General features: G+C 44.3%; 4 protein-coding genes, 5 long non-coding RNA genes, 1 other non-coding gene and 1 pseudogene across 16 annotated transcripts in view; 7 read left to right on the top strand and 4 right to left on the bottom strand.

Annotated features, from left to right (window-relative positions):
• Positions 1-4,827, top strand: part of CLRN3 (clarin 3) — an 18,601-nt gene extending 13,774 nt beyond the window's left edge. The window contains exon 3 of the mRNA XM_002756712.6: positions 1,665-4,827. Coding sequence (XP_002756758.1) covers positions 1,665-1,936 — 272 coding nt within the window. The 3' untranslated portion in view covers positions 1,937-4,827. The remainder of the gene's footprint in view (positions 1-1,664) is intronic.
• Positions 4,828-32,270: 27,443 nt separating this feature from the next.
• Positions 32,271-74,992, bottom strand: LOC144578516 (uncharacterized). Its single transcript, XR_013524445.1, has 6 exons — positions 74,859-74,992; positions 68,434-68,508; positions 36,205-36,360; positions 34,971-35,055; positions 34,467-34,529; positions 32,271-33,850 (listed from the first exon to the last, which is right to left on the bottom strand). It is a non-coding gene; the product is annotated as an uncharacterized LOC144578516 (long non-coding RNA).
• On the top strand, positions 42,735-46,713 carry LOC144578518 (uncharacterized). Its single transcript, XR_013524448.1, has 2 exons — positions 42,735-43,127; positions 43,228-46,713. It is a non-coding gene; the product is annotated as an uncharacterized LOC144578518 (long non-coding RNA).
• Positions 45,632-47,205, bottom strand: LOC144578517 (uncharacterized). Of its 2 annotated transcripts, XR_013524446.1 has the most exons (4): positions 46,946-47,205; positions 46,290-46,387; positions 45,863-46,007; positions 45,632-45,769 (listed from the first exon to the last, which is right to left on the bottom strand). It is a non-coding gene; the product is annotated as an uncharacterized LOC144578517 (long non-coding RNA). The 2 variants fall into 2 exon arrangements; XR_013524447.1 differs by lacking the exon at positions 46,290-46,387.
• A 51,557-nt stretch (positions 74,993-126,549) lies between the features above and the next one.
• FOXI2 (forkhead box I2) lies at positions 126,550-130,035 on the bottom strand. The gene is made up of 2 exons (XM_002756711.5): positions 129,440-130,035; positions 126,550-128,710 (listed from the first exon to the last, which is right to left on the bottom strand). Exons 1-2 carry the CDS (start codon positions 129,948-129,950, stop codon positions 128,265-128,267), a joined length of 957 nt encoding a protein of 318 aa, XP_002756757.3. The 5' UTR covers positions 129,951-130,035; the 3' UTR covers positions 126,550-128,264.
• A 28-nt stretch (positions 130,036-130,063) lies between these two features.
• Positions 130,064-132,416, top strand: LOC118146431 (uncharacterized; annotated as a pseudogene).
• Positions 132,417-405,924: 273,508 nt separating this feature from the next.
• DOCK1 (dedicator of cytokinesis 1) lies at positions 405,925-949,611 on the bottom strand. 4 transcript variants are annotated; one of them, XM_035269471.3, is made up of 52 exons: positions 949,500-949,611; positions 889,828-889,911; positions 881,488-881,528; positions 877,318-877,373; positions 871,448-871,544; positions 868,486-868,634; positions 863,414-863,549; positions 861,983-862,140; positions 860,831-860,912; positions 860,259-860,394; positions 852,459-852,531; positions 848,956-849,098; positions 843,243-843,368; positions 838,893-839,017; positions 837,495-837,593; positions 835,847-835,919; positions 830,285-830,388; positions 829,714-829,897; positions 823,844-823,941; positions 819,470-819,559; positions 818,700-818,800; positions 810,570-810,704; positions 801,810-801,918; positions 757,562-757,632; positions 753,357-753,463; positions 738,089-738,216; positions 736,255-736,350; positions 611,088-611,189; positions 603,404-603,498; positions 523,680-523,758; positions 521,507-521,607; positions 509,895-509,953; positions 502,184-502,332; positions 490,584-490,669; positions 490,236-490,392; positions 484,395-484,435; positions 483,169-483,259; positions 479,054-479,173; positions 456,575-456,664; positions 455,586-455,690; positions 449,978-450,119; positions 449,765-449,843; positions 447,929-448,013; positions 443,954-444,040; positions 440,636-440,812; positions 439,448-439,531; positions 433,000-433,137; positions 425,032-425,177; positions 418,951-419,149; positions 414,080-414,233; positions 410,777-410,928; positions 405,925-407,342 (listed from the first exon to the last, which is right to left on the bottom strand). In XM_035269471.3, exons 1-52 carry the CDS (start codon positions 949,543-949,545, stop codon positions 407,103-407,105), a joined length of 5,805 nt encoding a protein of 1,934 aa, XP_035125362.1. In that variant the 5' UTR covers positions 949,546-949,611; the 3' UTR covers positions 405,925-407,102. The 4 variants fall into 4 exon arrangements, with proteins under 4 accessions (XP_035125362.1, XP_035125364.1, XP_035125363.1 ...); XM_035269473.3 differs by having other exon boundaries at positions 405,925-407,075; XM_035269472.3 differs by having other exon boundaries at positions 848,956-849,035.
• On the top strand, positions 666,615-727,274 carry INSYN2A (inhibitory synaptic factor 2A). Of its 2 annotated transcripts, XM_002756710.6 has the most exons (4): positions 666,615-666,754; positions 686,349-687,537; positions 708,995-709,066; positions 724,713-727,274. In XM_002756710.6, the coding sequence occupies exons 2-4, from the start codon at positions 686,354-686,356 to the stop codon at positions 724,894-724,896; spliced, it is 1,440 nt and encodes a 479-aa protein (XP_002756756.2). In that variant the 5' UTR covers positions 666,615-666,754; positions 686,349-686,353; the 3' UTR covers positions 724,897-727,274. The 2 variants fall into 2 exon arrangements, with proteins under 2 accessions (XP_002756756.2, XP_035125366.2); XM_035269475.3 differs by lacking the exon at positions 708,995-709,066.
• Positions 949,612-978,355: 28,744 nt separating the features above from the next.
• On the top strand, positions 978,356-987,506 carry LOC103787374 (uncharacterized). Of its 2 annotated transcripts, none has more exons than XR_013525192.1 (5): positions 978,356-978,487; positions 979,250-979,342; positions 979,677-979,918; positions 982,231-982,477; positions 987,257-987,506. It is a non-coding gene; the product is annotated as an uncharacterized LOC103787374 (long non-coding RNA). The 2 variants fall into 2 exon arrangements; XR_013525191.1 differs by lacking the exon at positions 978,356-978,487 and adding an exon at positions 978,516-978,642.
• Positions 987,507-1,012,555: 25,049 nt separating this feature from the next.
• Positions 1,012,556-1,053,368, top strand: LOC118146430 (uncharacterized). Its single transcript, XR_004732261.3, has 3 exons — positions 1,012,556-1,013,412; positions 1,049,878-1,049,913; positions 1,051,582-1,053,368. It is a non-coding gene; the product is annotated as an uncharacterized LOC118146430 (long non-coding RNA).
• Positions 1,053,369-1,072,980: 19,612 nt separating this feature from the next.
• Positions 1,072,981-1,073,054, top strand: LOC118146569 (small nucleolar RNA SNORD60). The gene has a single exon (XR_004732424.1). It is a non-coding gene; the product is annotated as a small nucleolar RNA SNORD60 (small nucleolar RNA).
• The last annotated feature ends 80,379 nt before the right edge of the window (positions 1,073,055-1,153,433 follow it).

Genomic DNA, 1,153,433 nt, shown 5'->3' with positions numbered 1-1,153,433 from the left:
TTACATTGAGGATGAAGGTCTGTCATCAAGGAGTGTTAAAACATTTTCCTCATTCAAAACCCCTCTAATTAGGACCTTTTGAAGGATGGTTTGGAAGGTTTCCCTAGGTGTGAGTTACAACAGGATACATTTGAAGTCCATTGAGTTCCGGGTACGTGGCGACAGACGGAGTCTCAAAGGGTTTCCATGGCCAGAATCCCAACGGCCCCCTGCGCACATCAGACCTCGCTGGGTGGGCCTGATCACTGGCCTCATCACAAGTCCTGGAGCACATCCTTATCTCCAAAACCTTTCCTTACTGAGATGAGTCACGGCTTTACTGAGATGAGTCACACACCGTGTAATTACCCATTAAAGCATAGAATTCCGTGATTTTTCGTATGTCCTCAGACATGTGCAAGCATCACAACTGCCAGTTTTAGAATATTTTGATCATCTGGAAAGGAAACCTCATGCCCTTTAGCCACTACCCCCTTCCAGCCCTAAGCAACCGCAAAAGCCCTAATCTATTTCTTTTTTTGTCTCTATCTCATTCCCTTTGGAAGGTGAGGGATGAGGCTCAGAGAAGCTGCATGACTTGGTCCAAGTTTACTTATCTGGGATTCCCAATCCTGTTCTCTCTGGTTCCAGAACTACATTCTTCTAACTAGACCAAAGTGACTCTCCCAAGTCTGTGCTGAAGAATGTTTTTTAGGACCAGCCACAATGGCTCACACGCAGCACTTTTGGAGGCCAAGGCAGGTGGATCATTTGAGTCCAGGGGACCAACCTGGGCAACATAGAAAAACCCGGTCTCTACAAAAAATTAGTCAAGCACGGTGGCACGTGTGTGTACTCTCAGCTAGTCAGGAGGCTGAGGTGATAGGATCAATTGAGCCCGGGAGGTGGAGGTTCAGTAAGCTGAGGTCTTGCCACTGCACTTCAGAGCCTGGGAGAGAGTGAGACTCCATCTCAAAACAAACAAACAAAAAAGAACGTTCTCTAGTGGAGGACATTGTGAAGAATAAAAAAGGGAAGACAGAAACATACAATAAGTTCTCTTCTCTAATGAGTTTAGTAAGGAGATCCTTCCTGATTAGACAGTCACCAGTGGCATCATACTGCATGAAATTCAAGCTCCTGGGGTGGCATTTGTGGCCATCAGGGCAACCCAGTCTCTGTACCCAGTTCTTAGGACCCTGGGACCTCTCCCCAATGGCTGAGCTTGTCTTTCGCCTCGAGTCCCAGGAGCTCCAGGCCCACCACCCACCCAGGGTCTTTGCTGAGGCTGCTTCTTCCACCTGCAATGCCCTGTCCTTCCTCAGCTCTTCTCAGAGCTCCTTATACGGCTTCTCTCTGAACTGTCCTAGTCACTCATTCATTCAGCTCACCCCTGCATTCACCACCTAGGAAGCGGCCTTTTGAAGACCAGTTGCACAAAACTGCTTCTGAAAGAGTTTGGGTCAGCACATTTGCTGTTGGTCATACACAACCCTGCACAATCATTAGTGTTTTGTGTCTGGACACCTAGCTTGTGTCTTACATTTCTGTAATTCTCCCTAGTGCTTGAGTGTAAACTCCAGTATAGATACTCAATACATTCCCATAGATGAGTGTTCCATAAAGGTAAGTGACGTTAAAAACTGTATCACCATGCCACGCATGAAACTCCATCTTCTTTTCAGCATCCTTCGTTTTCGTGACCATGATACTGTTTGTGGCAAACGTACAGTCCAACCATCTCTCCGAAGAGTTGTCCCACTTGCTTTACCCGGCAATCACCAGTAAAGGAACGACCCACAGTTATGGATACTCATTCTGGCTCATACTGCTCGTCATTCTTCTAAATATAGTCACTGTGACCATCATCATTTTCTACCAGAAGGCCAGATACCAGCGGAAGCAGGAGCAGAGAAAGCCAATGGAATCTGCTCCAAGGGACGGAATTTTATTCTAAATTCTATTTCATCTCATTTTGGCATTAGGTCTATTTCACATCAGCCCTGAGTTGTGACTGGTTAGCTTATCTGGACACTCAGCATGGTAAAGTGACAGTCATTTGTGATGGCATTTGTGTTTCGTTGACGTTGTACTCTTGAAAAGTTTTTCCCACGAGGTTGGAGCGAATGAATGGGAAATGTCACCAGTCTGTGTGGCATTCAAAGCTGTAGGATGACGATGAGCATGCCGACCCTTCTGACATGGTCTCACTGTCCAAAATAATAAAAGGTTGTGTCATGTTTCTTTTCTTTGAGTACTTCAGAGCACTTCAGCGCTTATGATCGCATTTCCCTCAGAAGGGACCCAGTATTTTTATTCTTCTCTGTGCATGAAGACTTCTGGGTTCAGAGGGATTCCGAACTCACCTCTCCAGGACGAAGCGCCAGGGGCAAAGAGAGACTTTGGAGTAACTGACTTGGTTCTCTGGACCCTCAGTTGCTGGCATATTCAAACCCGTCAGTGGATAAAAGTGATTATGTGTGATCCTTAAACACATTTTTGAGGTTTCAAGATGGGTTTTGGTCAGAAGGAGAATACAAATGAGAAGATCAGAGAAAGATAAATATGATAGCCCTGTAGTGTATATGCTAAAGAAGCCAAACATTGTATTTTTGGTTTAATAGGATTGTGGTGACTTCAGTCAAAATGGAAATGAAACATCACAGTAAGTTCTAGCAACCGCCCTTGTCAACCAATGGCTTCAGTTTCTGTGGTGTAGACCTGGGTGTGGTGAGTCTGATGGGAGCGTTTCATCCATCAGCAGGCCTGCCCAGCCAGAGGTTGAGGAAGAACTGCGTTAGAACACTGGGGCTTGCAGGCAGGCATTCCTTGAGTCAGGAACAGGGCAAAGGTGGAATGTGGGCATGGGATAGGGTAGCCCTTTGGGAACAGATTATGTGAAACTTGTTCCCAGTTTCATGAGAAGCCAGTGGGCAACTAGGAGAATTTTTTAAAGGCAACGGAATGGATCTGACCTACTTTACAGTCAGATATTTTCCCAGAAAATAACTTTGAGAATCTTTTGAGCTTAACTATTTCACATGTTAGCCAGGTTGAACACGGATAGGGCTCTGAAATGATCTCTGTGAATGTCCTGATGGGACAACAGCCAAAAGGAACAGAATTCCTTGGGTGTGATTTGCTGAGCAGCATATCTTTGAGCAGAAGAATATCTCATTTATGAAGCTATCAGGGATTAATGACCTTCTTACTCATTATTTTTTAACACTGTCTTAGAAAAGCTATTTTCATTTAAGAAATACACATAGGATACCTGCGAGGTGGCTATCACAGTGCTAACCGGGGTCTCTGCCCCCATGGAGCTACAGTTGGACAGTCAGGATAGGTATTCAGAAACCAATTGCTAAACTCCACCTAAGGAGGTACTTAGGCCAGGCATGGTGGCTCATGCCTGTAATCCCAGCACTTTGGGAGACCAAAGCAGGCGGATCACCCGAGGTCAGGAGTTTGAGACCAGCCTGGCCAACATGGTGAAACTCACCTCTACTAAAAATACAAAAATTAGTCAGGTGTGGTGGCATGCACCTGTAATCTCAGCTACTTGAGATGCTGAGGTAGGAGAATTGCTTGAACCCGAGAGGTGGAGGTCTCAGTGAGCCGAGATGGCGCCATTGCACTCTAGCCTGGGCAACAAGAGTGAGACTCCATCTCAAAAAAAAAGAGGTACTTAGTAACAAATGGTGCTGATGTGTTGAAAGGTCAGTTCTCTATCACAGCCTACCCTAAAGCCTTACTCATTCAAGTTACTCTAAAATATTAACTTCGAATATACTTTTTAGAAACCTGGGCTGGGCATGGTGGCTCACACCTGTAATCCCAGCACTGTGGGAGGCCAAGGTAGGTGGATCATGAGGTCAAGAGATGGAGACCATCCTGGCCAACATGGTGAAACCCCGTCTCTACTAAAAATACAAAAATTAGCTGGGCATGGTGGCACATTCCTATAGTTCCAGCTACTTGGGAGGCTGAGGCAGGAGAATCGTCTGAACCTGGGATGTGGAGATTGCAGGGAGCCAAGATCACACCACTGCACTCCAGCCTGGACAACAGAGCAAGACTGTGTCTCAAAAAAAAAAAATCTGATCAACAGTGAACATTTTCTAAATTGTTTGGATCTAGAAACGTGTTATTTGAAAGTTTGCATTTTATATCAGATTTTAATCCTGTGAACACATAATGAAAAGGAAACAGCTACAGATAACAAACCCACACATGCAATTGCTAAATAGGCCTCACTAATGTGTTTGTGTGAATGATTTGTATCATAGAAAAAGCACTGCGTCTATTCACCTCAGCATTTGAGCAGAGCGTGGTCTCCTTAGGGGGAATATTTTCTTAATACTTACATCACAAATGACCTTTAAAACACGGAAAGCTGGGAAATGGAACTATGTTTCACAGTTTAGGAGATGAAGAGAGTGGCTTCCTTAATGCGTTTTAAGGTAGAAGATAATGAGACTTCACATTCCAAGTCTGTAGAAATGACTTGCATGCTATTCATAAGCACGGGTGGTGCAGAAGGGTGAACGCAGGCTCCGTGACTCGACCTACAAGACGGGTCTTTCAGTGGACGTTGATGGTGTGACGAGGCCACAGTTCATTACACAATGAATGTTTTGAAGCAACTTAATAAATGTACATTGTCTTACATTTGGTGAGTGGATTCACCTGAAACACTATTTCAAAGGCGTCTGAACCAGTCATATTATGACCCTTGAAACATTGTATGACTCTAATGAACCCATATGGTCTTGTTGTGATGATCTGGGTTACAAGTTTTATCCATATTTGCAAAGTAAATAAACTGTGTAAGATGTATGCTCTTCATATAGTCCATGATGATAACTTGGGAGAAACCAATGCTTCATTGTCAAACTGATTGGGCTCAGCCAATGTGACCTACTTTACAGTAGGATTTTTTCCAGAAAATCCCTTTGAGAATCTTTTGAGCCTGACCATTTCACATGTTAGCCAGGTTGAACACTGATAGGGTTCTGAAATCGTCACCTTGAAAGTCTTGATGGGACAATGGCCAAAAGGAGCAGAACGCAAAGCACCATGGGAAGCAGGAGGAAACCTCCAGGTAAGCTTTGCTGTTGTCATTGGAATTGTATTTGATCATCTGGACGAACTCTGTGGGTTAGGCGGGGGAGCACTGTCTCCTCGGATATGATATTTCTCGGGGTCTGCGTAGTGATCCTGCAGCCAGCCTCACGTGGCCATGCACTCCTGGTGCCCTGTATGCTGCCTTTGGAGTCGCAGGTATACACATCAGCAGCTTTGTGCCTTCTGAGGCTGCTCAGCCTCTTGGAGGTCCGGGACCCTGCAGATTCTGCAAAGGCAGCAGGTGCTAAGCAGAGTTGCAAAGCGGGCGCTCCTTCCCAGCCCCATGCCTACCCAGCAACCCTCCTTTCCTTACGCTGGAGCCAGTCATTCAGGGTAGACTCGAAGCAGGTTTCTAGTTGACTAATCTGTTGCCTTTCTATAGCCTAGACAATAGGCAAGATGTGTAGGGGGCAGGGATGGATCAGAGTCAAGGGCCGTTCTGACCCTGAAATTCTAGTGTGGAGAGAAACTTGGTCCCTGCGCCCCTCTGGACTCTTCTGACCCAGCACTCAGAACTTCCAGGGGCCTCAGACAGATAAGGTCGTGGGCCGATGGTGCAAAGGGCTGACCCCTCATAACAACTGGCCAGCTCTCTAGCTCTGGTCCTCGTCCCCTGACCCCTCGTCCCCTGACCTCCACTTCCCTGGACTTGAGAACATTTGTCTGCTGCTCTGGCATCTCACAGACAGGGGTGAGAAACCAGCAAAGTGACTGCCTAGCTCTGAGCGCCTCTTTCTTCATGAATGAAAGATAAATAAGAGAGACAACAACCAGTGTAGGATGAAGCAGGGACGTTCTGGAGTCACCCCACCCGGGACCTGATATAGTGACTCAGAAAAATGACTTCCACTCAATCCGCCTCATTCTAATCATCTGTGAAGTGGGATCACAACACCTGGTTTAGCTTGCAGGGCGGTTGTGAGTGAACTGTAATAAGGAGCTCTGTGCCCTTGACAGCTCAGGGCCGGCCTCCTCTTTCACAGACCCGTAAGTCTCTTAGAACACAGTCGAAACTGTGGGTGGGACCAATGTCACCACCCTTACCCAGTCAAGGCCACACTCATTCTCTTGTCCTATAAACAAGTAATAAACGAAACACTTCAGCCCAGAAGAGTTAGTAGACCTGCCCAGGAACTCAAGCTGGCGAGTGGTAAGCCAAATGGAAGCAGGTCTGCAAGCCCCTTCTTTCCATGCTTGATTCCATTCCACATTTGTGTGCATTGGGCCCATGGAAGAAGCTTGGATGGAGTCAGGGAGGGAAGGGAGGTAAGGAAGGGAGATCCCTGCTCCCTGAGCTCTGTCCCAGAAGGGAAGTGTGGCATTCCTGATGTGTCCCTGAGGAAGTAAGGCCTCATCTCACCCTGTTTGTGGGTCTCATGGTGTGTTTTCTTCATTCAGAATGAAAAGACGCAGCTTGCCCCGGCAAAGGCAACCAATGTGTTTCAAATGAACCCTCAGGTGAGCTTGGCTGCTGACCCTAGCGGGAGATGGTGGGGTCTCCTCTGCATGACCCTGCACGCCTACCCAGAGGGGGATTTTGTGATCCTTCAAACAGAATGTCAGGGCCCAAAGCACTCCTGGTGACCAGGGCGCTGGCAATCCAGCTGCACTGGAGAAGGAACTGAGACATATAGGATGTCTGTGAATCCTGAATGCCCCGTTCAGGGTGGCAGTGAGGGCGCCATGGATACACAGGTACTGCCTGCCCGCTGTCAGGGAATCTGATTCTGTGTTTGTTATGCTCTTCCTGGCATGTCCTCAAGCCACCCAAAGACCCTGAAAAATAATTACAGCATTGATTAGAATTTCAGGCAATTGTCCTTAGTTTAAAAGAAAAAAAGAAATTTGTACTAGTGACAGGTTTCAGACCACGAAAGTTTCATTTTCAAAATGTTCAAATGTTTAATAAAAAAGGAAAAGTGAGGAAGAAATGAATTATATTTTATGACTATTCATTTTACAAAAACTACTATAAAAAAAGAACACCCCTCCTGCTTCTCACTCCCCCACACCAAGCGGTGGGTGGGCGTTTCAATTCATCCTGGCTTGGGATGCCCTGCTCCTCCGGCTCTCTGGAAGCACGCCACTTCAGCGCACATTCGGCGCACAGTCACTGTTCCCAAGGCGGGGGGTCGGAGCACGGCTTCTCCTTCTCCTACTCAGTGCAGGGATATGGTGGAGGCTCCCGGTGGAGAGTTGGGGTCCCAATCCTCAAGGCTGTCTCGGCAGCAGAGATCACGGCCACAGGTGCCAGGCCTCAGAGTGTGCCCATGGCAAACCCTGTAATAGGATCCTCACAGAAAAGCAGGTGTGCTTTTATAGTTAACCCCATTTGACAGATGAGCCGCTGAGGTGTTGGTTGGCAAAGTGCTGTCCCCACCGTGCCACAACCAAGGAGAGGCTGAGCAGAGGTTCTCATGCAGATTTAGCCGCCAATGTCTCCTCGAGGCACTCGCCTGGGACCCATAGTCTGGCAGTGGCCCTGCATGTGTAAAGGGGATGCAGAAAGTCTGGAGCATGCATCCCAGGGGTGGACGTTGGCCTCCCTCTGCTGGCCTCAGGCCTGTCTCATTTGGAGTAACTGAGTGTGCAGGACTCTTGTGTATATACTGGGAAACATTTACACCTCTTTTTTGAGATGGAATCTTGCTCTGTCACCCAGGCAGTGCAGTGGTAGGATCTCAGCGAATTGCAACCTCGGCCTCCCAGGTTCAAGCGATTCTCCTACCTCAGCCTCCTGAGTAGCTGGGACTACAGGTGCACGTGACCACACCTAGCTATTTTTTTTGTATTTTTAGTAGAGATGGGGTGTCACCATGTTAGCCAGGATGGTCTCAATCTTCTGCCCTCATGATCCGCCTCAGCCTCCCAAAGTGCTGGGATTACAGGTGTGGCCACCGCACCCGGCCTCGTTTATCTTTTGGCTACAAATGAAACCGTTTTCACTGGTCAGTACATGCTGCCAGGCATCTTTTCTGTCTTCCTAAGTTAGTCCTGGTCTTAAGATCGATGAACCCTTTTCTCCCCCACAAGCTGGCAGATGGGAGGCATCGTCAGCCTGCCTCACTCACTTGGAAAGACGAAACAGTGTGTAGAGATTCACACAGTGGACTCTTCTCCAAGAGCAACACAGGAACTTAACAGAAACAGAAAGAAACCATAGTCCCTTTGAAAGATGTGGTGGGCAACAGCCTATACGGTGAAGCAGATGGAAGACTTTGAGTTTCCAGAGTGTGAAGGGAGAGACGCCACCGGGACACTCACTCCCCTTGGGGAGCCACAGCCTGAGCCCTCAGAAGTCCGTGAGCCTGCCCAGCACTGGAGCCAAGTTCGTGAGTGGTTGGGGAGAACAGCAGAAGGAGCAGCCTCTGGACAGGCTTTGTGGGCACTCCCAGGCTCCAGCGGTGATGGGGGGAGCCATTCCTGATCCCACTCCACAGGGGAACTTGCGGAAGTCTGCCAGCTGATTCAGGCAGTGGTCGCTGGTGGAGAAACTCCCAACTAAGATTTGCCATATAATCTCAAGTGGGGACAAACCCCGTTGGTTAGAACCTGGGGCAAGTGGGAAGTGTGCGTGCTCTGGCCAAGGGTGCAGGAGCTGGCACCCCGCTTCCTGGGTGGACCTGGCGGGGCGAGGCATGAAAGCCAGGTTTCTGTCTTCAACGGGAAGGCTCGTGGCCTGGGCGGTTTTCCTGAGTTCTGAGTCAGGCTGCCTGGAACCCAGCTCACTGCTGCTGGCAGAACCCTGCAGGTGTCAGGCCTGTCTTGCCACGTGTGTGGGAGCTGAGTGTGACTGACTGCCACCTGCTACTCCTCAGTCCCCATGCGGATTCTTCTGTGCAGCAGAGGCAGCTACACTCATCTCTGGAACAGCACCCCAGATTACTGCCCTCTAGTCCCCCACTGGGGACCCTGCCTGCCCCTGCATGTAAGGAGCCAGAGGGTGGACTTACCTGACCTAGCCCCCACCCGCTTTACCCCTTCACCTGCCCTGGTGAACACAAGGGACAGGGACGTTTGGGAGCTCCATGGCCCCACCCATTGCCTGAGACACTGGAGCACCTCCCCTGGGTAACATGAGGCAAGCACCAACCCCATGGCTACCACCTCAGCTGGTGAACCTTTGCAAGCGCCACCTCCTGGCTGGTGGCCATCTGACACCATCCATGACAGCATCTGCAAGCACAATACACAGTGCTCAGGAAGGAGAAGACTTTTGTGCAACTTTGACTATTGCCATTGCCTGCATCACCCTGGCTGATCAGGAGGTGCTGAGTCTTTCCACGTGCCTAGCACATTACTACTACTGCTGGCTTTGAGAAAGCCAACACTCTAAGGCTGTTTATTATCAAGGAAATCTCAGAGTCTGTGTCTCTCCCCTGCCGCCCCCATCAGAGCTGGTACTGTTACCTGCTGCTGAGACATGAGACAAGTTCTATCACTGGATCCATCATCGATATCCCTAGCACCAGCCTGGAATGCGGCAGCCCCACTGGGTGGCTAGAGCCAGAGGAGTAGCAGCATTCACAGCAGTCTGGCCCTCAGGGGCTGCTACTCCTAGGGGACAGGGGAGTGCACCACATTAAGGGAGCACCCTATGAGACAAAGGAATTCAGAAGGCAGGGCTTGAGTGCCAGAACTTTCCACGGGTGGGAAGTTTCTTTCAACAGAGGCACAGGTGCAGTGCTGGGTTCAATGGGGGAAAGTCTGTGGCTCTACTGCAATAGTCAGGCAGCCGTGGTACTCATGAATGGTCTTGGAGAAGGGGACTTCTTCCATCACTTGACCATCAGGCTAACCAGGTTAACTGCAGATGTAGCGGAGGCTTCTCCCACAGGAGCCTGGTGTGGGTGCATTAGTAGACAGCCTTTCTGGAACACTTTAGGGTGACTGCATCCGCACAGGAGTGCCTTCTGGGTTCCGGCTTGCACGAGAGAGAGAGATTCACAAACCTTCTCTACATGGAACATCAGTATCCCTGATGAATTAAGAAGTGCCTGCATGATCTGAACAGCTGGAATACCAGGTCAGGAGTGGGCTGGGAGGGGGGTTACTTTCCTGCTGGCCTGGAAGGAGGAGAACTGTGCTGGCACCTTCACCTCCCCTAGAAAAGAACGCAGTGCATTTTACTGACAGCTTTCTCAGTCGCCTCTGTCAAAGCTGGGAGCTGGGTGGGACTGACTGCTGCACCTACCATTGCGATGTTGCATTCACCCACCTGCTTTAGCTGCAGCCATTTTCTTTTTAACCCAGGGATACCTCCTACTGGCCCAAAGCCACAAAGATTCTCCATAACCAAGGAACCCATACAGAGTCGTTGCCACTGAAAGTATGCAGAGCTGAAGCTAGGTGACAATAAATTATCAACATTCAAGTCACATCCTCAAGAAGAAAAAATTGTAAATCCAGTCAAATAAAAGATCAATTCAAAAATCTCAAGAAGAAATAGTCTACTCACATGAGAGGAAACCAGAAAAATAATTCTGGTAACACTAACTCCCCAGCAGTGAGTCCAAGTCAAGATGAAATATTTGAGACACCAGATAAAGAATTCAAAAGATAAATTATTGAGTTATTAAAGAAGAGACGACAGAAAGGTGAAAACCAACATAAGCAAATGTTAAAAGCAATTCAGGACATGAAAGAAAAATTTTCTAAAGGGAGGCATATTTTAAAGAAAAAACAATCAGAACTTCTAGAAATGAAAGACGCACTTGAGGAACTACAAAATATAGTGGAAAGCTTTTTAGCAATAGACCAGACCAAGTAGAAGAAAGAATTTCAGAGCTCAAAGATGAGGCTTTCAAATTCATCTAATCAGACACAAATTAAGAAAAAAATTAAAGGAAATAAAGTTTCCAACAAATGTGGCATTATGTAAAACAGCCAAACCTAAGAATTATAGGTATTTCTGAGGGAGAAGAAAAAGCAAAAAGTATGGAAAACCTATTTGAGTGAATAATTGAGGGAAACTTCCATAGCCTTGCTAGAGATTTAGACATTCAAATACAAGAAGCTAGAAGAACTCCTGGGAGACTCATTGCAAAAGGACATCACCAAGGCATATAATCATCAAATTATCTAAAGTCAATGTAAAGGAAAAAATTCTGAGAGCAGTGAGACAAAAGCACCAGGTAACCTACAAAGGTAAACCTATCAGACTAACAGCAGATTTCTCCGCAGAAACCTTACATGACAGAAGGGATGGGGGCCCATCTTTAGTCTCCTTAAACAGAATAATTGTCAGTCAAGAACTTTGTACCCAGCAAAACTAAGTTTCATAAATAAAGGAGAAACGAAATCTTTCTCAGACAAGCAAACGCTGAGGGAATTTGTTAATACTCAGCCAGTCATACAAGAGATGCTAAAAGGAGTTCTAAATCTTGAAACAAAAGGTTGATATACGCAGAACCTTCTGAGAGCACAGGAATTTACAGGGCTTATATAACAATAACACAATGGAGAAAACGAACTTACTGGTAACGAAGAACAAAATGACTGAAACAGTAACTCACATCTCAGTATTAATGTTGAATGGAAATGGCCTAAATGCTCCACCTAAAAGATACAGATTGGCAGAATGGATAAAAAATTACAAACCAAATATCTGCTGCCTTCAAGAGACACACCTCACGTGTGAGAATTCATATAGACTCAAAGTAAAAGGGAGGGAAAAGGTATTTCACGCAAATGGAAAACAAAAGTGAGCAGGAGTAGCTATTCTTACACCAGATAAAACTGACTTTAAAGCAGCAACAGTAAAAACGGACAAAGAATGACATTATATAATGATAAAAGGACCAATTCGGTCAGAAGATGTAACAATTCTAAATATATTTGCATTTAATTCCAGAGCTCGTGGATTCACAGAAAAATTACCATTAGGCCTAAGAAAGGAGAGAGAGACAGTAACACAATGATAGTGGGGGCTCCAACCGTCCACTGACAGCACTAGATGGATCATCAGTGACCATCAGCACTCTTCCAGAGCTCGTGGATTCACAGAAAAATTACCATTAGGCCTAAGAAAGGAGAGAGAGACAGTAACACAATGATAGTGGGGGCTCCAACCGTCCACTGACAGCACTAGATGGATCATCAGCGACCATCAGCACTCCTCCAAGTCTGGGGTGGTGACGACCCCAGTGACAACTTGTGCAGTTTGATGCCAATGCCTTGACACTGCAGTAAGGTCAGCCCACCTCACCCACCATTGCTCTTCTGCCATCTGTTCAAGTATCCCCAAAGCAAAAAAGGAAATAACACTTAAGTTTTGTGATGAAAATAGTTCTCATCTTTCAGAACTCACAGTATAGTTTCAGGAGCCCCCAGGAGTCTGGGACCACTCTATGGCACCTGATGCTATAGATGCCTCCCACCCAAACTCTGCCATTCTGGAATAAATTAGACAAATCTAGTTTACTAAATGAATGTCACACACCCGATTTGGGTCTTCACATTGCTTAGGTTTTGATATAGAATTTCCAGGAATCAAAAAAGTTCTGAATCTTTACAACAACCTTCTGTTTCTTTAGTTATTATTCACTTCTCTGTGGGTTCCTTCTCAGACTTGGGAAAAGGTCCCTTCTTCAGAAGGTGATCAATGGAGACCAGCCAAAAACTCCAATTAGCCTGGTAACTTGGAGTTTATATCACCGTTCAAAAGCATTTGAATACTTATTCACTGATTTAGAGAAAATAATCTCATCATCTCATTGGTCCTCAACACGAAAGCTTGAAGTGTCCACATTTCCAAATGGCCTGCCTCTAATCTTTGGAGGACCCTCCCTGCCATCAGCAATTCACCTCCATGCACAGCCAGTCTCTGTGTTAACCAGCCCAGGGTCCTCCTCCACATGGTCTGTAAATATACTCCCTGCAGCTGGCCTTCTTAGAGTGGGTGAGCCTGCTGACTATACGTTTGTAGGCTATGACTGTTCTGGATCCTTTTCTTTTCTTTTCAAGAGTCTCACTCTGTCACCCAGGCTGGAATGCAGCAGCGCAATCATGGCTCACTGCAGCTTCAACCTCCTGGCCTCAAGTGAGCCTCTTGCCCTTTCAAAATGCTAACAAGCCACTATGCCCTGCCCTGGACTCTTTCTTTGAATTAGAATTAACTCTTCTCTTCTCTCCTCTCCTCTCTTCTCTTTTTCTTTTCTTTTTTGAGATGGAGTCTCACTCTATTGCCCAGGCTGGAGTGCAGTGGTGTGATTTTGGCTCACTGCAACCTCTGCCTCCCAGGTTCTAGTGATTCTCCTGCCTCGGCCCCCCCAAGTGGCTGGGATTACAGGTGCACATCACCACACCTGGCTAGTTTTGGGTTTTTTGTTTTTGTACTTTTAGTAGGGATGGTGTTGCTCCATGTTGACCAGGCTGGTCTCGGCTCCTGACCTCAGGCAATCTGCCCACCTCAGCCTCCCAAGGTGTTGAGATTATAGGCGTGAGCCACCACGCCCAGCAAACTTTTCATTTTTTGAAAAGTTTGCTGTTATGTCTTTACAAAAATTCGAAGTTATGTAATAGTTTGTAATCATGCGTAGTTTTCTCAGTCTTCAGAAGCTTTCCATACATCATCTGGAAGTGTGCTGAGTAGTGTGGAATAAGCTGTGCGGCAGATGTAAAGCTCCTGCTTTTAGGTTTAAATGCACAAGCCAGGTTCTGTTGTAGCAGAAGCACCCAGTGGTAGGACCAGCCAAAGACCCTGTAGCATAAAATACTTCATTTTATCTTGAAGGAAATCTGCCCGTTGCATGCTCTCCAAAGGATCTGGTTCCTTCCTGGAGGTTTCGTTTTAGGCTGATGTATGCCATAATTTTCTTTGTTTCTATCTTTAAGTGCTGGGAAAGAGGCTAGGAAAGAAGGAGGAATAATTGTATTGACTCCTCAAACTACAGAGGACTTAAAAAAAGAAAACTAGATTGGGTTTAAATTGCATCTTCCTTTTGATCCAGGGTGACCATTTATCTGTGTCACCAGCAACACTCATGTCTACCCCCTGCCAGGACAGTGGCTTCCACATGACTAGTGTGCCCATTGGACTATTGGACTCTACACACAACGGCCTCAGATCTCTGTATTTGTTTAGTTTCTGGATTTGTCCTTTCCAGATAAATGCTGTCTTTTCTTGCCGCTTCTTTTTTCTTTCAGTTTACTTCTCTGCTGTTTAGACACTCATTCGTAGAAGGCCATGCCCCACTTCTAATTTGCTGATTTAGTTTCATGTGAATGTAACAGCGCCCAGCTGAGCTTCCTGGCCCCATTCCTTCTTTTCACAATGCATGGGCATCCTCTTGAGCGACGCCCTATGCTGAGTGCCAGAAATCTGGAGAGAAATAGCTGAAGACGGCTGTAGAATGACAGTGTATCACGAGTGCCCAGCAGAGGGAGCAATTGTCTGGAGGAATCAGTAGCAGAGTCTTCCTAGAGGAAGAGATGCATTTTCTGAGGCTTGAAGGGCGACTAGGGGATTTTCCTAGAAGCAGGAGAGGGAGGACATTCTGGTTCCTGTCCTGGGGACTTCCCTTTAAGAACTGCTGTTTGAACCAGTCTTCAAGCCACACAAGAAAACAGCCCCCTTCCTTGAGGGCCTTGTCCCCAAGCGTTCCACAACTCAGTCAGCCTTGGTTCTGAATTGGCTGATTCCCAAGGCTAAATTAATCTACCTGCAGAGCACGAAGGTTTTCTCTTATTTAGGCTGTCACCTTGGGCTTCTGAGGCTTTTTTTTTCTAATTGAGACGGAGTTTCGCTCTTGTTACCCAGGCTGGAGTGCAATGGCATGATCTCGGCTCACCGCAACCTCCGCCTCCTGGGTTCAGGCAATTCTCCTGCCTCAGCCTCCTGAGTAGCTGGGATTATAGGCACGCGCCACCGTGCCCAGCTAATTTTTTGTATTTTTAGTAGAGACGGGGTTTCACCATGTTGACCAGGATGGTCTCGATCTCTTGACCTTGTGATCCTCCTGCCTCGGCCTCCCAAAGTGCTGGGATTACAGGTGTGAGCCAACGCACCCGGCCCAAGCATTTTTTTTTTTTTTTTTTTTGAGATGGAGTCTTGCTCTGTTGCCCAGCCTGGAGTGCAATGGCACAATCTTAGCTCACTGCAATCTTTGCCTACCAGGTTCAAGCGATTATCCTGCCTCAGCCTCCTGAGTAGCTGGGATATATAGGTGCCTGCCACCACGCCCAGCTAATTTTTGTATTTTGAGTAGAGACGGGGTTTCACCATCTTGGCCAGGCTGGTCTCAAACTCCTGACCTCGTGATCCACCCCCTCGGCCTCCCAAAGTGCTGGGATTACAGGTGTGAACCACCATGCCCAGCCTGTGAGGTGGGGGGATCAGTTTGGGAGGCCAAGGCAGGTGGAGCCGAGATTGCGCCACTGCAATTTCTAAACTGTTTTGAGAATGGCCACATGATTGAAATAGATAAACAGTCTTCTATAGTAAGTAGGAACTATTTTAAACTTTCAAATAGGTTTCTAAATTGTCGTTGTCATGCCTTAACATAGAACTCAATTGCAATAATATTATAAAAGGAAGGTTAGGATTCCAAGATGGTCTCCATTTTGCAACTGAGAATCTGTATCTGAACAAAGCTTTTGAAACTAATTTCTTCATTTTACTCTGTTTCTATGAAGAATGGCAGTTACGGAGGTTGGAGGTGTGGAGAACGTGGTTATATTCACTCACGGGATGGGACGAAGCAACTGAAAAGGACACTTGAGGAGATGACATGTACAATATGATGTTGTATGAAAACGGCCGGAGTGAGATTGTTAACACGGGTGCCTCTGGTTGTGAGGCGTTTAATTTTTCCTAACACTTTCCCGTAAAAAAAAAGTCCTGTATATTTATACAATGCTTCTGATACCAAATGTGTAGTTTTCCACACCAAATTCCTCATTTCTGTGGGGACACCAGCTAGGTGTCCTACAATTTAATTCAGTTCTGACACTCTCTACCTGGAGTCTGGGTAGACTCCCAGATTAAGGAGCTCAGCCTCCCAAGACTGTCCCACTTCAGACACCAATCACAAGCAGTGGGACCCTAGGTTACCCACTTCTCTCCATCTCAGCTACAGATCAGAGGTTCCCCCATTCCCCTCCCCTAGTTTGATAATTCGCTGTAATGACTCACAGATTAAGAGAAAGACATCACTTCCTATTACTAGTTTATTCCCAAGGTACCACTTAGGAACTAGCGGCAGAGACGCATAGGACAAGGCGCTGGGGGGTGGGGTAGAGAGGAGCCCCGGGCTGTCTCCAGGCACAGCACCTTCCCAGCTCCTCAGTGAGCTCACCAGCTTGAAGGCTTCTTGAACTCCAGCATGTGGTTGTTTAATGGAGGCCTCGTTTATTAAGGCATGATCAGTAAATCCTTGGCCATTAATGATCAAGCCAATCTCCAGCCCCTTTTCTGTCTCTGGAGGCTGGGCCTAAGCCTGAAAGTCCTAGTTCACTCCTCAAGCCTTGGTCTTTCTGGTGACCAACACCTGAAGCTACCCTATGGGCTTCCAGCCAGCAGTCATCTCATTGGCATAGAAAAGACACTTAGCACTCTGGAGATTCCAAAGGTCTTAGACATTCTTGTCTCAGGAACCAAGGACTGAGACCAAATATTGTAACAAAAGATGCGCCTATCACCCCTATCCCTCAGGAAATTACAAATAAACAATAGACATTTATTTCTCACAGCTCAGGAGCTCTGTGTCAGGAACCAGGGACTGAGACCAAATATGTATTTCTTACGCCGTCACAATGAACATGCATTACTTTTATATTTAGAAAAAAATCTTTTTTTTTTTTTTTTTAAAAAGAAGGAGAACAGAAAATTGGAAAAAATAGTTCACTCGTCACGGGGTCTGCAGGTCTTAGAGCATTAGGCGGAATCATAGGAAAGGGGTGAACTTTGAATCGCAGAGCTTCCTGGGGGTTGACGTCAGCTGCAAAGTGACTACAGCTGCTTCGTTTGCTCACCGCTCGTGGAGCCGGATCAACAAGAGCGAGCTCGGTACAAAGAAAGCGGCTTTTTCATTCTAAAGCAGGCTTAGGGGAGTAAGCACAGGCTCCCTGCCTCAGGGCACCACTTAGCTTTCGGAGCAGAAAGCGAACAGTTATAAGGAGGGCCTGACATGAATGGCATGTAGTAGGGGGCTGTGGGGGAGTCAAAAGAGGCAGGAGTGGAGGAAGGGAGCAGGTTTGGGGCCCATGTGTTAGCTTGGTAGATGCAGGCGTCAAGCTGGTGTCTGCTGGTGTCTTCGTGGCAGGCAAACTTTGGGTGGTCAATCTACTGTTACCTCTTGAGGCAACCAGCTGGTGGCTGAGCTCCCATCTGAAGCTCTCAAGCACATAGTTAGATGAACTCGCCCTGTACAGAGTAGCTGGTGAAGGGAAGTAAAAGGCTATGTTCGCTCTAAAGGCTAAGTAGGAAGTATGGAAAAGGAGAAAAGAGAAAAAGAAAGAGAAAAGAATAAACCCTCTCTTAGAAAGAGATGGGGGTACTTGTTTACGAGAACTAGGACGAACCACCTCTTGTTATGGAGCTTATCACCAGGATAAAATGAGACCACTGAAACTGTTAATTCTGGGGCAAATATTGGCTGAAACTGTGACCCATACGGCCCAGCCTCCCCTTTGTTAATTTACCACAGTCTCTAGTGTCAAGTGGTATCTTCCAAGATGGTCCTGGGAGTTTTCTGCATTTTGGGGGTTAAGGCTCTTCACCTAAGGAGAGCATAGGGAACGTGAACAGAAAGAAGACACCAAGGAAACTATGTAGATTGTGCAGGAAAGTGTTGAGGGAAGCTGAGAATTAGTCCCTGGATCTTGAGTGGGGTGGGAGGAGGAGGCAGCTGGACTTCCAACGAACTGGTCATGCAGCTGTTGGATATAATGAGTTCTAAATTTCTCTTCAAAGAGTCGGTATGTCTGTATGTTCAGTCCTTTGTCCTGCATTTTAAAGTTTAACTTTCTTGTAGTTTCAGTAAACAACCTTCTCCACCAGTTCGAATGAATAATTCACATCTGTTAACCCAGTCCCCTGTTCTGTGCTGACTCATCTCAGTCACCTGCCCTGGTGACCTGCTCCAGTCACCTGCTCTGGTCACCTGCTCTAGTCACCTGCCCTGGTCACCTGCCCTGGTCCCCTGCTCTGGTCACCTGCTTTGACCTAGGTCACTCACTCCTGGCTACCTCCTCTGACCTGCCCATAACCGTCCTTCCCGCCAAACCACCCACCCTGCCACTCTGGCTCAGACCCTGCTGTCTTTAAAATAACAAATTGAGATTAGTCTAGACTGTGTGTTCTAACTCGAGACAACAGGGCGATGACACAACAGGAGGGGAGACCTCGTCAGGAATAAGTACCCCTTTTCCTCCCTGGTCCAGGGGTGCACTCACCATTGCTCCATCCATAAGACACACCCTTCTATAGAAGTAAACTTCCTTGCAGAGAGGATTTATCTTCAAGTGCTATTTCTTTTGTGGCATCAAAATTTTACATATAACACAACTTTGGGCTTTGACTTTTCCTCTTTGGGCCTCCGTTTTCTTCCTTACGTGACAGTGTTTTGTGAACCCTGAGCTCACTTCAGATCTAAACATCTACAATTTGGTTACACTGGATCTTTCACAAGGATCTGGAAAGGGCAACTCTGGTGAACGGTCTTGTTCTTAACTATCCCTTTGCACTGCAGCCAGTCTTTGGGAGTAAAAAGAATGAGCTTGCTGTGGCGGGGCATGAGGAAAATAAACAAAGCACATTCGGGAGCATTTATCCCTTACATGAGGACAGATTCTAGCGGTGAATGGAGAGGAGAAGCCCCAGTAGGCAGACTGTCAGCAGCACATGCCCTCGGTCCGCAGGCCAGCCCAGACCCACCTGGTCACTTAGGAATCACCATTGCTGTTTATCACTTTTTGACAGGATTTAGTGTATGTTCAGGAGGGATGATCTCTGCCCAGGTCAGGAGGAAGACTGATAAAGCTTTTCGAGGCCACTTGTTTGAGCCATTGGCACCCTGAGCTTACAAAGCACAGGCCTTGCCCCTACCTGAGACCCAATCTATAAAGAAAGGAGATCTAACAGTCACGTGACCTTCAAAGGAGACTCATGAATTTTTAAGGGACCACAACGCCAAAAGGGTGATGACAGAGGGAGGAATCTTCTGCATGGAAGAGCTTGCCAGCCCCACAGATCTGAATGAGAGCATTCACGTGGCTCCTGCCTCTGTCTGAGGAACGTACAGACCAGAGACTCAGGAAAAGCCAATCGATAAACGGGCTTCTTATCGCCTGGGACACCTGCTCCCAGGAACAATCCTGCTTTCTCACCCAAGACCTTCCACTGGGTGGAATGTTGCCAGTGGAACAGAGTACTCCTAATTCGCCTGATTCCAGCACACAATAATGTTTTGTTGCCCTTCAACCAAAATAAATAAAGAGCCAGTGTTTGGGGGTAGGATTTAGCATTGCCATCCGTGGCAACAGCCTGGTGTCCAGGCTGCCCCAAAGGAGGTGGCTGTGATGAGCAGCTGCCACGTGCCCATCCTATGTGGGTGACTTGGGAGGAGGTAGAAAAGCTGGAGAACAGTCTCCCCCTTGGAGCTGATGAGTGTGCAGTCTACCGCAAAATTAAAATGTCACCTCCTATCTGATTGGAAAAGTGCTGGGTAAAGCCACTCACTCTGCCTTCTGGAAGTCTACAGATGAAGTCCCAGGCCTTAGGTTTCTTCCCCATACGGCTAGCTCAGAAGGGAAATGGAGCAGGTGTCTTGGGGAGGTCTCTGGTGTACCTGCAAGCTCTTTTGTCCCTTTCCTCTCAGGCTTCTCAGGAGGGGACATGGCAGATGTTATATCAGGGTTCTCCTGCTGAGGTTGAGCTGTGGGCTCAAGGGCATTCTTTATGTTATTTGAAATAAAGATAGTGAAGACGAACAAGAAACATTTTAAAAAGTGCATTGTCAGGCACTGATACTGCTCTACAGAAAGTAGTCGAGGGATTTGGGGTCACACATTCCCAAGTACAACCCTGGTTCTGGCCCTACCAGCAATAGGCTCACTTCTTTGACCCCAGGCATCACAGGACACCCCAGAGGATGCAGAGGGATGCTCTTGCTCTTCCCTCAGGCTGCCTCAATTTCCTCATCTGTAAAAGGGAGTGGGGACAGCAATGTCATCTTGGGATGTGGTTAGGAGGTTATACAAGATCCACAAGAAGGAAGGACCGGCTCATCGTAAGTGATACATGGAAGTCATCCTGGTCCACGTGGGCTGCTACAAGATCCACAAGAAGGACCGGCTCATCGTAAGTGATACATGGAAGTCATCCTGGTCCACGTGGGCTGCTACAAGATCCACAAGAAGGACCGGCTCATCGTACATGATATATGGAAGACATCGTGGTCCACGTGGGCTGCTATAACAATGTGCCATAGACAGAAATTTCAAACAGCCGAAATTTATTTCTCGGAGTTCTGGAGGCTGGGAAGTCCAAGGTCAATGTGCAGGAGGATCTGGTAAGGGCTAGCTTCCCGGTCATGCGTGGGGTGGGAGAGGGCTCTTTTAGAAGGGCAGCGATCTCATTCATGAGGGCTCTGACTTATTTAACTAATCACCTCCCAAGGGTTCCACCTCCTCATACCATCACCTTAGGGGTCAGGATTTCACATGAATTTAGGGGACCATAAGCATTGAGTCTAGTGAAGAAGGCACCGTAGACGTCAGGAATGACCACAGCAGCCCCTCAGCAGACTCACTTCCTGATGAATCTCTGTGGAGAAGGAGGGAAGGGCAAAGAACCAGGTACAGAATCGGGCTGGACCAGGCTCGGAAGGGCAGGGGTGGCAAGACAGTTCTGGGAGCTCAGGAGGCCTGGTCGGGAGGATGGGACTTGCTGAAGACCATCATGCTGGCCCCCTCCTGGTGCTGAACTTTTCAAAGGATTCTCTTTCCTCACCTGCCTGTGGTGCTGCGTAGGTCATAGGGATCCATGGGGGCAAGGGAATGTACTCTTAGGGTATTTAAAAATCCTTGCTAATTGTAATTATGCAGGAGAGGGCTCTAGAGGACTTCTGGGACATTGCTACAAGGACAGCAAGTAAATGACACTGTGTCTTGGGAGGGCAGCTGCTCAGGGGACCATCAGAGCTGGCCGCCCTGAGTTGAGAATTGCCCTGGCTGTCTGGGCACTGAGCAAGGGGCAGGCCTCAGGTCATGGGCAAGGCTGCTCAGACCCAACTCTGCTGTCCCAAGAGCATCATCATCATTGGTTGAGGGCTCGCTGTGTGATAGACACTTGGGTAAGCCTCCCTTAATTAAGCCTCCTTACTGTTTATTAAGCAAAATAAGCAAACATTTCTAAGCAAGGTATAAACATACAGAAAATAACATGCCAAACATCCATATTTCCATCACTCAGAATTTAAAATATTCAAAGTCTGTGCTTGATGTTATTCGTTGCCAGGGAACTGCGAATCAAAAGCACAGTGACACTGCGTCACAGGCATGAGTCTGGCTAGAATCAAGGCATCAGATAAGAGCAAGTGTGGTTGAGGATGCGGAGAAAGCAGAACCTTATTCACTGCTGGTGGGAATGTAGAATGGCACAACCGCTTTGGAAAACAGTCTGGCAGTTCCTCAAATCATTAAACCATTACTGTATCACCCCACAATTCCACCCCAGGTGTATACCCAAGGGAACTGGAAACATTTCCACACAAAAGCTTATACACAAATGTTTATAGCATTATTCATAATAATCAAAAGAGAGAAACAACCTAAATGTTCATCAACTGACAAACGGATAAACAAAATGTGATCTATCTGTGCAATAGAATATTATTTAGCTACGAACAAGGAGTGGGGTGCTGATACATGCTACAGGGATGAACTGTGGAAACACCCTGCTGCGTGAAGGAAGCCAGACACTAAAGGCCACGAAGTGCGTGGTTCCTTTCCTATGCACACATTCCCATGATTCCATTCATATGAAATGTGTGGACAGGGAAACCAGGAAAAGTAGAAAGGAGATTTGTGGTTTCCTGGGGAGGAGGAAAGATGCGGGAGTGATGGGTAAAGCCACAGAGTTTCTTTTTGAGATGATGAAGTCGGTGGTTAGGACACTGTTCCGGATGCCACTAAGTGTCTTTTGTGTGTTTCTCATTTAACCACCATGAGCCCCGAGGCTGCACTGCTAACAGCACAGTACAGATGAGCAAGACAAGGTCCAGAAAGAGAAAACATCGAGCCACCCAAGTTCTGGAAGCCAGGCTGACTCCAGCCAACTGTGGCTCGATGCTGTTGTCTCACCTTTTGATAAAAGCCCCACTTTTTCCGTCTCTGTCTGGTTTTCCAACAAGGTTCTTTGGCTAAACCTCACAAATAATCTCATTAATCTGAGAACATTGTGGCGAAGAGAAGGCTGTGAAGAACATTAACAGGGAATGTGTCACACACAGAAATCTAAAAACACCTCTAGTGTTTTCCCAGAAATATTTTTACAGTTCTAAGGTAATTTGATCAATTCATGTGTATAAATCCTTGTTTAAAAGAATTACTATTCTGAAGAGTTTGAGCAGAAATCTAGATTTTTTTTAAGAGCTGAAGTACTTCTCACCTCCTAGACCTGCAAATGGCACAAGCCTTCCAACAAGTCTTGAAATTTTACCTCTTTTGTGGACAAAGGATGAAAATCAGAGGTGTGAAGAGGATTTGTATTTCAGACAGTTCATCATGGCAGAAAAAGAACCTTCCATGAGAGATGAAACATTTGCCTCAGAAACAGGGATGAGTAAATAGATAGATTCTAGAATAGATTATTCTAGAAGCCCATCCATGGAGAGTCTCAGACTACTCCCACCCTGGGCACCACTCCCTAAAAAACACCTGCAGGGCCTCTGGGATCAGCCACTGGTCCACCAGCATCTGCAAGGCACCATGGGAGGCACAAAGGTGAACAAGAGGTGGCCCTTTCCTTCAGCGCCACGTTACCTGTGAACAGACGTTCACTTGCTCTTTACTGGAAGTCTGCCCATAACAGTGAGAATTAGTAGGTTTTCAAGAACCCTTGTAGTTACGGCCTCACTCTGCCACTCAGACTGAAGTGCAGTAACACCATCCCAGCTCACTGCAGCCTCAACCTCTTGGGCTCAAGCCATCCTCCTGCCTCAGCCCCTCAAGTAGCTGGTCTATAGGTGCACACCACCATGGCTGGCTAATTTTTGTATTTTTTGTAGAGACAGGGTTTTGCTGTGTTGTCCAGGCTGGTCTCAAACTCTTGACCTCAGACAATCTGCCCTCCTGCCCAAAGTGCTGGGATTACAGGCGTGAGCCACCATGCCCGGCCTACCCTTGTATCTTTGACCAGGAAGAGCCTCACGAGTTAGCTGGTGTATCCCAGGCCCTGTGTTCCACAGATGAGCCTGAGGCCAGCCTGAATGCCAGCCCCACTCAGGGCAGTCTGGGGAGCACTACGCTGGTGTGGGCTGAATGACATCCCCTAGAAAGGGATGGTGAAGTCCCAATTCCCGGCACCTGTAAATGTGACCCCATTTGAAAATAGGGTCATTGCAGATACAATTAGTTAAGATGGGGTCACATTGGAGTAGGGTGGGCCCCCAATTCAATGTAACAGTGTCTGCATAAGAAGGAGATTTGGGCATAAAGACACATGCTCAGAGGAGAGTGCCGAGTGAAGACAGACACAGGGAGGAGGTGATGTGTGAAGATGAGTAGAATTCAGTGATGCCCCTCTGGCCAAGCAGCACCCGGGCTTGGCCCGAGGGGGAAGGAAGTCTTCTCCCCCAGAACCTTCAGAGGGAGCATGGCCCTGCAGATGCTTTGGACTGGGACTTCCGATCTTCGTGACTGTGAGACAGCCTTGCTTGCAGCCTCCCAGATTGGGGCCTTTGCTACAGCAGCCCAAGCAGACAAAGACACTAATGCTCCCTCAAATTCTGGGGTCCACTCGCCTGGGGGACAGCATGGCTTCCCTCCATCAAATGTGGGGCCTGGACCTGGGCCTGCGGGCCCCTCCTGTTCTAGGCCCCTCCTCCTGTTCTAGGCCACTCCTCCTGTTCTAGGCCCCTCCTCCTGTTCTAGGCCACTCCTCCTGTTCTAGGCCACTCCTCCTGTTCTAGGCTACTCCTCTTGTTCTAGGCCACTCCTCCTGCTCCAGGCCGCTCCTCCTGTTCTAGGCCACTCCTCTTGTTCTAGGCCACTCCTCCTGCTCCAGGCCACTCCTCCTGTTCTAGGCCACTCCTCTTGTTCTAGGCCACTCCTCCTGCTCCAGAATCCCAGGTCCTCCTTGCCTGTCCCAGCTGATTCAGGATCCCTGCCTGGCTTTACTATGGAGTCCCTCAAAGAGCCTGAGACCTGCCTTGGGTTTCTACAGATCCCTGCTGTGTCTGTCTGAGACGCTCCATCAGTAACAGGAGGCAGAAGTGAATCCTCAGCCTCCCCAACTTATCATGGGGCTAAATCCAGAGGGGCAGACAAGTGCCCCAGGCCTGGGGGCCCTGGCCTGCTATTTCCAGGACCCCAAGAGGCTAGTGGAAGTTGCTTGTTCCCTAGACCTGAGGGAACCCTTGGCCTCAGCCAGTTCTAGCCCCTGCAGGAGCCATCTCCATGCCTCTAGACCCCCTGCAGACACGCTCCTTCCAGGATCTGGTCCAGTTGCCAGCCTGGTTCCCTAGGATGAGGACAATGTAAGGAGCCAGGAGGCTGGAACCAGGCTGGCCTCCTAGCCCAGCTGAAGAGATGGATCCTGGTCTCATGAGCTCCCATCTGGCTGGAAACTTCCCCAACCCTGGAACCACAGACAGCTCATCCTGAGAGCTCCTGCAGGGAAAAGGGTCCTGTGGGAACAAGGGGATGCTACAGTGAGTGACTTTGAGGACAAGGACAGACATAATCACACTCCTTTCGGCCACCCCATGGGCCCTGGGTTGCCAGGAGCCTCCCCAAACCCCAGCTTCCCTGCACCCCACCTATGAGGCCACTGGAGCCAGCCTGGCCCCCCCTGGAGCTAGTGCCGCAGCCCATCACAGGATCGGCCATTCCACCAAGTGGCAAGAAGAGAGACTGAGAGCAGGGAGACCTTTAGAGCCGCTCGACAGAGTAAGTGTTTGCCTGTTGAATCTAATAATGTACTTTGCATGTCTTCATTTTCATTTTCTAGGGTTGGGAGCTGTGATCAGCACAGGCAGCAGGGTGGGCAGACGCAGGTTGGTACTCAGCAGAGAACTGAGTGAATGAATAAATCAGTGCTGGGGAGGATGGAGGGTGTGGGAGGGAACTGAAGTTGTCAGAGAAAGTCCAACACAGACCTTGCCTTCCCTGGGATCATCCCTGGGGGTCACCAAACCGTCCCCATGTGCCTGAGGAGAGACCACCTGAGTCACAGCCCACAAAGCTCAGGCCAAAGAGCTGGGCTGGATGCGCTGAGGCCAGGGGACTTGGCTCAGGCCTCAATTCCTGGTCTTGACCACTATCCCCTCCTCCACCCCGAGCCTCAGTTCCCCATCTGCAAACTGAAGGTGATGCTCCAGACCAGGGATCCACAAGTCGTGTCCTCTGGGCGAGATCCAGCCAACAGCCTCTTGTTGCCAATGATGTTTTGTCTTACTGTTCTCTGTAGCAGCCTTTGCGTTATGGTGACAGGGCTGCGTGTAGGTGTGGCTGGGAGCTTATGGACCACAAAGCTGTGCATATGTGCCATCTGACCCTTTACAGCAAGGCTGGCCAGCCCTGCCTTCCTCGAGCCTTTCTGGATGGAAGCAGCATGGCCTCCAAGTTGGCAGTTAAGAAATTGTTTCTGGTGAGTGTAGGTTGAGCTCATTGCAAGACAAGTTCCATGCTATAAAAGCTTTTTTTTTTTTCTTTTGAGACAGAGTCTTGCTCTGTTGCCCAGGCTAGAGTACAGTGCTGCAATTTCACTGCAGTCTCTGCTCCCCCAGGTTCCAGTGATTCTCCTGCCTCAGCATCCTGGGTAGCTGGGATTACAGGCACCTGTCACCACACCAGGCTAATTTTTGTATTTTTAGTGGAGATGGGGTGTCATTCGATGTTGGTCAGGCTGGTTTCAAACTCCTGATCTCAGGTAATCCACCCACCTTGGCCTCCCAAAGTGCTGGGATTACAGGCATGAGCCCCCACACCCAGCTAAAAGCTACTTTTCTTTAAGTCCTTATAGTTCTGCTTTATATTAGAGTTAAGACGTTATGTTTACCATTTGAAATTTGGAGCACAGACAGGTGATCATCTGTCTAGGTTTCATTACGGGGCGTTAGAGAGTGCCTGTTAGAACAGCAGAGCATTGCTTCTGATGCAATGAGGCAGCTTCTTTAGAGGACCCAGGAGACCGTTGATTGTGCATCAGCCTCAGGTGGCAAAGCCATGCGGCTATTTCAAGAGTACAGCACTAGAGGGCAGCATAAGCCCATGTGTTCAATGTGGGAGTTTGCGCCTAGGGCACTGTCGCTTAGGAAGGCTGCGGGACTGGGGAAAGCTTGTGCCACCAGGACCTGAGCAGTCAGCAGGAGAGAGTATCAGGCCTCCGGGCCTGGGTCAGCTGCTGGTGGAGGGAACATTGCAGCGTGTGAGATGGTGAGACGCTGAAGGGAGCTGAAACCCACCTGCTGCACGTGCATGCCCCTTTTGGTTTGGAAGATGCTTTTGTCAAAGACGTCCCTTCACATGGGACTCTGCCTCCCCTGCTCGCCTCCTGCACAGTCACAGCATGTGTGTGCACACTAAGGCTGCCAGGAATCTGTCTATCTAGCTGAACTGGCTTTTCCCCAATTTGCTTGACATTGGGATCTTTTGTGCGAGCCTGCAGGTGTGTCTCAACTTAGCCACATCAGGAAGCAGACATTGGTAAGTGACCACTTAACATCGTGGGAGACGCCCGTCTACACCCCTGTGGGTTCCACGTCCATGGATTCAGACAACTTTGGATTAAAAACAATTTATTTTTATTTTTACTTTTTTGAGACACAGTTTTGCTCTGTCCCCCAGGCTGGGAGTGCAGTGGCGCACTCATGGATCACTGCCTCCTAGACCTCCGGGGGTCATGCAGTCCTCCTGACTCAGTCTCCCGTGTAGCTGAGACCGTTGGTGCCTGACCCCATACCCAGCTAATATTTGTTTGTAAAGATGGGGGTCTTCCTTTGTTGCCCCGGCTAGTCTCCACCTCCTAGGTCCTAATGATCCTCTCATTTCAGCCTCCCAAAGTGCTGGGATTGCAGGCGTAAAGCATTGCCCCTTGCCAGGATAAAAAAAACACTTTAAAAACAATAAACATAACACAAATTCTAAACAGACAGCATACCAACCATTTACTCAGCATTTGCATTGTGTATATAAGTAATCTAGAGGTGATTTAAGGTACACAGGAGGACCACGTAAATTCTATGCAAATGCAACACTATTTTATAACAGGGCATCTGCAGGATTTGTTCCCATGGGGGTCTTGGAAGCAATCCCCCTCAGATACCAAGGAACGACTGCATATATTCTTTTTTAAGTTGGGATTCTTGTTCATTTTCAAACCATCTTTTGCCAATAAAGCAGTTGGCTTCCCTGGGCAGGAGGGAGCATGCCATGTGCAGGCGGGGAGCCCCTCCCCTACACAGGAAAGAGGGCCTGTGTGTGCTGAGCTGGGTCTGTCCCTAAGGCAAGAGCAGGATTTCTGGCTCTGAAACACTGGCACAGCATCCATCACACCTGTGGACCAGTTTGCTTTTCCTGACTTCCAAGTCTCTCTCAGCCTCCCTCTTGTCCGTGGACACTCTGACAAAAGCAGATGGAATGTTCCTGATTGACAAGAGAGTCTTATTTAAGAGACAGACGCAGAGTACTCTGAAATCCCTCACAGTGGCGGCGTTGCCACGGCCTTTACACTCAGTGTGGAAGACAGTGAGTCGTGTGTCTCCCCGCTGGACTGTGGCTTCTGGGAAGGGCCAGGGGTGATGCCATCCTCCTGCCCAGCTCCCCCTGCACCGCAGGATGCCATCACCTGGTGTTAGGAGCTGAGAGGAAATGCAAACCTCTGTGTCCCAAGATGACCCAATAGGGAACTTCGGCAACAGCCACTGAGCAGGTAGATCAGCAGGCCAGGTGAGGCGGGGCTGGCGTCGCCTGGGGAGAGGCGGTGACCAGGAGACCCCTGGAGCCTTGTGCAGGATCAGGGTCTGAAGGGAGGGCAGCTGAAAGTAGGACACAGTGGACACCACCAGGTGGGGTGGAACCGTGGGGATCACCACTACATGCCGTTTGGTCACCTGCTCACCAAGGTGCCACCACCACTGACACCAAGCTGATGAGGGTTTCCATCCGCATTCATGATGTTACCAGGAAGTTGATTTTAGCCACAACCATTTTAAAAGTCAAAACCTGTTGTGTCTTTGTGGATCCAAAGTGTTGGAAATCTTCCCTTTTCCCCCCAGCTTCGCCCACCTACTGTTTCAACCTAACCTCCCAAATTCAACCTAAACTCCCTAATTCTTCCACAGCGCATTGCTGAAGGCCCTGAGAATATTTCAGCCTCCTCCATGAAGCCCTCCAGGGCCCCTTCACAGCCATCCCTCAGCATGTTATCTGCCGCTCTTGGATGCTGTTGTCCCACCCTCCATGACAGGCTAGGGACTCCTGGTGCTGGATCTTTTGTGCATAAAGTAAGCTGATTAAATTAAGCGAGCATCAGTGAAATGCTTTGCTTTCCATGAACCACACTGCCTCCGAACCAGGATCTGCTGCTCTTTAACTGCGGACGGACCCACTATCGATGCGCTGTCCTGCAGCTCCATCAGGAATTCGAGTCGTCTTGCACAGCTCTCCTTTCCAGCCTCTCCTCCCTCCCCATTATGGTCAATGCTGCTTTGGACGGTCTGGTCCCCTTCCCTGGGGGCCTGGAGATCCCCACTCACCTGGAAGGGATGGGCCTTGCTGGCTCCTCTCTCTGTGCCCAGCCCTGCCATCCTCCTCCTGGCTACAGAGGACGGGAGTCTGGGGACTAAGGGCTCTCTCCTTCCTGAGTGGCCTTGGGGCAGAACTTCTGCCGGGCACAGCTCCATCACCCAGGTCATGCCAGTTCCTGGATGCCCCCACGAAGTCGGAGGTGGGTGGCCACTTGTTCCTTCTCTGGAGAAACTCTAAGTGGAAATTATAAAGGGGTCTCCAGAAGGTCTGGTCACAAGACGAGCGGCCCCTCGAACTCCAGGCCAACCCCAGTCTCTCTGAGTTCCCTCCTCTTGTTCTCTTCCCTAAAACCATAACCTCTCCGCTCTGCTGGTGCCTCTTGTCCCCATGAAGCATCCTCTGGGCCCCTCCTCAAGGGAAACATATCAAGGAGTTGCCCGGGGTGCCACTGTTCCACCCCGCTGGGTGGCGCCCCCTTGCGCTCCTGGTTTCAGCTGCCCTCCTTGAAGACCCTGCTCTGGCCAAGGCTCCAGGGGCCTCCCGGTCACCGCCTCTCCCCAGGCAACGCCAACTCCACCTCACCTGGCCTCTCAGGCCCAGACCCAACCCTGCTTCCTTGGCTTTCTCTGGGCCAGCAGCACTCTGCCCAGGTGGCCTTCCCGGCACCCGGCCTCTCCGTCCTCCACACTTGGCCCCGAGCTTCACTGCCAGTCGCAGCCCGTGGGGCTCTACCTGGGGTGGCCGCTCTGGAGTCTGTGGCTGTCCCTCTTGGTCTTTCACTATGGGTCCCCCGCCCTGAGACAAGTTAGCTCCCACCCGGGGGAGGCTGGTACCCCCTCCTAGCCAAGTCCCACTGTGTCTTATGGCCAGAAAAGGACAGGAAGTGGCCCCCAAGTCAGCAGTGGGGTCTATGGGCCACATTTGTAATTAACCTGAAAAACAACGCATGACCTGAACCCTTGGCCTTGTGCTTGTGTTCAGGTTTGAATGTGCTCTTCGCAGGTCCCAGACAGTGACATTTAGACAAACTTCTTTCATCTGTGCCCCTGCAGACAGCAGCCACAGTGACACCTTAGGTCTGCCTCATTTGAAGCATTCACAGGCCAACAAAGCCATCAGCACACAGGCCCAGGAGTCCCTTGGAGGGCAGCGGCAGCCCTGCCCCTGGCTGTCAGCTCTGTGCTGCGGGGAGGGATTCATTCTCTCTCCATCTAGTGAGTTCCCACTCAATTCATCGTCTTTGAAAAACAAGCTCCCTAGCAGTGGGGCTTTTAGATTGAGATGTAACAGTTAATTGTTTTATTGAACTTTAAAGGAAAGAACGACAACCACCAGCCAACAGTGAGCCTTAGGAGTTGCTAATTTATTTTTATAGCCAGTTTTAATTTGATATTGATTGTCGCAGGCTCCAGGGGAATCTGTTGGGCCCCTCTGAGGGCGGATGGAGTCAAGGCAACGTGCACTTCTCGTTTTGTAATTAATTCATGTATTTTTTTTTTTAAAAAGACAATAAGGAAGAATCTCATGACGTTGGAAATTTTTCTCGAACAAAATATTCCCCAAGGCTTTGCCAGGCTTTCTGGTGTGAGCCGGGACGGCTGCTGGTGCTGAGGGCGGGCATTAGGTTAACAGAGTCTCGCTTAATCCTTCTTAGTCTGGAAAGCTGTTTGCATTCTAAGCGAAGGACTTCCTTCCCCAGCCTCTAAGGGGAGGATTCACCTCGCGCCTTCCCACCTTCCCCTTTGATGGGATTACCGCAGCTTGGGAAGGATTCATTTCACCTAACAGGCTCTGAGCGCTGGCCTCTTTACGGGGCCCATTCAGAAACATCCCATGGCCGGAGGGAAAAGTTCACATTTCTTCTTGAACAATGATCTCTCACAGGCTCCATTTCAGTTCTTTCTCAGTAGGGATTTTCCATACATTTCCAGCTCTCAGATTCTCTCAGTAAGATGACCGTTCTTTCAAACAGAGCTCTAGGAAAGAAGGCGGATTCTTTTTCTGTTGTTGTTGTCCTTCCTTTTGTTAAATGTGCATTTTTGATCTATCTGAATTAATGTAAGTGGGTTAATTCCACACAAACTACCAGAAAGGAGCCAGTATGATGACCCGGCAGAGCCGAGGGTGGAGTTGCCTGTGGGAGCGGGAATGGGAAGGGTAGATGTGTTTTTCACCGTTTTCTGCGATGGATGTAACTGAAAGTCCCTGTGCTGGCTCTGGGAAGAAATGGGAGGGCTTGGCCCTTCAGGGGCTTTGCTCCCCCCTCCCCAGGACCTTCCTCCTCCCCCCCTCCCCAGGACCTTCCTCCTTGCCTGCCAGGGCCCTCCTCATGCCTCCTCCCCAGCTGCTCCCTGTCCCACGGCCCCTTTCTGCTACATGCCAGGCACTTTACTTTTTGGTTTGTCCGGTCTCTGTACCCACCCAAATCCAAGTGCCCTGAGGACAGGCCCACAGCTGAATGTGCCCCCAAACAGCCCCCGGCCCATTGCCACCCTCAAATGTGTGTTGAGCAAGTGAGCAGTGGGAGACAGCAGATTGCTGGTGCCCTGGCTGTGGACCTTGGTGAGTTCTTTGGCATCTCCAAGCCGCTGTCCAGTCCCCCAGCTGGGGGCTGCTTGCAAGGGGGCTCCAGAGCCCACTGCACGACCCTCCTGATTGAAGAAAGGATGAGGGATTGCTCTCCTCCTGGTCAGTGTTATGGTGGCGAGGGAGGCCGGCCGAGGGGAGCAGCCCTGGGAGTGGCACCGGGGAAGGGGTCCCTGTATGCAGGAGATGCCGGGGCACAGAGTTCCCAAGGATGTCACTCACAGAAGAGGGCCCCAGAGAGTGGGGTCAGCAGGAGCAAAGGTGATTCTCAAGCACACTGTAAAGGCCCAGACTCAGGAAGTTCTCTGGAGGAGCCTTGTCAGGGAGGCCACGTGGCAACATGCAGCTAAAGTCTCACCTCCAGGAGAGGCTCCCCAGTGAACCAGACACTCAGCATGCCCTTGTGGGTCCCGCCCCGAAGCACTGTCACTCCATGGCCTGGAGCCCTCCATCCCCCGACAATCGCAAGCGTGAGTGTGCAGGTGCTGTTCACCTTCTTCTTTTCTTTCTTCCTCCCTCCCTCCCTCTTTCTCTCTCTTTTCTCCTTCCTTCCTTCCTTCCTTCCTTCCTTCCTTCCTTCCTTCCTTCCTTCCTTCCTTCCTTCCTTCTTTCTTTCTTTCTTTCTTTCTTTCTTTCTTTCTTTCTTTCTTTCTTTCTTTTCTTTCTTTCTTTCTTTTGACGGAGTTTCACTGTCACCCAGGATAGAGTGCTGTGGTGCAATCTCGGCTCACTGCAGCTTCTGCCTCCTGGATTCAAGTGATTCTCCTGGCCACTCTCTCTCTGTGTCCCTGGAGGCCAGCAGAGGACTGGTGCCCAGGAGGACCCCTGTGATGCTGGTTGACTCAGCAGGTGATGGAACTTGGGGACCCCACGGCAGCCGCGGAGGGCGCCTGTGTCCCTGTGCATCATGTCTGTGCTCACGGCAGGAAAAGTGGCTGGATACAGGGGTTCTGCATCCTTTCCAAACTGCTTTTAGTTTCACTCGCATCAAAATAGCATGGAGCCAGGCAGGAGGTGGTTCACAGGTGGAGCGGGTCTGTCCCACAGCACGCCAGTCACAGACAGTTCCCAGCCCACAGGTGACCCACTGGTGTGGCTCGGCTGGGACGGTGCACTCCAGACTCCTGCTACAGGTAGGTTTTAAATAAAAATGGTTAAAGAAGAGAAAGGCAGGCAAAATACCTATGTGATGTGAACTCTAGTTCAACCATTGCTGGATGAAGGTCGTCTCCGTACCCAGCACAGTTGGATTGAGAAGAGTTTTGGAAACTCAAAAAAGCTGCGTTTACACAGCAGACACTGCCTTCCAATCATCAGGAGACGCTCTGCAAAGGAGCGCACGTTCTGCTGTAAGTGAAACAAAGCCACAGAGCTCTGCTGCATTTCTCAGTCGGGGCATCCAGTAGCTCAAGCTTCTTACATATCCCTCTCTGTTACGTCCACACAACTCATTCTGTTTCATAGAAATATAAAAGGCCGCATGTTACACACGACATGCAGATCTATGTAAAAACAGAACATTAGGTTGCATATGTGTGTCAACACATTGTCTACACAATATGCAGAACACATAAACACACACACGCCATACAGGGATCATATCTCCGCTCTTAAATACATGCTTGAAGATGTTTACTTTAAAAAATGCTATTGTGTAGGTTGCAGTCATATTAACCCTGGAGAACTTTATTTTTGACATATGATGATGGACCTCTTTGTCTTAAATTTAAGAGCCAACAGATATGCGGCCCAGTGCATAAGCCCCCAGTGGAGACTATTTTAGTGTTGGGTGCATTTGTCATCCTCAGAGAGCAAAAATCAAAAGTGCAGCATCACTGGGAGAAGGGAGGTGGGATGGGATAAAGTTGCATATCAGAGAAGGCTTCCTGGAGGAGGTGATATGAAAGGCCAGGAGGAACTAATCAGGGAGTGAAGGGAGAGAAAGGCATTCTGGGTAGAGGGACCAGCAGGTGCAAAGAGCCAAGGTGAAGGTGTGTGCAGGGTTCTGGGGACTCCATGTGGAGGAGGGTAGTTGGGAGGTAGCATGAAGGAGGAAAGCAGTGAGAAAGGAGGTGCAGATATCGAGAGCCTGGAGCCTGGATCCCTCTCTCATCTTCCCTGAAGGCAGAAGATGCATCGAACGGGTCTGAGCTGGCAGCAGTGGCCATGAGGTGTGGTTTAGACAGGCCATCTGTGGCGGCGTGGCCACGGTCCCAGCAGGGCTACAGCAGCCGTGGCAGCAGAGCTAGGGGAGAAGAGCAGGGACTGAGCTTCGGGAGTCTCCGGGGTGGAGAGAACACAATCATTTCACAAAGATGAAGAATATGGAACTGGTGGGCTCAGAGGACAGACTCGAGAGAGAAGAAAGACGAGGACGGCCTGCAGGTTTCTGAGGGGTTGACCCTTGCCTTAGATGGGGGTCACTGAAAGACGACCCGGTCTGGGCCAGTGGGGAAGAGTTCAGTTTGGGACATATGCGTTTAGGCATTTTGCGGACATGGTAGGGAGGCTCAAAGAAGACAGAAACCACAGAGGAAGACAAGGGAGGCCCAGGTGCCAGGAAGAGCATGGGGCATGGGAAGGGGCCAGGCTGAGGGGTGAGCCCAGAAACCCTCAGAGCTTCCCTCAGAGAACGTGCTTGCTCCTGCAGAAGCCCCACTTCAAGTTCTGGGGTGAAGCTGCCAGAAACCAGTTCCCCTGACACTGCAGCCTGAGAAGCTCAGCCTCTCCCTGAAGACCCTGGGTATCTCCAGGCCACCCTACAGCCCCCAAGGAGCCTCCCAGTGCTGGGCTTCTCCTGCCCCCAGTAAACTGCAGTGAGAATATTAAGCCTGAAAATCTCCCCAGATCAGTTTCCATACCTGCTGAACCCAGCCCAGAATCAAGGAGTTACAGGTCACGATAGAGATCTCTCCTTGTTTATCCTGTAAACAGAAACCCACAGGGACCAAAATACCCCACTGATCTCTTCCTCTGCTGCCCCCTTCATTAAAGCAAATAGGTAACAGTGATTCCAAGGCCCCAGGAGAGTGGAGGGGTATGCTGGGGCTTTGTCCTTTTCTAAGAGAGCTTTGGGTGCCTGGAGCACGCCCGCCCACAGGGACTGGATTCCCCTTCTTCCCCTGCGATCTGCGTTTCCAGCCCAGGCTGAGCCCTGCACCCAGGCTGTGAACTAAGGAAACCCACAAACCTGTAATATTTTTCAGAGAACAATAAAGACATTTCTCAGTCCCTGAGCAATTACAGGACCCTATTTGTACATAAGAAATAATCACGTCATCCCACAAACTAATGAACTTGGAGATAAAACTGATGGGGGAAATCGGGAAGGAGACGCAGGTGGCCTAGGAAGTCGGCTAAATCACCTGGAGGACACCCTTAGGGCTGGCAGGGTCTCAGGCTCCAGGCGATCTCCGCCGGTCGTCCTCTCTCCTCTCCATCCCGGGATGCCTGAGATGCAAGTTCCTCTTTTACCATCAGGAAAGAGAGTGGCTCATCCAGCGTTTGGCGTATCCGGGGGTCTCTAGTCTGTGCTCCCCAGGACATGGCCGCACCCTTGGACTGTCTTCATTCTGCCCCTGAGCCCTACTGAGATTGACTGGAGACCACCTCACATAGGGCAGTTTCACTTGTGCTGACTTCCCGCCCCCCGCCCCCCGGCCCCACAGTTGAACCCCCTTGGTGAAAGGCCAGTGCGGCTGGCCAAGCCTTTCTGCTGATGGGCCAGGTCATCCACAAAGCTGCTTCAGGACTAAGACAGCTCCAGCTCCCAGAAGCTCTGGTTGGGGGCAGCGTTGTTGGGCATGCAGCAGCCACTGCCATTTCCTGCGTGTGTGCGTGTGTGTATGTGTGTGTGTACCACGAGCATGTGTGTCTCACTTGGAGGTGAGAACCCAGGATGGTCATGCTGCCTTGCCTGCCCTTCTGGGGCGGTATTTTTTCTTAAAAAGTCAACCAGGGGAGAAGATTCCTCTGCCTATAGACTCACAGCTCTCATGAGTGTCTTCGGCCTGGGAAAATGCTTTACATGTTCAAAGGAGACAGAAATCACCACTCTGCAGAGCTTCAGGCCCTGTGTCCCCCAAAGAGATTTGCAGAGCTATCCCTCCAGACCTATCCCTGAGGGCACATTGGGGCATCCTCCCTCCAGACCATCAGCATTCTGCACCCTCTAACAGTGCTGGCACAGCAGGCCTCCCTCCTAACTTGCAAAGGAAGCTAACGCCTGCCCAGAGTGGCTGCTGAGGGAGGACCTGACATTCAAAGTGTGGATGAGGTGCCTGCTGCAGAGGTGGTGCCCATTCAATGCCGGGTTCTTCCCTTGGAGTTCCTTGGTCATACTGACAGCTGCCCCACCAGGATCTGGCCTGCCCATACCTTCCCATCTCTCTTCCCATGACTAATCCTGTAAGATGTCCAGTGCATTTTACATGGTGGGTGGATAGAATGAGCTTCGTTTATTAATTTTGTATTACACACATTAACAATAACCAGAAATATTTCATAGTCCTTGGTCAGCCATTTGGATGGCTACAGAAGTCCAGTGGAAAAGTCAAAGTCAGTATTAGTTCTGCCTTACAGAGAAGGTAACTGACTTACCCATGACCACAGGGATAGGAAGGAGCTGAGCCAGGTGCAGGCTTCAGTCTGGGTGCTGATGGGTCCTGGACTCTTCCCAGCGCAGAGATTGGAAGGGAGGGGACTGTGTGGCCCTTAGCCATGCACACAGGGGACTCTCCTTTCATCTTTGGTCATCTGGAATGGACAGAGAAGCTGTGATGAACTTCAGAGGGAATGTTGTGATCACATCACTCATTCGTTACATGAATCGTTCATGTATTCGCCACCTGTTGAGTGATGTCTTCTAGGCAACCAGTACTATGGAAGATACAAAAGATGGAAGATCACCCCATATCTTCCTATGAATAAGACTCCTTATTCATACAGGAGAACACCCTCTATGTACCTGTAGGGTCAACCATTAAACTGAAAAGCACCCTAAGGAATTAGAGCTTTCAAAATTAAATGGACACACATATTCACACACATTTTGCTTTACAAGTTGCTTTGTTTTACATGCAAATCTTAATGATAAAGGCTGCACCTATATGAGAGAAGATTTCTGAACCCCACATTTATTTTAATCTTGGGACCCCAGTCTAGTTTTCTCCTTCCTCCAAAGCACATTGTATTAGTTTGTTCTCATGCTGCTAATAAAGACATACCTGAGACTGTAATTTATAAAGGAAAGAGGTTTAATTGACTCATAGTTCTGCATGGCTGGGGAGGCCTCAGGAAACAATTACAGCAGAAGGCACCTCTTCACAGGGTGGCGGGAGGGAGAATGAGAGCCGACAACGGGGAAAGCTCCTTATAAAACCAATCTTGTGAAAGCTCACTGACTATCATGAGAACTGTACGGGGGAAACCTCCCCTATGATTCAGTTATTTCCACCTGGTCCCACTCTTGACAAATGGGGATTATTATTAGGATTCAAGGTAAGATTTGGGTGGGGACAACAAGTCAAACCATGTCACACATATTAAAAAAAAATCACAGAAAGAGTTAATCAATATTTCAGCGTGAGAAGCATTATTTAATCTCTACGTTTTAATAGACCAGAATTGGAGAAAGAAAACACCAGAAGTGAAATTCATGCTGCCCAATCTCAGTTTAGAAGCCTCAGTGTTTCCTAAGTGTGTCCAAATCCCACCCCACAAACACGAAGTCCTTACAGGGTGATGCGATTTATTGTACAAAGTATTGTTCTGTGCTAACACTCCTGAGCACATACTGGGCTCCTCAGGGGCACCTGCAGTCGCCATCCTCGCCATCCTCGCCATCCTCTCCTGCTTCCAAGCTGGCCTCCCTGTATCCAGTTACTGAGAGGTAAGTTACCACCCTGAGGAAGATTACTGACAATCTTGACAGTTCCCCGACTCCTTCAAGTAGGCTCATTTGTATCTCATGGGAGACACCTGAATGTGAGTTGCTACTGATCATCTCACGGGCTAAAAGGCTAAAGCTTTGGTGTTGGCTGCAATTGCAATCAGCAGATAGAAACAGGTCAGTATGGGGAATGCCAGCAAGTTGTGGGTCATCTCAGTTTAGTTCAAATTCAACACCTAACTTTGAATTCTACCTGGAAAAAAAGTAGTTTATGAAGTGAGACTTAATCGGTGGGGAAACACCATTCTAAAGTCTCCGCGCTGTTGAGCACAAAGATGTTGCCAGCTCTCCTTGGAGCCTTCCTGTGGTCAGCAAGACCAGGACAGAGCTGTTTGAGCATGGATAATAGAGTCCATGCTGGGCATGGCGCCAGACGGTGCATGAGCTTTCAGCCTGGGCTTCACTCAGTTATTTAACAGCCCCGGAACCATGGACAAGTCAGTTCCCAATTCGTCTCTTTCTCCATACATGTAATTAAGTTCCAACAGTGGTGTTTTCTTGTTTGATTAATGCCAACACAGAAAGAATGAGGGTCAGTTCCTAGTAGGTGCCAGCATTGTTCTAAGCACTTTGTATATAATGTCAATCCATGCAATAGAACTGCCTGAAGTTATATGATTATTTCCATTTCCTCACTGAGTCAACTGAGGCCTGGAGAGGTTAAGTAACTTGCACAGGGTCACACGGCTAGCGGGGAGTGCAGTGGGGAAGCACCACGGTGGTCTGGAGGGGTCTGTAAGAGCAGCAATGTGTGAAGGGGATGCCGGTGGGATGAAGGGTGGTTTTTGTTTGTTTTGTTGGTTTGTTTTTGAGACGAAGTTTTGCTCTTGTTGCCCAGGCTGGAGTGCAATGGTGCAATCTCGGCTCACTGCAACCTCTACCTCCCGGGTTCAAGTGATTCTCCTGCCTCAGCCTCCCGAGTAGCTGGGATTACAGGCATGCACCACCATGCCCAGCTAATTTTGTATTTTTTTTTTAGTGAAGACAGAGTTTCTCCATGTTGGTCAGGCTGGTCTCGAACTCCTGACCTCAGGTGATCCACCCACCTCGGCCTCCCAAAGTGCTGGGATTACAGGCGTGAGCTGCTGGGCCCGACCCGAAAGGCCTTTTTGAATTTGCATCGTGTGCGTCTGTCTGCACCCCTCCATTGCTCCTCACTGGTGACTTAGTTGCCTGGATTCAGTGTGTCCTCAGTGCACAGACACCTGTGGGCTCTGCTACCTTTCCAAATCACCACCCCCTTGGGTGGAAAGCCATTGATCTAACTCAGCTTCACTGCAGAATCCAGTCCCAAGTATACCTTTAGCAAAAGACACCTGAATAAATTCGGTCCTTTTTTCTTCTCTTGTCGGAGGACAGTGGGCTTGAACCCAGCCAACCTAAGGGGGTCAGCTCGCCCCCAGCCCCAGGTGCACTGTCCTCATAGGCAAGATTGAAGGCTGTCTGTGACGAGCAGTATGCACAGGCCACACGAGACCTTTCAAAAGGTGGGCCAGAAAGTTTTTACTTATAGTGAGCGATCTGATCAGCTGGAGCCAAGTGTTTTCCGGAGATGTCATTCCTGAGTGACTAGAAGCTGCCTTGAGGAAGCTCCGCTCATGCCCAGATGCACTCCTGGGCTCCGGGAACGTCAATATCACTCACTTGGAGACTAGAAAACCAGCCCAGAAATGAAGAGCCCCTGGTGCCGCGGCAGGCCTGCTCTTGACGGCGTGGGTCCTGATCCTGGCGATGTAATTTGAAGATATTTCATTTTCTGTTGCTCTCAGATGCTTTTGTGAAGCCTCTTCCCTGTCTGTTTCTCAGAACTCTGCTTTTTACTGCATGATATGTGGCAACAAATATTGATGGATGGAGATCGTGGAAGCCCCAGGATTCTTCTTGGTGGAATGTTTAGGAGCTCTCATCTTCCTTCCCCTCGTCCTGTGGTTGAGTTGAACATGCTTGATGCTAAAGACCTTGTGTGGGCTGGCCCTGGGCTAACCTCCTAATCATTTGAAGGTGCTCACTTGGCAATGCACATGCTATCAACCCACGAAAAAGAACTGTCAATATCCAATCTTCGGCAATGCCGCTCTCAGCTCTTAAAAAGCTTATGGAAGGAAATTCCTCCTTAGGCGAGGCCTCCAGGTTTACAGTTTTATTTGTATAACAAATAAGGCTTAGAAAATAAGCCCGACTTGAAGCCGTGCTACCCAGTGACTCCCACCTTGGCCTTGATGGACGACTGTAGTTACAAGAGAAATAGCTTCAGGATGCAGGACCAGACAGTCCCTCCAACATCCTTATTGACCTCTGATTTCTGATTCACCAGGCTGCCTGGCGAAAGCCTTCATCACCAGGCCTTAACTCAACCTGACAGGGGAGCCTGCCGACCCTCCCTCATCCATCTTCATTTGTCTTTTGCAATTGTAGGAAGGCAGCAGAGTCGCCGCCTTCTTCTCCGACCATCAGCAAGTGGTTTCAGAAAGCCCAAAACAAAACGTGGCGATGGAAATTCCTCACGTACTTTCTGGGCTTGCGTCGCTGACGAGAAATGCGTTTGTCTGTGCTGTTCGGATTGTTGACTCAGGGAAACAAAAATAATTCTTGCTCCTATAATTTCTTGTCATTCCTCATTTCTAATCATGGAAGTGAACTACTATTCCCATTAAAAACTGAGCGACTAGGGGCTGGGCACAGTGGCTCATGACTAATCCCAGCACTTCGGGAGGCTGAGGCAGGCAGATCGCTTGATCCCAGGAGGTGGAGATCAGCTTGGGCAACAGGATGAAACCTTGTCTCTACAAAAAAAATAGAAAACTTTGCAGGGTGTGGTGGCACACACCTGTGGTCTCAGCTACTCAGAGGCTGAGGAGGGAGGATCACTTGAGCACAGGAAGTAGAGGCTGCAGTGAGCCATGATACTGCCACTGCACTGCAGCCTGGGGGGCAGAGTGAGACCTTGTCTCCAAAACAAAACAAAACAAATCAGAACCTATCAACAACAAGAAAAGAAGAAAGACTAAGGATAGTTTTATTTTTTATTTTGATTTATTTATTTTTAGCTTTATTTTATTGTGTCAGAATGCATGTGTAGGATGTGCAGGTTTGCTACACAGATAGACGTGTGCCCCACAGTGGTTTGCTGCACCTGTCAATCCATCACCAAGGTATTAAGCCCCACATGCCTTAGCTATTTATTCTGATGCTCTCCCTCCCCTCACCCCCACCCCCACAATAAGCCCCAGTGTGTGATGTTCCCCTCCCTGTGTCCATGTGTTCTCATTGTTCAGCTCCCACTTATGAGTGAGAACATGTAGCATTTGGTTTTCTGTTCCTGTATTAGCTTGCTGAGGATGATGGCTTCCAGCTCCATTCATGTCCCTGCAAAGAACACGATCTTGTTTTTTTTTTGGCTGTATAGTATTCCATGGTGTGTGTGTGTGTGTGTATATATATATATATACCATATTTTCTTTATCCCTCTATCATGAATGTGCATTTGGGTTGATTCCATGTCTTTGCTATTGTGAACAGTGCTGCTATAAGCATGCACTTGCATGTATATTTATCATAGAATTATTTACATTCCTTTGGGCATATACCCAGTAATGGGAGTGCTGGGTCAAATGGTATTTCTGGTTCTAGATCCTTGAGTAATCACCGCACTGGTTGAAGTAATTTACACTCCCACCAACAGTATAAGAGTGTTCCTATTTCTCCACAGCCTCAACAGCATCTATTGTTTCTTGCCTTTTTAATAACTGCTATTCTGACTGGCACGAGATGGTGGCTCATCGTGGTTTTGATGTGCATTTCTCTAATGATCAGTGACGCTGAGCTTTTATTCATATGTTTGTCGGCCACATGAATGACTTCTTTGAGAAGTGTCTGTGTCCTCTTCCCACTTTTTGATGGGGTTGTTTTTTTATGTGAATTTGTTTAAGTTTATTGTAGATTCTAGATATCAGACCTTTGTCGAATGGATATATTGCAAAAGTTTTCTCCCATTCTGTAGGTTGTTCACTCTGATGACAGTTTCTTTTGCTATGCAGAAGCTCTTTGGTTTAATTAGACCCCCTTTGTCAATTTTTGCTTTTGTTACAATTGCTTTTGATGTTTTTGTCATGAAATCTTCTCCTGTGCCTATGTCCTGAATGGTATTGCCTAGTCGATATGCAAAAATCACAAGCATTTCTATACCCCAACAATAGACAAGCAGAGAGCCAGATCATGAATGAACTCCCATTCACAGTTGCTACAAAGAGAATAAAATACCTAGGAATATAGATAACAAGGCGTGGGAAGGATCTTTTCAAGGAGAACTATAGACGACTGCTCAAAGAAATAAGAGAGGACACAAACAAATGGAAAAGCAGTTCATGCTTGTGGATAGGAAAAATCACTATTGTGAAAATGGCCATACTACCCAAAGTAATTTATAGATTCAATGCTATTCCCATTAAACTACCATTGACATTGTTAACAGAATTAGAAAAAACCTACTTTAAAATTCATATAAAACAAAAGAAAAAGCCTGTATATCCAAGATAATCCTAAGCAAAAAGAACAAAGCTGAGGCATCACACTACCTGATTTCAAACTATACTACAAGGCTACAGTAACCAAAACAGCATGGTACTGGCACCAAAACAGACACATAGACCAAGAGAACAGAATAGAGATCTTGGAAATAAGACCACACATCTACAACCATCTGATCTTTGGCAGACCTGACAAAAACAAACAATGGGGAAAGGATTCCCTGTTTAATAAACGGTACTGGGAGAATTGGCTAGCCATATGCAGAAAACTGAAACTAGATCCCTTCCTTACATTGTATAGGGATATTTAAAAATCCTTTTAATTTATGGTTAAGGATATCACAGCTAACAAAGCATAATAAAAAGGTATACAAAGCAAACATATCGAATCACATGCCTTCCAGAACAAAGATCTTCATGTTACAGAGACGATATGTTTTTAAAACAATTGAGTTGGTAAAAAGTAGGGCACAGAGACATCTGTCTTTTAACAGAACAAGACAAGGCTTTTGTCATTATGCAATTAATATGCATACCTGGGAGCTAAGAACTTGGGGCTGAGTGATGCTTTAAAATCAAACCGAAAATATGTCTTGCCTACAAATGCTGTTTTCAAAGAAGGGCTGTTGTGATTGGTGGAGAGGGAGAGGGATGCACTGGGGTTTCACCAGAAGCACCGATGGGGTGCAGTCCTGCTTGCTGTGGCCCCGGGTTGCCTGCTTCCATTCCTATTACAGGTCAAGTGTGGGCAACCCCAGTGGATTCCTTGATCCCTATATTTTCCTGGATTGAGAGCTAGATGAATCACTCACAGGAGGCTGTCACCTCTGGGTACTCATGTCGTTTTCCCTTGGAAGTGAACTTCCTTCACCCTGCATCTGGATCCAACCCTCCTGCTGGCCTGCCGGGTGCTGATGGCAACCTCACCTCTTGCTGTCACAGATGCTATGGGAAGAGTCTTCTCTGCACCTGCTTTGCAGTTCTCCTTCTCCAAAGAGAATATCTAGTGACGAAGCTGGTTTCTTTTCCTCCAAGCGCAATTTCTGGCAAGTGTCCAAGGATCTATCTGCTGTATAATTTCGGCATGACAACTTAATCAGCATTTCTCCATGGCTGTTTTTTTTTTTTTTTTTTTTTTTTTTTCAGAATTTGGAAAGCTTGTTAGCAAAGACAGAAGAAAAAGAATGTCTGGCGCCTCCTTTCTGCTACATCTCTTTGAGCAGAAAACCAACCATCGCCAACTCGAGTCCGCTCACTGCACTGTCACCACCAGTCCGCAGAAATGAGAAGAATGGAGTTCCTCCTTCACACCTTTCCAAATTAAATAATGGTGTTTTGTAATTTCAAAACTGTGACCGTTACTTCAATGGAGAAAATTGTAAGTCCCTTTCTATTTGCTTTTCTTAGGGCTTATGTTGTGAGTGAGAAACACACCCCCAACCAATAACAAGGCTGAATGTTTTTCTTTGACAAAATTTCTTAGTGCTCTTCATTTGTACTAAAAATTAGGAGACCCCAGTGAGAACCCCCGTGACAGTGGAGAGTAATTGCAGCGAGAACTTAGTCTAAATTAGCGAAAAGACATATTTTGCCATCTGTCAAATGACAAGTCAATTGTTCTTACATCAACATCCTTCTTTTAAAGTTCAAGTCTGTCAACCAGAGAAAAGGCATGAACACCAAACAAAAGGAAAATAGATTCCGATTCCCACCCTCTTCTGCATGTGAGTTCTGAAGGGATCCTGCCCTCGCACACAGGCCTCCTGGGCATCCTCTAGTGACCTTAACTAAGGGGTCTGAATGCATCTCTACAGTCATTCTTGGCATTGCTCAAAGCAATCGTGGCTCAGGAGAGAAAATGAAGAGAAAAATGAACTGTGCATTATCAAGAGATGTGTGTGTGTGTGTGTGTGTGTGTCTGTGTGAGTGTGTGTCTGTGTGGGTCCCTGTAGCAGCTTCACTACAAAGTAGTTGAAAAAGAGGGGCTGTTTCTTCATGAACGGACAGCTTTCTGCAGGTATCTATGTAAACCGATGCCAACGACAGATGTCTGGTTTATAGATCCCCAGGGAAGCCAACTGGAAACCCCTCGTTCTCTTTTGGCAAAAGTTTGCAGGCAGCTTCACAATGTTACAGCAGGTTTCTAACCCTTGGCACTGCTGAGGTCTTGGGTTGAATCATTCTGTGTTTCAGGGACCGTCCTGGGCATTGTAGGATATTGAGCGGCATTCCTGGCCCTACGCACCAGATTCCAGAAGCACCTTCCCCTGCCCCCAGCTATGACAACCAGAGATGTCTTCAGACTTTACCAAATGTTCCCCAGGGAGCGAAATCACCCTGAGTGAGACCCACTGGAGCAGAGACCTGTGTGGGGACAGCTGCGGTATTTGTGGTGTGTATGTATACACACGTGAGCTGTGTGTGTTACTGGTAATGGAAAGTTGAGCTTAAGTGGCCAACATATTTAGAGAGTCCTCCTTGGACCTGACCCCAGCTATGTGCTACTTTGCTAAGGAATACGGACTCGCAGTAGAGAAGCTTCTTTTGTTTATTTCCTGGAAGAGATGGCAGCCACTATCTTTAGAAAAATGAGTCTGATGCTTTGTGGAAATGCTGTTCTCACCGGGCTTTCAGGGTTTTGCTTTTGGCCCCATCTGCCCAGCTCTTCTCTTGGACCCTCGCTTGGTCCTTAAGGTTCTTTGGGACAATATCCTAAAACGCACAGGACAGTCCCCAAAACGCAGCCTTGTCCAGGTAACAGGGAGTATGGATTTGAGAAGATGCCTGTGGGCCACTCTCAAGACCCTGTGTCTGTGCCCCTGGCCATGTCCCCAGCCTGCCTGGACACTCTCCTGATCACTGAGAGAGAGTGTGCCTGGAACAGGGTCTGTGCATCACTCAGGGTGCATCGGGGCCTGTTCCCACTCTCCCCTCGGCCTCTTTAAAGCTAGGAATGGCATCGTCTGCAGGCAAAGACCGGCCACACTGGGCAGTTCCCCGTGCCCCCCTCACTGTCATGCCTTCTTGTTTTGGGAACCAGTGGCATGGACACAAGGGGAATCATCAGTTCTGGTCTTAAAGAGCAAACTTTATGGGGTACAGGTTGGGTGGGGTTGGAGAGGCTGTGAGTAGGCTGGCACAGGGGTGTCTCCATCTCTGCCCTTCTCTTTGATCTGCCCACCACCCGGCCACAGAGCGCAGGCAGCCTGCTCTGCCAGGCATCCTGCCAGGCCCTGGGACTCAATGGATGAAAGAGATGGAGCCTTCTCTTCTGGGGTCTGAGGTTGAGTGGGTGGGTGGGGCTGGACCATCAGCAGCACTGTGGTCAGACACAGGCCCATTGTGGAGTTGGAGAGGCAGATGGCACTGGCTTCCTTTCTCTAACGATCCCTTGGAGGTGGACACACTGGGCGAGCTTCAAAGCCAGATTGAAGAACAAGCAGCAAGGGATTCAGGGATCAGTCAGGCAGCAAGGAATGAATGGCCAAAGGAGGAGGAACTGTGAGCCAGGGGTCCCACCCCATCCCTGGAAGGTGACGTAGAGCCAAGGCCGCAGATGAGGTCAGCCCACTGTCCTTGCCAGGACCAGCTTGGCAGAGCCTGGAGCCTGCTGAGTAGAGGAACTGCAGGGGGTTCTGTGCCTCCTGTGGGGAAGGTCCTGCAGAGCACTGTGGCACACTATGGAGACCTGTGGGTGTTGAAGGAATAGCTCGGCTCACGGCCAGAGGGTGTGGAGAGGATGTGGGCATGGGTGAAGACGGGTGGGACCAAGCTTACGTACTTTTGTAAAGATGATTTCCTTATCCCTGGAGGTGTTGTTCAGGGGTAGAAAACAGTGGGAACTGGCATCCCAAGCAGCTCCAGCAGGCCCTGTGTCCCTGGGCTGGAGGAAGCCGAAGCACAGATGCTGATCCGGGGCTCAGGCACTGCTTGCCAGATTGAGCACAGAAAGATGCAGACGGCTCCATTAAATTTGAATTTTAGATAAGTAGCAAATAGAACATATTAATATTAAAAATTATTTATTGTTTATCTGAAATTCAAATTTCTATGGGTGTCCTGTATTTCCTCTGGCACTGCTCCCAGACACCCCGGGGAGGCCTCCCAGTGACACCTGCTGGTGGGGACAGGGAGGTGCTAGTGAACTGGCAGACAGGGAGGCAGCACCCACCCAGCCCCACTCCGCCCTCCTGGGGCAGTCACCTCACCTCTCAACTTCTGCCATTGAACGAGGAAGGCTTCCCCAGGCCCTTTCCAGAATTATTGATCTATAATTTAATTTCCCTTTGCTTCTCACCTGTACCATCTGTTATAATAAAACCCACATGACATGACCGATGTCAGAACCTTTAGCGAAGGTACCAGGTTTGAAAATCTCATACCATTTTCCCCAAATTGTGTTTTTAAGGACAACAGCAGAGAAACAAAATGAAATATGTTTTCTTCCCATAAAACTACTCAGGAACAATCTGTAGCATGAGTTGCCAAGAAGAAAATGAAAATATTCTACAATCCTTTTTATTTTTTCCAAAGAAAAAACTATCGATCAGCATTATGTAACGTGTGGCAATGCCTAAGCCCAATAGCCAACCCGAAGTAAACAATACCTGTCAGCCATCATGGTTGCCATGATTACGATTTTGTAAGATGCTAATGTTTTCTAAAAGATGGTTTGGTAAACTCTGGGTATCCTTTTGCCTCTAAAACAATATCACTATTTTCAAAGCAAAAAAATAGCCTTGAATCAGCCAGTTGTTAGGCCAAGATGGCCTAGTGAATGAAATCAACAAGTTTAGACGTGAATGCTTTTAATCCTTAAATTGTAGTCCTTAAAATAAAATGTGGAAGCCATAGCCACCCTTACCTACAGAATGGAACACGTGATCTTTCCGCAGCCCCAAAGGAGAAAAGAATGTAAATGGACAAGAAGCTGGAGTTCCCCTGGGTCGAATCCCCTGCACCCAGCACTTCCTCAGAATCCTCAGGCCCATGTAGGGAGGGCAGTAGCAGTCTCGTGCTGAAAGCAGCAGGCGTCTGACTACATTTCTCAGATTATCTCCGTTACCCTAAGAGGAGCACTAACATTAGTTTACAGCTGAAGTGCATAACTTCAGAACCAAAGAGAACCCCTCCCAGTCTAATGGGATCAAACCATGAAGTCAATCACAAGTGGCAATTGTTGAGGGATTGCACTGTCACAATACCGCCCTCCTTTCACAGGTGGAAAGCAGCCTGCCCTCCTGCCCACAGCTGGGACCCTCCTCACTGGCCTCATTGCCTCTGCCCCTTCCACACAGCAGTTACATTACAAGTGGAGGGTGTCCAAGTTCTTGATGTTTTGAACAAAAAATTGGACAAAAAGCACAAACAAAGCAAGGAAAGTGTAAGACCGGTTGCCTTGCTGGGAGTCAAATGGACACATTCATCACTCTCTGTGCCTGATAACTGCATCATCACCCGAGCTCATTATCTGGCTTCCCCAAAAAGCTTCCCTGCACCCACCTCTGCATACCATGTCCAAGCCCACGCTCAGCACTAAATTATGCATCCAACCTCCAGCCCGCTGTTAAAAAATCTGCAGAGAAATTTTTTTTAAAGAAGCCCCACCATTCCCTGCCCAGCAACAGCGTGCCCCATACGCCCTCGGCAGGCAGGTGTACCCAAGGTCCCGCCCACCTACCAATGGCAGCTAGTTTCATGTACTTCCTACTTTAACTTTATGTACTTCCAGCTCCTCAACAGCCAATAGAAATGCCTTCTCTTTGTTTCCCCAGTAGTCAATCAAGGCCCACCTACCCAAGGTCCTGCCCACCTACCAATGGCAGCTAGTTTCATGTACTTCCTACTTTAACTCCATGTACTTCCTGCTCCTCAAAAGCCAATAGAAATGCCTTCTCTTTGCTTCCCCAGTAATCAATCAATTGCCTGCACTCCCCATAAAACCCCACTCCCTGAACAGCCCTGTGCGACTTCTCTGGCCTCCACTTGGGCCACTGAAGCTTGCCCAGGAGCTGAATAAATTGGCTTCTCACTTTTTTTTGTTGTTGTTGAGATGGAGTTTCACTCTTGTTACCCAGGCTGGAGTGCAATGGCGCGATCTCGGCTCACCGCAACCTCCGTCTCGGGTTCAGGCAATTCTCCTGCCTCAGCCTCCTGAGTAGCTGGGATTACAGGCATGTGCCACCATGCCCAGCTAATTTTTTGTATTTTTAGTAGAGACGGGGTTTTACCATGTTGACCAGGATGGTCCCGATCTCCTGACCTTGAGATCCACCCGCCTAGGCCTCCCAAAGTGCTGGGACCACAGGCCCGAGCCAACCCCCCCGGCTGGCTTCTCACTTTTTTATACCTGCCTCAGTTTCCTCATTTCACCTCGGCAATAAATATGACAGAAAGAATGAAGCAACAAAAGTAGAGACGTATTGAAAACGAAAGCACGCTCCACAGGGTGGGAGCGGCCCAAGCGAAGGGCTCAAGAGCCAGGTTACAGACTTTCCTGGGGTTTAAATATCCTCTAGAGGCTTCCCATTGGTTACTCGGGGCATGCCGTATGCAAATGAAGAGGCCGAAGTGGGTTGTTTACTTGCTGTGCACCCTATGCAAATGAAGGAGCTGCTTCCTGTCACAGCGGAAGCAGAGTTACATCACAGAGTTATGCGCTTGGTCATAGAAGGCTGGGGTCCTTCTGCTTCAGTTCGAGCAAGTCCTTAGGCTCCCTGTCCCCAGACCCTATTCTCTTGCTTCATCTATGCAGGTGTTTCTGGAATGCAGAGCTGGTCAGCCAGTCTTTCTCCCTCCCCACACATAATGCCCTTGTATTTCTCTTAGCAGAAGATTTTTTATGAAGCCCCTAAGCCTGGGAGTCTGTCTGGTCCCTCTCCCTGTCCTCCTGTGCCTCACTTTCCCTCCTTCTCTGTGCCCCAATTGCAGTGCCCTCTGAGTCTCTGCATCCTCCACTCTGCTTTCTACCCCAGGGCCTTGGCATATGCTGTTCCCTTGGCCAGGATGCTTTTCCCTTCTCGTACCTGATCATCTGGTAGGGGTGCCATAACGAAGTGCCACAGGCTGGGGGCTGCAACGACAGAAATGGGCCTCTTCACTCTTCTAGATCCCGGAAGTCTGAGATGAGGGTGTGTGTGGGACTGGTTTCTTGAGTCCTCCCTCCTTGATCGCAGATGGCCGCCTTCTCCCTGTGTCTCCACATGGTCTCTTTTCTGTGTACAGTCTGTGTGCTAATTTCCTCTTCTGATAAAGACACCAGTCATATTGGATGTGGGCCTCCCTAAAGACCTCTTTTAGTTTGAATTCCCTTGTTAAAGGGCTCTTTCCAAATTCAGTCACTTTCTGAGGTCTCAAAAGTATGAGTTTTGGAAGGAATGCAATGGAACGTTTAACACTGCGCCAAAGCCACTCCGCCTCCAACCCCGGCAGCCCTGAGCTGTCACTGGCTTCTGGGAGGCATTCAGAGCACCACGCCTCTCCCCTTCCAGGTACTTGGCAGGTGGGACTTCTGTGAAGTGAGTGGGATTGTATGTCCCTGTTAGACTGTGCTCTTCATGGGGAAAGGTCCTGGATTAGCCTTTCTGTCTGGTCCATTCCTTGTTTTTCACCATTGGCAGCACATAGTAGGCACTTAATAAGAATCTGATGATCCTCTTTGATAGCACAACAGTGTGACTATAGTCAATGATAACTCAGTTGTACATTTTTAAATAACTAAAAGAATGTAACTGGAGTGTTTGTGACACGAAGCATAAATGCTTGAGGTGATGGATAGCCTATTCCTTGTGATGAGATTATTTTTCATACACATGAGGTTTTGCAGGCACATATCCAAACATCTCGTGAATCCCGTTAAGTATATACACTTAGTATGTACCCACAGATTTTTTTGTTTAATTATGAACAAGGATCTGTTGAATGAATGGTTTCCTGAGAGTCTCTCGCCCAGCAAAGGGCAGACCAGCATTCCATTCCAGGCCCCCTTTCAGGACACGCAGCTTGCTCCCTGGCATCATGCCACAACTGGGAGTTACTGGGCCCATCTTGCTTGCCAGGACCTAACCCCTGAGCGGGGTGCCGACTCGCGGGGAGTGCAGCGTGAACCACATCAGAGCAGGGACGCTATTGCTCACCCTTTCCTTTATTCAAGCATTTATCGGGGCCACTTTGTTTCCCAGAGGTTTGCTCACTAGGTAGTAGTTTTGAGATGGTCAAGGAGATAACCGTGACCTTGGGATGCAGCAGCCATGGAGACCTCACCCTCAACACAACAAACCCCAGCATGTGCACGGCGGTTGAGCTCATTCAAGCAAAGCTGTCTCCAGTAAGGACCTTCCCCGTAGAGGTTATGTGCATTTTGATTTTACCTGTCCTCAAACTGACCCTTTTTTTTAAAAATAGTAAAACATTGTTTCCTTGCGTTGTTTGTGCGTTTTGTCCAATTTTTTGTTCAAAATATGAAAATCTCCGGCCAGCCCTGAGTGGAGATTTCAGATGTTAATGAGACATGGCACGTATGAACAAGCGTGTACAGCTACTGTGCATGTGCACCAGAGGACCACCCAGAACATGCTAACTAGTGACACCTCTCCCACCCACTTACGAATAATCACGGAAGACTCCCATAAAGGGTCGACGCTGTCTCATTTTTACAGACATTCACCCTGCATGCTCTCAGGGCGTGGCCTATTCTGCACTTCACTTACAAAATACTCTTTCTCCTGTGCAGTAAATTGCTCTGCGCTGCACCTCCTTTGCTGTCCCTTGTGTAAATTCTTTTAAGCTAAGAACACAAGAACTAAGGTCTCACCACAGCCGCCAACAGTTTCACGAACTTTAAAGAAGCAGAATCACCGAAGCCTCCCCTGACTTCTCACCATAGAAAATGAAAAAGGATTTGTCCTGAGTTGAATTGTGTCTCCCACTTCACAAAAAAAAAAAAAAAGAGAGAAAGTTACGCTGAAATCCCAGCTGTGAGCACCTTAGGATTTGAAATTACTTAGAAACAAAGTCCTGTGAGTGTGTGTAACGAATGAGAATGAGGCCTTGCTGGAGTGGAGTGGACCCTACCCCGCTAGGACTGGTGTCCTCTGCGGAGGCCCTATGAAGACACACACAGGGGCGCCATGTGCTGACAGGGGCTGAATGACGGAGTCATGCAACTGCAAGCCAGCGAATCCCCAGCTTTGCTGACAAACCACCAGAAAGTGGGAAGAGGCAAGGACAGAGCCTCTCCTGCAGGTTCAGAGGGAGCGTGACCCTGCCAGCGCATCGATGTCAGACTTCGAGCTGCTAGAAATCTGAGACAACACATTTCTCCATTTTAAGTCATCTATTTGTTATACCTTGTTACTGCAGCCCGAGGAAATATTTAATTAGCATGGATTTTTGTTAAGCTCAAAATTATGATATTTGCTTATTATACAGTCAAACAATTAGAAAACAAATTAATATTGTGATCACCAATGTGTTAATATTTTGTTTATTAAGGGGTATGTACTTTTTAAAAAATTATAACACTTAATTGTCGTCAACATTTGAGGAATTTAAATACATTTAAAAACGAACGTTGAGTAGAGTACAGTAATCTCTAGCAAGCATTTAATTTATGCAAATTCAACTATACAGGCTTAGTCAAAAAAAAAAATTTTAAGAGAAAAGATAGTGTAATTCTTCTTGCCATCGTTCTTCCCAAGTGCATCCCCTGGAGTGTATGAGCGGCAGGACAGCCCGAGAACCTGCAGGCCTCTCTTGGAGGGAGTCGTCTCAGTGTGAGAAGTAGGGTTCTGTCCCCTAACAGTGAGCACAAGTTGTCGTTCAATATGGCGCCATGAAATGCAAGCTGGTCGCTTCAACTAGCACTTGGACGTCCATCCACTCATCCGTTCAACCCACTACTACAGAACACGTGGTAATGCTGAGTCACTGTAGGAAGAGGCAGCGTGTTAGTCTCCAGGCAGCATCTTCCTAGGGAATGTTCTATCCTAATTTTTATCATCAGCCTTAAAAAAATAGCACTGTATTTGTTACTGACTCAGAATTAAGCAGCTTAAAACAGCAATAAACATTTATTATCTTACACTGCTTCTGTGGGTGAGGCATTTGGCCTTCGCTAGCTGGATGGTTCCATCATTGAGTCTCTCCTGAGGCCGACTTAAGTTTCAGGTGGGTTCTAGTTCGCTATCTGATATTTTGACTCGAGCTGGAGGATCTGCTTCCAAGATGGTGCACTGGCATGGCTGTTGGCCCAAGGTCTCAGTTCCTCTCCACATGGAACTCTCCATAAGGCTGCTTGATCATCCTCACAGCATGGTGGCTGGCTTTCCGCATATCAAGCAATTCAAAAGAGAGTCCTTAATGCCTTTTATAGCCTCGTCTCATCTGCCGCATTCTATTCATTAGAGGTGAGTCTCTGAGTCTAGTCCACACACAAGGGTAGAGAAACTAAGTTCCACTTCTTGGAGAGAGGAGTAACATATTTAAGGATGTAGTTGATGTCGTTTAAATCACTGCAAGGATGACACATTTTAAGAACGTGAACTGGTGGAATTTCAGTTTTCTGCCAGAGGGAGGGACACATGTGGAATCAGGATACTAGAAAATTACCAGTGCTCTGCCTTTCTGTGAAGATTCCTCTTACTTAGGAGCCTGAGAGACGAGGTGCCTCCTGAGGATTCTGCAGGGTGTATCTGGAAACCCGTGACTGGCAGGAGTCTTTATTCGTGGTTTGGGGGCCTGGAATGTAAACAGAACTCCCAGCCTAAGAGACTCACTGGGTGACCAAATAGTGAAGGCAAAGATGCTGATGGGGAAGAGCCGGCCATCTGGGATCCTGGCATCCTGAGGTGATTAAAAGACTTCAGCAGAAGAAGGTGGAGTCAGAGCCAGGCTTGGCTCTCCTAGCCCTGCAGTTCAAGCTTTTACTAACGTGAAAGTTAATTGTACAAATTGGGTCATTCTTGCCATACCCAACTAAAACAGAGTCTGGAGGCCAGGAGGATAAAGCCCTCAGGGCACATGACATTGCTCCACGGATTGAATTCTCTTCAAGCCTGGCTGCTGAAATGGCTTGCTGTAACCTGAAACCAGTTTTAGCTCGTAGCTGCTGAAACAACCTGCTGCCACTTTAAGACTAGTTTTATCCACCACTGCCACTCACCAATCGGAGCTTGCCACCTCCCCAAAACGTCATTAGTGCTAATCTAATGAACTTCCTTGCAGAACAACACATAACATTTCTATAATTCTCTAACCTTCTCTTCCTTCTTTGGATGTAACAAAGACCCATCTCAGGCCAGTACTCTCTGGGCCAATGAAACATCCCCTTACAGGTCACTTGAGGACTTTTGTGCCTGGACAGTGCCTTAAAGTGTCCCTGAGAACACTCAAAATAGTAACAAAGCCAATGTTTCCTGATGTTTACTCTGAACTATGAGCACTAAAGGACACACCCACACCTGGGATGCCCACAGCAACCAGAGGCGAGGCAGTCCAGGGCTCACCCACCTCCATTCGGGATGCCAGCCCTGGAAGGGCCCTAGGAACCCTGGATCAGCAGCATCCCATGGCACTTTCAGCAGTGATGGAAATGTTCTTTTACCTGTGCCAGCTAGTATGGGACCTGCAGCTGGTACATGGCTATTAAGCCCTTGAAAAGTGGCTGGTTGACCAAAGAATGGAACTTTCACTTTTACTTAATTTTAATTAATTCAACCACAATTTAAATAGCTACCTTTGGCTAGTGGCTATCATATTGAACTGTGTGGGTCTTAGGGGTCCTAGCTTTTGGTTGTATACCTGCAGAAACTGAGATGCAGTAGGAGGGTGTGAATTGCTTAAGATCTCCCAGGAGTCAATAAGAATTGGGTTTTCTCTTTCTGGTGGCTGTGTGCTTCTCACAACATAGCAAGTTGCTGACTGAAGGCAGGTATCTGCCTGGCTGAGCCACAAAGACTGGTTCCAAAGGAGCGAACATCTAGCTTGTTTCGGGAGAGCTTTTGGCTATGGCTGGAGAACACAGACTCAAGGCTTCTGGTCTTTTTGGGAAGCAGAGGCCAGTGGAAGACTGAGTTCTGGCAATGTGGAGCCCCCACTGTGGCCTGCTCATGAGGGCCAGGCCGTCTGGGATCTGCAGCACCGTGACAAACACTTCTTTCCAGCTGACTTTGCTCAGACACACCGAGTGAGTACTCAGCATGGCGACCGCCCTCTCTAACACGAAGTGAGAGCCTTCGAAAGCCCTGTAAGCAATGTGGCTGCGGGCTCCCTTTCCTCACATATACACATAAGCAATGCTTCCCGACGGCCCGGTGCTTTGTGGAGCACACAGCCAGCAGGAGGCTAGGGCAGCAGAGGCAAACCTATTTTTCCCAGGCAGTCTGGAAACCCGAGTCGCATGTTAAGTATTATGTGTAAATGAAATAGGAATCAGGGAGAGGAAAATATCAATTTGGGCTGAATTGGCAAAATGTATATAATTTACAGAATTTTGCAAAACTGGAAGACTTCCATTTCCCTTCCATCAAGGCACTTCCTGTGAGAAAATTAAAATCTCTTCACCCTGCTTTGCGTGTGTAGTGTTATGTGCTGGGGGAACTGTGTGGGATCTTTTGTAGAGCTCTGAGCAGTTTTCCCAGGAAGTCCGTAAACCCTTTAAGTGCCAACCTGAGCGCCGCAGAAGTCATGAGTCTCTATTGCTGGGGAGCCCCCTGCTTCCCTGGCTCTTCTCTGGGACTAGACCGGCTGGTAGCACTCTCAGCCTGCTCCCTCCCAAGTGGCCTAAGAATAAAGCACTGTCTTCTGGGCTGGCTCCCTCTTAGGCACTAGATCAGGACTGAGGAAATTTGCTTTACCTAGCTTTGAGTAGGTAGGTAAAGCCAATTTCCCTTCCTGCTCACACCCTCCCAAATTGAGAAAATACAAACTTGTGAGAGCCAGAGGCCCACAATGAGCACTGTGTGATCACTGCTTCATTTGTCGTGAGAGCACAAACACCAAACTCAGTCAAAATAGCCAAAGAGATTTATTCTGAGCCATGTGAGCGACCGTGGCCCTTACCCAGTCTAGGATATTTCTTCATAATAGCGTGAGAACAGACTAACACAGGCCAGGTGCAGTGGCTCACGACTGTAATCCCAGCACTTTCAGAGGCCAAGGCAGGTGGATAACTTGAGGTCAGGAGTTCAAGACCAGCCTGAGCAACATGGCTGTCTCTACAAAAAATACAAAAATTGGCTGGGTAGGTAGGGTAGCATGCACTTGTAGTCCCAGCTACTCGGGAGGCTGAGGCGTGATAATTGCCTGAACCTGGGAGGCAGAGGCTGCAGTGAGCAGAAATGGCACCACTGCACTACACCCTGGGCAACAGAGTGAGACTCTGTCTCAACAACAACAACAAATCTTGCTCAAGGAGATTTTATGGTTTGTAAGATGCGACTTCCCAAGCCCCTTAGAAAGAAATGTGAGCAAAAAAGAAGATGAGTATAGTCCTCAGTCATGACCCCCCATGCATTCTAGCCCCTCTGCCCTGCTCTGTGTCACAGAATCCCACCTCCCCAAGCTGCCCTTTCCTCTGCTTTCCCAACCCAGCAGAAGATGACAGGGTGGGCAATAAGAGGACATGCATCTCTCCCCTCTTCTTGCCCACACTGTTCTGTAAGTGCTGGCTTCCCTCAGCTACAATTGCTTCTGTACTAAACCCGAACCCAGGCAGGTGGAACCCCTGCTCCGGTTCCCTGTGCCTCAGCAGGTCCCATGTGTCACAAACATACACAAATGCATTAAGGAACACATGGTGCCTCTCTCGCTTACACAGGGTATCAGAGTATGTCATCCCAAAGTCGGCCTCTTCGGTATGCACATTATTTTGAGCTGAAGGCAACTGAGAACCAGCAGACACAGGAAAAGCTCCTTACCGCCCCCTAACTGCCTAAAAGTGTAGTATACATTTCCATCTTGTAAAGGAAATTCACATTTATAAAGTAAAGTTGTTTCCATAGCAGGGAGAGAGCTGCTCCTGGAGACAGCCTCCATGCCCAAGAAAACTCTTCGCTGCATTCCAGCCAGTTCTGGGAAGCTAACCCCAACTCACCTTCCCAGAACTGGCTTCTCCTGCTCCCAAAAGCCCCAGACCCCTTTTCTCTTGGTTGACCTATGTTGATGCATAATCCTCAGTCACCTGGCCACCTCCTGGAGCTACATGTTTCTTTGTGAACTGCCGTGCATGCCACATACATAATTAAAATTGCTTTTACTCTTGTTAATCTGTTTCTCACCAGCCTGATTCTTGAGCCCCAGCCACGGATCCCAGAAGGATAGGGAGGAAAAGACTTTCCTCACCTACACTGGCACACCCACAAGCATGTGCTCTCGGGACTAAGGTCCTTCGGGCCCCAGAGGAGACATCTGCATGTCTCTTTCTTATGTTCTGACAGAAAAAGGCAACTTCATCCAAAGGCCATCAGGATTCGGGGGCAGCGCCACTGCCAAGGCAGAGATGGATGTTGCATTACAGAGCAGAGAGGACTTGAGTGGCTGAAGCTCTCAGACGAGAGAAAAGACAGATCAACTCCCTTGTCAAATCCTTCCCCTCAGGCTCAGAGATGCAGGAGATTCATGCCTAATGAAGCATCAACCACCTGTAGGGCCCAGTGCCCGTTTGCTTACTTCTCCTGTGGCTGATTCTGATTCTAGTGGGTCTTGCATTTCAGGCACTGACATGTTTGTTACCAGGAGACATGGCCCCAGCTTTTCCAAAACCATACCATTCTTTAGTACTAAGGCGTAATCCCTTGATGGGTTCTTCCTGCCTGCTGCACAGACAAAACCAATTCACCAAGACCATGGCATTCCAGTGAAGGGTTTAACTGAGACAAATCTGGCCATGCCAGGCAGGAGGTGGAGTTATTACTCAAATCCACCTCCCTGAAGGCTAAGAGGTTAGGGTTTTCAAGTATAACTTGGTGGGCAGAGGGGGCTAGAGAATGGGTGCTGCTGATTGGTTGGGGATGCCATCACAGGGGTGTGGAAAACCATCCACGTGTGCTGAGTCTGCCTCTGGGTAGGGTCCACAGAACTGATTGAGTCATGAGTCATGAGTCCAGGTGGAGACAACTGGTCATCAGAAATGCAAAAGCCTGAAAAGGCATCTCAAAAGTCCAATCCTAGGTTTTACAACAGTGATGTTATCTGTGGGAGTACTTGGGGAAGTTACACATCTTGTGACCTCCAGAAAAATGACTGGCTATTGTTTAACTAAGCCTACATCTTAGCAGAATTCAGGCCCGTCTTGTAATCGTAATCTTGTGGACTTTCATTCATTTTACAAAAGCAGGTGAGTTTTAGGAAAGACTGTTACCATCCTTGCTTTGAAGTTAAACTATAAGCCAAATTTCTCCCAAGGCCAGCCTGGTTTATACCCTGGAATGACCAAGGGTGGCTTGGAGGTTTGAAGCAAAATGGATTGAACTATGTCAGGTTTCTTTTACTGTCATAATTTTGCAAAAGTGGTTTCAAAGGTCAAAATGGTATTTTCTGCATCTGCCCGCCATGGACCATTCTGAGGAAACACATGTCAAATTCGACTTTGCAATTGCTTTAAACACAAAATAGATTGCCAGCTAGAATGCCAACTGGATGTCGTCAAAGCACTTAGGTTTAACGTCGTCAAGGTAAGAGATGTACTGGATGATTAAGCACCGACAACAGGAGGTCCTCCCTCAAATGCAGAATAAGTCCTGCTCTTTTCTGAAAAAAGTCAGCATTGAATTTATGATCCCGTCAGTTACGATTCCTATACATTACTGCTTGCTGTAAATAACGTCAGCAATAGCAAGTCAAAAAAGTCAAGTAGATCGTAGTTCATCTACTTTTACTTTTTAAAGGACTTAAAATGTTTTTAAATTTTCAAGAGAAAAACATTCCACATGGAAAGGAGCACTGTACAGTGGCATTCCAAAAAGGATATCAGAAAATTAGAATCCAAAAATAAAAACTTTCCGTGACACGAAGGAGAGAATTCTATAAAATAATTCTGCAACTATTTTCTGTAATTAAAGAGAATATTGAACAAATCGAATATTGTGGTACTATTATCAGTTTTCTTTATAAAAATCTAACATTTAAGTGTTTGAAAGAGGAAAAAACTGATACTCTATACACACACACACATGCATATTGTTTTAAGAGACAATGAAATTGCTTAATACGTGAGAATGATTTATGTAATAAACTTAAAATATTCTGAATCTTTTAAGGAACAATAATTTATCATGTGAGAACTCATTATAATTTTGAACATGATATGGCAAATTTGTGATTCATTTCTGAATTTAAGTATTGCTTAGAATTTTATTGGCAATTCTAATTGCTACTGCCTCACAGAGGAAACTTTCTCCCAGTTGAATTTAATAAATGAAGTTAAGAACTACAATTTAACTTAAGAACTACAGTAACTCAGGAAATGTCTAATTTGGCATTATCATCAATAGAATATAAATTATGTTAAAAGGCTTGATTTTAAAATATAATTTATAATTTTGATGAAATTAAGGCATGGAAAATACACTGTATGGATTAAATATATAGAAATTTATGAATTATGTGGGGTTTTTACTCATTCAAATATTGTTTGCCTATCAGCAGAATACTCCAAGACGTATAATAAGAATAATGAATTCAGTTGTCTTTGGTATTTTGTTATATATGGGCAAGAGAAACTTCTCTCTCCCGTCTGGTGTTTCCATACTTACATCTGAGAAATAAACTTGACATGACAATAGCCAGATTAGCAGGAGAAGCTGCATACAAGTTGATTAAATGCATATGCACGGGAGTCCCAGAAGCATGAGCCTCAAAAAGGGCCAGGTGGTTGAAGCTTAAATAGCATTTTGAGCTACAGAAATAAACAGGAACTTAAAGGCTCCTGGAGGGTGGTGGTGACAAGCTTCGGGAGGGTGAGGGGAGGAACTGCACTGGGAACAAAGGCTGTCTTCTTATCCATCAAAGTCCCTCAGGTAGGAGCCCTCAGAAGAGGTGAAAAGTCTGACTGGGTATGGTGACCTTTAGTCATCTCCAATTCATGTAGATCCCAGGGATGGGGCTCACAACCGCCCCATTCCTTTTAAGGGAGGAACTTCCCGAAGGTAAGACAACTTCAGGAAAAGCCCCTCCCCACGCTTCAGGAGAGGTGAGAGGTCAGAGGGACTGTGGCTTTAGTTTAAAGGACTTAGCAGTCCAAGCGCCGCCCACTGGGGTATTGTAGACAACTATAATTGTACACGCATTTTTCTGTTTTGTCGTTATGGAGACATACTCATTAAGGTAGGAGAATAGAACTAATTGTATTTAATAATGTATTCACTTGAAGTATCACTTGGAAATGTTTACACTGGTGGTGTGTGGCCTTTACTGCGCTCTGGCTCTGGCCTCAGAGTTTGGTCTCAGCCTTCTCTCTTCTACTGAGCATGCTCTCAAGTGGCCTGTTAATTCCGTTCTCTCCCAGGCTCTTTCAGGTCCAGGGAAGTAGTGGCTTCCCACTGTGGCTCATTGTTGGAGGCTTCAGCATTTTTGGTAGTCGCTTAATTCACATAACCATCTTCAGTTACATCTGTTTCGAGTGTTCTGACTGCTCTTTCCAGAACCTTCTGGATGCTCCTGATGTATGACAATGTTGAAAAACACACTTCCTCTTCTGGTGTGCTTCATTTTCTTCATAGCATTGGTCTGCTCCTGACATAATAGGATCAGCCTGTTTGGGGCTTGTTGTCTGTCTTCTGCCCTAGATTGTGAGCTCCCTGAGGGCAGGGCCTTCATCTCTGCTGTAGCCTCAGGGCTGAGTGTCCCATAGTAGGTACTCTATAAACACTTATTAAATTAATGAATGAACTTAGGTGGCAGAAGAGAACATGTAAATATCGTCTACAGGAACATCTCAACTCTAAGCCTTGGTCAGGGTGTATTTTATATGATATTCAGTGAAATATGACTGCAAGTGGAAAATTTGATTTCTAAAGGACCTAGGTATCCACCTACCATTACAAGGTGAAGAGAACTGAGATGGAAGATCTATCATGCCAGCCTGGTTCGTGGGCATGCAATATCCACGAGCTCCATCTACTTCTTACTTAAGAAACAGGTGGAATATCTAAAGGCCATTTTCCCACCTCAATTGTCTTGCTTAAATCAATTACTGCAAAGTAGGGGGCAGGAAGTCAAAATCATTGAGGTTATAGATGGCCTGAGTGGAGAAATATAAGCCTAAATTGAGAAAAAAATAGAATTTGTGGATCAGGAGTTCTCAAAGTCTCATTTAAAATAAAACTGAGTTGTCTAATATTAGATTCACTCAGTGCCTAAGGATTTTTTTTTTCCTCTCCCATAATGAGCTGCCAAGAACTGTGATATACAATCACACAGCAATTACTTGGAACCTCTGACCCGATGAACACAGTGTTCATTAGTTGAAGGGATTACTACGAAAAAATGGAGTAGGTTGTGCAAGGATCAGGCTGCCTGAAGTGAGAAATGGCCTGATCCCCGCCACTCAAACGGGAGCGGGGTCAACGGCCTCAACCCAGAGAAAGTGCTCCTCGGTAAGTCAGGGTGACAGGTACACACTTTACGGTTGTCAGGACCTGCGTGGGAGATGAACGAGTGTCGTCGTAGGGTGTCAGGAGGTAATTAGCAGCCTGTCGACTGTCTGTAAACAAACATTTCTGATGCGTGCCATGAAAAGATGAAGCTATTTTGGTGACCAATCTTGCACTCCCAGGAAGCAGAATTTAATTACTTGTCTGATCTACAGAGCCCTACAGAATGCCAACGTGAAAGGCGGGCGAAACGTGGCCCTAACTGCAGAGGCGGCAGCTCTCTGATGTGAGGGTCTTTACTGTGTTATCACTCATCTACAGCACACCATCCACTTCCACTCGTTTTTATTGAAGGGTTATTTTTATTTTTGTTTCTAGAGCGAGTCAAAAAAGCCCCAAACATCACTGAAAAGCAGCTACAGATAAACATAACTGAGTTCTATAAAGCTTTATTGAGTGCCTACTGTCTACTGTATCCCTGGCCCTATGCTAGAGGTTGCAAAGACAAAGCTAAATGTGAAGACACAGTGTCTACCCACAAGGAATAGGGAAGGTGGATATAAGCACAGAATAATGAGACATAGAGATGCACAGCATAAAATGGGAGTGCAGAGGAGGGCGCCTTATGCAGCCCAGGAATGAAGGTGAAATTAGTGAAGGTTTCACGGGGCGACTCCTGAATTAGCTATCACACTGCTGTAAAGAACTGCCTGAAAGTGGGTAATTTATAAAGAAAAGAGGTTTCATTGACTCACAGTTCCATAGGGCGGGGGAGGCCTCAGGAAACTTACTGTCATCGTGGCAGGTGAAGCAGGCCTGTCTTACGTGCCGGCAGGTGAGAGAGAGAGAGTGTGTGAAGGAGGAACTGACACTTACAAAACTATCAGATCTCATGAGAACTCACTCTCTGTCATGAGAACAGCATGGGGGAAACTGACCCTATAATCCAATCACCTCCTGCCAGGTCGGTTCTTCCCTCGACTCATGGGGATTATGAGGATTACAATTTGAGATGAGATTTGGGTGGGGACACAGAGTCAAACCATATCAACCCCTGAGCTGGGTCTTAAAGGGTGAACAGAATTAGCTGCTAGAGTCCCTCCATGTATAACTGTCATTAACCACCTTAGATAACTGGAGTGAAGATGTCGTTTTAGAATTCAGCTTAATGAGCTTTGTTCTAGATGTGTTATTCAGCCAGACCAGGAATAAGAGGTCACAACTTCTAGTTTTAGGTGTAAATAACAGCAAACACAAGACAATAGGGGCTTCAAAACTTTGGGGTTTTTTTCTCTCATGTAAAAGAAGTTCAGAGTTAGGTAGTCCACGTCTGGAAATGTAGATCTAAGGTAACAAGGACCTAAGGTTCTTCTTGCTTCACTCCATTATTTTTAGCACATGACAACCTTTCTTAAGATCACCTCGTAGTCCAAGATGGCTGTCAGAGCTCCGAAAGTCATATCAGTATTCCAGGCAGTAGAAATGAAGAAGTGCAAAAACACTGAGATCACATTAAGGAGTATGCCAAAAGCTTGACATCTGCTTTCATCTTACGGGTCAGTGCTCAGTTACATGGTTGTATCTAGCAGTCAGAGAAGCTTGGATGTATGATCTTTCTGCTGGGCCAATGGAGAACAGTGGAAAATGGATAGAAAATTACCATCTTCAGCCATATTGATCAATTCATCAAAGTATAGCTTCCCACTCTGACCCCCAGCTCACTTTCTACTCTTTCCTAGATTAGGATAGGGACCTTTCTTGACACACCCCAAATGAGAAGATCAAGTGTTGACTCTATAGTGGCAGAACAATTTTTATTAAATTGATTGTTAATGAATAGATACCACCATCTCTTGAACAGTCAGTGACAAAGCAGGAGACTGATTGCTCATCACTTTTAGAATTTGTCATGGTGAGGACTGGTGCCATGAAAACGATGTACTGAACCCGGGAGATGAAGGTCACTCAAGAAATGCTTGTGGACCAGCTGATGAAGGAATCCTACCTTGAAATCCTAGGGTCAATGTCAGGAACTGCCAGCTCTCTGAGTTCCCTATCCAAAGAGACATTTGGGCATAGTCTCTTTCTGCGATTGGCCTCATCTCTAACAAGAAGAATGTACAAGGTTCTTAGAGTGAGGCTAAGATAGATGGTTAAGGACTCAAGACCCCCTGGTCCTCAGAATGGGTGGCCACGCTCCTGTTTGTTCAGCTTGCTCCTATGCAGCCCTCAGTCTGAGTGTCAATTTTATATTATACCTATTCTTACCTCAAAATTCTTAATGAAACAAATTAAAGGCTTAAAATTTTATTTTTAATGTTAAAAAGACGGTTACATTTGTTTGGGTGTTTTGCTTTTGGCTTTTGCAGTTTGGTGCCAACTTTTATTGTGAGGCAAATTTATCAAATTTTACCTAGAATTTATTTGTAATCTGGTTTGGGACTAGGAAAGCCATTCACATTTTCTCTGTTTAATTTGTGTCTTTCTAGAAACTAATAGCTTTAAATCTCCCATCAATAATATATTTGCTGTTGCTTATATAAGATAATCACATTGTATTTTTACAGGTCTACCAGGGTTCTGGTGACTCGGAGATATTTATGAATTCAGGAATTCTAGGTTGGAATTTTTGTGTGTGTTCTTTGTTTCCTTTTTAAATTTTTATTTATTTATGTATTTATTTTAGACACAGGGTCTCAGGGTCTCACTCTGTGTCACCCACGCTGGAATGCAGTAGCACAACCAGAGCTCGCTGCATCCTTGAACTCCTGGGCGGGAACCATCCTCTCCCGACAGCCTCCCGAGTAGGTGGGACTACAAGTGCATACCACCATGACCAGCTAATTAATAAAAAAAAAATTTGTAGAGATGGGGTCTCCTTTTGTTGCCCAGGCTGGTGTCACAATCCTGGCCTTAAGAGATCCCCCCACCTCAGCCTCCCGAGTCATTAGGATTTCAGGCATGAGCCACTGCACCTGGCTCTAGGTCCGGTTTCAACAGGAATTTCCCCTAAGACCTAAAGCAACTCATTAGACGGTCTGTAAGGCACTTTTGATTTTTCATAAAATTAAACAAACACATTATTGTGTTTGATTCTTCTCTTTTTAGAGGGGCATTGTATATTTGATGGCAAAAAGTCTATTTCCCATCTCCAGTATTCCAACCCCCACCAAACGTAAACGTTCATTTATTAGTATTCTTAACATTAATTAAACAATCATGGGGTAGATTCTGCAAAAGACACCAAAGGTTAATAAAAGCAAAATGAAAATAGCTTACATTTTTGGTGTCAGGAACTGGGCTTGACAAGTGATAAGTATTTAACAACAGCAATTGTTATATTAAGACCATAACCCTTTAAAGTCAACATTACAATTGTTTCCATTTCACAGAAGTGGAAATGAGGCTGGGAGACACTAAGTAATTTGCCCAGTGTTACTCTGCGAACTCTTGGACCCCTGGTTTTGATTTCCAATAAAGTTTCTGCTATGCCACAGCATGTGAGAATGCATTGAAAAGAAAAATGCCAAATATGGCTTTGCTTTTGTTTGTGGTGATGATCCCCTCACAAAATTGTAATTAAACAAAATGTTATTGACTTCCTGTATGAAAATCTACCAAAGCCAATGTTTCCCGTAATACATGTCTCATGTGATCTTTGGATTAATGCCAATATTTTTGTCACAGTTTTAACTTCTGGAAATCCTAATCTAAGACCCTCGTCATTTATGGCCTCTATTCCAATTAGGATTTTTAATGGAAACAATTTTTCTGTTTCTTCTTTGTCCACTAGGGGATCACCTAGTTACATGGAACAGAACTTCACTTGAATTAATTCAATCCAGAGAGATGGTTTTGCTCATGGGGATGTTGCATAGAAATTGGTGATAGTGGCTATGGTGGGGGTAGTGGTGGCCATGATGGGCATGGTTAGTGGCGATTGTAGTCATGGCTCTGTTGTTCTGGTGATGGTGTTGATGGCTTTGGTGATGATACTGACTGGTGATGATGGTGGTGGAAACAGTGACGGTGATGGTGGGGAAAGTAGTGCTGGGGTGAAGGTGGTGAAGATGATGCTGATGATGGTAAAGATGCTGGTGGCTATGGCACTGATGGGGTTGGGGGAGGTGAGGGTACGGGATTCCATGGTGAGAAGGAGGACCAGGTTGTACAAGGGGCTAGACCTGGGACATGGGAAGTCAACCAGTGAGGCTACTTTTTTTGTCTGTCTAGCACCTCATGGTTTCTCATCTTTGCTTCTTTCTGCTCTGTTGCTGCATTGTCTTGCGTCACGTGCTAAAAAATAACCACCATGGGTCCTGGGTGTACATCACTATCTGATTAAGAGCTGGGTATCATCAAGTTTTCCAGAGTGAACAAATCGGATTGCCCCAGTCCAGCTGATAACTTGCCTGGAGTCAGCTGTGGATATACAGGGAGGAGCAGCCTGGTCCTTGCTATGACTGAGCACCCAGGACTGAGAGAAGCAGATTCTCCCAAAGTCTGTAGGGCAGAGGAGAAGCTGAGGAGGAAATGACCAGCATTTCCAGCACCTGAGATTCTGGAGTAGGAGGATCAAGGGTGAAGATCTGATCAGAGGAGTCGCAGGGGCAAATTTGCTGAAATTTAAGAGAAGGCAGGTTTAATGGCAAATACCTTCTTACTTTCAAAGCATTCTCTGCAACTCTTGAGATGTTCCACCAGGGGAGGAATTATGTTTTCAACAGTATGGGTTCCACCTTTTTAGTTTGCACCTGTTCTGAAATTTGAGGAAGCATTTAATCTTTCAGTTGCAGTTCCTTCTTAACGATTAAATATTTGCTAATAATGTATATTTTCCAATATGGAGAAAATTTTTCACTTGTAAACAGATTTATGATAAAGTAGCTTCCACAATTAAATACCAGTCTCTATTCAAATTATGATTTGTAGTGGTTGTCAGTGACAATTTTTCCATTTCTTCTTTGCCCACTTCCTCTGTCAAAATGAAGCTATAAAACAAGTCCAAAATGAATATAAAAATACAGTAATAGAATATTTTTCTCCAAAACCTTGCTGGAAAAAGTCATTAAAATGGCAAGTAGAGGATGGTTACAATTAGATTATAGTAGCTCTGCTTCTTGGGGGTGATGGAAGGCTGATTTCACCCTTGTGAGGCATGCCGGGGGCATCGGGAAAGAAAAAGCAAAGGCATTGAAGCTAGGCAGTCAATCGGACAGGTCTATCAGCCTGGCATTTCACAGGATGAGAGGGCTCGGGGTTGCTTTCCTCCTTCCTCCCTCTTTTTCCTTCCTTCCTTTCTGGTAATGGTCAGTCCCATGCTTCTTCCAGCAGAGGTCATACTTTTCCTTTGAAATGATGCAAGGTATTTTTTATTTGAGAGAACAGCACAACTGATTGTTCTGGGCTATAAATGTCCACAGTATTTGGAGAGATTCCGCAGTGATATCAGAGCATCGGGGAGGTGTGGGAGATAGTCACAGAGATAGAAGGCTGCGATCAGCTGTGCATCCCACACCGTGATGAAGATGATAACACCAACATCGCTGACGCCCAGAGGCTCAGTGCTGCCTTGCCAGGCTGCCATTTTTAGTTATCACCTCTCTGATGTGTTGGCTTAATTAATGATAAAAGCAACACTGGACACTAGCCTCTCTTGGTATGACTCGATCTTCCTTATCAAAACCTGACTTGCAACAGACTAAAGGGGTTTCATAAATAACCCCGGGACTACTGCTGCGTGAATTTGGCAGGATTCTGAGAATGGTATGAAGTTATGAACAGCTCTTCCAGGGGCCTCCGGTTTGCTGGGTTGTGAGTCCACCGCTCAGGAAGTTAGAGAAGGCTTCACGGAGGAGTGCAGAGAACTGGGCAGGACTTCAGGATATGTGTGTGTAGAAACTGGACTGGCAGAGTCAGGAAGCAGAAAGATGTCATAACCCCTCAGGGAGACCCCCAGCAGTTTGCCTGGGGAGTCATGTGACATACTTCTCTGGAAGACATCCATTTGGTTTCTAGCCATAAGTACATCATGAAGAGCTGAGATTTACTGAGTACTCCCTAAATCCACTTCTCTGAGCTAAGTACTCCCCATGCATTATCTCCTTTTGATTCTGTAGTTGGGAAAGTCAAGGTTAAGCAATCTGCTCAAATGTGCAGCTTCTGAGCTATATAGCTTACAGTCCGACTACAGCTGCCTATGTAAAGGGTCTGGGCTTTTAACTGCTACTCCAAGCTGCCTCTCATGATAAAACTCAGCTCGTAACACACTCACTCAACCTGACTTTGGTGCGTAAGTGTGGATGAGGAACTTGCATTTAATATGTTTAAAGTATGACACTCAGGATGCACGCAACTCCCCATTGCTACTGAGTTCCTTCCAATTCCTTTATACTCAATTGAAATACACGTGCACACTAAACCGGTTACCAATGATAGCCATTTAAAAGGAGCTGGAGACAGGCTTCCTGGAGTTTGGCCCTTGGGCAGTTGGCTAAGAAAGATTTGAGTCATGCACCTGAAAACCGAAGATGCCAGGCCTCTAAGAGAGATACTAGCTATGCTTTGGTGCTCTTTCCTTGATCTTCATTTCTCACAAGCTAGAGTAACTCCTGACAGGATTTATGAGCCCACTGCACTGAGGGCACGGGGGTAATGAGGTAGGAATGTTCATTAGCTGCTGCTCTTGGCAGGTAGGGGGTGAGTTTAATGGTGTTAGACAGAAAGTGATATGTACAGAGCAATAGCACACAAGAGGGTCCATTTCTCACTAAGACCTCATATAGATTTCCAAGGAGATTTCAAAATGTCTCTACCATCACCATAGCCCATGGAACCCTGATCATGGCAGAAGATCCAAGGTAAAGTTTATGCTAGAGAGTGCGTGGAGCAGAAGCAAGGTTTATTACATAAAGTAATAAATAAAGGCATAGTGCCTCAAGACTCATCTGGACACTGTGTAAGTAAAGGCTAAGAGGCATGCATGGAACACAGAGACGAAAACTCAGCCAGAACTGTGTCCTCAGTCTCTGAGTAGGGAATCTCCAGCTCCTCAGTGAGAAGAAACTGAAAATTCAACCTCAGAACTACCACACACGTGCCACACCACCTTGCATACAGGTACGCTGAATAAAACACACAGTTCTCCTTAAAAACTGCCTGAAGTCTAGTCATTGGCTACAAATCCTTTTGTCATTTTTTGTCATCATTGTGGAATCCTTAAATATTCTAGAAGCCCTTCTTTTTTCTTTTTTTTTTTTAGACAGAGTTTCAGCAGCCAGGCTAGAGTGCAGCAGCATGATCTTAGTTCACTGCAATTTCCGCCTCCCAGGCTCAGGCCATTCTCCTGCCTCAACCTCCTGAGTAGCTTATGCCCAGCTAATTTCTGTATTTTGAGTAGAGATAGGGTTTCATCATGTTGGCCAGGCTGGTCTTGAATTCCTGACCTCAGATGATCTGCGTGCCTCACCCTCCCAAAGTGCTGAGATTACAGGTGTGAGCCACCGCACCTGTCCGTATTTTTGTATTTTTACTTAAGGGATCCTCGATGACCATTAAAATCAAAATTCTGGTTCCCAGAGTGGGCAAACCAGGAAAATCCTCTTCTAACATGAGTTGGTCCTGATGGAGCTTATGTGTGTCTGGGATACCGCATATGCTTTATGAACACAATTGAACAATGTCTTAAGTCATTTTTTGTTGCTATTACAGAATACCACATACTGGGTTATTTATAATAAACAGAAAATTTTATTTGGCTCACCGTTCTGGAGGCTGGGAAGTCCAAGAGCATGGCGCCAGCCCCTGATGAGGGCCTCTGTGCTGCGTCATTCCATGGCTCAAAGCAGAATGGTGAGAGAGCATGTAAGAAACAAAACAGAAGTGGGCTGGACTTACTCAGGAATACTCACCAACTATCGCAATCACGGCATTTATCTGGTCATTAGTATGAAGCCTTCATGACCTAATCACCTCTCAAAGGTCTACCTCTCAATGCTGTTGCATTAAAAATTTAGTTTCGAACTCAGGAACTTTGGGGGACAGATTCTAACCACAGCCATTTGTATTTCTAATTTGTGTTTTTAGCCTGGAGGATAGCTGTAAACCAAAGAAAATGATCAAGGCAAATCTCAGTCATTTTAGGAGGTTTATTTGGTAGAGTCAAGGATGTGTGCCCAGGAGACAGGTCTATGCCTTTCTCCAGAGATAATCATGAAGGCTTCAATATTTAAAGGGGAAAAGGGCTGGATATTGGGGAAACACACAATGTTCATGTGAGAGAAGGCAGGGAAATAGTCAGGCACACCTTTGTCTGGCTCAGTGAATCTGCGTCTTTACATAAGATAACATGGACAATAGGGCAGAGGAAGCAATCAGATATGCATTTGTCTCAGGTGAGCAGAGGGCTGACTGTGAGTTCTGTCCTTTGTCCCGCACCTGTGAAGGTAAGCTATCAATTTACATCGTTGAACTGCTTTAGGGAAAGATCTTGGGGGCCACAAGGAATTTCCTTGTGGGCAAAATGTGAGGGTGGTATGCAGCTTTTGATCTCCGTAACCATCTTATGTAGGAACCAAAATCTTATCTACTTGGGATGCCAGGCCACTTTTCAGAGAAGCAGTGGAAACCCCAAAAAATAGAGATTTGGATGTGCTATGAAAGATTTAAATTAGCTCTATCTATTGACTCTGCCAATGGACCAAAACATGAAATGACTCATTTTTTCATTATTTTAGTAGCCCAATTACATATGGAGGCAGGTTTGCATGCCCCAGTTCCCAGCTTAACTTTTCCCTTTGGCTTAGTGAGTTTGGGATCTCAAGGTCTACTTTTCTTTTCGCATAGGATGGCTAAATTGGCTGTTTGGCTTAGGGAAAGGAGCATACATAGATGGCCCAGCTGTGGGAGGGAATGAATGAATAAACAAAAATTTAACTTTTATCCCACACTGGAGGATGCTATAGTTTTAGAGTTCCTACAGAAACTCAAAACAAAGTCTGAAAGGTGAGTTAGAAGGCATGTCTAGAACATCATCAAATAACCTAAATGGGGGGACTCTAAACATCCCCTACACATGGAAACCCTCTGGTGAGCCATGCATCAGATTCAAAGTGCTCAGACTCTTGGGAATTATTCGTTTAAATCCCTGTGAAGTTGACAGTCATTCTTCTGGAGCAATTGAGTATCCCCAGTTTGCTCTGAGCAGCTTAAGGAAGCTAAGCTCTTTATGTTGTTTATCTACTTGGGATGCCAGGCCACTTTTTGGAAAAGAAGTGTTTGCCCTGGAGTCCGTGACCAAACTTGTGAGTTCCCACTAAAAACTCACAGCAGTCTAAAACCTAGCTATTATCTTCAAATGATGAGGCCAACATTCTAATAGGAGAATTTTTTCATGTCTTCTAGCATTTTCCACTTTCCTGTAATAAACACACTACATTTTTTTGACTAAATAATAATTTGTTGATTTCCTGTTCCCCCATTATCAGTTTCCCATATTGTGAACTCTAAGGGATGTTGAAACTCAATGAGTTTAAGCAGAAACCTGCGCCTCTTAAATCACCACTGCCTCTAGGGCTCAGATCTCATGCTTCTGGGGCCCTGCTAAGACATTTGAGAGCTGAGGCCTGGGACGGGGAAGCCTGGGGTTTAAACTTACATTTTATATCATGCTATTAGCAGGAGGTCATAGCTGCATCTTCCAAAGACTTTTGGTTCCCACAACGGAGGTGCACATGATGTTAGAAAACCTTAAAGCAATTATGCTGTGGTCTTACAGACCATTGTGTAAGTCTCAGGAAAGCCAAGAACTTAACTTCATCTACTTTCTACCCTTCTCTCATCTGTGCAAACCTGAAATTAAAGGACAGGCAGGTTGACACAGCCCCAGGAAGAGTGGAAACCCCAAAATCAGAGATTTGGGTGTGCTATGAAAGGTTGAAATTAGCTCTATCTATTGACTCTTCTGCAAATGGACCAAAACATAAAATGACTCATTTTTTCATTATTTCGATAGCCCAATTGCATATTACTTACTCCATGATTTTTTCTCTTTTGTATGTATGTTTCCAGATGTTTCCAGACTGTTTGGTAAACAGCTGCCTTGTAGTGTCATTCACACCATAGTTTAACCTCTGAAGATTTGTTCTCAGTAAAACAGGTATTATTCATGGTAAAAAAAAGAAAGTACTTTTTTCCTGATCATTTGCTCCTGAGATAACACAGAAGCTTTTCAAAGTGGAGGGGAATTCATTTACTCAACAAATATTAATTAATAACCTACTATGTGCCCGGAAGGAGTCTAAGTGCAGAGAATAATCTCGGGCATCAGCCATTCATTACAGTGTAAGCGAGCAAATGGCATACTTGAGAAAACACAGGGCGCATTGGGTGGCAGCAGGTGCTATGGAGAAAACTAAGCAGGGGAGGCAGTCAGGAAAGCTGGGGTACTGATTGAAAAGGTCACATGTGAGCTTCAGTGGTGGTAGATATTCCCATTGTGTGCCAAAGTTTCTCCTGGTGGGACCTAGGGCACTTATATTTCACACTGGACCAGATGTGGATGTGGGATGCAAAGTCGGTAAGGGCTAGGGCTGGTAGCAACCTTGCAAAAGCTGCTGTTCAGCTCCATTCATTTTACTTGTGGGGAAACTGAACCCTGAGATGTTGACTGCCCTGCTTTTGTCCCAGCTTAGCCATAGGACTGGGACACTGTGCTTCTTACATGGGAGCTTGTGTGTAATGACCTCTCTTGGAGAACTCACAAAGTCCACCTCTCCCCACTCCATAGTTGTGTAGATTGTTTATGGAGCCATCTCTTATCATTGTCAGGAACCAAAAGACAAGCAAGCTGGCACAACTGTGTCTGCTGTCCCAGACTCAGAAGTGGCTAGAATTCAGCATTAGGACACCAAGTGATCTTCCCTGTGGACATGAATTCTAGAGGCTGCCAGGCAGCCTCATTTACCTTTCAGCGAAGGTATAGTGTGTTCTCCCTCGTGCACTTGTAACATAAACTCCTACTGGCATTGATCTTCGGGTGGGAGGGGATTTACAAGTGGAGTATTCTGCACACTTCTGTTATCTCTATATACCAGCGACCAGCATGCATTATGATGTTGAATGGATTGGCTCTTCTCTTTGTAGTTTTATAATGTGTGTCAAGTATTAAAGCCTTCTTTCCATCTGCTTTGAAAAGAGCAGATGCTGAGTTTGACGTGTATAAGTAATTGGGATTCTTCTGCTGAACATATTATGTTCTGCAGAGTGACAAGTCATCAGCGTTCTATCCTGCAAGCCCCTGGAGCCTGGGTGGGCTGCCATGACATCTTTGAACAAAGTAAGAGCTATGTGTTTTCTGTTCAACCATCAGAGAACTCAGGGGTCAAAACAAGGTACCTCTTCCTTATACACTGAGCTCGTATGGTGACAGTACTAAACGTGAAATACTATTAAACTCAACACATCTTACTGGTCTAATCATTCATTCATTCAACACACATCTATCTGCCAGTACAGATGGTACCAAGAGGAGCAAGACAAACGTAATCCTTACCCTCAGTGGGGCTTGCAGTTAATGTAGGGAATCAGACCCATGAATACACAGTTCTGCTTGATGAGTGTTATAACTGGGATAAGAAACAAACTCCTGTTTGGGGGCGGGGGAAAGAGATAAGGGTCAGGGAACACTTTTTGGAGAGGGTGATACTTAAGCTGGGTCTTGAGGGGTGGGTGGAAACTCATTGGACAGAAGACAAGAAAGCATTCTAGGTAGTGTGGACACCAAGCATAAGGCAGGGAGTTCTGCAAGGCCAGATGTGGGGTTCAGGAACCACACATCACTCCATGTGTCTGACGTGTGAAGGACAAATAGGAGAGTTTGGTACATAAGGCCATGAGCTGTAGGCCTAACAGGCAGGGCCTTGGATGCCCCATTAGCTTTCGGGAAGGTGAAATCGTTACCCGCACAGATCCCCATCCACAAAGGTGGAGATTGTCTGACCCTGCATTGCAGTTAGAAGCATGAACCTAGAGCTCTGCCCTGGGCCCACAAAGGCAGCCAGATACGTTTGCAGGTTCCTGCAGTCATGATCTCTTCTCATTTTCCCACAGCAGAGCAGGTGATTCATAGCTTTCTGGAATTTGGTGATTTTTTTAACTCTCTTTTCCTAAGATTATCTTTGCACTTCAGCTCTTCCAAGCACCAGCCAGGCAGCCGGCACATTGTGAATTGCAGTGATTGTTGTATTATAATAAAGGGATGGGCTCCATCTGAGAATCAGATTCAGTTACGCAGCTGGACATGTCCAATCGGCTGAGCACCCGAGTCTCCACATCACTATTGGATGCGTCAGTGGCAGACAGAGCTAATTGGGAAGCCGGCAGCCGTCTCGGTTTTGTTGGTCTGAGACAGCACTGGGTCACCACAGCAATTTCACATGAGTGCAAAAGGGCAGCTTGGGGTGGTTTTCATTTTTCTCATAAAACAATGAAGCTGTTTGAATTTGCCTGGGGGCAGGAGCAGAGGGTGGGCAATGCTCCAGCAAGCATGACAGATACAAGTGGGTGCAGCATCCATCATGAGTTCTGGGACACGGATAGAAATGAAGATGCATTTTCCCCTTCCCTCTCCTTCTGTCTTCTTCCCCCATGATGGCAGCATTGTGTGATGGGAGGTCAATAGGACCACAGTGGAAACGTTCCCATGTCTAGTCCCTTCTTCAGGGAACCAAACGCATACTTAGAATCCCTTAGAGTACACCCACTGCAAGGAACAGAACTTCTGCTTTTTAAAAATGCTTGTTCACATGGTTCCTAGAGCACAGGTTTCATGGATATAATTAAATATACATATATCAGATTAAAAATCTAGGGTTTCATGAAAAGGCACATACAGAAGGAACAAACCTACAAACACTGGCTCAAGAAGCAAAGGCTGCCTGGCAGGAAGCATGTGTGGATGATGGAGGCAGCGATTTAAAAATGCAGGTGGAGAAGACCCAATGAGAGTAGTGGTGGAAATGTCCCACATCAGTCAATCAGCTCCAGAACACTGACCAAGGATAGGATATGGCATTATTGCTTCGGATTAAAATAAAAAGAGAAGACAGTGCCCCTGTCCAGAAGGAGAAGCTTTTACAGAGTAACGTTTTCAACAAGTTCAAACGATACTGCCCAGATAAAGCAGTATGGTGTGGGGCACGGAGTGGGTGGTGTTTGAAAGGGAGTTCTGATGGTGCACCGCCCCTCCAGATAGGACAGTTGGGGAGAAGCAGCTTTCTGTGGTTTCCAGGAGGCAAGCCTATGACTGAGCAGAAGGCATGGCAGAGGGAGATGGTAGGCATGGTAGGGGGTCTGCCCAGAGCCTTTGGAGGGAGCCTCTGCAGGCCCCACCTGGGCCAGTGCTCTGGCGAGTCTATTCATTTCTGCGTACTTTTCCCATTTGCTGAAATATAGAATAAATGGATTTCTCGGTTCCCTTTTCTCCCAGAAAGGCCTGTAAGCATTCAGAGCCACAGAGCATCAACCACAATGACATCGTTTCATGGCTGGCACTGCCCTCCCTCCCCACCTCCCCAGCCAGAGCATCAACCACAATGATATCATTTCATGGATGGCATTGCCCTCCCTCCCCACCTCCCCAGCCCACCTCTGGGTTTGGTCTCCCACATCTCCAAGAAGGAATGCCACAGGAGTTTCTAGAATAAAAAACCATCTTTTTGATTTTTTAACAAATGCGGTGATCTGAGTGCCCTCTGGAAGCTGAGGCCCTATAAACACCCAGCCAAGGTGACCTTAGGGGTGACCTTGGGAAACACCCTCTAGTTTTCTTCACTCTATTGACAGTCAACAGCGAGGGGAGTTGTCCCAGCTGTTGAGAATGTCAGAGAAGGCAGGTGTTATAGTGTTATTCTTGTCTGTGTAAAAAGACTATTTACTGTAAATGATTCTGGGTCACTTCGTATCTTTCAAATACATTCGGAAAGGAGATCGGGACATTATGAAAGTGTGTTTTGAATAAGCCACTGTGTGGCTCAAGCTTCTCTTTCTCCCAGGAGCTCTTGGCATTGAGTGAAAGGGGAAATTCACAGAAACTCCAATTCCATTGTCATTAAAGAAATCTCAGTTGTTACACAGCTTAATACAGTGTTTCTAGAGAAACACTCCGATAGAGAAGTGAAACCCGCTGACCTGCCTCTTTGTCATCCAAGAGTTCTGCACCCTCAGGGAGTGGGATGTGTTTAGGATGCTGTTTTCTTTCTTCATCGGACGTGAGACAACATATTGATGTCTTCCAGGGCTGCAGGCTGTGCCGGAAGCTCAGCGGCTGTTACCATGGCAACAAGGTGCTCTTGTCCCTCTCCATGACGCCACTTTCGCTTTGCTGGAATCATTTTCCCCAAGTGTCTGGAGAGTTATTTTGCAGTGGGCATTTTGACCTGACATAACACTTACAGAATATCCTCCAAAAAACTCATGTAGAGTTTGCACCTCGGATTCAGAAATGCTCCACCTTGGAAATCTTGCCAGAAAGTAAAAAAAAAAAAAGGCAATGGTTCATCCAAAGCCTGTGAGAGGCTAGGTCGGCAGACAGGCAGAGTCACAAGGTCAAGACATTCTTCATTGGAAAGGCATGAATTGGGTCCAAGCAAATGAAAAGCCATTTGTCGTACATCCTGGGTGAAGTCACCTTTAAGAAAAAGCCAGGACTTCACAGGAGGTCCCAGAGACTTGGCCAGAGGATGCAGAGACTCTGGTGCAAAAGCAGGAGAGCCAGCTAGAAAGAAAAAAAAAAAGAAGGAAGTTTTAAGTGAGTATATGAATAGTTGTAGTCCGAAAAGATCACTCAATTATCTGTAAGAGTCTGTGGTCCTCAGCAGGACATCACTCAGGCTGGAATGTGGGTCCTGCCAAGGATTACTTCTGTGACTCTGAAAAGGTTTTCTGACCTCTGTAAGTGTCAGTCTCCTAGTTGGAAAACAATGTTCATAATTCTAACTCCCGTAGGTTTATGTAAGACTTAACTACTGAGTATGAGCACTACGTCATTGCATGTGACACACAGTGGGTACTCAGAGACGTCTTTGCTTTCTCCGTCTTTGTTTACAGGATATTTGTGGGGTGATGTGGGCACTCAGATGAACATGTTTCAATTCCTATTTTTTTTTTTTTTTTGAAGGACTGTCGCCAGGTTGGAGTGAAAGGCACAATCTTGGCTCTACTTTTAAGGAGCTGAAAGCCTAATTGGGGGCAAACATGTAATTTATCCAATGACGATGCAGTGCAAGCCATCTGAGAGTGGGGTAATGGATGAGGCGGCTTCCCTAAAGAAAGAATTGGGCAAGGCTCAGCAGGAGGGGTCCCCCAAACCATGCCTTACAAGAAGCGCTAGAGTTTACCAGATGGAGAAGTAGCTAAATTGTCATCCTTGGCCAGAAGGGCACCAGTGCAGAGGGGAAACTTGTTGGTGCATGTAAAAGCTTCCATGATAGGGGTGGGCTGCCTCATAGAGTGTGCTGTGGACCCTCTGGGCTCAGGTATTACTCACTCAACACCCTTCAGCACTGATGCTTCCAGGACAGTTCCCTGACACTAAGTGGGAGAGGATGCATAAAGGGTGTGCCCAGGGACCTCAGCCCACTTTAAAACGGGGAGTCCAGCTTGTCAAAACAACAACAACAACATACAGGAACCCCTTGCTCATTTAAAAAATATGATAGTTTTGTTGAAATATGATTCACATAACATCATAACGTGTGTAGTTCACACTACACATCATTTATTCAGCGTGTAGCTCATGGGCTGTTTTACGTTCACAGTGTGGACAGTCACCACAGTCAGTTTCAGAACATTTTTGTCACCCCAAAAGGGCCCCTCTGTATTCATTAGTGGTCACTCGCCATCATCCCCTGTCCTCCCAGCCCCAGGAAACCACTGAGCCACTTTCTACAGATTTGCCCATTTTGGACATTTCACATAAATGAAATCACATAAGATGTGGCCTTTTTGACTGACTTCTTTCCCTTCCCATAATGTTTACAAGATTTGTTCGATTTGTCCATATTGCCAACGTTTCAGCACTTTATTCCTTTTTATGGCCAAATAATACTCCACTGTGTGGGTAGACCACATTCGTTCATCCGTTTCTGGACTGATGAACACTTGTGTTGTTTCCACCTTTTGGCTTCCGTAAACATCCAGGCACAAGTTTCTGTGTGGTTGTTTTCACTTCACTGGAGAATATATACCTAGGAGTAAAATTGCTGTGTTGTAGGATTTTCTTTTTTTAAATAATGTGAGAAATGCCAGACTGTCTTCCAAGGAAGCAACCCTCTTTTACATTCCCACCAGCAGTGTATAAGCGTTCTGATTTCTCCAAATCCTCACCAACACTTTTTGTTATCTTTCTTTCTGATCATAGCCGTCTTATTGGGTATTGATTGGCATCTCATTGTAGTTTTGATTTACATTTCCCTGAGAGATAATAATATTGAGTATTTTTTTCATGTGTTAATTGATCATTTGTATATTTTTTGGAGAAAAAATTCAGATCATTTGCCCATTTTTTATTGGATTATTTGCCTTTTTATTAATGAGTTATAAATATTCTTTATATAGTCTACAGACAAGTTCTTTCTCAGTGTGTTAGAGTTCTCTAGAGAGACAGAACTAGTAGGATGGATATATATATATATAAAGGGGAGTTTATTAAGTATTAACTCAAAGGTCCCACAATAGACCATGTGCAAGCTGAGAAGCAATGAGGACCAGTCCACATCCCCAAACTGAAAAACTTGGAGTCTGACGTTCGAGGGCAGGAAGCATCCATCACAAGAGAAAGATGTGGGCTGGGAGGCTAGGCCAGTCTCGGCTCTTCACGTTTTTCTTCCTGCTTTACATTCCCTGGCAGCTGATTAGATGGAGCCCACCCAGATTAAGGGTGGGTCTGCCTTCCCAGCCCACTGACTCGAATGTTAATCTCCTTTGGCAACTCCCTCACAGACACACCCAGGGTCAGTATTTTTCATCCTTCAATCCAATCAAGCTGACGCTCAGTGTTAATCATCACAATCAGATATATGGTTTCCAAAAATCTTCTGCCATTGTGAGGCTTGTCTTTTTACCCTCTGGTGGTGTCCCTTGAAGCACAAAGGTCTTTAATTTTAATGACATCCAACTTATCTATTTGTTCTTTTTCTGCTTGCTTATGTTTTTGGAACCTAATTATAAATGATTTTGAACTTTTGGATAATTGAGCCCTCTTTATACTTCTGGTATGCATAGAGAAGAACTGGCCGTAATGCCTGAGAGAAACCAAGAAAGTGCTCCAAGAACATTAGCTATAATATTAATAAATACCGATAATGCTATCATACAATATTAGACAAAACATTTAGCTTTCAGGGCTGTTGTTTTCTTATCCAGAAATAAATAAGGAAAGAGAAGGAAACTCCCCATGTTGACTTGCATTGTGTGCCAGGCGCTATGTTAGGCACTTAAACAGGTAGGTGAGAATCTTCAAGCCCAGTAAGGTTAAGTAAGTTGCCCAAGGTCACACAGTAAGTTGTGGAACTGGAATGGACTTGGGCCCAGAAGGGACTGGCTCCAGTATCTGTTCTTTTTCTGCTCTCAGTGTAATACATCATCATAACAGGAAAAAAATCTTGAGGACAATTTTATTGAAATCCTTATACTAAGAACACTTAGAGAGTGTCAAGTGCTTCGGTAGAAACTCAGAATTAAATGATCAACGATGTCTCCTGAAAATGTGAGGTTTTTGCTTGTTTGTTTTTTGAGATGGAGTCTTGCTCTGTTCCTCAGGCTGGAGTGCAGTGGCGTGACCTCAGCTCACTGTAACCTCTGCCTCTTGAGTTCAAGATATTTTCCTGCCTCAGCCTCCCGAGTAGCTGGGACTACAGGTGCGTACCACCACACCCAGCTAATTTTTTGTATTTTTAGTAGAGACGGGGTTTCACTGCATTAGCCAGAATGTTCTCAATCTCTTGACCTCATGATCCGCTCGCCTCAGCCTCTTCTTTTTGCCATTTGTAAGCTGAGGCTTGACTGGATGCCATTTGAGGAATGATACAAAACTCACTCATACATTTGAATTCTAGAATTGAGCAGTCTGGAGCAGGATGGGAGGTCAGCCAGGGTGGTATATGTTGTTCGCGGGAGGGCACAGAAAGGTTGAGATGAGAAATTGCAGAATATCAGAGGTGCGAATACCCCTCGAAGTGCACCTCTCTTCTGCCACCCGATTTCACAGAATATCTTGCTAGGGAGAGGTGCCCTTGGAGGAAGCTCCTGCACAGAATCCTTCCTTTTTAGCATTGATCTTGGTAATGTTTCTGCAAGAAATTTAGCCTGAGGAGCCATTTTAGTAGACCCAAGAATCAGAAATAAATGATTTTGAAGTGCTGGCTTAAATTGCACATTGGCAGAAATTGAATGCTGGAGGACCGTGAGTGTAATTGGTTGCAAGAGATTGCCTCTTTTTGAAGTGATGCAATCACCAGGAGAATTAATTGGCTGTGTGAGGGTACTGGCAGGGAGGGTTTGTAGGTGTGAAGCATTTGCACTGGGTGTGCAGCAGGAGCATTCACAGAACGTGACTGATTCCTTGTCCAGTCCTGGGGCTGCTTCTGTCCTGAGTGATAAGGGAGTATTTAAGGCCCTAACACCTCTTGAAATGAGGTATTTTACCTGGGAAAAACAGGCAGTCCCTCTACAGTGCCTTGCATTGCAGCCACACTGTCGTGTCACTGAAGTCACTCAATGTGGTTGTGTCCTGCCGAAGTGAAGACCCAGATGCTGCCTGGGAGTGCTAAGACGGGTCTTCCCTGTGCTCCCATATCCAGGGTGAAGATGCACTAGGCTGAGACACTCCAACTTGGGGACCCTGCTAGGCTGGCGACCATGGCAAAAAGCATTTTGCTGGGCTGTTCTTCTTCCTCCCACTCTGTGCCCTGGTGCACGAGGGCAGGAGGCAGCAGTAGATTTTTTTTTCGTCTTCTTTCCTGTTGTGCTCAGAAACTTTCCTATGTTTCTGGGGAAGCTGCCAACTCCTCTAGTAGAAACAATCTCTCCCTGCTATTTCGAGTGTGATACTGGCTTTTGGGCAAAACTTTAAGTTGAAAAGTTTCCTCAGGCCACCCTTTTCTTCTAAAAAAAAAAATAGCACCAGTTTCTCTGCAAAAATCAACTTCGGGTAAAACAAAACAACACCAACACAAATCCAAAAATGTTTTTTTGGAACCACAAATGCCTGTCCCAAGCCTCCAGCTTCCCAAGGGCTACAGCCAGGGTATTACAGAAGGGCCTTGGGCTGTTTCCCGACCTACTCAAGCACCCTTGCAACAGGAGGCAGTAAGATGGATGGAGGGTACAGGATGGATGGAGGGTGTGGGATGGAGGGAGGATTCAGGATGGATGGAGAGTGTGGGATGGATGGAGGCTGTGGGATGGATGGAGGGCGCGGGATGGATGGAGGGTTTGGGATAGATGGAGTGTTTGGGATGGATGGAGGTTGTGGGATGTAGGGAGGATTCAGGATGGATGGAGGGTGTGGGCTCTTTTGGGTTGATAAGGAGGCTACTTTGCCTGAGCCCTTTTTTCCACAGGATGGAGGGAGCAACAGGGCATGTGACCTCCCTGGACACAACTTCCAGTGGGAAGCCTCTGTTCCAATCCTGAAATGTATGGTTCCTCTCATGCTTTAGGGGGCTCTTTCCTCCCTACATTTTTCCTAGCTTGGCTTCTAAAGCAGACCCATCCGGTTCCATAATTTGGAGACATGTTTTAATCATTGGTAATTTATTAACCAGCTGACATACTTCATAGATAAAAGAATTTTACAGACAACCTTGCCTAGTTCTCTCTGTTTTATAATAACGATTCAGAGACATCAAACTTTAGTCCCAGTCGCAAAGCTAGTGGATGGTAGACTCACAACATGGCCCCATGTCACAACGCTTGTCCAGGACTTGCTTAACCATGCCATGTGGTCTCCATCTAACACTTTAAGCACTGTGTATGGTGGGGGATTGGAGGGTGGAGAGACACGTGGTTTTGACCAAGCGAGTAACTGTAAACATGGAAACTTGAGTACCGGATGGGAGAAGACACTTTTAGACCAGCTGGTTTATTCATACATTCTTCTCTCCCAGACCCAGATGCTGAGCATCTACAGCCTCAGTTACAGTTAGGGGGAAACCCACAGTGGCCAGGTCTATCTTACTTTTGGGCTGATGAGAGTGTGACCAATTTTCTCCAGTTACCACCAACATGAGGAAGGACTTAGCTTATGTCAAGGAGATGGCTTAACATATGTTAAGCTGGACTGGTGCGGTGGCTCATGCCTGTAATCCTAGCACTTGGGAGGCCTAGGCGGGTGGATCACGAGGTCAAGAGATTGAGACCATCTGGTCCACATGGTGAAACCCCGTCTCTACTAAAAATACAAAAAATTAGCTGGGCATGGTGGCGCGTGCCTCAGGAGGCTGAGGTGGGAGAATTGCCTGAACCCAGGAGGCGGAGGTTGCGGTGAGCCGAGATCGCGCCATTGCACTCCAGCCTGGGTAACAAGAGCTAAACTCTGTCTCAAAAAAAAAAAAAAAAATGTTAAGCCTTGTGCACATAGATGTCTCACCTTCCTTAGCATATTGATTCAGAAGATCACCAAAAAATGGCCAAAGCCTCTTTTTAGGTGGCATTTTCCAGGTGAATTTTTAAATCACAGAATGAGCCTGGGGCTTTAAGGCCTTAGAGGAAGTGGATGTATTTCCTCTAAGAATTGGCCATTTTTATTCTGGTTGGACATACGAGTTGTTTGGGTCTAATTTTTCTGATGTTCTGACATTTTCTAGAGCGAGAATATAAACTATGAGTGTTTTTCACCATTTGTCATCTTTTTATACTGTTGATTTGGTGTGAAATTTTAAGGAAAAGCAAACGTCCACCCTACAATGATATAGGAATTCTCAGGAAGAAGGATGTTGAATAGTTTTGACTTAAAAAGACACCATGAATTTTCTCCATGATAGCAAAGGATTTCCCCTAGTTTCCCAGAACCCCTGGAAAAAGGCTAGGCTGGAAGAGAAAGCCAATAAATGCCTTTGAGGAAAAGAAATCTGGAGTTTTTAAAACACAAGAGTAAGCAAGCCGTACTCTTGTCATAAGTGCCTGTGGGCATCAAATTTCAGTTGAGAAAGTATCAGTAACTAGCAGTTGCTTTGCAGGTAAACACCAGTTTAGAAGCCCGAGGAGCAGCAACTAGTTTGCCCTGGTTGCATGCAAATTGCTAGTCAAAATCAAGCCCATTGCTCTGAGGGGTCAAACCCTGCCAGCGCCACAGAGCTGAACTTCCTCAGAGACTGCATGCCTGTGTGTGTGTGTGTTTGTGTGCATGCATGCATGCATGTGTAGTTGGTGGGGCGGATATTGTTCACCTGGTTGATGAGGAGGGTATCCGCCTTCCCCCAACTCCCCTCGAGGATTCTCCTTTCTTCCTTCCCACAATTCTTCATCAGGGAATCCATGCGTTCTAGGCTATGCATAAAATAATGACTTTACCCTCTTTGCTGCCAAGTTTGGATCCAAGCCTGAGTGACATGCTAGCAGGACCTGCATGTCACTGCTCATCACTGAGTTTCCAGACACCAAGAACAATCATTCATGTGTGAGATACTTAGAAAATACCTGCTGAAGGAAGCCATCGATGTCGTGATAATGGAATGGAGGTCCAGCCTGGCTCTTTTCATTTGATACAGGATTGCCAAGTGGGCGAGGCAGAGCTTGGGTACCAGCTGATGGTGTGCCTTCATCACCCCTTCCCCACTCCCCATGCCCCACTTTACAGAGTATGAGAACTTTCTTTCTATCTCACATATTTATATTAACTTTGGCCAACTTTTTATATTAAGTTTGGCTAATTTTTTTCTAATGGTTATGGTTAAGATGAGCCAAGAGTTTGAACACTCTAGTAGACTAAATTTCTCTGATTTAAAAACCATCTGGAAGTGGCCAAGCAAGCCTGGTACTGAAATGGGAGAGTGTCCTGACCCTTTGTGGGACTTGTGGCAGAGTTGTGGCTCATTTGTCAGCTGCTGCATGCTCAAATTCCTCACCAGAAGGGGAGCATGCAGATGGGCAAGTGCAGGAGCCAGGTGAGCACTTTTGAGCTTCAGCTGCATGGTAGCATCTAGGGGTGTGTTACAATTAATGCTCTTTTAGCAGTTGCCATCCATGAAAGGCTAAGAATTAAATCAGCTCAGTGGAGATTCCGGGTGACAGCCATTTATACCCTGCCCTCTTGGTACCTGGGTCCTTATCCAGTGTCCTGAAAGAATCAGGTCCATGGGCTTGAAGGATGGTGGATGCAGGATTTTGTTGAGTGATGGAGGTAGCTTTCAGCAGGATGGATGAGGAGCTGGAAAGGGGATAGAGTGGGAAGTGATCTTCCCCTGGAATTTGGCCATCCCATAGCCAGTCTCTTCTCTGACTGTCCCTAGCCAAACTCCTCTCGATGTTCTGGTGCTCCTTCTCTTCTCTCCTTCCCTGCTGCACCACTCTGCTGATCTTCTGTTCATGGAGCCTGGGGTTTGGGGTTTTCATGAGTACAGGATGGGGGTGTGGTGGTCCTGAGTTGTCTTGGAAACCACCCACTTGGGTGGAAAATGGTTGTTTCCATTTAGGCCTGTGGGTCTCCAGACTTGAGGGTGGGGTCTTTGCTGGGGAGCTGCCCTCTTCTACCCATTATTTCCCTGCCTCTTGACTGTATCAGTACAGAGGTTCTGCAGAATTATCCAGGCCCCAGGCTCTTCCACGTTTCTGCTCCACTGTTCTCAGAGGTCCTCCCTGTTCTGATGTTTTCAGAAGACTTCCTAGAGTTCCAGCCATGTCTGCTTTCAGGCAGGAGGAAGACAAAGAGCAAAGGGCAAAAAGGCAGCACATAACCCAAATACACACCTGTTCATCACTATTTTAAGATTTGCCAAATCATCACCAAACAACTTCTGATTATACTTTCTTGGCCACAGCTTAATGAAAGGACTGCTGTATTTTCACAGGATGATGAGAAATGTAGGTTGTTTTTTTTTTTTTAAACCAGGTACATTGCTTTCACCCACAGTAATAGTGGCATCTAGCAGTTACAGTAAAAAAGAAGGGAGACTAGATTTTCAAAAATTGTTACTGATTTATCTACTTGTTTAGAGAGAGTCTTTCTCTGTTGCCCAGGTAGTAGTGCAGTGGTATGATCATAGCTCATTGCAGACTCAAACTCATGGGCTCAAGAGATCTCCCACCTCAGTTTCCTGAGTAGCTGGGACTACAGGCATGTGACACCAAACCTGGATACTTTTTACATTTTTGTGTAGAGATGGGGGTCTTGTTATGTTGGCCAGGCTGGTCTCAAGCTCTTGGGCTCAAGTGATTCTCTTGCCTCAGCCTCCCAAAGTGCTTCAATTATAGGCATAAGCTACCATGCCTTGCCAAGACTAGATGTTATCAAAGCAACTAACTGTCTTTATTTTCAGTTGAGGCTTTCCACTGATGAACATCAAAAACGAAGGTCTAGGCCAGGCATGGTGGCTCACGCCTGTAATCCCAGCACTTTGGGAAGCTGAGGTGGGTGGATCATTTCAGGCCAGGAGTTTGAGACCAGCCTGGGAAACATGGTGAAACCCCATCTCTACCAAAAATACAAAAAAATAAATTAGCCAAGCATGGTGGTGTTAGCCTGTAATCTCAGCTACTAGGGAAGCTGAGGCATGAGAATTGCTCAAACCCAGGAGGTGAAGGTTGCAGTGAGCCAGGATTGCACCACTGCACTCCAGCCTGGGTGACAGAGTGAGACTGTCTCAAAAAAAAAAAAAAAAAAAAAAAAAAAAAGAATATACAGCAACATACACAAAATACATAACCCACTACGTTTTTAAAATATGAAAATAAGAGGACTACCTACTCTCGGCACAGTTCCATCTCCCACCACATGGCTCTGGGGTCTGGAACTTGAAAAGAGAAGCACTGAGCAGGATGGTGCCTAACAGTAGCTGATTCCACTGGGCTTCTGAATATGAGGCAAAGCCTGTTACCACGGTCTAGACCCCTTTCTTTTCTGATATGGGCCGGCAAAGAAGTAGTTTTGATTTAGCACCTTTATGCCTCTTGCTTGATAGGAAAGACCAAAAATTTTTCCAGGATAGACCAACAACTGTTCCGAGTCACCTCTGCTTGGCCCATGTGCTCTTGGCCCATGATGAGCTTCTGACTGCCTCTGACAACCTGGGTGCTCACCATGTCCACGGAGCTGCAGATACTTTATCTCACTTAAGTCTTATAAACAGTGCTCTAAGGTGAAGGTCCTCGTTTCATGGATAAAGCTCCTCAAGTCTTGTGAGAATCCCTCCACCTCCCCTGGACAGAATCTTCCTTCTCACTCCAGGCCTGGGGCAGAATGTTACTCTTACACCTTTGGGGCTGTAGGCTGAAATTCCTCCTGTTAGTGTCCCCGTCACCTGAGGACCTGGTTTTTTCCTTTTTCCTTTCTTCTACAGGCAGTAGTTGGAGCACTGGACTCAGGGTCAATGAAGGGCAACGTGGAAACCAAATGTTAAGATGTATAACTCTACAGGTTGACTCAGCTTCCCCTGTTAATTTCTCAAGGAAAGTGAAGAACTGCACAGCATGGTGACTGTGCTTGATGAAATAAAATACAGTTTGAGTTTTCTTTATTAGAAAAATCTCTTGTTCCCTTAACCTCAGCATGGAAGCCTCTTGATGCAATCGTTAAGACTGTTGTGATATATTCAAGTGGATCTTTTTGCCCCAGATGTTATGTAACAACAGATGCTGCACATCCATGTCACAAATGTAATTGTATCCCAGTTCATTAAAATGAGCCGTCATAAAGTCAGAATAAAATGAGAAGAAATTGATTGGAAAAGGACGAATTGTTTTAAAACCAATCAGATGATACTGTTGAGTAGTTTTAAAAGAAAATCTTGATTTAAAAAACAAAGAAGTTGGTGAGCTCAGGAGTTCAAACGAGCCTGGCCAACATGGTGAAACCCTGTCTCTACTAAAAATACAAAAAATTAGCCTAACGTGGTGGTGGGAGCCATAATCCCAGCTAGGAAGGAGGCTGAGACAGGAGAATCACTTGAACTCAAGAGGCAAAGGTTGCAGTGAGCCAAGGTCGTACCATTGCACTCCAGCCTGGGCAACAGAAGTGAGACTCTGTCTTAAAACAAAACAAAACAAACGAACAAAAAAAGGAGCTGGAATATTAATTTCCTAAAATGCATGACGCCTGCCCTTTGTTTCTAAGGTTTAGTCCATTCCATGTGCTCTTTCACTAAGAGAAGTATTAGGAAAAAGAAATCCGTAATAGATGCGATTGGCTAAAATAGTCAGTAAAACTTTATCAGTTCAGAACTTCAGCCCAAAGATGAAATGACCTTGGAAATGAGAGGGTATATTTGACTCTTTGAAGAGAAGAGATCTTCATGTTTAAGTGTGTCAACAGCACAGTTTTTATTTTAAAAATTGTGCTAATGTTTATCTGTATGTATCATTTTACAAGCCCTGGGAGGCATTCCATTTAGCCATTTGCTATTGTTTAGATTCATAATTGATAAAACAGCATAGAAACCATAATATCAAGTTTTAAAAAATTCACACTTGCTTTTCGTTCAGCTAATCCAAGCAATGATGGTTTCTTGAACAGAGTATGCATTCTGATAACACACAATGTTTAAAACTCTGAAAGCATGCAGGGAGCCTGGCCACACAGTGTGCTAAGCTCCGGGAATGCAATCATAATCAAAGGGGCCCTGCTCTGCAGGAGCTGGTTGCAGGGAAGACAGATAAGTGATAGACTGAAGGGCTCTGGAAATGGGTAACCTGATACAGGAAAGCACAATACGACAACGCAGATACCTCCAGAGGAATGCCAGCGCCCTACTCTTCTGCAAAGAAAAGGTCTCAAGCGATCCTTTGTGGCCCATGTTCTGTGTGGCATATGGCTTACTAACCATGCACGAGTGTTTTCATGGGACCTCACCCAAAGCTGATGCAACCAGAGTTGGCACTTGAGCAGGAAGGAACTCTACATGGAGGTTTCCTGCCAGAATGCTGCAGCAAGTCAAGCCTCTTTTTGGGAAGTGGTATGAGAGGGAGGAGGGTAGATATGGTAGATGGAGGAGTATGTTTGAGGTCAAGAGTTTTGTCCGACTCTGGCTCTCACCCTTACTAGTTAACATGCATGATTTGTCTGGCATTTAACATCTGTAAAATACTTTGAAAGAACTTGTGCCCTTGGACAAATTAATGTTCAAGTCCTCATTTTCTCATCTATGCAACTGGTGATGATAATACTTTCCTCAAAGAATTATTGACAGGTTCAATATTATATAATTACAGTGTGTTGTGTTGTGCTTAGCTTACAGAAAGGGCTGATCAAAGGATATCTTGCCTTAAATATGAGTGTTCATGGAATTAAGAGAAGGGGGCCTACATGAACCCAGGTGGTGTACAGTAATGCTGAACTCATGCTCTGGGTCTGGATTGAGTCTGATTCAGCCCTGGAAGTGAGAAAATTCAGAATGATTAGGGAGCTCATGAGGACGTAAGAACATTTTCCATCTTGCCACATGTTTCTATGAAATCTTGCAGCAAAACTCTAGTACTTAATGATACTTTTATCATTAAGTGTCATTAAGAAAAGAAACAGATTAGTTTTAAACAACTAAAATCATGTCAAATGGCCAAAAAATAGTAATAAATGTATTATTGAAAAGCATAACTGAGAAGTATTTTAGGACAATGAAGATGCATTGTAAAATAAGCCTGTAACTGTCGAGTGTTTATGTGCCAAATAATATAAAATATTGTGAGCACCACCGCTGTGCATAAAATATACAATCACATCAATATGCGTGAAGTATAAACTCTAAGCAATATAAGAACAGAGTGGATTGAAGCATGGCAGCAGCAACAGACTCTAAGTAACCTCTCATAGCCTGTCACAGACCTAAAAGAGAAAAAATAACATGTGGTATGGCTGCTTTTAAAAACATAATTGATAAAATTACCTAATAAATATATCAAACCTTTTCCCGTTCTACCTAAACTGTGAATACATCTACTTTTTCACTGCGTGTGATGTACCATTAACAAGCATTGACTGTATGTTGGATGATAACAAACAACTCAATAAATTCCTTCCAAATGTAGAATAGATGCAGACCCTCTGACATAACGCAATAGACTTTTAATTTTTAACAAATACAATGCTAAAAAATTCAAGGAAACGAGTAATTTAAAATATTTAAAATTTCAGAAAGATCTCTCAACTTTTTGTACTGACAGTGTCGTAGTCCCTTTGGCTTCCAGAACACAACGCTACAGTCAGGGTGGCTTAAAAAAGTGAAATTAATTTCTTACAGTTCTGGAGGCTGGAATTCCAAGCTCAAGATGCCGGCACAGTTGGGTCTGGTGGGGGCTCTCTCTGTGGTTCACCGATAGTCATCTTCTTGCTGTGTCCTCACTTGGGTGGAGGGGGAATAGAAAGAGGGAAAGAGGGAAAGCAGGGTCTTTCCTGCCTTTTTATAAGGGCTGCTTGACCTAGTTACATTCCAAAAGTTTCGTTTCCTAATGCCGTCACACTGGGGGCTAGAATTTCAACATACAAATTTTGGGCAAACATTCACTTCACAGCAGGCAGAGAAGAGCAGCAGTCATGTGAGCACCTGAAGATAATAATTTTTTAAAATGGGTTAAAAAATAGAATAACCAACTCTTTAAAGACACTGGGAAGCATCCGAAAACAAATAGAAGACAAAGGAGTTTAATTTCAAAAGATTGCAAATGGAAGTGGCAACAATTTTGAGTTTGTGGCTCATCAGCACAAGAAGGCTGATCAACCCCGAGATCATAGCTCTTAGGAATGGTGGCTAGACAAAACATAGCCTTCCTGCCAGAAGTCAGAGTTGAGAGCTGAAAAAACGGCTGAAAAGTGAAAGTGGAAATTCTGGTAATACCAACACCTCAGAACGGGTATGACACAAATTCAGGAATAAGCTCCAGGACTCTGGCTAACAGCTAAATATGCTATTGTAGGTGAGATCACAAGGGGCCCCATGAAAAGCACAAGAGGACGGAGGGAAATAGATCCTTGAAAGATAATCCACACATCTATGTGGAAACAGATCAGTGAGTTTGATACATTTAAAAAACTCAGTGTATTCTCCAATTATGAGGAGACTGAGTGACAGCTGGAGTTGAGTGGTCTTGAACTGTTACAGTGCAGAGCCCAAATCCAGCGGAGTAACTGAAAATTCAAAGAGAATCTCTAAAAGCAAGAAAAACAGAGACGTGAAGCCTCATCACTGCTCAAATTCCTGGTTGATCCCCAACAGGGAGACATATAGGGGGCAACCTATGAATGGAGCAGGAAGCCCTACGAGTACATAGCAGCAGATGCTTACTGGGGAGAGATGGAATTTGCAGTATGAATCCAGGTAAAAGCACAACAATCCTCAGAAAAATTACCACAGACTTATTACCACACATAATTTATTTGTCTAGTTTTAAACCAAAAATCACTAGACATGTAAAGAAATGGGAAAGTATGACCCATACTTAGGAAGAAAAGAAGTCCATAGAAACTGACTTCTTTTCTTATTGTTAGAACTGTTTGTTGAATTTAGCAGAAAAATACTTCATAGATACTATGATATATATGTTTGGAGAATTAAAATAAAATACACTTAAATAATTAGAGAAAATATGCTAATAATGAATGGATAGAGAAATTCAATAGAGAAAAGCAAGCAATAGAAAGTCTTGGAGCAAACAGAAATAAAAGTTTGCTAGTTGATGAAACAGCACTTTATAAAAAGCAGAATAATAAACAAACTTGACAATGGATTAATAGAAATTACCTGTCAGAAAGAGAGAAAATGTACTGAAGATTAATGAACAAAACTTAAGAGACCTTTGGGCAATATGAGGTGGCCCAACATGTCTGTATGGGAATCTCAGGAACGAAAAGATAGAAAACAGAAAAAGTATCTATTTGATAAAACAAATTTGGTGAAAGTTATTATTTTGTAGATTCAAAGATCTCAACAAACCTCTTGCAGTATAAACACCAGAATAAAAGTTACTTCTAATCATACCATAGTCAAATGCTGAAAGCCAAAAAAGAGGAATAATATTGAAAGCATTAGGAAACAAAGAGACATGCCACAGATAGAGGGGAAGTGGCAAGATTCACAGCTGACTTCTTTTCAAAACCATGGTAACTGGAAGACATTGGAAAAAAATATTCAAAGTGCTGAATAAAGCCAAACTAGACAAACAAATCAAACTCTATCATTTAAGAATTTGGGGCCGGGCGCGGTGACTCACACCTGTAATCCCAGCACTTTGGGAGGCCGAGGCGGGTGGATCACGAGGTCAGAGATCGAGACCATCCTGGTCAACATGGTGAAACCCCGTCTCTACTATAGATACGTAAAATTAGCTGGGCATGGTGGCGCGTGCCTGTAATCCCAGCTACTCAGGAGGCTGAGGCAGGAGAATTGCCCGAACCCAGGAGGCAGAGGTTGCGGTGAGCTGAGATCGCTCCATTGCATTCCAGCCTGGGCAACAAGAGTGAAACTCCGTCTCAAAAAAAAAAAAAAAAAAAAAAGAATTTGAAATCCAGTGGAATCATCCATCCAAAAATAAAGGTAAGATAAAAACACATTCAAATAAACAAAAAACTGAGAGAAGTTGGTAGCAGCAGACACGTACAATAGCAATAACAAATTGCTAAGGCAAGTCCTTCAGGCTGAAGGAAAGCAGCACAAACAACTCTGATTTACCAGAGGAGCAAAGAGTGCCGGAAATGTTAAGTATGTGGATACATGAAAGACATTATTGACATATACATTGTCTCTCAATTTTCTTAAAAGATATGTGACTTTGTAAAGCAAATATGATATCACTGTACTGATGGATTTGTAACAGCTATAGAGGAAATCTATAAGGCAGTCATGTCACAAAGAAGGTGTGTGGGGTTAACAGAAATATATAGTTTTGAGTTTCCTGTTTTTCGCCTTCAGTAATTCAATATTAACTTTAAGTAGTTTGATGTAAGTTTAAGATGCATATTGTAATTCTTAGAGCAACCACTGAAAAGTAATGCAAAGAGGTAGCCACAAAGCCATGAAAGGAATTAAAATGAAACATTAAAATATTTCTCTCTGTGTATTTCTCTCTGTCTCTCTCTCTCTCTCTCTCATACACACACACACACACACACACACACACACACACACACACACTCTTACTTTCTCTCTCTCGGCAGGGAATGAAGAAGAGACATAAAATAAACAAGACAAATTTTAAAAATAGTAAAATAGCAATCTTAAATACAACAATATTAATAATTAAATGAAAATGAACTAGATACCTGTCAAAAGACAGTATACAAATTCAAGAACTATTAATATATACTGTTACATGATATTTACTTTGAATATAAAAACAAATTGAAAGTTACAGCCTGGATGAGGATACACTATGAAAACTGAGCAGGAGTTGCTACATTAATAACAGACAAAATAGATTTAAAGGCCAGGCATATTACTACAAAGAGGAACATTTGGGTTTTTTTATTTTTAATTTTTATTTATTTATTTATTTATTGCATTTTAGGTTTTGGGGTACATGTGAAGAACATGCAAGATAGTTGCATAAGTACACACATGGCAGTGTGATTTGCTGCCTTCCTCCCCTTCACCTATATCTGGCATTTCTCCCCATGCTATCTCTCCCCAACTCCCCCACCACTGTCCCTCCCCTCTTCCCCCCAACAGACCCCAGTGTGTAGTGCTCCCCTCCCTGTGTCCATGTGTTCTCATTGTTTATCACCTGCCTATGAGTGAGAAAATGTGGTATTTTATTTTCTGTTCTTGTGTCAGTTTGCTGAGAATGAAGTTCTCCAGGAACATTTGATTTTTAAAATAGTTTTCTCAAATTCTGTGAAGCATGTCAATGAAAGTTTAATAGGAATAGGATTGAATCTACAAATTGCTTTGGGCAGTAGACACTTTTGCAATATTGATTCTTCCTATCCATGAGCATGGAATGCTTCTCCATTTGTGTGTGTCGTCTCTTATTTCTTTGAGCAGTGGTTTGTAGTTCTCCTTGTAGAGATCTTTCCTCTTGCTAGTGAGCTATATTCCTAGGTATTTTATTGTTTCTGTGGCAATTGTGAATGGGAGTTTATTCCTGATTAGGTTCTTGGCTTGATTGTTGTTGTTGTATGGGAATGCTAATGATTTTTGCAGATTGATTTTGTATCCTGAAACTTGGCTGAAGTTACCAGCTTAAAAAGCTTTTGGGCTGAGACTATAGGGTTTTCTAGATATGGGATCATGTCATCTGCAAACAGGGAAAGTTTAACTCATATAAGGCCATCATCAGCCCAATACCAAAATGTGACAGAGATACAATGAAAAAGGAAAACTTCAGGCCATATCCTTGATGAGCATCAATGCAAAAATCCTCAAGAAAATACTGGCAAACCAAATCCAGCAGCACATTGAAGAGCCTACCCACCACAATTAAGTTGGCTTCATCCCTAGGATGCAAGGTTGGTTCAACATGCACCAATCTATAAATGTGATTCATCACATAACAGAACCAAAGACTAAAACCACATGATTATCTCAATAGATGCAGAAAAGACTTGATAAAATTCAACATCCATTCATGTTTAAAACTCTCAATAAACTAGCTTATTGAAGGAATGTACCTCAAAATAATAAGAGCCATCTATGACAAATCCACAAGCAACATCATACTGAATGGGCAAAAGCTGGAAGCATTTCCCTTGAAAACCGACATTAGACAAGGATGCCCTCTCTCACCCCTCCTATTCAACATAGCAATGGAAGTTATGGTCAGGGCAATCAGGCAAGAGAAAGAAATAAAGGGCATTCAAACAAGAAAAAAAGAAATTTTTGCCTGAGAATATGTAAAAGCTCCTGACTTGGCGTAACTGAATCAAAATGACATTTGGTAGTTAAGAATGATTGTATTTTCAGTTGCATTTATGTGGTAAATAATCAGTGTAAAATTTTGGGATATGAAAACAAAAACTCCCAAATATGTCCTATTTTCACCATCAAAGTAGTGGGAAATTTAAAAAGTATGAAATAGCTCGGGCTCCTCACAGCTCTCTTGTGAGTTACTTTAAAATGAATAGGAAGCTGCAAGGACGAGGTTTGAGAACGGATCATTTCAGGAAATGTGCAGAGCTGTGGTTTTGGCTTCCCAGCGTGGTAAAGGTCACTGTGTTCCCCTTTGTTGTTAGCGACTTTCAGAAGGTCTCTCATACCTGTCCAGCCAGGGCGATGTGTGGCTTCATGCCCTGGAGCCCAGCCCTCCCCCATGAAGAAGGATAAGGTTACATGGCCGTAACAAGACAGGCAGACATCAGCAAGGCCTGAGGAATCTACACACACTCCACTCCAAGGGGGTTCCATGTGTGATTTTTTTCATAACTATAACTTATATTGCATTAATGAGATCCTGGTTAAGTTTCTGCCTTTATAGAAAATATTATAGAATAGTTAATATTTTGGTCTTTGCAGAGAACACATTTTCCAGGATTAGAAAACACACCTGCACCTAGACAAACACACGCTTTATCTATCTTCTCTCTTTTCTGGCTTTTACACAAGATTTATCGCTATGTTGTTTCTTTTGAAAACAAAATTGATTTGGATATCCAGAATTATTATCAAATAACATGTATAAAAATTCGGGGTACCTATATATGCATAAATAAGACATGTGGAAATAATTTGGATAAATCACAGCTCCTCTGGTTTTCAAGTGTTGGATTATGTGAGAATCTTGCAGTCAGAGGCCCTAATTCAAATAGTCTTAGTGTGTTACAGGCACTAAGGTTAGGGGAGAGTGATCCTCCAATTACACCATGATTAACCAGGCCTGTAAACAGCTGTGTCTTTTAGTAATTAGATTGGAATCTGCTTTTAGTTCATCTTTAGGAGAGTGAGCCTCCCATGGGGTGTGGTGGGAAGGACCCACAGGCTGAAGTCTTCTGGTGTAGGTCAGAGCCCTCGCATGGTTTCCTCGTGGCTAACTGATCAGGAACAACACACCTGAACTCTCACCCTCAACCTCTCCATGTGGAAAATCATGATGGAAATAGAGTGTGCACCTGAGCAGGAGTTGGTAGGGGCTCTGATGGAGAGTTTTTGTGTAATAGGCAAATTTGCTTTGTGGTTGTGAGAGGACTTGAACCAGACGATTTGGGTTCACGTCCCAGATCTATACTTAGTTGCTGTGTCATTTTGGGTGCTTTAATCAACCCTCTGCGCTTCAGTCTCCCCCTCTATAGAGCAAGAATAACAGTAAGTCCTACTTTATAGGATGTGAGGGTTACATGAAATGATTCATATAGACCAGTGGAAATAAAGTCTGGCACATGAAATATTAGCTATGATTACTAAAAATGAACGGATATTTAGAGAGATGCTGCAGAATAAAAAGTTAAATAAATGAAAAATGCTCTACCAACCACCGGGCATTTTCTAAGAACTTTGTATGTAGTTTCTCATTCAGCCAACAGAGAAACCCTAAGAGGTTGTGGGCCTTTTACCACAGCAGAAAGAGAAACCCAGGAATCTCAAAAATTAAACAATTTTCCCAAAGTTATCCTGATGGTAAACACAGAGCCAGCGTATGAAGCCAACACTCATACCTCTCCACTCCACCATGACTGTTTTCAAAAACAAGTGGGCACAGCCATTTTCAAGTAATCCCCTCCCCACTGGGTCAGCTCCTCTTGGCACCAGAAGCATCTGGTTGTTTGTTGATTTGCCCTGAGAAGCAAGTCCTCACTCCCTACAGGACTTGGCACCTGCTTAGCCTCCCAGCCGCATCTGGTGCCCCTTCCCATGCTGAGCACTAGCCGTACTGATCTGCTGTCCTTTCCCTGGAACATGCCGACTTCTCCATTGCCTTCAAGGCTTTGCAGGTCCCCACTGGAATACTCTTATATTCTTGTTCAGTATTTTTTTTTATTTGAACAAAACTGTAGGTCATAAAGACAGGCAAAAGGCTTGGAAAACAATCTCAAGGTCCTGCATGTATTTTGTTTATTAGTGGACTATGCTAAGAATTATCCTTCTCTGTAAGAGAAAGGAGACAAGGAGACAGAATATTTGTTGCTTTGTGGGCTGAACTCAAAAGTCTGTTTATCTGACTAATCAGGTTGAAGCAACAGGCTTAAGTAAGAATAAACTTGGTCCGTTCTGTGTTTTTTATCATTAGAGATCCTCTTCTGCCTTCCTGGACATCCAATATACAGAAGAAATGGCTCCCTGAAATGGCAAATTACTTCATTATGGAACCCATTTTATTTTTTAGAAATATAACCTTTCAAGAAAAGGCTGGTCAGACATATTTTAGAAAAACAGCATTCTCTTAGTCTGTTTTCACACTGCTGATAAAGACATAACTGAGACTGGATAATTTAGGCAGGAAAAGGGGTTTAATGGACTTACAGTTTCACATGGCTGGGGAGGCCTCACAATCATGGCGGAAGACAAGGAAGAGCAAGTCAAGTCTTACACAGATGGTGGCAGGCAAAGAGAGAGCTTGTGCAGGGAAACTCCTGTTTCTAAAACCGTCAGATCTCGTGAGACTCAATCACTATCATGAAAACATATCAAGCCAAACCATATCAAGCATGAAATCATAAAAGTGTTTATTAAAGGATATCAGGATATGTAAGATAGTTCATAAAAGATGCCTGTTATTATTGGGTTTAATTATACCCTAGACTTTCCCCCCTTTTTTCTCTTTGTTCATTTAAAAATATGGCTGTATACTGGGAATTTGCTGGAGAGGAGAAAATGCAATCCTCTCCAACTATGTGTACAGTCGTGCACTGTATAATGATGTCTCCGTTCGCAGCAGATTGCACACACAACACTGGTTGCATAAGATCATAATGAAAAACTCCTATGGCCTAGTGACACAGCTGTCATGATGTTGTAGCTCAGTTCTGCTCATGTGTTTCTGGTCATGCTGGTATAAGCAAACCTACTGCACTGCCAATTCTATAAAAGCATAGCACATACAATTATGTACGATTTATAATACTTGATGATGATACATGATTATATTACTGGTTTACTATTTACTATACCATACTTTCTTTAATTATTTTAGAGCATACTCCTACTTAACAAAAATTAAAGTTAAGCTGGGCATGGTGGCTCATGCCCGTAATCCCAGCATTTTGGGAGGCTGAGGAGGGTGGATCACTTGAAGTCAGGAGTTCAAGACAAGCCTGACCAACATGGTGAAACTCCATCTCTACCAAAAACACAAAATTTGCAGAGATTACAGGGTGTGGTGGTGCACACCTGTAATCCCACACCTGTAATCCCTTCTGTAATCTCAGAAGGCTGAGGCAGGAGAATTGCTTAAACCCTGGAAGCAGAGGTTGCAGTGAGCTGAGATTGTACCACTGCACTCCAGTCTGGGTCAGAGCAAGACTTCATCTCAGAAATAAAAAATAAAAGTTAACTGTAAAACAGCCTCAGGCAGATACTGAAGGAGGTCTTCCAGAAAAAGGCATTGTTATCATCAATGGTGACAGCTCCAAGCATAGTATTGTCCTTGAAGACTTTTCAGTGAGGAAAATGTGGACCGGATGACAGTGAAACTGATGATGCTGGCCCTGCCTAGGCCTCAGCTAACATGTGTGTTTGTGTCTTTGCTTTTTCCAAAACTTCTAAAAGGTTATTATAAACTTTTTTGATAGATAAAAGCTGATAAAATAAAGATATAATAAAATAAAATATTTTTGTACTGTTGTATAATGCGTTTGTGTTTTAAGCTGTTATTACAAGACTCAAAAAGTTAAAAATTTGAAAATGTATAAAGCCAAAGAGTTACAGTAAACTAAGGTTACTTTATTATTGAAAAAATAAAAAATATATTTTAAAATAAAATCAGTGTAGCCCAAGAGAACAGTGTTTATAAAGTCTATGGTAGTGGACAGCAACGTTCTATGCAGTCACATTCACTCACCACTCACTGACTCACTCAGAGCAACTTCCAATCCTGCAGACTCCATTCATTCTAAGTGTCCTACACAGACGTATTAGACCATTTTCATACTGCTATAAAGAACTGCCTGAGGCTGAGTAATTTATAAAGAGGAAAGAGGTTTAGTTGACTCACAGTTCAGTATGGCTGGGAAACTTAGAGGAAACTTGTAATTATGGCTGAAGGGGGAGCAAGGTACCTTCTTCATGAAGCAGCAGGAAGGAGAAGTGCTGAGCAAAGGGGGAAGATACCCTCATAAAATCATCAGACCTTGTGAGAACTCATTCATTATCATGAGAACAGCATGGGGGAAAGCATCCATGATTCAACTACCTCCACCTGGTGTCTCGCTCTTGACACGTGGATTATGGAGATTATGGGAATCGCAATTCAAGATGAGATTTGTGTGGGGACACAAAGCGTAACCATATCAATAAGTGTCTTGTGTTTTAAAATCTTTTCTATGCCTCTAATCCCTGCACTTTGGGAGGCCAAGGCAGGCGGATCACCTGAGGTCAGGAGTTTGAGACCAGCCTGGCCAACATGGTGAAACCCTGTCTCTACTAAAATTAAAAAAAAACATTAGCCAAGCATGGTGGTGGGTGCCTGTAATCCCAGCTACTTAGGATGCAGAGGCAGGAGAATCACTTCAACCCAGGAGGTGGAGGTTGCAGTGAGCAGAGATCACACCACTGCACTCCAGCATGGACAACAAAAGTGAAACTCCATCTCAAAAAAATACCTTTTCTGCTCTATTTTTATTGTACATTTTCTATGCCTAGATATGATTAGATACACAAATACCACTGTGTTACAACTGTCTTCAGTATTCAGTACAGTAATGAAACCACCTTTGCAAAATTCTGACTGAGACAGTGAAAGAAGTCTAACTTAGCTGATTCAATCTTGCTTCTAACCTCCAAGCTGTCCTTGTTCATTCCTGGGCATAGGCTGAACTAACATTGGGAAAAATTTAGTTTATAGTTTAAACAAAGATGGGAACAGCCCTTTCCAAAGCAGACCTCCTTCTTTCCTGGGGACTAAATTGCCTTTGTAGGAGTGACATTAGCCACAAGTTTAGAAATTGTGATTTAGGAGTCATGCAGCTGGAGACTACAGGATTCTGACCCTCCCTAAACTGCTCCTAGGACCAGTGCTTGAGATATTTTGCAGATACGGCACTTGATGGATCAGCTGGCACAACTTATATGGATAAACTGGCTCATCTGATCTTTCGGTCCCCACCCAGGAACCGACTCACTGCAAGAAGACAGCTTCGACTCCCTATGATTTCATCTCTGACCAATGAGCACTCCTGGCTCACTGGCTTCCCCCACCCACCAAGTTATCCTTAAAAACTCTGCTCCCCGAATGCTCAGGGAGACTGATTTGAGTAATAATAAAACTCCAGTCTTCTGCACAGCTGGCTCTGCATGAATTACTCTTTCTCTATTGCAATTCCCCTGTCTTGATGTATTGGCTCTGTCTAGACAGTGGGCAAGGTGAGCCCCCTTGGGTGGTTACAATAACATGCAATCAGGTTTGTGATCTAGGAGCAATAGGTTACACCATATGGCCTAGGTGTGTAGTAGGCAATGCCATCTAGGTTAGTGTAAATATACTCTGTGATGTTCACATAATAAGGAAATTGCCTAATGACACAACTCTCAGAATGTGTTTCAATCATTAAGGTACACATGACTGTACTAAAAAAGTCTCTTGCAGTTTCTGATGCAAATACAGGGAAGTGCAACATTTCTCACTGAAGCTTCAAGTCTAAGCTGGTGAAATGAATTGACAAGACAGATTAGCAGGAAAAAGGGCAAACAATTTGATTACTGTGCATAAGCACAGGGAATCACGGGAAAATGATAACCCAACAACCCAACGAGGTAGGGGTGTGCCTTCTCTATAGGGGAATACCTCTACAGAGGGATGCCTCCTCTATATGAGAAGGAGGAGATGGGGAATGTAGGCAATTCTTTGGAAGGGTAGGTAATAATTATTAGAGAGAATGAATGGACCTGGGAGACAGAAATCATCTTGTAAATAATTCTTCCTGGAACTTGAATGAGCTCAGGAGGCAGACATTATCTTGTGAAAAAGTCCATCAGGGTGTGGTTATATTGCTTCCTCACTCTTCTTTCTTCAATAGATAATGAGATTTCAGGGAGGGGATGAAAAGTGATTTTGTGGTATTTTCTTAAGGTAGAAAAGCGCATATCAGAGTAGATCAATTTCAGCATCTGCTGACCTTAAGGGGCCTTTAATTTAAAATAATCAGCATACCAGGGTGCCATATGTTGGGGTGAAATTCCCTGGGCTCCTTCATGAATATACAAGAAAGATATCTTTCTTCCACCCCCTCCCTGTAAAAACTCTCAACCTGAGTCAGGAACAACTTTAGATTATGTCATTCCCAGAATCTAAAGTTTAATCTGTGGCGATTTGCTACTGAGGCCCAAAGAGTACATCCTTCCAGACAGCACAGCCTCTCGCCTGCCTTCAGCTACAAATAATCACTTGTTCATCAAATACTAGTTGAGCTCTTACTGTGTGCCAAGGCATGTTCTAGGTCAGGGGTCAGCAAACTTTCTGTAAAAGACCAAAGAGTAAATATTTGAGGCTTTTCCTACCACGCATGATCTCTCCAACATATTCTTCTTTATTTGTATGTGTGTGTGTATTGTTTGGTTATCAGCTTAAAAATCACAAGATCTGTACATTTCACAAGGAGAACATGATTTCTCAGAAGGGTGGTGACCTGCAGGCTTGGAATCAGGGCCTCCAGCTTAGGTTCCAGTCTTGATGGTGGGGTTTAGCTGGGAGCCCAGTTGTTCTCTATCAACAATGCTCCTATAAAATTTTGTAAAGATATTTTTTATTATACTTTAAGTTTTGGGATACATGTGCAGATCTTGCAGGATTGTTGCTATAGGTATACACACGCCATGGTGCTTTGCTGCATCCATCCCCCATCACCTACATTAGATATTTCTCCCAATGTTATCTCTCCACAGTCTCCCCACCCCTTGCTATCCCTCCTCTAGCCCCCCATCTGCAACAGACCCCAGTGTGTGCAGTGTGTGATGTTCCCCTCCCTGTGTCCATGTGTTCTCATTGTTCAACACTGACCTACAAGTGAGAACATGTAGTGTTCCTGTGTTAGTTTGCTGAGAATGATGGTTTCCAGATTCATCCATGTCCCTGCAAAGGACATGAACTCATCCTTTTTCATGGCCGCATAGTATTTCATAATGTATATGTGCCACATTTTCTTTATCCTGTCTATCATTGGTGGGCATTTGGGTTGGTTCCAAGTCTTTGCTATTGTAAACAGTGCTACAGTGATCATATGTATGCATGTGTCTTTATAATAGAACAATTTATAATCCTTTGGGTATATACCCAGTAAGGGGATTGCTGGGTTAATTGGTATTTCTATTTCTAGATCCTTGAGGAATCACCACACTGTTTTCCACAATGGTTGAACTAATTTACACTCCCACCAACAGTGTAAAAACGTTCCTATTTCTCCACATCCTCCCCAGCATCTGTTGTCTCCAGACTTTTTAATGATTGCCATTCTAACTGATGTGAGATGATATTTCAATGTGGTTTTGATTTGCATTTCTCTAATAACCAGTAAAGATAGCATTTTTTCATGTTTGTTGGCCACATAAATGTGAGAAATTCTTCTTTTGAAAGTGTCTGTTCATATCCTTTGCCCACTTTTTGATGGGATTGTTTGTTTTTTTCTTGAACGTTTGTTTTAGTTCTTTGTAGATTCTGGATATTAGCCCTTTGTCAGATCCAAAATAGACAAATGGAATCTAATTAAACTTAAGAGCTTATGAACAGCAAAAGAAACAGTCATTAGAGTAAACAGGCAACCAATAAAATGGGGAAAATTTTTTGCTCCTATAAAATATTAACAAATTATTTATATACTTTCCCTTCAATCCCAGAGTTAGTTATAAAAACTCCATAATTGCTGTTTTTGCATATCATCTCAGTAGTCTAAAAGTATCCTAGCCTATGTGCAGGAATAGGTAAAGGCCCCTTAAAAATGGAGTTAGTTATGTTAGTTTTATAAACCAAAAATAAAATTCTAAGCCCTTAACCAAGTGAATGAACCCCTACTCTCAGCCAAGAGTATTCCAAAGTATGTCTGAAAAATGAGTTCAGGCCACAAAGGGGTTATACATCCCTCATGATACCCTCCTTGCTTTGGAATTCAGGCACAACTGACAAGCATTAGCATTAAAACAGATTTTAAAGCTGACAATACAGATACTTTGTAGCAATAAGATACCAATTTCCAACCTGACTCTCATACACCATCACATGATGGACAGCAGGCCCTATTTTGCCCAAAAAAATATTTCTTTGACTTATTTTTAAAATGTCCCTGAAAAAATGTCTTCTGTGGAGAAAATTATATTCTATAGATAATCTCCTTCCCTTTTCAGGTCTTTTCCTGATCCAGGAGAGATTTAACTAAGAGTCTGGCACTTTTTTAGGTCCTGTAAGAGGCATTTGCTGCCTTTCTCTCTGAAGACTGCTGCTTGGAGACTTCACCTACATAATCAAACCTTGGTCTCCACAATCCCTTATCTTAATCCAGTCTCTTTTCTATTGATTCCGGGTCTTCAGATAATAACTTAACTCTATTTACCAGTTGCCAATCAGAAAATCTTCGAATCTACCTATTATCTTTAAGGCTCCCCACTTTAAGTTGTCCCACGTTTCCAAACAGAACCAATGCATACCTGACATGTATCGACTGATGTCTTGTATCTCCCTAAAACACATAAAACCAAGTTGCAATTCAACCACCGGGCATATGTTATCAAGATCTTTTGAGACTGTGCCTTGGGCCTTGATCACTCATATCTGGTTCAGAATAAACCTATTTAAATATTTTCCAGTTTGACTCTTTTGCATCAACAGTTCTTTTGCTGCTTCACTGTTACAATAGAAGGAACTAGAACTAGAATATTCATGTGTGGGGATCATGTGCACATGTGGTAAGCAAACATACATGTTACATACTTCCGATGTTTACTTTGGGATGGAGACTTAACATTAAAATGCAGCAAACTTTGGCTCTGTACCTCCAAAGGTGAAACTTAAGATGTAGGGTGCTTATTGCACAGCCTCTGTCACCTGGCAGAAGCTGCCTGTGGTCAGGGTACATTTAACAGGAAGGAAACTGGTCAGCTGTCATATCAAATCCACAGGAAGTACAGGGAGTCTGGCTGCAATGTCAGGCATTGGTCAGTGGAGGAGTCTTCTGTTCTTTGTTTTCCAGGTCTGGTTTCTGTTTAACTCTTAGAAAAAGAACAATCTGGCAACGGTTAGCTAGGAAAGGGGGTGTACTGAGACATGACCAATCTCCATCCTGAGATGGCCGTGAAATTTAGTTTTTAAAGGTTTTCTGGGGTCTCCTTGGCTAAGAGTGCTCTGTTCAGTCAGTCAGGGGGCTTAGGATTTTATTTTAATTTCATACAATTCTTTACAAACATAAAAGCCACTCTTAGCTCAGGGCAATACAAAAGTTGGCACCAGACTGGATTTGGATCTGGTGCTATTTCAAGGGGACACTATGAGGAAAAATCCCAACATATTCCCCATCGCAAAGAGTAACTAGGAGTTTGCTGGATGTTGTCCCAGGAAATAGGAGTTACAGAAATGAAGATCAGGCCAAACCCAGGAGGGCTTCCTGAAGGAGCTTTGCTGCTGAGAGGGCTGAGCGGGGCTAGGAGGAAGCTTCAGTGGAGTGGGGAGGGTGCAGGTGGAATAGGCAGGAGAAGAAAGGCTCTGCATGGTTCACATCTGTGGGCTGAGGGGTAAGTGTGGCCTGAGAGGAGGCAGAGGCCTGAAGTCTCAGATCCTTGTGGGATGTGCCAGTGATTTGGGGTTCGAAGGCAACAGCAAGCAGCTGAAAGAGTTAAGCAGGAGTGCAGGGTTTTCCAGCCTTGGCTGCAGAGCGGTGTGGGTGGAGGGAGCAACAGAACAGAGGCTTGTCCAGACAGAGGCCATGCAGGGACACCGGAGGGAGAGAACAGGGCTGAGACTTCTCCACTGATGAAGTTTGTCTGGAAGGTACCAAGCCTCCTCTTTAGAGAGGAATTGCTTGGGGATGTGGGACTTTGAAATCAGCCTTGGCTGTTCTGCCTTTCCCACAGCCCTTGGACCTTCTAAAGATGAACCAAGTCCCCATTGAGCGTGTCAGGTGCCATCAGCCTGGTTATGCTAACTCTTAGGCAGGGGGTGCTCTTCCCCAGTCAGAGCTTCCATGGCCACTGCCTAATGGAAAAGAGGCCTGAGGTCTCCATGGGCCGAGCTTCTGAAGCATCTCACCAGGGTCAGTTCCTTTGCTGTTTTTATGGCCTCTGCAGGAGTGTCCATGATCATGACCTCAGCCTCCTGTTGGCTTCACTTTCTAGTCAGGTCTTGGGGGTGCCTGGCCACAGCAGGTGTCATCTAATCGCCACAGTCCACCGTATACATGCTTCTCACTCTGAGGGGTCAGCAAGTTCACTGTGAAATGAGTCACTTGTTATAAATGACTCCATTTTGAAACATTTAGGATCACAAAACATTATTATATATCACCATCTACCCTACTGACCTGGAAATGGAAAGCCAAGTTCTGCTTGCTGACTTGTGCACTTGTCTTACAGGTCCTGAGAGTCCACCGGCGAGCCCCCCACCTCTGTCCTGGGATTCCGAAGGCAGGTTAGACTGCTTTGTCCACAGGTAGCCGACAATCCACTCATAGAGATAGGGAATGAAGTAAAAATACAAGAAATATGTTAAAATCTTGATAATTAGCAATAGGAAGAGAGCCTTGTGGGAGGAGGTAGAATGCTAGACAGTTGGGAAGGCAGCCTCCCACAGGCTGTGGTGCTCTGAGCTGCACAGGACTTGCATTCTAGGACTTGAGTTCATGTTATTTGGAGACCCTGGCTATTTCCAGAGGTAAATGAAGGAAGCTTCGTTTTGGGAAACCATCTTGGCTACAGTATGGGTCGTTGGTTGAAAATGGAGTGATTGATGGGACAGAGAACCCATCTGATTTCTGCTTTTATTTCACTCATCTTGATGAACTTAACTGCCTGTCCATCAGATGATGCCTGCAATGTGAGCAACTGTGGGAATGGACCTTCCCTCTGGTCCTGGTTCGTCCCAACACAGCCCTCATCCCAAATGCTGGAGCGACTCATTAACCAAGCCCAGCTAGAGAGATGGGAGCTATTGGATGATAATGACTCTCATTCATTATCGAGTGATAGTAATGATTCAAGTGAAACTAATGACAATCTTTTTTCCCCTTAAACAAGAAACTTTGTGCCAAGCTGGTTGTTGATGATGCTTGGAAGACAGTAAGAGCTCATTAAGAAGTTTCCCCAGCTTTGTGTTCCTATTGTAGAACGCTTTTAAAGAAACAGTTAGGTTTATAGTCAATAAAACCCCACAGATTTCTCAGTCTTACTTAAGCCAGTTACCTATATATTGAAGAAATGATGAAAATGATGCATGTGGTTCAGCTGAGCCTTCCTTGATTCTGCTTTTCACAAATGTGTTACCTCCAAAGTTACAGGATTGTCAGTCTGACACTGAACTGGGGCCTGCGTGAAGAATAAGCTCAGTGCGACATCTTACTCTACATTCAGCTTCAGGGTAGAGGAAGATGAGGACCACTTTGTGTTACTTTCCTGGAAAAATCAAGACCCTAAATGCAGAGGCAAATTCTCTGGCTGATTGGGAGTGGGTCCTCTTATAATTTTACCCTGTGGCCTCCATGGGTGGTGAGCCTGAGCCTTTATAGAAACCTCTGTTTTTAGTTATTTCATCCTGTTAGGATGAAGTATTTCTATTTACAAACCAGTGAATTTGAAACAGTGAGACCATAGTCCACAGAGCCTCCAGCTGAGGAGAGAAATGAAAAAAATACACTTCAAAGCAAGCTTTCCAAAGGCTTGCTTGATGGAGGGAAGTTGAGTTGGAGGGAAGAGAGAGGCAAACTTTAATCTGAGCCCCCCTCACCCAACATCAACTCTGCTTCGTCATCAGCACGTAGCCTCACCATCAGACTGGTCATCCAGGTACTCAGGACCACCGTTTGGACAAAGAAATGGTCGGGAATGCTGCTTTTCAGTCAGTAGGGCTGAATAGAGCTAAGTATTTAATATACATTTTCAGTTTAAGAGGTTTTTGTAGCTGTAGACTTTTTATTTCCCCTGTTTGTCAACCTATCTGTAAGTAAAAGTGAAGGATATTCTGTAGAGAAATGACATCAGGAAAAATAGTATTAAAATATATTTTCATTTTTATTCCATATTTATTCCTTTCAACTTTAAGAGAGCAATAAAACTTGAGCATATATGTAACCTGATCAGATTTTCACTGTGAACTTGTGGAAGCTTTAAGTTCAATATTATAATTATTTGCAGTAAAATATCTGAAGCCAGTAGGGTGCCTTTAGGAAAGGAATTTTGCCTGTCAAATATCACCTGCAGAAGCTGTGTTGTACTGTCAGCTCTGAATGACTACACTTTGGCTGATAGTGAACGGTTAGGGTTGCTGAAGGTGGCAATACCACCTATGGCCTGAGTAGTGAGATACATCACTAGCAAAAAGAAACAGAAAAGAACTTACCTAGTGTCCGACTGCTGGATTATCACTCACATGAAAGTTTGAGTGTCAGAACCTATGGACCGAAAAAATACATCTGTGAGAATTGCCCAGACCCAGGTGAAATTGGAGAAAAATGAAAATGTGAATGGCAGTGATTGGAGCCTTCCAATCCGTGGCTTTATTAATGGAACATTATTTTGGAAGCCAAAGAAAGTGTCTGTTTTAAAATGCAGAAGTACAAAATTGCTGATCGAAAAGTGAGCTGTAAGCGACCACTTCACCAATGAGCTGGGAAGAATAAAAAGAATGTGTGTAATCTCAGCTAAAAGTCCAGGCAGTGACTATTCCCAGAGACTGAGGCAAAACTCGAAACATGTGTTTTCAGGTTGCAGTGGGGACTCACGAAGCAAGTTTCACATAGAATACAATTTTAGTTCCATAGGCACATTAGTCAGGGTTCTTCGGAGAAACAGAACCAACAGGATGCCTATAGATGGAAAGAGATTTGGCATAAGGAATTGGCTCCCATGATTATGGAGGCTGACAGTCCAAGATCCGCAGGGTGAGTCAGCAAGCTGGAGACCCAGGAGAGCCAATGGTGTAGGTCCAGTCGAAGTCCAAGGCTTGAGAACTGGGGAACCTGATGGTAGAATTCTAGTCCGAATGCTGGTAGGCTTGAGATATCAGAAGAGTCAACCCTTTAGCTTGAGTCTGAAGGCAGGAAATGACTAATGTTCCAGCTTGAAGGCAGTCAAGCAAAAGAAAGTCACTGTCACTCATGGCAGGGTCAGCCTTTTGTCCTCTTCAGGCCTTCAAAGGATTAGATGAAGTCAACCCCCATTGGGGAGGGCAACCTGCCTTACTCAGTCTACCAGTTCAAATGTTAATCTCATACAGAGTAACCCAGAAGAATGTTTGACCAAATATCTGGGCACTCCATGGCCCAGTCAAGTTGACACATAAAATTACCCATCCCGAAACATGTACAAAGAGAGAAGTCTGACAGAATGGAGCACAAGGGCATTTTTTGTTTTGTTTTTTATATATTTTTTTAAATTTTGGTGGACCAGGTGGTGTTTTGTTACATGAATAAGTTCTTTAGTGGTGATTTCTGATATTTTGATGCACTCATCACCCGAGCAGTGTACACTGTACCAAATGTGTAGTCTTTTATCCCTTATTCCCCTCCCACCCTTTCCTGAGTCCCCAGTGTCTGTTCTATCCTTCTTATGCCTTTGCATCCTCAGAGCTTAGATTCTGCTTATGAGTGAGAACATATGATATTTGATTTTTCATTCTTAAGTTACTTCATTTAGAATAATGGTCTCCAATTCTATCCAGACTGCTGCAAATGTCATTATTTTATCTTTTTTTATGGCTGAGTAGTATTCCATGGTGTGTGTGTGTATGTGTGTACATATATATATATATATAAATATGTGACATATATATATATGTCACAATTTCTTTATCCACTTATTGATTGATGAGCATTTGGTTCTGTATTTTTTCAATTGCAAATTGTGCTGATATAAACATGCATGTGCAAGTATCTTTTTCATATAATGACTTCTTTTCCTCTGGGTAGCTACCCAGTGTGGGATTGCTGGATCAAATGGTACTTGTACTTGCTTTAAGGAATCTCCACAGTGTTTTCCATTGTGGTTGTACTAGTTTACATTCCCACCAGCAGTGTAAAAGTGTTCCCTTTTTACCACATCCACACCAACATCTATTCGTTTTTGATTTTTTGATTATGGCCATTCTTGCAGGAATAAGGTGATATTGCATTTTGGTTTTGACTTGCATTTCACTGATCATTAGTGATATTGAGCATTTTGTCATGTTTTTTGGCCATTTCTTCTTTCGAGAGTTGTCTATTCGTGTCCTTAACCCACTTTTTAATGGAATTGTTTGTTGTTTTCTAGCTGATTGTTTAAGTTCCTTGTAGATTCCAGATATTAGTTCTTTGCTGAATGTATAGATTGTAAAGATTTTCTCCTACTCTGTGGGTTGTCTGTTTACTCTGCTGGTTGTTCCTTTTGCAGTGCAGAAGCTTTTCACTTTAATTAAGTACTTTATGTTGGTTGTATTTGCTTTTGGGTTCTTGGTCATGAAGTCTTTGCCTAAACCGATGTCTAGAAGGGTTTTTCTGATGTTATCTTCTAGAATATGGCTTCAGGTCTTAGATTTAAGTCTTTGATCTAACTTGAGTTGATTTTTGTATAACGTGAGAGATGAAGATCCAGTTTCATTCTTCTACATGTGGCTCACTAATTATCCCAGCATTATTTGTTAAATAGGGTGTCCTTTTTCCACTATGTTTTTGTTTGCTTTGTCGAAGATAATTTGGCTGTAAGTATGTGGCTTTATTTATGGGTTCTCTATTCAGTTCCATTGGTCTGGGTGCCTACTTTTACACCAGTACCATGCTGTTTTGGTGGCTACAGTCTTACAGTATAGTTTGAAATCAGGTAATGTGATGCATCCAGATTTGTTCTTTTTACTTAGTCTTGCTTTGGCTTTGTGGGTTCTTTATTTTGTTCAATATGAATTTTAGAATTTTTTTTCTAGTTCTGTGAAGAATAATGGTGGTATTTTGATGGGAATTTCATTGAATTTGTAGGTTGCTTTTGGCAGTGTGATCATTTTCACGATATTGATTCAACCCATTCATGAGTGTGGGATGTGTTTACATTTGTTTGTGTTGCCTATGACTTCTTTCAGCAGTGTTTTGTAGTTTTCCTTGTAGATGTTTTTCACCTCCTTGGTTAGGGATATACCTAAATATTTTGTTCTGTTTTGTTTTGTTTTTCAGCTATTGTAAAATGGGCTGAATTCTTGATTTCATTCTCAGCTTGGTCACTGTTGGTGTATACCAGAGGTGATTTGTGTACATTAATTTTGTATCTTGAAACTTTGCCAAATTCATTTATCACATGTAGGAGCTTTTTGGAGTGTTTGGGATTTTCTAGGTATACAATGATATAATCAGCAAACAGCAACAATTTGACTTCCTCTTTATGGATTCGGATGCCCTCTATGTATTTCTCGAGTCTGATTGCTCTGGCTAGGACTTCCAGTACTACATTGAATAAAAGTGGTACCAGGAAATCTTAAGAGAGTTGTCAGTTGTGTTACAAGTGTGTTGATTGCTTGCATGTTCAGTTCTGCTTTGTGTTATACAACCATCATTTTCAAATGCCTTTGTGCAAATGAAGCTTGAGAGGTATACAACTAAGTTATACTCCAGCCAGAGCTGCCAGATTTAGCAAGTAAAAATAGAGGAGGATGCTCCCCAAAATTTGAATTTCAGATATACACTTTTTAAAATATGTCACAGATAGTGAATAAAAATTCAAATTTAACTGGAGTCCCAAATTTTAACTGGCAATTCCAATTTCAATACAAGGTCAAGTTTATAAAACTACCCTTAAGGTTAGTTAAAACCTGCCCTTAATTTTAAGTTTGCAGGTTTATCTGTCCTAATTTTTGTGTGTATTTACAAAACAAATTTACTTTTTAAAATTTGAACTTCTATTCCATTTCAAGCTATACAAATTTGAATTAAAAGAATAAATTTTCTTTAAAAAGTGAAATTGGTAAATGGAAATATATTTGATGATCATATGACAAGTTGAAAATCTTAAAAAAGAAATAATGACTGTAGTAGGTATTTTCATGGGAAGATTTCCTGAGTGGTCAAGTGAGACTTTTCCGCCAACATTAATGTTATTTACACTTGATTTTTAGTTCTTTTTGGTGTCAAGACTTGTGAGTAAAGTCACCTCATATTTCAGTGCCACGCTACAGAGCTGATAGAACCTTAGCAACATGAACCCACATATTCACCCCGACACCCCACTACATTTGTTTGCTGTTTCAAGCCACTAAGTTTGTGCTCACTCAGTTCCTGCTACCAGGAACCCCTTCCACCCAAGCCACATGGAGAAGCTCAACTTAGCCTTCAGGACTCTGGAGTAGAGATTGAAACCGCCGTTGCTGATCTAACCCACTCCATCTTGCTTCCAACCTCCAAGTTGTCCTTGTTCATTCCTGGGCATAGGCCGAACTAACTTTGGGGGGAACTTAATTTATAGTTTAACTTTGAAACAAAGATAGTAACAGCCCTTTCCCCAAACAAACCCCTTCCTGCCTGGGTACTAGACTGCCTCTGTAGGACTAAAAATTAGCAACAAGCTTCAAAATTATGGTTTAGGAGTTAGGCTGCTAGGGGCTACAGAATTCTGATCCTCCCCGAATTGCTCCTGGGGTTAACATCACTATTATAAAACCTAAAATCAGTGGTTGAGCTACTTTGCAGACTCTGCACTTGCCGGATCAGCTGGCACCACCCAGACGGATGAACTGGCTCATCTGATCTTGTGGTCTCCTCTCAGGAATTGATTCAGCTTAGGAGGACAGCTTTGACTCCCTTTGATTTTATCTCTGACCCAACCAATCAGCAGTCCTGACTCAATGGTCTCTACCCACCAAATTATTCTTAAAAACCCTAATCCCCAAGTCTTTGGAGAGACTGATTTGAGTAATAACAAAATTCTGGTCTCCCAGACAGTCAGCTCTGCACGAATTATACTCTTTCTCAGTTGCAATTTCCCTGTCTTGATAAGTGGACTCTGTCTAGTGGACAAGGTGGACCTGTTGGACAGTTACATTGTCTCATAATGAAGTCTTCTGTGGGCAACATGCTGCCACGTAGATAGGCATAGCCTCCCTTTCTCCAACTGTATTGTCCTCTCTGATTTACTCCCTGACATTTCCCAACTCACATGCAAGCTGTTTTCATAGAGCCACAAGTATATACTAGACAGTGTTTGCTGAAAGAATGAAGACATAGGCCTGTTCATAATTTGGGGTTTTGGTAAACTTTATTCAAGCCCCTTAAATAGAATATCAATTCAGTAAAAAACTAATTAATCTGCCTGCTTTTTGCCCCCTCTCAAGTCTTCAAAAAATAGTGTAACTCCAGATTAGTTAACCAGAAGCTGCTGTCTATTATTTTATGAGGCACGTCGGATTTAATTTTAAAACACATTAGTGGAGAGTTTGTTTTTCCTTCTATTCTCCTCCTTGGTGAATAGGTAGGTTTCTTTCATGGTGGGACTTTTACATTTAAATCATATAATTTACTAAAGAGAGGAAGGCATGCAAAATGAGACAAATGTTTGAAGACTCATGGGGTTTTGCTTCTTTTTCCTGTTATATTATTGGTTAATAAAATATTTGTCGGCTTGCTTAGTGTATGTATTTCTAATGAGGATATGGTAAAGGTAAGAGTAAACCTAGAAATCAGCCAGGTAACCTCAAGGCCAGGATAAAGGTAAAAGTCAGTGAAAAGCCTAGAACCTTCCATTTTATAATAGCAAACATTGTTTTCCTGCAACAAAATCCCATTTTTAATCAAATATTTCAATTTTCATGTGGTTTCTTGGTGTAAGAACTAATACTTATTGCTTGCTGTACGCCCCTGGCTTGTCAGGCCACAAGAAGTAACTGTGAGTGAGATGTGTCTCCTAAAAAGCCACATAACTTTTAGCAGAAGATACAAAATATGTACAAATAATCACCTTAGGGAATTAACATCACAGAAAGTGTGTGTATGTGTAAACATGGAAGAGGAATGAATTCATTTTGCCTAGGAATTAAGGAAAGACAAATGAGCTGCTTAAGAATTACTAGGGGCTCCATGGGACATGGGGAGAGAGCAAGGACACTGTGGGCAAAGAGACTGGCCCTGGCACCGGCACCGTTGGCAAGTGGTGGGAGGAGTTCCGGATGACCGGTTGGTAAAGGATCTTGCATGCATGGCAAGAAATTCGGACTGTATTTTATATTCACGATATTTTAAGAATAATAAGGGAACATTAAAAATATAAGTAGGGTAGTAATATGGGCAAAGGACTGCAGGGCACTGAAGTTAGGAGACCACCAAAGCATCCCAGACAGAGGTTTGGCTATGGGTATGAAAAGCACAGGTCTCAGTTAAGAGTTAAGAAGAAGAAAGTGACAGGTTTAGTGATAAAATAGAGGAGTCTGGGGGAGGAAGTGGTCAGTATCTAAAAGGACCAGAGTGAATGCAGGACTAGCAGCATTCTGTGGGGAAGAAACCGAGTTCCAGATTGGAAATGTTGGATTTGAGGGGCCAACAGGACACGCTTCTAATGGGTGGAAACACGTATCTGTGATTTAGGAGGAAAGGCAAGGCTGGAAATGACGAGGTAGGAGTCCCTAACCGTCTATGTCTGCTCAGCGAAGGCAGGGACTTTGTGCCTTGTGTTCACCGCCATGTGGCCTGGTATGGAGTCGGCTTCTAGTAAATATTGGGGGGAGAATGGATGGCACGTCTAGTTTCAGCTTTGACACACAAAAAGCTTAGAGGTCATCACGCCCCTCCTTGCAGCAAGAAAAAGCTGAACAAGCTGAAGACCAATGACTTTTATCGGACTCATCAGAGAACTGAGGCCTCAGGACAAACTGCCACCCTAAAATCTGGAGAGACAGGCAAATCTAGAGTCACAGCTTGAAGCAGATCTAACCTCACCAGAACCTCACCAGAAGCAGAGGTTTCTGGGGCCATAAACTGGTAGGAACATTTAAATGGGAATATTAACACATTGCTGGAGGCTGAGTGTGAACTACTGTGAGAGTGAGAAACTCCTGGGGGTCCCCAGACTTTCCCGGGTTTGACTTCCAGGAATCCCATCGGGCTACTGTTAAATTAAGCCTAAAGCTGCCTCCTTATATATTTTGAATTCAGCCTAAATATTTGTCTGTACATAGTGAACTGTAACCTAAATGGATGTGTAAACAGACTGTAACCTGCTCTTGCGTCAATCATCGATCACCTAAACCCACAAGGTTGAATCTGCAGTAAGCTGAGATTGCGTCACTGCACTCCAGCCTGGGTGACAGAGTGAGAACCTGTCTTAAAAAAGGCGCAGTGGCTCAAGCCTGTAATCCCAGCACTTTGGGAGGCCGAGGTGGGTGGATCACGAGGTCAAGAGATCGAGACCATCCTGGTCAACATGGTGAAACCCCGTCTCTACTAAAAATACAAAAATTAGCTGGGCATGGTGGTGCGTGCCTGTAGTCCCAGCTACTCAGGAGGCTGAGGCAGGAGAATTGCCTGAACCCAGGAGGTGGAGGTTGCAGTGAGCTGAGATCGCGCCATTGCACTCCAGCCTGAGTAACAAGAGCAAAACTCTGTCTCAAAAAAAAAAAAAAAAAAAAAAAGCAAAACAAAAAAATAAAATCTAGCAAGGTATTTTTGAATATATTGACAAATTTATTCTAAAGTTTATATGGAAAGGCCAAAGACTTGTCAATACAAGAATAGCCAACACAATGCTGAGAAAAACGACAATGTTGAAGGGATCATGTTATCCAGTTTCAAGACTTACTATAAAATCAAGTAATCAAGGCACACAGTATTAAAGAAAGAAGAGAGACATAGATCAATGGAATATGATAGACAGCCCAGAAATCAACCCCTACAGATATAATCAACTGATTATGATGAAATGGATGAAAGATCTAAAGAAATTAGATCTTAAGAAATTAAGTAAATTACCTAATTCTTTTACCTTTTAATATCCTATTAAATTAGATATTAAATATCCCATGGTCAGTTTAATGTCCATGGGATCAGTAGTTATGACCTCTCTTTTGCTTCTGATATTGGTAATTTGAGTCTTCTCTTTGTTTTTTTGGGTAGCCTGACTAGAGGCTTATCAATAATATTGAACATTTCAAAGAATCAGCTTTTGGATTTGATTTTCTCTATTGCTTTCCTGTTTATAATTTCACTCTAATTTGTGCTATTTCTTTTTTTCTGTTTGTTTTAGAATTTAATTGCTAATCTTTCTTTAGTTTCCTAAGGTGGAAGCTTAAATTGCTGATTTTAGATCTTTCTTCTTTTCTAATACATTCATTTTGCATTTAGTGTTAGAAAATTTCCTCTAAGCTCTGCTTAACTGCATCTCACAGATTTTGATAAATTGTATGTTTAATTTTTATTTAGTTCAAAATATTTTGAAATTTCTCTTGAAGACTTCTTATTTAACCATGTGTTACTGAAACTGTCCCTCAAAAATTTTTATAAATTGATTAAAGGAAAAAAAGATTAAGTAGGCTTGCAGAACAATCAGCAGCAATCAGTAAGCCAGCTTGCCCTTTAGCCCTTTCTTTGTAGGTAGTTGCCACTTACTACGCCAGGATAATGTAACCCTTGTCACAAGACTCTTTGTTCCTTTTCTGTTCTATATATAAGATCTAAGACATTGAGGGATGATAAGCTTTCCTTTCTGAGCTTCTCCTTTAGGTTCTGCATACCACCAACAGTAGCTGGTTCAAAGGGCCCAGCAAAAACCTAACTCATGGAAGAATGCAGTTTTGATATCCTAATTATTTCCTCCCCTTATCTCAACTAATTAATGTCCCCAATTTTCCAACCTCTCATCCTCCACAATCCCCTTAATAACCCTTCCCCGGGACCCCTCATAGAGACAGATTTTAGGCTTGAGGTTTCCTCCTGTCTCCTTGTTTGGTGTCCTTGAGATTATTAAACTCCTTCTCTGCTGCAAACCCCACTGTCTCAGTGTATTGGTATGTCATACATTTTGGATTTGATTTTTGATTTGTCAATAAATAGTGGTGGAATGATTAGGCAGCCATATGTAAAAAGTAGCTTCCAAAGAGGACAGTGTCGAAGGGGAGAAAAAGGATAACTTTATAATGAAGAAACCTGACAAACATGACTTCAACCAAGTGATTAAGGTTACAGGTCAACATGATGATAAATCATTGTGATAAATCTTAATATGATGTGATGAAAATGGCACTTTATCTGCCATCTTCCTCCAAATAACTCCATCTGAGCCTAATTATGAGGAAAATACCAGACAACCCAAACTGAGGAGTGCTCTGCAAAATACCTGACTAGTGCTCCTCAAACTGCGAACGTCATTAAAAAAAAAGCCTGAGAAATTGTCATGTCTAAGAAAATGCGATCACTAAATATAATGTGTTTTTTTTGTTTGTTTGTTTGTTTTTAAAGATGGGGTCCTGGAACAGAAAAAGAACATTAGGTAAAGCCGTAAAATAATCATGTATTAATAATTTTTATTAACAATAATGTTTATTAATTGTAGCAAATGTACCATACCAAGGTAAGACGTTAGTAACAGGAGAAACTGGTTACAGAGTAGATGGGAGCTCTGTGTACTATCTTCATGCTTTTATGTAAATCTAAAACTGCTCTAAAAGAAAAAGAAGTGGTTAGAGGATGAATAGATCTGACTCTTTATGGAGAGCTCATAGAGGGCAGAAAATGGGGTGGTTTTGGAATGTCAGCAACATGTAGGAGAAGAAGCGCCAATGAAGAGGTGCAGAAGCTGAGGAATTAGAGAGAACACAAGAGAAGGCAAAGTCCCCAGAGGCATAGAGAGAGGGGGCAAGTGGGGAACGTGTTGGAGTGTGGAATGCCCCAGAAGGTCAGCACTTCGTAGGAAACCTGGGAGGGGAAACTTTTCAAAATTTCAGGAGACATTCCCAGAAGATAGGTCTTCTAAAGGAGCAAGAAAAATCATAAAAATAGCGAAACGTGATTGTGAGAGAAGTGCTAACTGGGGAGGGGGCCACTGAGGAGGTAACTTATCATGAAATATTGGAGAGCTCAGAACAGACTGCCATCTGGACATGCACTGCCCAAGTCCACGGCTTCCTCATCATCTCAGCAACCTTGATGGGCTCTGGATGTCCAAATGGGAGCTAGGAGCAGGGTTGAGGAATAAGGTATAAGAGAGATGAAACCTTCTGCACAAAAGAGGGAGGCAAATCAGGGGTGGCTGGGGGCAATCTTCAAGGATAGGAACATAATGAGAAAAGACATGGGGTTGGGCAGTGAGATGGTGAGGCCAGGGCAGCCCTTGGGGGTACGTATGGCCTTCTGCAGCCAGGGGTGGAGGGAAATTTGAGGAACAGATGCCCAATCCTGGAGTCCCAGATTTCTGCTCTGAGGTTCGAAGTACTGTCCCCTCTGTGGCCCACACACAGCCAGAAACGGCAAAGGGGACAAAATTCTGAAGACACAAGGACACAAGCACCCAGAAGTCTCCAGGTGGGCACTGGAGTTTTCATTCTCCCTAGCTTTCATTTTCATCAAGCTGATACATGCTTATATTTTAGAAAGTGAAACATTGCTATGAAGCTTTCATACAACTTTTTACTCTGACTCATTTCTTCTCATTTTCAAGTCCAAATTCTTGGTGGTAACTACCATTCACCCCAGAACAATGAGGGGATCATGGGCACCAAGTTCCCACACAGTTAAAAATCCATGAATGACTTGTGACGCCCCCAAAACTTAACTACTAATAGGCTGCTGGTGACTGGAAGCCTTACTGATTAACAGTCAATTGACACATATTTTGTATATTATATGTATGATATACTTTGTTCTTAAAATAAGCTAGAAATGAAAATTATTATTAAGGAAATCATAAGGAATAGAGAATATATTTACTATTCACTAAGTGGCAGTAGAAAATGTATTTATTATTCACTGAGTGGTGGTGGATCATCATAAAGGTCTTCATCCTCATCATCTCCATGTTGAGTGGGCCGAGGAGGAGGAAGAGGAGAGGCTGGTCCTGCTGTCTCAGGGTGGCACAGTACAAGAAAAGCCATGTGTAAATGGACCCAGGTTGTTCAAGGGTCAGCTGCATTTATGGTTCTTCTAGAGAGGTTTTGTTGTTGTTGTTGTTGTATTTTGCTTCATATTTCCAAAAAATATGACATCACTGCCATTTCTTTCTTTTTTTTAGAACATTTTAGACATTTTCCTTTGACCTCCTACAACATAGACATAGGTTTGTTCCCACCACTGCCGCACCTCCACTTCCTGTCCCCATTTCCCATTCTTCCATTCAAATTATAGCATGACTTTTGGGTTACATTAATGCACATTGTTTACATTACTCTGACAACTTAATTATTATTTATAGCTGAACTTTGTAAAATTTCTAAGATTATGTTTTCTGCCTTGTACAACCCGTATTTTCTTTCTTTCTTTTTTTTAATCAATTGCTAATTATTCTCCAAACTTTCCAACAAAGCAATAAAATTCTGTTCAACAGCATCAAGGGCGCCATGCCATTCACCCAGCTTTCTCTTTCTCTCTCTTCACCTGTGAGATACAGAGGGCTCTAGAGAGCAGTGAGGAAGGGGATCAAGAGTAGGCTTGCTGGGAGGGGCCCAGCAGGTAAGGCTGGGCAGTTGGGGATGAGCAGGAGCTTCCATTTCAAATAGGCACTAAACTAGAGGCCAGGAGACCTGGGGAGACTCTGCAGGCCTAGAAGCCCTTGATGGAGCCAAGGAAAAACATTATTTTGCAGGGCCTCGTTCCAGCAAGCCTGCCCCAGGTGCTCTTGGGGTGTTACTGGTAAGAGTCTTTTCTAAGTCCTAGGAGATGCGTGATGTTGTTGTGAGCCTTCCAGGAGAACCGATAAAAATCAAAACGCTGTTAGCACAGTGCCTGGTATCCACCTGCCACTCAACACCTGTTCTTTGCCCGGCCTGGAGTGCTTTGCTCTGCAGCCTCCTTGTGGTGAGCGGCAGCGTAACTCAGCAGGATCCCTCTGTGTGGTGGACTCAGTTGCTCTAGATGAAAACAGCCTCTTTTAAATCCGCCACCGGCTACACCAACTCCATATCCACCTAGGAACCCCCAGGCAAGGCCCCTGTGCAAGGGTCAATAAGACACGGTTCCTCGTTCCTCCTTTACAGATTTTTATGACATAATAGGCGATGTAATATACCCATGTAACTTACTGAAGTAATGTGATAACTATTACATTATTACATTATTGTTAGTTATTAAGGTCCTTAGATTTTGCCTTCTACTTGAAAAGAGCTTATTACTTAGGTGATAGGTATTGAGAAGTAAATATTGTTATACTTAAGTAGCAATTAAAAATTACAAAGTTGGAAAACTTTGAGCTTGGCTAATGTGGCTTCGTTTGATTAGTCATATATGATTTGAAATGGATTAAATCAACACGTGGCTCTCCTATGGCCTCATTCCTTATTTTCTACTCTTTCTTAGCCCTTTTTCCAGTAGGTCTGTGTGTGTTAAAGACAATGACTTTCCATACCTGTGTTGATTGTCCCTATTCTGTCTCTACTGGGCACAGGTAACCTCACATCCATGTGCCCTTCTCAAATAATCCTCTCTAAAGAGGGGAAATCAGGTTTGCGTAACTCTTCTTACACTGCATTTGGCAAACTGCCAGGATTTTTAAGGTTCCCAATAAATATATGTGTTTTTACAAAAAACTCGATTCTTATGCTCTCTGGAATAGCTAGAGAATCACAAGAAAATGAAGATGCTAGAACTTGGTGGACTCATGATGGCTAAGTTCTAAAGTGGAGGCTAAGATGTGTGGCATTTCTGCAGTGATCCTTAGATATCATCTCAGATACCAGTTGGTGGATCAGCAAGTTAAAGAAGTGATTAAAAACACGCACTCATCAAACAACTTCCATGAAAGATTCATTTTTTCTTTCTTCAGCAACATCCAAGCATGTTTCTGCCTTTGGTTCCAGTAAGTCATGATCTTTCGCTGCTCCTCGTCCCCAGAGAGAAGTGCCTCTTCTATTTTAGGGGCTTTGCCCAGACCTGTCTGTTCAAAGAGAGCTGGTGAAATGAGGATCCAGGTTCAGGTGAGAGAGCGCTTGAACTCAGCATGTGGGCTTCGTCTTTCTTGCAGTGCTGTGAAGTGCAGTGTCCCTTCTCTCAGCGGCCGTGCTGGGCTCCAGCTGGGAGCGAACTAGAGGGCAACGATGAACTGGCTCCAAGATCGCCCAAGCTTGGTTTTAGCAGAATTGTGTAAGAGAACAAGGAAGTTTCCCACCGGCCCGGGCATGGAGTTCCATTTGCTCAACCTCTCTAGACTGACAATGGCAGGAAAAAGAGAAATTGAAAGACAAGAAAGAACTGTGTGGAATGTGCACCATCAAAGAAAACAGGATTGCTCTTTCCTCCTGGTTAATCTTTTGTATTTTTAGTAGAGATAGGGTTTCACCATGTTAGCCAGAACTCTTGATCTGCCGGCCTTGGCCTCCCAAAGTGCTGAGATTACAGGTGCGAGCCACTGTGCCCAGGTATTTTCTACTCTTAGCCCTTTTTCCAGTAGGTCTCTGTGTGTTAAACACAATGACGTTCCATTCCTATATTGGTTATCCCAATTCTGTCTCTACTGGGCACAGGTAACCTCACATCCATGTGCCCTTCTCAAATGATCCCTGGGCTTTGTGTACCAAGGGGCAGAGGCAAAGATACATTGTGCTACTTATATAACAATAGAGAAAACAAGTTTTCACAAAATTTGTATTGATAGTGTTCAAATGATAATGTATAATTATAATAGAACAAAGTTGAGGACAAAAAGCTAATACTTCTAAACAAGCTTCTTTTTCCTGGACACTTTCTGGGCACATTTCTTCAACTGCTGCAATCAAATATGACTTCATTAACTTCCCATAGGTAAATGGCACCCCCTACTTGGCCAACAAATGAGACACTGGGAAACTTACTGTGGTCATAGCCTATTTTTCATTTTTCTTTTTTCTTTCTTATTTTTTTTTTTTTAGGAGATGGTTTTGCCATATTGCCCCGGCTGGTCTTGAACTCCTGGATTCAGGCCATCTGTCTTCTTTGGCCTCCCTAAGTGCTGGGATTACAGGTGTGAGTCACCGCACCCAGTCCATTTTCTTAATTCTGTAAAGAAATTCAGCTATGGTGAGAGAGAGCCTGTTCTAACTATCTCATTTCCTTCACCATAGCTTCCATGAGAAGCAGTATTGTGAGGGGTGCTTGGTCTGGCCATGCTGATGGATGGCAGGTTCTTGGCACTGCAGCCTGACGTTGTCGCATAAGAAACACAAGGCTTAGCTTAGCCGTCTGATTCAGTAACAAAATAATCCATACTCTACCTTGCCTTAAAATTGCGACATGTGAAGTCTACTTTTTTTCTTCTTTCCTTGTTTTGATATGATGGGTATGTACCAGTAAAAGACAAGTCATGCCCTGTCAACGCCGGTGGCTCTTGAGATGCTATGCTATGCTATATGCCATACACTATAGTCACGGCTATACATACAGTGTATGTAGCTATATGCCATACGTCATATGCTACAGTATAGCATCTCAAGAGCCACATGTGTTGACAGGTTATGACTTTTGGTGACATGTCCAGTATGGTGACGAGTCCTATTCCATCCAAAACTTTCAGGATACGGCCAGAAGAAACCACAAGTTTGGGGGTGCCCAGTTCTGCCCACGTAGCACTAAAGCAACCATGGATTGCCCATAAATGAGTGAGTGTGCCATGTTCCAGCAAAACTATATTTAAGGGCACCAGGATTTTAATTTCATAGAATTTTCACATTATGAAACATTCGTCTTTTGAGTTTTTTCTTTTTCTTTTCTTTTTCTTTTTTTTTTTTTTGAGGTGCAGTCTCACTCTGTCACCCAGGCTGGAGTGCAGTGGTGTGATATTGGCTCACTGCAACCGCCACCTCCTGAGTTAAGTGATTCTTGCGTCTTGGACTCCCGAGTAGCTGGGATTCCAGGTACACACCACCACACTCAGCTAATTCTTTGCATTTTTAGTAGAAATGGGGGTTTCCTCATGTTGACCAGTCTGGTCTTGAACTCTGTACCTCAAGTGATCCACCAGTCACAGCCTCCCAAAGTGCTGGGATTACAGGCATGAGCCATAGCGCCTGGACTTTGAGTGTTTTCAACTATTAAGAAATGTAAAAACCACTCTTAGCTCAAAGGTCATACAAAAATAGGAGGTGGGCCAGAGATGATAAATAATTTAGAATTTCCTGCCCTGATTTTTTTTTTCCATCTCTCCTCTTTGAAAGCCATAGATGGCATGCTTTTCATTTAGTAGGCTCTCTTAATTTTTAAAATCTCGCCTACTATTTTTATAATAAAGAACAAAGTCAAATTTCTATTTTTAAAACCATATCCGCTAAATTATACTTGTTTATAATACATCCAATGTTAATCATGTTCCTATCCTGCACTTGATCTTTCATAAGAGGACACAACAGAGTAAGGTCTCTAGAGCAGAGCTTCAGGACCAGGAACATAGCATTTCTCAGCCATCTCCATTTATATAGAAAGGGCATGCAGAGAGCGGTGGGGAAAACTTTGGGTTCAGCCAAGTCTGGCTTTAAATTCACTTCACTGTTCTGAGCCATAGTTTCTTCATTTGTAAAGCTAAGCTAATAATTGACTGTTAATTGACTAGCAATTGACTATTAATTGACTAGAAATTGACTATTACTAACTTACTATTGCTAGCTTACTATTACTGTTACTAGCTTACTACACTGATGGTTACTTTCTTTTTTATTTATTTATTTTTTATTACATTTTAGGTTTTGGGGTACATGTGCAGAACATGCAAGACATTTGCATAGGTACACACATGGCAGTGTGTTTTGCTGCCTTCCTCCCCTTCACCCACATTTGGCATTTCTCCCCAGGCTATCCCTCCCCAGCTCCCGCCCCCACTGTCTCTCCCCTCTTCCTCCCAATAGACCCCAGTGTTTGGTACTCCCTTCCCTGTGTCCATGTGTTCTCATTTTTCATCACCCACCTATGAGTGAGAATATGCGGTATTTCATTTTCTGTTCTTGTGTCAGAGTTCGTGACGTTTGTAGTGACATGGATGAATCTGGAGAACATCATTCTCAGCAAACTGATGGTTACTTCCTATTAGCAATCACATCTATAAACCTCTGCTCTTAGCAGGCATTCACTGAAATGTCCTCATCACTAACTTTACTCAAGCCAGTCTGGTGCATCTTAGAAACGCTAGTTTCAGCTGTAGGCGTCTGTATTCTTGAATACAACGCTCTAGCTCTAAAGTTTTGCTCTGTCTTGGAGGTTTCACTCAGTCTGTTGTGCAAGGACATTTGTAAAGCACGCAACACATCAGCTCTAAGTGGAACATCTCCATTTCTCAAAGGCCACAACACCGTATCTGGTTTCATGAAAGATTGCTCTGGTGGATGGTAAACTGGACATCTCAGCAAAGACTCATCATTCTACGCTCAGCTGTGCTAAAAGTCTGTTTCACTGTGGGTGCCCCATTAGGCTGTCAAGAGGGCTTTGATGGGCTGTATGAACGAGCCTGTGTGAAATCTGAGCTCAAGAGTGGGTCTCTTCTGACAGGTCAGAATGTGCAAGCATCCATCTTACCAGGTACTTGAAAATGTATGGCTTTTTCCTGTTATAAATCTCATTTTAATTTCGTTTCTACAGTGAATGCGGAGATATGGTTATGCATACCAACGGCCTTACACATGGCAAATGTGAAAAAGAAGAAAATATCCTTGCCGCTGATGATAAAAATAAACTTGCTAATAGAAGAGTATTATTGTTGTAAATTCTTAAATTTTTATATCTCAAATTTTCTTTCATGTATTATATATGTTAACGAGGGCAGTGTAGCAAAATTAAAGCCATAGTGAATGACAAAATAAATAAATATAAATAAAAGACTAGGGTCAGTGTTTCTCTTAAGAACTGCATAACAAATGATAACAAATGATTCTTTAAAAGTTTTCCCTCTTCTTCCCCTTGCAATTTCTTTCTTAGATGTTGCCTTATTTAAACAATATACCAAATTGCCTTTAATTCCCCCAATTTAAATATAAAATATGGTCTATTCTTTTTAGCAAAAAAGAAAGAAAATTTAAAAATGAAGGTAATCAATATAAATAAAGCAAGGAGGCAGTCCTATACCATTCAAGATTACAAAAAGAACATAAAGAATGAAGTTCTACACTTTTCAAGAATCCTGAAACAGAAACCTTTCATTAAAGTATTAATTCTACTGACTCCAGAAGTCCGTCTTCTTCCCATAACCCCACCTGCCCTTAGGCTTCTCAGAGTAAAGTGGTCTCAGCCTGGCAGAGGGACGTTCAGTCAAAGGGGGGTGGAGTTGTTTGGTTCAGGTGCTGAAGCGAACCAGTGCCTTAGGCAGATTGGAGCCACCCGTGCATGCAGGTCTGGGGGCCTCAGTGTAGGTGATGGATTGCCAGACTGGATTAGGGGCCTGGGGACAGGCGACTCCTCAACACCTGTAGGAGGAAGTGAAAATGATCCCTCGCAAGCATCTTTGATGCCTCTCCCACCTTTCAGTCTGCTTATGGCCTGGCCCTGTGAAAGAAGCACACAAGCCTGACACATTTCTGACTCCAACTTCTTCCTACCTCCTTGGAAACTAAGCCCTATTCTGGCTGAGGAGGTTTAGATCCAGGGACTACAGCAGGGAAAGGGAAACTGGAACATGCTTGGACATCATTGTCAAATAACAAATCATCCCTTAGATAAAAATATACGTGTCCAACCACTCACCAACACGTGACAGCAAGGGTGTCAACCTAGATTCTCAAGGACATAATTTACATTATTATGATTGCTTTCATGGTCAGAGTAAAACTTTTATGGATTAACCAAACCCTACTGGCCTCTATGTCAACACTATCTCTGAATTTTTCTATCCCCCAGTTCTGCAAATTCCCCCAGCATAGAACATGGCCTTCCAGCATGGGGATGCAACACCAATGGCCCCCTGGGCTGTGGCCCACTCAGTGTTGTATCTGCAGGATCCAGCAGCAGGCCTGGCCCTGGGTAAGGAAGAATCAGACCCATCATAGGAGGCTGGGGACTGGGTGGGGGGAGGTAGGAGAGTTTATGAAAAGCTGAGGGTGCAACTGTACTCACTCACACATGTACTCATTCATTCATTCACTCAGTCAGTTGGTCAACTGCTACCACCTGTCCACAGTTTCCCTGGCTCTAGCAATGTTACTGCAGAAGAAGGCAGGCGGGCCCCTTCCCACATAACCCATAGGAGAAGATGCGGGAAGGTACTCGGTCTTCTGTGGGTGTGGTGCCATATATCCCGGGGCACCAGGAGCACACCAAAGGGCACAGAACTTGGACCTGGATTGTCAGAAGGGGTCTAGAAAAGTGAGGTCTCTCTAGGACCTGAGAGATGAAATAGCAGAAAAGTCAAGAATAGAGGGTCGGTAGGCTCCTACCAACATAGCTCAATATTATCTGTGGCCTCTGGGAAACAAGTCACTTCTCTTGCCTGAGCCTCAGTTTCCCCATAAGTAAAATGGGGTGTCATTGGATTGTCATGAAGGCTTATGAAATATGCACAGGAACCATCAAACAGAGTCCCTGACACCTTCCCTGACCTTCAGTCTGTCTGATGGATGAATGGGTCACTCTTGGGGTCGAGAAAGACTCAATGACTCATAGGTCTAATTCGCTCTAGATCACAGCAGGGACGCAACTCCAATTTTCTTTTTTCTTTCTTTCAGTTTTGGGTGAAGGGCCAATTGAATATACTATTCATTGCCTTCCATGAACTGGGTGAAACTAAAGATATTTTCAATTCTTTGGGTTCAGCCACTGGTGAAATCTGACCAAAGAAAACAGTTCATTGCAGGTACCCAGCAGTTCGCCTTGAATAATGTTGGTTAGTAAATTTAAAATAGATTAAAAGAAAAAGCGTTCTCAAAATTTTAACCTAGAGATGGGGGATGCTCCAAAGGACTGAACGTCTAGAAGCCCTGGGAAAGGGCCAGCTCTGGTCACGTTAATTACCTTCCCTGTCACTGACAGCTGACAGATCTTCTAATATGAGGACAGGTTTTTAGTTAAGGTTCCTAAATGACACTGTGGAAAAGTGAGCAGACGGGACGTGCACCAGCCCGGGGCGCTGCTTTACTCCCTGCCTGAAATCACAATGAAGTTATGAAACTGAGAAATCAAACACTTCCTGAGTTAGCAGGTTGTGGAACACAGTGGGGTCTGTGTACAAGACACAATATGATACTTGTGTTTACAAGTGAGATGGTTGATGACTTGATCATAAAGTAATCCTTTCACAGCCAAACAGCCACATCCAGACTGTAATTGCTCCCTCATCTTTGTCCCAACCACTGGAAGGCGGCTCTGTGGGGGTAGCAACAGGCTCAGCTAATTCTCTGCATGACTTAATGCCACATAGTTAACACTCAAAAGAGATTTACTGGACAAGTCACATTTTATTAGGATACAGGTGAGTCAACCTCTGTTACATTCTATGATGGTTCCACATGTTTCTCTCCTACCTGGAGTCAAATCCTGAACGCAAATGGGTTATTTGAAAATACCATGCCCTTAGGTACGGAGGGTAGGTGCTGTAATCTGTAATCCCTTGAGGATACTACCAAAGACAGGGCTCCAGATTGTGTGTGCATGTGTTTGTGTGTGTATGTGTGTGTGTGCATCAGTAGGAGCATTTCTGAATATGAGCCACGTACAGGTTGCAGGTGAATCTGGAGTCCTTCATCAGTTTAGCTTCTGGAGATCATTTAGCCCTTTGACTTAGCTTTCTATCTGCAAAATGGGGATGAACTTCAGTGTTCTGGTTCGCTGAAGAGTTCTAGTAATTACTATAACGGTAGGTATTTCCTTGAATGGAAAATGTCACTTAACTTCAGGGGATCCATTTTAGGAAACTAAAGATTGAAGGTTGATTAATATCCCAAGGTATCATTGCTAAAATGAAAAACTTTTTCATTAGAAATAAGCATACTCAATGTTTAATCAATATGTGAAATGCACACCCCTGTTTTGAAATGCAGTGTTCACCTTTTAAAACACTAGGGCACTTTTAAAAACATTTCTAACAAATGTTGAGTTTTCTTCATGAATGGTTCTTCTTTGTATGGGGATTCTTGACCCAGTGACCAAAGGTTTCTAGGGGAGATTACAGTTTCCTGTATTATGCTCTGTGATTTTCAATCACCAGGAAATTACCCCTGCTGCTTGGCAATGCCAAACACCTAGTCACCTGATATTCTGGCATGTTTTAATAGTCTTTCCCCTATGAGTCTTGAAGCTTGCTTCTATATGTGAAACTATCCAGTGCCACCAAGTTGTTCTTCAGACTAAGAATTGGATATGCCAATGGCATACCACCCTGTGCCTGTGCCATGATGCAGAGATATTCCTTTGGTTGAAGTCTCACAATTAGTTTTGGAATTATCTGCAGGATTCATGATTTTAAAGACTTTAAAGACAAAAAAAAAAAAAAAAAAAGACAAGGCAGAGGAACAGATGGGGCCTGAGCACCACAGTGAGCTTAGTGCCCTGGAGGAAGTTGGATCACCCTCCTACCCTCCTGGCAACAATGGCCTGGCCTGACCAACAGGAGCCGATCCTGCTGCTGCATGCAGGCAGTGAGCTCTAGGGACTGTGTGCAAGTTCACCAAGCGCTGGCCAGAAGAAAGTATTTAACCATAAAGTGACCACAAGCTGCATTATTCCGTTTTTTTGCTTTGGTTTCAGCAGTTTCTTTCCTATTGGAAAATGCTTCTTTGGGATAATAAGTCTGAAGCTGACTGCATCATGCCTGGGCCTATGAGTGCATTTTGGTCTGGCTCTCCCTCCCTAAACACACCCAGGCATGTGGGCTGTTTTGGAGGAGAGAATGGGTATGGGTTCTGCCCGGTATCTCACCCCGCCCGTGTCAAATACCTTGCGCTGCTGGAAGTATCTTGCTCATGAACTTTTTACCTGTTTGATTATACTGTTACCTATTAATGTGATAAAGCTGTGAATGGATGAGCAACTTTCAAACAGTAAAAAAACGATCTTTGGGCAAACAAACCAAAAGTTGAAAAGTCTTAAATTATTTTTTCTCAATTTTCACATAAAAACCATTGTTAGGAAAAAAAAAGAAGCAGCTTCCCAACTTCTAGCAGTCATGCAGACGTGACATTCCATGTTTACATCCATACGTATCAGCCAGTTTTCTCGAAGCGCTACCGATTGTCCAACTGAACATTGTATTTTCCGACTGTTGTCAATTTAATTCGGAAAAATTCTTTCCAAGTTCCCTGAAAGTTCAGCCTCTAAAATGGGGATGTTGGTGATAGCAGTGGAATTCTTATACAAAACAGCATACACATGCAAGCTACATATACTGGTGTTTTTAGTATTTTATTCTATTAAAATAGATTCAAGAGAAAATTTTTAAAATGTGTAAGCTAAGGAATTTCTTTTCCTTTCCTGGCCTTCTTTAGTTGTAGTGAATTTGGGGAGTGTCCCCCCAAGAGAGATTGTGGGTTCGTTGTGAGTTTGGTTCCGCATCATCATCACCTTTGACACACCTGGCACGCTGCCCACCTGCTTGTGGCGGGCAGCAGCAGGGACACCACATGGAGTTAGGAGCCACTGCTGGTGAAACACATGGCCAGGGACCAGATTCATCCCAACTCCTAGCTCCTTCTCTCTATGTTCTCCCAACTCCCTCTCTGTCTTACACACACACACACACACACACCACTCTTCGGCAGGGCCATGATGAGTCAGCTCTAAGAGACAGACAGGAGCCCTGCTCTCATTTCCAGCCATGGTGGCAGTGGCAGTGAGGGGCCTAGAGGGCAGATTAGGAAAACCTGTGTGGCTGGGGCTTCAGGTTGCCAAACCAGCCTGCCCCACTCCAGATTAACGGCACCCTCTCTCCACTCTCTTCCTAGGAGGACCCCTCTCCAGCCCTCCCCGAACACGCAGGGAAGATGGGTACGCCTCCACCAACATCTTCATCTCCAGAGAGTGCCAGATGCCACAAAGACACAGGGCATCTGACTGGGGCACTTAGGACTTCTGAGGAGTCCGGAGCCCAAAATTCCTCTTCCCAGTGATGGGGGCTCCTTGCATTTCACAAAGATACCATCTCTAAGAACAAACTGGGTGGGGTGGGTTCCGTCCACACAGGAGCCTGCTGCTCAGGGTCTCTGAACACAGGGCCAGCTTTGGCCCAAACTGTGGGCAGAGGGTTGGAGGGGAAAGAGACCAAAACAGGTGTGGCCTCCCATGAGCATGTGTGAGTGTGAGTGTGGGTGGAGTGGCAAAAACCCCGACCCTTGGGGGACTCCAGGGTGTTGGGCACTGCTCCTGAGGTCAGGGATGGCAGGGTCCTGGGGAGGTGCCTTGTCCTAGAGCAGGGCCATCAATGACCAGAGCTGAGTAACAGGGAAAGGAGCTGGCATCCCCAAGGGCACTCTCTGCCCACTCAGCGCTTCTCCCTCCAACCACCAGAGTTCCAACCATTAGCAAGTTCTTTTTTACAAGGGACCCAATAGTCTCAGACCCCCTCCCGGGAGGCTCCTGGCCCACCTGGCCCCACCCGCGGCTGCTCCTGAGCCCTGTCCCCCGCCCCTGCAGCAACCTCCCTAAAGCAGGAGGGAAGGCCCTGAGCCAGATGGGCCAGGCTGGGCGGAGTTGGAAATCGCTCCCACAGCTCCTGCAGCCCACCTTCCTCCCACCTGCTCTAAGGCTTTTTGGGGTCAGCCAGCCTCTTTGGGAAACATTGGAGCTGAGCGCCAACTCATCGCCCCTTCAAGGCACATTCCTAGTGAGCACAGGCTCTAGAGACCCAGGAGGGCTGGGCTTAGAGGAAGAATAGAGAGGCTCTGGAGGTCGCCTGGGTGAGAGGTGTACAGCGGACGGGCCACCCACCCCGAGGCCCAGGCATTCTCAGCCCAGCTCCCTGCTGGCGGGGCCGCCCGTCTCTGTGCTTCCTCCCATGGCACTGAGGCCTTTGGCACCAACACGTGGGACTGTCACAAGGGAAACCGGAGGCCTGAGCTCAGCACCTCTGGACACGCACTGGGCTAGTTTCCAGCCTCCCTTCAAACTTCGGTCCCTTCCCGGCTGTAGAGGAGGTGACTGACGTGGAAGCCAGTGGCCGCTGTCTGGTGGCCAAGGGCGAAGCTAGGCGAGGGGCCAAGGGCCTGGGGATCGTGGGTGGCGACCGTTGTCTGCGGCCTCCCGAAAGAAAAGTCGCCTGCCAGGCTCCCGGGGAAGGTGCCAAGACCGCCAGCCAGAACGCTCATAGCGGAGGCGAAACCCGAGAAGCAGGTGGCGGCCTCGGGTGTGGACCGAGAGGGCGAGGCCTGCAGGTCCCAGCGAGCTGCGCCCTGGGGCTCCAGCGAGGGTGCCTCGGCCCCTCCCCGGCTCCTGGCTCCCAAGGGCGCGGCGGCGCTGGCTTCTGCTCTCCTCTTTCTCTTCCTTCGGAAGTTCCCGTTGTCAAACATCTTCTCACAGTTGGGGTCCAGGGTCCAGTAATTGCCTTTACCTGCAGAAGAAGAAAGAGCTCAGTTCAGAAAGTTACAGATTCGACGGACCGTGGTGTGAGCGAGGCGGTCAGCTTCAGAAGGATGCCCCACCAGCCCTTGCAGAGGGTCTGAGCCTCGCCCCCATCCCAACCCTTGCTGAGCACTCTGCACCTGACGGGCCTCCACAGCCGGACTGGAAGAAGGTGGCAACCCAGAAAGCAGGAGGAGGGGCGCCCTAGGCAAGGCGGAGCCCGCGAATGTGAAGGACGGCCTGCGGATGCCAACAGTGGGACTCCACCAGTCGCTCTGCCAAGAGCAGCGCAGACCACGCCGCGCCCCCAAGTAGGCACGAACGCTTTCCATACAGGCACCCCATTTGTGTTGCCCGTCCTTAGGGTAGAGGCTGTCTTCCCTATTTTACCGGGTAGGGCACTGAGGCCCCGGGAAGTTGAGTAACTCCCAAGGTCACCTAGCGTGCTGGCTCTCCCGCTTCTTCCTCCCAAGGAGCGCACAGACTTACAGCTCCGGGACCTCTGCACTGGAAACGCGGGCTTGTGAGCTCTGCTGCTGTCTCAGAACCTGTCCATGGCCAAGCACTACTCCCACTTCTTCCCCCTTACCCCCTGCCCACAGTATCCCACACCATGCAGGGAGGAATTAGGTTGTCCAAGGTCGCTCTCACCCCCGGAATGCCTACGACCCGGCGGGAAGACGGGGAATCCCCGACGGGGCGAGCGGCGCACAGTTACCTGGGTCGTCGTCGTCGCGGGGCACCTTCTTGAAGCAGTCGTTGAGCGACAGGTTGTGGCGGATGGAGTTCTGCCAGCCCGCCTTGCTGCGCTTGTAGAAGGGGAAGTTGCCGGCCACGTACTGGTAGATCTGGCTGAGCGTCAGCTTCCGCAGCGGCGCGCTCTGGATGGCCATGGCGATGAGCGCCGAGTAGGAGTAGGGCGGCCGCACCAGCCTCAGCAGCTCCTGCTGGCCGGAGAGGCTCAGCCAGGCGAGGTCGGCTCCTGCCAGACCGCCCGGGGCGTCGAGGAACGGGCCGGGAGCCCCGTAGCCGGGGGCGGCGTAGGGCAGCGCGGGCCCGGGGTCAGAAGCACAGGATTTGGGGCTGAGCGCGGGTGCGTTCACCCACAGGCGCGGGCCCCCTCCCGGGATGCCCAGATCACCAGGCGCATAGCCCGGGGGGTGTGCGGGAACCCGGGCCTGGCTGGGCGGGGTTGAAGAGGGGCCCGGGTAGTCGCAGTAAGTGGCCATGTCCAGCCGCGCCCGGGTCTGGGCGGGCAGCACCGCACCGAAGCTCAAGGGCGACCCATCCAGCGTGGCCACCAGCCTCGCCGGCAGGGTGCGACCAGCCCTCCGCCCTTTAAATGCCATCGAGGCCAGAGCCGGAGGAGAGTGATGGGGCGAGCCCCTCCCCCGGCAGCCCAGGAGGAGCGAAATCCCGGTCCTCGCCCGGGTGTCAGTTTTCCGCACCGCCCAGATCTTGACACATCCCGGACCGGACGCCCCTCTGATTTCCCCTTCCTCAGTGTGCTCTGCTTCCCGAGTCCACAGTCGCTTGTGCTATCGGCTGCAGGGACCCTAAGTCTACCGCCTCTTCTGGCTTCATAGGCCCCGCAGTCCCGACTGTCCTGGACTGCACTCCGACTCCCCAGGGACCCCAGGGCTGTGGCTTGGGGGTACAACGTGCGGCCCCCTTGCTCGCCTGGGAACATCTCGCCCCAAGGAAACCCGCCTCGCCGGGGCCCTTTGTTACTCGGGACTCGGGGCTAGTAGCAGAGGGTGACTGCACAGCGCAAGAGATCGCAATGAAGCCCGTAGGCCTCCAGGCCAGAGCCACAGAGGGAAGTGGCGCGGCGAACGCGGGGCTGGGCGTGGACAGTTGCTTTGGGGTCGTCCGGGGTCCTCCGGACTATGACCGCGCGAAGGCAGCGGACTGACCTCTGTGCCGAAGTCTCGCTACCCCGCGGAGGGTCTCGACCCTGGAAGTCTCCGACCCCCAACTGTCCAGGGCAGTCTTCGATTTTCCCAAGCCGGGGAGTCCGAGGCCCCGCCAGATTTCTCCGCGCAGTGGCCTGGGGCGCTTAGTGCCAAGGGCGGCAAAGCTCTCTGCTGGGCGTCGGAGGGCGCTCAGAAAACAGGGATGTCTCTGCATTGCGTCAAGAAAAACCAGCCCTCCTGTCCTTCGGCCTCCCGGGGTTGCTGCAGCCCGGGTTCTCCACCCCCCGCCCTCCACTACACGCTGCCCGGCCCTCGGCCTCCGGCGCTGTGGGGTGGCGAAGGAAGGATCCAGGCAGACGCGCCGCGCTGGGCAGGGTACCTGGGAAGAGCGTCCGTCTCCCGGACTCCGAGTCGGGCACCAGTGCCAACGAGGTGGAAATGCAGGCCTGGCGCTCAAGGCTCAGAGTTGAGGAGACGTCCCCATTTCCCCCGAAATTCCTGCCCCCGGGATTGGAGCTGACCTCCTGGAAACCGGCCTCGCCCTGGGCATTCCCCAGCATTACGCGGGGCTGTGGATTTCATTTCAATTCATTTGAAAAACAAAAGGACCAGCCCTTACTGACTTTTGGCAGTGGAGGAGGCTTGTTGGTTGCGGCCCCCTGGTCGATTGAGGAGAGAGTTTGTTTTGGGGGATAAAGGGCCGGGTTTGAGTCAGCGACTTACTGGTGGTGCAGCCCCTAGGCCGCCCAGATTGTAGTCCCAAATTTTATGTAAAGCAACTAATTTGTGGAACAATTTAGCAAATGACAGAAAGAAGTGAGAGACCTTCTGTTGGGACGTTGGCCTCTCCCGTTAGAGGTGAAGCCCCTTCGGAAGTGGTGGGTGAACCGAAGGCAGTTCCCGAGGAGTGAAGAGAAAAGAACGGCCCCGAAATTGTTTTTTGAGGTCGGCTCTTCGGTTAGACTCTGCCCCGTTTCCTTCCCCTTTTCCCAAAGATTTCTAGTTTTTGTCAAAGGAATGCTAGTTGTGGGGGTCCCAGGTACCCTTTAGGAAGCGGCCCTCGCCTCCTATCCCCATTATTTCAGGGGTGGTTGCCGGGACACCGGGAAGTACCGGGGTGGGACACACCTCTTCTTGCTTCTCAGGTGGGCACAGTCTATTGCTTCCACCCAAAACAGCAGCCAATGCCACCTGCCACTCGGCTTAGCGATTTCCAGTGCCCCCTCCGTGGAAACCGTGCTGTTCTCTGCAGCTGTGACAAGCTTTTTGGTAACTACCTCTTGAAGAAAGTGTCTTTCCCCCAGCACATGCGTTGCAAGCATGACTTGGATCCTTTCCTTATGGTGCAAACCCACCTCTGCACCTACAGACACCCACTTTCCTCCCATAACACCCTTCCAGAGCTTGCCAGAGGGTCTGGGATGGCTCCACATCTTCTGGAATTTTGAAATGGCTGCTGATTAGGACGCAGTTTTTGAGTCCGTGCTTGATGAGGATGGAACATTACAGAGGCTGCACTGCTCTGCCTTGACACACATAATCCCGGAGAGAGTCAGAAGGTGGGAGCTGCAGCCAGACCCGCAGGGTCACCCTCAGGGCAGGATTCTACCCTGCCCTGCCGTCCAGGTTTTCTAGTGGCTGTACTGGACAAAGACAGCGCTCCTTGTTAGGGATTTCCATTGTCCAAGACTTCGAATGTAGAAGACAACTGTTTTGGTGGAATAACAATGATTTGACAGGAAGAACTAATTTTATCTGTAGTTTTTTTTTTTTTTTTTTTTTTTTTTGAGACGGAATTTCGCTGGAGTGCAATGGCGCAATCTCGGCTCACCGCAGCCTGCGCCTCCTGGGTTCAGGCAATTCTCCTGCCTCAGCCTCCTGAGTAGCTGGGATTACAGGCACGCGCCACCATGCCCAGCTAATTTTTGTGTTTTTAGTAGAGACGGGATTTCACCATGTTGACCAGGATGGTCTCGATCTCTTGACCTCGTGATCCACCCACCTTGGCCTCCCAAAGTGCTGAGATTACAGGAGGGAGCCACCACGCCGCCCGGCTTATCTGTAGTTAACTGCACTACTGTGAGAATAAAATCAGAGATGTTGAATTTTAAAGAATAGCTTGGGTCATCTTTTGCAATGTAAAGGAATTTTTTTTTTTCAAAGATGACAGTTCTTTCCAAAGTCTCTTTAATTGAAATAGCCTTTCTTTCTGTTAATACTATAACTCTGTAACACTTGTGAGCTTCGGGACCTCTAAGAAAATCAAATAAACCTTTCTGTAATTTCCCTCAACTATACTTTACAGACATTATTAAAATTTGTGCCATATATATATATATATATGTCTATATCTTTTTTACCCTTCTTTGCTCTCCGAGCCCAATTTCCATCTTCCACCTCCACTGTGGTAGTTGACTTTTCTTTCAACAGACTCTACTCCAAAAAGAATTTCAGTAGAGGGAGGGCAATCGTTTTTGGGGAAAATGTATTGACCCTTAAATGGTCTTGCATGGAACTTTAATGAGATTTTTTCCAAGACACATACAAAAAATCTTGGGAGAGAAATAACAAGGAAAAAGACTGCCCTGCCTGAGAGTCCTGCTGGGGTTGTCTAAACAGAACAGCCCCCACACCCACTTTAAGCCTCTGATCCATTTCCTTCTCCTTTATTCTCTAAAGTGACCCCTGCTGCCTACATGGAGGATAAGTGTCCCCAGCCTTTGACCTTTCAAACTGTCAAGCCCACGGGCAGCTGCATCTACACCTATTGCTGGGGTCACCTATTCTCCATCATCATCAGGCCAGTCTCTCCCGGGCAGGACTGGGACTCAAGTGCACAGCTACGATGCAGCCATTAGGGGGCGCTCACTGGTAGGGCCCTTGAAAGACGATGTGCCCTTGAAAGACGATGTGCCCTTAGTTCTGTTCTCAGGCTGCTCTCAGGGGCCTCACTCAGTGATCTCCTCTTCCCTCTTCTCTTCCCCCTCAGCATTTGACAATCTCAGTTCTCTCTGTGGTAGCAAATCTTTTCAGCCCACATCCCTTTTGAGGTGTCTCCAGGTCTTCAGAAGCCTGGTCTGTGGTGGCTGCCGCCCCATCCTCCTCTCTCAAGAGCATGCTCTTCACTCAGCTCAGATGTGAGTGAGATGAGATCGTCAGAGTGAGATGCTCTTCACTGACCCCCACGACTCAACTGAAACTGCTCAGGCACAGCCTCTGGTGGCCCTGGTCGTCGTAAATCCAGGGATCACTTTTACTCCTCATTTTGCTGGACTCGCAGCAGCCCTTGACACCTTTTAGAATCAGTATTTCTTTCTCTGCCTGCTTTTCAGCACTGTCCCTCTGGTTGACCTCCCCTTCTCTGGCTTCTTCTCGGGCTCTCGGGCTTTGCCTTGTTCTGAGGCTGGGGTTCTGCAGGGCTGTACTCTGGGCCCTCTTGTTCACTCCTGTGGCTTTGAGTTCTGGCCTCTGGTTCAGGGTTTGTTTGTCAACCTCAGCACAGTTGACATTTGGGGCTGCGCAAACCTTTGCTGTCCTGTGTGCTGTGGGATTTTTAGCAGTACTCCTGCTTTCTGCCTGCCCAATGTGGATAAGGCCTCCACTATTACGGCGACCAAAAATGTCTTCAGACATGGCCAGCTGTCCCCTGTGGGGCCAAATCACTCCCATGGAGAACCCCTGCATTAACCAATGATTCCTCCATTTTTGTCATCCATTTGTATGTCTTCCTTTCACACTCAACATGCAGAGTAAGAATTCATTATCTTCTGCTACAAAACCTGTTTGTCTGTGCATGGCAACATCACTTACTCAGTTGTTCAAGGCAAAACCTGGGAGTCCTCCTTGATTCTCCCCCCTCTCCCTCCCACAACTAATCAGTCAGCAAGAATTCTTTATGCTGTGTCTCAATCATTCCTTGGTAATCTGAAGCCCATTCCTGTGTCTTTCAGGATGATGGCAACAGCTTCTAATAGATGCCCCTTGCTGTCAGTCTTGTCCCTCCCAATGTTATCCACACCATAGCCAGACTGACCTTTCTAAAACCATGGTGGGCAGGATTCTAAAGACGATTCCCAAGATTCCCAGATCACTCCACCAAACACTAACCTGGGTTCTGCTGTGAGGGGGTTTTGCAGATGTAAAGTCCCAAGTCAGTTGACCTTAAGATACAGAAGTTATTCCAGTGGGCCTGACCCAATCAGGTGAACCCTTTAAAAGCAGAGTTTACTTTGGCTGCCAGTAGCAGCAGAAGTCAAAAAAGAATTTTTTTTTTTTTTGAGACAGTGTCTTGCTCTGTTGCTCAGGCTGGAGTGCAGTGATGCAGTCTTGGCTCACTGCAACCTCTGCCTCCCAGGTTCATGCGATTCTCCTGCCTCAGCCTCCCAAAGAGCTGGGATTACAGGTGCATGCCACCACACCAGGCTAATTTTTGTATTTTTTAGTAGAAACGGGGTTTCACCATGTTGGCCAGCCTGGGCTTGAACTCCTGACCACAGGTAATCAGCCCAACTCAGCCTTCCAGAGCGCTGGGATTACAGGTGTGGGCCACGTCACCTAGCCAGAAGTCAGAGAAAGATTTGATGTGTCATTGCTGGCTTAAATATGGAGGCCACAGGAAAAATGTGGGCAGCCTCCAGAAGCTGAGAGTGCTCCCAGCTAACAGCCAGCGAGGAAACAGGGACTTCAATCCCACAATCACAAGGAAGTGGATTCTGTCAATCACAAGAATGACCTTGGTAGGAGACCCAAGCCCCAGATAATAACACAGTGACTGACACTTTGACTTCCAGACATATCCTGCTGGACTTCTGACCTACAGGACTGTGAACTAATAAGAGTATTGCTTTAAGCCACTAAATGTGTAGTAATTTGTCATAAAGCAATCAAAAAATAAAAAATTTTAAAAAGCGTAATGTACTCTCCAGTCCGATGCTCCTCTTGTCTCGGAAGAATCCCGCTTCTCAGTGTGGCTGAGCCTCCCCAGGACACAGCCTTGCCCTGTAGCCTGGCTTCTCATCATCCCCAGTGTGGGATCCCAAGCAAGGTATGTCTGCTGAAATTTACAGCTAATGTGCAGGAATCAACTTGGTTGGAGGTGTCTACTTAGTTTGTTCAAACTTTCAAAATCTAGAGAGAGTTCAAGGCACTTTTGTCTTAGAACGGATCATTTGCAACGTCCACAGATACTCTCCTTGACATTTGCAGGGTTTTTTTGTTTTGTTTTGTTTCAAATTATGTTGCAGGTTCTGAAGTTTTATGTAGACTTCCAGTTTCTCACATTACAAGAGAACAGGTCAGGGGCCCCCGTGGCCAAGACAGCCTGGGGATACAACCAGATCTTGGTTTAAAGCTGCACTCCAGGCTGGGCGCGATGGCTCACGCCTGTAATCCCAGCACTTTGGGAGGCCGAGGCGGGTGGATTACGAGGTCAAGAGATCGAGACCATCCTGATCAACATGGTGAAACCCCGTCTCTACTAAAAATACAAAAAATTAGCTGGGCATGGTGGCATGTGCCTGTAGTCCCAGCTACTCAGGAGGCTGAGGCAGGAGAATTGCCTGGACCCAGGAGGCGGAGGTTGCGGTGAGCCGAGATAGCGCCATTGCACTCCAGCCTGGGTAACAAGAGCGAAACTCCGTCTCAAAAAAAAAAAAAAAAAGCTGGGTTCCAGCAGTGAGATCTTAGGTCAACCATTCCATCCCAGAGCCTCATTCTTTTCCCTGCCTATGAGGTGTTTTGACATATCACGTTCCTCAGTTAGCACAGGCATTCGTTGTTTTATTACACTTCACAGATACTGTGTCTTTTACAAAATGACAACATCATTTTTGTTGCAGCAACCCTGACTCAGAAAGTCTATCAGCACCATTATTCCAACAGCATGTGCTCAATTCATGACTTCGTGTCACATTTTTGCAATTCTTGAAATATTTCAAATTTTTTCATTATTATTAATCTGTACAGTAATCTGTGTTTAGTGGTCTCTAATGTTACTATTATTATTGTTTTGGGGAGCCATGGACTGTGCCCATATAAGATGATGAGCTTAATAAATGTTGTGTGTGTTCTGACTGCTCTACCAACCAGTCATTCCCATCTCTGTCCCTCTCCTTGGGCCTCCCTATTCCTGAGACAAAATAATATTGAAATTAAGCCAATTAGTAACCGTACAATGGCTTCTAAGTTCAAGTGAAAGGAAGAGTTGCAAATCTCTCACTTTAAATCAAAAGCTAGAAATGATTTAGTGAGGAAGACATGTTGAAAGCTGAGACAGGCCAAAAGGTAGGCCTGTTGTGCCAAATAGTTAACCAAATCGTGAATGCAAAGGAAAAATCTTGGAAGAAAATGCAAAGTGCTACTTCAGTGAACACATGAATGCTAACATGAAACAGCCCTATTGCTGATATGGAGAAAGTTTTAGTGGTCTGGGAAGAAGATCAAACCAGCCCAGAACATTCCCTTAAACCAGAGCAATTCAGAGCAAGGCCCCAGCTGTATTCCATTCATGAAGGCTGAGAGAGAGGTGAGGAAGCTGCAGAAGAAAAGCTTAGAACCAGCAGAAGGATCATGAAGTTTAAGGAAAGAACCCTTCTTTATAACATTAAAGTACAAGGTGAAACAGCAAGTGCTGATGTAGAAGGTGGAGCAAGATACCCAGAAGATCTAGCTAACACCATCGGTGAAGGTGGCTACACTAAACAACAGGTTTCCAGTGGAGACAAAGAAGATGCCATCTAGGACTTTCATAGCTACAAAGGAGAAGTCGGTGCCTGGCTTCAAAACGTTAAAGCACAGGCTGACAGTCTTTTTAGGGGATAATGCATCTGGGAACTTTAAGTTGAAACCACTGCTCATTTACCATTCTGAAAATCCTAGGGCCCTTAAGAATTATACTAAATCTTCTCTGCCTGAGCTCTACACATGGAATAACAAAGCCTAGATGACAGCACATCTATTCACAGCATGGTTTGCTGAATATTTTAAGCCCACTGTTGAGATCTACTATTTAGAAAAGAAGATTTCTTTCAAAATATTACCACTTGTTGACAAAACATCTGGTTACTGGAGAATTCTGATGGAGATGTACAACAAGATTAATGTTTTTATGTCTGCTAGCACAATGTTCATTCTGTATTTCATGGATCAAGAAGCATTTTCAAGTATTATTATTTAAGAAATACATTTCATAAGGCAATATCTGCCCTAGATAATGATTCCCCTGATGGAGCTGGGCAAAGGCAAAGTAAATTTAAAACATTCTGGAAAGGATTTACCATTCTAGATGCCATTAGGAACATTCATGATCCATGAGAGAACGTCAAAATAGCACATTAACAGGAGTTGGAAGAAGTGAATTTCAGCCCTTATAGATGGCTTTGAGGAGTTCAAGACTTCAGTGGAGGAAGTCACTGCAGATGTGGTAGAAATAACAAGAGAACTATAGATAGAAATGAAGCCTGAAGATGTGACTTTTGAATTGTTTTTCTTTCATTTCAATTTTATTTTATTTCTGCTCTGATTTTTCTTAAATCTTTTCTTCTACTAATTTTGGGTTTAGTTTGCTCTTGGTTTCCTAGTTCCTTAAGATGCATCAGTAGATTGTTCATTTGAAGTTCTTCCTCTTTTTTTGATGTGGGTACATAGAGCTATAAACTTCCCTTTTTGTGCTCCTTTTGCTGTATCCCGTAGATTTTGGTATATTGAGTTTTTTGTTTCAAGAAAATTTTTAATTTCCTTCTTAATTTCTTTATTGATCCACTGGTATTTTGGGGGAATCTTATTTAATTTCCATGTATTTGTATAATTTTAAAAGTTCTTTTTGTTATTAATTTCTAGTTTTATTCCATTGTGGTCAGAGAAGATGCTTTATATTATTTAAGTTTTTTTGAATGTTTTAAGACTTGTTTTGCGACCTAACGTATGGTCTATCCTTAAGAATAATTCATGTACTGAGGAAAAGAATGTGTATTCTGCAGCTCTTGGGTGAAATTTCTGCAGATATCTATTAGATCCATTTGGCCTATAATGCAGATTAAGTCCGATGTTTCTTTGTTGATTTTGTGTCTGGAAGATCTGTCTAATACTGAAATTGGGGTGTTGAAGTCTCCAGCTATTATTGTATTGGGACTTCTCTCTCTCCTTTTCTCTAATAACATATCCTTTATATATTTGGGTGCTACAGTGTTAAGTGCATATATATTTAAAATTGTAGTTTCCTGCTGAATTGACCCCTTTATCATGATAGAATGACATGTTCTGTCTCTTCATATAGTTTTTGCCTTGAAATCTATTTTCTGTAATATAAGTACAGTGACTCTGGCTCTTTTTTTGTTTTCATTGTCATGGAATATCTTTTTCTATCCTTTTATTTTCAGTATATTTGTGTCTTTATAGGTGAAGTATGTTTCTTATAGGCAACAGATTGATGGGTCTTGTTTTTTTCATCCATTCAGCCAGTCTATGTCTTTTGACTGAAGAGTTTAGTTCATTGACATTCAATTTTTTATTGATAAATAAAGACTTTTTTTCTGCCATTTTGTTATTTGTTTCTGGTCTTCTCTTTCTTCTTCTTTCTTTTCTTCCTTTTTTCTTTTCCTGTCTTCCTCTAGTGAAGGTGATTTTCTCTAGTTATGTGATTTAGTTTCTTGCTTTTTATGTTTTCTGTATCCATTCCATGTTTTTTGGTTTGAGGTTATTAGGAGGCTTGCAAATATTATCTTATAACCCATTATTTTAACCTGATAACATCTTGACATTATTTGCATAAACAAATGAGCAAAAAGAAGTCTAATGAAAGCTCTACATCTTAACTTCTTTTTAACTTTTTGTTGTTTCTATTTATATCTTATTGTACTATGTCTTGAAAAGTTATTGTAGTTATTATTTTTGATTGGTTCACCATTTAGTGTTTCTACTTAGGATAAGAGTAGTTTCTACACCACGTTGCAGTGTGATCATATTCCGTGTTTGTCTGTGTTCTTATTGTTACCAGTGAGTTTTGTACGGGTGATTATTTATTGCTCATCAGTGTCCTTTTTCTTGGTGATTGAATTACTCCCTTTAGCATTTCCTATAGGACAGTCCTGGCACTGATGAAATCACTCAGCTTTTGTTTGTCTGGAAAAGTCATCATTTTTTTTTAAGTATTTGAAGGATATTTTTGCTGGATATAATATTCTAAGGTAAAAGTTATTTTCCTTCAGTGCTTTGAATATGTCATCCCACTCTCCTCTGGCATGTAAGGTTTCCATTGAAAAGTCTGCTGCCCAACATATTGGAACTCCATTGTACGTTACTTATTTCTTTTCCCTTGCTGCATTTAGGATCCCTTGACATATGGGAGCTTGATTATTATATATATATATTTTTTGAGACAGAGTTTTGTTCTTGTTACCCAGGCTGGAGTGCAATGGTGCAATCTTGGCTCACAGCAACGTCTGCCTCCTGGGTTCAGGCAATTCTCCTGCCTCAGCCTCCTGAGTAGCTGAGATCACAGGCACACACCACCATGCTCAGCTAATTTTTTGTATTTTTAGTAGAGATGGGGTTTCACCATGTTGACCAGGTTGGTCTCAATCTCTTGACCTCGTGATCCACCCGCCTCGGCCTCCCAAAGTGCTGGGAGCTTGATTATTAAATGCCTTGGGGTAGGTTTTGGGTTAAATCTGCTTGGTGCTCTATAACCTTGCACTTGGATATTGATATCTTTCTCTCAGTTTGGGAAGTTCTCTGTTATTGTCTCTTTGAATAAACTTTCTACCCCATCTCTTTCTCCACCTCTTCTTTAAGGACAATAACTCTTAGATCTGCCCTTTTGTGGTTATTTTCTAGATCCAGTAGGCATGCTTCATTGTTTTTTGATTTTTTTAAATTGCATTTTAGGTTTTGGGGTACATGTGCAGAACATGCAAGATAGTTACATAGGTACATACATGGCAGTCTGATTTGCTGTCTTCCTCTCCTTCACCCACATCTGGCATTTCTCCCCATGCTATCCCTCCCCAGCTCTCCACCTGCTGTCCCTCCCCTATTCCCCCCAATACAACCCAGTATGTAGTGCTCCCCTCCCTGTGTCCATGTGTTCTCATTGTTCATTACCCACCTATGAGTGAGAATATGCGGTATTTCATTTTCTGTTCTTGTGTCAGTTTGCTGAGAATGATGTTCTCCAGATTCATCCATGTCCTTACAAAGGACACGAACTCATCGTTTTTGATGGCTGCATAATATTCCATGGTGTATATGTGCCACATTTTTCCAGTCCAGTCTATCATTGATGGGCATTTGGGTTGGTTCCAGGTCTTTGCTATTGTAAACAGTGCTGCAATGAACATTTGAGTGCATGTGTTCTTATAGTAGAATGATTTATAGTCTTTTGGATATATACCCAGTAATGGGATTGCTGGGTCAAATGGGATTTCTATTTCTAAGGCCTTGAGGAATCGCCACACTGTCTTCCACAATGGTTGAACTAATTTACACTCCCACCAGCAGTGTAAAAGTGTTCCTATTTCTCCACATCCTCTCCAGCATCTGTTGTCTCCAGATTTTTTAATGATCACCATTCTAACTGGCGTGAGATGGTATCTCAATGTAGTTTTGATTTGCATGTCTCTGATGACAGTGATGATGAACATTTTTTCATATGTTTGTTGGCCTCATTTATGTCTTCATTTGTAAAGTGTCTGTTCATATCCTTTGCCCATTTTTGAATGGGCTTGTTTTTTTCTTGTAAATCTGTTTGAGTTCTTTGTAAATTCTTGATATCAGCCCTTTGTCAGATGGGTAGACTGCAAAAATTTTTTCCCATTCTGTTGGTTACCAATTCACTCTAGTGACTGTTTCTTTTGCCGTGCAGAAGCTGTGGAGTTTGATTAGGTCCCATTTGTCTATTTTGGCTTTTGTTGCCAATGCTTTTGGTGTTTTGGTCATGAAGTCCTTGCTTACTCCTATGTCCTGAATGGTTTTGCCAAGATTTTCTTCTAGGGTTTTTATGGTGTTAGGTCTTATGTTTAAGTCTTTAATCCATCTGGAGTTAATTTTAGTGTAAGGTGTCAGGAAGGGGTCCAGTTTCTGCTTTCTGCACAGGGCTAGCCAGTTTTCCCAACACCATTTATTAAATAGGGTATCCTTTCCCCATTGCTTGTTTTTGTAAGGTTTATCAAAGTTTGTGTGGTTGTGGATATGTTGTGTTGCCTCCGATGCCTCTGTTCTGTTCCATTGGTCTATATCTCTGTTTTGGTACCAGTACCATGCTGGTTTGATTACTGTAGCCTTGTAGTTTGGTTTGAAGTCCGGTAGTGTGATGCCTCCTGCTGTGTTCTCTTTGCTTAGAATTGACTTGGCTACGTGGGCTCTCTTTTGGTTCCATATGAAGTTCATGGTGGTTTCTTCCAGTTCTGTGAAGAAAGTCAATGGTAGCTTGATGGGGATAGCGTTGAGTCTGTAAATTACTTTGGGCAGTATGGCCATTTTCACGATATTGATTCTTCCTAACCATGAACATGGAATGTTTCTCCGTCTGTTTGTGTCCTCTCTTATTTCATTGAGCAGTGGTTTGTAGTTCTCCTTGAAGAGGTCTTTTACATTCCTTGTTAGTTGTATTCCTAGGTATTTTATTCTTTTTGTAGCAATTGCGAATGGCAGTTCGTTCTTGATTTGGCTTTCTTTAAGTCTGTTATTGGTGTATAGGAATGCTTGTGATTTTTGCACATCGATTTTATATCCTGAGACTTTGCTGAAGTTGCTTATCAGTTTCAGGAGTTTTTGGGCTGAGATGATGGGGTCTTCTAGATATACTATCATGTCGTCTGCAAATAGAGACAATTTGGCTTCCTGCTTTCCTATTTGAATACCCTTTATTTCTTTTTCTTGCCTGATTGCTCTGGCTAGAACTTCCAGTACTATATTGAATAGAAGTGGTGAGAGAGGGCATCCTTGTCTAGTGCCACATTTCAAAGGGAATGCTTCCAGTGTTTGCCCATTGAGTATGATATTGGCTGTTGGTTTGTCATAAATAGCTTTTATTATTTTGAGATACATTCCATCAATACCGAGTTTATTGAGGGTTTTAGCATAAAGGGCTGTTGAATTTTGTCAAAGGCCTTCTCTGCATCAATTGAGATAATCATGTGGTTTTTGTTTTTGGTTCTGTTTATGTGGTGAATTACTTTTATAGACTTGCGTATGTTGAACCAGCCTTGCATCCCCAGGATGAATCCTACTTGATCATGGTGGATAAGCTTTTTGATGTGCTGTTGCAATCGGCTTGTCAGTATTTTATTGAAGATTTTTGTGTCTATGTTCATCATGAATATTGGCCTGAAGTTTTCTTTTCTTGTTGAGTCTCTGCCAGGTTTTGGTATCAGGATGATGTTGGTCTCATAAAATGATTTGGGAAGGATTCCCTCTCTTTTGGATTATTTGGAATAGTTTCAGAAGGAATGGTAACAGTTCCTCTCTGTGTGTCGGGTAGAATTCGGCCGTGAACCCATCTGGACCTGGGCTTTTTTTTTGTGTGGTAGGCTGTTAATTGCTGCCTCAACTTCAGACCTTCTTATTGGTCTATTCATAGTTTTGGCTTCCTCCTGGTTTAGGCTTGGGAGGACACAAGTGTCCAGGAATTTATCCATTTCTTCCAGGTTTACTAGTTTATATGCATAGAGTTGTTTGTAATATTCTCTGATGATGGTTTGAATTTCTGTGGAATCTGTGGTAATTTCCCCTTTATCGTTTTTTTATTGCATCTACTTGGTTGTTCTCTCTTTTCTTTTTAATCAATCTGGCTAGTGGTCTGTCTATTTTGTTGATCTTTTCAAAAAACCAGCTCTTGGATTTATTGATTTTTTGAAGGGTTTTTCATGTCTCTATCTCAGTCAGTTCTGCTCTGATCTTAGTTATTTCTTGTCTTCTGCTAGGTTTTGAGTTTTTTTGATCTTGCTCCTCCAGCTCTTTCAATTTTGACATTAGGGTGTCAATTTTGGATCTCTCCACTCTTCTCATGTGGGCACTTATAGCTATATGTTTTCCTCTAGAGACTGCTTTAAATGTGTCCCAGAGATTCTGGCATGTTGTGTCTTCGTTCTCATTGGTTTCAAAGAACTTCTTTATTTATGCCTTCATTTCATTGTTTATCCAGTCAACATTCAAGAACCAGTTTTTCAGTTTTCATGAAGCTGTGCAGTTCTGAGTTCGTTTCTGAATTCTGAGCTCTAAGTTGATTGCACTATGGTCTGAGAGACTGTTTGTTATAATTTCAATTGTTTTGCATTAGCTGAGGAGTGATTTACTTCCAATTATGTGGTCAATTTTAGAGTAGGTGTGATGTGTTGCTGAGAAGAATGTATATTCTGTGCATTTGGGGTGGAGAGTTCTGTAAATGTCTATCAGGTTTGCTTGTTCCAGGTCTGAGTTCAAGTCCTGGATATCCTTGTTAATTTTCTGTCTGGTTGATCTGTCTAATATTGACAGTGGAGTGTTAAAGTCTCCCACTATTATCGTGTGGGAGTCTAAGTCTCTTTGTAAGTCATTAAGAACTTGCCTTATATATCTGGGTGTTCCTGTATTGGGTCCATATATGTTTAGGATCGTTAGTTCTTCTTGTTGTATCGATTCTTTTACCATTATGTAATGACCTTCTTTGTCTCTTTTGATCTTTGTTGCTTTAAAGTCTATTTTATCAGAGATGAGAATTGCAACTCCTGCTTTTTTTTTTGCTTTCCATTTGCTTGGTAAATCTTCCTCCATCCCTTTATTTTGAGCCTTTGTGTAGCCTTGCATGTGAGATGGGTTTCCGGGATACAGCACACCAATGGGTTTTGGCTTTTTATCCAATTTTCCTGTCTGTGTCTTTTGATTGGTGCATTTAGCCCATTTACATTTAGGGTTAATATTGTTATGTGTGAATTTGATACTGCCATTTTGATGCTAGCTGACTGTTTTTCCCATTAGTTGATGTAGATTCTTCATTTTGTTGATGCTCTTTACCATTTGGTATGTTTTTGGAGTGCCTGGTACTGGTTGTTCCTTTCTATGTTTAGTGCCTCTTTCAGGAGCTCTTATAAAGCAGGCCTGGTGGTGACAAAATCTCTGAGTACTTGCTTGTTCGCAAAGGATTTTATTTTTCCTTCACTTATGAAGCTCAGTTTGGCTGGCTATGAAATTCTGGGTTGAAAGTTCTTTTCTTTAAGGATGTTGAATATTGGCCCCCACTCTCTTCTGGCTTGTAGAGTTTCTGCCAAGAGATCTGTTGTGAGTCTGATGGGCTTCTCTTTGTGGGTGACCTGACCTTTCTCTCTAGCTGCCCTTAGCATTTTCTCCTTCATTTCAACCCTGGTGAATCTGACGATATGTGCCTTGGGGTTGCCCTTCTTGCGGAATATCTTTGTGGTGTTCTCTGTATTTCCTGGATTTGAGTGTTGGCCTGCCTTGCTAGGTTGAGGACATTTTCCTGGATAATATCCTGAAGAGTATTTTCCAGCTTTGATTCTTTCTCTTCATCACATTCAGGTATACCTATCAAATGTAGATTAGGTCTCTTCACATAATCCCACATTTCTTGGAGACTTTGTTCATTCCTTTTTGTGCTTTTTTCTCTCATCTTCGCTTCTCGTTTTATTTCATTGAGTTGATCTTCAACTTCTGATATCCTTTCTTCTGCTTCGTCAATTCAGCTGTTGAAACTTGTGCATGCTTCGTGAAGTTCACGTGTTGTGTTTTTCAGCTCCTTCAATTCACTCATATTTCTCTCTAGGTTGTCCATTCTCGTTATTGTTTCCTTAAATCCTTTTTTAAGGTTCTTAGTTTCTTTGCATTGAGTTAGAACATGTTCTTTTAGCTCACGAAAGTTTCTCATTACCCACCTTCTGAAGTCTGATTCTGTCATTTCATCACACTCATTCTCTGTCCAGCTTTGTTCCCTTGCTGGTGAGGAGTTGTGGTCCCTTGCAGGAGGCAAGGTGTTTTGGTTTCGGGTGTTTTCCTCCTTTTTGCTCTGTTTTCTTCCCATCTTTGTGGATTTATCCACCTGTCATCTGAGTAGTTGCTGATTTTCTGATTGGGTCTCTGAGTGGACGTCCAGATTGTTGATGATGAAGTATTTCTGTTTCTTAGTTTTCCTTCTAACAGTCTAGACCCTCTGCTGTTGGACTGCTGAGGTCCACTCCAGGCCCTGCTTGCCTGGGGTACACCTGTAGCAGCTGCAGAACCGTGAGGGTTGCTACCCGTTTCTTCTTCTGCTATCTTTGTCCCTGAATGATGCCCACCAAATGTCAGTCTGATCAGTCCTTTGTGAGGTGACTCTTTGGATATGCGGGGGTGAGGGAGCTGCTTGAGGAGACTGTCTGTACTTTATACTTGAGGAGACAGTCTGTACTTTATAGGAGCTCAAGTGCTGAGCTGTGAGCTCCGTTGTTCATTCAGAGCAGCTAGGCAGGTACATTTAAGTCTGCTGCAGCAGAACTCATAAAGCCCCTTTTTTTCATCAGGTGCTCTTTCCCGGGGATTTAGGGCTTTAATTATGAATATTCATTGCACTGTCCTGCCCAGCAAGGAGGCAGTCTAATCACTGCCTGCCTGTAGTGGTTATGCTGAGCTGCCGTGGGCTCTGCCCTGTTGCCGTGGGCTCTGCCCTGTTGCCGTGGGCTCCGCCCTGCTGTCGTGGGCTCCACCCTGCTGCTGTGTGTAATTCCCTGTAGTCCTGTTTATATGGATGTGGTTAGAGCTGCCATGGTGATGATGGCCCACCTCTGTGGTGGTGGACTCTCTCTGTTATGGCGGGTTGCCTTGGCAATGGCAGGCTGCATCAGCAATGGCAGTGAACATCTGTAGGGGTTGGGTGCCTCAGTAATGGTGAATGCCCCTCCCCCTCGGAGTTGCACCATCCTGGGTTCAGCTGTGCTTGCCATGAAACTCTCAACTCCCAGCGTTTCCAATTGTTTTTTGTTTGTTTTTGTGGGGGTAGGACCCACGGAGCCTGATCACCTGGCTCCCTGCCTCAGAGCACTTTTTTATTTTTTAAGTTGAATGGCTGACTCTCCCCTAGGTGTTCCAGTCGCCTGCTGAAAGGGTGCCAGGATCTGTGTGATTTCCCATGCAGTGACCCACTGTGCTGGCTGGAACCACGTTGCTGCCTGGGAATCTCCTGGCCTGGCTTTCTGTTTAAGGCCCATTTAATCAGATGAATATGCTAATCTGCCTTCTGAAATCTCCAATTGCCAGTTTAACAGGGCAACCAAGCCAGTGAATTTTGTACGGAGTGCCGCTGCACTGCGGCCCTGGCTCAAACAGCCATGCTGGCGGCCCGTGCGGCTCCTACACCTGTGAATCTCCTGGTCTGTGGGCAATAAAGATCCGTCTGGAAATGCAGCGTGCACTCACCATCTGTGGTTTCACTGGGAGCTCTTGATTCTTTTTGTCTTTTGTCCCCTCTGACTGTGTATTTTCAAACATTCTGTCTTCAAGCTCACTACTTTTTATTCTTTTTGACTAATTCTGCTACTAAAGGATGTTGATGCCAATTATATTTTTCAGCTCCAGAATTTCTGCTTGATTCCTTTAAAGTATTTCAATCTCCCTGTTAAATTTATCTGATCAGATTATGAATTCCTTCTTTATGTTTTCTTGATTTTCTTTGAGTTTCTGCAACACAGCTATTTTGAATTCTCTGTCTGAAAGATCACATATCTCTATTTCTCCAGGATTAATTCCTAGTGCTTTCTTTCCTTCATTTGGTGAGGTCATGCTTCCCTGAATGGCATTGATGCTAGTAGATATTCTTTGGTGTCTGGGCATTGAGGAATTAGGCATTTATTGCAGTCTTCACTGCCTGGGCTTATTTGTAGTCATCCATCTTGGGAAGGCTTTCCAGATATTTGAAAGGACTTGAATATTGTGATCTAAGCTGCATCTGCTTTAAGGAACATCCTAAGCTAAGTAATGCTGTAGTTCTTGCAGTCTCATAGAGGTATCACCTCGATAATCTTGGACCAGACTTGGGAGCTTTCTCTGGATTACCACAGAGACTCTTGTTCCCTTCTCTTAATTTTTCTCAAACATACAGAGTCAGTCTCTCTCTCTCTCTCTCTCTCTCTCTCTCCCCCCTCCCTTCCTCCCTCCGTTCCTCCCTTTCTCTCTGTTCTGAGCCACCAAAGCTGGGAGTAGAGTGACAGAAGAATCTCTGTGGCTACCATTACTATGACTGCACTGGGTCTTGTCCAAAGTCTGCTGTAACCACTCCCTGGAAACTGCCTAGGTTCAGTCAAGGCCATGAGTCTCTACAGTCAGCAGGTGGCAAAGCTAGCAAGGCCTGTGTCCTTCCCTTCAAGAAGGTAATGTCCCCCAGGCACTGGGTGGGATCAAAATGGCCACTGGGGAGTCAGGTGCCATTGTGGAGTCAGGGACTAGAGTCAAAAACTATAGAAGTCTACCTGGTGTTCTACTATATTGCAGCTGAGCTGACAAACCACAAGACATAGTCCTTCCAACTCTTTCTCCCCTTTCTAAAAGCAGAGGAGCCTCACCCCTTAGCCTCTGCCACCCAAGTCCACAGGGAGTACTGACAGACTACTGCCCATGTTCCCTGAAGGCCCAAGGTCTCTTAAGTCAGTTTGTCATGAATGCTGCCCAGTCCAGGACTCCTCCTTCAGGGAAGTGGACTGCCCTCTGGTCCGGGCCAGGTCCAAAAATGCCATCCAAGAGTCAAGCCCTGGAATCTGGGCCCCAAGAGCCTGCTTCATGCTCTACCCACCTGCGGCTGTGCAGGTACCTAAGGTATAAGACAAAGTCTCTTTTACTTTTTTCTTTGCGTTTTTCAAGCAGAAGGACTTTGCTCCATAGCCACCTTAGCTGGGAATATGCTGAGTCTCACATGAAGCCAGCCTCAGAAGTACAAGGCTCTGACGTAGTACCTGAGGATCACTGCTGGTTAACAGGGCCAAAGGGCTCTTCAGTTAGTAAGTGATGAGTGCTGGCAGGACTGGGTCCTTCCTTTCTTTCTTTTTTTTTTTTTTTGAGACGGAGTTTCGCTCTTGTTACCCAGGCTGGAGTGCAATGGCGCAATCTCGGCTCACCGCAACCTCCGCCTCCTGGGTTCAGGCAATTCTCCTGCTTCAGCCTCCTGAGTAGCTGGGATTACAGGCACGCACCACCGTGCCCAGCTCATTTTTTGTATTTTTAGTAGAGACGGGGTTTCACCATGACCAGGATGGTCTCGATCTCTTGACCTCGTGATCCACCCGCCTCGGCTTCCCAAAGTGCTGGGATTACAGGCTTGAGCCACTGCGCCCGGCCCTCCTTTCAAGGCAGCAGGTTCCCTTCTGGCCCAGGGTGTGTCTAGAAATGTCATCTGGGAGCTAGGGCCTGGAATGGGGAACTCATGACTGACCAGTGCCCTATTTTGCTGTGACTGAGCTGGTATCCTAGATGCAAGAGAAAGTCCTCCCCACTCTTCCCTCTCCTGTCCTCAAGTGGAAGGAAGGGGTCTCTTTTGGAGCCTCTAGGTGTGCAAGCTGGGGTTAGAAGAGGGGTGATGCCAGCACTCCCTTGGCTGACCCGCTGGTGTCTCAGTGTGCTACGTGCCCCCTCAGTCCACTGTCTCTGGAGCTAATTCAACACTACGTCTCACCTAAGTTGCAGTTCTCATGGCCTAGACTAATGCCTGTCAAGTTTACCTGGAGACACAGAGCGCTGTAGCCCTCAATGGCAGCGTTTTCAGGCACTCACATTTGGACCCCTGTGGTCAGTGATTTCCCTCTGGCTAGTTCTGGATTAGATGCTCCCTCCATGGGCAGGTATCAGCTGAGTTTGGTCCGGGTTTCCTTTCCACTGAGCTCAATGCCTCACAATTGCTATGTAGTCTGCCTCCCAGCACCCAGAGACGCTCTTAGCACCATGCTGCTGCTGCCAGGGGCGGGAAGGATGGCATCAACAATTCAGGACTGTTTATTCTATCTTTTCAGTGCCTCTTTCGGTAATGTGAAGCTAAATCCATGGACTAAGTGCTCACCTGATTTTTTGTTCTTATGAAGGTGTTTCTTTCTGTGTAAATGGTTAACTTGGTGTCCTTGCTGGGCCCAGGCTGGTGAGGGTGGGGCAGGCAGGTGGATCTTTCTATTCCACCATCTTGCCCTGCCACTCTGTCAAACTTTTAATTTAAATGTATTAATTTTTCAAAAACTGCAGCCCACTCAACTCATAAAAGGTCCCACAGTCTGGGTTGGGCATGGTGGCTCATGCCTATAATCCCAAGGCGTGGGAGGCCAAGGTGGATGGATCACTTGGGATCAGGAGTTTGAGACCAGCCTGACCAACATGGTGAAACTCCATCTCTACTAAAAATACAAAAACTGGCCAGGTGTGGTGGTGCATGCCTGTAATTTCAGCTACTCAGGAGGCTGAGGCAGGAGGACCACTTGAACCTGGGAGGCAGAGGTTGCAGTGAGCAGAGATTGTGCCACTGCACTCCAGCCCGGGCAACAGAAAGAGTGAGACTCTGTCTCAAAAAAAGAAAAAAGTTTCACAATCTGAAATTGTCTGATTGTTTCCTTCTGGGGATGTTTAACTTACTACCCCATCCTTTGCATTTCTATACACTGAAAGTTTAGTCTAGCAAAAATAAAATCAGATCAAGTAGGACAAATGTAAACTTTTATTGTCGTTTAAAACTATAGATCACAATCCAGGAGAGTTCAAACCAAGTGGTAGAAAGTGCACTGTGTAATTAGCAGTTTCCACAGAGTTTAAGGAGAAAGTATTTTGATACTTTTTGTGATTGGCTCTTATATTCATATTGTGGAAGGCAAACAGAGTTGTTTCCGCCAATTTACTTAGAGTTCTCTGATTTAACTTTACCGAATCATGCTGACAGGCCATAAAACTTCCATTCTGTATTTTATTTGCAATTAGAACTAGCGTTTTGGGGAAATCAGAATGACTTGAAGTTTTTATTTCATGGTTATGGGCAGTTGGGTTTAGTTTATCTCTAACCTATTGTCTCTGTTTTTCTTTTTCTTTTTTGAGATGGAGTCTGACTCTGTAGCCCAGGCTGGAGTGCAGTGGCATGATCTTGGCTCACTGCAACCTCCACCTTCTGGGTTCAAGCAATTCTCCTCCCTACCTAGTAGCTGGAATTACATGTTCTCAACACCACGCCCAGCTAATTTTTTGTATTTTTAGTAGAGACAGGATTTCATCATGTTGGCCAGGCTGGTCTCGAACTCCTGACCTCGGGTGTTCCACCCACTTAGGCCTCCCAAAGTGCTGGGAGTACAGACGTGATCCACTGCACCCGGCCTCCATTTTTATTTTTCTTTAATAGTTCTAAAGCTACGTTTAGATTCAGGTTAAATTATTCATCTAAACACAGTAGGAGGCACATAATGTCAGGCGTGTCTACTATTCCTTACACGGAGTTTGATCATTGGGTTACAGAGTGACAGCTGATCTCTTCGTTGCAAAGGTCATCAGCCTCTACTCCGTGGGCGATGCCCTGATACGATGCGAAAATCCAGTTCCGCGGGTAAAGATATTTTCGATAAGAATCGCTACTGCTTTTGTTTTCCGTGAACGGTCTCTAATTGAATCGTTTGTTCTTTTGGGAGTTGCAAAATTGAAATTTTCTAGTTCTTTTATTTAACATTCACTAACTGGCATTTTTCTGTAAAAACAAGCTTTGTCATCTCGGCTGAACTTATTTGGTTTCGCTGAAATACAATTCCTATTAAAAAGGCAAAATAATTGCATAATTCTTTTCTTTTATTGACCGGTTTTTAGAGTAATGAATTGGTGAAACAGTCCTCTTAATTGGTCACAGCTTTTTGTTTTGCTTTGGGGGATTTCTCTTCTTTTGAGTATCAGCATAGACTCAAACATTTTAATATGTTTAATATTTCGATAAATTATAATTATTTTTGTGACATTTATGTCATCAAAAATTAGGTCATGTGGAGTCCCTGGGGACTGGCTTTCATGACCTTTCGATGTGGCTTTCCTTGTCTCTAGATGTTTCCTCCTTTTCTGACTCACGCTGGCCCAGTCTCACTTTGTACATTCCTTGACCCTGACATTAAATAGTAATTTCTCCCGTCGCGCTGGGTTCCTTTCAGAAAGAACAGTAATACGAAACCAAATAACGGGACTGTGGGGCTGTTTCTTGGGGCAGGGGTAACATTGCTTCAAGACCTTTGAGTGGACAGAACTAGGAAATTTATTTTTAAGAATCATAAGATAATATGATTCTTATTGAAATTAAACACTTGCAGGGCTTTTAAAAACCTGCATCTACCCTCTACTTGTATCTCATTTCTCTTATACTGAAAACCTCGGTTTCTAATAACATCAACACAATTCTCTCTCATATTATCTTACAGGATACCTGTATAGTTCCAAATGACCTTATGAGTATTTAGTATTAACAAACTAGTAAATGAGATGTAAGGTTCCTTGATAGTTCTTTTCAGTCTTTTCCTTTTCTGAGATGGAGTCACTCTGTCACCCAGGCTGGAGTGCAGTGGCACAATCTCGCCTCACTGCAACCTCCATCTCCTGGGTTAAAGGGATTCGCCCGCAGGCAGACAAGAGCCATCACATCTGGCTAATTTTTGTATTTTTAGTAGAGATGGGGTTTCACCGTGTTGGCCAGGCTGGTCTCAAGCTCCTGACCTCAAATGATCTCCCTCCCAAAGTGTTGGGATTATAGGCACGATCCATCGCACGCAGCCTATCTTTGAAATAGATCACAGTAATGACATACAGTCAAAGGACTATGTTACACTTGAAGAGAAAAACTTGAAATAGTTTTCTCAGTGGTTTTCTGTTTTGGCGTATAGTTAGTCTCATTCCATTTCATGCCTTTAAGTTTAAAACCTTAAATTTGCTAAGAAATAAGAAGTTGGAAAACACAGTTTTTAATTTGCCTACACAATATTTCTATTCTTCCCTGTATTTGTTAAATAATTACGTGTGATGGAATTTATATAGGTTGCTTGAATGTTAAAATGTATGGTAAGCGTTGGGATCATCTAAGGACTTTCAGGTTCACGATAACCTTTGTTGGGCTGTATCTCCGCAGACAAGCAGACTCGTTCAGAGACTGAGGAAGATGCTAATGGTGCTTGACTTTAGCGATGAGAAAGTGCCTGGGATGTCAGCCTGCAGCGTCAGATTGACTCGGGCATGAATCCTAGTCCTGCCAGTGACTACCTGTGTGATCCTGGGTGACTTAACTTGGGCGCTCAGATTTCTTATCCGCAACACGGTAATAGTAATCATCTGACCGGGCTTCCTCCCCCACCCAGGTTAAATGAAACAATGCATACAAGGCACTTTGCATGTAACTAATGTTACTAGGCTGGTAAACAAGAATGCACTTTTTCTCTTCATTATTCTATTTCTTTTGTTTTAAAAAAAAGAGTTTTTATAATTAGCATGATTTGTCTTCATAACAGCAAACAAACAGCAAACTCCAACAATCTGGGGGTGAGGAGAAGAATGAATTCACTGTTCTTATAATCACATGGTAGTTTTGTGTATTGCTCATTCCTCTAGAGTTTTTCTGTCCTTAATTGTGTGACTTTAATGCCATCTAGTGGAAGGTGACAGACTATTTTCTCAAGTAGCCTCATTTGATGAGAAAGAAATCCCATGTTTATATTAAGTAATAAATGACTCAAGGACTCAAGTTCCATTCCTTCCCTATTAATGTTCAGAATCCATTGTCATCAGTAAAGATGTTTTTGATGAAATTTATTTTAAGGACATGGCCTTACGAGTGAGAAATTTCCTACAGGGAGGGTAGGTTTGTTTTATTCTAAAACTTTTCTCTTGCAATTTTGTATTTGTGTTTAAGATTTTACACACCAATTTTTATGATAAATCTAGTGAATTTGTTTTAATATAATGCTAGCAAATACATAGGACTATTCTTTTTAAGAGAAGGAGACCTGTTGTCGTTAAACATTTTTTTATTTTGCCTTGATTTTTAAAAAATAATTAATGTGGCGTGAATATAAAGCCTCACTGATCATGAAGCTAAGCTCATCCAGTTTCACGGCTGAATCAGGAAGCGCCTGGAGCCAGGGGGCCAGGTTCTGGGCAACAGAGTGAGACTCCATTAAATAAAAAGAAAACTAAAAAGAACTGTCAAGAAATCTTCAATCTCATTTAGCAGTTTGTGACACTCATAATACTCATATGGTCATTTGAAACTAGGCAGCTGTCCTGTAAGATAATACAAGGCATAATTGCATTGATGTTATTAGACACCAAGGTTTTTCAGCCTAAGAGAAACACGTAGAACATAAATGTAGCTTTTTTTAAGCCCTGTGTTTAATTTAAATAAGAAGCATACCAACTTACGATTACACCATCCGGTGTGACCTCGAGTGGAGCTCGCCCCAACTTCATGTGCGCATGATCAGATTGGCTGAGAAGGTCTTTCATCTTTCATCTTGTGGCATTGTTCCATCCTTAGCTTCCAGTTTGTAAAGGAGGGTGAGACCTGCCCTTTACCACGGTAGCGTCCCAGCTATAGAAGAGTCTAAGTCCCGATCATACTTTGAAATATTTATGGTAATCGATTCATCCAGTTATGATGCTGTTGGCTGTTGGGGCACTTCTACCCCTTCCTTGCTGCTACCCAGACATAACCCCGGCCATATCTTGTATTGACTAGACTTCAGAAAACTGTCTCATTTTTGAATTATGTTCATTTTATTGCTTTAATCAGTGCCTCCTGACTCTGCCACCTTGCTTTGGGTTTGGTGTGGAATTGGGCCAGTGTATGCAGAAGGGCCCACGGGGTCGGGCTCCCAACTTCCTGCCAGAGACGCAGATGGAGATGACAGGACACGCCTTAAGGAGGGCACCATTTCTCCAGTGTTGGCACTTGCTCTGTTTAGGAGCCACAAAGAGAAAGCACAGCTCTCATGTCTGAAGGTTACTGACTCCGAAAATGAGGGAGCCCTGTGTGGTCTTCTCCATCTTGCTGCTGTACAAATTGCTGATACCTGTTCCCCTGTCCTTGCTCAGAGAAGAGATAACAATGCTTGTGGCAAGGATCAAAAAAACACAAGAGCCCAAATGTTGTCCTAAGTGGCAGTGAAATGAGTGTTTAAGTGTGGGCTCTGGAGAGTTGGGTGGCCCTGGCTCTGAATCTATTTCTTTGCTCTGTGCCCTTTTCTTACAAGTGATAAGCCTGGTTAGTCCCATGTATAATGCATGTGTAATGACAGTCGCTGCTTCCTCCAGCCACAGGAGGACTAAGTGAGCTCATACATGCTCAGCAGTTAGCATATTGCCTGACATCTAGATAGTGCTCAATACATTGTAATTAAAAGTTACCTGTTATGTGTTATGTGGATGAAATGAATGATATATTCATATATTAAATAGTTTTCATATTAGTTACATGTTATAGAATATCATTGCGTATAACTTAAAGAGTGTAATTTGATTGTTTATAACTCAAAGTACAAATGCTGGAGGGGTCGGATACCCCATTCTCCTTGACATGCATGTCTGTATCAAAACATATTCTGTATTATTTATTATACGCTATATTATGTAATACATTCCATTAGATTAAAATTTTAATTATATATTATAGTGTGACACTAATAGGTTGAGATTTATTTATTGATTGGGTTTTCTGGTGTTCCTGACTAAAAGAAATCATGCTGCCATTTTACATAATGATTGCCTACAATTTGGTGTTTCAGCTTTCCCCATTCCCCACGTCATTTAAATAGGTCTGGTTCTTCTTCCTCTTGTTGCGTTTTCCAGAACTGGAGGATTTTTAGGGGTTACCTCCCTGGAATTTGATACCCATAGCATTTTTTAAAACTTTGGATTTCTGCAGTTTTGCCAATTTTGTGTATAAAAGGTGGATATGCTTTCAGAACAGATCAGTACCCCCAGCTGAACCCCTCCCACCTCCATGGATTTCGTCTGAAGAGCCCCCATCCCCACATCAGCTCAAGCTGACCATTATTATCTATGATGGCACAGAACTGACATAAAATGCACTGTGTCCAAAGGAGTTCCACTCTGAGGCTCTTTTGTATTTTTTTATTTAATTTTTGTGGGTACATAGCAGGTGTATATATTTATGAGGTACACGAGATATTTTGATACAGGCATGCAATGTAAAATAAGCTCGTCATAGAGAATGGGGTATCCATCCCCTCAAGTATTTATCCTTTGAGCTACAAATAATTCAATTACACTCTTTAAGGTATTTAAAAATGTACAATTAAGTTATCATTGACTATAGTCACCCTGCTGTGCTATCAAATAGAAGGTCTTATTTTTCCTTTCTATGTTTTGATCCCCATTAACCATTTCCTCCTCCCCACATCTGGTCCCCACTGCCCTTTGCAGCCTCTGGTAACCATCCTTCGACTCTGTTTGTCCCTGAGTTCAATGAGGCTCTTTCCCACGCTGAGCGCTGCTTTCTTTCCTGCCAATGACTTGGCATTTGCTCTGTGTTTCCATCAGACTCTTTCAGGGATGGTGGGAAAGAAGTCGTTTTCTGTAATGTTTTAGACATATTCCTTTCGTCTTTAATTACCTTTAGATAGCTACTAACAGAATGGCAGCTCTGGGGACATAAAGCCAAACGCCCAGCATCTGTCTAGGTTTGTTACACATCTGTGGAGAATTGCATTAAGAAAATAAAACTTTGCCGAGCGCAGTGGCTCATGCCTGCAATCCCAGCACTTTTCTGGGAGGCCAAGGCAGGTGAATCACCTGAGGTTGGGAGTTTGAGACCAGCCTGGCCAACATGGTAAAAGCCCTTCTCTACTAAAAATACAAAAATTAGCCAGGCGTGGTGCTGCATGTCTGTAATCCCAGCTACTCGGGAAGCTGAGGCACAAGAATCACTGGAACCTGGGAGTCAGAAGTTGCAGTGAGCCAAGATTGTGCCACTGTACTCCAGCCTGGGTGACAGAGCAAGACTCCCTCTCAAAACAAAAAGAAAGAAAGAAAGAGAAAGAAAAGAAGAAAGAAAGAAAGAAAGAAAGAAAGAAAGAAAGAAAGAAAGAAAGAAAGAAAGAAAGAAAGAAAGAAAGAAAGAAAGAAAGAAAGAGAGGGAGGGAGAGAGAGAGAGAAAGAAAAAGAAATAAGGGAGGGAGGGAGGGAAGGAAGGAAGGAAGGAAGGAAAAGGAAAGCAGTCTAATTACAGTATGGTAATCATCTGTGCATCTCTGCGGCATGTGGAGTGAGTGGGGTATTGGATACAAGGCTGACCACCACACTGGGCTGGGTCTCACTCGCCCTTCTTAGTCTGCGAGGACCAGGTCTAGTAGCCATGGCCAGAGGCATTCACACAGTGCAGTTATTCTGTTTCCTGAGACCTTTACCACCATGGAGGCCCTAGAGAAACAACGGGAAGAGCTCTGACCAGGGAGCAGGCGGGCGGCCTTCAGGTTGCGGCTCTACCAGTTACCATCCAGGCGCCCCCGGGCATGACCCTTAAACTCACTTTAGCCTCCACTTCTCTGAATGGTGAAAAGTCATATCTCAGAAAGGCTTTATGAGGAATAAACAGAGATGCGTCAAAATACTTCGTGATGTGCTACACAAGGATACCGTGTTTTTTCTTCCACAGGAGACACTGAAGAAATATGCACGCCTCTTTAATGGAAATGATATTCAATAAGCCTTTTACAAAAACTGAAAAGTTTTTCAACTTTACTTACACTTATTTTTTTGAAATCCTCTTAAAATGAACTGCAGTCTACTTAGTCTCACTTTCTCCTTCGATTTGGATGTGGTTATAAAGATCAGGGCTGCATACATTATTAAATAGCAAGTACTCAAAACTGTGCCAGAGATATTATCTGTAGCACTCGTTTATCCGTCGGCTCTTCCAGGCCTTTGTATCTGCTCTTTTGTTCTGCTGGGATAGAAACCTACAGGAGCAGCTGGGGTTCCATTAGCTTCTCCAATTCGAAACTCTTGCATTAGGTAGGAGAAGGTGGGAGCCATTCTCTTTCTGGAGGTACGTCTGGTGAGGCAGGACCAGGGTTCCTGCCAGGGGCAGCAGCAGGGGACTGTGGGAAGCTGCAGGTCTGGCAGGAACACCTGTCACAGTGGCAGGTGCATGGGGTTCTTCCGGCAAAGGCGGCAGCTGGCAGAAGACAGCTCCCGGAGCCCTGCACAGGTTGGCAACGGGCTCGGACTCAGGTGAGCTCCAGCTTCAGCAGAAAGGTGGCAGCTCTGCAATCCCTGATATCACTGTAAAGTGACTACAAACTTTACTAGGTACTATTTTGTATCTAGATCTTTCATTCAACAGTTTTTGTTAAATTCTTCCATATTGTTACAAGTATTGATATATTTTTTTTGTTTGTTTTTTTTGTTGTTGTTTTTTTGATGCCATCTATTCCATTGCGTGATTGTACCATAATTCAATCATCCATCTCCCCGTTGGTGGATGTTTCCAGTGTTTTGACTGTCAGATATAACACTGACAGGCATACCTTGAACAAGTCTTTTGAGAAATATATGTATGGTCTTCAGGGACTAGAATGACCTAGTCATAGGGTAAGTTTATGTTCAGATTTATTATATATCGACAGTTTTCCAAAATGCTTGTACTAATAGACATACATGCCATGCGTAAGATTTCTATTATAATCGTTGCTCTGATTCTTACTAACTCTTGATACTGTCTAACTTTTCACGTTACTGATGCAGGACACTTTGGGTGGGTGGTAAATGTAGGGTTTTCTCTTCAGGATTTTTAAAACATCCATAAGCTGTGTCTTGCCCTGAACCCTAGTAGTCAGATTGGCAGTGGGCTTTGTTTTGCCGGATCATGTCACTGAATTTTAAAATCGCCGACATTTTCTTCACTCAGAGCTCCTGTTTCTGAAAGGAGAGCTTTATATACCCTAACACAGCAGTGTACGGCACTCCAACACGGACCTGAAATCCAGGTTTGAGGGACGATGTGAACAAGGACCTGGGCAAAAGTGAAATAAAGACTTGAAACTGTAGCCACAAATGTTCATCAGAACATTCCTCACAGCTGCTTCCATTTTGACACAGAGGACAGAAAGTCCATGAGCTCGTTTCTGTATACTGCTGCCTGCCGGGGGGTAACCTGGTAGCGTGGCTAAACGCATAGGGTCTGTGTTTGGGATGATCTAGTTGGAATCCTGCTCCACCGCGACCTGTTAGTAATGAAGTTACTTTGCCTTGCGAAGCTTTAACTTCCTGATGTGTAAAATTGGGGATTAGTCGACAGTCACTACCGCGTGGCATTGTAATCACCAGATTTGACTGTTGGAAATAGGTTCTCGGTGCCACAAGGAAAAATTAGCACTGAGACAAAGGATCTTTCAGCAACACAAGTTTTGCTTCCTGGACTACAGGAAGGCTACTCCGGGTAGACATGGTGTCCCAAGAGTACCCTTCCTTGACACTCTCATGGCAAGATGGCTAGTGAGACTACCCTTCCTGCAGCCCAGAAAGTAAAAATTGCGTTGCTGAAAGATCCTTTGTCTCAGTGCTGATTTTTTTTTTTTTTGTGGCACCGATCACCTATTTCCAACATCTATTCCCAACAATGATAATTCACGGAAAAGCGTTTAGCTCAGTAACCGGCGCTCGGGAAGCCCTCAATATTTGTTAGCGATCACATTTTTCTTTGGGTGGTCTTCAGATATTGTGACATCTTTTTAAATTGCTATAACAAACTTCAATACGTTAATTTTTCATTCTATGATTTTTCTGGTTTTTCTTTGTTATTAAAGCAATATGTACATGACACTAAACAGTTTAAAGTGAAACATCAAAATCTCCACCTTCCCTGTAACCCAACATTCCCTAGAGGTAACTCCCTTTCATTCTTTCTGTGATAGAATGTCTGAACTTTCCTCTATAACTATAAATGATATGCTTATACCATTTTTTTTGGATTCGTTTCTATTTTGATCAAAGCAGTACCAAGAGCTTAGAACATGAACTCCTTGCCTTTCCTGTGCACCTGCCCCGTGCTGTTCCACAGAGGTGACTACTTTCAAACTCTTTCAACTGATTTTAAAAATACTTACCTCCACATGTTATGACTTGATTCACTGACTTTAGCTTTGTCTATTGGCTGCATTTAAGAGGGATAAGATTCTGAATCATTTATCCTAACTCCCAAGCCATTCTTCTGGTATAGCATCATTATTTTTATTTAAATCCACCTTCCGGGTTTTTAACTATTTTAATTGTGTAAATATTATTCACTGCTGGTCATGCAGAGTGGTATGATTATATATTTTTTTCCTGTAAACGTTTATTTTTCCAAGTTGCGAAGTACCTCATGTTTTCAATTTATGTCGTTTTTCTTGTCATTTGCCTATGACATTCTGTAGTCCTATTTGAAGATGTATTGATGACAACTCTTCACATAGTCTACTGTGTCAGAAGTTAACAAGCTCTCTTCCAGTGTGTGTGTGTGTGTGTGTGTGTGTGTGTGTGTGTGTGTCTGGGAAACTGTCCTTCTTTTCATTGCTTGCTTTAAGCCAGGCTGGCTGTTCTGACGTTTTCTGGGGATTTTCCTCTGCCATTACCCAGGTAATTTATTTTCTCCTCTTTCCTTATTGGATCTCCTGCTTTCTGGGTCTCTTACTGGTCTCGTTCCTGGATTATTCACTTCTTTTAAAATAGAGCACTTGTTTCCCCAGAAAGGGAGGTATGTGGTTTTGAGAATTTTATAAACTGAAAATTCCACCCTTACTTTGATTAGTAGAATGTTTGGGTTTATAGGTTTGAATTGTTTTTACTCAGAATTTTGAAATTTTTTTTCCATTGCACTCCAGTTTCAAAAGAAGCTGAGAAGTCTAATGCTATTTTTAATTCTTGAATCTCGGGTTAAGATATATATATATATATATATATATATATATATATATATATATATATTTTTTTTTTTTTTTCTCCTTGAACATTTTTAAGGTCTTCCTTGTGTTCTTGGTGTTCTAAAGACTCATGATTATGAAGCCTCTATTTCATTATTTTGAATACACAGAGGACCTTTTCTTTCCAGAGACTCAGATCCTTTAACTATGGAAAGTAATCGTATTGTCATTTTTAAAAAGTCATCTTATGCTGTTCTTCCCTGCTTTCTCTTTCTATAATGCCTTTTGGTCAGATATTGGACATCCTAGATTGATCCACTCTTCCATTTTCCTTTCTGTCCCATTCTTTTTCTTAATGTTATACTTTCTGGGAGAGTTTCTTGGCTTTGCGTTCTAGTCCTTCTACTGATTTTATTTTGTTTGTTTGTTTTCCCAGATATTTTTAACACTTACAAAAATCAGCATAAGCCTGGGCAACATGGCGAAACTCCATCGCTACAAAAAGCAAAAACAGAAAAAATTAGCCAGGCATGGTGGCGTGTGCCTGTAGTACCAGTTATTGGGAAGCTGAGGTGGGAGGATCATTTGAGCCCAGGCTGTTGAGGCTGTAGTGAGCGGAGATCATGCCACTGTACTCCAGCCTGGGTGACGGAGTGAGACCCTGTCTCAAGCAACAACAACAGCAGTCAGTGTTCTTTCATATTTTCTGTTTGTTTAAAAAAAAAATTTAGAGACAGGGTCTCACTATGCTGGCAAGGCTAGTCTCAAACTCCTGGGCTCAAGGAATTCTCCTGCCTCAGCCTCCTAAGTACCTAGGAATACAGGTGTGAGTTCCCAGGCCTGGCTTTCTGGCTTTTCCTTTTTGTAGCTTCCTGTTTTCATTTCTTGGCTGTAAAATTCTCTCTTACCTTTTTAATGACATTAACTATAATTACTTTGAAAAAATTTTTTGCATCCTATGTTGCTTCCGTTTTCTTTAAGTTCCTGTTTTACTTTTTTACGTTGTAAGCATTTTGATCTTTATCTTTCATGGTGGAGCCTTGGCTGATCATTCATATTTAGGAGTTGGTTGGAAGCTGCATCAGTATGTGTGTATGTGTTGGTGTGTTTATGTATTTGTGTGTGTGTACACACATGTGGAAAGCAGGTCACCTTTTGAGTTGACCCCCAAATGTCAATTCAGAAAAAAATATGAAGGCAAATTTATTTATTTATTTATTTTCTTTCTTTCTTTCTTTCTTTTTTTTTTTTTAATAGAGTCTTGTTCTGTTGCCCAGACTGGAGTGCAGTGGCACAATCTCAGCTCACTGCATCCATGGTCTCCCAGGTTCAAGTGACTCTCCTGCTTCACCCTCCCAAGTAGCTGGGGATTACAGGAGCCCACCACCATGCCCAGCTGATTTTTCTATTTTTAGTAGAGATGGGGTTTCACCGTGTTGGCCAAGCAGCTCTTGAACTCCTGACCTCAAGTGGTCTGCCCACCTCTGCCTCCCAAAGTGCTGGGATTATGGGCATGAGTAATTTTCAAAGAAGGATGTCTCATTTTTCTACCTGGGTGCAGAGACTGCTTGTAATGCTATAGAGCTGGAGAAAGAAGAGGACTTGTACCTCACTGTTCATTTTGTAGACTTTTACTCAACACTTCTGGCTTGAGTCAGCCATTTCTCCCACCTTCCTCTGTCTCTCACACTCTTGAGTTTGAAACCCTCTGGTAATGTTTTCTCTTTTATGGATATAAGATACTGATTTGAAAACATTGGTTGACAATGGAAACATGGGGACCTGACTCCTCTTTTATATGGATTTTCAAGCCATTCCGTTGACTTTAGACTCCCCACCTCGTCCCCACTTTTCTTGATAATTGCTGTTTTCAATTCTTAAAGATGTTATTAGTGTCCTTCCAATGACATGCTGAACCTCACATTTTCTAATGATCAGCAAATTGTATTAATTTTATAAAATGACAAGTCCTTTAAGCATTTTGGGAGCCTATTCTCAGCATTTCCTGTAACCTCTGTGACCACCTTAATCATCAGCTCCTCTATCCCTGTGCATCTAAGCTTCAGACCCAAGGAGAAGATCACCAAAGCAATCACCAAAATCAGATCTCCTGACCTAGTCTTGTGAAATGTGGACCTAAGTATTAGACCCAGACCTCCTTGGGGTGAGACTCAAAGACTATTTTACAAGGTAACAGGACAAATCATTTTGTGTGGAAACTAAAAAGTATATGGAGTTGAGTGCATGTATGTAACCTTCTGTGAGAGGTTATCCTCAGACACTTGAGTATCACAGAGGAGGAAATGAGTAGAAAAGAATTCCTCTTGTACTTTGGGAGAAGGGTTCTTGACCTGGTTCTTCTGCAGGGCACGGCAGTGGAGTGGGTAGTGGACACGCTGCCTCCAGGACGCAGCCAACAGCACCTCCTGAGCTCTCAGTAGCCCAGTTGAAGACTTTTGGGGAATCATTGCAGCATTTGTCCCTAATCGGGAGGCCCCTCGGCCAAGCTGGGCCATCCACAGGTAACTTAATCATCAAGACACCTTATCTGGTGCTCCACAAGCCCTGCAAATGGAAAGCTTGAAGACAGACACAGATGAATTGCTCACACAGAGAATCGCACTTTTTAAATGAACTGCCATGCCACACGGCAGGACTTCTAAACAATTAGTCTTTTAAACAGTCACTCTTTTAACTAATCACCCATTTTGAGCAAAATCAAGTCTCATATCAAATCAAAGCACGATAAATACAAAAATTATTTCAAAAAGTTACCTGTGGTCCAGAACCTGCCTTGAAGGAGTTATGGTTTTACCTTCCAAGTACATTCCTTTAATACCAGGGGTTATCAAATTACTGATTACAAAGGACATTTGAGCAGGTTAGAATTAACCAGCCACTTTGAAGCACAGCCATATTAGCTTCCAGTGTTGTGCGTGATTGTAATGTTGCCCATAGCTACAGCAGTCTGAACCTCCCAAACTCCTGTGGCTACTGCAGTCTGGACCTCCAGCCTCTGAAATAAACATCAGTGATGCTTGAGTCGGTAACAGTGTTCTTCCTAAAAGAGAAGATCAGGAGCTTAACCTTTGCTTGAGTAACACGGATGTCCCTCATTTTACTCTACAAACTGCTGCTTTCTGGAAAAAGTCAATAGCCATATCGTGTTTCCCATATGGCTACTGATTAAATGCTGTCAAAAACCACACAGATCCTTTCGGTTCTGATGCTATCTGAGGCATCACTGAAAACCTGACCTACATTGCCAGGTGTAGTGTAGCAGTGCCCAAGTGTGCAGGGCAGCTCAGCTCTGGCTCAGGGCAGTGTCCTGAAACAGCTCCCTGTAGACACTGTCCTCCCTGCTCCAGCAATCTTGTAGGACGTGTGCCAAAACAAAGGGATTTTTCCTTTCTTTTCTTTTTTTTTTTTTTTTGAGATGGAATCTTACTCTGTTGCCCAGACTGGAGTGCAATGAGGCAATCTCGGCCCACTGCAGCCTCTGCCTCCTGAGTTCAAGTGATTCTTCTGCCTCAGCCACCCAAGTAGCTGGAATTACAGGTGTGTGCCAGCTCACCTGGCCAATATTTGTATTTTTAGTAGAGACAGGTTTTCACCTCTCACCATGTTGACCTGGCTAGTCTTGAACTCTTGACATAAAGTGATCCACCCGCCTTGGCCTCCCAAAATGCTGGGATTACAGGCGTGAGCCACTGTGCCTGACCCGAAACAAAGTGACTTTTAAAGACCTTTTTATTTATTGAAGCAGTATTATTTCCACACACTGTATTTCAAAGAGGGAGCCATAACTATTGTACATTTCCCCTAAATAGCAAATTCCTTTTTTAAATACAGTCAAAAAAAGATTTAAAAAAATATATCTCATAGTAATTTTTCTGGTGGATAAATGTATATGAAATTGCTGTGAAGGATAAGGTAATCATGAAGTATTGTAAAGGTTTAAAGACACAGGTTAAAATACATTTTTTTCATAGGTTACTCATATTGAATAAAAGGATTTTTAAAAACCATCTATAACACCTCTCAGCCTAAGAAATTGTTGATTTTTTCTTTTGGACTGAATCCATTGGAGGCAATTTAAATCAAGTTAGTAGAAATTTGCTCTTCTTTAAAATTGTGTTTTAAAAAGTGTCCTATCCACTTTGCTAAAGTGGAGTGGCATTTTATCATGGATTTATTTACATGTTGTTAATGTCTCCTTTTGAAATTTTTTTTAAGAAACAAAATGTCCCAATCTGTTGATGCGTTGCAGTCTCCTTTCCCTAAAGGCTCAGAGAAAAATAGGAAGTAGCATATCTATATTAATGTGTACATACACAATGAACAGTCAGCTCTAATTTTAGGCCTAGCAACCTTGACAGCACCTTTTTAATCACTCAGATTGGAACAGATATGCAAATACAAGAATGAGGAGTAAAGAACTCACAATTTAGAAGTCATATCAGTGCTAAAATTGCTTGAGACGCGCATAGATTTGTAATTTGTTCATTACACTCTGATTCCAGAAATCCATGGTTTTATTAAAAACAGAAAGCAGAAACCATCTAGAATGTGCCATTTCATATAAGCAGTGTTCTTACTTGTAAATGTCACGCCTGAGAAGCCACAGATGTGTCCTACACAGAGATGCCTAAACTTGCCTATGAATGGAGTGTCTGCCCCCGGCACTGAGCCAATGAAGGCTGGTGAGTGAATGAAGCCTTTAGCACCTTCCTCCGTAATTCTTCGTTGGACAAGATGGGTCTTTTGGAAGCTCCATACAGAGGTTTTAATACCTGAACTTCACCATTTCTTTACTCCCAGATCAGGGTTGATCAAGCCCTGTGTACCAGTTAAGTCATAATACAGGTTGACCTTTACACAAATGGAGGATGGGATGTAAGAGTCCAAAATGTATACCTTCTGGGAGCCAAATGAAAGTCAGTATCCTAACATTAACACAAAAATGACAGAATGTTTAGTCCGGTGAGCCGGACTAAATGTTATTTTCTAGATGAAGCAGGACAGTGACTGGCTGGGCGCAGTCTCACGGAGTTTCGTCAAACGCCTCTCTTTGAGCTCCTGATGCCGATTTGGGTTCCGCTGCGAATCATCCGTCTTCCAGGCTAGTAAACCCTGTATGATCAATGCCTCTGCAAAGGATGGCCATAAAATTTTTCAGCGGTAACTGCAGAATTCTCATTTCATGAAACATTGTGAACTGATGCATTGTGATCAATGTTTAATCAAAGACAAGAATAAAAATATACAGCAAAGGCATGTCATGGAGGGAGAAACGCTGCTGAAATGCCGGTCCTCACCAGACGCAAAGCAGGTCCAGCTGGGTGGCTAATGGTCCCGGCCGTGTCATCCTGCGGCTTCTATGCAATGACTTCAGGCTTCGCTGGACACATCCTCCGCCTCCCTTCCACCCCACTCCACCCAGCTGGCCCGCTTCCTATGAAAACTCCACATTAGCATTAATTTCTCTCTGCTGGAATTCTCTGACAATCGAGCTTGAACTCACCAAGCAGGGTGACCGGAACCACCCACTGGAGAGCCAGCACAGCCCAGATGCTAAGTGTCTCAGAGACAGTGGCCCATGGAGGATGCTCTGCGTTGGCCCCAAGTTCCAGGCCAGAGTAGTGGCATTATTCCCTCTGCAACCTTGGAAGACAGAAGTTTAGGAGTGGGAAGGCAGCCACACACTCTGGAAGGAGGTCCAGGACAGTTGATGCCTCATTAGTGCTTGGCTTAGTCATAGAAGAACCCTGGAGAGAACAGGAATGCGCCATTATTTACATGGCCCACAGAAGGGATACACTAGTCACTCCTTTGGTGTGGGTTCTTTTTCATGTTTAATGAATAATGCTGTAATGAGGGAAAAATGAAAACAATAGCAGGCCATAAAGCCCTCTGACTTAGGAGGGAATTCAGGAGGAAGGGAAGTCTCCCTTTAAAGGCCAAAACCTGAAAATATCCAGGCCACTGACCAATGCTGCCTATTTCAGAATTTCTCCCCATCTCTCCTGTGCTATATTTTTCTAAGCCCTGAATCCAGGCACCTGCTTCGCGCTCTGTGCGGCTGTGATGGGTGTGCTCCTGTGGTATGAATCGGCTGTCTCCACTCCCATTTTCCAACCTGAGCCAATGGTCATTACAGGTTCTTGATGGAGTTATTTTGGCAGCCGAGAGGCTGACAAGTCATTGTTTCCACTGTCATCTAACACTGGCTTTCTCTTTTCTTCTTTTCTGCTTTCCCCTTCCCGAGTACTCCTGCACACACACAGGTGTACTCCTGACAGCGTCCTCAGGTGTGACATGTTCTTTTTAGCACACAATTCAATGGCTTCATCTAGTTCTTACTCAACAGGTAACTCCCTGCATCTTCAGCATTGTATTTTATATGGGTGAAAGACTGCCACTGTTCCCCAATACCTTTCCCAGGTGTTGTAGCCTTTTTCTAAAGAGCAAACATTTTACAGAGAATTGCCTAAACCAGTATTTACGGAAGACTTGTGGTCTATCATTATAGAAAATGGCTAGAAGTAATCTCTCTATATATTAATATTTCAAAGTTAAGGAGCCAATCATTTAAATTCCATTCTGGAGTTAAGTGTTTTTTTGTTTGTTTGTTCGCTTGATTTTAAAGAAAGAAATGTTTATTTCTACCATTATACATCATCTACCATTATCAAATGTTCTCTGGGCCTTTAAGTGCATCCCAGGGACATTGGCATGTTCATAAGTTTATGGTAAAGAGTATTTTTAAATGCCAGGCAATGTATTTTTCATATTAATATTTACATTAATATCAAAATTTAAAAAATATATAAAGTACCATTTAAAATGCCATATTTGGTAAAACATAAAATATATACACATCCGTGTATAAGAACATATGTATATAAACACATACCTATACATAGGCATAGATCTGAAAATACAGAAATGTATATGTACACACTAGTTTTTTTTAATTATGCCTTTTGCTTGGCATTTCCATTTTTGATTTCATATGGTCTCAGTCATCCATGCCTTTGCTGGAGTGGATTGGTTTCTAGTGGGCTCCTAAGGGTTTATTACATTTTATTTGCTAGTGTTGAAGCTCTGACTTATTTTCTCTTGAGGCTGGGTTTGAATGTAAATTTAAAATATTAAATAGCATAGGAAAAATGGCTCACATCCTCTGCAGATTTCAATATGTACTTTCATTTATTTTGTTTGATCTCTGATTCCTTTAGCTTACATGTTTTAACTCATCCTACCAATAATTAGATTTTATCTAAAAATAAAATTTCTGTGAATGTTTATAGCTAATTGAGCTGTGTCTTTCCCAGCAGCCAAGTTATACTCTCTAGTGTGAATGCTTTTGCACCTGAGTAAATGTCGGCAAACAAACATCTTGTGTTAAAATGAAATAAAGCCTCCTAAAAGCATACACTACTCAGTATTGCTTTTAAGTCTATAATCTTTCTAAAATGTTTTTTACTCTGCGCATCCAATTTCTAGTGTATTTTAGTTTGATTTAGAGGTTTGTGGAACCTTTGTGATATCTATTTACTTAGCAAATAAATGTATTATTATCAACTAAATTAATATTGTATTGATTGTAATGTTTTAAAAATTAATATTGTATTAGATTATTTTCAATTGAACTTTGCTAAAGATCACTTACTATGATAACCAAAATATATTCCATAGGTTTTTTTTATTTTATAATATTAAAGCTATTTTTGCTGTACTTAAAATATGAACTGGGGAAATGTCATTGAGGTTATTTAGAGGGGAGGGCGACTGCCTGGATACTCCAAAACAGTGCTCTTCTATCCAAAAATGGCATCACCTCTTACTGGGCAGGTAGCTCTGAGGAATATCTTTAGCTTGTGATGTGAGAAGCATAGGGACAGCTGGGGCTGACAGATGCACATTGTCAACGCCAAGCTACACGTGCTGCGGCCCAGTCACTTTCATGTCTGTGATTAAAATGAAGAAATGGAGAAAAATACCCACAGAAGTGAACTGTTCAAGTACAATACATTTAAAGCAATTACTCCTTGAGACTAGTGCTACTAGATATTAACATGTAGATGAAGCCCCAATAGTAAAGATAGGCTGGGTGCTGTGGCTCATGCCTATAATCCCATCCAGCACTTTGGGAGGCCAAGGTGGGCAGATTGCCTGAGGTCAGGAGTTCGAGACCATCCTGGCCAACATAATGAAACCCCTTCTCTACTAAAAATACACAAATTATCCAGGCTTGGTGGTGCACACCTGTAATCCCAGCTTCTTTGGAGGCTGAGGCAGGAGAATCACTTGAACCTGGGAGGCAGAGGTTGCTGTGAGCAGAGATCACACCACTGCACTCTAGCCTGGGCAACAGAGTGAGAGTTTGTCTCAAAATAATAATGAAAATATTTGGTTCTGAAAAAGCAATGAACAGCCAGTGGAACAGTACAGCAAGTTACTTTAAAAATCAACTAAAAGGGTAATTTATAAAATATAATACAGATAAGCTCTTCAAATAAATAAGAGAAAGAAGGATGATTTATGAAAATGCACAACAGTTATAGACTGGCCCTTCTTTCTTTCCAAAGGCCAGTCTAAGGGAGCATGAGGTAGGGGTGGGAAGAGAGAGCTGTTTACTTCTTACATCATAAGCAATTCTAGGCCAATTGAGGAGTCAAGCAAATCAAGATCAAAATCAAATGAAATAAAACCCTAAGAGATCAAAAAGAAAAAAAGTTACACATGAATTTATTTAAAATCTTGCAATATGGAAAGCCTTTTAAGCAAGACACTAAACTCAAGAGCCATAAAAGAAAATTGAAACATTTTATTACTTATAAAAGTAACATTTTAGCATGGTAAAAAACATCTTAACTAAGGTCAAATGACAAATGACAAACTGTGAAGCAGTATTTGTGACCTATATGGCAAATAAAGCGAATTTTCTTAATCTACAAAAAGCTCGTAAAATGAATAAAAGACAGACAGACCACTAGGAAATCAAGCAAAGTGACTAAACACGAATTTTATGGCAAAGAAAGTCTACTGACTAATTAACCTAAGAAAATCTTATGCATAGTTAAATAAATGCAAATAAATATAATGACATTCCATGTTTTTTTCCATCTAACTGGTTGTTAAGAATTTGACAGCACCCATTGCTAGCCTAAATGTGAAATTTAAAACTGCAGCTACTGTTGATCAGAATACAACTTAGGACAACAATTTTTATAGGGCTATATTCTAATATTTTAAAATAAAAAATTATCAACCAAGAGCTCTGCTTTCAGCAATGAGAAAGTCCCTTGTTTTAGACTTAAGAGTTACAGTTATATGTAGTCACATAACAGGTACAAGCATAGCAGATACAGTATACATGCATCACCATTGCAAAACATTTCTAAAACAACTATTTGAATACACTAGAAAATGGCCAAAAGAAGGCAGAAAGTGGAAAGGGTTGATCTCTGAGATAAAGGAAATGCACTGGCTGAGATTTGCCTTTACGCAGACTTTTCCTTGAAGTTTTTGTGCTGTGGGGTAGCTGGAGATGAAGCAGAAATCCACAGACTTAATTGCTGTGAGTATTCAAAGGATGGAATTCAGGCTTGCCCCTGCGGCTGGAAGGTAACGGTGGGAGGAAAGAGGACATCCTGAGAAAGATGGAGCTGCAGGAGGAGACCCAAAATCTGAATACGAACTTCACTCAGATTCTTAGTGAATAGCTGAAACACCCATGCATAAGAAAGAGACCCGAGAGAAAGCAACAGATGGGAGCTGAAAAAAAAAAATAATGGAGATTTTAGCGTCAGCCCACCCCAGGGAAGTCAGAGTCTACAGTTTAATTCAGCCAGGTTTATGAATGCTAGAAAAAATATCAACGATCTTCAAAGCAACAAGACGTAATCCGGAGTCTCTACAATTATCGTCCACTTATTTGTTCAGCATACAATGAAAAGTTGCTAGACATGGGAAGAAACAGGCAAACATGACCCATGGGGAAGAGGAAAGAAAGGCAATAGGAACAGACTCTTCCTGAGTGACGCAGATGTTGGATAACTTCCGATTGACTTCCCAGATGACTTCTCTTGGTTGGAGTTATCCAACATCTAGGTCGCCTTTTTCACTTTTATAAAAATTTTAAGTAGTTAATATAAAAATGTTCAAGGACATAAAGAAAAAATGTAGCATTATCACTACATTTATAGAAATCTTGGGGGAGAGATGGAAACTTAAAAAAAAGACAAATTGATAATTCTAGAACTGAAAACAATATCTGATATATATATAATTCACAGGTTGGCAGATTGGCACCAGCAAGAAACATTAAAAAGAGAATCACTAAACTTGAAGATAAATAAGGAAAATTATCCGGCTTAATTTTTTTTTTTTTTTTTTTTTTTTTTTTGAGACGGAGTTTCGCTCTTGTTACCCAGGCTGGAGTGCAATGGCGCAATCTCGGCTCACCGCAACCTCCGCCCCCTGGGTTCAGGCAATTCTCCTGCCTCAGCCTCCTGAGTAGCTGGGATTACAGGCACGCACCACCGTGCCCAGCTAATTTTTTGTAATTTTTAGTAGAGACGGGGTTTCACCATGTTGACCAGGATGGTCTCGATCTGTTGACCTCGTGATCCACCCGCCTCGGCCTCCCAAAGTGCTGGGATTACAGGCTTGAGCCACCGCGCCCGGCCCCGGCTTAATTTTTAAACTGAGTTATTTGCCTTCTCATTGAGTTGTCAAAGTTCTTTATATATTTTTACATACTAATGTCCTCATAGAGAAAGACATATTAACTAGGTAATAAGGAAAAGTAATGCTTTATAAATATTTTCCAGCTATCTGAAAATATATGTGGCATTGTACACATGTATATCTTTACAAAAGAATAGAAACTTTTTTAAATTTTGAAGCCGGGGGTCACATTTTTTCTAAATGATTAAATAATTATTTGGGAGTCTGGCGACAGTTGAGCTCTTGTCTTCCAGCCGTACCCACTCTGCTTTCTCTGCTTTGCGATGCTGGGGCTGGGACCCAACAAAAAACCCTTGTCTGTTTTGCCAGCTGCTCCCTGTGGGAAATAGCCAATAGAGGGTGCTAGAGGGAGGATGCCAGGCAGAGAGACAGCGACAGGGCTCTGTTTTCTGTTCCCATCAGCATCAGTTTGTTCCAGGAGAAGCAGTTGATCTTTTTCAGTTCTTCCACCAACGTCCCCAAAATCACCCTCACTGTGTCACCTCTAGGGTTACCTGCCCCACCAGCCAAGCAGCCCCTCCTGCTTAAAAAGCTGGGTTCCAGTCCCATGGAGACCTTCCTCCAAGCTTCTAAGCTTTGATAATTTCACTTCCTTTTATTCTCCACACTCTATACCTTCATGTTTACTTTATCTCTTTTCAGTTCTATAATACCTGGTTAATAATTCTTTATATTAAATTCCGTTGTTCAAATTACTAGAGTGCCGTCTGCAGGTCCAGCTCCTGGCTGGACCCTGAGTGCTAGGCCGTCTGGATCACAGGTGGAATTCTTCCATTTTCACTTCCACCCTCAGTCTACTTGCCATTTTAATAAGCACCAAAGAGCAAGGCGTCTTTTGACTTCTCTTGCTTTAGTCTACAATTTGCAAAGGAATAAAGCAATGTGGTGCCGGGGGTGAGGAATCGATGTTCATCCCCGAGGGATTCTGTGGCTGTCTCTGCCTTCACCAGGGTTTCAAATATGAGAATTCTCTCAATCCAGAACCCAGTTTTCAGGGGCTATTCTGAACCTGGTTAAAATTAAATCTCAGACTCACCAGGGCATTATCGTGCCAACTCTTCAGTAGTTCCAGTAGGCTGGACAGAGGTTGGACTAAAGAGCTGAAATAATAACTAATTATTTCTGATTCTGCCCAGCCTCCTCTGTTACTCCCTCACCTCACCGCACCATTTGCTGTCCCTCCTCTTTGAATTAGCTTTCATAAAGCACTGGAGAGAGAGAGAGAGAGAGAGAGAGAGAGAGAGAGAGAGAGAGAGAGAGAGAGAGAGAGAGAGAGTGTGTGTGTGTGTTTTGAGACAAGTTCTCACTCCCATGCTCAGGCTGGAGTGCAGTGGTGCCATCATGGCTCACTGTAACCTTGACTTCCCAGGTTCAGGTGATCCTCCCACCTCAGCCTCCCAAGGATCTTGGGCTACAAGCATGTAACATCATTCCTGGCTAATTTTTTGCAGGTTTTTTTTGTAGGGTTTATTATTATTATTATTATTATTATTATTATTATTTTGAGAGTTGGGGTTTCGCTGCATTGCCCGGGCTGGCCTCAGACTCCTGGGCTCAAGCAATCCACCCGAATCGGCCTTCCCAAGTGCTGGGATTACAAGAGTGGGCCACCATGCCTGGCCCACTGGCGATCCTTTCAAACTGCGATTCTCATCACTTTGTTCTCCCTCTTCAGACTTTTAGGTTGTTTCTATTTAAACTTAAGACAAAACTACAGATCTATGCCGTATCCAAAAGGCCCTACCTGGTTGGCTCCTGGCCCTGCTGCTGCCCTGTCACCTGTCAGCAACTCTTGCTCCCCTCCCAAGCCCCAGACATGCTGCTGACCTCCCAGCTCCTTAAACTACACCAGGTCCTCCACCCGTGAAACTCATCAGCCTTGAATGTTCTGCCGCCAGGATTACCTGCCCACTCCGACTCATTCTTCAGGTCTCAGCTTAAAAGTCAGTCCTCAGAGCAGGCATTCGTGACCCCCACCTTCCGAAGCAGTCCCTCTGTGATCCCCATATCACCTTGTCTTTCTGCTTGATAACCTGTATTGCAGCTCACAATGATGTATTTATTTGTGTGATAATTATTTGTGGAAGGTAACTGTCTCCTTCAGGTGACTATAAATGCCCCACCAGCACAGGGACCAGTGAAATTCTGCTCTTCTCTGTATTCCCAATACTCAGTGTGGACCCTGGTGTGTGTTCAGAGGCCTAGTAAGTATTCAGTGAATGAATGAATGAATGAATGAATGCATGAGGCAAATGTAGACTCCTTAGAAAAATCTACAAGAGGCCCCTCTGCCCAGGACATCCAGGTTTTAAGAACTGACCAAGATTCAGTGTCACAACAGGTTATTCTGAGTGTGAACAGAAGTGGACTTCGGCGCCTCGCTCTCTCCACTGACTCTACTCAGCCCTGTTCTCGAGGCTCTGGTCAGTTCCGTGGTTTCTGGAGTTGATTTCCCTGAGCAAGATGAAGTTGTGATTGATGCCACGGCCTTGACGTGCCCTTCCCTATGTTGCTAGCAATCAGTTTGTTTCCTGATTACTTTTATCCACCATGAATAATTATTAATGCTATTATTAGATCTAAAATGTGAAGAATAAACATTCCTCTTAAAAGCCCTCTTACATGGTGTATGAAGAGCCTCAAGGTGTTGTTGACGTTAGGTTGACAAGGCTTGGCGCTCTCCATGGACTGACGTTCGGGATCGGAGAGGGAGCAGGCTCTTTAAAGCCACTTTCTAAGGCCTTGCCTGTGCAAGGTGAACAGTGATAAGTTCTGACATCTAATTTTACATGAGTGCTCATCAGGTGCTGATCAAGGGGACAAGCAGTTTCTACATTAATACCTCATTTCATCTTTGTTTTAGCCCAGTGCACGTACGTGATGCTATTCTTGCCGTTGCATGGGTGACGAAGCTCCAGGGCTCTCAGGAAATAAGTGGCAGAGCTGGCCAAGGCACGCAGAGTCCGGAACCTCCCTCCCTAAAACAATTTTACATGTTGAATTTAAGAAAGAATTTTCTGGCTGGGCGCGGTGGCTCATGACTGTAATCCCAGCACTTTGGGAGGCCGAGGAGGGTGGATCACGAGGTCAAGAGATCGAGACCAACCTGGTCAACATGGTGAAACCCCGTCTCTACTAAAAATACAAAAAATTAGCTGGGCATGGTGGCACGTGCCTGTAATCCCAGCTTCTCGGGAGGCTGAGGCAGGAGAATTGCCTGAACCCAGGAGGCGGAGGCTGCGGTGAGCCGAGATCGCGCCATTGCCCTCCAGCCTGGGTCACAAGGGCGAAAACTCCGTTTCAAAAAAGAAAGAAAGAAAGAATTTTCTATTTCCTGAAACTATGGAAACTCATTACAACAAAATCCAGGCATGATTAGGAAGCCTCAGCAAGGTCATGGTCATGACTCTGTTAAGCACGTTTCAGAACGGGGCTGTCGGAAGCATCCAGACCACACCCGCATCTCCAGTAGCAAAGACCTCCTCAGTTTCCCACAGAGAGAATTCCACAAACAGGACCCTTACTGGGCTCAGCAGGTAAAGCAATCATGTTCACCTATTTTACTCCTCAAAAGTGGTTAAATTACACAGCATTAAAAGTATAATTCTTTTAGATTGTATGATCTACCCCTATAGGAGACCAGAACACCTCGATTAAAATAGGTCACGGCTTAGAAGGGAGGAAATGCGAAAAGCAAGTAATTATAAATTTCTCCTTAAAGGTAAAATGTATTTATTTAAGGGAGCATGAATATCGATGATGGTACAATTAGTGAAATGCCCCAGGAGCTAATTTTAATATCAGGGAAGGTAGATTAATTATTTTCAAATTGTGAGGATATTAGGGGAAAACAGAGAGTAAGGAATCTCAGGGCTCAACGTGGTGCTAAAGAAAACCCAGCCCAATGCACTCGTGTTCACTTCCCACCCACGCACCCAGGCACCCACGCACTCTTTACTACTGAGCTCTGCTGCCGAGAGGTTGATGGTCTGTCAAGTCACAATGGACTAAAAATGGCAGAACTGGAAAGACCGTCTGGGATTCGATTTCACTTAGCTCATGGCCTGTGCTCAATTCAACTTCCCCTTAAAGGGGAAGGATCCCCTTCTTTTATGAGGTGACTGAAGTGTCAGGCTAGATTTTTATGCTGTTTTTGGAAGCGTTTTTCTAGAAGCAACCATGTACTCCTTATCCTGAAAATCCAGCAATTTGTTGAAAGCAGATATATAACAGAGACGGTGAAGCCAGCGGATCCAAAGACGCGAAAGAAAAATAAATCATTTTTAGCCCAAATGTTACTGATAACCTTCGTAGGTAAAATTTATCCTGTGAGCCTTTTCTATTTGCAGGAAAGCCACACAGTAGTTTATATATTGCAGTTGAAGAAAAAGGTTGATCTAATTTATTACATAAATGGAAGTCAATATTTTAAAAACTATTTTCTGTACTTAAAAGCAATGGTCTCACCTACCATTATTCAGAGTGATTCTCGGCCACAGATAAATAAATTCAGTGGGTTTTGGTTTATTTGTTTGCTTTTACTGTAGATTATAATGATCACTTCTCTGCGTCCAAAACCAAATACATAAAAATTCCAAACTAGATATCCACTCTTCTCATTGGATTTTTTGGTGTGGAAAATAAATATGTTCTCATTTGAATCACATCTCATGTGATGCATTTTTTCACTTCGTTTTCAATTCTTGGTCAGAGCTCTGTATTACAGAGTCATTTAAAACAGACTTGAGCTGGGCAATGACCAGATAAATTCATTTTGAAGAGAGAAGATTTATTCTGCTGTGCATTTTGGAATTATAACTTTTAGTCATCTCTTTCCACATGCTGCATAACCAGTAACAAGCCACAAGATGGATTGTACTCTTGAGCATTTTTGAAGCGAAAAAAGTCAAGGACATTACTTCCTGGAAAATGTTTTTACATGAGGCAGAATCTATTTGTGCTGTTCCACGGAAACTTCGTTCTCACTAGACCCTCTCCCACAAGAGGTGCAGAAGCTGTGTCTTCCACCTTCTTCCCACCTTCCCCAGTGCCTGGAATGAGCTCCAGGGCCGTGGTGGTGCTTAATAGCTCTCGGTGGACCAACTCCTTTAGCAAAGAACCGAAGCGCTGGATACAGGACCTCACACAAGAGGAATTTCAGGCTCCATCTCTCCTGGATTAAGCTGCCTCAGACCCGAGGGCAGCAAGTGAATTCCAAGGGAGAGAAGGAAGCTTAATTTCCAGGCCCACTGAATCTCTGGCCTCTTTCTAAGACATGCCAGTCCTCAGTAGAGCTTTTTGACAGGTTTGGAGAATTTTTTTGTGCCTCTGGCAGCCTCCTGTCTAGAGGATCATGATGAGGATTTGAGAGGGATCCTGGTTGTCTACTTGGGCAGTGTTCTGCCACTGACTACTTGGGCTAACTTTCAAATAATTAAGATTTCAACACATGCTAAATGTAGATGGAAGGAGGAAAATTCCAATTTTCAAGCATATGAATTTTAACAGGATTGGTATAGAGGAACAAGGGGAGCAGTGAGGTGGGTTAACCCACAGAAGTTTGAAACTAGAAGGGCTTCAGAGGGTATCTACTGCTTTTGCCCCATTTCATGGGCAAGGAAATCCAGTTCCTGTGAGGAAGTAACTTCATGGTTACCTGTCATGCGTAGCATGTCATTCTTTTTGATTGTACACCTGTCTTGTTCAACACTGAATGTTAAAGCTTGAACCACCTACAAGTTGTAGAGACTAAATGGGGATCTGGAGGCATGGCAACAGCGATGGAAAACTTTACTGCTGAACAAACTCTGCTGCATTAAGCAGTAATTGAGCCAGGCATAAGGTCTCTTAATCTCAATGTGGAAGAGACAATAGGGAGTGGTGAGGATTTGGTAAACTGGAGCACTCGTGTCCTATCCAAAGGGGACAGCTGCCACCCATTGCCAGCCATCATTATTCTATAGAAGGGAAGGCCCAGGGTGGCAGTTCTTTCTACTTTTCCGAGGAAGCCAGAAGTCATATATTTGTATGAAATTTCTTGCTCTTAAGATGTCAATAATTATAGTTGACTCTCTCTCTCTCTCTCTCTACATATATATATATATATATATACACACACACACACACACACAGAGTCTCACTCTATTGCCCAGGCTGGAGTGCAGTGGTACAATCTTGGCTCACTGCAATCTCTGCCTCCTGGGCTCAAGCAATTCTCCTGCCTCAGCCTCCTGAGTAGCTGGGATTACAGGCATGTGCTACCATGACCAGCTTATTTTTGTATTTTTTAGTAGAGATGGGGTTTCGCCATGTTGGCCAGGCTGGTCTTGAACTCCTGACCTCAAGTGAGTTGCCCACTTTGGCCTCCCAAAGTGCTGGGATTATAGGGGTGAGCCACCACGCCCAGTCTATATTTGATTCTTAAACAGCATGGATCCACTCGTATTTGGATTTCCTTTTGCCTCTTGCCACCCCTGAGACACCAAGGCCAACCCCTCTTCTCCCTCCTCCTCCTCAGCCTATGCAATGTGAAGACCACGGGGGTGAAGAGTTTTATGATGATCCACTTCCACGGAATGAATAGTAAATATATTTTCTCTTCCTTATGATTTTCTTAATATTTCTTTTCTCTAGCTTACTTGAAGAATACAGTATATAATACATATAACTCATGAAAATCTGTTCATTGTCTATGTTATTGATGAGGCTTCCAGTCAACAGTAAGCTATTAGTAGTTAAGCTTTTGGGGAGTCAAACGTAATATGCAAAGTTTCAACTGTGTGAGTAGGGGTAGGATGCAGTGTCCTGAATCCCTGTTATTCAAAAATCAATTGTGTTTTGAATTTAAAACGTGGTCCCCATTGTGAGGGTCAAACAAAACACCTCTGCAGGCGAAGTTAGCTTGTGAACTATAGCTGGAGACTTCTGGTTTACAGGGCGAGCTAGACTTGCATTCCTGAAAGCCTCCAGGCCTGCCAGGCTGTGGACTGGCCAACTCTTTAGGCACAGAGATCTTCATCTTAGTTCCCTGGTTACCATGGGTCACATCTTGACAGATGACTCATAGCCTCTTGCACTGAGAAGCAGCTTGCTCTGTGGTTCTTTCTTTAAGTCAGGGCTGTCCAAGCTATGCCACAGGCTCTAAGAAAATGCCCCTGTCGTCTTGGCATGGCTTAGCCCAGAGAGGCTTCCATCCATTTGTGCTCTTGGACAGGGCAGAATTAGAGCTCCCATCCAGGGCACAGTAAGCAGGGGTGCAAGAGGGGCTATTGCTAGGTGACCACATGTTTCCTATGTCGCTGGGATCCTTATACTTTTAGATAAAAATGTTTCCATATTATGTTGAGAAAAAAATGTAGAATGCTACCCTGCTTCCAGGGAGAGAAGGAACATTTTGTCCTTTATTTAATGGCTCTCAAATAATGAAATGCCATAGGGTTTCTTAAATTATAAAACATGTTTGCACATTGTACAGATTAACAATTGTATTTCTACCCTCCAGACAAAAGCAAACAAAATGATAAATATGAAAATAGTCACATCCAGTTGTTATCAATGCATGAAACTCAGTTTTAAAAATTCTCGACTCTTCCCTTGTTTTTTTCTTTCCCTGCGTGTGTTTTTCCCTCTTCAGCTACTTCATGTCCTAGCAATTCCACCTTCACAACTAGAACTGGTGTTCAACGGACCTTGCGAGAGGACGTCTTCCTTATCCCTAACCTAAGAGCCCTTTTTAATGGATTAAGCCTTCGTTTACTTTTTCAAAGTGACTGAAAATACGTTGAGAGCCCTGGACTTTCAATCCACATGTACCATCATCAACCAGCCGTGAGACTAGGAGAATCCCTAAGCTTTCTGGGATTCATTTTCTCTGTGTGAAATGGATGGGTAGAAACAGGCTGCAGTGCAAGCTAATATGAGAATGTAGGCAGGGAGTATCACTGTGCAGGCAAAGCATTTGCTGCTCCAGCCTCCGCGGGAATCACGTGTTTGCTGATTATATGACTGAACTGGAAGAACAGTCCGATAGGTGCATACTGAACAGCTCGTGGGGAAGCACATCTATATAGGAAAGGTAGAATATTACATTCCGGATTTTATTAACATAACTTTTAAACTAAATTACAGCCTCATTCCTCTGGTTGATTCCTCAGGCCATTTTATCCTCTTCGTGACTTTCTTATGGAGCCTGCTAACAAAGTCTTTATATTTTTCCAATTTTTTTCTAAAACAATTTTACTTCATCTTTAAATGAAACTTCAAATAGACAAAAACTGCACTTACATACTACAATCTACAAGCAATTATTTTATTTGTCTCTGTTTACAAATATTTATTAATGTCTAAAATGACTTACGTAATCATGGTAAGAATTCGTATTTTTACTTATTGAATCAATATTTAGCAACAAAATACCTTTTAAGCTTTCTTTTCTCTTTCAGGAATTTTAGCGTCAGCAGAATATCTCTCACAAGTTATCTCTTTAAGCTTAATATACCATAATTCCTAAAACACTGTCCTGTTAGTGGATATTTAGATAGTTCCTATATTTTAACCTTTTGGGCCTGACTACAAATGCCAAGACAGCAAAATGATCTTACCTACCGTGTGTAATTCAGTGCAAACCAAAAGCAGTCTGGCTGTGGTGGCTCACGCTTGTAAACCGAGCACTCTGGGAGGCCGAGGTGGGTTGGTCACTTGAGGTCAACAGTTCGAGATCAGCCTGGTCAACAGGGTGAAACCCCTGTCTCTACTAAAAATATAAAAATTAACCAGGCATGGTGGCAGGTGCCTGTAATCCCAGCTACTCATGGAGTCCATCTAGGAGATGGGTGTGAAACAATCTAAATGAAATCGGATCAGTGAAACAGTTTCTTGAGCAGTACAGCAGAAGTGACAGCTATTTGACTAGGAAAACAGAAACACATTTTCTTCTAGGCTACTATTAAGGCAGGAGAATAGTTTGAACCTGGGAGGCAGAGGTTGCAGTGAGCCAAGATCATGCCACTGCACTCCAGCCTGGGTGACAGAGAAAGACTGTCTCAAAAAAATAAAAATACAATAATAATAGTAATAATAATAATTTAAAAAGCAAACCAAAAGCACTCTAGGCATTCTAAACAGATAGGGGCTTCATATAGGAATTTGGTGCTCACAAAGTCGTCATAAAAGCTAAAGACAGAGGAATGAGAAGACTGTCAGGAAGGACTATGTCCGAGAAGAGAACACTCCAGGAAGCGGGGTTAGAAGGCTGCTGCTGCCACGGCTACCCCACCTCTTCAGACCTGCGACTCTACAGCCTGGTCTAACAATGGAATGGCCCAAAAGCAAAACTAAGAATGGCCTCCATGCACCTTCTGCTTTCCAGGTTTCATATATGGGCATCAAACTTTTGGGACTTCGGGGACCTAATTTGTACAAGATTCCTAGCTGCCGGGGACTTTAAAAAAATGTTAGTTCTTACATTTCCTGCCTCTGTAGTAAAGAAAGGCACCCTGGAAGGAGGTAGGCATGGATGCTGAAAGCCTACTCACTGCATCCATCAGTGACTGCATCTCTGGCCCCAAGAACAGTGCTTGGCATATGTAAATTGAGCATTTTAGCAGCTAGGTCTCCGCTGGGAAGGTGCATGGAGTCCATCTAGGAGATGGGTGTGAAACAATCTAAATGAAATCGGATCAGTGAAACAGTTTCTTGAGCAGTACAGCAGAAGTGACAGCTATTTGACTAGGAAAACAGAAACACATTTTCTTCTAGGCTACTATTAATCATTTATAACACCGAAACATAATTAGAGGTGAATTCAGACACGTTTTTGGCTTATCTGTCTGCCTGCTTATGTGCCATTAAGGCAGAAAGCTACCAGAAGGCCAACCATTTGTTGATGAATTTTTTTAGCCCTGTTGCCCCAACCAATATTTTTCGGAGACAACCTTATGTACCTACTTCCTCTAATAGGACTCAGTCCCAGTTATGTGTACAGTTTAGATAGCTTGGGACCACTAAAACATTGTGTTGAATTTGGTGCTGCTGTTACAAATACCGAACTCTCACAGAGCAAGATGAGACCTCCAGATAATCTCCTTCAGAAAAGTTTTTTTTTCTGTCTCTTTGTTACATGGGCACCGCCAAGGTGAAGGAAAGGAGAGCACTAAATGTGGAGGAAATGCTTTTACATCCGAGTTTATGGAAGCTTTGTGAACACTCACCTAGCATCGGCCTTGGGCAGGACTCTGCTGAGCCAGGTGATTGGTAAATTCTAACATTCTTCATGAAATGGTCCTGGGTGTTACCCCAGCCGGTCATCAACACAGGAAGGAATATTTGCCTGGGGACTTGACGTAAGGTGGGATTTTAGCAGCTGGGGCAAGATGAGCAAATATCAAGGCAAGAAAGTTCGTGGTCTATTCACGATGGTGCTAAGTTCACTGAGGTTTTAAAATAAAGGTTTTTTGAGGAGGTGTTATAAATTTATAAACTGAATTGCATTTCCCCCTAAAAGTCTCAACCCTCAGTGTCTCAGAATGCCACCTTATTTGGAGATAGGATTTTTACAGATGTGATTAGTTAGGAAGACACCGTACTTCAGGAGGGAAGGTCCCTAAGCCAATATGACTGGCGTCCATGTAAAATGGGAGGAATTTGGGCACAGACACACACATGGGGAGAATGTCATGTCAATGTGAAGCTGGCCCCCTGCAAGCCAAGGAGAGAGGCCTGGAACAGATCCTTCCCTCTGAAGGGTCAACCCTATTGAGCGTCTGATCTTGGACTCCTAGCATTCAGAACTGTCAGACAATAAATTACTATCATTTAAGCCATCCAGTTTGTGGCAGCCTTGGAAAAAGAATGCAAGAAAAGCATAATAGAATAGGTGGTTGAGAAAGGCAACTTGGGGCCACATCAAGAAATTTGGATTTTTTGTATAGAAATGACATGTAGAGAGGAGAGAAGACAAGACTGGTCATTTGGGGGCAGAAAAGAGGATGTAAGCCTTGTGTTCCAGGAAGATGGCATGGGCAGGAAGGGAGGCTGGGAGCCCTGTGGGCTTTCCTGTGGTCCAGGCAGGAGATGCAGGGGCTGGGCGGAGGCAGGTCAGTGGGACGGGTGACTTGGTTGCTGATGGACTTGAGTATGCTGGTGGGGAGGTGGTGAACCAGGCTCAGGGGTTCCAGCCTGGCCAGAGCAAGGAGAAAAAGTTGCCGGGGCTTCCTTTGGAATTCAGACTTTTGTGAAAAAAAAAAAAAAAAAAAAAAAATCTCTCCATATGGGAAGTTCTCAGATGGTCGTAAGTTTGGAACAGACCCTCAAGGCAATGCTGGAGGTGTCTGTTCCAGAGCTGGCAGCTTTGGGGTGAAGCTGAAGCTGCCACTGTGGACAATGCAGTGAGGGAGAAGAGTGCAGAGTCTGCTTTAAAATGGGTCCCTCGGGAGAGATGCTCAGCAGTGAGGTGAGCGGGCCAAGCCCAAGCATATTTTTATGCTCTTACTATGTATTGCCAAAGGGGTTTCCAAAAGGACTGTACCAATTTATAATGCCACAAACCAGCATTGGTCAAGTAGATCTTTTCCCATTGGATTTTAAAATCTGTTTGTGCTCAGTACTTCAAGCCACCCTGATTCGCTGGGATAAAACTGATTTCATCAAGATAATAAGTCTTTGAATGCTTGACTTGATTTCCTCTATCAGAACGAGGCTGTGGCTCATGTGCTTCGATGTTCTGTGCACCATCAGCATCACCGTCACTATCACCATCGACAGCACTGCTGTGTTCACTGGAGAGCGGGGGCTCATCCAGTGTTCTGTGGCAGGTTGCCAGGGAAGCTGTCAGCCCATGGGAGCGATAAATGTTTCTGCATCTGTCCCCTGTTCTTCCCAGTGTTTGGTTTATTCAGGGACCCTATGTAATGAGGAACCTGGAGCCAGGCTGGTCGTGCAAGAAACTAGAGTGAGTTTCAAGGAAAGGGAGCAGAAGCTGAGGCAACAAAGGAAAAGAAGGCCAGGCAGGAAGGACCCTGAGGCAGTGACGGTGCCCAGAACACGGCGTCCCTGACACCACAGTTCTGTTCACTGGAGTGTCCCTTGCAGACAAACAAGCATGAGAGGGTAATTCCATGGTTTCACACTCTCTTAGAATATTACCTGTGATTACCAGCATAAAGCACTATCCATCAGGTCAGTGGTCCTGGACTGTTTTCCTAAGAACACAGCACACAGCTCAAGCACGATCCAGGGGGCCTGACACAGGTGCACTTGGAGGAGGAGGCTGAGGCTTGAGTGGGAAGGGACAGCACAGCCCATCCTCACCAAGGGAGGCATTCTGAGGCTGACTGGACTGGCATGCTGCTTGTTCTCTTATGCTGTGCCTCCTTCACATCAGTCACAGGCCTAATTCATTGCGAGACACAGAAATGCCCCCACCATCGTAAACGCTGCCTGATGTACTCACCTCTACCACGACAGCAATTATGTCCACAGAGAACAATTTATAGGGTGAAGTTTTTTACTTGCTGTGAGGCTTCTATTAGTCTTCACCAAGTGCAGTTATGATGATGTAAACACTATGTTTTAATTCGTTTTTGTGTATCTGTTTACCCAATTAGCAGCTTTTTTGCGGGAGCATGATTGGTGGAGTTCAGCTAATGACATGCACATGAACACATGGAGTGAGGAAGATAATTGATGGTCACACACATGTGGCCAATAAAACATTTGATAAGCAATTTTCTGTTTTTAATAACATGAAACATTTTAAGGGAAGAGAAACAGGGAGGGAAATAAATCTGTTTTTATAGAGCAGGAGATGCAACAAAACACCGTATAAGAAGGCCAAGTATGTGTTCAGTAAAATCATCATCATAGGTGATTTCAATTATTCCAAACTAATTGACAATCTCTAAGGAATTCTGCACCACAACCTTTCTAAGAAAGAGACACACAGACAGCGTGGCTATCTTCTGGTTCAGAAACTCCTCAGAGCAAAATTCCATATTTCTCACTGCCAACCAAGATGGTGCCTGCAAATTAGAATTAGCCAAGACACCAAGGTCAAATAGGGCTGCAGATTTATTACAAAGATGACAGGAGATTTAATTTAAAGCCAGTGTTCCTCTCTGCTGCTGAGAAAGTGGCTTCCATTGAACGGTGCTTGCTGGCTGACTTTAGAGTTGGTGGAAGCCTTCCGATCGCTTCCAAAGGTACCCAGGCGCTTCCTGGAGCCTCGCTTCCTTAAGTAGGGCTATCTTTTGAGTCATACATCATAGGTGTGTCCTGTGCAGATTATTGCACTAATATATCATTAGTGCAACAGCTTGCCCTGGTGATGGATGGCTAGTAGAGTCTGGGAGGTGCCATTCACTCCGTGATGGACAGCTCCCTTATTCTGATATGTACTCACCTTACTTCCCATGGGTCTTCTGTGAAGGGGAAGGAACAGGCTGCCAAATGGGTTTTGTTTACAGAAGCATAAAGGAAGCTCTTTACAGTGGAGGTTCCATGCAGATCATCTCAGATGAAATTATATAAATCCTCTAAAAAGCCAGGATCTTGGGTAAGCACTATTGAGTGTTTGAAAGACAGTCAGCTCTGTAGAAGGATGCCTTGGCTATTGGAGCAACGATGGATTCTCTGTATTTTTGATGAATGTGTTTCTACTCTTTGTATCCCGCACAGCCATTTTCAAATTGGAGCTCTAGTATCCCTATTTTCTAACAGATGAGCACCACTCCTAGATAAGCAGGGCGTTCTTTAAAGTCCAACTCCATCCATCAAGAGCAGGGCTTGAATTTCTGCCTTGCTTAGTTGGAGATTATAGGCAGATCCTGGGGTTCAGAAAGAGGGGTGCCATATTCATTTATGGGTGCCATTTATACCCCATCAAGTCTCTTGCTATCAATAATCATCCAGCATGTCATTTAGCAAATCAGCCGATGTTTCCCTAAATCTTCACGCAATTCTTTTAAAAGGGGCTGGTAGTGCAAGGCCACAGTTGGGGCATCTTTCTCCCCACTTTGGATGTTGCTCTGTAGCTCTAGTTTAAGACTATTTCAAGAGGTATTTTAATACATTGGCTTGCACATTTTGAACACCTCTAAAACGATTCAGAACAGTGACCTCCTGGTACAGAGTGTTTTAAATTCTTAAAGTATAGTCACATCTTAGTTCAGTTTGGATGGCTCTCCGCACATTCCTATCACATAGATTGGACAATCTATGGGCTACAACACCCATTACAGGGAAGGAGCTGACACCACGCCCCTTTGGCAGAGCCAGGGTTGGACATACTCCTCCACGGCACCAAGCCCGGCCTCTTCCCATTGTACCACCTGCCTGCCCCTTTCACCAATGAATCATTTCACTATCCCTGAAAGTTTTAACAATCCTTCAAAGCAAAATCCATGGGAGAATCAGCCACAGCTTTGTGAAATAAAATCATGTGTAGGGTCATGTTGCCAGAGTCAATGGAGTTATTTTATCCGAAACTAAAATTTCTACAGTGAAGCAACCGGGGAGCTCAACGCACCTGAAGGCCCTAACAGCTGCTGAAGCCGCAATTGGACTGAAATACATGGGGATTTAAAATCCCTGTTGTATCCAATTGGACTGAAATACATGGGGATTTAAAATCCCTGTTGTATCCAATTGGACTGAAATACATGCGGATTTAAAATCCCTGTTGTATCCAATTGGACTGAAATACATGCGGATTTAAAATCCCTGTTGTATCCAGCTAAAAATATATTCTTTTTTCACTTAGAAATATTCTTGAAACTCGACAAGCTGACCTCTGGCTCTGCCCCTTACAAATAAATAATGCCCAGGTCTTGGACACCGCAGGCTCTGCTTCTGTTTAATTAAGATATATTAAGGGTTGACTGATCCTTTCTCTGGCTGCCTTCCCTGGATGGGATCCTGCCTGGGGCCATTCTCCCCTGCTAGGCATCACTGCCCAGGGAAAGCTCATGGTACTCCAGGCTTACCACTAAACTGTCATAGGGTGCCTCAGAATTTCTACCTACTGGGAGTGAGGGCTCCTTCACCCTGATACACAACTGTTCAATGTCACTCCAGCTACCATCTGATCCCCACCTAGCTGAAAGAGAGCTGACTCACTGGGCTCAGCATCCATGTCCTTCTCCTTTCTCTCCTGACTCAGGCACAGTGGCTGCTTATGTAGAGTAGGCAAAAATAATTTTTCCTTTGGCCTTCATAGTTCTTAGCTGGGACCCCCCCCCAACAAAACCAGATTTAAAAAAGGAAAACCAAGTAGACATTTATTAATGTGTATACCTCATGTTTGCATGGCAGACACCCAAGGAATAAACAGTAAATCTCAAAGAGGTGACCTAGATCTTTGGCTTATATAGCATCTTCAACTAAAACAAAAAGAGAAGGGTGTAAGGGAGGCAAGTTATGGGAAACTAAATGCCACTTAGTAAAGTTTGCTACGTAGAGTCCTTGGTGCTGCCTCCAGACTGATGAGCTTGTCAGTTTCTGGTGAGAGATCAGCCTTTGTCCTTCTACAATAAGAGAGGAGGAGGGAAACCTTTAAAGTTATGTCCCACCTTTTAGCAAATAGTGGGGAGGACAAAGAGCTTTCCTTGTGTCTGTTTTGCAGGTGCCTACAGCTTAAAATGATCCTTCTGCCAAAGTGGTGTATTTTGGGATGTCATATTCTGCTGCCTTCACTTAGTCTAGGAGGACGCAGTGACCGTGCCTGCAAAGGCAAACCTGCCATCCTGGAATGATTGTGAAATCCACATTTTGGTTTCAGCGGTCATGTAAATTTAACCAACAATTCCACTTCAATCCTCGGAACAAAGTTAATTTTACACCTTTTTTTTTTTAGACTGGGTCTCTCTCTGTTGCCCAGGGGTGAAATCACAGCTCACTTCAGCCTCAAATTCCTGGGCTCAAGTGATCCTCCTGCCTCAGCCTCCTGAGTAACTGGAACTACAGATGTCTTCCACTGTGCTTAGCCAATATTTTAAGCTTTTTTGTGTGTACAAATGGGGTCTGAGTATGTCGCCCAGGTTGGTTTTGAATTCCTGAGCTCAAGTGATCCTCCTGCCTAGGCCTCCAAAAGTGCTGGGATTACAGGTGTAAGTCACTGCATCTGGCCTAATTTTACACTTTTAAAGAAGTATTACATATACATCGTCCAAAGTTACATGGTAATAATGAACTTTAAAAAAGGCAGCCATGTCCCCATCTTCTCCCAGAGGCAAGCTCTTATAACCAGTTCTGTTTTAGTTATTTCTAAGGTTACCCTCGTAGCCCTCAATGTGCATATACCTTCTTTTCTTGGCATATCAACTTTAAATACCTTCTCCACTGTGAGGTTTTTAGTCCAAAATTATTTTGTCATTAATAACATTTATGATAGAGATCAAAATATACACCATTCACTTATTACAATCTACCCTTAATATGGCTTGTCTGTGTCCCCACCCAAACTTCATCTTGAATTGAACTCCCATAATTCCCATGTGTTGTGGAAGGGACCTGGTGGGAGATGACTTAAATCATGGGCATGGTTCCCCTATACTGTTCTCATGATAGTGAATAAGTCTTATGAGATCTGATGGTTTTAACAGGGGTTTCCACCTTTGCATCTTCCTCATTTTCTCTTGCCGCCTCCATGTAAGAAGTGCCTTTTACCTCCTCCATGATTCTGAGGCCTCTCCAGACAGGGAAGTGTAAGTCCAATTAAACCTCTTTTTCTTCCCTGCCTTGGGTATGTCCTTGTCAGTAGTGTGAACATGGACTACTACAAACTTGATTTGGTATTTTTAACACTTTTTCAATGCTGCAGGGACCAGAGTGCTCCATCTCCCCCTGTCCCATCCCTTGTGTGTTTGTCACTGATTTTTCTTCTCCATATGCTCTAAATGCCAGGAGACATTGTTTTGAAGCCTTAAACGGGTCATATTAATTTATATTCACTCACATGTTCATCCTTTCTGAAGCTCTCCCTTCCTTCTTGCAGTTCTTTGCTTCCAGCCAATGTGACTTTCCTTCTGCCTGGAGAAATTCCTTTGGTATGTTTTTAGCATGCTTCTGTTGGTAATAAAAATCTCTCAGTTTTTATTTGTCTGAAAATGTCTATTTTGCCCTCATTTTTTCTTTAATCCATAGAGCTTCTCTTTTGATTTTTTAAAAAATTGAGTATTTCTTAGGTATAGTTATGTGCATAAATCTTAAGTTCATAGCTTGATACATTTCTAATATGTCACCAAGATCCAGAATAAACATAGAGCATTTGTAGTGCCCCCAAGACACTCCCTCAAGGCTCTAGCAGTTGTTAGTTCTTCAAAGGAAACTACCATTCAATTATCACCCTAGGCTGGTTTTGTCTGGTTTCAAACTTCATAGAAAGAAATTCAGAATAGGCAGTCTTTTCTGTCTGGCGTCTCTCCCCACACATTACGTCTGTGAGATCCACCCATGCTGTGGCCTGAAACCATGTGCCATTGGTTTTAATGACTGTGCAGTATTCCATAGAGTAGCTATACTACAATTTATGTATCTAGTTTACTCTGGATGGACACTTGGGTTCTTTCCAGTTTTAACTATTACGAATAACGCAGCTATAAACATATTTATACATGTCATTTGTTGAACATTTGCACTGATTTCTCTGGCAATGACATTGCTGGGTTACAGGGTTTACATATCTTTAGCTTTGGTGAATACTGCCAAAGAATTTAAGAACATGCTCGTATCTCTTCAGAGACCCACCACCAATGTGAGTGCACCAATTGATCTATTTTCTCTGAAGCCTGCTGCCTGTAGCCTTCATCTGCATTATAAGAACCTTGGTCTCGGAGACCGACTCAAGATGGTACAGTGAGAACAACCCAGGATTGAAGCTCTCGGTGAATGTGTGGAGGGTGAATCAGAGCCTCATTTCCAGATGGATCTTTGTTGTCCACAGAACTGGGAAATTCCCAGGTATAGGAGAGACACGGGACACCAGCACAGTGGTTTTGGCTGGTGCAGCCGGTGCTCCACAGCGTTCCGCACAAAGTGCACAGATCTGGGTGCCCTGTTGAACTGGCAATCTGAGACTTGGGAGGGCAGATTGGCATATCCATCTGATTGAACAGGACTTGGACAGTGAGCCAGGCCAGGAGATTCCAGGGAAATGGCGTTTGGGCCAGCACAGTGGGACAAACAAAACGGCGATTCCAAATGCTCCGGGTGGAGAGTTTCACTGTGGGCACAGCTGAACCCAGGGTGGTGCAGCTTGGTGGGGGAGGGGTGTCCACAATTACCGAGGCAATCCACCCCTACTGAGGTACACGCCCATTGCTGACACAGCCTGCCATCGCTGAGGCAACCCGCCACAACAGAGAGACTCCGCCGCAGGGTGTAGCCCATGGCAGCAGGGCGGAGACCACAGCAGCAGGGCAGAGCCTGCAGCAACAGGGCAGACCTCACACCAGCAGGGCGGAGCCTCATCAGGCAAATAGTGACTAGACTGCCTCCTAGCTGGGCAGGACAGCGCAATGGACACTCATAAAGAAAGCCCCAACCCCCTGAGACAGAGCAACTGAGAAAAAAAAGGGTTTTTTTAAATGAGTTCTGCTGCAGCAGAATTAAACGTAGCAGCCTAACAGCCCTGAATGAACAACAGAGCTCACAGCTCAGCACTTGAGCTCCTATAAAGTACAGACTGTCTCCTCAAGCAGCTCCCTGACCCCTGTATATCCAAACGACTGACATTTGGTGGGCATCATTCTGGGACAAAGATAGCAGAAAAAGAAACTGGTAGCATCCCTCACTGTTCTGCAGCTGCTATAGGTGCACCCCAGACAAGCAGGGCCTGGAGTGAACCTCAGAAGTCATTGAGTGGAGGGGCTAGACTGGTAGAAGGAAAACCAAGTAACAGAAACACTTCATCATCAACAATCTGGGCATTGACTCAGAGACCCAATCAAAAAGTCAGCAACTACTCAGACGACAGGTGGATAAATCCACAAAGATGGGAAGAAACCAGCGCAAAAAGGAGGAAAACACCCGAAACCAGAACACCTCGCCTCCTACAAAGGACCAAAACTCCTCACCAGCAAAAGAACAAAGCTGTACAGAGAATGACTGTGATGAAATGACAGAATTAGACTTCAGAAGGTGGATAATGAGAAACTTTTGTGAGATAAAAGAACATGTTTTAAATCAATGCAAAGAAACTAAGAACCTTGAAAAAATATTCGAGGAAATGATAACAAGAATGGATAACTTAGAGAGGAATATGAATGAATTGAAGGAGCTGAAAAACACAACACGAGAACTTCATGAAGCATGCACAGGTTTCAACAGCCGAATTGACCAAGCAGAAGAAAGAATATCAGAAGTCAAAGATCAACTCAATGAAATAAAATGAGAAACCAAGATTATAAAAAAAACTGCAAAAAGGAATGAACAAAGTCTCCAAGAAATGTGGGACTATGTGAAGAGACTTAATCTACGTTTGATAGGTGTACCAGAATGTGACAAAGAGAATGAATCCAAGCTGGAAAATACTCTTCAGGATATTATCCAGGAAAACTTCCCCCACCTAGCAAGGCAGGCCAAAACTCAAATACAGGAAATACAGAGAACACCACAAAGATATTCTGCAAGAAGAGCAGCCCCAAGGCACATAATCGTCAGATTCACCAGGGTTGACATAAAGGAGAAAATACTAAGGGCAGACAGAGAGAAAGGTCGGGTCACCCACAAAGGGAAGCCCATCAGACTCACAGCAGATCTCTTGGCAGAAACTCTACAAGCCAGAAGAGAGTGGGGGCCAATATTCAACATCCTTAAAGAAAAGAACTTTCAACCCAGAATTTCATAGCCAGCCAAACTGAGCTTCATAAGTGAAGGAAAAATAAAATCCTTTGCGAACAAGCAAGTACTCAGAGATTTTGTAACCACCAGGCCTGCTTTACAAAAGCTCCTGAAAGAGCCACTACACATAGAAAGAAACAACCAGTACCAGCCATTTCAAAATCACACTCAATGCTAAAGAGCATCAACAAAATGAAGAATCTGCATCAACTAATGGGCAAAACAGCCAACTAGCATCAAAATGGCAGCATCAAATTCACACATAACAATATTAACCCTAAATGTAAATGGACTAAATGCACCAATCAAAAGACACAGACTGGCAAATTGGATAAAAATCCAAAACCCATCAGTGTGCTGTATCCAGGAAACCCATCTCACAGGCAAGGATACACAAAGGCTCAAAATAAAGGGATGGAGGAAGATTTACCAAGCAAATGGACAGCAAAAAAAAGCAGGAGTTGCAATTCTCATCTCTGATAAAATAGACTTTAAAGCAACAAAGATCAAAAGAGACAAAGAAGGCCATTACATAATGGTAAAAGGATTGATACAACAAGAAGAGCTAACAATCCTAAACATATATGGAGCCAATACAGGAGCACCCAGATACATAAGGCAAGTTCTTAATGACTTACAAAGAGACTTAGACTCCCACACAATAATAGTGGGAGACTTTAACACTCCACTGTCAATATTAGACAGATCAACCAGACAGAAAATCAACAAGGATATCCAGGGCTTGAACTCAGACCTGGAACAAGCAAACCTGATAGACATTTACAGAACTCTCCACCCCAAATCCACAGAATATACATTCTTCTCAGCACCACATCACACCTACTCTAAAATTGACCACATAATTGGAAGTAAAGCACTGCTCAGCAAATGCAAAACAACTGAAATTATAACAAACAGTCTCTCTGGCCATAGTGCAATCAAGTTAGAACTCAGAATTCAGAAAGCAACCCAGAACTGCACAGCTTCATGGAAACTGAACAACTGGCTCTTGAATGTTGACTGGGTAAACAATGAAATAAAGGCAGAAATAAAGACATTCTTCAAAACCAACAAGAACGAAGACACAACATACCAGAATCTCTGCAACACATTTAAAGCAGTCTCTAGAGGAAAATATATAGCAATAAGTGCCCATATGAGGAGAATGAAGAGATCCAAAATTGACGTTCTATCATCAAAATTGAAAGAGCTAGAGGAGCAAGATCAAAAAACTCAAAACATAGCAGAAGACAAGAAATAACTAAGATCAGAGCTGAACTGAAGGAGATAGAGACACGAAAAACCCTCCAAAAAATCAATCAACCCAAGAGCTGGTTTTTTGAAAAGATCAACAAAATAGACAGACCACTAGCCAGCTTGATAAAAAAGATAGGAGAGAACAACCAAATAGATGCAATAAAAAATGATAAATGGGAAATCACCACAAATTTCACGGAAATTCAAACCATCATTAGAGAATATTACAAACAACTCTATGCACATAAACTAGTAAACCTGGAAGAAATGGATAAATTCCTGGACTCCTGTGTCCTCCCAAGCCTAAACCAGGAGGAAGCTGAAACTATGAATAAACCAATAACAAGGTCAGAAGTCGAGGCAGCAATTAAGAGCCTACCTCACAAAAAAAGCCCAGGTCCAGATGGGTTCACAGCCGAATTCTACCAGACACACAAAGAGGAGCTGGTACCATTCCTTCTGAAACTATTACAAATAATCCAAAAACAGGGAATCCTTCCCAAATCATTTTATGAGAATAACATCATCCTGATACCAAAACCCGGCAGAGACCCAACAAGAAAAGAAAACTTCAGGCCAATATCCATGATGAACATAGATGCAAAAATCTTCAATAAAATATTGGCAAGCCGATTGCAACAGCAAATCAAAAAACTTATCCACCATGATCAAGTAGGATTCATCCTGGGGATGCAAGGCTGGTTCAACATATGCAAGTCTATAAACATAATTCACCACATAAACAGAACCAAAAACAAAAACCACATGATTATCTCAATTGATGCAGAGAAGGCATTCGACAAAATTCAACAGCCCTTTATGCTAAAAACCCTCAATAAACTCGGTATCAATGGAACGTATCTCAAAGTAATAAAAGCTATTTACGACAAACCAACAGCCAATATCATACTGAATGGGCAAAAACTGGAAGCATTCCCTTTGAAATCTGGCACTAGACAAGGATGCCCTCTGTCACCACTCCTATTCAATATAGTATTGGAAGTTCTAGCCAGAGCAATCAGGCAAGAAAAAGAAATAGAGGGTATTCAAATAGGAAAGGTGGAAGCCAAATTGTCTCTATTTGCAGACGACATGATAGTATACCTAGAAGACCCCATCGCCTCAGCCCAAAAACTCCTGAAACTGATAAGCACCTTCAGCAAAGTCTCAGGATATAAAATCAATGTGTAAAAATCACAAGCATTCCTCTACACCAATAACAGACTTAAAGAAAGCCAAATCAAGAACAAACTACCATTCACAATTGCTACAAAAAGAATAAAATACCTAGGAATACAACTTACAAGGAACGTAAGGGACCTCTTCAAGAAAAACTACAAACCACTGCTCAATGAAATAAGAGAAGACACAAACAGACGGAGAAACATTCCATGTTCATGGTTAGGAAGAATTAATATCGTGAAAATGGCTATACTGCCCAAAGTAATTTACAGAATCAACGCTATCCCCATCAAGCTACCATTGACTTTCTTCACAGAACTGGAAAAAACCACCATGAACTTCATATGGAACCAAAAGAGAGCCCGCATAGCCAAGTCAATTCTAAGCAAAAAGAACACAGCAGGGGGCATCACACTACTGGATTTCAAACTATACTACAAGGCTACAGTAATCAAAACAGCATGGTACTGGTACCAAAACAGAGCTATAGACCAATGGAACAGAACAGATGCATCGGAGGCAACACAACATATCCACAACCACACAGTCTTTCATAAATCTGACAAAAACAAGCAATGGGGAAAGGATACCCTGTTTAATAAATGGTGTTGGGAAAACTGGCTGGCCATGTGCAGAAAGCAGAAACTGGACCCCTTCCTGACACCTTACACTAAAATTAACTCCAGATGGATTAAAGACTTAAACATAAGAACTGGCACCATAAAAACCCTAGAAGAAAATCTAGGCAAAACCATCCAGGACATAGGAGTAGGCAAGGACTTCATGAACAAAACACCAAAAGCATTGGCAACAGAAGCCAAAATAGACAAATGGGACCTAATGAAACTCCACAGCTTGTGCACAGCAAAAGAAACAGTCACTAGAGTGAATCGGCAACCAACAACAGAAGGGGAAAAATTTTTTGCAGTCTACCCATCTGACAAAGGGCTGATATACAGAATTTACAAAGAACTCAAACAGATTTACAGGAAAAAAACAAACAAGCCCATTCAAAATGGGCAAAGGATATGAACAGACACTTTACAAAAGAAGACATATATGAGGCCAACAATCATATGAAAAAATGCTCATCGTCACTGGTCATCAGAGAGATGCAAATCAAAACCACATTGAGATACCATCTCACGCCAGTTAGAATGGCGATCATTAAAAAATCTGGAGACAACAGATGCTGGAGAGGATGTGGAGAAAAAGGAACACTTTTACACTGTTGGTGGGAGTGTAAATTAGTTCAACTATTGTGGAAGACAGTGTGGCGATTCCTCAAGGCCTTAGAAATAGAAATTCCATTTGACCCAGCAATCCCATTACTGGGTATATATCCAAAGGACTATAAATCGTTCTACTATACGGACACATGCACACGAATGCTCATTGCAGCACTGTTTGCAATAGCAAAGACCTGGAACCAACCCAAATGGCCATCGATGATAGACTGGATTGGGAAAATGTGGCACATATACATCATGGAATATTATGCAGCAATCAGAAATGATGAGTTCGTGTCGTTTGTAGGGACATGGATGAATCTGGAGAACATCATTCTCAGCAAACTGACACAAGAACAGAAAATGAAATACTGCATATTCTCACTCATAGGTGGGTGATGAAAAATGAGAACACATGGACACAGGGAGGGTGGTACTAAACACTGGGGTCTACTGGGGGGAAAGGGGAGGGCAAGTGGGAGGGGGGAGCTTGGGAGGGATAGTCTGGGGAGAAATGCCAAATGTGGGTGAAGGGGAGAAAGGAAGCAAAACACACTGCCATGTGTGTACCTATGCAACTGTCTTGCATGTTCTGCACATGTACCCCAAAACCTAAAATGCAATAAAAAATTTAAAAAAAAAGAACCTTGGTCTCTACAACCTTTTATTTTAACCCAGACACTCCTTTCTATTGATTCCAGGCCTTTAGATAATAACTTAACTCTTTCAACCAATTGCAGATCAGAAAATCTTTGAGTCCACCTATGACCTGGAAGGTGCCCCACCTCACTGCACCCCTGATGCCTCCCTCCCCCACACCACTTCAAGTTGTTCTGTCTTTCCAGATGGAACCTATGTACATCTTACATGTATTGATGGATGTCTTATGTCTTCCTTCCTACAGTGTATAAAACAAGCCGTAGCCTGGCCACAACACATGCTGTTAGGATCTCTTGGGGCTGTGTCACAGGCTGTGGTCATTCACATTTGGCTTAGATTAAAAGGCTTCAAATATTTTACAGAGTTTCACGCTTTCAGTCAGCACCAGTATAGATGGTGTGTAGTGGTAGCTCTTGTGATCTGACTCTGTTTTCCTGATGGCCAAAGATGCTGAGCTGTTTTAGACCCCACTGGCATGTCATCCTTTATGAAGTGCTTATGTAAGTCTTCTCAATTTTTTATTAGGATACCCTTTTTTTTTCAATTTGTAGAAGCTCTTTACATAAAAGTTCTTTTAAAAAAGTAATCTTTATCTATCCAAGGTCATAACAATATTCCACTATGTGTTCTTCTAGAAGCTAGTCTTATTCTTCATATCAGGTCTCTGATACAGCTTGAACTCATTTTACATATAGTATGAGACATAGCTCTTTTTTTTCTATACAGCTGCTGTGGTTTGAATGTTTATGTCCTCTACAAAATTCACATGTTGAAACGTAATGGCCAGTGTGATAATACGGTCATCCCTCAGTATTCATGGTTACAGGACCCCCATATTAAAATCCAAGTGCTCAAGTCCTTTATATAAAATGGTGCAGTATTTGCCCATAAGCTATGCACATGCTCCCATGTATTAGATTATCTCAATTGCTTACAATATTTGATAGATTGTGAATGATATGCAAATAGTTTTTATTAGGTTGGTACAAAAGTACTTGTGGTTTTTGCTGTCAAAAGTAATGGCAAAAACTCTAATTACTTTTGCACCAGCCAAATATACTGTATTTTTAAACTGGCTCTACTTTTTCTTGTTTTTTTTTTTTCTTTTTTTCACTTATAATATCTGATACAACATGAATGCTATGTAAATATTTTTTATACTGTATTTTTTAACTGTATTGTTGTAATGGTTATTTTTACTGGTTTCTCTTTTTTCAAATATTTTCTACTTGAGGTTGATTGAATATGCAGATATGAAACTTGTGGATAGGGAGGGCTGACTGTACTGAGGTGAGGCCTGTAGTAGGTAACTAAGTCATGAGGACAAGCCCTAGTGGATGAGAGTAAGGCCTTCATAAAGGAGGCTTCACACAGTGTTTGGCTTTCTTGCCATCCTGGCTTCTGCCACATGAGGAAGGAGCAACAGGACTGAGAACAGCCCTCGCCAGATACCAATGGCAGCTCCTTGACTGGACTCCCCAGTCTCCAGAACAGTGATTTGTTAACTTTTTATTTTATTTCCACAAATATTAATCTGGTTAAGCATTTTTCTGTAATAGGGTCAATTTTGGCAAATTTTCAAGTAAGTTAGGAATTTTGTCTAGGTTTACAACTCATTTGTTTAGAAGTCAGTAAAGTACTATCTTAATTTAAATTTTTTTTTTAGTTCCAATGGTTGTTTTCATTAGTTACTTCTTTCTCCCTTTTTTGATTATATTAGCTAGTGGCTTTGCAGTTTTGTTAATAAAAACAATAGTTTGACTTATTGATTAGATATATTGTTTTTTCTTTTCTACCTCATCAATTTCTACTTTTATCCCTATTGTTTTTCTTCCCTATTCTTTCTATGAATTGCTTTAGTCTCATTTTTTAGTTTCTTTGGGTTAGAAATTTAATTTATTTATTTGTATTCTTTTATTTAAAAATATAAGTATTTGAGAATGTACATTTCTCTTTAATAACTATTTTAAATGTGTTTCAGACAAATAGATATGCAGCATTTTCATTAACATTATTTTTCAAAAGTTTTATAATTTCTGCATTTACAGTTTTACTCAGGAATTATTTAAAATAAGGCTCCTTACCTTCCAGATGGTAAGGTCTTTATAAGTTCTATTATTATTTCTAGTCTTGTTGAGTAAAACAGTATTGCTTATAATATTACTATTTTTTGGAAAATTTGCTGAATCTGTCTTTGTAAGTTAACATGATTAATGTTTGTGAATTGCATTAGAGTGCTCAGGCTGCCGTAACTGAATACCACAGATTGAAGCGCTTACACATAATTCTGGAAGCTGAAAGTCTGAGATCAGTGTCCAGCATGGTGGGTTTCTAGTAAGGGCTCTCTTCCTGACTGTATAGATGGCGGCCTTCTGTCTGCCTCCTCACGTGGCCTTTCCTCTGTGTGTGCACACTGAGCTGGCGGCCTTCTATCTGCATCCTCACGTGGCCTTTCCTCTGTGTGTGCACACTGAGCTGGCGGCCTTCTGTCTGCCTCCTCACGTGGCCTTTCCTCTGTGTGCACACTGAACTGGCGGCCTTCTGTCTGCGTCCTCACGTGGCCTTTCCTCTGTGTGTGCACACTGAGCTGGCGGCCTTCCATCTGCGTCCTCACGTGGCCTTTCCTCTGTGTGCACACTGAGCTGGCGGCCTTCCATCTGCATCCTCACGTGGCCTTTCCTCTGTGTGCACACTGAGCTGGCGGCCTTCCATCTGCGTCCTCACGTGGCCTTTCCTCTGTGTGTGCACACTGAACTGGCAGCCTTCTGTCTGCCTCCTCACGTGGCCTTTCCTCTGTGTGCACACTGAGCTGGCGGCCTTCTGTCTGCCTCCTCACGTGGCCTTTCCTCTGTGTGCACACTGAGCTGGCGGCCTTCTGTCTGCATCCTCACGTGGCCTTTCCTCTGTGTGCACACTGAGCTGGCGGCCTTCCGTCTGCGTCCTCACGTGGCCTTTCCTCTGTGTGCACACTGAGCTGGCGGCCTTCCGTCTGCGTCCTCACGTGGCCTTTCCTCTGTGTGCACACTGAGCTGGCGGCCTTCCATCTGCATCCTCACGTGGCCTTTCCTCTGTGTGCACACTGAGCTGGCGGCCTTCTATTGCCTCCTCACATGGCCTTTCCTCTGTGTGCACACTGAGCTGGCGGCCTTCTGTCTGCATCCTCACGTGGCCTTTCCTCTGTGTGTGCACACTGAGCTGGCGGCCTTCTGTCTGCCTCCTCACGTGGCCTTTCCTCTATGTGTGCACACTGAGCTGGCGGCCTTCTATCTGCGTCCTCACGTGGCCTTTCCTCTGTGTGCACACTGAACTGGCGGCCTTCTGCCTGCATCCTCACGTGGCCTTTCCTCTGTGTGTGCACACTGAGCTGGCGGCCTTCTGTCTGCCTCCTCACGTGGCCTTTCCTCTGTGTGCACACTGAGCTGGCAGCCTTCTATCTGCGTCCTCACGTGGCCTTTCCTCTGTGTGCACACTGAACTGGCGGCCTTCTGCCTGCATCCTCACGTGGCCTTTCCTCTGTGTGCACACTGAGCTGGCGGCCTTCTGTCTGCATCCTCACGTGGCCTTTCCTCTGTGTGTGCACACTGAGCTGCTGTTCCTTCCCATAAGGGCACTAACTGTATGCATCCGAGCTCTACCCTTGTATGACCTTATTTCTTGTAACTTTATTTCCATAATGATCCTATCTTCAAATGCAGTCACACTGGGGGCTAGGGGTTCAACACACGAATTGGAGTGTGGGAGAGGAAGGCACAAACATTCAGTCCATAGCACAAGTATCCCCTTAGCACTTGAGAAGTACCCTACCCCACCCCCTGCACCCTCAGGAGTTACGGTCCAAGACTCCCCAGTGGATGCTTGAAACTACAGATAGTACTAAACCCTATGTCTTCTTCGTGTATAGTATGAGAGGCAATCTGCCCTTCCATGTTTCATGCCCTGGTGCCTCTTTTGCACTTTTAAAAATGTTATTTCTATTGGGCATCTTCTTCCAGAAGTGATCATTTCAATAGCAGTTGACTTGCTCTATATCATATCTGTTCTCCTTGTTCAACTTCAACTCTGCTGGAAGCATGGCAGCAGCTTCCTTATCAGCAGGTGCAGCCTCTCCAGTAATTTTTATATTTTTCAGTCCACACCTGAATCTGTGTAACTATTCCTTACCTGGAGTAACTGGCTTGACGTCACTCTTTTCAAGGGATCCCTTGCTGAAGTCTTCATGTGGGCTCGAGACTTTCTGGCACAACACGTTGTTATCATCAGTTGGAGCTTTCTTGTCTTCCACCCACAAATGTAATGCCTTTTCCCTCTTAATTAATTTATCACACACTGTGGCTGGAACTTTTGCGATTTGAGGCGTGACAGAAAAACTGGCATAATCTCCTTTTTTTCTACTTTACAATTTAACCCATAGAAGATTCATTCTTACTGGAGATCTTAGCAACTTCAGCATAGGATTTTTGTTTTGTTTTGTTTTTTGTTTTCTTATGAAGTTGTGAACTTTCACCTTTTCTCTTAAAGGAAGCACATTACGGCTTCTCTTTGGCAAGTCTGAACTGCCAGCATTACTACTTTTGCATGTGAGGGCTGTTACTAAGTAAAATGAGAGGTGCTTGAACACAAATACTACCATCCCATCGCAGCTGATCTGATAGTCCAGACGGCTATGAAGTGACCAATGGGCAGCTAGCGTAGGCATCAAGGACACTCTGACAAAATGATGATTCACACCCCGGGTGGGATGCAGCAGGACAGCAGATTTCATCTCACTACCCAGAACAGCATTCAATTTTAAACATATGTATTATTTCTGGAATTTTTCGTTTCATAAGTTAAGACCTCCATTGGCCTTGGATGACTGAAATTGCAACGAATCCAGTGTTGAGAGGGGCCTACTGAATTCTCTGTTTTATTGTATAAAGTTTGATATAGTGAGAGAGAAAAATAGAGAGGAAATATCTCACCATATTATGTTTAGGTATTATGCATCCTTGCTACTTTTTTTTGTCCCCTTGACTTAACTTGTACTAAGAGTGATGTTTTAAAGACTCCATTTATTGGTGTGTTTGTTTCTGTCTCCTAATACCACCTGTAAAATACACTTCATAAAAGTGGAAGTGGTTGCTTCTCCTTTTTCACCCACAGGCATTCATGGTTTTTGTCTTTATTATTATTACGGTATTTTTTAACACTCAAAAGTATCCTTTGTCATATTTTATTTTCTTTTTAGCACAAATTCTACTTTTTTCTAAGATCAGGAATACAAGCCCAGATTTCTTATTTTTTCTATTTGACTGGTATTCTTCCGACTGCCCTTCATTTCAGACTTCCTAAATAACATATGTTTTGAGATGCTTTCTTTATATACATTATAAAATTGGGTCTTGCTTTGTCAGAAAATCCAAGTATCTTTTTCTTTAACAGGTGGGTTAAATCCATCCACATTTACTAATACTACTGATATGTTGGGTCTCACCTTTGTCATACTCTTTGTTACAACTGCTAAATGTATTACATAATATTTGCTGTGTTTTTGTCTCCACAGGATGTGTTTTAATTGCTTTTTTCTTTTGCTATTTAGGAGAGTCTGTTTTTGCTTGCATGCTTGCCTTAATGTACTTAGTTCCTTGGATTTTTACAATTTAATTGTTTGCTGTCTGATTATTCTTCTTTAATGGTATCCGTGACTCCCACTTAGTACCTACACAATTAAAAATGAGCTCGTTCTTTCTCTTGCCCTCTTCCTTGTGCCCTTATTTTTAGCTGCATGATTTCTGCCTCCTACTATCATATAACATCTGGATATTACTTTTCTACCTAGTTTTAATGTTACATCTATAATTAAATGCACATAGTCAATTCTTCTACTGCCATTTTTTCCAGCATTCTTTGAGGTATGCATGTTTAAAATTATTCCTATGGCTTTGATATTTGAAATCACAAGAAACAGCACGACTGGAAATCACAGTTTTGGCTCATAATTTATTTCCTTGAGTTACTTGACAATGCTGTTCAATTTTGCTTTTCTTTGCATGTTACTATTTAGAATCCTGGCGCTAAATTCTTTTGCCCTTGTAAGCAATTTGATCCATTTGTTTGAAGAGCCTTGGATATTTTTCTTCATCTGTAAAATCTGAGAATTTTACTTAAATAGGTATCAGAATTCATCATTTGGGGTCAGTTCTCCCAGGCACCCTGGGAGCTCTCTCCTATACAGGGCAAGGTCTTTTCTTTCCAGAAAGTTTAACTGGAGTATAGTTTTCAGTATTAGTTCTCTTTCATTATTTGATTTCCAGATTCTGGGACCCCAAGAGTATGTATGTTGGACTTCCTTTTCCTGTCTTCCACTTCAATCACTTTCCCTCTAAACGTTTCTCTTCCTCCTCTTTTCTCTCTTTTTTTCATCTCACTTTGTTTTCCTCTCAGCTTTCTAATTTTCTTTTCCTGTATACTACTCATTAAATTTTCATTCAAATATGTTCTCTCTCAGGCACCATGAACTGGAGATAGTATTTTTGATATGATGTTTGTCTTTTTAAATATTTCTTTTCTAAGTTTAGCCAACACTTGTTTTACATCTTCTCTTTTTAGATCGTAGAAAATTTATTTTTCATGTTGTTTTTTACATCACCAAATACTGGTTTAATGATGCTTAATTCAGTTTATAAGTTTTTCTTACATTTTTCCTCTGTTTTACGGCTATTTGGGGCAGAGAGGAGGAAACTTCCTATCAGGTGGCATTCTTTGATTTTTGTTGTTGTTTGATTCTTAGAGGAGCTTTAACATGAAGATTTCTTATGTTCCCATCATACGTGTGCATGGTTGGTGGTTTGGGATAATTTACAAGACCATTCTCTTTTTATGCGTAGTGCAGTTTTTTCAATGAATGGCTTATTTTGGGGGAGAGGGTGTGCACACTTTGATTTTATTTTTATTTCATTTAGTCTTCCAGAGCCTTAAATTTCCTTTCTCGTTTATTTTTCCTTCATCATCCAGTCTCCAAAGTCTCTTTCTTTTTTTCTTCCTTCAGAAACATTATTTATTTATTGATTTTTCGAACTGCCATAGAAGTCCTATGCCCGCTTTTGCGTATGTTTCCTGGGGTCAGCACTCTTATCTACAAGGATTCTTTTTCAGTATTATCACACTTTCAGTGAACTTTCTTTTTCTGAGGGATTTATTTCAACTCACCTTGTTCATTTTTATGCAGGTTTTCCAGAGCCTTACCAGTTCTTTCAGCAAAGGTTTGTGGTAGAAATTCAAGAAATAGTCTGCTGTTTATTTTTTTAATTTTGATGTTTATTTTTCATGTAATTAGAAGTATTCCATGTTCTCTCTTTTTATTTAATTTTGCAGAAAGCTTGAGTTTTATGTGATTTTATTTGCTGTTTTTGTAAGTTGGTCACGTCTCTGGGATATGTGTGGAGTGCGTCTCTATTACTTTGGCTACTGGGAAATATCCTCAGTGAAATTTTAATTCTCATGTATTCCCTCTTTAGCTTTTGTTTGTTCATGCGAGATGCTGTAGAGGGAAATTTTATTTAGATATGGAATAAGTGAGGGTATATTTTTTCAAAATTTGATTTGTGTAACATAGTGAAAATATTTGATAGTAAGACACAAAAAACAAATGTCATTTAATTAATTTAATTAAGAGACAATATTGTGTATCTTTCTATTGAAAAAACTCATAATCAAATGTTTCATTCATATTTCTGTGTTTTGTGACATTCCAAATTCTAGACTACATGTGAATTCTCTCTAAAGTAGTTAAACTAGGTCTCAATATAAGATTTGTTAATATAATATTTAACATGCTTTCTAGAGATAGGTAACAGCAGTGAAAACAAAAGGAATAAATAGGCTTAGACTACACAATCTGTAGAATTTAACCTGGCCAAGATTTTTTTTCAGTGTTCCACGCTCATAAATAGTTTCTTAACAGTGACTAGAATTTTGTTTATATAATATAATTACATTGCATAATGAGTCTTCCCATTATGCCGTAATAAAGACAACTGGGAATGTACTTTGGAGAAAGTGCTGAAGTTTAATAAAGATTTAAATCATGGACTCAACAAATACAAAATCGTAAGTTTGAAACATGTTGTTTATGTACTCAAGCAATTATTCTCCCATTTTCTTCTAATATCCCATTGTTACTAGAAATTTTATGCCTTATTAATCTTCCTTGACATCTTCCCACAATATAACATTACTATTAAACACACACTCACGTTTCCATATACACATTGACATTCACACACAGGCGATTCACAAGAATTGTTACAAGCATTGATAGTGAGTAGTAGTAAAATTGATATATACTAAAGATAACAGAGATGTTTCTAACCATAAAATGGACTGTTTTCTAGTCTTATTCTAAATACATGAATTAGGAAAATTAAATGTGGAGGAAATCCTTGTACACGTAAAATATATGAATAAAAGCTGAAGTGATATTTTTTGCATGAATCTTTGAGTTTGGCAGTAATTCAGATTAAAACGATTTTGAACAACACCTGGCAGCCTGACGGTTTCTGTGGTGTTTCTTTCTAGCCACAGGGAAGTCTTGATGAAATGTGTCCTCCTTATGGACACTCATAATTCCTTGTGAGAGGTGTGATTAGTTTCACATCACCCGAGGAAGGAGGTTAACCTTATTGACTGAAAGACGCTATCTGTGTGTGACATTTATTCTCTAACAGTGAATAATCAAGTGTTGACTAAAGAATCAATTCACCTGATATTAAGTCATAACTTTTCTTAAAATATTCAGAAAATGTACAGGCGATGACGGGCAGAAAGGAAATGTTTAGCTGCACATCTCTTCTGTGATTCTTTGGATTTTTTTAAGTGCTTTTATGTACACTTTCAAATGCTGTGTCTGGACTTATGTAAAATGGGTATTATCATCCCCTATTTGATAGATGGGGAATCCGAAACTAATTGACTTGCTAAGATCACTTGGCAGCCTAAGATAACTGGGATTAGGGAAGTGGTCTTTTGTCCCATCAACCAGCATTCTCTCAACTATAACTCTCAGCTTCATTGCTTGCAAATTGATGTAGCACTCCCTACTTAGTATGTATATGGGAAGCTAGGACTAGGCAAAGTAGTATAACCACGGCATCTTTATTCACTTAGCTTCTGAACTGTTTATACGTCGTAGAGAGATTGTGAAATAAAGTGTGGAAAACAGTGAAGGAATGGAACTAATTATTGACCATCCAACTGTGGAAGAGACATTAAACCCTCATGTAAACCCAGAATGGCATGATGGAGTTACCCTCATTTTGTGATGGAGCCGCAATTTGGATGCTCCATCAAAGAAGCAAAAGTCCTTGAAACTCTGGGCTTCTACAACCATAGCTAACCATTTTTCAGGCAATAGAGGAAGAGCAATTTTCAATGAAGGCTTCAGTGTCTAAAATCATTGAGTGCATTTCCTTCCAAACCACTTTCTGGACCAAATTTCATGTCTGCTCATAAGTCTTGATCAGATCAATACGAACCCAGTGCTCACACTTTCTGACACATTCATCTAAATCATTTTCTTTCCACCATGAAAAATCTCTCTTTAAAACAGGGGCAAAGTATATTTTCCCAAGTCAAAATAGTGCACACAGAAAGTCATATTTTTTTTGTCATATGTAATAGACACTTATTATTTTTGCCCAAGGAAGAGTCAGCTTTGATTTCTGCTAAAGAAGGGTCAGTAATAAGAACTTGATGAGTTCAAACCTGTACTTACACTTCTTTACGCAAGGTCAGTGCATAGAGATCTGGTCCTTGGTCTGAAACCCCGTGCACACGAGCACACACACACAGGAATGCACACACACATCACACACACACACAATTGCACTCGCACAAGTGAAGGAGAATAAAAAGACTCATGGCCAAAAAAAAAGACGCATCGTTACAGCATTTTCACCCTGACTGACACCATAATTTAGGGTTTAATATCAGTATTTCATAGAAAATATTCAGAGAGGTAAAGACATTTATTGCTATTTCTTTTACACTATCCCAGGACAAATCCACTGAAAGTTAAGGCCCCATTTCTGGATTCATAGCTTACACATAGAAATACATTTCAGATAGATATTTGACACAGAGCGTAACCCTTGATTTATCAGAATCAAATATATGCGTTTTTCAGAGGCAGCAATTCGGCATTTGAAAATTCAAGGCCAAGTAGGTTAGACAAGTCACATTATCGCTGGCTGTGTTACGGCAGCAGCTATAATTAAGATTTTTAAGTGGATCTCTCAAGGATGTTTTGGAATAATATTTTGATCTAAGTTTACAGGTATAAAAATCCTGTTTTCTCTACTGGTCTAAAAGCAAAGATAGTTCAGGGGCAGAAACGCAATTTCTTTTTGTGTGCAGCCTGCTCACTCACAAAAGATAGATGTGCTTCTTGATATGCATTAAGTTAACTTTTCTGGAATAGTAGGGCTTTCAATTTATATGTAGGTCATAAAATAGCTTTACCAGCATTCTATGTAGTTAGGTTAAAACTGGACCACTAAAATTTTGGAATTGCAGCTTGAATTCTTTTAATCAAGAAAATTCTCTGTGGAAAAACCTTAATTTAAAAAAAAAAGAAAAAAATTGTTTCCTGGAGGTTGGACTTTGAAATTCTCATATGTGTAATAAGGTGAAAATGGTAGGAAAGAAGTAAGTAGGTAGAAACGTGCCCTTGTGTTACAGCAGGTTGGGTAATTTAGACAGTTCATGGTGGTTTTTTCTTCAACAACTTGATGAAAACTGTGTGTGTGTGTGCATTTAATTTTAATAAAATACAATACTTGGTTATCTTAAATCTTTCTTAAACACAGGGTATAAATATGTCTTTTTAAAGCCTTCTTTGAATACTATTAGAATTCTGTTGGAATATTTCTAACTTTAAAATTTTATGTTCAGTATAACTCAATTTATATCACTGCTCTCTCTAAGTTAGAAACTTTCATTTTTCTGGTATCATTTTTCGTCTGTCCTGAATTGATTCTCCAACCGCATTTAGAGAGCTGGACTCTGGCATAAATATTGTGTTCTCAAGTCTCAAAAACCTGCCCGTGGGTCTGAGTGCATTTTAAATCTCTCCCCCTTATTCCCTGGTCTGCCATCCCTAGGGCTTCATTGTTATTTTAGCAATGTGACTTCCACAGGCTGTGAAAGTCTGAGACTCTAAGCCAGTTGTCTCCAACTGATTTGGCTCATTTACCCACTCCCAGCACTGAAATAAGTTTTAAGTTAACACCCAAATGCATTCATCATATATAGAAAAGGTGCAAATAGGCATAACTTCCCGAAGATTGTATGTTTTCCTGTTTTAAAATAAAATAATTTTATTATTCTTTTTAATGCAACTAACAGAATCTGACACCATAGTGATTTGCTATCCACCATGATACATTTAAGACATATACAAGCTATATTTTAACATCTAGAAATTTTATTCTTTTTTTCTATCTCAACTTGCATTATCATTCTACTTCTGCTTAGAATTTTCCCTATCTAATTTAGTATGACTGAAAGTCTGTTATTTATCAATCTGTAATTCTTTTTCTTTTTACAAAAAAGTATGTATATTTAAAATTTTTTAAAATTTATTGTGATTATAAGTCTGTGTTAAAATATTCTGGCTAAAGCTACTATTAAAAATATTAGTAACATAAAATTGATCAACACAACATATATAACTTTTTTATTTTTTTAAGACAGGGTCTCATTTTGTCACCCGGGCTGGAGTGCAGTGACAGAAACATGGCTCCTGAGCTCAAGCTTTCCCCCACCTCAGCCTCCTGTGTAGCTGGGACCACAGGTGTGCGCCATCACCCAGGTAATTTTTTAATTTTTTTGTACCGATGGGGTCTCACCATGTTTCCCAAGCTGGTCTTGAACTCCTGGTCTCAAGCAATCCTCTGCCTCAGCCTCCCACAGTTCTGGGGTTACAGATGTGAGTCACTGAACCTGGCCCATATGTACCTGTTAAGTAATTATTAATTATATATAAAATTTTACTGGAAATATTACTCTTACTAAAATGAATGGGAATTCTCCCAGTTAGTTTATATATGCATGAGTGAATATGGATGAGAATGGCATCATTAAAATGCCACAGAGTTAATCTCACACTTTAAAGTAGATGTAAGTGCTGAGGGCACCTGTTAACATAAATACATAGATAAAGGGAGTTTCATGATAGCAATTCTTTGAAATCCTTCTGGGTTGTATGCCAAAAAGTATGCTAATTTACAATTTTTAAAAAATGAATGATCTCTCAGCTGACAGCTCTATTAATTTCTACTTCAGTTCTGTTAAAAGCAAAGGTTTGGGGCCATGTGTGGTGGCTCACACCTGTAATCCCAGCACTTTGGGAGGCCAAGGCAGGTGGATCACTTGAGGTCAGGAGTTCGAGAGCAGCCTGGCCAACACAGTGAAACCCCGTCTCTACTAAAAATACAAAAATTAGCCAGGCGTGGTAAGTGTGTGCCCGTAATCCCAGCTACTCGAGAGGCTGAGATGGGAAAATCGCTTGAACCTGGGAGGGGAAGGTTGCATGCCACTGCACTCCAGCCTGGGGGACAATGCAAGACTTCATCCAAAAAAAACCCCACAAAGGTTTGGAAAACATCTGAATTGAAAAAGAAATTGGAACCCAATCCTTAAAGTCATTCACTTTCTCAACAGCAATACGGACTTTTCCATTCACCCCTCATGTGGGTCTGGCACACTGCAGAGCAGCACACCAAAGCAAAAGATGCATTTTTCTTTTTTCTGTTAAATGAAGAAGGGGGAAAGAAAGAAGAACGTACATTCTCAGGGCCAGTTTTAGGAAAGAGTAAATGTGGGACTGACATTTTCTTAAAACCGTAATTGGTTGTGTAACCCTTGAGAACCTCAGGGGTCTAATAACCCAGTCTGAAGATGGCTGTTGTGTGGCAAGGTGGGGATGTTCTGAGATTCAGAAGCTTCTGCATGCAAACAGAAGGACTGGATTTGGGCAGGGAAGAGCTGGTTGGATAAGTCTGTGGCCAAGTCCCCACTTCCTTTTATCCCCTGTTCCTCATTAATATTCAGATTTGATTGGTTTGGGAGGCAGCCCGGGAATCTGCAGTTTAGACAGATTCTGGTGATTTTGTTGCAGAGAAGTTACAGATAAGTCACCCTTTGAGGAACTCGGGACCATGGGAAAAGAGATGGACTTTAGAATTGCCTGGTCCCAGCCCAGGATCATCATTCTCTGTCTAGAAGCTGTGTGGATCTCAGGCCCACAGCTGGACCTCCCTAAGCCTCATCGTCTTCATGATTTATCATTGTGAGAATTTAGTGAAACAATGTAAGTAAGGCTGAATCAGTGTCTGAGCATTTAGCAAATTCTTGGTAAGTATTATTTTACTTCTCCTTTTCTTCCCTAGTTTTCTAGTCTCTTTTATTTCCTTACTTGAGGCAGGGGATATGTGACATATTTATCCTCTCAGCATTCAGTGACTTGAGAGAAATTTCTGAATAACAGTTGATAAAAACAAAAATGCTAAACAAAATAGAGCTAAATGTCAGCTTAGAAATTTCCTTCCATATTGATAGAGATCTTTCCATCAATAAGGAGGAAAACAGCATTAAGTGCATCCAGTTCAAACAATTTACCTAATAAAACTAGTATCCGCATTGTATTTCTCCACTTTGTCCTCAAGAATAGAAGGATATACCACATCTTTCAGGTTCTGAACTTTTCCCATCTTAAGAAAGCAGCAAGTGCCTTTCAACAGGCTCTGATGAACTCTCAGTGTATACCCATCATATTGTACACCATGGTCCAGGCACATGAGCTACCAAGGAGTACCAGGTACTCTTCCTGTCCTGGGAACAGTATGGCTTACCCTACTCTAAGTCACTATATTCTGTCCCTTCTGGGCGATTCAAGTTGTCCCTTAAGTAGCAGACTCTAGCATCTCACTCAAGAATGATGCTGAGGTCACTGTTCTTCCACCATCTGAAAATCTGAAATTCACCATACTTGCTCAGAGATGAAGCAGTGGTGTCAGAGTGGCAGGGAGCACAGGCTGTAGAGTTGAGCTACCCATGTTCAGATTCAATCACTCCTCCTTTCCAGTTGAGTTCCTGTCTGAGTCTGAATTCTCCCAAAAGCAGGGCCTGAGACAAAGGCTTGCATCAGGGAGCTTATTTGGGAAGTAATCTCCAGAAGCAGAAGTAAGAGAACAAGGGAGTGAGGAGTATGGCTGCTTTATGGAGTTGGCCACTGGGGGGATAGTCAATGTTCTCTGTCCTGCAGGGACTTTTGGAGGCGCCCTGTGAACGGTGTTTCCCAGTCACCCACCTGTGCTCAAAACTCTAACTGGAGTAGCAGGGGGCCTCCTGCAGCAGGCAGGGGCATTCTGGATGGCGCTTCACCCTTTGCACACTTGGTGATTAAAATGAAGAGGGAATGTCTCTCTAAAGAGAGTAGAAATGGGCTGGAGGCAAAGAGTGGCCATGAGTGTTAAGTCCTCTATAAAGGGGCAGCAAATAGGGCATCAAGTTTGGGTTGTGTCTTCATGAGCTCTAGTCCCTGGGTAGACTAGGGACCAGTTTCCTTTCTTCTTTAACTCACCAGCAGCAGGGCAAGCTATAACCTTGGCCTCATATTCTAGGATAAAAATCACCTCTGGAAAAAGCTGATATTCCCAAAGAGGAAATGATTCCAAAGGCAAAGTTAACCAGATGCCTGGGGATACCAACAAATTAAAAAGAAAGGAAAAACTAAACAGCATGTACTGGGTGAACAAGAACAAGCGGGGCAGTGTGATCAAGACTTTAAAATAAACACAACAAGGATTGAAGGGGATATTGGGAACATGAAGCAGGAGCAGGAAGAACTAAATGGAAATATTCTTTACAGAAAATGTAATAGTTGAAATGAATCAGAAAACACAAGAATAAATGAAAGAGTGGGTGCAGTGAAAGATCTAGAAATTCAAATTGAGAAAATCCCCCAAGGCATTAGGAAAGAACAAAAAGATGAAAAACTACAAAGAAAGTTGAGATGCAAGGAAGAGTGTAGATATCTATGTAAAAATGAGCATATATATGATGAAAAGAGCGCATATATATATAATGTCCCAGAAAAAAGAGAAATATATATGTGTGTGTACATATACGTGTTTTTTTGAAATGGGTAAAAACTTTGCAGAAGTAAAAACTTAAACATCTCAGATTGCAAAGGGTGATCGAATCCAGACTTTGTGAATAAGAACAAATCCCACACGCTGCAATTTAAGACCATCAAAGACAGATTCAGAAATCTAAGAACCTCTGCGTGGAAAGAGCTCGTGGCCCGCAGGCTAACAAGGATCAGATGGACTCTAGATTTCCCGACAGCAGTCTTGGAAACAAGAACTTACTTCATAGGCAGCTAAGTTATAAGTCATACGACTGCGAGGGCACAGTAAATATTTCTAAGACATAGAAAGCTGAGAACACGTATTTCTCAAAGACTTTCTTTAAAAACACTCTTGGAGGATGTCATACAGTAAGAAGATAAATAGATTCAAGAGCATGTCATGAACCTTGTGGGAAATAAGAGTGAATAAATAACTAGGTAAAATAAATAACCGGATAAATATTATTGAGATCTAAACGTTAAGAAACAAAAAAAGAAAAAGAAGAAGAAGAAAGAAGGGAGGAACAAAAAGGGTAAAGAAATCATATTTAATTCCTTCAGAAATAAAAATCTAGAGGACACTCACCTTCAAAAATACTTCCATTGAATTGACCTTGGCTTTAGAAATGATTAAGTTAATTAGATTTTCTGATTTCTTTACAGTGTCTACAAAGCACTCTTTCTTAGTGCTCTTGATGGAAGTTTAGCTTTTTAACCAGAACATTCAGGAAGAGCCTCTGGAAAGCTGGCCAAGGGTATTGATACTTGCTGTTACCTTTTGATACATGAATTCTCTTCACCTTTGTCCAGGCTGCAGTGCTGGGGAGAGAAGTGGTGGAGGGAAACACTCCTCTCCCCAGGAGGTGATAAGTCTATCAGACTTCAGAGGCATCTATATAGCAATATGATGGGAAGGCTGGCTCTGCAGGGACTAGACTGATAGTCCATTTTCCCTCGGCTCATTTGATTTCTGGCCACACTGTGTTGACTGGAAAGCTGTGTATGGGCTCAGTCCCAGCACCTTCATGCAGAATGGGGCTCTCAGGAGTGCTTAGCAGGGAGGTGGCTTCTGGGACTAATTAACAAACTCTGTCAGAGTTATTGAAGGCACTCCGGCCACAGAGAAGATGACTGGCAGATCAGCCTACCACACAACGAGAACTTTGACGTCATGCAGTGCACGGTGCACGAGGCTGTGAGTCAGCCATCTGGGTCTTGATCTCTCCTGGCCTGGTGTGAATGTTGAGTAAACTGTTGCAGCCAGCCCAGGTCTTAGTGTCTTCATTTGCTAAATGAAGACATTGAACAGATCGAACTCCACAGTCTCTTCTAGCTTTAACGTCCTCAGGCTCCACAAATTGAAGATGAGATTTGGGTTTAAACTACACTGAATACTAACAAAATGGCTCCACCAACTTTGGGCTGAGGTGAGATCAAGATAATCTCCCATCTTTGATGTGTCCTATGATCTCAAATAATAAAAGCTACCATTCGCTGAGCTCCTCCTGTGCACTCTGTACTTGACATTCACCATTCTGTTTAATGTTAACATCAACTTTACAAAATAAATGGCAAGGCACAGTGGGGCATGTCTATAATCCCAGCACTTTGGGTGGCCAAGGTGGGAGGATCACTTGAGACCAGGAGTTCAAGACAAAAACAGATGACAATCTGCTCACTTTTCAAAAAGGATTTGTGAAGTTTGAAATGGGAATGAGCAAGGCAAGTGTCAGAAAAAGGACTTGAACTCTAGGCCCAGTCGATGACAATGGCCCTGACTTTCCCCCTGCAAGTAACTTACACTTTCCCCTGCCTGATGTGGATTATGTGCTGCTGTGTAAAAAGTCACCTCAAAACACAATGGCTTATGACCTTCTATGAATGGGAAATACAGGAGTGGATCTATGGACTGTTTTGACTTGGGGTCTTTCCTGCGGTTCAGTTAGAGGTTGGCTGGGACTGCAGTCATCTGATGACCTGACCGGGGCTGGAGGAGATGCACTCCAATGGCTAGAAAGCTGGTGCCAGCTGTTGGTGGGAGGCCTCCATCCTCTCCCCGTTGGCCTCTCCACAGGGCGGCCAAGTGCCCTCACAGCATGGCCTCTGTCTTCTCTGAGACCAAGGAATCTCAGAGCAAGAAAGCCAGGCAGAAGGCATATTCTCAATGACCTATCCTTGAAAATGGCATAGTATCCCTTCCACCACATTCTTTTCAGTAAAGGTGAGGCACTAAGTTTGGTCCACATTTAGGGACAGAAAAAGTAGACTCCAGCATTTAAATTAGTGGGTATGTCAAAAGAATAAACATATATTTTTAAATTCAATATTTTTCCAGTATTTTTTTTCTTTTCTTCTTTTTTTTTTTTTTTTTTTTGAGACAGAGTTTCACTCGTGTTACCCAGGCTGGAGTGCAATGGCACGATCTCGGCTCACCGCAATTTCCACCTCCTGGGTTCAGGCAATTCTCCTGCCTCAGCCTCCTGAGTAGCTGGGATTACAGGCATGCGCCATCGTGCCCAGCTAATTTTTTTGTATTTTTCGTAGAGACGGGGTTTCACCATGTTGACCAGGATGGTCTCGATCTCTTGACCTCGTGATCCACCTGCCTCAGCCTCCCAAAGTGCTGGGATTACAGGCTTGAGCCACCGCGCCCAGCCTTTTCCAGTATTTTTTAAACTGTTGTTTAAAAAACACATTACATAAAACTGACCATCTTAATTGTTTTTGAGTGTATAATTCAGTAGTGTTAAGCATATTCATGTCATTGTACAACAGATTTCCAGAATTTTTTCATCTTACAAAACTGAAACTCTGCACTATGCATATGTTTTAAAGTCAGCACAGGTAGACTCGATTAGAATCAGAAGAACCTAAGAATCAGAGGGTGGCATTGTTGTTCTACTCACCTTTAAGACTCTAATGTGACAACAGTGTGTGATCCATGCAAGAGCTCAGAAAACATGTGCTAAGTGAAATGTAAGAGTCAGACAGCTAGGAGATGAGAGGCATTGACTCCAGAAAGCCAAAACCGTGTCTCCCATCTCATTCACACCACACTCCAGTGTGCAGCAAAGGGGCCTGCATGGTCCTTTGTAAATATTTGTAGTGGTGAACTAGATGACGTTAGCCATGACCATTTGAAATCTTTGGTCTTAAAGTCTTTGATATGGTTTGGCTCTATCCCCACCCAAATCTCATCTTGAACTGTAGCTCCCATAATTCCCATGTGTTGTGGGAGGGACCCCTGTGGGAGATAATTGAATCATGGGGGCAGTTTCCCCATACTCTTCTCATGCTAGTGAATAAGTCTCATGAGAGCTAATGGTTTTACAAGGGGTTCCCCCTTTCACTTGGCTCTCATTCTCTCCTGCCTGCCTCCATGTAAGATGTCCCTTGCTCTTCTGCCATGATCATGAGGCCTCCCCAGCCATGTGGTACTGTGAGTTCCTTAAACCTCTTTCCTTTATAAATTCCCCAGTTTATAAGAAAACGAAGTATGTGTTTATTAGCAATGTGGGAATGGACTAATACAATTTTTTTTAAAAAACTATATGTAAACAACAACCAGAAAAAGTATGAGAAAAGGGTAGATTTCATTTTAAAGATAAGATGTCCGAGTTTGTGGCCTGACGTGCGAGCTTAGTACCATTATAATATTATTTTGTCATGTTCTATGTATTTGCCTCTAAACAGAATTGAAATTCAAAGCTGCAGTTTTAAACGATAGCCGTATGTTCAGGTTATCAAAAGAAGAATCAGAGTTCAGTATTTACAACTGGGGTAAAATGGATATTCCCTTATATGTGCATATTTCATGCAAAGGTTTTGTAAGTATTCTGTCTCTGTGATTCAGATTTATTTATTTCCAGGGTTTACATTTGAGAGTAACCTTTCTATCTAATGTAAGGTAGATTTATACCTGGAGAAGTATATTTTTTACACAGCTCATTTATTGGGCTGTAATGTATTATAAGGCATACATACACAGAGAAAAAGAGAGACTGATTTTTGGTAAAAGCTTAAAAACAACCAAAAATATCCTTTTAAATTTCTCTCTCTATTTTTCTCAAATATTTTTGAGTTTATAATCTAGTTTTGAAAAACTCAGATAAACAGGAGACAGTTTATGGTACTTTTTTTTTTTTTTTTTGAGACGGAGTTTCACTCTTGTTATCCAGGCTGGAGTGCAATGGTGCGATCTCGGCTCACCGCAACCTCCGCCTCCTGGGTTCAGGCAATTCTTCTGCCCCAGCCTCCTGAGTAGCTGGGATTACAGGCACGCACCACCATGCCCAGCTGATTTTTTGTATTTTTAGTAGAGACGAGGTTTCACCATGTTGACCAGGATGGTCTCGATCTCTTGACCTCGTGATCCACCCGCCTCGGCCTCCCAAAGTGCTACTTTAAACCTGGCAGTTGACCATAAAATAAATTGTATTTAGTAAATTTCAAACCTGCTTATTTTGTGTATTTGTAAATGATACATTGTTTCAGTGAAAACAATTATTTTTTTTTTAAATGAGCAGACCAAACACTCGGTATGCACACATTTGATTAGATCGTTAGAACCAACTCCACAATAGTCACACCTAGTCATGTACTTGGACATTGCTGTCATGAAGATAAAGCACATCCTCCAGGTCCTAAACCCTCAGTGGGCTGTGCATTTGAGAGCATGCCACACCAGTAACGCCCAGTGTGCCACACCCCAAGGAAGAAAACAGCAGGTCCTGGACTTGGGTATAACAGGAGCCTGCGAAGCACTGCTTTGCTACTAGAATAAGAGCTTCTCAGTGTTATTATCATGATTTTGATGCATAAACTCCCCAATCTCATATTTCAAACATTTAAAAAAGGCATTCAGTAAGGAAAGGAAATAAATATGGGGATTATTTAAAACTCTTTAAGTGGTACTAAAATATAGTCCCTTAGGCATTTAACACAGCAAGCAACTTAGCATGTAATATATAGAACAGCCTGAACAAAAAAGTGGGGCATTTTTTTGACAAGGTGAGCATTTCTGCATCCCAAAGAAAGGTTACATAAAACAAAAGCTTCTAAAAATGTGAAGCACAGGCAATCCACTTGGGTCACACTTGTCTCACTTGACACTGTGTCCTATAAATTTCTAAAATATCAGAGAAACCGATAGGTCTGGGTTTGATATAGGTCAGTTTTCTATTCTCTCTATCTCTTTTCCTAAACATGCTACATATTTTAAAATTAAAGGTAATATAAGCATATTTAATTAAAAATTGAAAATAGAGAAAACCACCCAAAGTCATACAACCCTAGCAAAAAACCTAACCCCACTTTGGAATATTTCTCTTGCTTCTTTCCCTTGTTGCCTCGATTCACACACACACACACACACACACACACCACACACACCACCCCACACACACACACCACACACACCACACACACCACCCCACATACACACCACCCCACACACACATCACCCCACACACACACACACAACACACACCACCCCAACACACACACCACCACCCCCACACACACTCCCACACACACACACACCCCACACACACACACCACACACACCACCCCACACACACATCACCCCCCACACACACACCACACACACACACACCACACACACCACCACCCACACACACACTCCCACACACACACACCACACACACACACACACACACACACACATTTAACTATAAGTTTTCAGGATTGCATAGAGTTTATTCAGGCCGGGCGCTGTGGCACACATCTGTAATCCTGGCATTTTGGGAGGCTGAGGTGGGCAAATCACTTGAGACCAGGAGTTTGAGACCAGCCTGGCCAACATGGTGAAACCCTGTCTCTACTAAAAGTACAAAATTAACCAAGTATGGTGGTCCACACCTGTGGTCCCAGCTACTCAGGGGGCTGAGATGGAAGAATCACTTGAACCCTGGAGGCAAAGATTACAGTGAACTGAGATCACACCACTGCACTCCAGCCTGGGCAATAGAGTGAGACCCTGTCTCACAAAAAAGATTCTTCAATTCTTCCCACACTGCTCAGCATATAAATTAACTTTAGTTTTCTAAATTATTAATAATTGTGTATTATGTATCTTCGTGGACACAGGTTCTCTTCCTCTCTCCCCCTCATCCATATTTAGAATTGTTACTTTGGACTAACTTTCAAGTCAAATTATAGAGTCAAGGAGTATGAACATTTAAAATTTTAATACATATCAGAAAATTGCTTTCCAAGGACTTGTACCATTTTACGCTGTCACCAGTAATGCATGAGTCTGTCCATGGCACCTCACCCTCACCAACAGAAGAAAATGTAAGTGTGCCCTTATTTTAATGGTGCTAAATGGAGCCAGTTCATTTAGTACACTTGTATGAATTATCTGCAAGTAACCATGGTTGCTGTCCTCGAGGGACTTACCATCTAATATGCTGGAGACAGGAAGCTTCCAGAAGTGGTGGCCACCTGGTAATTAATGTGTGTGTCTCCCTTCTCCCCTCCAAGGGAACCCTTCCCAAACCCGCCGGGCTGAGCAAGGAGCTCTGGTTTGTTTTCCTTCTCAAGGCTTCCCCCTGCTGAAAGGTTGGCTTGTGGATTTTCTCACTATTCCCAGATCTATTGAGAAGGAGGAAGGGGAACGGAGCACCAACTCCTGTGGTTAGAAGAGGACATAGACTCTGCTGGCTGGATTCCTTTGTAGTGTTCCAGCAGTCCAGCTGCCTGTGCAGCACACAAACCCAGCCATGAGCAGGTGCATCCCTCTCCAAACCAGTTCCTCATTTCTTAGAATAATCCAGTGCAGATGCAGATTGAGAAGGAGCTGGCTTCCTTTCCTTGGCCCCACTGCTCTACAGAGCATTTTGCTCCTTTCCTGCCTCTCACACCACTGCCTGAGCAGGGAAGGTGAGGGGCGGTGCTGCACAGACACGGAAGGAGGATGAAGTCGGACCCAAATTTATTGACGTGAGGTTACTGAACAGAGATTCTGCATTTCATGTTGCAGTTCAGGGAAGCAGAGAGGCCCTAACAGTTTGTTTGCTTGGTTGGCTGAAGCATGGACCAGAACGGGCCCACAGTGAGTGAGTTCGAAATGCAGGAGCTGTCTTGGGTTAGTGTGAAGGAAAAGATTCAAAGACTTAGACTGGAAGATGAGCATGGACTTGTCACTTAAGATCTACTCATGCCCACTGGGAGGGTCCAGAAAACATACCTCTCACCACAACTATAAGAAATAAATTTGTGAGGGGATCCCTGGCACGTTTGCAGAGGTCTGTGACAGCTCTTCTCTGCAGGCCAGACCTCACAGCAGGAACGGCAGTCACCATGTGGGGAAACTCATACAAGGGAGTAATTGGATCCTGGGTGGCAGGAGCCAGGTGGTGGCACTCAACCCCAAAAGGCAGATGGGCCTAGTGACCGTAGGATGGCAGCATTCCAGCAGCAGTCAGAATGCAGCAGTCAGAAGATTCGAGCAGACCTTTGGCACTGGCAAATTGATTGACCATGGTGATCAATTTAGTAGAAAACCTACTAAATTCCCATCTGAATCGTATAAACAGAAAAGTTCTAGGTAAAGTGAATAAAAGTCTAATTCGAATCATAAAAACAGAGTTATGGCCCCTCAATGAATCCCCAGACTTGAGCCAGTTTACAGACCCAAACTCCCTTGAATAAAAAGGAGGCTGAGTTCCCTTGAGGAAGGACCCAGCTACATGCCAAACACTGATACTGTGCAGCTTTGTCTGGCGTTTTACCACGGTAGCTGTGCACTGGGGAAGAAGAAAGAAACAGGTTTATCAGGGGCTATCAGACACGGGCTCTGAACTGACATTGAGTCCAGGAGACCCAAAAAGCCACTGTGGCACCAGTCAGAGTAGGGGCTTATGGAGGGCAGGTGACTGATGGAGTTTTCACTCAGATTTGCCTCACAGGGGGCTTATCGTGTCCTCAAACCCAACCCGTGGTTGTGTCTCCAGTACGAGAATGCATAATTGAGATGGAGATGCTAAACAATTGGCAGAATTCCCACCACGTGGGCTTGGGAATCACTGTGGGCTTTGGGTGACCTTGGGCAGTTTCCCTAACTTCTCTGCTTGTCAGCTGTAAGACAAGTACAGCAGCCTGGTCCACCTCACCAGTGTGCTGTGAGGAGAAAGTGCGTTAAGATATGGATAACTTTCAGCCAAGCACTGTTTGAACCACCCACGCCCCCATGGAGCCTTCTGAAACGAATCCTAGACGTATGTATCCTTGTATCCGTAACAATTCCAGTATGTATCACTAAAAGTTAAACTATCGTTTAAAATATATTACCACAGTAAATTATCTTTTAAATATTAACAATAATTCCTTAAATATCCAAAGTTTGAATTTATTAATTGGTTCATAATTATTTTAAAGTTTTTTGTTCAATCAAGATTCATGGAGGATCTATGCTCAGCGGTTCATTGATACATATCTTGTTCGTAAGACTCCATCTCTCTCTCCTCTGTGTAACTCATTTGCTGAAGAAACAGAATCATTTGCCCTCTAGAACTTCCCTCATTCTAGATTTCAGTGACTGCACCCCCATTTCATAGTTCAATATTTCCTGTGTTCGTTGTATTCCCTGAAAAGCTGTAGTTAGGGCTAGCGGCCCAATCAGATTATGGTTCAGTTTTAAAAAATATAGAGTCCATGTTTAACCACCAACTGAATCATTTCTTACGCTCATATTATCCTCAGTTTGGCCACTGGGTGTTCCTGGAAGCTGATTCCTGTGCCATTATTTTCTATCAGTTTTATTGAGGTGTAATACATGTATGATAAGCCACACCCATTGTAAGTGCACGATGTGACGAGATTTAACAGATGTATATACTATAAAGCCACTGCCGTAATTAATATATAGGATATTTCCATCAGGATCAAATTTTTTATTGTGTTCCCTTGAAATCCATTTCTACTCCCTCCTTTGCCCCAGGCAGCCACTGATCTCGTTTCTGTAGCATGGATTTGCTTGATTTTTCTTGAACTTCATATAAATTGAGCAATATAATAATATTCTTTTGCGTCTGATTTCTTTCGCTGAGTGTAATGCTTTTGAGATTCACCACATTGTTCCATGTAGCAATAGTTTATTCCTTTTTATTGCTCTGTACTATTACATTGTATAGATATGTCACCGTTGGTTCATCCATTTATCTGCTGATGGGCACTTGGGTGGTTTCCACTTTTCCCCTATTATGAATAAATCTGTTAGGAACGCTTGTGTACAAGTTTTTATGTGGATATATGTTTTCACTTCTCTTGGGTAAATACCAGTGTTTACAATGGTTATGTTACAGGGTTTAACTTTTTAGGAAACTGCCCCACAGTTTTCCAAAGCGGCTATACTGATTTATATTCCCACCAGCAATATATGACATTCCAGTGGCGACACATCCTTTGCAGCACCTGTTTTCAGCATTTTAAATGATAGTCATGCTACAGGTATGTACCGGCATCTCATTTCCCTGATCATGATTGATAAGAAGCTTCTTTTCAAGTGCTTATCTTCTTTGGTAAAACATGTGCTCAAAGCTTTTGCCCATTTTATTTGAGATTTATTTATGTCTTTTTATTATTACATTTTAAGAGTCTGAATATATTTTAAATACAAGTCCTTTAACAGATATATGTGTATATATGTAATATGTGTAATGCTATATATTCTGTATGTTTTATGATGTGTATATACATCTGTCAAAGGACTCGTATTCTCTTTTTCTTTCTTTGTTGCTCTCTGTTTCTCTCTCTACACACACACACACACACACACACACACACACACACACACATATATAGCTTATATAGATAGTATTTAGTATGTGATATTTTCTCCCATTACATGATTTGCCTTGTTGTTTTCTTAGAATTGTCTTTTAGATATTAAAATTTTTTAAATTTGATAATGGCCAATTTGTAACATTTTTCTTTACAGGCTACATTTTGTGTCCCAGCTAAGAAATATTTTCCTAAACCAAGGCCACAAAACTGCCCCTGTTTTCTTCTAGAAGTTTTAGATTTTACATTTAAGTCTTTGACTCATTTAGAGTTCAGTTTCATAAGTGGCGTGAGTAAAGAGTCAATGCCCTTTATTTATTTATTTGGATAGAGATAGCCCATAGTTCCAGCACCACTTGCTGAAAAGATTTTCCTTTCCCCCCAGAATTGCCTTGGTAACTGTCAGAACTCTGCAGACCACACAGGTGAGGGTTTGCTTCTGACTCCCATTGGGTTCCATTGATCTGTGTGTCTCTCCCTTTGCCAATGTCAAACTGTTCTCACAACTGTAGCTTTATAGTAGGTACCCTATCGAGTACTTGAACTTTCCAAATTTGTTATTCTTTTAAAAATTGTTTCCACAATTCTAGCTCATTTCCATATAAATTTTATAAACATCTTTTTCTCAAAAAAAAAAAAAAAGGTCTGCTGGAATTTCAGTAGGGTAACACTGACTCTACTATGTTCTAGAGAAATAATATCTTAATAATAGTAAATCTACCTCCTTGAACTAGGTATATCTCTGTTTATTTAGGTCTTCCTTATTTCTCTCAACAATGTTTTGTACTTTTCAAGGAAGAGGTTTTACATATCTTTTGCTAAATTTATTTCTAAGTACATTCTTCTTTCGATTCCTTCATAAATAGAATGATGCTTTAAATGTTCTTTTTAGTCCTTTTCTGCATCCTTTTAGCATGCTCCCTTACTGTTAATGTTTGATTGGTAGTTTTTCTGACAGAGTAAGATATAGTTTTCCTGTCCCAGGCCTGGAACAAAGTTATTTTTTTCTGAGAGTAACTCTGGTTCCACTCAGAGTTTTGTCTCTAGAATATGTCCCACTAATGGTGTACAGTCCATGTGCTGAGTTCAAAAGTCACTTGCAGTCATATCTGTGTGGTTATTTTACTCTTGTAATATAATGTTGGGTTTATTTGATTCCATTTATTTCCAATTTTAGGATTGATCTCTACTGATTTAATTTGTTTTTTAATATTAACAGCTCAAAAGGCCACATTATATGGTCTTCAAGAAGTCTTGCTTCCCCGTGACCTCCACTATCTCCCATGCAGGGATTATTTTTATTAGCCTGTGCATTTTCCTTCTGAAAGTGTTTCTTTATACAGTTATGGCTTCCTCTTTCCCCGCCTTCCTTTTGTGACTTTAGCACCATACATACACTGCTCTGCATCCGCTTTTATCACTTAAAAATACACCCTGGTGATTATTAGCTATAAGTGTCTAGTCATCCCTCAATATCTGTGGAGAATTGGTTCCAGGGCCTCCCATGGACACCAAAGTCTGTGGGTACTCAAGTCCCTGATATAAAATGGCTTAGTATTTGCATATAACCTATACACATTCTTCCATGATTACTTACAATGCCTAATATAATGTAAGTGCTATGTAAATAGTTGTTATGCTGTATTGTTTAGAGAAAAATGTTAAGAAAAGATCTGTGCATGTTCAGTATGGATGCAATTAAATATATATATATTAATATATATATATATTCAATCAGCAGTTGGTTGAGTCTATGGATACAGATCCAGATCAGAAGGCCAACTGTATAGATGGCTTTCTCATTCATTTCCACAGCTCTGTAATACTTCTTTGAGTGGGTATACCAGGAGGTTTTCAACCAGCCTCTTGCTGAGGGACATACAGGTTGTCTTACATCTGCAGCTATTACAAATAGTGCCACGAGGAATAGCTCTAGCTATAGGATGTTTAGGTATGTCCATTTGTGGACATACCTCTTCAAGGTAGATTCCTGCAAGAGGGGTTGTAGAGACGTCGGTAATGCATATGTAATTTTGTTAGATATTGCCTAATGTGCTTAATAGGCTTACCACAACTTTGTACTTCCATTAGCAATATGTAAAAATGTCTGTTTAGCAATAGCCTCACAAACAAAAACAATGATCCTTTTAGATATACCTAGAAGATTTTCTGGGACCACCACATTTTTCAAGGTACACAGAGTAAACCCTGAAGATATTAGTTGTGGTTAAAATAAATTGGTGTGTATTACTCAGTGAGGGAGTGTCGTGTCTAGTCTGTTTGTGCTGCTATAACAAAATACCTGAGGCTGAGTAATGTTTAAGCAGTAGAAATGCATGTCTCACCGTTCTGGAGGATGGGAAGTCCAAGATCAAGGTGCTAATAGGATCGGTGTCTGGTGAGGGCTGCTCCCCGCTTCCAAGATGGCACATTGTTGCTGCATCATTCTGAGAGGAGGAACACTATGTCCTCATGTGGTGGAAGGAACAGAAGGGCAAGAGGATGCTCCCCTTAACTTCAAGTACTATTAGAAGGGTGCTCATCCTACTCATGAGGGCATCACCTTCATGACTTAATCACCTTCCAGAGGCCACACTTCTTAATACTGTTGCATTGGGGGTGAAGTTTCAAAATAATTTTTGGAGGGGATACCATCATTTGAACCATACCTGGTGGTTAAAACCTATCCTATTTAAATCATATAATTAATTACTTGTTATTTTCACATAAATTATCACTATAACTCAAAAAATATTTAGAATTTTTAACCTCTTGATAACAAAACATAAGATAAGCCAGCTGCTGGGCAGATTAGGTCTGGGTAATATATCATTTTCACTTTAATTAAAGATGTAAATCATGAAGTATATTGAAGTTAGTGGCATTATTGCTTTTTATCTGATATTTATGTAATTATGCCCAAAAGCCAAATACCAGACTTTGACACATGAGCATATAAATGCATTTACCAGGAAGGATGCAATGCCTTTTTCTCTTCCTGCTGTAACTGACTTATAATTCTAGTTACACATCAGTTAATTATTATGCATAATTACTTATAATTTTAGTTACATATTATTGTATTAATATAAATTAAGTAATGAGATGTGGCATATTGACTTATCTTGTTTTAAAAATTAACACACAGGTTAATCCTTTTAGATGTATGCCACTTTAGTCTTAACAGATTTTAGTTATCTGCTTTATATGATGCATTCTGCAATTTATTTCTTGGTGATTTTGAAAATATTCTTAGCATGTTATTACGGGTTGAGGTTCATCCAACCCTCCCCAACCCCACTCCACCAAGAGGAAGAACTATTGAAATCCTAACCCCCAATACTTCAAAATGTGACTCTATTTGAAAATAGGGTCATTGCAGAAATAATTAGTTAAGACGAAGCTGTCCTGGAGTAGGATGGGCTTCTAATTAAATGTGATGCGTGTCCTTGTAAGAAACAGGCCTGCAAAGACAGAGAGGCCCAGGGAAAATACTACATGGTGACAGTAACAGAGGTTGGAGTTATGCAGCAGAAGTTCGAAGATCTCCAGCAAGCTACCAGTGGCTGGGAAGAAGCAGGTATTCTCGACAGAGTTCACAGGGAGCCTGGCCCCACCAACACCTCGACCTCGGATTTCTGGGCTGCAGAACTGTGAGACAATAAATTGCTGTCACTTCGAGCAACCCAGTTTGTGGTACTTTGTCTCGGCAGCTCAAGGAAGCTCACACATCTGTGAAATAACGCGTTTTTCATTAAAAACTGAGATACAAAGTTAGGCATTTGTGATAGAAAGCAAATCTCATTTGGCCATTGTATTTGATAGTGAATACTGACTTTGCTATTGAGGGTGTATAAAGGGATTTATCCATAAAATTTAATGAGGTCAATCAGCAGCTCAAGTTTTTGATTAAGGATGTTTAAAGCACGTGGTAAAAAGTATTTTTATCAGAAATGTTATCTTGGCAAAAGCATATTGATATATTTTAATTTTCCCATCCCTTCTAAATGTATCTTGTTAAATAAACTGATTCTAAGTGAAAGAGTAAGAGTATATTTAATAGTGACTTAATAATTTTTGTTATACATTTTTGCCATATTTCCCAAAATTTGAGAAAGTTGTAAATCCTTTGCAGATCAAATGGTAGGAATGACTTTGCTTACAGCAAAACAGACAGAAGATCAAAAGTAATTTGATAGCCAATTAATCATTAAATTCTGTTTTATAAAAGATCACTATGATTTATGACATATATCTAATTAGTATTATTCTCTTATGAGTATCTGCTCATTATTAGTATCTACCCTTTTATGTGAAGATTTCTCAGTGCCTATGACTATGAAAATAAGACTCAGGAATAGACTTGGTGTGGTTTCTGTCTAATTCCAGCAATAAGTCATGTTCATGGACAGCCATGTGAAGTCATTTGATAAAGCTGCATTTATCTCACTAAGACATATATTTCCAATAAAGTTGTCTTTGTATTGAATAATTATTTACATTCAAATGAAAGTTAATAAGAACATATTTGCTTGTTTTTATTTTTATTTTTATTTTTTAGAGATAGAGTCTTGCTCTGTTGACCAGGCTGGAGGGCAGTGGTGCAATCACAGCTCACTGTCGACTTCAGTCCCTGGGTTCAAGCAATTCTCCCACCTCAACCTCTTGAGTAGCTAAGACTACAGGTGTGCACCACCATGCCCTGACGATCATTTTTTATTTTTATTTTTTGGTCAAGATGAGGGCCTCACTATGTTGCCAAGGCTGGTCTTGAACTCCTGGGTTCAAGCAACCCTCCTACCTAGGTCTCCCAAATTGTTGGGTTTATAGGAAGGAGACATGGTGCCTGGCCAACATGTTTTTTTTAAAAAATATATATATACACAAACATTTGAAATTATACCTTAAGCTAGCGAAAATTTTAGAGCCCATGATTTTAGAAAATTTAAAAGAATTAAACAATTCAGTTTACATACATCTTTGTTATAAGAACTAATGATGAGGTAAACACTAAAGTCTTTAATTCATAAGAGCGTATTTGGATAAAAGTAAAAAGACAATAATCCAAGGAGTAAAAACAGTTATGAATGTTCTAATTTTAGAGGAGGCTTACCCGCGGGTCTTCTAGGTGAGTGATGGTGGGCAGTTACTGGGGAATTTTGATTCCTTTGGATACATTTAACTGCAGACACTTTTAATGTTAATATCTGCAATATGCTGGAAGTCATTTTCTTTTCAAGTATTTCAGTATAATTAAAGATGTTAGAAAGCAGCTTAAAATGTACAAAGAGGGTACATGGTCTTAGAAATCATTTTAGGAGATACGCCCTGTCACTTGAAGCCATTTTTACCAAGCTCTTCGGGCAGCCTAAGTGACACCACAATCCTGTCATCATCTCTTTAGGATTGATTCATTGATTTTTGCCACTAGCACAAAGTTACCGATTTACCAAATGTATTGATTTCCCCCAAGTCTTTCTTAGTTACTAATTAGAGATTTTCCATTTTTGTTGTTGTTGTTGTTTGTTTCACATTCTCTGAATTGTCTCAGTTTCTTCTGGAGTAGAATTTCTGTTTATTTTCAGATTCCTCTTTCATGATGCTGATCTTCCTCCTACTCATGGAGCCCCTCCTTGCTCTTTGCTATCTAGGATGATAGGCTATTTATGACTATGTAATGACCTTCTTTGTCTCTTTTTACTGTTTTTACTTAAAGTCTGCTTTAAAAGATGATGGGGGCCTTGCCAAGATGATGTGGGGGTTGCAGTGGGTTTCCTCTTCAGAATTGGCAGAGGGCCAGGGACACAGAGCTCTTGAGCACCTAACAAGCCATTAGGTGAGCAGTAGGAGAATAACCCTAATAAAAGGAGGGTTACATGAAGAAACCAGAATGCTCGAAAGGGAATTGTGACTAAAGGTAAGCATCATTGAAGAAGAAAGAAAGAAAGAAAGAAAGGAAGAAAGAAAGAAAGAAAGAAAGAAAGAAAGAAAGGAAGAAAGAAAGGAAGAAAGAAAGAAAGAAAGAAAGAAAGAAAGAAAGAAAGGAAGAAAGAAAGAAAGAAAGAAAGAAAGAAAGGAAGAAAGAAAGAAAGAAAGGAAGAAAGAAAGAAAGGAAGAAAGAAAGAAAGAAAGAAAGAAAGGAAGAAAGAAAGAAAGGAAGAAAGAAAGGAAGAAAGAAAGGAAGAAAGAAAGGAAGAAAGAAAGAAAGAAAGAAAGAAAGGAAGAAAGAAAGAAAGAAAGAAAGAAAGGAAGAAAGAAAGAAAGAAAGAAAGAAAGGAAGAAAGAAAGAAAGAAAGAAAGAAAGAAAGAAAGGAAGAAAGAAAGAAAGAAAGAAAGAAAGGAAGAAAGAAAGGAAGAAAGAAAGAAAGAAAGGAAGGAAGAAAGAAAGGAAGAAAGAAAGAAAGAAAGAAAGAAAGGAAGAAAGAAAGGAAGAAAGAAAGAAAGAAAGAAAGAAAGGAAGAAAGAAAGAAAGAAAGAAAGAAAGGAAGAAAGAAAGGAAGAAAGAAAGAAAGAAAGAAAGAAAGGAAGAAAGAAAGAAAGAAAGAAAGAAAGGAAGAAAGAAAGAAAGAAAGAAAGAAAGGAAGAAAGAAAGAAAGAAAGAAAGGAAGAAAGAAAGAAAGAAAGAAAGAAAGAAAGAAAGGAAGAAAGAAAGAAAGGAAGAAAGAAAGAAAGAAAGAAAGGAAGAAAGAAAGAAAGGAAGAAAGAAAGGAAGAAAGAAAGGAAGAAAGAAAGGAAGAAAGAAAGAAAGAAAGAAAGAAAGGAAGAAAGAAAGAAAGAAAGAAAGAAAGGAAGAAAGAAAGAAAGAAAGAAAGGAAGAAAGAAAGGAAGAAAGAAAGAAAGAAAGAAAGGAAGAAAGAAAGAAAGAAAGAAAGAAAGGAAGAAAGGAAGAAAGAAAGGAAGAAAGAAAGAAAGAAAGAAAGAAAGGAAGAAAGAAAGAAAGAAAGAAAGAAAGGAAGAAAGAAAGGAAGAAAGAAAGGAAGAAAGAAAGAAAGAAAGAAAGAAAGGAAGAAAGAAAGAAAGAAAGAAAGAAAGGAAGAAAGAAAGAAAGGAAGAAAGAAAGAAAGGAAGAAAGAAAGAAAGAAAGAAAGAAAGGAAGAAAGAAAGAAAGGAAGAAAGAAAGGAAGAAAGAAAGGAAGAAAGAAAGAAAGAAAGAAAGGAAGAAAGAAAGAAAGAAAGAAAGAAAGAAAGGAAGAAAGAAAGAAAGAAAGAAAGAAAGGAAGAAAGAAAGAAAGAAAGAAAGAAAGAAAGGAAGAAAGAAAGAAAGAAAGAAAGGAAGGAAGAAAGAAAGGAAGAAAGAAAGAAAGAAAGAAAGAAAGGAAGAAAGAAAGAAAGGAAGAAAGAAAGGAAGAAAGAAAGGAAGAAAGAAAGGAAGAAAGAAAGGAAGAAAGAGAAAGAAAGAAAGGAAGAAAGAAAGAAAGAAAGAAAGAAAGGAAGAAAGAAAGAAAGAAAGAAAGAAAGGAAGAAAGAAAGGAAGAAAGAAAGAAAGAAAGAAAGGAAGAAAGAAAGAAAGAAAGAAAGAAAGGAAGAAAGAAAGAAAGGAAGAAAGAAAGGAAGAAAGAAAGAAAGAAAGAAAGAGAAAGAAAGAAAGAAAGAAAGAAAAAGAAAGAAAGAAAGAAAGAAAGAAAGAAAGAGAAAGAAAGAAAGAAAGAAAGAAAGAAAGAAAGAAAGAAAGAAAGAAAGAAAGAAAGAGGCTGGTTATATGACAATTCAAAATGCCCATGATGTCCCAGATAAAATGACTGAAAAAATAATCACAGTTTTGAATGAGATAATTAAAGGAAAAATCCTAAAAGCACCTAGATGGATGTATTACTCTGTTTTCATATTGCTAATAGAGACATACCCAAGACTGGGTAATTATAAAGGGAAGAGGTTTAATGGAGTCACAGTTCCACATGGCTGGGGAAGCCTCACAATAATGGTGGAAGGTAAAAGGCACATCACACATGGCAGCAGGCAACAGAGAATGAGAGACCAAGTGAAAGTGACTTCCCCTTTTAAAACCATCAGAACTCGTGAGACTTACTCACTACCACGAGAACAGTATGAGGCAAAATGCCCCCATGATTCAGTAATCTCCCACTGGCCCCTCCCACAACACTTGAGAATTATGGTAGCTACAATTCAAGATGAGGTTTGGGTGGGGACGCAGCCAAACTTTATCAATCAATAAGGCCATAAATACAGAAAACTCAATTGACCTCAGACTTCTTTGAAAAACTATGATCCAGGAAACAGAAGATCATCATCCTCAGATTCTCAGGGGAAAGTAATTGTGAGGCCAATTTTTATACCCAGCCAAATTCTGATCATGTGTAGAAATAAAACAATGATGTCCTCATCTGTGCATGGTTTGAGAAAAGGTCTTTACGAATCCACCTTGCTGTATGCTCTCCTGTTAACAGACAGATGTTGTTTCACTAAATGTTCCAGATTGGGGAAGAGATTAAAGGACATCCTGTAGGAAATAAGCCAACAGAGAGATAACTGTGAATACTGGTAAGTAGCTGGTTTGAGGCACACTGTAAATATAGATAAGCATTTTGAAAACCAGAAAGCTACATTATAAAATGTGCACATTATGATAATAATTAATGGTCTCAAACCAAGAATGTGCTAAATTCTTCCTTTTACCTGGGACAAGGAGGAACAAGAAGAAATAAATTCATTCTTGACTTTATAATGAGAGAAATGCAGGTTTTAGAAGTTCTGCAAATGCTGAGAGGTACACTCCAGTAGTATTAAAAAAATGAACAATGAGAACACATGGACACAGGGAGGGGAGCACTACACACTGGGGTCTATGGGGGGAATAGGGGAGGGACAGCGGCAGGGGGAGTTGGGAAGGGATAGCATGGGGAGAAATGCCAGATGTAAGTGAAGGGGAGGAAGGCAGCAAATCACACTGCCACGTGTGTACCTATGCAACTATCTTGCATGTTCTGCATGTACCCCAAAACCTAAAATGCAATAAAAAACATGATGGAAATGAGGAAAACTAACCAAATAAGTTAGCCCACTGAAAAGGAAAGAACTAAACAAGAAAAAAACCTGAAATCTTTGGTTAATGATAACTAACGTGTTCTGTGGGATGTTTTAGAAAACTGGTTTTCACAATAGAAATGCAAGCAGTGGGCCCCATGCTGCTAATGCTGAGGCAGGATCTACAAGAATGGAGACACAAATTTTTGATAGAACGAAAGTCCTGTTTTAGAACCTTGACTTATATATTCCTAAGAGTTTGGATGGGATATGAGAAAATCCAGCTGCATGCTTCCTGAAGACACACACTGAAAATAAAGCTACAATAAAATGTTAAAAATCAAAGGATGGGTAGAAATTTATTGGGCAAATATAATCATGAAAGAAAGAAATGGTTGTATTGATCTCAAACAACAGAATTTAAGACCCAAACTATTCAATATGACAAAGGGTAATTTGGTATCTATAAAAGGTGTTATTCACAAGGAAAAAAAAGAATTTATAAACCATGTTAATGCAAATGAAAATATATTAAACAAAATATTGAGAAGTTATTATGATGACCCTTAATTTTTCTTTCTCTTTCTCTCCCTCTTTCCAGCACTTTTAGATCCTAAAACCAGAAAATATGTACAGAAGTTAGAAGCATATAACATATAATAAAAATAAATAAATGAACAATTCAATAAATTCTAAAAAGCAAAAATCACAGTTCATACTAGCATGTGTCATTAAAAGATCAATTACTAGAATGTTTTTAGCTAACTCCTACTGAAATCCTAAAATGTAGCCAAGGATTAGGTTATCTGTGTGTGTGTGTGTGTGTGTGTGTGTGTGTGTGTGTGTAATTTCATCCACTTATATATAAAATAATATATTTTATTATTACATATTATATAATATACAGTATTTATATATACACACACACACACACACACATATATATATATATATATATATATATATATATATATATATATATATATATATTTGCCCTCTATTTACCAGGGAAAAGTATCATATTTAATTAACAGATTAAGAAACTGTGGGAGGGGCTTCACAATGGCTGACTACAGGCATCTGGTTCTTGCCTCTTCCACAAAGAAGAGTCAAAATAGTGAGTAGGTAATCACACTTCAAATAGACCATGCAAGAGAGACATTGCAATTCAGCGAAGTGACAGGAAACACCTAAAGGAAGTAAGGAGAGAAAAGCGAGGTAGCCTGCTTATCTGGGATCTTCTGGGAGCCTAGAGAAGGCTCCCCAATGCAGGAAAGAGTAAGTGAGAGACCAGAAAAATAGATCCCAAGCAAACACAAGCAGTAGCTTTACTAATATCAGATAAAGCAGACTTTAAGTAAAAACAGTAAAAAGAGGTAATGCGGGTCATTACATAATCATAAAATTATCAATTCAACCAGATGATATAATAATTTTAAACATATATGCACCCAATACCGGAGCATGTAGATCTATATGGCAAATATTATTAGATCCAAAGAGAGAGAAAAACTCCAATACAGTAATACAATGCAATAATAGCTGGGGACTTCAACATCACACTCTCCTCATTATATGGATTATCTATATCGAAAATTAACAAGGAAAAATTGAATTTAAACTGCACTTTGGACCAAATAGATCTAATAGATACCTACAGAACATTTTATGCCATAGCTACAGGATATACATTCTTCTGATCAGTACATGAAACATCTCCAGAATAGACCATATGACAGGACACAAAACAAATTGCAATAAACTTTTAAGAATCAAAGTCCTATCAAGTATCTTCACAAACCACACTGGAATAAAACTGGTGATCAATAACAAGAGGAACTTTGGAACTACAATAAAATTACAAATACATAAAAATTAAGCTACTGACATGACCACTGAGCCAAAGAAAAAATTAAGAAGGAAACAAAAAAAAATCTTAAAACAAATGAAAATTGAAGCACAGCATACCAAAACCTATGGGATACAGCAAAAGCAGTGCTAAGAGGGAATTTTATAGCAATAAACACCTACATTGAAATAGTAGAAATATTTCAAATAAACAATCTAATGATGTACCTCAGGAAACTAGAAAAGCAAGAACAAACGAAACCTGAAATTAGTAGAAGGAAAGAAAGAATAAATATCAGAGCAGACCTAAAGAAAATAGAGACTTTAAAAATAATACAAAAGATCAACAAATCAAAAGAGTTGGTATTTTGAAATGATAAATCAATAAAATTTTAACTAGACTTATCAAGAAAAAAAGAGAAGACCCTAATAACAAAACCAGAAATACAAAGGAGACATTACAACGGATGTCACAAAAATACAGAAGATCATTAGAGACCATTATGAACAACTAGAAACTAGCAAAATGGAAAACCTAGAGGAATTAGATAAATCCCTGCATACGTATAACCTGCCAAGATTGAATCAGGAAGGAATAAGAAACATGAACAGACCAATAATAAAAACTGAGATTGAGTTAGTAATAAAATGTCTCCCCATAAATAAAGCCTTCATGGCCAAATTCTATACAACTTACAAAGAAAAATTAACACTAATTATTCTCAAACTATTCCAAAAAATTGAAGAGGAGGGCATTTCCTTTAACTCATTCTACGAGCCAACACTATCCTGATACCAAAACCAGACAAGGACACAACAACAAAAGAACACACAGGTCAATATTCTGAATGAATATTGCTAAAATGAATATTAATGCTAAAATCCTTAACAAAATGCTAGCACAGTAAATCTTAACAGCACACCAATAAGAGAATATGCCATGATAAAGTGGGATTTATCCCAGGAATGCAAAGATGGCTCAACATACACAAAGCAATAAACATGATACATCACATCAACAAAATGAAGGACAACAACCATTTCATCATCTCAATAGATGCAGAAAAAGCACTTGGTAAAATTTAGCATGTCTTCATGATAAAGTCTCTCAACAAACTAGGCATAGAAGAAACATACTTCAACATAGTAAAGGCCATATATGAAAAAACACAGCTAACATTATATTGAACATGGAGAAGTATAAAGTTTTTTCTCTAAGAATTGGAACAGCACAAGGATGCCCAATTTCATCATCCCTTATTAATATAATACTGAAAGTTTTAGCTGGAACAATCAGGTAAGAGAAAGAAGGCATCTAATTAGGAAAAGAGAAGGCCAAATTGTCCATATTTGCAGACAACATAATCATACCTCTAGAACAACTAAAAGGCTTCACCAAAAAGCTTTTAGATCAGATAAATAAATTGAGTAAAGTTTCAGGATACAAATTCAACATACAAAATTCAATAGCTTCTCTGCATACCAAGAATAAACTAGCTGGGAAAGAAATCAAGAAGGCAATTCATTTCCAATAACTACAAAAAATATATAATAAAATACCCAGGAATAAATTTAACCAGGGAGGTAAAAGACCTATACAAAGAAAACTACAGAACATAGATGGAGGAAATTAAAGAGGACACAAACAAACAGAAAGGCATCCCATGCTCATGGATCAAAAGAGTTAATATTGTCAAAATGACCATACTGGCCAAAGCAATCTACAGATTCAATGCAATCCCTATGAAAGTACCAATGTTATTTTTCACAAAAATAGAAAAAAAAATCCTAAAATTCATGTGAAACCAAAAGGAGTCCAAATAGCCAAAGCAATACTTAGTGAAAAGAATAAAGCTGGGGGTATCACACTTGTAAATTAAAATATATTACAAGGCTATAATACTCAAAACAGCATGGTATTTGTATAAAAACAGACACATAGACCAGTGGAATCCAAAATAAATTTGCATATTTACAGTCAACTGATTTTCTTCAAAGACACCAAGATCACTCAGTAGGGAAAGCACTTCAACAAATGATTCTGAGAAAACTGAATCCATATGCAGAAGAATGAAACTGGACTCCTATCTCTCAACATACACAAAAATAAACTCAAAATGAATTAAAGACTTAAACATATGACCCAAACATACATACTGCTAGAAGAAAATATGAAGAACTTGACATAGTGAAGAGACAACTGGTTGGATGGGAGAAAATATTTGCAAATTATTTATCCGACAATGGACTAATATTCAGAATATACAAGGAACTCAAACAACTCAATAGTAAACAAAACAAAGCAAAGCCAAAAATGAATAATCCCATTAAAAAGTGAGCAAAGAACATGAATAGACATTTCCCCAAATAGGACAGACACAATATCAACATATACATGAAAAAATGGTCGACATCACTAATCATCAGTAAAATGCAACTCAAAACCACAATGTGATACCATCTCACTCGAGTTAGACTGGCCACTACAAAAAAGATAGGAAATAATAGATTCTCGTGAGGATGCAGTGAATTATAGTGATTATACTTTTGGTGGAAATGTAAATTTGTATAGCCACTATCAAAAACAGTATAGAGATTTCTCAAAAAACTAAAAATAGAACTACCATATAATCCAGCACTGCCACTTCTAAGTATTTATCCAAAGGAAAATAAATCAATATATTAAAGGGATACCTGCACTCCCATGTTTATTGCAGCACTATTTACAATAGCAAAGACATGTGGTCAACCTGTGTTCATCAATGGATACATGGATAAAGAAAATGTGGTATAGATACACAATGAAATACCATTCACCCTAAAAAGAATGAAATCATGTAATTTACAGCAACACAGATGGAATTGGAGGTCAATGTGTTAAATGAAATAAATCAGGCACAGAAAGACAAATATTGCATGTCCTCACCTACATGTGGTAGCTAAGAAGTTGTGATCTCATGGACGTAGAAAGAGGAGTAACAGGTACCAGAGGCCAGGAAGGGCGTATGGTGGGAGGATGATGAGAGACTGGTAAATGGGTACATGAAAGGAATAAGTTCTAACGTTCGATAACAGAGCGGGGTGACCATGGTAAACGACGATGTACCGTATATTTCAGAATAGTTATAAGAGAGGACTCGAAATGTTCCCGACACGTAGGAATGATAAATGCTTGCGTTGATTGATACCCCAAATACTCTGACTTGATCATTACACAGTCTATGCATGTGGCAAAATATCAGATGCATCCCATAAATATACACAGATATTAAGTTTTAATTTTAAAAACAGAAATTTGAGTCAGAGATGTTACATAATTTGCCCAAGGTCACTAAGAGTAAGAGCAAGAACTCAGAGCCAGGCTGGCCTGAGCTTTTCCTCCTATCACTACAACTCATCCATCCATTCATTCTGTGTATATTTCTTGAGCACATACGATGTGGCAGCTACAGTTCTAGATTCTGGGGTACTGTGGTAAACAAAAATCACATGGTCTTGCCTTAATGGCTCTTACAAGATAGTGAGAGGGACAAACAAAAAAATGTGTATAATTAAAAATTTGTAATAAGCAAAAGGAAAAATAAGGCCGGGCGCGGTGGCTCACGCCTGTAATCCCAGCACTCTGGGAGGCCCAGGCTGGTGGATCACGAGGTTAAGAGATCGAGACCATCCTAATCAACATGGTGAAACCCTGTCTCTACTAAAAATACAAAAAATTAGCTGGGCATGGTGGTGCGTGCCTGTAATCCCAGCTACTCGGGAGGCTGAGGCAGGAGAATTGCCTGAACCCAGGAGGCGGAGGTTGCGGTGAGCCGAGATCATGCCATTGCACTCCAGCCTGGGCAACAAGAGCGAAACTCCGTCTCAAAAAAAAAAAAAAAGGACAAATAACTAGAAGAATGTATCTTGAGATATGGTGAATGAGAAAGGCTTCCCTGGGGTGGTAACTACAAAATGGAAACTTGATAGATGAGAGTTAGCCATCCAAACAGCGAGGGAAAGAGCATTCTTTTTTTTTTTTTTTTTTTGAGACAGAATTTCGCTCTTGTTACCCAGGCTGGAGTGCAATGGCGCGATCTCAGCTCACCGCAACCTCTGCCTCCTGGGTTCAGGCAATTCTCCTGCCTCAGCCTCCCGAGTAGCTGGGATTACAGGCAGGCGCCACCGTGCCCAGCTAATTTTTTGTATCTTTGGTAGAGTTGGGGTCTCACCATGTTGACCAAGATGGTCTCGATCTCTTGACCTCATGATCCACCTGCTTGGGCCTCCCAAAGTGCTGAGATTACAGGCGTGAGCTACCATGCCCGGCCGGAAAGAGCATTCTTATAAGGGGAATTGTATGTGGAAGGATTCTGATGTGAGAGAGACCGGGCTTTAGGAGCTAAAAGATCAGGACAGCAGGACCTAGTAATCAAGAGGAAAAGTTATGGCAGCCAAGCTACCAGTGTGGCTAGGATCTCCATCTTGAGACAGCCCAAGGCTATGTTAGATCTTCTTAATTTTATTTCAAGCCATTAGAAAGAGTTGGGAGAATCTTAAACAAGGGTATGACGTCAACCAATTTATGTCACTGACTGCTGCTTGAAGTACTCATTGGAGGGAAAGTAGAAAGAATGGTTAGACATCTATTAAGACAACATAGCTGGGATGATGTTTAATTGGATAAGATGCTGGGAGTAGCAATGGAGGAAAAGCAATGCATCCATGATGTATGTTGGGGGGACTCCACAGGAAGAGGTGATGAACTTAAGAGGTGAGGAAGAATGAGGAATGTGCTGGGATGGCTCTCAGTTTTCTGGCCTGGGTAATTAGACAAATAGAACTGGCATTTTTTAAAGATAAGAAGATATTCTTTGTTGTTTTCCAGACAAATATACATATCTCTGTTCCAGTCTCCAGAAACTAATAAATACCTTTTAAAAACACTGCATAGAAATAAAAAGAATTGAGTTAACAAGCCACAAAAAAGACTTGGATAAATCTTAAAATGCATTTTGCTCAGTGAAAGAAGCTGGTCTGGAAAGGCTATGTACTGTATGTTGCCAATTACATGGCATTCTGGAAAAGACAAAACTGCAGCAATGACAGAAAGATCAGTGACTGCCAGGGGCTTAGTGGGCAGGGGGGAGGATTCAATAGGTGAAGTACAAGGGATTTTTTAGGGCAATGAAACTATTCTTTATGATACTGTGAGGTGTTTGTCGTGACTGTGTCTTTGTCAAAATCCATAGAACTTTACAGCATAACAAGTGAGAAGTGATGTATAAAATTTAAAAAATGTAACTTAAGAGGTCAAGGGATCTAGGATGTTAATGCAAAATGTGACAAGAGAATCGAACTCTTAAAATATATGGCACAACCTCATTGAAGAGATTGGAGAGAAAAGGTGCTGACCTAGGTAACTTTGGACATGAGTGGATTCCATAAGACTAAAGACAAAAACAACTGTACATAATCATTGTACTCCAGGTGATACAGTTTCTACCCATGGAGGCACAGGTAAACAAGAGGTATGACAATACCACAATACACGGATACTAAAACAGAACCATTAAATAGATGGATTATGGATGTGGATGCCAAGTTTCTCAACTTACCTTCAAGTTTGCTTACTAATGTTTTCTTCAGGACAAAATTTGCTGACAATCTTGTTCAGTGTACTTTTTATTTTATATATTGTTTTTTATCTCTCAAGTTTGACCTGACTCTTTATGTGTTTTCCATTTTTTTCATTATATGCATGGTTTCCTCTACCTTTTTGAACAAACAGAGGATGTTTATAACAGGCATCTTAACATCTATGTTTGGTAATTGTAACATCTCTGTAATTTCAGTGCTTTTTACTATTTATCATTTTTCTGGTTATGAATTGTATTTTCTTGCTTGTGTGCATAGTTATTTTTGCTTGAATGTCAGACATGAATTTTACATGGTAGGGTGCTGAATTTTATTGTATTCCTCTTATTTTTGGATTTTGTTTGGGAATGCGGTTAAGTTACATGAAATCAACTTGACCCTTTTTTGGCTTGTTTTACATAGTGATTCTACATTACGTTAAAGGAGTTACTTCATTAAGTAGACATAATAGTTCTATGTGTGTATAAACCTCATAACAAAAATTGAAAATACTAGAAATACAGGTAATAGAACCAAAAGAAGAAATAGGAAAATATACATTTATACCTGGAGAACACAATGGCTTTCTTTCGATAATTGATCAAACAAGTAGATTAAAAAATTAGTAGAAAATTGAAAACTTTAATGCTTAATATGAAATAGATATTTCATATCTATATTTGGAAAACATGTAATATGGAAATAACTGCCCCTATAATTGTATGAGAAGAATAAAAACAGTTCCTTTAGGAAAAAAAAAAAAAGAAAATTGAAAACTTGAAAAACACTATGAAGCAACTTGATCTAAGTGACAATTACAGGGCATACCACCCAAAATATTAGAAAAGACAAAAGACTTAAAAGCAATTATGTAATATTCCAACTTAAAACACTATAAAAAAATGAAATTAACTCAAAATAAGCAGCAGGAAAGAAGCAATAATGAGCAGAAGCCAATAATATAGGAGAAGGAAAGAGGTAAAATAAGCTAGTTGTTAGAAAAGATCAACAAAATTGATAATCCTCTAGCCAGAGTGTGCATGGGGAAAAAAATCCAGAAGACATAATGACCAATATCAGGAATGGAAGGAGAACATCACAAGAGACCTTACAAACATTCAAAACATAATATGGGAATATTATCAGCAACTTTAAATCAATAAACTTAGTAACTTCGATGGAATAGAGAAATTCCTTGAGACACAAAAATCACTAAAGCTCCTATAAGGAAAATTAGATTATCTGAATAGCCCTATATTTACTAAAGAGGTCAAATTTATAGTTAAAAGAATGCACACACACACACACACACACACACACCCCTCCAGATCAAGATGACATCACTGATAAATTTTCCAAAGCATTTAAGGAAGAAATAATATAAGTTCTCCACAAACTCTTCCAGAAAATAATGTAAGAAAAAAGACTTTCTATCTAAATTTATGAGGCTAGCATCCTTCTTACGTCCAAATGAGACTATGTTACATGGAAAACAAAACTACAAACCATAGTTCCTCATAAAAATAGACACACACACACACACACACACACACACACCCTTAACAAAATATTGTCAAATGGAATCTGCCAACATATTAAAAATATATATATCATGACCATGTTGAATTTATCTTAAGATTGCAAAATTGGTCTAACATTTAAATATTATTGAAATTTTCACATTCACAAACTAATAGGAAAAATAATATGATAATTCCAATAAATACAGAAAAAATTGACAAAATTTAACATCAAGTTATGATTTTATAAAGTTACTGTTTAACCAGAAATATAGGGAAACTTTCTCAATCTGATAAAGGAGATCTATGAAAATCCCATAGCTAACATCTAACCTCAAACTGTTTTTTCCCATAAAAGCAGCAATAAAGTAGATGTCTACTCTCATCGTATCTATTTACTGTTGTGTTAGCCAGTTCAATAAGGCAAAAATAAACAATAAATGAGCAAGCAAACAATTATCTTACAGGTCGAAGAGGAAAAAATAAAACTGTCTCTTCACAGACGGGATTTTCTTTTTAGAACATCCTAAAAAATCTACAAAAAACTATTAGAATTAACGAGATTATCAAATTGCAGGTCAAGATACAAAATCAGCTGTGTTTGTTTATGTTCGCATCGAACAGTTAGAAATTTAAAATTAAAATTAAATATCGATTACAACAGCATAACTGTATAAAATGCTCAGTAATATACATACAGCAAAATATATAAAGAATCCATACACTGAAAACTATAACACAGTGCTGACAGAAATTAACGAAGATCTCATAAATGGAGAAATATACCATGTTATGGACCAAGAGACTCAATATTGCTAAGATGTCAATTGTCCTCAAATTGATCTGCAGATACAATGCAAAACCAACTAAAATTCAAGCGAACTTTCTTTTTGGAAAGGAATGAACATGTGAATTCTCAGAACCTATAAAACAATGTTTATAAAGAAGAACAAAGTTGGAGGGCTTCCTATATCTGATATCAAGGCTTCTTATAAAGCTACAGTAATTGAGACAGTGTGGTATTCTCAGAAGACAGACAGACAGATAGGTCAGTAAAATGGAATAGAATTCAGAAAGAGGCATGTAATACTTGGCAAGGTAATTCAACTGTGGAAAAGATCATCTTTTTCAATATATCGTGCTAAAATCCTGGATTGCAATATGCAAAAATAAAGTTCTTATACCATATAACAAAAATGAATAACAAAAAAATAGATGTGAATGTACCTTAAATTACAAAACATTTTAAATAATTCTTACTGACTTTTGGTTAAGCAAAAAATTCTTAAATAGAACACAGAAAGTGTGAATTTTTAAAAAATGAAATTTATCAAAATTTAAAATGTTTGTTCTTCAAATAGCACATGTACCCCAGAACCTAAAGTGTAATAAATGAATAAAATGGCCCAAAAAAAGAATACATAAAAGTTACATATAAAAGCAGCTGAATTGCTTGGCTGACCATTGTCAGAAAAAATAAATAAATAAATAAAAAGGAAAGACACGGATTAGAAAAAATATTTCCAAAATATATATCATAATATATAAAGAATTTGTACAATACAATGATAGGAAGATAGATGATCCAGATTTTAAAATAGACAAAAGGTTTGAATACCTCACCACAAAAAATATTTGAATGACAACTTAGTACATAAAAAGATGCCCCACATCATTAGTAATTAGGGAACTTGGAATTAAACTATTATGAAATATGACTACATACCTACAAAATTTTAAAAGCCCGAAATTACAAAATGTGTGTGAGGATGTGGGGTAAATGGAACCCTTAGGCTTTGTTGGTAGGAATGCAAAATGGTATAAGCACTTTGGAAAAGAGTTGATAGCTCTTTACAAGTAAAACCTGCATCTACCACATGACACAATCATGGTTTACCAAGAGAAATGAAATTACATGCCCGTGCAGTCTTTTATTTGAATATTCAGACCCAATTTGTTGATAATAGCCAAAAGCTGTGAATAATCCAAATGTCTATTAACTGATCAATAAGACTGAACTAAAAACAAAAACAAAAGCACCCGGATTCAAAATGCTTCAAAAAACAATAAAGGCATTAAAGAGGAAATCTCAGAGGGATTTGAAAATCAGTCCTAAATACTGAATGATGAGAAACACTTCACCAATTTACACTAGAGTCACTATCTCGAGAAAAATAAAATTTACTTATTTTCAACTAAACTTATTCTATCAGGCAATAAATATGTGCTATAAGTGGCTTTTAATGAGAAGATATCTTAATTAGTCTATCAATTTTTTAGGTAAATGAATGCAAGAAAACACTTTGTTCTCTCAAGTAGCTTAAACATTTCCTCTCTAATCTTATTTGCATTCTTAATTTGCTTTGCAAATTTTTTGTTACCCAGATAAAATTCAAGAGGCTACAAATTAAGAATAGAAATATCTAAATGGATGAGGTATTCCCATATGTCATTTTTAGATTTTTTTTTTTTTTTTTTTTTTGTGGCTTCTTAGAGAGAAGGATTTGGTTCCGAAGTTCCCCTGGAGCCTGGCAGATTTCGCTAGTCTTAGCTCTATCCCGTTCCATCCTTCCTGTAATCTTAGATTCCTTTCCAGCCTCTCTGTTTCCCCCTCCACTCCTTGCACACAGTACAAGTGCAGTTGTCTCATTGATCAAAGACACTTGAGCCCCTCGGGCCCGAAGTGCCAACCACCAACCTTGCCCTCCAGCAAGAGTCCCCTAAAATCCCTGATCCTCCACTCCTAGGAGATTGCATTTCTCTGATCTTCCTTCATTCTGTCTTCCTTTATTTTACAATTTATTCACCTACTGGAGGCTACCTGAAAGCAGAGTCTGTACTTAATAAAAGTTTAAATGTTGCCTCAATGAATGAAAGTTGTACCCTGTGATCAACATGTTCATTCAAAAACTTTTTATGAAGTTAATGGAATAAGCCCTGAAAAATGAAGCCCCGGCTTTCATGGAATGTAGGCTGTAGTCGGAAGCAGCAAATAAAAAATAAACAGCTGGGCATGGTAGCTCGCACTTAAAATTGCAGCACTTTGGGAGGCTGAGGCATGAGGATCACTTAAGCCTAGGAGTTGGAAGCTGCAGTGAGCTGTGATAGGCTCCCAGGGATGGGGGGCGATTTTGAGACAGCAAGGCCCTGTCTCAAAGAAATAAAAGAATGAAATGTCTGGGAATTGGGAAAAACAAGAAAAATAATGAACAAGGTAGACAAAGCCCCTGATTAGAGCTCATATCCTAGAAGGAGGCACAAAACACGAAGCAAACCTTTAAACAAGGTGAGTTCAGCCGCTGGCACAGAAGCCCACTTCAATCTCACAGAAGCGAAAAGAGAATTTCTTGGATCCTGTAATTGGAAAGTTCGAGGCCTAAATCCGCTTTGGGATTCAGGGTATAAAACGCCATGGGGCCTTTACCTTTTCCTTCTTTGACTTGACTATGCCCTGCTTGGCTCATTTCAAATTCTCCCTTCACACCAGTAGCAAGATGTTTCTGCTCAAGCCTACGTGTCCCCTTCGGATGCCCTTTCCGTGCAGGAGAAATGGCCCTTCCAAGTGGTCTCAGCAGATATCTTCAAGAAAGCTCACATTGAGCAGATCTAGTCACAGGGAACTGATTCCCAACCTATCACTGTGGTTCAGGGGACATGGGTTTTCCAGCTTGGGTTATATGCCCACTCCTGGGACTAAGGGAGCGAGTCCAGCTTTGACTCAAGCGAAAGCACTGGATGAGATTACAATCAAATGGGGGGCTGGACTCTCCAGGATGGTGAAGCTGGTCAGGCAAACCCATCTGACACATGGCTTTATTTCCATAGCTCTTGCCTGCATCTTAATATTGATAATCGACTCTCTCATGTCCTCCCATCACTCACTAAAAGAGGAAAACAAGGAAGAGTAGAAAGAGGAAAATTAAGCAGGCAGAATCTAAATGCTCAATGAGTTTTTAATTACTGCTTTGGGAGTGTAATGTATCTGTATGCTGAGAGTTCATCCATTGCTAAGTCTTGTAAGTGTCCTATTCAGAGGCTCCTGGGGGTTTCCCCCAGGGCATTTTTTGCCCAGGATCAGAGGATGAATGCCAAGGACATGCTGCAACACCAAGGTGCTAGTTCTTCAGGTTGCGTATATTATTGACTCAAGGTCCTTCCTTACTAAGCCCTGTTATAGGAGGAGCAGATCATTTATCTCTTTCAAAAACAAAGCCGCGGCTTACCAGCTGTACAGAATGGGGTCATCTCAGAGGGTTTTTCCGGGGAAAGCCAGCAGGCTGGCACAGCCTGACATTAGCTTCCCCCACAGTTAGCCACCAAAAAGGCTGTGTTCCCATGCACGCTGACCTAAAACCCACATGATGCAGCTGCTCATCAAACAGCTGCCACATCACATGCTGGAGAAAACATCCTTGATGCATCTACTAACAGCCTGTGCCAAGGCTCACAGAGCAGATTAGATGCTGCAAAGGGAGGCTATATCCAAAGCTATAATTTCAGCCAGGATCTTGTTACCCTTACATGCAGCTGTTGCATTCAGAAATACAATATATTTCTTCTTCTCCTAAATAGGCTCTGTTATCTCAACTGCTTCATTTGCTGCCTTTTTTCTACGACTTTGGCAGTTGGGTATAATATCATAACTGTTGAACTATCTGCTGTTAACAACCTTTTTGTGGCATTCTTTCCATGTTACAGGCACTTTTGAAGAAAGAAATGTTTCCCCTTCCCGTCTTTTTGTCAATCATGACATTCTTTTTAGTAGCCTTTCATTTTTCTTCGCGTAGTTTAAAATTCCCAACAAACAGAATGGAACTACCTGCTATGCTAAAAGGCCTCCATGACTTTGTAACATGACCCACTCTTTTCATTATGTTGGCATTTCAGGGAAATGAAAGGACTTTAGTCTTTAAGTGCTGTGACTGATGTACTGATGCTATTCCCAGTGCTCTAGATACTTTGCATTTGTAACAGTGAATGAATTCAAATGATTGTTTTTTTTTTTTTTTTGTAATGAAAAGCATTTTCAGGATCTGAACTCTGGAGTGATTGCAATGTGCCATTTATCTTCCGCAGGCAGAGCCATCCAATTCAATGAGTGTTTACTAAGCACCTACTATGTGCAGGCCTCTATGTCTCATGCTGGGGAGCATTCAATAAGGACTTGCTCCTGAAGGAGCAAGCAACAATGACCTCTGACCTTAAGGAAGGTGCTACCCAATGAGGGAGTCAGATAGGAACAGAGCTACTCCTAAAGCAAAGCAGAACATTCTGAGGGTGATTGAGCATAGAGACTAAGCTGCTCCCACGGACTTGGACATCTGGGAAGGCTCCACCGAGGAGCAGCATCAACTGAGCTTTAAAGAATGAGCAGATTCAGGCTGGGCATGGTGGCTTGCTTCTGCAATCCCAGCATTTTGGGAGGCTGAGGCTGGTGGATCACCTGAGATCAGGAGTTCGAGACTGGCCTGGCCAACATGGTGAAAACTCATCTCTGCTCAAAATCCAAAAATCAGCCAGGCATGGTGACAGGTGCCCATAATCCCAGCTCCTCGAGAGTCTGAGGTGGGAGATTCACCTGAACCCAGGAGGAAGAGGTTGCAGTGAGCCAAGGTCACACCACTGTACTCCAGCCTGGGTGACAGAGCAAGACTCTGTCTCAGAAGAAAAAAGAATGAGCAGATTTAGATTGGCTTTCTTCTGCTGAAGAACAGAATGCGGGAGCAAAGGCTTCGCAGCAACGAGTTGCCTGTGTTTTTAAGGACTGGTGAGTTGGGTGGGTGCAGCAAATAGGGATGGGGATGGGACATCATGCCTGGGGCCAACTCTTGGGAGAACCTGAAGTGCCTGGTCAGGAAATTGAAATCTTTCCAAAAGCAGTGGGATTCCCCATGCTCATCTTAGGTTCAATTTCTACTTAAAAAAAAAAAATGGGATCAGAATACCCTTGATTCAACATTCTGATTCTTAGGAGGTTCATGCTGAGGAGTCTAGGAGTAACATCACACTAAGAATCAAGACCTTAACAAATGTCAAGGTTGGGGGAAGAACGTGTGGATGCTCACTGTATTTTTTAAAACTTTTTGAAGGTTGAGAGTTCTCACAATAAAGATTGTGACTTTAAAAAAAAAAATCCCGTTCTACCACAGAGCATACAGGAGTTGGTAAATCTGCCTAGCATTTTAAGGATTCTGGGTCTAGGGATTTTGCTCAACTAGCCAACAGTCTGTTCTAAGACCCCCAGCTCTGTCATCCCGGACCTCTGGTGCCTCAGACAGGGTACTCAGCAACCTGAGCACTGGTTCCCACATCTGTCCGACAGACGCATTAATGAGATCCGCCAACCTCATGGGGCTCTTGGGAAGATGAAATGACAGAATTCGCATTTAAAACCCTTCATTCGTGGCCTGACACATACTAAGGCTTAGGAAATGGTGCTACTATCATTAAGCTTTATGCTGAAATATTAATATTTCTGAGTCCCATTCTCTACCTTTCAGCCACAGACTCGGGCCAGCACCCCAATGCTCTGCTTCAGTGAGGGCTGAGTCACAAGGCTCCGAAGCAGCCTGCGTTGGTAGATGAACTCTGTCTGTCCGACCTGATAGATCGCAAGGACTTCTTCTCAGATGACACTGGTGAGCAGACTTTGAATATTTAGATCAGGTGTTGATGTCTTCGGTGGTGTAATCGTTTGGTTTAAATTTTTAAAAATGCAAATACGGTGTGAAAATGACACTATTTCTTTCAACTGTATGAGCAGCACCATATCCTTTTTATAATTCATTGTTTCTAAACAAGTGAAACTTATCTCGATGTGACCATAAATCATCATAAATGTGACATGATTGATTTGAAGCTGGCCAGAAGAGCTCAAAAGTCATCTTTTTCCTGGCACATTCCGGTTTTCTCATGGACCCGCTGCGCCTATAAAAGGGCGTTATACTGAAGCAGGAGGCATTCTGCATGTAAAACAGAACATTTAAGACCACGTGCTCAAATGACAAAACATAAGCTTAAATCTTCTGCGTTGAAGCCACGTGTCTTTGTTTTGTTTGAGAATGGGAATCCACATACATGTGTACATAAGCTGGAGCACTAAGTAAAGTGAAATGAGTGATTTAGTACATACACATTTCTTGCTCGCAAAATTATCACTGTAATAGTAATATCAAATATGAGCAAGTCTCTGGAGAAATAAGCATTCTAATAATCTTTTGGTTGGGGCATCAGTAAGAGAATTTTGGTGGGCAATTTAAGAATATGAATCAAAAAACACAAAAGCCTTTCATGCTAACAACATTGCTTCTAGGGCTAGAAACATTAATAAGGACAAATCTACAGTGACATTCTTCAAATCTTTCTTTACGATAAGAAAAAATATGAAACTTCCAGAAAGCCCAAGACATTGAATTACAATACATCGTAAGGTGGAATATTACTTAACCATGAACATGATATTGTAGAAGATTCATGTGTACATATATCCTAAGTACAAATGTACTCAAATTTTACACAGAAAACCATGAATGCAATGCAATTATACAATGCAAATGTGTGTGTACACTACAGTATAAGCAAATATACTGCAATGTATAAATATTGCTTCATTTAGTTGAAATATACCACAAGTACAGGCATCACAAAGATCACAGTGCACTTTTATAAATGTGATGCTTCAGACAAAACACAATTCAAGCAACAAAGGTAAAAACTAGCCAACCAAATCTACTTGGGTGCAGCTATACATGGTTTCCAGGCTTCCACTAGTTTTGTACATTTCTGTTTTAAAATTGATTTTTAAGAAGTAAATAACAGGTTTAGATTTGCAGAAAATTTGGGGGGATTGGACAGTTTCCACAGAGCTCACATCCACTTTCCCCTATTGTTAACATTCCACATTTTATGGAAGATTTATTCCAGTTAATAAATCAATATTGGTATATTTTTATTATCTGGAGTCCATACTTCATTCAGATTGCTTTAGTCATTACCTAATGTCCTTTGTTCCAGGACCGCATCAAATCCCCACATCATATTTAGTTCTCCCGGCTCCTCAGCTCCTCTCAGCAGTGGCAGTTTCTCAGACTTCCCATGTTTTTGATGACCCTGACAGTTTCGAGTCCTTCACGCTTGTTAATGGCCTCATTTGCCAGCCTTCCTATATCTAAGTACTTAATATTGGAAGCTTCCAACACTGTTGAAATGCTTTGAATAGTCTTTGCAAGAGACTTTTATTGTAATGTCAGAGCAATTGTGATTGACTAGTAGTTATACGTTTAAAATGTGTTTGGTTGAATAATAGATTAGAGCATTTGTATACAAAATGGCTTTCTGGTAATTAGATATTTTGAGATGTGTTGTATGACCCCAATTTTCATTTTACTTAAAATTACAGTTCACTACAATTATAAACATAACCCATTTACATTGGATCAGTCTGGTAGCTATTATGCATTATGTGCATAATTATAACTACCCTGTGCTCATGCCCTTCTCACTTTGAAAAATAATTGCCAGAAAACTAGACTGGAGGGAAATTTTCAGAGGGGAGAGCTGGTGAGATGACATCACATCCTTCTATCTCCTTGCTTCCAAGTCACAGAATCCCAGACTCCAAAAGCTGGTTTCATGGGTCTTTTTTCCTAAACCAAGCTCTTAGGGCTTTGAGAGTCCATGGACCTGCTTCTTTCATTATTTAAAAATATATCCTGAGCTGGGTGCAGTTATTCACACATGTAATCCCAGCACTTTGGGAGGCCAAGGCAGATGGATCACTTGAGGCCAAGAGTTCAAGACCAGCCTGGCCAACATGGTGAAACTCTGTCTCTACTAAAAATGCAAAAATTAGCCAGCCATGGTGGTGCTCACCTGTAGTCCCAGGTACTCAGGATTCTGAGGCAGGAGAATCACTGAAACCAGGAGGCAGAGGTGGCAGTGAGCCAAGATCATGCCACTACACTACCACCTGGGCAACAGAGTGAGACTCAGTCTCTAAAAAATAAAAATATATCCTGAGCAGCTTCTCTGTACCAAGTACTTGGCATGAACAGACCAAATTTTTGTCCCTGCCCTCATGGATCAATCTAGACATGGAGGCAGACTTAGAGTGAATAACCTACTAAAGTCTCAGCCAGCACACTAGAAGAGCCTCATAGGTTGGGAGAGTCCTGAGCCTTCCTGTGATCTCACTTTTTGTCCCCACTCCTTAACCTGTCACCTGCATACCAGTCTATGTGCTTGCTGCACCTCGGCACCCCGCATATGATCCATCTCAGCCTGCCAGACTGATCCAATAAATGGATAATCTCAGCCTGCCCAGCCCTGGCTCAGCCCCTCCATATCCTATTGCTGTGAGCTCTGACTTACCTGAGACTCCTTATCTCTGACAGTTTCCCATTTTGTTGACAGGGCCATGCTGTCTGGCTTGTGATGAGAACTGGATGGCATTAATGGCAGGTCAGACATCTCAGAAGAAAAGCAGTGGCAGACACCTATCAAAACTATCCAAACTAAAACACTGAGAAAAGACTGAAAAAAATAAACGGAGGATCAATGAACTGCAGGGAAATACCAAATGGCCTAATATATGCATAATAGGAGTCCCCGAGGAAGCACAGAAAGTGGAGGAGACAGAAAAAATATATGAAGAAATAATGGCCCTGATTTTTCTTATCTTCAGACAAAGTAGATTCCAGAGCAAAGAGTATTACCAGAGATAAAGAAGATCATGTCATAACAAAAAAGAAGTCAATTCATCAAAAATACATAACAACGCTAAGCATTTGGTGCACATATGAAGCAAAACCTGATAGAACTGCATGGAGAAATAGACAAATCCATGGTCATTGTCAGAAATTTCAGCACCCCTTTTCAACAATTGCCAGAAAATGTAGACAGGAGATTAGAAACTTATTTTTTATATTAATATAGTCAATTCAGCTTTCTTTTGATCAGTGTAAATATATCTTTCACCATCCTATTACTTTTATATTCAAAATGGATTTTTTGTAAGTAGCATGTGGTTGAGTCTACTATCAACCAAATTGGCACAATTTACAGTTTTAGAATACTCCACCCAACATTAGCAAAATATACGTTCTTTTCAAGTACACACAGACTACTTACCAAAATTAACCAAATTCTGACCTATAAAATATGTCCTAATGCATTTAAAGAAATTCAATTTATATAAAGTATGTTATCTGACAGTAATGGAATTAAATTAGGAATCTATTTTTAAAAAGACATCAAGTATATCTTCAAATATTTGGAGTAACATACTTTAAAGTAACCTGTGGGTTAAAGAAGAAACCCAAAGGGAAATTAGGAAGTATTTTTTAACAGACTAAAACCACACTAATACGTTCTGAAAATTTAACAATAAAATTTGTGGGATGCAATTAATGCAATACTTAAAGGGAAATTTATAGTAATAAATTTCTATCCTAGAAAATAAAAAGAATTACAAATCTATAATATCAGCTTCTACTTAAAAAAAATTTTAAAAGTAGAGCAGCTCAAACTCAAAAGTATGCAGTAGAAAAGAAATAATAAAGATCAGAATGGAAACAAACCCAAAAGGTGGTTTTTTGAGAAATTCAATAAAATTGATGAACTTTTAGCCAGGCTGATGAGAAAAAAAGAGAGCAGATACAAATAACCAATATCAGAATTAAAATAGATGATACCGCAACAGATTTTAGATTTTATAGATGTTAAAAAACATGAAAACCTTATGCCAGTAAACTCAACAGAGCAGGTGAAGTTGACTCATTTCTTGAAAGACACAAAAACTACAAAAGCTCATCCCAAAAGAAATCAAATTTGGGCCGGGCGCGGTGGCTCAAGCCTGTAATTCCAGCACTTTGGGAGGCCGAGGCGGGTGGATCACAAGGTCAGGAGATCGAGACCATCCTGGTCAACATGGTGAAACCCCGCCTCTACTAAAAATACAAAAAATTAGCCGGGCATGATGGTGCGTGCCTGTAATCCCAGCTACTCAGGAGGCTGAGGCAGGAGAATTGCCTGAACCCAGGAGGAGGAGGTTGCAGTGAGCCGAGATTGCACCATTGCACTCCAGCCTGGGTAACAAGCAAAACTCCGTCTCAAAAAAAAAAAAATCCAATTTGTAGTCTTGCTGAGTATATAGACAGATGTCAAGACATATCAAATTGCATACATTAAATATGCGCAGTTTATTGCATTACAATTATGCATCAATAAAGTCCATTAAAAAATAGATCACCTACATTTATACTCAGTAATCTCTTTCCTGGGAAGCTATGCTTTAAAAATTAAACCACCTGTACGTAAGAATCGTGTAAAGGGATATTACTGCAATGTTTACCCTAATGCTAATAAATGAGTGGCTGAATATGTTCTGGCACATATCTACCTTGGGACGTTATGCAGCTTCTTAAGAAGATCAAGCTCGTGTCCAGCAACTGATGAGAATGGATCCACTGGATGTGCTGTGAAGTGAGAAAGCTAGGGCGCAGAGCAACGCATGTGTGAATGGAAGCTAAACCGGTGGCCATGGTGAGTGACAGCAGGGCAGTCACTCCTCCTTTGTTGCCAGAGAGGGAAGCTGTAGAGGAACCCTGTTTGAGCCTGTGAGCTGAGATGGTTCCTGTAACCAGAACTGAGACTTGGTGTCCAGAAACGATCTCCCATCAGCCTCCAAAAAAGGGGCATCTAGCAGAGACTCTTGGTTTGCAGTTGGGAACTACTCAATCTGGACTCAGTTGTGAATGAGAACTGATTCCCAGGACAAACTGCCGTACCCTAAATTGGAGGAACAGACAGGTAGATACAGAAAAGCACAGTTTACCGGAGCAGAAGCCTCCGTGGGAACCCATTCTGGGGTAAGAAAACCTACACTGTAACTGAGGAATTGCAGGACAAGCTCAGAAACTCCAGGGAGGCCCAGTTGTAGGGGAACCTCACACTTGCATAAATTTTACCCCCAGGAATCTTACCAGATTCTCATAGTGTAGATCAGAGAAAAATCACACTTCTGGCAGAGGTAAGAGGAAATTAACTATTTGGAAATATGCCCAGAGTTTTCTGTCCTCCTTAGCAAGGCTGCCCCCAAGTTAAACTATTTTACTAACCACTTTGGATTTTGCCACAGTGTAACTTGCCTGGGGTAGAGAAATACTGAACTCTAGCCCCCTCTACCCTTCCTGACCAAGGGGGAAAACAAAACAAAACGAGAAGCTATGGGAAGGTCACAGCCCAGGGACACAGGCCCACTAGAGGACAGAGACCAAATCAGAGAACCAGAGAATGCTTCCCTTCCCCACACCTGATCACCTCCCAACAGGCTCCTGTGTCATAATGCAAAGGAAGGAATGGCACCTCTTTACCTGCTTTAAGAAGAAATCTCTAGGAAGTCCCAAAGACAACGGGGAAGTGGGAGCCTGGACACCCACAGAAAGTAGCTCCTGACACCTTCCGGCAACAGCAGGCATAGCCCAGCTCCCAGCCAGCTACACATACAACGTTTCCTGAAAGGCCCCTGCACCTCTGTTCCTTTTACACACATCACATCACATCACATCACATCACATCACATCACATCACATCACATCACATCACATCACATCATCACATCACATCACATCACATCACATCATCACATCACATCACATCATCACATCACATCACATCACATCATATCACATCACAAGAGCTTCTAATCAAAAGACTGAAAACTAAACAAAAGCAAAAAGGAGTGCATTAAAAAGCCATGCACGCAGGTACAATCGGAACCTTCCCTCGGCTTATTGCTTCTGCTCCTCCTACTCTGGTCCCAGTCACCCTCATCTCAGCTTGGTTATTTTCCAATGCTAATTTCAGCCCTCCTCTATGGGCATATCCTCTCCTCCTTCCCACCCTGGCCCTGTAGGTTAGGAAATTCAAACATGACTCTCCTTCCAACCTGGTACTCATTGGCTCCAAAGGTTTACTCACACTATTCCATCTTCTGGGGATACCCTTTGAAGGTACTTTACCAAATCTAACCAGCCCATGAGAACTCAGCTGCTTCAGCACAGACCTGCACATCCTCTCCTGATGTCTCCATTTGGAGTCAGAGCTGGGGAAGCCAGGACAGAGGTTACCCCTTCCTCTGTAAGTGGGATTCAGCTTGAAGACGAGGCTGCGGGTGTCATGGGAGGGGGGCAGAGGTGCGGATCCAGGCTCCTGGCTCTTCCACACACTCACCCGACATGACTTGGGCAAGCCACTTGTTCCCTGTGAGTCTCACTTCAAAATGAAAGAAGTATCTCCCCTGCATCAGAACTTCAGGCTGCTGTGCAAGATCTTCTGTGATGCAGTTATAAACTTGCAGGTAGCTTTATTCACATAGAGTGTGGTTATCAAGAAATCTTATATTATTTCATTTTCCTTGTATTTGTCTTTTCTATCAACTAATTTGCAAGTTCTTTTTGGGCGGGGTCTCTGCCATAGCCCTCTTTATATGTGCTGAGGGATTTGTCCAGTAACATGCATGTAATAAGCACACGGTGAATAATTTTCTGAGCCAATCACTGCTTGTATGGCTCGTAAGGGTATATTTCCACGGGCTGAGACCATTGCATATTATTCCTTCACCATCTTCAGCAGAGATATCTGTTATTGAACATTACAGATGAAAATCCCTGCAAACAAAAATGCATATCTGTAATTGAGTTAACATGTCATTATTTTACACTGTTTCATTTTACAAGCAAAGCAATATGAAGTGGCTTTTTAAATTTTGTAAAGCAAAACATGAAATGAATAGTCTCTTTTGGTTAGTAATCGCATCACATTCTCCTTATTTATCATGTAATATCAGGCATATTACTGCTAAAATTGTGGTGATTATATAATGAATTTTGACAGCCTGAGCTCAGCAGATTTCCTAGAGACCCATAGCAAGCAACTAATCCTCATTTCAAAAGGTACAGCTAGCCATAGGAGATGAGAACTGAATCAGATTTTCCCAAAATGACTGTTTGAAGAAGGTAGACTGTAGATTTCATATTAACTCATCTCAAAGTATAAGAAACAGCCATGTTTTTTTTTCCAGCCTTTGCCTTTATGATCCGTGTGTCATTTGGCCTTTCCAACCCGAATTTCAGCTCCAACTCCTCAGCTTACTCACCTAAAATTGTTCTTTAAGATTCAAATCTTGAAGAGGACAAATTAATCATAGCATATTTACATAATGAAGTGCTACTCAGCAGTAAAAAGTAATGATCTTTTAATACATGGAATAACATGGGTGAATCTCAAAAATATTAAGTTGCCGAAAAGAAGGAAGGCACAAAACGGTACTTAGTATATGATTCTATTTATATGAATTTCAAAAATAGGCGAACCTAAGCTATGGTAGGAAAAGCCAGAATAGTGATTTCCTGAAAGATGGGGAGGAAGGTGGTGACTTGATAAGAAAGAGCACAGGGAAACTTTCTTGGGGATGGATTAGAGATATCTGATATCTTGGGGGGAGGTGAACATAATGGGTGCATATGCATAAAACTATAACCAGTGCATGCTTAAAATGTAGAAATGCTTGTAAATTATATGCCAATAAAGTCCTATTTTAAAAGAAGTGAGGATTTCTGCTTCTGAAAAGATGAAGTAGACCTACTTTCTCCTATTCCTTTCATGATCTGCAACTAAATACCCAGAACATTACACATACATAAGAAAAGTTTAAAAACTCTAAAATGTGAAGCAAAGAGGGCAAAGCAGCTGGGAACCCTGAAACCAAGTGAGGTACAAGATCAGTGAGATTTGTTTTCCAAGCACCAGCCATGACCCTGGTTGTGGTCATGTTGATGGGAGCAGCCTCTGGTGGAAACGGGGTGCAGTGGGAAAGCTGGCAGAAACCAGCCAATGTTTACAAAAGTCACCTCTAGCTGCCCTCACTGCTCATTAACATAAAGACACTCCCACCGGTGCCATGACAGTTTACAAATGCCATGGCAATGACATGAAAGTTACCTTATATGGTACCAGAAATTCTCTTTTCCAGGAAGATTTAAATAACCCTCCCATTAATTAGCATGTAATTAAAAATGGACTTAAATACAGCTGCCAACAGCCCATACACTGCTACTCTGGGTACAGAGTGCCTATGGGTTAACCCTGTTTTGCTGAGTACTGTCCCTTCAATGAACTTGCTTTCTTTCACCACTGGCTCACTCTTGAATTATTTCCTGGGCGAAGCCAAGAACCCTCCCAGGCTAAGCCCCAGTTTGTGGGCTCACCTGCCTTGCATCACAAGAAACAACACAGTGGAGGGTTCTTGGGGTTTTCTTTTTGCCTCATATATCCAGGTTTGGAGCTAAAGAAGTTAGCAACCTGAATTGCTCACACATTGCTGGTACAAGTACAAAATGGTACAGGCACTCTAGAACACAGTTCAGTAGCTTCTTAAAATATAAACATGCAAATCCCACATGACCCAGCAGTACACTTCTGGGCAATTATCTGAAAGAGGTGAGAATGTATATTCACACAAATACCTGTACACACGTTTCCCAGCTGCTCCATCTGCAATAACCGAATTGGGAGACAACTTAGCTGTCCTTCCATGGTGAATGGTTAAGCAGACTGGAGTGCATTTGCGTTATGGAATACCACTTGTCAAAATAAGAGCTATCCATACAGCAACCTGGGTTAATCTCCAGAGAATTATTCCAAGTGGAAAAAAAAGCCAACCCAGGCAATTTACACACTGTGTGAATCCCTTTCTAAAACATTCTTGAAATTACACAATTATAGAAATGGAGAGCAGCTTAGTGGCTGCTGGGAGTTGAGGGTAAAGCAAGGGCAGGAGGGGGCTGGGTGTGGCTATGAAAGGCAGCAGGAGAGACCCTGGCAGAGACAGCCTTAAAATCATCACTGTGTTGATGTCAGTATCCTGGCTGTAAGTGTTGTATTAATTAATTGTTAACCGTTTTAAAAGATGTTGCCATTGAAGGGATATAAAAGGCATAGGATGCTTCTGAATTATTTCTTGTAACTGCATAGGAAGCTACAATTATCTCAAAACCAGAAGTTTAGATAAGATATCTTTAAAATTACAGCGGAGGAGGATCTGACTGGAAAGGGGCCTGAGGGAGCTTTCTGGGGTAATGGTAACCTTTTATACCTGGATAGGGACTTGGGTTACACAGGTGTCTACAGTTATCAAAAATCAGCAAACAGTCACTTAAGCTTGTGCACATCGTCTGTACATTTTACATGAAAAACTTAAGTAAAGGCCAGATGCAGTAGCTCATGCCTGCAATCCCAGCACCTTGGGATGCTGAGACGGGTGGATCACCTGAGGTCAGGAGTTCGAGATCAGCCTGGTCAACATAGTGGAACCCAGTCTCTACTAAAAATACAAAAATTAGGCGGGGGTGGTGACACACATCTATAATCCCAGCCACTCGGGAGGCTGAGGCAGGAGAATTGCTGGAACCCAGGAAGCAGAGGTTGCAGTGAGTTGAGATCATACCACTGCACTCTAGCCTGGGAGACAGGGAGATACTCTGTCTCAAAAAAAAAAAAAATAATTAAGTGAAGGTATCCAGACCCCTCGCCCCCGTTCTAGGTATAATGGAAAAAAACATTATTCATCTTGATCCTCTAGGGAGCTTCCGGAGAGGCAGGGGTTGTGCTTCCCCAGTTCTTCCAGGTCTAAAATGAACTTTTGCCGAATTTCTCACATGGTGCACCCTGTGTGGTGCCTTTTCCCCACTGCTCAGCTGGACTCTGTCCTTCCACATGGTTGTGTGTGACTGACCTACAACCCATCAACTTAAAACTGGACACTGGGTATCCCTGTCCTTAAACATCCCTCAGCCATTGTTGACCCCTGGGAACCTCCACTAGTGGCTTCTACCTGAACTCTTATCTTTCATCAATTTCTAGGCCACTTTAATTCCAACTTCCCTGCCCCACCTTTTAACATCCTTTCTGGCTCCCTGACCCTCTACACCAACACAATTCTTACAACCATCTTTCTCTGTGTCTCTTCCCCAGCCTAGCCTGACTTGTTACCAGAGTTGTGAGAGAAGATGGAAGCTTGCCAAGAGGCTCCTTTCTGGGTGGCCCAGACAGCACCCTCCTTGCTCATAGACGTCATCAAGGAAGCACTGGAATGGTCTCTCCTACTCACCCCCAACACCACCAGCATATCAGGCTAGCCTTGAAGTAGGTTGTGTGTGTGCTAAGTGTTGCTCTAAGGACCATCTTGATTTTCTCTTCCCAGACTGTCACACCTGCTGCTTTTGATAGAAGAAGCCTGAAGTAGGCCAGGGTGGAGTGGAAGTTATCTTTAAAAACAACAAAGGTCACTCTCTGCAAAATTTCGTGTGGTGGTAGGTGGAATAATGGCCCATAGAAATGTTCATACCCCAACCACCAGACCCTGTGAATGTGCCATTAACTGGCAAGAAAGACTTAAAGCTGCAGGGGGAATTAAGCTTACAAATTGGTTGGTCCCATGTTGGAGAGATTACCTTGGATTACCTGAGTGGGCGGAATCAGAAGCGTCCTTAAAAGTGAAAGAGGGAGCCAGAAAAGGAGAGTAGGGTAGAGAGATGATATGGAATGAGAGAGGGGCAGAGAGAGACAATGATGTCATCACTGAAGGTGGAGGAAGGGGCCATGAGCCAAGCAATGTGGGCAGCTCCCAAAAACAGAAAGGGCAGGCGAAGAAATTATCCTGCAGAGCCTCCAGAATGGAACCCAGGCCTGGTCACACCTTGATTTTAGCACAGGAGATCAATGTCGAGCTTCTTTTTTTTTTTTTTTCAGCTCCATTGAATTATAATTGACAACTAGAACTTATATAATTAAAGTGTAAAATGTGATGATCTGACATACATGTACATCGTGACATGGCTACCACGATCAAGTTCATTAACGCAGCCATCACCTCACATAGTTACCCTGAACCCTCGAGGTCTACTGTCAGCACATTTCAAGTACACAATATAGTGTTGGTAACTACAGTCTCTAGACTGTGTGAGAACTCCTGAACTTATACCTGAAAGTCTGTACCTTGAACCAACATCTTCCCACTTTTCCCGTCCCACGGCCGCCCTTCTAGGCTGTGTTTCTATAAATTTCACTCATTTTTTTTTTAGGTTTCACATATACATTATAACAAAGTATCTGTCTTTCTGTGTCCGGCTTATTTCACTTAACGTAATGCCTTCCAGGTCCGTACATGTTACCACAAATAGCAGGATTTCCCAGTGTTGGACTTCCATCGTATGGAACTGTGAAATAATAAATTTGTTTGTTTAAGTCATTAAATTGTGTTAATTGATTACAGCAACAAGGGAAAAGGAATACATGTATGAACACAGGTACTATAATTAGTAAGTGGGAGGACCAAGGAGAATAAAAGACGCCCGAAGGCTTGGCAATAGATTGGTTTACTCTAAGGCTGTTGTAATAAAACTTAATAGCTGTCTTTGACGCAGATCAACCTTGCCAGGGTTTTAATGACTTTTTTGTGGAAAGTAAGTACATTCCAGTGAAGTCAATTTTACCCTGACCAGGCATTTCTATATTGAAAGAAAAATAAAAAGTATGAAGAGAAGAAAAAAGAAAATTATTATTAGAGTGTTTGTTTTGTAGGTGATTTTGATTTGGACTACTGACTTCCGAGATTTCTAAGCTGAGAGAGATAGTAGCTGGAAGAGAATTTGCAACTAAAATTCTACAAATTTATGTTTTTTTCTTAAATTTTTACAATGTTCTCCTATACACTTCTTTTTTGACAGCAAGGTTTTGAATGACTTGTCTTTTCCAACTTGGTTTTCATAAAACCCACAACTAATTCTGCATTTATATTTCAACAGTTTGCAACATGATAATAAAAACTTCAGGGAGAACTGGCAAAGATCGATTTGGGAGCAGACACAACTGATCCTTGATGAGCTGACAGCTCAGCTGGAGGAACAGGAATGCTCTGAAGCCTGCCATTTATGGAGAGAAGGATTCAGGAAGCATGGCTGTCTGCATGTTACTATGGACTTATGTTGCCTGCAAGAGCCCCCTCAGGCCATGGGAAGAGTTTACAAATGTGTTCACCCCATGAAACTTGCCTGAGTCAAATATGCTCCAATCAGCTTAGACCACTGTCAATATCTGCGGCAGTTTCTCCTCACTTGGGTGATATGGAGTGGCTGATAGCAATTTTGGAGTTGCCCCAAGGAAGCTGAGTTGGGGGATACATTTAGCTTGGGTTTGCTGGGACATGTGATTTGCAGTGGCTTTCATGTGTAGTAACGTTATTACAACCATAGTTTTAAGCCAGCAAAACACAGAGTTAGATCTGTACCCAGGTTTGAAGTTCTTGCATGCTAAAGATCACACCACTACACTGTAAGGCCTTTCCTATGCTGCTGGTGTGTCAGGAACTGTGAGGAGTCTGAGACTTTACTTGTAAGCTCACAAGGGAGCCTCTCCATTTCATCGATGTTGGTAGAAGACATTAGACTCCTGGGTCAGAGACAAAGGACTTCAGTTTTCATGACAGAGCAGGCAGCATGAACTCATGTTCCTATTGGTTCCTTTTGTTCCCCAAGGTTCATAGGGGTGACACAGAGTGGCCCTAGCAGATGCTGTGCACAGAGTGGGCCTGCGTCACAGCTGAGGTTCACCAACTTTAGGAGATGCACCCCTTAATAAGAGGCTACTAGCAACCTTTCCCAACTTTTACCTAGAAGGAGGCATGATCTTTCTTATCTTGGTCAGGAAACAAATCTGCCCTCTGATCTGGAGGGAGACAAGACCTCTGTCTTCCAGGGTCATTTGTTATGCTAACATTCTTGGAAAGATAGTCCAGGGGGGAAAAGCTATCAGTTACTTTGCTGAGAAGGTGTGCAGAAATATTAGAGAGCTGTGGAGAAATATCTTGAGTATAGTGCTATATCCACAGGCATTGATTCCTTAACCTAAAGGTGGGAGAACCTGTCCTTGGCCTCTCACTAGCAGTTAACAGCCTTTCTTACTTCCCTTTCTGAGTCCAGCACACTTTTCTAACCTTATCCTGTCTCCTTCTACCTGTCTACACACCATCCATGTAAATTCACGTGTCCAAGCACATTACACAGTTTCTTTTCAAATTTCCTGCAGATTTGTCATGGAATGCTGACATCAAAGATAAGACAAAATAAAAAGCCACTACAATGTAAATATTAACAACAAACTGGTTAATGAAAGTCTTCAATTTAAAAAGAATTTAAGATTCATCCCTGCAGAAGATAACCTGAAGTACCCTAACATTTTGCAACTCGTATGTGAAAGACTTAATAGAAGTTTTTCCAAATATGACAATAATCCTAGACATTTCATGAGATTGATAAGCTAAAAGGAGCTTTCCTAAATTGTTGATAATAAAAAATAAATTTTGGTCTGCCATGACAGAAGGAAGACTGGATTATACAGCTAGTCTAAATAGAGTTGTTCAGTCCAATGTGGTAGCCACTAGCCACTTGTGGCTATGGAGCATTAAAAATGTGGCCGGTGCACATTGAGAAGTTATATAAGTGTCAAATGCACACCAGATTTCAAAGACTTCATAAGAAAAAAAGAATGAAACATTCCACATTAATATATTTTATATGAATTATATATTCATATTACAATATTTGGCTACATTGGGTTAATAAAGTACATAATTACAATTACTTTCATGTATTTCTGTTTTATTTTTTAAAACGTGTTCTCTAGGATTTTGAAATAATAAATGTGGCTCATATTTGGGGTTGGCATATTTCTCCTGGACAGCATAACTTTATAGAAAATGACATTGCAAAATGGTTTTAGTGTAAAAAATTATCAGCATGTGCCACCAAAGTACATGGGGAGAAGGATTCAGGAAGCATGGCTGTCTGCATGTTACTATGGACTTATGTTGCCTGCAAGAGCCCCCTCAGGCCATGAGAAGAGTTTACAAATGTGTTCGCCCCATGAAACTTGCTGAGTCAAATATGCTAGGAGTTCAAACCTAGGAAAGTATGTTATTTTCTCTAGATTTTGTAATGTTTACGGATTTTTCAACTTTTTAAAGTTTGGAATTTGTCGTGGCTTTTTTTTTTTTTTTCATTTTAAATAAACATTTACTCCCATACCTTTTTATGTGTTTATAATTCTGGATTCCTTTTCCTAAAGTACTATCCCATATTATTGAAGCTCCATGCCCCCATGAAACTAGGATCTGTCCTGGGTGTCAGGCTTCAAGTTATACAGAGGGGCTGAGAGCATTTGTTACCCCAGGAGGACAGTTTCTGCAAGCTGATTATAAGATCATTTAGTGTGCTGTTCCCAGCCTGCTTCTTAGGAAGTTTCAAGTGGCTGTAGGATGATAGGAGAATTGGGTGAAGAGAGGGGCAGGGGACAGAGAGAGTGGGGACAGTATGTAAACAGGAGGAAGGGAACTGAGGAGGTCAGACAACTGTTGAGAGAGATGCTTGCTCTTTATTTTATGATCCATTCCACACGGTATAAAGTCCTTTGTCTTCATCAGCACTGACGTTAAAGAAGAGGGAAGAATGAGTTGACAAGATTCAGTCTGTGATTGAGGCAAAAACAGATCACCTCTTGAAAGAAAACAAAACGATATCATAAAAGGCTGAGCAAATTTGTGGGCAGGAGTAGTAATAAGGAAAGTCAGATACAGCTCATTTATGAGTTTAAGTTTATACCACAGAAAGACACAACTGGAAATTTTCAAGTAATTGAATTAAGGGCAACACAGCAGCAATTAAAAGAGAGGCAGGTGACACTGATTCAGAGATGTCCTCAGATGAGAGATAACACACCCTGGCGCTTGGGCTGTGCTCCGGTCCACGGCAGTAGAAAGAAGGAAGAAAATAGCAAAAATAGAGGCAAAGAGGGCGGTCAGGCGTTTCTACCATGGGAGTTAATCTGGTGCTAGTGTGTACAGTGGTCTATGTCTAGTATATTGCACAGTATGCTTTTAAAAGACTGAATGCAAGGGAAAAATGATGGAGAGCTCTATGACAGATAAATAATTTCTCCAATTTGTAGAGGAGAGGGCTCAGATGACCAAAATTGATAATCAACTTTGTTATGCTGTTCAGTCACACAGAACACCTTAGCAGCACATCACTCAATTTCCTGAGGTGCGATCATTATATCTGACCCTGGTAATGATTCCTGAGGCACTGAGCGCTCTTCTGGATCCAAATGTGGGTTCTCCCCGACTCCTTCCTTTCGTTCATCCTCCACACAGTCAGCGGTAGATTTCTAACTGTCGTTCCTTCTCAGCGCCCTCCTAGTCACTTTCTTTCCACTGCCTTCGTCAGCACCCTGGACAGGGCCTTGTCCCTGGTTCAGGGGCAGATTGCAGTGAGGATTGAAGATGACCTGTCCTGCCCACAGGCTGTAAGTGTGAAGTGCTGCCCACACGTGTGCACGGCAGCCCGCAGATCTCAGATACAGAGCAACAGGGCTGCTCTGCCTTGTGCAACGGTTCCCTGCAAGATGACACCCTGAGCCCTTGCTCAGCCTGCCACGGCCAGGGTAGGGGAGATCTGTTCTTCCTTGCATGCTCCCTTCACTTGGAGTGTATCATAGCAAGGATGCTCAGGGCTTTGTATGGTGCAGAGTTTGGTGCACCCCCTTTCAGTGTTTACTTACGGTCCCCTTTCTTCTTATATCTGAACCCACATCAAGCTGCTGGGGCAGAGTGGAGAACAACCACCACCCTGCTGAGGACCTGACAACTGTGACTGTGTTTGTAACTAAGAGCTGTTGATCAAATCTTCACCCTTCTTTACCCAGAATGGGATCTCTCAGAAAAGGCTCTTCAGTCCGTCTGCAGAGTATCCCAGTTGCCCTTGTTTTTCCACCCACACTGAGACAGCCCTAGACCCTGGCAGACAGTGACGTGGACATAACATTGGGATGAGCCATCGTCATCAGTACTGCTTCACTTCCCGGCTCAGGAACAACCAGGCACCTTTGCCTCCCACTGTCTGCTTACAGGATAATATCCAAATTCCTGCCCTCCCCATTCCCTGTGTTCTCTGCAGCCTTAACTTCAATTTTTTTCCCAGCACAAGAATCCACTTGAGCCAGCTCTCCTCCCTGGGTGGAGGGTATCACTGGCTCGTGTTTGAGCCCAGATGCTTTGTTTCCTGCTCCTCTCTCCCACCTCCATGAGGATTCTTCTCCTTCCAGTCCATCTGTCCATCAGTTCACCAAGGCTAAGGCTCAGCTCTTCAGGCACTAGCTCCTGTCTTCTTCCTCCAATCAGCCACCACCAGTCCCTGTGCCCAGACTGGCTCCTGCCTCTGGACATTCCTGTATGTAGCTGTTGCTGTTGAAACCATTCATGTCAGAGCCATGTGACCTTCCTTGCTACTTCCCATCAGCATCTCACTTTCCCAGCCTGATGGTGATGACCTTGGCTTACCCTTCCTTTGACTTTCTGGCTAGGTGAGATGCGCTCTCGGCCTCCTTTAAAAAATACAAATGAAATATGTGCTTGTGTACTTTCTAAATCACAAAAGAGGAATTCCAAAACATATTAAATTACTTAATGTTTCTTAATGTTTGTGTTTTCAGAAGTAGAAATCCCTGAGAGATATTTCATGCCATGTATATAGTCAGTTTTAGTGTTGAAAGGCAGTCCTGGAGGAGCCCTATCTCCAGCCATCATTCCAAGGCTGCTCTTGGAGGTAAATGAAGGCCTTTGTTAATAATGTGTAGAACCAGTGGTGAGACCTGGCAGAACTGAAAAATTGAAAGGAGCAGAAATAGGCTGTACATATATGAGTATAACTATTAAAGTGACAATTTATGATGATGGGGAGTTCCAACTCAAATTAGCTTAAGCAAAAACCAAATTTATTGGCCAATATAATTGGGAAGGTTGGGCTGGAGAAGGTCTCAGGCACCACTGATCCAGCAGTTCAAATTGAGCCATCAAGATCCACCTTCTCTGTCCATCTCTCCTCGTTTCCACAGGGCCCCTGTCCCTGCATTGTTCTCACCTCTCATGCTCCTCCAGTGGGGACATGGAAGCCAGCAGCTGCGATCACATTCTTACAGCCAGCCAACTTCCCCCTGCCCATTTCCCACAGCAGACCTCAGAGTGGCCTGCCTTGGCCATGTGCCCAAATCTGGGCAGTCACTTTGCTTCCATTTGGAAACTAGGATTTACGAGGCCTGGGTCTAACATCCACTCCGTGGCAAGGCAGAGAAGAATCAGGCTGAGTGGGTGAGGGGTAGTTAGCATTGTTACCAGAAGAAGGGGCATGCACAATCCATGCCAAGCAAATAAAAACAGCACATCACCCCTGCATTTAAACATGCAGTTGGCTCAATATCTTTGTTGGTCTGGTCATAAGCAAAGAAATGCCATTTGGGACATTAAAAGCTATGCCATTAGGATGTCTCTGTTACATCCTCCTGAATCTTCTCCAGATGCCACCTACTATCATTGAACATGACTTTGGTTTCCCGCATTCTGATCTATAGAAAAATCTTTGATTTCTTTTTTGTATACATCAGGTAGCCGAAAGCCGAGCAGTGAAGTTGGGAACCACAGCTGTGGGAATTGCTCCTTCTCTATGCAGCAACATCTCCTTCCTGTTTGTCAAAACTACCTTCCCTGGGGCTGTCTCCCTAACACATCCAAAGACCTCAGGTCCTACGACTTTCCTTCTTTTCAGCTCAAACACAGAATGAAGAAATAGAGCAAAGTGACCCCATATAAAGAAGGTTCCCTCACCCATTTCTTCCAAATGGGACGGTTACTGGATCAGCACCTTCCAAGATGAGAATCCCACCAGAGCTTCCTCCTTACTCAGCATGGGGATGCCAACTTTGCTAAGACCCCTTCCATATTTACAGCTAAGCTTCTTAAAAGGAAACAATGTATCTCTCCCCACCCGCCCACCCATAACCACACACTCCTGAATTGCTTGAAATGCACTTTGCATCCAGTAGTGGTTTTGTAGCCATGTTCACATAGTGGCTTTTTTTCAACCACACAATTGAATGATTGACAAAACCGAATTTCCCAACTCCCATTCAAACTGAACAACATAGTGTTGTAATCAGACTCTACTGCCCTTCTCTTCTGCCTTTTTCTTATATAAAAATGAATCTGACACACAGAATTTTAACCTTTTGTGGAGAGGGAAACTTCTGCCCAGTAGATTAAAAATATATATATGGGCTGGTGTGAATCACTTAAATTTGTACCTAAGTCCATCCAAAGTTTATCCATGGAAAACACGTAACTTAGTATCCTCAAAGCCCACTTCTGGTCTTGGGATAGAAGTGTGGCTCAGGAATCCTCTTTACAGCTTTGCTTCCTGTGACACGGACATGTTTTCATTGCTTGGGCAGTCTTATCAATACAATTGACTAGCATCATCACAGCCAGACGCAGTGACTCATGCCTATAATCTCAGAACTCTGGGAAGCCAAGGCAAGAGGATCACTTGAGGCAAGGGGTTCAAGAATTAACTATCATTATTGAGAACTTGCTATGGAACTGGCTCTGTGCTAAGCAATTCTGTTTAAACATCATGACAGCCCCTACATTAGGTGTTAGCATCTTCATCTAATACACAGGCAGTGTGGGGAGCAGTCATGGAGCATGGTTCCCCGGGTGGGCCAGCTGGAGATGGAGCCCCAGTGCCAGAACCCATGTGCCCCTGAGTGCTACTTCATCCAGGAAATGGTGACTTGAATACAGACAGGGCCTTGTTTAGTGATGTTTTGTTTTTCCTTCTCTTCTGTTCATTTAACAGTTACCTTTAGTTTTCAAAATGTCTTCGTTTTACTTAATTGATGATGCAGGTACTTCATCTAGAGGCAAAAGAAAAATGATATCTAATACCACCTCATGCCAGTTAGAATCAGGGAACAACAGATGCTGGCGAGGCTGTGGAGAAATAGGAACGCTTTTACACTGTTGATGGGAGTGTAAATCAGTTCAACCCTTGTGGAAGACAGTGTGGCGATTCCTCAAGGATCTAGAAGTAGAAATACCACTTGACCCAGCAATTCCATTACTGAGTATATACTCAAAGGATTATAAATTATTCTACTATAGAGACACATGCACATGTTTGTTTATTGCAGCACTCTTTACAATAGCAAAGACTTGGAACCAACTCAAATGCCCATCAGCGATAAACTGGATAAAGACAATGTGGCACACATACACCGTGCATACACTATGCAGCCATGTCCTTTGCAGGGACATGGATGAAGCTGGAAACCACCATTCTCAGCAAACGAACACAGGAACAGAAAACCAAACACCCCATGTTCTCACTCATAAGTGGGAGTTGAACAATGAGAACACGTGGATGGACACAGGGAGGGGAACATCACACACTGGGGCCTGTCGGGGAGGGGGGGTAAGGGGAGGGAGAGCATAAGAGCAAACGCCTAATGCATGTGGGGCCTAAGACTTAGAGAACGAGTTGATAGGTGCAGCAAACCACCATGGCCCATGTATACATATGTAACAAACCTTCACATTCCACACTTACGTCCCGGAACTTAAAATGAAATGGTATCTAAAAGAACACTCACGTAAGGATCTAACTCTGAAATAAAAATTGAGATGAAAGCTTAATGTCCTAATTCTCTCACTCAGCTTGGTCTTCAGGAATGCAGGTCAGCTTGCCTACTGTTCTAGAAGTTAACACAGATGCAGATTTTCCACAGGGGTGTGATGGATACAGCACCACGTTATGGAGCCTTGAACCAAATAACCTCAGTGTTTCTAGTCTTGTGGCTAAAAATACACACACTTGCACACACACACACACACACACACAGAGACAATAGATTTGTTTTAACTGTTTTCTTATAACCAACAGTGTGATCAATTTTCATTTAGAAAATTCACTTTCCGTATGGCAGTGAGACAAAGGAAAACCTTTGGTATTTTAAGAATTGTCAGAGATGTACAGTCAACAGATGCAGGGATGAAGCTATTTCACACATTCAGCATGAACACAGCTTTATTGACTTTGAGATGAAGAAAAAGACATGAATGCATATGGAAATCACTCATCACTATTAAGGAGGTCTTACATTTTAAGCAATTATTAAGTTTAGAATATTTCCCCTCCTACAATCTGAAGTGCCACACAGTAGTGGTGAATGCTCCTACTGAAGAGTTGTCCTGAAACACTAGCTACCATTTTTTCTCTGGTGTAAAAGAGAAAATTTAGTACAAAAGGGGCTTATGACAAAGAACTGAAAGTGGGTTCACTCCATAAGTAACTAAAGAGGCTGATAACCAATATGTATTTTTTTGGCCCACATTGAATAGCAAATATTTTATTTTTCCCAAAGTTATGTTTTCAAAGTGCATCTATGTTAGGAATGTTCTTGCTTATAATGTTTACAATTAATTAATAAATGATGAGTCTGCTTTGCATCTGCTGTGAAGACCACAGTGGATAAGACAAACTGAAAAAGGAATGGGGTGCGGTGTGGAGAGAAAGGGGTGAGGCTTGGCCCAGACCAGACACAAGAAAATCCTCTCCTTGCCAATTCCCTCTGGAATAAGATTTCCTGACAATCTTCACTCATTGAAGTCATTCTCAAAAGTACATAGTCACATGAAACCGCTGAAGGGGATAATCATTTAATGTTTTAATAAATATGTTACTTAAACATATTTTAAATTCTGAAACATTTTTGGCTTTGATTAGCATATTATTAATTGATAAACTAGCAAATTAATTGTAATATAATCTTGAATGTTATTTATAATCTGTCTGCCTTCATTCCAATTAGCAAAAGATGCATACATTTTAGTTTACTTTCAATTGATTTTATAAGAAAAAGCATAATGTGTCAAAGATAAATTGTTTATTTCAATGGCTTTAGGAGTTCAAGTGGTTTTGGTTACATGGATGAATTGTATCATGGCGAAATCTGGACTTTAAATTTCCTGGTTATGCAAACAGTATACACTCGTACCCAGTCAGTAATTTCTCATCCCTCACCCCCTGCCCACCCTTCCCTTCTGAGTCGCCAATGCTCATTATTCCACTTTGTTTGCCTTTGCATGCCATAGCTTAGCTTCCACTTATAAGTGAGATATTTGATACTTGATTTTCCATTTCTGAGTTACTTCATGTAGGACAATGGCCTCCAATTCCATCTAAGTTGCTACAAAATACATTATTTGCTCATTTCTGTGGCTGAGTAGTATTCCGTGATACATCCACTCATCAACAGATGGGCACTTAGCTTGGTTCCATACCTTTGCAACTGTAAACTGTGCTGTGATGAACATGCACACAGAGCTTTCTCTTTGATATTGTGACTTCTTCTATTTTGGGTAGATGCCCAGTAGGGGATTGATGAATTGAATGATAGATCTACTTTGGGTTCTTGTCTAAGGTCAATTTTAAAATTACATGTGGTAAAATGTTTTGACTGGGGACCAAAAAATGTACATTGAAATACAGGGTGATTGTTGCATACATGTTATACTGCACTCCTCTGAGGTGACCAGCTGTTCTGACCTTCCACCTGGAATGGAAAGATTGGAAGCACCCACACACACCTGCTCGCCCTCTCCATAGTCTGTCAGCTGAGGCTCCATCTTCTATGCCAAGCTTTCAACTCCGGTGAAACCTTTGTACCAGGCATTCTCCAGCTTGCATGCTTGGCATGATAGTCTGAATATTTCCCTAATTTGGAAAAGATAACATTTAATTTCCATAACATATATAAAAACAAAGATGCTAAAATTTAGTTTTAAAAATTCTTTGTTTAAAAGGCATCCAAAAATATTTTCAAGTCTAACAAACATATGCTTACTTAACATCCACCTTTTGCAAAGCATTGACCTTGTCCATTTCCTCTCTCCATGTTCTTTCATCAAACAAACAATTTCCAAGGTCGGAGACAGCCTATGAGAAGAATATCTCATTTTGGCTTTAATATTTTGAGGTCTCCCTTGCAAAACCATTTATTTTGTAAAAGGAGGGAAGAAACCGAAGCTGTGTATTTATTTTCACTCAAGTTTCTTTTTATGTACACTAACATTGTAAAAAATTTGATTTTGCAAAGTTTGGGCAGACTTTGCTCCACAAATTTCTACTGAAGTTTCAGAGTCGTAAATCTCAGAAAAGTGCAACATATCTAGGAATTGCTCTCACATCCTTCATTTGTGCCCTGCGACTATCACCACAGGCGGTGAGAAAGGGCATGCGGTTAACGATGCAGGGAGCATTTCCAGTCAGCCCTTACGCTGAATTTGCCTCACACACAGACACTAGATGCATCATCTAACTAATAAGGCTGAGGAAGAAATGTCGTTCGCTTCAAGATAACCTCCAAATTCAGCTTGTTTTCCTTTGTAAAATAATAAGAATTAAAATAGCCGTTGCCAGCATTTTTCTGAAAACAAGTTGCAAGTGTGAGAAGTCAAAACAAAGTCTTTTTGTTTTATCCAGTTACTTAAAAATAAGAGATGCCTCCATAATAAAATCTGCAAAATACGGGAAATACCCGTTCAAAGAAACATTCTCAATGCAAAAACACTTCTAAGCTTGAGCTTTTTCAGCTATGAAAAGGCTCTGGAAGGGTCCTCTTTTAGTTGGTTACTTACCTGGGCCTTTTCTTTTTCCTAAGCATTGGTCCTTCAACACTTCTTCGGAGCCAGTTTTTCCTTGGACTATTTAAAACCAATTTTGCAGGGAAAACTTCATTTTGTCTCTTGATGATATCATCTGCCCATCCATCCATCCTCCTACCCATCCCTTTATTTTTTAGAAATTAGTTGAGTGGCTTCTTTATGCCTCTGTGATTTCTACACCAGAAACTGTAGTAAGTCTAGAGATCCAGAGATGACAAAGAACTTCGAGTCTCACTGGGGGAACTCTGCCTGCACACCCTGGGCTTTACAAGACCACCAGGGCCATGTCCCTACTAGGAGAATTAGACACCTATCTAATGAAGATGGTTTGTAGAGAACTGGGCAATTTAGCATCTTTCCTGGTGCGACATGAGGAAGGGCTGTTGCTTCTTCACAATGATTAGACACCCACCTTCTCTCTACCTGTGAGCAGCAGGAGCAGCACAAGCAACAGAGAGTGATTGCTTCCAGACCTAACTCCAAAACTCATTTGCTTCTGTGCCCACTTGCCGAGCCCTCTTGACCAACTGTGGGAGGTTCGAGGCTGTGCCATTTCTGGATTGTAATGGACAATATTCCAATCCCCTCCAGCCACTGAGTTTCTCTGATGAACCAATGGCTTATTCAATAGAACTGAATCTGGCAAAGGAAAGAAAGGATTCACATTTATTTTTAAAATTTAACTTAGTGTTTTATCTGGAAGCAGGTTCTATCTGACTAACAGAACAACTAATTGAAAGAAAATCTTCCTTCTTGCAAAGTTAGCTCACAGGAGTTTGGGAAAACCTGAAAATCAAAATTACTATGAAGACATTCTATCCCAGGTGATTTAGTAACACAAACTGGATTCCAGAATATGTCCTAGATCTCTATCAATTAATATTTCCTTAAACAATCTGTGAAATTGCCTAGTTACCACATCCTCACCAGCATTTGATATTCTCTCTCTCTCTCCCCGCCCACCCCCCCCCCCACTTTTTAAATCTGGTCAATCAAATGGGAAGAGAAAGACATTAATGGCATGCCCATTAATGTCTTATAGAGAATTTCTTAATTATGAAGGGCCTTTTCATCATTGGTTTATTTCACTGGTTATTCATTGGTTTATTATGAAAGACAATTTTTCATTAGTTTATTTCCTCTTTACCTTTTTTAAATAAATGAGTTGTCTGTTAAATATTTATACCTATTTTTATATTGAGCTATTTGGCTTTCTTTTTTTAATGTGGAGAATTTTTTGTTATGTATTTTCTAAATTTAAAGAATCTAATTTAGTAAATACTTTCTCCTTCCTTGCTCTCTCTTTCCTTTTTGTAACTTTCTCTTTCCTTTCTCTCTTTCCTTTTTGTAACTTTCTCTTTCCTTTTTGTAACTTTCTCCTTCCTTTCTCTCTCTTTCCTTTTTGTAACTTTCTCCTTCCTTTCTCTCTCTTTCCTTTTTGTAACTTTCTCCTTCCTTTCTCTCTCTTTCCTTTTTGTAACTTTCTCCTTCCTTTCTCTCTCTTTCCTTTTTGTAACTTTCTCCTTCCTTTCTCTCTCTTTCCTTTTTGTAACTTTCTCCTTCCTTTCTCTCTCTTTCCTTTTTGTAACTTTCTCTTTCCTTTCTCTTTCTTTCCTTTTTGTAGACTTTATTTTTTTAGATCAGTTTTAGGTTCGCAACAAAATTGAACAGCAGGAAGAGTTACCACTAATATGGTCAGATGTTGTGTCCCCACCCAAATCTCATCTTGAATTTTAATCCCCATAATCCCCACAATCCCCCCAAGTCAAGGGAGAGACCAGGTGGCAGTAAGTGAATCATGGTGGCCCCATGCTGTTCTCATGATAGTGAGTTCTCACGAGATCTGATGCTTTTGTAAGGGGCTCTTCCCCCTTCACTTGGCAATTCTCCTTCCTGACACCATGTGAAGAAGGTGCCTTGCTTCCCCATCTCCTTCTGTTATGAGTGTAAGTTTCCTGAGGCCTCCCCAGCCCTGCTGAACTGTGAGTCAATTAAACCTCTTTCCTTCATAAATCACCCAGTTTCAGGCAATTCTTTACAGAATTATGAAAACAAACTAATACAACCACATACTCCCATTCCCTGACAAATGCACAGCCCTCCCCATTATCAACATCCCTCACCAGGGTTGTGTATTTGGTACAATGGATCAAGCTACATCGGCACATCATTATGTGTCCACAGTTTACATTAGGGTTCACTCTTGGTGGTGTATATTCATTCTATTGGTTTTGACAGATGTATAATGCCACGGATCCACCATTGTAGAATCATACAGATTGGTTTCACTGCCCTAAAAATCCCCTGGCCTCCATCTATTCATCCCTCACTCCCGCTGGACCATGACAACCACTTATCATGTTACTGTCTCCATAATTTTGCCTTTTCTAGAATGTTATATAGTTAGAATCATGTGATATGAAGCTTTTTCAGGTTCCTTATTGACAAATTTTTCCACAAGCAAAATTCCTGGTCTCCTTCTCCTTCTTACTTACTTTGCCCATGGTCTTCCCCACCTTGAGAACGGCAATTCCATTTGGAAAACATCCATATTTTAACCACCAATAGTATTTCGAGTAGTTTCTGTAAATTTACTCTGAAGAAAACATTTACTTATCGTAAATAAAAACCAAAAAACCAACACCAAGCTGTGCTCATGTTGCAAGGTCCCCACCATCTTCTACATCACCAAATGGGATACAGAGAAGTCTTTGTACCTCCTGAGAAAACTCAAGGCAGAAATCAGAATTGAACAAAATACTGCAGTTGGAGATCAGGAGGAAATGGAACATCCTCCAAGACCATGCAAGACACAACCTTTGTGCTGCTATTTAATTTCCGCGGTTGCACACACCTTGTCAGGAGGACCATTCACGTCTCCATGGATGAACACCTGTGCCTCATCTGAAGACAGCACCACCCGCTGGTGCACTGCAGGCCTCCCTCACCACTTAGAAGGAGGTGCTCCACACCGTGCTCTCTCCCAGTCATCAGATCTCCCCATCCACTGGGTTTTTCCATAAACACGTAATCACCAAACACACTCTGCTTTCTCTCACTAAGAAAACAAACAAAACAATGCAAACAAACAGGAAATCCTTCTTTTCTAATACCATCCGATGGCATTCCTTAGGTGACCTGGAGCCCCACTCGACTTCAGGATACTAACTGCCATGAAGGATCAAAGTGAGAGCAGCCTCAGACCATCCTCAAACCAACCCCAGTGAGGGAGTTTAAGACACAGGTCATTTCCTCGGGAATTGAGCCAAAGGGAATATGTGCAACATAGTTTTTGTGTTGGTTTCATAGTTTTAACAATAGAAATTTTAAGTCTCTTTCACATAGGAAGGTAGAGCTCCTTTTTCCCTCTGGATTTGTCCTGCGGTGCCCGGATTGTCTCAGAGTCTGTCTGAAAACTGAGTGGATTGGGAGTTCAGTCTCAAGGGGGAGGGAAACACGTTGCCTGCTTTACACAGAGCTTTCAATGAGGACCTCACTTCAATGAGAGCTCACTAAAGACTGTGGAACAGATCGGTGCACTGCAGTGTGATAAATTCAAACACAGAAAAATCAAAGTGGATTCCAACAGTGTAATCATCAACACTGATAAGTTCCTAGTTAATCATTATTCATGTCATGGGATGTTTTAAGTTCCCCCAAAACAGATGGGCAGAGCACAGACTTCTTTTATAGGAGTCCTTCACTTTTCTAGAGTGAGTCAAGTTTTCTGAGCTCTTTGCTGATTGGCATGGCCCAGTAACCCTTGACGCATATAAATTTGGAGAGAAAGCTTCTTGGCTGGTTGGCAGTGGTTAAAAAGGTACCCAACAGATGGCTCAACTGGTTCATTAGAAAAAGATCGTGTTTAGAGAAGCTCTTGCTGTATTTTAGTGGGTTACTGCTCTGAAATCGAGGGTGGGCGGTGGCTCACAGTTGCTAAATCCGCTGTCCCTGCTCGGAGCCCTAGAGGGGCCCACAGAGGGCTGCACAGAATGAAGCCAGTGTACTCAGAATCAGCTTTTCTTATCCCCCGCGCTTAGCACATGCCTGACTCTAGTAGGTGGTCAGTTCGTTTAAAGCCAAGCTCCTTCCCTGCTGGTGATTCTTTTTGTTAGGGTAGGGAGTCTCAGTTTTGTGATTTGGAAGGTGGGGTGCAGCAGGGCTCATGGAGAAAGTGGGATCAACCCCATGCACAGATGGTCCTTCCCTATTCCCCAGGCTTTTGAACGTCTGCCCCTGCCTCCAGCTTCTAATTGACCTTGGAGCTAACCTCTGTGAAAACCACACTGGCCCTTGGTTCTAGCTCCCTGAGTGTGATCTAAAGTAGGAGCCCTCTGGCTTAGGTCCTCTAGAGGTTCATCAAAGTCTTTGACCCAGTGAATTGTCCCCATGAGTGTGTGACCTTTTCCTATTGATTTAGTGCGCTATATTGGAGGGAGGCAAATGCATGGATCAGGGTCCCATGTTGAACCAAAAGTGGGGATTTTGGAAGCCATGAGATTGTCACTTAGGGGCTGCTGTTGAATTCAGAAAATGCCATTGGCTCTTGCCAATCAGCTCACTTTCTAGAAGAAGCTGTGTTCCATCAGTGATTTGTTTACCAAAAAAACATGACATAGGGAAGGGTCAGCCACCAGGAGTCTCCTGACAACCTCAAAAGACTAAAAAGTGGTGGGTTTTAGGAGTTCCTCATTCTTCATTTGTCATTTTACACTTGGTCTTAGCCAAAGGCCACTAAGTGATATTATTTGCCATTTTAAGGTGTAAATGTTTAAAACTTTATTCCTTTTCTTGCATTTTGTTAAAAGAAAACTGTCATTGGAAGTTTATTTTGAGGGAGTAAAAATACGTTCTCAGTGCAAAATCTTGAACCAGAAGCAATTTTTAAAGAGAATGTGTCACTTCCTGGGCCAGTGTTTGATTGTAGAAAATAAAACTGGCCCACACAAGTCAGTTTAGCTTCCTGCCATTGTGCGTTGGCTCAAAATTTTGTTTATCAAAATGCAACTTTGCCTAGTTCCAGCTCCAGTGAATTCTCAGGACAAAAAGGACTGCAAATCAGGCTTTTGCTGAGCCAGTATGATTCTGCATTTTCCCAATTAAACCATTATAATTTTTTAAATTATATTTTCAGTTGGGAACTTGAAACAGATTCCTTTCAAAAGAGAAGTTAGAAACCTAAGCTTGAAATAAGTAAAAATATACCAGGTAATGAAGACAGTTGGAGCTTCCTGGAGTTGCTGAGGACGAAGACAGACATGCCTTTGTCCGTGCAGCTCTGACACGGAAACCGACATTGCAGAAGGCATTTGAAGCACAGCCTAAAGCGGCAGCAGCCACTGATCTAGGATGCATAGGTGTTCTTACAATGTTATTTCAGAGATGAATTTCAACACTGCCTCGAGGCAAATAGGCTTAAATATTATTGTCACCTGCTCAAGAAAACTGAGAAATAAATTATACAAAACCAAGATCATGGCGTAATGTTTGAAAATAAACCTGCTGGCTTTAAAGAAAATCTAAGAATTTTTTTGCGGTCAGAATTTTTAATTTTTGTGGGTATGTAGTAGGTTTATATATGTATGGGTAAGAATGTTTTTTTGAATCCAGACAAAGTGGTCTTTTGAAGAGAAACAATAAATGAAAAGCACTGTTTACAATAGCAAAGACCTGGAACCAACCCAAATGCCCATCGATGATAGATTGGACTGGGAAAATGTGGCACATATACACCATGGAATATTATGCAGCAATCAAAAATGATGAGTTCGTGTCCTTTGTAGGGACATGGACAAATCTGGAGAACATCATTCTCAGCAAACTGACACAAGAACAGAAAATGAAATACCGCATATTCTCACTCATAGGCGGGTGATGAAAAATGAGAACACATGGACACAGGGAAGGGAATACTACACACTGGGGTCTATTGGGGGGAATAGGGGAGGGACAGCGGAGTGGGGGGAGCTGGGGAAGGATAGCCTGAAGAGAAATGCCAAATGTGGGTGAAGGGGAGGAAGGCAGCAAAACACACTGTCATGTGTGTACCTATGCAACTATCTTGCATGTTCCGCACATGTACCCCAAAACCTAAAATGCAATAAAAAAATAAAATAAAACTTACGTTGGAAAAACTAATGAGAAAAAAAAAAGTACAAGTAAATAAAGCCTAAAATAAGAAGTTGCTTGATTCTTCCCTCAAGCTCAGTTTCAGAAATGACTTATGGTGAAATTCACATTACGGAAGAGAAGTTGGTGACAACCTACCCTGTCAGATTGATTGATTCTAGTTTGGAGCAAATATAAATAGTCCCACTGGAAAACATTCTTCTCAAATGGCATGGGAAGAATGCATTTTATTCAGATTAAAAGTTGCCCTTTGCTTAAATAGTTAGGATGCCAAGTTTAATTCAGTGCTTTAACCTTGCAGTGGGTTGATCACAAACACGTTATTGATACGACCATCATATTGATCTGTGTTTACAATGTTTATAATGATGATGTCGATAGACGGTAATTATGATGCAAAGCACCTGATGCTTAGATAATGACACAGAAATTTTAAATAATGTGTGAGTGTTTTTTAGTAATGGCAGGATTGACTAAGGAAGACATTTACATTCGGATGCACTGACGGGCCTAAAATTATGACAGTTTGGATTCCTAAGAAACATCCCCTGAGATGATTGTGGAAGTCGTTTATTAGGAAAAACTGTGATGCCAGGAAAAACTGGTAGAGGAACGGGGAAGTGGTACCAGGAAGGGAAGGAGGCCAAGCAAAAGCAATGCCAGGCTGAGGCTTAAGCAGTGAAACTTTGGTTCAAACCCACACCCCCACCTCCACCCCAGGACACTGTAGAAATATGTAGCTCACATGTCAGAAATATTCCAGTTACTGTAAAGAGACTGGAGGCATTTAGACTATTGGTTCAGGGCTGATCCTGAGAGCATATAAATTCCCAGACAGTTTTCTTCTCTCCTGCATATAAACAAGGTGCACAGTCCTTCAACAAAAAGGCATAGGTGCTTCCTTTCAGGAGTGAAAGCAGCTTTGCATGATAATAGTTAAGACCGGGGGGCCTGTGAGTGATGCTCATGCAGCTGCTCCAGCCCGTTGCACACTAAGCATATCAAGCACACCTTACCTCCAAGCTCTGTCCCTTAATTTCTGTGTGTTTATGGCAGAGTCTGCTACTTGCATAGCCAACATCTCTTCTGCCCATCTTTCTCACTAATAGAATCCCTATTGCGCCTTAGGCACAGGGAACCCAGATAAAATACCCACATTGCCAGGCTCCCTTGCAGCTAGAAATGGTTGACGTGATACACCTTCAACTCTCTGCCTTCCCTTTTTCTCCCCTTGCTTGGTATGGAGGTCATGTTGTGACAAGAGATGGCAAGCTTGACAGTGAGATCTTCCATGAACACACTGGAAAACAAAGACAGAAGAAAGGAGACAGCCTAGTTTCTGGGGCCTCTGCCCTAGATTGTCAACACCTTGTGCTGTGGGTTAAATACATCTTGAGCTAAGCTACTGTTAGTCAGTTTCTTTTATTGCTGGCTGGAAGTACTCCTAACCAATGCTCCATTAAATGGAGGTGGTAAAAAATAATATTTAGTAAAATAGATGGTAGGTTTTATTTATTTTTGGAGAATTTTTAATAAAATGGGAAGTGGCTTTGAATGTTTGTCCTGCTCTGTGGATACTAGCTGACTTGGATCTGTCAGTGTTTTCCAATTCATGGTTGGACTGTATTTTTCTTCAAGGAGGAAAAACAATAGACACCACTTGGATTAGGGAAATGAATTCATTGTTCATCCAAACAATAAAGAATGGCTCACAGATTTAGTTTTTAACAGATGTTTAACATTCTTAATCAACAATTGCAAGGCGAAATGGAATATGTTTATTGCAGATGACAAGATTGCTGAAATGAAGATGAGCTTGGGAACTGGATGAAGACAATTTATCACGGGGACAATTAATCACTGGGGACTCCTGCTCATTTACATGTGATGAGATTTACTGCATTGGCAGCAACGTAAAGTACATCATCAATTGTCTTTCCTCACCAAGAGACAGTCTTGCTGTCAGTGTAAAGGACCGACCAGGGGTTCTCTCCCATGTCCTCTGAGGTCCCCAGGTCCCCCTATTATGTGGTTTGTAGCAGGTGTGGTTGCCAGGCTTCCCCACCCCAGGCCCTGAGCTCCAGGAGAATGGGGTTGGTCTCTCTTATTTCCTGTTTTATCCCCTTCCTTGGCCATATCATGGGCTTTTAAATATTATGGAATGGATAAACACAGAGAGGGTGAGAGACCTCTTCAGCCTGCCATAGGCACAAGCAATGGGTCTCCACTCAGAAGGTGCAGTCCTTGAGATTCTCACCCGTGGAAGATCAGATGCTTCGCACTGTGTCGCATCTTGGGCAGCACTGCAGTTCCCTGTCATGGGTAATCGCTCTCACATTGGTGGTAGAGAAGTAAAAAATACTGATGCCAGCCTGGATTTCTGAAATACTGAGCTAAGAAGTCGGGGAAAATAAGGGGCCTAGGTAGTCTCATAGACGGCTTCTTCCAATTTGGCCTAGGCTGGGTGCAGTGGCTCACACCTGTAATTCCAACACTTTGGGAGGCCAATGTGGGCATACTTGAGCCCAGGACTTCAAGATCAGCCTGGGCAACGTGACAAAACCCTGTCTTTACAAAAAAAAAAAAAAATCAGTTGAGCCTAGTCTTTTTGAAATTGGTAGACTCACTGCTACAGCATTCCACATGCTAAACAATGAAGCATCAAGGAAACCTTCAGTTCCTATTTTTCTTTATGGTATATTTAAAGCATTATTTTCCATGTCAAAGGAAGCCTAAACACTAAATTAGAATATAGAATTCACTGCTATTGAGTGGCAATAGGAAACTGGTGGGAGAAAACAAAACCAACCAAACAAACAAAAAAACCTGGACAGTAATCAAAAGGAGTTAGAAATGTATCCCTCGTGGTGTCGGGAATTAACTGGTATTTCCTAGGGTGTCTGGTGAAACGCAAAGAGACCCTGTGAGTATAAAGTTTTCCTTGGAGTCTAGCAGTTCTGGAAGATGAGCACTTTCTATGTATTTATTTTAATAGAAAACCAGAAGAGCAGCATAAATATTTTGGAAGGGTCAAGAAATAGATAAAGGCTTATTAATTTTTGTTATATAACATTAAATTCTAGGTACTAAAGGACTGGAAATTAAACGCTCTTTTAATCCAAATGCTCATCAAGCAAATGGACAGCTAAAAATAATAGATTATCTAGCTTTTAGTCCTGCATCTGTAGCCTTCATCAATTAGAATTGCACATTTCAGTGGTTTCATATGTAAGGTATCATGAAATCAAATAATTTTGAATCTGCACCACTCCTTATACAATCTTTGTTTTTGTATTTCTTCTGTTTATAAAGCAGAGTAATTCCATGGAGAAAGAACGCTCTTTTCTAAAAACAGTGCTAGAATAATTGGACGTATATATATGAAACAATAAACATTGGCTCATACCTCACACCATATACAAAAAGTAAGTTAAAATGGTGAGTCTTAAATATAAAAACTAAAATTATAAAACTGCCAGTAGAGAACATAGGAGAATATTTTGGTGATTTGGAATTAGGCGAAGATTTCTTGGACACTAAACTAAAAGTACAACCAGTAAAGAAAAACTGGGAATCAGAATTGGACTTCATCAAAATGAAAGCCTTCTGCTCTTTGAAACATACCACTAAGGAAATTAAAAGAGAAGCCACAGACAAGGAAGACATATTTGCAAAACACATAATGGGTAAAGAACTGATAACTCTAATGTAGAAAGTACTCTCAAAGTTCAATACTAAGAAAACAAGCATCCCCCCTGCCCTGAGCACATGTTTTGAATATACATTCAGACACTTTACCAAAGAAATACATGGATGGCAAATTAGAATGTGGAAAGATGGTCGGCATCAACTGCCAAGTAGAATTAAAACAAGTTCCATGACATCCTCTTAGAATAGCTTTAGAAAACCCAAACAATTTCAAATACTGGCTAGAATTCATGGCAAGTGGATTACTGGGGCATGCAAAATGATGTGCCCACTTTGAAAAACAGATAATCTTTCATGAAACTAGACATACGTTTAGCATTAGACCCAATCTTACATATTTACCTAAAAGAAAGGTAGTGCACAAAAAACCTACACACAAATGTTTATAGCAGCTCTATTTATCATCACCAAAAACTGGAAACAACTCCAATGTCTGTCAACTGGCAATGGATGGACAAATTCTGTTACAGCATGAAATGCTACTCAGAAATAAAAAGGAACAAACCACTGAAACATGCAACAATATATGTAACTCTCAAAAGCATTATGCAAATTGAAAGAAGTCAAATTCAACAGTTAGACCCATCATCATACTGTACAATTATTTATATGACATTCTGGGAAAAGAAAAACTTTACCAATCAAAACCAGACCAATGGTTCCCAGAATTGAGAAGGGGAAAGGGACATTATTGATTATGAAAGGGCTAGAATGAACTTTGTGGTGTGATGGGAAAAGTCTATACCTTGATACTACCACCAAAGTAGTTGCATCACCATATAAGTTTGTCAAAATTCATGAAATTATACATCTAAAAAGACTGAAATTTATTCAGTGCAAATTCTACCTCAACAAATTTGTGGGGGTGGGCGTAACCAAGTGCAATGTAGGAGTAAAACAATTGGATCCCAAGCCAAACAAGTGCAAAAACAAAAGAACATTTCAAAACCCAACAGCTCTGAAGGGCATTATTGAGACAGGCAGGAAAAAAATCAAAGTGAACTATATATTGGTTAATATTGTGAACACATGTTAAATTTCTTGAGTGTGGTGAAGGTAGCATGGACATGTAAGAGAATGTCCTTTCTTTGGAGATGCAGATGACGGTTGGTTGAAGAGTTTAGGAATGAGTTAAATATTGTGGTGTTTGCAAGCTATTTTCCAAAGCCTCAAGTCTTTCAGGAGAGAGAGAGAGAGAGAGAGAGGGAGGGAGGGGGAGAGAGAGAGAGAGAGAGAGAGAGAGAAAGGAGAGAGCAGAGAAAGAGAGAGGGAGAGGGAGAGAGAGAGAAAAGAGAGAGGGAGTGAAAAAGATGTTCAGTGTATCTAAGTGAAATTTTCATTATCCTATTCTTTCTACTTTTCTGTATGTTTGAAACTTTTCAAATAAAAAGTTGGCAGAAAAATGAAGTTGTTTGGAGAAGTTCATCCAAATAAAATAGTCAAAGGTATACACAAAGATGTGGGAAAAATATACTCAACAGTATAAAATTTATAAAGCTAACAATTTAGAAAGTACCAAGATATCCAACGACATATGGCATCTAACCCAATCAATTTTTATTGAACAAATGAACATTTGCATTAAAGGAAAATGGGTATAGTATAGTAATAGAATGGAATATTATGCAGACATTAAATATAGTATAGTAATAGAATAGAATATTATGCAGATATTAAACATGCTTTGTTAAATATTTAATGACATGAAGAATGCTTATGCTACGTTAAGTGAAAAAAATCACTTAATACTTTCTAAAAACGTATTTTTTAATACATGGAGAGAAAATCGACTGAAAAGTTAGAAGAGGTTGTCTCTAGTGATGGGATTTATTTTTTGTTCACGCTTCGCTCTATTTCCCAATTCCCTGTGTGGAGTATATTCTTTTTATTTTATCATTTTATTTTCACAGCATCAACATCTGAAAATGCTTTGAGTTTAGCGATGCAGCGCATTGGAAAGGAAACAGTGTATCTAGAAGAATTTCTTAAAACGAGTCTCTAAAAGTAAGAAGACAAAGGAGTGAGGCCGTAGGAACATTGTGTGAAGTCAACAAATGCTTGATGGATTCATGGATTCACAGTTATTTCCCTTATTATTTCAAAACCTCTGGCGTATATTGAGTTGTTCTCTTCAACTCCCGGCCTCAGGTGATCCGCCCGCCTTGGCCTCCAAAGTGCTTTGGATTACAGGCGTGAGCCACCGCGCCCGGCCCAGTTGTTCTCTTTCTCTTCATTAAGAAAACATTTTCAAATATGCTTTAATAAAATGATAGCATTTTCTAATTGGCATTACCCTTAGAATTTAAAAAAATAGTAAAATTAAATCTTAAAAGCAGACAAATAGAAAAAAATCCAGTTGCCCATTTTCCAGCGGTTTTTTTTTTTGGTGGCCCCCTTGCCTCCCAGACAAGTTCTGCTGCAGGTTGTGTGTGGCAGGGACAGGGAGGAGGGCAGGGAGCTCCAGGCGAGCCCTTTTCTCATTTGCTTCCACCCCACGGTTGTCCCTGTGCCAGGTGGGTGACGTTCAAATCCTAATCAGAACTTCTTTCTTGAAATCAAGTGACTGGAGAGAGTGAGCACGAAACAGCAGACAGAGCATGTAAAGGCCAAGTGGAAACCTTGTGAAAATGTGGAGCTGTTCATCGAAATCTCCCAGCGGGAGGCAGCCCTGGGTGCCTGGTTCTCTGTCTCTGCAGATCAAAGCTGGGTCATCGAGTGGAGCCCCGTGGGTGTCAGATTTCAGAAAAGGTCCTTTTCCACGGCTGAGGTCATTACATTGCCAGGAAGGGAGGGCCGTGCAGGGGCCCTGGGCGCAGGACGCACGGTGAGAGGCTGCTTCGGCTTTTCTCGGGCTTGGAGCCCGGAAGCTGAGGTCATGGGATGATGCAGCGAGGCCAAGAGCATCCAATCTGGGGAAACTGCTCTTCAGGGAGGTGTTTGGGTGTGTTTGCTTTGAGAGATTCCTCTTAATGGAGGATTTGATTACTCCAGTAGAGGAGAAGCTGCAGGAGCCAGGCTGATGCTGAGCAGCGTTAGGGAGGTCAAGGTCACCACCCTACTACATCTGGGAGAAACCGCTACAGCCAGAAACCCGAAGGCCTGTGGGAAACTCTTACCAGTTCACACGTTTGTTTGGCACTTTATTTGAACATTAGCTGCCGCAAAATTCCGGGGTTGCCAGGCATTTCCAATATCCTAAAATGGACACTTGCCCTTAAATAATGTAATTGTGCTGTATAAATACTTTTATGCCTGTGAACTCAACTGAGTTAAATATTAACTGTAAAGAGTCCTACAAAACTGTGTAGTTAATAAATGATGTTACAGCTTAATGTCGGTGCTTAGGAACCTCTGAGAGCTTTTTATCTTCATATTTTGAATTCTTAATGATCCCTCCCCCTTTCTTATTAATGCCATTTTGAGAAATGAATCTTTTTATTCAGGGAATCCTTACCGTTTTCCTCATTCGTTAGAAGAAAAGGGACTCTAGTGAATGCATGAACGCCACCTCTCCTTTCTCTCTCTCTCCCCACTCCCCTACCCCGTCTGTGTTCCGCTGAAACAACGGGAATTCAATGTTAGTGTGAAAGTTCAGTTGATATTACCGTGCAGCTAGACACTTCTCCATACCAAGCTCTTACTGTAGTGAGCACTGTGTGTGTGGATGAGTGGGTACCACATAAGCACACACAGTCATGGCTGGGAGAACCTTGGAACGTGAGAGATCTAAGGCCCTCAAGAGATCATTTTAGCCCAAAGCCCTCATTTTCCATGTGAGAAAGCTGAGGTCCAGAGAAGACAAGTGAGGTGGCCAAGGTCTCCACCAGGCCTGGGGTACTACCCAGACTTCATGACCTTCTGTTGCACTGTGTGGGGTGGAAGGAGCAGGAACACGCACATTTGAACATAAGCCTGTTTCCTGACCTTGCAATGGGGCTGCGGTCACCTACGTCCAGGCTGGAGGTTAGTGGGGTAGCCTTCCTTACAAGGCTTTCGATGTGCCTCAGCGGAAGCAGATTCCTAGAACTACAGCACGGTTACCTGGCTCTGGCCTTTGGGTTCCATTCCACTGGTGCTGGGGTGAGGTGGAGGGGACCCCATGGGTGGGAGGCAGTGGGTACTGCCAGTCTCTTGGTGTCTGTTCCTCAGTACAAGTACTGCCCCATGCTCTGTTAAAAGGAACTTTATAGTGGAGTAAGTGTGGGGAACCACAACACATTGTTCAGCTTTGTGTAATTCGGCAGATCTAGGATGGGGCCCCACCCACCTGCTGAATAAGCATAGTCAGGAACAGCTCAGGAATTGTTATTCCAGCCATGGGTGACTAAAGATGAAACCAGACTTCAAGAAAATGAAGCCAAAACTACTCTGTGGCAAGATTCTGCAATGTGGGTCCCCTGGGTCACCCCTCCCCATTCCACTGTCCTTGTGGTCGAGATGGGCTGCTGGCCCGGTACAGGTCATGCTCCTTCGACCCCAAGCCTGTAGTGATCCCCACCTGCTGGACCCCCAGATCTGTTCTTGGTTCTTCTTTGAACCTGGCTTCACCTGGTCACCACATTCAGTGGGACCCCCTGGGATGTTTCCCATGCCCACCCCTGGAGACCACACTTGCTGACCTTGAAGGTTCGGCTCAGATCTCTCAAGGCAGAGCCTGGAATGGAACCTGGCATAGGCATCATGCCTGTGCGAGCTCCTTTCACAGCTCTTGCCCTACTCGGTGAGGGACATTTTCCAGCAAAGTGACAGCCACAGCATCTCAGCTCCTGATGCTACACTCGACCTGGATGAATGCATGAGAGCGTACAGACAATGATTCAGATTTTACAACATCTGATCAGGTAGAAGCTGAGTTCATTTTATGTTCATTGGATGTAGCTGTTTTGATTTTTCCCTTTTCTTTCTCTTTTTAATTTTTTTTCTCTGCACCTTAACACTTCAAGATAGCTAAGGTCACTTAAAGTTCTAAAGTCAACGTAAGTTCTCTGGAGCATAGCCAGTACAAAACAGAGAGAGAGCTGGGCTCCTTTTCAATAAGGACCGAAGGATTCACCCACCCCGTGGGGAGATCTTGAGGCTGCTAAAGGTATTGTCTGTGCTCATCGGCTCTGTAAGCTGGGCTCTTCCTACTTTCATAAAAGTGAGGACAACTGTCCCATTAACTTAATGAACCAGGCTGTGTGACTCACTAGACTGAAACTGTGAAATTCAGCAATTCCCCCTGGAAACCACCAGTGCATGCCCTCTAGCGCGCTGCCCACCGTTGCTTGGGGAATGGAAAGCATATGCCTTTTTCAGGTCTTTCTTACTCTGCAAACGACTGAGGAATGACAGGCAATTATGAGGTGCTATTAATTTTTATGAAAAGAGAAAACAATAACCTTTAGTCGAAATTGGGATTCCTTTTTAAATGAAGAAAAAATGACTTTGCTTATTCCAGTCAATAAAAAAGTGGACAAAACCATTTATTAACCAGTTGGTGGCAGTGTTTTCATTAAGAAAAGATAAAGTGATATTATTATGCACACTTTACTTTTGATTCATTTTATCAAATGTTTAAGAGGATGGACTTTAGGTACTTCTCACTAACATGCTTAAAATTCCAATGATATTTGAAACTTCCAACAGAATTTGGAATTCCAATGGGAAACAGAGTTTGTAAGAGTTCCTGAGTCAGTCTCTACCTCCAGGAAAATACATCAATTATATGATGCAAAATTGAAACCTTTGTTATACTTTCTATTGCTAGCCCCTTTGCTAAGGTTTATACAAATGGTAAACAGCACTACTTGGCTGGGGACACACTTCCACTGATGGGTTTACAAATTGACTTGAGCAATATGGATATGATGCGCTTTTACCAGGTTAACACTTCCTCTTTCCTGTGTTCTATCAAAGAGGAGAAAGGAAGTCATACTCAGCTTTCTTCTCTAAAATTATCCAACGAGCGCTTTTCTTACTCATTCCCTGCAGACAAGGAAGTCTGCCTGCAGGGAAGGGAGTCGTACGTCACAGGCAAGCAGAGCACCCCGAGTTTTATTTCTGTAACACAGTCACATGACAACATCCTTGCCAACATCTAAATTTCATTACGCCAAGAGAGATTGCCAATCAGGTGTGGGAATAACGTTGTCCTCCCACTGAAAGGCACCAAAAATATCCACAGCCTTGACCTCTCCATCTGGGAATATGATTTTACTCCTTCTCCAAGGGACTGAACCCTCCCACTCATATGTGCTACTGGCACCATCTGTACCATCTCCATCTGGGAATTGGATCCTAAGCCCACACAGATGTACTCAAAGCCAATGTCTCTACTCAGCTGATACTCTGACCTCTTGGCTCCAGAGGAGACACGGAGCAGCACAAAGTAATTTGTCAGTCTGCACCTTCCCCCCCTCATCCAGAACCTGTGCCTTCTTACTCTCCCCGGGATTTGAATTAGGTTATTGTGTGTTCAGAGTTTTATTTCCAAGGGTATGTTGTTCTAACTGGCATTGCATTCAGGATGATCTTTACTAATTAGTACAACAAATCTCCCTCACCCTTCCCTGCTGCCCCCAAGATGCCCTCCAGGCCCATACAGATGGAGGATTGAGGTCGCCTACTGAGCACCACACAGCAAATTTACAGGAAGATGAAACTGGCAGGTTGGATTTGTAGGTTTCAGTTCATGAAAACTATTGCATGTGAGTGAAATGCACATTGTCAATTCAATCAAGTGGGAATGCAATGCCCATTCTAAGAACAGGAGCAAGCTGGCAAGGGAAATGGGCCTTGAACACTTTGTTACTTGGTGGTTACTCCAATCTTCACACTGGCCAGCCTCGTAGAAGCTTGTAAAGATGACAACTAAGCCTAATGCTTGTAAGAAAAGCTGTCACAGAGGGCTTTGTGGCAAGGCCTTCTGAGGGATCTAAGCCTCCTGTATCCTGCAGCATCCACACGAGTCTATGTGAAGTTTCCAATGCCCTCGAATGGAACTTTTGCCAATGACCTAGGACATTCATGTCTTTATGGATGCTGGTGCCTGGAAGACACTTAGCATTTGGCCTGCAAATGGGGTAATTGAGTCTTAGCTTCAAACCACTGGGCAGCAGGTCAGGGGGTCATTGCAGGGCAGAGTAGCTGTTTTCTCAAATGTTGTAAGATTGTCATGTCGAAGAAAGGAGTTAATGTCAATGAGTGGCCAATTCCCACTCAGAGTAAGGAACTACTCAAACTGCTCCCTATAACGCATGAGTGAGAACAATCCTAAGTGTGGAATTAGAATGGTTCAGGTTCAGATCTGCACTTTCCTACTCCCCAGCTGGATGACCTTGAGAAGGCTATTTAACCCCTCTGGTCGTCTCTTTCACCTGCTCATTCTGTTCCTCAGAATTGTTATGGTGGTCAAGTTCAAATGCGTGTGATGGGTCCCAATTAGAACTGTAAATGTTTTCACCTGAAGTGGTCATCATTTTTAAGAAGCAGAGCCAGTGGCTACCAAGGTCACAGGCAAAATAATTCATAGGGTGAAATAGTTTCATTCATTGTTCATTGAACTGTACTGTTCATTTACATGATTTCAGATAATCCTCTCAAGAACCTTTGAAAGAGTGTTGAAATTCTCATCTTGCAGGCAAGGAAAGTGGGGCTTAGAGATGGGAAGTAAATCGCCCAGATGACTGGCATCACTGAAACTGGAACTCACACCTGCAAGGGCTCTTATCTCCTCTGGGTCTCCCACACGCTCCTCTTAGTCATGGAAAACGGTTGTTCCCAGTGATTCCAACAGGGTCCACTGCAATGCAGAATAGAAAGAGAATTCTGAGAAGAGTGCACATCTCACTGCAAGTCTCCACCCACTGAAATCCAGTCACACCAGGAGATCAGCAGTAGTTTAAAGGTTGTTTGCTACTTACTATTTGACAGAGCTGCCCTGCTCCTCTCTGTACATAGCAGCTAAACCTGTACAGGTTTAGCTGTATATGGGTATACAGTTTGAGATCACAAGTTGTCTTCTAAAATATGCTCTTAAGAGCTCTGAAATTCCACTCTAATCTGAAGTATAAATTCTATAAACAGGGCTGGGCGCGGTGGCTCAAGCCTGTAATCCCAGCACTTTGGGAGGCCGAGGTGGGTGGATCACAAGGTCGAGATCGAGACCATCCTGGTCAACATGGTGAAACCCCATCTCTACTAAAAATACAAAAAATTAGCTGGGCATGGTGGCGCGTGCCTGTAATCCCAGCTACTCGGGAGGCTGAGGCAGGAGAATTGCCTGAACCCAGGAGGCGGAGGTTGCAGTGAGCCGAGATTGCACCATTGCACTCCAGCCTGGGTAACAACAGCGAAACTCCGTCTCAAAAAAATAAATAAATAAATAAAATTCTATAAACACAGCTGTGATCTCCCAAGTATACAACGAATGTCTGAACAGTTGGGCAAAAGCTGCACTGGCATAAATGGACTTGCCTCAGGCATGTCTGTTGCAGCCCAGCATGAACTGGGAAAATTTTCCTGTGATATTCCTTTGGTTTGTTGATAAATGGTTACAGGCAGACTGAGAGTGAGCTAAACCCTACAATCAGTGCTGTGAAGACAGGAGGAGGAAACGTGCCTATGTACGCATTGCACATCGAACTGTTTGCTCCGAAAGCCCTGCTGCCTGAAGTTCAGACTCCTGTACAGGATCAAGGCCACGTATCCACCAACCAAAGTGTCATCTGCTCAGAAAACAAGAATCTGTGCAGCCTCTTTCTCCTTCTCTTACCTTTCATTCTTTCCCTTTCTCCCACTTCTCCCTTCCTTTCTTCCTCCCTTAGTCTCCTCGTCCTTTTTCTCCGCTTGTCACTTTTTAGTTTTATCAAACTTACATATGTATATAAGTTAAAGAGCCAGTTAATCATACGTGTTTCCTCACTCCCCTTTCCCCTTTCCAGAAGCAATCATTCTGAACACCTTCCACTGATTATTTTGTTCTTCACCTCCGGATCTCCAAAAATATACTTGAATTCCTTCTTTAGTTTTTGGTTGCAGACATTATGAAGTTAAGTCATCATTCTCATGAGATCAACAGTTGTTTACATATTGTGATTTTGTAACATCAGACACAGGGACGCCATACAGTAAGCTAAGAGTACTCATCTTTTCTGGCACAACTTTTGTTTTCTCTGGAGTTAATAAATGTATCTCTGTAATTTGATGAATTGTCTACCTATTCATCCTTAACCCAACAACAACAAAAGCTTCATTAGTAGTCTAATCTCCTCTTAAGACATTCAGACACATCTGGATCATTGTCTGTTCAGTCTTCTCAAAGAAGCCTCTCCGAGCCTCTATTTTGGTGTGAAGCGCATTCATCTACAGACTCCTAAGAAAAGGTGCATGAGAAGTGCATCTTTGTGACAGTGCTTGCATGAAAATATCTTCATTTCACTCCCACAATTTCCTTCAGAATTACAAAGATCTCATGTGACTGGCTCTCAGCTTTACATGAGTGTAATTGAGAAGACTGAAGCCTTTCTGATTCTGGATCTGTATGTGACTTTTTTATTTTTTAACTTACAGACGCTTGTAGGATCTTCTTTCTTTGTCCTAAATGTTCCAAAATTTTATAATATGTGAATAGACAGCAAGGCCTATTTTCAACTATCGTGTTACATGTTGGGCAAGCTCTTTTAAACTGGAAATGAATGTTCTTCCATTATTGGAAATTTTCTTGCATTATTTCTTTGGTTATTTTTTTCCATATGTTCTCTCTTTTTGGAACTACTATTTCTATATTATTTAAATGTTGAACCTCCTAGACTTTTCCACTAATTATTTTCTTCTGTTTTACATTTTTAAAATCTTTTGTTCTGGTCTCTGGGAGACTCTCTTGACTTATATTTCAAACTTTCTACTGACTTGTGATCTCTATTGCAATGTCTTTTATTCCTGATGATGTTTTGTTGTTGTTACTGTTCTTTGAATATTCCTTTTCTATAGCATCCAGTTCTTATTTCATAGTTTCATTATACCCTCTTATCCCTGTAAGGATATACTCATAGTTGTTTGATGTTGCTTTGGTCCAGTTTGGTATTCACACTGTTGTATTCCTCTTCCTGTATAGTTCTAGTTCCTCCAAGTTGCTTTTTTAAATTTATAAATGTTGGGTCTCTATCTCCCATGCTAGAAGCTTTCCTCAGATGTCCCTTAATATTTGGTTGTCTTCTATTAAGTAGAATGCACTGCAGAGTTGGCCGTGAGCTCTAAATATATCAGGTGGAGGTTTTCTTCTATGTGTCTCATTGCTAGGTGGGCTGGATGACTGCTCAGTTGAGGAACCTCCAATGTTAGCATCTTTGTGTCTTTCCTTTGGGTGGCCAAATAACCAAGGGTTGAATTTCCAACTCTTCTGATTGGAGGGTGAAGTGCCAGCCTTATAGGAACTGAGTGAGGGTAAAGGATTGAAAGAGATTCTTAGCACCCAGGGTATCCATATTCACCTGACCCCTAAGTTCTCAGTAGTGTATCTCTGCATTCAATTATGCCTAGTTCCTCCAATCCGGAAATCCTCTTTTTTATTATTGACAAAGAATAAATTTCCAGTCTTGTATCATGCAAGGGGCACAGGGGAGAGGTATAAACCTAGAATGAGAGAGGGAAGCTGGGGTCTGATTTCTTCCTAAACCAACTTCAAAAATACTTATTTTAGTCATTACTTTAACTCTACTTCCAGAGGTATCCAGTGTCACTAAATATTAAGTCTCTGGAGGTATAAATCATCTTTTTTTTGGGGGGGGTAAGGGGGAATGGAGTCTCACATTGTCACCCAGACTAGAGTCCAGTGGTACAATCTAGGCTCACTGCAGCCTTTGCCTCCTGGGTTCAAGAAATTTTTGTGACTCAGCCTCCCGAATAAGTAGGATTGCAGGCATGTGCCACCCCACCCAGTTAATTTTTGTATTTTTAGTAGAGACAGGATTTTACTATGTTGGCCAGGCTGGTCTTGAACTCCTGGCCTCAACTGATCCACCTGCCTTGGCCTCTCAAAGTTGGGATTACACCCAGCCAAATCATCTTAATTCTAAATTTTTTCCATTGTCAGTTTAGGATTAAGTTTTCTAGGGTCTGATAAGTAATTTACCCCCTTTTCTATCTTCTTTGTCCCTTTCAAAATTTCATTGCTGTGGTTTCCTCCCTCATTCTCCTTATCCTTTGGATCTTTGCCTGTTTTAAACATTCTTTTGTTACAATTTTAGTGGCGCTTCTGGGGGCCATAAACATAGAAGTATATGTTCTATTTTTCACCTTTAGCAGAAAGCCAGCCAAGGTTTCCTTTTAACAGCTGATGTCATGAGAAATTGCTTGTTTATATCTACCTCTAATACCACATATTAATGTTTAAACTCATTTTCTCTTGTCCCATTTTCCATGATGATGAAAGACAGCTAATCAATGTTTTCCTTGTGCACATTTTCAAGTACTCTATTAAGACACCATTAAACGTAAATGGAAGTGACTCCTCTTTTTCATCAAGAATCATCTTAACTTTTGATTTCTGCTTAAGTGTAGTTTCCAATTCATTGTGATTCCTTAGATATTTTTTAGTTCTGGTTATTCCTAGTCACTTCTTAAAAATAAAGCAAGGTTTAAGTAAGTAAATGATTTATTCATTTAATCGGTAAGTATTTATTATTTTCCAGTCACTGCGTTAAGTACAGAAAAAGCAACAGGGAATTGGAGAAATATGTCATGTGCACAGGGACCTCATTTCCTGTTCTAGTGGAGCTTAAATTCTAGTAGTCATTCTCTAAATTGATTATTAAAATTTGACATGGCCTGTGTTTTTCTGACTGGCTGTTTCTGTAGTGTTTGCAGTCATGTTGAATTCTTTTTCAAAGTTCTCTTCTGCAGGGTAATGAGCCCATTAACAGGTTAAAAAATTCTCATACAAAAAAGTAATTGTTTTGGGTGCCATTATTTGGGGAAAAGATTAGATTTTGGTTTCCATCAATTTGCTACGAGAACTTCACTTGTTTTCCTCGCACATTAGTTATATTTACATGTAATATGGAAACTCCACTTCCCAAAGCGTATTTCCCAAGTTCTAATGGTTATACAATAGAAGAAAGAAGCGTCTCTTTATATTATTTTATAATCTTTAATTACAGTTTTCAAACAAACATTTTATGTAATATATTTATATTGGCTTGCCACTAAAAACTATGTTAAGATATTTATGTATTTATAGGAACCATGTTTGGGACATGGTTATTGTAAGGACATATAATAAAAATTGAGAATATGAAAAAAATCCATTGCAAGTTCTATATTTTGCATTTTGCTATATTTTTGCAGGCTGGAAAACTGGCATAAAACTTGTACCTAGCAAGAAATATGTGAACCATATTGAAATTTAGAAATAAATGTATCCTTATGAGGGTTTGGTGGATATATTTAGCTATAAAGTTCCCCAAGGAGTTCCTCCTAACCCGGTGGAAGTGACTACTCAGGCCTAATGTGCCTACTGTTGTGCATAGCCTGGAATCCACATGCAGCCGTATTCCTTGAAGCAAGCAGTGCTGGATGCTGCCTCTTCTCCCTGAAAACATGCTTTTTCTAAGGAAAGATGGCAGACCCAGGGGACATTGTGAAGGTGACACCACCATCTCCTGTCACTCAGGCCACCTGTCCTATTCCAAAAAGCTGAGAGAAGGTGGTTAGACATCAAGAATGATCCATCCTGAAGACTCAGTCCAGTTCATATGACATCACAGAAACTGGCCGACTTATGTATCTTTCAACCAATTCTTTCTGGTGTTTAAATGTTTTGTAGACACTCTGGAAGACACAGAGAAAGCCTATCTTTTAAGAAAAGTCCAGTGGACATTTCACCTTCCGTGGACTTCCATGGGATTGTCTTCCATGAACGGTTCCCTCCTGAGGCTGATCCTCCACAACACAGTTTTGTGATTGTCATTCATAAATGAGGTTCATATGGAATGAGACTCAACACGCCACACACCATGTTCACACAGATGGGTCTTTCTCCTGGCCACAGTTGATTGAGCCAGGAGAGAGTGCCAGCTTGGAGCCTGGCCAGTCAGAATCCCTCCATCAGCGTTTCCCAAACAGCAAGAACTCAAAGCACGAGTTTCCTTCTCAGGGAGTTTCCTTCTCCCTGAGCAGCTGAAGCTGTTAGATGAGCACAGGGTATTGCCAGGTCCAGAGGTCCAGCTATGCGAAGGAAGCTGTTCTGTCTAGTGGGAAAAGAGAGAAGCCAACAGAGAGAGAATGGAGGAGAGCTTTCCAGACAGAGTCCGGCTGAAGCTGAGCCTGAGATCAGTGGTTTCTGAGGCCCGACCGCACTCCTTCCTCCATGACTGAGAACATGCTCTGTGTTTCAGAAGCTCCATTGAACTTGGCTCTTGCCACCTGCCATCGGAGCCTTGACCAATAGCCCATCCCAGACTAACACATGCTCTTTCGCTTTCCTTAGAACTAGATGTCGCCGATTTCCTGTGGTTCTTCCTCCAGCCCATTGAGCCAAAAGCTTCTCAAAAATTTTTCTGTTTCCAGATCTCATGTCAAGCAGTGTTTCAAATCAGAATAAAGAAGGGGAGACAAAAGAAAAAGAGAGAGTCTGCTGGGATCACAGTTGCTTTGAAATACACAGGAAACATCTCTCTGAGCCAGCAACAATGAGAGTCCAACGGGCATGTGTGGTCCAGCTACCCTCAGAGGGGATGCTTCTTCCTCTGCTTATAAGAGCATCCCTTTTTGGAGCATGGAGCTAAATGAGGGTGATTTGTCACCTTTCTTTCTTTGCTGGTTCACTTACTCAGCTCACGCACTATTTTAATATGCCTCCTACTCAGAAGCAACTGCTTAGGGACAGGGGATGCATCTTTTTCTCCTCCATCTCCTCCTTCTTCTTTGAATCCTGTGATCTAGAGTAGAGGAGGTGCACCACAGATCCTTGTACTTGAGTAGATCGACTGTTTTCCTTCTCAAGGAACTGGTCACCGTGCAACAAGCCAAATGTATCTCTTGATGCTCCCTAATGAAAAACCTTTGTGCCTATATCGAAGAAACCAGAATTATGATGTCTTAATGTTTCCCCCGCTTCAAATCCCCGAAGCTGCCATATTACAACTGACACAATACCAACGCACAGCTTGAGAGGGCTGTGGCTGCAACTTCACAGGGGTGGAATTACGGATTTCTGTACTCACAAAGAAGAGTTATGAGTGTCAACAAGACTTGGGGTTAATAATAGTGCAAAATGCTTAGTTTTTGATATGTAAATATTTTCTGCAACTTAAGCACCATTCTAAAATTAAACGTGGAAAAAGAAACTTGTGCACATAATTTAAGCAAAGAAAATTTAGCTGAAAGTAAACAGACATCCCACACAACCACTCTACTATACGAATTCTAAAACCTTATGATTTTTTTACATGTGTAGTTTAAATCTTACAATTGCTTTTCTTCTTTCCAGCAACTGACTATCTTACTATAGAGGAGAGGAGGGAAGTGGGAATGGAATAGATGTTTCTAATCCATTAACATTTTTTTTAGCATATCTTGCTCCAACATCTGTCTCAGGCCATTTCACCAAGTAGAAATACTCTTTTCTTTCATTAAAGCCAAATTATATTTTGAAAGTTTAAACGCTTTTAGCAGCATCCATTAGCAGTATTTTCTTTGTGAAAATACACAGATGGAGAGGTCTCCTAATGGCAAGCGATTTTCCAAGCCAGGGCTATTTAAAATATATAATAATCACAAGCAGGTATTAATCAACAAGACTTCGACAAATAAAGGCATCAGATTTGCACCTGGGAGTAGCTGCTTCAAGTAAAATATACCCCTTGACTGCCTGGGGTCCTGATGAGAAGTCCTGGATTTTCTCCTGGGCTATGCAATATTAGGGCCCTGTGCGAAGCAGAATCGGCGAAAACAGAAAACAGAGGTGACGACAGTCAGCAAGTAAGGCCACTTTTCATCACTTAGGATTATAACTACAAAATTGTAAATATCCACATGAGCCCCTAATTTGTTAGTGGAGTGTTTATAGAGCTACTGAGTCATTCAACTGGAATTACACAAGATGCTATGTTACCATTTAAGAATTATATTTCTTGTCATATTTCATGCTGACTCCCATGTATGATGCTGGAGGTGTGAAACAGAGCAAAAGCCAGGCATGGTGGCTCATGCCTGTAATCCCAGGACTCTGGGAGGCTGATGGGGGTGGATCTCTTGAGGCCAGGAGTTTGAGTCCAGTCTGGCCAACATGGTGAAACCCTGTCTCCCAAAAAAAAAAAAGAAAGCCTGGTATGGTGGTTCATGCCTGTAATCCCAGCTACTTGGGAGGCTGAGGCATGACAATTGCTGAAATTCAGGAGACGAAGGTTACAGTGAGCCGGGATCATGCCACTGCACTCCAGCCTGGCTAATGGAGCAAGATCCTGTCTCAAAAGAAAAGAAAAGAAACACAAAGCACAGCTCTTCTATATCAAAAGCAGACAGGCAAGGTCGTGGTCATGGAGTTAAGACACTACACTATGTTGGATCTCAGGAAGGTCGATAACTAGAGTCCCCGAAGACAGACCTAACATGGTTTCCACGACTGTGATGGTGATGATGGTGATTCAGGGGATGAGGGGAGTACTATGGGATGAATAATGCTAAAAGTAGCAATTTTTTGAGTATTTACTATCAGGCTGTATACTGAGTACTGTATGTGTATTACCTCATTTAATCTTTGCAAAATCCTGTAAATCCATTATTGTTATTAAAGACATTTCACAGAGTAAGGTCATAATTCCCCGATAAGTAAGTAACTTGCCTAAGGCAGCCTGCTAGTGAATGGTGAGCTGGGAGTACCCCTAGGTCTATAATGCCAGAGTCTGTGACCCTGACAGGGATTGGATAGCATCCAACGCATTCTAGTCCCACCTGGCTTTGCTCATTGATCTGAGGCCAGGAGCCCAGGGAGATCTGCCTACCCACACTTGATTTGCAACGTAGCTGTGTCTGTTTCTTAAGTGCAGTTATATTTTAACTGGGATCTTGCAATTGTGTGTTCTTCCGGCCTGATACAATTTGATGCTTCTGAAATGGCAAACTTAAGGAGACCTTGAAAACTGGATAATGATTTAAACCTTCCAAAGGTTCTTATAAAAGAAAAATTGGACATAGACTTTAAAATTAATTAGCTTGAAGAGTTATTAGTGAAAGCATAATATCAATGGTAACACTGGTCCTTTGCAAAATTCTTACATAATTTGAAACTTCTGGGATCGTGGACAAGAGAGTTCATATTCTCAGTGGCAATTTTGTGCATAATCTTTTTGAAATATAACATAATACATTTTTAAGTCAGAAAACAGAGAAGTGCTTATCCTGAGAACCCGCAGAGCACAGATGAATAATTAGAAGTATGTTCCTGGTTTATTTCTATGGAGCTCAGTTTCATCAACTGTAAAAACTGAAATCACAGCATCTTTTCTCTCCATGTCACAGAATTATAAGGACCAATTCAGATATGGATGTGAAAGCTTTTTGAGACATAAAAAGGAAAAAGTCTTATCCAAATGGAAGTGATTTTTTTTACAGTTATGGCCACAAGATAAAACAAAAGAATTTTAAAAGCCTCATTCAACACCTCCTTCTCCTGTCCTCTGTTATATCATCTTTTTTCATGCTTATTGGCAGGAGTTTATAACCAGAGATGCCACTGACTTTATTCTCTCTCCCTGCTCCCAATTTATGTGAGACAGCTAGTCAGTGCAGATGGAGGGCAATTCAGAGCCTTCTCATACCCACACACCCTGGAAGCTAAGGAAAGGAAGTCTCCCACCCAACAAGAGGGCACCTTTATATTAATTGTGCTTGTTGAAAGTTTTATGTAATACTTCCAGTAAAACAACACCCTAAGGCAGGTGCGTTGGGCAACTGAAATGCTATGGCCAAATTATTAGAGAACATCAAAGTTGTTTAGTAAAAACCAAGACATTGGAGGAAGCGCTGACGTCTGATTTCAGTGTAAACAAAGAACAGTAAGGCTCTTGCTCAAGCATCCAGGCAGCCAAGGGGAACAGTGTACCGTAGAAGCACTCCTTTGCAAGCTGCAGAAAACTCCCCTCAAAGCCGTTTAAATGAAAAGAGAATTTATTGGCTCACATCAAGTGAAGGGCTAGGATGGATATGGCTGCAGGCATGATGGACTCCAGAGCCCTAGTTCTTGTCTTCAGGGACTGGTGTCTCCCCGTATTCCTGTATCCCTCAACACTATTGAAAGTTTTCCCGTGCTGTGGAAAAACGGCTACCAACAGCCCACAGGCCATAGAAGAAAGGAGTTTTCCTTCTAGGTATGTTCAGCAAAAATCTGGGCTCCACACGATCACCCCTGCACCCATCCCTGCAGAAGGGCGCTCAGTAAGCTGACCAGTTGCACCTTGGTCACATGGCCACCCCTGCAACTGAGGCCAAGCCCAGAGGAACTGCAGGGCCAAGAGTACAAGAATGTGGGTCCTCGATGTGCAATGTTTTGTTACCAGAAGGGGGAATGCATACTGGGTGGTGACAAGCAGCCATGCCACTGTGCAAACCTGGGGAAAGCATAAGGACATCACCACCAACGCACTTCATGACACCTCCTTCTTAATTTCTACAAGCACAGTCCAAATCCTGGACTCTGTGATTAAATATCAGGCATGCTCCTGTCCCTAATGAAAAACCCATCTCATCAGCTGAGTCCCCACCCATATCCCCAGCATCCTCTAATGTCTTGAAAACCAGAGGAAACTTCCAATTAAAAGAATTTTTGAAACTTTTAAAAAATCCACAGAAATGTACTCTCTCCCTTTAATAACAGTATTTTATGTTATTAAAAGAGGTGCTTCCACTCACTATCCTGGCCTGAGGTGCTTGCCTTGGAATTTGTGTTCACACAGTATCTGCAGCAATGCAGAGGACACAGAGTGACCACTTGGCCTACGTGTGCTGGTAAAGAGGGCTCTCTCCAGTGATCCTTCTGGGAACCAAGAAAGAGTCACACCAAAGCTTTGTTCCTCTCTTGAGCTCTGAGAAGCAACATTCTAGCAGTTCTTTTCTGTGTCTGGTAATCACCAGTGCACTGCATCCTGCTACCCAATCGAGAAGAATGCTGGGGGCAGGGAGGAAAGCCAGGCATTTTCATCTGGCTTTTAAACCTTTCTTTTGGCAGATGAGGAGCTGAGATTGCAGCCCCATCGTTTCAATCCTGGACAAGAAGCAGCCCATATTGAAAGTCTTGTTTGTGTCTCCAAAACAATACAGCATGGGGTAGGGAGAAAATAGAGCCAAGAAGCTCAAAGCTAGAGGAAGATTAATTCAAGCTTGGTGTTTCACAGATGAGGAAACTGAGCCTAAGCAGTGCAATGACTTGTTCAAAGTTCTGCAGCTACTCAGATGAATAAACAAAGCTAACAGGCCTATTTGGGAAGGCATAGTAAATGCTCATACACAGAAAGCCCTCAATCGTGAAAACAGGGTTTGGAGCCAAGCACAGCTGGATTTAAGTCTCCTCTGTTTCAGCTGTGTAGCCTTGGGCAATTTAATGGGTTTCCCTACGCTTAATTGAGATAATACTACCTATGTCATTCTATTGTTGTAAGGATTCAGAATGCTTACCAAAATACTTGCCATTAGTAAGCACTCAAAAATGCATGATTATTCTGGAATTTTACTTTTAGAAAGGATAGAAAGAAGGAAAGAAGGGAGAAAGGAAGACACAAAGTGGTCACCTTTGAAAATCAACTAAATCAGAAAATTTCTTCACATACTTAGAAAGTAAAAATGAACAAAAGATAAAAGCCTAAAGAAGACAATAGAATGAGATTAAAATAGACCTGGCAGGCCTAAGTAAAGATAATGAAGAGAAACACAGTGCCATTGCAGAAGTCCCAAATGTTTTAGAAGCTGCGGTTACCAGAATTGACACTGCAGAAACCAATTCAATAACATTCAGGACAGGACTGAAAAGTCACAGATAACATAGAGACAGAAGACAAAGAAACAAAAGAGTGACAGAGAAAATTACTGTTCTGGGCTAGACATTTGAGCCTCCCAGATTGTCTAGGCTGGACACCTCTTTGCTCCCTGGGGAGCCTCAGCAGGGAGGCTGCCGTACCCCCCAGTGAAGACAGCCTACATCAGGGGCTACAGCCACACACACAGTACAATGAATACATGCACCTGGCCCTGGGTCGGGGCCTCAGGAGTTTCTCCTAATACCACGGGCTTAGGTTTATGTCTGCATGCAGCCCCCTTCTCTTCCCACTACGTCCGGGCTCAGATGAAGCATCACCCCTGGGACAAGGACTGTGACTCCCGGCAGCTGCCAGAGGGTCCAGGTAGCACAATCAGTATGAAGGAGTAGGTGGAGAGCCCTGTGGCAAACTTGGAAGGAGCAAGCAGACACATGTGACCCAAGACTCAGTGACAGATGATGGGTAACTCCATCCTCTGCCTGATGAACTGTTCCAGAACACAGTGGTTCCTGAAGCCGCGGGACACCAAGCTGTCTGCTGTGGCCTGTGAGCCAGCTCAGGAATGCACAGCCTTGCTGTTGCTGTGCCTCTGCCTTGGTTTCACTCACTGTCATTGTTCTCTCATCCTTGCTGTCCTGGGTTGCCATGAAGTTTTGCTCATATTCTGCTTTGGGGGGAATTCAGACTTAGATAAGGACCCAAATGTGATAGACAATGGAGATGATATTGGCTTCCATGAATTAGAGAAGACAACAAGAGAATAGAGAACAGGCCAATGGAATTAACAATAAAAATGTAAGAGAAGAGGACTTTCTAGAAATGTACCATGACCTAGAATATTATTAGGGAATGATACATATTGGAGTTTATCCTGGTAAAATTACTAAACTTCAAAACAATTAAAATAATCTTACAATATTCAATAAGAAGAAGCAGGTGGCTTAGAAGCAAAAATACAAAATAAAAGATAGGCTAGAAAGCCTCCTCAGCAACACAGGGCTCCAGGAGAAAATGGAGCAATCAAATGTCTACAGTATTTTGACAGAAAAACATGCAAGTATGAAAATTGTATACTCAAGAAACTGTTATTTATGTGAAAAGTCTGCAGAAGGACACTAAATATGCAAAAAGGATTAATACATGAAATGCACCTGACATAATCTCACCCAATAAGTAATACTGTCCTGGAACAGAGATTTAAATAAACCCTTTTATTATCTTGAAACGGGAACATACTTTCTTTGACCAGATGACAGAAACTGTAAAGGAGAAAAAAGAAAGATATTTGCAAAGCAAACACAAGCAATGCAAAAGATAATTACAAAATGACGAAAATGCTAACATCTGATTACTTAAGGAAGTTTTAACATCAGTGAGAAAAGATGCCAATTGAAAAATGGACCAAGTACATAAAAAAGCAACTTATAAAAGAAGTCCAAGTGTGCGTGTGTGTAAAAATGTTTGTTCTTATAATAAAAAAGTACAGAGTCAAACAAGAATGTGACATTGCTTTTTACTTAACACATTGGCAAAATTGAAAAGATAGACAATGTTCAGTGTTCTTATAGTGATGTTACAATAAGCGTTCATTGTAAAAGTGTATATCCATTGACCAGCTTTCTCACCTCTAGCATTTTATTATTATAAAACAAGAGGACAGAAGTGTAGTAGTATACATTGTAGCAGTCTTCGCATTAGCACAGTGCTGTGAATGATCCAAATGTGCATTAACAGAAGACAGCTTAACTGAGTACGATATAGCCAATCAAGTGAATATCATACAGATGTTCAACACAGTGGTATAGTTCAGCATTCTCCGACCTGGAAAGATATCCATCAATATTGTGGAACTGAAAAAGTGGATTTCAGAATGAAAATTTTATAATCACATTTATATAAAAAAGTATGTGTGTGTGCACGCACACATTCTCCCACCAACGTCACACGGGTCTCTGAACGCATGAGGATGGTTCTGTATGGGGAGAGAGATAGGGGTTACGTTTTTATTTCTTTGTCCTTTCTTAGTGTAAATTTTCTAAATGTCTGATTTTTAAATTTACAGTAAGAGTCACGTTAACACAACTGTCTTTAAGAAAAAACACTTAATCTTTTTATGCCAAGAGATTATGACTTTCATTGGAGAGTTCCTGTGAAGTTGGTCTTGCTGTTTGCCACTTTTACCATATTTGGTTTCCAGAAATAAAGAGCTCCCAAGTTAAGACAAACAGAGACTACGCATTCAGAACTTCTATAGCAAGGGTCGGGCATCATCACTTGCATTTGGCAGGGACTCGAAGGCAGGCAGGGGAGTGGGAAAGTTTCATATTGAAAGAAAGGATGACTTCCGGTGTGATATGCTGGCAGCGTGTTGGTGTGGGGAAATTGGAGGTGGAGTAATGTGAAGTAAGACATCCCATGTGATTGATTGGAGGACATACTTGGCTTTCTCTGCTGTTTCTGAGTTGGAAATGGTGGCGGGGGAGTGGGAATTAGGAACGCTGGCAGTCACTGACCATGTCCTGGCTGCTCTGAGCCCGTTACTGCAGTGATTGGCTTCCTGGACTGGCTGCTGCCGCCTTGTGAGTGTGCATCATTGTACACGGTCTGACCATTGCCCGTTTGTATGTTCATCTCTCAATGCATTGCAATTAATTTACATTATTGGCCACATCATTTCTAAAAAATATAGAATTCTTCTCTTGGGACTCAGCCATACCAGCATCTATAGTAGCTTAGCAATATACTCAGAATAATATCTAATCCATATTTCTATTATCAGCAAGCATTATCTGCCTTTATTCTTTACTGATTTAATTTATAAGTATGAGTTATATAGCCAACTTTTGATTCAGCATTAGACTGGAATGTTCATAACACCCCTGCTGTGGCTGGCTACCATTTATGGAGCACTCACATGAAATTAAGCACTGGGTTGAATGCATAACGTGTATTATTTCCCTTCTCTCTCCCTACAGCCCAGTTGGGATGTCACTGTGAGTTCCATTTTACAGAGGAGGAAACTGAGGCTTGAAGAGGTCCAGGAACATGGCCACAGCCATGGACCTTGCTAAGGGCAATGCCCTTTGAGCTTGGGTATGTCTGACTGCTTATGAATCCCAGGAAATGTGAGACCCTGTAAAATGATTTGACCACATATAAAGCCTGGGTTACCAAATCGCAGAGAAGCCTGAGAGAGAACGCAATGTGCCAGCCCTAAGCTGCAGATCTTGCTGCTTAAAGACTTATAAAGGAATCTTAACCCATAATTCTTTTTATGCACCTGGAGAGTTTCCATCATGGTTGCAGGAAGCAGGATTCTAGCTAGTGTCATCCTTTGGCAGTGACCATAATTCACTTTGATAATTACTAACCTGCTATCCCAAGAAGGCACAGAGTTCCATCGTGGACAGGGGAACAAGAGTTACAAACCCCCTGCAGGCTGTCTTCTCCAGTGAAACTTTTAGTGCATTTACTGTTATAGATGGCAAGACACCACAGCTCCATTATTTACAGAAGAGTTACTTTACAATGTTATATCAGTGTTTACCAAGTGCATGGGCAGCTTCTTTATAATTTCATAATGTTCCATTTGAACTGGATCCAGTCATTTTCTAATTGCTCCTTTGTTCCTTCCCATGGGAATACATTTCACCATGGGAAATATATACTGAAAATCTCAAGACATCTTTGTTTCCCCTCACTGTCCTTTTTGCCATCTCCATTTACTTACTCTCCACACTGTCTCTCCTGTAATCAAACGCAGCTAACTTTTCTTAACCAGCCCACGCCATTCAAAAATATTGGAACACTTCAGTAAGATAAAGACTTCAGACACTGGGCTGGAGACACATTCATATACCGGAGTCAGACTGCCTGGGTTCCCAGCTTGGCTTTACTGATTACAAGATACATGATCTTCAGGAGGGAACTTAACCTCTTTTCACCTAATGGCTTATCTGTGAAATGGGGCTAATAAGAGTATCTATCTAACAGGTATTTTGTTATATTTTTAGGGTTGTTATGGAAATGGAGTGAAACCATATGTAAACGTCCTGCAGATGGAACAATCCTGCAGGGCCTGGTCTTGGTCTTTGTTATTCTGGAGAGGGATGTTTGGGCTGCATGGGCTGCACCTGTGGCTCCATCAAGGTTTGGCTCCAGGAGAGGGATCTTGCCTGTCATCTCCCTTTGTGTGAGGCAAGCATGAGAATGACCTTGCAAGCTAGGCACAGACACTGAGCTGGCGGGGTCAGCTGCTCAGAACAGCTACACACCTGGCTTGGGGGAAGGTGGCACTGAGGGAAGTCGAAAGTGTGCACAGCCCCAATGAAGAGGAGAAGCACAGGTGAGGGTCCATCCCAGACAGCCCTGTGAGAGCCATCAGGGTCAACCAAAAGACCATATTTACCCCATAAAGGAGAAGTCAAGCCACAATCTTCCACCAACACAGAAGCCTGCCTCTGTCCTCATCGTATGAGTGTGTCTGAATATTAACAAAGAGGAGTTCAGGAGGGAAAGAGTGAAGAGGAGGCCCCTGGATGCTCACTGTTATCTTCTGATGGGACAAAAGGAGAAATGAGAATAGTGAGTGTAGGAACAGGCCTTTGATATCAAATTGCCATATTCTCAGCCTTACTACATGTCAGAGATAAAATCCAATTGTTTTCAGATTTCCCTTCCCTAAAATGTTGATCTCTTCCTGCAAGGACTCAAAGATGAATGGGAATGAATTTTTGGAGTAGAAATTTTGTAGCATACATCTTTGTTTTTTAAGGATTGAGCATTAGAAATAAATAGCCAACAGAAAAAAAAAATGAGAAGAGCACACTAAAAAGTCAACTGCAAAAGCAGAAATCTTAATTATTTTATTTCTCTGCCTGAGATTTAACCCACAGACTTTCCACTCGTACTTATGTGTGTAAGTCAGGGTTCTCTAGAGGGACAGAACTAATGTATTTATGGAATTCACTAAATACTAACTCACAGGATAACAAGGTCCCACAATAGGTTGTCTGCAAGCTAAGGAGCAAAGAGAGCCAGTCCGAGTCCCAAAACTGAGGAACTTGGAATCTGATGTTCAAGGACAGGAAGATGTAGGCTGGGAGGCTAGGCCAGTATCTCCTTCACATTTTTCTGCCTACTTTATATTCTAGCCACGCTGGCATCTGATTAGACGGTGCCCACCCAGATTCGGGGTGGGTCTGCCTTTAGGCCACCGACTCAAATGTTAATTTCCTTTGGCAACACCCTCACAGACACACCCGGGATCAATACTTTGTATCCTTCCATCCAATCAAGTTGACAGTCAGTATTAACCATCGCTTCATACATCCCTCCAAAAAATAATGGGGGATATTTCTGTTATAATCTCAGTAGATATTTGTGAGAACAAAATGTTCCTCATTCACAGATGAAAAAGAATTCAGAGCCATGGCATTCTAGCTTCAAGGCGAGTTTCAGCGGATGGGGCAAGAATCTGCTCTACTGTCCCAAATTCCCTCAGCACTTTGGAGAGCAACCGCGTTCCCATCCCAGCGTCCTGGCCCAATCAAGGGCTTCACATTACAGCTTAATTACTTCTCAGGGCAGAATTGCCAAGCAGGCAAGAAAGGAGGAATCTGTGTTGCTGGACGTCATGCACACAACAAATTACTCCTACTTTTATTGAAACCTGCTATGTGTGTACTTCAGTTTCATTCTTGGGAATTTATGAAAACAAAAAATACATTTGATGATTTTTTTTTTTTTTTTTTTTGAGTAAAAACCCTCCAGTGGTTTCCTCTGTCACTCAGAAGAAAAACAAAAGTCCTGGGGGGAGCTGGGGAGAGATAGCATGGGGAGAAATGCCAAATATAGGTGAAGGGGAGGAAGGCAGCAACTCACACTGCCACGTGTGTACCTATGCAACTATCTTGCATGTTCTTCAATGTACCCCAAAACCTAAAATGCAATAAAAAAAAAAGAAAAGAAAAACAAGTCGTGCAGGAGCCCTCCTACCTGTGTGATGCCATCTCTCTCCGCCCTCACCCTACTCACTCCAATCCAGGAAAGTGGAATTCTCACATTCTCGGCGATGCCTCACCTGACCGCTGAATCAGAAATTGCACCCCATCTCTACCCCACACTACTCCAGCTCCCCTTCCTTGCTGTTTCTCCTTATTAACCTCTGAAATACTATGTACACACACACACATATACACACACATATAGGATTCTATATTAAATATATATTCTTGTTTTCTTTTACTCCATCCCCCCATCCAACCCAGTAACTGTGCTCTATTTTCTTCACTGCTGTGTTCCCAGTACCTAAAACAGAAGGTGCTCAATAAATGTTTGCCAGAAAAGTAAATTAATAAATGAACAATCTTCTAACATAAATAATACTGGCCCCATTTTATAGATAGATGATGAAGCTTGGGCTCAAAAGGATTCTAGAAGCTTGAGCAACATAGTACAGTTCAGTCAAGGAGGACCCCAGGATTCAAGCACAGTTAGTGTGGCCTGGGTGTCTTTGGCATCCGGCCTCCTAAGCTTCCCTTTGCCCTCCCCTTCTCCACACCAGCATTCTCGGTCTCCAGGTACCTGTGGCCCTCATGAATTCTTTTCCTTCCCTTCCTATACAATCTCTCCAAATAGAACATGAAGCTCAATCACATTCAGGTACAGTTGACAAAAATTGACTAAAAGGTAATTCATCCCTTGGAATGTTTGCATTCCGAGGGCTTACAAAGCTTTGCCTGATGCATCCAGCTCTAAAGGTGAAATTCAGGCCTTCAGCAGCAGCACCCCTGGTGTTGGGGGATAGAGGGTCACCAGGGTCCTCTCATCACTGCCCCCTGTCCCCACAAGCCACTCTCCTACCTGCCAGCGCAGCCTTGAGAGCAGGCCTTGTTCTTAAACATTTTCTTCCTAAAACTTTAGCAAGAGGTACAATTTTTCTTCAAAAAGAAATTTTTCCTGCCTACCAACATTTCATCTGCTACGATCTCTGGAGCACAAATAGTTTTTCATAGGCCTTTTTCCCCCTGAGGTTAAAATGATATTTTAGATCCAGAAGTGGGAAGTGAATTTTTCCAATTATGTTTTTGGCTTTTTATTATTCCAACCAATCCATATAAATGCAAATAATAGAAAATTAAGGAGATTCTCCTGAAATAACAATCTTTTCTCTTCTGTACACAAGATGCCCAATTGACACCACACTTACCATGAGCTTATTAATGCAGTAACTCTTTTTCTACTTCGCAGGAGTAAATAACGCCCATCAGGCTATCTAATTAGTTTTCCTGCCAATAACGTTAGGCAGATAAGAAATGCCAATTTCCCTGACAAGCTTCTGTCAGATCTTGCATGTTTTACTGGAAGCACTTTGCATGTTACCCTTGAAACCTCCCAGTGCCGCAGAGCCCCTTTGCCGCATTTGCAGATGCTCTGAAAGGACTTCAGTTTCAGGGCCAAGGGTAAGGAGAGTGGCGCTGCCACTGGCTAATGGCTTAGATTTTTAAAGCCACCTCATAGGAACAAAGGCAGAGGCCATAGTGACAGAAAACAAAGAAACACAAGGGTTGCCTGAGGACCTCACTTCATCTGCATCCACGTACATAGGGAGAAGTGGGAAATGGAATGATTGTTTGGGGTTAAAAAAATTAAAGGTACATTCACTTTGAAGGTGTTTGTTTGTTTCTGATTTCAGATATTTCTTTAAAATCTCAATGACTTCAGCCATCTCTGTGGCCTCGAAGCAGGAAGGCAACTGGATGCCATTGGCGGGTCAAGGGAATGGCTCCAGATCCTACGCCACCGTCTGGAGCACTGCTGGGCCGATCTCTCATTTCAACACCTGCACAGCAGTCTCCCACCTGCCCCACTCCACACACCCTGGGAACAGAGACGGGGCCACAGTGCCGCTGAAGGGCTGGTGGTGGACTAGTATGACCTCTCATGTGACTGCTGGCGGGGGAAGGTGCTAGAAGCACTGCTAATGTGACCAGGACTGAGAAAGGACCAGACCGTCTACAGGCAGACGAGGGAGCAGCAGAGGACCTGGTGGAGGATGCCTGTCCTGAGCTAGCTCTTGCTCTCCCAGTGCCGCCTGTACCCTGTATCCCCACCTGCTTGTCCTCATGGATGCCCACAAGCCATGTTTGCATCAAGACTCAAGGCCATGCCTTTGCATCTAGAAAATCAGCCCATAGCTGCCCACTCTGGTGTGTGTTCATGCATACGTGTGTGTTTTGGGGGAACACTGATGGGGAGGAGGTGATCTTAGAAAGAAAATAGGTATTTGTTTAAGCAAATGTTTAAAAATTATTGAAGGGTACATGTGGCTTTTCTATACATGGAACATCCGCTGAAAGAAAAACCAGACTGAAAGGCCACATGTGTCCTTCTGGATCCAGGGAACAGCGCTGGTGCAGTGGGTGACAGAGCAGAATGAGCAATGTCCTCCTCCTCCTCCTGCTCTCTCATACCCCTGCATAGGGATCTGCCCTGCCACAGCCCACATGCCCATCCCATTCGGGAAAAACTTACTAATGGATCACATAAATTGTTTTTTCTCTCACAAGTGGAGGTTTGAGACAGATTTACTTTTTAAAAAAACTCAATCTACTCTGTACCAGTTAGGAGAGGAAAGATATTTGAGAATCGGGAGCATGCTAACACTCAGTGATAAGGAGACTGTGTAGTCTGTGACTACAGGTACATACCCTGCCTGCATCTCTGCTTCTTCAGAGAGAACCAGGCGTGGATCCCTGACCCCAAAGGGAAATTAAAGATGCTGACCTGGGGGAGGTGCTGGGCCTGATGCTGTGAGGCCTTGTAGAGCTACACAAAGCCCCAGGACAGCAGAAACAAAGGTCTTGCAGACCATCCGGTTTGCAGGGAAAAAAAACGCAGCTAGAAGGAGGCAAGGGACCCCGGAGGGCAAGGCTGCTGCCTGATGGCTTCCATTTCTACCAAGCTCCTCTGTGCCCCCAAAATGTTTCCCTGAGGTTCCCTGATCCTTAAAATAAACGTTCCTTCCTGCAACTCACATTTACATGATCTATGTTACTTCATCCCGTAATGCTTAGGATGAATCTATGTAACAAGAGTGAAATAAGCACACACCGCAAGCATGAAACCACTTGTTTTTGTAGAAGTCACCAACAAAGCACAGAAGACCTGTAGGGGCCTCGGTTTCTTTCAGTGGGCATGTGGCACGTCACCAACAATACAGCATGTGTGAAGACTGCTTTGTGTAGAAATTGATTTGTTCGAGCAGACCTAGCTGCTTACAGTGAGACCAGCTCACCGCGAGTACTGTTTTCTGAAGACTCTGTGTCTCTGTCCAAAGCTGATGACTAAGGACAGGTCACCACAGGCAGCTTCTGCTGCCCCTAGTCTAGGAGCTGTGTGTGGCTTCCAGCGAACACCCTTACTGTGCTGCAAAATTCAATCTGCATGAACAGATTCATTAACTTTATGCATTTGAAATAACACGACAACCAATGTCACATTATCCTTTTAAAAAAGCAATGTCAGGAGTTTCAATGCAAAGAGTGGGGAGTCTTTCCTGGAAGGAAAGGGGAGAGAGAGGGCGTTAATCATCATGGTTTGTAGAACAGGTTTCCAAACGCTGTCCCAACAACACAGGGCACTGTCAGTCTCTCCGTTGTTGTTACTGGCAGCATTTCTGTGTTTAAAGATTTTAAAAGGCAACAAATTTCCGAGACAAGATAAAAGAACACCCTATAGCTAAGTATGTCTGGAATTGGAAAAGGGAGACAAGAATTACATCTAGAGGGCTATGGCGATGCTTGTTCTTGGTATCAACTAATTAATTAATTGATACTGATGTACCACTCACCTTAATTTAGTTAATTTCCCAAGCCCCTTAGAAACAGAAATAGTACATCCCTAACCCCAAGAATTGGCCCTGTTAAGTCATTTGAGAAAACGATATTAAAAGGAAAAATTAACATCACAATAGTCGTATTACAATATTATACGCAGAAAAAAAAATCATACTCTAGTGATGACTGTCAACATGCTCATGCATCTGGCCAAGTTAAGACAAAGGAAATGTGTCCATCCCATTTGGGAACAAGTTACTAATGGGCCACATAAATTGTTTTTTCTCCCACAAGTGGAAGTTTGAGACAGGTTTACTTTCTTTTTAAACTCAATGTATTCTGTACCAGTGAGGAGAAGAAAGATATTTGAGAATCGAGAGCATGCCAACACTCAGTGATAACCAGACGACGGACTTGGAGCACGTCAGCCACACTCTACACTTTGAGACTAACTCCTGGAGTCCTTTGCACACTTAGTCATGATTTTGCTCTTCGAAAGGAAGTTTTTTTCATCCCTGTGCCAACTCCATTGCGAAAGGACCTTTTCATAAACATCTTCTCCGAAATTAGCTTGAGAAAAGCTAGCTCTTTGCCCCTGTCCAATCTAGCTGGGCAGGTGTTCAGCAGAATGAGAAAGTAATCAGATTTTCCAGACACCTGTCAATTCAGACGGGGGAGGAAAAAGAGAATACAGCCTTAGGGTTAAAAGTGTATTTCAACAGTAGCAATTTTCAAAATCTTATGGCGATAAATCCAATATATCAATCATCTTAAAGGCAGAAGTTTTTCTAAAACACAATATTTATCTAGATACAAAATATTATTTGGAGTGATCTACTCACTTGCCTAATTTTTGCACTACTTGCATACTTTTCTGCTATTTCATATCTATATCATGCACTATACATAAGTTACCTTGCTGCTGTTATTTTATAAAGAATATTTCAAGCAGCACTAATTAGCCCTGGGAATCATTTTTGAAATTCAGTTAGAAAAACGACTCATGAAGATCAGACTCTAGGTTTCAGTCAGAGCCACTTTTCTCCGGGGGCCTGTCCTGGGCCATTTGCCAAGTTCTCCCAAAAGGATGTCATGCGGCCTGAACAATGGCATCTTCAGCTTCTGACTTTACTTCAGGTCCTCATCAGCGGCTCGGGGTCCGGATAGCGCAGGATAGTGGAGGGTGCTTAGTGGTGGAAGAAATAGGTCTGCAAGCTTCGAGTTCAATCGGGCCTTCAGGAACCTGAAGTTCAACCCCATATTTTGCAGATGAAGAAACTAAGCACATGACCAACAGTGCATGCCCCGTGTCACAGGGCTGGAGATGCCAAGAGGCAGCTCTGACCCAGGGCTTAGGTGGGAATCATCAACACTTGTCATGTTTTCCCTCTTACGTGGTTTAGGAAGAATTATAACGCACTGATAAGATGCTAACACAAAGTTCACCAATAATGCAAAGCACGGATTTATCATGATCTCTGTGCTGCTTGTTTTATGGGTATCATCTTGTCTTACTCCTGAACAAAGCTCTGTGAGGTAGGTGCTACTGGTTTCGAGGTATCTGACTCCAAGTTTAGCTTTTCTAACTATACTAGAACTACAAGAGGAAAAGGAAACTGAGTGCTTTTATTAGCAATAAAGAGACATGATACAATGTAAAAACCAGATATTATTTCTATCGTGGTGCAGGAAAACAAGTTTAGTCTCAGGTTACTGTATCTGGAAGTTGAAATGGAGCCAGAGTGCATAAAGTATTCCCTGTAATTCTTCACCCACAATGGGGTGGTTTATTGAAGCTTCAGTGCACCCCAGACCAATCCTTCCCACTGTCTTCTGGGGGAAAAAAATGGGCTTTTTTTTTTTCCTTTTTGATCTCAGAGAGTTTGGTCAGAGAGTTTCAGAAGTATTGTTAATGAGAAAATCAATCAAGCACTCTTAGTAGGACACCCACTACGTGTTTTTCTGTGTGTTAACAGAGGAAATCTAAACATGATAGATCGAATGCCTTCTATTTAAAATCCCCAGCAGGGAGGGGCCTCTGAGTCATTCCAGGAAGGGAAGCAAGCCAGTTCTTTCCAGAAGTACTCACGATACCACCTTTATACTGCAAAAGAAATGTATCAGTTCTGGTTATGAGATTCCTGAAACATCCCTAAAAAGATACTGATGTTCTTTGCTGATCGTTGGAGGCAGCCCTTGCCAGGGCAGACTCATTAACATAATAAGATTGTATATGTGCCTGGTTAATGGACTCAGTGAAGTTCACAACAAATATTATAAAAGCCTAGGTGTCATCCGCCTGCATAACCGTTCACCCTAAGCAATCAAACTGGCATGAACAACATCCACATTCTTACTACAGGACTAGGTAATAATAGCAAGAAGAAAACTGTCACACGCAAAAATAGAAATGTGGAAAAGGAGAAACACTTCATTTATGGACAAGGAAGTCTCATGAGTATTTTAGAACAAAGCACATTCTTAATTTTTTTAAAAAGAAGCTACAGAGAAGTGTCTCTTATTCAACAGAAATATTATGAGTAAATCTTTGAGGAAAGAACAGAAAGTAATTAGGAAGACAATTGAGAAAATATACCAATTTGTGACTCATCAGCTTGATCAACGCGGTGTCTTATAGAATTGATGACTAAATTAGCATAGGAGTAAAACCAAAAATAAATAAAGAAAGAAGAAGCCATATTAAGTAAACAAATTTTAAAATGACTGATGCAAAGATTAGCAAGAAGGCCAATCATATACATAACTAGATCATTATGTGTAGACATATATTTATCATTTGGGATTTATGTGACATCTCTTTATCCTAAAAGTAGTTTCATAAATCACATTGATTTCAGTAATTATTATGTGACAGGTTAAGTTTTAGTGGAAAAAAGTTAAAGTTCAAAATGCTATCAATGACAAAAGATATTTTAAAACTTTAAACAAAATATTGACATAAAAGCAACTGAAATGTTATGTAGAAATAGTATTAAATATTCCAGAGAAAGATATTTATTTTCTGAATGTCTTGAACAGCTCAGTGAACACAGGAGCTCAATCAGCATTCTTGAATAAATATATGAATTAATATTTTATGTGATATTTTATTTAGCTCTAACATTCTATCTATATTCTGCAGCTGAAAAAATTAAACTGTTTTTGAAAAATGACCACTGTATATTTAATATAGTTTCCACGGTTAAGTGTGCACTTTGATTATGAATGAATGCATGTGGAATAAATAAATTACCATCGGCAAAAAATTATTTTACATTGAAACGAATATTGCCCTTTCCAGGAGCCAACCCTAAATGACTCAAAACAAATTTGAATATAGTCCGGTATTACTTGTCACACAAATATTTTCTTTTACTGATTTCATCAATCTGCTGACATTTTCCCATTGAGAACTCTAATAATAAAGAAAATAACTTTTATGCACATATTCCTTCAGAGTATTTGGAATTTACATACTTTGCCATTTTCGTCGTCTGTTTAGGTATCTAAATTAGAGGCAAATCCTTACCTTGGAAGATGGAACTGGATAACACCAAAACACATGCATTGTCGACAGCAGCAGAAGTAGGATGAGACTGAGTTTCAGTGAGCTGCGAGGCAGAAAAAACACAACATTTAATCTCATCTAGGCAAGAATAAGTAAAACAGCTTATAAAAATTCAGCATTTTTCTTTGCGGAAAAACGTAGCCTTTTACCTAATCATTTTGGACTTCCCCAAATCTGCAGATTAGTGGTTTTATTGCCAAATTTCTCACACTTACTGTCAGATCCTCATTGGGTGGCTCTTTTATACCAGAAAAGTTCAGAAGTAAAAATGTCATCTCATCCCTTCTATATGACTAATTGGTCTGGCTGTGCCCTTTTGTTCTTGTTAAGCAGGAAAAGGACAGAACATATAAGTATTGTCATTGAGCTGCCCAAGTTTGACTTCATTTAAAGTTTGCCATTAAGAATGTCCTTCCAAAGCATTGTCTTCTAGACTGTGCCATTGTGGCATGGGTGGCCAGAGGTCTCAAAAGGAAACAAAAGGTTTTTTTAGCTTCGAGTTTAAACCTTTAAGAAGGATGACATTCTTTCCTTGAATGTCCCAGACATCATGTTTCAGAAACTAATACAAAAGAAATACTTACAGAAATAAAGATCATCTACCTCGCTCGGTGCAGCCCAGGTAGGAACTCTAAGGGCCTAAGACAAAAGGCCTCACACCTGTAATCCTAGCACTTTGGGAGACCGAGGTGGGTGGATCACCTGAGGTCAGGAGTTTGAGACGGCATGGCCAATATGGTGAAACCCTGTCTCCACTAAAAACACAAAAAGTAGCCGGGTGTGGTGGTGCACACCTGTAATCCCAGCTACTTGGGAGGCTGAGGCAGGAGGCAGGAGAATCGCTTGAACCCGGAAGGCGGAGGTGGCAGTGAGCCAAGATCACACCACACTGCCCTCTAGCCTGGGTGACAGAGCCAGACTCAGACTCAAAAGGCAAAAAACATTTACCCAAACAACTCATGCAGATTATTTACAGTTTCTACATTAGATGTCTTTCCTTTAGGACTTGAGCAGTTAAAACAGGAAAGTAAATGTCATACCTTTTCTGCTTGTCATCCAAATAAAGGAAGGACACTGTGTCCCTCCCCTGTCAATGCCATGTGCGCTCCCAAAGTCCCAGGCCCACAATTCTGGGAGAATTTGTTTGCCATGGCTTCCTTCTTCTCCCCAGGGTATGAGATTTCTCTAGGAAGCCTTTGCTGTCCTTGCACTTCAATGGGCATCTGCATTAATAAATGGATTCAGGAGTGCTAAGTGTGAACAGATGTTGCTGAGGCTTACAATGGAGAAAAACACCAAGGGAGGTGCTTTCTGCTTGGATAACTGGTGTTTCTGAGATGATGCCAACCGTTTTTGAATACAAAGCAACCGAGGATAATCCGCACCTCCCTGAGATCAGCACCTTTTGGAGGACAAAGCTGCCCTGTGTCTGGGACAGTTGCTGCCAATTTGTTGGCGCTGCATTTCTTTCTTTGGGGAACTGCCATTTGCATGATTTTCATGTAGTTGTCAGTTATATAGTCACAGTTTGCCTATCACAAGAAAAGCAGATGACCCAGACTCTCAAAAGAACCAAGCTCACAGGACTAGAGCCAAGTTGAGAGGCTGAGGCAAGGGATCCAAACATCTTTGATCGGTGTTCTTATGGGATATTGTGCGGACATTAGGAGACAAAGGGCCTAAGAGCACCAAGGGACTGAACACACACATTTACTTTTGGTTGTTACAGCTAAAACACACACACACAGAGGAACCCATAAAGAATGTGGAAGGATTTTATTAAGTAAATTGATCAAGTAGATCTGAGAAAGGTGTTTACTAACCCTCAATAGATTCAAATTATTTTCTCATGTAGTGAAGATGGCACCAAAATGGAGGGTTAAGTGGAAATTTGCTTAAGAATCAGCTCAGTCAGTACCACATCCCCTCCCCACTTTCCATTGCCAGATGCTGCCTACCCTCTAGCATTGGCAGGAGATGAGAGGTTTATTGTTTTTATATTTTTGAGACAAGGTTTCTCTCTGTTGCCAAGGCTGGAATGCAGTGGCACAATGATGGCTCACTACAGCCGTAACCTCCTGGGTTCAAGTGATTTTCCCACCTCAGCCTCCAAGTAGCTGAGACCACAGACATGCACCAGCATACTCAGCTAGTTTTTAATTTTTATGGAGACAGAGTCTTTCAGTGTTGTCCAGGCTGGTCTCGAACTCAAACTCCTGGGCTCAAGTGATCCTCTTGCCTTGGCCTCCCAAAGTGTTGGGATTACAGGCGTGAGCCACTGCATCTTGCCAGAGAGGTTTATTCTAAAGAGAAGGTAAACAGAGGGAATCAGGTCTAGTGAAATGAGAGGGTATCTTTCTAAAAACAAAGATTGAATAAGGATTACACTCAAGGCTGAAACCCACGGATCTCTTCCTTGCCACAACTCTCAGCACACGGCCAGACAGGTCTTAAACCTCAAGACAAGTCAATGGAAGATCCTCCTTTGAGGAGCCCAATAGGAAATTCTAGAGATACAGATGTTAGGATTTCCGAATAAAAACATCTCAGCTAACTGCAGTCCACAGAAGTCCACAGCTGACAACTCCCAATAACACACAAAATCCTGCCTTGGACTTTTTAGTGTCTGCTATTAAACAGACAACCCAGAGACACACTAAAATGAATGAAGGATATTTGTGAAGTCATAATCTAACAAAAACAAAGAAGATGAGAACTCTACAGCAATAGTAATTTATCAGGAAAAATTGAGACCAAAACATACAGAAAAAAGTAACTCAAAGGAAATAAGAGAAAACATAGGAGAAGAAAACCTTAAAAAGAAACATCTTAATATTCCTCATGAAAAGGGTATATACTGAGATATTGTATCCACGAAATAAGAAAAGAAAGCTATAAAAGAAAAACATTGAAGACTCAAAAAAAAAGCTCATGAAAAATTAAAATGATAAAAACCTTAGTAGAAGAATTAAAAGATAAGGTTAAATAAATCCCCCAGATGTCAGAGAAAAAAGACAAATGAGAGACAATTAAGATATTTAAAAAAATAAGAATAGTTTAACAGGCCCAGCCATGCTGGAAACTAATTTCTTTTCTTTGATTCTCCGTTTAATACACCAGCCCCCACATCCTAAACAGTGACTGTAGCTGAAAACGTTTGACTCACATACCCCAGGCTGAAGACAAAATAATAATGGGCCTCCCTTCAAGATAACAACTATTGGTTCAGACATAAACCTATAACCAATCCAAATAGTCTCACCCCCAGACAGATAGAAGCCAGACAGATGGTAGCTCTTCCCACCTCTGCCATCGCCCTCACAGCACTCACGCATTTACTCATTCACGGGACAAGGCTCATAAAGGGAGCAAAGAGTACAAGTCTAACCATGAGTGAGGCTAATGGGATATTTCTGGCATGTATTTGGTCTGATAGATGAGATTCTTGTGAGACATATTCACTCCCTCCTGTCTCCTCTCTCCACGCAGAGTATACTTTCCCACCCTTCAACTTTGAGGATGGCCGTATAACGTGTTTTGGTGCACGGATCTCAGTAGACATAATGCAATGAAAGGTATGAAAGACACTTGCTCTCTTGCACATCTGTTAGTGCCCTGAGAAGAACATGCCCATGTCAGGCTGCTGATCCCAGGAGGACAAGAAATCTCGTGGAGCAGAGCTGCCCAGACAGCCCAGCCTAGATCAGCCACCCCAGCTTGCAGACACAGGAGCCATGATAAATGGCTGTTATTAAGTCACTGAGTTTTGGGGAGTATTGGTTGGTAGCAGAGACTGGCACAGGTGTTCAGTAAACAATTACTGAAAGTCTTGAATGCAGCTCCTTCTCAAACGTAATCCTATTGCCCTTTGCTCACCAAACACAAACACCTCCTGGCACCATGAACGGGGGTGGGAACTTCCCGCCTAACGTTGACCACTGACCACAGAGTGATCACCTCTCATACATGGTAATAGACACTATGAGAAAGGATTCAAAATTAAGTCTTTGCTGGCATAACTGGCATCCCACATGCAAAAAATGAAACTAGATTCGTATCTCTCACCTTATATAAAAGTCAACTCAAGATGGACCAAAGACTTACATCTAAGACCTGAAACCATAAAAGTTCTAGAAGATAACATTGGAAAAACCCTTCTAGACATTGGTTTAGGCAAAGACTTTATGACCAAGAACCCAAAAGCAAATGCCCCAAAAACAAAGATAAATAGATGGGACCGAATTAAACTAAACAGCTTCTGCGCAGCAAAAGAAATAATCAGCGGAGTAAACAGACAAGCCACAGAGTGGCAGAAAATCTTTGCAATCTGTACATCTGACAAAGAAATAATATCCAAAATCTACAAGGAACTCAAACAAATAAGCAAGAAAAAAAACAAACAATCCCATCAAAAAGTGGGCTAAGGACATGAATAGACAGTTCTCAAAAGGTGATACACAAATGGCCAATAAGCATGTGAAAAAATGCTGAACATCACTAATGATCGGGGAAATGCAAGTCAGAACCACAGCGCGGTATCACCTCCTCCTGCAAGAACGTCCAAACCGAAAGATGATAGATGGTGGCATGGGATGTGGTGAAAAGCGAACACTTTTATACTGTTGGTGGGAATGTAAACTAGTACAACCACTGTGGAAAACAGTGAGGAGATTCCTTAAAGAACAAAAATTAGAACTACCATTTGATCCAGCAATGCCACTCCTGGCTACTTAGAGGAAAGGAAGTCATTAGATGAAAAAGATACTTACATAAGTATGTTTATAGCAGCACAATTTGCAATTGCAAGAATATGGAACCAGCCCAAATGCTCATCAATCAACAGGTGGATAAAGAAAACGTGAGATATATATAATTCATCTATATATAATATATATTATATTATGGATTATATTATATTATGGATTTTATATATATGTGTGTGTCTAATATGTATATAATATATTATATATGATATATATAATATATTATATACATATATATATATATATATATAATTCATCCATAAAAAGGAAAGAAATAATGGCATTTACAGAAACCTGGATGGAATTGGAGACCATTATTCTAAGTGAAGTAACTCAAGAATAGAAAACAAAACATCATATTTTCTCACTCATGAGTGGGAGCTAAGCTATGAGGGTGCAAAGGCATGAGAATGATACAACGGGCTTTTGGGATCCAAGGGAAAGGGTGGGATGGGGGTGCGGGATACAAGACTACACACTGAGTACACGCAGGAATCAGCTGTACACTGCTCAGATGTTGGGTGCACCAAAATCTCAGAAATAAACACTAAAGAACTTATTCATGTAACCAAAACCACCTGTTTCCCAAAAACCTATTGAAATAAAAATAAATCAATAAATAATAGAATTAAGTTTTCAAGGCCTGGGTCTGCCCACAGGAATGGTAATTGGTGGGAATGTAAACTAGTACAACCACTGTGGAAAGAACAAAAAGTAGAACTACCATTTGATCCAGCAAAGGTTACTCCTGCCTTTGAAAGTAATCTCTGCCACATGAATCAATCACAACATTTAGTTCAAGAGATGTTCAGTCCACCATTTATTCATTGGATCCATATTGTTTGGTCGTCACCCCCATACTGGGCCCTGTGCCAGATGCAGGGGACCACGTGTGAAAAAGACACCCTCGACTCCCATCTCTTGTCTTCATGGAGCACTCAGTGAATGCTCAATATCAGAATTTGCTTTCTGATTCTGAGCTTATTAAAAGCAGCACCCAGGAAACAGCTGTGCAAACCTTTGAGAAAGAACAGGGCTGGGCCTCAGGTTGTGTAAATGGCCCTGACTTCTGAAGCAGGGCCAAGGCCGCAGCATCTCAGCTTCCTTCCCAAGTTGATGGAGGCCTGACTTCCTCAATGAGAAGCCTAGCCTTTCACTACTTTAATTAGGGTCTAGGAGCAGAATGTCCCCACCCAGCAGCAGGGTCACCCTCCCCTGCAAATGACTAATGTAGTATCTTTCTTTCAACTAGGTTTTAATTGTGGGGAGGAGAGAGAGAAACCCATGCTCTGGATGTTTAAAATCACAGGTGGCTGCCTGTGACACACATTAGAGGGCAGAAATGGGAACTGAGAGTCAGGAACCTCAGAAGGAGTCTGTCTGTTACAGGATCACGAGGGTTTGCCTGGCACTGGACCACCTCTTGGTGATGCTTCTGAAGTGTGATGTCTACAATGAGTATTGAGGGTGAAATAGAACATGCAAAGACCAACTGTCCTCACCGAAAGTGAAGGTCAGCACCCAGTCCCGTCCCAGAATTTGTCTGACGTCTCATGGAACATTGACCCTCCTCTTTGCCATGAGGTAACTTAGAGTCGCCCAAGCCCTCTTCACACATTTCCGCCTGACATCAGTGTGAAACCAAGAGAGAGTGAGCATTTTTTTTTTTTTACTTTTTCTCTCATTTGTCAACGCAAAGGTGTTAGAGACACTTTCTGAATCACCTCTCAGAAGTTCAATATGTCAAGTCAGACATATTTTGGACTGAAAAGATCAAAAGAGGACTTTTCTCATTTCCAGAGCTTCCTGTACCAAAAACTTCTTACAAGGGCCAGCTTTATGGCTACTGGGTTTAGCAGCTTGCCAAAAGCAGGTCTTAGAAAGATGCTAGACTGATTTTAAGGAATCAACTGACAAGCTGGAAGAGGTTGGCAGTTCAGTACAGTTTAGGGTTTTAGTGACTTTGAAACAAAAGCCACAATTGATTTCATTGTCCTAATTATCATGCACACGAAGCCTTGCCTCTTTCTGCATGTATGGAAAAATCGATTTAATTTTACTGCTTCTTAATTCATACAACCGTTACATCCTCTGAAAGTATAATTAAAATGCAGAATGTGTCTAAGTGCATTTTCTGGTTTTATACTAGAATGTGAGACATAAAGGCTTGTGCAGGGCTTAGGTTAATTTATTGAAATAAACCATGGCTCCAATTCATGGAGGCTTCTAAAATGCTTTGCTACAGTTTTCATATATGCGTTCTGAATGCGCCCCGTGCTTAAGATCAATTCTCTATGGAAAAAAAAAAAAGGCAAAGAAAATCCAGAAGATGATGGTACTCATGGAAGCGGGATATAAAAAGTGCACGCAATTCTCCTTGTTCGTTCTAGAGCACAGTTTCTCAAGACTGGTGCTACTGACATTTTGGGCTGATGATTCTTGGTTGTTGAGAGCTGCCCTGTTCATTGGAGGAGATTTAGCAGCAACCCTGAGCTCTACCCAGTAGATACCAGTACCCCAGTTTGATAAGTGAAAATGTCTCTAGACATTGCCCATGTCCCCTGGGACAAGGGAAAGCAAAAGCATCCCCAGTTGAGAACCACTCTTCTAGAAATAAACTCTCAGACTTTCCTGGTGGAGGTGGACAGGAATGGCGGGCATACACTTTCCAATCCGGGGTCACAGTTATTTGGCAGCATATTTTTATTGATTGATGGTGAACAAAATAAGGAAAGAGGGGCGTGCTGATCTGAGGACCTGAAGATGGCTCGGTCTCACTGCTGCAAGGTCCATGTGGGAGGACACAGAGGATCCCCATCGTTCAGGGCATGGGCGCCAGGCCACAGGATCTGGACTTAATTCTGAGGGCCCCAGAGGCCACCAGAGGACCACAAGCAGGGACTGGGCCTAATCAGATCTGTGTTTTGGAAGAATGATCTGGCTGCCAGACGCAGGCAGATAGCAATGGGAGGGTGAATGCGCAGGGCAGTGCCGTGCATAAAAGAACAGCTCATCTTATGATTGATTAAGTCTTAGATTCAATGGAAGATGGTACTTATTTTTAGGTTCCATGGAAGGCAACAGCATTTGGGACAAAAGGCTTATGTATTAGACGTTGACTTAAGCAATTGGTAATAAAATACGTTATTAGGTTTTCTTTTCACTGACATGTTCTTAGTTACAGACTTCTACATACGGTTTTATTTTTCTTGCACTTTGGTGTTTTTTTGTTTTTTTTTTTTTGAGATGGAGTTTCGCTCTTGTTCCCCAGGCTGGAGTGCAATGGTGTGATCTCGGCTCACCGCAACCTCCGCCTCCTGGGTTCAGGCAATTCTCCTGCCTCAGCCTCCTGAGTAGCTGGGATTACAGGCACACGCCACCACGCCCAGCTAATTTTTTGTATTTTTAGTAGAGACGGGGTTTCACCATGTTGATTAGGATGGTCTCGATCTCTTGACCTCGTGATCCACCCGCCTCAGCCTCCCAAAGTGCTGGGATTACAGGTGTGAGCCACCGCGCCTGGCCCTGGTGTTTTTTTTTAATGATACTCTGAATTTGTTTTTAAGAAGGCAGATGTTACACTAGGCACGATTTCATCACATCCTAAATGGCACTCTGGTAAATTCCATCGACTATTGATGTGATATCTACGGTTTACTCTGTAGGTGCCTGGATCTTTCTGAATAAGTAATGGCCTTTCTACGGAGCCACTGTAAGAAGGGAAAATCCTGTTATAAAGCACCTTGCTCTGCCAGGGACAGCACAGCCTTCTGAAAGCATTTTCAAGGAAGGCTCTTTGCTGGAGCCAACACTGCATTTATACATTTCTCAAAGAACCAGTGAGGGTCCTCTACATGCCAGGGATAGGATGAGGTTCTGGGGTGCAGTGATAAATAGGCACCACAGATGGGTAAATGCAGGAGATATGGGAAGACCAGGGTGAGGCTGGGGTGGGGCGAAGCCCAGGAGGGGGCAGGAGCAGCATGTGCCACAGCCGGGGCAGGGACAGAGCCCACAGTGAGATCACCTGAGGACCTGCAAGTGGCTCAGTCTCACTGCCTCAAGGGCCCATTTGGGTGGGCACAGCAGGTCCCCATTGTGTGAGGCACGTGTGCGAGGCCAGAGCATCTAGACTTCATTCTGAGGGCCTGAGCAGCCACAAAAAGGCTGTGAGCAGGGGCAGGGGCCTGAACAGACCTGTGTTTTGGCAGAGCACTCTGCCAGAAGCAGGCAGGCTGGGAGTGTCAGTGGCTGAAGCAGAGGACCCACCCTACGGGCTGCGGTAGGAGCCCAGATGAGAGTATGGCACCATTGACCTGGGGGCTGGCAATGAGATGGGCACAGGAATTTGTTGAAGTCATTCAACAAATGACTATTGAGACACTTTGGTTCTTGCCTGCAGAATAAAGCAGTGAACAAGATGGTAAACTACCTGTTTCTGGTTGGAATGGGGCAGAACACCAAAAATAATCAAACAGAAGAAACAAAGGTATCCGTGGTGAGAGTGAAGGGGTGCCAGGTGGGAGAGTGTGAGGGGCGGGTGACTGGGACATTTCAGGTGGAAGGGGACTAGAGTTGACATTTGGAGGGGCATGTTTTTGAGTGGCTGCAGTGAGCTGGTGATACAGGCCCCATCATCATACCCAGACATCCAATTAGTGACAGTTGTTGAATGAATTAATCAATGAAGTAAAGAGAAGAGAATGAGTGCATTGTAAGCAGCAAAAGGATAATGGCAAAGTTTGTTTCATGAGGGAGATAATATGTTCAGTTTTACTCTAGAGAAAGTGTGTGTTTATTTAACAAGTACTTTTAAGCTTCTCTTGGGGCTGTGCTCTGTTCTTAGCAGCCACAGGGTGGACAAAGGGGAAGCCAAAATGATGAGAGCAATGGGGACTGTCTTCTCCCTCCTCCCTTCCCTTCCCTGCCTGATGTGCCACCAGTCACCCACCCCCATGCTCTTCTGGCTATGGTGGGGCCAGGCTCGAAATGGGTGAGGAGGCCACACCGCCAGGAAAGTCTGGGGAGACCCGTATCACTTTGTGGGACACAGCCCATGAGTGTGTTACATATTTTCTCCAGCAAAGGGAGCAGGACTGAAAACAGCAGGAGGACTGGTCCTGCCCCGAGGAATTGGCAATGAGTGTCCAAGAGCCTTCAGGGGTAATCTAGGGTAGCCATGAGGACATGCCCAGGACGGCTGACCAGGTTCAGGTGAGTGTCATAGCCAAGTAGAGCTTGGGTTAGGGCAGGGCTGATTGATTGCAATGGGGTTGAGGGAGAAGAGGGCACTACAGCATGCAAGGGGAAGAAATGAGGAGGAAGAACGGGAGACAGGGTCAGAGGAAGAAACTGCAGCCCCTCACCTGGTGGGCATCGCAACGCTGGAGAAGCCAAGTGGATGCAAAGGTCCCACCATGGGGAAGGGGAAGCCAGGATCATGAACAGTGTCTCCAGACAGCTGTGGGCCAGGCAGAGGGGCAGAGCTGAGCCAGGTGCCGCATCCTGCTGGAAGGCACGGAACCTTCCTTTTCCTTCTGTGCCTCTCAGAAATTAGACTAAGATGCCCGGGGAAGAGAACCATGTGTGCTGGGTGCCATGTAGCTGTTTCACACTCACTTCTGCACTGCATCTTCCCCATGGTGTGATGGGGAGCAGGGGCTGTTCTCATCCCTGTTCAGGAATGTGGACTCCCAGGCATCATCTGGGCTCTGGCTTAGACATGCAAGGTCACTGTCACGATGCCCCAGCCGGGGTGTGACCCCGTACAGCTGTACCCAAGGAAGAACCGGAGCCTGCAGAGCCACCAGCTCCAGGGGCCCAGCCCTGCCTCACCTTCCTGCTCCCTTCCCTTCTGATCCAGAGGCAGCTTCCAGAATGATCTCCCTGAGTGTGGCAATGCGGAAAGCCGTGATGGGGCAGGGAGCGACCTTGGCCTGGACAGGGAGGCCCAGCCAGCCCACGTCATCCCTCACTTTGTCACATCCCAGACAGAATTTTGTCTGGGCTCCAGAGCTGAAAGGCTCAGAAACAACAGAACAATGGTCTTCAGACCCCTGCTAGATTGAAGGCCCTTCCCTGGAGGCAGTGCTCCAGGCCTCAGTGATGCCGGTAAATTCCATCTCTCAGGACAAACATGCCGCAGGGCATGTTCTGTTTTCCACCTCTGTCCTCATCTCTCACTCTCTCTTTTTTGTTTTGCAAGGTTTTATTCCACTATCAAGTTTTTATGAGTACCATAGTTATCTTCCAACTACGTACCCCTTTAAACTTTACAGTCTTTTATTAGGGTTGTATTCATGGACAAATAAATACCAGGCACTTAAAATTTTATCTACTGGGAGCTTCTGCTTTGGTCTACAGAATGATCCTGATCCTTCAGCTGAAATAATTTTCTGTCATTATCGAGCTCCTCTGAAAGACAGAGCTCTCTGAATCTCAGACTCCTAAGCAAGATAACGGCAAATTTAACTCTTCACTCAAATTCCTTCGTGTTAATTTTTTAAACATTTTTGAATTTTATAAATTTAGAATTCTGAAGTTATCTGTGAATATCATTTATTTAATTTCCCTGCAGAAATGAACATTAAAGACTGATTGTAAACATGGCATCTACACTACATGTCGTGTGGGCTTGGAGTAGACTTCTGTTGGTTGTCACCTCGCATTTTTAGACTATGAATACAGTTGCCTAGGAAAATTGCAAGGGCATCCAACTAATAGTTTAACCACACAATTAGTGACAGATACCCCAATTGACTCCTGCACAAATGAGAGGCTGCTGAGCCCGATAAAGCAGCCCATTTCCTCTAAATGTATATGTCCTTTATTCTTATCTTGTCAGATGCATGAGTGGGAAGAATTTGAAGTACACATTTGACATTGGACAGAAGGAAAAGTTAAATACCCGAGAAGAGTAGGAGTGACTGGGGGCAAAGACGAGGAAACAGGAAGGCTTGGGTGTGGGGCAGCTTTGACACAAAATCTCACCAAGCTGAGAGCAGAGCCAGGGCACCAGGACAGGAGCAGCGGCTGGCTTTCTGGGAGGGAGAAGGTTTGTGATGGCTGGTGTTGGGACAGCTGTGTTTATTCCCTGCACCTTCCTTCCCCTCCCTGAGGATGTGTCACTGTGATCTACAAATTCTACCCAATGGCACCCATCCCTGAAAGAAGAAGGGAGGGATCAGCCATGACTGTCGCCTGCTTTCTTCTTTGTGCTGTAAGAAAGGCAAGAAGATAGGTGAAGAATTTGCCTGTGGGGCTCCAACCCCAAAACCACTAACAATAGCGTTTGTTGAGCCTTGCATTTGGATAGCACACTCATTTTTTTCCCAAGCACTTTCAGGTATTTGGCCCTTAAAACAACTTTGTAAATTTGGTCATGTGGTTTGGCTGTGTCCCCACCTAAATCTCACCTTGAATTCCCATGTGTTGTGGGAGGGACCCTGTGGGAGGTAATTGACTCATGGGGGCAGGTCATTCCCATGCTGTTCTAGTAATACTGAATAAGTCTCCCAAGATCTGATGGTTTTGAAAGACAAGAGTTTCCCTGCACAAGCTCTTTCTTTGCCTGCTGCCATCCGTGTAAGATGTGACTTGCTCTTCCTTGCCTTCTGCCATGATTGTGAGGCATCCCCAGTCACGTGGAACTGTAAGTCCAATTAAACCTCTTTGCTTTGTAAGTTGCCCAATCTCAGGTATGTCTTTATCAGCAGCATAAAAACAGACTAATACATTTGGGAATTTTTATTTTCATTTTACATGTGCAGTGCCTGAGACACAGAGAGGTGAATGAGAAATAACTATGTGCAGAAAGCAGAAACTGGACCCCTTCCTGACACCTTACACTAAAATTAACTCCAGATGGATTAAAGACTTAAACATAAGACCTAACACCATAAAAACCCTAGAAGAAAATCTAAGCAAAACCATCCAGGACATAGGAGTAGGCAAGGACTTCATGACCAAAACACCAAAAGCATTGGCAACAAAAGCCGAAATAGACAAATGGGACCTAATCAAACTCCACAGCTTCTGCATGGCAAAAGAAACAGTCATTAGAGTGAACCAGCAACCAACAGAATGGGAAAAAATTTTTGCAGTTTACCCATCTGACAAAGGGCTGATATCCAGAATTTACAAAGAACTAAAACAGATTTACAAGAAAAAAACAAACAAGCCCATTCATAAGTGGGCAAAGGTTATGAACAGACACTTTACAAAAGAAGACATACATGGGGCCAACAAACATATGAAAAAATGCTCATCATCACTGGTCATTAGAGAAATGCAAATCAAAACTACATTGAGATACCATCTCACGTCAGTTAGAATGGTGACCATTAAAAAATCTGGAGACAACAGATGCTGGAGAGGATGTGGAGAAATAGGAACACTTTTACACTGCTAGTGGAAGTGTAAATTAGTTCAACCATTGTGGAAGATAGTGTGGCGATTCCTCAAGGACCTAGAAATAGAAATTCCATTTGACCCAGCAATCACATTACTGGGTATGTATCCAGAGGACTATAAATCGTTCTACTATAAGGACACATGCACACAAATGTTCATTGCAGCACTGTTTACAATAGCAAAGACCTGGAATCAACCCAAATGCCCATCGATGATAGACTGGACAGGGAAAATGTGGCACATATACATCATGAAATATTATGCAGCCATCAAAAACGATGAGTTAGTGTCCTTTGCAGGGACATGGATGAACCTGGAGAACATCATTCTCAGCAAACTGACACTAGAACAGAAAATGAAATACCGCATATTTTCACTCATAGGCGGGTGTTGAACAATGAAAACACATGGACACAGGGAGGGGAGCACTACACACTGGGGTCTGTTGGGGGGAATAGGGGAGGGACAGAGAGGGGTGGGGAGTCGGGGAGAGATAGCATGGGGAGAAATGCCAGATATAGGTGAAGGGGAGAAAGGCAGCAAATCACACTGTCACGTGTGTATCTATGCAACTATCTTGCACGTTCTTCACATGTACCCCAAAACCTAAAATGCAATTAAAAAAAAAGAAATAACTGTTGCCTCTCTATTTCCTCTGTTTCCTCTTCACACTCACTCCAGGATTCTTTGAGGGAGGAGGCATCCGGAATGTTTTAACTTAGCATCGAAAGGTAACTCAGTTGCTAATAAGGGTCTCCTTATATTTAAACAGCAGCCTTAGGTCAACCATGTGTCAGTGGGTTTTTTCCTTCCACCTCCTGCTCCTCTCCCAGAGGCACCTGGGTAAGGTAGGAACTGCTCTGCAGTGGCTGCAGGGAAGGGACTCCTGTTTCTGGGCTGCTACTTCATGGAGCGGGGCTGTCCCACAGGTGTCTGAGACTGGTGTGTTCTCCTGTCCCCACCCTGTCCTGACAGCTTCACCTGCCCCTAGCTTGGTCACCTGCAGCCTCACCAAGGAGGCTGGCCTTTCTTACTCTAGTTGCCTTCCACTGAGAGCAACAGAAACTCCTCTATTCCTTCCTCTCCACCTGATGTTCATGGAGACTTGGGGAGTTATCTTTGGTCCTCTTTCTGGCTTAGAAAACCCTAAACTGTGGTTTATATTCTCCTGTGGTCACCCATTCTGGTTCAGGAGTCAACAATGAAGTCCTTCCAGAGACTGAGAAGAGAGGTTGAACCCCTCTGCTTTTGTGCCCTTTCTATTTATCTGAGGCTTGTCTACGGATCCCCTCTGCCGCCAAGTTTCCACTGTGGACAGAGCTGCAGGGGGAAGGGAAGACAGGAGAACGCTGACCTCTCACCACTGGCCTCCTTCCTTCCCTCTGGGAACCAGAAAGGCTTTGTGTGGCTTTCACTTTCTGAATTACAAGGAATCCCCTAAATCATAGCTCTTGCCTTTTTAAGGTAGCATTCATGTTTCCCCTCCCCAGTAGAATCGCAAAAGACAAACATGGTTGATAAGCTACATAAGCTTTCTTACTTAACGGTCTCAGAAAACATACCGATTACACTAGGTCAGCCAACTAGGAAATGTTCTCTAACTGGTGACCTTTCAGAGTTTCCTGTGCCTGTTAAAACAGCAGTGACCACTGCAGTGCATTAAAATCAGGCAGAATCGGCAAAGTTCTTTAAAACTTGCTTCCATTTCTGCAATATGTAGCTTAGGTGGGAAAAAATGTGGGGACTCCTTGTTGTCAATGACGAGTTCTGGATCCTAGCCTGGATCAAGTTGGCCCAAAAGACTGGAAGACCACGGGAAGGCCCCTGAGGGTCAGAGCAGATGTGATTTAGGATTCTGGGGGGGTAAACTTGCAGGATTGCTACACAGGTATATGTAACAATCTTCTGCCCATGTCATGTTCTGTCCGAAAGGTTCCTCACACCCCTTTCTGCAGCCCTGGCTGAGTTCTCTTGATTTCCCAGTGGGAGCCAGTGGGGATTTTCCTGCAGATCAGTCCTCCAGCCTCCATTTGCTTTTCAACTTCCGTGAGAGGGAGGATGCTGGCTCCTCCTGCTGGAACCTCCCCCCAGGCTTAGTGCTTAACACTGCACTTACTCAGGAATGCACAGGGGTGGGACCCCTTCCCACTGGACTGGACGCCCAACAGCACAGCCAACCGCCTCATCTCAGCAGCCAGAGCTCTGCCAGCCCACCTGAGTACCGCTGGCCGGAGAAATAGGCAGCAAAAACAGCCATGGTGGACACTGCAAAGGAGAGAGGCAAGATTCCAGCCTGGGGAAGAATCGCATTAGGATGGCACTCACTGGCTAACCCATGCCAGGCCCACCCCGATAACCGACCACACCCTGTCTATGCTGTGGCCATTTCTTACGAGAATTGCCTTGAGTTTTAGGAACTTTTTACGGCTTCTTGGCACTGCTTCATTTTCCCCTGAGAGTCTGTAATTCCTAAGCAGGGTGTTCAATATTTTGGCTTTCCTGGGCCACATTGGAAGAAGAATAATTGTCTCGGGCCTCACATAAAATACACAAAATATCATTAGAACACTAATGATAGCTAATGAGAATTTTTTAAATCGCAAAAAAACTCACGCCTTAAAAAGTTTACAGGTTTGTGTTGGGCCGCATTCAAAGCCATCCTGGGCCGCATGTGGCCCCCAGGCAGTGGATTGGACAAGTGCCTAAGAGATTTATCAGTCCCAAAGTCCGTCTGGTAGTTGCGTATTTTTTTCTTCTTCGAAATACAGATTTCTGGTGAATCCTCAGGAATAAACAAGGTGGAGGAAGGACATACCATATTTTTGAGATTTCTAACTACAAGATTGAGGTGATTCTAGAGGAAGGGGAGCAGAGAGACAGGCAGGCCTGGTGCCAGCATGGACAAAGTGAAACCACCAGTATCTGCCCTCCTCTCTTCCCAGAGCTGCTCCATGCCAAGACTGCGCTCGCTCGTAGCCAAGAGCTGGCAGGGCCCCCAACAGCCAACTCCAACTGCATGTCTGAATAGCACCAATAACCTGGTTTTGAAAGATTTGTGAGGACTTTTGAATTTTACTCCTTTAGGAATTATTTTACTTATTTTCCATGAAAGCCCATTAAAGACTTGACCAATTCAGTCTGAAGAATCAACACATCTATGTGGCAGATTATTCATTTCCTTTACATTCATATGTGAAGCTCTGGGAGGAAGGCAGTGGGGCTATTATATATTTATAATATATATTATTTATATATATATAATAAAAATATATTTAAAAAAATAAAATATATATTATAAATATATGTTTATATAATATATAATAAAATATATATTATAAATATATATGTTTATATAATATATAATAAAATATATATTATAAATATATAATATATTTATATATACATGTAAATATATATATGATACTTTAATTTCTTGGGTACATGTGCAGGTCTTGCAGGATTGTTACATAGGTATACACTTGTTATGATGGTTTGCTGCCTCCATCCCCCCATACCCTACATTAGGTATTTCTCCCAATGCTATCCCTCCCCAATACCCCTACCCCCTGCTATTCCTCCTCTAGCCCCCCACCCCCCAACAGACCGCATGTGTTCTCATTGTTCAACACCCACCTATGAGTGAGAACGTGCAATGTTTGGTTTTCTGTTCTTGCGTCAGTTTGCTGAGAATGATGGTTTCCAGATTCACCCATGTCCCTGCAAAGGACATGAACTTATCCTTTTTTATGGCTGCATAGTACTCCATGGTGTATATGTGCCACATTTTCTTTATCCAGTGTATCATTGATGTGCATTTGGGTTGGTTCCAGGTCTTTGCTATGTACACAGTGCCACAGTGAACATATGGGTACACTTGTCTTTATGATAGAACGATTTATAATCCTTTGGGTATATACTCAGTAATAAAATTGCTGGGTCAAATAATATGTCTACTTCTAGATCCTTGAGGAATCACCACACTGTATTCCACGATGGTTGAACTAATTTACCTGGAGAGGATGTGGAGAGATAGGAACGCTTTTACATGGTAGGAGTGTAAATTAGTTCAACCATTGTGGGATGACGATTTCACAGGCAGCTCAGACAGTTTCTACAGGAAGCTGCTGCTTAAGAAAGATGTCAGCACTACAGAAAAGACGCGTGTCAGAGATGAAGCCTCATCACACTTTAGAATAAAGAGCTCCTTTGGCTTCTCAGCTGAGCACGTGATAAACATGAAATTTCTCTGAGCAGCCACAAGGATAAATTGCCAGTAAAGTTGCAGGAATGTGAAGAGCAGAGTCCTTGACTTCAAGCTCAAATGGCCACGGCCATATTTTTCTGAGCACCTACTGTGTGCTGGAACTGAGCCAGGTATATGGCAGGCATTGTTCTGTTGCCACAATCCAGCGTGGCAGGTATTGTCACCATGCTCCACAGACAAGCACCCCAGGCCCTGTCCAGGGTGGAGCTTCCGATTGTATGACACAGAGATGGGATGGGCTCATTCAGCCAGACCATGGAAGTCTGTGGGAGGCTCACAGGAGGAAAGGAGTTCAGACACGGGGCCTGGCACTCGCAGATCCAGGCAGACCCAGGGATCTTGGCAGCAGAAATGCGTGGATGCAACAAGGTGACAGACCACTTAGCAACTCTGCCCCCAAGGAAAATTCTAGAGAGGAAAAAGTCAGATTGGCCCATCTGGCTCATGAGACCTTGCTAGGGTGGGCTCAGGGCAGGCATGAGCTACTCCACTAGAACATCTGGGAAGGTGGCTGGGCCTCGCAGAGAGGGCTGCTGCTCAGGAATGCCAGGAATGCCAGGTGGGCAAAGGCACAGTGACAGCTCAGGGAGATTGGATACTTGCCTCAGAAGCAGCGGCGTGTGGGACTGTGAGTATTAGACTCTGGAGCTTGAACTCCTACCTTCTAGCTTTGTGACCTCAGACAAGTGGCTTAACCTCTTTGTGCCTCAGTTTTCTCATCTGTAAAGTAGAGCTAATGATAAATATCAACAACTACCTGATATACTTGAAGTGAGATGCATGGAGACACCGCAAGTGCCTGGCACAGCTCATGGGGGTTGCCATCATCATCACCATCTTGCCTGAAGAACCTGCTGCATATTTGCAGAGCCACCCGGCAAGCAATGAAACTATGGGACTCCTTGTTCAAAAATTACTAAGAATTTCCAGGCAAGATCAGCAGAGCATTACACAAGCGAGGGGCCCTTCTGAGCATGGGCCCCATGGGACCTCATGGGTCACACACCCATGGAGCCAGCCAAGGCTGGAATCAAAAGGCTGGACCATCTCTGCTCCTTAGCATCACCTCTCTATGGGGTTCCTCTTCCCATTCTAAAGAACTACATACAGGAAATAGCTGAGTTCTCTGAGGAGCTCAGGGACGTGCAAACCCGGGAAGAGAAGCCAAGATGAAGCAGCCGGCTTTCTCCAGATGACCACAGAGAGACGGTGGCACAGCTTAGTTACCAAAATCAGCCAGGCCACGCCAGCACTCTCAGGCATGGCGTTCAGGGGAGAAAATGTTGTGGGTCCAGAGCTTGGTTTCTAGTGATAGGAAGAAGCCCATGTGGCAGAAAGAAAGGCCAGAGGCAGCTTGGCACCTGATCATCTCAAAGTGACAGGCTTTATTAAGAAGTGACTGGCTGGAGAAAGAGCCACGCAACTGACAATGTCAGAGGGAGCCCAGGGGTTGATGCCTATTGTCTTCTGCGCAAAGATCCGCTTCAGAGAAAGCAGCCGGCATCGCGGCCACATCATCCCAGCCCAAGTGACACCTTGTCTGGGTCTGAGTTTCCACTCAGGAGCTGACATTTGTTTAAAACTATCATACACCTTGGGCCAGGGAATGGTTTCCGTTTCAGTCCCCCTTTCATCGAATCCCAGGCTTCTACTTCTCAGCCATCTTTCTGGATGGCTAGGTCCCATTTTGTCTGTGTCAGTGATTTGAGACCATCTGTTGGAAGTCAGCCCTGGCAGCCCTCAAGCCCCTCTTTGCTGATTCTGTGCCCCAGATCCTTCTCCAGCCTCCCAGGGCCAGCACCTGCTGCTCTCCTTCAGAGGCTGCTCCTGGGAGATCCTGGAGCAGAGAGCCAAGTGCAGGCAGTTCACACGCCTGGACAGTAGCTCATCAGAGATGGTCCCTGCACGAGGGCAAAAGCTCAACTTTCTTGTCTCCATTAGGGACAACGCTGAGCTATCGCTTGGATGGTCAGCCTGAAGCAAGGCCACATTGTGACTTTCACAGGTCAAAGCCAGTATTGTCCTCATAATCCCCTTTCTTTTTTTTCTTTCTTTTTTTTTTTTTTTGACATGGAGTTTCGCTCTTGTTACCCAGGCTGGAGTGCAATGGCCCGATCTCGGCTCACCGCAACCTCCGCCTCCTGGGTTCAGGCAACTCTCCTGCCTCAGCCTCCTGAGTAGCTGGGATTACAGGCACGCGCCACCATGCCCAGCTAATTTTTTGTATTTTTAGTAGAGTCGGGGTTTCACCATGTTGACCAGGATGGTCTCGATCTCTTGACTTCGTGATCCACCCGCCTCGGCCTCCCAAAGTGCTGGGATTACAGGCTTGAGCAACCGCGCCTGGCCAATCCCCTTTCTTAAAAGGGGATATTTTAAAGAATTTTTAAAGGAATATTAAAATTTTTAAGGGAATATTAAAATTTATATATTAAGACTGTGGTGGCATGAAGACAAATATAATCAGGCTGGTTTCTAGTCTTCAGATTCCAAAAACAATTAAAACACCTTCATGGGTTCTAAACTGCCATAGGTCCCAGGCAGAGTTGGTCCTGGGCAGAAGTCGGCTCTGGGGCCGTCGCTGGAGCTTCCATCTGTGCAGGTCCCAGTGCTCCTTCCTCATTTGGTGCTGCTATTTCCCAGGCGCTCTTTCTGCCTGCATCCCCCTTTGCCTGCCTAGATGCCCTGATGTCTATAGAAGCCACGTTCACCCATGTTTCCCCACACTCTTATCCACGTGTGAGCCCGCCCCCAACAGTCTAAGAGCCCCATAAGACCGAGACGTACCTTTTCCAAGTGTGTGTCCCAATGACCCAGCACTGTATTAGACCCATAATAAAGGACACATATAAACACTGAACAAATGGTTGTTAAATTCATTCATTCATCTGTTCATTCATGAATACTTCTTGATAAAAAGCCTACAGAAAAATTTTTAACCAGAAAACAATTATCTGAAAAAAACCTAAACCTTAATTTCAAGTTTGGGAAAATAAGAATTCACAATGCCTTTGAATTTTCCTTGTGGCTTTCAGCTATTTAGCGTTGGATGGTGCTGACTTTCAGACACAGGAAAAGTCATTCAGAATCAGGGCTGTGAATTCAGTGGGGGATCAAACCGAGCAATACAGTATTATCAGGGTAAAAAATGAGGCATAGCTGGAAAGCCATGAGAATGATTTTCTGGAGTATCCAGAGTTTCAAATAATGTAGCTCTGAACACCAGATCAAACGACCGCTTCAGGGATCGTAGAAGCCCCGGAAAACATGAGTAGACTCGAAAAGTCATGATTTTGAAAGAGGATGGCACTTTCAAAAATGCAGCAGTTGAGGGTTATATTAAAAATCACATTCTCATCCCATTGTAATAAAATCTTGTTAAATCTCTGAGCTCCATCATGTGATGACGATCTGACAGTTTTTGAAAATGTGATGTACTTTTCAAAGTCAACTAAATCCGCAAAATTGCAGTTTATCCAAACAGTCTGGCAATCCCTAATCAGGGCCTAGGACCTCTCTAACTCCCTATTTCCATAGTAAAGTGGAAACTTGATCACACATACATACACATACTTCACAATAATTCATTGTCAGACGCATCAGAAACTAGGAGGAGGAAATTTTTCTGCTGCTGTAGGATGGCCACTTTTGGTCCAGCAAGACACAGTCTTTATCCCAATTTGGCAAATAAGTACAACCAAGAATTTCCAGTCTGTCCTCTATTGTAGGTATTTGACATTCTCAAGTCCTATTTTCACATCAGAGTGCTAATTCGTGATTTCAGATAACTGCTGTATTATATTCTTCTTTTAGTAACACTTCACAACTGACAATCAGGACCACATTTTCAGAGGATCTTCAGGAGGTTTTGGTGCAGTCTGGTTTTCTGAAGTGTCTCCAGCATGGCAGTCCTGCCCACAGCTGGCTCTTCTCTCGGTAAAGCTTGGCTGGCTGTGAACACCCTGGCCTCACACCACAGCCCCTGACGATCACTTCCTCTCATGAAAACTATGAGAACTTCAAACAGGAAGCAGCTTTCCCAAATAGGACAAAAAGATGCAAAGATACAAAGATACCTTCTCATACATTTTATTTGGCTTTCCATTGTGAACACGGATTCTCTTACAACCATTTCATCTGATGCAGGTGAATGAGGAGGAAATCTTAGGTGCATCATCTCAGTGGGACCCTTAGCTAGATTAGGAAGCCAGCTGCCCCACTGCCTCTGAGAGCTTCCTTCCATCCTGTGTAAGGAAATAAGGAAAAGGCGCTCTCTTCTACCCGGAGGAAATGTTGGCATTGGAAGTTCTGTTGCTCATTTGGTGAGACAGCTTTTCTCATTCCTAGAAGATTCTGGTTTTATGAGTTCAGCTTCGTTCCTCTCCTTGAAGAATTGCCAATCAGCTCTTGTAGGGTTTTGCGTTGTGTTGCACAGCTGGAAGGTGGGCCAGGTACATGGAGAAGTCATGGGAGAGGCATGTGGGGAGGGGATGCTGGAGGACTGGAGCCCAGGAGAAAGGCAGGCAGAAAAAGAAAAAGGCTTGGGAGAAATGCCACCCTGCACAAAAAAGGCTTGGGAGAAATGCCACCCTGCACGACACATGCCATTCAGCAAGAGTGAAAAAGACAAGGAAGGAATGGGGTTAATTTGTAATAGGTTTCTGGTGGCTGAGCTGTTATTAGGCCTTTGTAGCAGCTTTCATGACGTTCCACTCCAAACCTCAGTCCCCCTTCCCTCTTTCACTCTGAACCCCCCAGCTGTGTCTGTCCTCAAGTTCTGCAGAATCGTTCTACCTGTTTTGGCCACACTGTTTTTTTTTGACACCATCCAATGTCCAGTGCCTTCTTCTTCTTACACTTGAGCAGGCATCCCCCTCCCCAGGGTGGCTACTCCACGCCTCCAAGAGCATCTTTCACGACACCTGGTCTGAGCTGACCATTTCTATGTTTGAAGACTCTGCTGGCCGCTCGTTGCCTGTAGTCATAGGAAATGTCCTCTCATGGCCAATGAGTGCCTCCTCCTTCCCTAGTCATGCCAGTCATCCAGCCTCATCCCCACGGCACCCACCACACCTGTGTCACCTTCCCAGCTGCCCCTTGCCCCAACTATGATTGTGTGGATTCTTTCCACTCCTGTAAGAGGAACAAGCCATTTCTGACCAGAATCTGGAGGTTTCTCTTGGTTTCTAAGACACCGTGTTGTCTAAGCATCCATCTTTCTATTTCCCAGTCTCCTTGGCCAGCTTCTCTTTCCTGCATGTCCTCATGTGACATGTGGAGTGAGTGCCCCAAGGCTGAGCCATGGCCTTTCCTTACTCACCACACCTTCTCCCTGGAAGACTATGCCCATTCCCATAGCCTGGCCTGTGCTCCACATACTGACCATCTCCAAGGTGCATCTCAAGCCCAAGCTTCCCCTTGGAGTTCCCAGTTCATATTTCATACCACGTGGCATGCACATGAAGATCTCCAGAAGATCTTAACTGAACATGTTCAGAATTGAACTTTGGCTTTCTCCACACTCCGCTAGCTCTCACTCTCTGTGTAAATAAAGCACCTGGTTGTTCATGCTGAAACTTGAATACGGACCGCCCCCCGCCTCCACAATGCAATGCTTCAACAAATTCTGGTCACTAAACTCCAAAACATAGCTCACATTTGTCTCTGCCAGTAGCATGGAGTCCAAGCCCTCTCATCTCTTGCCTGAATTACTAACACACTCCTAACTGGGACACCTACTTCTCCACGGCTTCTCTCAACCCATGTGCCCCACACAGCTGCCAGAGTCCTCCTTAAAACTCACAGATTAGACCTGGTCTTTCCCCATAGCTACGTCCTAACTCATTACAAGCTTGTGTCCTGCCTGAAGGAGTCTCCGCCTTCTCTCCATTGCTCCACTCCTGCCTGCCTTCGAGCCTTTCCCATGTGGTGTCCTTTGTCAAAAACACTTTTCTCTCTCTCTCTCCATAGACCTGGCTCCTTCTCATCCTTTAGAGAAGCGTAAATACCACCTGTCCAGGAATGCCTCCCCTGAATACCTCATCTGAAGTACTTTTCAGGCCCCTTCCTCATTCCTACACAGCTCATATAGCACTTTGCAATTCGTATTTTATATTTTTTTCATTGGCACCATTTTCACTGGACTACCCCTAGGTAATTCTTTCTTTCTTTTCTTTTCTTTTCTTTTTTTTTTTTTTTGAGATGGAGTTTCGCTCTGTCACCAGGCTTGAGTGCAGTGGCACGATCCCGGCTCACTGCAACCTCTGCCTCCTGGGTTCAAGCCATTCTCCTGCCTCAGCCTCCCAAATAGCTGGGAATACAGGCATGCGCCACCACACCCAGCCTATTTTTGTATTTTTAGTAGAGACAGAGTTTCACCATGTTGGCCAGGATGGTTTCGATCTCCTGACCTCATGATCCACCTGCCTTGGCCTCTCAAAGTGCTGGTATTACAGGCATGAGCCACTGCACCCAGCTGCACTACTCCTAGGTAATTCTAATAGCCATGATAGCAGAAATCATAATTCTCCTGTATCCTGGTATCCCCAGAGTCAATCAGAATAACAGCCAACCAATATTTATTGAGCAAATGCATTTAGATACTATTTGTCCTTTTAAAAAATTGTGTACACATTAATCAGCAGGCTAGGCTACAGCAACAAAGAGACCTAAACATGTACCACAAGTCCAACAGGACAGATTTCACATATGCAATCACCCATAAGATGTTTCTAGTCAGTGCACAGCTCCTATTCATAGGTGCATCTCCTTCATGTGGCAATTAAGGGGCCAAACTCCTTCCTTCTCAGGACTGCAAAATTATCTTGGAAATTGCCATTGTCTGTATTCAGCCGGCAGAAGAGGAAAAGCACACAAAGGAAATCCTTGAGAGTTTTGGTCCCCAAATGGCACTCACTGTGCATTAGCTAGAATTTAGTCAAGTGGTGGCAAGGGAGAATGGGGAGGGAGCCTGCACTTTTTCCCTAGTGATTGAGCACATGACTGTAGCCTGACCTGTGATCTATATACTGGTCATCTCAAAAGCACGTCTGAAATGAAAGCTTCCCCTTTGAATTCCAGACTCATTTAAAACTGTTGGACACGTCCACAAGAATATTCCGAGGAGAACTGAATTCACATGTATGAAACTGAACTGTGGCCTTCTTGCCAATTTCCTGTCTCTCTCGCCTTCCTGGGGAAGAAGAGGAAATGGGTTTTGATGAAGAATGGCATGTCTGCTGCGATATGAAGTGTGTGGCTCCCTAGGCTAGGGAAAGAATCTGAAGGCAACCTCTGCTCAGTCACTGCCCATCTGAAAGACCCAGAGCACTGTGCCTTGAGGACCTTAGACCATCAGCCATGTGCGAGGGCAGTGAGGCCATGCCTATGGGATAAGAAATCATGGTTGGTGATTGTTACAATACCAAAACATCCAGATGGGTTTGGGGCACTGCTTCTTTAAGGCAGGCCTTTTAAATATATTGTCATGAGAGCCTTGTATCTGCATGTCCCATTTTTTAAAATCTGTAATTGAAAATGTTATGAGTAGCATTAATTTTCAACTTCTTCTTTGCTCCTAAATATTTAAACTCTCACTTGATGTTGCCTCCCCTTATTTTGTACCAATGTAACCATTCCCAATTGGAATGTTAAGTAAGGGTAATCATAACCTTCCTGGCCTGGATGCAATCTGCCCCTCATTCTGACCATCTGCAAAACTCCCCATCCCATCCCCCTGAAAGATTGGAAACTGAAGGCTGGAAGCCCAGGTCAGCTCAACCAGGAGAGCCCCACCTTCCTCCTAACAAAGAGAATATGTCCTACGCCCAATAAAACCCACAGGTCTAGGAAACAAAGAGCCAGAGAAAAAGTACCCTGAATCCGATGAATATGAAGACATTTCTGTTGCCTGGGAGATGACTCCCTTTGTATCTTGGGATCAGCACAGACATATTCTATAAATTTCCTCTCAATGATACTCTCATCTTGCTGATGTGCAGCATATTGAGAAAAGCCTGACATTTGATAAAAATTGGATGGCAATCCACTAAACCAGATTAACCCTTTTTAGCATGAACTGTCACTTCCTGACATTCAAAGCAGTGCTAAAAGCTTTAAGCATGAGTACAATGCATTTTCAACAGTGAATACAATATCTTGGTTACAGGCCTGTCTCCCCAACTGATATGGGGTGAAAGATGGGGCTTAAGCCTTAAGTCTGGTGTATGCTTAGCAAGCCAGAAAGAACTCTGTGAGGTAAGACAGCTGGTTCATAGTCAGGCTGCAGAAAGGTTTTGAGAGAATTAAACTCCATCTATTCATTTAGCTGAGTCATCTGTGAATGACAGTTAAATATGGGAGGACAATTTAGAAGGAGGATGTCTTCATCGGCACTGGTATGAGAGGTGATTTATTCTTAACCACAACAGGGTTAAGAATTTGAGATCATTATTTCCGCTCAATCCAGCATCACAATTGCTACTTTATAGGCATCCTATTCCACATGCTCAATTCAAAAGTATGTAATAAAGAATCTTATTCCTGTGTTCCTGGATTTTCAGTGGTTGCTGCTAACTACCGTGTTGCTACCCAGTTTAGACACGTTGTCCCAGAGAATTAACCTGTGCACAACTACGTGAATGCCAGAACTAGAGCTCTGCTGTCCCTGCATGTCTTAGACTCTAACAGGAAAGGCTTCTAGCTCATGGAAGGCAGAATAAAAGGAATGTAAGTGGAACTGGGGAAAATCAGCAGGACATTGTCAGCAGCGATCAAAGCACGCTCATTTGTGCCTGGGCTTCTCTGCAGTGAACGGAGGATAGAAACCAGACAAGGCTGCTCTCCAAGGGGGTTAATAACATACAATAAGAAACTCTGATTCTAAGATCATTTTTTAATACTCAGAGAGTGATGAAACAATCATCTATAAAAACCCTACTGTGTGCCAGTCACTGCATCATGGGCTGGGGACTCAAAGAAGGCTACATCCTGGTTTCTGCACTCAGAAGCTTATAACACAGCTGGAGAGAGGCATGCACAAAGGAAATAGGTGATTCACAGCAGCATAAATGTGCCGACAGGGTGGCACGGAAATGGGAAATTCATTCCCCACCCCTCCTGCCCACAGCAGGCATCACTCATCGTGGCACTCTTTGTGTCTGAACTGAGATGTCGCTTCAGAATTTTCCCCAGCATGGTCCTCCAGGCAGCCACGATGAATCAGTTACAGCTGTGTACAAGGACACCTGTGCGCCATCCCTGGGGTAGACTGTCAGTGCTGAAAAGGAGAAGAAGGCTCCTCCACAGATCCATGTCTGCTGATATTCTAAAGGCCAGTCAGCACACTTCTTACAAGCTAAACTGGAAGCAACAGAAGGGTTAAAACCCTTGTAACGGTTGAATGTGACTCATGCCTGTAATCCCAGCACTTTGGGAGGCTGAGGCAGGTGGATCATGAGGTCAAGAGATGGAGACCATACTGGCTAACATGGTGAAACCCTGTCTCTACTAAAAACACAAAAATAAACTGGGCATGGTGGCACACACCTGTAGTCCCAGCCACCACTCGGGAGGCTGAGGCAGGCAGGAGAATGGCTTGAACCCGGGAGGCGGAGGTTGCAGTGAGCTGAGATCGTGCCACTGCACTCCAGCCTGGTGACAGAGTGAGACTGCCAAAAAAAAAAAAAAAAAAAAAAAACCCTTGTAACAAAATGCCAGAGTATGGAAGGACTGCTGTGACTGCTGCAGGCAACCTTGGATTCCCTGATGTTATGTCAAGCCTGGGCTATGAGTTCATCCTGGTGAGAGGTGAAGCCACTTGGACCAGCCCACTTACGAGGAGATGGGATGAGAGGGTCTTAGCTAAGTCTTCATAAATAATTCTAAAGATTGGCAGAGAGTGCAGTCTTGCCTGGAAGGGGCATTTTCATTGTCTCGGCAAGCGTTCCAGTCCTACCATTTGGCTGAGATCAAGCATGTTGCCTTGGGACAGAAACGGGACCTGCAGGGAGGCATGAGATGGGGGTGTTTTGACTTTGGAAAATAGATACTCACATCTTGCAGAGACTACGGGCCAGACACCATGGAGTGAAAAGGAGACAGGTCCTTGAGATTGGAAGATGGTTATCATCAGAGCAAAAGTTACCTTTGAGAAAGGGAACAATTCACTCATGCCTTTTGTAAATACCTTCTGTCGGCCTATCCAGGCAGACTCAAGAGGAAGCAAAATAGACCTGGATTCTACCCTGTGATGTTGACAGTTCACTAGGGGAAAGGCAGCATCCTTCACCCAACCCCACCATTAGTGACGTGTCGCCACATACAATTTTGATGTATTACTACACTAGTTTCCTATTGCTGCTGTCACAAATTCCCATAAACTTAGTGGCTTAAAAAACTCAAATTTATTATCTTACAACTCTGGAAGGCAGAAGCCCAAAATGAGTCTTACGAGGCTAACATCAGGGTGTCAGCAAGGCATTCCTTCCAGAAAATCCAGTAAAACAATCTGTTTCCTTGCCTTTTCTAGTTTCCAGAGGCTGCCTGAATTCCTGGACTTTGGTTCCTCCCTCCATCTCCAAAGCTTCTCCCTTCGACCATCGCTTCTGTTGTCTCATCTCCTTTTTCTGATTCTGACCCTCCTGCCTCCCTCTTCTAAGGCCCCATTGATTACATTGAGTCCACCCAGATAATCCAGGATAATCTCCCATCTCAATCTACTTAATCACATCTGCAAAGTCCCTTTTGCCAAATAGAGTAAACTCACTGGTTCCAAGGATTCGAATGTGGTCGTCTTTGGGGGGCTATTGTTTAGCCTACGATAATTACCATCTTTTTTTCTTCGAGTCCCTTTTACTTCTTCCCTCCCCTCCACCCCTCAAGCAGTATGAAGGGCTTTTTTTATGAATGTCTCCCTTGCCCTGGAGGAGCTCTAAGAGGATGAGGAGGCTAGGGCAAAGGATTGTTTGGAAAGCCACGGCACTGAATGGTGAAAGCCAGACCCTTGAGAGAGAAAAGGCTGATTTGAATTTCAGAAAGCTTCATTGGGAAAATCAAAAGCCGAAGTCTGAAGGATGAAGGCATAAATTAATCCTGTATAATAGATTAGAAAAAGAACTTGTTTGTTTCTGTCCAAAAGGGGATAAAGCTTTGTCCAACTGGTTATAGGAAAAACTAGAGGGGACTGACATGAACTTAGAACTTGTAGGACCTTGAAGAGTCAGCAGCACTGACCCTCTGCTGAGGTCAAAACTCCAAAAGGAGGATGAGCAGTGGGAACCACCAGGTCACCATGAGACTGTGAAGCTGCACTTGGGTTTCTCCAAGGACAGCCAGATGCAGGCGTCCCTCCAGCCTCCCATCCTGTGGGCTTTGGAGTTCTGTGCACCCCACAGTGGGGTAGAAATACACTGGAGACGCTCTCGCTTCCCTCAAGACGGGAACAGAAGGGCTGAAAAGTAACCAGAGGGCCCAGATTCTAAGGAGAAGAGAGAAGTCAGCCTTGAGGAGCCACCAATGGCAGACAAGGACAGCAGTTGGGTAGATGAGCTACATCCAGAGGAGGCCAGCAGAGTGGACGCAGCTTGACTCAGACCATGCTCCCAGGCCCAGGCCCCTCACCACCCCGCCCACCCCTGTGTGGTGTCTGGACTCCAACCCAAAGGAGTGGGAGGCAAAGAGAGAAGACAACCCTGAGTTCCTTAGGCTTGAGCCTCGTTCTGATCACATTTAAAGCAGGAAGCCATGGGGTCTCCTTTACAGAGACTGAAGGAAAATGGGAGCAAGTGATTTCTGTGTCAGAAAACACCTATACTGTGACGGTGATGCAGAATTCTTTTGAAAGGATGTTCAGGGAAGATCCTGGTCTAGACAGGTGCAGTGAGGGTCACCCATGGGAGGTGATGTTTGCCCTGAGACCTGCAGTATTTTCTGTCATTTGGTAATCACCAGTTCTTTAAGGCCCCTTCATGCTTTTTGAAAGCGTCAGCTCAGCATTTCATGTGGATGTAGGGGTGAGTGATAATGAGGATGGCTAGCATCGACGGAGAAGCTGCTGTGGGACCGTCACTGGACCAAGCACTTCACATGCATCATCTCAGCGACTTGCCACTTTAGGCCTATGAAGTGGGGTCTGTCATAGAGTCGTCCCATTTACAGATGAGGAAACTGAGGCTCCAAGGAGCTGTCACTGCTCCAGGTCATACAGTGAGGAATTCTCCATCTCACCAGTTTGTGTCTGGAGTTATTTTCTTTAAAGGATTTGTTTTCACACAGACATGGAGAGGGCAGCTGGCCAGGGCTGACCTGGGGAGCTGACCTTGGGCCTCTCAGAGAGATGTTTATCTCCCAATTACAAGTGAGAACCCGCAGTATTTGGTTTTCTGTTCCAGAGTTACCTTGCTAGTATAATGGCCTCCAGCTCCATCCATGTTGCTGCAAAGAACACGATCTTGTTTTTCTCATGGCTGCATAGTGTTCCATGGTGTATACATACCACATTTTCTTTATCCAGTCTACCAGTGATGGGCATTTAGGTTGATTCGATGTCTTTGCTATTGTGAATAGTGCTACAAGGAACGTACTCGTGTATGTGCCTTTATGGTAGAACGATTTATATTCCTTTGCCCAATAATGGGATTGCTGCATCAAAAAGTAGTTCCATTTTAAGTTCTCTGAGGAATCACCACACTGCTTTCCACAATGGCTGAACTAATTTACATTTCCACCAGCAATGTATAAGTGTTCCCTTTTTTCTGCAACCCAGACAGAATCTCTTATTTTTGACGTTTTATTTATAGTCCCTTTGACTGATGTGAGATGGTATCTCATTGTGGTTTTGATTTGAATTTCTCTAATGATCAGTGATGTTGAGCTTTATGTATATTATATATATATATAATGTATATATTATATATATATTATATATATATAATGTATATATTATATATATATTTTATATATATATATATATGATTGTTGGGTGTTTGTCTTCTTTTGAAAAGTGTTTGTTCATGTTCTTTGCCCACTTTTTAATGGGGTTGTTTGTTTTTTGCTTGTAAATTTGTTTAAGTTCCATATAGATTCTGGATATTAGGCCTTTGTTACATGCATAGCTTGCAGATATTTTCTCCCATTCTGTAAGTTGTCTGTGTACTCTGTTACCGTTTCTTTTGTTGTGCGGAGCTCTTTAGTTTAATCAGGTCTCATTTGCTGATTTTTGGCTTTGCTTGCCATTGCTTTTGGTGTCTTCATCGATTTCAGGATGAAATTGTTGCCCATCCCTATGTCCGGAATGGTATTTCCTAGGTTATTTTCCAGGGTTTTCATAGTTTTAGGTCTTACATTTAAGTCTTTAATCCACCTTGAGTCAGTTTTTGCCTATGGTGTAAGGAAGGGGCTCAGTTTCAATCTTCTGCATATGGCTAGCCAGTTAACCCATCTCCATTTATTGAATGGGAGTCCTTTCCCCATTGCTTGGTTTTGTCAGCTTTGTTGAAGATCAGATGTTTGTAGGTGTCTGGGTTTATTTCTGGGCTCTATTCTGTTCCATTGGTCTATATGTCTGTGTTGGTACCAGCACCATGCTCTTTTGGTTACTGTACCCTTGTCGTATAGTTTGAAGTCAGGTAATGTGACGCTTCCTGCTTTGTTCTTTTTGCTTAGGATTGCCTTGACTATTCAGGCTCTTTTTTGGTTCTATGTAATTTTTAAAATAGTTTTTCTAATTCTGTGAAGAATGTCACTGGCAGTTTGATAGAAATAGCACTAAATCTGTAAAGTGCTTAGGGCAGTATGGCCATTATAACAATATTGATTCTTTTGTCTATGACCATGAAATATTTTTCCATTTGTTTGTGGCATCTCTGGTTTCTTTGAACAGTGTTTCATAATTCTTGTTGAAGACATCTTTCACCTCCCTGGTTAGCCGTATTCCTGTGTATTTTATTCTTTTTGTGGCAGTTGTGAATGGAGTTGCATTCCTGATTCGGCTGTCAGCTCGGATATTGTTGGCGTACAGGAATGTTACTGATTTTTGTACATTGATTTTGTATGCTGAAGTTGTTTATCAGATTGAGGAGCTTTTGGGCACAGAACTATGGGGTTTTCTAGATATAGAATTATGTTGTCTGCAAACAGGGAGTTTGACTTCCTCTCTTTTATTTGGATGCCTGTATTTATTTCTCTTGCCTGATTGTGCTGATGAGGGCTTCCAATCCTGTGCTGAATAGGAATGGTGAGAGAAGGCATCCTTGTCTTGCCTGGTTTTCCCTTGCTGGAAGGGAAATGCTTCCAGCTTTTGGCCATTCAGTATGATGTTGGCTGTGGATTTGTCATAGATGGCTGTTGTTATTTTAAAGTAGTATATACAGAGTTTAAGCATAGTCAACATACAGAGACACTGAAAGAAGAGGGCTATGTCCACCTGAATACCTACCATCCAAATCAACACTTGCAATAATTGTCTTACCAGCTCAGATAGAGGTTGAGTTGTTGCTGAACCATTGAAAAGGAAGTTGCACACATCCTGATGCCTTACTACTATGTATTTCAGCTGGCTCTCTTGAAAATATGAACATTAAAAATATGGATCATCATCACAGCTAAGAGTTGACATAGTTTCTTGTTTAATGTACAGGTCATGTTCATACTTAATCTATGGCAAATGCCTTTTATAGCTTTTTTTTTTTTTTAACCGGAATCTCAGCACGTTTCATGTACTGCATTTCTTTGTTATAGTTCTAAATCGAAATTGTCCCTTTACTTGGTTTTAATTACTTTGATTCTTTGAAAACATAATTCCAGTTGTCTTGAAAACTATTCCATATTCCAGGTTTGTCTGACTATTTCTTTGAGGTTTTGCTTAATTTTTTTCTTTATCCATGGACTGCCAAACTTTTATAAGTCATATTATCATATGCACATATTTTTATGATCTTTGTGATTTATTTACAATTATAATAAGAATGTTAAAAATTTACTCTGATCCAGGTAATTGTGCAAAGTGTGTTGCATGTATGACCTGATGGTATCTTTACAGAAACTTACAAGGAACACATCCTGACACTTTTATCCATTTTTCAAATGAGGACACTGGTCTTTAAAGTGTCCAGTGGTTTTGTTACGACTACAGAGTCAATGGTTGGACCAGGATTTTAACCTCTTTCTGTCTCTCAAGCCCAAGCACACTATAAGCCTCACGCTTGCGTCGCTCTTTGAAGGTGAAGTCATATCTTAACCTCACTAGCCTCCTAGCACAGGCCCCAGTGCTTCTGCCTCAGTACAGATTCAGAAACAGGAATGCTGAGTAAATATAGCCTTCTGCTAAGTTCTACAATGGTCTGGACGCTTTTTTTATTTCCTGTGGTGTGTATCGTCTCTCTCCACTAAATTTACTATAAAAGGGCAGTTACGCCAAATGGCTTTGTGAGATTCTGGTTAAACATTTTTGGCAAGACTGTTTCAAAGGTGATATCGTGTGGGTCATGTTGCATCACACCGGAGATACAGGATGTCAGCCTGTGTCCCTGTTAGTGATGCTAAGTCTGCCCGCTGGGTTAAAGGGTGGCCCTGGGATCTCTCCCTATAAAGGTTGGATTCTTCACTGTGAGTAGTCAGCAATAGGGGATACTTTGGCATTATGTAAATATTTTGTTCCCCAACCTTTCAAAATAGCTTTAGCATCATTTGAATCTCCTTGCTTATGTCAGTTATTTCCTTGAGGACTGCAGAATGGTGATTTGCCACTTTTATCATAATTTCTACATGTATTAGCCAGCATTTTTCTGAAAGAAGAGCTTGCTAGTATAAATTGGAGATAAATTTCATTTTTCAAAAAATGCACAGTTCTGAAGATTACCAATTTTCAGAGTAAAGAGTTAATGCAAAGCCACTGGAAAACTTATCCCCCTCCACCAGCCCCCTCTCTGGGTGTACCATTTGGGAACGTATGTGTTTTTATGTATTTTATGAATTTGTCTTTTTTTTTTTTTTGAAGTTCAGCTTGTCTTCTCCTACCCTGTTTAACCAGTAGAGCCCCAATCATTTTAACAAGGCCCTATTAACCTTTGAGTATTTCCAGAAAACGTTAATATTGCTATTCCAATTCAAATTAAACATTATAGGGCTTGTTTTTTTAATTTTTAGACTCTATAATTTTATTTCTTTTCTCATATAATGAATATCTTAGTATCTAATAACATTAACATATTTACTATTCGCTTTATCCTACAAAATAGATTAAACTGTTTCAAAATTACAATACCAATATAATTTCTACCCATGAAATCACTAAGTAACATTCCAAATTTCTTTGCTGTTCTTTTTGTTGAGGTGATAACTCTCACAGCGTGCGGACCATCTGGGGAGTATATCCAAATGTCACAGGCACAGCTCACTGCTGCAGATTTTTTTTAAACCAACTTGATACATAGTTAATTTTGTTGATTCTATTTGAATTTTCTTTTTCTTTTCCTTTTAAATCATTTTCAGGATTCAAAGCCACGGCTGTATAAAAGATATTTGAGAATTCACATTTCCTTCTCTACCAGCTCCATGTTAGTCCACTTTCCTGCCTCTGCAGGCAGCCACTTCCATTCATTTCTAGCAATTCTTGAGGGGTTTCTTTTAATTTTCAAAAGTAGGCAAACACACATACCATTTTTGTTTCCTCCCCAAAGTAGCATTTTCGATACACTGTTCTGTGCCTTGCTTTTTTTTCATGGAACAACATAGGCTTGACATCACTTCAAATCAGTACCAAGAGGTCTTCCTTCTACGTTTCTTCATGGTGGCAGAGTCCGTCACACTTTATTCAATAAGTCTCTTGCTAATGGCATTAGGAATGACTCTAATTATCTGCTATTGCAAAAGATGGCACCGTGAATAAACTTGACCCTATGTGCTTTTGTAATTCTGGAAGTTTATTTTCAAAGTAGCTTTTTAGAAAGGAGATAGTCTGGTGTGTTCCTACCAGAAATATATAAACCCTTTCTGTCCACAGACTTTCCGACAGAGCGTGTTTTTTCATGTCTTCTTTTTTTTAAATGAGAGGTTTAAAAGTGACATTTCAGGGTAGTTTTTATTTATCTTCTCTTATAGGACTGAGGCGGAGTCTATTTTTACATCTCAGGTGGCCATTTACCTTCCTTTAATCTAAACTCTGCATTCGGCATCTATTTTTGAAACCGGGTTTATGACTCTTTTATTCTTGTTATTTTAGGGAACTTTTTATATGTTAAGATATTAACCATTTGCCTTGGGTTTAAGATGCAAATGCTTTCTCCTAGAAAACACAGAAGTGGAATGTAAAAGTCACATGAATTTTGAACATAAAATATGAAATGTAAAGAGCTTTCTTTCTTAGGATCCCGGAGCCATGGCTCTGTCTCTGTATTGCAAAGAAAGCTTGTACAGGGCTTTCTTTGCAATACTTCTGAGGGCATTGGAGAGGTATGGCAGATTGTGCTTCCTAATTTGGACCTTGTAATAAATGATAATAGCCGCTACATACTGAACACTTCTTATGAGCCTGGTGCTAGGCTAAGCACTTTATGTCAAATTCTGCCACTGACTCTGTGAAATAGGCAGTATGAGTCCCTTTTTACCAGTGAGGGAGCTGAGGCACACAGATAATTTAGGGCACACATCCAGCTAGCAGAGGATGGTGATGGGACTTGAACCCCAGTTAATTTAACTCCTAAACTGAAGCCCTTAACCTCTGGGCTATTTGCCTCCTGCTTTTAAAGGGAAGTCATAGATCAGAATGACCATTTTCCAATAAAATTGCTTGGCAGAGTCCATCTGTGTTCACATAGCAGCAGCTTGTCCCAGCGTCATAGTGGAGAAGACAAAGGGAACCTCCCGCTGGGGAGCCAGAAATGTGGCCCTGGAGTTCAGGGGATAGCAAACCCTCCTGAGAACTGAGACATGGTTCCCAGGCAATCCGGTGCTGAGGAGGGTAAAGAGCTGTGGGGTCCATGGGTCCAGCTGTGGCTGAGATTCCCTGAGCAAGGTCCTCCCACAGAAGTGTGTTTAGAGGTGGGGCACTGGAGGATCCAGGGAGAGGATGAGATTTTTGATGCTTTTCTTTTTCCTCTGCACATGGTTTACTGGGTCTCTTAGGGATGAAAAGCCGAGCCGTGGAACCAGCCAGCCTGGTCTGAATCCTGCTTCCTCTCTCTGTAGCTCTGGTCTTGAGCCTCCGACTTAATCCTCGGCATCTCAGTCTCCCCATTCACAACCGGTGGAAAGAATACTGCTGCTTATGCTTCAATCCATATAAATCGCCTCACACTGCTACTTGAATCATAGCAACTAGTCAATAAAGGCTTCCCATTGTGTGGTTTTTTTAAAATTTTGTTTTAATAAGTAAACTTTAAAATGCTGCGTAGACTTGAGCAGCCACTGATACAGTTACCCTTCCCACCTGCCATTAGGCACAATACCCCTCCCCAAGCACTTGGGGGTAAGAACGATGGCTCTTTCTCTTGACCATTCATGGGGTGTCCACACCCGTTCTCGCCCTCAGTTGTCACAGTCACCCAGGGCTGTGGGCATCGTTATTCTCATTCCTATTTTAAAAGCGATTTTCCCTCATGATGAAGGGTATGACTGGCAGACCCAGTTCTCCTGTTTCCAAAGCAAAGCTGACTCTAGACGGTTAAGATCCATATTCATATCCCAAGATCATTTCCCAGGGTCTTATTTAGTGCTAGTCAGCGAGGCTCAGGGAAATGTACTTACGTTATCACATTTTATTCCATGTTGACAAAAATATGGAGGCAGGAAGCATTTTTGCCACTACACTGCAAGCTGGACTCCATTTTGATGAGAAAAACGCAGTCTCGGCAAAGCTTATACCCAGGCGAAATAGCTAACAAGGCCAGGAGGTGTGATTTTAATCCCAGGTGGTCTAGTCTCAAGTCTAGCGTTCTTTCTTCTTTTTTGCCATTTATTCATTTATTGACCGAATAGTTTAGTGAATAATTTTAAGGCGAACAATGTTGCAGCCATCACTGCAGTCATGAACCTGGCCAGTCCCTCCTCCCAACCCTAGACTCTCGCTTGCTCTACAAGTCACCACTCTCTAATGTGTAAAGTAATCATATCCTTGGGATCCTTTACGCTTTCGTCACCTGCATTATCTTCAGATATTACCATTTAATCTTGCCCATATTTTGACACTTAATTTTTTTTAACTTTTGAGTAATCCATATTCTTTTTTTTTCCCCTACAATTTATATGGAGAAGAACCCGGGCTGTTTGAATTATAGTTTCCCGTAGATTGGGCTTTGCTGGTTGCAAGATCCTGCTGTGGTTCAACGTATTCCTGGGCCTCCGTATTTCCTGGAATTCATCAGTGGGAAATTTCCTGGAATTCTCAAAGCTGGGTCAGACTCAGGTTGGAACATTTTGGCAAATCTACAGGTTGTGTTCAGAAAAGAGGGTCTGATTTACACTCTTTTTAAATGTTAGCCGCCATGATGCTTAATGCCTGTATCCATTAATTCCTTGGGTGTTACAGAACAGTGATGTTCTGATTCCATCATTTCATTTCATTCCATCATTTCATTTCACTATAATAATTTTATTTTATTATTATTATTATTATTTATTTTTGAGATGGAGTCTTACTCTGTCACCTCTGTCACCCAGGCTAGAGTACAGCAGCACAATCTCAGCTCACTGCAACCTGCCTCAGCCTCCCAAGTAGTTGAGATTACCGGTGCACACCACCATGCCTGGCTTATTTTTCGTATTTTTAGTAGAGATGGGGTTTCACCGTGTTAGCCAGGATGGTCTCAATCTCCTGACCTCGTGATCCACCCACCTAAACCTCCCAAAGTGCTGGGATTACAGGTGTCAGCCACTACGTCAGGCCTCACTGGAATAATTTTATAAGGAGATGCTTTCTGCTCCCACTGTTTGGTTATCAGGGGCACAGTTCTTAAAGAAAAGGCAAAGTAAGTGCTTGATTCTTTTCTCTATTTTTTCCCAGCATTCAAGACAATGAATTGTTTCCTGTCATTCTCCAAAGGTGACAAGTTAGTTGTTTAAAGGTCATTGTAAATTTGTGGATTTAAACATATTTGTTGGAGTTCAATCCATTGCAATTCTTATTCATAATGAAGCTCACTTTTACTTGTTCCACATTCAGCCAGAGGAAGTAGTCTTATAAGCTTCCTTACTGCATTAGTCTGTTTTCACACTGCTGATAAAGACATATCGAAGACTTGACAATTTACGAAAGAAAGAGATTTAATTGAACTTACAGTTCCACGTGGCTGGGGAAGTCTCACAGTCATGGTGGAAGGCAAGGAGAAGCAAGTCACGTCTTACATGGGTGGCAGCAGGCAAAGAGAGATAATTTGTGCAAGGGAGCTCCTCTTTTTAAAACCATCAGATCTCAAAATATTCATTCACTATTATGAGAACAGCACAGGGAAGACTTGCCCGCATGATTCAATTACCTAGCACAGGGTCCCTCCCACAATACATGGGAATTCAAGATGAGATTTGGGTGGGGACACAGCCAAACCCTATCACTTACTATCTAGTATTATATGATGTTCCAGGTTCATCTTATCCATCTTTTGCTTCAGACCTGGAATCAATTACTCTTCTAAGCTCTTGTTTCTCTTATTGGAAAGTGATATTTCAAGAACACAATCTGGGTTCTTACAGTTTTCATTGCTACTGGATGTTCACAATACAGTGGGCAGAACTGTGGTATACCTATAGATGATAGATAGATAGATAGATAGATAGATAGATAGATAGATAGACGATAGATTTCTCCCTCCCCCAAATAAAAATAAAACAATGTGTGAATTCATACTGATATTTTAAAATTACATTCAAAGTTACAGGATTTTGAACTCTATTACATTGAAATCCCCCCCACCCCCCACCTTTTTTTTCACACACTGAGTCTTGGTTCTAAACGACACAGGAGATGGCAAAATTAGAATACCCTATAGTTACTCATTTGTTTCATCCTATTTACACAGACTAGAGTCAGATGGTAATTATTCTTCTGTTAAATGATTTACCCCTCAGCCATACCCTCTTGCTTAGATGGTAAGCATTCTAATACTATCATCACCAGTTATAATCATTGAAAATATTTTAATTTTTTCATTTTGTTTATATTCTACCTATAGCCATTATACACTATGATATTTCCCTTTCAGCTTTTACTGAGTCTTCATTTTACAAGGAAATAGATATGTAATGCACACTACCCATCATTAGGCTGAGACTCTGGTCGTTTTCATTGCCCAAAGCACGTTCTTTACCAGTTCCTTAGGAAGATCTCATTTGAAAAAGATTCCTTGAATTTTTTACATTGGTAACCATTTATCTGTGCTCTTTATACCTGAAGATAAACTTTATCAGATATAAAATCCTGACTTACATTTTCATTTCTCAAATATCTTAAATTGGCTACTCATTTTCTTCTGGCACAAAATGTGCTGAAAAAAATTATCTGTTAATAATCTATTTTAATTTTCCTTTTAAATTGCATTTTCTTTTTTGGCTGAATATCCAGAGAATTTATTTTTTTAAAAGTCTAGTAATTTCATCAAAATATATCATTGGTTGTTCTGTGTTGATATTCTCAGGAAAAGAGTGTGCTGCTTTGGCAAGTAGTTTTATATAGTTTTCTTTATTTCAAGAATGTTTCCCTGCATTAAAGTTTGTATTATTTATTCTATATCTTTACTTTTTTTCTTTAGGGACTACTCTTATCTGTTGGATCTTCTTTGTCTATCTTTAATCCCTTTGCATTATCTTCAATATTTTAAAAATATATCTTTACTCTTCTTTATTTTTTAACATATGTATATTTTATTGCACTTTAGGTTCTGGGATACATGTGCAGATCATGCAGGATTTTTGCATAGGTGCATACATGGCAATGTGGTTTGCTGCCTCTATCCCCCCGTCACCTATATCTGGCACTTCTCCCCATGTTATCCCTCCCCAAACTCCCTACCCCCTGCTGTCCCACTGTAGTCCCACTGTAGTCCCCTCCAATAGACCCCAGTGTGTGATGCTCCCCTCCCTGTGCCCATGCGTTCTCATTGTTCAATACCCACCTGTGAGTGAAAACATGTGGTGCTTGATTTTCTGTTCTTGTGTCAGTTTGCTGAGAATGATGGTTTCAAGATTCATCCATGTCCCTACAAAGGACACAAATGCATCATTTTTTATCGCTGCATAGTATTACATGATGTATATGTGCCACATTTTCCCTGTCCAGTCTATCATCAATGAGCATTTGGGTTAATGCCAGGTCTTTGCTTTGTAAACAGTGCTGCAGTGAACATACATGTACATGTGTCTTTATAATAGAACAATTTATAATCCTTTGGATATATATGCAGGAATGGGATTGCTGGGTCAAATGGAATTTCTATTTCTAGGTCCTTGAGGAATCGCCCCACTGTCTTCCACAATGGTTGAAGTAATTTACACTCTCACCAACAATGTAAAAGTGTTCCTATTTCACCACATCCTCTCCAGCATCTGTTGTCTCCAGATTTTTTAATGATCGCCATTTTAACCAGCATGACATGGTATCTCAATGTGGTTTTGATTTGCATTTTTCTAATGATCAGTAATGATGAGCATTTTTTCATATGTTTGTTGACTTCATACATGTCTTCTTTTGAGAAGTGTCTGTTCATATCCATTGCCCACTTTTGAATGGGTTTGTTTGTTTTTTTTCTGGTAAATCTGTTTTAGTTCTTTGTAAATTCTGGGTATTAGCCCTTTGTCAGATGAGTAGATTGCAAAAAAATTTTCCCATTCTGTTGGTTGCTGGTTCACTCTAATGATTGTTTCTCTTGCTGTGCAGAAGCTGTGGAGTTTAATTAGATCTCATTTGTCTGTTTTGGCTTTTGTTGCCATTGCTTTTGGTGTTTTAGTCATGAAGTCCTTGCCTATGCCTATGTCCTGAATGGTTTTGCCTAGGTTTTCTTCTAGGTCTCTAGGTTTTTTATGATGTTAGGTCTTATGTTTAAGTCTTTAATCCATCTGGAGTTAATTTTAGTGTAAGGTGTCAGGAAGGGGTCCAGTTTCTACTTTCTGTACATGGCTGGCCAGTTTTCCCAACACTATTTATTAAATAGGGAATCCTATCCACATTGCTTGTTTTTGTCAGGTTTGTCAAAGATCAGATGGTTGTAAATGTGTGGCATTGCCTCTGAGTCCTCTGTTCTGTTCCATTGATCTATATCTCTGTTTTGCTACCAGTACCATGCTATTTTGATTACTGTAGCCTTGTAGTATAGTTTAAAGTCAGGTAGCATTATGCCTCCAGCTTTGTTCTTTTTGCTTAGGATTGTCTTGACTAGGTGGGCTCTCTTTTGGTTCCATGTGAAGTTTAATGTGGTTTTTTTTCAGTTCCATGAAGAGGGTCATAGATAGGTTGATGGGGATAGTGTTGAATCTATAAATTAATTTGGACAGTATGGCCATTTCCACAATATTAATTCTTCCAAACAATGAGCATGGAATGTTTCTCCATCTGTTCATGTCCTCTCTTATTTCCTTGAGTAGTGGTTTGTAGTTCTCCTTGAAAAGGTCCTTTACATCCTTTGTTAGTTGTATTCTTAGGTATTTTATTCTCTTTGTAGCAATTGTAAATGGCAGTTCACTCTTGATTTGGCTCTCTTTTAGTCTATTATTGGCGTATAGGAATGCTTGTGATTTCTGCACATTGATTTTGTATGCTGAGACTTTGCTGAAGTTGCTTATCAATTTAAGGAGATTTGGGGCTGAGACGATGGGGTCTTCTAAATATACAATCATGTTGTCTGCAAATAGAGACAATTTGACTTCCTCCTTTCCTAACTGAATACCCTTTGTTTCTTTTTCTTGCCTGATTATTCTGGCTAGAACTTCCAATACTGTTTTGAATGGGAGTGGTGAGGGAGGGCACCCTTATTTCATTTTTAAGACTATTTTTCACCTACTATTTACTTTTGTTTTTTGAGATAGAGGCTAACTGTCGCTCAGGCTGGAGTTCAGTGGCACAATCTTGGCTCACTGCAACTTCTGCCTCCAGGGTTTAAGGGATTCTCCTGCCTCAGGTTTCTGCATAGCTAGGACTACAGTCATGCACCAACATGCCCAGCTTATTTTTTTTGTATTTTCAGTAGAGACAACGTTTCACCACGTTGATCAGGCTGGTCTCAAACCCCTGACCTCAACTGATCCTCTGCCTCGGCCTCCCAAAGTGCTGGGATTACAGGTATGATTCACCATGCCCAGCTTTCACCTACTATTTTTTTTTTTTTTTTTTTGAGATGGAGTTTCGCTGTTGTTACCCAGGCTGGAGTGCAATGGCACGATGTCAGCTCACTGCAACCTCCGCCTCCTGGGTTCAGGCAATTCTCCTGCCTCAGCCTCCTGAGTAGCTGGGATTACAGGCACGCACCACCATGCCCAGCTAATTTTTTGTATTTTTAGTAGAGATGGGGTTTCACCATGTTAACCAGGATGGTCTCGATCTCTTGACCTCGTGATCCACCCGCCTCGGCCTGCCAAAGTGCTGGGATTACAGGTATGATTCGTCATGCCCAGCCTTCACCTACTATCTTTAATAAGACATTATTTGTTTACTTCTTTACTTTTGCATTCCTTCTAGTGTAATCCTGATTTCTAATTACATTTTAAAATGTGTATTTCTAATTGTTTCTTGAGTTCTGTTACCTCATTCTGAGTTGCTCTAATTCTGATTTATGTTGTTCTTTTGTGTCATGTGTTGTTTTCTTAATGTGCTAGCACATTTTGAAATGGTTTTCTTTTTTCTTAGTATGACTTTTTGGAATGCTTTCATTGTGGGGATGTTATTCTGCTCCACAATCTATTTTTCCTTCCTGTACTTTTTCATGGGATTTGATCTTGATAGTATTCTGTCGTTATTCTTTATATGAAGTCAGTTTTTCTGAACTTTTAGCTGGCTTGCTCTGATACAGCTTTTTTTAACTTCTGCTGTTTTCATATGGTGTTTAAATATGGCTGCTTACTCTCTGACCTTTTCCAGCTCTGTTTCTTCCACCTGTACAATTTTATCTCATTTTCTATTTCTATTATCCCTGGGCCCCTTTCCTGCTCAATTGTGATTGTACTCCTAATAGCATATTCTCAATCTGAAGCTCGGTCCTAGAGGTTCGTAAGAGTCCGTTTCAAGATTCACTGGGGCTAGATAGCCTCAAATTCTTCTTAGTCCCTGTCCCTTGCCATTGCTCATTGTTGGAACAGGTCAGATCTCTCCATGAGAACTACCGTTCTCAGATTGCCATGCTGTGCTTACCCGTGAATACCTGCTGACCATTTTCGGGTCCTCCTGTTCTCAAGTCTTTCTTCCATTTTCTCCCGTATTGACTGCAAAAGTCTGGTGACTACTGGAGATTTTTCTCCATTTGCTCGCATTTTTGAAATTGCAGGAATACCTTGTTACCTAGTTCTCCTGTAAATTTTGTCCATAGGTTTGGATTTGATATGTAGTTGCTCCGTCTCTTTTTATGTGGAGATTCTGGAAAATTCAAAAACTATGTCCCCTGCCATCTTCTCTGAATTGTATTCTTTCTTTGGAAACAATAAAAGGAAATTATAAATTATTTAAAATGCATAAAAATATAGAGAATAGATCACAAATATTGTACAATCACCATCCTGCTTAAGAAGTAAAGCATCACAAATATACTAGAAACCTGCTGGGGATACCTCTTCAGTCACATTCAATGCTACACCATACCAATCCTCACCACTCCCCAGAGGAAGCCAGTAATTGATAAATAAGTCGTGGTCTATTCACGGAGTGGAATGTACAGCCTTGAAAGGAATGACTTAAACCACAGGTATCCACCTAGATAGATCTCAAGAACTCCAGTGCTCTTTCCACAGTAAAATGCACATTTCTATCTTAATTGGGCACTTTGTAGCTGTTTTTATATCTCATTCACTGAAAGTTCTGTCTGTCTGTGTGGGAAGCTGATGACCCTATGAGAGACCAGAGATTTCCACCAGGGAGTCTTTCCAGTGCAAGCTAATTCTTCAGCAGGCATTTTTCCCGTTTGAAACACAGACTTCTCTTACACTTCACGGTTTGTAATTTTCACAGGTTAATATGCTTTGCACCAAGAAAAAACATAATTACTTTGCACTAAGCTGTAAGGAGCTGTACCAACTCAAGAACATAATTATTGCTGTGTTGTGAGCACAGCGGAGTTGATTCTTATTTGTAATCCTGAGTTATTATGCTGCAAGTCTGCAAAATTATTTAGACAGAAATAATTATACCCAATGTAGTCAGATTCAGAGAATCACAGATTGCAGTAAATTAGGAAGCCTGATCCTAAATATATATATTATGTTATCTTGTTTTCGCTCTCTCTTTCCCTGAGTCATTTATCCCTTTCCTTGCAAATTTTTGATTCACTTAACTGCTTGTCTTTGAAGGTTTTTTTTTTTCTCTTTTCCTAGCATCTTTTAATAAGATGCAAATGATGATCATCACAGGAAGCCAGTCCATCCTTGGCTGCCTGTCTTTTGTGAGCATATGTGACTGTGTGGCTCCTCAACCACGCCCAGGACACCTTCCCCCTACTAAGTCAAGCTTAGAGACTCACTTAAAAAGCAATCGTCAGGCAACTTGTAACATAGGCAAGCTCAACTCAGCAGCAAACCGTTAAGAGTTTGCAGGCCGTGTGGTGCAATAGCAAGACCACCGAGCTTGGGCTGTTCCGAAAACCTGCATGCTGGTTCCATCAATTGCAGCTGGGCTAACTTGCACAAGTGCTTTTACTTTTCTGAACACCACCTTCTTTATCTGTAAAATGTAGTTGGTAAAATCGGCCCTACCTAATTCAGAGTGTACACTGTGTACTTTGTAACGTATTGAGCACGATTAAGGAAATTGACAAGCAAGACTTTTTTCTGGGATGACCTCAAAAGTCAGCAAAAGGCAACCAAATTGACATGCATTTGAACAGGGTTTCATTTAACTCTATTTTTCTCAATGCTGGCTGCTCTAGAATCTTCTGAGAAAGCTCTAAAACATGAACAATGCCTTGGCTTCACCGCAGGGATTCTGACTTAAGTGGTTTGGAAAGAGACGAAGTACTGTTTTTAAGAAGCTGCTGCAGGTGGTTGCAACGGGCTCTCAAGACTGAGATGCTTTGACTGCTTGGCTCAGCTCTGAGGTGATCTCACATTTTACCTTGTAGTGATTTAATCCTCTTTAAAAGTATTGCTGACCCTGCTGCTGGCTTTGAATAATTATAAATTTGTGCTTCCCAAACACAGCTCTGCTCAGAATCATCCCAAAAGGTATTTAAAAGTGGAGATTTCTACAAAAGCCTAGGTCTGCTGAATCAGAATCTCTAGGAGCAAAGACCAGAAATCTGAGTCTTTTTAATAAGCACCACAGCTATAAATGATTATCTGAATGCCAACAGGGCTCGATTTGCTATTCACAGAGGGATTGTTTATCAAGGAAAAAATGAGCTCGGATGTAGTTTTCTCCTTTGAAAACCAAACAATGTAGATGAAATTGAGTGGGCTATTCGAGTTGGTGCTAAGTCATTTTATATCTCATTTTCTTCCAAGAATCTTTGCTTATTCAATGTGGCTTTATTGAACACCTGAGTACCTACCCTGTGCAGACACCTTGTAGGTCCTTGCTAGAAAACATCGGTAGATCAGGTATGACGTTTTCCTCACAGGAGCCTGATGGAGAATTAGTGATCAAAGAACATCAGAAGTATTCTTGCATTTTTTTCTGTTTGGGGGATTTTCAGAAGAAATAAACACATAAAACATTTCTAATGTCTTGAAAATGCATACTGTTTTATGCTTCCATGGAGCTCTAGTTCTGAGCAGTGTGGAGTCACTTTTCTAGCCATGACGAGCTTAAAGCATCCACCTCTGAATTCCAAAGAACGCCGCTTCCTGTCATCTCATCTGCACATCCAAAGGCGGAAGTGCATGATTACTGTGTGGGTGCCGTCTACCTCTGCTCTCCTGAGAGTTAGGGAGGAAACGTTCTCATCAACACTCCTTTTGCAAATGCTCCAGCTGCACGAAGGGTTGACTTACGTCCACCCTTTCAAGTCATCTTCTAAAGAGCCAAGATCGCAAGGAACAAGGGAAGGAAAATTTTATGTTAGAGACAGTGTTTTAGCAAATGGGAATCTGTAACAAGGTTTTAAATATCAAATCTGATCTTCGCTTGCAATGTATCACTGGAAAAACTTATGGTATTTGCAAAGGGGTTACAAGATTATGGCAGGGCCATTGCTGTCATTCATGAGATGCACTAGGTCCTCTTCAAGAACAAGCTTATGTGACTAGGTGTTAAAAGCAGTCCCTTTCACTGCTCTCGCCAAAATTTTGGATTTTAATGAATCTCAGCTATCTAAGACTGAGCTAATGGCCCAAAAGATAATCATTCATTCATTCATTCATTCATTCAACAAATATGTGTACTGTATGTCAGTCCTCATTACAGGGTATAGCAGAGTGTTGTATTAACTCAGCGTTTCTGCTTCTGAATGTGTACTGAGGCAGAAATATTGGGCACTGGGCTAGGAATCTCCATAAGTTAACACATGAGTTCACCCTCCAAGGGAGACACAGGTGTGAGGCTTATAGTGTGCTTGGGTTTGACAGAAGAAAAGGATTAAAATCCTGGTCTAGCCATCTACTCTGTAGTCTTAAGAAACTGACTGAAGGCCAGGCACGGTGGCTCACACCTGTAATCCCAGCACTTTAGGAGGCCAAAGCAGGCAGATAACCTGAGGTCAGGAGTTCAAGACCAGTCTGGCCAACATGGTGAAACCCTGTCTCTACTAAAAATGCAAAAATTAGCCAGACATGGTGGTGGGCACCTGTGGTCCCAGCTACTCAGGAGGCTGAGGCAGGAGAATTGCTTGAACCCAGGAGGCAGAGGTTGCAGTGAGCCGAGATCGCACCACTGTACTCCAGCCTGGACAACAGAGAGACTCCATCTCAAAAGTAAAAATAAAAAGAAAGTGACGGAACACTTTAAAGATCAGTGCCCTCATTTGCAAAATGGATATAATAAAACTGTCAGGATGTCTTCCTCATAAGGTGTTGTGAGGATTCCATAAGGCCGTGCCTGTAATTTGTGTAGCACAACATCAGGCTCAAGGTGACTATTCCATAAATTTAGCTTCCTCCTTCTGATCTTTTTATAGAAACCTGAACGCCACAGAGTCTCAGGAGAATGGTCAGTATCTCCAGGTGATCACAGTTCAGGTGACAAATAAGTTTCATCACTCCTGCTAACTCCAACTGATTGACAGGAGATTCTAGAACTGTTCAAAGAAAAAAGTAATTTTGAATATTGTGTTGAGATTGACATTTGAACTTTCAGAAAAGGAATTGCTTAAAACCTGAGTTTAGTGGACCAGAAAAGTTGTTTCCTGTGTTTCTTTGGACTTTCTGGTTTTCCAAGTAGATTTGGGACAGAAGTACATAGCAAGCTCTAGAAGCTGCAGCCATCTAGGAAAGCATCCTACTTCTTTTCCTCCCAATTGTCATTCTCCTTTTGTAGGTGCCTGATTTGATGGAGATAATGACAGGGGAATGGAATCAATTACAAGTTTCTCTTGTTGAGATTCCCTTGTGAACAATGAGTTCTCATGTTGTTAGTACAGGAACCACAAGGTAGCAACAGACCCTGTCCCCACTGCCATCTTCTCTGGGAGTGTTTCTCGGTACACCTGTGGGGCAGGTATTAGGAGCAGGTAGGGAGGGGAGTTCAGCCTTCCAAGATTTGCCCATGGTTCTCTCTCTGAAGTTGCCCTTAACTGAAACCCATGGGGGAGGGCTCAGGGGATGTACCTCTGAGTATCAAGCGGCCCCTCCCAAGTATCCTCATGCCAAGGTTATGGGAAGACAGACTGACCTGTGACCAACATCTAACTATTTAACTCCTAACTAGTCAGTTATGTCAGCTATGGCAGAGCATTACACAGTCAGAGGATCCAAAGTTATGTATTTTAAACACACATTTAAAAATCTGAACAGTTCAAAAGTACTCCATAAAACATATCTTCTTCTAGCCCAGACTTCAAGTTCTAGAGGATGCCATTGTTAGCTGTTAGTTTTGCATATCTCCAATATTGTCTATGCAGGTACAAGAATATATACATACTGCTCATCTTTTTTTTGAGACAGAATCTCACTCTATTACCCAGGCTGGCGTGCACTGGTGAGATCTTGGCTCACTGCAACCTCCACCTCCCAGGCTCAAGCAATCCTCCCACCTCAGCCTCTCAAGTGCACACTACCATGCCTGGCTATTTTTCGTATATTTGACAGGGTTTCACCATGTTGCCCAGGCTGGCGTCGAACTCCTGAGTTCAAGCAATCCTCCCGCCTCAGCCTCCCAAAGTGCTGGGATTACAGGCATGAACTACCACCATGCCCCGCCCATGCTCGTTTACTTTTTACACAAATAGTAGCATATCACACATCTTGGAATTCTTGACCTTGCTTTAAAAATACTTTATATTGTGAAATATAACACACATATAGAAAAATACATAAAATATAAAATTACAGCCTAAGGAATTATAATAAAGCAAACATCCACATAAACACCACCTATATTAAGAAATAGCATATATTCAGGAGGCCGAGGTGGGAGGATTGCTTGAGCCTAAGAGTTTGAGACTAGCTTGGGCAACATAGCAAGATCCTGTAAAAGAAGGAAAGAGAAAAGAGAGGGAGGAAGGGAGGGAGGGAGCAAGGAAGGAAGGAAGGAAGGAAGGAAGGAAGGAAGGAAGGAAGGAAGGAAGGAAGGAAGGAAGGAAGGAAGGGGAGGGGAGGGGAGGGGAGGGGAGGGGAGGGGAGGGGAGGGAAGGGAAGGGAAGGGAAGGAGGGAGGGAGGGAGGGAGGGAGGAAGAAAGGAAGGAAGGAAGGAAGGAAGGAAGGAAGGAAGGAAGGAAGGAAGGAAGGAAGGAAGGCATCTCAGAAGCCTTCTTCCTAGGAAAGGTAACATTATGATGATTGTTTTTATGATAGTCACTCACTTGCTTTTCTTATGATTTTATAACATAAGAATGCATTCCTAACACTATGGTTTAGTTTTGATAGCTTTTGTACTTCTTATCTGTGGACAAATACAGTATCTAACATTTTGTATGTGGCTTCGTTTTTCCACATGACATCAGTGAGGTTCATTCACGTTAGTCTCTCTAGCTGCAATGCATTCATTCACGTTGCTGTGCATCCCATTGTGTGACCATATAAAAGCCATGTATTCCTTCTATTAGGACAGGCATTTGGTTGACTTCGCTTCCTGGAATTGCGAGGATCGCTGCCACAAATATGCATCCTTGCTGGGCACCTACCCAGCAGTGGAACTGTGGGTTCATTGGCAGCAGATGATGTCAGGACATTTCCAAGGTGCTTGCACCAATTTCCCTTCCCACTGGCCGTGCAGGAGAGGCCTCATGGTCCCCACATTCTTGCCAACATTGAATTGGCAGTCTCCTTAATTGTGGCTGCTCTGCTGGTATTAGGAGTTTTAATCTGCATTTCCGTGATTAATAACAAAGCTGAGCTCTCTACATTTTATGACATTGGTCATTTGACTTTCCATTTCTGCAAGTGGCTTATTCGTGTTTCTTATCTGTTATCTGTTGGGTTGTCTTTTTATTGGTAATTTACAGAGTTTTAAAAAATATTCCGATTATCTCTTCTTTGTCAGTTTTATGGATTGCAAATATATTTTCTTACTTTTTCACTTAACTATATTATATTGTAAATAGGTCTTGTCAGGACACACAGAGCAGCCTATTTTTTAAAGGATTCATATGTTGAAGGATTTGTGTTTTCTTCTAGTCAGTTACTATTTAAAAAAATAACTTTACTGGGATATAAATTACATAACACACCATCCATCAACTTAAAGTGTATAATCCGATGTCGTCTACGATATTCACAGCATTGTACAAACAGCCACAACATAATTTTAGAACCTTTCTGTCCCCACAGAATAACTCCACGCTCACTAGCACTCAATTCCCCTGCTCCCTCGACTTCCCCTTCCCCTCCCTAAACAATCACTCATCTACTTTCTGTATTTATGTGCCTATTCTGAAAACTTTATTTAAATTGAGTCAGACAATATATGGCCTTTGTGACTGGTTTCTTCCCTTAGCATGTTTTCAAGGGTCATCCATGTTGTAGCATGTACCAGCACATTATTCCTTTTTATGACTAATTGTTTATTGTATGGGTGACCCACATTTTGTCTATCCATTCATCAAATGATAGACCAATTACTAGTCCAACAGAGCTGCAGGGAACATAGCAGTCCATACACATGTGCCATTTTATCTTCAAAATCATAATGTAGCATTGGAGTGTCAAATTCAAAGGTAGCATGCATTACGACTTCTAATAATGTGGCCAAATCACCATCTACCACTCTCCAGAGGAATGTAATATCATGGCAATAATAGTGAGTGTAACAGGCTGAACTTTGTCCCTCCAAATTCATTTGTTGAAGTCCCAATCCCCAGTAGCTAGAAATGGGGATTAGGATTTAGAGCCAATGTCTTTAAAGAGGTAATTAAGGTGCAATGAGGTCATATGGATGGGCCCTAATTCAATATGGCAGATGCCTTTATAGGAAGAAGGGATTGAGAGGCAGACAACACAGACTGAGATGTGACCGGGTGAGGACATGGCGAGAAAGCAGCCATCTGTAAATCAACGGGAGGGGCCTCAGAAGAAACCAAATCTGCCAGCACCTTGAACTTGGACTTCCAGCCTCCAGAATTGCAAGGAAACAGATTTCTGCTGTTTAAGCTACTCAGCCTGTGGCACTTTCTTATGGCCGCCCCAGCAAACTAATACAGGGGTGTCTTTATCATAACTTAACCGGAATCTTCTTGTATTTTCCCCACTTGCTGGAAGCCGGCTTTCGGTTTTACACTGTAGAAATATTTCCATGATTGCTTACTTTATTAAGAAGTATTTATATTGTAGAGTTGGATGTGAACGTTTTCATTTTGCCACCCATGGAGAAGGTGGTTTGATCATTCCCCTTTGATTAATTAATATCTTGTATTATATTAGTGGGTTTTCAATCTCATGTTATCCATAAATTCTTGGAAAAAAGCACACTTCATAGTAGTAGATTTCAGTTTTTGTAATAAGTTGCTGGAATCTATTGCTAATATTTAACTTCAAGTTACTATATCAATATTTATAAGTGAAATTGCCCTAGTCTTCTGTCATATCTTTGATATGTCATATTATCCAATATCCTTGGAAAAAACACATTTTACAGTGGTAGATTTCAGGTTGTGTAATAGGTTGCTGGAATCTGTGGCTAATATTCAATTTTAAATTACTGTAACAATTTTTTTTTTTTTGAGACGGAGTTTCGCTCTTGTTACCCAGGCTGGAGTGCAATGGCGCGATCTCGGCTCACCACAACCTCCGCCTCCTGGGTTCAGGCAATTCTCCTGCCTCAGCCTCCTGAATAGCTGGGATTACAGGCACGCGCCACCACGCCCAGCTAATTTTTTGTATTTTTTTTTTTTTTTAGTAGAGACAGGGTTTCACCATTTTGACCAGGATGGTCTCGATCTCTTGACCTCGTGATCCACCTGCCTCGGCCTCCCAAAGTGCTAGGATTACAGGCTTGAGCCACCGCGCCTGGCCAACAATATTTTTAAGTGAAATTGTCCTCATCATCTGTATTGCTTGGTTTTGCTGTGTTCAACAAGTTTTGTTTTCCATGTTACTCTGGCTTTAATAAAGAAGTTAGATTATGTGTATTTTGAAGTTTTGACAAAATTTGCCTCTGACACTTCTTGATAATTCTGTTTCTTTCCTAGAAATGTATTGACTTTGATGTTCCTCGGTCTTTGTTTTCTATTGCTGCTGTAACAAATTATCATAACTTCACAGCTTAAAACAGAGCCCATTTATGATCACATAGTTCTGTAGGTCGCATTTCCAGGTAGACTTAACTGAGTCGTCTTCTCAGGGTTGTGCCAAGCAGAAATCCAGGTGTCAGCCAGCTGGGCACTTATCTGAAGGCTCGAGGAAACCATCTGCTTGCAACCTCATTCAGGTTGTTGGCAGAACTCAATCCCTTGTGGTTGTAGGACTGATGGCCGCATGTTCTTGCTGCCTGTCGGGGCTCTCTACTGTCTGCTCCTAGAAGCCACCTCATCCCTTCTTGTGTGGCCCCTTCCATCTCCACACCCACATCGTGCATTGAGTTCCTGGACTTCAAATCTTTCTGACTTTCTTCTGCTACCAGCTGGAGAAGGTGCTCTGCTTTTAAGGGTTCATATGATTAGATGATCCAAAAGTTCCCTATTTTAAGGTCAACTGTGCCATACAAGAGAACATCATGATGGAAATAACATTTCATCATATTTACAAATTCCAGGGATTAGAGTGGAATACCGTTGGTAGGAGTAGGGGAGTGTTTTGCACATGTTACCACAGACTTCTAGGGCTAATGTTGGTATATAGGCTTTCCAATTGGAAATCCATTCCATCCAGGTATTTGGAATTTATGTATAGTGTTGATGAAGTATATTTTCATAACAGTTATTTTAATCACATTGTATTTTCTTTTAATTTTTCACTCCCATTTCTTTTTTTATATTTGTGCTTTGTCCTTTTCTTTGTCCATTAACTAAGCTAGCTGGGGTTTCTCTCCCCCACTGCAAAGAACCAGCTCTTAAAGTTAATTGATTAGTTTTCTGGTTCTGTATTTCCAATATATTAATTCCTACTTTTAACTTCATTATTTCATGCTGGTTTCATTTGTCTTTATTATCGTTTGCTTTTACACTGCATTATTTAAATGATACGCTTATTTTCAGCTATTCTTTGTCTCTACATCTCAACCTCTCTCTCTCAACTTTTCATTCTGTGCTAGATTGTCTTGTTGCTCTTCCCAAGTTCCTGTTCAGTCATTCCCGGCTCACAGGAAAATTTTCTTCTGCTGTATCCTTGAACATGTTTTCAGTTCCACATGGCCTGTTCTCTTCTCCAAGAACACCAGGTGTGTGTGGTTGGCAGTTCCTTTGCCTGTATTCCAGGTGTAACATTTCTCTGTGATCCTTCACACTCTGCTCTTTCCCATCTTATGTCCTCGAGTTTCTTCTTCAGGTCCCTGACTGCAATTTTAACAATGTCAGTCTCCTTTTCACTGGTCTTAATTCGGCATTCCTGTCTGTAAATGACTTGCTTTTTCTCTTTCATTTTGTTCCCAAGCTCTTAATCACCTTCTGTTGTCTTATCATCTGCTTTTGAGTTTTTATAGCTCACTTACGTGTGCCTGTTTGAATGTGACCCCACTGTCTTTCATTTGTTTGCTCTCACAGAGAAGTGCTGGTCTACCAGTATGTGCTGTTTCAGGGCATAATTCTTTCATTCGTGTGTTTTGCTCCTACATTTGATTTTTATCAAATGTTCTTTTTATCCTTTTGTTTTTCAGTTTTACTTCTGAGACCCATGCAGATTCCTTTTTGGTATTTCTCATCTTTGAATGAGTGTTTTCAAGCCAGGCATTTGCCCAAGTACAGCACAGAGGGTGGGCCAGGAGAGTGAGTTTGGATGGGGACTGAATAATAGTGATCATCCTATTGCTGAGCAATCTGCTGTAAAGACACATCTCTGCTTTGAGCAAGCAGGAAACTTGCTTGGCTCACAAAGAGGCCCAGTGTGTAAAGGTCCTTCTGGCACAAACTTAATGTTTCTATCTTTTCTGCTGTCTGAGATCAAGAGTGGCAGATCTGATCATCACCAATTATTTTTCTTTCACTCTGACACTCTTACAAGAAGCCTCTTGCAAAGACGCCATGTCTGCCTAGGTCCTCATTCAGCACTGCATCAGCTGAAACTCTGCAATGTCACCACAAGATCAAGGATGTTCCACCAGAACCCATGACTCCAAGCAAGGTATTTCTGGCTTGGCCACTCAGTATCACAGAGATCAGCTTACTGCTTCATAGCTGCAGAGGCCACGCCCTTTCTTGGCATCCACACTGCATTCTGCTGCTGCTGAATTCGCGAGCCCACAGGTGTGTGTCCTCCCTAAGCAATGTTTGCATCCCGGCAAAGGGAAAGGTCTCTCTCTGGAAAGTTATTTGTCTTACAATAAACCAGGACAACATGTCCCCAAATGTTGTTTGGAAGCCCAGAATTAACAGGGGAAGCTCTAAGTGCAGACACATAAAGTGGCATCTGCATGTTTCCCAATATTTGCCATTGATGAAAAATTGAGTAGGAGAATTAACATTTTATGTTCTTCCTGAGAGTGTCTACCTCGTCTACTTTCTGTGAGACAGAAAATCAGGCCATACCATTTAATAAAAATTCTGTTATCTGCGTGTCTTCCAATGCAGTTGCTTTGAAACCGGAGAGCCCTGATAGGAAAGCTCAGCTGTGATGAGACTATGTCTGATTTGAATCTTCCCAATGTTAATTGGGGAACCTTCCTGACACACAGCAGAATGAAGGTGGAAATGATGAATATGCTAAACGATTACCTGTCAGGGGCATTTTCCGGAATGCTTAATGTCTAGATTTGTTTCCAACGAGTGACCAAGATGGTATTAGGAAGTTAACGAGAGCTAGCCACTGGGGTCAGGCTACTCACTGTGATAAAGCTGATGTGGTGTGGAGATCAGAAGAGCTATTGGCAAGAATTTAGAAGCGTGACTCCAGGAGGCAGGAAGGATGCAGGCAGAACACACACAAGTCAGGACGTTCAGATTCTGGCAGCCACTTTCACAGACAGGAACAGAACAGAGAAGCAGTGGTTTCTCCATGAGGCCATGATTTGTTTACCCGAATAGCAAAACAAATACCGTCGCTTGAAAAATAAGGGCTGGTTATAGAGAAGACTGAGCAAGAAATCAAATAAATCCAAGCAACAAAAAACGGCCATGTTCACTACGAAATAGTACTGGGCTTCTGAAGTCAGAGGAAAACCACTTCTGTTTTGGAATGCAGTGGAGACAGATTGGACCACTGATTCTGCTCCTTGGCTGTCTGAGATGGGATTCTGTGCCTCTCCACCCCGTCGGCAGAGGTTCTTCTCCGGTTAGGTTGGCCTTGGCCATGTGACTTGCTTTGCTCAATAGAATGTTAGTGAATAGGACCTGAGGAGAGGCCTTACCTGCACAGTACACTTAGATCAGCTCCTTGTACTCTTGCCTGTTGCTATGAGAAAGCCATGCCCCAGGTAGCAGGGGTCTAAGAAACAACAGGTGGACAGGCACCAAACCCTCGGCCGGCAGCCACCGTGCCAACCTGCCACTGACAGAACTGCCCACCCAAGCCTCAGTTCAAACGAAACTAAATAAACTGAAACTCAAGTATCTGACACCAAGTCTAAGGTGCTTTGCCTTTTTCAATGGTTTTCTTTTCATGAAAATTCAAAATCCCAATTTTACAAAAATTTAAGAATCATGAGTTCTATCTATATTCTCAGCGCTTTTTAAAAATTTTAGATTCAGGGCCTGCATGCGAAAGCTTTTACCAGGATATATTTCATAACACTGATGTCTGAGCTTCTAGTGCACCTGCAGCACGAATGTGAGCATGGTACCCGATAGGTAAACTTTTGTAACCCTCAGGCCCCTCCCATCCTCCCTCCTTTTGGAGTCCCAGGTGTCACTTTTTAAAATTGAGGTAAAATACATATAATTTTAAATGTATAATCTTAAACCTTTTTAAGTGTCCAGTTCAGTGGTGAATCCATCACCATCATCCACCCAGAACTCTTTAATCTTGCCAAATGAAAACTCTGGATCCATTCAACAACAATTCCCCTCTCTTCACCTCCCCAGCCCCTGGTGACCACCATTCCACTTTCTATGTCTGTGGATTTGACTATGCTAGGTTCCTTATTGAAGTGGAATCATGCAGTTTCTGCTTTTGGTGATCATTTTATTTCACTTACCATAATGTCATTAAGGTTGATCCACGGTGTAGCGTGTGTCAGAAATACTTTCCTTTTGGAAGGCTTCCTGCGATTCTCCTGTATGAATATTCCACATTTTGCTTGTCCAGTGGCTGACGGACACCTGTCACTTCCACCCTTCGGCTGTTGGTTGCTTTTCGGCTACTCTGAATCGTGCTGCTATGAACACAGATGTACAGATATATGTTCAAGTCCCTGTTTAATTCTTTTGGGCATACACCGAAATGAAATTGCTGGATCACATGACAATTCTATTTTTAATTTTTTGAGGAACATCCATACTGGTTTGCATATTTCAAGGGATTTTTTTAAACTCTTCACTTCTGGAGAAAGAAAAAAAAAAACACTCATACAAAACACAGGCCTGGCCCTGCATATTTTTAAATGAGGAAACTCAGGCTTTAGAGAGGATGAGGAACTCACACAAGCTTACACAGCAAAGATCTATGTTATGATAGATAGCTTTGTTTATTCCAGTTTTGCTAGAAAGCTTTCAAAATTCAGCTCAGAAGATACTCCCTCTAAGAAGCCTCTCTTCATGCTCCGAAAAGGAACTGCCAGCCTCTGGCCTGCGGCCCCATGGACGCTGTGAGCTCGTCTATTTTGTTCAGATGTCTGTCTCCCCTCCTAACTGAAAGCCCTTGGGAGGCATAATCCCTCAGTACTTAATTGACATTTACTGGAGGACCCATGCAACGTGGCACCTCTAAATGGCTGTGCCCCCCTTGGCCCTCAGTCTATTAGTATTTGGACATGTTCCCAGCACATGCTGAAGCAGGTCTCTGCAGCCACCCCTGAGCTGGTTTTCTTGACCTCCCCAAAGCACAGGTTGGTCACTCCCTCCGGGGAAGCCTCTGCTAGCTCTTGTTCTGCATCTCTGGTCATTGTTTCTCAGGATGGGCCACCATCCCCTTCACTGGGGCCTTTGAGATTTCGTGTTTTTAGCCATCAAGTTTTCCTGCAATCCTGTGGCCCCTGAGGAAATCACGTGCCTGCCCCACGGTTGTCACCACGCGTCATCCCTCTGCTCCCTCTCTGTCTGCCTATCCTGCACCTCCCTGGCTCTGAACTCAAGGGTCACTTTTTCCAGTGGCCTAACAGCAGTTCCCACTTAGCCCACCCGTGCTTTCCCCTCTCTTGTCTGTGTCCTCACTCCACCGCTCATCCTGTACTGCTTAGCTTTGGTGATGGCCTTGCCATCTTCCTCGTCACACCCAGAGGTCACTAACAGTGTTCTCTACAATATCTAACGGCTTGCTAGAAATGTCAGCCTGTCCCTCAGGGGCTCTCCAGGCTGCCCATTTCTTCCTGTGGATGCCACCACCACAGTTGTATAGGCCTTTGCCATTCGTTTCACCACCTCCCATGTATCCCACACATTATTACCCAGCCCTGTCCAAACACCCAAGTGGCTTTTTACTCTTATACAGGGCAGGCAGACACCTGCGTGGCCTGGAGCCTGGCTTCATGACTCTCTTTGCCTTGTCAGCCTTAGCGAAGGAATGTGAAGAACATGAACCTGCGTTTCAGCCTTCACTGGGTCGCTGTGGAGAGCATGTCCACATGTCAAATCACCTCCCCATCTTTCCAATGTGGTAATGGTTTCCGGTTTTCAAAAGAGATCTCAGAATGTCTCCCTCTCTGTCCAGACTTCTGTCCTCATTCCTTCACCTGCAAAGTCCTGCATCTCCCAAATCTTCCAGAAAGCCCGAATCTTTCCGACAAGTTTTGTGACAAAATTTCACCCCAGGCTTGATGAGATGGCATCGCCCCCACCACCCTCTGACTTCACCTTTTCATCACTGCAGATGTTTCCACTTGCATTCTTGCATTTGCAAACAGCAGCCAGGTTAGAGGTCTTCATTGTGGGCGGCTGTGCCCTTGACCACTGCACCAGCTACCGAATGCCATGCGGCAGCTGCTCCAGCCCCACACGGTATGACCGCAGGATCATAGGCCCCAGCTGCCTGTGGGCCACGCGCATTCACGAGCAGACAGATGGTCTCCCCTCTGGAAACCTTCACAATATGCTTGGGCTCAGCAAGCGTGGAGAGGTGAAGTCCTGGACTTGGTCGGGACTGGCGTCTACCTGGGCCCAGATGCATGGGGTGCTACTAGCCTGGACCCGCAGGAGATGCAAGGAGTGCTTGTTAAGCAGTTGTGACTATCGCAGTCTGCATGGCGAAACTGAGCGGCCCTCTGGACCTTTCCAATCTGCGGCTGCTGCTGGGGTCTGGAGGCTAACAAGCCTCTTCAGTCAGACAAGATTAATTTTGGAGAGGCAAAGACCACTAGGGAGAAAAAATGGACTGTGAATCTCAAAAGAGCGATTCCTTATGGAGCACAAATCCTAACAAGTGCTGGGACCACTGCCAGGATCTCAGATCTGGGTTCAGGACTCTCAGGCCCAGAGACAGAGGCAGGGTGGATTTAAACTCTGACAGTTCAGGATTGGCTGGCTAAGAGGGGAACCACATCTGGGACCTGGCCTGAACGTGCACTTCAAGTATAAATGCAGGCCCAGTCACTTACTTCCCAGCATCATGAAAAAAAAGAAATACAATTATACCCTCTCTGCAGAAAAGTGCAGGTGAGGGTACACGATCAGCATGGGAGCTAAACTAATGTCCTTGAATCCAAGCGGGCTTCAAGCGTGGCCTCTGATGACATGTACAGAATCAGCTATTTTGGTTCTTCAGAAGAGACACTGATAGACAGCTCCTTGTGGCAGGTTCCTGCACAGGAAATGAGCCCTGGGGATGCAACCAGGAACGTGAGAATGAAGAAAGTTCCAGATAGTTACATAAAACAGATGTTACTCACCCATGGAGGTGCCGAACTGACACTTTGCCAGGGCCACTGATGGAAGGACTGGCAAGGAACAAAATACAAATCAAACTCCATCCAACAGGCTGTAGGACTCACCGCCTAGAGCATCTAGAGCAAGTCAGTCTCCCACCCAAGACTGATGGGGAGCATGGAGACAGGAGCGGAGGGCAAAGGTAATCGAAGTGGTGCTGGAGAAGAAAAGCCAGGCTGTGAGGACTTTGGGAGCAGTACAGCCTCGCACGACATGCAAGAGCCAGGAGAGGGACCGGGACGGAAGTACAGACATGAGGTCCTCGCAGGAACAAAGCTCCTGAGATGGGCAATCACGAGGAGACCACGACAAAACAAATATGCGTGCTTACCGCGGGGTTCCTACAAAGGGCAGCCCACACAGGGCATTTTAGGGCAGTGACATGATCCTGTGTTGTTACTGTAATGCTGCATATGTGACATTACACATTTGCCAAAACCTATAGAACTGTAAGACACAAGCAGTGCCCCTGATGTAAACCAACACTTTCAGTTAGTCATTGGTTCATCAGCTGTAAATACCAGAGGAAACTGGGGAGCAGGAATGCGGGAACTCTATACTTTCCTCTCAACTTTCCTGTAAATTGAGAGCTGCTCTAAGAAACAAAGTTTGTTAATTTTTTTAAAGGCAGCCCTATGGGAATGAAGAGGACCCAACTGATACCCTGCGTCAAGCTCTTAACCCTGACGAGGCCATGTGACATATAAGCTGAGGTCAAGAGATGGAGACCATCCTGGCCAACATGGTGAAACCCCGTCTCTACTAAGGATAAAAATTAGCTCGGCATGATGGTGCACGCCTGTAGTCCCAGCTACTCAGGAAGCTGAGGCAGAAGAATTGCTTGAACCTGGGAGTCCGAGGTTGCAGTGAGCCAAGATCGCACCACCGCACTCCAGCCTGGCGACAGAGCGAGACTCTGTCTCAAAAATAAATAAATAAATAAATGAGAAAAGAAACATGATATATTCTTATATCTGAGTCACCACATAGATCAGAATATACTGCATTTCACTCTAATCTTACAGTACAACTATTCAGTATTTGAATACACATACTTAATTTGGTTTTATCTTTTCCAGATTCCAGAACACTTGCATCAAGATTTGGCATTTGTGTTTGTTTCCCTGCTTGATGAAAGACTTCACTTACTTAATGTTTTTGTCTTGAAGTTGGACAGATAATACACAAGCAGGAGTAGATTTTGCAAAATAATGCCATCATTTTTCATCTGCCAGAAGAGCACAGAACTCGTCCTCAAACTCAGATGGAATTTCTCCTGCCAAATAGCTTGTTAAAAGTACACCTTATCATTGAACTTTTCATTTGGAATTATAAGCCAGACTAAATAGAAATTTAGCAAAACTCCTAAAACTTTCACAATGTCAATTCTGTATTCAACTCACAAATGCACACCCAAAAGACCTAGCATAGCCCTAAATCGCAGAAAACAAACAAAAATCCTTCTATGACACCGACAGTGTTCTAGTGTGTATCTCACAGTGCTTTTATTTTTGCTAAAGCACAGTTACATTTAAATCGCCAGTTTTACTTTTCTGCTCCTGAACGTAGATTTTGCAGAGCAATTTGCCTCTCTCATTCACTTCTGATCCATTGGGGGCTGCAGCGCCTGTGAGAGCACTCTGTAGCACAGGCAGCATCACAGAAGCTTGACAGTAAGATCCCCCTCATACCTCAAAGCTGGTGAAGAGATGAAACCTTTCGGTGAGATGCTAAAAATGAGTCTGCAGATGCCGAGGATCCCTGGGCAGCCTTACTGAAGCAGTCCCAGTCAACTGTGACATCCGAACACCGACGCGCCTTTGCATGGGGTTTTTTATCTAACGAACAAAGCTATAATGAGGGCCTGTCTGCGCCAACCTGCCCACTACTAAGGGACGGCATTAGCAGTCACACTGTCTTTAAGACCTCCATCCGGCTGCCCCCTGGCTGGGTGAGCTCATGCTCAAGTTTGGGGGACACCATAATAGCTTTAACTTCATTGTGTCTGACACGCACCAAGCCAAGCACAATGTAAACAAATGCTGAGACTGTGAATGAGAAGGTGCCGTGGTCTGGATATTTGTGCCCCATTTCCCTCCAAATAGCTGTGTTGAAATCCTAACCCTCATTGTGATGGTATAACAAGCTAGGACCTTTGGAAGGTAATCAAGTCATGAGGGTGGAGACCCCATGAATCAGATTAGTGCCCTTGTAAAATAGACCCTTCAGAGACCTCTCCCCTCTTTCAGCCACGTGAGTAGACAATAAGCAGAAGGCAGTCTGCAACCCGCAAGAGTCACTCAGCAGAATGCAACCATGCTGGACTTCCAGCATCCAGAACTGTGAGGACTAAGTATCTATTGTTTGTAAGCCAACCAGCCTATGGTATTTTAATGTAGCAGCAGATGAAGACAGAAGTAAATATGGTTATGCACTTAATTATAAAGATGGTCTTTTTCATTGAAAAGGGGTGACAACGGAGCCTGTTTACATGTTCCCATGTGCGTGTGTGCACAGCCTTTGTACATGCAGATTTGTATATGTGGCTTTAGGAACAGTCTTTGAACCCAACCTGTCAGTAAGAATACAGGTGTCTGTCTATGAATCCACTTCTGTTGATGTCTTAGGTAATTTTCTGTTGCTTCCTAGGAGGGTTTTTGCGTGTGTAGTTCTTATAAAGTAAGAGTGATTGTCACCCCACTTTAAACATTGGACAATGGAGGCACAAAGAGACTAAGTAACTCACTCAAACTGTACAGCAGGTAAATACAAGAGCTGCCATCACGACCCAGCCTGTGTGGCCCGAATCTTGTTTCTCAGCTATTACACCGTGAATCCAGCCACTTGCCAAGACTGAGTGCAATGTAATTCCTACCATATTTATTGTGCTAATTTCACTACTTTGTTTTAGCAATTATAAAAATAGTTATGAGGTGGTAGGAAGAATGCTTACTTCCCCCACCCCCGCCCCCGAAAAATGTCCATATGCTAATACCTGGAACCTATGCTATATTAGGTTATAAACAAGGGAAACTAAGGTTGCTGACGGAATTACTGAATTTGATAGAGAAATTATCCTGAATTATTTGTGTAGACCCAATGTAATCACAAGCATCCTTAAATGTGGAAGAAGGAGGCTGAAGAGATCAGAGAGATTTTTTGTGAGAACTTGACCCACTGTTGCTGGCTTTGAAGATGCAGGAAGGGGCCAAACACCAAAAAATGTGGGAAGCCCAGAGGAGTAGAGAAAGCAAGGAAACCAATTCTGCTTGACAGCCTCCAGAAGGGAAGGCAGCCCTGCCGATGCCCTGATTTTAACCTGGTAAGCCCCATGTCAGACTGCTGACCTACACCACTATGAGATGCCTTTGCATTGTTTCAAGCCACTGTGTTTGTAATAATTTGTTATGGCGGCAATAGAAAACTAATATATAATGAATATATATTAGTTGAGACAGTGAGTACTCAACAAATACTTTTGAGCACTCGCTGTCAATCAGGCAATCATGTGTCTCCTCATTCGATCCTTACGACAATCCTAGAAGAAGAGCATCATTAGTCACCCCATTGTGGAGGTGAAGAAACTGAGCCAGAGAGAGGTTATTGCCAACTGTGGGTTTGTGGAGTGCACCTGCTTCCACTGAGGGTTTGCAGTTAGAGAGGGGGAAGGAGAAGCAGGGACTTATGGACCATCCCAGAGGCTCTGAATCTTCTAGGCCGAGTTAGGAGACTTAGGAAAGAGAAGAAGCTGGGCCACGCAGAGAGTGGCTGGGTGCCATAAGCTGTCCTGGCTCCTGGTCCCAAGGGATCTCTCCTGAAATGTTTCTTCCTTTGCCTGATTCTCTCTCAGGCCCATGAGCTCACAGCTGATTCTCCTCCAAAGCAGTGCTGACTCTCTACTGCCTGACTCAGCAGCTGTTCCCTGCATTGAGTCCAGCAGTGTGAAAATGTAAAATCAGGATGCTGGGGTTCCAGTCCCCACTCCGCCGCTCGACTGCAATCTGCACACACCTTCCTGGGGCTCCATCGTTACTCCAGGTCAAGGGCGTGTCTGTGCAGGCAGCTGAGGTGAACCAAGCCTGATGTCTGCAAACCTTCAGACAGCTTTGCTTCGGCTTTTGCAGTCACTTATGATGATGAAATCATATTCTATTGTACTAATGAAGGTACAACAGTGATTAACCTGCTAAAAATTATTTTTTTAAAAAAGAGAGTTTGAAATTGCATTACTTTTGCCCCCAATTTTTTCAGTGAAATTTTGAAAACAGTAAAACCATAAGAGAAAAATAAAAACTTCAGAACCAAAATTCCCATTACGATCTCGCAGAGAGATATACTCTGGAGAATTATTCCCCAAAACTAGTTTTTTTTTGTTTTTTTTTTTTTTAAAAAAAGCAAATACATCTTCAGGTGAGAAGGAGGGGCCATCATAAATACAAATAATGCACTTTGCCCTTGGCTTTTTTAAAATAGACACCTCCCATTGTTGAATAATGAAGAGAAGACGTAGTATGTTTGCAGAATGGGAAGGTGCTCCAGTAGGGAAAGGAGACTGGGGAGTGGAGGGGGCGGGAGAAGGAAAACACAGTGGCTGCAAAGGTGGGCTGCTCACGGGAGGTCTAGGAATAAACTGTGCTGAAAACTAGAAAAAAAAAGTCACCTCCAGTGCTCCATCTGATTTAACTGGGAATAGATGGCCTTGAATTTAAATGATGATGGATATAACACATTTCAGCAGACATTCATTGTGAGTGTGCTGTGTGCCAGCCCCTGCACCAGGCAGCGAGGACACAGGGACAGCTACACCCTGATGAAGTTGCCTGAGGGGAGGGAAGATAAACTGTAATACAGGCGGAATCAGAACATCAGGGAAACCATCGCTGCAATTCCTTATGTTAAGAGGTTAAATGAGAAAACCATATGGTCATCTACACGGGTGCCAAGAAAACATTTAGTAGAGTCACAATCCCCTTCCAATACAAGTTCTAAGTATTCAGAGAGTAGAAATAAATTTTCTAAAATTAAGAATATGTATTAGAAATATCCCACAAGCATCATACTTAATAACTGATCATTAGACTGCTCTAAGCCACTACGTTTTGGGGTGATTTGTTAAACGGACTCATCTGCTAGGGCTGCAGTATCAAAGTAGCAGAAACCGGTGGCTTAAACAACAGGCACTATGGGGAGCCGCAGTTCTGGAGCTCAAGATAGAAACAACTCAAATATGCATCAATAGTTGAATGTCTAAATTGTGGTATGCAATGATGTTTACGCTTGACATTGTGTACATGTGTGGTGTATAGATTTTTATATAAAAATGCATTCAGTGGGAATACAAAATACATCAAATCTACACTTAATATGGGTGCAGTCATTTTATTGTATGCTGATTAACTTCAAAAAATAACTTTTTAAAATTCCAATTGTGCTAAAGGGATAAATCTAAAAAAAAAAAAAAAAGGAAGACATTAAAATTCCAAAGAAAATTTAGAATATTTTTATAACCTTATGGTTAAAAAAATAATTTAGTCAACATGAAAGAGCAAAGCAAAAGCTATAAATTTAAAAAATTAATATACAACATAATTAACCGGGCATGGTGGTGGGCACCTGTAACCCCAGCTACTCGGGAGGCTGAAGCAGTGCAGTCACTTGAACCTTGGAGACAGAGGTTGCATCAGTGAGCTGAGATTGCACCACTGCACTCCAGCCTGCATGACAGAGTGAGACTCCATCTCAAAAAAAAAAAAGAAATTAACAATTTACATTATATAAAACATTGAAATGATTTGTATATCAAAAGACAACACCAAAAAAGTTTAAAAACAAACAAACTTGGAAAAACTACAACGTATTTGGAAAACAATGAACTCCAGGAAAAACATAGTCTAGGGTGTGAAGTGAGAAAAGAAAAAACTACTGGGACTCCTGGGACCTCAGAGATCCAAGAACGGGAACGACAATGATGGCAGACCCATGTGATGTCGAAGCTGCCAGGAAGGGAGGCAGGAGGAGAGGCAGGCAGCCAGCACCAGGTGCTCATGCTCCCACATGGATGGGAAGCAGTGGGGGCATCCTGTGCTTCTGCGTTTAGTGCAATGCGTGGTGATCCCCAGGCTTAGCGGCAGGTGAGAGGCAGTCACTGTCCTATCGGCCTACTGTCTCCTCCCTAGGTGAGTGTGGGATGAGGACAAGGATGAACGGGGCCAGTAATTCTCAAACCTTTGGATCTCAGAAGTGCTTTACCCTCTCAAATATGTTTGAAAACCCCCAAAGAACTTTTGTTTATGTCGGTTATATCTATTAATGTTTATCAAATTAGAAATTAAAACTGAAAATGCTTCTAAATTCTTAATACAGTTTAAAATAGTTTTAATAAGCCCATGATGTATTAACATAAGCTGTTTTATTTTTTTTAATAGCTATTTTTTCCAAAACAAACAAACAAAATGGAATGCAAAGAGAGGCGTTGCCACATGTCTCTTAATGTCTGGCTGAGTAGAAGGCGGCTGGATCTTCAGAATTAACCTGTTGTGATCTGTGGTTTTGGCTGAAGTATAGTGAGAAATGCAGGCCTCATTCAAACATGCATTTGGAAAAGGGAGGAGTATTTTAACAGCCTTTTCCAATAATTGTGGATGTTCTTCTTACAGTCTACGTGAAATCTCAGTAAGTTATAGGTTCTCAACATCTTTTGCAATGTAGAATGAGAAACCCCACCAGGGAACATTTTCTACTCTGGTACATGAAGCTCTTTGGCCCATCCTGTGCTTTGAAGGGCTCTTTTCTCCACGTAAACAGTGCACATTGGTCTCTGGAAAATGGTAGTTCACCGAGTTATGCGGATCTTCCAAATGTTGACGCATTTCATTGTACAAGATTAAAAATCATCCTTGTTAAAATCACCACCTGTGTCATCAGTGGAGCATTTAAGTCGAGGGAGGCTATCAAGCTCATGGTGGCTAATAGGAATGTTCCAAAATTCCAATTTTCACTTGAAAGCTTGAATTTTATCACTGGCAAAAAATAATGTCAGCTGCTTTCCTCGAAGTGACAGGCTCGCTTCGTTCATTTTAAAGAAAATGTCTAGCAAATCCCCGAGTCTGAATAGCCGTGGTGTGTCTGTCAGTGTTTCTTTGAAGTGAGAATGACGCAGTTCCTTCAGCTCAGAACAGACACAATTGCACGGGTGCTTTTCCTTGAGACAATGCGCACACTGGATACACACACTTCCCATTTTCCCACGGAGAATGTGAAGGATATGTGCACAGGAGCAAGGTTTAATAAAATTAATAGTTTATGCTGCTTCGTCAAAGACATTCTTAAGTCAAACTGGTGCTTTCTTTTGAGGCTAGAGTGCAGTGGGGTGATCTTGGCTTGCCGTAACCTCTACCTCCTGGGTTCAAGTAATTCTCATGCTTCAGTTCAGCCTTCTGGGTAACTGAGATTACAGGCATGTGCCACCACACCCAGCTAACTTTTTGCATTTTTAGTAGAGATGGAGTTTCACTATGTTGGCTAGCTGGGTCTCAAACTCCTGGCCTCAAGTGTTCGGCCCACTTCGGCCTCCCAAAGTGCTGGAATTACAGGCATGAGTCACCCATATGGCTGGTGCTTCTTAAAAAAAAAATAATAATAAATGTGAGTACATAAAATGACCAGGAGTGTAGTTGGTTACCACTGTTTTGATTCCGCTAAAGATCACTGTTTAACTCAGCACTGCTTTTGTACCCTAAGTACAGACGTCTGCACAGTGAAAGAGAAAGGGCACCTGACATTATTGTGAAAAGAACCATGACCTCACAGACCTCCTGAAAGAGTCTCAGGGACTTTCGGAGTTCACACTTCCAGAAGGACTCTGCTATGTTATTCCAAGGAAGCCATCAGAAGTCTGTTCAAAGATGTGTGGTCAAGATGTTAATTTCAACAATGTTTAAAATAGTCAAAGGTCGAAAATAATCTGAATGCACCAACGGAGGACACTGTTAAATGCCATGTTGTGTAGCCATGCAATGAAATATTACATAGCAGTTCGGGGATCGGGGAACCGGATGAGAGGCTGAGCTTTTCTCGGGAGGTTTATTGGGGAGAACACTCGGGAGCAATACCTGGAAGGATATGGAAGAAGGAGAATTGAACAGGTGCGGTTGCAAAAGAGGCCTTGGATCATCATACTGAGAGCTGACGGGTCTTTCAGAGGTACTAGCAGGGCAGGGGGACAAGACTCTATATCTCTGCATCGGCCAGCCATTGGAGCGTGTGTGCCTGGGCGGAGGCTCAGGTGTGGGCCGTGAGCTGTAAGCTGTCCCAGCAGCAGCCCAGGGAACGAGTGCCTCATTGCTCAAGGGGAAAGTTGATGTCTGGAGGCAACAAAACAGAGAGAAGTTTCTGGAAAGAAGCAGCTGTGTGGAGGAGGAAGGAGCAGTGTGAGAAGGACTGGAGAAGCAGCCTCGGGGAAACTGAGATCCTCAAAGACCTGTCCCAAAGCTTGGGACAAGCATCTAGGCAGTGGGGCATTAGAAGTTTTTGAGTGAGCGATTTGATAATTCTGGGATGGAAGTTGCACTCCTGAAAAATTAATCTGGCAGCTCAATTATTCAAGGAGACATCAGGGAAGCAGAAACATCAGTAGAGAAAATAAATGGGAAATGTAGTGAATGGATTTCAAGGAAAAGAACGGAGCCCTTAGAAAGAATGCTGGAGTTGTTGAAGTGATGCTGACATGCTGCGCTTAGCGCTGCTCAATGCTGTGTCCGGTTATGACTATCGAAGGAAAGGTCACCAGGAGAAAATATTCATCCGATAATCGGCTAGTTCACTCACTCATTCACTCACTCACTCACTCACTCACTCACTCAGCCTGCATCTATTGAGCCCTCCTACGTGCCAAGCAGGTGTTTGATTGTGTACAAAGTTTGCCAAAGCTTCACATTCCAGGGGTAGCTAACCTGCCCATGGAGGCGGTTTGGGAAAATTCAAGCCGCATGCTGAGAGACTGAAAAGGAGGGAGAACCTGGAGAAGCGTCCGTGATTGCATTATTTAATGCCGGGAGCACAGAGCAGTTACCTCTGCAAAATTATTTTGCCAAGAGTTTCATACCAGGAGGTTTAGGACCTATGTCTTATGACTCAGCATGAGCAAGAGCAGCGGGTTGTCAGGGCCCTGCAGAGGCCACTGACTCGGTGACATGAACGGTGGGCTCAGCACCAAGGTCAGCAGTGCAGCTCCAGCAGGGAGGCTGAGCCAGGCTGGGGCCCAGACGCAGGGGCAGGAGGGCTGGGACAAAGGAGGTGCTGAGCTGCTCCCAGAGAAGCAGAGCACAGAGGAGGCAGGCTGCTGCCGCTGGTCCCAGCCACGAGCTCCCGTCACTCACTGGAAGCATCCCGTCACTCACTGAAGCCCACGCAAGTCCATAACCGTCTGCAAGGCCCTGACCTTGGACTGGTGCAAGTCCCATTCTTGAAGAACTCAGAGATACCCACAGTTCCAAAACCCACACATTTAATGAGTTTTAGCCCAAATCAGGTGCTGGCGGGTGTGTGACAGGGGGCAGAAAAGATATTAGGGGAGACAGGGAATGACAATGAAGTCTCAGGGTGACCGGAGGCTTCACGGAAGCTTTGGCATTTTGGCAGGGCCCTTGACAAATGAGGGCGATTTTAAGTGAAGCCCCTCTCTTGTTGCAATGAGAGTTTCTGAAATGTGAGATGGTTTTCCACACTTTCAAGCACGAAATCATCTTAACACCACTCCCCTAAGAAAGTGTGATCTTGCATTTAGATCTCCCCTCTGCCTCCCTTTCTGCCCTAAACAATCCATCCTGGAATCCAGGGCTGAATGAATTCTAACAGTGTTTTCCTCATATTGCCCCAAGATCAAATTCCTGCCGTGACTCTGCATGCACAATTTTTTTTTAAATCAATGGAACTAAGAAACATCTCAGAAAAAAGTGGGGTGGTGGGGAAAGCCCTGCTTTCAAAGCAGCAGCTCTGTAAGAAAGGCCTGGGAATTGTCAAGACACTGGTCCTGGTAGAGCCCACAAGCAGTCCCATTTGAGCCCAGCCCGTGACTTCTTAGAGCCTGGGAGCACCTGCACTGCATAGAAGGTTAGACAGAGTTTAGACCACAGCATGCCAGGAGCCTGGAGAGCTCTGTTTCCCTCTGGGAAGAGTGGCATCTTAAAGGGTCATTGCCAGTCTGGAGCCTACAGAGGAGGGAGAGATGATGAGGACAGTCTGGACACTGTGGGGATGGGGACTGATGGGAGAGGCTTAATCCGAGAAGGGCTGGCAGGAGGTGGAACCCCAAAGAAGGAATCTCCACAGGAGGGGAATCATACCTTCTCTCTGCAGCTCCCAAAAGCAGAGGAAGGACCAGGGGTCAGAGCCACCCGGAGCGGACTTGGGCTCAGTAAAAGGGAGACTTTGTTAGGGACCTGGTGGTATATTGAGCAGAGAAGTCAGCTTGCTCAGCAACTGCCAACACCTAGTTCTTCCTCATTTTCACCCCACCCCAAATCTGTCCTTGGAGGCACTGGGAGGAAAAATGGTATTAAAACACCATTATGTGCCAGTCCCCAGGCTGGAGACACAGCATCCCTAACCTCATGAGTCTGGTAGTCTAGTCTAGAGCAGGGCTCAGCGACAGCCCCCAGCTCAAATCTGGCCTGACACCTCATTGACTAAATAATTTTCTTGGCACACAGCCAGGCTCGTTTATTTATGCATGGTCCCAGGTTGCTTCCAGGGTGCATCAGCAGAGCTGAATAGTTGCAAGAGAAACCATGCGACCCACAAAGCTGAAAATACATGCAGGAAGTTTGCCAATCCATGTTCCAGATGAGAAAATGGGCTGCATCTAGTGTACAGCTGCCGCACCAGCTCTCAGAGACATTGTGATGATAACAGAGTAATTCCGGCAGAGTGCTTAGTGCAACTCTTGTCACAGCGTCTGGGGAGTCACAGCTATTGATGATGAGTGGGGGATGGAGTGCGAAACGCCGTAGGAGCACTAGAATAGCAGCAATGGGGGCAGGAGGGAAGGCTTCCTAGAAGAAGTGATGTCATGATGACAATCTGAAGGATCAGTGTTAGCCAGGTGGATTGCAGTTCCACACAATTGCAATTACATGGAAATAGCTCTTGTAGGAGTCAGAGGAGGCATGGTATGTTGGAGGCCATTTCAGCATAGCAGGAGGGAGCACAGGGGAGATGGTGCTGGCAGGGGCGTCAGGGCTGGAGAAGGCACACAAGGGGTTTCTCCAGTGGGAATTCAATAGAGGTTTACAAGGCACTGACACAATCAGGCTTGAAATCCAGAAAGACTTGTCTTGACTGCAGTGTGGAGAGTCATTTGAGGGGCCTGAAGGCAGGGGAGGGAAGGAAAACAGGTGAGGCCTGTTGGAAGATGACAGTGTTCTAGGCAGGGACTGTGGTCGTGAGCGTGGAGAGCCCAAGAACAGGTCAGGAGCTCGAATGGGGTGAATCCAGGTGATGAGGGAGAGAGATGTCAAGGAAGAGTCCCAGTGCCCTGGCTGGGGCAACTGGTGGTGAGGGGTCAGTCACTGAACTCAGAAACATGGATAAGCAGGGGTGGACAAGGGGCAAGGTGGGTAAGAGCAGGCAGACAGGTAGGGGGATCATCACACTGGCCACAGGAGCAGAGGGCACCCCCATCAGGGAACCCAGGGGAGGGCAGTGAAGGCACCAATGGGGCCAGCCTGGGCAGGGATGAAGGGGCAACCAGAGACGACGAAGCTGCTGGAAAATGGGGGTGGGAGGCCAGCACATCCTCCAGGCCTGAAGGTGAAGGGAGCAGCCGTGCAGAAGGGGACAAAAGTCAACCCCCAGCCCCACAGGGAGTGAGGGGGAGAGACCCCCAACTCTGCCTGGGCTCTCCAAGTCTCCTGAAGAAGCCCAAGGATGAGGGGCCCATGGGACAATCCACGCTGGTCACGTCCCAGGCATGGAGCAGGGTGAAGACGTGGGAGAGCCAGGCAGAGAGCAGCCAGCACAGACACCGGGACACTGACGGCCCAGGGGACAGCCTCATGGCGCCTTACCCAGGTAGTTGAATAAATGAGCCTGAAACTCAAAATAAATGTCTGGGCCAGACATGGCATGAGGGGAGCCATCAGCTGAGATGTGAGACAGGCACAGGCCAATTCATTGCAGGTACTAGGAGAAGCCATTGGTGAGGTGCGAGGGAAAAGAGGAGAGTGGCTTCCCTGAGACAGGGAAGATGAGGTCCCTCAAAGGGAAGGTGAACTGCATGGAGTGCTGGGAGAGGTGATACCAAGGACTAAATATTGCCCATGGATATAATTAAAGATGGATCATCAGTGAGCTCAGCAACAGGGATCTTACTGAATGAGGGAAGGAAAAGCTCATCTGTACTCAGATAAGGCAAAGGCATCAGGTGTGGCTGGTCATGAAAGGGAGGACGTGGCAGATCTGATGGACAATGGAGGCTCTCTCTGCACACTGGAGGGTGTGGCCCCAGTGGTAAATGCGGGGTCAAGATCAAGGCTCCTGCCTCCCTGGAAGGCTGAGCAGAGCAGAGATGTAGCCCCATAGAAGTTCTTGCTTCCTTGGGCTAATGAGCTCCACAGCTTCTGTGGGTTTAGATCTGAGTGAACCACGGGAACCTTCGGTAAAGGAGAGTCGGACGTCTCATGTCCAATTCCTTGTTTCTATGCTGTGGGTACTGGTGATAACAAGGAAGGTGCCTTCATGGGGGACAGAGCGTGGAAGGGAAGGTGGATGCAGTGGGCACAGCCTTGCAGAAAGTGGGAGAAAACTATGTAAACACCCAAGATTTTCCAGGCTACATAGAAAACCCAGTGATGTCTTCCACTTAGAGGTGTTAGGACCTTGAGAAAATTCATTAACTGAAGGTGGTACCTCCAGCTCTGTAGTGTGGGGGTGACAATTAGGTGGATGATGATTACCAAGTGCCAGGAAGGAACTGACACCTAGTAGGGGTACAATACATGTTCATTGCTTCTCCAAACTTCATGTGTGTTTCTGAAAATACTTGTCTTGCATCTTCCATCAACAAAGAAGCTTTAAAAGCTGTAAACCCACAAGAAATGACTCAGTCATCAAGAGAGAGGAACAGTTTGATAAGAGTTCACCCTTCTTCTAAGACAATGACATAACCAAATGTGTCTTTTGGAGGGACAGTGTAATCCATAGTCTTCCCGACAATAGAAATCTTTAATGACGTGGAAGGAAAACAACAAAAAAAAGAAAGATGTTTTAACATGTAGCCTTTCAGCTGCTGTTTAAAATACAAATGGAATAAAGCTTTTTGTCGGGCTATTCAGTCCTTGTTTCCACATTTGTTTTAATTAGTTCAAGCTCAAGCTACCTAAATTATCAGAGGAAAAAAATTAAAACAAACTTGCTAAAAAAATACTTAGCTACTAAAAAACAATTGAAGAGGGCATTCTATTTTTTCATTATCTCTTAACTGTTCTGGTCTGACAAGAATTATTTTATTGTCAACAGATTTGTTACAAATTTATGAACCATTTTAACCTCTTTCTGTCGCACTGGGAACATTTTTCTGGTGAAGGAGTCTGAAGAAATTGTTCAAAGCAGCCTCTTATGAGGAAGTTCCTCCATTTTCCCTAGAGAGCTGCTGGGAGAATGATGCACTCCACCGACTTTCATCAGAACCATCGCTCATGTCTGTGGATGGGAGCACCATATTTAGGACGTTTAGAAGTCATCTTCATAATATAATAAATAGGACGGAGCACTGTGAGATTGTTCGTGACTACTGACCTATGAAAGTGAAGGAAATGATACAACCACATTAAAAAAGAGATAGGAAATAAAGTTCCTTTTCTGGAAACATTTTTAAAACACTTTACGTACCATCATTCGTCGTAACACTCCAAAATTATTATTAGTTGATCTACTTTTCTTAATCAAAACTCACCTCTGACATTCTGTAGCGGGCATAGCTGTGTCCATTATAAACTGCTGGAAGAAAAAAGAGGAGTGTCCAGCATGTTGATTACATTGCATTCTTTGGCAGTAATCTTTGTCAGAGAGAGAGGATTATATGTCTCAGCATCACTTTTATTGCAACAAGGCAGTAAAACAAAACATCTTCTTTCACCTATAAATGTCATTATTTCACATGTGAGCCTGGGAGAGGGACATGAGAATATGATCATTCAGCCAAAATGTTAGCCACTACTCTTTTGCAGAACGAAAGCACTCAGGTCAGGGGTTCAAGCAATAATTAGACACTTTCTGTGTGCATTGCCTCCAATTGTGCCTTTCCATCCATGACAGAGATGACCCCGTGAGCATTTAGGGAAGTGGCAGGATGACAACAGCCTTGTTTTGATCCATGGACTTCTTGTAAATTAAAACAAACACAAAAAGAAACTCTGCATGTTAAAAACCCTTGAAAATGCCTGGTAGCATAAAGAAGAAAATGTTACAATCCAAGCCCCTGAATACTGATGTAGAAAAAGAATTGTCCTCTTACAACATTGAAGAAAATGGTAAATATTCTTTCTTAGAAAATATCTTGCCTATGGGTACTGGGGGTATATGGAAACTCTCTGTACCTTTTGCCCAATTTTGCTGTGAATCTAAAATTGCTTTTTAAAAATGAAAATAACTTGAATATCCCATATGGAACACACTAATGCTGCTCAGCAAGCATTGGGTAAATAATTCTGAACAGTCTGAGGATTTTAAAGTCACTGTACACAGGACCTTCAAAGTCAGCAGCAATTTGCCCTGGTCTGCTACCTGCATAACCGGGTAATTAAGGACAGGCAGGGAATGTCTTTCTAATCTCCAAATATCAGACTAGATTGTCAGGCTGGAATAATGAAGCTTGGAGAGACTAAAGTTGAAGAAGGGTTGGTAACAATGAATCTGCTACAAGCTCTGAATTTTAATACAAGGGTAATATTATGCTTTAAATGAAAAGTTAGCTAATCTGCATGTTTTTAATAAAAATAACATTTCACAAAGAAAGTATGTGCCCAATAGACACTAGAGTCATTCACCTGGGAAATACATTATTCAACAAACATTTACCAAGTTCCTACTTGATGCCCAGTGCAGTGTTAATCCCTGAAAATGCAGAACGGACGGAAACATAGCCTGCCCTTGAGGAGAAAGATGGACACTGACTAGCATCAGATGGGATCACTCCAATCACAGCAAAATAACTAAGTATTCTGAGGATCCATAGCTGATTTCAGAAAATGGTCTCCTGTGGCTAAGAATCAGAAAATGCTTTGCAGAAGAGATGATGTTTGATTTTGTCTCTGAAGGAAGATTAAAAGTATGCCAGGCAGAGAGGGCATGTTTGAGGTGGAAAAGACAGGGTGACTATATATAACTTCTATAGCTTTATATATTTATATTTATTCACATGGTTATGTATCTCTAAACACATGCAAATATATATAAATGTATAAACATATAAAACCTTGCACTCTAGATAATATACATTATCTTGAAATATCCCTGGGCCATGTACAAAAATCTAAAATATTTTTAAAAGTTAAGAGTATTTATATCACTGTCTCAGACCACATAAAAATGGATGACGAAAATTCAGCCATTACGAAGTAAAACATTTCAATCTTGTAGACAACACTTGACACAAGAAAAAATCAAAATTGCAGTTACAAAAACACGCAGTGGAGAAAGGACAGTTTTTTCAAGGAATGCTGTTGGGGCAACTGCATACCCACCTGCAGAAAAATGAAATTAGACTCTTATCTCACACCATATACAAAAAATCAACTGAAAATGGATTAAAGAATTATCCTGAACTGCAAAACAGCTAGAAAACATAGTGCGGAAGCTCCGTGACATTAATCTGTGCAATGATTTTTTAGATGTGACCCCCAAAGCACAGACAACAAAAAATACAGTCGTCGCGCTATCTGTGGTTTTGCTTTCTGCAGTTTCAGTTACCGTTTCAGTGCAGTGTAAGAAGATATTTTGAGAGAGATATAGAGAGAGGGAGAGAGAGAGCAACTACATTCACGTAACTTTTATTATAGCATATTGTTATGATTGTTCTATTTTATTATTAGTTACTGTTGCTAATCTCTTACTGTGCACAATTCATAAATTAAACTTTACCACAGGTATGTATGTGTAGGAAAAAATGTAGCATTTATGAGTTTTGGTACTCTCTGAGGTTTCAGGCATCTACCTGGGATCTTAAGACATACCCTCACGGATAAGCATGGACTATTGTAGACACGTGGGATTACACCAAACTAGAAAGTTTGTACACAGGCAAGGAAACAATCAATAGAGTGAAGAGACAACCTGTGGAATGGAAGATAATATTTGCAAATCCTGTGTCTGATGAGGGGCTAATATCCGAAGTACATAAGGAACTCAAACAACTCAACAGCAAGAAAACACACAACCTAATTTCAAAAAATGGCATACGACCTGATAAACATTTCTCAAAAGAATACATACAAATGGCCAACCGGTATATGAAAAAATGCCCAATATCACTCATCATTAGAGAAATGAAAATTAAAAGCACAGTGAAATAGCATCTCAAATCTGTTGGAATGCTGTTGAGAATGTGGAGGAGTGGGAACTCATAAACTGTTCGTGGGAAAGTAAATTAGTATAATTGTGCAAAAATCAGTGTGCAGATTTCTCAAAAATTAAAAATAGGACACTGTGTGATCCAGCAATCTTACTACTGGTTATACAGCTAAGGAAAATTAAATCAGTATGTTGAAAAGAAATCTGCACTCCCATATGACTTCCAGCCTGATTCACAATAGCCAAGAAATGGAATTAAACGAAGTGCCCATCAACAAATGAATAGATCGTGTGGTGATTCCTCAAGGATCTAGAACCAGAAATACCATTTGACCCAGCAATCCCATTACTGGGTATATATCCAAAGAATTATAAATCATTCTACTATAAAGACACATGCACATGTATGTTTATTGTAGCACTATGTACAATAGCAAAGACATGGAGCTGACCCAAATGCCCATAAATGATAGACTGGATAAAGAAAATGTGGCACATATATATCATGGAATACTATGCAGCCATAAAAAAGGAGGAGTCCCTTGCAGGGACATGGATGACGTTGGAAATCACCATCCCTAGCAAACTAACACAGGAACAGAAAACCAAACACTGCATGTTCTCACTCTAAGTGAGAGTTAAATAACACATAGATGCAGGAAGGGAAACCACACACCAAGGCCTGTTGTGGGGGTGGGAGGGAAAGGGGAGGAATAGCATTAGGACAAATACCTAATACATATAGGACTTAAAATCTAGATGACAGGTTGATAGGTGCAGCAAATCACCATGGCACATGCATACCCATGTAACAAACCTGCACGTTCAGCACATGTATCGCAGAACTTAAAGTAAACATTTAAAAAGATGGTAAATTTCATGTTATATGTATTTTAACACAATAAAAATGTTGGAAGAAAAAAATCAAATGAATAGTTAAAGGAAACGTCATTTCTATTGACACTTACTCAAAAAGGGAATTGGAAGGCATGGGGGGTTTGCCATGCTAATTTTAAAATCCAGCCAGGCAAGCTGCAGATTTTTTTTTTAATTAGGACTCAGTCCCATTCCTGCCTTGGATCTTGGCTCTATCCTCTGAACTCTTGATTCTGCCTTCTGAATCATACTTGCATTTTTGTAAACGGTAACCATGTTTGCAGCTGCAAAAATTTCTCAACCTGCTTCCAGTCAGAATTCGTGGGTTCAAAGTTTTCATTTTCTATTTTGTCTCTCCCTTGCAGTCCAAGCTGTTGGTGTTCATGCTTATATACTTTTTCTGAAAAGTTGAGGGCTCTCCTGCAAATCTAATTGAACATTTATTCCATTAGGCAAAAGCCACAGCCACAGACATCTTCAGGATAAATCCTTTTCTGCCTTGAGCTTCTGCTAAGGAACAATTCCCCTGACCTTCTTGGAAGTGCTATTATTGGATTGAACAATTCTCTGAGGCATCACATTATATCTTTCTGGGGTCTGAACAGAAGACTTAACAGTAATACTCCTGAATTCATCTGCGGCAAGACTCTTCCATGAGCGCCCTGAAGACGATTTCTTTATTTTAGCATCGTTTGCCTTCAGGAGAAGCTAAGTTCCAAATACATGAATCCTAGCTCCTTTAATGTTTAATGGCCCTTCTTTTAGATTCTCTCTCTCCTCTCACTTTTTACTGTAAACAGCAATAAGAATTCATCTTTATCACTTCACCTGGAAATACCCTGAGCTGGATCATCTAGTCCATCATTCTACCTCCCACATTATCACAGGTGACAGTGTTGCTAAACTTTCTGCCAAAATATAACCAAAGATGGTCTTTCCTCCAGTTTTTAATAAGATTTTCCCACTTTTGGAGAGCTCCGATTTATTTTCTGCATTTCTTTTTGTTAATGTGACTTTGTGAAAGTGCATTATCATGACATCGACTTCGTGTGTAAGTGCTGTGTGTGCGTGTAAACAGGTTGAAGCTGCCTCGATAAATGAAGAGACGTTCTTTTTGAAAAAAATGTTTTCCTCACTTTCCTTTAACACCGATGTCAAAAGTCATCATGCTTCTACAATTGGTTCCCTCAAGGCCTTTCAGGCTTTCTTCACTAACTCTCCTCAGAGTCCTTTTAGCTTCCACCTACTGCCAAGTTCCAAAGCTGCTTCTACCTTTTAAGCTTTAGTTGGTAAGCTTCTCTTGGCATCAAGTGGTATCCATTATGGATATCCATTATGGCTCAATTAGAGAAGCAGATTAGAGCCACTGGAACCCGTCTAAAGGGATCTGACCTTATCAATTGGTTGTGAGAGCTGGCTGAGCTGTGTCTCTATTACAGTCGTGTCTGGTGGTGGAGCTTCACGTCCACAGGGCAGGCAGTTGGGAAGAGAACACGGATATTGAGTGGAGTGAAGCGAACGTCAGCTGGAGTTCCTGGGCACAAGCTGGATCAAACCCACGAGGGCATACGAGAGCCTGTGTCAGTCCCACTGCCTTTTCTCGTGGCAAAATGCAGAGACTGAACACACAACTGGCCCTGGAGCGAGAGGACTCAAGGAAGGTTTGAGGGTGGAGCAGCTGCTGGTCCAGCCGCTGCCCTGTGCCAATGAGGTGAATCGACACACAAGTGACAGCGTGTGAGCACCAAAAGCGCCTGCCCTGACCATCTGCATGTACAGACAAAAATGGCTGCGATCTCACTATATCTCATACAAAAATGTCTGTGGCTCAGCCTAGCACAAAACTACAGAATAGGGAATTGGAGGAATTGGTTCAGCCTGACCTTAGTTCAGCCAGGTCAAATTGACATATTATAAAGTCACACAATGGTCCTGATACCAAAATGTGAAACCAACAGCCCACATTTCACCCAGAATAAAACTACAAACAAATCTCCTTCATAAAGATGAAATTAAAAATTCTAGTGATGATATTAGCAAGTGGAATCTGTAACTTTATTAAGTGAATGTGAACACTACTTCATGATCAACGAAGGCATTTGTAGGAATAAAATTACAGTTTGATGTTAGGAAATTAGTGAATGCCTTTTCCTTTCCAATAAGTTGACAAAATTATCCTAAAATTCATTTGGAAGGCCGGGTGCGGTGGCTCAAGCCTGTAATCCCAGCACTTTGGGAGGCCGAGGCTGGTGGATCATGAGGTCAAGAGATCGAGACCATCCTGGTCAACATGGTGAAACCCCATCTCTACTAAAAATACAAAAAATTAGCTGGGCATGGTGGCGTGTGCCTGTAATCCCAGCTACTCAGGAGGCTGAGTCAGGAGAATTGCCTGAACCCAGGAGGCGGAGGTTGTGGTGAGCCGAGATCGCGCCATTGCACTCCAGCCTGGGTAACAACAGCGAAACTCCATCTCAAAAAAAAAAAAAAAAAAAAAAATTCATTTGGAAAAATGAATTGGTGACAATATACTTGGGAGCTAAGTTAGTAATATTAGTCCAAAAAAAAAGAGTCATGCTGGATAGAACTGCAGTCTCTAGAAGCTACCTCTGTCTTCTGGAGATCTCTACAAAGAAGTATTTGATTTTTTTACTCTGAACATGCAGCAGCCATCAGGCATGTCTTGAACAGCTGTGAGGTTGCACTGGGAGCCATTATTCTCGAACCAACATGGAAAGAGCAGCACATTTGGTGTTTTTCGGAACCTAAAGGAGTCCTTGAAGCCAACAAGCAGTAATACTATAAAGTGACCTCTCCATCAGGTTTAATATCATTACCATCTAACCACGAATGGCCCCTGCTTACCTGGTCGCACCTGCCCCTACACACCTGAAGCGAAGATGTCATCAGAGTGCCTCCACCTTGCCCTCCCTGTTCTCTCCCCTACACGTTGTGTCCTCCTCTCTCCTTCGTCCACCCTCCCGTCCCCATCCTCCCTCGTCTTATGCCATAACCACCTGTCCTCCCCTCTCCTTCGTCCACCCTCCCTTCCCCATCCTCCCTCGTCCTCTGCCATACCAGCTCCCTCCTGTGGTCTCCAGCTCCTGGAACTCATACAAATGAGTGGCGCTGGAATATGTGCATCTTCTTTTTTTATTTTGTAGAAATTTGTCTACATTTCCTCTTTTCTAGATTCTAATTCTTGGTTTACTCTGCAATGAATGATTCATTGTATTGAAACGAGCTAGGAAAATATATGCAGGCTCGTCTGTGCGTGTGAGAGATGTCCCCATAACGCTCCATTTGCCGCTATTTCTCATGACAAGATTTGGTTTGATTCACCCAGATTTGCTCTACATGTGGATTTCCAGAAATACATTTGCAGCCAAAAGATGATTTTATTTAAAGCCAATTGTTCGTGAGGACTCACTATCCCCAAATCAAACTTTCTGTGCTCTGATGATCTCTTCCCTGCAGGTGGTTGAACAGGTGAGACTGGAAATGAACAGCTTCGCCATGCACCGGGAATGGAGTCCTGGGGTAATAGCTTCCTGGGCCATTTGCCTCTGGAGGAAGGAGTTAATCCTGGTTGGATTAACTCCTAGCACAGAGAAGAGTAGCAGGAAGTGCTTTCAAAGTGGGCTGCCATGTAGTCCTTTGAATCAAGCCTGCATTTCTATTCTGTTCATTATTTCCATTTCCCAGGGTAGATTTCCTCCCTTTCCAACATAGCCCACTTTGGAGGATGCTGTTCAGAGCCACTTATCATCCATCCATCCATCCATCCATCTGCCCATCATTTTGACCAAGCACCCCTATGAACAAAGATCCAGGTGCTGAGGGCTATAGGATAGACCAGCCCCTGGCCTGCCTTGATAGGAAGACCCTTCCCGCCTGAAGCTAAAATCAGGCAACCTCACACATTCCATCCTTGAAGTACTCAAGTGATACACACTCTGGAGTAATCAAACAGTTTTCTCACTGACAAATACGATCCCCATCTTAGCACCATGTATAGCTTCCCTGGAAATTAGGTCCATTAAGACCATCTGAGGACACAGCTTGCCATCTTCCTAAGAGATGCTTTCATGCTGGGCAGAGAGTGCACTTAATGATCAGGCAGGTCTCAGGAGGCTGCGAGGGAAGGAACAGTGCTTGAGATCAGACACCAGGGAATGAGAGGGAACCCCGTCTACCTGTGGTGCGGCTCAGCTGGGGAATCGGTGCCAGCACGTCTGAACTGCGGGGTGAATTCTTTCTCTGTGCTGAGCCTATGTGGGGGTAGCTTTCCCAGTAGGATTCTAAACCACCCCAAAGAGCCTCCTGAAGGCCTTTCATATGACCAGAGAGAGATGGGCCACTGAGGTCCCTGCAGAAGACCCTTGGAAGAGATGAGGAGTCAGAGGATGATGGTGGTATATGTGGACCCTGGAGGCTAGCCCTGACCAGAACAGCTGCTCTCTCCAGAACAGATGGATCCAGTCATGGCTCTATCCAGCCTGTTCTTGGGTATCAAGCTGTCACCTTCTCAGGTCTTGAATAAAGACCCCCTCGCACAAGCAAATTCCAGGGTGGGCAGAGGGATAGGCTCCAAACCATGAATTTCAAAGTGTTTCCCTGGACACATGGATTTGTGTAAGATGTGAAATAAAGGTTGCTGTCTAATGCATATCCCTTGGTAAGGCTCACTTTATCTGTCCAGCAGGGCAGGGCTCAATACAGACATATTTTAGATTCTGAAATCCATTACTGAGGAGCCTAAAATTTTATCACAAGGAGGTGTTTCCAAAGTTTATACGCTCAGCAGAGGGCCATATATTAAGGATGAGCTGTTTTAGAAGGTCTTTTTCTTATTGTTGTTGCGATGACATTGGCTTCTGCTGAGTTTTTTCCCCTTCATAATTTAGTGTGAAGGGTGTTGAGTGCTTAACGTGTAAGAAGCCAGGGTGAGGAGCTAAGGAGAGCTGCCCCCCCAAATTTGAAGTAATTGAAAGCCAACCCTGAGGAACACTGAACAAATCTACATAGGAGCGGAATGGGGTTGAATCATCTGCTAAGGAGGCAGGTTGTGCCAGGGACCCAGCTTGGGTTTGAACTGAGTTTGGAAGGACATGCTAGGCATGCTGGGTCTGAGAGGCACAGCACAAACCCAGGTGTGGAAGTAGGGCTGGGGTCTCTGCAGACGTGATGACCACCTCTGCAGGTATGGGGGCACCATGGCCGAGATGCTGATACCTGAGCCAGGATTCCTTCCTCCCGTCCTGAATATGGCAGCCGTGCTATTCAGGGCCCTCTGCTACTCGCAGTGTGACCTGCAGGGAAGCCACATTGGTCGGGTTGTTTAGCTCCTTACTAATTTGGTTCCAGCCTTAAAAACTGAAGTCTCACTGCTAGCTGCTCCTCCTGTGGGCGGAGGAGCTCTGAAGCGTCAGATGAGCCAAGGTCACAGCTGATGAGCTGCCCTGTCACTTCCCAGGAGGGTCGTGGGTCTCCTGAGTCCTCAGCTGTTGCTCAGAGCACCTGCCTCTCCCCTGTGGTCTTCACTTAAAAGAGAAGTGCAGGGGTATGAACCCCTCTTGCCCTTCCCCAGGGTGACTGGAAGCAGGGTCACATCAGGAGAGGGGCAGGGGCAAGGGGCATTCTGGAGCTCAGAAACATTAACTCCTGCCCAAGTCCTTTGGATCTTTCTGAGGCATCACGGGAGCATGCACATCCTGAATAAAACATGACGCAGCACATGGGTGTGCTGATGAGACCTTGGCTTGGTGAGACAGCCTGGGCCACGCCCTAAGCGAAAAAGATAATTGAGCATTAGGAAAGCCCCCAGTGGGTCCCCATTATTTTTTTAGTGTGCAAACACCAATAATATGGAGATTACTTATCAGGATAATTTGGGAAATTCAGCAGCACACTCAGAACTTTCAGAATGAATGGGGCTGGGCTCCATCAGACCCCAGAGGAGGCCTTTGTTTACCAGCCTGGGTTAAGCACAGGTGGCAGTGGCCCTATAAGGGTCTTGTCCTATCTCAGGCAATCTCCTAGCATTCACAAAGGGAAGAGTTCCTTGTATCCACATGTCTTCCTCCATCAAGAAGCACCACCCCTACATGATTCCATGGTGAGAGCCACTTCTGATGATGCTGTCCTATCATTAACACTCTTTGTCAGGCAGAAATAAGAGCAGTGGCGGCGAGGAGGTTCTAAGAGGAAAATTCTTTCTTTAGTGTAACTGTGACCTGAAGAACAAGCAACCGTTCCCAGAAAAGACACATAATGATGGGTTAGCAAGCACTGTCGGGAACTCCACAGCGGTGGGCATTGCCCATTAGAGATGCTGCCCTCCCGTCAGCCTCCCGTCAGCTCCTATCTGCAGGGGAAGCTGTCATCCCACCCAGGGACACGCCTCCCCAGACAAAGGCAAGGGAGGCGGAGGACACGGTGCTATGCCAAGCTGTGGGCCTGCATAGTCTAGCTTAGGGAATCTATCCAGGTTCAAATCGCAGCTTTTCCCCCAGAGAGCTTGGGAAGCAGTCTTCTCAGACACAGTGAATTGGGCTTAATGGCAGTCCCTGCCCTCATAGGTTGTGGATGATGAGTTGGACGACAGTCATGACAGCTGCCATTCACTGTGCCCTGCAGAGCTGAGTGCTCCATTTGTGTGGCATCACTTAGGGCTCTTGACTCCATCACAAGGTAGGTGACCAGTTAGGGTGCTGGCAGCCGTAAACAACCAATGGCTCAAAGTCTGTAAACAAGCGGAACCCAAAGGAAGCAGAAGGAAAGAAAGTATGAAGATGAGCTCAGAAATAAATGAAATAGGAGAAAATCAACGAAACCGAGAGTTGGGTCTTCAAAGAGACCAACAAAATTGACAAACCTTTCGCCGGACAGACCAAGAACAAAAGAGAGAGGATTCAAAGTACTCAAGTCAGGCAGGAAAGAGGGGACATGGCTACGCTGACCTTACAGAGAGAAAGGTCATGTATGTATCACCGTTTCCCATACAGCTTAGCAGCGCCATCGGGGACACGGGCTCTCTCTACTTTACGACTCCATGCCCACCCAGTATTTCTATCCACTCTGCCTTCCCAGCACTGGCTAGCATTACACTACCCTCCTGCTCGCCACCTGAGTTAGCCAGTGAAGTGCGGGCAGAATGGTATGGGCCACTTCTGGGAGGCTGCTTTACGAGTGAGGGTATGTTCACAGTGTGTTCTTTTCCCCTTCCTGGGATGATTGTGGAAGCTCCTTGTTGGAGGAAGCTTCTGTCTGCCTGGGCCACTGAGAGCCTGCAGTGAGTGGCTCCCCTTTCTTCTCCAGGAGGGCTGAATACAGTGGATCAGGCTGAATACAGCAAGAGTCAGTGATGTGTGCTGTTTTAAGCCACTTTGATTTCAGGGTTGTTTATAACTGCATGTGACTGATAGACTATCCACAGGGCCAGTCTGGTGCTAAGGTGGCTCTCCTGATTACAAGAGAGCTATGCAATAGGGTCCATGCCTAGTCATCACTGGGAACAAAAGCTCTCATTTTCACCACTATCAACAGCAAGAGAATCTCTTCCCCAAGGATTAAAAATAAATTTTCTCCCTTCAGTCTGATTGGGTCTACGTAGGTTTCAAGTCCATCTCTGGGCCAATAAAAATTGCCAGGGGATACTCATGCTGATTGGCTGGGATAATGACCAGCTTGATGCATCAATCCCATTCTTCAGTACATAGATTCATATTATTATTCATAGGACTTATATCACTATTTGATAATGATGATGAGACTTAGGTTGATTAACTTGCTCAAGGTGAGTAATTTGCACACGTGGTAAGTGGCAGAGCTAGGATTTACACTGGGCCATCCGGTTCCAGAGATGGGCATGTTCCCATTGCCTTATCCTGGCACCTAGAAAAATGGAATTATGTGGAATAAATGAATACGTCGGGCTGCAGTCACCTGATGGTGGGTTGAGAAAATTGAGACATTACCTGTTCTAAGTCTCATGGGAGGCCTGGCTGGAAAATCTGGGAGCTTTGTTTTGCCATAGCCACAGGGACTCAAACTTCTCAAACTCCAGTTCCTCCTCTGACAAATGGGAAGGAAATATGTTACTTCTCTTATTTATTTACAAAATATTTATGAAAATTCAATGAGATAATACAGATGAAGATATTTTAAAAAGTAGAACGATTACTGCTACAACAATTATACATATTATTATATTTTGTGTACAATAATAATTCACCAACATGATAATTTTCTTGGGCTGTTTATATTTGCATGTGACTGAGGGGCTGTAGGAAGCTGATGACAGTGATGAAAGTTTTGTTAAGGTTTTTCTGTTTTTCATTTCCTCAGACTCAAGATGGCATTTCCTGTCCCCACCAAAGAAATCTATCAGGAAAGAAACAAGTGACAGGGAAGGGTGAGAATTAGCCTTGTCAGAAAGAGGCAAGCCTGGGCATTTGGTGGGCCCTGACTGGGATTTGCTTTCTTTGGCTGTGTGTTCTCTGAGTCAGTGAAATTGATGACAGGTCCCCAGAGTGTGTGAATTACGTACAGCTGCAGTTCCACAGCTGGGCCAGGTGTTTTTTTTTTTTTTGTCCTTTCTCCTCTCCTGTCTTCTCTCCTCCCTCCTTCTTTTCTTCTCTCCTCTTCCCTCCTTTCCCCTCTACCTCCCTTCTTCCTTCTTTCTCTCTTTTCTTAAATTGTTGTCAATCCCATTCTCCCTTGTGGACTGGTCTGTGGTAACAGGAGGTCTCAAAGGCACACATCGCCCTGCTGTTGCTGCTCTGGACTTGGAAGCCCAGTGCTCTCTGGGCCTGCACCTGCACCCACCTTCTGGAAGCCCCTCCCCGCTGCCTCTATGCCTCCCTTAACCTGAACCTGGATTGCTTTGCCGCCTGACTCCTGCAGACTCTGATTCACTGCAACAAATGGACTCTTTAACAAACTCCATTTCCTCTCTTATCCCCTATACCTCAGGGCTAGGGGTGGTGGTGGACAGGTACTTGTCCTCTTTGCTCCTGGGAGCCATCTCCTAACCATTCCTCCCCCATCCTCCTCCTGCTCCCATGGAGGAATGATGTCCAACACCATATACCTGGTCCTGAGCTATGTCTGGGATCTATGCCTCATCCCACCAGGTTCCCCCATCTGCAATCCCTTACATTTTTGTTTTCTGCTGACCTTTTGATGATTTCTCCCTCAGTTGCTAGCAACTCCAGACCCTGGGGTCTGCTCTTTCTCGCCACCTCAATGCTTGTTCTTCTTCTCCGGGGCTTCACAATCCCTGTTGACCTTCCCCTTCTTCACCTTGCACGTTCCCAGCTGACGACTTTGTTCCCTGTGTCATTGCCAAGTAGAGTAGGTACCCTCAGGATGCCATGCTCTCTGGCTCAGCTATGACCTCAGGGCAGCTGAAAAAGTCACAGGACCCACCCCGACTGCCCCTTTGCTCTCAGCTTTGTGCCTCCAGGGCTTCTCTAAGCCTGGAGGGTTGGGGCACTTAACAGCGTGACAGGCAACTCCGAACCAATGGGAACTGAAGCCTGTATGCCCTGCAAACTCGCTCTCTAGCTGAGGGTGTCGCTAGGGCTGCAAAATAAGAATAAGGCCAACTGCTGCTCACAGGAGGGGAGGAGCACGGGTGGCTGCTGGTCTTACCCAGGGCAGGACAAGGACAAGGAGGGTTTCCTGGTCATCCATCTGGTGACCCTCTCCACTGACTCAAGCTCCAGTGTATATGGGTGGAGGCTCCCTGCATCCCATCTTCCCCTTCCCCTGGGGAAGGACCAGATGGCTTCTGAGGATATGGTATTAGGGGCAAAGGCACACAATGAAATGGGGCCGGGTGGCCACTTGGCTTTCCCAGTTTCCAGTAGGAATGTGAGGATTTGCGGAGGGTCCTGTGGGTGCCGCTCCAGTGGAGGAGACGAATGCCCAGGGAGAGATGGAGGCAGTTAGCTGAAGGGAGGGCACAGGGAAAGTAGGAACCCCTGATGAAGGAAGGAAGTGAAGGACATGGAGTCCTTCCTCCAACAGCACTATCTCTTCTTCCCCGCCGCTGCACGGAGCATGATCTGTGTGGCAGGAACCACGGTGATGGAGGCACAGCCCTCTGGGCTCTCCACACTCATCTGAGAAGGGGCTCTGGTCGCCTGATCCCTCTGTGGACTTCAGGCAGGCGGAGAGGACCTTGGGGACAAAGAGTTGAGTTCTGGAAGGAGGAGGAGAACTACCTTCAAAAGCGGGGAGAATGGCAAGTAGGAACACAAATGAAACATCTAGAATAGGAAGGATAGGAGTTCCCAGAACGCTTTGGCGGGAATTGGGAACAAAGCAGAGTTTGAGGGGCCAGCTGCCATGTGCACTGATGAAGAGCGACCACAAAGGGGAAAGACTGTTTTTGTGTTTTTTTTGTTGGCTTTTTTTTTTTTTTTTGAGATGGAGTCTCACTCTGCCGCCGGGCTGGAGTGCAGTGTCATGATCTCCCCTCACTGCAACCTCCGCCTCCCAGGTTAAAGTGATTCTCCTGCCTCAGCCTCCCAAATAGCTGGGACTACAGGCACACACCACCATGCCCAGCTAATTTTTGTATTTTTAGTACAGATGGGGTTTCACCATGTTGGCAGGATGTGCTCGAACTCTTGACCTCATTATCTGACCTCCTCAACCTCCCGAAGTGCTGGGGTTACAAGGGTGAGCCACTGTGCCCAGCCAAAAGGCTGTTTTTAAGCTGATTAGTAGAGCTTTTAAGAACTGTACCTGCTGCTCCTCCCCAGCCCTTAAGTTCAGTGGATTTCTGCAAGACTGTTGGTTTTAATTCTATTTTTTGTATTCAAATGTTGTTTCTTTGAGCCCATTTTTCTCAAAGGCTGGCTCCCCTTGGGCCCTGGGTTAAATTTAGATTACTCCGAAGCAACCTGTTTGGGTTAAGAGTTCTATTTGTCTCCCCCTGGACCCTGGCCAAGTGGGTGTGCCCCTTTCAGTCACAAAGGTGAGGAAGGAAAGAACTGGTTCTCTCTCTCTTTCAGCGTGGTTATCCCTGGTGGGTGATGTGAAAGGATGGCTCCTCTAATCACTGGCAGGATGATAGCTTTGAGTAATTAATGTGTACACAATTTGGTAAGGCACTGCAGTGTGAACAATCGTCTTTGGTAACTGTGGCTTTGGCTCATAATGACACTATTGTTAGAAAAGTAACTGGTTACACTTGTAGAGAGAAAAGCAAGGTGGCAGCCTAGGAGTCCCATCGGCTGCTGATTTTCAACAGCGAGTTGTGCTTCACACCGGTGAAGGAGGCTTGGAGCCTTAAGAAAAATAAAAGACCCACCTTTCACCTGTCCATTTCTAATCCAAAGTGAGCTCTAAAAATGTCATTAAATAGCAAACCAGTTATATGACTTGGCGCATCACAATGGCCATTCTGTACCTTGTCCCTCCCTGGCTCACATGGAGTGTTATGATGAAAAAAGGATGCTGAACATTGAGGGCGTTGAGCACTGTGAGGTCTCAGGGTCCTTCCTGAGACAAATACTGGAATTCATTTTTGGCTTTATTAAAACACGAGCCTGTTCCAGCTGTGGATCCCTCCTTTCCTTTTACTTCTGATGGCAAATTCAGCTGGAAGGACTGAGGTGGTGAATGCATTTGAATCTTTGCCCCATGACAGATTTTGAAAATTCCAGGTTGTTTGGCAGAGAAGCAGGGCTCTGGAGGTCACGTTTGGTCTCTGCTGGGTCATCCCTTTCTAGGATCATTGCACACTCTCCACCATTCCATGCAAATCTCTTTTCTCAGCCAGGAGGACCAAGGTACTTGGGAAGTGCACCGTTTTAGCTGTCAGCTTTTGCGTCTAATCCCTGCAGTCCTCCTTTGGGGAGGGGGACCATTTATCCAAGGAACATTAAAAAAAAAAAAAAAAAGCTGTGACCCACAGGCCCCTTCTGTCCATTTCACCTCCAGGCTGCCAACGGAGCCTCCCTGGGAGGCATCAGACGGAAAGCAGCAGCGCCTCCTCACGCCACACTGAAATAATACGGTATTCCTGTTAAAGAAGGAACATTCCACTAACATTTCTGAAAAATGAAACATTTCTGAGGAATCATACTGATGTTGCTTTTCCATGATGAGTTCTTTGCCTTCCAAAGTTTGCTTTTCATGTGAAAAAGCTTTAGCAAGGCAGTGAAAGCCCACGACGTCATCTGTGTTTTGTGCAGAAAAACCAAAAAATATGTAGGAGCTTAAAAATAACCCTACATTTTGCAGGTAGCTCCTCATTTGATGTTAAGTGCCCTCCTCGCCAGTGCAAGTGTACATAATGCTAAATTAACTGTTAACAGGTATTTTAAAATAGTCGAACTTACGCTAATTCAAAAAGATTCCCATTCCCAAACTGATTGTTTTCACCTCCCAAATTGCTGCACTTTTGCACTGAAGGCTGAGGACTCTGGGTGCTGTCATCAAGCAAGTGCATGGCTTCCGGGTTCCTGGTCACTTCCATGAGTGACCACTTCCACGGGAGGTGTCCACAGGAGGTGTCCACGGCAAGTGTCCGTGGGTACACATGCACAGCTTGCCTCAGAACTCCGTGGACAACAGATTTGTGTTTAGTTTAATGCTATGGATATGATCTGTCGTGACCATTGGAAGGATGGGGGATGTCGCCAGCACCGTGGGTCTTCCAACGCTCAGGACTCATGGGCTTCCTTGTCTCTCAGGTAGAGCAGCCATGGGAGAAACCATTGATTCCCACTGAGAGTGCTCCTCTCTCCCCTCTCACCCACAGCAAGAACCTCAGGAACTCTCATGGTGGGGACAAAAATCCCAATGCCACCTGCTGCTTTGGGAACTTTTCCCTTCCACTGAGGTGTGGACCTCTGCTTTGCCCGGTGGTGGGTAAGGAGACCCTGTGGCCATACCTGCTACTTCCTCTAGCCCTCAGCAGAGGAGTGCTCCCTCCCACCTGGCCCTCACCTGGGGAAGGCTGGTCATCTTTTCCTCCTGTCTTTGCCATGAAACTCAAGTTCTTCTAGTGGATGAGGCCATGGTCTGCCCTGGCCAAGCTCCCTGCCAGCAGCACCATCCATCAGCTCCTCCCTCTACCCTCCTTCACTCCACTTCTGTTTCACAGATACTCCCAGGTCAGTCCTAGCCCAAGCAAGCCCTGTGTGCCTGCTTCTCCACACTGTACCCTGGATTCTCACTGAGCTCACAGGTCTCTGCTAAAGTCTCCCAGCCTCAGGGAGGACCCTTGGCAGGGGAGATGAGCCCCACCCTTCAGATGACTACTCTGTCTCACCCCTTCCGGTTCTAATGGCCACGTGGAATGGCCTTATTTGGTTACTTGAATATTGCCTGTCCTGTCCTGCCCACCTCAGTACCGAGTCTAAACGGGGCTGGGCCAAGCAGGGACTCTGTAAATATTTAGAATAGACAAGAAAACACTGCCCTTACTGTGGCCTGCCCATGCTCCTGAGATAGGGACTCACTTTTCCCTCCGTTGGGTTCCATGTGGAGCCTTGATTGCTCCAGAAGCACAGAAGAGGCTGCCGGCTAGAGTCTTCATCTCCTGTTAGGGAGGCATTGCACCTGTAAACTGTTTTTGCAAAATTCAGCATGTAGGCATGACCAAAAGACTTTTTCAGAGAAGTAGGTGAAAATGGTATCATTATTCCCTGGGAGTGTTTCTAGCCTGGAAATGGAATGGCAATCTGCACAAGTCCAATATGGGTCATTCCCACTCCCTCCCCAAAGTGTGTGTAAGTAAGTTCCCGCCTGGTACTGCACTATTCCCGATGGGTCAGAATTCTTTCTCTTTAAATGATGACATCTTCCTACATAGCCATAGTACAACCACCAAAGTAAAGAAGTGAACCCTGATATATCCCCGTTGTCCAATCCTCAGATTCCATTCAAGGTTTGCCAATTGTCCCAATACATCCAATGTGGAGAAAAACATCCAGTTCCAAATTACGAGTTGTGTTACTTGTCTGTCTGTTTCATCCCTGTAGTGAGGACAACGTCATTCACGGCCTTGACCCTTTCCAAGATTATAGGCCATTTAAAAAAATAACAGCTTTATTAAGATATAATTAATTCAATAATCATAAACTTCAGTGTAAGTGTACAATTCAAGGGTATTTAGTTTTGTCATATAGTTGGGCAACTGTCACCATAATCTAATTTTAGACCATTTTGATCATTCTAAGAAGAAAACCCGTGCCCATTAGCAGTCATTCCTCCCAGAACCTGACTACCACTAATCCACCTCCTATCCCTGCGGGTTCGCCTCTTCTGGACACTTCATGTAAATGGAATCATATACGAAAGGTCAGTTGTTTCACAGAATGTCTCCCAACTGAAGTCTGGCTGATGCTTTCTTGTGACTCGATTCTGATTACGCATCTTCAGTAGGAAGATTGCAGAGCCGATGTGTTCCTGGAGCGTCAGTACTGTGGGCTGGGGGGAGAGCACATAATTTTAATTTGTGCCAATACTGGTGACATTCTCTTTTATTTCTTGATTAAGGTGGCGTCTGGCAGCCTTTTCCACTATGAAATTATTGTTTTTCCCTTTGTAATTAATAAGCGTTTTGTGGGAAGACACTTTGAAGTATGTACATAGTTTCAAAGAATAGGTATCCTATTCTTCATTAAATTTTCAATTCATTCGTTTATTGATGTATTTCAGCATGACTTACAGAAAAGTCCTACATCATTCGACGGCTTTAATATTTGTTATGATCATCATTTATTTGGATGTTCAGATTGTCCCAGATGTGGGCCGTCCCACAGAAGCCAGTTCATGTGGGCTCGCATGTCTTTTTGATGTGTGGCTGTTATTTCTCGAACACTTCCTTGTATTCTGGTAACAGTGTTCTAGGCCATCTTGTATTCCCAGCCGAGAGTCAGCCATTTCTTTAAGAAGCCTTGGTCTGTTTGGTTGGAGAACGGTATTTAGAAGCCAAAGAAGGGATGGAAGTAAGCACTTCCCCAAAGTGAAAATAAACATTACTTAGCAGCAACAGCTAAAAGAGCCAACAGTTGAACAAAGTGACAGGACGGGAAGCAGAAGAGGAAATAGTGCTCTGGGGCTAGACAAAGGCATGGAGCCCCTCCTAGTGGTGGGAGGGCAGCATGGTCACTGGAGTTTGCATGGCAAATTCTAGAGTCTCACGTTGCAGACCAAACATGTCAAAAAAGGAAAGGCCAGCAGAGCTGCGCGGGCGGCCTGGTGAGGCTGGCTCAGGACCAGCTCCCAAGCTACCTGCCAAGGGTCGGGGGAATGAGGATATGCTCACCCGAGAGTTCAGCATGAGAGGCTGCAGCATGGGGAAGCCGCAGAGCGTGACCAAGGTGGACTGAGATGAAGGGTAGGTCACAGTGACAACCTCACAGGGGTTTAGCAGGAAAAGAAATTCTTTTTGGAATTTAAACAGGGAAACCCTGACCACGCCAAGTAGCTTCCTATAAGTGAAACAACCCAGGAAAATGAAGGACAGCCCAAGGCAGGTGGAAGGAGGAGGGGGAAAGAAGGAGGAGGGAAGGAGAGAGAACGCCCAGCCAGCTGCAGTGAAACAGTGTGCCAGGCACGTGAAGGAAGCCATCTTGAATGTTCCAGCCTCAAGACACCATGACAAGGTGGCAGCAGATATTATCATAGAGACACTCATGACTAGAAAGGCTAAGTGGCTTGCTTGGGGTCCCTAGGTTCTTGGATTCTACTCCAGGTATCCCTAAAGTCACCTGTTTCTGCCACACGCCACCTTATAAGAGGAGGTTTGCTATGGTCCACCCCTTGTCAGTGTGTGTGTGCCTGTGTGTGTGTTTCTACACAAAGAAAGAGATTTCACAGTGGCTCAAGCCTATAATCCCAGCACTTTGGGAGGCCGAGGTGGGTGGATCACGAGGTCAAGAGATCGAGACCATCCTGGTCAACATGGTGAAACCCCGTCTCTACTAAAAATACAAAAAATTAGCTGGGCATGGTGGCGCGTGCCTGTAATCCCAGCTACTCGGGAGGCTGAGGCAGGAGAATTGCCTGAACCCAGGAGGCGGAGGTTGCGGTGAGCCGAGATCGCGCCATTGCACTCCAGCCTGGGTAACAAGAGCGAAACTCCGTCTCAAAAAAAAAAAAAAAAAAGAAAGAGATTTCAGGAATTGGCTCAGCCATTGTAGGGGCTGGCAAGTCCAAAATTTGCAGGACAGGCCAGCAAGCAAGAAAGTCAGGCAGGAGTTGATGCTGAGGTCTCGAGGCCGAATCCCTTCATCTTCAGGAGACTGCAGTTTTTGCCCGTAAGGCCTCCTTCGACTCATCGGATGAGGCTGACCCACATTATCAAGGGTCACCTCCTTCACGCAAGGTCAGCTGATGGTACATGTTAAGTACCTGTAAGAAGTACTTTCACAGCAAACACTTTAGAGTCACTTCAATTAACTGGCTACCTCCGCCAGCCAGGCGGACACTTAAGACCACATCAGAACTCTTTTGTCCAGGGCTGAAACTAACCCAGGGGTTTTGCCACGCATCGGACATCCAGGACGTCCTCCTCACTCTCCTTTCCAGCTAGTGACACTGCACTCAGACCACAGTACAACCCGGAGGAGCCGTAGTTTCCTCGTGGGTGGGAGACAAATACGGCAGGACACTTCTAGCTCATTTGGGTACAAAGGCTCGCTGGCCTATAGGTTCCCTATTTTTCTGAGTCATTATCCATGAAACAGTAGATGTTTAAATAATTCTGAAAAGGCAGATTGCCAAAAAGAGTGGTGGCAGAAGTTCCCAAACAGACTTTAAAAAGTAAGTAAAATATTAAAAAGTAATTAGAGATAGAACTAAAAAGCGAAAGCGAAAATCCATTAAACCAACAGAGTTCTGTGGACATGAAACAAAGTCCAATATCATAAAAGAATCCAGAGCAGAAGATAATGAAATCTGTAAGGAATTTAAATGATCAAATCTTTGCATGAAAGAATAATCTTAAAATTGATTAAAAAATAATTTCTTTAAATACTAGGAAGCAATCTTCAAGCACCAAGGGTGGCTTTCAAGTAAGAAAAAGACTTTTCCATTTATAAAATACAGTTTATATGCCAACTACTTCGAATAAAGATTTGAGGAAAGCACATATGAAACTAGGCAAAGTAAAGGTGGATTTTTAATCGTCCGGAAAGCTTTTGGAAGGCAGGAGAATAAAACCAAAACTTAACTGAATGTGTGTGAGTAAAATTTGGCTTTGAGCCTCCTGGCAACTGAAGCAGAAGTAGAACACGAGAGACTCACCACTCCTGCTTTGGAGCACGCTTTTGCGAAAAGGCAGCATCACCTCCTGGAAACTAGTTATTGGGAAACAAACAAGAAATTTCACTTTTTAGTGTAAAAAGGCATGGGTATACATAAAGTACATAATGGGTGTGTAATAGTCTAAGTGATATACAGTATGGCTGTACTATTACAATTTCATCATGAGGCTGGGTACGGTGGCTCATGCCTGTAATCTGAGCACTTTGGGAGGCCGAGGTGGGCAGATCACAAGGTCAGGATATTGAGACCATCCCGGCCATGGTGAAACCCTGTCTCTACTGAAATACAAAAAATTAGCCAGGCAGGATGGCACAAGCCTATAGTCCCAGCTACTCAGGAGGCTGAGGCAGGAGAATCGCTTGAACCTGGGAGATGGAGGTTGCAGTGAGCCGAGATCGCGCCACTGCACTCCAGCCTAAGCAACAGAGCAAGACTCCATCTAAAAAAAAACCATCATGAGAGTGATGGAGGGAAAAAATGTCTAAAAAGTATCCTTGAAAGGCCACTGTGGAAAAAAAAAAGGTTAAGAAATACTGTTTCTGTGCAGAAGGGATATGTCCCTGCACGTACAGAGGCAAACCTTCCCCTGGAACCTCATTCCAGAAGGAATGCATGCAGCAGGCACTGCTTCGTGGAGGCCAGCTCATTATGGTGTTGCCACCCATCCACTGACTGACAAGGTGAGGAAACGCTGCATCTGCATGCAATGTTTGGAAGTTTACTCACTGGTGAATACATGAGCATATTTATAATTCACATAAATAATAGGAAATTTCTGCAACATTTTGTCTGTCTTCACTTTTCTTTCTCTAACTCTGTTCTGTGTTCTCTGCACACCTCCTAGCTCGAGAGGTCCCTGAGGGATATATGGACCTCAGGGGGCTGTCGGGTGGGGATTCCAGCCAGGGCTGTGCTGTGTGAGGATTAACCCAGTCAATGCGGGGCGAGCAGGAGCCCACACACCATTCCACAAGAAAAGAATCATTTCTCGTAGGGCCCGGAACTATTCTTTCTGCTTATTTTTTTATAAATACAATTATATTTTATATACTTTTATAAATTTTATAATTTTGGCCTGGCGTGGTGGCTCACGCCTGTAATCCCAGCACTTTGAGAAGCTGAGGTGGGTGGATCACGAGATCAGGAGTTCCAAGACCAGTCTGGCCAAGACGGTAAACTCCCATCTCTACTAAAAAAAAAAATACAAAAATTAGCTGGGTTTGGTGACAAGCACCTGTAATCCCAGCTACTCGAGAGGTTGAGGCAGGGAATTGCTTGAACCCAGGAGGTGGAGGTTGCAGTGAGCCAAGATCATGCCACTGCACTCCAGCCTGGATGACAGAGCGAGACTCTGTCTCAAAAAAAAAAAACCCATTAAATTTTGTAATTTTAGTTTTTTAATAAATTATATATTTTATTTATAAAAATATTTTATTTAATTTTTATAGATGGAGAGAGTTTTGCTCTTGTTGCCCAGGCTGGAGTGCAGTGGCGCAATCTCAGCTCACCGCAACCTCTGCCTCCTGGGTTAAGCATTTCTCCTGCCTCAGCCTCCCAAGTAGCTGGGATTGCAGGCACCTGCCACTATTCGTAGTTTTTGTATTTTTAGTAGAGACGGGGTTTGGCCACGTTGGCCAGGCTGGTCTCAAGCTCCCAAACTCAGGTGATCCACCCGCCTCGGCCTCCCAAAGTGCTGGCATTACAGGTGTGAGCCACAGAGCCCGGGCTATTCTTTCCATTTTGGGTGGCCGCTTACATAATGTGGAGCACAGACTGTCCAAAAACAATCTGCCCCCAGGCTGGGCTCTCCGTGCTCTCCTACAGGGGTGTGGCCATTGGATGATTTCTGGGGTTGGGGTTAATACTCAGCTTCTCACACACTCCACAGAAGATGAACATTCATGTTGGTGAAACAGTAAGATTCATGAAGAAAATGTCCCACATTCACTCAGGTCCACAGTTTCTTCGGGGTGGACTGGATATTTACAAGCATGAATATGTCAGAGGACAGCAGCTGAGTGTCAGGAAGAGCCTCCCAGCTTCCTGGGCTCCACAGTAGCCTCCTCTGAGGCCAGGTTAGGGGCTGGGCAGAGGGGCACATCCTTATGGCTTCCACACACCTGGCAGGAGCAGAGGTGAGAGCCCTGTCCATTGAGAAGAGGACCCCCTGCCTTCTTGGTTTCTTGCCGCCTGCCCCGCCCCCCCGCCCTGATCCAGCCAAGTAGGCCCTGGAGAAAGCTCTCAATGTCCAGGCCTCTACAGCGAAATCACGCACCCACTAACCAAAGCCCTCTCTCAAATGAGCAGCTGAAGAGAGGCCCAGGGGAGGTGCAGCCACAGAGCCCTCAGAGTCTGGTGATGGGGAAGCGCTTAGCAGGGCTCTGCTCAGCTCCTGTAGATAAGGACATGCAGTCATGCATGGGGGACATGGGCGCTTCCTATCTGGGCTCCAGATCAGACAATTAACAGAGAGGATTTAAAACAATGTTTGAGGACGAGGTGCATCTGTAAATGTATGTCACCAAGCTCTTTAACAAAGCAGAATAGAAAAAGCAGCATTTGTATTTTACAGTCAAGGACAAAAACATGATATATCAGACACTGTGAGTCTTTCAAAATGACATTTTATTTTTCATTGTCAATGATTAACTTCTGAGTCTATTAGAAGAGTATCATGATTATAGTGAATAAAAAAATATAGATGATAGAATACAAATATTAGGTTACACAAAGTTAGTTTTTTAAAAAATCATTGTCCACCAACATTTTCAGGACTTCAGGGTTCTGAAAAAAATTTTAATTTGTGTGTTTTTTTAAAACACTTCCAGCTGTTAAACATTAAGAACACATAGGGAGAATCCTCTGTGGATGCCTATTATAATAAACAGAAGGACCACCAAAAATTAAAACGAGTTCTAAGAACCATCATATATACAAACTTCTGTACAGAATGAGGACAAAAACCATTCACCCAATTAAAACCAGCTCTTGTGGTACACATACTCTTTCAATAAACAACAAAAATTCATCTTCCTATATTTACTTGTTTTTCCATTTGATTCAGTATTCTGAATGCTGTTTCTACCCCATAAATTAGTAACTATTCAGTAGCTGAGAAAGATCCTATTTTAAATGATGCCCGGAAATCAGGAACTTCCCTGGAGGGGCTCAACTTCATTGAGTTGGAGACACACCTCAACCAACGAAGTCACACTACTGGCTGGAACAAGGTTCGTCCTACAGAGGGACAAGGAGGATTCTTCTCCATCATCACTGCACAGTTTCCCAAGAGTGAAGGCCTATCCTCTCTTACTTGGCTGAGCTCAGAGCAATTGAGCTCTTTGCAAATGCAAGTCATTTGGCACAAAAAGAAAGAATGTTTGGGCAAGACTCAGGCTCTCTCAGAGCCAGACACACTCAGAGGCCCCCAACTCTGCAACCCTGAGGGCACATCCCAGACAGACGCGCCTCCCCGACCCACCTTGCTCCATGACGCTAAAGGCCGCTCCATGGCGGGAACTGAACTCCTCTGAAGGAAAAGCAATTGCACGAAATGTTAACATCACAGGCCCATTGAGGTAAACAGCAGACTCAGGGTGCACAGAGGGAGGGGACATGGAGACGGGGAGGGGCAGCGCACTCTTTCCAGACAGGCTTGCGACTTCACTGCACAATCCCGGAGTCCACTGATGTCTGCTTGCGAGTTGTCTTTGGAGGGGGAGGAGGCGGAGTTTTGCTGGGCAGTGGAGGTGGCAGATGCTGGAAAACACGAGGATGGGGAAGACATCATATTATTGATGTTCCCGACAGAGGAGAAGCCGTCTCCAGGCGGGGTCTGACCTGGCAGAGCCACTCAGCCGGAACCATCCTCTCCACGTGAACTGGGCTCCATCCTGTCTGACGCGGGGCTGGAAGGTCTGCTTGGCTCAAGGCAGGGCTGCTATGGCCCTGGGCCTTTCTGATGCCTCTGAGCATTCTCCCGCCATCTGCACAGCTCCCGAGAGGTACCATTGCTCTTTGCGCCACCTGTTAAAATCCAGATGCTATCGACCTAGTTATCTATTGTCCAAGGGATAAAGGAGTCTTTAGAGACACTCCCCGGGGGTGAGACAAGAGACCCTCCTTTGCTTTCTGCGCTTCGGGCAGAGGTTAGCAAGCTTTTCTTGGACAGGGCTACTTAGTAAATATTTCCAGCTTTTCAGCAGGCCACATGGTCTCTGTTGCACTGCAGCCCAAAAGTGGGCACTGACAGTGTGTACAGAAAGGGGTGTGGCTGTGTTCCAAAAAAACTACTTATAAAAACAGGTGGCTGGCTTCAGCCCATGGGCCAGAGATTACCTTAGAGTCACAAAAAAGGACGTAAATTTCCAATGTAGAGATCATCGAAAACCTCCTACTGAATGGACCTGGCGGGAGTGTTACGACTGAGGGCAGCTGTACCCTATGGCTTCTGGGACCCTGATGCCCATCACACACAGCTGATGTGCAGGAGACGCTCTGTACATATGGGTCAATCAAATAGGAAAATGAATGAATGAGTGAATAAATAAATCAGTGAATGAATGGGTGGGTAAATAAACAAAGAAATGAAGGAAGAAATGAACAGACCAGGGTAAGTAGGAGCATGCTATAGCAGAGGAGCTGGAATGAAATCATAGAACACTGTCATCTAACTTAAGGGTAAGAGTGGATTTTTAACAGCCTCTCAGTGTGGGCTTGCATTTAGCTGAATGTGAGAAAAGAGATTTTAAAGGATAGACACTCATCACCCAGATTTCCTCCTGATTCACAGATGACTAAATACAAAACATGACCTAACACATAGAGGAGAAGAAATGTGGAGAAGTAAAACTGACATAAAGATATTACATGCGTAGACGACCTTATATAAAGGAAGGTAAAACAGTAAGAAGTCTTTTTAAGGTTGGGTAGAACTGTTAAGAGACACCTGTTTTGAGGTCTGGTGAAAGGTTTGCTTACATATGAAAGCCACACTGATTGGCCAATGAGGTGATGGAAAGGACCAGACTAACACGGCCTGATAGCAACACAGCGCTTCAGATGACCTCTGTGCCAAATATGAGCATGTCCAAAATTTATCACCATTGAGCAAAATGATAGCTCCGATTACTGACAGCAAGAGCCATTTGGAAAGAAATGACAGCTTAGTGGCAACAGCTAGAGACAGAGTTGCCTACAAGCCTGAGGCTGATCAATGAGAGTGACAGGAGGATATTGATCACACCCCCACCATGGCAGATGGATGATCATTATCCTAGAGCAGCTCTCAGGGCCTGTGCAAAGGGAGGCACCCCAGGAAATGCAACCGCCTAATGATGACATACTAACCACCAACATGTCACCTGAGCCTGCGTTCAGGCTGCAAGTCAATTAAACAAGAAACAAAGACTGAAGACACTTGGGTCACTAATCTAATTGAATTCACACCCTCTTTATGAATTGAGACAGTGCTAATCCATGTTATCCCTTACTTAATCAACCATATGTGGCCTCAGTAAGCCACACTGGTGCATCCAAGACACGGAGACAATAAAATGTTACCTGGGAGTTGATCTGTAACAAGAAGTGGAATTGGTTGTAATTCTAAATTTAGAATTTCCAGATTACTAGTGTAGGGAGACTAGGGGGACACTCCTGCTTTTCCAATAAAACAAAGAGATGAAAATGTGACCAATGAACAAAGCTGTTAGGGAAACCATACTCCAAGCAACCCAGTATTCTTGCTAGACCCCCCACATCTCCGTATCCTCTAACAAGAAGTTAGAAATGCCCAGGGAAGGTCAGGCTTCCATTTCTGTGTTGCAACAAACCACTGCAGCCTGCCAGAAAGTTTTCTTCACAGGGGAACCTGGTTCCTCCTCCAGGACCTCATCGAGGCGTCACTAAGGAGCATCTCTAAGCAGCATCTCTAGGGACCCTCCAGTTCCCCATCGAGGTGTCTCTAGGGAGAAGAAGCCTGTTTAAATGGCACTTGGGCCTCGGAAGAGCAATCTGCCTCTCCGATATTAAAGATGAAGACCCACTGCTTGTTTAGTTTTCTGGTACAAAGGGAATGATGAAATGCACATGCTGTAAATAAACACCCTCTCTCTTTCACTCCTCTCATAAGGGATGTAATAACCTTGTGGAACACTCCGTGAACAAGTCTCCAAAAAAAAAAAAAAGAAAAAGAAATGACATGTGGAATTTATATTGTTTATTAAAGCAAAAAACAAAACCATGTGTCTCACCACTACAAGAAAAACAGAGCCAGCTAGCAATCTCATGTTTTCAACGTTCTATAGTTTTGTGGCCATATAATTACTTTACGGAGGATGGATAGCAAAAAAATATGGCCAGCTGTCCGGATACAGAGAGGGGTATTTTACTTTTTAGACTGCACTGATTTAATTTTCAAATCGTATTCACAATCACACGGCACGGGGAGGGCTTAGCCTGGAAGCAGAAGTTCCTCCAGCGGCTGAGTCAGTCATGCGCACGCCTCCACCCGCCTTAAGCTACCGGTCCGCACAGGCCTGGGCCTGACACAAGAGGATGGGGCTGGGACTCAGGACTCACGACAGCATCCTTGAGAACGAGGAGAGGAACGGGATGGATCTGAAAAGAATGTTTCTAGGACTGTCGACTGGTAACCGAGGTGCTTATTTAAATGGCTTTTTATGACTTTGACTAATATTTGGATGGGTAGGCAGGCCCAGGAGCTGTTCAGCAAAAGGGACGTCAGGTGAGTGACTAAAACAGCTGCTGGGGGTACCAGCTTCAGGGACTCATGCTGAAGAGGGGTTCCAGCAGGTTGCTTGGGTTTACAAAGGCCGGTGCTGGTGGAGGAAGCCAGGCCAGCACCCCCAGGCAAGCACAGAGCACTGAGGAGGGTGCTCTGTGGCTGGGCGCCAAACCTGGCTCTCCTCTGCAGTCTCTGAACGTTAAGTGCCTGTCACCACCCAGGAGCTCCCAGTGCCATGGTGAGGCTGCCTGGAGGAATGGCTGGAGATGAGCTTCTCCGGGGCCAAGCAGGGATACAATAGGTGCCTGCCACAGGGTGATACTGGCCAACCTCTTAAAAAGTCAGACAGACCTCTTCATAAGCTACTTCTCAAAAATCAAAATTTCGTTAAGAATTCCATCTCCAGTGGAATGATCTCCGTGGTGTAACCAATGACAAGCTTGGAATGTCTATCCTCCTCCGGGTTCCGAGGCATGACAGCAAAACGTGCCTTTTGATGCAGTTATTGATAATGATGCAGAGCCACAGATCTTACCTACCAGAGTCCTTTCTGCTCCGACAGCTTTTTGCAAAAAGTCAAACCTGGGCCTGTCACACGTGGTTTTTCTCACATGTTCACTAGCCTGAAGTAAACTCACTAATATCTGGAATGACATACTCATCTTATTTCGCGGAGGGGAAGTAATGAAAACCCATGTTTCGATTCCCAACTTACCCTCTGGTGCGGAGGAGGAGGTGGAGGTGTTGGCGAGCCCAGCAAGTCCTGGTTTTCCATTACATTCCCATAATCTGCCACGCTGCCTTTGAGAGGCAGAGGGGGTGGGACATCGGCCACGTCCACCCCCATCATGCCATTCAGCTCCAAGTCTGGAAAACCGGGATCGATTTAAAATCAGCCCAACTTCCCCATGGAGCCTGACCACTCAGCGGGTGGCTTCATGTTTCCTCCCAGAGAGGCAGGCACTGCAGCAACACTCTATCTGGCAGACACGTTTGTCAACAGAGCAGATGAGGGCAGGGAGGGAGCGAGCACAAAGGGTAGGACTCTCTCCTAATGGCAGTGTTCTAGAAAGAGAATAGCAAGTATCACGTGACAACTAAAATGGGAGGGTAAAGCACGGCATTGAGCCACTGTAGAAGGTGGTGTTGACCCTGGCTTCTTTGATCCCTCCTCGGGCCCCCTGCCTTGGTGGAAGTGAAACAGCTGGGTGCCACAGGACCATCTCTGCAGCTGGGCCTCTGCAATCACCCCTGCAGTTATCACCTGGAAAGATTCGCTAAGCAAAGTCTAACACTGCAACCAGACACCCAACTTCCAATCTCTTTCCACAGGAAAATCCATGATTGCATGAAATGATTTTATTAGCCGTAGCAGTCACTGTGGCTGTGGCTTTAAATAAGCCAAGGGGATGTACAATTGATTTTTAAAGTAAACTGGAAAATATAGCGGTTTTCAAACGGAGGGATAATCACCAAGGCAGGATATTTTCTCAACCCTTGTTGAGACTCTTAAAAACAATTTGTTTTCTTTCATATTAAAAGAGAGAAAAATTGACGTTTTTACTGATGAGTCTCTTTTGGAGTTTTCCCCAAGGATGCATCTGATGAAAAATCCTTTATTAGGAAAATGTCTCCTAGGAAGAACACAGTGTCAGTTTCTGAGAAAGCTCTGCCATGGGACCGAGGGGAGTTAGAAGGCTTCGGTGAGTGACTGTCTTCATGACTGGTGCCGAATTGTTTGTTGTTATTGTGGTAAGATACCCATGACATAAAATTTGCCATTTTAGCCATTTTTTAGGGGACAATTTGGTGGCCTTAATCACATCAACACAGCGGACAACCATCACCATGATGTATTTCTGAAACATTTCCATTGCCCCAAACTGGAAGTCCGTACCCCTTAAGCACTAACTCTCCACTCCTCCCTCCCTCTAGCCCCTGGTACCCTCCTCTCTCTCTCTCAATCTTTCTCTCTCTCTCTTCCTCCCTCCCTTCCTTCTTTCCACATGGAGGTTTGCTCTACTTGTACTTTCTTTTTTTTTTTTTTTTTGAGATGGAGTCTTGCTCTGTCACCCAGGCTGGAGTGCAGTGGTGTGATCTCAGCTCACTGCAACCTCCTCCTCCCAGGTTCAAGTGATTCTCCTGTCTCAGCCTCCTGAATAGCTGGGATTACAGGCACACGCCACCATGCCCAGCTAATTTTTGTATTTTTAGTAGAGATGGGGTTTTACCATGTTGACTGGCTTGTCTGGAACTCCTGACCTCAGGTGATCTGCCTGCCTCGGCTCCCAAAGTGCTGGGATTACAGGCTTGAGCTACGGCACCTGACCTGTCCTCTTACTTTCTGTGTCTGTGAACTTGCCTTAGATATGTCACTGAGGTGGAGTCACATAAGATTTGTCCCTCTGTGAATGATCTGTGTCACTCGGGATCACGGTGAGTTTCGTCCATACTGTAGCACATGTCAGAACCTCACTCCTTTCTCCAGCTGAGGAATATTCTATTGCATGGACATTTCTTTGGATGTACGTTTTGTTAATCTGGCCATCAGTCGATGGACATTTGGGTTGTGTTCACTTATTGGCTCTTGTGAAAAATACTGCTATGAATATGAAGTATCTGTTTGAGTCCCTGTGTTTAGTTCTCTGCAGTGCAGGTTGAGGAGTAGGACTGCTGGTTCATATTACCGTATGGTTATTCCACGTGGAACTTTGGAGGAACCAGCAATTTGTTTTCTACAGCAGTGATGGTGCCTTATGGTTTTAAATATTAAAATAGACTTTAAACACATTTTTAGAAAAATCATGTAGTAATACTGCAAGGATGTGAGGATGCACCCTCCAGAGACAGACCCAGTGCCCAGAAAGCTCTCGGCCTACTCAATTAAACTCACGCATCCATGCTTGAAGCCAGACTCCCTACCACCTGACAGTCTCCAGAAGCATGATTGCTCCCCTTTAAGCAGGAGGAAAATCAGGTGCAGAGGACAATCTCTCACTGCCTTGCACAACCCTTGCCACAGGGCACAGAGCTCTCCTGCCTTTGACCCCTTCCTGTGCCATAGGAAGGAGAGTAGGCTCCCTGGTTTTGCTGTCACCCTCACCCCCAGCACCTTCTCCCTGCCAAGATTTCTCCTCTCTGCTGGCTCTGAATTTGGTGGTGAAAAGCTGGTTACCACTTAGAGTAGGTTGAGTAGAGTCTTCAAAACGTGGACCTCTTAGGGCCACCCAGAACCTCAGAATGTAACCTTACTTGGACTTAGGGTCTTTGCAGATGTAATAAGCTAAGGATCTCAAGGTGAGATCATCCTGGATTTGCAGTGGACCCTATATCCAATGACTGGTGTCCTTATAAGAGGAGAGGGCACAGAGAAGAAGGCCACGTGAAGACGGGCAGAGAGGGGAGTGGTGTGGCCACAGCCAAGGAAGGCTAGGGACTGCTAGGAGCCACCAGAAGCTGGAGAGAGGCCTGGGACAGGCTCTCCCTTGGAGCCAACAGAGGTAACCAACTTGCCACCTCCTTGATTTCAGAGTTCTGGCCTCCAAAACCTTCAGAGAACAAATTTCTACTGTTTTGAGCCACCAGTTTTGTGGCAACTTCTTGGGTAATTTAAAAATTGGTCAAAACTAGAAAATTAAGCTATGCTCCTTGGCTGTTGTAAACTGCCTGGAGTGCTTCTCCAGTGCACTGTCCTAGACACAGGCAGGCCCACGGCCTCCTGCAGCTGTGTCCTGGAATAGGAAGTGGAGTGGTCCCATGTGTCCCAGTTTCCCTCCCCACGGATCCTGGGACAGACCCTGCACTTTCTGCCCCTCCAGCGCTGGAGACCTTGGCTCTGGGCTTTGGCCTGATGTGCAGAAGTCCAGACTCTACAGTCTGTTCCCAGGAAGCCAGGAGCTTATCCAAACTCCCTCCCTCTGCTGAAAGGGGAGTGAGGAGATGCTTCTAACCTGAGAGCCTTCAGTCAAGGGACGCACAAAGCAACAGCACGATACGTATGAGGGGAGGTTCCACTTACTCGACTGCACACTGAAGCTCAGCTTGGCCCTTGGTGTAACCGGAGGGGGTGTGTGCTGGGAGGACGGTGATGAGGGGGACACCGAGAAGCGCCTTTCACTTCCAATGATGTTGATCACCTGGCTCTTCGGTCTCTGGGGCCGCAGGGGACTTATCTACATTGAAAGGACAGAAAGAGCACAGTTAGGGTGCTGAGTGCGTTTCCACCTACATTCCTATATTGAAGTCCTGACCCCCATTACCTTAGAATATGACATTATCTGGAAATACAGTCTTTGCAAATGATCAAGCTAAGGCATAGCCCTTACGCTGGGCCCGTAGGGGGCCCAGGGGGAGCAAACTCTGGAAAATCTCATGCCCCAGACACTTCCCCGAAACACACATGCTAGGTGTGGCAGAGAGGAAGAGAATACCCAGGCAGGAGGCAGTACCCTGAAATGGCCCATAAGACACCTGGTAATTGCTCCCTCTGCAGCTAAGCTGTTAGAATGGAGCTAGCTACACGCTGATCAGGAGGGAATCCGGGCAAGGGGTTGATTCCTAAGAGGGACGCACGCACAGTAAGTACAGATCTGACCACTACACGACCTTCTCAGGGCGGCGGTAATGCACAATGTTGCTGCCACATCAACTAGCAGCAAGCGAACTAGGCAGGGAAAGGTTCCCCACAGACCTGCGCAGGAACTAGGCAGGGAAAAGGTGGACACTTAAGACACAGTGGGGAAAACAGATAAAGACAGAAGGAGAGGCTCATGACAGAGACGGGAACTTAAAACAGTCATGTATAAAACCGAACACAGAACTTCTGGGGCTGCCTCGGCAGGATCAGCCTGCTCCTCCTCTGGGGTCTACTCTAATTTTATTTCCTTAATAAGCCTACTTAACCTATGTTACTCATTTGTCTATTCTACTAATTGGTCTCTTGGCTAAATTCTTTCTTCCAAGAATCAAGGACCCACACACTTCCCAGTAACAGGTCCTAATCCAATAGGACAGGTGACCTTATTAAACAGTAAAATGTGGACATGGACCTGTGTCCAAATTTGGGAGGGCATAACGTGAAGATGAAAGCAGAGGTCAGGGTGATGGTTCTGTCAGCCAAGAAACGCCAAAGATGGTCAGCAAACCCCCAGACAGGAGGAGAGAGGCATGTGGCAGCTTCTGAAGGAATCGGCCCTGCTGAGCCTCTAGAATTGGCAGACAATGAATTTCTGGGTTAGAGTTGCCCAGCCTGTGGTTACAGCAGACCTCCCACACACGAGGGCCTCACACTGTTGTCCTCACACTGCCCGGGCTGGCCAGCATCTGGATGCAAAATGGCTGAGTATTGTTCCAAGCCACACAAATGACCAGCGAGAACACAGGGCAACCTCCACGCAGTCAAGAACAGAATAAACGGCGGAATTCCCCAGGTGTGCTCATGATGCTTTGGTCTTCCTCGGCATGTACGTAAAAGTCTAGGAACTGGCTGAAGGGTTTTTGCTCTTCCTTTCCTTTGCTTCTTCTCATTCCCTAGGTCATTACTGGCAGGGATGCTTTTCTCCGTTTCACTGCATGTTTTCCTGCCCATCTCTGGCTTTTGGAGGCACCTGACTTTCTCCACCTAAGCCCTTTCCCTGTTTGTTCCATCAGTAAGTTGTATTTAGATATTTCTTACAGGGTGGTCTCAGATCATTAGGCTTTGGGGAACAGGAGCAGCTACAAAACACTCTGAGGCAGGAGTAGTTAGAAAATATATTAACCCAGCTGAAAAGGAGGGGTCGAGATTCTCCCCACAGGAAGGGCAGGCAGGTGAGTGGGCAGCTCCAGGCTGGGTGCTGCGGCTGGGTCTGGGGGCCTGGCGGATGGGCTGTGCTGGTTTGGGTGAGCAACAGAGCAGGTAGGCTGCAACGTCTGTCCTGGGAGGAATCAGCGGAGCCAGGGCCAGTCTGGAGGTTACTGAGGCTGGAAGGAAGAAAGGGGAACCAGGCTTGGGAGGAAGGTTCAGGCCCTCTGCTAAATGAGTGACAGAGCCAGGCCAACAGGTCTATTTCCAGAACTATCCTGTGCTGATGGGGGAGCCCAGCACCCAGGAGCTGCACCTCCTCTGTAGAAATGGCCTTGTTCCAGGCAGCAGAACTGCCACGGGAAGTCAGGAAAGGCCGGGTGACGTGCTGGGCCCACTGAGGGCGAAAGCGCTGGCAGGAGAGATTTCGGGTCTGCTAAGGTGCTTCTCTGGCTTCTCTGCATCCCAGGGCAGGCACATTCTGATTCAGAGAGCGTCAAGATGCAAATTGCAGCCTGGAGGCTCTGGCTGGAGAGGCTCAGCTAAAGGTCAGAAAATTGTTGATGATGCAAATCAAGTAGGAAACAGAACCCAGCCCCAGGGGTGACGAGGCAAAACCTTTGCAGAAGCTGGGTACAGGGGAGGCCAGCATGGGGGAGGGGCAAGGAGGATACTGCAGGGGGATAGGGGCGTGGCTGGTGTCCCCAGGTAATGGGTTGCTGCTTCTGCTCCAGTGAACCTCCTCCCTACCTCTCCTGCTGTGCATGGCTGGTCACAGGCGTGTAGCCGCCTGCTAGGAAACTGTAGGTATCTGACTGTCCTCAGAGACTTTGCCGACACCTGTACCCTGGAGGAGGTGGCCTCTGCGCAGACAGACAGTTGCTGGGCTGGACCAAGAACAGTAAGTCTGTCCCCAGCGGGAGGCCCAGATTCCTCGCCTCCTGGTCCTGGAAGGCTTCTGCTGACGCTGGGCCGGATGCTGAGAAGCACTGCCAGGGTTCTGTGCTCCGACCTTGGTGATTTGCTGAGTGTACTAGGGCCAACCGTGGGGAGGCGGCCCTCATGGTGCTTCCGCTAGCCCTGCTGTTTGCAAGGATCCTAGAAGGATGCTTGGGCCTCTAGGGGCAGGGACAGAAAATGCACTGTGTTGGCTCTGTGCCTGTCATGTGTGCGCATGTGTCCTTGGACTTCTTTTTACACAAGCCAGCTGTGATCAATTCTGCCACTTGGCACAACTTCTCCGAGGCCCTCCAATGTAGTGTCTTAAAACAGAGCTTAAATTAAAATGCCTGAAAGACTGGCACAGTGTCTGGCACTAAGTCATCTTCAGAAATGCTTCTTTTCATTCGCCTACCCAGTTGTGATGTTTTGAGACTTGAGAAGTCTACCTGGGGCTTGAGAGAAGGAGACTTCAACCAGCCCCTGGGGTGCTGGGCACCCCAACTTCCTAGAATAGCAGACAGAGCATGCTGTGTTGTCAGGAACCCCTCAGCCTGCTGGAGGCTGAATGTCTGGGTGCTTCAGGCCAGCCTCCAGCCGGTGCCACCCTGGGCCTGACATGCTCAGCCACCCTCACAGGAATCCTCCAGCCCAGCTGCAGTCACAGCACCTACCCAGAGTCTGCAGAGGAGCACTGGCCTGCTGGACATCAAGTCCTGACTGGGGCGTCTGCCTTCTGAGTGGCATGCAGTCTACATAAAACGTACCTTCTGTTTTTCAAGCTATAAACAAGCAGTGCAGTAAGTCTAAGCCTCTAATCACAGCCCGCCGACCGCCCAGGGCTGAGACAAGCAAACACCCACCGGTTTCCAGATGGGAGCTCCAGTCCTGACTTCGCCTTTGGCGCCGACAGCCCATGAGAACCCTTTACGTTTCCAGCTACAGAGAGCACTTTCTGTATCAAGCTCTTCCTGGAAGTGGGCTGTGCCTCATCTTTGCACTCAGACTCTGATACAGCTCGGATTATCTGTCCCCTCCAAATCTCAAGTTGAAATGCTGGGGGTGTGGCCAGGGGGAGGTGTCTGGGTCATGGGAGCAGGTCTCTCACCAAGGGCTTAGTAATGTCCTTGCAGTACTGGGGGTGATGGGTGGGTTCTCGTTCTATCAGTTCATGTGAGATGCAGTTATTTACAAGAGCCCGAAACTCCCCATTCTATAGCCCATGCTCTCTTTCTCACCATGTGATACGCTCCCCTACCCTGCCTTCAGCCAAGAATGAAAGCTTCCTGGAGCCTCCCCAGAAGCCAAGGAGATGCCAGTGCCATGCTCCCACAGCCTGCAGAACCATGGGCCAAATCAAACTCTTTTCTTTATAAATGACGCAGGCTCAGCTACTGCTTCATAGTAACATAAAGCAGACTAACACAGACTCCCAATGTGGGGCACTTCTGGGAGGATCAGCCCTCAGGCCCAGCCCCAGGAAGAGAACCAGCTCCTCTGGTTTCACGGCCCTCACACGCCCACAACTGAGGAATGAATGAGACTCACTGGGACCTGTGTTTAAGGTCAGCTCTGCAGCACATGCCACATGAAGACCCTGTATGTGCTTCTGAAAGATGGCCAGGAGACTGAAACATGGAGCAGATGAGACACAGCAGGATACCTCAGGACCAGATCCAGCTGCTGGGGCCCAGAGTGAAGAGGTCTTTGGATTCTAGCTGAGCTGATTTTAACACTTGGGCCATAACTAGCTTGAGTTCCAGTCAGCAAGGGGTGAGGGGAAGCCATTAGCTGACATGGAAGACTGTTTCCTGATAGCAAAAGCCCCCCTGCTCGCTCATCTTCCGGGATATCAGGACATGGATGGGAAACAAGTCCAAAAGAGCAGTGGAGCCTAGACATGCGTGGGCCCTGCTGGCCCTGCCCCAGGCCCAGGCCCAGGAAGGGGGACGAATGCTAAGCCCAGCCTCTTCTGGGCCTCTCTGTGGCTCTTGCTGTCCTACTGCCTGGGGTCATCTGAGGCTAGGGGAGGAGAATGCCAGGTTTTTGAGTTGCAATTTTACAACAAGTTCAATAAAAGCCTGCTGGCAGCCATGTTGGCTACAGGTGGGGCAAAGGTTGGTCCCTGAGGCTGCCGCAGAGCGAGGGAAGATGCTCTGTCAGGTTACCGTTTCTGAAAGGATCACAGCCTCAGACTGCTGCAGGGAAATGTCGGTGGGTTTAAATTCTTTCTCAAAGATCTCTTGATGTTTGCTGTTCCTTTTTTCCTTTTTCTTGTCCTTCCTCTCCTTTTCCAGGTCATCCTTGTCCAGCTTATCCTGGGACCTGGAGTGCATTTTCTTTGGTAGCAGAGGCTCCAGAGCAAACCTAAAGGAAAGGTCAATGACATCTTAATAAGAGAGCGATTGCTTTCCACCCCGCAGGCGCCCATCGAGTCAGTCGCAATCCATCCAAGATGGTTATAGGGAAAGCAATGATTTCAAAGGGAGGCTGAGGGCGACTTCAGATACATAGTCACCAGAGGCAAGGACTGTGTTTCAATCCCAACACAGACAAACTGGAAAAAGACAGAGAACTCTTAGCATGATAGGGCAAATGTGAAGTCTGGCTAGATGTTTGATGATGATATTAAGGAACTGTTTATTTACGATGGAAGGATGGCATTTAGGGTATATTTCAAAAGGGGAACCCACATCTTTTAGAGATTTATATTCAAATATGCTGTCTATTTTTTAATGGGGAAAGATAGATGCCAATGCAAAGAAATGTCTGCTAGCTTAATTCTGACTAAGTCTCTGTGATTACAGATACATGGTTGTTTCCAGGTGGAAGCACTTTGTATAGCTCGGTCAGAAGCCCGGCCCAGCTCACAGGTGCTGGGACTCACAGGTGCTGGGACTCACAGGTGCTGGGACTCACAGGTGCTGGGACTCACAGGTGCTGGGAGATGCCCTGAGGTTTCCAGCCAGCAACTGAGTTGGAGACAGAAGACCTGCATGCTAGCTCTGCCACCTGCAAGTGACTCTCGATGTCCTCGTAACCTCTGCCTCATTTATAAAAGGATATAGACACCACCACCCTTCTGCCTACCCCACAGTTGCTGTAAAAACACATTCGTGGCTACACGATGGAGTAAATGAATCTTGGGCTAGTTTCTAAGGCATGTACCAAAAGGTTAGTGTGCACACACACCCATACACGATTGCGATTTGTCGCTCCAACACAAGATTGGCATGCCCATCCTGTTTCTGGTCCTAGGAAGTCCTATTAGGAGGCAGAAGAAAGGACTGGAGTCTCATCCCTAGCAACTCCTGCTGTGAGGAGGAGTCAGGAGAGACAGCTGAATGAATGAAGCCATGGGCACACCTGAAAAACCTTACAGCATAACTCACAACGTTATATGAGAAGGCAGTGCTGTCTCTGAGCCCTCACGGCAACTTCTAAACCTGACTTCCTGAACTGCCTGGAGAAGAAATTGCCTTCTTTAAGGGGAGCATGGTTTCAAGAGAAGACAATGTCGCCAGCCAGCCATATTTTCATCCTAGCTCTGGTTTCTCTTTCATGTATTTCTGAATGGGACACTTGGAAGAAAACCACTGTTCTCATAAAGAAGGCCATTACGGGGCTGGGTGCAGTGGCTCAGGCCTATAATCCCAGCACTTGGGGAGGCCTAGGCGGGTGGATCACTTGAGCTCAGGAGTTAGAGACCAGCCTGGCCAATGTAGCAAGGCCCTGTCTCTACAAAAGGCACAAAAATTAGCTGGGCATGGTGATGCACACCTGTAGTCCCAGCTACTCAGGAGGCTGAGGTGGCATAATGGCTTGAGCCTGGGAAGTGGAGACTGCAGTGAGCTGAGACTGTGCCACTGCACTCCAGCCTGGGTGATGGAGCCAGATCCTGTCTCAAAAAAAAAAAAAAAAAAGGCAGCCATTGCAGCAATCTTGCTCCCCACTGATTTGCTCAGTGCTGACTTCCATGTTGCATGTCCCACAGTGGGGAGTAAGATAAACCAGGAAGGGAAGGATCATTCACAAAACTGTGCTTACACCCTCTGAAGATGCAGACTGCCCAGAGCAAGAACCACCACCTACTTTTGCTTCTCCCATCTAATGTGGCTGTAGGATCTACTACGAAGGTACCTGCACTATGTCAACTGCAATGGTGCTGAATCTAAGCACTGATTATCAATAGCTGTTAACATCTCCCTAAGGGAGAGAACAGGATGTGGTGTACCTCTGAGTGGAAGAACATACAAGTATCTATGAAGTCATCTTATCCCTCAACCAAATCTGAATCTGACCAAATCACTAGGTTCAACTGCCAGTATGTAGGGAATATGGAGACTCAAGACACGAATTAAACAATGCGATGGGGCATGCTATCAGCAAAGTCTTCATGGTGGGGCCATGACAGGATACACAACCGGGGATTGTCCACAATTAAATTACAAGGGAAGAAAGGGAATTAAAAGAGACTTGAGAATATCAACCAACCAAGCGCAAGGTGCCAGGTGGGAACCTTATTTGGATTTTGCCTCAAACAAACTAAACAAAAAGACATTCATGATAATGGGAAATCAACGCTAATATATTATTATAATATGGAATTCCTGTCAATATTTTTGGTGTGAAATAAACTATGTTACTATAAAGTTTATATACTACAACTTAGTTCTGGTTTTTAAAAAGAGTTCACACCTTTTAGAAATTTGTATTGAAATATCTAGATAAAATGGTATGATAATTTAAGATTTGCTGGAAAATGTGATTGACATAGATTGAAAAAAAAAAGGCTAGTTAAAAGCTGATAATTGTCAACACTGGCTGATGGGGCTGAAATTTTCCTTTTTTTCTGAGACAGAGTCTCACTCTGTTGCCCAGGCTGGAGTGCAGTGGTGCCATCATGGCTCACTACAGCCGCAACCTCCACAGGCTCAGGTGATCCTCCCACCTCAGCTTTCCAAGTAGCTGAGACTACAGGCATGCAGCACCACACCCAGCTAATTTTTATATTTTTTGTAGAGATGGGGTTTTGTTACCAGGCTTGTCTTGTCCAGGCTTGTCTTGAACTCAAGAGCTCAAGCAATCCACCTGCCTCAGCCTCCCAAAGTGCTGAGATGTTAGGCATGAGCCACTGTACTCAGCTTTGAAATTTTTCTATAATAAAATGCTTAAAAATTAAAAATGATTGATAAAATATACCAGTATTGACTTAGATCATTAAGGCATTTTGGGACATCTGGACTTTTCTCACTGGATATACAATAAATCCATATCCATTAGGGGTTAAATGTTTTATCTATTACAAGCAAGAACCAAACATTTCATGATTTTATTCTAGTTTAGCAGAACTTGAGATAATTAATATAGGCAAGAAAAGGATCAGTAGATGCTCTTTAGCTCGAGAAGAAGAACTAGGCTGTGAAATCCTGATGGTCAGACAAAGAACCCAGAGAAAGGCAGGTGGAGTTTTAAATCTTCACATTATGAGAAGCAACTGCCTCCAAGATTAACTTTATTCTACATGTAATCTGTGCCATTTGAGACCAAAGCCTCATTTTCTCCACATCAGTTAGACAGAAAAGGCTGGTAACCCCAAGAATGAACACAACTCTGGACCGTAATAAAGATGCTTCCAGTTAAAGGTGAAACAAATGCCTTCTGGGGAAGAGCCAGCAGCCCAAGCTCACGTGTGCAATTCACCACTCTTCTATGTCAAACCTCTCCATCAATTTCCACCCTAACCCCTATGTTCCTAGAAATATAAAAGCCTTCCCATAACCAGCCTGGGGATTTTTTCTCGGGGAGAAGTTGAATTAAAAATCTTTAGCAATCTTGCTGTAAGTGACAAGCACACATGATTTAAATACCTTTAAATTGAGAATTTCCATATGGACTTGGCCTTATAAATATCAGATGCTGATAAAAATTACTGTTAAGAATAAGCGTGGGGATAGTTTGCAATCATCCATCGGGCACATCAGTCATTGGCAACGAAGGGCAGTCAGAGTTGAGCCGTCCCTTGGGGCCCTCTGGAAGTTTGTGTCTGTGTGTTGAAGGGGCCAGATCCCTGTGGGTGTCTTAGGGTCATGGATTGTAAACCAAATGGGATGGGACATACAAACAACTGTGCAATTCGGCAGTAAAACAATCAGAGCTTCTTCTGTGTTGTTTAAATTGCATGCAACATTTTTTTCTTTTTGTATAAGAACGAACTTCACATGCTTGCCACTCAAAAATCCAAAAAAAAAAAAAAAAAACAAACCAATACTGAGGTTCTGTTTGCAATACTTTGAGCTAATGCAAGAGCCACAGTGTGTGCTCAGTACTGGGTACTCGAGAGCAAAAATGCATCTCCAAAGTGGCCTTGTAGAAAGAAAGTGGCCCATGGGTACTTCAAATAGTCTAAATCACAGTGATGGAAAGTGGACACTGGCCGGGAGCGGTGGCTCATGCCTGTAATCCCAGCACTTTGGGAGGCTGAGGTGGGCAGATCACAAGGTCAGGAGACTGAGACCATCCTGACTAACATGGTGAAACCCCATCTCTGCTAAAAATACAAAAAATTAGCCAGGTGTGGTGGCATGCACCTGTAGTTCCAGCTACTTGGGAGGCTGAGGCAGAAGAATCACTTGAACTCGGGAGGTGGAGGTTGCATGAGCTGAGATCGCGCCACTGCACTCCAGCCTGGGTGACAGAGCGAGACTGTCTCAAAAAGAAAAGAAAAGAAAAGAAAGTGGACATTGTAAGGGGCACAGGGAGAGGAGAATGGGAAGTGAGTGTTTAATTAGTAAGGGAAGGTAGAGTGGGGAATTCTTGTTAAATGACTATAGAGTTTCAGTTTGGCAAGTTTAAAGAGTTCTGGAGATGGATGGTGGGATGACTGCACAGCAGTGTGAATGCACTCAATGCCACTGAACTGTGTACTTAAAAATCATTACGATCACTTGAGCTTGGGAAGTGGAGGCTGTAGTGAGCTGTGATGGTACCACTGCACTCCAGCCTGGGTGGCAGAGTGAGAGTCTGCCTCAGAAACAACAGTGTTTTAAAAAAGGATAATATGCCTTATAGTTTTCCGAGTTGTCCTAAAAAGTAGGGACAGATGGTCATTCTCAGAAGCAGTCACTTAATCACCATTTCCCTTTAAAAGGCAATAAACCTCACCAGAAACAAAAATAAACACAAAATTTGCTCTCCAAAAAAATGAGGAAGGGAGGAAAAGAGAAAACAATGTGGCCCAGTCGTCCATCATGAAAGCCTGACTTGGTGACAGCTGGCTTAGCAGAATGGTGTCACAGGTGGACAGTGGAGGCTGTGTCATGCCCAGACCCACCAGCTCCTGCCCAGGCACGATGCCCTGGAGGTGAACAGGAGGTGAAAAGTACAAAGTGCTTGGCCAGCAGAGAAGGCACCCTGCTTCTTCCCAGGGGTGTCCAACCTTTTGGCTTCCCTGAGCCACATTAGAAGAAGAATTAGGTCGGGCATGGTGGCTCATGCTTGTAATCCTAGCACTTTGGGAGGCTGAGGTGAGTGGATCACATGGTCAGGAGTTGGAGACCAGCCTGGCCAACACAGTGAAACCCCATCTCTATGAAAAATACAAACATTAGCCAGGCATGGTGGCATGTGCCTGTAATCCCAGCTACTCAGGAGGTTGAGGCAGGAGAATTGCTTCAACCCAGGAGGGAGAGGTTGCGGTGAGCCGAGATCATGCCACTGCACTCCAGCCTGGGTGATGAAAATAAGATTCCATCTCAAAAAAAAGAACAACAAGAAGAACTGTCTTGGGCCACGCATAAAGTACATTAACACTAACGAGAGCTGATGAGTTATGTAAAAAAGAAATCACAAAAATAATCTCAGAATGTTTGATGGGACTTTACGGATTGGTGTTGGGCCGCATTCAAAGCCATCCTGGGCTACATGTGGCCCGCAGACCGCGGGTTGGACAAGCTTGTTCTAAGCCATGATGAAGAGGACTGAACACTCACTGGAGGTTCTAAAATTGGACAAAAACATTCCCCAAAGTGGAACCCAAAGAGAGGACGTTTTTCTCAAAAACTCACAAGACCTCAAAGTAATATTGGGCACAATGGTTAGAAAGTCTCCGAGGGTCTCAGTTTCAAAGATAATTTTGATGAACACAAAATCCTCAGTTGTAAGAAAATAAACCCAGGGCTCTGGGGGGCTTCTTCCAGATCCCCGAAGACCTCGCTGCTCAGCCCAGCCCTGCTGTGAGCTTGACTCACCCGTCGGAGCCTGGCCTGGAAGGGGTGCTGTCGGATGAGAGGGAAGAGACAGAGGCCACGGACAGAGGCCGGGATGAGGAAGGCATCGTGAAGGACCGCACCATGGACCGGGGGCGGCTGCCTCTTCTATCGTCCAGACTTGAGGGCTGAGTGAGAAAGAGAGAGAGAGAGAAGGAGACTTGTTTGATGCCTGTGCCTGCCATGGCCAGTCTCCTGAGACAGAGCGGTCTTAGCAGCATGGGATCTAGACCACCGTCCTCCAGACTTCTATAAACAGTGCCTGTTCTTGTTCTGAGTGGAAGACAAAAACAATGATTATTTTGGAGTCTTTTCAAACCTTACCCAATACTGTGAAAGTATCAGAAAGAACCTTCTTAGTCTTTTAATACTTAATGCAGTTTTCTCTACAAAGACCACAATGCATCAACACATTCCAAAGTCACAGCAGAAAATGTGCAGACCAGAAAATGTAGAGTAATGCCTAGAAAGTGTTTAAAGAGTCTTTAGATCCTTATGTGAATTGTGTACGTCTCCGCGTGCCGACAGCCTATACAGATCCTCAAAATGCATGACTCCGTACTGACTGACCTCCTCTAGATAAAAGTAAGGTGCACTTGCTGCTTAATTACAGGTAAGTTTCTGCAAGTGACTGACGCAATGGAGTAGATGAAATCACAGCCGAAGTTGCTACAGCTTCTCCCACTTGCTAGGTAGTGAAGTAGTGACGCCTTGTGCCCCAACACCAAAAATAAAGATCTCTAGATGGACTTTTCCATCTTCTTGACATATTACTGAAACAAGTGTCCTTGAAATACAGCATGTGTCAACATCTAATTAGCTAGAAAGCTCTAGTGTACCTGCACCCCGAGCCAGATGCTGGCACATCTGGGACTGCAGCTGCCACACAAGCACTTTCCTTTAACCTGAGGATGTGGAAACTAAATTCCTGTAGGGCACTTCCTCCCTGTGTGGCGCTGACCTCCCCACCATGCAATCCCCCTGCCCATTCAGCCAATCAACTACACAAGACCCCTGTGGACCGTGGTTCCAGCCCTCCGAGGCAAGAAGCGGTAGATTACGGGTAATGTTACTGTAACACCACTTCCTCATCTGAAAAGTAGGCCTTTTTCTTAACTACGTGATCCCAAATAAAACAACATTTGATGTGTAAATGATCTCTTTAATAATAAAAAGTTCAAAATTGTAAAAGGGCAGGAGTTGGTACACATTATCTGTAACGCAGTGGTCTGCAACCTTTTTGGCACCAGGGTTTCATGGAGGACAGTTTTTCCACAGACCGGCAGGGGATGGTTTCAGGATGAAACTGTTCCACCTCAGATCATCAGGCATTCGCTTCGCATAAGGAGCATGCCACCTAGATCCCTCACATGCACAGTTCACAATAGTGTTCGTGCTCTCATTAGAATCTAGTGCCACTGCTGATCTGACAGGAGGCGGAGCTCAGGCAGTAATGTTCTCGCCTCCTGCTGTGGAGTCCAGTTCCTAACAGGCCACAGGCTGGTACTAGTCCACTGCCTGGAGGCTGGGTCCCCCTGCTGCAAAGGACCAGGTAAGTATTTTAGGCTTGCAGGACATATGGTCTCTGTGAAAACTATCGCACTCTGCCACGACAGCACAAAAGCAGCCACAGACAACACAGAAATGAGTGAGCATGGTCGCCTGCCAATAAGACTTTATTTACAACACGAGACTTGGGGCCACAGTTTGCTGACCACTGGGTCTGAACAACATGCAGCTGGGATTTGCCAGCAGAGAAGAGCTGGTCAGTCTTGGACTTGCACCAACAATGGTGCCAGGGGATAGCTCCATGGAGATGTCCATTATAATTATTCTGCCTTTAGATGAAACTAGAAGGAATATGTGTGGGAAGTAGAAAAGCTCCTTTCTAAGGTTTCCTTTTTTGTTAAAGAATAAATGTGCTAATAACTTTGTTAAGCCCTCCCTATCCTATGTAGCTGTTAGACATGCCATGCTTATAGGCACAGAGTACATTCTATGTCCTTGTACTTTAACCAAGATATCTGTGCTGGACGTGCTCACAGGCATGTCTCAGCTCTCTGTTGCTTTTACCTGTTTAGAAGTTTAAGTTACTAGTGAGTCAGGTTTTAGTTTAGACTGTGAGGTCTGGCTCCAGCCAATGGAGATCAGACACAGCAGTAAGGATGACCCCCAAATGCTTAAGGAATACATTTATCTGTCTTCCTTTATTCATTGTACTCCTGTGGCAAGATTCCTGGCGAGAGTCCCCTTCCTGCAGTCCAGGAAGTAAAAACTGCGTTGCTGAAAGATCCTTTGTCTCAGTGCTGATTTTTCTTTGTGGCACCGGGCACCTATTTTCATCTATTTCCAACAAAATCGTTACTTAGGGATTATCCCCAATTGTGAAAACCTTACCCTATAAATAATCTAGAGACTCAAGTCTACATAATATCCTCTTCTCAGCCTTCCTGAAACACAGCCAGAGGGCAAGCCAAGGCCTCACTCTCTGGAGTGCTTCTCCCGTACATCCTCTCAGCTGGGTCCTGGGGCCCTGTTTTGTGTCCTCACTATTCCTGAAGATCCTGAGGAAGAATCCTGTTTGCTACTTTAGGTCTACCCTGGCTGCCTCACCTCCCACCGCCAGCACCATCCACCCACCTCGGCCACTGCATCTTCTCTCTGGCATCTAGGAGGGGCTTGAAACCTCCTTACATTTTGAATGGGACGTGCTGATGCTCTCTCTCTTTCAAAATCCACACCATCACTTGCCATTTCTTCCACAGCAGCAGCTTCTTGCAGACAAGCTCAGAGGTGCAAAAGCCAAGGCCATCATCCTGTTTCTGAACCCACCGCTCAGGCCGTCCCACCCACCTATCCCACTGTGGCTCCCTTCCTGCCCCTCCCTGGAAGCGGCTCTGCCTTGACTTCAACACGATCCTTTCTAGCTACAGGTGGAAGGAAGAAGGGAAGAGAGCCAGCATGCTCATACTCAGGGGATTTCCATGGCTTGGAGGATGCAGCCTGTGAGGACATTCCACGGTCTACCAGGCAGGTGGAGAAGCCGCACACATATAGTGGTAAAAAAAAACTTGACCTGTGACATTTGGGTGGGCCCCGAGCACTGGGAGCCCCATTTCAGGATGTCCAGTATGTCGGCTTCCATGTCTCTGTGATAAAAGGATCTTTACAGCAGCCATGAGGACGTGGGCACTGAGTGAGTGGTGCCCGGGAGGGAGCCAGTCAGGGACCAGGGGGTGGAGACCCAGTGAGGACAACCTTATGGCAGCTCCTGGAAGGCCCAGAAAGCAGTCCCTGGTCCCCGACCTCCCACCACCAAGGGCTGGGGATGCCCCTTGGAAGGTGACCTTGAGTCTTGGTCATCTTGGTTGAGATATGTGAGTATGGATTGCAATGGATAAAGGAAGGGGGGTGGCAGGAGGATGGTTCCCACCACGAAGGAACAGAGGCCACTCTTGGGGTCCCACATTTGCAGGGTGCTCCATGGGTGTGACTGTCCCTGGGTACAAGGGTGGCTTCCACTGAGCAGCCTGCCTTACAATTCCTTCTTGACTGAGCAAAGTCATCAGAGGTCAGGGCTTTCCTTTTGTTTTCATTTGATTCAATTAGAGTCTCACCCAGTTCTGAGAGGTGTGACTCCAGGGCCAGACACTGTGAGAAGGACTGGTGGGTAGGAGTTGGGGATACTAGAACTAGGCTAGAATTAAGGCCCTGGCCCCAGTGGTGTGACCTTCCATAAAACCCAGAGCCATTCGGAGCCTCAGCTTCCTCCTGAGCATAAAGGGAGTAGTCCTCCCTGCCCAGAGGGCCAGTGTCAGGATTAAATGAAATGATACCAGGGACGCCCACAGGGCTCATGACCCTGATGGCTGCTGCCGTCCTCACTGCCTGAGCAAACACTCATTCCAGTTCCCTTACCAAGAGCGACCCTCTAGCCCTGCCCAATGACCCTGAGTTTTATGTCGCTGTCTCCCAGCTGAGCAGTAACATCCCACCTTGAGCCAGCCACAGGCGCTTACTGCCCATGGTCTTGGATAGGAATGGGCTGGGATGGGTGGATTGGTCGAACTTAATCACAGGGACTGGTGCTGTACCAGGACGGGAGTGGAGAGTGAGAAGCAGGCACACTTCATCATGATCTGGACTGTCCCTTTCCAAATGCTACGCAAATGCCAACTACAGCCTGGAAACTCACAGAGGGTGACATATTGTCCCTTGCAGAGGGTAGGTAGGGGAGAAGGGGCTGGGTGGGGACAGGAGATGGGCAGGCCCAGCAGGGAGGGTGCAAGTGTGGCCTGGGAACCTTGGTCACCACTCAGAGGCCACAAGACTGAAGGACACAGCTGCATGACCAGCTCTGCATCTGAAACAGAGCCCTGGCCCCTGGCTGTTCCTGTAGGCCATGTCACACTGCTTCTCCTCCCCAGGGACTCCAGCACATGGAACAGGTGATGCTTAATGCTCCTGCTGAGGAGGGGTTATCAGCTCCACCTCCCCATCAACACCCCTCCCATGGATCCCAGTTAAGAGAACCAGTGGGATGGGTCCTTGGCAACTGTGGAAGCAGGGTGGGAGAGAGAAATCCTGGAAGCTAGGGGAGCAGGTCAGGGGCCAGTTGTGATGGCAAAGATGGTGGGGTGAATCCCAGCACCACCAGGGGATACCATGGCTAGAACTAGCTTGAGGAGGAAGGGTGACTCCTGGGTCTCTTCTGGGTCTAGGTGGCCAGTGGGTGATTATGACAGTAGCTGGGGAAGCGAGAAGGGGATGATGGCATGTTGGGCTTATGGCTCTCCATGGTGGTTGGAGTGATGAGGAGGACGGGAGTGGAGAGAGTGCAGAACCAGGAACAGTTTTCCTGCTCCTAACCGGACTTGAAAAGGTAGATGAACATTTGGTGAGAAACTTAAAGCTCTTTTTCACAAGCCTGAAGGCCAACACACATGCCTCCTGCACAGTGTGGGCCAGTGAAGGCACAGGGGTGAATGCTGAATGTGGCAGGTGCTCACGGGCTCATCCGCAGGGTCCTGGAGAAGCTGAGCTGCTGAGCTGTCATCTAGGTAATGGCAGCTCCTGGGAGCCCCAGGACTGGAAAGATGAAAGCCAAGGTGGAGTGGCAGAGGGGCCTGGGTATTCAGAAGTCAGAGGGCGTCCACATCTTCTCTTTCTATGGCTTAAGCTGGCTCAGAAAAATTGACAAAATGGTTTATGTCCTTTCTATGCATTTAAAAAAAATTTTTTAAAGCCATCTTTTTGCAAACCAGGTGACACTAGATTGCTTTTCAAAGTATTGTGAGATGCTTATACGTTTCTAAAGTAGATAAGATGGGAAAGGCATATTCTAGATTGCTTTTTATTGCCACATTTCTCAGGGAAGGACAGGAGGACCTGCCAGTCCCCTTGCCTGCTCAAAGGATGCTTGCAGAGCCTGCTGTTGGGGTCAAAGGATGGAGCAGGACTCTGCAAGGCAGGTCTGGGGAACAAAGTATCCCAGGGTGGAAAATGCAACCTTCATTCTGTTTCTGGATTCCCCTCACACCCTAAGTCTCCCAGTGGGGTGCCCTAGCTGCCGCTACAGAGAAGGGTGGGGAGCTTGGTGGAGATGGTGCTGCCTCATGCTGTGCTGGAAATAAGCTCCAGCCAAAGACACACAGCATCCCAGTGCACACAGCACCTACCTGCCTGCCCTTTCTGTCTCCACCTGTGCCCAAAGCAAGCACGCCCAGAAATCACGAACCATGGCAGAGAAGGGATGTGCAGGATGTCTGGTGAGCTAGACAGCTTTCTGTGATTTTGAAACATACACTAAATGATTGAGAACACAGGGAGCTTTTCACTTAGGAGAAAATGACAAGATTTCACAAGTGTTTGCTTCTTAGAATTAACACCGGCATCAACTTTGAAAGAGATGCCCTGTGACGCACTCTGAAATGCTTCTTGCCACTCAGCTCTGAATGCAATGAGTTGCGGGCTCTGAAGCTATCAAGCACTACTCCAGCATTCTGACTTGCACAAAGGGTCCTCCAGCACAGCTTGGAAGAAGAGCACCCTGATTTCCAAGCCTGTTCACCTGCAGCAGCTCCCACTAGGCTGTGAGCTCCAGGCTCCCACCTGCTGAGTTTTCAACCTCAGAGTAGCAGCTGTGTTATGCTGGCTTTGTTGGGTTCAAGCCCTGCTGGGCCTGGGACCCCCTCACATGATGGACACCAGGCCCTGGGCTTGGAGGCACTGAGGTTCAGCCATGCCTGGCCGAGGTGGGCAGACTGGGAAAGCCTGCAGTCTGATCAAAACCAAATTACCTTCTCTTAGCAGGTCTCATATGCACTTCCTACCATGTGGGCAAGAGGCAGAGCAGCTCTGTGGTGCCAAATGTTAGCTCCTGGAGTAGGGGCTGAAAGCACAGACTCTGGGTCTGCCATGTGCTAGGGTGTGACCTAGTTACCTTCCCGTGTCCGTTTCCTTCACTATAAAATGGGGGTGACTGCAGTGCCTGCTTCACAGAGCATGAGGCGGATTAAGCAACTGAGTCTCTCTACGGCACTTAGAAAGGTCCCTTGCACCTGGGAAGCACTAAATTTGTGTTTGCTTATTGAGATCAATGTGCGAAAGAAAAGAGCGTTCAATGTAGAGTAGCTGAGAACTTCAGGGACTGGTGGACAGGTGGCCATGGGACAAGAGAAAACCAGAATGGCACACTCCACTCGACACCTGGTCTTGAAGGAGCAGAGAAAAGTGCTGTGTATTATGGGGAGAAGCAGCATGACTTCCCACAGCTCGCTTCCTTTTGCAGGGGAGCTGAAGCCCTGTGCACAGCCCCTCAGTGCCAGCAGGCACGGCATTCCAGTAGACAGAAGAGGGCTCCCTACTTCTCTTTACCACATTGCCCTTCATCCCCAAACAATGGGGAGTGGGAACCCTTTGCTGGGCCTAATGTCTCAGAGTCCACCAGCAGGCAGGGCAGGCCCAGCAAAGCTCCCAGAGACTGAGGAAAGATGGGAGCACCACTCGGAACGCACAGCAGGGCAGCACTCTGACTGACTCAGGGCGCCTGGCTTTGCCCCCTCATCTGCCAAGGCACGGCTCCTGGGGATGGTCACAAGTGGGCTATAAGACTTGAAAGGCAAGGCTTTTGCATCATTAAAACTCACAAGCTGCTCTCCACCCTGCTCCTGACGCCAGCCGCTGCTCAGAAACCTTCCATAAACTCATTGCAAAAGCTCTGTTCTGCCCTTGGTCCGGAGTAGAGCCTCCTGCCCCGGCCAGGCATCCCTCGTTCTTGGAGGCTGGGTGCCTTTCCATCTCCACTCTGTTTTCTCTTCTGCCCAAAGCATCACTGGCCCCTGGCCTGTCATTCAAACTCCTGCATCTCAGCCTTTGTTGAGGGAGGCCTTTCCCCAGGCAGTGTTGGCCTGATCTCCTCCCCTGACCATATCTGGCTTACCCTCCTTGGTTTAGATCAATAGGTGAATCTTTGCTGATAAGTTCACACTCCAGATGTTCATCACGTCTCCCCTGGTGGCCAAGAGCCTCCGATTTCAACCTTGGGTGGGGCCATCATGGGGGCTGTTGCCCTGTGGATGACCGAACCCTTTGCGTGTGTTATATGGCTACAGGTGTGCACTGTCAACCAGCCAAGCCACCTGGGCCGCTGTGAGATTTCTCCATTGCTCTGTAACAATAAGGCTGGACTGTGTTCACAGCAGGTAGGGGGCATTTGGCAATCAAGGAAACTCATGAATGTTTATTCACCCTGGCATTTCCAACCTCCTTATTGAAAGAGAAGTTGCTGGGTTGCTGGTAGACAGACTGCCCAAGGGGGCTGAGCCCCCTCACATCCCACTTCCTAAGCAGGCGCCGTGCGCACACGTGAGTTCCTCTGCTCTGGGAGCCTGTCCCAGTTCGACGGTGGGATGCCCAGACAGCCGCTCTTCGGCAACACAACCCCCTTACCAGGATTCGGACGCCGTACTGTTTCTCCACTTTCTCCTTCAGCTGCTTGAAACAGGCTTCCATCCTCTCATGGAATGGCCTCAGTGCCTCCGTGACTTTGTCTCCGTGAATTCTTATCCCTTCGGCCAAAAATGGAATCTGAAAAACGTAGAGGTTGACATTCCTTATTTCTTGGATGATGGTCTAGGAAGAGCAACGGCACACCTGGGGAAAGCGGAACTGTGCGAAATGATCCGCTTTTGTTTCCAAATCAAACCAGCTGATTCAATTCACCAGCAGGCACGTTACCCCAAAGACCAAAATGGTTACACGGAAACCATTCGTGCTCTGAACTGATTGCGTCCAGCTCGGTGTGCCCTACACCACGGCTACGCAATTCATTCCCCAGAATAGACTTATCTGTGCTTTTCACTTGAGTTTGGGAAGAGCTGTACCTTGAATTTGTTTAGATCTAACTTCTTCTATTAGCAAAGGGTCATGGCCGAGTGCAAACATTTTTTAGCTAAGAATATTGCCTTTACGAGAACCCTATTCCAAATTCCAAACCTAATTATATGTGATCTATAGTCCTGAAAAATATTCCTTTTTTGGAAGGGAAAACCAAATTCATTCTTCTTTAAAACTAAAAATAATCACTTCTCTACCGACACTGCTGTCACAAAATATCCATGCCAACACTTCACTTCCGAGAGTGGAGATGCAGCTGACCTTTAAAAACGTTATAAGAGAGACATTTTCATTCTCCCAGCTGCAGAGACCCACCGGAGTTGCTGCTGTTGGGGGTGGGAAAAGGAAAAGTCTCCCCTTCTGTCCCTGGTCTCTGCTTCCCCCCAGGGGCTTGGACTCAGTTAGACATCCTTCCATGTAATCAAGCTAAGAGGCTTCCTCTCAATAATTTATAATTAAATCAAAATACTGATTAAAAACAGATTTTCCTAATAGGACAGAACACCAATCTAAATGAGCAGATTTATTGGTATGAACGATAATAAGTACACAATTGAATTTCATGTGAGCAAATTCAAGAAATCTTATCAAGATGAATCAACGCATCAAATGTATTTGGTTGCCATTTATAGCACGCAGCTGTTGCCTCTCTTGGTGCTCCAGGAAAGGAGGGAGTAGTAGTGCTCTCCCGCGTTCTCAGCCCTCCTAGCCTGCTTGGAGCCTGCGCCGACATAAATGTTTGTTTTGCTGACAGTTGGGCCCAAACCCAAGGCACGCGTCAGTTTACCCCTTTCTGGTCAGTCATTGCTGAAAGGACAGCATGCAGGTGAGATTTCAAAATACATGGGATTTTTTAAATATCCCTATGAATTGCTTGTGCAGATGGCAGCTTCCCCAGGGCTAGCTGCAGTTTACTCAGGGCCAGCGGTAGAAAATGCTCACTGTCAGCCTTCTGCTTCCTGAGTCCCGTCTTGGGGATGACGCACGCCGACTGGGACAAGTTTTGGCGGGATGTCGAAAGTGTTGTGTCTCTCTCTGGCTTGCCCTTTGCAAGGATGTGTAGAGTCCCTGTCACAAGGTGAAAGCACAGCCGCCCTACATACCAAAAGCATTTCTGATGTAGGATGGGCCTTTCTCAAACTACAAAATGTAATCTAGTTTCTGAGTTTTGTTGTTGGTGATGTTGATGGTGCTGTGATAAAACTCCTGATTGGTCAGATTCTTTCTATCAAGGAAGCTACTTGCCAGGTGAGAGTTAAGACCATTTGGCTTAGGTCAATGATGCTGCTTGAACTGCAATTTGAGAGGTGAAATTTAAAAGGTGTGAGAATTCATCACTCTCAACAGTTCCTGACATTGACTGGAAATAACCTTGTTATAGGATGGGATCGGTCTCTTGTTATACGTCTCCTACGGGCTGAACTGCAGGTGTGATTCTAAATGAAAGAAGATAAGAAGATGCCCTGAGTAAACACATTCCAGCGCTCAAGGCACTTAATACACAAATAGACCGAGGCTCCGAAGTGGTCTCTGGGACCTTTTTTTTTGAGATGTAGTTTCGCTCTTGTTACCCAGGCTGGAGTGCAATGGCGCAATCTTGGCTCACCACAACCTCTGCCTCTGGGTTCAGGCGATTCTCCTGCCTCAGCCTCCTGAGTAGCTGGGATTACAGGCATGTTCCACCATGCCCAGCTAATTTTTTTGTATTTTTAGTAGAGATGGGGTTTCACCATGTTGACCAGGATGGTCCCGATCTCTTGACCTCGTGATCCATCTGCCTCGGCCTCCCAAAGTGCTGGGATTACAGGCGTGAGCCACCGCGCCTGGCCTCTGGGACCCACTCTAGCTCAGTGGGTTCCACTCTAGCTAAGCATCAGAGACTCTCAGGCAAATTCCTGAATCCCAGTTCTGGAGCCCTGATTTGCTATGGGCAGATCTCAGGAATCTGCATTCCTAGAGTTTCTCAGAGCCCAGAGACTGGAGAGGACTATCCCTAAGTCACATCTCTAGTTGATCAAAGCAAGCCTGCAGCCTGCTCCATAAAGGTGCCCTCCTGATGGGCCATATTTGAAGTTTGCTCCTGTCTGTCCCCTGCACAGATTCATGCCCTGAAAGCAGCACAGAGCATTTGGAAGCCCTGCTCAGGGCTCCAGGAGCACCGCCCCTGGACACAACTGTCATGCTTGTCATCAGCTGGGGATGATGGTTGAGTTCAGCCTTTCATCTTTGTACATTTCAAAAGAGAAATATGTACACATCACAGTAGTTTAATATGAGACTGTATGGATTTATCTCTGGATACTCGGCAGGGATGCTCCACAATGACAGCTGTGTATGGGGAAAGATGCAGTGCTGCCTGAGAAAGTGACTCATGACCTGGTGCCAGCTGCCAACCTAGAAGAGGCGCCACGCAGTGTGCACCCTGACTGCAACCTCCCACCCAGCAAGGAGCAGGTCAGCCCATCCTCTGCTTCCGAGTCAGCAAGCAGGGCTGAGGAGGAGCTGCCTGGGACTTATTAACCAACCTTCAGAAACCATTTTAGGTATCAGAGATGTGCTTTTTGTATACTGGTGATGTAAACTCTGCACACGTGTCCTGGGCTCCCAGGAGAAAAACCTCGCTCTGCCCTGATAGAGTTTCAGAAAAAAAATAAACCAAATGAACTAATAAACAAAAAAAGAACAAAGCATTCTGATGAACTCAAACTTCTTATTTTTCATGAACGTATGACTTAGTTGCCAATACTGAGACACAGGTTTTCCAAACATTTGCAAATGAAAGCAAAATCACAGGTAATGTTTTGAATATGCATTTTCATCACTTTGATTTAATGAAGCTACTAGAAAACTGATTCTTTCTTTTAACTTTCCTGTGACCTGCTTTAAAATTCATACTTTAATATAGTTATTAGAAATGATGACATACTGCTGACATAAAGCTGCTCTCTGGGGAACAAATTATTTTCCTCTGTAGGACTTGAAACTCTTAAAATCCAATTTGCTGTAAAAGCTTACAGGAAAAAAAAAAATCAATAGAACTTTTGCAGACCAAACTAGTTTTTGTACAGCAATGGTTTTATAGCCTGCAGAGGAATTTCGAATTTTGTACCCCTTAGTACAAAATCTACAACATCTAAAATGGAGGCACTCAAACTTTTAAACTCTCTTTCACCTTTTTAGTTACTGAGGGAGACTGTCTACATAAGGCTCACATTCCGTGTGAAGAAACCACAGTTGGCCAACGACGTCCCTTTCAGCCACACTCTGAGGACTTTTAAAATTCGAAATGCAGGGCTGGGCACTGTGGCTCACACCTGTAATCCCAGCACTTTGGGAGGCCAAGGCGGGTGGATCACGAGGTCAAGAGATCGAGACCATCTTGGTCAACATGGTGAAACCCCGTCTCTAACTAAAAATACAAAAAATTAGCTGGGCATGGTGGTGCGCGCCTGTAATCCCAGCTACTCAGGAGGCTGAGGCAGGAGAATTGCCTGAACCCAGGAGGCATCGAGGTTGCGGTGAGCCGAGATCGCGCCATTGCACTCCAGCCTGGGTAACAAGAGCAAAACTCCGTCTCAAAAAAAAAAATAATAATAATCAAAATGCAGACAGATTTGTGACAAAGTCTGATTTCTTCCCTTTTAATATAGTTTTTGTTTATATGTGCATATCAAAACTTCTCACTCACTAAAATTATTATTTAAAAGACAAAATAACAGGTCTTGTTGAGGGGTCAAAGAAGGTGGAATCATGCATTACTGCTGGTGGAAATGTAAAATGGTGCTGTGACCATACAGGAGTTTGGCAGTTTTGCAAAAATGAAACAGCGTACCACATGAGCCAGCAATTCTAAATTTGGGTATATACCCCAAACTATGGAAGTATGGAAAGCAGGGACTTGTGCAGGTATTTGTACACCCACGATCATAGCAGTATTACTCACACTAGCCAAAAGGTAGAAGCGACCCACATGATCCTCAACAGATACATGGAGAAACAAGTTGTGGTCTCTCCCTATGATGGAGTATGATTCAGCCTTAAAAAGGAATGAAGTTCTGACACATGCTACAACATGGATGAACCTGGAAGACATTGTGCTGAGAGAAACAAGCCAGACACAGAATCATGTACAAACAGTACATGATTCCACTCATATAAGGTATCTAGAGTAGGCAAATTCATAGAGACACCAAGTAGAATCGTGGTTCCCGGGGCTGAGTGCAGGGAGGAATGGGGAAGTTGGTGGAGCGCTGCAAGATGACAAGGCTCCGGAGATGGGTGGTCGGAGCAGGTCGTACGACAATGTGAATGTACTTACTGCCTCTGAACTGGGCACTTAAACATGGCTGAGATGGGAAATTTTATATGTATTTTATCACAATTATTTATAATATATACATAATATATATTATATTTATATTGCAACATAAGTACTTAGAATTATAAAAATCCAACCTGTCCTATACATCTAAAAACAAATTGAAGAGGACTCATACCTTGGCTCACAACCGAAGCTCAGCCTTGCTCCACTCTGAGACGTCTCGTTGGCCGATGTGCTGATGACAGAGTGGCCACTGAGAAGAGGCCCTGCTGGGGTGCCAGAATTAAAACTCTCACAGAGGCCTGGTGCAGTGGCTCATGCCTGTAATCCCAACACTGTGGGAGGCCAAGATAGGTGGATCACCTGAGGTCAGGAGTTCAAGACCAGCCTGGCCCACATAGCAAAACCCCATCTGTACTACAAATACAAAAAAATTAGCCGGGCATGGAGCTGAACTGTAGTCCCAGCTACTGGAAAGGCTAAGGCAGGGGAATCACTTGAACCCCAGAGGAGGTGCGATACTTTATCTCAAAAACAAACAAAGTGCTCACGGTGATGTCTTGTAAGAGGAACGGCCTTGCCCTGTTTTTGTTTTTTTTGAGATGGAGTTTCACTCATGTTAGCCAGGCTGGAGTGCAATGTTGCTCACTGCAACCTCCACTTCCTGGGTTCAAGCGATTCTTTTGCCTCAGCCTCCCAAATAGCTGGGATTACAGGTGTGCGCCACCATACCCGGCTGATTTTGTATCGTGCCCTGTTCTGGACTAGGGGCAGATCAACTGTACGGCATCTCCGGGCCTCAACTGGGAGCCCGGGACCCCAGCTTAGCAACGTGACCTGGGCTATGACACCTGGCGCAAGCCCAAGCAGGCCTTTGCCCTCACCTCCCTCAACTCACTTTATACAGTGTGGTGAGACGATCTCGGGACAGCACCCTCCTCACCTCTCACATGAGAAAAGGAGGCTTAAGAAGCAGTGGCATAAAGCAGCAGAGCAGGCAGGTGCCGGTCAAGCTCTTGTGAGGACTGGCTCTTGACAACCCCACACTTTCAGGCTCAGGAAGGCTCTGAGAGGTGCAGACGCATCTGCTCGGTCCTGACACTGAACCCAAGGCACCCTCCAGAGTCTGCCCTTTCAAGATGATGGCCCTCTAGGAAAAGCTCCAGAGGCCTCAGGAGCATGAGTACAACAGTGAAATGGCATGCATGATTCCAGCTGGGAAAACACGAAGGAGGACGCGCACCACCGCCAGAGGTGCATGGAGAACCGGGAGAGGATGCACTGCGGCTTCGGACCTACAGGCATTTCACAGGGGCTGCACCGGCCCCAGCGCCTTTCCTGGCACAGGCTAGAGCTCAAGGCTTCATGGCTCTGAGCTCTCCTCGATGTTCTATCAATACAGACAGAGAGTCTTCCAGCAGCCAGCAGAATTGAACAAGGGGAGGAAAGAGACCTTGTTCATTTGCAAGAGATAATTTTCTGGGTGTTCAAATTCATGACTGTAGCCCAGGAGCTGCGTTGATCATGACAGCAGTGGGCGGGTTCACCCAGGGACAATCCCAGTCACGTGCACCATGACTGCAGCCCAGAGGCCTCCATGCTGGCAGGTTGTGTGCTCAGCCTAGGCCCTCCTGGCTTTTCTTCCCTCCAGCCACACAGGGGTCTCGCTGGACACCTTACCTGCCAGGCAATCAGGTCCTTGAGCTTCTCGATCTTTTCACGGGCCTCAGGGTGCTCCTGCAGGTACCGGTCTGTAAAGAATGCCTGGTGGGACAGGGAGAGTTGCTCAGTGCACCTGCTCAGCAACAGGGTTTTACACACTTACTGTGTGCCAGGCCCTGAGAATACAGCTGTGCATAAAACAGACCCACAGGGAGCTCACTCCAGACCCGGGGTCACACTCTCCACAGCACCCAGGACAAAATGTCTCATAAGGCCAAACACGGTAAGTGGAGCTGACAGGCTATCCACAGCAGCAACCCTGGTTCTGGGGGTCCAGGAAGGCCATGGCTGACCTGGTGGCTCAGTCCTGCTGGGTGGCAGTGAACACAGCCCTCCCAGTTACCCACATGCCCATGCCCCCCATCGCCCCTGGCCCCTGCACCTGCAATGCCTGACCTACACCTGAAGGTAAAGAACTTCTTTGTGCAAGCGCGGGTGACCACCCCCTGCAGCCTTCTCTCAGGCAGGGTACCCCCTTTCTGCCTGTTTTTACTCTGTCTAGATCAGGGGTCAACAAGCTTTTTGTGTGAAAGGCCAGACGGTAAACATTTTAGGTTTTGTGGATCATACGGTCTCTGTCACAACTACTCAAGGCCCCAGTTACAGTATCAGGAAAATAGCCTCAGGCGATAAGTAGGTGCACGGGCGTGGCCTTGTTCCAAAAGAACTGCATTTACATACAGGCAGGGGCAGGCCCGTGGTCTAGACTACATCCATGTCCTTCAACTTCTTCCCATTCCCACAGAGCTGGGATCCAGGGAGACTAGCCGGCCAGGGCCCCTCCACCGTCAAAGTGTCAAAGCTCCCTAGTCCTGATACTCTGATGTTTATGCCTAATTTCATCTTTTGGCCTGTAAGATCCCAGACCTTGTAAAAGGCACTGGAGGCCTGGGCGCAGACAAGCCCAACCTGGATAGGTCAGTGGGGGCTTCCTGGCTGTCTGGGGATGCCTGGGGATGCTGGCTGGGGCTCAGGCCTTGACTTTGCTGCAGTCTTCAGGGGCTGCCACTGGCTGCTGCTGCCTGGCCTTGGCTGGGCCAGTGCTGAGACTGCTCAGTCCCTGAGACCAGGGCCGTTTCTTGGCTTTGGCGACTGTTTGGAATTTCTAGCCTGTCCCAGGGTAGGGCAAGCTGGTGGGTCCCATGCCTTTTCGTAGTTTGTGAAGCCCCCCATGACAGCTGGGTCCACGATGCCGTTCAGGAGCATGGAGAGCGGGTTGATGGGCAGGCTGGGGTCGTCCAGGTGCTGCTGCACCATGCTGTTGATCTTGTCATTTGTCAGCTGCATGGTCTCGATGGCGTTCTCCAGGGGGCTAATTTCCACCTGCAAGGAAAGAGGAGAGCCTGACATCAGCCCCAAGGCTGCCTCTGCTTCCGGGGTCTCACCAGATGAGACACGTGTGCTCTGGGGCAGGCTTCCTGCTCCTCCATGCACCTTTCTTCCAAACAGAATGTTTGGGCAGCTGGGCATTTTATTAATATTTGTTCCCATACATGAAAATGCCAAAGGAACAAAGAAAGCGGCTGCGTGGCTCTGGGGGCGGGGACTGTGTGTGTGCACGTGGCTGTGCGCCTATGGGTCATCCCAGAAGACACACAGCCTTGAGTGGCGCTTCAACACTACCTGCTTCAGATCAGACACTTCCCATCGTGCTTTTGTTCTCTGCTTCTTGTGCAGAGAGAGAAGATGTTTGGGAATTTTGAGGAATCCAGGCCCGGGCAGCCTGCCCTACCTGTTTGGTTAGGGAGGTTGAGGGAGGTCAAGGGGGGGCCCTGCCATGGCACCACACACCAACGTGTGAAGGAAGAGTGATGACTGGGTGTGGTGGCTCATGCCTGCAATCCTAGCACTTTGGGAGGCTGAAGTGGGCAGATCACCTGAGGTCAGGAGTTCAAGACCGGCCTGGCCAACATCTCTACTAAAAATACAAAAATTAGCCAGGCATGGTGGTGCATCCCTGTAATCCCACCTACTTGGGAGGCTGAGGCAGGAGAATTACATGAACCCAGGAGGTAGAGGTTGCAGTGAGCTGAGATTATGCCACTGCACTCCAGCCTGGGCAACAGAGTAGAGAAAAAAAAAGGGGTGCTCACAGCCCCGTGGGGTTGGTAGGAAAAGGCTGCTTGGAGCACTCCAAGTCACCCTCACGGGCCTCATTTGCATTCATGCAGGAGGTGGGGGACTGACCATCTGTCCTCCTGGCTTCCCCTGCATGCCTCTAAGGGACCTCCACCCTCTTTCTCAGAGGACCCCATAGGACCTGGTCTGGCCGAATCCCAGCCCAGTGCTCTCCAGCTCAGCCTGAAAGTGCCAGGGCAACGTGGCTGGGTCTCAGGCAGGGGCCACAGCTGCCCTCAGGTCTTATGTGAATAGACCAAACCTCATCCCCATGCTGGGCTATGCGGACCATATCCCCGGGTGATCTCAGCAATAACGTTGCTCTTCCAAAGGAGGCATGACGGGCCCCACCCATGCCCAAGAGCCCTTGGTATATTCGTGTCCAGCTTTCTTCCTGCTGCAGCCTCCAGGGGACTGCCTAGGAGCTGGAGGTGGGGCAGAGCATAGATGAAGAGAACAGGTGACTTTGTCCATCAGCAGCCCTAGACTGGCACTCCTAGGTGGCTGCAGAGATAACAGTCTCTCTGCTCGCCAATGTGACTGTCCTTGCACCCACGGAGGGACAGCCTCAGGGAGACTGTGATGCACTGGGCGTGGCCAGCCACTGCACCCTTCTGAGAGGGCCCCTTGTCCTGTGTACTGGACTGCAGGCCTAGCCACGCTGTCCTGACCCCACATCTTGCTTTTCGAGGCCCCACGACATTTCATCCCAGGCACACAGCTTTGCCAAATGCACACTCAAGGACAGTGTTTCACCTGGACTGTTAACTCCCTGTTACTAATCTCATTTGCATTAAGGAAGAATCCTTTCCTATTTTTATCAACCAAGGTTAGCTGCTACCCTCATGGATATCCCACAGGGGTTGGTCCCAGGTGGCGCAAGGAGGGCCGCAGGGTTTGGTGCAAGGAGGGCCGCAGGGTTTGGCACAAGGAGGGCTGCAGGGTTTGGGAGCAGGACATCAGTCCTACTAGTCTGGGATTATCTGCCTTCCTGCCCTCTTAGTCAGGCCAAAATGGCCAGCGCAGCTGGAGAAGGAGCTGCATCCTCACGAAAGGTCAGGGCTCCCCTCTCCACCTCCCTAAGCTTCTACATCCAGCAGCCCGCTGGCTCGCAGGCCCCATGACAAAGGGCTCACGGGCAGAGGGTAGTTAAGAGGATCACTGCCTGTGTATGTGAAGGCCTGCTCTTCTGTGGTCTTTCACATGTACAGTGCCTGACCAGCTGCAAAGGACAAAGGGGGTACCTTTTTACCACCTGACACATAACTCCTACAGCCTTCTGTCAGGGACTGCCTGGCTATTAGGAGCACAGAAAGGGAACTCCAGAGCAGAAAGTGTCCCCAGGAGGGGTAGGCCAAGAGCCCTGGGTGCCTGAGCACAAGGAGGTGGCTCTGACTGTGGGCAACCTCTCAAAGAGAGCTGCTCATGCTCATGCTGCAGGCCAAGGAGAAGGCTGGGTGCTGGGCACACAGCTGGGCAGAGAGGTGCTGGGCACACAGCTGGGCAGGGAGGTGCTGGACACACAGCTGGGCAGAGAGGTGCTGGCCAGATCCTAGAGACAAATAATCAGGTGCTTCCGGGGGACTCATTGCAAATTAAATAGCAAGGGCCACCCGCCTCAGTGAGTTCTTGCCAGGTGAAAACAAAAGGCACTGAGACATATGAACAAAAATGTACATATTTCAATCAGATGTTATTATATTGCCAGTTGCCTTGGCCCTGACATTTCAATATTGTCAATAAATCTGCTGCCCAACTCTGGTTCATGTAAATGAAACTGTCCAATAGCTCACTGCAAATGTGAGTTTCATGTAAATGAAACTGTCCCATCTACAAAGTAAGGTTTAGCCTTGCTGAGAGCTGGAAAACATTATTTCTTTAAAAAAGGATCAGATGGGGTATATTCTCAGGCTATTTTTACTTGAAATGAGCAACGACTATTAATTAAGTTGTTTGTCATGTAAATGGCAACAAAACCATCAGAAAAAAATATCTTTTACAAAGTTTATGTAAATTGGAATTTGTCTTAAACTTTTCATTTGGTTAAGAGAAAGCACTGCCAAAACAGCCCAGCTATGACTGAATTTAAATATGTTGTAAGAAGAAATGAAATCTTTATTGTGGTTTTTTGAGAAGCTAGAGTTGATCATGATTATACAGCATTTCCACTAAAATATGGGTGGGCGAGGAGATACTGACGCTCTCAAGAACAGGTGGGGTGGTGACGTGACCTGGAGGGCCTGCACGCTGCCACAGGGACCACAGGGCAGAAGCAGGTGAAGAAGCTGTGGCAGACTGTATTGAGGAGGGCAACAGACAATTCTTTCGGGGTGAAAGCATCCTTACCATGAAAACAGACTTGACCTCAAACCACCTTAAAATTCCAGGTAGTTTATACGCAGTTGTGTATATGGTTCTCTCGATCCACATGTTCTGCAAAGGAAAAACACACACAACATGGGTTAGGAGAAGGACGTCAGCAGGTGGACGGCTCTGCCCTGAGGGGGATTTACAGAAATAACTCCACAGAAGTCACGTCCTTCAGCAGGACAGGATTTGTATCTGTGGTGCTCAGCGCAGGGCACCTGTGCCTTTAGGCAGCACCTGACAAGCCATGCGCTGCCTAACAGTCACTCAGGATACATCAAAGTAGCCCCTGTCCCCTAGCCAACACTGCCCACCTCTCTGGTATTTGGCAGTGAAAGTATACGAGGTGAGTGAGAAAGATGTGTATAAGTCCAGAACGAGCCCCTCTGGAGCAAATGGAATTTTAAGAAAGGCTCCAAAGAAGTCTTAGGTTAGCCACAGGGTTCAAAAGAAACTCAGAGAGACATCTTTGGCAGATAGGATTTAATCAAAATGACCTCTGATGTTCTGATATAATCAGCTGGTATTTTAAGCTTAAAATGTGTTGATGTAACTAATACGTGTTTACATGAGAACACAAAGATACGGAAACAGCAGGAGCAAAAACCGCCCTCTACCCTAAGCTGATAACCTACATGCTTTAGTATCTATTGTTCAAGACTTCTTACTAAGTATTAAAAAGTGTGTATATGCATATTTTAAATCAAAACATCATTTAACAATCTGTGTTCTTTGTAAAACAGTGTATTACATATTGCAGGAAACTGTTCTAAGCCAATGAATACAATTCTCCTACTCTTTAAGGATTGCACAAAAGGGGTCAACTGGAAATCCTACCCTACCCCTCTTTGGCTTACGACAATCTTCTGCCATTCCGATCTCGCTGCACTGCAGGGTCACTGAGCAGTCCGAGTCTATCAGTAGGAGTCCAGACATAAGCAGACAGGATAATGGAATGCCAGTAATTCCAGAAAATTGGGCCAAGTGCGGGGGCTCAAGACGGTCATTCCAGCACTTTGGGAGGCCAAGGCAGATGGATTGCCTGAGCTCAGGACTTTGAGACCGGCCCGGCTAATATGGCGAAACGCCATCTTTCCTAAAAACGCAAAATATAGCCGGACATGATGGCACGCGCCTGTAGTCTCAGCTACTCAGGAGGGTGTGGCACGAGAATCGCTTGAACCCAGGGGGTGGAGGTTGCAGTGAGCTGACATTACACCATTGCGCTCCAGCCTAGGCAACAGAGTGAGACTCCGTCTCAAAAAAATAAAAAATCCACAAAATTGGCTTGGATCTCGGAAAGCATTTATCCCAAACTTCTTAGGTTCCATAGGAGGAAAGGGAAGGACCTGGCTGCAGCTTCAGGAACACAGGCAAGGCCTCTGTCTTCTGGGCAGTGCTCCCTTTGCCCATGGGGACGGCTCCCTCAGGCTCTCGTCCTAGCAATGGAAGCAGGTCTGCCCTTCTCAGATCCTCCTCTGGACCAGATCTCCAGTGCTTTCTCTCAGGCCAGCATGCCCTGAGAGGGACCTCTGGGTTCCATCCTGGGCTTTATGGCCAACTCCTGCTGACGCAGGCCCTGCCTTGTCTCCCTCCCGGTCAGTGCCCTCACTCTCCAGCACATCAGTCACCCCTTGCCAGGTCTGCAGGTGCTGGGCCACGCCGCTCTACTCTCAGCCTGGTCGGCAGCTTCCCCAGTCCCCGCACTTGGAGCCAGGCTCCCTGCTGTAGGGACCAGAGCCTGGCTTCCCAGTACAGCAAAAGACTTTGCACTTATCTGGAAGCCTGAGGCTTTGTGAAGCATGTGAAGGCCCAAATCCTGCGGCTTCTGAACACTTTGTCCAAGTGCCCCGACCTAAATGGGGCCATTAGGGGATTTCAGGGCCATTTAGAAGCAGCGTAGTTTCTGAGGCTCAGCACAGCTCAAAATGTCAAGAGCTTCCGTTATTCTTAGCTCTGCACCCAACTGGCTGCGCACCCTTCAGCAGTTCACTTGACCTCCTTGTGTGTCTCTTTAGCGCCTAAGAGCATGTCTCCTTGCCAGATGGGAGAGGTGTGAGGAAAATTCAAGAACTCCCTACAAATCCCACAGTCAAGGGACTCCATATAAATACTAGCATTAGTGCTCATGAGGACAGTAACAGGTGCAAACCGCTCAGAAAGCCATGGCCCTTAGTGAGGATGTGCAGGTTGGTCGTGCCTGGGTGTCTGCCCTCACTGCTCCAGACAACAGACACTGCAATGACCAGTCCTGCAGGAGGCACAGAGCGCTGGCATTCACCAATAAATAGGGTCTTAATCTTGAAACAACCAGCCTGCTGGGACTGTGCAATCCCGCAGGTTTCACCCACTCCAAGATCCCTTGTGCTCCTTGGTGACACACAAGGAATCTGGCCTCAGGGCTGGAAGGACCTTCCCCATGGCTCTTAAGAGCTGAGAGAGGAGACTCACAGGTACTGCCCTGAGGATCCAATGACTGGGGGACCCCTGCGGGATTGGCAGGGAGATTGGGTGGACGCCACTCTTTACTTGAGGCAACGCTGCTGGAAGGGTTCCAAGCTTTGCTCTGGACAGGAGTAGGGTGCTAATTCACCTTTGACCTTTGAAGCCTTGATGCCTTCAGATGGCACACAAGAGAAGCCATTCTCAACAGAGCCGGTCCTCTTTGGCAGTCCCCAGGGCTCATGCCTCCTTGCAATATGGGCCTACATAGGGATTTCAGGAGGTTTCTCAGGCAAGATGGATAAACATGAACACTTTTTAAAACTATGGCTTATTTGATGCCTTTTCAACATGGATTCACTCGCTAGAGCCCAGGAGTTCAAGACCAGCCTGGGCAACATAGTGACCCCACATCTATACAAAAAAATGAATAAAAATACAAATGAATCCATGAAAGCAGTTAGTATGCAGAAATTTTAAAAGGCTCTAAAGATGTCTGTTGTTATTTCCACAACTCTGATGCTGTGGTTTGCAACAGGGGGAAGATATTTTATTTTTTATTTTGTAATGTCTGGAAACCGTTTCGTGTTTTTAGTTGGAGTTTCACTCTTGTTGCCCAAGCTGGAGCACAGTGTTGCAACTTCGCTCACTGCAACCTCTGACTCCTGGTTCAAGTGATTCTCCCACCTCAGCCTCCCGACAGCTGGGATTACAGGCATACACCACCACACCCAGCTAATTTTGTGTTTTTAGTAGAGACAGGGTTTTACCATGTTGGTCAGGCTGGTCTTGAACTCCTGACCTCATGTGATCCACCTGCCTCAGCCTCCCAAAGTGCTGGGATTACAGGTGCGAGCCACCATGCCCGGCCTGGAAACCTTTTATGATCGCTTATTCCAATGGGGGTGGTGGCACTGGCACCTGGTAGGCAGAGTTTGGGATGCTGCCAAACATCCTTTGACACATAGGATGGTCCCTACGTCAGGGAACAACCCGGTCCGTATGGCCAGTAGTGCTGGGGTCAAGCCTGCAGTTGTGTGTTGCGCTCTAGTGAAGCTGAGGTGCTGGATACCGGATAAGGAGTGAGCATCTGGTCCAGACGCAGTTCATCTGCTGACTGCTGTGTCACCTGCAGAAGGCCACATCAGCACCCAGCACCTCAGTTCTCAGTGGGTCCATTTGTAACTAGAGATAATGGGCGCCAGCTCTCGCACCTGGGGAAGACCAACTCAGATCCACGCAGGAGGAAAGGCAGTGCGATATTCATATGGGAGCAGCGGCATTCGGACAGCATAGTCACCTTATTAAAAACTCAGTGACCTTAGTCATATTGTTAGTGAAGTGGCAATTCATTTTTCTGACTTTGGAGGGGGTAAAAGATTAGGATTTCTGCACATATTATACAAAGACATTTAATACTGTCCTATGGCTGCCTCTGAGGCCATACTTCTCTCCTAGCAGTTCTATTGGTGGTAGAATGAGATTTTTTGTTTGTTTGTTTGTTTGTTTTACCGCAAATTCATTGTCTGGGTTTTTCTCTCCTTTTCGGATTGGCCGAGAATATTCAAATCGCTGCACCTCGTTCACCCTGTAAAAACTGTACAGAGACAGATCATTACACATTTAACCCGGCAAACAGCCAATTTGCTTTTGGACACAGGGTCTGGCCTCAGAATATGTCACTGCATCCTATAAAATGCCCCTAACCTTGACCTGAAGCTATCACCGTGGCCTCCTCTCCCAGCCAGGGAGATGTTGGCAGGTGGAAAAATTAACCTGAGTTTTTACCTCTTCCCTATTCCTATCAACCCTCGAGGGAGAAGAGAAGCTGAATAAGAGTGAAATGAGCAAACACAGAGGAAAGGTGAGGCGAAGGAGACAGCAAAAAGGCTTTTGTGTTCAATGTATGTGTTAAAGTATTATATACTTTAGCTTCAGATCTACAAAGTACAGATTTTGCAACCACCCCGAGTGACACGCATGAAATGTAAATAACCTGCCTCCCTGGTGTGGGTGGGAGGCAGGCTTTCCATGTGCAGCGTGCACAGGGGCAGGTGTGGAGAGACAGATTTCCCTCCTTCACTGAAATGCATGCAGGCTTCCACAGCAAAAAAACTACTGCCTCTGAGAATGCTCTAGGCTTCACTATTTGCTTATTTCCTGTGGGAAAAAAAATGTTGCAACCCTTGTCGTTTGTAGGGACATGGATGAATCTGGAGAACGTCATCCTCAGCAAACTGACACAAGAACAGAAAATGAAACACCGCATATTCTCACTCATAGGCGGGTGATGAAAAATGAGAACACATGGACACAGAAAGGGGAGTACTAAACACTGGGGTCTATTGGGGGGAAAAGGGGAGGGCCAGTGGGAGGGGGAGGTGGGGAGGGATAGCCTGGGGAGAAATGCCAAATGTGGGTGAAGGGGAGAAGGAAAGAAAAGCACACTGCCATGTGTGTTCCTACGCAACTGTCTTGCATGCTCTGCTCATGTACCCCCAAAACCTAAAATCCAATTAAAAATTAAAAAAAAAAATGCATGCCTCATGAAAGCAATCATTTGTAAATGAACAGGGTCCCGGTTTATTTCCCATTATTGCTGAAGAAAGGTCAAAGAAACGATGAAAGGTTAAAGCAACCACCAAAGTCCAGGCAGCAAAATGAAGCAGACCCTAAGGAATATGAGGTCATCAAAGAGATTAATATTTTCACCAGAACATGAATCGCACAGAACAGAGAAGTCTTAATATGAGACGCACCTGCTGAAGCAGGTCTTTCTATGCCATTGCAGTTCAATGGAGAGGCAGGAAATCTCATTCAAATCCGGAGAGTTGACTCGAGAGGTTTAAAAGCCCCCTAAAAATCCTGCATTATGTAATTGCTGTGAAGGCTTCTCCTGTGTGTCACCAGGAGTAAGTGTGCAAATTCCATTTCCCGCCTTCTAAAATGCAAACACTCAGGCCAAACCCAAACGTGTGGACTCGGCTTTGCTGGGAACGGGCAGGACTTGGGCCCTGCTGTAAAGCTCCCTAGGGGATTGTACCCCGCAGGGTACAATCTGTACGTCTGTAAAGGAGACCAGAGGGCCGCCGCTGCCAGCTAAGGCTTTTCCCATCAGCTGACTTTGGGAAAGGAATGCACGCTCCCAGCACATGGATTAACACCTCCTTTCACTTTTTTGGGTGCTGAAAATAATTACCTTCCCTTGCTCTTCAAAGAAGACAGAAAGAGCATTTGGGAAGCAAATCAAAGACTAAAATCCATCCTTTAAAAGGTGGAATTATCAGCAAGAGATCTGTACACAGCCTCTTACAGCCCTCATTTGGGTAAGAAAAACGGGATGATTACCTTACAATCTGCTCTGACACAGGCCTGTGAAACTTAGGAGGCAGATCGAGTTTGGGCTTTACTGTGAAGCACTGAATATCTGGAATAAGGGGTTAAGGATCACTGAGGCAGCGCAGACAGCAGCCATGAGAGAGACCTCCCACACCACACCCAACTGCCCCAGTGAATGGCGTCACCCTGGTTTCGCGGTCCATACGGTTTCTTAAAGGATACACTGGCCAGGAGAGTTTTTAATGTCTTCACCTGGTGGAGATGTTGTCTTCATTTTCTCAGCATTTGGAAACTGAGTTAATAGCCGAGCCTCAAAATCTTCCCGGCGCTCATACTCTTTCCCTCGGTAAATGAAAACTTTTCCCTGAAAAGGGCAACATTCATTTAATAACAGCACAGAGAAAGGGCCAGGAAGAGTTTGCATGCAATGCACCGGTCTTAAAATATGCTTGACGGGTTCTTACAAAATGTCATTGAATTTAAGAACAAGTTGCAATTTTTTTTTAACGTGTATTGGCTTTGTTAATGAAGAACACATGGTCACAAGGCATCGGAGTTAATTCTGTTTTTAACAGGCACTGAACACTGCGTTACTAAAATCTGTGATATGTTTTAGTCTTGACAGTAACAAGTGATTTTAAAACTAGATGAAAAACCAAATGAGCAGGCAGAGCCCCACGGTGGAATGGGCATGAAATGGTTAGAAGGGGTTCAGGCGGCCGGGGCAAGAGGAGAATGATGTTCGTGGTTTTTCTTGTTTCTGTTTTCTTTTCAGATAGGCCCTAATTAAGTTGTTTTCATTCTGCCATAAAAAATTTAAGAGAGGGGCTGGGCACGGTGGCTCACGCCTGTAATCCCAGCACTTTGGGAGGCTGAGGCGGGTGGATCACGATGTCAAAACATTGAGACCATCCTGGTCAACATGGTGAAACCCTGTCTCTACTAAAAATACAAAAAAATTAGCTGGGCATGGTGGCACATGCCTGTAATCCCAGCTACTCGGGAGGCTGAGGCAGGAGAATTGCCTGAACCCAGGAGGCAGAGGTTGCGGTGAGCCGAGATCGCGCCATTGCACTCCAGCCTGGGTAACAAGAGCGAAACTCCGTCTCAAAAAAAAAATTTAAGAGAGCATGAGCTAAGGTATGCCCTCAGTGCCTGAGCATGGCCACCCCGTGCTGACTCCTGTGAGACACAGCCAAGTGGTGAGCAGAACACGAGGGGCAGGGATGCAGACCAAAGCATCCCTGCTAAGTACTCAGAGGACTAAGTCCCTGGGCTCCCCCGGGTGAGTGATGAGATGGTCGGAGAGCAGGACTTTCCTTCCTGCATTCAGAGCAGTCGTGCAGATCATTATTCATCAACACGTGTCAAGGTGAAATATACAGAGCTCTTCTTCGAAGGGCTAGGTTTGGTCCATCTCAAGTGGCACTTCTGTCACCTCCATAAATTCCAAGTTGGAGAGTCAGTCCACTGGGGTTGTTATAGACGGCTGGACTAGGCAGCTTGCGGGGCGGAGGGGAGTTAAGCAGGTAAACATTCTTCCTTCCACAAGGCTGTCTTGTTGGGGTCATTTCTACCTAAGTGTGACACAGTCCTCTGTAAATATACCTGTAAGGAACGTTCTTTTGCAAGATAGAACAGGTCTGCAGTTTTTCCCAAATTCAACACAGCTGTTTTGAGTGTCAATGGAGTCGCACAAATGGGCCAATGAATGCCTAGTGTAATGCTGCTGCTGGTTCTGGAAGCCTCTGCCTTCCCCCACCCACCCTGTCCCATCTAGAGACTGAAATGAAACTGCCACAAGAAGAAGACCATGGCCGGGCGCGGTCACTCAAGCCTGTAATCCCAGCACTTTGGGAGGCCGAGGCGGGTGGATCACGAGGTCATGAGATCGAGACCATCCTGGTCAAAATGGTGAAACCCCATCTCTACTAAAGATACAAAAAATTAGCTGGGCATGGTGGTGCGTGCCTGTAATCCCAGCTACTCGGGAGGCTGAGGCAGGAGAATTGCCTGAACCCAGGAGGCGGAGGCTGCAGTGAGCCGAGATTGCGCCACTGCACTCAAGCCTGGGTAACAAGAGCGAAACTCCGTCTCTTAAAAAAAAAAAAAAAAAAAAGGAAGAAGAAGAAGACCATGAGCAGGGGGGCCACGGGGGCACAAGAGACAGAAGTCTGGGGCGTAATGCTTTCCAGGATGGGACATGTTTGCAGCGGTGCCTCTGTTCTTCCATCAGGGGACACTAGGGAAGAACCTCCAGGCTGAGTGGTCCCAAATCAGCTGCAGCCTTGCCCCATCTGCTGTCATTCCTGGACAGGTGCCAGAGAGGAAGCCCAACAGAGACAGAGGCAGACAGAGAGGGCTGCATTTTGCTGCTTATTTTCACACTTATCTCCTACAGACAAAGATTGAAGTCAAATTACAGTTTGTGTTACTCATGGAGTTTCAAAAGGGTTGAGAGCGATTCTGTGACACCCAATCAACTGACTTCTGCTGTGGTCTGAGTGTTTGCAGCCTCCAAAATGCAGACATGGAAACCCAGTCACCAAGGTGATGGTACTAGAAGGCAGGGCCTTTGGATTAGGTCTGGAGGGCTCCACCCCTGTGAAAGCGATCAGTGCCTTAGAAAAGAGGCCCCAGAGAGCCGCCTGCCCTTTCCATCATGTGAGAACACATGGAAGGTGCCATCTATGAGGAATGGGCCTCCCCAAACTCCAAATCTGCTGGCACCTTGATCTTGGACTTCCCAGCCTCTGGAACTGTGAACAATACATCTCTGTTGTTTGGAAAATACACGTCTAAGGTATTTTGTTACAGCAGCCGAGGTGCACTAAGACAGTCCCCTTCTCTCAGCCCAGCTTATTCTGAGTTCTCATAAATCGCTAAAAAGCAACCAGTTTAAGAATTGAATTCTTTTTCACTTTGTGCTTAGGTATGTCTTAAAGTACCATTATGGAAGAAAAATGTTTTATTTCTCTCTAAGAAAAAAGTCAAGCAGAAACCAAATAATATGTAGTCTAAATTATAAATACACAGTTTGAGCATCTTCTAATGCTATATAAAGCCACACACTTCAAAAATTCAGTAAGATTTAATGTATAACAGACTACTATAAAACTAGCAAGCATTTTTTTATGCTTTACATGAGAAGAAAGACATAATAATAGAAATGTATATAAAGACTTTAATAGAAAAACACTAGTAAGTTATAGATAAAAACACAAATAACACTTTCTGGAAATGTCGGTTACTTTGCTTTCTGAAGTGATCCCTTCGAACATAAAAACAAGGGGAAAATGTACATATAGTCAAAGATATTTATTCCTTGTTAGGCTTATAAATATTAATATGAATGCAAAAACCAATGAGATCAATTTTTAGAGAAACAGCGGAACGGACAGCTAGTCAGTTCCTGGAGGCTCCTCTCCCATGCGGGATCAGGCACCCACACGTTCCACCCACGTTTTGGTGACTGCCAATGTCATTGCCAGACTGACCCTTGCCAGGTGATCTGTGAAGCGTGATAAACATATTGCTGCAGCCCCGCAGAATTATCCAGGTGTGGCGGGAAAGTCAGTTCTATATTAATCAAGCCTGTTAACCTCCATTCGGACTTTTCGTCCTGTCCTTTTGGCAGTGGAGATGACCCAGGACCATCCCTGGAGCCTGCAGAGTGTGAGCTCCCAGAACAACCTGGCGTCCCTTGGCTCAGGGCTACAATGTATCCTCCACACCCACCACTGCCCCCATATAATGTTCAACACAAGCTACTGCCTTGATCTGGATTCCAGGACAACCATGCTGCATGGGTCCATAGTCGGTGTCTACATATCCGCAGGCAGACCTCCATCCACGGGGCCACACGCACCATCTAACGCCAAGCACTGAGCAAGGCTGCCACGGCTTAGGGTCCGTCTCCTCCCTTTCTTAAAGAGGTATGTCCCAGGGCACATACACAGATATACATTCTAATTAAAGCCCTTAGTAACAGTAAGTGGCTTCAACTCCAAGTCATTCCACCCTTCAGCTTTTTTATTGAGAATGAAGTTAATTGCAAATTTGTCTCTAATTTAGAGCTTATAACTAAGCCTCCCTTATTCATTCTCTGGAAGGGAAGATTTTCTTCAGCATCTGCGCTTCTGATCAACCAGTCTTTGCTGCACAATAAAGACAAGAAAAGATGCTGACCAGCAGTGACCAGGCAGGACACTGAGGAGTGGGCAGCCAGCCACACCTTTGGGGGCAGCCACAACTGTGGGCTCTCCTGTCAACAGTGACAGGTCCTCCCTGAGGGGCAGGTTTGTACCCTCTGGGTGCCGTGATGAAGAGATGTCTCACACTATCAGTGACTCCTGTGGAATTGGAAACACAGGACCCCAAATAAGCAACGCTTGGAACCAGGGGAATCTCCCAACTGGTTTCAACTGCCCCAGACAGCTGTGCTCAAGACACAGAGCTTCTGCTTCCTAAAGCCAGAGTAACCACATGTGGTCTACCGGATAAGAGAGAACCATGTCCTAAATAAAGAAAGAAAGTTATAAGAAATATCAGGGAATCATGACCCCATTGGTCAATGGGATCCAAGAAAATGTATAAATAATCCTATGGAAGGCCAGGCAGACCATTAATATTTATACAACTTCTCCTCTGGCTTCGTGTGAATACTGTGAAATGGGCACCGGGCAGGTGACCACAGTGACTACTTCAATCACACGTCTGAAAGCACATGCCCGTCACAGGGACCAAGGCTGATTTGGATCTTCCAGCACTGTGGCCATGCATTTCCAGTTTCTCATAGAAGTAAAAACACACATCTTCACAGCAGCACACTGGGTGGGAACAACCCAAATGCTCACCAACGGATCAATGAATAAACAAAACGTGACCTCCCCGTGCACTGAAATACCCATCGGCCTTAAAAAGGATGCAGTTCTGACACACGCTACAACCTGGATAAACCCGGAAGACATTCTGCCAAGTGAAACAAGCCACATGCAGAAGGGCGGATACCGTACAATCTCACTACACAGGGTCCCTAGAACAGTCAGATTCACAGAGACACAAAGCAGAATGGTGGCTGCCAGGGACTAGGGGGACGGAGAATGAGGAGCCAGTGTTTAATGGATGCAGAATTTCAGTTTTGCAAGAAGAGAAAGTTCTGAAGGGAGATGGTGATGACGGCTGCACAGCGATGTGAATGCATTAATGCCACTCAACTATACCTTGGAAAATGGTTAAGATGGCGAATAATGTGTTACGTATATCACACCTCAATTAAAACAATACATGTCAATCTCTGAAGAAGGGTTTTTTTTTTTTTTTTTTTTTGAGATGGAGTCTTGCTCTGTTTCCCAGGCTGGAGTGCAGTGGTATGATCTCGGCTCACTGCAACCTCTGCCTCCCAGGTTCAAGCGATCCTCCTGCCTCAGCCCCCCAGTGGGATTACAGGCATGCACCACCATGCCCGGCTAATTTTTGTATTTTTAGTAGAGACGGGGTTTCGCCATGTTGGCCAGGCTGGTCTTGAACTCCTGACCTCAAGTGATCCACCTGTCTTGGCCTCCCAAAGTGCTGGGATTATAGGCTTGAGCCACTGCATCCAGCCAGGAGGGTCCTTTTAAGGAAAAATCAGATAGAAAGGTTATATGCAAATAAAGAAAATCTTGTCAGCTCCTCTCTGCCCGCCCAGGCTAACCAGCGAGCGCTATGGCAGTGTAGAGAATTGGACATTGCCACATGGATGCAAAGTCCCCATCCTTCCTCAGAATGGGAAGGGGACTCTCTGCTGGGGGAATGATCATGGCTCAGGTTAAGCAGAACCAAACTTTACCCGTAGGAATGTGGGGAATCCTTGTCCATAGTAGCCAACAGCAAAATAGTCCGGCTTGGGTCTTATCACTTTGACGATATTTTCATAAAACTGAGCCTGTTTTTTCTGGAAGGAAAAAGACAATGCATTTCAGGTTTGAGCATTCAAGCATGTGTGGCTCTGGATTCTTCTTGTGGGCTTTTTAAGCTCTAGAAACTTGTGTAGGGTGGGAGAGGGAGACTATGGGAGAAGGAGATGGTGGGAGAGGGTGCTGAGGCTTGCACCTGAATTTCATCTCACTCCATTATCGCGACGTTATTTTCCACTCATTCTCCATCATTCCACAAGAGAATCTGAGCAAACAAGCCAAATTCAGCAACCACTTGTGACTTGTGGGTGTTTTCAATAACCAAAGAGGTGCCATAGAAATGTGTTTTCTTCTGATTAAATGGCTGGCCCTTCGTATTTTTTAAATGGTATGAGTCAGACAGTGGGATACATTCAAGGAGAATTTCAAAGAGCAGAATCGTTCTATTCTAAATCCATGACAAACGTTCCAATATCATGAAGGCGGTCTGCTCAACACAAAGATGACATGTTGGAGGAGGCAGCGATTAGAAACGTACAGCGCTTCCAGTCAGAAGAAAGGTCTGCTCACGATCCGTCCATCCCCATCTTGTAGAAGGGGCCAGTTTTCAACCAGTACAAACCCCCAGAGACTCCTGGGCTGTCAAGAGCACTACATACAGGGCCAGCAGTTGTTTATGCCCGGTTTGTTCCTAGAAGCCTGAAGAGTTTAGTTATAAGAGCTGACTTGGGACTAAAAAGTGAATATTTATGGGCGAAGTATCAACCAGCAAATAAACTAAAACCATCTTCCTGGGAAACATGGAGGGACATGGCCAAGGTCCCAGGGTGCTCAACCCCATCCTTGACATGGAAAGAGAAATTCCTGAAAAACCAGCTGAGATTGCCTGTGTTCATTTACATGGAAAGAAAGAAAGACTCACCAGCAATTCGCTGAGTTGCTCGTAATCAAACATTTCGTTTTCATACTGCTCGGCTAGCTCCTTGCCCAAGGCAATGGCCTCCTCCCACATCTGTGAGTTAAAATAAAGAAAGAGAAACGGAGACCTGAATCGTGCAAAGAGTAAAACACCAATGCAATCATCTAAAATAAAACAATGTGGAAGTGTATTTGAAGAAATGAAACACTATGAAAATAATACTGATAAAATACAAGTATTTTCTTGAAGCCTCTGTCTTCTGGCTCATGACCCATGGCATCAGTTGGCCAAACAGGTCAGTCACTGGCAGGTCCGTCATGCAGGCCTCTGGCCACGGCAACAGCAGCTGGTCGGTCTTCACTGCTCCTGTCCTTGCTCTCCTGCTGCCAGCTGTGGCCCGAAGCCCAGCTGGCAGAGCAGCCTTGGAGCCAGGGAAAAGGAATTGGAAGGTGAAGAGAGGCTGTGGGGTGCATTTATATAGAAATTGGGGGCCTGACTTGGCTCCTTTCCCAAACTGTCCACTTAATAGATGCTTATGTCGAAAATCATCAATGGTCAGAAATATCAAGGCAGACTTCGACTCTAAACTAAAGCTTGGAGAAAATCTGATGTACCTGTGTGACTATACCATGGATATAAAACCTGCCATCATTTTCATAAAGGGTAACTTTGGGGCCGGATGCAGTGGCTCATGCCTATAATCCCAGCGCTGTGGAAGGCCAAGGCGGGTAGATCACCTGCGGTTGGGAGTTTGATAGCCTTGCCAACATGGAGAAACCCCGTCTCTACTAAAAATACAAAATTAGCCGGATGTGGTGGTGCATGCCTGTAATCCCAGCTACTCGGGAGGCTGAGGCAGAAGAATCACTTGACCCAGGGAGGCAGAGGTTGCAGTGAGCCAAGATGGCACCATTGCATTGCAGCCTGGGGAAAAAAAAAAAAGAAAAGGGGGAACTTTGTAAGGTAAGTAACTTTCTAAATAACCAATTTATTAAAATGTTGATAAGCTGTTGATGCATGTGAAATAATTTGTTGATAGATAATTGGCCTGAATTTCCCTTATTTTTCTTGAGAAAACAAAGTGGATTACTAGAAAAAAAACATGGAAAAGTCAGAGGAACCACCTCTTTCAGGAAGCCTTCCTAGCTGCTGCCTCCTCTCCTCCTTCATGCTCTCACAAAGACCCAGGATCCTGCTGCCTCAAAGCTTTTGGTAATATACTGAAACTAGCATGCCCCTTTGTCATTCCTCTTCTGAGAATGGAAGCCCTTGAGGACAGGGGCTCAGCTTTATCAACCTGTAAAACCTTTGGACCTTAATCCAGGGCCTGCTCAACAAGGTTTAGTGAATAGAACTGCAGGATGTTGATTTACAATCAGGAAAGCTTCCTACCACCCCACATGCTGCATTCCCAGCCACGAATTACCACTTCTCAACCGCCGTCATTCCCACAAGAGGTCAGCGGCAGTCCTCAGGGAGCCACGCATTCCCCCTGTAACTTGCACTCCATTCCTTGCTGGGATGCTGAACACAACTGGGTACACTGCCATCCCCAGGAGGACAGCAATGACCACAACAGCAACAGAGGTGACAGCTTTGTAACCACCCAACAGGCCAGGCTTTCCAGCCCCCAAACCTGGACCACCCTTGGCACTGAGCCCCTACCTGCCTGCCGCACAAAAAAAGACCAAGGCATTGCAGTAAAGAAAGAGTTTGACTGACGGAAGACCAGCCACGCTGTTATAGTAGGTAGCTAGTCAGGCATGAGCAGGGCAGGAGAAGGCTCCCCTGACACCCTGTCAGGAAAGTCAGGTGACCATCAGGTGACGGTCAGGCAATTGTTACACCATCTCTCTAAAATAATAATTTGTCACAGACAGTGCCAGGGAAAGGCAGTCTCCCAGTAGCTAGAAACACCTTAAGTTGGTGATCAGTAACTTGATAAGATCTCAGGAGTTGAATGAGTGGGCTCAAGCATGTGAATTGAGAGGCAAAATGGCAGAGTTTAACGGGTAACTTTCTAGGGGCATTCCACTGGAAAAGGGATAAAAGACACTGGAAGTAGACCAGCATATAAACCCCAAGTCCAAGGTCAAATGGGGCACTTGACCTCCAAGATGTCTGCTTAGCCCTCTTCCAAGTGTACTGTCTTCATTACTGCTCTAAAACTTTTTAATAAACTTTCACTTCTGCTCTGAAACTTGCGTCAGTCTCCTCTTCTGCTTTATGCCCTTCAATCGAATTCCTTCTTCTGAGGAGGTGAGAACTGAGGTTGCTGCAGCCCCATAAGGATTTGCTGCCAGTAATGGTGCCACATGGGAGATGGAGTCATTATTCAAATCAATCTCCCCAAAGGCTGCTAGGTGAGGGGTTTTTCAAAGGCGGATTGCGAGAAGGGGTGGTGGCAGCCAGGTAATGGGTGCTTGTTGCTGATGGGTTGGGTCAGAGGTGAAATCACAGGGTGTCAGAGCTGTCCTCTTGAACTGAGTTGCTTCTAGGTGGGCCATAGGAGTGGGGTCCATGGTCTGGGTGGAGTGAACTGAGTTGCTTCTAGGTGGGCCATAGGAGTGGGGTCCATGGTCTGGGTGGAGTGAACTGAGTTGCTTCTAGGTGGGGCATAGGAGTGGGGTCCATGGTCTGGATGGAGTGAACTGAGTTGTTTCTAGGTGGGGCATAGGAGTGCGGTCCATGGTCTGGGTGGAGTGAACTGAGTTGCTTCTATTGCTTCTAGGTGGGCCATAGGAGTGGGGTCCATGGTCTGGTTGGAGTGAACTGAGTTGCTTCTAGGTGGGCCATAGGAGTGGGGTCCATGGTCTGGGTGGAGTGAACTGAGTTGCTTCTAGGTGGGGCATAGGAGTGGGGTCCATGGTCTGGGTGGAGTGAACTGAGTTGCTTCTAGGTGGGCCATAGGAGTGGGGTCCATGGTCTGGGTGGAGTGAACTGAGTTGCTTCTAGGTGGGCCATAGGAGTGGGGTCCATGGTCTGGGTGGAGTGAACTGAGTTGCTTCTAGGTGGGGCATAGGAGTGGGGTCCATGGTCTGGGTGGAGTGAACTGAGTTGCTTCTAGGTGGGCCATAGGAGTGGGGTCCATGGTCTGGGTGGAGTGAACTGAGTTGCTTCTAGGTGGGCCATAGGAGTGGGGTCCATGGTCTGGCTGGAGTGAACTGAGTTGCTTCTAGGTGGGCCATAGGAGTGGGGTCCATGGTCTGGGTGGAGTGAACTGAGTTGCTTCTAGGTGGGCCATAGGAGTGGGGTCCATGGTCTGGCTGGAGTGAACTGAGTTGCTTCTATTGCTTCTAGGTGGGCCATAGGAGTGGGGTCCATGGTCTGGGTGGAGTGAACTGAGTTGCTTCTAGGTGGGGCATAGGAGTGGGGTCCATGGTCTGGGTGGAGTGAACTGAGTTGCTTCTATTGCTTCTAGGTGGGCCATAGGAGTGGGGTCCATGGTCTGGGTGGAGTGAACTGAGTTGCTTCTAGGTGGGGCATAGGAGTGGGGTCCATGGTCTGGGTGGAGTGAACTGAGTTGCTTCTAGGTGGGGCATAGGAGTGGGGTCCATGGTCTGGGTGGAGTGAACTGAGTTGCTTCTAGGTGGGCCATAGGAGTGGGGTCCATGGTCTGGGTGGAGCCAGGTGTCAGACATGCAGAAAACCTGAAAAGATCTCAAAAGGCTGATCTACAATAGTGAAGTTGCGTATCTTTTGACCAGTCTATACTTTAGCAGAATTCAGGTTCCTTTCCTCTTCCTAGCCTGATGACCTTTCATTAGCTTTATAAAGGCGGCTGAGTTTTGGGAAAGGCCTATTATCATTTACACTAGAAACCAGTGGTCTCCCAAAGTTGGCTTAGCCAAAGCCCAGGAATGGTTACAGGAGAGGTCTGAGTGGGGTAGTGCGGGGCGGGGCAGGATTAAGATCAGATCTCTTTTACCGCCATCATTTCCTCACTTGATATTTTGCAAAGGCGCTTTTGGCTTTTCCCAGATTACTCTATGGCCAGCCACCTGTGCGCTCTCATTTAAGCTCCAATCACCTTGTCAGGTGAGCATCTGCATTATACCCATTTTGCAGATAAGAAATCTAGAGATCAGACCAGTAACTATCTTTGCCAAGGATACACAGCAGTTAAGCGGTGGACTTGACCCAGTGTGGCCTTTTGGAAAGTTCTTGCTCCTGACAGCCACATAGCAGCACTTCCAGCTGCTTCCCCACCTCCTGCAAGGATGGATTTGAAAACAGTCCAGGGTGGTCTTGAACTCCAGCTTCCCACAGGGGAGACAGACTGCCAACCACCAAACTTGCGTCACTCTTGGCACCTTTGGCACTGAGCTCCCACCTGCCCGCTGGCCTTGGCCTTTTCTTTTCAGGATGACCCCACTGAAGGCCTCACTAACTTCAGAGCCACCCGATAAACTTAAGAACACTGTTTTACTTAAATGCTCCCCAAATACTCTTGTCATAGCTACGATGTAAAGAAACCATCTGCTATTTTTGATGAGTAAAAGTTATTCTAGAATCAGAGCTGCATTTTAATACTTTGAATAACAAAATAAAAATAAGCCCAAAGAAGACAAAGATTTCAGAGCTGGGACCAGTGTCCAGGGAGGGTAGGAGGTGGCCGGAGACATCCTGCCTCCGGTCCCCACTCGGCCACCTGGGTCCCCTCCCAGAGTCCCTGTCTGTCTCCCCCATCCTGCTGAAGGCTTCCAGTTGCCTCCGTTCCTGGAATATCTCTCTCTGCTGCTCTAAGTCTTTCTTCTGTCCTTGGCCAGAGCCCTAGCTCACGTTTTCTGGGAAGGGAGAACTTCTCTACTTTTTTTTTTTTGGTCTTTTATTTATTTATTTTATTGCATTTTAGGTTTTGGGGTACATGTGAAGAACATGCAAGATGGTTGCATAGGTACACACGTGGCAGCGTGATTTGCTTCCTCCCTCCCCCTCACCTATATCTGGCATTTCTCCCCATGCTATCTCTCCCAAAGAACTCTATTTTTAATGTTTTTTTAAGGCTCCAGTGGCCACTACCTCTCTAAGCATATTTCCATTTCAAAGAAAACATTACCTTTCCTTGTTGGTCTCTTTCATTGGATTTCTTTCTTGGTTTTCTGAAAGCGAATACAAACTCTCTAGCTGCCTAGAATGCCAGGGCTTCTGATTCACTGTTGAGTAAAAGCCTAATCTGTCTTTATCCTAAGTAACAGAGGAGGCACTTTAGATACATAACAAAAGTAATTGTTTTAAGAAGAAATACAAGTCTTGAGTAAATATCTTCTCAGACTCCCCCGCAGGTTACATGGTTGTATTTTCTATCAGATTTCCTGTAAATATGTATCTCTCATCCCTCCCCACTACCCCTGGCGTGTTTTAAAGGCCTCTGCATCAAGGAGATTTTCATCTACTTTTAATTGGATGGGGCTTTAAGGAGAGTGTGGGTAATTCATACTTCCAACGTGATTACCTTGGAAAATGTTTCCGTGCCAGACAGGAGGCAGATTCAATATGATCTAGATTTAGATTAACTCAGTGGAAGAATCACTTTAACCTCTGCGATTGAATGGCCTGGTTTGGCTCCGTTCTCAGAAGTGCTGCAGGCTTAGGAGGTTTGCCACAGCCCTAAATGAAAAGGCCCCATATCAGCAGACAACTTTGTTCTCCGACGTGCAATCCTTAATCCAATTTATGGCATTCTCAAAACCGCCGGCTGACTTGCAGCACGGAGCACCATCTCCCCACCCCTGCTTTCCACCAGATGATACCAGGCGTGTTCTTTTGAGATGATAATCTTCTCCCTATCTTTCTGAACCTCCTGGTTTCAGGAAGTTCCATTCCTTCAAGTTCCATGAATAGAAACTTGAATACAAACTTTTTTTTTTTAATAATAAAACGCCTTCCTTCATTCCCAGACAGAAGCAGCTGTAGAGAACGTAGCAGGAACTGATTTCTTACCCATGAGGTGATGTTGACAATTCTGATAGGATGACAGACAACACTGATGACACAGGACAAGGGAACAGCAGCAGATGAAAGGGAAGATGCCAGCCGGGACAGCCGTCCCTTTCTAGTAATTCAGGCTGGCGATGACTCACCAGGATACTGGTGGGCGACTGGTTTCACTTGCTGACTGGCTGTAAGGAACTCACCAGTGAAGATACTTCATGGGATGCTTGAATTTCAGACATTCTTCTAAAATTCATCTGTTCTGTTTTTCACAGCAGTTATTGGGAAAAGAGTCATACTCAATTACCCTCTGAATTTCCAGAGTCCCACACAGGTCTCTGATATTGAAACGGATTAAAAATCACTGGTGTGGAAGGATCCGGAGTTCCAGGGGAGGACCTGCAGCAGCAGCACAGGGGCCAGGGAGGCCCCGGCCAGCAGGAGGCTGTGTTCTGTCAGTTCTCTGCTCAGTGTGTGCTGAGTGACAGCGTCCCTTCCAGGTGCGGGGGCCGGAGGCCCTGGTGAGGTGGGCCTGGATGCTTCCAAGGGCCCAGCTAGTCTTGGTGCTGCCCGCAACTGTGCTGCCTGGAATGGGGACCGTTTGCAAGCATCTTCACTCTCTCCAGGCTGCTCACATTTTGCTTGAGCCAAGTCTCGTCCTTGGTACTCCTGGAATTCTCAGTTGGCACTGACTGATCCAGGTTCAGAATTGACTTTTTGCAAAGACCTTTGTGAGACACACTCAGGCCTGACTCTCCCTGCCCCAGCAAAGGTGGTCTGCAGGTCGCAGCTGACTGCAGGTCACAATGCCAAAGTCATCCCAAGGGTGCCCAAGATGGACCTGGCCTCTCCAATATCATAATGGAACCACTGCCCTTGTCACTCAGGAGCCACTGCCCCATCACACGGGAACCCCTGCTTGTCATACCAGAGTCACTGCCTTGTCATACAGGAGTGACTGCACAGGTAATACAGAACTGCTGCCCAGGACATGTGGGACCCACCACCTGGGTCATACGGGAGCCGCTGCCCTGGTCATACGGGAGCCGCTGCCCTGGTCATACAGGAGTCACTGCCCAGGCCATACAGGAGTCACTGCCCCGGTCATACAAAAGACACTGCCCAGGCCATACAGGAGCCACTGCCCAGGTAATATAGGAGTCACTGCCCTGGTCATACAGGAGTCACTGCCCAGGCAATACAGGAGTCACTGCCCAGGCCATACAGGAGTCACTGCCCTGGTCATACAGGAGTCACTGCCCAGGCCATACAGGAGTCACTGCCCAGGTAATACAGGAGTCACTGCCCAGGTAATACAGGAGTCACTGCCCTGGTCATACAGGAGCCACTGCCCAGGTAATACAGGAGTCACTGCCCAGGCCATACAGGAGTCACTGCCCAGGCCATACAGGAGTCACTGCCCAGGTAATACAGGAGTCACTGCCCAGGTCATACAGGAGTCACTGCCCAGGTAATACAGGAGTCACTGCCCTGGTCATACAGGAGTCACTGCCCAGGTAATACAGGAGTCACTGCCCAGGTCATACAGGAGTCACTGCCCTGGTCATACAGGAGACACTGCCCAGGCAATACAGGAGTCACTGCCCAGGCCATACAGGAGTCACTGCCCAGGCCATACAGGAGTCACTGCCCTGGTCATACAGGAGTCACTGCCCAGGTCATACAGGAGTCACTGCCCAGGTCATACAGGAGTCACTGCCCTGGTCATACAGGAGTCACTGCCCAGGTAATACAGGAGTCACTGCCCTGGTCATACAGGAGTCACTGCCCAGGTCATACAGGAGTCACTGCCCAGGTAATACAGGAGTCACTGCCCCGGTCATACAGGAGTCACTGCCCCGGTCATACAGGAGTCACTGCCCAGGTAATACAGGAGTCACTGCCCAGGTAATACAGGAGTCACTGCCCTGGTCATACAGGAGACACTGCCCTGGTCATACAGGAGACACTGCCCAGGTAATACAGGAGTCACTGCCCAGGCCATACAGGAGTCACTGCCCAGGCCATACAGGAGTCACTGCCCTGGTCATACAGGAGTCACTGCCCAGGTCATACAGGAGTCACTGCCCAGGTAATACAGGAGTCACTGCCCTGGTCATACAGGAGTCACTGCCCAGGTCATACAGGAGTCACTGCCCAGGTCATACAGGAGTCACTGCCCCGGTCATACAGGAGTCACTGTCCCGGTCATACAGGAGTCACTGCCCAGGTAATACAGGAGTCACTGCCCTGGTCATACAGGAGTCACTGCCCAGGCCATACAGGAGTCACTGCCCAGGTAATACAGGAGTCACTGCCCTGGTCATACAGGAGACACTGCCCTGGTCATACAGGAGTCACTGCCCAGGTCATACAGGAGTCACTGCCCAGGTCATACAGGAGTCACTGCCCTGGTCATACAGGAGACACTGCCCTGGTCATACAGGAGTCACTGCCCAGGTCATACAGGAGTCACTGCCTAGGTCATACAGGAGCCACTGCCCAGGTAATATAGGAGTCACTGCCCTGGTCATACAGGAGTCACTGCCCAGGCCATACAGGAGCCACTGCCCAGGTCATACAGGAGCCACTGCCCGTGTCATACAGGCTCAACTGCCCGTGTCATAAAGGAGCCACTGCCCGTGTCATAAAGGAGCCACTGCCCGTGTCATACAGGAGCCACTGTCCGTGTCATACAGGAGCCACTGCCCAGGTCATACAGGAGACACTGCCCGTGTCATACAGGAGTCACTGCCCGGGTCATACAGGAGACACTGCCCGTGTCATAAAGGAGCCACAGGAGCCACTGCCCGTGTCATATAGGAGTCACTGACCAGGTCATACAGGAGACACTGCCCGTGTCATACAGGTGCAACTGCCCGTGTCATAAAGGAGTCACTGCCCAGGTCATACAGGAGACACTGCCCATATCATACAGGAGTCACTGCCCAGGTCATACAGGAGACACTGCCCATATCATACAGGAGTCACTGCCCAGGTCATAAAGGAGACACTGCCCGTGTCATACAGGAGTCACTGCCCAGGTCATACAGGAGACACTGCCCATGTCATATAGGAGTCACTGCCCTGGTCATACAGGAGTCACTGCCCAGGCCATACAGGAGCCACTGCCCTGGTCATACAGGAGACACTGCCCAGGCCATACAGGAGACACTGCCCATGTCATACAGGAGACACTGCCCCAGTCATGCAGGAGACACTGCCCCAGTCACGCAGGAGACACTGCCCAGGTCATACAGGATACACTGCCCTGGTCATGCAGGATACACTGCTCAGGCCATACAGGAGACAATACCCCAGTAATACGGGAGCCACTTCCTAGGTCATGCAGGAGCTACCACCTGGGTCATATGAGAGTCACTGTCGAGATCACATGTGAGCCACTGTCCATCTACCTTACGCTCTTCAACATGGATTCTTTATTCCAAGTAATTTCTTATTAGTCAAAACAGAAAACTATTCACTCAGCCCTGGATAAAAAATGAAGAAGGTTTTCGGTGGTTTTTTTTTTTTTTTTTTTTTTAATAACAGAGTTGTGGCAGTTTTCTTTAGGCACGGACACTTGTAGTTCTGCAAAGAACGACCTTGAAAAGCCTACACCAGGCAGCAAGAGATCCGGCTGCTTCTTGCTCGGTGCTATAACCGGAGGGAAAGGGACCCTGTGCTGCTCACTCCTGCCTTCCACAGGCAATTCCTGGCCACTGGTGAGGCCGTGGGCTCCAGGGACAAGCGGAGGAGAGAAACAGCAAGTGCAGAACACCATTTATGAAGTGTTATAGAAAGAGGAGAAAAAGGCTGTGGCTGGACAGGGGAGTTGAATAAGAAAGAATTCGTAAAGATGAGAACAATAATGGCATGGTTGCCAGTGGGAGGGGAAAAGCTGACAGAGAACAACACGTGGATGTTGCATGGGGAGAGTGCAGATGTGCTGCTGGATGGGGGTGATGCAGGACACAGGCTGGGGAGCAGCCAAGCATCACTGCAGCTGTGGCCTGGCCCAGGCCTCTATGCAATAGCATCACTGCCGCTGTGACCTATCCAAGGACTCTCTACACACCCAGCATCACTGCAGCTGTGACCTGGCCCAGGACTCTCTACACACCCAGCATCACTGCAGCTGTGACCTGGCCCAGGACTCTCTACACACCCAGCATCACTGCAGCTGTGACCTGGCCCAGGACTCTCTACACACCCAGCATCACTGCAGCTGTGACCTGGCCCAGGACTCTCTACACACCCAGTATCACTGCAGCTGTGACCTGGCCCAGGACTCTCTACACACCCAGCATCACTGCAGCTGTGATCTGGCCCAGGGATGTCTAACAGGCAGCCTCAATGCAGATCTTGCTCATTTCCCCCTTCCCTTGACCCCCTCCTTTAAATGCCCTGGCCAGGACTGCTCAGCACTCACCCTTGCTGCCTTGCTCAGTGCTGAAAGGATGAAAGGACCCCCGTCTGCTCTCTGCATCAAGTGAGTGTTCCCTCCCTAGATTTTTCTGCCAGCAGGAACTCTTGGCGTCCAGGCCAGTGGGTGCCCCAGCCATTCCTGGCACCTGCTTTTCTGACTTTGATCCTGTGGAATCAACTAACTTGAAGTCTCATGATGTCACTTCCCTCTGCCACTGCTTTGCGGGGCTCAAGCCTGGCCCACTTCCCTACCCCTCATCTGGTCTCTGGCCCCCACCCTCCCTCCTCTAAGTCTGCTGACATCATGTTGCCAGAATTAACCCCTAGAGAAAGGAAAATGAAACCATTATTTTCTACTTTCATAAAATTGCCATTGGGTCCTTGTAAGCCAGATCTTCAGAGGGGACAATACAGGGCCACTGACAAATCAGCTCCAACGTCCTTGCTATCCTCCAAATGTGTCTCCCCGAAATTCACAGGCTGAAGTCCTCACCTTCAAGGTGTTGGTATTAGGAGACGAGGCCTTTGAGGGTGATTAGGTCATGACGGTGGAGTCCTCATGAATGGGATGAGTGGCCTCAAAACCGAGGCCCGGAACAGAGCCCTCACACCTGCCAGCACATGAGGACACAGAGAAGGCACCATCTATGTGTAGCAGGCAAAGGGACCTCTCTAGACACCAAATCTGCAGGTGCCTTAATCTAGGAACCCAGGTCGGGAACTGTGAGAAATGAACTTGTAGTTAATAAACTACCTCGTCGGTGGCATTTTGTTACAGGAGAAAAAAGGGAAGAAGACAGTCTCCTCCATTGCTATCTGCCAGGATGGCTTCACTTCCCCAGAAAAGCGAGACGTCGTCTGGAGCTCTTCCCCTTCCGGCGCTATTCTCACACTCTAGAATTCCTGTTCCTCCCAGCCCTCATCTGGCAAACATAATTTCCTTCTTCAAGAAGCATTAAATGTGACCACCTCTGTGACATCTTCTCTAGCTCTCCAGAAGAAGGCTTCACTCCTGCATCTGTGACGTAGGGAGACTACCTGCATGACAGGCAGAAGGGCAGTTGTGTGATTTATCTGCTCATATGAGAGCCGTTTTGCTAAAATTGCATGCCTGGAGGTAGGCCTGGCTCCATCTCGGGATTTCATGGTACAGGATGGCACTGGGCACGCTGTGGGCTTTGAGTGAAAAAGCTTGTTAGTGATCCCACTTAAGGCAAGGGAGCAGTGCTGTTACTGACCCGAAAATGGACTTTCTCATGCTTGGATCATAAGTTATAGGAGCAAATCATCACGAACATATGATCTCTTTGAATATTCAGGCCAAATTCTGGCTAAATTGGTTCCAGCTAATATCACATTTTCAAAAATCCTAGAAATGCCAACAAGAAACCCGTATGAGGGCTTCATTATGTCGACCTGCAATCCCTCTTAATAACAATTGTGTTTCCAAAGGGAAACTTATAGGATATGAAAATTTCACCCCAAACACTTGGAAAAGAAATGCAACCATTTGACCAAAAATGGAAGCTTGCTCCAAACTCCTATTTTTAGTTTACACAATGAGGCAAGATGCATTTTTTTTTTTACTTTGGTGCAAGGCAAAGTGTGAACTTTGTCAAGGGAAGGTTATTTTAAGGGAAAATAAAACAGAGCTCCAGCTGAAAATCGTCACAGGGCTTCATATATCACTTGGCCTATAAATTATATATTGCATTTGTCAACCTGCCAGGCTGTTTGTTGATTTCAGAGGTGGTTTGGTGTTGGCTAATACTGACTGCCTCACTCTGACTGCATTTTCCTTATAGGAGGACTTCTATTTTCGACTCTCATCCTCTACAGAGAAGCCTGGTAATTTTCAGTGAAGTACTTGGATTAAGGGCTTTATTGAAAATTACTAGGCCTCAACCAAACACAATAAGGCAGACAATTCAGAGCATCGTCAGAAAAGAACACTGGTCTGCTGTGATAAAAACGAACAGGCTTTTGGGGGATGCTCAGGCAGGCGGTAAGAACGGAACGGAAAAGGAGCAAGGAGTCATTATTAGCCCGGGAAGGAAGAAACGTAAAAGAATGAAAATGGAAACAGATGGAAATGACATTTTGCAGAGAGAAAGGAAAAGAATAAGAAACCAAGAGCTAGGCTGAAAGACATTCAAAACTTTAAAAATGGTGGAAAAGCAAGAATTGAAGAATGATTCCGTGGGGAAGAAATATAGAAAGATAACAGAACATCATTCAAAAGCTAGAGTGCCCAATATAAAACGGCAGCAAGTCCATTCTGCTTTGCTAGTTTCCAAGCACAAAGGCAGGGAACCTTTAGTGTCACCCAATTCCTGTCTCTCCTCGGCCCCTGGTGCGCAGAGCGATGCCATCACAGGGGGCCTGGGATGGGACTCCTGTTCCTTTAACGGCCTGTTCAGCCTTGTCTGAAGACAAACTTGCCCTGGATTCTGTAAGCCCCTATTTCCCCTAGGATGCTGTGGACATTTAAAACAGCAAATTAGCTCTAGGATGTCTATCCTTGCCACAGCATAAGGTAATGAAGATTTCCTTAATCGCATATGGAAACGGGTCACGGGGAGACAGGCTGGGTCCATGGAGCTGTAGCTGAGTCATGGTTTTGACAGACTAATGCCCCACTCGGCTTCCAGGTTCTAACCTCGCGAGCCCCAGTAATCACTGGTCTCCAAGCTTAACTGAGGTCTTAAGTCTCTTTACCCTAATATATTCTTGAAATTGGAATTGCATTTCTTTCCCTGAAGTGAAATAAATGTAAGATCAAACCAAGGAAGTTCTTGTGATGTAAACACTCCACAGGCTGCAGGCACACACTCAGGATGTGAGCCTGATGGACAAGGTGCCATCAGTCAGGTCGGTAAGTTGTGTGGATGCTGATGCCCCTGAATGCTTGTCTGTCTGTTCACTCACTTAATAAACTGCTGTAATCATTCGGACGGAAGATTGTTACTTTCATTATGTTAACATACAGGATTCTAGACAGGAAAATTCAGCCCTGCTCTTGCAACGATTTGTCTCTGTCTGATCCATAGCCTTTGCAGCGAATGTGGTGCTAAAGTCAAGTTAGTGTCAACTTTGGGAAAGGAACACGCTGATAAAACCTGACTGCCATGCGGCACGTGGCAGAGTGGGGTAGGATCTGCCTCAGGCCTGGTGCTGGGGGCTGGGGAGGTGGGAGGAATTGCCTTTCACTCTCCCAGGGGCTCAGTCTGGGTCAGGAGACAAGATCTGTAACAAACAAAATGTGCCCCAAACAAGGACCTTTGTGGAAAGTCTGGGTAATAGGCACCTTCCTGACTACATGCTGCCTGCTCAAGCACTGGCCAGAATGTGCTCAGCTCCCTAACATGACCTGTGTAGGTGTATGGGCAGGGCGTCATGGGAACCCACTGTACTCACTGTTCAATTTTGCTGTGGGCCTAAAATCACTCTTTAAAAAGCTATTAGGGCTGGGTGCGGTGGCTCATGCCTGTAATCCCAGCACTTTGGGAGGCCGAGGCGGGTGGATCACGAGGTCAAGAGATCGAGACCATCCTGGTCAACATGGTGAAACCCCATCTCTACTAAAAGTACAAAAAAAATTAGCTGGGCATGGTGGTGCGTGCCTGTAATCCCAGCTACTCGGGAGGCTGAGGCAGGAGAATTGCCTGAACCTAGGAGGCGGAGGTTGCGGTGAGCCGAGATCGCGCCATTGCACTACAGCCTGGGTAACAAGAGCGAAACTCCATCTCAAATAAACAAACAAACAAACAAACAAATAAATAAATAAATAAAAATAAAACGCTATTTAAAATAATGCAGTGGAGCCCAGGCCACAGCACAGCTCTCAGAGGGAGAGCCAGAGGTAGCAGCCACAGACCCTGCCTCTGCTCTCAGGAGCTTAAGACAGCCCTGGGGGCTCAGGGATGATCCCTGGAGCAGCTGAGCCATCACGTGGGAGCTTCTCGGAAATGCAGAGCCTCAGGCCCCACCCCAGACCAGCTGAATCAGAATCTGGATTTTAACAAGTTTCTCCAGTGAACTCCGAAAGCCAAGCAAGTTTGAGAGCGGCAAAATACGCGCAGAAGGCGGGAAGGCAGCCGCCACACAAGCAGCAGCCAGTCCATGCTGGGGTGGGCCATGGGAAGCTGCAAGGGCTTGGGGATCAGAGGGCATGTTCAGAAGAAGGCCACATGCTATGGGTGATGAGCAGGTACATATGGAGGTTCGATCCCTAAACTAAGGGGCCTTATGCCAGGTGAGAGGCCTGGATCGCCTGCAGAGGAAATGGGGGAATCCCTGAGCTTTGGACATCTTTGAAGCAATTCACGCTGTGATCAAGAGGCCACTTTTATTGGAAACCAGACCGGTCTCTATCTGCAGGAGCAGAAGGGTGGGGACAGGCATGGGGCCTTGGGGAGGAGACGGGGTAGGCATCTCAGACAGACCCAGGTGAGAATGACTGAGAGCTTACAAGGAGACACAAAGTAACTGGTTTTAGCAGCAGGGCTGCTGCCCAGAGGCCCAAATTATTCAGCAGTGCTCCAGGTAGAACCCCGCCAAGAAGGTGGCAATCTTAGAGCCAGTCTGTCAGTAAGGAAGGCTTGCATTCCCTAAGGCACGTGGATAGACAATCCCAAGGAGCAAACGTGACTTACCCTTGCTAAGCCCAGGAAATGAAAAGTGAGAGTACAATGGGATCTATCCAAAACACAAACAAAAACAGTATCACCGAGGGCATAACTCTAAATTTTAAATCATGAAATCGGTATTGGAAAACTCTGTCTGGCTCCAGCAAGAGGATGCTGCTGCTTGTTGATTTTTTTTTTTTTTTTTTTTTTTGAGACGGAGTTTCGCTTTTGTTGCCCAGGCTGGAGTGCAATGGCGCAATCTCGGCTCACCGCAACCTCCGCCTCCTGGGTTCAGGCAATTCTCCTGCCTCAGCCTCCCGAGTAGCTGGGATTACAGGCACGTGCCACCGTGCCCAGCTAATTTTTTGTATTTTTCGTAGAGACGGGGTTTCACCATGTTGACCAGGATGGTCTCAATCTCTTGACCTTGTGATCCACCCGCCTCGGCCTCCCAAAGTGCTGGGATTACAGGCGTGAGCCACCGTGCCCAGCCTCTTGTTGATTTCTTACACTGTATCTTCATAGCTGCCTCTTTCCACCTCTCCTATTTGCCTCTTCTGTATTTCCTTCAGGGCCATGTGAGTGCTCCCAAGTCACCCTTCCCTCCAGGTTCCTACAGGTAACTGCCATACTCCTGACCACTACAGAAATGACACTGAGTCACAGGAAGAAAAAATACTGTATCTTGGTGCTTGTGATCATGCTTGATCATGCTTTTTTCCTTGCCATTTTGACATGGATTTTATTCTTTCTAGACTGGGTCCCCGTCTTCTAACTCTTAGAAATAGTCTAGTTTTTCAAATATTCATGTAGTAAAAGGAGAGGATACCAATAGGCATGCAGGCCACTCTGGCTGCCTGTGAGGCCCCACAGAACGGTAGGCAGCTTCAGCCTTCCAGATACACACGGGCAGCAGTGCTGGTCAGATGAGGTTCTCGGCACTGGACAAGGGCAAAAAGTCTGACTCAGAGCAGCACCGTCCAATAGGAACCCAATAGAAGCCACATCTGCGAATGCTGCCATTTTCTAGCTGCTACCTTCTAAACAGTCAAATTAATTTTAGTAATATTGAATATATCGAAACTATTACCATTTCAATGCCAAGTCTACACACACAAATGAATGAGACTCCTGGTATTGGTATTCGTTTGCCAGCGCTGCCATAATGAAGCACTGACTGGGTACTGGGGGCCACATTCAAGCCACATTCATTCACTTCCTCACTCTTCTGGAGGCCAGAGGTCTGCGGTCAAGGTGTCTGCAGGGCGGGCTTCGGCTGAGTCCTCTCTCCTGGGCTTGTAGACGGCACCATCTTGTTGCGTCCTCAACATGGTCTTCCTTCCGTGTGTCTGTGTCCTGATCTCCCTTCTCATACGGACACTGGTCAGATTGGATTAGGGCCGACCCTAATGACCTCATTTTACCTTACTTTTCTCTTTAAAGACCCAAGCACAAATACAGTCACATTTTGAAATACTGAGGGTTAGGACTTCAACACCCGAATTCTCAGGGGAGGCAACTTAGCCCATAAGAACTTTTTTTTTTTGGTACTTCGTCTTAGAAATGTGGTTCACACTGGTCACACTGCAAATGCCCAGTGGCCACATGTAGCTCCAGACTCAGTACTAGACAGCAAGGGTTAGAGTTCTACCCATTGATTCAGAGCTGGTTTCTCTGGTGCCCAACTGCTCAGAGGGCTCAAAGAAATATCTGAGATTGAGTAACCTTTATAAAGAAAAGATTGGCTCAGTTCCATAGGCTGTACAGGAAGCATGGCAGCATCTGCTTCTAGGAAGACCTCAGGGAGCTTACACTCATGGCAGAGGGCAAAGCAGGGGCAGTCATCTCACATGCAGGAGCAAGATTGAGAGCGGAACCTAGGGAGGTCCCACACGCTTTTTTTTTTTGTTTTTGAGTTGGAGTCTCAACTCTGTCACCAGGCTGGAGTGCAATGGCTTGATCCCTGCTCACTGCAACCTCCACCTCCTGGGTTCAAGCAATTCTCTTGCCTCAGTCTCCCAAGTAGCTGGGATTACAGTGCACTCCACCACACCTGGCTTATTTTTGTATTTTTAGAAGTGGGGTTTTGCCATATTGGCCAGGCTGGTCTCGAACTCCTGACCTCAGGTGATCTGCCCACCTCAGCCTCCCAAAGTGCTGGGATTACAGGCATGAGCCACCAGGCCCAGCTGGTCCCACACACTTTTGAACAACCCAGACCTCACCAGAACTCACTCACTCCCACGACACAGCACCAAGGAGAAAATCCACCCTTGTGACCCAGTTGTTTCCCACCAGGCCCCACCTCCAACACTGGAGATGACAACTTGACATGAGATTTGGGCAGGGACCCAGATCCAAGCCATATCAGTGCCCCACACAGATCAAGGCCCTCTTTCAAGTTTCCATGGGCTGCGTCACCTGCTTACTAAGGCCTGTGATGACCTGTGGACCACTTACAGAATATTTTTCCCCGAAGAGAATTGCGATCTGGGAATGGAGTGTGAAAAGGTGTGCCCTGGGCCCTCACCACTTCAAGCTTCTCAACCTTCAGCCGTGGTCTTTGTCTTATTTCACCGTGTTTAGGAAAGGTGGGAGGATGTTATTTCTCAAATGGTGGCACATCCCCAAACCAGGCAGGGATACTCATGCCTCGGCCTTATTTCTTAAACAAAAGTGACTCTAAGTCTGGTGCAAAATGTCACACTTTGAGCTTCTTCTGTGACATCCCCCCCCGCCGCACTGCCCACCTGGTGGGATTTTCCACATTGTAGTCTCGGGGGTCAGGAAGCCATTCTCTCAGGCTGCTTCTCCTGCAGGGTCCAGCCTATCTAAGCCCCCTCTCTAATGGAAGAAAGAAACTCCACGATGTAGAAACCGGCATTGAGGCCCAACGAGTTTTTCATGCTGTTCTCACATCTCTAGTTGTGGGAAAGCCGGGTTGTTTGGGAGACCAGCGTGGACTTTGTCTTTCTCAGAATACACGCATACTTTGGGGATTTCTAGATTAGTTTTTGTTAATTCAGACTGGTTAGAGCTCTTGACTGGAACCCAACTCACCTGTATAATGAGCTGCGTGGTGCAGGTGTGTTTTGTTAATGAGTTCCCCAGTAGGCTCTGAGCTCTGTGAAGACAGAGCCTCACGTGTCCATTCCCCACCATGCATCTAATGCTTGGAACAGTGTCTGGCACACAGCACGTCCTCACTGGACATGTGTGGAAAGAACCAACAGATTAATGAAAACCAAGCATTTAACGCTGCTTCCTGACAGATGAGAAATGCTCATGTGTGGCAGGACAGGTGACCTTCAATAAGTGATAAATAAAAAAAGTCTTTTTTTTTTTTTTTTTTTTAGCAATGGTAGCCAAATATCTTCTTCTATGTTGTGAAGTTCATCCAAAAATCACATGGAAGAACAGAGAGTGTGTTCAGTTCAGAACAGTGGCTCCAACCCTTGTGATCTGCTTCAGCCAACGATAGAAACCCTGTCATTTTGGGTCAGAAGCCCGAAGCGGGGGGTTGGGGGGGGGGGACGACTCCTTGCTATCCTCTCCAGCTGTGTTCCTCTGTGGCAGAACCTTTGCTCACCCGGGTTCTGAGCAAGGAGGAGGACAGGGAGCGTGCGTGACGAACACACCTGTGCTGTTTGGAGCCACGGAGATTTGGAGAGGTTCAAACTCTAGCATACTCCCGCCCATCCGGACTGTCACGGAAGATGACTGACTTCCTACTGCACTTTTCCCCAGAAAACTTAATGCTTGTTGATGTTAAAATGAATTTCTTCCCTTGCAGCTAATCACTTAGATACTTCAAATTTCATTTTATCAAATCTTTTCCAGCACCTGTTCTTCCTCTCACTTTAGTTTTAGAGGGATAAGGAGGCTTTGTTCCTTTTTAACATTCTCATGGAAATGTTACGTATATTCAGAAGCGGCTTTTCTATTCGTTTTATCAATACAGCTACTATGAAGAAAATCCTCCTAAAACTCATTCTGATTCAAGGCCAGCCAATGATCACTTTGCCATAGCCCTTGTTCTGTCTCCATCAAAACACAGGGACATCTGAGGACATCATTGATTCAGTTTTCCTTTAGCTGTGCATACCGTTTGGTCACTTGAATTCATTTTTTCTAAGCCAGGCTTTCTCAACCTGGACGTGATGGGCATCCTGGGCTGTTTATTTCTCTCTGGTGTGGGGGCTATGCGTGCACTGTTGGAGGTTGAGCTGCACCTTCTCTTCCCTCTCCCCCCTCCCCCACAGGAAAACCTACAATGCCTCCTGCAGATCTCAGCTGGGAGCCACTGTTGTGAACTGAACACACTCTCTCTGCCCTTCCATGTGATTTTTGGATGAACTTCACAACACAGAAAAAGATATTTGGCTACCATTGCTTAAAAAAAAAAAAAAAAGACATTTTTTTGATTTATCACTTATTGAAGGTCACCTGTCCTGCCACACATGAGCATTTCTCATCTGTCAGGAAGCAGCGTTAAATGCTCGGTTTTCATTCATCTGTTGGTTCTTTCCACACATGTCCAGTGAGGACGTGCTGTGTGCCAGACACTGTTCCAAGCATTAGCTGCATGGCGAGGAACGGACACGTGAGGCTCTGTCTTCACAGAGCTCAGAGCCTACTGGGGAACTCATTAACAAAACACACAACCAAATCTATCATTGCAAATGATCATAGGTGCCATAAGGGAGAAAGAGGATGCTTCCGTGGCTGGAGAAGAGGTGACATTTAAGCTGAGATGGGAAGGAATGAGCCTGGGGCACAGCAGGAGGAGATTCCTTGAGTGCGCCATGAATGCATAGGCCCCAACCAGACAGAAATTAGCCCTGAATGCCAATCGTGTTCATCTTGAGAAAGTCTAGCTTAGAAAAAGCTAATTCAAGTGACAAAATGGTATCGGCAGCAAAAGGTAAACTGACTCAAGGAATGTCCACTCAAGGCAGAGCAGCAGAAACCCGCTGGGCAGTGGCAGGGAGGGCTACTGCGTTTCAGGATGCAGAAGGGCCAGTGTGGCTGGAATGCAGAGGGCAAGGGAGGGCATGAGGGTGGAGAGGTCATGGGAGTCAATGCTGGTCAGAAGATGTGCTGCCACAGAGAGCTGGCAACAGCCATCAACAAAGGCACATATTCCTTCAGGCCTGTGACCTCTGACCCTCCGGCCTCCTGGCCACCCTGGGGTCCCTGCCTCCTACCTGCCTGCTCTGTAGCACCACTCACCCTTCTCTAGAATGCCATGGAGCTATGAAGCCACTATGGGGAAGGGATGGCTGCTTTTTCTCCATTTCTTTACCAGTTTGCTGAGAAATAGGATTCTCCTGGCTAAGCTAATATAATATCAGTAATTGGTCTTAATCCTCAAAGCTTCTCATTCTGGAGAAAAAAGTTTATGCTGTTCCACTATAGCAGCCGTCCCCCACCTTTCTCGCACCAGAGACTGGCTTCACGGAGGAAAATTTTTCCATGGACTGGGGTAGGGGATGGTTTCAGGATGATTCAAGGGCGTTACATTTATGGTGCAGTTTTTACACTGTAATCTGTAACAAAATAATTCTACAACTCACCATCATGTGGAATCAGTGGAACCCTCAGCTTGTTTTTTTTGCAACTAGATGATCCCATCGGGGAAAGATGGGAGGCAGTGACAGGTCATCAGGCATTAGATTCTCATAAGGAGCGCGCCGCCTAGATCCCTCGCATGCACAGTTCACAACAAGGATCAGGCTCCTGTGAGAATCTAATGCTGCTGCTGATCTGGCAGGAGGCGGAGCTCAGGCAGGAGCGTGAGCCATGGGGAGCAGCTGTAAACACAGATGAAACTCTGCTTGCTCACTCAGCACTCACCTGCTGCTGTGCCGCCCAGGTGAGGGCTACAAACTGGTACCAGGGACTGAGGACCTGGGGTGGGGACCCCTGAGCTGCAGGACTGGGTATAATTCACAGAACATTTCTGATCCTTATTTCCGAGCAGCCTTTGGGAGCTCATATACCTTTGTGAAAACTTCAGACTTTCTCCCTGTGTCAAGAACGGTAGGGACAAATGAGATGCAGCAATGCTCACTCCAAATGTGAGCAGAATCCCAAGCTTGTGACCACGGGCACTCTGTTAAGTCATTGTATTCAATGGGGTTTGGCTTAGGTCGACAGCCACAAAAAGGGGCAGCCATCATCCCTTCTGGGCATTGGTGCAATTGTGGGTAGAACTGTGCTCCCCAGAAGTATCTGAAGTCCTAACCGCTGGTATTTCTGAATCTGACCTGGAAATAGGGTATCTGGATGTATCAAGGGAAGATGAGGTCCTGCTGCAGGAGAGTGGGTCTCATCTAACTGCTGCTGCCTCCTAAGGAGAGGGTGACTGAGACAGAGACTCGCATGGGGAGAAGGCCTGTATGAGAGAGGCAGAGCTTAGAGTGATGTAGTTACAGCTGACCAGTGCCAGGGACAGCCAGCAACACATGCAAAGAAAAAGGCACGGGGCAGATTCTTTGCTGCAGCTTTGAGGGGGCGGCCACACCAACACTGTGACTTCAGGCTTGCAGCTCCCAGTACTAAGCTGTAAGAATTCACTGCAACCTCCGCCTTCTGGGTTCAAGCAATTCTCCTGCCTCAGCCTCCTGAGTAGCTGGGAATATAGGTGTGCACCACCATGCCCAGCTAATTTTTGTATTTTTAGTAGAGACGGGGTTTTGCCTTGTTGACCAGGATGGTCTCCATCTCTTGACCTCATGAACCACCCGCCTTGGCCTCCTAAAGTGCTGGGATTATAGGTGTGAGCCACTGCGCCCAGCCTTACTTTGTTTTTTTTTTTTTTTTTTTTTTTTTTTTAAAGAAAAAACAGGTTCTGAAATAAGTTAGGAAGCTTGAGGAAGCCGAAGAGTTCCGATGTCACTTCAGTGGCAGGTTTTAAAAACTTCTGAAAGTGAAGCAGCGTTGTTTTTTGTTTTTTTTTTTTTTTTTTAAGTAGTGACTATATATCTGAATCACCAGAACTCCAGTGATCACATATAATACTGGCTGATTAAAATGACGGCAGGTTTCCTTCTAGTGGAAGTCAAGTGGAATCTACAATTTTGTTTAAGCCAATTAAAGTAGAAGCAACCAAGATGGAGCAACATCCATCCTGCCATGGGATTAATTTTTCCGTGACAACAGAGAAATGCAAGATGTCAAAGGAATACATTAGCTCTGTGGGCACAGAAACACCTCCAAATCAGTGTTCCAGACTTAGTTCTCTCAGGTAAGGGTTATAAAAATACCTGGTGTTTTTTTAGAGCATCTGTAAAACGGCTATTGACTTTTTTTATTAAAAAGATTTCTACTTTTAAGTGTAAGCTGAAGGAACGTGCATAAAACATTTCAATACACAACTTGTAACAAATTTCTGGTTCTGCAAACATCACGTGTTAAAAAACGTGTTTACAGCGTTGCAGGTAGGTGCACAGAAGGAGGAAAACAAGAAAAGCTGCTTTTTGAGTGTTACCTTGCCTTTGTCGAAGAAGTGGATGATTTCTTGGTAGAGCTGCTCCTTCAGCTGCCCCTGCGTGGTGGCCTGGTACCCGTCCCGCTGGGTGAGGTGGGCCGCACACACATCCTCTGACCACTAAGGGAGAAACAGACCATGAGCGGAGCCGAGGTGGGCATACCCAGGGACGTCAGAATGGTGTGAGCTCCGCATCGTGCACACGTGCGGGCCGTGGTTCTGGAGACATCTGTAGCTGCTGTCATCAGGCTGGGGACTGCCAGGGCAGTCTCTGGACATCCCGACAGGCATAAAAGATATGGGGAAGGCAGAGCTGTGGTGGAGTTCAGACGAAAGAAAAACCCAGCAGGTTCTGGAAATGACAGAACCAGCAGCATGCTAATGACGCTTCATAACATCCCAGGACAAATCAGGAGCCAGGTGATCCAGGCCATCCCAAGGGCGGCTCCCCAGGGCCCTGGTCTCAGTGCTGCGTGGGTTGGCATTTTAATCGACAGCAAAGATGGTACATGGAATACATGAGTCACCCAGAAAAGGACTAGAAAGGCTGTCAAGCTCCTTAAAGATGGAGAAATGTCTTTGCACCATCAGCCCTAGGCATGGTGCTGGGCACAGAGTCAGGGCTTGGCCAGTATTCCTGGAAGCACTGGCACAGTAGGTGCGTGAGCTGAAGACACAAAAGGAGACATGCCAGAGGGAAGGCAAGGCCACCTGACAGACAACTTGTCACCTTCTGGACTTGGGCTCAACACATCACCTGACGCCACATCAGTGGTATTAGCTATCGCGTTCAATAAAATTCAGCAGATATTTGGTGAGGACCTGCTGTGTGCCACGACTAGGTCAAAGAGGAGGTGGAAGATGCCCGACCCCTAGGATGGTGTGATTCTATATCACAGAACAACACTGTGTGGGCTAAGACTGGGCCACTGCACTCCAGCCTGGACAACAGAGCAAGACCCTTCTCCAAGAAGAAACAAGAAGAAGAAGGAGCAGGAGGAGAAGGAGAAGGAGAAGAAAGAAGAAGGAGAAAAAGGAGAAGAAGAAGGAAGAGGAGGAGGAGGAGGAGAACAAGCACCTAAAGGCAGGAGGCGTGCGCTCCCACTGGGCGTCCTGGAGGCTTGCAGAGGACACGATGAGCATGGCCTTGCTTATTCCATTTGCAAAAGTGATTTAAAAATGCAAGGAAGTCATTTGGACTCTGAACTCGCTTATTCTTATTTGATTATAGTTACATTTCAGAATCGTCCAGTTTTACTTTCATTCTGCATCCTCCAGTAAAAGCAGACCAGAGAGTGAGCTTGATCTGTTTTCAGCCAGGCCAGGGAGGATGCTGCAAAGAAAGCAGAAAGTGGGAAACCTGGGTCCGGGGCAGCAGGCGGGGCAAGGCTCTGGCCGCTGCTTACTGTCTTTAGCACATGCCCCTCCCCACTTTCCTGAAATCACAGGTCCGGGAGCACCTCCTGCTGGACATCAGGGCTCCCAGGCACAGGACACTGGGCACAGGCCTGAATGGCTCCCCTTTCCAGGAAGGTCAGGCAGGAGTGAGGAGCTTTTAAGTGGTCTGTAAGATTTTTCAGCTTAAAATTATACTTGCATAACCCCATCACAATCGGAAATGACAAACTCCTGAACTTTGAAGTTTGTATAACGTAATTGGTCTATTTTTATTGGAGGGTGAAAAATAAAAGTAAAACTAGACGATTCTGAAATGTAACTACAAATAAATTAAGAACAAGCACGTTGAGAACCCAAATGACTTCCTTGCATTTTTAAATCACTTTTGCAAATGAAAACATTGACTAGGGAAGCAAAAAGCCTCTCTACCTTCTACTTCAACATGGAGATATGATAATTTGATGGCTAGGAAAAAAACGAAAGGTTTTTTTGTTTGTTTATTTTTGTTTTGTATACGGAGTTTTGCTCTTGTTGCCCAAGCTAGAATGCAAGGGCGCGTTTTTGGCTCACTGCAACCTCTGACTCCCGGGTTCAAGCAATTCTCCTCTCTTAGTCTCCGGAGTAGCTGGGATTACAGGTGTGCGCCACCATGCCTGCTAATTTTTTTTGTATTTTCAGTAGAAACGAGGTTTCACCATGTTAGCCAGGCTGGTCTCAAACTCCTGACCTCAGGTGATCCACCCGCCTCGGCCTCCCAAAGTGTTGGGATTACAGGCGTGAGCCACCGCACTCCGCCAAAACTAAAGTTTTATTGCTCTTGGTTTTGACGAAAGATATGCCTAACCAAAAAAGAAGATTCCATGTGAGGATTTTCAGTTAGCAAACAGTAACACACCTGTCACACTGAAGAATTTTCATAACAATACAAATCATGTCCTTTGGTGGGTTGAAAACTAGCATGAATTCACATTTATAGTAAGACCAAAACGTATTCAGAAAAAAACTGCAAAATGTAATCAGGCAAAAGATATGGAGAGAGATTACGTAGCACTCATCATTAAACTGGAAAATCCAGAAGCCCAGGGGAAACGAAATGCAACTGGGCCTATTGATTTGAGTTGGGAAACAAACCATCAGGCAGTTTGCCACAAAACCCATCTGTCCTCAGTGAACCCAGTGATTAAACAAATGATGTTTTTATGCACATATATATGTTTTACATTCACACATGCATATAAAAGTTTACATTCTACGAGAGACAGAGTAAGGGTTACGTGAGCAGTGTGTCAGTTTTTATGCACATATATATGTTTCACACATGCATATAAAAGTTTACATTCTACGAGAGACAGAGTAAGGGTTACGTGAGCAGTGTGTCAACCCCATGTTAATTTCCCTGGGGCAAAAGAAGTAGCTTCACATTTGCAAAACCACCTTGTTACTGAAATTTGAGTTTCTAATAAATGAAGGACATCAGAATTCACAGTGTGATGGCTGGTGTCAGACGTACCCACTGAACTCTCCATCTTCATAAGTTATGCTCCCTGGGAGAGCCTTACGTGGCATGGGGCCAAATGGGTCCTCAGGCAGCCAGCCTCGGGAGGACCACTGATGAGGCCTCCAGACTGGGCTGAGCTCTGTGTGTTTTATTTGTGACAGACACTGCTGTTTCCAGGCACAGGCAAATTTCCACGTCCAAATGCCTCTAGAACAGCCTGTGTATTTGTATCAGAGAAGCTATCAGAAGTTTCAGGACTGGGCCAAAGGTAGAAACACTCTTACCAGAGTTTTACTTCAAAACACAGTGTTTTCCTTAACTCCTATTACCCAACTGACACTGTTTAATGCCTATTTAATGTAATTTTCTCTGTTTTTTTTTTTTAATCTTTCCATTTTTGGTTTTTTTGGGAGGCTTGCCTAGATTTGGGAACATGACTCCTTGAACGAGTAGTCTTTGTGCAGCTACCAAACTAAATTCTAATTCTTGTAACTGTTTTTATTTATCCAGTCCATAATTTCTCAATTATAAGCATGACATGAGAAAAATAATCTAATAACTTGCTGAAATTATAAAATATAAAACTATAGAGGCTGTATAGCAATTTACCCATCCATCCATCCATCCATCCATCCTGTAAACAAACAAAGTCAATGTCTAAAGCTATCTGAGTAATAAAAGAACTGCTAAGAGTTGACAGTTGTCAGGCCAGACCCGTGCTAGGAGCAACACACTTTAGAAGAATTAGGCAGAGAGCATGAACGCAAAGTCTCGATGTGAACTAATAAAATGAAAAGTCATGATCTGGTCCCTAACTCTTTACTAAGACGATTAGGGGTATGTCTCATCCTATCTCTTAGCTGTTCTACCAGGAAAATTCCCTCTTGATACTGTTCTCCACCATCCCCAAGTCCTGTTGTCCTGAATAAGGAACCGTAGAACCTCTAACTTGGCTGTCTGCTCACAGCCAGGTGATGGGAGTTTACGATGCTTAGTGATCACCTGCTATGACATCTTACTAAATCTGCATTCAGTAGGGACAAATCTGTAATCAAAGTACTTCCTAAATATTTTTGTTTATGTCTTCACATTTGTTTAGTCAATTTCATAAAAGCTTAAGTTATAGGTTTACTAAAATTTGCCGTGGAAAAATAAAATTCTGAATACTCTTAGAATTTATAACAACAGAATGATCGAAGTGACCGGTAGCTGACATTACCTTCAGAAGCTTTGCATGGAGAAGCAAGGTGTAAGCCGCTTCGGTGTAGTTATCGCACTCCTTGTGCAAGTCGCAGAGCTTGTACAAATACCTGAGACGATAAAACAGAGGTACGTCCTTGAAATGTCACTAAATGATTTGTGTTGAGGATTGCGAGAGCTACATTCTATGTTCAACAGTAGATCATGGCTACACTTTCTTTTTACAATGTCCATAATTCCTAATGCCTTACAAACTTTTGGTACAGAAAGCACTAAGAAAACTCAGGAAAAAAAATAAAGATGATACGCAAAGTTAAAATTTTCCTTCAAATTTCTCTTTCCTTTTTATTTTCCCTTAAACATTTTTAATGAGATACAGAATGCTTGATCGTGATTTCCTATATTTCTACTGAATCCAAATGCACAAAAAAATCCATAAAAATACAAATCCATGAAAATACAGAGCTCTGATGATCACAATGTGATCCAAAGAATTTCTTTGCCATTAAGAAATAGAGGTAACTGATTTATTGAATTCATATAGTATGTTTTTTTTAAAAGTGAGAAGTAAAAAAAACCTTAGAAATAGAAAATGAGACAATCACATTGAGTGTAATGAACACATCACTAAACACTCATGCCGCATGGGTTACATCCTTCTCCTACTCTCCAGAGTGGTAATCTTGCTAATTATTTGACACTAGACTTTAGAAGTAAGCAAGAGAGAGGGGCTCAATCACAGTCTGCCACCCCAGGGAGCAAGGCAAGTAGGGGAGCAAAGCCCAGCAGGCAATGTAAAACATTTCTATTCTTCATGGAAGAAAGACATAAAAACACATGGGACTATGGCATCAGTTCACTAAGAACAGTCTGAAAAATCGTAACTCACCTATGTCTGGTAAAGTTAAAAATGGATTTCTCACTGGATTATATGACTTGCTGTGAAACATTAAAATTTATGTGCTTATCTTTTTGCAGAAGGGCCACATGAGTTGTGAAATAATCATTTGCAGTTCTGCTTTTGAGTTGGCTAAATGTGACCACCAAGAACTTTGCACTGGTCTGGACAAACTACACAAGGGCCGAGAACGTATCCGGGAGCTCCAACAAACTCCACCTTATACCCTTCACAATTTTCTACAAAATAAACCTTTGTGGCTATAACATTTCTTAGCATAGGTAAACATACAATACATATTATTATTTATAATAAATGCAGTGCAGACAAGTGTGATGCATACATACCTTATATACATTTCTTCTCTTTCAATTTCTTTGTAGAAATTCTGAAAAGTGAAACCATAATACTGTTTTAAGAAATCTGTTCCCCAAAAGGTGTCACATGCACATTAAAAATTCAAGCTGCTTCACTTTGTGTCAAACACAGCCAAACGGATCCAGTTCTTTGGATCAGAACCATGTTCACATAAATTACAAAACCATCTTACACTGTTCTTCACATTTTTTTATTAGTCAAACATAAGTATATTTCCTACACTGACCACTGTGAGGACTAAAGTCAACTTCTGTCATTTGAAAGTCACTTATCTTTAGTTAAAACAAGGTATTGCCTCGAAAGACATGAAGACATGATATCTTAGCCACGGTAATCTCATTAGAATAGACGAATACATAGATGAATATCCCAAATTTGGGAATAAGCAAACAAGCATCATCCACATGATTTAAAGCTTTCCAGGCCCAGTGTCAGCAAGAGCCGCAAAAAGATAATAGAATGTAGACCTGAGGTATCCAATACACTAGCCACTAGTCACACTCGTTAAAAGGTAAAGTAAATTTAATTAACACTGAATAAATAATTCACTTCCCTAGCTGCAACTGCCATGCTTGGAGTGCTCAACAGCCACATCATAAGACATTTCCATTATCCCAGAACTTTCTGGTAGATAGCACTGTTCCAGGCAGAGAGACCTTCCAAACCATGGTACAAAAATAGGCTGCCTCTGAAAAACCCCCTGTTTATAAACACTGATGAAGAAAGGTTAGTCAGAAGGTTAAAACCAATGGATTATTTCCTCATATTTACTGTAAAATCTCAACTGGTGGAGCATTAACATTTCTATCAAAATTATATTTTTTAACGTGAACATCTCCATAAACACTTTAAAATCTTTATCACACAGGAGGCACCAGAAAGGCACAGAAGTCACCTAACAAGGCCTAAGGTAAGGAAACATCACAGTCACTTTCAAGGTGAAATTTAGCACCTAAAAATGCTGTTAGTCCTCCAGAATCGGAGCCAGAAGTAACTAGGGAATATCACCATTAGAGACACATACAATTATCCAAGGGAATGGCACAGGCTTTTTAATTTCATGAGCAAAATCCAGCATTGCTTCTACAATTGATGTATCTGAAAAAAAATGATAACTAAGCCCAGAAAATAAGCGGGGGCACATTTAGAAAAATGCACCAAGATTTTCAAGTTCTGTTGCCTCTGACATTTTAATGTCCGCCAGTTCATACGACACAGCTCAGTAATGAGGATATTTTCAGCTGACAACTCAGCCTCACAACAAAGAAAATCTGCCTCAAAGGCAGAGGATAAGCCCTTCATTTCCAACTCAATCTAGCCAGTATTTACAAGCTACGGTTTCACACCATCCCCTTTTGTACTTGTATTTTTAATCCTTTCTAAGGTTTTGATCATTTTTCTTTGCAATTTCACAACGGGAATATCATACGACCTTCATTCCTCTCTTGGAGATAGGAAAATGTCTTCTATTTTCTGCCTGTGCTGAGCCCTGTTCCCTTCCTAGGACTTCAAAACCTCCACAACCAAAGTACACTCATCTCCAATCCCAATTTCTATATAAAACCTTTGTGCTTCTTACGTAAAGGTTCACGCAGTGCTCCCACTCCACCTGGGCTCCGCGGGCAGCCTGGCCGCTCAATTCCCCCGACACCGGCACTGACTGACATCTGTGCCAAGCTCACAGCTCAGCTCCCAGAGGAACCCCATAGGGACCGGCCCCCCAACTCCAATCCACCGGTAGCCATTGATCTTTCAGAATTCAGGCATCTGCATTATGTTTCAATTTCGGTCTAAAACAGATACCAAGATTTTAAAAATACTGCACCCTACTCTGCATTTAATTAGCCTTGTAAAGGGGCCACGAAGAGAGTAACTGGCATCTCCAAAGTAATGACGAGTCTTCCAGTTTCAGAGATGGGATGTGTGGATGACTGCACAGGAGAACTAAGTGACACTCAGTAAAAGTAGTGAACAATAATTAAAGACTGGATTATGAGGTGTCAGTGAAACTCTAGTTAAAGAATTAAAAATATACAGCCAAGATCCAATAGACATGCAGACATCCTTGCAGGAGACGTCCTGGGGACTTATGTGGCCGAGCAGAGTGACTGCTCATGTCTCTTGTTTTTTCATTTTCATTATTATTATTTTTTTTTGGAAACAGAGTCTCACTCTGTCACCCAGCTGGAGTGCAGTGGCCTGATCCAGGCTCACTGCAACCTCTGCCTCCTGGGTTCAAGTGATTCTCTTGCCTCAGCCCCCCTGAGTAGCTAGGATTACAGGCACCCACCACCACACCCAGCTGATTTTTGTATTTTTAATAAAGATGAGGTTTTACCATGTTGACCAGGCTGGTCTCAAACTCCTGACCTCAAGTGATCCTCCCCCCTCTGCCTCCCAAAGTACTGGGATTATAGGTGTTAGCCACCATGCCTGGTCCCATTTTTGTTTTTTTAAGGGTAAGAAAGTAGGACATGAAGGAGCCCACACAACTTAGAACATTCCACTAACTGTGTTTTGTAAGAAACCATGAGGCTGGTTCTAAAGGAAACTTGACAACAGACTTAATTGATAAATTCTATGCTCTTTATTTCACTTATTTAACTGTAGGCTTCATTTCTGCTTAGTGACCAACAGAGTATATTTTGTACATCTCTAATATCTATACATCTGTATTCATTTAGAGATTGTTATCCATCTCTATGAAACTCTGTTTTTGCAATAAAAGTACCAGGAGAAAAGGTAAAAATTGACCAGGAGATTGAGCTAGGCAATGAGTATTTATGGTTAGGATAATAAACCACATCTACCTATCTTTACAACTCTGGTTTCTTGGTTCTCTTTATTCCACAGATTTATTTTCTAAATGAAAAGACTGTTAAAGTTGGGATTCATTTTATCATCCCCAGGACATGGGTAAGAATAGAATACTTGACTTTTCATGAAATGATTCAGGAGTTTCCTATTTAAAGAAAGTTAATAATGTCAGACAGTCTTTAGAACACTGGGTGTGTTTCTTAGTTAAAACTGAGCGAGTGCCAGTCACAGTAACAGCACGTGGGCACTGAGTCAGGCTCTGAATGAAAGAGGAACACGTGTTAACATTAGAAACTATAATTGTAGGTTCTATTACAAGAGTTTGTTTCCTGACCCTGGATTCAGGTGATAAGAGCCCATATTCAGAGCACACCATCATTTCTCCATTACTTCATGTCCTGATGAGCATAAGAGATCTTGCTTAAAACAAATGGAAGTTTCAATCATCAAATTATCAATAATAAACTTATTGATAATTCTTCCTTCTGGGCACTTGTCAGCCTCTTAAATTTCCTTAAGGATTAAAATGAACACTATAAAGTGATGTCCATGGTAGGGAAGGATTTTATAAAGGCCTCCACTTCTTTCCCATAGAAAAATACTGGTTCCTATTTCATGTCAACCACACTGGCACCATGATAGTAAATTACTTTGAAGGTTGGCTGGAATGCAAGAAGACAGTGAAGCCAGAGCCAGGTTCTTTCCTGTCTGTGAAGATCAGATCAGCTGACCTGGGGCAGAGCTTGCTGCTGTACCACTTGGTTGGTCTCCAGGTGAATATAAACACAAACACAGCCATGGGCCAGACCTCAAGGGCAGACATCAGAAGCCAGTAATTTCTACAGTAGCATAAGACACTATGATATGTCTGCAAACATTTACATTTTTAAAGCTCATGGATTCTTTCTGTGTCCAGCTCATTGATGAGACCATCCAAGGGATTCTTGACACTGTTACAGTGTTTTAGATTTGCAGAATTTCTTTTTGATGATTTCTTAGTGTTTCTGCATATTTTACCCATCTTCTTTTATGTTTCACCTACTTTTCCCATGAGAGCCCTTAGGCTATTAATTGTTTTAAATTGCAGGTCTGATCATTTCAAACCTCTGCCATATCAGAGTCTGGTTCTAATGCCTGCCCTGTCTCTTCACTGTGTTTTTGGCTTTAGTGTGCTTTATAATAATATGTTTAAAGTGAGCATGACAGACTGGGCAAAAAGGACCTAGTACTGACTCCAGGGGTGGTTTCTGTTCCTGGGCTTCCACTCTGTGGTTCTCTGTATCCTCCTGTTTCTCTGCATTTGGGATCAGAAGTTTGTCTATGGATCTAAGAAGATGGATCTGAGAATTGTTGATTGTTTGCAATCTGTTCAGCTTTTTCCTTGCTGTGAGGACGGGAGTGACAATTTGCAAGCTCTTTACATGCTGGACCAAAAACTGGTCTCTCATATTTAGATTTTTAAGGAAAAGAAAACTTGTTAAAAGAATGTTTATCATTATCCTAAACCGGTTGTCCAGCCATGGGATGAAGAAGCTAAGACTGCTCATGAGCTTTTAGCTGCAAAGTTCCTCACGGCAAAGCACAGATCCACATTGATATCACGATGGATGAAAATTGAAAATATTCCTTTCTGTTTATCTTTTTAATCCACAGAATTATGGCTTTTTTAAGAATGAATGATGAGCCATGTTCCTCCTGGCAAGAAAGTCCATTTCCATGAGTAAAAAGCACCTACAAGTCCACACAAAGGGTGGATGTGACAGCGAGGCTACGTATCCACATGTTGTTGGTGACTCTGAAATCCCAAGGCCAGTGGCTGGGAAGAGAAGGGAGGCAAGCAGAGAAAAGCAGGAGTAGTGTTTTCTTGCATTTCTGCCATGGGACAGGCAAGGAAAGTTCACTGTCAGGAATTAGCCCTTCTGTCTCTTTATAAGAGCAGTGAAGGGAGAAGCAGAGAGCTCTGGAGCCAGGTTGTGGGAGTCACGAGAATGTTGAGAGCCATGAGCCTGGCTGGGAACTGAGCTTGTTATAAAGCTTCCCAAAGCTCATCAGTGCTAATGCATTTCCTGAATTAGGGACCACAAAGACATCAGGAAAGGGGTGTCCACAGAACCCAGCCATATCAGGGCAACAATGGGAATGCAAAAGGCAGACAGATGGCAGCAGCCAAAGTCACGCAGGCATCTGCTCTCCATGGTGCCCAGATCTGGTTTCCTGTGGCTGCTGTAACAAATTACCATCAACCTAAAACAACAGGTATGCTTCTTCTCACAGTTCTGGAGGCCAGAATCTGAAATCAAGATGTAATATTGTATTCCCCTTGAAGGTTCTAGGGGAGGATCCTTCCTGGCCTCCTCAGGCTTCCGGTGGCTCCAGGCTTTCCCTGGCTTAAGGCTGCACCCCTCCAGTCTTCTGCCTCCATCTTCACAAGGTCTAGCCTCTGTTTCTGTGTCTTCTCCTCTTTTGTCTCTTACAAGGACACCTGTCATTAGAATTAACACCTCTTCCCTCTTCGTGCAGGTAATCCAGGATAATCCCGTCTGAGATACTTAATTTCATTATATTTGCAGAGCCTCGTGTTTCCAAATAAGGTCTCAGTCACAGGTTCTAAGGACTGGGAGGTGGATCTACCTTTGAGGCCACCATTCAGCCTGCCTGCTATACAGGTCATGTTTACAGTCTCCTAATCACAAAGCCTAAGACTGTAACTAATGAGGCACTACCCTGGCTGCAAAATATGATGACTCATCATTCACAATGACAAGGAGAGCTGTGTTCAAATGTCCAGAGATGGGACAATTTTACAGACGTATTCAGAGTGGATAGCTTCATGATTCCTTCCTTGCAACAGATGAGGAAACAAGCAAAGGAGATGATTGTTCTGCTGTGGAAAGCTCCATGGCTGACCGTCACAGATAAGGGCTTTGGCAGTCAGGCTTTGGTTTCTGGTGTGCTGTAAAAACTAAAAAAACCGTAATCAACCTTTTACTCACCAGCACATTGACGGTGCAGCTCATGCGATTTTCCTTGTTCTCATCGTGCATGATGGTTCTATAATCCAAAAGTCTTTCCATCAAGCGCACAACGAGTTTTACAAAAGTTTCTCCTGTTTTGGCAAGGTATTTATGCTTCCTGCAGTGCTCCAGAAGGCTGAAAAATAATTATACACACCTTGTTAATCACACTCAGAAAAAGAAACTCAATGGAGGTGCAATTTTAAATATTTTCCATTATTAACACATTTTAATTATTTCTGGTCTACAACGTTCATTGTAGTCTAATTATGGTCTCCCCGTCTCTATATCTCTCAGACATAAATGCCACTGCTAATCAACACTTACATTTTATCAAATAACACTTTGTACTGTTCGTCTCCTCTGCCTCCTTCCACTTCATGATCCAGCTTGGTGATGATCTCATTTTCAAACTATAATTAAACAGAGGAAGCGTAAATAATCAGCATGGCAGGTATTTCATTTTATGACTTGAGTGTCAATAGAACATAAATCGGCAAGAGAGATCATCATAGACGGCGTCCCCCTGCCTTTGAAGCCTCATTTCATTCAAGAGTTACCAACCCAGAACCCCTGGAGGTTTCTCTTGATCCTCTGCCACAGGAGGACCTTTCATTTCCTTTTCTGGTTAACGGAGCCTGAACCAGGGGAAGAAAGACAAGGAAACTGTGAGGGGAAAAAAAATCAAACAGCAGCATGAAAACGTCTCAAACTTCATCTCTACACACACGTAACATCTAAAATAGTTCGTTGGTTCCTGAAACTGAACAGATGGTGTTTCCCCTGCCAGTGAAGAGTTCTCGGCAATCTGAAAACATCCTAGGGCCACTTAGCTGCTATTCCTTGATAGATCCTAGCGGAATACCTCAATCTGGCTGAAAAACATGTTCTAAAGAGTGAGAGGAGCAATGTCCCTAAAGATAAACCAGCAGGCACCGCAACAAGGTCCATCTCCAGCCTATCCTCCATCCCCAAAGCTTCTGATTAAATTTCCTGGGAATCAGGGTGCAGAAGGGTTGCCAGTACCAGCTAATTGTTTCTCCGATCCATACTTTTAGAAAAACTCTCAATTCTGGGGAGGTGCAAATCTCTAAAATGTCTTCAAGTATCTGATCATTAACAATGGACATGTTTTCCCCATCCTCACTGTCCAGTTCCCCATCCCCGGCAGAGTTCACAGCCACCTCAGTACTGGGACTCCAGTCAGGTGACCAGCCATGTTGCAGGGGTCCCTGAGCTTACCCATCAATTTGTGCCAGCAGCAAGGAGGGGCTGAGAGAGTGTTTGTTCTCCTAAAGATGAGACATCCAAACCTGAACTGAAGGAAGATGGACAAAGGAAGAATTGTAGAAAGCTGGATTCAGGGTCCAGAAAGCAAGTACGCTATGGGCACTATGCAAGGGTCCCCAGGAGCTCTTTAAAGCCATGTTCAATCACCTCCTTTCTCAGGCAACATTCCTCAAGCTGCCCGCTGTTATTACGATCCCAATGGAAGCTAAGCTGAGTGAGAGGAAGAGTTTTTCCTTGGTCATTGCTCTAGCCAGCCCTGAGACCTCAAACGGTACCTCTGATGGGCTAATGGAATGAATATGCTGTGTGCACATCAGCTATTGAATACAGCTGGTCTTAGACTGGATCAAGGTGGAGAGGGCTTAATATGTCAGCAAAGGATTGGTCCAGAGGGTTGATAAATCACAACCTTCATTCTTAGCCAAGCCCAGTCCAGTGATGAACACAGCTCATCCGGAGGGCCTGTGACAGACACTGTGGACACCGGGGACTTGGGGATCCCCCTGCAGAAGCAGCTGACTGTGGATCCTGAGAAGCAATAAGCAAGGAGTGGTAAAACCCAAGGAGGAGCCTCAAAGTGGACGCAGATGCCTTGCCTGTCCTCAATCAGTACACACTGCCCAGAGCCACAGCTGTATCACACGGTACAGATGAAACACAGGCTTTCAGGCCTGGAGAGAAGTATTGATTCTTGCTGGACATCAAGGACTCAGCAACATCCCCAGAACCTGGACCTTAGCAAATCTCTCCAATTCTCTTCTTGATCTTCTCCATGGTCTCCTCCCCCAAATAAACACTTGTTTTTGATTCTGTCTGGCCTAAGAAGTTCAGGGATTTTAGCAACATATACAGATGGTTCCACTGAAGAAGGAAGAATTACTTGCGTTTTTTCCGCCTGAAATCTCACATTAATGATTTTTTACTGTAAAATAACAACCTTTTGATACTAACCACTACTATCCTGGTCTTTACAGAAAAGGAGTCTGCGAAAGGCAGTTCTTTTTGAAATCAGATACAAGGGAGATCACTTGGTAGTGGCCCGAAAGTTGGCATTTCAAGGCAGCAGCATCTCCCAGACGGTGTCATGATGTGGACAGTCTCCAAAGACTGAATGTTTGATGAGGGCCGATGCTTCAGACAAATGATGAAGATGCAAAATAAAATTCAATTTAATAAAACATGATTCAATTCCATGTATGTTTAATGGGTGCAGATAATACGAAACATATAGAGAATGCAGAGAACCGTGCCTTCTCCTGACGTGGACAAACACAGGCATTTAAACTCACTCATCACTGGTCAGTTAGAAGGGATCTGAACGTGGAGTCTAGGTCACGAAAACTGCATGTTTTCTCTGCTTCCACCTAAATCTAGCTGTCACAAACACCGGCAATGAGGAAGTTACAGCTACTTAGGTATGCTGCTGATCGAATTTTGACTGATGAACTTAATGCTTTCTGAAAAGACTGGATGAATGCTAAGTGAACCACACATAGCTGATTCTAATTTTACTAACCCTACTCCACACTAGGTAACTTACACAAACACCTGGACCCGCTATTCTATTTATTAGCAAGGATTCAATACCAGAGATCCATAGCTAGCCTCTAATTCCAGGATTCTCAATAATTTTTACAGAATGCACTTGAATTGATTCGCTAGTGTGCTGTGAACTGTTACCACAATCAGAATTAAACGATCCTGCCCCACTAAACTGGAGACAGTACATTTGCTGATAGAGCGGAGCTGGTTTTATAAAAACCATGCTTATCATCTTCCTTGTGAATGCACACTGGTGATTGCAGCAAGGTTCTCTATGGCTGGGATAAAATTAGCAAGGGTTTACTGTGTTGCTCAAAAGGGGGCAGAGGCTCACTCACGTGATAAGCAGAACCATTCCATTTTCTTCTCTTTTCTGAATCCCTAATATTGCTACAAAAATATCCACAGGGTGTCTAACTTAAAATACTGAACAGAGAGTCTCTAAGCATCTGATACCAGTAGCCCTCTGAGAACATGAAACAAGAGAACACTTAGGAATAGAAGGCCTTCTGGAAAGTTCTGTTAAACTGAACGTGACGGAGTCGGGGGCTGTGTTCGAAGCCATATCGATGTCTTATTGATTCAGTTAACTTAGAAAGGAATCACTGCTTTTGCCACTTACTGCCACAGTTAACCATAGGCTATTGGCCCCTATTCGAAAGATCGTGGAGAGAAGGATCCCAAGAGCGGCTAATCCAAAAGCCAGTTATATTTGGTTTGGAATGCCTAATTTTTGTTTTGGGTGAGATGTACTATTCTTACTCTAATGCATCTATAGTTTTACGCATCTATAATGTATATGATCAGCCTGCACTTTTCAGACATCCAGGACCATGCTTTATATAACAGAAGAGATCTGGGGTTCTGTGGGAGCACAGCAGGAAGCTGGACCAGGGTTGAAAGGTTTGCACAGATCACTCATCACCTTGTCGGAGGGCTCTGAGGTTATCACGAGCTGGCTGACATCTGAAATCTATGGGCATGGCCTGCTAAGTACATTAGCAGAAGGGCTCATTTGACCCTTTATAAATAAACCTTAGTAGACTTAGTAACTCTTTGCCCAAAATGCTCTGGTTTCTCCCGTATTTAAAGAAAAAAGGCTCCAAAGACACTGCAGGCAGGGGGCATGGTGTTCGACCACCTCCTGGTTCCAGAGGTCACCAAGGAATCAGACTCTCCCTGCTTTCTCTCCCTTTAGACGAAACTGGGCCAATCTGATGAAACTGCCTAACGACACCTTTCCTCCTGAGCATTTGCAGGAGGAGGTGGGTGGGAGAAAGTTGCTGGGCTGTACTTGGGTGGAAAACATGGCTAAGAAGATGTAAGTGGCAAGCTTCAGCAGAGAGAAGCTTGTTGTGAGAAGCACCTCACAACACTTGGGGCTCCAGGCACCCATGCTGACATCCTAGAAGTGACTGCTCCCTCCCAGTCTGTCACTCAGCCTTGAGTCCCTGTGCTCAGACACACTCATGTTTTTCTGTAGAGCATTCCTCTTGCCTGACCACACCGTAAACTTAATTATACACTTAATTAATTGCTGGCACTTCATCCCACATTCAAAAGCCTCCACATCCTCCTACGTCCATCAAGCAGGGGGCTTGCTGACCCTGGAGCTCTTTGAAACACTCTAGAGCCTGGAGGACCCAGAGACAGTGACTTTGAACTGCCTGGCTGGAGAGCGCTCATCACCTTGCAGACACCTGAGACAGGTGCAGCGGCTCCTTATGTCCACATGACACAGACTAAGGAGTGGCTTTGGGGCTGCATGCAATTCCAGTGGACTCCAGGAACGTGGCCTCAAAGTGAGTCCTGTTTAATTTGGTTAAAGGGGGTTATGAAATTTTGAGATCTCTGCTGGAGGGCTTTTAAGAATGGAAGTCAATGTAATCACAGCTCCTGGAGTCAAGGATATTGGTTTCTGTGGCCTGTCCGACCACCTTTGGGTCTAGATTCAATGAAACAGAAGCCTCTTGTGCCATATTTCCTCTTAAGAAGAGAATTATTTTGAAATTGAAAGCAAAAATAAACAAACCAACAAATAAAATCTCAGTGAATTAAAGAATAAACAAGATAGAATTGCCAGCAAACTTACTCACACTCCTGTTCCCGTGGAAAATACATTGGCCTTTCCACCGAGGGGCAGAAGCCGCCGACATTCACCCGGGCTATTCAATTACTGGCTCCGGTTACCGGCCTGGGCGCGTGAAGGGATTATTCAAACAGGAGCTCGGCAACACTGATGACACAAAGATTACTCACGTTCTAAGACTGTTACAACTAAATGGGAATTTCCAGAAGTTGTGGAGCATTTTACTGAGCCTCACAAAGATGACAGAAAATAGCTCCGTGATTGAAAATATTATTTTTGCTGGGCAGCCTTTTCCATTCCGTTTTTATTAATGGTCTATGGCCCATATGGTCATTTGCTGCAATTCTCAGCTCTCAGTTCTGTATTTTCCAAGGCCATAACAAATGAAATTCTTTAAAAAGATGCCAGGAGGGAATTTAAAAGTATGCTTTTTATTATGAAGCAAAATCCGGTATGAGGGTGAGACTTGGAGCGCTGTCCGTTGGAGGGCAGGGTTCTTGGTGAGGTAGGGAGAGTCGGTTTAAGGCCAGGGGAGGGGTCATCTCCTGTGACCAAGGGCAGGCTGGTCCCAGGTGGATGGGATAACGGGCATGAAGACCCCAATGCCTCCCCACAGCTTCCATGCCAGCTTATCAGTCCCGAAATCACTCCCTAAGTAGGATCTCTCCTTTCAAACAAATGGAGATTCCTAGAGTCCCGAGTTTAGGGGTAAACCTGCTACTGTGGATTGGGGTGGCGACAAGATGAGGGGGTGGCCTGAACACAGTTGTGATGGTGCCTTGAGGAGTTGGCCAGCTGTAAGGAAAGGGGACAGAGAATGTGTCCTCAGGCACCAGCACAGGAAGCAGCAGCAGGGGGGGTAATTTGAGAATGGGTGGGGCATTTGGATCATAAAAGATTCATAGAAAGTGCTGGGAGAGCCAGGATGACCACAGGCAGCTGCAGCACTCAAGAGATGCAAGAAGCAGAAGAGATAAGAAATGGGTTTTTGTTGAGGAGCCGCAGCGAGTGCCTTAGGTCAGCTTGACAGAGCTGCTCTGGGGAGGTGGCCGCGAAGCTCTGCAATGTCCTCCAGATGGAAGGTCTCTGATGCGAATGGCAGTCCCCTGTGAAGGGCCACACTCTGGCAGGAGCCTGGCCAGACAAATGCCTAGGAGACAGGAGGCCCCCGGATGTCCACAGTGGCCTTGAGTATGGACAGGGCAGGGAAGTGGCACAAGAGTGTCCAGCAATGTAGGGGGGTGGCGAATGACAGTGGCCAAAGCGCTGGGGCCACCCTATAGGCATGGCTACGGTGGGCATCCGCTGGGGCTTCCCACATGTGTCCCTGCCTCCCGGTACTTGGAGTATCTATACTGCAAGCAGTAGGAGGAAAAGAAACCCATCCACAGGCAGCAGCATCCTGGCTGTACACAAACAGGGAAGAGACGGACGAGAGGCAATGGACCCAAGAGCGTCATGCAGCGTCCAGTCACTGGAACGCCTTCCTGTCAATGCACCAGAGCTCTGCTATGGCTGTGGGAGCAGCCTCCTGGAGGCCAGCAGGCCTCAACAGAGGCCAGGGGAGCAGCCCACAGTGAAGCATATGACTTTAAAGGGAGGAGGGATTTCTAAAAAGAACTCAAGACCACTGTGCACATCCAGGGCCTCCTATCTCACAGGCTTCTGTCTGGCCCAGCTCCTGCAGGGCACAGCCCTTCACAGGGGACCTCCACTGGCATCCGGGACCATCCAGGGCCTCCTATCTCATAGGCTTCTGTCTGGCCCAGCTCCTGCAGGGCACAGCCCTTCACAGGGGACCTCCACTGGCATCCGGGACCATCCAGGGCCTCCTATCTCACAGGCTTCTGTCTGGCCCAGCTCCTGCAGGGCACGGCCCTTCACAGGGGACCTCCACTAGCATCCAGGACCATCCAGGGCCTCCTATCTCACAGGCTTCTGTCTGGCCCAGCTCCTGCAGGGCACGGCCCTTCACAGGGGACCTCCACTAGCATCCGGGACCATCCAGGGCCTCCTATCTCACAGGCTTCTGTCTGGCCCAGCTCCTGCAGGGCACGGCCCTGCATAAGGGACCTCCACTGGCATCCGGGACCTTCAGCCTGGAGCCTTCTGCAGAGCTTCCTCGCCACCTCCCCAGTGAGTGCTGCCAAGCTGACCTAAGACACTCACTGCAGCCCTGGACAGAGTGTCACAGGCCACAAGGTGGACATGGCCCATGAAAGGATGACACCATGCCACGCCATCCCACCACCAAGAGAGCCCATTCAACACATGGACCCTGGAGAAAGCAGGATAATTTGTGTTCTTTCTTGGACAAGTGGAGACAGGAAAGCAGCAGCCTCTTGGGGAGGTGTATGGGCAAGAACATTCTAATGAAATGCCCTCTGCTGCAGCTGAAGAACATGAGAGCAGAAACTGGGCAACGTTAGAAAAGCCAATTTGTAACACATGCTTTTACAATTCCAGTAATGGTTTGGTGTAGTTTAATCTTGAGTAAAATAGCAGGTTTTTCTTCTGATTCCAGCAGGTCTCCTCTCGACTCCAATTGTAAGAGTAAAATACAACCTGGACATGTATATTATTTCATATTTCACAAAGAGTAGCATATTAACAGCTCCACTCAGAAAGGCATAGCAACCTTTACAAAATGAGCTACATCGTGGGTTCAAAATACTAATGTGTTATAAAAATGAAACCCCCTAATGTCTTCCCCTCACTCCATTAGGTTTGCACATCTGCTGTAAAAGTGGAGGCAACTGAAGCCCTTGCTGACGTGACTAATAAGGTGAGATAACTGGGCTTGCGGCGGATGAGCTCAGCAGCAGCCAAGCATCCCCAGCCCAGGAGCTCAAGGATGGAGAAGCAGGTGGGGCCAGCCCTGCACCAGCGTGCCACCCACATGCCCATGTCACCAGTAAGAAATAGGGACCATTCCTTGTGCTTCAGGAGGATCAGCTGCGAGAGACGAGCGGAACTGGAGGCAGCAAGGGCTTAGGAAATGTACATAGAGCGAGTCAAGAGACAGATACTGTGGCCCAGGAATAATCCTGGACTAGTGTGACGGGGATTGTGTGAGGAGGACTGATGCTGCAGGTGAGACAGAGGGAGCACCGATGAAGCTCCACAGCCTGCTGCAGCAGAGGCCAGGGGAGCAGGCAAAGGCCAGGCCCATGTGACCTGCAGCCAGAAAGCCCAGCGACAAGGAGACCGGAAGAGAAGGGGACGATGCTGCAGGCTTGGGGCGTTCCAGCTCGGAAGCTGAGGTGGCACATCCAACAGAAGAAAATGGATCTTTCCCAATCACAGAAGAAGATTAACATACAAGAGAGATTTGAAAAAATAATAAATGTTAGCTTTTCTGCCTTTATTTGAAAGATCTTTAATATACGCTATGCTTTGTCTGCAGAGGTTAAATCAGATGACACCACAGATCAACGAACAGTTCAGGTGGCTGACCACGCTCACCTTCTTGCGGGTGAATCTGTGTCTTCGTGCTTATGCCTGAATTACATAGATCCAAGCAAGGCGTGGTTCATGCTAGTGAGCAGTTTGTTGCTTATGAGATGGATCTCAGTGTGCCAACTACTTCACGGTATTACTCAAAAACAGTTTGGTTTTCTGGAAAGGTGTCTCCTGACACTGGGTCGACTTTGAAGCCCCACTGGGGAGACAGTGTTTAAAATGGCTGCACAGCTTCTGTGGCTCTCATTAACTTCAGACCATTCCCAGCAAACCTGGGACCCCTGCAAACTGGAGAAAATCAAGCGCTTCCTCAGAAGATTGTTTTAAGATTTTTTAAACCTATCACAAGGCAGCCAGGAGACAAAAAGAATGTGAGGGAGAAGGGGAACAGGTCAGAAACCAAACTCTTATTTGTCTTTATTCTAACTGCCCTTGACCTTATTTTGACCCTAAGACTGCTTAAAAAATGACAAATGAAATAATGTTTTAAACACTTTTGATCTTCGTTTTCTGTGCTAGTGACATTTATCTATAAAAATACACTTTCCCCTTTAGCCTCATTCTTTAATAGCAATTTTTCACAAAGTCCTTCTTTGGGCTTGATTTATATAAAATTCAAAAAGTCAGATGAATTTTCTGCCTAGGAAAAAGCATTTAAATCACAATTCGTACTTCCAAGGAGTCGGCAGTGAAACTGGGGCCATGGTGTAGTGCCGGTAGCAATGGAGCTGGGTCAGACCTTATGGTACTAATGTCAAACCATTTGGCAATAATGTCAAAAGTTACAAAAATATTTGAAATCAGCAATTACATTTTTGAGAATGTATACTGGGAAAACGTTCAAAATAAATTCAAGCTATATGCATGAATGTGTTCACCGAGCAGTTATTCACAGCAGTGAGTCTGCAAACAACCTACATGTCCAGTTACAGGGGATGGATGAGAAAATGACAGTTAACTTTAAGGCATCACTAATACCACGGTTATCATGCTGTAATGTTAAGGGAAAGTTCTTTGATATACTGTCAAACAGAAGGAACATTAAGAAAAATATCTAGGTATAATATTTACAATGTTGTATTAGTGCAGTCTTTGTACAAAGATTTTGCACATATGAAGACTGATGGTGAGCCAGAGGAAAACAAAAGCTGTTCTTTTGAAAACGAATTGTCTTTACCAAAAGTAAATATAGAGAGATCTTCTGCTACCATAAAAAAAAAGAGAGAGGAAGGACAGAAGGAAGGGAGGGAAGAAAGAAGAAAGGGAGGGAGGGAGGAAGGAAGAAGGGGAGGTACTAACATTGCTCATCACAGCGCAGCTGACATTACATTGGAAAGTTAAACTAAAGCCCTCTCTGCTGTCCAACAGTCACCAGTCACCGTATAAAAAACTGCCTAGTGGAGCCAAGTGCAAAAAACAAATAATGAACTCCTGGCCCGGAGTTAGGCTCCTCTGCACGGGGTTTCCAAGCACCGTCGTGGGCGCGTGGAGGGTAAAGGAAATGACCCCAGCAGTCGGACTGTTCATCTCCTGTGTGCTCCTCCCGGCTTCGGGAGTAACCCCGAGGAAATGGCCATGGTCCTGCAGACACTGGGGACTCAGCCTGCAGGCTACCACCTGCATTCCACGAACTCCCATAACAAGGTGAGATTCCAGCTTTACGGGAAGAGCCGCATCCACAGCCGCCTTCTATGGTGCTGGGCATCACGCTAGTGGGTGTGCAGGTCTGATTTTCTTTCATTCTCACAGCACGCCCTTCTGGTAGATTCCATCTCATGCCAATGTTACAAGCTTGAATTGGAGACTTAAAAGATGGTGAGTGACTTGCTCAAGACCCAGATAACAGCTGGCTAAGCCCGTGACTCTCAGTCTCCCTGACCTTTGTATCTAAACTCAGCTTCTACTCCCAGTGGAGACGGTTTTGGTTTCGTATCCTTTTCTGTTCTAGGAAACAGCAAAATCATTCTTCGTGGATACTGCCTTCATGTGACATGAGGAGGACAACCAAGGAAAATCTATAAATTACTCAAAGCTCCCTTAAATGACAACCTTCAGAGATGGGTCAGGATAACATACCCTTTAAAATTAGATCCCACTAACGTCAAACTGTCTTGATTGATGAAGTTTTGATTTTCTCTCAATGTAGGAATTTTTCTCAAATTTCCATGTAAAATGTTTACTATATTGACTTACGTGAATTGCTATCATAATTTTCAATTTTTGTTTTTTTTTTGAGATGGAGTCTCGCTTTGTTACCCAAGCTGGAGTGCAGTGACAGGATCTTGGCTCACTGCAACCTCTGCCTCCCAGGTTCAAGTGATTCTTGCCCCCCCCAGTAGTTGGGATTATAGGCGCCCACAGCCACACTCAGCTAATTTTTGTATTTTTAGTAGAGACAGGGTTTCACCATGTTGGTCAGGCTGGTCTTGAACTCCTGACCCCGTGATCTACCTGCCTCAGCCTCCCAAAGTGCTGGGATTACAGGTGTGAGCCTCCATGCCTGGCTTTTTAATTTTAATTTATTTATTTAGAGACAGGGTCTGGCTCTGTGCCCCAGGCTGGAGGGCAGTGGCATGATCACAGCTCACTGCAGCCTTGACTTCCCTGACCACAGGCGTGCACCACCATGCCTGGCTAATTTTTGTATTTTTTGCGGAGACGGAGTTTCACCAAGTTTCCCAGGCTGGTCTCGAACTCCTGAGCTCAAGTGATCTGCCTGCCTTGGCCTCTCAAAGTGCTGGGATTAAAGGCATGAGCTACCACATTCAGTCCACTATAATAATTTTTAAAGGTATCTTTCCACTTGGGCTTCCCCCAGGTCTCTTGCAAAGCATCATGGCCAAACCATGAATACACTTAGGTGAAGTCAGAGCATGTGGACCTGTGTGTGTATGTGTGTGTGCATGCACATATGTGTATATGTGTGTATGTGTGGCGATGTGCATGTGTATGTGTGGGTGTGGGTACCAACCAAGAATACACAAATACTATACTTATTTTCTTGGGATTCAGAAGGAGATTTTGGTACTTCCTGAGGTTAAGTTATACAGCAGAGTTTGTCCTTCATAATGTTACAGTATGTTCTGAGCACTTTTTATATATTTTCTTAGAGAAATTTTCTTCGGTTCCATTGCACAGGCAAAAGACCAAGACATACACTTAAGAGAATAAAAGCAAAGACTTTAGCTTTCAAAATAACATAATTCTGCAATAAGTAGCCAATCTGAGAGAATATAATACACGATATTTGATTAAATACTCTACAAGAGCACATCCCAAGAAGTGGGAGAAAGAGACTTTTATCCAGGGTTTAATGTGTGAGTAAACCCAGATTAAAAGAAGAACTAAAAATTGAGAATAATCCTCCTGAAAGTTGAGTGCAAGGTATGATAAGCTTCTTCAATAAGGAAAATCATAGGCTTTTTCTCTCAAGATGCAGGAAAATGTGTGTTCCACTGTAGAACTGTCTACAAATTTCTTTCAAGGTTTTCAGGTTTGTCTCCTCCATGTCCCCAGGCCACTCACTACACATCTATGTCCTTACCATTTGGAAGCTTCGGGTCGAATGGAATTCACACTGCATCATATCAAAGAAGATGGGGATGGTGGCTTTGCGCAGTTCCGTCTCAGGAATTAATGTCATTTCTAATATCGGACCCACCATTTCTGGAATAAACTTTATCTTGTGTTGACCTTGGAAAAAAGAGATAAAGTAGTCAGAAAAAAATAAAACTAGAATTCTAAAATGGATAAAACAACATGACGACACAGATCACAGACTTTGAGCAACGAGATCCTGAAAATGTGCATCTATTTCTTCTCTGCAGACGACGATGTTGAACTTTCCTAGCCCTTAGTATAAGAAGTGGCCTGTATTTCTCATGTTATAGGTGAAGGTGTTCAAAGATTCATGCAATGTAAGCCTCCAATCATGACTTCTCTGTCAGAGAAGATAAACACTGTTTTATAAGTAGCCAATTCTATCAGACGGCTGAAGGACACAGGCAGCTGATTCCCAGTTCGGAATGGAACAGGGGCTGGGAGTAGGGAGTCTCAGCCTCTAACTCCGTGCCCAGTGACAGGAACAGGAACTGACAAATGAGAGAGAGCAGATGGTCTCTTGGGTCCTTTTTATCTCCTGCATCTTAAGAAGAGGAGTTTAGCACTTGACACCTCTGTAAATAATGCAGAGTGATTTCCGTAACATTCCGAATGACTCCAATCAAAGTGAATCAAGCATCTGAGTCTGGCATCTGAGTCTGCAACCCTGAAAACAGCAGCGATTCTACCTACCTTTTCCAGCTGTCGCTTGATAGGAAAATGCTTAAAGAACTACTTTATTAATCTCATTTCACCTCTCTTCTTCCAGTTTTGATTTTTAAAGCATTCACAAAAATGTTTATCAAAAGTTTTTCAAATGTGACTAATGGTGAATATGAACATATTAGCGAGTATGTACAATCTGCATGACAAGCCCAGGAGAAAGCATCATGTCGCTGAGTTTTCACGGTAACCTTGTGATGGGTACCTCCTTAACCTGTTAGACAGACAAGGAAAGTAAGCTGTTCTGGGAGCTGTTCAGAGAAATAGAGGAGCAGGACTTGAACCTGGGTCTGAGATTATGAAGGCTTAGCTATGACCCTCATTTTACAAATTCCCTCCCCGTTTGCTTATCTCAGGATGTTTGCAGGGCACTCGGACCCCATCCATCTCTCTGAAAGAGAAATTGTTTGAGCTGTCCACTCCCATATTTATCCTCTTTAATTGCAAAATGAACAGAGAGGTCGGTGATCTGCCATTTTGATGCCCACTGCTGAGACATTACAATTCTAAAATAAGCCCCCAGAAAGTAGAGACTGGCTTCTTGAAAGCACTCAATTTATGTTTTTAATTTCAAGGGTTTTTGTTGGTATTTTCTTGGTATTGTACCTTTCTGGGCGTTTGTCTCTGACTCAGAAAGATGCTAACCCAGGATCACCATCGAGAAATCTGGTGACCGGGCAGAGCAGCTGGCCGTTGGGCCTGACATGGCGGCCAGCCCCTCCCTCCTGCTAGTTGTGGGTTGGCTGCCATTGTGCCCACCCCAGCCGGGGACCCCAAACTCTGTTGGTGCGTCGCTGCTGTACTCCTGAGGACCAGGGCAAGCTCATCAGGAGCTTGAAGTGAATCAGGCAAGGTCAGAGACACGGCAGAGCGGGGAAACCACAGCAACCAGCAAGCTTCCTTCACTGCCTGGACTCTGCACCTTGGGAATGAAGCTCCTGGAAGACTCACTTCTAAAAACCAGGCTGCAAACCTTAGTTAACCTCTGATGAAACTCAGAGGCAGGTCCCAGCAAAATGGTGGTCTTTTAAAAAATCAACGAAATATTGATTTTGTTTTCATTTCATCCCACTGTAACTAAAACCATTTCATGTCCAACACATACCAGAAGAATGCCCAAGAAATTAAATGTTTGAATAAAATATTTGCAACATTTTGTTGTTAACGCCAGCAGTGTATCCCGAGTTAATCAATCTTACTAATATTTTCACACAATCAGGAAACTAAATTCTTCAGTTTTCTTTGCAACTCAGCGAATGCAGGTTTCTGCAAAAAGAATCAGTAAACAAATGCAGCTATGATAACTATACCTAAGAAAATGCATAATCCTCATCATTAGACTGAACTGCTTTTTACTGGGTGGACGTACGCACGATTTAACCTTCAATACGGGATCTAAATGTAATTAACATCTGATTTTTCACTTCCACTAAATAATTCACATTTTGACTAAGGCTATCAGTGTACCGTTCTCATCACTTTCCCAAATGGTTGAGGTTTCCGAAAGGCCTGTAACTGCTGCAAAGCATTCTCTTGAAAACGCGATTATATCCCATCTCTCAGGTGACACTTTCCTTGTATTATGCTTAAAAAATGTCAAAGCCAATGTTTCAGAAAACAGATGATGGTGACAGCAAGTTGTTCATCAACCGCAATTTCAGTGTCATAAAGTTCTGTCTGTCACCAGCAGGTTTTATTGCGCCAAGCTGGGAAAAACATATAAAGCAATAACAAGTGGTTGGCGATGCAGGAACTGGGAAGAGAAGCTACCAAAACGACAGTGTCTTCACCTTTGACTATTACAGAAGACACACTGGCCTGGAGCTGCTACTGGGTTCTAAGGATAGTGACATCCCTGGGGACTGACTCTTCACAAACCAATGGTCCCCCAGGTGAGCAGGAGTGGGTGGGGATGTTCTCTGGTAGACACCTTTTTTTTTGACATTTGCATTATAAATTTCCCTTGGAGCATATCTTGCTCAAATTTAACAAAGAACTCAGATTTGGAATCAGTGAGGACCAAGGTCACGCCTACAGTGTAGACTTAAAGAAAAAGAGGACGCAGCCGGGCGTGGTGGCTCACGCCTGTAATCCCAGCACTTTGGGAGGCTGAGGCAGGCAGATCACGAGGTCAAGAGATGGCGGTCAACTGACCAACATAATGAAATCCCATCCCTACTAAAAATACAAAAATCAGCCAGGTGTGGTGGCGCGTGCCTGTAGTCCCAGCTACTTGGGAGGCTGAGGCAGGAGAACCGCTTGAACCCTGGAGGCAGAGGTTGCTGTGAGCTGAGATCACACCACTGCACTCCAGCCTGGGCGACAGAGCAAGACTCTGTCTCAAAAAAAAAAAAAAAAAAAAGAAAAAGAGGACACACTTTTTGAGACAAAGGAAGGTAATGAGAACATTTGAGTTCCAGTCCTTGCTGGTCTCATTGCCCACCTAGAATCTGCTCCAGCTACAGAGCACAGAGCTGTTTTCCCTGGGAGCAGCATCTTCTTTTCTCACCAAGCCAGGGCCTCCCAGTCAGTATCCCCCCGTGGGTGTTTAAATTACCTCTTGCAATCACTGGTGTTCGAAAATCCAGGACATTAAACATAGACTTATCCCAGCAAAATCTCTGTATACACAAGAGCAGGCAGAGCAAAAAGTTCCACCACCCAGCCAAACCCATTAGGCCACCTTGTACATAGGTTTTCATGAAAAGCACACAGTTTGCCCAGCCACTAAAAAACACCCATGAAGGGAATCCCTGCATGAAAAATATCCCAAACCCAACAGAGCAGATAAAGATCTTGCTCCAAGCACATTCGTTCTGCCTGGCTCGGGTCTTGTGCTAGCTCCAGTGTGCTGGATGTAATAAACAAAATGTAAATCGAGGCGGCACAGGCGAGGAGATGAGGTGCTCCGGCGGGCTGCCGCACAGAGTTCGCTTTGATAAATAACTCAGGAGCTGGGTAAATAAGCACATTTTCTCCCCTTTTTTTTCTTATGAGAGAGTCTGCTTTTGATTTCCCCTTTCAGACTCAAAAGATGACAGTTTTGGGAGAGAAAGAACCACATCACTCTGTCCCATGGGGCAGTACCGTGTTTGCCCTTGCATTAAATTGAGCAAAACAGACCCCAGATCTTTGCTCGGAGGCTGGGCATGGAAGAGGCAAGAGCTGAGATGCTCCTCTAAACGGAACGCGTGTACTATTGGAAAAACTCAGGGAGGAGACTCGTGGAGCATTCAGCTGCAGGTCTGCTCAAGTGACGGTGTATTAATTGTAAGCTGATAAATAATCTGATTTCTATTTCTATTTTCTTGGCAGAGTCGGTGCTATCATCCTGCCAATATGTTCTGAAACCTGCACCCATTTAAAAAAAAAAAAACGATGTAGAAAGTAGGTTGTGTACATCCTGGGAAACTGAGATGTGCTTTCATAAATCTGGAGTGTGACAGTGACAGTCTCGGCAAAGACACTCAGGTCCCTGGGACCGTGGCAGGAAGGAGCTGGGCTCCTGAGACGACCCCGTGGGGCAATCCTTAACCACCCTGAGGGGCTGCCTGGGGAGGATCCCGTGGGCTGCAGGTGCTTTTACAACCATGTCCCTCACTTTGAAAAATAACTTACTTATTTTACCAGTGAGGAACCCAACTCTGGTGTCTAACTGCTATTTCCTGTTGTTTCCAAGTCCCTGACCCTAAATGGCCAAGGTCATGGCTTACTTTCGACCTCTTCGTTGCTTCCCAGGCCAGAGTCAATGTTCTGTTCTAAAGAGCTGCAAAACGCACATCTCATGCATTAAACACTATATTCAAATCAGCCACTGACAGGAAGGAAGGGGAAATTTACTCTCTTCACCGCAACCTTTTCCAAATCGAAAGTCTCCTGTCATTGACTTGGCCTACCTGGAGCCAAGACGTTATCTTGATAACGTCAAGTGAACCAAGCGTTTTGCGTCAGACCAAAGTGTATCCTCAGAAGGCGGGGCCTGCCCAAGGACTTGGAGGGGGCACCCGGAGAAACTCGCCCTTTTTGAGGCCACCTGTCCTTCCCGCATTTTTATCATGGCACATGGCACAAATTGAAATGGAGCCACTGTCAATGGTGATCAATCTCAGGGACTATGGAGGTGACATTAAATATATTAAAGAACAAAACCAAAAACAACCCCAAATTGGAACACAAGAAAGGCAGGAGCACCCATCAGTCAGGGTGATCTCTGGCCAGCTGTGGCTCTAGCTGAGTTTTGGAGGCTCCCTCGGTACCAGGTGAGGATCCTGGCATATGGAGAGCTGGGGAGGATCCTGGGGGTGCTCAGGGGCCAGGGAGAGTTGAGTAATGGCCGCAGCTGTGTACAGGGAGAAGGAAGCATTTCAGTGTGTAATGATGCATCAAGCCTCCACCAGGGTGGTGTCTCTAGTTTCACACACGATGTGAAATGTTATCAAGCCATTTCAGAATGAGAACCTTCATTTGAAAGCATATGTGCAAGTGTCCTCTTGGGGAAAATAGACAACTTACCATCTATACTTTAGAGTTAAAGTGGAATGACACAGAAGAGGGTGGACTCACTCTTTTAGGAGGGGCTAGGGTAAAAAGATGGCCTCAGAGAGAGCCTGTGTCCAGAGGAGAGGTCTGGGGTCTTCCCTGAGAGCCTGTGGCAGGTGGAGCTCATATAACCTCCTTCACGAACACTGCCTATAAAAGCCCTGGACAGGGCTGGGCGCAGTGGCTCACGCCTGTAATCCCAGCACTTTGGGAGGCCGAGGTGGGCAGATCACCTGAGGTGGGGAGTTCGAGACCAGCCTGAAGAACATGGAGAAACCCCTTTTCTATTAAAAAAAATCAGCCAGGTATAGTGGCACATGCCTGTAATCCCAGCTACTCGGGAGGCTGAAGCAGGAGAATCACTTGAACCCGGGATGTGGAGGTTGTGGAGAGCCAGGATAGTGCCATTGCACTCCAGCCTCGGCAATAAGAGCGAAACTCCATCTTCAAAAATAAAATAATAAAAATAATAAAAATTTTAAAAGGCCCTGGACACCCTGAGTTCCAATAGAGAACAGCCTCCCTCCAAGCCATTGCTGTGAATGCCCTCCGCCCTCTCCTGACTCTCTCATGGGACTACACTGGGTCCCTGCCTGGCGTGGGTCCTGCCGTCTGGCCTGCCAGAGCAAATGACACATGCATCTGCCAGAGCATGATTTTAACAAAGAACACAGAGAGATCAGTTAGAATGAATCATGGATTGTCCTCCTCCCTGTTCTAAAAGCCTTAGCACTTCATTACTGAGATCATCGTATATATATGTCATCGCATTATTAAGTTTTGGGATTGGAAGGCTCCTAAAAAATTCAGTCCAACCACTTTATCTAACAGCCCAGAAAGACTGGGCCATGTGACTCCTCTGAGCCCAGAGCCCCTACTTTCCTCCCTGGGATGGCAGGAAGGCCAAGGAGAGGATGGTGCCCTGTAGGTACCATGTTGCAGAGGTCAGCAGGCCCTTTGACAGCTGAGAACCAGTACTCAGATTCTAGACATGTGAGCTACTGCGGAAAAGTCACATGCAGAGAATTAGCAGAAGAGTTTCCTCAAGGGGCCCTCCATTGACTCCATGACGGACACCCAGAAAGGATGCAATGGTACAGGTGCTCTTTGTACTGGGCAGGCACAGGCAGACAGGGCCGCTCTCACCCGCTCTCCATCCCCACCTGGGAGCATCTGCTGTGGCTTTCCACTTCTGAGAACCTAACTGGGCCTCATGTCAAACTAAAGAATGGCAAGAGAGATGGACAAGCAAACAGAGCTAGAAATGAAGCTTGGACCGCTAGGTTCTGCGTGCTTCTTGCCAGGCCCTCCAGCCGCTGCAGGGAGTCCCAGCTGCTCAGAAAGTAAGCAGGTCAGGATGCAGCTAAGCTGTCCGAACACTGGAGCAACAAGTGAAACCCTAATGCAACGAGGCTAACAGTGATGTGGACAGACCCCTGCCTCCTTCTAGTAGAGGAAAGATTCTCTGGGGCAGAGAGGAAAGTAGAGGGTCGCTCACAACAAGCCGATGCAGGCTTCTTGTGTCCATTTGAAGGAAGGAAGCAGAGGCCTGGAGATCCTGAGGCAGAAAAGCACCTGAAGCCTTGCTCAGGACTGAGGCAAGGCCGCAAGCACCCTGTGGCCTGGGATACCTCGGCACAAAGCAGGCCCAAGGGCTGAGGGCAGGAGCCACAGAGAGCTTCATCTCAATGAGAAGTGAGGCTGCACTCCTCGAGGGCACTCTGAAGATGCTGGGAGGATACCAGATTATTGTCAGTCACTGATTTCTTGAAGGGGCTTATCTAAAAGAATGACACGTCACACTGGCTAAAATTTTAACAGAGAATTTCTTGTTATTGTTCATGGTAAAAGTAGTCGGAAAAATGTAGTCGGAAAAAGTCACTTAATTTACAAATAAAATTACAAGAATTTCATATACACACACAGACCCTTCACTGCTTTGACTGCAGGTGCTGTTAGGCTGCCATCGCCTGGCGGCAGCACACCTAAATACAGGATCTGCTTGCGAGGAGGTGAATTAACCCTTTAGAAGGCAGGGTCTGTAAAACTGAATGTGGTAAGTGATGGCAAATGTCACAGCAGGATGAGCTTCCTGTTTGACCAGAAGGAACTGAGGCAGCTGAGGGAGGGAGGCCATGCCAGGGAGCGAGGGGCTCCAAGCCACGTGTTGACCCGAGGGTGCTCTGCGGATTTGTCTTTTTGCCCCACCCATCAGATTTTCTTTCCTTGCCTTTGCTCTTCTATCTCTTAATTCCTGAAGAATAGCAACTGCTCTCCGAAGGAACAGAAGCCACTAAGACCTTAAGACGCCCCCACACTGCTGAACAGGGCCAGTGTCATGACCCAGCAGGGATACAAGATATTCACTGTGCCCCCACATCCAGCCTACTCACCGAGGTTGTACCACATGTCTCTGATTTCAAAGCCAATCTGTCTCCTCATATCTCCGTACCTGGAAATCAGGGAAAGGAAAAATGCTGAATCACTCCAGAGAGCATTTGAAAATCAGACTGGAATTATTTTTAAGTGCAATTAAAGCCTTCTAGCACTGAGACAGATAAAGAGAGTGTCAAAGCTTCAACTTCTCTTGCCACCAAAAGGAATCAAAGGAGGAGGAATCTAGCTGGGGGAAATCTCACTCTCTCATCACCGAGGATTATACAACATCTTCCCCTGTGCGAACCTGGGGGAAGTTGTGGAGAGTCATGAAAGCATTTCCGCTTTTTCAATCTCTTGGCTCCTGGGCCCCAGGGGGAGTTTGGGTCCATGCATGTTGTTAGCATCTAGGCACTACAGATACCAAGTAACACCCTACTGCACACAACAGGTTGCTTTCCAAAGTTAAAATGAAATCTGGAGTCAGGTCAGATGTCTTCCAAAGTTCTTGCATTCCTCTATGTCACTTAAGGGCTTAACTCCAAAAGATGCCAATAAATCTTCCACTGTTTTTGTTTATCAGGGAAAATAAATGCTAATTTTCCTCCCGATGGGTGCATAGAGGAGGTGTGTGTTTCATGAGTAAACAGAATTTGATGCTCCAGAAGATAAACCTTTATTAGTTTGTGAGCAATTTAACCTTTTCTTTTATTGCCAAAGGAAAAAGCTGATTATATTAAAAATAATAATTGCAAAATTATCATACAGGATTACAGCCGAGCAGCTGTGTCATCGAGCCTGCTCTGCTCATCCTCGCGTCAGGAGATGAGAGAGGGAAAGCACTGATTACAGACGACCTCGCTGTGGCTCTCGAGGCAAAGATCCTGGCTGGTAAATCAACAACTGCGGCCTGCTGCCACCTTATTAGAGAAGTCTCTGGTGCCCTAAGCACCTGTCTGTCACTCACACCATGAGCGGGCTACAGCCAGAGTGATCATCTCAGCCGCAGAAGATCAATCTCACCTGGCACTTCTGCTGTGGCATGTGGGAGGCCATGCACCTTGGTCCACAATGCAGGTGGAGAAAATGAACTGGAGCCTAGGCCACTCCCCACCGGGACACGCTAGCTCTAAGCGCAGCCCTAACCAGGTGAGCACTGACGCAGGCAGACTCAATTAAGGAGAGGGTATTTCAGCTGGGGAGAGGGCCTAGCATTGAGGCCCGTCCATGGTTGGGGAAAGCACGCAGGCAGCAAAGCTACAGGACCTGGTTGGGTGGGAGAGAGGAGAGCACCCCGAAGTGCCTAACTCACGGCCCCAATTGCCCAGGAAACACACAACCTGAACTCTGCTTGGAGGCTTGGAGTGCTGTCTCTCCAATTCCCATTTTGCTCCTGCACTAATGACAAAGGGATCACAGCAGCTGCTGTGGCCGGGACTGGGAAGGGATGCGGTTGGCTGTGGGTGACCTGGCAGGCTGGCGTCCTTGCAGCATTTTCCAGGGGTGGGGCACACAGAAAGCAAGTCTGTGCCCAAGCCCAGTTCTAATCTTTCTTGTGAGGTGGGTGGGGTTCTCGCTGCACAAGTGGGTGAGTCACCTTCCAGCCAAGCAGGTGTTGTGCAAACCCAGGAACATGGCATCGGAAGGAGGTGGCCCCCAGAACACAAACACCGCCTGCCCCATGTCCCCCAGAGGAGGCAAAATGCTCACAATGGGGTCGGCCTAGCATGTATTGACTCACTCAAGCTTTGCACAGGCTTCTCACATCCCAGCTACACGGAGTTCTCCTCATTCTGGGATGATTCTCCCAAAATGAAAAGGCCCAGGCTGGGCATGGTGGCTCACACCTGTAATTGAAGCGGTTTGGGAGGCTGAGGCAGGTGGATCATCTGAGGCCACGAGTTCAGGACCAGCCTGCCCAACATAGTGAAACCCCATCTCTACTAAAAATACAAAAATTAGATGGGTGTGGTGGCGAATGCCTGGATTACATTACAGGATTACATGCCTATAATCCCAGCTACTTGGGAGGCTGAGGCAGAATTGCTTGAACCTGGGAGGTGGAGGTTGCAGCGAGCCAAGATGGTGACACTGCATTCCAGCCTGGGTGACAGAGCAAGACTCTGCCTCAAAAAAAAAAAAAAAAAAAAAAAAGGAAGGCCCAATGCTAGGCTGATCTTCATCAGTGTCTGTGTCTCGCTGGCCCCTGACTCACTCATTTCTCTCAGGTCCCAGAATGAGTAGAATGATAATGATCCACGGGAAATCCTTAAGTTCAGAAATCCTAAAGTACAGGAGACTTAGTCGCAGCGGATTTACCACTTGTGGTTTGGGTAATTCAGGAGTGACCTGCTGTATTTCCAAAGCTGGCACCACAATCTGGATCTGGGAGGCCGGGGCATCCTGCTCCTCCCCGATCCGCCTCTTCCCTTCCCAATCCCTCCCTGCTGCTCCCCACCCCTCTCTGCCTCTCTGCACAGCGTGCCTCTCCCTCAGGCGCTGAAGGAGGCTGAGGGGTGAGGGATTTCCATTCTCAGGCAGACTTTACTGCCCTGTAGGTGGAAGATGACATTCCCTGGCAGTATTTGAGAACTGGGGGATTAGCAAGGACACGAGAGCACACCCCTCAGAAGAGTCGGGCCTGTGGCGTCAAGGTGCTAAAGACACATTTTTAATCGTCAAATAGGACAAGGGTGCTCTAGCCTGGAGCAGAAGCATTGAGGAAGAGTGGGGAGCTGGGAGAGGAAGGGCCGAATGGATGTCCCTGGCAGTGAGAGGAATCTTTTCCTCGGTTTTAATAAGAAGCCAGCTTTGATGAATCTATACATGCCTCAGAGTAATCCCCAAATAAAGTCATAGCTGTCACGAGACCTCAAGAGGGCTTCCTGAGCCATTCCTTCGTTCTTCCCAGGGAGGAAAGAAAAAGGATAATTGAGAGTGTAGAGCTAATAAAGCTCACTGCCTGGAAGCTGTACCCCGGGCTGGTGGCAGCCCTGGAGACCACAGCCACGCTCCTCTGTAGCAATAAACAGCCGAGGGACTGCACTAATTGTAGAGGGGAGAAGCAAAAGGACGTGGCCATCATCACTGGGAAGGAGAGCAGAGAATCCAAGTCCTCAGATTCCCAAACCCATGGCATGTACCTCCAGGACCAGGGACCTTCCATGACTTCAGAGCAAGACAGAGCGTCGTATCTTTCAAAGCGCTTTCCTTTCACCAGATTTTGAAGGAAGGCTATGAGGTGAGCAAGCTGACATTTCTGTGCACATTTTCTCAATAAGGAGCTGAGATTCACAGGGGGTAAGGCACATGCCTGACTCCACTCCACATCCTGAGCCAGGATGGCCTAGAGCTGGGGTCACCATGCTCTGCTCAGAACTTCTCACCTGGGCCCACCCATGGCGTGAGTGAGCAGGAGAACTTACGCTTGGGAGACACGCTTCCACTGCCCAGGGGAATCTGGGATCCCACATCCAGGCTGGAACCCTGACATAAAATCGTGTGAATCTGGTCCCAGTGGTCTAACCTTAGCACCTGGTCTCTTGCATCTTCACTCCAAGAAACAGAAAACTCATGCTCCCCCCACCCCCAGCAACAGCCCAGGCTTGCGGGTAAGGCCAACCTGAGCCTGAACTGAAGCACACCAGAGGAGAATTTACTTGACCACTCTGACCCTCAGTCTCCTCATCTGTAGTATTGGGAGAATGATGATGCTGCCCATCTCCTAGGCTTTTGTGAAGGACAAGAGAGGGAGGATTTCCCTGTCCGACTGGCAAGCACTGGAGCCAGGCTAGGTCCTTCCTTTAAAAATCTCAGGCTGGCATAATATTCCCCTCACGGTTGCAACGGTCATCTAGATCGATTCATTTAGTGAACATTTACTGAGCATGTGGGCCAGACATAAAGCTAATGTGGAAATATGAGTGTTAGAATATGGAGAACAGACAAGACCCACAAACCACAGTGGGCTACGAGCACGGTAGGAGAGGTGAACGTGAACAAAATAATCGTGCAAGTTAAACATGCACAGGTATACAGACGGAGGAATCGTGTTGGTGAAGGCCATGTTCCCGGCTGTGCAGTAAAAACCCGGGAACTGTGAGAAAATGTAACAGTGGCTCAGCTTGGCTCTGCCAGCAGTTCTTTAGGACCGTAATATTTGCTCTGAGATTTGAAGGAGAGGTGACATCCAGACGAAGACGGTAGGGCAGAGCCTTCCAGGCAGGAGGACCAGCAGGTGCCAAGGCCCCATGGCAGGGAAGTAGGTGAGTGCCTGGGGGGTGGGGCTGCAGAACACAGAGCTGGCTCCTTCTCTTTAAGAGACCAGGGGGTGAGGGGAATGCAGTGTGGCAGAAGCTGCAGGAGGCTTTGTTTTGGTTTGGTTTTATTTCTGAGACGGGGTCTCAGTCTGTCACCAGGCTGGAGTGCGGTGGCACAATCTTGACTCACTGCAATCTCCAACTCCCTGGTTCAAGCGATTCTCCTGCCTCAGCTTCCACAGTAGCTGGGATTACAGGTGTGCAAAGAGGCAGTTTTTTTTTTTAAAGCCCCTACCCCTTTTTTAAGTTTCAAAAACTTCTGACATAAGAAATACATTTATTAGCTAGCACATATATTAATATTTGTGTATAAAATTTTATGACATTAACCTTACTGCCTGCAATGAACTCTGATATTTTTTCCTAGATTCTATTTCACTGAAGAAGACAAAAAAGTCTATTGGTCATGACTGGTGTGGGTTGGGAGTGTGTCCTCTTTAAAGCTGTGTTGAAGTCCTAAGTCCTGATATCCAGGACTGTGACCTTACTTGGAAATAGAGTCTTTGCAGATGGACTCAAGGTAAGTTGAAGTCATACTGGAATAAGGTGACCTCCAAATCCAGTGATCTGTGTCCTTATAAGGAGAGGGTGATTGAGAGACACAGACACATAGGAAGACACAAGGAAGAAGGCCACAGGAAGATGGGGCAGGGACTAGAGTGACACAGCCATGAGCCACGGACGCCAAAGACCGGCGCAGCCACCAGAAGCCAGGACAGAGGCAGGGAACAGCTTCTCCCTTGGAACCTTCAGAAGGAACCAACCCCACCCACACCTTGATTTTGGACTTCTGGCCTCCATAACTGTGAGACAGTAAATTCAAGCCACCCAGTTTGTGTTCACTGTTATGGCAGATTAGTCTAGGAAACTGATATGACGGCCCTTTAGGTGAATATTCTGACCCAATACAAGGTTGAGACCTGCAGTTTGAAAAATGTTTCCCTAAAGAAAGAGAACAGAATGCGAAGGCCAAAGACCAAGGTGTCAGGCGCCCCCACCATTTGAAGCTGGGGTACAGGAGAAGGAATTTGACAACAGAGAGCAGACACCAAAAAGCGTGGAGAACAGCTCAGAGGAGAGAGCAGAGCGCAAAGAAAAGCATGTTCTGAGATGAAGGGAAAGCAGAAACATGCTGAGGGATGTGGGGAGAGCATCTAGGGGGCTGAACACCGTCTACCTGCTTGAGGGCAGCCCAGACCTGGCTGAGGTTCTGGGGAAATGCAGTGCCCAGAGCCAGCATCAGAGTGGGTAGGAGGTGGGGAAAGGGGACAAGGAGAGGGCTGAGACGGACCTAAGGAAGCTGATGGCTGGGGTGAGGCATTTTTAACTTCATGGGAAAGACTGGTGGGTTCCTAAAGAGGTGAGGGGGTGGGACCTCAAATGGGACCATGAATGGGAGTAAACCTTCCAGACACGGATCTGGTGCGTGAGGCAGGGCACACCACCACCTGCCGGTGCACGAGGGATACTATGAGCTTTTCTGACTTGAAGTCAGCACAGGTCCCCACTTGTTAAGTCTAACTCCCTGAGTCTCCTTCTAATTTGTGAATTTATTTGGAATAATTTGAGTCTCTTGAAAAAAATTAGCACAGACACAAATTAAATTGATCCTATCACCTGTTATAATCAGGAATCTACAATCGCAGCTTCTGATTAGGTCATGCTGCAAAATGGGGCTGGGATGGCATGTTTATTGCATTTTGGTTTCCTTAAAGGCAGGATCTAGCGTTTGACTTCATCTTCTGGAGGGGCAGAACCCAGTGTTCGGTCAGATGGAGGCATTTTGGTCCTATTGTGAAACCTGTCCTCTTAGAACACTGCAGACTTCTGGCCGGGCGTGGTGGCTCAAGCCTGTAATCCCAGCACTTTGGGAGGCCGAGACGGGTGGATCACGAGGTCAAGAGATCGAGACCATCCTGGTCAACATGGTGAAACCCCGTCTCTACTAAAAATATTAGCTGGGCATGGTGGCGCGTGCCTGTAATCCCAGCTACTCGGGAGGCTGAGGCAGGAGAATTGCCTGAACCCAGGAGGCGGAGGTTGCGGTGAGCCGAGATCGTGCCATTGCACTCCAGCCTGGGTAACAAGAGCGAAATTCCGTCTCAAAAAAAAAAAAAAAAAAAAAAAAAAAAGAACACTGCGGACTTCTATAGTTACAAAAATAAAAAACAAAACAAAAAAAATCCCCTAAAACCAAAAACAGCCTAGGGACCAGGTGGGGAGAAGGTTTTTGTGGATGGTCTCTCTGTACTAGACTTTCGATGGCCCCTGGCAAACCTCTCAGCTGCCTTCACCGCCCAGCCTGGAAGCCCAGGCTGCCAGGAGGCCTTTTGTCTGCCAAGGCTGAGCCCCACAGGCCATCTCCGGGCTGCCGAGGCCCTCCGTCACCACTCTGTGTGCGTCCCACTCCACTCGTTATTTTTGCTTCTCCATCTGCCCTACTAGACCATGACCTTCTTCATCATGAGATCTGTGTCTCTGTCCCTAGCATGAGGACCGTGGCCTGACTGAGCACAGAGTGGGCACTCAATGCCTTTTAACCAGACAATTTTAAACAAATCATAACGTTTCTAGGCACTGCATGTGCCTGAGTAAACCTCTTGGGCTGAAATTTTAGGTGAGCATTTTATGTTTAGCTATGCGGGAGGCCCAGTTCATCAGCCCTTTTCCTCGTCTGGCCCTGAGCATAGATGCCCCTTTGCAGTCATTCAGCACTCTGTCCCACCTCAGGGTGCACGTGTCTTGCACATCAAAATTGTCAAGCTGGCTGCTAATGAAAAGTCAATCCTTTCACATTTTAGTCATATTGCCTGAGCCCCAATAATGTAAAAAAACTAGAAGGCTGGGATGGGAGGAAGAGCTACAGGGTCAGGCTTAGAATTCTGTTGACATCTCTGTCCTTCCTTGGCAGTCGGTAGCACCAGGGATGACTGAAGGTCAAGCCAGTTAAATTTCCATATTATGGGCTTGGATTCCTAGGGGTTATTTATTTGTTGGTACACTGGCGAACCTCGTACTCAATTCGAGTCTGACATAATCAGTTCTCTGCGTGGTGTGGCCCATTCTTTCATTTACTCCCATGCACTTTGGGGAATGTCTTTAGAATGAAAATCTGAATTCTCCCCAACCTCATTCATTAGGAGGATGGAGCAGGTAGGTGTTCTCATGCTGGAATTTTTATTGTTTTGAGCCACAAAGCTGTGGACCAGGCAGAGGTGAGGAGCTGCAGGGCTTAGCAAGGAGGAAGGCAGGGCAGGCTGATGGGCTGGGGACGCTCCCTCAGATGCCTTAGGTTGGATTCGCAAGCCCTAGAGTGAGAGACAGACCCCAAATGGAGGCAGTGCTGAGCTCCTAGGTGGGTGTGTCATGGCTCCACCCTCAGACCACACGCCTTTCCCCCTAGAAACAGACAGATGCATGCATCATGCTCCACCGGGCTCCATGTCAGTGCCTGCCATTTGCTGCGAGCGTGGAGTTGACTCCCACACCACGAGTCCCCATGCCCTGCCCCCAAGCTCCAAGCAACCCAGACCCTGCTGCTCACTTACACTTCGACAACCCAGATCATGCCTCTGCTTGTATGTGGATGGGGCCATCCTCTTTGGCACTCAATGTCCCCTGGCAAACCTCTCAGCTGCCTTTACTACCCAGCCCTAAAGTCCATGCTGCCAGGAGGCCGTCTGTCTGCCAAGGCTGAGCCCCATAGGCCATCTCCGGGCTGCCGAGGCCCTCTCACCACTCCACGTGCGCTCCACTCCACTCATTATTTTTGCTTCTCCATTTACCCCGCTAGACCATGACCTTCTTCATCATGAGATCTGTCTTTTTCACTAGCACCAGGACCATGGCCCCACTGGGCACAGAGTGGGCACTCAATCCCTTTTGACTATACAATTTTAAACAAATCACATTTTAGGCACTGTAGGTGCCTGAGAAAATTTAAGCATCATGATAGGACATCTCATGCAGGTTTTGCTATTCAGAAATAAAATTTTGAAATGGACTCTCAAGGGGGCTTAAGGCTTATCAAGTGGCATGAAGACTACAACAAATAGGGCTGACCCTCCTCATGCACTGCTGCATGGCCTCAAGGTCAAGGCAGCCTGTCTCAGGCTCCCAGGGGCTTTGTCCTGGATCTCCTGTTATCTCCCAAGAGGAGCAGAACTCATGCCCCTGAGAGGCCCCTCAGACCGCACCGAGCCCTGAGGCTCTCCTGCCATGGTCCTGCAAAGACAACTTCTGAAATGCCTGCGGGTTTTTCCTGGGGGAAATCCAGAGTCTCTTGTTGCTACCGTGACAAAGAGAAGCCCCAGGCAGAGGCCCTGGATGGCTCCTGACCGGGAGATACCAGCTGGCTGTGTTTAATTTTCCTTGGCTTTGAAGCTTCTGAATTCATACCGCTATGTGGGAAGCAAACGTTTTCTCTAGCAGCCAAGGCCCTTCAAGATTAATGCTTTTGTTTTTTTTTTTGAGACAGAGGGTCTCACTCTCAGTCAGGAGTGCAGTGGTGTGATCGTGGCTCACTGCAGCTGCGACCTCCCAGGCTCCAGATCCTCTCACTTCAGCCTCCAGAGTAGCTGGCACCACAGGTACATGCCACCATGCCTGGCTAGTTTCTGTATTTTTGGTAGAGAAGGGGATGTCATCATGTTGCCCAGGCTGGTCTCAAACTCTACACTCAAGCTATCCTCCCATCCTGGCTTTCCAAAGTGCTGGGATTACAGGTATCAGCCACTGCGCCAGTGTTAACACATGTCTTGACGTTACCTTAGGCTGGTAACACTCATACCAACAAGAGGAAGGGCTGGGCACAGAGCTCACAGAGTTGCCCTCCTGGGGCTTGGCAGGGGGCTCGGATCTAAATGGTTTTATTCCAGAAACCACAAAGGAGGTGCCAGCTCTTTTGAGGTGGATTTCCGGTTTAAATTCACCTCTCTTCTGCAGGCATCTCCGAGGCTAGGAGCCGTGGTGTGCTCGGGAAAGAGTGGGCTCGGAAGATAGCTGGGGCTGGATTTGGGTCCCAGCTTCACCCCACATGGACCTTCAGCGGGCCCTGAGCACATGGGCAGGCAGCTCCACCTGCTATGGTCGAGCTGTCCTTCTGCTGGACTGGACAACAAGGAACATGTGCTGCAAGGAGGTGTGTCCACACCAAGGGCATTGCTGCACTGCAGTTAGTGTGTGCTGTTCACTACCGTCTCCACTACAATTCCCAGCACAAAGGCAAATCAACAAGGACAGCCACAAGGCACTATCCCTCTCTTCACTTGGGCCCCAAGGGAGCGTACATTCCACAAAGCAGGAGCTCTTGTCCCTGCTGAGCCAGAAGATGCATCCTGGAGAAGTCTGCTCTGGATGTCGGAAGCCAGGGCAAGTGACAGACACCCGTGTGGCCCCGAGGTGGTGGGCTGCAGCTGCTGCGGGCCACTCAGGCCGTCACAGGTGAGCAGCCACTCTGCCTTCACCGTTCTCAGTGCTGGGCTCAGCAAGTACATTCTTGTTTCTGAACAATGATCTCTGTTTGCATGGATGGTTCAGACAAGAATCACTCAGCTGAGGAAGCCCGAAGGAAAGAAGGCCAGGTGAAAGGTGATCTTTAGTTAGGCGCAGTCCAAAGGCATGAAGGTGGTAAGAGCAGCCCAGGTGAGAATCGTGGGCTCTGAACTGCTTAGATTAGAATGCTGCTTTGCCACGTTCTAGGTGTGGGACTGGCCAAGTGGTCAGTCACTGTGTGTGACCTTCCTCATCTGCAAACTAGGGCAGATATGAGGGCCTAAGGAGTCGTTTTGCTTTTTATTGATTATAGATAAAAAATGCATGTGAAATACTTAGAAAGTCGCTGCCATAAAGTACATGCTGAGCAAAGGATTTGCTGAAATACATTCATGCTTTCTTAATGGCAGGGATATGTTCTGAGAAACATGACACGCGTGATTCTGTCACTGTGTGAACATTGTGGAGTGAACATACACATCCTAGATAGGACAGCCTACTACACACCTAGGCCATGCGGTATAGCCTATTGTCACTAGGCTACAAATCCGTACAACATGTGACTACAATAAATACCTCAGGCAAATGTCACACAATGGCAAGCATTTGTGTAATTAAACAAAGGGAAGTTACAGTAAAAATATGGTGTGTAGTCTGTGGTTATGCAGTGCACGACTGTAATTCTTTCTTTTTTTTGAAAGGGGGTCTTGCCATGTTGCCAGGCTGGAGTGCATGGCAACAAACAGGTATGATCACGGTGCACTACAGTCCTGACCTCCTGGGCTCAAGCGATCCTCCTGCCTCCACCTCCCAAGTAGCTGGTATTACCACTGCTGACTGAGCACCAGAGCCCAGCCCATGACTACAACTCTCACTCTCCAGAGATAATGTGGTTTGGATTTGCCCTGAAAGTGAGATACAGACTCACAGGATATGAGAAACAGCAGCTGCCACCTCCAGAAACTCTTTCTGGAATCCCTAACCTCAGCTAGCAGCATGGAGTTGGCCAAGCCTTAGAATAGTCAAGATATCGCAGAGGTATTATAAAATGACAAACAGGAATTGATGCCTGGGCAACACCAAAGCAATCTCAGAACTCTTCTCCAAAGGAGTAATGAAAGGAACACGGAAAGCAGTGAGAAACTAGTGAAACTGACGCAGAAAGAGAGGAAGCCAGACTTCCGGGTGCCCAAACATGGGCAGGAAACCCACGCCACAATTGTACTTCTAGATACTGAATCATGAGCAGTGCATGACGCAAAGTGGGGTTACAGAGCTGAAGGGGATGGTGAGGATCTCGGCCTTCATGGAGCCTCTGGGAGGTTTATTTACAATGATAGAAGGCGCCACTTGAGTCCATTCGAAGCTCCTGCCTGGAAGAAGGCAGGGGTGACCTGGGGCCAAGAAGGAGCCACCGATAGCTCTAACTCCCCGAGGAGTTGTTCAACAATCCCAGCAGAGCCAAGAGCTTTCATCAGAAGCTCCTTTTGAATTGAAGAATTAAGCAATAAACCATATGTGAAATGACATCAGAACAGTGCACAGCAAAAGGGATTATCTCCGGAAACTGAAATTCTGCGTTGCACTAATAGTCTTGAATTACACTGACTTGGAACCTTCCAGGATGAGTCCTGCAATTTTAGCTCTTGATTCATGAGTTAGAAAAGGCAATACCCGATTCATGATTTAAAACCACCCTTTCATTACACCGTGATTACATCTCAATTTGTACCAAGCTGGCTTAGAAACGACATGAAAATGATGCCATTAGAGTTGGAGGCTCCTGCCCGCAGTTTCAGAGCTGGACGAGAACTTACTTGTTAAGGATTTTGGCTCTCTTGGCACTTGAAAAATTCTCCAGTTGCAGGGACTCTTGAGTAAGGAAAGCAACAGCCAGGTGAAAGTAGTTGTTCCACAGCTGAAACCAAAAAGGAGGAGACGCTAAGTTGCTGAAGAGCTTGACACAGGAGCTCAGCAATGCAGACATTTTTTTTTTTTTTTTTTTTTTTTTGAGACGGAGTTTCGCTCTTGTTACCCAGGCTGGAGTGCAATGGCACGATCTCGGCTCACCGCAACCTCCGCCTCCCGGGTTCAGGCAATTCTCCTGCCTCAGCCTCCTGAGTAGCTGGGATTACAGGCACGCGCCACCATGCCCAGCTAATTTTTTGTATTTTTAGTAGAGACGGGGTTTCACCATGTTGACCAGGATGGTCTCGATCTCTTGACCTCGTGATCCACCCGCCTCGGCCTCCCAAAGTGCTGGGATTTCAGGCGTGAGCCACCGGGCCTGGTGAAATATTTCTATATGATAAGCCTAATCCCATGCCTAGCCTAGATCAAGAATTCCAATTCATAAAAAAGGAAGAGAAACAGCCAAATACAAACATGAACAGAAGACACGATCAGAGAGTTTACAGCAGAAACCCACACGCTGCTAAGTATGCATAGCCTAAATAATCATCAGAAAAATGCCAATTAAAACAGAAATCAATCATTTTAAGGAAATCAATGTTGAAGATTCTCGATAGAAAGAGCTGCTCTCAAACAAGGTTGGCGGGATGGCAAATTCCTAAAATCATGTTATGAAGGAAACTTATCATTTTCCATAAAACTTAAAATGTCGTATCATTTGGCCTAGAGATCATCCTATTCCATAGCAATGGGCGCACTAAGAGGCACGCACGTCACATTCTTCATGGTAGCACAGCTTGTGACTATAAACAACTAGAAACAGCCTCTAGGTTATCAGGACAGAAATGGCTGAACACATGTTGGCACATTTACATCGTGGAATATGACAGAGCTGAAAAACAGAGTATGATCCAGTTCACATTAGAGCCCAAAAGAAAACAAGCAGAAGCCCATATAAACGCTGAAAGCGTGACAAAGAGTTCAGAACAATCAGTTACAGGTTATCCCTGCAGACGGGCAGTAAGAGGCAGCAAAGGGGTAGGAGGGAACATTTCCTATTTTACCTGCTAAACTGATTTTCAGTGCATATATATTTTATAAGGAGAAAGTATGCTATGACATATGAAAACAGGCATTCAGCAGAGAAAAATGATATGTAATTATCTAATTATATCCTCTAATGCCAATACAACAGAAATTTAAAGTTAAGAGATTATAAAAATAAGGGCAATGCAAATGGAAAGGCAGATGGCTAATTTTTGTTATCTGGTAACTTATTTTTTGGTTGGATCACCCAATGGGTGAACAAAAATTCTTTGGGTTCCTTCTGAGTGAACCACCTTGCCCAGGAAATAAACATGCCATTGTATCTGCATGCTTTTCAAAAATTCGCATACTTTACTAAAATAAACTAAGTAATGATGACAGGTAAAGTCATTATTAGCAGAAACACATCCAGAGTACAATGGACCTGAGAGCCACACATCTTGGAGGCACAGTAAGAAATCAGGCCAGGCAAAATCAATCCTTACAGCAGGCATGCACACACGCTTACAACACGCACACTCTCTCACTGCATTCCCCAGAGGAGTATTTCTGATAGGCCACGGGGTCTGCGGGGCAGGGTCTCTGTCCTGGTCAAAGCCATGCTTAGTAGCACAAGGCCAGGAGAGGATATAGAGGGGAACACAGAGCTCTAAAAGCTAGCTGAGCTTGTGGTGCAGACCGCCATCTCCTCCTCTGCTGATCCTCCTCCACATTAAGATGGTCTGAGACAACCTTGGCAGCTACACACACTGGGACTCGGTGGATTCCCTGCTTGGAGAGTCCCTCCTTGTCACTCTGATTCAATAGCTTCTCTCTGGAACAACTCTATTCTTGCTAAACTGAGCATATACTCTAGAGGCACAATTTTCACTCCTCAGTTTCCAGCAGTACATACTGTGAATTCCACTTCCGCATCTCGGATGGGAGAGCAATTAAGTTCAAGGATCAGAAATACCGTAAGGTATTGGCTCAGACCAGCAATTTGTTTTAACATGGTTTCTGCACAAAGGTCGTGTCTACTTCTTCCATTACCTGTAGCTCGAAGTTGGCTTGATCCAGAAACTTTTTGTTCAGCATATCTGCATACTGATTAATCGCTCGCAGGAAGACTCTGAAAGATCAAGAGAAAATTACATAATTACACGCTTACGCTCTGGCACATTGGTGGGTTTGGCATTTCAATGAGATACAATCCCAGACTGTCTGGAATGTGAACTCTCTAAGTCTTGTGCAAAGCTGTGAGGTTTTGCCCATGAAAAGACCAATGGAATTATATGCAGATGTTCTCCAAATTAATCAAGGAAATTAGCACATGCGGAATGAAAGAAACAGACCAAAATAACAGTTTCTGAAAGTAACATTTAAAAAGTATCACTAAAAAAAAAAAAATCTAATTTAAAAAGATTTTTTAAAAAGGTGTAAATTAAATCTTTTTCTCAAGTTGCAATGTCTTAACATTATATGATTCTGCTGATCTTAGCTTAGCTGGCTTTTTCAAGTGACCCAGTCGAAAGCATTCTTCACACGGAGCTACCAGGCTTGGAATAGCCGCAACATCGCCAGTCTTGGAAGCATGGCTTATGGCTTCAGCGTCACTGGCCCACTTTCCACATGCTAATTTTGATCACTATGTTACTAGAGACAAGTTTAACAGCTTTAGTAGACATGAAAGTGATTTGACAAGAGTTTTAGGAATTTTAATTTCTTGATTTGTTAATGTATAATTGTAACATTCTATAATACCACAACTTTATATACTTTTTGTAATGAAATATACGATTTGGCCAATCACACATGACTCAAGAATACTGTCTCTCACATGCTTGTTTCTTCAACAGAATTGTGTTATAACCCTTGAAACTGTTTACAATACTAAAGCTTCGTCCACTACTTTTTAAATGGCCCTTTTCCCTTTGCACAAAGGCAGGATGTAAGAGGAATTAGCATTAGGTCACGGATAATAAACTTAATTCCACTTTCTCTATTTAGACAGTAGGGAGCAGCCAGAGTGGAAGGGAAATGTAGGTTACTTACTAGTAAGTGCTGTCCTCTGACAGCGTTATCTCTTTAGCTAAGTGCACCCGGAGAAGCTCCCCATGCCCTGGCCATGTCACAGGCACTAAAAGGCAGTGAGCCAGGTAGGAGGGAAGAAGAAATTCGCCACCTGGGGTTTTAAGGAGGTCTCTGTCACCACCTGCCACCACCACCTCCCCGCGTCACGGCTGTCACTGCAGATTCTCTCACAATCACACCACGTGCCACTCTGAGAAAGGGATTTACAGGCATTATTTCATCGAGAAACCTATCAGCTGGATCTGGGACCAAAACAGCTGTGAAAAAGAGCCCGTGACAGAGTTTGTACTTTTGGTCACTAAAGAAAACTGCAGGCGGAGTTATTTGACTTCTTCTCTGGGGACATTAAAATATAATCAGAAAGGCGGAATTGGTGTTTTTAAGTGACTATTAACGGAGGGATGTGGGGATCGCTGCCTTGTCCATTAACCTAGTGCACAGGGTGGGCATCAGCATTCATCAGCCGCAGGGTCAGACTTTGCAAATATAGGATGCCCAGTTAAATCTGAATAATAGCTCTTATTGCTGGATTCCGTAATTGATTGAAAAATAAAAAGCTGAATACAGGACATTTAGGGCATCCTGACAAATTAATAGAGGACGCAGGACAAAAGTTGCAAAATTCAGCACATACTTTGTATCTACTGAATGTCTGGCAATTCTAATCAGGTCCCAGTCTTGGGCTGGGGTCAGTCACGTCACCTTCAGCCCCCAGAAGTACAGGGTATGAGCTAGAGAGATGATCTGAGTAAGCCACCTGACCCTTGGCATCTGTGTTTAGAAAGCTCCTGGGGATGTGCACTGCAGCAACCCCAGGGGGCACAGAAGAGCCCCCAAGTGTCAGCAGAATACAACACCTTCCTGCCATGAGAGGGGTGGGCTGTGCCACGATGCATACAGACACAGGGCTTTTGATCATTAACACAAATCTTTTTCTGTAATTGTTTCCTTCAGCTTTAGAACTCTGCTATGCACAGAGTTCCCTAGGATCCTTGTGAGCTGTAAGAAGACATTCTTTCCAGCCCTCTCTGACAATAATGGCAAGTTTACTAAAACTCACATTATTATTACAGGGTAATTATTTTGCCTCAAGATAGCACCCAAACAGTTGTGATATGCTGCTTCTAATTAAGCTCTGGGACAACTGCAGCTAGTTCAATAAAGACAGTTCTCAAAATGACTTAAAAAATATGTCACGTAGGCTGGGCATGGTGGCTCACGCCTGTAATCCTAGCACTTTGGGAGTCTGAGGCGGGTGGTTGACAAGGTCAAGTGATCAAGACCAACCTGGCCAACATGGTGAAACCCCATCTCTACTAAAATTACAAAAATTAGCTGGGCATGGTGATGTGTGCCTGTAGTTCCAGCTACTCAGGAGGTTGAGACAGGAGAATCGCTTGAACTGGGAGGCGAAAGTTGCAGTGAGCTGAGATTGAGCCACTGCACTCTAGCCTGGTGACAGAGTAAGACTCAGTCTCAAAAAAATAAAAAATAATATGTCATGCTAAAATAATATGAAGGCTGACCAAAACTTTTCAAGAAACTGACAACTGAGAAAGTGCAGGGCTGAGAGGCAGATTCTGTAATTTAGATTACCTATAAATTTTTTAAAATGCCAGGACAAAAAACAACATGGAAATTCAAGTAGCATGAGGAAAATTGAAGGAAAGATCAAATAAAACCATAATCAGTGCAGTAAACAAAGATCAGATGATACTTGGGCTCAGTGCATCAAGGCCTGCGTCACTTGCACACAAAGGTCCAGGGCATGTATAAATGATATCCTCCAGCCCATACCTGATGGGACCGAAAACAAAGCTACACTCCGGGTCAATCACCTAACTAGGCAAGAAGAAACGTAACCAGAGACAACTTTTAGGTAAGAAAATCGATTAGTTGGCCAGGCACGGTGGCTCACACCTATAAATCCTAGCACTTTAGGCCGGGCGCGGTGGCTCATGCCTATAATCCCAGCACTTCGGGAGGCCGAGGCGGGTGGATCACGAGGTCAAGAGATTGAGACTATCCTGGTCAACATGGTGAAACTCCGTCTCTACTAAAAATACAAAAATTAGCTGGGCATGGTGATGCGTGCCTGTAGTCCCAGCTACTCAGGAGGCTGAGGCAGGAGAATTGCTTGAACCCAGAAAGCGGAGGTTGTGGTGAGCCGAGATCATGCCATTGTACCCCAGTCTGGGTAACAACAGCGAAACTCCGTCTCAAAAAAAAAAAAAAAAATCCTAGCACTTTGGTGGGCGGATCACCTGAGGTCAGGAGTTCGAGACTAGCCTAGCCAACATGGTAATACACTGTCTCTACTAAAACAAAAAAAATTACAAAAATTAGCCAGGTGTGGTGGTGTGTGTCTGTAGTACCAGCTATCTTCAGGAGGCCAGGGCAGGAGATTCACTGGAACCTGGGAGGCAGAGGCTACAGTGAGCCAAGATTGCAAACTGCATATTAGAAGCTTTTGCATAACAATCTGCTTTCCGTTACAGAGGAATATGAGAAGGATCACAAGCTAAGCCAAGTGTTTGGATGGCAGGATGCCTTCCCAGACTAAATGAAGGGCTCCACACAGCTCAGGATCATCGTCCTTTGTCCAACAGGCAATCCTAGGTGTGTGGGGTATGAATGTGCCTGACTGTGCATCCCTGATGACTATCTGTGCTGGAGACTGCTGGAGTTGGGTTTGGGGTAAGAGAAGGCCTCCAGATTGTGAGTAGAGCATAGGTATCTTGAAGGCAGTGGCCATATCTGCTTGTTCACCCAGGTGCCCTCAGTGCCAAGTCAGCACTTGGTACAGAGTATATGCTCACTAGGTAACTGACATAGGAAAGAATGAAGGTCTTTCCTATGGATGGAAGAATAAGTGAATGAATGAGTGGATGAAGGAGCTGGCTCAGAAGGTCAGGCTCTGGTCCAAATTGGAGGCCAAAGGGATGCTAGAGTATTTGGTTGCCTCCGGCTCTCCTGGAGTCCTTGCATTCTATGTAGGTTTTCTGGGGTGGGATTCGGCTCTCTTAAGGTTCTTCTCTTTTTTTTAATTCGAGACAGAGTCTTGCTGTGTCACCCAGGCTGGAGTGCAGTGGTGTGATCTCAGTTAACTGCAACCTCTGCCTCATGGGTTCAGGCAATTCTCCTGCCTCAGCCTCCCCAGGCGTACACCACTATGCCTAGCTAATTTTTTTGTATCTTTTAGTAGAGACAGGGTTTTATAATGTTGGCCAGGCTGGTCTTGAGCTCCTGACTTCATGATCTGCCTACCTTAGCCTCCCAAAGTGCTGGGATTACAGGCGTGAGCCACCTCAGGTTCTTCTTATGCAAACTTCTCATCAGGCATTTGTCGTCTATGGCCGGGCATTATTCATGATTCCTTCACTCCCATCTCCACCCCCAGAGCTCCTTCTCTCATTCTTTTCCCCTCTGGAGGTGGTTACTTGGTGGCAGGAATCGCCTTTCACCTATCAGGATCCTGGCAGCAGGAAGAATGGACCTCTTGCCACTGCACATTTCCTAAACTGCTCTCATCTTAGGAACCATTAGTTTATTACCTAACGGAGCTCTCTGAGCCAAGATGTGTCCAGGGTCTCCCACTAGTCAAAACAATGTCCTCTGTCCAGCAGGCAATCCTAGGGCCTGTGGAGTCTGAACGTGCCTGACTCTGCATCCCTGTGCTGGACACTGCTGGAGTTCCCTTCAGGATAAGAGAAGCCCTCCAAACAAAACACAAACAAAAACACCCTTAGCTTGCCCCTGTGAAGAGTTAGAATCCACCCTGGGGCAATTAAATTTCCTTGTATTCTCCAAATTCAGCATTCATCAAGACTCAATGAATGGAATTCAGGCATCACTTAGGGAGCATAAGAAAGATCCTTGCAAGGGATGGGCGGCTGATAAGATGGGAACAGGAAAGACAGGCACTGCTTCTCTTCTACCAGAAAAGCCAGGGACTGGGGGAAGGAAGGGATCAACCACCGTGGGAACCAAATGAGTCATGTCTTATTCTGAGCCAGGAGAATCAAGTAATTTCTAAAAAAAATATAACAAATGTGGTGAGAATTAAATGCTTTCAGGAATGCTGTCCTAGAAGTGGTCCAAATTTATAGAAGGATTATTTATAATCTAAAATTCAGGAGATAAAACCAAACATACAAATAAACAATTCAGAAACAATCACAAGCAAATTATGTCAACCTAAAAAGATTCAAAAAGCCATAAGGTCTAGAAGCTTGTGAATTTTATTTTTAATGGCTTGATGGAGAGAAATACCTCTTCTTGGTAACTGATTCCTGTCTCCAGAAGTCAGAAGCATCATCTCTATCAAACCTATCATGACATTAGCCACCTAAAAAAATGTGAGGCCAATAGGAAATGGAGCTGGGTTCACTCCCAATACAATTCAAACAAACCAGGAAGCTTTCCTAACTTCTTTCTCTGCTATCCTGGACATTTAACCCCAGTAGAAACAGAAGCTGTCCATTCCTGACAGTGTCAAACATGAGTTGAATTGTAGCCTACACATACACACATTTGTACAGTTAAAATTTGTACAGTTAATTCAAGCATATCCATCTATTGATGGCTTCATGTCCATTTAAACATGGAACCACCCGGCCTTCAGAAAGTTACTCACCACCACCAGGAAATGAGACGTATGTGAGGGGACAGGCATGTTAATTCATTTGATTTAATCATTCCACAGTGTATGCATGTATCATAACGTCCCACTCCATGCCATAAACGTTCACAATTATTATCTGTCAATTTAAAGTGGAATTTAAGAAATGTTAAAACAAAAAATGTTGCTCAACTTTTCGAGATCCTCATGTTTCCACCGACAAATGGAAACACTCAACCACAGTGCCTCTAAGCTCCCTGGCACTTCAAATCTATGGGTTTTGTTTTTTACTTTTGAGGTTAAAGGTAAGGAAGAGGCATCACCACATGATACAAAGTTATTTGAACACTGATATGATCTTCACTGACACCTTACAAAACGTTAAGTTTAATTTGGTAAAAGAGAAAGACAAACCCGAGGGCCAAGCCTCTAGGCAGCATGAAGGTTCTGGAGGAGGTCCCACCAGTCTGGCTTTTCTGTTCTTGGACAAAAAGGGCGGGTGGATGCAGCGCCTGGGCTCCCACGGGAGACTATCCCCCAAAGCTGCCTATTTGGAAAGCCAAGTGCCAGCAATAAAAGTAGCACAGTCCTAAATAATTACGTGTTAATTGAGTAGAGAGGAACTTAGCAAGTGAAAAGTAATCAGGAACCAATTTAACTATGCCAGGCTCCTGGCGCAATTATAGGCCCTTGATGATGACAGAGCCTCAGGCCCTCCTAGCACCCCTGTTACCCAGTGTTTGCTGCCAATAAAGCAGGAGGATGAGGAGCCTCATCACTACAGAGGGAGGATGTGGAGAAAGGCAGGGAACTTCCAGTGGCTTTCAAAGCTCCATTTCTCACATTGGGAAGCTGTGGGGGCTTTTTAATTCTTTCCCTCAACTTGCTTTAAGTTACATAATTAGCTCATACACTTCAATATGAGGGCATTTAAATATCTCCAGCATGAAAACAGGCTGCTTTAGGGGAAAGGATGTATCTTGTAACACAATGTTTTACCCAAAATGGGTGGGAAAAAAGGAAACAAATTAAAAGTGACACATTCCATCCCTGCAGAAAAATGAGTCTAGCAATAGTAGCTGGGAATTTGCCGGCACATGATTTCTGCTTGATTCAGGGATGCTGGGAAGAGGCAAATGACGGTGAAGTGACAGGAGAGATGCGGAGAATTGACTCAGTCCGATGGGAAGGAGAGAGAATGAACGCTTCGTCTCAGCCATCTGTCTCCTGGCACACCCCCTGGGCAGGGGGGCGCTTTCGTCCAGGTGGTGACTCAACATGGTCAGCAACTTCCTACCTTGGGATCTTGACGGGGAAATTAAAACCACATGTGCAGAAAGGAGTGACTTCTAAGAAAGACCTCCAGGATAACAAGGGCAAAGTCAGGCAAAGCTGGGGACCTGGGTGGGACCTGCCTCGTGTCTCCTGGATTTGGGAAATGGTGGGAAGACCAATGCCACTAGAAAGTTTTAGGAATGAGGGGAGAGGGATCAGCTGGGCCAGACTATGAGAGATGGGGATGCCAGGCTCTGGGGTCTGCATATTTGCTCATGGGCAACAGGGGTGGAGGTGGGGGGGCTGAAGATTTTAACGCAAGGAAGGGACCTCTGGGGTCTTTCCTGTGTGCCTCTACCCCCTCCCAATCCTGCCCGGTCCACCTGTTTCAAATTCACAAAATAAGTGTTGACTTGTCGGATTCAGCAGCAGCTTGGGTAACAGAAAAAATGTCTCCAAGACAAACACATCAGAAATGCCCCCTGGCAAACACAAGGAAGTGAGAGGTCTCTAGGGCTGGGGGAGCAGCGAAGGAGGCAGAGCCTGACTCTAAGACTCCATTTTGGAGAATAAAGGAGGGTCCTGGCTCACCCCAGAGTCCCCGCCCCAGCACCCCAGTGTCCACTCACCTCAGAGACTCCATCCCAGCACCCCAATGTCTGCTTGCCCCAGAGTCTCTGCCCCAACACCCCAATGTCTGCTCACCCCAGAAACCCCCACCTCAGCACCCGAGGTCCACTCACCTCAGAGATCCCCCACCCCAGCACCCCAGTGTCTGCTCAGCCCAGGGACCCCACCCCAGCGCCCCAGTGACTGCTCACCCCAGAGACCCTGCCTCGGCACTCCAATGTCCATCCCTCAGGCCTCCTCCCTCCTCTCCCAGGCTCCTCCTGCTGTCCTGTGATCACCAACTAGAGGAGTGAAGCACAGCCATGAATGGGCAGAGAAAGCAGGGGAGGTTGGGGTGACCGTGCCCCATCCCTCAGGCACAGGACAGGCTGCCCTGGACAGACGCTCTGCTTGCCTGGGTATAGGGGTGTGCATCATCAGCTGCCACCAGTCTTTTCCTAGTTCCTTATACATGGGGGATGGGAACGGGGAGTTGAGAGTTCCTGCTTGGGGTGAACAAACATTGTGGAAATCAACAGTCGTGATAGCTGAACAACATTGTGGGTGTAATTATACCACTGACTGATACACTTATAAATGGTTATATGGCGAATTTTATAATACATATAGTTTTCTTTTTTATTGTGGTTATATGTATGTATTCTAAAACCACAATAAAAAAGAAAAAACACGAGAAGGAAAGAGGACATTTTTCAGAAACTGTAGGCGTGGGAGTCATAATTTTTCTGTCTTTATCTGTACCATTGGTGTGACTCAGTTCCATGATTAAAAAACGAACAACCTGGAAATAAGACTCTCTAACCTTCTCTCCCCAGAGAACCAGCTCCCTCTGGGAGTAAGAAGGTGGAGCATTAATAAACAAGCATCAACAAAGACACACCTGGAAGCCCAATCACGACAACCAGAGACCTGGAGTCCTTGCCCGCTCTGGCATGGCTCTGCTCACTGACCACCTGGGATGGCAGGCAGTCACCTGCAGGGAACAGCCCCTGGTCTATGGCGATTCACCGAGGTCCATCTGTGCGGAATCTTTACTCCCCACAGCATCCAGAAACACATCCTTACGAAAGTAAGGTAAATTAATCCTAGTGAGCCCAGAAAAAAAGGAAGCAGTCAGAGGCCTTGAGCAAGCTGTATGGATCAAGGCAGAAAGGCTTAAGAGAAAATAGAATCCTTACAAAAGAGAATGCTGCTTTCAAGGTATTTCATGCTCAGCATACATCAGCGATGGTTAAAACTTATCCGGGTTCATTTTCAAGACCTGCTGTGAATACTGTAATCATTTAGCGTACTTATTCATTTGCTCAAGGCTCATTTGCCACAGGCTAAAAACCGAGACTATTTTTTTTTCTTTTTGGTCCATGTGTCGGAGGCTAGGTGCTAGCTACCTGGCAGGTGGTGACGCTGTCCACATTCTCCCCTTCTCATGGGTGCCGGGCCACTTCTACTTACTACTCACTTAGTTTCACTCTTGCCAGGCCTGCTGGGGCTTTCTAAGTGGGGTGTGTCCTTGGAGAAGAGCTAGGGGAAACAAGAAAAGAGATGGAGAAACAGAAAGAGCAGGGGCCTCAAGGTCATGTTGATCTATAAGTAATCTACAAATGACAGGTCATGTTGATTGATATTGGCTGTGCAACCTTCCTCAAGTTAGTCACAGCTCTGAACTCATTTTCCTTATTGAGGTCTTAAGAAGAAGGAGATGAGAAGCCTCAGTGTCTGTAGAGAGGCTGGGTCCTACTAGTTCCATAATTGATAGCAACTGTTGCAAGTATGGTAAAGATATAAAAGATGGTGGCTTCTGTCATCTTTTTTGCTCTGTGTTTCAAAAGAGGTCTCCAAAAGGTCTTCTCAGCTTGCAGTGGGCAAAGGAGAACTGAGGAGACTGATGTCCATGACGGCTCAGCTGCTGTCAAAGCTCTTAGGAAAAGAGAAAGTCTTGTAGCTGAGAGCTTTCGGCTCCTTGATTTTATGGTGGCTCAGAATTATCATTATTCAATTATTGAGCGCATGGGACTTTTCTCAACTGTCCATGTAATATTTCTAACTTTTTCTATTATTATATTTGTAAGTGATCTATGGTTCAGAATCCTTGATGTCACTATATATTTTTTTTGAGATGTAGTCTTTCTCTTGTCGCCCAGGCTGGAGTGCAGTGGCACGATCTCGGCTCACTGCAACCTCCGCCTCCCGGGTTCAAGCAGTTCTCCTGCCTCAGCCTCCCCAGTAGCTGGGATTACAGGTATGTGCCACCACGCCTGGCTAAGTTTTATATTTTTAGTAGAGACAAGATTTCACCATGTTGCTCAGGCTGGTCTCGAGCTCCTGAGCTCAGGCGATCTGCCCTCCTCAGCTTCCCAAATTGTTGCGATGACAGGCGTGAGCCACTGCCATCTGGCCTCATGTCACTCTTGCAACTATTCTGGGGTGCCAGGAACTGCAGCCATCTATGACAGAGAGCTTAATGGATAAACGTTGTGTGTTCTGACTGCTTCGCTGACTGCCCTTTTCCCTGCTTTCTCCCTCCCCTCAGGCCTCCCTATCCCGAGACATAACAATATTGAAATTAGATTAATTAATAATCCTACAATGGCCCCTGAGTGTTCAGTGAAAGGAAGAGCCACAGGGTCCTCACCTGAAATCAAAAGCTAGAAATGACTAAGCTGAGCGACCAAGGTGTGTAGAAAGTAGAGACAGGCCGAGCGCTAGGCCTCCTGTGCCAGTTGGCCGTGCGGGGAATGCGAAGGAGAAGTTCCTGAAGGAAATTAAAAGTGCTACTCCAGTGAACACACGAATAAGAAAGCGAAACAGGCTTACTGCTGATCTGGAGAGAGTTGTAGTGGTGTGAAGAGAAGATTAAACCAGCCACCACATTTGCTCAAGCCAAAGCCTAATCCAGAGCAAGGCCCTAACCTCTCTTCAATTCTGCGAAGGCTCAGAGAGGTGAGGAAGCTGCAGCAGAAAGATTTCCAGCTACCAGAGGTTGATTCTTTTTTTTTCTTATTGTACTTTAGGTTCTGGGGTACATGTGCAGATCATGCAGGATCGTTGCGTAGGTACCGACATGGCAAGGTGGTCTGCTGCCTCCACCCCCCCGTCACCCACATCTGGCATTGCTCCTTATGTAATCCCTCCCCAACCTCCCACCCCTTCTGTCCCTCTCCTAGTCCCCTCCCCAACAGACCCCAATGTGTGATGCTCCCCTCTCTGTGTCCATGTGTTCTTATTGTTCAACACTCGCCTATGAGTGAGAACATACGGTGTCAGGGGTTGGTTCTTAAGGAAATAAGCCATCTCCATAACATAAAAGTGCAAGATAAACAGCAGGTACTGATGGAGAAGCTGCAGCTAGTTCTCAGGAAGACCTGGCTAAGACCACTGATGAGGGTGGCTACACTAAGAAGCAGATTTTCAATGTGAACGAAATCACCTTATATTGGAAGATGTCATCTAGGACTTTCATATTTAGGTTGGAGAAGTCAATTCCTGGCTTCAACACTTCAAAGGACAGGCTGACTGTGTAGCTGAGGGATAAGGCAGCTGTTGACTTGAAGGTGAAGCCAATGCTCATTTGTTATTCTGAAAATCTTAGGGCCCTTAAGAGTTATGCCAAATCTACTCTGCCCGTGCTCTAGAAATGCAACAACAGAGCCTGGATGACAGCACATCTGTTTGGAGCATGGTTTACTGAATGTTTTAAGTCCACTGTTGAGACCTGCTGTTCAGAAAAAGAAATTCCTTTCCAAAAATGACTGCTCATTGACAATGCACCTGGTCACCCAAGAGCTCCGATGGAAACGTACAAGGAGACAAATGTTGTTTTCACGTCTGCTGATACAACATCCATTCCACGGTCTATGAACCATGAAGCAATTTTTACTGTCAAGTCTTATTATTTAAGAAATATATTTCATAAGGGTATAGCTGCCATAGACTGTGATTCCTCTAATAGATCTGACCAAAGTAAATTGAAAACTTTCTGGAAAAAAAAATTCAGCATCTCAAAAGCCATTAAGAATATTCATGATTCACGGGAGGAGGTCAAAATGTCAACATTGACTGGAGTTTGGAAGAAGTTGATTCTACTCTTCATGGATGACTTTTTCTGCTTCAAGACTTCAGAGGAAGAAGTAAATTCAGATGTAGTGGAAACAGCGGAGAACTAGAATTACAAGTGGACTCTGAAGATGGGACTGAATTGCTGCAATCTCATGATACAACTTGAATGGAAAAAGAGTTCCTACTCATGCTTATAAGTAAAGAAAGTGGTTTCTTGAGATGAATCTCCTCCTGGTGAAGATTCTGATGACATTGCTGAAATGACAACAAAGGATTTAGAATATTACATAAAGTCAGTTGCCAAAGCAGTGTCAGAGTTTGAGAAGAAGTCCAACGCTGGACCCCGTGTTCTGGAGCAAGCTGTGGGTCTGGAGGATGCTGGTTCCCTACGATGACTATCCGTGCAGATGAATCTCGCCTCCAGAATACTTTCTCATTTGCGTCTAATGAATAATTTATCAAGGCTCAGACAGAGCATGTCAAATGATAGGGAAGAGGGTTTTATGAAGCCTAAGAACAGACTGTATGCACTGACTGTGCCAAAGTGTTTTTCATAAATGTCTCTGTGTGTGGCTGACTTTGATCTAAGACTTTCTGTGATTATAACCTGGCAGCAAAGTGGTGAGACCACAGTTAACTTACACCCATGTCTAGTGATAACCAACTCACAGTATCTTTGAAAAACACAACCGAAATATTGCCTTTGCTCAGCTCCCAATGGTGGGGCTCTCCCCCGAGAGAGGTGTGACTGGACGCTGGATGAGACTTTCGCTGCCACATCCACAAAGTGGGTTTAGAAAGAAAGCTGGCCTGAGATGACATGTATGTGGGTCCCCAGTCCTGCCCGGAAGTCTCAGTGTAAGCCAAACAGGGGCTGTCTTCTCCATGTGCCCTGCAGGAAATCTACTTCCCAGGCATTTCTGATTTCTATTATTGACAGAATTCTTTAATAAATGCCCGATTAATGGCAAAATATGAGATGACAGGCAGATGACAGTTAAGGCCACTTCATGTTCCCAGGAGATATGGCTGGTGCTTGCTTGTCGACTGGATTTGAGATGGGTGATGTTTGCTTGGCTCATCTCTTGCTGTTTGTTTGACACCTGAGGTCTGGGTCAAAGGCATCAGAATCGGATTTCTCCCCCACCACCAGGGGCTTCTGTGCCAGCATCTACATCACACTTCTTCTCCATGGCCTTGAGAATATCTTTGTTTTCCTGCTGTTCCTTGATCCTGTGACCACTCACAGCTAAGCTGAGGGAGAGCCACTGCTCCCTCTCCTCAAGAACCAAGAACCAGCTCTGCACGCAGCATCTTACTCTGCTGCCCGTTCTCCCTGGAGGATGGAGCAGCACAGGGGCTTATTCCACAGGAGGTGTTGGCACCACACAGCAGCGACGGAAGTGCTAAACACCAGCTCGGATGCCAAATGCACTGCAGGGGAGGAGCAGGCTTTCTCTTCTTCCCACGAAGGAGAAGGAGGCTCGCATAGATCAAGCAGTTCTAATATGCTACCTGCTGGGCCAGGAGCTCACAAATACCCTCTCAATGACTCTCCCCAATTTACTGTTGGCAATGAAGGATCAACGAGGTTCACCACTCGCCCAGGTTATCCAGCTTGTAGGTGGCAGAACTCAAAGCAGCAGCCATGTGACTGCCCTTCCTTCTGTGCACCCCATGGATCGGTGGCCATGTGGTCTGGAGAACAGAGATGCTAAAACCCAGACTCATCACCCACAGAGGAAGATCTCACAGATCTACCCGAGTGCCTGGGGTTGCACAAAAACACCCTTTGTGGATACCGATGTTTGGCTTTTAATAGATACATCAGAGAAACTGCAATTTAAGTGGCTTGCCTTTGCTTCAGGACAATTGGCTGAAAGGAACCACAAGCACTTTGCTCAGCCACCATAAATATCCACAGTAGAGACATCCCCACCAGAGGATATCCCATCTATCTCTGAGAGGATAGACAAAGGAAGGGAGGGAGGGAGGGAGGGGAGGAGAGGGGAGGAGAGAGAAAGAAAGCGAGAGGTAGAAAAAGAATGAGACAATGCCAGAGGGGAACAGGGCAGATGCAGGGTCATGGAAGCTACTGGACAAGAGCACTTAGAAGCCAGGGCGCCATCAACAGTGTCTGAGACTGGAGAGGTGGTAATGTGGGCTTATTGATGAGGTCACCATTGGTAACTGCAGTAGAACAGATTTTATTAGCCTCATGGGGAGATAAAGGAGTGAAGGCTGCGGACCTAGGGACCTCTCTGTGTGGTCTGGCTATGAAGGACAAAACAGGGGTGTCCACAGTGGGGGTGAGGGTGAGGTCAAGGAGTTTCCATGCAGTACTGCATGGAAAGAAAAGGTAAAGGGACAATCGACAGGGAAGACTCCAGAGGACATGGACGGACAACTCTGAGCCCCAGATCCTGCGTTGCCCAGAGGCAGATCCATTCCACACCTGCCAGACCCAGTGCTTAATAAATATTTCTAGAACAAGCGAATGCCTAAGTGAATGGCATCGTGGCCAGATTTTAAATTGAGGATCCACCACCTTACCACCATTGTTATTCTTGTCCCTGTCTCTTCTCTCCCCATGTCCAGTTTTGGGATCCCCACTGTCCCTGGGACACCTCCGTTTAACCCATCTTCCTGAGCCCATTCCTCACACTGCCCCCGCCTCCCTACCCCAGCTCTGACCTCTTTCCAGGCTCTCCATCCCGGTACACGGTGTCTGATTTGATGCTATAAAACCTGACAGGTTCCTAGCCACGTGGCCGCGCTCGAGGGAGCCCTGGGCATCTCGTTACTCCTTACACAAGGACTTACGCAACTGCTCCTTGGCTGCACCGGCCCCTGTGTGTTGGCAGCCCCTGCCTACCCAGCGAGCCGCTGGAAAGACTCGAAATAGATTTTCAAACCAGCTCCACATCTGCCTCTGCTTTTCCTGCCAGATTCCCTTTTTCTTTTCTTTCTTTTTTTAAATGACCCCTTTATTTCCTCCATGATCTTGTCTTAATCATAAAGAGGTGAGCCAAAGGCCAGTGTCTGCAAGGCAAGGCCCCAGAAGCTTCTGCTCTTAGATGGCTACTGGGACTGGGAGGAAGAAAGGGTAAAAACCTAATGAGTTACTGTGAGCACCAACGAGTGCACAAGGGCTCTGGGTTCTATCCACAACAACCCATGAGACAAATTCCATGCCTATACATATGATGATCATGGCTCCTCCATTTTATGGGTTGATTGAAGATGAAATGAGATCCCAGACAAGTGGACCACTAGACAGAGGCCAGCTAGCATCTTGCGCTCACCCTCTACCCATCACTAGCAAGCAACTCCTACGTCATGCCAGAAGCATGCATAGAGCAAAGACCAAAGTCTGTCTGCAGCAGAGCTCGGGTTAAACACAATTAGTAAGACAGAGCTGATCAGACACATGGCCACATTATGCTCTGCTTCCAGGCAGGGCATAGGTGGCCCCAAAGCCACTTTCGTACCTGACCATGAATATGAGCATTCCATGGAACATGGGGGATGGAATTCAGGATTTCCTTATTCCATCTAGTAAACTGTAGTCTAATACAACTGCTCCATTTTCCATATAACTTCATGTTTTACCTCCCGAATACAACCACAGTGATGGGTTGCATTGACTTTGCTATCAAAAAGTACGCATCGAGCAAAGACCAAAGTCTGTATATAACAGAGCTTGGGGTAAACACGGTTAGTAAGGCAGACACAAGGCCACATTATGCTCTGCTTCCAGCAGGGCACAGGTGGCCCAAAAGCCACGTTCATACCTGACCGTGAATATGGGCATTCCAAGGGTCATAGGGGATGGAATTCAGGATTTCCTTATTCCCTCGAGTAAACTGTATTCACTAATAGAACAGTTGCACTCCCCACGTAACTCCACATTTTACCACCTGAATACGGCCACAGCGACGGGTGCATTGACTTTGCTATTAACGGGAGGCAATTGGGTGATCATGCACTAATGATCGTCTACCTTCTTAATGGCAAGTGACTTATTACCCGTAAATGCATGTGGGACGTGCTCTGGGAAGCTCCCGCCCGCCGAACACATGCAAGTTAAGCTTCTTAATTGAAAATATAATCTGTATTGCAGAGATTAAAATATATTGGATTCATTTTGGCTCGATTCTTCCCCATTGTCCCACATACATTTTCTTTATGCTGCACAATCAAATTAGTTCCCCTGCTACGGAAATTATTTCAACACAATAAATCAATTTTATAGAGAAGCTATGACTGAACGTCCTATTGAAAGGAAAAGCAAATCAGGGATGGAAACAATTTTCTTACTGATGTGATCAGTATTTGCACCACACGCCTTTGGTGATCTCTCGGTTTTATCCTTTCTGATTTCTTCGTTTTCTTTTCTTCCCCCTTGTTGTCCTTGGGGAAGGCATCCACTTCGTGTGGTAGAGAGGAGGCAGGGAGGCAGACCCATTCCAGTCCCTGGTCAAGGGACAGCCCCAGCACCCACACTCCAAAGCCTTTCCCAGACCTCCCTGCCCACAGCAACACAGCCTTCCAGGCCCCTCTGGCCCCTTGTTACACTGTATCTATTTCTATTCATAACACTCAACAGTCTCTGACATTTCACTGCCCAGTTCTAGGTTGGTTACATTCTTATCTGAGCCCACAGAGGCTTGGTCAGGCTCATTCAGCATTACATCCCCAGCAATTAAAATAAGTCCTGGTGCAAAAGTCCACACAGAATCAAAACACCTTATACAATGAGATCACACTGCCACGCCAAGCCCAAATTATTCGCGAGCTTCACTCTAGTTGAAGGAGGCTCAGGGAGGGAAAGCAGTCATCAGAGGTGGCCTTGAGGCCCCGATACATGAGCTTGCAGGATGAACCCAGTGCTGGGGCCCGAACCTGCGTCTGTCCTTCCCACGCACTGGGTCTCTGCACTTACCGCTGCCTCCTGCACACATGGTTACCTCCTTCTGATGTCACAGCTCCCGGCCATCCCAGATCTACCAGTCTCCTCACAAGCTCTCAGAGAACCATGTGACTCTCCTTCCGTGTGCCTGGATCACACCTATCATGTCATTTGGTTGCTCAAGCAATGACCAGTGCAGTGTGCCTCCTCACCAACCCAGCCTCTCGCTCCCTGAGAACAGGCTCCATACCTGTGTGGGCTCACACAGTTCCCATCATCTAGCATCGTGCCCAGCCCTTAGCAGGCACTCGATGCACACCGAACAGGGAAAGAATGAACACATTTTGCAGTGAAAATGATCCAGAATTGCATCTGTCATTTTCACTTTGAACGTCACTGAACTTAGCAAATCAGTATCTAGTTGCGTCCTTCCGCATATTTCTACTTAAAGGTGGGGAAAAAAAAGAAGGAAAAGAATTCCTGAGCAAGGAGCATGCTCCAGACAGGCTGCCAGCTGTACCTTCAGTAGAATGGCTTGGTCCCTCCCCTAAGGCTATTGCCTTCCTTACCCTTCAACAGAGTGAAGTCAGAGACCGTAGGTACAAATTGCATTGTTGTCAACAGATGCAAACCACACACCTTGGGGAGTTAAAGTAAGAGCCCAGGTGTCTTCCAAGAACACTGAAAACAGGCAGGGCACAGCTAGCAGCATGGGAGTGACACAGAACGTGCGGGCTGATTCGTAAGTTTCAAAGACTTCCCATTGTAAGATCGTCAAAGCTGGCCAAATTCATTATCTCAACTAACCCAACTCTATGAGGCGGCTTCAGGACATGTGCCGAGTTGCTATTCAAGAGGCTGCGGCGCAACGTGGCTTTTGTGAATTGCCTGCTCAGTGTTAACAATGAGTGCATGTGCGCTTGAATCCAGAGCTCCTGACTCCAGACAGGAGTCTTCTCCCCACCTCGCTGTGAGTTCTGTAATACAAGCTGTGCTAGGTGAACAGAGGATGAACAGTGCCCGCAGGAAGAGCAAGATAGCTGGACTCGAGGCTGCACATTTGCAAACCACCCGCATGAGCATGACGGGCAAACGAATGTATAAAAATCTGTATCATTTCAGCAAATCAAAGAGTTCTGGGTTATACGAGATGTCAGAAGAAACATTGCTTCAACTTTTTTTTGGTAAAAGATTGTAGTGGATGAAGCCTTTCTCTCCTGGTCCAAACTGAGATGTACGGACATTACTCTGAAAGGTCAGGGTTGTTTTTAACTTGAGATTTTTAAATAAGAATATAACACGTGTCCTTGCACCAATACCCACAGGCTCATACAAAAATACGCATTTAATGAGGTCACAGAGTTATTATTGAAATGTCTGAAATACATACTGTGGGTCCAGAAAAACTGTCAGCAAAGTCTCAAAATAGCTTTCCTAAGGTCTGTCAAGTTTTGGGAAAGAATCCAGGAAGATGATACGAAGTGTATACAGAAAAGTCAGCTCGCTTTTGCCAATGATGGCGCAGCAGTCAGTCTGGGTCGATGCATTTGATTATTTGAGGAGAATGTCTATGTTCCATGCTGATATTTTTCTTGGTGTTGGGGAGGGGTCTTTGTTCTTGGTGAAGGAGAGGCCAGGTTCAAGCTCACCCACACACATGGCCACAAGTGCACCTGGGATCCAGTGGGGCAGAGCAGGTGTTGGCAGCGAGGGGAGGCTGACAGGTTACTGTTTCAGGTCCCACTCTGCGGTCCGCCCTATCTGTACAGTTCTGCGTTCCTGTAGATTGGTGCTGCTCATAAACCCATCCTCAACCTGTAAACCCCACCCATCCTTTTGAGTTAAGGGCCATACATCTTTGCCAAAACCACCCGCAGTCCCAGAAAAGAAAGTAAAGGCATCAGAAAAATGACAACCCAAACAGTGCTTTCAAACATAAACAAGAAAGAAGAAACGAAGCAAGGCCTTTTGTTTTTAGCAGTCGATTCGGAAGGAATCCAATACAAAGCCAAACGGAACACAGATGGCTTTTTCTAACTGTCTAATAGATTTCTGATTCCCAGACATGAAAAAAATTATGTTACCCTCCTCCCTTCTAACTAACATTATGGAGTTTTATCATCAGATAGATAGAGTGCATCAGTCTCTGTTTCCCCCAGATTCCAATGGGTTGAGTGGGGAAAACGGGGAGAGATAGAAATCAAAGGTTAGAAGGTTGCACTTCTCTCCATGAACAAGTCTAGAGCTCTTAGGCTCAGGATGGAACCAGAGTTAATAATATTGTAGCTTATACTGGAAATTTGCTACAGGAGTAGATTTTAGGTACTCTGACCACAAAAAATAAAAACTGAAAGGTAACTGTGAGATGACGGATGTGTTAATTTACCTGAAGGGAGTTGTCGCTTCACTACGTGTATCAACACATCGCGTTGTAGGACTTAAATATACACCTTTCTGGCCGGACGCAGTGGCTCACTCCTGTTATCCTAGCACTTTGGGAGGCCAAGGAGGGCGGATCACTGTCAGGAGATGGAGACCATCCTGGTCTCCATGGTGAAACATGGTGAAACCCTGTCTCTACTAAAAATAAAAAAATTAGCCAGGCATGGTGGCACACACCTGTAATCCCAGCTACTCAGGAGGCTGAGGCTAAAAGAATCACTTGAACTTGGGAGGTGGAGGTTGCAGTGAGTCAAGATTGTGCCACTGCACTCCAGCCTGGGCGACAGAGTAAGGCTCCATCTAAAAAATAAATAAATAAATAAAACCACCTTTATTTGTTTTTGTCTTTTTAAAGAGTCAGCATTCAAAAGCCTGTCCCCGGCTGGGCAGGGCAGCTCATGCCTGTAATCCCAGTACTTTGGGAGGACGAGGTGGGCAGATCACTTGAAGTCAGGAGTTTGAGACCAGCCTGGGCAACATGGTGAAACCCTATCTCCACTAAAAATACAGAAATTAGCGGGGCATAGTGGCGGGCGCCTATAATCCCAGCTACTCAGGAGGCTGAGGCAGGAGAGTCACTTGAACCCAGGAGGTAGAGGTTGCAGAGCTGAGATTCTGCCACTGCACTCCAGCAGGGCAACAGAAAGAGACGGATATTTGGAATCCTGAAATTCAACGGATGTGACTTCAGGGGCAGCAATCATAACAAAGATTGGTAACAGGAGTCCGTATTAGTTCGGTGGGGCTGCCCTAATAAAAGGCCACAGGGGGTGGGGCTTAAACAACAGGAACTTCTTTTCCCACAATTCTTGAAGTCCAAAATCAAGGTGTGAGATGCGTTGGTTTCATTTGGAGGCCTCTCTGCTTGGCTGGTAGAGGGTCATCTTCCCACTTTGTCCTCAAACGGCCTTTCCTGTGTGTGTGTGTGTGTGTGTGTGTGTGTGTGTGTGTCTGTGCCCTAATCTCTTCTTGTTATAAAGACACCAGTCAAATTGGATTAGGACCTATCTTAATGATCATGTTTAAATTTAATTACCTTTTTAAGGGTCCTAGCTCCAAATACAGTCACATCCTAAGGTGCTGAGAAGTAGGACTGCAACATGTGGGAAGTAGGAAAGCTCCTTTTTAAAGTTTCTTTTCTTGTTAAAGAATAAATGTGCTAATGATTTGATAGACGGTTTTTCTCAGCTACCCATTGAAGAAGCGGGAAAGGAATCATAAGGGACTACCCGGAGACCAGCGATGGCTCCAGCAGTGGGTTCTGGGCAAGCTGTGTCTGTGCAGCACCTGCGGCCTCCAGAGGAGAATCCAGTCCATGCTGGGGAGAAGCCGGGACAGCTTGAGCAACTTCCAGTGTGAATGGGCTTCGTTCATTGTGAGTTATTTGTTAAGCCCTATCTGACGTAGCTGTGAGACATGCCGTGCTTACGGGCACATAGTACACTCCACGTCCTTGTACTTTAACCAAGATTTCTGCACTGGATGTGCTCATAGGCATGTCCCAGCTCTCCATTGCTTTTACCTGCTGAGAAAAGTTTTAAGTTGTCAGCCAATAGAGTTTTGGTTTAGACTATGAGGTCTGGCTCCAGCCAATGGAGATCAGACACAGCAGTAAGGACGACCCCAAAGGTGTAAGGAATAAATTTGTCTGTTCTCCTTTGTTCACTGTACTCTCGTGGCGAGATGGTAGTGAGAGTACCCTTCCTGCAGTCCACGAAGTAAAAACTGCATTGCAGAAAGATCCTTTGTCTCAGTGCTAATTTTTATCTTTGGCACCCAGCATCTACTTCCAACAAACATGAATCATGGATTTTTAATAGTCCACAGAACAGGTTCCCGTGGATGGAGCTCTGTATATATTTGGTGCTGTTTTTCCTTGTTGACACCCCCACCCCCATCTTCTAATCCACTCGCATGGAGGAGGGGCATCTCTCTGCCATGACAAGGGCATAACCCCACTGACATTAGAAAGAAAGAACTGGCTTAGCCCACTCTAAGACCAGGAGCCTCCCAGGGCTCAGGCTCTGGGCCAGGAGGAGAAGATTTGCTTTTCCTGAGGGCTGCTCCTTCCCCTGTGGGCACTCCTCTGCTCCGTGGTGACCAGATGCTGTTATTACCCTCATGTTATTTCTAGACGTCTGTCTGACCATGTGAGTGGCAGGCACCTTGATCTCGGAGTCTGAGTGCTTTCTGAACACACCCCTGTTACTGTGTGTTACAATGCTGGTGGCTGGCCTCAGATGGTGGGTCTTAGCCCCCTGCCTGCCCTAGGAGGGTTCCAGGTCAGCACACACATGGCAATGAGCTTCCAGATCCTGATAGACAGGGTTCTTTCCAACAGCCACTTTCTGGAGAAATCTGGGAAGACTCTGAAAACTGGTCTCCCATGAATGTGCTTCTGGGCCTGGGTTGCTCTTCTTACTTTAAGAACACAGGGATTTTGTCACATTGTGATTTCTAATTTTCAACAAAAACCTAGCACAGGACACAGGCTCTGTGAGGCTTTGCATCTATGTACACGCATACGTTACCATCCGCAATTCCCTTGAGGGCCAGGAGGACATTCAAAATAACTCACAATGAACGAAGCCCATTCACACTGGAAGTCGCTCAAGCTGTCCCGGCTTCTCCCCAGCATAGACTGGATTCTCCTCTGGAGACCGCAGGCGCTGCGCAGACACAGCTTGCCCAGAACCCACTGCTGGAGCCATCGCTGGTCTCTGGGTAGTCCCTTATGATTCCTTTCCCCCTTCTTCAGTGGGTAGCTGAGAAAAACGGTCTATCAAATCATACTTACACAAACACCCCTCCACCCCCCCCCCACACACACACACACACTCTGCCCAAGGCTAAATTCGATGCTACATACTCCCACAAAGCAAGCATTTCCACGGCCTGCCCTTTCCTGTTTTCAGGATGCGCTAAAAATAGACATTATTCCGATCCCCAGGTCTTTGGAGGAAAGTCCCGCCACGAGCAGGCTCATCAGCCCAAGTGCGAAAACAGGTGCGTGCAGATGCTTCTGAGTTAAGAGAAATATTTCCAGCCTCTTTATTCATAGGCAAGAAAGGTCATTTTCCCTAAAAGGTACAAAACTCCAAAACCCCCCACATAAAATATGTTCCACACAAAGCATCTGAGCAGAACAAATCGATGTGTACATCGAAGGGCGATCCTATAAAAATGTAACACACACAGGCCCGGATCAAACAAATATGAGCAAGCTCAGAGCCAGATGGCAGCCAGAGAGCCAAGAGTCCCTGGAGTCCACTAGAGGGGCTGTAGTTCCAGATGAAATCCCTCTGCCTTAGGCGAACCTGTCTAACAGGAACCAGCATTTGGCAGCATCCCCTGAAAGCACCTCTGAAGGGAAACCAGGGAGGCTGGGAAAAGAGGAACCCTGGAGGTGTCTGCTGCAGAGTGAGAAGTGGAGGATGGGTGTGGCCTTCTCTCAGGACTCCTTCCTTCTGAAAATGTCAACCTGCAGTAAGCCCCCTGAAGGTACAGTTAGGTCTAAAGCAAGCCCACAACGAAATCGGAAAATAAGAAATCAGCTTATTAACTGACCTAAGAAGGAAACGTTTCATTGTGGATTTCAGAAATCCCATTAGCCATTTTCTCGCTATGGCTTAAATGCTGTTCCCTACAAGTCCCGTGCTTGTAATGGAAGGTACCAAGCAGTGAGATCCATCATCCATTCACCCAGTCTTCCATTCCGTCACTGCATGCCTACTCATGATTTTGTCCTGGGATGTAAAGATGCTTAGGACATTGCCCCCGCTTGTGTGCATCACAGCTATTGAGAGTGATTGCTTCACATACAGGTGACACTCTGAGGGGAGGTGAGGGGTATACATGGTGCCTTATGGAAATGGAGGAAGACGAGGGTCTAGGGCTTTCATCCAGGTCGGAAGACTTCATAGAGTAGCTGGCGTTTGGAGTGAGTCACACAGCTGAGGTCTGGCTGAGTCATGATATCTAGCAGAGAGGATGGCATGGGCAATGGCTGAGGGTCAAGGGAGCCCAGAGCTTCAGTTTGTTTGCAGCCCAGAACTGGAGGAGGGGAGGGGGCCAAGGCCTCAATGGCCAGGCTAGGGGAGTGAACTTAGGTCTCTCCCAAACAGTAATCCTTGAAAGGTTTCCAGCAGGACAGAGAAGTGGTCTTTGTGTGGGAAATGGTGTGTGGCAGGAGGTCCAGAGACCAGGAGGGGAGTTGGTCTGTAGAAGGGAGGGAGGGAAGGATGGCTGTGAGGGGGAAGGTCATCAGGCTGCCAGGAGGATGGGGGTGGAGGCACAGGGACAGAGGGAAACCCTAGCTAGTGAAGAGAGAAAACAAACATTGCTTTTGGTAAATAGAGGAGGGACAGGCATTGCAGACCCAGCAGTCAATTCAGCAAGCCCACTGGGATGAGCCCTCAAGAAGCTTGGCAGGGAGCAGTCCTCAAGCTCCAGGGGTAAGGACAGAGACAGAGTGGACCTTGCTCAATGCATACCAGTCACCAACCTAAAATGCTGCATGAGTAAAGGAACTGGAGACCATCCCAATTCATTGGACTTTCCTACCCATGGGGACTTAAGAATGCAAGAAGCAGCCTGTGCCCTGCAGAAGTGCATAGGGCCTGGGAGCCCATATCTCTTGTGTTTGCAGCCCCCAGAGAGCAGTAACAGCCCCCATTACCAGCCAGTACACGGGGGCATGCATGGCTCTGCTGCCCTGTCCTAGGAATCCATACTGGAGAGCTTGGTGATCACCACAGGACACTGGCTCTCAAGAGTGCCGGCTGGGATACCTGTAAACCTACAAGTTTAACAGCCCAAATTCTCTTCTTCTTAGGCAGCAATGGTCCCATCAGAAGCCCTGGGTAGGACAGAAGGCCATGAAAACCAAAGTTATCATTTGAGCCACAAGAATATATATTGACAGCCTGGCCAACACGGTGAAACCCCGTCTCTACAAAAAATACAAAAACTATCTGGGTGTAATTGGGCCTGTAATCCCAGCTACTCAGGAGGCTGAGGCAGGAGCATCATTTGAACCTGGGAAGTGGAGGTTGCAATGAGCTGAGATGGCATCACTGCACTCCAGCATGGGTGACAGAGCGAGACTCTGTCTCAAAAAAAGAAAAGAATATATGTTGCGCATGTAGGTGTCAATTTAAACAGCCCAGAGCAACCTTCTCTATCCTCATTGAGGATGAGGCAAGAGGAGAATGGGTTAGAGCATGCAGGGAGTTCAAATCCTATCACTCAGGATCAGTTGCACACAGACAGGGACAACAGTTACATAAAGGATGGCTGTGAAACAAAGAACAGCAGGCTGAGTATCCCTGATCTGAAATGCTTAAAACCAGAAGCGTTTCAGATTTCATTCTTTTTGGGGGATTTTGGAAGGCATATAGGCCGAAGATCCCAAATTCCAACCCGAGCATCCCAAATTCCAAAATACTCCAAAATTGAAGCTTTTTGAGCACTGACATGGCATTCACAGGAAATGCTCACTGGAGCATTTTGGATTTCAGATGCTGGGATCAGGGATGCCCTAAGTGTGCTTCATAAAGGAAGACAATGACTGCTTTTGGTTCTGCCTGGCAGCTGCAGGATGAATGAGAACTTCGCTCCTCAAAGCATGGCCCGAGGAACAGCTGCCTTGGAAGCACAGAGGAGCCTGGTAGAAATGCAGAGTTCCAGGCTCATTCCCAGACCTTCTGGATTGGAATCTACATTTAAAAAGAGCCCCAGGGGATTTATTTGCGTGCTCAGTCAAGCCTGGGAAGCACTGGGGCAGACAGTCTTTTGGCTGATTCTTATGCCCAATCTGTCATCTTCAAATATCTATGTACTAACAAATAAAATCCGCTGAAAAAGCGTTGCGTTCAAGCCTGGGTTCTCAAACTTAAGAACGATACAAGCCTGTCTGCATCACACTCATTTCAGGGTAATGTTCTGCCATCAGCTTCAGTGGTTCCTTTTTTTTTTTTCCTTTTCTTCTTCTGAATGTCGTTTAATAAGACATAACAGGAGATAAATCAGCCTCCTAGTTTGGGGCATTAAGAGATTGTAGTAATGTGTTCTAGCAGCCCACTGGAGTTTATTTTCTTCTATTTCACGACAACTGGGGCATTACATAGTCTTAAATCATCGGGCTGTCCGTTGCCTGCTCTGTGGCCACTCCTGTGGCTTTGAAAATCCAATATGGGAAATCATTCTTTATGGCAGCCTCCGCAGCTGCAAGCAAAGTAATTTAGAGAACACTTTTACGAGAACAGTTTCTACATACTCTGCTTCCGTTACAAATTACTCCCTCGCTTTGACAACACTTACAAAATGCGCGGATTAAGTAATACAAATGGGTTACCACATTTCCATAATGTAAACAGTCAAAAAAAGTTGTTTCCTATCAAATCCATAATAAGGCAGCGACAAGGCCCGGCCATGCCCTTGGCAACCCGTGATTCCCGCTAATTTAGCACTCAGCCACTGGGGGAGAGCTTTCCTCCCATTTCGTTCATGTTCAGAGGAGATCTGCTTAATGATGGCTCAGCAGCTTCATTTCTCCCTTATGTTAGGAAGGCTGTAGGGGTGAGGGTATGACATACGACAGGCATTCATTCATAGAAAAATCCCACGTCCTAATTCCCAGCTCCAATTCTCACCAGGATCTATGTAAAAAGTGTAGAACAGGCCGGGCACAGTGGCTCACGCCTATAATCCCAGCACGTTGGCAGGCTGAGGCAGGTGGATCAGTTGAGGCTGGGAGTTCGAGACCAGCCTGACTAACATGATGAAACCCTGTCTCTACTAGAAGTACAAAAATTAGCTGGGTGTGGTGACATATGCCTGTAGTCCCAGCTACTTGGGAGGCTGAGGCACAAGAATTGCTTGAACCCACGAGGTGAAGGCTGCAGTGAGCAGACATTATGCCACTACATTCTAGCCTGGGTGAAAGAGTGAGACTCAGTCTCAAAAAAAAAAAAAACCCCAACAACAAAAAAGAACATGGTGATCCCATATTCCCTTAACCGACCACATAACATCTATGGGAAATTGTTTAGTGTTGTGAGTCACCTCATTGATTAAAAACATTGACGTTGAAAATTAAGGAAGTCCTCCACATGGCTGGTCCCAATCGGTGGGGAAAGGACTCCCTATTTAATAAATGGTGTTGGGAAAACTGGCTAGTCATATGCAGGAAACTGAAATTGGATCCCTTCCTTACAACGTATACAAAAATTAACTCAAAATGGATTGAAGACTTAATATGTAAAACTCAAAATGATGAAACCCCTGGAAGAAAACCTAGGCAATACCTTTCAGGGAATAGGCATGGGCAAAGTCTTCATGATGAAAATGCCAAAAGCAATTGCAACAAAAGCAAACGCTGATAACTGGGATCTAATTAAACTAAAGAGCTTCTGCACATCAAAAGAAACTATCATCAGAGTGAACAGGCAACATACAGAATGGGAGATAATTTTTGCAATCTACCCATCTGACAAAGGTCTGATATCCAGAATCTACAAGGAGGTTAGACAAATTTGCAAGAAAAAAAAAAATAAGTAACCCCATCAAAAAGTGGGCAAAGGACATGAACAGACACTTCTCAAAAGAAGACATTTATGCAGCCAACAAACATGAAAAAAGCTCAACATCACTGACCATTAGAGAAGTGCAAATCAAAACCACATTGCAATACCATCTCACGCCAGTCAGAAAGGTGATTACTAAAAAGACAAGAAGCAGCAGATGCTAGTGAGGCTGTGAAAACATAGGAATGCCTTCACACTGTTGGTGGGAACATAAATTAATTTATTCATCACAGAAGACAGTGTGGTGACTCCTCAAGGACGGATCCAGAACCACAAATACCATTCAACCTGGCAATTCCATTACTAGGTATATCCCAAAGGAATATAAATGATTCTGCTATAAAGACACATGCACAATATGTTTATTGCAGCACTATTTACAATAGCAAAGACATGGAATCACCCAAATGCCCATCAATGAGTGAATAAAGAAAATGTGGTACATATACACTGTGGAATATTATGCAACCATAAAAAGGAATGAGAGCATGTCCTTCACAGGGATGTGGATGAAGCTGGAAGCCAGCATCCTCAGCAAACTAACACATGAACAGAAAACCAAACGGCATGTTCTCACTCATTAGTGGGAGTTGAACAATGAGAACACATGGACACAGAGAGGGGAACAACACAACCAGGGCCTTTCAGGGGGCTGGGGGCAAGGGGAGGGAGAGCATTAGGACAAATACCTAATGCATTTAATTTGAGGCTTAAAGCCTAGATGACAGGTTGACAGGTGCAGCAGCAATCCTCCATGGCACATGTAACAAACCTACATTTTCTGCACTGGTATCCTGGAACTTAAAATGTTAAAAAAAAAAAAAGAGAGAGAGAGAGGAAAAAAAGAAAGATCAGAGGAATAAAGAAGTTTGGTCCCAGCTGTTTAACTGGGGGAAAGATGTAGGCAGTCCTACAGTGAGTCCAAACAGAGAGTGGGTCCAGCATCCCAGGTCACCTCCACCAAGGAGGTGGAAAGGAGGAGGCTGGGCCCCATCCTGGAGGGGCTGGTTAGCTGCCCAACACATGGCATGATGCCGCCACTGGCATGAAGACACTCCAGAGGACTGACAGGAGGATGGAAGCCCACAGTGCTGTCATGCCAAGAGAGAAAGGCACAGGCACGTGGTTTCTGAATTTCCTCGAACTGAGATGTCAGCAGAACTGAAAGAAGAAACACGATCTGAGATGCACCCAATGGTGCTGCCAGAACAGCAACATCATCTACCAGAAAGAAGCCTGACAGCTCCAGTCCCTCCCCAGGAGTCCCCATGCTTCAAGGCAGTCTCAAATGGAGCTGCATCACCAGCTGATGGGCCACCAGCCCATGGGGCTACTTGCTGGGACAGCCAGAAGGCCACATGCCCCACCCTCTCCACGGAGCTCACTCTCTGCATTGTGAGTGAAATTTCAATTCCAGGAAAACTCAGCGGCAGGAGAGACAGGAAGCCTTCTAAGGGGTGGGGCTCCCATGAGAAAGGCTGTAGGTAGCAAGAGACCAAGCAGACAGAGAGAAGCCTTGCAGCGGGACGTCCCAGAGATGGTGGCATTCACACCAGGATATGTGCCAAACTCAGAGAGAGTTTGGTGCAGGGACCCAGCTGTGGCAGGGAGTCAAACAGTACCCAGGGTTTCAAGGGGTGAAGCCAGGCCCACCCAGGGAAGGACTCTAGACCTAGGGGCTGCAGAGGTGTTTGGGATCCCGTTCTGCCCCAGGCAGGCCTGGGAAGAATCACAGCCATGCGACACCTCCGTGGATGGGGGAGGGACGAGGCAGCCTGCAGCCAGCAGAGTCCATCTGTTTCTCGAATGGGTACTGTTTGCCATGAAGTGCACTGAACAGCAGAACTCCACTGAGGATTTTTGTGTCCAGTGTTAGAGACTGGGTTAAGATCTAAAACACCCCAGGGAGGCAGGGAGGAAGGGATGGTCCCACAGAGAAAGTGCAGAACCTGAAAAGGTAAAATGACAAAACATGGCAGCATGATATTTTCCTTGATGATGCTGGCCCAGGACAGGGACAACACTGCCCAAATGTGGGCCAAAGCAGGAGGGAGGTGCACTGTCTCTCATAAAACGACAGGCTGTCAACACAGAAGGCTTAAACACACAGACAAAGTGATGAAAGGCCAGGAAAATAAGAGGGACCATAAATCTGATTAGCATAGTTCCAGCGGGCTCTGGAAAACTCTTTTTACCTGTTCTCAAAGTAATATATTGACAAGAAATATGGCTGGGCGCAGTGGCTCAAGCCTATAATCCCAGCACTTTGGGAAGCTGAGGTGGGTGGATCACGAGGTCAAGAGATTGAGACCATCTCGGTCAACATGGTGAAATACCCGTCTCTACTAAAAATACAAAAAAGTAGCTGGGCATGGTGGCGCGTGCCTGTAATCCCAGCTACTTGGGAGGCTGAGGCAGGAGAATTGCCTGAACCCAGGAGGCGGAGGTTGCGGTGAGCCGAGATCACGCCATTGCACTCCATCCTGGGTAACAAGAGCAAAACTCCAACTCAAAAAAAAAAAAAAAAGAAAGAAAAGAGAAGTAATATAATGAAGTTATCAAATTAACATTAAGAAAATGAAAACATTTTCTTACAAATGGATGTCACTTTCAATCCTAAAACATTCCCAATCTATTAACAGTGCATTGCATCTTTTCAATTATGGTGAATGTAATGGGTCCACTTTGCACATAATACATGTAAGTATTTTTCTTAATTCTTATCCAGAGAGAGATTATGGTAAAATTCCTTTTAAGAAATCAAGACTTTCAGATTCTCAGACTTCCTTTCTAACGGCCCCCACTGCCTTCGTTTGGTTTAGTTTCATAATAGCTGAAAAACTAGCACGGAGAGATAAATTTAAAAGTCCCCCAAACAGTTATCCAAGCTTCCCATAATGTAGCCAGTATAAACAGACCATATTTTCCTGATAAATTCCTAACACCATGCCAAAGTCACAGGAAGCTGACTTAACGCTGAACAGAGGACAGACTACTGTGTGAAAGAAGAAAGCTCCCATAATCCCCAATCCCCTAGGTGCCCCCGAGAGCACCTGTACTAAATGTTGTGCTTCTCACATGTGAAGCTGAGCCAGGTCTTCAGACAGACACCGCATTCACTACTCCTGAATGCAGGAGCCCAGGACATGGCCACAGCACCAAGCATCTAGTCTATCCAGATGAAATCGGTGAACAGGGAAACATATCCGTACAAAGCAGTGTTCTGACAGCCCACTTGGGAGGTTTTCGAGTTGATTCACCAACTTAAAATCAAATACGCATAAAATAGGCCAGACGTGGTGGCTCATGCCTGTAATTCCAGCACTTTGGGAGGCTGAGGCAGGTGGATCACCTGGGGTCAGGAGTTGGAGACCAGCCTGACAAACATGGGGAAACCCCATCTCTACTGAAAATACAAATATTAGCTGGGCATGGCAGTGGGTACCTGTAATTCCAGCTACTCAGCAGGCTGAAGCAAGAGAATCACTTGAACCCAGGAGGCGGAGGTTGCAGTGAGCCAAGATCATGCTACTGCACTCCAGCCTGGGCGACAGAGCAAGACTCCATCTCAAAATAAAGAAGGAAGGATGAAGAAAGGAAGGAAGGAAGGAAGGAGGGGAGGGAGGGAAGGAGGGAAGGAGGGAAAGAAAGAAAGAAAGAAGGAAGGAAGGAAGGAAGGAAGGAAGGAAGGAAGGAAGGAAGGAAGGAAGGAAGGAAGGAAGAAAGAGGGACGGAGGGAGGAGAGAGAGAGAAAGAAAGAAAGAACGCACGCACGCACGCACGCACAAAACATGCTTGAGCTAACCACATAAAATATTCAGCCTCTAATCATATTTAAATACAAAGATGCCACAGTGCTTGGTGCCAGCCATCTGGTCAACCCAACAGAGTAAGGGCATGGGGGAGCAGGGGCCACTGGTCTAGGACATGAACAGAAACTGAAAAAAACAAAACAAAAACCATGTCTGAAATCAGAGGAGACAAATCAATAAACTTCTACCTGTTTACAGAGATGCCACAGCAAAGTGCTGTCTTCATTCTCTTAGCTGTGTTTCCTCCGGATTCTTTGCTGACCGCACACAGACTGCCAATGAACCCAACACGATGTTCCTGAGGATCTGTCCTGAGGGCTGATCATGGTCACTGCTGCTCCCTACTGGTCTCCAGCAGCTCCTCTCTGGTCTCCCTGAAGGCACATCTCATGTTTCCACTGTTCCCAGAATGGCCTCCTGTCTCCTACACTGTGTTCCCTTATGGCTGGACCAGGTCATGTCTATCCAAGTGTCCTCTAAAGGCCCAGCAATGTGTGTTGGGCACTCGAGGAATGCAGAAATCCTCGGTGATTTCCAGGGAAGCAAGTCCTTGAGGTAAGCGAGGCTTTGCAATGCCTCGGGACAGTGTTCTGACCAGTGTCCATGGCACACCGCCACAGGCTCCCCTAGAACACCAGGGCTCTTCTGTCCCACTCCTCACAGTGCACAATCCCAAAGTCATTGGGTTTCACCCAAAACTTGCTTAATGCCCATTCTCCTTGCTACTATAATTATGAATTCCATTAAATGTGAAAATAAATTGTTAGTAACATGAAGAAGAACCAGCTTTGGAAAACTAAATGGAATGCTTTAGAAAAGCTATGATAAAGGTAAGCAGCTAATAAAATTATGCAAATTAGGCATTGGGGAGACAACCGGAAAAACTGAAAAATGTGACTAACTCCACTTCAAAAAATTGTAGGTAGAACTGTTGATGAGACATTCTAGAAGCTCATCAGTGGAACCATGTTCACAAAGAAGCCTGGGAGTTACATAAAAGGTAAGCAAAGCAAACAAAACCCAAAAAAGCCTAAGGTACACTTACATGAGTTTTTTCTGTTGTGGAGACAAGGCTCACTCTGTCACCAGGGTTGGAGAGTTGGAGGCAGTGGTGTGATCATGGCTCCCTACAACCTTGAACTCTTGGGTTCAAGTGATCCTCCCGCTTCAGCCTCCTGCATAGGTGGGACCACAGGCATGCGCCACCACACCAAGCTAATTTTATTTTTAGTAGAAATGAGGTCTCCCTATGTTGCCCAGTCTGGTCTCAAATTCTTGGGCTCAAGCAATCTTCTCACCTCAGCCTCCCAAAGTGCTAGGATTATAGGCATGAGCCAACACACCTGACTTCACTTATGTGTTTCAAGTAAAAATAAAACATAAGGTATGTGGTAATCATAAAAATAGCTCCCACTTTTTCAATTAATCAGCTAACTTCTGGTCTCTGTAGGGGATTCCTTCTACTCTGGAGGTTTTAAAATGTAATTGAAAGTCACAAGTGGATATATGAAACTTCAGAAAAAGGGCTGATGTTTTTCTCTTTGGTAAGGTTAGTGAAAATGCAAATACATATAGAATTCTGCTCACCATAAAAAAGGAATTTATTTTCTAAAGTGCATGGAAGGCCCCTCAAATCATCCCAAGTAACAGAGGGCTTCAGAACAAGTGGCTGGGGTAACACCTAGAACAGCACAGTTTTGGCTCATTTGTCAATGCTGGAAGCGGTTCCCCTCACTGCTCCGGAAGCGGTTCCCTTCACTGCTCCGGAAGCGGTTCCCCTCACCGCTCCGGAAGAGGTTCCCCTCACTGCTCCGCAGCTTCAGGTCCTGCCCCCATTCCCACCCATTGTGCCATGTAGGCCTGGGTGGAGCTCTGCCCCCTGAGCAGCCACAGAATCCGGCTCTTGTGTTACTCATTGCTTGGCACGTGCTGTTCCCTCAGCCCAGTGCCCTTTCCACTCTCAAATACTCTCATCCCAGCACACTGCTAAAAATCTCAGAACAACCCCCCAGGTAGCTTCTTTGTTAAGTTTTCCCTGGGCCTGCACTGGGTTTTGTGCGCAATTCCATTCCTGCATTTTTACATGTCATGATTGCATGATACTCACTCTCAACTGCCACTAATTTTTTTTTCTTTTTTTTTTTTTCTGAGACAGGGTCTCACTCTGTTGCCCAGGCTGGAATTCAGTGGTGGTGAGGTCACAGCTCACTACAGCCTCAACCTCCCAAGCTCAAGCTATCCTCCCACCTCAACCTCCCAGGTAGCTGGGACTATGGGCACACACCATGATCTGGCTCATTTTTAAATTTTTTTGTAGAGACAGGGTCTCACTGTGCTGCCCAAGCTGGTCCTGCACTTCAGAGCTCAAACGATGCTCCACCTTGGCCTCCCAAGTGTTGAGATTACAGATGTGAGCCACCTGTGCCTGGCCCACCTTTATTTTTAAGTGCTTAACCCAGTGCCTAGCTCAGAAGATAGCAGTAACTGTTGAGTAATAAAACTAAATTGAGCACTGACAGAGACACTTTTTGACTAATGTTAGCCAGGCTCCTCTGAGCTCTCCTCCCAACTAGTCATTGACTTCGGCTCTATCCTGCTGAGACTTGAGAGTGAATCCTCACCCTTGACATCCAATCAAATCACTCATCCTCCACCTTTGCTGTCTAAGTCCTTGGCCTGTTTTCAGCAAGAATCATATTAGGTTCATTTAGCAAGAAACCTCCTATCCTTGAGGCTTGAGGTGTCCTCTTAGTAATTTCCCATCCACTGACCGTCGCCTGCCCCATGCAGGTTGTTGGCTATAAATCCCAAGTTCTGTACTATGTTCAGAGTTGAGACTCATCTCTCTCCTCTGCTGTGGAATCTTGACACCTATTGTAATATTCTTGAATAAAGTCTTCTTTACCCTCTTCACTGTTGTCAGAATAACTCTTTCCTTAACAGTGCATGGTGTTTTTGTTTCTGAATACAAACTTAAATGCAAGATGTAATAATGCTACATTTCAGTAAGAAATTTAATGTCACACTGCTGTTTCAAAGAGCCAGAAATTCAAAGAATGAAGCAGCTTTTCTAGTGACCACACACCTGCATTTTCATTGCACACAGAGCTGTCTGCTGTCCATATTTCATGCTCTTCTCTTTTTAACTTACCCATTTTGAAATGTTTCTCTTCCATTGGTTTTGACATTGGTTTTTGATAACACACACACACACACACACACACACACACTCCCTCTCTTTTCACAGTTAGCAAAAGCTGCCCCTATGCATAGAATAGTGAGTGTGCCTATAAACTATCAACATTACCCCCTACAAAGACTTCAACTGAAGCAATACCTTGAAGAAACAAAATTGTTTGAATTGTTCCTCTCAGCATTCCATTTCCTAAGCCACAATTTCTATGCTATAGTTTGGACTGCGGACCCATCACCAGATAATGATGGATTCTGTGGGGGAAAATGTTTGCTGTCCTCAAACTGCCTTTACCTATCAATGGAAAGCAACCGTCGCTTCCACTGGGAGACAGGTAGCTGTGAGACAGAATCACAAACCAGCCTCAGAATTCCCTTGGGGGTTCAGAACGGCCCCCCAGGGTTCTCACTCGCCTGGTCTGCACATACCTCTGCTCTTCTCAGTACCTCCCTCCCAGCCCTTTTTATCTCCCCCACAGGTGGCTAGAGTTAAGGACAGACACCCTTGGGACTCAGGGGCATGGCAGGCTCAGGTTGGCCAAGCCAGGCCAAGCCTGACTCGAATTTTTCTAGAGCAGACCAGAAGCAAAAACAAGCTATGGAAAAGCTCTGGGCCACAGAGAAACTGGATCAGCATTCAAAGCTTGTGCTGCATGCAGAGAGGACCCTGGATCCTGAGGCTGGCCAGAGAGAGCCATGCACACCCACAGGGCCACTGCAAGAAAAAGGGAAGACACACATGAAGCAGGCAGACAGGCTTTGTCAAAAGCTTGCATTTTTTTTTTTTTTTTTTTTTGAGATGGAGTCTTCTTTTATTACCCAGGTTGGAGTGCAGTGGTACAATCTCAGCTCACTGCAACCTCCACCTCCTGGGTTCAAGTGATTCTCTTGCCTCAGCCTCCCGAGTAGCTGGGATTATAGGTACCTGCCACCATGCCTGGCTAATTTTTGTATTTTTAGTAAAGATGGGGTTTTACCCTGTTGGTCAGGCTGGTCTCGAACTCCTGACCTCAAGTGATCTGCCCTTGTTGGCCTCCCAAAGTGCTGGGATTACAGGCATGTGCCACAGTGCCCAGTCAGAAGCTTGCATTTTATGTGCAAGGATCTTTAAATGGCTGGTTCATTATAAACCTTTGACCAAATACATTTGATTTTCAAATAAATGCTAAAACCTAGATGCACATATTCACCAGTGACCACAAAGCCTTGTGAAATTCCTGTCCTACTCATAGCAATAGCAAAGTGAAGCAGTTTTGCAAACGCTCTTCTCTCCTCCCCCCACCAAAAGAAGTGGTTAGCACGGTACTCACTGAAGCGTGTTCTACACATTCATTTATTATAGTCACCAAACACTGGGGTTATTTAGCTATTCTCCATACACAGGGTTAGCAGCTGAAACAAAGGAAGCAGCGCTGACCTGTAAAGCCTACTGCACAGCACTGCTGTGAAAAGCAGCCCTTGAGAAACCTAGTCATCAGCCCTCCAATCCAGTCCTAACCTACACTTGCGGCTGGTGTTCAAGTGGCGTTGAGACCCTGCATTCAAGTGGCGTTGAAACTGAGACCCAGTGCCTGCCTGGTTCTCACCATAACTGGAAAAAGCTTGACAAATCCTCCCCTTGCTGGATCCTGGCTTCTTTTATGGAGCTCTGACGGCACTGATGTGTGTTGTCCCTGCTAAGACAGAAACAGTGACTCCTCTTCCTCAGAGTTAGGATTTTGACATCTCTCAAGTAGTTCCAGTGTTAGAACAGGATAGGGGGTTAGGAAAAGCTGGCATCCGTTCTAGAGATTACAGTGAGGGGATGTGCCCAGTCCTCCTGGGGTCGCAGGTGCTGACAGGGTTCTTCAGCCCCACCATCACCTTCAAAATGGCAAGGAAGGATGGATGCAACATGCTCAGCCACAGATGCAAAGCAAAGGAAGTCAGGTGGGCCCTCGGGAGGACAGGCAGGCCAGGCTCTAGAATTACGGAGAGAAAAAGGTTGGAGACGCCATTTCAAGGCCATTTTTCTAAGGGGAAAAAAGGCCCCCCAAAATTAGCTACCTGAAAGTATTCAAAGATGGATCTATTAGACATCTCCGGCCCGAAAGGGAAGAAGAAAGCAAACTGGAATATAATTCTTGGTACCAGCATGACTGGTAAAGTTTGTGCTATAAAGGGGAGGGTGATACCTCTTTTCTATTTTTGAGGCCTGACGCCATCTTCCTGAAGGGTGATCCCCAATGGACCTCAGTCTTTGTCCTTTGATAGGTCCTGGAAGGGGCAGCTGTCTCCTCTGCAGTCCCCTATGTTAGAACATAGAATCTTTTCCACTGTGGCCATCAGTGTCTAAGCCCACTCTCTTGGTGGCTCATTTCCTGTTTGGGTTTCCCCAGGAAGCTTTAGAAGAGACCCAGAAGTATCCAGAAGGCACAAGAGAGGAGACGGACGATGGAGAGAAGCCGCAAAGGAGAGGCAGTGTGAAAGAATCCTTCCAGTCTGTCTTCAGTGTCCTGCTTTGCCTGGCAGTCTCTATACAACAGTTCCCAAGAGTTCAGGTGAGGACTCCAGGAAATGTTATCGGGGAAGATGCTAGCTGGCCTGCAGAACTTTCCAGAAAGGAAAAGCCAGGTCAGTGTTTGCTGAGCAGGTAGAGTTGACTGGCCTCCTTCCCTTTGCTGGGTCTCCCTAGCTTCCACTCCCAGATCACATCTCAGGACAGAACTCACACAGGAAGGCTGAATTTAGAGAAACAGAGTCGGCTCTCAATTGCTGGATGCTCTGAGAAATGCCATGGAGTCTGAGATAAGTAAGTTTAAGGGAATACTTTTCTTTTTTTTAAATCCACATCTTAAGAAAGGTAAGAGAAAAGGATGCAAGGTTTGATTTTACTGGATTGAGGCAAGTATGGGCTCCCACAGCTTGGATGAACTAACCAAGTCCTATGCCTCTTGCTGATCATACCCTGGCTACCTCCAAAGTAGCCAGGGATGGGTCTAGGAGGTCATTTCAGGACTTAACCAGTCACATGGAGAGATGACATGTCAGTTTCCTAGGGTTGGCATGATAAGCGACCATAAGCTGGGAGGCTTAAAGCAATATAAGTTAATCTCGAAGCTTAAGAAGCCCTAAGTCCCAAGTCCAGATGCTGGCAGGTCCATGTTCCCTCTGAAGCCCACTGGGAAGAGTCTGCCCCATGCCTTCCTCTTAGTTTCTAGTGTTGCAGGCAATCTCCTTGACTTCCAGATGTTTCACTCCAGTCCACCTCCATGTCACACAGCATTCTTCCTGTGTGTCTGTGTCTTCTCTTCTTATAAGGACACCAGCCATTGGATTAGGAGCCCACCCTTCTGAGCCGGATATGGTAGTTCATGTCTGTAATCCCAGCACTTTGGGAAGCTGAGGCGGGTGGATCACCCGAGGACAGCAGTTTAAAACCAGCCTGGCCACATGGCGAAACTCTGTATCTACTAAAATACACACAAAAAAATTAGGTAGGTATGGCAGCATGTACCTGTAATCCCAGCTACTCAGGAGGCTGAGGCCTGAGAATTGCTTGAACCTGGGAGGTGGAAGGTGCAGTGAGCTTAGATCATGCCATTGTACTCCAGCCTAAGTGACAGAGCAAGATACCATCTGAAAAAAAAATAAAGAGCCTACCCTTCTCCAACGCACCCGCACATTAACCTGATTACATCTGCAAAGACCCTATTTCCAAATAAGGTTACAATCACAGGTGATGGGAGTCAGGACTTCAGCCTATCTCTGTAGGACACAGTCTGTCCTACAAGTGACATCTTGGCTGACTCTATCTCATCTCCCCGGACCACCTCAAGGTCATCTCAATTACTTTGTGAAGAAAACAATCCCCAGGACACCCTGGTGAGTTCTCTCCTCTCACTCACAACCGTGGCTCTCAGGTATCTTCCCACATCAAAATACAGAAAAGTTCTGACAAAGGTACCGGGATGATTTTCAAAAAAAGATCTTCCGCCAACTGCAGGCCCAGGGCTTTGTGATATGAACCCCAACAAGTTTGCCAGGTGTTTCCTTTGAAATCAACTGCTAACAATTTTTATGTGTCTTCCTAAGATTTAATAAGGCCCAGCTCTGAGCAGATCATAGCTTCCAGCTTGCCCGGGAGCAGACAGCAACCTCGGTCACGAGACAATTTATGGCCCAGTTGGGAAAGAGAGAAATGCGGTGGGAAAATGCTTTCTGGTTGACAATAGTCAAAGTGATTGCTTCTCACTCAAGGACAACTGAAGGATACTCCAGCACATTTACAAAAGAAGGGAAAACTCCCTAATAACTGAACCAGGAGCAGTAATTTTACAAAAAGACTTCATTTAGTCAATGGATGATTTACTGAAAATGTGAATAAATTCAACCCTCTGCTACAATTATCACTAGCATTTCCAAAATAGGGGACTCGCTTTCTAGTTAATCACAGATTCAAGCTAACCCCCAACATAGGAGCTCATCTGTGAAACACCTGATTGGCCGACCTGTGATTTTTGACACTAATTAGCATACAGATATTATTTGTTTGGCTCATAAGGATTTAAGGTTACAGAACATGGTATAACACAGTATGCATGAGCAAATACTAAAATTATGGTGCTCATAATGAGGAACCAATCCGATCTTAATAATAGTTTTAAAATTCACATAGATTCACACTTAACGGATTATTTTCCCTACAGATGGCTTATTACATGTGGTGGGAATAATTGCTTTTCCAATATTATGTTTGGTGGGATTAATTAGGTAGTGTTTGTTTCCCCTCAAGATAATATAAACAAAACCTTGAAATGAATAATATTCAGATTGGCAAGCAGAGAAGAAGGCATCCCAATAGTTAACGGGTGGTGAAATCAGGCACACTGGCTCCGACATGTCTGAATAATGCATAGCTCTGGGATGCTGCAAGCTGTCCTCACTTTCTGCTAAAAATGCTTCCCTCATTTCCCCTCTCATTGAGCTGATTTTCATCACAAGGGCTTCCCAAGCTAGTGCCACGAGGGTGTGGTTTATGTTTTCAATATTCCAAGGCGCTAAAACATAACTAAAGAGTAAAAAAAAGTATTACTGTCAAGTTGGAAAGGGCATGATATAGCATAATTGAGAGGTGCTTTGTATTTCTGAGGAATATTATTCTGTTGGCTAATTATAAAAACGTGATTAGAACACATCACAGCGAACCTTCCTTGGTGTCACTGGCATAGTTCCTGCCTGGTTCTCCTCTCCTCCTCCTGTGCTCACTGCCCATCTCTCCTCTCTCTTCTCCCTTCCCCATGAAGGTGGTACCCATGGCAATGGGCCCCCACTTCTCTTATCTCATATCATACTCTCTACAATTTGGGCTCATTCTTCTTATGACTCATGACCCCCTATGATCCAACCAGTATAATCCATTCCTCAAGATGTCACTTGCTTCTCAGCTACGGACTGGCCCCTCCTCATTCCCACAGTTTAGCTTATCCTGCTGCCCTGGAGGCATCTCATACTAAGCATGTCCAAGACCAAGTTGGAGATCACGTTCCTCCGTTCCAGTGCCTACTTCCATCTCCTCTTGGCCTGTGCTGTCTTCCACAACTAGCTAGTGGGCAAATCAACAGGTTCTCCCTCTCAACCATCCCTCACTTCGACCCCTCCTCTGTATGCCGATGCTGATGTTGATGAACTGGGAATGGCTGCCCCCACCCTCTGTGCTGGCCTCCCTGGCTCCACAGCCATGCTCACATGAGGCCACAGCAAGTTGGCCAGAACACTGGACACAAGCTCTATCTCAGGGAAAAACTTGAATGGTCCCACCTCCAGCCAGCGATGGGCCACAGCTCGCAGCTGCCAATAGCTGAGCAGTTCTCTAGGAGGCATTTCCAGGCTGCTCTCCTCCTTCAGCTGCACCCTGAGATTCAGGCTAAGCTCCCCACACCATGGAGAGCACTCCCTACCCTTTTCCCATGCATGCCACATAAAGGCCACCACCACCAACCTCTCTATTCCCCTTCCCTCATCCAGGGAAGGAATCGGCTGTGCAACCCACTAGACCAGGGGTGTTGAGAAGCTCAGCACTGAGGTGGACGGAGAAGCAAACACACTCTGCAGAGTTAGACTTTCGTCTGAGTTAGAGAGTAGGAATATGGAAGACTCTGCCTGGTGTGGACAGAGCCTCGATAGTGTCTTGCAAGGTTTTCTGACCTTCGTTCCAATGGCAGGTTTCCTGTTGGCTTGCTTTGGCAGCCATGTAAAAAGAGAAAAGCAAACCCCACTGCTGGGTAATCTCCTCTTATGCAAAACAGACCATAGCTATGCTTGCAAAGAACAGGCACCAAAAGGGGCTTGAAGGACTTTCTGGGAGATGGGCAGGCACAGCTTGCTAAGTGAGGATTGAGGATGGGTCTGGCTTCCCACACCACATTCCCCGTCCTCCCCTGCATTCCCTTGTGAGTCACTGTGATGCTTCGTTGCATTGTAAGAATCTATGTGAAACACAACGGGCTGACCTTATTCGATAACAAAATCGAATGCCATATGGCACAGTCAGGTATAGAGAGGTCATGCTCCATCTTCTAAATACTGTCAGGATTTCTGAGTCAGAAGAGGCATCAGAAATGATACAGCAAGTACAACAACTGCTCATTTTAGAGAAGAGGAAAGGAAATCCAAGGGAGGGGAAGAAACTGGACCCAAACCATGCAGCAGCTATATGAGAGCCAGAGCCTGTCTTCCCCAAATAGGCCCCTGCTGTATTTATTTTTACTTAAGAGCGTAATTATCCATACCCAATAGAGGATATTTAAATATTTATCTCAAACCTGTTTTTGGGTTTTTCATCTTGTCAACACCTTAGTTACACCTACAATCTTTTCTTAAGAGCAAAAGGAACTTCATGTATCATTGCTACTTTATTGGGTAGCTGGGGCTGAGGCGGGAATCCCAAACTTCAATTGGCACAGGGCTGTGGGCTGTGCTTGTTCAAGCAATCTTGGCCCCAAACCCTCCCAATCACAGTTCTTTGTTTCTTTTTTTTTTGGTGGGGGATGGAGGGGGCGGTGACAGGGTCTTACTGGACTGCAGTGGGGCAATCAGCCCTCCTCGGTCTCCCAAAGTGTTGGGATTACAGGTGTGAGCCACTGCACCTGGCCAAGTTGTCCTATTCTTAAATAAGGACAGCACATACAGAATTATTATGAGGATCTGTGTATAACCCCAGGGCTTTGGGAAGCCAAGGAGGGAGGATTGCTTCATGCCAGGAGTTGAAGTTTTCAGCCAGGGCACAGGGGCACACAGACACACCCAGGTATTTCTAAATTTTTTTTGTAAGGCGGGGGTGATATGGTTTGGACGGTTTGTCCCCTCCAAATCTCATGCTGAGTGTTGAAATGTGACCCCCAGTGCTGGAGACAGCCACTGTGGGAGGTGTCTGGATCATGGGAGTGAATCCCTTATGAATAACTTGGTGCCATCCCCGTGGTAATGAGTGAGGTCTGGTTCCTTATGTCACACCAGAGCTGGTTGTTCAAAGGAGACTGGCTCCTCCTTCTCCCCTTTCTCTCTTGTTCCCGCTCTTGCCATGTGACATGCCTGCTCCCCCTCTGCCTTCTGCCAGGAGTGAAAGTTTCCTAAGGCCTCTCTGAGCCAAGCAGATGCTGGTAGCATGCTTGTACAGCCGGCAGAACAATGAACCAAATAAGCCTCTTATTTATAAATTACCCAGCCTCAGGTGTTCCTTTAGAGCAACATAAAGTGAACTCACATAAAAGCTGTCACTTTGTGTCCCCGGCTGAAAACTTAAACGCCTGGCATCAAGTGATCCTCCCTTCTTGTCCTCCCAAAGCCTTGTGGTTACATCCCAATCCCCATAATAATTCTATATGTGCTATACTTATTTAAGAATAGGACAACCTGGCCGGGTGCAGTGGCTCACACCTGTAATCCCAACACTTTGGGAGACAGAGGCGGGCGGATCACCTGAGGTCAGGAGTTCAAAACCAGCCTGGCCAATGTAGTGAAACTCTGTCTCTATTAAATAATACAAAAATCAGCCGGGCATGGTGGTGTGTGCCTGTGGTCCTAACTACTTGGGAGGCTGAGGCAGGAGAATCACTTGAACCAGGGAGGCAGAGGTTGCAGTGAGCTGAGATGATGCCATTGCACTCCAGCCTGGGTGACAGAGTAAGATTCTGTCTTAAAAAAGAAAAATAAAGAGTAGGACGACTCACATAAAATACTACATTTAGTGCAAATAATGGTCTCTGGGGGAAAAGGAAGTTCAACTTGTAAATAAAATTTGTTCTACTGCACTACAACTATATCTGAGACGGGCCTTAAACTGGACACCCTAAGGACCGTGAGGATGGAAGACAGAGGGTCAGTAGTAAAAACTGAGCTGAGAGGCCAGGTGGGCTGAGAGAGGTGGCCACCCACACCTACCCTGGAGAGTAACGTGGCTGAGCACACACTGGCTTTCACAAGCTGCATACCCGTGGCGTGCTCCTGGGGGCTTTACCCTGGAGCTGAGTGTGCCTGCAAGATGGAGGCAAACCAGGTGACGAGGTGGGTGCTTGGGGCATCCTGGAGGCAGAGAGGTGGTTTAGGCAGAAGCCACATCCTGTCTGTTCTCATCAGGCTTTGAACACTGAAGAGTCTTTTCTTTCTTTCTCTTTTTTTTTTTTTTTGAGACGGAGTTTTGCTCTTGTTACCCAGGCTGGAGTGCAATGGCGTGATCTCGGCTCACCGCAACCTCCGCTTCCTGGGTTCAGGCAATTCTCCTGCCTCAGCCTCCCGAGTAGCTGGGATTACAGGCACGCACCACCGTGCCCAGCTAATTTTTTGTAGTTTTAGTAGAGACAGGGTTTCACCATGTTGACCAGGATGGTCTTGATCTCTTGACCTCGTGATCCACCCGCCTCGGCCTCCCAAAGTGCTGGGATTACAGGCTTGAGCCACTGTGCCCGGCCGAGTCTTTTCTTTTGTGCTGGTTTCTTTTTTATTTCCTCAAGCATCCCACAAACACATAGTGGGAGCCACCAACATGCTAGGCCCTCAGGATGATCTGCCCACAGGAGGGACTTCAAAGAAACCGGTCTTCTGGTTCACAGGGCAGGCAAGTTTCCCTTATCCCATATCCCCAGACTCATACCTTTCACAGCAGGTGGAAGAGAATGAGCTGCCAAAGTGGAGGTGGAATGGGGTGGGGGAGAAGCATGCTTAGGTCAGGGAGACCCATCCACCCCAATGGCAAAGCCATCACAGTACTCATGGAGAAGGGACCAGGAAACCAGTCTCGGCTGCGCGCACCAAGGGAGAATGCAAGTGACACACAAAACCCGGTGCTGGCCCCACGGTTTCCAGACAAGGCCAGCAGCGCTCCTTCGCGGTGCCAGCCACGAGTGAGGAGAGGCAGCTGCTCTCAGTCCACTTGGGTTCTCTCCACTGGCAGGCAGTTTTTTCCTTTTCCACTTGTGCTAAGGTCTCCTTTGGGATAACAGATCTGACATCAGTTGCAGTATCCCATGCCCCTAGGAAAAGGCCATTCTTGCCACTTCTGTGCTTCTTCAGATGACACAAGGCCACAGGAGCATGCACAGGAGCTCCAGCAACCCTGACGCTTTGCGGCTCTGGGCTAGCAGCAGCCCTCTTCACAGGACCATGGATGAGTCCTCCAGGGCCCCCTCTAACAGCCTTCTCCTTTCTCGCACTCGTGCTACTAGCAGATAGATTCCCCTCTCTCTTTGCCTTGCTGAGTGTGGGGCCAGCAGCCCTGGCAGGAAGCTGCCTGGGTCCTTGCTTTGTTTCTTAGCACCTTTCACATTACAAATTGAACCTGTCAAGTGGGGACTCCCCATCCGTGTTTTTAATATCCCTAACAACTTGGAGGCAGCAAACTGGTGACCAGGAGACAGGACATGAAATCTGTCTGCCTGCATCAGCTCTCAGCGGGTTGAATGTCACTTCACATCATTGGCAGGTTTTCCTTGGGAAGCGCAAAACATAAAGCCCATCACTGCAGGTGGAGCTGCGGGAGCGACTTTACTTCCTCTTAACTGATGTGATCTTCAGCATACCTGACAAGCAGGCATGTTGCACCTTGAATCAATCAGCAGGAATGCAAAAGCATACAAAGATGTAAGCAAGCATGCATCTGAGAAACAGTCGCAGAGAATAATTATCATGCCTGTAATTTGTCAGTTACCAATTGTCTTTTCTGCATCTTTCCAGAATGGCTCCATAGCCCCAAAGCCCCTGTTTGCTCTTCTCCTAGGCATGCTACCCTGAAGTTCCGGTGACAAACACTGGTGGCCCATCTCCCTTGTAAACACCCAGAAAGGCCCCCTAGTGTTTTACACTACCACTTCTTATGAAGCAAGTGAAGAGAGCTTTGCAGCCAGGTGTGGAGGCTCATGCCTGTAACCCCAGTACTTTGGGAGGCTGAGGAGGGTGGATCACCTGAGGTTGACAGCTTGAGACAAACCTGGCCAACATGGAGAAGCCTTGTCTCTACTAAAAATACAAAAATTGGCTGGGCGTGGTGGTGCATGCCTGTAATTCCAGCTACTCAGGAGGCTGAGTCAGGAGAATTGCTTGAACCTGGGAGGTGGCGGCTGTGGTGAGCCGAGATTACGCCACTGCACTCCAGCCTGGGCGACAAGAACGAGACTCCATCTCAAAAAAAAAAGAAGAAGAAGAAGAAGAAGAAAAGAAAAGAGCTTTGCAGCAGAGGTTGCCAGTGGATATCCAACCAGCAGCAGGGCTGCCTGAGTCACTGAGGTCCTAGGGCCCAGGGCAGAACCCTGAGCTTCCCTTCCTAGCATTAGCATAGAACCCACAGTATCTGGATGGGTATTTCCAGAGAGACACGGACCGCCCCCCCTCCAGCAAACATTAAAACAGAGGATTTAAAAAGAAAAATTAATGCAGAGACCTGGAGTGGTCATACTGGAAATGCAAATGGTGAAAACTGTCAACAACAGAGTAGCCTATTAGAAATGTTGTCAGAGGCCAACAGCGACTCAGCGCAGGCAGGTCCATGAGATACATCCAGAGGCACTTTGGACATAGGCGAACAGTGACTCGGCACAGGCAGGTCCATGAGATATATCCAGAGGCACTTTGGACATAGGCAAATAGTGACTCGGCACAGGCAGGTCCATGAGATACATCCAGAGGCACTTTGGACATAGGCAAACAGTGACTCAGCACAGGCAGGTCCATGAGATACATTCAGAGGCACTTTGGACATAGGCGAACAGTGACTCAGCACAGGCAGGTCCATGAGATATATCCAGAGGCACTTTGGACATACAGACTTTCCCAGGATCGGCTGCTCCGTGCATCACTGTCAAGCCGCAGATACCTGCTCTGGAATGGTGCCTGATACAGAGCCTGGCTTGTGACTGGGTCAGGAGGCGCTCTGTGAAGGAGGGAGGGAGCCCAGAGACGGGCTATTTCCTCACACAAGCCTTCCTACGGCAAACCCACCGTTGTTTAAAAGGCGATTTGTGGCTGCATTTCACAGGATGTGCCCTGTCACCAGAAATGCTGTCTGTCCCTCTCTGTTCTCTCTACCTAGGCTATAATAAATAGTGCACACCCAGCACAACAGTAGAGCAGAGAGGCTGAGCTCCGACTTCCCACAAGGAAGAGAAATCAGCAAAACCAAAGGAAGGAGGCAAACGCCTGGGGATGCAGGCTCAGCTGCTGAGCTCCTTGGGCAATTCTCCCTCCCTCTCAGGTTCTCACACATAACTGACCTGACAGGGCACTGCCGCCTATGACAATTGTCCCAACTTTGGCACTCCCCACACATGGGCTGTGCTGTAAGACCCTGGCACTGGCCACCATGGACAGAACTAGACGTATGACTCACAGGGACATCCGGAGTTCTGCCTTAGGACATCTGGAACTCAAATTAAGGGGCTATGGGGCCTGAGCCTGAGACCAAATGGCCATATTCTCTGCCTGCTTTGAGGATAAAGGGGACAGGGCATGCTGGAAGGAAGCTGGTACCTGCTACAAGGTAAAACCCTATATCGCTTGCCTTACATGTGTACAAATGGTCCTTCCAGTAAATCCATGTGATGCTCAAGCACTGTGAGGCTGTGTGCTGACCTTTGTAAGCGGAAGTCTTAACTGAAGTGAGAGGGCTGGATATAGGAACAAGTGATGTTTTTCCAATCTTAATCTGAGTCAGAGCACACAGACTCTAGATGGGATCATAAAACAAGATTGACTCCTTCCCCCAAAACTGAACAGAATCAGATCCACGGAAACAGAACCATCAAGAGTATTTAAGGGACCAAAAGACTGCATAGGGAATTTTAGTTTCTAATTACCAAAAATAACCAAATGAAAATTCCATAACAGAAACTGAGAACAAAAACTGCATGCATTTACCAGCAGATTATTAAACAGAAGAAATACAAAGGTAAAAAAGTATCAGAAATACATAGAATAAAATACAGAGAGAAAATGAATAAAAAATAAACTTAAAAGGCCGGGCGCGGTGGCTCAAGCCTGTAATCCCAGCACTTTGGGAGGCCGAGATGGGTGGATCACAAGGTCAAGAGATGGAGACAATCCTGGTCAACATGGTGAAACCCCGTCTCTACTAAAAATACAAAAAATTAGCTGGGCATGGTGGTACGTGCCTGTAATCCCAGCTACTCCGGAGGCTGAGGCAGAAGAATTGCCTGAACCCAGGAGGTGGAGGTTGCAGTGAGCCGAGATCGTGCCATTGCACTCCAGCCTGGGTAACAAGAGCGAAACTCCGTCTCAAAACAAACAAACAAAAAATAAACTTAAGAGAAGAGCATAAGGCATGTATGTGATGTGATGAAAAGGTCTAACAAATCTGTAATTGAATTCCAGAAGAAGGGAAAGAGAATGAGGTAGAAGTAATGATAACAGAGATCGTGGCTGAGAATTTTCCAAAATATTATAAACTCTAAGCAGTATAGAAACAAATCAAAAACACACACTGAGACCTATAAAACTGCTCTCAGATACAGTTTCATACCTGATACATTTTCAAAATAGAAAACTTTGGCAACATGATATGTTGGAAAGGTTGTGGAGTTATGAGAGCATGCTCATTTATTTCTGATGAGACGTTACAATTCAATAACCCTATGGCATTCAGTTCAGCATTATTTACCAAAATTGTCACATGCATTTGCCTTCCAATTACTTCAACCCACTGCAAAGAATCTATCATGAAGACACATTGGCAAAGCCATGTAAGGATGTGTGTATGAGGCCACACATGAAGCACCACGTGTAGCAGCAAAAGATGAAAAACAATAAATGTCCACTATTAGAGGACTGGTGCAAGAATATATGAATATATATGCCACGGAATATGCATGCCACGGAATATGCACAGTGGTAAAAAGTGATGAGAAGTATCTCTATATACTACAACACACCAATCTCCAGAATACAAAGTTGGATGAAAAAAGCAGTATCTATAATGTGTTACCATTTAATAAAGGGATGGGAATACAAGTGTGTGTTTGTGCACTTGTGTGAGCATTTGTGTGTGGGGCGTACTCATTGATATTAAAAATTAAGTTACAATGTATATAAATAACAAATGAATAAAAATAGTTTCCTGTAGGGAAAGGTAGGGGCAGAAGTGAAAATACTATGCAAACACTTGCTTAGTACATTTGAGACACATTATTCTAAATAAAAAAAGTGCAATCGGCCGGGTGTGGTAGCTCACGCCTGTAATCCCAGCACTTTGGGAGGCCGAGGCGGGTGGATCACGAGGTCAAGAGATCGAGACCATCCTGGTCAACATGGTGAAACCCCGTCTCTACTAAAAATACAAAAAAATTAGCTGGGCACGGTGGCGTGTGCCTGTAATCCCACCTACTCAGGAGGCTGAGGCAGGAGAATTGCCTGAACCCAGGAGGCAGAGGTTGCAGTGAGCTGAGATTGCGCCATTGCACTGCAGCCTGGGTAACAAGAGCAAAACTCCGTCTTAAAAAAAAAAAAAAAAAAGTACAATCACTAAAAATCAAAAACAAAATAAAATTATCTGAAATATCAAATTGATGAGTTTAGCTACATGCAAGGATTCAACGCAAGTGCCTGAGAAACATAATGACTTGGTCATATGTATATCTCTGCAAGATATATCCTGGGAAAACAAACTTTTTAAGTAACAATTGATATTGTTATTCTGAAACTATTTTATATGTATGTGTTTGTGTGTGTGTGAAATATATATTGAATATTATATACCATGTATTCTATATTATGCTGTATATTACAAATTATTATATACTTTATATATACAGAGAAAGCAAGAAGACATCATGTTGGTGTCATTAGGGACCCAAATTTTCAGTGTAAGAAACAAATTACACATATAAAATCAAAGAAGATAACTAAAATCTCTGTATCCTAAATTGGAAATAGAAATATCAGTATGAATTCATGCTTTTTTTTTTTCCTACTAAAAATGTATTTCCTTACTTTACATGCTGGTGTGGGAGAAAGAGATTTAAAAAAAAAAAAAAAAAAGAGAGAGAAAATGTATTTCCTAGCTCTGCCCACTAAGAGTCTTGGAAAGAATGACTAAGTTGCAACGAGCACCCTTTCTGTCCAGATTATGATCTCTACATACCATTTCCCACTAGAAACAACTATATTTTCTTGGCATATTCCAGTTTGGGATGGAAAATGTAAAAGATAAGCCTGAGATATTCTATCATGTCAAAAAGTAAAGCTGTTATCAAAGACTGCTTGAGCAGGGTGGTAAGGACCCAGGCATACACTGAAAAGAGTAAAGACTCTCAGTGGACCAAGATGGAAGAATTTGCTCAACAAAAAGAATCATAACCACAATGGACTGAGATACATGATAATTCATAAAGATATTAAAAAAATATTTACTGGTCATCCTTGGAGGACACCAGGGAATAAATTCACTATTTAGCAAATAGATAATTAAAATGAAAGAGGCAAGCATTTATCCTTCTTTCATTGAAGAAGGATAAATGCTCTCAGGGTACCATCTATATTATGAAAAAGTTTCTATGAATTCTTATGATAGAATTCTGGATAATGAAAGAAGACAGAATAATGTAAGTAGAGTAATAATTTTTTTAACTCCAAAGGAAATAATGAATCTAGTCAATGATCACCATTGCCTACCAGAACAATTAGGTGGAAAACTACTGTATATTGAAGGAATCTGGATAAATGCTGGCAGCACGTGCTGCCACTAATCAATCTTCATATAATAAGAGAGATAGAAAAACATGATGTTCTTGGTGGTGTGATGTAAAGGGAAGAATACCACAACACCTATCAGGTATTCTTGCTTAAAAACAACAAACAAACAAACAAAAGCAGAATCTCACTGAGTCTGCAGATCTAACTATCAGTTTACATACATATAGCAGACAGAGGAACATGTTAAAAAACACCATGCAAATCCAATCTGCAAAATCCAGAATGTGGAAATTCCTATAGAACTTGAAGAAACATTGAGATATAAATTCTAAGGCAAAAAAAATGGGGATCCTGGTGCTGTGGCTCATGCCTGCAACCCTAGCACCTTGGGAGGCCAAGGTGAAAGGCTCACTTGAAGCCAGGAGTTCGAGAGCAGCCTGGCCAACATGGTGAGACTGCATCTATACAAAAAATCTGAAAATTAGCTGGGTATGGTGGTGCACAACTATAGTCCCAGCTACTCAAGAGGCTGAGGCAGGAGGATTGCTTGAGCCCAAGAGTTTGAGTCTGCAGTGAGTTAGGATCACATCACTGCACTCTAGCCTAAACAACAGAGTGAGACCTTGTGCTTTTTTAAAAAAGAAAAAGGAAATTAAAGAAAAAAAAAAAACAGGAGTGTCAACCTAAAGATCATCAGAAACTGACTAGATATAATAACCTAAGGTAATGTTGTTACCTTGTTTAGATACTAACTTGGGCAAACTATAGGAACTACGTATAAGAGGATATTTTCAAAGGGGTAATAATATAGAGGTGTTAAAAATTCTTATTTTTAAGAGATACAACTGAAATATTTATGAATGACATGATATAATGCCTAAGATTTGCTTCAAAATAATGGTGAGAAAGACAAAGCTGGGTTAATAAATCTCAGAACCTATCAACTATGGTTGATGATAGTAAAGACAAGTGATGGTTACAACAGGGTTGTATTATATACTATATACAATAATACCAATAGTATAACTACTATTCTACTTCTTTATTTATATAAAAGTTTGATAATAAAAAGTTTGAAAACAAAAATGAAAAGGCACTGATATAAACTCTCCACTGGAGAAAAAGATATGTTATCTTCAACAGTGAAAGCCAAAAGATGGTGGAATAATTATCTTTGAAGTGCTGAAAGAAATTAACTGCTAGCCTCAAATTCTACATCTGAAATATTCTTCAATATTGAAGTTTTGAAATAAAATGAATTTCTTTTTCAGACAAACAAAAAGAGATTTCAAAACCCGCAGACCCAGGTGCTTCTCAAGCAGAAAAAAAATGACCACAGATGGAAAGTAAGATATGCATCATTTACTTTTCCTGGAAATGAATAGGATTCAGGCCTACACATGGAGTTATCCAAGGGCAACACAGGAAAGGGGGATTGCAGCAGGTGTGCCAGGCTGAGCCCAGTGGGAAGCCAGCTGGAAAGGGGGCACACTAGGACGCTATCACCAACCAGAGGAAAACACTTGCCCTGCCTTTTGAGGATGATTTGAAAGTGGGGAGCCAGCCCCAGGCTCATGAGAGCCCAATGATATCAGGTCAGTTCACTGAAAGACTGAACTGCTTAGGTAGTTTCACAGAGCCCAGAGAGAGGTCTTTCAGATTCCTCCACCATCTCATAGGTAACAGGTCGTCAAGCATGAGGGTTGGGCTGTGGAAGCACATTCTGAAAAGCATCCTCAAATCCCCCAAGTCTTCCTGCTGATGATATAATGACATGATACGACATGATATAATGCCTAAGGTTTGCTTCAAAATAATGGTGAGAAAGACAAAGCTGGGTTAATAAATCTAAGAACCTATCAACTATGGTTGATGGTACTAAAGGCAAGCAATGGTTACAACAGAGTTGTAGTATGTACTATATACAATAATACTAATAGTATAACTACTATTCTACCTCTGTATATATATAAAAGTTTGATAGTAAAAAGTTTGAAAACAAAAATGAAAAGGCACTGATATGAACTCTCCACTGGAGAAAAAGATATATTATCTTCAACAGTGGAAGCCACAGGAAGCACCAGTGCCCAGAGGACGGCATGACCTTGGTGGTGTGACTGCACCTTCCATGTGACCACTCCCTGCATGCCTCACTGTCTGGACCTGGCTCCCTGCAAATGGGACAGATGTGCATCTGGGGTCCTCAGCATGGAGTCCTGCTCCCACTACCGCAGTGAAGGTGCAGGAGGGCTGGAAAAACCTGTGAAGTGTCAGCCCCACTGCCAAAGCCTGGAAAGAGAAGATATGGGCACAGACTAGAACGTTCTACATGAAACTGTCAGCAATGATCATTTGTGAAGGATCAGCCATTCACTTCTCATCTTTCACTGTTTTCCATGATAAACATAATTTTCTTTGCATAAAAGGAACAAACTATAGTGAGTATAAAATCTGGCACCAAAAGGTGTGCCTGTTTTAACACTGAGCTCTAATGCAAATCTAATCAAAATTATAAAAAATCTATTTTTGCTGGATTTCATGAAATACTTTTAAATTACGTTTGGCAGAACAATAGATTAAACTACAGAAGAAAAATCAGAAAATGAACAGTAAGGGAGACATGGGCTGCCAGACAGTCATCTATGATTTATTTTGACACAGTGTCTCACTCTGTTGCCCAGGCTGGAGTGCAGTGGCATGATCACAGCTCACTGCAGCCTCAACCTCCTGGGCTCAAGCAATCCTCTTGCCTCACCCTCTAGAGTAGCTGGGATTACTGGGGCATACCACCGCAGCCAGCTAATTTTTATTTATTTTTTATTGTAGAGACAAGGTTTCACTATATTGTCCAGGTTGGTCTTGAACTCTTGGGCTCAAGCAATCCACAAAGTGGCGGCATTATAAGTGTGAGCTACCACACCTGGCTGATGCCAAATGTCTAAAACACATCATAAAGAAATAGTCATTAAAACAATATGGTACTAACCCAAGAATAAAAAGGTGAGGAGGATGATTGATGATGACGATGATTGTTATTTAGAGGCAGATTGTCACTTTGTCACTCCAGCTTAAGTACAGTGACATGATAATAGCTCACGGGAACTTTGAAATCCTGCCCTCAAGGGATCCTCCCGCTTTGGATTCCCAAAGTGTTGAGATTACAGGCATGAGCCTTGGTGCTTGGCCAAACATGTTATTATTGAAGCAACATACTGCCCAGAAATTACCCCAGCATTATGTTAAAACTTTAATTGAAAGAATCACTTTTAAACCATAAATAATTATTTAATAAGTGGTGCTATAGTAACCAGTTGCAATTTAAAAAATAAACTTACAGATATTTAATATTAAGCATCAAATTCCAGATAAACCAAAAGTTTAATATAAAATAATAAAATAAAATAATACAACCTAAAATTGGGTATCGAATTTGTAGAGGGAGGATGCTATTATGGAGAAGTCATTTAAAAAGATGGAAAGATATAAAGTAAATATTTGTATGTAAAATAATAAAAACAAATTTTAAAAAACCTAACTAAATGAAAGGGGCAAACACTACCACAGAAAAAATATCTGTGGAAATATGAAATAGGTTTATATGAACACGGTATAATGTTGTTAATAAAATTCTTAAGAAAAAACACTAAAACCAAATAGACTAATGAGCAAAGGGTGAGAACAGTTTCCAAAACAGAAACTACAGTGGGGAAGAAAATGGATGGGGACTGTTCTGTCTTGCAGATAACTGGAGAAATGAAAATTCAGTAAAAATAAAACAACATTTCACTGTTACATTAACAATTCTTTTTAAAGATAACATTGAATTCTGGCGTGAGTGCAATAAAATCAGTAAAATCCTTTTGGAAAGCAATTTGACAATGTGTATCGAGCCCCAGTAATCCGACTTCTGGGAATGTGTCCTAGGAAATAATCCAAAACACAGAAACCATATGCATGAAGACACTCACTACAATGTTATCTGTAACACATACAACTTGAGAGCAACGTAATGTAAAAACGTGATAGAATGTGCTGACAGGTTAGGGTATACCCACTGGATAAACTCTTATGCAGCCAGTAAGAAAGTCGGCAATGAAAATTCTGGAGTAACATGGGAAAATGTTTGTGACAGAATGGCAAGTTTAAAAATGCAGTCCACAGATGATATGACACTCTTGATTACGAAAGAGTAAAAGACGCAGGTAAATAGATCTGCACAAAACCAAGCTGGGCAGAGTTGCAACCATAATAGGATTACATGTGCTTTTCACTCCTTCATTTTTCAGAGAAGGTACAGGATGGTTTTATTCCTTCTATAACTAATGAATGTAATGCACTGAAAAGAAACTACTCAGTGTTCCTCTGGCCTGTGCGTTGGATCGGGTGGGTGTGCCTTCTGGAGGCTTCGGTAACCTCCATGGTGGGAAATCAGGTCAAGACTGCAAAGGTGGGCCCAGCCCTGTTCAAGGGTTTGCTCCAACCTCACTGGCTTCCTGGTTATGCAGTCCAGGCCTCCTCTCCCAATTCTGACCAGCTAGTTCCAACAGTTGCCACCTGTACCAGACAAGGAATCCAGCAGTCCCATCCAAGCATGAGGGTGTGGAAGCACAGCTGGGAGACAGAATTGATGGCTCATTATTCAAGGCAGCCAAGCAGAACTTCCAACTGGTGTTCAAGGCCTCCTTCCAGGGCAAAGCAGGAGGTGCAGCAGCTGGACACAGACCATGTAATTCTCCCTGTCGATGCCAAAAAGGTCCCAAAGAATGCCCCACTCTCCCAGCACATTCTAAACTCTCAGGACAGACAGCCTTGGCGAGGAGACCTTACCCTGTGAGTTCTATGTTTATTTGTTCTTCTGTGGTGGGAGAAAAGAGTATAGAAACATAGCTGTAGAATCCACGTGTGACCCTGCTGCCCCTCTGATAGCTCCCCACTATCACTCGGTAGAGATTGCCTTTCCCTCTTAATTTCTTAAAAAATAAAGGCTGCCACTAAGAAATGACAACTGGATGTCACCAAAGCAGAGCTTTCTCTCAGGTTTCAGGGAGATGATGGAAGAAACTGAAGGAGGAGAGTATGCAGTCAACTGAATGCTTGTTACCGAACAGAGAGGCAAAGCAGATGAGAGCATGCAGATCGCCTGGACAAGTGTGCACTAAATGAGAGACAGGTGTGTGCCGTGGCTCTGCCCTGCTGATCCCCTTGTGGGTGTTCACTGGCCTTTTAAAATTAATCTTTCCAACAGAATTCAAACCACTATTCAGTCCTGCAGATCACCCTGATGGGCAGAAGTGTCGATGTATCTGGGAACAATTCTGCTCCAAGCAGGCTGCCAGACTTCTAAAGCAATAGGAAATCCTGCCTGTGTCTCTCAGGTGAGCCGCAGGCTGCCTGCCCACGTCATAGGACCTCAGAGATGCAAGTCAATGAGTCTGTGCCTTTGTCCTCTTTTCCACTCAGCACATGTTTCTCCCCCAGGCCTATGGTTTAGCCTTTGAGACTTCCCCAACAAGACTTCTTTCAGAGTGAGAGATCAGAGAGAGAGAGAGAGAGAGAGAGAGAGAGACAGAGACAGAGAGAGAGAATGAACGCAAGAGCATACCCTTACCCAAGCAACCAGCCAAGCTGAAAGCTGCAACTTCCTCTGTCTTCTAATCTAAGCTTGTCCAACAACAACCAACAGGCCACATGGGACCCAAGACAGCTTTGAATGCAGCCCAACACACATTCGTAAACTTTCTTAAAACATGAGATTTATGCACAGATCTGTTTATTAGCTTATCAGTTATTGCTAGTATTAGAGTATTTATTTATCGTGTGGCCCAAAACAATTCTTCCAACATGAAGACAAAGATCGGACACCCCAGAACAATCCCAGCAGCGATGCAACATCACTGACCTACAGAGAGGCCAGCATTCGATCTCCTAATCCCTGCATTCCCTGCATTCCTGTACCATGGGTGGTGCCAGGGAGCCGTACAGAGCTAAGTCAGTATCTACTCATCTGAGTAGATATTTACCCTGCTCCCTCCATTTCTCAAACCATCCTGGTAAAAACGGCACCTGGCTCTTGATGTGAGATCAGAGTCCATGAACACAGATCAACCCTGCCTGTCTTCTGCTGACCTCTGACTTGCTCAAGCCCCTGGGGTCCCCTGCAGCGATGCCGGTGAGGCACAGGGTCCTGAGACGAGAAGGAACCCAGTCTCTAATGTGTGGTGGGGGCTTCCTCAGAGCCACCAAGTGTCTGTGCGGCACTTGTGGCCCACTCCTAGGAACAACACTGATTCCTAGAACACAAGGAAAGACTTCCCTCCTGAAGCCTCCTGGAATGAAACGTCTGTTTGAGTTCTTCCAGGAAGGTCAAGAATGGTCCCATTCCAAATTCTCCCAGCAAAGGCTATCTTGGTGGGGCTCTCCCGTGTCACTGCCATGTCCTTATGCTTCCTAAACTCTGTATCATTTTCTCAACAAGCCACAAAACGACTTGAGCCTATTACGATTTGCTATGCCATGGCTCAATGAGCTAATCCTTCTTTCTTGCTAACTTTCTACCAATTATGACTTTGGCAATGCATTCCAGGAAAGCCACAGCTTTATGAGTTTGCTTCTTGGAGGACGTTAAACAAATCCACTTTTCAATTTAAAAATAAAACTGTATGGGTGAGGCAAAGCCCGGGAGCTTCCACTTTCAGCCCGTTGGAAACACAGAAGCAAAGTCTCCCTCACAAGCCAAACAAGGAAGCCAAGGCTGTGATTTAAAACAAATACTTGCTAAATGGAAATATATTAAATATGGCTTTACTGTAAATTCCAAAGGAGTAACTCGCAAAACTAAATAGTGTTGTTGATTTGCTAACTCAAGGAATAAAATATGGATCATGGGCTGAATTCGTACTTTACCAATAGTAAAGTTGAAAAAACTCTGATGCTCCTCAGCTTGGAGTAAAAAATGAAAAGGAAAAAAAAAAGGAAGAGATCTGAAATTCTAAACCAGCATAGCTGTTGACATCTGCACGAAACCTTTCGGAACACGGTGAAGAATGATGGAACTTTGCATTTCTATTGTAAGCCCTTAGCTTACCTGCGCATAACTTGCCTCTCTGCAGCCACTGATTTCTGACCTATGCCTAGAATTCTCTGATGTTGAAGTGCTTGGTGAGAGGCTAAGCGCTTGCAAGAACAATGAACAAATTGCCAACTTTGTCCCCAGCAGCTGTCAAGGATGAGTGAAATCCCTTCCTTCTGGCCTTCAGTTTTCCAAGTGCGGAGAGCTCTCTGAATGCAGGGTTATGGGAATGGCTAAGCATGACGGTGTGTGAAATGTGTGGTATTTTTGTCTGAGTTAAAAAAAAATTCTTAAAAAAATGCCCTTTTTACAACGTAAAAATATATGAAATAAAATTGTAAAGCCACAAAAATGTCTTTAAAAAAATGAATGCATTCTCAAAGCAGGACACGATACCATTTTAAGGTCACTTTTCTCCAACTCTATTATGTGAAGATACTAGGAAAAAGCCACTGCTTTGAATGAATGAGAGATGACGGAATAAAACAAATATTGCCTTTGCATGTGATAATATAAATTACCAGGCTGTCCCATTCTTGCCAAGGGCACCAGCCTAAGGAACGGAACTGCCATCTTTTCCCAACAGAGCTGCTGCCCAGGAAAAGCACTGAGGCCTGAATACACCAGGCTGGGAGGGGCCTTTGTTCTGTGCTGGTTTTCCAAAGTGCACTGTGAAAAGGTGAGGACAGGCCCTGCAGAGAACAGTAACATGTTTCTTTATTTGAATTTCAGCTCTATATTTATCCTCAAATATTTACTCAACTAGCAGAGGGTTGTAATTGGTATAGAAGTTCTACATCAAAACAACTGGGGGAAAATGTTTGTCCAGGTGATTACCCTGTTGGATGATCTCATGCCTTTGTCTTTTCTCCTAATCATCCAAAAAAGGTCAAAGAAAATACAATGGAGGTAAAAAATATTAATAACTGGAGATTTAACATACAGAGCACAGGACTCTGGAGTCAAGCAAAGCTGGCTCTACTCTGACTTCCTAACCATGTGACCTGGCGTAGACTACTAAATTAGTATTGCCTTCAGCTTCCTCACCTGAAAAATAAGGATCATATGGCCTGCCCTCTTATGGCTATTGAGAGGATTTCTTAAAATGATACTTGTAAAGTGTGGCCTGCACTAAAGATATGATAAGATAGGAAGTACTTTGATTTGTATTTTCATTATCTTTAACAATAATTTGTGAGAAATCCACCTTCAAGTCTAATAATTTGGGGCATTTAAAGCTCTTTTAAAGTACCATGAATGCTATTTTGTTGTGAGAAGGCCATGTGTATGCATCCATACCCCATCATAGGAAATGCCACAGTGGAAAATTATTAATTAACTATAAAGCAGGAACAGTAGAATTCGTCAATTCACCAAATCAAACATTTCCTGAAACCCAGACTGTTCGTGGCACTGTGTGTCTCTCATGGGACGTGTCAGGCACATTAGGGGCTGGACATCACACTGGCATTTCTGGGGGTGAAGACTTCCGGAGTCAGCCTGCACAGGTACTAACTTTTGCCCCCATCATCTTATAGGCAACAGATCTAAACACTGTCACTCTGATCCCCCTACTTGTCATACAGAAGGAAGCTTTCTATTTGATAAACATTGCTGAGAGCATCTCATGGGTTTGCTAACAATGGTGATTACATTTTGCCAAGAAAGAACACATCTTTTTGAAGAAAAACAGTTAAGTTCCTGCCTCCTCCTCTCTTCGCCTCCCTGTGCCTGGCCAGCCTCACAGCCTGAGTGGTCCTTCCCCGGGTGATCAGGTGCTCTGGTTCAATAGCCTGGGCTTTGGGAAGAATATATGTCTTTTGAGTTAAATCAGCCTTTGGTAACTTCCTGAATTCAGCTACCTGCAACTCCCTAATGCTTGCTTAATTCTCCCTCAGATTGGATGAGAGAGGTTAGCTAGAAAAGGGAGAACAAAACTTTCTGGCATAGTGAATTCTAGTTCGGCTTGCTTTATTCTTTTTCCCTCAGATCTTAATAAAACTTAGTCTCATTTTCTGAGGACCTGGGAGCTCACCAACCTGCTCTCTTTGCCAGGTAAATCATCAGTTAATGAGTTGAAGCAGCACTGTGGCTCATGCTAATGGTCTCTTTCCTGGGGAAGTTTCAGTCTCTCTTTTCTTCCTTTCCTTTCTTTTTCATTCCCTTCCTTCCTTCCTTCCCTCCCTCCTTCTCTCCTTGCTTCCTTCCTCCCTTCCTTCTGTTCCTCCCTCCCTCCCTGCCTCCTTCCCTCCTTCCTTCCCTCCCTCTCTCCTCTCCCTCCCTCCCTCCTTCTTTCCTGCCTTCCTTTTTTCCCCCTCCCTCCCTTCCTCCCTCCCTTCCTTCCTTTCTTCGATGGAGTCTCGCTGTCACCAGGCTGCAGTACAGTGGCGTGATCTAAACTCACTGCAACCTCCACCTCCTGGGTTGAAGCAATTCTCCTGCCTCAGCCTCTCGAGTAGTTGGGACTACGGGTGTCCGCCACCACACCTGGGTAATTTTTTGTATTTTTGGTAGGAACAGGGTTTCACTGTGTTGGCCAGGATGGTCTCAATCTCTTGACCTCGTGATCCATCCACCTTGGCCTCCCAAAGTTCTGGGATTACAGGTGTGCACCACCATGCCCAGTACTTTCTTTTTAAAAGGTAACTTCAGGGACTCAAGGAACACCCACGTGCAAAACCGCTTGCAGCGGACACTGGCCAATGAGACTCTACTTTTTTACTTTAACAGAGCTCAAAAAAAATCTGCCTAACAAGGACACCACAGGGTTCCACTGAACAGCTCCCCCAGTGATGTGATCATGTAGTTTCTACAGCTAAGAGGAGAGTATGTTCACATGGATGAGTGTGTGTACACAGCCGTGTGCGTGTTCCACACCTCCTTTATACCAAGTCAATCTGTCATTACAACTGCATTATTTAATGAAATATTACATAATATGATAAAATAGGACTATGAAATGAAAGCTGACTTTTACATGAAACTGAATTTTGAAAAGACTAAAAAGATGACTCAGTTGAAAAAGTGCTGTCAGGTCATACAGGCGAGAGACAACCTAAAGAATCATTAAATCTAAAAAGCATTCAAATTGTTTTATCTATTGTCTTCAGTTCTTATTCAACTTTTTATTGATTTATTTTGAGACAGAGTCTCGCTCTGTCACCCAGGCTGGAGTACAGTGGCACAATCTTGGCTCACTGCAATTTCCACCTCCCAGGTTCAAGCGATTCTCCTGCTTCAGCCTCCTGAGTAGCTGGGATTACAGGTGTCTGCCACCAAGCCCGGCTAATCTTTTGTATTTTTTAGTAGAGATGGGGTTTCACCATATTGGTCAGGCTGGTCTTGAACTCCTGACCTTGACCTCCCAAAGTGTTGGGATTACAGGCATGCACCACCCTTTGTTTCTGGCTCACAGAAAACAAAGGGAAACACTCATCCATAGACCCATGTTAAGTCAAATAAAAAACAAACAGGAGGCTGGGCGCGGTGGCTCAAGCCTGTAATCCCAGCACTTTGGGAGGCGGAGGCAGGTGGATCACGAGGTCAACAGATCGAGACCATCCTGGTCAACATGGTGAAACCCCATCTCTACTAAAATTACAAAAAATTAGCTGGGCATGGTGGTGCGTGCCTGTAATCCCAGCTGCTCGGGAGGCTGAGGCAGGAGAATTGCCTGAACCCAGGAGGCGGAGACCAGCCTGGGTAACAAGAGCGAAACTCCATCTCAAAAAAAGACAGAAAAAAGCAACTTGACAGATACCCATGCTTTGTGAAATGGACGTACATTTATCTACTAGAAGTCAGAATGAATTGTGCAAGGTATATATGTATTTTTTAATGATGTACTTACTGCCTTATCAAGTGTTTTATTAGCAACCAATAATGTTTATAATTGTATAGGATGAAATGCTTCTACATTTTTTAATGGAGAATTTTTTAAAGTCAAAAGACCATTTGAATCACTGGTTCTCTTAATAGTAACATTCTTTTCTGAAAGGGAAACTGAGCATGTACTAATTGAGCCCAGTTCTCCATATAGAGGCAGCTGAGATAGGAATCCCTCAGTCATGGCCACCCCAGCCAGCAATAACATTTCCAGCTGGACCAGAGAGTTGAGGCCCTTCCACGTGAAAATGATTGGTAAGACGCATCTAGTCCATTAGCTTTTCCAGCTCTGTGCACACTGACCGGCTGCTCACCGGCACCAGGGACATTCATCTCACATCTCTAAGGAACTAGGAAGGTAAAGTCAGCAATAGGAAATGGCCCATGACATTTGCCATGTGATTTCTAAATTCCCTTCATGATTCTGCAATAGAGGAATTAGAAAAACAATGGCCTCACGGAGACCAAAGAATAACCGGGATAATATAGGAAAAATTTGATTTTCAAAATTTTTGCTGCATCCATGATTTCTAGGGCCTGATACAGGAGCTTGGAGCAGAGGTGTATAATCTACACCTCTAAACAAAATGGAAAAAGGATCAGGCTGCCTGCCTGAAGCGTCCCACAACTGGAACCTGAAATGTCCATGACACCAGTGTCCTGAGTCCCTGCTTTGTGGTTTTAAAGAACTAGAGGGTGTGAAAGACAAAAAGCATGGGAGGCGAGAGAAGGAACAGGAATTTCTACAGTGAAACAGCAGATGGTTCTGGAAGATGCCTGAGTATCACAGAACTGTACCCTCCCATCCACCCTGCCACTTCCCAAACATCCCTAAGCCAAGTCAAACAGAGAAGATGCGTACAGCCGCTGACAAGCCATGAGTTGGGAAGCTTTAGAATGGTGCTGGGACACAAGTCACCTCTCCAGGGGCTCTGGTCCCTAGGTACACAGCCAGCATCCCCTCCCAGCCTCTCCAGTGGCCACCCAGCCATGACGCAAGCATGTGGGAGCAAGTTTGATGAGGGCTATTTTGAGAGACTGGAGGATTTTGATGGCTAATGGGGTTTGTTGAAGCTTAAAAGGCAAGATCCATCGAGAAATGTTCACAGGAGGATGATTTAGCATGAGTTATTTAAAGCAGTCTATCGTTTTCGACTCTTCTACTTGTGAGGCCTCTCCAGGGCATTACGTAATAAGGCAGCATGAGCCGCAGGGATCTCCAACTCGGCCTGTACGCCACGCGTGGGCATTAGCGGGGAAATTGGTAAGAGGTGAAATATTAATATGGCCATCCTAGACATATATAGAGATCATAATATTTGACTATTCCCTGCACCCCTTCTCACTAATTACCCAATTTCATACTACAGTAAGAAGGGAGAAACCACACGGGGTTTTTTCCTTCATCCAGCCTCCACCTACATCTACACACAAGTTGGCACCTGTACCTCCCTCTGTCCTTTCCTGATACAACAAATCACCCAACCTTGCTCCTCTCCAGGCCAGCCCTTCCTCTGCCATCCCTTTCCTCTAGAACTCACTGCCCCCATGAACCTCCTCCACCCCAGTGTTCCCACCTTCACCTATCATCTGCTCCTCTCCAGGGTATTCCCAACGTGCCCTAAATCACCAGCAAATACCTACAAATTCTCCAGGTATCACAGCTCCCGACACACCATCTGTCTGCCCCTGAGCACCATGAAAACCCAATGAGTGTCCCAGCCAGGGTGCCTACCTCCTTCCAGGCCTTCCTCCGTGCCCCACAGCAGGCTGGCCTCCTCCTCTGCCACTCTACTCCACTGAGGCAGCTCTGGTCCATGTGAGCAGTGACCTCTATGTGGCCAAATCCTCTGGTTACTTCTCTGTTAACCAGAGGAATCTCTCTCAGGAATCCAACACTGTCCTCTCTCCTGTACTTTTTCCTCTATTACTGACTCCTGCTCTCGGTCTCCTTTGCTGACTTACCTTCTATTGCTAACTCCTAGAAATCAAAGTGCCCTCGGGCATTAGACTGGGCTGGCTTCTCTTCCCTAGCGACACTGCTCCCCAGGTGGCCTAAATATCATCATCTAAATGCTAATGGCATCCCAAATTGTACCTTCTATCCTTACCGTTCTTCTGAACATCAGTGTTGAATTTACAGTTGCTAGCTAAACTTCTCTATCCGGCCACCTCCTGGGCACCTCAAAATGAACCAGGCCACACACCCACAAAGGGGGAAACACCTCCACTAAGCGTGCGAAATTTATTCTTGGGAGGAGGACAGATAACATTTTAGATCTTACTCTGTTTGTGGTTCTCCAAAGCATACCCTACCCCACAAATTCTTATTTCCTAGCATTTAATTTCCCTTCTTAATTACATTTAAATTTAATTTACTCCTCTCCTTAGGAGGGTCGTAATGGGAAATAAATAAATAAATAAATAAATAAATAAGGTTGAGAAACACGGCACTAGGCCAAAACAGAGATCAGCAACGCTCCCACCTTGCAAGCCTGCTTTTTCATCATTAAACATTCCACCAATCACTTTTGGCTCAAACTAAAAATATTAAGACTTTTGCTTGATTATTCATTTTTCTTCACTTCTTTTTTTTTGAGACAGAATCTCGCTCTGTCACCAGGCTAGAGTGCAGTGGGACGACTTTAGTATACTGCAACCTCTGTGTCCCGGGTTCAAGTGATTCTCCTGCCTCAGCCTCCAGAGTAGCTGGGACTACAGGCATGCACCACCACGCATAGCTAGCTTTTGTATTTTTAGTAGAAACGGGGTTTCACCATGTTGGCCAGGATGGTCTTGATCTCTTGACCTTGCAATCTACCTGCGTTGGCCTCCCAAAGTGCTGGGATTATAGGCGTGAGCCATGATGCAGGTGCCCGGCCTTTCCTCACTTCTTACATCTAGTTTGTACAGGTTCATGTGGCCTCCAAAACGCACCCACATCTCTCATTGTTTTCCTCTTCCCAGTGACTCCCTCAGCCGAAGATAGGGCCATCACTTGTCTAGTTCATCCCCAGGGTTCCTCACTGGGCCTCCAGTTGGCACACAAATCTCCTACTCCCTGAGCTCTGCAAAGTGGTCCAAACAGTCTCTGAAAAACATCAGGCAGTGACAGCATTGCTCTGTTTTAAAGTTTCCAGCAACTTTCCATCTCTAAATGAATGCAGGCTGTTACAGCAAGCCCAGCCTTTACCCTGTTCCGTGGGTTCCCTCCAGTCCCTCTTCACCCAAAAGTTCCTCTCTCACTGGTATACATGGCTTCTTTAAGCTACACCACCACCCCAAATCCAAGCTCCAAGCAGAGTATGAATGGTAACCAGGACCAGGACATGCCCTTCCTCTACTGTTTCTGTCAGTATTCGAAACTCACTTTATCAAGCACCGTATTTGGGAGCTCACAATTCACAGCAGACATGCAACTATTTAAATACTGCTCTGAAATGCCAGGCCCTGTGAATTACACGCAGAGCATGTTTACCCCCAAGCATATCTCAGAAAGAAACACTTTATTCTAAATCCAGCTTCTGAGGCTGAGTATCATAAATAAATACATCTATCAATTAATCAGCTTGCTCTTTAGGCCCCATTTCCAAATCATCTGCAGGTGAACAGCTTTTTTTTTCTTTTTGAGATGGTCTTGTTCTGTCACCCAGGCTGGAGTGCAGTGGCATGTTCTCAGCTCACTGTGACCTCCAAGACCCAGGTTTAAGCAGTTCTCCTGCCTCAGCCTCCCAAGTAGCTGGGTCTACAGGCACGTGCCATCACATCCATCTGATTTTTTGTATGTTTAGTAGAGATGGGGTTGCATCATGTTGCCCAGGGTTGACTCGAACTTCTGAGCTCAGGCAATCTGCCCACCTCAGCCTCCCAAAGTGCTGGGATTACAGGTGTGAGCCATCACACTCAGGTGCTAATAGCTAATTAAAAATACCTTCTGCACAATATGGTGCAGCAACAGATGGCATTGAGATGCCCATTTACCTTCCTGCAGTGATAACATTCAGTTTGAAGAATCCAATCAGATTCCTGATCCCATATTCTGAGGGACATTGGAGCCAGCTGCAAGGAGCCAGCTTGGGGTTAGCAGGGAGTGGGGGACTGTCAGGGTCGGAGCTGAAGCTACCACCTATCAAATCCCACACAGCTGCCTAGACTTCCTCAGCTAAGGCAAAGGAAGGCACACAGCAAAAGGGTGAAGAGTGAATGCTGGGAAGCTCCTCAAAGCAATACCAAAGTGGGAGGTATTTACGGTTCAGCCTCAGTCCAAAGAGTCCAGCCCTACAACTCACCCACCTTTCCAAGACATGTATCCCACCCACTGCCTCTCAGTTGCAGAATTCAATTTGTTAACTTCTGATCTTTCAGCTCTTGGAGGAAACTTTGCTTTAGTGTTTTACCCTGATACAAAGAATAAGAAGAGAAGGTGAGGCCATCCAGCATGATCACAGAACAGAACAGGAAAAGGGACTGATATAGTTAGGCTGTGTCCCCACCCAAATCTCATCTTGAATTCCCATGTGTTGTGGGAGGGATCTGGCAGGAAGTAACTGAATGATGGGCGCAGGTCTTTCCTGTGCTGTTCTGTTCTCATGATAGTGAATAAGTCTCACAAGACCTAATGGTTTTGAAAAGAAGAGTTTCCCTGCACAAGCTCTCTTCTCTTGTCTGCCGCCATGTGAGACATGCCTTTCACCTTCTGCCATAATGCTGATGCCTCCCCAGCCACACGGAACCACTGTAAGTCCAATGAACTCTTTCTTTTGTAATTGCCCAGTTTTGAGTATGTCTTTATCAGCATTGTGAAAACAGACTAATGCAGGGGTGGTCCTCCAACCTTCTCTGCCAAGCAATATCACTGAAGCAACAGCAGTAAACCAGAAAAGCTAAAAAAAGAAATCTTTTCTGTCTATAAAAAATAGATTGCATCCTGAGAAAAGTGGCAAGTGCTAAAAGCTACCCATCCAGTCAGACAGCAAAAGAACTCCTTCCTTTTCTTGGGATGGTTAATATTTATATTTACAAATATTAGCCTTTAGCACAATCTATGTCTTCCTAGGACTCTGTGTGTCCATAACATGAGGCCAGTGGCCGCCGAGGTTTGAGTCTAAAGAACAGCTCACAGTGGCGTCTCTGCCAGAGCATGGAGGAAAGAGGCTTCAGTGCGGGGCTTTTGTTTTGAATCATTAGAATCCACTGAACTGAAAAGATCAAGCTGTCAGAGTTCATTTTCTTCCTAAATCAACCAAACTGCAGAAGAACACAAAATATTTCACTTTACAACATAATTTGTATCTTCAATTTACTTGCAACTCTGGGAATCTGACAGGTACAGTATTAAGTAAAAACCCTTTTCTGAAGGCTTCCTGGAAAGGCTGACCACAAAACAGCAAGTCTTCCTGCACGGCAGCCTCCCTGACACTGGAAGACCTGCAGCTGTGATGTTGGCTGGAACGTACAAACAGAGATCACCCTCATGCATTTTGGTGGTAAATTTAGAACAACATTCAATTAAGGAATTAGCTCTGGCAAATAGATCTTCAAGAGAATAAGAGGTATTTGTTCACCACACATTTATAGCTGCAATTATTTCTTTGTGGACACAAAAACATAAAAAAGGGTAACTGCATTTTATTCTCCAAAAGGAACAGCTACGAAAGTACTCCGTGTATTTTATTGATTCACTTTGTGACAAAGAGCATTTCCTAGGGACACGCCTTCTTTCAGCCTGGCAGCTACACAGTCAATGCCTATTGAGCACTTGCTGTGTGCTGGGTAATGGGACAGCCCACGGTGCAACCACTGAGAAGTTCAGAAGAGATTCCCCCTCCGAGTGTTAAAGACCCATGTACAGAGGCACAAAATCACACGTGACAAATAGTAAGTGTGACATAGATGGGTCTTACATGCAGAATGTCACAGTGCTAACACTTGGATTCCATGGAAAAAATGTAATTAAACATGATCATTTCTTTATAGACCTGAAGATATATTACACATGTGAATTTTTAAAAATTTAAGTATATCACGAACAGACTTTCTTGAAGATGGAGACAGTGTATTCAACTTTATTTCCTATTTTGTGTCAGAAAAATAGCAGGAGCTTGATAAAGAATGGTGGAAGTGCATGTTTGATTTTCAAGATAATCTCATTTTTTAAATGGCATTTCGTGAAGCTTCCACACAGCAAGGATGCTGAGCCTTGCTACCCAGATAGTCGCCAGCAGGTGGGTCCATTCAGTTTCTTTCTATAAGCATCTTCAAAAGAACTTTTAAATGTCATCCAACAAAAAACACTATTAAGAGACAAAAGGAAAACCTGCAGTCATGGAGCAGAGAAAGATATCTACAGCACACATACCTGACCCAGGGATCTTATCCAGAACACACACACACACATACACACACACACACACACACACACACGTGTATATATATAATGTATATGTACACATAAATGTATATACACATATACATATACATTATATATTATATATACATATATGTGTAGATATACATAATGTATACATATATGTATATAAATAATGTACATATATACACACATATATAACCCTTGTAAGCATGGAAAAAAAGGACAAGAGGCTTGAATACAAGAGAAAATAATAATGATGATAATTTCTCATAAAAAAATGTGCTCAACCCAATCAGATACCAGGGAAAGGTGAGTTTAACATAATCTCACTGCACACCATCCGACTGGATAAAGAAAAATCAGTCTGATGGTATAAAGTATGACTGAGACTGCACAGCAACGTGAACGCTGCTGGGGTGGGGGATGTGTAAAAAGGGAGAATGAACAACTCGGGACAACAGTGACCTTCTCTGAAGTCTTGTGGGAAAGGAAGATGGCAGCTCCTACAGAAGGTGAAGACACGCAGCTCCCCTGCCTGTGCACCACTGTACACCCATGAGCATGGCTCAAATGAAAAATAATCACCACGGCACACGCGGGTAAGGACACTGGGAAAGCGGAATGGAGGAAGGGAGGAAGGAAGGAAGGAATGGAGGGAGGAAGGGAGAGGGGTCAGCCATGCAGTGTTTATGTGCTCTGGCTGGCACAGGCTGGCATCAGCTGTGATTCATTCAGTGGAGCATGAAATCAATAGAATGGGTAGAATGCAAAATTATATTTATTTATTTATTAAGTGAAAAGGAATAGAATAAATGAGATGGAACAGAACAGAATAAAACCATGGAAGGGCTCTACATAGTAAGGAATTCTCACTCGGTTACACCTTGTTGGGAGTGGGAAGTGCACCGAGCAGTGATCGGAAATGTTTTTCTTCCTTGGAGTTTTGTTCAAAAACGTTTGGAAATCCGTGCTTAGCTTTTCTTGCAAGAACAACTGAGCCTGTGGAGGTGTGGTCAGGGCTGAAAGGCACACTGATTTGAGAGAAAGGACACAGGAGCGAAGGACAGCAGCTCTGGGGAGCTGGCTTCAGAACTCCATCCTATCCAATGAGTCCTGCATATGATTGGCAGGAGGGTGGGAGAAGGAGAGAAGGCAGGTGGAGTCCCCAGTTCCTGTCAGGCTCTGTAGACAGTGCCACTTACTATTACCAAAACTAAGCATGGTCAGGAGCTGGCCTTCCTTCATTGAGGACCTCCTTGTCAAGCTCATTACTCTGGTTGTGCCAATGGGACTTCCCAAGGAGCTGCTTGGTGGGCATCACTGTCCACATTTTTTTTTGAGACGGAGTTTTGCTCTTGTTACCCAGGCTGGAGTGCAATGGCGCGATCTCGGCTCACCGCAACCTCCACCTCCCGGGTTCAGGCAATTCTCCTGCCTCAGCCTCCTGAGTAGCTGGGATTACAGGCACACGCCACCGTGCCCAGCTAATTTTTTCTGTATTTTTAGTAGAGATAGGGTTTCACTATGTTGACCAGGATGGTCTTGATCTCTGACCTCGTGATCCACCTGCCTCGGCCTCCCAAAGTGCTGGGATTACAGGCGTGAGCCACTGTGCCCGACCACATTTTACGTGCCTGGCCTTGGGTGGGGCTTAAGAGCAACCAGTTCTGCGGTGTGCCCTGCTACTCACACAGGGGTCCTGGAGCCCCTCATTCAATCCCCCGATCTCAGAACCTCATCTGCATATGAGGGACGTGGGATCCTCTCTGGGGACTGCAGCTCTGTCCTTCTAAGATGCCAAGGCAGGCCGGGCGCAGTGGCTCAAGCCTGTAATCCCAGCACTTTGGGAGGCCGAGGCGGGTGGATCACGAGGTCAAGAGATCGAGACCATCCTGGTCAATATGGTGAAACCCCGTCTCTACTAAAAATACAAAAAATTAGCTGGGCATGGTGGCGCGTGCCTGTAATCCCAACTACTCAGGAGGCTGAGGCAGGAGAATTGCCTGAACCCAGGAGGCAGAGGTTGCGGTGAGCCGAGATCGCGCCATTGCACTCCAGCCTGGGTAACAAGAGCGAAACTCCGTCTCAAAAAAAAAAAATGCCAAGGCAGACAGGACCACCATTTTGGTGACCAGCTTCTGAACAGAGACAACTGCATAAGACCTATGCTTGACAGTGTGTCAGCCACGTCACTTAAAGAAATTCACAAATGCTACTTCCAGGAAAACAGCAAGCCAAGTGGGTTGACTTAATTACCTGTAAATCAAGGAAAACCATAATTTGAATATATACAAATATCCTCACAAGAGGAGAGTGCATCTATGAAAGCAAAGAATTGTATTTCTTTATAATGTAATTTCTCAATACATATACCACGTGCTCTGAATCTCCAAGGCAATGTCTACGCTTCGAACCCTTACTTGTGGCCTCAATTCTCAGATTCAGAGGGACAATGACGTACTATCATGTCACCGTTATCTTCATGAAAATGGAGGCAGCTACAGACACCACTAGTTGCAAGGTCACTGCAGGTCAGGCTCTGAACAAGGCACCCCACAGGCACTTTTTCATTTATTCCCCCAGAACACTCCAGCAAGCCTTGACTTCTGTCTCTAATTTATGGGAGAAGAAACTACAGCACAGGCTAAATCTGCCAAACACGAAATTTACAAAGCTAACAAGTGGTGGCACATGAATTGGACCTGACAAGCTGACTCCAAAGCCTAGCTTCCAACCCTTGTACTGGCGGTGGCCTCTGGATGGGCCTGTGGCTACTCCTTCATCCCGGGCTTGGCAGAATCGGGGTGTAGAGGCTGGCAGCCCAAGTGCCCCACGAATAAGCACTTGCTAATATTTTCAATGCACGCCCCACATGCCAGGCAGGGCTGGAGGCAGCCTGGTGTATAAATTCGTGTTACTGTGATTCCAATGTCATCTTCCTCTCAACCACCCCAGACCAAAGCCCACAGAATCTCCTGCAAAGACACTGGAGCACCTGGCAGAGCGACCTGGGGAAACTGTCTCCAATTCTCAAACACCCCCGTAACAAGTGAAGACCAGTCCTCCTATCTTCAGCAAGTGGCTATTATTTGTTCTAGAGGGCACGGGTTTTGCTGAGGTCTTATGGCAGAAAAGAGTGGCTGGGAAATGGGGAAACAAAGAGAAGAGAGTCACTATAATAAATCACATGTATTTTTTTCTTTTTTTTTTTTTTTTCTGAGATGGTATCTTGCTCTGTTGCCCAGGCTAGGGTGCATGGTGCAATCTCAGTGCACTGCAACCTCCACCTCCTGGGTTCAATATCAGCCTCCTGAGTAGCTGGGACTACAGGCACATGCCACCATACCTGGCTGATTTTTTTTGTACTTTTAGCACAGACAGGGTTTTGCCAAATTGGTCAGGCTGGTGTTGAATTCCTGACCTCAAGTGATCCACCAGCCTCGGACACTCAAAGTGCTGGGATTATAGGCGTGAGCCACTGCACCCAGCCATAACTCACATATATTTCCAACAGTTACTTAGCATCACTGAGACTCTGTTTTTTTCATCTATAACATGACATTTTGGATAAAATGACTCTTTGTGGCAGGGGGCTGTCTCTTGCATGAAAAGACATTTACTAGCATCCCTGGTTTATATCCACTAAATGCCAGCAGCCCTCTCCCCCAAAGTTGTGACAACAACAATATGTCTGGACATTGTCGATTTTCCTCTAGGGGAAACAACTGTCCTTGATTGACAGCTACCAAAAAGACATGGAAGACACTGCGTGGCAAGCCAGCAAGGACTCAGTTAACTTGGTCCTCCTTTTCCTGTTCTAGACTTAAAAGCATCACACCGGAGGGTCCTATACTGCACAGACCTTCTTCCAAGTCCCAGCAGCACAGGAGGTTAAAACTTAGCATGAGAGGACCTGGAGGAGGACGGTAAGAAAGTGTGTTTCCTCCATTTTGCTTCGTGCAGAGAGATGTTTCATGCATAAAATAGAGGGCACTTGGCTTCGGTCCTCATAACGTGAAGTGCCTCCTCCGGCATTAAGTGCCAGCGGGATGTGGCATCAGTACCAGCCAGGCACTCCTGATGAGGTGTGCATGGTCTCTGAGAATTCTTAAACAGACTTTGCCCTTTTCAAACTTTCCTCCAAAGCGAGCGCCCCTAAATAAGAGTCCTGCTGAGAGCTCTTCATCACTGCCACTCCTTCGAGAGCAGGTTGATTTTTCATCTCGGAATTAAAAATTTAAAAGAGGCAATCTGAATAAAACCGCACAGTTTAAGATCTCTGGGCTACGTGCAATACGTTGGTTATAAACGACCAGGTAAAACTCTGGAAATTATCTGTTTTAGTTATGAAGCAAAGAGCAAAAGCACACATGCCACAGGATAACTTACAGAATGTGTCTGGAGTAATTTATGAACACACCTTAAGAATGAACAGAACTCAACAGCTTGCACCGGGGTGTGGGTCAGTTTCCAGCCCAAGGTGCGGCAGACTCTCATACACCGTCTGCAACCATATCTAGGCCCAAAAGTCTGAGAGAGAACTGCCAATGTCCCTATCCACTCTGAAAGCAACCTCTGGAGATAAAACTAAAATGAGTGACATGGCAACGTAGCCCCAGTGGGGTCTTTTTCCTGCTGCTGGGTCCAGAGCATTATTACTGGATACAAGTCAGTATCTGTCTTGAAATCCTGATGCATCGCAATGGCCAACACAGCCCCAAAGAAACGTCTCAGGTGTTTTTCTGGGTAGCTTCCCAGAAATGCACTCAGGTACAGCCCAGGTTAGCCCACCTAGGAAGCAGACCTATGGTGCCTGCCAGCCGGGGACTCTGGGCTGTGAAATGTCTCAGTTAGGCCAGTTTTCTGGGAGAGAAAGAAGGCTCAAAGAGCAATATTACTAAGTGTATGAGCTGGAGTAAAAGGCAGGTATGAAGAACTTCAGGGAAATTTTCATTCCAGAATGTTTTCACTATACTGACTTCAAATTCCTATTTTTTTACCTCAAACCTACAGGTATATATAATTCTCAGAGACCATGCACATCTTATTGTGAGCACCTGGCTGGTGTTAATGTCGGATCCCACTGGTACTTCATGCCGGAGGAGGCACTTCACATTATGAGGATCAAAGCCAAGTGCCCTCTCTATTTTATGCACGAAACATCTCTCTGCGCAAAGCAAAATGTAGAGTCAGTACATACACACATACACATACACACACACACACACACACACACAGAGAGAGAGAGGTTTTGGTCTTAGCTAGTTGTGCTGTGACTGTGTTTCTGTCAACAGCTGCTATATACTGTTTCAAAGAAAAAAAAAATTCCTAAAGTGTGCCTAAAATCATCAAGCCACTGGATGTGCAAAGCCTCAATAGTAAGTCAATCAATTTTAAAAATAAATTAAATGAGAAGTCACAACATCAACTAAAATCCAGCCTTCAAAGAAAGGGAAGAAAGATGCTAAGAAGCAATAATCCAAGAGTTTATCAAGCCCCAAATGCTTTATAACCAAGATTTCAACGTGCACGAAGAATTTTTAACTATGTACCCTTAACTGGGAAGCAGAGATGCTTCTCTGGATGGAGGCAGAACAGGAAGGAAAACACACAGTCCTCCTGACTAAGCCATCCACAGGCTGCCACTGGTGCAGGTCCTGGGGGCAGGTCCCCTGCACGTGGCCACGAACTCTTGCCTCTCTCCCATCCTAAGGCAAGTGGTACATTTTCTCTGATCAAGCCCTCAGCTCAGTGCAGCCAAAGACTAAAATTCCATCATGACAATGAAACCAAATGGCAAAGATCCTGCAAACAGCCTGCCCTGCAAATCTGCCTTCTGAGCACGAACACGGCTTATCCTTAAGGAACTGGCATCTTCAAGGCGGAATCCCTTTCTACGGCTCAAGGCCTTTTCCTGTCCTGACTAGGAGCCAAATTAATTTTGGCAGAAATATCAGGGAGCTTGCCATCCTGGACTCTGATACATCTGGTAGATACTACTTATAAGTGAGGAAATGTATTATATTTAAAAGGGGAGAAGGTGTTAACTTACAAAAATAAGCATGAAAGATATTCCTCATGAAAGGAGCTGCTCCATATACATCATGTACGTCAGGCTGGTGAAAATGTAATGTGTTGCGCCACTGGACTGAGGAAAAACCTCCTGGTTGAAAGAAGGATGAATCATGGGGAGAAGAAGAGAGGCCACAGAGAAACGAGCCAAGGTGATCGTCAAAATGTGGCCAAGACATTAAAATGCTCCACCCTCTGCAGACTGCAACCACCATCCTGATCTGTTCTGGGACAGTCTCCATATGCCATGCTTTTTCTTTTTTTTGATGAGTAACACATAGACACTGGAAATAAATAGCAACATGATATCACAAACCCCAAATAGGGGTGAAACTTCGAAGTATGAAAGGACAAGTATAAGATTAACTGATTGCAGATAGAATCAAACCAAACAATAGTTTTTGACTGACAGTTTCTAATGTTCGAACGGTCAATGACTAGACATGACTGAATGGGGCAGGTCAGTGAAATCCCCTTCATTTGATGAGCTAGTCTTTCAAACAGGTCTGACGACAACCAGCCAGTATCACAACCAACAAGCTAACTGGTAACATCTTATGCATTTCCTAATTGAAAGAATAATCTCTTCTGTTTTCTATGGGTAGAATTTTGATTTCTCAACTGATTCCTTCCCTATGATCTACTCTTGATCAATAGCTCCTATATAAAGATCTACATCATGGCCAGGTGTGGTGGCTCATGCCTATAATCCCAGCACTTTGGGAGGACAGGTGGGTGGACTGCTTGAGCCCAGGAGTTCGAGACCAGCCTGGGCAATATGGCGAAACCCCATCTCTCCAAAAAAATAAACCCACGAAAAATTAGCTGTGTGCAGTGGTATGTGGCTGTAGTCTCAGCTACCCAGAAAGCTCAGCTGGGAGGATTGCTTGAATCCAGTAAAGGCAGCAGTGAGCCGTGATCATGCCACTGTACTCCAGCCTGGGCAACAGAGTGAAACCCTGTCTCAGGAAAAAAAAGAAAAGAAAGAAACTACAGTGTAAATTGCCAGTTTCCCCTGATAAATGGCAAGGATCATGTTCCCCATCCAGTGAGAATCCAGCAACCATCTTATTTGCCTTTATGTTTTGTCTTGCGGTCAGCGCTGAGTGTTTTGACTTCTAGAAAGCATCGTTTTCTCTATGATTTTACATAATCTGTATTTATGTTCTAACAACGTTTACTTGCAAGACATACCAAGTCCTCTATGAACGTGTGTGGGCTACAAACCTCTAATCATTATTTCTAGGAGGTCCCAGCCTACCCTGGAGGAGAACAGGAAGTGTAAAATGCAAAACCTACACCAACAGAGAGGAACACCTGAAAGCAATGGATAATCACAGTTACAAACTACACTTGCTCTGAAGAAATGCAAGTGCTGGTTTCACTGCTTTCTTATCCTGAGAGCAGAGGGGACAGTAGGCAGGGAGGACTAGGGAAGAGGTGAACCGAGTAGCTGAATTTCTAAAAGTTCTGTTAGAAGTCTGAGTAGTTGACAACTGCGGATCAGGTTTTGTTACATGCTATGTAGTCAATATGAACGAGAAAGTCCAATTCCAAAAACAGGAAAAATTACAGTCAGTAGGGTCCTTGTCTCCCACCCATTGTATGTTGTAGAAATGCCTTTCTCAAACAAAAGGAAAGCAGTTAATAAGAAATGGTTTCTTCGGCCAGGCGTAGTGGCTCACGCCTGTAATCCCAGCACTTTAGGAGGCTGAGGCAGGTGGATCACGAGGTCAGGAGTTTGAGACCAGCCTGACCAACATGGTGAAACCCTGCCTCTACTAAAAATACCAAAATTAGCGGGTGTGGTGGTGCGTCCCTATAATCCCAGCTACTCTGGAGGCTGAGGCAGGAGAATCGCTCAAACCCGGGAGGCAGAGTTTGCAGTGAGCTGAGATCGTGCCATTTCATTCCAGCCTGAGCAACAGAGCGAGATTCCATCTCAAAAAAAAAAAAAAAAAGAAATGGTTTCTTTGAGGTGAAAAAGGGATTCGGTTTACCTGACAGATTCACTTCCTACCAGGTCACTCCTATCACTTAAAATTCTAGTAGGGGTTATTAGTATATAAACTCAAGCACCCCACTGGAACCCTACATCAAACCCTAGGACTAGAAGAGACACCAAAATTCAAGCAAGTGGTCACATTCTCATTACCAACCAAGGAGAACTCTATGCTAGCCATGCTATGACTGCTGGCCATCAGACTACACTGCATACACGGAGCGTGAATCTCAGAAAGTCAGCTAATAAGAGTTCCAGGATGGATACCAGCACGTAGGTGCCAACAGGGAAAGGTCTGTGCTTCCAGCAGAACCCGAGAGCTTCAAAGAAAACTTAGCAGCTGCTCCCCTCTGGGAAGATTATAAAGCACTTCTTGGTGCTAGCACACAAGCACATTTCTACTCGTTCTGTGCTGTGCTTATCTTAAATGTCATCCTGCCATCTGGCACTCTCATATCCTAGAGCAGAGCTATCATGTCAGGCCACTGCCAATCAGTTCCTATCTTGAACATAACAACCAAGTGAACACCGTCCTTTGGGATATTCCTCTAACTTTGATTCCTGATTTACAAGTTGTATCACAAAAACTAATAGACATTGCCTTTAATTACATTTTACAAGCCCCATGTATCGAGGAAAGGGTGTTCACAGAGACAAGGATAAACAAGCACACAAATATACAGGAGACCGCAGAGGTTGATTTTTTCAATTTCTAAGCCGTAGGTGGTAAAACCGCATGTCCAACTGTGCCATTAAAACTGAAATACAGACTCCAGGAGCTTCAGGAACCATTGGTCATCCAGCCGAGGCAAGGAAGTCTCCGGTACTTGTTAAGAGGTGGAGGGAGCAGGGAAGTCTGGCAACATATAAAATATTTACCTATGAAGAGGCAATATATATACACATATATGGCAAGTAGATAAAGACACAGAATAATTTATTGTAATTTATCTGTAATTTATCTGTAATTTCCATAAGGAGATTACTTTATGACAATACTAGGGGGACGTTATTTTTCTAGACTTCACAGCAAGATTTGCTCGTATGAAGCACATTAACAAATGGTGCATACACTTCTGAAGGTGAAGAAAAATAAGTGGCAATGTAATGACTTCCATGCTCAGAATTCACTCACGGAAGCAGTAAGCCTTGTGGAAAAGCTGCGTCATGTGTTAAGGGCACTCGAATAAAAGCAAAACAAAAACTCATAACATTCTCTTGGGAAACAGGAGACCTACTTAAGACCACGGGGCAGGGTAGCTGGGCGGCTTAGGGACGGCTCTGGGGTGGGTGGATGCTCTGGATTTAAATGTTGGCACTAACCCTGCCCCGCTCTGTGTCTTTTGGCAAGTGACCCAACTTCCATGCCTCAATTTCCCCATGTGTAAAGTGGGCATAAACACAGCGGCTGTCCCAGAGGGCTGCTGAGGGTATTAAGGATGTGATGGCATGTGATGTCCCCACAGCGGTGCCTGGTGCCGGGAGGCATGCCCAGTGTTAGCTCATCCCCAGATCCAGAATGGGAACGTGTTAACGCCTCACAAAGAATGGGTGCCTACAGGGAGAGTGATGCGAACCTTTACTCTGAAGCTGGCATTGAAGCAAAGGTGTCAAAGAATACCTAAGGCCCTGGGTGAGCACTGCTCCAGCTGCTCTTATTCACGGTGCTCCTACTCCAAGAGCCTCCCGCTTAGGAAGGCAGCATCAAAATCCACTTATTTTATGATTTTTTAAAAATAATTGAGAGTCTGTTTTCAGCTGGAACACCAGGCCACATCATTCTCTCTTCCTGCTTCACTGCCTTCCTCCTACAGCCAACCCTGCACTACGTGAGGGGGGCCGCTGCGCTGGCCGCGATGCAAAGCCACTCCGTCATCAAGTAAGGGGTGTGGAGCTCAACCCTAGGAGTGCGACAGTTCTGGTTTGCTTCTCCAGAGACCTTGTCCGGCTGCCTCCAGACAGTTTCAAGTATCTGACCACATGGAGGCAATAACCTTCTTCAAACACCCACCTGATCCAGCTTCTAAACGTTCACGTTATTTATTTCACACACGGGGCAGCATTTGGGGGCAGAAGGATACAGGAATGAAAGTTATAGTTATCAATGACCAATTCCGATCGGGACCTAAAATGCCTCCTCTGTGGCTGACTCTCGTGCTGTGTGGGCTTGGGAATCGACTTGGATAGGAATATTTATTTGTTTGAGCTTCTAAGAGTCAGAATCTCTGTAAATGAAAGTGCGTTTACTTTAAACCAACACCTCAATGCACAGGTACACATACCTACACCCACATGCACACACACAGATGAGCATGCATGCACACACATGCAAGCACACAGAGAGATGAGCATGGGTACACATACATGCACACACACACTCATGCACATGCATGCAAGCACACACAATGAACACAGGTATACAACATGCACACTCACATGCACACACATGCAAGCACACACAAATGAGCACGGGTACACACACACACACACAGATGAGCAGGGGTACACATATCTGCACACTCATGCACACACACGCAAGCACACACTATGAGCACAGGTACACACACATGCACACACATGCAAGCACACACAAATGAGCACGGGTACACACACCTGCACACAGATGTAAGCACACACACAGATGAGCACAGGCACACATCATTTCTCAGCAGGAAGCTCCCATGGAGGAAACACTGTCTACTCAACAACTTGGCCTTAGAGTGCTAGAATTCTTGATTAGACAGTTTGGGATAACATTTTATGTAAAACAGAAAATAAAGTGTAGGGATTTTACATTCAGGCTGCTTCCCTTATCAAGACGTCTTTCCAGCTGCAGCCTGTGTACACGATGGACAGGAGAACAAGGTGGATTTTACTACCGCCAAGGTGAACTTCATCCTCAGAGTTCTCATCAAATCAGCCGCTGAGAGGACGCTGAGTGCTGCTGGCTTCTCCCTACAGAGTTTCCCTGTCCTCAAAACAATAGACTCTCTTCCCTGTTTCTAAGATGCAAAGGCTTTGGTCTAAAATGCCACTGCACCAACCTGCTGCTGCAGGGCGGGTTCCTCTGTCAGGCACCAGGCCCTGCAGAGGGGCAGAAGTGAGTAAGGATGCTGGCTGGGGAAGGTTGCCCCTGGCTCACAGCGAAGTATTCATGATTCCAAGGAGCGTGGATCAAGCCATCTGCTCACCCCAGAAACAACAGAATATCCCAGGAGAAGCTGGACAGGGTCTCTGGAGAAGCCAACCAGAACCACCGCACTCCCAGGGTTGAGCTCCCCACCACTTACTTAATGACGGCTTTGCATCGCAGCCAGCATGGCGGCCACCCTCATGTAGCACAGGGTTGGCGATAAGAGGAAGACGGTAAGGCAGGAAGAGAGAATGATGCGGCCACGATATGTCAACTAAAAACAGGCTCTCAATTATTTTTTTTAAAAAATCATAAATTAAGTAGATTTTGATGATGCCATCCTAAGCAGGAGACCCTCGGAGTAGGAGCACCAGCTTCGGGGAGTGCGTCGCATCCGACCTTTGTTGGAGCAGTGCTCACCCAGGGCCACGGAATCCACAGCCTGAGAGCAAGGATGTGGCGCTGTGCTGGGAGACCCAGAGAAGGTCGGGTCCATATGCAGAGGAGTCAGGAAGCAGAGAACAGGCATCCACACGGGCCCTGACCCACCTGCCTCAGCCTCCCAAAGTGCTGGGATTACAGGCGTGCACCACTGTGCCCAGCCCAAGTCCATCATTTTCTAGATGAGGACTCAGAAGCTGAGAGATGGCCACTGGAATAATTTAAAGACACCCAGGAGGTGGAAGCGTGGGGAGGAGAAGAGGCCAGGACCCCCACTCTGCTCCCAGGGCCAGACCTAAGGGTACAGACACACCAGGCTCTCCAAGGCTTCCTCACCTTCTATTCTCCAATGCTGTCTTTGATGTGTGGAAAGAGACCTTAACCTCAGTAAAATCTGATGCGGGTGGACAACACTCACTCCCTCGTGCTCATCCCTCAGGGAGGTCTGCAGGAATCCTGCAGCTGCAGCACACAAGGCCAAGCTGTCCCTGTTGCCCTAGAAAGCAGCAAAACCCAGGGAGGTCACAGGAGAGGTTGTGCTGCTGTGGATTTGTCCAAGGGAAGGACCACACGCATTATAAAGAGGCAAAGCCATCAAAGAAGATGCAAATTCACACCCTAGCAAGTTACACTGTGCACCTACGAGCCTGGCTAAAATAAAAAACAGTGTCAGCAGCAAACGCTGGATGCAGACACACCGAGTCACTCACACTGCTGGTGGGAACGCAAAACGGTACAGACACAGATTGGCAGTTTCTTATGAAACGAAATGTGCAATTACCCGACAACCCAGCATTTGTCCAGCAAGGCATTTATGCCACTGAAATGAAGACTTATGTTCACCCAGAAACTGATGCATGAAGGCTGGTGGCAGCTTCACTCATAAGAGCCACAAACTGGGGATAGCCCAGACATCCTTCCACAGGAAAACGGTTCATCATGCTTGGTCCAGGCATACCACGGAATGCTACCCAGCAATAAAAAGGAATAAGCTACTGATACAAGCAAGAACCTAAATGGATCTCTGGTGAATTAAGCAAAGTGCAACAGCCATGCTGAAAGGTTACATACTGTATGATGGCATTTATCTCACATCTCTGAAGTGAAGCAATTATACAAATGAAGAATGAACAGGTGGTTGGAAGAGCTTAGGGACGGTGGAGTGGTGGAGGGGAGAGGTGTATGTGACTATAATTGGACAACCAGAGGAACATTTGTGGTGATGGAAATGCTCAGTAGCTTCACTGCGGTGCAGTCCACAGCATATGCATGTGATGAAATCGTATACAGCTCCATACAAACAGTAACGAGTACAAATGAAACTGAGGGAATCTGAGGAAGATCAGTGAATGGCATCATTGACTCCTTGACAGACAAGATCTCTATCACTTCCTACAACTGCACATGAACCCACAATGATCTCCCTACAAAGTGTGATGAGAAAGAAAGACAGAGATGAACAGAAAGTTTTTTTTAAAATCCCATGTGATTGAGAATTCCACAGTCATTGTTAGTGCTTACAGAAATGATAAAACCCAATGTGCTAGAAAATTAACAAACAGCTCTCACTGGAGATGATAAACAGGGCGCAAGCTCACTATTTAATAAGTATGAAGAAAATGCTCGAGTAAAAAACACTGAAATATGTGAAATGTAAACACCTCTGAAAGCCTCGCCTGGAGCCAACAGTGGGTATGGCCGATGAAAACATGGTTAACACGAGAGGGCAAAGCGATGCCAAGCAGAACCCCACTGCCCATGATGACAGCTATGGGAGATTCAGGTTCAGCTTGCTTTTCTCCAGGGGACGGAGCCCAAATTATGTTGTCCTAAGGAAGTCACCACAAACTCTGGGTCCATTTCTCCCTAGAACTGCGTGAGCATCACAGAATTAGGAACATGGAACGGATCGTGTGACGGAAGGCAGCTTGGTCTCCAGGCAATACCGCTGCTCCCAGCAGACATGAACTGGGTGCCACAGAAAAGGTGGGGCCGCTCGCCCTGTACTTACTTATTCTGTACCATGTTCATGATCACCCAGTCGAAAGGGTAGACGTTCTTCCCAATGAGGTTCTTAAACATGATGAACGTTTCCATTAGGAAATCCTGAAAGAAAAAACAAAACAAAACACTGAAACGGCCCACCAAAGACAAGGTAAAAACGGCACCCCCCACCAATAACTGAATTCTAAAGGACCCCACTTTTAAAGGCCAAATGAGAACAGCCTGAAAGGTAATGGCTCTATTTCACAGGAGCTGTGGATTAGTCCTATCTTTTTGTTTACACATGCACCTCCTGTCTGAGATGGCTTTTTCAAGAATATATTCTGAAATAGTCCCTGGGCATGTCTCTTTAATAGTTTAAGAGTGAATCCCCAAAGGTTAGGAATAGGCATTTAAACCCTTTCTGCTTCAAGGAATACATGATTTTTACAAACAAGGCTTGCAGGTTACAGCTTTTTTTAATGTTTGCTCTAAATCCATTTTTCATGATGAACAGGACACATCAGGTTGAATATGGGATACAACTGTCTGTTCCTTTCTCTTATGGAATTTCAAAATGAAAGGCCCCCTCACTTGCACAGATTCGGCATAGTGAACCATCTGAGTGTGCGAACATGTTGCCAAAGTCTCCTAGACGGTGGCTACATCCCCAAAAGCTACCAAGTGATGCTTCTGCTGTCTCAGATGACGGTCTGTACTTCACGGGCAACTGAAAAGAAGCAGGGGTCGGGCCACACCAGCTGCTCTACCCTGCTTTTCCATGCCAATAAGACTGTGTCTGACATCAGAAAGGAGTAGCCTGTTCCCAGGGGTTCCACTATGTGTCTATCAGAATTAGGAGATTTCCTACTTTCGAGAGTTTGACACATGCTTTGAGTTAATCTGAACAAAACAAGTGGTTATTCCTAAAAGCACACATCCCTGGTAGCCGCAAGCTCACTCAACACCCACGGTGGGAAGGGAAAAGGCAACAGAGAACTGACTTAGAAAAATGAGGCCATGGTCAGGGACTGCCAAATGAGTGGATATTTCTCATTTATTTAATCTCCTGGATCATAATTAGGTGCAATGGCTGTGAAGGCCAAGGTGGTGAACAGAATTTAAGCAGCCAAGAAAACAATTCCCAGTATGAAGTTCTAAATAAGTAGCTCCTTCAAGAGGCACACGTTAAATGTGATGACAACAATGAGATACTTTCTCTCTAACTTTAATGGAAATGGCAGGTTCTGGCCGGTGAAGTCCGTGGTGTGAGGAGTTTGCTGTGCCCGCACCACAAATAAAACGAGTGATTCTGATCACTCTATGAGAGCAGATGCCTCCAGTCTAGGAGATATTCATGACCTGGACAAAATTCAGTTGGAAAAGTCTGTCCGGATGTTCTCCAAACTCTGCATGTGGGCACTGCCTCCACCTGATTTCAGGGGCACAAGCATCCCAGTCCTCCCGACCGACACAGCAAATGGCTTCTTTTCCCAGTTTAATTATTGAAACTCATATCTCACTACTGAGTTTCCCCACTTTGTCAAGAGTTTCCCATTTTAATGACCAGGCTACATAGGCTGGGTACTGTAATTCAGTCACATCTCTATTTGCATGAAATTGCTGGCTATCTTGATGATCACTTCTCAAAGCCTAATAATTGAGATACAGGCTCTTGTTTTTATTATTCTGGAAGAGAAACGTATTTTCCCAATTCTCTTTCTTTTCTGAGACACAGTCCCATACTTCATTAGTATGGCTCAGCTGTTAAATTTTGGTACTTTGCTGATCAAACAAAATGCTGCATCTAGTGGGAGATGAGGTTCTGCAAGGCTTCCCTGTCTTCTGCATAATTCACTAGCCATGGCAGTGGCCCCTAACAACTGTGTCTGCCTCGAGCAGCGGATGAGGCTTTCCATACTGTTCCACTAGGGTCTCCAAATCAACAGGATATTCTGTGAAAATTTCATCATTCAATGCTAATTCATTCCTGTTGCATCTTTTAGTTTCAGTTTTTATTTACTTATTTATTTATTTTCCTCTCTTGCCCAGGCTGGAGTACGGTGGTGCGATCTTAGTTCACTGCGGTTTCAACCTCCTGGACCCAAGTATTCCCACTTCAGTATTCGGAGTAGCCTGGGACCACAGGTGTGCACCACCACGCCTGGCTAGTTTTTTATTTTTAGTAGAGATGGCATCTTGCTATATTACCCAGGCTTGTCTTGAACTCCTGGGCTCATGGAATCCTCCTGCCTCGGCCTCCCAAAGTATTCAGATTACAGGTGTGAGCCACTATGCCCAACAGCATGTTTTCGTTTGACTATTCACAGGATGTGAATAAGTCACAATAAGCAGGCTGCTCTAACAATGGCCATCCAACTCTTTCAGAGGCAAAATCACGTCATAACTCCATCCACACCTTTCCATCCCTGTCTCCACCCACTGGAATAAACAGCCATCCTCTCACACCTGGACTGCCACAGGGGACTCCAAACCCATCTACCTAGGTCTGTCCTTGTCCTCCGTTGTCCCCGTGCTTCACCCAGAGTGACCTTTTCAGATGATAAATATGATCACAATGAACCCATCTCCCCAGTGGCTCCCCAATACTCGTAGGCTAAAGAAAGAGCATCTGGACTCTTAGACTTAGGAAATTTCCATTCTGCTCAGCCAAAGAAGTAACCGTCATGGACAAAGACCAACCATAGATTTTCAACCCATCTGATGAAAGACCGACAGGGAAAAAGGACATGTCCAAATTTTTGTGGATTCAAAGTTTCATCCAAAGATTATTTGATAATTGCAAAGGCAGGAAGAAGTACATATTTTCACATGGAGAGATCTGGAAGTTATCAGCTTTTAAACCAGTGGTCAAATTTAGCAACGGCAGTAGTGGGTCAGCATGACACGCCCAGCTTCCTAAAGCAACAGAAAGCGTTCAATACCAACACTGAAACCCTCTTGCCAAAGAGTTGAGCTTGACTCTCAGAACAAGCTCTGGTTTGCAGATCATACAGGGGGATAGAGAAAGCAGTGGAAAGGTATATTACAAGGCAGCACTAAAAAAAATCCAGAATGGGAGATAGTCTATAAAAGCTAATGGATTGGTCTCTCCAAAAAAATTAAAAAGCAATGCTATGAAAAGAAAACAATGTGATAATGATGGATTTATTTTAGAAAAAGGAAGATTAAAGAGACACAATCACCAAATGTAAGGGCTGGAAAGGACATAAAGGTTTGGAAAGAATGGAAATCTGAATATAAAAGGCACGAGGGGTGGCTGCTACATTCTCATGGAAGAGTAAGATCACCGGAGGATGGTTTTACTCCCCAGAGAATGTTTGCAGAACAACATAGGGCAGGAGCATCCCCCTGCCTCTCACTGACTGAAAGGGGTTGGCTGGATAGATAGAGGCACGTGGAGACACGTGCTTGCAACTGATGAATTCAGGTGGTGGTAGTCACGGTTTCCATTGCACTTTTTGGTTTTTTTTTCGATAGGGTCTCACGCTATCACCCAGGTTGTAGTGCAGTGGCATACTCTGAGCTCGCTGCAGCCTCAAACTCCTCGGCTCCAGCGATCCTCCTGCCTCAGCCTCCCAAGTATCTGAGACTATAGGCATGAGCTATCATGCCTGGCTAATTTTTTTTTTATTTTTGGTAGAAATGGGGTCTCACTATGTGGCCCAGGCTGGTCTTGAATTTCTGGGCTCAATAGACCCTTTCGCCTCGGCCTCCCAAAGTGCTGGGATTACAGGTATGAACCACTGAGCCTGGCTCCATTGTATTATTCTTTCAGCTTTTCTGGATTTGTAAAATTATTTTTTGTGATCCACAGGGGAAAGAGAATAAGTAAAACACCGGTGACATCTGAGTAAGGTCAGATAAGCTCTTTCCCTTGCAGGATCTGAAGCTAACCCCAGGTAGATAGTGTCAGAACTGTAGGACATCCAGCTGGTGTTGGGGAATGGATTGTGGTGGGAGAGACCCACACACTTCTGGTCACAGAAATGTGAGTGTAGGGAAATGCAGTGTGTGTTTTTTAAAGCAACACAGTGGGAATTTGTGACAAGTGGCAAGACAACACTCTCCTCTAAAAGTCCCCCAGCCCTCCTCGTTCCCTTCTAGCTGACTTCGGAGACTCTGGGCACATTCTCTGCTTCTGTTACTGAGATGTGGACACGTGGCAGCCAGCAGCCGTTTGGGCAGATCAGCATCTCCAATGTGGAAGATTCTACAGATTCTCTGTGGTTCAAATCCCGAAGGGTTGGGATAGCCTCCCTCCTGAGAGAGTTCAGAGCTGAACGTGTCTACTGTTCTTCTCCTCCGGATCCGGCTTTCCACTTGTGCTCTATATGCTCACTGTCAGTGGTGTTGATAGTTAAGTGTGATTTTGTATGAAAATGACTCACCCAACCAAAAAGGGCTAAATTTGAGAACCTGAATTGTACCTGTTAGACGGAAGTAGTCTCAAGAAAATGGTTTTGGCTACTTTCATACTGAAATACTAAATAACTTCCAATGATTTCGCACAAAATGATCTTTTATTTAATAGTTGTCAGAATAGAAAAATAGTCATATACTCCCAGGCATAGTTAATAGGTAGGAAACACATTTTACAAAGGTTCTGACAGATTAACCATGGTTATTATCTCTCCAGTCTAAACTCGTGGTATGCAAACCACAAGCGTCATTTCTCTTCTTTTTCTTTTTTTTTTTTGAGATGGAGTCTAGCTCTGTCACCCAAGCTGGAGTAAAGTGGCACAATCTCAGCTCACTGAAACCGCCACCTCCCAGGTTCAAGCCATTCTCCTGCCTCAGCCTCTCTAGTCGCTGGGATTACAGGCGCCCACCACCACACCCAGCTAATTTTTACATTTTTAGTAGATACAGGATTTTGCCATGTTGGCCAGGCTGGCCTCAAACTCCTGACCTCATGTGATCCACCCGCCTTGGCCTCCCAAAGTTCTGGGATTTTAGGTGTGACCCACCATGCCCGGTCAACATCATGTCTTATTGGAAATCAAACTCTCTGCAAATAATAGATTTTCTGAACTGTTGTGTCTATGGAAAAACATCCTCTGGAAAACTGGGACCACAACATCTGATCCTGGGATCTGAGCAAAGACAGGCGGCACACACTTGGAATTCAGCAAGCCACGGTAATTGTTTTGTTTTATTTCATTTGAGATGGAGTCTGGAGTATTGCTCTGTTGCCCAGGCTGGAGTGCAGTGGCGCAATCTCAGCTCACTGCAACCTCCACCTTTGGGGTTTAAGCAATTCTCCTGCCTCCGACTCCTGAGTAGCTGGGATCACAGGCGTGTACCACCATGTCTGGGTAATTTTTGTATTTTAAGAAAGACTGAGTTTCACCATGTTGGCCAGGCTGGTCTCGAACTCCTGACCTCAGGTGATCCATCGCCTCTGCCTCCCAAAAGGCTGGGATTACAGGCATGAGCCATCGCGCCCAGCCCACCACAGTAACGTTTAAATACCATTCAGCATCATCACTTTTCACTTACCTTGAAGATTCCTTACCAATCACAGCACTTAATAGTTCAGATTAAATGATTTTACACAGTTTGCATGTGTGGATTTTTATGAAGTCATTGTCCTAAAAAAGGGCGAAGTACTAATTGGAGTCCTAACTTTTCCAGATGGGTAAATCTTCTATTTCTGAAGACTTTAGTATGCAGCCTGGAACATTATCTAAGAAACCGTTCCTTTAGCTTTAAGCTACAATGGTTTTTACACTGACCAAAGGTGGGTGTAGGGTGTAGTTTAGATTCACTTATGAGATAAACTGTTACACACATACAATCTGATTTTGCTATGCCATGTTTTCCAAAGAATCATGGCATATAAACAGGATAGAGGTTACGTATTTGAGTATACGCCTACTGTAAACTACTCATTATTATTCGGAGAAATCCCAACAGGGGCATACAAACATATACATATGATTGTTTCCTTACTTTTATTTAAAGGAAGCTGCTAGGACTTTAAGGCGTAGATCCATTCTTGTCCTTAGAAACGTTAAAGTGCAGTCACAGGCTGCATAGTAAACATTTTGGTCAATGACAGACTGCATATGTGTCCGTGGTCCAAAAATTATAATGGATCATGGACATAATGCTTACCACCTAGTGACATCACAGTCAGTGTATTCTAACTGCCTATAGTATTCAGCGCAGTCACATGCTGTACAGGTGTGTGGTGTAGGAGCAGTAGGCTAGACCATCTAGCCTCAGTGCATAGCTGGCTCCAGCATCTAGGTTTAAGTAGAAGTACACGTCATGAGGATCGTACAATGATGAAATCAGCTGACGATGCATTTGGCAGAATTAAACAACACATGACTCTGTGTATGTGTGTGTATAAATATAAAAATATCCTTTTTTAAAAGATTATTTCTAATACATAATTTTCTTATTATTGCCACTACAGATATATAAGAAAATTATGTATTATATATATAGTGGCAACAATAAGAAAATTGTCTATTAGAAATACATAATTACAAATACTATATATATATATAGTGGCAACAATAAGAAAATTATGTGTTAGAAATAATCCTTTGAAAGCAATCATACAGATCATTCTCTTCTTCTCAGTTCTTAATAAGACACATGTCAAGTGCAACAACCCATGTTCTAGAACAACAAGCACATGGCTGTATTCTGCAGGTATCTATTGGTACTCTATGACAGCAGTCCCCAACCTTTTTGGCACCAGGAACCAGTTGCATGGAAGACAATTTTTCCATGAACCAGGGGGTGTTGGGGCAGGTTTCAGGATGAAACTGTTCCATCTCAGATCATCAGGCATTAGATTCTCATAGGGAGCAGGCAACCTAGATCCCTCTCATGCGCAGTTCACAATATGGTTTGTGCTCTCATTAGAATCTAATGCTGCAGCTGATCTGACAGGAGGCGGATCTCAGGTAGTGATGCTTGCTTGCCCACTACTCAGCTCCTGCTGTGTGGCCCAGGGGTTGGGGCCTGTGTTCTACAGAAACTTATAGATCCTCAGAAATGGAATCGAACAGTTCAAGTCAACACGCAATCATGAAGTCTGCCAAGAAGTTTGGCTGCAGCTTTGCAGAGGATATCTGCCATATGGCAGTGTGATTTCAGGTCATTAGGGAGGTAGCTCATAAGCAATAAATTCCCCTCTATTATTCTAATTAAGTTGTATCATAGTTTCACTGAGGATGACTAGAGAATTATTTGGAGAAATGCTGATGAGCTTCCATGATTAGAGCTAATTAATAACGGAGTACAACTTAAAGCTGAAAAGTCACTCTGGCTTCTGCTATTAAAAAAGTCAACCAATAAATGAATAGAAGTCAATGGGAGTCTATCCATGGATAACGTCTCCAAATTTTCAATTATCCCAAAGGAGAGGAGACTGTCACCAAGAAAGACAAGAGATTTCCTTAGTCGTGGCCCCTGAGTCATTCTCCACTCTGCCCTAGAAGCAAGTCTGCAAGTGCGGACCCTTGTCTTGTTAGAAACAAGGCTTCACTCAGACCTTCCCAGGAGGCTTTTGAAATCAATCAGAGACAAGTTCTTATGCAAATCCTATTTTAAATGAATATATTGATATCAGGCTTTTGTCTAAAGTGCTGGTCTAAAGGACCAGGGACTTTAGACAAAAGCATGGTCCTAAAACACGGTTATGTGAACAGGGTGAAAGGAACACTTACTACTACATCAGTCCTCATTTTCCCAAAAGTCTTGATTAAGTGGGCATAATGGTAATCTTCCATTTGTCGTAAAATAGCTGTCATGCAAGCCACGAAGTTTCCCTGTAAATGAATCAAAAGATAGAATTAGATGAGACAGAACAACACTCATGGGAGAGGCCAATATCATCCCAGATTCTGGGACTTAAAACTGTCAGGGAGAAGCAACAAGACATGGGCAGGGAGCTCTCAGTTCTGCTGCCCCTTGCTCAAGGCTGATCAGCATAAGGTATGGGTCACTTCCAACCTCAGGAATATTTTTTGTGGTAGGGGGTCCTTAGTATATCAAGTTGCAAGTAGAAAGAAAAGCAAAACCCTTGAAGGGGTATGACAATGCTGAGGACATGAGCAAAAAGTCACATGAGGGAGAAACACCAGCGCACTCAAACTCAGGGCTGTATTTTGTTCTCTCTAACTGTTAGTACCTCAAATCTTTGCTGATACAGGTTGTCCGACTGTAAAAAAAAAAAGTTGTAAATATTTCTGCATTACACACAAGAAAATTAAAAACAGGATGGAAATGATAGGCACTTCTGTTTTGTGCTCTTTTGGAAATGTGCTGCCCTTATTATCAGGCAAAATGTGTGTGCAGCCTCTCCTCTTGGGCCACGGCACAGAAAGGCCTCTAATTTCTCAAAATCAGCCTGTATCCCCCCGTGCCTGACGCGGAGGCAATCACCACAACACCAAAATGAGTTATGGCCCAATTCTCCTCCCTAAGAAGAAGGAGAGGAGGAATGCGGGCTCATCAGAATGTCAAGTGGGAGAGACACGAGTTTCTCAGACCAGACAGAGCTGGGTGGAAAGGAAAAGGAGGAAAAAAGAAAGCAACACAGAAAATCAAGAAAGGGAAAGGTGAAAGGCCAAAGCTGAAAAGTCTCTCTGGCTTCTGCAAATGGAGGCAGCCAGTACGTGGGTGGACGTGGGTGTGCACACATCTGCTGGCGTGTCCTGAAGGTCGTCTGATTTGGCGGTGGGTTGTGAGCTAGGTAGTCGTTACCATTAACTGCAGTTGTTCACTGGTAGGGTTTGTAGCTAACAACACTATAAAGCCTTCCTTGCTTTTAAATATTTCCGCCTCCGTTAACGACATTTTAAGGAACACCGGATATATATTTCTTTGCATTAAACCAGTACAAGTTCGGTAAAATTATAGCATGAAACACACTTTGAGACATGTCCCTATTTTTCCCCTATTTAATGAGCTATCAAATTGCATTCTTTTACTAACTCTCCTTTTACCAGCAATATATCAGAACGCCTAAATATCTTTTGTATTAATTTGGAATACAGGCTTTCCAGTGAAATGTTAAAGTTCAGTATTTTCTTCAATCCACTTTATACCTATAGTATACATATATGCTTCCAATGAGTCCTCCAAGGATACAATCCACAAACTGAACAAATACGATAATGATGATATAATATCTTCCATTTGCCCAGAAATAAAAATTATTTGTGAATGATAATTGCTGAGATTTAGATTCCAAGCTGGTGTTCAGGGAAACGGCTAAATAATGTTTGTTTTCCATCGAGGCAACGATTAGTAAAATGGCAAAATGGTCTATTTGTGAACTTTTGAAACACATAAATATTTGGCACACCATTCAGCCCAAGAGAGGCTGCCTTTGTATCTTGTCTACTCCTTATGACAGAGATGCATCCCGTGGATAGTCATCGTAATACTATCACACACTGATCAAGCGCTGTGCTAAGCCTGTTAGAACTATGGCTCTTTTGACACTCTCACTTTAACAGAATACGGCCTCTTTAAAGGCCGGGCGCGGTGGCTCACGCCTATAATCCCAGCACTTTGGGAGGCTGAGGTGGGTGGATCACGAGGTCAAGAGATCGAGACCATCCTGGTCAACAAGGTGAAACCCCGTCTCTACTAAAAATACAAAAATTAGCTGGGCATGGTGGCGAGCGCCTGTAGTCCCAGCTACCCGGGAGGCTGAGGCAGGAGAATTGCCTGAACCCAGGAGGCGGAGGTTGCGGTGAGCCGAGATCGCGCCATTGCACTCCAGCCTGGGTAACAAGAGCGAAACTCCGTCTCAAAAAAAAAAAAAACAGAATACAGCCTCTTTCAATCACACAAAACATTCTCCTCCTGTCCTGCTTTTCAGGCAGTGAAACTGAGGCTTAGAGGTTTCACCCTCTGAGGGAGTGAATGGCAAAGCTGGGTGTGCAGGCTGCACTATACGGCAGGTACTTACTGGCTAACCTTATTTCTTTACCCCTCGTCCAGATGCACATTAATCCTTTCTCTAAGGAATCTGAGGCCGCTACTGATGACCAACACAAGGCAGAGATTCACTTTCCCCTACTCTTGCAGTTGTCAGAGAAAGTTGGAAGAGGGTGAGGAAGAAGAGCCTTCAAAGTACTCTGCCCACAATTGATCCTGACACAGTCGCTGTGACCCAGATTCTTCTCTTTCCCATGAGATGAGGAGCTTTTCTTGCTCAAGAAGAGGCCTGTATCAGCCTCGGTGAACCAAGTAGGTGCTGAAATCCATTTTCTGTAGTCAAACCAGTTGCACAATGGAGACTCACACATTAGAATAAGTGAAATCACCAGGTCAGCTATTTATCACCAGAAGCAATGTATCAACGTGCTTAACTTAAACTATCAGGCTGAAAGTAGAAAGAAAAGCATCGCCCTTGAGGGGGTCTCAAAATGCTGAGGGCATAAGCAGAGAGTAACATTAATGAGAAACACCAGTGCAGCCACACTTCGGCCAGATGCGGGAACAGGTGACGTGGACATACTGAACTCAGGGAGCAGACTGCCAAATAATGCTGAAAAATTCATGCAAGGCAACGCATGCCAGAGCCGTTGTGACACAGAAAACGGAAAACTGAAGAGAACACAGCAATTTCCATAAAGCAAGTCCTGCGAGGATGTAAATGCCCTGTTGGGAAGTCTCCACTGACAAGAGTGTCACAGAAAAGACAACCAAATGGCCTCTAGTTAAACCACAATGGGGATTAATTACAGGAGGCCAGAAAGGCCAGAGGACGGGCTATCGCCACCAGTCAGAGGCAGTGCTGCCGGGCATCACGTGTTCCCTTTTTACTAAACCGAAGGAAATGTTACAAAAGTCATTTACACTGCTCAGTCTTTCCTTTCTTAGCAAACGTAAGTCTTGCTATTTCAGTTCTTTTCTAAGTTGAAGCATGGGCTCCATGAGGAAAGAGATGACCTGCATATTAAAATTCACTGAAACACCCCTCCCTGTCCTCCCCGCCCTTTGGGAATGGAGCCCCATCCTTGCGGTATCGGCATTTTCACTGGACAAGTACTGTAGATACCATGAAGCCTTATGGTTTCCACGAACACAGCAGAACCCTGCAGCGTATCTGTGGGCTTATATGGGTGGATGAAATGGGTACTCACGGAAGCCCTTTGAAACCAGTCATTTATACGGAACAAAAAAAGGGAGCTCTGTGAAAATAAAACTGTAATTCTGTGGGCTCAGAAGAAAATGACTATTCTGTGCTTTAATTGATTTATTTCAAATGCATTTGGGAGATGACTGCTAAATGCTTTTATTTTTTAAACAATGGGTAGCCTAGCAGGTAGGCTGGAGCAAGCCACTGTGCAGAACTCATCCCAGGGCCTGACCGCAGGGACTCCAGCACCAGCAGCTGAGTAAGAATCAGTCAGTTAAGTAAAAACAAGATATACTCCTTTTAACTTCAAAGCAATGCAAAATAGGGCCACAGAAGTCAGGATATACTCACAGAAAATGTAAAAACCAGGACACTAAATGCCTGATAAACAACAACAACAAAATGTGAACCTCATTAGTAATCAAAGATGAAAATGGTACATCATTATTCGCCTGCCAAAATAGCAAAGAAGTATTTAAATAATGATAATGTGAGCAAGGGTGCAGGGGATGAGGACTCTTACATGCTGTTTGCGGGAACATAAATTGCTATAACCTTTTTAAAAAGTGATTTGGAGACAGGTTTGAAAAGTCTTGAAAATAAATACCATCTCCTCAGTAATTCTACTTCTAATAAGCCACCAAAGGAATCAATTCAAAATAGAAAATTTCATACCCAAAGACGTCCATAGCATTGCTGAAAACCCTAAACATCCACCACAAGAAACTGTGTAAATGATATGATGTTTTGTAGGACTGCAAGATAAAATATGGATGCCTAGCTCCATTTGAATCTCAGATAAACAAAGAAAAATAAATATGTCCCTGATGTTGCAATGAAACATTACACGAGACACACATATACTAAAAAGAAACAAATCTGTTGTTTACCTAAAGTTCAAGCGGAACTGGATGTCCTACATTTTCATTTGCGAAATCAAGCAATCATAACTTGTGTTATGATGAAATACTGTGCAACCATTAAATCATTAAACATTAGCTATGAAAATATGGGGCATTTTAATAGCATGAGAAAATAACTGAAGAGGAAAACAGGAGGAATTACGTATACTCATTTGAGCAATATAAAGAATATATAGTAAAAGAAAAACGAACAAAAAATTACTAGAAAAAACAGATACCGGATAGTCATGACGGGAAGGAGACTAAGCCCAGATTGTTTTCATAAAGTGAAAATATGTTAATATTTTTAAAGATGGTCCAGAGAGAAAACGATCTCCTCTGGCAGAAAGGACAAACTCCCTGCCTGCACCTGATCTAGTTCCACTTCTTAGTTCCTGGTCTTCAAAACTCTCTCTCAGGGATCCCCTGTCGGTGTGGCCTTGGATACTGCCTGGCACTGCTCCTGGAGGGAGCCCTGGACAGAACTCGCCGCAGCACAACCCCAGCCCTCCTGCAAGTATCTCTGTGCCCCAGTTTTAAATCTGTTTGGGTCCCCATTTCAATAGGTAGGTGGATAGGCAAAATGGAGAACAGGTAGAACTGACCACAGGGAGAAGGAAAGACAGAACTGAGTACAGGTAGAATGGACCATAGACAGAACTGACGCTGGGGAGACGGAAAGGCAGGTAAATTGGGCACAGGTAGAATTGAGCACAGGTAGAACTCACGCTGGGTAGACAGAAAGACAGAACCAATCAGATAGGATGGACAATAGGTAGAACTGAGGCTGGGGAGAAGAAAAGGCAAGTGGAATCAAGCACAGGTAGAACTGGGCACAGGTAGAACTCAAGCTGGGTAGATGGAAAGACAGAACCAAGCACAGAGAGAATGGATACCAGGTAGAACTGAGGCTGGGGAGAAGGAAAGGCAGGTAGAATTGGGCACAGGTAGAAGTGAGTCTGGGTAGAAGGAAAACAGCACAGGTAGAATGGGGCACTGGTGGTGGAGCAGGGGGCATTTGGTGACAGGCAAGTCAAATGTATGATGTCGTTGCAGGATATAAAAACAGAAGGCTAATAAACACAGACTGGAGAAGGGAAACTCGGGATGAAACATACCTTTAAAGCAGTGCCTCTGTCCACTGCTTTCAATAGCAAAGACCTGGAACCCACCCAAATGCCCATCAGTGATAGACTGGACAAGAAAATGTGGCACATATACACCATGGAATACTATGTAGCCATAAAAAACGATGAGATGAGTTTGTATCCTTTGTAGGGACATGGCTGAATCTGGAAACTACCATTCTCAGCAAACTGACACAAGAACAGAAAATCAAACACTGCATGTTCTCACTCATAGGCGGGTGTTGAACAATGAGAACACATGGACACAGGGAGGGGAGCATCATACAGTGAGGTTTGTTGGGGGGGACCATGGGAGGGGCATCGGGGGGTAGGGAGGTTGGGGAGAGATAACATGGGGAAAAATGCCAGATATAGGTGACAGGGGGATGGAGGCAGCAAACCACATTGCCATGTATGTACCTGTGTAAACAATCCTGCATGATCTGCGCATGTACCCCAGAACCTAAAGTACAATAAAAAATATAAAAACAGTGCCTTTGTGCCTAGTGGAAGGTCTAAGTATGAGCGTGTGAATTGGAAGGAAAAATCCAAAAGGGTTTAATTCATATTCTTGAGAAGTTGTGAAGGTGTAATAGAAACGGCCTTAGCCGTGTGACTTGGATAGCAGGGTATAAAACTGCTGTTGATAACTTCATCAGCCAGACAAAAGCTGTCTCAATTGACCCTGGAACTCACACTTTGCACGGAGCACAGGTCTGCTCTCTACAACACACAACACAGGGAGAAAGTTTAATGTTCTTCTAAGTTCTCCATAGGATCTTTAGGCAGTTCCTGGCCTCAGAAGCTGTTGAGCTGCAAAGAGAGACACAGGAGCGCTGAATGCGGAGAGTAGGTACGTGGTTTCAATGGAAGGAGAACCCTAATGATTGAATCCGGGGTTATATTTCATGATTATGTTTCAAGACTTGGGCCTTGTTGAAAAGCTTAAACATGTTTTCACCAAGGCAAGCACTTGAAAGAGGATAACTCATTCAAGGGCTTAAATTTCAAATATATTAATGAACATACATCCATGTATAATCACTATTAAAAAGTAACAAAAATAATTGTGCAGTGACATTGTAAAATATACTGCTGAACAAAAAACATAATGTGATGACTTCTGAATGACTTTTTTTTTTTTTGAGACGGAGTTTCGCTCTTTTTACCCAGGCTGGAGTGCAATGGCGCGATCTCGGCTCACCGCAACCTCCGCCTCCTGGGTTCAGGCAATTCTCCTGCCTCAGCCTACCGAGTAGCTGGGATTACAGGCACACGCCACCATGCCCAGCTAATTTTTTGTATTTTTAGTAGAGTTGGGGTTTCACCATGTTGACCTGGATGGTCTCAATCTCTTGACTTCGTGATCCACCTGCCTCAGCCTCCCAAAGTGCTGGGATTACAGGCTTGAGCCACCACACCCGACCTGAACAACTTTTATTGTGGGGTGCATTTGAGCCTAAGAATCGATACTGTAAAGCAACATTATGAAAAGAGAATCCAGGAAAAGGGAATGTAACTGAGAATCGAGTCCTTCATTTAAGATGATTTGAAATAAATCCAAGTCTGAGTGAGTTCTTAGAGCTGATAAGGTGGAAGGCCACAGAACACAATGGCTTTCTGTTTTCTAGAGGGAAAGCCAATGGCAAAACGCTCGTAGGTGGTATTTCCTGCAAAGATATTTGAAAGAGAAAAACAGGGAATCCAAAAAACACAAACAAAACCTCAAAATGTTATAAATTAGCCCAAAACTCCTGCAAAGTCTGAATAGAGCTGAAGTTTGTCAAAATATACTTCGGGGTCTTCTACATAACAAATGAACAAGTATTTGAAATACGCCTTCATCCCAATTCCGCTTATCAGATGACAGTGAGGAGCATTTTAAAAATGCACAGACCCGCAAGGACCAGGAGAGTGAGAGGAGACGCAACTAAAGACAAGAGAATTCTGGAAGCAGGAAAGAGGGTGGTGAGTGGTTACCAACTGCACTTGAGATGGGAAGGTGGTGACATTAAACAGGAAGCCTGTGAATCTCCGGTGCAAAACTCTAGCAAGGCCCAGCAATTGGGGGTGCCAGGTACTCAGAAAGTGAGGCTACATGTGAGGTGAAAACCAACGGTGCTGACGGCTTTGAGATGTGGCCCTGTGTCCAGGCTGCCTGACGCCCGGCTCATGCAGGGAGGGGCTCTCCAACTCACTCCTGGGCAGAGGACCACGTTTATTCTCTGGACAAGGGATGTGCCTGAGAAGCATAAGCCAATAACAAGAACCGTTTGGAAGAAAACACCTGTTTGGTTTGATGTCAGACCAAACAGTAAGCTCTCCCCTCTCTTTTCTGCTCAGCTCCCAGCATATCAGCAAAAAGGCTTGAACTCACTCCCGCCAACATTAGTCCCACACCAAACCTAGAAAGACCAGAAGAATCCTCTTTGGTGAAAATGACCAGCCAAAGAGAACATAAGCACTAACACTGAGCATGGAGGTTCCAAAAGTATCAGAGCTCAGCCCATCCAGGCTCGCCATGCAGAAAAGCCCGTGCACCTCCAGGCCGTGTGCACACACCTGGAGACAGAGGGTCTGCGCAAGAGCACTGGGCCTTGTGAAAAAAGTTCATCCAGCATTAATAAAGAAGACCAAAACGAACACAAACAGAACCCAGATGAAAGGAAGAAAATTTAGAAAATGTAAGAGAAGTAAAAAAAAACCTATAATAATATTATTATTATTTTTGAGATGGAGAGTTGCTCTGTCTCCCAGGCTGGAGTACAGTGGTAACGATCTCAGCTCACTGCAATCTCCACTTCTCCAGTTCAAGCGATTCTCCTGCCTCAGCCTCCAGAGTGGCTGGGACTTCAGGTGTGCCATATCTGGCTAATTTTTTGTATTTTTAGTGGAGATCTGGTTTCGCCATGTTGGTCAGGCTGGTCTCGAACTCCTGACCTCAGGTGATCCACCCACCTTGGCCTCCAAAGTGCTGGGATTATAGGCGTGAGGCACCACTCCCAGCCAAAGAACTGTAATTATTATTCTCAAGTAGACAGGAGATTATATCCATGATTATCATATCTTTCTTATATTCCTCCCCCAACTTGGTAATTTTCAAACAAGTCAAATGATTTGCCCTTGTAACTGTGATATTTCTCAGATTTAAAATAATAACATATTTGGAAAAATATTTCAAGATTCTATAATCCTTGTAAAGTTATACTTTCACTTAATATTTGTTGAAATAAAAACAAGACAGCTCCTCCTCTTTGTTTGATTTTCTCACATACGTGTTTTCATGTTACATAGAATGTCTTCAAAGCTACCTCAGAATCCTGTTAGGATTATGGTTAGGGGAGTATAAGAAAGAAATGATAATTAAAAATATAGAAAGAACAATGTAGAATGAGGACAGAGGATAGTGTGCGGTGCTATATACGCTGAACGCCAGGAGTCATCGCTGTGCCCTCAAAAAGTATGTCACGTATTCTTAATCAAATACTTGATTAAGTATAAGATACAATAAAAAGGCTGATTCAGGTATTATTGTTAAAACTAAAGCTCGCAGAAAAATGGGTGTCCACTCTCATCACTGAACTTATAAAAACCTTTCTCATATAAACGACCCACAGTGAAATTGTCCTTTTTTCATTTAAAGAAAAATTTATTCCCATGTCTTTATTCAACATATAATTAATTAATTTTTACACATTTAGTTTCCCAAATATTATACGTTCCTTATTTTATAAAGAACCTTAGAGTGAGGAATGTTTGTAAAAATAAATAAATAAAAGCCAAAACTACACAAAACAGAACATGACTTACAGTGATGTCACCTGTTAGCTATCTAGAACTACTAACAGCAAAATTAAACCTGTATCTCCAATTTAAATGGAGTACTTAGTTGAATTCATAGGGTACTAATATCTCATGTCATTCCAGGCATTCAAAGGAAAGAAATGTACTTTAAAAACAAAATCAATTTCAATTTGATTGTAGCAGTAACTGCAGGAAGATGTTTATTGGACAAATATACCGAAAGGGAATATCTGGATCTTAAATGACCCATAATAATTATTTGCTACTTATACAGTGTAATAATTTAAACACATATTCACATTTGCTATGAAGAATAAAAATAAATTATAATCAAATATTACATATAAAATTATAGTTTATGGTGTCATAAGGAATATATACTTTGTTTGCAACTTCTTAATGTGATTCATTTGATACTAAAGACAGCAGGGGCTGGGCCCGGTGGCTCAAGCCTGTAAACCCAGCACTTCGGGAGGCCGAGGTGGGTGGATCACGAGGTCAAGAGATCGAGACCATCCTGGTCAACATGGTGAAACCCCGTCTCTACTAAAAATGCAAAAAATTAGCTGGGCATGGTGGCACGTGCCTGTAATCCCAGCTACTCAGGAGGCTGAGGCAGGAGAATTGCCTGAACCCAGGAGGCAGAGGTTGCGGTGAGCCGAGATCGCGCCATTGCACTCCAGCCTGGGTAACAAGAGCGAAACTCCGCCTCAAAAAAAAAAAGACAGCAAAGCAGAAGATTTTATATTTTATTTCTGTAAATTCAATACACCAGGTAGTATTAGAGCCTTTGAGAGTTTAGAATTTTGAAGTCTTATCACCTGATATAGAGAATCTGGAAACACACTGTAATAGAATTAAAAGTAATTCAGCCTTAAAAAAACTCTCATTATTGAATAGAAGATCAATACGTTCATGCACATTTTTAAATTGACTTCCATAAAGGACCCTACTCCTCTCATTGTTATAAATGAAAGTTGAAACTCTTTCTGAGGTAAAATGGATGCGTTATAGAAATCATAAAAGGATACTGTCCTCAGCATTATTAACATTGGTTGGATGATGTAATAAGAAGGAATATTTAATGTCACATACATCATTAAATATTAAATATGAAATATTTATAATACTTAGGTATTATACAATACATTAAGTATTCAGTATCGTGAATAGTACCTATTAAAACACTAAATAAATGAATTATAAAGAGAAGAGACTTTGAAATATGAGATTATAGCATAATGAAGACATAGATAACCTTTTATGTTATTTCTTATAAAAATGTATGTGTATATAATATAAACACACATTTGTATGTGGCTGTATGATCAAACACTGCACATTGAAAGTGATCACCCAATAGCTTATCTACTTACAACTACATAAGTTACCAAAGTGATTGGAGCCATAAATGCCTAATGTTTATTTTCAAAATTGTTTACTGTGGTGGATTGAGCGTCGACTTGTGGGCAGTCACAGGGAATTCTGCAGTGGCCCTGTACCTGTCTAGCAGGGGTGTGCAGGAAAGCTTAAACGCAGGAAGCACATCCCAGAGAGATTCTGTTCCACCCCTGCTTCACTTTCCCCCCATGCCACAGGAAACTGAAGCTTCCCCAGATGGGTACTCTGAGAATGTGCCATGAGAAATGGAGGTGATAAGCCTAAAGTGACAAGAAGATTCAAAACCATAAACAGCACTGCCAAGTGCAACACCCAACATCCAATGAGTGTGCGCTGTGTTGACAGCATTGCGTTCCCAGGGGCAGGCCAGCAGGAGATAAACACAGCCCCGACCAGGATGACCTCAGTGGGATGTTAGGTCACGACTATCTTCTAGACTAGTGGGGCCAAATCACAAGGACACAGGAGGTGGCATGGCGAGGCTCCCCTGGCCACATGTGGGATGTTGAGACAATCTAAGTGTCAAAATGAACAATGACACCAACCAAATGCAGCACACTGAATGAGGAAAAAAACCATGTGTCTAGACAGACATACACGCGCGGTGGGAGGGCTGAGGGGTTAAGACTTCAAGTAAAAAACACAGAAAAAAGAAGAGAATTTGATAAACCTTCAGTTCACCCTACCATTCCTATCCAACAATTCCTAACTCCTAAAGGAATGGATGGTCCAGGGGAGGCTCCTCAATAGGCACCGAAACCACGAGGTGAAAGTTCTTTGGGGACCAAGACACTCAATGTGCAAGTAATACTCCATAGATTCTTCCTAATTACAGTCTGGGCCTTTGGGTAGAATACTCAAGCACGCGTGATCACTTAGGTAGTATTTTTTGCCAAAAATGTTCCATCTTGAGGAAATGAATACATGGATTTGGAATAGATGGCATTTGACAAGAAAAATGGCAGGGACCTTAAAGTCAATGGGAAAACTTCACGGGGAACAGATATAACATATACTTGGGAATCACTGTTCCTCTTCATAGGCATCAGGATATTCCCGTAACTGCAGAGCGGAGTTATTCATAGGAGTTGCATGAAACGAGGAATGATAGGCCCTCATGTCAGTGACCAACTTTTTGGTCTGTCAAAAAAAGAAAGCTTAAACACGCAGGGATACTGCAGACATGCCAAAATTTTAATATGCAGTCAATTTAGGTGGGTATGCTGTTTAACGCTAATGTTGATTCAACATTTCTGTACATATGAAACATCTCAAAATAAAATGCTAAAGAAAACTAACTTCTACCCACAGTCTAGTGAAGACTTACATGGCAACAGTTAATTAAGACACATGGTTACAAATATTATAAACGGGAGTTCTTACAGACTGCCAGGGAATTCTAAAAAGGGGCTATTTCTTTTCCAATCAAAGAAACTATTACTCAATATAATAATAGAACTACAAGCAATGATTTAGGTATTTTAACTTGGGCAAAGGGAAGTAGTACAGAGAGTTAAGCAGTAGGAATAATCACTCGGAAAAATGTCTCAGGACCTAAAACATAATTAGAGGGCTCTGTTGCTTTTGCACATAAAGCTCCACCTTATGCATTCTCCTTCTTAGGTACAGGAACAATTTGTTTATTTGGATTATTCACTTTAGAGGTATATTCTGGTCTTAACAAAGTACGGTGCAACAAAGTACAGTGGAAGTGGTAAGAAAGAGTACAGACGTCTTGCTTCCCTACCAAATATGGATCCCAACATCACTCTTGCTCCTTTCATTATTTAATACATTTTGTCTTATGGCAAAAGTTATATAGATAAATGATACAAAATTAGTTTAGGAATCAAGAGGAAAGGTTTCAAAGGCAGACGATTTGGAATAATCACTTGACCCAGGGTACAATTGCTGTATAATTATAACAGGCTATTTAACCTTTCTGAGTCTCACTTTCCTCATCTGTAAAACTGGGATCATGATTCTAAAATCTGAAATTCTTGAAAAGTTTAATTAGATATGTATTTAAGGTATTTGCAGAGTGGCTGGCTACATAAATGAATAGTGGCTTTGATGATGGTGCTCAAGAATAAAACAAAAGCAGACACAGAAGAATATTTTAAAATAACAAAATTGTATATTGAAAGATACAAAATACAAGATAATCAAATAAGACCTAAAAAGTATAGGAATATACCATATTCATGAATGGAAGACTCAATATGATCACGACTTATTATAAAACTACAGATATCAAGACAGTGTGATACTGGAAAGGACAGAGAGACAAACAAAAAACTGCCTACACACAGGATTAACTGATTTTTTTTAAAGTGCCATGAAAGATCAGTGTGCAAACAGTCATTTTTCCACAAATGGTGCGGAAACAGTTGGATACCCAAATGTAAAGGAAGGAAGGAGGGAGATAGGGAGGGAGGGAGGGAAGGAAGGAGGGAGGGAGGGAGGGAGGGAGGGAAGAAGAAGGGAGGGAGGAAGGAAGATGGGAGGGAGGGAGGGAGGAAGGAAGGAGGGAGGGATGGAGGGAGGGAGGAGGGAGGGAGGGAAGGAAGGAAGGAAGGAAGGAGGGAGGGAGAGAGGGAGGGAGGGAGGAAGGAAGGAGGGAGGGAGGGAGGAAGGAAGGAGGGAGGGAGGGAGGGAGGAAGGAAAGAAGGAAGGAAGGAGGGAGGGAGGGAAGAAGGAAAGGAGGGAAGGAAGGAAGGAAGGAAGGAGGAAAACAGGGAGGGAGGGAGAGAGATAAATTGAACTTTATCAAAATTAAAAAATTTTTGATCTTTGAAAGACACTATACAGAAAGTAAAAAGACAGACTGCAGAATTAGAAAAAGTATTTTTAAAAACACCTATTTGACAAATGGATGCATCCAGAATATATAAAGTCTCAAAAATCAATAAGAAGAAAACAACCCACCAAAAATTTGCAAAAAATATTGTGAGCAGATATTTCACCAAAAAAAGGGACACAGATGGCTGAGATGCACATGAAAACATGTTTTATTTCACTAGTCACTAGGAGCATACAAATTAAAATCACAATGAAATATAACTATACACCTGTTAGAATGGTTAAAATTTGAAACAACAGAGATGCAGAGCAATGGAAACTCATGTGCTGGTCTGAAGGCAAAATGGTAAAGCCATTTTTGGAAATAGTTTGTTAGCTTCATATACAGTTGATGATACACTTGCTACATGATCCAACCATGCTGCTTCTAAGTATTCACCGAAGAGAAAGGAAAAGATATGCCCACAACACAGAGACTTCTATACAAATACGTATAGAGTTCTCTTCATAACTGCCACCCATAGGAGACACTCAGAACACCTACTACCTACTAAATAGACAAATTATGGCACATCTACGTGATGAAATAGTACTCAGAAATAAAGAAGAACAAACTACTGATAGACATGAGTGAATCTCCAACATATCATGCTAAGCAAAAGAAGCCAGACACAAAAGGCTACATACTGTATGAATCCATTCTTATGTCATTCTAGAAAAGGCAGTACTAGAGGGACAAAGAGAGAACTGACTACAGAGGAGTGTGAGAATTTTTTTTTTTTTTGAGACGGAGTGTTTGCTCTTGTTACCCAGGCTGGAGTGCAATGGCGCGATCTCGGCTCACCGCAACCTCCGCCTCCTGGGTTCAGGCAATTCTCCTGCCTCAGCCTCCTGAGTAGCTGGGATTACAGGCACGCGTCACCATGCCCAGCTAATTTTTTGTACTTTTAGTAGAGACGGGGTTTCACCATGTTGACCAGGATGGTCTCGATCCCTTGACCTCGTGATCCACCCGCTTTGGCCTCCCAAAGTGCTGGGATTACAGGCGTGAGCCACCGTACCTGGCCGGAGAAATATTTTTATGGAAATGGAAATATTCTAAATCTTGTATTTGGTAGTGGCTACACAACTGTATTGTCTGTCAAAATTTAGAATGAGAAAGAATGAATTTTACTATATAAAATATATATGAAGTATACACTTTCTAAGTATAAAATAGATATACAAATTATACTTTATGAAGTATATAAAGTATACTTTATATATTTATATGTTTATATGCTTTATACAGTATATATTCTTATATATAATTATATATGTATAAAACATGAAGTATATATTTTATATATTTTAAAATATATAGATGAAAATATGAAAATCACCATGTCCTATAAGCCATATGTAATTTATATTATATTTCAAAAGACTCCTTCTTGCTCTTACCCTTATATAGAAACAGAGTAGGTTCAATTTAATTAATTCTTTATTGTAGTTTTCAAATGGTTTTGCTATTCAGTATTGTAAGGCCTGCTTCATTACCCTTGTTTTTCACATTTTTCTTGAGTATTCCTGCCAATTTATTCTTTTGCGTGTACTTTAGAATCACATTATTGAGTTTGAAACAAGTCCTGTTGGGATTCAAACTGGAATTCCATTGAATTTTCAAATTAATTGAAGAGGCTTACAATATTAGCCTTCCCATTTAGACAGGCAAACTGTCTCTCCATTTGTTCAAGTCTATTTTTATGCCATTTCAGGAGTTTTGTGGTTTTCATCATATGGATCTTAAACAGCTCTTTTTATTTTTGTTTCTATTGAAGAGAGTAGTTTTTCAATAACCCTTTGAATATTTTGTGTATTTTTACTTGTATACTAAACTATTGAATTTGATGTGTACATTCTGCAACTGAACCTACAGAACTCTCCTGCTGCTTCCAAACAGTTTTTCCCCCACTCGGGAGAGGGTTTCTCAGTATCAAACCAACATCTGTCAATATGTTTGTGTTGTCTTTTCCAATCACTGTAAGTCTTAATTCTGCTTCTGGACTGATTAAGAATGCATTCTCAGGGTAATGTCAAATGACAATGACAGCGAGTGCCTGTTTTCTTAAGTGATTTTAAGGGGCACGCTTTTACTGTCTAATTTGTAAGTATTATTTTCCATGTTGGTTTAAGATACTGTATGTATCACATCGAGGAAGAATTAATTCCTAACCTCGGGACAGCTGTAACAAAATGCCTCAAGTTACGGTTGTGGACATTATTAACAAATATGGAATTATTAGAAAACAAGAGTTCTATTATTGAAGAACAAGCAGATTTAACAATAAAACGAGGCATCTGAAAACACATCGCATGGATGCTGTTAAATTCTTACTAATAGGGGAAGAATGGTACCTTCCAGAACATAATTTATATGTAAGGTCAAACTCTAATAAAATGAAACCTAGAAGATCAATATTTTGTATAATTCTTATTTCCTATGAAGGGAAGGTAGCCGCATTATTTATCCATTTGCTTAAACTTTTGTGAAGGCACACTGTGTTTCAGACACCGTTCTTTTTTTGAGATGGAGTTTCACTCTTGTTACCCAGGCTGGAGTGCAATGGCGCCATCTCGGCTCACCGCAACCTCCTTCTCCTGGGTTCAGGCAATTCTCCTGCCTCAGCCTCCTGAGTAGCTGGGATTACAGGCACGTGCCACCACGCCCAGCTAATTTTTTGTATCTTTAGTAGAGACGGGGTTTCACCATGTGGACCAGGATGGTCTCGATCTCTTGACCTCGTGATCCACCCGCCTCGGCCTCTCAAAGTCAGACACTGTTCTTGAAGCCGGCATGAAGCTCACATTTATTAAGTGTGCTCTGACAGAGAACTTACTGGCAGCTGAATTTCAACATTAGCTTCACTCGTCAGAGTTGACATTAATTAGTATCTTAATAAGACCATCTGGTACCTGGAGTAAATTAACAGTTAGGCAGTTGGCTCGCATCACGTTTTCTAGGGGAAAAGTCTCTTGAATGTCTGCTCATTGAGAAAAACAATCAAGGGGTTATCAGTGTAAACATATAGTTTTGTTTGTAGCTATATATTTGTTTGTAGGATGTCTACTGTTATGTAGACAAAATTCATATTTCCAACTTCCAAGTTATTTTTATACAGACATAATGAAAATATTAGAAGAGGCCATTTCACTCATCTTATCAAAATTTAGAGCCTGCACTTAGTAATTACCAAATAAACACTTAGTGTTGATCATACTGGTGACTATCATAATTCTAATTAGGAAATACTAAACATTGGTTTACAGAGATTAATCTCCTTAAATAAAATTCATATATAGTAATGGTATTTTTTCACTTATGACAATCATAGTCATTTCAGTTATTTGTCTCATACATAAAATTAAAAAGGGACCATCCCAAATAAAACCAAATTCCCTTAACCTAAACCAAGAACTCATCACCAGTCACAGAGTGAAGATGCAAATTGAAAGTCACTGCAACAGATGTTCAGTCAAGATTTTTTATTTTTTATTAATCTTGCTTAGAGGAGATCTCAACAGCATGCAGTGGAAGGTAAATCCACAAAGTGGTGCTATAATGACCAATTTTAATTACTTTCCACAATCACTACTTGTTTGTAAAACTGAGTATGTTTTTCACAAGCTGATTATCTGGCTACAGTTAAACGCTGTGAAATGCAGTGCTCCTATTTCCTGTCTAAACAAGAAGCACACGAGATCATCAATGAAGCCCACTTGTTTTGAATTTCAACCTGCTGTATTGGTGTCCCGAAGGGGCAAAAAGCAGAAATCTAGGTTGATTAGTTAAATAGAAACAGGGTCAATAGGAGGCATTTGTTTGAAAGGATCAGAAACCTCCGACACTACTGCAGTGTAAATACGGTAGGAATATCACCATCATTTAGTATAAAATCATTATCATAAATAAACAATAACAGCAGTATGAATGTGGACCAAGGCACAGACCTACAAGGCCATGATGAGTGCCCCGGCCTCACATCACCTCCCAGACTCTGCCTCTGTTGCTCACATTGTTCCAGCCACAGTATCCAGAAAAAAGTCTGGAATTTGCTGTTTGCACCCTTCAGGATTATAGTCTACCTGTGCCCTCTACAGAATGCTTCTCTGCTGGTTGATCACCTGGTTCACTTCCTTCCCTCCTTTTTTGCCTTCTCCATGTACCAGTCAGGTTGATACAAATTGCATACCTTGTTTATGGTCTCTCCTCACTAGAATATGCATGCCATGTGCACAGGGACCTTGATTTTGCTTCCTGAAGGACCCCTAGCAGACAGCCTTTACCTAGGGGACACACAAACCGTCCCTCCATTTGTTCCAGTCTATCTGAACAAATGGAGAAGTTTATTTGAACAAATGAAGCGCCTGAGCAAATGCACTCAGTCTTCCATTTGTTTTAAAGAACATCTAATGGCAAAGAAAAGAAGAAGCCTGACACAAACAAGAAAAAAGGAAAAACATTTATTCCAACAAAAATAAAACCCTTGAGTCTAAATAAGGGGGAAATGATTCTATCAATTAATGAGGGAATGTACTTCTGACAAAGTTATAGATTTCATTTCTAGTATTCTTAAAGATCTCCAAGCCTCTAGCTAAATGACACTATTCTAAAGAAATGTGTTTAGCCAGGCATGGTGGCATGTGCCTGTAGTCCCAGCTGCTCAGGAGACTGAGGAAGGAGAACTGTATGAGCCTGGGAAGTGGAGGCTGCAGTGATCCACTATTGTGCCCCTGAATTCCAACCTGGGCAACAGAGAGAGACCTCATCTTAAAATAAATAAAATAAAATGTACATTCTAAGACACTGAATAGACCAAAATTTTCTTGTATTGAATAGCACTGAATTCATATTTTCAAAATAACTTTGTGGTGGGGGCTTGTGGAGAGAGCATTTAAATTGTTAAAAAACAAAAACAAAAACAAAAACAAAACCCTTGGATTCAGTCTAACATTCTCTAAAGAGGGTTTGCTCTCGGCTGGGCGCACTTGCTCAAGCCTGTAATCCCAGCACTTTAGGAGCCGAGGCAGGTGGATCACGAGGTCAAGAGATCGAGACCATCCTGGTCAACATGGTGAAACCCTGTCTCTACTACAAATACAAAAAAAAAAAAAAAAGAAATTAGCTGGGCATGGTGGCGCGTGCCTGTAATCCCAGCTTCTCAGGATGCTGAGGCAGGAGAATTGCCTGAATCCAGGAGGCGGAGGTTGCAGTGAGCCAAGATCGCGCCATTGCACTCCAGCCTGGGTAACAAGAGCGAAACTCCGTCTCAAAAAAAAAAAAAAAGAGAGTTTGCTCTTCATGTGATTATTTTCCAAAGCAAACTTTAACCCTGCTCTGATAGAAAAGAATTATCTGATGAGTCCCAATAAAAATTTCTGGTTGTTTAATAAAAGTTGCATTAATACAAGTAAGCAAATGTATGATAAAATATGCTTCAAAAACAAAAGACTTAGGAATAATTAACTAAGAAAGAGAAGTATCTGTGTACTGAAAACTATAAAACATTGATGAAATTGAAGATGACACAAATAAATACAAAGGTATCTTATGTTCATGGATTAGAAGAATTAACATTGCTAAAATATCCATACTACTCAAAGTTATCTACAGATTCAATGTAAGTCCTATTCAAAATTCCAATGACATTTTTCATTAAAATTAAAAGAATAATCCTAAGATGTGTTTGGAACCATACACAGAGAGAGAGAGAGAGACAGAAAGAGAGAGAGAGAGAAAACAAAAAAAAACCAGAATGGCTAAAGCAATTTTAGGCAAAAATAACAATGCTGGAGACATCAGACCACCAGATTTTAAGATCTAATACAAAGCTAGAATAATCAAAACAATACAGTGCTGGCCATAAAAACAGGCACATTGACCAATGAAACAGTATAGAGGGCCTGGAAATAAATCCATGCACGTACAGCCAATTGATTTTCAACAAAGATGCCAAGAACACACAACAAGGAAAGGACAGTCTTCAATAAAGATGATGGAAGAACTGGATATCCACACGTAAAAGAATGAAATTATAACCTTATCTCATGATTAGTTCAAAATGTATTAAACACCTAAGGCCCAAAACTGTAAAACTACTAGAAGAAAACAAACCTCTTGAACTTGGTCTGGGCAATGACTTTTTGAATACAAACTTTAAAATCACAATAAAAAATAAAGCTAAAAATAGACGAATGATGTTAAATCAAACTAGAAAGTTGCCGTAGAGCAACGGGCACAATCAGCAGAGCGAAGAGGCCCCCTACAAAAAGGGAGGGAACGTTTGCCATTCATACATCTGCCAGGGGATTAATATCCAAAATACGTAAGCAACTCACATCACTTAACAGCAAGAAAATAAATGACTTGATTTAGAAATGGGCAGAGGAAATAAAAAGACATATGTAGTACATGTGCTGCTGAAGTGATCACTGGATAGATATGAAAAAAATTAAGTGGCCAAGAGATATATGAGAAAATGCTCAACATCACTAATCCTCAGTGAAATGCAAGTTAAAACCAAAGAAAACATCACCTCACACCTGTTAGAATGGCTACTATCAACAAAAGGAATGAGAACAAGTGTCAGGATGTGGAGAAAAGGGAGCCCCTGTGTGCTGTGGGTGGGAACGCACATTTGTTAACAGCCATTATGGAAAGCACAATAGAGGGTCCTCGAAAAGTTAAAAATAAAATTAAGAAATGATCTTACAATCCCACTTGTGAGAATATACTCAAAGGCAATGAAATCAATATGCTGAAGACATATTTGCACTCCCATGTACACTGTAGCATTATTCGCAGGGGTCCAAGTAGGGAATCAACCCAGGTGTTCATCGATGGACGAACAGATACAGAAAATGTGATCTAAAACCAAAGTGGAGTACTGTTCAGCCTTAAGAAAGGAGAATACATCATCATTTGGAACCACATGGATGGGCCTGGAGGGCATCATGTTAAGTGAAATTAGCAAGGCACAGAGAGAGAAACACATCACGATCTCACTTCTAAGTGGACTCTACAAGTTGAACTCATAGAAGCAGAGAGTGGAATCGTGGTTACGAAGGACTGGGGAGTGGGGGGCCTGGGGAGACACCGGTCGAAGGACAAGAACCTTTGTTTAGGCAGGTGGAATAAGTTGAAGAAGTCTGTATCACGGTGACTGTCGTTAATGGCAATAAAAATCTGGAGACAACAGATGCTGGAGAGGATGTGGAGAAAAAGGAACACTTTTACACGTTGGTGGGAGTGTAAATTAGTCCAACCATTGTGGAAGACAGTGTGGCGATTCCTCAAGGCCTTAGAAATAGAAATTCCGTTTGACCCAGCAATCCCATTACTGGGTATATACCCAAAGGACTATAAATCGTTCTACTATAAGGACACATGCACACGAATGTTTATTGCAGCACTGTTTACAATAGCAAAGACCTGGAATCAACCAAAATGCCCATTGATAATAGACTGGATTGGAAAAATGTGGCACATATACACCATGGAATATTATGCAGCAATCAGAAATGATGAGTTTGTGTCGTTTGTAGGGACATGGATGAATCTGGAGAACATCATCCTCAGCAAACTGACACAAGAACAGAAAATGAAACACCGCATATCCTCACTCATAGTCGGGTGATGAAAAATGAGAACACATGGACACAGAAAGGGGAGTACTAAACACTGGAGTCTATTGGGGGGAAAAGGGGAGGGCCAGTGGGAGGGGGAGGTGGGGAGGGATAGCCTGGGGAGAAATGCCAAATGTGGGTGAAGGGGAGAAGAAAAGCAAAGCACACTGCCATGTGTGTACCTACGCAACTGTCTTGCATGCTCTGCTCATGTACCCCAAAACCTATAATCCAATAAAAAATTAAAAAAAAAAAAAAGAAAACTGCAAAGACAGTTTTTGAGTGTTCTCACCACACGCAATAAATAAGTATGTGAGATAATGCATGTTAGTAAGTGCGACTGAGCTGGTCTACAATGTGTGCATACATCAAGACGTCATGTTGTACATCATAAATACGTATAATTAATCAATTTAAGAAATAAAACTTAAAAACTTTGACATAGAGAAAATCTAATACGCTAGAGAATCTGTGTGATTTTCCACACGGAACAAGAACACGTGCCTTTGTGTTTGGCAAAAAAGGGAATCTGTGAGTCTATTCATCATCAGCAGTACCAAGGTTCTGCTCCAACCTGCAAGCACAGCCTCGTGGCTGCTCACCACCCGCAGAGCTTCACCATGTGTCCCAGGCAGGTCACATCATCAAAAGACACGGCAAAGGCTATCACCAAGCCAGCCACAGACTGTGCCTGGTACCCACCCGGCAAGCATAATGCAGATGTGGAATTCAGCCCCTGGAAGCAGAAATCCTCATTTTGGGAACAGGCTTAGAGCAGTCCCGCTCAGTGCTCTCTGCTGGTCACCACACAGCAGATGAGAAACAGAGTGAGTCTTCCAGCCACCTAGGGGCCGGGCAGCGCTGGGGTGATGCAAATACACGTGCTGGAGAATTTAGCAGGAGCACATTCATCTAAATTCCATGAGGAAGGAGGGAAGTTGCGCCCCCAGTGATTTAACCCTTCTCACTTTACCACATCACAGCATAATTCCCTCATAAGAAAAACAGGCAGGCGGCAAATAAGGCTTGTTTTTGAAATATTAAAGGCAGATATTCACTGTCCACAAATTGCTGGTATTTTTATCTTTTTACTAGGATGGAAAATCTTCTTGATTTTTAACAAATAGCAATTATAAGGCAGCCAGTAAAATTCAAGCTAGGGTTTAGAGGTAATGGGGAAGAAAGAGTCAAAGCTGAGAAAACTCCAACATATCAGGTTTCTGGAAGGTTCAAAGGTCCTACCTTATTATACTGGGAGGCAGATGAATGGGGTCCCTGAGAATCCATTCTCAGCCTAGCCCTAAAGCCATGCTAAGATTTGGCTTCTAGATTTGACTGTCAGAGTCAGTGTCAAACCCCAATGTCAATGTCCCAGCAGAAGAGTCAAAAGTTAAAGATTTTATTTTGATTTCAGCCAGCATGAAAAGACGCATCAAGTTATTACTCTGGAACCTCAAGGCTGTGGGGAAAAGCTGCATATCCCTGTGGCTTCCCCGCTAACTATGCACAAGCTTTCCTCTGTAACAGAACTTGAAGCAAACCTTTTTGAATCAGAGGGAAACCTTTCAGATTCAGTGGGGTAGGGTTGCTTCTGTGTGGACCAGTAGAGTGCCCAGTCCATTTTGTGTAGCTAGATGTTTCAGTGAAAGTGCTACTGGAAGGTGGCTTGGAATGCAGGTGGCAGGAGGCTAGAGGCCCCCCCATATGCCTTTCATGCCTGCTTCTTGCCAGGTCAGGCAGTTGCTCAGGACCCACTGAGGATACAACAAAGAAGCACTGGGAATATCTCGTGCCAAGGTGCCAAGGCAGGCCCATGCTGGCAGGGTCTTATCAGCCTATCTACCATGTCCCTACTCCCCACAGGCATCCTTCATAGTGACAGGTGTCCTCAAGGCCTAGCCTACCAAGTAGCTTTGTGTTGCAGTGGCCCTGAAGGGGCCAGGATGAAAAGTTTTAGAGCAACAAGGCCAAAGGCCACAGGCAGACATCAGGTGAAGAACAGGGCTGGCCAGGGGGTCAATCCCAGGTGAGCTGGGGGAGTCAACAATGGCCACATGGAGAACTTGCCTTCAGTGAGATTCATGGAAGCATGTACTCATTTCTTAATAAAAACAAGTACTTTCACTTGCTATAGGCCAAGTCCCGTGCTGGGGCTTGGGGCATGGAAGAAAATATGCAACATGACCTCTGCTCCTGTGTCTAATGAGAAATGACCCTTTAAAGAAGGAATGGATATGCAGCATGACAGGACCATGATGGGGTGACTTGGGTGCTGTGGGGACTGCAACAGGCATGCCTCGTCAGGTGAAGGTGGGGATGGGAGAGGGAGAAAGGCAGTCCAGGTAGAAGTGTTGTGTAATTGCTACGGTGGAGGCATCAGGAGTCCCAGCCACTCGTTTTTTCTTTTCTTTTTGAGACCAAGTCTCTGCCTGTCACCCAGGCTAGAGTGCAATGGCAAGATCTTGGCTCACTGCAGCCTCTGCCTCCTGGGTTCAAGCGATTCTCCTGACTTAGTCTCCTAAGTACTTGAGATTACAGGTGTACACCACCACACCTAGCTAATTTTTGTATTTTTTAGTAAAGAGGGGGGTTTCACCATTTTGGCCATGCTGGTCTCGAACTCCTGACTTCAAGTGATCAGCCTGCTTTGGTCTCCCAAAGTGCTGGGATGACAGGTGTTAGCCACTGCACCCAGCCTCCCACGTACTCTTTATGGGGGTTGAGCAGAGTGGCAGAAAGAAGCAGAGACAGGAGGCCATGAGTGCCTGGCACGGGATGTAGTGGGCCTGGCTGACAGCATTAGCCAACCCTGTTCTTGTTCGATCTGCCATTAACTGCTAAGAAATACCTGTAGACACGGTAGGGGAGAAGGAAGGAGTATAACTCAATTCTATCTGCCTTCAAGTTTTTCCAGAGTCTCATGCATAATCATTCAACTTGCAAATTCAGCGCTACTCCAGGAAGCTCAAAATGACAGAGAAAAAATTTGATGATTAGGGAAAACTCCAACAACTTGGGTGATCACTTAAAGACAAGCGTATTCTATTAACTACGACTTATGGGTACACGAGGTTTTCTTTTGTTTTCTACTTTTACACTTTTGTACACAATTTGTATTCCTGCCCATTTCAGAGTGAAAAGGTAAAAAGGGTACTTGTAACTTTCTGCGCTGGGAATCCAACAGTTAAAAGAGTAACTTCTTGCAATTATTCCAAAGCAACCCCAAACTCCTTGGCTAGAAGTCCTTTAGGCTGCTGTGTAGTTAATTAGCTATAACTAATGAAGCCCTTCATTTGGTTGCTGGCATATGAGATGGCCAAGGAAATAAACAAGGAAAAGGAGGGTTTCCTGACAACCTATGTGGTGTCATTTGCCTGGAATAAATGACACCCAAACATCAAGACTCACAAACCAGAGGTCATGTCATGGGTTGCCTGCTCTCCTCTCTGCTTTGCTCAGGGAAGTTACTGCAGACCTCCCACTGTGCCCTTGGCATTCATTGATGGGGTAAGTCGGGGAACATATTTGACGAAGATGTATTTGTTTTCCATCTTTACAAATAAAAACATACAAATATATCAAAAACACCTGTCAGTCTGGTACTTAGAAAATTACATGGGCCTTAGTAACATATCACAATTCTTATCCTCCTCATAAATTATTTTCTGTATTTCTGGCACGTAACAACATAAGACCGCCAAACCTCTCCAATTCAGGTTTCCTGGCAGAAAGAGAACAGATTTAATGGTGGAAAATATGAATTCAGGATATATTTTGAAAGGTAATGCATGCATATTTGGGTAGCAACTTACCCAACAGTAGATTCTTCTATGGTTTGCAGTTTAACAACTAAGTATGACTTTTTCATTCTATTCCAACAGCCAAGATAACATTCACATTCATTAAAATGTACTAGGTGGCTCCATCATCTGAGTCTAAAGGAATGTTTATTGCATGCACTCCTTCCCGCCCTACTTCAAATTTCTACTGAAATAATTTAAATTATAATTTTAAAATATATATAGATAATATATAGATACATATGAACATTAATGTTTTCTTTCTTTCTTTTTTTTTTTTTTTTTTTTCAAGGTCTTGCCGTCTCACCCAGGCTGAAGTACAGGGGTATGATCATAGCAGCCCTGACCTTCTGGGCACAAGTGATCCTCCCACTTCAGCCTCCCAAGCAGCTGAGACCACAGGCACGCATTACCACACCCAGCTAAGGTTTTGTTTTACGCTTTTCTTTTTTCCTGAGGCAGAGCCTCGTTCTGTCACCCAGGCTGGAGTACAGTGGTGTCATCTCACTGCAACCTCCTCCTCCTGGGTTCAAGCAATTCTCCCCCTCAGCCTCCCAAGTAGCTGGGATTACAAGTGTGTGCCACCATGCCTGGCTATTTTTTGTATTTTTAGTAGAGATGAGGTTTCACCATGTTGCCCGAGCTGGTCTTGAACTCCTGACGTCAAGTGATCTGTCTGCCTCAGCCCCCCAAAATGCTGGGATTACAGGTGTGAGCCATTGCACCTGGCAAAACATCAGTATTTCTAAACAGTCATTCTCCGTCTTAAATAACGTGATCCAAAGCTGTCTCTGGATATAATGAAATCAGAATCTTTTCTTATTAAATAATTGATGACTCATAAAAAAAACTGGTTTTCCATGGATGAAAAGTGAATAAATGAATTTGAAGAAGGCGCATGTCTAGGTAAGCTCAAAACCTAATTATAAACACAAACCAAAATAACGTATCTGCTTTTTGCTGTGAGTCTCTAACTAACGTTGATAGCCTAAATAGCACGAAACAAACACCAGAGTTATCATGGCAGAAAGGGCTTAATTAACTCATTTCTCACCCCAAAGCGCAGCTTAGCATCCTTCCCCTTGATCTGTCCCTTGATGCTGAGACAGGTAACTAAGCTCCACCTTGATCCTCGCTGTTACCTGAGATTGCCTGGGTCCCCTCTAGAGGCGAGGAGACGGTGACCAGCTTAAAAAGGGTGCCAGGAGAAAGAACCAAAGTTACTAAAAAAAAGACCCACTTCCTTATAAGGACGAACAGCACTCCCAAAAAAGACAGGTGCTCATCTGTAGCTTTTATTTGATGCTTGATATCTTCTCTGGTGCTTTCTTGGTGAATAAGAATAGAAGAGGAGCATCCCTTATTCAAAATGCTTGTGACAAGAAATGTTTCAGATTGCAGATTATTGCAGATTTTGGAATACCTGCATTACCCTTACCGGTTCAGCATCCCTCATCTGAAATTCAGACTGCTCCAGTAAGCACTTCCTTGGAGCATCATGCTAGCACTAAAAAATTTGGGGTTTTGGAGCATTTCTGATTTTGAATTTTCCAATCAGGGATGCTCAATTTGTAATATCAACATTCTACTAAGTAGAAACTGATGCTTAATTTGTAATATCAACATTCTACTAAGTAAGTAGAAATTGAAGGTACATTGGCAAAAGAGAATTACTAAACTAGAGAAAATCCTGAGCTAACCTAATATCATGCTATTAAATTAAAAGGCAGGCTGAGCGCGGTGGCTCATGCCTGTAATCCCAGCACTTTGGGAGGCTGAGGCAGGCGGATCACGAGGTCAAGAGATCGAGACCATCCTGGTCAACATGGTGAAACCCTGTCTCTATTAAAAATACAAAAAATTAGCTGGGCATGGTGGCACGTGCCTGTAATCCCAGCTCAGGAGGCTGAGGCGGGAGAATTGCCTGAACCCAGGAGGCGGAGGTTGTGGTGAGCCGAGATCGTGCCATTGCATTCTAGCCTGGGTAACAAGCACGAAACTCCGTCTCAAAAAAAAAAAACAGAAGGCATTACGAGATAATTTTGATAGGAAAAAGTGATTTTTAACTTTCGAAATGATAAATACACACACTTTGAATTACTTTGTCTTTGTATACATTTCTAAGCTACTTTCTTTCAGAAAAAAGCTTGAAGTTGCTGATTTATGCTGTTCCTGTTTTTTTACAGATTAATCAAACTAAATAATCAGACATTGTTATGAATTGGAGGAGATTTTTAGTATTGATTTATTAGTTGTGGCCACTGGGACATGGTAACACAATGTTCATAATGAGGGCAGAGGCTGAAGGAAGGATACATGGGAACAGTCCTACAATGTTTTAAAACTTTTTTGCAAATCTAAAGTTAATCTTTTAAAACCTAGAAGAAATTGGCTGGGCACGGTGGCTCACGCCTATAATCTCAGAACTTGGGGATGCTAGGGTGGAAGAATTGCTTGAGCCCTGTAGTTTGAGACCAGCCTCCGCAGCATATTGAGACCTAATCTCCACATAAAATTTTTAAAAAAGAAAAAAATTAGCCAGGCGTGGTGGTCAGTGCTTGTAGTCCTAGCTACTTAGGAGGCTAAGGTGACAGATTCACTTTAGCCCGGGCAGTCAAGGCTGCAGTGAGCCATGATCGCACTCCAGCCTGGGTGACAGAGCAAGACCCTGTCTCAAAACAAAACAAAAACAAAAACATAGGAGAAATGAAATGTTGCCCCCCCCCAAATAAAGTGGTATCTACGTATGGAAACCATAAAATTTATCTCCTAAGGAAACTTGTTTATGATGATAATGTGACAATTTGACATACTCTGGTTCAAGCATTTTTTAAAAACTTGGCTACAATTTCAAAAACTAATGTTTGAAAAGAGATATTTAACCCAGTATTTGTGGGTATGCTGAAACTTTTGTAGTTCCTACAACATAGTGAGAGAAAAAGTAAACCACAGTGATGTGGGGGTGGTTTTTCAGAGCTGTGGAGAGACTGAGGCAGAAAAGGTGATTTAGTGAGCTAATTACACACTTCCTTTTTGACAGGCCATTGGTAAGCACAGCTCCTGATTAAACATAAATGCTGGAACGACTGAAATTTACCATCTGAACTCCTGCACTGCTCCTGGCAGCTCAGATGCAGCCACCTTCCTCCCCACGTGCAAGCCTTTAAAGACGACAAGGACAGAAGGCAATGAACTATGCTATTAAAACTGTATCTCCCTGATAGAATTGCATTAAGCCAAAGAGTCTCTGTCAAACACCCTGCCATAATATTACTTTGTTATGCAGCAAGCAAGTTTACACATTGAACATAATTTTACTCTCCTTTGAGCGAGGCTAATGCCTCTGTTGCTTTGGAGAGCAGAAAATCTTGAGCATCAAAGGATGCAGAATGTCCTCCCAAACATTTAGCATCAATAGTTTTTCATTGAAATAGCACTATGGCTCTCCATTAAATTCAGGAAATAAATGGAGAAAACCCACTTAAAGGAAAGATAAGCCATAATTTGCAGGTTCCACACAAGAGCTCATTTCAAGCCACACTCTGACCTGGTTCTCACCAGGACACCACTTCCCCTGAGATGTACCAGAGAGCTCTGCCCAGAGTGACACCTCAAAGCAAGGGACACGTGACCTTGAGGATTGACACACTTTTTGGACATCTATGTTTCCAAACATTTATATCATGTACTATGAGCCCCGGAGCAGAGGATCAAAGGATAAAGTAGCCGACACTGAAGGGATGTCACAAGGACGATGCATGAGCACATGGAGGTCCAGGACTCCCCGAGCACTGAAGCCGAGCATGAGTGGAGGCACAGCCAACCTCTCACCTGGAGAGGACGTCCGCATGAGACACGCATGCCTTTTATGCTGACATACAAGAGGACCAGTATCTTGAAATAAGAGCTTGATATTAGCTTGCTAGGGTTGCCATAACAACATACCATGCACTGTACTCTTCTTTACCTCATAAATCACACCCATAATGCACTTTCTGCAATTCCCGGTTTCGGTTCCTTTAAAGAACTTGAAGACAAAGGAAAAACAACATGAATATAAAATTCTCCTCCATTTTTGCGATTTCTTCCAACCTCTGATAATGGTTCCACCCACATTCAATTCAACAGAAATTGCGTAGCAACTCGATTTTCTTGGACTTTCCATAGCTAATTGAGAAATAACACAGCTTCCAGTTACACTTTTTTGTTTATGTATATTAAACAAAGCTAAATATGGACCAGTGGTACCAAAAGGTTTGCAAACAAATACCATGACTCTTAGCAACCACGCATCTAAACTGGTGAGTGCACAGTTATCCCCATAAAACCTACTGCCTTCCAGCTGCTATTCTGAGGATGCTGAAAACATCAGCACAGAGAGAGGAGAGCTCTGCTTCTCCATGGTGTCTGTTAAAAAGAGGCCATTTAACAGCACTTGTTTGGGAAATAAATCTATAAACAACACAGTATTCAAAAGAGAACAACTTAAAAACAGAGGGAAAAAAAAAAAGTGGGGAAAAAAGGGCAAATTCTTTCAAGGTGGAAGATGGAATTCTGTGGCCCCCATCCTCGTTTGTAGTTTCTTGTAATCTCCCCCATGCCCACTCCGTATTACTGAACTGGACTGAGGACCCCAACTGTTCTGCCATCCACAGCTTTGTCCAACCCACAAAGCTCCTTCTTCGCTTTACAGCTAGGGTTGCCAGACAAAACGCAGGCCGTTCAGTAAAACTGGAATTTCAGGTAAGCAACATTTTTTCTAGTGTAAGTATATCCTAAATATTGCATGGGATAAACTTATATTAAAAGTTCCATGTTTTTTTAACCTGAAATTAAAATTTGACTGCACATTCTATATTTTTCATGGTTAAATGCGGCAGCCTCACAGGCGTCTCATTCTCACCCATTCACACTCAGAGCTGCCGCAAAACACACATCCCTGGGCCTCCTGATTCTCTGTTCCTTCTTCCTCCTGCCCTCTGCATCCTCCTCCTTCTCCTGTACCCTCAGTCTAGGGGCTCACCAAGGTTCCTCACTTAGCTTCTCCACACTCTTTCTCCTCAAACTCCAAACTCTAGTATATTTAAATATCAAATCAACTGAGACAGACAACTGCCCATTTATCCAGGAAGTCACAACACAGGTCAATCTAGGATGCAAAAGTGGCAGGAACAAATGTTTAACTATATGAAATCTTTGAACATTTTTTTTTCTGTAATTTTCTCCTAATGCTCCCAGCACTGATTTGAACTCATGCTCTGTGCGGAAGACTCCGTGAAGGGTAGAGAATGCAGAAATGTAAAGATTAGATTCTCAATCCGTAAGATGATTCTGTGAACAGTGCACAGGACTGCCAAGGGTGTAAGTCAACACTTAGAGACATTCTGCACCGGCTGAAGGTGTGGGCTGGGGCCGTGGTGAGTGTCACTGAGCAGGGTGGGCTGAAGACGGGGATGGGATAGAGTGTAGGGTAGAGCTCCATGGATGGGGTCATGGTTGGCACTGGAAACAAGTATGTTGGGAAGAGGATTCCACCTCAAGAAAGGCTGTCTAAATTGGCCCAAGAACCTAGAGTAACTCTAGGAAGCAGAATGGTGGCTCTACAGGGTCTGAGAGGAGGAGGAAATGGGATCTTGTTATTTAACAGGTAGAGAGTTTTAGTCTTAAAAAAAAAAAGAATTTTGGAAGTCAGTCATGCACAATTGTGAATGTTCTTAAAAATACTGAAGTGTACACTTAAAAATGGCAAAGATGATGAATTTTATGTGATATTTTACCACAATTAAAAAAAAATCAGACCTAACATGACCTAGTATGCCCACATAGGCAAACTGGCCAAGGGCTATTGGCTGAAGCAGGTAGGTCAACGGGTGTTGAGGAGATGAGGAAGCAAAGTAACTCAGAAATAACTGTATGTTCAACAAAAGCCTTTCCTTCTGCAACATAATGCTGCTTTGACAGGATGGCAGAATGGCGCATTCACTATTGCTGGGAAGTGTAGAATATTTTCTGAAAATAATTTCTGAAAAGAAACTCCACTTTCACCCAAGATGAATTTATGGTTTCTTCTTTACCCTTTTTTTCTACTTTCTCCAGAAAGGAAAACTTCAGAACTAGTCTGCAGACCCTACTATTTAACTTGGGGAATTAAATAAACAATATGCTACAAGTTATCCTTTGCTACAGTTTGAATGTGGCCCCTTCAAAACTGCCAGTGTGACGGTATTAAGAAGTGGATCCTTTAAGAGCTGGGATTAAGCCCCTTATAAAACAGGTTTGACTTAGCCTTAGGTTGGCTTGCCTTTCCCTCCCACCAGGAGGGGACACAGCTTTCTCCCATCCAGAGGATGCAGCAACAAGGCGCCATCTTGGAAGCAGAGAGCAGCCCTCACCAGACAACCAAACTTGCTGGCACCTTGATTTTGGACTTCCCAGCCAGCAGAGCCACAAGAAATAAATTTCTGTTCTTTATAAATTACCAGTCTCAGGTAATTTTGTTATAACATCTCAAAGTGAGCTAAGACAGAACCTAACACTGGTTTACTTTGATTGGGAAATAACAATAGAAAGTGGAGGGAAAAAAAGAGGTAAGAGACATTGAATTTCAAAATAGTATCAATTGTTCAGAGTCCATATGGTCATGTGTGAGCTTTGAAAAAACACTGCTTCATTTTAGCACGAACCATACGGAGTCATTCTAAGGGAATATTTTTGGTTGGTAGAGTGAAAAAAGTTTAATAATCATAGGTATGACGGGGAAAATACTGAACAGATTGGGAGTCAGAAAACTTCTGTTCTAGTCTTGACTTTGGCCAAGAAGTAATGCAAGCCATTAGTTTTTGTCATTGAAGAAGATTTCCCCGTCACCACCTCCAACCAAGAAACTAGAAAGATTCCTTGCAGTTCAAAAAGTTTATGATTTGATGATTTCATTGGGAACCAAAGTGTCTCTGGCTCTACTATGACTGGTGTAAAAAGGAAATGAGCAGATTCTGTTTAGAGAAAACAATATTTTCAGCTGTAAAGTCTCACATATACTACTGCATATTAAGTCAAATTATAGTTGCATTTCTATAAACATCTGTATGTTAACAAGGATTCTCTTAGATTAATGAGACTATTTTCCACAATTTTTAAATTTCATAAAGATACTTTTAAAAAAATGTCAATTTTTATTTTATCAGACACATAGACCAATGGAAAAGAAGAGAAAACTCAGAAATAAAGTCACATTCCTAACTGTCCAATCCTCAACAAGGCCAAGAAAAAAGAAAAACTAACGGGAAAAGGACTCCTTTTCAATAAATGGGGCTGGGATAACTGGCTAGACATATAAATACAAATAAAACTGGCCCTTTGACTTCCACAATATGCAAAAATTAACTCAAGTTGGATTAAAGGTTTAAATGTTAACACCTCAAACTATTAAAATCCTAAAAGAAAACCTAGTTAATATCCTCTTGACATCAGCTTTGGCAAAGAATTTATGGCTAAGTCCCCATAAAGGTATTTCCATGTGGCATGTTTTTTCAGATAAATGGTATTAGCATACAAGACAACCTTATTCTTCACGATGCAAAAGCATATTTGAGTATGCTCAGATTGTCAGTATGCTGGCATTATATATCTGAAACAAGACTTTGTCATTACTTCCATGTGGTTCTGAAAACAGATAAGAAACTGTTAAGTGAACTCCAAATTCAATAACTGCAAATAAAGATATATTTTTTGCTATTTTTTAAGAGAAGGATGAAAAAAATCTTAGGAGCTCAGGGTCTTTTGGCCAAGCCCACCAAGCTGAACAGACTGCCAATACACATGACAGGCTTCCTGTCACTTTGGTTTCTAGTAAATCAGCATATTACCAGTTTATGAGAATTATAATCCATACACAGTATCACTAATGCAATCAAACCCAGTGTGAAACTACTTAAACCGCTTATGTTCTGCAGTTTCACGGAGGTAATGTGCAGAATCCAATTAAAAACACCAGTTTTCATCTGTTAAGACAGGAAATCAAGGACAAACTCCAGGTAAAGTGAAAGAAGAGGGTGTTAGCAAGTGTCACATTAGCACAGACGCTGGTTCTAATGTCCTTAATCTTTTCCTGTTTGTTCCCCTTCTCTTCTTTTCTCTTTCTTTGTCCTCCTTTCCTTCCGTCTCCCTCTCTTCCTCTCTTAATATAGCCTCCATGAAGCTAAAAAGCAAGCGTTCTGCCCTGATCTCAAGGCAGGATGCAGAGGCTGAGATTTCAACCAAATGGAGATGATGCCAGTTCTGACAGGCCCCATGCACTGCCCGGGACACGGACTCACCACAAAAAGAAAAAGTCACTCCCATTGTGAAGCCACTTTCTACTTGGTCTGACCCTTTTATTAAGTCAGCACTTTGGTGGGGTTTTTGTTGTTGTTGTTTTGATACTTCAGAACTTCACCAACCTTGAAAACACATGGCACTGATTTTGAAAATTAAGGCAAAGCGCGCTCTGATATATGCCTATGTTTCCCGAACGGCAAAGCTCTGGGGCAGCTGGGATGGGTGCGTTACTATTATTATTGAGACAGGGAAATCATGACTTTACCAAAAGGAAACTTTTGCCCACGTATGAGTGGGCTTTATCCTCGTCATTTCCAGCCCACGAAAAGGTGAGGTGGCCCAGCCCAACGGCTACAAGGCACAATCATCAAGAATACTCTTGGGTGCATCATTGCACTCTAGCCTGGGTGACAGAGTGAGACTCCATCTCAAAAAACAAAACTAAACAAGAATACTCTTGGGGCAGAGCCTTCCAGGACAAGCTGGCCCTCTAAGCGGGAGTGGTCTTCCCAGCAACAGCTGGCAATGCTTCTAAAGAGAGGCAACAGTCTCTCTCTGCCCATAAGTATCTGTATCCTGCACTTTCAGGTTGGTTTTGAGGGCTTGCTTGTTCTTTTTTTACTAAATTATGACTTCAGCATGAAGCCTGGCAGAAAAGCTCACAGATAGCTACTTCCTAACTTGGGTGCTTAAATATATATATAATGAAAGATACTTTTTTACTGGAGACAAACAGGTCTCCAGTAGCTCACAAGTGATGCCAAAGGGGAGTTTTTGTTTTTCGCTCTCCCTAAAGCAGCTCAAGGACATGGCAGACTACATCCTCTCTAGAAAACATTTTCCTTCATGCATTTCATTGTCAGCGCCTTCCCTAACTCCTGGGGATCAGGGATTCTATTACACTCAAGGAAGACCCTGTCTGGTCAAAGCTTAGGCAATTTACTGGGAGCAACATTTCCATGGGCTTTGTTTCAGATGGAAAGAAGCAGTTAGAAAATTCAGCAAAACAAACACAAACGAATACTCAGAGCCAGATTTACATAGAAGTGGTGCTGCTCCTCTTGGCTGTAGGTACTAAGTAATGAAGGGGAAATCTTGTTTCACTGCCCAGATTATTTTGATGCTTTTGCTTTTGTTGTTTTCTGGGTGGGGGGTTGTTTGCTTCTTTTTGCTATGGTAAAGTTGGGTTTTGACTATTTTGAAAATGTCCATGCATCATCTCACGTGGTGGTAGGACTTTTTTTCCTACTTATTTTTTGTTAGGTCAATTTAATACATTTTGAAATCAACCTTGGCATATTTTAAGCCTCTGAATGGGATTTAGTTACAAAAAGTGCCCATCAGTCAAAAAGCATTATCAAAGCCAACCTATTTCAGGGTCTGAAAAAAACAAGGCAAAGCTATTTGTTCACAATCCATCATTATTCGTAACTGCTAGCAGGAACTCAAGATAAACAGGTACAGAATTCAGCTACAGCTTCTGCTCTAAATTATCTTGGTTAGATGCACTGGCTGTCTGTGGGAGATGGACCTGGAAGGCTCAGGGCTACGTAACAGAGACCCTCCTTCTAGCAGCAGCATCAGGCAGACCACAGAGGGTCACCTGGAGCTGTGTAGGAATCCCGCAGGGAATTCAAGGGAAGAAAGGCAGGACAGGAAGACAAGGAAACCTTCCTGAGATTTATAAACAGCCCCTCCCAAATCCCAGGACTCCTGGGGATGTGGGCGAACAGGATTACAGGAGCTGTCCTTCGGATGTGGAATGTGGCTGGGGGTGTATTCTAAAGAAGGTTGATAGTGAGGCAGGAAGGGAGGGAAGAGTACTGCGAGAGGCTAAGAATGAAATGAGAAACAAAGGGAGGCCCTGGGTTAAACAGACGCAGGGCTCAGGGTGCCCTGAGGGAAACTGTACATGATGATTTAATGAGGGCAACTCATCCCCTCGTGAGGCGGAAAGAAGCGAGTGACCAGGCTGGATACTGACATTCTCACTACTGTGTCCCCATCACGCATAGAAATTACACGCCTATGTTTAAAATGACAATATCATAAATATGATTCTGGATTAGGAAAAGAGGAGGTGCGGCCTGAGAAGGAATCATGGTGGCCGAGCCTTTGTGTTACTATTGCTATGTAGACAGAACACACTTCTGAAGCCTAAGAAAAACTGGGGGCCTCTGCTTCCCTAAGGTAAACATCTGACATCAGGACCTGCTGGCCTGGCAGTCCTACCCGGGGTATACTTCCTGGTGGAGCTCCCCTCAGGTATGCCTGGAGATGGTTAAATGGATGATCTAACACGCTGGTGTCCTAATAGCAAACACCAGCACCACCCATGAAGAGGGGTTAGGCCTGCTGCCATCTAATCCTACAACAGCGGTATTACTGAGCTAAGCAAATGAATGGCCCACAGCTACACCCGTCAACCTAGAGAGACTGCAGAACCACAGTGCTGAAAGCTAGAAGCATGTCATGGAAAAACAGACACTGTTTGACTCTGCTTCGATAAAGGGCAAATGCAGGCGAGGCTTAAAAACATATTGTTTAGGGGGACACGAATATGCGATAAAACTAAAAAGAAAAGTGAGGGAAAGAATCCCCAATCCATGTAGAGACCACATCACGAAGAGGAAGAGGTGCACAGCTGAGCCGGGAGCTCCTCAGGGACTGGAGCAGGAAGCCGTACAGAGGCCCATTTTATGATTTCTCACCTCTGCACACGTATTTCTTCTCTTATGTGAATGATCTGTTTTGATTTAAAATTGAAAAAAAGAGAAGGAATGAAATGATGCTGATGAACATGACTGATCAGTTGGAAGAAGATTTTCTACTGGGGAAGCTCACAGTCCCATGTGCACTACAAGCCAAAGGGGCATCACTTCCCAAAGTGTGTTCCTGGGATGCTGGCCACAGCAGCCTGACAAAAAACAAATAAATAAGTAAGGAGCCCCTGGGTAAGGAAAGTCAGGAAACACTGTAATGCTGAGGTCTAATCCCTCTTCTACAAATTCTTGGTGTACATCAATGTATTCACGTTTCTGAAAGCGCTGCTACAGGGAAACATTTTTCATTCTGTTCATCTTGGTGTTATTGCCCAGTCTCATGTGATCAATCTCTTTAAGGAGAACTTATCACTACTCCAAGAAAACATCTGAAGAACACCCCAAAAATGATTCCAAATCACGTAAATTCTACCCTAGCTCGGAAGGACACAAAAGTATGAAGAATAAATCAGATCTTTCTTGGGAACATTCTAGGCATAGAACCTTTCCAAAGCATTAGAACATGTCATGGATTGCTTTGAACAAAAACTACATCTTGTTCTTTCTGTTTCCTACTTGTTACTCATACTGATGCCCGAAACACTTAACTTCCAAGTGGTATCTTAAAAATCAAAGAAAACACCTCTTTCTTTCTCTTCCCCTCCCATCAATATTCTGAGCTTCTTGAAATACACGTAAAAGAAGTATCTATGCATGGGTACACACAAACAAGAAGAAAGGTGTGTAAAGACATACAGCACGCTGTCAATCTTGCTGAGTAATCTAAAGGCAATAGCTAGAAAGGGGGTGGGGGAGAGGATTGATTAGCTTTGACTTTATACATCCTTATTGTATTATTTTCACTCATTACAAATAGCAGGTATTACTGTTAATTTTTTTAAAACAGGGAGGTTTTTTTTTTAATGAAACCATTTTTCCAAACGTGAATTTAAGAAGCAAGAAATCATCACAGAAGTGAGATGCAGGATAAGCAACGCCGAAGCAAACATGAAACTCTCCATCCTTTTTTTTCTTCTGTTTTGTTTTGTTTTTGGCAAGGGGTGGAAAGAGTGGGAATGAAAAAATGTTGACAAAATAAGTCAAATAATTAGCAAGGTACTTCCCAAGTCCTTAACAGAGAAGCTGCCATCATGGGCAGGCGTAGTTATGGATTTAGAAAATTTATCCTTCATTGAGGAAAAAAAAAAACACTCCTAAAAGAAATGAGCTTCACTTTGCTGGGTACTGCAAAATCACTACAGGGAGAGGCTTAACACACGCAGCCCCCCTGAAAGCACAGAGGGAGCTGAAGAAAATGAAGCAAGGTGCCTGTAAGGAGGAAGCACGGTCCTCCATGGTTCGCACCTGCCTGCTAAATCAAAGGCTGCGGGTACTAGAGGCTCTTTACCTTCTAATGGAAACACTTTCTCAACTTGTGTATGGATTAGATCTCACGCTTGCATATTCCTTCAAGCATACATGTGCATAAAATAATGTGTAAAAATAAAGTCTCACTTTTCTTGACACGCAGCCAGTGTTGTCCCATGGTGGCCTGGTAGAAGTTTGCTTCTAAAAACACTTTTACGTGAGAGCAAAGACCACAGTGATTCTTGAAATAATTTAATACCTTACTCAGGCACACACATCACTGAAGGCCGCCTTGTAAACAAATCCGAGAAATCAGTGAACTGGGGTTAAATGATGCTACTTCCGTGAGAATATCGTCCTCGGAGTCATTGAAAGAACTCACATAGTGAGTGTCACATGACACAACCACTTGTGATGGGTGAGGAATATGCTTATTCTCCAAAGCATCCAGTTCTTCAGGGAGGAAAACACACTGTATTCTCAAATGCAAATTTAATTTTACCTGCAGGTTTCAATCTTTTCAAAGGGCACTACTTTAAAACTCTGGAATATTGGCACACTGGGCAGAGCTTTCAGAACGTGCAGCAGGCTGGCTGACGCTGACAGGAAACGATTTGCAAGAGTCCAAAGATGGGGAAAGGCAGGTGTGTGCAGGGACGTCTTTGCATCTCAGCACACATCCGATCCGGATTCAGGGCTCCCATCCAAGGGGTGGCCTACCCAGCAGGGCTGGACCCTCTGCCATATCTTCCCTTTTCACCAGGTATATGCAGTACTTTAAGTATGTTTAGATCTATAGTCCTTTGGATATATACCCAGTAATGGGATTGCTGGGTCAAATGGAATTTCTATTTCTAGGTCCTTGAGGAATCGCCACACTGTCTTCCACAATGGTTGAACTAGTTAATCGTTCTACTATAAGGACACAAGCACACGAATGTTCATTGCAGCTCTGTTTACAATAGCAAAAACCTGGAACCAACCCAAATGCCCATTGATGATAGACTGGATTGGGAAAATGTGGCACATATACACCGTGGAATATTATGCAGCAATCAGAAATAATGAGGTCGTGTCCTTTGTAGGGACATGGATGAACCTGGAGAACATCATTCTCAGCAAACTGACACAAGAACAGAAAATGAAATACTGCATGTTCTCACTGACAGGCGGGTGATGAACAATGAGAACACAAGAACACAGGGAGGGGAGTACTACACACTGGGGTCTGTAGGGGGGAAATAGGGGATGGACAGCAGGTGGGGGAGTTGGGGAGGGATAGCCTGGGGAGAAATGCCAGATGTGGGTGAAGGGGAGGAAGGCAGCAAATCACACTGCCATGTGTGTACCTATGCAACTATCTTGCATGTTCTGCACATGTACCCCAAACCTAAAATGCAATAAAAAGAAAAAAAAAGTATGTTTAGAAAAACAATGGTGTCTGAATTTTTCTTATTTGGCCAATTATCGGTCTATAATTTTTGCTATGAAGAAAAAAATCAATTCAAAGTTCAATAAATGAAAGGTGTGAAATGTCAGCGGCAAATATGACAATAAAAAGCGCACGGACAGTTACGTTTCCTCTACGAAACAGCAGGCCCTCATCAGACCACATCTCAAGACCCCAAATTCACTAACAGGGCAGGGGCTGGCAATGTCTATAAAGACAGCAAATCGGAGACACAGATGGCAGCTTGGCGAAGGCCAGCAGACGAATCAGGAGCATGGCTAAGAGGAGGGTCTCTCCTTTTACGAGGTCTGACAGCATCAGCCCAGAACCCGAGTCTAGGAGTCTGCTGAATACGCTGAGACAATGTCCTGCCTGACAGATGAGACATGAAAATCCCGTCGGTCAGGCAAGTTGCCCTTGGCTTTCCTTAGCTGCCCTTCCTACAGAGTGAGGGACTCAGCAGCCCAGCTGAGGCTTTAAAAAGGATCCTAGACACGGCTGCAGAGTTTCACTTCTGCAAGATGAGTAAGTTCCAGAGATCTGCCACACAATGCCGTACCCGCAGTTAACAGTACCGTAATGTACACATAAAACTCTGCGAAAGGGGTGCATGTAAAGTGTTCTAATAAAACAAAGACAATAAAACAATAAAGTAAAACAAAATACGTTAAATATCACGGATCCTATACCAAGAGCTACTGGCTGTAATACATTTAAGTCATTAAGCACTTGTCACATTCAGAAATCAGCCACAAGAATATTCTGTTTTTATTTTTCTCTTTGAAGAAATTCAGTAGCACCTAGAACAATGCCGCGGAGGGAGAGGATTTGCATTAGGCTTTAGACTTCCTGAGGCTGAGGAATCCTCAAAGAAGGAAAACAGAAAGAGGAGGGACAGGGGGACGGAGAAGCAGAGGCCATCCTGCACGAGCCTCCACCTGCCAGAGGGGCAGGGCCACGAGCCATGTGTCCAGCACCCATGTAGTCCATGGCTGGAGCCACCCAGGGAACAGGCAGTGGCTCAGAGGCAGGACTCAGGGACAGAGTGAAGAACTAAGATTCAACAAGACAGAGCAAGAAGGAAAAAGAAACAGCTCTGCCTTAGGTCCTGGGAGATGCGCATTTCCTGGTTTCCTGGGCTCAGCCTGAGAGTTATTCCACAGTAATCACAGAAAGCCCTCCTCTGACTGCATTATCGTCCAAATGCACATGCCCTACATTCTTCAGAAGAAATTCTCAGGCATCAGTCCCTTTACAGCCCCTCTAATGCCGCCTGTCACCTCCTTGGCTCTCCACAGCTTCCATGGGAGTACTTTGCCGAGACAAGCAGGAGCCATTCTTTCCAGGATGAGCACTGGGGCCACCTGATGTGGATCTGTGGAAGCCCACAGCTCCTGTTGATGGCAGCACAGTGGGGTCTTTACAGTGGTTTCCATAGGTAATGGGCCAATAACCACCAAATGTAAGACTTCATAAAAAATTCCATTCTCACTGTGAGGGAACCAAGAAAAGGAGAGAAATCTTTTCTTATTTCTTGATTGGGGTTGAGGGGAAGTCTGGTATTGCATTGTAATGCATCTGAGTGGCGATAAAGAGAGAAAGATGATTTGTCCCAGCAGCATGGCAGTTAAGCTTGGAATTTCCTCAATCCAAGTCTCTATGTCCTTGGAAAACTGGACATATAGGACTTACCAAACCCTGCAGACTTACTAAGTTGAATCAAATTAAAATGAGATTTATTAAGTAGGCTCTTGATGGAATTTCTCTGCTGAGAGATTCTACATATTTAGGTGTGTGTGCTAACAGGAAGAGGTGAGCACATGCATTTAGAACCACCTTTGCAACCCCTGGGACACTCTGGAATTCTTTCCATAAATTCTATGCGTAATGTTTCATCGCCCCGTTGCGGGACGTGTTTGTTTTTGCGCCGCCTCTGATGGAGCACCTACTGATGTGAGTCATTTTCTCGCACTTTCACTACTTGTCCATTTTCCAATCCATCATTTTAAAATGAAAGGCGGCTCCACTCAAGGAAAGAAAGGTGGGGTTGATGATGCCCTTTAGGCACCCAGCTCTAGTGGTATACTGTGAAATACACCCCAGGTCTGTACTGCTACCTCTGATAGTGAGGAGGAGATGGGCCTCACTCCTGCGTCTATGATGTCCTGAAGGTCACCAGGTTCCCAAAGGACGCACAGGCACCACCCAATCCCCAGCTCTGCTCTTCTGGCAGCTGCTTCTGGCCCTTGCTCCTATTTCCAATCTCCAACTCGAATGAGATTTTCCACACAGGATGACCTCAGATTTTGCTTTATTTTATGAAAATCCAACTCAGGCCCTAAATCATGCACACACACTTGCATTTTCATTCTTAAACCCCAAAAGCAAGCTCAATTTTCTCCTAATTTCTGGGATTTAAACAGTCAGACTCATCCAGTGGAATCTCAGTGTAAAGAACATTATTATTCCCAGTTGTTTGTATGGAACAGTTTCTGTCTCAAATGCTAACAGATGAATGGCCCCTTCACCATATCTCTTGCCAGAAGTAACCCTTGATAGGATATACTTCTCAAAGCTGCCACTTGTTGTAGGTGGAAATAACGTTAAAAAGCAAGGAACTGATTCTGGATTACCAGAGAAATTTCAGTGTTTCTAGTTATACAGTGAGAGAATAAATTCAAAGATGTTTCCCTTTGGTTAAACACACATTAAAAAAAATGCAATGTAGGTTAAACTTCTCATTGCTAGATAAACAAGAGAGACTGTATTAATTACCACTTGGTAAGTGGTAGCATTATACACAGTGAACTAAATTTAATTAATAAAGAAGCTTCACAGTCTTAACCATAGACAACACAAAAATACTGCAATAGGCAATTAAATTAGAAGTTTACCCAATGTCTTTAGAGAATATTTCAAAGTACTAATAGATGATATCGTGTTGACAAATTTGAAAGTGGGGTGCTAATCCACAATGAAGCTCGGTGATCTCAATGTTCACTATGTCACATTCTGTCATGGTTTTAAAAAGATGAAATGGGGTCATGAAATCTTGGCTTCCTGGTAATATTCAAATCTGAGGCATTAAATATAATATTCAAAAGGATAAATGACTGATTACTGATTCTTATTTTAGTGAAACAACTCATGTTAAGCTAATAGATAATCATTTTTCATATGGTTACAGAGAATAATTATGGAAACTATTTCAATATAGAAACTATCAATATAGAAACCATCAATATAGAAAACTAAATTACATCAGTCATCATAATAGCTGCAGTATGAAAAGCCTACAGCAAAGATACCCCATTGGGTTGCATGAAGTACTTAAATAAATCAGCTGGAGATGAAAATCCAATACTGGCTGTCCAGGATTGTCTTGTCAAGTCTTTTCTCGGGGGAACGTGGGAGGACAAAGGTACCAAACATATATGACTGTCCATTTAATGCAATTACTACATTTTGGTACCCATAACTGGAGTATTCCCATAACTAAGAAAGCAAGATTCTTCCACTTCACAATGACAAAGATGTTACTATTCCCAGTTGTTTGTATGGAACTGGTTCTCACTCAGATACTAACAGATGAATGGCCCCTTCACCAAATCCCTTGCCAGAAGTAACCCTTGATAGGATATACTTCTCTAACTCTGCCCAAATCACAGATGAGGTCGGGTGAGCCTACAATCTAGTGTATGTAAGAAGCAAAGGGGAAAAACACTGAATTCTCTTGTGATCAATCAAAGGCATCAATTCATTCTTAAAATTTGGGTCTAAATACAGTATTAAAATTCTGCCCAACAACTTAGGCTATAAGTCAGGGTTCAGAAAACTATAGCCTATGGACCAAACCAGGCTCACCTCCTGGTTTTGTAAATACAGTTTTGTGTAACTCAGCAGCTGCACATTTGTTTACATAGTACCTACAGCTGCTTTTCTGCTTCACCAGCAGAGTTGGGTGTTCATGACCTTTGAAATGTTATGACGTCACGGCCTTCAAAGTCTAACTTATCTATAATGAAACTCTTTAAGAAAAACTTTTAACACCTGCTATGAACTACTCTTTCAATCAACATAATAAAGTCAGTTGCCTATTAAGGCAATCCCAAAATGTCCATGTTCTCGGCATGTACAAGAATGAATACTCTCCTATTTTCCTGGGAAAAGAGGAAGAGAACGTCCCAGTCTTCCAGAAGTGTTCTTGCTGCATTCAGGTACAAGTTCAACCAGGCCAGAATAGGCCTATCTTTTGCTTCACTGAAAGTTCCACCGTTCATCCGGCATTTCTGGATACAATTCCTAATCACCCTCAACTTCCTGGTAAAGAATCTTTCTGCCATAGATGCCTGACTTCCTCACATTTAGGGACTGCCCTGTGCTTGTGGACTCGCCTCACGGTGGTGCTGATAACAGTGCTCAGTTTCACAGAGATTTCAGGAGGACTAAGGTGAGATCAGGATTTAATTCTCATAAAGCTCTAGAACTATGACCAGCAAGAACTGGTTGGCATTAATTGAGTTCGCTCAATTAAGACTAGAGGATGAGGGAAGGCTGGTCCTAGTCCCTGTGAAGTGAAGGCAGGTTTTGGGTGAAATCTCTCCCAAAACCTGCCTTCACTTCACAGGGAATAGGACCTCCACTGCCAAGAAGAAACTGAAAGGCAATAGAAGTAAAATACTTAGTAGGCCACTAAGTGTGTTTATATTAGGGGGAGCAAGGTGTTAAATACGGTAAAAACAGAAATAAAAAGATTCAAAAAGATTCAAATCGGAAAAGACCTGCAGACGTACTGAACAGCAACACACTGTTAAGTTCCAACATAGCAAAACTTTGAAAACTGGAGCAGGAAAGGACTCTTGCACTATTCTGTATGACCAGCTCTTGAGTTTTCATATCCTATCAACATTTCATAGCTCATAATATGGTCAAAAATGAAAACAAAAGAGGAATGTATAAAGCAGAGAACACAGCGTCTGGCTCTTTGGGAAGTTCACGAGGTTCTTTATTTATTGAGCTCTGGATTCCACTGAATAAATGCCATTCAGGGGGTGGAGGGGGACTTGAGAGAACTTACAGCGCCTATGTTCTGCTCTCATAGTACTAATCACATCAAGACTATCTTATCCAAAGAACATGGGTAGGAAATCCACAACAAACAATTTGGTACGTTGACAGCATATAAGTAAACAGTGTATTCTTATCTACATGTATGTTTAAGAATATATGGTAGGCCGAGCATGGAGGCTCACACCTGTAATCCCAGCACTTCGGAAGGCCGAGGTGGGCAGATTACTTGAGGTCAGGAGTTGGAGACCAGCCTAGTCAACATGGCGAAACCCCATCTCTACTAAAGATACAAAAGTTAGCTGGGCATGGTGGCAGGTGCCTGTAATCCCAGCTACTCGGAAGGCCGAGGCATGAGAATCGCTTGAGCCTGGGAGGCAGAGGTTGCAGTGAGCTGAGATTGCACCGTTGCACTCAAGCCTGGGCCACAGGGTGAGACTCTAACTCAAAAAAAAAAAAAAAAAGACTATACAGTAGACGACAATGTAATAGATGGTGTTCTAAAAAGTCACGTTTTAAACTATTTTGGCAAACTGAATCCCTCTAAGTACATGATAAACAGTGGATATACGAAGCCAGCCTTAATCAAAATGAGCGTTTATTCGGTCAGGTTTACTTGCAGGTAAGTCATACCCGCATGAAAGCAATTTGCTTAAAGTGCGTTATACCCACGGACGACAACTCCTTTAAAATCACTGACTCTATTCTGCATTCAAACAGAGAGATTACACATGCTTGTCAAGAAATGAAGAAGAGGGGAAGTCTATGGGAGACCGCTGCATTTTACATGGTATATAGACATTTCTGCTTTAATGGAGCTTATTTACATTTCACGGCAAACATCACCCTGTCATACGAATGCAATTTAAGCTGATTTCACTTCAGCAATGTTTAAAAATGTCCTTTAAGTACTAACACAATATGTATTGCCATCAAAGAAGCAAAAGTCCAGCGACGAAATTTACACATGCCTAATGTATGAAAGGGAAACATTTCTTCAGAAAGCCACATGCTGTTCGCTGTGGGGACCTGCCTCCATCCACTCACGCCACCAGGAGTGGGTGGTTGCCAACATGTGTCTTAGTTCAGATTTAATCGGCTTACCGTGTTTTCTCAGTAGAGGTTCTGTCAAATATCAAATCGAATGCATCATGCAACTCACCCACCACAACAGAGAAGGAATGTGGAAATCCCAGGGCTGACAGACCCACAGGACGAACCAGGTAGCCAGAAGCTACACTCCTTCATCCACACTGGAGTCGGAAGGAGAGAAAGCTCCACAAGTGAAAATGTTCATTAGCACCCAGGGACCAAAAAGGAAAGAGTCAATAACATATGAATCTGAAGGTGAAGATGCTGGTTCTCTAACATTTTCATGGTGTGAATGAATCACAAGTCTTATTTTAAGGGACTCAGAAGTATCATCAGCAATTCCATGTGACAATATTTACTCTGCTGGGAAGGAAAAAATCAGTACCATAAAATGAATTTCCTCATTGTCATATTTGGGTTCAGATAAGAAAAAAAAATCAATAAACATTATCTTCTATTAGAACTTAGGACTATCCAGTTCAGATACCCCAAGGCCTGCTAATGAAAGGGTAACCTTAGGTTTGCCCTAATCTAATCATCAAACAGAGCCAGGCCACCCACAGTCAAATGGGGAGGGGGACTGATCTGGGGGTGGGTCATAGGACAGCAAGTCACGTGCAAGGATGGCTTGTCCGACTGGCCAGGAGCTGCTATTGAGGGTATCGGCTATCACGGCCTCTGAAACCTGCATTTACTTCTTACCTACTCAACCCTAGGTGATCTCTTTCAATATTTAACAAATTCTGAAACAGATGTCTGGGACGAACACTGAAAACACATATAAAATGAATTTACGTTTCCTTTCAACTTAATACTGAGTAACAGATCTCTTGACAAAGCTACTTCATCTTTCGGGTGACTCAATTTCCAAACACCCATCTCAATTTATTTTTTTAAAAAGACGGCCAGGCACAGTGGCTCGTGCCTGTGATCTCAGCGCTTTGGTTGGCCAAGGCGGGTGGGTTGCTTGATGTCAGGAGTTCAAGACCAGCCTGGCCAACATGGCGAAATCCTGTCTCCACTAAAAGTAGAAAGATTAGCCGGGCGTGGCGGCACGTGCCTATAATCCCAGCTATTCAGGAGGCTGAGGCAGGAGAATTGTTTGAATCTGGGAGGCGGAGGTTGCAGTGAACTGAGATCACATCACTGCACTCCAGTCTGGGAGACAGAGTAAGACTCCATCTCAAAACAAAACTAAACAAATTTTCAAGTTTTTTTCTTGAATCCATGGGAGCAGCCAATAAATGAGCACAAATGGGGAAAAGTTCTGTAGGATTTCCTCTCTTGCTTAAATGACAAGAACGTTCTGGAATCTTAAGACCCTCCCTTTCCCCTCTCAACCTAGGACGGCTTAGGAGATCACCAAGAGGCCTCCATCCAGGCAAGAAGGAGAACATGCCAGGGAGCGATGATTGCTGAGATACGGGGATGTGGATGAAGCCATGAGCGTTTGTATAACATTCTAGCCATACTGACTTTAAACTATGGACACTGGATTTTTTTTAAATAGAAAAAAACAAGCAACATTTACAAACAAAATGCCCTGCCTTTCTTTGAATCTAAAAAAAAAGGAAATGAAAATTGTATTAAAAATGTATTAAAGTAAGTTTTTGGTTTTTTTTTTTTTTTTTTTTTTGAGGCGGAGTTTCACTCTTGTTACCCAGGCTGGAGTGCAATGGCGCAATCTCGGCTCACCGCAACCTCCGCCTCCTGGGTTCAGGCAATTCTCCTCCCTCAGCCTCCTGAGTAGCTGGGATTACAGGCACGCGCCACCGTGCCCAGCTAATTTTTTGTATTTTTAATAGAGACGGGGTTTCACCTTGTTGACCAGGATGGTCTCGATCTCTTGACCTCGTGATCCACCCGCCTCGGCCTCCCAAAGTGCTGGGATTACAGGCGTGAGCCACCGCGCCCGGCCTAAAGTAAGTTTTTGACTTTTACTTTAACTTTGGATAATGGACTAACATATAAGAACCCAGAAGTGAGGGCTGCACACGCATTTAGAGTTCGGCACAGCTACAGAATGTGCCAAAACACAAATTAGGTGAATTGGACATGGGGACAGCTGCGGCGCTCCAGTGCAGTGTGATTAAAGTGAGGACTGTTGACTTCTCCAAACACTCAAGAATACAAAAAAGAAACTGTTTATGGAAAACATGGAACTGACAGTTTGTGTGCCCTCAGAGGTCATTAAACATAACTAGATCCCAGCACTTTGGGAGGCCGAGGCGGGTGGATCACGAGGTCAAGAGATCGAGACCATCCTGGTCAACAAGGTGAAACCCCATCTCTACTAAAAATATAAAAACTCAGCTGGGCATGGTGGTGAGCGTCTGTAGTCCCAGCTACTCGGGAGGCTGAGGCAGAAGAATTGCTTGAACCCAGAAGGCGGAGGTTGCAGTGAGCTGAGATCGTGCCATTGCACTCCAGTCTGGGTAACAACAGTGAAACTCCGTCTCAAAAAAAAAAAATAAATAACTAGAGATTTTTTTTTTTTTAATTCTGTACTTTTCTCATTTGGAACTTGGTATTTAAAAGCAAAATGCTTGCTTTCCAATGTTCAGTGGCTTGCTATCACATCACCCGTAAGCCATGCTACTAAGTAAATACATCTGAAGTCGGGTCGTCAATTCTTAGACCAAATTAGCAAAAATACTTTATTGTGCGGACAGCATACAATGTCAAGGGTAGACGATTAGAATTATACGCACAGGGTGTTCGTCATCTTAAAAAAAAAATCAAAGCACATATCCTGTCCACTATGACTGAATCTCAGCAAATGACAGTGTCAAAGGAGTGCTGAGGATAATGAGAAGGCCTTGGCACCACGATGCCATTATAGCTGGAACCGGAAGGGTGTGAAGTGGGCTCTGTGGTATAGATGCGATATGTACAGTGTGATGAATCACGTTAAGGGCTGTTATCCAAAGAAGAAAACGCGATAGTATCACTGAAATTAGACTGGAGAGGCTTAGAGTGCTATCTAAATGCAAAATGATTTGGGTATATTGCTGTTCCAGGGCCTGTTTTTATTTCAAAGTGTAACTAATACAGTGAGATAATGAGGTACAGCTAATGGCAACAAAAGAAAGCCCGGTCAAAGCCACTCTCTAGCCTGGCTGGACGTATCATCCACTTCCTGGGAGCCTGGCATGAGCAGTTAACACTGTTGGTCAGAATCTGTCCTCTGGTTGCATTAAACAGGAGTGGACTTGAATCCAGGCTCCAGCCCTTCCTAGCTGTGTGACCTTGGAGAGATCACTTACATTCTCTGATCCACATATGTGAAGAGAGTTTACCAGTAACAAGCTCACAGTTACCTGGTAAGAACCAAAGTACATAACCCACAACGAACCAAGTACCTGGCACCCTGGAGGCACACAACCAAAGTGGAGCATCATTCTCATTAAAGTCTCATATTCAGTCAGGGGTTGGGGGAAGAAAAAGGTGGAACAAGGAGGCTTCCATTTTCCTCACCTTCCCCTTTACTCCATCCCTCTTCCATGCCTGTGGAACCTAAGGCGGCGATGGAGGCCAAACAAGGAAGTTCCTACACCACCCAGCTGGGAGAAGACTCCAGGCATCCCTGCAGCAGCCGCTTGAAGAAGTCTTCTGTGGGCCGGATGCGGTGCCTCACACCTGTAATCCTAGCACTTTGCAAAGCCTAGGTGGGTGGATTATTTGAGGTCAAGAGTTCAAGACCAGCCTGACCAACATGGTGAAACCTCGTCTCTACTACAAATACAAAAATTAGCTATAGTGGTACACAGGTGTAGTGGGGTATACACCTGTAATTCCAGCTACTCGGGAGACTAAGGCAGGAGAATTGCTTGAACCTGGGAGGCGGAGGTTGCAGTGAGCCAAGATTGTACCACTGCATTCCAGCCCGGGTGACAGAGCAAGACTCCATCTCTATTAGAAAAAGAAAGAAAAAGAAAAGTAAAGTAAAGAAAAAAGAAGAATCATGAGGCCAACAGATCAAGACCATCTTGGTCAACATGGTGAAACCCCGTCTCTACTAAAAATACAAAAAATTAGCTGGGCATGGTGGTGTGTGCCTGTAATCCCAGCTACTCAGGAGGCTGAGGCAGGAGAATTGCCTGAACCCGGGAGTCAGAGGTTGCAGTGAGCCGAGATAGTGCCATTGCACTCCAGCCTGGGTAACAAGAGCGAAACTCTGTCTCAAAAAAAAAAAGAAAAAGAAAAAGAAGAAAAGGAAAGAAAAGAAAAGAAAAAAAGAAAAGGAAGGTAAAGAAAAGAAATGGCAAAAACAAGCCTTGTGCATCAGGGCAGAAGGCCTGGGAAGGGCAGCCAGCAGTCCCAGTACCAGCACAGAGCGTTGACGGGCAGGAAGCTCAATTGTGAAATCCATTCTAACCCTTTCCTGTCCTAGTTCTGTTCGGTTTTTGTTTTTGTTTTTTTTTGAGTTGGAGTCTCACTCTGCCGCCCAGCCTGGAGTACAGTGGTGTGATCTTGGTTCACTGCAACCTTCACCTCCCTGGTTCAAGTGATTCTCCTGCCTCAGCCTCCTGAGTAGCTAGGATTACAGGTGTGCACTACCATGCCTGGCTAGTTTTTATAATTTTAGCAGAGATGAGGTTTCACCATGTTGGCCAGGCTGGTGTCGAACTCCTGAGCTCAAGTAATCTGCCTGCCTTGGCTTCCCAAAGTGCCGGGATTACAAGCATAAGCCACCACGCCCGGCCACCTCCTGCCCTAGTTCTGATCAGAAGTGTTACTCTCTGCCCTGGGCATGTTAGCCACTTTATGAGAAGCTGGCTTCAGCAGGCTCACTGAGACTGGTGGCCTCACCAGCAAGGATTAAGACAAGCCCATGAGCCATCTACCTGTGCTGAAGAGGCTGGCTCCCCGGTGATGAGAACAGGATAGTAAGAACCCTACAGATACTAGCACCCAAGACTGACCAAATAATGGTCAACAAAATAAAGGGTTTCTGTTCAACTCTTCAGAAGTCCAACTAAAGGAAAGGAGAGGCTGCAGCTGGGAGGAGAAAGCCTTGGGGTTTGCTGAGAGCCCTGAAAATGAGATAGTGAGAGGAGAGTCAGAGTGCACAGCTGCTCCTCCGCATTCCCATACATCGCTGCCTCCACTGCAGGAAGCATTAAAATATAAAACCTAGAGCCACTTCATTCTCTTTCAAAAGGAAAACCTTCCATTCCTGTGGATAAATTAGATTCACAACGATGCATCGTAGACAGCCAGGGATCTCAACTAGTCCTCAGGACGTTCAGGTTTTCCAAAACAAATTCGTATTTCAGAACAATAAACCATCTCTAGTTTCTTATCACGAAAGGAAAAGAAGGCCCGAGGAGTGGTGTGTCCCTTCAGCATGGACCAGCACCTCAGAAACAGCTCTGGTTCCCACCAGAAGGAAACACGCACGGCTCAGCTGCCAGGAAAGTGGAAGAGCCACGGGCTCTTTACACAAAGCTAAGCCAGAAATAAGCCCAGAAAGAGAAGAGTAAGGGCTCGAGCAGAATATAACAAGGGGAATGATACAGAAAGCCTTCCTGCAGGGCTTCTCGGCAGAAAAGGAGGCCCCACTGGGGCAACCTTCAGCACGGTGTCAGTCTTGTTCTTGAAAGACAAGGCTAAAGTGTCCCCATGTGACTGATCTCAACCCTACGGGTCTAAGGCAGTGTGAGCTACTTTTTCCTCGCAGGCGTTGAGCACTGGCTGATCTGCTACCACAGTTTCTGAACTGTCAGGTGCAACCTGCCCATCACAGACTTCGGTTTGGCTCATCTAAGAGTCCCTTTGGAATCTGAAGATGCCTAAGACCTTAGGACCACAGCAACTCCATTTTGAGTGAAGGCTTGGAAAATGAGGCTGGGATTTGCTGGTCTGCATTCTCAGAAAGTTAGGCATTCCTCATCTCTAGATGTTTAAGGTTAAGGGAACAAATTGATGATGTTTACTAAACAGACCCAGGCTTGGGAGTGTCCTATTATCCCAATGTCTTGAGAACAAAGGCATTTCTAATTTTGCCTTAAAGATAGTAATCTTGGGCCAGGGTGTCTCACACCTATAATCCTAGCACTTTGGGAGACCGAGATGGGTGGATTGCCTGTGCTCAGGAGTTCAAGACCAGCCTGGGCAACATGGTGAAACCCCATATCTACTAAAATACAAAAAATCAGCCGAGCGTGGTTGCGGGCACCTGTAATCCCAGCTACTCAGGAAGCTGTGGCACGAGAACTGCTTGCATGTAAGAGGCAGAGGTTGCAGTGAGCTGACATCGTGCCACTACACTCCAGCCTGGGCAACAAAGCGAAACTGTCTCCAAAAATAAATAAATAAATAAATATTGATTCTTGCAAAATACAATAATGAAGAAAATGAATCCTTTATCACAAACCCTTGTAGCAGAGCTCCCCATACACATGAGTATTGTACCCTGGGAAGATGGGTTCCTCCTCTTACTTTTGGGAATGTCCCACTCTGTCTATGGAGTCACTGTTCTTCTCTACTTTACTCTCTTAATAAACTTGCTTTTACTTTGTACTGTGGATTTGCCCTGAATTATTTCTTGTGTGAGAGCCAAGAACCCTCTCTTGGGATCTGGATCAGGACCCCTTTCCCGTAACAAAGATATGAGACAGGAAAAATCATGTCTGTATGAACACTGTCATAGGTGCATCAGAGAGTTGGGAGAGCAGGTGTTTCATCAGCAGCCTCCCAAAGGAAGTCCTGCTGTGCAGCTAACCTGGAGGTTCCTCTTTAGCAGTTGCTAGTTTGGAGACACTTCTCTCTTCTCCTACCTTGCAGATTGGGTAGGACAGGATACAGGTTAATCGCACTGACAGATATGCTGGTTCACTGAGGGATGAGGATTATTGGGGAGCATGCCTCTGGACACTGCAATGACACAGTGATCACGCACAGACAAAGGGGGTCACACTGAGACAGAAAACTTCTCCATGAATTTCTATATATGTAGAACTGCATAAGCAACTAGTGCAAGAGACAGAACAATCCAGCACCAATGAAGGTGCCGTGGGCCTGGGTAATGAGCGCCTCAAAGGTAACCCCCATTCTGATATTTTCCACCATTGACAACTTTGTCGCATTCTTGGACTTCATCTGAATGGAATCATGTGATAAATACTTAGTGCCTGGCTTTCTTCGTTCTGTACACCTTTGTATATGTCCTCCATGCTAATGCATGCAACAGTAGTTAGTGTGCTTTTTCGTTGCTGTCTAGTATTCTACTATATGAAGAACCAAGAAATCTTTATCTACTGTTGAATGGTATTCGGCTTACTTCTCGTTTGGAACAAATATAGATAAACCTGCTATGAACATTCTTGAACATCTCCGACTTGTACATTCTTGACTTTTTAATGTGGAAATTGGGATCTCAAACTTACTATACCGTAGGGTTGGAATTCCAGCAATTCTTTGTAGAACCCCTGCACAATTCCAAGAAGCAGGCAATAGAAGAGAGACTTGGATAGTTTGCTTAGTTAGCTGTCCTGAACTTTCCTTTATTTTTATTCCTCTGCTTTTAGGAAATCCCACTTGAAAAGTAACTATTTTCCCCTTTTGCAAGTCTATCTTTTTCGATGTAAATCTTAGGCAAAATACAAAAAGCCAACACCAATTGATTCCTAAAATTAATCTATCAGGTTTCACTTTTTTTTCCCTGAGGAAGCTGAGCATATCGACTCATTTTAGACCCTAAAAATATGTATCCATTCCACCTATTTAAAAAAATGCAATAGGGATCCGTGGGCAGGAAGATGGCTGAAACTCCCTCCCCCCAGCCAGCCCCAGCATGGTGCTTGTTTTAAAGCCTGGAGCATGATGACACACACCTCACCCATGTGGAATATCTCTCCAGAGCCAAGGGTAAGGTGAGGCAAGCTTCATCAATATTTTGATTTGTAATACTGAAGACATGGACTTATGACAATACATATATAGTTTCTTACCTCAAAAAAAAAAAAAAAGACAGGATGCCAATGATTTCAATAGACTCAGCAAAACAACTTAAGTCTACTAGACAATTGAACAACTCTAAGCAGTCCTGATGATGCTACAAAGTTCCGTTAAACTCTACTCTTCATGTAAGTGGATTTTCTAACCTGCCAATTACCGCTTTCCAATTTCTTTCTGGAGTTACACATCATGCGAATCTCAGATAGCACTGTCCTTGGAGCTGCTTTCTCGCCAGCTCACAGTGCCACCTGTGGCTGAGCTCTGCCTTGCCGTGATGCATTTATGTTGACCTGTTTTCACTCTCGGCCCCGGAAAACTTCAGCCTTCTGATACTACCGGCCCAATGTCCCTGTTTCTTGGCAGCTTAATTTACAGTCACATGTTTAAAAGACTGAAGGCGGATTTCAATTTTATGGGTTACTAATAAAGTAAGATTCACTGAAGTTGCCCAGACCACTGAGAAAATTACTAGAGCTCACAGTTGCAACAATACATCCTCAAGGGAGGACGCTGGAGGGTGGCACCCTCTCCTAGCTGGTTCTAAACGTTCCCAACTCCTATTCCCTTCCCAGGCCCCATCCAGGCGAAAGAAGAAACTGCAGTTTCCAAGCTGCTCACACATAACTAAGCATCTCTTTCCAGCCAGCTCCCAACAGCCTCCTTGGTCAGCTAGAAAATCAGGCTTGGGGGATCTGAGTTAAGAAGGACAATAACAAGGGTGAGGTGGGCAAAGTTTGGATCCACAGGCTCAGGACTCCCGTTCTGGGAATATCTGGATCCCCAAGGCTGGCAAAATTGTATCCCAAAGGATGCTACGGGGTAAGAGGGAAACAGATGACATTTTAGATTTTTTTCTTCTGGAACGTCTGGACACACTGCCCAAAGCATCCACATACAGATAAGGTATTTCGTATAAAGCCATTTACAAGAAAACAGACACTCTGTAAGGCAGTGCTAGGCTCAGTTCAGTTCAGTGAAAAAGCAATGGCTTGGCCACCAGCACAGGGCTGGTGCTGGGTGCAGGGACTCAGGGAGGTACAGCAAGAGAGGTCTCACTGCCTACTCATGTGTCTGGAGAGGTGGGTGGGTGAAAGGACTTTCCGTTTGTCTTCCCAATGCACTCTCCAAAGCCTGTCTCTTCCCTGGGATTCACCACTTCTCTGTCCTTTACTGAGAAACAGACTAATAAATGTGCCTCCTTACATTTTATATTACGTTCTAGGAGCAAATCCAGGGGGCCAAGAGCCTGCACTCGGCTGGCTACTTGGTCTCTGGCTCAGGTCCCAGGGCCTGCCAGGCACCAGAGCAGACCCTGGTTCTGCAGCTCTGAGCTCAGAACACCCAATATTCTTTGCTGGGTGGAAAGTTAAGGGCGGGGATAGTTCCCTATGCAACCTAGGTCTTTTCCTCCTGAAGAGAATTCTACTCTGCCCCAAACGAACTCAGCTGTGCGCCCTGTGGCTTCTGCTGGTGGGTGGTGTGTGCTCTGGAGAAGGGTAGGGTTCCTGGCTAGGAGTGGCAGTGGCGCCGGCTCTGGAGTGTCCCTAAATGTCAACACGCAACATTACTAGGCAGGCCCTCCCACTTCAGTCCTGAGGCCACTCACAGGACTTCCTGTCCCCATGTAGAGGGGCTGACACCAGGTTGGAGCCGGCACTGAAAGGATCCCCGAATCCCTACTTCTACAAGGCAGCACCCGCAGGTGAGGGGCCAGGCGCCTGGGCTACCCCCACCCGTCGCTCCTGGCTTCCCAAAGCCACGCCAGAGCAGGCAGCCATGCAGCAGGGTCCCCAGCGACCCCCCAACCCTGAGAGAACACACGGAGTCCCCCGCCCGCCAGCTGCTCCGGAGGCGGCTCCAGGGTAGACTCAACAAGTTCCCGGGGCTGCGCAGCGCCGCCTGCAGCCCAGAAATCCGGAGGACGCGCCGCGGTGAAGCCCCGCGCGCAGGCAGCAGCCGGCGGCAGCTCTTTCCACCACCACCTCCTCCTCCTCCCCCCCCCCTCCTCCTGCTCCTCCTCTGGCTCCGGCAGCGGCGGCGGGAGGGGGCTCCTCCACTCCGTCCGGATCCCCCACCCCACGCAAGCAGCCCGGCCCCGCACCGCCCTCGCCCCACCCCCGCCCCGCGGGGCCCGGGGCTCCGCCCGCCTCGGTGCCAGCCGGGCGCACAGGCGGCAGGCACGCGGCTCCGGCGCCCTCGCCTCTGGCCGCCAGGCTCCGCGGAGTAGCTGGGACCTGGAGTGGCGGCAAGGACTTCCCTCCTGCCCCCTCCCCCGCTCCGCCCCCGCCTCCTGGCCCTGGCTCTGAGATCTCGCCGAAGACAATTGCAGTAAATGAGGACATCGGAGGAGCGCGAAGCCGGGTGGCTGTGGCTGGCTCCGCCGCGCCGCGAGCGAGCGAGCGCGCGGGCGTCCCCGGAGCCGGCCGAACCGCTGCCTCCCCGCGCGCGTCGCTGAGCGGGGCCGGAGGGACGCGAGCTGCGGCGCGGGGGGCGGCCGGGCCAGGAGGGCCGGGCCGGCGGCGGTGGAGGGGGCGGGCAGCGGGCGCGCAGCCGGCCAAGTCCCCGGAGCCGAGCCTTCCTCCGCGCGAGCCCGGCGAGTCCGGCCGCGGATGCCCTGCCCGGAGTGCTCCGTGCCGCGCCAGGCTTGCCAGAGTCCGCGGCGAGACATGCCCGAGCCAGGCACTGCCCCGACCTCGACTTATCTGTAAGCAGCGAAAGGTAAGCGAAGCCCCGCGCGCCCTCCTCCTGCGCCCCGGCGCCCGCCGCACTTGGCCGCTGGCGGAGCACTGCTCGGACTGGCGCCGACCCCGGCTCGGGCGCACGCACTCGCCCCAAACCCGCTTGGTGGGGAGACTTGGCAGCTCCCGGGGCCGGGACACCCCGGTGCAGCCAGGAGCGGACCCGGCGCGGGCGCGGGCGTGGGCGGTGGGCGAGGTTACGCAACTGCATCTGGCGCGGCCGGGTCGCCGAGGGGCGTCTGGCAACTTTGGCGACGTCAGGGAGGAGCGGGGCTGCGCCTCTGCGATGTCGGTTCCAGACAAACGCCACAGCTTCGTGAGCGCCCAACAACCCTAGCCAGGCAGCACTGGGGGATCCGGGGGCGGCCGTCTCCCCGGAACGTTTCGAGGCTTAAAGTATTTTCCAAACTAAAGCGCCCTGGAAAGTATGGCTGATTAACTTCGCGGGGAGGGGGGATGAGTTGGAGCAGAGAGGCCCTGACGCCGGCCGCTGAGGAGAGGCACGAGCAGTAGCGAAGGCAGATGCCCACGTGAAATGCCAGCCTCCTCCACTCACTGGGGTTGGCACCTTCCCGGGGCTGCGGGCTGGGGTCGGCGCCCGCGGGACTTCCGGGTGCCTGGCATCCCGAGTCAGGCCGGGACAGGCGTGGGAAACCAACCAACGCTGCAGATCTAAGCAGAGGGCGAGCTGGCGGGCGAGCGCAGGAGGGAGGAGGGAGCCCGCGGGCTGCCCAGTGCTGGGGCAGAGCCTGGAGCCCAAAGTCAAGAGCGAGAGCCTGCCTCTTGCTGGTTCACGCTCTGGGCTCCAGACTGACGTCCCCACTGCTTGGATAAAGAGCCGCTCCCTGTGACCTCAGCATTCTACTACCCAAAAATAAGCCACAGGGAGAGGGAGCCAGTGATAAGCAGATGCCAGGAGTGGGGGAGGAGAGGTACCTCTAGAGTAAATAGGAGAGAAAATGGGTGCGTTTTGCTTATCTACAACTCAGGGGTCCCACCGGGACCCCTCTCCTGTTGTTGGTCTGTGCTTGGGGGGCTGGACGCCCTCTGGGCCCCTGCGCCAGAAGCAGCAGCGAAGCGGTTTACTTTGACCTTGTCTGCTTAGGCGCTGAAATTCTGCGGAAGCATCCCGAGGTGAAACGGCAAGAGTGGGAAGGAACTTTGGGGGAGCCCTGCCTTGGCTGGGAAGCCGAGCGATGATTTCAGAAGACTACAGCTCAGGCTAGCCCAGGGTAGGGGGTCTGTGCACTTGAAGGCTTTTCCCTGAACGAAGACTAGCTAGAGGGTTACCTTTACATACCCAAGTGCCGGGACCGTCACGGTGACTGCGCTGGCTGTAGACTTGATTAAAAAATATCACCCACAAGACCCAGGCCATTTCCCAAAGTAGTACATACATGAAAATGATACAGCCCTTATTAAGCTTACGCTACAGCAAGTTACCGTCATTTCACTATGCAGAGGCTGAAGGTGCTGGTTTTTACGATTCACATTGTGCTATTTCCTACACTCATATCCTGTTGAATGTTACTTTCGAAAGTTAATATTTATCTCTGCAATTTGTTTGCAAGAATGATTAGCAAACATGCACAAGGACCTCAAAGGAAAAACGGAAGTCCTGCCATCTGCATGCCTCACCAGATATTACTAATTTACTATCCATGTTTACTACTTACATTAGATGGCACTGCTCCTCACGACGGTTTTATTAGAGGCGCATTTGGGGAAGAAAAAAAAAGGTCTAGCACAGTTATCACTAATTGCATGATTTTGCATAAATTACGTTAGCCATGGAGAGTTTTGTTTTCTTCACTAAATTCATTTTGTTTAAAAGATTGAAGAATTCAGTGTCTTTAGCTAAATGAAAGACTTTTTCCTAAAGACAAGATGCCCTTGAAAAGCTCAATATGCCTTTAAACTTATTGCAGTTGACATGACTTTCTATTTTATCATTGTGATGAAGACTTTGAGCTTTTACGTAAATCGGGCCCTTTATCCGATTAAGAAACAGAACTACTGGTTAAGAAACAGGCTAAGAAGGCAAAAGCTGGGAAGCTCCAGGGCTGCACAAGGAGCTTTCTGCAAGCTCTCTGGGAAGCTGGGTACTCAATGACTCAGTTGACTTTGGGGGCTTCTCTGTTTTGCAAGGTTGTTTCCCCTGTGGCAGGAAAGGGAATTTTTGTCATTTGTTTCTCCCTCTGTAGGGAATAATTTTTAAATAAATCAATAAATAAGAGAAAGACTTGTACGTGAAAGGCATTCATCTACAAGGAAGACTCCTACACATTGAAGTAAGCAGTCCAAAAATCAAAATGATTTTTAGAAATAACAGTGGATCACAGCTGAGCAGCAGGACAGACCCGCTCATGCAGATGTTTGTATTCTCTTGTTCGCACCCACCTATGGCTATGTCATTTAGAGACACAAACACTGAACTCTGGAATATGAGAAGCGGGTAACTTACGCTTCTCAGAGGCTCATGATACAGAAATGATCACAGCTACATCCCAAAACAGCAGTTCTGTGGTCATTCACATAGGAAGGCAGTGACAGATTCACCAGGGATTTTTATGCACGTCAAGGATGCTGTTTAACCCCTTTGTAGCACCCAAGAAGCTCAGTCAGGAAGGCAGGCAAATTCTACATACTTGAGGCAAACCCCCATCATTCTGGGAATGTGAGGTCATAAAAACTCCCCAGAGAAAACCAGTGTCACTGTCATTTTAAATAGACCTTCATAAATGTGAAGAACCACCTCCCCTCCCCACCATAATTCCACTGAGAGCTACATTCCCCAACAGAAATTAGCTGGCATGATTTACAAAGCAGATCCTTTTCTGTCTCCTCACATATTTGATTTTAATATTTCATAACATTATGGAATGACTTCAATATTTTAAAGCAAAATTCAATATGATTGATATTACATGACGACACTTTCATTACCATGAAATTCTCATACAAACATTTAGAGAAGTCTTTATCCAATACTGGAGCTAACCTATGATACGTATGTAGTGAAACTTCGTTAACTTTTCATCAGTTTATTTAAAATATACATTGTTCTTATACATGAAGGACAGAATACAGACTTGCAGGAAGTAAACGGGGCCCTTGACGGGACTGCTGGAAACAGCTGTTTGGTCAATGTCACATGTTAACACTAAGACATAAAGGTATAGGTTTGAACCTTTAGACCATGTGTGATAATGTGTCTGTTTCAGATCCTGAAGGCGCTAACTAAGGTATCTCCAGGCAACCAAGGATCTAGCCTCTCACAGTGAGAAAAACCGTAACTTCAGAGACATTTCCTGGTTCCAAATTCAAGTCCGTTCAGACACCCCTCTACTGTAAGTCACAGGATTTTCGGAGTGCATTTGAGTCATATGTACTTCAGACGTTATTCAAATCATAATGAATGAGCTGAGGGACTTTGAGGTGTACACAGATGTTATCAGATGACAAACCACTATCTGAACAAAAACAAAACATTCTAACCTCATAACTGCGTGTCTTTCTGCTTGAGTATATATTCCCAGCTCTAATTGGGACTGAAAGAAAATTAGCTTGAATGTAGAATAGCAGTTATTAGGGACGAGCAGGAATTATGTTTCTAAATTACTCTATAAACCTTTTGGCTAAACAACATATTTCAAAGGGATTTGGAAATAACTCTATCCAAAGTCACTATTTGTGAATACTGATTTTATAGAGTATGGAACTGTTTATTCAAAGCATTGCACATCCATAGACATGTTTTCTTTACCGAACCATCCTGCTGTTAGAAGTTTGAGCAAGAAAAGAAAGAGATGCTTACATCTCTGCACAGCATATATTCATATCAATTATGCTATTCTAACCAATAGAATGGTGAAGAAACAAAAAAATCATAACAGCGTATCAAAATTCTTATTAAAGTTTATATTCCCACTTAATATGGAAAATTACAAGTCAGTCCATAATAATCTAGCCTTGGGCCTTAAATGAAATGCAGTAAAGCACAACATAGCAGAGACATGGGAAGGAGGCTGCAGAATGCTGAAAATACTACAGGTAGCCTTGCAAATAAAAGTTGCTCTCACTCCATCTCGGTAGAGATGATCACAGCTATATCCCAAAGCAGCAGTTCTATGGACAGGCACATCCCAGACAGAAAGAGGAAAAAGGGCAGGCTGATGGTATGAGGGCCTTTATACCGCTGTTCAGGTGAGGAAGCAACATGGCGGGTATAGCATACTCACTGCCAACCTTAATGAAACGGAGCAATCTTTGTGTTTCTAGCTCATTCCACTGGTCATGTAGGTTCTCTCACCCTTGTTCTTCTTTAGGAAGGATACTGTATTTCTTAATTGCCCTTCTTTATGTTTTTAAAAAATCTTTTAAAAGATTTTATGTGTACTTAGTTAGATTCTAAATACCTCTTATTACCTGTATCTTGTACAATGAAATCTGCTTATTTTTGTAGTAAGTGATTTTAGCATCCTTAAAAGCATAGCAAAGATATGAAACCTGGGATTTTTAAATAAGGCAAGCATAAAGAAGGTAGTTGGATATGCAGATGGCTTTGTTCGGAAAGGACTTCTGATTTGTGGATATGTACTGAGCTGTTGCAGCAGGGGCCAAGGCAATGTGTAAGGTATTACAAGACTAAGTGAGAGGTCTCCAAGAAGGTCAAGTCCAGGAGAAAGGGAGGAAGTGGCAAGCAAGTAGCAGGAGCCTAGAGACTCCCCCAGGAAGAATCAGGATAGGGGTTATAGGGACAGAGGGATGCCCTGGGTGACTTCATGGGTGATGCTTGAAGTTGGACTTCCTAGAGCTTAAGCCAAGTGGTAGGGAACTCCGGGCTACGGACTGGTATGGGAAAGGTGAGAAGTGACCTTTGGCACAGGTTGAGGTGCTGGGATCAGACAGCGGAGGCACAGTTTGAAGTCAGTTTGACGTCCTCTGTTGATGTTTTAAACAAGAATGTATATTCCCAGGAGTTTAAGGCGGTATAACTAGAGGCAAACCAGAGGAGCTGGAAACCAGTTGAGAAGGTGTCACAGGTGAGAATGAGCTGGTCCCAGTGGCACTGGGATGTAAATTAGGTGGCAGCTATGAGAAAAACCTTCTGAGAGGCAAGTCTTTGTAACGTGGCATGACAGAAAGAAGGGCCAGCAAGGCGGTGGGGGATTTTAATGGAAACAGAAATCTGGGGGCCAGCAGGAACAGGGGGAAAGATAGGATTTCTATTAAATATTTGAGTATGAATTTTCAACTGGAAATATTATTTTTAAAAACAAGTCTTTCCTTATTTCCTACCTCCTAGAATGTCTATGAGAAATACATTCAAATAGGAGAAAAATGGACGAAGGATTCACAAATCAAATCCTTACATGACTAAGCACAGTACTATCTATAACGGGTGCTTAATATGTATCTAATGAGGCTACTAACGCAAACCTAGTCAGCGATTTGGCTACGGACTCAGGGAATCCTGACTGGGAAACGATTGTTTTCTTCCATTTCCAGTTGTACTTTTTTTGTACAGTGGGAATTAAAGGAAACTCTGTGAGAAGGCAGCAAGAAAGAAGACGGCTTCCAGGGGTGAAGAGTCCTAATGTCCAGCTATGCAGTGTTAAGAAAAGAAAAAAAGCACCAAAGGGTTGGGTTCTTTCCCACCAAACTCAGCCGCAGCAATTCCTTTGCTAAAAATTCAATTGGGTAGAAGTTGAATTTTTAGAGAATGTCTTTGAAATTAGTGACCTGGTATTAGGGAAAAAGAAGCAAATGAGGAGAACTGAGAAAATATATCTCACTGCAGTCAGACAGATTAACGTTCTTATAACCTAAATGCTGACATTTTGGGTTAAAAGTTTTCACCAGATCTTCACACCCCCCCAAAAAAAGAAAAACCTGGAGAGTTCATTGGGAAAGCATGAGAGAACTAGACGTCTGTCTCTCTTAGCCTTAACCTCACATCTCAATTTGACATCGTGACATCAACTTCATTGATCTCTGTGCCAGACCCATCAATTTATCATTTTAAAAATCAGTGACAGAACTGCACAAAGACGTTCTCTTTTTTCCTTGCGTAAATCACACTGCACAAAGTGTCCACTTCACCGTGAGCTTGAGACTCCCATAGCTTAATGTGTCATGTGCAAATGTGGTGTGTGAAATTAAAATGCTGAAAATATATTTTTCACTTTCAAACCATAGTTTTCATTTGACGTCTTGCCCAGTGATAACTACATTTCTCAATTATTCTTTTGTGTTTTTTTTTGAGGCGGAGTTTCACTCTTGTTACCCAGGCTGGAGTGCAATGGCGTGATCTCGGCTCACCGCAACCTCCGCCTCCTGGGTTCAAACAATTCTCCTGCCTCAGCCTCCTGAGTAGCTGGGACTACACGCGCGCACCACCATGCCCGGCTAATTTTTGTATTTTTAGTAGAGATATTCTTTTTGTCTTAATGGTAGTTGTTAGGTCAGTGGCTTCACTGAAGTCATTCACACCCTTGTTTGATTGTGCTTGCTATTTATATTTGTCTTGCTGTAGAGTATTTATTCTGAGTGTACTTCTACTTTATTTATTGTGTCTATCAGATTTGCCCATGTGGCAAAGACACTCAGGGCGAGGCTGAATGATAGAAGTCAGCAGGTGGCTGGACACTGGACCCGTGGACAGAGAGCCCAGTCTCATTGGCAGGGTTGGCCCCACACTGCACTGGGCAGGATCCACTACCGAGTGAGTGGCAGAGACTGAACCCCAGCTCATTCCTAGTAATCATGTAAATTCCACATGGAAGCATCAGTTCTAACTCTGTATCTGAAGAGTCAGTGACAGTGACCACTGGCAAAGGTAGCTTTAAAGTATAAGTCTAAGACAACCGCACAGTTTTTAATCAGCCATTCAGGGTTGGAACATTCTGGCGGTGATTCTCAAGCTTGTGTCTCTTAAGTTGTGCGTCTATCCAGTATCATCCACATGAACAACGCATCCCTAAGTGTGTCATCCTTGTCCATGTCCACTTCATCACCAGGGCCAGGTACTGAGAGTCTCCTAGGAGCTGACCTCCTGAGCCCTAACCCAGCTCTCAGGAGTGCAGCCTAGTGGTGAGAGAACAGGCTCCAGGCCAGGCTGCCCTCCTTTGCCCTCCTAGCTCTGCCAGTAACTATCTGTGTGACTGTGGGCATGTGCCTCCACTACCTGTGCCTCGGTTTCCCCATTTTTGTTAAAAAATGGTAATTTCTCCTTCAGAGGGTGTGTGGAGAATGGAAAGTCCAGACACACAAAGCACAGACAGTGCCTCGCCTGTGATGGATGTTATAGAAGTGCTACCTCTTCTAATCTTTGCTCTCCCAGGTTCAATCATTTGCCCAGAGTTCTGGGATACTGAGTGGAAAGGAAGGGCCAGAACTCAAAACCAAGAAGTTGGTCTTGAAGACCCAGTTCTTAGGGACTACAGCCAGAAATTAACCATGGTTAGCAAACCATGGCAGAATGTGAAGACCTTGAGCACCGCCCCCTCCGCCACTGCCAATGTATAGAATCCAAAGTTATTGACTGTGCAAAGATTGTCAATGTACTCATGACTGGTCTCAAACTCCAGATCCATGGGTGAAAAGAGCAGCCCCAAGCCATGGAATTCCTAGTAGGGGACAGCATTCTAAATGTTTTGTACCTCCAACTGCAAATATATGTCTATTTTAAAAAGTGTTAATATGCCCTGTTCCTACTCGGGGTCTGCTCAGTGACAATTTACTTGGCGTTTGCCATCCCACAATTAATGGATGTTGTGTAAGACCTATATTTTAAACTGTGACAATGACTGGTCACCAGCTGTCTCCTCGGTGGATCATGAGTCCACCCCATCTACTGGGGCACAGCACAGCCCAGGCAGGCCAGGGCACAGACGTTGTGGGCCTGTGTGGGATCTGCTGGTGATCATCCCAAAGCCTGGCTGATGTCCAGGTTCATTCTAGAAAAAATGGAAGGGGCCCGTCCTCCTTGCTCCCCCATGACATACATTCATTCATTCATTCATTCATTCATCCCTTCATTCAATAAATATTTCTGGGTACTTTTTATATGCCACAAGCTTCTCCAAGCTCTGGGGATACAGCAGGAAGTAGAAGACAACAAGGGGTGAAAGAAATAAAGAAGGCCAGGAGTTCTTTATCGTGGATGCGTTATTAAAATTATCTTAGGTGTTTAAAACAAAACGTGTTTTAAACAGTCTCCATCCCTCAGAAGTTCTGACTAACCTGGACTAGGGTGGAGACCAATATACTTTTTCTTTCTTTCTTCTTGTTTTTTAATGGATTAACTTCCTGGCCTCCAAGTGTGGCATTCGAGGGAACCAGGCTGAAGGATAGAGCCCTGAAGGAAAAATGAATGTTTTTCTCCTTTCTGTGGGAGGACAGCCACCCCCTGGATTTTCTTCTACGTGGCAGGAAATGCTCTCTTTAAAAACCCACACACAAAAACAAAAACAACTTGTAAAAGGTTCCATTTCATCCGCACCTCTGCTCCCCTCCAAAGCTTCAAGAAGGCCAATGCATACAGGGGTCATGTGAGGTTTCGGAAAGATTTATGTTTTCCTTTTAAAGATCTTTTTAAAGTCCGCAGAGAATCATTTCATAGATCATCAGTACTGCTTACTCACTACGATGCTAACTTCTATTCATGAACTACACAGGCTTTTGCTACTGTTCTCTTTCTCTTTTCCATAATCCTTATGAAGTAGCAGGGCGTCTGTTCCAAGGACGTGCTGGAGAGAGAAAAAGATAGAGGCAAACGCAGGAATATACGCTGAAATTGGGACTCTTCATTGAGTTTAACACGTATGTGTTATGTGTTGGGAACTGGAAACTGTGTGATATCCTCCTTCAGGTGCCTGCCTGAGCCTGGACTCTTGTTCTGCCCCAGGGTGAACTGCCATGTTCCCTGCTGCAACTGGCCCTTTAAGAGCAGCCAAAATGCTAGGAGTAGTGGCTGAAAGCCATCAAAATTGTATGTGCCTGATTCAAGGGAATAGCCCACAGATGTCCCACAGCTGACCTGGATTGACGCTCCAGCACATAGCCCCTTCACCTTGTGTGTGTGTGCACGCGCATGTGTCTGTAATCTGTCTGTGCATTTCTCTCGATTCACCATTCCCCTAACATTCTCTTCCTCTCTATATACGTCCCTATTTCCCTTTTCCTTCCTGTCCACGTTCATCTCAATGGATAAGAGCAGTGTGGCATGAGATTTCTAAGTACTGCTTTTCCTTATTTAGTATAATTTTATATTCATTGTTCTCAATTCCAAGAACAGAAAAATGAAAGCTATTTCATTCATATGCTTATGCCCCTCTGGTATGGTTTGGCTCTCTGTCCCCACCCAAATCTCACCTGGAATTGTAATCTCCATAATCCCCATGTGTCAAGGGCAGAACTGGGTGGAGGTATTTGGATTAGGGGGCAGGTTCTCCCATGCTGTTCTTGTGATAGTGAGCAAAATCTCAGGAGATCTGATGGTTTCATAAGTGTCTGGCATTTCCCCTGCTTGCACTCATTCAGTCTGGCCACCTTGTGAAGAAGGTGCCTGCTTCTCCTCTGCCTTCCACCACGATTTTAAGTTTCTTGAGGCCTCCCCAGCAATGCAGATCTGTAAGTCAATTAAACGCCTGTTCTTTATAAATTACCCTGTCTCAGGTATTTCTTCATAGCAGTGTGAGAATGAACTAATGAACCCCTGGAAGTGACTAGACCCAGGGGCATGCCCCAGACCCTCTATCGTGTTTTCGCCTCTGAAAGCCGGTGATTCATCCTCTAGAGCAGATTAGGCAACTGAGTTTAGGAAAGGTGCCATGCTCGAAAACATTGTTACTCCAAGCTATTGAGATTTTTGAATTAAACTCTTCATTTATTTTGCCATATCTTGGGAGACCCAAGAAGAAAGTTGAGTAATAAGAACAAACCTACTGATAATTCCCAGCAAGTCACATTTTCTACAACAGTATGGGGCCCCAATGTACTGCATGATTAAATATGGAACATGTGCCATTTCTGTGCCATCTACTCATTTTTGTGAGTGTGCTGCCATCTCCTTCTCTCCCATCAGCACAGGAAACGTTTGTACAACAACCACTCAAATAGTTATGCCAAAGTTCAGAAGATAAAAATCTCTGGATACGGTTTTACCTCAACTGATGAGACTCCATCCCTTCTCCTTTCCACTCCTCTAATTCCTCTTCATGGTTCAGACTACAGCCATGTTCTACCTTATCTGAGGATCCAGATAATGTAGAAAGACTCCTTGGAAACCACTAATATTGTACACTCATCCAAAGTCTTCTTGCCATATCTCAGCCAAGACCCCAGCTCTAAGGATACTATGATGCATATATAGGGTTAGATTCTTAAACCACTAAGTAAAGAAGGGTGACTGGGCACAGGAGAGAGAGAGGGTGCTTAGAGGGACCTAGTCCACAGAACAGTTATATTTGTTAAGGAGAGAAAACTGACAAACAGCAGAGTAAAGTGAGCATCCTTCAGGCCTGCTCTTGCACGTCTCCCAGTGGAGCCTCCCCTGACTCCCCAGGGAGCACTCTCAGCACTTCCTTTCTCTTACCTCCACTCTGGTCCTGGGCCAATGGACTGGTGTCAGCCATTGACAAGTCTCTGCCCTGCTGGACCAGACACTGCCAAGAAGTATGCCTTGTTTTTTCCTGTGTGCCCAGCATCAGTATGGTGCCTGGGTCACTCTGGGCATGCAGGCACTGTTCAGTGAGGAAGTGAAGCTGACAGATAAGAACTGGAGAAGGCATAAAAGGTAAGACTAGATCTAGACCACCAACCACAGACCATCCGTGAGGGAGGAGGACCAGCTGAAGTGAAGACACAAAGTAGAGACTGACCATGGTGTGTTCAGGAGACAGTGCAGGAAATAGCTGAGCAGAATCAGCAGATAGAGCATTTTTGAGCAGCCATGAGAAATCTACAAAGATAAGCAGGGTAGGAAAAAGTACAGATGATCTTATAATAAAAGACTCTTTGGACGTGCCACCAGCTGGGATGTATGCATGCAGAGAGAAGAGATGTGTGCACTTGAAGCCAAGACTAGCAGAACCTGCAGGAGGGAGATGGCAGTGGGGCACAGGGGATGGAGAGCTGAGGGCAGAAGGGTTAAGAAGGCCAAGATCAGGGTGGGAACAGTGTGAACTAGAGGGAAGAAATCAACAGGAAAAGCAACAAGAAGAAAAAACAACAATGAATAGGGCATGGTGACGACTAGATATGGGGGGATTAGATTAGGGAATGAATTAAGCAAGCCACTGGCAGCACCTGCTGGAGGCCTTCAGCACAAAAATACTGAAAGACTCTACACTTTACTAAGTTGGATATGGGTCTCGTGACCCCAGTGCACACCAACTCCAGTCCTGCTTTTAACATGGGGTGTCTTTTGCTCCAGGCTCAGCTGGGCTAAGCACAGTAGCTGTGTTGCTGGGTTGAGTTCTGACCACCTTTGGGTCTCAGGCTATTACGCCTCCCAAAAAAGACCACTGAGTCCTCCTCCTCCAGGCTACCAGAGACACTGCTAAGCTTTCCATGCACGAAGAGATAAATCTTTGAAGACATTAGATGAAACTTTGTGAGACTGAACCCCAGCTCATTCCTAGTAATCATGTAAATTCCACATAGAAGCATCAGTTCTAACTCTGTATCTGAAGAGTCAGTGACAGTGACCACTGGCAAAGGTGGCTTTAAAGTATAAGTCTAAGACAACTTTACTGAGGGAAGGATATGGCTTCATGTTTTTAAAAAATAGCTGTTTATTATGCACAGAGAGGACAGAGGTTCATAACAGCTGCTAGTCAAGGAAAAAATTAAACCACTAACGAACCTGGCAGAATAACACTAGGATTGATGAGAGGTAGATTTTATTTTAAGGAATAAAATATAGAGTGTAAAGTACAGAACATACAGACCTTTTGTTTATTTTCTCTTCACCACCTCCCACAACAAAAATGACATTTTGTGTTATGAATGCTAAAACTTCGCTCTGTGCACACTGGCAGTGAACAGCTCATTCAAACCATCAGTCAAACCGAGACTATGCCACGGACTGCAAACTGTACGAGGGCTGAGAAGATTACAAGCACTAACTCTCTCTGCAGGCTTTGGTTAGGATTGTGTACAGGGACCCCGAGGGCAGGTTATTTTCTCTACGTTTGGCTGTCGGCTTAGGAATAGAAGCTAATTCCAAGGAATGCTCAAGTCTCCTTTTCCTCCTGGCATAGCTACCTCTGCAGTGAACCCAAGACCATGCCAAGTTTAGAATCTGGCCAAACCAAGGAAACACCGTGGTATTTTCATACTACGATGAAAATACAAGGGGGATCCGTTCTGATGGCTGAGTTGTGGGCATTCCCATGACCTTGCCAGAAAGAGGTTGCATCTTCAACTCTCAATGACTTCAGTTGTAGTGAATGGTTACCTCCAAGCAGATATCCTGCCTATGTGGTATCCCGAAATAAGACTGGGAAAAGGCAGGGAAAACAGACTCCTTGGATATAAGTCATTTTGGGGGAGAGGGGGGAATCAATGTCCTAGTTTTAGTTTCAGATACAATATGAGTCAAAACATGCCATTTAGTAAAAAAAAAAATATATATATATATATATATGGATTCAGCATAGTTAATCAGGAAGGCCAAGTACATTCTAGTACTTGGGGTCTTCTATTTTTGTGTTCATGGAAGTGAGATTCCCATTAAGTATAAAAAAGGGAGCCCACCTCTTCTGTGTCCTACCAACTCCCACCTCTGATGAGCCCCAAACTACCAGATGATTGTTGCTGAATCACCAGAAAGCTTCCAGGGTCAGTGGGACACTGGCTATCTTAACTAAATGTGCTCATGAGCTGTATGCAAAGAACAGCCCTCCTGTCTCACACCCGGTCACTGTCATGATGATGGGCAGGGGGTGGAGGCAGGGGAATTGGTTCCTTTTACTAATCTCACAGGTGATTTTGGTGAGCTGTAATCAACTGCTCTGAACTCCTTGCGGTCGTGATGAGCTAGCACAGCGAACTGCTGCAAATACAATTATTTTTTTTACATTGATACAATGTCTCATTTCGAGGAGGAATCTTTTTCCTGTCGATTTTCACCAGCATCGTAAAATTTGGGAAATTCATGTCTACTAATTTAGATTCCATTTAGACAGGATGAGCAAAGGTTAACATCAGCACAAGCTGAAAGTCAAAGAACTGGGTAGTGAAACCTAAGTGAAAAGTTTGGACCATTAAGAGGATTCTCTGGTTCTTCTAGAACATGAACACTGAACCCCAAGCATCCATGCTTCACCTCCCTTGTTCTCACTCTCTCAAAGCAGCCCAGTGTGAGTCTGTGTGGTTTACATTATGTAGCTGAAGCAACTGACCGTAGGTTTTTTTGTTGGTTAAGTGCATTTTCTAAAATCACGGATATGCGTGAGTGGGGGCTGCACTTAAGATACGTCTTCTTCTGTCTTGATGCCTACATTTAAGCTCCGTGAGTGCCCCTCTTCCCTGCTTCCGTCTGGGTGGTCATCAGTTCTTAATGACAGAGGTTTCACCACAGTATTCTACAGATCGAGGGAATTACGTCTGGGTGTTTCCTGCAAGGAGCCATAGTTCTACAGGAATACAGTTCCTCACTCAACGCTCAATGACACAAGGGTGTCTGAATTCCTCTAGTCCCCTCTTTGTGGTCCTCCTAATCAGTGACTTCTGAAGAAGACAGCAAATGTAGGGAAAAAAGTAACATTTCACTATGTAAAGAAAATTAAACCAGATAATGAATCTAAGACTTCCATTTTTTGAAGACCCCATTGGCACCTATGAAACAGGTCTCTAAGTTAGCTATTTTACAACACAAGTGACGTCATTTAGGAGTGAGGTTCTGTTTTACTTCCGTTTCTCTCTGGGAAGCCAGTGGTGAAGAATGGGATGCATTTTCACCACTCTCATTCTGAGAAGCCTCATGCTCAGGTGCCCCCCTTGGCATATGGAAGAAAATGCTGACCCATTTCATCCTGAATTCCAGCCAGCATCTTTGACTCCAAGGTGTCTGAACAGTGGGAAAGCCACTGGAAAAACCAATAATTTCATACAATCCCTTGCCACACTCATCAGACTGCTGGCCTAGCTATTTTGCTATGTGCGGGGACTACTGAGCCCTGGGAGGTGTATCTTGGTCAGACTGGCAGCTGACTGCATCCTGCCCCCACAAATACCATCACAGCACCAAACCGCAAACCTCCAAATCAGCACAGACATTTTAACAATGGACAGAATCCAATGGAGAGTTTCTCTTGTCAGCCGATGGAACCCCACAAAGTTGCTTTCAGACTACTGAATCCATTTTAGTTCTAATTAACACAGATGCTAATTTCCTTCCTCATAGTACATTTGCTCAAATATTGACATATCTTCTGCTAAACACTTAGCTATACATATCTAAATACATATGCAGGCACATATATACCTATACATATGTACATACATACATACACACACTTGGCAAAATTCATTTTTGTCCTTTATGAGAGCTCCCCCAAAACAATAAAAGATGACCTTTGGCAAACTGCTTATACCCACATCTCATCCTTTCTGGGTTTTTCTTATGCTGATACAAGTGGTTATGCCTTCCCAAGGCCTGCTTCACGTGTGGACTGGATTTTACCTTGTTATTTTCATTGGTAAAACAAGAACAACACTGCATCTCCCTCCACTCTCCCCAAATTGGAAAACAGAAGGAAGAATAAATCTCTCCGAATGTACTGCCTTAATGCCACAGTGATGACCGTTTTTGTTCATGTCTTCCAATATAATTTGTAGACTGTTTTGTTTCACTTAACATTATTTCGTAAGTGTTTTTCTATGATACTAAATAATCTCTATAATTATCCTTTTAATGGCCACCCAGAGTGAATGTAAACCATAATTTACTTAACTGTTTACCTATTGTTAGGCATTTAGTTGCTTCCATTTCTCACTCCTGTAAGCTGGAATGCACATTTTCATATCAGCCATTAATTTAAAGCAGCATGCCGAGATTGGGTCTCCATCAGCAATCTAAAACTACAGGGTTTATATATTTACAACTCACATTTGACTATGAAATTTAATTCGAGTGATTAAGACATTTATATTCCGAACAGCTCCTTGACATCTAGCTCTCTCGAGCCAAACGGGCACAACCATGACTAGCCATTTTCACTTCCAAGGCAGCACAGTCCAATGAATTCTAAAATACAATTTTCTTACGAAAAATAAACTTTATGAACATACTCCTGCTGCTTTAGAGCCATGAGATTAACTCCACAAACCAGAGTCCGTGGTTCTCTTAGGTGACCCAGTCAAGGCAGGCCATCGTGGAGAATGCCATTGCGGCTTCGTGCTCAGTCTGGAACTCGAGGCAACCCTCATTCAGTGCTCCAATACCAACTGTGTTATTACAACTACCTGGAGGTCCGTGCCTGACCAGCAGCCAGTACGCTGTGGGAGCAAGACAAGGACATTGCTCAGATGAGTTTCAGTTGTTTAATGCTTTTAAAGTTTATCATGAATCATTTCAAGTTACAGAGTTCCTTGAGCAGGGGTAGTGGTTTAGGGCATGTGATTCATATGGATTGAGTTGTTTCAATAGGGGTGGCCCACTAGCCATGTGACTCTGACCAAGTTGCCAAAAAAAAAAACCCCAAAACCACGTGCCTCAGTTTCTCAATCTGCGATATGAGGATATCAATAGTGGCTGCCCTGCAAGGATATGATGAGGATCAAATCTGGCCATGCAAATGAACTGCTGTGCATAGGGGAATGCTGACATTTGATTGCCACGTAGGCGTCCTTAACTACATGCTTACTGAATGTTAACATTACATGGCAACATATACTTTCACTTGCCAAATAAATGCATGAAGGATGAATGAAGTAGTGTGGAAGAAGGTGACACTTGTCTCAAGGACAGTCCTCTGTAGAATGCCCCATTTCCTTTCATAAGGAAATCATTTTCTTAATGGTAATCACTATAACCCTAACCATCCACCCCTAATAAAGAGCAAATGAACACCCCAGAAAGATGTGTCCACCTTAGTAGTTCTTAATGTCCAGAAATTCAATTTTAAAGCTTTAGAAAATGTCATCCAGCCATCAGAAAGAATTCATAACCTCATGTGAAGCCAAAATAAACCAACCGCAAAAATTCCTCCATGTTTTCCCTATCAGGCAATAAGAACAACTCAATTACTATTACTGGGTTTTTTTTCAGTCAGCAATAACAAACTAAACAGATTAAACATCTAAGTATTACCATCATTTTTTACTAATGAGGAAATGATTTTTATATACTAGCAACTCTCTATAAAACACAGAAGGGCTAGGAATTTTTTATTATTATTTGGCCACTGGCAATTAATTCTTCTGATTTGTTGTATTAGTTTGATGCTTGGGTCCAAGACCTAGAATATTTCTTACCCCAGCCAACTGATGTAAGAAAATTATTTCAGTGCAGTCCCGAGCAAATGGTGATGATGAATAGCATGGCAGGACAAACTTATTCAGACACACATTTTTCAGAGGTAGCACGGAAAAGGCTGAAAAATTACTAGTGAATTGCTTTTTGTAAAAATGCTCTCTTTCAAATTTCCCCTACTATGAAGGTCTTCTGCAGAACGATGGCCCAATACATTCTGACATACCTGGACAACAAGGCAGTTAAAGGATGAATAGGAGATCAGAGTGAAGGTTAAGACTGAATTTTCTTATTCCACCCCACTGCCACCCATCCTGCCCCCATACCATGCTGTCCTGGGTGCATCTGTTTAACCTGCTGGGATAAGAATCTCTAAAAGCCACCAAACTTTCTCATGAGCAGGCACACCTTGTCCCTCCTCCCACCTAAAATCTAGCCATCTCAAACAGAGCCAAGATATTGGTGCATTTCCAGTCTGTTTCTTTCCTTTTCTTCTCCTCTCTAAAACTGCCCAGTTTTTCAAGTTTCAAATTATAGCAATCTCCAAATTTCCCCAGCACCTAGTAAAGCACCAAGGACTTCCTTTGCTGTCCACACAAGCCTCGCCTGTCAGGGCACACTACAGGATAATGGAACAGGAGCCTGAGGCATCCAGAGGCTCAAGGGCTAATGCAGTGGTTCTCTGCCAGGCAAAACTCTGCTCCCAGGCTCATTTGGTAATGGCTGGAGACATTTCTAGTTGTCATAATGGGAAGGAGCCATGCTACTTCTTCTATTCAGAGGAGAGAAGCCAGAAGCCAGGGATGCCGCCAACCACTCTGCACTGCACAGGACAGCCCATCCGACAGCAAATGATCCGTCCTGAAATACCAGTCATGCCATGATTGCAAAACTGGTTCCATCTAAATCAAATGCTGCGGAGATTATTTTGTTGTTGTTCTTACATGTGATTACCTGTTAGTTGTTCATGGCATGATGTAAGAAAAATTTGATTCCTTCACTCTTTCATTCAGTGAACAGCAGTGGAAGCCGGCAAAGTGGCAGGACCAGGCTGGCCTGAGATGTAGAGGTCACTTTAACAAAGGGCCAGTCATGTAACTTGCTTTTGGATGGGGGCTGTGAAGTTGTCTCTTCCTCCCCGTTACAGAACCACCGTGTACCTTGGCCTGTCTAACTCAGTAAGGGCTAAGGATGTAGGGAGGGGTCATGTTTCTGCCTGTTGGACACCTGGGTCTATGAGAAACAGCCTGGATTCAGAGGTCCACTAAAGCAGGGCCCTGCTCCTGCCTGAGATGGAGTTTCGCTCTTGTTACTCAGGCTGGAGTGCAATGGCGTGATCTCAGCTCACTGCAACCTCCGCCTCCTGGGTTTTCAGGCAATTCTCCTGCCTCAGCCTCCCGAGTAGCTGGGATTACAGGCACGCGCCACCATGCCCAGCTAATTTTTTGTATTTTTAGTAGAGACGGGGTTTCACCATGTTGACCAGGATGGTCTCGATCTCTTGACCTCGTGATCCACCCGCCTCAGCCTCCCAAAGTGCTGGGATTACAGGCTTGAGCCACGGCGCCCGGCCCTGCCTGTGCTTCTTATTTGCTGTGTGACACAGAAAAGTGACACAACATCGCTGAACCTGTATCCTCCCTGAAATGGAAAGTGTAGCCTTGACCTTCAGGAACATTTCTAAGTCAGGTATTCTGCATGTGGACCACCAGAGCATCTGGCACTCAAACCATGCCACTCCAGATGCAGTGGCCATGCTGCGAGCTCACGGTTCTCGTGGCATTTTCCAGTGAGTGCTGCCACAGGTCTCGGGGCTGGTTTTTCAGACTTCCCCGGGACAGGGCACAAGGTGCGTCTGCAGCCAGGCAGGGATCAAGGTGGACCAAGCCTGCGTGCCTGCAGCCGTCACGGGCCCATGTCCATGACCTTGCCTCTCTGGGCACTCGGCTCCTGTCCACCTCGGTGCCTCCCATTTGACTGTTTTCTTCTCAAACATAAGGGGAAAAAAGGGAAAGTCTCACAAACAACATACTTAACTCTATTTTCTTGCTTTAAGTGCAACTATCAAATAGTTCTTCCATGTGCAATAAACAGCATCAAGTGAAGGCATTTCACCCCACTGGTATCCCCGAGAGGAGTCACTGGCCACCTGCATCTTTTTAGCTGCATTTAATAATTCAGCCCAGGATGAATCTGCATGATTGACATAAAGTCTCATGGTTTTAGTTTCTTTCAGAATGTAAGTACTGAAACAACCACCACCATTGTTTTCATTTTTGGAGGTTGTGATCAAAACACAAAACTTGATTCTAGAATGAATAATTTCCTTTATTTATTTTTTAAAATTATTTCCAGTACCACTCTCCACGGAATCAAAAGGGTTGCTAACACAGCCTTGGTAGATGCAGGGAAACCCACGTTCCTTTTAGGGCTGGTGTTAACGTGTTAACCCATGAGAAGCAAACCGCCCCTCGACTTCTCCTTATGGTTCCCATCCAGGAGCACGGCCAACTCTCCCACGGAATCCATAACGGCTCACGCAAATAGATTTCTTTCAGTTCCTCCTCGGAGGGCTCTCCACATTTATCTGCTCAAGACGTAGCATCTCCAGTAAGTCTTTAAAACAGCAGCTCTCCCAGATTCCAGCAATAGATTAATGACGTCATCCTCAAAAAATAGTCAAAACGCAAACCAAATTAAGTAGCACTTGGTAAACCATCTGCCTGAGAAGGGGAGTCACGCGTGTGAAAAAATAATTTGCAAAGCACAAGAGGCAGCATCATTGGGTTTCTTGATGAATGTAGTAAAACAGGTTTGTCTCATGGGGAAACATGCGTTACCATCAAAAGAAAACGCAAGTGTGTCCCACCTGGAAGAGCAAGCAGGCTTTCCTATCGGAGGAGCATTTCAAGCCGAGCTGCCGGCAACTCTCAGCCCATGTGATTTTCCTTAACACAAAGGCCGACCTCACCCGCTTAAATAAAATTAGGAAGCAGGCGGTCGTCGCGGTGGCTAAAACTTTGTGCGGCCGGAGCTTGCATGTGTATTTCTGTTCCACTGACACCTCTGTTGCTGTTTCTGAATGCAGGAACCATGGTCAGTAAGGACACCGGCAAATGCATACTCACAGCGTCGGAGACTGAAGTGGAACCCGCTGCCTGCCTGGCCCTGGAGATGAAATACGCCCTGGACCCCAACCGGCAGATTAAAAAACGCAACAAAGCACTGCAGGTTCGCTTTAAGGATATCTGCGAGGCACAGAATGAGCAGAGGGACACGCAGCTGTCCTCGGGCCAGCTGGGGGAGAAGCGGGAGGCCAAGCCCGTGTCCTGCAGAACGGCCTACCGCAAATACATGACAGTGCCGGCACGCAGGTCCATCCCCAACGTCACCAAGAGTACAGGTGTGCAGACCTCGCCAGACCTTAAGAAGTGTTACCAGACCTTCCCTCTGGACCGCAAAAAGGGGAACATTAAAAGCCTCCCTGCTGCAGATCCCTTTAAAAGCCAAAACAATGGGTTTCTAACAGATGCTAAAGAGAAGAACGAGGCTGGACCCATGGAGGAGGTCCAGCCGTGTGGTGCAGGGCGGGTGCACAAGACCACAGCCTTGGTTTTCCATTCTAATGAACACATGAACGCAGTGGACCAGCCTCTGGGGGTCAACTGCACAGAGCCCTGTAAAAGCCCAGAGCTGCTCAGCTATGGAGAAGCTGCGCTCCAGAACTCCACTCGGCCCCACTCCGAAGAGCCCAATTACCAGCTGCTTGGGAGGGCCAAGCACGACCGGGGGAGGCCGAACTCTGAGGAGCCCACTCCACCTACCCTCGGGAGGGTGTTTAAAACAGAGGTTGCCACTGTTTATGCACCCACCCTCAGTGCCAGGGCCCCTGAGCCTGGTTTGTCAAACTCTGCGGCTGCCAGCCAGTGGTCACTCTGCCCAGCAGATGAGGAGCGGAGGAGAGCCACACATCTCAATGGGCTCCAGCCGCCCTCAGGCACTGCCTTGGCCTGCTCACCCCCCGTGCAGTGCCTGTCCCCCGAATGTAGTGAGCAGCCCTCGCAGACTCAAACCCTGCCGGGGCCGGGGAACCAGCCTAGTCCCACAGCGGTTGCTGCAGGTGAAGAATGCCAACAAATCGTGCCTCATACGGAAGTGGTCGACCTCAAAGCACAACTTCAGATGATGGAGAACTTGATCAGTTCAAGCCAGGAAACCATCAAAGTGCTCTTGGGGGTCATTCAGGAGTTGGAAAAAGGAGAGGCCCATCGGGAAGGGTATGTATGTTCACCCATGTCTTAGGAAACTATGCAGGCTCATCACCAGAGGGTCCATGTGTAGCCCCAAACCCAAGTCCATAACGAGACTAAAGCCAGCATTTCTGTAAACAGGCCACAGTGTAAGGCCGTGGCCAGTTCCAAAAGGTCAAAAGGTCACAGATTATTTTATGATACCAGGCCTCACTGCATCCACACGATACACTTTCTGGTTAATGTTCCTCTTTCTGGCCTTGAATTCAAACCGTACCTATGCTTAGAATGAATGTTTAGACATTTCCTTTTATTCTGCTAGGGTAAAGGTTTATGATATTGATCATATATAATAATTTGTGCCAGTCCAAAGTATCTATGCTAAATAAGAAGCTATTTGCCTCTTAGGAATCAGGTTAGGAAGAAAAAGGAAATTTCATGTGACATTTGGAAAAGTAGATGCTGACTTGCTTATAATAATACATAATGGAAATAATATTGGTATTCAGGACTGTACAGGGCTTTACATAATTGACAGCATGTTTTTCATTCTGTACCTGGAACTCAAGCAATGCCCGTCGTGAGACAGGTCCCGGCTGTGTATGGTTAGGAGACAGATGCCCTTCCCCAGGCTTCACTGTGTGCCCAGTGGGGCTGCAGAAAGAATGCTAGCAACTTCACCGCCAATGCTTTGTTGGGTTGATAAGACTTGGTTGCACTTCACGTTTTGAAGTTGAAACTATGCAGCAGTTTCACCTTCAAAACAAATGACCTAAAGGCGGGGTTTTAGTTCTTGAGCTCCCCTGCAGGCCGGCGTGTGCTTAGCCTATGCTACTCTGGGTCCGTGGGTTATCAGACTTCAGCTGGACTGCCAAGACCGCTCTTGCCCATTGCCACTCGAAAGTGTCTGTGTTCCTGCCAGCCTGTGTTCTGGAGGTTATGGTCTGAGGCAGTACCCTGTTGCCTCATGTAATGTGCACCGTTCACTCCGTGAGCCCTGAGCCCCGGGTTTAACAAGCTAGAAGCCAGCATGAAATAAGCCAAGTAATGTGTTTTCCGGGCAGAAAACCACCTGGGCACAAAGTTTCCTTGGGAGGACTGCTGTGGCTGAGTTAGACAGTTGTCTGGGGACTGCAAAGAACAGGGAGGAAGCACCTCCTGCCTTAAGGTGGCGGCTGAGGCGGAAGGACTGGCTCCAGCAGCAGAGAGACTGGGGCAGGTCCTGCCCTTGGCTCTGGTTGCTCCAGCTTGGTGCAGGAGGTGGTTCTCAACACCGCCTTCCACCATTTTTTTTTTTTTTTTTTTTTTTTTGAGACGGAGTTTCGCTCTTGTTACCCAGGCTGGAGTGCAATGGCGCGATCTCGGCTCACCGCAACCTCCGCCCCCTGGGTTCAGGCAATTCTCCTGCCTCAGCCTCCTGAGTAGCTGGGATTACAGGCACGCACCACCGTGCCCAGCTAATTTTTTGTAATTTTTAGTAGAGACGGGGTTTCACCATGTTGACCAGGATGGTCTCGATCTGTTGACCTCGTGATCCACCCGCCTCGGCCTCCCAAAGTGCTGGGATTACAGGCTTGAGCCACCGCGCCCGGCCCCGCCTTCCACCTTTTATTTACCTTGTATTTGCACTTGATGCTCTTAAGCAGAAAGAACTGCCAGCCAAATGTACAAAAATCTTAACAGTAGATTCATAGGTAATCTAACACCATAGAGTATTTCCTAAAGGCCTTGTTCAGCCTTCGGTTTATAGCTCCATTTTCATCCCATTTTGATCAGTACCGATCCGAAAGCAACACTCACTGGGGGTGATCAGTGATTTATTGATCAGTAGTCCACATTCCCGCAAAAAAATGAAAAGCCCAAACAGGGACCCAGTCACTGACGTTGATGTAGTTGGTCCTGTATTATTAAACCAGACAGCACAAGAGAAAGATGCCAACATCACCAGCTGGGAAATAATGGTCACCAAATGGTGTAAAATGAAATGTGTACACTATTGTGCATACTCACAGGAGTTATGTGCCCAAATAAGAACCTGAGAAGGCTGAACACCCACGAACACCACTGGAAAGAAAAACCATATGATATATCTAAGGTTCTTCTTACACTACTCTAAGAACAAGTATGGAAGATTGCCTTAAATAAGATCCTCGGGGTTCTCTGAGATGCCATCTGTCTAGCAGTGTGGTTCTGAGTTTACTAAGACATGTGTGGGTAGGAATTCTGGCACTGAGGGCTTGGGCAAGGGCTGTACATCTCTGTGACTTCCTTCTTCACCTGTAAGTTGAGATTATCACCTGTCCTGCAGATAGGGGGTGGAATGACACGGAGTGACCTTAGGTGTTCAGCTTAGTGGCAGGTGTGTCTGAATGGGTAAATGTCTGCTAGGGGCAGGAGTCTCTTGGTCTTGCTGGTCAGCAATCCTGGAGCAGGGGTCTGGGGAGGACTTACTGGTCTTCTGGGCATCCAATGTGGTGAATGCATCCCCTACATGCCTGGCACACAGGCTGCCACACAAGGCTGTCCCTGAAACCCTGGAGCTGCTCTGTCCAATACAGTGGCCACTAGCTGCATGTGGCTACTGAAATTCAAACTCAAATCAATTACAATTGGAAATTCCGCTCCACAGTCACAGCAGTAACATTTCAAAGGCTCAGTAGCCACATACATAAGAGAGTGCAGATATGGAACATTTCCATCATCACGAAATGTCCTTCACTCTGGCATCCCGGAACATGGCACAGTGCCTGGTTCTTAGGCATTTGAGGACGTGGGCACCTTAAATCAAGACAAAGGATGGTTTTACTTTAAAATCAATCCCTAGTTCAGTTGTTGCCCGCGCAGGACAAGCTCGGGGTGGAAGGTAAAAAGGCAGGTCTCCGTCGAGTTCCTGGGAACATGCATTTCCGCCTCCCTCTTGGAGCCCTCTGGACTCAGATAACAAAGAATCAAGTGGTTCCAAAATCCAAGGCACCTTATGGGGCCTCCTCTTGCTCAATGCCCAGGGTCATTAATTTGGGTGAAATACAGTTTCCCACCCATCTTCTCCATATCGGAACATAGGAGAGGACTACAACCTCAGAGATGAGCAGATTAGATACAATCTCATTCTCCATCCCTGTCCCAGACCCTGGGTACAGCACAGAGTCCCAGGAGTGACAGCCATGGGCAGTGGTAGCCAGCACTGAGCTGAGACATGTGGAACAGCAGGCTCTGGAGGGAAGGGAAGTAGCATCTGCTGATTGCCATGGCGTAAATACTGGTACCATAGCTGATTTTAACTGCTCACAAAATCCTGAAAGTGTGACACTCTGCTCCCCTGAGCCACCCAGCCAATCCCTTGAAGGGCAAGCTCTAGGACTTTAAAATGAGGGGTCCACAAGGCTTACTTTATGTACCAGATCTGAGCTGGGAAGTAGATGTTTTGGTTGCGTCTCATGGTAAAAAAAAAAAACAAAAAAAAGAGACTGAAAAATGTACTCTGCTTCATGTACATTGATATGTAGTTATTAGATGATAAGACAACTAACTGAATGACCAAGTTAAATTATCAATGGAGGCCGGGCATGGTGGCTCACGCCTATAATCCCAGCACTTTGGGAGGCCGAGACGGGTGGATCACTTGAGGTCAGCAGTTCAAGACCAGCCTGGCCAACATGGTGAAACCCCCATCTCTACTAAAAAATACAAATATTAGCCGGGTGTTGTGGTGGGCACCTGTAATTCTAGCTACTCAGGAGGCTGAGGCAAGAGAACTGCTTGAGCCCAGGAGGCGGAGGTTGCAGTGGGCCAAGATTGTACCACTGTACTCCAGCCTGGGCAACAGAGTGAGACTCCATCTCAAAAAAAGAAAAAAAATCGATGGAGTTTTTCTTGGAAAATATTCCAAAGCCTACAAATAAGGAACTGGAGAACACTCTGAAGCTGAGGAAAAGTCAGTTTCTCTCCCCACTTGCCACCCCAATAAAGCATAGAGGGGTTTCAAATACAATTTCATCTGCATTCAGAAGAGTCCTGGTGAGGGCAAACAACTTGGAGCCCATGACTTTGAATGCAAGTGACAAATCTTGCCCCCACATTTCCACATTGTCCTCCAGGTTTGACCTGCCCCAAGGGGCCATGGGCCTGCTTGTGAGGAAGCCAGCACTCTTTGAATCTCGCTGATGGCCCTGGGCAATGTATGTTTTTTAGAACATGTTTATTGTGCAATCTCTTTAATAGGACTTCTTTTCACTATCGAGTTTGTCAGGCAAGTGCTTCCCTCTAGTTCTTAACCTGTGCAGGAATTTCTGTGTCACCGGCTACAACCACTTTCAGTAGCTTCCAAATTATTTTTCGTAAGAGACTCTCCCTCATTATTTTCATTTGCTTGTGCAGATTTCCAAAAGGCTTCTGCAGAGAACATTTGTGGCTGAGACAGGTTAACCTCTGTGAGCTTCCATTTTGTCTGAAGTCAACGAGGGGTAGTGGACGCTCCCACCTGTAACCAGTGCACAGTTGACACTGAATAAAGGACACATCCTTTTAGGTGCATTTCAGCAGGATGAATTCTGCAAGTAGGTTAGATGTGCAAAAAGTTTGCAACATCATGCCTTTTAGTCCCTTGTAAAACACTGGGACAATTCACTAAAATCACTCTGTTTTATGCAGTGCGGGCTTGCATGAATGCCAAGAATTATCCTGCTTATTTCAGAGCTCTCAGTATTATGCTTGTGTCTTCCGGGGAAGTTCAGGGTCACACAGGCTACCTAAGTAAGTCACTAATGGGAGTTGTTGAAGGCTGAGAACAAGGCAAATGGGGCAGTGAATTAAAAAAAAAAAAAAAAACCAATCATTTCTGAGAACAGTGGTTAATTCCCTGTAGGAGCTATGGGATTCCTGGGCAGGAGAGCCTCAGAACAGTGGGGTGTAGGCCTTGGCGGCTTACTGTGCAAACTCATCAGCAACTATGGTGTGGCAACCCCAACAGCAAGCACTTTCCTGCTAAGATTTCCCACCCCAAACATTTAGTGTTTTGATGTGTCAAGGCTGGCACTGGTGACAGCCTAATGATACTCTGCTGTTTGGAGAAGACCAGAAATGAACGTGAGCTTTATTCGAGGCTAACAAGCTCATGATCAGGATCTGTCACTGCCCAGAGTGAAGCAGATTCTTCTACTGGCCAGGCCTCCCTCAGCATTTGCTGGGTGGTACCTGTAGGCTTGGGATAGGGGGGAGGGAGTAGGAGGACCCAGGCCCTTAAACATGACCAGCAGGTTGTGATGAGACCCTGAAGTGTCAGGGCTTTGTGGCTTTACTAATTCAGAGCAAAGGCGAGGGTATGATTAAAAAAAGAAAATCCTAAGTAACACACCAATGCACAGAGTCTAGTACCTTGCAGGAAGGGTGGTAAACCCAGTAATTTAGCACCTCCCATTCTCCCTGCTGCCCCATCACTGGGGTAGCTCCCTGTCAGTAGGGGTCCTGCTCATCCTTATCCTGAAAGACTGGTTTCTTGGTGGTGTGAGGCCCAGTTCTCCCTAGTCTAGTGCACACAGTGGTAAAAAAAAAAAAAAAAAAAAAAAAAAAAGGCAGCTAAAGGAATCCCCCTGAGTTCAGGGGCTCTGTGAGGGTGGCATTCACAGTGGTGTTTAAGACAAGGGACAGAGGAAGAAAGATCTGAGGGATGGAACAAGTTAATACAGACCAAGCATGGCATCCTTTATCAAGGTTCGAGCAACTTTACCAATAAATAAATAGCCAAAAAATAGTGTAAGGTCATGTGCACAGACACAGACTTAAGAGGAAGGACTTGTTTTCATGGACATCTGCGTTTATTGCAGGGTCTCAGGGTCGGTTCCTATATGACAGAAGTCAGCAAATTTTTCTGCAAAGGGCCAAATAGTAAATCCGTATTGAGAGCGACTCTATTTCACGATGATAAAACGCTGCCATTGTTTCCTGAAAGCACCCACAGACAATCTGTATGAATGGGCATACTTGTGTTCCAATAAAGCTTTATTTACAAACAGGTGGTAGCCAGATTTGGGCCACACGCTCTAGTTGGTGGACTCCTATTACATGGTTTGTAAATACAGTGACCACATTCATACAGCTAAAAACGTTCAGGCCAGAATATGTATGCAGGCAATCCAAGGTGTGTGACTGCCGAGCACACATGGCTATCATTCACTGACACATTTAGAAGGTTTCTGCCAAGCCTCAGCAAAGGCATGGACACTGTGCCAGGCAGTGAGAAGATGTGGGAGTCGAAGGAATTTGGGCCCAGCCTTTGAAGGGTTCACAGTTCATTGGCATTCAGGCTGTTCAAATATATACTTAACTGTCATCAGCCCATACAATCTGGGGGTCCTGCTTTGGAACTTAGTGTGTGCATGATACACATATGCTTAATTTGTATGTATAATATATAGACAGCATCTCTTGGAAACATAAAAGAGGTCTCATTCTCCCAGCAGTAAGAATAAAATGTCATCACAAAACACGTTTGTGTGATGGGACTTGTGTTAACCTAGATATTGACGCTAGATGGGCAGAAATGATATACTTGCTATATCTTATGTCCTCATATTGACAAATTACTGAGAATCAGGCATTCTTCAGAGAGACCTGTCAGGTGATAAGAAATCTCTGAATTTGCTCTAATTACCAGTGCCCAAACAGAATAAATACTGCGTCACAATTACAGAGGAAGCAAAAGGAGACTACTTGATTTGTTTAAGTCACAGAGCAGAAAGAACCCACATGGAAAACTGCACCACTGCAGCAGCTGTGCATGAACGCTGAAGAATCGGGAAGGTGTGGGCCTAGATTCTGATTTCCTAACTTCCCAGGTTCCCCCTCCAAGAGCTGGCGGGGAAGCTGGGCAGAGTTAGGCAATCCCATCCCAATTTGGCTGTGCACTCTCTAGAAGGATGATTAGGTTGTTCTTGCCAAAACCTACCCACTTAATAGAAATCAAAGTCTTCCACCTAGTTAGCTGGGAATGGCCCAATTTTGAGGAGAGGAGGTGGGTGGCATCAGACAGTCTCTCAACAGCCTCTGCAGTCCTGAAAACAATCTCATGGCTCTTCTCTGGAATGTTGAGTGCTGTTTTGCCTGGCTCTGGCCAGATGCATCACAGAAAAGCAGGGCATTGTGAGAAGCAGAGAGAAAGTAGCACTGAGCCGAGATCAGAAGCAAAAAGGTTGTTGCTGCCAAATGCTCTCCTGTGCCTTAGCACTCCCTATTTGAAAGGCATGGAGATGTCAGCACTTCATCTTCTAATGTTTTTGAGAAATCAGTTTCGATGTCTCCCTCCACATTTATCATAACCAGGAACATTTTAAACCATTCCACCCTGCCGGCTGAGGTCAGCCTCCTACGCACTCGGTTCTTCCTTTTCCCAGAGTGAGATTCAGGAGAGGAGTAGAGTGGGGTTACCGGGCTCTCCAGTCTGCAGGTCCTGAGAGGGGAGTTAGATGCTGACCTTCCCTCTCCTGACCTGCATGCACAGGCTTCTTAGATCCTCTGGACCTCAGCTTTTCTCTGTAACAGACAGCTGAGAATACCTGCCTCCTGGGCTTCTCTTGGAGATGAAATGAGCTATGGAGAAAGAGGATCTCAATCCTGAGACTATGTTTGCACTCAGTAAGTTACTCCTTTCAAGGTTATTTTGCTACTGAGAAGCAACCTTCCAAGTGCTAAGATTTAGGGAGGTGAAGCCAGGGCATGAGCTTGAGCACGGGAAGAGATTTTCTTGCTTTCTTTTACAGGGGGTTTTATTTTGGGGAGGGGTGGTGGTGGTAAGGATCACTGAATGGAGACATTGAGCTTCATCTTGGTGGTTTCCAGAGAAAAGTATAGGGCCAGTTCATTTGGTGTCACGGGGAGGGGAGCTGCTGTAGTCAGGAGGCCTGGATTTTGTTCTAGTTCATCCTGGCCTAGCCTCTGAGCTACATTTTTTTATATGAAAGGAAGATGGTCCAAATGAGAGGAGAGGCCCCAGAGACTCCTTTCTGCTCCAAGAACGTATTCTATAGAGATGTCTGAGAAATCACCATTTGGCCTCTGCCTATACTCATAAAAGTTAAGATGGGGGAAAAACAAAAAACACCTCTCTGCAGATCTCTGTCGATAAATCAAGTGTGAATGATCCCACTGTTCTGCTCTCTGCAGATCCCTGTCAATAAAAGTGTGAATGATCCCACTGTTCTGCTCTCTGCAGATCCCTGTCAATAAAAGTGTGAATGATCCCACTGTTCCGTTTTCTCCTCTTGACACTTCACCAATTCCTTATCTCTCCCAGGACTACAAATGCTACATACAGTTGGTCTGTGTCCTTCAAGGTTGCATTTGGATTGTTTTCAGGGATGCCATTTTCTTTTCTTTTCCTGTTGCAGCTAATGGCTTTTATTTATTTGCAATAGAATATTCAAGTCCGAAACTCCAAGTGTAAGTTTTCAGGGGGGTTTTTTTGTGATTTTGAAATGGGAAGCATATTTCCCATTCTATCGTTTTCTTCGTTTAATTCACAGGGTCACAGTGAGCCTTTTTTATAGCTTATATTTACATAACTTTGTAAACACTACTTTTAAGTTCTTAAAAAATAATAAGGCTTTCCATCTCTAATATGAAAAATAAAGCCAAATGTATTTGTAAAAATATAAAACACATTTAGATTCCTGCTTTGGGCTTCATGTAGGTATCACACATACTTGAAAACGTAATTTAAATAATCTTCCTGTGCAGAATGCCAAAACAGATTTCAAATACCTCCTCAGCCTTTTAAGTTGGTAGGTGAATAAAAGCCTCACCACCAAGGCAATAGGCAATCCAGACAGCCCATTTGCAGATAAAATGAGCAATCCAAGGCATGGCATGAACGTTTATGGAATTTATGGATTTGTGTCTCAGAATCTGGATTTTTGAAAAGGGAAATGCAAGTTCTAATGTTCAAATAATTTTGAAAACTCCATGCAATTCCTGCTAAGCTATGCAGAAATGGTGTGAGCTCTATTTCCCACTGGAGCTGAGGGAGCATTCAAGTAAAATGAGAATCCCCGTACAGAGTACTATAAAGCTTACCTATTTTGAGCCCCTACAATGTGACAGCCACTCGTGTTATCTTCTTTAATCCTTAAAATAACAATTCAAAGTGGGAATGCCCTCCATGAGGAAACTAGGGCTTGGATATGCTCACTATCTTCTCCAAGGTCAAAAAGCTGGTGAGAAACGTTAATGCCAGAATTCACATCTGGGCTGCCAGACCGGCCCACTCATCTTCTCTCTCCCCTGAAAATGAGGAACCTAACATGTCCCATATAATGAAAATACAGGTATTATTTTTTATTTTTGTAAATGCAAGTCTGGATTTTCCCTTTTACTTGAAAAGGCTACAGAAGCTCCTATCCCCTAGGCCTGGTAGGGTTCATGTTAATTAATCTTCTGGAGAAAGCGTGTTTCAGGTGCTAGAGGAAGCAGAGATCCCCGTTCCCCCACCATTGAGAGGGTCCCACGAACAAAGTGTACTGGGAAGGATCTGTAATCATTAATAGGAATCCCCTCTGTGAGATAATTTCAGACAAATCAAGGCCACATTGATCTTTAAGTCCACGGACCTGGGTGCCAGGATGCAACGTCTCTCCTTGAGGAACCTGCCTGGGAACCGAGTTCATCAGGGCAACTGTAACATGAGAGGCCCTTCAGAGGACCGCCACGTGCCTGTCTGGCTCTTACTACCTCGTACTGATATCCACATCAATGTGAACAACAAACATTTCATAATGCATTGTTTTCAATGTAACATACAAACAAACCTTAAAGACAGACTGGAGGAAAGAACATTCATGAAAATTGAGATCCTGGAGGAAAAATCATCTAAAAATGGTATCTTTTAACCAAAAAGGTAATAAAGTTTTCTCTTATCAGTATCTCCTTAGTTACAGCACTAGACTATCCCCCAAGAAAAGTCTCATAACTGGATATCAAGAATTTTATAAATGATCACAGCAAAATGTAAAGATTTTAGTCTTCAGCAACAAGAACTCTGAAACACTTGTTTAAAAAGCAAATGCAAGGTCAGGCTTTTGAAACAAAGCAATAAAGCTCCAAGACATATAAGTTCTCATTAAAAATTGTTAACTGAGCTTGATCTGAAAACACACATCAAAAGAAATTAAAGATAAAAGGCTCTGTGGATATTTACCATCAGAACCACTGGCAAACAGACAACATGAATACTTTCAAATTCGAACCTTGTTGACAGTACAAGAGAGAGAGAAAAAAGGGAGTCCAGAAGGAAAATTTGGTTTAATACGGTATACTCACATTCTTATTTTCATTCCAGTTTGGTAGCCAGTGCCACCAAAATTCATTTTCATTAATTTTCAATAAATTATAGCTTAAGCTTTATCCCTCCTCCAGGAAAACAAGTTAATCAACTCGGCCTTAGCTGGAAAAAGTTGTTTTCCTTATTAATAGCTGCTCCTGGTGGCTTTTGGGCCAAATGACTTGTTTGTATCATTGTCTCATTGTACAACTTAGTATCTCCCTGACCACATGAATGAATGAATGAATGAATGAATGAATGAAAGAACATGTAAGCTTTGCCCTGTGTATAATATAGCCAGGCAGTCCACACACAAAATAATAATAACTAGCTTTCCTGGCTTTTATGTTATGATTTTATATTATGAAAATATGATTGAAAGGCACTAAAACTAAAAAAAAGTCCTGCCTTAATAATAGTGTTCATCTCTGTATTCGTCCCTGTCCAAATCTGCATGTATTTCTGACAGTAATAATGTCTGTAAAGAATAACGCATTCCGTTTTCTTCATCATGCATAATGTCTCTGTGAGAAAGAAGCACGTAAGGTGCTAAGACAGGGCCACAGAGAGGAGCGACAGAAACAAGGAGGCTAAGACAGGGCCACGGAGAGGAGCCACAGAAACAAGGAGGCTAAGACAGGGCCACGGAGAGGAGCCACGGAAACAAGGAGGCTAAGACAGGGCCACTGAGAGGAGCCACGGAAACGAGGCTAAGACAGGGCCACGGAAACAAGGAGGCTAAGACAGGGCCACGGAAACAAGGAGGCTAAGACAGGGCCACGGAGAGGAGCCACAGAAACAAGGAGGCTCAGACAGGGCCACGGAGAGGAGCCACGGAAACAAGGAGGCTCAGACAGGGCCACGGAGAGGAGCCACAGAAACAAGGAGACTCAGACAGGGCCACAGAGAGGAGCGACAGAAAACAAGGAGGCAAGGCCAGGCGTGGTGGCCCATGCCCATCATCCCCAACACTCTGAAGGCCAAGGAGGTCGATCACTTGAGGTCAGCAGTTCGAGACCAGCCTGGCCAACAGGGTGAAACCCTGTGTCTACTAAAAATACAAAAATTCGTGGGGGCGTGAAGGTGTGCACCTGCAATCCCAGCTACTGGGAGGCTGAGGGAGGAGAATCAGTTGAACCTGGGAGGTTGAGTTTGCAACCCAGATGGCGTCCAGATGGTGCCACTGCACTCCAGCCTGGGTGACAGAGCATGATTTTGTCTCCAAAAACAAACAAAAATCAAGGAGGCAAATGACAGGGGAGCCAAAGGGCGGAGGGAGAAAGAGAGGAGAGGGGCCACTGGCCCCTGCTTCCTCTAGGATGCAATGCCATGCAGGTTGGAATCTCCCTGCTAACTGATGCTTTGCCACTACCCACCAGTATCATTACCCTTTAATTCTTACAAGCATGAAAAGCCTCCCTAACAGCCAGAGCCTCCCCAGAATTACAGTGCCACCACATCTGGGGAGCTGCAAAGCCAATAAAAGTTAATTTGTCCACACGGTCAAAAGAAAGCCACTGAGTTCATTAAGAGTGTTTCTTCCTGGAACACATCCACCAGGATTACTTCAGGGCAAAAAGAAAATGACATGACCTGTATCCGGACACAGAAGTGGGCCTAGGTCAGGTGCAAGACCAAGCTATTTCTCTTGAAAACTGGGTGTTGGAAGCAGAAGATGACTGACCTTTTTTCTACTTGTTTGAGGAAATGTAAAATGGGATAATATGAATACTATTTAGACAGATGCATCACAAAATTGTGAGAGTCCTGTTTTCCTTTTCAGAAGAAAAAGAGTATGTCATCAATTCACCAGAAAGAACACTCACACAGATTCTTCATTCATTCACTCAAGCATTTTTCAAAAAAGATTTCTTGGTCATCTACCATACTTCCGGCCCTGAGCGGGGCGCTGAAAGTTCGCCAGAGAACAGACAAAACCTCTGCCCACAAGGTGCTGACCTTCTCATGGAGGGAGACAGAGAAAGCGAAATAGCCACAGTTCATGGTGTGCTCTGTGGTGAGAAGGGTGGTGGAGAAGCCTCAAGCAGGGAAGCAGGTAGGGGAGGGAAGGAAACTTTCATTGGGCATGAAAGGACCAGGCATTGCGGATGCACCTCAAGCCCCAATCTGCAGAAGTCACCAAGCTATCAGGATTGTGAAGAGGACAAAGACACGTTCCCAGACAGCAAAACGCCCAGTCCCACAAGACAGAGAAAACACATCCGATCATCAGAATCCGCGGGGGCCAGTCTGCAAGACAGCCACAAACAAGGTGCTGGGAGTGTGCAGAGGATGTGCTGCACTGCCCAGGAGGGAGGAGAGAAGCCTGGCCAGGACCAAGGATGTGGGTTTGCAAGACGGTCGGAACAGTCCCATGGAAGGATGCTACTGTTCAGAGTGATATAGATTCTGCTTCCTGAAGCCATCAACAATTTCCTTCATTTTGGAAACAAAGATCTTCTGGATTTTAAGTGTCTGGGGGCAAGACTGTGTGTTATTCTTCCAAGCAACTGGTCCCCAGCACAGGCCATACGCAGAGCTGACACACGGCAAGCACCTGATGAGCTGTCACTGGCAGGCCTGGGGAGGCCAGTTCGTTATGTTGACTCATTTGTAGCAAAGTCCGTTAAGGTCTAATGATTAGAACACTAAGTAGAAATAACTAGGCTTGTTGGAAATTATCCTAACCTGTTAAATGAGACCTCATGGAGTTTACAGGTACAGCAGATCCTTCAAGCGTTTAACATCTTGATTCCTGGCTTTAGGGGAATGGGACGTGTGTGATTCTGATAACTTTGCCCTACCACGGAAAAAAGTAAGGTAAAGAGAAATGGGATGAAGACAGACCCACCTCAACTTCTGAATGAGCTATGCTCCAAACATCATTTCTAAGTAATTTATGTTGAGGTTGCCAGGATAGCCCTCAAAATCCTTTAATCTATATGGAGATTCAGCATTAGCATGCTGTAACATCTAACCTTCATGTTCTTAGAGATATATTACTTCCAAGTTCTCACATGGGAGTACAAAAGTAGACCTCCCTTAGTCAACCAGGACACAACTCTACTTTACACAAGAAACACTATGGAACACACATTTCATATTCAGGGAGAATATTTTCATACATGGGTGTCTGAAAAAGAAGTATTTGCCCTTCCCTAGAAAGACATTCTAGAGAAATTGAGAATATTGAGAGTTAATGAGATCAGCTTTACCACCTGACATCCGTCTACAAGCAAAAGACGGATTTTCTGGAGAAAAGAGAAACCAGTCATACAGTATCAAATCGCACTAACGTTCTCGAAACCCAGGAGTGGTGGTTATATTAAAGTAACTATACCACAGACACTGCTGTCCCATCATCAAGGTCCCGAGCAGAAAACATGGGAGAGGGTTTTCTTGAGTTTTATTTGGCTGTCAGGAAAAAGCTGCTAGGTTTCTATGGAACAGGGATCAATCCAACCCCGTAGATCCGAGACCAAAACAACTTCTCAATTACATTTTTCATTTACTCCTTCATGCATCATTCCAAGTATCCAGAAACCTTTATTGCCATCTTCTCTGTGACTGGTACGGCAGATAGATATTCACTTGTTGGGCGAACAAAGAAGATAAGCCTGCCATGACAACATTGCAAGACAGGTGTTCTGGCAGAGGAAATTGAGCAGAGCCAGCCAAAAGGGTCCCTGAAGAGCAGCTGACAGAGCTGCTCCCTCAGAGCACTCAAAAGATGGCAGCTTGGTGGCTGGATAGGCATCAACATTCACCCCTCATTCACCCTCCCCTCCCAAAGGCTGGGGAGAACAGGGGTAGTACTCCAGACAGCCTGGCCAGTATGGAGGGTCACTGTGAATTTGTGCTCTTCAAAGTGCAATTTTAGTTTTTACCACTAACAACTTACTTTGTCTGCTTGGAGATCCAGTGACCCCAAGGACCTCAGAACTGCTCAGCCTAACTTTAGCAAGTCAGGTGCTGGCTGACAGACAGCTCCTATAAGCTACTGGGAAAAGGGGAACAGACAAAGCATCATTAATGAAAGCCAGTACGGCCTCTGACTGATGAAGGGGTGAACTTGGGAACTGGTCAGAAAAATCGACTTGACATTCTTTTAGCAACCATAGATTGGCTGTTCCCCCAAATTCTAGCATTTAACAGCTAGTTGAGTTTCCATGAGTATAGGGTGAGGTCTAAATTCACTTGAGCTATAAACAGCTGATATCTGAAATAAGTACACGTCCAGGGCATAATCTGGCAAATTCCTCGTGAGAACTTATATCCAGAAACAAGCCAAATCTACTGCTCGGAGGGGCTCTAAAACACAGGATAGGGAATCACTGCAAACGGCGGCTTTGACTACTTTGAAACTTAATTTTTCCCAGCAATAGTAGTGGTATCATTTTATACCTCTAATTAATGTCACTTTGAGACTAGTAAGTGAAAAAGCCCTTTAAGACGCTGACATAAATGATAGCTAAGTTATCAAGAAGAGACAGCTAGTGCACAAAGCTGGGTAAGAATGCAGAAGAAAAAAAAACGGTTGTTGCACGCAGTAAGAAAACTGAAAGAATGAGATCAAACTTAAGAGAATAAATAAATGGCAAAAAAAAAAAAAATGTATTGAGAGCAGAGACGGTGCCTTTTTTACTTGTGACACAATCACTGTCCCTAGCAAAGGTCCATACGGATAAACCTAGGATACAGCTTTGGAGTTAATTCAGTATGACAACTGCAGGATCTACATAACGAACGCTTTGAAGATCACTCTAGAAGGTCATGCCTTGCTTGTAGCATTATCCAACACGGTGTTCCCTGATGTGCCAGAAGCTCTGAACTTGCTGAAAATTAACAAGCCATTTAAAAGAGCAGCAAATCAGCAACTGAGTCACTTGCCCTCCCTTGCACCCTGTATGGAACAGTTCTTCCAGGGAGGGGCCCACAGCACGCTGCATACCCATGCTCTTGGAACGTTGAGCAGAAAATGCTTTTCTGAACTCTGCAGCCAGACCGGGCACACGCAAATGCCCCATCCAGTCACCCAGCAATGTGAGAACAGAACTTTCCATGGAGAATTTAAGATCTCATGAAGGAAACAGTGCTGTGGGACTACGGCAGAAAAAACAGCACATGTAAATCAATCCAATAACCTAACACTAGTACTGTAATTACTATTAAGTACTGTAAAATTAGTTTCTTCTTGCTAGCCATTCTTCTTGTCACTTTCTCGGGCTTTGACTCTGATGACGGCACAGGGAGAGACACTTTCTTTTTTTCCTTTCCTGACCTTTGAACAAAACAATTCATGCTTTGTTATGACTGCCTCAGAATTGTTAGTCCTGGCTCTCAGGCCCCATCTTCAAGGTCTCGGAGACACTGAGAAGCTTGGGTATGTGGCTGGGAAGAAAGCTTGCAGTGACCTTTCCCTGACATTTCTCAGCACCCTTTCCTAACACCCAGGGCCCTGCTGACTTAGATCTCCCAGTGGTGCCGGCGTGAAAGAGCAGGTGCCGTCCGTCCCTCCCGTGCCCTGCTCCTCAGGGTCCCTGCTGCCCTGGACGTGGCCATGGTGTGGCTCTCAGGTTGAAGCTGGCAGCCACCATTCCTTTATCATTCCTGTGGCTGTGTCAGAAAAATGGCAGCACCAGCTCTTGCCATGGGCCTGCCCTTCTTTGTTTCTTTTCAGATGTCCACACGTGATCCCATCTTTTGCTGACGGTCTGTATGTATGAAAACATACATACCCCAAATTGTCACCAGTTTTTAAAATAAATATACAAATGTGTGTATATTCCCTAAAATAAATATACAAAGGTGTGTATAGTCCCTAAAATAAATATACAAAGGTGTGTATATTCCCTCTTTTGTAAAGGGTCCAAAAAGGAATAACTGAAGACTTGAATAACCCAAATTGTCACTTTTTAAAATAAACATACAAAAATATTTGTGTGTATGTATAAACACACACACAAAAATATAGGCATGTTATATACTTTTAAGTATACAAGTATGTGTGTGTGTGTGTGTGTATATATATATATATATACACATATATATGTACATTCAAGATTTGCTGATAATGACAAGTGAAGAATTAAAGTCGATTACTGTAAAGGTATAAGGTAGCTAGAGAAACTGGGGAACTGCATGCTGAGCTAAACTTGAGAGGTCCAGGCCACTACAGAGAGGGAGCCCTGACTAGAGCTCCACACTGTGTTTTGTAAGCCAAGCTTATTTTACTTTATTTAAAGCAAGCAACGTCTTGTGAAGAAATCTGATTCACTACAAAATAGAAGTGAAAACACTGGACTCCACCAAAATTACCTTGTAAAATTGGCTTGTCCAGTTCCCTTCTGGTTTTAACAGAGCATCATCTTCTCTTTCATGGACTGTTGCAGAATCCAGGTGCTTCGCTTCCCTATTAGTAATTCAAGTCCAAGCTCCTCTAACAGGCAAGCCCACCCTAATCAAAGAGTGTTCAGAAGGCATCAAGCAAGGAGAGGTCCAGGGTCCCTAAACTGGTACTGGGATAAACCGATTTCTAGAAGGATGGCAGGCTAGAGGGTCAACAGAACAGAAAACAAAAGCGCCAAAGAAAGAGAGCACCTTGGACTTGTGGCACTGTCCTTGGTGCTGAATGAGATGTTTTTCAAGCTATATGCATTAAGAGAGTATTTACAACTAACTACATTGGGACAATAAATAGTGAATGCCACAAAATCCATATTTACAGTGAACATGCTTATCATTAGCACCCAAAGGATTTCATATTCGGAGAAAAATGAAGACCAGAACTTTTTATAATTTATACTTCTCAGGGTTTTTTTTCCCCCCACATTCAGTTGGAATTCTTTAAATAGATAAATGTGTTATTCTGAATTTCAATATGAAAATACAAAGATGGACTTTATGACTTGACTACATTAACATTAACTGAACACCCAGAAGGCACCAGGTATTGTATCAGGCATGGAGTTACAAGCCCATGCACAGTACAGGCTCCTCAAAGCAAAGGGGAAGAGTGCTTTACAAAGGTAGCAATTAATCTGCAAGACAGAAAATTTATGATCCAAATGTTCTTCATCTGCAGATTTTACATCAATAACCTAAGCTTTCTCTTCTCTAAACTTCTAATGCACAAAAGACCTCCAGCCCTACTGTCACTGGAGAAGTATCTGCTCTAGCAGTTTGAAGTTTTTAGATTGTTCTTCTTTATGGTAATGACAATATAGAAAAAGAATCATTCAAAGTATTGGTTTTATGACGTGTTTCCAAGATGAGAAGGAAAAAAACAGGGAAATTCCATAACAGCACTTTGTGTTCTCTGTCCTGTAGAAATAACTTATCGGTTTCATCTCTATTTGGAGAACATATTCATTCAGATGCTGCAACCCAATTATTAATGTGACCATAAAATTATCAGTGAAGCCAAACCCTACAGCTTGGAAGCTTCAAGGACAATTAGATGGATTATCAAAGCAATAAGCACAATGGATTACATAGTTTTAAGCCCTCTATTGAGAACACTCTCGTGCTTAATAAAATTTTAGCAGGCATACCCTGATTGACATCAGCTGTTGGCAGCTGCCTGTGAATTAACCACAAGACAAGGTCAACACTTTAAATTTTATTCACAAATTAATCTCCTGCTGACATTCATGGACTCCAAACAGTTGATTCCTTTAAACAAAAGGAAAATCCTAAACAAAACCTCACCTTCATGGTAATGAAATCCTGAAAATAATTCTCACACATGGGAGAAACATACATATATTTAAAAATTGACAGACCACCCATTATGTTTTCAACTAGCTGAAAAAAGAATGACCACAGATACGTCTCATTACAAAGAAAACATGACTCCTTTGCTTCTTAACCAACAGACATCAGCCAAACCATGCCATTTTCTCCAGAATTGGTGAACTGGGTTGGGTTGTAAATAAAAGAAGCAAGAGAAAGGGAATTGAGTGAATGTGATGTTATAGAAGGAGAGGATTAAGAGTAAAAGTCAAGAAGTGTTTCCATGTCACTCAACCACCTGTAAGAAAAACTCTACAGTGGCTTCCCCTTCAATTTAAAATAATGCCCAAAGGGCTTTTCATTTTACACACTTCTTCATCTCTCCCCCTCTCACCTGCTGCATCTATTCCAGGAGCCCTGGCCTCTTTTTCTGACTTGCACACAGAGGAGCAACATTCCCACTGCAGAATGTTAACACGTGATGGTCATTGTGCTTGCAACGCCCAACCCTGGATCAACAGATGACTGACTGCTGCTTTATTACCATCAAGGTCTCACTAAAAATGTCACCTCCTTAGAGTTACTTCTAAGCCAAACTGCTGTTTCACAACACTTCCTTGACACTCAGCTGTATCAAAAATTGTCTATCCGTTCACTCATTTATGCATTTATGTTGCCCTTCTGCTGCTCCCTCTCCACTGTGAGCCTCATGAGGACAAGGTCTCTATCTTATTCACAGATGTGTCCTGTAGAGCCTGAAAAATGTTTGACATTTAGTAGGTGCTTAATAACTATCTGCTTACTGACTGTAACGGGGAAATATGTGCTTTCTACAAAGTGACTGGAGTAAAATATTTTCAGGAAGGGCTTTAGAAATGCAATTTCTTACTGAAGAACTCCAAGGTCCTAGAAGATTCCTCTTGTACATTTCAGGTGCCTGAAGCCTTTGTCCTGTCATTGCCAGGTTCACTGCCTATCCCAAGCTGCCAATTATGTGTGGTGCAGAACACAGGCCCCAGAGTGCAAGCAAGGTGATGGGGAGCATCAAAAGCCTGGGGTCTAAGAATAATGAGATCCTGGACCTGAAGAGTGACCATATTATCTCTGTAAAGTGAGGCTAGCAAAATTAGAAGGCTCAGGGCTCTAATGCAAGTGAGGCACTGAGAAACTTGGACACTGGGCAAGGAAGGAGTGTTGATGTTGATGAGGCTTGATAGATATTTGCCCTCAGGTTTAGGGCAGGAAGATTCCATGAGCTTGGAATTCACACTTTCCTGTGAGCACAAAAAGAATGCTTTTAGAAAACTGTTAAGAAATACCCCTGGTTTGGCCCACTATAAGAACGTACAATTTGGATATGACTAGCACATAAAACAAGTATTAGGTACTCTTTCTCCTGACTGCTGGCTTATACCCACTAGCACAACACAGCAGTGGAGCAGTGCCTCATCTACAACCCAAGCCAACGGTTTAACAACACATTCAGCATGGACCTTGCCACTGATAGCACCTGAGCTCAAGGATGGCACTTATTTCACTGTGCAAAATGACCCTGGTCAGCGCTGAACTTAGAGCCAAGCTCCAGTAGAATCAGCTGATGGAGAAAGGCTGTAAGTCTATATAGGGCAAGAGAGAAGGGAGAAGGGTGATGTCATGATGTGGAAGAGCCTTGGCATGGGGTGCACAAATCTGGAGCCAGGTGGGAAGGTGCAGGAAGAATGCATTCTTGGGGCTTGTCATCAGGAAGAAAGGGGTAAGGACTGAAAAATCACCGTGTCTGATGAGAAACAAGGGGTGGGAATAGGACACAGGCTATTCATCCCGCTCTCTCCTGACAAAGCCAACAGGAGAATGGAAAGTCCAGCTGTGGGGATCTGAAGATGCCCAATGTGGGAGGTGATAATGGAAAGACGACAGAGGCAGCCATAGTGCAATTCCAACTCTGGTTCAAATATAATGAATCATAGGCAGTGTGTGGCAGCACTTTGGAGCAGAATATGGTCAGCTGATCAACGAACTGCACAGAACTGAGAGGTCATGTCTGGGTTTCCCAAGCCCACTGAGACAATCATTGTACATCACAGACAATCCTTTTGTCAAATGTTTATGTATCAAAACATAATGAGGAAAACAAAACTTATTTTCAATTTAAAACCCATGATGCAGAGAAGTTTACATAGCGAAGGGGATAAAAAATACTGACTAGCGATGTTGACAGAAGACCTTCTGTGCACACTGTTACTCTGGTGAGTGACTCCTATACATGCAAATTTGCCCCCAAAGTGTTTAAACGCCAATTCAGATGGAAGCTTTTCTCCTGCCACAAATTTAACATTCTGGTTCTCATGTCTGTGCCTGAACACAAAATAATATTCAGAAAATACACATCTGCATGTTAAAAATGTCAGAGGAAAGGCTGGCTGAAACAGGAGGAACTGTGAAAGCATAAAACATCCCCCTCCTGTTCCTGGGTGACTGGACCAAGATACAGTCAAAGCAGCTCCAGACTGGTCCAGAACATTCTAATCATCAAACCTTTAAGTCTATACAGCCTTCAACAACATACTACAGAAAGACTCCAAGATTATTATTTTTTAACTGGGGGAGAATTAGCAACCTCCCCAACAAAGGCCAAAATCTGCCTGGCCTCGGGAGGCTGACAGAACTCACCAGAGAATAAGCCAGGGAAAGTAACTCAGAAGTTATGACAATGGCAGTCAGACGGTCCAACATAAGGCGAGGCAATTTTTTTTCTCTAAAGAGCCAGAGAGTCAATGTTCTGGGATTTGCAGACCAAGAGGCAAAATCAAGGATACTAGAAATAGGTATTTTCACTTAAAAGTTTCACCATTTTTATCATCAGAAATAAAAGCTTTATTAATGGACCCTGAAATTTGAATTTCAGATAATTTTCATGTGTCACAAATATTACATGTTTTCAATTTCTTTTTCCAAGCACTTCAGAACATAAAATCCATGCTTAGTTTGCTGAACAAAAACAGGCAGTGGCAGGTTCTGACCTTCAGTCCGTGCTTTGCCAGCCCCTGTTCCAGCAGGACAGGGGGAGGTAGAGCACACACAAGCCATGGAGTCAGCATATGTGTCTGTGGTTGTTTTTTCCTCAAAGTTTTTTTAAAACACCATAAAGCTGCACTGAAACATCCCAAATTCCCTGTGCTTATAACAAAATCATATTATTTACTTCATCCAGGAGCTGATGTTCACTTCTAATTTAATTTAAATATCATCTTAGCTATAGGTGTTACACTGGTTTTGTACAATGAAAGCAGAGACAGGAGCAAACTGGGAAACACGCATTCATCAATTTCCGTGACCATGATGAGCTTGGCATTGGGAAGGCATCTGATTTGAGGCATCTGCTCTATAAAGCCAGTAACCCCCAGCCACCGCTTGTAATGCTCTCCTGTTCTTATCTTGTAGGCTTTCATATCGGACGGGGCAAGACACAGCTAATTGTGACACATGCAGGAACAGTGCATGTATTATCTATAGGTATGTTAACGTTCTCCTCTTCCCACTTTCTTATTACGAGTGACAAATGATGTTTACCCACAAATGCAAGAACAATCTGGGGCCATGCTGGGATGATTCTATCAGACAAGAAGTGAAGGACCTTACTTGATTGTAATTCTAAGCTAACTCTACTTCAACGCAAGTATAGAATCATGGGATATGGGAGCGCTTGAACCCATTTATCTTGCAAATGTATCTTAGTGGTTTCAAGAATTGGTATAAGTTTGATGGCTTGCTCCCTTGGAATCAATAGCCATGAGCCCTGAGCTGTGTGTTCTGGAAAGGCTGTAAAATATAGGCCCTTCAGAGGGTATAGATCAAAGGCTAGAAACCACATCATATGTGCTAGGAATACCATGGAAAGACCTGGGCTGCTCACACCAAATGTGCAGTTTTATTTCCTGGGAACTCTCAAGGATTGTGCCAGTGGCCTGACTCGGGGCAGAATCCCTTCTCCAGAGCTCCTCAAGTTGTTCCTTGCGTTTTTTAAATGTGAAGTTTGTTCATATAACTGACATCAACAAGAATACAGCAGAAACTGCCAGCAGGAAGCGCTGTGTTAGGCTTTCATCACCAGTGATTTTGGATTTTAAGATATGGTCAAAACCTTAAGAAGGATTGCGATCTTTCTTTTTGGAAATGTAATTTTTCACAAACAAAATACAAAAGCAGTGAGAAATGTTATGAGTAAGTTCATTTTTTTAAAGTTTAGACTAATTTTAGTGATCGGCCAGCCAAGTTATCAAAAAACAATGACCGAACCACAACACCCTCTAAAAAGTTATTCGGTTGCTGTCCTCTGCATTAAGAACAGACATGGCGAGAGCAAAAAGGCTTGAGGCTACACAATCTTGGACCCATTAGGGTTCAAGGGAGATCCTAGATCTGACCATCCACACCTCCCCGATCCAGATAGAGCATCCCTGACAGGGCCCAGGTTCCTTAAAAGGAAGGCTGGGTCACCTGGAGACTTTATCTGGGAGCAGGTAGAAGAAACCACAAGGTGGAGATGTACCGAAGGCCACATGAGCACATTCCTTACCGCAGAGGTTCTCAACCAATGGCCCATTTGTAAAGTCTGGAGAAAGACGTTTTCAGTTGCCACAACTGAGTAGCTGCCACTGGTATCTAGCAGGGAGAGGCCAGGAATGCTACTGACATCCTTTGCTGCCTGCACAGGGCAGCCCCCACAAGAGCTATCTAGTCCCACATGTCAACAGTGCTGAGGTTGAAAAAGCCTACCTTACTGAAACCACCCCAGCCTTAAAGTCTCGTAAGAGGCACACACAGACTGGTCAGGCCTCCTGGCAGCAGGCAGGGAAGAGGGGCCCCTGTAGCAGCCTAGCATGGCACACCAAGCTGCTGACTATTCTTGGCAATAGCCAAAGAGGAGGTTAAAATGAGGCATCCATATAGGCCTTTTTTCAACAATTCCTCCAAATTAGAAACTCAGTGATAGCAACAGATCGGAGAAGTTTGCTTCATGGGAAACTTTTCACTCCATTCATACTGCAAAGGGGAATTTTGAATCAACAGTGAAGGACTAGAAGGCTGACATAAAATAACCCTTCACTAACATCAGTACGGTAGGAAGTGTGGAGTGTAGATAGCCCGGCATATCCTCAGAGTTCAGCTTCTGTTACTTTGGAAGCTAAAGCTCATACAGTCTTTAACACAACCAAGCAACAGTGAGTCAGGACATCCAGGGTAGGTTCAGAGAATGAGCTGTTCAGCCTAAACCTACATAACATTCTGTGGGTGATCAAAAAAAAAAAGTATTAGAACACTGTCTAACATCACTGAAATAATTTAAATGAATTTAGCTATCAATCCAGAACTCCTATAAAAAGTGACATCACAGACTTGACTGAACAAGTCTGTGAAGGACAGAAATCTGTCTTTTCAGGAATTACTTCAGTGGTCACTGTTTTGAATTGGCTCAACGATTACTCTAAAGGAATCCCAACACATCAGCCACTGGTCCACATGCTAAAAGAACTGAGCGACCAAGCACCACAGGAATTTGCCAAGATTTAGGAGGACTCACTAGGTAGAGGGTGAGACACTGATCACTCTGGCCATCTCATACGAACAGGGAAAATGCAGGACGGCTCACGGAGAACTTGTACTGCAGATGCAGTGATTTTACAGACGGGTGATTTTGGTGGCATCTTCAGAAACTGAATAGAGATGTGGCCCTCTGTAGCCCGCAGACCTGACTGTCACCCCTGTATAAATGGGAGATGCATCCTGGACGAGGTGGTATTTGAGGAAAAATGGAGTTTTAGATGTCTTTTTCCTGATTTTTAAAATCACTCCCTTTGAGAAAGTGGTCACAATGGCAAAACATTGCTACAACAGCCAAACTTTTGCTGCAAACAGAAGTTACCCTGGAAGGCTTAGCAAGGAGGTCCCAGGGCAGTCTGCAGAGTAGCATTTCGGCTGGACTCCCAATGCCTCCCAAAGCCTTTATTTCATTGAGTCCTGTCAGTGAAATAAACTAGTGCAAAACTCAAGAAATGAACTTTTCAAATAAAGACTGCACTATGACTACCAAGTTGAACATACAGAGCTCATAAAATGCTGTTTCCTAAATTCCCTATCACGTTATAATGGAAATAATTAAAGTTTAACAATTACTCTTATGGTGGTTATTATGTAGGATAAGAGCTTTGTGAGGTTGCAGGAAGAGATGATTAAGGGAGTGAAAGCTCACTTCTGGTCCATTAATTGAAAAAATCAATGGGGAAATCATAAAAAGTGACAGGTACCTAACTCAAACATGTTATTTTTAATTTGAATCACATTAATTGAAATCTTAACATTTATATGATTTCAAGTTATGGCAGCCTTTTGAGGTGAGGCCCAGATGTTTTCTTTGAATGTGGGCACCCCCACTATGATTCCGAGTTACCAACCATGAGCCATACCAATTTTCCTGTCTCTAGAGGGGAGCAAAGTCCTGTGGCAGAATCTGAGGTCAGAATCCTCTGGATCCACACTTGGCCTGTCCCTACCTTTTTCACTCAAGATTCTGTGGCACCCCACTCTTTCCAAAGCATTGAACTCACAGCAATGACTATCCTCTCATGCCTCACCGGTTTGCATACCATTCAGTAACTCCAGCATTTCAATCGTGAGTACTAATTGTATAAACAGGTCCAGGAACAAATCTAGCATCCTCTTGGTAAGCATGAAGCTTGAGAAGTAAGAACAGAGGGTCACAGGCCAACGACAGAGAAGTCAGTTAGTTAAGGGTCCCAGCGTCATGAGTGCACCACTTATATCATGGAAGGACCAGGCCATGTGGTTAGTCTGTCGTTCATCTGTCAGGTAAGAGGGTTTCCGTAATCCTATCTGACTACCAAAGACTGGATTACTAGGAGGAACAGATACTTGGACTGGCTCTGGGAAGCCTCGGGTCTGTCTGATCCTGCCCTGGTGGCTGAGAGCTGCTGATACACAGGGACAGGTAACTTCCCTCAGGGTCCCACTGAGCAAAGAGAAAGGGGAGGATGAGCAATGGGGACTGAGCTGGATGACTTCTCAGCTTGCAGTCAGCCCTGTAAGTCAACCCCCAAATGTCAAAACTTTCTTTAAGAAGTTTCTTTGGTAGAAAAGTGTTCAGAACCCAGTGAGTCCTTGGCCAGGAGAAATCACTTATTCAGGTGACCCTGTAGCAGTGTAGATGGGTGGCCACAGCACCTCAGAAGTCTAGACTCAAAGGGAGCCAGAGGCTCCCTTTTCAAGGCTTTATGAATCCAAGTCCATGTCTTGTCCTCGCCATGAAAACTTGCAGGCAAGTCCTCCTTGAATTCCTGCATACGAATCTGTAGAGAGACAGTCCCAGCAGCAGGGGAGAGTGCAGCTCAGGTCAGAGTCCTTGCGGTCTGATCAAAGCCTGGCTCTTAGGTGCAAGGGCCTGAATCTAGGAGTTGAGGAATTTCCTGTGAATCCCTATACCACCATTCTCCATACACACCATGGGATGCCTGGACCACCCTGGGATTGGGTAGCTTAAAGGAATTTCAAAATAAAGAAATCTTAGAATGCCACATGCCTGTGGCTGTCCCAGAGGCTTGAGAACACGTGGGGGCATCCTAGCTGCCAGCTATCTGTCATACCCTGCTTTCTGGAAGGCTGAATGCCCTGGAGGACAATGAATTTGACCCTGCCTTTCTTGCATTCAAACACTGCTTTTCACTCGAAACCAAATGACCCTCTCCTAGCAGCATAGCTATCCACCGTGTTTCCAGTAATGCCTGGCCCAGGGAGATGAAAAGAGTCCTGTGTTCAAGGCCTGGCTGCCTGAGGCTTTAGCAACACGGCCCTGTAATAAATGTGTGCCTTGGCCACGGGAGGTGAGATATTTCTCTATGAAAAATAATTCTGTCGTGGAAATACAGAGGACTAGAAAAAAGCATCCAAAGGACAAAAGGTCTTGATGCAATTTCAGGGGGAGGAAACCACCAGAACAAGTGACAGGTTAGGAAATGAGCCCGTGAGAGCCTGCCGCGTGCCTGCAAGGCTGGGGCTCAGCTTCTGCCCTCTCTCTTGGGCGGGCGTCTGTCCAGTCTCCAGGTCCTCTGGGGTTGCACTAAGGGATCATCAAGGTCCCTTCCAGATCTAAAATCCCAGGAACTGCTTTTTACAGTTATGCAAGGGATGGAACTATGGGCTTCAAGAGAGAGTGTGCAGAAGGGTAAAAGTGTGGAGAGTCACAAGGCATTTCTCAACTGAAAACACCCTCTCCTTTACTGGCAAATCTATTTAGTCAGAGCTGAGCAACGCTTCGGCAGAGGATCGACGAGCCTTCTCCTAGACCACTGAAACCCCAAGTACCACAAGTGGTATTTTTGAAGGATTTTGAGATGGCGGACACTTACATTTTTTCCTAAGATGACAGACATCACTTGAGTTGTGATCTAGACCAAGTGTGATACTCTAATTAAAACCATCTCAGCATGAAAGAAGATTAAAAGAGATTTGACTTTCAGTTTTCTTGAGTAAAACTTTTCAGGCTTATCTTCCATATTTCTTGTCAAAATGTGCTGTAATTATTTCAGAAAATGTTTTATGGATAAATTACTAATATAATCTTTGCTCATAAGCAGTTGAGATTTTTTCTGTCCAGCCCTATTTTGGTAATTCCTTTGTCAGACTAATCTGATGAGTCACACCACCGATGAGTCACCTTTTGTTCAGATGTTGTTTCAGAAAGGAACACATCCGGCAAACCAGCCATTCTCTCCTTGACTGAAATGGTTAATTTGTAAAATAATACTGCAGCAAAATGGCCTGCATTCCCATTTGTACATTTTCATGAAAATGACATGTGCCAACTGCAATCCAAAGGCTTTTGGAGATGCAAGATTTAAAAGATAACAGGAATTCTGACTCAGATTAATTAAATAGCATCTTTCCCCGAATTTAGAGTCTTCTTGTAAAGTGGTAGAATTCTTACCATTAGTTGCAAGCCCTGAGTGACCACAGCCTCCTGGAGCATGCTGTGCCTGCCTCATTTCTGCACCATCACAGCCACCACACAAAGTGGCCTCAAGTGACACTAATCTTTCTGCGGCGGATCAATGAGTGGGCTCAGACCCTGACTGGATGGGGATGCCACAGGACTCCGTGCCACTTGTCTGCCACCATAGAGAGGGGGAGCTTGTGAAATGCCTTGCCGTGTATGCCATGCTTTCACTGATCGATATGATCCGTGACGGTCAAGGACAGGTGGAGTTTTAAACAACCACTTTGATAGAAATGCCGGAGCCCCTTCCGTTTAGGGAGCTGATGGGCATTGATTGAACAGGTATTTTTCAAGGGAACTCCAAAGAGACAAGCTCTGTACCAGGCACTGGGAGACTGGGAGGAGTGTGAAGCTGGTGAAGACAATTCCATGCATGCCCCTTACCCTGAGACCCTGAGACCCCGAGATAAGAGCCAGGACAGAGCTGCAGCGAGAGGGAGCCCTCTGTACTGAAGGTGGGAGCCACGGGTGCAAGGATGTAAAAGACAGGTGAGGAAGAGGTGAAGGAAGCCAGGGTGTTTGACCCAGCAAAGCAGACACCAAAGAAAACAAGACAATTGTGGAGGGGGCCATGTTAGGGGGGATTTAGATGGGCTCTCTAGGGCCTTCCAGGCTACAGAGTTAGGAACAACTGGCAGGAACTAGGGGGGAAACAGCCAGAGCATCCCCAAGGGTAGAAGGGAAACCTCAAGACCTGTGAACACCGCCCCCTTAGAGCAGCTGGAGAAATTCCCCGTCAAGCAGAATCTTAGACTGCTTCTCAAGTAGGAAGCTCCGAAAGAATGCAAGGTCTTTCTCCAAATGACTGGAGGATTTCAGGAAAGATGAGGAAAATAGCTCATATTATGAGACTGAATGAAGAACTCACAAAAGCAATGGGATGCATTTTCTCAAACCATCCTTGGTAATAGATTGCATCACCAAGAAGACCACAAAGCAGAAGGTGCAAAGAGTTCTGGATAGAGTCAGGCACACTGGCACTTCACTGATCCTGTGTGTATTGAAAAAAGAGAGATGGTCAGGGTACGGCACAACCAAGACAGCAGGCAGAACCTGGCGCCTCCTGACTGACGGAGGCCTATTGTGAAGAGTGGTAATTGCATTTGTATGCAGAATCTGTGCCAATTCCAGCCCGTCCAGAGCCCACTTGGAGTGGAGTCTCTGTAGCCTTTGTCGTTCAGCAATTATCTCTTCATGGAAGTGGCCTGTCCAGTCCAGCTTCAGTGACCACCACTTGTGCATATTAAGTTCTTTAGCAGCCTGAACTGAGGTGCGGGAAATTCACCTTTTGGCTAACGTTTAATGCCCTGTTCCTCGTATTTCTGATGAGTGACAGGGTGGGAAGATGACAGAAAGGAATCCCTGGATAACATCTTACACAGCGTTATTCTGGGTTAAGGAAATATTTTTGTTTAATGCAGTCGGGAAAAAAAGAATGATTTTGACAGACCTCAAATTCTTCTTGAAAATTCCCAAAGCTAATAATCCAAGCTTACTCTTTTCTATTTGAAATCTAAAAATATATTATTTATGTTACCTGAGTATAATAGGTACAGATGTAGGTTTTAGTCATTTTTACTAATGTTTAGTAACACCTAAATTCTCTGATTCAGATGCTGTAAAACTGATTACTCATTTCAACATATTGTTTGTAAAACATCAGTTACAATTTATTCAGCAGAGAAAGGCTAATCATACCAAATTCCCAGCCATGGGTTATAACCCAAGGTTAAAGTTAAGGAGGCATTTACCAATGTCCAAAACAGCACGAGGGGGCTATGCTGTCGGTTTCATGGGAAGATAAATATAATTCATTTTTAGATGAATATGGAGATTTTTGTAGGGCTAAATACAGAATGCAGTCCTTGCCACGTTGTCCAGAGCTGGGTCGTATGAAATTCCATGGGGAATAGCACGGCTAGGGGATTCAGTGGTGCAGGGTCCCTGGGGCAGGCTCTTCCTCAGAGAAAGGCATCTTGGAAGAACCTGTTAAGAGAAGTGACCTTCTGCAGGAATGTGCAGGCTTGCATTTAGGCCAGTCACTGGTGACACCAGACAATACACACAAGGAGCTAATGGTTTTCGTGTGTGAAAAGAACTGTCATTGCTGCATTTAGTGGAGACGAAGCTCTCAGTGGGTATCAGGATGGAGCGGGAGCCCCTGACCACATATAGAAACCAGAGCTCCAGGCTGGTGGCCCTGGGGGTAGGGTGGCTTTGTAGCCTTCACTCCAACACTGGGAGCCCAAGATGTCACCGGGCTCTGTAGACATAAGGACTTCCATCTTCAAAAGGAGAAGGGCAGGGCCAGGCGTGGTAGCTCACACCTATAATCCCAGCACTTTGGGAGGCCAAGGCGGGTGGATCACGAGGTCAAGGGATCAAGACCATCCTGGTCAACAAGGTGAAACCCCATCTCTACTAAAAATACAAAAATTAGCTGGGCATGGTGGTGCACGCCTGTAGTCCCAGCTACTCAGGAGGCTGAGGCAGGAGAATTGCTTGAACCCAGGAGGTAGAGGTTGCAGTGAGCCAAGATCGCGCCATTGCACTCCAGTCTGGGTAACAAGAGCAAAACTCCATCTCAATAAAAAAAAAGGAGAAGGGCAGACAAGATGATGGTCCCGGTCATGGGAGCCCACTCAGGGTTGGGTTGGCCATGAGGGATTCACAGAACCAGCTTAGAACAGGACAGCCTTGCATCATCTCCTTTTCAATGCAGTTATGACGCAGTTTCTGCCAAAAGTTGGAAAACAGGCTGCTCTTTGCTGAGGTCAGGAACAGCAGCGTACTGCAGGCTATCTCTCAGAAAGGACTGACCCCTCCATGATCATGTCCCTTCTTCCTGGCTTCCTAGGGAGATGGCATAACATATGTTTAATAGACATGTGGCACCCCTGTTAGTCATGTGGTGTCTTTCCTCATGGAGGACTTAGGATGGGCAGAGGTTATCCAAATGACATGGGCCTGCCTCTGCTCCTTGGTGGCACCATTTTATGGGAGGCCAGGTTCTCTGATCCCTGTGCATCTGCCCTGCCCTCAGATCCAGGTGCCTAGATGAGGCTTAGGCCCCAGAGCAGCGTGTGCACTTCAGAGAGTGTTCAGGCAAGACGGGCACCCAGGATGCAGCTTCAGTATTGGTCAGGGAGGACATCCAAGACGCATTCAGAAAGCTCAGCTCAGAGTCTGACTACGACTTAGGATCCTTCGTCGTAAAATATACAGCTGGGATATCTGGCGGATGCTTTTTAAAAAAGCCGTAATCATAATTTCCTTGTCATAGTGTACCAGGAAAAGGGGACAGATCTCATAGCTTGAGTGTTAATATGATTGATTAGCCATGTATTCTGATATTTTACGCCTGACAGTGCTACCATAAACACTGATTAATGTACCTACTATGTAAAATAGTGATAAAGGAAGGATACAAAATTATGGCAAATCATTTCTACGTTCAAAGTGTTGAAAAGCTAGTAACTACAAATTACTGATATTTTAAACTATTGGGATGAAATCCATATATAATATATATAATATAGGTATATAATATGGGAATAGTATATAACAAATTATATAGACAGAACAGAATTATACAAATGTATAAATTTAAAATGAAAACAGAAAATAGGGTGGTAGCGTTTTGCTGAGATTAGAAGTGAGAGGACTTGGTTCAGCTCATGAGTTTATGGCAATTCAACAAATAGAGCACGTTCGGAGCCGGCACTGTGCTAAATGCACCGCAGACAGAGATTAATTATATACGGTCCAACCCTCAATTAGTTCACAGACCTGGGGAAAACAGCTACGATCCCACAGGAGACAAGCTCCCATAGAAACCTGGAGAGAATGCTGCCAGAGCAGCAACTCATCCCACAGGTGTGTGGATGAGGCAGGAGGGAGGGTGGATTTCGTTATTCTAGAAAATCCACAGAAAAATTGGCTGACGTGTCACCTAGGTTTTGAAGGACACGCAGGAATCTGAGAAAGGAGTTTGCCAGTTTTCCTAAGGTGACTCTGGTAACTGGTGTGAGAGAGAATGCAGAGTGAGGGAGACTTAGCTGTTTCAATGGCCAAGGAGAAAACTGCTGGAGTTCTGGCCTAGAGCAGTGGAAGGTGGGCAGAGAGGAAGGATACTGGGTGTTCTTAAGGGTAAATCCACTCAACCCAGCAATGCAGAGGCAGGAGCAGCAAGTTGAGCTTGACTCCAGGGTCTGCAGTCATCCTGGGGATGAACGGGGGCTGCAGGCTGAGTGTGGAAGGACAGAGGTGCAGGCTGGGGGAAAGATCTGGTTTTGGACATGCTGGATTTCCAGTACCCCTTGGATTTGCACACAGAGATGTGTTCAGAAGAGAACAACAAATATTTGGGATCCTGGTTTTTCTACTGCCTAGAGAGGTGGCCAGGGTCACATACATAAACCAGGGCCCAGAAAGGACTTCCCTAAATTCACCTCACATGCCAGAGGGAGAGTCAGACCTGGGATCTGGACCCTAACTTTCAGCTTCCTCTGGACAAGTTGGCACCAACTTCAGTTCACATAAATTGTTGTGCTTTGGTGACATGACTGGTCCTATCCAAAGTTACACAATAAAAGCCAGCCCACATCCTGGTGTGCCTGCCTTCCTGGGCCTAGGCCTTGTTCCAAGAGACCCCCTTGCAAAGCGGGAGCACATCTCAGCCGTCATTTCACAGCCAGGGAAGCTCAGGTCCCCAAGGTGAGGTGATTTATCCACAGTGGCAGAGTGTGAGTCAGTGCAGAGCCACGGTTAGCACTGGGGAGACTCTAAGATCTAATTCAAAGAGGATTCAAGGCAGAGGCCTCTGACCTGCTGGCCACCAAGCCACATGGCCCTGTCAAGGCTGGTGACCCCAAAGAGTAAGGATTTTCTTCCCTTCCAGAAAACAAGCAAGCTCCAGGGCACCAGACTCTCCTGCTTTTAACTCTTAACTGATACACATGGGTGACTGAAGAAGGCGACTTTTAAAAATGTGTTCCTCTTAAATTATCTTGAGGATTCCGTGACAGCTTGCTAAAGAAACTGTGGCAGGGCCTGAGTATTTATAGGAGCATGAGACAAACAGAGAATAAGCTGGAGAAGCAAGAACGACGGTGCTCTGCAAATCACACGCGGCGGCGGGGAGAAGTGTTACTACGAAGCCTAAGCAGTCTCTGGGAAGAAAATAAAGCTTGGGTGCAGGCGGGGGAGAGCAGCCGGGATGTGGGGCAGACTCTTCTTTGTTTGGAAATGTACCGAATAATCATGTTGTAAGAAGTCCCCACACTTAAAACTTTCACTTTAAAAAGGAAAAGACCAACCACTAAATTAAATCTACTCTCAGTTGCTTTAATCATGCATCACAGGGAGTTACCAAGAGCACAGCAAGGGCGCCCCAGCCCCAGGGCACAGAGTGTTAGGGTGGATGGCTCCCTTATCCGGAGGGAGAATGGGGATGCAGGCAGGGAGAGGGCTGCAAAGGTCAATCCCCACAGTTCCAGGGATTCGCATCTTGTCAACATCCCCAGCTGTCCAGGGATCTTCCCTTCTCACCCAGCAAAATCTGCAGCCTGTATTTGACTCAGGTGTTTACAGGACAGAACACCTGGCACAGGTAAGGGTGGTCTGGCTCCAGCCGCTTCAGACTCATGCTTTGAACCTCAAGAATCAGGACTTTTTCCAGGCTGCCCCTCCTCCCAAGGAGTAAGAATTCCTCAGGACATGGACACGCCCCTGCCCATGCATTACAAATACCAGATCCCTCCAGCAGGAGGCAGCAGCACCACCCACGCCCTTCTGCCCGCTGAGCTGCTGGAAAGGGAGCACAGGGTCACAGGGTGCCTGTGCAAAGCCCCAGGAGTCCCGAGAAAACACAGGGTTTGGAGCCTGACTTCCCGTCTGCCTGTGTGGCTGCAGGATGAGCCCCTGCGCTGGCGCCGTTCTGGGAAAGCAGGGCCACACAGCATGTCTCAAGGCCAGGTACCTTGACGGTGCTGAGAACAAACATCACCCAGAAAGCATCAGCCTAGACCTCCACCTTCTGTCCACAGGAAAGTGAAGAGGGGATAAAGTAGCACTCATGCTCTCCCTTAGCACAGCGACAGTGGCAGTGGCAGCTGGCCACTCACAGGCAGACCCTGGTGGCCCCACCTGCCCTACCCAAGATCTTACTGCAGAATCCTAGAAGATGGGAAGGAGGGGATCGAGGCATGGGAGCCAGGCTCCAAAAAGATCCTGGGGTGTGTTTTGCAGAAAATGCTTCAGGATCTTTGATCAGTTCAGATAGAATGGAACCAGGTGACAGTTCCATTCAACAGTACCCGACTAGCTGGGATTACGGAAGTGCACCATCACGCCTGGCTAAATTTTGTATTTTTAGTAGAGATGGGGTTTCACCATATTGGCGAGGCTGGTCTCAAACTCCTGATCTCAAGTCATCTGCTCATCTTGGCCTCCCAAAGTGCCAAGATTACAGGCGTGAGCCACTGCACCTGACCAGAATTTGCCTTTTAAGTCTCTGCTCTCTTTCTTTAATTCTAACAATATTACTTAGGCAACTGCCATGACCCAGGCCCTGCTGTAGCTGCTGGGAACAGAAAGAGGATGAGGGTCTGCCATCCCTGGTTATGGTGCCAGCATTTGGGAAGATGCAGGCAAATAATATAGAGACCAGTAATTATTTGTGGTTATTCCGAAAACCAAATAAGAAACGATGGATTGGACAACCTTGTGGGAGGTGGTCAGACAACAGGGAGGTTATGTGGACCTGAGAAGCAGTGGTCAGACAACAGGGAGGTTATGCGGACCTGAGAAGCAGTGGTCAGACAACAGGGAGGTTATGCGGACCTGAGAAGCAGTGGTCAGACAACAGGGAGGTTATGTGGACCTGAGAAGCAGTGGTCAGACAACAGGGACGTTATGGGGACCTGAGAAGCAGTGGTCAGACAACAGGGACGTTATGTGGACCTGAGAAGCAGTGGGCCAAGAAGTGCCAGCCATGCCATGAGCCCAGAAAAGGGCTTTGGGTGGGGACAACGTGGCATCCACGAAGCAGGTAGCAGCAGACAAAGATGTGGCCTCAGGCAGGGCAAGCACCACTCCTACCACAGGTCTGCCAGGCAGCATCAAGGGGAAGCTGAAGCCAGAGCCATCCTCCACCAGGCAGGCCCCCAGGCACTATCTGGACAAACTGCTGTCTCCCACACAGAGGGAGGTCTGCGTGCAGGGGAGTCGAAGTGTCCTGGAACACCACCTGGCAGCGTTTCTCCAAGTCCAATACTCTGACCAGAAGAGCAGGTGTTACTGTCTTCTGACCATTAACTGTTAAGACTAAAGGGACCTTTGTTCAGCGTCAGCCAGAGTTGGCCAGACTGCTAACCATCCGATGCTGCCTGCTCCGGTCACGTTTCTACTTCAGACTCAATCCAGAGACAGACTCAACCTAGAGGCTTGGTGTGTCAGACTCTACCCAAAGACCTGGTATATCAGACTCAAGCTAGAGGCTTGGTGTGTCAGACTCTACCCAAAGACCTGGTATATCAGACTCTAGCTAGAGGCTTGGTGTGCTCCTTCCCCAAGAAAAGTCCTTCAGCAGGAAGCAGTATCCAGAACCACATGTGCCCAGTATTCCTCCACATCTCTGCACACTCTGCCTGGCTGGTGCACAGGCATCATCCCATCTGAAACTCACATATGACAGACAGATAGGGAGATGGGCTGGGGGATGGAACTCAAGGTCACCTTGCCAGCCACCACTGCAGGTATTTCCAAGTGGGCACTCACAGACTCACAAGTGCCTTCCACCAAGGAACCTCCCTCTGGTTGCGGATTCCCAAGGCAGCATAACGGGGAGTGCAAACAGGAATCAACTCGACAGATAAAGTCGAGTCATTTTGTTAACGAGAACCCAGATTAGATTACTCTGTGATTACATGGTTCCTTGGTGTGATAAATTGGCTAATAACAGGATTCCCAATGTAGTTGCTTAATGGGAATTCAATAATTACAGGTAGCCAGAATTGTACTGTTAGCCTAGGAGAAGCTAGCACCTTCTCTCTGTTCTAATCTGGGGCTGCTGAAATGGTTACCATCTGGAGAACACACCTCCAATATTACTGAAGTACCTTGGTAAAACTACGCTTCTGTAGCTGACATACCATATATTCACAGACTCAACTGACAGCCTCTTGTTCTCCTTGTTAACCGTCCAAGTTGAAGAGATCCCTAATAGGTATCTTTATTGCTTAGCTCTTGTTTCCATATGAAAATTAGTGATCAACAGATAATAATAACACAATAATATTTAAATTGCATCTGAGAGTTTAGGAGGCTCTTTCACGGGCATTTTTTGGTCGGGAGCGATCTTTACCACAATTCAGTAAGAGCCAAGGAAGGAACTATTACCTCCCCTTGAAGTGAAAGAATTGAAGTTTAACGAGTCCCCTGACTCCCAAACCAGCATCAGGCGGAAGAATTGGGGCAGCAATCCCATATTCCTTCTAGTGCACCACATCACAGAACTGAGCCCCGAATTTCACTAATGCTGCATAGCCTTAGACTGAGCTTTTCACAATTGTCCTTAGGAGGAACTACGCCTCCATTACCACATAGTCTGAATTAGTAAGACTTAAATTCATGAGATGTTATTCTACCGCCTATAAATTGGAGCATCACTCAAAGAGGCTCTGTGAAAAAAGGGAAAAGGATAACTTGTTTTGGAAGCAGGAGATCCCTAGTCATAAACTTCCCTGACAATTTTTTTTTAATTTTTTGAGTAATATTAGAGTCTTTGACAATGAGAAAAATGGAACAGTGGATTTAAAACATGAAATGGCCCATTAGATGGGTCTTGAACTTGTTTTAAAACTCCACATAATATAGCTTGGCTGTTTTGTCTTTCCAAAATGTCAAAATTTGTCTAGGATTAATGGTTCTCTAAATCAATAGAATTTCATGTTTATAAATGGTTTATGGTTCCACTGGTTATAAAATGTTATGAGCTCATGCATTATCATCAATGCTGAGCCTTTACTGAAATCTACTGACATTTAGTCTGGCATCCAGACCAGACATGGAAGGACGACAGAGTGGAATCCTCCCAAGGCCTGGCCCAGACCACTGAGCTTCCTAGGAGGCGCAGCAGGGATCACCACGGAAAAATGATGCATGGACCAGGGTCCTATCCCAATTGCGAAGGGGACCTCTTAGAACTAAAAGTTAGAAAATCAAATATGGTCCTTTTCAAAGACATGCAGAAAAGAGAGGGCTCTAGACAAGTTGACAGCAATTTTCAGAGAAATGTTATAAGAAATCACATCCTTCAAAAATCCTCTTTAACACCATCTTCTAAGGCTCACATCATCACTGCTGGCAAATGTGCTTCCACACTGGCTCTGTGCCTGCACGCCACGGCTTGAGTGATGTGATTCTCTGCGTTGTCTTTACAGAACACGCCTCACGCTTCCCCCAAAGAAACTGTGGTTAGTAATGACTGAGGACCGTTCAATGGTGTTGATTCATGAACTCACTGTTTTCCCCAGCATTGGGCACTGTGGCCCTTATCAGATTTTCAGACAGATAAGCCTTTGCAAGAAGAATGTCAGCCAAGGTCATTTCCTTTCACAATTGTTTTAGGTGGGAGTATCAGAGAGATCTCTTTCTCTGCTCTTGTGACACACTGCACAGGAACGGACCTCCATCTATGCACTTGGTACAAAGGTGACCCCTGCCCGCTCAAACTTTTGGTTTTCTGTTTTATTCCATGAAGCCCATGTGAACAGACTGTGGACAATGAGGTTATTAATATTTCACATTTTTCATTTCCACAAATACATACACCAACTGTGCACATTAACACAATGTTAAAGATTCACCTACAGAAGCAAGTAAGTTATTTCCCAAAGAAAGTAAGCCTGTTTGAAATATTTCACGGTGACGTAGAGCTGAAACACAGTATATCCAATTGCTATTGTTAGAGCATAAAATTACATTATAAACAAACACTGATCATGAGCATGGTAGGATGTTGCCGGCTTTTGCTGTCATTAAGTATGGAAAAGATGAAATGCTAAATTCTTTGCTCTCTCCCTTTTCTAGTGTGGAGCTGGATTTTAAGCAGCAAGAAGACAAACTCCAGCCAGTTCTGAGAAAACTCCACCCTATTGAGGAAACTCAGGTCATACCTTCGCCTTACTCTCAGGAGACTTACTCCTCAACTCCCAAGCAAAAATCCAAAACTGAATCTAAAAAGCATGGAAGATGGAAACTCTGGTTCCTTTAACACTCACGGTGTCTGGAGTCTCAAGGCCGTCTTTAGAACCCACTGCAGTTTAAGTCAATACTTTTCCAAAACGAATAGGATCGAGGGAACTATGGTGCCAAGTCAGGCATCTCCCGCTTCTCGCCCTGCGTACCAAAAAGGCCTTTGTACCAACAGATAAGTAACAGAAGCAAGGTATTCCGTGTCACTCCTTGCCAGCTGTTCTTTGCAGTTCACTGATGTGGGATGTAAAATCTGAAACAAAACTTACATAGTCAAAGATGATAAGTAAAAATTTCCCCCCACTCCCGATCTGCAAGATGGCAGGCTGTCACCCTGTACACAGCTGTAACTCATAATTATTTTCAAGCCTTGATTTTTTTTCTTAATAATGAGAAGAAAAAGCAAGCCTTATGTTTGCAAAGGACTTCATTTTTATGTTTCATTTTGCAAATAAGCAGGGGCGAGTGCAATTTTCAGCACATCAAATTCCGGAGAAAGCACAATTTTTTCAAGTGGTCGGAGACCATGAATAATCTCTAAAATGTGACTATATGTATATTTGCCTTCATGTGCTATAGCGCTAAGCCAAGTGACCACATCTCAGTGTCACATTGACACCTCAAATTTAGCATCCTTTTCATCTCCAGACTTAACGACATGTTTACTGCTCATTTTCCAAATGGCCAGCAGCCAGGAGTCCCCCAAAGTCAGGATATGCCTTTAATCACTGCAAGTAGACAGGGTCAGAGCTATTGGACACTAAGCTTTCTTAGATCTCGTTTTTAATCTTTTGGTACCCAAAGGCCAAATGATATATTCTGGCAAGAATCTTGAGAACACACATAGAGATACATGATGGATAACACAACCACCAATAAATCACAGGCGTTCTGTGCCACGGCAAACAGTGTTTTTGTGGATCAATCCTCTGAGACACTGTTCGCCATGGTAAGCGCAGCCAGACATCGTACACAATTTGTTATGCTTTGTAACAACGGTGGAAGACCTGACCGTCTCAAAGAGAAACAGTGTGCTTAGCTTAGCTGCTACCAAGGGACAATGTCGCCTACATTTAACCTATTAGTAAGTTGTACTAAACAACATACTTAGGGGAAAGCTGTGAATCAAATGTTTTTAGGTATTTTTTAAATCAACAGTAACACTTAGAGTTCTCTCTTGATTACACATTGCAATGTAAATTTAGTTCCTTTATTTTTTCACTCATTTCTTTGCACCTTTGCAAGTATCTTTTTATAGAAATCAAATCCCTTAGTCTATTAATGACTTTGTCTATCAATTTTTTGATTTTCACAGAAGTAGGGGTTTTACTTTGCCTTTTTTTTTTTTGTACAACTTCAATTTTGAATAGTTTGTGAAGATACAGGAAAACCTAGTCTTGAAGTTTCTGTCCAGCAGTTTCATATCTAGCAGAGTGCTGACATGCACACCTCATTGATTAGATGCCAAACGCAATGGCTAACCTTGGTAAAAGGATCTCACCTGCTTTTATCAGATTGGAGCTACTTCTTGTCATGCATTTTCCTCCCGACTCAACAGCGAATCTGTTTTAGTTCTAAGTGTTTCCATTCTACAAGGACCTAGTGATCAGTTATTAGACCGGACCTTGAAAAAAAACGAAGAGTGTATTGTGTAAACATTCTCTGGGGGCTACTCAAACAATACCGCAGTTGTATGCTTTAATTTAAAACACACACATGCACACACGTTTTGCAGAAACACTATATGAGGTTCAAATCCCTGGATATCAGTAAACAGAACTGAGAAATATTTTTGTGCAAGAACAATGAGGAAGTTCACCCTGTAACATGAAGAAAGTGCAATTGTTTCACGAAGACTAAACATTTAAAAATGGGGTTCATGATTTTTATACTGTTTTTAACTGAAGTTATAAAAACGTTTCCAACAAGTTATCTTTCCTTATGTTTCAAGAATCCCAGCTATCTCAGTTAATTGAAATAAGGGTGTTAGCAGTTTTCTAATTACTATTACAAATCTGTCTAAACAAGAGGTGGCATCTAGTACACAAGGTAATGTCACTGTTTCGAACCAGTCTAGACCAAACCAAAAAACAGATTAAAATCGTCAGAGCCAAAAAGGGAATTCTGAAGAGAAACTAATTCCTCCTTAAAACTTAAAGTGTGTTCAAAACAGAAAACATATTGTCAAAATCATTTCATAACTGAACTGCAACACATCACTAACAGATGGAGATTCTTCTCTTGGAAAGATTCAAGGAAAAACTTTGATACAAAACCAAGGTAAAACGTACAGTGTTCCCTCATGTAGATGTATACATGGCATTACATATAGAGATTAAATTATTATACTTGTCATTAAGTTCTTTATTAATTTTTAAATAAAAAAATCAAAGATGATGTTTTATGTGGCTATTAAACTTATTTCATGGCCTCAGAAATTGGGGACAATAAAAGGAATCTAAGTAAGAATCAAGGAAGAACGTTGGAGCTGACAGGCATTTCATCAGGTTTGCAGAAAACAAGGGCATCATAAGGCTTGGGCCTGACCCACCAGCCGGAGCTGGCCTGGCTTGGGGAGGGGAGGGGTTGACGTTCACCCACCCAGGCACACTGGCAAGAACTCTGGCCACCAGAAGATATGGTGGCATTTTAGGATACAAACAGGCTCACAACAGGAGGTGTCTGAGGTTTAATTTTTAAATAACCTCAGAAGAGATGACTAAATATATTGAGCGCTGCCAGAGCAAACTATAGCCCCCATGGCCCAGGGGAGGTAGTTTCTCTCTAGATCTTCCAAGCACATCTCCACCTTCAAGGGATGGGCTGCCTCCTTCCTTTCTTCTTCCCCTCCCCAGTGGGAGATGGGCTGAGTGCCCACCTCTCCAGCTGACTCTAGCCTAATACCAACCTGTCCCCACAGGTGGGCTGGCGCTTGCCTCACCTGGACAGCCTAGAAGAGGAGAGGCCACTACCCTTTTTCCCAGTATCTGCAACCACAGAGTCCATGTGCAAGCAAGAGGGCACTGTGGACTAGACTTGAGGCTCCTGCTACTGACACATGTTCTTCAGCGAGAAGAGGGGGATTCCATTTCTGACAGATGCAGAAAGGGAAGGGAGGCCCACTGCACAGCCCAGAGCAGGCAGAGGAAGGGTTCTGTCTCATCGTATAATCATGTCTGAGCCCACTATTGGTGCTGCCTCAAAGTTCCTGTTCTACAGTGAAGGGCATCCCACCACTTGGGTGCCCGCCAGTCACTCTACAAGTGTGCGACTCACTTCCAAGAAGCACAAGTCCTGTAGTCCTGCATCTGCTCCTTCAATCTCAGACCCCGCAGCAGAAGACACATGGGGAGGGACTCAAAGCATGGGAAGACCTTGCTACTTTGGAAACAACTTAGGCAGTTGGTAGATGCTTCCCATGCACCCACGCAAAGCGTATGAAGCAAGAGCTTGCAGCCCTGCTTCCCCTTCGGCTGGGGTCTGAAGGTCCAAGTCCGTTTCTCCTGACTGAGCGCGCAGCCCCAGAGCACGGTCGTCGCTGCCTTTTCCTCCGTGCTGCCGGTGCTGCTGAGATTCATGGCTCCGGGCGGAGGAGCGGGATGGCCGCGCAGCGTCGCTGCTCCGCACGGGGCAAGTCACGCCATCGGCGCTCCCGGAGCGCAGCGCACCCTCATGCCCGCTGGTCGGAGTGCGGCTGCCCACGCCCAGGCTAAGAAGAGAGGCAGTTATCTCCTGCCACGGAGGTCTGAGATGTGGCTCAGTAAATGGTGTGAATGGGGTCATGGTCACGGCCCAGCATCAGACAGACCAACTTCAACCTATACACAGTCACAAGCAGGATGCATTGCAACGCTGTTTTCCTTGGCAGACCACGTGGGCCTATGAGAACCAAGAGACACAGCTGTTAATTAAAACTGTGAAGACCGTCGAATCATGGCCTTTCCTAGAAGACAGCAAGAACAGGAAACAAGAAAGACGCATGAACTCTTCTGTCATGGTGTTAGTGACATCACGGCCTGTTAAGAAAACCTGTCACCGGTGAACCCACTCTTTGGGAGCATTTTTATCAGCCAGTCAAAGTCGATTTAATTACGAATCAGGGCAGTTCTGCTGGAGCAGGGTCACCTAAAGATCAGAGCAGCTGCTTCACACACCAGCACGTCTTCTTTGAGCTATTGAAACTCTATCACTAGCATAGTCGCATGGGCTGTGTGTGCAGCCAATTTACTTACCGAAAGTAAACAACTCTGTGGTGCAAAGATCAGAAAGAACATGCATTTCATGAACTGGCATAAAGTCATCACGCTACAATGGGTCCTACATATTTTGGTCAATGACAAGGTCATTTTAAGTTGCTCAATAGTTAACTTAAGGCAGTCTGGCTTTGCAAATACCTTTGCAGTTTGGTATGAATATGTAAAGACTGCAGAGCATAATTTGCCCATTCAATAGTGTGGTTTTTACTTCTTCTGCAGTAAACCCATAGCTAGTAACCAACCTTGAAAAAATACCAGGGTCACAGGAATATGAAAAGAAACCAAACATTGCTGTAGCAGCCCCAAAGAAAAATGAGCTTAGAAAACCATTGCTGCACACACACACACACACACACACACACGTTAGGAAGACTGTCTGAAAGCAGGTAGGTTTATTAGCAAACAGTATAATTATAGACATTTTTTATGATGCCTATGTACGAAAGCCAGACACAGTCCATTTGAAACACAACATTTTTTTTGGGAAATGACTTTAAAATCATTTTTTAAACACATTCATACTTAAACTCTATTACAATGAACATCTATCTCAAAATGAATGCTCATGCATGGGGATATAACATCTTTGTGAAAATACTTGATTATGAGTCCTGGGGAAAAAGGCACTATTCCCTGGGAAACTGATTCTATTACACCATTTTCCAAATGAAGGAGCATGTCAGGCCCTTATCAATCACCCAGACTCAAAGAAAGCACTGGGTTTTCACCAACAGCAAAGATGCTGTTGTCACAATGAAACACACCCTCTACCGCCCGGTCAGTGTCCCCCTGAGATCCTGTTTACAGTAGAAACGAAATCACTTCCACCACTTGTATTTAGTGAGTCAGGATGCTCCAGTGGTCACAAGACTTAGTGGAGAATCCAGAGTAGAGCTTCCCCTTCCCTAAGTCCACTCTGCGAATGTTCAAAAGAAATGTTTCCTTACAAGAAGCCCCCATTTTCATTTTAGTAAATTAGTAATTTCCAATCCCCTGATGAGTATCCAGGCCATAGAAAAATCTTTAGAAGTCCTTCTCACTCAGTTACATTTTTAAAGGACCCATTAACAGAATGTAAATCTGATCATTTGAAAGAAGCAACAGCAGTTCCTATCACAGGAGATGGAATGTTACTCTTACCAGCTCTCATCTCGGCCTGGAGTGCTTACTCTAAGAAAAACACACCAAATGGCTGGCCGGCCCACCTACACACAACACAAGAGGACCTGCCCCAGCCATGGTCACCTGCTCACATCCATGTGTGATGAGGAAAAATGCTGCTTAATGCTGAGGGCTTAGAAAGATTTTCAAAAAGGAAGGCAAAAATAAATCCTGAAGTCTGATGTAATATGAAAATAAGTATTTTACTCCATGTTTCTACAGCAGCCAACTACATCAGAGTAGAGATAAAATGACCTTTTCATTCTGTGGCAAGGTTATTGCAACGCTTCTGTTTCCAGGCATGTTAGGTGTTCACAGGGTCTACAATGCTACAGTTGCCAAATGGAGTTGTTTTGTTTTTTTCTTAAGGATGTAATACTTAGGATCAGGGCACATTATTATCCCAAGCCTGAGATGCATCCCAATCACCCATTTCAAATATAATCAACTAAAGCAAACAACGTTCAACTGACCGCAACGTGGAGTTTTGTAGAATACCAGATACAGAGAAAAGCAAAGCCCGATATTGCGTATCCCAACTTAACTAAATAAAGGTGAAGTTCCCCAGTTTTCTATTCTGTCCATAAATAGGAGGAAGCTGTCAGGGCAGAGTCACATTCCCAATTAATACCTTATTCTAATGGAAAGACGTCACATTTCCAGTATCATTGCTGAAACCCTCATGGAATAAATCATTAAGTAAACTCTATCAATTCCAGCGTTCTTTTAATCACTTTAATTTTTAAAAACTCATTTTCAGTGATTACTTATAATTTTTAAGCTGATTCATAGTTATATAATTTCTACTATATTTATGCAAAAATGAATAACACATAAAGACTGAAATCTCTAAGGTATAATGGAATGGTACAGCCTACACAAAACAGATCTATAAACTATTTTCTGTTCTTTTTCCACTCTGGAAGCTCCACTGATTAAGTTTTTTGTCCACCTAGTCAGGGATACTTTGTGCCTCGATCTTCCTCTACTCTAAATTCACAGAGCGACAACAATGACTTTAAAAAGTTAATGCATAAATCTCTATTTGATGCAAATTGGAAGAGCAAGGGCAGGCATCCTAAACAGGGTAGCATTTCGCTCTCACTGCTCCCTTGACTCCAGAGACGGGGCTGGTGGCTGTTGGGGATAACAAGGTCCCACTAAACAACCCGAATTTTCAATGGTGACGGGCCTTTCTGAAAACATCTTGATGTTGTCATCACTCATTAAATGATTATAGCTTATTCAGAATCTTTCTGAGAGTCCTTCAAAGACAGCTGCATTTTACAAAAGAAATTGAAAGGGATTTTTTTACTTCTTTACAGATCTTAGAGATGCTGGAATTGGGAGGAGTCCGTTTAAGACCTCTATCCCCCCTTTCCCACTCTGAGGCTTCTGTGTAAGGTCAGGGCTGTGGAGGATGGTTCTATGTAAGAAGGTCAGGGCTGTGGAGGATGGTTCTGTGTGAGGTCAGGGCTGTGGAGGATGGTTCTGGGTGAGAAGGTCAGGGCTATGGAGGATGGTTGTATGTGAGAAGGTCAGGGCTGTGGAGGATGGTCGTGTGTGAGAAGGTCAGGGCTGTGGAGGATGGTCGTGTGTGAGAAGGTCAGGGCTGTGGAGGATGGTCGTGTGTGAGAAGGTCAGGGCTGTGGAGGATGGTCGTGTGTGAGAAGGTCAGGGCTGTGGAGGATGGTCGTGTGTGAGAAGGTCAGGGCTGTGGAGGATGGTCGTGTGTGAGAAGGTCAGGGCTGTGGAGGACGGTCATGTGTGAGAAGGTCAGGGCTGTGGAGGATGGTTGTGGGTGAGAAGGTCAGGGCTATGGAGGATGGTTGTATGTGAGAAGGTCAGGGCTGTGGAGGATGGTTGTGTGTGAGGTTAGGGCTGTGGAGGATGGTCGTGTGTGAGAAGGTCAGGGCTGTGGAGGATGGTTCTGTGTGAGGTCAGGGCTGTGGAGGATGGTTCTGTGTGAGGTTAGGGCTGTGGAGGATGGTTGTGGGTGAGAAGGTCAGGGCTGTGGAGGATGGTTGTGTGTGAGAAGGTCAGGGCTGTGGAGGATGGTTGTGTGTGAGAAGGTCAGGGCTGTGGAGGATGGTTCTGGGTGAGAAGGTCAGGGCTGTGGAGGATGGTTGTGGGTGAGAAGGTCAGGGCTGTGGAGGATGGTTGTGTGTGAGAAGGTCAGTGCTGTGGAGGATGGTTGTGTGTGAGAAGGTCAGGGCTGTGGAGGATGGTTGTGTGTGAGAAGGTCAGGGCTGTGGAGGATGGTTCTGGGTGAGAAGGTCAGGGCTGTGGAGGATGGTTGTGGGTGAGAAGGTCAGGGCTGTGGAGGATGGTTGTGTGTGAGAAGGTCAGTGCTGTGGAGGATGGTTGTGTGTGAGAAGGTCAGGGCTGTGGAGGATGATTGTGTGTGTGAGAAGGTCAGGGCTGTGGAGGACGGTCGTGTGTGAGAAGGTCAGGGCTGTGGAGGATGGTCGTGTGTGAGAAGGTCAGGGCTGTGGAGGATGGTCGTGTGTGAGAAGGTCAGGGCTGTGGAGGATGGTTGTGTGTGAGAAGGTCAGGGCTGTGGAGGATGGTTGTGTGTGAGAAGGTCAGGGCTGTGGAGGATGGTTCTGAAGACAGCCAGTCTGTTCTACCCCTTCGTTCCCGGACAGTGCTTATACTCCCCCGAGCCAAATGCTTGATATCAATGTGACTCTGGAGAAGACCAAGCATGGGTCCTCACTGCCATGCCCCCTCGTAGAACATGCAAGGCTTCTTCCTAAGGAACTCTTTAGGGTTTCTTAGAACACATGGGTTCTTCCAAGCTGGAGCATCCCAAGCCCTTCAGGAAATGGGCACGTAGCTTGTGGTCTGGCTCTTCCACCAAGGAGATCCTAGAGTGTGACGTGGATACGACATGGTAGAAAATAGAAAGGTGTGTGTTTCCCTGAACAGACGTCTCCCTAAGCAGGACAGGGATCTAGGAGCAGCTTAGTCCTCTCCATGACTTCTGACATGGACCACGGCCATCAGCATCGTGTGCCTCTGTCCTACAGCAGAGACTGACAGCGCACACGGGCCTCAAATCCAGGCTCAAAACAAGTGCTGCCATGCTAGCTGTGGGATCTGGAACCATTTATCTGTCTGCAGCGCGCTGTGAGAATTAAATGAGAATCGTCCCATTCATTATATAGTGCCTAGCACGTAAATGCATGCTCAGTGAAGGGTTCCTATCATTATTACCACTCTTACCCTTATGCTTGAGATAAGGGAAGTCTCCCAAGGACTTCCTGGACCACATGGTCTGGGAGGAGATGCCATTCCCTGCAGAGTCTATTCTATCCCTTGATTAAGCTGCAAGCACATCTTATGGTCTCTCCACATTGCCAGGTTACCACCAAATTTTATGACCTTCCTCTGTGCCCTCTTCCTTCCAGTTTAACGGTTGGCCAGTGAGCTACAAACCAAGTGAACATATACCTAGCATAAAGAACCTAAAGAAGGCTGGGCATGGTGGCTCACACCTGTAATCCCAGCACTTTAAGAGGCTGAGGCGAATGGATCACTTGAGGTCAGGCGTTCAAGACCAGCCTTGCCAACATGGTAAAACCCCGTCTCTACTAAAAAATACAGAAATTATCTGAGTGTGGTGGTGCACACCTGTAATCCCAGCTACTCAGGAGTCTGAGGCATGAGAATTGCTTGAACCCAGGAGGCAAAGATTGCAGTGAGCCAAGATTGTACCACTGCACTCCAGCCTGGGCGACAGAGCAAGACTCTATCTCGGGGGGGGAAAAAGACCCTAACTAGAGGCAGGATTGTGCCCTAACTATAGACAGGCAGGACAACACCCCCTAACCAGAGACTGGACTGTGCCCCCCTGACCAGAGACAGGACCATGCCTCCTAATCAGAGAGAGGACCATGACCCTCTAACCAGAGACAGCACCATGTTTCCCTAAGCACAGGCAGAACCATGCTCCTAAACAGAGACAAAACAGTCTCATGAGATCACCGGCCTCCACATCCACCCTCTCTGGCATCTGCCACTGCCCCTGCATGCCATCATGTCATCCCCAGCCTCGAGAGCCCGCCCATCCCAAGAGGGGTCTCGGCAGAACCACACTTGGTTCAATTTCAAGCCACACGCTGTTTGCCCTACATAAGGCCCTCTCCAGTTCCACTCCTGAGACTATGCAGAGTGCACCTGCAGCACGACCCCAAAAAGACAGGAACACCAGACTTCAGGGGTCAGCACCAGACCTCGGGGGTGCTCCTGGAGTCACTGGAAATCCTTCTCCATGGCTCAGCACCCATCCCATATTAATGTGTTCCCAATGTCTTTCAAGACTATGAATAAGAATAGTTACGGTGGAGAATATGAAAAGGCAGGCACATTTATGTTTATGTAATAATGGAAAAGTCCACTGTAAATAAAGCCAATTTACATGGAAAGATTTTATTTCCTAATTCACACAGGTGGTAATCCAAACTTAAAAGAGACACACTTTCAGAAGGAAAACCTGAGCCTCGCATGTGCTGAAGCTCTAAGACATGAACCGTTTTACTGGATGGAAACACAGTAAAGCAGCATTTGTCCGCCTGTGACACACACAAAACAGAGTCCTCTTGGTGACACCAGACACAGAAAGGCACAGGAGCTGAGTGCTCCGTTCTGACTGTGCTGTCCAAGTGCACACACTTCGCCTCCCTGTTCACACCCTAGATGTGCAGAAACTACAGTGGTCACGTACCAGGGGCAGCCGGTGTGCCTCCTCTGATTTCAAGTGAAAAGTCCAAAGGGATGCTATCTCCTTTCATTTCCAGTTATTTTTTGGACAGGTCATCCACCAAGGTGAGTTAAATGGTAACGTGCACTACATTTTTTAAAAAGTATCCAGTCTATCATTGATGGGCATTCGGGTTCGTTCCAAGTCTTTGCTATTGTAAATAGCGCTGCAATAAATATACGTGTGGATGTGTCTGAATAAAGAAACTGTGGCACATATACACCATGGAATACTGTACAGCCATAAAAAAGGATGAGTTCATGTCCTTTGCAGGGACATGGATGAAGCTGGAAGCCATCTTTCACAGCAAACTAACACAGGCCCAGAAAACCAAACACCACATGTTTTCACTCATAAGTGAGAGGTGAACAGTGAGAACACAAGCACACAGGGAGGGGAACAACACACACCAGGGCCTATTGAGGACTGGGAGGCAAGGGAGGGAGAACATTAGGACAAACACCTAACGCATGCGGGACTTCAAACTTAGATGACGGGTTGACAGGTGCAGCAAACCACCATGACACATGCATACCTATGAAACAAACCTGCACGTTCTGTACGTGTATCCCAGAACTTACAGTTAAAAAAGAAAAAAGAAAACAAAATAAAGTATAACCTCTTGAACCTAAAAAAAAAAATTAAACAAGACCTACTCTTGCATCTTTTGCTGAAGGAAACAAACTTCAGGGGGTGGAGGGGAGAGCAGTAAACCCTGGGAAAAGGCACCATGATCCAAAAGTTGATGGACTGTCTAAATTATTAAAATATCCTTGAAAAAAATGAATAGGTTCTTGCCTAATTACTCTGTTTCAGAGAAACACCTACACTACATTAGAGTAGACACAAAATAACTAAGGCAGAGTATCTCAATTACTTTTTAGGATCCTTCATGAAATTTTATCAACGGCACCTTAAATTGTAAACACTACAGAGAAACTGCCAGAAGAATGAGGACTCAGCCGAAAATACAAGTAAGCAATGAGAAAACAAGAGCCAAATGCTTCTGTCTTTAAAGTTGGTTTGCTTACCCTCCAACTTTGAAACTCATTTGGAAAATGAGGACATGTGATATACCAGGCTACATCTCGACGGCTCACTACCTTGCAGTATAATAAGCTTATGTTCCAACAGCAGCTGGAGAAGGATGCTGTCAGCCAGTTAAACATCCAAGCATATGTCACCAAGCACTTACAATGAGCTCGGAATCTCGTCCCATGGAAATGACGGTTCGGTTCACGGTCCGGAGAAGCTTCTCCATGATAATCTGGACGTGCCTCTGAGTTGGCCCCTGAGGAAGGACCCACCAGTGAAAATCAACACCAAAGAGAAATATTAACATGCAAGCCCCAGTGGCTGTCATTGAATCCGTTTACCCTGTAAAGAGTAAATCAATTATAACCCTTAATGAGATGAAAAATGGCCCCTGTCAAAGGCAAAAGCTCTCACAAAGAAAACTCAGGGGATTTTATTAATTATAGTCCATTGATGATAATTTGTTCTATATATAAAATCATAGTAATTTAATTTAAGCAAACCTTAAAAATAAAAGAAAAATCTGTTTAAACAATATAATGTTTATGATCCCTGATTAGCCCACCAATTAGTTTTCTAAAGATACTTGGCCACCTGAAAATGGAAGGCAGGCAGATAACAGTCCTAGATGGCTCGGCATATCAAATGCACATAACTTAAACAGTCACATAGGACAGAATGTTTAAACAGCTTTTAGCAAACTAACATTCATGCTGCTGTGGCATTTTCCATCAGTAAAAATTGACTCTTTTATTAGTGTGGGATGCGATTGTTGATTCTTCTTTGTGAACTTTGAATCTGATTAAACACGTGCTCTAGGACTATCCCAGTGTCACCACCTCCTCTGAGAGGTCTGCCCAAACAAGCTATTATCCCAAGTTTTTCCCCAATAAGAACAGCGAAGAGCCAGAAATGGGAACACTGGAGATTGACCTTTGGGTGAAGGCTTCCAAAACCTCTCCAAAAGCAACACCCTTGGAAGAGCTGAAGTTTCCAGCATCACCAACAACAGATTTAATCCAATCTTTTCCCTCAAGATCACTAACCAGGCTCTGAGAGAATGAGCCAGTGCTGCAGGGGAGTGGGTGACCCCTTATGTGGGCATGGTGACTAGGAGGGACTTCCAAAGTCTTGCAGGAAAGAGCCAGGGACAAGGCTCATCTACTTAAAAACCCCGGCCACTCTGTCCAGGGCTAGGGGCAAAGATGGACAAAGCCTTGCTTTCACCTCTCCAGGCACAACATGAGTGCTCAGACAGGTGTGGTATGTTGGGAGTGAAAGGCGCAGGGTCAGACTTTTCCATATGTGCTGGCACCAACTTCCTTTTTGTTTTTCTATTTTCTAGAGATGGGGGTCTCACTATGTTGCCCAGGCTAATCTCAAACTTTTGGGCTCAAGTGATCCACCCACCTTGGCCTCACAAGTGCTGGGATAACAGGCATGAGCGATGGTGCTGGGAAGGCACAAACTTCTGATTTTTAAAAATGTCCCAGAAACAAGCATACAATTTCGAAATGCAAAAGGAGTGCGGTAGAGCTAGGAAAGCACAGACCTCGCAGAAGAGAGCCTGGGGGAGGAACAGAGCTTCTCTTCTTATGACTCTCCCAGCACACCTGGCTTTTTTTTTTTTTTAACTTTGTGTATGTATTACAGTAATAAAAATAAGAAGAAAGAATGCAGTAGTTAGCCAACTTTAAGCATCAAAGCCTTTTTGTCTGACTTTAGGATGAAAATCTAAGTCCTGAGAGGCATTTCACTGAGAAAACACAGTAAATAAAAAACTATTTTCAATGCAGAAGGCTAAATCTTGTAATGTCATAATCACCATAAATACATAAATAAAAATAATTAAAGGGTGCAACTCTACCAAGACAAAAAGAGAGGCCAGACCTTAAAATTAAGGCCATTCTTTTTTACATGAATAAAGTTGCACTGCAAGGCAAATGGCAGGTTCAAACAAATGCCAGGACGTCATGCACAGAGCCATCACTCACCACGTCCTTCCTGTACAGCACCTCCAGGATGTGGCTGAGCAGCTGACAGCAGGCCTCCAGGTCCTCCTGTCTCTCCAGATGGTACTTGAGCTGATCGGTCATCATGGGAAGCAGGATCTCTCTGCAGTCTACACAGGACACAGGGTTGCCCATCAGTGGGAGACCCATCAAGATGCAACTCGCGTTTGCTATAAGCTTGTCTGCCCTTTCAAGCATTTTGCATTTCCCTTGTACAACACATGAAACTGACATCTGGAGGGGTCAATGACTTGACTTTGAGAACATCACGTCTACTGCTAATGTAAATGATTCACACATAAACACACTTCCGTGCATCTGTGTCTGTATCCCAGTAAATAGATGATAATTTGCAAACATACATACTAGACATGAACACAGACACACTTATGTCCTATTGTGCGCACATAAGTGCAGGCACAAACACACTTGGGTTTTTTAATGAATTTTCTCTAACTACGAATTCACTAATTTGCAACATTAAAAGAAATATTTCCTACATCAAAAATTATTTGAATTGCAGCTTTTTTCATCTATGCCAAGGTGAGCCAAAGTATGGTTTCCTTCTCCAAGGTAGAAGATGCCAACCTTGGAATGTGGCAGTTTAAGGCACATAGAGTCCTTCTCAAGGCAGCTTCCTGGAGAGGGCTGAGGAGGAAGCAGAAATGAAAACCAGGAGCAGAGGCCCCGCTCTGGGAAGCAAGGCTATATGGTGAAGGAATAGCATGGTGAAAGGGCCAGAGTCAAAATGGGCTTGGATTTCCACTCGTTCTTATGATAGGAGCACAGGAAGAATGTTCAGAAAATAAAAGAGCAACAGGAAAACAGATACAAATAAGATGAAAGGTGAAATGCCAGTCTTAATTGTCTCTTCCAGTTGGGAAATCCGGTTCAACTGGGGCAACATCCACTCTCCAACACGGGCTACCTATGTCTAATACCAGTCCTGTGTTTTGTCACTAGCTCAGCAACTCTTATTTCCATTAAATGCAGAGCATGAGAGGAGACAGCGCTGCTCTAAACCCTTAAATAGACTTAGCCTGTTTTCCGGATTTTATATTTTAAGGCTTACAACATTAATGATACATAAATACATGCTTTGCATCAATGTTTCTTTTACATAAGAAAACTGTAAGCATGCAACATTGGAAGGGTTCCTTTAAGTATGCAGAGTACACTTAGAACTTTCCCAAGAACTACACTATATTGAAGGACTGGGGTGCAGGCAGAGAGAAACAAAGATTGAGAAGAAACACAAACCCTTCTACTCCACTGTCTCCAGCGGATCACATGTGGGCAGCTCATGTCAAGGCCTTTCCAAATTCCATTTTTTATTGATTTCTCAGGAAAGGACTTATAGCAACTCCATTTTTCCAAAAAGTTTTATCCAGTTAATATGGGAAAATGTAAAATTACCTGTTGATTTCTCAATGCCAGTAGTCAATACTTAGGCAGAAGCAAAGCATGACATGCTAAGTGCTGTATATCTTCTGAAAAGAGAACAGGTCAGCTTCAAAGGCTGTGGTGTCTGGAATTTCACAGGAGGTCAGTGAGGGAGAGCACAGTGCCAAGATGGGCTGCCCCTGGAGGAGCCTCTGCCCTGGCGATAGAGCCACTCAAAAACAAAGCAAAATGAACAAGAAAATGACTTCATGGGAGGTCTCATTCTTGTTCTTCTCTCACCAAGAGAAATGACCTCATGGGATCAAATCCAGCCTGGAAGCGCTAACACACGGGACACACGATTTCCACAAATATCCCTAAATCTCAATTCCTTTCCTATAGCATCTCGATGTTTATGAACTACATCCAACCTCAGTAACTCGAGCTGCTGACCTTAACCACGATGCAACATCCAACGTAGGGTTTAACTCTAGATGCTCTAGCCCAGCTTGCTGGAACTCTTCCTCAGCAAACCCTCATCCAAGCCCAGCCCTGCCAGCGCTCTTCCTCGTGGTGCCCCACCATGATATCTCCCAAATGAGTCCTCCCTCCCTTAGGCAGGAAACACATCACACACGGTGCCCACCTCAACATGAGGAGAGCCCTGAGCCAACCCTGTCACCTGGTCATCCCTATCCCTGCCACCATTCTGGAGAACAAGCTGAATTTCCAAGAAACCTCAGAGGTAAGTCAGAACCACTAAGATCTGAGCAGGTGATGATAGCCCCTGAAAATGTGTCTAAGGTAAAAAAAAGACTACATAAGCTTAGTAAGGCCATCTTCCGAAGCCAGCTTAGGATGGACGTGAGAGAGGGAGAAGGTCTAATGGACCAGCAAGTACAGGCTGGGAGAAGGGTGTGTCCATAAGTGGTTCCAGAAAATCAGAGGAACATAGCTCTGGGCTCAGAGACATCAGAACTGACCCTGTAGGCTCTCGTACCCAGATGTCCTGGCCTAAATCCATCCATCCCATCCCTCACCACACCATTTATCCATCATGCTAGCTAGGCAGTCGTGGTCTGTGCTGCTCTCAGAGCTAACTGAGTGTGCTGGTCTCACTTGTTAGAATTACTCTGGGGAGAAGGAAGGGATGTCTGCCTGTTCATCTTTGGCTGGGAGATGCTATCGACCATCTTTGTCTACCTGGTAGGAACATCTAGCATCCACCCCACCTGGAGGGCTGCGCTACCTTCACCTGTTTGCTATCTAGCCTCTCTTGACTAGAAACAACAAAACTTTTGGAAATGTCACTGTCGTTTTGTCCCACATAAAGATAATTCATTTTTAAAAAATTGTTATAATCACCCTGATAGATCAGAATCCAACTGCACCTCAGCCTTCATGACCCAGCCACCCATGGCTGGGAAGTGGGGCTATGCCTACTTTAACTGGGACAAAATGAGATGATGCTTGAGGTAGGACTTTGCAAAAAGCCGTCCAACATGCCTCGGTGAGAAGTCTCCCCCAGCACCATCAGCATCAGGAAACTCCACACCTGACCCCAACACAGAACCACATCACTGAGGAGGAATGGCTAGCAACCAGGCTTTCCCTAAAGGCCAAAGGTCACTCTGCTCATGCCAGGCATTTCGACCAGGCAGAGCGTCACACAGGTTGTGGCACTTCACAGTACCGTCCATCGCCTGGTCCACCACAACCCATTCCAGGCCCCCAGAGAAAGACCGGTAACCCCCCAGAGCCACTCGGAGAGGATGGGAGGACCAAAGCTGAAGGGAGCAAAGCCAAGGAGTGGGCCTCGCTGGTGACCTGTGATCTGCAGGCCTCACCATAGCCCGGGATGGACCCAGGTACAACTCCATTCTCAAAACACCTGAAATGCTGATTGTATTAATTATCTCTTCCTCTTCATTAGGATGCAATCTCCATAAGAGCAGAAGCCTTCTTATTTCCTTAAATGGCATATCCAAGCACATAAACCAAGGCCTGATGATAGTGCTGGTATGAGTGTGTGCATGTTGGATTAATTTGCAATTACATGCATGTGGTAGCAAATTGAAGTCTGCAGTTAAAAGCAGGTCTGCCACTCCCAGCCCTCAACAAATGGTAGCTGTTGATAACAGTAATACAAGTATCATTACACAAAGTCAGACTTTTCAACTAAAAGTATACAAAGAAAACCAAAGGCTTGCAGCTGCGCTATCCAGCACAGTAGCCACTTAGCTGCCCTCCCCAACAGCGAAAACCTACGTTTCTTAAGACCTCATTTTTAAAAGGGTTTCTCTTATTCTGTATTTCTGTCTACAGATAGTAGGTTTTTCCAAGAGTACACGTTTTAAGTAACAGTAAGAGTCTTGAACTTTATCTTAAGATAGCGTATCAAGAGCTCTGAGGAAGGTACACTACTAAGACAGACAGATGGACAGATAGACAAACAGACAGATGGACACCCACACGCACATACACACACCCTATAATGACCTATTTTAAAGCATGAACAGCTGTCTCTGGCAGCCAAGAAGAGGAATCTCCTGTCTTCCTCAGAACATCACATCTAAATGTCCTGAATACTTTTCTCATGGACAAAATGTCATTTCCATGGGTTTGGCATTGATAGTCCCATTAGTTTCAAAACAGATGTCCTGGGAACCAAACAAATAATCCACCAGGAGGATTTAAAAAGGGAGAGGGGGTGGGCAGGCGCGGTGGCTCACACCTGTAATCCCAGCACTTTGGGAGGCCGAGGTGGGTGGATCACGAGGTCACGAGATCGAGACCATCATGGTCAACATGGTGAAACCCCATCTCTACTAAAAACATTAAAAAAAATTAGCTGGGCATGGTGGCGCATGCCTGTAATCCCAGCTACTCAGGAGGCTGAGGCAGAATTGCCTGAACCCAGGAGGCGGAGGTTGCGGTGAGCTGATATCGCGCCATTGCACTCCAGCCTGGGTAACAAGAGTGAAACTCCCATCTCAAAAAAAAAAAAAAAAAAGGGGGGAGGGGGGTCTTATATTTTAAAGAAAAATACATCATCTTTTGAAAACTCTGGAACAAATACTTACCGGAAGTCCAGAAACCTGGGTCACTTTATGGGATATGGGAAAAGCCTTTTAATCAGTTTACCCACACATATGAAGAAATAATGCAATCCCTTGCCCAGGTGCGGTGGCTCAAGCCTGTAATCCCAGCACTTTGGGAGGCCAAGGCGGGTGGATCACAAGGTCAAGAAATAAGAGACCATCCTGGTCAACATGGTGAAACCCCGTCTCTCCTAAAAATACAAAAAATTAGCTGGGCATCGTGGCGAGTGCCTGTAATCCCAGCTACTCAGGAGGCTGAGGCAGGAGAACTGCCTGAACCCAGGAGGCGGACATTGCGGTGAGCCAAGATCGCGCCATTGCACTCCAGCCTGGGTAACAAGAGCGAAACTCCGTCTCCAAATAAATAAATAAATAAATAAATAAATAAATAAATAAATAAATAAAAATAAACAAACAAGGAAATAATGCAATCCCCCTGCTGGCTCTTTGCTTTGTAACTTGAGCAAGTTACTTAAAGTTACTTAAATTCTCTAGGTCTTAATTTTTCTTATGTCAAAATGGGGATGCTGTAGGTCATCTCTCAGGTTGACTGTGAGAACTAAATGATAGAAAGTGTGTATTTAGCAAATAAGAGCCTACAACAAATGCTGGTAACAGAAGGAACAGTATTATCCAAAGTCAGCCTGTTCAGCTAAGAGGACACAAATCCAACGTGGTAACCTCTGAGCATGTGAAATCTAATCAGTGCCATAGAGAAGTGGAATTTTTAACTTAATTTCATCTTAATTCATGTAAACTTAAAGGTAAAAAGTGCTAGTTGATTTACTTATTAGAAACAAATGTTTGGAACAATTGGGGTATGTGAATCTCATTTTTCAAAGGTAAATTACATTCAATGATGAAAATCAAGATCAAGTGTCTGGTGAAAATTTCACGTCCAAACTGAGATGTGCTGTAAGTGTGAAACTCTGGATTTCTGAGACTTCACATAAAAAAGAGAATAAAAAATATATATCACTAGCAATGTTTAGAGTAAATTCATGTTGCAGTAATGTTTTAGATAAAATACACTGTTAAAATTAATTTCACCAATTGCCTCCTTTGTTGCTTCTTTTTTTTTTTTTTTTTTTTTGAGACAAAGTATTACTCTCTTGCCCAGGCTGAAGTGCAATGGTGCAATCTCGGATCACTGCAACTTCCACCTCCCGGAGTCAAGTGATTCTCCTGACTCAACCTCCCAAGTAGCTGGGATTACAGGCATCTGCCAACACACTCAGCTCATTTTTGTATTTTTATTAGAGATGGGGTTTCACCATGTTGTCCAGGCTGGCCTCAAACTCCTGATCTAAGGTGATCCACCCGCTCGGCCTCCCAAAGTGCTGGGATTACAGGCGTGAGCCACTGTACCCAACTGCCTTGTTTTTTAAAATGTGGCAACTAGAATATTTTTAATTACATACTTGGCTCACATTCTATTTCTGCTGGGCAGCACAGTCTCAGAGTACACTAGAAAGCAGATGTTAGTACACTTCTAGCAGATGTTAGAAGTTACACTGCTTGTGTGTAACTTCTCATTTTCATGAACTCCCATTTGCTGTAAGCAGAGCCAAGGCCACAACTCTCTCCTAACAGACACCCATCACATGTACGTGACTCCAGGACTGCCAGTGCTTGTCAGTGCTGACTCAGGCTACGGTGACCTATGAGGAAGTTAGAATCAGCTAAGACAGCTGTCCTGGTTTCCTCTGCCAGGCACAGAGCAATAAAAGTGACCAGGCGGGCCCAGGCTCCATGAAAATCGGCTGTGAGGATTACAGCAGCCACCCTTTCACGGCCCCTTCCCTATTGTGATCCACAATGGTTAAAGACGGCAATAATTCAACATCTGTTCATCCTCAGCTGCAAGGGCCAAAGCCAGGATGATTAATGTTCTGGTAATGGGGACAGAGTAAAAAATATTAATCTTTATAAAAGGTATTCAACAAGCATTATGAGCTTATAAATGTCCAAGCAGAGTATCCGAGCATAACCCCATTACAGCTCTACATTAAAGCGAGATGCAGATACAGGAATGAATCTGTCCATTTAAAACATTCATTTCTATGAACACTGAGTAATGTACTTCTTAGTTTTTAGTTTGGTCACTTGAAACAAATGATCCTAAAGTGCATTTAATAACTCTATGAGTGTTACACAGAACTGAGACCCAGAATAACACTTTTCATGAGAATTAAACATTAAGAACCATATACATTGGGAGTGTTTGTTATTCACCTTGTATAGTCAATCATCTTATTTTCCCACCATCTAAGAATCCTGGACCCGCATGTTTCAACACATTCAAGTGCTTTTCTCCCTCCATTCAAGTCTTCAAACAACAGAAATACAGAAGACGGTGTCCACACTGGAAGGAATCACAGAGCCATCTACTTAGCTCCACACTTCACAGTTGTGGGGACCGGGAGCTGAGTCAAGGATTGCACCCCTATGTAGCATTGGAGCCAGAATTATTAGATGTCTGATTCCTCAGCGGGAACTCTGCAGGGTAAATGATCCATGCAGGTGCACATGGGTGTAAACCTGTATGATTCAGGCTTATTTACATATCAGTTGCAAAGCAAATTATTCAAGAGTCATTTTAACCTCACAAGTAATGAAAGTTAGCAGTACCAGAGAATAAATCAACATCAAACCACCCTTGGTATGTCACTTATCCTTTTTGCATGTTAGTTTCCTAGTCTGTAGTATTCAGATTGGAACAGGGCTACTCGTCAGAGGGCTGAAATTGTCAGAAATGTGGGAATCTGCAATTCACCCTTGAGGTATTCAAATATTATGAAATTTGAAAAGGTGACAGAGCAAGCAATAGGGTTCTGGAAATTGGAAGGAGGGGGCACAGTAGCATGTGGACTGTTGTATAACAGGAAAAAGAAGTTTGTCAAAGATCTGTTTTCTGGACACCAGCACAAGGCTTTGTAAAAAACTGAGCAATTCTTTAAAGGACGGCAGTGCAGCAGCAGATATGTTGTATCTTTCGCTTTGGAAAACTAAGGATTAAAGTTCCATGACTCTGGTAGTAACAATTTGTCAAAAGAAAGAAATGAAAGAAGAGCCAATGGAGAAAAATCACAGTTGAGTACCTTTTAATAGTAGATGAAAAAATTTGCAAGATGCAAGTAAAATACCAGAAAACACTATGTGGGAAGAACTGGTCAGGCAGGAAGTCTATTCTCTAGGTGGAAGGAGGTACATCAAGGATATGGCTTGTGTTAAGCTCAGAAATAATTTGCAGGGCTGTCAGTCTGCAGGCAGAGTCTCACCATGTGGAGGATGAGAAAACCAAGAGAGAGAATCCACAGGGCTGTGGAATGGTGGGTATTTTTTAAACCAGGAGAATAGAGGTGGCAAAAAACACAGGTCTTGGTCAATGTGGTCCTGCACACACACTCCCCTCCAGGTTGCTTTGATAATAAAATACATGTTAAAACTGTGTTGTATTGCAGTTTATCTTAGGGAAAGGACTGTACCCCCTGGGAGTACTTTATGTCCAGGAAAAGACAGAGGTCCTGAAGCAGAACCTAGGAGACTATGAGCTGATCTGGGGCTCTTCCCACTGTCCCAGGCAAGTTACTGTACGCAAGGTATCATGCAGTCACAGAGTTCAGCTCCCAGGAGCTAGAAGAAATCATGGATTAGGGAGACCCAGGGACTTGTTTCCTAGTGCCCACTGTGGAAATGACTAAATACAGGACAACCGACACAGCCTCTTCTCAGATTATTCTTCTTGCATTCATCCAGCAACAGCAACAGAAGCCCAGAAGTGACAGCAGAACTCAACATATGATGATAAAGTTTACACCAACTATACCAGAAAGAACTGTTGGCACCACCAGTTTGATGAAAGATAAGAGTCTCCACATAAAAAGAAGAGGGAAACTATTAAAACTCTATGAACATATGTGCACAACACCGTATACTTTACATATTTATTTGTACATTTATTTATTCACTTATTTGTATTTTGTTTTGTTCCATATCACATTGGAAGCAGTTTTTAGAACGTATTGCTCATGTGGTGGGTGTGAAACAGTTTAAGAAAAAAGTGGGGCTGGGCATGGTGGCTCACGCCTATAATCCCAGCACTTTGGGAGGGCAAGGCGGGTGGATCAAAAGGTCAAGAGATCGAGACCATCCTGGTCAACATGGTGAAACCCCATCTCTACTAAAAATACAAAAATTAGCCAGGCATGGTGGCGCATGCCTGTAGTCCCAGCTACTCAGGACGCTGAGGCAGGAGAACTGCTTGAACCCAGGAGGCGGAGGTTGCAGTGAGCCAAAATCGCGCCATTGCACTCCAGCCTGGGTAACAAGAGTGAAACTCTGTCTTAAAAAAAAGAAAAGAAAAAAGTGGGCTGATGGATTTGTAAGAAGCCACCTCCTCAATCAGCACCATGGCGGTGGACAGCTCCCTGCCAGGCATTCAGCTTGCAGACCAGGGCTTCTTGCTGAACTCTGGTGTCTTTCTCTGAGCGTTGAGATTATCACTCTTTTCCAATTCTACATTTTTAAGTAGATGACTCCGAAGACTCTCAGAGGAAGCAAACACTGTAACCAATGGTCCTGAGCACATGGTAGATACTCAATGAATTATGATGGAATTGAAATTGATACAATTAAAAACCTGAAATTGAGTTCACCCTCCTACATTCAATAAATCATTTCTAAAATCCTGCAATGTTTTAACAAATGGTCTTTTCAAAAGCATATATAATGAAAGATAGAGAATGACATACAGAATGAGGGATGAAAAAGGTGCAATATTACAGATAAAAAGTTTTCTCAAGGCATGAAAAAAATAGAAGAGAAAATGATGTTTACATTCCACCATTATTTAAAAGAATCAGTCTTCAGGGTTCACAGCTGGTACCGTTCATTAGAAGTCATCAGCATAACTATCTAATTAAAGTACTCCAGAATACTATATGAGTGGTACATTATGTGGCTGTGGCAAAATTGGCCCCAACCCCATTTTTCCCTTGTGTACATCTATCAAGCTAACAAAACTACTGCAGAGTAGCTCTGGGTTTAAAATCTCTTTCAACACAGCAAAATATCTTTCTGTTTTCAATAATAGCAAAGCTCAAGAGATTTTATTTTGGTTTATGAATTAAAACATTAAGAAATTATATTATGGGTCTGTTTTAAACACGCAGCTTTTCTATAACTTCAGGCATAATAAGCGATTAATAGGGTAATTTGGGGGATACAAATTTTCTATCATGGATCAAATCACAATGATAATAGTGTAGAAATCTGGCTTAAATATTTCCTAATAGTTAATCCAATAGGTGTCTGGGACTTTGCCCTCAGATTTCAAAGGGCTGCTGTAACTAATGTTTCCACCATTAAAAAGGAGAGTCTTACTCTACTTGCTAACTAGAAGAATCATTCACCTCAAAAAAAAAAAAAAGAAGAACAAGGAAAATAATTTAAACTCTCCAGGTCTACACTTTCAAGAAGCTCTGTATTGCTCAAAAATGGAAGCAAATGAAGTTTGAAAAGACTCATGAACACTGTCTACAAGGAGCCTGTTTGCTGTAGCGAAGGGAGGAGCCCCAGGAAGGGCAGGGTATGAGCAAATGGCCTCTCTCCGATTCCTACTCACTGCCAGAGCCCAACCACCGACAAACAGACAAACAGAAAACTACACAGCATGCCAAAGAATAGCGGGCTTACAGAAAAGTAATCTAGTGAGTATTAAACTATTTTCAAGATCAAAAAGGGACAGTCTTGCCACTAAACTTTACTCTCAAAATCCCACACTCCCCCCCAAAACAAACTAAGTGAGGATAAAATGATACACAGTAAACTCTAAAGAAAACCTGTCCATTGCTTTGGCCACGATCAAAATGGGAATATGGAAAAATTACATCTTGAAAGGCAAAGAAGTGACCCACTGGTCATTGAAACGAGCTTCCCACAGGTGTCAGATTCAGAAGGGGCCAGTGGGTGAGAGATCATATTCCAAGAGGACTCACCTCCACTCAAAGGCATCTTAGATGTATGGCCAATGCTCTTCACTAAAAGTCAGGATTAGCTCAGGTTGATTCATTTTATTCCAATTTCTTTAACATTAATGTTATACATTTTTGTGAGCACAAATCCTAAACGTCAGTGTTCTAGTGTTTATTTACACTAAAACTTTTCATTTCTATTAGATTGAAACTTTAATTTTCACAGCTTTTGTCAGCTAAGTGGGCAACAATACAATCACATGGAAACAAAGCTGCAAAGGCACAATGATGAAGCTTTGACCTTTCCATCTCTTTGTATCTATCTTGCTTTGAAAATCTCCTCACTCCACACCACAGATTATATGCAAGAGTCATCTTTTGGTGAAGCACATTAATCTATTAACCAGCTTTCAAGTAGTCAAGTCACACCGCGAGACAAAGCTTAAAGCCATCACAGCTCATTGACTCATGCGCACAGCCCGTTCACTGACTCATGCACAGCATGCTAACATGTTATAAGCCCTCCACCCTGGCAAAGGGGCAAGGGTGGGAACATCCAAGGTAGATGTCTCACCAGCATGGGGACCAGCTCCTCTGCACATCCTCTTCTTAGGAACACTACTGTGCCCTCTGTATCACCACCATACATTTAAAATGACACAAATGGAATGCTGTGATGGCAAAGATTTACCTCAAAATATCTGGAGGAGGGGCATGTAGATAAAATAGACGGATAGTAAGTTGGTAATTTGTGGAGCTGAGTGATGAGTACACTGGTGTACATTATGCTCTTCTCTCTGCTCTTCTGTAAGTTTGAAATTTTTCAGTTTTAGCAAAAAGGTATCTTGAATGCATCGATCTGAACTGCACCCCCCTCTTCATCATATTTCCAGAAAACAGAGGGATCATTAGACCAGATGCAAATAGAAGATCATCTTGATTTTATAAAACTGTTCAGAGAAGACTCTCCACACCTCAAGTCTCTCACTCATCTCCCTCTCCCTTTTCTCCTGATGTTACTCCTCCAATAAGACCTCTCCTTTCTCCTCTACAATCAATTAATTCAAAGTCAAGACCAGGAAAGACTGTCATTTCCCCAGGTGAACCCAAACCTTCACCTCCCTTCAATCAAGTCAACCACATGTGTAGCTGGTCATGCTTCTTTCTCTGTACTGCCTCCTGGTTAGGAATACTCATACGCATTTCATTCATTCAATAAATATGCACCACAGGCATGCTGAGGCCAGGCATGCGCTATGTAGAACAGCAAAACCTAGATGAACAAGGCCCAGCTTGGAAAGCTCTCATCCTATGGAGGGCCCACAAGTAAGCAAGTAAGAAATATAATGATTCTACATGGGGACTGTGCCATGAGGAGCCATGAGGTGGCAGGTAGTGGGTATTTTAGGAGGACAGTCAGAGTTCTCCTGGAGGAAATACTCTGTGATGGTTAATTTTAAATGTCAAATGACTGCACCACAGATATCTAGGGAGCTGGCTGAACATTATTTCTGAGTGTGTCTGCAAGGATGTTTCCAGCACAGATAAGTGTTGGAATTGGTAGACCGAGTGAAGCACGTCCACCCTGCAGAGTGTGGGTGGCCATCACCTAATCCTTAAGGGCCTGGCTAGAACAGAAGGGGAGAGGAAGGTTGAATGCTCTGTGAGAAAATGGCAGCAGTGACACAGCCCTGGTGTCCTCATTCAGGCCAGTCCCACATGGGCTGGACCACACACAGCTGACTTGCTTTGACAAGCCCAAAGACGTGCCTCCTATGAAACCCAACAAACTCAGCTGGATGCATCTAGCATCCATGTTCTCAAAGACAGAGAAATGGGGAAAACAAGGCCAGAAACCACCAAGGCACTGTAAGGCCTGGCCTACTGGGACTCAGACCTGGTAATGAAAGGCTTTTCTGCAGAGGAACAATACCACTTTCAGAATTCACTGCCAGCCTCTTGCAAACAGATCCACTTGTCATTGTATCAGGGGGAGATAAAAAGAAATGTTTTGGTGCAAAGCAACCAGTGGGTCTCTTAGTAAGTCAACACATATGCTGAGAAGCGAACACTTGGGAGTCCCACTTCACCCAGGGAGCCCCCACGAAGGAGTCTGGAAGACACAGTGATGCATCCTTCCACATCCTCCAGAGGATGTTCACTGAGGGCGAGTGCAATCAACAACATATGCAGCTGAATCCAGCTATACCAATTTCTAGAAATGGAGAGTTCATTTGACTGATTCCACTGGGATCAGGAAACAGGACAAAAACAACCACATTTGCACAAATTAACAAGAAACAGAAAAGGCATGAAAATCAGATTCAACATGTCTCATCAGAAAATGGTTTGGCTTTAATTCTTATACCAAAGGTGGCACAGAATATTTTGCAAAAGTAATGACATGTTTTGTAAGAATGGACCAACTGGAAGATTTCTGGTGATAAATCATTCCTGATTAGGAGGTAAGACGTCTGTTGGCGGCTTTGAACAAGCTTGCAGATGAGAAAAACTGAGGTTGTTTAAAGAAAGACGCTTAAAACTCAAAGCCAATAAATGGGACCATTTTCACATTGGCCAAAGCATTCTGAAATGCTTCTAGGCAACCACTAAGCATTTAGAAGTACATTTGAGCTGCAAATTATGGCTTAGACAACTTCTACTGATGGGGCAATTCTGGAGGTGCTTGTAAAACATGAAGCTTCAGGCTAATTCTGGTTCATTGAGCCCAAAATAATTTGAGATTCATATATTTCATACAATCTCCTTTACTACATTGGGTTCCACTTGCTTATACTAAAATCAAAATCCTAACTCCATACTTGAAAGATGATAGTAGTTTAATTATTTCAAAATATTATATTAGCTGGTAATTCCATATTAAACAAAGCTAAGTATTTATTCACATGCTGCATACTTCTAAAACATGACTTCAGGCTGTCTAAGATAAAAGGCTTAGAGAACAGGAATGAAAACAGAAATGGGGCATAGAAAAGAAGAAGAGAAACACAATTACAAACACCTAAGCTAACATAATCATTGAATATAAACAGTAAGTTTCCTTCAAGCTTTCTACAAGCTAGAAAAATGAGTAAGTTTTAATAGAAAAACATCTGTTTTAAATATGTTTAATTGAATATTTTGTGGCTTACGCCCTTATTCAAAGAAACTAAGTGACATACAGAACAAAGTTTTGCAACAGAAATTTTGAAATATATGTAAATGTATCCTGGAGAAGGACTTCGTTAAATCAACACTCAAGAAAAATCAAGCACAATTCATTGACAATTTACTGACAATTGTTATTCATAAACAGTTGACACTTATTGACAGTTGTTAACTTGATGAAGATACTGATGATGCAATGCTGGTGATGGAGTATGTGTGTGTCTTGGCACCGAATGGGTAGGAGGTGGGGTGTCAGTAACCCACCTAGTAAGACCCAGATATAAAACTTTCGGAGGAATTTTACTTTCTGTGGTATAAAGCTTAGTCAGTGTAGGAAGAAACCCTGAATCAGGGTCCCTAGCCATCACCTCTATCATCAGCCTTTCCTTAAGACCTCTAGAGTCCCCAAATTTGGGGAGACACCTGGTGAGTGGGCAATTCAGTCTCCAGTGAGAAACTGAAATATGGACAGTCAAGAATAACGGCTCAGTGGAGAGTCATGTGTTTTGAGTCCCAGACAATGGTATGAGCTGACTTTCTTTTATGAGAATGAGAAATGGCTTCTGACTCAGAGAGGTCTACATGGAAGGTCTGCAGAAAGCCACCCACTTCTTGGTTTGATTTGTTTTTTTCTAGAGTAGAACACTCCCACATAAATTAAATCAACATTTTCTTTAAATATCAGCCTTAGCAATAAGTGTATACTCTGGTGCATTTTATAAGGTTAACTCAAGAAAGAAGATTAAAATTTGCATCCCAGAAGGCACTAAGGACCAAGCCAAGCACCGAATGCATTCTGAATCCAGCCGGTAACTGAACGGGGACATCCCAAGTCTGGGATGGCCCATCGATTAAACCACAGGGGAACTGCAAATAACACCAAGAATGAGGACAGCAGAAAATGAATGCAGCAGCCAAACGTCCGGGCACAAATGGAATTGAATAAATCCATGCCTCTCAGTCAGAATGTCAATCAACAGACTTCACATTTGCCTCCAAGAAATGAGGACGTTCGTGGAATTATGCAGAGGTTTTAAGCTTTCAATAAAATTGCTTGACAAGTGTAAAATATTAATTCAATCTGTCCAAATAGAAAGGAAATGATTAATAAAAAGGGCAGGGAGATAACATGGGGAAATATAAGGTGTTCTGCAGGATAAATGAGTTGAAGAATCATTAAAATTCTTAATACTTTGAGTAGGATTTGAAGAAATGCTGTAAAAGAATGCAAAGTTCAGAAAAAGACAGAACCACTACTTCCAGATTTAAAGAAAACTTGAATCATTTTCCTTGCAATCATCACAATGGAGGCAAGTGATTGCCTCCCCAGGACAGACAATCACAAATCTTAAAGGCTACAATGTATGCTGATTACCCTAGGACTTTGGTGTACACCTAAATTACAGACTCGGAGCTTCCGCCTTCGTTTCTCAATGATCTATTACCTGCACTACATGTCAATTACCCTTCTCTTGTAAGGGCTAAATCTTCCTGTCTTGTAATACAGCAGTTTTAATTGGTTGCAACCTTCACTCCTTTTGTCAAGAGGAGGCAATTCAGAGGGTCGATGTCTTCAGAAAATAAATAACGAGACAAGTGAATATTTCTTAGGTTTCCACTCACCATGCTGTGTGAAGAGGTCACTGTGGACAATTTCGATCAAGCAGTAGAGCTTCTGGATGGTCAGCAAACCAACAGGAACATTGAGGATGAACTCAGTAAACATTTTGCTATGAGGAAAAACACGAGGGAAATAATTTAAAGACAAACAGCAAAAGGATCCAATGCCGTTACAGTACTGAGATGCCAGGTCGTCACGTGGTCATTAGCGGCACCGTTATGTTCAACACACCCATCGTTCAGGTACTATGGGTCAATAACTCATTCCGAGAAATGACGTTATAAAAGTGTTTGTTTTCACTTCCAACCACTAACATGCCTATAATCTAAAAGACAGACAATAACAAGTGTTGGCGAGGATATAATGAAATGAGAATAGTCACACCAAGCTGATGGGAAGGTGACATAGGGCAGACACTTTGGAAAACAGTTTGGCATTTCCTCGAAATGCTAAACATAGTCACCATACGTCTCAGCAATTCCACTTCCAGGTATATACCGCCCCCCACCACAAAAAAAATGAAAACATACATCCACACAATTTGTCCGTGAATACGAGTCATATTCTTTATCATACCCAAAAAGTAGAAACAATCCAGAAGTCCATCAACTGATAAACAAACGAACAAAATGCAGTATATCCACAAAATTCTTCTCCGAAACGGAAGAAGTACTGATGCTAAACCGTGGAGAAACCTTGAAAACATTATGCTAAGTAAAAGAAGCCAGTACAGAGGCCACACGTTGTATGATTCCAGTCCTACAAAATGCCCAGAAAAGACAAATGTGTAGAGAAAACAGATTAGTGTTACCCGGGACGGGCTAGGAAGGAAAATGACTGGGAACGGTCACTGGGATACTGCCGGGTTATAAAAAGGTTCTAAAACTGGACTCTGGTGATTGTTGCACAGCTTCTAAAAACTGCTGAATTGAACCATCTAAAACAGGTGACTTTATCATTTGTAAATAATATCTCAATAAAGCAATTAAACAAATACCTTCACAAAAAGCTAACAGACCTATGAAGAAATAGTAGAAGAGGAGCTTTTGTTAGTAACTATATAAACATAAACTAAAATGGTGAGATACAGTTCTTCCAGTCACGTTGGCAAGGTTCCATAAAATGGTAATTCCCAGTACAGGCAACTTCTGGGAAAACAGACACCAACGTATACTGGTAGAACGTTGGTTTTACCTTCTGGAGGGTGGCAACTAGATAAAATCTACTGAAATACTTTGAGAAAATGCAATACCAAGTAATACCATCTCTCTTTTTATCCTAATGATATAAAATAAGAGTAGATACCAATATTAAGCTACATCAAATTTCATCCTAGCATTTTATAATATTAAAAATAAAACCCCAAACACAACTCAACAGTCATCAGGCAGCACAGTAGCTGGGAGCCTGTTCTTTGTAATCAAAAACCCCAGGTTGGCCTTGAACCACTGCCATTCACCAGCTGAGTTATCATGGACAAGTTACTGAGGGTAAAATTAGGCTAACAATAGAACCTATGTCATACCATTGTTGTAAAAATGAATGGACTAATACAAGTACTTTGTGTAGAGCCTATTTTACATGGTGAAGGCACATAATTGATGCTGGGTCTACTGTTGCTGCTTAAAGATAGGCCAGCATGAAAGTTATTAACAATGATGATGCAGAAGATGCCCTTATGGCAGGGGAAAGATGTCTTAAGCGCAGGAGCTGATCAAAAAGAATGGTGACTTTCCTTTATTTGAGATGCAGTCTCACCCTGTCGCCCAGGCTGGAATGCAATGGCGCGATCTCAGTGGTGCAATGGCACAATTTCAGCTCACTGCGACCTCCACCTCCCCGGTTGAAGAGATTTGCCTGCCTCAGCCTACCAAGTAGCTGGGATTACAGGCATGCACTACCACAGCCATCTAATTTTTTGCATCTTTAGTAGACACCACATCATGGTAACCAGGCTGATCTCAAACTCCTAATCTCATGATCTACCCACCTCCTGATCTCATGATCCACCCACCTTGGCCTCCTAAAGTGCTGGGATTACAGGTGTGAGCCACCCTGCCCAGCCAAGAATGGTGACTTTTTCAGGTGTGTGTGTGTGTGTGTGTGTGTGTGTGTGTGTGTATGTATGGGACCCAGCACTTTCTGATCTTTTGGGTAGTGGACTTAAGTCTGAGTGATCCTCTTCTGTCATCTCTTCTGTTTATTGAAAGATTAACCAATATTCTAAATAAGAAAAAATAAGTTGTGATTTTCAACATCATTTTCTAAATCAGTGTAACAGGCATTGAGGAGGAACCCAAGAATGCACAAATTGCAGACAGGATAGCAGCAGCCTGCACCGGCCCTGGCCAAGAAGGTCTCCCTGGGATCTCCAAGCACACGGCTCAACCACAAACTGTGCGCACTGACGATACCCCTCCATGGGTGAGGAGCTGATCTGTGTGCACCATGAGACAGGCCTAGAGTATGGCCACAGCCCACACCAGCCTCAGTTTTCTCCACTTCCTCTCAGTTTTTCAAGACCTGAGCCGCTCACATATGAGAGTGCCATGGAAGCACCTGGGGTGAGGGGTTTGTAAAAAAAACAAATGACTAGGCCCCACCGTGAATTTTCTAATTCAGAAGGTCTGGGGAGGAAGCCAAAGTTTGGCTTTCTCTAACAAGTTCCCCAGGGCTACCGAAGCTGCCATATCAGGGACCACTCTTGGGAGAAGCATGTGCGAAGGAGAGGACTCTGCAGCACGCCAGGTGGGCAGACACCACCCTTGAGCCTGTGTGTTTCTCTTTTTCTCATTTAGGCCTTGAAAAGCTTAGGACCAGCACTGTTAGTGCCCCAGGAGCAGAAGATAAATGCTTCCCTGCAGGACACTAAATCCTAGGGAACATCAGATTCACGATGATTCATGGGGGACAGCACCTCCCAGAGAGCCTCTTGACCTTCAATTCCAGGGCACGAGTGACCTATGGTAGACATAAAGTACAGGAAGGATGATCATCTTTTATTCAGTTTCACTTCTCAATGGACAGGTGGCCCTTTACTAATATTTAGGAGGGCTTCATTGGCCAGTAAAAAATGGTGGTTTCACTCACAGGTAGATTATTGTGTCAAATCAAAACCATAACAAAAAGTAGCTGAGGACTGTGCTATTAAAAGTCTGGGGTTGAAAAGACCGTGCATCCCTTGGATGGGAGCAGTGGCGCACGTCTGTAACCCTAGTGCTTTGAAGGCAGAGGTGAGAGGGGCGCTTGAGGCCAGGAGTTTGAAGTTGCCGTGAGCTATGATCACACCACTGCACTACAGTCTGGGCAACAGAGACCCCTATCTCTCACAAAATAAATTAAAAAGGTTGTGTATCCCATTTGCTCACAATGGCACTTTTCAGAATGCAGTGATACCAACAAATAGGGAACACACAGTACACCTGGCCACTGAGAGGTGGCCAGGAAGGGAGGGAAAAGGAAGGGTTAGGGCTCCAACCTCACTCCTTGGTCTGAAAGCCGAATGACAAGCTTCCTCAAAGTTTGTTTGTGGGGTTTTCTAAAAATTATTTTCTTAATAACTTCTGAGTCTTCTGCTTGAGGCTCCTGGCCCCTCCCAAAAGAAGTTGCCGCTGTTATAGAAGCAGGAGCTGGCACACGCATATTAGAGCTCCTATAAGGATTTTTAGGTGCTGAAAACGAGCAAAACCAACAACCATATATTGAAATTCAAACCTCAAAGTATGCAAAATGTCAAATGGGCATTATATACCAATTAGATTGTAAACAATCTTCTTAAAAAATATTGTGACGCAGCGAAACCCTGTATCTACTAAAGATACAAAAAATTAGCCCGGTGTGGTGGCACGGGCCTGCAGTCCAGCTACTCAGGAGGCTGAGGCAGGAGAATCACTAAACCTGGGGAACAGAGGCTGTAGTGAGCTGAGATTGTGCCACTGCACTCCAGCCTGGGCAACAGAGTGAGACTCTGTCTCAAAAATAATAATGATGATGATGATGATAATATTGTGATGGTTGACTGGTGATGCTTTTCCCATATAATGTCATAATTATCAAAGAATCACAGACACCACCAGCAGCACATGTTCCAGAATGACCAGGGCACTGACATACGGAGACATGAGGCAGAACCTGAGTATCCCATAAACTGAGTGAGAGGATGTCACGCACAGCACGTGACAAGCATTCACCCGGGCTATATACTTACCTGAGCTCTTTGGGATCAAACACCAATTTCACGTCATTGACGATCGTTGGTAAGTATTTCAGTGCTGCCCCCTGCAAACCGAAAAACAAGGAAGCTAAGCAGAATGTGGGTTAGGGAATGTTCAGACTAATGTATAATCCTTATGAGAAGAATCACAGAAATACCAAGAAGAGAAAGATCACTTCCAGATGAGGGGCTGATGGCTAACACGATGAAAATTGAGCAAAGAAAAAAAGTCATCGGGCACACTGGCTCATGCCTGTAATCTCAACACTTTAGGAGGCTAAGGCAGGCAGATCACTTCAGCTCAGGAGTTCAAGACCACCCTAGGCAACATGGTAAAAACCCCACCTACACGAAAAAATACAAAAAACAAAATAGTTGGGTATTGGTGGCTTGCACCTGTAGTCCCAGCTACTCAGGAGGCTGAGACAGGAGGATCACTTGAGCCCAGGAAGCAGACATTGCCGTGAGCCATGATCGCACCACTGCACTCCAGCCTGGGCAACAGAGCAAGACCCTGTCTCAAAAAAGAAAATGAATCTCTAATCTACAAAGAATGCTCAAAGAATGCTAACTTCTGACAGGTTGTCTTGACACATAATCTTGATTTTTAACAGATAACAACACTTACCACCTGCAGACTAAGTGCCCATGCTGTGTGCTAAGCATGCACATGATTTTCTCCTCTAAGTCTTGCAGCACTCTAGGAGGTTAAAGCAAAATGAAGACCTGTCCCCCTCCGAACAGTCCTCTCCCATCAAACTCACTTCAACTCTTCTACATTCAATGATTAAAGTCAACTGTGTTTGTTCCATTCCAAAAATGTTTTCCCTGTATACCTGCATATACTTTAATTATGAATCACTCTTTCCTTAGTGATGTATTTTCTAGAAACCAAACACCCACAAAAAACAGTAATGATATGAATGATAGATCCTACGTCATGCTAAACACTGTGCTAGGACCCTTGTATATTTGATCTTTAATTCTAACAGAACTCCTGTATTAGTCCATTTTAATCCTACTATGAAGAAATACCTGAGACTGGGTAATTTATGAAGAAAGAAGTTTAATAGATTTAGAATTCCACATGGCTGGGAAGGCCTCACAATCATAGCAGAAGGTGAAGGAGGAGCAAAATCATGTCGTACATGGAGGAAGGCCAGAGAGTGTGTGCAGGGAAACTGAACCTTACAAAACCATCAGATCTCATGAGGCTTATTCGCCATCACGAAAAGAGCATGGGAAAAACCCACCCTTATGACTCAATTACCTCCCACGGGGCCCCTCCCACAACACAAGGGGATTATGGGAGCTGCAATTCAAGGTAAGATTTGGGTGGGGACACAGCTAAACCATACCACCTCCTATTAGAAGGGAGCTGAGTAGGAAAACCAACAATGGAGATCACTTTGTCTCTGTTTACAAAGCTCCTACTAAACTAAGCCACAATTAAATTCAGTTGGGGGAAGCCAGAGACTGAGTCCCTTTGCTCTCTCCTGTTGGGAAAAGTTCCTAGATTTTAAGTGATCTGACTCTGGCTCTGCCACCTTCTACCTGTGTTTTTAAGTAACAGGGAAAAATAACATTCATGCTAGATACTTCAATGGATTGCATTAAAGCTCAAAACCAAATTGGAAAATGAATAGGGTAACATTTTGAACACTGGAAAATACTACACAATTACAGAAACAATTTTTACAATTGTTCTCCAAAAGCAAGTAGGCAGAAATCCACTTTAAAAGCATTCCCCTGAACATATACAGACGGTTGACGGATGTGTAACGAAGGCACACAGTACCGCTAGCAGATACATAAACTTCATGCCCTACCCTCTCACACCATACAAAATTCAACTTTAAATGGATCACTTAAATACAGAACTTCAAAAACTATAAAACTTTCAGAAGAAAATACATGTGAGTTTGGGCTAAGTGAAGATTTCTTAGATATGATACCAATAGCACAATATGTAAAAGAAAAAACTGATAAATTGGACTACATCAAAATAAAGAAATTTCTGCTCTTTGAAAGGTACTACTGAGACAGCGAAAGGGGAACTAGTGGGGATAAAAAGACTGGAAATCAAGTGTCTGCTAAAGATTAGTACCAGGAATACACAAAGAACGCTTAAAACACAATAATGAGAAAGCAAACAAGCTTCCCCTCCCCCAAAATGGGCAAAAGATATGAAGAGACAATTCTCCAAGGAAGATACATGGATGGAAAATAAGTACTTGAAAAGATGCTCAGCACCATTACTCATCAGGGAAATGCAAATTAAAATGACAATTAGAAACAAGTAACATCTATTAGAATCAAGAAAACAAAACAAAACAAAAAATCCCCAACGAGTGCTGTTTGTATACCCTGCCAGTCTGAATGGAAAAATAGTTCAGCAACTTTAGAAGTGAGTTCAGCAGTTTCTTATAAGTAAACATTCATAATCCGTAGCACTCAGCCACTGTACTCCTGGCTACATCCTTAAATGAAGTGAAAACCTACATTCACAAAAACGGAAGGCATCCTCATAAGGCCACCAAGGATTCTGGACAGCAATGCGGTGATAATTTAGCACCCAACACGCCACGCTTCTGCCCACTTCCTCATAATCCAAAGTCACACAGCACTAGATACTCATCATCTGCATCCCCAACGTTCTTGCAGATAGGACTACTAACATTAGAATCCTAAGTCTTCTCTTTAAGAACTGCATAAGGTGTTCCTCAGATCCTGAATTCCAGGGAAACTGCTGATACCAGCTGGTTTGAAGACTGCCCCCCAGAGGAATTGAATCAGCACTGGAATGAAGTTTCTTCATCTCCCTGTCCCTTCACTCTACGCTCTTCAACCCACTTAGGGCTTCTCCAAAACCCTTAACAATACCTAGCCCCAAATTCCTCCGGCAGACAATCTGAGTTTCCTCCTTCTCCTCTTTTGGTGGTCCTACGATTAAAATTCTTTCTCTGCTGCAACCCAGAGTCACAGCACATTGACGTGGCATGCACATGGGGCAGCAGACCTACTACGGTCACAAAGCCCTTATGTGGATGGCACTAGCAGCTTTATTTGTAATCCCCAAACAGGAGAAACAACCCCAATGTCCCCTCAAGAGGAGAATCCATACAGTAGAACACAATGCAGCAAAAGAGAAGCACCAACCACTGCTACCTACGACACAGATGCACCTGAACACCACAGTGATAAATAAAACAAGGCAAATGCAAGAGACGGCATCCCATATGACTCAATTTTCACAACATTCTGGAAACAGCAAAACTGCAGAAATGGAGAACATGTCAGTGGCTGGTGGGTAATGGTGCAGGGGAATGCTGGGGGCTCAGGGACCCTCCCATGGAATGACTGCATTATGGCCTTGTCTAAGCTGGCAAAGCGGTCCAGTAAAAAAGAGTGAATTTTATTGTATGTAAATTATACCTTTTTTTTTCTTTTGAGATGGAGTTTTGCTCTTTTGCCCAGGCTGGAGTCCAGTGGTGTGATCTTGGCACACTGCAACCTCCACCCACCAGGTTCAACGGATTCTTCTGCCTCAGCCTCCCAAGTAACTGGGACTACAGACGCCCATCACCATACCCAGCTAATTTTTTTTAATTTTTAGTAGAGACAGGGTTTCGCCATGTTGGCCAGGCTGGTCTTGAACTCCTGACCTCTGGTGATCCATTAGCCCGGCCTCCCAAAGTGCTGGGATTACAGACATGAGTCACTGTGCCCTGCAGATACCTTAATTTTTTAAGTGCCTAAGAATATATTACCTGGATATATTCCCACAGCTATCTGGGATGGAAAATTCCTGAAAGAATGCTGGGCTGGTGTCTCAACTCTGGTATGCAGGTGGTAAGTACCCAGGGTCAAGTCATTTCAAGGGAGTTCAAGTTGCCTCATGTGTAACACGAACATTCTGCACCTGCCAGACGAGTTTCTAGGTCCCAGACTCTACATCCCTGTGACAAGCTGATGAAGAAGGCCTACCTTTATCCCCCTTCACGGAGGAGACAGGAGAGGCACACACAAGAGAAGTCTTCGGCCCAGACTGGCGCTGCTGGGATTGGGGTTGGTCTGTGCAGCCCCCAAGCTAATTGTGCAAAACCACCATACTTGAGCTTCACCAGAAATACAGTCAAGAGGATAAAGCAACTTTTGCTCTAATAAATCTCCACCCTAGAACGATGGAAGCTGTCGTTCGCCTCAGCGTTCACCCTGTCCTTCAATGCCCACCAGATTCCAACCGTCTGCTTTGGGATGTAACTTTCCAAGACAGCATTAAATAGTCATAATTTCATTCCGGTTTCAAATGTTCTGCTTCCACTACCTCAGAGTTGCTTTGAAAAACACAGAAAACATTTATTGTGACATTTAATAGCCAGTGTTCCCACAGGCTGATTGCTCAGTCTCCCGGTCTCTCCTTTCACTGGGCGAACGCCCAGAGGGTGAGGCACAAGTTGGCTTCATGCATTTTATACTGTGCCTAGCAAAGCAGCAACCGCCTGTAGCAACCCTGTAAATACCATTTCACCAGGGTGAATCGGCCACAAACAAGACAGGCCTTTATGGCCCACCTGCCACTGGCTCCCCTCAGGCTGCCGGACTGTGTGTGAGTCAGGACCCACACAGTGCCAAGTGGGCTGAGGGCTCCGAAAGGCTTCCCTGCCAGGGTCTTCTTGAGCTCCTAGCATAAACGATGTCATGGTGACACCCCCAGAGAAGTGGTCATGCCCACTGAGGTGGGGACTTGGAATGCTGGTGAGCCCAAAATGCTGGATTAACCCAGAATTCTGCTTAACTGACCAAGACGACTTTGAGTCTTATGGTAAATGAGGTTTAGCAAGAACCAGGAGGAATCCACATCTGCTATCAGTCCTGGGTGACCGAGCAAAAGACAGGACAGAGAGAACGAAATACAGAAGAAACATTGGGAGAGACGCGTCTTACACTGTGGCCCACCTGCTCTCCCGAAGGGCTGGCTTCCTCTCTTTCTCCACTCCCTCCCATGGCTGACTCAGTCTTTCTTTGCTCTCCTCAACCCTGGCCCCCACCCCTCTTGTCTCATGTCACCACCTCCTTCAGAGAAAAGCAAAGACCACCATGAGAAAGGAACTCACTAAGCTTCCAGCCACCCAAACCAAACACAAGACTCCAACTCCCAGCCTCTGCTCCTGCCTTGGCTTTTAAGGACACCCACCTGCCCAGTGGGGCTCCCATCCCTTCCCCCACTGTCTGCTGAAGGCCCTCCTGCCCTTTGTCCTTCTTTCTCTCTGCCCAGAAGCTTTCGTTCTCACCCATCTGGCTCTTGCTTTCTATAATGAAGCCCACACCAGCCTCTCACCTGGAAAAGCGGTCCCGGGCCCTGTGTGCCTCCCCTCCATCAGACAATCCCCCACACTGTGGGCCGGGCCTAGCATCCACTTCCATCCACTTCCCGCACTATCCCTCCTCACACCCGCTGCAGCCTGACACCATCCCACCCCACATCTCTGTTCCTGCCAAGACCAGAATGACCTCAGGCTGTTCTCAAGTGGCCTTTCTGATGACACATTTGCCAACTCACCTCTGGGGCACTCGTGGCTTGCACTCCCATGGTGGCCGCCTTCCTCTCTACCCTCCTTCCAGCTCCCTGTGAGGGGCCCCGCTCCCCAGACCCTGCCTGTGGGTTCCTCGGGTCCCTCCACACATACCACAAGGGACCTCACCTCCTGCCATGCCACTGACTCCCAATCCTGATCCATCTCCAGGGCTCCCCTTCCTCCTGAGCTTGACACCTACACCCCACACTCACCGGGCTCCATCCTGGCTGATCCAGACATCACACACTCACCCTGCCTTGGTGGAAGCCACTGTGGCCTTGTCTTCCCTAGGGATTCTGGTGCCAAGCACTGCACTGCCAAGCCCAGCCACATGGCACGGGCCTGGGCATCACATCGGGTATTCTCTCTTCCTCACAGCCCTTTCCAGACAACCACAGAGCTCATCAGTTCAGGTCGACTGTTAACTGCCCCAGGGACAAACAGTACCTGGGCTGTGCTGCTACGCCTAGCACTGGTTTTGCTGCCACAGCCTCCCACCTGCCTTCCCCACCTCCACACTGACCCCTAACGGGAACTCCTCACTGGGCAGCCAGAGCGGCCTTCTGAAAACGCCAATGGAATTTAGATACTGTGGCAATGCCCCCTACTCATGGGACACAGGGAACCTACCCCACACCTGTGGAAGGCCTTGGCTCTGGCCCCGCCACACCAGGACTGACCCTTGGTACCTGCAGGACTCTCTCCCACCAAGCGGAGCCCCTTCCAGTTTCCCAGGTGGGCAAGGCCCCTCTGCCAGCTCCGAGGCCTGAGCACACGCTGTTTCCTCTTCTGGAGTCACTGCGCTGCCACCCCGAGTCCACTACAAACTCACAAGTAGACTCAGGTACCCCTCAGTCCTTAGCTTAGACACACAGATGCCAGGTTAGGAACACGATAGGGTTTGGATATGTGTCCTTTCCAACTCTCATGTTGAAATGTGATCCCCAGTGTTGGAGGTGGGGGCAGTGGGAGGTATTTGGGTCACGGGGGAGGATTTCTGACGAATGGCTTGGTGCCTTCCCCACAGTAACGAGTGACTTGCCACTCTATTAGCTCCCGTGAGAGCTGTTTAAGACAGTGGCACCTCCCCATTCTCTCTTGTTTCCTCTCTTGCCGTGTGACATGCCCACTCCCCCTTCACCTTTTGTCATGAACGGAAGCTTCCGGAAGCCCTCACCAGGAGCAGATGCTGGCACCATGCTTCTTGTGCACTTCGCAGAACCAGGGGCCAAAATAAACCTCTTTTCTCCTTAAGTTACATAGGTTTGGGTATTCTTTACAGCAATGCAAACCAGAAGAATACAGCATCTGGAGACATTCCTATTTGGGCTGCAATGGAAGGTCGACTTGTCTGTATGCCCCACAGACAGTAAGCTCCTCACAGGTAAGGACAGGGCCTACTTCATTCTGCCTTGTCTCCTTCTGTCCTCAGTCGACCCTCCATGACTCCCAGACTGATTGCAAGCTTCATATACAGTCATGGCCTCTTTATTTTCCAGAAGCATTCCTCTCCCTGCATTCAGCCACAGAAGTTGCCATCCTTAACTAAGAGAAAAAATTGTCTTCCCCATCCAGTTAGATAGCCAGCCAAGGACAAGATGCAAAGGAGCCTTGGAATCCATCCCACCACCGGCTCTAGCTTTCCTTGGCAGGTGGGTTCCATTACCCACTATCAGTAAGAACCACGCCCAGCTTAATTCAATTCTAATATTGGTTATTTGTCAAGAGTTTCAAGTGTTCGGGATTCTGCTTATGCCTGCAGGAAAAACCTCCAGTTTCCTCTGTGGAGTCTGGCTGCTTCACCAAATTCAATTCTCTTTCGAGTGGGCCGAGCCGCTGCTTCAGTAGCTTGCCAAGACACAGAGCACCCGACAGACGAAGCAGGGGACACCTGCCCTGTGGAGGGATGGTGCTGGGTGGAATCTTATCTACAGAAAGACACCTCCCAAAATAAAAATCTCTGAACACATGTGGGGGACCTAACCAGTACCATTGAAAGAAGGCAGCAGTATGGTGGAAGAGGGAAGGGCTCTGGGGCACTGTCCCGGCTCCTCCACCACTCGCTGTGTGAATTTGGGATAGCATTTCCTATCATGGTTTCTCGTGGGCAAAACAGTGGTGATCAACAGGGCCTGCCCCAAAGCGCTGTGGGAGAAGGGAACAATGTGTTGTGCATGTGAGAGCTCGCCTCATTGCTCCTGCTCAACAGACCTTGGCTATGGCGACCACCGGCAGTGGCAGGAGGACAGCGTGTGGGCCCATGCACGTGCTGACACGGAAAACCTCCATAGCGGGCACATCTCTCAGACCCGAATCTTCATTCGGTGCAGACTTCCATTTGTAAAGTGTCATCTACACTGTGGCAAATACTGAGTAAAATCAGCTCCCAAATGACAGAAAAGATCAGGATAGAAATTGAGGACACTGAAGATTTTTTCTGTTTTCGTTTGTCTTTTGTTATTTTTGTAAATCAGGGAAGATCTTTACTTATTTAATTAAAACTGTGCTCGGAACGTGAGAGGCTGTTTTGAACTGTGGGTGAGCGGCTGGGATGCCAGTCCCTCAGGAGGTACCCACTCCACGGTGCCTCCCAGGCACTGGCGAGGTTCCCAGCAGCAGAGTGGGATCATCACTCATCAATTCAGTGTGGGTGAGGGACAAAAGTGGGAAGGAGGACAAAGTCTGCGGGATGTCCCCAGAAGACAGAGCTGAGTTTGCAGTGATGGCCACTCACACTCCCCCACCCCAGCGGTATGAACCATGGACCATGGAACTGCATGAATGCACCATTACCGCCTGGCCTAGCCCAGAACAGAGAAGAGTCCTCTGCAGAATTTAGATGAAGTCACTGATTTTAGCTTTCTTTATTCTTCACCTGTTCATTAAGTTGTAAGTGAACTTACCAAATTAATGTTTGCTATTTAAGCAAGTGATTTCTTCAGACTTGATTTTAAAGTTAGGTAAATGGCAGTTTAAGTCCTGGCTTATGTTACTCTATGAAATTGGTAAAGCTTTCATGTGTCCACCTGAGGGGGAACAGGTCTGATTCTACCTGCATTTAGGTCTTAGATCAATCAACACATGTGCACGACCCACTGACATACCAAGAACACATACCTAGTCCCACATACACAGGAACGAGAGAGGCTTAGGGGGAAGCCGAAATTACCACCAAATGCATTGGGGCTCTTCAGCACTGAGCACTGATGGAAAGCCAGCAAGCCACAGAAAGATAACACAAACAAAATTACAGAGAATCACGGCCAGTGGTAAAGCTATTTCTATTTATATTAAGACAGACAGGCTGCTTAGTGTCCCTCTTAAGATTTGGTTCACCTCTTAATATGCAGGCAATCAAGAACTCATCATATTCAGCAATCACAACTCTTGGGAGGGAAAGTGAGGTCAAAACTGAACCAAACAGACAAGAATACACTGAAACCAAAGCTTTGGAGGAAAAAGAAGAAACAGGAAAGAGCAGAAGATGCTAAAAGTTTTCTAATTGCTGAAATAGTTCAGGTTAAAGACATTTTATATATATATATTTTTCCCCCTGAGACAGAGTGTGTCGCCCAGGATGGAGGATGGATGGAGTGCAATGGTGCAATCACAACTCACTGCAACCTCCGCCTCCCAGATTCAAGCAATTCTTCTGCCTCAATCTCCTGAGTAGCTAGGATTACAGGTGTGCACCCCCAAGCCCAGCTAATTTTTGTATTTTTAGTAAAGACAGGGTTTCACCATGTTGGTGAGGCTGGTCTCAAACTCTTGACCTCATGATCCAGCCACCTCAGCCTCCCAAAGTGCTGGTATTACAGGCGTGAGCCACTGTGCCCAGCCCAGAAATAAAATAAATTTTATACTCATCTCTAAGCAAATGTAATTGTCACAGACCTCGTGAGAATGCCAACTTAATCCAAAATCAAAAGCAAAACAAAAAGTGTACTTTCCGTCTAGAATCAGCTTAAGGTTGTAAGTGTCTCTCTGGCTAAAAATATTACTGATGATGATTAATAGATACTATTTTAGAGTAAAGTTCAGGTTACATTATTCAGTATAATTATTTTAATTAAATCCATTAGCATATCTTTATATAAGATTAGAAGAGCTATGGGTGATACAAAATAAGTTTTTCTTGAATAATGTATGAAGCAATTATTAATTTACATATTTTTCAAGAAAACGCATATTAAAATGATTCCACTCGGAGGTTTTGAACTAAAATATATAGGGTCCACAAATCCTCCTTTTACACTTAAGTGTTCTGTCTTTGGAAGATTTGGGGAAGAGCCAAACAGCCTCTGGAAGACCAGATAAACTTGATAGGGGAAAGTGCACTAAGACCAGCTCTGCCAGCTAGTGCCCCTGGACCTACTCTAATGGAGGCTTGATGGAACAAGATGGATGGCTGGACGTGACGGATTGAGGGAGCTGAAGAAAGGAAATACACAGCACTTTGAAGACATTCAAAGATGCAGGACTATGGTGTAGTGGCAGCAGTCCAGAACAAAAGGAAAGACGATGGCAACAACCGATTCAATTCCTTACATCCTAGTAAATAAGGACTGCCTATATCTTCTGTATTTTCAATCTAAAACTAACTCTTTGTAACCAATTGTCTTTGTAATCAACTTCCTTGAAGCTGATTCTGCTTTTTCAAACAGCATTCCCTGTCTCCACCACAAATGCTTTGTTTCACTCAATCCCAAATGCAGCTCCTGGGGGGACGTTGTTCATACAAGTATCTGCCTGTTTCTCTAACACAAAGCCCAAACTGAAAAAAGTACAAACTTACTGAGATTCTTCAATGAATCCAGTTCAAGTTCCTACACAAATTGATGTGTTATCCTTAAAACCTAGTGACAACGAGTAAAGGGTCTCTGGGGTTTCTCAGGGAGAAGAATATTGTCTTCACTGTGCAGGACTGCTCTCAGCAGCTACAGTTCTTGTTCATTAATTGCTCCTACACACACACACACACACACACACACACACACACCAGATCCTGTCCATTAATTGCACACCCGCACGCGCGCACACACACACACACACACATAAAATTGCTTGTTTCCTGGCCCCTGTGGTTGTGTCACAAATGGCTGCCTGGCACACAGAATTCCTCAGCCCTTGGGTCAGCCTGGCAAGACCTGGGCCATGGCTCCTCTCTGGCCACAGGGAGCTGTGCCATGCAACAATGACCGTCTTCTCTGCCTTTAGCCCTGGCTAAGTAAAGCCCCTGCACTACTGTCCCCTACACCTTCTCTAACAGTAGTCAGACAAATGAGCAACTGAAGCCTGCACCTGACTCATCCTTATTTCCCCAAAGCTAGGCACACAGGTGACCAGAAAAAATACGGTCAAGGATGGAATGACCTATAAAAGAACAGGAAGGGTCACCATAGAAGCCGCCAGAACTCAGGGCATCAGGACAGGGCGTCAGGATAGGGCTGCAATGATGCCTTGGAGATGACCAGCTAAGCAGCAAAAGCCATGTAACAAAAAGCACGAGGCAAGAGGAGAAAGACTAAGTCAACCATAGCACAGACAGGAAGAACGCCCTCTTTGGCTCTCTGCTCTACAGTCAGGGTGCTCTCCTTAACCTCCCACAACCCATTTGCCAGGAATTAAGTCATACTAAATAGGAGCATTATTGTAATCTAGGCAAGAACAAATCTGAATTAAATTACTGAACTATTCTTTTTTTTTTTTTTTTTTCACTTGATACCAGCACAGTCATATAGCTAAAGAGGCTCATGGAGAGGGCAGCGATCCTTGGAAGAGGCCTCTATAGCCTCCAAATTGGTGAAAATTGTATATCTGTCTAGACAGCTTCCAGGAGGCAAAGCGTGACTTCCAAATGATGGAGACTTTCTGAAAAGCACTTAAAATTCAGAAGTCGACAGACAGGAAAATGGTCCAGTTCCACAGCATCTTAAGGGTCTGAACTGCAGCAAAAGAGTTTTGCAAACAAAGAGTGAAGAATGTAACACATCACACTTGTTTTTTATTCATGGTCTGAATAATCTGACAAAATGGAGGCTTTTGGGAACAGAAGTGGGTGGAAGACGAGTTGTGTGCAGGACAAGAGAGGAAGAAAGATGCAGGAACGAGGCAAAATCACGCAGGCTATTTTGTCTGTCTGGTGTACGCCCGTCCATCCTCAGCCACCTTCCAGCGACCTCACTGTCCCCAGGTTCTAGCCCATCCTACCAAAACACAGACTCGCTGCCATAGAGGATGTCAGGTATAGAGACAATCACAGGCAGAAGTAGCTCACAGGGGAAGGGAAGGCTTTAGGGTAGAGCAGACAGTGAATGCAGAGTGGAGCTCAACCCCCTGTCCCTCCACCCCCAGGCAAATCCCTTCCACTCCCTTAGGTGGTGCATGGAACTGTGCCACCGCCAAAAAAAGGTCAAAACCTAACCCCTGTGCTATCATTTAAATGTCTGTCCCCTCCAAAACTCAAGTTGAAATTTAATTAACATTGACACTGCAACAGTATTAAGACGTGGGATTTATTTATTTATTTAGGAGACAGGTTCTCACTCCATCGCCCAGGCTGGAACAAAGAGGAACGATCACAGCTTACTACAGCCTCTACCTCCTGGGCTCAAATGATCCTCCCACCTCAGCCTCCCATGAAGCTGGGGCTACAGGTAAGCAAAGAGGTGGGAACTTTAGGAGTAATGTGATTAGGCTGTGAGGGCTCAGCCACAAAGGTAGGATTGCGTCATTGTAAAAGGGAGAGTTTGGCATCCTCTCATCCTCTCACTTTCTGCCATGGGATGTCCAGGCAAGAAGGCCCTTAATGCCAGCACCGTGACCTTGGACTTGCCACAATCCAAAACTGTAAGCCGGTAAATTGCTGTTCATTATAAATTACTCGGGTATTTTACCGAGTCTCCAGTATTTGGTTACAGCAACACAAAATGGACTAGGACATCCTGCTGCCCATGAATCCAAATGAATATAGAAACAGAATCTTTGCAGATAAATTCCAATTAGAATTACAGTAGGCCCATCTAGAGTTAATTTTTGTATAAGGTGTAAGGAAGAGATCCAGTTTCAGCTTTCTACATCAGCTAGCCAGCTTTCCCAACACCATTTATTAAAAAGGGAATCCTTTCTCCATTGCTTGTTTTTGTCAGGTTTGTCAAGTACCAGATGGTTGTAGTTGTTTGGTGTTCCTTCTGAGGCCTCTGTTCTGTTCCATTGGTCTATATCTCTGTTTTGGTATCAGTACCATGATGTTTTGATTACAGTAGCCTTGTAATATAGTTTGATGTCAGGTAGCGTGATGCCTCCAGCTTTTTTTTAGGATGGTCTGGGCTATGTGGGCTCTTTTTTGATTTCATATGAAGTTTAAGGTGTTTTTTTTCCAATTCTGTGAAGAATGTCATTGGTAGCTTGATGGGGATAGCATTCAATCTATAAATTACTTTGTACAGTATGGCCAATTTCATGATATTGATTCTTCCTAACCATGAGCATGGAATGTTTCTCCATCTGTTTGTGTCCTCTCTTATTTCCTTGAGCAATGGTTTGCAGTTCTCCTTGAAGAGTTCCTTCACATCCCTTATTAGTTGTATTCTGAGGTATTTTATTCCTTTGTAGCAATTGTGAATGGGAGTTCACTCATGATTTGGCTCTCTGCTTGTCTATTATTGGTGTATAGGAATGCTTGCAATTTTTGCACATTGATTTTGTATCCTGAGACTCTGCTAAAGTTGCTTATCAGCTTAAGAAGATTTTGGGCTGAGATGATGGGGTTTTCTAAATATACAATCATGTCGTCTGCAAATAGGGACAATTTGACTTCCTCTCTTCCTATTCAAACACCCTTTCATTCTTTCTCTTGCCTGATGGCCCTGGCCAGAACGTCCAATACTGTGTTGAATAGTAGTGGTGGGAGAGGGCAATCTTGTGCCAGTTTTCAAAGAGAATACTTCCAGCTTTTGCCCATTCAGTATGATATTGGCTGTGGGTTTGTCATAAATAGCTCTTATTATTTTGAGGTATGATCCATCGATACCTAGTTTATTGAGAATTTGTTGAATGATTTAAACATGAGGCCTAACACCATAAAAATTCTAGAAAAAAACCTAGGCAATACCATCCAGCACATAGGCATGGGCAAGGACTTCATGACTAAAACACCAAAAGCAATGGCAACAAAGGCCAAAATAAAGACAAGACCTAATTAAACTTAAGAGCCTCTGCACAGCAAAAGAAAGTATCAATAGAGTGAATGGCAATCAACAGAATGGGAAAAACTTTTCACAATCTACCCACCAGGCAAAGGGCTAACATCCAGAATCTATGGAGAACTTAAACAAACTTACAAGAAAAAAACAAACAACCTCATCAAAGGATGGGAACAGACATTTTTCAAAAGAAGACATTTATGCAGCCAACAAACATATGAAGAAAAGCTCATCATCACTGGCCAATAGAGAAATGCACATCAAAACCACATTGCAGTGAGCAAAGATCACGCCACTGTACTCTAGCCTGGATGACAGAGTGAGACCCTGTCTCAACAAAAAAAAAAAAAAAAAAAGGAAAAGAAAAAGATGAGGGAGATTTGGATGCAAGCCACACACACCACAGGAAGACAGAGGCAGACACTAGTGGGATGCAGCCACAAACCACAGCACACTGAGGACCACCAGCAGCCCCAGAAGCTGGAAGAGACCAGGAAGGACTCTGCTTTACAGCCTTCTAGAGCCTTGGACTGAGCAGGGCCCAGATGATGCCTTGCTCTTGGACTTCTGGCCTCCAGAATGGTACGAGAACATGCTGATGTTGTTTTAGGCCCCTCGCTTGTATTATTTGTGACAGCGGCCCTGAGAGACGAATGTATCCCCACACCCCAAGAGGCACTTAAAGCAAAAATTTTCCCACGACCTGGGGAAAGGCTAGAATTTGCTTCCATTTTCATTCTGTTACTGACCAATACCTTTGTAAATTGTAATAAAAATAAATGTCTGCCAGGCACAGGACTCACACCTGTAATCCCGGCACTTGGGAGACTGAGGGAGCTGGACCACTTGAAGTCAGGAGTTTGAGACTAGCCAGGCCAACATGGTGAAACCCTGTCTCTATTAAAAATACAAAAAAAAATTAGCCAGGCATGGAGGAGGGCGCCTGTGGTCCCAGCTACTTGGGAGGCTAAGATAGGAGAACTGCTCAAGCCTCAGCCTTAAAAAAAAAAAGTCAAGAAAACCCAAAGGCCGCCTGGATAACAGAGCAGCATCTATTTTCAGTCAAGGTTCCTCAACAGCTCCTCCCACGTCTGTCCTCTTCTCACCATGAAGAAGCAATCAGGACCCATGCACGGCACAGCCCTCACTCTCCTGCCCTGAGTGACACAGAGGGCAGCCGGTGCCAGGCCTGTAGTGGGCACACAGGGAGGCTGGGGCTCTGGAGCAGGAGAACCATCTTGCTGTGGGATGACAGAGCCAGGACTACAACAAATCCTGACCTCTCCTCCCGCAACCAGCACGTCCTTCTCCAGGCACTGGGCATCTTCTCAGCTCCCAGAACTACTGCTGTGGCCATTCCCGTGTCTACGGTCCAGCCAGCCCTGACCAGCAGAACTCTCCGCGATGATGGAACTACTCTAAAACAGTTCCGGCCAGCACAGTTGCCACTGGGCACAGGCGTCCACCGGGCACCTGAAATACAGGTAGGGTGACTGAGGAATGGAACATTTAGCTGCATTTTATTTGAATTTAAATAGGGCAGTGCAAATCTAGATGATGTACCATGGTAGTATCCCTCAGTCTGCTCTTTTTATCCTGAAATTCGTCCCGGCCCTCAGGTTCCCTGGCACCACCTTGTCATACGTCTTCCCAGAGGATGTGCCTTAGAAGCATTAATGGAACCCCACAGGGTAGTGGTCTGGCACTTGGTCAGTGCTCAGGAGCCTCCCAGAGAACAGGGTCCCTGTATTTTTGGTCACTCTGAGACTCTTTCCCATCCTAGGTCTTATGACTGAGACAGCTTATTTGCTTTCCTCAATTAAAAATGCTGCATTTTGACATGCTGTTTTCGGGGAAGAGGCACAGATCTACGGTAATTTCTGAAATCTCAAGACTGATTTGCTGTCCTGTAATTCTGACCTCAAGTATTCCCCTTCCCCCTCCCACTAAACAATGCTCTCTCCAGCTCAGGAGCAAACACAGCATGAGCTTTGACTCCTGGACCTTGAACCCCAATGAAGACCTTAGGGATCTGAAACCACGAAAGACAGCCCCTGTGTTCAACCTACAGATAAAGGTACGATTCAAAGAGAAAGAGGGAAAGCGACCCAGACCAACTTCACAACTCACTGAAGTAATGCAGGAGAGGTCCACATAGATACAGCAATAAAAAGAACATCCCTTCTTCAATCAATTCAACAGAAACAGACGCAGCAGTTTCACTCCTCCATGTATATCCAAAAGAATTAAAAACAGAGGTCCAAGCAGAAGCCCACATAGGATTGCTCAGAGCAGCTCTATCCACTATGGCCAAAGGTGAAGTAAGCCAGGTGTGCATCAGGAGATAAATGGATAAACGCCTGTGGTCTGTCCATACAACAGAATACTACTGAGCCATGAACAGGAACAGGGTGCCAATGCATGGATGAACCCTGAGAACATGCTAAGTAAAAGAAGCCATATACCAAAAAAAACCCACACATTGTATAACACCATTTATATGAATCTGGCAGAAGCTAATCGTAGAGACAGGAAACAGATTCGTGGTTGCCAGGGTGTGTGAAGGGGGAAACAGAGAGTGGCTGTGGAATTTCCTTTCGGGGTGATGGAAATGGTTAGAACTACCTAGTGGTGATGTAGTATAAACGTACCCAACGCCGCGGAATTGTTCACGCTAAGATGGTTAAAAGGATTAACTTTATGTTATATGTATTAAGAAATGTTATTAACAACAACAAAAAAAAGTCCCATTCTCCACGGCAAATGGCACTTGTTGGGATAGTCACCAGGTAGCCTTTGTGTACTGACAGCGAGTCACCGTCTGTCACTCACGCTGAGCAGACCATGTGACTGATCTACACAACGGTATCCAGCAGCGACCAGCAAACAGCTGGGAAACCGAGGTGCCTCGGTCCATGTTAACGTGGCCCCAAAATGAGTCACCTTCTTAATGAGTTCCAGTGTCACTGCCTGGTGCCCAGGAACAGCCGTGTATTGCCTAATGCAAGCCACTGTCAATGCCAGTGTCTTCATTAGGCAAGGATTCATAGAACATGCCCAGGAAAAAAACCCAGGAAGCCAGAAAGGAGAACCACCCCAATGTCCTGAGCGCCAGTCACCGCCCAGAACTGCTGCCCACACCTCCCACCCCCGAAACATGCTCCCGCTTCTCTACGGTGGTTCTCAACAATCCTCCAGCTGTGTCTCAACAAACATTTTACATGATGGGATTTAAACGTGAACATCTAAACCAACAAATGCTTTAAAAATGTAGCCAGATATGCAGGACAGGGGATTTTTATAAATGCCACCGAACAAGGAGAAAGAAAAGCTTACGGTTAGGATGAAACGTACAGCCACAGGTCAATCTTTTCTCCTCCAAAGGAAAAGCTGCGTGGGGAGACTAAATGGCAGGGTCTCCACGCACCTCCACTGGGCAGCATCTCTGCTGGAGACAGGAGCATCGACCACCGGGAACTCCAGGGCTCACTCCACCTCCACTCCCTGCCCAGGACCTCATTCATAGATCACCCATGGCCTGGAAAGGCAGAGCCAGCCTGAAGCCTGGATTTGGGCAGGGGCAGTGGGCAGGGGCAGCCCCCTCTCCTGGGGGAGGGAGGTTCTTTCCTATTATCTTAGATGTGGGGGTCAGAATCCTCAGTTCTCCTGAGGTCCCCAGGAGAAGCAAGCACTAAGTCACTGGGAGTGGAGATTGGGGCTGCAGTGAACAGTGAAACAGAAGGAAACAAAGTGGGTTCACAGGAGAAGCCAAGGAAAGGGGCCAGGTGGAAGAGGCGCGAGAGCCCCGAGGGGTAGGGGGCCTGACTCCAGGATGCGGGGGCTTCTCAGGAAGCCATGGGAAAGGGCATTGAGAAACACACAAAGAACAGGAGCAGAAAGCAAAGTCCACAGGAGAGACTGAAAGAGGCTGACCAGAGACGAGAAAGCCAACAGGAGCAGAGCTGAGTCACAGGAGGAGCCCAGGGCCAAGGGACACCATCAAGGACAGTGCTGGCCACCGTCTCCAGGGTTCCATGTGTGTGGTCAGAAGACAGGATGGCAGAGCTGAACTGAGACAGGGGAGCCACCTGGCTTCCTTGGGAGTCTAGAGGTAAATGCTGATGGCTGCAGCATGGCTGGGGGTGACGTCTGTGGGGGGCAACCTAGCTAGGGATGGTCTTGTGTATTAGGGAAAGAGGGTTCCAGACCCCTGATCGCTAAATAGGGAAGCTGGGGGCATTTCTCTGCCATGGTGGGGCCGTATCACCAGGAAGCCCTTAGATTCTGAGGGGTGTTGAACTCCTGTAGATATAACCTTCCAAATATCCCAATACAGGCCTTTCCCTTTCTCTTTTTAGTATCCATTTTGACCACTGAGGGAGGCGCAGTCATAGGCCAATGGGCAACCATGGGATTCTAAGTCCCTTTCAAGCTGGCTGACTCTGAAAGTGCAACACAATTAAATGTGAGAATCCGGAAAAGGTCAGCATAAATGCATTTACATGGACTCCTCCCAATATCCGGCTTCCAGTTCAATTTTCTGCGTAACATTAAAATAAATATAACGTATCTTTCACATTCTCTTTCCCACATACAGTTTAAACAAATTGTGAGTTATTTAAAAAGCACCATAATCACTGTTATTTTCAGAGACAGTAATGGAAACAGGGGATTAATTTCAACAAAAACAAAGAGTTCAAAGACATATATCCAGGACAAATGAAACAAATACAATTGAGGTGTCTACCATGCACATCACCGCTAATCAACTGAACCGCTTTTCATAATTTCTAATGGGTATTTTTAACAAAAGCACAGGAATGACATCTCTGTTTACAATCAAGAAGAAAAATGGCGTTTTGCTGCCGAAGAGGAATGTCCTTGCTTCCCAAATTGACTGAAGGAAAGAGAAAATGTCATAGAAGATGATGGTAAACAGTACAATAATAAGTGAAAAGGACAAAGCCTGGCATATCCAATTTATAAAAGATTTGGTATTTGACGATTTCACAGTGTGCCCAAACATGATAAACAAAAATATGAGGCCCTTGGTGGCAGCTCACTGGTTATCAAGTTAAGTAAGATTACATTTATAACGTAATCTCTTCCACCATCAGAAGAGAAAATCTGCTGCCTTTCACTTTGCATTTGTAAAAGATGATTCAGAGCAAATCAGAGAAAACTTCACAATTAAATAACGAAAGTGATGGCAAGAAAATAATTGCATTTATTGGAAAATTAATTGAGATGATCATCAGAGAAAATTAAATAATTCAGCAGTGGAGCTTGGAAGGTCTAGAATTTGATCAACACAATTGTGTATAAAAACACAGCTATGTAGAAGGAAGCTCAAGGTGAGAGTCCCTATGTATTTCCAAGCTGTGTATTTGTAGCCAAAGCTTCATTATCTATTTAATGACTGATTAATACCAAAATTATTTTGGTTCTCCTTTAGGTAAATGGGCCTAAATGACGCCAATTTCTAGTTCTGCAATGCTACTTAAACATTTTATCAGAGTAACCTCACCAAGGCTTGGCTACCACCCCAAGCCCCAAGGGACACCTGATCAAGAGTAGGGGATGTTTCTTGGGACTGAGGTCTGTGGTCTAACTTTAAGGAGTCCCCCTTGCCCACCCCAGTTTAGGCACTGATTGTTTTCTGGAAAGGCTCGCAGGACCACAATCTACCCTAAAGGTTCCAGGGAGCAACACTCTACTCAGTATTCTCCCCAAGATAGGTCCACAAAGCAGCACGGCTCCACTCCATTCCCCTGCCCGCCAGCATCACGGTCTGAGCCCAGCATGAATTTCTGTGATTTGGTCAACACTAGGCTCGATGTCATAAAACAATCATCTATCTAACTGGATACTCTAAGCATCACAGAAATTCTCAGCACCCATTTGAGAAGCTGATGTTTCCTCAGCTGCTAGAAAAATTTTAAGCCCATCTCCTACTCACATTATTTTGCCAAGTATAGTTTGAATCTAGCACACACATATCATGAAGAAAGTCACTCGTTTAGGAAAATGTCCATTTAGATATTTAATGAAAACGGTACTCTAAGCACATGCTGCAGAGGGCTTTCCTTCCACCAGCCTGACCACACCCCCTGGCCTTCCAGAGACCTCTGTAGCCCATGGACCCCTCTTCTACCAACTCGGCTCTATTGAAATGCTTTTCGTCCCTATGAGTGAGGTGACTCTGGATGAAATAAGAATTTTGCATCAATATGAGAAAATGTCAAGTTTTGGCCATCTCAAGTATTTATACTTCTACAGACACAGAAAAAAGCCAGGTGCCTATTTACAACCCATTATTCATTTAACAATGCATTCCTATCTAATATTCATGTATAGGAATATTAAAAGTAGCTTTGTCCACTCTCTATTTCACTACATCAACTTTTTATATGCCCCTTGGACATGAGTGTCTTCATCATCACCCAAACCCATTTTTGTCATCATATTTTGTCCATCTGAACTGCTTAAGATACGGCACTTTTTATGAACCACAAGAAAATTTTTCCCAAGCCACAAGCACCCATTTAAATAATGTTAGCAGTTGTTTTTTAAATTATATATTATGTACATACTCATGATCTTTCATGATCTCTGTAATGTAGCCAATTATTCTATTTTTAAAGTGATCTTTAAAAGGTTTATTTATAATGACATCCAACAATTGTGTTCATGCCAACAAGAAAATGCCAAGTACATATTAAGTTTCTTTGTTTCTCTTGTATTCACACTGCCAGGTAACTTCTGAAATCATTCAAAGCTAGCATGGAAGTTTCAAGCAAATGTGTTTTTGCATTTCGGATAAAAATGTTACAAGGACTCAAAGAGAAGGTTACTCAACTCCTGAGGACTAATTTGGGGGGATATGTGGGGGGTCTACATAAGTAGGTGGTTACATTATGAAGACCAAGTCCCCCTTCCTGCACCAGGGGCTGGGGGATGGGAGGTGGGGTTTCCAGGGCTGGCTCATAAGACCTGCAGAGCAGTTTCATCCAACTGCAGCACAGCCCAGGATTGCAAGGGAGGGGAGGGGGGGCGCTGTGTCTCCCTCACTGAGTCCCTCTTGCATCCCTGCACCAAGTCACAAACTCCTGAAGAGCTGGGGCTCTAATACTTTTCCAGCACCTCCCATAGCATCTGGCCTTCAGTTGGTGCAGGAAAACTTTATGGTTGAATGAAAGCAAGTATGAATAAAATCACCAAATGCTTTAAAAAGGCATAGTCTCCAAAAAGAAGTCATGTATCCCAAATGCCTGTGTGCAGCCTATAACGATCCACAATGTCCCACAACTGAACTGTGATAAAACAAGAAAAATGGTGAAACAGTAATTTTATAGCAGACCAAATAATGGCTTCTATAATTTAGATCTTTATGCTCTAATTTAGCTCTTTATGAAGAGCTCAGTTCCCTCCTGCCCTAAGAAGGCAAAGAGTTCCTTTCTTAAATAAGATGATAGGGATAAAAAACAGCAGTGGGTATTTGTTATTTGATCACGAACTGATGGATAATACAATTCTCCACTGTCTCTTTGCCCTGATGAGAACATGAGATCAGCTGTATATTACCGCCACCTGCACCGCCTGCCCACTGATAGAGCTCCATGCCTAGAATATTGCCTAGCACGTACCAGTGGGCTCAAAAGTATCTGGTGGAAACAATTTGTTTAGTTGGCATCGATGTGGTTTTTAATATCTACTAGTTCACAAAAGCCTGCTTACCCTTGTAAGAAAAGATCCAGGAAGTCACATAATAAAGAAAGCAAAAGAATAAGGATTCTTAACCTCCCTTTCTTCCCCTCCAAATTCCAGGCCCAAGGCTTCTGCATTATTACAGAGGCCAGGGGTTGCAAGGAAGAGGTGAGAATCTAGCTTTGGGAGGACAATGGGCTGAAATGCAGAGATTCAATCAAGGACAGCAAACAAGACAGGAACGAAAAGGCAAGACTTCCCATCTTCCATCCCAACCCTGGCTGAGGTGGTCTTGATGTCACAGCAGCTGCCCCAGGCTCCAGAAACGTCTCCTTCCCACCACCCAAGTCTTCAGGAGGTATGATGCCTCCGATCAATCCCCTTTCAGAGGCAGCTCAGCTCATCAACCAATCTCCACCCTCTTCCTCGCATTTGCTGGGTCTCTGTGCCCCTGTGGGTGGTGGACAGGTGGAGTGGGGGCACCGGGAGCATCCCTAGGGGAGGACCTACTCTGCAAAGAATATCCTGTGAAGTTTGAGCTGCATCCCCCGAACACAGTTCCTCTTGGAAACCTGTTAGAAAAGCAGAGCAAACTGCATTTTTTGCAGACATTAACTTGTGTTGTGTTCCCGTTGACACAAGAAACTATCAATGGCATCTCGGCCTATTCCCAGGAAGGCAATCGTGCTTTGTTGGACAGAATACTGCACCTAAATGGAGCATTACCAGCATTGGTATTTTTCTCTGCAGGCTACCAAAGAAGCACTTGGACACCCTGAGGACAGCCTCAATCCCAGTATTGCTGCCAGACCCATTCTAGGAAAATGGCCTTTTTCAACATGATTAACTTGAATAAGAATGGCTTGCTGGTGCGAGAGGGTCTTTGAACCAGATGTCTTTGCTTAACAAAAATAAGGCCAGACATTATTATAACGCGGTAACTGCGCACCTCTTGAACCCAAGCCCGGTAAAGAACATACACATATTTAACTAGAAATGGCCTTACGTATGATCTTCCTAATTGCAATGTGTAACAATCACTTACCAACAAAGAATTAACTAATTATGAGTCATTAGACACCCACAATTATAAACAGGAGATTATGGGTGAAGGATTTAAGGATAAAGGAGGTAAAAAATAACAATTCTTTAATCATCAAATTGCAGAACAATATTAAATAATGGGATTTAGAAGGATTTAGACCCATTACAAATATTAATTTTTAAGGGATAATATAACAAGAGATGAAAAGTAATACATATTCTTACATCCAGCAACTCATCGCTATCTTTATGACAAGAATCAGCAGCACAATAAAGTGGTCAGATGATGTCAAGCGATCCTAACCCCCAGGCTAAAGTGAGCTAGAGGGGTTGTCCGTGATTTCTTTTCTCTCCTGTGCCGTCATATACCAAGGGGACAGAAAGATTACTCAGTTCTAAAGCTTTAAATGGCTTCTTAAAGATTTTAAGCAAATTTTAATGGGTTTTTGTTTTTCTTCCCTGTACCGCAGGAATTTGTTGGGAAGATTAAAAAATCACCTTAGGAAAAACAAGAAAACAGAACTCACTAATCATCTTCCATTTAGCCTTTTATATGAGTAAATGGGGAAATCATTTATAATCACATTCATTATAAAGAATTCAAATTATTCCACTCAGTTCTATTATCTATCAACAGGAAGCATACTTCCTCACTATGAAGTTCAGTTAGTGAGTTTCTTAGATGATTAACTCACATTTTAATAGCCGAAAGTTTCTCAAGTCAAAGCAGTAGGTCAGGAGCAAAAACTAACCAAGGAAGGGGTGGGGAGAATGCTAGTACCCACGCATACCCTCAAGGGTCACCAGAGAAGGCCCGGCAAGGAGCCAGGACTGCTCGTCCAGCTCAGAGGGGTTCCGGAAAGTGAGGGCACAAGGTATTTTACGTCTCCTCAAATGCCACAGCAGGTGCATTTTCAAACTACTTTATTCATTTGTCCAGGAAGTGTTGGTGCCTGTGGCATGCCAGGCAAAGTGCTCAATGGCCAAGAGCTTTGCCCTGCTAGGGAAGACAGATCTATAAATGACATTTGCCAGTACGCCTCCTCAATGTGTCTAATGAAAACACGGTGTCCTTTGCAGAAGACTCTGGGAGTTCAATGGCACAGAGGACAGGCCACCAGGACAAACCTGCAGAAACCTGCCTCTGCACGGGGTACAGAAGGCTGACTGCTGACAGGCAGGTGTAACAGGCCTTCCAGGAAGATCCATCCTCGCAAAGACACAGAGACAGCAAAGCAGAGCACAGTCAGGAAAATGAGCAGTTGTGTCATGCTTGGGGTTGTGTACAGAGAGTAGAAGAGAGTCAAGGGAGTGCGAGGAGGGAATCCAGCTGCCCAGGGCCAGGAGCTGGGCACAGGGAAAGGAGAATGAAGGCCCAGGGGCAGATTCTGTCTCCTTCCCCTCCAGCCAGAGAGTTGCTGTCACTCTTGATTCACCCACATAAGCCTCTGCAAACCTGATATGGTTTGGCTGTTTCCCCACCCAAATCTGATCTTGAATTGTAGGTCCCATAATCCCCACATATTCTGGGAGGGATTTGGTGGGAGGTAACTGAATCATGGAAGTGGGTTTTTCCCATGCTGCTCTGGCAATATCATGATAGTGAGTAAGTCTCTTGAGATCTGATGGTTTTATAAAGGGCAGTTCCCCTGCACACGCTCTCTTGCCTGACGCCACGTAGGACACGCCTTTGCTACACCTTCGCCTGCCGCCATGATTGTGCGGCCTCCCCACTCATGTGGAACTGTGAGCCCATTAAACTAAACCTCTTTTTCTTTATACATGATCCAGTCTCAGATATGTCTTTATTAGCAGCATGAGAACAGACTAATCGAACCCAGACCTGAGCAGACACCAATTCTCAGGACCCAAACAGAATGAGTATGGCTTAATATTTCTACTTACAGAAGAAGGAGAAGATGATTATGAGAAAGGAAAGCATGTGTTTGTTTCCTGAGTAAGGAAATGGCTCCTGCTGGGAAAACCTCCTCTTTGTTACTACAATTAACCTTCCCCAGCCTGCAGTGTCAGCAGTCATTCATGGTAACAGAGAACTAAAGAGAACAAAATCCTGTAGTTTAGGGATGGATTGCAGAGGACTCCAAAGAGGAAAGGAAAGCAGCGCTCATGTTCACCCTCTTTGAGGTCAGCTGCTTTCCCGTGAAGAACCAGCACCTGTATAAGCGTCGCCTGGGACCAGCAAAGGGAGGTCACTGGGGTGATGAAACGTTCCAGCTTCTGATTATGGTGGTGATGAGAGGACACTTGGGACATTTTTAAAATGATCCAAAATGGTTCTATTTTTTTCATGTAAATTATACTTCAATAAATGTGATTGTTTTAGAAAGAACTCATAAGGCGCCATGACTGTTTGTCCATGGCAAGATAGAAGAAATAAAGAGACTGCCTGCTCTGAACCAGGACACAGGCATTTTCCCCTAGCCCCGAAATCAGGCCAGGAAATCCACAGCAATTGAAGCCACTGTCACTGGGGAGGAAACAAACAAGGAGGTTATTTGCTCATGACAGTGCAGAGACTCACCAGCAAAGAGATGAAGAGCGAAGACAGAAACACACAAGAAACACGCTGACCCTCTGGATTGGATTTCATGTAAGGAGGGACTCAGGGGACACATCACATTCTCGAACCTGAGAACAACAGAAACATTAAACCTATGAAAGGTCATTGTCTACTCCTAAAGGCAGGAAGTCTCAAACAGGCAAAAAAGCCCCACACAGGGTCACAAATTAATAAGCAAGAACGATTACATGTCCTTTGCAGAGGGCTCTGGAGTTCAATGGCACAGAGGAGAGGCCACCAGAACAAACCCACAGAAACAAGTAGCGTCTATACCGGGTATGGAACGTTCCAAATCAGAGACTTCAGATGACTGCATTTGAAGCAAAACTGCCAGCAGCCCTTCCTTCAAGAAAGGGAACATCAGCTGATAACTGCTCACCGAATACAATCATTCTATCTCCCAATAAAAGGAAATATAAAGGGATGGGTCTTACAGGCTCTGAAATAGTATTTATTTTGCCAAAATACAGCACCATGGGTTCAGGAACATTTCAAATAGATATGACATATTTAATTCATAGAGAAAGGAAAACCTCATTTAACTACCTTGGAAGGTCAAGAAGGCTTGAGAGCAAGATCACACCAGGCTCTCAGGAGGTTAAGAAAACAATTATGAGCTAATGACTACACACTTGGGGGCGGAGGGCACAGAGGCAAATTGCAGGCTGGCTAACTCGACCCTGGCTCATGACAAATAAAAGACCAAGGGTGTCATTTTAAAATATTAAATTATTGAACAGGAAAGTCCAAGTTCAAATACAAAATAAATAAAGCTGATTTATAATAGCCTGGCATTCAAGACAGGCTGAGAGGCAGACTCCGTGTCCACAGTGATAATTTTAAGTACACAGGCAGGGTTTCCTTCCTTCTCCTAGAGCCTGTTCAGCTTTGCAGGATGTCATCAGCCAGGTGTGCCATAAAATTACCCAGAGGACCACAACCACATGCCCCAAACAGCTCTAGGCGACGTGGCATTTTCCGCTTGCAATACAATATGGCTGCAGTAGAGCAAACCTCAGGAGAGCTGGATATTAAATAGCAATTACAATACAAAAGCAAGAATCAATCAAACCCTGGAGTAAAGGAGGGGGTCACCTATGGAGGGGGAGATTAGTGAAAACTCCGAAGAATGATAAATTTCCAAAAGATGAAGTGCTATTCGTTTTTAAAGAAAATTATCAACCCAGCTTAGCATGACAATGGCAAGAACTCAGAATGTCTCATCCAGAGGGAGACTTGGAGTTCACCAGTTCTAAACTCCTTGGAGGAGATCTGGTAGAAATAAGAGTTAAGAAGGACATACATACTGTGGTACCTGAAAATACTTAATTCTCCTAGCAAGTATGAGCATGCCGTCAATGACTTAATCCTGTTTATAATATGTATTTTTCTAGCAAAGCCTAATTTTCCTAGCTTTAAGAGGTAAATGGCAGCCCAACCACTACACTAATTATCCCGAATTATGAATAAGGAGGGTGTAAATGAGACCTTGCTACGCTAAACTTAACATAGTCAAAAAAAAAAAGGAGCTAGGGAAAAGATTTTTCAATATCACATAACTGGCGTGCTAATTCTGAAAACTACGATTAAAATACAAAGGTACATCACTTCTAAAGGCTGACCACCACATGACACACTCAACAGATTTTTTTATAAGTCTGTCTCTACGCACACTTAAATTACTTCCCAATGGGAGCAAATGACAGCACTTTGTCCTTCAGCCTATGCGTAGTTTTCTTTGATGTTCATTGTCTATTTTAAACAGGTGACCATTTTGTTTGGAAAGAGAGGAGGATTACAGAGAGTCAATGCAGACACAACTGCAGAACATAGTTTAAATCCCTTCCTTTGCTGACTGAAACGAGAAAATACAGGGGGATACAAAGTTTCACTCTGAAGGAACCAGAGTTGCTGAGGCTAACGGGATTGAGGGGATCAGTTCCCGACACAGGCACCACCACTGGTAAAGGCACCCAATGTCCAGAGACCAGCGATAGAGATGTTCCTCATTCTGGTGTAAGTATGCCAGTGTGTGGGCCACATGACCACATGAACGCCAGCATCTGTCAAAACTGATGAAGCTGCCTACTTCAGATCTGTGCCTTTCAACATCTATACACCTATACAACAATTTAAAATTCAGCTGTTGTATAAAGAGCTTATTAAACAAACAAAAAGCAAGGGACTAAATACTCCAAATAAAAGACATAGGTAATCAGGAAGGAGAATACAAAAACAACATCAGTATGCCACTCCCAACATGCTGTCTTTAAGTATGGGAACAAGGAAAGACAGACAGAAAAAGTAATGAAGAGATTCCATGTTTGGTTTTCCATTCCCGAGTTACTTCACTTTGAATAACGGTCTCCGACTCCAGCCAAGTTGCTGTGAATGCCATTAATTCATTCCTTTATATGGTTGAGTAGTACCCCATCATATTCTTTACTTATTGACTGATGAGGACTTAGGCTGTTTCCACAATTTTTGTCATTGTGAATTGTGCTGCTATAAAGAAGCATGTACAAGGATCTTTTTCATATATGACTCCTTTTCTTCTGGGTAGATGCCCAGTAATGGGAATGCTGAATGGAAAGATCAGTATTTTCTACAAATACACTGCACATACACAGAATGTGATGTTCTGACACTCCCTCCTCTTCAGCTGATGGAGACAGCCTGAGTGAAGAGGTGCCAGCCCCAGAATCTCCCAGGCAGCTTCCTGAGATGCAATGTTGGCAGTCTTGGGTGGGTGGGAACCTATTGGCCCTGCACCCCTAAAGGGGCTCCCAGTGAGAGCTACAAAATTCTAAAAGCAGACATACAAGTTTTCAGGACAGTTTCTGAAGTTTTCCCATGACAAAAATAAAAGAACTAATAAAAATTCCATAAGATAAAACTTCCAAGAACTCAGGTTATTTACATAATAAGAGACCCCTGGAAAAATAATGCCCATTTCTCTGCCTATGTCTTCTCTGGAAGATAATAACCTTTATTTAAAACAACAGTAACAACAAAACCCGTATGTCAGTTTCCAGTGTGTCAGCTCAGGGGTCTTGTCTTCTGATTAGCAGAGCACCTCCTTGTCCACATTCCTCTTCTTGGCACCGAATGCCAGGGGTGGAATGAAGCTGCCTCCCTCCCTCCCTTCCAGCCCCTGGACTCCCAAGAGAACAACGCATTCCTACCACCTCTTTCCACTCTCCACCTCCCTCCCATCCGCGCCCTCCTGCCCCTTCCTGGAATGCTTCCCCATCTCAACTCACACTCACCCCTCAAAGCTCAGGGCAGTCCAATCTGCTTCAAGGAGGTCTTATCTGGTGGTTTCAGTGTACTTGCCACTTTCTTTAGGTCTCTGTCTTGCCTGCAATCTCTCGTCTGGACACCCAATGATGCAGTGATGCACCAGGCATCTGTCATCTAACTGGGGGGTCGAATACCTGGTTTCCTCTCCTGCAGAATCCAACACCTTCCACTGTACATTCCTCATGGTCTTTGCCCATTACGAGTCCATAGCTGGCACCAAATAAGCACTTAATATACTATAAAGTCGAGTAATCCCACCCATGTTATCCTTGAATCCATGTGAAAAGTACATGTATATTAAAACACTACCCTTTCCAATAATGAAGAGGTCCATGTCTGGAGAAGCAGACTGACATGAAGCAGCGCTGGAGAAGTACTTAGCATTGGAGAAGTACTTAGCATTGCTTCCTTAATTAAAAAAAAACTTTTTTATTTTTTTTATTTTTATTTTGAGACAGAGTCTCGTTCTGTCACCCAGGTTGGAGTGCAGTGGTGCAATCTTGGCTCACTGCAACCTCTGCCTCCTAGTTTCAAGGGATTCCCCCACCTCAGCCTTCTGAGTGGCTGGGATTACAGGAGGCCACCACCACACCCAGCTAGTTTTTGTATATTTAGTAGATACGGAGTGTCAACGTGTTGGCCGGGATGGTCTCAAACTCCTGACCTCAAATGATCTGCCCACGTCGTCCTCCCAAAGTGCTGGGATTACAGGCATGAGCCACCACACTCCACCCCCACGTGCCAAGAACTTAATTAACAACAGGGAAGCTGACCTCAGAGAAGTTTAAGTTACCACGACATTGTCTTTCAAGAATCACCCTCCTTGCCATTCGTACAGAGCATGCAACCCCTAATCGCTATGCTCTCAAGGGCTTCCAGCAGCTCCCTGCCTCTGTTCTCAAAGGCCTGCAGACAGCAGTGAAACTCCAGGCAAGAAGGCAGAAGCAAAGCGCCAGAGGTACTGCAGAATTCCTGTACCCCACCATGGAAATGCCACCAGGAGGGAGAGGAAGGCACAGGCCCTGGGGTACATGAGGGAGCCGCCCTGTCAGCAGCAGGCAGAGATGGAGCTGAGGCCAAGCCTGGAATGGTCTCGGGTTGTGACGGAGCAGCTTCTCCAATCAGATGGAAAGGCAAGGATCCTGGAGCAGCTGAGAGCAGTGAGGAGAAACCAGGATGCTGGGGCAGGGGAATCCAAATCCACATGCTGCAAGGACCCTCACCACTCCCTGGGAACGCTCTGCCTTTGACCTTAAATTCCAAGGTCCTCACTGAGGTTTGCACCATGACCCCCATTTTCTGGTTCTTGATACTTTCTTAATGGATATTTGCTGATCATTTTAGTTGAGGTTTTGGCATCACTTGCTGTCAGGAAGTTCTCAATTCATCAGCATCTCCTTGAATGACTCAACCTTTGCATCCCTCTGTGTCAAGAGGGGTGTGTTACCTGTGCACATGGCAAGATGTCCACACACTGGGTGGAGAAACACAGCAGAGAACAGTGCTGGCCATCAGCTCACTCAAAACACACATAGCACCCACGTAGGAACAGAAAGATTGTGAAGGATTGTAAGCTTCTCAACACTGGTAGGTAGTTAAAGTATAAAGTGCCCGAAAATAACACACGAGAATCCAGCACTCAGCCTGGGCAACATGGCGTGATATGATTTGGCTCTGTGTCCCCACCCAAATCTCAGCTCAAATTGTAATCCCCATGTGTCGGGTGAAGGGCCCGGAGGCAAGTGACTGAAGCATGGAGGCTGACTTCCCCCTGTTCTCCTGACAGTGAGTTCTCAAGAGATCTGATGGTTTAAAGTGTGTGGCACTTCCCCCTTTGCTCTCTCCTGCCACCATGTGAAGAAGGTCCTTGCTTCCCCTTCACCTTCTGCTATGATTGTAAGATTCCTGAGGTCTCCCAGTCATCCTTCCCGTTAAACCTGTGGAACTGTGAATCCAGTAAATCTCTTTTCTTCATAAATTACCCATTCCCAGTAGTTCTTCATAGCAGTATGAAAACAGACTAATATATGACAAAACCACATCTCTACGAAAATTACAAAAATTAACCAATTGTGGTGATGTTGGCCTATAATCCCAGCTACTCGAAAGGCTGAAGTGGAAGGATCACTTCAGCCTGGGAGGTCGCAGCCACAGTGAGCCAATTTGTGCCACTGCACTCCAGCCTGTGTGACACTAGACTCTGTCTCAGTAAATCAAATAAATCAATCGATAAGAGAAAATGAAAAAAACTTGATGGCCACCTAATTTCTGAGACATAACACCTCTGCTTTTAATCTTCAGTGGTGACCATACAAAATGTTTAATGTCAGAATGTGTATTTCTTGGAAGTATATGAAAATGTCCTTTTCAAAAATCAACTAGATTTTTGTTATATTTAACATAATCAGATGAGGACTACCGTTCTTTCTTAATCATTTCACTAGATAGAAGACAATTTATGCTTTAAAAAACAGTGACTGTATGAATCACTATCTAAAGGTGACATAGGCAAGAAGAAAACCTACTTTGTTTTAATAAGATACACTGTTTATAGCCCCTTTTCTCTTCAACCTCTTCTCTAATTCAATGTACCATATTGAATGCATAGGATTTCCCAAGGGAAATATAATTCTACTTGAATTATAAAAGTGTCACATTCACAGTTCACGGAGAATAATACTGCTCAGCTTCTAATCAAAACTATGCCGCCTGGCACAGGATTCTAAATAAAGCCAGTGCAATGTACAAATTTAAAATCTGATTGAGTGATGCCATGTAAAAAGCCATGGGCTGAAGAACAAGGAACTGGGGTCTGGTCATCCCACCTAGAACCCCTCTGTTCCTGGGACAAATTCCTAAAAAACTAAAGATGTGACTTTCTAACCTCCTAATTCCGTAATTCTTGATGTGACTATTTGAGTATTTGAGAAATCCAACCTCATATAACTCCATGATTTCATCAATATATACACAAAAATAATGTATTCTATCATAAAATTCTATAAAAACAGTTTTAATGAAATGTTGTAAGCATTCAATATAACAGAGCTGATGATTTTTTAAGCTCACATATGAAATATTCCTCTTTCCCTCTAGCTAATGCTATAGTGATACTTGAAATGTTTCTCAATAAAATGCTTCCTGGGACATATTTAAGGTCTGGTCTCCTCCCAAGCCTTGGTTCTGGCTACTTGGCATGCCAGCAGAACACCAATCCTAAATGAAGCTTTTAACTACCCTTTCCATCAGGTTAGTAGACAGCTCCAAAGAATAGCTGCAAAACCCATTTCACAAAGTCACCAATTGGCACTGGCTTCAGCTGCATTTACAAATGTCCCTTCGGCCTCCCTGAGAGTCCTCTCATCTCTCCTTCTTTCTCCACTTTCTGCATTAGGAAGCTTTACTTCTATTTCAACTTCACAGTCTTTTCCTTTCAGGGATAGCTTCCTGCTTAAAAGAAGGTTAACGAAGGTTCTGTCTGAAGATTAACATTGCCTGAAAGAAAGAGACAGTCACTCTGTGTCCTCAAAGACTATTAAACAAAAAGAAAACTGCAAGCCTCTGGCTACTGGCTGCCACTTTTCCCTCAAATAGAGAGAAATAAATACTAAGCCAAGAGGAGGATATCTTCTAAATCCAAAACACACTCATGCCTAACACTCGGACTCCCGAGCTACATGAATCAATTAATTTCCTTCTTTCTGATGTGACCTGAAGTTGGGTTTGTGTAATTAGATTACAGCAGCCTTCCAGCAAGACCTGAAGTCGGGCAGTGCCAGTCCTCTGACTTTGTTCTCGATAAATACTGTGTTGACTATTCTGGGTCTTTTGCCTTTCCACGTGAACTTCTGAATCAGTTGGTCAACAGCCACAAAGTAACTTGCTGGGATTCTGACTGGGACTGCAGTGAATCTGTAGATCAAGTTGGGAAGAACTGACATCTTAAACTGGAGTCACCTACAAGCATGGAATACCTTTCCTCTGATTTAGATCTGACTGAGGTTTATGCAATTTGCAATCATAATAGGCCTCAATGCTGCAAACTTAAAACATAAGAAGAATCTACAAATACCTACAGTAAATGCATTTACAAATGCCACGTCATAAGTGAGGTGTAGATGCACCTTTGTAGACCTAGTATCTTCAGTTCACTTGAGATGACCTCGTTTAAACTCATCTGTTCTAAACGCTGGCATCTCTGGGAAGGGCTCCTAGGGACAGATGCATCTGAAGATGCCAGACAAGAGCCAGTGGATGTGAGATATAAATGTTTCCATCAATGGGTCAGCTATTAAGACGCACAGACTTTGCATGATTATGTTCTCTGCCCATCCCTTTAGAAAGCTTTTTCATTATGTTTAACAAACACCACTGCAGTACTGGGAGGATCCTAAGAGATAACACGCATCAAAGGCTTTGGTGCCTGAGAGTCCTGCACAAATGGAAGGGATTAGGATTACTTCATGCTCCACAACCCATCTGGACAAAACAGTTTGGAGAGGCAGAACAGTTCTCTCCAAACCATACAGGAGTCTGGGTTTGGCACTTTCTTCTGCTGTGTTCTGGACTCAGGCAGGGAATGGTGACCACCTCTGTATCGGCACAAACGCCAACAGCCAGCCAGCCGATAGCCCCTCACTACCAAGTGAATAACAGACAAGGGCAGAAGCAGGGCACGGTCCACAAACTAAAGGAAAATGAAAACCCCGTCCTGAAACCCCGGAATGTTGTTAGAAATGGCTGGTAGATACAGAGAAAGAGGAGAGCCACATGTGTGGCAAGAGGTAAGTACCTATTGGCACGATGCGGCTGGCAGATACAGGTTTCTCATAACAGAGTGAGGCAGGAACTAACGGGCCTAGCAGTTCCCAAAAGGAGATGATTTTCAAAAAGGATCTGGGGTATAGAAGCCCACCCCCAATGTCTACCCATTCTATAGTCTTCACGGCTGTTTTTAACAGTGTCCCACAGCTGCTTGAGGCAGATTTGGGAAAGAACCACGATGCCTCCCTAACTCTTCCTCACCTTCCATAACAGACCCACCACCGCCAAGCTGCAAACGTGTCCACCCCTTCACTAAAGTCTACCAATAGTGCAGCACAGTGTTCTCAACTTAGAGCAACCTCCCCACACCTGCTCTATCCCCTGCCTCGGGGGACATTTGGCAGTGCCTGCAGACATTTTTGGTTCTCAGGACCAGAGAGTGCTACTGGGGTCAGCCAGCAATGCTGCTAAACATCTTCTGATGCACAAGATACAGACAATCCAGCTCCAGACATCAAGAGGGCTGCGGTGGAGAACAGGCTCTACCCCCAGCCCCTCGTCTGGGTGACATCCCAGCTTTTCACTTCCCTTCCTCCCTCAACCCCTCTAATCAAAATGGCTGAAATGACCCTTGGAAAAGCCAACTCTGACCTGACCAGCCCTCTCCAGTGGCCCTCTCAGATCCGGCACAGCTCTGCCTATCCATTCTCTCAGGATCCCTGCCTTCTCAGGGCTTACCCTGTCCAGCCACAGCTGCTGATCTCGGAATTTCTTCAATGCAGCAAACACCTTCCTGTCCACTGCCTCCGCCTGGAGTTCCCCCACAACCCACACTACTTTTTCTACCTCACTTCCTTCTGACACCTTCGCTGAACCCCTAAACTATTTCCAATGCCCAGACATACCTTCTCACCCTGACCCTTATTTTTTCTTAAAATGACTGATTACAATCCACAATGATAATTTTATATCTGTGATTTGCTTAAAATCACATATTGCAATTGTGCAAGGTTGTACATGGGGGATGGTTATTGAGTTCGTGCCTGCCCTGCTCACTCCAATGGAACCACCATGAGAATACAGGGCCCATCTGAGTGGTTGGTGCTGTAACCCCTCACTGCCTAGCACAGTGCTTGGCGCACAGGACAATGAACACATGATTGAAGGAATGTTTAAAATAGAGGAACACGGAACTCAGTGATGAGGTACTAGGCATAACTTTACTTTGAGACCTGCTCATGTTCAGAGAAACGCTGAATAAATCCCGATCATGATGGAGGAAGGAGAAAGGGGCCGGCTGGCACCCTGCATGTTGGCAGAAGGCAGAATCCAAGATTGAGGGCACAGATGTGGAAGGAGCACTTGTCAAGAGAGATCTCTGAACAAGGTCAGGGATGGGACAAGAAAATAATTTCAGGTTTCTGAGCATTGAAGCCACCATGCCAACAGAGAGATTTTCCACCAGTGAGCCTCGTTACAGGGGGCAAGGCAGGATGGATGGCCAGGAAGTGCCTGGAATTCTGCAATCTCCAGTTAAAGCCTTGTCCTCTAACAGGGAGCAATGTGAAGGAGTTAACATGGAAAAACGGATCAGAAAAAGATAAACACACACTACTTATCAATGAAATAATTTGTTGCAGGCTTAAAATGCTAAAAGTAAAATCATAGTATTCAACAATAGAAACATTAATTTAATGAAATATCATTTAATTAAGCAAATGAACGCACATCAATTCAGTTACATGTTCTGCATTGGCACACAGCTACTACGATTATGACTACACATTAAAATGGAAAGGTGTTATGATGATAAAAAATCAGTAAACTAAAAACTCCCAGGTTGTCAGTGTAAACATCTTCACGTGCATGCACTAGAACTGGTAGAAAACCAATAGAAATGCTTGGCTTGCTCAAGAAGAGTGGTGGAAGAGAGACGATTTTCATTTCAGCTAATGCTGCATCTCTGCTACTGTTGCAATGACCTGTGCACAGGATAAACCTGGGGTGGAGACGTGGTCAAGGAAACAAGTATATGTATCCAGACCTCTCCTGATTAATTCTTGCCTATGTGAGTGGTATTGCTCCCTCCAGAGAGGGCAGGAAGAATCCTAGGAAGCAACGGAGAAGACTGGAATGCCGTAGCACCTGGTGAATTCAGATCTCAGCCAGGCTACCCAGCCCTCTGCAGGGCCACAGACCAGCAAGAAGTGGAATGAAATTGGGAGCATTTGGGTCCACAGGTCCTCTAAGCACAAGCCATAAAATATTTTCCTCACTTTCCTTGTTCCTTCTTCCACTGAGTCTTTCTTGACATGAGTCATGCCACACTTGCAAGTGCAGGGCAAACTTACCAAATCAAAATGGTCCAGAATGTCAGACAGCTGAGGACAGGCAGCCTGAATGAAGCCAACCATGGAGCCTGCAAGAACTGAGAACAGGTGCCCTATCCACAACTGCCACTGCTCACCCAGCAGCTCTGTGTGCAAGGCTAGGATCAGCCACTTCCAATCCAATATATGGCCAGAGACCCAGAACCTTAGCATCATCTGGAGCTGATTAAAATGAAACATCTTGAGGCCCCCTCCCTACAGAGTCCCAGTCACATTTTAACAAGACCTCCAGGTGACTCATGTGCACACTCGAGTCTAAGAAGTTTCCAGTCCTGCAGCCCCCATGTCAAGCTATCTATGGGTGCCTGGCTAAGGGCCCACTTCCTCTCCAGTCCTTTGTTCACCACTGACCTGACAGCCAGTGGCTTCTGCGCTGATGTCCACAGTGACTTCTATGTGGGTGAAGTTGTGTCCCTCGAAAGGCTACGTTCAAGTCCTAAACCCTGGGACCTGTGAATGTTTTGGAAACAGTCTTTTTTCAGATATTATCAAGTTGACCTGAGGCCACGCCACAGTAGAGTAGGCCCTGAATTTAACATAACCGATGTCCTTAAAAGAAGAGACGAGACACAAAGACAGACACACGGAGAACGCCATGTGAAGACGGAGGCAGAGACTGGAGCAAGGTGTCTACAAGTCAGGAAATGCCAAGGACCGCCAGAAACCCAGAGAAAAGCATAGAACAGATCATCTCTTGGAGTACCAAAAGGAACCTGGCCTGGTGGTACCTTGATTTCAAGCTTCTAATCTTCAGGGCTATGAGAGGAAAAAAACGCTGTTTTAAGCTACCAAGTATGCACTATTTTGTTACCGCAACTTCTACGCTTTGCCCACTCGCCTCCTTGAATCGGGGACCTCCCTCTCTTCTCTCTGTTGCAGGAGAACTCTCCAGAAGGCCTGGCCTGTTGCTGACTCTCAGCAAAGGTCGTCATTCCTGTCACGGTTGGCTTCGCCTGAGTTGCCGACCTCAGTTTCCCAATATTCTAATTCAACAAGTATGTCTCCACGTGGACAATGTGACCTGGATGGTCCTCATCCAAATCACTGCATCTGTGTCCCCATGAAAGATGACAGACTTTCAAATAGACTCCCGACTCATGCCTATGACATCTTTAGACCAATTAACACCATCGACGCACCCCCACTTCAACCTCAAAATCAAGAAGGTGAAAACGTTTTATTACTTTTTCTTAGCAAACCCTTCTGGCTCAAAACGCTCCCCAACTTCTTTAAGTTGCTCGCTGGAATACATTGGTTCTGACATCTCATTGGCCGGTTTGCTCCAGGCCCTGATTGGTCAGGGTAGAGGAAGTGGAACTCACTGGAGTTATCCTCACCGAACTTGGCCCAGAATCCTGTGCCGAGAAACACAAAGGTCACAGAAGCAGGTGGCGTCTAAGAGAGGAAGTGGCTCCCAACTCATCCACCATGGCAGCTGCATAGCTCAATCCCAGGAAGCACAGAAGGAAGTGGAAAAGACAGACAGACGGGAGCTCTAATGGAAACCATGTCAGGGTAGACACGCTGCACACCACGCAGCCCGCATGAAAGAGGCACAGTGTCATCACCCAGGAAGCGAGTCCCAACAGCCTTGGTCATGACTTTCATAGGACTTTAGAGCATCTGAAAATCTGGATGCCTCAGAGCAAACCAGATGGAACATGGCCTTTGCCACAGACAGAGAGGTCAGCCAAGCACTGTTCATGAAAACTGAAAAGTAGAAACCAGCTAAGCGCCCTCAAATAGAAAATTGGTTAAGTAAATTACCATACAGCTATGAGGCAGTGTAACCTTTGAAAAATGTGTGCTTGAAAAATACCAAAGGACATAGGCAGTAGATGCAGAAAAATGAAACATTGTAAAAGAGTGTGTGTGTCTGTGTCTGTGTATATACATGGGAATTTATACTATACATATGCTACATTTATATGTGTATACATAGGTATGGATGTGTGTGTGTGTGTGTGTGTGTATACAGGATAACGCTAAACAAGCAAAAAAAAAGCTTGCCATTATAAAAACAAAAATGCTAACAGTGTAATAGAAAGTAAAATGATAAATGACTCTAATTTTTCATAATTAACTTTTTGGCATTTTCTAACCAGATCACATATTACTTTTAAACTGAGGGCAAGGACACAATAAACGGCTGCTTTGTTTAATGCAACTAACAGGACTTGATATCTTTATGGAAATCTGGAACACGTGGGGCGACGTCAGACGCTGCTGTAAGAGAGGTGCCAGACAGGCCCAGAGTTACTCAGTGAAACCTGACTTCTCACCTGCAAGCAAAACCGCTTCCATCTCATTTTTAATTGTCATCCTCTCTAAAACATTCAGATCATTTGTTCTGAGGACATTAAAGTTCTATGTGTACAGATCTGTGAGCAGCAGTGTGGATCCCAGATGCTAGCCTGGAAATAAATAGACAAAAAGCAGCAAAAACTTCTCATAAGGAAGAATTCTGGGTAAGATATAAGGCAAGAAAGTATAGTTCATTTCAAGTCAGGAAATTATTTTTAAGGGAATCAAAACATGTGCCTCTTGGAAGGCAGAACTCACCCATCAGCTGTATTTACTGAGATTACAGAATAGCTTATTTCAACACAGCTCCTCTCTAAGAAGGCCAGATGGAAATGGCACTATGTGATGGTTAGAATGGAAAGAGACAGGGAAGCCTGCTCCCTGGGGATAGTGCCCCAGAAGGAAGACAAACCCTCCTGCATCTGTGTGCCAACCTCAGCTTAGGGGGCCTCAAATTCAATTAATCTTCACCCCAGTCCAATCCGCACGCCGGTAAGGAAAGTTGTCTGAGCACCAGAGGCCTGGAGCTGTACACCACAATGGAAGAAAAGCAGAAAGCTAACAATAATATTTTCATAATAAACTAAGCAGAGACACAGGGACAGAGGACTCAGGACTGACACAGATAAAGAGCGGTGTTTTTCCAGTGCAGGTTGAGATCCATTAGAGCTCATGAAATAAATTTAGTGCCTGTCAACCAGCAATTTTTTGTTTAACTGAAATACATTAGTCTAGAATAGACTAACGGAGACTAGAATAGAAAATGCCAGAATGCATCATAGGGAATCGGTGCGGAACTTCTTCATGAGCATTTTCCAGCTTCATACACACAACACACACACACACACACACACACACACACACACGAACCAAGTAAGCATCAACCTCCTACTGTGGATCATGGTCAAAGTTTGCATCTATAGAAAATTCGGGATATCTCAGCCCCAGATGGAACAGACTATGCCGAGGTCCTGCATGGAGCAGTCTTTTCCCAGGACATGCCAAGGAAGGTAGTAATATTTGTGGATTTGAAAAGATGTCAATGCCTGTGAGAACCGACTGCAAAGCCCCAAACGCCCCAATCCAGCACTGCAATCCAAGAGTGGTCAAGAAACAGCCACCTGCTGCCGACACAGTGGGGCCATCACCAAGGTCTCCTCCCACAAGCCTTTGTGACCAGCCCCTTCTAACTCTCTCTCCTCCCTTCCCCTTCAGACTCACCCAACTCTTGGAGCATTTCACCAAATTTTCTAAGTTGCTTTATGCAAGCCCATGTAGATGGAAAGCTCCACCAGGGATGCTGTCTGTATCTTTCCAGCCCACAGCCTCCAGGCTGTTCTCCAGTGATGTGGATGGCAGGCATGGGCCCTGCTTCCAAACTCCATGGATAGCCAGGATTTATCAACACTGTCTCTGGGAGCCAAATGGGAAAGAGAGTGGTTCTGGAACTGGCCAACCAGGGTTTAAACCAGCGCACTACTCCCACCTAGCTGCGTGGCCTTGGGTAGGTTAATGAATGTCTCTAGGCCTCAGTGTCTTCATCAGAAAGCAATCAAAGTATCTATTTAATAGGGCTATTGTAAAGCCCAAATCAGTTGAGAATCAGGTGATTAATCAGCATCAACTCCAGTTATTCTGGCACTAGGTGTTCATGCTATTTCTATCAATCACTGACTGGGAGAGCTCCTTCAGGAGGTTGCCAACACCCAGATGTTTGCGGTTTCCTGGGGAAGGCACCAGCTCTACTTGGGTCTCCAAGAGGGAAAGAGACTTGGAGAGCCAGGTGGGTGGCCTGTGAAGCTGTCTGGATGTCACACACTGGAATCTGACCCATTTCTCCTGGCAGCTGAAGAACAGCACAGTTTTCTGAGAAACAGCAAGTCATCACCAGATGGGAGTTTTAGGGAAACACCAAAAGAGACGCCGAGTACAAAAAGGGCAGGTCCAGCACCAGGGTGCAGGGAACGCTTCTGAGACTTCTGCCCTAATTTCAGGAAGAAGAACTGGTGACTTAGCAAGCCCAGTGGTTCATGAAATCGCTGCCCCGGGACCATAGGGAAGAAAAGACAGGAGAAGGGAATTCCGAGGCTGTCTGGAGACCCTGCAGCTGGCAGCTGGGGACTGCTGGGGCACCGAGGAGTAGCAGCCACAATTGCTGGGGGCACAACGGAGAACGGGACCCAGGGCAGCAGCGACGGGGGCCAAGGATCCTCTTGTCAGGTGGGAAAGACGCTGAGGGCAAAGAAGGATCTGGAAGGCATGTGTTGAATTTCCAGAACATCTGGGCCTGTTGAAAGGGCAGTCCAAGGTGGAGACAGAAGGTCTGAGACGGCGAGGAAACAGCGAGGCGGAGCGGGACGCAAGGAGGGGGAAGGTTGGCACCGTGCAGCACAGTGGGCTTTTCCTCTTAAGAGGGAAACAGACAGGGAGACGTAATGCCGGGAGACCACAAGTCTTTTCAGTGAGGCAGATGGAGCAGCATCATTCACTCAGGGTAGGTAGGTGGGGTGCAGCAGGGGATATGCCTGGGGCTTGAGGAGCTGCGAGAAGAGCTGCTAAGGGAAAGTCAACATGGAATTTCAAAAGGGATTTCAGTAGAATGTGGGGGTGCTGGGGAAAAGGGGGTGATCCTTTGAAAAATTCAAGCACAATTGCCACAGGATACAGCAATTCTGCTTCTGGAGCACTGACAATAGGATCTTCGAGAGGCACCTGTACAACCAAGTTCACAGCAGCCAAGAGCCACAACCGCCACAAGGTAGGGGCAGCCCGAGCCTCCATCCACGGATGAGATGGAAGACAAAACGCGCAACAGACACACAGGAAAAGGACAACCTTACAGAGGAAGAAGATTTGGACACATGCTACGACCTGGTGGAACCCTGCAGGTCTTTTAAATGATGCCATGTAAAAGAAGCCAGACATGGCCCGGTGCAGTGGCTCAAGCCTGTAATCCCAGCACTTTGGGAGGCCCAACGCGGGAAGATCAAGAGGTCAGGAGATAGAGACCATCTTGGCCAACATGGTGAAACCCAATCTCTGCTAAAATACAGAAATCTATCCAGGCATGGTAGCATGCGCCTGTAGTCCCAGCTACTTGGGAGGCTGAGGCAGGGGAATCGCTTAAACCCAGGAGGCAGGAGTTGCAGTGAGCTGAGATCACGCCACTGCACTCCAGCCTGGCAACAGAGAAAGACTGTCTCAAAAAAAAAAAAGAAGCCAGACACAAAGGACAAATGCTGTATGCATCCACTTCCATGAGGTTCCCAGAGACGTTAAATTTTTAGACACAGAAAGTAGAACGTGGCTGCCAGGAGATGCGGGAAGCTGGTGTTTGATGGGGCTGGCGTTTCATTAAGTTTGGAAAGATGAACAACGTTCTAAAGAGGGATGCTGATGATGGTTACACAGCACTGCGATTGTCCTTACTGCCACTGAATGGGACACTCAGAAATGGGAAATCTCATGTTATCTTACAACAGTAGAATGTTTTCAAAAAGCATTTGGTTGCAGCCCCGAGGCTGAGGGTCATTAACTGAGGGACGGTGAAGTGGCATTGAAACATCTGGGCACCATGGGCACCAGGGGGGTGGGGGTCATGGAAGGCGGCCGCCAGGCAGGGCAGTGAAGGGAGGCAGCATCCACACACTCACTGGAGTTTCCTGGACCTTTGACTTAACACAAAAACTGGCCCAAGCATCCTCCATGTGTGTCTTCTCACTTAAATGACCTTGGAAAAATCTTGTCACTAAATCAATGAAAACAGACTATTGAAAATTCTAGGTGAAGACCATACTTATCCTGCAGTAAATGATTGCAGAAGCTCCTCTCGCTCTCCCCCTTCATTGAGGTGAAAACCCCGTGGTTTACTCTAATCTGCAAAGTGGATCACGTGGCGGGTTTGGTACCGAGAGGTGACAACAGGGTGGGGGCTCTTGACAGAGAACTTCTCAGCCGTCACGTCACCAAGAATCGTGCCACAAAGGCACAACGGCACACAGACAATCCCAAAATCAAAACTGCCAGCGAGGGCCACACTTTAGGAAACAATGTTTAACCTTTAAATGTCACAGTCTAAAGATATACTTGTCTATGCAAGATGGTTCACAATGGCATTTCCATTTCGACACACCAAAATTGAAAGGGTTAAAACAACACAAAAACCAGGCTCCCATGAGGGGCAGCTTTAAATTTCCAACGTCAAGAAAGTACCTATGATGAAATAATATTATTCCAAATTAGCAGAAGGGAGGGGACTGTCCAGTGAAATGTCCTGCGTCTGTCTTGCAGATGTAAGGTTTGCATCAACGCACAAATGTCACCGAATTCGCTTGTGTCTTATAATAAAACACCCACTAAAGCAAGGCCTTCCTAGCCCCTCGTCACTGAGTAATCTGACTTCAGGGGAGGTAGGCAGACGCAAATCAAGCCCAATCAAATTTAATAATATAAGAATATATTTAGCAATCTAAAATTAATTCAGGTCTCAAAACTTCCTGTATTTTTTATCTATTCTTACACTACACACGTCTGTTTTTCTAAAATGCCACTGCATTCAGTAGTAAATGTACCAAACACATTGCTAATTTTACCCTGGAGACAATAAGACAGCTTTTGGCAATATCAAGTTGCCAAAATAACCTGAAATTTTAATTTATGCAGCACATATATTTCTTTCTGTATAAACCACCTATTTTTATAGTAAACTCATGTAAAAAATTAAGAAATTACAGTAAAGAGTCCAAACGGCTGCACCACCTCTGAGCTGACAGGTGGGCTCTGCTTGGTTCATGCCTAGTTATGCTGGTTACTACAGTCTCAGCAACCAGGAGCCACTCTCAGCACACATTCATCTTTGTTCCAGGGCATATGGCAAAGCTTTAAGGCTGGGAAGCAACTTGACCAACATATTTTTAAGACCCCAGCTGTAAGAATGCCTTCTGAAATTATACATTACAGGAACATTAAGAGTAAGAACAGAGGGATCTACCATGATCAGTCGAGTGAAAGATGTAAGTTAATCATTGGGAAGATTCTTGCTCTTTGAAGGGATTAATGCAAGTAGCCAATCGCAAGTCGTACAGCTGTTTCTGCAGTAAGTCAACCCAGTGAAAACCACCACAACTGCGACAGCCAAGAGTGTAGGGTCCTCCTGCTGCTCCTTGGCTCTCAGGTACTTCCACACCAGGGAGCATCCTAAAGAACAGTCAGGCCTTCTGTGAGTGGAAGGCATCTTTCTTCCCAAGGACAAGAGATTGAGACCAGGTCATCAAAAGGGGGAAGAAGAAAGGACAGGAGCACTGGACGGCTCACTCTTGTGCACAGGCAAAAGATCCGCTGAAGCACGAAGACTCAGCACCATTTCCGGGGCAAGGACAGCTGGAGAAATTAGGTGTCAAACACAACTGTCATCAATTCCCCCAAATTTAAATAAAGTGAATGAAGAATCTCTCCTTGCCAAAGAGCAAAGAAAAGCAATGGACATACTTTAGAGCACCTAGGGAGCAGGAAGAAAAGGATTTCACTGCACACGGAGCATGATTATGTCTACTACAAAACAGGCTCCAGGGCCTTTCCCTCAAGTTCAGGCTTTGCGGGACCCACAGCCTCTTGCTCAGGCACCGCGGAAGCCCTTCATCTACAAGCCCACTTTGATACGAAGCTACAGCTAGATCAGAAGAATAAAGTCCACTGTTCTATAGCAATGTAGAGTGAAGACAGTCAACACTAATTTGGTGTATCTGTTCAAAAAGCTAGCAGAAAGGATTCTGAATGTTCACGGCACAAAGAAATGAAAAATGTTCTAGGTGATACTATCCTAATCACCCTGATTTGATCGCACTGTGTACCTTGTACTGAAATACCAGCATGTATCCCATAAATATGTACAATTACTATGTGTCAACTAAAAAGAAAAGAAAAAAAAGGCTGGGTGCAGTGGCTCAAGCCTGTAACCTCAGCAGTTTGAGAGACTGAGGCAGGTGGATCACCTGAGGTCAGGAGTGGGAGACCAGCCCGACCGATATGGTGAAACCCCGTCTCCACTAAAGATACAAAAAAATTAGCCAGGTGTGGTGACATGCGCTTGTAGTCCCAGCAACTCAGGAGGCTGAGACAGGAGAATTACTTCACCCCCGGAGGCGGAGGTTGCAGTGAGCTGAGATTGCACCACTGCACTCCAGCCTGGGCAACAGACCAAGACTCAGAAAAAAAGCACAGCTCTTGAAATCAAATTGAGATCTCCGACATTAACAACTATACTACCTGAGGCAAGTTAGTTAACTGTAATCCAAATACCTACCTCCAGAAAAGGTAATGAGGGAAGAAAAGAAAGAGAAGTCCTCCTTAGCAGTGGGCAGCACTCACCTTCACCCGGACGGTCTGGTCTGACATGCTGCTCACCATGTCGTTGATGGACCTGAAGAGCTGCAGCAAAGATTCCACGAAGTCAGCCTCTCCTTTGTTTTCATAAAGTCTGCAAGGAAACACACAGAACTGTGGGGGCCTGGCAGAAACGCCTCAACATCTTTTGAATCGACGTCTATAGCCCATAAAAGGAGTCACTTGGATGACAAGTTAGAATGAGAGATGACATCCTCAATATCCATGAAGCAAGGAAGGTAACCTGGTAGTCAGACTGATGCAGACCGCTCAGCCGAGGCGGCCTGCCTCCACATACAGAGGCTCTTAATGCTGCCACTCACTGCGTTTCTCATTGTAACATACTACATCTTATAAATCTAAAAAACACAGAAAATATACAGCAAGGGAGGGAGGAAGGAGCAGAGGAAGAGAAGGAGGGAAAGAGGATGGGGAAATTCAGATTTATTTCTACCCCAAAAAATTACACTATTAAGATTCTGTTGTGTTTTCTATCGGTGTTTTGATTTTTATTATTTTTTTATTTATTTATTTTTGTGACAGAGTCTCGCTCTTGTCACCCAGGCTGGAGTGCAGTGGCATGATCTTGGCTCACTGCAACCTCTGCCTCCTGGGTTCAAGCAATTCTCCTGCCTCAACCTCCCAAGTAGCTGAGATTACAGGTGCCCACCATCACGCCTGGCTAATTTTTGTGTTTTAGTAGAGACAAAGTTTGACCATGTTGGCCAGGCTGGTCTCGAACTCCTGACCTCAGTCGATCTGCCTGCCTCGGCCTCCCAAATTGCTGGGATTACAGGTGTGAGCCACCAAGCTACTGCTATCAGTGTTTTTAAACCCATTATGTCACAAATTGAAAATCAACAAGACACTCAGTTGCCTAAATTTACCATGGTCTTCTAATCCCTTAAAATGATATTACAAGAGTAATTTTACTTTTTATTTCAAAGTAATGGTGCTATACAAATGCCTTCATTTCAGCATCAGCAGTAACTGAAAAGTACTCCAGAGGTGGGGCATACTCAATAAATAGGTAATAAGGAAGTTGTGCACTGATTACATGTATGCTAATACATGTTACTAATTGAAAATAAGTCTCGTCTGTAAATTATTCATTAGCAGTTCCTTCAGGTTGCTGTTACTAAAAAGCAACACGTTTGCATTTTTAAATCTTGTGACTCAGATGTTTTATTAATACAGTTTATTAATACTAGTTTGTTGCCTAATTAAAAATATACTATACCTGAAACCTTGTGTACGATGGAGAATTTTGTAAGCTAAGCGATAATTAATTACCCCAGAGGTAGTCTGATATTTAAATGAGTTCCACTGTAAAGTAACAAGTTCTGTGTAAAATGGGAAATTGCAACCTAGTTGACCTGTTTTGTAAATAAGGGTTTTCAAATGGGGTTTGCTTAAATGATGTACCAAATAATTAAAATTATGGAGTTACAAACTTCTGCTTGCAGGTGACGTGGAGAACATTTGGTAGACTGGTGCAACCCTTGGGGAGGCGTCAAGCATGCAATCATTTTTCCCCTCAGGACATCTGTAATTCCTAGAGCTGTATGGGGTAGAAGACTAAAAAACAAAATGGAAACCTCTATAAAGCAAAGTGGAATTTGTACCAGTCATTAAAGAAAACAACTAGAGTTTAGAAGACGCCAGGGAGAAAGTCCCAGGTAACAGAGCCAACTCTCGGATAAAAGTCCTAGAAAGCCACAGGCATATTAAATGTAGACTGAGGCATGCTAAGGGTACAATGCAGCCTTGACTGAGCACAGTCTCTGATTTAAATAAGGTGGTCAGCCCCACTTTATCTGTCTAGGAGAAGGCAGGATGAATTATTTCTGGAAGAAGATCAAATCATCTGAAGCTTCTACCATTTTACATACAAACAGTCTTGACTTCAAACAAAAATTACCAAACTCAGCAGAAAACCAGACCCCAGTCCAAGTGAAAGAGGAAGAAGAGAGTAGAAACAGCCCCACAGATAATCTAGATATTACAGTTTCCTAGAACATCAAAACAACTATAATCATCCTATTTAAGAATACAGAAAATAAGATAAAAATATGAAAAATAAGAGAAAAATTTCAGTAGTGAAATGGATCTATGAAAAAATGAAATTGAAATTTTAAACTACAAAATATGCTCTCTAAAATTAAAAATTTATTATTTGGATTAATAAAATAGAGAGTAGACACAGCAGGAGACAGAATTAGTAAAATGGAAGACAATCCACAGAAAAATAACTAAACAGAAGTACCAAGGAAGAGAATAGAGAAAAGAGGGCCAGGGATGTGCAGGCATATTGAGGAGATCTAATATACATGCAATTGAAGTGCCAGGAGAAAGGAGGAAGATAACGGGCCATTAGAACAGACAATGGCCACAAATCTTCCAAAACTGATAAAAGATGTCAATCTGAAAATTCAATACGGGATAAATAAAAAGCAGAAACAATCCTATCAACCCATAGTAAGACTGTCAATAACCACAGAAAAGGAGGCAAACTGAAAGCAGCAAGAGAGACAAAGACACCATTTACATCCCAAGATGTAACAGTAAGTCCGAAAGCTAATGCCTTACTATAAATGAAGAAAACCAAAAGAGAATGGAGGAAGAAAATAACTGCCAAAACAGAATGCTATCATGAGTGAAAATATCTTTCAAACACAAAGATGAAATAAATCATTTTCATACAAACAGAGCCCCATAACTGGCCAAGACTGAAAGAAATAATACAGGGAGTTCTCTGGACAGAAAGAACATGATCTCAAAGGAAAAGTGAAATTGAAGGATGAAAACCAGTTACAAATATAAAACCCCTCAAATGAATACTAACTGTATAAAATAACAGCAATGTCTTAGGGAGGATAAAACATGTAGAACTGAAATACAGACAATAATAACATAAAATAGGGGAGGAGAAAATGGCAGTTTCAGTGTGCTATTTTTTAGCCATGTCTAGCATTATCACATATTTTTTAGCCATGTCTAACGTAACCATTTGAAATACTCTAGAATAAGTGCAACTTGCAGTTACCATCTCTAGGATAAATGTTAAAAATAACAGTAAAAGAATATTTAACTTGTATGTTAAGAAATCAGAAAATGGGATTATTTTTAAAAAGGTAACTGGTATAAAAGAAGGCAAAAAAGGAGGAAAGGGGGGAACATAATACAGATGGGGAAGGGAAAATTAATGCAAAAATAATAGATATAAATCTAACATACTACTTAATTACATTATACAAAATGGATAAAATGCTCAATTAGGAAGACTGTCAGACTGGATGAAAGAAAAATACAACTATATGTTGCTAATAAGAGGCAGCACACCTTAAGTATAAAGACACAGAAAGTTTGAAAATGAAAGAATGGAAATAGGTATTCCATGCAAACCCTAGCTAAAAGATTAAGAGAAACTTTTCATATTGATTAAGGAATAAATCCACAAGAAAGACATCATGATTATAAAGCTATATGCCCCCAACAACACAGCTTCAAAATCCATAAATCATAATTAGTGAATCTTTAACTTTTTAAACTCTACCAGAACCTCTCATGAATAAAAATGTAAAATATTACTCTAGTGCCAACTGACATGTTTAGAACATATAAATGGTTGTCAGCATTTTGCAGTGATCGTTTTGAAGCATCTTTCTGTAGCAAAAGATCACGGTGGACGTCTCTAGAATCTTCCCTTTTCGTTTTCTCATACAAACCAAGAAGAGCCACTTTTTTGATCCACCCTGAGGTGGATAAAAAAAACTGAGAAAAAACAACTCACAAACATACCGATAAATAAACAGATGAGTAAGACCTGCTCATTCCTTGCTTTGTTTAAATAAGCATTCATTAATTAATAAGGAATGACAGGATCTTTGTCTATTAACTGTATTCTATTTTGTGACCCAGGGAATGTCAGCAAGAAGGTCTCTACAACTTATTCATGATCAATAACTAATTATTTACAAAGCTAACACCAGATGACAGGCAAAAAGTTTACAAAGCACAGGAAACCCAGAAAAAGAGGCAGGCAGTAACTAGATTTAGTAATTTGATTCCGAAGTGATTCCGAAGGTCTGATGCAGGATATCTGTTTTCTGGCTTTCTAGTTAATGTGATCCGCCCACACAGAAAACACAGACAAACAAAAGCCAGTGGAAAAGTGCTCCTGGCTGTCAGGAATCTTTCAGTGGGTTCCCCAGGAACCAAATGTCTTGGGCCACAGCTTTTAAACTGCTGTTCTCATTTCAAAACAAAATGAGCTTTCTAAACAAAATAAAAAATATGAGATTGCATAGCAAGCAAGATAGTAAGTTAACAACATAAGCGTCAATATCTTCATCTCCAAAGTTTCACCTCCTTGTTCTTTGGAAGAATAATTACTGTCAATTATCCTGGAATTTAACAAAGCAATTACATTATAGGAAAACACAGCAGACCATTTTGAAAGCAAAAGAAAAATAAGATCTCAAAAGTTTATCCCAACTGCAAAAAGGAAAGCACACTCACGAATTCCAGCTGTGAGCACAATTGTTTTTCTCTCAAGGTAACAAAGTGCTGCCGGTAAGAAGATGAGAGTCCTAGTTTGTTTTATTCCCCACCTCTGACAGCACCACACAGGAGACACGCCTGGGGCTTGTCACGAATCAAACGTCTTAGACATCTGCGTGGGACGTGGGGCTCTTTTTCCTTTAAGTAGCCTATACAAGCTAGGAAAACGATTTCATCCACAATTCAGACCTGTGGTAGCACAGATGAGGTAGCAACTGACATGTTGTGGTGGGATGATGGGGAGCTGGGGTGAGGAGGACAGAAGGGCAGGGATTACTAGAAGACGTCTGCCAAGACTGTCCAAGATTCTGAGGGCATGGGATTTTTCCTCTCACAGAATCTATGAAATAGCTTCCCAGTCATTTCAGAGCACAGAATTGAATTGAGGAAGTATTTGTTGTCTCTGCACAATGTGGCTAGGTGTTCTACATTGCCAAGAATGTTATGTCCTTCTATCCCCTCAGGAATCAGGGTAGGCAGCCAGGATCCACATTCAGGAAACATTGAGAGAAAAAAATAAAGTCAAACTGTGAAAATCTGGGGATACACGTGGAGCTCAAATGCTCATTAAGTATTTATGGAAGGAAGGAAGGCACAAAGGATAGAGAAAAGGAGGGAAGGAGAGAAGAAAGAAGGAAGCAATGAGAAAAGGAAGAAGCTAGCGAAGAAGGGAGGAAAAGAGGGACGGAGAGAAGGAACATGAGTATCAACATCCGCAGAATCAGTGGGGTACAGGGGCTCACGCCTGGAATCCCAGAACTTTGGGAGACCATAGAAGAAGGATCGCTTCAGACCATGAGTTTGAGACCACCCCGGGCAACATAGCGAGACCATGTCTCCACAATTAGCCAGGAGTGCTGGCGTCTGCCCATAGTCCTAGCTACTTGGGAGACTAAGGCAGGAGGCTGTCTTGAGCCCAGATTTGAGGCTGCAGTGACCTATGCTGCACCACAGCACTCTAGCCTGAGTGACAGAGGGAGGTCCTGTCTCAAATAATCATCATCGTCATTATCATCAGGAGCAGCAGCAGCAGCGTCAGCATCTCCAGAATCACTGCAGTGCTTGGTTAGCTGAAGTCAGGAATGCTCAGACAATGGCCTGAGAGGCTTAGGGAGCCTCACTGAGTTGTAGCAATGGCTACAACTTGTCTTGTGACCACACTGGGTCCTCGACAGTCTCAACTGTTCTGACAAACAAGTTATCCCAGCAAAGAAACTCCGTTTGTGACCACGCCTAGCTCCTGCTGGTCCACACCAGGAGAAAGGCAGCAGAGGGATCATGGTCTCTGCCATGTTGCTGAGCACCAGAATGCAAGCATTCAGAGGACTTTAGCAGACACTTCCTGTCTCAAACATGAGGGTCAGCTGAGTATTTCAGTCCATTTCTAGGTAACCTGGTAGGACTAAACCATGTCAGTGGATCACTTAGGGCCTAAAGAGATACTTAAAGCCAAAGAGATACTGGTGACAGAAGACTCAGAGATTGACTCCCAAACTAATGAGGAAGAAAGGCTCTGCAAAGCTTAGTTAAGTACAATTTAGTATCTCAGAATGAGTCAGAGAAGCTCTCAGGGAACCCGCCTTTTGGGTTGAAGGTACGAGGAGGAGAATGTTTATTGCCCATCCATTATCTATTTCTCCCTAACTCCTTTACTACAATCACTCTGGTTTTGTAAAAAGGATCAACAAGCCCATCTAAAAATCCTTTCTAGCCTCCTTGCAGGTAGGGTGGTGATGTGACATGGTTCTGGCAAATCAGATGACAGCATACGACACTTTCTAGGGAAGGGGGATAGCTGTTTCCCCTTTGTCTTCCCCTCTCCTCCACCTGGAAAGCAGAGCTGATGCTGGGAGTGGCAGGAGCCATCTTAGGATTAGGATAAAGAGACCCCACTAAGGATGGTGCCGTGGAGAGATAAAAGGAGCCGAGGACATCAAGACACTGAGTCCTCATGCAGCGCATAAACTTGGAATTCTTCCTCCAGTCCCCACGCTATGTAATTTAAAAACAAAGTGACCTTCATATGGTTAAGTCACATAAATGGGGTTTTTCTATTACATGCAGCCAATCATATTCTCAGCACTATTAGATTGATCAAACTAAAAAAATATTATGGACCACAGATCTAAGATGTCGTGCCATTTGTATTGTGAAATTCAAAGAGATTAAAGAAAGAGGCGGAGAAATAATTTTCTACTGGTCGACCTGGGTAAGTCAATCTTTTCTAAAGCGGCATTACTGTGTAAAAGACTACAGCATTTACTATGGTAGTAGAAACACTGTGATTATCAATGCCCGGTCCTTTTAATTACAAACCTCTGAATGAAGGGGAAAGTCAGCAGCGTATCGGGAGAGAATATGCAGATCATCAAACACCCGAGTCAATGTCATATTGATCACAAACTGCACAAGATTAACATTTTTCAAATACAACACGACAAACTGTAACACCTTTCAAGTTCGTCCTCCCACCCCAGTACTTTGGTTTAGTGTAATCAGAGACGTAAAAATCAGTGGGGGGAAACAAAAAAGCAAGGCAGAGGGTGCCAGGAAGTTCATTTTCGTACTAAAATAGAATTAAAATACAAGAACACATAACCTAGCTTACCATGCTGTGTTTCACCCTAACAATGAGAAAATAACTGACAACCTAAGACCCTTGAGAGAAAGCTTCAATCCACACCAAAGGCCATGCATCCCCGTAATAAGCAAGATAAAAGGGTGTGCCCTTAATATCTAAGTCCAGGATAATACCATGATGCCCTGAAACATGCCGTCTTTGTATGAAAAATGGCAGCACAAGGACTGTGGTTGTTACCATGGGCACCCAGACTGAACACAAGCACACTCCCGTCTGACCAGTAACACATCACTGGCAGCTACCATCCTGCTTATGACTTTAACACGTCAACACACAGTCAATAATGTGTTGCTTTGTCCTCATTTCTATTATGGTACACATGTGGTTAGATTCTGAATTCTTCCCCCTTCTGCTGGGTCCTTCTGGACAGGACTGCTTCAGACAAATGGAAATGCAGTGAAGAAGAAACGGGAAGGCACTGATGTGGGCCCACATTTACAATTCCTGCTTTTCACTAACCGTTTACAAGAGCACCATGCTTTTCAAAGGCAAACGCATTCTCTACTTCAGAGGGACACAGGTTCAGAAATCCCATCTGTGTGGAACTGACTGCAAGAACAATGACAATGTAGAACCACCAACATCCGTCAACGTCACTCACGGCAGGTAACCCACAAAGTAGCCACTCCCCAAAAGAGCAGGCAGAGTGAGTGAAATTCCACACCCCACCCTCAATACGCTTGCTTTTCACATCCTTCGAATCACACAGTGAAGAGACAGGGGCCAACGTAGAAAGTCCTTTCATTTTGGCACAGCTCTCAACCGGCATCTGTATCTATACAATATTAAAGCTCTCTATAAATTAAGCCAAAAATATCCCAATTTATCTTTTAATTTTATTGAGGTAAAATATACATATGTAATTAGAATCTTTGCCATTTTTAAATATACAGTTCAATGGTAATAAACACATTTATATTCTTTTTGCTCCCTTTAGCCCCTCGATTTACTGTAAAGCTAAAAAATCATTAATAAGTTCATCCACATAGTATGTGGAAAATGTCAGTAGGCTAGATCACCTGAGTATCCTTTCTCATGGAAGTACCCTATATAGTAAGAATTCGCCAGAAATGAAACATCACTCTACCAAGGAAAAGAGGAGGAGGAAATCCCAGAGTCTGCGCGGGTGAGGCAATTTCACTTGGTTCCGCCTTTTCCTTGTTTACTTTGATTTGTTCTTTTGGGGCTTTTTGCCAAATAAAGATATCTTGTATATAAAGACACCCAGGAATGCACCCGAGCCACCACGAATGCTTCCAGAAGCCAAGGCTTGACGCACGGGCACACATCTTAGAGCAGGAACGGGGCTCCCGCTCAGCACCTGCGTGGACCCGTGCGGGTAAGGAAAGAGTGGGCAGCCCAACCCAGGATCACTATCAGCTAGTGCTCTCTCAGCCTAGAAAGCAAGGGGGGAAAGCGGAAAGGAGGGAGGGAGGGAGGGAGGGAGGGAAGGAATAAGGGGACGAGAGAAGGGGAAGGGAAGAAGCGAAGGATTTCCTGCCAGTCCTCTGCGACAGCCAGCACAGCGGGTAGGTACATACTGATTGAACAGGATCCTGGAGCGCACGATGAACTTGAAGATGGACTCCAGTGCTTTCATGGCTTTGTACAGCTGCTCATTGACTCCCGGCTTCTCAGCATTGTCCACATAGTTCTTCAACACTTTCGTCAGCTTCCTATTCACAATGCAAGTACGCACAAGTAAGGTCAGGAAATTACAGTATCTCCAATCTTAACTGCTAAGGAAATACACAAGTACGTTACTTTTATTTGACTTCCATCTATCAGTATCTAAATATCTGTAAAATGTTTGTTTTTTTTTTTTCTTTTTGAGATGGAGTCTCACTCTGTTACCCATGGTGGAGTATAATGGCTCAATCTTGGCTCACTGCAACCTCCGCCTTCCAGGTTTAAGTGATTCTCCTGTCTCAGCCTCCCAAGTAGGTGGGATTATAGGTGCACACTGCCTCGCCTGGATAATTTCTTGTATTTTAGTAGACACAGCGTTTCACTGTTTGCCCAGGCTGGTCTTGAACTCCTGAACTCAGGCAATGCACCCCACTCAGCCTCCCAAAGGATTACAGGTGTGAGCCACCTCGCCAGCCCTGTAAAACATTTCCTAATCAGTAAATGTGCCGATAAAATATCCCTCTGAGAGTCAAGGCGGAGCATTTTAAGAAGCACTTTTGAAGTGTAGACGTTGTTCTAAGCATGAAATGCATTACCTAATTTAGCCTTCACAGCAACACTGTGAGGCGGTATTACCCTATTTAATGGAGGAGAAAACCAGGACTTAGACAAAACACGAGCTTCCCCAAGGTTAAACAATAAAATCGAAGAGATTTTCATTACAGCACAACAGAGACAGAAAGAAGATTTTCAAAAAGGCATGACACCAAAAACATCCTCTGATGGATAGTGGCGATGATTTTCTCAGCACTGCACTTTAAACACTGCACTTAGGTAGGGCCAGGCGCAGTGGCTCACACCTGGAATCCCAGCACTTTGGGAGGCCAAGGTGGGTGGATCACTTCAGCTCAGGAGTTTGAGACCAGCCTGGACAACACAAGGCAAAACCCCACCTCTACAAAAAATACAAAAATGAGCCAGGTAGGATGGCATATGCCTGTTGTCCTAACTACTTGGGAGGCTGAGGCAGGGAAGTCACTTGAGTGCAGGAAGCACAGGATGCAGTGAACTGAGATCGTGCTACTGCACTCCAGTCTGGGCAACAAGAGTGAAACCTTGTCTCAAAAAATAATAATAAAATAAAATAAGATGATCAGGTAAATTTTATGTTATGTGTATTTGAAAACAATTTTTGTAAAAGGCATGAAACAGTATTTGTTACTGAAAAGCGTCTCAGACACTTTTATTCATTTTAGTTGATTTTCTAAAATTTGAGTTCTTACACTGAAAATTAAAATTTTACAAATAGTTTTTCAAATAGGAAGCAGTCTTAAATTTTTAACAAATATTGTAAAAACCCTTATAGAAAAAGAGCATAAACAATATATAAGAATAGTATCAATGGACACATGATTTTAAAATATTTTTTACATTTCCTAATAAGAGTCCCCCAAAACATTTAGTTTTAAAAGCATAATGACTACTACACTTTGTTTATTTATCTATAAATCGGGATCTAAAACCAAGTAACATCCTAATAAAAAAACATTTAAAAGCTTTCCATGACAAAAAACAAAATGTACACAATTTAGAATGCACAGAAATTAAAATTATTTTTACATTTTTCATCCTACTACAGAAGTAGTTATAGACAGTCGGTATAAATAAACTATATATTGGATGCTTAATTTTAATTCATGGTTTCATAAATATTTTCAGTGTTTAATTCAAAGACAGGTTTTATTAATTCCTTGGTAAAGATGAAGGGAAAAGCATTAAACGATTTTTACTTTACTGTAATTCAAATAGCCAGAAAGTTCAAATGATAATAGACCTACTCAAAGTTTTAGGGAATGTGAAAAGGTTGGAAGGTTAATTTTTAGAAATCTAGAAATATGAAATGAATCGACTTCATTAATAAAACAAAAATTAACATAAAATTTCTGACTAGTACATACAAATTTTGGGGTATCCTAACACTGCTGTTGGATAAATGGACATAAAACTTTTTTTCTTTTTAAATGGAGTCTTGCTCTGTTGCCCAAGCTGGAGTGCAGTGGTGCAATCTCAGCTCACTGCAACCTCCGCCTCTCAGGTTCAAGCGATTCTCCTGCCTCAGCCTTCTGAGCAGCTGGGACTAGCCACCACACCTAGCTGATTTTTGTATTTTTAGTAGAGATGAGGTTTCACCCATTGGCCAGGCTGGTCTTGAACTCCTGATCTCACGGTCCACCCACCTCGCCCTCCCAAAATGCTGGGATTACAGGTGTGAGCCACTGCACCGGGTTGAGCATAAAACTTTTTTAGAGGGTAAAGTGGAAATACATGTATTACAATATCTATTGGGCATATCTATTACAATGAAGGATATTCCAATCCTCTGACACCAGGAATTCCAACTCTAGTAATCTGTCCTACAGAAACAATTACAAATGAATCAAATGAGGTTCACTGCCACATGATCTGCCTAGAAAAATACATAATGCAAACGTCCAACCTTTGAGAGCTGGCTCAATAAATGGTGATATGTCCCTACAATGAAATACTGCACAGCAGTTCAGTACAAAAGGTGGGCACCAGAGAGGGAGACTCCCTCATTACTGTTGTAAAAAAAAAAAAAAAAGACGGCCAGTTTTGTCATTACACCGTTAAAAGAAAACAGCAGTTATAAAATAGAAGGTTTATTGGGAATCTGTTCTGTATTTGATATTCTCTGCCTCTGATCTTTTTGTCTGTCCTTTGCCAATACCATCCTATCTTGGTTACTGATGTTTAATAATAAGTCTTGAAATCTTGATCTTCTAAAATATTATTTTGGTATTTTAGACATTTTCGAAGTATAGACTTTCAAATCAGCTAGTCAATTTTTTTTCACAAAAGCATATAGGATTTTCATTGAGACTGTGTTCAAACTATAATTTGAAATAAACATTCAAGCAATATTTTTCAACACATGAACATGGTATATATATCAAATTATTTACTTCTTTTTACATTTCTCTTAGCAAATTTTACAATTTTCAGTCATCTATCAGCAAATTTATTCCTCATTATTTGATTTATTATTTTTTGAGACAGTCTCACTGTGTCACTCAGGCTGGTGTGCAGTGGCATGATCTCAGCTCGCTGCAACCTCTGTCTACCAGGTTCAAGCGATTCTCTTGCCTCAGCCTCCCAAGTGGCTGAGATTATAGGTGCCTGCCACCACATCTGGCTAATTTTTGTATTTTTAGTAGAGACAGAGTTTCACCATATTGGTCAGGCTGGTCTCCAACTCCTGACCTCAAGTGATCCACCTGCTTCAGCCTCCCAAAATGCTGAGATTACAGGCATAAGCCACTGTGTTCAACCTCTCTCTGACTTTTTCACAATACAGTAGAGTGTACTGTACTGTACCACACTATAATTCTACTGTACTTTTAATTCCCTCTCTCTATTATGGGTATATATACAATTGAAGTTTCCTTTTATGTTTCATTTTATTTTCAAATAAATTATAAAATAGATTCAGGAGGATTTTTAATATGCAAAATCACACTGTGTGAAAACACAGTTTTTCTTTCCAACTGTTATACCCTCAATTATTTCTTCTTGCTTTACTACTTCCGGTGGAATAATAGATATGGTGAGAAGACACATCCACATCTGCTCCTGAACCTACAGGAAAAGCTTCCCATGTTGCAGCATTATGTAGAAGGTTAGCCATGACTTTTCTTAGATGAGCTTCATCAGATCAAGGGACTTCCCATCTATTCCTAGTTTGCCAAGAGGTTTTATCATCAACAGATGTTGAATTCTGTCGAAAGCATAAAGCTTCAGAAACATTGGTGCCCAACAGAACTTTCTGCAGTGATGGAAACCGATGTCTGAGCTGTCCAACGTGGCTCAGCACATGTGGTAACTGGGCACTTGAAACACACCTAGTGCAACTGTAGCAGTCAATGTTGAGTTTAATTTCATTTAAATAACCACACGAGACACGTGCTGTGACATCAGACACTGCAGGTATCGTTAAGACCTTTGACTAGGCAAAGATTATTTAGCCACAAAATTAAAATCTCTGTTTTTTTTTAAATGACAGTTTAGGCTTCAAGAAAACTAAAAATTTCTGCTCATCAAAAGACTTCATTTAAAAAAGGGATAAACAGAAGCAGGAAGAAAATGTTCAAAAATCATGTTTGACAAAAAATATACACACATTTATGTGTATAAACGCACATACACAGACATACCATACACATCAATAATAGACAACAAAATATAAGAAAAAAAGATATTTGAACAGACATTTCACAAATGGTAAATAAAAAAAAAAAACAGGTACTCAGTATCATCAGTCATCTAGTAACTGCAAATTAAAATCACTAAGAGATACAATTTTGCCCCCAATACCATAGCTAAAAAGTCAGACAATATTAAATATTGATGAGGATACAGAGCAAAAGGAACATTCACAGACTGCTGGTGGGAATGGGAAATGGTACAGTCCTTTTGGAGAACTGTCTGGCAATTTCTTACAAAGAAAACTCTACAGCCAGGCATTGTGACTCACGCCTGTAATGCCAGCACTTTGGAAGGCCGAGGCGGGTGAATCCTGAGGTCAAGAGATCGAGACCATCCTGGTCAACATGGTGAAACCCCGTCTCTACTAAAAATACAAAAAATTAGCTGGGCATGGTGGTGCGTGCCTGTAATCCCAGCTACTCGAGAGGTGGAGGTAGGAGAATTGCCTGAACCCAGGAGGCGTAGGTTGCGGTGAGCTGAGATCGCGCCATTGCACTCCAGCCTGGGCTACAAGAGTGAAACGCCATCTCAAAAAAAAAAAAAAAAAATACTCTACCTGTATCCTTTAGCCCGGCAATTCTACCCCTCGGTGTTTATCCAAGGGAAACGAAAACAAACTTCACCAAAGACTTGGACAAGAATACTCACAGCAGCCTTGCTCAGAACAGCCAGAAACTAGAAACACTTCATGTATCCATCAACAAGAGAAGGGCTAAACAAATTATGAAATATTCATACAATAAAATACGGCGTGATACACAAAGCAACATGGGTGAATCTCAAAAGAATTACGTGGAAAGGAAGAAGCCGGACACAGAAGAGTGCAGGATCCCACTGGGCTAAAGTTTAAGAACAGGAAAAACACAATCATCACAGAAAGCACAGTGGGGCTGCTTGTCTGGGGGTGGGATGGGCTCAGTCAGGGCGAGCGGGATGTTTCTGGGGAATGGCAAGGTTTTGGATCTTGTTTTGAGCAGTGGTTACAGGGTGTACAAAACTGAACAAAAATGAAATGAGCATTTTGTTTTACGCAAATTTTAACAATTTTAAAAGGTTTTAAAATTTTAAGTAAGCAAAAATAATGCTATTTTGTAAAATATGCAGACATACTAGTCTTCATCTTAATAATAATGTTAATATAAACAGAAAATAAATGCTGGCACAGTAGTTATCTCCAAGACACAGCATTACATACAGAGAGCTTTTATCTTCTGCACAATAATATTTTGATAGTGTGAAATTAATTATTTTCCCACTGAGCATGTGCCATTTTTAAATGATAGAGGCAGCAGTGAGGCTATGTCATTTTTAATTCCATCCACACTTCTACACTTTCAACCACTACTGATTCATAAAATAAGAGTCCTTGCTGGTAAGGATGACCCTCAAGCAACAGCTTACACATAATGAAAGAGCAATACGTGAACAACAACACACTTCCAGGTTTGAATGTATTGAGCTTCACTACAGCTCTCCAAAAACTGGCACCATGCGTGCAGTCAGCGAGACAACCAGGAAGGACACCCACCAAGCAAACTTCTCCAGTCACCAGCATCTTATGCACTCGACAAGATTCACTGCGGCTTTTTAAGCGCCACACGGAAGACTGTTACATTCATAAAGCAATCTGCTGGGGTACTGACAGCATGTCTGGTTAAGTTGTGAGCCAGTCAAGGCCAGACTGCTCGCTGAGGTTATGGAATAGGGCACTCAGAAGAGCAACCTTCGCTGCAACTACAGATGAGCTAAAAGTAACTATTTTACCAATACATCACAATAAAAAGCTTTTTTTTTTTTTTGGAGATAGAGTCTCATTCTGCCCAGGCTGGAATGTAGTGGCACGATCTCAGCTCACTGCAACCTCTGCCTCTCAGATTCAAGTGATTCACCTGGCTCAGCCTCCCAAGTAGCTAGGATTACACGTGCACGCCACCTCACCCAGTTAATTTTTGTAATTTTAGTAGAGATCAGCTTTTGCCATGTTGACCAGGCTGGTCTTAAACTCCTGGCCTCAAGGGATCCACCTGCCTCAGCCTCCCAAGCCCAGCTGAGAGGATGCTATTCTTATCTCAGTCCCATCACAGCAAGAAAATAAAAGCGGTACTTTTTGTTTGTTGCTAGGAAACTCTTAAAATCTCCCATGTTTCCTCCTCCACCTATGAAAATGGCTGCATCACCCTTTCCCCAGCAGCACAGCATGGAAAGGCTGGTGCCAATGAAGAGATGTGGCTGTGGTGTGGTAAGCTGATTCACGGTCTCCTCTTCTGAAATTAAAGCACAAAGCCTAATCTGAGAAGAGCTGTTTGATCACATTTCAGTCAAGAGGCAGAATTCTGAAAATGCACACACATGGAGGCCACGCTACATTTGCTGCAGTCCGCAGGCCACTTTCCCACACACTCATGTTTTGGTGACGAGAGCCAGGAGGTGCCCTGCAAGGCACCCTCCCCATGGTCTGTAAGGAGCTAGCTAACACACCCACATACTGGGCACCGCCACTCAGCGCACAACACATTTTAAACAAACGTTTATTAGCAAGCATAGCAAGCAAGTGCAAAGAACTTGTCACAGCTTATTCTGCCGGCTAGGGGACCTCACAGCTCTTAGCCTTCCTGGAGCTCCACCCACCACCTCGCAGTAAACAGGCACTCGAGGCAGACATGAAGGAATCCAGGCGCAGGAGGGGTATGTTAACAGCTGGCTTCAGGAGGCCAGAGTCCTCCGACCTGAGTTCATGACTGCGCATAGGGAGGAAAAGCAGGTGTTTTTCAAAGCATGTTGAAGACACAGAAGGGAGATTTCACTAAATTGACTCACACTAAAGAGAATCCTTTCTAATGATTGTAAGTGGGATGTTCTTAAAGAGATGATGTAACCCTTTATGTCTTACTGTAACTCACACAATAAAAAGTTTGAATAAATGTCGATAAATCCTACCATGAAAGAGCTGGTAACTCACCACAATAAATCTAATAATAATAAAACCCAATAACTGCTCAGCGTTTTCTAAGTGCCAGGGATTAGTCCAAGTACTCTACATGTAATAACTTATTAAAATTCTCACACAAGCCTACAGTCATGCTCTGATTAGAGACAAGAAGGCTGAAGCTCAGAGAGGTTAAGCAACTAGCCCAAGATCACAGAGCCTTGAGGGACAGAGCTGCACAGCAAGCCCAGGCACCCTGACTCCAGACTCCGGGGTTCTGCTCTGCATTTACCAGGCATGCTGCTCAGCTGGCCCAGGCACTGTGCACAGCCTCTGGAGTCTTCTTGGTCTTCTGGGGCACAGACAGGCAGAGGGGTGGGCAGAAGGAATCCAAGACAGTGGCAGCTGAAGCTTGTAAAAGACAAGGGAAGGTGCTCTTTAAAGAGCTTCACACTAAACAACCAACCTCCTCAACACAGGAACACATGCATTTATCCATTCATCAGGGCTCGTGGGGAAGCCACGGTGTCAGACACTCCGCATCTATATTTCAGTTTCAACGAACATAAACCAAAGATCTCAAAGATAAATGACAGGTGTGTGGGAGAACAAGAATTTATTCCAGAATATTATGATGATTTATCACGTATCTCTTTCAACAAGGTTTTTAGGTATGTGAAGAGGAAAACAATACTAAAAATTATCCCAGGAAACACCGAGTTTCGAGTGGAGGCAAATACACAGTCATAGATAAAAGTACATGAAAAAGACTCTAAATAATACAAATACAAAAAAAAAGAAGCAATGGTTTTAAAAGAAAGTAGAAACTTACGTGTAGGCTAATGTTGCACTGAAGTGTTTCTTAATGTATGTTTCCAAAACGGGATTAAAATGCTGAAATTTTCTATCAGCAATCAGTCCAATGATAAATACCTGTCAAATTAATAACATTTTCATTAGCAACATAACGCAAGCCATTTTATAATCTTCATCAGAACCATTTGCACCCGTGTTAGGGAATGAACCATCTCATTTTCAGATAGAAGTTGGTGGCCAGTTTACCTCTTCTTGTCCTAGAAATGACATTTGCCTAACTACAGTTTTACATTTAAAAAATAAAAAAATCGGACCGGGCACGGTGCCTCATGTCTGTAATCCCAGCACTTTGGGAGGCCGAGGCGGGTGGATCACGAGGTCAAGAGATCGAGACCATCCTGGTCAACACGGGGAAACCCTGTCTCTACTAAAAATAAAAAGATACAAAATACAAAAAAATTAGCTGGGCACAGTGGCGCGTGCCTGTAATCCCAGCTACTCAGGAGGCTGAGGCAGGAGAATTGCCTGAACCCAGGAGGCGGAGGTTGCGGTGAGCCGAGATCGCGCCATTGCACTCCAGCCTGGGTAACAAGAGCAAAACTCCGTCTCAAAAATAGATAAATAAATAAATTAATTAATTAATTAATCTGCCACCCCAATTGATTGGATTTACAACTGAAAATGTGTTCAAGGTCACTGCGACCAAGCCTCTCCCCCAGCGCCAAAGGCTGCAGCATGAAAAGAACACTGTGTCATCCAAACACGTGAGGAGTAAAGCTCTCTTACCAGAGCATCGAAGACTAATGTATCAAAAGTCTCACTCTCCGAGTTCTCCATCATGATGTTGAAGAGGGCATCCAATGTGTCCTGAAGGAACTGCATAGACACAGAAGGTCGGGTGACAATGTGAGATTCCTCACACACGCTGGAATAACTGTCATCTCTGCAGTACTCCACACACCCTGCCCCAACACTACCTATAAAGCCATTCTGGGATCTTTTTCAGCCACTAGATGCACAAGGCAGAAATTCTGGATGAGTGAATTCAGAAAAAAGAAATGCCACCAGCGTCAAACGGAGAGGGTCACAGCAAGGAGATGGCCTACTGCTTCCCCCAGCAGCCTTTCCAACCCTCTGCCTGGTTTTCATAAGCGGGTGACAAACAGCTGAATGGCAACCCTGGGAAGATGCATCTGACTCATTCTGCACACTGGGTACAGGATCTCACCTAGTGAACGGTCAGAAGCCACACAGGGACACGACCCAGCTGAGTGGAAGAAAGGACCTTATACCAACTGGGATGCCTGGGCATGGAAGAGGACAGTGATTCTGAAACTGGAGGATGCAGCAGCACCCCAGTTTTGAGACCAGAAGGTGCTTACTTTATTCAGTAGCAACGCCGACATTACAGTTGCAGTTGACTAAAACTGACCAAATAAATACTATTGCAAAGAAGGACAAAGCATCATACATGTGATTATGAAAAAGTTAAGAGACTTCAAAGGCATGTCACACAAAAAAAGTCAGCTTCAGGTCCCACCCCATCCTGCCCTGAAGGAAATGAAGGATGGACTGAAAATGGCTGCATTGGAAGTGATGATCCATATCAGTAGAGAAGGTCAAGAAGAGGCAGAATGCCACACAACAAAATACTGGCCATAAACATGATGACGTACTGGTCTAGCCTCATTACTCATTAGGGAGATGCAAAGGGAAACCATCATGAGATAGCCCTTCACACCCACCATGAGGGCTAAATTTAAAAGGTGAATAATAATAAATGTGAGCAAGAACGCAGGAAAACTGCAGCCCTCGCACATTGCTGGTAGAAATGCACAATTGTGCAATGGCTCTGGAAAACAGCTTGATAATTCCTCAAAAAGTTAAACACAGATTTACCATATGACTCAACAGTTTCATTCCTGGCCATATCTCCAAACGAAAGGAAACATATGTTCACAAAATAACTTGTACACAAATATTATCCATCATCTCCAGAAAAGTAGAATCAATACAAATGCGAGTCAAGTAATGAGTGGAACGACAATCTGCGGTCTCTCCACGCGATGGAATGTTATTCGGCCGTAAAAAGGCGAGAAGCGCTGACACTCGCTACAACGTGGATAAACCTCGAAGACACGCTAAGTGACAGAAGCCAGACACAGAAGGCCACATAGCGTATGATCCAATGTATGTAAAATATCCACAACAGGTAAATCCATAGAGACAGGAAGCAGATTAGTGGTTACAGGGATAGTAGAAGTGACTCTAAACAGCTATCGGATTTCTGAAATTCAGACAGTGGTAATAGTTGTGTAACTCTGTGAAGACACTACAGTCTTCAGAGTAAAAGGATGAATTTTATGGTATGTGACTCATATCTCAATGAAACCGTAATTTAAAGGAAAAAACGGAAATGGGTGAGGCGACTGCATAGCAAGAAAGGCTGAGTCTGGTGTTTTGTTCAGATTCCTCCTGGACTGTGCGGCCTATGGGCCTTCCAGACCACATGGCGGACATCAAACTGCTATAGACCCAAGACGAAAGAACCAAACCACACACCCCTGCTCGCAAAGGAGTGCCACGGAACCGCAGCAGCAGCTAGAGCCTCGCCTGTCTCCTTCGGGAGAGAGGATGTCCTCCCGTGCCCAGCATGAGATCTGGTATGTGAATCGTATCTCAATGAAACTGTAGGGAGTAAAATCAATGAAACCGTTTAGGGAGTAAAATCCTCTTTGTACATGGCTGGGCCAGCCACTCCCTACTTTATACCAGAAAATGTCACATGCAAACAGTGGCAAACAAAACCAGCGTGACCAAATGGAATGCTGGATATCAAGGGCTTAATCCACTCCTATTTGGATCTGTACCACTTTGTTACTTTAGTATCATTTTCCATCATTTTCAGGTCGTAGATTCTGCGCAAAGGTCAAAACTTGATGCCATCTGCCAGCAGCCTAATGTTCCTCTGCCAACAGGCTCCCAGGTGCCAGGACCTGGCTTGTCACAGTTCAGGCAAAGTCCCTGAAGTAGACCACCTGGTCCCACCCAGACATAGCACATGGTCAGTGGCACAGAAACAAAACCACAGGGAGACAGAGCTGCAAGCATTGGGCTGCGGAGCTTCAGTGAGGCAGAGGTGAGCACCTGAAGGAGGGCCCTCACACAGAGTTATGAAAGGGCTTCACCTGGCACCCCACCCTTTCTCTAAGACCAGGTTCAAGGGGACCAAAGTCGCTATTTCCATTTTCCATCCAATTGGACAGAATATCTTCTGCTAAATACACAAATACCTTCCTCAATCTATCAAGCGATGCCATCTCTCTACTATCAGTCATCAATATGCAGAAGGGAGGTCTTGAGTAAATGGAACCAAACCCATAATCTATCAGCATCCCTAAACGGTACAAAAGGAGGGCTGGGCGTGGCGGCTCACACCTGTAATCTCAACACATTGGGAGGCGGAGGCAGGCAGATCACCTGTGATCAGGAGTTCAAGATCAGCCTGGCCAACACGGTGAAACCCGATCTCTTCTAAAAATACAAAAATTAGCCAGACGTGGTAGTGGACACCTGTAATCCCAGCTACTCGGGAGGTTGAGACAAGAGAACTGCTTGAACCCAGGAGGCAGAGGTTGCAGTCAGCCAAGTCCAGCCTGGTCAACAAAGAGCAAAACTCCTTCCCAAACAAACAAACGAATAAACAAAAGTACAAAAGGAGCCCCAGGCGGTTCCTGGCACATGTCAGACAGGCTGGCAGAGAAAAAGCACAAACCTACACAAGGTAGGTAAGGGCTAGACAGGTCACCCAGGCTTGGCCGGTTCCAGCACGTGCAGGAAGAAGAGAGATGTTAAGGCCATGTCCAGGGTTGAATAATCGAATGTGAGAATATATGAGGCGAGGGGAATGACAGGACAAGATAATTCTACATAGCTATGGCGACTGGTGAACAGAAATACAACCAATTCCTAATATGATACAGGGACTTGAAAATGAAAGACGACAACATTGCATTAACTATGTTCTTCTCAACTATGTTCACTTATTCACCTAGTTTCCATCTGAATTAGGGAATTTATAGAAAGCAGGGAAGTTTAAAATGCAATTAACATTGTCCAAGCCATTGGGAGAAGACCAGGACTGAGAAGATGATTAAAATTTTAAGATGGGCGAGGATATGTCTGAATGGTTATACAACACGCTCAGGAAGGGGCTGCAGCCGAATCAGTGAAGCACACTGCTGGTTAATTAAGGCCATTTTAAGCAATTAATTTTTACAGAGATAAGGTCATCTCTTTCAGCAATCACCTCTCCTGGAGGGTGAGGAACTGAGGCAGCAACACAGTTGAGAGAGTCTAGCCACAGAACACCACGTGCCGGTGACCCTCTTATTGTTCCAAGGCGAAAAACAGAACCGACTAAAAATGTAAATTCACTTCCTCTCGTACAAGGAAAAGTTGCGCCAGGTAATAATGTGGTATCTGAGAGCAGAGAGTCCAATCCTACAGAAAAATCAGAACCGCAAACAATCACGGAGTAAAGAATTCCAGAAGCTGAATGCTCCCAGGGACCTCAGGCCATGGAATCTGACTGCCCTACCTCATAGATAAAGATGCTGAGGCCACGAGGGCCTGAAAAAATATACCCGACACTGCTGCAGAGCATCCCACGGGAAGAAACCGGCCCAGACAAGCCTCTCAGTGTTGTGACCTTTCTACCACACCACAGACCTCTCCTGGTCACTTAAAGAGGATCTCAGGGAGTCCTAAGCCAGGGCTAGTAAGAATGCTGATGGCAGTAACAAGGATCATGAGGACAGTAAAAAGACCTGAGGCTCCACAACGGCCCTGCAGTTATTCCCCTGCTCAGGGAAGGGGAAAGAGGCCTAAAGAGTCCACCAAACTGTAGTGAGTCCTGCCATGAGGGCCTGTGGGAAGAGGACACAGAACCCACGATGAGGTTGATTGCAAAGCCAGTGCTCTTCGGGGTTCACAAAGACAGTCCCGCAAACCAGAAGCCAAGAAGCACTCTGTGCACTTCGAGGTGTACATCACTATTTTTTAAAGGGAGTATAACTAGAATCCTATACTGCCTACTTCTGTTAATATACATTAAAACAAAAAAAAAGACCCAAAAAGTCCCTTTGGGCTCCACGTTACCTTCACGACTTCACCGCCATCGACCTTCATCAGCTGCCTCAAGTTCTGCTGCAGCAGGCTGGTGTTGGAGCGCCACTTCAGCAGCCCCAGGAGGTCCACTGGAAACAGAAAACGCAAATCAGCTCTTCACAACAACTCTGCTCTGTGTCCTAATCATGCATTACATGAGGTTCTCTAGAAAATCTTGTGAACAGACAAATCAACCCTATTTTCACCTGCTAAATATTCCATTCCTTTGTAGCGACATACTTACCACCTAGTACAGCTGATGCATTACTCCCAACTACAGTTACCATGAAACGACTTCCATGTAGCAGCTTTAAAAACGTGTTTGGGAAACTAAAAAGGAACCTGTCTTGCCATTCTACAAGAAAGCGGTGTCAGAGCACGAGGCCCGAAGAGGCCTGCTCACCCCACAAGCAGACCAGGCTCTGCATACCAAGTGATTTGGTTTTCCTGCTCAAGAACAAGCCTCTATGCTTTCATAGATAAAATAAACGATATAACTAACACAAATTAAAGTACTGAGCCTGCAAGGTTCGAGTTCCTGCAGCCACCGTGACCCTGCACAGCTGAGACGTTTCACGCCTGCACTGAGTGAGTTTCCGGCCCTGACCAGACCTGGGCTTCCACAGAAGCTTGTAGTTCTTATGACCATATTTTCATTTGTTGCATTTTTTATAGAAAAAACAAGGAATGAATATACTGGTTTTTAAAGACTCGATGTGGAAGAAGACAGTGTCAAGAAATGTTTTTGTTTAAGGCATCAAGATACACACACACACGTATGTATATTCTTTTTTGAGATGGAATTTCGCTCTTGCTGCCCAGGCTGGAGTGCAACAGCGCGATCTCAGCTCACTGCAACCTCCCCATCCCAGGTTCAAGCAATAGTCCTGCCTCGGCTTCCTGAGTAGCTAAGATTACAGTCACCTGCCACCATGCCCAGCTAATTTTTGTTTGTATTTAGCAGAGATGGAGTTTCACCATGTTGGCCAGGCTGGTCTTCAACTCCTGACCTCAGGTGATCCACCTGCCTTGGCCTCCAAAGTGTTGGGATTACAGGCATGAGCCACCGCACCTGTCCCAAGATATTCTTTAAGGTAAGAAGACAGAATCCCAAACTCCTCTAGGAAGGTATATATGCTTACCTAATTTTCACTTGAAGTTATATTAACATCCTATTACTTGAAAAAATACCATTAACAAAGTACATCTAGTTTACCATTTATGCTCATCGAGAACCAACTTCAGCTGTAGAAACGGTCTCCATAAAAGAGAAAATCAAAAAACAAAACCCTAGTTAAAACATACTGAAAAAAAAAATAACTCTTACTATGACTAGAGGTAGAAATTCAGGAAAGACAGACATTATAATTTCAGCATCAAACTGTATAAAAGGCATGCACACAATAAGCTCCAAAACATACATTTTAATTTATTTCACCTTCTATTCCCAAGTACAGCTGACAGTGGGAAGAGTCAAAAATGGAGACAGAAAAGGAGCAGCACCCAGAGGGTGCTATGGAAGATGCCAGGGGTGGGCTTCAACACCAGCTGGGTCACTCAGCAACTACTTGGCCTTGAGCGAGTAACTTCACCTCAGTGTTCTCATCTGAAGCATGGGTACAATGTTGGCTGGTTCACAAGGTGTCTATAAGAATGAACTGACGGGCCGGGCGCGGTGGCTCAAGCCTGTAATCCCAGCACTTTGGGAGGCCGAGGCAGGTGGATCACGAGGTCAAGAGATCAAGACCATCCTCATCAACATGGTGAAACCCCGTCTCTACTAAAAATACAAAAAATTAGCTGCGCATGGTGGTGCGTGCCTGTAATCCCAGCTACTCAGGAGGCTGAGGCAGGAGAATTGCCTGAACCCAGGAGGCGGAGGTGGTGGTGAGCCGAGATCGTGCCATTGCACTCCAGCCTGGGTAACAAGAGTGAAACTCCGTCTCAGAAAAAAAGAGTTAACTGACATAACGTGTAGAAAGCACTTAGCAGAATGCCTACTCCAAAGCACAGATGGAGATGATGGGAAATTGAGCAATTTAATCTTTGTTTTTTTTAAAAACAGGCTCTCACACCGTCACCCAGGCTGGAGTGCAGGAGCACAGTCATGGGTCACTGTGGCCTCTACATTGCATGCTCAAGCAATCTTCCCACCACAGCCTCCCATGTTGCTGGGACTACAGGTGCATGCCACCACTCACAGCTAATGTTTAATTTTTTGTAGAGATGGGGACTCACCACGTTGCCCAGGCTGGTCTTAAACTCCTGGGCTCATGTGATCCTCATGCCTTGGCCTCCCAAAGTGCTGGGATTAGGGTGTGAGCCACTGCACCTGGCCAAGATGTTTTCATTTCTAATCAAAAGTCAAGTAATGGAAAAGGCTCAATCCTGCCCAGACACCTCTTGGTCCTAGGGTTAAGGGGGATTTCCATCTCACAAGAATTACCAGCATTTCCTTAATAGACACTAATAATCTGGATCTCATTCATTCAAAGTTGGTGGCATGTTGTATTTTACGTTTGAGACAAAGTCCGATTGGGCTAATGAGTAGTAAAACACCTAAAAGCAAAGGGAGTGTTGGAGGAAAACAGAGCTTGTCCAGCCCCCACAAGGCTGCCCAAGGGCAGATGAGTCCGACCCCAGGCCCTCATTACTGGGACTCATGGCCCATATTCACACTCCTTTCTCTCTAATTATATAGTCAGTTAATTGAGAAGAAGAATCACATCTTACACTTCTTTCAAAGCCACCACAGCAGCTAGCAGAATGCTGAGGACAGAGAAGTTTAATACAAACCTCAATGAATAATTCAGCCACTGCATTTCTCTAAGTAATGGAACTTCACGGGAACAAATAATGGTTTCAGAAAAATGATTCCCTCAAATGAGAATGTGGGAGTCGATGCTTAGATGCCATTTGGGGCAACTCCATCTTGTACACACCTGACATGCCACAGTCCTGAGAAGGGGAACAGTGGCTGGTGTGAAACGAAAGACAGATTTCCCATCAGTCCTGGTAAGCGGCATCACATTGGAATTTCCTTGTTGCCCAGCAACAGCTACTGCTGAGAGCAGGGTGCCCTCTCCCTCCGTCCAGGGAGGGGATTACTCTGCAGCTGGTGAGACTCAAGGAGCTTGAAGGTGAAAGGAGGAATCGCCACTGCCCCCCAGCTCCAGGAGATGTCCTGGTCCATGGTCCCCTTCTCCAGGGGCATGTGAGTTAAGAAGGATTCCGTGGACAGGCCTCATTACCTAACTGCAGCTCAGAGCACTGCTTTGAATGAGGAAAGATGAGCATTTCCAATAATGACTTCCAAGCATGCTTTCGGAACGTGACCCATGTATGAGATGACGGCTTCCTGCACTGTGAGCGCTGCAACACATGGCACCTACTGAAATGCTGAAGTGTGGCCCACCTGAAGATGTCACTTTTGGGTTAAATAAGGCTCTGGATGCTGTCATCTGGCAGGCGAGTGGAGGTATCAGGGCCACATCCAGAGATTAACATGTCACAGCAGGGCATCCTTTCCACAACCAAGTCTCAAGTTGGGGCCCACACTGCTGACCACATGATACCGTTTGGCTGTGTCCCCACCCAAGTCTTATCTTAAATTTCTACATGTTATAGGACAGACCTGGTTACTGAATGGGCGGGGGCAAGTCTTCCCCATGCTGTTCTCATGATAGTGAATAAGTCTCTTGAGGTCTGATGGTTTTAGAAAGAGGCGCTCCCCTGCACGAGCTCTCGCTCCGTTTGCCTGCTGCCATCCATCTAAGATGTGACTTGATCCTCCTTGCCTTCCGCCACAACTGTGAGGTTTCTCCAGCCACGTGGAACTTAAATCCATTAAAAGTCTTTCGTTTGTAAATTTCCCAGTCTCAGGTATGTCTTTATGAGCAGCGTCAACATAGACTAATAAGTCACACGTTCCCTAGGCTTGCCACTAGCAGGCTCCTTCTGCATTCTCTCCCTTCCCCACCACATGGCTGCATAGATCCAACCCCCAGGTAAGGCTTTTCATTCACTCACAGAGACCACTACACAACCACAAGCTAGGACACTTCATAAATGGTTGGAGAATGTATGCTAATGGAAGACAAACGTATCCCAATAGGCTTAAGGCACCCTTGAGAGACGTACTGCTCCCACATCAAGCAGTTTACTCATCAGACCAGCACTGGGAAAGTGTAGCCCAGAACAACAGAGTACAAAGTACAGAAACGGAAAGATCTAAACGCACGTGACCCAGGGCCGGCATGCTCAAACACGCAGCACGCTTGGTGCACACTCCACTACAACGTCCTGACTTCCAAAGGATGGCTTTACTTTTGGTCTGCGTTTATCCTGTTAAAGTCCAAACGATGACTGTGCCTTGGGCAAATCCAAAACTACTGCCATGATTTACGGACAACCCCCTCAGAGACACAATTCATGACAGCAACGGACATTAATAATCAAAATCCGTATCAGACAGTAAGAGGAAAAAAACGGATTTTCAAGCTCCGTTTCAAGAGAGCATAAAGTCACTCTGCACAGCTGTGATACGGCTGCATTTGGAGGATGCAGTTTTTAAATGTAGGATTTCTGCCTCTTCCAGACAGAGTGAAAGCAGCAACATCCGTGTGCTCTGAATAAGAAGTGCCCCCGGCTGGACGGCAGTGTCGCTGGAGAAGCTGTAAGTGGTGGTGGTGCAGGCGTTCAAGACAGTCAGCTGACCGCCGCACAAGGGCATGGCACCAGCTGCGGGATGAGTGATCTGCCACATTACGGCTGAGCTTCGCGGCGTGGGAGTCAGGAGGGTGTGCCTTATCCCATGCCATGAGGAGGGCTAGAAAGTGTCATTTGAACCAACTTTTAGAAATAAAGATAACTGGTGATTATCTCAGAGAGTAGCTGAAAATGGGGAAGACATAAAGAGGGAGGTGAGCTCCCATCCCTCTGCTCATATAACCCTCACTAAGCCCTTGGAGGCAGGCACTATTCCCGTATCAACAGACAAGGAAGAGAAGACTCAGAAACATGCAGAAGACCCTTGTTCAAGGGCATTCCCAGGGTTGCCACAGGGCTATGGTCCAATTCCAGGTCTTCGGTCTGACTCCAAATCTCATGCATTTTCCCTTGTGCCTCTCTACTTTCCTTTGGCCAAAAATCATTTTAAGAACTAAATCCATTGCTTTATCTCCCTTTCAGAGTAACACAGCTGGGCACAGTGGCTCATGCCTGTAATTCCAGCACTTTGGGAGACCGAGGCGGGAGGACTGCTTGAGCCCAGGAGTTTGGGGCCAGCCTGGGCAGTGAAGTAAGACCTCATCTCTTCAAAAATAAAAATAGGCCAGGCACAGTGGCTCACAGCTGTAAGCCAAGCACTCTGGGAGAGTAAGGTGGGAGCACTGCTTGAACACAGGAGATTGGGACCAGCCTGGGCAATAAAGTGAGACCTCATCTCTATAAAAAATAAAAATAAAATTAGCCAAGCATGATGGTGCACACCTGTGATCCCAGCTACATGGGAAGCAGATCGAGGCTGCAGTGAGCTGAGATCATACCACTGCACTCCAGCCTGGGCAACAGAGCAAAATGTGACCTTTTCTGGGGGAAAAAAAAAAAAAAAACAATAACCCTTAGACCAGAGTAGAAGTGTGAATTTTAGATTATGGCGAATGCCACCTTCTATGCCTTAATAGATCCTCACAGCCCGATGCAACAAATGCCTTACAGGTAACATTCCTGTAGAGGATGGAGCATGGAAAAGATGGGACTGAGGCAGAACTCCTGGCAGAACTCTTTGAATGAAGTGAGAGAGTGAGCATGCGGGGCTCACTCTCTCACTTTATTCAAGGTGTTTCTCGTCTCGAACGCACCGTTCTGGGTGAGTTTGGTGGAGCACACGAGCGTGGAGATCTGGAAGGAGTCCTTGCTGATGGTGCAGCTCCCGAGGCTCTGCATGCTCTTGCCCGTGGCCGAGTGGCCCTTTTCTTCCAACTCCGCCTTCGTGGAGGGCAGACTCAAGTACGTGGCTGCGTCTTCCAGCTTCTTCGCTTCAGCCTGTGGGTTTAGTCATGCCAGAGGTCAGAGGCCATTCACAAAGAGCAGCACACCATTCCTGCCATCCTTTGTTATCCCTAGTCCCTGTAACCACCATGACAATTGCTTTTTATATCGTGTCAAATACACATTTTAATGATTTCCCTTACTCCTGCAGCGTAATTCATGTTCATGACCTTTTTATATGGTAACTATTGTTACTGCGTATGTCATCTTTTCCCGTTAGGAACAACCAAAGGCTGGTCATCGGAAATGTTCATTTACGTAATTCAATGTAGCTAGATAGCAGCTTTCTCACCATGATGGGAAATGTCAGTTCCGGTCAGGAAGCCCAGAAAGGACTGAAACTGTCTATATCAGCAACACTGCACCAGTGCAACCAGTTACCTTATAGACGATGAGGTCATGCTCTCCATCTCGCAGGGTGGTGCCATCGTATCTCATCAGCTTGACAAACGCTAGTGCAAATATTTTCTCAGATTTATCCTTAGCTGTAAAACAAAAGAAAGCAAAACAAAATTGATGACTGCCTTCAACTGTCATGACAAAATAGCATTATAAGATGCTATAAAGGCTACCTTTATGCAAACAATTATAAAATTGTACAAACAGGTATTAAAGTCAATCTAATAAATAAATGGAGAAATGGACCACATTTACGAGTGAAAAGATTCCTATCATAAAGGGAACAGCTGTTCTCAACTTAATCTGTAAATTCAAAGCCATTGTCATCAAAATCTCACAGAAGAGATTTTTCCTGGAACTTGAAAATCGATTCCAGGATGAAGGGCCAAGAAGAGCAGCATGTCTTGAAGAATGCAGAGGAAGGCCCGCAACAGGAGAGAGCCAGAGTAACTGCAGGGACAATAAGAAAGGCCGTGTGCTTTTAACCTAGGACACCCAGACCAGCAGAAATGAGCGGGGCCTGGAAACAAGGGGCCACAGCAAATGACAGAGGCCGGGAAGTGGCCATTCCACTAAGAAAACTGCGTGTCAGTACAGAAAACTCACATGATGTCTGCCTGGCAATCTCTTCCACGTGAATCACCATTACCATGGACTAAAGACCTCAATGTGAAATTGTGTTGCCTTTGGTGAGAAAGTTCAGCCCCCAGATAACTGAATGCGGGGCTCACTCACTTCATTCAAGTTTCTACCAAAATGTCACCTCCTCCAAAGTGACCACATCTTGTCCAAAAGTCCATTAGTCACTCAATCACCCTCTTTCCTCTCACCTGATTTAGTTTTCTTCATAATCCCTATCACTACCAGACGTGTGTGATTGTGTGTGTGTGTGTGTGTGTGTGTGTGTGAGAGAGAGAGAGAGAGAGAGACAGAGACAGAGAATCTTGTTGCCGTTTACTGTTGGTTTCATCCACTGGACCATGGAATGTAAGTGACCTTTTGCTTTGTTGCCATATCCCAGGACATGAGATAGTGCCTGGTGCCAAACAGGTACTCAATCCACATTTCTGCCACTTTGGGAGACAGTCAACAAACAAATGAGCTTTCAGCTGATAAAAAAATATAAAATGTGGTGGTTTCTTAAGAGGTCTCAGGGACAACGGGGACAATCCAATTTGTCAGAAGACATCTCTCTGAGAGGCTGGACAGCAGATGAGCCAAGACATCACTGCTCCAGGAAGAAAGGGACCTGGTGCAGAGACCCTCATGTGGAAAGGTGTGGCACATACGGGGACAGAAGACCAGCGTGGCTGGTGAGCGGCAGACGGCAAGAGCCAAAGGTGGAAAAGGACTGACGAGCCGGGACAGATAAGGAACGTGGACTGAAGAAATGGATCTGCTGGGAATTCCTCAAGCTGCAATCTGAGTGGAGCACTCAGAGGCCCAGAGCTAGAGACTCTCTCTCCAATTACAGATTCAGAGCCTTCTTTTCACTGATGAAAGGACAGAGGCCAGAGAGGAAGAATCACAGACTTACCCATACTGGGTCAGCACCTCAAAATATTTACCCTCAGATCCCACTACCCAGGATAACACAGCTTATCTGCCTTCCTGGTGTCCAGCAGTATTTTGCACACAGTAGGTGCTCAATAAGTGCTGGAAAATTAGACAGCTCCATATATGATCAACAAGCCAAAAAACACAGGAAGAAATGAAAGTAAAATATATGTACCCTAGGATTCTAAAAAGAATAACTCCATAAAAGGGCACCAACGCACATAAAATATTTCAATATTCAAATGGCCAAGAACGGAACAGTTCCTCCTAAGCTTGGGTAGACTTGGAAACACCAAAAAAGGCATGCCTCCATAAAAGCAGCCAGGGTTCAGAAGGACAGCTGACAATCATGGTCAGCAGATGGCTTCTACAGATCCCACCAGTAAGTAGTATAAATAGGGGCACCTTTATTAACATTCTACACCTTCTCATCTGAGGAATGGGCGGCTTTTTATTGCATGCTCATCAGCAGCGATCATGAGGTGAATGTTTTATATGACAAGTTTACAGAACCTTAGGAACCACAGCAGGGGTCATGTGTTCCGGAGCGTGGACAGAGCTGCTCATTCTCCAGGCCACACCACCCAACAAGCCCACTACAATCAAGGGAAACTTAAGTTCTGGCCAGCCGTACCTGAGAGCTGAAAGTCTGCTGGGACCCGCGGACCACATGGTCTGGTGCACCTGGAGTTGCTAACAGGTTGCTGGAAAGGTATTATGTCAACCCACCAATATCAAACTTTCCAATCCCAAGGACAGATCCCAGGTGAGAATCGCATCACTTGTTCCCTTTGCTAGCCTCTGTAGGGTAGCAGGTGGGAACCAGTGTGCCCTCAGCCTTTCTATCTGTTTCTGCCCCAAGTATCTGCATGCAGGGCTGGCTGGGGAGGCCCCAAAGGCCAGCGGCCCACATCCAGGCCTTCATCAGCATCCCACTTGTGATGCTCAACGTGTTTCCAAAATCCCACAGGCTGTGGCCACGGAGACTTCATTTATTATGCAAATGTGTCCTGGTATGTCGGGTGATACCATCTTGTCTATAATGAGTACTTAAAACTGACAAGAAAAACAAGGATTTTGAAATTAAAATGCTACAGGAGCTATCGCTCTGCCCTAGTATAATTTATTAATTAGAGAGAACGAGCTTGTTAAAAGACAGGAGGTTGATTTTGAGACGAGTCCTCTGTGGATTCCAGAACCCTGTCCTCGCCCTGCTTCCTCTGGGGGCCTCAGGGTGACAGATACATGGAGCCCTAGAGGGTCTGAGGCACACTGCAGCCCAACAGGCTGGCCCGCCATGCCCTCCATGCCTTGGCTAACGACACACCTGCACACCTGTGCCCACAGCTACCCCCATTCCACCAGTACCCTCCACCTAATTCACGTGATACTCACAGGCTGCCACATTCTAGTTGGTTCTTACAAACTCATCTCAAACCTGACCTCAAACCTAAGCTCTACAAGAGGAGAAACTCCAGCAGCTTATTGTGTGTACAGTAGGAACTCAATAACAACCAAAGGACAGAAGTGGCCTCACCACTTCCCCAAGGCATTGGAGCGTAACGCTCAGGCACAAGGACCTGGGATTGAACCAAAGCTCATCCACTGACTACTTGGGTGTCTTTCAGCCCCTGACTTGGGGGTCCCCGAGCCCCAGTATCCTCATCTGTAATGTGGGAAATAATAATATGGATACCACATGGGAATTTTGCAAGGATGAATCTAAACAGCAAAATAGGCCGGGTGCGGTGGCTCAAGCCTGTAATCCCAGCACGTTGGGAGGCCGAGGCGGGTGAATCACAAGGTCAAGAGATCAAGACCATCCTGGTCAACATGGTGAAACCCCGTCTCTACTAAAGATACAAAAAAAATTAGCTGGGCATGGTGGTGTGTGCCTGTAATCCCAGCTACTCAGGAGGCTGAGGCAGGAGAATTGCCTGAACCCAGGAGGCAGAGGTTGCGGTTAGCCAAGATTGCGCCATTGCACTCCAGCCTGGGTAACAAGAGCGAAACTCCGTCTCAAAAAAAAAAAAAACCAGCAAAATAAACTTCTTATGTCAGGCACATGGTAAGAGCACAGTGAACGACGGCCCACATCTGTTGACGGTTTTTGATAGTTATTATTCTGCAGCTTCGGCCACCAAGGATGTCATGTATCAGCAGACCCCACCTGGTCTGGGGCCTGGTGACCTGGATCTGGCCCTGGGGCAAGCATGAGATGGCAGGGAACTGCCTTCCAAGCTGGCGGCCTTCCTGCCCCTGCTTCTCCCATTACACATGAACCTGATGCCCTGGTAACTGAACCCCTGACCTGCATGCACTGTTGGGACACGACAGGCGTACAGTGTTGCTTTCTGCAGCTGTCAGTCCCTCCCGCCCCCTAGCCCAATAAACTACCCACCACCAGGCACCCCATGCTGCGTGAGACCCCTCTGGTCAGCCACGTCCCAGGCCATGCCCCACCGCACACACATCTGCCATTGACAGCGTGGGCCCACAACCCAGCTCTGCAGACCTCACACACCAGGCCTCTGCAACTCCCCTGAACAGCAGCAGGCCCAAGCTTCTCGATGGTCCCACAAGGCGGTCTACACACCATAACACCATGACCTTGCTTGTGCATTTGCTCTCCTGCAGACTCCCTATCCAGGTACACCCATCTCACATTGAAGGCCCAGGACAGGCCAGTCCCCAGAAACAGTCCGATGAATGAATACATCCCAGCAGCAGATACAATGGAGCCCCTATCCATAGCAGGCACCATGCCAGGAGGTGGTCAGACCCCAACATGCCTGACCTTCAAGAATACCCCAGGAGGAAGGTTTTGCTTTCGTTTTTTTGAGATAGGGCTCACTCTGTTGCCCAGGCTTGAGTGCAGTGGTGCAATCATGGCTCACTGCAACCTCTGCCTCCTGGGTTCAGCTGATTCTCCTGCCTCAGCCTCCCGAGTAGCTGAGACTACAGTACACACCACCACACGAGGATAATTGTTTTGATTTTCAGGAAAGATGGAGTCTCACTGCGTTGCCCAGGGTGGTGGTCTCAAACTCCAGGGCTCAAGCAATGCTCCAACCTTGGCCTCCTAAGGCGAGCCAGTGGACCAGCCAGGAAGGTATTCTTATCCTCAAAAGAAGACACAGAAGAAGCTCGTGCTTCAGCTCCTTCCAAAGCACACGGAACCTGAAACTGCCCCCTACCTGGTGAGACCCCCACAGGATCATCAGTAACAAAGGGTGGTCTGCCCTCCACACCACTCTTTCTTTAACTGCCTGCAGCACACAAGCCTCTAGCCAACTCTCTTTGTCACTTATTATCCCAAATATTAATATGTCTCAGTCTCCAAAGCCGAAGAAACACCCTGAAAGACAGAAATCATGTTTTCCTTCTATGATACCTTAATGCCTAGCACAGAGCTGCACCTTTAGTTGACAATTAATTTAACAAAATGTGATGGAACAAACTTCAGTCATCAATAATAAATTCCTTTTGAAGGAGAGTGATTCAAATAGCAGTTTCTTTCCTCCTAAAGTCTTGGCATCATGGTCGGTATCACGGAAACGTCTATGAGAAGAGCCATCCCTGAGCTCCAGACACCAAGGGCCACCAAGAAAGACCAAAAGCGTTCAAGATTTCCAGTTTCCAGACAGGGGCCTTCAGAGCCCATTGGTGGGATGTATTTGTCACAGCTCGGTCACTTTTCTGATGGATGGCATGGATGGATGACAAGCCAACATGGAAGACAGGCAAGCAAAAGAAAGAAGGGGAGCAGGAATACTGGGTAGGAGGAACTAGAGAAGGAAATTCAGATCTCGTGAGATCTGCTCGAGGAAAAACAGACAAGAACGTTTCCAGGGAATAAGTGCCAGTGGGAAAGGAGCCTTACTGGGTCACGATAGCAAGTGCCAGAGCAACTGAGAGTGGCGTCTCGCGCTTTCCCCCAGCTCTCCCTTAAAAATCCTTGGGGTGAGAAACTGCTTGACTACTCACAGTCCTGCGATGACCGGTGGCGGAAGGTGAACCGAAGGTGACTGCGGTTAACGTCCTCGATGGGAATGGCCACCTTCAAGAATTGAAAAAGAACTTTAGCACCGTTATCAGTATCGCGTAGCATTAACAGCTTTATTCAACTGGAGACATCGGGTACGACTTAAACGTTTCTGCACCGCAGTGGGGAAAATACTGCACATCTAGTCCCCTATATGATTTCTCCAAACACAAAATGCCTTTGCAAAATTCAAATAAGATCATATTCTAATAGCACCAAGCCAACTCTGTCACACAGCTGGATTTTTTTTCTGAATGCTCTGATCATTACTGTTAAGATTCTATTTTTTTGTTGTTGTTTGTTTGAGATGGAGTTCACTCTTCTTGCCTAGGCTGCAGTGCAATAGCACAATCTCAGCTCACTACAAACTCTGCCTCCTGGGTTCAAGCGATTCTCCTGCCTCAGCCTCTCTGGTAGCTGGGATTACTGACATGTGCGACCAAGCCTGGCTAATTTTGTATTTTTAGTGGAGATGGGGTTTCACCATGTTGGCCAGGCTGGTCTCAAACTCCTGACCTCAGGTGATCTGCCCACCTCGGCCTCCCACAGTGCTGGGATTGCAGGTATGAGGCACCGCACCGAGCAAACATTCCATTTTTAAAAGTTGTTGTTTTTCTGCTGGGCATGGTGGCTCACACCTGTAATCCCAACACTTTGGAAGGCCGAGGAGGGCAGATCCCTTGAGGTCCGGAGTTCGAGACCAGCCTGGCCAACATGGTGAAACCCCATCTCTACTAAAAATAAAAAAAAAATTAGCCAGGCATCATGGTGCATGCCTATAATCCCAGCTACTTGGGAGACTGAGGCAAGAGAATTGTTTGAACCCAGAAAGCAGAGGTTGCAGTGAGCCGAGATCGCACCACTGGGCTCCAGCCTGGGTGGCATAGTGAGACTCCGTCTCAAAAGCAAACAAAAAAAAAAGTTGCCATTTATCTTCTTAGCCCCAACCTGTAAGGGTCTCTACTCCTTCCACCGCTGTAATGACCTGCCCACAGCTGCAGCAAGAAAGCTTTCCTGTAGTCACATTACACTCAAAGAAAACAGACCTAATACATGGTGCCTCTAAGCAAAAATTGTCACTAATTCTCACATCGAATATCTGTATTCCAGAGCCAGCCCCTAGCCTGGTTTTCAAATATTCAAGCTCTTGGCGGTGGCACGGTGTTTACTCCGTCATGGAGACGTGAGCATGCAGCGTTATGAAAATGCACCAGGTCTGTGCTGTAAAACAGAGCCTGACTCCCCAGCAATGACCTCCACAGGCTGGCACCTCCATTTTTTTGTTTGGTGTAAAGACAGCATGCCACACATAAAACAGTGCTGGGAAGAGAAAGACAATCGCTATCTTAGAAAGACTCTGTCATTTATCTCCATGAAAGTCCGATTTTTATGTCCAAAAGGAGATGAGAGTAAATGTATTCTAAGAAATGCCAGCGTGGTTCCTTAGCAACCTTGAATGACTTTGTTGGGAGACACTGTGTCTGCCTAGAGCAGCTCCAGGGCTGAGGGGGATGCTAGGATGTTTCCTTGGGTTACAAATGAGCATTTCATAATCAGCGCCGTGTGATAAAATGACCATGTAAATAATACCTTAACAGTCTCAAACCAGCGCGGCTGCTTCACTTGGTAGTAAATCACAGATTTGTACTCTGAAATTGCTTCATCACCAGCACCGGGGAAAATCACATGCTTTAAAAGAAGGCATAAAGAGCTCACGTAAGACCTCACAGAGCTTGACACCATATACATTCCCCACTATATATGCGGGAGGACAGCTCCAAGAACACCAACATACCCCACCACAAAAGGAACACGATCCCAGCAAGGGAAGCACAGGTCCACCTGAAGCCAGCAGCCAGCTCTAACCCATTGTCACACATTTAAGATCTTAATGGTTATGACACGTGAGGATGACGCTGACATCCATCTCCCCAGACCTTCTGCCCCAGTAACTTAGGATCTGCAGGAAGCTGCCTGATCCATCCCATAAGTCTAGGGTAAGGGGCTACAGACTAAAAGGTGGGAACCCTGTCCTCCCCTTCTTCCAGCCATGAACGCTGTTAGCTTCACTCCAACCAGAAAACCCAGCGGCAAGGGCAGCACCTATGCTTCCAGGGAGATGAGGCAGGCAGCGATGCTGGACGGGGTTCACCCAGAAAGAAAAGCATCATGCTTCTCTCAGCGACGCTGAGCCTTAGGCACAATCCCATGGGCCTCCAGCCCTGGTGTAAAGAGGCACCTCACAGGGATAGTAGCTCTGATTTGACCTCTGGTCATCGGAGGAGACAACAGCTTCTAAGTACCTCCCAGGTGGACCCTGCCGGCTGCAATGACCACGGAAGCAGATCTTCATGACCACCGGCAGCGTTCAGAGCTCTGGCTGTCATGGGCAGGTGCTCAGTCCCACCTCTCAGGAGCTGTCTGACCCAGAGCAGTTTAATTGATTTCTTAGGGCCTTCATTCCTTCATCTCTCAAATGGTAACAAGGGTATCTGTACTTCCAGTGTGATTGCTAGACCTTTAGGCCTTGGGGTTATGACAGCAAATGAGACTCCATGATAAGGCTGGGCAAAGGTGGTCAAGACCACAGGGGTACAGTGGCTCACGCCTGTAATCCCAGCACCTTGGGAGGCCAAGGCGGGCAGATCATTTGAGGTCAACATGGTGAAACCCCATGTCTACTAAAAAATATAAAAATTAGCCGGGCATGGTGACACACATCTGTAGCACTCTAACCTGGCCAAAAGAGCAAGACTCCATCTCAAAAAAAAAAAAAGACCACAGGGACCTCCTGAGCCAGCTGCCAGGACCAGAGGACCCTAGCCCCCTGCATGCAAGCTGGAGGAAGGGGAAGCAAGCCAATGCCAACCCCAAGAAACGGAATTCCAAAGCCCCACCTGTGACGATTTCTATGCTGTAGCAGAGCCAAGGTGAGCATTGGCGAGTGAAACCGAAACCCCACAGATGAGCCCTCGCCACGGTAAGTACCTCTAAGCGCTTCCCATCCTCATCGTACACAGACACCGTGACCTCCACGTTCTTCGCTGTTGTTTTGCTTCCTTTATCAAAATCTCCTTGAACTAATGTTACATAGATATCATTTCGAACGTCACCTGAGAAGGGAGAAATCATACATTTAAAAACCAATCCATTATTCATAGCATAATTGTGAACTTTGCAAGACTGTCTAATAAGCTGCCTATCCTCACAGACTATTACAAATACGTATTAGATGATTATGAAAGATTTTCTACAAAACAGTCTTACGGTTTAAATACATGACAAGAGCAAGTTTCATCATCATAAAACTTGCCGGAAAGAAGCAGCATCTCTAAGCTTCTAATGGTCTGCTTGGTTCTCCCCTGGGCAGAGAGGACTCTACCTCTTTGGGGGCAGCCAACAACCAGAGGGTCTCCAATGGTGAGGATGGCATCTGCTGCCCATGGCAGCCCACACTGTCATCCCTTGTTAGATGGCTGGCTACAGCAGTGTGAGTCCTCAGTAGCCAAGGAATATCACATTATTCACTGGCTCTCCCAGACAATTGGCAAGGTTTACCTCCTGTGCATTATTCTTAAAAACATGACTCGAAAAACTGAACTAAAAGCTGATTAAGAATGAGGATGTGGTGGCTCCCACCTGTGATTCCAGCAATTTGGGAGGCTGAGGTGGGTGGATCACCTGAGGTCTGGAGTTTGAAACCAGCCTGGCCAACATTGTCAAACCCTCATCTCTGCTAAAAATACAAAAATTGGCTACTGGGCGTGGTGGCGGATGCCCATAATCCCAGCTACTTGGGAGGCTAAGGCAGGAAAATCTCCTGAACCCGGGAGGTGGAGGTACACTCCAGCCTGGGCAATAAAGCAAGACTCTGTCTCAGAAAAATAAAGAGAGAGAGAGAGAGAATGAGGACCACCAGCCTAGGATCAGGGAGGAAAAGGGTGTCTAGGGAGAAACTTCCTTCCTGGCTCATCTCTTCTGGCAGGATCCTGAATGCGGACCACAGAGAAAAGAACAAAACAGACCTGTCTATTTTAAAGTGAGATGGACTTTTAATTGTAGTGGGGGAAAACACAAGAAATGAGCTCAAGACTCTTCTTCCTACTGAGAACACAGGAAGCCCTTGGTAATGGCCCGACTGGGAGAACTTCACAAGCTTCATTAGCAACATGATTTAGAGGAAGCCTCGTTCCCAGCGACTGCTCCTCTGCTGCCTGCCTGGCCACCTCCCACGCCCTGGCCACCTGCTCTCCCAAGGAGCCAAGGAGCGGCTCCCTCAAGAGCAGCAAATGCCCACTCTGGCTGAAGACCAAGGATCCCTGAAGGAAAGTAACTCCCTTGGCCCCTTGCTTTCTTGTTTTTGCTTTTGCTTTTTTTCTTTCCTTTTAAACTGCTCTGTTTTGGCTTTTAAGGTTTCCAACTACCAAACAGGGCTTTCATTTAAGTCATTATCCTAATAATGCCAGTGGGTTGCTACCAGCCACAGTAGCTGTGTGGAAGGAGGTGCAGCTGCCGCCCACTGATACTGACCACAAGAGAAGTTAAGAAGCAGGGAGCACAGGGCAAGGGGCAGGAGCAAGGCCACCCAGCCAAGACTTGTTGCTCATTAGCTGTGGGACCCTCAGCTAAGTGACAAGTCATAAACCATATGATATCTCACCCTAAAAATTCTACCAAGGCACAAACACCATCATCAAAAAAGAACTTCAAGGCCTGGTGCAGTGGCTCATGCCTGTAATCCCAGCAGTTTGGGAGGCCAAGGTGGGTGGATTGCCTGAGGTCAGGAGTTCGAGACAAGCCTGGGCAACACAGTAAAGCCCCATCTCTACTAAATACAAAAAATTAGCCAGGCGTGGTAGTGCACACCTGTAATCCCAGCTACTCTGGAGGCTGAGGCAAGAGAATCGCTTGTAAGCAGGAGGCGGAGGTTGCAGTGAGCCGAGATCGCGCTGCTGCTCTCTAGCGTAGGTGACAGAGCAAAACTCCCACAGCCTTGCTCCCAAGTACGCCTCGATTGCACAACTCCAGGACCAGCTCAGAAGACAGCCCTCATTTACAGCTGGCAAACCTCACAGGTGGACATTCACCTTAGACATCAGCAAATGCCTCCGCAGGCTTCAGAACGTTCTGGGGAAGAAGGAACGAGAAGTAGACATAGTAGACTCCTGCCACATTCCCAGGTCGAAGGATAAGTCGGCATCCCCTGCCTGGATCCTTCACAAGGACTCCAGGAGTCCAGCGAGCCACCAGACAGTAGCAGAGCAGGTCACTAGGTGACAGGACAGGCTCTTCACTGTCCAAAGATGCTCATCTCTGCAAACAGCAGCAAAACCAGGTGATATACAGGTTCTGCAGGCTAAGGGCAGAGAGAAGACTGATAACCGCCCACACTCTCTCTCTGGTGCCCACAGCCTGGTCAGTGATTACTTGGCCAACAGTGAACAAAGATGACCCACCCAAGCTAGAATCTCTTCCTATGAGATACATACCCAGGACTTAGCATATGGAACCTGCCAGAACAATAGTCAGCTGTATCATTTCCCTATGACTCTATCATGAGATGATCTTCTGGAGTTTAGACTCACTTTTCTTTATTTTTGAGACAGGGTCTTTCTCTGTCACACAGGCTGCAGTGCAATGGTTGTGATCATGGCTCACTGTGGTTTTGACCTCCCATGCTCCAGGGATCCTCCTACCTCAGCCTCCCTGGTACCAGGTACTACAGGCATTCACCACCATGCCAGGCCTAGACTTAGTTTTTAAGTCTATCCATCATAAGGGAGACACTACTGGCATTAGCTGAAAGGTTCTGGGTTTCCCTTTGAACATGAGGACAGCCTGAGGACGCCAAGATAAATGCATATTGCTGATTACTTCATCCTGATTTATAAATCTGCATTGCAAATGCAAATACAAATAATAAGTACAAAAATTAGTCCACTGCCATTAATAAACCTAAATTAATTTGCTGCATATAGACTTGACACACACAAACAACCGCTTCAGAATTGACTACACATCATGCTTTTCTTCCTGTACAGGTAAGCCTAGCTATTATTTAGCCTAACCAAATTAGATGTCTTTCCTATGGATTTCCCAGACAGAGCATTCAATGGCCCACAACAGCCCTGGAAGACGGAAGGAGTAGAAAGAACACGTCTTGAAGCTGCACTAAGGTAAGCAAAGCACCAACTCAGACTGCGTGCACACTGAGTAACCACCACTCTCCCGGCGAGACAGCGCAGGCCTATAAAAGGAGGCCACGTTGAACGGGGGGAGTTTGTCCCCATTTCCACGGCTCATTAGCTGAGCGAAGTTTGGCTACAGTTTAATTTTGATGGGAATTAATTCGACACTAATTTGTAGATTCCAAGAGCTTTACGTGGCTCAAGTTAGTTTTCTGTTTGTGTTTGGTTTTTGTTTTGTTTATGTTGTTGTTTTTTTGAGACAGAGTCTCACTCTGTCACCGAGGCTGGAGTGCAGTAGCACGATCTATGCTCACTGCAACCTCTCTGCCACCCAGGTTCAAGTGATTCTCCCACCTCAGCCTGCCAAGTAGCTGGGATGACAGGACCATGCCAGATGATTTTTAAATTTTTTTGTAGAGACGGGGTTTCACCATGTTGCCCGGGATGGCCTCCAGATCCTGAGCTCAAGTGATTCCCCAACTCAGCCTCCCAAAGTTCTAGAATTACAGGCATGAACCACCACGCCCAGCCAAGCCACATAAGCATTACTTGCAAACCAAAAAGTTTCACACGGATATAAGGCATATATATGAACATGCTTCCCAAGATCTCTTGAAGATCAAATCAGATTATTATGAACGTTATTTGGATACTGAAAAGTATTATGTCCATATGAGATTAATGTTAACACGGAAATCTCGTTACTGGTTTGGTTGGTTTGGAATTCACGATGTAGAGCTCCTGGAGCAATCCCAGCAGGATAACTCACACCAGCTGAGTGGGCGCAGGTCCAGGCATTTCCATGAAGCGAGAAGCCAACCCTGCCATTCCCCCTAAGGTGGGCTTCACTGGGCAGCTCCCTTTCTGACCTCTTTCCTTCTTTCTACCTGATGTCTATCCAGACATTCGCTGGTGCCCACACCCCTCTCACACAAGCCTTGCAATTGGGGAGAGCTGATCCATCCAGGGGCACAGTGGGTCAGGGGGTGTATTCCACCACTCCGGTCACAGCCCCATGATCCACAACCATGCTGGTGCTGACACCTACCAGGAGCTGAGCTCATACATGACGCTGCCCACACGTCCTTCCTTCTGTATGGCCTGCCACCCCCACGCCATGCTCAGAAGCCCTGAATGAGCCAGTTCTTACCCGGCATGATGATCTCCGGAAACCCTGTTTTGCGAGCCACAGCTGTGGTCCTGTCCACCAAATGCGGAAACTCTTTTCGGATCTGATGGATATCTCCAGGAAGTAATTTCAATGTTACCCACAAACCTGGAAAAACAACGGATGCCATTCAGTCCCATTTTATCCTCTGCATTTTAAAAAATGTTTACGAAACCGACTTCAATGAACAAGAGACTTTTAATTCACAATTCAGCATCTCAAGAGAAAGGTGGGTACATGAGAAACAGAGGGGCAAGGCAAAAGGGGCCTGTCGGGACTGCGTGCATCCGCCGAGCTGGGATGCCGGCCCTGCCCTAGGGTGACTCACAGGCAGCTGAATGCACATCTGCAGCCGCTGTGCACTTGCTGCTCTGCTGAGGGCCGCAAAGGGCCAATGTCTCTGTCCAGTGGGTAGACATTTAAGATAAAACAGCCAGGCCACCTTTTTCTGGGAGGGGGGCGGAGAAGTCTGTCATTTTCTAGTCTTCGAAGAAAGACAAAGGCAGGGGAGGATTCTGGAGGTGAATTCGCAGCTTCGAGAACCCATCAAAGTCTCAAGTGGCCAACCCAGGCAGGCAGCAGAGCACCAGGCTGCAGGGTCACCAGCAGGCCAGCCCTCCCATCCATGCAGGTGCAGCCGTGAGTCCAGGCCCACTGTGCCACAGCACCACAGCTAAAGAGAACAATTACTCTGGCTGCTCTCAGCTCTTTTCCCCAAGGGAGAAATGAAGACTTTCAAAGCCTCTAAGCCTAGATGCCTGGGGTGTCCTGGCAAGAGTGCGGTGAACCTGCCGGGGTCTATGTGTAAGAGCGTGTGCCTGGGCTCTTCCTCCCTGCAAGGCTGACGGAGAACTGTGGTTTGTATAAATACTGAGTAGCAATCATATGGGAGGCAACAGTACATGAGAACAAGGCAGACACTTCCAACAAGTCAAAGGCGGGGGCAGGCAGGGGCTCGGCCTCAGCGGTCTTCTGTGACGGTATATGTCTCCCCTGACGGGAAGGGGCTGGCACTATCAGTCAGCACATGGGGGTGCTCTGTCTCTGAGGCCTCAAGGGGCTGCCCGCTGGCTTCCCCCGACTCAGCTCAGTGGGGCTTCATCTGCCCCTCAGAACATCAAATCCTCTGCCCTTACTTCTGCTACTAGCATGGGGGTGCACACGTGCCTGTGGCTGTGCGTGTGTCTGTGTGTGTGTCTGTGTCCCTGTGGGTCTGTGTGTCTCTGTGCATGTGTGTCTGTGTGTGTGTCTGTGTCCATGTGTCTGCCCGTGTGTGTCTCTGTATGTGTGTATGTCTCTGTGTGTCATGTCTACGTGCATCTATCTGTATGTGTGTGGCTCTGCGTCTCTGTTTCTCTATCTGTGTCTACGTGTGTATCTGTAGCTGTGTGAGTGAATGATGTCTGCGTGCGTGTCTGTGTCTATATCCATGTCTGTATCTGTGTCTGTGTGTCTACAGGTATCTGTGTGTGTGTCTGTGCGTGTGTCTGTGTCCCTGTGGGTCTGTGTGTCTCTATGCATGTGTGTGTCTGTGTCCATGTGTCTGCCTGTGTGTGTCTCTGTATGTGTGTGTGTCCCTGTGTGTCATGTCTATGTGCATCTATCTGTATGTGTGTGGCTCTGCGTCTCTGTTTCTGTATCTGTGTCTACATGTGTATCGGTAGCTGTGTGAGTGAATGATGTCTATGTGCGTGTCTGTGTCTATATCCATGTCTGTATCTATGTCTGTGTGTCTACAGGTATCTCTGTGTGTGTGTGTCTGTTTGTGGTGTCTATATCTATGTGTGTATCTGTATGTGTATATGTGGTTTCTATATCTGTGTGTGTGTCTGATGTGTGTTTGTGGTGTCTGTCTCTGTGTTTGTGTCTGTATCTGTGTGTTTGTGTGTGTGCCTGTTTCTGTGTTTGTGGTGTCTGTATCTCTGTGTGTGTCTGTGCATGTGTCTGTGTCCGTGTGGGTCTTTGTGTCCATGTGTGTGTCTCTGTTTGTGTGTGTGTCTGTGCATGGGTCTGTCGGTGTGCGTCTCCGTGTGTCTGTGTGTGGGCCCATGGATCTCCGTGTGCGTGTGTGTGTGTGTGTGTGTGTGTGTGTGTGTCTGGGTCTGTATGGGTCTCTGTGTCTGTGTCTATGTGCATCTGAATCCCCAGGGGGTTGGAGCCCCCAGATACTGTGGGAAGACAGTCAGGAGGCTGGGGTGGTAGGTACTGTAGTCTATCTGAAGGATGAGAGGCAGCCATAGGGGGGATCAGGAACAGGTGTCAGGCTCTGACCTCATACTGTGGCTACAGGGAACAGGTAGGCAGGAGTACAGAGCACAGTGGGGATGGAATTGCAGCAGGGAGGCCACCGCCTGAACCCAGCTGGCTGGCGGAACAGAATCTCCAGTGTGGAGAGTGGGGGAAGGGGACCAGCGTAGAGGTCACATCAGCAGAACCACGGGGAGTTGGGGTAGGAAGAGGCGCGGCTTGCAGAGACGGAGCCCCTTGCAGGCACAGCCACTAGCAAGTGCCGGGGGTGCCACGCCCTGGAACAGGAGGACCCGCGGCAGGCAGAGCTGCCTGAAAGGCAGGCGCTCAGAGTGGGGAGGAAAAGAAGAGTCCCAAAGAGGGCAAGGAAGGCCCCACTTTGAGAGCTCACACGGGGTCAGAGACGTCCGAGATTAGAGGGGAAATGGGAAACTGGGAAGGAATGTTGCCCGTGCCACCACAGGGCTCCTGGCGGGAGACGGGGAAGCAGGGAGGCAGGTGAGGGAAAGGGCCAATGCTGGGAGGGAGAAGGGTAAAGACGAACGGGAGACGAAGACCAGAGAGAGTCCACGAATACAGAGACAGACGTATTACTCCGGGCAGGACTGCTTCCTGTCGTTTCTTTTCTTTCCTTTTTTAAAATTTTTTTTTCTTTTTCCTTTAAGAGATGAAATTCCAAATGATGGGAGGGAGAGTTTGAGGGAGGGAAGAACCACCAATGGAAGGTAGTCCCCAAAGAGGTATCGGGATGGCACCCAGACAGGAACACATGCACCATTGCCCAGAATGTGCATTTCATTAGACAACTGCCAAGCAAAGGCAAGTGGGACTGAATCCGGCCTACACCCGCTCACCAGGCCACGGCCCTGGCAGTGCCTGTAGCTCCCGACTCACCCAGCTCACCAGGCCCCTTTCTCTAATTCACACAAAAGCACCCTGAGCTAACAGCAGCTGTGGACCTACGGAACAGGTAGGGAGACAGAGCTGAAAAGGGCCAGGCACTTCCTCACCCTAACCCCTGGCTCTGGCCTCCCACAGAGCAAACCAAGCCAAGATCCTGACGGAAGTGCCTGAGGAACCAGCGCCATGGATGACATGGAGCTGGCCTTCACTGGAACACCGGGACGCCGCGCCGAGTTCCTCACATCTTAACCCTCCCTGGAGAATGAATGTCCACAGGCTGAATCTAAGAGAAGGATGCTCTTTGAAGGATTGCAGCATGTGGTGAGATCATTATTTACAGAGATCAAAGGTGAAGAGATAAAGATGGGACACTGAATAACACTTAATATTAGTAATGCTGCGCCTCAAACAGCTTTCTCAGAAACACCAACCTGCTCAAATATCTTAATACATAAACTAATATATTAGTGACACAATTACATTTATTACCATGTACTTTACAAATGGAAATCAAATGTTCCTGATTACTCTCTGTTTTGAATGCTTTTCTCACAGGAGAAAATGAGGCCAATTTTCACCAAAGAAAAAAGTGCATTTTGGGTTGACATTTGCTTAACCAGAATAACTAAAAACAAAGAGAATTAGCATACATTCTACCTCAAACAATAGAACCAGATGTCTGGAGTGCTCATGAATTCACTGTCCACAGAAAATGGCCCACACCTCTGGGTTCAGGGATCAGAATAATTTGGATTAAATATTCAGGATTTTGTCTATTGTGACGAGGAAACGTGTTGGCACAAACCAAAACCAGGCCAAGGCCAAGGGCCGAGCTCAAGAGACAGGCAGCACCTGCAGAAAGACAGGGCAAGCAGACCCAGCAGTTCTCTCTGGAGATGCGTATCTCCTCCACGTCCCTCCCACTCCTGGGACTGCTAGCGTCACTTGACAGACAAGCAAGGATCAGGTGAAGCCTGGGCTGCTGGGGATGAAGTGAGCTCCAGGGGGCAGCGCCCTGCAGTCCTGATCTGCGGGGCTGCACTGGCTGGCAGCATGGCTCACCTCTGACCTGAATTCCACCCCAGAGTGGGCCCTGGAGAAACATTCAGGTTGAATGTAAATGTGCAGTCCTCATGTTGCCTAAGGGCATTCTGATTCAGGAAGTCACCAGTGATCCCCTTGACAAAACTATCCCTGTTCTCAGATCTCACTGTGACTTGAAAAGGCCCACTTTTCCCAGAAGTTCAAGGAACCGGGCCCCCTGGCATCAGCCCCAGGTTCTCCAGCTTCAAAGATCTTGGCCACACACCAGTGAGCCTTGCAGAGGCAGGCTTCGGGTCCTCTTTCCCAGTGATTTCCTGCTGGCCTGACACCAAACTCCACTTTCCCTGAATGACTCTAATAAAAGTTCGTCAAAACTCTGATGTCTGCAAAAGAAACTGGAGATTTGAGGACAGCCCCAGCTCGAAGCGCCGAAGGATCAGCCAGCAACCTTCGCCTGGTGCTCACAGCCTGAGTGTGACTCCAATCTAAACAGCCCTAATTGGACCTCCCTGTGATTTTCAATTCAAGTGTAAATTGGGAGGGCTGTTAATTTATGAGAAGATGGGTCCTGGGTCAGCTGAAAATTGCTCTGTCGGCAGAGGTCACATCTCATTAATGTTCTGGGTTGGGGTTTTTGTTCCGCTACTGTTTGCCAGAGACAGGGGCAGTTCACACCAGAAGAAAGTTGGAGGTCCCTGCAGAGCCCTAGGAAGGCTCATTCTCTCTACCATTCTTCGGGCTCAATTCACATTCGCCTTTAGAACAGGAGGAAATGAATCAAGATGATAGTTTTTTAAAAGCCTAGTGACTTAAGGTATCTGAACAATGAAGCAGGCCTAGTCACCTAAGCTCTACCGTGTGTATAGACAGTCTGCATGGATCAGGGACAGAGACGGTCAAGTTCTGAAGGTGACTTCCCCTTGGGCTGGAGGCGGGGCCTCAGTCACAGTTGTTTTTGGCAGCCCTCCTGGCCAGCCAAGTGCCAACTGTCACCAGCCTGAGGTGATTGATTCATTCCTTCTACCAGCAGCAGGTCAGCTGCTCAGAAACGTGTCAGTGCGGGATTAAAAACGGTGAGTGTGAAGCGGGGTGTGGGGGAGGAGACACCATTTACATGACAGAACCCGGGGGAGCAAGTCTGCACAAAGGAAGTCACCTTCTTATGCGGACCACCAGGGGAGCCCCAGAACAGGCAGTGATTAGCACACAGCATGGGCAGAGGGAGTTACGCCTCCACGTTCCCCTAAACATCAAATCCCACCTCACTCTCCACCCAGAAGGTGGCTCTCAGCAATGCTCACAAAGGTGGTCGATTGGCAAGAAAGCCATCAGGCACTGTACACGGGAGCAACCGTCACACACATACGCCAGTACGGCCACTGTCATCGCCATCATCATCACTGCCATCATGATCAAGGTCAAACCAAAACACAACGCAGACAGCACCGTCCCAAACGCATGCAAACGGACACGGACAGAAACGGAACGGGAAGATACGTACCCTGCCCCTTGTGGTTGACTTCTTTGGCAGCGATGACTTTGTTTATAACAGTCTGAAGGAAGTCATTCTCCCCTGCCACCCTGGGTGAAAAACGGGATGACATGTTCAGCGGCTTGTGTCGAATGGCGTCGTCCAACGCGAGCCTGGAGGGCACGGGACGACCAAGACCACAGGAGACAAAGGGGCACAGAGACCCATGGGTCACGGTAACAAGGGAACATAAGAGATCATCGTCACCGAGTGTGAGGGAGAGGCATCATGAGTCAACGCACGACAGAGGATGGGAGAGGTGACAAGAGAAACAGGGAAAAGCATTGATCAGGAAAATGCTGAACCACGAGAGGGAAGTAGAGTAAACGAGGGCAACCCTCTCCCCAGGAAATAAACGTGCACCAGGCCTCCACTGCGTCTCCACCAGACAATTGTGTTTAAAAAAAGAAGCTTGTCTGAAAGCCACATGGTTGAAAGGCATTTACTCCCAAAGAATGTTTATGGCCATTCCTCCAATTTCAATAATTCTGAACACAGCATAGGTCAAGGGGCAGGTGGTCTAAAGGGAAAAGCAAAATCGAGATTTAAAAAAATTCCTAGACCCTAACTGCTTGCAGAAGCTTGCTACTCTGCTCTCTTGAACTATGTGTACAACAGACCCTAAAATGACTGTGAGAAGAATGGCAGTCTTTGGAGAACACCACTGCCGATTCCCATGTGTGGCACCATTAGGAGTGCAGACCACCAGTGTTTTCGGGGCCCGTGAACCAGAAGCCTGTCACAGATGCTGTGCTGTATGAGAGACTGGCTGCAAACAGGTAGCGTACCCAAACAGAAATACCACGTGGCATAGCAAAGGGTGCTATGAAATGAGCAAGAAAATATACAGCACGGCCATCATGTTTAAAATCAATCCTGGGAACAAGGACAGTGCTATCCATCACTTGAGCCACATGACTCGAGGGGACTGAAGACTGTTGTCATTTACTTCACCACGTTAAAAAAGCCAGAGAGGGAAGGAGACGGGCAGTGTGCCTCCTTCCCTGAAACCAACCCTGTGAGACAATAAATCAGTTTTAATGGAGCAAAAAACAGTTTCATTAGCATGACATTTCCCAAAGAACTGGTTTCATTGCTTATTTTGCTATTAAAAATCATGCTGTCCTTTTGTTTCTAACACTGCAAATATTCATCTGTCTAGTAGTCTTCCTTTAATGGAGCACGGGGTCACAAATTACGTAAGAGTTACACACGGAATAATATACTTTTCAAGTGGACATTCCACTACAAGATAGAAAAAGATGGCAGCAAAGCACAACTCATGCACCACTCACTAATAACCTCCCTGACTTTTCAAACAACCCCTCAAGTTGTTTTGTTTGTTTCGTTCTGACTTTTCACAGAGGACACTAGCAGGTAATTTCAACTTAGTGGTACATCTGGGCATCGAGAAGCTCTGAGGTCTAATATATAACATAGCATTCAAAACAGCAGGGGGCTGCATTATTTCTCATGAGAGAACAAGGCAATTGAATATTATAATTTTACAAAGGTGTATTTTATTTATCACCTCAATATCTGCCCATGTTCCACGATAATATTACCTTTGTTTTCTAAGGAAACTTCCAGATTCTGCAGCACTGTGTTCGCCTTGTAAACTCTCTACACTGGGTGGAACTGCAAAACAACTTTTTCCAGCAGAGCTTTCTGGAAATGTGCAGTGTATGTGCTGCCCGGGATGGCAGCCACAGGCCTCGCCTGCTGCCGCACTTGAAATAGGACTAATGTGACTGAAGACTAAATGTTTAATGCTACTTCATTTTAATTATTATTAATTTTTTGAGACGGAATCTCCCTCTATTGCCCAGGTTGGAGTGCAGTGGTGTGATTTTGGCTCACTGCAACCTCTGCCTCCTGGCTTCAGGCAATTCTCGTGCCTCGACCTCCTGAGTAGTTGGGATTACAGGCACCTGCCACTACACCTGGCTAATTTTTGTATTTTTAGTAAAGACAGGGTTTTGCCACGTTGGCCAGGCTGGTCTCGAACTCCTAACCTCAGGTGATCCGCCCACCTCAGCCTCCCAAAGTGCTGGGATTACAGGCGTGAGCCACTGCACCCGGCTCATTTTAAGTATTTTAAATAGTCACATGGAGCTAATGGCTAACATACTGGACAGGAGAGTAAACCTAAAGCAGTTAAGCCACAAGTGACCTTTGCCTTTTGTTGTGCATGGTGAGATACATATAACCTAACCCTGACTCCAAGCTCAATAACGCAGGGTTTCTGTTATTCCTATGTCAAGAAGATAGAAAAATCTCCCACTGAGCTGTACAAAAAGCCTTAGGATGCTATCTGACCAGATCGCCTGCCTGCAAAGAACGCCATACTCTTCCTGTCTTAGCCAGTGGCACTCAAGTCCCAGATGAGTCCGGTGGGGGTGAGTGTGGTGGTTCATCATCAAGGAAGCGTGGGGCAGAGGGAGGCCAACCTCACATCTCCTGGTCCACAAGGACAGGCTCCTTCAGCCACCCAATTACTACCCGCCTCCTAAACCCTTCAGCCAACAGCTGAAAACAGTCAAATTTCTAAAATCTGAAAATGGGTTTCGAGCCTGAAATCAATTAAGAATAAAAATGAGGGAAAAGTAAAAATGCAGAACACTATGGCAGGTGGATTCCACTTCCCTTACCATGGATTCTTCCCTGACAACACCCCCCAGCCCCACACCCAGGAGGAAGCTGTCTCTTACAATTAACCTCAACATTTGGATTCCTTTTTCTTTCCCCCTCTGTCTGAGGAGTAGGAGTGCCAGTAAGTGGCCAATGACCATCATCGAGGCACACTCTTGTTCCCATCACCAGGGAGATAAACGCCAATTCTTTCAACCAGTGCCACGGGCTCTACCACAAATCAGATAATCAATTTAATGAATCTCCTCCAAGAGCTTTTTCTCAGCTTTTGTGCCTCTTTAACAACTTCAGGTCAGAACTCAAGAAAGCCTAAAAACCAGCACAGATATGGTCCTCTATGAGCAAAAACCGAGACAGAAAAATCAGCAGCGAGATTATATGCTTTAAAGCATTATTTCTCACTTTTACCAAAGAATTCATCATAATTTTATTTGGTTTTCTATTTTAAAAACAGCAACCTCCTATCATGAATCTGAAAGTACTGTGTTTTGAAAATACAAATAGCTACTAGAATAAATCAATTATGTAAAGAAACGTTCAGGCTCAGAGCAGAGTTGTAATTCTGTGCCATCTATATGATAAAGCAATTCAATGATCACAAGTAAAATCTTCTCCTTCCAGGACTATAAACAAACCTTGACCCAAGCTTCCTATGGCTACAAAAAACTCCATGTGCTACAGCAGTGACTAACGAGGTTTTTTATAATTATAAAATAATCAATCCTTACTTATGCTTATCGATTTAATTATAAAGATAATTAGTACAGGCCTATGTTTCACGCATGGTATCTGGCTAAGTACTTGAATTGCTCCATACTTACGGCTGAAAGGGAATGAAATGCTGCTTATCTTCATCGTCTACTTTTCCATTTATTATATCTGTGACATCCATCACTGGGGACAAAAAGAGAACAGAGATTGTTTTGGCTTAAATGCTATAATCACAGAACACAAACAAACAAAGGAACATCAGAATATCTTCTGGCAAACAACAGCAAAAGCTGTTTCTTCATAGTCAAGTCTAAATTATTTCCATGCCTGAAAGACAAATTAAGTTATCAGAAAATGCTGGCCCAAATGGAGTTGGGACGCAAATGGCAGAGTTTCATTTAATAATTTCCTTTGCCTATTATCCAACTGTCACCCTAGAGCTGCCTTGTCCAATAGAACTTTCTGTAAAGATGGAAAACGTTCCATGATAATGAGCAAAGAAAATGTGAAAGCATAGGCCGGGCGCAGTGGCTCATGCCTGTAATCCCAGAACTTCAGGAAACCAGGGTGGGTGGATTGTTTGAATCCAGGCATTCGAGACCACCCTGGGCAACATGACAAAACCCCATCTCTATAAAAACTACAAAAATTATCCAGGTGTGGTGGCGTGGACGTGGTGGCACGTGCCTGTAGTCCCAGCGACTCAGGAAACTGAGATGGGAGGCTTGCTTGGGCCCAGGAAGTGGAGGCTATAATAAGCCAAGATGATGCCACTGCCCTCCAGCCTGGGTGACAGAGTGAGACCCTGCCACACAAAAAAAGAAAATGTAGAAAGCGGGATGGAGAAACAAAAATTTTACTTTTATTTCATTCATTTCATTTAAATTTAACTTGTCACATGTGACGAGCAGTTACCATGCTGGCCAGCCCTGTTCTGAGGCCTCACGTTTTTGCATCACCCCAAACAATCAAGCGAACAGGTAGGTACCATTTCCCAATCACCCACCACATGCTGGTATCTGTCAATGCTCTTTCAAGAGGACACTTCAAGGCAAATCCTCAGAGCTACCTACCATCCTGCTGAGAAACTGAGGCTCGAAGACAGGCATGAACAAACATGCTGAAAGTTGACAGCTAGAAAGTCTCCAAGACCCAAGCTCTTTCAATCTTATTAAACTGCCTTCACAAACACATCCCCCAGGGGGTCTGGGTTGGCTAGCATGGCAAGAAAGGCTAGTATCCTTTGCAATGTTTCTGTGTTAAAAGACATCTCCTGATTGCATTCAGGGGTTAACCCAGAGATACTGTCTACCTTTCAAACAAATTCCTTTTGCGCTCAGTCATGACAGAGCAAGAAAATCCGAGAATAACCCCAGACAGCCCTGGACACTTTCCCTGCCTCTGCTGTTGCTCAGCCACCACACTGGACTTAAGAAAAGAGAGGAACATGCCTTGTTTATTTTCTTCACACAAGACCCTTCCCCAGGAGGGTCTCTTGGTGGCCCGGGGTCTCTATGTTCACGTAAGAGGATCAGTCTAAATATACTTTGTCCAATATCCAAGTAATCCTATATTGAAAAGTTTGCTTTCTGCCACCACCACCGCCACCACCCTCCAAAAAGGAGAGGGGTATGTAGAACCAGAAAAGCAGCATTCTCATCCCTTGCTTGGTGTGGTGGAACCCAAGGAGCTCAGCAGTGCATTCTAAGGGATGACACCCACACTCAATCCACTGAACCAAGGGGACTCAAAGAGCCAACAGCCTGAGGCTGTGTTTGCAGATACACATCAAAGAATCCCAAATAACTTGGAACATCAAATGTCGGCTGCTCAGAAGATGCATGGTCCAGACACGGGCCCTCACTTGACCTGGGAAAAGCCTCTTCCAGGTTCCTGCACTCCTGGGGGTGACTGATCCGCACATGACTGACTGCAGTATGCACATTTTTACCTTCTTCCGAGATGCCTGAGACCACCAGTTCAGCATCCTTCAATAAACGCATCTGGGCAGCTGCCCACTATGGGCCAGAACCAAGGTCGCCCGACCTGAGCAGGCCAGCCCTCACATGCCAGTGGGCGGTGGGTGGCATTCCTGGGTGCCTGCAGAGCTCCTCTCTGCCATGAGACTCATCTCAACAGCTGACCTTGGAACTCCCTTGCCACATCCCCAGTGCCCAGCCCTGGAACACAGCAGGACCATGTGCAGGAAGGCAGCAAAGAAGCAGGAAAAGCAAGCAGAGTCTGAGCACCCGTGGGTGGAAAAAAGCCTGAGTCCTGCACCCATCCTGAGCTTCGTGGAGAAGGACTTGACGTCACCGGTCATCGCGTGCTTCCCAGGCATGTTCCTGACTGCTCTTCTACACACGGCCCCAGGACGAGGAAGTGCTCCCTGCAGTTTGGACAAGATGTCCCTGACACCACAGGAGGCAATAAAGGACTTTGGGGCAACACTCCCCCAAACAGCCACCCCAGGCTCTCTACATTCAGGTAAGAGGATGGTGAAGAGACAGCGTCCAGCTGAAGCCAGCGCAGCAGTGTGAGGGAGAGGCCGGGTAGACAGACAGCACCGCGTGATGCTGGAATACCAAGGCAGGAGGAGGAGGGAGGCAGTGGTATCAGGACAAGATGGAGGCCCAGGGCCAGCATAGGCAGGAGAGCAGAAGGCGGGAGGTGAGAAACGTCTCGTGGGGAGACGGGCCGACAGAGCTGCCCTGCTGGTGGGGCTGCATCAGGATGACTTGCTCACAGCAACTGGACCCCCGCACCCTGTGAGTCAGCAACTCCACTGCAGCGGCTGTCGGGAAACAGGCACAGGAGGGAAGCTTCAAGCCCCCGGATGCTCCCATGCAGCTACTACACCGCAAGGCTAAGACGCCCTCGGCCCAAAGCAAAGGACTAGCTAGAGTCACCGGGCTCCAGACTGCAGCCCGTGAGAAGCCTAAGTTTTGAACAATACTTAATACTTAATAAAATCACATGTTCATAATGCTAGGTTTGTTAGAAAGATAAAAGTATACACAATGCAAACATACTTACTACCGAACTGCATACCTAAAGATGGATAAGATGGCAAAAAAGGGACGGAAACAACTCTGAAGAATCAATCAGTAAATAAGCAAATACACTGTAGAATGTGATACTGTATTTAAAAATCATATGCCACACACAGAAAAAAAAATTTAGAAACAAACGTATTAGAATAAACATGAGGTACGACCCCGGCTATGTAAAACTATGGAGGATTTATTTAATCACAGTTTTCTTTTCCATAAAACTTCCATTATTTTTACAATTTTCTAGATTTTCTAGCTTTTAGGAAAAGAATCCACCCACCTTTAGAAAAAGATAGAAAAGGTTACATTATAAAACGGTTAAAAAACAGAAATGTGACACATTATTTTCAACCAAAGACTAAGAACTGTAGACTTTAAGGTCCGTGAACATTTTTCCCATTTTAAGGAACTGAACTCTGTTGATACAGACATGCAGAAGTCATTCTGAAGAAAGCCTCAAAATGAAATCTGCATGTGGAAACTGAAGCTGCATACGAATAGGTAGAATACGATAACCAAAATATTGATCAATCTTCTCAGATATGGGAAGTTTCCCTTCTATCCCTTCTTTCTTCTATTTTTTTTTTTTTTTTTTTTTTGAGACCGAGTTTTGCGCTTGTTACCCAGGCTGGAGTGCAATGGCGCAATCTGAGCTCACCGCAACCTCCGCCTCCTGGGTTCAGGCAATTCTCCTGCCTCAGCCTCCTGAGTAGCTGGGATTACAGGCACGCGCCACCATGCCCAGCTAATTTTTTGTATTTTCAGTAGAGACAGGGTTTCACCATGTTGACCAGGATGGTCTCGATCTCTTGACACTCTGTCACTCAGGCTGGAGTGCAGTGGTACGATCATGGTTCACAGCAACCTCAGCCTCCCAAGATCAGGCGATCCTCCTACCTTGACTACCCCAACCAAACCCAGTTAATTTTTACAATATTTTTTTTTTTTTTGGCAGATGTAGTTTCACCATACTGCCCAGGCTGGTCTGGAACTGCTGCAGTCAAGCAATCCACCCACTTTGGCTTCACAAAGTGCTGAGATTACAGGTGTGAGCCACTGCACCCGGCCAACTGTCCTTTCTTAGTAACAAAGAGATCATCTGGTTGGATGACACATTGAATAAGTTAGAAGCAAGTCCTACTAAACAAAATTTCTCCAGACGTGTTGAACGCCACCATGTGATGGGCGGGGAGGTGGTCTGGTAGCAGCAAACGGCCAGTCACTGAGAGGCCCATAGTGATGAACAAGTGATTCAGGTTAAAGTAGAGATTCTGGTTTAACTGGACAGGAGTGGGGTCTGTACAACAATTTTTTTTGGGGGGGATGGGGCTCAGAATCTGACTCTGTGGCCCAGGCTGGAGTGCAATGGTGTGATCTCGGCTCACCGCAACCTCTGCCTCCCAGGTTCAAGCGATTCTCCTGCCTCAGCCTCCCGAGTAGCTGGGATTATAGGGGTGCACCACTACACCTGGCTAATTTTTTGTACATATAACAGAGACTGAGTTTCACCATGTTGGCCAGACTGGACTCAAACTCCTGATATCATTATCTGCCTGCCTTGGCCTCTCAAAGTGCTGAGATTACAGGCATGAGCCACCACACCTGGCCTTTTCTCTTTTTTTTTTTTTTTTTTGAGACAGTGTCTCACTCTGCAGTGACACGATCTCAGCTCACCACAACCTCCACCTCCCAGGTTCAGGTGATTCATCTCCCTCAGTCTCCTGAGTAGCTGGGACTACAATCATGTACCACTATGCCTATGCCTAGCTAATTTTTTTATTTTTCATAGAGATGGGGTTTTACCATGTTGGCCAGGCTGGTCTCAAACTCCTAACCTCATTTGATCTGCCTACCTAGGCCTCCCACAGTGCTGGGATTATAGGCGTGAGCCACTGTGCCCAGCCACGTTCTTACTTATTATGTACAGACACACACAACAGCTGAGCAGGTCTAGGAAGGCTGGCCCCTCTGGGATGAACACAGAGGCCACAAAGGCTCAGTGCTCAGTGCTTGGGACCGAGGGATGAACAGGACATCCCCACCCAGGGTGTGCAGTGGAGCCAGGCAAACCAACAACTGCTGGGCAACTGTGACACCAGAAGGGACAGAGAACTCAGAGGACCTGCAAACCCAACATGAACAGCTGCAGGCCTGAAATCTTCCCACAAAAGAAAACAAATGCCTGTGGGTGTCTCTGAAGCACTTCACACATGATCTCTGCAACCCACAGAGAGGGGGGAACGGTCCATGTGCCAGTCAGAGCAGAGCAGCAGGGAGAGGCCACACTCTGGAGAATTCACGGGCAGAAGGCAAGATGGCAAGGCTAGAACTTGGCCCCAGGTGGGTTTTCAGAAGCCCCAATATCAATGGATACCAGGGACATGAGACAGGAAAGGAAGGAACCAGAGACCAGTCCAGATGGGAGGAACCAGGGACCACTGGGAGTGTCTATGTGATCAGCAGATATCAGGGGACAAGGCAGAAGTCCCCGGTGGCCACACAGACAGGGATCTAAATTCCAGGGACCAGACGACAGTCAGATGTCTCCGCCAACACTACCCAGGTAGGGGCTCCAGAAACAAGGAACTGTGTCAAGGCTGCCTGCCCTGCCCCAGTGAATAACCGGGGCTTCTGTAATTCATGGAGAACTCCAGGAGCTGGGAGGCCCAACCTAACTCTAGACCCCACCAAGCAAGTGTATGTGAGCATGTAAGAAACAGGAAAAGGCCACAGGGATGTCAGCTGTGCCCGTGCCCATCACCCTCTCCATCCATCAGTACCTACACCTTCATGGAACGTCAACCCAACGAAAGCTGAAAAATATTCAACATTTTTTAAATTCCAAAAAATTTAATCAAAAGAAGGTAAAAACTGTCAGCCTGTGGTCTAGATTTCATCTTTTTTAAGAAATATAAGGACACATTTGTAGGAACTTATGACATAATCCATCTTGTAATCTAATAACCAGAGCATCTGTAGCTCTGGTGTTGAAAAGAGGAGTGACTTCCATGTGTTGTCCAAGATTCCTCTGATTGCTCAAGTGAAGCCAATTATGCCTGAGACAAAGCTAAAGATTTTCTTGAAACTACCGTAGAGGTGGAGAAGAAAAAAGAATTCCTGGAAAATTATAGGTTCTTTAAATATAACACTGGATTACATGTAAAACATGCTACAGGCGCTGACAAATAGAGGGGCAATTTTCAAGTATGGATTCGAGTCACAGGAGATGAAAATGAGGGCATGATGGTACGGGCCTGTGGTCCCAGTTACTCCAGTGGCGGAAACAGGAGGGTAACTTGAGTCCAGGAGCTTAGGGCAGCAGTGAGCTGTGAACACACAGCCCGGATGACAGAGTTAAACACTGTCTCTTAAAGACAAAAAGTCAGAGATAAAAATGCAAAAGGATTTCCTCAGTCCGAGGCCATGGGGACTTCAGAAAGGAAACCGCACCCTTAAAATCACTGGAACACCCGTTAGTTAGCTCCACTGGTATACTGAACTCAAGTAAATTGAATTGATCCGCTGCTCTCATTATGTCTGCATCACTGGTATTGCTTACTCCTTATGAAGTAGTAAATCATTTATTTAAATAATTTGAAATATTTTTCAAAAAATTCCAGGCAGAGCACAGAGGACTTTTAGGATGGTGAAGCTACCCAGTGAGAGATTGCAATGGTGGATATACGGTATTATTCAGCTGTCAAAACTCACAGAAGGCACAACACCAACAATGAACACTAAGGTACACTACGGACTTCACAGGATGATATGTCAGTGTGGTTCACCAGTCTATAGAGGATATTGATAATAGGGAGGCAGGGGGAAGGAAGGAGGAATATATAGGAACTGTCTGTATTTCCTGGTCAATTTTGCTTGAACCTAAAACTTTTCAAAAAGTAATGTTTATTTAAAAGGCAGGGAAAAATGGACTAAGTTCAGAGGTTCCTCGTAGCCAAGGCAAAGAATGTCTTCCACAGCTATTCAAAGAAAAAAAAAAAATCCAGCTGTGTGTCAAGAATCAGGAACTTTTCACCGGGCATGTGACTCACTCCTGTAATCCCAGCTCTTAGGGAGGCAGAGGCAGGAGGATAGCTTGAGCCCAGGAGTTCAAGACCTGCCTGGGCAATATAGCGAGACCCCATTCTCTATTAAAAAATAAAAATCAGGAACTTTTCCCACATAAATATTCATATGAATCCCAAAAATCATTAAAAATAAAATAAAATAATATCAGAGTGCTAGGTAATAAACTTGCACTGCAACCATAAAAAAGAGAAAATCATTTCCCAAAACTATGCAAAATAACAGCAACACTGAAATAGATCACCCAATTAGAACTTCCTGGGTACGCCTTTATCTTTCCTCAACAGAAATAACTGGACTTTCACAGTTCCTCATGCTGCCACCAAAAATCACAGAGCACGAGCCCAGTGGATGAAGAGCACCAGCATGAAGCTAACTTCGTCCTTTTCAGAGCTTGCTCAGCTTCCTCCTCGTCATCGCTCTGACCGTCCTGCACAAATCTATTCTTATGTCTATCACCAAGACCTGAAAATGTCCAGCAACTGGCTTCCCTACAGATGAGAATATGGGTCAGGGTCTCACCCAGCGAAAGATGGGATCCACTTTAAAACCAAATGCGTGATTTATATCCGAAACGTGTGGACTAGAACATCCTGAGCCTAGCAGGTCAACTTGAAGCCACAACGAAAATAACCAATAAATATATCTTTTGTCTCCAGCAGAAAAGATAATAAATCAAAGCTGCCCACTGTCCAATCAACATTCAACAGTGGTTCTTTTGAAAGTAACTGTGATGATCTGACCCTCTCAAGGAGACACAGAGAAATGGATTACCAGCCACTCCAAAAGGTCGCCGCAACCCCGAAGTCAGCTTCCTGGTGTTGTTGTCCCTCAGCTCCATGCGACCCACTCGAACAATCTGACAGACAAAACTGATTTTCTCCCTTTTCAGGTCTTTGCTTCCGAGGTCCTAGAAATATTAGTTTCCATAAATTATTTTGGAGAACCATTATTCAATGCAAGTTCCACTGAAAAGGACAGTTAAAAAAAAAATGGATTGAGACTCTTTTCTCAGACCAGTTTTTATCACTTTAATCAGTTATTCCTATGACAAAAAGGAATCTGGTAATAACAGTCACTTACTGACTGTTAAGTGAGCTTGAGATACAGGTTTAAGAGGAGCATTCCATGGTAATGGGGTAAATCTTTGTCGCAGCGATTCTAAGGGTGGCTAGGGAGTCAGAAGATTTCTGGAAAGGCACCTTACTTAGTAATATTAAATTAACCTGTATTGCAGGCATCCCAGGGACCCATATTCTAAGTGCAGCAGGAAGGCAGAGAGAAATCACTAAAAGTAGTCATTAGAATGGTGGCCAATTCAACTAAACATCTTTGGGTACACTTACAGTAAACACGGCTCGCAAATTATGTAATCTGTCTATGTCTTTAGGTAATCCAGAACTGGACCAGCGAACCAGGTAGTTTTCACTTGAAAAAGGGAGAAATAAAAGGAAGTTAATTTTCCAAATAACAGGGTACCAAATGTACATCCACACTGCTTCGTAATTAATGCCATGTAGGTGCACTATACAGACAACTATGAGGTTATAACTGTCAAAAAGATCACATACAGCTGCTCGTCAATTAACACCCACAGGAGAAAAACCTTGGCAAGTTTTAATGAGGGATGTCTTGGCATTTCTAAGTTTTCTTTTTTAAGAGCCTATTTGTTCATTTAGAATGACAATACTATAAAATCCAGCACGATGCATGTTTATTTCAAAGCCTATGGCAGACCGAATACATTGTAAAATAAAAATTGCATCCTATGTCAAGAGGAAACAAAGTCTTCAACAGAAGTGAGAATAAAATCCACTCAAATTTTTCTGTATCATGCATCCACTAATTTTCAAATTTTGAATACTACAAGCGAAGATACTACAGTTTTAACATATACCCAGACACACAAACACAATTCACACATAGTTGAATCTCGATTTTTCCATCTGGGCAAAGAAAAAGTTATACTGAAGGCTGAGGAGGAATAACAGCTTTACAGTATTTTTATTCAACGAATACTAACTGACAGTCTGCATGTGGCAGGCGCCATTCTAAATAATGCATTCCAGCCAACCACCTTGCAGAAAAAACAACAGGGCAAAATTCATGGAAATGGCAGTCATAGAAACCACATTCTGAAAAAGGAAATAGTGGTATTTGAGGGACCAGGATATGTAAAATCTTAGGAAGACAACTTAGGAAACAAAGTATTACTTCAACCTTCAGCTACACTCTTAAGATACGACAAGAGTGTACCTGCCATTGTTATAACTCTACAAGCAAATAGCAATCTATATGCGAGAAGGTTCACGCTAACCCAGCGCCCACACTGGCTGCCGTCACGCTGTCCAAGCCAGCTCTTGGCTCAGCTGCTCGCTAGTGTCCAGCAGCCATGCAGCCAAGGCCTCTCGGCACGAATGGGATGCTTTGGGGGTTCTGATGCCATTTTCCTAACACTAACCAAAGAGGAAAGACGGCAGCCAAGAAACGTCACCTACCTGATGAATTTGGACTCCACAGGGTCATACAGAGACATGAGGACTTCAGCATCTTCTCCTATTTTACAAACCACGTTTTTGAGGTTCACAAACAAGGCCAGAGAAGGCGTTGCGGCAAACTTGGCTTGTCTGTTAATATCTATGTTCTGCTTTTGAGACTGTGAATGGAAGGAAATAGAAAGTCAACCCCAGCAACACTCATCACTAACGCTTGCTTTCTTTATTCCCTACAGAATGGAAAAGCTACATAACTAATTGGCATAACTCAGCAAAGCCACTGGTGCGGTCACTTTCTTCTCTCCCCTGCACATTCCTAAGTCATGCATTTACACAACAGACAAAAAACTCATGTCCTGTGCAATTGTTGTGCTGAGATCTTTCAGAGATACAGAACTTTCCGGCGTCCAACCAACAAATCAAAATAATGATAAGTGTAGTTACTTATTTAATTTTTGCTTCCCTCATTAGACTAAACCCTCCAAGGACATCTGTCTCATTCATCATTATGGCTTCAATATTTGGTACATAGTAGATGATCAGTAAATACCTGCTAAATTAACAGATAATTCAGTTAGTCAATCAATTTCTGAATATTTCTATATACATGAACATGGCTCCCCACCCAAATCTTATGTTCTATTGTAAATAATCCTCAATGTTGGAGGTGGGTGGATCGTTCATGAATGGTTTAGCACCATTCCCTCAGTGCTGTTCTGATGGTGGCGAGTGCGTTCTCACAAGATCTGGTTGTTTAAAAGTGTAGTGTGTAGCACCCCCGAACACCCGTTCTCTTCTTCCTGCTCTAGCTGTGTGAAGTGTTGGCTCCCGCTTTGCCTTCTGCCATGATTGTAAGTTTCCTGAGGCTTCCCCAGAAGCAGAAGCCACTACGCTTCCTGAACAGACTGTAGAACTGTAAGACAATTAAATCCCTTTTCTTTATAAATTATCAGTCTCAGGTATTTCCTAATAGCAATGCGAGAATCGACTAATGCATACATGATGCCATTAAAGATCACAGAAGATGAAAAGACCAATAAGACATGTGCTCTATGCCCTCAATGAGCTGGGAATACATCACCTGCCTACCATTGTCAGAGAGGAAATGCAGAATCAAGCCTTGTTTCCCATTTGACAGATGAGAACACAAATGTCTTGTTTCCCATTTGACAGATGATCCACGTCATCAGGATCCTGTCTCCTAAGATGAAACACAATGCTGTCCAACCCTTGTTCATGTCACGGGTGACATGCTGTGCCACCAGGCTCCCTTCTACTTGTGACTGTAGGACACACACACTCCATAGCTGCTCCTTTTCAGGTTCTTTTTTAATAAATATTCTGGGCTTCACTGATATTTTACTAAGGTTGAAAACTATTGCTGAGAAAATGTGTTCCAAATGTGAATGGCATATTACAAAGAGTCAAACTTACTTTTTCCTCTTGTAACCTTTCCTCCACTTGTTTAGAAGCTATTTCATGAGCTCTGAAGAGACTAATTGTACTAGTTAATTCTGGATCCAAAATATTCCCGTCTTCATCTCTAACCACCAGGTCCAAATCTAGAATTCTAGAACAACAAGAATTTAGAAGTTCATGGACACAAGACAAGAGGGTTTTATTTTCTAGCACAACTTCCACCACAGCAACTAAGCATGTGAAAACATCCTAGAGGGCTGGTCACAGTGGCTCATGCCTGTAATCCCAGCACTTTGGGAGGCCAAGGCGGGCGGATCACGAGGTCAGGAGTTTGAGACCAGCATGACCAGCATGACCAACATGGCAAAACCCCATCTCTACTAAAAATACAAAAATAAGCCAGGCATGTTGGCGGTTGCCTGTAATCCCAGCTACTCAGGAGGCTGAGGCAGGACAACTGCTTGAACTCCGGAGGTGGAGGTTGCGGTGAGCCGAGATCACGCCACTGCACTCCAGCCTGGGTAACAAGAGCAAGGCTCTGTCAAAAAAAAAAAAATCCTAGAAAGTTGGGTTTGCCCACAAATATTAGGAACTTACAATTTTTGGAGATTGCTTTAACTCAAAATGTGTCACATTGGAAGAAGTAAAAAAAATAATTCCTCAATTTTTACTTCCACTGCAATCAACAGTGACCCTGGCTTCTAATGAGAAGTTTTACAGATCTACAAGGCCCAAGTAAAATATGTATTACTAATTATTACACAAAATATGAAAAGTTTCAAGCCACACTATTTGTGTGTGTGAGACAGAGTCTCATTCTTGTTGCCCAGGCTAGAGTGCAGTGCAACGATCTCTGCTCACTGCAACTTTTGTCTCCCAGGTTCAAGTGATTCTCCTGCCTCAGCCTCTAGAGCAGCTGGGATTACAGGCGTGAGCCACCGCGCCCGGACTAAGGCACACTACATATGTGCGCGTGCGCATACACACACACACACACACACATTCACCTATATATGCAATTTCATATACATCCATCAACCCAAACACAAAGCTGGCAGTTGTGACATCATCACTGAGTTAAGGGAGAGAGGGAAGAAAACTCAGAGGAGAGAGCTACCCACCGCCTTATTTACTCCCCACTGACCCTGGCAGGTCCCCGGCACATCTCCCCTCCTACTTCGAGTCCGTTCTAGTCCTTACATTAGGCCACAGGAAGATTTTCAATACAGAAGTCCTATTGTGTGTGGACACCAAACATATGAATATGATCTACAATAAGGTTAAGCAACTTTCTGGCCAGATGGCTAAATGTAGTCGCCAACTAAAAACACCAGCAACATCCAGCTAATACGTCTGTCCAGCCTATACCAGTGCATACTTTAGGGAACGTTCTCTCTGATTCCTCAAATCCAACAAAATTGTCAGGTGTTTTTTTACCTGACAATTATATTAAAAATACAGTTTTCATTTAAGGAACACAGACAACTGTGTAACCAAAGAGTTCAAGAGCTGTGATCTGGCAGTATGTTCTGGCTTTCCTGTTAATAAAACATGCAGGTCTTAGGGCAGAAAACTAACTGCAGATGCCTCTCACCCTACTGTTGGGATTATACCCCTGTAATTAACAAGCCAATGGAAGCAGGCTTTTTTAACAATATGAAAAAGAGAGTCATTTGAAAGAATGATAAATTTTAATTAGAGAACATCTTTATAGTTACAAATTAAAGAGGAAAGTTGAATTGCCCATAAACGCTCCATCTAGAAAAACTACCAGGAGACGTGGAGTCTCCAGGTCACACACCCTAAAGCTAGATATGCGCCTGCCAGCAGCTCAAACACAGTCTTTGGGGTTTCGCTCAACCCCTATACCCCTGGGAAGGCAAATACAGAAACCTCACTTTTTCCTTTTAATATCTATTGAGCAAATTCCACTGATGGTGAAGCAGGAGGACCAACTGGGCCTGTCAACAGCATCAGGGTAAAGAGACTTTAAACAAATAGAGGCTTTTTGCACTGCATGAAAACAGCTTCAGTGGCTGCAATGTAAGCGGGGTGCCTCAAGACTAGAAAGACATCTGGAGAAAATTTAGAAAGCATTTTAAGGTCTCATTACTTATCTTTGCAACATGTCTCACTAATAAGGCAAGCTCCTCCCTCCCAAATACTACTCCTTATCCTACCCCTGAACCAGCCCCTAGGAGTGTGCTGGTATAGGCGGGGTCAGTGAGTGTGTGGGCGGGGTCAGTGAGTTGTGGGCGGGGTCAATACTGGTATGGGCGGGGTCAGTGAAGGTATCCACCTGGTTCGTGCTGGTGTGGGCGAGGTCAATACTGGTATGGGCAGGGGTCAGTAATGCATGGATAGAGTCAGTACTACTGTGGGTAGAGCAAATGTTTATGGGGGTGTGGCCACTTCTGGTATAGGCATGATCAGTTCTGGTGTGGGCAGGTAAATGCTGGTGCCAGGGTAGCTACAAAGCACCAGCTTAGGAGGCCCAGCCAGTAGGTCCTGCAGGCCATGCAGAATTGGGCTCCCTCAGGGAATACACAAGGGGACAGCCCTGTGCCAGCCTGCTGTGCACTTGCTGCCACGTCATAACCTCACACCTGCCGGGGCAGACAGTCAGACCCATTGCACAGAGGAGGAAACCTAAGCTGGGAGAAGTTATTTATTAAGAGCCCAGAGCCTCGGTGCTGTGTCAGAACTCTCCCATGGCAGGGCCATGTTGCTTCCAGAATGCCACATGCAAACCATCATACGAAGTGGCCTGTCCAGCCAACCCTTCTACATGTTGTTCTCAACAACCAGTGTGCAGCTGGTTCTGAATGGAAGTGAGTTTCCATTACAAAGGTGTGAGTTACCACAGCAAGGCAACGAGAGAGGAAGTCCATGGAGGCCTAATGCACCTATGAGCACCGGCTGGGAACCCCTACAACAACCTGAAATCATGTGCAGAACTGTGTGTGTGTGTCTGTCTGTCTGTGTCGGGGGGTCTGTGTGCCTGTGTGCGTGTACTTTGTACATACATTTTTCTAGAGATATGGTCCAAGACCTTCATCACATTCTCAAATAGTTCCCCCAAACCCTCCACCCAGGCTAAAAATAAGTAAATTAAAAAGGCAAGAATGCCTCAGTAATGAATGCAAAAGACACAAAAGACCTTTTCCTTATTAAATACACCTACCTTAAAATCAAACATTCAACAGTGTGATATCATTTAGGTTTTCTGAAGGAAGGACTAGGAAGGTATGTGCAGAGTGCTGGGCTTTGGAGAAATCATGAAGGAGCCTGGAGATCCTTCATAAAAAAACTATGTTATTAAGGATTGTATTTCCTATCAAAGTAGTAAATTGCATTTGTAAACACTTCCTTCCTTAACTCGATTGTTCCATGATACAATGTACTTTGCTAGCTTCCTGCGGCCAAATGAAGCAGGTGGTCTCTGAACGTAAGTTTAAATTATGATACTCCAATAGAAAATCAAATCAAAGCTCCAAAAGTTTGCTTTTTTAAGCAGGTGGTCTTGAAATGGGTTTTACTGCAACAATAGCTAATATCTCAGGCTTTCTGGAAAAAAAAAAAAACCTCTCCCACAGCAATTCGAATTCAAACCCTGTATCTTGCTCATAACGTTGGTTTAAGAAATTTTTCACACTTCAAAACATAAATTACCAGATAATTATGTGATAACTTTGATTTTACAGAAAGGTTCATTGATTTACCCCGACTTCTTTCTGTGGAATGGCTGAAGCAAACCCCTTCCCTTTTCTGACTTCCACATTCCAATGTGTAAAATAAGGGGGTTGAGTTAAACCAGAAGTTTTCCAAATTCGCTGTCCAGTACAACCCAACTCTATTTTAAGAACTGAGGTTTCCGGCTGGGCACGGTGGCTCACGCCTGTAATCCCAGCACTTTGGGAGGCCGAGGCAGGCAAATCACTTGAGGTCAGGAGTTCAAGACAGTATTTATCAACATGGAGAAACCCTGTCTCTACTAAAAATACAAAATTAGTCAGGCATGGTGGTGCATGCCTGTAATCCCAGCTACTCAGGAAGCTGAGGCAGGAGAATCGCTTGAACCCAGGAGGCAGAGGTTGCGGTGAGCCGAGATCGCACCGTTGCAGTACAGTTGGGGCAACAAGAGTGAAACTCTGTCTCAGAAAAAAACAACCAACCTGAGATTTCCAGTCAGCATCCCAGATATCACAAATCAGAGCCTTAAGGGGTAAGTCTCAGGATTCTACATTTCAACAGCTATCGAAGTGATTCTGATACAGAAGAGCATTTGGGAACCATGTGACCAGATACTTTTCAAGGCTTCTTGCAGCTCTGCTATTCTATGAAAAACCAAATATTATCAGGTGGAAAAGAGCATGGCCTCATTCTGGTTATAGAACCCAGCAGAATTAGGATCAGAGCAGCTTGTTTCCTTTCAGCATCAAAAAATACATGCTAACAGTAGACAGTACAGCTGCAGGCAGGGGTGAGCAGTAAAGCCATTCACGCAGCGCTAGGGGGATGCCTGCTCTGGATGGGAACTTTGGTAAGAGACATAATTGCACAAAGCAACTATTTGTTGTTTATCTGCAGTGAAATTTAACTGGCTATATTTCTGTGTTTCTGTTTGTGAAATCTGGCAAACCAACACAGGTGACAAACTTTCCATGATCTAATGTCCACTCCAACTCTCAGAACTTGGGATTCCGTGGAAAGAAACCTGTTGCTTGTCGCTACACAAGGCACTCCCAGATCTGAACTCAAAGTCAAAAATGGTGATCAGAAAGTAAAAGTTCCTTCCAATGGAAGTAATGATGGGGTCCCCTCCAGAACAGTGAAAATGACAGGCTCTCTGGCTTCTTGACTCTGTCACTTGAAGAATGACAAGGTTTCAAGAATGGCTCACAAGATTCCCTAGTTCAGAATCCAATGGAAAATACCTCATCCTTTTCAAAATGAAAAACATGCCGTTACTTTGATGGTAGGAATTGTGTTTTATGATCAAATGTGATCTTGGTCTCCTGAAGGCTTATAGTGATGTTGTTACATTGGATAATTTAAGCGTGAAGTCATCTTTCAAGTAAACAAACCTGTTTCCATAGTCAATTTTGGCTGTGACCTTCTTCTTCAGTTCTTTGAGCTCATCCTGCGGCAGAGTTCCAGAGAGAATTTGTGATCGCCATTCAATAAGGTCATAGATCATGTGCCGCACACTTCGAAACATCTCCCTGTTATCTTGCTACACGGGGGAGAAAACCCAATCATAAAGATTTTGTTATAAAACAGCATTGTGGAGATGGCAAAGAATGGATATCTCTTCAAATACACACGAGGCGTAAGTACCATATCATGAGATTTAGTTCATGTTGAATTAAAAGGTGCTATCAGCATAAACTGGAACATATTATATAGAATTCAGTTTCCATGAGATATTAAAAGAATAAAAACTAATGCCTAATCCCCAAGATTTCACCCAACATTCTATGGCCCACTGAAGCAAAAAGGTGATCGATCTGGCCAGAGGCTAGACCTTGAGGCTCCACACCTGCTTGTGAGCTTCCTGCATCTGGATCAGAGATGGGCAGCTCTTAAAGCTCCTCCAGAATTCGTCTGAGCCTAAAGATCTGAATCCTACAACCTGCATACGGTCTTCAGAACACCCTGCACCTGGACCCTTCTCAGCACACTGAGGACCTGAACTCATCAACCTTGTTCTCAGCTGAGCTACAGGGAAGAAGAGGCATCCCACACGCTGTGGTGTGTCCAACCCACAGGAGACACTTCTGCAAGAGGCCGAATCTCCATCTACAAACTCTTGGTGCTTTTGTGACAGGAGGAAAATGCAAACAAGATGCCAAACTCACAGTTCTTACCACTTACTAGGAATTTTGATGGGATTGATGGTTCAAAGAAAAGCAACAGTTTGCAGCTAACAATTAAAAGCGTACAACAATCAAGAAGATTAGTGATTACCTGAAGGAAAATAACTCGTGGTTCTTTCCATGAAAAGAAATCTAGGTGGAACATAATGTGATAAAATTCTAAGCACTGCTGGGCTTGGTCGCTCAGAACTGTAATCCCAGCACTCTGGGAGGCAGAGGCGGGAGGATTGCTTGAGCCCAGGAGTTAGACACCAGCCTGAGCAACAAAAGGAGACCTCATCTCTTCAAAAATTAAAAATTGGCTGAGCATGGTGGCTCGTAGGTGTAGTCCCAGCTACTCAGGAGGCTGAGGTGGGAGCATCGCTTAAGCCGGGAGGTCAAGGCTGCAGAGGGCTGTGATTGTGCCACTGCACTCCAGCCTGACTGCAGAGCATTCCATGTCTCAAAAAATGAATAAATAAAAGATACCTAAATGACATTGTCCCTTTAAAACATTAAATGTGCTCACTGCTACTTTTTTAGAAAACTCTCCTTCTACATATCTGAACCACATACCTCACTGTGGCATTCAACCTTCTTTCTAGGAGTTTCTGATATCCACACCGCCTTCTCTTATCCATTGCTCTAAGGTATCAACTATCTAAAATCCTTAATATTTTGCTAATATCTACAATGACAGAGTAGAACAAAAAATGCATATATATATATATATATTTTTTTTTTTGAGAAGGGGTCTCACTCTGTTACCCAGGCTGGAGTACAGAGGCATAATCTAAGCTCACTTCATTGCAACCTCTGCCTTCCTAAGAGATTCTCCTGCCTCAGCTTCCCCAGTAGCTTGGACTACAGGGGTGCACCACCATACCCAGCTACTTTTTCTATTTTTAGTAGAGATGGGTTTTCGCCATGTTGGCCAGGCTGGTCTCAAACTCCTGACCTCAGGTGATCCATCCCCCTCAGCCTCCCAAAGTGTTAGGATTACAGGCATGAGCCACCGCACCCAGCCCATATAAAAATATTATAACCATGTTTTGGCTTGGCTTTCTTTGCACAAATCCAACAATGTAAGTCCATCAAAGGCAAATTTAAGTTTTGTAAAAGGAAACCAAGGTGGTCATCATTACAAATACCTACTCTAGGGTTACAGACTCAAGTAGGTACACTGACTATTAGCATCAACTCCTGTTTGTTTTGTTGCCATATTTTTGTTTAAAAATTGCTAAGTTGAAGATGAAACACTGACTACAAAATTGCTCAGATTTACACAAAACATTCATGGCTAACTTTATGCTTTTAGGTTTCTGAGTACATTTGATGACAATTACTGCAACTGCTTATTACTGTGCATTACAGGAAACCACTGTATAATCAAAAACAGCAAGCCTGCCCAACGAGCAGCTGTGGGACTTTAGGAAGTTTTCTATGTTCTCAAGAAATTAACGTACCGACTTCCTTCCAGAGCCCTTGCCTGGTGATAATAACATTAGCATATGAGAAATCAACACTCTGAATAGAAATACAAGCTTAACAAAAGGTAATCTTCTGCAAATATGAATTTATGTGCAAAGAAATACCCTGAGGGAATATGAAATGGAAGTTGTCAGAGTCTCAACCTCTCTGCATTAATAAGACTTCTTCTGTGATCAGGAGAACTGGACAACTGCACACAAAGCTGGAATGTGAACTACTTCCCTGTCCCTGTCACAAACACAGGTAAATCCAGAAGACTTTGTTGTTGTTCTTAAATGATAAGAGGCATTACCAACTGTCAGACAACATCAAAAAAAGTAGTAATTATCCTCTACTGGATCCTTAAATAAAACACCTATTACTGTTTTAAAGGTGACATCAACACACACTGCCTGATCCCATGCTCCAGGGGCCTGAAAACAACCATATTTCCCCTTCCAACGCAAGGAAAGACGCATCCTACGGTCCCCTCCCTTACAACTCACTGTAATACACCCAAATACACTGCAGGTCCAAGGGCACAGGGCCCCCAACAGTGGCTAAACTCTCAGCCATGTCCTTGGCCCTTTCAGAGTAAAACCCTGTCTCAGAAGCTCTGCTTTTAAGGTTCCCTGAGAAAGAAAAACATCCCATCGGTATATCAGGGTCAAAAAGTCCACTCTCTATTTCTAAGCTTTGAATGAATATCTCATTTTCTCACCACGTAGAGCTGCCTCCAGATGGTGGACCACTCTCGGAGAGTCGTGGTGACTTCCTGGATGAGGGGGAGGTCACCCGGGATGACCGTTTCATGTTGCCTGGGAGGAAAGAAGGAAAGAGCAGTTGAGTCCACGGTTTCACTGCCTGCTGTGAGCTGTGCCTGGTAAATTTCACATCTAGGCCATAGAGTTCAGTATTTAAGCAAATGAGAAGAAAATCTACAAATAAGACTGCGTTCACACATACAAATACATACGTCCCTAGGAATGACAAGTTATATTTGTACACAGCGTGGGAAGGTTCATACATTACCCTGCACGTAAGCCATCCACCTCATATGTCAAGGTAAGATGAAGGAGGCAAATAATATTCCATTAAAAGTCTACATACAGAACGTCAAGGTCTGGCAAAAGTAAGGTATATTCATAATATGTGTACCCATCTATCTTAAAGATGCCATAAATTATAGCCAGTCCATGTGGCATTAAATTGCAGTTTGGGTTAAGGTGATTTTTACATTTTCCATCATGTATAAAACTCATTACATGACAATACAGGAAGCGGTTGTCCTTGGCGAAATACAAGAGAGGTTACAGCTTCCAAATGTCTGTGGTTACTCTATCTGATTTCAACTCTCATTAAACTTTTTTTTTTTTTTTTTTGGAGACGGTGTCTCGCTTTGTCACTCAGGCTGGAGTGCAGTGGCGCAATCAGAGCTCACTGTAATCTCCGCCTCCCAGATTCAAGCAATTCTTCTGCCTCAGCCTCCCTAGTAGCTGGGATTACAGGTGCATACCACCACACCCAGCTAATTTTTATATTCTTAGTAGAGATAGGGTTTTACCATGTTGGCCAGGCTGATCTTGAACTCCTGACTTCAGGTGATCCGCCCGCCTCAGCCTCCCAAAGTGCTGTGATTTATAGGCATGAGCCACCATGCCCAGCCCCTTGACTTAATCTTACTCATTACCTATCTATGTGCTGGTGTTCATCATATCGACCATTGCTTTCTGGGCATGTGCTCTGGGCTGGGGACTATGCTGAGTAAGACTCAGCCTACTGAGGGCTGGGGAAGAGAATGCATTGTGGCTAGTGCAGTTAGGCTAGCTGGCCCTAGAGGTTCTCTGTGTGTCCTCAATAGGCAAGAATGTGGCTGGCATGGAATGCCGAGGAATAGGTCCCACCTACATCCCCTGATGTGCACAGAGCCCAGGCCTGTGGAAGGACTCCTGACTGTGGCTCACAGTGGGGGATCAGGCCTGCAATTACTTATTGATAGCAGAGGGAAGGATCCCAAAGCAAGAGACCATGGCGATCCTCAAAGGACGGTGATTTCCTGGATAGGTCCAGAACCAGACGTCAGAGGAAAGAGTGCAGGTGAGATCATCCCCTAGAAAACTTTTATTAAGAATGACCCTGGGGGGGGTGTGGTGGCTCGAGCCTGTAATCCCAGCTCTCTGAGAGACCGAGGCGGGTGGATCACAAAGTCAGGAATTTGATACCAGCCTGGCCAACATGGCAAAACCCTGTCTCTACTAAAACTACAAAAATTAGCCAGGCTTCGTGGTGGACACCTGTAATCCCAGCTACTTGGGAGGCTGAGGCAGGAGAACCACTGGAACCTAGGAGGCGGAGGTGGCAGTGAGCCAAGATGGTGCCATTGTACTCCAACCTGGGCGACAAGAGCAAGACTCCATCTCAAAATAAAGAAATAAATAAAATAAAAAAAGAATGATCCTTTGGGCTGAGCACAATGGCTCATGCCTATAATCCCAGTGCTCTGGGAGGCCAAGGCAGGTGGATCACCTGAGGTCAGGAGTTCAAGACCATCCTGGTCAACATGGTGAAACCCCATCTCTACTAAAAAAAAAAAAAAAAATACGAAAAATTATCTGGGCATGGTGGTGCAGGCCTGTAATTCCAGATATTCGGAAGGCTGAGGCAGGAGAATCACTTGAACCCGGGAGGCAGAAGTTGCAGTAAACCAAGATTACACACCATTGTACTCCAGCCTGGGCAATAGAGCAAGACCCCATCTCAAAAGCAAAAAAAAAGTGACCCTTTCATGAGCCACCATCAGTGTCTATCTACTGAAGAACCTGACTATTAAAACAGCCCTGCCAGGGGTGTCCCCAGGCTTCCCAGTAAGGATACTGATGGAAATGTGGTCCATTACATGCTAAGGCATCATCCCTACAAAGTCTGCAGGGAGTAACTTCCTTCCGCTCACAGTGTGAGGATCTGCAACAGCAACCGGACTGCTTTCATCTTATGGATCCTGGGCTGAGTCCACTGGGCACTCCTCACACTGGCTCCGGCAAGTATGGAGCTCAGTGGACCTCCCTTCCACCATGTGAATAGAGCCTCAGTACATTTAGCACATCCTGCTGTTGGTTCTGGTTCCTCCTTAGGTTCCTCCCTTCTGGTAGGCCCAGTCGATCTCTTGGATTAACATGCCAGCTGGCAATTGAATGAGAGGTCAAGAGACAAGTCATGGCTGGAGGTCCTGATGTGACCATCACCACAGAGACAGATACTAACGCATTTGATCTGTCTTTATTGTCTTATCTTTGTTACCACCTTGTTACCTGCCGGGGTTCACGAATATGTAACTCCAAAAATGCCTGCCTCACAGGGCTGCTGGTAAGACTGAGGGCAAGAGCATCAAAGCAGAGCATCTTTAAGAATGAATGGGGCTGGGCGCAGTGGCTCATGCCTGTAATCCCAGCACTTTGGGAGGCTGAGGCAGGTAGATCACCTGAGGTCACGAGTTCGAGACCAGACTGGCCAATATGGCAAAACCCTGTCTCTACTAAAAATACAAAAATTAGCCAGGCATGTTGGCATACGCCTATAATCCCAGCTACTTGGAAAACTGAGACCAGAGAATCACTTGAACCCAGGAGGAGGAGGTTGCAGTGAGCAGAGATCATGCCACTGCACTCCAGACTGGGTGACAGAGCGAGACCCCATCTCAATAAAAAGAAAGAATGAATGGATGAATGGGATAGAGGGGAGTGGGGAGATGCTGAGTCAAAGGGATACCAAGTTTCTCTCAGATAGGAAAACGAAGTTCAACAGATCTATCCTACACCAAGGTGACTACAGTCAACAGCAATGTACTGTATATTCGAAATTGCTGAGAGTAGAATTTAAGTGTTCTCACTACAAATAAATAAGTACGTAAGGTATTGCACACGGAATTAGTTTGATTTAGCCATTCCACAAGGAATACATACTTCAAAACATCATGTTGTACACCACAAATACATACAATTTTTATTTGTCAAATCTAAAAAAATAATTTTTTGGTGATCCAATAACTTTGGGAGGCCAAGGCAGGCAGATCACTTAAGGTCAGGAATTCAAGACCAGCCTAGCCAACATGGTGAAACCCCATCTCTACTGGAAAAAAAAAAAATTAACTGGGCATGGTGGTGCATGCCGACAGTCCCAACTACTGGGGAGGCTAAGGTAGGAGAATCGCTTGAACCTGGGAGGCCGAGGTTACAGTGAGCCAAGATCTCACCACTGCACTCCAACCTGGATGATAGAGCGAGACTCCGTCTAAAAGAAAATACAAAATAATAATTTTTCTTTGAAAAGCAAATGAATGGGACATAGCAGATGCTCACCCAACGGTGGGAATGATTCTCATTAGTTACTTGGCTGCCCAATTGAATGAGAGGTCAAGAGACAAGTCATGGCTGGAGGTCCTGATGTAAGCATCACCCATAGAGACAGATCAGCCGAAGAGGGGATGCAACAGAGGCTGTGTCAATCAGGGAGGGGCAACGAGGAAGCAGGAGAAGGCCAGGACAGCACCCTCAGAGGTGAACAGGGGGCAGAGAAGATGGTGATGCACCTGAGCAGCAGGTCAGCATAACAAGAAAAAGAGGAAGAGAGCATCGGAGTTAAGGGGAGCTTTCAGGGAAGCGGGGACCAACAGTGTACAATGTTGCAGTAGAGCTCCAGGGGCGGAAGATGAGAAGACACTGTGAAGCCTGGACACGAGCAGGCATTGCTAACCATGTCAGTACCGGGGAAAAGGTGTGGGACAAAATGCAAATTGCTTTGGTTATGGGGGAATAGGTACAGAATCAATGGTAAATGGCATATAGTAGTCATTTGGGATGTCTGACAATGAATGAAGGCTAGCCTCCAGAGGAAGAGAGACAAAGCAAGAGAGACACTGTGGGAGAGACCACATGAGAGAGAGCCTTGCAAGAGAGAGCCTTCAGGAGAAAGACAGAGCCTGCAAGAGACAGATCACGCGAGAGAGAGACCATGCAGAAAACAGAGCGTTACAAGGGAGCCTGCAAGACAGAGACCACATGAGAACAAAATGTAAGAGACCAGCAAGAGACAGATCCTGCAAGAGAGAAAGAGAGACTCTCCGAGGGAGACAGGATAATAAATTTGGAGAGCAAGAAGGCAAGGAGAGGTGAGAGGAAAGCATGGTGCACACTGGCACCGGAGAGGAAAAAGGACCAGGAGAAGAAGGAAAGGGAGAAGTCTACGACGACCTGGAGGAAAACAAGAGGGATGAGATCACCTGTCAAGCCTGAAGGCCGGCTTTCTTCAGGGAGAGAGCTGTTGGGAAGATAGGCTTGAGTGGCCGCCACGAGGGAGACAGACAGAGCCAGGTGATGAGTGCGGGGAGCAATCCCAGTCAACCCAAGGCAGCGGCGGGGAAATTGTTTCTAAACTGCTCATTTCGCCATAGCTCTATGCATTTGCCCACAGAGGGGCACCTTGGAACAGAAGGCCCAGGAAGAGGAGCCAAATGTGTATCCGCCTGCCTGTCTGGCTAGTGTGACTACTTACGGACACTTGGAATAACCTGTCCTTCATTTTATCATGCTTCATAATTACATTTTACATATATTCTTTTGTATACAGAAAAGTGCTTTTTAAATGATCATATACAGTCTGTGCTGTTAAGGATTCTAACACAGAAATAAAGCACACTTTATTCAGTTACTTCCACAGAGGGAAAGTTTCAACTTTATCTTCCCTTTAAGACACTGCATACAAAACACTTTATCTGTCTGAAAAGTACCCTACTGCAGGTCATCACCATTCATGCCTCTAAATTATGTTCTTCGTTTTAATTATGCAGCATGGAACTCTGGCACCCAAACGGTCCTTTTCATATGTTAAAAGTACAGTGCTTGGAAAGGCAATTTTTTAATCAGCCAAAGAGATGTCATTATGCAGTAATCATATGATTAGTAATTTTATAATTTACATATTTAACTGAGTGTGAAGGTACAGCAGAGACAAAAACAGAAAACATTTTCATGTTCCTTCTTCCAAGTTCACACCTGGCTATTCATTTGCCATTCCTGCCTAATGGGCTCCTGTTCTAGAAGTGTCCTTTTAATGATCTTATACATCAGTTTTATAACCTCTAGGAAACATACGTCACAATTAGACAAAATGTAAATTCAGCCATGTCCCAATTTAACAACTGTTGCTTCACCCTAAACTCCATTTGTATCACGGCCTGCAATGTCTTTCCAAAAAAATGGGACTCAGAGCTGGGGGGCTTTGAAGTCTCTGTCAAATGGAGTCTGTAGCTCATGGAGGAAGCACAGGGCACCAGGGCAAGTGCTTCCCAATAGTGACCCCACGTTCAAGGACAGTGACTGCAAGTGTGGTGCTGGCTTCAGACTCTATAAAGGATCAAAGCTGCGTTAAACACAACTCTGAACCACAAGACCCCTTTGTCTCCCCAAAATTCCTGTCCCACTGGAGTCAATCACACCCATTGTCTTGACCCTCTCCTATTACCCCAGCATACGAAAGAGCAGAAAGGTCAAATATAGTAACTGCAATTCTTCATTTAAACATCAAGACCAGACTCACCCTTTTCCTTCAACAATCGCTTCTTTAAGATGAATATATGAAGCAGGAAATATGCCCTTTGGGAGAAATAAAAAACAGTGGCTTTTATTATCAATAGGATTGCTGATTACAAATCAAACAATAGTCCCCAAAAAGGTGGGGCGAGAGGTGACTAGATCGCTAGTAATTTTTTAAGTCTTATGCTAAGCCCCACATACAACATATCAAAGAAACACGAAGTAGAAAAGACAGCAACTCAATCAACTTGTACTGCAGAGTCTGCAGATGTCTTAGAAGAAAGCAGATGACAGACTTGCAAAGGAAAAAGTCCACAAAGATGCAGGCGATTCGCAGGCTGCTCCATAGATCACACCCTTTCGGCCTCAACACAGGCAGACCAAAAGGCCAGCTGATGCCTCACAACAATTTGTGATGATGGGCTCCTCGTTCAAAATGATGAAAGCTGGTATTATACCACCAATGGTCCCTTGTGCGCTGACCATGTACCCAGACCCACGGGGACTTTCTCAGAGACCTCCCAAACATGTAAAATACAGGAAGGCGGGCCGAATTTTGCCCAATCTGCACAATACCTGGGGACACACCCTAGCTTCTACTGATAAGGTGGCCTTCATCTCTCAAGTGCAATGCACATGCGAACCCAAGAGAAGGAAGCCTGGGGCGGAGTTTCTCAACAGGACACTCAGCATCAGGCACAGTCTGTGAAGTGCCAGGAGGAACTTTATCAAGAGTTTGGGTCCTAGGCCAGGAGCAGTGGCTCACGCCTACAATCTCAGCACTTTGGGAGGCCGAGGTGTGTGGATCACTTGAGGCCAGGAGTTCAAGATCAGCTGAAACTCCATCTCTACTAAGTATCTAAAAATCAGCCGGGTGTGGTGATGCATGCCTGTAATCCCAGCTACTTGGAAGGCTGAGGCAGGAGAATCGCTTGAACCCAGGAGGTGGAGGTTGCAGCGAGCAGAGATCCTGCCACTGCACTCCAACCTGGGTGACAGAGCAAGACTCTGTCTCGGAATTTTAAAAAGTTAGGGTCCTGCTTCCTAAGCAAGGAAAATAACTCCCTTAGTGGAGTAAAGCAGAGGCCAGCAAAGGCAGGCAAGAAATGGGGCAAGAGGGCTTGGGTCTTGGGCAGTGCAACGCAAGCCGGCTACCACTTCCTACATGAGATTTAGTGCGAGCGGCAGAAATCAATTCAGTGGCACCCCTGTGGCCTTAAGGCACCTGTTGTGGGAAGGGGAGCATCTGCTGGGTTTCCCTGGCATCCAGCCCTGAAGAATGCAGAAACCAAACTACTAATCAAGCTTGGAAAGGGCAAGGGGCATGCAGGGGGCTGAACGGTCCAGCAGGCACCAATGATTCATGTTGCTTCTGCCAACCAGGAAAGTGGCCAAATTCCATATAAAGAAGAATTACCACACAGAGGGAAGGCATCGGGCAGAGAGTCAGAGGCTGAGCAACAAAGAAGGCTGGGCCGTGCACAGAGGCTCACACCTGCAACCAGCACTTCAGGAGGATCACTTCAGCCTAGGAGCCTAGGAGCTCACCACCAGTCAGGGCAAGATGGTGAGACCCCATCTTTGCAAAGATTTTTTACAAACTAGCTAGGCATGGTGGTGTGCACCTGTAGTCCCAGCTCTTTGGGAGGTTGAGGGAGGAGAATCCACTGACCCCAGGAAGTTGAGGTGGGAGTGACCTGTGATCACACCACTGCACTCCAGTCTGAGCCACAAAGCAAGACCCCGACTCCAAAAAAATAAAGCATTAATTAAAAAAAAAACGAAGTCTGAAAGGACGTAATGCTGGGTTGCTGCGTTCAGGTCCTGATTATCTGGGAAACCTCCAAATCCCAGGGACACCCTGGGTGTCTTTCCATGATGGCCACAGGTATCTACTAAGATGGGGGGAAAAAAACGAAAAACCAATCCCAGCCCTGTCCATGTCCACAAGCAGAGACAACCCTCAATCTCAGCAAACTCACTGGAGACTCAAGAAGCCACAGGAAGGACAATGACTGCGTGAGTCTGGACACACCTGCGGGTTTGAAATGAGCCGCTTCCGTCGGGCCTGTTCGGCAACCCCCTGATCCACTGCACACTTAGAACTACGGGAAAGTTGTTTACAGGCACGTGGTATCAGGATTCCTAGGGCCCACATTCCTTTTCTGCTACCGCCTGGGAGGCCCCTTACAAATTTACATCTCTGTAAGGCTTGGATTTCCTCATCTACCAATGGAGATCTTATATGGAAAAACAGTTACGCCCTACCCAGCTCTACTGTGTCAATGAGTTAGGATGTCATGGCGTGCAGGTGTAGTGCAAAAGTACTATGATTCAGGGAGGCGCCGGGGGAACGGAAGAGATCTCAAATTGGAGAATGTGATAACAAATACCAAGTAAGGTTAAAAGAAAAAGGAACAGCTTGCCTGGGGCACGTCCAGCTCAGGACACATCCAACCCAGGATGCATCTAGCCCAGGACGGGACAGCCATGTTCTATGTAGGAGTGGGATGGGGGAGGGGCATATTAGTCCATGATCCTAATCTCTTATTACTAAAGTTTTCAACTGCAGCTTCCCCAAATAGAGTTTCATCTGCAGGAATACACTATTTTTTTAAGAGACAGATCTCACTCCACTGTGCCTGGCTGGAATTCACTCTTGACGGTAGAAGGGAAAATCCATGTGAAAACCAAACTCTCCTTGGAGAAATCTATTCCACCATCCACTTGGTTGAATTTGATCTTGTCCAGACCTCAAGGCTGTAGGGCACTGGATGTGTAGAGGATGTCTGAGGTCAGCAGGTGGAGGTGAGGGGTCCTGGTCCCAATTTGCAGATCTGGTTCACCAATTTCCTAACAGCGTCTCTCAGGTTAGACATGACTATGCCATAGGAGGGCTGCCATGGGGACCACCCTGTACCCTTCCCAAGTGCTGCTTCTGCGAGAGGATGACCCACTCTGCCCTGCTCAGCAAAGCCTGGGTTAGGGGCTCTGGGGAGAGCAGAGTGGGAAGGCCCTGGCACTTGGCCCACTTGACTTTGGAGGCCTTATTACAGGCTCACATCACAATCGAGAGTCCAGCCCAATGAGGAGATAATGAGAGGCAAATTTAGGACACAAAAGTAAAATGAACCATCAGTCAAGCATAATTAGATATTAAAACCTATCTGTTAACATGGACGGCCCAACCACAGCTTAGAATAGAGGTTACTTCAAAATCATAATGTCATAGAATAAAACAGAAGAGCCATAATTAGGTTCTGTGAAGCTAAGAATGTTAGAGCCACAACAGAACCGCGTACAGGAGTGCCCACCACAATGACCCAAGGGGTAATTACATGTCTTAGTTTCAGAAATTCAAACAACCACTCATGCAAACCGCTTGAGGAGAGCACAACTCCTATCGTCACAGCTTGACTTAGGCAGTGTAAAACAGTTCTATGCGAGAGGGAAAGAGCATGCATGAGCTTTGCAAATTTGCTAATCTACCATTAAGGACAGCATAAGATCGACAACTATCAGCAATCATTTTTTTCTTGAAGTCACTTTACTCAGGTCATTCGCTGACACACACAGGCCTAAAAAGGACACGAAATTCTATCAGGAACAGAAGACAACAGGCCAACACTGTATCACAACCCAGCAATTCACTCACAGAGATGAAGCTACAATTTTTTTTTTAGTCGGAGTCTCGCTCTGTCACCCAGGCTGGAGTGCAATGGTGTGATCTCAGGTCACTGCAACCTCCACCTCCCAGGTTCAAGCAATTCTCGTGCCTCAGCCTCCCAAGTAGCTGGGACTACAGGTGCCCACCACTACACCCAGCTAATTTTCGTATTTTTAGTAGAGATGGTGTTTCACCATATTAGCCAGGTTGGTCTCTTTGTCAGGCTGGTCTCGAACTCCTGACCTCATGATCTGCCCGCCTCAGCCTCCCAAAGTGCTGGGATTACAGGTGTGAGCCACCATGCCCAGCTAAGCTAGAATTCTATGTACACATATTGTTCAGAAGAAAATAATCCAAGGTCGTTCACACCTCTACCCATATGTTTTTTTAAATTCAGAGAAAGAGATATAGAAGTAAAACTCTCAGACACAAATGAGATGGAATTGATTTCCTCTCAAGGTTTGATTTACGAAGAGACACGCACTGTGTTTAAGAAGAACGACTTACCTTCTTAGACTTTTTTCTTAAGGTGTAACCTCGGTACCACCCTACACAAACACAAAGTGGAAACAGTTAGTACAAAGAGGCGTATTAGGGTCCTCACAATACACTCATGATGTGTGCAACTCACTGTCTGGCAGAACCAGAGGTCAGTTTGTCACCAGCATTTTCAATGAGCCCAAGGCTTTGGAGATATACTACATGGTTTCCCAGCATTTCAACAGCGCACCCGGAGCCCGGCTGGCAACCTTAATATGTGGGCCCGGCACACCTTCCCCTCCGTGTCTCACGTGGCTCAGAAGCAGCATTTGAAGTTCAGATACACGGTTCCAAGGGGAAGACTTGTCCTTTCAACCACTGGCCCTGAGTAGGCTCCTTGTGTTTATATTTTGTTGGCTCTCCCTCTGCCTGATTTAGACCAAGGTCTCTCCAAGGGCACATACCAGCATCTCACTGGCCCGAAAGAGAAAACCCGTTGAGAGATGACTTCCTCCTGCTTCAAGACAGGGCACTTTTTCCTGGAGCAGCCACAACCTCACAAAGTACTTCGGTAGCAACGATACAGCCCTCAACCCACAGGAAGCTCCAGGGCCACATAGGGCACCCCTGCCTCTTTGGGTTTGGCCCAGGCTCCACCTCTCCCTCCTTCCAAGTAGTGAGAGAAAGAGAAGAGTAAGAGCAGAAAGAAAGACATACTCCAAGCATCCGCATGCCATGGATACCAAAGAGAAGAGTCCCTTCAACAAAGGACCAGACCCAGCCACACGCCTGGTACCCCTCTAACGCTGAGGACAGAAACTGCCCTGCAAAGACCCCGGGGTCTACAGTCAGTATCCAGTCTCCAAACACCCCACTATTTGTGAGGTCAGATGGATGGTTTTTTAATTACAAACATTCTGAATTCGCTCCCGGCCATCTAGCTTCTGGAAAGCAAAAGCTCAAAGAGGCCAGGTGCAGTGGCTCACACCTATAATCCTAGCACTTTGGAAGGCCAAGGCAGGTGAATCACTTGAGGTCAGGAGCTTGAGACCAGCCTGGCAGACATGGTGAAACCTCATCTCTACTAAAAAATATAAAAATTAGCTGAGCATGGTGGCAAACACCTGAAATTCCAGCTACTCAGGAGCCGGAGGCAAGAGAATTGCTTGACCCCAAGAGGCAAAGGTTGCAGTGAGCTGAGATCATGCCACTGCACTCCAGCCTGGGTGACAGAGCAAGACTCTATCTCTAAATAAAAAAATAAAATGAAATAAAAGCTTAAAGACAAATCCCAACTCTGCCCCACAGGAACGAAAGGACCCTGTCACAGAGTGCACTTGGAAAATGTAAGCTGGGTAAATTCCCAGAGAATAATCGAATATTGGGTTTCTTTACACTATTAATAAGCCAAACCTCAGAAACCAAAGATGTATGAGTTACAGGGCAAGTTCAGACAGATGAAAGCAGGCCACCGTTGCAGCCACTGGTCTCCAACACTCTCAAAGGTGAAAATTTTAACAACCAGGGATGAAGAGGATGATTATGAACCATAATCAATACCCTAAGATGGTGACGGGAGTTAAGATGAGCAGAATCCCCAAGGGGTCACCAGACAGCTGTTTTCTGCGTAACCAGAAAAGGGAACAGAAACTGCGGGGACTCTTGCAAAGGTTCTGCCAAGACCCAGTTACGACAAATTGAACTCATTTCACTCTCGACATGGAGAGTCAACAGATTGATTAGAGTGAACCTCAGATACAAAAATGCCTAGATTTCAGCCACGCATTCATTCATTCATTTATTTTTTGAGACGGAGTTTCGCTCTTGTTACCCAGGCTGGAGTGCAATGGCGCGATCTCGGCTCACCGCAACCTCCGCCTCCTGGGTTCAGGCAATTCTCCTGCCTCAGCCTCCTGAGTAGCTGGGATTACAGGCACGCGCCACCATGCCCAGCTAATTTTTTGTGTTTTTAGTAGAGTCGGGGTTTCACCATGTTGACCAGGATGGTCTCGATCTCTTGAGCTCGTGATCCACCCGCCTCGGCCTCCCAAAGTGCTGGGATTACAGGCTTGAGCCGCCGCGCCCGGCCTCAGCCACGCATTTAAAGGATTATCTCCCGATAGTCACATTGTCGAGTTCAGCGGTTTTAATAAGCAGGCCCAGTATCAGCGCCCATCTAAGACACAGTGTTCACAGAGCGGAAGGGAAAAGGGAAGGTCGGTGGAATGCGTTCTTCACAGCTCTGCACTCAATTTCCACGACTGTCCTTTATCCTGTTATAGTCTTCCTGCATTTTCAACATCAACATGTCCTTTCTTTTCTGATACTAAGATTAATGGCTTAGAATATGCAAGGAAATAATGCAGAAACAAACAAACAAAAAAAGATAGTAACTAAGTATAGTGAGAAAACGAGGCCGGGAGCGGTGGCTCACTCCTGTAATCCTGGCGTTCTGGGCCGCCGAGGCAGGCGGATCACCTGAGGTCCAGAGTTCCAAGACCAGCCTGGCCAACACAGCAAAACCCCGTCTCTACTAAAAATACAAAAATTGGCCAGGCGTAGTGGAGGGCACCTGTAATCCCAGCTACTTGGGAGGCTAAGGCAGGAGAATAGCTTGAACCAGGGAGGCAGAGGTTACACTGAGCCAAGATCACGCCACGCACTCCAGCCTGGGTGACAGAGCAAGACTGTTTCAAAAAAAAAAAAAAGAGAGAAAAGTTTACAAACTATGTACAGAAGAAACCCATAAGACCTCCACACATATGAAGAGATCCTTCAGTTTCATAATAATCAGAGACATGGAAAGTGTACAGTTAAGAGTGGCAGAAGCAGAATACCGCAGGATCCAAGACGCCCCTGGTCACTGTGGGCAGCAGCATGGACTACAGCAGCCAGCCTTGGAGCAGCAGGCCCTGCTTATCCAAAGTCTACATCTCCACACCAGAGACCCAGCAACCCCCACCTGGGAACACAGCCCAAAGACATCTGTGTGCCCTGCAGAGTGAGAAAGACACGGGATGCTCAGGGCAGCTCGATCTTCGGGTGGTGGGAAGTGGGGACATCCTGAGTACACATTACTGGTGGGGTAGGCAGTTAGTAAAACATGAGATGCGTACACCATGCAGTTAGAGCCACGGACTAAAGGGACACAGAGAGCACAGTACATCTTAAATGGAGCACCAGGGAAAATAAGAAACAGAACAAGACTATAACCACACACTTACATCCGTTAAACATAGATGTATACCAAACAGCATAACAACACAGAGGCCACTTCGAACATGGTAGAAAGGTTCTCTATGGGAGTGGGAGAAGAAGGGCCAAGCAGTAGGCATAAAAGGCAAGGAGTTTTGTGTCTTTACCTCAATGTTCATAGATGGTCGATCCCTCTTCTAACGGCCCTCCTAAGCCAAATGAAAACCTATGGTTTGTCTCTCCAGGATTTTTGGCATGCACTATTTATTCAACTAAGTGAGCACACACATCATGTGCCAGAGACCGCACTGGGCAGCACAAATACAGAAACAGATTAGATCCAGTCTCTGCCCTCCATGAGCTCAGAACTGGAAGGGCCCTAAGATAAACAGGGGTCACCCCACAAACTGCTGCATGACAGAGTTCAGCATGAAGGAGAGAGGATGTCCTGGCAGAGATTCTGCACAGGACAGTGAGAGAACAGAATGAAATTATTATCTGGCTGCTCTGTGGAACAGCAAAGAGGGGATGAGGCTGGGAGTAGAAAGACTCACAGCTATCATAACAGAATTAACTTCTCCCCAGCAGGGATTGTAAGTGGCCTCCAGGTAGTCAACCAAGCTGCTCAAAAAAAGAGACATCCACCCAGGGAACAGGCAAATATAGGCAAGACATGGGTCACAAACTCGGGGAAAGCACAGTCCAGCACAGGAAAATGGCGGTCTAGTTATTTTAGAAGAAAATGTATCATTATTCCTTTTAAAGATCTGAACAAGGCTGGGAGCGGTAGTTCATGCCTGTAATCCCAGCACTTTGGGAGGCCAAGGCAGGCGGATCACCTGAGGTCAGGAGTTCGAGACCAGCCTGGTCAATATGGGGAAACCCTGTCTCTACCAAAAATACAAAAATTAGCTGGGTGTGGTGGAGGGCGCCTGTAATCCCAGCTTCTCAGGAGGCTGACACAGGGAGAATTGCTTGAACTCAGGAGGTGGAAGTTGCAGTGAGCCAAGATCGTGCCACTACACTCCAGCCTGGGCACCAGAGCGAGACTCCATCTCAAAAAAAAAAAAAAAGAATTGAATAAATTAAGTTTGAATGTGGCTGAACCAAAAAGACAATGTGCTAATCTTTGGTCAATGCCTGCAGCTGACCTCTGGTATAGCATCTGGCCCTGGGGACCCTATGGAAAGGAGATGACAGCAGGATTGGCACACCCTTGACCACACAAGAGTCACTCAATCAACACTGGGGACCTGGCCTCACCTCTCTGGTTGATCCAGGACACTGTTTAAAAGGAGGCCTGCACGAATGACCTCTCAAAGCTCTTCCCACTTCCGCCATGAGCCAGAAAGTTCATTTTCTTTGTTCTATGCTATGAGCCTTCGTGTGCCCAAGAAAGAGAAATTAACCATAACCTGAAGGTAAATTTAGTCTTTGAACCTTAAAATAAAGAGAGATCACCTAGAAATTATATACTCTGGAGCAAGCTCTGTAATATCCTGGAAAGGATCATACAGAAAAAGAAGATCAACTTGCTAAACAGAAAAACTGTCTTAGATGAAAAGGAGAGCCAAGGAAAGAAAAAGAAAATCCCAGACTCTAATACAAGTCATGAAATTTAGAGAAAACAAGAGGAAGAAATCAGAAAACAAAAGCACATTATTCCCTTTCTATTTAATGACAAAAAGTCACCACACTTCTCAAAGTCAAAACTATTAATAGTTCTCCAAATGCATTTCTCTGATTAGATTCAGATTAAAACCAAAAAGTTAGTTGTAAAGGAACGGAAATTCATTTTATGCTAAAGAGTCTTTACAAAGACTGAAATATTTTAATCAGAATCTAGAAAGATTGACTAGCTCAGAAAATTAACGTTCACTATGGATCCCTTATCATGATGTCAAAAAGTCAAATGCCTGCAATCAGATATTTCTGAAGTTACATGTATTACAAGGACCATGACATGCCTGAGGATTCCACTGTTTAAAAAACACATTCCTTAGCCGGGTGTGGTGGCGGGTGCCGGTAGTCCCAGCCACTCCGGAGACTATGGCAGGAGAATCCCTTGAACCCGGGAGGCAGAGGTTGCAGTGAGCTGAGATCGAGCCACAGTACTCCAGCCTGGGCCACAGAGGAAGATTCAGATTAAAAAAAAAAACAAAAAAAACCAAAGGACCATGACATGCCTGAGGATCTCACTGTTTAAAAAACACATTCCTCAGCCGGGCGTGGTGGCAGGCACCTGCAGTCCCAGCTACCTGGGAGGCTGAGGCAGGAGAATTCTTTGAACTCAGGAGGTTGAAGTTGCAGTGAGTTGAGATCACGCCACCGCACTCCAGCCTGGACAACATAGCAAAACTCGGTCTCAAAAAAAAAAAAACAACAACAAAAGCAAAACACCACACACACATTCCTATTATGAAGGAAAAAACAAGAAACTGCAGTCCCCACATGCCCAGGGGCCACAGGAAATCATTAACGACTCCGGAATGGCATCACTGCCCAGTGTTTATTAACCAAGATTTCAACTTCAACTGAGCGGCAGCAAAAGTTAAAAAACATACAAAAGCCATTCCCTTCAGATCCAAAAAGTGGCTGAGATGAGCTGTTTGATCCCTAACCTTTACTTAATTTCTCTCTGTCTCCTCTCAAGCACTGGCAATGCATACTGAGGAGATAAGGGAACACAGCTGTCAGCTGTAAACACGGAAAAGAAGCAGAAGACCCATCACAACTTTTCATCCACTGAAGGACTCGGGCTGGTTCTGCAGAGATGCACTGGCTTCCAGGCAGAGGCCACTGAAGTCGATTTTCTTTTCAGATAGGACTTTTTCAGCGAAGGTACAGCATGCATCAGATGGGGGAATAAGGGCCATGAACATGGGTATGTTAATAGGTCTGTGTTTCTCAGAGGAGCCTACCAGGAGCTGGCCACAGTTTGCCTCCAGCAAGAAAGTTGAGCACTACTTCATTCCTTGCAAAGTGGATTTCGAGGGTCAAGTTAGAAGTGCAATTGGTTGATTACTACGGGATGTCTTCGATTTCCCCTCTCACCCCCACCACCCACGTGGAAGGGTTTTCTTAAACCTGGTGAAAAGGCAATTCTGCTACTGAAATTATCCTTTTTATTCATATGCTATATGGGAATCACCGTTTCAAGCAGTAAATTAAGCCAGCAAAATACGAAAACACAGCCTTACAAAACACAATCTTACAAAACCTCCAGATCCGTACAGTCTTTAAGAAAATCAAGCCCTTCATTTCTTCCCTTCTATGCAACAATAACTGCAGCATAAAATGAATTATGGCCTGCTCAAATTATTTGCAAGACATGAAATGTGAAAACAAATTTTCTGAAAAGCCAAGGACACTGGAAAACCACTGTCACCAACAGTTTATTTATTGGATATTTATAACAATTGCTTCAGGTTGGGCAAGGTGGCTCACACCTGTAATCCCAGCACTTTGGGAGGCTGAGGCAGGCAGATCACCTGAGATTGGGAGTTCAAGATCAGCCTGAGCAACATTAAGAAACCCTATCTCTACTAAAAATACAGAATTAGCTGAGGGTGATGGTGCATGACTGTAATTCCAGCTACTCGGGAGGCTAAAACAGGAGAATCACTTGGACCCAGGAGGAGGAGGCTGTAGTGAGCTGAGATCACACCATTGCACTCAAGCCTGGGCAAGAAGAATGAAACTCTGTCTCAAAAAAAAAAATTGCTTCATTGGATGGCATCCCATGTAACTGCCAAAAATCTCTGTTCATCCCAAGAAAATGCGGATTACAGGTTTAAAAAAAAAAAAAGGAAAGGAAACAAGAGATGAAAATTGTAGTTTCTCTGAGACATGCTGCTAACAAATCTAAGTGAAAGCATTAAAAGAAAAAATCTCAGTTCCCACCAAACACATCAAAACAATGAAGCAGGCTGGGCACGGTGGCTCACACCTGTAATTCCAGCACTCTGAGAGGCTGAGGCAGGCAAATCACTTGAGCTCAGGAAGGAGTTCAGGACCAGACTGGGCAACATGGTGAAACCCTGTCTCTACAAAAAATATAAAAATTAGCTGAGGGTGGTAGCAGGCACCTGTAGACCCAGCTACTTGGGAGGCTGAAGTGGGAGGACTGCTTGAGCCTAAGAGGTGGAGGTTGCCTGCAGTGAGCTGTGACTGTGCCACTGCACTTCAACCCGTGTGACAGAGCAAGACCCTGTCTCAAAAACAAAACAAAACAATGAAGTAAACTAAAATATCTTAAACATACTATTTATCAAGTGGTCAACTGTTAACAAACAAGATTTACACACACTTAGCCTGGCAGAGTGGACCATGCCTGTAATCCCAGCACTTTGGGAGGCTGAGGTGGGCAGATCAGATGAGGTCAGGAGTTCAAGACCAGCCTGACCAACATGGTGAAAAGCCATCTCTACTAAAAATACAAAAAAATTAACTAGGCACGGTGGCAGGCACCTGTAATCCCATTTACTCAGGAGGCTAAGGCATGAGAATCACTTGCACCTGGGAGGTGGAGGTTGCAGTGAGCTGAGATAGGGCCACCGCATTCCACCCTGGGTGACAGAGCGAGACTTGTCTTAAAACAAACAAACAAAAAGCTTTACAAGGAACCAACAAGTTTAAAAATGCGAATTTTAGGATGGCACAGTGGCTCATGCCTGTAATCCCAGCAATTTGAGAGGCCGAGGCAGACAGATCACGAGGTCAGGAGTTCAAGACCAGCCTGGCCAATATGGTGAAACCCCATCTCTACTAAAAATACAAAAATTAGCTGGACATGGTGATGCACACATATAGTCCCAGCTACTCGGGAGGCTGAGGCAGAAGAATTGCTTGAATCCAGGAGGTAGAAGTAGCAGTGAGCCGAGACTGCACCATGGCACTCCAGCCTGGTCGAAAGAGCGAGTCTCTGTCTCAAAAAAAAAAAGGGCGGGGGAGGAATTTTAGTTTTAAGTTCACTTTAGTAAAGCATTATTTAAACAACAGACAGCCTCACTAGTACCCTTACCTGAAACAGTAGCCATCTGCAAGAAAGTGGGCCTGAGAAGGGAGCATGACTGTCTATGCGTCTGTAACTGAGGAATGCTTTGCCCAGCAGGCACTGGGAAGATGTGCCATCTGCCCGAACATATAAAAAATACCAAGATGCATACGCACCTTCATATGTCTCTAAGATGTGCACAGTGTCTCCGATCTGTAAAGACAGTTCATCTGCTCCTCTGGCATCATAGTTATAAAAAGCTGTAATGAAAAAAAAGGAAACGTATTAGTAACAGTCAAGGTAGATGTGACCGTGCTGTCGTGTTGGCTTGTTTTAATGCTGTGGTTTTTAACATTGAAATACATTCAGTCACCGCTTGGATCATCCTCTCTGATACCCACAGAAGTCGCCTTTTCTTTCAGACAAATATAAAGGGTCACTGGTTTAAGGAGGAGAAATTCGTAACTACCCACGACACCAGATGATCTTAAGTGCTATGAGAAGAAATCATCAACAGCGTTTTCATTGCCACTTCAATACTATCTTTTATTTACACTAGTAGATTCTTTTTATCTTCCTATGAATCAATTGTACATGGACCGAATATTCTTTGGAAATTAACAAAATAATTATCATGCAGAAATGTTGATATTAAGCCAATAGAAGACATCACAATCCCAGTAGATGAAAATGTCCTATGTTAGAAGAAACCCTTAAAACTGACAATGATCAGCAAGAAACATCTGAAATCCCACGTTTATCCTGACATAAAGCTGTTCCTATTTTGCAAAAGGATCAAACTGCTCCTACATAAGCCCCTAAAAAGTCATACCATTAAATTCAAACCACACTTTTGCTCATGCATTATGGAATAAAGGCAACAGTCACTGCTGTGAAAAGGATGTTACAAAGTGTTTGAGGCTGAAAAAGTATTCAACTAGCCCAGTCTTAGTTTAAATATATATATATATATACTACTGTTCCTCCTATCCACTGGCGTCTACCTGTAAGGTATTCAATATAAAACTCATCTTCGAAATCCCTGATCAAAGCTCTCACCCTCCATCCTGCACAGCCCAGCCAGGCGAAACTATACACAAAAGGCACCTTCCTTGTGGCACACCTCTGAAATTCTCTAAAATGAAACCATGTCATGTGCAAACTCCTCGGGAAAGCATGGGCCACTGTACCTTCGCACCACACACTCCCTTCCCTGGGCCCCTGCTTCCACTGAAGGAAAGAAGCCAGTCCATCCACACCTTTGAGCACCAACTTCTAGTCTGCCACCAGCTGGATCTTCCCACCGGGGCATCTCGTCACAAAAGCCAGACCCAAGTCCGTGTATGATCTCTTAACTCCGCTACTCCAAACATCCCTGGCACCAGGCAAAGCTTCCCCTCTCTTGTTCTGCATGAGCCAGTCTTCTTTCAGATGTGAGTGTTAAGAAGTCCCCGAAAGGGGGACATGTCTTCCTAAAGGAAAAGCCACCGGTGAGCAGAGCCATCCCCTTCCAACATCTCCTGCTCACACCTCCAAGAACAGGATGGTATTTAGCTGTGCAAGGAATGGTCTCCACAAACCTGAGCTGCCTCAGCTGCACCTCAGGCTGTAAAGTCCAGAATTTCAGGCCCATGTAACCCCTGCGGGGTTCATGTTCACAGTCTCTACAGACAGCTGAAGTGGGAAGAGCAGCACCTCTCCCTGAGCACCTGGGTGCCAGTCCTCCACCAAACAACCTATCTTCAGGTTTTCAGTGACCAAAATAAGGATAGGATTGTGTGTGTTTTGTGTCTTAGAGAAAATGATGCCTCTGTTGAATCTGGCCTAATAGGGTCCACGGTGAACACTAAGGCCACGGTGAAGGGCTTTATTTTGGTCGTATTTTTTCACTGCTATCAAAACATCTACTGCTACCTGAATTCTTTTTAGAAAGCCAAAGCAAGCACATTGCGACGTGTGCATAAGAATTCTACAATATCCAAAGCCATACGTATGATATTGAAAATTCTATTCCTCAGGTATTTTCCTATATTTTCCCCCAAATTCATAAAATGGAAGTGTCCTTAACTGACAAAAATGGTTATTAGCAGTTATTAAGCTTATTTAGCATTTTACAGCAACTCTTTAACAAGAAATAACTGTCAGGTGAAGGAAGCCCAGGGCATATGCTGGACTTCCTCAGCTCAGCATGACTATTCTTAAACCTTCAGGAACCATAAATGCATTTACAGCAGTTGGTTGCTTTTGGTTTTTTTTTTAAATTGCTTTTTTCAGAGGCAGGGTTTCACGGTGTTAGCCAGGATGGTCTCGATCTCCCGACCTCGTGATCTGCCCGCCTTGGCCTCCCAAAGTGCTGGGATTAGAGGCGCCATTAATCACAGTTCTTAACAGCATCCCTGCCCCGCAGGCACACCTATTCTGTTCTAGATGTGGGAAAAAATAAACACGTCAAAAATCATAGAAATGAAATAAAATGAGCACATTAAGGGTAAATACATTCAGGCACATGTGAATTTGTAAAGCACATACACATAATTCCTTCCTTCCTGTTTCACCTCTAAATATCCCATTCCCCAATCCCTAAAGCAGACAGTGGAAAGCAGTGATGAATATGGGAACTTCAAATTTAACTAAGAAATGAGCCAGACCCATGATTTTGTAGGTAAGGAGAAAAAGAGCCTCAGGGGTTATATACCTGGCTCCAAATCAAGCAGCCCAGTCAAGATCGCCACCTGGCCATTTGTTCATTTGAGGATTCCTGATTAAATAATCCCATAGATAAGAGAAATTAAAGGCAGCTTTGTAAGGGTGCCTGACAAGGGAGGAGGAGAGAAGAGCAGAAGGATGCAGACAGAGTAACAGCCCTCCAAAGACTACAAAAGGCCCCCAGGGCCTATCCATCACCTTCCACAGCCACAGGCGCACTGCAAGAGTGATTAAATTCAGTATCTTGGCCAGGAGAGGTGGCTTATGCCTGTAATCCCAGAACTTTGTGGGGATTACTTTTTGGGAGGCCGAGATGGGCAGATCACTTGAGGCCAGAAGTTCGAGACCAGCCTAGTCATCATGGAGAAACCCTGTCTCTATTAAAAATACAAAAAAGATAGCCAGTCCTGGTGGTGTGCACCTGTAATCCCTGCTACTTGAGAGGCGTAGGCAGGAGAATCACCTGAACCTGGGAGGTAGAGGTTGCAGGGAGCTGTGATCACCCCACTGCTCTCCAGCCTGGGCAACAGAGCAAGACTCTGTCTCAAAAAACAAAAAAAAAAGTTTAGAATCTTGAGATGAGGATTAAATAATCCTGGATCATCCAGGTGGGCCCAATGTAATCATGAGGAAGACAGGAGGGTGAGAGTCAGAGAGGAGGAAAAGAGGTCGAAGAGATGCAAGAAAGAGGCAAACCCAGCGGAGGAACACAGTGGCCTCTGGAAGCCAGAAGGGGTGAGGAAGCACAGTCTCCCCCACAGCCCCGTGGAGCACAGCCTGGCTGACATCTGCATTTTAGGACTCTGAATCTCATTTTTTAGCCCCCACGTTTGTGGTAATTTATCAACAGCAGGAATAGGAAATTAGTACAAGGAGATGTGTGAAAAGCAACCTGAAAGTGGTATTTTGTGGTTCACTGATTCAGTCTTTAAGCGGCTGGAACAGGGGTTTCTGCTGCAGGCATCTCAACCCCAACAAGTCCCAAGGTCCCAGTTCTTGAGTGATAGGAGAAAAATAAGAAGCATGCAGGTAATTTTTTCAAATGAATCGAAAAGTATGCAATGCGAGAGGCTATTCTTTATTCTGATTTTGACCTTTCACAGTTGCCCCTTCTTAGCGGGTGAGGGCAAGGACTTCCTGTCTCCTTTAAGGACAAAGATGACAAATGGCACCTGGATTTAAGATGTCTTCGCCTGACGTACTACAAAGATGGCAGCCTTTCTGCTGATCACTCAGTTTCACTTCTTCATTTTACTGATCTGTTAGGGTCTGGGAACAACTCCATAGAAAACAGGGTCATGGCGTCCCATTCATACACTAGCAAGGGTGGCACCAGCCGCCCTCTGGGTGGTGGGCTGAATGCCTACTACATTTCCCCTGGTGGAGTGCATCTTCCTTTCATAACGGCCTGGCTGCAGACGGGCATCTTCAGGTCCACATGAATTTCTCAACCCTGGACAGCAGAATCTAGTGTAGAAGCTGGACACGCTGTGTGAGATGTAAAGTGGGAAAGGAGGCAGCGACAAACCATGGGCCAAGTTTTTTCCTTGGATGGTGTTTTAGTTGTTTTTTTTTTTTTCCTAGGAGAGTCCATTGCAGCCCAGAGTAAGTGGACCTTTTCCCTAAAATAAAAAATTAACACCCTATACTGTGCCTCATGAAGCCGTGCCTTATCAGAGACCTAAAAAGGTAAAGCCATCGCCTCTGTTCAATCACCTGATTGTCTATAAAAAAGCTGCCCAGGAAGACGCAAACCAAACCACAATGAGGTATGACCTTACCCCAGTTAGGATAGTTGCATAAAGAAGAGAAAACAATACTGAATGCTGGTGAAGTGCAGAGATAAGGGAATTCTTAGACACTTGGTGGGAATGCTATTACAGACAACAGCATGGAGGTTCCTAAAAAAAAAAACACACAAATAAAACCATCGCTTTTTTATTTGTGAAATCCAGCAATCCCACCACTGGGCATTTATCCAAAGCAAAGGGTATCAGCATATCAGAGACATCTGCGACCCCAAGTTTCTTGCAGCACCATTTATAAGACCCAAGATGTGCAATCATCCAACACAGATGAATAAAGAAAATCAACACAGACGTCCACCAACAAAGAAATGTGGTAACACACATGATGGAACACAATTCAGCCATACAAAATTGTATCTTGTCATTCCCAAGAACACAGATGGAATTGGAGGACATTAAGTGAAATACAACAGGAACAGAGAGTTAAACACCACATGTTCTCATGGATAGCTAAAAAAATGGAGCTTATAGAAGTAAAAAGTAGAACAGAGGATACCAGAGCCTAAGAAGGGTAGCAGGGAAGTGGGTCTAGGGAGAAATTTGCTGAAGGATAGAAAATTACAGCTAGATAGGAGAATTAAGTTCTAGTGTCCCATAGCACCTAAGGATGACTACAGTTAACCATAACGTATCATACAGTTTCAAACAGCTGGAAGGCAGGTACTGAAATGAGAAATGTTTGAAATGAGAGATATGATAATTACGCCAATCTGATCACCATACTTCACATGTACCACATCATCAACATGTACCCCATAAATATGTACAATAATTATGGGCCAAAATTAAAAATTAAAAAAAAACAGCTGCACAGCTTTTTCATGTAAGGAAGGAACTGTGGCTCGTAAGTCCATGAGGATGAGAGGAAGGCTCCCATCTGCACCAATATGATTAATAATTCTGACAGAAATGCCACTGTGGTTGATGCTGATGCTGATGATATATGATTGGGATACCACAGATGCAGCTGCCTCTGCTAATGGTGGTGATGATGGTGATGGTGATGGTGATGATGATGGTGATGATGATGGTGCTAACGATGATGGTAGTAGTCATCATGATGGTGATGGTGATGACAATGATGATGGGAATGATAATGACAGTGGTGATGATGATAATGATCATGGTGGTGTGATGATGATGATGATGAGAATGATAATAGTGGTGATGATGGTTGTGGTAATGATGCTGATGATGATGACGGTGATGATGGGAATAATGACGATGGTGATGGTGGTGATGATGGTGATAATGGTGGTGAGGATGATGATGATGATAATGATCATAGTGATGATGATGATGACCATGGTCGTGATGATGATGATGGTGGTGATGATGGTGATGATGATCATGGTGGTGATGACAGTGAATGATGATGATGTTGCTGTATTGGCTGACATGTACTGAATATATTCCATAGGCCCGGATGTGGGCTAAGGGCTTCACATGTTCAGACTAACCCTCACCACAGTCCTATGGGGTGGATATATTATAGAATTATTCCCATTTCCCTCAATCAGGGTTTATAGAAGCTCAGAGCCTGCCCATATACAGGCAGCCAGTGAAGGAGCATCCGGGGCCAGCCTGGATGAGAGGTCAGAGCGCTAAAGCCATCAGTGCTACAGACCATCCCTGCCTCAAACTTGGCCAAAGACAGACATAGCCTTCCCAGGGCCTCAGACTGTGCTCCTGATGGCTTCTCTGAAAACAACACCACCAGCTTAGTTCTCTGACAAACAAATATGCCTGTGCATTCACTTTCCATTCTGAGGGCCATCTTCTTAATGAATTTCTCATTATTTACACAGAAGAATCCAAGTTGGGATAATTTCAAAAACCAAAGGTTTGCTTAGCATTCGAAAAGCAATCCATGTAATTCACCACATAAACAGAGTAAAAGATTTTTAAAAATCAAATGATCTCAACTGATGCAGAAAAAGCATTTAAGGAAATGTAATACCCATTCAGGGAAAAACAGAAAACCCAACTTGAATACTCTGAATTGAGAAAAAACACATTACGGTCCATCAATCCACTTCACAGATGAAAAGGCAGAGGCCTACAGGGTAGTTGTGACTGGCTGAAGGGGCACACTGAGCTGATAGCAGCCCTGGGATGCTGGGGCTTCCCTCCCAGGCTATCTCACCACCCCATACTGCCTGGTCCAAAACTTCATCACCCCTCAATGAGATGGACTGACTCTCTGCTCTTCTCTATACCACCAGTCACCTTCCTGAACTCTCACTCCAAAGCAGTGGACCATTTCACCTGGGATTCTCAATAACGACTCATTTCTCCAGCACACAACCCACCTTTCCATCTCATCTCAGCCCCCTCACCCTCCTCGGTTCCACCTACCCTGCCAGGCTTGCCACACACTGCTCTGCAGATGAAAATCCTTCCTCCCTCCACCTCTGACTGCCCCACTTGTCTACAAGGCCTGCCTTTAATTCCACAGCCTTTTTCAGGTCCTAACAGAGTTATTTCTCCCCTTACCAAGAAGAAGTTACCCGCAGACCTAAACGAACAGCTTGCTTTTGAACTCCCTGTATGCTCCGTGCCACTGCACGACCTCATAGAGTTGCTTATCTGTATGTCTGTCTCTCCCATCAGACCACAAACTCCTTGACAAAGGTAAACATTTATTAATCATTGGATTTCCCACAGTAGCTAACACCATGCCTTGCAGGCACTCAATAAAAATTCACTGAATTTAACCAGATCCCAAAGTACTCTTCCTCATGCAGTCTGCAGGAGTGAAAGCAAAAGCTGTAGCATTTGGTTCTCTTCAAATTGTTCCTGCCCTCTGCAAAAAGATCCAGAGGCTGAGACTTAATCAATAAGAAAGAGAAACACAATATTAGCTTTGCCAGCTCTGCTTTGGGTCTTTTTGATCTAAGAAAATAACCCGCCCACCATCCATGCTCAGGTCCAAAGCCTCCCCACAGCATCAAAGGCCAGGGGTGGCCATACATTACTTCTCGAAATCAACTCAGCTCAGTCTCTCGCTGTCTCACACACCACTGAAACATGATTTCAAGACTTCTGGTAGCAACTTAAAAGTTAATTAATTCTTTTAAAAAGTCCATTTGTGAAAATTAATTGCTCTATCTGTGATCTCATTTCCTTTCTCTTGCCTTCAATTGAAAAAGCTTTTCAATGGTATACATCTTCTCAGGGCTGCGGAAAATGCAAGTCGTGTCCTCGAATGGCACCAGGCCAGGGCTCTCCCTGTCTGCGCTGTACAGGACTTCACCCTAGGGCCATCCGTCTGGTCTCAAACTTCACACACCCTACACAGTTGCCTGGTCCATGCAGGAACCTTGCATCTCCCAAGCTACTCCATCAGCCCCTGCGCTGGTCCACACTGAGCTGGGCTTGGAGAGAGGAGATAAACCAGATGTAACCCTAGAATGAAATCAACTGAAGCCAGGTCTCCAAGGAACAATCTTTCACTGAGCCATTCAGGAAACACCAGCAGAGAGAATCAGAACATTATATATGCCCTTTGAACTGGACCCTGGGGCAGAGAGCAGCCACTGATAGCAACTTGGTGAAGCTGGAGAACGAGTCAACCATGTTGTTGCAAACGGCTCAGCACCCAACATTACCAGCAGTACTACGAGCAAGAATGCGATCCCAGTAGCCACAAATAAAAGCATAAATTCATCAGGCGGCTTTAGATGGCAGCCATGTGGAGCTGGAGGCTAGGTTTCCTAAACTCTATCTTCAAAATCAAACTGGCAGCCACGCCATCATCACCAAGCTTCTATGACCTGTAGCAAAATCCTTCCACTGCTTTTGTTTGGAGGCAAATGCCTTAGGCAGGATTAGAGCCTCCCAGAGAGATGAGCCTGAATCCAAGCACTTACTGTATCACATTGGCTCCATTTAATCACCTGTGTCTCTTCCACTTGACTGTGAGCCCCTCAAGGACAAAACCTGCATCTTATTGTTAGCAATCACCTAAAAATACCAGGCAAACAGCAGGCCTTGTAATAATAGAAGGAAGGAAGGAAGAGAGGGAGGGGAAAGGGGGAAGGAAAGGGAGGAAGGAGGGGAGGAAAAGGAGGGAAGAAGGAGGGGAGGGAAAGGAGGGAAAGAAGTTTCTTAGAGCCTGCTTATAATGGTGCTATTAAAAGTACTGTCTCTAATATCTTTTACAGATGAATCTAATAAAAGTAATAAAATACTTGGAAATAAACGTAAGGAGGTACAGACCTGTACACTAAAAACTAATGAAATGTTGCAGAGAAATAAAAGACATGAACAAATGAGACAATATTTGTGTTCATGGAGTGGAAGACTTAATACTGTTAAGATGTCAATGCTGATCCAAAATCAACTATACATCCAATGCAATTCCCATCCAAATCCCAATGACATTTTCCACAGAAATAGAAAAACCCATCTCAAAAGTCCCAAAGTCCCAGATTAGCCAAAACAATCTTGAAAAACAAAAACAACATTGGAGGCCTGATTTCAATACCTACTACAAAGCTACAGTAATCAAAACAGCGTGGTACTGTCATAAAGACAAATATATAGGCAAATGGGATAGAACACAGAACCCAAAAGTAAACCCTCACATATAAATCAAACGATTTCAACAAGGATGCCAAGACCATTCACGGGGAGAGGACAGCCTTTCCAACAAATGGTCCTAGGAAAACTGGATATCCACCGACAAAAATAAATATAGTTCATTATTATATCATTCACAAAAATTAAAAAGGATGAAAGACTTACACATAAGAGCTAAAACTATAAAAGTATTAGAAGAAAACACAAAGGAACAACTTCGTGACACTGTATTTGGCAAGGATTTACTAGATATTACACAAAAGTGCAGGCAACACAAGAAAAGACTTAAGTTGGACATCACCAAAAGTAAAAACTCTTGTACATTAAAGGATATTATTAACAGAGTGAAAAGGCAGCCCACAGAAGGGGAGAACGTATTTACAAATCCCACATCTGATAAGGGAATGGAATCCAGAACAGATAAAGAATTCCTGGGGGGTGGGCACGGTGGCTCCTGCCTGTAATCCCAGCATTTTGGGAGGCCGAGGATCATTTGAGGTCAGGGGTTCGAGACCAACCTGACCAAAATGGAGAAATCCCGTCTCTACTAAAAATACAAAATTAGCTGCACATGGTAGCACGTGCCTGAAGTCCTGGCTACTCGGGAGGCTGAGGCAGGAGAATTGCCTGACCCAGGAGGTGGAGGTTGCAATTAGCTGACATACCACGGCACTCCAACCAGGAAACAAGAACAGAAGAACTCTGTCTAAAAATAATAATAATAATAATAATAATAATACAAAAATTAGTCAGGCATGGTGGCCCACACCTGTAGTCCCAGCTACTTGGGAGACAGGCAGGGGAATTGACTGAACTTGGAGGCAGAGGTTGCAGTGAGCCGAGATCACACCTCTGCATGCCAGCCTGGGTGACAGAATGAGAGACCCTGTCTCAAAAAAAAAAAAGCAAAAACCAAAACAGAACATAACAAGCCTTGGAGAGGATGTGAAGAAATTGGAACTCTGCAAGTTACTGGTGGGCATCTAAAATGGTGCAGCTGCTGTGAAAAGCAGCAAATCACCATGAGATCCAGCAACTCCACTTCTGTATACCCACCCAAGAGAACCAAAAGCAAGGTCTGGAATAGATATCTGCACCTCTGTGTTCACAGCAGCATTATTCACAACAGCCAAACAGCGGAAAAAACCCAAGAATCCATCAACAGGTAGATTACTAAGCAAACTGTTACATACACATACAGTGGAGTATCATTCAGCCCTAAAAGAAAGGACATGTCGACACATTACAATGCGGGTGAACCTTGAAGACACTGAAGACATTAAGCTGCAGGAAATAAGCCAGTCACAAACAAATACCGTCTGACTCCACTCACTTGAGGTTCCTCCAGTAGTCAAACTCCGAGACGGAAAGTAAGAAACGAAGTAAGAGAGGTGGTTGCCAGGGGCTGCGGGGACGCGGGAGGAGCGAGTGTTTAGCGGGTGCCGAGTTTCAGTGGCAGAGACGGATGGTGATGATGGAGGCCCCACAACGTACATGCGCCCATTATGATGGAACCACACACTTTCAGATGGTTAAAATGGTAAGCTTCATGTTATGTATGTTTTAACAACAAAACAAGATACAACAATCAAAAGGAAAAAATGAAGAAAGCTCCTAGTGGATTTAGCACCTCTTGTTACTGTGAACTGGGAAACACTCACTGGCTCCTCGCACAACTGCCAGTGGGTGTGGCAGCCTCCCTTACAGGGTTTAACACATCAGGTTCAGACAAGACACGACAAGAAACTACTAGAGGTGACCTCAAGGCCAAAGAACACCTCCAAATGCATTTCCGTGTGTGCGTACGTGCATGCATGCGTCTGTAATTTTTTTTTTTTTTTTTGAGATGAAGTCTCGCTCTGTTGCCCAGGCTGGAGTGCAGTGGCGTGATCCCAGCTCACTGCAACCTCCACCTCCTAGGTTCAAGTGATTCTCCTGCCTCAGCCTTCCAAGTAGCTGGGATTACAGATGTGTGCCACCACGCCCAGCTAATTTTTGCATTTTTAGTAGAGAAGAGGCTTCTCTATGTTGGCCAGGCTGGTCTAGAACTCCAGATCTCAAGTGATCCGCGTGTTTCCGCCTCCCAAAGTGCTGGGATTAAGGTGTCAGCCACCACGCCTGGCCCCCCCCAACCCACATTTCTAAAAAGGACACCACATTCAAAGTCACCAAGTTATTCCTTTTGGGTTCTTATCTTTCTAGGAACAGATTGTTGTCTCTCACAATAAAATCCCCTGAGGCAGTATTTCATGCAGTGTTTGCATAAGAGCATCAAGGAGTCACCCACATAATTAAGGAAACAGAGCTAGCTGGGCCCGGTCAGACAGAGGAACCACCATTTGTTATTCAATATTTCATTTTGGCTTTTGGTTGAAAACAGGTGGGAGGGATGGTGAAGATAAGAATGTGAAAAGAAATATATAAAAGAGCCTTTTCTCACATTCTAATTGAACTGACAGACACAATTCAAAGACATTTTAATATCTTTCTTGAGAATAAAATATCACTGTCTGCCTTATCCAAAACTAGCAGCGACCATCTTATTTTTATTTATTTATTTATTTATTTATTTATTTATTTATTTATTTATTTATTTATTTATTTTGAGACAGAGTCTCTCTCGTCACCCAGGCTGGAGTGCAGTGGTGCAATCTTGGCTCACTGCAACCTCTGCCTCCCAGGTTTAAGCAATTCTCCTGTCTCCGCCTCCCGAGTAACTGGGATTACAGGCACCCACCACCACACCCAGCTGTACTTTTAGTAGAGACGGGGTTTCACCATGTTGGCCAGGCTGGTCTCAAACTCCTGACCTCAGGTGAGTCGCCCACCTTGGCCTCCCAAAGTGCTGGGATTACAGGTGAGAGCCACGGCACCCGGCCCAACCATCTTATTTGTATCTAGTCTGAAAGGTCATGGTACTGAAACACACAGGCTTCTTAGCAAGTAGAATTCTGGGTTGTGGGTAAGTGCTGGCTTTATCGCTTTTCCAAGACAAAACAGGAAGATTCTACTTTTCTACATTTTCATCTCCCATAGAGTCAGTTATTAGATAGCAAACCACTGGCCTCCTCCTTGCAAATCTACCCACAAATAAGAAGAGACTCAGCTAACCTGAAAATTAGCTATTTTGGCACTGAATTTTGCTTAGCAACAAAGAGGCAAGATAGGGAATAAGATTTAATCTCTTTAATCACCCTTCTTCGAGTTTATTGCAACTTGGAAAAATATCTGCTAGTGAAATAGTCCAATACCGACCCTTAGGAGACAGGGGCCTGACAGTGACCTCACCGGGCAAAGCCCATCACTGGCCAGCCCTAAGGGGCTAACTGCAGAGTGGCACCAAGACCATGTGGAATGGGACCCCAGCAGAGTCCAGGATCAGGGGCTGGTCCCAGTGAGCTTCCGGACGGGGACCAGCAGGCAGCCAAGGCCTCACCGACGGCTGAGCTGAGTGAGGACCATCTTATTTTCTCTGCTCTCAACCTGGCCTGGACTTGCCAAACAGGTTCTACCTAAAGGGTTCTGTGAAAACAGGCACAGGCCTGGGGACCTCATGGGGCAAATGAGACAGGTCTCCACCTAGGAGGACCCAACAGAGAAAAGGAAAGGTTGAAAACTTGGGCTTGGAGCCATCCATTTCTGATACTAACTGATAACGTTATTTTGTCACAGCCCCCAACTCCTTCCTCTTCCTGGGGCTTCAGAGAAGTTTCAAATCACTTGTTCTGCAAAATATGAAGCCGGCTCTTCCCTTCTCCATCCTCACCTGTGTGTCGAATCATTAAATCTAATATCAACAGTGACCAACAGGGAAAGGGAAGGACATAGGGAACGTTTCAGAATGCTAATTTATTTTTTAATGGCAAAGACTCTACCTGTAGTACATATATGTATATTTGAGTGTAGGTCTGTTTATAATTTGCAGATAAAGCCAGCAATCATCCATCATCCTGGAGGAGGCTTTATCATTATGCTAATATAAACAGAAAAGTTCCTGCCAAAGGAAACCAGAGTCCCCATACATCCTCCCACTTCAGGCCTCGGTCCACAGCCCTACCTCCGCCTGGCTTGGCTCTCCAGGTCCCCATCACCTCAGGATGAAATCCTTCCCCGCCACTCACTCCTCCATGACAGTCAGTGCCCTCATGTGTGCGTTCAACAACACCCTTGCACACCCCAATATACTGCCAAGTGACTGCTCACTGCTGCCCGCGCCTGTCACATAGCAGGTGCCCGATAAAGATTTCTCAAATGAAGCCACCACTGAGGACCCCTCCTCCAGCCTCCGGTTCCCTGCCTCCGCTACAACATCACAGGGCTGGTGACCCCCTGACCTCTCTGCACCTCACACCTGCATCTTCTCCATCTCGGCATCCACGCCTCACAGTGCCTGGCACCTGGAGGGCCACCAATGCTCACTTGGTCAATCACTTAATAAATAAATACAGGAAGTCAAGGCGGTAACACTATTACCTGAATGTTAAGCCACTGGAAACCACTGTGGCTTTGCATGCATCTATTTCACTGATGCATGAAGAGCAGCCAGATACAGTGGCTCACATCTGTAATCCCAACACTTTGAGAGGCCGAGGCAGGCAGATCACCTGAGGTCAGCAGCTGGAGACCTGTCTGACCAACGTGGTGAAACTCCATCTCTAATAAAAACACAAAATTAGCCGGGCATGCCGGTGCATCCCTGTAATCCCAGCTACTCGGGAGGCTGAGGCAGGAGAATCGCCTGAACCCCAGAGGTGGAAGTTGCAGTGAGCCAAGATTGGGCCACTGCATTCCAGCCTGGGCAAGAAGAGCAAAACTCTGTCTCAAAAAAAAAAAAAAAGAAAGAAAAAGAAAAAGAAACTAAAGAGCAGAGACAACTTCCAACAGTCTAACCAGGAGATCCAACCCTATGTTCAGAAACAAAGCACACTATATTTCACTTGAACAAATGGTGCTAATGATCCTCCCCAGGACACCTGGACACACCCTCAGGGAGCTCTGAGCAGCAGCAAAGACTGAGGAGGTCCAGGGGTCTGATCCAGGCCCACCTGGGGAAGATGCAGCCTGGCAGGGTCAGAGGTTCTCCCTTTCCACATGTGGACTAAACTCTGACTTTTTTTGTCTTATACAGATTCCAATCTAAGGGGTCTGGGGAGTCACGCCCTACAAATCATAAATTCTCATCAGATACGTTTTATTTAATCCTATATATCGTGATTTACTTTCCAAGCTGATTCTGGCATAACGAGACAAAGAAGAAAATAATATTTTACCCCAAAATGTGTTTCTTTGCCGTATTTTGAAATGGCCCTGCAAAGCTGTTCTCTGTGTGGGAAAATCTGTATCTGTAAAGAATCTCTATTAACAGAGCTAGATCTTTTTCTGCCAGACCCTCCCAATCCTAAAGAGATTACCTAGAATCCGAATAGGAACATTTCTCACCTATTGTCTCTAAGGGCAGCCACTCTAAGACTTGAAAAGAACTTGGGTCTGCACATTCTTTATCTTACCTTGAACGTTCGTTCCCTTTCTATGGATCCCAGTTCTTTAGACAAACTCAACCGTCAACCAGAAAATGCTGAAATTCACCTACAGCCTGGAAGCCCCTGCTTTGAAGTATCCCGCCTTTCTGGACCAAACCAATGATATTTCTCACATGTATTTGATTGATGCCTCCTGCCTCTCTAAAATGTATAAAACCAAGCTGCACCCAGACCACCCTGGGCACATGTTCTCAAGACCTCAGGAGGGCTGCGTCGTGGGCCACAGTCACTCATATTTGGCTCGGAATAAATCTCTTCAAATATTTTATAGAGTTCCAACTGCTTTTGTTGACATGTGAATACTCAGCAGTGCCCCTCCCCAGAAATCGTGACCTTTTCTGTGAATGTGTTTTTGGCCCATGGGAACTTCAGCTTTCATGTGAGGCATTTGCACTTTTTGAGAAGTCACACATGGCAAAGGCATCTCCAGGTGAGCCCGCAGCCCACTGCCATCCCCAAGCCTGAAGAGTGACACCTCCGTCCATACTGCAAGGAGGAGGGAGAAGGCAGGGAACCACAGCCATGCTGAGGACTCACCAAAATACATTTGGTTTCTTTGTAGTTCCTTGAAATTCCTCCTCTGTACTTGTTATATTATTTAGTTTTGATTTTAAAAAAAATTGAAGATTAAAAATCAATCAAGCCCTCTGTGAGAAAAATAATAAAGCCTAGCGCCTGTCGGGTGTTAATGATGGAGCCCCGGCACAGGCTGCTGGAGGGGACCCCGGCAGAGACCCCTTCCCCGCGGCCCCCTCTCAGGTGCAGCGTGTGCCCAGCGAGAGCCCGCCTTCCCTCCAGTGTAGGGGTTTCTCAGGTGACAAGGCGCTTTGCCTTTTGTGGCACCCTGGGGAGAATGCCCAGTCTGGGCTCTTGCCCACCGTGCAGAGACAGAAAAGCAAGACAGGTGCCCCGAAGGTCATGCCTGAGAAGAAGGGGCCCCTCAACACCTCCTGACCTCTCCCCAAGGGAGCCTCACTTCCACTGCCTCACCACAGAATCCCATTTTGAAGGCTGGTGCCACCCCACTGCGCAAGGCATAATCCCTGGACCTCTGCAGACCAGCCTGGCCACTCCCTCGGAGACAAGCACCCAGCCTCTGGAATAGAGACGCAGACTCAGCCCCAAACCCCTGCTCTGTGTACCCTGGACAGGCAACACGATCTGTGTGAAGTTCAGTTTCTCCCTCCATGAAACGGGAGGGCGGGGGAATGACAGCAAAGGGAGTCCCTGGTGCAGTGTCTCAGCTCCTGCATATGAAGGCTCACCCAGCCAGGGCTACCCTGGCATATGCACAATAAACATTGGCTTACATTTTAGGACGGCCAGAGGGCAAGCGGAGGAGCTGCTTTTCTGTCCCAGAAAGGCATGTGGGTGGGGAGCAAGGATCTGCGGGCCTTGCCATCTTCCTACCGGCCCCACCCAGCTCCTGTTCTCAGCTGCACCAGGGCCTGGTACAGTCACTTCTAGCTTGGCAGAGGGTAGATACTTATAGGCGGTAGCCCCTAGCACAAGAAGGTTTGAAGCCACTCTCAAATCCTAAAGGTCAGGACACACAGGACCTTCTGCTGGGGAAATCCCAGACTTCCAGAAGTCCTGATGGGGCAGTGCTCTGGAGGGGGAGAAGTCTGTTCAGATGTGTTTGCACGCCTCGGAAGCTGACTGCTGATGAGCTCTTCCAAGACACAGGAGGTCCAGACACAGCCCTCTTGTTCCCGGGCAGGAGATCTACAACTGCACAGTGGCAGCTTGGGCCTGCCCCGATGCACTGGCTGCAGAGAGGCGGCCATTTCCATATGGGCAGACGGAACTGAGCCTGGCAGAGAGTCCATCCCAGCACAGCCTTGGAGGAGGGAGCCAAGGCTTCTGACCTGACCAGACCTGGGCTGCCTGCCTTTGTCATCTGTTTTTTTTTTTTCCCTTAAGATGGAGTCTCGCTCTGTCGCCCAGGCTGGAGTCAGTGGCACAATTGTGGCTCACTGTAACCCCTGCCTCTCAGGTTCAAGCAGTTATCTGCCTCAGCCTTCCAAATAGCTGGGATCATAGGCATCTACCACCATGCCTGGCTAATTTTTGTATTTTTAATAGAGATGGGGTTTCACCATCTTGGCCAGGCTGGTCTTGAACTCCTGACCTCATGATCCACAAACCTCGGCCTCCCAAAGTGCTGGGATCACAGGCATGAGCCACCACGCCTGGCCTGTTTTCTGTTTCAACAGGCATATGGACAAGTCTCACCTAAGGCTACCCTCAGCACCAATATTTGACCCAGCTAGTGTGCAGTATAAGTTCCTGGGGGACACAAATCTCTTCTTAGTTAACTTCCTGATAAATCTTCCTTCCCTAGATAACACCCAGAATGTGTGCGGGCGAGCTGCCCTTCACAGAGTGGACAACTGATCTGCTCACAACCCCTATGCAACGTGACCACTCAACAGGAATACAGATTCTAGGTAAAGCACTAAATAGCTCAGTGGAAGCTGAGAAAGCCATGCCCTCCTGCCTGCCAGCTCACTTCTCAAAGAGCTCCTCTGCCCCAGATCTGGGCCTTCTGGGGACTGCCTTTAACCCTACACAGCGCCAGCCTCTGTCTTCCCTAGGAGCTTAGTAAACTGACACCTGGCCAAACCCTTGTACCCTTGAACATGGGTGGGGCTCCACAGAGCACCCAGGAGCAAGGCTGCATCAGTTCCCAGCAGGACTGGCTACAAAATGTTCAGGGTCCAATGAAAAATGAAAATGAAAAGGCCTTTGTTGAAAAATTATGATAAATCTGAGCCAGGCAGGGTGGCTCACAGAACTTTGGAGGCAAAGGTAAGCAGATCACTTGAGGCCAGGAGTTCAAGATCAGCCTGGACAACATGGTGAAACCCCATCTCTACAAAAAGGACAAAAATTAGCCAGGCATGGTAGTACATCTGTAATCCCAGCTACTCGGGAGGCTGAGGCATGAGAATCGCCTGAACCCAGGAAGCGGAGGTTACAGTGAGCCGAAGTCATGCCACTGACTCCAGCCTGGGCGACTGAGCAAGACTCCATCTCAAAAAAAAAAAAAAGAAACAAGAAGAGCTGGGTGCGGTGGCTCACGCCTGTAATACCAGCACTTTGGAAGGCTGAGGCGGGTGGATCACCTGAGGCCAGGAGTTCGAGACCAGCCTGACCAATATGGTGAAACCCTGTCTTTTTTAAAAAAAAAAGAAAGAAACAAAAAACAAAAATTATGATAAATTTGGAGATGATTAGGATGGCCATCTAAATAAACAACAAATGTTGGTAAGGATTTGAAGAAATGGAAACCCTTGCGCACTAGGAAAGCAGTTTGCCAGTTCCTCAGAAGTTAAATATGCAATTGCTACATGATCAGGCTATACCGAAATAACTGAAAGCAAGGACTTGAACGGATGCTTGTACCAGTGTTCACAGCAGCATTATCCACCACAGCCAAACTGCAGAAACAATACAAACATCTATTAACAGATGAGTGGATAAAATGTGGTGTGTACATATAATGAAATATTACTGACACCTAAAAAAGGAAGTTCTGACACATGCTACAACATGGATGAACCCTGAGGACATGATACGAAGGGAAATAAGCCACTGTGTGATTCTACTTACACGAAGTTCTTAGTGTAGTCAAATGCATAGAGACAGAAAATAGCACATTGAATGCCAGCGGCAGTGGGGAGGAGAGAATGCGGGGTCAGTGTTTAAGAGGAGCAATCGTCTTCAGGAAGTAGAAAAGAGCTCTGGCGATGGGCAGCAGCGACAGCTGCCCAACACTGGGAATGTGTTAGTGCCACTGAACTGTACACCTAAAAATGGCTAGAGGGAGAAACTTTAGGTTACGTATAGCTCACCACAATAAAGAAAACAGAAAAAACAGTATAAGATGGCTGGGCGTGGTGGCTCATGCCTGTAATCTTAGCAATTTGGGAGGTCAAGGCGGGCAGATCACGAGGTCAAAAGTTCGAGACCCACCTGACCAACATGGTGAAACCCCATCTCTACTAAAAATACAAAAATTAACCAGGTGTGGTGGCGCACACCTGTAATCCCAGATACTCAGGAATCTGAGGCAGAGTATCACTTGATCCCAGAAGGCAGAGGTTGCAGTGAGCCAAGATTGCACACTGCACTCCAGCCTGGGCAACAGAACAAGACTCCATCTTGAAAAAAAAAAAAAAGTACAAGATGCGACAACAGAGCCCAGGGTCCTTCTGAAAGGGGAACGGCGGGGGGGCCTACATAGCAGCCCAGACTCAGGCCCCTGGCATCGGCTGTGAGTCCCAAGAAGGCCTCTTTCCAGGACTCAGCTGCCTCATCCACAAGGGCAGGCCTCTCTAGCAGTGCTGCTCTGGGCCTGATGAGCAATGTTGTATTTTAATAGTCATTTCAATTGACTATAAAAATACAGCAACACATAATAAGATTGCTTTTGCACCATAGTAGAAAATCTTAGCAAGAGATGAGAAATACTTAGCAAGAGGCTATAAAACCCCGTTTGCTTGCTTATGGCGGTGCTGCTAAGCAGGACAAAAGCAGACGAGGATAAAGGGCAGGCAGGAGAGACTTTGCCCAGAAAGCACCCACAACAGTGTGTCTACCATGACACTCAATACACGAGATTACTCAGAAGTTTCAAAAATGTACTATACAAAGTACTAAACATCTCTCCACATCTTCTGTTCATTTTTAGCTTTTAAAGCGCCATCAGATCTGACATCAGAAAGCACTCATTTCCCTGCAGTTCCCCGTTGCTCCACCTGACTCACCTGTAACATATTTCAGGTGACATCAAAGTTGACCACTGGGCAGCCACAACACCCTCCAACCCTAACACACATGGAGCAAGGCTTCCTCCACCAACATAGCTCCTGGGAAAAATCTCAACCACAAATGAGGGATACCCCACCCACACTCATTCCCAGGAGGCCTATGTCACAGACATTCAGCTGAAAAATGGGAGCTCCGCTGATGACGGTGTACTAACATCACCATCACAAATACTACAACCAACAATGCTACCAAAAATATTTCCAATGCTACCACCGCCACCATTACCAACAATACTACCACCACAACACTACCAAAACTACTACCAATACTACTACCACCACTATCACCTCCATGGCCATCACCACCAATAACACTACCACCACCACCATTACCAATAATACTACCAACAATACAGCCCAAAAAAATCAATACTACCACCACCATTACCAACAATACTACCAACAATAACAATACTACCACCATCACCAACAATACTAACACCACCACCATCGCCAAAATACAACCACCACCACCACGACCAAAAATGCTACCACCACCACCATCACCAAAATACAACCACCACCACCACGACCAAAAATGCTACCACCACCACCATCACCAGGAATACTACCAACAATACCACCCACAAAAATTCTACCACCACCATCACCAACATTACCAACAATACCACCAACAAAAACAATACTATTACTACCATCACCAACAATAACAATTCTACTACCACCACAGCAACAATACTACCAACGATCACCATCACCAATGATACTTTGCCACCACCATCATGAACAATACTACCACCACAATACTACCAACAATAACACTACCACCATCACCAATGCCACCAACATTACAAGCAACCCTACCAACAATACTACCACCACCATCACATCACCAACAATACCAATAAAAACAATGCTACCACCACCAACAATACCAACAATAACAATACTACCACCACCACCATCACCACCAACACTAACAATACTACCACCACCATCAATACTACCAACAATACTATCACCAGCACCATCACCAATATTACCAACACTACCAGCATCACCAACAATACTACCACCACCAGCAGCACTAGCAAAAACACTACCAAGAACAATACTACCACCATCAGCATCACCAACAATACTGTTACCAACAGAAGATGTCCAGGTTCTTGACAATTGAAACAAAGAATTGAACAAAATGCACAAACAAAGCAAGGAAAGAATGAAGCGAAAAAAGCAGAGATTTGCTGAAAATGAAAGCACACTCCACAGTGTGAGAGCAGGCCAAGCAAGCAGCTCAAGGGCCCGGGTTACAGAATTTTCTGGTGTTTCAATATCATCTAGAGGTTTTCCACTGGTTACTTGGTATACATCCTATATAAAGGAAGAGGCTGAAGTAAAGTTACAAAGTCATTTACTAAGTGTACACTCTATGTAAACGAAGAGAATATTTCCTGTCATAGCATAAGCGTTTCCATTTGATTTAGTAATAGCAGTAGTATTTCTACCAACAACAATACTACCACCACCATCACTAAACACTTGTTTCTTTTAATTTAGTTCTAGGAAGTTCTTAGGTTCCCTGCCTTCAGGCCCTATTCTCCTGCCTCAATACCATTAATACCAACAACAATACTTTCACTACTATCATTGTCACCAATACTACAAACAACAACACTACCACCATCACCAACAATACTACTACCACCAGCACTACGAAAAACACTACCAACAATACCACCACCACCACCAACACATCACCAACACTACTATCAACAAAACGCTACCACCACCACCATCACCAATACTACCACTACTACCAACACTAATACTACCAACAATACTACCACCACCATCACTACCGATACTACCAACACTACCACCACCATCAATACTACCAATACTACCACTATCACCAACACTACCAACACAATATTACCACCATCAACAATACTACCATCACTAGCAATACTACAAACAATACTACCACCATCACCACTATCACCAATACTCCCACCAATAGTATCACCACCACTATCACCAACAATACTAATACTACCCACAATACTACCACTATCACCAATATTAAAAACTCTACCAACAATACTACCAACACCAGCAATACTACCACCTTCACCACCCCCACCAACATCAATACTACCAACACAATCACCACCAGCAATATTACCACCACCACCATCACTGCCAACAGCAATACTGCCAACCACCATCATCAACAATAACATCACCAATGTCACCTGCACCACCACTATCACCAGCACCATCATCATCGTAATAGAGTCAAACTTCATTCTGTCCTGGGAAAGACCAGAAACTCCAGTGAACACTTTATGCACTTCCTCACATCATCCCTTAGCAACCCTGTGAAGTGGGGCTAACAGCAACCCCATTTCTGCACACAAAGACGCTGAGGCAGAAAGCAGGAAGAAGAGGGCGTGCCACCACCCAGCCTCCAGGCGTCATGTGGTCTTGCTCTGAGAACAGCACTGCCAGCACATCCCAAACAAAGAGCAACTGTCCTGCGGCACCCACAACAAAGGCTGCAGAGTCCCTCTCTTTGCAACCAATTCCCCTTTGCTTCAAAGGGACAGTGACAATTCTGGGCAGTGTCAATGGCCCCACTGCCCTTTTTCCAGAAAGACAGAATGAAATAACAATTCCATTAATCCCATGAACGGAACCCCAGTCTAGAGAGAGCCTTTCCATGCCACAGCTAGGCTAAGCTAGGTGAGCACAGACCAGACATCCAGTCATCCAGTCCATGCAGACCCACAAGCAAATATTTACCACCCAACATCCCAGGTAACCACAGCCACCTAAAGAGGAGACAAGACTGATACAGATAAGCTGTGGCAAACTCGAATTAGGAACCAGCTCTCCAAATAATAACACAACCAAGCAAAGCTGAAATGAAAGCTATTAGCCCCTTACCATGGAACAGCCACTGACTCCTTCTCATGGACTACATAATTTAGCTAATTTCATTATCACAAAACCTTTACAAGGGAGGGGTTACTCTTCATTCCCATTTCACAAATTAAAAAAAAAATGAGGCTTAGCGAAGATTTAGATGGTTGCTTAAAGCCACAGATCTGGAAGGTGGGAGAAACCAGCTTTGGGAGGCTGATTTTTTTGACCCAGCTTCTGTCCCTAGCCATATAACTACATGCTGCATAACAGCCAGCTCCACACTCTAAAAAAGCACAACCTTCCCTCCGACAGCCAGACTCGGCTTTGCCTCTCCGGCCACTCTCCCTTTGGTGCTCCCTGAATCGCCCTTACAAAACCAGCCAGAGACATGTCAAAACAAAAGTCACACAAAATATCACCCAATATCATACAAGGACTGTCACAAGCAAACCTTGTCACAAAGTCCTTTTTAGGTGAAATATTCTTGAGTAATACTTTTCCCCTCCAGATCCTTCCTGCATCAGTCAAACGCCTACATTTTGCTGTCTAACATGAATTTATAGTTATAGCACAGAAAGGACATTCAACACCCGATGCTCTCATCACAGAGAGATCCATCCGTGTCCCAGCTCTGCCCTTGCTGCTCTGAAGTTAAACAGGGGATGTATTGATGCCCTGGGCAAAGGGGTTTCACAAGAATGGGTCTCATCATAGAACCAAACCTCATGCACCTACCCACTTAGGACTGCCATGTACAGCTGGTAGGTTTGTTCACTGCCAAAGGCTCAGGCTGAAGGGACATGTAGGAACCGAAATCCTGCCAGGGTTGCACTTGCCGAGGGCATGTCCACCCAAGGGGTGCCTTCCTGTCATCCCCAAAGGCACTAGACAGCGTAGGAAACATCCTGCTGCTCACCACTCCCCACCGAGGGAGGGCTGAAGGAGAGCAGGACCTGGGTGTGTTAACCCCACGTCCTCAGGGCCCAGGTCACCTTCAGTAAACACTTTCGGAGATCAATGAAGATGGATCAGCAAAGAAGTGCAGAGGGGAACCTAGGGTGCCAGGCGGGGAGCAAGGGCAGGGTGCACCTCCCTGAAGCAGGACCTGCACCACTCCCACAAAGGGGAGGCCAGGGTCCGGAAGGGTGGTCAGGGACCTGGAACAAAGACGAAAGCTCAGTTATAAAGGGAACAGGACCCAGGGGTGGACCCAGGCCATGGAAAGAGATTCTGAATGCCCAGCTTCCTGGGCCCAGGCGGACAACCAGCTCCAGACCTGCCTTCCCACGCAACCCCAGCATTGACCTGGGCCAGGCCCAGCACACCGCCCTCCAACCTCAGGACAGGCAGAGAGGTCAAGGTTCCTTTTGAGGGAGGGGATGGAAAATCCAGCCCAAAGGAACCAGAGCAGCTCAGAATGATTCCAGGGAGGGGAAGCCTGGGATCCGGGCATGACGGCCATTGCACAGCTGGGCACCCTCATCACGGGCTCCGAGAGGTGAGAATTCTTGGGAAGCTGCACCTCTAGTTCAGCATACCTCACCCTGCAACTCCACATGGGGATCCATCCCTCTCCATCTGTGGCCTGAGGCATTCTGAGGGCCCTGCTTCAGGGCACCGACCCCGACCCCACCCCAGGTAAGAAAGAGGTTCAGCCAGATGCCCTCAAAAGGCCTGGCTGGACAGTACTACCACCTTCACCACTCTCGCCAGCAACATCAATACTACCACCACCATCATTACCAGCAATTTTACCACCACCACCACCATCGTCAACCACATCATCACCAGTACCACCATCATCATGGTAGAGTGAAACTTCATTCTGCTCCGTTTCCTCACATCATCCCATATCGACCCTGTGAAGTGGGGCTAACGACAACCCCGTTTTTGCACACAGACTGAGGCAAAGAACAGCAGGAAGGAGGGCACAGTGCACACTGCCACCCAGCCTCCAGGTACCAGTCCTTTGTCTCAGCTCTGGTCAAGCCAAGAAGGCTGCATCTGTCCCCAGTCATGGGCCAGGGATGAGGGACAAGATGGGACCTGCATGCTTGCCGCATCGATCTGCTTCACAATGAGCGTCTGACCCAAGAAGTGAGAGATGATCATGAGGGGGGCGCTAAGGCACTTCCTCCAACAAAGAGAGGACACGTTATTCACAACGGTCAAATGCTGGGAAGAAACCATGTCCCAAGTGTTCGTCAAGAGACGAAGAGATTAAACAAAAAGTAGGATATGCACACAGTGGAGCAGTCTTCAGAGCAAGGAAGTGCTGCGTGTGCTGAAGACACTATGCTCTGTGAAATAAGCCAGGCACTGAAGGACAAACACTGTGCAAGTCCGTTCATATGCGGTTGCTAGAGTGTCAAATTCAGAGATAAAATTCTAATAAGTTAGAAATTAATGGAGGCTGAGGGGACAAGAAATGGATAGTTAGCTTTTTTTTTAGATGGAGTCTCGTTCTATCGCCCAGGCTGGAGTGCAGTGGTGCAATCTTGACTCACTGTAACCTCCACCTTCTGGGTTCAAACGATTCTCCTGCCTCATCCTCCAGAGTAGCTGGGATTACAGGTGCCTGCCACCACACCCAGCTAATTTTTGTATTTTCAGTGGAGATGGGGTTTCACCATATTGGCCAGGCTGGTCTTGAACTCCCGACCTCAAGTGATCCACCCACCCAAAGTGCTAGGATGACAGACATGAGCCACTATACCCGGCAGAGAGTTAGCTTTTAATAGGTACAACGTTTCTGTCTGGGATGATAAATGTCTTGGAAACAGAGAATGAGTAGCACAACACTGTAGATGTACTTAATACCAATGAAAGGTGCATTTTAAGAGCGTTAAAAGGGAAAATTCTATGTTATATATCTATTTTTACCCATAAATCTACAAAATTAATGTAATATAAGCGTTGGTGGTATAGTGGTGAGCACAGCTGCCTTCCAAAATTAATGTAATATGCCAAAAACCATGGAATTATACACTGTAAATGGGATACACTGCATGGTGTGTAATTGCTCAATAAAGCTATTTAAAATCAGAGTCCAGGGTGTGTCTGCCTATCAGATCAACACTCACCAGCAAGCAAACGCCACAAGCCACACCCGAGCACTCCCACTTGTGCTCAATAGAGCACTGCAGTGATCATGAGACGCATGGAAGAGATGAGCCCAAGCCCCTGCTCTCGCCCACACCAACACTGAGCTGTCTGCGTCAGCAAAGCGCCAGAAACTTGGGAGAAACTGCTCTCAGCCAGCAAAAAACAAACCGCCAGCCATAGAGTCCGCGCATCTGCATCCAAGTGGATTTGTGAACACGTGTTTCCCAGGACTGGAAAAGACGCAGCAGAGCCAGATGCCAGCGAGCATGTCCAGATTTAGTAAAGAGTATTTGACTCACTCCCTTCATTTCTTAAAAGAAAATCCATTAAAATGATCCCGTTGAGTAAGGGCTGGACCTAGTGACTCACTTCTAGCCAATAAAATACCACCAGTAATGGGATGTCATTTCCATGATTAGGTCACAAAAGGACTCTGACTTCTGCCTTATGTATACTCTTGCTTTTCCCTCCCTCCTCTCCTCTCTGTCTCTCTCCACCCCTCACCCCCACCTCCCACTCACCTGCTGTGACAAAACCAGCCCTACGTGAGCTGCCCACTATGGAGAGGCCTATGTGGCAAGGAAATGCAGGTGCCCTCTGCCAACAGCCACCAAGAAACTGAATCCCGCCAACACCACCCTGTGAGCTTAGAAGCCGATTCTCCTCCAGTGAGACCCTGAAATGACTCTGTCCCTGGCAGACACCTTAAATGCAGCATTTCAGAGGGCCTGAGCTGGGAGCCCAGCTAAGCCACACAAGAACTAGGATAAAAAATGTTTTCAGATCCTAGGTTTGGGTGTGACTTGTTACGTAGCTGTTGATCACTTAACACCCTCTCCAGCTTCTTACTGAGAGCTCTCTTGTCTTTTTACAGCCAAGTCTCTGGGCCGACACTGCCCACACAAGCCCCAATCCACCTCGCCACTAACACGTGCCCCACAGAGCCGAGGGCATCCTGGCACCAACACTCTTCCTTCTTTTCCTTCCCAGCCACCTCCTCCTCGGGCTCAATGTCCTCCCTGGGCCTCCACTCCCCAGGTCTCCTCCATCTCAGTTCTTAGTGGAGCTGTTCCTCAGGGCTCCAGCTCCTCAGCTTCTCTTCACTTCCCAAATCCTCCCACCCAGGTCATCTCTGGAGGCTTCCATGCCATCTTCATGCTCACTCCCAACAGCATCAACTGTGTTCCAGCCACCTGACAGCTGCCTCGGCAGGTCTGCTTGCAAGGTTCAGAGACCACCCATGGCCCTGCCTGCTGAGGGCTTCCTGCAGCAAGCATCTCCTACCAACTACCACAGGCACGGTCCTGTACCCTGTCCCAGTGCTGGGAACTGTACCCCGAGTTCATCCTTCTCCAGGACCACTGGAGAGCAGCAGCCCCTGGACACCTCCCTCCCGTCCCCTACAACCAGTCAGGACATGGCCCTCCTTATCCTAATATTCTCAAACCCACCAGCTCCTCCCCACCACCACCCTCACCACCACCAACCCCATTCAGGCCCAATCACCTCTCCTGCATGGCTGCCATGCCTCTCCAACATCTGTCTCCTCTCCTTCCTCCTTCCTATTCTTCAAACCACTGCCCATGAACTCTTCCTACAACGAAATCTGAGGTAGCTCTGAACCCTTCAATAACCATCCACTCCGAACCTTTCAATCACTACCAACTGCTCTGAGCATTAAGTCCAGATTCCTCCAGACAGGTTGTGATGACCCAGCTTAGCTCCCAGCCTCACCTCCACTCATCCAGACTGAACTTCAGTGGCTGTGCACTCTTGCACCTCAGGGCCCTCAGATACACTGATGCTACTCCTGCCTACCCCCTCTTCATTCTCATTAACTCATACCTATTCTCTTAAAAGCACCTATTTTTAAAAGCTGCTTCTTCCAGGAAGCCTCCCTTGGTAGTCCTTTCTCCCTCCTACCATTCCCAGCTCTGTCTTGTGGGCACCTACTTATTCGCCATTCCCCCATAACTACTTCATTCCATATCGTACCCAGAGCCAAGCACACGGCAGGTATTTTGCAGGCACGTGGTAAATATTTACTGAATGCATGAATTTATCCAAAATCCACTGAATGACTGCAAACTTAAAATAGCATTCAGTAGTACTCGCATATACTTATTCATTAAACCTCTAACTTATGCCACAACCACAATTATTACCCCCACTTAACCCAGAAAGGCAGCACACAGAGGAGGCCTTGCCTCAGGTCAACCAGTGCCAGAGCTAGGATCTGATCCCAAGCAGTCTGCTTCCAGCGCCATTCTCTTGATCTCAGAAAAATTAGCCCTCCAAAGAAAGTAAGGCAGTCAGGTTCAAAGAAGGTCTTAAACCTTTCATTTGGTTTTTCTTTGTTTTTGAGATGGAGTCTCGCTCTATTGCCCAGGCTGGAGTGCAGTGGCACGATTTTGGCTCACTGCCACCACCACCTCCCAGATTCAAGCGATTGTCTTGCCTCAGCCTCCCAAGTAGCTGGGATTACAGGCACACATCACCACACCTGGCTTTTGTGTGTGTGTGTGTGTGTGTGTGTGTGTGTGTGTGTGAGATGAAGTTTCACCATGTTGGCCAGGCTGGTCTCAAACTGACATCAAGTAATCCACCCACCTGAGTCTCTCAAAGCACTGGGATTATAGGCGTGAGCCACCACGCCCAGACTGTTTGCTTTTAATGATCATTTCCAGATGAACAAGAAAAGGAAATCAACATATTTTAAGATAGTAATTAAACTCATAAAAGGTCAGTAAAACTAAAAAAATTTATATTGAGCCCATGAAATACGTAATCTAGTTAAGTATTTTCTGGAAAGAAACACCTTGCAAACAAACGCCCATCCAGAGGAATCGTCAGCTATCCCCTACTTTCCATTAGAAGCTTCCCAATAGGACAGATCATGCTTATCTTTTAATAAATCCGTGTAATGTTGAGTGTATTTATAGCAAAAATAAACAGGATAATGGAACTCTGCTACATCGCAGATCCCAGGGCCCCGGATGACTGCTCCCTCGGTGGCGCTGGCTCACTCCAGTAAAGAAACTTCCTGCAAATCAGAAGGAAGGAGTTGCTCCAGCCATTACTCTGCCATTCCAATGCCTGTAGGTCTTTGAGATTTATTTCTACTGTTCTACCTGCCAACCTGCTCCCAAATGACCCCAGTGCACAGCTTCCACCGGAAACTCAAAGTGAGCTTCACCCCACTCGAAAACAAGCCTAGAAGAAGCAGTGAAACCACCTCCTCCTTGAGCCCATTCCTCAGGACTCACAAAACACTCGGAAAATGAGCAAATATCAGCGTGACAACACACACCCACCATTCTCTTGGTTCTCCCCTCCTCATGATACGACTTCAGAATCCTTTAGGCAAAGCAGCTTAAAAGGGAATAATTGGCCGGGCGTGATGGCTCAAGCCTGTAATCCCAGCACTTTGGGAGGCCGAGGCGGGTGGATCACGAGGTCAAGAGATCGAGACCATCCTGGTCAACATGGTGAAACCCCGTCTCTACTAAAAATACAAAAAATTAGCTGGGCATGGTGGCGCGTGCCTGTAATCCCAGCTACTCGGGAGGCTGAGGCAGGAGAATTGCCTGAACCCAGGAGGCGGAGGTTGCGGTGAGCCGAGATCGCGCCATTGCACTCCAGCCCAGGTGACAAGAACGAAACTCCGTCTCAAAAAAAAAAAAAAAGGGAATAATTGGCCAAATTATCTTCCCATGGGACTTTTAAGTCTGAGCACCTCACCTGCAAAGGCAGGCTGAGAAAGGAAAGGTTTTCGGCAACAGGTGATTATATACTCCTCAGACAGGTACAACCCACAAATGCTGATTAACCGTGGCTTTGAAAATATTTTTGTTGTTGGATTGGTTGAAAAGGTTAGAGTCAAAACTAGCACCATGAAATGAAATATTGCATCAGAATTTGGGTAATGCAATCTATCCACAAAACAATCTTTTTAAACTGGTTTTCAGGGGCTTCTTTATACAGTCTAACAAATCCCTCAGAACCACAGAACGCATCTCAACAAACTTTCTCTTGTCCCCTCTGTCCACAGATACCAATAAAACAAGGAAGCTACCAATTCATTTTGGGAGTTTAAACAGCTAAAATGCCCTCTGGTAAGAGTGCAGGGCAGATAAACCAATCAGGCACACTTTATGAAGAATGTCATCCTCCCAGACAATGAATGACCAAACAGATGACTCTGGACCAGCAGGTCCCTGAAATACTGTGATGGAAAATGTAAATGTACAGCTGATAATTACTTTTGTTGTTTATCCATCTGTTTGCTTTCTCGTATATATGGATTCATGATTACATTTAATCACTCTCCAAAGAATCATCTTGGTGAGGTTACAGGGCAATATAATAGACTCGCTGCAATTCAATAGACACTTTTGATTTCCCTGATAAGACAGAGTTAGCAATTACTTTTTGCTATCCCGACTCCAGTTCTTGTCAATACAAGTCAAATTTTACTTGATAAACTAATTATACAAACCCTGGCCAGCTACAGAAAGAGGCACCTGACTTATTTGGACGGAGAGTTTGTTTACTAAAATAGGTACCTAGGCCAGGCGTGGTGGCTCCTGTCTGTAATCCCAGCACTTTGGGAGGCTGAGGTGGGTGGATCACTTGAGGTCAGGAGTTCAAGACTCTCCTGGCCAACATGGTGAAACCTCGTCTCTACTCAAAATACAAAATCTAGCCAGGCATGGTGGCAGGTGACTGTAATCCTAGGTACTTGGGATGCTGAGGCAGGAGAATCACTTGAACCCAGAAGGTGGAGGCTGCAATCAGCAGAAATCACACCACTATACTCCAGCCTGGGTAACAGAGACCCTGTCTTTAAAAACTAAACAAACAAAATAAAACATGTACTCTGAATATTGAGTATGAAGTGCTCCAGACTCCTGTTATCTAATCTGGAAAACCACCTGGTTTGAAAGAATGAGCGGAATGGTTTGCATGGATGTCTTCTAGAACAGTTTTATTTCAAATTATTCTCAATAAACTCCCAACTGCAAATTAAACCAAAATTGTAAAGCAAGGCAAATCACTGAATCCCCAGGTACCTGAGTCTGCCGTCATCCTTGTAAAGCATGCTTAACTCACAGGGCAAATTTCTTATCCATTATTGAGACTACAGAGAAATGACCAGATCACAGGCAAAAACATCATTTGTGAAAAACACCTCTCAAAGTTTAGAGGCTTTAGGGAGGAAGTATCAGTTGCACACTTCTCCTTCTTGCCTCTCCTCCAAATCTGTCTTACCCTAGACTCACTCCCAAGGCCAGCCTCAACTCAGGGCTAAATCTAGCCACCAGCTCATGGAGGCTCCTGCTCAGGCAACGAGGTAGGCGTGGCCTTCAAAGGACAAAGGAGGCAGTCTCCTCCATTGGGGACATGCGTCACACTTACAGCTGCCAAGAGAGGGACCCAAATACAGAAAGGCCTAATAATCTGATTTCTGGGATTAACAAACACCACACCAAAGCATCGGGGAATGAAAGCAGCGACACTAATCCACTTCCACGAACTAAAGCCCATCGCACAACGCTGGTCTCATTACGCGAACCCTCGCCAACTACAAAAAGAGGCACCTGACTTACCTGGACTGAGGAGTTTGTCTTCTAAAATAGGTACTTTGGTCAGGTGCGGTGGCTCAAGCCTGTGATCCCAGCACTTCGGGAGGCCGAGGCCTGAGGATCACCTGAGGTGAGCAATTACTAAATCAAGCTATTACAAATTAGAGAAAAATTAAAAGATAAATGTAAATTAACATAAAAACATTGATGTCCGTTAACCTAGAAGCCTAAGAAATATGGCAAAAATAAGCAGGTACGTGCAGAAATTTAAAAATTCATCCTAAAATTTATATGAAATCTCAAAGGACCCTGAATAGCCAAAAGAATCTTGAAAAAGAACAAAGCTAAAGAAGGACTTGCACTTCCTGATTTCAAAATTTAGTACAAAGCTACCACTGTGGTCCAGATGTCTCCCAAAATTCATGTATTGAAACTCAGTAGCCAATGTCATTGTTTGAAATGGTGTGACCTTTGAGAGATGATTAAACCAAGAGGATGAAACCTTCATGGATGAGATCAGGCCCCTTAAAAAAGAGCTTAAGGAAGGGGGTTCATTCCCTCGCATCCCTCCTGCCATGTGAGGACACCATATTCCCTCTGGAGAATGAAGCAAAAAGTTGCCATTTTGGAAGCAGGGAGCAGCCATCATTAGACACAGTAGCTGCCAGTGCCTTGATCTCGGACTTCCCAGCCTCCAGAACTATGAGAATAAATTGCTATTATTTATCAAATATTCTGTCTCAGGTATGTTGTCCTAGCAGCACAAATGGACTAAGACAGAAATCAGTGCCAATCAAAACAGCTGCCATAAAGATAGATCTATAGAGACCAACAGAATAGAATAGAAAGCCCGGAAATAAATCCTCATATATACATACGGTCAAATGGTTTCAACAGGGTGCCAAGACCACTCAATGGGAAAGAACAATAAATGGTTTCAAGAAATGGGTGAAGACTGAATATTCACATGCAAAAAAAGAAGCTGGATCTCCTATTATTCACAAAAAGTAAACTCAAAATGGAGAGAAGGCCGAAGCATAAGAGCTGAAACTGTGAAACTCTTAGCAGGAAATGGGGGAAAAACTTCAAGGCACTGGATTTGGCAATTAGTTCTTGGATAAGACCTCAAATACAAGTTAACAAGTTAGACAACAATATAACAACAACAATAACAAGTTAGAGAAGTCGGCCTTCATCGAAATTAAAAACTCTGTGTAGCAAAGGCGACGATCAACAGAGTAGAAAGGCCAACACCACAAAATGGGAGAAAATATTTGCAAATCCTGAATCTAGTAAGGGCTTAATATCCAGAATAAAGAATTCCTACAACTCAATACAAAGAAACAGATTAAAAATGGGCAAAGAGCTTGAATAAACATTTCCCCAAGGAAGATATACAGATGGTCAATAAGCTCATGAAAAAATGCTCGGTATCACTAATCCTTAAGAAAATGCAAGTCAAAAAGACAATACAATATCACTTTACACCCATAAGGATGGCCATTATTAAAAAGAAGATCCCCCCCCAAACAACAACAACAACAACAAAAACAGAAAATAACAAGTGTTGGAGAAAAGCAAGTATGAAGAAACTCAGTGGGAATTAAGACAGACAGAGCCACTATGGAAAACAGTACAGCGGTTCCTCAAAAAATTAAAAATAGGCCGGGCGCGGTGGCTCAAGCCTGTAATCCCAGCACTTTGGGAGGCCGAGGTGGGTGGATCACGAGGTCAAGAGATCAAGGCCATCCTGGTCAACATGGTGAAACCCCGTCTCTACTAAAAATATTTTTAAAATTAGCTGGGCATGGTGGCACGTGCCTGTAATCCCAGCTACTCGGGAGGCTGAGGCAGGAGAACTGCCTGAACCCAGGAAGCCAAGGTTGCAGTGAGCCGAGATCACTCCATTGCACTTGCACTCCAGCCTGGGTAACAAGAGTGAAACTTCGTCTCAAAAAAAAAATTAAAAATAGAATTACCATATAACCTACCAATTCCACTTCTGGGTACACACAACAAAATAAGTGAAATCAGGGTCTTGAATAGGTATTGTACACCCACGTTCACAGCATTATTCACAAAAGCAAAACATGGAAACAATCCAAGTATCCACTGGCAATGAGTGGATGAGAAAAATCGGCACATACCAACAATGGAATATTATTCAGCCTTACAAAGGAAGGAAATGATGACATATGCTAAAATGAAATGCACCTTTAGGGCTTCAAACTAAATGAAATAAGCTACTCACAAAATGACAAACGCTACATGATTAGTCATCCAGTCTGTAGATAAAAAGCAGGACGCTGCCTGCCAGGGGCTGGGAGGAGGGGAAGGGAGAATTCGTGTCTAATGGATATAAGAGTTCCACTGGGGAAGATGAAAAGAGCCCCGCTGACGAATGGGGCTGCTGATTACACAACAACACTCATGTCCTTGATGCCACTAAGCTGTGCCCTTAAAAATGGGTGAGATAGTAAATTTCACGTTATGTCTATTTTGCCACAATTCTATAAAATAAAAGAAAAAGAAGTAAACAAACATGTGCACCAGGGAACAGTTTGGGAATCTACTTTTCCCAATAAGTGTGATCATTTTTCTCTGATTTTACACTCATGTTTTGTGTTCTTTATAAAAGTTCTTTATCATCTTTTTCATGATACCAGAGGAGGGCAAACTATACGTTAGAAGTCAAATCTCACCGTCACCAGTTTTTGTACTCCTGTGAGCTGAGAACAGTTTTTATATTTGTAAATACTTTGGAAAAATATCAAAATAAGAATATTTCATGACATAGAAAAACTATAGAGTATATACAAATTTCACTGTCTATAAATAAAGTTTTATTGGAACACGGCCATGCTTACAAGCCTATGCACTGTGGCTGCTTTTGTGTTACAATGGCAGAGCTGAGCAGCTGCACAGAGACCATACTGGCCCACAAAGCCTACAATATTTGCTTTCTGACCTTTAACAGAAAAAGTCTACAGCCAAGCACAGTGGCTCACGCTTGTGATCTCAACACTTTGGGAGGCTGAGACACAAGGATCACCTGAGCCAAGGCCAGGAATTTGAGACCAGCCTGGGCAGAATAGCAAAACCCCATCTCTACAAAATGTTTAAAAAGTAGCCAAGTATGGTGGTATGTACGTATAGTCTCAGTTACTGGGGAGGCTGAGGTGGGAAAGTCACTTGAGCCTAGGAGTTTAAGGCTGCAGTGAGCTATGACTGCCATTGCACTCCAGCCTGGATCAGAGTGAGACCTTGTCTATAAAAAAAGTTTCCAACTGGTTTCCAGATGAGCCCCAATTTCAAACATTTTGCAACAGTGCTCACACAAATCTTTAAAAAGGTTCTGCAATTTACACATTTCAGCCTGTTGAATGAACGTCTGTTCCTTCAACGAATATTTACTAAGCACCAGCCCTGTGCCAAGGATGGCAGTAGATGCCAACAGGGCAGATGCTTCCCTTGTCCTCATGGAGTTAGATGGTGGAGATGGCCCAATAACCAGGTGATCCCAACACAGTATTCAAAGCTGCCCCCTGCCCACAGGATACTGGGTCAGCTCAGAGGAGGGGCACCTTAACCATAAGAAGGCAAGTATCCAAGGGATAGAGAGAAGTTAGGCAAAGAGAAGGAATACACAGGAAGGAAAAGAGAGAGGAGGAAGGAAGGAAGAGGTGCTGAGTGAGGAAGGTGCACTCCAGGTTAAGAGAAGAGGATATTTTCACCTCTGACAGCTCAAGGATGTGGCTCAGCCTGGTTGGACTTCCCAGCTGCAGCACAGAGGGCAGGGCAGCCCAGACACCCATGGGCCCTTTAAAGAACAGTCCCCTAATCTGCATCTCCCAGACCCTCCTACATGGATGCAAACCAGAACTCCTCGGGGGCTACCAGCCTAGACTTGGGACAGAGCAATTATAATCTCCAACTTCCTGCCCTACTGCAGGGGGCTGTGCAAACCCAGCACCCATGAACACATTGTAGATTAAAGCCACACAATCACCAAGCAAGGTATGTTAATATTTATAGCTGCTCTCCAAACTTAATGGAGTTCTTCACAGACAATTTCTAGATGAAAATCAGCAACATCCCAATTGAGGCTGTTTATGTGCTTATCATAGTCTACATTCCAAAAAAAAGTTTTATGTTGGCCAGGCGTGGTGGCTCACGCCTGTCATCCAAGCACTTTGGAGGCCAAGGCGGGCAGATTACCTGAGGTCAGGAGTTCAAGACCAGCCTGACCAACATGGTGAAACCCCGTCTTAAAAAAAAAAAAAAAAGTTTTATGTTTTCCATAATCCTTATTGTTATTCCATGTGCACAAGGCTTTATCAAGAAGACCAAAAAAAAAAAAAAAAACCTCATAAATTCCAAGTAGGCTGTGACTAGCTGTGATAGTGAGCCATGCACAGAGTTAGACTCACAGCAGGTAGGAAAGTAGGTGAAACGGACACCCATCTTTAAAATAGGAAATTAAAAAAAAAAAAAAACCTGCAATGTGGATTTAAAGAGATTGCTCAGTCTTGCTCCAAAGGTGTGGCTCCATGTCAGGTATCAGTGATTTTTAAAGATAATGTTAAAACTCCTCTTTAGAGAATTTATCCACTGTGGATTCTAAACGACCAAGGGTTAAGATTATGAACAAGTGAGTCAGATGGTGCATGGCTTCTCTCAGAAGGTGGGAGCCTTCAACAGAGCCCCAGCGGTGTCAAGGCGAGCCCCACAGCATGTGAGTCACACTCAAGGCTACCACTGAGCGTAACATTTGTCACACAGGTGTTGACTCAACATCAGCAGTGCCCCTTTCTCAGAAGCACAAATGACAAGGCAGGTACCAGGCTGTAACGTTTTGGAAATAAAAATCTAGATCCTGTTTAGACTAAAAGACAATGGAAATACTATAGATAAAAATCTGAGTTTTCAGCCTGAACAACAAGAGTGAAACTCTGTCTCAAAAAAAAAAATCTGAGTTTAAGGGTAAGTAAAATAGTTCAGGTTCAGTGGCTCCCAGAACTTGTGGGAGGCCAAAGGAGGCGGATCACGAGATCAGGAGTTCAAGACTAGCCTGGCCAACATGGCAAAACGCCTTCTCTACTGAAAAATTACAAAAATTAGCTAGGCATGGTGGCGGGCACCTGTGATCCCAGCTACTTAGGAGGCTGAGGCAGGAGAATCACTTGAACCCAGGAGGAGGAGGTTGCAGTGAGCCAAGATCATGCCATTGCACTCCAGCCTGGGTGACAAGAGGGAAACTCTGTCTCAAAAAACAAAAAAGTTTAAGTAAAATACCTTCAAACTCACTATTATAATATCGCTGGAGAATTCACGTTGGAGAGGTTCAAACTGCCCCTCAGCAAATGTCTCTCACCTCCCACAAAACACTGATGCCTCAAAGAGAAGCAGAAGGAAAATGCACCTCATCATTTCCAGGGGGATGAACCTCCTGTTCACTGTGCATATGTATGTCCTCCTGCTCACCAGGCCTGACCCCAAGAGCAAAATCCTGCTTCCTCCATCTTTTTGCCCCCTCTCTAGGCCAGCAAGCAGGACAGGGAGCCCTCAGCAAATGCCACGTGCAAAACCCAGGAAGTACCAGGGGCTCTACAGAATCCTTAACGTTGCATTCTTAGGTTGTTTAACTTTTACCCGGCTCTAGAGGACACTGAAGGGCCCAGGCTTCTTCCTTATCCCTCTGACGGTGGCAAAAGTTAAATCCTTACAGACAGACAGTATTATTTCTGCATCTTGGCACTTACAGAAACAGCTTCACCCAACAGAAAGGTGTCCGCTGGGAGAGGCTGCAGCTTCAGGCATCTACTGCACAGCACAAGCATTAACCATTTTCATCAGAAACATGATGCCCCCAAAATAAAGCTGCCCTTGCGCCTCAACACAGCCACAAGAGCTGCAACTCTTACACCTCCACAGAATCCATCCTGATCGTGGGAAGCCATGCCACACTCAGCAGCCTCCCAAGGGAGGGAAGGTCCCCACATCAAGGCCCTGGCCCCAGGCCTTCTGCTTGTCCAGCTGTCCAGAGCCAAGGTCCTCCTGGTCCTCCTCCACAAGCTCAAAAATGCCTCAGACTCCTCCACATATATCCAGGCCAACCTATGGAAAAAGGACTGAAGGGCACAGATACGAGAGATACCAGAGCAAGAGGAAAGGAGCTGCCCAGGAGCTGACGGTGACACACTGTGCCCGGATCTCTGGGCACCTGCAGTGAGGGAAGTTCCCCCAAGTCCGGCAGTAATTGAACCAAACGTCAGGCGGAGAGGGACTTGGAGATATTCTGCAGTCGCCTCTGCCCTGTGCATCAGCCACTGGTACAAGTGCATCCACCTCCACCAGTGAAGGCCGGAGTACTCCAGGGACAGAATGCCCCTTACCTACCACAAAGGGCCTCCTGTCCTCGGCTCAGCACAGGCTCCTGAACCTGCACCGCTGGGCCTTGTCCCCCTGGCACCACCAGACTAGGAACCACCCGCTGCTCCAAGACAGAGTCCATAGGGAGAAGGCACAGGCATGCATCCTGGCGTCTCTGCCTCTCCAAACCTCACAGCTGCAGCGTACGAAGGACAGCCTAGAATGGTGCCAACTTTACTTTTCTAGAAATCCTATCAGCCTGTTGACTAGGTTTAGTCTAAAGCAATCTCTAGGTCTTCCCAAGAGGACAGGGTTTTTGCTTGTTCTGTTTTTTAGAGACAAGGGTCTTTGCTATTTTGCCCAGCCTGGGCTCGAATTCATAATCCTCCTGCCTCAGCCTTCCGAATAGCTGAGACTAGGAGCATGCCAACACACCCCGGCCCAGCATGCCTTTGAAGGCCCTTCATCAACTGATCCAAGTCCCTAATTTTAAACCTCACATTTAGCCTCGAGGAGGTTTTCTCGATGCTAGGCCTGTGGGCTCAGATAATCACAGGCTCTGAATACCGATTCTGGCTTCAGCTTTGACCATCCTCAACCTTCCAGCATCCACACAGCATGTAGGATCTCGAGTCATCAGCGTCTCCATCAATATTCTATGAACTGTCCTAGCAGCCCACTTTTAGTCCATCTTGTTAACAAAAGACTTAACGCCTTTTTACCACCTAACAATTCTTTGTTACTTTTCTAAGTAACCTCTGAAAGAGGAGATAGAGTTTCAGTTGACTGGGCTAATAAGGATGCCAGGGACTCTGTATCGGGCAGAAGATTAAGCACTTTCTTGTCACTCTGTGTCCTCCCAAAGCCCAGGGAGGGCCGGGGCTGCATGTATCCTCAGTCGACAGATGAAGACACATTGGTCCCTGTAAATGACAGGAAGGCCGAACTCCAGAGCCTACCACACCGACTCTGGGCTGTACCACCTCCTGCTTCAGACTGGCTTCCCTGAAATACACGGGAAAGTACAGCTGGAAAACTCCTGGAGAGTCGGCCACCCTGTTCAACAGATGAGGCCCCTGCTTCCACCCCAGTGCAGGCATCTCCCTTTGGCTTCTGTGCATGCCGCTCCAAGTCTCAGCCCATGAGAGTCTTCCACTGAACACACACTGTTGTCTTCACTGTGCTTGGCTCAGCTTGGGCTCCTGAGCCTGCACCACTGGGCCTCACTTTTCCCAGAGCCACCAGACCAGGACCCAGCCACTGCTCCAGCACAGACTTCCACACAGAGAAGGATCAGCCACGCATCCTGGTGTCTTCGCCCCTCCAAACCTCACAGCTGCACGGTGTGCAAATGCTCCTCCAGGACAGCCTGAAATGGTGTTCATTTTAATTTTCTAGAAAGTGAAAGTATCCCATGTGGGCTTCTCCCTCTGGCTTCTATCCATGTCTCTCCAAGGCTGAGCTCATGAGAGGCTGCCGGTGAAAACGCACTGTTGTCTTTCTCCACCCCCCACCAGCCTCTAAGATTATACTGCCCAGATCTTACGCCTGAGATGCTCTCATCCCTCCTGGGTCAGAGACCTGGCTCAGTGGGCATGCGGCAACCAGCCCAAGAGAACTCGCAGCTCCAAAATAAACTGGCTTGTTGTGGCGCCTGCCCTCGATGCAGGGACTCTGACACTGGCACTGCCCATCGGCAGCAGAGGAGACAGCGCGGTGCAGGATCTGATGATGAGACAGGGAGCCAGTCCCCGTCAGCTCCCCGTCATGTCCTCAGGTCAAGCATCTCAAAAACTGTCAGAAACCACCTGATGTCCAAATAGCCAAGAACAGGTTACAGAGAACCAGATAGGGGGTACTCACCTAGAGAAAAGCAGGGTCTGGGCCCCAGGTCCTCGTGCTGATGCCCACACTTCTCTGTGATGGCTTATGCAATCAGGGCAGCCCAGGCAGCTTTGTTTCCACGTCTTAGATGCCAACCTTGGCAAAACCTTGCCTTGGCCTGGACTCCTGTGCACGAAGCCAGTGACCACGGGCCAGGCCTTGCCCATGCAATGACTTCAACCACAGAATCAGAATCTCCAGTCTCCCAAGGCTACAGACGGCTAGTCCTGGAAATGCAGGGAGGTGCTGCACCCGCCCTAGGGAGGCAGGACAGAGAAGCGGCCAAGAGGACTATGGGCGCCCACGCCACCCACCCAGGGAAGGGCACCTGTTCCCCACCTCGATGGCCACAGGGAAGGCTCTGGGAGGCAAGGGGTGAAGCACGTGGTGCAGGCCTGGGCCAGAGGAAGCTCAGTAAGCCTTTGCTGCTAAGTCCAAGAATCGTGCAACTCAGTGAAACACGGATACACCACCTGACCCCGCAATTCCACTCCCAGGCCCATACCCAAGAGAACTGAGCACCTGCTCACACACACACACACACACATGGACATGAATGTTCCCAGCAGCACCAGTCACAAGAGCCAAAAGGTGGAAAAAGCCCACGAGGCCATCACCAGGGGAATGGACAAACAAATTGTGGTGTACTCATACAGCAGAATGCCATTCCACCACAGAAAGGAACGGAGCACCAATCCGCGCTATAGTGCCGCTGAACGTGCGAAACAGACGAAGGCAGACAAGGGCCACGCGCCGTAGGAGCTGCAGTTTTATGAACTGTCCAGGACAGATAAATCCAGAGACACAGATTTGGTGGCAGACAGGCACTGGAGGAAGAGAAAAAAGAAGAACCTGCTACATGGGTATGTGGCTTTACTTCTGAGTGACAGACATGTTTTGAACTACACAGTGGCGGTGGCTGCACGACACTGTGACTTTCTAAATGCTACTGAATTGTTCACTTGATCATGGTTAGCTACATGCTATGTGACTGTCACCTCAGTTATTCTGTTTTTAAATCATGCAACTGATTCATGAACTTACAACAGTGCCATGAGTGCCCTCCCACTGGCTTCCCTGCCCCTCCTCACAACAGTGCCATGCAGTGCCCTCCCACTGGCTTCCCTGCCCCTCCTAGCAAGGGTCCCTCCATCCTGAGGTTCTCAGGACAAAGGTCCTACCTGTTAACTCCCCGCCCTGGCCCAACCTCTCTCCCAAGCGGCTGAGGCTGGAGCCCAAGCAGCACCTCCCTCAGGCTCCTCGCAATCTGCCAATCTCCCTCCACATCCTCCATGTCCTCCAAGGCTCACCAAGGCCCCTCTTGGTGAAGCTTCCCAGAGACTCCACCATGCATACTGAGCCCCAGGCCCCTTCAATGGTCAATGGCAAACACTTTGCAGTCACCCCCTGGTCCAGTTCTCTACTAGATTAGGGAGAAAGTCCAATAAATAATAACATCTCCTGGGTGTCAACACTGAATCCTCATGAGGACACCAAGGGGTAGCAATTGCTATTCTCCCCAGTTTACAGGTGAGTACACCAAAGCATAGAGGGTGAGGTAAATTCCAAAAATTACCACTAGCAAAGGGTTCATCCCAACATCAGTCCAGCTGCAAACCATCTATTAACCCTCTGGGATTCCAGGCCAAAGGAATGTAGCCCATAAGTGGACCTGAAACGGGATTGCAGAATCAATTCCAATGCAAATAAACTCCATGGAATTTCCTCTGTACCTGATGGATGTAAACACGGCTGGAAGCTCTGGCTCCACCCTACAGTCTTTCTGGACAGAGAAGCCCTCCTCAAATGAGATGTGAAAATACTCAAGAGATTAAAGGCCTCCACCAAGATTCTGAACGTGACCTGATTACATACTTAACTGTAATACCAGTCTAACTCAACAGATCAACCCTCTTGGCTCCCGCCAGCAGTGGCTACAAAGCGATTATGCAAAGAAGTGGTTGGAAACGGAGGAAAGGAGGAAAGGAAGTCCATTTCTCTTTAGTTTCTGGTAAATTGGGAGCTGGAGACAACTTAAGAATATTGGGCGAAAAAAATCATTTAAAAAAGAAAAAAAGGAGAAAGAAAAAGAAAAAATAATAAAAAAGAATACTGGGCGAATTTACAAGTCAGGCAGTGGAGGCTCCATGGAGGCCCCTTGGGGCAGGGCCCGGGACACACGGACTCCTGCCGGGGACTCAGCTCTCAGCAGTTCATCAGGCTGAGGTAGAAGGCTCTCTTGAGCCTGGGAGGTTGAAGCTACAGTCATTAATTCATACACCTATACATACTCACATAATCACCATGGGTGCAGTGGCTCACCCTATAATCCCAACACTGTGGGAGGCTGCGGCAGAAGAATCACTTGTGACCAGGAGTTCAAGATCAGCTCTGGCAACATGGTGAAACTCCATCTCCACAAAACAACATTAAAATTAAAAAATTAGGCAGGCATGGTGGCCTGTGCCTGTAGTCCTAGCTCCTCACGAGGCTGAGGCAGGAGGATCGCCTAAGACTGGGAGTTGGAGGCTGCTGTAAGCTATGACCACTCCGGCTTGGGCAACAGAGAGAGACTCTGTTTCAAAAAAATAAATACATAAAAATAAAAATAAAAAGAATAAAATCATCACAGTATTTTATTCCAGGTCACAGAGCTCCCTGCGGATGCCAGACGGCCTCCCTCTGACGTAGTCAACACTAGGGAAAGGTCAGCCACTTGTCCCATAGTCAGCTTCATATTCATTAGCTTCACATTCACTTTCTCCGGCCAAGATCATGTTCATTCCACTCATCAAAAGTGACAGTTAAGAAAATTTTATTTCATAGTTAAGAATTATCTCTAGATAACATCCTAGGTTCTCCCTCTACCTCTCATCCTTCAAGAAAGGAGGAAATCAGGCAGGGCACAGTGTCTCGTGCCTGTAATCCCGGCACTTTGGGAGGCTGAGGCGGGCGAATCACTTGAGGTCAGGGATTTAGACCAGCCTGGTCAAGATGGTGAAACCCTGTCTCAACTAAAAACATGAAAATCAACCGGGCGTGATGGCGCATGTCTGTAATCCCAGGTACTCGGGAGGCTGAGGCAGGGAAATCACTTGAACACGGGAGGCAGAGGGTATAGTGAGCTGAGATGGTGCCACTGCACTCCAGCCTGGCAACAGAGCAAGACTCCATCTCAAATTAAAAAAAAAAAAAAAAAAAAAAAAAAAACAGAAATGGAAGAAATCCGACATTGCCAAGCTTTAGAAGTGTCACAAGAAGGCTGAATGTGACTTCCTTTGGGCCTCTGCAGTGTGTGTGTGTGTGTGTGTGTGTGTGTGTGTGTGTGTGTGTGTTTAGAAGTATAAACATGAGTACCCTGAGTGGTAAGAGGAGGCTTCAAGAGATCTGATGGGTAAAATGAAGAAACAGGCCTGGCTACTGCCAGGATTTCACCCAGCTCTGACTACATGTGTATGTGTGTGTGTGCGCATAAATAAAACTGTTTTACAAAAGAAGCCTATGGTACGTTAGGCCTAATGCCCAGAAGGGTGAGCTGTACGAAATAGAGAATATTAATAAAAACTGAAAACAAGACTCAACACCACCGTTCAGTTTCTCCAGGCTAGTGACGCTTTCCCAATCATAAGATGAATCATGACCAGGTCAGTGGTAGAGGCGGGAAGCCCAGTGAGAATTTTATAAGCCAGTTTTTAAAAACGTGGGCTGAAAGATTTAAAGAGAATCTGCAAAGCTGGTGCACATACGTGCAGGTAAGCAGTAGACTTTGGCAGGTAAGTAAAATACCAATTTTTTTCACAATGGAAGTACTAACGCTACAGTATGTAGGCCACGATTATTAAGACTTTGTCCTTAAGAAACACTTTCATGCAATCCTTCATTTCCAGGGACTTAGATCCTTCACTCTGAAGGGTCTTTCCATGTTAATCCTTCCTTTAAGTGCCTGTCTAGAAATCACAGAAACCAAAGAGAGAAACTGAGTAGACAATGTTTTGGAGCCCTTGACCACACGTGGCCCTCCATGGTAACTGCTGGTCAGAAGAAAACTGCAAAATGGAGATTTTATTTTCTGTTTATCTGGCGGCAACACGGTGGAAGCAGCAAGAATCCTGAAGAAGTGTATTTCTGTTAAATTGCTTTTTAACCTTTTGCTCAACTCTCCCCACTGTACTGTTTCAAGAGTCGTTTGCCATTTTTAAGGCTCCGGACAGGGCTTCCCAGAGGCAGTCCCAGCTCAGCTCTAGCACCTACAGCCTCCATTTCCTCAAATGAGAAATCAAGGAGCATGGGGTACCCTTCAACTCTAAAGTCTATGGTTCCCCTATTTCTCCACCTACTCCTCTCTGCACATGGTATCATCCTCTCTTCGGGGCCGCCAAATCAAAATATCATAAACCAGACAGCTAACAAACAATGCAAATTCATCTTCCACCATTCTGAAGGCTGGGAAAGCCCAAGACTGAGGGACAGGTGGATTTGGTGTCTAGTGAGGGCCTGTTTCCTGGCTTATGGAAGGTGCCCTCTCACTGTGTCCTTACAGAGTGAAAAGAACAAGGAGCTCTCTGGGGCCTCTTTTAGAAGGACACTCATACTTCATAACCTAATCACCTCCCAAAGGCTTCACGTTCTAATCCCATTACCTCGGTAACTCTCTGTATGAATCGGGGAGGGGGAGGTCTGGACCATCACACGTGGAGAGAGATGCTGAGAATGGCAGTCCTTTCTCAATGGTAGATTACTTAGAGAATGCCTAGGTTTGCTTTTTTGTTTTTTTGAGCCAGAGTCTCACTCTGTCACCCAGGCTGGAATGCAGTGGCACCATCTCTGCTCACTGCAACCTCCACCTACCAGATTCAAGCGATTCTCCTGCCTCAGCCTCCTGAGTAGCTGAGACTACAGGCACCCGCCACTAAGCCTACCTAATTTTTGCATTTTTAGTAGAGACAGGTTTTCACCATGTTGGCCAGGCTGGTCTCCAACTCCTGACCTCACGTGATCCAGCCCCCCTTGGCCTCCTAAAATGCTGGGACTACAGGCGTGAGGCACCATGCCCAGCCATGCCTAGGTTTTTACATCCTTTAAACTTCCATATTGTTTGCAATCTTCTGATCCTCAAAGCAACAATCCCCAAGAATAATCTGAAGAAATCTGGCCACTTGGTCACAACGTCCGGAGGAACAAGACCATCCCCGCCTTTGAAAAATGGGCACGAAAACACGTATGATGTTAGGAGGACTTGGAAAGAAATCCTGTGAACCTAATAGAAGCACAGCAATCTGAAAGACAAATAATCACATTTCCCTCCTGCTAAATTGGTATTTGCCCCTGGTAAAGTCAATTATGTCAAAGAAAGTAAGTTATTATTTTCAAAAAATAAAAGAGGTTGATAAGTGCCTTTATTCTAGCAAATACAATTGCATGCAGCAAATGCCTGAGTTCCTGTGTTTAGGAAGGTCTCTAAGCAGCCTGCAGGGGGTTTCTTGGAGGAAAGGCTGGGATGACCCACACAATTCCCCTGTTAATCTGCATATCACTCCTGGGATCTGACCTCAGGGGAAACTGATGTTTGTCTCTCAAAGAGGAAAACAAACACAGCCAGCTCCTAATGGTCTTTAGACAGCCCAGCAGCTTGGCCTAAGGGCCCCCAAACTCCCTCTTAGCTTTCTCCTCCTCTGAATCTTCTGTGCCCACCTGCACACTCTGCCAGGACCAAGTCGTTGGGGTTTCTAGCTTTTCCCCCACAAATATACAAAAGTGACTTTGCTGACTTTGCTGCTGCTAGCACAGTAACATTAATAACAGTAAGCAGCTGTTAAGTGTTTACCGTGAGGTTGGCCATCCTGCCCCAGTTACCCCCGGGACAGTTGGCAATGTCTGAGACAACCTGGCTTACCACAGCTAAAGGGGGTCCTGCTACCGGGATCTACTGGGCAGACCCTGCTAAGTGTCCAGCGAGGTACAGGACAGCTTCCGGGGAACGAAAAATCATCCTGCCCAGAATGTCAACAGTGCAGGGGCTGAGCAACCATGCTGACATGAACCAGCTCATTCAACTCTCCAGCAACTCTGTGCAATAGAAAGTACTGTCATCACCTCGAACAAGCACACCAGCTGGGCACAGGGGGCCATGGACATACGCTAGTAAGCAGCAGCAGCAGGATGCAGGCCCGGGCATCAGCGGAGCCCCCGCTGCACACTGGCCATCTGGGCATCAGTGGGGCCCCAGCTGCACACTGGCCATCTGGGCATCACTGGGGCCCCAGCTGCACACTGGCCATCCTGGGCATCAGTGGGGCCCCCACTGCACAGTGGCCATCCCGGGCATCAGCAGAGCCCCCACTCCATACTGGCCATGCCAGGCATCAGTGAGGCCCGCACTGCACACTGGCGATCCCGGGCATCAGTGGGGCCCACACTGCACAGTGACCATCCCGAGTATCAGTGGGGTCGCCACTGCACATTGGCCATCCCAGGAATCAGTGGGACCCCCACTCCATACTGGCGATCCCAGGCATCAGTGGGATACTGCACACTCGCCATCCCAGGCATCAGTGGGACACTGCACACTCGCCATCCCAGGCATCAGTGGGACACTGCACACTCGCCATCCCAGGCATCAGTGGGACACTGCACACTCGCCATCCCAGGCATCAGTGGGATACTGCACACTCGCCATCCCAGGCATCAGTGGGACACTGCACACTCGCCATCCCAGGCATCAGTGGGACACTGCACACTCGCCATCCCAGGCATCAGTGGGACACTGCACACTCGCCATCCCAGGCATCAGTGGGACACTGCACACTCGCCATCCCAGGCATCAGTGGGACACTGCACACTCGCCATCCCAGGCATCAGTGGGACACTGCACACTCGCCATCCCAGGCATCAGTGGGACACTGCACACTCGCCATCCCAGGCATCAGTGGGACACTGCACACTCGCCATCCCAGGCATCAGTGGGACACTGCACACTCGCCATCCCAGGCATCAGTGGGATACTGCACACTCGCCATCCCAGGCATCAGTGGGATACTGCACACTCGCCATCCCAGGCATCAGTGGGATACTGCACACTCGCCATCCCAGGCATCAGTGGGATACTGCACACTCGCCATCCCAGGCATCAGTGGGATACTGCACACTCGCCATCCCAGGCATCAGTGGGATACTGCACACTCGCCATCCCAGGCATCAGTGGGATACTGCACACTCGCCATCCCAGGCATCAGTGGGATACTGCACACTTGCCATCCCAGGCATCAGTGGGACACTGCACACTCGCCATCCCAGGCATCAGTGGGGCCCCTGCTGCACACTAGCAACCCTGAAAGCCCCTTCCTTTGTGTTGATGCCATTGAATACTCAAAGGAACCAGGCACTGAGCCTCAGGTAGGTCACTTTGCAGGTAGCACAAGCTCTCACTGAGCAAAGCTGAGTCTCTCTCGTGCAGATGAGGGGCTACCTGCTGCAGGCCCAAGCTCCTAACAACTATGCATGGCTAACGAGAGCTCACACCCACAGAGTTCCATCACGCCAGAATCTGCTTTAGGGAGTACTGAAGAAGGAAAACTCACAGCTCTACATGCTCTGGGGGAGACAGGCCTCTAATGTCCTCAACCCTTACTTCTTAAACCTGACCCCGGGTGCACTTTGTCCTCACTTCTCCTGTCCACTCTCCTCCTCCTTCCCACTTCCCCCTAGAGCTCCCAGGCCGTAAAGACTCAGGACCAATCTCACTGGGCTCTCAGCTCTTGCACAAACCTGTCCCCACAGCCCAAGGTGGAACAAAGGGTAAGTCTCTTCCAGAAGGAGTCCGGAGGAATGGTGATGAGGCCAGCAATGCCCGGGGCCTGAGCCAGATCAGGCACAGACCCTGTCAGGCTGAGGGAGCGGAGCAGGGAATTGTAGACTGTGACCTGGGACCAGCCAGGCACCCGTCTGGACTGGAACGGATCTGGAAATGAGGCCAGGATGGCCACGAAGGGCATTTTACAGGGCTTCCAGGCTGGCCTCAGGCACCCACAGTCTGAGGACATCTGATCAGAGAACTGGAGAGCCCAGAATGAGTGACAGGCCCTGAGAAGACAAAACCTGAATGTGCTGGCTTAGCTGTGAAAAAAACACAGCATCTACAATTCATTACCCACAAGCCTGAAATACCTACAAAGTTCCCAAGCCCAAAGAGATTTTTATAATTCATTTAACAGCCAAAGTCTAGCCTGAGTTGAGAGGAGCTAATTACAGACGCTTCCCTCACACCGTGAATGTTCACACACTCGTGGCGGTGGAATCCATGTGCTCTACTACAGGGTGCGGCCCAGAGCTGCGCAGGGGTGTCACTGGGCCACATGCACAGCTCTCATCTGTCTCCCCGCACTGTGACAAACTGGGATTCTGAAACACCACTGGCCTCAAGAGTTTTAGATGTGGAAGAGTTGGCCGCACCAGACTATAAACCCCACGAGGGCAGCTCTGGATACCAATGTCTAAGCACAGGGCCACAAAGCAAACGGGAAAGAAAGAAGAAAGAAGGGAAGAAAGGAAAGGAGAGAGAGAAGGAAGGATAGAGGGAGAAAATAAAGGATGAAACGAAAGAGGAAAGAAGGAAAGAGGGAAGGAAGAAAGGACAGAAGGAATGAGGGAAGACAGGAGAAGGGAAGGAAGAAATGAGTTATTTTGAGGCAGATTCTTCTTTACCGTATCCGTGGCTTAAGACAGAAGGTTTCCTAACTGAAGTGGGACATACGGGCTACCTCCCCATTCATCTCCATACGTAGGTTACACAACAGCCCAGGCTGGCTGCTCATGCAAGATGCTCACGTACTCACAACACAATTACTACACAACCTGCCTACTAATAAGTAAAATAAAAATTATAAAAAGTGAAACTCACAATGCCATACTGTCCCCTTTTCCAATTTAATGCAATCACCAGAAATCGCGTATTTTCTCCATAAGTCAATACTGACTGTGTAACAGTTTAACATGAACAACCTGAGGCTAAGTAGCACTTTCTCTTCTCAAAGCTCTTCCACATACACTGTCCTGCTCGCTCCCCTGGGTGGAGCCGAGACTCACAGATGTGCTAGGATATGCCCTAACCCCAGGTAAGGGCCCCAGGCTCAGGGAGGGCAGACAAGGCAGCAGTAACTGCTGTACAAGAGAATACCAGTCTCCGTTACTCAGGCTCCCAATCCAGTGCTCCTAACTCCATGCCGCAGCATCCCAGCGCCTAACTTCTAAGTCACTGTTGCTCTCACTGATTTAACTTTCCTTTTTCATTGCATACATATGCCTCGACAAGTATTATTTCAGAATATAAAGATTCCATTCTAACTGGGCGCGGTGACTCACGTCTATAATCCCAATACTTTGGGAGGCTGAGGCAGGAAGATCATAAGGTCAAAAGATCAAGACCATCCTAGCCAACATGGTGAAACCCCATCTTTACTAAAAATACAAAAATTAGCTGGGCATAGTGGTGCGTGCCTGTAGTCCCAGTTACTTGGGAAGCTGAGGCAGGAGAATTGCTTGAACCCTGGAAGCAGAGGTTACAGTGAGGCGAGATTGTGCCACTGCACTCCAGCCTGACAACAGAGCAAGACTCCATCTCAAAAAAAAAAAAAAAAAATTTCCATTCTATAAAGACAACAAACACTTGAAAACAGAGACACAGTTCTCATTAGCAAGCTTTATTACGCAGCCTTCTGAGGCCAAAAGAATTAAACAGCACAGGAAAGGGACCTGGAGTATACATGTGTTTTTGGATGGTGGGACTAGGAAGCGCCAGACAGATACGAAAAAGACACACTGAGGCCAGGAGTGGTGGTTCACACCTGTAATCCCAGCACTTTGGGGTGCCTAGGGAGGCAGATCACCTGAGGTCAGGAGTTTGAGACCAGCCTGGCCCACGTGGTGAAACCCCATCTCTACTAAAAATACAAAAATTAGCTGGGCATGGTGGTGCATGCCTGCAGTCCCAGCTACTTAGGAGGCTGAGAAAAGAGAATCACTTGAACCCGGGAAGCGGAGGTTGCAATGAGCTGAGATCGTGCCACTGCACTCCAGTCTGGGCGACAAGAGCAAAACTCTTATCTCAAAAAAAAAAAAAAAGACACATTGAGAAAGCAGCATTGCTCTTGGGTTTCGTACAGCCTGAAGAATATCCTGGAATCTATAGGACATAAGTAGCAAAATACACCCCAAGGAAAAAGGCAGTGTGTGCCCTTGGCATCACTTCCCAAGTCTTTATAGGGACATGAACATCTGTTCTGCCAAGTGACTTCCAGGGAATGTACAACCTCTGCGCTCAACACCGTAAAGCTGAGACATCCACACTAACACTCTTCCTGGTAATGGAAGGTAAGCATGAATAGGAACACGTGGAGGAGACCACTAAATCCACATTCTCCTCTTCCCGCAAGGCACATAGTCAGTCTGCATTTCCCACCCCACTTGCTGTAGGTCTTACCAGAGAGACTCAGGTCAGGACAAGAAAACGTGAGAAGGGATGCGACCACCTCCAGCGGGGCCAGGAAGAACATCTATGCGACATCTTCATCTCTTTCTTTCCCCATCCACAGGTTGAATGGCAGGGAGCCCAGGAGCCTCGTGGAGGGCAGACTGGTGGGGTAGAAGGAGCCAGAGTCCCTGAATGGCTGGGCGGAGCAGAGTCCCTGCTCACCCTCCATACCGCCCATGTGGACACAAATGAATAACAAACTTGTACTGTATGAAGCCAGTAAAAATGTTGGGGCTGTTTGTTACAGCAGCTAGCTGACCCTAGTCAGAAAGGAAATCATGACTGTTACATTTACATAATATAAGTTTACCTAGTGTAACTGATTAAGTTAAATCATTCCTCTGGGTGTGGTATCTCACACCTCTAATCCCTGCACTTTTGTCAAGAGTTTGAGACCAGGGCAACATAATAAGACCCTCCCAAATCTCTAAAAAAAAATATTTTTTAATTAGCTAGGTCTGTAGTCCCAGCTACTCAGAAGGCGAGGGTGGGAGGAACACTGGAGCCCGGGAGTTCAAGGTTGCAGTGAGCTATGATCACATCACTGCACTCCAGTCTGGCCAGTAGAGCAAAATCCTGTCTATAAAAATAAATAAAATAAAATAGCAGGGCACAGTGGCTCATGCCTAGGATCCCAGTACTTTGAAAGGCCAAGGCGGGTGGATCACCTGAGGACAAGAGTTCGAGACCAGCCTGGCCAACATGGTGAAACCCCATGTCTACTAAAAATACAAAAATTAGCCAGGCGTGGTGGCGCACGCCTGTAGGTCCCAGCTACTCAGCAGGCTGAGGAAGGAGAATCATTTGAACTGAGGAGGCGGAGGTTTCAATGAGCCAAGATCGCACCACTGCACTCCAGTCTGGGCAAGAAGAGCAAAACTCCATCTCAAAATAAATAAATGAAATAAAATTTAAAAGTAAAACAAATCACTCAAGATGACATATAAGTTTTGCGTCACACTCCTCCGGAGATGCAGCAGCAAATCCTAAATCTATACAGCAACTGTAACTAGATTAAGAGTCAAGGTAACATTTTTCTGATGAGAAATTTAGAGATCTGCTTCATCCTGTCCCTTCAGGACCCCCCAGCAATCAATAAGAACTACAGTCCCTGGTCTAACCTCAGACTTAACATTAAAATTCCAAATGGTATCTTGCAACAGGCAGGGGCTCCAGAAGCAATGGGGCCCATGTGGCAGGGCTGGGGAGAGCCTGCATTAGGCTGGAGATTCAGTCCCAGGCAACAGACTTCTACTTACAAAGCAATCAATAAAGGATGAAAGAAACTAACATTATCAAGCACAGACCAGGGGCCCAGTTTGTGCTAGGTTATCTCTTTCTCCTCAGAACTGCCCAAAGAGGTTGGTGTTATCACCAGTTTTATAAAGAAGAGACTCCGACTTAAGGTAAATAACCCCCAAGGTCACATGCCTAGTAACACACAAGGCTGATATTCAGAGACAGATCTTTATGACCCCCAACCTGAGCTGTTTTGATAGCACACACTATATGCCAAGAGAAAGCACCTGTTTCTCCTCAAGGCACCCAAATGAAAATTTAACAAGCTGACAGACATCTGTCTAGGGTGAAACCATCTGCCTTTTGAAGACAGGGAGTACCAGTGTGGATACTCGTTTTTCCACGTGCATGTGAGCACCTGGATAACTGCAGAGTGCCAGGCCAAAACTGAGTCTGTCAGTGATCATTAAGAAGCCCGGTGTCATTTACTTGTCACAAGCCAAGCTCCCTCCCCTTGCCCCATTAGCTCCTCATATTAAAACGCTTTTCTGGCCAGGCGCAGTGGCTCAAGCCTGTAATCCCAGCACTTTGGGAGGCCGAGGCAGGTGGATCACGAGGTCAAGAGATCGAGACCATCCTGGTCAACATGGTGAAACCCCGTCTCTACTAAAAATACAAAAAATTAGCTGGGCATGGTGGCGCGTGCCTGTAATCCCAGCTACTCAGGAGGCTAAGGCAGGAGAATTGCCTGACCAGGAGGCAAAGGTTGCGGTGAGCCGAGATCGCGCCATTGTGCTCCAGCCTAGGTAACAAGAGCAAAACTCCACCTCAAAAAAAAAAAAATTCTCTGACTGCCCAGGGCCACTGAGGGCTGTGCATGGTATGACTGGGGGAGGGAAGCCAGCCTGGTGGGCTGCGGAGAAGAACAGTGACCCTGGAGTTGTGCGGGGCAGTCCTGGGACACTAAGTGTGCAAGGGCTTCTCCATCACGCCCAACTGGGATACCAGAGCCAGTGTGAGGCGGGCCGCCCTACTCACCCAACAAAAACATAAATGGTAAGAAACTGGAAATAAACCCAAGGAGGATGTATGAATACCCTAATGCTAAATGCAGCTGATGCCCAGGCAGTTTGAGCTCGAAGATTCTGAGCTGTGCTCACAGGAGAATGATCATATTTAAAGGGCTTCTCTGAAGTTCCTGTTTGGGTCCCAAACTACCTGATTGCATTGTTCTGTCACTAATTTGATTGCAAGGAATTTTCAGGTCTGTATACGGAAACAAATCGAGAGTCCATCAGAAAGCTCTGCCCCTCACCTCCCTGGAGTCCAGTAGCACCAGGGACCCACAGCCTTGCAGAGAAAAAAGAAATTCAAAGGCCGCTAAAGATAGAGGGAAAGTGTAGGTGAAAAGTCTTACGTTATCAAAATCACACCGTCATGGGCCACACTGTGTCCCTCTAAATCCATATGTCAGCGTTCTAACCTCAGAAAGTCAGCATCCTGGAAATGTGACTATATTTGGAGCCAGGGTATTTAAAGACGTGACTAAGTTAAAGTGTGGTCTTTAGGGTGGGCTCTAATCCAATATGACTAATGTCCTTTCTTTTTTTTTTTTCTTTTGAGCTCGAGTTTTGCTCTTGTTGCTCAGACTGGAGTGCAATGGCGTAATCTCTGCTCACAGCAACCTCTGCCTTCTGGGTTCAAGTGATTCTCCCGCCTCAGCCTCCCAAGTAGCTGGGATTACAGGCATGCGCCACCACGCCCAACTAATCTTTTGTATTTTTAGTAGAGATAGGTTTCACCATATTGGCCAGGGTAGTCTTGAACTCCCAACCTCAGGTTTTCCACGCACCTCGGCTTCCCAAAGTGCTGGAGTTACAGGCGTGAGCCACCGTGTCCCCAGCCCTAGTGTCCTTACAAAAGGAAATGAGGACCCTGACACACAGAGAAGGAAGACTATAAGAAGACAGGGTGAAGATAGCTGTCTATAACCCAAGGAGAGAGGGCTCAGAAGAAGGCAACCACCAAAACACCTTGATTCCAGCATTGCAGAATTGTGAAAACACAGGTCCTGTTGTTTAAGCCACCGGCCTTGTGGTCCTTTGTTAGGGTAGCTCCAGCCAACTAATACACAAATTCCACACTGTGATTTCACTGTCAGCCCCAAAGCACTTCCATCTTACCAATGAAAGCAAATTTAAGGACAGTCGCTGATGGCAAATGCACCATTTGCAGAACAATGTTTCCAAACTGCCTTAAGATACATTAGTTCTGGTGAACTTCCATCAGCCCAACCTCAGTGAAACAAAGTCCATGAACATTGCTGCTTAAAAACGGGAAACCAGGCTGCAAGAGGTCCAAACACTCACCCTGGGTCACCTGCATGAAAAGTGGCCTGTCAGGGCTAAAACTTAACTCTGACCCCTCCTTGGGCTGCCTGCTCATTTCCTCCCTGAAGGCCTTCTGGATACACTGAGGGTTTGAAAAGTGACCATCTTGACAAGCACCGCCTGGGGTGTGGTCTCCATCCTGTTGGATGTGCCCGGTCAGGTCAGCCTTCCACTCCATGATGTCTCTTCAAACTGGATCAAAGTCCTTTCCTGAACACACTTGACAATTTCACAACTCAGTGAACCCGCTCAGACCACGCCAACACCAGCACCCCACCAGCACCCCCTGGCTCAGCCGCCTTCTCCTGTACTGCAGCAGCGCAGAATCTGAGTGCTGGCTTCCAAATGAAACCAAGACTAATGCAAACTCCAACAACCACGAGAGACAACTACACACCTACACAAGCAGCACAGACAGTGACAAATGATGGCAAGGATTCCAAGAAATCTGCAATCACATATACACTGCTGGTGGGAATGTGAACCAGCACAGCTACTCCAGAAACATTTGACAGTTTCTTAAGAAGCTAAATATCCAACAATCAGACAACTCAGCCTCTGCACTCCCAGGCATTTAGCGGGGAAAATGAAGACTTAGGTTCACACTAAAACCTGTACGTGAGTGTTGACAGTGGCTATATTCATCACAGCCAAACCCAGATGTCCCTCAACAGGTGAACAGTTAAGCTGGGCATATCCAGACCATGAAAGGATACTCACCAATGAGAAGGAACAACCCAGACAGAAGCAACAGCCTGGTGAACATCCAGAGAGATACTAAGCGAAAGAAGCCAATCCCGAAACTTACCTCCTGTGCAGTTTCATTAATGGAACACTCTTTAAATGACAACATTATAGAAACATGGAACAGGTGAATGGTGGCCAGGATCTGAGGGAAGAAAGGCGTGGAGGAAGGGAGGCATGGCTACACAAGGACAACTGAGGGGTGCTTGTGGTGCCGGAAATGTTCTGTGCCTTCACTGACAATGTCAATATCCCAGCTTTGATGCTGCACTGCCTCTTTACAAGACGTAACATTAGGGGAAACTAGTAAGGGCTATTCATGACCTCCCTGAATTATATTTTACAACTGCATACAGCTAGAATTTCTGAAAATACAGTTTAATGCAATCATCTGAAAATACAACGTACAGATTGAAAAGAAGGAAAGAAAAAAGGGAAAAGGAGGGAGGGAAGAAGAGAGGGGACAGCGTACCTTGTGGCATGCACTTGCCACAGCGCAGACCCTGGGGTGGCAGTGCCACACCCAGCAAAGGACACCACCTGGCCCATTTCTTGCTCCCCATTCCACTAGCTGCATCCACAGAGGCGGTAAAAGAACATGAGACAGAAGTACTAACATACACTAAGACAATCGTGATCAGATGTCTAGTATCCTAGGCAAACAATGGCACAGAAATATATTTAAATGTTTTATGTTTCCAAAGTAAAATCAGGTTTGTAGAAATATAATATGCCCTGATTTGGTTTTGCCCCAACTCCAGTGAATGAAAATGTCTGCATTTCTGTTTACTTATGATCAAATCTAATTTTCCTTCCCCAAAGTAGCAGCTTGCTTGCTACTCTGGGTAACGAAAAAGATCGCTCTTCAACTCCCACGATCCCAAATTTATTTGGCGATTACACAATTCCTAGCAATTATCATTGCTCAGAGCTAATGTGAATGCATACAAGCCAGGCTCCCCACACTGAGCAAATGTGACTTCTACCACAATTAGAAACTAAAACATCATCAAGAAATCAACTTTTGAAGAAAAGCATTTCTCTGGCAACCTGTTAAATGCACACAGGAAGTCACTCATCACTACGTTCCTAAACCTGGTGCTTTATTAAATAAAAAAGTTAATAAAAGCAACACTTCATTGAGTGCCTGGCATATCTTGAACACAGTGCTAAATTCTCTGCCAACATTGTCTCAGTGAGTCCTCACAACCCGGCAGCAAGCAGGTTTAGTTCCACTTCACAGATACAAAAACCAAGGCTGAGAAAGTCCACGTAATTTGCTCAAGGGTCCCATGACGAATAAGAGCCAGGTTACACATGTCTGTAGCGCCAATGCCCCATCCCATTTGAGAGCTGTACCTGGAAGTAGCCAAAGTGAGGAGTGCACTAGGGTTCACTACCATCAATGACCTTAGTAACCAATCTCAGGAGTGCAGAGAGCCTCACCTGCAAGCTTCTCTCCCATCATCTGTACTGGATTTCCACTGTTGCCCTAACAAATTACCACAATCTTAGCAGCTTAAAACCACACAAATTTATTATTTTGGTTCACAGGCCAGATGCCCAGCAGCTCAGGACCTCAAAATCAAGGTGTTGGCTGGCTGAGCTCTTAGTAGGAGGCCCTGGGAGGAAATCTGTTTCCAAGCTCATTCATGGTGTTGGCAGAATCCAATTCTTTGTGATTGCAGGACTGAGGTTCCCCTGCTGGTCATCAGCTAGAGGCCTCCCATAGCTCCCTGAGATCTCTCTCTGGTCCTTGCAAGTGAGCCCCTACATCACAGGGCCGGCAACTGTGCCTCCAAACACAGGCTTGGAATCTCTCTTCTGAATGCCTGTTTCATAACCAGCCAAAGTTCCCTGTGCCCATGTGGATGGTCCAGAATAATCACCTCCCATCTCCCAACTCCAGGTAACCTTAATCACATCTGCAAAGTCCCTTTTGCCATGTATCGTATCAAATTCACAGAGTCTGGGGATTAGGGCATGGACCTTTGTTGGGACCATTATTCTGCTTTCAATCGTTGAGATGTGAGTGAGCACTTGATCCTCATGGGTGATTCTAGAACATGCTGCATCTTTCACCTAATCTTAGGAACGGGATCCACAGGAACATAATTTTAATGACACTGGTACATAAGACTGCCCACTAGGCTGTATGGGAAAAGATCACCTGGCCAGTGTCACAGCTAAGTCAAGGTTTATGCCGGTGTTAATAAGCCAGGCCCCTAAACATGACCTGCCAACTCAAGGCCAAGGGGGAAATATGGGCTGGTAAATTTCACAGGCAGCCCCCCAGTGGAATGAATCAAGAGGAACCAGCATTTCCTGCCTTTGCAGAAGGGGCCTCAGATCAGCTGTTTACTTCTTTCCCAAGTTTACAAAATAAATATACAACTGAAGTTTACAAACAATGCTTCAAACAGATTCCAAGTACTTGCAAACAATGAGCTGTGATTCATGTTTCCAAATGAGATGGAGTTTTATCATTTTCTTTCCCCTCGTGATTCATTCATGGGCCAAGTGGCCGAAGTGGAAGTGTGGTCCACCCACAGAGCCACCAGAGTGCCTCCAGAGAAACACAGCCCTGTTGTTAGGCTCCGGAAAAAATGCTGGGGTTGGTATGGGGGTGGGGTTCTCCGGTAATTTTCCCTTAGGTAGAAACAGCCAATCACCTACTGGAAATAAATCTCTACATCCCAGCACCTACATCCTTCCCACTCAGTACCCTCTGTGAGAACCACTAAAATCTCACTGCACACTTCCAGACAAGTGGGAAGCCTGGGATGGCCCCAATGTACTCATGCTCAGCTCCCCTCCCACCCTTTCCGATGGTGGACTCTTGTTAAAGTGCCTCTGGATGCTGCCGGAGTGATGTTGTCTCACTAAGGCCTACCCAGCGAGCTGTCATCTCCACCCAGCGAGGGGAAGCAGAGCAGTCTCTCCTTTACCTTCAACCCTTCACGTCTTTCCTAGAATTTCCTGGCAAAACCATCCCAGATACTTTTTGCCTTTTAAAATTTTCCAACACAAAGTTTTCTTAAGTTTTTAAATTTTACTTTTTCTTAATCGAGCATGGAGTTTTCTTAAAACCAAAGTATTAGCAAAAGATGTGATGTTAGAAGTCACTACCATGAGTGCTGGTGAAGCTTCTGGAAGGTATGAGACTCAAGGGCTCACAGCCCCCTCCTCAAGGAGACCCTGCTCTCCTGTTCTTTTTGGTCTTCTCCTGTTCTTTTTGGCTACACTATAGGATGGATCCTCACTGACACCATTCAGGTCACCCTGGGAGCAGACGAAAGGGAAAAAGGTCTCCTTTAAAATGTAGTGTCCCAAAGAGAAGCCATCCCCATCTGCAGGCAAGGATAGGACACCGTGGCAGCTGAACCCAGGGTGGCCACACTTCACATTCAGGAGGCACCACTTACTAGTGATGTGAGTTCAAGCAAGCAATCCACCTCTTCCTTGCCTTTGTAGAATGGGAGCAGTGATGGTCCCTACCGCAACCCTGATGACCCCACTGCAACCTCATAGCCCCCACTGCACCCCAATGGCCCTCACTGTACCCTCATAGACCCCAATGCACCCCGATGGCCCCCACTGTACCCTCATAGCCCTCACTGCACCCCAATGGCCCCCACTACACCCTCATAGCCCCCACTGCACCCCGATGGCCCCCACTGCACCCTCATAGCCCCCACTGCACCCCGATGACCCCCACTGCACCCTCATAGCCCCCACTGCACCTCGATGGCCCCCCACCGCATCCTGATGGCCCCCACTGCATCCCGATGCCTCCACTGGATGCCAATGGCCACCACTGCACCCTGGCCATGGGCACTTGAGTTGCTTCCCCAGCAGGCCAGGGCCATGGGATGCCTGCTCCTCTGCCAGCCTCCTGCCTCTCCCACCCGTCCAGTTCCTCCTCCCTGTCTGCGTGCTGGTGCTAGGTTCCCTGGGAGTCAGTCCTCAGCTCTCTCCTCTACACATGCCCCCAGGAGGCTCTCCACCACAGGGACCCCCCACTGTCGCCACACCCCAAGTATTCTCAGCTGGAATCTCCACTCCAAACCTCCCTCCTCTGATGCAGACTGAAGGCACGTGCCAAGTGCCCCAGAATTTGAATCCATTCTGTGGCGCACAGGGTGCCAGTTACACCCTGAGTCTGCAGTCAGACAGACGAGCTCTCCTGCACTTCTGTGAACGTGCCTGAGCCTCCATTATCGCATCTGCAAAATGGGGCAATGGGGAGGGAGCTCAGCCATAATAGTCCTGAAGCAAGGAGGCCCCCTATGCCTCCCTGCACGTGGAACAAGCCAAGCGCAGGCCTGGTGGGACCCAGGGCTGTCCCAGGACTGTCCCCATGGCCACTGTCCAGTCGGCTCCTCGCTCAGGGCCCATTTTAAGTCATTGACACTTTGCCGTAAGAAGCGACTGTTCACAGAAAGGAGAGCGTCCCGGGGACAAGAGCTGCCAGGACGCTTCCCAAAAGTCAGAGGGCCAGGATTCGAACCACATCAGCAGAGGGGCGGGCAAATCACTGTCACCGGCAGTGCAGGCCATGCACGGGCCAGGCACAGAACGGGCACAGGGCTGCTGCTGAGACGGTGTCCTCGGAGGAATCAGCCTGTGGGAGGCGAGACCACCAAAGATTTTCCGAGTCTGGCCGAGCAGCCTGGAGGAGGCAGGAGGTCAAGGAAGCCTGTGGATTGTGGGACAGGGAAAGCAAGGCTGAAAACCAGCTGGAAAGATCCCGGACCCCGGAAAGCAGGACAGCAGCCACCGCCGGGCCAGAGACCAGGCACGCAGGTCCGGAGGAGGTGGACGTGCACAGGCCTCGGTGGCGGGTGCCCAGGGCGCGGGATGCGGGTCCCCGGAGGAAGGGTCCGTCTGTTCCACCACAAGAGAAAACCTCCCTCTCTGGAATGCACACTTGGGTCCGAAATGTAAACTTGCAACCCGACTCCCTCCATCCCCCTCGGAAGCGACAAAGAGCCGCGGAGAGAAAAACAAGGCCCCCCCTCTCCCGGACGGGTCTCCGGGCCCGGGGCCGCCGGGCCTTCTCGGCGAGGTCCCACACGGTCCCCGGCAAGACCGCCGAGGCTCTCGGGGCGCCGGCCGCCCGGGTCGCGCGCGCTCCTCCCCGCCGGGAAAGGGCGGAATTCTCTGCTCGGACCGCGCCGACCTGAGCCCGCCCACCCAGTGCCCGGACGCGGGGCGCAAGTTCATCCAAGAAGCAGAAGCCACCGCCGGACAGTGACCCCCGGGCTTCCCTGCCTGGCCCAGACGCGCCGGTGGCAGCGGCCGGAGCCGGGGAGTCGGGGCCGCCCGGGGGGCTCCGCCGCGGGGGTCCTGAGGAGCGGGCGTCGGAGGGGATCCCCTGGGGAGGGACGCCCCCGACCCCATTCCCACCGCACCCCCGCGGGTCCCGGGCCCGGATCCCCGGGCCTGGAGCGGGCGCTGCCGGGGGCTCGAAAAATCGGGACGGCCGGGGGCGCCGGGCACTGCGCGCGGGCGCGGGCGGAAGCGCCTCTCCCCGGCCCGGCGGCCGCTCGGGGCGGCAGCAACAGGCGCCCGGCGCTCCCGCCCCCCCTTCCGGAGCCAGGGCTTGGGGCGAGAGGCGCGGCGGCGGCGCTGCTCACCCACGCCGTACTTCTCCTCGCGCTTGGTGGGCACCCAGCGCGTCATGGCGCCGCCGGAGCCGCCGCGGGTCGGGCAGGAAACTCCGCGTCTAGGCCGCCATTTTCCATTCCTTTCGAGCCGCGACAGGATGGGGAGGAAAAAGTTTGCGGCGGAGGCGGCGTCATGTGGGACGGGGCGGGCGGAGCGTCGCGGGCCGGATGGGAAAGGCCGGGAGCGCTGGCGGGAGGCGGGACGGCCTTGGACTCTGCTCCCGCCCTCGGCTCGGACCCTCAGCCCGGACCCCGCGGCCGCCGGGGCGCCCCTTCCTCGGCCCCCGCGCGCCCAACCCCGCGCCCCGCACCCTGGCAACGCAGCGGGGGTCTCGTGGGTCCCTGGAGCTCCCGGGACTGGCGGTCACGCCGTGAGAACAGTGCGCCCTGGGGGGCGGGACGGGCTGGGGCTTCCACGCGATGTAGGAAAAGGGCGGCTTGCCCGGCGCGGACTTAGGCCGGAGCCTGGTGGTGCGAGGTCCCTGGCTCGGATTTCTCCCGAACCAACCGGCCGAGGCCCTAGGAAGGGCCCTCCTGAGCACGTGGCTCGTTCATTCATTCGACAAACATTACCTGAGCACCCGCCCACCCATTGCCCGAGTGTGCTGGGAGCGCCGCACCGGCCGGCTGGCAGGTGGGAAAAGGGACGCCTCGGGTAACAGCACGGGTAAGTGCCAGACACGCAAGTGGGGTGGAAAGAGGTGGCACAGCGCTGCTAGGGAGTGCGTTCCGAACAGGTGACCTCTTGCTTGGGTTCTGAATGAGTGGAGTTTTCCAGAGAGGCCAGGAGGAAGCAGCCCAAACCTCAGCCCAGCTGGGCTTGCAGAAGCTAGTGCTAGAATAGTTGTGGGACTCAGATCAGCTGAAGTAGAGGGGAGAGGGAAGCAGGGAAAGGAAAGCCCAGGCCACGCGTGGGACTCAGGAAAGGCATCCTCGCCCCTGGTGGGAGTTCTTCTCAGGCTTTGGTGTTTCCCATGCCAGTAAAAGGTAGGGGCTTCAGATTTCTCCAAGGAAAAAGTTAAAGCAACACACACCTATTTATTTTTATGGTAATTTCCTAAAAGAAAAGAGGCTAAAACCAAGAAATGGGCAAAGCCTCCGAATGAAGGCGGCCCTTTAAATGAAATGAATTTGGTTTCATGGCACATTAAGGGAATGTATTCTCTCATGGTACATTGATGGGGTATCTTCTCTCCCAAGACACGGAGACAACTGCAGTAGGTCTCAGGCCTCCTTCGATTGGAGGAACGAAGGGAAGAAAACGAAGAAGGCTCTGTGGGGTAGGGACAGTGCTGAATAGCAGGACTGGGGTACCCGCAGGGTGTGTGGGAAGGGCCAGGACTGGGACACCTGCAGGCTCTGTGGGAAGGGCCAGGTGGGCCACCATCTTTCGGTAGAGAATGCCTGTCACCTGCCCTAGGGAACACCCAGAATGCAGATGAAATAAGCATTTGGGAATGGCAGAGGAGCTTTTCCATTTTTGTGGGTTAGAGGGAACCTGCCGCGTTCAAGAGGGTAACGTGGGACCTGAGCATTCTCATTAAGTCAACCCCACTTTCATGGAAAGCCACAGGCACTGTTTTACTGATAAGGAACTGAAATCCCACAGGGGAAGTGGCCAGGCTCACACACACACAGCATGCACTTGAAGCTTTCTGTGGAAACCAGAAACCTCAGGGCCTCAGGCGCTATAGTAGCAGCCTGGTGGCTCTGACCCCTTGAAGGAGAAGCATCTGTGAAGGTGCTGTTCAGGAGAAGTAGGATGCTCTATGATAAAGGACATGGTGGCCTGACCTGCTCCAGAGCAGGGAGGGCTCCCTTGAGGAAGTAAGATAAACCAAGATGGCTGGGTATGGTGGGTTACGCCTATAATCCCAGCACTTTGGGAGGCCGAGGCAGGTGGATCACGAGGTTAAGAGATTGAGACCATCCTGGTCAACAAGGTGAAACCCCGTCTCTACTAAAAATACAAAAATTAGCTGGGCTTGGTGGTACGCGCCTGTAGTCCCAGCTACTCGGGAGGCTGAGGCAGGAGAATTGCCTGAACCCAGGAGGCGGAGGTTGCGGTGAGCCGAGATCGTGCCATTGCACTCCAGCCTGGGTAACAACAGCCAAACTCCATTTCAAAAAAAAAAAAAAAATACAAAAAATTAGCCAGGTGTGGTGGCACGTGCCTGTAATCCCAGCTACTCAGGAGGCTAAGGCAGGAGAATCACTTGAATCTGGGAGAGGGGTTTGTGGTGAGCCAACATGTCACACCACTGCACTCCAGCCTGGTGACAGAGTTAGACTGTGTCTCAAAAAAAAAAAAAAAAAAGGTAAACCCAGACTTTAAGGATAAGCAGAAACCAGCTAGGTGAAGTGGAATAGGAACAGCACGTGCAGAGGCCCTGGGGTAGGACGGAACACCAGTCCTTCAAAGCACTGAGAGGCCAGAGGGCTGAAGCATAGGGAACAACAGCAAAGTGACACAAATTGAGGCTGCTGAGGTAGAAGAAGGGCCTTAGTCATCTTGCTAGGAATTTGGAATTCTGCAGAGAAGCCTGGAAAACAGCTTTTGGTGACACTCGCCTTCTCTTTAACGTCCAGTTTCAATTCTGTTTGTGTGATTCTGCGTTGGAGAGGGTGTGCCGTAATGAATGGCCAGGAGCTTAAGAGTCATGTAGACATGGGAGGCCGGCCTTGCCGTGGCCGGCTGCGTGACCATCCTCCTGCTTCTGGCCATTCTGTTTCTAACCCTTGGGGTTCTGATCTTCCTACATATAAACGAAGGGTTGTAATATGAACCTGACAGGTCAGTATTAGGATTTTAGGAGGAGGTGTGACTGCATGTGTAACACGTCGTAATGCCGGTCAGATGTGCTTCCTCATCTGACCCTACCTCCAGGTTCTTTGGTAACCACGTGGTTCGCATTTGCTAGAGCAGTTACCACGTTCACTCCGATAAAGGTGACTCACTGAATGCATAAATAAGTGTAGTGCAGGATTTGCACACTTTTGGAAGACTGTCATATAATAAATGTATAAATCAGAATTTTAAAACTCCAGTTGGGGCCAGGCATGGTGGCTCACGCCTGTAATCCTAGCGTTTTGGGAGGGTGAGGCAGGAGGATCGCTTGAGGTCAGTAGCTCGAGGCCAGCCTGTCCAAACAGAGTTTTAATAGAAATCCTTTCTCTACTAAAAAGACAAAAAATAGCTGGGTGTGGTGGCGCACACCTTTAGTCTTAGCTTCTCAGGAGGCTGAGGCAGGAGAATTGCTTGAAACCAGGAGGCGAAGGTTGCAGTGAACCGAGATTGCGCCGCTGCGCTCCAGCCTGGGCAACAGAGTGAGACTCTATCTCAAAAAACAAAGAAACAAACAAACAAACAAAACCGACTCTAGGTGGACCACAGGCCGGGTTTTTGTCATTGTAGCTTCAGTCTCTTGATTGCAACGCATGCCCAAGTTTGGCTGAGGTGTACCTATGGCCATAGTCCTTGAAGCTCTGAGAAGATTCATCAGCACCCCCAGGCTGCTCGGGCGGTGTGGCTCTAAATCAAGCCCATGGCCCTGGCTCACTGTCCCGTGTTGCATAAGCTCAGGATTGGCTTTGTCTCTGATTCCAGGAGCCCTGGAGGTTGTGGCCCGTTCGTATTTTTACTTCCTGAGTCAGTGTGGCTGGGCCACAGGCCTCAGTTGCCCTCCCAGGCATCACGTAGGACTTGGGTCTGTGTCATGCTTATGGGTGTGGCCGGCCCAGGAATGCTGAGGCTCTCAATAGCCCAGTGCTGCCCATCACTGGGATTTCAGAGCAGTGACCCCCTTCCTCCAAGATACCACAGAATCTTGCTTTGGAGTCATGAAGAATATCCTCAGTGTTAACAGTTTTAAAGTTTTAAATCTTGAAAATTACAGTCTTAATTTTTTTAATTCAAAAAAATGTCACACATTTGCACTGCAAATTCAGGAGGTAAACTCACCAAAATCTTGCCTGGTGGAGGTACCAGGAGGCACAGTGAGTCAGTGGGGCATGTTTCTCGGTTGAGAGGGACAGATGAAAACGGAGCAGGGATGTGGAGATTTTATGCAGGAAAAGGGGCCTGACTAGAGATTGCTTGCCCTTTGAAAGGGGAGGAACACCATCTTGCAGCAAGGCCCAGCCCCACTGCCTTTGGGTTCCAGTGGCAGATCTGGGCATCATATTGGATGACCAGGCATGTGGTCACAATGCACAGTGCCACATAGCCCAAAAGTGTGGTGTATTCATGACTTTAGACCCAACTTCCAGTTTATAGGAAATAGAAGAGATTGAGGAAAAACTTACAGGAAATAGAAGAGGTTGAGGAACATCATTAAGAAATACAGCGAAACAGGCCAGGCACGGTGGCTCATGCCTGTAATTTCAGCACTTTGCAAGGCCGAGACGGGCAGATCACCTGAAGTCAGGAGTTCGAGACTTGTCTGGCCAACGCGGTGAAACCCCCTCTCTACTGAAAATACAAAAGTTATCTGGGCGTGGTGTCAGGCAACTGTAAGTCCAGCAACTTAGGAGGCTGAGTCAGGAGACGTGCTTGAACCTAGGAGGCAGAGGTTGCAGAGAGCATGCCATTGCATTCCAGCCTGCGCAACAAGAGTGAAACAAAGTCAGAAGGTGGGATATTCTTTCAGGTAGTAGTCTGGTCTCTTCAATAGTCAATATTATAGAGCAAGAAGGGGCTAGTGGAGAGGAACTGTTCTATATTTTAAAAGATGTAAGAAATATAACATTTAAATGAATTGTGTTGTCCTTGATTGGAAACTGCTTTTAATTATCCAACACTAAAAAATGTCAAGGATAGGAGGTGGTTTGAACTGTGGGCTGATATTAGATGATATTTTTTAAAGTTTTTATTTTGTTAAGTGTAATAATAGTTGTTCTCATGGTTAGGTGGGGAAAGATCCATAAATTTTAGAGATGGCGCTGGAGTATTTAGAAGTGAATCGTCATTGTGTTTCTTATTTACTTTAAAATACTATAGGAATAAACAAGATGAAGAAAAATTGCTCATTCTAGGCATGGGTCTATGAGTGTTTCATCTTTCTACATTTTTCTCCATGTTTGACATTTTTTGTAAAATAAAGTTAAAGTGGGGGGAGGAGGAGCTTGTGATCGAAAAATCAGTTGAGAAGCAGTCACCGTGACTGGCTTCCCTCTAATCACCTGGACTCTGCCTCCACACTCCAGGTGCACTGCTCACCATTCTCCAAGAAGATCATTAAGGCGGACCTTAGGTGTTAAATTTCAATGAGTTTCATCAAGCAAATATGCTATTAAATAGAGAACGCTGTGTGCTGCATCAGTGTGCCTTATGAGCAAATGTAGTGGTGACTAAATGCAGACCAAGCAGTCCTTCCCATACTGTGTACACAAAGAAATGAGCTCTGGGACTGGGGGCCAGGACGTCTGCAGGAGAATTCTGAAGTGGGAGGAGGCCTGGATGTTCGTTGCCAGGCCTTGTCCCTGGAGCCTGGATGCTCTCAGACCTCCCACCTCTGGGCCTCGGGGTCCAGGACAGTGCCAGGGAGAGTTCATACAAACAGATGTGATCAAGACCTTGGCAGCTGTCTGACTCTGAGACAGTTACCTAGCCGCTCTACATTTTCTTTTCTTTCTTTCTTTTCATTTTTTTTTTTAAATTTTACTTCAAGTTCCAGTATACAGCTGCAGCATGTGCAGGTTCGTTCCATCAGTATGCATGTGCCATGGTGGTTTGCTGCATCTGTCAACTCGTCATCTAGATTTTAAGCTCTACATGCATTAGGTATTTGTTTTAATGCTCTCCCTCCCCTTGGCTCCCACCCCCGACAGTCCCTGGTGTGTTTTCAATCCCTCTGCCCCTGCCATGTCCATGTATTCTTATTGCTCTACTCCCATTTATGAGTGAGAATGTGGTGTTTGGTTTTGTCTTCTTGAGTTAGTTTGTTGAGGATGATGGCTTCCAGTTTCATTCATGTCCCTGCAGAGGACATGATCTCATTCTTTTTTATGGCTGCATAGTATTCCATGGTGTATATACACCACATTTTCTTTATCCAGTCTTTCATTGATAAGCATTTGGGTTGGTTCCATGTCTTTGCAATTGTAAATAGTGCTGCAATAAACATATGTGTACATGTGTCTTTATAGTAAAATGATTTACATTCTTTTGAGTATATACCCAGTAATGGGATTACTGGGTCAAATGGTATTTTTTGGATCTAGATCCTTGAGGAATCACCTCGCTGTCTTCCACAATGGGTGAACTAATTTACACTCCTACCAACAGTGTAAAAGCTCCTATTTTTCCACAGCCACACCAGCATCTGTTATTTCTTGACTTTTTAATAATTGCCATTCTGACTGGTGAAGCTTCCTCATTTTTAAGATAGTCTGACTTCTAGGGTGTTGTGAAGACTTCATGAAATTATGGTAGCAGAGCTTAACCCCGGTAAGGACTATGGATGAAATAATGGTTTTCTGATGCTGGACATCAGGCAGTGCAGGACTATGATCTCTGAAAGGAGGGAAAGAAATGAGGAGCACCCTGCAGTTGCCCAGCTTCCTCCTTGGAGGCGGGTTTTGGCTGTACATACAGGAAGGAAAACTCAACTGAACTCGGAAGTGGGAGCAGATAATGGAGTTCAGAGAACCCAAGTCACTAAGATTTGCCAGTCAGAGTACCCAGGATGAGAGAGCTGCCCACCCAAAAAGAGAACAGCAGAGTTCTGCAGAAGGGCCACCCTGAGTCTCTGTCTGAATGCTGATCTCTGCGTCTGTGGAGGCTATAAAGCTCCATGAGGCTGGCCCCAGAAAGAACACCAGAGTACACCAGGCCTGGAATAATTCAGAAAGCTCATGGAGTACTTAATGTTCCCTCCAGCTCACGTGGAAACACCTCACAATATATCAGGCAAAGTCCTCCAAAAGATCACAGCTTTAAACCAAAGGCTATTCTGTTAAGTAATAAAACTTAAAAGCCAGCTCAAGAAAATGAAACAGAGCTCAAGTTACTTGCTGTATTCTGGAACAAAGTCCAGCAGTGTTTAAAAGAATGCATTGGAATCCAGCACTCATCAATGTAAAATCACAATGTCTAGCATCCAGTCAAAAATTACTAGCCATGCAAAGATGCCAGAAAATATAGCCCCCATCCAGGGGAAGAAGTCAGTAGAAACAAATGCAGAAATGACAAGGATGATGGAATTAGCAGACAGACACCTGAAAACTGTTACAAATACACTCTACGTGACCAGAGACATAAAAGAAATCAGAAACATAATAAGAAAAAATACAGAGGCCAGAGGCCATGAAAGCCAGAGCCAGTGCTTTCATGGGAGCTGTGATTGTCATGTGGGATTGGTGTAGATGATCTCTGAGGTCTCTTATTCTAGCCAGCAAATTGTGGTATTCTCGGTTCCTTTTAAACTTAGGCAGAAGTGCTCCTTCCTGTCTCTGGTTGGGAGCACTCACCGTTGCTACTGTTCTGAGCTCCGTGAATTACAGTGGCTCTCTACTGGGACTGTGTGTCCCCACTCACTTCTCTTTTGGGTGACATCATCCTGATTGTTCTTTGGGGATCCACTGTTATGGGCTGAACAATGTCTCCCCAAAATTCATATGTTAAAGTCCTAATCCCCAGTACCTGAGAGTGTGACTGTATTTTGGAGACAGGGCCTTGAAAGAGGTCATTAAGGTAAAATGAGGTCGTTTTATGAGATGTAATCCAATCTGACTGATGTCCTTACCAAGCAGAGGACATTTAGGGCTGGGCGTGTTGGCTCACAACTGTAATCCAAGCACTTTGGGAGGCCAGGGTGGGTGGATCACTTGAGGCCAGGTGAGACCCTGTCTCTACAAATGAAAAAGAAGGGAAAATTTGTAATCACATATAAACACCAGGGCTGCACACACAAACAGAGCATGTGAGGAGAAGATGGCCATCTACAAGCCAAGGAGAGAGGCCTCAGAGGAAACCAGACCTGCCCACAACTTGATCTCAGACCTCCGACCTCCAGAACCGTGAGAAAATGATTTCTGTTGTTTAAGTCTCCTCGTCTGTGATACTCTATTCTAGAAGCTCCAGGAAGCTAATACATCCACCCTCCCCTACTCCCAGTACATGAAGTTCAGGAAGGACAGACCGTCCCCATTGCTCAATGGGGGTTGTCCCATGACCCAGATCCTGGCAATCAGTGAATGCCATTGTTCTTGGCCCAGCACTTAATTCAGGGACCCAGTCATTGACTCGAGTTTAGAGTTTCTGATGGAAGTGAAGGAATGAGATACCTCTTCTCTGGACTTTTCAATTATATGAGCCACGTATGATCTTTTTTTAAAAAAAAAAAAAAATTATTTGAACTGAGTTTATGCACTAACAGTAGAAAAAAGCCACGACTATATAAGATTGCAGGGCTTGGGTCAAACAGATGTCAGCAGGCTCCAGGTTCAGCTACCTCCTAATCATAACACCTTAAATGAGTGCCTTAACCTATCTCAGCCTCAAATTCTGGTTCTGAATTAATCCTTGCCTTGTAGGATGGTTGGAAACATTCAGTAAAAAAGAATGCACAGGTGCATCATAGGTGCTCAGTAAACATGGCTGGCATTTCTCCTTGCTGACTTTTTGCAGTCTCCTGCACAGGAGCTGCGAGGCTGCCGTCTGTCATATATCCTCACTCAGAGCCATCCCAAAGGCTAAGGACAAGATGGGGGCCGCAGAGCTGGAAACTGGCCATACTCCGGGGTCTGGCTGTCACTATCTGAAGGGTCAAACCACGGTTGCTGAAGCTTCCTCTTTGGAGCCTGATTCCTTTACCCAGGAGGGTCCTTGTGAACATACCAAGCTTCCCAGTTACCGCCAGAGAGTCTGGATGAGTGCCTACTGTGAACCAGACCTTCCATGCATCATCCCAAGGCTCTGCTGATATCTCAGAAGGCACACTGGGGACAGGCTCTGGAGATGTCATTCAAGGGGCTCCAACACACAAACCCACACCTTTCCCCCTCAGATGTAACTGCAGGCTTAAGGGTGTCCAGAAGAAAGAGAAACTCCTCCCAGCTGGAGGGAGTGGGGAAAGTGGACCCAGAGGTGACCTCTGGGGCAAGGGTGGATGTGATGGAAACACGTCATTCCAGGCAGAAGGAACGGTCCATGATGCCAAAGTGCTCAGTGCCTGGGACTGGAGAATGGGGGTGGGTGGACAGTGAGTGGCAGGATATGGAGCCAGAGGGTTGGGGGCTGAGATCGCCAAGCCTAAGGAGTAGCACAATCTGAAACAATGCCTTAGGAAGCTCAGCTGGTGGCAGTGGGGAAGACAGACTGCGGAGGAAAGAAACTGGAATCTAGGAAATGAGTTAATATGTTTGTTGAGTGAATGATTCCTTTATCCTAAAGAAAGGAAGGAAGGAGTTAATTCATTGGAGTCTTGAGCAACTCAGCCTCCCTTCTGGGTGCCGCAGGAGCTGTGTATGGCACAGGGAGATACAAGCCCAAGTCCCCTGCCCTTGGGACCGACTGATCTGGTCCATGTAAGGGAGCTGCTGAATGACAGTGGAGAATACATAATTAACCTTTTTTTGAACCTGGACAAGCCGCCTGAAAGTAAGCATCACGGGCACCCTCTCCCAGACCTTTTCCCAGAAGAGAACATGCCAGGGACTTTCAGGTACATTCATAAGCCCGTGAGTGGGCTCTGTCTTCCAGGTTCCACGGCTGGGCCCTGAATCAGGAACGGCAGAGCCACCCAGGAGAGCCAAGGACAGCGGTAGAGTCCTGAGAATCTGAGGCAGACCACAGCAGATGCAGGCAGGTAGACACACTGTTCCCTGGTTGGCTGTCATCCAGGGGCCAGGAGCAGACCACAGGCAATAAGGAAGTCACTTTTGGGCCAGGCCAGATGCACACCCAGGCCCAGCAGGAGGCTGAGGAGCACACCAGGCCCAGCTCAGGCAGGAGCTGAATATGCAGTACACTGAGTGCTGGGCGTCGCAGGCCCTGGGGACAGAGGGATGGCCAAGAGCTGTTTCTGCTCCCCAGGAGCCCCTGGTCCAGAGGAAACAACAGACTAGAAAAAGTTACAGTGGAAAGGTTTACGTGCAATATAGAGTCGATACCGCTGGGGCCACGTGTCTGAAAACCAGTCTCTCTCCCACCACCTGAAGGACTTCGGGCACATCCAGTATCACTTGCACTATTTTTCTTAAAATGAAAAAAATAAGTTGTTTTTAGAAAGGAGAACCAGGATAACTTGCTACAAATTGAAGATAACAAAAACTGAAGGCCTGAATACCCAAAGAAGGAAGTGCTCATTCATGTGCACACTTCAAATCCTCTGCTGTCCCATACTGCGGACACTATGCTGTCTGCAGGGCTCTTGCTCCAAGGATAGGCAGGGCTGTGAAGCAGAGAAGGTGTTGGGGTTCAGGGGACCCCTCAGCTCCCCTGAGAGGATGTTTCTCCAGGTTCTTGGTCTATCACTCTCTCAAGAATTGGAGAGGGGACCACAGGACAGTGTGCTTAGAAAGTAAAAAGTGTTTGGAGCAAGTGATTTATTTAGGTAGAGAAAAAGGAGAAGGAGAGAGAAAGAAACAGCTAGCTCTCACGCTGAGTGAGGGAAAGAAAAGTCGCTCTCACACTGAGTGAGAAGGGTTCCCAGAGGAGGAAAACCAGGAGGGGAAAGAGGGCTCCCACTATGTGGGAGGGGATTCTAGAGAGCTGGAAATCCGGTGTGGGTGAAGGAGCAGGGGAATTTATCCTGGGAGAAATTCCCACCTCCCCAAGTTCCTCTGGCCAATGAAAGGAGTTCCTAAGAACTTCCGCTGGAGTGATTGACTTTTGATTCTTCCCGCACCCACGAAAATTAAAACAGAGACCGTTAAATCTCCCAGATGGAGAGAGATGGGAGAGGGGGCATGGTGCTGGGAAGTTCTTGCCCTTGGAACTATGCCCCCTTGTGGACCCAGAAAGAGAACACATTCCCTCAAGGGGACATGGGAGGAGTTTGCAGGGGAGGGGTCTATAGAGGCCCAGCCCTGCAGCAGTAATGGGGTTGCAGAAATAATGAATGAATGAAAGAGAGAGAAGAAAAAGCATCTGTGCGGGGAAAGAAACAGAGCAAGGAACAGCACAGGCACAGACTAGCAGTAGGAAGCTGTGCGTATGTGCATGCATGAGCCTGTGTACATGTGTGTGCATACACGTGTGTACACAACATACATCTGCAGTCTCTAGAGAGGACCATCCACAGGTCGCATGGAAGCATCCACCCTGAAGGGTCTGGCAGCCAGGCTAACATATCTGGGTTCTGTCTTAGGAGCCGACAAAGCCAGGAGAGAGTTTTAAGCAGAAAGTGGCACGCTTGACAAAGCCATGTGCTAGAAAATGTGTTCTGCTGGATTGGAGGGGCAAGACCATGAAGAGAGGGGTTCCAATCAGATAAGGAGCACATGGCCAAGGCAGCAGGGCTGGGGGCTTCCTGCATCTAGGGGTTTGGCCATGGCAGGGACCAAGAGAGGGCCAGGCATATGCATGCTGGACCCCAGCGCAGTCTCAGAGCTCTGAATACAGGGAGATAAACCTTGAACAAAACAGTGCCTTGGCCCTCCTGGCTGCCTCTCTGACATGGCTGCAGGTAAGAAGGGGTCAGGCCCTCCCATTGGATTAGACTCCCTCTGGGGCAGGCTTTGGAAGGAATTCTTTCAGCATCTGCCACGCTCCACTTGAACTCTCTGTGTTATGAGGACCCCTGCCCCACCCCCAAGTGGACCCATGAATGTCTTCCAGGGTTAACCTGTGACACATACCAGATTGTAATAATTTATAAAAATTAGAATTTCAGACTATTTAAGTTATCTAATAATTGCATGATGTGTAGAATTCCTATTCAGGATGAATCCAGATTTAAAAAGCGTTCTTCATTTTCTGAAGTTCATTTTTTTTAATCAGTGGAATAAAACAGGTTTATGAAACAGGTGCTCTTAGTATATTTTAGGCATGCTTGATTTTCTTTCCACAAGTAAAAATAGTAATGAAGAAATGCTGTGAGAACAGCACCACTTGAATGGAACTTCCTAAGGCTATAAAATCTATAGCTCCGGGCTCTCCTGCTGCTTGTAAAAGAGTCTGTTGCAGAGCAGAGGCGCTGCAGGGAAAAGGGGTCCCCTCGATCCTGTTCTCTGGGCCGAGCACCCCATGGGTAGCTGAGCGGACAAGGCTGCCGAGCCCGAAGGGTTGGCTTTGGGTTGGGAGAGCAGGTGGGGAGCCCAGGCCTCTTCATTCCCTGCTGTAGCGTACACACCTGTAGCTAGGAACTAACATTTATTGAACACTGGCTTCTAATGCATGGGATTTGAGATACCGATTTGGGCTACACATTTCTCTGGGGCTTCACTGGAGCAGGACTGCCCTCTCGTATTTCCTCCCCCCAGGGCTTTCTCAGCAGGAAGCAGAGGATGCTTGATGACCACAGGCCTTTGGGCGTTTGTATGAACCTAAAAACGTACAGGTGGAAGCTCGTGTAGCCTGCCCAGGTAACTCCCTGCCAGGGAAGCATGCCCAGCCACAGTGAGCATTGGCTGCCCCCCTTGGCAGATCTTGCCCTGGCTGGATGGGAGCTTGGCTCCACCCGCCCCAGGCTGAGGCCATTGACTGATGGGCACAGAGGCACTAAATGCTGACTTCTTGCCTGCAGGTGGGACAGCTCGGTAGGGCTCTTCCTGCTCCAGGGGTCTCCAGGATCAGGGGAGGCTGTTCCGTCTCCAGGGACACCAGTTCTTGCCCTGACATCCTGGCCTCCTGCTTCCTCCCTGCCCTTTTCTTCAGCACATGCTCTCAAAGCACCTGTCAACAAGGTTTCCCATCTCATGTGGAGACACTGAGCTATGACATTGGGGAAGACAGAGGCCAGTGTCTGGTAGGAGGTACAAAGGGAGGGGAAGAGAGGTCCCCCAGACCTATGAGAACTGGGTGAAAGGAATCCCATCCCTGAATTTGGTGCTCGGCAAAGCCCCCGGTTCTGGAATTTGTAAAGGGAGGTGGTGAGGATGAGGATCGGAGTCGGATGGTGACCGCAAAGGTCAGGGGCCTCCCTGCAACTTCTGGTTCCCTAAATGCCTCTTGGAATCTGGTGGTATTCCAGAGGTTCAGGATGTGGCAATGGAGGAATGCCTGTTCTGAGGGCACTTGTCCTCCAGTGGGGGACAGGAAATAAACCAGTGAAACTGCATTATAAGGAAAATCTCATGTGTGTGCATGTGTGTGTGTGTATGTGTGTGTGTTAGGTTTGTGTGTGTGCATGGTGTCTTGTGTGCTGAGTGGTATGTTGTGGGGTGTGTGTGGTGCATGTTGTAGTGTGTGTCTCTGTGGTGTGTGCATTTGGGCGAGTGGTATGTGGTGTATGATGTGTGTATTGTGTATGTAGTGTGTTGTGTATGTGTATGTTTATGTGGTGTGTGTGATGGTGTGGTATGTATGTATGTGTATGGCATGTGTCATGCATTGGTGTGTGGTGTGTGTTATGGTGAGTGATATGGTGTGTGCATATGTATGTGTATGTGTGTATGGTGTGTGTAAGGATGTGTACATGTGTGGTGTGTATGTGTTATGGCATATGGGAGTGTGGCATATGTTTTTTGTGTGATGTGAGTGGTATGTGGTTGTGTGGTATGTATATGTGTGGTGGGTGTGTTATGTGTGTGGTGGAATATGGTGTGTGTTGTGGCACATGATGAGTATGTAGTCTGGGGAAGGGCATGTGGTGTGTGTGTGGTATGTATGTGTGTGTATGGTGTGTAATGTATGTGTACCTTTTTGCCTATGGTGTGAGTGGTATCTGGTCGTGTGTGTGTGTGGCAGGCATGTGTTTATGGTGTGTGTTGTGTATGGTGTGTGGTATGTGTTGTAGCATCTAGGGTATGTGTAAATGTGTGGTGTGGGATGTTTATGTATGTGGTGTGTGTGGTATGGTATATGTTGTGTGGTATGTGATTGTGTGCATGTGTGTGCTGTGTGTGAGTGTTGTGTGTGGTGTATGGCATGTGGTGTGTGTGTGTGTGAATGTTGTAGTGTGTTGTATGGTGCATATGGTGTATATGTGTTATGTAGTATGTATGTGTGTGGTGTGTGTGAATGTTGTGATGTGTGGTGTGGTGTATAGCTTGTGTGGTATGTGTGTGGTATGGTACGTGCATGTGCATGTATGTGTGTGTGTTGTGTGTGGTATGGTGTATGGTGTATGTGGGTGGTGTGTGTGTATATGTATGGTGTGTGTGGTGTGTGCATGTGTGTGTGTGAATGCTGTATGTGGTGTATGTGTGTGGTGTGGTATGTATGTGTGTGGCGTGTGTGTGCATCTGTGTGCATGTGAATGTTGTGTGGTGTGTATGTGTGTGGTATGGTATATGTGTGTCACATGTGTGTAGCATGTATGTGTGCGTGTGAGTGTTGTGTGTGGCATGGTGTATGATGTATGTGGTGTGTGTGTGGTGTGGTATGTATGTGTATGGTGTGGTGTATGTGTGTAGTGCGTGAATGTATGTTGTATGTGTTGTATGGCATGTGTGGTGTGTGCATGTGTGTGTGTGAATGTTGTGTGGTGTGGCGTATGGTGTGTGGCGTGGTGTATGGTATGTGGTATATGTGTGTGATGTGGTATGTGTGTGTGTGTGCATGCTGTAGCTGGGGGCTTTCAGGAAAGCCTCTGGGAGTTGATGACATTTGAGCTGAGCCCTGAATTATGACACAGAGGAGGATTGCAAAACCTGGGTGGTGTGTGTAATGTTTGTGGGGTGTCATGTGTGTACTGTGTTGTGAGAGCATTTAGAACTGAGGGAACAGCAAATACAAAGGCAGGAATGAGGCTGGCATATCCTGGGATCAGAAGGGCTGTGGGAGCACTGAGAGTGGCAGAGCCTGCAGGAGGTGCGTGGAACGGCGGGCAAGGGTGAGGTGGCTCATTGTTCAGTTGCTGCTTCATTACTGCCTGTGTGAGAGGCTTATCAGCCCAACTAGACACCCCCACCCTCCAGGGCAGAGCCCACACCTTAACATTACAGATTATCATTGATATATGTACATAAATATCCATTTATAATCCATGCCATAGAGTATCTATTACGCATTATCATGTATTGAAAGCCTCTGCTGTGTAGGCTGGTGCTGCAGGCTGGGCTATGGGAGGGCAGGAGGCCTGGGTTCCACCCACAGCACCCTGACCTTTCTCAGGTATGTCTTAAAGGTGTAGTTCCATTTTTCAGTGACCAGATAGAGATTCCTGTTATTTTTTAAGTTCATTGTGAGATTCACTGCAGCTGGGGAAGGGCCGCATTGGCAGGGAAATTTACATAGGCAGACACCACCAGTACTACCCATTTGGGTGAGGTTAGCTTAGCCCAAATGCAGAAAGTGCTGTTGACTTCAAAAAAGCAAACCTTCATCTTATATTTCTGTTGATTTCCTCGTCCATGAGAAATGCAAGGGGCTGTTTTTGACCTCATTGGTGGATCTGGGTAATCAGAGTTCAAGCCTAACATCTTTGGAGGGCCCTGGTGTCTGTTTGCTAAATGACTGGCACTGGGAGCTCTTAAACTAGGTGCAAATGGAAGTATCCAGCCCGAGGGCATGGCAGGAGGGCTCATGCAGAGCCAAGACATCTCAGAGGGCAAAGTTAAGCTCAAACCTGCATAGATTCATTCATCGACTTGATCCAGGGAGCCCTTAGCTAGCTCAAGTCCAACCCAGCATAGATGACCTTAGGTTACCAAGATGAGCTATACTTTTCTAAGGAAACTGAAGAATCTCAGTCTGTCTCTCTGTCAGTCTCAAGCAGAAAATGGAGAAGTACATTTTTGTTCTATGGAAGAAACATGACTGAATCCTGTTCTAAGAGAAAGAGGTATGTGGGTGAATTTCTCTATTCTGCAGACTGGAATGGCAACACAGAGCCCTGTGAAACTCAACAAGCAGATAATTGTGTGTTCATTCTGATAGGAGATACAAGTTTCTAGAGAGGTTTTGTTTTCTTCTTTGTTTTACAGAAATAGTTATGTTAAAAACTTTAGAAAAGAACATAAGACAAATTAGGTTTCAACTTTTAGAAACAAAGTTATTCTCGTGGAGCAAATCTTTGCTTTTGTTTTTCTGTTAAATATTTTATTGTAAAAATAAGTCACAAATACAGCAAACTTCACAAATCAGATGTATGGCTTAGTGAATTATTATAGGACAAATACCTTCAAGCTAAGAAATAAGAAATAGAACTCTATTTGCCAGCCCAGAAGCCCCTTCATCCATGAACCTGTCCTCCTCACAGCCCTGTCTCCAGCCTCATATCCTGACTTTTTTTTTTTTTTTTGAGACAGAGTCTCAGTCTGTCACCAGGCTGAAGTACAATGGCATGATCCTGGCTCGCTGCAACCTTTTCCTCACGGGTTAAAGCGATTCTCCTGCCTCAGCCTCCCAAGGAGTTAAACTACAGGCATGTGCCACCACGCCCAGCTAATTTTTGTATTTTTGGTCTAGACGGGGTTTCACCATGTTGGCCAGGATGATCTTGAACTCCTGACCTCAGGTGATCCACCTGCCTCTGCCTCCCAAAGTGCTAGGATTACAAGCTATCCTGACTTTTATAGGAATGACATTCTTGTGCTTTTTAAAGTACTTTCATCTCCCAAATAGACTCTGCATACATTTTTAATCACCCAGAAAGACTGTATCTACTATAGTCTTAAATTGAATACATTTTTTGTCTTTGAAGTCTCTTTTAATCTCTAGGTTCTTCCTTCATCTCTTTAATGCCCTTAGATAGCCCTCACTTTGTCATAACTCTATAGGTGATTGTAGATGTAACACACACCAGCAGTCCTTGTGCTGGTGACTCTGACCGTTTAGAGGTAGGAGGCCCAATCTCTATTAGACTCCTGAGGAAGAGCTTGTGGGAACACTTTTTTCTTGTCTTAATTTTTTTTTTTTCTTTGAGACAAAGAGCGTCGCTCCATTGCCCAGGTTGGAGTGCAGTGACAAGCTCATAGCTCACTGCAGGCCTGGACTTCTGGGCTCAGGCAATCCTCCTGCCTTAGCTTCCTGAGTAGCTGGGACTACAGGCATGCACCACCATGCTTGGCTAATTAAAAAAAAAAAAATTTTAGGCTGGGTATAGTGGCTTATGCCTGTAATCCCAGCGCTTTTGGGAAGCTGAGATGCATGGATCACTTGAGGTCAGAAGATCAAGACCAGCCTGGCCAACATGGTGAAATCCCATCTCTACTAAAAATAGAAAAAAGCCAGGTGTGATGACATGCACCTGTAGTCCCAGCTACTCAGGAGGCTGAGGCAGGAGAATCAACTGAACCTGGGAGGAGGAGGCTGCAGTGAGACAAGATCGCCTCACTGCACTCCAGCCTGGGGAAGAGTAGGAGACTCCGTCTCAATAAAAAAGAAAATTCTTTTGAACAGAGCCTCGCTGTGTGCCCAGGTCTTAAACTCCTTGACTCAAGTGACCCTTTTGCCTTGGTCTCCCAAAGTGTTGGGATTCCAGGCATGGGCCACTGCGCCCGGCAAGAACACTCTTTCCTGAGTTCTTGCATGTCCATAATAATTTGTGTTCATATTTGAGGGCTATCGTTGCTAGATATAAGATCCTTGCCTTACTATTCCTTCCCTTCGATTTCTGAAATATGTCTTCCATTTTCTTCTGCCATGAAATACTTCAATTAAAAAGTGTGAAGATGATCGGATTTGTTGTTGCTGTTGTTACTGTTGTTTTTGAGACAGAGTCTCGCTCTATCAGACAGGCTGGAGTGCAGTGGCATGATCTCAGCTCACTGTAACCTCCACCTCACAGGTTCAAGTGATTCTCCTGCCTCAACCTCACCTGGCTAATTTTTGTATTTTTAGTAGAGACAAAGTTTCACCATGTTGGCCAGGCCGGTCTCAAACCGCTGACCTCAGCTGATCTGCCCACCTTGGCCTCCCAAAACGCTGGGATTATAGGAATGAGCCACTGTGCCCGGCTTCAATTTCCATTTCCTTACATATCCCATGTTCTTTTTTCCTCTAGACACCCAAATGTTTTTTTAACTCAGTCGTTTTACTAGATGTTGCGTTAGTGTTGGTCATTTTGAGTTGGTAGTCTCAGATGTGCAGTATACTTTTTCAATATGTAGTTTCACATCTTTTGTTTAATTTCAGGGAATTTTTCTTGAATTATGATTTTAATATGTTTTCTTTTTTGCTTTGGTTATCATCTTAAGGGACTCCCACCATCTGCATGTTTAATCTTCTTTGCCTATCTTTAATACTTGTTTCTTTTTCTCAAATCTTTTTATATTTTTTCACTTCTTTTGCATTTAAAATTATTATTTTTTTAATGTACTTTTTCAGGCATTAGCTTTTGTTCATCCACTGTTACGTTCCTTCTAATTCAGTCTTCCATTTTGCTATAAACTTCTCTTTGACTTCAAATTCTTTCAGGAGTTCTGTTCTCTCATTTTCAACTTTTCCTAAATGTTTAACTCCTATGTTGTGTCGTTGTAACTCATTTTGAATTAGGAGGTTAATTTTGCTCTGTTTTGTGTTCTCATCTTTCTGGCATGCTTTGATGGTCTGCAGGAGTGTTTATTCCGGCCCCCATTCTCCTTTTCTTACAGTCCTTTTGTGTGGAATTTGATCTCAATATTCATCTGTGGTTATTAGTAAGTGAAATTAGTTCTCCCGAACGTCCCATCTAGGAAAACTGTTTTAACTCCACAGAGCTTCTTCCTCTCTTGTTTTCATGCATTTTTTGTTTGTTTGTTTCAGATTTGGCGGCACATGAGCAGGTTGGTTATATAGGTAAGCTCATGTCACGGGGGTTTGTTGTACAGGTTATTTCATCACACGGTTTTTGTTCATTAAACAGCTTGCTTCCGGAGCTTTCCCGGACCCCTTTCCCTGTGGGCTGGATCTTCTCTTTGTCTTGATTATCTCTGCCTTTGTCGATTTTTATTCCATCCACTGAAGTGTCTCCTTGGTGCTAAAAGAGAGCTCAGAAGGACAGTTTGGGGTTCTCAGGGCTTAGGTTGCTCCAGCCCTTTCTGACCCTCTTTGATAGGCCCCCTGCAGTCACCAGTTGTTGGAGGGGACTAAGGCACTCCTGATTTCACAATCAGGAGGGCTGCTCTCACAATTCCCCTTGGCTTGTACTTTTTGAAGGCTTTTACTTACGGTGCAGTCCTTCCGTAATTGCACTCCAGTTAGAGGTAGCAGATGTCTGACATTTTTGTCACCATCATTTGCTGTTACAGTGGGTAGAGGGGTAAATAATACGTTCTAGTAGCTGGGCATGGTGGTGGGCACCTGCAGTCCCAGCTACTCATCAGTCTGAGACAGGAGAATTGCTTGAACCTGGGAGGCAGGGGTTGCAGTGAGCTGAGAGTGTGTCACTGTGCTCCAGCCTGGGCAACAGAGTAAGACTCCATCTAAAAAGAAAAAAAAAAACTAGATGCTCGAGCATAAACCAAGAGTGTTTGGCAACTAAGCTTTCCCTAAAAATTAATGATTTATGGTATGGTTGAATGACTACTTTACATAAATAGCAGTTTCACTGTCTCCATAATTATCAGCTAAAAAGAGTGATAAGTGTTTGTTTTAGTATCACATCTTGATTTGGGAAATTTTGGCTTGATTGTAATTTAGGGCTAATCAATAATTTTTTAGTTTTCATTAATAATAAATATTTAATGCTAAGATATTGAATAAAGAGATAAAATATTAAATCTTTGATATAACTTAATGTCTATAATAAAATAGAAATGAATTGAAAGATTATTTTAAATCTCATTCTACTTTTTTAAGAAGTGATTTAAGTTTAAATTTAATCTTTAAAATGAACTGAAAATGTACATTTTGTGACAGGTGGGGAAAATCAAGTTATGAATCATTTATATGCCACAGTGAATGCAAAAATTATGGAAAGAGAACACTCTTTTCATAGAATATTATCTTAATTCTCGGGGTTGAATTCTTGGGTGGAATGCCAGGGGATCACGAACTTGGGGCCTGAGCAGAGGCCATTAGCAGATGGAATAGAAAAGAACCAAGTATCAGACACTTCTCCATTATTAGAGCAATTTCGCTGATTGTGAATGTGTGGCCCGGGTGATCTGAGAATTCCCAGCTGTGGCGTGTGCTGTAGGGTCACGTGAACTCACCCGTCTCTGCAGACAGCCCGCTGGTGCCCTGACGGCTGGAAGCGGCTGGAGCTGTGGTTTCTCTCTTTCCGTCTGCTTGACCAGGCTGTTCTTGAAACCCTGTTCTCAGGTGATCCATCTGCCTCGACCTCTCAAAGTGCTGAGATTACAGGCATGAGCCCCCATGCCCGGACTCTATTTTATTTCTTGATGTAAATGAACATGTATGTTGTTTTGACCCCTTCATCTACCTCTTGGAAATTTGGTTAACGTTAATTTATTCCTTATGTCAACCCTAGATTCAGTTTCTGTATCTGCAAAGTCGATGTCTAGTACCTCGCCCATAAGACGCTCAGCTAGGAAATATCTAGGTTGTACCCCTGTGAGGGCCTGTTGACATATATAGTGGCCCCTGGTAGATAAGTCTCATCTTTTTCTTATAGCGTCAGGAACTTGAAGATGCCCATTGTCTTTTGAGCCTCAGTGCAGCCCTAAAGCTAACGAGGTGAATGGAGAGAGTCCTCTTGTCACCCTCCTGGAGCAGAGCTCAAGCTACCAGTAGGTGCCTGCTCGGATGCAACCGCCCTGCAGTGTCTATGGATGGCTCCTCATCAGTTTCCTGCTATTCACATATCTCGGCACCTCTCCTTTAATTCAGTTATTGTTGTTGTTGTCATTATTATTTTTGAGACGGAGTCTCACTCTGTCACCAGGCTGAAGTGCAATGGCGTGATCTCAGCTCACTGCAACCTCTGCCTCCCGGGTTCCAGTGATTCTCCTGAGTCAGCCTCCCGAGTAGCTGGGATTACAGGTGCATGCGCCACCACACCCAGCTAATTTTTGTATTTTTAGTAGAGACGGGGTTTCACTATGTTGGTCTCTTGACCTTGTGATCCGCCCACCTGGGCCTCCCCAAGAGCTGGGATTACAAGCGTGAGCCAATGTGCCTGGCCTAATTCAGTTATTATTTTTAAATGTCAGAGTTCTTTAGAGTTTTGCTTCGGATTCCTTTACAAATCCTTTCCTCTCTTGCTCCTTTGAGCAAATGTAGGTGTGTCAGGAAATTTGTTTTCCTCACTGAAACTCAAGTGAGAACCTACCTTCCGTGTTTGGCGTCTGTTTTAGCCCATTCTCATGCTGCTAATGAAGACATACCTGAGACTGGGGAAAGAAGTTTAATGGACTCACAGTTCCATGTGGCTGGCAAGGCCTCACAATCAGGGCGGAAGGCAAAATGCACATCTTACATGGCAGCAGGCAAGAGAGAATGAGAGCCAAGTGAGAGGGGGAAACCCTTATGTAATCATCAGAACTCATAAAACTTATTTGCTACCACAGTGTGGGGCAAACCACACCCATAATTCAATTTTCTCTTACTGGGTCCCTTCAACAATGCGTGGGAGTTGTGGGAGCTACAATTCAAGATGAGATTTGGGTGGGGACACAGCCAAACCATATCAGCATCTTAAGGGCAGTTTCTCCTTTTGATTCCTGTGCCCGCCTCTACGATGGCCTCTGAGAGCTGATCTACCTCCCTTCTAATGCTGCGCCCAGGCTTGGACACTGACTTCTTACCTGTGGTTCCTGTGGCCCACATCGTGGGAACTGGCATTTTGTTAAAAAATAAAATAGCTTCTGGCAATAGCTGTAAAACAGGCCCTGTCTTATTCATTTGTTCAGGATTCATTCAACTGGCATTTGTTGAATGACTGCTGTGTGCCAGAAAGCACCCTGCCCCTGCCCTCCAGGATGTCACAGTCAGCTGGGGAAGGTGGATTAGTCAATAATCTATCGGGAACATAGAGCATGCACCGGGTGTGATGGCTGCAGAGAAGGGGCCTGGAGCAAAGTCCCGGGTTGTGGAAGACTTGCCAGAGGTGGTGAAGCCATGCTTTGCAGGATAAGTGGAAGGGCACTGACCGACTGGGAAGGTGAGGCGGGAAAAGAAACACTCTTCAAGAAGAGAGAGCGTGATGTAAGGAAGTTAAGAAGACACAAATCAGTCTGTGGCCTAGTACAGCTTCCGTGTGGGCTGGGAAGGAAGAGTAGGGGGTGGTGGGATGGTCTGGAAAGGTGGGAAGGGTGCAGGCCAGTGTCACTTGTCAAGAAGCGAGGAGGACCTCACAAGGGCAGCCAAGAAGGATGGGAGATGCCAGATCAGACGGGAGATAAGATAAAGCACAACACAAAAGAGTTCAGAGCCTTTTTTTTTTTTTTTTTTTTTTGAGACAGAGTCCCATTCCATCATCAAAGCTGACATGCAGTGTCATGGTCTCAGCTCGCTGCAACCTCCACCTCCCGGTTTAGCAGTCCTCACGCCTCAGCCCCTTGAGTAGTGTGCGCCAACATGCCTGGCTAATTTTTGTATTTTTGGTAGAGATGGGGTTTTGCCAAGTTGGCCAGGCTGATCCCGAACTCCTGACATTAAGTGATCCGCCTGCCTTGGGCTCCCAAAGTGCTGGGATTACAGATGTGAGCCACCACGCCCAGCCTAAGAACCTTCTAAATAGGGCTCTTGTTGTTGGCACAGTACCTGAACTTTCAGCGATTCAGGGCGGCCCTACCCTCAGGTTAGATTTCACTCAGAAAGCAATGGGCTGGTGGCTGCATTGAAATGCACAATCTTATGTCACAGAATCCTCATGTAAAGTACAATGATGGGGAGAAGCTGGTTCTTAGTATTTAGCATAACATAGATCATGCTATCTTCATCAGGCTTTAAGCCAACACATATTATAAAATGCATTACAATTTTAAATTCAGAATTTTAGGGAGAAGGTCCATGGGCTATAGCTGTAGGTTACATGGGGTCTGAGAGCGTCAGCTGACACTGAAGGGCAAAATCTATCTCTAGCAGAGAAAGCTCTGTGTATTTCCCCTTCATTAGGCCAGTCCTTCCTTCCTTATTAGACTGTGCTCTTTACACACACGCAGAGTTTGCTCATTTCAGCAACAGCACCAAGTTTTGTCTTGGCACAGCTCTGGGCCACTTTATCTTCTCGATTATTATCTGACAGAGGTGCACAAACCATTATGGCATTGGAACATTTTTTTAAGACTGTATGCATTAGGGCCTACACTTTTGACTTCAAATTGGTTTTCTTATGAAAATATAATCCTATGCCAGGCATGGTGGTTTATGCCTGTAATCTCAGCATTTTGGGAGGCTAAGGCGGTCAGATCACGAGGTCAGGAGTTAGAGACCAGCCTGACCAACATGGTGAAACCACGTGTCTACTAAAAATACAAAATTAGCCAGGCGTGATAGTGCTCACCTGTAGTCCCAGCTACTACTTAGGAGGCTGAGGCAGGAGAACTTGCTTGAACCTGGGAGGTGGAGGTTGCAGTGAGCAGCGATTATACCATTGCACTCCAGCCTGGGGAACAGAGCAAGACTCAGTCTCAAAAAAGAAAAAGAAAAGAAAAAATAATTTTGACACATAATTATAGCAAAGTGACTGATCAAAATTCAAATTCCAGGCGAAGGAAGACGTAGGCAGCTGACAGAGGCACGACTGCAGAGCTATTGCTCATTGCATGGCCTTTAGTGGCCAGTGACAAGAGTCAAGAGTCAAGGTGGAAATAAACATTTCTTTGAAGTTTGAGGCTGAGGATTGTAAATTGGGACCATTTTTCTCTGTCATTGCTGTTGTCACTGGCATAAAATGTTCTCATGGAAACGATGAGGTTGATGTAGAGGAGGAACTGGAAGTTTTAGAAGTAGCAAGAACTGCCCTTGACTGGACTTCTGGGCATGACTTTCATTTTATCATTTGTCTCTGAGGATAGAAGAATCATCCTCTCATGTTCTTGTGGGTGGTTTACTTCTCAGAAGACTCTTGGGGATACCCATGTCTGAACGATACTTCAGGGCCCTTTGTTTGGGTCAATTCAAACATTCATTTATTCCTAATTCACTCAAATGCTTCTCGGTGGCTACTGCAGTCGCTGCTCCAAGCAAAGATAATAAACTAGCAATGAGCAGGAAAGCAAAGGAAATAGTATTAAGGGCTCTGTAGAGAATTCAAATAAGGGAAGATAAGAGAGAGTGTAGGTTGGGAAGATGACATTTAAAATGAGATGGTGGGGGTAAATTGTGAGCAGAGGTCCTGGGGAGGGGGTAAATTGTGAGCAGAGGTCCTGGGGAGGGGGTAAATTGTGAGCAGAGGTCCTGGGGAGGGGGTAAATTGTGAACACAGGTCCTGGGGAGGGGGTAAATTGTGAGCACAGGTCCTGGGGAGGGGGTAAATTGTGAGCACAGGTCCTGGGGAGGGGGTAAATTGTGAGCACAGGTCCTGGGGAGGGGGTAAATTGTGAGCAGAGGTCCTGGGGAGGGGGTAAATTGTGAGCAGAGGTCCTGGGGAGGGGGTAAATTGTGAGCAGAGGTCCTGGGGAGGGGGTAAATTGTGAGCACAGGTCCTGGGGAGGGGGTAAATTGTGAGCAGAGGTCCTGGGGAGGGGGTAAATTGTGAGCAGAGGTCCTGGGGAGGGGGTAAATTGTGAGCACAGGTCCTGGGGAGGGGGTAAATTGTGAGCAGAGGTCCTGGGGAGGGGGTAAATTGTGAGCAGAGGTCCTGGGGAGGGAGTAAATTGTGAGCAGAGGTCCTGGGGAGGGGGTAAATTGTGAGCAGAGGTCCTGGGGAGGGGGTAAATTGTGAGCAGAGGTCCTGGGGAGGGGGTAAATTGTGAGCAGAGGTCCTGGGGAGGGGGTAAATTGTGAGCAGAGGTCCTGGGGAGGGGGTAAATTGTGAGCAGAGGTCCTGGGGAGGGGGTAAATTGTGAGCAGAGGTCCTGGGGAGGGGGTAAATTGTGAGCAGAGGTCCTGGGGAGGGGGTAAATTGTGAGCAGAGGTCCTGGGGAGGGGGTAAATTGTGAGCAGAGGTCCTGGGGAGGGGGTAAATTGTGAGCAGAGGTCCTGGGGAGGGGGTAAATTGTGAGCACAGGTCCTGGGGAGTGCCAAGACCCACAGAGAGGAATAAACTCGGTGGAGTTAAGGCATTAAAAACAGCACATGGCTGGAGAGACGTGAACAAGGGCAGCGTGGGGCAGATCAGAGCTGTGAGGTAGACAGACATAGAGGATCTAGAGGGTTCGGTTTTATTCTAAATGTAGTGGCAAGCCTTGGGTTCTGTGCTAAAAGTAACATTTGATTTGTTTTTACGTTCCTCCAATTTCTCTATTGAGAGTACACTGGGGAGGACCAGGAGTCGAGTTGGGAACACGTTAGTCTGGAGATCTCCAGAGAATAGGATGGTTTGGCCCACAGTGGTAGCTGGGGACATAACAGGACCCAGTAATGAGCTGCAAGTAGGGAGGGAGGCGAACAGGGGATTCTCTGAGGCTTCCGAGATGCTTGGTTTAAGAAGCTGCCGGGCGCGGTGGCTCAAGCCTGTAATCCCAGCATTTTGGGAGGCCGAGGCGGGTGGATCAGGAGGTCAAGAGATCGAGACCATCCCGGTCAACATGGTGAAACCCCGTCTCTACTAAAAATACAAAAAATTAGCTGGGCATGGTGGCACGTGCCTGTAATCCCAGCTACTCAGGAGGCTAAGGCAGGAGAATTGCCTGAACCCAGGAGGCGGAGGTTGTGGTGAGCTGAGATCACGCCATTGCACTCCAGCCTGGGTAACAAGAGCAAAACTCCGTCTCAAAAAAAAAAAAAAGAAGAAGAAGAAGCTGGTGGTTGGTAGTGAAGGTCACCAAGACAGAGGAAGGCGCAGGCTGTGGGTAAGGGAGGGAAAAAAAGAGTTATTTTTGAGCCTGTTCAGTCTGAGATCCTTCTTAGGCCATGTCAATGTGCACTTGAATCCAGGACCCTGAAATTCCAGGAGGAGACGGAGGCAGGAGAAAGGGATGACAGAGTCCAATCAATAGCATTTGGAGCTGGAGACAGGATGAGATTATCTGGGAGAAATTCGTGGAGAGGAAAGGAAGGTGTGACCCGAAGCAGAGCCCACACGTGCCATCAGTTGGAGTCAGAAAAAGGGGCCATGGGAGCCAGCGCAGGGAGCTGAGCACGCACACTCAAAGGACCAGGAGGGAGCCCCAGAAAAGGGAGGGGTCCTAGAAGCCAGGGGAGAAATGTTTCAGCAGGGAGGAGTGGTCCACCGTGGGGAAGGGGGCTGAGAAGGTAAGACTAGCACCCAGCAGGGACCACTGACTTGACCACATGGAGCTCCAGTGTAGCATTGATAAGAATGCTGGGGTCCTGGGTCTCAGAGCTTGTTTGGAGGAGGTGAGAGATGGAGACAGAGCGTAGGAATGGATTGCAGGTGCAGGGCCTGTGTGCTGATGGAGAAGACCCTGATGAAGTAGGAAAGAGAAGGGGAGCCCAGCCATTGAGGTAAGCAGGGGCTGGGGTACAGAGTCTCAGGGGCCCTCACTGAATTGGGAGGAAACTCCAGAGTGGGGGCCCCAGAAGCCAAGAGCAGGGGTCTTCCCCACGGGAGCAGGAGGGAGAGTTGGTTTGGGTTCAGACAAGCCTCTGTCCTTGGCAACAGTGTTCCTGTGTGGCCGACAGCTCTGGGCACTTGCCCTTCAGCCTTCCAGATCCTCCATCCGGATTGGGCTAGATTCTGCTTAAAGTTCTTGCCACAGAGACATTAACGTGGAATTGTGGCCAGGTCCCCAGGATCACCCTGCACACCTCTGACCAGGACCTCCACTTCTAGCGATGGCCTCAAGGAAGATTTATTTACGGGGAACCAGAGTCCAATGGCCCCTGAGTTCCCGGCCATGCTGCGGGGTTTCTTTTTCTAAGCCCCCCTCATTCTCTCTGTATTCCTTTGCTTTCCAATGGCTTTGGCTTTTTTGTCGTCTTCTAAAGAGCTCTGCTTTGTTCTTGGGCCCACTTACCCGTCTCCGATTCTTGCTTGTTTCTTTCCCTCTGCCTGGCATGACTCATGCCACCCCCTGGCTGGGTTTGGTTTCTTCTTGGTTACATGAGCAGATCCTTTAAGCCATGAAGCGCAGTGACTCAGCTGCATCCCTGGGGATTGAAATCGTTAAGATGGGCTTTCTTTTGGAGCACTGTGCCATCTTTAAGCATTTATGAAGCACTTTCCCCAGGCTGTGGTTGCAAAGAGGCTGAGGACTACAAGACCGGCTTTGGGCAGACAGGTGAGGGTTCCACTCTGCCCTTCTTAGTAGTGGGATGTTTGGTAAGTGGCATAACCTTTCTCACATGGGGCCCCTGTGGATGGTTGCACAGGCTGCGCACTGCACAACCCTAGGAGGCTCTATTCAGATAGAAATCCACATGAATAGAATGCCCTGTGGACGTGCTGCGCGTGAGACCGACAGCTCACATGCTACTGCATGTGATCCTCTGGGTCTGTTTTCGTCTCTGTAAAACTGATTTGATCACACACCATTAGAATTGTTGGGGAAATGATTATCCATGTAAACTTCCTGATCTCGGCTTAGGGTATCGGTCAAGTGTGTGGCAATGTTGTGTGACTGGATGCTGAGAGGTGTAGGAGTGGCCTTTGTCCTTAGTCAGGTTTATTGTGTTGTTTGAGAGGAAGACAAACCCCCTAAAAATAAACCCTGGGAGGTGTGTGGACCTTGGCCAGACCCCATAAGCGCCCCATGTACCCACCACCTTTAGCACTCCAGTGCTCGCCAGCCAGCCTCCCAGGGCCTGCATGGGGTTTTTTTGGAATGAGGGATTCTGCTTACCACCCGTATAGCAGGTCAGAAATACCAGGGAATTAAAGGCCTTTGGGAGCAGATTCAGCTGGCACATAAACACCTCTGCTCCCTGGTCCTTCAGTGGGATAACTCAGAGGTAGGTATTCTACACTGGCTCCTGGAGTTCCCAGCAGGACAATGCTCCATGTCATGGGGAGCTGGCTGATGAATTCCTTTTCCTGTCTCAGTTCTCCACCCTCTTGCAGCATACCTGGAGCCTCCTGGGCAGCTTCTTGCATTTCAATTCCAGTCTTTTTGTTTTGTTTTTGAAATGAGAGTCTCGCTCTATCGCCCAGGCTGGAATGCAGTGGTGCTATCTCAGCTCACTGCAACCTCCACCTCCCGGGTTCAAGTGATTCTTGTGCCTCAGCCTCCCGAGTAGCTGAGGGTACAGGCATGTGCTACCACTCCTGGCTAATTTTTGTATTTTTGGTAGATAAGAGGTTTCACCATCTTGGCCAGGTTCATCTCGAACTTCTGATCTTAGGTAATCTGTCTGCCTTGGCCTCCCAATGTACTGGAATTACGGATGTGAGCCATTGTGTCTGGCCTAATTTCAGTCTTAAGATTGGTTTCTTAAGAAGCCAGACAGCGACACGGGGCTGTGCTCCTTTAGAGCTCCAGGTGCATTCCCACCATGCAATCTGCAGTCTTGTTGCAGACTGATTGACCTGTTTGCTTCCCTCCTGAACCTGAGTGCCAAGCCCATGTCTTCTCTGACATGAAAGCCCCAGTGCCCAGCACAGTGCCTGACCTGAAATGGGACCCACAGAAAATCTGCTGAACGCTCCTGCAGTGTGGGTTTCACCCACATAGCGTATCTCCAGGGTTAAAATAATTGAAGTGAGTATATTTTCCCCAGTATCTACTTTCCAACACACTTGATCTTTTTCATTGCAAGTTTAATGAGTGATCATTAAAAACTAAGCCTATAAATTTCAGGTAGATTTCATCACAGACCCTGGAGAAGAGGCAGGTGGAGGATTCTTGCCAAGGCACTGCCTTCTTGCTCTCTGAAAGGACACAGATGCCTGAGCTACCAGATCAGGACGCTGTCTCTGCATGGCCCACATTTCTCTGGAGTGTGTGGGAATGGACGTGGGGTAGGAGTCAACCTTCCCTGGCGGCAGCAGCTGCTTAGCGTCCCTTGGGCATCCTGCGTGCAGTGTGTTCGGCCTCACTGCCAGAAGCTGTCATCTTGGGGAAGGGACCAGAGCAATATGCCAGGGAGAATCTCAGAACCAAGGTGACACAAAAGGTCTGGCAGGATTCATTGCCCACCTTGCTCCCACTTCCTCTCCCGCCCCCTTTACCAAGGTATCATGCGTGCTTGATACCTAAGTGATATTTTAGTTCTGACTTCTGACCATCTGCCTCCTGGCGATGGCTACAGTCACTGGCCCATGTCTGGTGACCACTCCCATGTTTTTACGGTGACCTAGCACAGGACTGAGGCTCTTCATCTTGATTTATGATGGCTGCCATGTAGCCTTTCCACATTTGTCCTTATCTTGACATCACGCAGGTCCTTGAGCAGCTCACCTGGCCTCTCCATGGGTTAATGTCCCTAATGGGAAAGCAGAGATTTTGGAATATACTGTGTAGAGTCATTGGAGGATTAAATGAGATAGTCCATTTAAAAGTGCTTGGTACAGTGCTTGACAGCAAACAAGTGTTCAGTCAACGTAAGTTACTATTGTTACCACCTTGTCACCAGGCTGGGGTACAGTGGCACCAATATGCCAATACGGCTCACTGCAGCCTCAGCCTCATGGGCTCAAATAATCCTCCTGCCTCAGCCTCCTGAGTAGTTGGGAATACAGGTGTGTACCACCATGCCAAACGAAGTTGTTCATTTTTTGTAGAGATGAGATCTTGCTCCATTGCCCAGGCTGGTCTCGAACTCCTGGCCTCAAATGATCCTGCTGTCTTGGCCTCCCAAAGTGCTGGGATTACAGGTATGAGCCACTGCGCCCAGGCCTAGACCTTTTCAAAGTCTCATTCCCCCAAGAGGTTCCCTATGAATCCTACCAGACCTTCTGTGTAACCTTGGTTCTGAGATTCTCATTTGCATTGAACTCCAAACCCTTTGCCCACGTTGCACTGATTAGCCCCCTTCTCACACATTTCTGTATTACTACTCACCCTTCTTTGGAGCACTTGCCCCTCTTACTATGTCAAGCCAAGGCCAGAGAGTCAGCCATGGAGGTGGGAGGGATGTGGCATGGGGTTAGGGAACTAGGGACATGTACAAGGGCTTGGGTTGAGAGTCAATGACATCTTCAATACCAGGTCCAAAGCTCAAGCACTGAGAACAGTCAACAGCTGCCAGATGCTCCAGAGGAGGAGGAAGGCCCAGGGACGAGGCCTGGCTTCAGTAGCTCTTCAGCCTCTTCCTTCTTCCTGCCCTCCAAGGCTGCCTCTGCTCCTGCATCCCAAACCTCAGCCCTGTAATTACCACTTGCCATCCTGTCTCCAGTCCATCCTTCACCGTGACACATCCTGAAGCCTCTTAGACACTTTTATCATCACAGGTGACATCTCTGACACCCCCGGTCATATGCCACTGCAATATTTATAGGATTCTGGGTTGCAGATCCCGATAAGGGGAGAAAGGCTATGGAGGGAATTAGATGCCGACAATGCAACGTTGAGCTGGGCAGGGCGCAACTCTCGTTAATGTCCCCGTAAATCATGCGATTGCTTCAGGATGCTCAATGTTTTCGTATTTGTCTCCATTTTTCAAGGGGAAAGTATTTAATCTATCAAGCCAATTCTTTATAAATGACCTGTCAGTTGTAGAGGCATCAGGTGGTGTCTTCATGGATCTGTGATTATATCAAAGAGCCAGGGAAGGCTGGTTGTCTCATGGTAACATCCTACTTAGAGTCCTCATTGGTAAGCAAAGATAAACCAGGAGCCATGCCAGGGTGTGTGGCTAGAGAGACTAGTCAGAGTCAGCCCATGCTCCCTCATAAACCAGGAGCCATGCCAGGGTGTGTGGCTAGAGAGACTAGTCAGAGTCAGCCCATGCTCCCTCAAGGGGCCCACGTTTGCAGAAGGAAGCACCAGTCAGTAGTTACCTGGTATCCATGGGGAGTGTGCCCAGTGGGCTGTAGTCAGACACCAAAGCGTAGCATAGCTCACTCCTCGTGGGGACTCAAGAAAGCCTTCGTTAAGGATAGGGTTTTTAAAAATAGTTTTTTTAAAATGATGGTAAAATACACTTAACAAAATGTACTTTTTTTTTCTTTTTTTTAGGAGCAGGCAGTGTCCATGGGAGACTCAGCTGCCCCCGACCCTCCAAAATGTACCATTTTAAGTGCACATTCCAGTACCATTAAGTATATCCACATTGTGATGCAGTCAATCTCCAGAACTTTTTCATCTTGCAAAGCTGCAATTTTATACCCATTAAACAACATTAACCCTCCCCCCAGGCCCTGGCAACCATCATTCTGCTTTCTGCCTTTATGAATCTGACTCCTCTAGGGACTTCCTATCAGTGGAATCACACAGGATTTGTCCTGTTGGGAGTGACTTATTTCATTTAGCATCATGTCTTCAGGGTTCATTTGTGCTGTAGCAGCCATCAGCATTTCCGTCCTTTCTACAGCTGAATAATGTTCCATCACATGGATAGACCACATTGTACATACTCATTTATCTGTTGATGGACACCTCTTGTGCTGCTATGAACATGGGTGTAGAAGATGGGTTGGTTTTTAAACAATGAATCTTGAAGAAGTAGGGTTTCACTGGCAGGGCAGGGGAAAGCAGGGACCAGGGAACACACCACAGCATGTGCAAAGGCCCTGGGTCATGCTGACTTGGTGGGCTTGGGCATGGCATGGGGTTCTATGTCACTGGGTTTCGGGCATGTGGTTCAGAGTCAAGGGAGATGAGGCTGGACAGCAGACTGAGTGGGATCACAACAGGCCTGTGTGACACAGAGAGGGCCCCCAGCCACATCATTATGTGAAGATGGTAATTAGATGTCATATTTCCTGGGAGTGGACCACATTAAAATTGTCCTCAGTCTCAATGGAGTAAACAAAAGGAAATGGTTTGCTCACCAGTCAGAGGGACCCAGTCAAGCATCTGGTCTGTTGGGCTGATTATAAAGCCAGTCCGAACCCAAAGCAGGATTCAGCACCAAATCCTACTATGTCACTGGTAACACGCCCTTTGGAGTGCTAAGAATTCCTGAGAATTGGGACTGAGTCTAATTCGAATCGTTTTTTGGTCTTAAATGAGTTACTTACACCCCCTGAATCTCAGTGTTTTTATTTGTCACATGAACAAATGATTCACTTTTAAGAATCCTTAAAGTGGCCGGGTGCGGTGGCTCAAGCCTGTAATCCCAGCACTTTGGGAGGCCGAGGCGGGTGGATCACGAGGTCATGAGATCGAGACCATCCTGGTCAACATGGTGAAACCCCGTCTCTACTAAAGATACAAAAAATTAGCTGGGCATGGTGGCACGTGCCTGTAATCCCAGCTACTCGGGAGGCTGAGGCAGGAGAATTGCCTGAACCCAGGAGGCGGAGGTTGCCGTGAGCCGAGATCGCGCCATTGCACTCCAGCCTGGGTAACAAGAGTGAAACTCCGTCTCTAAAAAAAAAAAAAGAATCCTTAAAGCTTCCCCAGAGTCCATGCACTTATAAATTCTATCAATGCTGGTGTTAAATATGCTGCTATTCTCCCCCGTTACTCTGTGGGAATATAATTCTACAAATCGCTGGCCTTAGACAAATTGTTTAACCTCTCTCTGTGCCTTCGTCTGAATCATTATCTGTAAAATAGGGTTGTTAGGAATAATACCTTCCCTTTTTTTCTCCTGCAGGTCGCTGTGTGTATCCGTATGGAACTTGGGAAAGAAAGCATTCCGAGCAAGGTGTTCCTGTTCCCCTAACATTTCATTTCATCAGGCCGTTCTCTCCACCTCTCCAATATCGACACTCAATGCGTATCTTCCTGAGCTCTTTTCTCCAAAGTTCTTGACCTTTCTCAGGGCCCAGCGTCTCTCTTGACTCTTGCAGAATAGTGTCTTCTTGGTCATCCATGTGTTGGGCTGGTCAGATCGGAAACAGGTGAGCGAGACCCCCTTTACCTCCACAGCCTGCCTTCAGGTACCCTGGCCCAGTCACAGCAAGTGGGATGTGCACACCCTTCCCGCCTTGGCTCATCCCTTTCTCTTCTTGGGGAGCGCCTTCCCACCTGTGGCCACCAGAGTCCTTCCATCCTTCAAGGTTCCTGTCAAATGTCCCACCCCCATGACAGCTGACTGCAATCGCCTCTTCTCACCCAGGTAGAACATTTCTCCCCACTTTGATTGACATCTGCTTACAACGTGGCATCTTTCAATTTGGCATCGTCCTCTCCCAACAGATATTAGTGGACAGATTAGACATGTATGTGTCTGTTCTGTATGTGGGGCATCTGTGGTTTTCATCAGATTCCCAAATTGTCTGCAACAAGAAGTGAATATTGGCCAGTACTTTGGGAGGCCGAGGTGGGCAGAGCACGAGGTCAGGAGTTCGAGATCAGTCTGGCCAACATAGTGAAACTATGCCCCTACTAAAAACCATGCCTCAACTAAAAATACAGAAAAATTAGCCAGGCGTGGTGGTATACACCCGTAATACCAGCTACTTGGGAGGCTGAGGCAGGAGGGTAGTATGAACCTGGGAGGCAGAAGTTGCAGTGAGCCAAGATTGCAGCACTGCACTGCAGCCTGGGCAGCAGTACGAGACTCTGCCTCAAAAAAAAAAAAAAAAAAAAAAAAAAATGAATGTTAAGGGCTACTGAATTATAAAATTAATGTAAAAACTGAAATCAGGAAGAACTAAGAAAACACAGCATTTATCTAAGCTCTGTGGTGAGGAGCTCTAAGCATAATAGGACACGATTAGAACACAGAGAATATAAGAGGGTTGGCTTTCTAAAAATCAGTATTGTATATTAAAAAAATAGCCAAGTTAACCTAAAAGTTGATATAATAAGGTAAATTTTCTTTTTGATATTGTGATAGTTTTCCACTACTGTCACTACAAACTACTACAAAATTAATGGCTTAAAACAGCACAAGTGTATCGTCTGACAGTTTTGTAAGACAGAACCCCAAAATGGGCCCCAGTAGGCCAGAATCAAGGTTTTGGCAAGACTGCATTTCTTCTGGACGTTCCAGGGAGAATCTGCCTTCTTCACTTTTCCAGTTTTCTGTTTCTAGAAGCTCCTTTCATTGCTTGACTCTTGGGTCCTCCCTCCTCCCATTTCCAAAGCTAGAGCGCTCAGCTGGGTCTTTGTCACATTCCATCATCCTGCCCATGACTCTTCTGCCGCCCTCTTCCACACATAGGGACCCTTTCAGTTTCTAAGGGCAGCCACACTAGTAAAGCACCACACACTGGCCAGGTCGGGGGGCTCATGCCTGTAATCCCAGCACTTTGGGAGGCCGAGGCTGGTGGATCACTGGAGGTCAGGAGTTTGAGACCAGTCTGGCCAACATGGCAAAACCATGTCTCTACTAAAAATTCAAAAATTAGCCAGGTGTGGTGGCGCATGCCTGTAATCCCAGCTATTAGGGAGGCTGAGGCAGGAGAATCACATGAACCTGGGAGGTAGAGGTTGCAGTAAGCCAAGATCACACCACTGCACTCCAGCCTGGGTGACAAGAGCAAGACTCTGTCTCAGGAAGAAAAAAAAAGTACCACAAACTGAGTGGCTTACAAGCTTATTCTCATAGCTCAGGAGGCTGGAATCCTGAAATCTAAGTGTCAGCAGGGGAGGTCCTACCAGAGGCTTGGGTGGCCTACTCCTAGCTTCTGGTGGCTTTCAGCAATCCTTGGCTTGTAGCAGCAAAATGCAATCTCTGCCTCTGTTGTTGCCTGACGTTCTCTCTATGTGTCTATGTGTGTCTGTGTCTCTTGTTTTCTCTTCTGATAAGGACAGCAGTCATTGGATTAGGGCCCACCCGAATGCACATTACCTCATCTTATTTTAACTAATTATGTTTCCAAAGATTTTATTTCCGCATAGGGTCATATTCTGAGGCTCCAGTGGACATGCATTCTGGGGAACGCTATTTAACTCAGTGCACTTGTGACTACGTTGGGCCCCCCTGGATAATCCAGGAAAATCTCCCTATTTTTAAAATCAGCTGATTAGCAACTGTGTTATTCCATTTTGTGTTGCTATAAATACACACCTGAGGCTGGGTCTATTATAAAGAAGAGAGGTTCATCTGGCTCACAGTTCTGTAGCCTGTGTAAGGAGCATGGTGCCTACATCTGCTTCTGATGAGGACCTCAGAAAGCTTCCAGTCATAGTGGAAGGTGAAGGAGCAGGCATATCACATGGTGAGAAAGGAGCAAGAGTGGGAGAGAGGGGTGCCATGATGCTCTTTCAAACAACTAGCTCTTGCATGAACTAGTGGAGCAAGAACTCACTCATTACTGCAAGGGCAGCACCAAGCCATTTATGAGGGATCTGTCCCCATGACCCAAACACCTCCCACTGGGCCCATCTTCAACACTAGTGATCACATTTTAATGCAATTTGGAAGGGATAAACATCCAAACTATCTGAGTCACCTTCATGTAATTTACAACTGCAATTCCCCCTTGCCACATAACACATTCACCATATGTGAGGTTTAGATGTGGACACCATTGGGTGGGGAGGGGCCATTATTATGTCTAACACAGACATAAAAAAGGCTCCAGAGCTCAGATGATCCAGTTTAGATCACGCCACTGCTGGCCGCTGGACTGTCCACAGAAGAATTTGAGGGAGACCCTAGGAGGCCCATGTGCCCCTGGTAAGACCATACTCTCAGCTGCCTCCACAACCTGCCCACCTTATCTCTACAAAAATGCCTAGGAATTCAGGTCAAGAAGGAGGCTGTAATTAGAACTGGATTTCTCTGCCCTGCACCTTCACGGAGACCTCAGTGTCCACATAAATGACTTCTGACACCAGGGCCCCTCAGCTGCTTCGTCTTTCCACATCCACCATCTCCATCTTTTCCTTCTACTCCCCTCATCCACATCCTCTCGGTTTTTGTTATACGATCATGTGAAGAGTTGGTTTTGGCTTTGCTTGTTGAGGCAGGGTCTCACTGTGTTGCCCAGGCTGGAGTGCAGTGGCTGTTCACAGGCATGGTCGTAGCACACAACAGCCTTGAACTCCTGGGCTCAAGCTGTCTTCCTGCCGCAGCCTCGTGAGTAGCTGGGATTATAGGTGTGCAGCATCTGTACCGATACCCAGAAATAGATTCTGACTTAAAGAATCTGGGGAGGTCCCAGGCCATCAGTATTGTCAGAACCATCGTGGGCTATTTCTAATGCGCAGCCAGGGATCGGAGTCACTGCCTGGCCCATTGCTGGGAGCCTCCAAAGTCTTTATTTTAGTCTTTAGCTGGCACCACCTAGTTTCCAGCTTCCTTCCTGCAACACTCCCAGTGCCCCGCCAGGACTAACACTGCACCGAATCCTCTATATAGTCATTGTTCATTTATAAAGTCCTTTAATCCCTGCCTGAAACCCATGAGCCACTGTCCCTACTTCACACATGCTCCCGTTGGGGGGTTTTGAGCACAGGCATGACATGATATGATTTTAAAAGTTAAAGATTATTCCAGCTTCTATATGGGAAAAAGACTGTGGAGCAGGACTGGAAGCCGGGAGACTGGTAATCCAGCTAACCTGGAGGTGCCTCCAGTAGCCCAGGAAAGAGGGGACAGGGGGAGGAGAACCGCAGCAATGGAAGACGTCAGGCTAGGGATGTACCTTCAAGACCTGCTAATGGAGCTGGCTTAGTTTAGAGAGAAAGAGCAGAGTCAAGATGAATTTGTACTTTTTGCCTGAGCATCTGGGTGTGCTGCACCCTTAACAGAGGTGTGAATAGCACGCTGAGCAGGTGGAGGTAGAGGAACCTTAGATTCAGCATTGGATATATCAAATCAGAGAGGCCTAGTAGAGTCCAAGGGCAGATGTCAAATGGGCAATTGTGCCAATGAGTCTGGAAGCTCAGAGGAGAGGTTGAGACTGGGAATAAGGATTTGAGTGTCCTCAGTAAATATGTGATGTCTTAGAACCAGATGAGGTCATCCAGCGAGTCATGCAGATGAAGTATGTCCTGGGATATTTGTTTAATGGTCAAGAGGCAGGGAAGGGTTGAGTAAGAGGGACTGAGAAGGAACAGCCGTGAGTAAAGGGGAAACCAGAGAATTCTGGCATCCCCAATGCTGAAGAGTTTCATGAAGATAATGACCAACTGATCCAGTGTAGCAGATGTTGGATCACAGCAGGTTCAAGGCTTGCCTGCTGAGTGTGGCACCATGGAGGTCACTGTGACCTCAGCAAGTGCAGGACTCTGGTGGCATAAAAGTCCGTCACCAGTGTGGGCACAGAGAGAAAGGACACGGGATTGATCGGCAGGATACTGGCCCTCCAAAAATGTTCACATCCAAACCCCCAGGGCCTGTCTGTTAGCTTACATGGCAAAAAAGGTCATTGCCCATGGGATGAAATTCAGGATCTTGTGATGGGGATGTGTACTGGATAATCCAGGTGAGCCCAAGGTAATTTCAAGAACCTTAACAAGAGAGGCAGAAAAGTCAGAGTTGGAGAGAGACTAGAATGTGATCCACTGTTGACTTTGAGATGTGGTCATGAACCAGCGGCTGTGAAGAGGTGATGGCAATGTGGGCAGCCTGTGGAGGTGCAAGTGACTGGGAGACAGCTTCTTCCTGGAGCCTCCAGGAGGCGTGCAGCCCTGCCCTGCCTGGATTCTACCCAGTAAAACCCATTTTGGACCTCTGACCTCCAGAACTGTAAGGTAATGAATGTTGTTTATGCTGTTTGAAGCCTCTAGGTGTGTGGTGATTTGCTGTGGCAGCACCAGGGAAGGAATCTGGGAGATGAATGGCACATTTGCGTGGTGCTGGGGACCATCCAGATCCAGCAGAGCAAAAAACACTGAAGATGCAGGGGAGGAAGGGTAGAACTGGAAGAGCCGCCTCCTGCAGGAGGCAAGAGAGTGGGGACCTGGACCCAGGTGGAAGGGTTGCCCTGGTGCAAGGCAGGAGGCCGAACAATGTGTGGGGTCCAGAGGAAGGTAGGTTGTGGGGTTAGTCGGTCAAAAGAGATAAGAAAATCCCCTTCTGATGGCTTTGGTGCCTTCTGTGAAATAAACGGGGAAGGTTTTCAGTAGAGATGAAGAGGAGGAGGGAAGAAGAGAAAGCCAAGTTGTAAAAAGCTCAGTTCAAAAAAACTGAGTTAAGGCCAGACATGGTGGCTCACGCCTGTATTCCCAGCACATAAGGAGGCCAAGGCAGGCGGATCACAAGGTCAGGAGTTCGAGACCAGCCTGGCCAACATGGTGAAACCCCATCTCTAGTAAAAATACAAAAATCAACTGGGTTTGGTGGTGGGTACCTGTAGTCCCAGCTGCTCAGGGGAGGCTGAGGCAGGAGAATCACTTGAACCCAGGAGGCAGAGGTTGAAGTGAGCTGAGATTGCGCCATTGCACTCCAGCCTGGGCGACAGAGTGAGACTCTGTCTCAAAAAAACAAAACAAAAAATGGAGTTGAACAATTCTACTTCCTGTAATTTTTTCGAAAGGAATAATCAGGGAGATGCACAAGGTTGTATCTGTGAAAATGTGCCTTACCACATTGTTTAAGATCGTGAAAAATTGGGAACAGGCAAAACGGCAGACGAGAGGCTTCTCATTGAAGAAGTTGTGTTATATGCATGATGAATCACACTGCAGCCAATATAAACCATGCTTTAGAAGACCATTTAATTAAATATGAAAATGTACGATCTTGTTAAGGGAATGTGGCTACAAAACAAATATGTACAGAATGAAAGCAATTTTGCAGAAATAGTGTGTGTAAATATGTACGTTTAAAAAGACTAAGGAAACATGCCTAAATTTAAATAATAATTATCTTTGGGTGAGGGAATTACAGCTTCTTACTTGTCTGCATTTTTATATTAAATAGAAATGATTTTTTTATTATGAGTCCCCTTTGTGTGTGGAAAGAGTAAAAAGTCAGGAAGGAATGGATTCAGAAAGTAACATTGGTCAATTCACTACTCAGAGCTCCATATGTAGGTTATTTAATGAGCAAAACAACCCAGAGAAGGAGGCATGACATTTACACATGACTAATGAGGACATTAAGACTCAAAAACCTAAGTTACTCCTTGAATATAACCTGTAATGAGAATCAAATCCAGTTTCTCTTCCTCCGTTGTGTCACATGTTTCCACATGCTCAGTGTTCTGCCAACAAACTCAAGGGACACAGATATGACAGACACCACACCCTTGTCCCTCCTGAAAGGTAAGGACTCAGTGAAGGTGGACACTGGCCACATCCCAGTCCTGTTGCTATGATAGGACACTCACATTGGTAAAAACGCTGCAAAGGAGCTGGGTGCTGTGGCTCATGCCTCAATCCCAGATCTTTGGGAGGCCGAGGCAGGTAGATTCACCTGAGGTCAGGAGTTTGAGACCAGCCTGACCAACATGGAGAAACCCCGTCTACTAAAGATGCAAAATTATCTGGGCATGGTGGCTCATGCCTGTAATCCCAGCTACTCAGTGGCTGAGGCAGGAGAAGTGCTTGAACCCGGAAGGCAGAGGTTGTGGTGAGCCAAGATGGCGCCATTACACTCCAGCCTGGGCAACAAGAGCGAAACTCCATCTCAGAAAAACAAAAAACAAAACAATAAACAACAACAACAAAATACTGCAAAGGAAAACATACATACACACACATACACGCACACACACACAAGTGACATTAAAGGTTGTCAGACATGAAGCCACACCTGGTCTTGTTTGCTACACCCTAGGGGAAAGGATTCTCTCCCTATGATGGTTGGAGTCTCTTGTGGATTGAATTGTGGCCCCCAAAGAGATATGTTCAAGTTACAATCCCGGTACTGGTCGATATGACCTTATTTTAGAAATAGGGCCTTTGCAGATCTCATTAAGATGAGGTCACACTGGGTTAGGATGGGCCTTAACTCATTGGTCTCCAGCTTTTCGGCACCAGGGACCAGTGTCTTGGAAGATAATCTTTCCATGAAATGGGGACGAGGGGGGTGGTTTTGGGATGAGTCAAGTGCATTGCATTGATCGTGCACTTTATTTCTGTTATTATCACATTGTAATACATAATGAAGTAATTCTACAACCCACCATAATGTAGAATCAGTGGGAGCCCTGAGCTTGTGTTCCTGCAACTAGATGATCCCATCTGGGGTGATGGGAGACGGTGGCAGATCATCAGGCATTAGATTCTCATAAGGAGCGTGCACCTAGATCCCTCACACACACAGTTTGCAATAGGCGTCGAGCTCCTATGAGAATCTAATGCTGCTGTTGATCTGACACAAGGCAGAGCTCAGGTAGTAATGCGAGAGATAGAGAGTGGCTATAAATACGGATGAGGTTTTGCTCACTTGCCCACCACTCACCTGCTGTGTGGCCTGGTTTCTAACAGGCCACAGACCGATACTGGGTTGGGGACCCCTCCCCTAATCCAGCGACCCAATGACTGGTGTTCTAATAAGAAGAGGGAAACTTGGAAACAGAGACTCAGAGAGACACAGAGAGGAGAAGGCCACGTGAAGACAAAGGCAGAGGTAGAAGGGATGCGACCACAAGCCAAGGAGTGCCAAGGACTGCCAGCAACCAGCAGAAGCTAGAAGGATGGTATAGAACAGATTCTCCCTCTGAGTCCCCAAGAAGGAACCAACCTGCTGGCCTCTTGCTTTCAGACTTCTGACCTCCAGAACCATGAGAGAACCAATTTTTGTTCTTTGAAGCCACCCAGTTTGCAAAACTTTAAGAAGCCCTAGGAAACTAATAAAGGGTCATAAGGAAAAGGCTTGGACTTGTGTTTGAAAGGGTTAATGAGCCTCTGAGGCTGGGTTGCTTCTGAGTGGGGATCCCCCTTGCACACTCAGGCCTCCTGGCCTGGCCGGCTACCTGGAGGAGTCTCTGGACAGTGCAAAGGCATTGGTCCCAAGATTGGAATTTGGAACTTGGGATGCTGGCACTAGACTTCTCATGAGATTGCTGTGCCTGATTTTGCAGTGGCCAGGGACCGCTGGACTTAGTAGGGATGCAGGGAATGGGTAGAGAGTCAACGTCCTCCACTTAGTGTGTTGCACTCATTAGTGAGTTAGGAATGCATTTGATTACGGTGATGGTTTGGGGAACAGTTTCTAACCTAATGAATCTGATAGTCGGGAAAGTCCAGTTAAATCACTGCTGGTGCATATACGTGTAAGTCTTTTAAAGTGATGGTCCTCAGCGGCACATCCAGAAGCCACTAACCACATGTAGCCAACTACATCTTTTAAAATGTATCTTTCAGCCAGGCATGGTGGCACATGCGTGTAATCCTAGCTACTTGGGAGGCTGAGGTGGGAGTACTGCTTGAGCTCAGAAATTCAAGACCAGCCTGGCCAGCATAGTGAGAACCTGTCTGAAAAAAAATTTTAAATGTTCAATTTTCAGATTAGAATATTCACTCTTCTTGGTGTACATTTCCACTGACTCTGACACATGCGTGGAGTCAGGTCCCCGGCACCGTAACAGAGATGCAGAAAAGTTCCATCCCAGCAAAATATTCCCCCATTCCTTTGTAGTCAGCCTTCTGTCAACTCCCAACCCCTGGCAGCCACTCATCTACTCTTTATCCTTATAGTTTTGCCTTTTAAAATGTAAATTAATTAAAATGAAAAATTTGGTTCATCAGCTGCACTGGTCACCTTTATAAGCTCAATAGCCACGTTTAGCTAATGGCTACCATTTTAAACAATGCAAATATAAAGTATTTTCATCATTCCAGAAAGTTCTATCGCACAGTGCTAGTGAAAGAACATGTATTTAGCGGTAAATATTCAGGGGGTCATATTCCCTCTGTGCGTCCTCTTCCTAGAAAGAAAGCGCGGCCGGGCGCGGTGCCTCAAGCCTGTAATCCCAGCACTTTGGGAGGCCGAGGCGGGTGGATCACGAGGTCAACAGATCGAGACCATCCTGGTCAACATGGTGAAACCCCGTCTCTACTAAAAATTACAAAAAAAAAAAATTAGCTGGGCATGGTGGTACGTGCCTGTAATCCCAGCTACTCAGGAGGCTGAGGCAGGAGAATTGCCTGAACCCAGGGGGCGGAGGTTGCGGTGAGCCGAGATTGCGCCATTGCACTCCAGCCTGGGTAACAAGAGCGAAACTCCGTCTCAAAAAAAAAAGAAGAAAGAAAGCGCATAGAAAAGACATACAAAATGTCTGATGCAGAGTTTTAGGGTGTCCACTGATCCATTTAAACTCCTCTGTAGAGGTTAAGGCTCCCAAGTTTCATGTCAACTTGAAAGTCTAAAAGCATGTTTTCTCGAGCCTAGTTTTCTGCTTTCTGTGTTCAGGTTAAACAAACCCAAGCATCATCTGATAAGCTTGCTGTTTCTCTTTAAGAAGCCATGCGGACAGGCAATTATTCATGGAGATTGCTCCATGCACAGCGTCTTGCCTGCTGTGCCGCCTGCTCTTGATTGCAGAAATGAGCTTTGGAAATCATCATTATTAGTAAATATGGATCAGGAGTGTTTGGAAGACTTAATGGAAGTTTAGCTTCTCCCAGATTGAATCTCTTTTGTTAAAATGTAATGGTAAAGGAGTTTCAGAATAAGCTTGGCATGTTAAAAAGGTAGCTTCTTCCTTAAAACGGTGCTATGAGTAATTTTAGTCCAGATCAATTCCCTTCTGGAAGCGACTTCCTTCCATCACACAACTTATGTGCAATAATTGTGTCTGCGTTACTGATGCTGTCCTGTTCACCATCCCTGTTGGATCCCTGACTCCTGATCAGTTCCCGGAGAGGCTGGGGGAAAGCCTTTCCCTGTGGCTGCACATCCACTGGGTACAAAACACCCATGCAAAATGGGAAAGGCCTGACTTAAGCATTGTTACTGGATTCTCATATCTCGATCCTGGATCACTCTGCAGCAGTATTTCATCAAGGAAAGCGTGTCATCTACTTGCCTACACAGACCCTTCTGAGAGTAGATGTAACCCTAACACCCGAAGAGGTGATCTGGTCCACATATCAATGTCTTGTCTGATCATGAGACTTATTACTTTGTAATTCATACGTCTTCTGAGAGCTTCAGGTCTCACGGCATCTACCATACAGTGACTCAGGTACCCATTCCAGGCCCCATGGAAATCAAAACTCTCCCTTTGAGTCTGACTTCCTCACAAGTAGGTAAGCCATGCCATTTGCAGGACTCGAAGGAAGGGGTTTTGATTTCTGTGGTGCCTGGAGTGGGTCCTGCCTCAAAGTTGTACACTCTGTGCCTCTTGTTGTTCCGTATCTCTACTGTACAGAGAGGACAACTGTGACCCTGGGCCCTTTTCCTTGATTCTTCATCTACCTTCCAACTACTGTGATTTCAAGCTGGTTCCGTGGAGCAGAGCTTTTCTGAAAGATGACAGGTCATGGGAAATAGTCGCATGCACGGTGTGCAGTGAGCATTCTAAAATCGTGGGTTCTGTGCTGTTGATGTTCAGAGCCCTCGTGGCCCCTCTGCTGGTTCACGCACAGCAGTACCCTGCCTTCTGCCATCTTCCAAGCTCCTCTCCCTCCTCTTCCTGCCCCCTTTCTCTTCTCTCTTGCCCTGAGGCATAAGCAGATATTGCCATCATTTTCTAATGCAGAACAGCTTAGCTCTGTATTCCTGGGCCTTGGTTCTTCCTAGCACCTGCATCCGTAGGGCCTCATTCCTATCCCATATTAACCAGGACCTTTGGTTGCAAATGGCAGAAACCCAACTCATACTAGCTTAAGGGGAAAAAAAAGAATGCAGTATTCTACCTACTCATAAAACTGAAGGATATGCAGGGTTGGCAAGGCAGGGCTGGCTGGAGGGCCGACCTGAAGGCCTGAGAGTTCTTTTTGCGCATTTATCCTTCCAGCCTCTCACAGGTTCTTGGGTTCATAGGCTCACGATTGTCTCCAGGTAATGGGGCCGTGGCTTCAGGCAGCCATGGACTCCCATCCTGGCTGACTTGCCTCCAGAAAGAGCAAACACTTTCAGGTACAGCACTCTGGGGAAAGAGCTCTTCTTGGCACCTTGAGTTACGTGGCCACTTCTGGACCAATCATGGTAGACAGAGGAACAAGGTGTTACGACTTGTCCAACCTGAGCCATGCGCTCTTCCCTGTAGTTAGGGAAGCAGCTTTCATATCCCGATAAAAGGGAAAAAAAGACTGGAGGAATAAAAATCACCGCCAGAGCCTGTGGTGAGCTCAGGATCAGAACCTGGGGCTTAGACAGCCCGTGATGTGTTGCAGGTCCCGTTACTCACCTTCAACAGGCCAGGCCAGAACTAGATCTTTGCTTGGGAAGTTTACACCTTTATGTCTCCCCCTTTCTGGCCCTAAGAAGAGTGCCTAGAAGATAGACAGTAAGAATGTTTGGAAATCTATAAACTATGTAAACTCCTGCAAGAGGCACTTTTAGCACAGCAAATAGAGCTGGAAGGCACGACAAAGAGATAATTTCACTTTTCCTACTTCCCGCTCAGACTGTTCCTAAAACAGCCTGGATGGACGAGTGTTTGTCATCCCTTGAATTATTTCCAAAAAGGTGAAGCTATAACCTCTCTCTGCAATCAGCATTTAATAACCTTAATCATCTGGAAATTCTTCCTTATTTTCCAACCTATGTCCTTCTCGATGCAGTTGAAAATCATTTCCTCTCTCTGCTCAGAAAAGGGAGACTAGGTGGTCAGTATCCTATGTAAAATAACTTAATAAACTTGCCAGAATTAGTGAACCATCACACAGACTTTCTCTTCTCTGGGTGAAATAGTCTTAATTCCATCACGTTTTTCTCTTAGGTGTTTTCTCTCTTTTTTTTTATTTTTTTTTTTTTGAGACGGAGTTTCGCTCTTGTTACCCAGGCTGGAGGGCAATGGCGCGATCTCGGCTCACCGCAACCTCCGCCTCCTGGGTTCAGGCAATTCTCCTGCCTCAGCCTCCTGAGTAGCTGGGATTACAGGCACGTACCACCATGCCCAGCTAATTTTTTGTATTTTTAGTAGAGATGAGGTTTCACCATGTTGACCAGGATGATCTCGATCTCTTGACCTGGTGATCCACCTGCCTCAGCCTCCCAAAGTGCTGGGATTACAGGCGTGAGCCACCGCACCTGGCCAAGGTCTTGTTTTCTAAAGTCTAAATTATCTGAGCTTCTTTTCTCCTAAAAAGACTTGAATCCTTGCAATTATTTGTGGGGTGTGATGGTATTAAACACTAGTTAGGCAGGAAAGAATCCGTGAAGAAATCCCCAATGCTAAGTTAACCCAGCTCCAGACTGGGGGACTCCCAAAGAGATATTCTTTGTTCCATGAAGGTTGGGAGCCCCAGAGCCTCGCCCTATCTAATTGGACATTTTTTCAAGCAAAAGATGTCAATTCATTGCTTATTCATTTCTGTTTTATTTTTGAAATTTTTTCTTTTCTCAGTTCTAAGTTATTTGTTGGAAGTGAATTGTTTTTGCTGGGCCTAAAACAAGAGCACATTTTGTTGAATTGTTCTAGGTTATTAGCACGCGCAGCTGTCAAGAAACCATTTAATGTTCTGCTGGTTGGAGTTAGGAACCCTTCACTTATGATAGGGAGGAGGTGGAGGAGCCTTTTCTCAAATGTAAATCCAAAGCTTGGCCAGAAACATAACCCTCCTGGTTGCTGATCAGGAGACAGCCAGGGCTCCAACCCACAAACCTTGGAGTCAAAGAAAGATGTGCCCAGGAGCAAGGAAGCACAAGAAACATTTTCTGGCTTGCTGCTGACCTCCCAGATCCTGGAGTGGCAGCAGACGGAGGAGCCGTGTTCGCTCACTGGATGCAGGAATCTCCTGTCAGCCCCTGTGAGAGTTCCGTGGGGGAAATTTACAACTTGTGAGTTAAATAAGTGACAGAAAGAAAGAATGAACTGGAGATGGTTCCGGTGGGTAGGAAATTCTTTCCAAGATTTGAAATTTGTTTTCATTCTTGGCTGTGTTCTTCCAGGGTGCACAGGCAGACTCTACTTCTCCCTCAGGGTGATGGCTCACTCCTCACAGTTGTGTGGGTTGTTCACTACGCAGCTCCAGCAGGTGCCTCCCACATCATTCTCAATCAAAAAGGGCCCCCCTTTAGTTGTTCAGTGCACAACCTGCATTGCTGCGCATGGCGACCCCATCAGTCTCAAACCCCATAGACCTTCCAATTTTATCCATTTGCAAATGGGCTCAGAGCCACCCAGCACATGAAAAGCAGACATATACAGTAGAGCTACTTTCTGAGCATAATATACAAAATACAAATTTTGACACAGTTCTTTTAAATTTCTGTTGATATTTGTAGACATCTACTGCGTCATAAACTTTGTCTTCAATTATGTACACTCACAGTGATCCCATTTTTGATATATTTAGGGAAAGTTCAGTCACACTTTCAGAATTGTAATGACTCCCCATAAAACATCTGATTCTGAAATTTCGTATTTATACAGTACAGATAACATAATGGCAGGCAAATCATGCTACGTATTACCATCCTTTACAACTGCAGTTAAAGTTATTACAGTTCTCCAAACTGTGTGCTTTTCAGTATCATAAATAAAGAGCCTTGGGTACAGGCTATTCGTAAAACTAGATTTAACTTGGAGACCCAGTACCTACTTGTCTTTCTAACACACATTGTATCTCTTCTCAGTCGAGTTTCTTCGACGATATTTGCCTGGAGATGGAATTTCTAAAAATGCTCTTTCACCCAAGGGGCCCGGTTTACCTGGAGTAAGTACCTTGAGCAGAAAAAATACTGCCTCGGTTTTGGGTGTTGGATAGACTGGAGTTCAGAGGAGCAGAAAAAAACACTGTCTCAGTATTGGGTGTGGGATAGACTGGTGTTCAAAAGAGCAGAAAAAACACTATGTTGGTATTGGATGTGGGATAGACTGGTGTTTGAAGGAGCCTCTAAATCGGGTGTGGGATAGACTGGTGTTCCAAGGCTTAGCTGGAAAAGAATCCACTCAGTGGGCCTCCGTGGACTTTGGCCGAGCCTCAGCAGAAACTGCTCCTGTTTTTCTAAGGGAGTGAGGTCCTGGGATGAGTGATCCAGGGAGGTTTGACCTGACTGGGGTGCCACCCTTTGGCTGCAGTATTCTTCACATAAGCTGCTCTTAAGGAAAGAGGTGGGGAGGATGACGAGGGCGTTGAGGGATGCAGTAAGAAACAGCCCACCAGGGTGGGTGGGGCAGACTCACTTGGCACCCATAGACAAGTGGGCACATTCTGTTGTTTATTTATTTATTTAGAGACAGAGTATCTCTCTGTCACCCAGGCTGGAGTGCAATGGTGTGGTCTTGGCTCACTGCAACCTCCGCTTCCCAGGTTCAAGTGGATTCTCCTGCCTTAGCCCCCTGAGTAGCTGGGATTACAGGCGCCTGCCACCATGCCTGGCTAATTTTTTGTACTTTTAGTAGAGACAGGGTTTCACCATGTTGGCCAGGCTGGTGTCAAACTCCTTACCTTAGGTGATCCACCCACCTCGGCCTCCCAAGATGCTGGGATTACAGGTGTGAGCCACTGCACCCGGCTGGCACATTCTGTTTTAAAAGGGGTCCCTCAGTCCCAGTAGTCTAGGAATCTCTTCTTTCTTGGGCCTACAATGCCGCCTCTCTAGCTGTGGCCTCCAGGGGCTGCCAGAGAGGCAGAGGCTTCTGGGACAGTAAGTGCTGGCTTTCCCACAAGACTTCATTTGTTCCTTCATTTGTTCCTTTATCCATGTATTCATCTAATTTATTGACCCCCACAGTGTACCCTGAATCCTTTATGAAATAAGATAGAGAGACAGGCAACACCAGTGGCACCAACTGCTGCCCCAGGCGCTTGTAGGGGAAGTATCTTCAGCACAAACCTTGCCTGCAGGGAGCTGGCAGGCCAGCAGAATGGTGAGACCCATTAGGACAGAGAAGCCTTTCCGCAAGAGAGAAAGAAGTCTCCATAAACAGAAAGCGTAGAAGAAACAAGGAGGATCTAAAATAAGGTAACTCGATTTCCATCTGGAGGGAAGCAGGGCTTTCTTCTAGCTCTAGTCTTTATTTCAAGGTCTTCTGAGACTACAGCTCTCATCACCTCACTATTCTGGTGGGAAACCATCAGAACAGTTACCTGTGACCTGCAGAATGAAGCAGAGGTGCCTTGATGTTGCATTCAAGCACCCTCCAAAGTGACCCCGTGATGCCTTTCTAGGAAAACCTCACAGCCTCTCCCTCCTTCAGTTTTGCCTTCAACTTGATGGTCTCATCATCTCTTTTCTGAACATTGGGTTTTCCCTTCTTGTCCTCTTCCCAGAAACTAGCGGTGGGATGGCCCCTCAAGATGAGACCCCTTGCCCCACGGCATCGTGTTAGCAGAAGGACTGATGCGGTGGTGGGTCCACATAGCCCCCTCAGGAGATCAGAGGGTTAAACATGAAGATGGAGAACATTCATATCCTGTCTTTGTGAACTCAAATGACTGATGTTTCAATAAGCAATTTAAAGAGAGATCTTGTACCCACGACAGCAATGTTTTACATGCTGTTAAATAAAATCTATTAAAACCTTAAAGATTTTTCTTTAAAAATGAAACATTGCAGGAAGGCTGTGAATATATGCTGGTTTCCCTGGGCATCTAATCCAGCAGGTTCATGTGGGGAGGCATGTGAACAGTAATCACCACGTAGCATTGGGTGTTTCTGGCTATCAGAGGACCTCCAGGAGGATCTTCCTAGACACACACTTGCACACACAGTTATTACTGCTGTCTTTAATTCCTGAAATGAATTCACACTGAGGCACACTGAAAAGTTCCCCAGTGAGAGCCACCATGCTGGGCTCAGAATGGTCCCTCGACTGTGACCACAGGGGCTTTGCTATTGGGTCAAGCATGTAGGACTTTCTTTTTTTTTTTTTTTTTTTTTTAATTTTTTATTGGATTTTAGGTTTTGGGGTACATGAGCAGAGCATGCAAGACAGTTGCGTAGGAACACGCATGGCAGTGTGCTTTTCTTTCCTTCTCCCCTTCACCCACATTTGGCATTTCTCCCCAGGCTATCCCTCCCCTCCTCCCCCTCCCACTGGCCCTCCCCTTTTCCCCCCAATAGACCCCAGTGTTTAGTACTCCCCTCCCTGTGTCCATGTGTTCTCATTTTTCATCACCCACCTGTGAGTGAGAATATGCGGTGTTTCATTCTCTGTTCTTGTGTCAGTTTGCTGAGGATGATGTTCTCCAGATTCATCCATGTCCCTACAAATGACACAAACTCATCATTTCTGATTGCTGCATAATATTCCATGGTGTATATGTGCCACATTTTTCCAATCCAGTCTATTATCAATGGGCATTTGGGTTGATTCCAGGTCTTTGCTATTGTAAACAGTGCTGCAATGAACATTCGTGTACATGTGTCCTTATAGTAGAACGATTTATAGTCTTTTGGATATATACCCAGTAATGGGATTGCTGGGTCAAATGGAATTTCTATTTCTAAGGCCTTGAGGAATCGCCACACTGTCTTGCATGTAGGACTTTCTGCCCAATTGCCTTCCATTTCCCACCTGTGAGTGGAGCCTGGAGACGCTCTTCATCCTCTCCCATTGGACACTCTATCCCACAGGTGAGAGAGGCCAACCAGAGTTGAATCCCAGTGGCAGGCATGGCTTCAGTTCAAGTTGCATTTTAATGAGATGGAAAACAGCACCTATTTCTAAGAGAACTCTATATAAATTAGTTATTGATTTCCAAACATCTTGGAAGTGAAATGTGGGCTGCAGTGCCAAACTAGGGCCTGAATAACTAACAGGCAAAACGTAGGTACGAGCTGTTGCCAGTGCCTCCCCTATCCCAGGTGATGGGAAAACTCAGTCCGCACAATCAAGCACATGTGCATATTGGAAAGGGGTGAGCTGGGTGTGATGGCTCACACCTGTCATCTCAGTACTTTGGGAGGCTGAGGCGGGTGGATTGCTTGAGCTCAGGATTTCGAGACCAGCCTGGGGTAACATGGCAAAACCTCATCTCTTGGCTGGGCGTGGTGGTGCATGCCTGTGGTCCCAGCTACTTGGGAGGCTGAGGTGGGAGGATCAATGAAGCCTGGGAGGTTGAGGCTGCAGTGAGCCATGATCACGCCGCTGCATTCCAGCCTGAGCAACACAGCAAGACCTGCCTCAAAAGAAAAGAAAGGGAGTGGCTGTGGTGGGGTGTGGGGCCTCCAGCTAGTCTGTGTGAGTTGGCTGGACTCCTCTGTGGTCCAAATTCACCCCCTCTCCATCCCAGGAATGGGAAGGCCTCCAGGACACAGATGTCACCAGGAGGCCATCCTTGGGAAAACAAAAAATAGCAATGCTAAGCTGGCTGCGGGAGTAGAGGCAACTATAGATCCTCTTCTCTTTGGGGAGAAAAAGCATTATGATTTCTTTTTACATATTATAAAAGTAATAGATGCTCACTGTAGAATATCTGGTAAATACAGAGAAGCAGAAAGAAGAAAGAAGCATTCTAAACTCATCACCCAGAACAATCAGCCTTCTTGCTGTTTGCTTCTTGCATTATATTAGAATTCTGTGAGTTTTTAAAAAATGTGTTTGCCACCATAGTCTTCATATAACGTTGTACAGCATAGGCTATTTGGTTTCTTGTTAATATTATATCATAAGCAATTTCTCATGTTATTATAAGCTCGGCGTAAACATAATTTTAAATAGCAACTTAGCACATTGCAGTTCTACGATTTCCTCAACCATTTCTCGATTGTTGGACATTTAAGCTACAGACCATTTGATTTTGGCATTAATAAGAGGCAGCAAATGAATGAAACCATCAGATGATATGCTTAGAAACTAACATGAACTCCTACAACCAGAGAAATCCCCTGTCTTCTCAGCCTCCAGGGGGCGCATTCACCAGGTCCATGGTGGTTTCCATGTGGCTTGGCTTTTGAGATCCAATACGGGCCCAGTAATGTCACAGGGGAGAGCTCACAAGGATTCACTAATTTGTCATTTTTTGTTCATTCATTCATTCATTCATTCACTCAGTAGGCAGTTATTGGACAGTTATGCTCCAGCAACACACAAGCACTAAGGATACACCATGAATTCGAGAGAGAACGAAGAGGAGGCCTCTGCCTTCATGGAGTAGACCACCTAGTTGTCATTGAATGTGAAATTAGGAGAGAGGCGAGGCTGTGGAAGTGAATGATGAGGAGTGGGGTGTCAGGACGGGGATAGGGTGGACTGGAGGGGTCTGAACTAGTCCATGGATTAGCGGAAGCCTGCGGGGGAGCGGAAGTGGGATCTGCCTAGGCAGAGCAGGGACAGGTACAGGTTCTGACTTGGGAGCAATGCCTGTGCCTCCTTAGGCCACCAGAAAGCCAGAGAGGCTGAGCACATGGGCGGGAGGGGGAGTAGTCACACAAGGCGACGGGGACTTCGAGTCAGCAACGGGGCAGTGTGTGCATGTGGAGGCTTGGCTGGGGGGCAGGTGGGCATGACACTCCCTCCCGTCCCTGTTCCAGGATCAGGTGGATGGATGAGAACTGCAGCAAATGGGCCTGAGTGAGTGGCTGATGCATGACGCTGTCACTTCGAGGTATAATTAAAGAGATGTATGCTAATTTTTAACTTGGTTAAGGGATATTAACTCAGACAAATGAACCTCTCCTTTCCCAATAATTAGATATCCAAACAAACACACACTTTTCTCCCCAATTAAATAAATGGAAAATTTAAACCACACAGCCCAACTCCAATATGCCCTATTTGTTACAGGTTTCCACTTCACTGCTTTCTTCAACTTCACAAAAGCAAACTACCCTATAAAGGAGCATCATAAAATCATAACAGTAAAAATATCGTTTTGATTTTTGGAGGGCATAAAATGCTCATTTACAGTTGGGAGAAAAAAGACACTTCTGTTCAGCTAAAATGTCATGTTGTTTCCAAGAGAAGAGAGTTTCGAGGACTCAGGGGATGGTGGCATCCAGGTGGCATGCTTCAAAATTGTATTTAATTTAAAGCATCAATACCTATTCCTTAGGTATATAAAAGATGGATCATATCAAGGAAAGTTTACTTTTTTAAAAATTAAATTGCAAAATTAGTAAAAGAGGGGAGTACAACTGTTGAATTATACAGTCCTTAGTGTGGGCCATTAATTCCCAGTGTGGGACATGTACTGCGAGCAACAATTTGAGGCAGTGTGAAGACAAATACCTCTTATTTTAATGTTAGCAGCTTCAGCACGTGTGTTCAGGTAGCCAGTTGGCCCTGGCGGGGTAGACAGACTGTGAACAAGGTGGGAAACGCCCAGGCAGCCCACACATTCCTGCAGCCCTGCCCCTGTGTTTCCTCTCCTCAGAGTTTTGGGGCTTAATAGAAATTACCAACACTAGAGTCACTGTGCTTGGCACCTGCCATCCCTCTGCTGCCTAGAACATGGTACAAGGTGGGTAGGATCACAAGGTGTCATAAAATACAGGACCAGTGGATGTACTTAATGTTTAATAAGTGAGAAATTTAGGCCAGGCACAGTGGCACATGCCTGTAATCTCTGTACTTTGGGAAGCCGAGTCGGGCAGCTCCTTTGAGGTCAAGAGTTCAAGGACCAGCCTGGCCAACATGGTGAAATCCTGTCTCTACTAAAAATGTAAAAATTAGCCAGCCATGGGGGTGGGCACCTGTAATCACAGTTACTCAGGAGGCTGAAGCAGGCGAATTGCTTGAGCCCAGGAAGCAGAGGTTGCGTTGAGCCAATATTGCACCACTGCACTCCAGCCTGGGTGACAGAGCAAGACTCCATCTCCAAATAAATAAATAAATAAATTTAGAAAGAGAGAAATGTAGACATTAGATATGTTTGCCAGCAGTGCATGTGATGTTGCTGAGAGCCATGAGGATGATGGCATCTGTGTGTGTAGGGGGTGTCTTCCTGGAGTGGCATGTGGGACTCCTGCTCAAAGTTGACACCATGGTAATGGGCAGAGCCCTACCCATAAGCACAGAAAAGACCAAATCCTGTTATCCTCATTCTTTGCTCTCAAACTCCAGTGTTGGCTACTGTTCAAATTAAGATGCCAGAGGCACTGCCCAGGTAAATGTCCCATGTCTTCTTGTAGGCATGTTCTAGCCAATGCAGGGTTCCAGCAGTCATGTGTGTGCTCCAGCAGGTCATGGGGAATTGGAACAACTGGGCAGGTGCAGGTCAGTCAGAGAGCAGGGGCCCACCCTGGAGTGCAATGAGACGGTGGAATGAGATGGAGAGTTCAGAAGAAGTGGGAATGCAGTGCCCTGAATATCAGGGAAGGCTGTTCAGTCCTTCAAGTAGCTCCAGTTCTCTCAGATCCCAGCAGCCTCTGCTCCATGGTGGGGTCACCTGAAAGGTCAGTGGTTAGTTCATCCAGGGGAAAGGCAGGTCACTCGATGTGATGGCTCAGAGTCAGACCACATGAGGAGGTCCCAACAGTGGAAGAGAGTTAGGGCTTCTTTCCCTGATGCCCCAGTCTGTGGGGAACTGCACATGTTATCACCACTAGCCACAGTGACAAAACCCAACGTAAGCACAGAGCATTTTTGATGTAGGATTTTCTTTTTCTTTTAGTTTTTTTATTTTTCTAGAGATGGGGGTCTTACTCTGCCAACCAGGCTGGAGTGCAATGGCAGGATCATGACTCATTGCAGCCTCCAGCCTCTGGGTGCAAGCTATCCTCTTGCCTCAGCCTCCCAAGTAGCTGGGACTATAGGCGCATGCCACCACTCCTAGCTCCTGATGTAGACTTTCATGTTCTCTTTCATATAATCTTTCACAAAAATAACCTTTCAATATAGGAGTTGCTGTTATTCCCATTTCATAGATGAGGAAACTGAGGCTCAGAGAGGTTAAATGATATGTCAGAGGTCACCCAGAAGATAAAAGTGGAACACGGGGCTTCACCCTCGCAAAGTGGACTCCAGGCATGTTCTCTGCTCCCCAGAAGGATGTGTCCAGTTAACAGGATGATGGGAAGGGCCTGGGGACCTTGGTGGGTGAGCCGTCAGGCCCAGCTGTTGCCCTTTCTCTACTTTCAGGAACACTTGCTGGTGACCAGACACTATCTCTCTTCTCCAGATAGGGCGGGATTGAGACAACCACAACACAACAGCAACAACCACTCCTCCTATCAGATCACACTTTGCAGGAGGCTAAGGAGCAAGGTGGACTTGGGCCTTCGACACCTGGCTAGGATTCCTGCATCTGCTTTTCACAAGGCTCGTTATGGCTCCTTATCCAAGTGTCACTCCTGGCTTTCTTTGTGGTTACACAAGAGTAACATTCTCCACCCCATAGTGCTGTGAGGGCCAAAGTTCTGATGTGCAAATACCTGGCACATAGGAGCTGCTCAGTTAAATGCTTCCTTCTTTTTTTTTTTTTTTTTTTTTTTGAGGTGGAGTCTTGCTCTGTCACCCAGGCTGGAGTGCAGTGGTGCAATCTCAGCTTACTGCAACCTCTGCCTCCCGGGTTCAAGTGATTCTCCTGCCTCAGCCTCCGGAGTAGCTGTGACTACAGGCACATGCCATCATGCCCAGCTAATGTTTTGTATTTTTACTAGAGGTGGGGTTTCACTGTGTTTGTCAGAATGGTCTTGATTTTCTGACCTTGTGATCCACCCTCCTCGGCCTCTCAAAGTGCTGGGATTACAGGCATGAGCCAACTTGCCCAGCTCCCCCCACCTTTTTTTAAAAAAGATATTAGGATCTTTTGAGAAGTGTCTGTTCATATCCCTCACCCACTTTTTGATGGGGTTGTTTGTTTCCTTCTTGTAAATTTATTTAAGTTCTTTGTAGATTCTGGATATCAGCCTTTTGTCAAATGGATAGACTGTAAAATTTTTCTCCCATTCTGTAGGGTGCCTGTTCACTCTGAAGTTAGTTTCTTTTGCTGTGCAGAAGCTCTTTAGTTTAATTAGATCCCATTTGTCAATTTTGTCTTGTGTTGCCATTGCTTTTGGTGTTTCTGTTCACGATAGAAAAGACGTGGAACCAACCCAGATGCCCATCAATGATAGACTGGATGAAGAAAATATGGCACATATACACCATGGAATACTATGCAGTCATAAAAAAGGATGGGTTCATGTCCTTTGCAGGGACATGGATAAAGCTGGAAACCGTCATTCTCAGCAAACTAACATAAGAACAGAAAACCAGACACCACATGTTCTCACTCATAGGTGGGAGTTGAACACTGAGAACACATGGACACAGGGAGGGGAACATCACACACCAGCACCTGTTGGGGGGTGGGGGGTGGGAGGAAGCATGGCATTCGGAGAAATACCTAATGTAGATGACGGGTTGATGGGTGCAGAAAACCACCATGGCACATGTATACCTGTGTAACAGACCTGCACATTCTGCACATGTACCCCAGAACTTAAAGTATAATAACAATAAAATAAAGACATGGGGATCTTGCTATTTTTCTCAGGCTGGCCTTGAACTCCTGGGCTAGGAGTGATCCTTCTATCTCAGGCCTCCCGAGTAGCTGGGACTACAGACATGTGTGATGGCACCTGGCTACTTATTTGATCCTGAGGTCTGCATAGCCTCATCTGTCTCCCTTAAAAGATTCCTTGAGGACTAGGCTGGGTTTTGCTGCCCTCTGTTTAACTGGCCATAGGCAGGAGTGACCCTGTCCTTTGAGATTAAATGGACCTGAGCCCCCTACTTCCAGCCCAGGCTGTTTTTGCCACTCCCAAGGGGCTTCAGTGGTCTGAATGCTGCCCCTGTGGAAGCCACCGCATGGCCAACCTCTCCCTTCAGCCTCCAGCCCTTCCTGCCTCAGGGGTTGTACATGGCCCCCTCTCTGGATCTCTCTCCAGACCACTCACACAAGGCCAATGTACCCTCAGTCTGGTTGGGGATGAGGGGGTTGACGTCGCAGGAAACAGGAGCCATTTTTGTCCTTCAGAACCTGCAGCCGTGGTGCCCTGGACATGTCCCATTAGGCTCCATGTCTCTCCCTCCCCTGCCACTCGCCCTCAGGCTGTTCTCCCTTCCGCTCTTCCCGTGCAGCAGGAGTTCAGCCTTTCTTTGTTTTGCTGTCTGTTTCTGATCAGAGATCACAAACTGCTGGGCTCCGGGAAAGAGGCGTGTGGCTCGCAGGTGTGCGTTCTTTGGCCTGCAGCATGTGAACATTTTTGAAATGGAGGCCAATATTTAACATTTGGCTCACTGCACATGAAAATCTGGAATTCTGGTTTCTTTTAAGACCTTAGACAGCCTGGCAACACAGACCCCCTCCTGCAGGCATCATTCTGCCCCTTTGCAGGACCCACTCTGTCTGTCCACTTGTGACCCCTCTTACACACTTGAGACCTCCTTATATGGTTTGACTCTGTGGTCCAGTTGGCCAGAGTGGGCCCCTTCAAAGGGGCAGAATGATTCCTGCAGGAAGGGGTCACCTCACAGCAGCCAGCTGGAGATCCCCTCTTCTGGCTGGCCCCGTGGCATTTTGCCCAACTCAAGAGGCTAGTGACAGTATTCTCCCAAGCAGAGTGGCTGATAGCAGCTCTTAGTGGATCGATCAGTGGATCAATCAATCAACTGATGGATCTATCTACCCACCTACTCTGTCTTTCTAGCTCATCTGTCTTTTTAAAAGACACATTTGTGTTTGTAGTGCTTGACACACTACCTGGCACAGAGTAGGTACTCAGTTAAGTACTTGTTAGACCAACTAACAAATATAGATGACAGAACCGAGGCCCCATTCCCAGCTAGTCATAAGGCTTCTAAGTAGGAGAGTCAGGCCTGTGTCCCAAACTCTTAGGGACTCTGTGGCTCCTTCTCACTTACTCCACGTCAAGGTTGGGAGTCGGGCTTGCCCTGCCCACAGTAGTGCCTTCTGTACGTCCTCATGCTCTCCAACACATCGCAGTGCTGGTTTTGCCCGTGAAACTATTGGGTGCTTCGTTGGCAGCTTCCTGATGCCCACTGGGCAGGCACCTCACTGTCCTCAAAGCCCCTTAAGGTGGGGCACTTTGGAGAAACCTCGCTCTCCTCTGAAGGGCCCACATTCCCCTTGGTGTTCACCAAAAGGGTTCTGTTTCCTGACTGGCACATCCTGGTCTTTTCCTGATCCTTGTTTCCATTGACTTAATCTAGAGTTTGGCCACAACAACCACTACCACGACCATGAATGGGACGTTCGCTACAGGGCCACAGACTTCATAAGCACCCTCCCACTTGACCTTGACAGCAGGCCTCTGAGGCGGGTGCTGGGGAGAGGTGAGTAAGAGACAGAGCCAGGGCATCACCTTAACCTTGCCCTCAGCCTCGAGAGGAGGGCAGAGTACAGCCCAGGTGCTAAATTGGGGCTGTTTTTTGTGCAGCCATCAAGATAAGAATGGCTTTTACCTTTTTATATAGTGGGGAAAAGGGCAGAAGGAGAATATTTCATAATGCATGACAATTATATGACATTCACATTTCAGTGTTCATAAAGTTTTCTTGGAATGCAGCCATGCCTCTTTATATACTGTCTTTGGATGCTTTTGAGCAAAATTGGCTGCGTGGAGTAGGTGCATGACTGAGACTGTATGGCCCACCAAGACTGAACCATGAACCATTTAGCATTTTATAGAAAAAGCTTGCCCACCCCTGCTCTAGACAGGCTGTGATCCCAGCGTCCAGGCTGTGGGGCTCATGGAACCAAAGGCTCTCCAGAGACTTTCTGGAGAGGAGCTGTTGGCCTGAAATCCGGGAGCAGGCGAAGCCTGGGGAGGCTGGGTTGGGATCTGCGTAGACCCTGGGGAAGAGGGGCACTGGGTGCGGAGATGAGACTGTATGGGGCTGAAGAGCGTGGGACGTATTACAGCACAAGCAGGTGCTGTGTGTTTCACCACTTGTCCTTGAATGGCAGCCTCTCAGTGGACCCCAAACACCTATTGAGCACCAACTGTGTACACGGCCTTGACCTAGACCACGCTGCAGCAAGATCAACGAGTGAAGACAGTTGCTACCTTGCTCTGAGGCACAGGGTCAGGGCGTATCTCAGATGGGCAGGTTGTTACGAGGGCACCGCCAGCTCAGCACTAATTTGCATGCTTTGCATTTGCACGGAATGCAAGCCCTCATTTTAGCACATTATTAGGGGGAGAGGGAGTGAGAAAGGATAAGTAAATCAGCGGTTAAAGGGAAACCACATTTTCTGTTTTCTATTTTCTTCACCTGCATACACATGTACATACAAACATACACATCAGGAGTCATGTGGACATGGAATTATAGTCATGGGTTGCTGAACAATGGGGATATATCCTGAGAAACGCGTCATTGGGCAAAATGTTGACATTGTGTGAACATCATCAAGTGTGCTTATACAGACGGGTATAGCCTGCTCCACACCTAGGCTACGTGAACCTCGAAAATTTGAGAAAGGTCTCAATTTAGAAAGTTTATTTTGCCAAGGTTGAGGACACGCCCATGACACAGCCTCAGGACATCCTGATGACGTGTGCCCAGGGTGGCCAGGGCACAGCTTGGTTTTATACATTTAGGGAGGCATGAGACATCAATCAATACATGTAAGTACATTAGTTTGGTCTGGTAAGGTGGGACAACTTGAGGCAAAGCCAAGAAGAATGGAATTGGGGAGGGAGCTCCTGGGTTGCAGACAGGTGATACACACATGGTTGTGTTCTTTTGAGATCAGCCTTTCCAAAAGAGGCAAATCAGATATACAGCTATCTCAGTGAGCAGAGGACTGACTTGGAATAGAATGGGAGGCAGGTTTCCCCTGAGTAGTTCCCGGCCTGAGTTTCCTGAGTGATTTTGGGGGCCTGAGGTATTTTCCTTTCTCAGCTCCAAACCCGTACAGCAAGTCAATTCACTGAATGCTGTAGGCAACTGTAACACAATAGTGAGTATTTGTGCAATAGGAATTTTTCAGCTCCGTGAAAATCTCACGGGAGCACCATCAGGCATGAGGTCTGTCGTTGGCGGAAACGTCATTATGCAGTGTGATACTGTTTGGGGAGGCATGAGACGTCAATCAATACACGTAAGAAGTACATTAGTTCAACCATTGTGGAAGACAGTGTGGCGATTCCTCAAGGATCTAGAAATAGAAATTCCATTTGACCCAGCAATCCCATTACTGGGTATATATCCAAAGGACTATAAATCATTCTACTATAAGGACACATGTACACGAATGTTCATTGCAGCACTGTTTACAATAGCAAAGACCTGGAATCAACCCAAATGCCCATTGATAATAGACTGGATTGGAAAAATGTGGCACATATACACCATGGAATATTATGCAGCAATCAGAAATGATGAGTTTGTGTCATTTGTAGGGACATGGATGAATCTGGAGAACATCATCCTCAGCAAACTGACACAAGAACAGAAAATGAAACACCGCATATTCTCACTTATAGGCGGGTGATAAAAATGAGAACACATGGACACAGGAGGGGAGTACTAAACACTGGGGTCTATTGGGGGGAAAAGGGGAGGGCCAGTTGGAGGGGGAGGTGGGGAGGGATAGCCTGGGGAGAAATGCCAAATGTGGATGAAGGGGAGAAGGAAAGCAAATCACACTGCCATGTGTGTACCTACGCAACTGTCTTGCACGCTCTGCTCATGTACCCCAAAACCTAAAATCCAATAAAAAATTAAAAAAAAAAAAAAAAGAAGTACATTGGTTGAATCCGGGAGCAGGAAGGACGTTAAATAATGTAGTATGACCCTGAACAAACATTAATGTGTGCATGAACCACCCGGAGAATCTTGTTAAGCTGTGGCTTCTGAGTGATAGGTTTGGGGTGGGCCTGAGATGGTGCATTTCCAACAAGCCTCCAGGCGATGCTGACAGCGCTGGCCCAAGGGCGGCCATTGGAGGAAGCAGGCCTGAGCACTGTGCTTCCCTAAGTGTGGTTTGGGGGCCAGCAGCAGCTGCAGCTCGTGGGGACTTATTAGAAATGCAAATACTCAGGCCCCCTTGCAATCCGATGGACCAGACTCTGGGGGTGTAGGCCTGCAGTTTGGGTTCAGCAAACCCTGCAGGTGATTCAGAGGCCTCTGGAGTTTCAGAACTGCTGCCCTAGTCTCTTCCACGTCCTTCCCTTGCCTGTGTCTCTTCCCCTCTGGTCAGAAGCCAGCTGGGCTTTCTGCCATTACTTGAGAGAATCATTAACCATTCTTTGATACCTAAATCCTTGAGGCCTCTCACCTGGAGCAGGTGAGGGGGGTTGCCCTCGGGAGAAGCAGCTCTATTATAAGCCAATGCCTGCAATCTGGAGCTTCTGCCAGGGTAATTTTCCACTCAGGGGCTCATTTTTAAAGTACTGTTTGCTTTCTCTGTCCATGGTGTCTTAGTATGCAGGCTCTGTCGCTCCCTTGGGAGGGAGTCACGTGGGCCATGCTGGTGCACCGGTCTCGTTGGCACTGGCAGGCCTGCCCGGCCAAGGAGCAGCACCCACCAGGGGCCTCCAGAGGCATCTCATAAGCCATAATTTTATATTTAAGTCACGCCAATCCAAACCTGCCCTTCCCAATTTTGTGATTCTCTATTTAAATATTTTTCTGTGATGCAACCATAAGAGAAATAATTTTATCTTTAATGAAAGCACAAATTACATGTTTCGGGTAGTAGAAAATTATTGCAGAGACAGTGTTAGTTTCCTAGGAACGTAGCTAAAGCCTCTTACCATAGAGCGAGAAAGGGAACGTAAAACCTACTGAAGAGTATATATTTGTTCTGCTGATTCCTGTTATGAGAGCATTACATTTTTATTTTCATGAAAGGTTTTAATTTGTAAATTTGACCTTGCATTAGCAAGTGGAGCCTTGGAATTACTGAAGCCCATATTTTGACTTCTGCCTCTTAAATAAATGAAGCTTTAAAAATGTCGAGAGTAATACTAAAATACAATGTAGTTAGATTTCAGTGACTCTAATTGTGATTACGATTAGATGACTGTAACGATACGAAAGACACATTATCTTTATAATTTATGATCCTCCTGGACCAAACTCAACATCTTAAAAATGCAACATTTCAGTACCATCTGGGAGATTTGCCCAACGAAATTATGGATAAACAAAGTTCTTTATTGACTCTCTGAGTTCCAAGCGGAATCAATTACACATTATTGTTGTCTTTGTCGGCAACGCAAAGTGTAATACAGCTAAAGACCCGCACTCCATAAATCATCTAAGTGTAATTTCCCACGGGACTAAGTTTTGTATAGAAACAAAGCATTGTTTGTATTTTCTGCTTGGATTTTTTCGATCATATTCATAGTGGGAGTCGATCCATCCTCCCTGCGCTCCCCAGTGAGCTTTGCCAGGCTCGCTGAACTTGGTGTGAAGTCTTGCCCTGGAAGCTTCAGACCAGTGGGTGTCTGGAGGAGGGAGGTGGATTTGGCCGATCGCAGTTAAAGCTGCAGCTTTCCAATGCCATTATCTTCACGTTAGTACACCCTCAATGTCAGAATGCCGAGAAGGGGGAATTTTGGAACCTCTGCTGCACAGTCATCTGGGATTATGACCTAAACCCAGCAGTGACAGATGCACTGAGCCCTATGTCCCTAAAGGGAAAATGACTCTATTTCAGAAATAGGGGGAAATACCCCCAGTAAAACCCAGACCGTGGGAGCCTAGAACGTGCATTGTATCATCCTGTGGATGTCTATCGGCACATCACAAGATGTCTATTAGCATCTACAATGCGCCTGCATTTAAAACACAATCACAGGCCTAGCGCAGTGGTTCATGCCTGTAATCCCAGCACTTTGGGAGGCTAAGGCGGGCAGATCACCTGAGGTCAGGAGTTCGAGACCAGTCTGGCCAACATGGTGAAACTCATGTCTACTAAAAATACAAAAATTAGCCAGGTGTGGTGGTAGACACCTGTAATCCCAGCTACTTAGGTGGCTGAGACAGGAGAATTGCCTGAACCTGGGAAGCAGAGGTTGCAGTGAGCTGAAATCGTGCCACTGCAGTCGGAGTAAAAACCGTCTCTAAATAAATAAATACAAATAAAAAATTAAAAAAACACACACACACAATCACAGCACTTAAAAAAAAGGCAGTACCAAGGGGGAAGACAGATGTTCCTGTTGACTGCAATCAGAGGAGAACGGGATTGCGACCAGGTACGAGAACTCTAGCCAGTTCCTTCTCATCGTGCACTTTCTCAGAAGCTGTGGTTCGTTTGGCCTCAGGAAGAGGTGAGGAACTGGCTGATCTGGGACAGCCACTGCATCAGCCTTGAAGCCACTCTCGTGTTGGTCTAGATTTGGTTGGGAGTTAGCTTCTTGGTGGTCTTCTGCCTCCTATCTTCAATATGTTCATTCCACCAACTTCCTGAGCCATCGTTGAGAGCCCATGCTGGGCTCACCACAGGGATGTCATTGTCAACAGCTGGCCAGGTGTCAGAAACAATGGGTGAGTTTATGGGAAGAGACCCCATGAGGACGCAGAGATTCTCTGCTGATGTGACCCAGAGGCTTGAGGGTTGAGAAGACAGGAGGAATACAAGTTGGGGAAGGAGTGGATGGGGCTTATGCCAGGCCTGGAATCGAGAGTTCAGAAGGAAACTGTGGAATATTGAGGGTCTGAGGGTGAAAAGAAGGATTCTGGAACCAAAGCCTGGGATGTTGGCAGGAAGAGATCAGGTAGGGCCTTAGAAATTCTTATGGGAGTCCACCTTTATCCTGAGATGCTGGGGAACCTCTACGGGTTTATTTCAAGTGCAGCGGCAAGGGAGTCAGGTTTGCAATCTGGAATCCTCCCTCTAACTGCCTTGCAGAGAATGGGTGGGGTTGTGAAGCAGTTAGGAAGCAGCTCTCACCATCACTTCCAGGAGAGAGGCTTAACAGGCAGTTCCAGTAGAAAAGAAGATTGCAGACACGTGGGTGCCTGTTTGTGATATTTGACTTAAATGAGATTCTTAAGTGTAGACTTGCTCTTTGAAGGGATGTGGGGCCAATACTGGAATCTGTATTTTCCCAGCATGGGCACTGCTTCACCCTTCCTTTCTGAATGTGTCCTTTTTTCCTGCAGGGAATTTGGATGGTGCTGACTAGCCATGCTAGCCTTGGGCCTACAAGACACATCCCCATCTTCTCAGGGCTACCATCTCAGCAATCCCCTTGCTCCCTTTGCAAGAGGACATGCCAGGACCCTCGCCCTCTGCAGCCTGGTGGAAGTAAGAGGAAAGGTTTCTGCATTTCCAGGGTATGGCTCCAACAGGTCTTTCCCTTCAGGACCTCAGACACTTCTGTCTGCGCTGGACCTGCATGGTCAACTAGGTGAGTAACACTCTCTCCACGGGCACCCCAGAGCCTGCTGGTGGCCCAGAACAGCACCGCATCCCTTGAGAAGCTGCCTCCGGTCTGGTTCTTCATGTTTGAAGTCACTGTGCTTGGACAAGGGAAAAGCTTTTTCTTTTTCTTTTTTTTTTCTTGGGACAGAGTCTCACTCTGTCGCCAGACTTGAGTGCAGTCGGCGCCATCTCAGTTCACTGCACCCTCCCCCTCCCAGGTGCAAGCAATTCTCCTGCTTCAGCCTCTCAAGTAGCTGGGATTACAGGTGCCCACCACCATGCCTGGCTAATTTTTGTATTTTTAGTAGAGACGGGTTTTCACCATATTGGCCAGTTGGTCTCAAACTCCTGACCTCATTATCTGCCTGCTACGGCCTCCCAAAGTGCTAGGATTACCAGCGTGGGCCACTGCGCCCAGCCCAGGAAGAGCTTTTTCTCTGGGGGAAGGACACTGCTTGGTGTTACCTCATCACGTCAGAGAAAACAGCAAGGAGGGAGGACTCACTGCCCACGATCCAGGAGAAAGCCACTGTTGGTAGTGAGTGCCTGGAGAAGAGGCTGTTCCTGAGTCCAGAGTGGATTCCACAACTCAGAGGTAGGGGGGTGTGTGTGTGTGTGTGTGTGTGTGTGTGTGTGTGTGTGATGTCAATATTTTTTTTGTGTGTTATGTCAATATTTTGTTTTAAGACCAAGAATATCCAGAATTGTTTTTTGGCTCATAGAAAGCATCCAGTAAGTGTTTGCTATTATTTTTATTGTATGCTTCTTATGAATAATAGTATTGTTAGGCCCATAATAGATGCCCAACAAATATTTGCTAAATATTTGAGCATTAGGCAAAGGAGAGTTGTGCTCATTGATATAAATTTGTGACTTTATAGTTTACTTTGGAGCAAGAAAGCATTTTAGTCAGGGATTTTTCTCTTGGTCAAGTGCTATATTCTAGTAAAGATTTTAGTCTTCTTCCAACTTTTCAAATAAGATAGTTACAGGAAATCATGGATACTTGATTCTCTGCCCCATGATAGGTGAGGCTGACACCCAAAGAGAAATGAGCTCGCTCTCTTTTGTAATCTCCTCGACCCACTTCTACCTGTGGAGGGTCTGTAGGTAATGAATGCGTTCTCTGATACTGAGAAATTCTCAAGCCCAAGAAAGGGCTTTGCAAGAAACAAAAAGTCTGGCTGCCAAGGAACCCCTTGACTGAATGGCAATCCCATGTTGTACCCTCAACTTTTCCTAGGTATCCCTGTGAAAAACATTCCCAGGAAGAAAGTCTTTGTTTCTTCCAAATGGCCCCAAGTATATCATTCATTAGAAGATTCCCAGTCTCCTGTGTGTATCCGCAGGGGAAATTTCTCTGTGCACAGAGGGTTAAAGTTTCTTTTTCAAAGAACTGTTGAGCTTCCTCTCCCTAAACGTCTCCATATTTAAACTATGATTTTCCCTATCTACTAGGTATTGCGGAAGCTCAGAACTATGTTTGGGGAACTGCAATGGTGCAGCACTGATAATTATCATTAGCATCATTTTTCTGACATATTAGCAAGTGATTTTGCATATGGCTTCTAGCTGAATTCTTACAACATTGCTGCAAGAACAATGCTATTATAATCTCCATTTTACAGATGGGAAATTAAGGCTTAGAAATATATTCACGTGTTTAAGCGTCCACAGCTGGAGAGTCTTAACACTGACCAAGAATCTGGGAATCATGCTCCCTTCCTTTCTCTACTTGGCTTCTCTATGCTGGTAGCTCCAGGGACACTGGGGCAGGGTGGATGTCCTTAATAACTAAGAGCAGAATATTAAACATTAAATCCAATCTATTTGGAGCAGTCACAGAAACTTTGCGTGGAAATGTTGTTTAAAATATATACTGCTACAGAACCATGGGGTGGAGAAGAAAGAAAAAAGCAAAAATAATATGCACTGAAATCCTTAAATTCAATACATGTTTACATAAATGCAGCTTCCTGCTAAAGATTTATAGATTCCACGTGAAGACGATTTCTGAAAGTTAGCAACTCTGAATTCTTCTTACCTCCTTTATTCAATCTAAATCTCTATATTCCGAGATCCAGATTGAATAAGTGAGGGGATCTAAGTGTTTTACTCCATGTTCTGGGGAAGACGTGCATTTAGTTCAATTTGATAGGTAGTAATAGGGGCGCTGCTACATATGGAGCTAAGCAGAAAACACACAATGACTGATCTATGGTCTATCTGTGTATCTTACAGAATTTGACACAGGTAGCAACAGAACTATCCAACTCACAACTAGGTGAGGCAGATAATGAGAAGTGCTCTTGGTGGGGAAGGAGAAGGAAGTGAGGGCCACATAGGCTGTCATTAGAACTCATGGGAACCGTTCCAGGTGGGCCTGATGCCTCTAATTTATAAACAGGAAATCTAAGGAATGTACCAATGCTCACATAGTGAAGGAAAATGAAACTAAGATTCAGACTTTTTTGGGAATGTCCATGAGCCTCCAAATACTGTTAGGGTTTTGTCAAGAAGCTACCATGTGTCAACACATGTAGAAAAGCAGGTGTGAACACGGAGAATGAGGGGATTGCAAAAATGTCTCTCTGCAGGGAGTAATGTGGTCTCATTTTGAAGGAAGATCAGCTTTCCACAGATTCAGTGGTGGGTGGCATTTTTGCAGAGAGAACAACAGAAGCAAGTGATACCTAAGAATAGGAAATGAAGACAGAACACGTAGTTCTATGCCCTGGGGTGGACCCATAAGGACACTCGTGGTGGAATCAGACCAGCATGAGTCTGCATCCCGGCTCTGACTCTAGTCTGCCCTGTGACTGGGTGGTAAGAACCATGTCAGGAAAGCATTTATTATAGCGCCACCTAGCACACAGTGAGTGCTCAGTAAACAGTAGCCACGTGGTACTAGACACTTGTAAAGGGGAGAATTTCGGGGTGCTGGCAGCAGGAAAGGACTTGATGTACGCTACTAGGCTTCTAGGTTTCAGAAACCTATGTGTTTTGACCCTTGAAAGAGCTAAATCTTCTTTTCAAAAAACACTATTTGCCTTGGTTTGTTTGGTGCTCCTGTCACAGAATCCCACAGATGAGTACTTTTTTTGTTTTTTCATCCCTCTCTCCTACAGGTTCTTTCCAATTATGCTTCAGTCAATGTATGGAAATCATACCTTTATTCTTATGTTGGCTTCGAGTTTTTAGGGATATCTGGTAACTCTACATCTACCTCGTATCACTGAAGTGAAGTACTCAAACAGGATACATAAAGTGTTCGGTAAAGCGCCTGGCACAGACTAGCCTCAATAAACTGTATGTGTCATTATCATTACGGTGTTCATAATTCACTTGCCTTACCGTTACAGAAGGTAGATCCCTCAAAGTAAGTTGTTTCTTCAGGAAGGAGCCAGCCATGTAGCATAAACTGCCTGCTTTATTCAGCAAAACCAATTAAAAGAAAGGAGGAGTTAAGTAATAAAATATGTGTGTACCTCATAAGGAAAAATATGAAATGGCCAGAAAGAGTAGAGGTTTCTATGTTCAAATGATATTTGCTAGAAAGGAGAAGTACTCTCTCGTTTATCTTGCTTATTTTTGTTTTTGTTTTATTTATTTATTTTTTTAAGAAATGAAGGGGAGGAAGAAAGAGGAAGAGGAAGAGGGAGAGAGAATGGATGGGAGTGTTGCTTTATTCTAAAAATGGGTATTGAAAACCTCTTTTATGCCAAAAGTTGTGCTTAACAATGGCCAACCAGGCCGGGCGCGGTGGCTCACGCCTGTAATCCCAGTACTTTGGGAGGCCGAGGCGGGTGGATCACGAGGTCAAGAGATCGAGACCATCCCGGTCAACATGGTGAAACCCCGTCTCTACTAAAAATACAAAAAATTAGCCCGGCACGGTGGCACGTGCCTGTAATCCCAGCTACTCAGGAGGCTGAGGCAGGAGAATTGCCTGAACCCAGGAGGAGGAGGTTGTGGTGAGCCGAGATCGCGCCATTGCCCTCCAGCCTGGGTAACAAGAGCTAAACTCCGTCTCAAAAAAAAAAAAAAAAAAAAAAAGGCCAACCAATATTTCATTTAAACCTGTGAGTAGGTGTGATGTGGTACTGATAAGAGTGTATATCTTGTGTGTTTAAAGTGGAGAGTTCTATAAACGTTTATTAAGTTTACTTGTTCCAGATCTGAGTTCAAGTCCTGGATATCCTTATTAATTTTCTGTCTCATTGATCTATCTAATATTGATGTCGAAGTCTCCCACTATTATTGTGTGGGAGTCTAAGTCTCTTTATAGGTCTTATGTATCTGGGTGCTCCTGTATTGGGTGCGTATATATTTGGGATCGTTAGCTCTTCTTGTTGCATTGATCCTTTTACCATTATATCTTTGTTGCTTTAAAATCTATTTTATCAGAGGCAAGAATTGCAACTCCTGCTTTTTATTTATTTATTTATGCTCTCCATTTGGTTGGTAATCTTTCTCCATCCCTTTGTTTTGAGTCTTTGTGTATCCTTGCATGTGAGAAGGTTCTGGATGTAGCATACCGATGGGTTTTGGCTGTATCTTTTGATTGGGGGATTTAGTTGATTTAAATTTAGGATTACTGCCATTTGATGTTAGCTGGCTGTTTTGCCCATTAGTTGATGTAAATTCTTCATTATGTTGATGCTCTTTATGTTTTGATATATTTTTGGAAAGGCTGATACTGGTTGTTCCTTTCTATGTGTAGTGCTTCTTTCAGAGCTCTTGTTAAGCAGGCCTGGTGGTGATGAAATCTCTGAGTACTTGCTTGTTCATAAAAGATTTTATTTCTCCTTTGCTCGTGAAGCTTAGTTTGGCTGGATATGAAATTTGGGTTGAAAGTTCTTTTCTTGAAGGATGTTTAATATTTATTTAAGGGTTTCTTTAAGGATGTTGCAAGTAATTTATTATGAATAGAAATTCATTGGCTTATGGTTCTGAAGGCTGGGAAGTCCAAGTGGAAGGGGCTAGCATCTGGTGAGTTTCTTCTAGCTGCCTCACAGCATGATGGGAGGGCAAAGAGAGGGCAAAGACAAATAAGGGGCCAAACTCATCCTTTTTTAAGGAACCTACTGCTCCAACTACAACATTAATCCATTCATGAGGGCAGTGTCCCCATAATCCAAACGTTAGGACCTAGCTCCCCACACATTGGGGATCAAGTTTCATTAGGTCCTACCTCCCTACACACTGGGGATCAAGTTTCCAACACATGAACCTTGGGGGGGTGCATTCAAACTATAGCACTATTAATCTATTTGTTTCTTATAAAGCTTCATTCTTGTTCACAGTCTTGAGAAATGGCCATTACATAGTGGAAAAATGGTAAATGATATTTAATTTTCTGCGATTGTCACCTATCTTCACATTGGTGTTTTGTCAGCATTTCAAAATAAAAAAGCAGACAGAAATCACTGAGTTAAAAAAATTGTTTTGAACGTTAGCTTATCTGAAGAGGGCTTACATGTTAGAATCGTGATGGTTGTAGACGCCACTTAGCTTCCTTTGGGGAGTGGCAGTTCTGTGATCGTAACTAAGAATGCTCACATTCTCCAGAATGTCCTACATCTCTCCTTAGCATGATGATAACTAATAATTATAACAACTGTTTCTGTTCTCCCAAGTGTTTATTTGATTTTATAAAACTGAGAAAGGGGGAGGAAAGGGCCATAATTCATAATTCTTTCAAAACTTTATCTTTTTAATGGATAAATAATAATTACACATATTCATGGGGTACATAGTGATGTTTTGATACATCTAATGTATAATGATCAGATCAGGGTAATTAGCATATCTATCATGTCAAACATTTATTGTTTCTTTGTGTTAGGAATGTTCAATATCCTTCTAACCAGTTGAAACTATAAGATATGTTGTTGCTATCTGTAAAATATATTGTCGTCATACCGCAGTAGTAGAGAACACTAGAACTTATTCCTCCTATCCAGCTGCAATTTTATATCCTTGAATATAAGTCTCCCTCTATACCCCTTCCTACCCTTTTCAGCCTCTGGTGTCTTCTGTTCTACTTTTTACTTCTATAAGATCAACTTTTTAAAGTTTCCATGTAGGAGTGAGAGCATGCAGTGTTTAACTTTGTTCCTGGCTTATTCACTTAACATAATGCCCTCTGATTCTATCACATGTTGCTGCAAATGACAGGATTTCATTTTTTTTAAATGGCCAAATAGTAATTCATTGTGTTTATACCACAACGACTTTATCCATTCATCTGTTGTTAGACACCTAGGTTGATCTCATATCTTGGCTACTGTGAATAGTGCTGTAATCAATATAAAAATGCGGATGTGTCACTGATAGAATGATTGCCTTTTTTCTGGATAAATTCCCAGTAGTGAAACTGCTGGATTACCTGGCAGTTCTATTTATAGTTTTTTGAGGAAACTCCATATTGTTCTCCATAGTTGCTATACTAGTTCACCGTTGCACTAACAATGTATGAGAGTTCCTTTTTCTCCACATCTTCATGAGTATTTGTAATTTTTTTCGTAATTGCCATCCTAACTGGCATGAGATTATACCTGATTGTGGTTTTGTTTTACATTTCCCTGATGATTAGTGGCATTGAACATATTTTCATATATTTGTTAGCCACGTGCATGTCTCCTTTTGAGAAATATCTATTCATATTATTTGCTCTTTTTAAAATTAGATTGATTTTATGCTGTTGAGATGTTTGAGTTCCTGGTATTTTCTGAATATTAACCCCCTGTTGGATGAATAGTTTCCAAATAATTTCTCTGTTCTGTAGGCTGTCTTTACACTCTGTTGATTGCTTCCTTTGCTGCTCAGAAGCTTTTTAGTTTGATATATTTCCATTCATTTATGTTTTCTTTCGTTGCCTGTGCTTTTAACGTCTTATTTATAATATCTTTTCTTGGACCAATGTCTTGAAACATTTCTCCCATGTTTATTCTAGTAGTTTTCTCATTTGGGTCTTACATCTAGGTTTTTGATAAACTTTGAGTTGATTTTTGTACAGGGTAAGAGGTGGGAGTCTAGTTTAATTCTTCTGCATATGGATATCTAGTTTTCACAGTACAATTGGTTAAAGAGGCTTTCCTTTCTCCAATGAGTGTTCTTGGAAATTTTGCCAAAAATCTGTTGGCTGTAGATATGTGGATTAATTTCTGAGTTCTTTATTTTTTTCCATTTGTCTAGGTGCATGTTTTTCTCCCAGTACTATTGCTGTGCTTGCTATTACTGCAGTTTTGTAGTGTAATTAGAGGTCTGGGAGTTGATACCTCTAGCTTTGTTCTTTTTGTTCAGGACTGCTTTGGCTACTTGGGGTCTTTTGTGTTTTCATACAAATTTTAGGATTAGCATTGGTATTCTGATAGGATTTGCATTTAATCTGTAGATTGCTTTGGGTAGTACTGTCATTTTAACACTATTCAGTCTTCCAGTCCATGAGTATTGGATGTCTTTCCATTTGTTTGTGTCCTCTTCAGTTTTTTAAATCAGTGTTTTGTCATCTTTCTTGTAGAGGTTATTCACCTCCTTGGTTAAATTTATTCCTAGGTATTTTATTTTATTTTTTGTAGGTATTATAAATGGGATGGCTTTCTTGATTTCTTTTTTCAGCTAGTCTGTTGTTCATCTATGGAAATGCTATTGATTTTGTTTGCTAATTTTGCATCCTGCTACTTTATTGAATTTGTTTATCAGTTCTAAGAGTAGAACTTGGTGGAGTCTTTAGTTTTATGTATAAGATTGTAATTTATTGTTGGTGAACAGGAGAATTCTATTTTCTCCTTGACATTTTATATGCTCTTTATTTCTTACTCTGGCCTAATTGCTCTGGCTAGAACATCCAGTACTATGTTAAATAATATTGATGAGAGTGGGCATCCTTGTCTTATTCCAGTTCTTATAAAAGCTTTTCTCCATCAATAAGATGTTAGTGTGGGTTTGTCATACTTCAGTTTCATGATGTTGAGTCACTTTTCTTCTAGACCTACTTTATAAAGGTTTTTTTTTTTAACATGAAAGGATTTTGAATTTTAACAAGATATTTTCTGTATCTATTGTGATGATCATATGGTTTTGTTTTTTATTTCATTAACATGATGTATATATTCCATTAATGATTTGCATATTTTGAGCCATTCTTATATTCCTGAAATAAATACCACTTTATCCTGGTGTGTTATGTTTTTGATGTGTTGTTAGATTTGGTTTTCTAGGATTTTGTTTTGGATTTTTGCATTTATGTTCATTAGTGATATTGGCCTATAGTTATTTGTTATGTCCTTGTCTGATTTTAATATTATACTGACCTCATCGAATGAGTTAGGAAGAATTCCTTCTGCCTCAATATTCTGGAATAGTTTGAGAAGAATTGATATTAATTCTTCTTTAAGGGTTTAATAGACGTCAGTGATGAATCCATTGATCCTGGACTTTTCTTTGTTGTAAGACTTTTTATTACTGATTCAATTTCATTACTTGTTATTGGTCCTTTCAGGTTTTCTGTTTCTTCTTGGCTGAATCTTGGTAGGTTATATGTGTCTGAGAATTTATTTCCTCTAGGTTTTCAAATTTATTGGCATATGGTTGTTCAGAGTAGTCTCTAATGATCCTTTGTATTTCCGTGTGGTATCCATTGTGATCCTTTTGTTAATTTTGAATTTGTTTTTTTCTTGCTATTCTAGTGTTTGTTAATTTTGAGTTTGGATGGTTCTTTTCTAGTTCCTTGAGGTGCATCATTAGATTGTTTATTTAAAATCCTTCTAGTTTTCCAGATAAGTTACTGTAAACTTGCCTCAATACTGTTTTTGCTGTGTCCTATAGGTTTTTGTACGTTATGTTTTCATTTTGTCTCAAGGAATTTTAAAATTTTATTCTTAATTTTTTACTTCACCCATTAGTCAGGAGCCTGTTGTTTAATTTTCATGAATTCGTATAGTTTTAAAACTTCTCTTGTTATTGATGTCCAGTTTATTCCAATGGGGTCAGATAAGATACTTGATTTAATTTAATTTTTAAAAATATTTTGAGACTTGATTTGTGTTCTAACGTATGGTCAATTCTGGTAAATGTTGCATGTACCAATGAAAAAAATGTGTATTCTACAGCTATTGGGTGAAATGTTCATAAATGTCTTTTAAGTTCCTTTGCTCTATGGTGAAGTTTAAATTCAATGTTTGCTGTTGATTTGCTGTCTAGGTGATCTGTCCAATGCTGAGAGTGAGATGTTGAAGTCTGTAAATCTTACTGTATTGGAGTCCGTCTCTCCCTTTGGATCTAATTATGTTTGCTTTATATACGTGGGTGCTTCATTGTTGGATGCATATATATTTATGATTGTTATACTCTCTTGCTAAATAGACCTTTTAGTATTAGAGAGGGTCCTCCTTTGTCTCTGTAATAGCTTTTGACTTGAAGTCTGTTTTGTCCAGTGTAAGTAGAGTTACTTTTGCTTGCTCTTGGTCTTGGTTTGCATGGAACATCTTCTTTCGTCCTCCTCGTTCAGTCTGCATCTGTCTTTACAGGTGATGTGAGTTTCTTTAAAAAATCCAATTGGATTACAATGTGTCTTAGACCCTGTTTGTGTTGAATTATTTGGAATTCTTTGTGCTTCCTAGACCTGGATATCCATATACCTCCCAAGAATTGGGAAGCTTTCTGCTATTATTTCATTAAATATGTTTTTTCTTAGCTTTTCCTTTTTCTTCTCCTGCAATGCCCATAATATGAATATCTGTTTGCTTAATGATGTCCCATAAATTCTGTCAGCTTTCTTTATAATTTTTTTTTTAATTTTTTTATTGGATTATAGGTTTTGGGGTACATGAGCAGAGCATGCAAGACAGTTGCGTAGGTACACACATGGCAGTGTGGTTTGCTTTTCTTCTCCCCTTCACCCACATTTGGCATTTCTCCCCAGGCTATCCCTCCCCACCTACCCCTCCCACTGGCCCTTCCCTTTTCCCCCCAATAGACCCCAGTGTTTAGTACTCCCCTTTCTGTGTCCATGTGTTCTCATTTTTCATCACCCACCTATGAGTGAGAATATGCGGTGTTTCATTTTCTGTTCTTGTGTCAGTTTGCTGAGGATGATGTTCTCCAGATTCATCCATGTCCCTACAAATGACACAAACTCATCATTTCTGATTGCTGCATAATATTCCATGGTGTATATGTGCCACATTTTTCCAATCCAGTCTATCATCGATGGGCATTTGGGTTGATTCCAGGTCTTTGCTATTGTAAACAGTGCTGCAATGAACATTCGTGTACATGTGTCCTTATAGTAGAACGATTTATAGTCTTTTGGATATATACCCAGTAATGGGATTGCTGGGTCAAATGGAATTTCTATTTCTTAGGCCTTGAGGAATCGCCACACTCTCTTCCACAATGGTTGAACTAATTTACACTCCCACCAACAATGTAAAAGTGTTCCTTTTTCTCCACATCCTCTCCAGCATCTGTTGTCTCCAGATTTTTTAATGATCGCCATTCTAACTGGCGTGAGATGGTATCTCAATGTGGTTTTGATTTGCATCTCTCTGATGACCCGTGACGATGAGCATTTTTTCATATGATTGTTGGCCTCATATATGTCTTCTTTCGTAAAGTATCTGTTCATATCCTTTGCCCACTTTTGAATGGGCTTGTTTGTTTTTTTCCTGTAAATCTGTTTGAGTTCTTTGTAAATTCTGGATATCAGCCCTTTGTCAGATGGGTAGACTGCAAAAATTTTTTCCCATTCTGTTGGTTGCCGATCCACTCTAGTGACTGTTTCTTTTGCCGTGCACAAGCTGTGGAGTTTCATTAGGTCCCATTTGTCTATTTTGGCTTTTGTTGCCAATGCTTTTGGTGTTTTGTTCATGAAGTCCTTGCCTACTCCTATGTCCTGGATAGTTTTGCATAGATTTTCTTCTAGGGTTTTTATGGTGCCAGGTCTTTTGTTTAAGTCTTTAATCCATCTGGAGTTAATTTTAGTGTAAGGTGTCAGGAAGGGGTCCAGTTTCTGCTTTCTGCACATGGCTAGCCAGTTTTCCCAACACCATTTGTTAAACATGGAATCCTTTCCTCATGCTTGTTTTTGTCAGGTTTATCAAAGATTGTATAGTTTTATGTATGTTGTGTTGCCTCCGGTGCCTCTGTTTTGTTCCATTGGTCTATATCTCTGTTTTGGTACCAGTACCATGCTGTTTTGATTACTGTAGCCTTGTAGTATAGTTTGAAATCCGGTAGTGTGATGCCCCCCGCTGTGTTCTTTTTGCTTAGAATTGACTTGGCTATGCGGGCTCTCTTTTGGTTCCATATGAAGTTCATGGTGGTTTTTTCCAGTTCTGTGAAGAAAGTCAATGGTAGCTTGATGGGGATAGCGTTGATTCTGTAAATTACTTTGGGCAGTATAGCCATTTTCACGATATTAATTCTTCCTAACCATGAACATGGAATGTTTCTCCATCTGTTTGTGTCCTCTCTGATTTCGTTGAGCAGTGGTTTGTAGTTCTCCTTGAAGAGGTCTCTTACATTCCTTGTGAGTTGTATTCCAAGGTATTTTATTCTTTTTGTAGCAATTGCGAATGGAAGTTCGCTCTTGATTTGGCTGTCTTTAAGTCTGTTATTGGTGTAGACGAATGCTTGTGATTTTTGCACATTGATTTTATATCCTGAGACTTTGCTGAAGTTGCTTATCAGTTTCAGGAGTTTTTGGGCTGAGGTGATGGGGTATTCTAGGTATACTATCATGTCATCTGCAAATAGAGACAATTTGGCTTCCACCTTTCCTATTTGAATACCCTTTATTTCTTTTTCTTGCCTGATTGCTCTGGCTAGAACTTCCAGTACTATATTGAATAGGAGTGGTGAAAGAGGGCATCCTTGTCTAGTGCCAGATTTCAAAGGGAATGCTTCCAGTTTTTGCCCATTCAGTATGATATTGGCTGTTGGTTTGTCATAAATAGCTTTTATTACTTTGAGATACGTTCCATCAATACCGAGTTTATTGAGGGTTTTTAGCATAAAGGGCTGTTGAATTCTCTGCGTAAATTGAGATAATCATGTGCTTTTTATTTTTGGTTCTGTTTATGTGGTGAATTACGTTGATAGACTTGCGTATGTTGAACCAGCCTTGCATCCCCGGGATGAATCCTACTTGATCATGATGAATAAGTTTTTTGATTTGCTGTTGCAATCGGCTTGCCAATATTCTATTGAAGATGTTTGCATCTATGTTCATCATGGATATTGGCCTGAAGTTTTCTTTTCTTGTTGGGTCTCTGCCGGGTTTTGGTATCAGAATGATGTTGGTCTCATAAAATGATTTGGGAAGGATTCCCTCTTTTTGGATTGTTTGAAATAGTTTTAGAAGAAATGGTACCAGCTCTTCCTTGTGTGTCTGGTAGAATTTGGCTGTGAACCCGTCTGGACCTGGGCTTTTTTTGTGTGGTAGGCTCTTAATTGCTGCCTCAACTTCAGACCTTGTTATTGGTCTATTCATAGTTTCAGCTTCATCCTGGTTTAGGCTTGGGAGGACACAGGAATCCAGGAATTTATCCATTTCTTCCAGGTTTACTAGTTTATGCGCATAGAGTTGTTTGTAATATTCTCTGATGATGGTTTGAATTTCTGTGGAATCTGTGGTGATTTCCCCTTTATCATTTTTTATTGCATCTATTTGGTTGTTCTCTCTTTTATTTTTAATCAATCTGGCTAGTGGTCTATTTTGTTGATCTTTTCAAAAAACCAGCTCTTGGATTTATTGATTTTTTGAAGGGTTTTTTCGTGTCTCAATCTCCTTCAGCTCAGCTCTGATCTTAGTTATTTCTTGTCTTCTGCTGGGTTTTGAATTTTTTTGATCTTGCTCCTCTAGCTCTTTCAATTTTGACGATAGGGTGTCAATTTTGGATCTCTCCATTCTCCTCATATGGGCACTTATTGCTATATACTTTCCTCTAGAGACTGCTTTAAATGTGTCCCAGAGGTTCTGGCACGTTGTGTCTTCGTTCTCATTGGTTTCAAAAAACTTCTTTATTTCTGCCTTCATTTCATTGTTTACCCAGTCAACATTCAAGAGCCAGTTGTTCAGTTTCCATGAAGCTGTGCGGTTCTGGGTCGGTTTCTGAATTCTGAGTTCTAACTTGATTGCACTATGGTCTGAGAGGCTGTTTGTTATGATTTCAGTTGTTTTGCATTTGTTGAGCAGTGCTTTACTTCCAATTATGTGGTCAATTTTAGTGTAGGTGTGATGTGGTGCTGAGAAGAATGTGTATTCTGTGGATTTGGGGTGGAGAGTTCTGTAAATGTCTATCAGGTTTGCTTGCTCCAGGTCTGAGTTCAAGCCCTGGATATCCTTGTTGATTTTTTGTCTGGTTGATCTGTCTAGTATTGACAGTGGAGTGTTAAAGTCTCCCACTATTATTGTGTGGGAGTCTAAGTCCTTTTGTAAGTCCTTAAGAACTTGCCTTATGTATCTGGGTGCTCCTGTATTGGGTCCATATATGTTTAGGATTGTTAGCTCTTCTTGTTGTATCGATCCTTTTACCATTATGTAATGGCCTTCTTTGTCTCTTTTGATCTTTGTTGCTTTAAAGTCTATTTTATCAGAGATGAGAATTGCAACTCCTGCTTTTTTTTTGCTCTCCATTTGCTTGGTAAATCTTCCTCCATCCCTTTATTTTGAGTCTTTGTGTATCCTTGCATGTGAGATGGGTTTCCTGGATACAGCACACTGATGCGTTTTGGATTTTTATCCAATTTGCCAGTCTGTGTCTTTTGATTGGTGCATTTAGTCCATTTACATTTAGGGTTAATATTGTTATGTGTGAATTTGATACTGCCATTTTGATGCTAAGTGGCTGTTTTGCCTGTTAGTTGTTGTAGATTCTTCATTATGTTGATGCTCTTTAGCATTCAGTGTGATTTTGGAATGGCTGGTACTGGTTGATCCTTTCTATGTGTAGTGCCTCTTTTAGGAGCTCTTGTAAAGCAGGCCTGATGGTGACAAAATCTCTGAGTACTTGCTTGTTCGCAAAGGATTTTATTTTTCCTTCACTTCTGAAGCTCAGTTTGGCTGGATATGAAATTCTGGGTTGAAAGTTCTTTTCTTTAAGAATGTTGAATATTGGCCCCCACTCTCTTCTGGCTTGTAGTGTTTCTGCCGAGAGATCTGCTGTGAGTCTGATGGGCTTCCCTTTGTGGGTGACCCGACCTTTCTCTCTGGCTGCCCTTAGTATTCTCTCCTTTATTTCAACCCTATTGAATCTGACAATTATGTGCCTTGGGGTTGCTCTTCTTGCGGAATATCTTTGTGGTGTTCTCTGAATTTCCTGCAATTGAGTGTTGGCCTGTCTTGCTAGGTGGGGGAAATTTTCCTGGATGATGTCCTGAAGAGTATTTTCCAGCTTGGATTCATTCTCTTCGTCCCCTTCTGGTACACCTATCAAACGTAGGTTAGGTCTTTTCACATAGTCCCACATTTCTTGGAGACTTTGTTCATTCCTTTTTGTGCTTTTTTCTCTAATCTTGGTTTCTCGTTTTATTTCATTGAGTTGGTCTTCGACTTCAGATATTCTTTCTCCTGCTTGGTCAATTCGGCTATTGAAACTTGTGCATGCTTCACGAAGTTCTCGTATTGTGTTTTTCAGCTCCTTTAATTCATTCATATTCATCTCTAAGTTATCCATTCTTGTTATCATTTCCTCGAATCTTTTTTCAAGGTTCTTAGTTTCTTTGCATTGATTTAATACATGATCTTTTAGCTCACAAAAGTTTCTCATTATCCATCTTCTGAAGTCTAATTCTGTCATTTCGTCGCAGTCATTCTCCATCCAGCTTTGTTCCCTTGCTGGTGAGGAGTTTTGGTCCTTTCTAGGAGGCGAGGTGTTCTGGTTTCGGGTGTTTTCCTCCTTTTTGTGCTGGTTTCTTCCCATCTTTGTGGATTTGTCCGCTGGTCGTCTGCGTAGTTGCTGACTTTTCAATTGGGTCTCTGAGTGGACACCCAGAATGTTGATGATGAAGTATTTCTGTTGCTTGGTTTTCCTTCTACCAGTCTAGCCCCTTTGCTGTACGACTGCTGAGGTCCGCTCCAGACCCTGCTTGTCTGGGGTGCACCTCTAGCAGCTGTGGCACAGCGAGGGATGCTACCAGTTTCTTTTTCTGCTATCTTTGTCCCAGGATGGTGCCTGCCTAATGTCAGCCTTTGGATATAGAGGGGTCAGGGAGCTGCTTGAGGAGACAGTTTGTACTTTATAGGGGCTTAATTGCTGAGCTGTGAGCTCTGTTGTTTATTCAGGGCTGTTAGGCTGCTATGTTTGATTCTGCTGCAACAGAGCTCATTAAAAAAACCCTTTTTTTTCTCAAATGCTCTGTGTTGAGGGGTTTGGGCTTTATTTTTAGATGTCCGTTGAGGTCCTGCCCAGCTAGGATGCAGAGTAGCCACTGTTTGCCTGCCGAGGCTCCGCCCTGCTGTTGTGAGGCTCGCCCTGGCTCTGTTGTTCTGCTGTTTTCCACCACGCCCTGCAGTGGAGTCTCTCTGTTGTAGCGGGTTTCCTCGGCAACGGCAGGCTGCGTCAGCAGTGGGCATGTATCTCAGTAGGGACGGGTTGCCTCGGCAACGGCTGGCTGCGTCAGCAATGGGCGTGTATCTCAGTTGGGGCGGGTTGCCTCGGTAATGGTGGCCACCCCTCCCCCTCAGAGCGTCTCAGGCCGTCTGCATGGGGCTTGTTTGAAATTGCGGTTTGTCACACTGGGCCAACCCTAACGCTCTGTTCCTGCAATCCCCTGGGCTGGCCCACTGTCCAAGTCTAGCTTAGACTCAAGTCCAGCCCTCTCACGTCTCCGGTTGCCAGTTCAACGGGGCACCTGGACAAGCGCGCCCTGTGGGGAGCGCTGGGTAGGGCTGGCCGCTGCCACCCTGGCTGCCAGCTTCGCCAGGCGGAATATCTGCCTGGTGTCCCGCGTCTCCTCTTCACTTGGGAATTTCCCCGTTCCATGGGCAACAAAGATCAGTCTGGAAATTCAGCTCAGACTCACCTCTCCGCAGACACAACGAGAACTCCAATCCTGGGTTGTTCTCACAGCGTCATCTTGAGTCCTCCCCCTCTTTATAATTTTTAATTTTTTTCTTTTTGTCTGCCTGTGCTACTTCACAAGACCTGTCTTCAAGTTCAGAAATTGTCTCACTTGGTCTCATCTGTTGTTGAAGCTCTTGATTGTGTTTTTAATTTTACTCATTGAATTCTTCAGCTCTAGGATTTTGGTTTTTATGCCTATGGCTTTGTTGAATTTCTCATTCGAATCATGAATTGTTTTTCTGATTTTATTGAATTGTCTATGTTCCCTTTATCTTACTGAGTTTCCCTAAGATTATCATTTTGAATTCTTTTTCTGGAATTTCATGTATTTCTTTTTGATGAGGGGAGAGAGCTTGGGAGAGAGCATGCAGTGGCTTGGCTGGCTCAAGAGTGTGTTCTCTCTAAGTAGGACTGGCAGACTGTTTGGCTGGCTGGTAGTGTGGTGGTGAAGGCTGGTTCCCCTCCTTTGTAAAACCAGAGTCACAGTCAATCCAGGACCCAAGCTCTGTGCAGCTAGAATTGTGGCATTCAGCTACTTGTGTGGGGTTGGTGGAATGAAGACAGAGCCCTAGTGCTGGAGAGGTGTACTGGCCTCCAGAGCAGGGTGCATCCTAAAAGTGGCTCTGGTCTTAAGATGGTGCTGTGCTACAGTAGCTTGGTTCACGGGAGTGGGCTGGAGTGGGGAATGCATACCTTGTGCTCCTAATCTAGGGCAGTGTGGCTGTGTGAATTCCCAGCAGCTCTCCAAACTGGGTTTAAGGATTGTGAGGACCATGGATATTCTCATAAGCACTATAGGTATTTGTGGTGGGAAGGAGGGTTGGTGGGGATTTTCTACTTACCTTTTCTCCACAATGGGAAGGCCCTCCTGACCCCAGGCAGATCTGATCCAGGCAGAGGATATGAGGCTTGAGAGGCTGGGTGCCTCCTTTTTGCCTTCCTGGACTTCCAATCACCATGGGTGCATCTCCACTCCCCTGCTGTATGTCAGCTCTCTCCCTTAGCTGTTTGTTAATTGCCTTGGTTCTTGTTTGTGGTGGTGAAAGCCAAGTGTCTTTAATTAGCCATCTTTCTTCCATAATTCATAATCTGAAGCTTTTTTGTTTTGGGCTTTTTGCACATTTGCACATTTATTTTGGCCTAGAGTAGGGCCAGGTTCATGAACACCGTCAGCATGTCACTATGATTTATTGCATATTTCCCAATTGCTAGGCATTGTGCTGAGGGCTTTATTTTCTCTATAGAGAGTATAACAAAGCTCAGAGCTAGAGAGCTGAAGTTAGGCACCATGAGTTCAAATCCCTGCTCCTTCTTCCACTAACTCTTTTCTAGAAAGATAAACTAATATGACAGATAACTTATACTGCACAATCCACTCTGCCAGCTGTAGGTTAAATACTTCCATACATCTCTTATTTGTGAAAACCTTTATCAAGTATGTGGCATTTTCATTTCTATTTTATAGAATAGCAGGGACTTAGAGCAATAAATAGCTTGTCCAGGGTTACACAACTAAGCACATTGTCAGCATTTGTCTTGTATGAATTTTGAATCAATCTCTTGTAAACAGAACATGGACGTTTGAATTAATAAATAAATAAAGGTCGTTTCAGAAAAATGTGTTTTTCTGATTCTTAAAAGTAAAGCCATAAAGACACATTTAAAAGTCATTAGATGTGTTGGATTTCTGAAAGCTCCAAAACGTCTTTCTACTCTTTGAACTTATCACAGAAATAGATATTTAGAAGAGTGTTAAAATTCGTGGAAAAAATTCCTAGTTGATTTGTATTTAATGGCAAAGACATGTATGTGAGAGGAAATGAGGATTTCAACAAGTCCCCTGTGGAGAGCAGATCCATCCCTTATGTAACACAACTTGTCATTACTTCATGCTATGGTATAAATGTCCCCTCCAAAATTCATATTAAAATTTAATTGCCATTTTAACAGTATTAAGAGGTGGGACCTATCATGTAGAATCATGGTAGATGTGCATCTTCTTGCCTGTTCTCGTTGTGGCTTTTTGACAGCTGCAGCTGCAGTCTTGAGCCCCTCATGGTCCAGCTTCCCAATGTGGTCTGCTGGTCTTCTTAGGACTCTTCCCATCCCCTCTCTCAGGCTCCCCTTCCTCCCATCTCCCAGGGCAGAAACGGGTAGAGATAGAGCTGCTCATTTAAGTCTCAGGGCCTTGGTCTGAACCAGTCACCCTTTTCATTCTTGGTAGAATCCCCTTTTCTAGTGCCTTTTCTCAGGCCTATGGAAAATTACAGAACCAAGATTTTAATTTTAACAGTCTACTGAAATATAAAATTATTACATACCACACAATTCACCCATTTAACACAGACAATTCATTACCTTTAAGTACATTCACGATCTGTGCAACCGTCACCACAATTAGTCTTAGAATATCATCATTACTAATATTTTGATATGTGTTAAAGGTTCATCCACATTGTGCCGTGTATCAGTACTTCTTTTATATTGCCAGATACACTAAATATCTGAGTCATTTTTACTTTTTGGCTGTTATTAATGATGCTGCTTTGAACCTTCCTGTGGCAGTTCTTGTGTGGTCCTAGGCTTTCATTGCTCTTTAGTATATGCCCGGAGGTGGAATTGCTGGGACACAGAGGAGCTCTATGTTTAACTTGTCAAACTATTTTCCATTTTCCATTCCCACCCAAATTTTTTTTAAAAAGAGATTCCTGTGGGTATTGTATATACTGCATGAGTGTTGACCTTAACAGAAGTATGCTGGCAAGTTATACTGATATTTAAAGGTTGAAATGTGGTATAGTGGAGCAAGATCTGGGTTCTTTGTCCCATGGAGTAGATTACAGAAGTCCCTGAGTTCCAGTGGCCTTATTCTTTTATGTTAAATCAGTGGGAGTGTAGTAGAATTTTTCTGTAGGGTCCCCCAGCTAATCTCTTTGTAACAAAAATCATTCAATTTTTAAAAAAATATTAAAACAGCACATAAATTGAGTAAAAAATTAAATAAATTAAATAAGATTAAATGAGAATGATGAAAAATACATTTTCACTTAATCCCTGATCCCATCTTCATGCCCCGGAAGTCACCATTTTGTTATATGTTTGCTTTTCCATCCTTCTGGAATATTTTTTATGTTATTAATATATATGTACACACACATTTCATAACATACTAAAAATAATAGATTTTGTAGATTCCAAAATACATATTTTAATCTTATACATGTATATTTTAAATTTTTATTTCAGGATGACCATCCTCTAAAACTGACCTCCACTTTGCTTTTCTTCCATTAATAATATTTTGGGGGCTCTTTTTATTTCAGGCACTTATTCTTTTTGCTGAGTATATAGTGCTGCATTATATATCTGTTTCACAACTTATTTAACCTTCTCTTATTGACAGGAATGAAAGTTTGTAGTTTTGTCATAATTACTTCAGTGTTTCAGTGACTATCCTACAATCATCTTTGCAGCTGTTGGTGTAGCTGTAGAATAACTTTAGGGGTTGATAAGTTTGATTGTGCTTGAACAGTCTGTCCTCATGGCCATCTCCATGGCGCTTGGCAGAACTCAACGTACCCCTCATGGTAGTACTTTTGGACACTGCTTTTGCTTGGTAGGGCTCCATAAAAGCTATACAGTGAGAAGAGATAAGGTTAGGGAGGGATGATGGGTGGGAGTCCATATCAAAAAATTCTCCCCACTCACTCACATGTCTTCTTTCCCTCTAGCCTACTTCGGACTGGCTAACTAAAGTTTCTCTCTGTCCTTTCCCAGCCCTTGCAACCAAGACATCCTGTCATTGATGGCATATGTACAGTGTCCATTGCTGTGCTCAGGCCCAACAGACTGAGTCATAATTTATCATCCAAAAGTTAATGAGACTCCCTTCTTCAGGTTAGACTGGAATTAGATTATTTTCTGGAGGAGGCTAGTAGGAGACAGCAATAAATGGTGAATCAAACACCCTCAAGAGCTTAATATGCTCCAGATGGTGCATTAAACTCTGTGATAAATAAAAAGAGAAATAAGTTTGGAGGTGGGGAAGACAGGTCCTCGTTTTCAAGAATCTTTACTCCTGTACTAGTAGTGAAGATAAGAAGACTATGTGAGAAATCACATAATGATGACCACACATGCTGTTAGCCAGTAAATATGTTGGCAAATTAGCAAGTGAACTGAATTGAGTAACATTATAAGGATTGTTAGAAGATGGCACAGGGTTACTGCCCAATAAGCACTCCAGCAAGGAAGAGGAAGTAATGCATATAAGGTCCTTAGCACAAAGAGTGCTTTTAACACAGTTCCCTGTTGCTTATCATAGGATGTGAGTTGTTAAAGTGATGGTCTGGGAAAAACATAATGTAGGAGTGGATTTCTCTTTTCTCTATTGATATCTTTCAATTTCTGCTTCATATGTTTTAAAGTTTTGTTTATAACTGCATGCATTTTTAAGGATGGTTATTTCTTCCTGATGAATTGTCTCCTTTATCATTTTAAAATGTCCCTCTTTCAGGAGCCTAGATTGAGCCCAGGATTTTGAGATTACAGTCAACTATGATCCTACCACTGCGCCCTAGCCTGGGTGACACATGTGAGACCCCAACTGAAGAAACAAAAGTCCCCCTTTGTCTCTGATTATCCTTGATTTGAAGTCTATTTTGTCTGATATTAGTATAGCGACACCATCTTTCTTATGTATAAAGTATGGATGAAAATTTCCCTGCCGTATTTTTACTCTCAATCTGTATATGTCTTTATATTTAAAGTTGGTTTCTTATAAATGATTTATGGTTGAATCTTGCTTTCTAATCCAGTCTAACAACCCCTGCCTTTTAATTAGGGTGTTTAGTTCATATATGTTTAATGTACTCATTGATATTGTTGACTTTAAAATTCACAACCTCCATTTATTTAATATTTATTGACTCTTTTTTGTACTTTGGCTCTTCTTTTTCATCTTTTTTTTATGGCATTAATTTATTATTTTTAAGTATTTCATTCTGTCTTCTTTATTGGCTTGTTAGTGATACTTCTATCCAGAACTGTGTTTTTCACGGTTGTTCTAGGAAATAACATATGCATTCTTAATTTTTCACACAGCTTCAGATATAAACTGAATATAAAATGTTTTATGTTTTTATATAAACTGCTGTTATATAAAAACATAAAACCGCATTATTCAATTTGTCTCCTCTTATCCTTTGTAATACTGTGGTAATATATTTTATTTCTATTTATGTTATAACTCTCATACTACAGTATTTTAATTTTTGTTATAAGCAGTAAATTAACGTTTAAATAACTTAAGAAAAATAAGTATTTTATGCCAACACACATAATTAACACTTTCTAATAGTAGCCTGCATTTCTGCCTATAGATATGAATTTCTGTCTGGTTTCATTTTTCTTCAGTCTGAAAAACTTTTAAGAATTTTTTGTATTGTAGGTACGCTATGGACAAAAATGACATTCTTATCTTTCATTCATCTGAAAAAGTCTTTATTTCACTTTCATTTTAGAAAGGTATTTCTATTGGATACAGAATTCCAGTTTGAGAGATTTTTTTTTTCTCTCAGCTCTTTAAAGATGTCATTTCAGTGACATGTTTATTCTGGCCTCCATTATTTCTGATAAAAACTCAGCTGTCATTCTTATCACTATTTCCTTGTGTGTAATGTCTCTTTTTTTCTTCTTGCAAGATTTTAAAAAATTGCTTATGATATACACCAGTTTGACAATAATTTTTTCTAAATATAGTTTTTTCTGTATTCATCCTGTTTGGGCATTACTGAACTTCTTGGATTAGCAAATTGATATTTTTATAAGTCAAAAGCTGGAAAATATTCAGTTAATATTTTTCTAGAACATTTTTTTTCCAGCTCCTTTCTCTGCTTCTCTTCTTTAGAAATGTCAGTTACAGATAATGTTAAACAGCATGGTACAGACCCAAAAGTCACTAAGTTTTCATCATGTTTTGCAATTTTGTTCCCTCTGTGCTTTAGGGTAGATTATTTTATTGACCTGCTTTATGTTACTGATAATTTTTTGTCTTCAGGCAGATCTACTTATTCCATCTAAAATTCTTCAATAATATCTATCGAAAAATTATAATTTTTCGATAGATATTGAATATCAAAAAATTTTAGATAGATATTAGAAAAAATAATATCTATTGAAAAATTTTAGATATTGTATTTTTAATTCCAGAATTTCGTTCTTTCTTTTTTACACCTTCCATGTCATTCCTAAAATTCCCTACCTCTTCAACTGTTATGTAGTTCTTTTCCATATACCAGAGTGGTACTCATCCAGGGACAGTTTCCTCCCCAAAGGAACATTTAGAAATGTCTGCAGACACTTTTTGGTTATCATAGATAAAGATAACTAACTAGGAGTGTATTAGTCTGTCTTCACGTGGCTATGAAAAAATACTTGAGACTGGGTAATTTATAAAAGAAAAAGGTTTAATTGACTCAGTTTTGCATGGCTGGGGAGGCCTCGGGAAACTTACAATCATGGAGAAAGGCATCTCTTCACAGGGCAGCAAGAGAGAGAATGAGTACCAGCAGGGGACATGCCAGATGCTTATAAAACCATCAGATCTGTGAGAACTCACTTACCATCATGAGAACAGCATGGAGGGGAACCATCTCCATGATCCAGTTACCTTCACCTGGTCCTGTCCTTGATATGTGGGGATTATTACAATTCAGGGTGAGATCTGGGCAGGGACACAGAGACAAACCATATCAAGGGGATAGAGACCAGGGATACTGCTAAATATCTACCAGGCACAGGACTGCCCCTCACATTTTAGACAATTATTAAGTACAAAATATCAATAATGCCAAGGGTGAGAAATTCTTTTATAGATTCTTTAACATATTTTTCATAGGTATTTTGAAGTCATTTTCTGCTTATCTAGCATCTGAGATTTTATAGGTCTGTTTCTATTTACTGATTTTTTACTTTTGACTAAGAATTATATTTTTTATTTTTATTAATGTTGGATATTGAGATTTTAATTAATATTTTTATTAATATGTTTTAGAGAATCTGTATTCTGCTTTCTTTTTCTAAAGAGTTCTGGCTTTTATTACACTAAGTAGTTAGATTACAACAAGTCACTTTGAATTTCATAGACTTGACTCAGGCTTTGTATAGGCTGGATTTTAGATACTGTTAGAGTGATTCATTTCAGTTTTGCGCTTAGTCTTAGGACAAATCTTTTAGTCCCGGGACATGAACTTTACTTTGAGGGTGTTGTCTTTCTGGTTGTTAACAGAAACCCTGAAGTGATTACTAAGTCTTTCTAACTGGTGAGACTCAGATGTCAAACTGCACTTCCTTTGGGAGCGGTGGCTGCTAAAACCTCTGCTTACGTTCCTTTTGCCTTCGTGGTGTTGTTTCCTTTCTGCTACTGATAGTCTCACTTCTTGCCAATACAATTCAAGGCCTGCCGATGATTTGGAGTGGAGTCTGTTCCTGGATACAGGGGTTCCCTTTTCTGTGCCTCCTTTCTTTAATTTTTAGTGACCCTAGCAACCCCTAATTGTTCCTCTGCCTCTTCTTACCTGTAGTCTTACAGCTTTCTGCTTGGAATCTACCAGGCTATCGATATGGAAAGTAGAAATGCTCTTGCGGGGAAGGGAATATAAACATGGGTTACACCAGTTTCCTTTCTTTCAAGGGTTGGATTACCTAAAGTTTCTCCCTGATTTTGGTTGTTCTCTAATGCCTTCAAACATGCAAAAATATTTTGTCCAATGTTTATAATTACTATCTAAACATAAAGGTCAGCTTGACGTAAGCTGTGCTGTACTACTGGAAGGCAGCAATCACATCAGTTGACAGCTTTAATAGAAACCCTGAAGTGATTCTGTTTTGCATTTCATTTTGTCCCTGCTATGTTTCTGAATACTAATTTGGGTTGTTTCCAATATGATTTTGAATTCATAAATGATTTTATTTTTCTCATCCATATTTTTCTTAGCTCTTCCAACTTGCTTATCTTCTTCTTATTTCTTGTAATATTATTTTGTATCTTTGTATCTCTTTGATCTCCTTTATCAGAGAATCCGGTCGCCCGTGATATCTTTGAGATGAAGAAGTAATCTCTTAATTTTTAGCAACCAAAATGTTAATGGAGCTTTTATAAAGTCGTTAGTCATAGCCTCTCTGTTTTGTAATCTGATAATGGAGTGCATCTCTTTCCTCTTTTGCCCTGGAAATAAACTTCAATTCAGATGCTATGTCCTTGGTAATGAAAGTTGTGTCTCACCATGGTTTCTCCTTGACGTTGACCTCTGTTAACTATTGATCAGTTTGCTTTTCTCATGCCCTACCCTATTCAGAAGATGCAGTCAAAGGTTAATGACTGGAGGAGCCTTTCAGGACTGCAACACTAACTTCAGCGACGTTTGTGAGTAGCTTAAAGTTGAAGACATGCATCGTTTCTTGTCCATCTTCCCCTTTTTAGACAGATTTTCTGGTATTTTTCAGGTATGCATCATTTTGTACTTTGGTATTGTGGCTCTTTTCTTGTTCCTTTTAAGAAGATGTTTTCCCTCTATTTTGTGTGTTCAAAATAATCTCTTCCAGCTATTTAAAAACACACAATAAATTCTTGTGAATTATAATCACCCTATAGTGCTATAGAATGCTAGAACCTTCTAGCCAGAGCAATCAGGCAAGAAAAAGAAATAAAGGGTATTCAAATAGGAAAGGTAGAAGCAAAATTGTCTCTATTTGGAGACGACATGATAGTATACCTAGAAGACCCCATCGCCTCAGCCCAAAAACTCCTGAAACTGATAAGCAACTTCAGCAAAGTCTCAGGATATAAAATCAATGTGCAAAAATCACAAGCCTTCCTCTACACCAATAAGAGACTTAAAGAAAGCCAAATCAAGAGCGAACTGCCATTCACAATTGCTACAAAAAGAATAAAATACCTTGGAATACAACTCACAAGGAACGTAAGGGACCTCTTTAAGGAAAGCTACAAACTACTGAAACAGATGGAGAAACATTCCATGTTCATGGTTAGGAAGAATTAATATCGTGAAAATGGCTATACTGCCCAAAGTAATTTACAGAATCAACACTATCCCCATCAAGCTACCATTGACTTTCTTCACAGAACTGGAAAAAACCACCATGAACTTCATATGGAACCAAAAGAGAGCCCACATAGCCAAGTCAATTCTAAGCAAAAAGAACACAGCATGGGGCATCACACTACTGGATTTCAAACTATACTAAAAGGCTATAGTAATCAAAACAGCATGGTACTGGTACCAAAACAGAGATATAGACCAATGGAACAAAACAGAGGCATCAGAGGCAACACAACATATCTACAACCATACAATCTTTGATAAACCTGACCAAAACAAGCAATGGGGAAAGGATTCCATGTTTAACAAATGGTGTTGGGAAAACTGGCTAGCCATGTGCAGAAAGCAGAAACTGGACCCCTTCCTGACACCTTACACTAAAATGAACTCCAGATGGATTAAAGACTTAAACATAAGACCTGGCACCATAAAAATCCTAGAAGAAAATCTAGGCAAAACCATTCAGGACATAGGAGTAGGCAAGGAATTCATGACCAAAACACCAAAAGCATTGGCAGCAAAAGCCAAAATAGACAAATGGGACCTAATCAAACTCCACAGCTTCTGCACAGCAAAAGAAACAGTCACTAGAGTGAATCGGCAACCAACAGAATGGGAAAAAATTTTTGCAGTTTACCCATCTGACAAAGGGCTGATATCCAGAATTTATAAAGAACTCAAACAGATTTACAGGAAAAAAACAAACAAGCCCATTCAAAAATGGGCAAAGGATATGAACAGACACTTTACAAAAGAAGACATACATGAGGCCAAAAACATATGAAAAAATGCTCATCGTCACTGGTCATTAGAGAGATGCAAATCAAAACCACATTGAGATACCATCTCACGCCAGTTAGAATGGCAATCATTAAAAAATCTGGAGACAACAGATGCTGGAGAGGATGTGGAGAAATAGGAACACTTTTACTGTTGGTGGGAGTGTAAATTAGTTCAACCATTGTGGAAGACAGTGTGGCGATTCCTCAAGGACCTAGAAATAGAAATTCCATTTGACCCAGCAATCCCATTACTGGGTATATATCCAAAGGACTATAAATCATTCTACTATAAGGACACATGCACAAGAATGTTTATTGTAGCACTGTTTACAATAGCAAAGACCTGGAACCAACCCAAATGCCTATCGATGATAGACTGGATTGGAAAAATGTGGCACATATACACCATGGAATATGATGCAGCAATCAAAAATGATGAGTTCATGTAGTTTGTAGGGACATGGAAGAATCTGGAGAACATCATTCTCAGCAAACTGACACAAGAACAGAAAATAAAATACTGCATATTCTCATTCATAGGCGGGTGATGAAAAATGAGAACACATGGACATAGGGAAGGGAGTACTAAACACTAGGGTCTATTGGGGGGAATAGGGGAGGGACACCGGGGGGGGGAGGTGGGGAGGGATAGCCTGGGGAGAAATGCCAAATGTGGGTGAAGGGGAGGAAGGCAGCAAATCACACTGCCATGTGTGTACCTATGCAACTGTCTTGCATGTTCTGCACATGTACCCCAAAACCTAAAATGCAATTAAAAAAAAAAGAATGCTAGAACTTATTCCTCCTGTCTAGCTGTAATTGTGTATCCTTTAATCAACATCTCCCTGTCCCCCCTACCCCTTATTCTTCTCAGCCTCTAAGAACCTCTGTTCTAGGTGGTTCACGCCTGTAATCCCAGCACTTTGGGAGGCCGAGGCGGGTGGATCACGAGGTCAAGAGATCGAGACCATCCTGGTCAACATGGTGAAACCCCATCACTACTAAAAATACAAAAAATTAGCTGGGCATGGTGGCACGTGCCTATAATCCCAGCTACTCAGGAGGCTGAGGCAGGAGAATTGCCTGAACCCAGGAGGCAGAGGTTGCGGTGAGCCGAGATCGCACCATTGTACTCCAGCCTGGGTAACAAGAGCAAAACTCCGTCTCAAAAAAAAAAGAAAGAAAGAAAGAACCTCTCTTCTAATCTATAGTTTCGTGAGATCAACTTTTTTAGTTTCTGCATATGAGTGAGAATATGCCATATTTATCTTTCTGTGCCTGTCTTAATTTACTTAGCATCATGTCCTCCAAGTTCATCTGTGTTGCTATGAATGACAAGATTTCGTTGTTTTTTTTTTATGGCCTACTGTAATAGAATACTAAATATTAAAATTATATTAATATTTTAATATTAATGAGACAGAGTCTTGCTCTGTCACCAGGTGCCAGGCTGGAGTGCAGTGGCACAATCTTGGCTCACTGCAACCTCCACCTCCCAGGTTCAAACAATTCTCCTGCCTCAGTCTCCTGAGTAGCTGGGACCACAGACACGCACCACCATGCCCAGCTACTTTTTGTATTTTATCCCATTTTTTAAATTGATTCATCTGTTGTTGGGAACCTCGGTTGATTCCATATCTTGGATATTATGAATAGTGCTACAGTGAACACAGGGGTACAGATGGCTCTTTCCATGACATTCACCTGATAATTAACACATGTTTTCTCATAAAGTTAACTGCATTAAACCAAAGACCTTCTGTCCAGCAAAGGAAACAATCAACAGAGTGAAGAGATGACCTGTAAGAAAATATTTGCAAACTAGTCATCCAACAAAGATTAATATATGGAGTGTACAAGAGACTCAAACAACTCAAGAATAATAATCCAATTTAAAAATGGGCAAATAATTTAGACATTTTTCAAAAGACGACATACAAATGGCCAATATGAAAAACTGTTCAACATCACAGTCATCACGGAAATGTTAATCAAAACCACAAGGTATCATCTCGCCTCAGTTAGAATAATAAGTTTTGTTTTCCTGTGGATAAATGCCCAGTAGTGGGATTGCTGGATTGCAGGGTAGTTCTACCTGTAGTAGTTTTATGAGGTGCCTCCATACTGTTCTCCATAATGGCCGTCCTAATATTCATTCATGCTAACAGTATATAAGAGTTTCCTTTTCTCTGAATCCTTGCCAAGTATTTATTTTTTATATTTTTGATAGTAGCCATTATATATATAGCTCTTTCATTATATATGGCTCTTTTCCTAATTGAATATCCTCTATTTTCTTTTCTTTGCCTGATTGCTGTGGCTAGAACTTTTAATACTATATTGAATAGGAGTGGTGAGAGGGCATCCTTGTCTAGTGCTGGATTTCAAAGGGAATGCTTCCAGTTTTTGCCTATTCAGTATGACATAAGCTGTAGGTTTCTTGTAAATAGCTTCTATTATTTTGAGATATGTTTCTTTGATACCTAGTTTATTGATGTTTTTAGCATAAAGAGCTGTTGAATTTTGCCAAAGGCCTTCTCCACATCTATTGAGATAATGATGTGGTTTTTGTCTTTGGTTTTGTTTATGTAGTGGATTACATTTATAGACTTGTGTATGTTGAACCAGCCTTGCATTCCTGGAATGAAACCTACTTGATCATCACAGATAAGCTTTTTGACATGCTGTTGCAATTGGCTTGCCAGTATTTTATTGAAGATTTTTGCATCTGTGTTCATCATATCTATTTACCTGAAGTTTTCTTTTGTCATTGAGTCTCTGCTGGGTTTTGGTATCAGGATGATGTTTGTCTCATAAAATGACTTGGGAAGGATTCCCTCTTTTTGGATTGTTTGGAATACTTTCAGGAGTGGTACCAGTTCTTCTTTGTATGTCTGGTAGAATTCAGCTCTGAACTCATCTGGTCCTGGGCTTTTTTTGGTTGGTAGGCTATTAATAATTGCTGCCCCAACTTCAGCCCTTGTTTTTAATCTGTTCAAGGTTTCAACTTCTTCCTGGTTTAGGCTTGGGAGGGTGCAAGTGTCCAGGAATTTATCCATTTCTTCTAGGGTTACTGGTTTATGTGCATAGAGCTGTTTGTAGTAGCCTCTGTAATTTGTATTTCTGTGGAGTCAGTGGTGATATCCCCTTTATTGTTTTTTATTGCATCTATTTGATTCTCCTCCTTTTTCTTTTTTATTAGTCTGGCTAGCAGTCTGTCTATTTTGTTGATCTCTTCAAAAAACCAGCTCCTGTTTTTATTCATTTTTTTAAGGATTTTTCTATGTCTCTGTCTCCTTCAGTTCTGCTCTGATCTTAGTTATTTCTTATCTTCTGCTAGTTTTTGAGTTTTTTTGATCTTGTTCCTCTAGCTCTTTCAATTTTGACAATAGGGTGCCAATTTTAGATCTTTCCTCACTTCTCTAATGGACATTTATTGATATAAATTTTCTTCTAGACACTGCTTTAAATGTGTTCCAGAGATTCTGGTATATTTTGTCTTCATTCTCGTTGGTTTCAAAGAACATCTTTATTTCTGCCTTCATTTCATTGTTTATCCAGTCAACATTCAGGAGCCAGTTATTCAATTTCCATGAAGTTGTGCGGTTCTGAGTTAGTTTCTGAATTCTGAGTTCTAATTTGCTTGCACTGTGGTCTGAGAGACTGTTTGTTATGATTTCCATTCTTTTGCATTTGCTGAGGAGTGATTTACTTCCAATTATGTGGTTAATTTTAGAGTAGGCATGATGCTGTGCTGAGAATAATATATATTCTGTGGATTTGGGGTGGAGATATCTGTAGATCTGCCTTGGTCCAGATCTGAGTTCAAGTCCTCGATATTCTTGTTAATTTTCTGTCTTGTCGATCTGTCCAATATTGACAGTGGAGTGTTAAAGTCTCCCACTACTATTGTGTGGGAGTCTAAGTCTCTTTGTAGGTCATTGAGAACTTGCTTTATGAACCTGGGCGCTCCTGGATTGGACGCGTATATATTTAGGATCATTGTCTCTTCTTGATGCATTGATCCTTTTACCATCATGTAATGCGGATCACTTGAGGTCAGGAGTTCGAGGCCAGCCTGACCAACATGGCGAAACCCCATCCCTACTGAAAATAGGAAAAGTAGCCAGGCGTGGTGGTGTGTGCCTGTCATTCCAGCTACTGAAGGCTGAAGCAGGAGAAAAGGAGACTCTTCCCGCCCCACCGAGTCCCCCAACCCCTAGTCGCAGCCAGCCTTCTTGTGGGGCAGTGCCTGCAAAAGCTTCTGAATGAACGGAGAGGAGCCCGAGGCTATGGGAGCCATCAATTCGACTCCAGAAGGGAAACAGGGCTTTCCACATTTGAATGGGGCTCTAGAAGGCAGCGCTGCTGCTGCTTCCAAAGCGATGCCCCTCGCTTCACCTGGCACAGAGCGAGACTCCATCTCAAAAAGAGAAGAATGAAAAAAAGAAAAAAATATTAGCACAACAGTTGTGGTCGCGAATCAGTCCCCAGAGGCCAGGCACAGTGTGGCTCGAGCCCATCCATCATCCCAAAACTTTGAGACTCCGGGTCAGGAGGATTGCAACGAAGTGATGAGACCCTGTGTGTAGAAAACATTTAAAAACTGATCCGAGGGTCTGGGCCTGGTGGCTCACACCTGTCATCCCAGCATTTTGGGAGGCTGAGGTGGGCGGATCACCTGAGGTCGGGAGTTCCAGACCAGCCTGACCAACTTGATGAAACCCCGTCTCAAATGAATGAATGAATGAATGAATGAATGATCTGGGCACAGTGGTGCATGCCTGTGGTCCCAGGTTCTCTGGAGGCTGAGGCAGAAGAATCTCTTGAGCCAAGGAGTGTCTAGACTGCAGTGAGTGAGCTACGATGGCACTACTGCACTCCAGCCAGGGTGACAGAGTGAGATGCTGTCTCTAAATCAGTAAAATCGTTGGAAGGAGCTCTCTCTTTCTTATGTTCAATGGGTGTCTCTTTAGGCCAGGTGAAAAACACGAAAGAGAGAGAGAGAGAGAAGAAGAAGGAAGAGGAGGAGGGGGAAGGGGAGGGGGGGAGGAGGAGGAGGAGGAGGAGGCCGACCCCCTCATGAATTTCTAGAAAATAAGACCTTATGACTTTTGTGTCCATTGGCGACTCTAGGTAGTTTGCTGGGCTGGGTTCTGTGGCCTTGCTTCTGTTTACTTTTGCACTCCAGGCCACAATGCTGACCTGGGATGATGTTTGTTGGTTTAAAGTCTATTTTATCAGAGACTGGGATTGCAACTCTTGCTTTTTTTTTGTTCTCCATTTGCTTGATAAATCTTCCTCCATCCCTTTATTTGTAGCCTATGTGTCCTTGCATGTGAGATGAGTTTCCTGAATACAGCACACCTATGGGGTTTGACTTTTTATCCAATTTGTCGGTCTGTGTCTTTTGATTGGGAATTTAGTCCATTTACACTTAAGATTAGTATTGTTATGTGTGAATTTGATCCTGCCATGTTGATGCTAGCTAATTGTTTTTCCTGTTACTTGACACATTTTCTTCATTGTGTTGATCATCTTTACCATTTGGTATGTTTTAGGGGTGGCTAGTACTAGTTGTTCCTTTCCCTGTTTAGTGCTTCTTTCAGGAGCTCTTGTAAGGCAGGCCTGGTGGTGATGAAATCTCTCAGCAATTGCTTGTCCATAAAGGATTTTCTTTTTCTATCACTTATGAAGCTTAGTTTGGCTGGATATGAAATTCTAGGTTGAAAGTTCTTTTCTTTAAGGATGTTGAATATTGGCCTCACACTATCTTCTGACTTGTAGTGTTTCTGCTGAAAAATCACTGTGGTCTTCCCTTTGTGGGTAACACGACCTTTCTCTCTTGCTGCCCTTAGCATTTTTTCCTTCATTTCAACCCTGGTATCTCTGACAATTATGTGCCTTGGGGTTGCTCTTCTTAAGGAATATATTTTTGGGGTTCTCTGTATTTCCTGGACTTGAATGTTGACTTGCCTTGCTATGCTGGGGAAGTTCTCCTCGATAATATCCTGAAGAGTGTTTTCCAGCTTGGATTCATTCTCTCTGTCACATTCAGGTACACCTATCAAATGTAGATTAGGTCTTTTCACATAATCCCATATGTCTTGGAGTCTTTGTTCATTTATTTTCACTCTTTTTTCTCTATTCTTGCCTTCTCATTTTATTTCATTGAGTTCATCTTCAATCTCTGATATCCTTTCTTCTGCTTGGTTGATTCAGCTATTGAAACTTTTGTACGCTTCATGAAGTTCTCGTGCTGTGTTTTTCAGCTCCATCAAGTCATTTATATTCTCTAAGCTGTTTATCCTAGTTAGCATCACATCTAACTTTTTTCCTAGGTTCTTGGTTTCTTTGCATTGGGTTAGAACATGTTTTTTTAGCTCTGAGAAGTTTGTTATTACCCACCTTCTGAAGCCTGTTTCTGTCAATTCATCCGATTCATTCTCCATCTATCTTTGATCCCTAGCTGGTGAGGAGCTGTGATCTCTTGGAGGAGGAGAGGTGTTCTGGTTTTTGGTATTTTCCTCCTTTTTGCGCTGGTTTCTTGTCATCTTAGTGGTTTTATCCACCTGTGATCTTTGTAGTTGGTGACTTTTGGATGGGTTCTCTGAGTTGATGTCCTTTTTGTTGATGTTGAAGCTATTTCTTTCTGTTTCTTAGTTTTCCTGCTAACAGTCAGGCTCTGCTGCTGCAGGACTGCTGGAGGTCCACTCCAGACCCTGCTCACCTGGGGACTGTCTGTGGGGGCTGCAGCACAGCAAGGGTTGCTGTGGGTTTCTTCCTTTGCTATCCTCATCCCAGAAGGGTGCCCACCAGATGTTGGCCTGAGCTCCCCTTTATGAGGTGTCTCTTTGGGTATACAGGGATCGGGGAGCTGCTTGAGGAGACAGTCTGCCCCTTATAGGAGCTCAAGTGTTGTGCTGGGAGTGCCGCTGTTCCATAAAGAGCTGCTGGGCGGGTACCTTTAAGACTGCTACAGCTGAACTCATAACTGCCTCTTTTCCCAGGTGCTCTGTTCTAGGAAGGTCAGCTTTATTTATAAGTCCCTATTGTGCTGCTGCCTTTTTTTTATAGATGCCCTGCTCCACAAGGAGTAGTCTAGTCACAGTCTTCCAGCAGAGGCACTGCTGAGCTGCTGCAGGCTCTGCCATGCGCTGTGTGAACTGCCTTGATATTGGGGGATGCCCTTCCCCCCACTGTGAAACTCTCAATCCAGAGCGTTTCAGATTGCTTGTTTTGTGGGGGTGGTACCGCTGAGCCAGATCCCCTGGCTCCCTGTCTTAGCCCCCTCCCTTTCAGTTGAATGGGCAGCTCTGTCTCCCAGGCATTCCAGGCGCCAGCCAAAAAGGCAGCCCAGACTTGTGTGAGTTTCTGTGCACTGATGCAGCCCCAGATGAAACCGTAGTGCTGAATACTTGTGACGCTTTTCAGCCTGGCCATCTCCTGGTCTGTGGGCAGTGAAAACTTGTTTGGAAATGTGGTGAGCACTCACCCTCTGCGCGTGCTGTTTTAGCTGGGAACCGCACTCCAGAGCTGTTCCTATTCAGCCATCTTGCATTCTCCCCCAGTTGGTTCTTTTTTATTGCCTAATAATATTCCATTATATATAATATTTTATTACATAAATATGTAATATAATATATATGTGACTATAATATATAGTTATATCATTATAACATGTAACATAATTATATAGTTAAATAATATATGCTATACTAACATTATATAAGTATATGTAATATATTAATAGAACTATATTTACTATATATAATTTTATATTATATATGTTACATATACGTATTTTATATATCTAACATCTAATGTGCAATTATGTTACCTATTATATATAGCAATATATAATGATATATATGCTTTGCTAATATTTTAGAAATACATCTATATTTGTAAGGGATATTAGTCTATAACATTTTTTCTTATATGTTAGATTTTTGAATCAAAGTTATGCTTATCTTATTACATGAACTGAAAAGTTCTCCTTATTTTTCTATTTTCAGAGAGTCTGCATAAGAGTTGCATTATTTTGGCCTCAATAATTTATAGAATTCACCAGTAAAAACATCTGGGCTGGCATTTACATTTCTTAAATGACAAATTTATTTTTATTTTTATATTCCATCTCATTCTAATTTTGATAAGTTGCATTTTTCAAATAATCTGTTCATTTTTTCCAAGTTGTTCCATTTATTGACATAATTTGTTTATACTTTTTTATGGTTCTTTTGATGTTTGTAGGAATTACAGTGATATCACCTCCTTTTCTTCTGTTTCTAGAGATTGGTTTCTATTTTTTTTCTTTCAATGGTCTTACTAGTGCTTAGCCACCCTTTTTTATGTTACAAAGAACCAATTTTTGACTTGATTTTCTTCATTGTCTGTATTTTCTTCTATTTTTCAGTTCTTTGTTAATTTTTTAACCTACTTTAGATTTACTCTTTTCTTCTTTTTCTTTTTCTTTTCTTTTCTTTTTTTTTTTTTTTTTGAGACATAGTTTCACTCTTGTTACCCAGGCTGGAGTGCAATGGCGTGATCTCAGCTCACTGCAACCTCCGCCTCCTGGGTTCAGGCAATTCTCCTGCCTCAGCCTCCTGAGTAGCTGGGATTACAGGCATGTGCCACCATGCCCAGCTAATTTTTTGTATTTTTAGTGGAAACGGGGTTTCACCATGTTAACCAGGCTGGTCTCGATCTCCTGACCTCATGATCCACCCACCTCAGCCTCCCAAAGTGCTGGGATTACAGTCTTGAGCCACTGTGCCTGGCCTCTTTTCTTTTTTTTCTATATAAAAACTTAATTGATTTATGTCTTGTGGTTTATTCTTTGAATGATAGGTTATTTAGAAGTTCACTATTTAATTTCCAATACTTGAGACTTGTAAATTTCAAATTTACTTTTATTTGGGCCAAAATACATACTCTTAAGATTTCTACTTTTTGACATTAATTGATACTTGCTTTATAGCCCAACATGTGGTCTATTTTCATGAATATTCTCTGGATATTTGTAAGCAATGTGTGTTCCATAGGTATTAGCAATAGTGTTTTGTAAATGTCAGTTAGGCCAAGGGATTTTATGGTGTCTTTCAGATCTTCTATATTGTTGTTAAGTTTTTCTGATTGTTCTTTCAATTACTTAAAGATGAATATTAAAGTGTCTAAAACTCTGATTGCAGCTTTCTCTATTTCTCTCTCCAATCAGTTTTTGCTTTATGTATTTTGAAGCTCTATTATCAGGCACAAAATTAAAAACATGTTATTCCTCCCTGATATGTTGACTTTTTGTCATTATAAAATGCTCCCTTTTATCTTTGGTAATCCTTCTTACCTTAAAATCTATTTCACTGGGTATTAATATAACCAGTCCGTCTTTGTTGTAATTAGTGTTTGTATGGTATACTTCATTTTTATCTTTTCATGCTCAATGTATTTATATCTTTGTATTAAAGTGTGTCCTGTGTAGATAGCCTGTACTTGGGTCTTAGATTTTTATCCAGTCTGAAAAATCTCTGTTTTATAAATTAAAATTTTTAGTCCATTTACATTTAATATAATTATTGATAAGGTTGGATTTAGGTATGCAATTCTTCTATTTGTCTTCTATTTGTCTCATTTGCTTTTGTTTCTCTGTTTCTTCATTTCTACCTTCTCTTGGGTCAATACAATATTATTGTTGGTTCCTTTTAAGCCTTTTTGCCATGTCTATTTTAATTTTTTATAGTGGTTCCTCTAGGAACTATGTTTTGCATTTCATGTCTTTAAGTTATCACTATCAACTTAGACAATTTTTTGTTACTTCTATATAATATGGAAGATTACAAAAGTAGCTTGTTTCCACCAATCTACTCTACTATTTGTGGAAGTTGAAAGTCAGCCTTCTCTTTTTCAACTTAATTTAAAAATATTATCATATAATAAAGCTTACTATTTTTCTTTTCCTGTGTAGTTCTCTGAGTTTAAACACATGTATATCTTCATTTAAATAGTACAATTAGGATACAGAACAGATTCCTTACCCTCCAAAATGCCCTCATCCTATCCTTCTGCAGTGACAACTTCCCCTCACCCATCATTCCTGGCTGCCACTGACCTATTTTCTATAACTCTGATTTTTGTCTTTTTGAGAATTTCAAATAAATGGTCACATAAAATATGTGACCTTTTGAGGCTTGTTTCTCTTGCTCAGTGTATTAGTCCATCTTCATGCTGCTGATAAAGATATACCCAAGACTAGGAAGGAAGGAGGTTTAATTTGACTTACGGTTCCATATGGCTGAGGAGGTCTCACAATCATGGCAGAGGAAAAAAGGCGCTTCTTACAGGGCAGCAGCAAGAGAGAATGAGGAAGAAGCAGAAGTGGAAACCCCTGATAAACCCATCAGTTCTCCTGAGACTATCACAAGAATAGCAGGGGAAAGACCAACCCCCATGATTCAACTACCCCCCCCGATCCCTTCCAAAACACGTGGGAATTCTGGGAGCTACAATTCAAGTTGAGATTTGGGTAGGGACACAGCCAAACCATATCACTTGGCGTACTGTCTTTGCAATCATCAGTGTTGTTCCATTTATCAATTATTTGCTTTAAAAAAAAATCTGCTGAATGATAGGTCATTGTATGGATGTATCACTTTTTTTATCCATTTGCCTACTGCAAAACACTTGGGTTGTTTTTAGCTTTTGGATGTCATATGTAAAGCCACTACAAATATTTTTGTACAGATTTTCTTTTTTGATACAGGCTCTCATTCTGTCACTCAGGCTGGAGTGCAGCGGTGTGATTATAGCTCACTGCAACCTTGAATTCTAGGCTCAAGTTATCTTCCCTCGTCAGCTTGTGACGTAGCTAGGGCTATAGGCATGTGCCACCATGCCTGGCTAAGTTTTTAAAGATGTTTTTTTTTAATAGATGCAAGGAATGTTGCCCAGGTTGGTCTTGAACTCTTGCCCTCAAGTGATCCTCCCACTTTGGCCTCCCACAATGCTAGAGTTACAGGTGTGAGCCACCAAGTCTTTGTACAGGTTTTTGTGTAACTGTAAGTTTTCGTCTTTTCTTTTTTTCTAGGGCAAACACCTGGAAATAGCACTGCTGGGTCCTATGGTAAGTCAATGTTTTCCGTCGTAAGAAACTGCCGAATTGTTTTCCAGAGTGGCTGTACCGTGTTGTATTCCTATCATCCATGTATGACAGTTCCAGTTGTTCTGCATCCTTTTCCAGGATTTGAAATTGTCAGTATTTTTTAAAAATGTAGTTATTCTGAGAGATTTCCAGCCATATTTTATCATGATTTTATTTGAATTTCTCTAAGTTACCATCCTTATTTAGTCTTCGGTGAAGTGCCTATTCAAGTCCTTTTACCATTTTTGAAAAAATTGAGGGCCATGTGTGATGGCTCATGCCTTTAATCCCAGTACTTTGGAAAGCTGAGGTGGAAGGATCATTTGAGGCCAGGAGTTCAAGACAAGCCTAGGCAACATAGTAAGACCCTGTCTCTAAAAATATATATATTTTAATTGAGTTGTTTGATTTCTTCTTTTCTTCTGATTATTTTTTTCCTCCTTCCCAGACAAGAGTTGTTTGATTTCTTATTGTTGAAGTTTGAAAGTTCTTAATATATTCTAACTATTAGTACTTCGTTGAATATGGGATTTTTAAATGTTTTCTTCCAGTCTATAGCTTGTCTCTATTTTCTTGGCCATACCTTTGGGTGAGTACAGTCTTCAATAAAGTCCAATGTATTGATTATTTTTTAGTGAATCAAGAAAGTCTTTGCCTAATCTCAGGTCTTGATGGTTTTCCTCCTAGGTTTTAAATCTGAAGGTTTTATAGTTTTGTATTTTTACATTTAAACCTCTGATTCATTTTGGGTCAACATTTACATAGGTCAGGATTAATTTATTTTCACATGTAGATGACAGCTCTTCTAGCATCATTTGTAGAATCATCCTTTATTTAAAAAAAATGTAACTCATGCCCTTGCTCTCTGAATAAAATACTATATAGCTCAGTAAAAATACGTGAAGGATACAGTTAACAAGTAAGTCTTCCTTTTACCACAGTGCTCTATGTTCCTGGTTACATACCCCCTTAGATAACCACTGTTAGTAATTTCTAATATATTCTTACATTGAAATTCTATGCATATATAAGCATAGGCATATATATTTCCTTTTTAAATGCATGTATATACAGACACACACGCACACACACACACACACAGACAATGGCTTATCAAGCCTACCACTTATAACCTATTTGCACTTAGTATATATTGTTTTGCTGAACATTCCATATCAGTTCATGAACGACCTTACTCTTTTCAATAGCTTGTTAATGTCTCATTGTACGACTGCCATAATTTATTTAACCAGTTGAGGTGATGCATCCTTAGCGTGTTTGAATTTATTTCCTATTCAGTTGTATTCTTCTAATAAGGATCTTATTCACAGGAAGTTCAGGTCCCTGTGAAACTCCAAAGTAACTAGTGACATCCCTTCTGTTTAGTAAGAGTGGCAGAGTACAGCAGGGCTGCTTTTCCTTCAAGGAAGAAGAAAGAGATTTTCTACAGGAACAGAAGAATCATCTTCAAATAAAATTCAAACCAACATACATCAAGAATGTTTCTCTTAATGAAATTTTCCTACCTGAGAAGAAGGCAGTGACCCTTACAGTGTAGCTTAGCAATGGGATTAAATGGTCTTATTTCTTTTCAAGAAATGTCCTGTTAAAGAAGTTACTTCTTACAAGGACTTCTCTATCTTTCAACAGCAAGTGCTGCTCACATGCCAAGCAGAATTGTAAACTTGGACACAAAGACCTTCCTAAAGTCACATATCTAGCTGTTGTGTCAGAGCTGATGTTAAAAAAGAAGAAACAGAGGATGTGGCCATCTCTTAGATCTCACCGATCCCATGGCTGTTGTCAAGGCTGTTGGTTAGACATTTGCCAAAATGTGGGAAATACAAAAATAAGGAAGAAATGTGACACATTTAGAAATCTTGTCATTTTACCAGGGTCCACAAGAGCCTTAGACTAATATTTAAAATGTGAGGAAAGACGCTGATGTTGAGGGCAGAAGGTGAAATCCTTCTTCATCGTCTGTGAAATATGGTTACAGAGCAGGAAAGATGAACAGTGCCTCGTAAGTATTATCACCCCATGATGTAACTCTGATAAAACACTTGTTTTCCTGAACTCTAAGTACTTGGCTCAGAGTGTTTTAAATCTTCAGAGCTAAGAGCTTCATAAAGGTGAATGAATATTGCCTTGTGTTTGGGCGGTGCCATAATTTTAAGTTAAGATCATACAATTCACATGACAGAAGCTTCTGGAAAGAAAGTTCCTAGCTTTGATTAAACTGGCTGGATCATGAGGTCTCTGTTATGCTCATAGCAGTTGGCCGTGGTAGAATGAAAAACCATTGCGTTTATGACCTGAGAACTCTTTCAGCTAAATGGAAATGATGATATTAGTGTAGCGACACAATTATGCTATTTGGTTCTGGGAGCAAATATGGAATTGGTCCCTAATGTGTTTTAATTGCTTATGCAACTTTATGGAATTTTAAAGTCTGTAATAGTTATACACATTTCTTCCTGCGCAGATGGGCCTTTTTACCCCTTCCCTGGTTATCTGACTACTGTCTGAGGCACAGTTTCATTAGTCTATTCTGAATTCTTTGTCCTTTTGATAATTTGAAGTCTTCTTTTCTGAAGGATAGTGATAAAAGTTCCAGATGCCAAGAGAACAAATAGCAAGTACCATGTAGTATACATGTACTATATGCCAGGCTTTATTCTAGACCCAACAAGAAATTAACAAATACATTTGCTAGCACCTATCGAACACTTGCACTGTGCTAAACACTGTTCTAAGTGCTTTACATAATAACATCATCCACTTAATCCTTGACGAAAGCCCTCTGAGGCAGGAACTACTATTAGACCCATTTGCAGACCAAGAGGACAGTGAAATGCCGAAATGCCTAAAAATAACTCAGCTAGTGATGGAAAAAAGGAATGAATCCAGGCAGTCTGTTCTAGAGATTGTGATCTTAGCCACAATGACCTACTTCTCAGATAAATGAAAGCTCTCACACAAAGCATTCTCTTGGCCCCATCCCTGGGCAAGTGCCTGCGCTGGCATGTCATTGTGTATGAAACCAGGTGTGCGCTACAGTGCCCGACGGCATGGAGTGTGCAGTCATTCATCCCACAAATCATTGTTTAGCCTTATACCTCTCTGGGGAAATTAAATATACACTCAGCTGCTGAAAAAAACTAATTAAAGAGCACTACAACTGTGTGTTATGGGAGACAGAAGGAGATAAGATGGCTTCTCATGGTTTTGGGGGTACAAGAAAGACCACATGTGGTAGATGGGAGTTGAGAAGAGCTATAGAATGTATTAGACCAGAATACTCTGAGGAGGGGAGGGAGGCAATTTCTACGTAAAGTGAACAATAATCATAAGCCAGCCACTTGGATACTCTGGGTCTTGGTTTCTTTTTATGAAAATCACAGGCAAATGGGAAAATTAAATGTGATGACCTCTAAGATCAGCTGCATCTTTGAAATTCCGTGATTCTCTCGACCTAAGCCATGCGGGTATTAACAACTGTGACAGTATACTCAAGAATTCAACAAGCAATTTATTTCATTGTATGCTAGCTATATTAACCCTGGAAAGTCATCTGCCAGCGCTCATTTGCTAGAAGGAGTGGGCTCTCAGACGTTCCCTTTGCATGAATCCCTTCCCTGAGTCTAACTAATTTACTTTCCCTCACATCCACAAGACATTTTCCAAATTACGGAATCCTCTTGCCTGGGCAAATAGTTTAATGTCTTAAGATGTCTATTAAACATTCCACATATTAGATCATCAGGTGATTAATTAATAAATGGACACTTAAAAACATTTAGTCTTCTTAACAACCCTTGCCTATCTGTTAGTGATCAAAAACTGTGTTAATAACAGGGAGTAGAGCTGTGAACAAATTAGTCTCACATCCTCGTGTCTTGGCTTTTGCGTCTAGGGTTTTAACATTACTCTAGAATCAGAATGCAGCTGTCCATCTGGGTTTCCTACTTACAGGCTGTGTGACCTGGACAAGTCAGTCAGTTTCTCTGTGAGTCAGTTTCCTCATGAAATGGAGGACATTTCGAGTACTAACCTTATAGAATTGCTCAGAGGAGTAATAAGTAATTTGGAAGGTTATTTATAAAGAGCTTGGGGAAATACCTAACACAAGGGGTTTTAAGAAGGCTTTGCTAAGTAAATAGATTATTTAAGTCCATTGACTGTCACGTTTTCTCTATATATTGACACACCGTAAGTTAACTGTTATTTTAAATATCACTAAAGTTTGCTCTTTAACTCAATCTATAATTTTTGCAGTGGTAGGACTGCTTGTTGAATCAACTAGTGAATTGCTTTTCCAGAAAAAGAGTAAAGTCATAACGGGTGTAGATACTAGATACGGAGCTCTGCCATGTCCAACATTTTCCTCTTTCATCCACACTTCCACCTTCAAGCCAAGAACCATCATTTCTTTTTTTTTTTGAGACGGAGTTTCACTCTTGTTACCCAGGCTGGAGTGCAATGGCGCGATCTCGGCTCACTGCAACTTCCACCTCCTGGGTTCAGGCAATTCTCCTGCCTCAGCCTCCCGAGTAGCTGGGATTACAGGCACGTGCTACCATGCCCAGCTAATTTTTTGTATTTTTAGTAGAGACGGGGTTTCACCATGTTGACCAGGATGGTCTTGATCTCTTGACCTCGTGATCCACCTGCCTCGGCCTCCCAAAGTGCTGGGATTACAGGCTTGAGCCACCGCGCCTGGCCTAGAACCATCATTTCTTAGATGATTTACTTCCATCACTAGTGCTGTTTTGTTTTCTGGTATTATTTTCCTCAAGTAAACAACATTTTTAAAAAATCACCTCATGAGAGCTGCTGCCTGAGAAATGGCCTGTAGGGAAGAAGAGTTTTATGGGCATAAGAATTTCAGTTTTAGGAATAAGAATCTAAGCCTCAGCATGTCAAAGCCTGAGTTGGGATTGGGCAGGTTTCCAGGCGAAGGAAATAGTTCGTGCAAGGCCTTGGAAATAAGAGACAGCACGAACATAGTACTACCCATCATGGGAAGAAAGGGGCATGTGTGGGCCGAGGGAAGGAGGCACACGACCGGAGAGATGGCCAGATCGTTGAGAAGTCTGCAAAGATTTGCCTTTGATGTGAAGGCAGTGGAGGACCAGTGAGGGATTTTAAAGGGATTATGTAGCACGGAATTTAACGTTGCCTCAACATAGGCCTAGCCTCAGCTTCCAGGAGGTCATCTCTAAGTCCTTGGAACTCCATGAGGGCTGGAAGTGTCTCTGTTTGCCTGGGAGCCTCAGGGCGAGCCAGAGAGCACAATGTAATGTAGGCTGGGAGCTTTGAGTCACATATTATCAGTCGGCCTCCAGGGAGGTAGAGACTGAGATCAGCTACATGGACAACCACTCCTGCTTACAGGAGGGAGCTCCAGTAAAATCTCTGGACACCGAGACACGGGTGAGTGTCCCTAACCGGCAATACTTTTTGCGTAATATCACACACTGTGCATGTCCACAAGTCCACAGGGCAAGGACACCAGAAATTCCACACTCGAAGGGACTTTTCCTTCACTCTGCTCAAGATCCTCTTTCCTTGGCTGATTTTACTTTGTACCCTTGATCTTATGTAATAAACGATAACCATGAATGTAAGTTGTCAGTGAGTTCTATGAGTTCTTCTAGAGAACTGTCAAATCTGAAGGTGGTTTTGGGAATCTCCTCAAACTTGCACTTGGTGTGAGAAGTGAGGGAAATCTTGCGGACTGTGTTCTCTCCAGCTTTCAGTTGGCTACCTCTGTAGGGGTGGTTAAAACGTGCAGTGGATGACACTCATAAGGATAAAATTTAAATATTATAAACGTAATGATAGCCATGATTAACATTTTAAAAATTAAAAATATAAAAAAGTAAAAATCATCCACGGCCCCAGTTCTCTCTCCCTCCCTCGTGCACACACGTGTGTGTGTGTATACACACGTATGTGGTATTTATTAGACCCTCGTGCACACACGTGTGTGTGTATACACACGTATGTGGTATTTATTAGACCCTCGTGCACACACGTGTGTGTGTGTATACACACGTATGTGGTATTTATTAGACCCTCGTGCACACACGTGTGTGTGTGTATACACACGTATATGGTATTAGACCCTCGTGCACACACGTGTGTGTGTATACACACGTATGTGGTATTTGTTAGACCCTCGTGCACACACGTGTGTGTGTGTATACACACGTATATGGTATTTATTAGACCCTCGTGCACACACGTGTGTGTGTGTATACACACGTATGTGGTATTTATTAGACCCTCGTGCACACACGTGTGTGTGTATACACACATATGTGGTATTTATTAGACCCTCGTGCACACACGTGTGTGTGTGTGTATACACACGTATATGGTATTTATTAGACCCTCGTGCACACACGTGTGTGTGTGTATACACACGTATATGGTATTTATTAGATCTTTTTTGTTTTAGCCCAGACACCCAGCTTATTTGCTAAGGCTTTACTGGGCAGTGCAATCCCAGGGCAGCAAGAGTGAGGGGAAAGGGAAGGAGGCAGGAAAAAACAAAAACTAAATATGATATGGTCCCTTATTGAGCTTTCAAGAACTTTGCAAGAACCCTCAGCTGGCTGCTGTCTTTTGACAGTTGGTTAGGGACTTGGAGGGAGGGATTGTTATCTGAGAATAAGAACCTTTCTCATCTCTTGCCTCTTATTGGTTAAATTTTGCCCCATGGGGGGATATCAGCTTCCTGGCATTTCTGTGCTTTGTTGCCAGCTTCTACAGGGAGCCATTGGTAAAACCAGTTCCCACCCTGCAGCCCAGGGCTTCATCTGGGCCTGGGAGTCGTGGGAAGTGCCATGGCCTATTTGGGTTTATTGATGGAGAAATGGGCCTGAGCCTGAGCCCAGACTTTGTCTGGGGAGGCTGAGGCAGCAGGAAACTAGGTCATGGTGGCAGCAACTGGGACTCCTATTGAGCAAGCAGCCAAGGCCCCTGAGGTGGGGGAATTAGGAATCTAAGCAAACTAGATCTGTTACAATTTTTTCCCACTTAAATATGTGCTGTTAATATGTCCTTAGACATGTATCTGATTACAGCATAGGTATGATTTTTAATGGCAGTACAGTTTCTGATTGGCTATAAACTATGTACTTAATGCCACATTGCTAGACATTTATATTGTTTCCATTTTTGGGGTATTTAGTTCATTCTGATGAACATCATTATACACTTTTTGGACCATATTTCCTTAAGACATGTTTCTAGAAGTAGAAAGGCTATGTTGGAAAGAAAAATCATGCTTTTAAAGTTAAATGAATATTTACATCTTGACTTCTGAGTAAGTTTCTCGAGCACCTGATAGGTTTTCTTGGCCTGCAATGCAGACTTGGTGCAGAGCTCTTCTGAGTAATAGGTGAAGGTGTCCTCAGCCAGCCAGGGATATCATGTCTCAGAGCAAAGCCACTGGTTGAGGAGGCAGGAGACTTGGTTTCAAGTCAAGATAAAATGTCCACAGGACACCTGCAGGTACCAACCATGGGTATCTGGTGGAGGTGAGTCAGTGGATGTTGGGCCTGTGGAACAGCAGAGGACATACATTTGAATGATTAGCCCACCAGAATTGAGATTACTCAAATTCAGATTTATAAGAAAACACAAACAGTCAAAGCAATGCCATGCAAAAAAGACCAAACTGGAGACATCACGTTACCTAACTTAAATTATACTACAAGGCTATAGTAACCCAAACAGCATGGTGCTGGCATTAAAATAGACACATGGGCCAATGGAACAGAATAGAGAACAGTAGAAATAAATAGACATAAAGCTATGTATCTTCAGCCAACTGATCTTTGACAAAGGTGACAAAAAAGCACTATGGAAAGGACACCCTTTTCAATAAAGGGTGCCAGGAAAATTGGATAGCCATATTCAGAAGAATAAAACTGGACCCTTGCCTCTCAAAGCATATAAAAATCTATGCAAGATTGATTAAAGACTTCTTAAACGTAAGGCCCAAAACTATAAAAATACTAGAAGGAAACCTAGGGAGAACTCTGCTGGACATTGGTCTAGGTCATGATTAAGACCTCAAAAACACAAGCAACAAAACCGAAAACAGACAAAACATACTTAATTAAACTAAAAAGCTTCTGTACAGCAAAAGAAATAATCATCCAAGTGAACAGGCAACCTACCGAATGGGAGAAAATATTTGCAAACTATGAAACTGACAGGGGACCAATATCCAGAATTTATAATGAGCTCAAGCAACTCAACAAACACAACAAAACAACCCAATTAGAAAGTGAGCAAAGGACATGAATAGACGTTTTTCAAAGGAAGACACACAAATGACCAAGAAATCTACATTAAAAATGCTTCATATTACCGATGATCAGAGAAATGCAACTTAAAGCCACAACGAGATACCATCTTACACTTGTCAGAGTGGTTATTCTTCAAAAGTAAAATATTACAGACGTTGGGGAGGATGCAGAGATGATGGTGGGAATGTAAATTAGCACGGCCTCTATGGAAAATAGTACGGAGATTTCTCAAAGAACTAAAAACAGAGCCATCATTTGATGGAAGAATCTCACCAGTGGGTACCTACCCAAAGGGAATGAAATCGCTGTATTAAAAAGATACCTGTATTTATGTGTTTATTGCAGCACTATTCATAATAGTAAAGATGGGAAATCAGCTAAGTGTCCATCAATAGATAATTAAAGTATGGTACACAGTGGAATACTATTCAGTCATACAAAGAATAGAATCATGTATTTTGCAGCAACATGGATGGAACCAGAGGCTATTCTCTTAAGTGAAACAGTTCAGAAACTGAAAATTAAATATCACATATTCTCACTTATGAGTGGGAGTTAAGTAATATGTACCCACGGACACAGACTGGAGACTCAGAAGTGTCAGGGGTGGGTGAGAGATGACAAATTACTTCATGGGTATGAAGTATGCTATTTAGGTGATAGTTACACTAAGAGCTCAGACATTGCTATTATCCCTTAAGTGGATACAAATAAAATTGGGAAGTTCTATTTTTATAAGAAAACAAGCAAAAACAGGACAAGTGCTAGTCAAGTAAAACTTACCTTAGAGGCATATCTGTGACTCAGGTTATTGTAATGTGAACTTGGCAAGCCCCTCAGCTTCTCTGGGGTTCAGCATGAGGGGTCACCTTTGTCCATCTTGGGACATCTTCCAGATCTTTTCCTCCCCACGGATCTCATGCTGGGAAACACTTTGTATGTATACATAGCACATTTATGGAACAGCAGTTAATAGTGCTACCACGATGACTTACAGTACCAACCAACAATAGTTTTTAAAATGGATTTTTATTTTATTTTATTTTTTGAGGTGGAGTCTCACTCTGTTGCTCCGGCTGGAGTGCACTGGTGCCATCTCAGCTCATTGCAACCTCTGCCTACTGGGTTCAAGCAATTCTTATGCCTCAGTGTCCCAAGTAGCTGGAATTACAGGTGCCTGCCACCACGCCAGGCTAATTTTTGTATTTTTAATAGAAGTGAGGTTTCACCATGTTGGTCAGTCTAGTCTCAAACTCCTGACCTCAGGTGATCTGCCTGCCTCGGCCTCCCAAAGTGCTGGGATTACAGGTGTGAGCCACTGTACCTAGCCTAAAATGGATATTATTTAATGAGCTTATGCAGCCTTAACTCAGGCAAGTGCATAAGAAATCTATAAAATAGGCTATCATTATTGTCTTTTCAGGCTCCAGTCACGTGGGAACCACTAGACAGGAGGTACTGGGAAGCCTCAAGGTGTCTGCTGGCTTTTTGTTTTGTGGCCATTTACTTCTCCTGGTAGGAAATCATCTTTAACAGCATTTTATAAAGAAGAAAGCTCAGCTCTGAGGGGTGAAAAGAACTGCTTGAGGTTGTGTGCCCTTACAAAAATGCAATAGTTGGTACCGCAGTTGGTCAGACTCCCAGACTGGGTATTAACCATCCACTTTCCACTTGGCTGAGTTGGGGAGGAAGGGTAGTCAGGGAGGGCTCTAAGGAGGAGGTGATCTGAGTCACAGAGGGTAAATTAGATCTTTCCAGGTCATCAAGGACAACAGAGGCTGAGGGAGAGGGCATGCGGAAGATAGGAATTGGCATGGTAGGTAGAAATGAATCTGGATTTAGATAGGAAGAGACCCGAATGTAATGAGACCTTTTTTAGGATTATTGGTTTAAGAAGAAGGGACTGCTGTGTTGTGAACATTTCTGTCTCCTACCAAATTCCTATGTTGAGCTCCTCACCTCCAAGGTGATGGTATCAGGAATTAGGGTCTTTGGGAAGTGATTCAGTCATGGGGGCAAAGCCCTCGTGAGTGGAGTTAGCATCCTCGTGAAATAGGCCAAAGAGAGCTCCCTCATCTCTTCTTCCAAATGAGGACACAGGGAGAAGGCACTGGTAGCTCTGAACCGGGAAATGGGCCCTCACCCGAAAGCAAATGTGCTGGTGCCTTGATATAGGACCTTCCAGCCTCTGCAACTGTGAGAAATGCGTTTTTGTTATTTATCAGCCACCCAGCTGTATTGTCTTTTGTCACAGTCTTTTGTCTTAGAATGGACTAAGAAAAGGACTATTGCAAGAGAGGGAGGGGGCTACTGCCATGGGGGGTGGGGTTATTGTAATGCAGGAGGGTGCTATTGTAATAAAGAGAATAGTACAGCCGTGAGCTCTGCAAGCTGTCTAAGGTAAAGCAAAAAAAAAAAAAATGGTTTTCTTTTATAGGGAGGACTAGACAAGACTAGAAAGAACTGGATGTGTGAGAGCAGGACAAATGGATGACTGACAGTGGGTCAAGGATTATTTTTCCACAAGGTCAGCTGATTCTTAGGAGGGGCCGTTAAGAAGGGGTTGTTTATTGCTCCAATTCTCAAGGGTAAACCAAAGTGTAGGGGCCTGGGGAGAGAAGCCCGAGGAACATTTGGTCTGGGGAGAGAAGCCCGAGGAACATTTTTGTCCAGATTGGAAGAATTTAGCTGATAATTTATGAGACAGAGAATCAACATTCTTTGGGTCTGCGAGGGTCTGTGTCTGGCTTTGTCACAGATAATCAGGGGGTTGCCTATGAGTCTTATTTAAGTCTTATGGGGAAGGGTGGTTCTCTGCAGTGAGCCACCTCCCCTAATACAAAAGCATCAATGGGGGCAGGATTTCTCTTCTGGGACACAGGGCTCAGGTGAAGTTGACCACTGCTGGCAGGAAGAGGTGTGAGCATTTAGGAAAATGCAGCAGAGGATGATCCATGGGGGAGGCTGGATTCAGTCCCACCTGAGCTGCAGCATTTAGCAAACAAGGAACAAGACGAAGAATGGAGCATGGGTGCTGTGGCCTTGTGCTTGTTCTCGTCACGCTCACCTGCACACATGGCTTCTTTTGGCTGGGCCTCGACTCTCAGGAGCCCTTCTCTTGGAACTGTCGGTCCCTGGCTTGGCATTCTCTCCAAAACAAAGCAGGAAGGCGTAGCTGAAGAATCCTGTGACCACCAGTGGGAGCTCACCTTCACAAACAAACTCCTTGCTGGGCCTTTGGGTTGGCGATTTGCCCAGACAAAAAAGCTTAAGACTTTGAAGCTGTATTGCTTTGAGGCACCCAACGCGTGAGTTAGGTCGCAGAGAAAGTCCTGCAAGTGTGTTTGAATGAGATCACCTTTTGGACTTGCTCAAGGTCCTTCAGCTCTTTAGTTCCCATATTTGATGGTGAAAATGGACTCAGCAGCTATTGCCGTTTGGCAAAAGGTACTTGGTCTGTTTGGTAAGTTGCATATTTCAATTAGAAGCTGGTGCTTAACTATAATTTTCCATCACACCAGTTGGTCTTTGCCTTGAAAGAGCCATTTAATTATCTTTGTTTAAGACCTACAGGGTGTAAATGGAAGTGTCTATAAAGGAAGGCTTCTTAAAAAACATGACAAGTTTTGGGCAAAACACCAAATTTTTTTTCTTTTTGGTTGATAGAAAGGTTTCAAGGGCTCCTTTTGATGCAAGCTGGAAGAAAGGGATTGCAGGGCTCCTGGGATGCCTTGGGAACCCATTTGGAGAGGAATCCCGAATGGTAACAGCTGGCGGGGTGGGAGTGCACCCCGTGGGGTCACAGGTGTGAGGCGCTCCAGCAGTGTAGCAAAGCCCAGTGGGATCCAACCACCAGCTCCCCTGTTTGTTGGGTCCTAGTTACAGAGATTATGCTACAGCCTTGGGGGTATTTTTCTTTCACCATCAAGCAATCCTTGTGTCGAGTACATGACTGACTTTAACTTTATGAAAATTCTATAAAGGAGGCACTAGTGGTATCTGCAATTTACAGATGTCCCTAAAATATAAGCTCTGGAGGGCAGGAATTTTTGTCTGTTTTAACCCCTGTTATGTTCCAGCACTCCTAAAACACCTGGCGCCGGGTAGGTGACGTGCCAGGGAGCAGGGCTAGGGCGAGGACTGGGCATGTCCTTCTCTTTCTGTTTGTCACATTGCATGCCTTTGTCATTAACATTTCCACCTTCTGCAAGAATGTGACCAATCTGATGACTTTGAAGCCCCCTCCCCAAAATGGACTCCATGAGTCTGTGAAAAGTCACCTCTGAAGTGAGGATCTTACCTGGCATTATTCTGTTCTGACCTTTAGGTAGGAGCTTTTGCATACTTGGCCTCTGTGGCTGGGAGAGGGTTTTCTTTGCTTTCCTTGGAGTTACCCGAAAGTTCGGGCCCATCCTGGCTTCCCATGCCATACTGAGAGGCTGTTCAGGGGCCGGGACCACTTGGGCACCTGGTGAGTGTCCCGAGTCTATCTGGGGTGGATACCAGTGCAGACTTGAGTCCTGGCCCTGGCCTCTCCCAGTTCTCCTGAGGCTCCTCTGAGCTGAATGGTTCTCTCCATGACACTCAAGCCTGCACTGATTTGTCCTCTTCCCACCCTCCCTCATGCCCAGGCAGTGCTAGCTCAGGCCCTGCTCCTCATGCTGCCCACATGGAATACTGTCTGTGCCTTTTGTCCGTGATTACTGACACCCCAGCTGCCATCACAGCTCAAGAGAAGCCTTCTCATTCACCTTCCAGCTCACAGGATCACTCATTTCTCCTTTTCCTTCCTTTTTCTCTTAGTGTCTGGACCCAATTACTTCCACCCTGTACCATTGCTTCCTGTTTTTCATTGTCCTTCATCAAGCTTTAGCTGTGGATTCTACATCCACGTGTGCGTGGATCTGAGGTGTTCTTGGCTTGATGGAGCCACCCTGCTCCCCAGGCAGAGCGAGAGGCCTGCTCTTGGAAGCACCTCTGTTGTACGGTGTGCTGACATGATGGCCTCCTCCACTGGATGGTTTTCTTAAAGTAGGTGCCATAGATTATTTTCTTGATAGCACCAGTGGCAGACTAGTGCCTGGCACATGAAGATACTTAATTAATGTTTCTGGAGTGATATAAAAAGTTTCCATCTAACGTGAATGCTCTCCTAGCAAGAGGGCTGTTCCCAAGACCCCCTTGAGCACAAAATGGTGTCTAAGAAAGATGAATTACACTGGCCTCTAGTTGGCACCATATGGTGGCAGAGCACTCCCTGTGCTGGAATGTTCTTTGAGTGGCGGAGCACCTAGGCTTTGGCACTACCCTTCTCTCTGGAGCAGAGGGTGGCTATCAGGGAGTCAGGTCCTGTGGTGTAACTCTGTGGGGAGTGACGATGGTGTAGGGTCAAGTATTAGGGGTGAGGGGCTAATTAGTGCCTGGCTCAGTTTAGAATCTCCTTAGGTCCATTTTTATTATTTATCTTTCTTCCCTGGTGCTCCTCAAACTGCTCAATTTAGTTACAAGAATGCCGCAAATTAGCAGCAAAGTGTTTGGGATTCTATTTTCCCATCACTGTTTGGATTTGGCCAGCATGCATATCTGGGCTTTCCTGTTCCGATTTAGCATTTTGAAAAACAAGCTCCTCGTTCTATTAAGATATTATCCTCACTCCACTCGATTCTTAAATAGCTTGGTATGTATCAGCACCTTGCCTATAATTTGATATAATTAAGCCCATCTAGCTCAGAACCAAGTTCAGCATAAGCATTATGGTGGGCATGACGCTCAAACTCTTTGTACTTTCAATTAACTTCATAGACTTTTTATTTTTTATTTTTTGCAAATGGGTTGGCTGGATTTCAGAGTTCTGTGAGTTCTTTGAACTTTGGAAATTAAGCAACATACTTCAAAATAATGCATATGTACAAGAGGAAGTGTCAAGAGGAATTTAAAAATATTTTGAACTAAATGAAAATGAGACTAGAACTTATGAAAATCTGTGGAATGCGGTAAAAGCAGTGCTTGGAGGAAAACGCATGGCATTAAATGAATGCATTAGAAAATAAGAAAGCTATAATATCAACAACCTCACCTTCCATCTTAGCAAACTAGAGAAGGAAGTACAATTTAAATCCAAAGAAAAGAAAAATGAAAATTGGAGCAGGTAAACCCAGAGTCAGAAGTCTCCTAAGATTAGGATGGTGTAAAGCCAGGAGTGGCTGCAACTCTCTCTATTCCCCCAAAAGAAACTGCAAAGAGAGGATTACTTCATGAGGAGGCTACATTGCTACAAGAAGAGGCTTGGAGCCAATAAATCATATTTCCCTACTTCCTCTTCCAAAAATCTCCCTCAACATAAATCTTCCAAACAGTCACTGATATGGTTTGGCTCTATGCCCCCACCCAAATCTCACTTTGAATTGTAACTCCATGTGTTGGAGGAAGGGCCTGGTGGGAGGTGATTGAACCATGGGGGCACACTTTTCCTTGCTGTTCTTGTGACAGTGAATGAATTCTCAGGAGATCTCGTTGTTAAAAAGTGTGTGGCACCTCCGCCTTCTCTCTCTCTCCCTCCTGACACCATGTAAGACCTGCCTGCTTCCCCTTTGCCTTCTGCCATGATTGTAAGTTTCCCGAGGCCTCCCCAGCCATGCTTCCTTTACAGCCTGTAGAACTGTGTATCAATTAAATCTATTTTCTTCATTAGGGGGAAAAAAAAGATAAAGTAGCGTATTCTAAATTATTAGGCTCAGAGATTTGATACCAGCCTCTTTTCCTGGAACAGAAGGGGACCTGGAAATGGCATCTCATGGTGAAGAGCCTTCTGGGTGAGAAGCTTCTATTTTCTGTGTCATTATGTAAATATAATGCAGCTGTTACCATTAGGCAGACGATACCTTTAGATCTTACAGAGCAGGATGTTAGCCAGCAGCGGTAATGCTAATTATCTGTGCCCCCACCTACATGCAATTGGTGCTTTTAAGACCCAAATATCCAGAATGTCATTGGCAGTTCAGTTAGTGTCACCTTTTTTGGTAAGAAACATGGAAATGAATCCAAAATGTCACATACATTGGCAAGAGGCCCTCAGACCAGGAGCACAAATCATGGCATCTAAGGACATCTGAGAAGTTAGACCAGCCTTTCTTCTCTAGAACATGGGGATTCCCTCAAATAAGTACCCTGGGGGTTCTGTTCCTGTTGTCATTGTATGAATGCTCTAGTAGCTATGATTCTAAGTCCGCTCAAGTGATCTTGCACATGGTGAAAAGCCTCACACTCCAAGATTTTGTTTCCAAAGGAATTGTCTCCAAAGAAACAATTGCAACTCTGAAGGCATATTTTATTAACCTCAAAAATGTAGTGTGTGAACTGTAGACTTGGGAGCATTTGTTTGACACTTCAGTGAATTCGTATGTACAGGTACTCCCACCTGGGAGCAAAACTGAGTGCTTGCTTTCACCGGGCACCAGCCTCCTCTCTGTGGGTGGTGCCCGGTTAACAGAGAGGCCGTGGTAAAAATTCCAGGTGTGAGTCCGTCTGGAACAACTGGTTTTCTGTGATAAAGGAGTTCCACTGAGCTCCAGAATATCTTATATGTCATCCACTCTTCTTCCCAGCTAGGGCCTCAAGTTTCCCAAGTGCCTGAGAGTGTCTGACTGTTTCATTCCTGGGAGGACAGTGCAGGCTCATACTCATGAGCCATCTGGGGCTCAGAAGCCATTTTTTCTTCCCCAGTGGCCCCATGATACTCTTTTTCCCAGATGCCATCATCCAGGAAGGTCAAGAGTTCCTCCTGAGTCCCTCTTCTCTGGGTCTTATGGTCCCTGGGACCCCAAACTTCAATTTGTCTCAGAAGCTTTAAAATGCCACATCTCATCGCTATCACAGGATTCAGAGCCATTTTATGTTTGAAGCATGTTAGAAATTGTTCTTTTTTATAAAAATGACTTTTCTCATCCTCAGCCTTGGGCTATTGAATTTATTGCCTCTCTCTTCCTGTAGGTGTAAATGAATAAATTAACATAGTGTTTTCTCCTAATTGCTTGATTGCAATTAATTGCCTTTGTGCATCTGAGCACTCAGTTTTCAGTGTGAAGGGAGAACGATAGAAAGGAATGTGGTAACTGTTCTGGATTTTAAAATGTTCCCTGAGTTTTTGGAATTCAGTGATCTAGTAGCATGCATCAGCACCAGACAGTCCCAGACCTGCCTGGGCTTCTATGTTTAGAAAATGTACTGTGTTGTTTGGGTGTTTGGTGTAATCCAGGGCTGCCCTATCCAACATGGAGCCCACCAGCTGCATGTGGCTATGGAGCACTGGAAATATGTTGCAAGTATGAAACACAACCTGGATCTCAATCACCAAGATGGAAAAAGAAAATGTAAAAATGTCTCATTAATATTATTTATATTGATCACATGTTATAAGAATAATATTCTGGATATGTTGAGCAAAATAGAATAAATCATTAAAAGGACCTTCACCTGTTTCCTTTTTTTAAAAAAAATGGGGCTACTAGAAAATTTAAGTTATGTGTGTGGCTAACATTACTTCTATTGGGCAGGGTTGGTCTAGATAGTTCATGTTATTGTGCAATGCAAGGAAGAGATCAATCCTCTTCAAAAATGGCGTCAAATCATCACCGTAGGCTTGTTCACACTTCCGGTTACCCACTACATAGGACGCTTCCATGCTGTATCGATTTACCTGAAACTGTTTTCAATACCCAGGCTATAATGCTCTTTGAAGAGTCATAGCATTTTATACAAGATATCTTGGAATTTTCTGACGCACGTGGAATCTAGCTGGTTATTCATATTGTCTTGATCTTCCTGACAACCAGGAGGAATTCCACAGTAAAGGGTTCCATCATAAGTTTGTAGGAGCCACACATCTGTTTATTAAAGGCAACAGGTGGTGCCTTTATTTTGGTCTATGAAAATAAAAAATAAATCAACTGGATATGTTGGTTGGAATCACATTTTTGAAATATGTATTCAGTATCTGGGTAAAACCGGACAAATTTCAAAATGCAGAAAAGCCTGTGTTACAGAAGACAATACAATTAAGTTCAGAAAAATATTACTGTGGAAATAAGAAAGTGTTCAGGAAACTCGGAATGTAATTTATAAATCGATGTATCCTGTATAACATAAATTGCACAAGCAGAATCCTCTGATGGACTCATTGTAGGACATCAGCTCCCTCAAAGTACCTTCTTTTTCAGATACTTCCAGGCTATTTCTGAGTTGCTCAAGGGTTTCCAGATTTAGCAAGTAAAAATACAGAATGCCCGATTAAATTCAAGTATCAAATTCAAAGGTAAATAATGACAAATTTCTAGTGTAAGTATGCACCATGCAATATTTGGGTCCTCTTACACAAACAATTGTTCACTATTAAGCTGAAACAATTATTTTACATGAGGCTCTGCAGATGTGGTTAAGAGTTTTCCCTTGGGGAGACTTTCTTGGATTATCCAGGTACGCCCAACATATTCGTAAGGCAAGAAGGTCAGAGTCAGAGAAGGAGATGTGTCTGTGGATGCAGAGGTTGGTGTCAGGCAGCCATAAGCAAGGAATGCAGGATCCCCCAGCAGGTGGAAAGTACAAAGAAACACATTCTCCCCTAAGGCCTCTGGGAGACACAGGCCTTGATTTCAGCCCTATGAGACACTGTTTGGTGACTTCGGACTTACAGAAGTGTAGGAGTAAATTTGTATTCTGTGAAGTCACTAAGTCTTGCTCATTTGTTTCAAGAGCAATAGGAATCTTATACAAGGGTTGAGCTGGATTTTCCCATGGGTTCCTCTAGGTTCTACAGCACAACAAAGACCAGGTTCCAACTTCCAGAAAAATATTGACTGAGCCATGTTGATAGGCAACCACTGTGACTGACCTCTGTGATTGACCCTTATGATTGCCCATAGGTAATTCGAGTCACTTAAAACCCCTGCACAGGGCCTGTCCCAGCCCTGCCTGACCTTGGCTCCCAGCATGCTTCTGTCTCACAGCTGTACATTTACAAGTCAAACTGGTCCTGGATCCCAAGACTAGGAGGACATTTCCCCTCTTACCCGAGTAGATGTCCACCCAGATTTGATCTCTTTAGGGCCACTGTTTTGCCCCATCACCAGCCACAGGACATGCATACATTTCTCTAAGCTGGGCTACCTGGTCTTAAATCCTGCCTGTGTTCCAGGCTGGGCTGGGTGAGATGAGCCTGGAGTCCTGGTGAGTCCCCCATCTTGGGGTGGGTGAGACACAACCCTGTGTGTCTTTCCTATAGACCTGGATATCTCATCCTTATAGTCCAACAGTTGCTCTAAGAACATGCTCGCGGCTCTGTAAGGCACAAAAGAATATATGGGCAAAGGGCAGCTTCAGCCATCACTTAGGAGGGAAACACGTTTCTGTCACCAACACCCTGCAGAGTTGGCAGCTCTGCCCACAAAAATAGCAGCATCTGAGATGACTATGCAGAGGTCCTTGGCACTCCGAAGCCACATTTTCTCACACCTGTCCTTTCCAGTAGTCTCTTTGCTCCATGAATTTCGAACGGACCTTTGGCATGTTTCCCCAGAACTAAGAACAGATTACATCAAAATTCAAATTCAAGCACATCCCACTCAGGAAGAAAACCGTTCATACATGAAAACAAGTTTCCTAGTTTCTCTTCATTTGGCTTCAAACAACCCTTAGCCACCCATCTCACCTCAGGCTACCCCATTATGCGCTTTTGGAGTGAAATGGACTTGGGTGTCATGTCCCAGACCCTAGAGGGAGGAACCATCCAGAAACGTAGAGGAGCTGATTTTAGAGCATACCAGGGGCTGGTGACTCACGGGTTTGTAGAGCAAGTGACATTAGCCTCAGGCTATTTGTAAGTTACAGCAATACATTACTGGCAAGTTATTTAGTATGGCTACTCTAGTGGGTGAGTTTTCCAATATTTTTCTCTTCTTTCAGCTATTTCTTAATTTCTTCCTAAAAAGAAAAAAAAATGCTATTAAGCAAGAGTGCCATAGGTCTGTACCTTACTCAGAGTTGGTGCTCAAAAAACATTTTAAATATGAGGTGGTTGAGAGGAAGCTGAGGAAGAGGACCCACTTGGGGAGTGTGTTTAAGATTTCCAGGGAGCGGCTGGGGAAGAACGGAGAGGAAAAGACTGAGCCATCAAGGACATTAACCCTGAGTGAAGAAGATGCTGGTGGTTGCTCTCGTTCCAGTTTCTTGCAGTTTTTCCATAGGGCTTGGGAGAACAGAAAATCTGACCAGCTTGAAGTTCCTATAGAGAAAGTGAGAAGAGAAGGAACCCATTGCAGAGGCAGGGGCCATTTCCTCTCTAATCTTTTGTGGGCTTGTTCAAGATAAAGTCTTCCCTTGGCAGAGAGGTAGAGGAGGAGTTGCAAGCTCCGCTCACAGTCATAGTCGTTCTCTCCAATCATTAAAAACAGGCCTGGTGTGGTGGCTCACGCCTGTAATCCCAGCACTTTGGGAGGCCAAGGCAGGTGGATCATCTGAAGTCAGGAGTTTGAGACCAGCCTGGCCAACATGGCAAAACCCTGTCTATACTAAAAATACACAAATTAGCCAGGCATGCCTGTCATCTCAACTACTTGTGCGGCTGAGGCAGGATAATTGCTTGAACCCAGGAGGCAGAGGTTGCAGTGAGCCAAGATCATGCTGCTGTAATCCAGAGTGGGTGACAGAGACAGACTCTGTCTGAAAAAAAAAATTCACTGGGGAGAATTTCCCAGGAAAACATACTTTCTTTTTGATAATTAGAGGTAATATTGAAGGAGAGGCTATATGAAACTCAGGAAAGCCCCAGGATCTGGGCACGTTCCCCAAGGTTTCAGCAAATCCAGTTTCTGCTTTGGCAGGTCCCAAGAGTCTGTCTGCTCAGAGCCACTCGGAGTGCATAACTCTGCCCTTCCCTTGATTTCCACACTTGAGGCATTTGTGGGGATGGTGGGCTTGAAGGAAATCTGGGGAGACAGAATTGATTTGCAACTCAAAATTGAATATTATAATAGCTGTTCTCTGTGTTGAAGTCCCTGGGCTGCCTTCCTTCAGTCTCTCTCCAGCTTCTCTCCTTTCCTTGAGTCCCTCATACAGAGCAGCTCACCTGTGTCATTTGTTAACTTGTTCTAAGTCAACCTGAGGGTCTTTCCTTCAACCCCACAAGCAGCTTATCAAGATATTTTCCTAAATAATGAGAGCAAGCCCCCACCACCTCAAAAGAGAATGTTAGTGCTTTCATTCTGATAACTTTTAAAATCCCACTATGCAAATTAATATGGTATATCCACACTTTAAAATTACATATTATGAAGCACCATTTTTCTGGTAACATATATGAAAATTCAGTCTTGAGTTAGCTTAGTAACAACTTCACCATTTTGTTCTATCATTATTATAATGGATTAAAAAGATTCAATGAGAAAGTGCAGTAGTGCACAAGATTATCTTATTATCTTCATTAAATATTGCCTAAGAAAGTGATAATTATTGTAGTCAAACTGTCAAAACCAAAATGAGTCACAAGACAAATATTGTAGTTAAACCCTCTAGTTCCTCCAGCGCAGGCATTTGCCTAGAAAATACAGGTTTCTTAACTCTTCTAATTAATAGGGAAACACTTTCTCAGGTGTGATAGACATACATGATCCCTTACCAAGATATTCCACTTAAGGAAACTTGCAGGTTGTGGATGTAAACTATTTATGGTCATATAATGCCATTTTCTAAAAGGAAATTTTGAGAAATATTCAAAAAGACTAGAGGCTGCATAATTTGCAGTCAAGACATGCCACCCTGGAGTATTTCTAAACACATTTATAAGCATACATGCCAGAGACATTTGCATATTATAATTTTTAATTGGTCTCATGATTCCACATGGAAACCTTTAGTTGAAGGGAAATTCTACTCCTCCTTCCTCTAGAAAAGAAAACTTCTTATAATGCCTTCGTAGGCTGGCTTACAAAAGAGAAGAGCAGAAGCTTGAATTATGTTTTGTTTTGTTTAGCAAATATGTGACTTTTTCCTGTAGAGCAAGCATCAAGTGACATTCAATATGTGGCAGCTCACTGACGTCACCTCCTCAGCACTTCTTCATCCTTTGTCCTCTGACATCCAAGGACCAGACCAGGACAGGCTGTGTAATCTGTGGGGCCCAGTGCAAAATGAAAATATGGGGCTCTTTGTTAAAAAATTAGAAATTTCAACATGGCAGCAGTCAAGCATTAAGCCAGTGCTCTGTTCTGGGCACTGGGCCATGTATACCTCCCCATGTTGCGTGCTCTTGAAGCTGGCCCTGTTCGGAGTCTGTTTGGCTCTCTCCACCTTATCAATGTGCAGACTTGTCCAATTCACTTTACTTTAATAAATCTTCTATTTCTACACTGGAAATGAAATTAACTCTTTCCCTGGCCATAGAAACAGGAGACCCCAAGCTTTCAGGGAACTGAAACATTAGGAGGAGCAGCTCTCCTGTGGCTTCTTCAGTTTATTACTGTGTTAGTCTGTTCCTTGCTGTAAGAAAAGACATACCTGAGACTAGTAACTTACAAAGAAAAGAGGTTTAATTGACTCACAGTTCTGCATGGCTTGGGAGGCCTCAGGAAACTTACAATCGTGGCAGAAGGGAAAACAAACACGTCCTTGTTCACATGGTGGCAGAAAGGAGAAATGCTGAGCAAAAGTGGGGAAGTTCCCTTATAAAACCATTAGATCTTGTGAGAACTGACTCACTATCATGAGAACAGCATGAGGGCAACCACCCCCTACCCCATGATTAAATTACCTCCCACCAGTGCCTCCCATAACACATGGGGATTATGGGAACTACAATTCAAGATGAGATTTGGGTGGGGACACAGCCAAACCATGTGGCTTGTATCACTGCTAATTAAATATTCAAGCAGTATTTCTCCTTTGGGCATTTTATAGTTCACAGACATCCCCTTATCTAACATTGTTCTATTGTTCCATGTGAATTGGATTATTATTCTTTCCTGAAGTTTCAAGACGGGTGTTGTGGTCACCAGACACCTGGGAAGTCTACTTAGATGATTCAAAAAATTTTAAGAGAATAAAAACATTAGAAGAAAGGCATCATGGCTCATTTCAGAGGAGGTTTTGAATTGACTCCAGGAGAATTTATTTCAGCAAATGAATTTATCATAACAAATAATTATTGCTGGGTACCATGGGATGGGTGGCATTCATTCATTAATGAGTGGGGTATGGCCTGATCTCTAAAGGAATTTATAGTTTCGTGAAAAGAAGGGGTATGTATGCCCATGTTTTAATGAGCATGACAGAAAAGCAGGAATCTGGGAAGGCTTTCTGGCAGGTGGGTAAGAGCTGGGCTTCAAATGATTTTGGCAAACAGAGATGGAAAGTGAGCAAGGATACTCAGAGAAGAACTTGCACGGACAAAGGCCCAGAGGTAGGGAAGCCCAGGGCGTGCTTGGGTAGTGGCAAATACTATGTTTATGAGGGAATATGCAGTCCAGGTGAAGGGGAGTAGGATAGCAAATAAAGCTGCAGAAGTTGGCTCGGACAAGACCCACAAGGGGCTCAGATGCCAAGAGGAGACTGAACTCTATAGAAAGCAACATGAGAAGTGGCTGTGGGGGCTGACAGGTTTTGAATATGGAAATTATATGTTGTAATTTGAGAAGATGGACCAGGCAGTTGTGTTAGAAGAAATAGACACTTGGGAAGCTGTGACGAATTGCTTTAATTTCTGACACCTCGTGTGAAAGCTGCACTTGCAGTCTTGCATGACTGAGGCTTGGGGGAGAAAAAAAAGTAAGAAAAAAGAGAGATACTTGGGGTGGGAGGCAAGGCAGTTGGAAGGTTAGCATTTGGGAGAACTGCAATAATGGCTTGAGGGTGATTAGCAGCAAAAAGAATGACATAGTTCCCAGGGCTAGCAGAGAATGCAAGGGGGAATGCAGATGACTCCACGGTTTTCAGCTTGGGTGGCTGAAAGGATGTTGGCCCGCCTGATAGAAATACAGAGTTCGAGGTAGAAGGTGGTGTGAGGGGCATAAGCTTCTCAGTGGCCAATGGTGAGCAGGGGTGTCTGGGGGCACACACAGGTTAGGACACATGGAAGATGCTACACACAGCTGGCAGTGAGCCAGGAGAATTCATGCTCTGGAGTCCTCTTCAGAGACTGCTAGCCAGGGCCTAGGAGGGCTGAGAAGATCAGAGAAAGTGGACAAGGAGACTGGGAAAGAGTTGGGCCGAGGGACAGATCTCAACTTAGAAGGCCATGGGGAAGGTGGAGAAGTCCATTGAGAAAGCTGGGAGGAGCTCCTAGAGAGGGGAGTGCAGGGTGCTTCATGGGAAGGGGAAGCCCCCGGAAGCAGGTGGCTGGTCTGCAGCTCAAGGATGGTGATGGGGAAAGACCACCCGATGAGGAGGTAAGGAGCTGAGTGGGAGCCTCTAGGAAGCAGTTCTGGTGTGAGGCCATCAAGAGACTGAAGAGGCAGAATGTTTAGACTGTGGAACACCTGCCTCAGGGATGGGGAGAGGAAGGGGGGATTTCTTGAGCTTGCGAAGGTGGCATTGCAGAGGTGTGCCTTTCTGTGCAGGGTTGTCTAAGTGTGTCTGTGGCTTGAAGAGAGGGAAGTAGGAGAAGAGAAAATATGCAAGAGAGGGAGAGCCACAATGGAGCAGAATGGAAAAGGAGGTAAGGAAAGAGGCCAAGGGCCACGTCTTCCTGGATGGGGAGAGAAATGAAGACACCACACACCATTTCCGTAGATGCTCTTTCTCTGCTGTCCCAAGCATCACCAGATGCCACAGATGTTACCTGTTGGAGATGCAGGTTAAATTAACGTATGCTAAAATAAGACTTTATGCTATACAGCTTTGTCCAATAACCAGACACCTTCTTGGTGATGCTGCCAACCACAGGCGTGGGAGAGGGCCAGGCTCATCTCGGCAGAGGGCCGCCATTCCAGTGTATCTGGAGATCGGCACAAAGTTCCTTAATCCATTCCATCTGCTCTTTGCTGTAATGTCTCATGCCTCTATAACGACTGCTCTAGCATCTACATATTGATGGAATTTTGGGGTGTTGGAAGCTGCTTTACTTTCTTGGCATTTTCATATACATTTGACCCTCACTATGACTCTGTGAAGAACTTAGGGCTGGTAATGCCGTGTCCACTTCCCAGATCAGCAGCCTGAAACCTGGGGATGTCGAACGATTAATCAAAGTCATACGAGCACTGTTATGGGACCGGAAATGGGCTCTCATGTGATTCTTTTTCTGCAATATGAGATGTAGGGCGAGAGTACCCCAGCAGGCACTTTGACAGCACCTTTCTGAGGGAGTAGTCAAAGAAAAGGCTTTCTAAGTGGAATTAGAATTTGAGGTCAGCCCTGCAGCACCAGGCTGAGTATGATCTCCTGCTGGTTACTCAAAGAGTGAAAATTTTCTGTTTTCTGAGGTGCGATAGCCGCGATGGTGTTGGCAGGTTTTATGCCTATGTATGTCTTTGCACTCATACACAGAGTCAGGCAGAGGGGCCATCTGATGCAAGAAGCACCAACAAGTGAGAGAAGACAAGGCAGAGGGAGGCCCAGGAGAACAGGATGAGTTGTGGCAAATGTGTACTTAGCATCACAATAGAGGCAGTGCCACGAGCCAAGCAAATCCAATTTATTTTTCTGATAAATAACTGCTGCTCTTGTCACTGTGCCGTGATATCAGGTTCCCTTCACGCATCCATTCCTTTCACCAAGAATCCATTAGTCTTGCATGAGTCTTCAATTAGCCTGTTACATAGTGAGGAGGCAGTTATTTCAGTTGATAGAAAATCTCCTTTTTACTCTCCTAAGTGAACGGAGGGATTAGACCCTAGAACACTAATAATCATTTTTTACATCATAAAATAGAAAAATGATTTATGGATTTCCAAATGCAATCAGTGCATTGAGGGCTGTGTGTAGAATCCATTCCTGTTCACCCACTCATTCGAAAACATCTGTAGAGTCCCTACTGTGGGCAAGGAATGCAGATAAACCCTGAATATGTTGCCCATTTGACAAGGGCCCATCTACCTTGTCTAAGAGAATGGCCACATTTGGGGCTATTTCAAATCCACTCCATCAGGAAGAGTGTTATTATAGTAATAATATGGTTGTGAAGTTCTCTCTATTGATAATAAGCCTGTTAAGGAGTTTAACTTTTTGAATCTTTATGAAAAATTTGAAACAGTTACAGAGTTACAGGAAAGGTGCAAGTGCGACACGCAGAACATGGGTTTCTTAGACCATTTTGGAGTCAGTTGCTGAGCTGATGCCTCATCTTCCCTGAATATTCTACTACATTCCTTATAGAAAAGGCATCATTTGGGCCGGGCGCGGTGGCTCACACCTGTAATCCCAGCACTTTGGGAGGCCGAGGCGGGTGGATCACGAGGTCAAGAGATCAAGACCATCCTGGTCAACAAGGTGAAACCCCGTCTCTACTAAAAATACAAAAATTAGCCGGGCACGGTGGTGCACACTTGTAGTCCCAGCTGCTCGGGAGGCTGAGGCAGGAGAATTGCTTGAACCCAGAAGGCGGAGGTTGCGGTGAGCCGAGATCATGCCATTGCACTCCAGTCTGGGTAACAACAGCGAAACTCCGTCTCAAAACAAAACAAAACAAAAAACGAACAAACAAACAAAAAAAACCGAAAAGGCATCATTTGACCTAAACTCTGGAAAAACGAAGAGAATTTTAGATATGTGAGGATGGGGAAAAGGCCATCCCAGAGAGAAGGATGAAGTTGAACCAAGTTAGAAAAGTGGAAAATTATGGAGACGCACAGAAGACAGTGTAGAGAGAAACATAATTGTTTCCCCTTTCCCTTTATAGATTCTTAGCTGACATGCTTTCCTGAAAGCAAAAGTCACATGAACAGAAGAAAAAGTTTTGTTAAATGCATGTTCTACCCATCATGGGGGAGAGGCCTCAGTTCAGAAGTATTTCTTTCTCAAGGCAGTGTCTTAGGGATCTTGCTTAAGTAGTAGTATTTTAACAAAGAGCCATAAATCATATATAGTGGCAAGACAAAGAAGAGAGTATTTTCAGGCTTCTAAAAGGCAAGACAATGTGGGAAAGAAAATTTATGGGGAGAGTGAAGTCAGCTCCTAGATCCTCTGACACCGCTATCTCTGAGCTTTGTTTCTGAGCTGAGAAAAACAGAGAGGAGGGGCAGAGTGTGTGCCTGTGTTTTAACCTTTTAACTTTAGCTAAAGTCCCCAGTGTCTTAGAGAGGCATATTTCAGTGTTCTTCAATAGTGAAATTACAGAAAACAAGAGCAAATTGTATGCCACTTAATACATTTGGTTGTAAATGACAAAACCCAACACCCACCAGCTGAAGAGAGAAGGAATCTATGGTTTCACATGAGTAAGAGCCAGGTGTACCTTTAGGTATCCATCTGGACATTCATCAAAACATGTCCAGACCCTACGTTTCCACAACTTACTGTTTGACTTCAGGTATGAGCTTCATCCCAGTCTTTTCTCTCATGTCACGGAAGGGCTGCAACAACTCCAGACCTTGTATTCTCTCTGTTTCTCTCCCTGTGTTTTTTTTTCTTCCTGAGATGGAGTCCCACTCTGTCACTAAGGGTGGATTGCAGTGGCACCATCTCTTCTCACTGTTACCTCCACCTCTTGGGATCAAGTGGTTCTCCTGGTTCAGCTTCCTGAGTAGCTGGGATCACAAGCATACATCACCACACCTGGCTAATTTTTGTATTTTTAGTAGAGACAGGGTTTCACTGTGTTGGCCAGGCTGTTCTTGAACTCCTGACCTCAAGTGATCTGCCTGCCTCGGCCTCTCAAAGTGCTGGGATTACAGGCATGAATCACTGTACCCAGGCTTTTTTTTTTTTATTTTAATTCAGTAACTTTTTGGGTACAAGTGGCTGTTTGTTACATGGATGAATTATAGAGTAGAATTCTGAGATTTTAGTGCATCTGTCATTTGAATAGTGTGCATGTACCTAATGCGTAGTTTTAAAATTCCTAGTCCCCCTCCTACTCTCCCACTTCTGAGTCTCTAAGTCCACTCCGTATACCTTTGCTTACACACAGCTTAGCTCCCACCTATGGGTGAGAATATATGGTTTTTGGTTTTCCATTCCTGTGTTATTTCACTTAGCATAGTAGCCTCCAGCTCCATCGAAGTTGTTGAGAAAGACATTATTTCATTCCTTTTAATGTCTGAGTAGTATTCCATGGTGTATATGCACCACGTTTTATTTATCCACTCGGTCAATGAGCACTCGGTCAATGGTACCACATCTTTGCCATTGTTAATTGTGCTGCTATAAACATACACATGTGAATCAGACCTTGCACTCTTTCAGCAGAAAATAGTGTATCTTTCCCTGGATAGCTAAAATACATCACATTACATCTTGCTGCTTCTGATTGGTCATGTGCTCATCCTTCAATCAATCACTGTGCCCAAAACAATGTGATCTTCACTGATTGGTTGAGATCTAGCTCATGTGCTTCACTCGGAGCTGGGATGAGGCCATGTCTCTTCCAATAACAAGGAAGGAGAGTTTGGTAGAGGTGGTTTTCCTGCAAGAAATAAGGATGTGGTTACAAAAACATAGAATAGGCTGCAGGAGATAATGGAAAAGATATCTGGATGTCCACAGCAGGCAGAGTCCGGGAGTCGGACTGGAAAGGTCGTGAATGCCAATATTGGTCACTCAGGACACTCAGTGTCTTGAGGTCAGCCTTTACATCTGTTCAGAGTAATAATAATAGCAATGATTTACTCTGTGCTAGGCATTGTTCCATATCCTTTATTTCCATTAACTAATTTTCATATGTGACTAGCACACTGCTGAGCAGACATTGATCTCTCAGTAAACATCCACTGACTTGGAGCCACTGTTTGAAGATGCCCAAAGACACATGCCCAAAGATGCTGAGGGAGATGGCCATCAGAGGTGTGGGAAATCAGCCATTCCTGGAGTATATTATGTTCCTACTGTTTAAAATTTTTGGAGCTTGGTAAGAGGTAACCCTTGACTGTAAGTGCCTCTCGGTACAATTTAGGATGCAGACGATTTAGCAGATTTCCCCAGGAAAGGACCGTCCAATAAAATAGTAGCTCACTGAAGTAGAGAAATTAAAATTATTAACCCTGAAGGCCTCACAGAGGTGGGTTTACTACAGACCCTTAGTATCAGGGACCAGCACTTGTACTGTCCCCTTCCAAGACCTTGGAAGGGGCCCCTGCAATGTGTCCACATGGCCATGTTTTATAAAATTTGCAAGAAAAGTTTTCTGAAATCACTTGAGACTGAAAATTGAAAGGGCAAACACTGTATCTACATTGACACAGAATGGCTATATTTGAGAAAAAACCTTAAGGACTTTCAATACAAATATGTAAAATGACAGGTGAAAGAAACTAATCTTTGGACATTCATATAAAAAAGTCAAGTCATTTTGAGGGAAGGACACTCAAATTGTAATCAGACTTTTCAACAGCAACAGTTCATCCCAGAAGGCAACAGAATTACATATTTAAGATACTTAAGGAAAGAAAATATGAACCAATAATTTTATATCCAGCCAAACTCTCTTTCAAGGATAAAGGCCACAGTCACATTCTCATGAGTATGCAAGAACTTAGGGCTATGGTTTCCTTAAGCCTTGCTCTAATAGAGAAACAGCTGTGGGCAACTAAAATGACTGAAGGACGTTGGCAAAAGGACTGCTGGTGAACTTCAATATACAACTGTTGGTTATAAGGAGGACATAGCACAAGGCTCTCACCATGTTGATGCTGTACAGCTATCAAAAATGGGAAGCATTTGTGAAGAAAAGGATAAGTTCCTTGATTGACTTTTTGGTATTAGCTGGGAGCAAGATGATATTTCATATTAGAAGCTAAGGAGAAGAATGAGAACACAAAGAAGAGACTCCTAGCTAATTTTAATATTTTCAAAATACTAGGTGATCAATAAATAAAAGACACAAGAGGAGAGACGAAAGTGGCACTAGCATAAAAGTAACTGCTTGCACAAAAATACAAACCTTTCTAAATCCCAAAAGATCAAAAATGAAGAGTAGAAAGATAAAAAAATAAGAAAGGCTACATACTGAGGTCTGGGTGTGCTGGCTCACACCTATAATCCCGACAGTTTGGGAGGCTAAGGCAGGAGGATTATTTGAGCTCAGGAGTTTGAGAACAGACTGGGCAACATGGCAAGACCCTGTTTCTAAAAAAAAGATTATATACTGGAAAACTGTTTATATATATATATTTAAAAATACACATAAACATATATGTATGTATGTATATACACACATGCATATACATATACACCTTTTTTTCTGAGGTGGAGTCTTGCTCTGCTGCCCAGGCTGGAGTGCAATGGTGTGATCTTGGCTCACTGCAACCTCCACCTCCTGGATTCAAGCAATTCTCCTGCCTCAGCCTCCCAAGTAGCTGGGATTATAGGCATGCACCCTTGTGTCCAGCTAATTTTTGTATTTTTAACAGAGATGAGGTTTCACCATGTTGGCCAGGCTGGTCTCTAACTCCTGACCTCAAGTGATCCACCCACCTTGGCCTTTCAAAGTGCTGGGATTACAGGCATGAGCCACTGCACCTGGCCCATATATACATATTTATAGATAGTCCCCAATTTATAATGGTTCAACTTACAATTTTTTTACTTTTCTCTGGATATTCTTTGGTATTAAATGCATTTTCAGCTTATAATACTTTTGACTTATTATAGGTTAATCTTGACGTAACCCCATCATAAGGAGTATCTGTATGTATACTCACAAGCATATACAGAACTGAGATGAAATATACTGATAATAATAGCAAATGTACCAGGTGTGGTGGCTCATGCCTGTAATCCCAGCACTTTGATAGTCTGAGGCAGGAGGATCACTTGAGGCTGGGAGTTAAAGACCAACCTGGGCCACATAGTGAGACCCCATCAAGAAAGAAGAAAAAGAGAGAGAGAGAGACAGAGAGACAGAGAGAGAGAGAGAGAGAGACAGAGACAGAGAGACAGAGAGAGAGAGAGAGAGAGAGAGAGAGAAAACAAGAAGAAAGAGAAGGAGAAAGGCTTACCCTATTAAAAGAAAAAGATTTACAGTTTTGGCTACCAAACAAAAAGCACAATGCTCTACATAGAAGACACTCCTAAAATGAAGAGATTCAGAGACATTAACAATTAAGGAATAGACAAACTTGTGCTATGTAAAATAATACATAAGTAAAATAAAAATAAAAAGGATAAAAATTCAAGGAAGAAAGACTGGTATTTGGTGAGGTAGAATTCAGATCAGAAAACATTTTAAGAGACAAACATAGTTTATAATCTTCACAATGAAGATACCACTGTTATTAATATTTGAGCATCCAGTAATAAACCTCTGCTTTACTGATAAAGCAGAATCAATGAGAAATTCAAGGAGAAGTTGTTAAATACATTAATATTAGACTTCATCCACCTCTCTCAACTGCAGGAATACCATATGGACAAAATGTTAGTAAATACATGGAAAATCTAATTCGCATGTATAATGTAAATCATATACATATATGAGCATGTGCAAGATAAATCCTACATATATGTACACACAATGTAAGACACTTTATTTTAAAATACATAGGACATTTAAAAAGTGAATCAAATGATCCCATAAAAAGGATTTCAATAAATTAAAAGAAACAGAAATAATACAACTAGCATTCTCTGACCACAATAAGCCAGAGAAATTAGCATTATTTATTGTTTTAACTGGAGTTTGACAAGTACCTTATAAAAAGCATTTAGAAGAACAAATGCAGAAGATTCACTAGCAGAACCTGGAAGATGAGCAGCAGGGGTGGGGAGCAGAGGCTAAATGTACAATAAAGTCTCTAAAAGTAAAATGTTACAACTTATCATAAAGCCTGTACAACTAAAATTGTGTGGAATTGGTACAGATAGACTGACCAACGGAACAGGGTAGAAAAACCTGGAAGCAGACCTGTTTCATGTGGAAATGCAGTACTTGTTGAAGACTGGATCTCAAACCAGAGTGGAAACAGCAAGGACACCCCAAGCCTTTGGACGGAGGAAGTTGCAGTCATGGGTGCACTGGGTTGGATAGTGTCTTAGTCCATTTTTTGCTGCTATCATAAAATAACTACAAACCTAGTAATTTATACATACAGATATTTATTTCTTACAATGCTGGAGGTTGGGAAGTCCAAGATCCACAGGGCCAGCATCTGGTGAGGGCCTTTGTGCTGCATCAGTCCATAGCGGAAGGTGAGAGGGCAAGAGAACGTGTGAGGGAGCCAAAAGCTAGAGCGGTGAACTCACTTTTATACCCAACCCATTCTTGTGATAACTAACCTGCTTTAGTGATAATGACTTTAATTCTATTTGTGAGGGCCAAGCCCTCATGACCTAATCACCTCTTATTAAGCCTCATCTCCCAACACTGTTGCACTGGGGAGTACGTTTCAAGCACATGCACTTTGGAGGGCACATTTGAAGCACAGCAGATAGTGACTCCCCAAAGGTTCATGCTCTTCTGAGAACCTCAGAATGCAAACTTATTTGGAAGTAAGATCCTTGCAGATGTAATTAATTCAGATGAGGTCATGCTGGAGTGCGGTGGGCCCTTCATCCACTATGACTGATGTCCTTATAAGAGAAGACACAGAGACATGTAGGGAGAAAGCTGTGGGATGACAGAAGCAGAGGCTGGAGTGATGCATCTATAAGCCAAGAACACCAAGGACTGGCAACACCAGAAGCTAAGAGAGAGGCATGAAACCGATTATCCCCAAGGAACTGTAGAGGGAGGATGGTTCTCATAAAAAGGGATGAGCTCATGTCCTTTGCAGGGGCATGGATGAAACTGGAAACCATCATTCTCAGCAAACGGACACAAGAACAGAAAACCAAACAGCACATGTTCTCACACATAAGTGGGTGTTGAACAATGAGAACACATTGACACAGGGAGGAGAACATCACACACTGGGGGCCTGGGTGGTAGGGGGCTAGGGGAGGAATAGCAGGGGGTGGGGGGATTGAGGAGGGATAGCATTAGGAGAAATACCTAATGTAGATGACAGGGAGATGGAAGCAGCAAACCACCACCATGCATGTGTATACCTATGTAACCTGCATGGTCTGCACATGTACCCCAGAACTTAAAGTATAATAAATAACTTCTTTAAAAAAATAGAGAGAGCATGGCCCTGCCAACAACTAGATTTCAGACTTCTAGCATCCAGAGCTGTGTAAATTTCTGTTGTTTTAAGCCATCCAGTACTTTGTTATGGCAACCCTAGGACAGATTCACTGGGCATAGAGACTGAGAGGCTGTTGGACAAGAGCTAGGATAAAGTGGCCCAGGATAACCCTGTGTAAAGGATGGGGTGGGGAGAAAAGGATGGGTTTAAGAAATATCTAGGAGACAGAATTCATGGGACTTAGACTGGGGAAGGGGAAGCCGCCAGGTCTGTAAGTGGGGGACTTGTAGATTCTGTCTCCAGAATTCATGGGACTTAGACTGGGGAAGGGGAAGCAGCCAGGTCTGTAAGTGGGTGACTTGTAGATGCTGTCTCCTGAGACTGGAATAGCTATGCAGAGTCAGTTTGATGTGGGGAGAGGGAAAATGGTTTTTATTGGGGGAAATGATGGGTTTGTTTGTGGAACACGGCTGAATGTATGGGACCAGAGCTTAGGAAAATTCACAGACTAGAGATTTTGATTTAGCAATTAGCAGCATATGCTGCAAATCACTGCATCTTAAACATTTTTGACATTCGTTATTTGGGACACAAACATTGTGACTCCCAACTGCCCTGTTCCAACTTCTCGGTTGAAGAAACATTTCTAACATCTAGAAAATTTCACTGTCCAAAGACATTCCAAGGGGATTATTTATATAACAACAAAATAATAGAAACAACACACTTATCATTATATAATTATCTATAATAACATCTCACAAATCTTAGCAATAGGAGTCTGAAGGGTTCAAATTTGTACCATTACACATTGTCCTAAATCTGAGCACTGAAAAATTATGAGCCAAAAATGCTATGGATGCTAATAGGCATGTCATTATATAACAAACCAAATAGCTCGCAAGAAATTAAAGTGATCATGATGGAGTCAAACTAATAAAGATTTCTAATTAAAATGGAATAATAGCAAGCCCAAACCACAGCAACTCAAGACGACACTGATGACGCATTAACGACAAAGCATTGCCCCTGAAAATTTCAAGTGCTTATTTGCACAGGAAATAGCAGAGAAGCAATACTGTCAAGCAAAATCCTAGAGCAGAGCTCCCAGTAAAGGCTGACATGGTGCAGATTTTCATTTAAGAACTCCAAATTTAGAAATACCTTTTATGGGTAACCATTTTATACGAATATAAGACTTTGGAGCTACATGCCAGTCGTGTGTTAGAAAAGAAAGTGATTTGTCCAAAAAGACTTGCATCTTAGAATTCTCAGCCTACCTCCTTCTCCTTCCAAGGGGGAATCTGATACTTTTATATTGGGGATTTGTGTTGTATTGATCTCTTCTGTTGGTCTGTATTGATATATTTCATGAGTGAAGAAGAGAAGGGAAGAAAGCTAGACTGAGTTATGTAGGAAAATGGGAGAGATACTTACAGAGAAAACATAGAGCTCTAAAGCCAAAACGAGCTAGGGGTTTGTTTGTTTTTTGTTTTTTTTTAATGAGGGAGGAAGGAGAAGAGATGTGCAGGAAAATCCTGAGAAAAAAGGCAAGAGATTTTGGAGTGTGTGGCTGCCTCGAGAACTGGGGTTTGAAAGCGTTTGCTCATCTTATGGAGTGCTAGGCGATGCCATTCCCTTTTTGGCATAGGCCGGGGAGACTTCATTAAAAATTAAAATGGATTTTCAGGTTTTGGATATTGATCTTGTTTTTATTTTGTTTATTGATTTTTTTAAATTTATATATTTTGTTGAGACAGAATCTGACTGTCTCCCAGGCTGGAGTACAGGGGTGTGATTTTGATTCACTGAAACCTTTGCCTCCTGAGTTCAAGCGATTCCCCTTCCCGCAGCCTCCCAACTAGCTGGGATTACAGGCACGTACCACCACGTTCAGCTAATTTTTGTGTTTTTGGTAAAGACGAGGTTTTACCATATTGGCCAGGCTGGTCTTGAATACCTTACCTCAAGTGATCTGCCCACCTCGGCCTCCCAAAGTGCTAGAGTTACAGGCATGAACCACCGGGCCTGGCCTGGTCTTAACATTTCTGTTGCATTTTTATGGGGGTAACAGAAAGAGATTTGCCAGCCTGGCACTGTTAGTACAGTGTCGAGAAATCCACAGTGTAAACTGTGATGGAAGCTGGAAGTTTGTAGGGTGATGAGATAGTTTAGGGTGAGAACATGGCATGGAAATCCCCCTTTCATTGGCCCACAAGGACTACTATCAATGGCGTTTCAGAGACTGTTTACCTGTGAAGACCAAGGTTCTCTCCCTGGTGTGCTTAAAGTAGTTTGGTACACAGCTTCTAGTGTTCTGTGCTGATTCAGATAAGCAAAGCCCATTTGGTGTGGAACCCTCAAGGCTGAGAATTTGTCTCCAGTGCCTCCAGTTCTGCAAGCACCTAGCTTCTCTCTGCCATCCTTCTCTGTTGGGAGGTGAGAGCTAAACCTTCCTCTTGCAGCCAATGGAAAGCTTAGTGTGTGTATGGGGTCGTGATGGTATTGACTAAGAAGGATACGGCATGGCTAGCAGTTCTAAAACACATAAAAACTACTGAGAACCCAAAAAACCCTCCTTAAGGTGGTTACATCTATTAAGATGTACCACATTAAAACTTACAATTGAGATGTTAAAAATGTTTATTAATAAATTTAAAAATAACAACAACGAAGCCATTGCATGTTCACAGAAATGACATCTTCATCAAAGATAACCATATTTCCCAAGAAAAAGAAAGTGAGAAGAATGGCATTGTTTTACATTTTTGAAAATCTCTCTCTCTCTCCCTATTTTTATTTAGAGATGGAGAGATGGGGTTTCGCTTTGTTGTCCAGTCTGGTCGTGAACTCCTGGGCTCAAGTGGTCCTCCCACTTCATCCTCCCAGATTTCTGGGATTATAGTCATAAGGCACCGTGCTCAGCTTGCAAATCTCTCTAATGTCTGGCTTAACAGAAGACAGCTACATTTTCATATCTTCTTCAGGTATTGTGTTGTGATGTATTTGGTTGAACTAAATGAGGAAACTCTGGTCTCATACAGGTAATGTAGTTGGAAAAAGGACTACTATTCTAATAGCCTCTTCAGATAAGTATGAATATTCTCCTTTTATACTATATTAAAACTTGACGGTAGATTCCCAGGCAAAATGGCCAAATAGGAACAACTCTGGTCCGCAGCTCCCAGTGAGACCAACGCACAAGGTGGGTGATTTCTGCATTTCCATCTGAGGTATCTGGGTCATCTCACTGGGACTGGTTAGACAGTGGGTGCAGCCCACAGAGGGAAAGCAGAAGCAGGGTGGCATGTCACCTCACCTGGAAAGTGCAAGGAGTCTGGGAACTCCCTCCTTTAACCAAGGGGAGCTATGAGGGATTGTGCCGTGAGGCCCAGTGCTGTCTGGCCCAGATACTACACTTTTCACATGGTCTTCGCAACTTGCACACCAGGAGATTCCCTCGGGTACCTACACCACCAGGGCCCTGGGTTTTAAACACAAAACTGGGTGGCCATTTGAGCAGACACCTAGCTAGTTGCAGGAGTTTTTTCTTCATACCCCAGTCATACCCTGGATCATCAGCAAGACAGAACCATTCACTCCCCTGGAGAATGGGCTGAAGCCAGGGAACCAAGTGGCCTTGCTCGGCAGGTCATACCCCACAGAGCCCAACAAGCTAAGATCCTCTCGCCTGAAATTCTTGCTGCCAGCACAGCAGTCTGAAGTCAACCTGGGATGCTCAAGCTTGGTGGGGGAGAGGGGCATCTGCCATTACTGAGGTTTGAGTAAGTGGTTTTCCCCTCACATTGTAAACAAAGCCAAGAAGTCTGGACTTGGCGGAGCCCACCGCAGCCCACCGCAGCTCTGCAAAGCCGCTGTAGCCAGACTGCCTCTATACATTCCTCCTCCCTGGACAGGGCATCTCTGAAAGAAAGGGAACATCCTGAGTCAGAGGCTTATAGATAAAACTCTCATCTCCCTGGGACAGAGCGCATGGGGAAGGGGCAGCTGTAGGCACAGTATCAGCAGATTTAAACATTCCCGCCTGCTGGCTCAGAAGAGAGTAGCAGATCTTCCAGCATAATGCTTGACCTCTGCTAAGGGACAGACTACCTCCTCAAGTGGGTCCCTGACCTCCGTGCTTCCTGACAGAGAGACACCTACCAGCAAGTGTTGACAGACACCTCATACAGGAGAGCTCTGACTGGCATCTGGCAGGCGCCTCTCTGGGACAAAGGTTCCAGAGGAAGGATCAGGCCACAATCTTTGCTGTTCTACAGCCTCTGCTGGTGATACCCAGGCAAACAGGGTCTTGAGTGGACCTCCAGCAAACTCCAGCAGACCTGCAGAAGAGATGCCTGACTGTGAGAAGAAAAACTAACAAACAGAAAGCAAGAGCATCAACATCAACAAAAAGGATGACCATGCAAAAACCCATCCAAAGGTTACCAACATCAAAGACCAAAGGTAGATAAATCCACGGAGATGAGGAAAAACTAGTGCAAAAAGGCGTAAAATTCCAAAAACCCGAATGCCTCTTCTCCAAAGGATCACAGCTTTTTGCCAGCAAGGGAACAAAACTAGATGAAAAATAAGTTTGACAAACTGAAAGAAGTAGGGTTTAGAATGTGGGTAATCACAAACTCCTCTGAGCTAAAGGAGCATGTTCTAACCCAATGCAAGGAGCTAAGAAACTTGATAAAAGGTTACAGAAACTTCTAACTAGAATAACCAGTTTAGAGAATAACATAAATGGCCTGATGGAGCTGCAAAACACAGCACAAGAACTTCGTGAAGCATACAAGTATCTATTAATAGGCAAATCAATTAAGTGGAAGAAAGGATATCAGAAATTGAAGATCAACTTAATGAAATAAAGTGTGCAGAAAATATTAGAGAAAAAAGAATGAAAAAGAACAAACAAAGCTGCTGAGAAATATGGGACTAGGTGAAAACACCCAATCTATGTTTGATTGTTGTACCTGAAAGTGACGAGGAAAATGGAACCAAGTTGGAAAACATACTTCCGGATATTAACCAGGAGAACCTCCCCAACATAGCAAGACATGCCAACATTCAAATTCGGGAAATACAGAGTGCACCACAAAGATAGTACTTAAGAAGAGCAACCCCAAGGCACATAATTGTCAGATTCATCAAGGTTGAAATGAAGGAAAAAATGTTAAGGGCAGCCAGAGAGAAAGGTTGGGTTACCCACAAAGGGAACCCCATCAGAATAACAGTAGATCTCTCTGCAGAAACCCTACAAGTCAGAAGAGAGTGAGGGCCAATATTCAACATTCTTAAAGGAAAGAATTTTCAATCCAGAATTTCATATCCAGCCAAACCAGGTTTCATAAGTGAAGGAGAAATAAAATCCTTTACAGACAAGAAAAGGCTGAGGGATTTTGTCGCCATGAGGCCTGCCTTACAGGAGCTCCTGAAAGTAAGCACTAAATATGGAAAGGAAGAACAGGTACCAGCCACTGCAGAAACCTACCAAAATTTAAAGACTATTAACACTATGAAGAAACTGCATCAACTAATGGGCAAAACAACCAGCTAGCATCATAATAACAGGATCAAATTCACACATAACAATATTAACCTTAAATGTAAATGGCTAAATGCCCCAATTAAAAGACACAGACTGGCAAATTGGAATAAGAGTCAAGAATCTTTGGTGTGCTGTATTCAGGAGATGCATCTCACGTGCAGAGACAAACATAGGCTCAAAATAAAGAGATGGAGGAAAATTTACCTAGCAAATGAAAAGAAAAAAAAAAACAGGGTTGCAATCCTAGTCTCTGATGAAACAGACTTTAAACCAACAAAGATCAAAAAAGACAAAGAAATACATTACAAAATGGTAAAGGGATCAGTGCAACAAGGAGAGCTAACTATCCTAAAAATATATGCACCCAATACAGGAGCACCCAGATTCCAAGCAAGTTCTTAGAGACCTAAAAATCGACTTAGACTTCCACACAGTAATAGTGAAAAACTTTAACACCCCACTGTCAATATTAGATCAACCAGAGAGAAAATTAACAAGGATGTTCAGGACTTGAACTCAGCTCTGGACCAAGTGGACCTAACAGACATCTACAGAACTCTCTACCCCAAATCCACAGAATATACATTCTTCTCAGCACCACATAGCATTTGTTCCAAAATTGACCACATAATTGGAAGTAAATCACTCCTCAGCAAATGCAAACTATGGAAATCATAACAAACAGCCTCTCAGACCACAGTGCAATCAAATTAGAACTCAGGAATAAGAAATTCACTCAAAACCACACAACTACATGGAAACTGAACAACCTGCTCCTGAATAAATACTGGGTAAATAATGAAATTAAGGCAGAAATAAATAAGTTCTTTGAAACCAGTAAGAACAAAGACACAATGTGCCAGAATCTCTAGGACACAGCTAAAGCAGTGTTTAGAGGGAAATTTATAGCACTAAATGCCCACAAGAGAAAGTGGAAAAAATCTAAAATCAACACCCTAATGTCACAATTAAAAGAACTAGAGAAGAAAGAGCAAACAAATTCAAAAGCTAACAGAAGACAAGAAATAACTAAGATCAGAGCAGAACTGAAGGAGATGGAGACACAAAAACCCTTCCAAAAAAATCAATAAATTCAAGAGTTGGTTTGTTTTTTTGAAAAGATTAACAAAATAGACCACTAGCCAGACTAATAAAGAAGAAAATAGAGAAGAATCAAATAGACTCAATAAAAAATGATAAAGGGAATATCACCACTGATCCCATAGAAATAGAAACTACCATCAGAGAACATTATAAACACTTCTATGCAAATAAACTAGAAAATCTAGAAGAAATGGATAAATTCTAGGACACATAGAACCTCCCAAGACTAAATTAGGAAGAAGTCGAATCCCTGAATAGACCAATAACAAGTTCTGAAATTGAGGCAGTAATTGACAGCCTACCAACGAAAAAAAGCCCAGGACCAGATGGATTCACAGCTGAATTCTACCAGAGGTACGAAGAGGAGCGGTACCTTTCCTTCTAAAACTATTCCAAACAATAGAAAAAGAGGGATTCTTCTCTAACTCAGTTTATGAGGCCAGCACCATCATGATACCAAAACCTGGCAGAGACAGAGCAAAAAAAAAGGAAACTTCAGGCCAATATACCTGATGAACAGCAATGCAAAAATCCTCAATAAAATACTGGCAAACCAAATCCAGTAGCACATTAAAAAGCTTATCCACCATGATCAAGTTGGCTTGTTCCCTGGTATACAAGGCTCATTCAACATATGCAAATCAATAAATGTAATCCATCACATAAACAGAACCAATGACAAAAACCACAGGATTATCTCAATAGATGCAGAAAAGGCCTTCAATAAAATTCAACACCCCTTCATGCTAAAAACACTCAATAAACTAGGTATTGATGGAATGTATCTCAAAATAATAAGAGCTATTTATGACAAACCCACAACCAATATCATACTGAATGGGCAAAAGCTAGAAGCATTTCCTTTGAAAACTGGCACAAGACAAGGATGCCCTCTCTCACCACTCCTATTCAACATAGTATTGGAAGTTCTGGCCAGGGCAATCAGGCAAGAGAAAGAAATAAAGCGTATTCAAATAGGAAGAAAGGAAGTCAAATTATCTGTTTTTAGATGACATGATTGTATATTTAGAAAACCCTATTGTCTCAAGAAAATGTGGCACATATATACCATGAAATACTATGCAGCCATAAAAAACGATTAGTTTGTGTCCTTTGAAGGGTCTTGGATGAATCTAGAAAACATCATTCTCAGCAAACTGACACAAGAACAGAAAACCAAACACTGCATATTCTCACTCATAGGTGGGTGTTGAACAATGAGAACATATAAACTCAGGGAGGGGAGCATCACACACTGGGGGCAGTTGGGGGGGTGCTGGGGAGGGACATTGGGGGTGGGGAGGGTGGGGTGGGATAACATGGGGAGAAATGCCAGATATAGTATGCACCTATGCAACAACCCTGCATGACCTGCACATGTAACCCAGAACCTAAAGTAAAATAAAATATTTAAAAAATTTAAAAAAAGGAAACTCCGTTTTCTCAGCCCAAAACTCCTTAAGCTGATAAGCAACTTCAGCAAAGTCTCAGGATACAAAATCAATGTGCAAAAATCACAAGCATTCTTATACACTAATAATAGAGAGCCAAATCATGAGTGAACTCCCATTCACAATTGCTATAAAGAGAATAAAATACCTAGGAATACAACTTATAAGGGATGTGAAGGACCTCTTCAAGGAGAACTACAAACCACTGCTCAAGGAAATAAGAGAGGACACACACAAATGGAAAAACATTCCATGCTCATTGTTAGGAAGAATCAATATTGTGAAAATGGCCAGACTGTCCAAAGTAACTTATAGATTCAATGTTATTCCCTTCAAAGTACCATTGAGTTTGTTCACAGAATTAGAAAAATACACTTTAAATTTCATATGGAACCAAAAAAGAGCTTGTATAGCCATGACAATTCTAAGCAAAAGGAACAAAGCTGGAGGCATCACGCTACCTGACTTCAAACTATACTACAAGGCTACAGTAACCAAAACAGATAGATAGAGCAATGGAACAGAACAGAGGCCTCAGAAATAACACCACACATCTACAACCATCTGATCTTTGACAAATCTGACAAAAACAAGCAATGGGGAAAGGATTCCCTATTTAATAAATGGTGTTGGGAAATCTGGCTAGCCCCATATACAGAAAACTGAAACTTGACCCCTTCCTTACACCTTATACAAAAATTAACTCAAGATGGATTAAAGATTTAAATGTAAGACCTAAAACCATAAAAACCCCAGAAGAAAACCTAGGCAATACTATTCAGGACACAGGCATGGGCAAAGACTTCATGACTAAAACACCAAAAACAATGGCAACAAAAGCCAAAATTGACAAATGAGATCCAATTAAACTAAAGAGCTTCTGCACAGCAAAAGAAAATATCATTAGAGTGAATAGACAACCTACAGAATGGGAGAAAATTTTTGCAATCTATCCGTCTGACAAAATGCTAATATCTAGAATTTAAAAAGAACTTAAACAAATTTACAAGAAAAAAACCATCAAAAAGTACATGAAGGATATGAATAGACACTTCTCAAAAGAAGACCTTTATGTGGTCAATGAACATATAAAAAAAGGCTCATCATCACTGGTCATTAGAAAAATGCAAATCAAGATCACAATGAGATACAATCTCACATCAGTTAGAATGGTGATCATTAAAAAGTCAGGAAACAACAGATGCTGGAGAGGATGTGGAGAAATAGGAATGCTTTTACTCTACTGGTGGGAGTGTAAATTAGTTCAACCATTGTGGAAGACAGTGTGGCAATTCCTCAAGGATCTAGAACTGGATATTCCATTTGACCCAGCAATCCAATTACTGGGTATGTACCCAAAGGATTATATACACCATGGAATATTATGTAGCCATAAGAAAGAATGAGTTCATGTCCTTTGCAGGGACATGGATGAAGCTGGAAACCATCATTCTCAGCGACTAAGACAGGAACAGAAAACCAAACACCGCATGTTCTCACTCATAAGTGGGAGTCGAATAATGAGCACATATGGGTACAGGGAGGGGAACATCACACTCTGGGACCTGTCGGGGAGGTGGGGGACAAGGGGAGGGATAGCATTAGGAGAAATACCTAATGTAGATGATGAGAAGATGGGTGCAGTAAATCACCATGGCACATGCATACCTATGTAACAAACCTGTACATTCTGCATATCTATCTCAAAACTTAAAGCATAATACAAATATTTACAAAAAAACTTGACAGTAATAGTTTCCCAAAAGTTAGATGCAATGTGGCATACAGAATGATGCTGATGAACTTATTATTCTTAGCTATATTAAAAACAATTTTTCTCTTATATTTTGAATAGTTCTTTTACCGAAGCATGGTTTTGTAACATCATGCACTAATGCACTAACCACTTGGAAGATACTAGTTTCCTAAGTTAGGTAGTTCTTCCACATGTTGATGCATTTCATTAGACACAATCAACAATAACATTTGTTAACCTCAGCCCTGATTACATCAGGAAACATTTAAATATTAGAAGACTGTGCAGCTCCTGGTAGCATACACAAACTTTCCAAAATGTAATTTTCACTTGATAGCTTGAATTTTTTCATTGGTAACACATAATACCAGTTGTTTTCCTTGATGTGACAGGCTTACCTCATTCACTCTGGAGAAAGTACCCATCATTTACCAAAGTCTAAGTAACCATACTTTGTCAGGGATTCTTTCAAACAGAAACAGTGTTTTATGAATAAATGCTAGTTCAGTGTGCAACTCAAGTAATTGCACAAAATATTTTATTCAAGACAACTATGATACTATGGCAGACACCAGAAATATTTTACATGTAGTTCTCAATTTTGTCACAAAGGATATTAAAAGATGTGATTTCAGCCAGGTGCGGTGGCTCACGCTTTTAATCCCAGCACTTTGGGAGTCCGCAGTGGGTGGATCAGGAGGTCAGGAGTTTGAAACCAATGTGACCAACATGGTGAAACCCCATGTCTACCAAAAATACAAAAATTAGCTGGGCGTGGTAGCATGTGCCTGTAATCCCAGCTACTCAGGAGGCTGAGGCAGGAGAATTGCTTGAACCTGGGAGGCAGAGGTTGCAGTGAGCTGGGATTGCACCACTGTACTCCAGCCTGGGTAACAGAGAGACACTCCATCTCAAATGAATGAATGAATGAATGAATGATATGATTTCATTGGTAGAGAGAAAATAAAATTAATAATTTTTACTTTGTCAAGAACCTTCTTGAGTGAAACTGGCTTTTTTCCTTTTTGTGAGTGCAGGGTAGTGAAGAATAGGATAATGACTAGCACAGCTGGATGTGATACATGGCCTTCCATGGATGCTAAGGTACTGGCAGTTTTACCCACCACCGTTTTGCACCATCAGTGCAAATGTTAGCGTGGAGAAAGTAAAATTGCATCTTAGCAGTATCATGAAATAGTTTGAGTCTTGCAGACTCTGTGAAAGCGTCTCAGCATGCCCACGGGTCTACGAAGACCCACTTGCTGAACTTCTGGCACAGTTGAACTTCATTACTCACAGATTCAATATTTGAAAATTCACCAAAATCAATACTCATGTGCTTTTGTGGCCATTTGCAGACAAATGCATGCAGAGTTACTTAAATCCAAGACAGGTGTTTACATCTGTAACCAAGTGACCTTTCTAGTTTATCTAGTGCCATATTGTTCACATTTTTGTACTTTGTTGGTGATTTTACTGTTTAAAATGGCCTCTGAGCAGAGTGCTGACAGTTCTGTTGAGTGTTTCTAAGTGCCAGAAGGCTGTGCTATGCCTTAAAGAGAGAGCATGTCTCTTGATAAGCTTTTCCAGGCTTGAGTTGTACTGCTGTTGGCTAGTTTAATGTTACTGAATCAACAATGTGTAATAAATAATGTGTCTTTAAATCTAAATGCACTTAAAATAACTGGCTCCTGAATGTTGACTGGATAAACAATGAAAGGAAGGCAGAAATAAAGATCTTCTTTGAAGTCAATAAGAACAGAAATACAATGTACCAGAATCTCTGGGACACATTTAAAGCAGTGTCTAGAGGGAAATTTATAGCAATAACTGCCCACATGAGAAGGGAGAAAGATCTAAAATTGACACCCTATCATCAAAATTGAAAGAGCTAGAGGAGCAAGATAAAAAAAAAAAAACTCAAAAACTAGCAGAAGACAAGAAATAACTAAGATCAGAGCAGAACTGAAGGAGATAGAGACACAAAAAAACCCTTCAAAAAATCAATAAATCCAGAAGCTGTGTTTTTGAAAAGATCAACAAAATAGACCATTAGCTGGATTAATAAAAAAGAAAAGGGAGAAGAATCAAATAGATGGAATAAAAACCAATAAAGGGGATATCACCACTGATTCCACAGAAATACAAACTACAATCAGAGATTACTGCAAACAGCTCTATGCACATAAAAGAAATGGATAAATTCCTGGACACTTGCACCCTCCCAAGCCTAAATCAGGAAGAAGTTGAAACCTTTAATAGACCAATAACAAGGGCTGAAGTTGAGGCAGCAATTAATAGCCTACCAACCAAAAAAAGTCCAGGTCCAGATGGATTCACAGCCTAATTCTACCAGATGTACAAAGAGGAGCTGGTACCATTCCTTCTGAAACTGTTCCAAACAATCCAAAAAGAGGGAATCCTTCCCAAATCATTTTATGAGACCAACGTCATCCTGATACCAAAACCCAGCAGAGACTCAACAAAAAAAGAAAACTTCAGACCAATATCCATGATGAACATAGATGCAAAAATCTTCAATAAAATACTGGCAAACTGATTGCAACAGCACATCAAAAAGCTTATCCATCATGATCAAGTAGGCTTCATTCCAGGGATGCAAGGCTGATTCAACATACATAAGTCTATAAACGTAATTCACCACATAAACAGAACCTAAAACAAAAACCACATGATTATCTCAATTGATGCAGAGAAGGCATTTGACAAAATTCAACAGCCCTTTATGCTAAAAACCCTCAATAAACTCGGTATTGGTGGAACGTATCTCAAAGTAGTAAAAGCTATTTACGACAAACCAACAGCCAATATCATACTGAATGGGCAAAAACTGGAAGCATTCCCTTTGAAATCCAGCACTAGACAAGGATGCCCTCTCTCACCACTCCTATTCAATATAGTATTGGAAGTTCTAGCCAGAGAAATCAGGCAAGAAAAAGAAATAAAGGGTATTCAAATAGGAAAGGAGGAAGTCAAATTGTCTCTATTTGCAGACAATATGATTGTATATTCAGAAGACTCTATTGTCTTAGCCGAAAATCTCCTGAAACTGATAAGCAACTTCAGCAAAGTCTCAGGATACAAAATCAATGTGCAGAAATCCAAGCATTTCTATATACCAATAACAGACTAACAGAGAGCCAAATCATGAGTGAACTCCCATTTACAATTGCTACAAAGAGAATAAAATACCTAGGAATACAACTTACAAAGGATGTAAAGGACCTCTTCAAGGAGAACACAAACAGATGGAGAAACATTCCATGCTCATGTTTAGGAAGAATCAATATCATGAAAATGGCCATACTGCCCAAAGTAATTTATAGATTCAACACTATCCCCATTAAGCTACCAATGACCTTCTTCACAAAACTGGAAAAAAAATCTTAAACTTCATGGAACCAAAAGAGGGTCCACATAGCCAAGACAATCCTACATGAAAAGAACAAAGCCAAAGGCATCACGCTACCTGATTTCAAACTATACTATAAAGCTACAGTAATCAAAATAGCATGGTACTGGTACCAAAACAGAGATATAGGCCAATGGAACAGACAGAGGCCCTGAAGGCAAAGCCACACATCTACAACCATCTAATCTTTGACAAACCTGACAAAAACAAGCAATGCAGAAAGGATTCCCTGTTTAATAAATGATGTTGGGAAAACTGGCTAGCCATGTGCAGAAAGCAGAAACTGGACCCCTTCCTGACATGTTACACTAAAACTAACTCCAGATGGATTAAAGACTTAAACATAAGACCTAACACCATAAAAACTCTAGAAGAAAACCTAGGCAAAACCATTCAGGACATAGGCATAGGCAAGGACTTCATGACTAAAACATCAAAAGCATTGGCAAGAAAAGCCAAAAGAGACAAATGGGACCTAATCAAACTCCACAGCTTCTGCACGGCAAAAGAAACAATCATTAGAGTGAACCAGCAACCAACAGAATGGGAAAAAATTTTGCAATCTACCCATCTGACAAAGGGCTAATATCCAGAATCTACAAAGAACTAAAACAGATTTACAAGAAAAAAACCCATCCAAAAGTGGGAGAAGGATATGAACAGGCACTTTTCAAAAGAAGGCATATATAAGGCCAAGAAATATATGAAAAAATGCTCATTATCACCGATTATTAGAGAAATGCAAATCAAAACCACATTGAGATACCACTTCACACCAGTTAGAATGGCGATCATTAAGAAATCAGGAGACAACAGATGCTGGAGAGGATGTGGAGAAATAGGAACACTTTTACACTGTTGGTGGGAGTGTAAACTAGTTCAACCATTGTGGAAGACAGTGTGGCAATTCCTCAAGGACCTGGAAATAGAAATTCCATTTGACCCAGCAATCTCATTACTGGGTATATACCCAAAGGATTATAAGTCATTCTATTATAATGACATATGCACACATATATTCATGGCAGCACTGTTTACAATAGCAAAGACCTGGAACCAACCCAAATGCCCATTGACAATAGACTGGACAAGGAAAATGTGGCACATATACACCATGTAATACTATGCAGCCATAAAAAACGATGAGTTTGTTTCCTTTGTAAGGACATGGATGAATCTGGAAGCCATCATTCTCAGCAAACTGACACAAGAACAGAAAATCGAACACCACATGTTCTTACTTATAGATGGGTGTTGAACAATGAGAACACATGGACACAGGGAGGGGAGTATCACACACTGGGGTCTGTTGCGGGGGGGCCAAGTGAAGGACAGTGGGGGTGTGGGGAGGTCTGGGAGGGATAACCTGGGGAGAAATGCCAGATGTAGATGGGGGGATGGAGGCAGCAAACCACATTGCCATGTGTGTACCTATGCAACAATCCTGCATGATCTGCACATGTACCCCAGAACCTAAAGTACAATATAAAAATAAACCTCAAATACAATATTACAACTAGGGAGTTAATGTTGTATAATTCAGATCGTATCAATATTAACAATTATTGGTACTATTATTAGAATATTACAATAATTATTCAGGTTTCACAGGTTTTATACACTCTTATTTGTGTATGTGTGTGTGTGTTTCTGTGTTTTTTGTCTTGTTTTTTGAGACAGGGTCTTGCTCTGTTGCCTAGGCTGGAGTGCAATGTTAGGATCTTGGCTCACTGCAACCTCTGTCTCCTGGGCACAAGCAATCCTCCCACCTCAGCCTCCTAAGTAGCTGGGACCACAGACACACACCACCATGCCAGCACAGTTTCTGTATTTTAGGTAGAGACAGGGTTTTACCAAGTTGCCCAGGCTGGTCTTGAATTTCTGAACTCAAATGACCCACCTGTCTCAGCCTCCTAAAGTGCTGGGATTACAGGTGAGAGCCACTGTACCCGTCCTCTATACAATTTATTAATGTATAGACTAGCGTAGTTACCACCCCAATTAAGATACAAACCATTGTATGTTTTCGTGGGACTAACAATAAATTTTATACACATGAGTTTAGTATTCAAATAGATGACTTCCACAGAACAGTTGCTATTTGCAGCTTAAAATTGGTGGGCACATAGTTGATGATCTTGATTCCTTGAAATGCTCCGGATTAACTTGAGCAAGTAGGGGTGTGTAAAATAGGAATTCTCCTCCAGAAAGTAATTTGTGAGAGATTTCTAAAAAGCCATTGAGGTTTATTTATTTTAGAATGAGATATGGAAAGTCGTGGGGAAACTGGGAAAGGGAAAATAAAGAACATGCACGATGGTTCATATCACATTCTTCAGACTTTGAGACCTCAACTTTAGAGGCATGAGTATATTATACATGCCTGTGATTTTAAAGTGCCCATTATCATCTATAGTCTCGTCAAGCTGCTTAAAGAATAGAAAACAGGGATCATCGGCTGGGTGCTGTGGCCCACACCTGTAATCCCAGCACTTTGAAGACTGAGGTGTGTAGATCACAAGGTCAGAAGTTTGAGACCAGCCTGACCAACATGGCAAATCCCTGTCTCTACTAAAAGTATATAAATTAGTCTGGCATGGTGGCATGTGTTTATAATCCCAGCTATGCGGAAGACTGAGGCAGAAGAATTATTTGAACCCAGGAGGTGGAGGTTGCAGTGGGCCAAGATCATACCGTTGCCTTCCAGCCTGGGTGATAGAGTGAGACTCCATCTCAAAAAAAAAAAAAGGAAAAAGAAAACAGGATCATCATGGTGGACAGGAGGCAGGACTAGATTGCAGCTCTGGACAGAGGAGTGTGTGGAGGGTCGCATTGTGAATTTTAGCTCCAGATCCATGCAAGAAAAAAGCAGCAATCCTGAGAGGACCCACAGACCCTCTGAAGGAAGTGGACTGCTCCTGTAGGATCTGGAAGACACCCCAAATACTGTGAGTGCCCCAACTGCAGAAGTGGGAAACGGAGACCCTCCTCTCCTGAACACACACCCCCACTGGAGAAACTGAAGGTCTGAAGTTTTGTGGGAGAAGTTTCCAACTTTACCTGGACCAAAGTCAGTTTAGAGAGCTGAGTGAAACACAGAGGAAGAAGAAGCAGCAGAGGGCCCTGGAGCTTGCCAGGTCCCCAAGAGTTCATTCCTGCTGGTTCCACAGGTATCCATCAGGAGGGTGGCCAGAGGAGCGGAGAGCAAAACTCTACTGGGAAAAAGAGTTCTCTAGCTGAACTTTGTAACAGTTTCAACAGGGTGAGAAGCTTCCTGGCCATAACTTGGGGGGAGGGTGCAAATCCAGTGTGCAGACTCCACAAGTGGTGGAAGAACCAAACCCTTTTCTTTTGCAGCTGGAAGGCAGGTAGCCTGGGGCAAATTTTCAAGCCCCTTTTGCCCACTACCTGGAAACAGACTTGGAGTTGTTGGTAGGGGAACAGTGGGAATGAGACCAGCCCTTCAGTTTGTATGGGAGCTGGGTGAGGCCAGTGACTGCCAGCTTTCCCTCACTTCCCTGACAACCTGCAGGACCCAGCAGAGGCAGCCATAACCCTCCTAGGTACACAACTCCAGTGACCTGGGAATTTCACCCCCATCACCCACAGCACCAAGACCTGTCCAAGGAGAGTCTGAGCTCAGACACACCCAGCTGGGTCCCCACCTGATGGTCCTTCACTACTCACCCTAGTAGCTGAAGACAAAGGACATATAATCTTGGAAGTTCTAGAGCCCCACCTACCACCAGTCCCTCTCCACACTACTACAGCTGATGCTTTCTGGAAAGTGCTACCTTCTGGCAGGAGGCCAACCAGCACAAAAACAGAGTATTAAACCACCAAAGCTAAGGACCCCCATGGAGTCCATTGCACACCCCCACCACTTTCACCGGAACAAGTGCTAGTATCCATGGCTGAGAGACCCATGGATGGTTCACATCACAGGACTCTGTGCAGACAACCCCCAGTACCAGCCCAGAGCTAGGTAGACCTGCTGGGTGGCTATATCCAGAAGAGAGATAACAATTACTGCAGCTCAGCTCACAAGAATCCACATCCATAGGAAAAGTGGGGAGAGTACTACATCAAGGGAATACCCATGGGACAAAAGAATCTGAACAACAGACTTCAGCCCTAGACCTCCCTCTGACAGAGCCTACCCAAATGAGAAGGAAGCAGAAAACCAATCCTGGTAATATGACAAAATAAGGCTCTTTAACACTCCCCCAAAATCACACTAGTTCACCAGCAATGGATCCAAGCCAAGAAGAAATCCCTGATTTACCTGAAAAGGAATTCAGGAGGTTAATTATTAAGCTAATCAGGGAGGCATCAGAGAAAGATGAAGCCCAATGCAAGGAAATCCAAAAAACAATACAAGAAGTGAAGGGAGAAATATTCAAGAAAATAGATACCTTAAAGAAAACAATCAAAAATTCAGGAAACTTTGGACACACTTTTAGAAATGTAAAATGCTCTGGAAAGTCTCAGCAATAGAATTGAACAAGTTGAAGAAAGAAATTCAGAACTTGAATTAACCCAATCCAGCAAATCCAAAAAATAAAAAATTAAAAAATTAAAAGAAATTATGAGTAAAGCCTCCAAGAAGTCCGGGTTTATGTTAAATGACCAAACCTAATAATGTTCCTGAGGAAGAAGAGAATTCTAAAAGTTTGGAACACATATTTGGGGGATAATCAAGGAAAACTTCCCCAGCCTTGCTAGAGACCTAGATATCCAAATACAAGAAGCACAAAGAACACCTGGGAAAGTCATCACAAAAAGATATTTGCCTAGGCACATTGGTTGTCCCATCAGGTTGTCCAAAGTTAAGACAAAGGAAAGAATCTGAAGAGCTGTGAGATGGAAGCACCAGGTAATCTATAAAGGAAAACCTATCAGATTAACAGCATATTTCTCAGCAGAAATCCTGCAAGCTAAAAGGGATTGGGGCCCTATCTTCAGCCTCCTCAAACAAAACAATTATCAGCCAAGAATTGTGTATCCAGCAAAACTAAGCATCATATATGAAAAAAGATAGTCTTTTTTTTTTCTTTTTTTTTAATTGCATTTTAGGTAAAATAGTCTTTTTCAAACAAACAAATGCTGAGAGAATTTTCCACTACAAGCCACCACTACAAGAACTGCTAAAAAGAGCTCTAAATCTTGAAACAAATCCTGGAAATGCAACAAAACAGAACCTCTTTAAAGCATAAATTTCACAGGACCTATAAAACAAAAATACAAGTTAAAAAGCAAAAACAAAAAACAAAAACACCAAAGCACACAGGCAACAAGGAGCACAATGAATGCAATGGTACCTCCCATTTCAATACTAACATTGGATATAAATGGTCTAAATGCTCCATTAAAAGATGCAGAATCACAGAATGGGTAAGAACTCAGCAACTAACCATTTGCTGCCTTCAGGAGACTCAGCTAACACATAAGGACTCACATAAACTGAAAGTAAAGGGGTGGAAGAAGGCATTTCATGCAAATGCAGACCGTAAGTGAGCAGGGGTAGCTATTCTTGTATCAGACAAAACAAACCAAAGCAACAGCAGTTGAAAGAGACAAAGAGGGACATTATATAATGGTAAAAGGCCTTGTCCAACGGGAAAATATCAGAATCCTAACTATGCATGCACCTAACACTGGAGTGTTACAAATTTATAAAATAATTACTGATAGACCTAAGAAATGAGATAGAAAGTAACACAATAATACTGGGGGCACTTCAATACTCCACTGACAGCACTAGACAAGTCATCAAGATAGAAAGTCAACAAAGAAACAATGGATTTACACTATACCTTGGAACAAATAGACTTAACAGATATATACAGAACGTTTTATCCAACAACTGCAGAATACACATTCTATTCAGCAGCACATGGAGTTTTCTCCAACACAAACCATATTATAGGCCATAAAATGAGCCTCAATAAATATAAGAAAATTGGAATTATATTAAGCACTGTCTCAGACCATTGTGGAATAAAACTGGAAATCAACTCCAAAAGAAAACTACGAAACCATGAAAATACATGGAAATTAAATAACTTGCTCCTGAATGAGCATTGAGTCAAAAACAAAATCAAGATGGAAATTTAAAAATTCTTCAAACTCGACCAAGCACGGTGGCTCATGCCTGTAATTCCAGCACTTTGGGAGGCTGAGACAGGCAGATCATGAGGTCAGGAGATCGAGACCAGCCTGACCAACATGGCGAAACCCCATTTCTACTAAAAATACAAAAATTATAGGCACGCACTTGTATTCCCAACTATTTAGAAGGCTGAGGAAGGAGAATTGCTTGATCCTGGGAAGCATATGTTGCAGTGAGCTGAGATCACACCACTGCACTCCAGCTGGGTGACAGAGCGAGACTCCATCTAAAAAAAAAGAAAATCTTCACACTAATGACAATAAATGACACAACCTACCAAAACCTTTGGAATACAGCAAAGGCAATGCTAGGAGGAAAGTTCATAGCCCCAAATGTCTATATCAAAAAGACTGAAAGAGCACAGACTGACATTCTGAGGTCACACCTCAAGGAACTAGAAAAACAAAAACAAACCAAACCCAAACCCAGCAGAAGAAAGGAAACTACCAAGATCAGAGCAGAACTAAATGAAATTAAAAAAAAAATACAAAAGGCAAATTAAACACAAGCAAGTTCTTTGAAAAGATAAATAAAATTGATAGCCCATTAGCAAGGTTAACCAAGAAAAGAAGAGAGAAAATCCAAATAACCTCAATAAAAAACAAAGCAGGAGATATTACAACTGACAGCAATGAAATACAAAAGATTATTCAAGGACAATATGAACACCTTTATGTACATAAACTGGAAAACCTAGAAGGGATGTATAAATTCCTGAAAAAATACAACCCTCCCAGCTTAAATCAGGAAGAATTAGATAACCTGAACAGACCAATAACAAGCAAATTACCAATAAAAAGAAGTCCAGGACTAGATGAATTCACAGCAGAATTCTACCAGACATTTAAAGAATTGGTACCAATTCTTTTGACGCTATTCCACAACATAGAGAAAGAAGGAACCCTCCCTAATTCATTCCATGAAGCCATCACCCTAATACCAAAACCAGGAAAGGACATAACCAAAAAAGAAAACTACAGACCTAGAGCCTTGGTGAACATAGATGCTAAAGTCCTTAACAAAATACTAGCTACTGAATCCAACAAGATCTCAAAAAGATAATCCACCATGATCAAGTGGGTTTCAAACCAGGGTTGCAGAGATGGTTTAACATATGCAAGTTAATAAATGTGGTACACTACATAAACACAATCAAAAACAAAAATTACATGATCATCTCAACAGATGCAGAAAAAGCGTTCAACAAAATCCAGCGTCTCTTTAGGATTCAAAGTCACCAGAATTGGCATACAAAGGACATACCTCAATGTAATAAAAGCCATCTGTGACAAACCCACAGCCAACATAATACTGAATGGGGAAAAGTTGAAAACGTTTTCTCTGAAAACTGGAACAAGGATGCCCACTTTCACCACTCCTCTTAAACATAGTACTGGAAGTCCTAGCCAAAGCTATCAGACAAGAGAAAGAAATAAAGGGCATCCAATCAGTAAAGAGGAAATCAAACTGTCACTGTTTGCTGATGATATGATCGTTTACCTTGAAAACCCTAAAGACCCCCTCAGAAAGCTCCTAGAACTGATAAAAGAGTTCAGCAAAATTTCTGGATATAGATTAATGTACACAAATCAGTAGCTCTTCTATACAGCAACAGCGACCAAGCAGAGAATCAAATAAAGTACTCAACCCCTTTTACAATAACTGCAAAAAAACAAACAAACAAACCAACCTTAGAATATCTAAGCAAGGAGTCAAAAGACCTCTACAAGGAAAACTGCGAAACACGGCTGAAAGAAATCATAGATGACACAAACAAATGGAAACATATCCCATGCTCATGGATCGGTATAATTGATATTGTCAAAACTGTACTGCCAAAAGCAATCTGCAAATTCAATTCAATCCCACATCAAAATACCACCATCATTCTTCACAGAATTAGAAAAAACAATTGTAAAATTCATATGGAACCCAAAAAGAGCCTGCATAGCCAAAGCAAGACTAAGCAAAAAGAATACATCTGGAGGCATCACACTACCTGATTTCAAACTATACTATAAGGCCATAGTCACCAAAACAGCATGGTACTGGTATAAAAATAGGCACATAGACCAATGAAACAGAATAGAGAACCCCAAAATAAGCTCAAATACTTATAGCCAAGTGATCTTTGACAAAGCAAACAAAAATATAAAGTGGGAAAGGACACCCTTTTCAACAAATGGTGCTGGGATAATTGGCTAGCCACATGTAGGAGAATGAAACTGGATCCTCATCTCTCACCTTATACAAAAATCAACTCTAAATGGACTAAGGACTTAAACCTATGACCTGAAACTATAAAAATTCAAGAAGATAACATTGGAAAAAACTTTCTAGACATTGGCTTAAGCACAGATTTAATGGCCAAAAACCCAAAAGCAAATTTAATAAAAACAAAGATAAATAGCTGGGACCTAATTAAACTAAAGAACTTTAGCACAGCAAAAAGAACAGTGAGCAGAGTAAACAGACAACCACAGAGTGGGAGAAGATCTTCACAATCTATACATCTGACAAGGACTAATATCCAGAATGTACAATGAACTCAAATCAGTAAGAAAAAAAATCCCAAAAGTGGACCAAGGGCATGAATAGACAAGTCTCAAAAGAAGGTATACAAACGGCCAAGAAACATGAAAAAATGCTCAACATCACTAATGGTCAGGGAAATGCAAGTCAAAACCATCATGCAACACCACCTTACTTGTGCAAGAATGGCCATAATCAAAAAATAAAACAGTAGATGTTGGTGTGGATGCAGTGATCAGGGAACACTTCTACACTGCTGATGGGAATGTAAACTAGTATAGTCACTATGGAAAAGCGTGTGGAGATTCCTTAAAGAACTAAAAGTAGAACTACTATTTGATCTGGGAAACCCACTTCTGGGTATCTACCCAGAGGAAAAGAAGTCATTATATGAAAAATATATTGACACACACATATTTATAGCAGCACAATTCACAATTGCAAAATTGTGGAACCAATGCACATGCCCAACAATCAATGAGTGGATCAAGAAACTGTGGTATATATATACGATGAAATACTACTCAGCCATAAAAAGGGATAAATTAGTAGCATTTTCAGTGACCTGGATGAGACTGAAGACTATTATTCTAAGTGAAGTAACTCAGGAATGGAGAACCAAACATCATATGTTCTCACTGATACGTAGGAGCTAAGCTATGAGGACACAAAGGCATAGGAATGATACAATGGACTTTGGGGACTTGGGGAGAAGAGTGGGAGGGGATAAAAGATTCTACAATCTTTTATCTGTAAGGGCTAAAAGATTACAAATAGGGTGCTGTGCATATGCTTGGGTGATGAGTGCACCAAAATCTCACAAATCACCACTGTATAAGTAACCAGGTACCACCTGCACCCCAATAACTTATGGAAAAATAAAATAATAAATTCTATTAAAAAATAGAATACAGGGCACAGAATTGTATCCCACTTTCAGCCACCGTTGCCACTTGACACCCTGCATGAGCCATTATGCAGATTGTCTTATTTGTTTGGATAATGACCTCACAAGGTGGGATTTCTTTCCTCCCATTTCACAGATGAAGAAATGGATTTGCAGACTGTAGAATCTAAATTACTTGCCTTCTGTCACTCCACCAGCAGGTGGCTGAGCTGGGCCCCACACCCAGCTTCGTTGACTCCCAAGTCTGTGCTCTTCCACCCAGTAGTGCTGTTTTTCTTCTTGGCTGGGCATTTCTCTGTGTTGTTTCAGCAGATCTGGAGAGGAGGTCATCAGAATTCTATAGAGGCTCTTGCTTGGTTTTTTGGTTGCCATTTTTCAGTACAATCTGCAGGAGCCAGGCCTGCACCTACTGGCCTGTCCTGCCCTACTGTTTAATATTGACTGCTTCACCTTCAATTTCAGACTCTCTTTCTCAGGCCCTGTGAGGTTTACCGAGCACATACAGTCTTGCGGTCCTCCCCACTGCCCAGGCCACTCAGCCATGGGGTGCTCTGAACAGAGCCGCCTTGTTCTTCCATGGGGCAGGTAGGAGGAGCGTGCAATTACGCCGCGCAGGAAAAAGCAGCTACCACCAGGGGGCACTGTGCCCCTTACATGGTTGGTACCTAGAGGACAAATGGCCCCATCCACTTTCCCAGCAGAGGAAGGTGATTCTCTGAGATTTACGTTCTCTTTTGGCCCAGACACTGCCTTATGAGGATGAATCACAGTGACTGCTGCATGTTATAGAATCCTTATGTGCTCTGCTGGCATATTGCAGTTGAAAGAAAATGAGCCACTTTAAGGCATTTCCCCTTCCATCTAACAGTGATGGATGAGGATCGCTCGGGCTGCTTTTTCCCAAAGCACAAATGAATTCAGTTGCTCTCTTTAGGACCCACCGTTCAATTGATTTCGACACTAAAATATAATAAGTTGTGTCAGAGAAAGGTCAGCAGATTGCTTGGAATTGCAGACAAAATCCTATGCCTCCTGGTCCTTGTTGATTTTAGTTAAATACAGTGTTCATGTGCCAGTCAGCAGCTCAATCAACTAGAAGGGGAGCTTTGGCTCGGTATGGGGAACGCCAAGGATTTCATTATGTCATGGAAACTGCTTTTATCCCTGGTATCGAGTGGCCCAGATGCAACTGGCTTTAAATTCTTCTGACCTACTAGACACTCTGATGGTGAAAAATATAAAGTGAGGTCAGCATTCCAGAAGGGAAAGCACGGGATGGACATTAGGCCAGCTCTTTCACAGTTGGGTCCATTGGTTTTCAAATGCTGTGCATGGGCAGCTGCCTTAAGCAAGCGGATGCTGTGGCGGAGGCAGCAGGACCCAGCCTGACTACAGCTGGGTGAAGATGTGTCACTGTCCATCCACGACAGAAGGCCAGGCCGCCAGGCAGCACTCCACAAATCCTGCTCTTTGACCCATGCTCTGGTCAGGGCCCCCTTGCCATGTGGATTTGTTCCTTCCTTTCCTGTGAAAATCCGTCTTCCTTCCAGGCCTCAGTTTCCCCATCTATAAAAGGCCGGGCCTAAGCTGTATGGACTCTGTGGCTGAGCCCCTCCGTTGCAGGCTGCTCCCAAGCTCCTGGGGCTGGTTCTCACACATTTGCCTAATAAATACCCACTTCCATGACTCACCTGGGTTCCAGCCAAACTGCTGCCTGGCAGCATGGAATGACCCTTCCTCATAGGAATCTGCATTTTAATAGGGGATTGGGATTTTAAAAAATTACAAAATCAGCACATTCTAATAAAAAAATGAAAGTGTACTACTTTACCACCCATCTTGCTATTAATTAGATTCTCTGGGGATAATCTCTATCTTTCTAGAACTTTTTCTACGCATAGAAACTTGCATACATATATTATATATTGGTATATACTCTTTTATTTTTTAAACAAAGTTGTCTATTTACTAACAATAATGGTCTTCTCCTGCTAATACCCTAGGGGTCCCTTTCCACACAAGAACCGACAGTTGCCTCATTCATTTTGATTGTAGTACAGAGTTCCGGAGCATGGCTATATCTTAATTAATTGGCCGATTTTTATTGGTTGACTTTTAGGATGTCTCCAGTGTTTTGCATTTACAGTCAAGGTTGTGTGAACAACCTCTCCATGGAGTTGCCGGATGGAAAGGCATGTGCATTTAACTGTTGCGAGGTTACCAAACAGTTTCAGTTTATTTCCTTTTTTTTTTTTCCTTAAAGACAGAGTCTCACTCTGTCACCCAGGCTGGAGTACAGTGACGTGATCTCGACTCACTGCAACCTCCACCTCTCAAGTTCGAGTGATTCTCCTGCCTCAGAATCCTGAGTGGCTGGGATTGCAGGTGCGCACCACCACACCCAGCTAATTTTTGTATTTTTAGTAGAGACTGGGTTTCACCATATTGGTCAGCTGATGTCGAACTCCTGACCTCATGATCCGCCTGCCTCGGCCTCCCAAGGTGCTGGGATTACAGGCGTGAGCCACCGTGCCCAGCCTACTCTCTTAGTGGAGAATTTCCTCCTCAAAGTTCTGGTCATCCCTGGCTGTTTATTCACATGCAAGAGTAAGGTCCTGAAAGGCTGAATAGACTTCCATGCTTATGAGTTGTCTCTGTTGACTGGTGGGCTTCACCCCAGGTGGTCAAGCCAGAGCCCTTTCCATTTCTTTAGGGAAGAATGCTCCAGTGTCCTACCTGGGAGACACAGTTCAGCTGCAACTTTTCAAAGGCAGAGTGAGGGGTAGGAACTGGGGGTCCCAGGCTCGAGATGCAAACTTCCATTGAACCCCCTATGTTTAATCCTGCACCTCAAGTCTGCCTTCTGAAGTCCAATGCTCTCCATTTTAATACCTTTAGAGTATGCACTTCCTAGCTCTGTAGGGGCCAGCTGCACCAGTATCGGCTTCCCACCCATCCCACTTACCGTTGCATTGCCTCCTGCCCTCACATCCTAGGGCCTCCTGGTGTGTACCTCTCAGGGCTTTCTGTGGGGCTCTCTGGCTATGTCTCCCAAACACTGCCCTCCATAGGCATGTGAGGCTGCAGCTGCCTTTGCTCTGGGTCAGTTTCCACTCCTCCATCCACTTTCTATGTCCAGAAAAAAAAAAGGAAGCCTGACTTTTAAAGGTTGCCAACCTATTCAAATTTTGTTATGTTCTTTGGCACAAACATAGAACAAAATAGGTGTCAGCAGGTCACAAGCAGCCCCCTGGCCAGTTGTTAGCCCAGGACAAGGCACTGATTCTTGAAGTTTGGGACACTTCCACCCAGTCCCACCCACCATAAGAATGACTAAAGATGTCAATAAAGATACAGATTTCTAGACTCCACCACAGACCCACCGAAACCAGAAGCCCTGTGAGTAGGGCCCAGGAATCTGCATGTTTAACGAGTTGTCTTGGGCAGTTTTGATGTGAGTGGCCTGTAATCCCAGCTACTCAGGAGGCTGAGCAGGAGAATCACTTGAAATCGGGAGGTAAAGGTTGCAGTGAGCTGAGATCCCACCACTGCACTCCAGCCTGGGTGACAGAGCAAGACTCGGTCTCAGAAAAAGAAAAAACAAATAAGTAGAAGAAGGGAACTTCGAGGAGATGTGACTGTAGAAATCAGAAGACGATGCCGATAAAAGTCAACTTGCTGTTCTCAGAGACAGAACGTAGAGCATCCAGAAACCAAGCGCAGCATCTGAATGGGACAGAAATGATTGGAAACAGAATGAGCTCTTGGAGATGGAAAGTATAATAGCCATCAATGAAATCAGTGGAAATAAAGGTTCTGGAAGTATCTCAGGAAGTAGAAAAATAATAAACAAAAAAAAAAGAAAGAAAACTATGAAAGCATGGGAGTAAGGGAGGAAGAATCCAGGAGGAAGGAGTTACAAGAGGCAAAATGGAGGAAGCTCTCCAAGGTAGCTCAAGAGGAGCAGAAACCGCTGTGATAGAAGGCCCCGCTGGCACAAAGAACGAGGTGACAGTATCACTGGTCACAAATCAAATTCTAAGGGCTTTGATGTATTATCCCATTAATCAAAAGGCACTTCTCTTCATTTACGGAGGCATGGTGAGGTTAAGTTCTATGTCCAAGGTCACACGGCCAGAAGTGACGTAGCCAGGTTTTAGACCCCAGTAGTGTGATACCTCTCTTTGTCACCATATAATGTCAGAACACCATGCACAGAGAGACGATCCTAACGTCTGCGGAGAATAAAACAGGACACACGTACAGGAATGGGAATCAGATGGTACCGTATTTCTCTATGGCAATCCTGGAAACTGAAAGACAATGAAGAGGCGACTTCAAAATTCTACAGAAAGATCACTCTCAAGGCAGAAATATACCAGCCAAATTCCCCATCAAGTGTGGGAGTAGAATAAAGACATTTCACACATGCGAGGCCTTGAAAATTTTACCTCCCAACTAGCTGTTTTAGGAAGTCAGCAGAAATATGTTCCAGTAAAACGACATCAGAGAAAAACATGGAATCCAGAACACAGGGACCCAGCTCAGCAGAAAGCTGTAGGGAAGCCCCAGGGTGACAGCTAGAGGCGGCACAGCTGGAGAGCCTTGGGCGATGTCTCACCCAGAAGAGGGCATGGCTGTGTTGGGAAGGTTGGGTGCAGTAAGAGCTAAAGAAAATTCCACCTCCGTGAATGCATAGAGTAAAAAGGTAATGTTTAGAATAACTAATTTAGGAGCAGCATAAGCATAATATTTAGTTACAGTGAAGAAAATACTAGAAAAAATAAGTGTTGAAAACGGTAGTTACTGAGAATGGCAATGGTGTTTGACAGGCAGGGGTCAAGGACCACTGTTATTATAAGCCCCTGATTTTTAAGCTTTATTCATGCATTGCATTAAGTTGATTAAGAAAAATATAGTGGCTTTCTCCTAAAACACCCATTTCTGGATTTTTTGGAAAAACTACAAGTCTGGCAGTTCAGAGCTGCCGTCTTGCACGGTAGCCTTGAAAGCAGCTCCACAGCTTCTCATCCTTTCGGATGGGACCTGCCTTACCAAGTTTGCCACGGCCCCAAACAGGCCAACTTCCCTCATTTCCTTTACCCTTCTTTGTACTAGGCATTTGAGTGTGTGAGCTGCAGTAGGCTGAATCACCTCTGCATCCTTCTCAATAACAGTGGGTGTGTGTAGAAAGTCCATCTGCTGCAGGAGCAAGCTCTTAGGTGCCAAAGTTGATGTTGACATCAACATTTCTCTCTTACTGGGGTCTGGTTTAATACCTCAGAGCAGCCAGTTGCTAAATCACACAGTCTTTAGAAAGCCCCAAGTACCGGATTATGTAAATGGGATTAACACTGATTTAGTGAAATCCCACTTTGAGAGGCTCAACTTGCAGGCAAATGCACTTAAGCCTGATACTCTTGGTGGGGGTTGTCTCCACTGAGCAGACGGTGTTTGGTGCCTCCGCTCTGCTTCCAGGAGCTCTGCCTAGAACAAACCCACCAGGGTGGGGAGGACAAACTCATCTAATCAGAGCGTTGTCAGTAGGAATTATGAAAAGTGCATTTCATACCCTCAGGAGCCGACACTCTGATTTGAGTGAAGTGCTCCACAGACCTTTGATCTCTTGGCATGTTGTTTAAAGGATGATTGTCATTCTCCTAAGAGGAACAAGAGCTCATGCAGCCTTAGATCAAGGTGGTCCTGGCATTCAGAAAGAGCAGTAGGGATTGCTTCTTGCTGAGAGAGAGCAGGAAAGAGGGAGAATGCACATGTGCATAAAACTGGAGCTGTAGGGAATCCAGCTGGTTGTCTGTGAGTCTCTGTCTTGAGATGGGAGCAGGTGAGGAGCCAGTATGTTTGTTTTTCTTCCTTTCAGATCTTTTGTCAAGAACACACCAGAAAAATCTCACACAAGAGGTGACTTTGATTGGCTTTTAGAAAGTGTGTGGGTGAGGGGGCGGAAGGCAGCAAAACACACTGCCATGTGTGTACCTATGCAACTATCTTACATGTTCTGCACGTGTACCCCAAAACCTAAAACACAATAAAAAATTAAAAATTAAAAAAAAAAAAGGAAGTGTGTGCCCTTCCTTTAATAATCATATTGCAACCAACCACCTCACCCGGACATACTTTTCATCTTAGAAAGTATCAAGTGCAGGGGCCGCTGTGGAAAGAGCTCTAAAGGCTGGTGATTGGAATCCACAGCCTCGGACATCCCAATAGTGAGTTAGTGATAGGAAAAGATTTGAGTGCATGTCCCTCTGGGTCCCTGTTGTGAATGCATTTTGTTCATGTCATGCATTTGTGGCACATTTACTGGCACAGCTGGAGCTCAAGAAATCCTAACACACGATAAGCACAGCCAAAGCGTTTGCTCGATTCAATATACTGCAAATGAATTTTTATGCAATTATAAATTGTGCCACTGGTCCAGTGTTTAAGTTAATGGCTAATCATATCCATCTGGGAAATTTTCTAGTCCCTAAGCAAGAGGGTTTCCCACTTTTGAGCCACATCCCTCCAGGGCTGCAGGTATGGTTCTTCCCACAGTTCAGCTTCCCCTGTGAAGTGTTTTGGAGCGGCTGACTGCTGTCCTTCATCAGACCTCAAACATCCCAAGTCTTCTGAAAGAATCCAGGCTGGGAGGCAGGACTGAGGGGTGATATTTTGATTTACGAAAATTAGTTCACTTCTTCTGTTCTGAAGCACTGACAGTGAATCTGTGTGTAGATGAAATAAATAGATGGGTAAGATACTCGTCTAATATGTCAAGTCCTGGGTCAAGAAGTATGCAGCAAGGAAGGTGATATGATGTTTAAAACCTGGGAAGGGTTCATACCATGAAGCTCCTTTTCCTGTTGGGCTTTGTTTTCTTTACAAATTGATCCTGAGTGTGGAATGTTTCTAAGGCACCGATGACATCAGAGGCTGCAGGTTGGGGGAAGTGCATCCGCCCCTGAAAACTGCCATCCTATCATTCAGGGTTTTCCGCTGCATTTCTCACGGGCCACCTGCATCAGTGTTCCACATTGGAATTCTGGTGTGCCCTACCTATTCCAAGGCCTAATGAAGGGGGCTTGCTGTATTTAGAGCAAACTCCCCAGATGGTTCTCACACACATGAAAGTTTGGGACTCTGTGGATATTCCCTAAGGTGTCACATCCTGTGATCCTGTATATTGCAGACACAAGAAGTGACAGCAAGTCTGAGACATTCAGGAGCTTCTAATGGGGTCAACAGAGCAACAGGGTCAACGTGTCACCAAATGCTAAATTATCTGGATCCTCAAGCCTAAGCACGTGCATTTGCTTCTAGTGAGTGCCTCGTGTTCCAGCTTCCTCTCGAGTGACATCAGATGAGTTATTTAATCTACTTCAAACCTAGTTTTGTTTTTCTCATTAAAGAAAGCACTGGTGGAAAGAGTTGAATTTTAATCCTTACCTGGATTTAGTATGAAGGCCAAGGACAAGAGGGTCGCTTTTAAAGATGAACATTTTGCTGAAGTGTAGATCATTTAAACTCCTTAATACGCAAATGCACTGTAACCTTTTCAGAAGAGAAACTCAAGTACAAACTAAGACCTAAATGGGGAAATAGACGAGATCTGAAGTTAACGGAAATGAAAAAATAAAAATGTCAGAAGGGTGAGAACAACTCAGGATTCTACAGCTTCTCTTCTCTGCACCCCACTCGCACGTCTCCCTTTTATCAGCCTCTAATTCTTCTCTGAACCACTGGGATTTTGAGGCTAAAAATTTTGGAAGCAGAAAAAAAGAAAGATGAAAAGAGACAAGGTAAAAGTTTTAGTAGGGAGGAAAAGGAGTGGGTGCTTGTGTGGGGCATAGTTCTTATTCCTTCAAAAAAGTGCATGGGGTTACAAAAGGATGGAAGGCTCGGCCGGGCGCTGTGGCTCACGCCTGTAATCCCAGCACTTTGGGAGGCCGAGGTGGGTGGATCATGAGGTCAAGGGATCGAGACCATCCTGGTCAACATGGTGAAACCCATCTCTACTAAAAATACAAAAAATTAGCTGAGCATGGTGGTGCGTGCCTGTAATCCCAGCTACTCAGGAGGCTGAGGCAGGAGAATTGCCTGAGCCCAGGAGGCGGAGGTTGTGGTGAGCCGAGATCGCACCATTGCACTCCAGCCTGGGTAACAAGAGCGAAATTCTGTCTCAAAAAAAAAAAAAAAAAAAAAAAAAGGATGGAAGGCTCATTGTCCTCATGCTGTCCCCCACCCCCAATATCTCTGGAGCACTGATGATGTAATTCGTCCCAATTTGTCTTCAGTTTTTTACTTGTCTCATAAACATGGGGCTGCTTTGCTTTAGAACAAAATTGTATGAATGGAAATCTTTTGCTAAGGGTGAGAGAAAATCCCCTTTCATGGAATCCAAGCTCCTAAGCCATCTTTCACACATTCAATTACCCACTGAAGAACCCATGGAGGCTGTGGGTTCCTAAGCAGACCTCTGTGTTTTTGCCTGATAGGCTCTTGCCTTTCTATTTTATTCACATATTCTTTGCCCTAAAGAATATCAAATACCTGAAAATTAGCCACGAATGCAGTAAATACCAGGACCACATAAGAGATGTTTGTATGACGAATGGAGGGATTTACAAAACAGCAGGAGAAGAAGAGATGAAGCTTGGCTCAGGTCACTCAGGAAAGTAAATAGGATCTGCCTGTTGGCTTTTTTTAAAAAAAGGTTATTTGGCAGAAGTTGGAGAATATATGCATAATTGGTAGTTACAACAAGCTTAAGACACAGTGATTTTTAATAATACGTCTATACAACTAAAACTATTTCTATAACAAATGAACACGAGTCATAATTGCTCTTGCTGAAATTTGTCAAAACAATTTTATAAAGTACATAAAGTTCATTATTAACCTTCGCAACAGCCTGGGAGGTGATGATTTTTCTAACCGTTTTTACAGGTGAGAAAATGAGTTGTTGAGAAGTCATATGACTTGCTGTAAGTTACCCAGCTAGTTAGTTGTAGAATCAAGCTTGCTCTGCCTATCTTAAGACTTTTCCTGTCATATCCATCACCTTTGTAGAAAGAAAATCACTAAGAACCATAGAGACATTATTTTTATCAAGTTATTATGGTTTAAACAATTGGCTTGGGAAAACTTTAAAATGCAGTAATGCATAATTTTTTTTCCCACCATGTTTCATTGATTTTTATCTTGATCTCTATTGACTAATTTTGAGCAAACCCAATGAAAATCCAAGCCAGAGACCTATACCTTTTGAAATATTAATTCACTGAGATCTCCACTTAATTGAGGGAAAACACATAATGAAGTATGCCCAATCTTTTTTGTTCCCATAATAAGTTATTATGATTTCTTAAAATAGAAGATAAATGTCCCCTAAATTGACTATGTAGATAATGGTGTGTGTAATAGGATGCCATCAGGGATCCAGGACAAGAGTGAAGTTTGATTTCCCAAGAAGAAAAGCATTATTGTCTATGGCTAATTCGGCTGTTTAAGAGAGGCATTTCCAAGTTAACAATCTTGAATCCTAAATTAAGATTCAGTATGGTAGCCACCTTGTCCACACTAAGGATGAGCAGTGAGTCGTGGCAAGGATGAGCCCCATGGTTCGGGGACACCAAGGCCAAACACACAGGCTCCCTCTCTGAGCACTGGCTGCTTCCTGCACTTGTGGCTTAAGTGTGCTATCTGTGAGTACAACACTTTTCAAAGGAGGAATCCCCTTGTTTTTCTCCCAAGCTCACTTGTTTTTTGTTTTATGCTTTACCCATGGCCACAGAAACGTGGGGTCTGGTTGCACCAGGCCCTCTTCATCCTCTTGTCTCCAGATACCAGCATGGTGTTCAGCACAAGGTTGGTGCTAAGCACAAGGCTGATACTCAGCATGAGGCTGATACTCATCAGTGAGCACATGCCTGCTACCTTCTTTCTCTCATCCTTCCAGTCCCATGTGTCCCTCATGGACTGGTGGAGCTGCCCGTTCTCCCCGACTTTAGATCTTATGCCACTTGTCCCCTCCCTTCCTTCTGACTTAAGGCTGTGTCCCCTCTCACTTGAAGTCATCCATTCCATAGCACCTTTGAGCACCTACTGTTTACCAGGAAGTTTCTAGACACTAAAGATGTTCAAACAAATATGACTCATGGAGCTCACAGTCTGGTGGATTTCTTTTTCTTTTTTGCTTTTATTGATGTGGAATTTGTGAAAAAAAGTGATATATGCTCATTGTTTTAGAAATACCTTTCTAAAAGTATATGAAATTAAAATGTGATAGGCTTCTGTATTCCTCTAGATACTTTTCTGAGTATACGTGTATATGTAAACACACTGCACACTATTTTGACATTTAACAACTTGCTCTTTAAATCTTAGATGTCTGTCCATGTCGATATGTATAGATTGTGCAACATTTCAGTGCACTAGTTACTTAAAAATTAATATGTGCATGGAATAATTCATTAAAATGCATTATTTACTCATTCAACACATACTTATTGAATGCCTTCACCATGCCAGGCATGGTTCTTGGTGCTGGAGATAAAATAGTGAACGAGACAAAGTCCTTGTCTTTGTGGCGCTGACATTCTAGAAGAGACAAACAATCATCAAAGCGCTAGGTGGAGAATGTCAGGTGGAGAATGATTAATGGACAGGAAATGGAAACGGGAGCCTGTGGTAGTTGCTATTTTTATAGTGTGGTCAGAGAGGACCCCTCTAGAGTTGGCACATTTGAGCAGAGACATAAAGGAAGTGAAGAGGTATGCGGACTCGTCGGGGAGGGTTTGTCCGGGCAGAGAATGACGTGTGGGCAAATGACTAACAACCAGCTCTCTGGAAAAGTAAGCCTTATTTGCAACGTTTGTTGATTTCCCTGATATAAACATTCCCACCAAGGCTGATTCTAGCCACCAACATGAGGTCACTGAATGTGCAGTAGGAAAGAGATGCTTATAATCTCTGAGTCAGATGGAGCAGGTGCAGGCTGGCTCCAGCACACACTGAGGCAGAGGGTATACTTGGTGTGGTGCAGGGATAACCAGAGGGACCGTATATGGCCAGAGTGACTGAGCAAGGCGGAGAAAAGTAGAGGAATTACAGAAGGCAGCCCCAGGCTAAGTGAAAGAAGCCAGTCACAGAAGAACCAATACTGTATGATTCCACTTACATGAGGTACCTAGAGAAGTTAGATTTGTAAAGACCAAAAGTAAAATGGTGGTTGTTGGGGGTCAGGGAGGCTGAGAAAAGGAGTTATTTAATGGGTCCAGAGTTTCAGATTTGCAAGATGAAAAAGTTCTGGAGATCTTTTTCACCACAGTGTGAACATACTTAACACTGCTGAACTGTGCACTTAATAATGGTTAAGACAGTAAATTTTATGTTATTTGTTTTTTAATCACAATTTTTTAAAAGGGCAGCCTGGGGCTAGGTCACAGAGGGCTCTGTAGGCCAGTGTAAAACTTTTCTTTTCTTTTTTTTTTTTTTTTTTCCTCTCTGTGAAATGGAAAGACTTGGTAAGGTTTTGGGCAAAGAATGCCTTAATCTGACTTATGCATTTCTGAAGTGTTTCAAAGGGACTGTAGGGGTCAAGGACAGATGCCAGGGAACCAGTAGGAACCTCTTGCAATGACCCAGTGGCCTGGTGTGGGCAGCATGTTTCAGGTGTTACTGTGGGAAGGACCAGCAGTCATGGGATTGTGGATTAATTTTGGAGGAAGATCTGGGTGATCTGCTGGTGGATTGGACATGGGGTGGGAGAGAACAAGAAGAAACAGAATGACTCCAAGGCTTTTGATCCCAGCAGTGGGAAGGATGGCACTGCCCTATAATGGGGCTGTGAATGTTGCAGGAGGAACCAATTTATGGGAAGAAAGCAGGTGTTTGGTTTTGGACGTTTTGAGTTTAAGATGCCCATTTTACATACAAATGGAGAGGAGGAATGGCAACTGGAAATGCAAGACTGAAGTTCTGGGATGTCTGGGCTAGAGTTGTAAAAGTGGGAGTCATTGGCACACAATGGACATTCTCACCCAGGGCGTGAATACAGGTAGAGGAGAGATGTCTGAAGACTGAACGCTCCAAAGCTTAGAGGTTGAAAAAGAAAGAGGAACCAACAGAGGAACCTAGAAAGGAGCAGCAGAGAGAAGGAGGAGAAGGGAGGGGAGCCAGTGCAGCAGCAGGCAGGAGGAGAAAGCGGTTCGTGGAGGAGCAAGGATCAGCAGACACAAACGCTGCTGATGACTCAGGTAGGATGGGGGTTGAGATGAGATCATGGAGCTTGGCAGCTGAGAGGTCACTGGTGACCTTGAGAAAAGTCTGAAATGTGAAAGTCCAGTGGGACTTTGAATGCCAGAGGAAATGGGAGGTGGGGAACTGGGCAAGCAATTCAGATATCTCTGGCCATAAATTTGGTTGTAAAGCAACAACAGGATCGATGGCTGCAGGAGATGACAGGCTGAGGAGTTTGATGACTTACATTCTCTTATTATAATTGCACTATATATATGCAAACATGGAACAGGGTAGAAAATTCTCATGTTGATAGCTCAAATGCAACTCTAAAACCAAATCAAATGATTAATTAGGTACAAACAAAATGGCAGTACCAATAAAGCTCACATCACAACAGTATTAGGACAGACGATGTTGTTTTCCTGACACTGAATCATTGATGCTGGGTTTCCCAGTAGAAAGGCCAGTTTTCATATTTTTCATTTGCTTGTTGTCTAATTGATCTTTTAATTTTTTTTCCTCTGAGGCCAATGGGCCTTCCCTTCTCCCTTGCATATTGGAAATGACAGCATGTTTGAAGGCTGCTGGGAATGGTCCTGCAGACAGAGGAGCAATGGATCATTATTTATTTAACCAGCCCCATTCTAATCATGCATCAGCGAGCATCCCCATGAGACTCCACCTGGTCTCCTGCTTCTAAATTTTTCCTTCCTCAGCTGCTCTCCCTATTACCCTACCAGATTTCCCTTCCTAGAGCCCAGCTCTGATTATGTCGCTGCTTTTTTCCTCTTAAAGGTAATCAGCAGCCTCCCTTCTGACCAAATCAAGTTTCGTGTCCCAGTTGGCATTCACGGCACTGCCGTCTCTGGTCCAAATCTATCCTTCCATGGAATGGGGCAGCATTTGTGAATGTGTCCCCAACTGTCTTTCCATGTTCCAGATCCCCAAATCCCTGCCCTCCCTACAATTGAGGGCTCTCAGCTCCCCTGAATGTATGAAGGAAGTGTACCAAGGGTACCTGACTGGGAAGTGAAGGGTGTTTTACGGAGGTCCTCACTCCTCCTGGGAAACAACATAAAACACGTGCTTTCCAACAGGAGAAGAAACTCCCTGGCACATTTTGTTGTCACGATAACCCTGTCTCGGGTACAGACTCTGCTAAAATGGGATGAAGAGGTGACAGGGTTGGGTTCTAAGATGCTAATAGCTTATTTTACAAATATGCGTCTTTGCACACTTGGCATAAATCACCAAGTGTTTGCTCCAACCCAGACATTTCATAGAATACGAAGCTATTCAGAAGTTATTTTTTGTATCTTGGATTGAGCATCTTCATTCTGGCAGAGTCAATAGCCTAAAAAAGAATGTTTAAAAACTACTTCTTTTAAAAAGTCAGTGTTATTTGGGGCAAGGAGGAGCTTCCTGAATCTTACCTGGAGATAAAGAAATACAATCTATGGCTCTTTTTTTGTTTCATCTTTTCGGACTACAAGTTATCAAACACTTAAGTATTTAAAGCCTCAAATTAACTTCAAGATAATGCTACAATGCACCAATGTCCTTTACCCCGATAAGAAGTGCAACGAATGATTTTAAATTAATGCCAAGTATACATGCTCTGAATATATTAAGGGAACCCTGCAATTTGTATGCCTGGCTGAGCCTGCGCTTGTTCTTTCTGCAACTGGGGAGGATTGGTTCTCCTTAAACAATGCCAGTGACAACATAGTGCTGTGACTTCCCGATGCCCAAACTCTGAGCAGGCGGCTGTGCTCTGGCTGCCCAGCCCATCTGTGAAGCTGCCGGCTGCCTTTGAAGTCTCTTGTTGAGTAATCCCTAACATTTGTACTTTGTGATGTACATTTCTCAGTACAGCCACATATTTGATCTGACTTGGTTCTCACGACCATCCTCGGATCAAGGCGGGGGATGGATTACTGATCATCTTTTTGCAAGTCAGGAAACTGAGGCACAGAAGGGTTAAGCAGCTTACCAGAGCCGTGTGCTATTTTGCCAAGTGGTTACTTCAGCGCTTTGGAAATTTCTGGAGGTCAATTCGACATTATCTTTGAAAGTTAAAATAGGTGCAAATTTTGACCATGCAATTGTGATTCTTAGTATCTATCCAATGTATAGTGACCTGGGAAGGTTTTCTGGCATATTGTCAAGATGAAAAAAAGGTGTGTTATAAATAAATAGATATAGTAGTTACATAATAAAGAACGCTATGTATTTGTATGCGTAGAGATCTATGTTTGTAAATGTTTAATAAAAAGGTACACAGCAATAGTTAGGAGCGATTCCATCTGGGCAGGAAAATAGGAGCAGAGTGTTTCAGGGGAATGGCCCTCTCCATTCTAGTTGTTTCTCCCAGCCGTAGACGGAGGAGCAGTGGCAGTAGCAGCACTGTGGGAGTTTTCTGTTCTTTCATAGAGTGGATGTTGCAACATGAGATACACAGAGTGGAGAATAGCTGTGCTTTTCTCTACTCTAACATTCACTCATGTTTCAAAGATGACCTTAAAGAAAGTCCATACCTGGGTTTAGACATCCCCAAAGCATTTTGTAAAGCTTTTAAAAACAAGCCCAGCAGAATGTCCCACAGTATTGAGGGAGCCCTGACTTCTGTCTCAAGCACTTTCAGAGAGAAACATTCTGTTTGGACCTCACCACAGTCAGCTCTGCTGCCACATGTGCATGACACGTTTCTGCTGCTGAGACTTGTGGATTAAGGGGTGGCTGGGTGACGTCATTCTCAACTGCCCTGACGGCTTGTCAGAAGCACGTAGAAGATTTTCATAAAGAGCATGCTATTGTGCCAAGAAACCAGCATTCCTTATCCCTTTCTTCAACCCTGGAGAAGGTTTTGACTGCATTACTCAAAGAAAAGAGATCCTCCACTTCCAAGTGAGAAATGAGTGTGTAAATGTTTCCCAGATGTGAGCTGGCTCACCAGGTGCAGGAGCTGCTAAGCATTTTAAACCTCAGGGTGAGTCCATATTCTCTTACCTGTTGAGCTCATCTAGATTACAGGTTACTTCTTAATATTTCCTCGGAAAAAAGAACCGGACTCCGGCAGAGTTGGCTTGACAACTGTGGAAACCATAATCCCTTGCCAGATGGTCAGATGAATAGCTGGGACAGGGTTCTTTCTTTCATCCAGCGAGCCTGGCGTGTGCTTGAGCTGGTGTTAGAGGATGTGGAGGGCAGGGCTTCTACTAGCTGGAGCCACAATCGTTAGAGAGTTTTAACCCGAGACCCATAGGCCGGGTGATAGGGACTTCAAAGAACTGTGAAACTGCCAAAGCTTCTAACAGTAGTTTTTGTGTGTCTATGAGGCTGTGCAAAATTGCTTCAATCCCACTCACTAACCTAATCACTAGTACTTACTAAGTGCCTGTTATATGTCAAGAATTCTAGTCTGGCCGGGCGTGGTGGCTCATGCTTATAAACCCAGTACTTTGGGAGGCCGAGGTGGGCAGATTGCTTGAGGCCAGGAGTTTGAGACCAGCCTGACCAACACGTCGCAACCCTGTCTCTACTAAAAATATAAGAATTAACTGGGTGTGGTGGCAGGTCCCTCTAATTATAGCTACTCTGGAGACAGGGACATGAGAATCACTTGAACCCAGGAGGTAGAGATTGCAGTGAGCTGAGATCACACCACTGCACTCCAGCCTATGACTCAAAAAAATAAAGAATTCTAGCCTGTAAATCACTGATAATAATTTGATAACTTTCCATTTGTTTATGCTTCTTTTGGCATCTTTGTAGTTTGGCTGAATCTACTGAAATACTTACATAACCATGCAAGTTTCTAGCTTTTGTCCCCATCACTCAAGCTGCTGTTGTAGTTTACACACCTATTTTTCATTTGTGAAATTGAGGACCTCTGTTGGGTAATACAGTCAAAGCCTTCCCCAGGGATACAGAAAAAGAAAGGAAAGCTGGTTTCTGGGCCCCAAAACATGCTCTTTATAAAAATTCTTCTATGTGCTTCTGACAATTGCTGAGTTAAATGAGCATCTGTACTCAAGACCCTAATGAAAAGCCATTTCCCTGGCAGGAATTCTGCCTCCCTTTTAGAGTATGTTGAGAACCTCAGCATCTTAAAAACAAAGCCACAATAATGTGTCAGAGTATTCATTAGGATCACCTGGAAAAGCCTTTAAACTACAACGTGGCTGTCTAGTTCTGTCCCTCAGAGACTCGGATTTAAGTCATCCCGGAAGTGGACAGGCATCAATGTGTTCAAAAAGTAAACCTGGAAGAAATGGATAAATTCCTGGACATTTGCACCCTCCCAAGCCTAAACTAGGAAGAAGTCGAAACCCTGACTTGACCAATAACAAGGTCAGAAGTCGAGGCAGCAATTAAGAGCCTACCACACAAAAAAAGCCCAGGTCCAGATGGGTTCACGGCTGAATTCTACCAGACACACAAAGAGGAGCTGGTACCATTCCTTCTGAAACTATTCCAAATAATCCAAAAAGAGGGAATCCTTCCCAAATCATTTTGTGAGACCAACATCATCCTGATACCAAAACCCGGCAGAGACTCAGCAAGGAAAGAAAACTTCAGGCCAATATCCATGATGAACATAGATGTAAAAATCTTCATGGCAAGCCAATTGCAACAGCACATCAAAAAGCTTACCCACCATGATCAAGTAGGATCCATCCTGGGGATACAAGGCTGGTTCAACATATGCAAGCCTATAAACATAATTCACCACATAAACAGAACCAAAGACAAAAACCACATGATTATCTCAATTGATGCAGAGAAGGCCTTTGACAAAATTCAACAGTGCTTTATGCTAAAAGCCCTCAATAAACTAAGTATTGATAGAATGTATCTCAAAATAATAAAAGCTATTTATGACAAACCAACAGCCAATATCATACTGAATGGGCAAAAACTGGAAGCATTCCCTTTGAAATTTGGCACTAGACAAGGACGCCTTCTTTCACCACTCCTATTCAATATAGTATTGGGAGTTCTAGCCAGAGCAATCAGGCAAGAAAAAGAAATGAAGGGTATTCACATAGGAAAGGAGGAAGTCAATTTGTCTCTATTTGTAGACGACATGATTGTATATTTACAAGACCCCATTGTCTCAGCCCAAAATCTCCTGAAACTGATAAGCAACTTCAGCAAATTCGCAGGATATAAAATCAATGTGCAAAAATCAGAAGCATTCTTATACACCAATAACAGACTTAAAGAGAGCCAAATCAAGAATGAACTGCCATTTATGATTGCTACAAAGAGAATAAAATACCTAGGAATACAACTCACAAGGAACGTAAAGGACCTCTTCAAGGAGGACTACAAACCACTGCTCAAGTAAATAAGAGAGGACACGAACAGATGGAGAAACATTCCATGCTCATGGTTAGGAAGAATCAATATCATGAAAATGGCCATACTGTACAAAGTAATTTACAGATTCAATGCTATCCCCATCAAGCTACTGATGACCTTCTTCACAGAACTGGAAAAAACCACCTTAAACTTCATATGGAACCAAAAGAGAGCCCGCATAGCCAAGTCAATTCTAAGCAAAAAGAACAAAGCTGGAGGCATCACACTACCGGACTTCAAACTATACTACAATGCTACAGTAATCAAAACAGCATGGTACTGGTACCAAAACAGAGATATAGACCATGGAACAGAACAGAGGCCTCAGAGGCAACACCACACATCTACAAACATCTGATCTTTGACAAACCTGACAAAAACAAGCAATAGGGAAAGGATTCCCTGTTTAATAAATGATGTTGGGAAAACTGGCTAGCAGTGTGCAGAAAGCAGAAACTGGACCCCTTCCTAACACCTTACACTAAAATTACTCCAGATGGATTAAAGACTTAAACATAACACCTAACACCATAAAAACCCTAGAAGAAAATCTAGGTAAAACCATTCAGGACATAGGCATAGGCAAGGACTTCATGACTAAAACACCAAAAGCATTGGCAAGAAAAGCCAAAATAGACAAATGGGACCTAATGAAAGTCCAAAGCTTCTGCACAGCAAAAGAAACAGTCATTAGAGTGAATCAGTGACCAACAGAATGGGAAAAATTTTTGCAATCTACCCATCTAACAAAGGGCTAATATCCAGAATCTACAAAGAACTAAAACAGATTTACAAGAAAAAAACAAGCCCATTCAAAAGTGGGCAAAGGATATGAACAGACACTTTACGAAAGAAGACATATATCAGGCCAACAATCATATGAAAAAATGCTCATCATCACTGGTCATTAGAGAGATGCAAATCAAAACTACATTGAGATACCATCTCATGGCAGTTAGAATGGCAATTTTAAAAAATCTGGAGACAACAGATGCTGGAGAGGATGTGGAGAAATAGGAACACTTTTACACTGTTGGTGGGAGTGTAAATTAGTTCAACCCTTGTGGAAGACAGTGTGGCGATTCCTCAAAGACCTAGAAATAGAAATTCCATTTGACCCAGCAATCCCATTACTGGGTATATATCCAAAGGATTATTAACTGTTCTACTATAAGGACACATGCACATGAATGTTCATTACAGCACAATTTACAATAGCAAAGACATGGAACCAACCCAAATGCCCATCGATGATAGACTGGACAAGGAAAATGTGGCACATATACTATGCATGGAATACTATGCAGCCATAAAAAATGATGAGTTAGTGTCCTTTGTAGGTACATGGATGAACCTGGAAACCATAATTCTCAGCAAACTGACACAAGAATAGAAAATCAAACACCACATCTTCTCACTCATAGGTTGGTGTTGAACAATGGGAACACATGGACACAGGGAGGGGAGCATCACACACTGGGGTCTGATGGGGGGAATAGGGGAGGGACAGTGGGGGGTGGAGAGTTGGGGAGAGATAGCATGGGGAGAAATGCCAGATATAGGTGATGGGGAGGAAGGTAGCAAATCACACTGCCATGTGTGTATTTATGCAACAGTCTTGCATGTTCTTCACATTTACCCCAAAACCTAAAATGCAATTTAAAAAAAAAAGATAACTGGACCACCTGGTACCCAAGACATTAAAAAAAAAAAAAAAGTTCCCCATGTGATTCTGAAGTGGAGCTGGGAGGGAGAACTGTGAGCTAAGAAAGACCCCAGCACATCATGCAGACACACTTGGGCTGCCCAGCCATTCTAAGGTGGGAACAGCATCAGGCTCACCTGCCCTATGGAATGCCAGTGGGGAGGGTTTCAGAGAGGACCTGGGAGCAGACCCCTGTAGGGCATTGAACCCTGGGGGCCGGAGAAAGGGTTGAACTTCAAATTGTGAGGGAAGGAAGTCTGTCTAGATCCCAAAGAGCAGCCACAGATCCCATGGGTAACAATGGGTGTTGCCTCCAGGTGTGGTCAGAGAGCCTGTCTTCCTACCTCCTGGAGGTCCAAGTGAGATCGCTGCCTTGCTGCAATGGGGAACTGGGTTTGCCTTGCAGCTGGGAGGTGAGGTCTGTGGCATGGATAGATCAGTGCAGGTCTGGAAATTGTGGGTGATGGCTGGAGATTGGAGATTTTCAGCAGCTCTGCCAACCGAAGTGCCTGTCATTAGTCTCCAGCTTGGTCGTAATAAAAATAAATAACAATTATGATGAGCAACTATCATAGCACATAAGCGCTTGTATGCCAGCCACTGCGTGAAATGATTTTCATGCATTATTTTATTTAAATATCAGTAAATGGTGTAGCTCTTCTTGACCTGACTTCTAAATCCTCACCCAATCTGTCAGTATCTCCCATCAGTTCTGCGTTTAGAATGCATTGCCCTTTGGGCTACGTTGCCTTCCCTCCGTCATTGTTACTTCTGTCTTGCTGAGACTTCTGCAGTGACCTTCTCGCTGCTTTCTTTACTTCCACTCTTCCCGTTCCTCATGTTCCCATTCATTCATGGCACAGTAGCCAGAGCCCTTTTTCCAAATATATAATCCAATGGCATCATTCCTTGTTAAACTCCAGCACCCCTAAAGCTGCCCAACACACTCAGATTTACATGCAAACTTCTTACTTTGGGTAGGAAGACCTACAGGATGCTGCCTTGCCCACCTCTGAGAATCCTCCTGCATGTTGCTTACGTGGCCTAGCCATGTTTGCCTCCCTTCTGCTCCGGCCACAGGGCCTTTGCATTTGTTACTTCTGTTGCCTGAAATGCAGATCCCCATTCTTCCCTTTACCTGCAGTCGCTCTTCATTTCAGTACCTGTCTAATGTAAACATAAATATGTTTCACAGTAATCACTGCCTGGCATTAAGGCACATATTTGCTCACTATCTATCTTCCTCACCAGAATGCAAGCTCTAGGAAGACAGAGACTTTGTTATAACCCCCACACACTGTGTTTCCAGTCCCTAGTAAGTGCCTGATATGAAACGTGGAAGAATCCGTACCGTAACCCCAAGTGGGATAAACCATTGTCCCCATTTTATGGCTAGTTAGAGTAGCAGTTGTCTTGTGATTTGCAGTTGGCCAAACGTCATCATGTAATTTATCCCTTGAGCATCTCTGTGATGGAAGCAGGGTAGCTTTTATGATTATTCTCTCAGCATTACTGGTAACAATACTAAGTCCAAGGGTATTTCTAAGACTACACACATTTGTTGCCCATGATGGAACCAGGACCAGAAGTACCATGCTCTTTTTCACACCGTGTTGCTGACCCAGTTACTGGCTTGTTATGGTTTGCTGAGTTTCTTAGTAAAATAGGTTTCTGGAAAATTCATACTTCTAAGATATTTACAAAGAGGATTTTGCTGACCCTTAGTGAGAAGCAGTTGGAATGGCCCCTGAGGGCTGTTGCTGGCCTGGTGTCAACCAAACCCATCATTTAATTGGAAAAGCAGTTGAAAGAGATAATGGGAGGGGATGGGTAAATGTTTGGGGGAAGATGAGTGTTGTGGGGGTAGACAGTAGTGACCCTGAGTTCCTCATAACAACCCCCCTATTATTGATGTTACAGGCAGCAACTGTGGCCAGAGATATGTCTGTGATATCAGTGTGCCTTTTCACCAGTTAACTGAGGGGTGGATAGGAGAGTATCAAGTTCACATACAATCAATAAAACCAACCAAGCAGTCATCGAAATTAGTTCTTTGAAGGGAGAAATAATGCCACCATTCCATTGTCTGCTTAAATCCTCCACTCCTAGAATAAAGACCAACATCCTTTCTATCGTCTAGAAGACACAGCATGTTCAGCCTTTGCTGTTATGGCCCTGTCAGCATCTCCAGCCTCTAGGGAGACCAATTGCCCTGTTTTCTGGAAACTGAGAGGTTTCTTGGGATGTGGGACTTTCTCTGCTAAAACTGGGACAATCCTGGGCAAACTGGGATCGTTAGTCACTCCGGTGTTCACCTTTCTGCCCTATCTATTCATGTGGACCTTTCCTGATGTCTTGAATAGAATGATATCTGTTATACCTCAGGGCTCTTGTACAAGATGCTCTTGTCCAGGGCTCGATGTGGAATGTTCCATTCTCCCCTTCACCTAACAAACTCATGTTTAACCTTTATGATTTATTGTAAATTTCACGTCCTTCTTGCCCTCTTTCTATTGTCTGTGTTTTGAAATACTCCTTCGTAGGACTTTGAACATCTGTGTGCCAGGATACTAAGTGAATAAATGAATAAATGAATGGGTAAATAAATCAATAAGCAGATTGATAGTTTTTGGAGGTTTTTTTTAACTGAAGTTTAACATACAGAAAAGTGCATCAGTGGATACATTGTACAGATCTGTGTATTTTCGTAAGATGAACACATGACTAAGAAGTGGAAACCACTCTAAACCTGAACCCTGTAAACCCCACTGGGTCCTGTTTTAGTTATCTATTGCTGCATAACAAACCACCTCAAAACTCTGCGGCTTAAAACAAACACAGTTTATTTATACTTATTCTTCTGTGGGTCAAGATCGTGGTCAGGTCTCAGTTGATCAGTTCTGCTGCTGTATCTAGCATTGTTTGGGTAAATCAAGCAGCTGCATTCAATTAGCAGCCAATCTCCACTGCTGTATACACCTGAGAAGGCTTCGTGCCGATGTCTGGTGCCTCAGGACTTCTCCATGTGGCCTCCCTTTCTACTTGCAGGTCCTCATTATTCAGTGCACTAGCTTCATAATAATATGACAGCTATCTTTTCCATAGATTAAAAAAGTGGAAGTTTCTAGGCCTCTGGCAGGCTCAGGATTGGCACAGTATCCTTTCTGATGCATTCTCCAGTGGGAGCAAGTCACAAAGCCAGCCCAGGGAAGGGGGCACTGTGTGTGTACAGGAAAACGGGAGAGTGATGATGGCCGTCTTCGGAGCTGGTTTTTCACATGTCCCCATCCCATCACTTCATATTCACAATTATAACCATTGTCCTGACTTCATGTGCCGTTGATTTGTTTTGCCTGTTTTGGAAATTTATAGATGCAATAATGTAGTATGTATCAGATTAATTATCTGTTGCTGTGTGACAATTACTCCCCCAAACGTAGTGGTTTAATATGACATTAACTATCTCACAGTTTTTGAGGGTCAGGAATTGAGGAGCAGCTTGGCTGGACAGTTCTGGCTTGGGCTCCATAAGGTCAAGACGTCCACCAGAACTGGAGTCATCTGAAGGCTTTCCTGGGGCTGGAAGAAATACTCTGAAAAGCTTAGCTTATATGGCTATTGGCTGGAGGCCTCAGTTTCTTGTTATGTGCACATCTCCATAAGACGGCTGATAACATGGCGGCTGACTGATCTCAGCATGAACAATTCGAGAGAGTGAGAAGAGGGATTTTCAGTGTCTTTTATGACCAAGTCTCCAATGTGTTGAACTGTCACTTGCACTCTCCTTTTATTTGTTAGTCTAGCCCACAATTAAGCAGAGAGGACTTAGGTCCTACTTTTTGAAGTCCTCTACCTATAGAGGACTTAGGTCCTACTATAATTTGCCAAAGAATTATGCAGACCTGAAACCACCACAGTATTTGTCTTGGTCCATTTTGTGCTACTATATCAGAATACCTGAGACTGGGTGATTTATACAGAACACAAATGTATTCTCTCATGGTTCTACAGTATGGGAAGTCCAAGATCAGTGTGCCCGCAGATTCAGTCTCTGGTTCCAAGATGGAACCTCATTGCTTTATCCTCCAGGGAAGCTGTTTTCATATGGCAGAAGAACAGAAGATAGAGAGAGTGCCAGCTCACTTCCACAAGCCCTTTTTATGGCAGCATTAATCCATTCACAAGGGTAGAGCCTCCATGACCTAAACAACTCCTGTTAGGTCCAACCTCTCAGTACTGTTGCTTTGGGGATTAACTTTCTAACATGTGAATTCTGGGGAACAAACTCAGACCACAGCAATATTCTTCTTGTTTTTTTCTTTACCCAACATTGCTTTTGCAAGATTCATGCATGTTGTTTTATTTAGCTGTAGATTATTCACTTTTAATGTGGTAATAGATTACATTGTATGTATGGATCATAATTTATCTGTTATATTGTAGGTGGATATTTGGATTGTTAAACTTTTGGGGTCATTATGAAAAGTGCTGTCATTAATAATCTAGTATTTATCTTTAGTAAAAAATATGTAGGTATCTCTTTTGAATATTTAATTTGGAATGAAATTAGCAATCATACAATATAACAATTGTCTATGTTCAGGTTTAAAAGATAGAGCCAAACACTTTTCCAAGTTGATGGTAACAGTTTATTTCCCATGAGCAGTGTATGAGTGTTCCAGTTGATCTACATTTATCATGTTGTCTTTTTTATTTTAGCTGATTCATTGGATGTGTATTGGTATACTACTGTGGTGTTAATTTGCCTTTCTCAATTGACTAGTGAAATTGAGCACATTTCATATGCTTCTTAGCCAATTGGATATCTTTTTTGTGAAGTGCCTGTTCAAGGTGTTTGCTCATTTTTAATTTTTTTTTCTTATCGATTTGCAGATATTCTTTGTATAACCTGGAAATAAGTCCTTGCACCAATATGTGTATTGCATATATCCTCTCCTACTCTTAGCTTTCTTTCTCATTCTTTTAATAGTGTCTATTGATTTAGCAGAGGTTTTACATTGTAGTGCAGCCCAAATGAATCAGTCTTCTCATTGATTTTTAGTACTTTGTGTATAATTTTAAAATGTATTTTTTTCTACCTCCAAATCATAAAAATATTGTATATTTTCTTCTGGAAGCTTTATACATATCCAGTTGACCCCACACCATATACTGAAAAGCTCTTTCTTTTCTCATTGCATGATAGTATCAGAAATTGGGCCTCTTTATATATGTGGATATGGTTCTGAATTATATTCTTTTCTGTTGATCTATTTGTCTGTCTTTGTGACAATACAACACTGTCTTAATTAATATAATTTTATAATATGATTTAGCATCAGGGAACATAAGTTCCCCAACACAGTTCTTCTCCTTTAGAATTTACTTTGATTGTTCTTGGCCCTTTGCATTTCCATTATATATTTTAGATTCAGCTTATCAGTGTTCACAAAAAGTCTATTGAAATTTCGATTGAGACTATCTTAAATATGTGTCATTTTGGAACAACTGACATCTTTAAAATATTGAGATTTCTACCTTATGAAGTTGATATGTCTCTGCATATTTTTAGTTCTTATATAATGTATCTAAGTATGATTTTAGAATTTTAGTGTAGATTTTTTCATAGTTCTAAAATATTTTTAGTATTCAAATCTTGTGATATTCTCATAAATGTTAGTATTAAAAATCCAATTTTCTATCACTTTTTTCTCATACATGGAAATGCAATTGATTTTTGTATGTGCACTTCATATCTAACTGTATTGTGAAGTGCATTCATTCTAATAGCTTGTGCTGATTCATTTGTATATTCCTGATATATATGTATTTTTTCATTTCTAATTCTCATGCAGTTTTTTTCCTGACTTATTTTACTGGCCAGAAATTCTGGTACAAAGTTAATTAAATAACAATAGTGGACACCTGTATCTTGTTTCTAATCTCAAGGAAGAAATTTTAATAATTCATCATTAAATATGATGTTTTTGTTGTGGTTTTTTTAGGGAATCTTTGTAAGACTAAGAACGTACCTCATATTACTAGTTTGCTAATAATATTTTTCATAAATGAGTGTTGAATTTTCAAAAACTCTTAAACATAGCTTGAGATATGATTCACATACCAGACAATTTATCTATTAAAATTTTCAAAAATTAAAACATTATCATCAGTAAATTTGACTTTTTCTTTTGGTATACAGAATTATGGACTTTAACATTTATAGATTAATATAAAAACTACTCTTGCAATAAACATACAAAACAGTATCAACACCTCAAAGACGCCTTCATGTTATCTTTTTATAGTCATACTCATCCCAACTCCTAAACTCTGGAAGCTGCTGGTCTGTTCTCCAAAAACCTAGTTTTTGTATTTTAGAGAATGTTATATAAATGGAATAATACAGTGTGTGTGTGTGTGTGTGTGTGGTGTGTACCAAATTTTATCAGACACTTTTCGCTGCCTCTTTTGGGATACAAAGTGATTTTTCTCCTTTATTCTGTAGTGATTAACTACGTTGTTATTTAATGTTAATTCAACCTACCATCCTTGAATAAACTTTATGTAGTCCTATGAAATATCATTTTTATATGTTTGAGATACTCTTAGCTCATATTTCATTTAAGATTTTTGAATCTAAATGTATGAAAGATTGGTGCTGAAATTTCATTTCCTGTATATCTTTGTCAGGCTTTGGCACAAAGGTAATACTGGCCTAATGAACGATTTGGAAAGTTTTACCTCTTTTTCTATTTTTTGTAAGATTTTGTGAAAGATTTGTATTTCTTACTTCCTGAATATTTGAAAACATTCAGTAGTGAAGCCATCTGGGCCTGGGGTTTCTTTTTGGGGGATAATGTTAATGGATTCAATTTCTTTAATACACAAGTATTCAGATTTATTATTTCTTCTTGTGACACGTTAGGTAAGTAGTGTATTTCAAAGAGTTTTCCAACTTTATCTAAATAATAAAATGTATTTGTATAGCATGCTCATGATATTTTATCTTTTCTAACATTTTAATCTCACATATTTATAATTTCAGTTTTCTCTCCTTTCTGATATGTTATTTCAAGGAAACAATTGTTGGCTATATTAAATTTTTAAAACATTTGTTTTCAAGTACCTTGAATGTTGCTCTTGTGCATTGTGTTTTCTCTTTGTGGTTTGACTTGCTGGGTTTATTTTTCTAGATTTTTTAGTTGACATCTTATTTACTTTTATTAATTTGTCTTTCTCATATATGAAATTGTCTATAAATTTCCCTCTAACTATTGTTTTAGCTTCATCCACAAGATTTTATCTGTTGTATCTTTATCATCATTTAGTTTAAAATATCTCATTTTATTTGCAATTTCTCGTGTGACTCATGGGTTTTTTATTCTGAATGATTTCAATATTTTGAGTTGTAATAAGGCTTGCTTTATAACCTAAAATATGGTCCATTTTGATAAATATTTCTTTTATGTTTGAATTTTTAAAAGCCCTGTATCTGAAATTTTTGACGATGGTATTTCATATATTTCAATTAGGCCAAATTGGTTAAGTTTGTTAGTCACGTCTTATATATTTATAGTGCATTTTTTGGTTTTTCTTTTTCTTTTCTTTTTTTTTTTTTTTGAGACGGAGTTTCGCTCTTGTTACCCAGGCTGGAGTGCAATGGCGCGATCTCGGCTCACCGCAACCTCCCTCTCCTGGGTTCAGCCAATTCTCCTGCCTCAGCCTCCTGAGTAGCTGGGATTACAGGCACGCGCCACCATGCCCAGCTAAATTTTTGTATTTTTAGTAGAGACGGGATTTCACCATGTTGACCAGGATGGTCTCGGTCTCTTGACCTCATGATCCTTCCACCTTGGCCTCCCAAACTGCTGGGATTACAGGCTTGAGCCACCACGCCTGGCCCTGGTCTTTCTTTTTCTTCTGTAAAATATTGAGAGAATTGTGTTAACATCTCCCACTATAATTTTGTATTTACTTTTCTTTAGTTTTGTAAATGTTTTGCTTTATAAGCTTTATATGTTTGAAGGGATGTTAAATATATATTTAGAACTGCGATAGCTATATCATTATGAAATGTCCCTCTTTATCTGCAGACTTCATGCCTTCAAGTCTACTTTGATATTAGTATAAGCACATCACCTATCTTAGTTCATTTGGGCTGCTATGCATAATACCGTAAACTGGGTAATCAACAGAATGAGTTGCTCACACTTCAGGACTCTGGGAAATCCAAGACCAAGGCCCCAGCATATTTGGTGTCTGGTGAAGGCTTCCTCTCTGTTTTAAAGATGGCATCTTTGTTTGTGTGTCCTTGCATGGCAGAGGGGGCAAACAGTCTCCACAAACATTCAGACCATAGCAATATCTTTCTTCTGGTTATTGTTTGCATGACTTATCTTTTCTCAACCTTTTTCTTTCAATCTCCTGTGTGCTTAAATTTTGCATGGGACTCATGTAAGCAGCATAAAGTTATTTCTAAAAATTCAATTTGGCAATTCTGGTCTTTTGATTGAAACACTTCTTTCATTTATATGGAATTTATGGATATATTTGGGTTTCTATCATCTTCTGTTTAAAATAACATAAACATAACCCACCTATTCTATATTTCTTTTTCTCACATTTTTTGCTTTATTTATTTATTTATTTATTTTATATATATATATATATATTTTTTTTTTTCATTTTATACACCTTATTATTTTATTTTATTTTTTATTGCATTTTAGGTTTTGGGGTACATGTGCAGAACATGCAAGACAGTTGCATAGGTACACACATGGCAGTGTGTTTTGCTTCTTTTCTCCCCTTCACCCACATTTGGCATTTCTCCCCAGGCTATCCCTCCCCAGCTCCCCACCCCTATTCCCCCAATAGACCCCAGTGTTTAGTACTCCCCTCCCTGTGTCCATGTGTTCTCATTTTTCATCATCCGCCTATGAGTGAGAATATGAGGTATTTCATTTTCTGTTCTTGTGTCAGTTTGCTGAGAATGATGTTCTCCATGTCCCTACATGTCTCCATGTCCCTACATTGTAGGGACAGATTCATCCATGTCCCTACAAATGACACGAACTCATCATTTCTGATTGCTGCATAATATTCCATGGTGTATATGTGCCACATTTTGTCAATCCAGTCTATCATCAATGGGCATTTGGGTTGGTTCCAGGTCTTTGCTATTGTAAACAGTACTGCAATGAACATTCGTGTGCATGTGTCCTTATAGTAGAATGATTTATAGTCCTTTGGATATATACCCAGTAATGTGATTGCTGGGTCAAATGGAATTTCTATTTCTAATGCCTTGAGGAATCGCCACACTGTCTTCCACAATGATTGAACTAATTTACACTCCCACCAACAGTGTAAAAGTGTTCCTTTTTCTCCACAGCCTCTCCAGCATCTGTTGTCTCCAGATTTTTTAATGATCGCCATTCTAACTGGCGTGAGATGGTATCTCAATGTGGTTTTGATTTGCATCTCTCTGATGACCAGTGATGATGAGCATTTTTTCATATGATTGTTGGCCTCATATATGTCTTCTTTTTAAAGTGTCTGTTCATATCCTTTGCCCATTTTTGAATGGGCTTGTTTGTTTTTTTTTCTGTAAATCTGTTTGAGTTCTTTGTAAATTCTGGATATCAGCCCTTTGTCAGATGGGTAAACTGCAAAAATTTTTTCCCATTCTGTTGGTTGCCGATTCACTCTAGTGACTGTTTCTTTTGCCATGCAGAAGCTGTGGAGTTTGATTAGGTCCCATTTGTCTATTTTGGCTTTTCTTGCCAGTGCTTTTGGTGTTTTGGTCAAGAAGTCCTTGCCTACCTCTATGTCCTGAATGGTTTTGCCTAGATTTCCTTCTAGGGTTTTTATGGTGCCAGGTCTTATGTTTAAGTCTTTAATCCATCTGGAGTTAATTTTAGTGTAAGGTGTCAGGAAGGGGTCCAGTTTCTGCTTTCTGCACATGGCTAGCCAGTTTTCCCAACACCATTTATTAAACAGAGAATCCTTTCCCTATTGCTTGTTTTTGTCAGGTTTATCAAAGATTACATGGTTGTAGATATGTTGTGTTGCCTCTGATGCCTCTGTTTTGTTCCATTGGTCTATATCTCTGTTTTGGTACCAGTACCATGCTGTTTTGATTACTGTAGCCTTGTAGTACAGATTGAAATTCGGTAGTGTGATGTCCCCCACTGTGTTCTTTTTGCTTAGAATTGACTTGGCTATGCTGGCTCTCTTTTGGTTCCATATGAAGTTCATGGTGGTTTTTTCCAGTTCTGTGAAGAAAGTCAATGGTAGCTTGATGGGGATAGCGTTGATTCTGTAAATTACTTTGGGCAGTATAGCCATTTTCACGATATTAATTCTTCCTAACCATGAGCATGGAATGTTTCTCCATCTGTTTGTGTCCTCTCTGATTTTGTTGAGGAGTGGTTTGTAGTTTTCCTTGAAGAGGTCCCTTACGTTCCTTGTAAGTTGTATTCCTAGGTATTTTATTCTTTTTGTAGCAATTGTGAATGGCAGTTCGTTCTTGATTTGGCTTTCTTTAAGTCTCTTATTGGTATAGAGGAATGCTTGTGATTTTTGCACATTGATTTTATATCCTGAGACTTTGCTGAAGTTGCTTATCAGTTTCAGGAGTTTTTGGGCTGAGGCGATGGGGTCTTCTAGGTATACTATCATGTCGTCTGCAAATAGAGACAATTTGGCTTCCACCTTTCCTATTTGAATGCCCTTTATTTCTTTTTCTTGCCTGATTGCTCTGGCTAAAACTTCCAGTACTATATTGAATAGGAGTGGTGAAAGAGGGTATCCTTGTCTAGTGCCAGATTTCAAAGGGAATGCTTCCAGTTTTTGCCCATTCAGTATGATATTGGCTGTTGGTTTGTCATAAATAGCTTTTATTACTTTGAGATACGTTCCATCGATACCGAGTTTATTGAGGGTTTTTAGCATAAAGGGCTGTTGAATTTTGTCGAATGCCTTCTCTGTGTCAATTGAGATAATCATGTGGTTTTTGTTTTTGGTTCTGTTTATGTGGTGAATTACGTTTATAGACTTGCATATGTTGAACCAGCCTTGCATCCCCCAGATGAATCCTACTTGATCATGATGGATAAGTTTTTTGATTTGATGTTGCAATCGGCTTGCCAATATTTTATTGAAGATTTTTGCATCTATGTTCATCATGGATATTGGCCTGAAGTTTTCTTACCTTGTTGGGTCTCTGCCGGGTTTTGGTATCAGAATGATGTTGGTCTCATAAAATAATTTGGGAAGGATTCCCTCTTTTGGGATTATTTGGAATAGTTTCAGAAGGAATGGTACCAGCTCCTCTTTGTGTGTCTGGTAGAATTCGGCTGTGAACCCATCTGGACCTGGGCTTTTTTTGTGTGGTAGGCTCTTAATTGCTGCCTCGACTTCTGACCTTGTTATTGGTCTATTCATAGTTTCAGCTTCCTCCTGGTTTAGGCTTGGGAGAACACAGGAGTCCAGGAATTTATCCATTTCATCCAGGTTTACTAGTTTATGTGCATAGAGTTGTTTGTAATATTCTCTGATGATGGTTTGAATATCTGTGGAATCTGTAGTGATTTCCCCTTTGTCATTTTTTATTGCATCTATTTGGTTGTTCTCTCTTTTCTTTTTTAATCAATCTGACTAGTGGTCTGTTTATTTTGTTGATCTTTTCAAAAAACCAGCTCTTGGATTTATTGATTTTTTGAAGGGTTTTTCGTGTCTCTATCTCCTTCAGTTCAGCTCTGATCTTAGTTATTTCTTGTTTTCTGCTAGGTTTTGAGTTTTTTTGATCTTCCTCCTCTAGCTCTTTCAATTTTGATGATAGGGTGTCAATTTTGGATCTCTCCATTCTCCTCATATGGGCACTTATTGCTATATATTTTCCTCTAGAGACTGCTTTAAATGTGTCCCAGAGATTCTGGCATTGTTGTGTCTTCGTTCTCATTGGTTTCAAAGAATGTCTGTATTTCTGTCTTCATTTCATTGTTTATCCAGTCAACATTCAGGAGCCAGTTGTTCAGTTTCCATGAAGCTGTGCGGTTCTGGGTTGGTTTCTGAATTCTGAGTTCTAACTTGATTGCACTATGGTCTGAGAGACTGTTTGTTATGATTTCAGTTGTTTTGCATTTGCTGAGGAGTACTTTACTTCCAATTATGTGGTCAATTTTAGAGTAGGTGTGATGTGGTGCTGAGAAGAATGTGTATTCTCTGGATTTGGGGTGGAGAGTTCTGTAAATGTCTATCAGCTTTGCTTGTTCGAGGTCTGAGTTCAAGCCCTGGATATCCTTGTTGATTTTCTGTCTGGTTGATCTGTCTAATATTGACAGTGGAGTGTTAAAATCTCCCACTATTATTGTGTGGGAGTCTAAGTCTCTTTGTAAGTCATTAAGAACTTGCCTTATGTTTCTGGGTGCTCCTGTATTGGGTCCATATGTGTTTAGGATCGTTAGCTCTTCTTGTTATATCAGCCCTTTTACCATTATGTAATGTCCTTCTTTGTCTCTTTTGATCTTTGTTGCTTTAAAGTCTATTTTATCAGAGATGAGAATTGCAACTCCTGCTTTTTTTTGCTCTCCATTTGCTTGGTAAATCTTCCTCCATCCCTTTATTTTGAGCCTTTTTGTATCCTTGCATGTGAGGTGGGTTTCCTGGATACAGCACACTGATGGGTTTTGGCTTTTTATCCAATTTGCCAGTCTGTGTCTTTTGATTGGTGCATTTAGTCCATTTACATTTAGGGTTAATATTGTTATGTGTGAATTTGATACTGCCTTTTTGATGCTGGCTGGCTGTTTTGCCTGTTAGTTGATGTAGATTCTTCATTATGTTGATGCTCTTTGCATTTAGTGTGATTTTGGAATGGCTGGTACTGGTTGTTCCTTTCTATGTGTAGTGCCTCTTTCAGAAGCTCTTGTAAAGCAGGCCTGGTGGTGACAAAATCTCTGAGTACTTGCTTGTTCGCAAAGGACTTTATTTTTCCTTCACTTATGAAGCTCAGTTTGGCTGGCTATGAAATTCTGAGTTGAAAGTTCTTTTCTTTAAGAGTGTTGAATATTGGCCCCCACTCTCTTCTGGCTTGTAGAGTTTCTGCTGAGAGATCTGCTGTGAGTCTGATGGGCTTCCCTTTGTGGGTAACCCGACCTTTCTCTCTGGCTGCCCTTAGTATTTTCTCCTTTATTTCAGCCCTGGTGAATCTGACGATTATGTGCCTTGGGGTTGCTCTTCTTGCGGAATATCTTTGTGGTGTTCTCTGTATTTCCTGCATTTTAGTGTTGGCCTGCCTTGTTAGGTGGGGGAAATTTTCCTGGATAATATCCTGAAGAGTATTTTCCAGCTGGGATTCATTCTCTTCATCACATTTTGGTACACCTATCAAACGTAGGTTAAGTCTCTTCACATAGTCCCACATTTCTTGGAGACTTTGTTCATTCCTTTTTGTGCTTTTTTCTCTGATCCTGGTTTCTCATTTTATTTCATTGAGTTGATCTTCGACTTCTGATATTCTTTCTTCGTCAATTCGAAGAAAGCTTGGTCAATTCGGCTGTTGAAACTTGTGCATGCTTCGCAAAGTTCTTATATTGTGTTTTTCATCTCCTTTAATTCATTCATATTCCTCTCTAAGTTATCCATTCTTGTTATCATTTCCTCAAATCTTTTTTCAAATCTTTTTTCAAGGTTCTTAGTTTCTTTACATTGATTTAAAACATGTTCTTTTAGCTCACAAAAGTTTCTCATTATCCACCTTCTGACGTCTAATTCCATCATTTCCTCACAGTCATTCTCCATCCAGCTTTGTTCCATTGCTGGTGAGGAGTTTTGGTCCTTTGTAGGAGGTGAGGTGTTCTGGTTTCAGGTGTTTTCCTCCTTTTTGCACTGGTTTCTTCCCATCTTTGTGGATTTATCCACCTGTCATCTGAGTAGTTGCTGACTTTTCGATTGGGTCTCTGAGTGGACACCCAGATTGTTGATGATGAACTATTTCTATTACTTGGTTTTCCTTCTACCAGTCTAGCCCCTGTACTGTATGACTGCTGAGGTCCACTCCAGGCCATGCTTGTCTGGGGTGCACCTGTAGCAGCTGTGGAACAGTAAGGGATGCTACCAGTTTCTTTTTCTGCTGTCTTTGTCCCAGAATGATGCCTGCCAAATGTCAGTCTTCTGGATATAGAGGGGTCAGGGAGCTGCTTGAGGAGACCGTCTGTACTTTATAGGAGCTCAAGTGCTGATCTGTGAGCTCTGTTTTTCATTCAGGGCTGTTAGGCTGCTACATTTAATTCTGCTGCAGCAGAACTCATAAAAACACCCCTTTTTTCTCAGATGCTCTGTCTCGGGGGTTGGGGCTTTCTTTGAGAGTGTCCATTGTGCTGTCCTGCCCAGCTAGGCGGCAGTCTAGTCACTATTTGCCTGCCGAGGCTCTGCCCTGCTGGTGTGAGGTCCACCCTGTTGCTGCAGGCTCTGCCCTGCTGCTGCGGTCTCCGCCCTGCTGCCGTGGGCTACGCCCTGCGGCGGAGTCTCTGTGTTGTGGTGGGTTGCCTCAGCAACAGCAGGCTGCATCAGCAATGGGAGTGTACCTCAGTAGGGGCGGGTTGCCTCAGTAATGGCAAACACCCCTCCCCCACCGAGCTGCACCATCCTGGGTTCAGCTGTGCCTGCAGTGAAACTCTCCACCCGGAGTGTTTGGAATCACCGTTTTGTTTGTCCCTCTGCCCTGGCGCAAACGCCGTTTCCCTGGAATCTCCTGGCCTGGCTCCTTGTCCAAGTCCCGTTCAATCAGATGGATATGCCAATCTGCCCTCTCCAGTCTCAGATTGCCGGTTCAACAGGGCACCTGGACCAGTGCGCTTTGTGCGGAGCGCTGTGTAGCACCACTGCGCTGCAGCGCCGGCCGCCAGCTGCACCAGCCAAAACCACTGCACTGGCGTCCCACGTCTCTTTTATACCTGGGAATTTCCCCATTCTGTGGGCAACAAAAATCCACCTGGAAATGCGGCCCTGACTCACCCTCCACGCGTTCACTGAGAGCTTCAATCCTGGGTTGTTCTCACCGTGCCATCTTGCGTCGGTCTCCATTTTTGGCTTTTTTTAGAGTGATAAAATACTTTTTGTTATTTTATTTTTCTTCTCTTAACTTAATTGAACATTCTTTTATTATTCCTTTAGTAGACACCCTAGACATTACAACATGGATATTGTCTTATTCCAGCCATCATTTCTCTAATAGTACTAGAACCTCAGACCATTTTAATTCCACTTACTTCCTGCATCTTCTGCATTCGGGTGGTCACGGAAAACTGCAAATGTTATTTATTGTATACATATTTTATAAACCACATGACATTACCATGATTGTTTTGTACAAATCCATTTTCTCTCTGTTTTAAGGTAGAGTGTCACTCACTTCATCACCCAGGCTGGAATGCAGTGGCACAATCTCAGCTTACTTCAAACTCTGCCTCCCAGATTTAAGCAGTTCTTGTGCCTCAGCCTCCTGAATAGCTGGAATTACAGGCATGCACCACCACACCTGTCTAATTTTTGTATTTTTAGTAGAGATGGGGTTTCCCCATGTTGGCCAGGCTGGTCTTGAACTCCTGGCCTCACGTGATCCACCAGCCTCGGGCTCCCAAAGTTCTGGGATTACAGGGATAATTGATTTTTAATTAATGTTCTTTTATACTTACTTGTATATTGACATTTTCCACTGGACCTTATTTTTCATTACAATTCCATGTTTCTCTCTGGAATAGTTTTCCTTTGGCCTGAAGAAATCTTTTAAATGTTTAAGTGAAGTTTTGCAACTAATTTTCCCTGGTTTTATTTGCATGAAAAAGTCTTTTTTTCACCTTTATCTCTGAAGAATATTTTCCCCTTGAGTTTAAAATTCTAGGTTAGCAGTATTTTCCCAAAGAACATTAAAGATTTTTTTTTTCCTGTTGGCTCTAGTATTCATGTTTTCTCTTGACAAGACAATTGTTAATTTTTCTGTTGGTCTTTTGAAGGAAACTTGGTTTTCCTCCTCAACTGATTGTAAGATTTTCTCTATATCTTTAACTTTCATTAATGTTACTGTGTCACCTTGTTACGGGTTTCTTTCTATTTCTGTAGAACATCTCAAATATGTCTGCTGACATCTTCCATCAGTTTTAGAAAATTCTCTGCCATTGTGTGTTGAAATATTGCTTCTGTCCATTCATTTTTTTCCCTCTCCATGCAGACCACCAATTTCCATTATTTTTTCCTTTCCATGCTTCAGTTTGGATATTTTCCATTAATCTGTCCTCCAGTGCAGGTCAACAGCCCTATATTCTGCCATGTTAAATCTGTGGTTAAATCCAACTAATGAGTTCCTAATTTTAAACACTATCTTAACTAGTTAAAGAACATCCATCATTGTTTAGACTGTGATTCTATGTTAAAATTGTCTCATATCTATTCATTTTTATTTTCATAAAAATGAATGTTATTAATTAACTATGATGTTAATCATAATTATCTTATGCCATTTGCTGGCTAATTTTTATATCTGGATCCTGTGGGTATGTTTCTATTGTTAAGGGTTTTTTTCTCTTGGTTTTCAGTAATTTGGTTATTTCTTTTGGTGTACCTAGTAATTTCTAAATTTAGATACCCCAAATGGTTTTATCCTCCTCTACAAAGGATTTAACTGTTTTCTGTGATGGGAATATAGAGCCATATCTGATTACTTCAATGCAGTCAGTGTCGGTATTGAGTTTATGATGGGTTGTAGTCCTGGCAGGCTGTGGTAAGTCTCAGTCTACTTTGGTTAATCTCTGATCTGTCAAGTTTTTCTAAAATTTCCTCTAAGATCCAAGAATATTCTACAAGTCCCATTTCTTGGAAGGCCTGGAATGCAAAATTTTGTGTCATGAGACTGTGTTTTTCAAGTTCCCACCTATACTTTTTAGCTTACATTCTGTGCAGCCCCAGAATTCAGCCACTGTTGAGAGGAAACAGGCCCGTTTGCTTGAGTACTCCCAAATGTCCAGCGGAACTCTGGGCTGGATTTTATGTCCTCCTGTAGTAGACATACTTTATCTAGTTTTCACTTAACTTCACGTAAGATTATTAGCCTCCTTTCTATACCCAGATTTGGAAAAGCCCCCGGAGTAACAGCAGCCAGTGTCAGCCAGCTTATCTCTCTAAAGTTCTTTCTTTCCTGGAATCTTAGCCTTCTAATTCTCATTGCCTTAGAAGTTCTCTACTGCTTCCAAATAGGTGACATGATGGCATGAGAGTGAACGTCACAAACATCCAATTATTGGGAGCATAATTGATCAAGATCCCCAGTTGCTGAGCTCTGAAATCTATCACTGCCTGTGTCCTGAGGCCACACCTTCAGTGGGTTTCTCTTAGCCAGTGACTGAGTGTCCTAAGTCTATAAGGCCAACCCGGTCCTGGGAGACACAGGACTTCCACCAGCTGACTTAGATTTGGGGCCTCCCTGAAGGTTTTGCCCAGACTTCCTAAGGCTGCACCACAGCCTAGGACATCTCCTCCTTTCCCATTCTCCTTCCCTTGCCATTAGACTCTTGCATCATGCTCCGATGACTCTTCCTTTTACAGCCTCCTTTTTCAAGCTCCCTCTGTTTTCTTTCACAAGACATTTTCCCCAGTAACGTCACTGAAGTTCTGTCATCTCTTGATGTCTGCTTCTTGGAGGATTTGGTTTAATACAGTTTACTTATGTGTTTTGTCAACCATTGTAGCTGTTCTGCATAGAAACCACCACCTTAGCCCATTTGGATGCAGATATCTCAATAAACATTTGAATTAATCTACTTTTCCTCAGTATTTTTCTACTCCCCTGTTAGTTTAGCCAAAAATACAAAGAAAATGGAGAGTCAATTTTCATCTTTTAAAAAGTTGAGGTGAATATATAAGATAACTAGGATTCAGAAGAGGATCAGAAGGGCCCATTTTCTTGCTCTAGACAAAAAAAAAAAATTTCACTGGGCACTAGCTGGGGAGAATCCGAGGGAGAAACACAGTTTGATACTAGTGTGGAACGTGAATTGAGTGTGTTCCTTGTCTTCCCTCCCCACCCTGAGCAGCTGGTAAATACCACTGCAGGTGGGGGTGGGGTGGGGGATGATGCAGCCACCAGAGGAGTCTGAGTCCCACTGCTTTGCTGGGCCTAGGGAAGCAGCAAAGCCCCAGTACCCCCTCCATGAATGGTGCAGTGTTTGGAGGGTAGATGTGGTGCAGTGTGAGTACAGGCAGAGAAGATCTGAGAATGCCCCACAGGGATTCATTTGTGAAGTCCCAGAGCACTGGAAAAGAATCCCCCAAACCTCTGGAGTTCCTGAGAGATTAAGTTGCCAGATAAAACACAGGGTGTCCTGTATTCTTATCTGCTAAATCTAGCAACCCCAGGGAAAGAGGGATGGAGATGGAGATGGAGATGGCTACTGACTGAAGAGGCCTGGAGGCTGGGGTGAGAAGGCATCACACTGACTTTGTTGAACTTTGCTGGCAGAGCAGATGTCCCTGAGGATGTCTCATCAATGCCAGCAGAAATCAATGCCAATGATTGGTGACTAGAGGGAATGAGGGTGCCATAGAAGTTGTCAGCTGGACAGATGACACCAAGAATCCCTCCCCTCCCTCCTTCTTTGCTTAAACCCTCCTCCCTGAATTTAGATGCTACTCTGAGGAGAAAGGGCAGGGAGGGGTCCCTGCATTGACTGGGCTTAACCTGAACTCTCTAAAGTGACATTCATGCCACTGGTGGATGGAGCTTAAGATAGAAATTAAGTTCAAGTAAGAAAAAGTAAAAGTAATGTTTTCACATGCCTGCCCTTGTGGTTTGAGAAGTCAGCATCTGGACTGGGGATTCTTTAATTTTTCGTAAGAAGGAATATGGATTCCTCAGTAGATGATAATCTCTGTTGGGGTAAGGTCATCCCTGTTGCCTCTCTACCTCCAGTTTGTAGCACAGTGTCTCCACACATAGGTGCTTTCTCTGCCCCAAAAATCTCTTTGCTGCCTGTCTGTACCTGCTCCCTACTGAATGTGAGCTCTCTGAGGGCAGGAACATGCTCCTCCTCCTGCTTAGCTAGACCTGTAGAACTTTGCCAGTCTTTCTTTACCTGCCACGTCTGATCATTCCACACAGAGCATTAGAGCCAAAGCTTTGAATGGGAGTCACACATTTGGGCTCCATGTTTGGCTCTGTAGCCATCTCCCTATGGGCTGGAAAATCTTGGCCCCTCTTCAGAAGCCCTGGCTTTGTTCACCTCAGCAATTGCGGGTGGGGTGTTTCCTGTGTGCTGGGCAGTGCCTGGGCATGGGGAAAACAAAGAGGAGTCTATCTTTATCTCAAAAGGGCTTCCTCTCACCAAGAGCCCGACAGGTAAGTGCCAACAAGACAGCACAGTAAACGCTGTAACAGGATGTGCTCATGCTGCGGGAGGGAGCCGCATGCTGAGCCACAGAAAGCGAGGCAGGCTTCCTGGAGGAAAGCCATGTGAGCTGGGCCTTGGTATTTGAGTAGAATTTCACCAGCTGCACTGGGGGGGTGGCAGGTAGAGGAGATGGAGAACCAGAGAAGGGTTCACAGCATGTGCCAGGCACAGAGGCAAGCTTGTTTTAGGAGCCGCGAGCAATTCAGAGCAATTGGAGCCTCTGGCTCAAGGATGGAGATCTAAGTTACCTAGTATTCAGGGTGAATTTCTCACTTGCGTTTTGAAGTCTTAGATAAAGGTTCTTATCTTTCATTTCTTTCCCTAATTAAATAATTACAGCATTATTGCTGCTTTCTTTAACTCAATTGAAGCCTCTGTAGATTCATAACAATCTCAAATTTTCTAAAGATAATTCATCCTCCCTGTGCAAAGAGCGTCTCTGTTGGGAAGCACTGGAGGTCAGGACCTGCCCTGGAAGGAAAGGCGGAAGTTCCTGTGACCTTAGGAGGCTCTGTTAATGCCATGTGGATCCTAACGCCCTGGAACAGCCGCTCATAATGCGTCTCAGAGCTCCCGAGAGCAGCAAAGGCTGCTGAGGACAGCAGGAAGTCTCCCGGATCCTGGGAAATTGCTCTTACCTCAGAAGCGAGGCCCTTCACTCTGTCTCTCCAGAGCCCCTGTGTGAAGAGACAGGCCTGCCAGGATACACAAGGAGCTGGGCCTGGCAGAGAGCTCGCAGAAGGGAAGCCCCGGAGGGGAAACGGCAGCCTCTAGGGCCAGGTCCTGCAAGACAGAAGCACACTGACCTTTCGGGGGAGCCTGAAGAGTTGGAGGAGAGGCAAAGCTTTCATGGGCATGAGGGTTGCCTTCTGGAGGGCTGGGGTCAAGGGAAAGTGCCCACTTCGTCCTCCTTTTCTCTTGCCCTCCCCCCCACCAGCTGGGCCTGTGTACTGGGCACACGGGGCTGAGCTCAGGCTGTCTGGGGTTGAGTCCCTGATCCACCACTCATGACCCACATAACTCTGAGGAAATCTTTTAACAGCCCCAAGCCTCAGTTTCCCTACGTGTAGAGATTATATCTGAATGAGTCAGTGGCACTCCATCAAGATTTGAGTCCCTGTGTCATTTGTTTCTTTGAGAGGTCTCCCCTCTTCCTGTTTCTACCCTCTGTGCCCTAAGACAAGGGCGTGGGTGGGAAAACTAGAGCAGAGGTGCTGGGAAGATGAGAATGTCCTCCTGGCTTCTGCACACCCATCTCAGACAGTTCTCCTCTGTTCCAAGGCCAGCTGAGACCAGACAGCCAGTGAGAATGGACAGACCTCTTGTCCAGAAGGTGCTTGCACCCAGAGCTGTGCTCTGCTTGGTCCCTGCACACCAGGGACCTTGTTTCTTGGCAGGCCCTGTCCCACGCTCTGTAGCCTCCAAATCTCTGGAAGATGCTCTATACCTGCCAGTCTCCCCACCTCATCCCTCCACGGCCTTTTCCACACCTCCTACCTGAACTTCCATGTCCCAGTCTGGTTAACTCCAACATTTCCTTTCCATTTTTGATGCTACTGCCTCCAAGAAGTCTTAGATGACACCTTCCTGTGTTCGAGCTATGAATCCCTTTTCTGTTGGCATGGGGGAATCTGGTCTTCCCTGCTGATGCCTTTAGCACAGAGATCATCTTGGTTGGCTCCTTTTTTGTTTTTCTCTTTAAATTGTAAGCTTCTTGCCAGGAGAGTTTCTTTTTTCTTCTTTTCTGTATTTTGTTTGTTTCTTTGTTTTGAGACAGAGTCTCGCTCTTTGAGTGCAGTGGTGCGATCTCCACTCACAGCAATTTCCACCTCCTGGGTTCAAGAAATTCTCATGTCTCAGCTCCCCGGGTAGCTGGGATTACAGGCAGGCACCACCATGTCCAGCGAATTTTTGTATCTTTAGCAGAGACAGGGATTCACCATGATGGCCAGGCTGGCCTCAAGTGATCCACCCGCCTTGGCCTCCCAAAGTGCTGGGATTACAGGCTCGAGCCACCGCAGCCAGCCATTTTTTCTTATTGTGGTAAAATACACGTAACGTAAACGTTACCACTTCAGCCATTTAAAAGTGCGCAGCTCAGTGGCACTTAGCGCATTCACACTGTTATTAACCGTCACCTCTGTCTAGTTGCTGAACGTTCTCAGCACCCAAAGCAAAACTCTGTACTTCTTAGCAGTCACCCTCCCCAACCCCCATTGTCTTCTCCCCAGCCCCTGGCAATACCAACTTACTTCCCGTTTCTATGGATTCGCCTATTCTGGATATTACATATAATGGAATCAGACAAGATGAGATCTTTGGTGTCTGGCTTCTTCCACTTACCTTGTTCTGAAGCTTCGTCCATGGTGCAGCCTGGGTTGGGACTTTATTCTTTTCTATGGCCAAAGAATATCCCACGATACGGCTGTGCCACACTTTATTTATCGATTCTTCTGTTGATGGGCATCTAGGCTCACTATCGTGAATCATACTGCTATCGACATCATGTACACGTGTTTATCTGCAGACTTGTATTCAGTTCTTTTGGGTGTATACCTAGAAATTGAGCTGCTGGGTCCCATGGTAATTCCTTCTGTGTTTAACTTGTCAAGGAACCACCAAAATGGTTTTCATGGCAGCTGCACCATTTTACATTCCTACCGGCAATGGATGAGGGTTCCAGTTTCTTCATGTCCTTGGCAACACTTGTTATTTTCTTTTCTAATAAAAACAAAATGATAACCATCCTAATTGGCAGATGGGTCTCAGTTTTTGTCTTCCCAGCTGTATTCCCAGGTTCCAGCATGGCATCTGGTGGAAAGCAGGCATTCAGGAAGGATCTGTCTGTGGAATGAATTCCCCGGACTTGGTCCAAGAGAGCCCACCTCCTACCCCATCAGACTTTCTGAGTTTCTGTAGGTGAAACTGAGAAGGCGGGACTCCTTCTCTCCTTATCCTCATAGAGTCCCCAAAGCCCACCCTTGTTCCCATGGGCAGGGACTGTTCCTACTGGGGTCTACCTCCTGGGCATCTTCTTCCTGTGTCACCTCCTGCCGTCACCAAGTGAGACCGATCTGCTCAGCATGGAATCTGAACCCGGGAAAGGTCCCTGGGTTTCCAACATTCCTGCAGCCTTGATAAACTCTGGCTCAAGGCACCACAAGAATTACAATCTGCTTTTTATTTTTTTTTCCCCACAATTCTCTTATTGCCACCCGTTGTCACTCTGGCTCTCTGGCTGCTTTTTATCCTCTTAAAATGCTGCTCACAAGAGGAAAGTCATTGCCCTCGAGGGCTGCTCTTTCATGTTAAATCATCCAAAAGCAGCTTGAATATTGATAACTGTTATTGTAACAACCTAGAACAGGACACAGTTGTCTTTTTAATGCCTGTTTTGGAGGCAGCCTTCCCTGGGAAGCCCTTACTTGGCAAACACGTGTCAGGCTCCTGCCCATAGTGCCTCCTCTTGGGACCAGGTCACAGGACCTGCATTGCACTGGTTCAGGTGTTTGCAAGCAACAGAAACTGATATCAGCTGGCATAAAATAAAGGAATTTGCTGGGAGGGGGTGGGGCAGCACATAGAGGGAAGCAAAGCTGAAAACCCTGGACTCAGAGGAGGTGCCCTGCCCAGCTGGGAGCAGGATAAAATGGTGGCCTCTGCAGGGCGCCAGGCTGGAAGAAAGCAATGCCCACTGGCTGAACAGAAAGGACGGGGGCTTTGGCTGGTGATCCCACCACCACTACACCCTGTGTTGGAGGGCTCGGTGCCAAAGGCCAAGTGTAGCCACTGTTTCAGAAGAAGGGTAGCAGAGGCAGGTGGGCAGGTGCCCTGCTGTCTTCTCTGAATTTCAGGAGGGGGTCAGGATTCCTTGGCAATTAGGGTTCCTGGAATGAATTCCGTTAAGATAGCCAAGAAAGGATTTAAGGATCACGGGTCAGTGTTTCTCTAAATGAGCTCCATGGATGCACATCGCACCAGAATCTCATGGGAAGCTTGTTGCAAATGCTGATTCCTGGGCCTTGCCCCACTCCTTGGAATCAGAATCTCTGGGGTGTTGGTGGAGGAGCTCAGAATCTGTATTGTAGCATATTTCCTCAGTGATTTGTCTGTGAGCTTAGTCGTGGCCCCAGTTTGTCCTTCAAGCTTCTTAATTTCGAAGGAATGTGTTGACTGCTCTCTGTCTCCATGAATTTAGAATTCCAGGACTCTCCAAGTGTGTAGCAAACTGCATCCAATGATGAGGTGTTGAAGGCTGGGAGATGTGTTGGGAGGGGAGAAGATCTAAAAGGGATAGAGGAGCTTCTGCAAGCGATAGGGTAGGTGGGTCTTGATGGTAGCAAAAGCATTTCTCTCCGTTGGTGGCAAAAGCTGGAATTTGTCATTTTTGGACTTTGGTAAAAATGGACTTTTTTTAGTAGGTAACAAATAATAATACATAGAATTTGTTGAGTGCTTAATCCTGGCATTTTATTCTGGAAGCTCTGAAACATAGATGCTTCCTTCCTACCACCCCTGGGTTTATAAGGCAGGTAACAAAGGCACAGAGACATCGAGGAACTTGCCCACAGCTGACGGTGGCAGAGCCGGAGGGAGCCCACGTGACGTGGTGGCAGGGCCAGCCTCCTGACCCCATGTTGCCTCCAATTTGTTGAAATAATTTTTACGGATGGTGAAAGATCTACCAATGTGGGTACTGTGGGTGTGTTCTTGTTCAATTCCGTTCTGTACTATTAGGGCAGCATTCATAAGGAATCTAGAAAGAGCCAGACACTGGGAAAACAAAGGGGATCAAGACACTGTCCTTGCCTTCAAAGTGTTGGTTCTGGGGAGGGCTACAGAAAAACCCACAGTGCTGATAGAACAATATAACACTTGGGTGCTCTCAGCAAGGGGCTGTTTCTGCATAGCCTGGAGCAGTGGATGAAACAGGAAAAAAATCAGAGAGGGCTCCAAAGTGGAGGAGACTGTAGAGCTGGGCCTTGACTGATGACTAGAATAAGAGTGGAGAGGAAAAGCCAGACATGGCAAGCCGAATGGTCCAGTGGGCACTGAGTGGGACAGGATGGAGAACAGGGAGGTAGCAAGGGGTTCAGAGATGGGGGAATGGCTGGAGATGAGATGGGAAAGTTAGGCAGGTCACAGTAAGCCCTGGGTGCATTCCTACTTTTTGTTCATTATCTCCTGTATTAGTTTTCTATGACTGCTATAACCAATTACCACAGTTTAGTGGCTTAAGCAACACAATTGTATGATCTACCATTCTGGATGTCAGAAGTCTGAGATGGGTTTCCTGAGGTGAAGATCAAGGTGTTGGCAGGGCTGTGTTCCTTCTGGAGACTGGGGAGAATCTCTTTTCTTGCCTTATCCAGCTTCTAGAGGTTGCTGACTTCCTCAGTGGGGGTCCCCCTCCTTCTTCTTCAATGCCAGCAACTTTGGGTTGCGTCCTTTTCACATTGCCTCTCTCTGATTCTGTCTTCTGCTTCTAAGGACCCTTTCGAGCACAGTGGGCCACCAAAATAATGCAGGATAGTTTCCCTATGTTAAGTACGGCTGATTAGTAACATTAATTCATCTGTAACTTGAATTCCCCTTTGCCATGTCACACAGGATATTCGTAAGTTCTGGGGATGAGGACATGAGCATCTTTGGGGGCCCTGATTCTGCCTCTGCATCCTCTAATCACTGAAAGCTTTTAAAATGTGGAGCAAAGGGTCGAATCAGAGTTTGAGAAAGATTACTGTGGCAGCAGGTTTACAAGCAGGACCACAGAATTCCTTTTTCTGCCCCTCATAGTAGACAAGACATCATTCATTTTTCTATGTTCTTATTTTAATGTCACTTTATGACATTTATAGAGAAATGTGGAATGGCAAATTTAGAGGATCACATTTTGATGTTTGCTCAACTGTGTTTTCTCTACATTTTATTTATATCTTGCCTCAGCCCACAGGAAGTTTGATGCAACTTCCAAAAACACAAGAAATGCAAGATGCAGGAATCAGCAGTTGAGGAAAACAAGAGAAGGGAGATTTTAAGTAGGAAAAAATATGAAGTTATAGAAGGCGAGTTCACTGCTAATGGAAGCAAGATTCATTCATGCGGTTGCAAATTTCCTAGCTCACTAAGCAGAGAGAGAAAAAGGGTTAGTGACAGAATGTACACTAGCAGTAAGAGAAATACAGGTGAGGTGTTTCGGAGATGCCTAGCCTTTTCTATTGCTGATACCTAGAAGAATTTCTGCTTCTGGTGCTCACAAAGCAAGTGTTGGCTGTTGCAAACTTTGTCATTGGAAGCAGCTCTACTGGAGACAGTGATGACCTTGTATAAAAGCCCGTGTCCTTCAATGCTAGCAGATGACCCAGTCTCTCAGTGTCCTGTTACAAACAAACATGGTTACAAGAAAAGGGAAGATAGAGCCTCCATGTCGAACATACCTGGCCCTCAGGTAGCCCTTTTTATTGGCACAGCTGCCAGCAATCACCTCTGCAAACTTCCAGCTTGTTTGTCTGTCTGCAGCTCGATTTTTCAGGCTGGCCTTTGTTAGAAAAGAAATGATTTTGGGGGGCTGCTTTTTATTAAAGGGGAAATTCCACCAAAAACTCTGTTGCCCTTACTATTTGCCTAAATAATTTCTTTCTAGCTCCTGTATCAATGGGAAATTGACTCTACCTCTTGACAGGAGAAATAGCAAAGAATAGGTGGCTGTCGTTAACCCGTCCCAGGGGGCAGGACAGTGGCTGAGTGTGCAGCTCCCTGACAAGCTGGCATGATTCAGGGGTGAAACTGGGAAAAGCTTGAGAACTGCATGGACAGCCTCGGCATATCTTTTCAGCAATCCCCATAAGCATCGGCCACTGAAAGTGGTCCTCTTGATAGAGATCAGTGAGTAGAGAGGGCAAGGTTTGTTTCCCACCCAGGATATGGTGGATATGATTTTATATTGCAAATTAAGGGAAGACTTGGATATTTCAAGAGCCAAGCTGAAGAAGAGCTTTCTTCTATTCTGTATTTTTGTATTCTTCAGTAACAAATTCAGTTTAGTGGGGCCTGGGATGCTCCCAGTCTGAGCCGGCTCTGGTTAATCATGGACTTTCCAAGTGAAATCTGTGATGGTTCTGCGTGGGGTCAACTTGGCTAAACTAAAGTTATGTTTTCAGACTCTTCCTTCCTGTATGGCCCTGAGTGAAAGCTGGTGAAGAGATATTTGTGTGAGATCTGAAGGTTGTAATGAGAAGTCTGTCTCCATGTTTTGATGTTTGACTGCTGACAGCTCTAAGCCTCATTCCTCCCTCTTCTTGTTCCCCATATCTGGACAAGCTGATGGAAAAGCTCACTTCTCTTTTCCTTTAGTGCTGGTGGGAGATTCAAACCACACAAGCCTTTGCCTGTGCTGAGAAGCCCTCCACTGGCCCCACCCACTAACCACATAAAACAAACCCCTGCCCCCGGCCAGGCGTGGTGAGTCACGCCTGTAACCCCAGCACTTTAGGAGGCTGAGGCCAGTGGATCATGAAATCAGGAGTTCAAGACCAGCCTGGCCAAGCTCATGAAACCCCGTCTCTAATAAAAATACAAAAATTAGCCAGGCGTGGTGGCAAGCACCTGTAATCCCAGCTACTGGGGAAGCCAAGGCAGGGAATTGCCTGAACCGGGAGGTGGACATTGCAGTGAGCCGAGATTGCACCACTGCACCCCAGCCTGAGTGACAGACCGAGACTCCGTCTCAAAAAAAAATCCACCCCCAGACAAGTCCCCTTCTCCGATCCCTCATGCCATGTCAGACCTGTTGGGGAGGCCTGCCTGCTCCTCACAGAGAGCTCAGTTATGTGAGTAGCAAACCTTTCCATACCGGTTTGTGGGGTGTACATCATCAGTCTCCACATTGGAACCAAGCTGTGATTGGGGGTCCATCTGTCTTGGCAGGCAGCTGTGACAGAGATGGAAATGAAGCTGCCAGTTTGACTCTCTAAAGACTGTCCTGGTTAGAGGCTGTGAGTTTCCAGCAGAGTTCAGCTGACTTCTGCCCTCCTCTGCGCCATAGCAAGCTCTTGATTGGTGGCCCTACTGATGTAGGGAAAGCCAGTGCAAAGGCTGAAGCTTTCCAGGACCTTCTCTGCGCACTCCGGAGTTTTCTTAGAAGCTGGGGAATGACACTTCTCTGACCTACCAACTTCCCCTCGAAACTTGACTTCTCCAGCTTTTCTCTCAATTGTGTAAAGCCTCATCCTATAAATCCCTTAATCCAAAATACTCAAAGTGTTTCTGCTCCTTTGATTAAACCTTGACTGATAAAATAACTCTTCAGGCACTATTTTTTTTTTTTTTTTTTTTTTGAGACAGGGTCTCGCTCTGTCCCCCAGGCTGGAGTGCAGTGGCATGATCTTGGCTCACTACGACCACCTCCTCCTCCCAGGTGCAAGTAATTCTCCTGCCTCAGCCTCCCGAGTAGCTGGGACTACAGGCATTGGCTGCCATGCCTGGCTAATTTTTGTATTTTTAGTTAAGATTGGGTTTCACCACATTGGCTGGGCTGGTCTTGAATTCCTGACCCCAAATAATTCATTTGTCTTGGCCTCCTTAAGTGCTAGGACTATAGGTATGAGCCACCATGCCTAGCCTCAGACACTGTTTTGAAGATTGGCTACAGACGGCACCAGTGTGTGCTTGATGGAACTGAATTGGAGTCCAGAGAGATGAAGTGAGAACTCCCAGACCACATGGAGAACATTGGCCAGTAAGCTGCAGGTCTCCTGACTCAGAAGGCTTTCTCCCACACCACTCTGGGTGTCTCGTGGATGCCTCGTGTGTGTTGGGTGCTATAGGAAGATTTATTTAGGATTCCAAAGGGAAGACACATTCTCTGATTTCAAAAAGCTCACCCCTATGTTGCATTATTGCATATGTTTAGCAGATTAAAATGACAGCTATTACTGTGCATGTTCACGCACATACACGTTTATTGTGTACCTTATCATCATTACATTGTAACACATAATGAAATAATTCTACAACTCATCATAAAATAGAATCAGTGGAAACCCTGAGCTTGTTTTCCTGCAACTAGAAGGTCCCATCTGGAGGTGATGGGAGACAGTGACAGATCATCAGGCGTTAGATTCTCGTAAGCAGCATGCGACCTAGATCCCCTGCATGTGGAGTTCCCAACAGGGTTTGTGCTCCTATGAGAATCTAATGGACTGCTGATTTGACAGGAGGCAGAGCTCAGGTGGTAAT

Source organism: Callithrix jacchus, chromosome 12, assembly GCF_049354715.1.
Source record: "Callithrix jacchus isolate 240 chromosome 12, calJac240_pri, whole genome shotgun sequence".
NCBI classification, from domain to species: Eukaryota; Metazoa; Chordata; class Mammalia; order Primates; family Cebidae; genus Callithrix; species Callithrix jacchus.
Note: the sequence above shows the minus strand (reverse complement) of the source record. Positions and strands in the feature narration are given on the sequence as shown.

What these genes read in the sequence shown, in the direction of transcription:
- FOXI2 (XM_002756711.5), bottom strand. Translation starts at nt 129,950, where the DNA reads ATGGCCACTTACTGCGACTACCCGGGCCCCTCTTCAACCCCGCCCAGC. An exon ending in CCGCGACGACGACGACCCAG is followed by an intron (nt 128,711 to 129,439) that starts GTAACTGTGCGC and finishes CTTCTTCTGCAG; the next exon opens with GTAAAGGCAATTACTGGACC.
- INSYN2A (XM_002756710.6), top strand. Translation starts at nt 686,354, where the DNA reads ATGGTCAGTAAGGACACCGGCAAATGCATACTCACAGCGTCGGAGACT. An exon ending in GGAGAGGCCCATCGGGAAGG is followed by an intron (nt 687,538 to 708,994) that starts GTATGTATGTTC and finishes CTTATCTTGTAG; the next exon opens with GCTTTCATATCGGACGGGGC. An exon ending in AGTGCATGTATTATCTATAG is followed by an intron (nt 709,067 to 724,712) that starts GTATGTTAACGT and finishes TCCCTTTTCTAG; the next exon opens with TGTGGAGCTGGATTTTAAGC.
- DOCK1 (XM_035269471.3), bottom strand. Translation starts at nt 949,545, where the DNA reads ATGACGCGCTGGGTGCCCACCAAGCGCGAGGAGAAGTACGGCGTGG. An exon ending in AAAGGTTACAAGAGGAAAAA is followed by an intron (nt 862,141 to 863,413) that starts GTAAGTTTGACT and finishes TTCCATTCACAG; the next exon opens with TCTCAAAAGCAGAACATAGA. An exon ending in AAGCCAACTTCGAGCTACAG is followed by an intron (nt 521,608 to 523,679) that starts GTAATGGAAGAA and finishes TTTTGGTTTCAG; the next exon opens with CTGTGGAACAACTACTTTCA.